Source organism: Polypterus senegalus, chromosome 8, assembly GCF_016835505.1.
Source record: "Polypterus senegalus isolate Bchr_013 chromosome 8, ASM1683550v1, whole genome shotgun sequence".
Classification (NCBI taxonomy): Eukaryota; Metazoa; Chordata; class Cladistia; order Polypteriformes; family Polypteridae; genus Polypterus; species Polypterus senegalus.
The window spans coordinates 148,474,140-149,588,427 of record NC_053161.1 but is presented as its reverse complement, the minus strand read 5'-3'; the positions used below and the strand labels follow the sequence as shown (position 1 = coordinate 149,588,427).

General features: G+C 38.8%; 1 protein-coding gene and 2 long non-coding RNA genes across 3 annotated transcripts; 1 reads left to right on the top strand and 2 right to left on the bottom strand.

Moving 5' to 3' along the window:
• Positions 1–126,435: 126,435 nt before the first annotated feature.
• Positions 126,436–143,780, bottom strand: LOC120533657. The gene is made up of 3 exons (XR_005634594.1): positions 143,764–143,780; positions 142,823–142,956; positions 126,436–126,480 (listed from the first exon to the last, which is right to left on the bottom strand). It is a non-coding gene; the product is annotated as an uncharacterized LOC120533657 (long non-coding RNA).
• Positions 143,781–188,391: 44,611 nt separating this feature from the next.
• On the top strand, positions 188,392–1,110,619 carry LOC120534371 (thyrotropin-releasing hormone-degrading ectoenzyme-like). The gene is made up of 19 exons (XM_039761915.1): positions 188,392–189,872; positions 217,219–217,492; positions 263,641–263,767; positions 554,351–554,505; positions 692,264–692,377; positions 757,143–757,280; positions 763,542–763,607; positions 860,149–860,214; positions 889,272–889,459; positions 971,107–971,195; positions 975,567–975,700; positions 975,776–975,831; positions 979,951–980,098; positions 983,282–983,379; positions 983,485–983,592; positions 1,047,198–1,047,365; positions 1,092,315–1,092,455; positions 1,098,765–1,098,846; positions 1,108,755–1,110,619. Exons 1-19 carry the CDS (start codon positions 189,145–189,147, stop codon positions 1,108,896–1,108,898), a joined length of 3,024 nt encoding a protein of 1,007 aa, XP_039617849.1. The 5' UTR covers positions 188,392–189,144; the 3' UTR covers positions 1,108,899–1,110,619.
• Positions 599,995–611,315, bottom strand: LOC120534372. Its single transcript, XR_005634731.1, has 5 exons — positions 611,155–611,315; positions 609,601–609,707; positions 608,801–608,895; positions 608,580–608,636; positions 599,995–600,294 (listed from the first exon to the last, which is right to left on the bottom strand). It is a non-coding gene; the product is annotated as an uncharacterized LOC120534372 (long non-coding RNA).
• Positions 1,110,620–1,114,288: the final 3,669 nt, after the last annotated feature.

Sequence of the window (1,114,288 nt, the reverse complement as noted above, 5' to 3'; positions counted from 1 at the left end):
ACGTGCTCTGTCTCTGGGTATGTCAGAGGACTGGGACTGCGTGAAGTGGGTTTTAGCCTCACTTGGGGAGGCAAAAGGGAGGGTGGGGGTTAAGGGGAGAGAAAGAGAGCAGGCTTGATCTATACCTAATCTATCATCTCAATCTTTATAATTATAACTATCAACGTAATAATAAGCTGCATGGCAACAACTCTTGGGGAAATAGGAAATTAAGACCTAAACTATCTCACTTCCAGTTAAGACTATAAAATGACATCAAAAACTCAGAATCAGTGTCTCCATGATGGGACAGTTAACTTCGTAAGCTGGAATGTTAAAGGCCTGAATCACGAATTAAAGAGAAAGAAAGTACTTTCTCACCTAACAGGTCTAAATGCTAAAATAGTATTTTTACAGGAAACCCACTTACTAAGCAAGGATCAGTTCCGGCTGCAAAAAGACTGGACTGGCCAAATGTTCCATTCTAGTTTTACAAAGAAAACTAGAGGGTGGGAATTCTCATACATAGAACAGTACCATTTGTAGCATCAGATGTAGTATTGGATCCTGAAGGGAGATATGTGATGGTCATGGGAGACTTATCTAACTGTAAAATGATTTTGATAAATGTTTATGCACCTAATGTTGATGATAAGGAATTTATACAAAATTTATTTGCATCCATTCCCAATCTGAACACTCATAAAGTTATAATGGCTGGGGACTTTAATTGTGTTTTAAATCCACTTTTAGATAAGACTTCCTCCACAGGGGGACGGCAACTAACACCGCAAAGATAATTACAAAGTTTATAACTGATCACAACTTATCAGATCCCTGGAGGTTTTTAAACCCAAATTCAAGAACATATTCTTTCTACTCACCAGTACATCATTGCTACTCAAGGATTGATTACTTCTTTATAGATAATAACTTCTTGCCTAAGATTAAATCTTGTAAATACGATGCTATTGTTATTTCAGACCATGCACCTATGATCTTGGAGCTGAAATTACTAAGCCCCATACACTCACCCGCAGATGGCCTCAACCGCTTCTATTAGCTGACGAGAATTGTACTGAATTTATATCCAAACAAATCAAATTCTTTCTAGAGACAAATACATCCCCGAGATCTCTGCAGGAATACTCTGGGAAACTCTTAAGGCCTTCTTAAGAGGACAGATTATCTCATATCTTTCCCACAGAAATAAATCCGAAGCGAAGAAAGTAGCAGAGATAAAAGCGAAATTACTAAAATAGATGAAGAACATGCCAGACTACCAAGCGAGACTCTACATAGAGGAGGCAGGCTCTACATTCAGAATTAAACCTCTTGACAACTAAAGAAACTGAACAACTAATTTACAAATCCAGACATCATTACTATGAACATGGAGAAAGCTAATAAGCTTTTAGCTCAACAAATTCACAAGCAAGAAGTGCACAGCGCAATCTCGGTAATCACTAACACGAACGGAGATAAAATCATCGAACACAAAAATATAATGCACACTTTCAGAGACTACTATAAATCCCTATATACTACTGAGTTTAAAGAAGACAATATACAATCTAATGCATTTCTGGATACATTACAGATACCACAAATTGACGCTTTTAGTGTGGAGGAACTTGATAAACCTCTGGCATTATCAGAATTACTAGATGCTATAAAGTCACTCCAAGGTGGAAAAGCAGCAGGCCCTGATGGCTACCCTGCAGAGTTTTACAAGAAATTCTCCGCTCAGCTAGCTCCCTCCTATTAGCAACATTTACAGAAGCCAGAGATAACCAATCTCTTCCACAAACCTTTCGCCAAGCACTAATCACTGTCTTTCCAAAACAAAATAAGGACTTATTACAATGTGCATCATACAGACCAATTTCACTTCTGAATAACGACGTTAAAATACTCTCTAAAATCATAGCTAGAAGGATGGAGAAAGTGCTCCCCTCTGTAATATCACAAGACCAAACTGGATTTATTAGGGGCCGACACTTATCTTCAAATCTTCGACGCCTGTTTAATGTAATATACTCACCAACTAAATCAAACACCCCAGAAATATTATTATCATTGGATGCAGAAAAAGCATTCGACATGATTGAATGGAAATACCTTTTTACTACATTGGAGAAGTTTGGGTTTGGCCCGAACATTTGTGCATGGATTAAATTACTGTATACTAACCCAGAAGCTTCAGTTTGCATCAATAACATTTGCTCAGACTACTTTAAACTAGAGCGTGGCACAAGACAAGGATGCCCTTGTCACCGCTGCTGTTTGCATTGCCATTGAACCACTGGCAATACATTGTCGAAATACTGATCAGATAAAGGGGATTAGCAGAGAAGGACTGGAACAGAAAATCTCATTATATGCAGATGACATGGTACTGTATATATCGGACCCAGAAAATTCTGTGCCTGCAGTCTTAGCAGCACTCACAGAATTTCAAAAGATCTCTGGTCTCAGAATTAATCTGAATAAAAGTGTACTCTTTCCAGTGAATTCTCAAGCATATAATATTAGATTAGACACCCTACCTTTTATCATTGCAGAACAGTTTAAATACCTCGGGGTAAACATCACAAGTAAACATAAAGCTCTTTATCAACAAAATTTCGTGTCTGCATGGAAAAAATTAAACAAGACTTGCATAGATGGTCAACCCTTCATCTCACACTAGCTGGAAGAATTAACACTGTTAAGATGAATATTCTTCCTAAGCTCCTTTTTATTTCAAAACATCCCAATATACATTAATAAATCATTCTTTAAGCAATTAGATTCAACAATAACCTCATTTATTTGGAATTCAAAACATCCACGCATCAAAAGAGCGACCCTACAAAGACAAAAGGCAGAAGGCGGCATGGCTCTACCTAACTTCCAGTTTTATTACTGGGCAGCAAATATACAGGCGATAAGAACCTGGACACAAATAGAAGAACATACACAGGCTTGGACCGCAATAGAAGTAAAATCCTGCAGTACTTCTTTGTATTCCTTGCTCTGTGCTCCAATAAACACACGTTATCGGCAATACACTAATAACCCAATTGTGCTCCACTCACTTAGAATCTGGAACCAATGTAGAAAGCATTTTAAGACGGAGAAGCTTCTATCTGTGGCACCCTGCAAGAGAACCACCTCTTTCAACCTTCACAAACATATGCAGTTTTAATATCTGGAAAAATTTGGAATTAACTTGCTTAGAGATCTTTATATAGACAACGTCTTTGCATCCTATGAACAATTACATTCCAAATTTAACATTCCAGCTACACATTTCTTTCACTATCTTCAAATCAGGAACTTTGTTAAACAGAACCTTCCAGATTTTCCTCATCTTGCACCCTCATCCACGCTGGAAAAATATTGCTCAATTTCAAGGAACTCCATCTCTACAATATATAAAATCATTTTACAATCCCTTCCTTTCAAAGATCCAAGAGGACACTGGGAAAAGATCTCTCAATTAATATATCAGAAAAGGAGTGGAAAGTAGCAATGCAGAGAATTCACTCAAGCTCCATATGCAAAGCATACAATTATACAACTCAAAATTATATATCGAGCACATCTGTCTCGACTAAAACTCTCCAAAATGTTTCCAGGGCATGAACCAACCTGCGAACGTTGCAACCAAGCCCCAGCCTCACTGGGTCACATGTTCTGGGCCAGCACCAAATTAACATTATTCTGGACAAAAATTTTAATTACCTCTCAGACAGCCTTGGACTCACAATCCCTCCTAACCCATTAACAGCTGTGTTTGGGGTTCTTCCAGAGGGGATTAAAGTGGAGAAAGACAAACAAATTGTGATTGCATTCACTACACTCTTGGCACGCAGACTCATTCTGATAAACTGGAAGAACCCAAACTCTCCTCTTTTAAGTCAGTGGGAAACCGGTGTGTTATATTATTTGAAATTGGAAAAAATCAAATACTCAGTTAGAGGATCCGTGCAGACTTTTTTCAAAACATGGCAGGATCTAATCTGTAATATTTTAAAATAAGTTTATAAAGCACAGAGAATTTATTAATTTAGGTGTTTACAAGCCTTAAATTTTACACCATTTGGCTTGCTCTCTCTCTCAGGGTGGGGATCGATCTGTTCTTAACTCAATTTTTTTTTTGTAAAACTTGATTGCTTTGTATGGATTGTAATAAACTTAATAAAAAAAAAAAAAAAAGCAGAGTGCTCGGTCTTAAACCCGCAGGGTAAGGCAACTGCTATATTGGTATGAAATGGAGACTGATGTCACAAATGGCAACAACTGTTGCAAAAATAGAACCAAAAGAAAATGATGTACAGATAAATAACAAACAGGTCCACAACATAACATATCAAAATGAATTAAAAACAAAACAAATAGTAAAATTACTTTTACATATTAAAAAAAACAAAGGAAAAAAGTAATGTTAGTAAAGTGCCTTCTAAATACAGAAAAACACAAAATCACAATAATAATTAGGCCCATGCTTGCCTATAATGATGTCCAGGGGCCTCATGTATAACGCCGTGCGTAAAACTCGCACTATAACATGGCGTAAGCACAAAAGCCAAAATGTGCTTACGCACAGAAAAATCCAGATGCAGGAATCTGTGCGTACTCCAACTTCCACGTTCTTCCGTTACATAAATCAAGATTAACGTGAAAACTAACGCTCGTGCACGCGCATTATGTAACGCCCCAAATCCTCCCAGAATTACGCCTATTTGAATATGCAAATCAATATAAATCGCCCTTAAGCGCAGCCTTCTGTGAAAAGACAATGGGAAAAGCACGGGGAAAATATAAGAATTTCAGCGAATACAAAGTGGAGGCAAAGGAAAAACATACTATTTGTTCAAATAAACCGTGGTATAATCAACAAAAGGAAGTTGATCGAGTGACATAGCGTGTTGGAGAAACTTGAAAGCTCACATTCACAAAATCGCACAGTGCCGGAAATAAAAAAGAAGTCACATATCAAAGTTGCCGTGAAAAGAAGAGTTGTAAGCCCACTGTCTGAGTGTCATATGAAAGTTAATTAGGGTACAGAGAAAAAAGGCACATGGTGGGGAAAAAGCACGAAATGTCAACTTCAAACTCGACATTTCCACTTTAATCACGTAGTTTATTTTGTCATTTAGTAGAACATTATAAACTTCATCTTAAAATCGTTTAATTAACCAGTTTCTCAAATCACATCGTAATTAAAGTAGCACGTTAAATGCTTTGTTTTGTATTTGATTTTCTACTCGTATGTGCTCTATGTGTGTGAATCACTACTTGCTTCTTAAACTGGCTCTCTTCCTCCAACTGGACACAGAATCAATTACATTCGTGATATTACATCTCTCTGAATAACTAAAATACTGAGATGTATACGTGATGTCATTTTCATGATGATAGGAGTTAAAGCACGTTATTAAACATGTGTTTCACTTCGATGAAATAATTTATTGTCGAAATTTGTCGCTGCGTTTTTAGCTGTGTTGTTATTTTCTCTTTCTGTGTTATATTCAATATATATTGGCGTAGCCGTCACTGCAGTCAGTGCTTTTCTTTCCCCAAGCAACCGATCGCCATACAATCAGCTCTGTAATAGACGTTAAGCCATCTGTAAGCTTAGCGCCGATTCTTCAAAATGTTTAAAGAACATTGAAATATCTTCGTAGTACATGTTTAATTATTCTATCCTTCACGACACTCCCAGTGAAGAATATAGATTATTTAAATGAAGTTAAAGTTTTATGTGTATAATTTAACAAACATATTTTGCTGCATTTCACCTTAAAAATGATATCGTCATCATATGTAAATACGCGCTTTATAAAGTGGCCCAGGTTGTGAGATATTATAACTGTAGTGCAAGTTTATAGTGGGATGATTGTACTTATAAGTACAAACCGTTCTACAAGGAGCAATTGATTGAGTGCATTTAAAGTTCTTGGAATTAAACTGTTTCTGAACCGCGAGGTTTGTACAGGAAAGGCTTTAAAACGTTTTGCAGTGGCTGAGACAGCGTGTGCTTAATGCTGTATACCGATAATTCTCTTTCCGATCAGCTGCTGCTGTGATTCACACTCAGATACAGTGATATAAATACTCCGAGTCGTGCAGTGAGAATAATATGGAAAAAGATGATCCGCTGTGGCAACTCCTAACGGGAGGATCTGAAAGAAGAAGAAGAAGGAGAAGAAGAAGTGAGAGTAACAACGCTAAAGCAGTTATGGTATTTGGAATACTATGGCTGTTCCCTGAACCATTATATTGTTACGAGTTAATTACAATCAGATGCATTACACTAATAAACAATATGCGGTTAGTTTCTGTGTATTTATAAAGCCGCGTCATGAAAATAATGAGTAATCACACAAGAACAGTAGCATTGCTTTGACGCTGGGTGCCGCCAGTTTGCAAAACCGAGCGGAGAACTTGCGTACGACAAGGCATGAGGTACCGTGGAAAAGTGCGTGGCTTTACGCCAAGTGTAGGTTTTATACATCGCGATTTGAACATGGAAAAGTTCTTACGCAACATTTCTGTGCGTACGCACCGTTTATACATGAGGTCCCAGTTCTTTTACTAGGAATGATGAGGTGTAAAATGTTCCAGTAAGTTGCTTTGATTGTAAGGATTCAAGTATGAGCATGTAATGTTAATGTCTAATAGAGCTTTTGGAAACAAAAACAACAACAACAAAAAACAATAACAGGCCTAATTGCTGAGGCTGCAAGGGATTGCTTTGCTGCATGACCCTACATGGAAATGTGTGACCATCTAAAACCATCAGACTCCTAACGTGCAAACCCTATGATACTGACCTTTCTAGAATCCTCATAAATTATGGATTATTCCAACATTTTTTAAGAAAGAGATTAGGTGCCCCAATTTTGACCACGTTTTTTTGTGATCAAATTTTGATAAAAAAAAACTAGGGGGCTCTGCCCCCTACTCACTTCACTCGCCAACCCCCAAGCGGGCACTACACGCTACCCACTTTGTGGCTCTGCTGCTCGCGTATGGGGAATTTTCAACAGATTGTAATTTTCATGAGAATTGTTAAATATGAATAACAGACCTACATATTGTACATTACAGTGAATAATTAACCATAATAAAAAATAGCAAAATGTAATAAATTGAAAGGAAATTATGTTTCATGTGCATTCATTGCGTTATATGTGTTCGTTCTGTTTGGATTTGAAATTAACACACAAATAGTTTTAAAACTTACATTTTTATTGTTAAACTTCATTAAAATCAATATTTGGAATTAACTTTTGGTCAAAATCACATTGAATTTTGATTCCATGTTTGGTGTTACATCATGACAATGCAATGCATAACTGCCCGTGGGTGAATATCATTTCTTTCTCTCTAATAAATAAACTGGCTTTTTCGAATGTTTGTCCCTGTGATTTGTCATAGCAAAAGCTATTCTAACAGGAAACTTTAAACATTTTAATACGAATGGCATATCAATATCTCCTGTGGTGTCTAATGTTATCTGCGGAATATGTACTACATTACCTTTTTTTGTCGCCTGTTAAAATTTTACATGTCAGAATTGTTCGATCAATATTGAATACAACTAATCTTGTCCTATTGCATAGCCCATCACTCATGCATAAATTACCCAATAACATTACAATACATCCTTCTTTCAACAGTAATTCGACCAGTGGAAGACCAGATAGTGTTAACGGCTGTAGATATTCTATGGGATATTGTAAGCTTATGTTTTCATCTTCCGCAACATCACCACCAACTGCTTCAGCATAATCTAGTAATACGCATTTAACCAATTTGCCATGTAATTGATCGACAATTTTTTGTGTTAATTCATTTGACTTCATCATTTCTCTGTGCTAGGATTGCCTGTGTACTCATTTCTTCTGTTGATAACTCTTCGGGATGAAATTCTTCAGTAAGATTTGGACATAATTAGTCTTTTTTATTAGGAACTTAAAGTGAGGAAAACATAAAAATTTATAAGAACTGAGAGTGCAGGAACTGTGTCTGACAAAAGCATTCACACGAATGAAAGGTGAGAGGACTGTGGGCATGGGCCATTAACCTGAAATGGTTGAGTGGAGGGCTGGACTTGAAAAGTCTCTTGGCAATAGTTTCATCTCGTCTCAAGATTTTCTTCTATAATAGAGAGATAGGCATTGTCACACACATGCGCATGGGAGGTCAGCTAAAGGGCTTGAGTAAGGGCAGTTCCGAATTATACCGGGATGTGGCAGAGTGCACTGACTCTTTTTCTCCCTTTACAGCAGACCATTCATTCCAACTGGACCTCTTGATGTCACTTCCAGGACTGAACCTATGGAAGGAGTCCTTGCTAGCTCCGGCGCTTGTGATGTCACGTCTGGGCTCAAACCTATGGCTGAAGACCTTCATGAGCCCGACCCCTTTGATCTCACTTCCTGTCTTCCCCTTTAAAAGCCTCCACCTTTTCCCTATTCCCTCAGTTCTGTTTTGGACTCAGTTTTGTGCACATCAGTGCTGTATACACTTTTGCGATTTTGTAGCCAGGATACCAATTACACGGGTGGCTGCCCCAAACCTTTCTATGACTCTGAGTCGAGTTTGTGACAGCATATACAGAGTTTATGAACAATCTGATGTAAGTTATGCTCACTTTAGCTTGCATTACACAATTAAATGAGTAAGTTACAAATAATAGGAAAATCAACAGCACCATACATAGCCCTGATAAAACATGAAGGCTGAATGTGACTAAACTTGTCAGTTCAATGTAACCTTTCATTTTTAACCCATTTATCCACACATGTGGTTACTCTACAAAACCAATCAAATGAGCTGATTCACATTTTGAGGGACGGCCAGCACAGTCCGGACAGGACCTCCCTCAACTGGAAAAAACAGCCTTTACAGGGCACTACATCCCTTAGAACGCTAGATGGCAGCTCCCCTGGATAGAAATGGCTCCTCGGATTCCTGCAGGGCAGCATGGGACATGGAGTACGTCTCTTCAGCCCTGTTGGGTGCCGTGGGTGCCACCAGGTTGAGCTCACCAAGAACCTGGGGACTTTTATGATTACACCACACTGCAAGTAATTCGGGGTCACGAGGACGGAAATCCGCAGTACTTCTGGGGCACTTGATGAAGGAAGATGTGGAGTTGACCTGGAGAAGAAATACTTCCGGGTCATAGACTTTAAAAGGACTGTGGGAAACCCCAGCAGGCTGAGCCAGAGTTGGGTGGGAGCTACTGGGAGTTGGAGGATTGTATTTGTGTTTATTATTATTATTTATTGTAATTGATTAAGAATTGTGGAGAGTGAGGTGCTTTGATAGATAGATAGATAGATAGATAGATAGATAGATAGATAGATAGATAGATAGATAGATAGATAGATAGATAGATAGATAGATAGATACTGTAGATAGATAGATAGATAGATAGATACTTTATTAATCCCAAGGGGAAATTCACATAATCCAGCAGCAGTATACTGATACAAAGAAACAATATTAAATTAAATAATAATAAAAATGAAAAGAATTAAAATAAAATTTATGTTCGCATTTACTCCCCCGGGTGGAATTGAAGAGTCGCATAGTGTGGGGGAGGAATGATCTCCTCAGTCTGTCAGTGAAGCTACTCCTCTGTCTGGAGATGATCCTGTTAAGTGGATGCAGTGGATTATTCATGATTGACAGGAGTTTGCTTAGTGCCCGTCTCTCTGCCACAGATGTTAAACTGTCCAACTTTAATCCTACAATGGAGCCTGCCTTCTTAACAAGTTTGTCCAGGCGTGGACAATAATGGGCACATTATTGATGAATTAATTATTAAAAATCTTCTTTGTGCAACAGCACCTCTAGCGGCCACACTATGTTTATACAAAATGGATTTATTCAGCATTTCAGAACATCCACGTTGACCAGACATCCATGTGGATCAGCTCATAACACTTTGAAGCTAAAGGCGGTTAATGGAAGTGCATAATTTCTGAGATGCATAGCTAGTGAAACTTTAAACAGAATGCTTCAATCTGCAAACAATACGTTTTTGTTGTTTTTTGGGATTTTGGAACAAATGTAATGATATTAGTATAGTAACTAAAATATGACAAACATTGAATTAGTACAGGAGAATATAAGATACCATCTCTGGCGTTAACTATTCAATGGCAATATATTCAGTACATTTCAATTGGCAATTCTGTTTTAGTACACAGGCATAAGAGAAAACAAAGTCTGATAACTTATGAGCAACACCTTGAAAACACAACAAAGGCGCTCTTACAGAAATTCTGATGTAATGCAATAGTTTCAATTCTTAAGGTTAATTTTACAGAAGTAGCTTTAAGATTGCAACAAATACAAATAACGAGGGAGAGATTTGGTCTAATAAAACAACAGAAGTTTATGAAATTTGAATTAATTTGGCTTGTACATGAAGTTTTATCCTTCAATATGTGTCATTGTCCAGGTAATGGTTTACAAACACTGTATACTATTTCAAGCATAATTCTCAAAAGAACAAATAGAACAACCCTGATGTTCTGACAAACCTGATTTGAAAAGTGTATTATTAGAAAAACAGCTTTGAAAAGTTTGTGTAAACATAAATCTTAGTATTCACCACTTTATATGGCACTGCTATTATCATATTTGAATTTTTATTTTTTTAAATTGATTTTAAGACGTAAGCCTTTAAGGCAGCTTTGAGGTAAATGGTATATATTGAAAAAAACATGTTTTATCTTAGAGGGCAGAGAGTGAAAGGAAGTTAAAAGAGGATGAGAGGAAATCTTAGAAGATTGAGAAATACCACAGGAGCTGACAACAGCCCAGAGTTTGAGATAAAAGGAAAAAAGGAGAATGGAGTATAAAAGTTGGACTTCAGCAATTGAAATGTTCTGAGCCCAGAGCTGTTTAAGATAGATAGATGGATAGAGTGAACTTTATATGGCTTTACACAGAAGGTCTTTAAATAGATAGATAGATAGATAGATAGATAGATAGATAGATAGATAGATAGATAGATAGATAGACTAAAAAGAAAAACACCCTGCTGACTTGGCTGTCCAAGTCCCAGTGATGCATTATGCAGGAGTATTTATGTTGGTATAAAGAAGAACCCATAGTGTTTTATCGACAAACTTCTGGTGAATAATTTATTGGCTGGAAGTCCTCAGTGTTTGTGTTTCAAAGAGAGAAGATGTGCAGAATTGTTCATAATGGCACTCAGTTTTGTTTTCATTCTGCCATTCACTATGACCTCCAGGGGGTCCAGAGTTGTCCCATAACTGAGCCTTCCTTTTTAATTAGCTGGTTGGTTCAGTGGGCCTCTCTTGAAGTGATGTTGCTAGCCCAATACACCACAGTATAGAAAATCACACTGACCATCACAAAGTTTTAGAAAACGTGAACAATGACATTAATCACATTAAAGGATCTGATCTGTCATTTCTTATATAGTTCCTCTGTGTGACTAGACCAGTCCAGCCTGTCATTGATGTGGACCTCCAAGTACTTGTAGCAGTGCACCACCTCCATATCCACTCCCTGAATGGTGACCGGGCGTAGAGGCTCTTTGGTGCACCATAATCACAAAGAGTAGTAATGTTTTGCTGCACCTATCCCAGGAACAAGATAAGATTACCTTCTCCATAGATACTGGGGTTATTAAAGATGGGGGTGTGAGAAGTAGACGTGGAGAGGAACATCTACAGTGGTGTGAAAAACTATTTGCCCCCTTCCTGATTTCTTATTCTTTTGCATGTTTGTCACACAAAATGTTTCTGATTATCAAACACATTTAACCATTAGTCAAATATAACACAAGTAAACACAAAATGCAGTTTTTAAATAATGGTTTTTATTATTTAGGGAGAAAAAATCCAAACGTACATGGCCCTGTGTGAAAAAGTAATTGCCCCTGAACCTAATAACTGGTTGGGCCACCCTTAGCAGCAATAACTGCAATCAAGCGTTTGCGATAACTTGCAATGAGTCTTTTACAGCGCTCTGGAGGAATTTTGGCCCACTCATCTTTGCAGAATTGTTGTAATTCAGCTTTATTTGAGGGTTTTCTAGCATGAACTGCCTTTTTAAGGTCATGCCATAACATCTCAATTGGATTCAGGTCAGGACTTTGACTAGGCCACTCCAAAGTCTTCATTTTGTTTTTCTTCAGCCATTCAGAGGTGGATTTGCTGGTGTTTTTTGGGTCATTGTCCTGTTGCAGCACCCAAGATCACTTCAGCTTGAGTTGACAAACAGATGGCCGGACATTCTCCTTCAGGAATTTTTGGTAGACAGTAGAATTCATGGTTTCATCTATCACAGCAAGCCTTCCAGGTCCTGAAGCAGCAAAACAACCCCAGACCATCACACTACCACCACCATATTTTACTGTTGGCATGATGTTCTTTTTCTGAAATGCTGTGTGTCCTTTTACGCCAGATGTAACGGGACATTTGCCTTCCAAAAAGTTCAACTTTTGTCTCATCAGTCCACAAGGTATTTTCCCAAAAGTCTTGGCAATCATTGAGATGTTTCTTAGCAAAATTGAGACGAGCCCTAATGTTCTTTTTGCTTAACAGTGGTTTGCGTCTTGGAAATCTGCCATGCAGACCGTTTTTGCCCAGTCTCTTTCTTATGGTGGAGTCGTGAACACTGACCTTAATTGAGGCAAGTGAGGCCTGCAGTTCTTTAGACGTTGTCCTGGGGTCTTTTGTGACCTCTCGGATGAGTCGTCTCTGCGCTCTTGGGGTAATTTTGGTCAACCGGCCACTCCTGGGAAGGTTCACCACTGTTCCATGTTTTTGCCATTTGTGGATAATGGCTCTCACTGTGGTTCGCTGGAGTCCCAAAGCTTTAGAAATGGCTTTATAACCTTTACCAGACTGATAGATCTCAATTACTTCTGTTCTCATTTGTTCCTGAATTTCTTTGGATCTTGGCATGATGTCTAGCTTTTGAGGTGCTTTTGGTCTACTTCTCTGTGTCAGGCAGCTCCTATTTAAGTGATTTCTTGATTGAAACAGGTGTGGCAGTAATCAGGCCTGGGGTGGCTACGGAAATTGAACTCAGGTGTGATACACCACAGTTAGGTTATTTTTAACAAGGGGCAATTACTTTTTCACACAGGGCCATGTAGGTTTGGATTTTTTCTCCTAAATAATAAAAACCATCATTTAAAAACTGCATTTTGTGTTTACTTGTGTCATATTTGACTAATGGTTAAATGTGTTTGATGATCAGAAACATTTTGTGTGACAAACATGCAAAAGAATAAGAAATCAGGAAGGGGGCAAATAGTTTTTCACACCACTGTATATTTCTCTACTTTGTGTCAGACTGCGAGTGCTTATGATATTAGCTGGGTTCATTTGAGAGATTATTCACTGAAGTAAATGGAAAACATTGAAACAATTTGGTGTGGACCAGCTGAGGTTGGTTGGAGAGCTTCCAAGAGGTCCTAGCCAACATGAAAGAGATCTCAAAGTAATTGTCCTGTGATATAATACCAGATCAGGTAGGGTCACTGATCCATCAAACTTGCCACACATCAGAAGAGAGTGTTTGGTGCAGGCTGTTTTGCCATGTCAAGGGAACTGAAACAGGAGAGATCTAACTTGTTGCCAGTCTTTTATATGAGGTTGCCACTAACAAAACTAAACTAAAGATCAATGTTCATTTTACTAACAGCTAGTTTAGAACAAAATGATGGCGGACATTCAATCAGGAGTTGATAAAGTTTTTTACATTCCCAAAAAATACGCAAATAATTAATTTTAGCAATGGCATATAAAATGGAAGAGATGTCGATCCCTATATACTTGATGGAGTTAACATTTGGGACAGCCAGTGCGGAGATAGATTCAACACCGCATAATTAAGAGGAAGAAGAGAAGACTCAGTCAAGCTAATTGATAACTAATTTGGGATTTGAAGAAATTAAATAAATTGAGCACATGAGGAAAGTCAGTGGGGGTGAAATAGTAAGACATCATCGGCATAGAGAGAGAATTTTGTGGTGGGTACCATGTACAGTAAAGGGAGAGGATAGCTTAAGTTACAATTGACAACTGCTAGAGCCTCAAGAGACAAATTAAAAAGAAGGGGAGAAAGTAGATAGGCCTGTCTGAGACCTTTATACTGTAAATCTGGTAGTGACATCAACAAATTAGTGATAATGACTTTCAGATGGAGCATTCTGATAAAATTAATGGATCCTGTGTCTGAGCCAAGTTAATGCAATACTCGACAAAAAAAAAAATCCATTCCTTAAAATCAAATGTCTTTTCGGCATCAAGAAATTAATACCTGGAGCCAGCAGAAGCATCAAAGATGTGCAAAAAAACACCTCATGTTATTTGGCCCTTGACGAAGCCTGTCTGATCTGGGTGACTTTGGAGATTACTAATTGAAGATGACATCCCTGGAACTTAACCAGCAGCTTTGCATCCAAATTCATTAGTGAAATTAGGTAAGTTTGAGCAATCAGTGGACTCGTGTTCTAACAACAGGCAATCATGGCAGTGTGAATGAAAAATTGATTAATCCAATGGAGGAGATAGCAGCATACATATTTGAAAAAGAGGGGACAATAGTTGTCTGCAAATGTGAAAACAACTGGGCTTGAATCTCTTCTAGAATGCATAGAATCTTAAACCTTCTTAAGTTCAATCAAATTTAAAGCTGCATTTGAAGCTTAGGGTCTAGTGAAGGTTAATTTGAGTACAACCAAATTAATTTAATCGGGGATTGGATTGGAGTGCTTTAGAAAATAAGGCAGAATAGAATTTGACAAAATAGTTATTAATTTCATTTGGGTTATTAGTAAGGAGACCAGCTTTATTTCAAATAGATCATACGGTGGCACCATATTTTTGTCTGACTGCTCGCAAAGTAAGGTTGAATCGTATCAGCCTGCTGAGGATTTCTTGTACAGAAAGGTTCCATCGGCGAGAACTCTGTCCTTACTGAGGGTACGGTGAAAAGGAGATGCCACCTTCTTTGGATTGCCCGTTTTTATGGCATTCAAATGAAAGGGATGGGGCCTGCTCTGTGCACCATGGCCGGGGCTAGCCATTCTCCTTAGCTGTCTTCTCAGAACTGTGGGTGAAAGAGAATATACAATTAGTGACAGTGCCCCCTCTCATCCCAGAGTGGTATTGCTTACCTCAGCAGAGCCTGGAAGGTACAGAATGACAAGTGCTGACACTAAAACAGTACAACATAAGACCTCAGATGCAGGTTAAGGAATGAAAACCCTGGTCAATTGTTTGTTTTATTTATACTAAATGAAGGACATTTTCTGCTCTGCTGTCCTCACATGGCCACGGCAGCATAAATGAAATGGTGACATTTTTAAAAGAAGACATCTTGCCATGCTACATTAATCCCACTGCTTTAAATGCTTGTTGGCTTTCTTGTCTAAACTATAGTGAATCTGATGTTCCCTTTAATCTGCACAGTTTTTAATCTACTCTGCCTAGTCAGACGTGTAATTATCATTGAAATAACATATGCTGTTTTTATTGTTTATATATATATATATACAGTATATATATATATATATATATATATATATATATATATATATATATATATATATATATATATATATATATTTGCCTGTCTATAATTTAAAGATCCCATTGTTATTTTGTCAGTTTGTGTGCACTAAGCTATCTAATGAACCAGTGTTGCCCTCATTTTTGTAACTTAAGAGTATAATAATTATATGTTCCTCCGTTAGTGTGCATTAGTGCCATTTTGACTTATTTCTTTACTGATTTGGCTGACGGCTTTATCCAAGGTGACTTACAACATAAGAGATATAGCTGGTTACATGTCTTTTCTTTTTCCAATTGGAGCAGGTGAAGTGACTTGCTCAGAGTCACACAGTGACAGTAGCAGGATTTGAACCCTCAAGTTCTTAACCAGTATGCTATACTTCCTACCTATTTTTGCAATGGGACAGCATTCAGTTCAACAAAAGATGAAGCTGTATAAGGGATCACCATATCAGATTAATATTATAATATTTTTAATTATGTCAATTAATAGTCTTATTAGTCTTTATTATATATAACACCTTTCTGAGCATACAGTATCTGATGCTTTGTGGGGTAAGCAAGTACACTGGTAGGAAAGAGAGAGAAATGAGTCAATCATTCCTTATTTTATGTAGTGACCTTGACTCAACATATGAGCAGAAACTGTTCTACAAAGCAAACAAGAGTGTAAATCAAATGAACAAAATAAAATACACAGTCACTCAATACAAGAAAATGTATCAGCAGATAAACATTTATGTAAGTTTAGATGACCTGTCAGAACAATGGGGTGGGAGGACAGAATGAACTGACAATACAGGAGGCGCTGGCCCAGAAGGTAAGAGACAAACGGAGAATAAGGTTCAGGTACAGTAACAGTTGAGGCTTGTGTCCAACTCTGTCTGGAAAAGGAAGGTGACAAGGAAATGGTAATGGTAAGGGGGCACTGAAAACATTTTATGGATCTGGCATGAGGAGCCCACGGCATAGATGCTGATCACAACTATGGACCTGCTGCTTGAGGAATCTCTTGGGCTCCAAATCAAGTTGGGGAGCATGCACTGGTACAGTGCGTTGCCACAGCCACTACACAACGAAACAACTCAGGATCCCAGTTTGTAACCCCCAGGCAGACACACTGTCCAGTCGCACCCTCTTGAAATGACCCTCTATCTGCTACAGCCAGGTGATACGTGGCCGACCTCTTGGCCTGGTCCAGCCACTCATGTTCCCAACAATGAGGATCTTGCGAGCCGGATCACCCTCGGGGAAATGTGCCACAGGGCCGTAATGCCATAACTGACACTCACTCACAATGCAGGTAATGTGGCTCATTCGACACAAAGTCAAACCAACGGTACCCAAGGATTTTCTGGAGACACAGTACCAAAGGAGTCCAGTCTTCGTCTCAGGTCACTGGATAGAGTCCATGTCTCACAACCATATAGCAAGACAGGAAGCACCAGGACTCTAAAGACTTGGACCTTCGTTCTTTTGCATAGATATCAGGAGCGCCAAACACCCCTTTCCTGCGACCTCATGACCCCCCATGCTCTCCCAATCTGTGCACTGACTTCATGGGAAGAGTCACCAGAGACATGAATGACACTGCCAAGGTAAGTAAACCCCTCAACAAGGTTGACATTCTGTCCGCAGACAGACACACTGCTGATGGCTCTACCTAAGAGGTTATTAAGGGCCTGGATCTTGGTTTTTATCAGGACACTTGCAAGCCCAGACACTCAGACTTCTCGCTCAGTCTCTCGAGTGTCCCGATCAGAGCTCCAAGGGTTGAAATATACAGTGACATGTTAGATTCTGACGAGGTGAGTTTTTAATATAATTATTCATTTGTATGTTTGTTTTTTACTTTGTAGTTTGTTCCAGTTAGTTTAGTAGCATTTCAGTTGCATTCTTTAAATGTGGAAGTGGGAGTTTTTCACTAAAGTAAGTATTAAGCTATATTTCTTTCAAATTCTGCGTATAATGGATTAAACTTGTATCAAGGAATTCATTATGTTTAGGTTATTTGTAGAGTATGAAGGTTTTAAAGTACAAATTTCAGTGATTATTTTCAGTATATTTAGTGTTATTAAGTTAATATTTATTCATACATTTATTTAAAGATTGATTTATATGTGTAAGTGAGTTACATATTATCACACACGTGTGCTTGGGAGATAACATGAGGACTCATCAAATAGTAATTCCACTCCAGGTCACTGGTTGGCAGTGTCTCATAATACCTCACCGCAGAAGAGCAAAAGATTGATTGACAAACATCTATGAGATCACTTTCGGTTCCTGCCTCACATGAAAACCAGCTTCACCAACATGCCAGGTCCACAGTTTTCTTCCCCAATTGGAACTGTCCATGCTTTTGCGGGTTGCCTTTTTTGGGCTACTTTTCTAAAAACGATGCGGTACTTTGGCTTATTCTTCAACCCCCCGTTCCCCATTTACCATGTTTGTCATCCATCTGGCACCACTATCCCTGCTATTTGTAAAGTTGCTTTACTGTTCTAAAATCTCCAAAAATTGTGTGATGGTATATAACCCATTCTATCACTCTGAAATATCTCTGAGTGTGACCCCACCATCTCAGACATTGATGGTACTTACCTAACTTTCTTGCCTTAACACTGCCCCCTGCCTTCTGGTGTGTCACTTTGTCTACCTCAGGCCCTGGCCTATTTTTTGGGCAAATTTGCTATTGTTAATCTGACCTTGGGCTATAAATGTTTTAGGGACCTTGCCTGATCCTCTGGCAGTCTAATAGATTAATAGAGGACTCCTGTCTGGAAAGATGTCTCTGCAATATTGAATGTTTTTTTGTTTTCAAAAGATCCTTCAGGAATGCGGGGAAAGCCTGGTGATGCACCAACCCTTTATGATCTCTATTTGTTTCTTTTTACAATATGTTAAATTTATAGATTTACTTATGTTACATTATTTTCCTGTGTTTTTATGGTAATTCTGTACATAGTACGCCGTTTAGTCTAGTGGGTCTTCAATGAAATTGTTCCATAACAGAAATATTTAACAGACAGTAATAAACAAGGAGTAACTATTTGTAATAGCTAATATTATGTCTATTGTTTGTTGTAGACCACACCGCCATGTCAAGTGAATTTGGAAATAAATTAATATTTTGAACATAAAAAAAACATTCACTCCATGAAAAATGCACAAAACCTCAACAAATAAGGAAACACTTGTACAGTATGTCACATATTAGCTTTTAACGCAAATGCCACAGTTATATATTAGATTTCCATATTAAATGTCAATTGTGTGATTTAAAGTATGTGGCAACATCCAGCTTATGTGACAAAATGTTTTTACATTCACGATACTCTAAGACAATACAAAAAAAAATGTTCACAGATTTTACAAAAAGCAACGCATATGGAAGAATATAATTTTATACTTTCTACACTGTTAAATGAATGACGGCAGCTCTTAAGTCAATGAATTCACAAAAAGCGTAACCACAGGCATCTTCTCTGCTCGAAGACTTAGAAATTCTGCATAACTACTTGACTTATACAGTGCCAAAGGCGGTTGACTGAATTTTAGGGTCTTCTTGCGTCTGTCAGCAAATATCAGAAAGCAAAACTCAAACATATTCAAAACAGTGCTCAAAATAAGCTAATGTCCCCTGCATTTGTACTTCCATATACACCAGCAGGAGAATGAAACAAAACTTATGTGACAGTCGACCATCACTCGAGAGTGGAGTAAACAAGGAAATCAAGGTATGGCATGTTTCGTGTTGGTCTTTACTCAACAATATAGAATAAGCAGAAAAATTAAGAAAAACGGAGCAAAAAGTATCTCCATAAATGAGTCTACAAACTGTGAAAAAAGAAGAAACCAAAAATAAATATGAAGCTTATTAAATAAGCAAAATCACTCTTACTAGTTGTGTCATTGTAAGGAAACTAAAGTCAAATGATGAAGTGATCAACAGATGGATTATTCAAAGAGTAAATAAATTGTTGTTTACCTACAGTAACATATAGATTTGCAATGTTGGAGCAAATGCTACTCCCATCACAACTCCTTTGTGCTGATTGTAAAAGCTGTTAGAACATTAGAAGAATCTACATGAGAACAGGCCATTCAGACCAACAAAACTCGCCAGTTCCATCCACTTAATTCTTCTAAAAGAACATTTAGTGTAGTTTTAAAAGCCCCTAAAGTCTTACAGTCTCCCAAACTACTTGGTAGCTTATTCCAAGTGTCTATGGTTCTCTGAGTAAAGAAAAACTTCCTAATGTTTGTATGAAATTTACCCTTAACAAGTTTGCTTTATCTCCATGTTCTCATTTTAAAATAACAGTCTTGATCACACTGTACTAATTCCCTTCATAATTTTAAACACTTCAATCATGTCACCTCTTAATCTCATGTTGCTTAAACTGTAAAGGCTCAGCTCTTTTAATCTTTCTTCATACTTCATACATTGTAGCCCTGAAATCAGCATAGTCGCTCTTCTCTGGACCTTTTCTAGCACTGCTATGTCCTTTTTGTAGCCTGGAGACCAAAACTGCACACAGTACTCCAGATGAGGCCTCACCACTGTGTTATAAAGGTTGAGCATAACCTCCTGTGACTTGTACTCCACAGATCGTGGAATATAACCTGAAATTCTGTTAGCCTTCTTAATGGCTTCTGAACACTGTCGGGAAGTGGATTGCTTAGAGTCCACTACGACTCCTAAATCCTTCTCATAAGGTCTACTCTCAGTTTTCAGACCTCCCATTGTGTATTCAAACCTCACATTTTTACTTCCTATGTGTAATACTTTACCTTTACTGACATTACATTTCATCTGCCACAAATCTGCCCAAGCCTGTGAGCTTTCCAAGTCCCTTTGTAATGATTCAACAGATTCTGTTATTCAATACAAAATGTAAAGTAATATTCCTAAGTTGTCCAATAAAGTTTTAAAGATTTAATTGAGAAGCGGAGAATTGTAACAAGGTGTTTTGAACTATGAAAAGTGCAGCGTTTTGAGAGATATTTGTATACAGGGTGGTCCAGATCTAATTATGCAGATCCAGATCGTCTGGATGACTTTGATTTATGTGGGGACGATTCCAGTTCGGCACAAAGACGATTCTTCATGTCGTCAGTTCGCATACTTCTCGATGGTCTGGGATTTTTCGGGTGATTTTCTATGTAATAAACTTAATAAGTTATAGTGTAATGAAAATTGCATAATTAGATCTTGACCACCCTATACAATGAAGCTATGTCCATTGTGTCCATAGTTAGATCACCTTCATACTTAGTCTCTTGGTATATGAAATGAGCAGAATTTCTTACAAAGGAACGTGACAACGGCACAAAAGGTGCAATATGGAAATCAATGAACTGGGATTTTGTGTTAAACTAACAGCAGAAACTATTGGACAATCAGGTGGGTTATTAAGATTTCAATGTATTTTAGGTGCGAGATAAAAATAAGCGGTACATGGATGTTGATTGCGTAAGAATCAAACACTTTCTTCATTAAAGGTATTAGTGACCACAACTTGATTAATTGCAGAATGAACTAGAGAAGAAATATAGAAGTGTAGGATCAATGTCAAGTAACTCACAACACAAAGTGTCACTTCTTTGTCTGAGACCTTCATGTAAATATAAGGTGGTATCTATTGCAAAAACTGCACCACCCTTGTCTGCTGGTACTATTGTTATATGGGGGTTATTCTTTAAACCATGTAATTGTGGTAAAGTGGGGTCCGCAACTGAGAAAGGTGACCATTTTAATAAATAAATAGTTCTAATTGTTGCACTCGCACCTTTGTGTGAGGGCGTGATAGTGTGGTGACAGCAGTTCCAATGCACGATGTGGGAGTGGAATGCCCCTTCACTTAGTGTACGGTGCAGGATCACCCACAACCCTAATTGGCACAGGGAACTGCCAATTGCCACAGCTGTGATACCTCTCCTTTTTTTTTTTTAAAGGGAAGAGAGAGTATGAGAATAAGAAAAAAAGCAGATCAGAGGTTGAGAGAAAAACAGACTGGCCAGTGACCAAGAGAAGTAGACAAGAATGAGTTTAAAAGGAGATGAAAGGCAGAGAGGCAGAAACGGAGAGCGAAAGTCCCCAAGTGGAATGGAGTGAGGCAGGTGGTCTGGAGTAAGCTTCAGGACCGTGGCAGTTGGAGAATGTGGAAGGGGCGCTCCTACTGAGCGTTTTCTTGGGACCAGGAGCGGCCCAATTGAAGGCATCTCCCTGCAAGGGCTGAAGGTGATTGGCGGGAGAGGCATGTGGGGCTCAACAGGTTGCCCTGCATATGCTGAAGTAAGGGCAGCAGGGAAAGGAGCCCTGATATGAAGGTTGATTGCTCCTCTTGCAAGGCCCGGACAGGATAAGGCTAGGAGACACCAGGTTTAACAGAGAAGCATTGGGGATCACTGTTTCTATGGCCTCTCTCTTGTTTTTAACCTCATCGTGTTTAATGGATTATTTATTGGACATTTTTAGAAGCACTGCACTATTTGTCTGGACACTTTTGTTTTTGAATTCTCTTTTAATAAAATCACTGTTCACTTTTTCACCATCCCCTTTCTTTGTGTGTGTTTTGTCCTCATCTGCCAAGTTCATCCAGTCACATTATTGACGGTGTCGGGTTCAAGAGTGCTCCCAGACAAGAGTAGGAATGTGGAGCCATCCCGCAGTGTCACAGTAATGCATTACATTCCTCATGGGAGAGGTTCACAAAAGGTTTATATTGAAAACCTCCCATATTTTCTACATCTCTGAACTAACAGGATCAGGAGTCATACTGTAAATATAGATTTACTACAAATCGCGGACCGTTGTGTTGCGCCGTAATCTAAAAAAAAAAAAAAAAAGCAGTGAGATGAATTTTCCTATGTTTAAACAATTAAATGTGTGTAGTAAAAGGTTGACATCTGAAGGTTTGGACAACTGAAAGACACTCAATAGAATGGAAATTTTATGGTTAGTAAAATCATTTAAAGAAATATTCATTTCTGTAATCTGTCCTATTTCATCTAGGGGTGGCTTTTGTGATGGTTAGTGGCAGGCGTTTGATAAGGTCTGTCTGACTGAGGATGTTTCGTCAACAAAACCAAATGTATTGGCTTGTTCTGAGCAAGAGTCTGTAGAAGAGAAAGATGATGCTGAAAAAGAAGTAGAATAATCAGGATGAGAATACACTTGTTTCTGGGAGTTAAGATTATTGAGTTCAGTGATGTGAAGTAGCATTGGCTAATCATTTATACCCAAAGCCCACCGTGTTGCCAAACATTGCCAAAGTGTCATCCTTTTACACAACATGCCTTAGAGGCACAAGCAAGACCTCCTTGTACAGTGCCACCAAGCTAACATGAACACCATTCTGATGACAAGTGGATGGAGGTGAATATGCCACGTGTTGAGGCGGGATGCAGATTCCATCACCAAAACTGCTCTACACTGAACTCCAGAAGGCAGTAGAAGAGTGGGGGTGCTCAAAAACAACATGGATGTGTACAGTCAAAAAACAGCTACAGAGCATGACCATAACCTGGGGAACCATGGAGAAACTAGCCAAGGATAGACATAGGTGGATGAGCTTTGTTGTTGCCCTAAGTCCCAGTGGGCACGATGAGCTCACCCCCACAGTGTAATCACGAGTATCTCTAACATATTTATTTTGTTTATGTACTTTCAGATCCAGTTCAAAAGATGTAAAACATTTCTTATTATCTTCCAAAATTTGGTTGTGAGAAGATCTATGCAGAGAATTATTATACTACCTGTAATCAACTTAGACATCAGCGTTAACATTTGCATCTGTCACTCCAACAGATGGCACATCACAAACATTTGTAGTAATAATATGCATTGTATTTGTTATTGAAATAGATGGTACTTCACAAACATTTACAGTCATATAATGCATTGCATTTGTCATTCCAGCACATGGCACAATACAGTCATTAGTGCTGCTTTTACAAACCTCATACCCAATGGCATATAACAGAGACATAATAGCAAAATGGGCACACAGATACACAGACTAACAACAACACTTTATTTCTTGTATAGCCCAAAATCACACAAGGAATGCCTCAGTGGGCTTTAACAGCAAGCCTTGACTCCCTAAGAAGATAAGAAACAAACTCCCCACCCAAAAAAAAAACCCTTAAAGGGGGAGAAGTGGAAGAAATCCTGGTAAAGGCAAATAACAGAGGGACCCCCTTCCAAGACCCCTTGGTGTACAATATGTGTCAAAAATGGGGTAAATGCAACACACAAACCAGAAGATAAGTAATACATAGACACTTGCCTTTGCTCTTGTATTAAAATGGATTCTTTCTGCAGATCAGACCTGCATAGCTGGTTCCAGTAACAGTATCTCTATCAGAGGAAAAAGCAGAGTGTTTTTGTTAGTGTGCTGACATCATTTAGTTGAAAGGGAGCCCAAAGACAGTGTTTCAGACTTACCACAGATATAATATTCATCATTGTGCTTACTCATAGAAGGTCCACATGCGCATGTGCACAAGGAAATGAGCCAAATTTACAGAGGGCTTGTGCAATACTGGGTGAACGTAACTGTGTCTGCTGCTACTGGTCAAGGGTATAGACATAGTAGGGGATTGGCTGTATAATCTCCAACTTGATATTAAATGGGTTTGCGTCCACATGCAATACCCCAAACTGAACACATACCAGCACACACAAGTCCACTGACAGTTGAACATTATTTTTTATTATCAGATCATCTCAAATTAACCTCTTGGGCTGAGATTTGTTGTGTAAACTTAGGCAACGTATTGTCTGTTTACCAGATGGGGTTCATCCATAGACAGGTTTTATCATAATTGTATTTTATTCCCACCACGGTAGCCAGTGTAGTCGAAAGAAGCGAGGGAGATGTCCGAACTACTGAGTATCTGTAAGAGTAGTAAGGAGCATTGGCTTGTGCTATATATTTTCTGTAAAAATTTATAGCCTTATTACTTTTGTATTTTCTTCCCATCACTGAGGACAATGCAGTCCACAGGTGTGAGTCCACCTGGAAGTAGAAAATGGCTCGCTAGTGTCGTGGAAAAAACTTTCTCCGGTCTTTAAAGAAGGTAATCATGGATCCCAGATGAAAATGCAGAACTTTTCTTTATTTGGACAGAGTATGCACGCATTTCCCAGTCCATGGAGTGAGCAATCAATTGAACAATTTATCATCTTTTATACTTTTCTTTTTACTATTACCTTATCTAATACATCATGTCATCTGAATCTTTCAATACAAAACATTATCACTTTATGCAGTTAAATAATGTCACAAGTAATTTCTGACTCATGTCGATTCTCCCATTACTCTAAACAACGTTTCATTAGGAGGGATAATGGTTGATCATTCTATTGATCTTATCATAGGCTTTCCATTAGTATATCCTCACTTTCTAGAGGGGTGTTTGTTATTCATTTACCTCATTCTAACCTTGGTCTAAAATGAGGCAGTGACCTCACATGCTTAAGCTTTAAACTACATTTAGTTAACCCTTAAGTTACCTTCAGTCCTTATCCTTATTTTTAATAATTCATTCTATTATAACTATCTCTATATATACTTGTAATGAATTGTAAATGTCTATAGATAATCAAAACATTCCATGCTAGGGACTCTAGCCTACTCAAGACTGAGGTCGCAGAGGTCCTCTGGGCAGCTACAGAAAAAACAAAGTGGGAGAAAAGAAGTTAATTGAACCAGCGGTGACTACTGTGAAGTGGAATGTACCTATTTCTTGTGTTGAGACATTTTCCATTTAAGAAGGAGACTACTGAAGGCATTAAACTGGTACTGAACAAGCTCACTGCACAGGGTACCATCATAACCCTCACTAACATTTAGATTTTTCTTGTATGTTCCTCACTGTGAATGTGAAAGCCATGTCAGAACTTTTCCTTCTTTTTAATTTTCTTGCTTTATAGTCTGTTATATGTTCAGACCAAAGTGTGTGTGTGTTTATATATATATATTTACCTTCCTATTTATGTATTTATTTATTTAAAGAGCTTTTTTTTAAATAAAAACTATAAATAAATGTAAATAAATATTTTTTTATCAGTGCTACCATACTACAATTTACCCCTGTGGACAAATGAAGTTCTATCTATCTATCTATCTATCAGTATAACATAATGCCTTTTCTATCTATCTATCTATCTGTCTGTCTAGATATAGTATATAGTGTGACGTGTGAGGCAAGTGTATCATGCAATACATTTCACCCAATGTAAGTTTATGTCACCCCATATTTATCAGCATTGGCCATTATGTACTGAACTGTTTATATGTCAACCTCCCTCAGATGTATTGAACAAAAGAGTTTTATTTAGAATAATTGCAGAGTGATCTAAAAGAATATGCGTGACACCTGTCTAACTCAATAAACCTTGCAACACTTTCTTTGTTTTCTGACCTTCCTCCTTTATCCTTAATCGCTGCCTCTGCAACCGCCTCATTTGCTCGATGTAGGTTAGGTAGCTTCAGTGACAGCCGAGGCTCTCTTTACTGGATATTGAGGGCAACTGCTGAAGTTTATACGGTATTGATCACATTCAGCCTTGCAGCTTGTCCACAGGTATTGTACCTGACATTTCCCTAACTCTCTGAAGACTGCCTGCAGCCATTGAATGCTTTAGTTCCATAGTTCTACTTAAATATTCATTTACCATGTCAGCTAGCACTAGTGGTAATATTTAGGGTTTCAATGGTTATGTCATGCATGGTTTTATCCACTTCACATTTGTAGTCCTGTTGCATAAAACTGTCTGCTAAATAAATCTGAGTTAATATAAGCAAACCATTATGGTATTATTTTTACACCATGTAGTTTCTTTTACCCATTCATGTGTCAATTATAGCATTTTAAATTTCTGTGATCAAAATGCACAACCAAAACTAAACATATATACTGTAAGCAAGTCATCTAGAATGCATGTTTGCATTGTAGGAGGTTTCAAGGCTCAATAAAGTGATTCAATATAAATTGTTTTGAATTATTTTATGTCCTTCATAATTTATTAAATACTGCATTACAAATTTAAGTAGCAGGTGTACAAACATAGGTGACCTCCGTAAAACAGACATCCATTTTCTGGCTGTGAAAGATGGACACAGTGGAGGCAAAGCACTACAGTCCAACACAACTCTGCACCATGAGGCGAATTTACATTCACCAGTCAGGCCCTGCCCAGGAAACCTCCATGAATGTTAAGACAAAATACCTCACATTAAGGATTTCATGAAGCAGATCAATGCTGAGAAGTATGAAACTCACAATGCTCAGTCGCTCCTTTCTCATTTCCTTTCTTTTCTGTTCTCTTTATTGCCGCCCTCACTCCTTCACTTACAAGCTCCGTCCTCTGCCTCCCAACTCTGGCTCCCTGAATGAAGTGAGGCGGCTCCTTTTATGTTGCACCCAGATGTGCTCCAGGTGCACCCTGATTTAACTTCCTGCAGCATTTCCTGGTGTGGCGGAAGTGCTACATGGGCACCTGGAAGCACTCAAAGTGCATTTGATTCCTCTTCTGTTAGGTCCTCCTGGTATGGCGGAAGTGGTGCCATCCAGAGCTCTGGGATTGTCCAGGCACCACCCGGCCACGGATCCCAACTAGGTTGAGCTTCCAAGCTCCCAATCCATGGCCCTGATGTAAACCAGGGGGAGGTGCCCTCTTGCGCCCTGGGGATATTCGCCCCTCTCCCGGTCCTTCCCTTCTTCAGATGTTTCGGTGGGGCAAGGTCGCCGGTTGTCTGCCACAGTGTGTTTATTTGTATGGCTGCCACTGAGGTGAGACAAATGCTACGATGAACTACCTTCAATAGACATTAAGAAAGATATGATACTAAAGAATACTAAGCATGTCAGTTTTCTGAAAACGTCATGCACTTCTGAGTAAAACGGTGAAACTAAACATAAGTGAGATCTTGAACAAAACACAGAATGACTACAGTCCTAGACAGAGAATGTTCTGGAAACTCCTGCATGACATTAACTTAGGCTTGACTCCCTCCAGTCCAACTGACCTCTGCTTACTCAAAGTTTAAAAGACATTCATTTGTATGAGCTGGGCATTCTTGTGTCAACTCACAATATTGTTACAATGTTATTCATGACCAAGCCAACCTGCATAGTCAGTATTCTCCCCATTCAGAACCAGTAGTGGCTCCAGGATTTCATAAAAGGTTTGGCCTAAATTTGTCACAAGTGGGATTAATATTATTATTACTGTTCAATATACATATAAGGTTTCTAAACTCTTTTGAGACTTCCCCCAATGGGACGAGATGCAGAACAGCGTCCAGAAGCACAGTCACTGTGCCTGTGGAAGACAGCCTATCAGTTGCCAGGGCATCCGCAGGCTCCCAGGACTGTAGCAGCTCGTTGCGAAAGTAAATCCAAGCCGACCACGGTTGCACTATAAGCGTCGTCATCAGTGGGTGATGCAAGGAACATTATAAATGCAGAGAATAGTATTATTTCGCTATGACCCTGCCTGATTTCTGTGTCTGTGCATAGGAAGGCGGTAGATCCCGCTACAATAAATAACCATGCTGTTCCTGTTTCAAGCTTAATAAAGCTGGTTTTGCTAAAGTACTGAGACTCAGCCTCGTGTTTTGGGGTGCAAGACAGGGATTCACGTGTCACAATACATTCATAAAAAAAAAAAAAGTTCAGTCATACGTTAATTTTGTCATGTTTTTATTTTTTGTTTTTATATCTAGCTATCAGCACATGCACCTAACCTAGTCTGAATGACTTTTGTTAACATGAATTTAGAAATTCAGAGATGGTGAAAATGGTGATAAAGGGTAAAGGGGAGATGGTGGTCTATAAATCTTTTGATGATCTATACAAGACAACAGCCCAAATAATAACCATTATAATTTTGACCAGTACCATTATATAACAAGATGGATTGACGTTTTTACTGTTCCTTGTAATATGTGTGTGCATAGTTTTGAATCTGTTGATGAATGAGTCCTCAAATGGATTATCACCAAAATGCCAAAATCATATTATTCAATATCGTCTGTTAAAGCCACCTTCAGGGATTGTCTGCCACCCTCTGGGACAAGAGACGATGCTAGCACTCATCATGATATTATTGTTCTTCATTTATATTAAATACTTAATATTTTGTGTTTGAGGTATTTGAACAAATCCGTATCCTCATGTGTGGCAGTTTGCATATTTAGTGAGTAGTATAATCTATTCTGGCATTATAGTTTATACTACTGTGTTGTATTTCTGAGGTGGCAGTGATAGATTGGACATCTAGTTCTGTGAAGAGAATTACTTTTATTTTGTTTTGTATGTTGTATTTACCCCATTTTTTACACCCATTGCCTACCTGGAAGGCGGTCTTTCTCTGAATTGCCCTTCCTAGGATTTCTTCCATTTTATTTCCCTACAAGTTCCTTTTTGAAGAGTTTTTTTCTTGTCTTCTTAGAGAGTCAAATCTAGTAGGCTGTCAAACAATAGGGCTTGTTAAAGTCCATTGAGAGCATTCCTTGTGTGATTTTGGGTTATACAAAAAAGTGAATCAATGTTATTGTTGTTGTTTTCCTCTCCTTTTCCTTCCACAGTATCAAGAAATCGCACAGTGATGGCAACTGACCCCAAAACCTCTGGTCCCTGGAGGATAAAGTCAGCTGGAGTGACCTTCAAGATGGAGCACCCTAACCAAGCATGTAGAAAGAGAGATGTGTTTGTCTTTGCAAGACCCAGAGAGACTAATTTGTTAATACTGTTTTGTTACTTGTTTCAGGACTGATTTAGATCATCTATTAGGTAGAATACCAAGTGGGTCTGGGCGGTCTTTTGGCCATGGAACCCCTGCAGATTTTGTTTTTTCTCCATTCTTTTTTTTTTCTGTCCTCCTGGCCATTCGACCTTACCTTTGTCTTTGTTACATACTCTATAGTATTATTGCTTAATCTTGTTTGTTTATATTTTATATTAACTTCCTTTTATTTCATTTTGTAATGCACTTTGAGCTACACGGTTTGTATGAAAATGTGCTATAAAAATTCATGTTGCTGTTGTTGTTATGAGCACCATCAAGTATCCTTTTCTGTTGCCTAAAAAGACACTTAAGTAAATGGGGGTGGTCGGTTGGCACCCCAACTTTTATTCAGTGAAGCGTTGTCATTCCTCGTACGACCACAATTCCTTATCAGGTGGAACAGAAGATAGAAAGTTGGTGGCTCGTGAATATCAAGAAATCTTTCATTTTAGTCGAGACTTCAACATTTGGTGGCTTGGTGGTTGTTGATTTTCTGACACTTGATAGGAGTGTTGGTAGCAAACATATCTAATGGCGGGGTTTTTGCTCGCCATTAAGGGGCATCAATTAAATTTTCACTGCTGACTTTAGAAACTGGAATGTTTTGCAGTTCTGTTTGTTTACTTCCGCTAACAAAACCTTTTTTTTGTTGAGACATTGTCCAAGCTTATCTTGCCTTTTTCATGTTTCCCTTCAAGGAGACCTACCCCATCTAGTAAATTCAGTAAGTTACAAGTTGATAGTGTTCTCTTAACGCAGCGTTTCTCAACCTTGAAGTATTTGCGACCCGAGTTTTCATAACTGTTTTCATGCCCCCCTAACATGTTTTTTAAATGTAGATTGATATTTTATTATATCTACTTAACTTTTATCAACATTTATCTAACTCTATATTTATTGTTCTAGTATCAGAATGTAGTTTAAGTTAATTTGTTTTGGTTTCAACAGATGTTTTTTTCATATTATTGATTCTTGTTTTCTTTTTGCACATCTTCGCGCCCCACAGGTTGAGAACCACTGTCTTAACATCATGTGTTTTGAGTGGCTGTGATTTGTAAAAGTTAAAGTCAATCTTATTTTGTAAACATTGTTTCAGTGGGCACACTGCCTTGTTACCCCAATGTACTGTACAACATTAAATTGTTATGCATATATACACTTATATATAATATAATATAAATTAACTCTTATAGTGGTAACATTAACCCTGGCAATTTTTCTGTATAAGTTTATAATTAATTAATCATTAACCAAGTATGTAACATCAGCTTATTTTCATTTAAAAAAATAAAAAAGCTAAAAAAAACAGGGCGATCCATGACAAAAGCAGATGAGCAGACCCCTACTTGGGCCCTATAGTGCCGCCATGCCTGTTCAATTCATTAGCACTCTAAATTGAGAGTTTTTTATGAAGGTCAAAATGCTCAACAGTCACTTTAAGGCCAAAGTTATACTTCAGGCGACGTGACGCATGCTGCAGCGGACGCTCCTGCTACGCAAGTGTTGTAGTGTTCATACTTGCGCGCGTACTTTACGTAAATCTGGAGGAATCCACCAGGTGGCAGTGCGAGATATTATCACGGTGAGAATATGTTCGTGTTCTCTGTGTTGTGAATTGCCTAGAACACCTATTAAATTCTGATGACACCTTACCGCAATATCTCTGAAAAGGATGTTTATTGATTAAATCCATCAATCCAGGGATGTATGTGTCCATTCCAGGAAGCATTGGGCACGAGTGAGAAACAGTCCCTTGACGAGGCCTCAGCTCATCGCAAGGTGAAAACAAGCGCACACATACAATAGTATCATTTTAGCGGCACCAAATCCCCAAATCTGCATATCTTTGGAAGGAAACTGGAGCACAATGTGAAATGCAAGCAGGGAATACCAGCGATATGACTCTCTGTGAGACAGCAGTGCTATTACTCCGCCACCGTGTCACCCCCATGTGTGTAATTAACAGTATTCATTATTTAAATGAAATTATATGTAAAATGTAACATACACATTTTAATGCATTTCATCATGAAAGTGATATCAAGTATAAATCTAAAGATTCTAAATGTGCAAAGAGTTGGAATATCATACATTTAATTTGTTCTGTGTGGCGATCTATTGCTGCTTTCCGCTGCTGAAGCAAAATGCCGACATACAGATGCATTCGTGGTGCTTTTATATTCAAGCGTCGCATATTCCCGATCGTAATGACACGATACATTTTAAAAGTCTCACATACCATCTTTTGTGCCGTCTATTTTTTATTGTTTTACTTTACCTGCTGTCAGGTCCAAGAAGCTCGTAGCGATTAAAAACTGGGATGCCGTTTACGACCGTCTGCTTTAATGATAAAGTAAACTACGAGGTTAAAGTGGATAAAGTGGATTAAAGACGAAATTTCCACTTTAATCACAAAATACACGTTTTCACCGTGTCCTTTATTTTTTTCTCAGTGGCTCCAATATAACGCTATACATTATGTTGCTGCTGTTAAGTTGCAAAAATTAAAAAGTAAAAAAGACATATATAAATGACACGATACATTTTAAAAGTCTCACATACCATGTTTTGTGCTGTCTTTTTTTTTTTTTGCAACTTCACATCAGCAACATAATGTATAGCGCTGTATTTAAGCCACTGAGAAAAAAATAAAAGACACGGTGAAAACGTGTATGTGATTAAAGTGGAAATTTCGGCTTTAATCTCGAAATGTCCACTTTAACCTTGTAGTTTACTTTATTATTAAAGCAGACCATCGTAAACGTCATCCCAGTTTTTCATCGCTACGAGCGTCTTGGACCTGACAGCAGGTAAAGTAAAAAAATAAAAAATAAACGGCACAAAAGATAGTATGTGAGACTTTTAAAATGTATCGTGTCATTACAATCGGGAATATGCGACGCTTGAATATAAAAGCACCACGAATGCATCTGTAGGTCGGCATTTTGCTTCACCACTTTGAACCATTCATCAAACAGCAAAGTGTGCATATCGATCCCTGAAGGATCTCCATAGATGTTTGCTGTCACATGTAGATAGTAAACGGAGACTCTGACGTCACGTTCCGACTTTTAGCACACTGCGCCCCCCGACTTTTTGCTGGTAATGCAACTCGCGCTCGCGTCGCGTTAATTTCTGAGGACCTGCTCAGAGAACGCGTGAAATGAACGCTGGGAACACGTGGCAGCCATGATGCGGGCGCAAACGCGTTCTGAGCGTGAAGTATAAATGAGCCCTTACTGTCAACTGCACAGTTGTTCCTTATTTATTTTTCATATTTAATATATGATGCTTCAAACCGAACTGAGGTGAACTTTGTCTTCTTTTGCAACTGCTGATATTCAACATTTAATTTAGAGTAAAGGAAGAATTTCTATCTGGGCAGACATTACTTTTAAATTCTTTTCTACTTCGTACTGGAAACCTCCTGACCTATCCCATTTCTACATTTCACAATCAATTACAGTTGGATTTATTTTCTTCTCTTTTCAGCAGAGCATCCCTTAAGGCTACTGTAAATAATAACAAAAGAAAAGACAAAGAGTTAGGGGCAATATGGTGATCCCCGTACAGCTGATGATATATTACACAGAATAAATTGTGCGTAAAAAAAATTGAGAGTTTTGTCTTTTCAGATGAAAATCTGAAGTCGACTGCCTCAGGCCGCTTTTTAGCTTGGAGGACAGGAAGAGGCGGGTCCAATATGGCGGGAACAGGAAGTGATGTCATCATGGCTGCTATTGTCAAACACTGTTTCTGCAGAGGGAGGAAGAGAAAAAGCATTAGGCAAAAGTGCCAAGCACTGGTTTGGAGTGTAATTACCTTAAGATGTGCCCTGAAGTTGTCGCCTAAGAGTACATGTTACCCACTAACAATGACTGGACTTTATTCACTCAAAGCTTTCAACTGTGCATATTTGCTAGTATATTGACGTTGCTCTTTCTGCCTCTTTTATTCAGCCCAGTCCCTCTGAGCCTTTCTCACTTCCCAGTAGAAGTGTTGTAGTTAGGTTGGCGTGTTCTTTTACTGGTTTCTTGAGTCAGGGTGGGTTGCAAGGGTTTGTGGGCACCATGAGGATGGTGTTTTGCTGTGTGTATCCTGCACTGCTCTATTTATAGTTTAGTTATATCTGATACAATTTTAATAAAAGATTGATCACAAATAAGGAAACTTCATGTAACAGAAATCAAAAAACAAATAATCATATTGCTATTCTGAAATAAAATAAGGATGACAGTGTAGCCGGAAGTGGAAAAAGGCTTCTTTGTGTCCCTTTACATTTATTTATTTGGCTGATGCTTTTATCAAAGGCAACTTACAACATTTATGATACAATTGGTTACATTTCTTTTTGTTTTCCCAGTTGCAGCACAAGGCAGGTCAAGTGACTTGCTCAGTGTCACACATTATCATCAGTGGGATGTGAACCAACCGCTGGGTTTGAAGTTCAAAACCTTAACCACTACAACACACTGCCTACTAAAATGTTCCTTATTAACATCACAATAAGCATCCTTTCATGATGTAACACATTCACCATTCTTGACTGTAAATGTGTAAAATGTCTTATCACGTCACTGGGGTGAATAGACACATACATGAAGGAATGAGCATCTCAGTTCCCTGCTTGCTTTTTAATTAGCTGCGTGAAGCTTGTTGACACATGTCTGTAGCGGATCCTGCATTTCACAGATACAAAATACTCACAAGGAAGTTCATTTTGGTGTGTGAGGGGTGTATTTTCGATCTGGTGTTGATTACATTGAACTCTTGTTTAATTTCTACAATGCGTTATGATGATGGTTACTGGGAATTTTACTATATAAAATGCACATTGGACAGGTTAGTGGTTTGATTGACTAATACCATATATCCAGTGCGAAGTAATTAAGAAAATGAAGAATAGTGAGGATAGTTATAATTGACGGTTTCAACGCTTCATTTGTATTAATATTCTGATTATTTATTTTATTTCCTAGTTTAGTAAGGTTTTCATACTCTGCTCTGATGCTGTGTCTTGAGTATCACTTTATCTTTTGGCATACATTCCCACACAATGTAATTTAACATAAGATGCATGTCTTTAGGATATGAAATGAAAACTAAAATACCCAAAGAAAATCTACGCAGAAATGGAGACAAGGTGCAAAGTCCCCACAGAAAGAGACAAGATCTGGTCAGATTCAGGTGGAGGACCATGCACTGGTACAGCACGTTACCACACCCAGCACATGACGAAATAGCTCAGGATCCCGTTGGGCAACTCCCCAGGCAAACACGAGGTCCAGTCCCACCCCATCTATCTGACGCAGCCTGGTGTTACATGGGCGTCCTCTTGGCCTGGTCTAGCTGCTCCGGTCCTCAACAATGAGGATCCTGCAAGTCGGATCACCGTTCAAAATGTTATCTTTAAGAAATTTGAACTACAGTTAGTCAAAGACCCTGCCTAACCAACCACTAGCAATAGCACATCACTTAATTGGGAATCTGCTGCCTGTAAAAGCTACTGAGCCACCACAAGAGTATTTAGGCTATTTAACCTTTTAAAGTCAGCCTGGTTGTTTGGGATCCACAAGCAGACATGAACAATAATACACATATTTTAATCTACATAAAATCAATTATTTCCTTATTGCTATAATTAAAATACAGTGTTTTGCCATTAAAATACCATATTGAAAATAATATAGGCTCCAGTAGGCTCTGTTCAGGACTAAGGGGGTTAGAAAATGACTGACTGACTGATAGAATGTTGCAATGTTTTTCTTTCTTCCTTCAAAGATGGCTGATTTGCTGCACCAACTGCTTCCAAACTTCCATGGCTTTCTTGAACCTCCAGATTCAATTGTGCACAATTGAGAGGGGTGTTTCAACTTTCAAACGACACCACCTTCCACTTTCTGTGTTTTCCACTTTATATTCAAGAAAGCCCAACAACGCCTCTACTTCCTCAGGAGACTGAGTAAGGCCCAGATGTCCCTCACAACGTTGTGCAGATTCTACAGGTGTACTGTGGAATCCATCATGACATGATGCATCACGTCCTGGTACAGCAACTGCAGGTTCAGGACTGGAGAGCTCTGCAGCATGTGGTGAATACAACACAGCAGATCACGGGCACACAGCTCCCTGCGATCCATGACAGCCACACTTCATGCAGTCTCAGGAAAGTGAACCGTATCAGGCGGGACCCCAGCCACCCTGCACTGTCACTTTTCACCCTCCTCCCATCTGGGAAGTGACTAAAGTCCATTCGGAGGCACACCTCCAGGTTCAGGAACAGTTTCTACCCAACTGCAATCAGACTCATGAACAATCAGTAACCTTGTGTCACCTCCACTGCTACCTGCACATATACTTCTGTCACTGTCTCTGTTTATTCCTAGGATTCTGGTTTTATTTATTCACTTATTTATATTCATTTATTGTGGGTTTTTTTTGGCTATGTTCATTGTAGATGGTACTTGTACTTGTACACATGACAATGAAGAATTGAATTGAATATTTCAGAAATATATATACATATATTTGTAAAGACATGTTTTAATCTTGCCACTATTGGTGTTGTAATTTGGATATACGGTGAAATTTCTTTACCAAATATATATATATATATATATTTTATATTTTGACATAGTAAGATCTGGCCTTGAAAAATGATATATGATTCAGGGGTCATTAGTAATGAATAAGTATGCTATAGATACTTATTTGAAAACAGTAAAAGCTGAGAAAAAGAATCGTGATATTTTACTGCTTCGCAACAATAACATTAGAGATCTGGATGTTCCAGACACATTCACTTATACTTTTGTAGTGTTTGAAAGCTTATTCCAGCCCCTACAGAAATAAGATTAATATTTATTCAAAGTGTTTCTTTTGGTAAAAACTTTACTGCATTTTGCAACTTACTCTGTTGTACCATGTGTAAAATAAACCTAATTCTCCATTTTGAGGGGAAGAACATGAATATTGAGTGAAGAATGATAAAGTAACAGCTAGTTAAATCAAAGTAGCAGAAAATTGGCAAAAATGAAACTGAGCTTTAAGAGTTAACTTGGCAGTTCTCCACCTGTGGGGGACACGAAGTAACAAAAAAGGAGGTGCGAAGATGTGAAAAAAAGAAAACAAGAATCCAAAATATGAAAAATACATCTATTGAAACCAAAACAAATTAACTTAAACTACATTCTGATACTAGAAAAATAAATATAAAGTTAGATAAATGTCAATAAAAGTTAAGTAGGCATAATAAAACTTTTTAGCCGCAGCAAAAAATATAGAAAAAAATGTTATTAGGGTTTCAAAAAATCGTTAGGGGGGCGTGAATAAAACTATTATGAAAACTCGGGTCGCAAATACTTAAAGGTTGAGAAACTCTGAGTTAACTACATGACATTTTAAAGTACTTCTAAATAAAGTACATTTAATGTTTACTAATACAAGGAATTATGTTCTGCTATCACTGATATTGTTAAATATGGCTCACTCATACAAAATTATTTAATCAACAGAAATGTGACAGCTGACTACTTGTTTAATATCCGTATGCTTATTTCTTCTTTATTTATTTAATTATTATTCTGCTGACACCATTTTATGTTTTTTAGATGGCCACTGCCATGTTATGGCTGTCTTAGTTAATGTTTTATGTCTGTTTTGTTCATCTTTGATTCTTTAAGTTGAATATTTTAATATTAATTTTGTTAATTACAGTATGTGTACTTTTCTTTGTTTTTGATAATGTTTATTTATGTTTTAATTTATGTAAGCTGCCTGTTTAATGTTCCATGTGTTTTGTGGGTGGTCCCCCATATGCGGGGTCACGTGCTAATTACTACCAGGAACTGCCCTCCATCCTATAAATCTGGGGAGTCTTCCACAGCTCCTGGTGGTTCTACAGGAAAATGTGAAGGAGTGAGTGAGTGAGTGAGTGAGTGTACGTACTTATTTTATTGTGATTTCTGTGAATTATTTAGCTCTTTGATTTTTCGACTTTCTGCTCTGTGTTTTGCCCTTGCTTTTGGAATCTGTACTGGGTTTTGTTTGATTTGGATTGCCTTTGTGTTTCAGGCAATTCCATTTTGGCTTGGTCCTCCTCGGAGCTCGATTGTGTTTGGAATCTCATTTGTGAAGAATAAATCTTTGATTTTGTAAAGACTTGGTGCTTGCCCTTACTACTAGCAGGGGTTTGACCATGATATGCCCCTCTAGTTTGCATAACTGGAAGTAATTGGAACTACATGCTTTGGAACGCTTTAATGCTTTAGATTCCTTGTTCACAACAGTCATTATCTGGCCCAAACCATGTTTACAGTCATGTGACACAGAGGTCACATGGTTCAGTACGTCATCACATTACACCTATTTAAGATGGTGGTCCCCAACATTGTGTTATTCAATTGTTGGATATGCTTAAACTCAAATAAACTTTAGAAAGGTAAAAAATAAGTCAAATTAGGAATTTTGCAACCTTTTTCTCCAATGGCAACAATTCAGTCTGCTTGTAAATACATTCCTCCATCCTCCATATTCAAATTAAACTCTGGACTTCTGTCTTGCCTCATGGTGGTCAGCACAGAAAACTGATACACACACATCGAATGGTACAAATTTTGAGTTTCCCTGCTTTGCTGCTACCAAGGAAATTTTGATTTGATGTACTGAACTTTGCACACTCATTTTAGTCTCATCACTGATGACGTTGCTACAGAATTATAAAGCAGAAAGCATGCACCATTCCAGATTTGAGTATTTTCTCAATGCATGTTAAGAAATACATTTCGCTGTTTTCTTGATAAATATTTCTGGCTTACTGTTTTCATTATAAACACTGCTATTTACAAGCCAAGTATTATTAATAATTCTGTTGTCTTTATTTTTATGTTTCCTACAGCTGCTATTATAGATTTAGAGGGTAATTATGTTTTTGGTATGGAGTGTAGTGAAATTCCTACTCACATGTGCTAAATAATATGCAATATGTCACCACTCTTTGACACCCCTGATTAGCAAGGATACTGTAGCTATCTTACCTTGAATATTCTGTCTTACTTGACAAATCTCAGACCCCATTTCATCAAAATTATTAAGAGTTTTAAATGTTGAATTAATTTCACACAGGTGTCATCTGCAAAGTTGGTTCTTGCCTTCACTAAAAGGTCAGGCTTTGCCTCCTCACAATTAGAAACTTGGATTAAGTGAATTCAAAAGCATAAGGATCAGTGTACAATTATGTTACCATAAATTATGACACAGTTCTAACTTAACTGTAATTTGTAAAACATTTTTGACCATGAAGAAGCAGTTAGCACACATTAGTGTGAAAGCACCTATACTTCTATAAAAGCCTTATTTTAAAGTAAAACCTGTGGCAGAATTGCTAATTAAGGTGAAATGTTTAATGCAGTGTATCAAAACAGAAATGCTTGGAGGAAACTCTCCTGAACACAGAAATTTAAGGATCCATAGCTGTCAACCTAACTCTGAATGACTTATTTTTAGAGTAGCCATTTCCTCAGTCCTCAAGGTATATATGTGGCCCGTCCCTTTCTGTTTGGAAAAGTAAAGGAGAGAGAGAGACGGAAAAAAAAGAGGAGAACAATCCCAAAGCCATACTGGCTAGTGTACCAGATGCTTCACCAGAAGATGCAGCATGCTTAAAAATTTGTGTATCCTCCCTCATGGCTGCTTCTCATGCCATAAAGGGCTACCATACAGTAACTTTCTCAATAGTTCATTTTATGGTTCCTTTTAAGAGGCCTCCATGCAGGGATTTATGAGCTGCAGAGTCCATTACTGTTTTTCCTTTTGTCCACAAACAGGAAGACCTCAACTGCCAAACAGGCATCCTAACTCTGCCTCTTCCAGTTTTAAATTTGGTCTAACAGAAAAACTCGTTGTCATTCAACATCACTGGATCAAGACACTTATTACTTATTATTCACTTTAAAAACCATCTGAGTCAGGGGTCCTCAATCATGATCCTGGAGGGCCACAGCGCCTGCAGGTTTTTATTCCAACTAGTTTCCTAATTAGAAGACAGTCCATGCTGAAAATGAAACTTGATATTGAACTATTTGATTTGTTAATGCTTTCATTCATCCAAGAGAAATGTTAATTGCAGTGTAGAGTATCCTTCTGCGAGAACATTACCCACGTGTCTTGTGGACCAGAATAGATTTAAACTTCATGGTCCTTCCAATTTCCCTCATTCATTTCTAAACATTTTTTTATCACAGATACTTTATGGTAAGCACGTTAGCTGGACAGCTGCTGGTTTATTGGTTATCTGCACCTCATTATTAACTAATGTCGGGGTAAGAAAACGGGCAACAATTAAAACTTAAATGCAGCTGCTAAAATCTAAAGTAGGCAATTAAGGGTTCTGAATGGTAACCGGCAAGAGAAGTAAAATCCCAAGAAACGTATTGCTTTAGTAGTACATAAATGGATTCTAATTAAGAAATTGGTTGAAGACCCCCAGGACTGTAACTGAAGACCTCTGATCTACAAAGTAACTAAAATTTGTCTTTGATGAATGAAAGGCACTAACAAGGCATAGAGTTAAACACCAACTGTCATTATCAGCAAAGACTGAGGTCTAATTAGGACACTGGCTGGAATCAAAACCCATAGCTACTGCGGCCCTCCAGGACCATATTTAAGGACTCCTCAAGTCCTAAATGGCTAAGTGGACACTGAAGTCAGAAGAACAACGGGAGACAGAAACACCAATTTAAAATAAAAAAAAAAAATGTCTTTATTCTTGGTGAGTTAAAGAGACTGCCGCCCACCAAAGCTCAGGGCCAAACAGACAGCCTGCCTGCCTAAAAGAAAAATAAATTCCTCTCTTTTTATTACCGAGCTTGTTCATTAGCCAAAGAGAAAAAACATGGCAGTTCATTTTGAGGTCATACATTGACTGTGGCGGCACGGTGGCGCAGTGGTAGCGCTGCTGCCTCGCAGTTAGGAGACCCGGGTTCGCTTCCCGTGTCCTCCGGGCGCTCCGGTTTCCTCCCACAATCCAAAGACATGCAGGTTAGGTGGATTGGCGATTCTAAATTGGCCCGTGTTTGTGTGTATCCTGTGGTGGGTTGGCACCCTGCCCAGGATTGGTTCCTGCCTTGTGCCCTGTGTTGGCTGGGATTGGCTCCAGCAGACCCCAGTGTATTCGGATTCAGCGGGTTAGGAAATGGATGGATGGACATTGACTGTTGAAAGTTACGGTTACATCCTGATTTATTACATACAGGAGTTTCTTGCCAAAATAAAGAGTTATCAGGCACTCACATTCCTAAGGAATACGCCCTTATGAACTCACACACACAAGACCAGTTTAAAGCAGTTTCTTATAGTTCAGTACATTAGTTATAAAGAAATTACATTCTTATAGCTTTCATATCTTCTTTAGATTTTGTTTCATTCGATTAATAAATCCTTATTTACTGTATTAATCCATCAGTGACATGTTTCTTATAGTTTTAAGCAAGAATTCAGAAACGGTCACAACTGGTTTATAATATCACAGGGTGTTCTGTTAGTATCAAGAGATCAGCATTTTCTCATAAAAGAGTGCACGTTAATCTAATAATTCTGTGCACAAGCTTAATTCTTTTTCTACCTAAATGAAGAACAAATCATATATAAGTAAAAATCATATAGCTCTCTGCAGCATGATTAATACAAAATACAGTCCTTGGTATTTGTGAGTTAAATAAATGTTTTGTTCTTTTTCAGCTATTAAGTGGGGCTTTCAAATATTGGAAAGCCAACCCTTTTCCACTTCTCCTCTTGTATTACTCTATTGATAGATCCAGAATGAGAAACTTACAGTTAATGTTTAAATTGACAAAAGTCTTTGCATAAAAAGGAATAGAATCTTAGTTTTATATAATCACATAGATGTTGTAAAATTCTGTTTTATCTTCTATAAGATAAAATGTTAATGAAATGTTCTTAACACACTGCTATACTTCCACTGTAACAAAAGATGAAGCTCAGGTAGAAAGGTAGAATGTAAGAATGAGAGATTATTTGCAAATAGAAAGGTGGCCTACAGTTTATCACCTGTATGTCAAGCCGATGTAGTAATCCACACAGTAACTTAAAGACATGTAAATAAGATTTAAGCTTGTAACTTTAACATCATGAGAGAGAAGATTTTTTGTTACATGTATCATTAGTTTTTCTCTTTATTTTGTGAGATTTTTGCTTAAGCCTTTAATCTGGCTATCTGCTGTACCACATGTGAGTAAAAATCAGATTCCATAATATACATTTGCACAGATCACACTGACTGACATATTAAACTTATGCCTACAAGTACCTGCAGAACTTTGGAAACTTTTAATAAACACTGCTACAGTTTTACAATACAGTAATCACTGTAATTCACTGTGTGTGAATATATATGTAGCCTTTGGTGTGATTCCAGGGTTGTTGCTCACAAATAATAATACTTTGTTATTGCTTCTGCATGTGCAATAAAACAAAATTAGCCACTGAAATGGACTGAACATAAATGATTTCTGAAAATATTCAGATCTCGTCGCTTTCTTCACCCTTTCTTTTGTTGTAAATTAAATTTTAAATAGAGAAATTTGCTGTTTTGCCGATCAATCTACACTTGCTAACCAATAATAACAAAGTGAAAACACATTTTCAGAAAAGTTTGCAAATTTCTCAAAAATCAAAACCTGAAATCTCTCATTCCTATAAATATTCAGACCCTTTGCTCTGGCACTCCCGATTGTGCTCAGGCCCATCCTGCTTGCTTTAATTTCTAGAACTTGGTTCGAGTCCACCTGTGGCAAACTGAATTGATTGAACATCATTTAGAAAGGCACACACCTATGTTAAAAAAAAGGTCTCAAAATTCACACTAAATGTTAGGACATATACTAAGCCATGAAGTCCAAGGAACTCTCTACAGACCATTGCCATCAAATTGTGGTGAGGCATTAATCAGGGCAAGGGATAAAACCCACGTTTAAAGCTTTAAATGTTTCCAGGAGTACAGCAGTCTCAGTAATTGTGAAACAGAATAAGTTAGGAAACAACAGGATTCTTCCTTAAATCAAAACGGGCTAGAAGGGCCTTGGTCATGGAGATGATCAAGAACCCAATAGTCACTCTTACCGAATTTCAAAAGTCCTCTACTGAGATGCAAGAACTTGTCGGAAGAACGGCCATCTCAGCAGCACTTCCCTAATCATGTGTTTATTGTAGTGTGGCTAGACGGAAACCACTCTTGACTAAGAGCCGTATGACAGGTTAAAGGACTCTGACACCATGAGGATAAAGATTTATTGGCCTGATGAGGCAAACATTAAGGTCTTGGCAGAACTCTAAGCACTGTGTCTGGCATAAACCAGGCACAGCTCATCACCAGCCTAATACCATCTCAATGGTGCAGCATGGTGGTGGAAGCATTACACTTTGGGAATGCTTCTCAGCATCAGGTACAGAGAAACTGATCAGAGTTAAAGGAAGGATGAATGTAGGCAGATACAGAGGTCCTTCAAGAAAACCTTCACAGAGCACAAGATCTCAGATACAGGTGATGGTTCACTTTTCATTGCAACAGTGACACTAGGCATGCAGACAAGTGGCTTCAGGATAAGTCTCTAAATGTCCTTAAGTAGCCCTGCCAAAACCCAGACTTAAATGCCATAGACCTGTGGAGATACCTGGAGATGACAGTTTAGAGACGCTTCCTATCCAGTCTAATGGTATTTGAAGGGATCTGCCAGGAGGAATAGGATACACTGACAAAATTCAGGTGTGTTAAGTTTGTAGAGCCTTACAGTATGTATAAAGACTTAAAGCTGTAATTATCTTTAACAAATCTGCAAACCTTTCTAAAAACATGTTTTCACGTCGCCATTATGAGTTGATCAGTGTAACTTGATGGACAAAAATATTAAATTTATCTATTTAAAATTTAATTTACAACACAATTATCTGTGCAGAAAGTAAAGGGGTTTGAATACTGTATATATATATACTGATCAGCCACAACAATGAAACCATAGATAGGTTAAGTGAATCACATTGGTTGTCATTACAGTTGAAGGCAATGTGAAGGAAACAAAAAAAATGGGCAAGCGCAAATATCCGAGTGACTTTGACAAGGACCAAATTGTGATGGCTAGATGACTTGATCAGAGTGTCTCCAAAATGGTGACTCTTGTGGGGTGTTCCCAGTATGTATTGCTTAGTACCTACCAAAGGTGATCTGAGATACAGTCATGGGAACCCAAGGCTTACTGATTGAGCGTCAGGAGTGAATGCAAGCCCATCTGGTCCAGTCCCAAAGAAGAGCTAAAGTAGCACAAATAGATGAAAATCTTAATTCTGGTCATGAAACCTGTCAGAACACACAGTGCATTGCATCTAGCTGCAGACTGGTCAGAGTATCCATGCTGATGTCTGTCCACCACCAAATGTGCCTACAATGAGCACATGAGCATTAGAACTGGACTATGGAGCAATGGAAGAAGGTCCTGGTCTAACAAATATTTTTTCTTCTACTTCATGGGGAAAAGGTAGCAGTAGGAAGAAGGCAATGATGCAGGCAGTGTGATGCTCTTGGCAGTATTCTGCTGGGAAACCTTGGGTTCTGGCATTCATGTAGATATTACTTTGACACAAACCACCTACCTAAAGATTGTTGCAGACCACCTACACCCCTTCAAGGCAAAGGTATTCCTTACTGAAGGTGGCCTCTCTCAGCAGGATAATGTGCCCTGCCGCACTGCAAATATTCTTCAGGAATGGTCTGAGGAACAAGAAAAAGAGTTCAAAGTGTTGACTTGGCCTCCAAAGTCACCAGATTTCAATTTGATTGAGCGTCTGTGGGATGTGCTGGAAAAACAAGTCTGATCCATGGAGTCTTCAACCTGTAACTTACAGGATTTAAAGAACTTATTGGTAATGTCTTGGTGCCAGATACCACAGGACACCTTCAGTGGTCTTGTGGAGTCCATGCCTCAATCTGTAAGAGCTGTTTTGGTGGCACCATAAGAGTGACCTACACAATATTAAGCAGGTGGTATTAATGTTGTGGCTGATCGGATTATTTCCAGCACTATCTGCACATTATAATGATTCAGTATTTCACTGACACTATAATGTGTTGACAACCCTCCAGAACAGCTTTACGTGATGGTCCTAAATAGCCAACAATTTTACTTTGGGATTTCAACAGTGATTATAACTTTCCATTGGGGTTTTCTTTCAACAATGTTATTTTTTAAAAATCTGAACTCCAATTCCTTCAAGACCATCCACACCTAACAACTTCAAGTAGCACATGAGTGAATGCCATTTTTACTTCTCTCGATTTAGACTCTGCTGTAAAAGCTCTTGAGCCACCACAAGCCTACTGGGGTTACATTTTTAACATTGTGAAGTGCTGTAAAGAAGCAAGTATTTAAAATATATAATGTATGTAATTGCACTCTATTATTGCTTTTATTTTTTAATTTGACTGATTGTTAAAAATATATATTTAAGAAACAAAAATGTTATAATTGAGTCTTTGATGAAGTAACTAGTAAGTATATTATGTTCCAACTTTCAACTTGGTTAACTAAGTTCCCAAATGCACCTAAATGTAACGCCATGCACACATATTTTAACATGTTTTGTTCTGTTGTTTAATTTACAACAATCACAGCAATGTAAGACTTTTTGATATTAAATGCTCTTTGAAATGTGAGACGTTTTCTGTTTGAGATATAAGCAGGATTTTTAAATTACACCCTCTATGTACGACATACGGCCTTAATATGCAACACTAGCTGCGTGTGGTCTTCAGGACAAAAAAACAACCCAAAGACTCCCTAGCAGTTTTACTATATTGGTGAACTTGCGGAGGCATCAGTTAAGTGGGCTGGGACAGGTCGTATCTTCTCTGAGACGGATGTGTAGTCGAGTGCAGCTGTGTGTGGCACAAACTGAGCGGAACAAGCTGAAACTCTCTCAGGCAAACGTACGGTAGCTCGTTGTATGAATGTACAACATGTATGTACCAAAAAGCTCAGTTTGTCTGCTTGGCTTGAATGAGAAGTGAGGTGCATGCAAGTGCTGAAAAAAATTTTAAAGTGCATGATGCGCCATCTTACTAAGTGCAAATCACATTTGTATAGGCTTTTACATCTTCCATAGAATTCACACCAACTCCTGTCACTGTGGTTGAGCATGAGCAGAGCAGACCACTCCATACAAACACACACACACAAGCGCGCGCCTTTCATAGTGAAAACTGAGGTACATGCAAGCACAAAAAAAATGTAAAAGTGTATGCATGCGCCATCAAGTGGCTGCGGTTGAGCATGAGCAGAGATTATGCTTCATACACACACATGCACACAGGTCTTTTGTTTATATACGTCTAATATAAGCTGGATATTTGACAAAAAGTGAGGCATTTATTTTATAAGTTGAATATTTTACATACAAATGAGGCATGAATCATATAAACTGAATACAGTATTTGAAATTTATCAGATAAACTAAATATTTGACATTTAAGTTAGATATGTAATATACAGTATTGGTGAGACTTGCCTTTACATGCTATTTTACATATAAGGGAGACATTTCCCATTTAAGATGGACATATGAGATATAAGCAGGATTTTTGTGTTACATATTTGCCCTATAAGTAAATCATATAACCTGGATATGCAACACTTAAGCCCAATATTTGACATAAAGTGAAAGATGTTACATAAAGTGTGTCATTTATCATTTAATCTGAATTGTTGATATTAAATCTGGATATTTGACAGAAAGTGAAACATTTGTCGTATAAGCAGAATGTTTTACATACAAGTGAGACATGTATCATATAAACTGAATGCAGTATTTGAAATAATGTGAGACATTTGCCAGATAAACTGTAAATTATACATTTAAGGTAGATATGTATGATATAATATATGCACATACATTTTATATTTAAGGAAGATTTTTGTCATTTAAATGTCATTCATTTATATGACATATTTGCCCTATAAGTAGGACATCTGCTGTATAACCTGGATATGCAACATATAAACTGGATATTTGATGTAAAGTGAGATATTTGTCTTATAAACTGAATATTTTACATACAAGTGAGGTATGTGTCATATAAATAATATCTGATATAAAGTGGGACATTTGCTAGATAAACTATGTATTTGACATTTAGGGTGGCTATGTAACATATAGTATGTGTGAGACTTTTGTCATTAAATGCTGGGCATTTGCCATATTTAATAAGTGACACATTTACCATGTGAGCTGGACATTTCACATTTAGGATGATTTTTATTTCCTATAAATGTGACATGCTTCACATACTTTTGATTTTTGCCACTTTGCACAACAGGAAAACCTACACATTTGATACAATAAAGTGTTTTCACATTTGGCAGCCATAAATATAAAAAAATAATAAAAAATCACCCTTCAAAAATGTGTTCCCCTTTTAACAAATGGCACTCTGTAGTTCCATAGGGCATGGCAGCAGCTATTAGTTGGTGCAGTGCCATAAACAAACCTGGATTCCAAAACTCAGTTGAAAAATAAAGTTTTTCATAAGTTCCTCAGATATTCTATTTGCAGTCTAACTGATAGTGCAAGAATAGTCAATGTAAATTGTTTGCTGTCTGATTAGGCTCTTTTTTTAGAGTTTGCTTATTGCTCTTGTGGGCATAAATGTTAATTTCACATTCTATAATGTACTTTTATATGAATGATATGCATGTGGTGATGCACATTAGGGATCTATAGCAGTGTTCATATTTTAAAAATAAAAATGGTGTGTCTCAGGTTCTGTGGGTGCAGAAACAGAGTGCTGGGGGTGAAGGCCAGACAATTTCCTGTAAATAAGTTAGATCATCTCAGCTGTTCCAATTGTCATTCTGCAAATAGTAAATAGGATGCTGCACCCACAGAAGTATAAAGGGGAGCCCGCTAGAGATAAAGAGGGATAGCAGAAAGAAAAGAACCAGAGGTTAAATGGAAAGTAAAAGAAAGGAGATAAAGGATCATTGAAGAGTTGCAAGAGTGACCTACTACTTCAAGAGATTCTCACAGATCCTCAGGTATGGTGATTGGAGAAGGGAACAGGGCTCATGTGGACACCACAAATGCAAAGAGATAGCATCTGAGACATCTGCTGGATAAAATGGTTAGCTGCACTTGTCAGAGGACATCTTTCACCGAGAAGACGCATTGTACTCGTTTAGCAGAGGAGACCATGGGCACAGAGGTGGCTATGAGTGGTTTCAAGGAAGAGATCATGACATTGTTTTAATTATTTACTTATTTGAATTTTAACTTCCATGAGTTCTGATTTTGTGGGGATTATTTATTAAGAACATTGCATTTATTTTAAACACTTTGATTGAAGATAAAAAAAACAAAGCAATGCTTTGAATCTATCTCTTTCTGTGTTGTGTCATTATAGTATAGTCGATTCTCAGTTGTGACTATCTATGTCCCAGGGTTTAAGGACTAGTATACTAGCCGCAGTCAAATTGGGCATCACAAAGCATGTATGATGGACAGCTGGGTGCCATGCCCGGTTGGGACGTCCCTGCTGTATATGTTCCGGGAGAGCAAACATGGACAGCTCAATACCTCCCCTGGGACGCTTGGTGGCAGCCTCCTGGATCGACAATGATTTCCCAGCCTCCCGCCTTGCTCTATGGGAGATGGAGTCTTCCACAGCCTGGTTGGGAGCTGGGGTGGCTGCTAGGGGGTGCTGCATGGTCTCAACAGCCCGGCTGGATGAGTCTTCAGCCCCACCCGGAAGTGCAATTAGGACCAGGTGGTCAAGCATATAATAGGGATATAAAAGGGGCCAGCCACCACCACTCAGAGGCCAGAGTCGAGAGGGGGAGGACTAAGCTTGAGGAGGAGTGGTGGTAAATGAGAGAGTGTTTTAGTGCTGTTGAATTGTGCTTTTGGGATTGTGTATTACCTGTGGGTCACGGGGAAGACGTGTGCCCATGGAGGAAGAAAAATAAAAAGCCTGTGAATTTTGTACGTGCCTCTGCATCAGTCTGTGCTGGGTCAGGCGCTTATATAGTGCCTTATTACACTTGACAAAACAGAACTCTAAAACAGGTTATTGAAACAGCAGCAAGGATGTTTTAGAAATATAAAGGTTAAGTAATATGACCATTCCGAACATAGAACTGTACGTTAATCAATTAAATTTTGACATCACTAAGTGGCAAAGCAGCAGGCCCTGATGGCTACCCAGTGGAATTTTATATAAAAAAAATTAAATAAGTTAGCTCCACTACTATTAGCAACATTTATAGAAGCTAGAATCAGCAAAATTCTACCTCAGACTTTTCATCAAGCTTTAATTACTCTCTTTCATTAGAAAAATAAGAACGTACTACAATGTGCATCATACAGATCAATCTCTCTCCTGAATAATGACATTAAGATATTCTCCAAAGTTAGATAGATCATATTATCTTTGGATGCAGAAAAAATATTTTATATTGTTGAATGGGATTACCTTTTCGCCACATTGCACAAATTTGGCTTCAACCCAAATACATGTGCATGGATCAAACTACTCTATACTAGTCTAAAAGCTTTGGTTTGTATTAACAACATTATTTCAGTCTACTTCAAACTAGATCGCTGTACTCGACAAGGATGTCCCCTATCACTATTGCTCTTTGCAATCGCCATTAAACCATCACCTGTTCACTTTCAAAATGCATCAGTGATGAAGAGGAATTTCAAAGAAGGACTCGAACATTTATGCAGATAATATGGTACTGGCCCAAAAAATTCCATGCCAGTAGTCCTAAAAGCACTAGCAGATTTTCAAAAGATATCTTAACTCAAAATGAACTAGTACAAAAGTGTTCTTTTTCCAGTGAACTCTCTAGCACACAATATTAGATTGGACACTTTCCCATTTATCTTACCATATTGTTTAAATATCTAGGGGTAAACTTCACAAGTAAGTATAAAGCTCTTTTTCAATAAAATTTTGCTGTCTGCATGGAAAAAAATGAAACAAGATGTGAATAGGTGGTCTACCCTTCATCACACATTGGCAGGGAGATTCAAAACTATTAAGATGAATTTCCTTCCCGAGCTTTTTTTTCTATTTCAAAACAATCCCATATACATTGACAAATAATTTTTTAAAGAAATTAAATTTAGTCAGAACCTTATTTATTTGAAATTCAAAACATCCATGCATTCAAAGTGCAACGCTAAAACAACCTAAAGCTAAAGAGGATATGGCACTACCTAACTTTCAGTTTTATTAATGGGCAGCAAATATTCAGGCCATAAAGATGTGGACATCGACACAAATCAATGAATATACACAAGCCTGGTCTGCAATAGAAATAAAGTCTTGCAGTACTTCTTTATGTTCCCTGATCTGTGTCCCAGTAAAAACAAATTATCATCAATCTATACTAATAAAAGGCAAAGCCCTCACTGACTGACTGACTGACTGACTGACTGACTGACTCACTCACTCACTCACTCACTCACTCACTCACTCACTCACTCATCACTAATTCTCCAAGTTCCCGTGTAGGTAGAAGGCTGAAATTTGGCAGGCTCATTCCTTACAGCTTTTTTACAAAAGTTGGGCAGTTTTCATTTTGAAATTCTACGCGTAATAGTCATAACTGGAAGCTATTTTTCTCCATTTACTGTAATGGAGTTGAGCTCGAAAGCCGTGGGGGCGGAGTTTCGTGTGACATCATCACGCCTCCCACATAATCACGTGAACTGACTGTCAACGCAGTATGTAGAAAACCAGGAAGAGCTCCAAAAAGCGCTGAAGAAAACATGCATTATATAATTGAGAAGGCAGCGAAACAATAAGAAGTGAGCGAGTGACATATACAACCATATTCATGAGTGCTGCTACTTCGGAAACAAAGCACGGTGTAAACCTAAAGTTTAAATTAAGTTCATAGACAGGCTGCCGCTGGCATTTGTCATGCCCACGGGTAATGTGGGATACAAGTTTAACGAGAGGGCGCAGGATATAAACGAGAGTTTTGATCACTTTGTAACTAAGTTAAAATTGCAGGTGAGAGGCTGTGCTTATGCAAATTCCGAGAGACTGTGTTTGTGGGGGATTGACAGTTAAGGCGGGTGGGGGAGTCACGTCATCATCTCCCCTCCCATTCATCTCATTTCGCTCTGAGCTGAGCTCCGCAGCTAATGCAGATTTACGGAAGCGACTTTGTGATGCTGCAACCAAATACTCAGAGAAAAATCCACAAGATAATACACACGCTGTCTCTAGAGTTTCTCCACACTGAATCCTCCAGGCACTACTTACAAAAGGTTACATTGTCAATCGTGTTACGTTATTTTTAAAATGTTTCTTTTTCTTAGCACAAGTACAGCTAAGAAGCTTTGATGCATGTGCTCCATAACGCATTAAAAAATCACGCATTTAATCACACTTTGCATTACAAACAAAGGGGAACTTCTGTCAATGCATGATTTCCTGGTACACCAAATACATTGATCAGCGCTTCCCGATTCATTTTACCCTCGCACCACCTTAGTTTGAGAAGAAGTATGAAAAAATATGAGGTTAACACAGAAAAACAGATCACCAATTGAAGCTTTATGAATAATCGATTCGCCATCAATAATTGTTTTGGTAAAGCCATACTCAGTGTAATCCTCCTTCCATTTTATAATTTTTCCGCCACTAGCCATGATTAAATGAACGGTAAAAAAGTAAGAGCGAAGCGAGGGTGACTTATTTAGGCAGGCAGGCGACGGCTCAATAGCTTGAGTTTGGATATAAGTAGGTTCTATTTAGTTGCCAGAAATATCTTTGTTAGGAATGGAAGTTGAATTTAGTCTTTAAATTTCTATGGTAAAGAAAAAGTTATGCAATGATAAACAAATTTAACTATATAAAGTCAAAACTTTATATATAAAGTCATTCCCGAATATATAAAGTCAAAACTTGATTATATAAAGTCACTGTCGGAATAAATAAAGTCAAAACTTGAATATATAAAGTCATTCCCAAATATATAAAGTTAAAACCTGAGTATATAAAGACGGCGTTGGAATATTTCAGAATATATAAAGTCAGCGCTGGAATATATAAAGTCAGCGCTGGAATATCCATCCATTTCCCAACCCGTTGAATCCGACCACAGGGTCACGGGGGTCTGCTGGAGCCAATCCCAGCCAACACAGGGCGCAAGGCAGGAACCAATCCTGGGCAGGGCACATGCATCATTTTCAAAACATTAACCGAACAGTGTTTTTTAAATTTATATTTCTGAATACGTTTTGTTAACTTAGTTCAATTCAGAGTCATTTCAATCAATAGATTTTGACTTTCACCTTATATATTCAGGAGTGAGTTTATATAATCTGATGTTGACTTTATATAATCATGAATGACTTTATATATTCCAGCGCTGACTTTATATATTCCAGCGATGACTTTATATATTCATCTTTTGACTTTATATATTCAGAAACAAGTTTGACTTTATTTATACCGACGCTAACTTTATATATTCAAGTTTTGACTTTATATATTCTGATGCCGACTTTATATATTCATAAAATCAATGTATTTGCCTGTTTGGCACCCCATAGTACAAAGTATATGTGTGTGTGTGTATATATGTACACATGTATGTGTGTATATATATATATATATATGCCAGCAACACTCATGACAATGACAAAACAATTACATTGTCAATCATGTTACGTTATTATTAAAATGTTTCCTTTTCTTTTTACTTCTCCGCTGCCAAGCGCGGGTATTTTGCTATATATATATATTGTGGTAGATAGGGGGCGCTCTCGCTCCCTTGAACCCCTGTCCACGACTCCAGACACCAGGTAAAAGTCCTCAGATTGACTTTATTAAATTTCCACAGTGCACAAAGCACACTCTCCACCACTATACTCGTAAAATCACAATAATAAATCACAATAAACAATCCTCCAGCTCCCAGACGCGTTGCCACCCTTCCACCCAGCTCTGCTCGCCGTCTGGGAGCTCCCACAGTCCTTTTATATTCCCTGACCCGGAAGTGTTCCCAATCCCCAGTCCATGTGATTCTCAATCACTTCCGGGTCAGGTAAAAGTTATTTTCTTCACCCCGGAAGCCCGTCGCTTTTCCTATGATGAACTCCCTGGTCATAGGGCACGAAGAAGTCCTCGGTCCTCCCTGCAGCTCCCTCTTGTGGTCCCCATGGCATTCTGCTGGTCTTCTGGGAACCTCTATGCCATAAGGAGGGCTCCACCTGGTGGCTTGGGGGTATTGGCCGGGATAAACGGCCGGCCATCCTTCACAATATATATATATATAGATATAGATATAGATATATACTGTATATAGAATATATATATATATATAGATATAGATATATACTGTATATAGATATGAGAACAACACTCATATCAATGACAAAACAATTACATTAACAATCATGTTACGTTATTTTTAAAATGTTTCCTTTTCTTTTTCATAACTTCTTTAACACACTACTTCTCCGCTGCGAAGCGCGGGTATTCTGCTAGTAAACTAATAATCCAATTGCCCTTCATTCACTCCATATAGAACCAATGTAGAAAGCACTTTAAAACATCTTCTCAAACATACACAGTATTTAATGTTTTGGAAAATGTCCAGGATTAAAACACTTAGATACTTGTACATGTCTTTGCATCCTACAAAAAAATTAAGCTTCAAATTGAGCTTCTCATTAGCTTAATTTTTTCACTACTTTCAAACTGAAACTTTGCTAATGGAACCTTCCCAATCTTCTTCACCTCCCATTTATTTCTCTTCCAGAAGAAATATTGATCAGGCTTGAAGACTCAGATAGCATCTCTATATTATATAAAAACATTTTAAAGTCCCTTTCTTTCAAAGATCCCAGGATACAGTGGGCAAAAGACTTTTCATGTAATATTTCAGAAAATATTTGGAGATCAGACAGCCTTGGTGTCACAATCACTCCTGACCCATTAACAGCTGTATTTGGTGTACTTCCAGATGGGCTCAAAGTGGAGGACAAATTAACTGTAATCTTGCTCAACTGAAAAAATCCTAGCCCACCTCTTTTAAGTCAGCGAGTAATTGATGTTATATACTACCAGGAATGCCGTACTGCACGACAGCGTGCAGTGAACACACTTGACTTGAGCATTCCCAGTTTTCATCGTCTTTCTCCGTCTCTGTTTAGCATTCGTTTGCTCAGAGGTTGATGCGCTTGCTGCTTCCTGAGCAGCTCTTCTTTTCTTCACCCTAGCGGCCCGCTCCTTCCTTCCGCATCTTTTCGCATTAAAACTGATTAAGTTAGTTTTTGTGTTGCAACTACCTAGTGCGTTTTCTTTAATTTTTCACTTAAGCTGGCACTTTAAGTCTTCAATCTGCTTCAAGAATGATTAGCGAAGGTGGTAGGGAATGAGAACAGCGCCCATACGCATGTGCCGCGCGGCCGCCCTGCTGCGCGTTGCCGAGAGTTGATTCTACAATAAAATAAAATAAAAATAAAAAGAGTAATAAAAATCATCACCCTAAAAGTCGAAATTAGACGTCACGTTGTTTATGTGTACCAAATTTCAAGTCAATAGGTGAAACGGTTTGCGAGCTACAGGTGATTTAAAATCCTGGACAGACAAAAGAACAGCCACGATAGTGTATTATATAAGAAGATTTGAAATTGGAAAAAATCTAATTCTATCTTAGAGGATCTGTTCAAAACTTTTTAAATATTTGGCAAGATTTAATCAATAATATTTTAGAATAAGCTTCTATATCAGGAAAAACGATACTCTTCCTTCCTTACCTCTTTCAAAGATTTGTTCTGGTTGTTGGCTCTTCTCTCTTTCTCTTTTGGTTTGTTTGACGGGATTATATGGAATGTTAATATTAAAATATTAAAATTGACATCACTTAATTTGGCGACTATGAAAGTTGTTCCACTCACCACAAGCCCACTTCCATTTTTAACTACATAATACAGTACAATGGCATGTTAAGCACATATCTTGTATCATCTACAAATGCATGCATGTTGCCTTCAGAAAACATTAAGATCCCTTCACTTTTTTCATATTTTGTTATTTTGCAGCCTTGTGCTAAAAAAGTGTAAATGAATTATTTTCTTGATCAGATAGTGCTCAATACCCAATTATATCAAACTGGAAAAGAGGATTTTAGGAACTTCTGCAAAATTATTAAAAATAAAAATCTATAAGAATCCTGTTGGTCCTAAACCTTTTCACAATTATTGAGATCACTGTGCACCCAGAAAAATTCAAACCTTTACAAATGCTTTTTTTAACCCTCTCTTTTTAGCCCTCTACACCTCACCAGGGGCCAAATATATAAACAGTGCATGTGCACAAAAATATTGCGTATGCCCGTTTCTTACACTCACATCGCAATGTATTAAAACTACACTTGGAATAAAGCCATACACCTTCTCACAGCAGCATAATCCATTGCTTACACACGTTTCTGCTCAGTTTTGCACACTGGCGGCACCCAGCGTCAAAGCAGTGCTACTGTTCCTGTGTGGTTTCTCTTTATTTTTTAGATCCACATCCCTGATGCGGCTTTATCAAATACACTGATATTAACTGCATATCATTTATAAATTTAAGGCACCTGATTGTAATCAACCTGTAACAATATAATGGTGCATGGAATGGTCAAGCTATTCCAAATACTGCAGCTTTTTTAACTCTCAGTGCAAAACTCCAAGTATTTTAACCCACTGTATCTGAGTGAGGAATCACAGCAGTACAGCAGCTGATTGGAAAGTTCTATGGCTGGTTGTGTCGACAGCGTAGAGGATTATTGGGATACAGTTTCCAGCCCTGGAGGACATAGCACACACTTTCTCAGGAAAGCCACCTGCATCTTCATGGATTCCATGCCACAGTCTATTTGAACTTCTCTCATCCAGCAAATGCTTCAGAGCCTTTCCTGCATGAACCTTGAGAACCTTTCATCCCAAGAGCTATAAATGCACTCAATCAGTTCATCAAGTGCTCCCGGTAGAACTGTTTGTACTTACAAGTACAATTACCTAACTGTAAACTTGCACTACAGCTGTAATACTGCACAACTTGAGCCACTTTATGAACCATTTGCCCAATATGTACATGTATATTATACTTATGCTTTATTTTTTTCATTTTTTCATATTTTTGTTGTTTTTATCATATTATTATTATTAATGTTATTTTATCATTTTATAGAAAAATAAGTTTATGGATGGTTTGCTTATTGAATCTCATTGTACCATACAATGATAATAAAGGAATTTGATTCAATTCAATAGAAGAGAGAGCATATTTACAGGTAATGATGACTGGTTTTTAAGTTAATTTAGATTTCCAAGTGCTATCTTCTTAGAGCTGTGTGCTGTTAGAATACTAGGATTTATACTTGATATCATTTTTATGATGAAATGCATTAAAGTATGCATATCACTTTATACAGATAAATTGTTAACTTCATTTAAAGAAGGTATATTGCTAGTAATTAAGCATGTAGGGTGTGGTGAGACAGTGGTAGCGATGAGCTGATACCCCTTTCAATGATTGTTCCTACCTCACACTGTATAGTTGCTGGGACTGGTGTGACCCTGGATGGATAGATGGATGTTATAATTAAACACGTATTATGAAGATTTTTCATTGCTCCTTAAAAGTTTTGGAAAATACAGCTTGTTTGACATTTATTACAGAGCATATCTTGTGACAATTGGTTATGTGGAGAAACAAAAAGGAAAGACAGGAATTGGGGGGTTAGTATGTTTGACAGACACAGTACTGCTGCAATAAATTATTTCATTGAAGGTCATGCACGCCACAGCAAGCATCTTACGGGATGCAGGAACAATATCTGGACAGGGCACCAGCTCGTCTTTCCACCATGTCCCCATGTTTAATACATGCTTTAATGCATTTCATCATGAAAATGATATCAAGTATACATCTTAGTATTCTAAAATGTTTATAGAACTGTAATGTCATGAATGTAATGTATTCTGTGTGGAATGCCTGTGTACTTCTGTCTACAAAAGAGAAAGGACATAGTGATTCACACACATAGAACACATTGAGTATGAAGCATTTAACATGCTACTACAGTTACTACAGGATTTGAGAAAATCTAGTAAATTAAGCATTGATTTTAGATGAAGTTTACGATGTTGTGCTTTAATGACAAAATTAACTAAGAGATTAAAGTGGAAATTTAGTGATTAAAATCGACATTTCAACCTTTTACTCACTGTGTCCCTATTTTTTTCTTTTCTCTGTACCTTACAATGCTTCCGTGTGACACTCAGACGGTGGGCTACAACTCACCTTTTCATGGCTTCTTTGATATCTGACCACTTCTTTATTATTTCAGACACTGTACAAGTTTATGAACATGAACTTTTGAGTTTCTCTGCCACTTTCTATCACTCGATCAACTTTCTTTTGTTGCTTATAATACCACTGCTTAACATTTATGCCTCGTGTTCCATTATTGGAACGACAGTCACATTGGAGTAACATATGTTATGTATAATGTAAGAAGTGGATTTGCCTAGTGTTCCAATTTTGGAACGCCACATAACTTAACAATGGAATGTAATAAAATTTTTTTCTCTTCAAATTCTTGTTTCTAATATTTTTCTACGCAACATATGTGAATTTCATGCACAAACTCAAAAATTCCAGCCTTCGGCATAAATGGATTAAGCCAAAAAATAGTGTGTTTTTCCTTGCCTCTACTTTGCATTTGCTGAAGTCCTTTTTTCCCTGTGCTTTTGCTTTTGTCTTTTCACAAAACGCTCTACTTAAGGGATATTTATGTTGATTTGCATATTGAAAGGGGCTTAATTCTGGGAGGAGTCAGAGTGGGGCAGCAGGGGCGTGCACATGTGTTACATTTCACGCTGACTGGGATTTATGGAGCAGAAGAGCATGGAAGTTGGCTTATGCTTGGTTTTGTGCATCTGAATTTTTTGTGCATACAAACATTTGAACTTCTGTCTGGAAAAGCTTGTGCGAATGTTAGTGTGAATTTTATGCATTGGTGTTATACATGAGGTTCCAGGTCTACAGAAATTTCCTTTAAGATCATAGCTTGGTTTTTGTCTTAACATGCAGCGTGAATTGTGTGACCCTATATTCCCAGATGTGTGCCCTTCTAAACATTGGCCAATGTTCAGACAACTCAGATTTAAACAGATGGACTCCAATCAAGTTCGAAACACAGCTCAAGGAGAATTAAAATCAAACAGGGTGCATTTGAGCACAATTTGGAGTGTCCCAACAAAAGGCCTGAATACTTAGAGAAATGACAGATTTCAGTTTTTATTTTTTATAAGATTTTAAACCCTTCTTGAAATGTCTTCATTTTGTTGTTATGGGTTTTTGAGTCTAGATTGATTGGGAAGAGTGGCTAATTTAAAATCCATTTTACAAAACAGTAAAGTGTGCAGAAAGTAAAGGGTTCTGAATACTTTCTCAATGCACTGTAACTTTTGCTAAACTTGCAGCCCATTCAGTGTTTGGTTCAGTATTTGTTTCTCTCCAGTTTTTTGACTATTGATTTGGCATTTTGATAGTGCTGTCCCTGATTTTTAATTTCTGGATTTCAATGCAAGGTACTGTTTTTTAATTCTATTACCATTTTCTTTATTTGTGTCTATATTTGCCTTTTTATTCTTTTTGAATTTTATAATAAGCTATTAAATGAATTGTATTTTGTTTTTATAGGACAGTTTTCTTTGGTATTCCCCTCTCCCATCTTCTTATATAATATGCTACCCGTGGTTGTCTGTTTGTCTGTCCATGATTTTAAATCACCTGTAGCTCACAAACCGTTTGACCCATTGACCTGAAATCTGGTACACATATACTACTGTTCACTTCGGGGGTGATAATTTTTATTACTCTTTTTATTTTTTTATTTTATTGTAGAATCAACTCTCAGCAGCAGGGTGGCCGTGCAGCGCATGTGTACGGCCGCCATTCTCATCCCTGCCACCTTCACCGTCACTTACTCTACCTCTTCATATCTTAAATCATTTTTGAGGCAGATTGAAAACTTAAGTACCAGCTTAAGTGAAAAATGAAAGAAAACATACTAAGTAGTTGCAACACAAAGACTGACTTAATCAGTTTTAACGCTGTGGATGTTTGGGGGTGCTGTTGCCCCTTGAAACCCAATAGACTGATGCTCTGGCCCCAAACGTAAAAGCACCAAGCAGATTTTTAATCTTCTTTTCAGCAATAGTGCCTTCAAAGCACCACATCCACCAAATACAATATAAACAATACAATAAATACAACAATTCTCTCCTCCCAGCACCTCCGTCACGCTCCCTCCCAACTTTGGCTCTCCTGCTGAGTCTCCCCTAGTCTGTTATATAGTCCTTGACCCGGAAGTGCTTCTGTCCTTCCATCCATGTGATTCACTGGCACTTCCATGTCAGATGGAAACTTGTATTTTCTTCAGCCCAGAAGTACTTCTGTCCTTCCGTCCCCATGACTTGGGAGTACTTCCGGGTTATATTGGAAACAGAAGTCCCCTTGTCTCCCTGCAGAATCTCCTGGCAGCACCCATGGCACCCAGCAGGGCTGTGATGCCAAACTCCATCTCCTAAAGTGCCCTGCGGGAATCCAGGGCACCACTAAGCTGCCGTGAAGTCGCCATCTAGTGTCCTGGGAGTTTCAGCCATCCATCACAAAGTGAAAAGATGCCAACGAAAGAAGAGAAAAAGTGGGCCGCTAGGGTGGAGAAAAGAAGAGCTGCTCAGGAAGCAGCAAGTGCATCAACCTCTTAGCAAACGAATGCTAAACATACAGAGAAAGAGTAAGAAAACTATGAATGCTCAAGTCAAGTGTATTCACTGCCATTATCATGCAGTGTGCCGTTACTGGTTTAGGATATTATTCATCTTAAAGCTTTCATAAGAAACATAAAAATTTTAAAAATGAGAGGAGGCTATTCATGTCTTGGTTGTTTGTTCCCGAGTCCCACCACTCTTTGTTTAAAGAAGTGCTTCCAGACTTCAGTTTAAAATGCACTTCCCCTTAATTTCCACTGATGTCCCTAAGTACGTGATCCACCATTTAGCTGAACAAATGTTGCTGGATCTACTTTATCAATGCCTCCGAGGATTTTAACTGCCTGGATGAGGTCCCCACAAAGTCTTTTCTAATTGACATTAAAGTTGGCTCTTTGAGTCTGTCACAGGAGGGCATGTCCTTCAGTCCTGAGATGCACTTAGTTGCTCTCCTCTTCACAGCTTCAAGTGCTGCTATGTCTTTCTTGTAGTGTAGTGACCACAACTGCAGACAAAACTCCAGATGCAATTTCACTAGTTCATTATGTAATTTGAGCACAACGTCCCTTGACTTAAATTCAACAGTTTTTACGAAATAACCTAATATTTTATTTGTGTTTTTAATTGCTTCTGTGGTTAGCTGATGAAAATGTTGTGTCAGCATAAACCCTTAAATCCTTCTCAGATGATACTTCCTGTATGACAGTGTCTACCATCTTGTATTTATACTTGTCATTCCTTTTCTCACTTGTAGCACTTTGCACTTTTCTACATTAAACTGTGTTTTCCCAATTCTGAAACTTGTCCAGGTCTTTTTGATTTCTTTTTGCTCCCTCTTCAGTGAGTGTCTTGCATCCCTTCAATTTTAGTGTCATCTTCAAATTTCACAAGTTTACTAGCTACACCAGAATTAATGTTATTAATGTAAGTAGGAGAAAGTAATGGTCTAAGGACAGGTACCGGAGGGACTCCACTGATGTCCTCGCTTCATGTGGATCATTCTCCTCTTATTTGTACTCTTTGTCTCCTGCCAGTTAACCAACTAAAGGTCCAGTTTTGTAAGGTTACCTCTGATCCTCACAGCTTCTAGTATCCAAATTATTTTTTGCTGTATCAAATACTTTTTGAAAGTCAAGGTAAATTATGGTGTATGATTTGTTTTTGTCAACTATTTCAGTTGCTTCTTCAAAAAAATCTTAAACATTGGTTTGACAGGATCTTCCTCTCATAAACTCCTGCTTGCTGTTATTTAGTATATTATTTTCATTTAGATAATTTTCTCCTTTTTTATTATAGTTTCCTTAATTTTATATGTGACAGAAGTAAGACTAATTGGTCTGTCATTACCAGGATCCATTTTGTCTCCCTTCTCAAAGATTGGAGTCACATTTTCAGCTTTTCAGTCCTCAGGTACTTCTCCTTTCTGAAATTGCTGAGATATGCCTAATAAAGTTTTATAGATAACGTCTTTCATTTCTTTCAGTACAATTGCCAAGATTCCATCACTGGTCTTCAACGTATTGAGGGCTTAAAGCACATCTGACTTTTCTATTTTAAAATCTATGAATTCAGAGTTTATTTTTACTTCTTGTTTCTTCCTTTTTTAAATACTTGGGTGAAATATTTGTTCAGTTCATTTGGCTATTTCCTTATCATTTTTCAATAATTTCTATATTGGTGTCCCTAAGGTTTCTTAAACTCTTTTTTATCGTCAATTTACTGGAATGGTACTGAACAAAATGTTTGTTGTTTGTCTTTGCTTTACTAGTAATATTTATTTTGGTTTCTCTTTTCATGTGTCAAATGCTTTTTTTTGTATCTCTTGCTGTAGTGTCCAATATTTCTGTGTCAATTTTTTTTTTGTTAATATTCTTGTACAGTAATCTTTTTAGTTTTACTTTTTACTTAATCCTCCTATTTATCCATTTTGGCTGATTTTTGAGTCGTTTTGTTTTAGTTTTCTTTTTTTTAAATAAACTTATTTTGAGCCTGGATCAGAAGATCGAAGTGACACCAACTATCTGTTATAGTTACTAAGTTTTTTCTTTCTCATTGGATGATATATCCTCACCCCATAAACTCTGCTTTCCTCAACATTTAAGTCTTTATTTTGGTGGTGTGAAAATCTATTTGCCCCCTTCCTGATTTCTTATTCTTTTGCATGTTTGTCACACAAAATGTTTCTGATCATCAAACACATTTAACCATTAGTCAAATAGAACACAAGTAAACACAAAATGCAGTTTTAAATGATGGTTTTATTATTTAGGAGAAAAAAATCCAAACCTACATGGCCCTGTGTGAAAAAGTAATTGCCCCTGTTAAAAATAACCTAACTGTGGTGTATCACACCTGAGTTCAATTTCTGTAGCCACCCCCAGGCCTGATTACTGCCACACCTGTTTCAATCAAGAAATCACTTAAATAGGAGCTGCCTGACACAGAGAAGTAGACCAAAAGCACCTCAAAAGCTAGACATCATGCCAAGATCCAAAGAAATTCAGGAACAAATGAGAACAGAAGTAATTGAGATCTATCAGTCTGGTAAAGGTTATAAAGCCATTTCTAAAGCTTTGGGACTCCAGTGAACCACAGTGAGAGCCATTATCCACAAATGGCAAAAACATGGAACAGTGGTGAACCTTCCCAGGAGTGGCCGGCCGACCAAAATTACCCCAAGAGCGCAGAGACGACTCATCCAAGAGGTCACAAAGACCCCAGGACAACGTCTAAAGAACTGCAGGCCTCACTTGCCTCAATTAAGGTCGGTGTTCACGACTCCACCATAAGAAAGAGACTGGGCAAAAACGGCCTGCATGGCAGATTTCCAAGACGCAAACCACTGTTAAGCAAAAAGAACATTAGGGCTCGTCTCAATTTTGCTAAGAAACATCTCAATGATTGCCAAGACTTTTGGGAAAATACCTTGTGGACTGATGAGACAAAAGTTGAACTTTTGGAAGGCAAATGTCCCGTTACATCTGGCGTAAAAGGAACACAGCATTTCAGAAAAAGAACATCATACCAACAGTAAAATATGGTGGTGGTAGTGTGATGGTCTGGGGTTTTTGCTGCTTCAGGACCTGGAAGGCTTGCTGTGATAGATGGAACCATGAATTCTACTGTCTACCAAAAAATCCTGAAGGAGAATGTCCGGCCATCTGTTCGTCAACTCAAGCTGAAGCGATCTTGGGTGCTGCAACAGGACAATGACCCAAAACACACCAGCAAATCCACCTCTGAATGGCTGAAGAAAAACAAAATGAAGACTTTGGAGTGGCCTAGTCAAAGTCCTGACCTGAATCCAATTGAGATGCTATGGCATGACCTTAAAAAGGTCGGTTCATGCTAGAAAACCCTCAAATAAAGCTGAATTACAACAATTCTGCAAAGATGAGTGGGCCAAAATTCCTCCAGAGCGCTGTAAAAGACTCATTGCAAGTTATCGCAAACGCTTGATTGCAGTTATTGCTGCTAATTGTGGCCCAACCAGTTATTAGGTTCAAGGGGCAATTACTTTTTCACACGGGGCCATGTAGGTTTGGATTTTTTTTTCTCCCTAAATAATAAAAACCATCATTTTAAAAACTGCATTTTGTGTTTACTTGTGTTATATTTGACTAATGGTTAAATGTGTTTGATGATCAGAAACATTTTGTGTGACAAACATGCAAAAGAATAAGAAATCAGGAAGGGGGCAAATAGTTTTTCATCCCACTGTACATTTGTGTGTTTTCAAAGATAATCTCAAATTTTACTGTGGTGATCCCTGTTGGCTAAAGTATCTATAACGTCTGAGGAATATCAGCTACCTAAAAATCCAATTTTTTTAAGGAAAACGTAAAAATACTACCATCTTCATGGGACACATTTAAGGTTAAATGAGAAGGACTAATCCAGATAAAAGTAGGGTCAGAGAAGGAGATAGACCTTAGCCATGATAGTGGGTTTCTACAATTATTATAACAGTATTTGAATATTTTACAGTAATTATTTTTCTTCAGTTTGCTTTTGGAGGATTTTCACTCATTTTCATTAGTGCTGTAATCTTTTAAGTGTTATGTAGCAATCAACACAGCCGTGTGAGTTACTGAGCCAGATTTTAAATAGCTTGTTCTGGTAGTAGCACTAATTCTATGATCAAAAGAATGGAGAGGAACAGTTAACACATTGTGAATGAAAATGCCAAAGAAATGTTGTACAATTTCAATTACCTTGAAATTAACTCTTTTACAAAACACAAGCATCTAACTCACAGTTTTTTCAGTAACATTACATAAAACACAATAAGGTAAGATAAGATAACACTATTAATCTCCAAAGGGAAATTTAGGTGTTAGGTACAACAATTCTGATCATTGAAGAATTTTTCAAAGAATATAGGGTGCACCTAAGGTCACATTCTGTAATGCGTCAACCCAGCTTGCAAATGCAAGTCTTGCACTTTCAACTGGTAACTAATTAAAGAATGGGATCATTTCAAAGTAAGAATGACAAACTGATTTTGATAGTGAAATGAAAACCTGAAGACACAGGGTTTCCTCAGCATTGAATGTGTGAGTTCCCTGGCTCGGTAGGAAACAGATGACAAATTCAAACCAGGAGATGCATACAATAGGCAAAGAAAAGCAAGTAAAATTTAAATGAAGCAACCAAAACCCTGACAAGACACAAGAATCACAGCCAAAATTCAGTCAAGTAGTCAAAAACCAGATAAGACATGAAAATCAATGCCAGAGAGAGAGATAGAGAGTGAATTTCAATAAGAGTTGAAAGGGTTAACCCACAGATTGGTTAAAGCTTGTGCCACAGCTGATGTTTTATCCCGTCTTGCTGATGAAGTCAGAGTCATGACCATGCCCCTAGAAACGCAGGACATGTAATAACTCAAGCCTCGTATGTGCTATTTCTTTGACATTTGAAGGAAATGGAGGGATCAAAAGATGTATTCAGAAACAAAATCTAATAATCAGAAATGGCTTTAGTACGTTGGCCAAGAAGGGTAAATCAAATTTACATTTCAGAAAACAAAATGACATTTCCTGGTTCCTTTCCTTGAAAATGAAAACGGCATATCCCTGAGTTCCTCTCCACCCTAAGTGGTCAGTACAGCGGCTTTTATATTTCAGCCAGGGTTCCTTCCCTGGCTGGGGTCCAAATCCATGTTTTATGTGTTCTTTGTTCATTCATAATTATATTAATTTAATTTTTGTTTCCTTGCATTATAGTTTATATGTGTCTATGTATCTGTGTTTGTGTTCTGTTCTGTCTATTCTTCTGCTAATTATGTATCTGATTACCTATCTTATTTGTTTTTTTCTTTTCTTGTAACTTTCTCTTGACGTTTTGTAAAGCACTTTAAGCTACATTGTTTAAAACTGTGCTAAAAAATAAATGTTATTGTTGTTATGCTCTGTGTGTTTTGTGGGTGACCCCACAGGAGGCAGGGCCACCTGGCCATCGCTGCAAGGGACTGGCCTCAGTCCTGTAAAGGCGGGGAAAACATGGTGTCTTGTGCTTGGGAGTGGTGAGCTTTCTTCTGTGATTTTCTTTGGTTTTGATTATTTTGTGAATAACTGGATTTGTGAAACTATGCTTTGTGTTTTGATTTTGCTTCTTGGATTTCAGATTGGGACTTAGTTTGCATTTAGAATTGCCTTTTGCAGGAATTGCCTGTACAGCACGGGTGCCCAAAATGTTGATCGCCATCGACCGGTAGATAGGAAAGGTAGTGCAGGTAGATCACGTTGCATTCAAAAAAATTTTTTTTAGATGTTAGTCTGTCATATCCTCTCTATGGCATTTGCCACTTGATTGACATACAGCCAGTCGGAGATCTCATCCCGCACACACAATCAAATGCGCAAGTTATTGCAAAACTCTGGATATCTAAGTGATCTAGTTAGCCTTCCAATTTATGTCGACTAAAGAAGGGTTATGAAAAAAAAATGTGTGGTCTGGACATGTGGAATTGGAAGAGGATTTTTTTTGTCACAATGTCACAATCGAAGTGCGTTTAGTCTGATCTGTCAATCTATCATTGCCATTCCAAAGAAGGAAAATGTGGAAAGGAACTTTCGAACTGTTCATAAAAACTACGAAACTGACTTCCTTCCGAAAATCGATCTGAGAAAGACAAAAGGAGAGGGAGGTAAAATCGCAGTTAATTGGACAGCCGTCATTTTTCACTTGGCTGAATTTAGAAGCAAAGGCAGACACCGAAGCATCGTTCTGGGTGAGTAACTCGATCGTTAAGCATAAGAAGTCCTTCCAAGATGGAGAGATGATATAAGAGGCCTTCGTTGAGGCAGATGGCTAGGGGAAAATTCCTGCAGAGATTTCGAGACCCCTGGTCGGTGATAAAGGAGTTTCTACTTGTCATTAAACAAGCAGAATGCAAGCAACTTAATGACGATCAATGCCTGCTAGACTTGGCATTTTTTACTGATCTGACAAATATGTTAAATGAGCTTAATTTACAGCGGCAAGGAAAAGACAAAACCATGGTTAATATGATTAGCTCAGTTAATGCTTTCAAATGAAAAATGCAACATCTGTCCTCAAAGCTATTGCGCCATGATTTGGGGAACATCCAAAACTTCGCATCAGAGCTGGAGACGCAATGGAAGGTGTGCGCACAACTTGACTGCATACGCCACACAGAGCAGATTGAAAATTGTATGTCAGACTTTGACAGATGGTTTCAAGACTCAGCTTTACTTGAGCCAATCGCTACATTTAAGTGCTACCCATTTATGGAAGACGTTGAGGGTGAGTTACTCGCATCAGAAATTGCAACACTGATTCACCTAAAACTCCTCTACAGTGGAGGATGAGATGTTGACACTACATGATGACATTCAGCTGAAGTATGGGGCTCATGGACAGTTTTGGAACTTACTCACAGAGGAAAAGTACCCAAACATGAGGAAATGTGCTACCTCCTTGACTGCAGTATTTATTTACGCAAGTCAGCCTTTGCCCACATGATTATTAAGTTCAAACACTGTAGTGACTATAAATGTATTGAACTGTTATTGTGCCATAAGGGTTATTCACTTATGCAAGGTATGCCAACATATATTTTATATATAAAGTGTGTTTGTGTGTGTATATATATATATATATATATATATATATATATATATATATATATATATATATATATATATATATATATATATATAACATTTTTAATGTAGGTAGATCATTTTGACCTGGTCATTTTAAAAGTAGCTCACGAGCTGAAAAAGTGTGGGATCCCCTGCTCTACAGTATACATTTTGTGCTCTTGGGAGCCTTTTTGTAAGATAATTCGTTTACTCCTGATTCTACGTAGTGTTCTGTGTTGCTAGCCAGGGTTTTTTCAGAGATTCACAACAGCAGATGAGATCCTGATGACCCTGTTCTTCAATCCCCCTCCTCCTCCTCCTCCTCCCATTCCAGTTAAATTGGATAAACTAAGCTCGTCGGCAGCTTTTACATGAAAACTATTACATTTATAAAAGAACTATGAAAAGAACTAGAGAAAGTTAGTGAAGAGTAAACTGTTCTCAAACGAAGGAGAGCACACTTTAAAGAAGTTTAAGGAGTTGCAACTCCTTGTGGATAGAAAATGCCCTGAGGACCTGCCAGACTCAACGCAGCATCATTTTTGGAAACATGAGGTGGATAGGAATTGCTGATTTGTGCTGGGCTGAACAGTCTTTCCTCATTAAAGTTTCCATTTTGGTAGTTTTCGACAGGTAAATGAGTTTCCCCACACCATAGCACAAAGCAATTCACAACACACAAAGACAGATGTAGACTTTTCTGTAATGTAACATTTTTAATCTCTGCTTCAGATATAAAATATTCCTTTGTTGCTACAGTTTTGCTCCAGAAACATAGCATTCCATTCTCAAACCCACTTAATCCAATTCCAGCTCTTTTAAATTTTTAATACAAGGATAACAGCGCTGGGTTCATTTAAAACTCATTTCCAGGTTCAACTTTATAACATCTGTCCACTCTAAAATGCAGGCTCCTCAGTCTCGGAACTGCAATATTTCTCTGCCAGAGCACACTAACTCATTTGTGGCTGACAGCAGGGAAACGGATGACTGCGACCGTTGTTTCCTATCTAACTAAGGCGCTCTACAACTGACTAACAAGATTATGCTGACATTTTGCTGAAGCATGTTAACCACTGAGGCAGCAGTTTATCAATCATAGATTCATCCTAGAGCAAAAAATAACAACAGGATTGAGAGCAAGGGCTCCGAGCTCAACTAGAGGAAGGCCAGACAAATTATAGCGCCAATGACTTATTCACGAGAAAGTCAGGGCACCGTTGTGGCAGATGGATAATTGCATGAATAAAATATGCCAGCTACGTCGAGGGTCTCGGAACTAGCTCTTGACAATGAGAAAGTGTCTGAGCTATTAGGCTTTCCCGAAGTGCAACTTTCTCATACAGGTAGATGTTATTTGCTCAGAAAATTTAGCAGTGTTCTGCCTTAGAGCTATCTGGAGTGAGCCATTCTTAGACCACACACTTGTTATCCATTTTCATTTGGTTTTACTTGCTTTATTTTCTGTAGTCAGATTTGTCATTGCCAATCGATCCAAGGTCTTGATCTCTAAGGACTCTGCCAGCTCTACCTACTGAGTTTTATCAAAGGCTGCAACAAATGAGTCAGGCTTTGTTAAAGATTTCATTGTGAAATCAGCTGCGATGAGTTCTCTTGAGCCATGACCTTTGATACTTCTGGAGTGGTGTTCTCTCTAGTATTAACAATGAGCTGTACTACTCAAAATCGTAAAAAAATGTTACTTTTTATTCTAAGCCTCTGCTGTTTCTAGAATCACTTAATCATATATATACTAAATCATATATTAATGACATTGGACTAAGATAGATGGCACTTTTACAATTGTATTCTGTTTCTCTTCTCGGTATTCCCATGTGGCACTTGGTGGCACTGTTTTTCTGCCAAATTGTTTGCTTGCCTATTGAAAAGTCATCTCAGATAAAGAGGTACTGGAATCATGAGATAGAAGGGTCTCAGCACTAACCCGGCTGTGGAATGGCCAGTAAGAGAAAGGCGAATTGTTGGACATGGTCTCTAGGATTTTGACTGTGTCTGGCTTGTCTGACTCCTTTTCTACAATATGGCGGTGGTTCTGCAATTAGCTGATAGACAGATATTGTCTTACATTTATGTTGATTAGTTTTTACTTGATTTTTGATGTATTTGAACAAATCTGTATCCTTATGTGTAATAGTTGTGTATTACTACTAGTGAGTGGTGTGATCTGTTCTTGCATTATGCCTTGTGGTTTGTCCTATTGTATTGTATTTTTGAGGTGGCAATGATGGATTGGCCATCTGTGTTCTGTTTTGTGTGTTGTATTTATCCCATTTTTGACAAGCCTAACCTGCCTGGAAGGGGATGTCTCTCACAATCGCCTTTTGTAAGATTTCTTCCATTTATTTCCCCAACGAGGGATTTTTTTGGGGAGTTTTCTTTTGTCTTCTTAGGGAGTCAAGATGGAGAGGGCTATCAAAAACAAAGCCTATAAAAGCCCATTGAAGCATTCGTTGTGTGATTTTGGGTTATACAAGAAATACATTGTTGTCATTGATAAACAACGATTTGGACATGGTTTAGTTGTCTTATGTTCATTTGCTTAGCAGATAGTTTAATCCAAAGAGGTCAACATAATCATTTCATTATTATTATTATTCATTATTTATGAACAAGAGTTGCAGGAAGTTCTTAAAAAATTTGATCACCAAAGAGTGTAAAGCTCAGAACAAAATGCAAGCAAGTTACAATTCCTAAGTTACTGAATGTAATAACTAATATCAGTTAGACAGAACATTATCAAACAAGAGAGTCTTCAAAAGCTTCTAAAACGAATTGCAGGAGTCAGGATTTCAAATGGAGGTGGGCAGTTTGTTCTACCATCTAGGAGCTACACATGAAAAGAGTTTGGAGTGACATTTGATACCACACAGAGGTGGCATCACTAGATGCCGTTCATCAGCAGACCTGAGTGGCTAAAAAGGAGCACCGGACCTCACAAGTGTCACCATATGTAAAGGTACTGACCCATTGACTACACTGTAGGCTCGCAACAAAGAATTGAACTTAATATGGCCTGCTACAGGACACCAATGAAGTGATCTGAAATGAGGAATGACGTTTGCTCGTTTTGGCTGGGTGAACACCAAACATTCTACTGCATTTTGGATCATCTGCAGCGGCTTGTTGACCCATGGCAGTGCTCCAGTCATCAGAGACTAGCAATAGTCCAGATGTGACAAGACCTAAGCCTGGGCCAGGAGTTGTGCTAAACACTCTGTCAGATAGGGTTTGATCTTGCAGATTTAGTATAGGATGAATCTGCAAGACCAGGAGACCAAACTACTGAAGCTTCAATATAATTTTTCAGGGATATATCTTTTTTTTGTAGCATAATGGTTTCTGCTACTACTTCACAGCTCTAGATAACTGGGTTCCAAAATTGGCTCTGTGCAGTTTGCATGTTTTGTATGTTGTTTTGTCTCCAGGTATTTCCATTTTACTAAATGAAGATGTGTACATGAGCATCTCCTAGATAGAGTGGCACTCAGTCTAAGCATGGTTCCTAATTTGTGACCTGGGCTGCTGAAGTAGGCTCCAGCCCCCATGACCCTAAATTGAATCAACCATGTTGTTAAAGGGAACATCATAGTTTTGTTTCAAAGTTGAATAATGCAAGCTGTAGCCTACCCAGAATCTTTCAATGCATGCTTTTTACTGTTTCATCTTCCTGGGTTACAGAGAGAAAATCAATTTAGAAAAAGGAGAACTGAAAGTTTTGTGTTGATGGAAAGATCATTATGGAGTCATGGGCTGTAACTAAAAGGACTTACAGCCTAAAAGCATTTGTACATTCACACCATCATTTTAAAACCCATGCCTTACTCTTTATTGTAACATGCACTCTGCCTTTGATTCATGGACATTTGGATAGTGTGACTCAGTTGTGCATAGCTGCTTTTCAGGTAAGTGTGGCCACTACAGGGTGTGCCATTAGAGTAGAAACTCCATGTTAGACAAAATGGGATTATTATTTATTTATTTTTTTTAAATTTTATTAATTTTATTGTAATCATTCCATACAAATAGATCAATTTAAAAAATAAAATAGGATTGAAAAACAAGTAGCCCCCCACCCCTGAGAGAAAGAGCATGGCCAACGGAGTAAAACTACCTAAATTGATGAGTTTAATAAGGCAATAGAGATGAATGGAGAAGAAAAAGAAATGCAGGGATAATTGCTTCCTCGGTGCTTTAAGAGCCTATTCTAAAATATTATTGAATAGATCCTGCCAGGTTTTGAAAAAATTCTGTACAGATCCTCTAACTGAGTATTTGATTTTTTCCAATTTCAAATAGTATAAAACATCAGTTTCCCATTGACTTAAAGGTGGAGAGTTAGGATTCTTCAGGTTTAGCAAAATAAGTCTGCGTGCCAAAAGTGTAGTGAAGGCCATCACAGTTTGTTTGTCCTTCTCTACTTTAAGCCCATCTGGAAGAACACCAAACACAGCTGTTAATGGGTTAGGAGGGATTGGGACACCAAGGCTGTCTGAAAGACACTTACAAATTTTGGTCCACAATGATGTTAATTTGGTGCAGGTCCAAAACATGTGACCCAGTGAGGCTGGGACTTGATTGCAGCGTTCGTAGGTTGGATCTTGCCCTGGAAACATTTTGGACAGTTTTAGGCGAGACATATGTTTTCGATATATAATTTTGAGTTGAATAATTGTATGCTTTGCGCATATGGAGCTCGAGTGAAGTAAATGGGATTATTTTTAATAATTCTTTATTAATGCATCTTAAAGCGCTTCTCTAGGAGTGGCAAGAAATAAACATGCTATTCTTGATAAATTTCAGTCGGGTTTTAGAACAAATCACAGCACAGAAACTGCACTCGTTAAAGTTGTAAATGATATGCGAGTGAACGCAGACAGAGGCCATTTATCTGTTCTCATCCTCTTAGATCTGAGTGCTGCATTTGACACTATTGATCATAATATTCTTAGAAATCGCCTTAGTCAATGGGTGGGCCTCTCTGGCAGTGTCTTAAATTGGTTTGAATCCTACCTGACAGGGAGAAAATTCTTTGTGAGTTGTGGTAATCAAATCTCAAAGACACATGATATTCTATATGGTGTTCCACAAGGCTCTATCCTGGGTCCACTGCTCTTCTCAATCTACATGCTTCCGTTAGGTCAGATTATCTCAGGTTACAACGTGAGTTACCACAGCTATGCTGATGACACACAGCTGTACTTATCAATAGCACCTGATGACCCCGATTCTCTTTATTCACTAACACAATGCCTGACTAGTATCTCAGAATGGATGAATAGTAACTTTCTCAAGTTACATAAAGAGAAAACTGAAATCTTAGTGATTAGCAATAATGGATACAATGAGGCTATTAGAAATAAACTGGATACATTAGGATTAAAAGTCAAGATGGAGGTAAAAAGCTTAGGGGTAATTGTTGACTGTAATCTGAATTTTAAATCGCATATTAATCAGATCACTAGGACAGCATTTTTTCACCTAAGAAACATAGCTAAAGTTAGACCTCTTATATCACTGAAAGATGCTGAGAAATTAGTTCACGCGTTTGTTTTCAGTCGACTAGACTACTGTAACGCACTCCTCTCAGGACTACCCAAGAAAGACGTTTGCAACTAGTGCAGAATGCAGCTGCTAGAATCCTAACTAGGAAAAGAAAATCCGAACACATTACTCCAGTTTTGATGTCACTACACTGGTTACCTGTGTCATTCAGGATTGACTTTAAAATTCTGCTATGGTTTATAAAGCCTTAAATAATCTCACTCCATCTTATATATCGGAATGTCTAACACCTTATATTCCAAATTGTAACCTTAGATCCTCAAATGAGTGTCTCCTTAGAATTCCAATAACAAAACTTAAAAGAAGTGGTGAGGCGGCCTTCTGCTGCTATGCACCTAAAATCTGGAATAGCCTGCCAATAGGAATTCGCCAGGCAAATACAGTAGAGCACTTTAAAACACTGCTGAAAACACATTACTTTAACATGGCCTTTTTATAACTTCACTTTAACTTAATCCTGATACTCTGTATGTTCAATTTCCTCATAATAACTATTCATGGTGGCTCTAAAATCCGTACTGAACCCTACTCTCTCTTCTGTTTCTTTTTCCGGTTTCTTTGTGGTGGTGACCTGTGCCACCTCCATTACTCAAAGCTTCATGATGCTCCAACAATGATGGATGGGTTAAAAGGCAGAAGTCTACGTGACCATCATCATCATCAAGCCCTTCCGCGAGAACCCTAAATCCAAAGAGGACTGTTTCATTTATGTTAGGTAGAATGCCCAGAGGGGACTGGGCGGTCTCATGGTCTGGAATCACTGCAGATTTTATTTTTTTCTCCAGCCGTCTGGAGTTTTTTTTTGTTTTTTCTGTCCGCCCTGGCCATTGGACCTTACTCTTATTCGATGTTAATTAATGTTGATTTATTTTGTTTTCATATTGTGTCTTTTATTTTTGTATTCTTTATTATGTAAAGCACTTTGAGCTACTGTTTGTATGAAAATGTGCTATATAAATAAATGTTGTTGTTGTTGTAATTCTGCACTTCTAGAAGCTTTTAATTATACCAGTTCATCCCATACACCAAAGAGGCACTTCGACATCCTTGGATTTTCAGTTAATTAGACACTGTTGCTTAATTCCATGTTTTTAAAGTCCATTTTTGATTTTAAATTTTCTATACTTGAATGCATTTTTCTGTATATTTTCGTTCTCTAATTCTCAGATTTTGCATTAGTTTGTTTATAAAATGTGCTTAACATTTTTTAAAATAATTTTACATTTTTTTATGCCATATTGAGACTTTTGCTGTAGAATTAATAAGGCAACAAAACAGAGATGCACGGCACATGATGTCAGCTGTGTGATGGTATGAAAGGTGAAAGGTCAGCACTCTAAGATGGAGGATAAATCCTTAAAATAGTTTGTGTGTGTTTTCTTGTTTTCATCCTTAGTAGCATTGGACGTTTTGGCTACACATTGTCTAGTACAAACTCAAAGGGAACATCTTCAGGGCTCTAATACTGTATGTAATACCACCCCAAGCAGAGAGGGGTGCTGTCACTAACAAGTTCTCGATTTTCACCTGCAGATCAAAGGCTCGTCAGCTGGAAGACATACTGGGAGGGAGGTCCAATTCCTTTTTTTGTCCTTTTTATTCATTTTCTTATTCTTTTGCTTATGTTAATATTGTTGTTCATGCTTATTATTTATATAATTAAGTAGTCTTGGTCAGTTTTGTTGATCATTGAGTTTCTATGTGTCTATGCATCTTCTTTTATTTTCTATGTGTTCTGTGAGTGGTTGCCCAAAAGATGCGGCCACCTGCCTATCACTGTGAAGGGATTGTCCTCAGTCCTATAAAGGCTAAGGAAACCCACAGTTCTTTGTGGTACATTGTAAGTGTTGGAGTCAATGAGTTCTAGTGATATTGCTTGTTAATAGTTTGTTCTTTGGATTGCTCTGTTTTTTTTTTTTTTTTACCTTTCTCTGGATTTATGCATTTGGACTAGTTTGCCAATGGACTATCTATATTTTAGAAGGCAATTCCTTCTGCGCGTTTAGTGCTCTTCCGAGCTTCCTTGTGCTACAGAGTATTTTTGTAAAATATTTTTATTTATAAAGATTCTTTGTCCTTTATGTTTTAAAAGTCGAAGTCTGACGGATCCATCCACCTGTACGATTGTTTCTGCTTGTGAGACTTTATGCTAAGGTACTCCCAAAGTATTGACAGAGTAAACCAGCTTCCACTTCCTCCATGAAGCACCGTGCCTTTCTGGGTTAAACTTACCCACCAGAATTTGTTCTTCAGATGAGTACCCAAATTAGAGCTTCAAGGATTGGTCCTTTGCCTTAGTTTTTTTGGTGAACCATTTATTTTCTTTTGCCAAGTGCAGTTAAATGGGGGTTGCCACCTGGTATACAAACCCTTCATACAAATATTCATCTTTTCTTACAGCATCTTTGAATTTGTAAGAGAAACAGAAGACAACAATAAAGAGTTGGGGTATCAGCCTGGTCACCCCGTATAAACAAAATACACATAACTATTGCAGAGCCATATTTGCAGATACAAGTTCAGAACAGAACTGTCAAAGATGGCAGAGTTTCTGGCTTTGGGCACTTCTGGCAGGAAGAGGCGGGTCCAGAAGTGATGTCAGAAGTGTTATAGCCATCAATCATCCTGCCTATAAAGGGAGGAAGAGAGACAGTCATTAGGACACAGCACCATCCCCTGGAACGGAGTTAGAATTTCAGTACTAGAGCCCTCTAGCTGTGTAACAACATCAAGTATAGGTTGTGTTTTGGGTTTGATCAAAAACCAGATGGACCTTCTAACTGATGAAGTTTGCACTCTACTTTCAACTAAGTCTGTTCCATTAAATATATTCTTCTATAAAAGCTGGAAGCCAACTGAACATCCTTCTTCCAAGCTGCCTTCTTATCTTGATTTCCTGTGCGTGTAACGGTGACTTTAAAGGACACTATTGCATGGTACACTCAACTGTCCAGTTTGGAATCAGTGATTAGCCTTAGCTACACATCTTTGAGGATGTGGTTGGAAAACCCACTTTTATGACTTAGGCTTCAAAGCTCAAACAGGCTCAAGAGACCCAGCACTTTAAAAAAGTCTTTAGACCTAAAGAGTCAAAAAGCATACGGCCTAAATACTCAAAAAGCCTTCAAAGGAGAGGGAAGCCATCAAAGCACTGGTCCAAAGATCGAGACTATTCAACAAAACGTAAATGAAACAGGGAGATGGCTAGAAGACCATTTCAGAGAGCATGTTTCAGCCACTAAAATTAAAGACACTGCATAGCCTTTGTTTGTGTTCTTTCAAAGGAGTTCACATAAATAAAAAATGTAGAAACTAAACACATTCTCATCCTAGGATCACATTTCTCCTGGTCTTAATGACCAACTGACTATTTATTCTCTCTTCATCTGCTTTTTCACACCTGCTATCACCTGTTACCCTTTCATCTATCCTGGCTTTGCTTCCTTCTTCTATTCCAATACATGTTACCTGTTCTTTCCTTTTCAGCTGCACACCTGATAAAGGCTACAGTACATGGCTGAAATGTTGTGTCTTTTACCTTTTAGCAAGGAAATAAACTTTACCCCATTTTGGACTTTTTTTTTATCAGGGTTGTGGGTTCCCTCCATTAAATTCGGCCTGACATTGGTGGAAGAGTACTCCTGTATCACAGATCTATTATTCTGGTCTTGAAACTTGCTCTTGAACCCTCTCTATATGGTTTTACACATTCTTGGTTGTTTTTTCTTTGGGTTTTCAAGTTTTGCATTCCACATTACTTGCCAATTCTAATAATGTGGCAAAAGATGAAGAGAAAGAAGAAGATTACTTGTCAAGTCTAAATCGGCTTGAGCAGTCCAACCAGTGCACTGGCTCCACATTTGCAGTTGGTTGCATTTAATGCTACCGGGATTAGAACTGACCCTCCTGTGATTATGAATTGGATTTAGTGGGTCTGATATTTCTGTGTTATACGGCCATTTTCAAAGTCAATTGTGATTCTTATATCAAGCACTATAAATCTGCTCAATTTGTAAAGCAGTGGCTACAGTACAGTTTGTCTTTCTCTCTATTTTTCTGACTTAAGCCTTCACTGTCTCACTTGTAACACTGACTTTTAACTTCATTATCTGGTGGTAATGTAGGTATTGATAAAGAGAGTGGGTGCACTGGCTCTTTATTTGCTTTAATTTTTAATTCTGCTGTTTTCTTTTTGTAATTGGTGCTCCTGAATTAGCTAAAAGTCAATTGTGGCTTGGCCAAAGATGTTTTGACTCAACTGTAACTGCAGGTAAAACTAGCTGGCTGCCATCAGTGAACAGTATTAAAGGAGATGTTTCCTGCCAAAAAGAATAAAAAATAATGAAAAGCCAGAACTACTGTGGAGAGAAAAAGCAGAACCTGTCCCTTTGAGAAACAAAAGTGAAAACGGAAGACACATTAGTGAAAAATAATTCCCAAGACTGCCTTCAGATCCATAGACTTGCAACAAATTAAATATGTGTGATGACATTCAAGGCACCAGCCAGTTAAGTTAAAACATGTGAAGACTGTCTCCATGTGGCACATCTCACCACAAAGCCTCGTGCTCTTGTGAAGCAGCTCCAAAAACCTGAAGATCTTTAAGTGACTGAAAAAACAGAAAGCTTCATGAATTATTAAATTGCCTACCTCAAGCAAATACAACAATAAAACACAGACAGCAGCAGATAGTGCTTGGGCTCAAGTAGTCATAAGAGTGAGGACTACAGACAGCATCCCCTCTTTGAAATAAGACTGAGTGACCACGCACTTGGAAGTCAGGATGTTGTGGCCGTCTTGGATAGCACAGAGAAAATGGGGTTGCTATCAAGCTGTGAATTATTCAAGAAATGAATACAAAACACCATAAATGTCAATGAAAACATACTGAAAACATGACAGACTTTGGAAAATATTATTTCATTGATTGAAGATGCAATGTAACAGTGTCTGCGGTTCACACGAGTCAGTGGTTTTCGTAATCTTTAGCAAGTAGATCTTTATTATATTAAACCTGGAAAAAAGTGGGGTTCAACATTTCCACAATACTGTATACAACTAGAAAAAGTGTGGATGCAAATACAAATTGTTAAGTGTAACTTTGGTAGGGCAAATTTTGAGCAGATGCAGTCAAGACTAAGGAAGATGAAGTAGAACAAGCTTTTACGTGTGGAGACAGTCGAGGAGCAGTGGAACAGGTTTACAAACATTTTGCATATAATTCAGGACAGGTACATACCTATATTTAGAGGAAAAAATCTCCACAGTGGGTTAATAAAGAGTTGAAAAAAAACATCTGTATAAGTGAATCCAATGATCTCCAATGTGAATCATACGGTATATGAGATCATGAGGGCAACCATTAAGAAGAATATTAACAAGGATTAAAGGCACTTAGAGAGGAAAACAGAAGATAAGGTGAAAGATGACCCAAAGAGAATCGTTCAGTATTTTAGTAATAAAAGAACAGTGCAGTAGGAGGTGAAGTGCATTAGGAATAGTAAAGGGGAATTAAAAAATATCTGCGGTGGGATGGTGCCCTGCCCAGGGTTTGTTTCCTGCCTTGCGCCTTGTGTTGGCTGAGATTGGCTCCAGCAGACCCCCGTGACCCTGTAGTTAGGATATAGCGGGTTGGATAATGGATGGATGGATGCATGAATTAAAAAATACAGACAGTGGAATAGCGGGTGCTCTAAACTCACATTTTTCTGAGGTCTTCACATGCGAGGAAGTGGATAACCTCTCAGTGGTAACAGGGACTACTAAGGAGGTACTTAAGGATTTTTGAATTGTAGATGGAGAGGCGCTGCTCAGATTAAATATTCTATCAAACAAATCACCAGGACCAAATAAATGTATCCTTGAGTTCCTAAGGAGGTTGACGAATACAAAAATAAACCCATCACACATATTTAGGAAGTCACTGCACACTAGGGAAATTCCGAAGGACTGGAAAGTGGTGCATATTATCATGTTATATAAAAAGGATGACTGGGCAGATACAAGCAACTATAGGCCAGTAAGCATAAAGTGCATCAAAGGTAAATTAATGGAAGAAATTTAAGGATAAGATTGAGCAACACTTGGCAAGAACAGGAGTTATACTGAACAGTCAGCATGGAATCCAAAGAGGAAGGTCGTGATTTGGCGACATGCTGGAATTCTATGAAGAAACAGCAAAAGTGTATGATCGAAGTTGAGCAGATGATATTATTTATCTGGACTTTCAGGGGGTCAATGCTAGGCCTGCTGTTATTTTTGCTTTGTGCCCTCTGGCACCATAACCTATAGGGGAGGAGCGAAAGCTTTAGATTCATCAAAAGCTGGGATCTCTGGTTTTCGAAGGATCTCAACATTTTAGGATCCCCTGATACTGAAAACATTGGTATCTCGATGATGGGTGTTTGTCATAGTTTCTTGAGGATGGTCTAGAGCTAAAATGGCTGGACTGAAAAATCCCAAACTCGACACTTAAGTCTGTTATGAGATCATGATGTGCTGATTAGTTTTTGAGCCAAATCATGCAAGAGAAAGAGGCACTCCAGGGGAACCCTCAAATACTTTTGCAATTAATTATGAATTCTCATCATAATGACCTTCTTTATGATCAGAAAGATCAGCATTGGAGTAGTAATTACTGAAATGTTATAGAATATTTTGGATAACTTGGTTTCTAGCACGCAAAGCCTACTGACCCTCACGTCCAAATTTTTAATATATATAAATAATTTGGATAGGAATATAAGTAACAAGCTAGTTAAGTTTGCAGATGATAGGTGAAGTGGCAGATGCTCTCAAATGCATTGAATCATTATAGAGGGACTTGGATTGCATTCAGGCTTGGGCAGATTTGTGGCAGATGAAATTAATGTAAGTAAATATAAAGTATTACATGTAGGAAGTAAAAATGTTACAGGAATACAGGATGGGAGGTCTGAATATGAAAAGTACATCTTATGAGAAGGATTTAGGAGTCATAGTGGACTCATCACAATCAACTGCCAAGCAGTGTGCAGAAGCCATTAAGAAAGCTAACATAATGTGATGTTATATAGCACATATGTGGAGTACAACTCCAAGGAGGTTCTCGTCAAGCTTTATAACACACTGGTGAGGCCTCATCTGAAGTACTGTGTTCAATTTTGGTTTCCAGGCTACAAAAACGATGTAACAGCACTAGAAAAAGGCCAGAGAAGAGCGACTAGGCTGACTCCAGGGCTACAGGAGATGAATCATGAAGAAAGATTGAAAAGAGCTGAGCCTTTACAGTTCAAGCAAAAGTAGATTAAGAGGAGACATCAGTGAAGTTTAAAATTATGAAGGAAATCAGTTCAGTGGATTGAGACTGTAATTTTAAAATGAGTTCATCAAGAACACAGGGACACAGTTGGAAACTTGTTAAGTGTAAATTTGCACAAACATTTTCTTTATGCAGAGAACCATAGGCAATTGGAATAAGCTACCAAGTAGTGTGGTAGACAGTAGGACTTTGGGGACTTTCAAAACTCGACTTGATGTTATTTTAGAAGAGTTAAGTGGATTGGACTGGTGAGCCTTTTTGGGTTGAATGGTCTGTTCTCATCTAGATTGTTCCATTGGTAAGCTAAAAAGTTTTAATGCTGTTTAAATTAGTGGGCAAGTGTGCATTAATTAGAAATGAAAGTTTTAGATGACAAGCTGTTTAATAGAAAATCAACAACTCCATAGGACAGGTTACATGGTGAGACTGGAAGGCAGAGAATGATCATTATGGATTTACAAATAGGCATACATTTAAGCTGTCATGACATATATGATTATATAGGGCTTCATGCATGATTCCCAATATAAAGAGTTCTGGAATACAATGTCATTTCCCAGTTTAGATACACTTATCTTTTTAAGGTTGATGCCAATGCTATCGATTTTTTTTAGGATTCTGTGTGGTCACTTTCATTACAGGCAGTAGTATTTCTTTTCCAAACCATGGAGGACCATCTTCAGGATTATACCAGGGCAGGCACTTAGTCACTCAATGATTTGGTAATTATAATAAAGTTATCCATATGCCATTGCTTTCTGAGTCACAAATCAAAACCCAACTGTGCCTTCTTAAGAAAACCTGGAAAGGTGTCTCAGACAGTATTTTCCTCCTGTCTCAACAAGGCATGAGATGATTGATTATAACTTTAAAAAGCAGTGTCACATCTCCCCTCTAGAATTTCACACACTTCTTCATTCTATGCCACAGTGCGTACAAGCTGTTATAGTGGCACACTGAGATCTCTGTGGCATAATGCTATGTCTGTTTTTACACCTATTTGGCCACTACTTGTGTGCACAGTACTTACAGACTGCATGATTCAGTATCAAACCTGTGTAATTTAAACATCATTGACAGTCAGTGTAGGCAGCCATAAAGCAAAGCTAAAATGCAGTATGTCTCTTTGGTCTGTGTATTCTATAAGCTCTGCACTTATATAACCTGCTATTGACATAATATTATTTAATACGTAACATCCATCCATCCATTGTCCATCCCGCTGAATCCGAACGCAGGGTCATGGGGGTCTGCTGGAGCCAATCCCAGCCAACACAGGACACAAGGCAGAAACCAATCCCGGGCAGGGTGCCAACCCACCACAGGACACACACAAACACACCCACACACCAAGCACACACTAGGGCCAATTTACAATCGCCAATCCACCTAAGCTGCATGTCTTTGGACTGTGGGAGGAAACCGGAGTGACCGGAGGAAACCCACGCAGACACGGGGTGAACATGCAAACTCCACGCAGGGAGGACCAATACTCATTATTATGTGAACTTTGCTTTTCTTTTTATTATAAGGTCATGCTTTTTATTTTGATTGTAATGCAAAATTAGTCTTTCTAAGCCTCTGCCAGGAAAAAAAAATGATAAAACTTGTTCATGGAGATGATTTCAAGTATGGGAGTGACTGAAGTTCATCTTTAAAACCTGATTAGTTTATTGAACCAAAACTATATTATTATTTTTTTTTATCACACTCTGGAATTTGAGATACCGTACCATGACTGCTGATCTGCTCAACCCTAATCTTTTGTGATTGCTGCCCTCAGTAACCCTGCACCTTCAAACATCGCATAGAGAAGATATCAACTGAAGTATTGACAGCACCTCGATGAGCTGCTGCATTTATTGTCAACTTTGACAAAGGTAGGCTGAAAGATTCTTTAATATAAGCTACTTGTTTGCAATGATTGATTAGTGTAACTTTTGTGGGTATTTTGTTTCTGTTCTGACTTTGAGACAGCAATGTAAGCTGGAAAGTTTTTCCCACAGTGTATTTACCAGCATTAAAACGCCAATGAACATGTGGAGCAAACATAGCCTGCTGGACATATTCAGTTATAGATTATAAATACATTGTAGGTGCCACGGAGGAAAGGCAGATATCCAAGAAAGCATAAAGGAGGGATTCTTGCCCTGACAAAAGGCCATAATGAATGGATTGGGTGAATGGGCATACTGGGAGCAGATCTTTCCTCCAAATTACAGGTAGCAGTGTTCCTCAGGGTGGAAACATTTAAGACACCAGCAGGGTGGCATGGGAGTTGGAGTCCAGAAACACAGCCATGTCAGGGTTTTTGGATAACCCCAGAGGGCACTACTGGGGGAGGACTGCCTTTGTTTTTGCACAATGCAGAAATGCTCTAGACAACCTAGACCTGATGGGTTAATCAGGTTAATCAAGACAGGGAAGACTCGCTTGGAGGTGGAAGGAGATGATTTATGTTGGTGTATTGTGGCTGGTAATTGTATGAAGAAGGTGTTGGAATTAAATAAAAATCTTTTATTTAAACCTATAAATGTGCCAGGGCATTATTGTGTCTGTGGTTTGGGGCTCGATTGCACCCCCTTGTGGTTACAACACATAACCTTCACTATATCTGTGGTAGCGTATTTTCTCCGCATTATTTCACAAGAGTATTATGTTATTTCACAAAGATATTGCTTGTTACTGCCAGTAACATTATGCATGTGTGTGCTTCAGTGGTCTGACAAGAACATGTTATAGGGATTTATTTAGTTTTAATTGGGTTTAATAGGTTTAGTGCAGATGTTTTAACACTGGCAGAAGGGTAGAGTATTTTAACTTGCCCACGGTCATAACAAGGTGGGAAGGAGGAGAGATTTAACTTTGTTAATCAACTATCAGTCCTGCCTTCAGCAATACTGGTAATTAATGAAGTACTTCAGCAAGGCACCTACTTTATTTAACTTACCTTTCTCTGTTGTAGGAGGTGATCTCTGGCTGTTAGACTTCTATCAAGGTAACTGGGGCAAACTGTTTTTAAGCAAAAGAAAGATACAATTTATTGATAAACAGAAGGATTATAGAAATATGATAACCACATATGTGTGTGTATATATATATATGTGCTGATATTTAAGACTGGATACAGACAGACTAGACACATAAACATATAATAGAGGAGAAGGTTAGCTGTTTACTCGCTATTTCAAGTTCTCGTTTATCTTAGCACAGATACAGTGGTGTGAAAAACTATTTGCCCCCTTCCTGATTTCTTATTCTTTTGCATGTTTGTCACACAAAATGTTTCTGATCATCAAACACATTTAACCATTAGTCAAATATAAACACAAGTAAACACAAAATGCAGTTTTTAAATGATGGTTTTTATTATTTAGGGACAAAAAATCCAAACCTACATGGCCCTGTGTGAAAAAGTAATTGCCCCCTGAACCTAATAACTGGCTGGGCCACCCTTAGCAGTAATAACTGCAATCAAGCGTTTGCGATAACTTGCAATGAGTCTTTTACAGCGCTCTGGAGGAATTTTGGCCTACTCATCTTTGCAGAATTGTTGTAATTCAGCTTTATTTGAGGGTTTTCTAGCATGAACCGCCTTTTTAAGGTCATGCCATAGCATCTCAATTGGATTCAGGTCAGGACTTTGACTAGGCCACTCCAAAGTCTTCATTTTGTTTTTTTCAGCCATTCAGAGCTGGATTTGCTGGTGTGTTTTGGGTCATTGTCCTGTTGCAGCACCCAAGATCGCTTCAGCTTGAGTTGACGAACAGATGGCCGGACATTCTCCTTCAGGATTTTTTGGTAGACAGTAGAATTCATGGTTCCATCTATCACAGCAAGCCTTCCAGTTCCTGAAGCAGCAAAACAACCCCAGACCATCACACTACCACCACCATATTTTACTGTTGGTATGATGTTCTTTTTCTGAAATGCTGTGTTCCTTTTACGCCAGATGTAACGGGACATTTGCCTTCCAAAAAGTTCAACTTTTGTCTCATCAATCCACAAGGTATTTTCCCAAAAGTCTTGGCAATCATTGAGATGTTTATTAGCAAAATTGAGACAAGCCCTAATGTTCTTTTGCTTAACAGTGGTTTGCGTCTTGGAAATCTGCCATGCAGGCCGTTTTGCCCAGTCTCTTTCTTATGGTGGAGTCGTGAACACTGACCTTAATTGAGGCAAGTGAGGCCTGCAGTTCTTTAGACGTTGTCCTGGGGTCTTTTGTGACCTCTCGGATGAGTCGTCTCTGCGCTCTTGAGGTAATTTTGATCGGCCGGCCACTCCTGGGAAGGTTCTCCACTGTTCCATGTTTTTGCCATTTGTGGATAATGGCTCTCACTATGGTTCGCTGGAGTCCCAAAGCTTTTAAAAATGGCTTTATAACCTTTACCAGACTGATAGATCTCAATTACTTCTGTTCTCATTTGTTCCTGAATTTCTTTGGATCTTGGCATGATGTCTAGCTTTTGAGGTGCTTTTGGTCTACTTCTCTGTGTCAGGCAGCTCCTATTTAACTGATTTCTTGATTGAAACAGGTGTGGCAGTAATCGGGCCCGGGGGTGGCTACGGAAATTGAACTCAGGTGTGATACACTACAGTTAGGTTATTTCTTAACAAGGGGGCAATTACTTTTTCACACAGGGCCATGTAGGTTTGGATTTTTTTTCTCCCTAAATAATAAAACCATCATTTAAAAACTGCATTTTGTGTTTACTTGTGTTATATTTGACTAATGGTTAAATGTGTTTGATGATCAGAAACATTTTGTGTGACAAACATGCAAAAGAATAAGAAATCAGGAAGGGGGCAAATAGTTTTTCACACCACTGTACATAGTTTTAAGATACTAAGTCTTTAAGGTGATATCCAATGTTGTGTGGAGTTGTTGCTGTTGTTGTTCCGGGTTCAAGTGAAGGATTCTTCTTGCATTGGAGTGCACACTTTCTCTCTGCTGGTCTTTTGTTTGTGGTCTGCAGTGCTTCCATGAGGTAGTCCCTTTGCTGTGTCATCTGCAACCTCATAGGGAAAGGCATTACTCTTTCTGGCATAAGAATTTAGATGCCGGTTCCCTTTATGAAGTAATGGGTACTTCTCAGCTGTTTCAGACTACTGACACACAGCTTTGGCTTGGCAGACAGAATCTCGGCTTTCTGGTCCACAAAGAGAAAAACCTTATCTATTTCAGTTTCCCAAAGAGAGAAATAACTGCTCATCACCATTTAATTTCAGAGAGAGAGGAAGTTTCAGAGATTTCAGTCATTTTTAGAGAGTGTGCTCAGGAGTGACCTTCGGCAGAGTGCCCTAGTATCCCTTTAGTGTTTCATGAGAGTTCCCTTTAGATGGCCCTCCTTGAAAGAATCCCAGAGAGGGTAAGTTCAGTGTGAGTGTCCAGCGAATCTTCTGGAAAGTGTAGAGAGTTTTAAGGGAGTTTTTAAGGGAATGTATAACTTCTCCCGATTAGATTAAAGTCACTTCTGGTTGCAAAATCAGTGTCTCCTCATAGGCAAGTTCTTCTGTCTATTAGAGTTGTCCTGAGCCAGAAGGCACAAAATGGATTCAGGTCTGTAAATCATTGAATGACATCTGCAGAAGAGAGACTTCAGTTCAACCCTGATTTACACCTTTGTTATCAGATGAAGTCCAGGCAGATCCTGGTACAAGCTGGAGTTCAGTCATTTAGTTTGGAGTGCAAGTGAGTGAAGGGTAAGCTGGATGTCTTCTGCTAAAGCTGCTGCCTTAACAGACCTGGTGTGCCACAAAATTGTAGCAGAATGGGCAATGCCCAATTTGTCCTACAAGACTACAATAAAATCACAAAGTCTAACAAATAACAAATTCAGATATTCATAGAGTATCTTTATCAATGTCAACTTTATTTATATAACACATTTAAAACAACATAGGAATGTTGTTGCCAAAGTGCTTTACAATAATAGAATTAAAGAAAAACATACAATTAACATAAATAGAAATAAAATAAATGAACATAAATAAAATAAATAATAAATAGATTACATAATCTCAATGAGGAAACCATCAGTATTACTGAAGGACACGGAATGCAAGTGAATAGAAATGAGTCTTTAATCTCGTTTTGAACAGTTCAATTGTAGACGACTCCTTTATGTGATGAGGTAAAGAGTTCCACAGGCGAGGCGCAGCAGCTGTAAAAGCCCTGTCTGTCCCCCTTAGTTTTACACTTTGTACGAGGGACAACAAGAGACAACTGACCAGAAGATCTAAGCACTCTGGATGGCTGGTGTAAAGCACACAATTTGGATAAATAGGAGGAAGCCCATGTAAAGATTTAAAAACTACCAACAAGATTTCAAAATCAATTTGAAAACTGACAGGAAGCCAGAGTAAAGAAGCTAAAATAGGAGAAACAGAATCAGACTTTCTTGCCCCAACCAGAAAGTGAGCGGCAGCATTCTGGACCAACTGTAACCTGCATATCAGGAATTTGTTAATCCCAGAATACAGTGAGCTGCAGTAGTCAAGGCGAGAAAAAATAAAAGCATGAGTATCTTTCTCAAGATCCCTAGAAGATAAAAAAGGCTTGATCTTATGAAGCTGGAAAAAAGCAACTCTTGACTACAGAATTAATCTGTTTCTCAAAACAGAGGTTACTATCAAAGATAACACCAAGATTGTGGACTTGAGAAAAAGCCAAGAAGTCCAAGACCAATTTGGGCTTTAGCTGATGGACCCACTATAAGCACCTCCGTTTTACTTTGATTCAGATCAAGACAATTATTAGCCATCCAGGATCTTAGTTCAGAAAGACAGTTGCGCAGTTGATTTATTGCAGAGTTGCAGATGGGAATATAAACCTGTGTAGCATCAGCATAGCAGTGAAAAGAAATGTTAAATTTCCTAAAAATAGCTCCAATAGGGTGAAGGTATATAGAGAATAAAATAGGACCTAAAATGGATCCCTGAGGAACACCACATTTAAGTGGAGCAGTAGATGAAAATGAAGAATTTAAAGTAACTGGGAACTTTTTAACATTAAGATGTCTTTGAGTAATGAAGAATGAGTCTAGATAATTCTTGTTCCATGAAACTAGAATCAGAAAGATGTAGCAGAGTTTAACAGACTGCATTGAGGCATTAATCCGATAACATAAAGATGACATTTTTTTTCTATAGGATTTCCACCTTATGTAGCACCCTGTATTAGCAAAATGTGTATGGACTCAAAATAAATATGTATGGGCTCTAAATAAATAATGACAATTTGTAGTGTGTCATCTAAGCTTAGAGTTTCACAGTTTTACTACTTGCTGAGGATTAAATGATTATCAGATTTTTTGTGATATGTAAAACCTTAGAGTTGGAGGGTTACATTCATCTTCACAACAAAATGACAACTGAGGATCTCTTTTTGAGGACTGTATTTAAGGGAAAGTAGGATGTGCAACTAATATGTTCTTCAACATTGGCATGAAAAACTGTTATATATTCACTAGAGATCCAAAAAAACTGACCTATGAGTGGGCTGCACTATATAATACCAACTGATGATCTATGAGGAACTTGTAATCAGTCTTCATCTCTGAGGACCATTGAGAGTGAAAAGGACAGGGAGATTGAAACGTGATTCTGAATCACAGTGAAAATGACAGCAATTGTAACCAGAGGGACTATTAAATCAGTCAACCAAGGCAAAAAGGCATAAGCAAGAATCAGAAGTCATGGGTAAAAGAGCATTTCAAAAACTAACAAACAGAACTTAACACTAGTCCTACTTGTATGAAGAAAGTAACTAATGCTAAAGATGTGCTTTGTTTGTCCAAAGCCCACAATATTTAGAGAGTAGCGTCTATAAGTCACAGAAGCGACCGCCATGGTTATGTGACACGAATCCCTTGTTAGATAAACACATAATGAAAAAAAAAAACCTCTGTAAAATCAAATCAAAGTGGAGCAAACACTTTAAACTAGATTTTCCAATATAAAAAAAATTAAGTTATACGTATAGTCACGTAAAAGTATGACAGAGCTGAGGACTAGACTACAATAGACACAGGGAATGTGAAATAATGCCTTTGAAAAATTACTAATGAATGCCGCTTTGTCTGCCTCTCCTCTAGTAAATGAAGACGTTGAATGACTACCCAACTTATTATCCTAACAATTTGTGCTTTATTTACAATATACATAATGTAAATTTTTACTATTATATAAAACTTTGAGAATTTCAACATCTTTCAGTCTGCCTTGAACTTCTGATATCTTTGGTGTGTCAGCTTTGACTTCGGCCTCACCTCACTTCAAAATTCTTTTTTGATCTTTCTGCTCTCTCCTGTCATTAATTCAAATGTACCATATCTCAGTTGTTTTCTCTGTCTCTCTATATTTTGTTTTCTTCGTAGATTTTATCATCTCCACATTTTGCACCTTTAGCAGTTATGATCTTTATCGCCACTTGAGAAATGCAGACATGAGAATGGCACCTTACCAGCTTTTGACTATGTCCAACATTTTGCTTGTATCTTGTACCATACCTCATGGTGAACAAAACAAGAACCGGAAGAAAGGAGAAAGAAATCAGAGCAAAAAGTCAAATCATTCACGGGCTGGTACTAAAAGGCCAACTGATCCCAGGCCATTCAAAAATTGCTTTGCTGGAGCAGAATAGGTGCTCTTTTCTGCTATTATTGTTCTTAATATTGACTTTCATCGCTTTACACAGGGAATGGGCTCTAATAGCACAGATAATTATTATAACACAGAAGCAATACCACGGGAGATTCTCAGATCACCGGGACTTACGTTGACTCGTACACTTGGAAGACGGCGACGCAGATGGCGCAGGGAGAGGAAGCAAAAAAGAGGCAAACAAGCAGGATTACTAGCTAGGCTACTGTCGTTAATTGTTATGGCAGTATACATACCTCCTGAGGCTAATGTTAAGTCAGCACTTGGAAAATTGTTTGACATTATCAGTAAACAACAGAACTCGCGCCCTGATGCAGCTTTTATCATTGATGGGGATTTTAACCAAGCAAATCTTAAGGAATGTATTCCTCAGATTTTAACAGCACGTACATTGTAAAAGCAGAGGGGAAAACACCTTAGACCATGTCTATAGAAACATAAAAAATGCCTATAAGGTCATTCCACGCCCCCACCTCGGCCAGTCTGATCATCTCTCTTTGTTTCTTGTTCCAGCGCACAAAGCCCTTATCAGCAGTACTAATCCAATTAGCAAGACTGTTAAAGTTTTGCCTGAAGCTGCCATTTGCCAACTCCAGGACTGCCTTGAACAAACAGACTGGAATATATTTTTTCATCAGACAGACTTCGAGACATATAGTTCATCTGTGCTGTCATATATTAATTACAGTGTGGACAATGTCTCTGTCCACAAAAGGATTAAGGTCTACCCAAATGAGAAACCATGGATGAATAGTGAAGTCAAACAGCTGCTCAGGGAAAGGGACAGAGCCTTTAACTTAGGAGACACCCCAGCCTATAGAGCTGCCAGAGCTGACCTCAAGAAGGGCATTTGACTTTTCTTTAAATGCACCTTTGGGCTGTCACAAAAAGTAATTTCATTGTGTTACACAATGACAATAAAGTGCTTGAACTTGAATTTGAACAGATGCCACCATACAATATGCACATATGAAAGCCTTCTTTTTTTCAAGTTTTTTTTTTTTTGTATTGAGGAATTTGTAACATAATAAAAGATCAGTAACATTAAAAAAGCACTGTGAGCCAATCTGCTGTGAAGGGCGCTAATTAAAAATAAATTGAACTGAATGAAATTTAATTGAATATTAATATTTTAATAATCTAGGCACATGAATGGCACCTCACACATACACGCTTAACTGCCTTTTGGTGGAAACAATGATAACGAGTCCAAGTGTAGCCGGGCGTATTTTAACTTAATCAATTAGTTCAATTAATTACGGAGGAGTGTGTGTAACCCGCGGGATTAGTGATACAAGTTTGAAAAATTGTACTTCTGCTGATTTAATTATAAATAGAGCACAATAAACAATAGAAAACACAACACTGGAACAATCTGCGATAACTATGTAAGTTATGGTATGCCTACCCCTTTACTGTTATTTTCAATACAATGACATATAACGAAGATGAGGTACAATGCTCTGAGCTCCTCATTCATTCATTACTTCAGTCAGTCATTCAGCCAGTTATTCATTCTTATACCAAGACTGAATTTTTAGACATTTATTTTTGTTATGTGTTATTTGGCTGAGGCCTTCACACAAGTCAATTTGCAGCAACAGTTTTTTTTTTTTTTGCAACGGGTTAATAAATGTTTTCTTAGAGAAACATACACATGTCGGGTAAGCTTTTTAAAGTTAGTATTAGTCCTTCATGGTTTGTAAAACTTTGTTTTACTTCAGCTTTTCTCATCCTTTAAGTATTTGCAACCCGAGTTTTCATAACAGCTTTAATCGCACCCCCTAACATTTTTTGAAAGGAGCCCACTAATAATTTGTTCTTTTTTAATTAATGATATATCATAGATACATATTTTATTATACCTACTTAACTTTTATCGACATTTATCTAACTCTTTATTTATTTTTCTAGTATCAGAATGTAGTTTAAGTTAATTTGTTATGGTTTCAATAGATGTATTTTTCATATTTTCGATTCTTGTTTTCTTTTTTTCACATCTTCACGTCCCCCTTTTTGTTTCTTCGCGCCCCAGCCCCACAGTTTGAGAACCACTGATTTACTTTATATAGTTCAGTTTTGTGAAAATGCATTTGAAACTTCCCTATTTTCTCTAATATTGTAAATCTTTGACACAATATGTTTCCAAGCATTCCTCCAATAATTAATATGACTTTATTGAACAAATAATATTTTTACATGTAGTTTTTTAAAGCACTCAAAAGAGGAAACACTGGTTAAAAGACATTACACACACAAATACAGAGGAAATGCTATGAAGGTACACATATGGCAACAAATATTTTTTAATTACTGTATATACTCACGTATAAGTTGCATCTTGAAGCCCGAAAAATCAATCATAAAATCAGACCCCGACTTATATGCCCATTCAAAAATGCGACACTTAATTTTTTTTCTTTTTTACATCTTCTTGTCTCCTCCAATTTTGCATCTGTTTCTCAGATTCATCAGATTTTATTGCAGCAACGCAATTACCAATTTCTTTCACTAATTTAAAACCAGCTTCATATTTTCTTCTGATCGAATGCTCCATTGTAGATAAGGGATGCTCTTACGATAAAGGTGTATGAGGGTGTGAAATACAAAAAACACAAATCAGTGCAAACCTTGCTCTGGAATAGTTCAGGTATTACCACATAGTGACGTAGGCACAATAGAGAGAGGGAGATGTTAGGAACACACACTGATACAGTGCATTGCCACACCGACATAGAAAAAAAAGGCTGTGTGCTCTATGGTTACTCTCTCAGGTGGGTGTTAGCATATCATAAATTCTTGGACCAATAGCGTGAGTTTTCCACATTCGACTTAACTGTTACGACCTACTCAATGGCCGACATTATAAAATACCAGAAATGATATGATAAAATCAAATCCCGGCTAATCCATGGGAGAACTTATCTGCGAGTATATATGATATTCTATTATCTGTCTTTGACATGTACCAAGTGTATGTTTATGCATGTATGTATTATACATCCATTGATAGATACAAATGCTGGTATCTAAACCATTATATAAACTTCAAGCATCTTTGTTTTTGGACCAAGACTGTGTGGCATACAAATGGGCATCCTGGAGAAGAAAGAGCATGAATTATTACTTGGATAGGGGGCCCCGAGAGAAATGTCATTGGCCAGCTGGACAGAAAGATTATATCGTGCCCAGCCAGTATAAAGTAATGGAGGGACCAGGGGAAGCCAGAAATTGGGAGTGGGTCCATTCCCCATAAATTAGGTGGCTGTGGTCCTTGTGTCCGTGCCCAGTTGGGACACCTGCAAGGTTGCTAGGGAAATGGAGCCCAGAAGTGCAGCTCTGTAGGGATCCATTGGGATCAGTAGAGGGCATTGTTGGGGGTGGTCCACTCTACTTTGTCTATGACCTGGAAATGCTTATTAGAATGGACAGAATGATAATGGAAGCATTCCCTGATCCGACATACTATAAAAGGAAGCCCACTGCTACAGATGGGCGAGTTGGAGTCGGGAGACAGCGGGCAATACTCAGTGGAGGTGAAGAGGAAGGAGGAAGGATAAGAAGACCCAAAAGATCATTTATTGGATAGTTGGCTTGTTATTATTATTATTTTATTATTATTATTATTATTATTATTATTACTGTAATTAGACAAGAGGATTGTGAGAAGGTGCCTGAAAAAAGGAATAAAAATCTTTTATTTTATTCTATTATATGTATGGTATATTGGTGAGATTGTGGTTTAGGGCTCTCTGGCACCCTCCATTATTTTATACCTTCTGGGGATGATATAATCTTTCCGCCCAGCTGGCCAATGACATTTATCATGGGCATCCATCCAGGTAATAATTCATGCTCTCTCTTGGCCAGGGTGCCAGTTCGTATGCTACAACTGAGACTTAAAAATCACTTAGGTGATGGGTCAATATCAGACATTCTATTATATTTTAAAATACTCAAGAAACAGAGCATAGAATATGAAACTGATCAGTGGCAGCATTTACCAATATACTACCCTGATGCCTACCTTGTGAAAAATGTCATATACTGTAAAATAAAAGATGATTGACACAATGGCATACTGGTCAGTGCCTCACAGTTTAAGGGCTCACATCCAAGTTTACGGTACTGTCTGCCTGCAAGTCCTCATCATGTCAGTATGGCTTTCTCAAACATTCCATAGACATGAACTTGAAGGTAATCAATAAACTGACCCTTTGTGAGTGTGTCTCTGAGTGTACCCTGCAATGAACTGATGTATTTTTCAAAATAGTCAGAAAACTAATAAAAAATGATTTATTGACATCTGGAACATGAGTCTTTGTTTTATATACAGTATTGGTGACCCTTTATAGCCTTCATTTTACTGTATATAGCATCTTTCACAGAACACAATGTGACTTGTACAAGCAGAAAGAAAATGTCAGCTAGAAAAGCTTGTCTTTGTATTATAATGCCTGTAGAGGTTTTCTGATGGGTCAATCATTTAAAAAAATCTCATAAACAAAATTGAAAGGAAGCCTTCTGAAGTTTAACCCAATTATGGGGCTATTTAATGATTTTTAATGATATTTACACAGTGAATATTAGACTTTGCAATCTGTTTCATGGCTTCAAAGAACGTCCTGCATGCCTACGCATATCACAGAGTCACTCAGTCTGGGGGCTAATCTTGCCCTTATGTCTTTGTGGGATAATGGTGGGCCATTTCCACAAGGTTACATTGGTAATTATTTCAGATCATAATAATTTTCATTTCACATATCCGTTGCCATGTAGCATAACATCAGGTGTGCTGCCTCAGGCCCCATAATTCAGCTATCAGGGCAGTGCTAATGTCACAGGAACAGACAGTTATGCTTTAATAAACTATTTGCGGTTCCTTATTAAAAGCTTGTTTATTTTATCAAGGGTGAATAAGCCTGGGAGAATAAAAAGAAAGAATTGGGGTCCCATCTGTGTAACCCCATTACATTAAAGGCAGACTTTAAAATGAATTTATAATTACAGAAATAAAGTGCATTTGATGGTTAAGGAAATCATTCCTGCCTCTTGAGTCATCTGGTATGATATTTGTAATTTGAAAGAAACTTTAACAGACAGGGAGAAGATGCTCTTGTGCAACTAGAGAAGAAATGTCAGGTGAGATCCAGAGATAATGTCTCCTTCAGCATCCCACACAAATACTTCCATAAAGAGGTGTGTCAGTGGTTTAATGTATGTCATATACATATTGTCACAAGAACGAGTCAAAGATATCATGAAGGTTTGGGGCAGCCACCCATATATTGTTGCATGGCTGCAAAATAGGTTAGAATTTGAACAGAGATGTTCACAGATCCGAGACAAAAACAGAACTGCCACTATGGAAGTAAGGCTTTAAAGGACAGTAAAGGAAATGACGTCATCAGGGCCTGAACCGGAAGTTACATCATCAGTGGCACCAGAAGTTGGCATCATCATTGGTGCTGGAGACCTGGAAGTGATGTCATTAGATCCAGAAGTGCTGTCATCATTGGCACTGGAACCGGAAAGTGGCATCATTTTCCTGTGAACGGTCTACAAGAGATTGAAAGAGACAGTCGGTGCACCCCACCGCCCCTGGTCTTTCGTAGAATTGCTGTCCTTTAGGCCCTTCAGCTGCCTCCCAATCACACGTGTGTGACAATATGTATTAATTTGGTTTTGCTGTATTTTTCAGTTTAATCAATTAATACGTATGTAATTTCTATTATGATGGTTGTCTACTTTGCAAGGTGATGCTGCTGTCTATAATTGTTAAATTGTACTAAATCAAGGAAATGTGGTAAAATGTAAGAACAAGTGAACATGAGGCCAACCAAAGGTCAAAGCTAGAAAAACAACTCATCGGGTCACCGGAGCCAAAATATTACACCAAACTGTAGTCAGGGTACAAAAACAGAAAGATAAAAAATCTGAATATTAAATCACAAAAAAATACCGCAGAAGGTCTGAATATCCTCAGTGTTAGATGTGGTGTGTAGTGCACTTCAGGTTTAGTCATGTATAGAGCCATGACTTACAAGCACACACAAGACCAGCTATCAACACCCATGTCCTAGCAACCAGAAGATAAAAATGGCACCACTAAAGAGTGTCACTGACAAGAAATGCAGTAAACAAAATGTGTGCAACCTGGCAAAAACAAAATAAGAGGGTTGCACAATATGGCAGAACAATGACTAATCTACCCTAACAATGAGAATAAGTCAAACAGGAACATCAATGAGAATTGAAAAAAATTCAAGTAAGGCAAGATAATAACAGATTGTGGTCTCATACAAATCTCAAAAAAGGACTTCACCTCCAGTGAGGTCTAAAAAAATTAAGTAGGCATGGCTGTGAAAGTCAAGAAACAGACATGCCTGTATAAATAAAACTGGACCAAAGCCTATAAATCCCAAAAATAGAAGGGGGAAATGTAAAAACCCCTGACCCAAATAAGGAAAGAGTCCTTGTTACTTTACCTTGGTACTTTATACTAACAATAAGACAAATTCCACTTCGGGATTAATACAGTGTTCCAAATACCAAAAAAAAAAAAAAAGATGACCAAAAATAAAGTTTATTAGAGAAAGGCCTGGGATGTTCCACCTTATATAAGTTGAGGAAGGTCTAACAACTGTAGTGGCAAGGGGTCTTGATAATAAAAGGAATCATCACAGTTAGAAAAGGGAAAAAGAAAAAACACTAGTTAAACTGCAATAAAATACAAAAGATAAAAGAAATATATTAATACTAGAACTCCTGAAGCCTACAAAAATACTTGTAATCCTGGCCCACCTTAAATCCCTTCGAACCTCTCCATCAGCGTCTTTTGTGTTGTAAATGCATCGATCAACACAAGCAGCAAGCAGCCTGCTGTCCCATCCCCCACCTTGACAGAGCTCAACTTCCCACCTCAAGCCAATTCTCCGTATCTGCATGTGAGGAGTCTGAAGGTGTATACGGTACATAATACAGTATTTCGTTATTTGGAAAACATGCATTTTATGTGTGTTCCATGTCTACAAAGATCTGGGTAAGTGCAGGATGAAAGGAAATACGAGAAATGAAAGAAATGCTGAAAACATACCTAAAGCAGAAACTTTTTCCATGTTATACCAGTAATGATGAGAAGTGTATAATCTGTGAAGGCTTTAGTCCAAATATCAAATAAACTCATGTGCTTTTATTCAAGAATATAACCAAAGTAAAAACCAGCGTTCAGTTTACATGTTTCTGTTAATGACATAACAACTCAAGCTGAGGTAAGAACTATTGCCTTATGACCCAAAGGTCCCAGGTTTGAGACCGGCGCTCTGTGTTTTGAGTAGTGAGCTGTTATTATTATTATTAGATCTGAAAAGCACCGTGCTAACAGTGTATGCACCCAAAAAAAAGAAGCCTTTGATTTAAATCTGTAATAGCCGGTGTAAAGTTTGGGTGCACACACCGTCAGCATGGCACTGTCAGATCTAAACACTATCGTGGCTAATTGCTCGCATACTGAAGTGACTTTAGCTGCAAACAGAGTTGCGTTGTGGTGCAGAGTAGTCTATTAGCCGGCTAAAGTGCTGTGAAGAAGCTGTCTGTTGTTACGGTCCTACCTTTGTCCAGTCTGATAGTTCTGAGGAGGCATCAGCCACAGCGCTGCTCTTGTGAAAAGAATGGAGATAAATGCTATCAACTCAAAGTGGGAGTGGCAAGTTCTTTTCACCATTTGAATGTCACTGAGAGAATAAAACTGAATAAAAAAAAAAACAAGTGCTAACTTTTACAAGTAGCTAAAATTTGCACCGGGTGTTACAGACTCAAATCAAATGTATGTTTTTTATTATATTGGAGAAATAATAATAATAATAGCAGCTCACTACTCAAAATGTGGAGCGCCCGGTCTCAAACCCTGGACCTTCAGGTTATAAGGCAGCAGTTCTTACATCTACACCATTCAAGAATATGCATAAACTCCCTGTCAATTAACATTTGAGCTTGAGTTTTTAACTCTTTAACAGACAAATGTGAATTGAATGCTTTTTTTCTTTGGTTATACTCTTGAATAAAAGCGCACATGTTTATTTGATATTTGGACTAAAGTCTTCACACATTATACACTTCACATCATTATTAGTATAACATGGAAATGGTTTCTGCTTTAGGTATGTGTTCAGCATTTTTGCATTTTTCACCTTTCCTATCATCCTACACTTATCCAGATCTTTGTAGACATGGAACGCATGAAATGACATGCATATATTCCAAATAATGATATACTTTATTATTTACACTATACAACTCCAGGAAACCCACATGCAGATAAGGAGAATTGGCTTGAGATGGGAGAGCTTTGTGCCTGAGCTGAGGTCCATGAAGGCAGGGGATGGGACAGGAGGCTGCTTGCTGTTTGTGCTGATCGACACCTTTACAAAACAAAAGACGCTGATGACGAGAGGTGCAAAGGGATTTAAGGTGGGCCGGAATTACAAGGTTTTTCATAGGCTTCAGGAATTCTAGTCTTAAATAACATAAAATAGAATAGAATTGATGAAAAACAACAACATAAACAAATAAAAATGACAGGGGCAAAGCCCTGTTCAAACCATTACATTAAACACCTACTTCATCTTCAAAGGGATGGTTTACAGACACTCAAAATAAAATCCAAAAGAAAGAGTAGAAAAGCTGCAGCACATTCTGTTCACAAGAATTCTTGTAACAACTCCTGTAAGACCTGGGCTGGTGGGATTCTGGTGCCCCCTCTGATTAAACACCCGGAGGTGATGATGCTGGCACCCACTCTGGAGTGCCTTTTACAAGTGAAAGCTCTGGCACCCACTTTGAAGTGCTTCCTGAGAGTAAAGGATGGAACAGGTGGTAGCCACAAGGGGCCAGGGTCTGGTGAATAGGGTGAGTTTAAAATCACTTTAAGCCCAGAGTTTTCCAGCAGAAGCATTCAAAGCCATGAGGTGTGAATTGGGGCATTGTCATGATGGCAGATGGAGTGTTATCAACAGTGTTCCTTGATGATTTCCCCTGATTGACAATAATTATGTGGACTTTTGTGGAATACGATAGATTTGGAAAACATTCTCATCATCGTCAATAATTTTGCATGTGATTTTGCTGGTACTGGCTTGGACCTTGAATTTATTTGATGTTGAAGATTTATTAAAGTAACATACTCCTTGTAACAATAGTTATGGTAATGCCTCATTTTAGGAGTTGCCATGCTAAACATCTAATGTGCACAGACTTTGCTCATGTATAATTGTTATGATGAGTGGATTGAGTTCGACCATAACCTATCACATTAGTGTCAGCAATTTCATGTACCATCACTGTTCGATAACCCATTACAATTCACTTTACTGTGTCATCAGTGTTGAAGATTGGCCAGTTCTTGGATCATCTTTAAGAAATATTCATATGAAGGCAACGTGGTACTGGTAAATGATGGCTAGGCAAGAATGAATTTCTGTAAGAGTATTTTCTCAAGCCATTACAAATTCAGTAGCATGATGTTGTCTCTATACCAAAAATATGAAGCATGCACTATTAACTACAAATGCTAATAACATGTAGTTCATAAATGTACAGAAGCTTATCTTTGACTGCTTACATAATCAGTACCATCACATATTCCTTTCCGGTTAAGTTTTGATTATGAAAGACATTATATAATAGATAGATGGATACACTAGATGGATTGAACAACTGAGATATACAATATCATAAAGGTTTAGGGCAGACAGATCATACATTGACATGTCTCAGAAGGTTTCAGCTTGTTTGCATCAAAGCTTAAATTAACCCTGAAATAAATTCCTGCCATTGCTAAACTAGTTTTGATCATCAAAGTCATTATATGATAGATAGATAGATAGACATATTTTCTAGTTAAAATATAAACCATATATTTACATGTGCACTGCACTAGCCATTATATTTAGAGGCAAAAAACAGATGCTCATCCCAAGGACGTTTGTGAAAATAAAAATGGAGTATTAAGGGAATTCAGTGGAAATATGAAAGAGAGAGAGATGAAATTTCAAGGTACATTAATTTCAAAGCTTAAATTAATTCCTATTTAAATTAAGAACTTGTCCCATCTTCATTTTTAAAGGGTCATAAGCTGCAGAAAATTATCATGTAAAACTATTATGGTTCTTATTACTCATGATTTTAAGCAACTTCTCAAAATATACCATACTGTACATAAGCTAGATCTCTGGAATACTATATGCAATAAGATGAGGCTGCCACTCCAAGTATCTTAGATATAAGCATTAGTCAATATATAAATATCTAAAGTACCAGTTTTTCTAAAGAATAACTTAAATGTTTAGTGGTTTCAAAGGAAATGACTAGCAAATGTGTGCTATATTGATGTGCTTCAAAGTTAATAAAGACTGCAAGAATTCTTAAATAAAAAAATCCCTTTGATGCAACGAGGGGCTCATAAAAAAATGAAAACAACATTTTTCATACTAAGAATGTAGCTCAAAGTGCTTTACATTATGTCAAAGAGAAAGTTACAAAAAACAAAAAAGCAAATAAGATTAGGTAAGAATGTTAATAAATAAGTAACAAAGAAAAAGTACAATAATTCCATACGATTGTATAACAACATAGATATATAATTAGTAGAGGGTAGAGTCATTATATACAGTATTATAATGTAAGTCTCTAAAGATGAGTCCGGAGATATGGCCAAAATAATTTATAAAAGTAAAAACAAAAGCTATCAAGATTATAATAACAAAATAATTATAACAATTGTTTAAATTTGATATTCTGGGGTGTCCTTCACTCAGATGCCATTAAGTCTATATTTTTTGAGAGAGTAGCAGGAAAAAGCTTTGCTTCATATGTTAAGTCAAGTCACTTTATTGTCATGTCACTTAAGGAGACAAGGTGCACAGCAATAGGTCAGGTCAGGCAGACACATAATCCAGTCCCACCTCTGGAAATGACCACCTATCTGCTGCCAAGCCACTTGGGTTCTTAACAATGAGGATCCTGTGAGCCTGATCACCCTTGGGAATCGCACCACATGGCCATAGCGCCATAAGAGACGCTCCCTCAAAATGCAGGTAATGTGCCTCATTCAGGATTCCGTAATCAACCTCTCATTCAACACAAAGTCAGACCAGTGGTACCCAGGGATTTTCTGGAGAGACACAGTACCAAAGGAATCGAGTCTTCATCTCAGGTCACTTGATAACGTCCATGTCTCGCAACCATAAAGCAAAACAGGAAACGAAAGGACTCTACACCCCTTTTCAACGATTTCATGACCCTCCATGCTCTACCAGTCTGTCTACTGACTTCATAGAAAGAGTCACTAGAGACATGAATGTCGCTGCCAAGGTAAGTAAACCTCTCGATGAGGTCGACATTCTCTCTGCAGATAGACACGCTACTGATGGCTGTGCCCAAGAGGTCATTAAAGGCCTGGATCTTGTTTTTTATCCAGGACACTCACAAACCCAGACACTCAGACTCCTCACTCAGCCCCGATCAGAGTCTCCATTGTCTCTGAAAAGATCACAGCATTGTTAAAGGCAGATCCTCCATCTAGGACGTTGGACATCTTTGCAGGGATCCATGTTATGCAGGGTGAACTTCTCCAGGCTGGTGGTAAGGCTGTCCTCCTGGCATTGCAAGCATCTTTGCTTCCACCTGGGAGATGGGTTTCATCCCAGTTGACTGGAAAACGGGACTTGTAATCGCCTGGATTGTGGCTTCTACAGGGGGATAACACTGCTGTTGGTGACAGGTAAAGTCCTTGCTGGGGTCACCCTTAATAGGATTTATGATTCACTTGCTCACCTACCAGCAACTGGAGCAGTCTGGTTTTATGCCTAAGAAATCTACCATCAACCAAATCCTGACACTGAGGGTTCTCATCATGCACAAACACCTAATATTGGCAGTTTCTTTGCAGCCTTTGTCAATTTTCGTAAAGTGTATGACTTAGTTTATCGAGCTGCCTTGTGGGACATCCTGAGACCTTTCAAGATCCCCCGGAAATATCATTGCCGGCATGTACACTGGCACTGTGAGTGGGGTTCATCAGGGGGTGTTTTTGCTCATTCTCTATTCAATGCTTGCATGGACTGGGTGTTAGTCAGTGTCATGGGTTCCGCAGCTGTGAGGCATCTGTTGGTGAAAAAAGATTCCCAGCCCCTTACTGATTATATTTTATTTTGTGCTTTTTATTTTTATGTTGTGTGAGTCTGTAGGAGAGGCTCATGGATTCTCACATGCTGTAGTCAGGAGGGTGACAGCTGCCTGTATAAGACCCTTGACTGCCACTGCACTGCATTGTAACATTAGTAAGCTGATGACTCTGTGCTCTTGTCCCACTTTGCTTCTTGATTTTATTAGGAATTGTTCATTTTCTTTGAGACAGTTGGTCTTGAATTTGAAGGTCTAGTGCATGTTGCTTTCAAGGCTATTGGTTTATATCAAATAGCACTGGAATTTTTATGGAAGTCTCTCTTGGATCTCAGCCTAGCTTGTTAGTTCACCAAGACTCTTGGATTTAGCAGCCCTGGGTGGTTATAAAAATATAATATACTTTATTGGTAGTGAGTGCTATTTAGTGACAATTATTTTTCTGTTTTTATTTTTGTAGTCTGTGGTAGTTATATCTATCTTTTTTGATTGTGTTTTATTGTTTTAAATAATTGTCTTATTTCCTTTAATTTATTTAATGCTAAAATTTATGAAAGTTGTTTAGGGTTGCATTTATTTAGAGAAGAATTCTTGTGGTTTTCATTTTTCCATTGGGGAAAACATAACAAAAGATATAATTTTGGTACAATGATTTTCCATAACAGAGAAAATAATTTCTTTGTCCAAGCATTAAGACTGAGTGCCATCTTCTGCCAATGAAAAAAAAATATTGTATGTACACACTGCTCAAAAAAAAAATTAAGGGAACACTTAAATCACATATCGGATGTTGATGAATGAAATATTCAAGTGGAAAATCTTTCTTGAGTAATACTGTGTAATATGCTGGGAACAAAATAATGAAGCAATGGTCAATGGAATCAAAAATCAGAAACCCACTAGGGGCTGGATTCAACATAACACTGGAAATCAAAGTCAAAACTTGAAATCACAGACTATTCCAAACTTTTGTGAATTTCATCATAGCAGCAAATAATGTGGCATAATGTTTGTATGGCCCCCACTTGCCTATATGCACTCCCACCAATTTCTTGGCATGTGTCAGTGAGCTCCTGGACAGTCTGTGGCTCTACTTGGCAGTGTTGAATGCACCAATACACAATGTGGGTGGTTGGGCCAATCAATGGCATCAATGCCTTCGTCATCCAGGATCTGCCTACACACTCTGGGCACCTGGAGAAACCTAGAGCCCACTGCACCAGTGTACGGTCTGACAATGGCTCTGAGGATTTCATCCTGGTACCTAACAGTAGTCAGGATACTGCTGCCTAGCACATGTAGATCTGTGCGACTCTCCAAGGATATCCCTTAGTAGACCTTCACTGACCCACTGGCAAAATGGTCATTCTGGATGATGCTTCAGGCTACATAATGTTTTTGTGCCTGTCACGTGCTCAGTGTAAACCTGCTGTCATCAGTGAAGAGAACAGGAGATGCCAAATGTGGTATTCTCTAGTGAATGTCAATCAAGCTGCATGGTAAAGTACTGTGAATACAGTTCACCCTCATAGAGTCTGTTTGTGACTAATATATATATATGTTTATTTATATGTATAGGAGAAGTGGGAGATCAGGATGATGTTTTTAGTGAATGCAGAATTGGCTCAGACACGGGAAGCAGAGGATGTTGGTGCAAGGAACCTCATCAGAATTGGCTGATGTTAAGAGTGGTGACCAGCAGGGGTCAGTGCTAGGGCCGCTGCTATTTTTAATATATATATATATAAATATTTTAGATAGAAATATAAGTAACAAGATGATCAATTTTGCAGATGATACAAAGATAGGTGGATTGGCAGATAATCTGGAATGCATTGAATCATTAAAAAGGGACATGAACAGCAAGCTTGGGCCTGAAAATCGAGAGTACACCTTATAAGGAGGATTTAGGAGTCGTGGTGGACTCTAAGCTATCGACATCCCGACAGTGTTTGGAAGCCATTTAGAAGGCTAACAATAGCGCCCTGATGTGTGTAGTATAAGTCACAGGAGGTTCTGCTTAAGCTTTATAACACACTGGTGAGGCCTCATCTGGAGTACTGTGTGCAGTTTGGGTCTTCAGGCTACAAAAAGAACATAGCAGGACTAGAAAAGGTCCAGAGAAGAGTGACTAGGCTTATTCCAGTGCTACAGGGGATGAATTATGAGGAAAGATTAAAAGAGCTGAGCCTATAAAGTTTAAACAAAAGAAGATAAAGAGGTGACATGATTGAAGTGTTTAAAATTATGAAGGGAATTAGTACAGTGAATCGAGATGGTTATTTTAAAATCAGTTCATCAAGAACACGGGGACACAGTGTAAATTTCACACAAACATTAGGACGTTTTTCTTTACACAAAGAACGATAGACACTTGGAATAAGCTACCAAGTAGTGTGGTAGACAGTAAGACTTTAGGGACTTTCAAAACTGTTAATTTTTGTTATTTTAGAAGAATTAAGAATTAAATTGATATATATATATTATAGATTAAAAAATGAATCACATAAATTTATGTAATTAATCACAAGTAATTTAATCTAAAATTAAAACGGAATTATAAAATGATTTCCTAAATCATGAAGTAAATACACAATGAATCACTAATTTAATGTAGAATCCGTACAAAGGAATTAAAATAAATGAATGGCATATTTTAAAGTTAAAACAATGACCTTAAACCTGAACTTTTAACAAAATACTACTTGAGCAAATACAACCTGAATTTGAATGCCATTGTAAAAAGCGAGTGGAAAAGAAGGTTATAAGAAAACAAGGCCAATGTACTGATTCTCAAATTGGCACAGCATATGAGAAAGTAAAAATGAAATGATCAAAACGATGTTGTCTTTGAATGCACTGCTGATGACTGATTTAATTGAAAGAATAAGCATCTCTTAAATGAGCATACATTAAAACTTGTGTTAAAATTCCACAAACACTCAATTGTTCATAAAGGACTTGATAATTATATTCTACATAAGAGTTTTTCAACCGGTGCATCATGGAAATAACAGTGTAGTGCCCCTGCGTCCTGACCTGAGAGAGACACACTCCTCAAGTGGACAAGACCTGCATGTCTGACGAGGACAGGACTACCTGGAGAAGCCGACATAAAAGCAGCTCTGTGTTCACCGCACTTATTGCTCTTTTTATTGCTCTTCAGTGCCCATTTTACTCATTGCCACAGAACCGCCTGGTAATTTACTATGTGTGATGTAACTGACGCAGTGTGATAAAGGGTCATCGTTTCTGTTGGTTTCCTGTCTGAAATTGTGGAGATCAAACTGAAAACTAACTTTAAAACACCTTTTGATGGTTTTCCTGGCTTTTGATCTTTCAGCATGTCTTTGATTCTTGTTTTGATTGTGATTCGTTTGTGCTTCTTGAATTATCGGTTTTGATCTTCACTTTGTTTTTGAATGTATCTCCTGATCCATTGTCACTTTGTTGCTTTACTTTTTACACTGCAAGCTTTTTTTTCTCATCTACTGTAATATCTGCCTTCACTTCCTGGTGAGGATGAATGATGACCACTATCAGGTGCAGAGGTTAGGACTGCTGGGGTTTGATTCAAATGGTCAGTCCTTGTGTATGTAGAGCAGTGGTAGGCAGAGTCAGTCCTGGAGGGCTGTAGTGGCTACAGGTTTTTGTTTCAACTCAGTTGCTTAATTAGAAACCAATCGTTGTCAATAACTGATCTTATTTTAATTTATGGCTTGATAATGTTTTCATTCTGCCATGTCAGGTCCTAACATTGTACAATAGATTTATCCTTTTCTGAGGATTTCATTGAAATGATTTGTAGCCTGAAGCAGATGAGTAATTCCCAGTCCTTCACTTTTCTCTCCTCAGTTTCCTTCCAAATACGTATTTTATTACACCAGCTAGTTCACGAGAAGTACACACAAGTGGCTCCTTTGTCATTTGCATCTTATTTCTAATAAGGAACAATTAAAAGCAGTGAATGAAGCTGTTTAAGACAATTATGCAATTTAGGGTTGGGAATCTTAACAAGTGAGACAACTAAAATGAAGCATAAAAATATTCCTTGAGCAATGAGTGGTTTATCAGTAATAAACGATTTCCCATTAAGCAATCAGTCTGGAACAAAAATCTGCTGCCAGTATGGCCCTCCAGGACAGATGTTACAGACCCCAATTTAGAGTTTGTATATTCTGCCAGTATTTGGGTAGGCTTTGTTCTGACATCCCTAAAGATACGCAGGTAAGCTTCATTGTTGATTCCACACTTTCTAAGTGTGTGTGTGTGTGTGTGTTAAAGGGCAAGGATTGTCTCCTGCCCTGTACTCAGTGCTGCTGGGACTGGCTCTGACCCCCTTGAACAAGACTTGGATTAAACAGATTTGAGAATGTTCTGTTATTTTTGTCTCACTCACTATTCTTAAAATACAACAGAATATGGTCACACATTCCATGGAGGAAGCACTAAGAGAGAAGTGTGAATCACCTTTAATTATGCATGTGCCATTGCAACCTTCTTCACATGCAGAGTTGCCAAGTATAAGCGGGATACTTTCTGGATGGAGTCTGACAGTCAAAATATCTTTTAACCACAAAGCTCAAATGTCACTTGAGCTGAGAGGGCAGGGAAATAATTCATGTAGGCAGTGCAGAGCTGAGATGCCTTAAGTGTCTTTTGAAGCGCAAAATTCTTGTGTCATCTTGTGTTTTGTTGTTTATCTTTGATGCTCATCAAAGATAAAAAACAGCATTTGAAGCATACAAGGTTCAGAAAGAGGATTCAATATGTACAATGAATTTTGATAGTAAGTCACTTTTATGCCTATTCATTTACGTGTCATCTCAGCACATATTTTTGATTAAATTATTGAAAAAGACCATAATGGCCCACTGTTCCATATGAGGCTGTTTCCTGTGTTGGGTACAATGCTGTCAGAATAATTTCTGGCTCCTTGTGAAATGGACAAATGGGTCAGAAAATTAATGGTGGATCAATGGGTTATAAAGAAGAATGTCATTACTATAAAAGTATGACCCAAAAATCACAGTAGGCCATTGCTTTGTCCTCAAACAGTCACAGAGAAAAAATAAACTGTAGCCAACACACACTACTTGAAATTAGAAAAAAAAAATTTTATGTTATCCTTAAGAAAATTGTAGAGACTTCCAGTATAGTCTTATAGCTTTTGTAGGCGAGCAGGTTGACTTGTTTTTGATGTGCCACTTTTTAAACTTGAGGGTTCAGTGTAATCTGGCAGTCTGAAGCACATAATGTTGGTCTGAGCATTAGCCTTTTTCAGTGCATCCGGAAAGTATTCACAGCGCATCACTTTTTCCACATTTTGTTATGTTACAGCCTTATTCCAAAATGGATTAAATTCATTTTTGTCCTCAGAATTCTACGCACAACACCCCATAATGACAACGTGAAAAAAGTTTACTTGAGATTTTTGCATATTTATTAAAAATAAAAAAAAATGAGAAAGCACATGTACATAAGTATTCACAGCCTTTGCCATGAAGCTCAAAATTGAGCTCAGGTGCATCCTGTTTCCCCTGATCATCCTTGAGATGTTTCTGCAGCTTAATTGGAGTCCACCTGTGGTAAATTCAGTTGATTGGACATGATTTGGAAAGGCACACACCTGTCTATATAAGGTCCCACAGTTGACAGTTCATGTCAGAGCACAAACCAAGTATGAAGTCAAAGGAATTGTCTGTAGACCTCCGAGACAGGATTGTCTCGAGGCACAAATCTGGGGAAGGTTACAGAAAAATTTCTGCTGCTTTGAAGGAGCAGCTTATTGTTCCCATTACATCTTTGTATTTGCATAGCAGGTTCAATGTTTACACATTATTGTTAAACTGATGATGTATAAATTAAATTAAAATTGATATAAGTTATTGAAAGAATATGCATTATATTGAATACAGTTTTTAAAATTGTGTACACATTTATATTTCCATGATACAAAACATTTAGATGGTTGTTTAAATAAAATACTACTTCCGGTTGAGTAATTTTTCTCAAATTTCATATCTGTTTGCTTTTTATCATTATAAATGTCTATACAAAATTTGATTCATGTATCTGTAATTGTAACCATAGTGTACTTAAAAAATTTCAAAAGTATTCAGTTAAAGTGCCACTTCCGGTTGCCAGAAGTGCCCCAAAATTTGATAGGATTTTTCTTTTTTGATATAAAGTAGCTGTATAAAATCTCATTGACGAAGTTCAAAGCTTTTTCGAGTTATTGTGTTTACACACAGACACACATAATTTCAAAAATGGTATTTTTGGACGCAGGAAGGCCTAAAACGTCAAGATTCATCAAAATCGCGTGGTCGGATTTGTTCACGATTCCTATACTATGTCTATACTATGGATTTGACAAAGTAATTAAGTATGTTCTCCCTTTGTCCTGTATTGTTTTGTCATCTGTGCCACCATGTTGTGGCATTTTTGTTAATCTTTGCAAGGCCCTTACCAAGCATAACAACTGGGAGTGTGTGAGGTGTGACATTGATGCAACTGTTTAAAAGTCATTGTCAGACACTTTGCGATCATTTGAGAGTAAGGTTTCCTCTGAAGAACAACTTTACTGATCATTCCTGTTCATGTATTCCTGTTCATTGACTATAAATATGTCTGCTCAATTTGGTACTGATTACACGTTCCAATTTGGCTATGAAATCCCACATTGTATTTTAACTCCTTGCTTCATGTCTTGAACTTCACAGGTATGACACGTGTAATTTTAACTTTGTAACTTTCCCACAATCCCATTTCATCCCAATCTGCTGCTACCCAGTACAGTCAGTACATTAGTATCATAGGTACAGCTAAACAAGAGATAAATTAGATTAGCCAGGAAATTAGGACAGATTGAATGGAAAAACAGTCGAAAAACAGGCACAACAGCAACTACTGGAAATATCAAAGTAGAGGTTTCACATGACATCCATGTGGTGGCAAAACTCCATCCTACCTCTGTCAAAATGGTACCCACACTCCAACCAATCTTCTATACTCCCTTCAGCAAAGCTTCATTATCCCTCCTGGCTTTTTCAAACTGGCATCCATCCTTCGACCTCTGAGATAACACCATCCCAGTTTCCTCCCAGGACAAATAAAGTTCTGTCATAAAGTTCTATCATTCATCCCCCTTCAAAACTCCTCTAAATACAGTCTGCGTTTGTTAAGCTATATTTGAAAACTTTGTACAGCAAACACTTTCTTTATTAAAATATGGAGAGTTTTTTTTGTTATAATTGATTAAAATAGTAAAGAAATGTGTCACTGTCCTAAAATGTGCCATGTACTACTCCAATTTTATTTATAGAAATAGGAAAATGAACAATTTTACACTTTAAAACATGTATGATTTTCAAAAATCAAATTATAAAAATGCAGATTACAAATAGCATTACATAAGGAAAATAAAGCATAATGAGAGCAAGAGTTTAAAAGTTTATAAAAGTGATTGGCTGTCAAATATGTATTACTGTCCGTATGAAAAAATTGATTTATGTGTATCTGCTTTCTAATGTTTAGCTGTTATTAAAAATTGGGCGGCTTAATTTCTGTTGTTGTAGAAATGATTGATAGTTACCACATCCCATTCCACAGAGTTCAGCTTGAGTTTGTCTCACTTTTTGTGACTAAGGTAGGAGGTAGAAGAGAAATTTTTGTTTGACGTTAGAGATGGGAAGGAGGATGTCATTTTTTTGAGGTCAGAGGATGGATGCTGTTTTGAAAGAGGTAGGAGAGACGATGTAGGTTTGCCAAACAAATCAGGGAAGTTTTGTTGGAGGACTGATGTTGTTTTGGCAGAGTAAGGATGGAGTTTTGACAGAAGAAGATTGCCATTTTGTCAGAGGGAGGAGAGTGTCCTAAAATTGATAGTGTATGCCTAATCAGGTACATGCATTTGCAAACATGGCAGATGAGCTATGGTATCCCAAAGAAGTTGCTTATACTTACATACTAAAGGCTTTATAGCCTTGCGATCAAAGCTGAAATAGTTCACGGAGCAGAAGAAAAAAAGCAAAACTGTAACCAGAGTACTTTTTCAGGAAGAAATGTTACAAGATAGGAACATGAAGAGGAAACTGCACTAATATGTGTTAAATGTGCCTGTTTTAGAAGTTGATTTCTGCCTTGAGATTGATGCTACTGGAATGATCTCTGGTCCCCTATGACCTGAAAATATAACGGATGGAAAAACTGACTTTACAAAATGGAGGGATAGATGAATAAGCAATCAATGTTCTAGCCCCAGATGAGCACAATGCTTTTTTGCTCTGTATTGTATTTTTGTATTTAATTGTTGTCCTGTTAGTAAAATTATTTATGATAGCGATAACTGTAGAAGGTGCTATATAAAATTTGAACCTGTTGTCTGATTAATTAACGTTCTTTTCATGCCAGTGTTCCACTTTAATGCTATAAAAGTAAACAGCAAATGGATTTTGTAGTGCTTATGCTGCATTTGCGGGTGAAGCTGGCATCTGACTTTCTTTTCACACATTGATGAGTGATGTTTTGAATAATAACCTTGAGATTGGCACTGACTGATTTTATGTAACTAGAATGAAGGTAGCACACCTGCCTTTAATGCCTGTACGATTAAGGATTTGGCAGCGTGCTGCCCTGATATTGTAATTATTCAAGCATTTGGAGAAAAAATGCCTCTAGAGTCTTTTATCATGATTTTTTTTTATATTTTGCTTACCTGACCATGACTGAAATACAAAAAAAATGTAAGCATGAAAGAGCCATATTGAAGCTAAATTGTCACATTCATCATCACTGCTATCATCTCTTCAAGACAATTCCCACTACTGAGAGTCTCAGGGCCTAAGCCAGGTTGAAGCCACCGACTGAGGAGTCTCACAGTGTTGACACAAAAAGGTCCCAGGAGAGGATTGGAGGGCAAACAATCAAAGGTGGCACACAAGGATATGTACAGAAGAGGGAAAAGCATAGAGGTGACAGTAGAGGAAGAGTCCAGAGAGGACAGTTGTAAAAAACTAGAGAGCATGGGGATCCAAAAATACACTTTAACCAACTTATATGTGACTCTCATAGAAGTGCATACACATGTACGATTTCACTTCAAAAGTCTTTGGTACTGATTTGGGAATTCTTCATTATGTAGGGAGAAGATGTGCAGGTTGTGCACTGCTACAAGGGGTGACAGACAGGACTGGTCTTTTAACATGGAGGAAGTGTATAAGAAAGAGCAGAGAAGACTCTTTTTTTTCTTAAGGGATATGTCACATTAGATTACTTTTCCAGCAATTTTCCGTCACAGCCATCATTAATATAATCTTAGTGAGTCAGGGGCAGTTGGCGGCACGCTGTCGTGAAGTCAATCACATAATGTGACATGCTCAATCATTCACTCCATCTAGTCCATGCTTTGGTCTTTAGTTGTCTGTGCTTCTGTCTTTAGTTGTATGGGCAGGTGCTGATAAATGCTCAATTGGAAGTACATTTCATATAATGTAGTGATGAGGAATAAGGAACATTGTTGTTTGAACAACAAAACATATAATGTCTCCTGTTTTATGTACCATGACAGAATGGAAAAAAAGAATAACGGGCTGAAAATGCATCTGAACTTGCTATATCTGTTAATTCTTCACACCTACTCCAGAATGCAGCAAGCTATTGGTTCTCAAGAAATGGGTAAATATGGCTGTACTGGAAAGTTGGCACACACTGGCATAATTTGATCTGCCCTGTGATCTTCAATCTTTTAAACTGACAATTCGGTCAGCAACTGCAGTCGGCAAATCTGATATTATGGAAATATATACAGGAATATTTAATGGGTATTTTTATATACAATCACATACTGGCTATAGATTACAGCATACACATAAATTTTAATCTATACTAATAAAAGGCAAAGCCCTCACTGACTCACTCACTCACTCACTGACTGACTCATCACTAATTCTCCAACTTCCCATGTAGGTAGAAGGCTGAAATTTGGCAGGCTCCTTCCTTACAGCTTACTTACAAAAGTTAGGCAGGTTTCATTTAGAAATTCTACGCGTAATGGTCACAACTGGAACCTATTTTTTCATCCAAATATTATAATAGACTTCTGCTCGATGGCCGTGGGAAGCGGAGTTACACCTCCCACGTAATTTAGTGCCTGCCCATATAAGGCCGTCCGTCAGCTGCAATCCAATAGAAACACTGCCGCTAAATATTCATGGGTGAAGGACTGTGCTTATGCAGACGAAGATGAGATGGTCAGGGTGGTGTTTGGCACAAACTCAGCGAAACTGCGAGAGAAACTTTTAAGTGCAGGGTCTTAGCTAACATTAAATACAGCCGTGGCCATCGCACGAGATGGCACCAGCACAGCTGGGAACCTTCGATGCATGTACACCGAGCGGCTCACGTGAACTGACGCAGTGCACAGACAAAAAGCAACAGTTCCAAAGAGTGCTGAACAAAAAACGCATTGCACAATTGAGAAGGCAGCAAAAGAATATGAAGCGAGTGACGCATACAAGCATATTCATAAGTTCAAGCAAACGGAACAGCGGAAACAAAGCACACGGTGGAAAAAGTCAATGTCCAGCTAAAGGAAGACAGTGTAAAAAAAATCCTGTGCATGCAGTGTGTGATGTCTCAAATAAAGAGGAAGACGAGCTGTTTATTGATGCAGTAAGAAAGGAATCGATGAATGAAACCTGTTATCTTTAGAACGGTTGACAAACACGGAATGTAACTTGAACACAACACATCCTACAAATACGAACCTGATTGAAAGAAATAATGATAATCAAATCCTTGATGACAGCAACACTCATAATATGTATATATGTCTGTGTATATATATATATATATATATATATATATATATATATATATATATATATATATGTAGATATGTATGTGTATGTATATATGTATATATGTTGTCAGAGGTGGCTGGGGTGGTAACCTGGCCGGGATGCCCAAGAGGACCGGAGGAGGGCTTGCACCTTCCCCAGACCATCTGGGGGCGACCACCCTGGTTCCTTTGGGGGCCTTTGGGGGCCACGGGTACAGAACTTTGAATCTCCACCATGTAGGGGCCCATGGTCGCCGCCAGGGGGCGCCCCCATGCCTTTGGAGCCCTGGACCTCAGCACTTCCGCCACACCAGGAAGTGCTGGGGGGAAGAAGAGCAGGGACACCCGGAGTGCTTCTGGGGATACAGCCGGCACTTCCGCCACACAGGGGCGTGTCGGTGGGAGATTGCCGGGGTAAAGGATGAGCATGGGAAAATTGGAAGTAGCAGAAATAGTAAGGAGGGGTTTTCCCAATCTATATATACAGTTTGGGGGTACACCCGTTTCCCCCCCTTGGATGTTGTAATAGGACATGAAACATACCTTACTTTTATAAGTACACTGCAAGTAAGGAGCGTGCAAAATTTCAGCTTCCCACATATATGGAAAGTGGGAGAATTAGTGATAAGTCATTGAGGGTTTTGCCTTTTATATGTGTAGATAGCAAAATACAAGTGCTTCGCAGCGGAGAAGTAGTGTGTTAAAGAAGTTATGAAAAAGAAAAGGAAACATTTAAAAAATAACATAACCAGCGGTAAAGCAAGAAAGACTCCGTAATAAGGATGGTTGGGTGCACGTAGAAGGGGTGCCTGCTAAGCTAAAAGGGATATTTGGAGCCGACGGCTTTACTTGTCTGTTGTGGAGCGGGCGTCGGCCATGGATGGAGGCTAATGCCGAGTCACCCGGGTGAGACGGACTTCATTCTTCAATAAAGGAACTGTCGCCGAGCTGGTGAGACCGCTTCTTTGCATGTAAATTAAGTAAACGCGTCTGCGGCGCACATCAGGATTGGTCGCTGGATTCACTGCAGACTTCCCAGGCTGTGTGGTTATAAACTTTTAAAAGAAAGTTCAGATAAAGGACTGGGGAACATGTGGGGATTGTGTGTGTCTGGGTGTCTAATTTATATGTGTATATAGTTGTAATATAGGTTAAGTACTTGTGAATATATTTGCGCCGTTTATAAATAAGAGATTCTTTCCATTTGTTTACCTTGCTTTCTTTCTTTCCTGCTTTCTTGTATTCTTTCGTTTTCAGCAGCATCTCTATGAAGTTGCGGATTTGCCTGTGAGTATGTAGTGACAGCGTGTCTATTAACTTGTGGATTTTTCTGTGAGTATTTAGCGACAGCATGACAAAGTTGTTTCCGTCTTGCTGCATCAGGAAATGTACCACAACGTCTGACACGCCTCCTTTTTACTGTTTCTTCACAGCTTGGAGTGCTGCTGACGAATGGCCTTATATGGGCAGGCAGTCAATTACGTGAGAGGCGTGGAGATGGAGGACGCAACTCCGCCTTACACTGCGACCGAGCTGCAGGGTATGGACGTATATATGTACGTAAGTAGTATTTAGTTATGACCGTTACGCATAGAATTTCAAAATGAAAGCTGATGAACTTTTGTAAGTAATCTGTAAGGAATGAGCCTGCCAAATTTCAGCCTTCTAACTACACGGGAAGTTGGAGAATTAGTGATGAGTGAGTGAGTGAGTGAGTGAGTGAGTGAGTGAGTCAGTCAGTCAGTCAGTCAGTCAGTCAGTCAGTCAGTCAGTCAGTCAGTCAGTCAGTCAGTCAGTCAGTGAGGGCTTTGCCTTTTATTAGTATAGATTATTATTATTTAATATTGTTTTGTATGTATATTGTAATCTCACCAGTATGGTTATAGAACTGTTAAGCACTAAACTGCACTGAGCCTTAGACAGTTCACCAATGTAAAATGAGATCCCGAAAGCTGATGCCAAAGACTGGGTGGAGGATTAGCAATAAAGAAGTGTGGCTCAAAACGAGACCAGACAACGATGGAAAATTGCTAAGGTGCTAATCATTAGCATAATGAATAAGGGGCATGAATGGATAGAAAATGATGAGAAGTGGGCATGACTGAAAGTCGATTGCACAAATGTCACAAAATGCCATTAGATATTGTCCATTAGCATAGCAGGCATGTCATGGTATCTTATGTATGTTAACCATATGTATGAAAATGTTCTCATGCTGAGGAACAGTGGCTTTTTCTGCAGACAAAGCACAGCTTTTTATTATCTTCATTAAAGTCTAAACTGAAAGCGCAAGACTTTGGACTCTGCATGATTTCCTGACTTTGGATATTATTGGTTTGGGATCTTATTTTAAGACAATATATCCAAATGACTAAAAGTTGGATAGTGACATTGACTTAAGGGCACTGCACTCCATTAATGTGGGTAGTGACAATCTTTACATGTTCTACAACTCTATGATGGCCAGTGGGAATTTCTTTGCTGTTGTGTGCTGGGCTGGTAACACCACTTCAAAAGAGGCCTACTGAATTATCAAGCTGATTAAAAAGCAGGTTCAGTTATGGGACACACACTTGACCCCCTGAAAGTAGAGGTAAAAGAGAGAATGAAGACAAAACTGAAGGTTATTATGATCAATGCTACTCATCCTCTTTCTAATACTCTGGCATTGAGAGCTGTCAGCTAACAAATTATGTGTGTCAAGAGGCACCACTGGGGCTTTTTGCATAAATAAGGATGGCTTATTGTATCCTTGTATTGCCTAAAGAAGTGGAAAAAATAATGCTGCAAAATAATCACCCACATGTTAATAAAGTCTTATTAACAAATCAGGTAACAGGCTCTGCAATAATCAATAAATTATATTTTACAAGTTCATATAACTGGACTCATTTACAGATACTTAGTAATGGCATATGGTCTGATGCTCCACCATGTTTCAATCACTTTCTACAGATTACAGTTTTATCCGGTTTGGCAAACATTTTCGATTAAAATGTAAAGATGTTAGTTTTGGTAAATTTAAGTCCTTTGAGTACGTTGTTATTCATGGAGATTCTCACGCGTATTATCCGTGTATAGACGCGTCTTTCCTTGAGGAATTCTCTGACTTAATGTCAGATGCACTCTTAATAGTCGGCGACTTTAACTTTCATGTCGACAATCAGTGTGACCAAAAGGTAAAGGAATTCATGAACCTCCTGGACTCTTTTGATTTGAGGCAGCTCGTAAATCAGCCTACACATAAAGCAAATAGACTTAGTGATTACTAAAGGACTTAAAGTTGATATAAAGCAGGTCATGATATCGGTCTATCAGACCATTTCCTTCTACTATTTAATATAGAAATAAAGATAGAAAACGCTCATGAGAAGCATTTTGTTAAAAACGCTTCTTTGACTCATCAAGCTTACAACTATTCTAAGCAATCAGTCCGTTTATAATGCCAGCTATAATAGCGAGGATAATGTAAATAGTAAAGTGGAAAACTTTAATTCTAAAGTAAGAACTGCTGTTGACATAGTTGCACCTGAAAAGACAGGCTGTTATTCCATGGAAGACCCAAAGAGTGTCTGATTTAAAACGTAAATGGAGGAAAACTAAACTAACTATCCACTATGAAATATTAAAAGTTAAAATAACAGAATACAATAACACTGTCCGTCTTGAGAGGCTGCTATTTCTCTAATATTATAAATAACAATGCTGTAATCCCAGAGTCTTATTTTCAACAATTGGTCTGTTAAACCCAGGTAACACAAAGGAATGCCCCAGAATACTTCCAGTGAAACCTGTGAGAACATTGCTGTATTTTTCACTTTTGCATAAATAAGGATGGCTTATTGTATCCTTGTATTGCCTAAAGAAGTGGAAAACATTTCTCCAGTTTTGATGTCACTACAAAAATAATGCTGCAAAATAATCACCCACATGTTAATAAAGTCTTATTAACAAATCAGGTAACAGGCTCTGCAATAATCAATAAATTATATTTTACAAGTTCATATAACTGGACTCATTTACAGATACTTAGTAATGGCATATGGTCTGGCCAATGCTCCTACCATGTTTCAATCACTTTCAAATAATACATTCAGAAATATATCTGTTGTCAGTGTACTTGTATACAGATAATATTCTAATTTGACTCTTAATTTTCATGTCAAGTAGAGGCTGAATTTATTAAAAAACACATTTTTGGAGGACCTTAATGAGTAAGGATGCAAAAGTATATGTTGCTGCCTCAGATATTGTATATGCAATTGTGAAAAGTCCCTTGTAGTGTGCCCTTTATTGCTATCTACTTGAGCCTGGGAACATGTTTCCCATTTAGTTTTCTCCAGATTACCTACTTCACAAATGAACAGTGCTATTTTAGTTTTAGAAGACTAGTCCTCCAAGAGTACTCATTTTGTTCCACCCAAGAAAGTACTGTGAATGAACTTTGTTCAATTATTGCACATAGTTTTCCGAAGTCAGTCATCTTCAACTGAGTTCTACAATTTGTTTCCAGATTCTGAAGGTGTCCTTGCTCTATAATGGGAATTCATTTTAACCTTACTGTATTTCTGGAGAGAACTGAACAGGGAGAGCAGGTTAATGAGGACCTTGACAAATATTTACAATGCACACTTAACTTGTCCCAGTATGACTGGCGTATTGTTAGAACTACAGTATGTTGTAATGTTTAAAAGACCTATGGTACAGGACTGCAGCCTTTTGAATGTATACAAACACATAACTATTTCAACTGACTCCATAGCCTACTCTGTTTCTTGATTATCAGAGTATTTACAAAATTGAAGGAATACATGGACTCCGGTTGGAAAGAGCCTGTGGATGAATCACTAATTAAACTTTTCTATAACTAAGCTCACTACCAAAACACACAAAGTACAGTGCCTCCATCTTATATAGGTGGAGTGCAACAACATAATATGGCATGTGATCCACTGTGATGTTGTCCAAAGTAGGGTAAATCAAAAAGAAAAATGACTACAAATAATTAAATGTTAGCAATTCCAGACATCCAGAGCATTCTATCACTACTATTTTATTCTTTGAAAGAAAAACTCAGATTCACTTCTATCCCAAAAAGTTTTCTTTACATCGACCAAACACCTTGTTTAAGTGGTCTCTCCTCTCTAACCTTTGACCCTTAACATTTAAAATTTCATAAAACTAAACTAAATTAAATAGATGAAAATAGACCCTGTAAAAGGAACAGACTCAACACACGTAAAAAAAGGTTTGGGGCAGCCACCCGTATAATATTCCTAGCTGAAAAGGATTCTTTAAGTTTCAACAGAGTTGTTGATAGTACGGAGTCCGAGACAGTACTGATAAAGGATGGAAAAGATGGTGGTTTTAAGTGGTCAGACAGGAAGTGTAAACTACATTTCTATCTATCTTCTATATTAACCGAGAACTCCCTGGGAATCTGTCTGTCCCACTGCTAAGCTGCAAGGTTGTGGATGTGAGGAACTGATGTAGGACAAAGTGGGCATTGCCCATTATGCTAGGCTTTATCTGCCTAGCAGCAGATTTAGCAGACATCCAGCTGTACCTTCCTCGCCACTTACATTCCAAATTGACTGAAATCCAGTTTGTAGAAGGATCTGCCTGGACTTCATCTGATAACAAAGTTGCACATCAGGGTTGAAGTGACACGTTTCCAATAGCCTATGTGCAGACCTTTTGAGTCAGAAGGTCCAAAAAGAACTCAAGCAAGAACAAAGACTGATAATTCAAGGAATGACAGCTGAGATGGACAGAATGACTAACCTGTGAGGAGACACAGATTTTGCAACTGGAAGTGAGTTTAATCTAATCAGGAGTAGTTAGAATTCCTTCTTAACAACTAGCTGCACCCACACATTCTCTCAGAAAGGGACACATTCACTGATGTCTCAGGAGAATTGTGAGGACACGTTGAGGAAGCTCTCAGGGGAGCGCTCTGCTTTAACACTTTCTGAAATCATGTCAGGTCAGGTCTGAAATGACCTTATAAAATCTCTCTCTGAAACTAAAAGCTGATTAGGCACTCTCTCACTGTCTTTTTTTTTCTTTCGCTCTCTCTTTTTTTGTGGACCAGAAAGTTGAGATTCGGTCTACCAAACCAAAGTTGTGTGCCAGTAGTTTGAAAAGGCTGAGATGTAGCCATTACTTCAAGAAGGGAATTTCTGCATCCTAATTCTTGTGCCAAAACAAGTAATGGTTTTCCCTATGAGTAGGGAATGAGGAAAGCACTACAAACTGTAGACTGAGGATTATGCAGCAAGGAGAAAGAGTGCACTCCAACACAAGATGAACTCTCCACTTGAACCTGAAGCAGCAACAAAAATAACAACTCCACAAAACATCATCTTGAAAGATTTGGTATCATAAAACTATTTATCTGTGCCAAGATAAGCCAGTTTCTCTGTATGTTTGCCTCTCTTGTCTGTCTGCATCCAGCCTTGTTTGTCAACATATACTGTATATGCATCTATCATATTTCTAGAATCCTTGTGTTTTTCCATAAATTGTATTATTGTGCTTCTCTAAACAAGTTGGTTTCAGTTGTCTCAATATACTGTAAGTCTAATGCTTGGAGACCCACTTTCTACAACAGAGAAAGGTAAGGTAAGTAAAGTAGGAGCCTTACTGATTATTTTAATAAATTACCAGCATTGCCAATGGCAAAACTGATAATTGATTAATCAAGTTAAAACTCTCCCCCTCCCCTACATAATTGTGACTGTTCCCAGGTGAGCAAGTTAAAATTCATCTTCATGACACTGGAAAAGAGAAAAAAGCTTCTAAAAAAGATAAGGACAAATATTTTGGCATATAACATTAGTGTAGCATATGTTTAGTTTAAATTATAAAAGAGATTTCAGCATATGGGAAAATAAAATACCCAAATGCCATACCTTTACACCCCCTTTCCTTCCTGTATTAAATTATATGTTTGGCATAACTGTGCCTAAATTACATACCTAAAATAATTTGCTATTATACTTCTTGTTAAATAAAGGAGCTGCAAATGTTGGAAGAGTAGCAAGTATACCACTTGAAAATGTATAAAAAATTTATACCAATATCAGCTAAATAAAGGATAAAAAAAATTAGCGCTTTAGGGATTTCTCTCCAAAAAATTGGATTTTACAATACATAACCAAGACATTTCATGATGCACAACCCTGGAATCATTCTTCTTTTATGCCCCAATCTGTCAACTATCATTGTACCAAGTTTAGATGGCATATGTCATAACACTGCAAAGGTATAATGTTTGGCACTAGGTGTCCCCCAACTTGTGCCAAATGAAAACATTGTGTCCCTTTTTAAAAAATATTGTCATGTTCCTAAATAATTCCTCAAAACAAGTATTGTAGTTTCAGTTATATATTTTTTATAAACACACACACAATGTACATCACTCTCAGGCAACAAGTAAACTTTGTAACTTTTGTGGCAAACGGCTGGAAGGACCGGGAGAGGGAAAATACGTTCCCTGGACCACGAGAGGGTGACCGCCCTGGTCTACATGGAGTGCCACATGGAGAGCTTGGAAGCTCATCCATGCTGGTGCCCTTGGCCACTGCCAGAGGCTGCTCGGACAATTATGGAGCCCTGGACAGCAGCACTTCCGCCACACCAGGAAGTGCTGCAAGAAGAGATCCCAGGTATGCCCAGAATGCTTCCAGGTCCAAGGGCAGCACTTCCGGCACACCAAGAACATCATCAGGAAGCACCAGGAGCACATCCGGGTGAAGTATAAAAGAGGCCGCCTCATTCCATTCAGGGAGCCGGAGTCGGCAGGCAGAGGATGGAGCTTGCGACGGGAGGAGTGGAGGCGTCAGAAGAGAAAGACATTGAAAGCCAAAGAAACATAGAGTATTGGTGTTTGTGCACTATATTGTGGGTGCAGAGGGAAAAAATAATAAACGTGTGTGTTTCTGGGACGTTGTTAGTCAGTCTCTGTTTGTGTCTGGGTTCAAAGTCAACACTTTGTATAAATAATATACGTACTCATCCAAACCTTTACGTTCAGAATTATTTATTATGCCAGTCCATAAAATAATTTCTGTTTCACACTTGACACGATGATACATTACATTTTGAACAGTTTATTGGAATTTTTATTTATTTATATATGTATGTATGTATGTTGTTGCTTTTTTCTGGCATTTCACAACTGAATTGAATCAAGTGCTTACATACATTTTCATATGAGCTTCTTCCAGTGCTGGGTTACGGAGGTGGAGACAATGCCTTTCATGGCACACCTGGGCGCAGGGACTTGGAGCTAGTCATGCCCACCAAACATTTACTGACATTAAATTTCTTCCTCAACAAATCTGCCCAAGCTTGTTTGCTGTCCAAATCCCTCTGTAATGATTTAACAGATTACAGATTATCTGTCAATTTTCTTAGCTTGGTATCATCTGCAAACTTATTACTTAAATTCCGATCTAAATCATTTATATATACTGTATTAAAAATATCAGTGGCCCTAGCACTAACCCTTGTGGAACACCACTCTTAACATCAGCCAATTCTGATGAGGTTCCTCGCACCATCACCCTCTGCTTTCTGTGTCTGAGCCACTTCTGCACCCTTCTACAAATAACACCCTAAATTCACACCTCTTTTAGTTTGACACCCAAACTCTCATGTGGCACATATTAAAGGTAGTATATAAACATGCAGTATGGATGACCAGTCATAGACAACTATTGGAATGCTCTGAACCTCAGCTATCCAATAGTAAAGAGCCTTTCACTGTATGCAGCTCAACGCAGGTAGAATCTTTGATAAATTCACTCAGCCCTGATGCACTGCTCGCCTCAGTATATACATGTGAGAATTGTATATTTTATTAACGAAAGAGAGCAGACAACATGGAAACTTAAGATTTATTTGAAAGAAGATAGCCATGGGTATATAAAAATATAATTTTTGCTTTTCTTTGACTTGTGTGTTTATTGCAACATACATGAACAACTTTGAAATCTGGCGGTGCCCATCTGACAGGACATGTTGTGCATGCTGTTAAGCCAGCTCAACTTCTCTCACTTTTTTGAGTAATGACTTACAGTACCACAGACAATATTCTCTAATTCTGGGCAGCAGGGGGTGAGGCCCTATCCTGGCAAGACTGACCTGAAAGCCTGAACCAACTTTGGATGACATGCCAGTCTGCCCTAGACTCCTCTAAAATTTATGTAAGCTCTTTTAGAGTTCTGTGCTAAACTATATATAAACCCAACTGTGACAGACTCAGAGAATGAAACCTCTTTAGTCTCAAACAGAGCAGACTGCATGGGGACCTCATCGAGGTATTTAAAATCCTCAAAGGCATTGATAAAGTAGATCCAGAAACATTCTTTTAGTTTAACAGTGAATCACATACTCGAGGACATCAGTGGAAATTAAGGGAAGTGCATTTAAGATTGAAGCCAGGAAGCACTTCTTTATGCAAAGAGTTGTGGGACTCTGGAACAAACTACCAAGACATGGAGTTGAAGAAGAAACCTTGGCAACCTTCAAGAAGCATCTGAATAAGACATTGGTACAGCTTAGCTATTAGCTAAACAAATGGGATGGACTGAATGGTCTCCACTCTTTTGTTAAATTTCTTATGATCTTATATTATTATATTCACACCAAGTGCTTTCTTAAAATCTTTAAACATGGCCTTAACTGTTTCACATACTATCTAAAAGGTGCTTTAAAGACTAGCAAAATCATTTTGTTGCCTAAATTCACAATACTAATCACATAGTATACATAGTCTAATTCATAATACAGTCCACAAATCTTGCACACGCTTTGAGAAATCATTTCTCATTACAGCCTCTCAGATTCCTTTTTGCCTAATCTGTACCATAGGAGTCCCTTGCATTTTTATGCATATTTTTAGAGCCTTCTGTGAGCACAAATACCATGGGCGCAGGTGGCAAACATGCTGCCTAATCTCTTAAATAAGGCAGTTTCTTACACTCCACATGCTCTTTTGCTGAAAAATTTTCTTTTCAATCTTCTATAGCTCTAGTGTTAACAAAAAAGGTTGTTAGGAGAAGTCATACTTGAGGTGACAGGACAAGCTGATGAGCTGGCATCAAGAATTATGAAAATGGTATAAAAAGCTTTGATCATAATCCATTTTAAGTTTAAATTTGGGAACTGTGTTCAGAGGACACGCAACAGGCAGGAACTACTGCTCTCCCCCCAAGGGATGATCCTCTTATAAAAGTTATCTGTCACTGTTGTAATTTTTGTTAAGTCTGTTTTCTTTGTACATCATTCAAAGATTTTAGTTGTAAATTTATTCACTGGCTTTAGCAAGATGATTTCTCCCCTGTGCTCTGTAAGGCAAGGAATCACACAGTAAATCCAACAAATTGATTTCATCATGGGATTGTATTCTTGTTTGCTTTATAATGTGTAATGTATTGGTGCTCATTGCCAAAGGGGCTAGATGAACTAAAGATGGTGGCCTGGTGGGTAAGGCACAGACTGCAAACCACAATATTACTTTCCCACAAGTGTCTGACTTGAAGCAGATCTTGAGTACATTTTGTATGAAACTTTGAATAATGAGTTAACAGTTAAACAGATGGGCTGATTAAAGGGTGAACCAGTGGACCAACTCTTTGGGCTTGTGTAGATATTTAAAAGAGTCCAATAGGTCTTAAAGTATTTGTATGTTATGTAAGGTAGGGCTACAGCTCCATTGCTGAGTGCCATACAGTCCTACAATTGAACAAAAACTGTGTTGGCCTAATAACATTAAGCCGACTCAATTCTGGGCAATGGATGCCATCAAGAGTGTTGCTTCTCCTGTGCATGATTTTCAAAGAAAGTAGATAACTTACAGCTGATACTCTGAAACTTATGTTGTCCTCTTGGTCTCAACCATCTCTTGGATGGTTCACAGTCAAATGTGATGTGTTTGAATGAGAACTAGCACCACCAACTCTGGGTTTACAGCTCTTTCCAGTAAAACAGTGGCTTTTCTCTATACATATTTGGTGAGTAGCCACCTCAAGTGGAGGAGTACCAAGCCATATTAATAAACTGGAAGCTACAGTAGGACCTTGGATAACCTTGGATCATCTCCATTCTCATCTGTGGTCATGAGCTCTGGGTAGTGATCAGGGTACAGGGGATCGTGAGATTGATCAACTACTAAGTACAGTGGTAGCAGTTTAGTGGATGTTTTAATGGACTGTAAAGGTGAAGCATAAGGCTTTCAGTTTGTTGGTCAGGCTACAGTCCCATCTTGACCTATAGTTACAAGTGGGTAATGACCAAAAGAATCATACCTGAAGCACAAATGGCCAGAATTAAATTAGGCTCCTGGGCTCCCTTGCTGTAACAGGGTGAAGAGCTGAGTAAAATGAACATTACAACCTGGAAAAGGAAAACAAAATACACTCTGAAATTTTCTTAACCAGATAAAGAAAGAAGAAATTCAGGAACAGATGTGTTACTATCTGGGGAAAAAACACCTGGATAAATATTATTCATCAAATTACAAAAAGGAAAAAATGGAATTGCAAAACATCTAAGAAAAAAAAATAACTGGAGAAGTGTTTCCCAATGGACAAAATACAAGGACTGATTTATTTTTATCTGGGAAGAACACCTGGAGAAATATTAGCCATCAGAAGAAGAAAAAATGAAAAAAAATGGAAGGGTTAAAACACCTAAAATACCTGGAGGAATGTTTCCCTGGGATGACATTCATGGACAGAGTTATTAGAATCTAAGGGAAGAGTCCTGTAAAATGTATATGTGTGTTTTAACCTGAGAACTGTCTCAGCTCTCTACACCTGCTCTCCGTAAGGGGCACTATACAAAAATAAACTGAAACTAAATGGAATTCCTCCAATTGCATGAAAGACAGGGATAGAGTTTAACAATTTGTTGTTCAAAGCAAAGAATTGTTTCCTTCCAGACAAAACCTGGGAATGAAGTTGTGAGAAAGAGGAACAAAAAAATAAAGTGAAACACTAAAAAAAATTAATTATTATTCCAATTTTGAAAATGAGGATTGAGTTGCCGTGGTTTGGAAAAAAAACACTGGGACAGAAATAAGAAGGGTCTGTTGTTGTAGTTGTATTGTTTGAAAAAAATTAATGATTTGTAAAATATTGAGAAATACCCAGAGAAATGTTTTTCTCCTGATGGTAAGCAAGAATGGAATCTTTGCAATCTGGGGAGAAAAAACACTGAGACAGGCTACATTTTGGATAAAATCCAGAAATGAAGATATCTTAATTGTTCACAAAAATGTTTAGTGAAACATTTTCTTAAAGATAAAGAAACAACAACAGAGGTTTCATATTCCGGAATAAAAATAGAGAAAAAGGCAGAAGAAGATGGTGACCAAAAGAATTGGATTGCAAGCACAAATGGCCAAAATTAAATTAGTTTCCTGCACTTGGGTCCTGGGCTCCCTCTCTTTAATAGGGTGAGGAGCTGCATAAAATGAGAAGACCACTATCTGGCTATTCAAAATACAGAAGGTCCAGCTTGAGATGGTTTAGATATGTAGTTTGGGTGTCCCCTGAACATCTCACACATTGTACACGGTGCAGCCCTCCAGGTGAAAACCAGATTAAAACCAAGGCCACAACAGAGGGTCATATGTCTTGACTATCCTGAGGACATCTAGAAACTCTACAGAAGGAGTTAGAAAAGGACAACCTGGTTTGAAAGTAGATTGTTTGAAACAAGTGGGGGACTATTGTCAAGAATACGTCCTTTAAATTGCACAGTACTGATTTAGAGTAGTCCTATTAACACTTGGTGCTCGCTAGAAGAAGCCAAAACTGGGTCCTCCTCTCTCACTGTCCTCAGTGCTTAAACATCTCTTCTTGTTTTTGTCTGCTTTTCTAGACTTTTGCTGACTTCCATCTTCTGCAATTCACATATATAATTCCTGTGTTTTGTATTTTTTGTGATCTAATATTTATTGAAATCAAACAAGAAAACAGCATCCGCAAAATTTTGACTCTGTAAAATTAGCAAATAAGATCAGTAGAAAACGGCATTTTAAAGCAGAAATAATCTACTTCCACACTAATGTTCTCACATTATTTATGAAAATAACTCCACCAACTCTAAAATGACCGAAAACACACATGACGTAGGTGTAGGTCTACGCTGGGCATGCATGCATTACTAGAAAAAGGAAACAGAGGTGTCCTCCATGCTAAACATTTATTTTCAGCTTGTATTTACAAACGAAGAACAGCAGTAGTAAATTTGAAAAACAAGAACAAAAAACGTAATCATATTGTTTTGTTTGGACTGATGGTGATGTAGACTTATTGTTGAGTAACTCATCAGTATAAGGTAAGCAAAACTGTAATGAGTAGGATCCAATCAGGGAAGGGCCATGTAACAAGCATGAACCAATCAGAGTGGGATTAGAATCCGCCTTTTCGAATCTCTATGTTTTTACACCGCAATGCTGAGCTAACATTTTCAGAAATATATATATAGAAGTCTCCATTGTTAGGAGTTAAAAACTTTAGGGTAATGCAGAGGATTGGCAAAAAGGTAAACTTATTTCTGTGATTTATAATGAAAATGTAGTAGTGTGGACATGGCCTAAAGGTGGGAACGCAACACAAACCACCAGCCAACCAGCTTCCAACTCAACACAATTGCAGATGGAGTTACACGGGTTGAACAACCACTCGCATGGCAATCATCTTCAATAAACACTTCACAAGCTTAGGCTGATGCAGGAGACTGAAAGGCATGTTGAGTCCTTCAGCAAAGTCAATGAAATAAAGGAATCAGGAATGTCAGCTTAAAAAACAAAGAGCTATGAAGGCAATTATGTAAAGAAAAGACACTTCCATCAACTGAAGTAAAAATCACCTTTTATTAAGAAACACAAAGAAAATGAAATAAAAGACTGTGGGATTACAATAAGCTAAAAACTTGACTTAAATAGCAGGCCATGACCCTGATTTGTGTTTCTTATGTTATGGTATGTTAAGCTATTTAAATGGTATGAAGAGGAAATTTCTCTTTTACTAACTCATTCATTACAGCTTTATTTTTAAAGATTTTTGCTTCTTCTGTGAGCACAAATACCATGGGCGCAGGTGGCAAACATGCTGCCTAATCTCTTAAATAAGGCAGTTTCTTACACTCCACATGCTCTTTTGCTGAAAAATTTTCTTTTCAATCTTCTATAGCTCTAGTGTTAACAAAAAAGGTTGTTAGGAGAAGTCATACTTGAGGTGACAGGACAAGCTGATGAGCTGGCATCAAGAATTATGAAAATGGTATAAAAAGCTTTGATCATAATCCATTTTAAGTTTAAATTTGGGAACTGTGTTCAGAGGACACGCAACAGGCAGGAACTACTGCTCTCCCCCCAAGGGATGATCCTCTTATAAAAGTTATCTGTCACTGTTGTAATTTTTGTTAAGTCTGTTTTCTTTGTACATCATTCAAAGATTTTAGTTGTAAATTTATTCACTGGCTTTAGCAAGATGATTTCTCCCCTGTGCTCTGTAAGGCAAGGAATCACACAGTAAATCCAACAAATTGATTTCATCATGGGATTGTATTCTTGTTTGCTTTATAATGTGTAATGTATTGGTGCTCATTGCCAAAGGGGCTAGATGAACTAAAGATGGTGGCCTGGTGGGTAAGGCACAGACTGCAAACCACAATATTACTTTCCCACAAGTGTCTGACTTGAAGCAGATCTTGAGTACATTTTGTATGAAACTTTGAATAATGAGTTAACAGTTAAACAGATGGGCTGATTAAAGGGTGAACCAGTGGACCAACTCTTTGGGCTTGTGTAGATATTTAAAAGAGTCCAATAGGTCTTAAAGTATTTGTATGTTATGTAAGGTAGGGCTACAGCTCCATTGCTGAGTGCCATACAGTCCTACAATTGAACAAAAACTGTGTTGGCCTAATAACATTAAGCCGACTCAATTCTGGGCAATGGATGCCATCAAGAGTGTTGCTTCTCCTGTGCATGATTTTCAAAGAAAGTAGATAACTTACAGCTGATACTCTGAAACTTATGTTGTCCTCTTGGTCTCAACCATCTCTTGGATGGTTCACAGTCAAATGTGATGTGTTTGAATGAGAACTAGCACCACCAACTCTGGGTTTACAGCTCTTTCCAGTAAAACAGTGGCTTTTTCTCTATACATATTTGGTGAGTAGCCACCTCAAGTGGAGGAGTACCAAGCCATATTAATAAACTGGAAGCTACAGTAGGACCTTGGATAACCTTGGATCATCTCCATTCTCATCTGTGGTCATGAGCTCTGGGTAGTGATCAGGGTACAGGGGATCGTGAGATTGATCAACTACTAAGTACAGTGGTAGCAGTTTAGTGGATGTTTTAATGGACTGTAAAGGTGAAGCATAAGGCTTTCAGTTTGTTGGTCAGGCTACAGTCCCATCTTGACCTATAGTTACAAGTGGGTAATGACCAAAAGAATCATACCTGAAGCACAAATGGCCAGAATTAAATTAGGCTCCAGGGCTCCCTTGCTGTAACAGGGTGAAGAGCTGAGTAAAATGAACATTACAACCTGGAAAAGGAAAACAAAATACACTCTGAAATTTTCTTAACCAGATAAAGAAAGAAGAAATTCAGGAACAGATGTGTTACTATCTGGGGAAAAAACACCTGGATAAATATTATTCATCAAATTACAAAAAGGAAAAAATGGAATTGCAAAACATCTAAGAAAAAAAAATAACTGGAGAAGTGTTTCCCAATGGACAAAATACAAGGACTGATTTATTTTTATCTGGGAAGAACACCTGGAGAAATATTAGCCATCAGAAGAAGAAAAAATGAAAAAAAATGGAAGGGTTAAAACACCTAAAATACCTGGAGGAATGTTTCCCTGGGATGACATTCATGGACAGAGTTATTAGAATCTAAGGGAAGAGTCCTGTAAAATGTATATGTGTGTTTTAACCTGAGAACTCGTCTCAGCTCTCTACACCTGCTCTCCGTAAGGGGCACTATACAAAAATAAACTGAAACTAAATGGAATTCCTCCAATTGCATGAAAGACAGGGATAGAGTTTAACAATTTGTTGTTCAAAGCAAAGAATTGTTTCCTTCCAGACAAAACCTGGGAATGAAGTTGTGAGAAAGAGGAACAAAAAAATAAAGTGAAACACTAAAAAAAATTAATTATTATTCCAATTTTGAAAATGAGGATTGAGTTGCCGTGGTTTGGAAAAAAAACACTGGGACAGAAATAAGAAGGGTCTGTTGTTGTAGTTGTATTGTTTGAAAAAAATTAATGATTTGTAAAATATTGAGAAATACCCAGAGAAATGTTTTTCTCCTGATGGTAAGCAAGAATGGAATCTTTGCAATCTGGGGAGAAAAAACACTGAGACAGGCTACATTTTGGATAAAATCCAGAAATGAAGATATCTTAATTGTTCACAAAAATGTTTAGTGAAACATTTTCTTAAAGATAAAGAAATAACAACAGAGGTTTCATATTCCGGAATAAAAAATAGAGAAAAAGGCAGAAGAAGATGGTGACCAAAAGAATCGGATTGCAAGCACAAATGGCCAAAATTAAATTAGTTTCCTGCACTTGGGTCCTGGGCTCCCTCTCTTTAATAGGGTGAGGAGCTGCATAAAATGAGAAGACCACTATCTGGCTATTCAAAATACAGAAGGTCCAGCTTGAGATGGTTTAGATATGTAGTTTGGGTGTCCCCTGAACATCTCACACATTGTACACGGTGCAGCCCTCCAGGTGAAAACCAGATTAAAACCAAGGCCACAACAGAGGGTCATATGTCTTGACTATCCTGAGGACATCTAGAAACTCTACAGAAGGAGTTAGAAAAGGACAACCTGGTTTGAAAGTAGATTGTTTGAAACAAGTGGGGGACTATTGTCAAGAATACGTCCTTTAAATTGCACAGTACTGATTTAGAGTAGTCCTATTAACACTTGGTGCTCGCTAGAAGAAGCCAAAACTGGGTCCTCCTCTCTCACTGTCCTCAGTGCTTAAACATCTCTTCTTGTTTTTGTCTGCTTTTCTAGACTTTTGCTGACTTCCATCTTCTGCAATTCACATATATAATTCCTGTGTTTTGTATTTTTTGTGATCTAATATTTATTGAAATCAAACAAGAAAACAGCATCCGCAAAATTTTGACTCTGTAAAATTAGCAAATAAGATCAGTAGAAAACGGCATTTTAAAGCAGAAATAATCTACTTCCACACTAATGTTCTCACATTATTTATGAAAATAACTCCACCAACTCTAAAATGACCGAAAACACACATGACGTAGGTGTAGGTCTACGCTGGGCATGCATGCATTACTAGAAAAAGGAAACAGAGGTGTCCTCCATGCTAAACATTTATTTTCAGCTTGTATTTACAAACGAAGAACAGCAGTAGTAAATTTGAAAAACAAGAACAAAAAACGTAATCATATTGTTTTGTTTGGACTGATGGTGATGTAGACTTATTGTTGAGTAACTCATCAGTATAAGGTAAGCAAAACTGTAATGAGTAGGATCCAATCAGGGAAGGGCCATGTAACAAGCATGAACCAATCAGAGTGGGATTAGAATCCGCCTTTTCGAATCTCTATGTTTTTACACCGCAATGCTGAGCTAACATTTTCAGAAATATATGGCTCTGTAGAGCATTTTTAGAAGTCTCCATTGTTGGGAGTTAAAAACTTTAGGGTAATGCAGAGGATTGGCAAAAAGGTAAACTTATTTCTGTGATTTATAATGAAAATGTAGTAGTGTGGACATGGCCTAAAGGTGGGAACGCAACACAAACCACCAGCCAACCAGCTTCCAACTCAACACAATTGCAGATGGAGTTACACGGGTTGAACAACCACTCGCATGGCAATCATCTTCAATAAACACTTCACAAGCTTAGGCTGATGCAGGAGACTGAAAGGCATGTTGAGTCCTTCAGCAAAGTCAATGAAATAAAGGAATCAGGAATGTCAGCTTAAAAAACAAAGAGCTATGAAGGCAATTATGTAAAGAAAAGACACTTCCATCAACTGAAGTAAAAATCACCTTTTATTAAGAAACACAAAGAAAATGAAATAAAAGACTGTGGGATTACAATAAGCTAAAAACTTGACTTAAATAGCAGGCCATGACCCTGATTTGTGTTTCTTATGTTATGGTATGTTAAGCTATTTAAATGGTATGAAGAGGAAATTTCTCTATGGCAAGAGTGAAGTGGATATCATTATTACTAACTCATTGTGGCTATCAGCGCTCTGACAATTATCCGTTCTGCTGCACAGTCCTAGATTCAAGTCTGTCTTTGATATTTTTATTTTTTCCTGGGACTGTTTCGACTTCCTCTAGGTATTCTGCTAACACATATTGCCTCAACACCTCCCTGACTCTGTACAACTGTACCATAACATTCTCAAACCTGTAATCATGGTTAGAGGGATGAGCTGGAGTCATGGCAAAAATTAACCGTAGCTTGGGTGCCAGTCCATCAGAAGGCCTACTCATGAACATTTGCATGGTGCCAATCTACAATCATCAGTCAAGTGACATGAACATTCTTGGTGTTGTGGAAGAAAAACTGGAGTACCTTTAGAACAGGAGTTCTTCACCTGGGGTGCCCATATGCCCACAGGGCATGAGATGACTTGGTTTATGACAAAGAGGAAGGATGTATTGTGATTTCTGGTGTGTTCTCCAGCTTTATTATGGTGCATTCGGTGTTTTACAGTGTGCTGTCATTTGTAGGTCATTTATTAGTTAGTGCCCTTGTTCAATGGTATGAACTGTGATCTATGAATGAACCACACGCCATTCTTTGGGTTCATAAAGATGATTAACTTTAAGAGAATGGAATTTGGACCTTGCCGTGATCCACAGAGAAGGGTGAGGTCTAGTATTGATTTCTGTGCAAGCCCTGATCATGAAACCACACTGATTTTAAGGAATGATTTGACATTTTTGCCAAGGGAAACAAAAGGGACTGAATTAGATACAACACCTACTGCTTACACTCACCCCATTTCTCCTGCTGGCCGTCCTGGCAGTAGTGCAGAAATTTTAACTGTGTGGCACATCTGTTTTTGAATTGCAGAGCAGGTGTTATCAGGGGAGAAAGCTCAGCGATTTTGTTTCATTGCTTAGTGGCGCACCGGCACCCATTGTTTCACAAGGATCTCCAATCCTCCCAAGCCCCTCAATTGTTGATCATGTGTCATTTCTTCATGGTGCTTGATGATTCATCGGAAACCCAACTCCCCAATCATCAATTGAACATCTAAGCTTCATGGGAGACACATTTATTAGATTATTTCTAAAGGTAAATTGCTCAGTTTATATAGTTAAAACCTTAGTTTTTTTTAGTTTAGGTTGCTCACCCGCAGTACTGTATGTGGTTCAAAAATAAGAAATGTGACTTCTTCATCTTCAAGTGCGATATTACTTTTGAAGGGGGTGTGTAAAACGTTTCTTAGCAGTGCGGGGCATAGAAAATTTTGGAAACTACTGCTTGTGGGTAATTCGTCTACCAGGCATTACCACTTGAAAGGAAAAAAGTCCTATGAATTGGGTAAAGTCGACTTTTCAAAATAAACATTAAAGCACTTGTCTGTTTGAGACATTAAGTGCATGGTGCGGCTTTGCGCAGGTTCACGCAACGGAACGCCGGCGAGGGGTCGGGCACCCCTCCTGGTCAGGCCTGCTGGATGACACTGTGCGTTACACCGTCATAAATTCGAGCGTCTCTTTAGTCCTGCCGTTGGCAAAGAAAGGTGCGAAGCGTTTAATTTATGCATATATAAGTGTGAGGAGGGAAATCCCAAGAAGTACTTACTTTTGTAGTGTGTATTGGCTCTTCTGAGGGAGCGCGTCGGGATGCGTTCCAGTTGGAGCTTTCGCTCGCGCACACACGCGAAGCCGCTAGACCTATTTATTACATGCCTTGCAAAGGTTGAGAGGTGCACCTTTGCAGAAAGCACCTGCGTCAGTCGCGATTGGTGAGAGTGTTGCAGGATTGGGTAAAGATTTGTGTCCCGACTATAAGAGGCGCTTCCTGCCGCGTAAGCGTTGGTTTTAGACTCTGTGGTGTTGTGTTGTGTTTTCATTTTATATACTAATCAGCGGCTTGTGCCTTATTTTGTAAATTTTGTATATATTACAGATATCTCCTAGTGTTGCTTTATTTGGGTGGAGGTATTTAAATTTATATAGATTTTAGGTTTTGCTGAACTTTGTCTTTGTTCTTGTATATACACAGTTTTTTTCCCTTGTAAATATTTTTGGCATTCTTTGGAATTTGTGTGTAGTTTCTTCCTGAACTCCTTTTCTTCCTTTAGGAAGACTACTAATTTTCGTGTATATACATTTTTGTCTTTATTTTTCATTTTGGGGACTGGAAACTTACTGTATATATTGCTCACTATTTTTGACTAGGACATTATTTTTATTGTTTTGTTGCACCTATAAATAAACCCACTCTTGTTTTAGAAATATTACCTTTTTTGTCTCCGTGTTTGACTTCTCACAAATCTGATCCCAGTCGGTCCTGCACTACAAGACGTCCACTGTGTGGTCTGGTGCCAACCTTGCCACACGGGGTGTCACACTGCTCTAAAAAAACCTCACAGACACATGCAAAGTCTACAGAGTGTGACCTGTAGGGGGTGTTGCAGTGGCCCAAACCTCTACACAACTCCACACCACAGTGCTGAATTCAAATTTAAGACATTTATTTCACACAATAACTCCACAGGGTTTCAGTTTCCTTCCTTCTAGACCACACAACAAGCAATACGTTTCTCCTTCTATACCTCTCATGCAGTCTCACGTGCTTCTTTCAGTGCTTCCTGAAACTGACTACCCAGTGGTCAGAGGTGTCCCCTTTTATGTCTGACCCAGGAATACTTCTGCTGTCAAGTGGGAAGCACTCCTAGGTCAGGTGGAAGCCCCTGAAAGTTGAGACAGTCCTCCACAGCATCCACCCCTATCAGTGCCCAGGGAACTCAACAAAGCTGCTCCACAGGACTGCAAGTCCCATCATGCCCTGCAGCTACATGAATGGGCATCCTAGTTTGTTGGAGAAGCATGTACTCTTGGATTGTAGTCCCCCCACCACTGTCCATCCACTAGACTGGCCTCCATGCCAGGTAAGGGTATGGGGTTTATCCTGGCCAGGCTGTCAGCCGAGCCCTTCCAACCATTACAGCAGAGAATAACAATTAAAGGGATGTAAACTCAGACCATTGGACCCAGTGATAACTACTTAGACACAACAAGAGAAAAGCATGTGAAAATGAATTACAGAGTAAACAAAATAATGAATATTGAATCATTTTGGCTTGCCGTTCCATAATTCATAGAAGGATGAATGAATATTTACTGTTTAAATTAAGGTCGATACAACAATGCTTCAACTATCCTAAAGGTCATTAACTATTTCTAATTTTTTTGTTTCTTACTTCTTTCCAGTTTGTTAAATTAATACAATATACTGTTTGATAGAAATCCAGTCAAGTTTACTGCCTTCTACAATGCTTTACATTGTTGAGCTGAGCAGGACATATCAGGATGTCATACAGCCAATGAGGATGGACACCACTGCCCAACCTCTAGAAGTTAGTGAGAAAAAATATAGAAATACAAGCTGACCTAGGACATCTGAAGAATTAGAGGTGCTGGTGAGCATTCTCGACAAGAGTCAAAGTGTGTTGTGTCACTTAATTTCATCTGTGAAGGTCTCTTCACAAAGTTTAAATATGCTCACCCTCTCAAAAACATCCCCTCTGATGTAGAGGAAAGTGTGGGCAGCAGTCTATGAGCAGCTCCTTGTTTTTTGCTGAATTAAGGTTCAGATTCTTGTCCTGGCACCTCTGAATCTGCAAACCACCCTGTCGTTGTTAGTGATCAGGCCTGTGACGACGGTGTAGTAAGCCAAATGTAATGATGGAGCTGGAGCCACACAGTCCAAAGTGAAGAAGGAGTACAGAAGAATACCCTGTGGAGGTGCCTGTGTTCAGGTTAGCATGGAAGATCTGACATTGCAAATTTGCACAAGCTGAGGTCTGTTGATTAGGATGTTCAAAATCAGAAGGTGGCAGTGAATGGAGGAGTTTAGTGGTACACTTTGCTGGTACAACAGTGGTAAATGCTGAAGTATGGTCTGAATACAGGGTTCTGGCATAGCAGTTTGTAGTATCCAGATGTTCCAAGTGTATGAAGTGCAAGGAGTATGACATCCTTTGTGGATCGGTTGTGAAGATATATAAACTGGACTGTCTGGAATATTCCATTTAATGTGTCTCTAAAAGCACTTCATCATGACAGGATGGAGAGCCACCAGGCTGTAGTCACTAGGACAGTCCACTTTTTGTTTTCTTTGGCACAAGGTCAATTGTTGCCCTGTTGAAGCAGGTGAGGACAACAGATTCTCTCAGTGAAATATTAAACTGAAGACATCAGTTAACCAGCTGCTACAGGTTATTACAACATGCCCTGAAATTCCATCCAGATTAACGTGTTGTGGACAATAACTTGTTCAAAAGTCCTCCTTATGTCACAAATAAAAACCAAGAAAGATGAAGCATATGGGGCTGCAGGCAATCAAATGGCGGGTTGTCATGATCAAAACAGAAAAAGAAAGCATTCATTTAGTCTGGGAGGGAAAATGAAGATGATATTGGAATAGGTTTTATTTTGTAGTGCATAAGAATCTCCAGCTATTATTACAGCTGCTAAATTCCATCTCCAGTTTACTCCTGCTCTGACATTTAGCCAGTTTGATTGCTTTACTGAGTTTGTCTCTGCATTTCTTGTATGTATTCAACCACTGTCTCCATTCATTCAGTTTCCATTACAGAGTCAGGAGGAGCCGAGTCCTGTCTGGCAGCATTAGCAGTGGTTTGAATAGCTAATATGGTTGCTTTCACTAAAAACAAAACAAAATTCTTATAATGAGTGAAATGAACATGAAAGTTGAAGAATTGTTGGTACAAAATAGTAGAGACTCATTTAAAGAATTTCTAAAGATACATTATGGCCACAGAATGACTATTACCATCCTGTTTAAGACGTCATCAATCTACCAAAACTGGATTTTTGAATGATGCCGTGCATCTCTAGATGGTGTGACCACAGGCATAATACATCACTGCCATTCTTATTTAAGGGTTGCATTGCATCCTCTAGTATTGTCCCAACTGTATTGTTAAATGAAAGATCTTTGACAGAGAACGTTTTTTTTACTTTTGTGTTGACTTCTATTTTTTCCTCATTTTAGGCTTGATTTGCTTTATTGTGTTGGTTGCCATTATTTGCAATTCCTGTGAATGAACTCTGCTCCATCATAATTAATCTTCCTCTTCTAAGTCCTCATCTGCCTGCTGCCTCACTCAAATGTAAATATTAAAGTAGATATTCTTTGTGTTGATGACTTGGACCACAGTGATTATTCAGAGAAGTCTGTTTTCCATTTAATGGAGCAATGTTATCCTCTCACTAAACATTATGATGTTTATGACTAATAAATAATGGACAAAACTGTCACTTTATTTGTTTTGGTTTGCTTATCCTTTCTTTTATTGTAGAAGACATATTTCCTTACAGATAATAAAAAACTACTTTGCTGAATTGATAGTGCCTTTTATCTCCAGTAAAATAATATGGCTTTATGTAGATAATGGAAGTTCTATATCTTATAACAAGACTTTTTAACACACACATTTTTAAATGACGTTAGTATGTGTGTGTTTCTTTGTTAGCATTTACATTCTAAAAGATTATTTGAGCCAAAAGTAGTACACATCACAAAATCCATTTCTTTACATGCATTAGCAGAACAGTAGGTGTGAAAAGCTATGCACAGCAAACATATTATAATTATAAAAACGGCAAATGAAATAAAACAAAAAACTCTGAAAAGCTTTGATTATTGCCATCCTTTGCACATCAACAAAGCCTCACACTGTTTCACTGGTATTAGCATGTGCCCACCCACTTTACATTTGGCCACACCCCCTTTTGATGACTGCTCTGGCCACACACTCCATACAGTTGCCTTACACACTGCTCACAGACCTCAGTCACACCGTCCAATGGAAATTTCCCTCTTGCTTAGGCTTCCTGATTCTGCAAAAGTTTTTGTGTTTTGTCCATCTGACTGCGCTTCTCTGATTATGTGCTTCAGATTTCACACTTCATTGTGGATTTTAACCTTGTGACCATCTGCTCCTTTAATCTTGCTGTTTAGTGCAGATCTGCAGGCTGACATTGTTCATCCATTCCTAACATGACTTCTGATCTTCTGCCAATAAAAATTCAGCCATGCACTTGGTTATCAGCCATTCTCACAGTGTTATACATCATCAAGTAGCATAGCTTTCAAAAACAGGGCTGACAATAAGTGCCGCAGAGCAGGGGAGCTGTGGTTGCAGGTAAAAGCTGAGAAAGACGTGACATGTAAATTAGGAAAGTTAAAGATTTCTAATGCGTGTAGGTGTAGGATCGTTCTGTTGTAAATCTTTCAGATACCGTATATGGCAGATAGATAGATAGATAGATAGATAGATAGATAGATAGATAGATAGATAGATAGATAGATAGACTATCTATCTATCTATCTATCTAGCAGATAAACCTCCTGGATATACCTGTTGAAGGAAGATTTTCATTTGTTTGCTTGTGTAGACTTTTTATTGGTCCCCTTTTGCTTTATCTAATAGTAGCAGTCCCCCACAGCTCCACCCACGTAGTAATGAAACAGGACAAAATTTAAAAATCAATAAAAAAATTTTAAAGCATGTAATTTTGGCCAAGCGGAAGGAAGGTATGCTCCAATGTCAAACGTTAGTACTGTATCTGTGGGGAGAAAAGCATGTGGTCATGATGTCTCTGCCAATCAGCAGCTACCCTCTAAAACACACTTAGCTGTGATCTCTCTCTCAAAAATGTCAAACGTTATTCTTTAACAATCTGTAGATGATAATGTCTGCTGAACAAACAGGTATCACTAGCTAAGCGGAGGTAAGCCACACTCCAACACATGATGAGAGGTAGAGCAACTCAAACAGAGACTGGAACGTGAGTGTGGAATGCCCCGCCCAGCTCCACACTCTTGCGGTCCCACTTTCCCCTCCCCTCGGCCCACTGCGTGTCTCTCGGATGAGCATGAATATATCGCTCCTGCAAGCAAACTATGATACTTAGAGCGATGAGAGGAGTCACAAAATCAACCAGAATGTTCAAGCAAATTATAGAAAAAGAAAAAACCCGACCTAAATCTATTAAGTAGTTATTTAATGAAAAATGGACAGACATACTATAGACAGACAGACAGATGTTGGTTTTTATCTACTCAAGCCTAAAGTGCAACGATTTTATGTGATTTTTTATGTCACTTTTTTCACACTTTAAATTAGATATTTGTCGAACTTTAATGTAATTTTGTTAGATTTTCAGATTCTTATTTTATTTTTAAATTATAAACTAAAATATATCAAGAACTCATGTCCTGCGAGACGAAACTTTGTGCCAAGAGATTTAACCATGCCGGGGCCTGAAATAAAAGACAAAGAGTAGGACAGCTGCTGTACAGGCTTTTAAATGTTCAAATCGTTGTGCGAGATGCAGATCACGCGGCACAGCAGCATCAGCAGCAGCAAGCCAGCAGCTGATCGAGCAAAGAGGAGTTAAAAAAAAAACTATTTGTCTCCCATTGTATACCGTTTAAGAGGGGGATGCGAAGGAGCAACTGCATCTCCTTGGGGTGCGTTCAGCCCCCTCTTCACAATACAAACTGCAGAGATGTGAAGTGGATGACGCATAGCTTAGGCCGGGGTGGGGGTTGGCGAGAGAAGCGAGCAGGGGGCGAACCCCCTAGTGTGTATATACACTTACCTAAAGGATTATTAGGAACACCTGTTCAATTTCTCATTAATGCAATTATCTAATCAACCAATCACATGGCAGTTGCTTCAATGCATTTAGGGGTGTGGTCCTGGTCAAGACAATCTCCTGAACTCCAAACTGAATGTCAGAATGGGAAAGAAAGGTGATTTAAGCAATTTTGAGAGTGGCATGGTTGTTGGTGCCAGATGGGCCGGTCTGAGTATTTCACAATCTGCTCAGTTACTGGGATTTTCACGCACAACCATTTCTAGGGTTTACAAAGAATGGTGTGAAAAGGGAAAAACATCCAGTATGCGGCAGTCCTGTGGGCGAAAATGCCTTGTTGATGCTAGAGGTCAGAGGAGAACGGGCCGACTGATTCAAGCTGATAGAAGAGCAACTTTGACTGAAATAACCACTCGTTACAACCGAGGTATGCAGCAAAGCATTTGTGAAGCCACAACACGCACAACCTTGAGGCAGATGGGCTACAACAGCAGAAGACCCCACCGGGTACCACTCATCTCCACTACAAATAGGAAAAAGAGGCTACAATTTGCACGAGCTCACCAAAATTGGACAGTTGAAGACTGGAAAAATGTTGCCTGGTCTGATGAGTCTCAATTTCTGTTGAGACATTCAAATGGTAGAGTCAGAATTTGGCGTAAACAGAATGAGAACATGGATCCATCATGCCTTGTTACCACTGCGCAGGCTGGTGGTGGTGATGTAATGGTGTGGGGGATGTTTTCTTGGCACACTTTAGGCCCCTTAGTGCCAATTGGGCATCGTTTAAATGCCACGGGCTACCTGAGCATTGTTCTGACCATGTCCATCCCTTAATGACCACCATGTACCCATCCTCTGATGGTTCTTCCAGCAGGATAATGCACCATGTCACAAAGCTTGAATCATTTCAAATTGGTTTCTTGAACATGACAATGAGTTCACTGTACTAAAATGGCCCCCACAGTCACCAGATCTCAACCCAATAGAGCATCTTTGGGATGTGGTGGAACGGGAGCTTTGTGCCCTGGATGTGCATCCCACAAATCTCCATCAACTGCAAGATGCTATCCTATCAATATGGGCCAACATTTCTAAAGAATGCTTTCAGCACCTTGTTGAATCAATGCCACATAGAATTAAGGCAGTTCTGAAGGCGAAAGGGGGTCAAACACCGTATTAGTATGGTTTTACTAATAATCCTTTAGGTGAGTGTATATATATATTGTAATGAACAGCCGGGTCCCATGCCTGGTCGGGATGACCATGTATATGGTACGAGGGAGCAGCCATGGACTTCTCAGTACCTCCCCCAGGACGCTTGGTGGCAGCCTCCCTGGTTGATGATGCCTCAGTTTCCCGCAGGGTTTCATGGGAAGTGGAGTTCTCCCCAACCCTGTGGGGACCCAGGATGGCTGCCAGGGGGCAAGGCAGAGATAGTTAAGCCCAGCTGCTTTAATCATCGGCCCCACACGGGAGTGCAATTGGGAACAGGTGAGCAAGCAACAGGAGCACTCCCGGGCGGGCCATAAAAGGAGCCAGCAATCACCACTCTGGGCCAGAATCGGGAGGAAGAGGACGAGGTTGCCTGAGAGGAGTGGTGGGGCCAGCGGAAGGATTGCTGTGTTTAAAGTAAGGTGCTTTGGGACTGTGTTATACCTGTGGGGTTCACGGGGAAGACGTGCCCCACAGGGGAAGAGTGTTTGAACTGTGTTCAAGTGTTTGGGACTGTGTTGGGCCTGTGGGACACGGGGAAGATGTGCGCCCATGAGTGAAGAGAAAATAAAAAGATTTCTCTTCAATTTACACGTGCCTCAGTGTGAATCTGTGCCGGGTTGGACGCTTTATATAGCGCCTTATTCACAATCTATATATATATATATATATACAGTGGTGTGAAAAACTATTTGCCCCCTTCCTGATTTCTTATTCTTTTGCATGTTTGTCACACAAAATGTTTCTGGTCATCAAACACATTTAACCATTAGTCAAATATAGCACAAGTAAACACAAAATGCAGTTTTTAAATGATGGTTTTTATTATTTAGGGAGAAAAAAAGTCCAAACCTACATGGCCCTGTGTGAAAAAGTAATTGCCCCTTGTTAAAAATAACCTAACGGTGGTGTATCACACCTGAGTTCAATTTCCATAGCCACCCCCAGGCCTGATTACTGCCACACCTGTTTCAATCAAGAAATCACTTAAATAGGAGCTGCCTGACACAGAGAAGTAGACCAAAAGCACCTCAAAAGCTAGACATCATGCCAAGATCCAAAGAAATTCAGGAACAAATGAGAGCAGAAGTAATTGAGATCTATCAGTCTGGTAAAGGTTATAAAGCCATTTCTAAAGCTTAGGGACTCCAGCGAACCACAGTGAGAGCCATTATCCACAAATGGCAAAAACATGGAACAGTGGTGAACCTTCCCAGGAGTGGCCGGCCGACCAAAATTATCCCAAGAGCGCAGAGACGACTCATCCAAGAGGTCACAAAAGACCCCAGGACAACATCTAAAGAACTGCAGGCCTCACTTGCCTCAATTAAGGTCAGTGTTCACGACTCCACCATAAGAAAGATACTGGGCAAAAACGGCCTGCATGGCAGATTTCCAAGACGCAAACCACTGTTAAGCAAAAAGAAAATTAGGGCTCGTCTCAATTTTGCTAAGAAACATCTCAATGATTGCCAAGACTTTTGGGAAAATACCTTGTGGACTGATGAGACAAAAGTTGAACTTTTTGGAAGGCAAATGTCCCGTTACATCTGGCGTAAAAGGAACACAGCGTTTCAGAAAAAGAACATCATACCAACAGTAAAATATGGTGGTAGTAGTGTGATGATCTGGGGTTGTTTTGCTGCTTCAGGACCTGGAAGGCTTGCTGTGATAGATGGAACCATGAATTCTACTGTCTACCAAAAAATCCTGAAGGAGAATGCCCGGCCATCTGTTCGTCAACTCAAGCTGAAGCGATCTTGGGTGCTGCAACAGGACAATAACCCAAAACACACCAGCAAATCCACCTCTGAATGGCTGAAGAAAAACAAAATGAAGACTTTGGAGTGGCCTAGTCAAAGTCCTGACCTGAATCCAATTGAGATGTTATGGCATGACCTTAAAAACGCGGTTCATGCTAGAAAACCCTCAAATAAAGCTGAATTACAACAATTCTGCAAAGATGAGTGGGCCAAAATTCCTCCAGAGCGCTGTAAAAGACTCATTGCAAGTTATCGCAAACGCTTGATTGCAGTTATTGCTGCTAAGGGTGGCCCAACCAGTTATTAGGTTCAGGGGGCAATTACTTTTTCACACAGGGCCATGTAGGTTTGGATTTTTTCTCCCTAAATAATAAAAACCATCATTTTAAAAACTGCATTTTGTGTTTACTTGTGTTATATTTGACTAATGGTTAAATGTGTTTGATGATCAGAAACATTTTGTGTGACAAACATGCAAAAGAATAAGAAATCAGGAAGGGGGCAAATAGTTTTTCACACCACTGTATATATATGTATATATATATATATATATACTGTAGATATAGATATAGATAAAGTATGACATTACACTTAAAACCCATTGTAATTGGCCCCACTTTTCCTTTTGTCACGTTGAGTAAATCATTTACTGTAAATTGCCTGTGGTACTTGTAACATATCCCCATAGCTTGAAATCATGTTGTGTCATTTTGAAACCCGCTTAATTAATTGAAGGGTTTTTATTGGGGAGGTGCTAGAACCTACTCCCTCTAGCATAGAGTGCAAGGCAGGAGCATACCTCAGACATGGTGCCAGGCTAATTAAGGGCAAACACACACAAACACCTACTAGGGCCAATTCACCTAACCTGCATACCTTTGGACTATGGGAAGAAATTCACGCAGATATGGGGAGAACATGCAAACTCCACACAGGGAGGACCCAGGACACAAATTTACTGTTGTGACATTTCTCATTTGGTTGTTCCCTTTTTTTTTCTTTAAAATTGCTAAAAAAAAAGAAATAAATGTAAAGCATCTTGAGAAGAAAACAAAGGCGTTTCATAAAATGTTGCTTGTTTTTCACGAAGATTGCGTATCTATGAACAGTTGTACCACTTTATTGAGGTGCTTATAAAATAAAGTTTCTTCCTCTTTGTGAACATACAGTGCTGAGTTTTGCTCCACCCAAGACATCAAATGTATCCTGTCAGCTCTCCTCTGCCTGAAGGTCCTTTATAATGGCATCATGAATAAGGTACAAGGATGATATGACTGGAACGCCGCATGTTTACTTCCTTTTGAACTAGTTTGGACATTCTGCGCCCTTGTATCTGGTGACCGGTAACTACACATGTAGAAGGAACACTAGCGTTCACTTCAAAGGAACAAATAGCGGCACAACGAAGGTGCTGGGTGTGCTTGTATGTTGTTTTGTGCAGTAAAAGGGATTACAAACTCCGTGCCAAAGACAGCAGCTTAACAGACGAGGCAAATGTCACCTGTGGAGAAGGAATCTGCTGACAGGTCTGGAGCAGCTGCTTTCTGCCTGTTTGCTCTTTGATTTGGGGACCATGTACTGTAAATACTTATTTACTTGTCACATTTATTTGCCTCATTGGGCTGTTGTCTGATGAGAATCGGCAGCTTTTTCGTGTTACTTCTCCCTGACTAACAACCCACACTGTTATTATGCATAAATGTAAATATCTGGAAAGTTGCGGCAGGCCAAGCGGCAATACCACAAGAATTTATCTTGTTCTTTAAATGCTGGGGTGCGAAGGGGTGCGTGACAGAGCTCGCATTAATCAGAGCCAGTGGAGCATCCAGCTGCCTGACAGAGGAGAAAAGAAACAGACCGACTATTATCTTGCATTAACATCTGGTATTTGGGATAAATATTTATACAAGTGTGACTGTTGCCTGTGAGTCTGAATCCATGAAATATGAAAATAAAAAGACATCTGTCGGTTAGATAAAGCTGGGAAACAAGCAGGCATGGTGGCAGCAGGCTTTCACTGCATTGACAAATTGTGTCTATGGATAAACACTCTGTTACAAAAAAACGCTGCGCCTAGGAACGCTGGTCGAGTTTGCATGAAAGCCGGTATGACAGATCTGGAAGGTCACATTTGACAATGATTGGGGATACATGCCTGTTACACCAATGCCTGATGCCAAATACAATGCAATTCATCGCACTTGCCATTAAAAAGCAATTATGGTTATTGTTATATATTTGGCAGACACCTTATCCCAAGACAATTTATGAGATTGGAATATGTTAATCAGAGCACAGGCAGTTTAAGTGACTAGCTGTGGTTAGACAGTGTCTGAGGTGGGATGTGAGCCAGCAACCTTATGGCTTCATGTCCAATGTCCATTCAGCTAGACATATTATTATTATTATCATTATCATCATCATCATCATCATGCATTTAACGAATACCTTTATCCAAAACAATTTACAAGATCTGATATATAGTACAATTGTTTTGAACTGTATTTAGTTTTTACATTTGGATCCCAAACAGGTTAAATACTTAATTCAGGGGCACATACTACATGAGAGAGGATATTGTGAAATGATGAGACACACATAATGAAAAGGGTGAAAAGCTTCTAAAAACATCCACAAACCAGAGCAGGACCTTCAATTGGCCTGATTCGAGATAGGCCTCATCTGAGGCAGCCTTACCCCAAACTCAAAAGGCAGGCTTCAGCCTGCACACACCCGAAATGGCGTTCATACTTTTAAAGTTAAAAAATATGCTTTAAATGTTCAAAATACACTGCAAGGGAGATGATAAACTATCAAACCTATGGCTTAAGTGATTGAAGAATCTTATAAAAAAAGAGACTGTATTTAAATATTAATTAGAAATAAAACAAACAAGGCAAAAAAGGGCTAAACATTATGTAAAAGAGTTTTGCCTAAAAAGGTGGGCCAAGCCTAACAAGTCCCAATAGAAATACAATAATCAAACACAAAGATGGCACAAAAGAAAAAAAAAATCCAAAATGTACTTACACAAAGATAAACTCTCCTCAGCTTCTCAATGAACCTCTGCTGGGATCAACTCCTCCACCTGAATATAAGGACAGAGAGCAGTCCCAGCAAAAGTGACGTTGTGTGCTTTCACCCAGAAAATAGAAGGAATGTAGCTGAAAGGCACAAATACACCAAACATAATTACTAAACAATATTTAATTAAAACAGTATTGACAAAATTAACATAACTATCAAAAACACATGAACAACAATATTTAAGAATTAACAGAGATGACAAAAACATAGCATAAGCCAGGGAACAAATGATGGCTGACAATTAGAAAGCTTGCTGTTCGATATCATGCCAACTACGCTAAATTTCAACAACTGGACAGGACTGGATTGTGATCTTGTTTTCCTATTACAGGAAGTATCCCTTAACAACTACTTTTCCAATTATACAAACATTTAAGTGAGTCTGATTAATAAATTCAATCTAAGATCTAATTGAACAAATGAGGTGGTATGCAACAGATATGTTTTCAAGTCTTTCTTGTAAAGGCTAATATTTATCCTTTTTTTTTTTCGCTTTGGGGGTTTATACGTATTTTTTTCTCTGAGTCAGAGGTTGTGAATAGTGCAGTATACATTTCTAAAGTACACTCTGTGCTTGGAACCATTTTTGTTAATGTTCAATTTTTCTTTTTCCAATATGGGCTTTGTAGGTGCTGCCATTTTGTGTATTTTTATGTTAGAGTTGCTAGGCAAATCCCCTGTGAGACATGTGACTTCACCATCACAATAACTTCAAATATCAGCTTTACGCATTTACGTCCAAGGTTGTAGACAAAACGTTGGTGCGCTACTTCAGTTAAAGGTGGTAGTTACCAATTCTTCCTGACATACAAATTTAGTTTAGTGTTTTGGATACGCTGACGGACAGAACTGAGTGAACAAAGTAAAGGTTGGAATTGTCAGACCTTAGCCTTGTTGGGATCAGGGTCAAGAACGAATGATGACTTCCAGCTGCACATCATTTAAATAGGTACTGGGGTGTAAGGGGCGGAGCTTTGAGCCTTGTAACCTTCCAGGTTCGCCTGCAAAGCTTTCCTCCAAGAATGGTCAAGGACTGTCTTTCACCCTTAACCTTCCCTGTCCATCTAACCTTCACAAAGGGAGGTCCCGGAACACAAACTTACTCTTGTGACATTTCTCATCTTTTCTTCAAAATCACTAAAAATTTAAAAGAAATGTAAAGCATCTTGAGAAGCCAGTAAAACTCTCCCTCAGCTAGTGTGCATGACAAAATGCTACCAGATCAATACCAGGATCAAAACCACAAAATGAAGGGTGATTCAAAAGCATTCATTCTTTTGTAATTGAGGTTAAGCATCTAACAAAAAATCTTAATTTCATAAAGATATATTTCTCACACTTCACTATAAATTTCCACTTGGGAATTAATGCAATGTACCAAATACCAATAATATCTGCATCAGTATTTTATATCACAACATTGTGATGTTTAGCTCCAAACATCGCCTAAGGAATAATAAAAAACACAAAAATGTTTTCATGCATTTTTGTTTTGTTTTCAGTTATTTTCACATATTTCATTTTATTTTTAGTACTATTTAAATTATTTGAAGTCTTGTTTGTCTGCTGCTAATGCTCATTTTCAGGATGACATTTTGTCTTGATCTCAGAACATTTTATTATCATATGAGCTGCAGTTTGTCGTATCATCAGGACGTCTGCTACTATCTTCTAATGAATAGAAGAATCGTTAAACCGAATCCTTAGTGTTAGTTGGTAAAAAGAAAACTAAAGCTACTGTCTGGCTCCTTTGTTTAGAACTCTAACTTGCTCTTTTACATTGATTTTGCTTTTGCCACTTTGACTAAAAAACAAAAATCATTTTTATGGCCTGTTTTCGTCTTTCCTGGTTTTCAATCGTGCCTGTCCTGACTAAGTCTGGCCCAGCCCCTGGCACCTACTTCTCCCAGTATTTTATCTTCTTTCTCAATGCGTCCATAACAAAAATAACAGATATAAATGAATAGTACATTAAACCTAAATGGAATCACCAGAAAATAAACATTAAAAACATCAAAAAAAGTAATTATGGGATATACTAAAGAGTCCTTGACACCGTTAGCAGTATCGTTAAATAATGTTGTGTGAAGCAGGGCACATTTTTGCCATCCCCATCCATATGATGATATATTTAATTAGCATACAATATGCATGATGCAGTGCATTCTCCGAATGTTGGCGAACAAATATATATATATTATTTTTAGAAAAAATGTGAAACAATGAAAAAGCCATTAAAACATTAATAAGAAACTGAACGCAAAACGAATCATGGCTGTTTTGCTCCGTCTGCACACTTCTCTAAACACCTTGGCTCTTTCAGACTGTGAATTGCTAGCAAGAAGGCACCTGTTCTTGTAGACTAAACATGCATGATGCAGACTTAGAAAATCGCTTAACAGACATTGTGACTGACACCTTGAACAAATTCCAAAAGTTTTACAAGATGATATGCATGTGCATCGACCTATAATAAGCATTGGATACAACATATAACAGGTAATAGTCCAGCAATAATAATAATAATAAAATTGATAACAATAATCTCTCTATATATAAAGTGATAAAATGTCCAGCGTCCTTCCCCAGACGTAATGTCATCAGACATCCACAAGAGGTCTGGAATATTTGATTAAAAAAGGCAAGTGGCAGGCACAAGAGAGTAAACAATGTGGTGTACATTTATGCATCATGTCATCTGGTGCCCACAACAGGGCTGGAATGTCAAGCAAAGAAAGTGAAGAAGAAGCACAAAGAAAGAGGGATGTAAGGCATATCTGGTGAATAAAGGTTTGTAAATACCAGATGTGGACAAAACAGACTGATGTACCATTGTACCCTTAAGCCCATTTTAATAAATGGGCGATTCACTGTGCTAATAATCTATACTAATAAAAGGCAAAGCCCTCACTCATCACTCACTCACTGACTCACTGACTCACTCACTCATCACTAATTCTCCAACTTCCCGTGTAGGTAGAAGGCTGAAATTTGGCAGGATCATTCCTTACAGCTTACTTACAAAAGTTGGGCAGGTTTCATTTCGAAATTCTACGCATAATGGTCATAGCTGGAACCTATTTTTTCGTCCATATACTATAATAGACTTCTGCTCGATGCCTGTGGCCACGTAATTTAGTGCCTGCCCATATAAGGCCGTCTGTCAGTGGCAATCCAATAGAAACACTGCTGCTAAATATTCACGGGTGAAGGACTGTGCTTATGCAGACGAAGATGAGATGGTCAGGGTGGTGTTTGGCACAAACTCAGCAAAACTGGAGAGAAACTTTTAAGTGCCGGGTCTTAGATAACATTAAATACAGCCGAGGACATCACACGAGATGGCACCAGCACAGCTGGGAACCTTCGATGCATGTACACCGAGCGGCTCACGTGAACTGACGCAGTGCACAGACAAAAAGCAACAGTTCCAAAGAGCGCTGAACAAAAACCGAATTACACAATTGAGAAGGCAGCAAAAAATATGAAGCGTGTGATACATACAAGCATATTCATAAGTGCAGCTACTGCGGAAACAAAGCACACAGTGGAAAAAGTCAATGTCTTGCTAAAGGAAAACAGTGAAAAAAAAAACCTGTGCATGCAGTGTGTCACGTCTCAGATAAAGAGGAAGACGAGCTGTTTATTGATGCAGTAAGAAACGAATCGATGAATGAAACCTGTTATCTTTACAACGATTGACAAACACGGAATGTAACTTGAACACAACACATCCTACAAATAAGAACCTGATTGAAAGAAATAATGATAATCAAATCCTTGATGACAGCAACACTCAGTAACACTCACAAAACAATTACTGTATATTGACAATCATGTTACGTTATTTTTAAAATGTTCCCTATTCTTTTTCATAACTTCTTTAACACACTACTTTTCCACTGCGAAGCGCGGGTATATATATATATGTATATATATACCCTGATCTACATACTCTCAAATAGACAAACCACATGCTGTGGCGCAATGGTAGAGGCTTTGCCTCTAGTGCCGACGTCCGAGGTTCGATTACCGAGAGGGGGTGCACTGAGTATGTACGCGCGCTTCCCGATTCATTTTACCCTCCCATCCCCTTGGTTTGAGACGTATGAAAAAGTATGCGGTTAACGCAGAAAGACAGATCACCAATTGAAGCTTTATGAATAATGGATACTTTATTCACCATCAATAATTGTTTTGGTAAAGCCATACTCAGTGTATTCATTAGATGAACGGTAAAAAAGTAAGATTGAGGGGAGGGTGACTTATTGAGGCACGCAGGCGAAACCACAATAGCACGCAGGCTCGATGCGTCGGTGCACGTCAACTCAATCTAAATTGCGCGATCACATTCGAAAAAATATATCTTTTCAAGTTCTAGTTAGTCGACACAAATATCTTTGGTTGGAATGTAAGGTGAATTTACTCTTTACATTTGTATGGTGAAGAAAAATTTATGCAATGATGCCTACATTTAACTTACATTTCTACCAAAGATATTTCTATCGACTAAATAAAAATTCCTTCTATTTAAAATTTAAATAGAACTTGAACAGATACGATAGTTCATAATACCCACGCAGACTTGCACGTAAGAGCGGGAATCATCCGTTTTAACAAACAGCGTATTCCACTGATACGAAATAGCCTACCCATTTAATTATTTAGGAATGGATAAATAAATTAAGATTTTGTACAAATAATGTTTTTCATTTTTCTTCCTTGATGGATTCTGGCACCCCCAGCAACAGTTGCTCGCACCCCAAAGAGTGTATATATATATATATATATATATATATATATATATATATATATATATATATATATATATATATATGTGTGTGTATATATATATGTGTATATACATATATATGAATGAATGGATATGTATACTTTATATATATGTTTATATGTGTATATATATATATATATATATATATATATATATATATATATATATATATACAGTACAGGCCAAAAGTTTGGACACACCTCCTCATTCAATGTGTTTTCTTTATTTTCATGACCATTTACATTGGTAGATTCTCACTGAAGGCATCAAAACTATGAATGAATACATGTGGAGTTATGTACTTAACAAAAAAGGTGAAATAACTGAAAACATGTTTTATATTCTAGTTTCTTCAAAATAGCTGAGTAAAGGCAAAGGGGCCAACAAGTGCTAAACACCTCTGGGAACTCCTTCAAGACTGTTGGAAAACCATTTCAGGTGACTACCTGTTGAAGCTCATCGAGAGAATGTCAAGAGTGTGCAAAGCAGTAATCAGAGCAAAGGGTGGCTATTTTGTTGGATATACAGAGTATCAGGATTTTAATTACAGTGAAGGTGTGAGAAGGCCATATACACTGCATATGTAAACACCTTCCACAATGAATGGAGAAGTGAAGCCCACCCTGTCAACATTTTGTATACCTATTATGAGGGCTTCTACTGGAAATTGCTGAAAATTTTGAGAATGTAGTTGCTTTTTACCATTATAGATCACAGAGTTATCTTTGTTCATCAATCCTGCTTTTCTTGGTGATAATGAATGCTGAATACATCTATGGGGACAGTGTAGACAATGGTACAATTCAGAAATATTCTCTTTACAAATAGCCATCTGGTGAACATCATGGTATGCAGTAACATTTTCTAAAAATGTTCGTCACCTCTGCTTGTTAAGGGATGTTTGACCATACGATGACACTTTGTGGAGACCCTGCTTTGCATTGTTTGACTTTTTGCAGAAGGCCCCGGTGTCATTTTATTAAAGGGACTTCATACTGCTGTTATCTTATGGACATGCATGTGTGAAGTCAGATTATTTTCATTTTTTGTCTGGTTGCAATCCCAGCCTTGTCTCTGACAGCGTATGAGAGGTACATTCTGATTTACTAATGTCAGTCAAATTTTCACCATCTTCGAAGGACTTTCTTGAAGGGCTGCCTGCACAATGTTTGATCAGATATGCCACGGGGCATCAAAAGGTATCTGAATGATTAGTTTGCTCTTTTTTGGATTCTTTTCTTCTTCTTCATGATTTACCACTTTTGTAAATAAATTTTTCTGGAAGGGTCACAGTACATGGAATATCCATCTGTCCAGGAATTACTGAGCCTTGTCATTCCAGGTCAGTGTTATGTGGTGTGTAGCCAATATATGGCATGCAAATAACCTGAATATAACCACATGTTATAAAGGAAGTTTTATTGAATAATATAATATACCTTTTCACAAGCAAATCTAAAATTACAGTCCCAGTCACAATTCCCAATTAAGGCGACTTGTTTTATCCTGGACCTGGAAGTACTTCTGAAGCCATAGCATTACATGGCAGAAGCACTGCTGGGTCAGGTGGAAGCACCTCACTTTTGCCAGCCACCTCTGGTGGCACCCATGGCAACAAGGAAAGCTGCCAAATGGGACTATAATCACCAGGCTGTACCAACATTGTGCATATGGGTGCTCCAATAAAAGGGTACTGCCCCAAGGTGAAAAGATAGGAGCCCAAGACAAAACTGTTTCAAGGCGGTCATTAAGTCGGTTACGAGGTAGCGGAGGCAGAAGGGGCAGGCTCAGGTAATCGGAACCCGCAAAGGGTCATCAGATGCTGAAGTTCATTTACTCATCAGATCTGAAGGCATAAAAAAGAAAAGGCATTAGGCAACTGTTGTGATGTGACATTTTGCATGCAAGTTGATAAATATTTTGTATAGTCTTTATTTGTAACTTAGGCAAAGCAACGTAATAATAGTATTTAATTAGTTAGAAGCATTCATGTTTACAAACCCCCTTAGACTAAGTCAGGGTAGTGAATTTTACAACAGAGTCTGAGGAAGTGCCTAAAACAAGTTTGTCAAGTGTTTCTCTGCAGTACTTTCTCAGTCAGAGAGAGGAGTCAGATGAGGTGGCTCGGGCATCTGATCAGGATGCCTCCTGGACGCCTCCCTGGTGAGGTGTTCCGGGCACGTCCAACCGGGAGGAGGCCCGGGGAAGACCCAGGACACGCTGGAGGGACTATGTCTCCCGGCTGGCCTGGGAACGCCTTGGGATTCTCCCGGAAGAGCTGGAAGAAGTGGCCGGGGAGAGGGAAGTCTGGGCCTCTCTGCTTAAGCTGCTACCCCCGCGACCCGACCTCAGATAAGCGGAAGAGGATGGATGGATGGATGGACTTTCTCAGTCAAACACCACAGGAAAGCCAGACTGCCGAACTGGCAAGCTTCACCTTAACACATGGTTTTGGGGACAGGTGTGAAGGTATTCTCTGCCCCATTGCTCTGAAGTGTGGCTGTTTGGAATTTGCTTGTATTAGAAGCCTTTAAGCACCATGATGCCCTATTGGCTATAGGGTTTGTACAGAGAATCCATACATTTCTTGCTTTACCCTTCTCTCTATCTTTTACAGACATCTGATGAAAGAGCATCTCACACACCATGAACTGAAAAGGACAACACAATGAAGAGCACAGCTCGGCAGCCATATTGAGACAGGCGTACGGGCCTGTTCTGAAGAAAGCTGACTAAAAATGAAGACTTAACTGGAGACAATTTAAGTAACTAACAAGTCTGTGATTTTCCTCCTGAAACTACACATCAGCATTTATCAGGTTGTATGGTTGCCGATATTCAAATTAACTTTTCTTATTGTTATTATTTATTAATATTATCAATAATACATTATTTAAATTGTAACTTAACTCCTGCTTGTCTTTAACTACACCTAATTGCCTGAGGTTATATATATAGAAGGGAAGGTGGGGAGAAGTTATATAGCACAACACCTTATAAACAGTAGTAAGTCTGTGAGATTTGAGGCATTCTGATGAGCGGAAAGTAAAGTATTATATTACTCTACTAAGACAAAACAGCAACAGTGCCAACTCTGTACTCGAGGTGGAGCTACCATTTGACGATTCCTGTAGTCTTGCAAGCGCCTGTATGTGTGAATCTACTATATAATAAAACAATAAGATCTGCGTGCCCAGTCCCTCTGAGCAATCTGATTGGTCAGTTTGACTTTGGAACCCACTTTGATGATGCAGTGCAAGTCATTCAGTCTTAAAGTCTTTCGAGGCACGCTGAAAGCATCACCTTTAAACAGGAGGTGAGAAAGACACCTCGAAAATAATGACAGAGTCTGAAAATCAGGCTTTATGGGAATACGCTCAAGAGACAAAGCACCAGTGAAGAGACGTTAATAAAGATGTAAGAAGCACATCTCGTTTTATTCTGCCCTGATCTCCTTCTTCTTCTAGTAATCCTTCACCCTTATTCTTTCATCCACTTTTGACTCAATGAATCCTCTGACCTAAGGTACCCATTGCTGTGTTTCACTCAGGCCCCCATGGCTGGGGTTCATATTAATTTTTTAGGGCTATTTTGTTAATTTTTAATTCTTTTATTTATGTCAATGTTATTTTTGTTGAATATTTCAGTTATGTTTTGTTTTTGGTTGTGTCTATGCATGCAATCTGCCTGGATTATAGTCGAGGGGTTTTGTGGGTGGTTCACTCTATAAATCCGGAAGGTTTCCCATAGTTCCTGGCAGTTCATAGTCAATGTGCTCTGGGAGTTTGGTGAGTTCTGGTGTCTTTTTTATACTTTGTTAGCTTTGAGATTTTGCTTTTAACTGTATTGGAACTGTGTGCACCTTGGATTGCCTTGTGTTTCAGCTCCATTTTTCCATTGAATTTTACAGAGCTTCTCTATGTGACAGAGCATTTTTATAAAGAATATATCCTTTTTATGTTAATGAAGTTTTTGGGCACATCTGTTTATCTAGCTGGGGTTTGGTGGTATATCTCCATCTAGTGGACATTATTAGAAGTGCTCTGCAACTTTTTAGGAAATTTGTGTATCTGGACTCCTGGTCATAGCAGAATAAACCACCTCAAAATAATAAAATCCCCTTTCAAGTAGAGTGTGTCTGGCAGAACTACAGTTCTTGAGAGAATTTTTAACAAGGGTGGATCGGTTATGTTTGCTAAGCTCATAGTTTCAGAAATACTGACATTCTTGCCAACAACAATTTATTATCACTTTCCAATCAGAACCAATGTTCCCTCTAAGGAGTAGCATATTGTGAGCAAAAAACATTGTTTATGAGCGACATTTTGTTTAAGTCAAAAATTTATGAGCACTAATTTTCGTGATAAGTACGAGCGACGCCGTCGGAATGAGCGATCGTGCGGGAAGTATGAGCGACGCTCTGAATTCGTGTGAACAATCGCTCACGCACTCAGCTTAGAGGGAATATTGATCATAACACGTATAAACACCCTCCAAAGTTCATTCCTGGTAGCTTTTGTAATCAGTGCTATATACTCAGTGGGGCTGTACCTCTAAAAATTAATTAGCCCTTGATGGTCACATACTGCCCAATTTCTTAAATGGACATCAGTTACTAACAGAAAACTGGATATTAGTGATCATATTAACATACCCTTACTGCTTTCCTGCTTTCTTCTCTTTCCATAAGCAAAAAACCAAGCCACAATGCCATCTGCTTAGCTACTCAGCCTCTAGTAACCTGGAAAGTTACATGTTTCCTCTCAATGCTACCATACTCTTACTTTATATGTTCCATGGCACCCTTCCCAGTGCCAGGACATAACTGGCCTAACTAGCATGGAAATGTCCCTTCTTTGTGTTTTTTTTGATGGTGTTCTCACCATTGTCTAGCATGTGTCTATGACATTCTGGTGGTACCTTTGCCTATATGGACATAAAGGTCCCTCTTGTTCTCCGTTTAAGCAAGTAGATTATGAGGGGATGTGATTGAAGAGTTTAAACTCTTATGAAATGCAATGAACCCACAAGTTAATCAAAAACAATAATGTTATTTTTAAATACTCAGTGTTGTCTTCTTTCAAATAAATCAGAAGTTTCCATGTTGACAGCTTTCTTTCATTATTAAAATATGAGATTTGCTCATATATATATATACACTGAGGCAAGCATATATATATATACACTGAGGCAAGCAGCTTGTCACAGTTGACTTAGTCTGATTTTATCAATTATCCCTCCCACATCGAGTCTCATACATTGAAAGCCTCATTACCATTGGATAGCTGAGGTTCAGAGCATTCTAATGATGTATAGTTGTCTATGATTGGTCATTTGTACTACATGTCATAGCTGTGCATAAATGGCAACAAAAATAATGCCTATGTAACCTCTTATCACTACACATCATTAAGCATCATTACGCATAAAGCTTGAGTCAGATTCTGAAGAAAGTTTTGACTTTATTGAAAACGACATGTTTTATGAAGGACTCAAGGCTATGCTTGATTTGTACGTACTTCTTGGTATCACTTTGAAGCACCGTGGCGTACAGTTTTACAGTTCATTTATCATACCTGGAGGCTGTCTAATGCAGATTCTCCTTATATTCGTTTTCTGAGCAGTACTCTTTTAATTTTGGCTTACAGTAAAATGTTCCTTACTGATGAGTAATTGCTATACTATACTTGTGCCTTTCAAACTTTCACCCTCCCTCTCTCCCGATCAAATGTCACTCTGCCATGTCCCTCTCATCACTGTGTCACAAGTATAAGAGGGGAATAAAAAAAATTTAACTCCTGACTTACTTGCTTGCAGGATTTCTCAACATAAAATGTCTTGTCTTGAAGAATCCAGTTTGTTGGTAATAAAACCTTCAAGCGATACTTTTTTTTGTGTGTGTTTTATTTAGTTGAAAATTGTGCAAATAAAGGTTTTTAATCATAAAAATACTGTTGTACTTGCTATTTTCATGGAAACTCAGGGGTTAACTAAACGTATGTGAGGTCTGCCTCATCTTAGAGAAACCAGCAAGGTTAGAATGAGGTAAATGAGTAACAAACACCCCTCTAGAAAGCGAGGTTTAATGATGATGATAGGAAAGCGGTCCGTGTACTTTTTGGTATTTGAAATTTCATTTTAGAAATAAAAACAAAAAAATGAAAATGAAAGAAATTTTCAGATTTAGATTTTTGATTAAAGAATAAAATATTTTTTTATTCTATGGTAACAAATTGCAATTATAAATTTAAAGTTACACATACTTTTCTGGATTTATTTGTGATTCAAATAATGAAAGTATAATAGCTCAAAAACAACAAAACAGATGCATTTTCAATGTCTGAAACCGAAAGTACTTCTTCTTCTGTGCGATTTTTGACAACACGTGGAAACAATCCTCCTCATTACAAATCGATAGACGCCCTTGAAGTTACACTGGCATCAGCAAAGGATGGACCATTATGTTGTTTTTCGGAACAGTAAAAGAGTGATACTCTGGGACGAAGACATGCCTGCAGAAAAACCGAGTCGCATCTTTCAGGTAAAAATACAAGCTTTGTAAACATTGCTTCATTGATGTAGAAGTTCTTCTATGAACGTTATTGTTATTAGTTATTTCGAAACACATACAGTCTCAAAATAATCCCCTTATCCCCCAGTTAAGACAAGCTTACACAATCTTAAGGTGTAGGAAGAGTGCATTACCTCATTTTAGCTTTTGTCACCTCAATCTCCAAACGTGTGTCAGAGAGTTGTTTTGCCATCTCTAAAATCATGTCTGAGTACTGTTCCAGCGTCATGATGATGGTCCAGTCTACACACCAGTGACCAGTGTTTGCTGCAAGTAGCGCATTACCTGACCAGGTTGTTGACCTTCAAAAACTTCCGGTTCAGACAAAATAAAGGGTGTTTTCTCATTCTCATTTCTTGCATTTTTCTTTTCTAATGTGTGAAAGAACAAAAGGGAAAAAGTAATTGTTTTGCGTTTTTCATTTTTCCCTTTTAAGTTAAAAATCAAATAAGTGTCTGTTTTTCTTTTTTAAATGATATTTGCTAAAATGAAATTTCAAATACCAAAAAGTACACGGACCGAAAGCCCAAAAACCCTTCCTATGAAGTGGTGATAAGATCAATAGGAGAATCAGCAGAACACCCCTATCAATGGCGACATTCTGATTAATGGGAATGTCAACAGGATTCAGAAAATACTGGCGGCACTAGCTTATTGGATGGAATAACAAAGTTCTGCATATTAAGAGTCAGATGATGCGATATATTAGATGAGGTAATGGTAATAGAAAAGTGTAAAAGAGGATGAATTATTTAATTGATTGCTCACTCTATGGACTGAGACTTTTGTTCATATCTTTGTGCAAATAAAAAAAAGTTCGGCATTTTCATCTGTGCTCCATGACTGCCTTCTTTGAAGATAGAGGAAAGTTTATTCCCTGCCACTCTTCAGCTATTTGCAGCTCCTTTATTACAATAAACGAGTAATAACAGTTTATTTTTGGGAATGTACTTTTGGTCTGGTAGTGGCAAAAACCCATTAGGGGTTAAAATTATGAAAGGAATTAGCGCAGTATATGCCGGATGTTAAAAATAAAGAACAGGGGTACTCAATTGGAAACTTGTTAAGAGCAGATTTTACACAAATGTTAGAAAGTTTTTCTTCATGCAAAGAATCATAGTCACATGGAATAAATTACCAAGTAACATGTTAGAGAGTAGGACTTTAGGAGCCTTCAAATCTTGGTTTGATAGTATTTTGGTGAAGCCAGGAACAGTCAATAGTATGGAAAAGTTTGTTAGGGCGAATGGTCTGTTCTCATCAAATTGCTCAAATGTTCTAACGTTCATTTATCCATTCATTTCAATGCCTGAATGTCTCCTCTTCTGTCCTGAGGGGAGTACATACTTGATACTGATATCTACTGTATACTTGCAGCAGCATGTTCTAATCAACAAATTGTTACCCAACCAGGATTTTCCTTTCCCAATTCATTAGTCACCGAGGCCTAATTTGAAAAGTAGAAACCAATTATGGAAATGATCAATGCTAAAATCATTTCATGTCTGTCCTCTAGGTGTTGCAACCAAGGTGTGCTCTAGGCTTACACCCTTTGCCACAAAAATTAGCACAATGCACTCCTGACTGACTTTCTTAAAATGCCTCTTTGTATCTGGACAAATGAGAGGGTGCTTTTATTGTTCCATCAAAAAAATGACAGGCTTGATTGGGGAGCTCACATCTGATGTTAAATGTGCTGTTATGTTATAGAGCTTCGCTAAGCAATTAAGCATTTCTAGATTTGAGCATGTAATGCCGATTCATATTTTTCATGTAAGCAGTTAGGACCAAATGACATTGACATGATTTTGATGTCAATCTGGAACACTACACTCCTCCGCTGAGCAGTCCTCACACCTTTAAAGTTTTGTGTCTCCATGAATGGCAGATGTGCTGGAGAAAACAGACATGGGAAGGCTTTGAGGAGGCCAAGAGAAGCACATCTGAAAAATGTGCAACAAATTCTTTATTAGGAAGGGACGACTGATGTCATGATGTGAGCAAGTAGAAAAAAGTGTAATCCATAAAGCAGCAAGCAAGTAAATAATGATGGCAAGCAATTGATATGCGTAATAAAATTTCTAAAGTTCTCTTACTATTTTATAATAATAATAATACTAATAATAACTTTATTTATATAGCACCTTATCATACATTTAGAAAGTGCTTTCCACAGAATAATCAACAAAAACAAAGATGTACTGCATTTACTTGGATTATTATCATTTATTAATACTATGATAATTTCTAATAAATGTAAGTACAGTGATCCCTCGCTATATCGCGCTTCGACTTTCGCGGCTTCACTCCATCGCGGATTTTAAATGTAAGCATATCTAAATATATATCATGGATTTTTCGCTGGTTCGCAGATTTCTGCAGACAATGGGTCTTTTAATTTATGGTACATGCTTCCTCAGTTTGTTTGCCCAGTTGATTTCATACAAGGGACACTATTGGGAGATGGCTGAGAAGCTACCCAATCAGAGCACGTATTACGTATTGACTAAAACTCCTCAATGATATACGATATGCTTCCAGCGTAGTCCTTCTCACACTTCAAAGCTCTTACAGCCCGTATTGATTTTTGATTGTTTGCTTTTCTCTGTCTCTCCTGACGGAGGGGGTGTGAGCAGAGGGGCTGTTTGCTTAGAAGATATGGACGCTCCTGTAAAAAATGCTGAAAGACTACACTTTCACATTGATCCCTTCATTGCCGCCGCTTTATCGCGGGTGCTTCATATACTTAAAGCCCAACAGACCTATTGATTTTTGATTGTCTACATTTCTGTCTCTCTCTGACATTCTCTGCTCCTGACGGCTCTCCTTTGAAGATAAGATATGTTTACATTCTTTTAATTGTGAGAAAGAACTGTCATCTCTGCCTTGTCATGGAGCACAGTTTAAACATTTGACTAAAGGGTGTTATTTCATGTCTAGAGGGCTCTAATAATGTTAAAAAATGTATTTAGAGGGTCGTAAGCAGGTTTTTTATGCTCTAACTGTGAAAATATTAGATTTATAAATAAAGAATACTACTTTGTGGAAATTCATTTATCTGACTGGAGCGGATTAACCGCAATAAACGAGGGTTTACTGCATAACTGTGCGGGGAATATTTATAAACAGTGTGGGAGAGTTTCTAAGAGTTTAAAATATATATAAATAACCATACAAACATATGGTTTCTACTTTGCGGATTTTCACCTATCGCGATCGAGGAGGCATTACTGTATACTAAATACAAAATCAACCAGGCATTGTTACGCAAAATTTAACCACTAAAGTGCAAAGCAAATCTTCACTCTTATCAGAAAAAAGTTTTCTAATTAAAATAGTCATAAATTTATACATTAAGCTTGACAACAGAACAACCAGATCTAATTAATATATATAAAAATAAATATATGTAGTATGTATCTACATTTTACCTAGACAACCCATTTAGTAGATACAGAATGTCTGTGTAAGTTCTCTGCACCTATACACTATATAATGATAAACTGAATTGAACTGCATTTGTGTATAAAAAAATGTAACATGTCTGTCTCACTTGCACCCTACAAGGCTCAGACCTTTCTTCTTCATCCATGTTACTACTAGTCGACATGCTGGACAGACATTTAAGATGTGCAGACTGTAGCACGGTTGCCTCTGCACCTATGATCCTCATTTTACTTCTTAGCTGGTGTTCCCTGTATTTAGTGTTTGTTTCTTTTGTCATGACAGCCCAGGGAAAAATAAAGCATTGAAAAAACTTAATTAGCTTATAGTTAGGTTCATAAGTAGTTGGACAGTTACACTATTTTCATAAATATGGCTTTGTGCACCTCCACAGTGGATTTGAAATTAAGCAATCAACATGTGATTGAAGTGTAGACTTGCAGTTTTAATTTAAGGCTTATGACAAAAACAATGTATGAGCCATTTAGAAAAGACTGACATTTCTATACATGATCCTCCATTTTCAGAGGCTCAAAAGTACTGTCTGAAGTCTGGAACCCATTGCTTTAAACTGCTGGGTTTCCATCGTAGTGATGCTTTGCCAGGCCTTTACTGCAGCTGTCTTCAGGTGCCGCTTGTTCATTGGACTTTCTGTTTTGTCTTCAGCAAGTGAAGTGCATGTCCAATTGGGTTGAGGTCAGTTGACTGATGTGGCCATTGAAGAATATCCTACTGCTTTATGTTGAAAAGTATTTGGTTTGCTGTCACAGCATGTATTGGCTCATTGTCCATCTGTATGTACTATAAAGCATCGTCCTATCTGTTTTGCAGCAATTGTCTGAATTGGAGCAGATAGTATAGCCCTGTACACTTCAGAAATAATCTTGCAACTTTTGTCAACACTCATATCATTAATAAACATTAGTGGCTGACTTCCATTGGCAGTCACGCATGCCCATGCCATAACACCGCCTCCACCATGATGTGGTATGCTATAGATCATGATTTGTTCCTTCTGCATACTCTTCTCTCTCCATCATTCTGTTACATATTGACCTTAAATTCATTTGTCCAAAAAAAAACTGTACCAGATCTGGACTACTTTTTAAAAAATATTTTCTGGCCAAGTCTAATCGGTCCTTCTCCTATGCTTGAGGTTTACCAAAGGTTTGCATCCTGTGGTAAACCCTCTCTCTTTACTTTCATGAAGTCTTCTCTTGATTGTAGACTTTTGCAGTGAAAAGCTAAAGTTCTTGGTTTGGCTAAATGTTGTGAGGGGGTTCTTCTTCACCAAGGACAGAATTCTGCAATCATCTAGTACAGGTGTCTTCCACGGTTGTCCAGACCTTCTGGTGTTACTGAGCTTACTGGTGTGTTCCTTCTCTTTAAGAATATGCCAGATAGTTGATCTGATTGCTCATGGGGCCTCATGTATGAATGGTGAGTATGCAAAAAATGTTGCGTATGCCCATTTCCACACTCTCATCGCGATGTATAAAAACTAAACAGCGTAAACCCACGCTCATTCTCACAGCAGCATACCCACTTGTGTGCGCACATTTGTGCTTTTTTTGCAAACTGGCAGCACCCAGTGTCAAAACAGTGCTACTTTTCCTGTGTGGTTTCCCATATCTTTTTACTTTCTCACATACATAGTATAGAGAAAGTATAAAAATCGTGAAAAAAATTCAACCTTGAGATTTTGATGAATCTTGACGTTTTAGACCTTCCTGGGTCTAAAAATACCATTTTTGAAATTATGTGTGGATGTGTGTAAACACAATAATTCAAAAATGCTTTGACCTAGGACAATACAATTTTGTACACCTGCTTTATATCAAAAATAAGGAATCATATCAACCTTTGGGCTATAACAATGGTTATAACTACATATTGATGATTAAACTTTAGTATAGATATTTATAATGATAAAAAGCAAACAGATATGAAATTTGAGAAAAATTACTCAAACCGGAAATAGTATTTTATTTGAACAACCATCCACATTTTTTGTATCCTGGAAATATAAATGTGTACACAATATTGAAAGCTATTATCAATATAACGCATATTCTTTCAAAAAATATTATTAATTTTATTTTACTTTATACATCACCAGTTTAACAATAACATATAAACATTGAACATGCCATGTAAATATAAAGATGTAATTAGAACAATTAGCTGCTATGTCCCCGTCGAGTTTCTGGTAATACATTTAATATTATGATTTTTTTTTTTTATTTCTATCATCATTATCATAGTTAAATGTAGCCTAATGCAATTTTACCTATAGCAATTTTTTTACAACACATATTATATAATACTAACACTTTTTCTATGTTTTAGGTCAGTGGTTCTCAACCTGTGGGGCGGGTAGTAACGAAGTAACAAAAAAGGGGGCGCAAAGATGTGAAAAAAAAGAAAACAAGAATCAAAAATATGAAAAAAACATCTGTTGAAACCAAAACAAATTAACTTAAACTACATTCTGATACTAGAACAATAAATATAGAGTTAGATAAATGTCAATAAAAGTTAAGTAGGTATAATAAAATATGCATCAACATTTCAAAAAAATGTTAGGGGGGGCGCAATTAAAACTGTTATGAGAACTCGGGTCGCAAATACTTAAAGGTTGAGAAACGCTGTTTTAGGTGACTATAACTCTTTTTACTTAAAAATCTAGGTAATGTATACTGTATGTAATCATAAAATATCCACCATCGTTTTTGACTTCCCTAAGTATGAAAATATCATTTTAATATAATGTTTGATTATAACTAGAGATAAATGATAGTGTATCAATATTATAAATTAGTTTTGATAAGAAACAAAGAGATATAATATTTGAGAAATATTACGCAACTGGAAGTGTTTTTGATGACCTTTTCCTCTATCTCAGTATACATGAAAGTTGAGGGAAGCACACTCCTGATTATTTAGATTCACATCCATGACACAGGCTTTATCAAATACATTGAAATTAACCGCATGTTACCTATAAATTTAAAGAACCTGATTGTAATCAACTTGTAACAATATAATGGTGCACAAAATAGCCAAGCAAATGCCACAGCTGCTTTAATGTTGTTATTCTTAGTGTACCACTCATAATATTTTAACCCACTGTATCTGAGTGTGGAATCATAGCTGTACAGAAGCTGATCGGAAAGCTTTATGGCAGATTGTGTCGAGCGGGGAAAATTATCCAGATACAGCTTCCAGTCCTGGAGGACATTTATAGCACATACTACCTCGGAAAAGCCACCAGCACCTGCATGGATTCCACTCAGTCTATTTGAACCTCTCCAGTCCAGCAAATACTTCAGAGCTTTTCCTGCATGGACCTCAAGGCTCACAGTTTCATCCCAAGAGCTATAAATACACTCAGTCAGTCCATCAAGTGCTCCCATTAGAACTACATGTACTTATTATTACAATTACCTCACTGTAAACTTGCAATAAAGCTGTAATATTGCACAACCTGAGCCACTTTATGAACCAATTGCACTATCTACGCAATAGGTATACATATTTTGTACTTATGCTTTCATACTGTACATTTTTAACTGTTTTTATGGTATTATTATTATTATTCGATTTAGATTTCCAAGAGCTATCTTCTTTGGAGCTCTGTGCTATTAGAATTCTAATATGTATACTTGATACCATTTTTATGATGAAATGCATTAAAGTATGTACTTTGTATTTTACATTATTCAGATAAATTGTTAACTTCGTTTAAATAATGTGTATTGTTAATAATCAAAAATGTGGGGGCACGGTGGCTCAGCGGTAGTGATGAACTAGTGCCACATCCAGGAATTGGTCCTGCTTTGTACTGTATGCTTGCTGGGCCTGGTGCAACCCTGAATGGATACATGGATGGAATAATTAAACACGTATTTTGAAGATTTTTCAATTTTCCTTTAAAATTTTGGAGAATCGGCACATTTGGTTTGACATTTATTACAGAGCTTACATTGTGGCAATTGGTTACGTGGAGAAAGAATATGGAAGGACAGGAATTGGGGGTTGGTACATTTGACAGGAAGCAGTACTGCTAGAATAAATTATTTCATCAAGGGTTGTGCACATCCCAGCAAGCAACTTGCTGGAGGCAGGAACAATCCCTGGATGGGGCACAAGTTCATTGCTACCACTACACAACTATGTCCCCATGTTTAATACATGCTGTAATGTATTTCATCATGAAAATGATATCAAGTATACATCTTAGTATTCTAAAATATTCAGAGACCTGTAATGTCATTAATGTAATGTATTCTGTGTGGAGATCAGTGCCTATGCACTCCTGTCTACGAAAGAGAAAGCCCGTTTAAGAAGCACATAGTGATTCACACACATAGAGCACATAGAACAGAAAGGATTTTAAGTGAAACTTTAGGTATGCTGGCATCTGAGAAACTCTTGTAAATTAAATATCAATTTTAAGATGAAGATTACGATGTACTACTTTAATGACAAAATAATCTATGAGATTAAAATGGAAATTTCAAGACAAAAGTCGACATTTTGACCTTTTTTTCTTCACTGTGTCCCTATTTTTTTCTTCACTGTGTCCCTATTTTTTTCTTCTTTTCTCTGTACCTTAATATGCTTCTGTATGACACTCAGATGGTGGGCTACAATTCGCCTTTCCATGGGCACTTTGTTTTATTTCGGGCACTGTGCAACTTTCTGAATTTGAACTTTCGAGTATCTCCACCATTCTGTATCACTCGATCAACTTCCTTTTGTCGGTTATACCACTGCTTAACTCAACACATAGTACATTTTTCCTTGCTTCCATTTCGCATTTGCTGAAATTCCTCTTTTTTCCCCATGCTTTTGCCATTGTCTTTTCATAAAACACTGAGCTTAAGGGGCTATTTATATTAATTTTCGTATTCAAAGAGATGTAATTCTGGGAGGAGTTGGGGTGAGACGGCAGGCACGTGTGTAACATTTCACGCTGACTGGGATTTATGGAGCTGAAGTGCGTGAGAGTTGGCTGATGCGAGGTTTTGTGCATCTGAATTTTTATGTGCATACACACATTTCCACCTTTGTCCGTACACCTTGTTTTAGTGTGAATTCTATACACAATGTTATACATGAGGCCCTTGGTGTTTCTGCTATTTCTCTATAGGGTTTGCTTTGTTTTCTCTGTCTAATGATGACCTGTTTTTACTTGCGTGGACAGCTTTTTGGACCTCATATTAAGAGTTCAGAGCAACAGCTTCTAAATGCAAATTCTGCACTTTGAATCAACTTCACACCTTCTAACTACTTAATAGTTAATGAAATAATGAGGGACCTGCTCCCACCTGGCCTTGGAACAACTTGTCTGTCAAATGTCCAAATGTTTTTGAGTCCCTTGAAATGGGAGACCATGTATATGTTCCTAAATGGCTCATACTATATTTCTGTTAAACCCTTTGAATTACTGTGGAAAGCCTTCATTTCAATCATGTAAATATTTCTTTATTTCAAATCCATTGTGGCAGTGTATAGATCCAAAATTATGAAAATTGTGCTACTGTCCAAATGTCTTATGGAATTAACTGTATGTCAACAGGTTACAACAAGTCGAATACAGTTCACTGCCAGTTAGTAGCCAGTTACATTTTGTTTTTGCATACTCCGATTTTCCTCTCATATCCCAAAAGTCTTGGGTTAATTGGCTATTCTAAATATTCCTGCTGCAAAAATGTATGTGTGTATGCGATGGGTCTCTGTCTATGACTGCTTCCTGCCTTGTAACCGGTGCTGCTCTGGAGGATTCCACACGCCAATAACCTGGAATTTAATTTAGTGCGTCTGAGGATGTTATGGATCTCATATGAGTAAACTTAGTGACATGTACATGCGCTTCAGGGGTGTGTTCGAGGCTCTGCTAAGGGACTGAAACTGAAGATGGATTTGGAGGCAATGCAATTACTAACCTTTCATCCTTTTTTACAGTCCTAGAATGGAAGAGGAGCTCACAGAAGAGTGTTGACCTCATCCAGTCCCATCCCTATATAAGAAATGAGACAACTGGAAGTGTGTGTTCAATATTGGACCCCATCTTCTTGAGTCTGCAGAAGCCCTGATTCTGCAGACCGGAGAGAATAAAATTTTTGGTTGCAGTCTATTACTTTGTGTTTAACTTCACAAATCATCGCTGCTGTTAAACAGGGATGTCCAGGAGACCCACCATTTCGTCTTATCTCATTTCAGTTCTTTCCTCATTTTTTTTCCTCTTACAGAAAGATGTCAGAATGAGTGTGATAAATTAATGCCTACAATCTTAAAAATGCTAGTTCTTTAATGCCACTTTACTGGAATGTGTGGTTCCTCTTTGAACCCATGCTTGAAAAAGAACCATTCCGTTGTGTGAAGTTTTAATTTTGTACAGTAGGCTAGATAGCAGGATACTAACACATCAGAAAAACCAGAATTTTGCCTGTGTGATTGTATGAAGCGGGGGTCCTTTTAAAACCAGGAACTCGTTGCTATTTCACAAATCTGTTACCATCTGTTCATGGCTATTTATGAAACTTGTTTCAGATCTAAATGAATAAACGTTCTTTCTGGAACCTTGTTGTGGATGGTTCCTTTGGGAAATAAAAATGGTACCCAAATGGTATAGCTCTAAAGGGCCACTCTGGCACCTTTATTTTTAAGAGTGTAGAACTGTGATGGAGTGGCACTGGTCTGAGATGTATAATCCATCAATTTATATTTTGAGTCCACTTAGTTCATTTTAGGGGATTGTAGCCCACCCTGGCAGCATCAAGTCATAGGGAGGAATAAACTCTAGAAGAGGTATAAATCCACCTTATGGCAAATTTAGGGTTACTCAGCTGTCTTCCAACCAACTTATCCAGTTTGTGTTCATGTTAAGCCAACAAAGGATGGGGTGCCAACTCAATGCAGGGTACACAAATTGCCAATATACTGTACTATAAAGTTGCCAATGGAATTAACTTAAACTCCTTTGGGTTGTATACTAGAGAAAAAATTCACAGTGGTAACAACTATGCCATCAAGTGTAAAACTACTACAATTATTACCTAGTTGTACTAGTAAACATAACTTAAAAAAACATTTTAAAGGAATTAAAGAAGAAAAATAAACATACGGAAATTCATTTCTCTTAATTTCTGTTTAGAACTCTACTCCACTTGTGACTAAATGATGCATTTCAGACATCAGAAATCCTCTATCATGTGCCTGCCATGAACGTAACTGAGTTTTTAGAATGATTCATTTTGATTCCTCTCCCAGAAGAATGACTGTTGGCTGATTATGAATTCAAATTTATTTCTACCTTAGATTCGATTTGCTTGTCGTTTAAGCTTCAACCTTGCGACCCTACCTTGGAAAAGCATCCTGAGAAAATGCATGGAATTAAGAACACAGTATGATTCTTACTAATAATTCAGCATTTTGCTTCTACACATTCAAGGTGGCGCTGTGGTTAGCACTGCTGCTTCACAGTTTCAAAGCTTCTGAATGGAGTGTGTGCATGCAATCTGCTCTGCCTGTTTAAAGGACCCTAACACTGTGCTGGATAAGTGAATTTGAAAATGTTTGGGGGGGATACAAACTTTCAAATGAAATGATGTGGAGTATAATCAAGGTAAAGAACAATTAAAGCCAGTGATAAAGAGCTACGCCTTTCTTAGTAGTCTGCAGTTTATGAATATGTGCCCCTCATTTCAGGCCCTTCCCATGGATAAACTGAAGGAAATTAGCACAAGGTATCCAACTCTAAGAATTTCCAGAAATTTTATATAAACTTCTGAATGTGTTTATGTGGATTTACTTATTGCTGCACAATAAATGTAAGCTACTTAAAGCAGAGTTTCTTCAAGTTAATATCAATAAGCTGTAAAAATGACCTGAAGTGGTCACTGGCAGCACAGTGCTTGGCTTAGCAGGACAAATCCAGCATCCTGGTTTGAATATAGCGACCTGTTGTTTTATGAGTGCTATCTGCATGTTATATCTAGCTTTCCTACCAAGAGATACTGTTTTGAATAATTGGTAATTTTAAACTGGATGAGTGTATATTTTTTGACAGTCAGATAACCTGTCTAAGTCTGTTTCCGCTCTGTTTGCCCCTTTGCTGCCAGGTTAATCTGTTGCCTCCCCAAGACTTTAAATTGGATTCACTGTGTTGGAGAATTTCTGTTACGTTAATACTGTAAATATATATATATATATATATATATATATATATATATATATATATATATATATATATATATATATATATATATATATTTTGATAGACAACTAGACAACATGTATGGACTGGCATCTCTACTGGGACGGATGGTATTCCCTTACACGATGGGAAGTCTATCTTGATTGTATGCTGTGGATGGATGGCATCCTGACCAGAATGTTTGCCTTTTGTTCTCTTGGTTAGACAGAAAAGACTACCTCCTTGTGCGATGAGTTCCCACAGTACTCTGGGTTGCAACACCCCTTTAACATACTCCCATTTGAACACTCAATAGCCTTTATAGAAGTTGCAGTTCTGGAAAAAAATAGCCCTTTTCGAGTCTTTGGATGTTGTTCAAGGGGGCTGAATGAATGAGGCTTCCCTGTCAGGTAGAGATTCTGCCATATCCGGAACTGCTTCCCGGCCACTGTAATGATATGCAAGAAATATTCCTGCATCTGGCCTAAAAGGGAACCCTCTGCCTCACCTGGTTGAGTTTGAGTTGGGAATGGAAGAGGATGAAGGTCACTTCAGGAGGAGGAGGAGGAGGAGAAGTGAAAAAGAAAAGGAAGGAGCTATTACAGCGCATCCGGAAAGTATTCACAGCGCATCACTTTTTCCACATTTTGTTATGTTACCGCCTTATTCCAAAATTGATTAAATTCATTTTTTTCCTCAGAATTCTACACACAACACCCCATAATGACAACGTGAAAAAGTTTACTTGAGGTTTTTGCAAATTTATTAAAAATAAAAACTGAGAAATCACATGTACATAAGTATTCACAGCCTTTGCTCAATACTTTGTCGATGCACCTTTGGCAGCAATTACAGCCTCAAGTCTTTTTGAATATGATGCCACAAGCTTGGCACACCTGTCCTTGGCCAGTTTCGTCCATTCCTCTTTGCAGCACCTCTCAAGCTCCATCAGGTTGGATAGGAAGCGTCAGTGCAGAGCCATTTTAAGATCTCTCCAGAGATGTTCAATCGGATTCAAGTCTGGGCTCTGGCTGGGCCACTCAAGGACATTCACAGAGATGTCCTGTAGCCACTCCTTTGATATCTTGGCTGTGTGCTTAGGGTCGTTGTCCTGCTGAAAGACGAACTGTCGCCCCAGTCTGAGGTCAAGAGTGCTCTGGAGCAGGTTTTCATCCAGGATGTCTCTCTACATTGCTGCAGTCATCTTTCCCTTTATCCTGACTAGTCTCCCAGTTCCTGCTGCTGAAAAACATGCCAACAGCATGATGCTGCCACCACCATGCTTCACTGTAGGGATGGTATTGGCCTGGTGATGAGTGGTGCCTGGTTTCCTCCAAACGTGACGCCTGGCATTCACACCAATGAGTTCAATCTTTGTCTAATCAGACCAGAGAATTTTGTTTCTCATGGTCTGAGAGTCCTTCAGGTGCCTTTCGGCAAACTCCAGGCGGGCTGCCATATGCCGTTTACTAAGGAGTGGCTTCCGTCTGGCCACTCTACCATACAGGACTGATTGGTGGATTGCTGCAGAGATGGTTGTCCTTCTGGAAGGTTCTCCTCTCTCCACAGAGGACCTCTGGAGCTCTGACAGAGTGACCATCGGGTTCTTGGTCACCTCCCTGACTAAGGCCCTTCTCCCCCCATCGCTCAGTTTAGATGGCCAGCCAGCTCTAGGAAGTGTCCTGGTGGTTTCGAACTTCTTCCACTTACGGATGGTGGAGGCAACTTGTGCTCATTGGGACCTTCAAAGCAGCAGAAATTTTTATGTAACCTTCCCCAGATTTGTTCCTCGAGACAATGCTGTCTTGGAGGTCTACAGACAATTCCTTTGACTTCATGCTTGGTTTGTGCTCTGACATGAACTGTCAACTGTGGGACCTTATATAGACAGGTGTGTGCCTTTCCAAATCATGTCCAATCAACTGAATTTACCACAGGTGGACTCCAATTAAGCTGAAGAAACATCTCAAGGATGATCAGGGAAACAGAATGTACCTGAGCTCAATTTTGAGCTTCATGGCAAAGGCTGTGAATACTTATGTACATGTGATTTCTCAGTTTTTTTATTTTTAATAAATTTGCAAAAACCTCAAGTAAACTTTTTCATGTTGTCATTATGGGGTGTTGTGTGTAGAATTCTGAGGAAAAAAATGAATTTAATCAATTTTGGAATAAGGCTGTAACAAAACAAAATGTGGAAAAAGTGATGCGCTGAGAATACTTTCCGGATGCACTGCATATTGCATGTTCTTGCATTAGAGAGTCTTCTTAGACCCTTAGCTTGTGTGGGTGAAGCAATTGTATTTTAGATTTGGGGTGTGATTATAGTATTAAAAATATATATAAATTCTAACTTTCTTTTTCTTCCTCGAGCCAATTAGCTTTTCCCTAGGTAATCTCATTATTCCAGACTCAGAGGTCCACAGGTCGGAGTCAGCTTTAAGTTATCTGCTGAAGTTATTTGTAGGCAGGCCCAGGTTACTACATTAAGACTATGGTGGTTAGGAAACTGGGCTAAGGAATACATCAGGTAAACTAATATTTCTTATCTATTAAATAAAATTGAGTTACTGTATATATAACAGGTTTGAAATAAAAATTGATGTGAATGTTGGTCATCATCTGATGTCTCTCTTTACAGGCTACTACATATACTGTAGTTCTTTCAGGGAGCTCACTGCTTCCTTATCTAAGGTTGCAAGTGAACCCCATCTACTCGTTCCATGGTCCTTTAAGTGGCTCTCAGAGTGGAAGAGGAACAAGATGGAAATTACATCAGTGGGCTTCATTCTCGTCACTGTGGAAGAAAGAGGAAAGCCTGTTAGCAACTATGCTTTTCCAGACACATGATAAAGATATTATATGCAAATGTGGTTGTGTAAAGAAAAGCAGTCAGCCAAGATGAAATGCTAAGTAGCGAACCAGACTTGTCCTGTTTACTTTAAAGTCAAACTAATAACTAAAACAATGCACTTGATGTCATGATTAATAAACTAAAAACAAAGGTAGCCTAACTGGAGCTCTCAAGTTCAGCTTTCCTTTTCAGCTCTTTGTGTGGCTAAAGAGCTTCAGGTCACGAGCTGCTCAGTCAACAAAAGACACTCCTTTAGACTTCATATCCCACTACTGACACTGTGTGATGCTGAACAAGTCACTTGACTTGCCTGTGCTCCAATTGGAAAAACAAAAGAAATTGAACCAATTATTTCTTAAATATTATAAGTCACCTTCGATAAAGGAATCAGCCAAATAAGAAAACGAAATTACAAAAGAGAGAAGGGTGAGCAGTCAAATGGTGGATGAAAAGAAAGAGGGTGAAAAAGGGAATGTTTTGGTGAAGCACTGGTCAACAGATATTTTTTTTCCTTCTAAATTCTATTGTGTCCTGCTTCCTATATTATCCCTCCCAGGAGTTATTTTACATCAAAAATATTTACAGAATATATATAAAAAATAACATTCCCTTAAACTAAGGGCAACTGACTCTGCTCCTTCTTGTCACTGGCCCATAAATTCCACGTCAACTGGAAAGCCTTAACCACTACACCACACTGCCTACTGCTGCACTTAATACTCCTCTTTCCTTTAAATGGCTTGAAACTCCACTCCTGGGTCACTTCTTGGCCAAGATTGGAAATCACTTATGGGATCAAAGGATGTCCATACATTTGGTGCAGGATTACCATCCTAGAAATCCCTTGTGCAGCCCTACACCCTTGAGCCCTCTGTTGCCCATAAATTGATGGGTCTACATGGCAGCTTTCCTCCACTATTATAATAACAGTCAAATCTCACAGACTATTATTTCTTCTGGATTGTTATGCCCTCTAGTGGACAGGAGGTGTTGTCACCTCTGGCATTTTTCAACCAGCCCCAATCTCGTTCTATTCAAGTTCAAGTTCAACTTTATTGTCATGTGCACAGTAAGCAAACATGTTTCCCTGTATAATGAAATTCTTTTTTTGCTGTCCACACCAAATGACAAAACCAACGTATTAAGATAAACATAAATAATAAGAAGCAGACAGATATTAAGTAACAGAGGCAGAATAAAGTATAAAAACAGAATTTAAGTATAAAGTGTAATTGTGCAGGTAGGTGTGTGATGGACAAGTCCAATACAGTTGTGTGAGGTAGATAGAATGAGATGAACCACGGTTATAAACTCCAGTCAGTTGTTTAGGAGTCTAATGGCCTTGGGAAAGAAAGAGTTCTTTAGCCTGGAAGTCCTGCATTTCATACTCTATACCTTCTGCCTGAGGGTAGAAGTGTGAACAGTTTGTGATGGGGCTGGGTGGGATCCCTGAGGATCGAGGCACTTATGCTGTGGACTTTGCAGTTGTAGATGCTCTGCAGAGAGGGCAATGGGGTCCTGGTGATCTCATCAGCAGTCTTTACCACACTCTGCAGGCATTTGCGGTCCATAGCAGTAGTGTTGCCGTACTACACGGTGATGCAGCTGGTCAAGATGCTCTCAACAATGCTGCTGTAAAAGTTGCCGAGGATGTTAGTTGACATACCAAACTTCCTCAGCCTCCGTGTTAAAGGTGGAGCTATAGTCAACAAAGAGCATCCTGATGTAGGAGTCTTTCTTCTCTAGATAGGAGAGGTAATAATGTAGTGCGGCTATGATGGCATCTGAGGTGGACCTGTTGGGTCGGTAGGCATACTGCAGGGGATCCAGAGTGTCTGGTATGCTGCTCTGAATGTGGGCCAGTACCAGTCTCTCAAAACACTCCATGATGACTGGAGTGAGTGTTACCAGCCTGTAATCATTCAGGCAGGTGGGTGGACTTGTTTTAGCAAGGGGGACGATGATCATAGTCTTAAAGTGGAATGGAACAATGCGCTGACTGAAGGAAAGGTTGAAGATGGAGCAGAGAACATCAGCCAGCACGTTGGCACATGCTTTGGGAGCCTGCACAAGGATGTTGTCTGGTCCTGCTGCTTTATGGGGGTTGATCTTCCTTAGTGCTTTGTGTACCTGACTTGAAGAGACCGTTGGGGGTTTGGAAGGGAGTTGTGTGGTCCAGGTGTGTGTGCCTCCACTCTGTGCTGTTGCTGGATGTCTCAAAGCGGGTGTAGAAAGTGTTGAGATCATCCAGCAGACTGTCTGTGGAGCTGATTGTGCTGGTGGTGGTCCTGTAGTCTGTGATGTGCTGTAGGCCCTGCTACATACATCCAGAGTCAGCAGTAGAATAGAAGTCCTCCAGCTTCTATTCTGGCTTTTCTTAGTCTGTACTTCGCAGCTTTGTACTCCATCTCAGTTCCTGATATACAGTAAATGCAAGAGAGCGGGCACGCAGCATATGGTGTACCTGACTGTTTATCCAGGGCTTCTGGTTGGGGAACCTTCTGACTGGTATTGTGGGCACGATGTTGTCAATACAGGTGCTAATGTACCCAGACACGTACTTAGCATAGTCCTGTATGCTGATAGAAAAGTCCTCTGGAGTGGCTTCAACCCTAAACACATCCCAGTCTGTCTGAGCCAAACAGTCCTGCTGGGTGCTCTCAGTGTCCGGGGTCCAAAGTTTAACTTGCTTAATGATAGGGTTTGTTTGTTTCAGCCTTTGTCTGTAGGCTGGGTACAAGAAGAGTGTGACATGGTCTGATTGTCCAAAGTGGGGGCGGGGTGCAGCCCTATATGCACCACATATGTTGCTGTAAACATGATCCAGTGTGTTCTTCTCACGGGTGAGAATGTTCACGTGTTGGTGGTATTTAGGAAGTGCAGTCCGTAAATTGCACTGATTAAAGTCGCCAGCTGCAATAAAAACAGCATCGGGATGAGCTGTCTCTAAGGTGCTGATCTTCTATTTACTGCTGAGCCATCGGTCTTCTAGCATTCAGGTAAAGAATTACATGGTTTCTCACAGACCTACCCATTTCCAAACTTCATTTTGGAGCATGGAGCAAGTATGCAGCATGTACCACCTAGCAGGCCCTTTGCTTCCTGATGGTCAAGATTGTTATTGACGTCCATTTATCTCTCTGTCTTTTCTGGGCTCTTAATGCGGGACCTAACCCTGTAATGTCTCACCCTAGTGGTGGCCTTACCTCTGGTATACTCCTATTAACTGGACACCAAACAGCCAATATAACATTCTCAGACCACTAAATTAAATTTTGAGTTGCAGAGGACAAGAGCCCAGCTCAGAATGACTTGGCCAAAGGCAGGTACCAACCATGAGTGGAGTGGCCATTCATTGTCTGGCTTCGGAAGTGACGTCTTCTGAGGTGCTGTAACCTTCGTGGATTTCCCAGGAAAGGTCTGTAGGGAACTGAGAAAGACAGTCAGCGCACTCTGCCACCCCCTGGTCGGGTGTTTTATTACAATTACTCAGGCCCTTTAGCTGCCTCCTACTCGCACGTGTGTGACACTATATATATATGGCTTTTTTTGTGGCAATACTGTGTTGTAGGGAGAACAGGAAGCAACCTCTGAGGGAAGCGCGGTTTGGGATGGTGAAAGTAGCCAATCCGAGAGCACTATTCATTTCTCCTTGCTGCTGATTAATTGCTGCCCTGTGACGCGACTCCAGCTGTGTGTCCTCGTGTTTTCCTTTTTGTTATTGTATTAATTTGTTATTCGAATCGCTCTGCACCTTCTGGCACTGAGCCTAAGCACCAGAAGACGTTTTAAACACTCCAGGAGAAGGTTGAACTACTGGATTTGCTCTGGGAACTAAAAAGTTATGCTGCAGTAGCACGCCACTATGGTATTAATGAAAGCACCGCATGCTACATAAAGAAGAACGAAGCAGCGATCTGGAGTACCGTATCTGTAAGTTTCTGTGATAGTGCTAAAAAGGTAAGAACCGTAAGGAATAAAAATATCGTCAGGATGGAATCTGCCTTGACATTGTGGATCACCAACTGCAGTAAGAAGAACATCCCCTTGGACAGTAACATCATCCGTGAGAAAGCACGGAAATTGTACCAGCAGTTCGCTACAGGAGACAATGTAGCAATTTCCCATCACAATGTTCCTAAAACCTATAAAGAAAAGCCAGCACGAAACTCCACCAGAAGACCCGTCCAAAGAATATGACTCCATCTGAAGCACCTGAAGAAGAGGCGCTACTCGAGGAGTTTTAAATCCTCTCTATCATACTGCACAGCTACTTCATCATCATCATCAATATCATTCATCATTGGTTAGTGCCCATACATTTTACTGAATTTTAATTGAATGAAATTATTATGTATTTACTCTACTCATAACAAAAAAAATGACAGGACATACCAAAGAAAACACGCTTGAATGAATTACAGTACGTATAAGCGGTAACATCGGTATTGTACATTCTAGCACCGCGGGAGACATAGCAGTACAGTACTGTACAGTATATGGGTTTACCTTTACATTCTGTTTTTAGGTACTGTATTAAGGTATTAAGATGAATTTGCAATAAAATTAAAGTGCTTTGGATGCATACTGTATTTAGGGTTTCAACAAAGGCATTGAAAAGGTATTTTTAACCACATCCAAAAGTTGCATTTTTTCACAATTCGCAGGTGCTCTAGGAACGTAACCCCCGCGAATAATGCAAAGTTCACCCACTCAATCATTAACAAAAACAATATTTCCCGTTTAGTTATAAAGCTGAAATTTGGCAGAATAGTTCATTAGAGGGTGGTAAATTTCCACCAAAGGACAAATAAAGTTCTATTTTTATGTTGTCACACACATGCAATTGGAAGACAGATAAAGGGCTTGAATGATAGTAATCCCATGCCACACCAAGATGTACAAGGTGTACTGACGGTCTCTCTTAACCCCTTGTAGACTATCCACGGGAAATCCCGTTGGATTCTGGCACCACTGATGACGTCACTTCCGTTCCCGGCATATAAAGCCACCACCTAAATCATTTCTGTTTTGGACTCTGACCTGTGAACAACTCTCAACTGTTTCCTTTTGCAGCCAGGGCTTTTATACGGGTGGCTGCTCCAAACCTTTCTGATGTATCTTAGTTGTTTTTGTGACAATGTATTTTAAGTATTTTTAAGTATTTGTAAAATTATCTATCTATCTATCTATCTATCTATCTATCTATCTATCTATCTATCTATCTATCTATCTATCTATCTATCTATCTGTTTTTATATCTATATTAAGGTGTAAAACTCACCCTTACAACAGGAGAAACACCCCTAATTTCAAGAGTGCTTTAACTGATTTGCTGATGTTACAAGAAAAAAAAAGAAATTAGCTGACAATTTTTTTTTTTTTTTGTCAATACATACTTTTTATCAATAGTTATTAATACGATGCTAACTACTTTTGAGTTATGTCAATGAAGGAGACCCAGAATCAATTGAAAGGCCAAACTGCAGCACTAACTAATAGGGTAGATGAACAACTAAAGAAGAGGTGGTGTCCAGGGGCCTCATGTATAACGCCGTGCGTAGAACTCGCACTATAACATGGCGTGAGCACAAAAGCCGAAATGTGCTTACGCACAGAAAAATCCAGATGCAGGAATCTGTGCGTACTCCAACTTCCACGTTCTTCCGCTACATAAATCCCGGTCAGCATGAAAAGTAACGCTCGTGCACGCGCTTTATGTAACGCCCAAACCCCTCCCAGAATTAGGACTCTTTGCAAATGCAAATCAATATAAATCACCCTTAAGCTCAGCCTTCTGTGAAAAAACAATGGGAAAAGCACGGGGAGAAATATAAGAATTTCAGCGAATACCAAGTGGAGGCAAAGGAAAAACATACTATTTGTTTAATTAAACCGTGGTATAATCAACAAAAGGAAGTTGATAGAGTGACATAGCATGTTGGAGAATCTTGAAAGCTCACGTTCAAAAAATCACACAGTGCCGGAAATAAAAAAGAAGTCACATATCAAAGTCGCCATGAAAAGGCAAATTGTAGCCCACTATCTGAGTGTCATAAAAGCTTATTAGGGTACAGAGAAATAAAGAGGCACACAGTGGGGAAATTTCCACTTTAATCACGTAGTTTATTTTGTCATTAAAATAGAACATCATCAACTTCATCTTAAAATCGTTTAATTAACCAGTTTCTCAAATCGCATCGTAACTAAAGTATAGCACGTTAAATGCTTTGTTTTGTATGTGATCTTCTATGTGCTCTACGTGTATGAATCACTATGTGCTTCTTAAACCGGCTTTCTTCCTCCGACAGGACACATTAAATTCATTACATTCATGATAGTACAGCTCTCTGAATAACTAAAATACTGAGATGTATACGTGATATCATTTTCACAATGATAGTTAAAGCACGTTCACGGCGCAGTGATTGTGTGCGACCTTCGATGAAATTATTTATTGCAGCAGTACTCATGGGCGGCTCTATGTTCAATAGAGATAGTCCAATGTCAATATGTTATCTTATGCATGGTGGATGGCCACGTCTGTTGCGGACACTGCATAGCCGCCTCGTGCTCATGACACAAGCGTTTAACTTTTGTTGAAATTTGCTGCTGCGTTTTTAGCTGTGTCATTATTTTCTCTTTCTGTTTTATATTTAATATATACTCAGCAAAAAAAAGAAACGTCCCTTTTTCAGGACTGTGTATTTCAACAATAATGTTTTAAAAATCCAAATAACTTTACAGATCTTCATTGTAAAGGGTTTAAACAATGTTTTCCATGCATGTTCAATTAACCATAATCAATTAATTAACATGCACCTGTGGAATGGTCGTTAAGACCTTAACAGCTTACAGAAAGTAGGCATTTAAGGTCACAGTTCTAAAAACGCAGGACACTAAAGAGACTTGTCTACCGACTGTGAAAAACACCCAAAGAAAGATGCCCAGGGTCCCTGCTCATCTGCGTGAACGTGCATTAGGCATGCTGCAGGGAGGCATGAGGACTGCTGATGTGGCTAGGGCAATAAATTGCCATGTCCGCACTGTGAGACGCCTAAGACAGCGCTACATGGAGACAGGAAGGACAGCAGATCATCCTCGCAGTGGAAGACCACGTGTAACAACACCTGCACAGGATCAGTACATCCGAATATCACACCTGCGTGACAGGTACAGGATGGCCACAACAACTGCCCGAGTCACACCAGGAACACACAATCCCTCCATCAGTGCTCAGACTGTCCGCAATAGGCTGAGAGAGGCTGGACTGAGGGCTTGTAGGCCTGTTGTAAGGCAGGTCCTTACCAGACATCACCAGCAACAACGCCGCCTATGGGCACAAACCCACCTTCGCTGGACCAGACAGGAGTGGCAAAAGTGCTCTTCACTGATGAGTCACGGTTTTGTCTCACCAGGGGTGATGGACGGATTCGTGTTTATCGTCGAAGGAATTGAGCACGTCTGGGACCTGTTGGACTGCAGGGTGAGGGCTAGGGCCATTCCCCCCAGAAATGTCCAGGAACTTGCAGGTGCCTTGGTGGAAGAGTGGGGTAACATCTCACAGAAAGAAGTGACAAATCTGGTCCAGACCATGAGGAGGAGATGCACTGCAGTACTTCAAGCAGCTGGTGGCCACACCAGATACTGACTGGTACTTTTGATTTTGAGCCTCCCTTCATTCAGGGACACATTGTGAAACATTTTTAGTTTATGTCTTATGGTGTTGACTCTTAGTGTTCATACAAATATTTACACATTAAGTTTACTGAAAGTAAAAACAGTTGAAAGTCAGAGGACGTTTCATTTTTTGCTGAGTATATATTGGCGTGGCCGCCCCTGCAGTCTTTGCTTTTCTTTCTCCAAGTAACCGATTGCCACACAATCAGCTCTGCAATAGACGTTAAGTCATCTGTAAGCTTAGAGTGCCGATTCTTCAAAACATTTAAGGAACATTGAAATATCTTCGTAGTACATGTTTAATTATTCTATCTTTCATGCCAGTCCCAGTGAAGAATATAGATTATTTAAATGAAGTTAAAGTTTTATCTGTATAATATAATAAACATATTTTGCTGCATTTCATCTTAAAAATGATATTGTCATCATATGTAAATACGCGCTTTATAAAGTGGTGCAGGTTGTGTAATATTATAACTGTAGTGCAAGTTTACAGTGACGTAATTGTACTTATAAGTACAAACAGTCCTACAAGAAGCACTTGATTTAGTGCATTTATAGTTCTTGGGATGAAACTGTTTCTGAACCACGAGGTCCGTACAGGAAAGCATTTGAAACATTTTGCCATGGCTGAAACAGCTTGTCCTTGAAGCTGTATACCGATAATTCCCTTTCAGATCAACTGCTGCTGTGATTCACACTCAGATACAATTATATAAATACTCCGAGTGGTGCAGTGAGAGTAATATGGAAAAAGATGATCCGCTGTGGCAACTCCTAACGGGAGCAGCTGAAAGAAGAAGAAGGTGCAGTTAGAGTAACAACACTAAAGCAGTTATGGTATTTGGAATACTATGGCTATTCCCTGGACCATTATATCATTACAAGTTAATTACAATCAGATGCATTACACTAATAAAAAATATGCGGTTAGTTTCAGTGTATTTATAAAGCTGCGTCGGGAAAATTAGGAGTAACCACACAGGAACAGTAGCATTGCTTTGACGCTGGGTGCCGCCAGTCTGCAAAGCCGAGCGGAGAACTTGAGTACGACAAGGTATGAGGTACCGTGGAAAAGTGCGTGGCTTTATGCCAAGTGTAGGTTATATACATCGCGATTTAAATGTGGAAATGTTCTAACACAGCATTTCTGTGTGTACGCACCGTTTTTACATGAGGCTTCAGGACAGGAAAATAGAGACATGATCATGTCTTCAGTCAGATATGAAAACAGAAGGAGAAAGTTATGCGAAGCTCCAATAAAATGCAAAGCTCAATAGTTACCAAGTGCACCATGAAGGCCGAGTGCTGCTGCCAGGTACTGTATTGTGAGTAGGTGTAGTAGAAGCAAAAAGTAGTGAGAGAAAAGTAGAGGTGGAAGTGGTGTTCTGTGATCCAAGACCAGCCAAAAGTGATGCAGTGGCACCCAGCCCCTGATCTTTCTCTTGAGTATATATATCTATACTAATAAAAGGCAAAGCCCTCACTGACTCACTTACTGACTCACTCATCACTAATTCTCCAACTTCCTGTGCAGGTAGAAGGCTGAAATTTGGCAGGCTCATTCCTTACAGCTTACTTACAAAAGTTAAGCCATGTTAAACTTCCTTATTTATGGCCCCATCTTCACGAAATTTGGTAGGCGGCTTCCCTGCGCTAACCGAGACCAATGTATGTACTTATTTCAGTGGTATGACAGCACTGTTGGCCACCATACTGAACTTTCCAACGTCACTAATTCTCCAACTTCCCATGTAGGTAGAAGGCTGACCCCATCTTCACGAAATTTAGTATGCGGCTCTCCTGTGCTAACCGAAACTGATGTACGTACTTATTTTGGTGGTATGACGCCACTCTTGGCTGCCATATTGAACTTTCCAACATCACTAATTCTCCAACTTCCCGTGTAGGTAGAAGGCTGAAATTTGGCAGGCTCATTCCTTACAGCTTACTTACAAAAGTTAAGCAGATTTCCTTTCGAAATTCTATGCGTAATGGTCATAACGGTCGACAACGTCCGCCATGTTAAACTTTCTTATTTATGGCCCCATCTTCACATAATTTGGTAGGCGGCTTCCCTGTGCTAACCGAAACCAATGTACATACTTATTTTGGTGGTATGACGCCACTGTCGGCCGCCATATTGAACTTTCCAACGGTCTTTGTTACCTATGGGCCCATCTTCAAGAAATTTGGTACGCGGGTTCCCAACGCTAACTGAATCCTACTTATGTACATATATACGTCCATAGCCTGCAGCTCGGTCACCGTGTGAGGTGGCATTGGGTCCCCCATCCCCACGCCTCCCACGTTGTTGGCTGCCTGCCTATATAAGGCAATCCGACGCTCCGGTCTCTTTATTCCCTTCCTTGCTTTGCCACGGTATTCACGTCTCCCTGCTGATAACTGCAGCCTTTTTATTTAATCCACGGCTTCTCCGCTGTTTTATTGTTTGTTTATTATGATTATAGTTATTGTATAGGTATTTTAGACTTAGTTTACATTGTTCAGGTACCCATTTCCTTTATCGTTCCAACCGTACCCCCATTAACATGTCTATCGAGGTGATCACTATCGATCAAAGAACTGTCACTTACCGAGTGGTTTCCATGCCCAGAGATGGCACCTGCCTTTTCCATTCTCTGTGTTACATATTGCACGGCCATATTAGGCTCACTGTTGATATCCAGAGGAACATTGTGTCTTATGTATTGAATAACTGGGACAGGTTCAAGGTGTGGACTGATGATGGTACAGGATATAATTATACTACACAGGAGCACTAGAAGAGTGAAATGCTTAAGCCCTTCACCTATGGTTCTGCATGTGAGTTGATGGCTGCCGCTGAACTGTTCGGTTGTCGCTTTCAAGTGTACTGAAATGGCCAAATATTTTACACCTTTGGACAACCGCCAATGCATCTTAAACATAAACTTAAATTCACAAGTGACAATTTGAGTAGTGGACACTTTGATGTTTATGAATGTTTCAACTCTCAAAAGCTGGATGCAAAGTTATCGATGAAACCGGTTGTATGCTTACAACGCTTGACAGATGCTGAATGTCACTTCAACACAACAAGTCCAGTAAATACTAACGTAATTGAAACAAACCATGAAACTCAAACCGATTATGACAGCAGCAATCCAAGCTGTGAGATTTGAGGCAAGATTGCTTTTCACATGGCCAACTGTACTGTGCATGCTCAAGAGTAAGCTCAATGCACAGCTTGGTCATATTTCAACCGGAGGGCCGAACTGACAACGTGGCATACAAAGAGATCCATAACAAATAATTATTGGTATATTTTCCCTCAGTTTAAAAAGGTTTTCTTCTTAATAAAAATTTTAAGGCAGTACTTCGCCACTGTGAAGCGCGGGTATTTTGCTAGTATATACTGTACAGTCAACCCTCATTTATCACGGTTAATCCATTCCAGACTCTGCCGCAATAAATGAATTTCCGCGAAGTAGGATTCTTTATTTATAAATCGATTTTTTTCGCAGTTAGAGCATAGAAAACCTGTTTACGACCTTCTAAATACATTTTCTAACATTATTAGAGCCCTCTAGACATGAAATAACACCCTTTAGTCAAATGTTTAAACTGTGCTCCATAACAAGACAGAGATGTAAATTCCGTCTTCTCACAATTAAAAGAATGCAAACATATCTTCCTCTTCAAAGGAGTGCACGTCAGGAGCAGAGAATGTCAGAGAGAGAGAGAGCGAGAAAAGAAAACAATCAAAAATTAATAGGGCTGTTTGGGCTTTTAAGTATGCGAGGCACCGGCGGACAAAGCAGCTACAAGGAAGGCAGCAATGTGAAGGTAGTCTTTCAGCATTTTTTAGAGGAGCGTCTGTATCCTCTAGGCCAGTGTGTGAACACCCCCTCTGCGAACACCTCCTCCGTCAGGAGCAGAGAATGTTAGAGAGAGTGAGAGACAGAGACAAGCAAACAATCAAAAAATCAAAAAAAAAGTATGCGAAGCACCGCATGGGAAGCATATTGTATATCATTAAGGAGTTTTATTTAATATGTAATACATGCTCTGATTGGGTAGCTTCTCAGCCATCTTGCAATAGCGACCCTTGTATGAAACCAACTGGGCAAAGCAACTGAGGAAGCATGTACCATAAATTAAAAGACCCATTGTCCGCAGAAATCAGCGAACCAGCAAAAAATCCATGATATATATTTAGATATGCTTACATTTAAAATCCGTGATAGAGTGAAGCTGCGAAAGTCGAAGCGCGATATAGCGAGGGATCACTGTATATGAAAATAGCAGTAAGCCCCTGATCCTTTTGTGTATTATATATAATATACAGAAACCCCTAATAAATTTTACACCATTATATGAATGTGTTCAAAAGTTTAAAGGGACCCTCACCCCAACTCCCTCACTCCTCGATTTTATATATGTGTAAGACTGTGTGTGACAATCACAGAGGAAGCCAAGACTGTAATAGCTGCAAATTCTAGAAATGCCCCTGGACTGATGGTGTCAGTTAAAACTTAACAGGTTCAGCACAGGCCACTCCATTGTAATACACATTCATATCTACAGACTTTGAAAGGGGACCCAACCTCTAAAATTGTTTAGATTTACTTGCATGGTTATTTACTTTGAAAGGGGATGCCCCATTCCCCTGCTCTCAGAAACTCTCTGCATCAGTGCTTCTTCTTCCTTGCTTTTGATTATTGGCACTCTTAGATGTGTACCAGCAGTGTTTTGTAGCTAACCAGCTCTCATCATGGCTATCCATTCTACTCCATCTACTTCCAACCTCCAATAATGCTCTGGTAACTTGAAAGTAAACACCTCGATCCCTAAATGCTTTGGTTGTGATGCTTAAATCACTCAATAAACCAAAGCTGATCTTAGATCATGGTGCTTGTATTTCTAATGGGGAAGTTACAGAAATTGTGTCAAAACATTCAAAGCTACTGCTCCTCACTCTTCACATTAATACATCAGTAACACATAAGAGTATCGGCACTTATGTATATCAACTTTAAGCATTGCTCTTCAATTAAATTTGTATCTGCTGACTTTCAAGGGGGGCTACATGCAACTAATGAAAAACATGAAAAGAAACACTGTACTTGAGTGAATGACATAAACAAATGAAAATTATAAACATCTAATAATGATAATTTTATATTGTTCCTGTTGAGTACCCATTTTAATTCAAAACAATATACTTTCCTCTAAAATTGTGTCTTGCAATGACCATCAACAAAAGTCAAGTCAGTAGGGAAAGCAGGAACCGATCTAATGCAGGAATAATTTATTCCTGGACAATTGTGTATAGCGTGTTTGAGAGTAAGCAACTCCAGCGACCAATAATATTAATATAACTTATTATTTGACTGATGCTATACAACATACAACATCTGAGAAATGCAATTGGTTAACACTTCAGGTGAAGTGACTTACTCATGATTACACACTGTCAGTAGCGGGATTCGAACACACAACCTCAGGGTTATAAGTACAAAGCCTTAAATACTACAACACACTGCCTGCCGATAATGTTAGCAATTGATAAAAAAAAAATCGAATACAGGAAAATACTTAGTTACATAGTACTTCAGAAACACCCAGTTAATCCAAAAGTACTAAAATTGAAGCCCATTGTCTTATGAAACTTCCAGGGTGAAGCTAGATAATACAGGTAGCATATAATACATATATATTTAAACATTTGTGTAACTATGTTTGTAGTGAGTAGATGGATATTTATATCCATTTATTTGGACATTCATTTCTGTGTACTGGTCAGAAGGAGGGGATCTCCTGTTGTGACAGCCTTCAAGCAGTCAGTGGTTTTAGAAATCAATCCTGGCAAATGTTTATGGCTCTTTAGATGCCTAGAATATTAGTTCAACCAATTAAACTCCTATCAGAAAACTCAATGCTTCAACCCAATGCACTCATTACGTTTATTTATCAATTGATTGATTGAATGATTGATTGACTGCCTGTATTATCTGTCTTGTGAGTCTGTAACCTTGTTTTTTGTTTCTGCTGCTGTATGCAACTGAATTTCCTGAATCTGAACTTAGAAAGGGTAAATAATAACAATTATCATCATCATCGGATGCAGGCAGTAAAGTTGGCGAAGGCGGATGAGTTTAAATACTTGGGATCAACAGGTCAGAGTAACAGGGATTGTGGAAGAGAAGTGAAAAGGAGAGTGCAGGCAGGGTGGAATGGGTGGAGAAGAGTGTCAGGAGTAATTTGTGACAGATGGGTACCAGCAAGAGTGAAAGGGAAGTTTTACAGGACGGTAGTGACACCAGAAGCTAGACAGAGCAGCCAAGCTAGGAAAAATGTTCAGCAGGTTAGGGTGAAAAAGGATAAAGATGGAAATGTACTCACAAGTGAGGAGAGTGTGTTGAGCAGATGGAAAGAGTACTTTGAGAGGCTGATGAATAAAGAGAGTGAGAGAGAAGACTGGATGATGGAGAACAAGACAGAATACATGTGTGTGAATGAGAGGTAGATCAAAGGAATGGTGAGTATGCAGGGAGAAGAGTTGGTGAAGGTGGGTGAGTTTAAATACTTGGGATTGACAATACACAGTAAGGGGGGTTGTGGAAGAGATGCGAAGAAGAGAGTGTAGGCAGGGTGGGGTTTGTGGAGAAGAGTGTCAGGAGTAATTTGTGACAGGCGAGGAACCAACATGACTGAAAGAAAAGGTCTACAGGACATTAGTGAGACCAGCTATGTTATATGGATTGAAGATGGCACTGACCAAAAATCACGAGACAGTTGGAGATGGCAGAGTTAAAGATGCTAAGATCTGCATTGAGTGTGACGAGGATGGACAGGATTAAAAATGAGTACATTAGAGGGTCAGCTCAAGTTGGACGGTTTGGAGACAAAGTCAGAGAGACGAGATTGTGTTGGTTTGGACATGTGCAGAGGAGAGATGCTGGGTATATTGGGAAAAGGATGCTAAGTATAGAGCTGACAGGTAAGAGGAAAAGAGGAAGGCCTAAAAGAAGGTTTATGGATGTGGTGTCAGAGGACATTCAGGTGGTGGGTGTAATGGAGCAAGATGCAGAGGACAGGAAGATATGGAAAATGATGATCTGCTGCGGTGACCCCTAATGGAAGGAGCCAAATGAAGAAGAAGGAGAACATCGTTCATTCATTTCATTCACTCACACACTTTCAAATAAACAAACTGGTTTGAATTAAATAATGATTTTCAGGCTGAATAGTAAAAATAAATTAAAGCTACAAGAAAAAGTGAATTCAATGCTACAGATAAAAATATATTAAATGTACATTTTAGGTGTTGAGTCTTCATCAAGTGCATGTATGTGTGAGAATATATCGCAATCAACACCTAGTGTCATAACAATAAGAAAACAAAGATAAAGAGTTTGGAGTTCCTGGAGGTATGCCTCAGCTAATCATGAAAAAAAAGGTTGACTAATAAAACAGTAGTCACAATAGACCATATAGGTCTATAACAACAACATAAAAAGTTCACTTCTGGTGCACCAGTTCATATTCAGACGTGGGTTCCACTACTGAACACCAACTTCTGGTGTGGGCATGCTTCATACTGAATCCTGGGAGGAAGAGGGCGGACTGCCTTTAACAGCCAAAGGAAGTGACACCAGTGTTCCAGGGAACTTCAGTCCTGGAAATAAAAGAGGAAAAGAAATTACCAACAGTGCCCTCATCTGTTGGGAGGTGGTATTGTTCATTTCAAAGCTCTGCAGTTGCTCCCTAATCACAAGTGTCTAACGCTGGTTATTTCATGTATTGTCTTATGGTTAGCACTGCACAAAATACTACTATTAATAATAATTATTATAATAATAAATATCCATCCATCCATTTCCTAACCCGCTGAATCCAAATAGGGTCACGGGGGTCTGCTGGAGCCAATCCCAGCCAACACAGGGCACAAGGCAGGAACCAATCCTGGGCAGGGTGCCAAACCACCGCAGGACACACACAAACACACCAGGGCCAATTTAGAATCGCCAATCCACCTAACCTGCATGTCTTTGGATTGTGGGAGGAAACCGGAGCGCCCGGAGGAAACCCACGCAGACACGGGAGAACATGCAAACTCCACGAGGGAGGACCCGGGAAGTGAACCCGGGTCTCCTAACTGCGAGGCAGCAGCGCTACCACTGCGCCACCATGCCGCCCATAATAAATATTATTATTATTATTATTATTATTATTATTATTATTATTATTATTATTATTATTATTATTATTATTATTATTATTTTCTTCCTACCTTGTTCCAGATGGTTGATACGATAAGTTCCAACTTCCTCATGATCTGCTCTAGATACTTTGGTTTAGAAAATAAATGGATGAAATTATTATTATTATTATTATCTATTTTTCTTTTTTCTTTCCCATTATTTCTTAACAGGAACCCCACTGGGTTACTTACTATACATTCTCACGTTTAAATTCTCCCATGGATATGTCGGGCTTGATTTTACCGTATAATTTCCGGTATTTTATAATGTTGGTCATATAACTCGAATGTGGAAAACTCACACTATTGGTCCAAGAGATTATAATATACTAACGCCCACCTAAGAGAATAACCACAGAACACACTGCCTTGTTCTTCTATGTATTGTGCCTATGAGACCACACGGTAATACCCAAACTATTCTGAAGCAATGTTTGCACTGCTTTGTGGTTTTTGTATCTCATACACCTTTATTATAAGAGAATCCCTTATCTACAATGCAGTTTATGATCAGAAGAAAATATGAAGCTGGTTTTAAATAAAAAGTCGTTGAAGCGGTGAAAGAAATTGGTAACTGCACTGCTGCAACAAAATTCGATGTTTCTGAGAAACTGATGAGAGATTGGAGGAAGCAAGAAGATGTAAAAAAAAAAAAGGTATTTTTGAATGTGTGTGTAAGTCGTGATCTTATTTTATGATCGATTTTTAGGGTTTCAAGTCCTGACTTATACACGAGTATATACAATAAGTATTATTATTATTATAGTCAATAGATTCCACCATGTGATTGCAGTGAACTCAGGATTTCTCAAGAGAACTAATCACTATCTCATTAAGATGCACACAGAGAAAATTAACAAATACATGATAATTGCCAGTCAGTCAGTCAGTCAGTCATTTTCTAAACCACTTTGTTCTGAACAAGGCCTGGGAGATCAAGGCCTATCTCAGTTAGTATAGGGAGCAAGGCAGGAACAAACCCTTGACAGGGCACCAGTTTGTCACACAGACACACACCAGTCACACGCTATAGGGACAATTTAGCATTGCCAATCCAAAGCTAAACTTACATGTCTTTAGGCAGTGGGACGAAACGAGAGCACACAGATGAAACCCACACCAAAATAGGGAGAACATACAAATTCCATACTGGGAGGACCTGAACTCTATTGTATTTACTGTGAGGCAGCAGTGCTACCACTGTGCCACCGTGCCACACCTATGGCAATTATGTACGATGTCAAAGACACATGGTACATCAACAGAGTTAGGGTTAACCCTCTGTTAAACTCTGCAACAGGACAGACACTAAAAACATTAACAAAGCAGCCTGAGCAACTGCCTCACATCAAAATGAGATTATCACAGGATACATACTACATTGTGAGCTGGCTCTTTAGAACTTTAGAACAGTTTTGATGAGACAGCCCAAAAAGCCCATTCATCATATTCATCTAGATTGTTCAAGATTTGATGTATTCTAAAGTCCTACTGTCCACCACACTACTTTGCTACTTTATTGCATGTAACTGTGGTTCTCTGTGTGAGGAAAAACTTTCTAACATTTGTGGGAAATCTAGCCTTCACATGTTTCCAGTTGTATCCCTGTGATTCATTATAAAATGACAGCTGGGCTCAACTGTGCTTTGAGCACAGGAAAGGTGGTATACAAATAAAATGTATTATTATTATTATTATAGTAGTAGTAATAATAATATTAGTAGTAGTAGTAATATTACTATTATTATTAATTCTATTCATAATTTTAAACAGCTTGATCAAGTCACCTCTTAAACTCCATTTCCTCCATTCTTGTTCCAGGAAAGGCCTAAAATCCCATTAACATTTGGGACAAGTGACTGTTCCCCAACATATTTGCTGAGAAATTAAAAAAATCAACAAAACTGATTATCATCCTCCTCATTTCTGTTTTTGTGTGAGTTTTTCTTCGAGTCTTCCAGTTTTATTTTCACATTCTAAAGATATGTGTGTCAGGTTGATTGATGATTGAAATAATAATACGAAGAAAAAGAAACTGCTTGAAAGGATTTTAGGTTTACATCTAAATGGGGTAAGTAGGCCTATGTTTTTTTTAACTTTAGAGTCAAAGTATTTGCAAAAAAAAAAAAAAATCATGACAGAGATAAAATTAATAATTTATTGCTAGAAGGAAAACTGAACTTTTGTAAAATGTCTATGAAAGGCCCCCTCCCGCGAGTGTTGAAATATTTCATTAAAAGATAATTACATTTCTTTGATAAATCGCTCAAGCATTATTCTCGCTTTCTTTGCAATATTCATTACACAGCTGATTAAGTTCGGTAATTGTCCACAAGGTGGAGTAATTGAGGAGGTAAAAAACACTCGACGAGTGAAGCTGCAGGACGAACTCTGAAACAGAATGAAGGTCGGTTAAAGAGCTCAAAATGACAGGGCGAGCAGTTTTAATGCAAGGATAGGCTCTGTCATCGTTGTATGTTTTAGGTAGGTCGACAGGAAAATAGAGGGATTGGTCAAAATGCTTCAAGTTTTCAGAAGAAAGCTGTTTAGTTATAGCAATGGGCTATGGAATTAGAGAATAGTAAAAAAAATAAGGCACGCGCTTAATACAGAAATTGCACTATCATTATTATTAGTTTTTGTTCTTCATCTTCATAGTATTATTATTAATTGTAATGGTATCAGAACATATTTGATTTATCACGTTTAACGCGCATTTTATGTAATAAGCATCGCAAGCATATACTGGCAGGAAGGCGTTTGCTTTAAGGGGTGCAGTTATGATTTACTAGAAGCAGCATGCCGGCTGTAGTGTAGTGGGTGATCGTAGCAGATTTTGTTTGCAGCAATAGTTATGAGCGTACGGAAGGTTTTGATTCCCTTGTTTTACCTATGTATTTATTTATTTAAGCAATATAATTGTTATAACTCTACTGTAAGAGCAAAACAGCAGAAAGCATAATGCAATGTTTTTATATGATGTAAAATATTGCTACTTAAAAGACACGTGAGCCAAACATGTATTTTTAAACTAAAGTTATCATTTCAATGCCTAATTAATTATTTAGTGCCGATTATACTTTGCAGCTGCAAACGGAGAGATCGACGGAACGGCGCTATATAACAGAGACACGTCCTTTATCTGTTCATAAGTGTAAAGTTATTCCTGTACTCACGAGTACTTTTTGTCCGTCGCTTTACTTTTTTAATTTCCTATCGAAAGCAAGAGCGGCGGCCGCTCATTAACCTCGATGACTTCACATTAATTCATCATAAACAAATTCCAATATTTAAAAATGGCAAATAAAAAAATGCAACTGTTTAAATGCAGTTATCCCAGTACTGCCAGGGGTTTTTCCTGGTAGATAAGCATTCGTTATAAGAACAAGCACGTCTCTTTCTTTTACTTTAATAAATTAGAATATGATGAAGATCTAAAGGCTGATCTCAACAGGTTTTCTTTTCTTTCTGTTTTATGATTAATTGATGCAATTATAAATGAAACCCGTCAGCGGCATCCTTCAGGAACAGGGCACCTGGACCCGCAGATTCCGTGTTCTCGCCGTTTATTTAATCCGCCGGCCATGCGTATCTCTCATCTGGACCAGGGCTTGTCTGTGTATAAAACTAAATAAATAAATAAATTCTTGCCGTGGCAGCAAGCCGCGCCCCCTCCGGAGCGCACACGTTTAGCAAGTAGCGGCCGAAAGTAGTTTTTTTTTTTTTGCTTGCGCTTTGATGCTCTGATTCATCATGAAGGAAGACGCCAGCTTTGTCCGGGCTCCTGCATTATGTCGAGCTGATCGTAAGACGATGGGCTTTGGTCAAAAGAGCATGTTTTAGCCGGGATCCTATCAGCACGCCCCCAGCAGAAATCCTCGTATCTAAGAAGCCGTACAGAGGAGGATAGCTCGGAAGTGGGGGCCGGTTGCTTTGGTGATGCTTGCTCCAGAGCCGGGGATGGGGATGCGAAGGGAGCCAGTGAACTGAAATATGCGAGCGGGGCGCACTGAGATCATTGGAAGGCAGACGGCACCAGTCCAAGGGATGAATGGTTCGCTTCTTCCGCGACGCTGCTGTTGTTGCACTGGGATCCTAATCAAAACTGCAGGGATACTCTAAACGGATACCGCAATCAAAAAAAGAAAAGAAAAAAAAAAAAAACTGGAGCACACAATCTTGGGATAAAGCGAAGATACGGACTGTGGACTGCACTTGAAAGTGTGAGAGTTGTGGATCTCTCTTCTCTCTCCCCCGCCCCTCCCCTTTTTTTTAATTGGAATCCAAACTAATGCTTCTCAGTTCTGTTCCGTTTCTCATTGTTGTTTGAATGTCCTGTAGTCTGGACCAGTACCAGGGGAGGCTTATGGCTACTGCCAAACGCGTGCTTTCCGGAGTTGTATTACTTCGGTAACCCGCACACTTTCTTTGCCTGTTGCCTTCCAACTCCTCCTCATCCTTTCTGGGGTTTATATGGCTTTGGATAATAAACGTGATAAACACTTATCTTTTACAGCTATGGTTATAGACGATAACACAGTACGGAACGGCAGGGGCCTTTCCGATCAGTGGGCAGACAGCGTGGTGGTCAGACCCAGGACCACAGAGCGTCACATCACCGTGCACAAAACGCTGGTGCTTGGATTCGCCATCTCCATCCTTACTCTCATCATCGTGACTATCATCGCCGTGCTTCTCAGCGTCAAATTTGAAGAGTGCACCGGCGAGCCCAGTGGCCGGCCGGCCAGTGGAAACCACACTAAGTTCAACCAGACCAGGGATTCCCAGGTCCATCATCGGGGCGAGGAGCATGGCATCCAACCCTGGAAACTGCTCAGGTTGCCTACCTCGCTGCGACCCATCCATTACAATCTCCACCTGACTGTGTTTATGGACAATTTTACTTTTCACGGACAAGTCAGTATTGAATTCGAATGCCTCAACTCCACCAGGTTTATCGTCCTACACGCGGATCGCCTGGAGCTGCAGAGAGCGATGGTGTACACGGGCGAGAGGAGGAGAGGAGCACTGAAAGTGCACCGGCAGTTTAAGTACCCCGCCAACCAAGTACTGGTCATCGCGCTCAATGGCGAGATGGAACCCCGGAGGAGCTATAAAGTTAACTTAACTTTCCACGCTCGAATCGAATATGAGCTACTGGGCTTCTTCCGCAGCACTTACCCGCAACTCGGGGACAAAAGGTAAGATGCACAGACACGGATACCGAGCCACGTGAGTTCTGCCTCGGCAATGATCATCTTGGCACCTATCAATCCACCCGGGTGTATCAGATGGCTTGGTAGTGTGTAGGTATACGCAGAAATAGACTGGACGAATGCAAGGCATCACATGATTAGGAGTCATTGTTAATTAATATGTCACATCATTGCCGTTAAAGTTACTTTTAAATGTACAGAGCGCTGGGGACTGGCTTCTCGCTAACTGCTACATTTTAATTATTAAGCCTGTCTCGTTTTAATATTCGAGTGCACGCCACCCATTCAGAGCAACGCCACTCTGAAGAACATCCGTGCACCGGGAAGTTTATTTCTATTCTAGTCTAGTCTATTCCAGAATAACATTCTCAAAACAGTTTAACCAGTTCCCTGTCTCGGGAACCAGAACGCGGCATTGGAAGCAAGGCAGTAACAACCACAGGCAGGACGCCCGCTCACTAACACACCAACACTCACCCACTGACACTTACACAAGGAGGATTTGAAATACCGTTAATCAAATTCTTCTGAACATAAAAAAATGTCGATGGTAAACCGGAACCGCAGGAACACAGGGAGGTCGTACACGAACAACGACCGGGCGTAAAGCATTGCATTAGCGAGCCATTATATTATATTATATTATATTATATTATATTATATTATATTATATTATATTATATTATATTATATTATATTATACACTAACTCATTTAAATAACTTTCACCCTGGAGACAAATATAATATCTATCTATCTATCTATCTATCTATCTATCTATCTATCTATCTATCTATCTATCTATCTATCGGCAATATTTTCTTACTTTCATCTATCTACTTAACGTTGACATCATCACATTAATACTCCTACTCCCTTACGCCCCCCTTTCAGCTAGGTTTATTGTCAAAAGTTTATTCCGTCAACATCTGTGCTTCTGTAGCATGTGGCTGGATGTGTGCCGTAACGTCACATTTTAAACAATTAGACTCGAGCTCGTGCTCAATTTGAAAGAAGAGATAGAAATCCTGCATATATTATACTCAACCTGCCGTTTCCGCCTTTCGTTTTTGTTAAGTTTTAGTTGTCTTACATTCATTCATTTTAACGTAGTTGTGCAAATAATTAAAAATCTTCAAAGCAGTTAAACAAAAATATATCACAAGAGACTTTTTATGAACTTCTATCTTATAGCCGGCAGTGTTCGCATATACTCTGAAGCTGTTAAAGATTAATTCCGAATATATTTGCATATGTTCAAGTGAAGTGATTTCATTTTCTAATACAGTTAACCCCGTCAAGTTGTTTTCCACGGGGCAATTATGAATCCTGTATACATTCACCTCGCTTTACTAAATATAACTTGGTTTCAAAGTAAAGCATTATCCGCGGCTTAACTCCTTAACTCCCGATTTTGGCAGCAAATCACACTCGGAGAATTTTGAGCAGACGATGTCTGTCTTAATTAACTGGCAATGACTGCACAGCCATGTGACACGCTTCTCTTATTGCTTAGCTAAATAACGCAACTCCAGTGAGAACTTCAGCCCTTCGTTAGTGCAGCACAACACCGCATTCGAGTGAATGTTCACAAATCACATTTCGGTAGGTTCAGGCACGTTATCTGACCTCGTTAGGGTCAGGCACAAGCTGAGCCGCTCTTAGCGTGCAGCCGACCGACTTCTAACGCCTCTCCGTGGACTGGATTGCCTGCCAGACTATTAAATTATGTGTCTGCATGAAGTGGGAACTCCGCCATATGGATGTCAAAACCCCGACTCCTTAACTGATGAATATTGCGAGCATTCAGAATCGCCCATTATTGCATCTTGAATATCTTCACTTGTTTTAGTTATGATTACAAACATGCCTATAACCGGCACTAGCACACTTAAACAGATAGAGTGAGAATTTAAAAATAGATAGGAAGTATTTTTAAAATTATCTATCTATGCAAATTTCATTTAAATTTGAACTGAAAGTAAAAAAGTACAGAACATTCAGTTTAAAAGAAGCATTCACTCATTAGTAATACATTCTAAAATAACACGCATTTGAACACAAACTTTTTAATAGTCTGTTTTAAAATGTCTTTATGGTGGACTTGCACCGTGTCCAAAGTGTTTCTAGGATGGGCTCCAATCCCCCTAATACAACTGCACCCAGGACGCCCTACAAAGTGGATTTAAAAATTTTGTGTGTGTGGGCATGAACGTAGATTTATAAACCATATCATAGACACCTCTTACTTTGTTAAGTGTATTGGCTTCAGTCTATAGATATATTGATAAATATCAAAGGCAGTATGCAACAGATAGAATTATAAATAGATACTATACATATATGAATAGATGGATCGAGTAGGAATTATATTAAATAGATGTGAAAGGCACTTTATGATAGACAGATAGAGAAAGTGATATGTAATAGAAATATATAGACTTGAAAGACACTACATTAGATTGCTAGATAGATCATTTATATTTAAAATAAATATTTCCTACATCCAGTACTTCTGGGAGGGGCCTCATTCCCCCTCACATATGTCCATGTCATGGAATTGCATGAAGTTAATGAAAAAATAAATGTGTCTACGTATGAATGTTAAATTACAAAGTGCATCATAGACACAACATGCTTTAAGTTCATTGTCTACTATCGATCTTATATGTATGTGTGTGTATATATATATATATATATATTATATAGTGTGTGTATGTATGTATGGGGTGGCACAGTGGCGCAGTGGGTTTGTATGTTTTCCCCGTGTCTGCATGGGTTTCCTTCCTGGTGTTCCGGTTTCTTCCCACATTCCAAAGACATGCAGGTCAGGTGCACTGGCAATTCTAAATTGTCCCTAGTGTGTGCTTGGTGTGTGTGTGTGCGCGGCCTGCCCAGGGTTTGTTTCCTGCCTTGCGCCCTGTGTTGGCTGGGATTGGCTCCAGCAGACCCCCCTGACCCCAGGTTGGATAATGGATGGATGGATGGATATGCATGTATGTATATAGATAAATATCAAAGGCAGAATGCAATGGATACAATCATACATAGATACGTACATGCATGGATGGATGGATCATTAGTCATGGAAGGAACTATATTAGATAGGTAGATGAACTGAAAGGTACTGTATGATTGAGAGAGAGAGAGAAAAGATAAAGAAGAGATAAAGAAATGTGCTATTTCATTGGTACATAGATTTGAAAGGCACTATATTGGGTACATAGATGTGCTTTATAATAGGTCCATAAATTTGAAAGGCACTATATTGGCTAGATAGATAGAGAAATGTGCTATATCATTGGTACATTGATTTGAAAGGCACTATTTTGGGTAGACAGATTATTAATTAAAGTAAATATATCCGATGTCCAATGCTTCTGGGAAGGGCTCCAATCCCCCTCATACATGGCCATGTCATGGAATTGTATGAAGTTAATTTTAAAATGTATATGTCTCTTCATGAATGTTAATTTACACCATACTTACTTACATACATACGTGCATCATTTGCTGTTATAAATGTGTGTCTATAGATAGAGAGCTTGATATAAATTGTGGTATGTGGCAGATAAAATAGTAGATAGATTAATATGGTGTGTTATGCAACAGATGCACAATAGTAAAAAAGAATATCTAAATGATACACGTTCAACAGGAATTTACTATTTAGGCCATTTGATTAACTAATTGCTTCATTGGTACAATTGCAGGGATGAACAAATATTTGCTTTTGCAGTTAAAACAAATGCAGTTTACAGTTTCATTGCTGAGGATAATACCACAGTAGGTCTTTTAAAGGATTTAAATTAGCGCTTATACTTTCCAGCTTAACTCTTAAGCTACTGCATAGAAAATGAAGATCTGTAGGTAGGTATTATTTACATTCAAAAGATTCTTAAGCCACCTTGGAAACAAAGTAATGATAAAAGCAAAAAGGGACAATGGATTCATATTGTGCTTAGTCAAACATTCATACTAGTTTGCAGTTGCGATGATATTGTGTATATCTAGGGATAGTACGGTTGGGCATTAGTAGCACTGCTGCCTCACAACAAGGAGACAGGGGTTCAGGTACTGAGTGTTGTTAACATAGAGTTTGCATGTTCTCCCAGTGTCTGTGTGGGTTTCTTGCGCATATTCTGTTTTCCTCAGGCTACAGGCTAAGCAGCCCCTGCTGGCCTTATCAACACCTCTTTCAGCAGCAACCCAGGGTTTTCCTAGGTGGTCTCCCATCCAAGTACTGGCTTAGCTTCAGGTGGATGAGCCCGTCTGAAGTGCAGGTGGTATGGCTGCTGACTTAAGAGTGTGGGGATGTCCAGTAACGGTGCTAACCACAGCATTCAATATTAGAACGTTAGATGAGAACAAACCATTCAGCCCAACAAAGCTTGCCAGTCCTATCCACTTAATTCTTCTAAAACAACATCCAGTCGAGTTTTAAATCCTTAAAGTTTTACTGTCTACCACACTACTTGGTAGCTTGTTCCAAGCAGTGAAAAACTGAAAAACATTTTTCTACAGTTCTGTTTCTTCCAGAACTCTGGCTTTATGTCCACAAAGTGGCAAGAGCACACAAAAGGCTTCCTTGGTGTTCTTTTCAAATTGAACGCCATCAGGCCGTCCTCCTCTGCATGGCCCCATTCTGACCAGAGGTAACATCTTGTGTTCAGGGGTATTCCTAATATGGCTCTTGTTTCTTTTTTTATTCCTCTTTCAGTGGGGCTACCTTTAATAGAGAAAGGGGCACTTCAGCTTTTTGAACCTCTTTGATGGCTTGTATCACATAGCCTTGACTCAAGAAAATTTCAACTGGAAGCACAAAGTGAGCAATTAAAAAATATTAATGTCAAGAATAAGGGATTGTTGGCTTCACTCTGGGTGACACAGTTGCTCAGTGGCAGTTAGGAGTCCTGGGTTCGCTTCCTGGGTCCTCCCTGCATGGACTTTGCATGTTCTCCCCGTGTCTGCGTGGGTTTCTTTCCACAGTCCAAAGACATGCAGGTTAGTTCCATTGGAGATCCTGAATTGTCCCTAGTGTGTGCTTGATGTGTGTGTGTGCCCTACGGTGGGCTGGCATCCTGCCCTGGGTTTGTTCCTGCCTTGCACCCTGTGTTGGCTCCAGCAGATCCCCGTGACCCTGTAGTTAGGATATGGCAGGTTGGAGAATTACTGACTGACTGACTGACTGCCTTCACACCCAAAGGTTAAACTGGAAGGTTGAGGTTGCACAGGTAAACACACACACAGCCCCAATGCTGTAGAGACCACTGCTGGGCCGACAGAGCAAGGCCCCTTGAACTGGAAAACGGGGAACCAAAGACCCTTTCACATAAAATGAAAAGCTATGAAAAAATAACATTAAGCATGTGATGGAAATTTGGAAAAAAATGCTTAGGAAGACAAGGTTGTTATAAACGTTTATCATGATAAATTACATTACTAAGAGAAGCGTATCACTTATTTTGTGCAGCATTTGGGGGTAGGGGAACCTTTGCCACTCCTTTGGCCTTCAAAAAAGAAACAACATAATGTTAAAATTGATGTGAAATCTTTCCAAATGTTTCAAAGCATTTGCATCTATACTGTATTTACAGCGGAAGAGCCCACATTTTTTTGTGTAGTCAGCACTTTTCTCTGTCTGACTTTGAGCTGTGAACAGACTAAAAAGAAAATAAAGATTCTATAAAAAAACAAAACAAAAAAAATCTTGTAAGAAGCTCAACTATTCTGTTTTACATTTGTCATTATTTGACAATTGTGGTTTTTAGGAGCACTGTCTCAGAGCACTTTTAACACACAGGCTCATTCTACCATAGTGTGCTAAGAAGTACCTTTTGGGGTCTTTTGCCACCCACTGCTACCAGACAATTGAATGCTTCCTCCCAATATACTTGTTAAGTTCATTTTGAAATACATGCACAATATACATTTATTTATTTATGGATTGATTGATTTGCTGTATTATTTGTCCTGTGAGTCTGTATCCTTGTTTTTTTATGTTTCTGCAGCTGTATGCATCTGAATTTCCCCATGGGATTAATTAAGGTTATCTAATCCAATCAATGGCATGTAGACCCTGGCCTACTGGTGAATGAATGAATGTATGTATGAGATCTATGAACTGAAACTATGCCTAATAGTTAGTGAGCTGTATTATTAGAAACCAGATATTATATATTTTAAATAAATATGCCATATTATCAGAAGCTCTGTATATCAGTCAGTCAGTCAGTGAATTGGTGATGGAGCCAAGCTATCAAGAACCTGGCATACTCACTATATTAATGAAGTTTACATTTCAGTTTGAGTTTTTAATTTATGTTTTGTATAGTTGTCTTCACTCACTGAGTACAGTGTACTGAGTTGAATAAGAAAAATTGCCTGGTTTATTAATGAACGAAAGAGTTGGATGAACTTTTGCTCTTTACTTGTTTAAGTTATTAATGCTTACCATAAAATCCTGCCTATAAACATTTACAACTTTTACCACAGCGGATCATCTTGTTCCATATCTTCCTGTCCTCCACATCTTGTTCTGTTACACCCATCACCTGCGTGTCCTCTCTCACCACATCCATAAACCTCGTTTTAGGCCTTCCTCTTGCCTGGCAGTTCTATTCTTAAAATCCTTCTCCCAATATACCCAGCATCTCTCCTCTGCACATGACCAAACCAATACAATCTCACCTCTCTGACTTTGTCTCCCAACCGTCCAACTTGAGCTGACCCTCTAATGTACTCATTTCTAATCCTATCCATCCTTGTCACACCCAATGCAAATCTTAGCATCTTTAACTCTGCCACCTCCAGCTCTGTCTCCTGCTTTCTGGTCAGTGCCACTGTCTTCAACTCATATAACATAGCTGGTCTCACTAACGTCCTGTAGACCTTCACCGTCTCCAACCCATATAACATAGCTGGTCTCACTATCGTCCTGTAGACCTTCACCGTCTCCAACCCATATAACATAGCTGGTCTCACTATCGTCCTGTAGACCTTCCCTTTGACTCTTGCTGATATCCGTCTGTCACAAATTACTCCTGACACTCTTCTCCACCCACTCCACCCTGCCTGCACTCTCTTTTTCACCTCTCTTCCACAATCCCCATTACTCTGCACTGTTGATCCCAAGTATTTAAACTCATCTACCTTCACCAACTCGGCTCCTTGCTTTTAGAACTGTTGTGCATAAATCAGAATACTTAGTCATAATTCCTGTCGGCAGAGGATGATTTTTAGCGAAGGCCTAAACTTTTTTTTCTGCATTCAAAAACTTGTAATTTCATTAGTCATCTTTCTAGTGTCATAAAATGTAAAGTACCATGGTTTCATCTGGTAAAAAGTTCAATACATTTTCAGCTGTAATTTGCTCCTTTTTAATCTAGGCAGGAAAAAAAAAAACAGAAAACCGAATTCCAGCATAAATATCAGACAAAAGCAGATCCAGCTAATTTGCTAATTTTTTTCTTGTGTTACCTTTGTCTCTTATAGGGTGTACTCTGTGACTGGCATCACATAAATTTAATATTAACTGAATGCAGGTTAGGTGCATTGCCGATCCTAAATTGTCCCTAGTGTATGCTTCGGGTGTGTGTGTGTGTGTCTGCCCGGGAATTGTTCCTGCCTTGTGCCCTGTGTTGGCTGGTATTGGCTCCAGCAGACCCCCGTGACCCTCTGTTAGGATATAGCAAGTTGGATGATGGATGGATGGATGTATGGACGAATTCTTGTATTTAGTAATCTGGTGCAGTAAATGGTACAAACATAACCTCAGAATAGCTGGTCTCCTGTCTAGGATCTGCGTCTAATATTTGTGGGCTCAGCCGTGATCCCAATGTGCCTGCCTGTGTATACAGTAGGAATACAAATGTTTGGAAAACTGATGGTTGAATGGAGGGGAGGAAGATTTGTAAGTGTAAAGTAAATTGTTCCAAATGCAAGAAGAACTGCAAGTAAAACGGGAGCAAAGCAAACAGAAAACTGCTTAGAAAATGTAGAGGTAAATTATTACCAAGTATCTTAATGCTGTAATAAGAGTCCATACTTCTTCTCCGAGAGCCTTCAAGTAGGGGGTGGTTTTAGGAATGAATTTGATCAAGCATTTAGAACATTTATTATAACATTCAGATACTCAAGAGTACCATATATCCTTTAAAAGCTTCAATGTATTGATTGTTCTTCTTGCTTGAAGACTGATACAGTTGGACCACTGGGCCCTTTGCCTCCCTGTGACCCTGCGATAAAAAGGATGTTTTCACTCAATGTAATGAAACATGGTAACCTGATCAACTACCTCCAGCCCAGCTCGAACAATAATACTTTTGGAAGGGCAAAACTGCCTTTAAAAATGTTACTATAGTTTAATCTTACATTGTTTAAATATAGTTTGTGTGATGTCTTCAGATTGGCCTCGAGTGAGTGTGAGTGAGGCTTTGTATGAAGGGAAACCTAAAGATTCCAGAAAAAAATATATAAAATTTACAGCAGTACCCTTTGAGTCACTTTCAAAATACTGTCCTTGAGATACACCACACTTGTCCCAGCACTTCTCTCATTCCTTGAAGCATTTCCTGTGCTCATCTTTTGTTACCATGTCTAGAATCTCCTGTTTGTTTTCCCTCTATATTTTGTCCACAATAGCAAACCTTCTTCCCTTTAGTCTCTATTTTAATTTCGTGACTAAAAATAAATTGCAGGGTATGAGGTCTGGTGAATACCGGGGTGCAAAGAAACAACCACATTGTTTTTGGTCAAAAACTCTTTGACTGACAACATGCATCACTTCTCTGGGCCGTTTTTTCTTGATGTTTTGCCATATATGTCTCGACATTTCAATGTAATGTTACTAATTATTATAAATTCTTTATGAGCAAGACTGCCAGTGTTGTATAGCGGGTCTGCGGCTCAGAAAGAATGGCAGTTTTAATAAATAATCGATTGGCTGGCTCATTCTCCGTCGGCGTACTCATGCGGCTGCGGGGAGTTGGTGGAGTAATTGGGGCGAGACGCACCTGCACGTCTTTCTCGACTGCTTAATCGGCTTCCTGAGATGCATGATTGAGACACCGCGCCCACAGAGCCTTATACGAATCATCCGGCATGAGAAAAAAAGAAACAAAATGAAAGAAAAGGAAAAGAGCATGGAGGTTGAAAGGAAGAAGAGAGGCTCCTAAAAACAAAGAGGGAGCATGGAGCCAACCCGCACCGTCACAGTGTCAAAAAAACGTGAATATCATATTCAATTTGACCTGACAAAAAAAATTTAAAAATTTGCATCAAGTAGTTTGCATGTTTGTAGGATTAATGCTGGAAATATGCCTTCAATCAACTCGGCACCATGCCACTGCAGCCACGTAATGTAGGTAATCAATGACACACCAATCAAGTCAATTCTATTTATGCCTGTCACTCGCATCGTCATGGAGGTGCAGTGCATTATTTAAGAAATGTGACAATATAACACACCGCAGCACCCCATTATGAATGTCTCCACAAGAAAATCTCCCCACATGAGAAGCCGAACCCCAACCTCACCACACCATTAGCCAGCGGCTGCCCCTTTCTGTTTCTGGATTCCTGCAGAAAAGGTTGAGGACATGCACTCTCCAAGCGGCATGACTCTTCACCTTTTGTTGTTCTCTTGGTGTCTGCATCTTTGGGATTGCAATCACCAAGATTGTCATTGGAAATGACAAAGGTGGGATTGTACCACCAGGACACATCTATCGACTTGCTAACATTTGTGTACATGACAGGAAATGACTCTGGTGAATTTTCTGTTTTGTTTTTCACTAGAGATCTTTATTTGAATATTAAATGGCAGGCAGACACATGCAGAATTAAAGCATGCAAACACTCCCAGACAGGAACTAACCCTTTTTTTTTTCTTGTGTCATTAAAATGGATTTTGATGGATGGAAAATGCTTTTTAATATGTGGGATTTTTTATGTGAAGAGAAACATCATACTACACTATGAATTCACTTTTATGCAAATGTTTTATTTATCTTGCCATAGAAGACCAGGGTTGGCTGGCATACCTTGGTAATGGAAGGGTGGAAGGAGACCGCCTTTTGGGGCCATGTGCTCTTCTAGTATGGCAGGTGCCAGTAGCATGCTGGTGGGTCTCCCGTTTACACACCTGCAGTGCTGCATGGGAATTGTAATTCTAATGGGCAGTCCTGTTGGGTCTCGTGGGATCCACCGGGGGAGTTGTGGCGAGGAGGTTTCCTCATTTTAGGGAGCATCCACCTGACCCAGAAGTGCTACTCGAATGCAATGCGAATACTCCTGGGCCCGATATAGATGAAGCCAATCTTTATCACTGTAGGAGTCAGAGTCGGGTGGAAGAGGACAAAGCTCACTGAGGGGGTGTGAAGGGGAGGAAAGAGACAGAGGGAAAGAAGGAGACATTTCCTTGTAATCGTGCTTGTGCAACTTTTGCAGAAGTCTGTGAGAGACTTTTGTGCACAATACATCATTTATTTGAACCTAGGACTTATGTTTGGGGTGCTGCAACACCCTCTGCTGGGCACAATCTTTAATCATAACACTTTTGTCTTTTTTTATCTTGTCTTGTCCAGTCCTAGCTGACCTTATCTTATCTTATACAATCTAGTCTTGTCTGTGTAAAAAGAGACAACAGCGTGAAAGAGTTAGGGCATCACATTGGTGACCCCAATAATAAACAAAGAAAGCGTGCAATAAATGTAGAGTAGTCTTTTTAGACTGGAGTTCAGAACAGAACTAACTCCAAGATGGCTGACCTGCTGGTCATATGGCTTCCAGGAAGGAAGGGTTGGGTCCAGTAGAACAAATGACAGAAATGACATCTTAAGGGATGGAATGGCTGTCAGTCTTCTGTTTTGCTGATGGATGAATAGCGAAGGCATTAGCAAACAGTGCCAACCCCTGGTTCGTTGAGTAACTACCATCACCAGAGCACTTAAGTTGCCTCCCGGGTGCAAATGCATGACAGCTACCTTACCTTGGCCTTCCCTATCTTTCCTTCCTTTTTCTCTTTTTGACTCTTCTGCACCTGTCTTGCCTTGTCATGTCTTGTCCTTCTCCTCTTATCTAATCTTCTTGACAACCGGCTTATTTTCTGTATGTGTTTGTTTGATTATAATTCTCGAACCACTGTCTGGTTGATAGTTTGTCGTTTTAAGAGATGTGGGTGGGGGTTGTGTTATTAAAGGAGAAAAGTCATCCAAACAACTTCTGTATTAATTATCCACAATAGTTTCTCATTGTTCTCAAGTTTAGTTAAATCTTGAAAAGTAATATTAGAGAGTTCAGCGGATTTAGTAGGCGGCAGCTTTCTAAATTTTAGCAGCAACCATCTGTTGGCCTTCCTTGAATTAATGCACATCAAGCCGTGTTTAGCAGCTGACAGACTTGTTTTTATTGCATTGAATTTTCGCTGCTCTAAGTTAGCAAACGCACAAAGCTAAAAGTGTTTTCTGTTGCTTTTTCCCTCCATGTTTACTGAGAAGTGTGGCTTCAGATTATCAAGCGTTAGTGCAGCTCCATCTAACAATATGCCTTTACAGCTGCCAGCTTTATATCTGGCAAACCATCAAACACACAATTTCAGTTTCTCTTAGAAAAGTCTAGATAGTTACTTATATTTTATTTTTTAATTGAATGCAATTTATAAACCGGGAATCTTGTAACACACTTTCTTTGCAATGCACACAACAAGTCTGTTGTATCTACCATATATACACTCCTGAGCGAGCACTGTGTCTCTAGTCAAAAGTAAAATTGATATTGATTTCCTGTATTTGGCTGACACTTCTATCTAAAGCGACTTGTAAACCACAAATGAATACAACTGTTCTCATCTTTCCCTATCTTTCTAGAATGTGATCACTAGCGGAAGAAGTGACTCACTCAGTGACACACAAACAGCATTTCCACTACTCTATAATGTGAGAACTGCTAGGTTTTGTGACTCATTCAAGGTCAAATACAAAATAAGAAATATTCATTTATAGTGCCTTTGAATGGCAATCACCACTGCTACATATTCTCTGAGACCATTTTCATTAATACTAGGAGAAAGTGAGTGCTCGGGGGCAACTCGATAGACTGTGAAAATAACTCCTTTGAGTTCAGACATCCGCATCATTTTATTTACACACCCAGTCAAGAGGATATCTTCTCAATGAACTCAATCAACCTTCGCAAGTGTTGATAAGGACCCCCTGCTCCCTGCCTGGGTGTATATCCTAGGAAAAGAGGACAGAAGGTATCCAGAGGTTTAGCCTACCTCTGAGTGGTCTATCCTGTGCTCCTGGTGCATACAGTCTGGTGGTAGAGAGCAAAATATTTCACAGCTGCTACCTCCCATATGATCATTTGCTCAGCCTGTGGCTTATGATAAGCAAAACAGAAGAGCTTTGTTTTACATATAGTTTCGTGAAAAAGACATTTAACATGTGACTATCAACAAGAGGTTTTTCAATTTTTTTAGGGTGGAAAGTAAGAAATATTGTTCTGCACCCATAACCCACACTTACTTCCCTTGGTCTCGTTCTGGCACCACGCTGGAGTTCCATGACTCCTTCTGGGTGGCTCCAAACTGCCTGCCTACACATTCAATCTGCCAGTTCCACCTCATATACATAATTTATTTTGGGGCTTGTAACACTATTGGGTAACACCATCTGTGATCAGGTCACCCAGCTCCGTTAACCTATCACTGATGGTCACACAAATAGATAGACAGAACATTATTTGACCCTAGGGGGAAGTTTCATGTTTTACAGAAGCTTTTTAAATAGATAGTATGACTACCACTGAGGACATATAAGCATCCAGGCTGGATGACAGCATGGCCACTGGACAAAACAGAATGTGCCAGGGGATGGACAAGCAAAACTTGGAGGCCAGGAGCAGTTCTGGCCCCCATACATTAGGTAGTAGTGGTAGTAGTGGGCATTGTCAATTTCCAAAATACAATACAATATGTATCGGCCAAAATCACACAAGAAGTGCTGCAATGGCCCTGCCTTTTGACAGCCCCCCAGCCTTGACTCTCTAAGAAGACAAGGAAAAACTCGCCAAAATAACCCTAGTATAGGAAAAAAAGAAAGAAACCTTGGGAAAGGCAGTTCAAAGAGGGACCCCTTTCCAGGTAGGTTGGACGAGAAGGGGGTCAATACAATATAATACACAGAGCAGAACACAAGTAATCCTCAGTACAGTCTTCTTCTTTCAGATGCCCCCGTTAGGGGTTGCCACAGCGGATCATCTTCTTCCATATCTTTCTGGCCTCTCCATCTTGTTCTGTTACACCCATCACCTGCATGTCCTCTCTCACCACATCCATAAACCTTCGCTTAGGCCTTCCTCTTTTCCTCTTCCTTGGCAGCTCTATCCTTAGCATCCTTCTCCCAATATACCCAGCATCTCTCCTCTGCACATGTCCAAACCAACGCAATCTTGCCTTTCTGACTTTGTCTCCCAACCGTCCAACTTGAGCTGACCCTCTAAGGTACTCATTTCTAATCCTATCCATCCTCGTCACACCCAATGCAAATCTTAGCATCTTTAACTCTGCCACCTCCAGCTCTGTTTCCTGCTTTCTGGTCAGTGTCACCGTCTACAACCCATATAGCATAGCTGGTCCCACTACCGTCCTGTAGACCTTCCCTTTCACTCTTGCTGAAAACCCGTATGTCACAAATCACTCCTGACACTCTTCTCCACTCTCTTTTTCACCTCTCTTCCACAATCCCCATTACTCTGTACTGTTGATCCCAAGTATTTAAACTCATTCACCTTCGCCAACTCTACTCCCTGCATCCTCACCATTCCACTGACCTCCCTCTCATTTACACACATGTACTCTGTCTTGTACCTACTGACCTTCATTCCTCTCCTCTCTAGAGCATATCTCCAACTCTCCAGGGTTTCCTCAACCTGCTCCTTACTATCACTACAGATCACAATGTCATCAGCAAACATCATAGTCCATGGGGACTCCTGTCTAATCTTGTCTGTCAACCTGTCCATCACCATTGCAAATGAGAAAGGGCTCAGAGCCGATCCCTGATGTAATCCCACCTCCATGTTGAATGAATCCGTCGCTCCTACCGCAGACCTCACCACTGTCACACTTCCCTCGTACATATCCTGTACAACTCTTATGTACTTCTCTGCCACTCCCGACTTCCTCATACAATACCACAACCCCTCTTGTGGCACCCTGTCATATACTTTCTCCAGGTCCACAAAGACGCAATGCAACTCCTTCTAGCCTTCTCTAAACTTCTCCATCAACATCCTCAGAGCAAACATTGCATCTGTGGTGCTCTTTCTTGGCATGAAACCATACTGCTGCTCACTAATCATCACCTCACTTCTTAACCTAGCTTCCACTACTCTTTCCCATAACTTCATGCTGTGGCTCATCAGTTTTATTCCCCTGTAGTTACTGCAGTCCTGCACATCCTCTTTATACTTAACTTTCGGCACCAGTACACTTCTTCTATATTTTCACTGCTATTGGCCGTGTCTCAATGTATTTTATGGTATTTACTGCTTGCTGGATTAAAAAATCCATTATTTGTACCTGTGACTGTGTTGGATATTATTGGGTCTGGGGTTTGGGGCTCAGTGATGCTCCCCACTGGTTACAATAGATAGACAGATAGAAACAGCACTATATAATAGATAGACAAATAAATCAATACAGACACACACACTGTATAGTCTGAACACACACCAGAAACACTAAAAAAGAAAGAGAAAATTAAAAAGAAAGAAAACCTCTGACTTGACAGTCTCAGTCACAGGCGTATTGCTGCTGGTATAAAGGAGCACCCACTGCATTTCTTGACACACTTCTACTGAATAATATGTTGAGTGTGTCCTATAACTGAGCTTACATGTTGATTTGGTGGGCCTCTCTTGAAGTGATGTTAGCAGCCCAGCACACTACAGCACAGAAAATCAGACTGGCCATTACAGAGTTATAGAAGACAGGAAGGATGTCACTTCCCATATTGAAGGAATGCAGTCTCATAAGAAAAAAAAGCTTGTTGCACCCTTCGCCATGCAGTTCCTCTGTTTTATTAGACCAGTCCAACCAGTCATTAATGTGGACCCCCACATACATGTAGGACTGGACCAACTCTACATCTACTCCTTGAATAGTGACCGGATATAGAGGCTGTCTGGTGTGGTGAAAATCATCAACTAGTCTCACAAACTGCAGTCTCCCTCACATGTAGTCCATTATCCAGGAGACCATAGGCTCATCGTCCTGCATATCTTTGAGTTTGCCCCTTAACAGGGATGGCTGAATGGTATCAAGTCCCAGAAAAAGAGTTGTCCTTACCCTGGAAGCATTGTTTTAAGAAAATGAGCAAGTGAACAAATCATCACATGAATAGCCCAAGATGACCTGTTTGAGGAAATAAGGTGTAAGGATTTATTACTTTGTCTCCATTATTATCCTTCATGTAATTTATTTATTTAAAAACCTCTTCTGTTCAATGCTTTGGACTACTCTCCCATTTCCTGTTTCAATTCCCTCTCTTTTTATATGTATGTATATATATATACACACATGCGTGCGCATTTACAGTATATCATACACAGTACATTTATACTTTATACTGTACTTGCATGTCATTTTTAGAATTAGCACCCTAACAGACAAAGGGTCACATACAGCTTCCCTGTACTCAACACTCTAAGCCCTTAACCACCAGGGTATTCCAACGCCTATAAAAGAATAAAGATTTCAGTTTGAAATTGTCATGTGAATTTAAATAGATATCTAGGAAGGTTATAAACCTTTTAATGCCTGACACCGAGATGGAAGCCTACTGTGACATTACTTTGTTTTAACTCGGTAAACCTTTTTTTTGACATTGATCCCTTCTAAGTGGAACTGCTGTGTAGAAGTGATATGATGTTGTAGTTTTAATAATTTAAAGTAAATCCTTGCTTTTTGAATATCACTTTTGTGTAAAGGATGGACATGGCTGTGGTGAATATGTATTTTAAGAAGAGGGAGGAAAACACGGTGACGTACAAGAGAGGAGGAAAATGGACACAGGTAGATTATATCCTATGCAAGAGAGTCAATCCGAAGGAGATTGAAGACTGCAAAGTGGTGGCAGGGGAAAGTGTAGTTAGGCAGCATAGGATGGGGGTCTGTTGAATGATGCATGAGATCAAGAAGAGGGGGAGAGTGATGACAGAGCGAAGGATCAAATAGTGGTAGATGAAAAAGGAAGAATGAAAAGATGAGTTTAGGGAGGAGGTAAGACAGGCACTGGGTGGTAGTGAAGAGTTACCAGACAGCTGGGCAACTACAGTAGAAATGGTAAGAATGACAGCAAGAAAGATGCTTGGTATGACATCTGGATAGAACAAGGAGGAAAAGGGGAAAAGGAAACCAGGTGGTGGAATGGGGAAGTACAGGAGAGTATACAGAGGAAGAGGATGGCAAAGAAGAAGTGGGATAGTAAGAGAGATGCAGAAAGCAGACAAGAGTACAAGGAGATAAGGCGCAAGGTGAAGAGAGAGGCGGCAAAGGCTAAAGAAAAGGCGTATGATGAGTTGTATGAGAGGTTGGACAATAAGGAGGGAGAAAAGGACCTGTACCGATTGGCTAGACAGAGGGACCGAGCTGGGAAAGATGTGCAGCAGGTTCAGGTGAAAAAGAATAAAGATGGAAACATAAAACAAGCGATGAGAGTGTGTTGAGCAGATGGAAAGAGTACTTTGAGAGGCTGATGAATGAAGAGAATGGGAGAGAGAGGAGGCTGGAGGATGGGGAACAAGACAGAATACATTTGTGTAAATGAGAGGAGGATCAGAGGAATGGTAAGGATACAGGCAGTAGAGTTAGTAAAGATGGGAGAGTTTAAATACTTGGGATTAACAGTACACAGTAAGGGGGGAGTGCAGAAGAGAGGTGAAAAAGAGAGTGTAGGCAGGGAGGAGAAGAGTGTCAGGAGTGATTTGTGACAGATGGGTATCAGCAAAAGTGAAAGAGAAGGTCTACAGGACGGTAGTGAGACCAGCTATGTTATAAGGGTTGAAGACGGTGGCATTGACCAGAAAGCAGGAGACAGAGCTGGAGGTGGCAGAGATGAAGATGTTAAGATGTGCATTGGGTGTGACAAGGATGGATAGGATTAGAAATGAGGACATTAGAGGGTCAGCTCAAGTTGGAAGGTTGGGAGACAAAGTCAGAGAGGCAAGATTGCGTTGGTTTGGACATGTGCAGAGGAGAGATGCTGGTTATGTTGGGAGAATGATGTTAAAGATAGAGCTGCCAGGCAAGAGGAAGGCCTAAGGGAATGTTTATGGATATGGTGATAGAGGGCATGCAGGTGATTGGTGTAACAGAACAAGATGTAGAGATCCAATAGGTAAACAGAGACACAACATTTGGCAGCCAATTGTATTGCATAAACACACACTTAAGATTAGTATAAAGAAGAAGAATTACTTTTAACAGTGCACAAAATAATAATGCAGAATTTAACATTTAGGAACATTCCTACAAGTCACCGAATAAATGCTTGTAGCTCTGCTGTGAACCAATAATTTAATTGCAAATTTTTATAATGTTGTTAAAATGATTTATGTTCTTATTGCTGAGGTTGCCAAACCAACAGATAAAAGCAAATGTCACACTGGATTTAATAAAGGACTTCTAAAAAGTGTCATTATGGTTTTGTCCACCTTAAACAGCTGAGTTTCCTAAGAAAGAAAAATCACGACTGCCCTTTTTTACACATTTGCACTGTACTAAGATGAAAGTTAAGTTTGTCATCAACAATTGTTCCCAGGTATTTGTATTGCTCTACTATCTCCAATGTCTCCCCTTAAAATGATGTTGAGTCAGTGGATGGTGGAGAGCACCTAAAATCTACAACCATATGTTTTGTCTTAGAAATATTAAGTCATAAATCAGAGCAATTGCACCATTGTACAAATTCATTAACAATGGGTCCATGGCTGTCTTCTTTATCTTATAGAACACTTACAATGACAGAGTCGTTTTCAGATTTCACAGTATGTCTATCTTTGTGTGAACTTCTGCAGTCATTTCTATACAGGATAAACAAAAGAGGAGATGAACAGCAACCTTGCGAAGTACCTACAGATGTATTTAGGCTATCAGAGAAACAGCCATTGACACTCACTCTTTGTGTTTGTTAAAAAGTCCAGAGTCCACCCCATTAAGTCAGGGTCCAAACAGAATTAATCAATCAGTTTCTCAACTAAAATGTGGAGCTGGATTGTGTTAAAAGCTGATGAAAAGTCCATACAAAGCAATCTTGCATGGTGTTTTAATCCTTCCAAGTGCTCATACAACAAGTTCAAAAGTGTTTCTGTGGCGTCCTCCGCACCCCTCTTTACTCTGTTTCCAAATCAGTGAGGGTCCAGAAGAGCCTCAATTTTGTTAAGTAATTCTTTCTTAATTAACTTCTCGAAAGATTTATTGATTAATGAGAAGTTAATGCCACTGGTCTAAAGTCACTTAATGCGTTTTATTTGTATTTGCATGAGTGCATTGTTGGTCATTGTTGGTCATTCTGGTGGCAGAATGTGAAGGGGTTTTACAAATATAGTTTCAGGGTATAGAGGTGCCAGATGCTCTGTAGCACGTCTAGTGTGAGCAGATATTGCAATGACTCCCCTGAGGGTAAGAACAGTATCACAAGTCAGGCTTTTTTTTAAAAATAGGTCTAGTGCTTCCTGTTTTAACAGGAAAAAAAAAATGAAGTTCATTAGTCCTGAGTAGTGATGAGCAAACTCTGCAGTGTTCACTTCACCTCAAGTTCACAGAAATCACGGATGTGTCTGTGAATATTGCCAAACTTAGTGAAATACACTAAAGTCACTGGGGTAGAACTAACTGAACTGAATTTGACTGGATAATAATGGTGCAATCATCTTTAAAGTGTTCCTGAGGGCTAGGGAAATGTCTGCAAACTATATTGGACCAATAATACTGGATGGATTGCCAACAGCTGCACCAGTATGCCTCTATGAGATCAAAGAAGAAAGAATATAGTCAAAGATGCGCAATATTTAATCAAATCAAAGTGGAAATGCTGGAATCGTAGTCAAAAGTCAGAAAAAATATGTAGGTCTTGTATAGCCAGAAAACTCAAAGAGACGTTTCGTGATTGAAGCCACTGGCTCGCTCTGTTTTTTGAAGTCATGTTGAAGGCTCTCCAAACTGTCTGCGCTGATACTTTGCATTTTTCCTTGTATCAAAAAGATACAAATGTCTCATAAATAGTAATGAACCTTTCATTATTATTATTATTATTACTAGACATTAATCTCGTTAAAATAGAACAGTAGTGCATAAACATTTGCATGAACAGTCTATATTAAATGGCATCGGACCTTGTATGAGGCTATAATATGTGTCACTGTATTGTGTGCCTTTAATTTTCTCTCTCAGTAATACTGGTTTGTATTTCTGTAAAATGCCTGTAATTTTGTCTGACAGTAATACAGTGGAACGTCGGTTCATGACCATAATTCGTTCCAAAACTCTGGTTGTAACCCGATTTGGTCGTGAACCGAAGTAATTTCCCCCATAGGATTGTATGTAAATACAATTAATCCACTCCAGAACTGTATGTAAATATATATTTTTTTAAGTTTTTAAGCACAAATATAGTTAACTATACCATAGAAAGCGTAATAGTAAACTAAATGTAAAAACATTGAATAACACTAAGAAAACCTTGAACAACAGAGAAAACTAACACTGCAAGAATTTGCACTATAGCCTTATGACCCCCTCGCTAAAAACAGTTTTTTTAATGAGTTTTAAGCACAGGGGAAAAACTGAACATTTGAAAAATCTGTAATTTAATAAACAACCAAGAAAAGTAACATTGCAACAATGCACGCGCGCATGTGTGTGTGTGTGTCTCTCTTTCGCGGGCCTGCGCGTGTATGTCTCTCACGTGTGTGTCTCTTAAGCGCGCGCCTCTGTGTCTGTGTGTGTGTCTGTCTGTCTCTCGCCTGTGTGTGTGTCAGTCTGTCTGTCGTGCGTGTCTGTGTGTCTCGCGTGTGTGTGTGACTCGTGTGTGTGTGTGTGTCTCGTTTTGTGTGTGTGTGTATGTGTGTGACTAGCGTGTGTGTGTGTGTGTATGTGTGTGACTCGTGTGTGTGTGTGTGTAACGCGCACGCGCCTGCCTGCGTGTGTGTGTGTGAGTCGTGCGCACCTGTGTGTGTGTGTGTGTATGCATGACTCGTGCGCGCCTTGTGTGTGTCTCTCTCGCGGGTCTGTGTGTGTATGTCTCTCGCGTGTGTGTCTCTTAAGTGCGCGCCTCTGTGTCTGTGTGTGTGTCTTTCTGTCTCTCGCCTGTGCGTGTGTGTGTCTGTCTTTCTTTCGCCTGTGTGTGTGTCTGTCTATTTCTCGCCTGTGTGTGTGTCTGTCTCGTGTGTGTGTGTGTGTGACTCGTATGTGTGTGTGTGTCTCGTGTTTGTGTGTGTGACACGCGCGTGCCTCTGTGTGTGCGTGAGTCGTGCGCGCCTGTGTGTGTATCTGTCTCTCTCTCTGCACAGGGAATGCACAGGAAGAGACTGAACACGTGCTGTGTGGCCCCGTGCATGCGCACGTCACCAGAAGACACACACACACGGACACTGGACGCACACAAGGGTTTTATTAAAGAGGATGATTTTATAGTCTCCTGTGTTTTTTGTCAGGCTCCTTTAAGGATTGTTTTTAATCTCCATGTGGCTAATTATGCATGCATTGGACACGCACCTCCTTCACTTATATTGATGTGGAACTCGAAGACCAACCTGTACATTTGGTGAACAAGCAGAAATAACACATTATTTATGCTGCACATGTTTCATAAAAATACCATTTTGAGAATATGCATTATTTACTTATCTTTTCTACTACTAACTAAGTCCCACAAAGTCTGTAATGCAAATGATCAGCATTATATACCGAGGGTGCAGTCCCATCCAGTGTTGGCTGTTACAACACTGGGGGATGTCACGCTGGCCTTGCTAAGCATTATGGAACACTGGAGGGAAAAGTTCACTTAAACTAGTGGAATTATCAGTAAATAATTTGATGCACAAGGGTGAACGTAGCAAATTCACTGTGAATAACACTTTGGTGAAATTTGCTGATCAACACTAGTCCTGAGCAAACACCACTAAATCGTGGGGAATCCAGATTTACAAAACTTTTAAAGTAATCAATAAAACGTTAATCCAACAGAATACTACTATAGTTAATGAGCTAATTTTCTAATCAGAAATAATGATGGAAACCACATAGTTCTAGTAAGCTAAAATTGCATTAGGATCATAAAAAGTTACCAAGCGGTAAAGTGGTGATTATGGAAGAGATGTTGTAACAACCAACCTCAAGGAGATCCCAAAAACTTAATGGATTCAGTGACTACCTTTCATTTCTCAACTTTGTATTCTTAACAAAACATCACCTTGATGGTTCTATATTCTACAGGAAGCACAAATAGGATACAGTAAGTGGAGAAGAAAGAAAGGAACAAAAAATTTATCTGATCCCAGAATAAGAGAGGATTTAAGTACTCCTGCTTCTCTAGAGATCCCATGGAAACTCTGCCAGATAGATAAACAGAACTTTATTAATAAGGAAAGAAACTTAAAAAGAAGCAGAATTCCTGACTTTGCTGTCCCAGTCCCAGTGAGACATTATACAGACATATTGCTGATGATATAAAGGAGCCACTGTTGTGCTTCTTGACACATTTTTGCTGAATGATTCATTATCCAGAAGTCCTCAGTGTTATTGTGGCAGAGAGAGGATATGCGGCATTGTTCATAATGGCATTCAGTTTGTTTTAATTCGCTCCTTTGCTACGACCTCCAGGAAGTTCGGAGTGCATCCCAAACCTGAGCTTTCCCTTTTAATTAGCTTGTGGATTTGGTGGGACACTCTTGAAGTGAGGTTACCAGCCCAGCACACTACATACAGCCCAGAAAATGTCAGTGGCCATCGCAGAGTTATAGAAGACGATGTCACTTCCCACATTAAAGGAACTCAGTCTCCTAAGAAAAAAAGAGCCTGATCTGCCCCATCTTATATAGGTCCTCTGTGTTATGAGACTAGTCCAACCTGTCATTGATGTGGACCCTCAAACACTTGTAGCAGTGGACCACCTCTACATCTACTCCTTGAATAGGGATCCGATTTTTTGTGTGGCAAAAGGCAGTAATCAGTTCCTTGGTTTTGCCGATGTTGAGTTGCAGATAATTCTCTTTGTACCAAGAAACTTTTCCACCAGACTCATATACTCCATCTTATCCTCCTTTTCAAAACACCCTACAAGCGTAGATTCACATGAGTAGTTCTTCAAGTGCCATGACCTGGTGTTATATTGATAGTCTGAGAAGTACCGAGTTTTCAGTGCCACATATCTTCTATCTCAGCCATTCATGACACAGGCATTACTGAAATGGATTAGGCAGGAAAAAAAGCTACAAGTTCTCTCCACAACGATCTTGTGGCAAGAGACTGGTTTGGAGGCACCTGGAGATCAGTGCCCTCGATATGCTATTACAAAGATCATCATTTCTTACTTGTGATATTCTAATGTCCTTCACTCGATAACTGCAAGTGAGGCCTTTGTACTTTTTCATTGTGTCCTGGTTACAAACCGCTGATAGTCTTTTAATGGTCTCAATTACAGTTTAATTATTCCTTTAATTATGGATAATTAACCTTTACAGGGCTGAATTTTACAAACTACTCCCCCGTTTTATGGACCCGAAGAGCACTATGTTATGATCCTTGAACGTAATTGATTTTCAACAATTGGATACCAACAGCTTAATGAAATCTCTGTTGCTAAAAGCACCCATGATTACCTCATTGACGGAAAGGGTGTGTTAAATATTTACTTAGTCAGATAATTTCAAGGCAGTTCAGTTTCCTAACATCACTGTTAAAGTTTCCAATATAGCAACTTCCCATAGGCTCTTATAGCTTTGTCCATTTAGATTTCTTTCTGCAATATACAAATATGTGGTTGTACCCACGATTAGTGACATTCAGCTCCTAATCACAGTAGTAAAGTGCATATAGTCATACATTGTTAGGTTCATGCGGTCAATATTTAAAAACTTTCTTGCATGTGTTAATCAACATCCAGCTTGTCACCACTCTTGGGCACCATGAATAGTGAGTATTACTACTGTAACAACAAGAAGGTCACATGTAAAGAATTTGGGATAACTTGGGCGATAAAGGGATAACTTAGAAATGAAAACTGCAAATCCCAAGGATTCAGTGGCCTAACAGATTTGGGTTTTCAGCCAGTGAAAGGAAAGCTCAGTTCCACAAAGGTTGTTCCTTCATTAAAGCCAGTCCATGAATGTACAGTGACTTCTGGTGGTGAGGATCCTTAAATGGCCATAAGGGGACCTGGCAAAAGTGATATGAGGGTACATCGTATGGTTTCTACTCTAGAGGAAAGGAGGAAAGAAATTAACCACTGTGTTACTCCTTTTCCTTTCGCCCAGAGTCTCCTTTCCTATTCCGGGCTTGTAAAATGCCCACTAAGCTTGTATTTTTGATCCCACCATAGCTTAAAATTTCTCTCTTCCTTACCTCAAAATGTTTGTCTTCCCTATTAAAAATAAGTACCTTATCACAAAGTTAGAATTATAATTGGGAAGACTCACAAAATATTCATGTTTGTTTTGTTAAATGTCTCATTAAGGATAAAAAGAATTTATGCTCAGATAGCAAAAAAAAAAAAATTAAAAATCTGACACCATGCTATTAAAGTGGTCAGTCCTGGGTTATGTAATTTTAAGCTACCTGTACCTACTGTAAACCACTAGAGAAAGTACTGCCCCTCTAACCCTCGACACAGACAGGCTGGACACAGGTTCAAGTTGACACGTGTTTATTTGCAGCTTTGTGCACAAAATACAAAACTACACCAATATACAGTTCCTTCTTGCCGCTAGTCCATCCTTCTCCACTCCTCCTCAGGCTTTGTCTTATTCCTCCCAACTCTGGTCCCTCAATGGAGTGAGATGGCTCCTCTTATTCAGGTCCCAGGAGTGTTCCAGGTGGCTCATCAGTATTACCTGGAATCACTCCCTAGTGCGCTGGAGGTCCTCTATAGGGCTCTGTAGCTCCCCCTGGTGGCCGCCATGGAAACCCAACAGGGCTTGACCAAACTTCATTTCCCGACATGCTCTGCGGGAATCTGTGGTGCCACAGCTGCCCTGGAGGGCTGCCCTCTAGTATCCCGGAGTGGTTTTGCCTCATCAATGCCCTCTCCCCTGGTCCTTCCACTCTGCTGGCGTCTCGGCCAGGTATTGACTGTGGCCATTCATCACACTACATATTAGTTATGACTAGAAATTCCTTACAGTTAGAAATGAAGTGTTAACATTATTTTTATATCAGTATATCACAAGGTACTGCCATTGTCATGTATGTCTGCCTGTTTAAAACAACTCATCTTCCGGTAAACTCATTTTGTTGGAATTTGGTATCCTTATTGTTCAAGTGAATTTCTGAGGAAAAGCTTAATTTTTTTTTGAGAATTATTGAATAGAGAGCATGCTATACAAATAATGGAAATCTGAAAAAAAAAATCATTTGAAAGCATTGTTGAAATATCAAAACAGCCAGTCTTACAATGAGGAAACATTCTGTGCAACCTCTTTTACTGATTAAATTTCTATTACAAATGTATTTTGCGAGAAGTTATCTCATCCTCTATATTTTAGATATTTTCCTTTGAAGCATCTAATAGCTGCTCATGATGGCAAAATAAATTCCCTAATACAAGTACCTTAAACCTCAGCAGAGTCGCGTGCAAGGCCAGAAACACCGCAGTGCCTTGCGTGAACCTCTTCAATATCAAATCGGCTTTTTATCCATAAAAGTGTAAAATGAAAGCATGGAAAACAAAAGGTTACTTCATTAATCTGGAAATGAATGAAAGTGGAAAGCAGCTTTCTAAGTGAGGCATATAAGCATACAGTGAATAAACATATTCTTAGTTTTATGTTACAATAAAAACAACCTCATGGCTGAATTATCTGTAGATTTTAATGATTCTCATTTTAAAATTACAAATCAAACAATTCAGATGTGATTAAAGTGCACATTGCAGACTTTCATTGAAGGGGATTTGCATACATTTTATTCACCACATGTAGAAATGAAAACACTTTTTCTACGTGGTCCCCACCATCTCAGGGCACCGTAACATTTGGGAGAATTGGCGTCACAGGTGTTGGTGATTCCTCAGGTGGGTTTCATTGCTTCATATAATACCTTGGCTTGCTTCTACCTTTTGGAGTCTGTAGTTGCCATTGTTCAATACGAGGATAAGAGTTGTGCCAATGGAAGTCAAAGAAGCAAGTATTAGGCTGGAAGACAAAAATCAAACCATTAGAGACATTGCTAAAACCTCAGGATTACCTAAATCAACTGTCTGGAATATCTTTAAGAAGAAAGAATGCACTGGTGAGGTCAGTAATCACTGAAGGACTGGTAGGCCAAGGAAAACCTCCACTGCTGAGGACAGAATAATCCTCACTGTGGTAAAGTAAACCCACAAATACCTGTCTGTCAGATCAGAAACAGTCTTCAGGAGGCCTGCAGAAGACTTCATGAACCGAAATACAGAGGCCACACTGCAAGATGCAAGCCACTGGTTAGCCACACAAACAGGATGGCCAGATTACTGTTTGCAAGAAAAGTTCTTAAAAGAGCCTGCAGAATTCTAGAAAAATGGTCTGTGGACAGATGGGACAAAGATGAACCTGCATGAGAGTGATGGCAAGAGCAAAGTGTAGAGAAAAAGGAACTGCCCGAGATCCAAAGCAGACTATCTCTTCTGTTAAACATGGTGGTGGGGCTTGGGCATGTATGGCTGCCACAGGTCCTGGTACACTTATCTTCATTGATAATCGAACTGCTGACGGCAGTCAGACAATAAGTTCTGAGGTGTAGAGGAACATCTGATCTGCTCAAGATCCAGTAAATGTCTCCAAACTCATTGTACGGCGCTTCATCCTACAACAAGGTAATGATTCCAAACATACTGCTAAGGCAACATAGGAGTTTTTCAAAGCTAAAAAATGGAAAATTCTTAAATGGCCAAGCCAGTTACTCAATTTAAATCTAATTGAGTAGGCCTTCCATTTGCTGAAGAGAAAACTTAAGGGGTCAAACCCCGAAACCAAGCAGGAGCTGAAGATGGCTGCATTAGAGGCTTGGCAGAGCATCAGCAGAGAAGATCCTCAGCACCTGGTGATGTCTATGAATCGCAGTCTTCAAGCAAGTCGTTTCATGCAAGAGATCTGTGACAAAGTCCTAAATAAAACTGTTTTAATTTTACTCACCATTGCTGTGTCCCAAATGTTATGGTACCCTGAAATGGGAGGCCATGCAGAAAAAGTGTTATCCTTTCTACATGGTGTGACCAAAATGTATGGAAATGTATGAAAGTCTGCAATGTCCACTTTAATCATGTCTGAACTGTTTGATTTGTAATTTTAAACTGTGCAGCAGAGGAGTAAATCAAGGAAAAATGTGTCTGTCCCAAATATTATGGAGGGCTTAGTAATTTACTCCATGCTATCCATCTTGGACAAAAAATTAAGTTGGAGACGTCAACATAGAATTTGTCTATCAGGTACTTCTTTCCTATATGCTTAAAGAATCTGAAGTGCAATTAGCCATAAATCAATCCACAACCAACAACTAACAATCGTACATCAATCAATCTGATTTTTACATCCTTTGTTTTAATTATGCTGTCTGTGAAAGCTATTTCAACCACCACAAGGCTATTTTGGCTCAGCCTTTAACTTCATGATATTGTAAAAAAACATGAAATTCAGGTATTTTGCTAACACATGTAATTACGTTCTTCAACTATTGCTAAATTTAGATATGACTCATTGTTACATAAACATATAATAACCCAAAATTGAATAACTGTATCTTTGATGAAGTAAATAAACAAAAATGCAAAACGTTCAATCTTTCAAAATCATTAACTAAGTCCCTGACTGCAGTGAAATGTTATGTCGTGCGTACATTTTCTAACTTGTTCAAAAATACAATGTTCTGAAGTGTGGGAATGGTCTATGCAGCAGAGCCCTCACGTTTTCAAGGACCCTTAATTACGCCTGCCTACAGATTTTCTAATTATGCAGATGAGGCTCTATTGAACATGGGACTGTATCTTTGTGTTTGACATGGAAGTTAATAGCTTCTCTGTGTCGTCAATGATTGCTTCTTGTATTCTGTGCTAATGGCTTCCTCCTTTTTCTTCCAGGTACTTGGCTGTGACACAGTTTTCTCCAATACACGCAAGGAAAGCGTTCCCCTGCTTTGATGAGCCCATCTATAAAGCCACGTTCAAAATCAGCATCAAGCATGAAAGCAGCTACCTGTCTCTATCCAATATGCCGGTGGAGGGCTCAGAGCCGGATGAGGAGGGTTGGGTCACTGACCATTTTGTCAGGACTCCTAGGATGTCCACATACTACTTGGCTTGGGCAGTGTGCAACTTCACGTACAAGGAAACCCTGACCAATCGGGGTGTCACAGTAAGTACTGTGCACTATTCATTTTCCTTAGATGCTTTCTGATTATTCAGAATTTTCACATACAGTATAAACAACAGATGTCTTCAGCACAGATGTTTTCCACTGTTGACATTCACTGTAATTTACTTTTATCAGGATGCTTTGTTGCATTATTATTATAAATGTTCTTGTGTTTCAAGCAAAAGACAGTCATCCTGCTCATCAAGTCCATTCATTCATGCTCATTTGTTTAACAGACGCCTTTATCCAAAGTAACTTTCAAATTAATAACAGAGATGAAAGCATAAACATGGTAGATTAGTGAAAGACAATTAGATCTCCCATCCGTCCATTCATTTGTGAACTCAAATATTGCATTACAGGATCTTGAGGAGATGGAACCTATCCTGTGAACATAAGGCAGAAATCATGAAGCAACTACCTCTCAATTTCCTAAATTTGAAAATCCAACAAACATGTTATGAGGAGATGAACAGAAAGCAGGAAACATCCATACATAAAGCCTTTTTCACAATTTAACTTAATGTGTTAATGGATCTTAAGAAGACAGAGCCTGCCCGGTAACATCAAAAGATAAAAGAGAACCATTCATCAGTTTTCAGAACTTGCTTGTTCAATTTCAAACTTCTAGAGAAGAAGGGCCTAACCTTGCAACACCGACATATCTCTACATCCATTCATATTTTCCATTCCTAGGTCACCGGGAGGTTGAGACAACCCTACGAAAATGAGGCACTGACAGAATTTAAAAATTATTTGGTGTGTTCCAGTTTCCTCCCACAGACTAAAGACATGCAGTTTAGGCCGATTAGCAATGCTAAACTGGCCCCTGCATGAATGTGTGTGTGTGTGCGCGCACTCTACGGTGGGCTGGCTTACTGTTCCGGAATTTTTCCTGTGTTGCACCAAGTCACGGTTCGGCTATAAAGGAGGACATCGACAGTCAAAAAGGAGGATAAAAATTACCAAATATATTTTCCAACTCCACTTTTACAATTTAGTGAGCAACCTAAAAAACTGAAACTCGAATATTATCATTAGATAATAAATATAAACTAAACAATGTCTTTAGAAAAAAGACTTATGTTTACGCCTATGTCATGTCATACTTCTCAGATGATCCAACTTTCCGCAAGAGGTGATTGTTTCCAGCAATGTAGGTGTAGAATTCTTGACACGCTGCGTTCTTGAAGTTGTAATTTGTCAGAATTATTCCCCGGACGGACAGAGCCTGTTTCTCTCCTTTGTCCACTGAGATGATGAGCGAGAACGCTCATTCGATGTTGGCGTTGTGCCCTGGTATAGCGAAGAAAAACGCGTACACTTTAAGCAGTTTGTACGGATAAGCAACAGTATCTTTGAAGTATGAGCTCCATTGTTGGGACAGGGGGCGCTTGAAAAACTCGGCATCTTTCTACTGTTCCACGAAAGACTTAATGGTTCGGTACTGATCAAACAATGAAGCATTGTCTAGATCAATTCCTTTCTCTTTCAGGTACTGTACACATGGAGTAAAGAGTCAAACGAAATATCTTTCATCCTGTCAAGAAATATCCATTGAAAGCACTGGAATTCAGCAAAAGGTGCCTTCCATTTTTCCAAATAAGAAATGCATGCCTGGTATACTGACTGGACTGCTTGTGTGAACTTGTTGCAATCCGCGTCTCGACCGTCTTTACACAATTTTGTCAGAAGCTGTCTAACGGTTAGTAGAATAAAAGTCTCCTCCAGCCTGCCTCGAAGAGTTTTCACTGTTGACTGCAAGCTTTGCAGACCTCCAACACAGACGTTTCTTCTTTTTCGATCAGCACTATCTGGCACTGGAAAACTGCCTTCAGAGAATGTATGAACCACAAGTACAATTCCGAAAAATCATTTTCGAAAAAAATCTTCAGCAACACTGGTAGCTGATCCATGCTTTGGAAGTAAGCCTTCAAAGCTGGAAAAATCTGCAAAAGTCACTCTATTGCTGGAAACAAACTCAGCCATTTGGTCTTGCTGTGGTACAACAGCTGCTGGTACATAACATCGACGAAATCGCAGAAATCTTTGAAAGCCTGCGTGCGAACGGTATAAATGGAAAAATAAATGAACACTTTCAGTACAATTGTCTCAACGTCAACTGGCAGCAGATCTGCCCCATGCTGAATGCAGTTGTACGGTACATGGGCTGGACATCCTACTCCAACATGTGGGCACTGCAGGGCTTTTTTCAGCTGCGAAAACACATTATTTCCATCCCTCCGACTGATACCTCCAAAGTTCACATTAGCATTGTCTCCAGAAAATGCAATACATTTTGAAGACAGATGGTACTTCTTAAGAGTATCTACAAGATACTTGGAAATAGTTTCTAACATTTAATTTGGCATGCTGTCCAGCTCGAGTAATCCTGTTTTACTTCCACCGGCTTTCCAGTCAAAATACTGCACAATAACTGGGAGCAACTTCTCTGCTCCATGATTGCTTGCGTCAGTTGCCACTCCAAAATAGCTAATGTCATTCAGTGTCTGAATTAGTTTGGTAACACTGTGAGGGCCAATGACGCCATTGATAATGGCTTCTGATTTCGTCCTACCACACAAAATATTTTTTGCAGTGTCAGAGTCCGCAAACCATTTGTGCATTAAGCCAGCAGTACAGTCCATCGACCTATAAGACTGATGATGAGCAACAGTATGAAATGCTAATGTAGCTTCAGCTGCACGCGCCTTTTTGTCAGCAGTTGAATGTTTTGGCTCAAAAAATGTTGTCATCTTGGTGTTCATACGTCTTTCGGTGTCTCTCGCTTTCAATATGTCGTTATAAATCAAGCGTTCCTTTATTAGCGACGGACACGTAGGAATCGCACACCACGCATTTTGCTTCAGTTTCATTTCGTCCTGCCTCAAAACATGGATATTTTGTCTTGCGATGATCAGAAAACTTGCATTTTCTCTTTTCAGTTTTAGACTTTTCTGTTTCTATTGACATTTTACAAAAACTTCTTAGTTATTACTTTTTTTAGACAATCATCCTCTAACCGTTGTCCGTTGCGCCGTCGGGCAGAAATAGAATATAAAATAGTGTTGCTGCTACTTGATGTTACAATTATTGATAACGTGATAATGTAACGTAATGTCACGTGTTGACGCGGATGAATGGAGAATGGCTGAAGGTTGCTCATTCTCGGTATATATCATATGTAATTAGTCAAAAATGGTCAACTCTGTTTGTGATTCTGTGAAAGGAGGACATTTTAGCAAATTTTTGGAATGCCTGGAGGACAGTGGAAACCATGTTAAAAAAGAGGACATGTCCTCCTTTTGAAGGACGTCTGGTCACTCTATCAAGTGCTTGTTGGGATAGGCTCCGGCTACCTCACTGCTTTAGCAGTGCCAAACTCAAAAAAATAAAGAGAGTCTTGAGGTCAGATGATGAAACAATGTCAAAGATCAAAGCGAGAGTCGTTACTGAGGAGACAGAGAGATTGAAAATAACAAAGCCAAGAACCATTAAGCAATGTCATAGTAGAAAAGGACACAAAAGAAAATCAAAATCACAAGTTCAGAATATAAACACACAACACTCTGAGAAGGTCTTTTTATCCAAACACATAATAAAATAATCATTGTGTTGGTATATATGGGGTCTGACATCTGAGTTTGTGGACTCATCCTAGAAAAAGTGTTACAGTACATACCTCATTGTTGACTATCACTATGGTCACCTTCAAAGTACCCCCTTGGGAAGCACCTAGTCCACCCTTCAAAGCAATTTTAGAACTCTTTTTCTGGAATGGTCATCAGAGTTGTCATCATATTATTTCTGAATATCATCAAAATGTCTTCCTTTCAATATGTTGTTTATCTTCAGATAAAGAAAAAAGTCATGGGGGCCAGATCAGGAGAGTAGTGAGGGTGTTCCAATACAGTTATTTGTTTACTAACTAAAAACTCCCTCACAGACAGTGCCATGTCATCTGGTGTTTGTTCGTTGCTCCAATTATAAGCTCCAACGTTCTCACGATGGCACACAAGAACACCCAACAACAATAAAGAATGCCACTCAGCAAGACAACACCAGATGTCAACACAAAAACAGCTGTGAGACACTGAGATACCAAGGGTATGAAACCTTAACGAGCTGTTTGTACAGTGCTGCCAACGTAAGCTTGCAAAGACCTTATAACATGTCACACTAATAATGATATGCGTTGTGGCACACCGCAAAGCCACACTACCGGGAACAACTAGCATCTTTGCAACAGAACTGAAAAGCAAAAAGGTGATGTGGTAAATAAAGTATATAGCAAAAAACAAAATAAATGTTTCTCTTTACATACAGAATAATTACAGAACCTCAGCCCTAAATTACTTCCTAAGGAAGAATACCATTTCCAACGGAAAAAATGTGTACAAAACATTAGAAGTCCAGAACATCATTTTATCAATAGTGACATTCATAACCCCCATGATCCTGCTCTACATAAGTGGGTTTAGAAAATGGATGGATGAATGAATATTGATGACATCACTGGCAGCACTTATAATGATCATCATTTCCACATTGTTCCTAGTCTTTGCTTTGCATGGGGCATCAGTCGTCCACAAGACAGACAACCAGACGGGCACATGTCTGCACACTCACTCACATCAGACCACTTTAGAGATCATTTAACTTCATTGTCATGTCTATGTGATTTAGGAGGAAAATTGGAGTACCCCAAGGAAATCAGACATGGGCAGAAAGTTCAAACATTGTGATAGACTGCTGTCTCTCTCTGCCATGGTTGGTTCCTATCTTGTGCCTAAAGACACTAGAATACATTTTGTTTAACTGTATCCATTTTTACTGGAAAGCATAGGTTTATGAAATGGAATGTTGGATGGACATACCTTAATCACTAATGTACCATCTTAAAGGATGAGTGATGGAATTCACTCATTTGGAACTCTAGTATTATAATATGCCACCATCACTTGTGGAGTGGAAAACATTGCTGATTTATATGGCTTGAACTCATGTTTTGGCTTACTGTGTGGGATTCCCCTGGAGAACTGAAACCACCATAAGCAGGTCAGAGTCAAGCAGCCAGACTGATGAGATGAACTTGAAATGGACCGAATATTAGTGAGTGAGTGTCAGTGTGCATGGTAGTGACCAGCTTTGCAATGGTATTATTTATTGGTCAATGCAGTGGAGGCAGTCTCCTTCTCTCCAAGACCTTCCACTATATAAGCAAGTTCTAAAATATAACAACAATAAAGGCTAAGAAGTAAGAAAAGAAATACAACCTTTAAAGAAATATAAAAAATATGTGGGTGTAAGGCTGAAGACTTGGCATTGGTGAGTTTAAGCCCTCAGCTTAAATATTACAGTTCACAGTTGAGGCCACGTCACGCTTGTTGAGCTCATATTCTTAAAAAAAACTTTTTATTGAATTTAAGCACCTGGATTTGGGGAACCTATCCCTGCAAAGGAATCAGGCCTGGATGAGATCCCAGTTTTTTGAAACACTGTGTTATAATTTTTGTTTTTCTGACTCTGATATTGATTTAAAATTAACATGATTTTTATGTTTCTGGTACTTAGCAACATTTACCATTATGTTTCTGAGATCAGAATAATACCATTTTGTTTATCTGTTTTTCTTTCATTCTGATGATCACTGCCATATTGTTAATTGTTAGTCGTGGGGTCACTGCATGTTACATCCTAATGCTGCGGGTATTAAAGACAGAGACATGGTAAGATCCACGGCCAAGTTCGTGGGTAAAAAGTCTTTTAAAATAATCATTTTGGTTTGTAGGAATAAGATTGTTTGCTGTTTTTTTTTGATATTTTTGATTTTTTTCATTTATTTTTTAACTTCAGCTTTTGCATTAGTAGCTTTAATAATCAGTTGTGCTGTTGAGTTTCTGGTATTTTGACCCTGACTCATTCCTTGACTTTGTTTCTGCAATGCCTCATTAAGTTAATTTCATTTTCTGGTCTATTGTTCTTGATGAATACCTTCATATCTCCTTAACAAAGACAACAATTTGGAACAAGAAAAGATATCTGACCCCAAGTTGAAATGTGCCTCTTCTCAAATCAATTCACTTCAGAAAAAACCTTAAAGCAGTACAGGAGCAAATTAATGACTTGGCTGCTTCCCATTAAATGGCTCCAGTTCCATTTAACAAGTAGTTATAAAAAGTCAAGGCATTTAACAAACTCTAGGAATTTTGAGAGCTCCCTTAGCTAAAGACAGGACTGTCCATGACTCTTCTGTCCCACATCCAGAGATGTTTTTGGGTGACTGTAATATATTTTCTAGCTTTCTAAATCAGTACTAACTCATTTAGATAGATAGATAGATAGATAGATAGATAGATAGATAGATAGATAGATAGATAGATAGATAGATAGATAGATAGATAGATAGATACTTTATTGATCCCAAGGGGAAATTCACATAACCCAGCAGCAGTATACTTATACAAAAAGCAATATTAAATTAAAGAGTAATAAAAATGCATGTAAAAACAGACAAAAACGTTTGAATAATGTTAGCATTTACTCCCCCGGGTGGAATTGAAGAGTCGCATAGTGTGGGGGAGGAACGATCTCCTCAGTCTATCAGTGGAGCAGGACAGTGACAAAAGTCTGTCACTGAAGCTACTCCTCTGCCTGGAGATGACACTGTTCAGTGGATGCAGTGAATTCTTCATGATTGACAGGAGCCTGAACGGCACCCATCGCTCTGCTACAGATGTTAAACTGTCCAACTTTATTCCTACAATAGAGTCTGCCTTCCTAACAAGTTTGTCCAGGTGTGAGGCGTCCTTCTTCTTTATGCTGCCTCCCCAGCACACCACCGCGTAGCAGAGGGTGCTCGCCACAACCGTCTGGTAGAACATCTGCAGCATCTTATTTTTAACCATCAGTCTCACACCTTCCATAGGCAGATCAATATATGTATCTATTTTATTTCTTTGCTATTTTTGCTTCTAATAACCCCTGCTCTTATAATCTTCATGAGTTTTTGAAAGAGTTTATAGCTATTTTAACATCACTGGAAAGAAATGGATTGGTAGCCACAAATCACTTATTTAAATGCTATCAATGGACTAAGACTTTTAATGAATATATACTTTTAAGACAATACCAATGTGGGTTTTAAGGATTCAGTTTCTATTACCCTTTTAAGCTATGGGTCATCACAGGATATTAATAACTCAAGATGAACGTGATTTGATAGATGATTAGATGGCTTTAAAATTAAGCACTCATTTACAGGAAAGTAAGGTGAATGTACACTGAGTTATTAAAACCATCACTACCTATGTAGACAAAACAGACTCCAGTGCAACTTAAATTCAGAAATAAAAGCAGGCGTCAGCTTCAAAGATAAAAACTTACAAAGCTGACTCTTAAACCACAAAACTTGGTAACACTTGGCTAGCAGCTTTTCCAATGGCAGGGTGCACAATCCTCCAGTTTGGCTCCCACTTTAATTGTCAGCACTCATTCTGTCACATGACCTGCAGCTTGATTAATGTTGCCTAGCAACAGAAACTTGTTATAACCTGGTTACAAATTCATTTGTGTGTTTCTTTCCTATTGTTTTTAGGTAAACCTTTTGATCTTCGTATTAGGTGTGTAAGAATTTCAAATCTTCCATTGTTTATTTTAAATAAAATGGATTTAACGTAGTTCATCAGCATTTTTAATGAAGGCACAGTTATTTTGTAGAGTGGTTATTAAAGTGTTCCCAAGTAACTGACCCAGAAATGTGCAAACCAGTGTCATCAGTGCCCTGACAGTATAAAGTTAATGATGTAAAATTCCTATTCAAGCAAGGTTGTGGTGAAAATAACTAAAAGTTTAGTGTATGCTTATTTAAAGTTTTTGTCCAAATGTCATCTGCTCCACATATTTTCAACAATGATTTAGAGTTTGGACTTTGAAATTTTGCGTATGCAGCTTTTGATTTTTTTGTTTTTTTGGATAATCCCTGAAGAGAAATTGGGAGCCAGAGCACACGGTCAGCCATTGTACAGCACCCCTCAAGCAATTTTCAGGTTAAGGCTCTTACTCAAGTGCCTAACGGAGTAGGACTCCCTTCTGCCAGTAACGGGATTTGAACCAGCAACTTTCTGGATACCTGCGCAGATTCTTAGCCCAAGAGCCACCACTCTTTAACCATCAATCTTACACCTTCCATAGGCAGATCAATATATATATATATATTGTGAAGGATTGCCGGCTTTCCATGCCGGTCCGCACCCCCAGGCCGCCAGGAGGAGCTCTCCCGACAGCAGGATCATGCCCCGAGGTCCAGCAGGGCATTATGGACCTTGTAGTATTTTTACACAACCCTGCTGGATACCTTGGGGGCCATCAGGAGTCGCTGTGGGGGGGGGCTTATGGGCTCTTTCATGCCCTATGACCCGGGAGTACGTCATGGTCACGTGACAGGAACTAACAACGTGCTCCCGGGTTAAAGTAAAAGACTGATTGCCCTGACCCGGAAGGAGTAAGGAACTATGGACTGTCGGGACAGGAATACCTCCGGGTCAGGGGCTATAAAAGGACGGTGCCTCTGTCCAGACACTGAGCTGAGCTGGGAGGTAGAGGAGCAAGTGTCTGGGCGAGGAGGAGAGTTTATTGTGTGTTACTTAGAGTATTGGTTTATGAGTAGTGTGGAGGGTGCTTGGTGCACATTGTTATTAAACAATAAAGGGTCGTGGACTTTTACCTGGTGTCTGGAGTCATCCCTGAGGGTTCAAGGGTGCACTACTGCCCCCTACTGCCACAATATATATATATATATATATTTATTTCTCTGTTATTTTTACTTCTAATAATCCCTGCTCTTATAATCTTCATAAGTTTATCAAAGAATTTACACCTATTTTAACGTCACTGGAAAGAAATGGACTGGTAGCCACAAATCACTTACTTAAATGCTAGCAATAGACTAAGACTTTTAATGAATATATACTTTTAAGACAATACCAAAAGATGTGGGTTTCAATGATTCAGTTTCTATTACCATTTTAAGGAATGGGTCATCACAGGATATTTGAAATTCTGCTTATAAATCTTTAGATTTTTTTTTTTTTGATCATCCCCAAAGAGAAATTGGGAGTCAGAGTACAGGGTTGCCCATTGTACAGCACCCCTGAAGCAAATTTCAAGTTAAGGCTCTTACTCCACGGCCCAACGGAGTAGGACTCCCTACAGGCAGTAACAGGATTTGAACCACCAACCTTTGGTATACCTTTGCGATTCATAGCCAAAGAGCCACCACTCCTTTTATCTTTTAGATCCCATCTCCTGGTCCCTTGTTGAAAAAAATTCTGACAACTCTTGATGAGGCAGAATAACACGGAGAGGAAGGTACAGGAACACAATGTATGCAAAAAGGACTGGCATTTCCACATAACTTCTAGCACACTGACTAATTGACTTAACATGTCTTTTTAAGGTTGTGGTAAGAACCTTTAAATACCTGAGAAAAAATCCACGCAAACACTAGGCAACCTGCAAACTCCGAATACGCAACAAAGAGAACGCAGTGAGGAGGCAGTGGTAACACTGCATTGTTTTTGTCTTTTAACTTTGTCTTCTGTCTTTTATCCATTTAAGTTAATTTTGATTAATACTGTTTTGGAACTATCGACATATGTGGACCACGACAGGGCATATAGCCCCCCAAACTCTGACACAGACACCCAGAGACACAAGGCTTGCCAGACAATACACCTTTATTTAAGTGGGAAAGCACTTTTCTGTTGTTCCCCGCTACACAGCACAGTACAAAGTATCCAATATACAAACGAGCACAGTCCTTCGTTCTTCCTGTTTCTCTCTCAGGTCGCTTCCTCCTCCACTCTTTCTCACAAGCTTTGTCTACCTGCTCCTGACTCTGGCTCCTTGACTGGAGTGAGGCGGCTTCTTTTATAGTGCACTCAGAAGTGCTCCAGGTGTTTCTTGACCTTCTACCTGCTACACTTCTGGGTGTGGTGGAAGTGGTCCCACAAAGCTAGTTCTTCATCTGGTAGTGATCTCTGATAACAGTATAGGAAGGGCTTCTCCATCTGATCTTGACCTGACTGATCAGTCTTTGCTCTCAGTTACTTCCAGCTATCTTATTGACTGTGTCCTGTACTGTCTTGGTCTGTAAATGCCAAAGCAGTCATCAAAAAGGTACAGCAGCGGCTTCATTTCCTGAGACTGCTTAGGAAGAATAACCTGGATCACAAGCTGCTGGTGAGCTTTTACCGCTCCTCAATAGATTGTGTCATAGTATGGAACAGAAGTTGCACTGCATTTGTCAGGAGGGGACTTCAGCATGTCATCAATGCAGCTCAGAAGACTGTTGTCTGCTCTCTGCCCTCCCTAATACAAGACTTGTATACTTCCCATTGCCTCGTCAGGGGGACCCCTCACATCCTGGCTTTCACTTGTTTGAAATGTTGCCCTCTGGTAGGCGATGGAGGTCAATCAAATCAAGGACAAATAGACTCAGGGACAGTTTCTTTTGCGGAGCTAAAACTACATTGAATCTCAGCATGCACTGACCATCTCTCTCCGTGTCTCTGTCCCTCTGTCTTTTCTCTCCCCTTCTCTCTGTCCCCACTCATCTGTTTACCTTTTCTTGGATGTGCAATAATCCTCTGTGAAATAGTCACAGTCCAGCACAATATTTGCCCTATCTGTCCTATATGGAAAATCTACATTATTATTACTTTTTGTGTTATATTTAATATAATTGGTAATTTATTGTGCAATAATTACAGCCTAGTGCAATATTGTTCTATTTGTCGTTTGTGCAATATCTTTTGTTATTAGTATTCTTTGTGCAATATTCATATTATTGGTAATTAAACTGTTGTAGCTGCATGATCAGTAATATTCTTGTTTCGTAATTCCACATTTGTTGCCTAGCAATTAGCACTTATTAATTAGTATTCTTAGTATTCTTTTTATTTAGCAGTTTTTATATGTAATACTTTACTGTTACAAATGTTATTTTTTTTTATCTGAAAGGAGTAGTAATTTCGTTATACATAGTATAATGACAAGGCTTCTAAAAATTCAAAATTTTATAAAGAGAACAGAACAAGATCTAAGATATCTGGAATCCTTTCCTTGCTTCCCCAGGGTTTTCACTGTACTTCCAGGCTGAATTTCACAAAGAACAGAAGGAGCAGACTACAACATTACACCCCTCACCTCATGCTGCACTAACATGCTATAGGAGAGACAAGTTTCATGTGTGTGAAGTGTGAGTGAAAACAATGCCACACAACAGCTGGCTCAATTCAAATGTACTCTTAAAGCATTGTGTCTTTGAATAACATCTCTCTATTATATAAAAAAAATCCTGGGACAACAACAACAACATCTATAGCACATTTTCATACAAATAATGTAGCTCAAAGTGCTTTACATGATGAAGAAAAGTGAAATAAAAGACAAAGTAAGAATTAGAATAAGACAACACTAGTTAGCATAGAATAAGAGTAAGGTCCGATGGCCAAGGAGGACAGAAAAAACAAACAAAAAAAAACTCCAGACGGCTGGAGAGAAAAAAAAAATAAAATCTGCAGGGGTTCCAGGCCACGGGACCACCCAGTCCCCTCTGAGCATTCTACCTAACATAAATGAAACAATCCTCTTTGTATTTAGGGTTCTCTTGGAAGGACTTGATGATGATGGTCATGTAGACTTCTGGCTTTTAATCTATCAATGTAGGGACATCACAGTGCTTTGATTAGGTGGTGATGGTGCAGAACGCCACCACAGAAAACCGGGAAAAGAAACAGAAGAGAGAGTAGGGGTCAGTACGGATTTTAGAGCCACCATGAATAGTTATTATAATGAATTGAATATACAGAGTATCAGGATTAAATGAAGGTGAAGTTATGAGAAGGCCATATTAAAGTAATGTGTTTTTAACAATTTTTTAAAGTGTTCTACCATATCAGCCTGGCGAATTCCTATTGGAGAGACGAGACTTTTTAGCCTGGGACGAGATGTGACTTTTTCAAAGAAATACTTTCATGTCCTGCGAGACGAGACTTTGTGCCAAGAGATTCAACCTCGCCCGGAGCTGGAAATAAAAGACAAAGAGTAGATGACAAAGTAGAACATCGTAAAGAGGTTCCAAAATGTTGGCATGATACACATGCAGAGCAGGTTAGAGATAATGGAAGTATAAAAATTCTAAAGTCTACAAAAAAATGATAGTAAAGATCGCATTAGCGCAAACAAACAGAAATTATTACTCAGTGAAATAATGGAACAGTGAAAAGAGATCGAAAATATAGTGTTCAGATTTAAATTTTCAAGTCAGAGACTCGTATTGTAGATTGTCTAATTTGTGTTGCCATCAGGGAAAAGTAGTGTTTCTTCCCAATTAAGAGGTATAGCCGCGAGAATTAAATAATTGGTTGTTTGTTGAAAGTGAAACCCACATATGTGAGCGGCAGAGATACAAAGTGGCTGGCACATAGCGCAGGCCTGGGGATTGGCGAGCGAAGCGAGCAGGGGCAAAGCCCCCTAGTAAAATTAAAAGAAGGTTATCAGGAAATGACATTATGTGGCTGCATCATATTTGGAGTGATTTAATACACAATTAATTACTTTAATGTAGCCTTTTATTTTATTAATAAAATGAAGCTAGTCCTAAATAACTTTTTTGTGAACATTTAGTAGAAATCAATAGCGAGCCTGTATTTCTCCCAAAACATCAATTGCAAATTTATGTGAACACACCAAACATGAGAATGGGAGACATCATCAGTGACAAGTCTTATAGCACATGAAAGAGGCATGAAGATTTGTAAATTATAATTCCATATCAGAAGTCTAAAAATGTATTTTAGTAGCCGTAGGCTAAGAAGCCTTATTCCACAAATTGTGTTTGAAAAACTGACATTTTAGAAGCATGCTAGAAGATTACTTACATGAAAGTCATTGTCATGATGGAATAAAGGCTGGCATCGCGCACTTCCAAATCGTCTGAGTATTTTCATGTGGCTTATTATATTACTTTGATCTCTTGGTTTTGACTTCTTTCTTGTATTGTCTAATAAGTATTAATAAACTTTCCTGACCTACAGTATTTCTACATCCTTTTTGGACTGCTTCACATTTTGGGCTCTGTTTAAAATATTCTTTTTAATTCTCACTGGAATTGACCCCAGCTTGCTTTTCTTACTACATCTGCTGACCCTTAATTTTAATCACCCTATGACTGTTTCTTCCTGTGCAGTTATTACATCGAAAGACTATCCTGGTGTTTTCATGCCAAATTTCAAGCAAGAATTAATCTCAAGGCTCAAGCAGAAGCAACTTCAGGATAGTGTTCAATGCTCCTCCGAGTTCATAGACAAGTAAAGCGTAGAAGCTGAAGCGAATCATGGGTAATCATTTGATTGACAGGAAGGAAAATGGCCAGAGTTTAATAGAGAGTGTGGAGAGGCAGAAAGAAACAGGCCAGTTTTGATGCTTAGAGAGTGATAATGGACAATGAACCCTGGTTTAGGAAGGTCCAGAGAGGCATTAGACTTTTTTGTGTTCTTTTTATTTTACCCAGTGTTAATCCTACTCGTCATTATGTGCTGTATTTAAAAAAAAAATTATCCTAGACACTTTGGCCTCCTTAGCAGTATTTTGGGTTCAGGTGGGGAGGGGGCTCCCGTTTTTAACAGTGGGTTCAGTAAATCAATGACAGAACACTAGGAAACTGACCTAAATTTTGAAATTAGGAATGCAGAAAGACCTGCCATCAGTGCTAGTGTTCGTACTCCTTGTCTCACTGGGATGGATGGAAAATGACTAAAGTCAAAGCCAAACACTGCAGCCAAGACACATAAAAAGGCATCTGGCAGTATTAATTCTGTGCACTCTGCTGGCTATCAAACACACTAGGGAGATGGTTACATTTTAAGATTTGCATTGTGAATGTTACAAATAAGCACACTAAGACCTGGTAAGATGTGTGATTTAGCTAAAAATGGACAATGAAAGTAGCCTTGTACATTATAGATATTGAACATTGACAATCCTAATCACCACAGTTCTTCTATTCTATACAGGCCAGTGATTACAAATATCTTAAATGTCTATGAAATTTTCAGGTTTTGCAATTATTTGTTCATTTGGTTAGTTTCTCTGGGAACTTTCTTGCCACCATATGGCAGATTGAAGGGATGAAGCTGGTAACCTGCCAGTGTTCTTCCTCTGGAGCACTCAGCACACCAGCCCTTGGCAGAACCAGTCTAGTCATATGAGTATTTGGAGAAATCCTCCACTCACCAGTGTTGTTATTGTTCTTTTGCCTTGTGCCCACCTCCACCATAACCTATCGTCTATAGGGGAGAAGCGAAAGCATTAGATTCATCAAAAATTTAAATCTCAGGTTTTTCGTGGATCTTGACATTTTAGGGTCCCCATACCAAAACATCGATATCTCAATGATGGGCGTGTGTCCATCTGTGTGTATCAGTGCCGGATTTAGACTTGATAAGGCCCTAAGCTATTTGAGACATGGGGCCCTTTATAAGTATATATGAGAATTGCCCACTCGGACAATTTGTTTTGGGGAAATGTGGGAGTAGAAAAACACGGGGAGAACATCTACACTGTACATCAAGAGTTCCCAAAGTGGTCGATATTGACCCCCTGGGGTCGATTTAAACTTTCTAGGGGTCGATAGTTTCAATAAAATAAATTTGGGGGTTGGCAACAGCAAAAATAGAGACCCCCTTACTACTGCTATTTGTTTGTTACCTCAAAATATCTATGATTCCATTAGGTACTTAATTAAGAAGTCAAATAATTCAAAAAAACACTTTTTTGATAAAAACACACTACATACCAAACTTGCGAACGAAAAGGTAAAATGTGTCATTAAAAGAGTCACACGTAAAAATGCATGAAAATACATGTAGCACAAACATGTCTGTGTATTGTCTTATCGAACGTATCAAAGCAAGTGTGGACATGAAAAACCGTTGCATGTCTGCATTTGTTCACGGTGGGACGAGACGACGGATATTGGATATTAGCAGAAGCTATCAGCCTTGTATAGTCATGTTTTTATAAAACGCTATAAATTGGTCCGTTTGATGTGACATGTACTTATTTGTGATTTGAACTTTGAATATAATTATTTATTGAGGAGCAGTACTACGAAAAAGGAAATCAGAGGACACAGTTTATTTATTCGAGTTTGAACAAAAATCTGTTTCAAGTAAGTACATAGTTTATTGTTTTTTTTTTATCACAGGGGCTGTCAAAATTGTTTGTTAATAAAAGTTTTTATTTCTTCAGATAATAATGACTGAACCAAAAAAGAAATGCAGACAGTACAGCTTGGACTATTTGTACTTATTTTGAATTTACATATTTATTTCATAAATGTCAAAAATGTAAAACAAACTCTGCTCATATTTTTTTGCTCTAATTTTCGTTAGTGCAGGTTTCGATATTAAATGTTGCACAAGAAAATGCCATATTCCGTAGTCCTTTTATCTTTTTCAATCATTAATTACAAGTGATGAAAATGAAAAGTTTGATATCTAGTGAAATATTTAATATCGAATACTATACAAATGTATTAATTTGAGTAAGTAAAGTAAATGACTAAGGGGTTGACGGTTTTAAAAGTTTTTGGTAAAGGGGTCTGCGTCCGAAAAATGTTTGGGAACTCTTGCTCTACATGGACAAGCACTAAGTATAAGATTCGAGTCCAGCATGCTGGTTCTGTACATCAAGAGGTGTGCACCACTATTTACTGCTGGTCTGAAAAGGTGGTGTCACGGATAAATGAGGCAGGAAACAGGGCATCTTAAGAACGCTAGCTAAGAATAGCCTGTATTCCAAGGAAGGTGCTTGAAAAAATGTTGATGTGAATATTCAGCCTCTGGATCTGCACAGATTATTTAGGTTTAAACAGAAGAAGCCCCTGTTATAGTAGCACAGGCAGCTGCTACATTGATATATGTATTTTGGAAAGGTAATAAGAGGACGCCTGCAACAGTGAGTGAGAGCTGTACACCTCAAGAGTTGAGAAACTACCCTGAAAATCATCACTCTGTGGGTACAGCACTTATTAAAGGGACCTTAGAAAAGCGTTTCCTAACTGCCAGATGGAGAAACTGGCAGTTGTTATTTATAACAAGCAGGCTTAAGTTCACTGCAAGTAATACTTTCATTGATGCTCACTTTCACTAAACATGCCATTATTGCTACCGCTAGAGGTATCTGATTTTTTAATTGAGTATTGGGACACTAGAATGTAGGAAAGCTGGGGCCACCATAGGGACCTCTACAGGAAAGGCCATTGGACTTACTGGCAGGAATCCTCACCAGAGTAGGTGATTCCAGGAATGTCCCAGGCTGGCATATAAGGAAGCCTCATCAATATTATTCAAGGAGATTAGATCTGTAATGTTAGTTAAGACAAAGACTCAACCTGATAGGGAGTTACTGTGGCCAAAGTGTGGTGTGTTAAGCAGAGAGTGCATTAAGGAATGGTATCTGAGAGTTATGACATGGTGCTTTATATAGTGGGACAGTGTAGGACTCATCCCACCTCACAGTCAGGGTTCAAAATTCTTATTGCTGTGCCCAAGATGCCAGCAAGGCCTGACTCTCCTTGTTTTATTACTTTTCTTCAGTGAAAGCAAGGACTAGACAAAAGGGCGCCTTCCGTCATTATATACACTCATGTATGATTATACTTACATATAATTATTTAAGGTGGAAAGAATATGATGGAAAATGATGGAGTGAAGACTCCAGTGGGCTGGACATGTATGGGGAAAGGAGGAAAACAGTGTAATTAGGAGAGTTTTAGAGATGAATTTTCAAGAAGAAAGAAAGAGAAGGAGACAAAAAAAAAATAACACTGAAAGATATGGTAGTGAAAGATATGCAGGAGACAGTGTCTAAGAAAGGAGAAGAGCAGAAATAGAAGATGATAGAAAAGATATACACTGGGGGACCCAGGATAAAATGAAAAACAGATGGAAAGAAGAATTACTATTCTTCTACAACATCAAGAGTGTGTTCCGTCCAGTGGGCCTTACACCCTCTCCCTATGTCACTGTGGGTTTTTACTCCATGTACTCCACTTTTCCTCCTAAAGGTGTGAGTGATTAAAGCAAAGTTGAGCTTTTCCAATTTTGCTTACAAAGCACACAATCAAATTGCCTAAAAGCTCTTGAAGATCAAATGAATAATCTAGGTTATCAGATCATTCGTTTTTTAAACAGCAGTCATCCCAAGTAGGCGTTCAAACATTTTTTCTCTGCTAAAGTACATGGTGGAGGCCATAAGCAACACTATGAAGTTCAAGTGCTTCACTCAATTAATTTGTCATTCAATCAGTGTTTACTTTGGATATGCCATGAGTAGCATGAACCTTCACGAAGTACTTTCGGGGGCCGACAAAACGATAATACAACATGACTACATAATTAAACAGTATAATAAAAAAGGTAAGAAAAGCTGAGACATAGCATGGATGTGATCACCCAGAAGTTTAAATGGGTGATGAGCTTTGATCATGTCATTCATCAGAATGTTCAAATCATGCCTACAATGTTTTAATTGGTCCCATTATCACTTTCAAAATTAGCATAACTCTCTCTGTCTCCCATTCTTTTGCTGTTGCCATGTATATTTATTTAGTAAAACAGAACCTCTGTCTGTCTGTTTTTCTGTCTGTCCTTATGTTCCCTATACCCTTTGACCGATCTGCACCAAATTTTGTATACTGGATCTTCAGGACCATACAGTCAAGAGAAACTACATTGAAACCAAAGATTTTGACCCAATGTTTAGATTTTTTCCCTGCATATTACACCTTGCCCCCTGGTGCCACCTGCTGACTCAGAGCAAGTAAAATATTCAAACAGATTGAAGCCAGACAAGCAGACATAATAACCAGAACTTAACATTGCTTACCAGAGCAATGCCACATGCTGCTTGTATCTACTGTAATACTAAAAGGAGCTTTGTATAATTTTGCAGGGGGATGTTGTGTCAGCTGCAGTGGGCTGGTGCCCTGCCCGGGGTTTGTTTCCTGCCTTGCACCCTGTGTTGGCTGGAATTGGCTAAAGCAGACCCCCGTGACCCTGTAGTTGGGATATAATGGGTTGGATAATGGATGGATGAATGGATGGATGTTGTGTGAGTGGAAGAGTGGAAGTGCAGCACAATACAACAGAAAATCAAAGGGTTGTTGTTTAACTCCTGCTTTGTCAGCTTTTCATAGTTTACCATACCATACCATTTTCCCAACCATCCATCCATCCATCCATTTTCTAACCCGCTGAATCCAAACACAGGGTCACGGGGGTCTGCTGGAGCCAATCCCAGCCAACACAGGGTGCAAGGCAGGAGTTTCAGCCCACCACAGGACACACACACACACACACACCAAGCACACACTAGGGCCAATTTAGAATCGCCAATACACCTAACCTGCATGTCTTTGGACTGTGGGATGAAACCGGAGCACCCGGAGGAAACCCACGCAGACACGGGGAGAACACGCAAACTCCACGCAGGGAGAACCCGGGAAGAGCGAACCCAGGTCTCCTTACTGCAAGGCAGCAGCACTACCACTGTGCCACCATGCCGCTCAATTTTCATAGTTTGAATGCAACAAACTGTCCACCTTGAACTAAGAGGATGAGTGAGACATGACAATGTTAATGGTTACAACCCAGCCAGGTAATTATTGTAATCCTGGAATCCAATTGGACCCGCAAAAAGCACATTCCTGACTCACAAGAGCAGAGACTTTGATTGGCAGAGACAGAATGAATGATGCATGGGACAGCTAGCGATAACAAATGGGTCACCATTCTACAAATATGCCCAGGCTACAACAAGTACTTAGACTTGTATGCACTGTGACCTGTAGGGAGCTCCACTGAGCCCCAAACCCCAGATACAACCACACAGACACAAGCCCCAAGTGCAAATGCAAGGTTTATTAAACAAATACTTTACAAAAGCTTCCTTCTGATAGTGGCACAAGCAGAATACAATATTTGGCTTTTTTCTCCTCCATGCCTCCCAGGCGAGCTTTGACTGTCCTCCACACTTGGCTCCAATAAACCTGGATGAGGTCCAGCTGCTTTGCACTAGGACATAGCCTGTTGGAAGCACGACGGATATATATATATATATATATATATATATATATATATATATATATATATATATATATATATATATTGTGACAGAGTGGGGGCACTATCGCTCCCTTGAACCCTCAGACTTGACTCCAGACACCAGGTAAAAGTCCAAATATTGACTTTATTTAAACTGCACAGTGCACAAAGCACCCTAATCTCCACAATACTCATAAATAAATTCACAATACTACAATAAACCAATCCTCCACTCCCAGACGCGTTGCCACCCTTCCACCCATCTCAGCTCAACGCTCTGGTGTTTTGAAGTCTCTTTTATAGTCCTCGACCCGGAAGTGTTTCGCTCTCTCTGTCTATGTGACTAGGAACACTTCCAGGTCAGATACAAAGTCCTTTTTCTTCACCCCGGAAGCACGTCATTCCTCTTGTCCATGTGATTCGGACGTACTTCTGGGGCGTAGGGCAAATAATCTCTGTTCCTCCCTGCAGCGTCTCCTAGCGGCCCCCATGGTATCCAGCAGGGCTGTGAATAAGGACTCCAATGTCCATGATGCCCTGTTGGCCTTCGGGGCACCTCCATGCTGCAGGGAGGGCTCCACCTGGCGGTGTAGGGGTATTGGCCGGGATGAACGACCAGTGTGATTAGGATGGGGGGGGGTATTGTGATTGTAGATCAGTGATTGTGAGTCCTTTCTTCTGATAGTATTGCGATGTTCCTATATACGTGTTGCGATTCTTTTTGATGTTTATCCTATGTATACCACTGGGCAAGAACTGCATGGAATGCTATAAACTGCATTTTGTGTTTCTGCTGTCGATTTCTTGTTTTTAGCATTAAAGAGGACAGTGCGCAGATTGTTCGTGGGTTTGTGTGCTATTCTGACGCCTGACTTGGCCAGGATACATGCTGCACCTTCAGACACATTGTGGTGATCAGGAAGAAGAAAGGACTGATGATCACTGATCTATACGCATACTAAATCTACAGGACATACATTTAACTGGGACAATGTACAAGTAAGATTTAAGGCCAGTACTAAAAGTGCCAGAGAGCTGGCCGAATCTTGGCTATCAAATGAGAATGCCATCAACAGACACTTGGACATACATCCAGCATATGCAAACTTAAGAAGAACATGTTCATAATAAATAAAACTTTACAACCAAGGTACAAAATCTTTATTGTTCTACTGGCAGGTACAGAACAAACACCAGACTTTTTTCAGGAGGAGATTATTATCAGCAGATAAGCACACAGGTTGCAACTGACAAACGTGGTGGTCCACTTCCCTCTCCAGGTGAAAAGAACACAAAGTCTTCTTCATCAAGCGGGATCAGTAGCTCATAAGCAGCGACTGGGGCAGATGCAGTCTGGGGTAGGGAGGACAGAATTGTGAGCCATTAGGTTTAAATGTTCTAAACCTCATGCAAGAAGCACATTGTGTGGTAAGCCTGCAAGCCAGCTACTGATTCCGCAATGGGGACACATACTGTAGGAGTTTGTTTGTTTCTCATTAAAATACTGTTTAAGAGGGAGTTTCTGAAGGGCAGCTGTGTTTCTTTGCCATAGGTTTATTGTATAAAAGTAAGACAGTTTGCAGTTAACAGCATAAGAGTGTACAGCTAGCAGTAGGAGGAAAAATGGAGCTGGGGAAATATCACCACAATTATGGGCTGCTAACTGCCGGTGACTCCAGTCAAAACATATCTTATATGACAGACACTGAGACAGCCAAATGTCCAAAATACATATGCTTTTTATTTTCTTTCGTCTGTACATGCGCAGTGCACCCACCAATGCATAAATCACCAGTAAACTCAGTCCTTATTTTTTTCTGCTGCCGCCTCCACTCCTCTCTCGCAAGCTCTGTCCTTTTCCACCCGACTCCAGCTCCCAGAGTGGAGTGAGGCGGACTCCTTTATACTGCACCCGGAAGTGCTCCACATGCTTCCTTATGAACATCCAGGTGTGGCGGAAGTGCTGAATACCAAGGCTCCGGAGCTGTCCAGGCGACCGCTGGTGGTGGCCATGGACACCAACAGGGTTGAGTTTCCAACCTCCCTATCCGTGGCCCTGATGTGGATGAAGATGAAGATATTTCCCCTCTCCTAGTCCTTCTCCTCTGCACGAGTCCCAGTGGGCAAGGTTCTTGGTCGTTAGCCACAAAACATATATATATATATATATATATATATATATATATATATATATATATACATTGTATATATGCTTAATTTACACTGAAAAAGTGAAACTGGAAAGAAAGACACATCAAGGCCATGTATGACAGAGTCTTGTTATTAACTTAAAACTACTTATTGCTTTTTTTTGTAAAGCCACCATTCTGAAGCGAGTCACTTGCTTATTATCTGAGACACAATAACATTTGCTTTACCTGAATGCTATCTGTCAATCGTTTGCACAATTACGTGAAGCATGGTTGAGTTTTATGATTAGCCCCCAACTCAGACCCTTACATTAATGTACTCTTTAGTATACTCTTTTTATTGCACAGAGCTGGCTATTCATTTTTTCTTATTTCCTTGTCTATTATTTTATATAATGCAGCACCACAATTTTCATTATTTCTCTTTTTCAAAGGCAAAAAGGGCTTTACAGTTTAAAGTCAATGCTTTTCCCCTACTTATTCTCAAGCCATCTAAATTCATTGTGAATATTTTTTTGCTGCCAGTTCTGATACCTCAGTTTTGTGGAATTAACATTTTCCTTAGACGTTAAAAGGTGTTCTTGACTTTGCATATTGTCTTACTTTCCCAGCGGGTTTGCTCCAGTGGTCTCCAAAGACTTGTTGTAACACATGAAGTTTCTGTGTCCATTGTGTCTTGACAGGCCTCCAACAGAGGGCGCTGTTTGACCAGGCCCTTTTGCTGAACTGGTAACAAAGATGAACTCGATGTGCCAATTGTCATCTCTTATTTGGAACTGAATGGGTGTGTGTAAATGAATGACATCCCATTCTAGGTGCTGCCCAATGTTTAAAGTAATTTAAAAGATCAAAAAATGAACTGTAAGCCAATTTATATTGATTTAATACAATGCCTTTTCCGAGTATAACTGCTTCAAATCACAGTAGGAAGAAATCAGCCTTATTTCATTCTTTTATACTGTATTTTAAATAGTGGCTTCAAAGGGTACTGGAGGCACCTATAATTCCATCAACCAGAATTTATTTTACTAGTAGCCTATTAGAATTGACACTCCAGCCACCATAAAAAAAAACCTCACAGTGTTCCACTTCATCTGAACTAGTGTGGTGCTGAGTTATCACACGTTGCATGGCTGCACTCGGATCCTAATCTGGATCTTGAGTTGGTTTGTCATGTGGTGAGTGCGGTAATGCACCGTATCAGTGCCTGCTCCTAACCTCCCCTCCTATTAGAACATTGGAACAATTTTGCTGAGATTTGGCCATTCAGCGCAATAAAGCTCAAAAGTCTAATCCAACTAATTTCTCTAGAATAGCATTGAGTCAAGATCTGAAAGGTGCTAAAGTCCTACTATATAATATAATACATGATAACTATCAGCTGAGCTTATTAATTTTAATTTAATACAGAGCCTTTTATATAGTGCACTGGCATTAAAGGCATTATCAACACACTGGTGTTTAGAATGTACAGCAAGCACTCAAGCATTCAATCATTTTATATTTTAGATAGCACTTTTATAGCAATTGTTATTCTATGACACTTTAAGATGAAGTCAATCAACATTCCTTAACTTTTCAAGACTGCAATATCAAAAAGTGAGTTAGAAATCAACCCTTTTTATTAAGAAAAATCACTCTTAATATTATAGTATGTCTTTACAGTGAGCTCTATATTAAATCTTCCCGTTGTGTATTCTTTTACTATTTTCTCCAGGAAAATTAACCTGAATTCAAGCATAGTGAGGCAGCTCTGTTGTTGTGCCAGCCTATGTCAGACTAAAATTCCTGATTGTATTGTATTTTGTTATGTTATACCCCACAATCCAAAGTAAGTGGGCTCAACCAAATTATATTATCCATCCAACTATATCCTAACTGCAGGGTCACGGGGGTCTGCAGGAGCCAATCCCAGCCAACACAGGGCACAAGGCAGGAAACAAACCCACACACCAAGCACACAATAGGGACAATTTAGGATCACCAATGTACCTAACCTGCATGTCTTTGGACTGTGGGAGGAAACTGGAGTACCCGGAGGAAACCCATGCAAGGAGGACCCGGGAAGCGAACCCTGGTCTCCTAACTGCGAGGCAGCAGCACTACCCATTGTGCCACTCCAAATTAAATTATATTATATTATATTATAAAACATGTTTTGCCACACATATAATCCAATTACCCATTTATTGAGCCATCCTATCTGTTATAGGCTTGTGGGCAGCCAAAGCCTCTCCCTCTTCCCGCATAGCATCTAACCATTAGTGATCAAAACTACATTATCCATTTCAGTGTCGGGGGGCACAATCAGGTGTAAGGCAACAAACAACCTTAGATGGAGGGTCAGCCTTTCAAAGTGAACACAAAACCATACATAATTATGCTGAGTGTCACATGCGTATCGTTGGGACTGGAAGAAAAACCGAAGAAAAATATAAAACGAAAAAACCCAGACATAGTGCAAATATGCAAACTTCACAGAGACGGTGACTGGGATAGAATATGAACCCCATCTCTGCAGTTGTGAAGCAGCAGTACTAGCTGTCGTATTTTTAAAATCTACATCTTTTATAATGCACAGGCACAAAGCTTCATATCGACTTCTAATTACCAATTAGGAGCACATGGCTGCTAATGTGTCAAAGTTGAAGCAATGAATGAAGTAAGATCAATAATTAGAGTTTTCTAAGACTGAAACACAAATTCGCCTCAGACAGGAAATGCTGGGTAAGTAGTCCCTGTTTACACAAAGATCTATAATCAGTCGATCACTCTTTATTTCTTACATTGCTATATGCAGCATACACTGCAATAGTTTTACAGAGAAAACAGTATGAAATATGTCTGTCTGAGCAGGACAATAAAAAGACAGCCAATAATGAGGACCATATCTGATAAATTTTAAAAAACAAGCATTAAACGGCGCTCTACAAAATCAAAAAGAAGTATGCAACACAACAGTGAAAGACAAAGCAACAAAACAGGATACAATAAACAACAATAAATAAAACGGCAAGATTCTTAAAAGTAGAAACATTTATTAAAAAGTTACTCCTGCATTATTTGTAGAATATGGATTGAAGTAGCTGGCCCACAAAGATCTGGACTACCTGATGTCAGTCTATTCCTTTACCCCAGCTGCTTACCCCAAGGCTTCTTGCTATGACTGCGCAGGCGATCTCGTGGTGTCTGGGCTTGGGACTGAACCTGTGACATTATGACTGAAGCAACTGTCTGGACTGTACATCAAAGTGCTGAGACGAAGGAGAAAATAAAATGTCATGGGAGAAGTACCATGAGCCATCTAAAACTATAAGGCGATAGTTAGACATTAACAGTACATATTAATTAAAATATAAGGGGCATCCCTTGGTGTTATATAACAAGATTCAACTATTTTATTTTCATCTAAAAAAGTATTTTTTTCTTCTTTATGACTCAAACTTCTACTACTACTACTACTTCTAATAATAATAATAATAATAAAATTAATAATAATAATAATAATTACCTTCCTAGCAGAATAGCCTCTGACCTCCCATGACCCTGAACCGGTGTAAGCAGACTAGAAGTGTTGTTACATCATTATAACCATTATTATTACTACATAACATAACATTCTCAACCTGCATAATCCAATTTTGGGCCTATGTAGGAGGGGAGCCTATACTGGAGGCCTTGCTTTGGAAGGAGAGCCTGTCCATAACAGAGGTCCTATTACTACTACTACTACCACTGCTAATAATAATAATATATACATACTTTAATTATTATTATTATATAATGCATAGACAATAGCATTGTGGGGAAGTGGTTTACACATAGTTTCAAACTTTGACTAGATCAGTGTCAGTGTGATTTTTTTTCTCCAGTTTCCTCACAAAATTTAATGCTGTGTAAGTCTAGTATAGCTTATAGGTTAATTGGTAACTCTTATCTGACCCAATGTTGGTGAATGAGAAATAGTGTCCTACGATGGACAAGCATCTGTTTTGTTGAGGATTAGTACGATGGTGGCCCTGTCCTCACATTTAGACTTTCTGTGTGGAGCTGATTATTCCAAACTTTTGACTCCTGCCCTGTCAAGTCACACTTGCCTGCCCGTCACGGGTATGCAGCTTCTTTCTGCAGCTGAACTTGTATTCACCATCAGAGTGAATCAGGTTAAACTACACAGATACCTTCACTTTTTCATTCAACCTTCTATTTCCCAGGCAGTACAACTGAGTACAAATCAAGCAGAGGAGTAGGGTTAAACGTATTAGAAAATTAAAACAATCTAGGTGAGAACAGGCCATTCAGCCGAACAAAGCTCGCCAGTCCTATCCACTCAGTTCTTCCAAAATAACATCAAGTCGTGTTTTGAAAACCCCTAAAGTTCTACTGTCTACCACACTACTTGGTAGCTTATTCCAAGTGTCAGTGGTTCTCTGTGTAAAGAAAAACATCCTAATGTTTGCGTGAAATTTACTCTTAACAAGATTCCAAATGTGTCCCCTTGTTCTTGATTAACTCATTTTTAACTAGCAGTCTCAATCCACTGTATTAATTCCCTTTATAATTTAAACAATTCGGTCCTCTTGACCTTCTTTTGCTTAAACTGAAAAGGCTCAGCTCTTATAATCTTTCCCCATAATAATAATTTACCTCAATAGATTGCAGCTGTCCTCGCCAGAAGTCTGGACACCCAGTGTGACTAGATATGAGGTAACTGTGGCATATCTTGCATTTCACTTCAGAGGAATACAGTTTTTGATCCGGTGTAGCATCTTAGATTGTCATCATGTATGAGGAGGCAGAGGCCCCAAGATGCTCATAGATACTATATTAATGTTGGACTCATGCTTCCTTACTATACTTGAACTGTGGTCATAAAAGATCCCTGGGCATCTTTTGAAAAGTGTAAGGTGTTTCCTGATGTCCTGGCTAAACTGCCCACCATGGTCTAACCATTCTGATCCCCAGTCATTCCCTGTTCCTTCTTGGATATCTCTCTCACCCTTCACCACCTAGTATCTAATGTGTGGTGAGCATACTGGCACAAGAATGGCTGCTGCACATTGGTGGTAGATGAAGTGGTTCCCCACTATCTATATAAAGCACTATGTGTAGTTTAGAAATATATAAATGTAATGAATTCACGAATGTAATGGATTCTGTGTCCTGTCGGAGGAAGAGAAAGGCCATTTAAGAAGCACGTAGTGATTCAAAACCATAGAGCACATGGAAGATCAAATACAAAACAAAGCATTTAACGTGCTACTTTAGTTACAATGGTATTTGGGAAATTAGTAAATTAAATGATTTTAAGATTAAGTTTATGACGTTCTACTTTAATGACAAAATAAACTACGTGATTAAAGTGGAAATTTCGAAATTAAAGTTGACATTTCGAGCTTTTTTTTCTTCTTTTCTCTGTACCCTAATAAGTTTCCATATGACACTCAGACGGTTGGCTATGACTCGCCTTTTCATGGCACTTTGATATCTGACAACTTATTTTGGGCACTGTGCGACTTTGTAAACTTGAGCTTTCGAGTTTCTCCGACACTCTATGTCACTCGATCAGCTTCCTTTTGTTGTTTATATCACTGCTTAAACCAACAAATAGTATATTTTTCCTTTGCCTTTACTTGGTATTCGCTGAAATTCTTCTATTTTCCCTCATTCTTTTGCCATTGTCTTTTCATAGAATGCTGAGCTTAAGGGCTATTTATATTGATTTGCATATTCAAAGAGGCGTAATACTGGGAGGAGTTGGGGGAGTTACAGCAGGCGTGTGCATGTGCGTTACTTTTTACGCTGACCGGGATTTATGTAGCGGAAGAACGTGGAAGATGGTGCACGCACAGATTTATGCATTTGCATTAATTTGTACGTACGCACATTTCCGCTTTTGTCCGTATGCCATGTTGTAGTCTGAATTCTACGCATCCTGATCAGTCACAGCCTATGTTCTTGCATCTTCTGCCAATCGATGTTAAAGAGCAAAATGTCAAGGGCAAAATTTGACTGTTGGCATCTGCAAGCCCTAACCCGTAGGTGTGAAGTAGATAAGGTGGCATTTTAGCCAACCTCAACTTCCTCTTATGAAAAATTTCTGACAAGCTTTGGTGAGCAAAGAAAGCAATTTTAGATTATCTATTAACAGCAACATTTGCTTCTATTGCACATTTTCATACACAGTATGTAGCTCAAGGTGCTTTACAAGATGTCAAAAAAGTAGTTATATTCAACGATAAAACAAATTAAAATTAGATAAGAATAATAATGCATAAACAGTATACAACAATAAATAATGCACACTTGCTTAAGATGCATATAAAATTAAGAGACATAGAGTTAATTAAATTAACTGAAGACTTATAGAAGGAATCTCCTCTGGAATGCAGGAAAGCTTTTGAAATATTTGCCTAATTACTATAAAGTCTGTTTACATAAGCAGCATCCCATCCAGGCCTGGGAAAGTTAATGCATTTTTTGTGCAAGTTTCGTGATTAATGTTGCCTGTTAAACGTGTTAAAAAATATTGTCACATCCCTGGCTGGCAATGAGGCAAACACATCAGGTAGTGCTTTGGTTGGAGCAGGATTTTCATGTACTTTTTTTTTTTTTTCAACATTACAAAACAATAATACTGTACTAATCAGGCTGGAGATGCAGAGGGCCATGTGGTTGGACAGCTACTGAGCACTGAACGTTCAGAAGGCGCAGCGCTTTATACAAATCAAACATCTGAGCGAGAGGAGGAAGCCCCTGTAAAATAGAGGAAGGAGTGCGAGAGTTCAGTTTGAGTGTGGAAAGTGCTTGGCATTGGTAACGGAGAGCAGGAGTCACACAGGGTGGCTGCGGCATGGGTGATAAAGATATATATATATGTGTGTGTGTGTAAAATATATATGGTTAAAGGTTATATTCTCAATGAAGTAGAGAAAAGGTTAAAGACACAACGTTTCAGGTTGTATAGCCTTCATCAGGTGCACAACCTTATTAATTATATACATACAATGTGACCTATAGAGAGTGCCTCAGACCACCACACCCCAGACACAGTTACATCTACAGTTACATTTATTTGCTTGGCAGATGCTTTTATCCAAACTGACTTCCAAAATAAGTAAACATAACCAAGTAACATTAGGCTAGAGCCTGTTTGTTCAGCAAGTGTAGTAGGACAAGTAACAAATGTTGATTGCTACAAGTGAATAGATGTAATGACTAATACATTTACAATCGTAGACTAACAATCAATAAAGCAATTAAACTTAATGTAACAACAATTCAACCAAAAATATAAAAGCTCAAAGAGCAAAGTTTCTTTGTTTTGTTTTTTTTTTTCTTTCTACATAAGTCCTTGGTTCAAATAGATTTTTCTCAAACAAAACATCTATTTCCAGGAATCTTCCAGATTTCTTCCACAGTATACTAAACTCTCTTACTGCGCCTAAACTCCTGGTGAGGGTCACCCAACTAAACTCCTAACTGACTTATTCTACTTGGAAAATTAGCAAAGTATTTGAAAAGTGAGTGAGAGAAAAAACATTGTCAGAAATCAGAAAAGAAGTCAAATGCGAGACAAAAATCAAAGTCAATAAATATAAGCATGAGCTGAAAACCTAAGAAGAGTTAAGAGTATTTGAATTGTAATGCACAAATGGATTGTTTATTGAATCCTCAAATTCAGATGGGACGTGAACTTTTTGATGACCTTTGAAACCCGCTGTCTTGTCACCAAAGGTCATGACCTCTGAGGATACACATAAATGTATTCCTAGTGAAAAGAGCACAAAACAGCTGAAAGCGTAATGAACAAAGCTAGTGGTGAAAATGGCCCAAATGGATATATATATATATTGTGAACGCTGGTCCCAGCACAGACAGATGGACGACATGTTTTCACCCAACACACTTTATTTACACTATTTACAAAGGTTGTGCTCACGTGCACCCCCAGTGCCTCTTGCACTGATTCCCCCAAAGTCCAGGGCCCACAGTCTCTTTGCCTTTGTCCTGGCCGCCTCCCGTCCTCTCTCTCCAGCTCAGTCCTTCTGCCTCCCGACTTCCACCGCTGACTGGAGGGAGGCGGCCCCTTTTATGGGGAGCCGGATGGGCTCCAGCTGCTTCCCGGCACTTAACAGCGGCCACACCCCTGTGTGGCGGAAGTGCCGGCCGTGCACCCGGAAGCCATCTGTGTCTCGCCGGTCGTCTTCCCCCCGGCACTTCCTGGTGTGGCGGAAGTGCCGGGCTCCCGGAATAAACAGGCACTGGGCGCCGCCTGGCGGTGGCCACGGGTCCCTACAGGGCTGGGCTTCCAAGCCCTGTACCCGAGGCCCCCTGTCTAACCAGGACGGACGCCCCCACTCGTTCTGGAGGAGGCACATGCCCTCCTCCGGTCCTCTAAGGCGTCCCGGCCGGGCTCCATCCCCGGCCGAGGGCCACACGGGATGAACCGGCATCGGGGCACCGCCTGGCGGTAACCACGGGCCCCTACAGGGTAGGGCTTCCATGCCCTCGACCCGTGGCTCCCAATAGAACCATGACGGACGCCCCCTTGCGGTCTGGAGGAGGCACAAGCCCTCCTCACGTCCTCCTATATAGTAAAAGAAGCACAACAACACAAACGTTAAGGGTTGGGGAATCCAGAATCCGTCCCCGTATACTGTAGAGCCAATGATTTGAAATTACAATCAGTTCACAAAGGTGTAACACAGACATTGAATTGGAGAAAACACAGAGCATTTATGAGGTGGGAACGGAAATGGGATAGCCGGGAAAGGAGGCGCTGGGGATCTTGGGATGCGTGACATCATCAAAGGAGGACTGGAGGAAAGAAAGGGAACCCGGACTTCAGGTTAAGGTGGTGTTTTCTCGTCTTTTCTGTTAAAATGAAAGAGATCGGTTAGTACACCGTCTTCGTCCCCTGCCTTGTGGTTTTGTGCTGCTCTTCGAGTTTTTCAGCTACTCCCTAATCGCTCATGTGTGACTATATATATATATATATATATATATATATTTATATATATAAAATCAAAATCAAGCCACCAGTATAACAGTCATACTGATTCATACGATATGACAAACACAAAACAAGTCTCAAGTCTTGCAAAATGGTTAAGGATTACTCACAAAAACAATTACATAAAAGCACAATTCATAACATGAGTCACCTGGCTGAGGTGGAGGAGCTTCTTTTGTGGCAGTTCTGAAAGTACTTCTGTTGCTGCAACATTGCTCCCAAAAAAGCATTTCTAGGTGAGATGGAAATTGCTCCTGAGAACAGGGAAGATTCCCCCCAACAGCACCCAAATTCCCCAGTAGTGGCACCCACTGCAAACTACAGTTCCCATACAGCCCCATGGGAACACAATAAGAGGGATGCTGCCACCCAACAGACTAGAGGAACATATGTCTACCCCTGTCTCTCTGCTATAACGGCCATCTGTCTGGCTGAGTAAGGATGCAGCATCCAACCAAAATATATATAATATACAGCATTTTGAATACATATGCATTTCTAAGGTGCAATACTCAGAAAATTCTGTTTTCTCTTTACATTTCCTTTATGCCTTTCCCATCACAGTATTTTTGTGGCTCTAATTTGTTATTCATCCCTGATGATCAATTGAGTGCCAGGCATAATTTTTACGCCTGTCCTTATCACCTGCCACATCGCTGTGACTAATTCATTTAATAGGCGGATATTTAATTTAATAAAGCATGTGCTGCACAGTAAATCTCATTCTGTTACCTCAATAAAAAAAAAAGACTGTATGAGCGTGTAACTCATGGAGTGACATCACTTACTGTACATTTCTTTGCCTTCAACTCTTTAAAAAGGCTATTTACTAGCCACAAAGTGCATTACGTAGTAATCCATGTATCAAAATGCAATGTTGCTTCACTAAGTAATTATTCAGCCAAAAGACATGGCTAAACTTGACCCAGCAGAATTCTTTCATTTAAATAGCAAATCGCTTGCTCATGAACATCTAGTAAAAGCTAAGGGGGAATATATTCAGGAAGGAAAGCATGAAACATTTCTTCATACAAAGGATCATAGAAATATGATTAAAGCAAACAAACAGACAAACAAATCACATGATTAAAGTGGAGAGGCTGACAACTTAAAAAAGTGTCTAGAAAAGATAAAGAGGTTAACTAAGATATTAGATAACCAAACACACTAGAGAGGATAAATGGCCTCCTCCTATTTGTCATACTTCTTATATTCGTATGCTCTTATTACAAGATCTTGGAACAGTGGAGCATCCCAAGACAACATGAGATGAAAGGCATAAGCAAACCAGTAAAGGGTGCCACGAAATTTTGAATTCAAGCCCCACCCAAATAAAAGAGATATACATCAGGACAGCCTCCTGTAAAATGTTACTTTATCTACTATATAATAAAACGCTAAGGTTTGTGTATATGGTTTCTCAGAGCAATCTGATTGGTCATTTTGACTTTGGTGTGATTGATTAGTTTGGCTTTGGTGACACATTTGAAACAAGAAATGCAAGCGTGAGATACACATGGGGGAGTGAAAGAGTATGAGCCATGCTGAGAGGGTCGCCTTCAAAGACAGAAAAGGCACCTCGCAAATAATTATAGTCTGAGATGCATGCATTACTCGAGAGGAATCACCGGTGAAGAGACATTCACACACACACATCCATGAATATGGAGGAAAGGTGCTGAAAGTACACGTAGGGCAAGGGATAGAGAATATCTTTTTATGTTTTCTGTTAACTGTTTGTGACAGCTACTTTGGATAGTGTAGCATAAAACAGTAAATAACAAACAAATGTTCAGCACAGAACCCAGCATGCTTACTTTTGAATTAAACTAATGAATTCTAGACAAGCTATGAAAACAATTCTGAACAGATCCTTATAAACAGAATTTGTTTTTTCCCATTAGAGACAATAATGAAGATTTCCCACTGCCTGATAGAAGGTGGATTTTGATTTGATTATTTGCAAAAAAATCTGTCGGTGTGTACGTAATTCAATATAGAATACTAGCTGTGTAAGCCTGTGCTGTAAAAAGTCCAGGGTCCTAGAAACTATTGAAATCATCAGACAAAAAAATGAAACGTAGTGAGGTCAGGTAATTGAAAGCAACTACTCTGGGCATCTCTCTCCTAGGAGGTTTAATTTTGCTGACATTCTCGCCTTGCTTGTGTATTAGCAGCTAAGCAAGTTTCTCTCTTTTCTCAGCTGTTTCACTTTGGCAACAGAGTCACTTTCTTTGAGCTTCATGCTGTAGCCTCACACTTCTGGGCCCTTCTTTGAGCTTCATGCTGTAGCCTCGCAATTCCAGGCTGGACAGACAGACAGACGCACACACTTCCACGAGTAGACGTTTATAGATAAGATTATAACTCATTTCTTATAGCATACTTTAACCCTATCTGGAATTACTCCTGTAATCGGAGATGAGTGGATGCAGATCTAATCTCATGTCACCATACCATCCATTATTGTAATTTTATGCTACTATTTGGTTATGTATTATAACAACAATAAAATGAATACATAACATTCTCCACCTCTCTTAATATATTTTACAGTACAACAGGCTGGAGCCTAACCAAGCAGTATCAGGAAGGAGGCAGGAACCAGCCTCACAAGCACATACAGTGGTGTGAAAAACTATTTGCCCCCTTCCTGATTTCTTATTCTTTTGCATGTTTGTCACACAAAATGTTTCTGATCATCAAACACATTTAACCATTAGTCAAATATAACACAAGTAAACACAAAATGCAGTTTTTAAATGATGGTTTTTATTATTTAGGGAGAAAAAAAATCCAAACCTACATGGCCCTGTGTGAAAAAGTAATTGCCCCTTGTTAAAAAATAACCTAACTGTGGTATATCACACCTGAGTTCAATTTCCGTAGCCACCCCCAGGCCTGATTACTGCCACACCTGTTTCAATCAAGAAATCACTTAAATAGGAGCTGCCCGACACAGAGAAGTAGACCAAAAGCACCTCAAAAGCTAGACATCATGCCAAGATCCAAAGAAATTCAGGAACAAATGAGAACAGAAGTAATTGAGATCTATCAGTCTGGTAAAGGTTATAAAGCCATTTCTAAAGCTTTGGGACTCCAGCGAACCACAGTGAGAGCCATTATCCACAAATGGCAAAAACATGGAACAGTGGTGAACCTTCCCAGGAGTGGCCGGCCGACCAAAATTACCCCAAGAGTGCAGAGACGACTCATCCGAGAGGTCACAAAAGACCCCAGGACAACGTCTAAAAAACTGCAGGTCTCAGTTGCCTCAATTAAGGTCAGTGTTCACGACTCCACCATAAGAAAGAGACTGGGCAAAAATGGCCTGCATGGCAGATTTCCAAGACACAAACCACTGTTAAGTAAAAAGAACATTAGGGCTCGTCTCAATTTTGCTAAGAAACATCTCAATGATTGCCAAGACTTTTGGGAAAATACCTTGTGGACTGATGAGACAAAAGTTGAACTTTTGGAAGGCAAATGTCCGTTACATCTGGCGTAAAAGGAACACAGCATTTCAGAAAAAGAACATCCTACCAACAGTCAAATATGGTGGTGGTAGTGTGATGGTCTGGGGTTGTTTTGCTGCTTCAGGACCTGGAAGGCTTGCTGTGATAGATGGAACCATGAATTCTACTGTCTACCAAAAAATCCTGAAGGAGAATGTCCGGCCTTCTGTTCGTCAACTCAAGCTGAAGCGATCTTGGGTGCTGCAACAGGACAATGACCCAAAACACACCAGCAAATCCACCTCTGAATGGCTGAAGAAAAACAAAATGAAGACTTTGGAGTGGCCTAGTCAAAGTCCTGACCTGAATCCAATTGAGATGCTATGGCATGACCTTAAAAAGGCGGTTCATGCTAGAAAACCCTCAAATAAAGCTGAATTACAACAATTCTGCAAAGATGAGTGGGCCAAAATTCCTCCAGAGTGCTGTAAAAGACTCATTGCAAGTTATCGCAAACGCTTGATTGCAGTTATTGCTGCTAAATTTGGCCCAACCTGTTATTAGGTTCAGGGGGCAATTACTTTTTCACACAGGGCCATGTAGGTTTGGATTTTTTCTCCCTAAATAATAAAACCATCATTTAAAAACTGCATTTTGTGTTTACTTGTGTTATATTTGACTAATGGTTAAATGTGTTTGATGATCAGAAACATTTTGTGTGACAAACATGCAAAAGAATAAGAAATCAGGAAGGGGGCAAATAGTTTTTCACACCACTGTATTCACGCTCACACAACTATATTCACGTGTGCCCAATTTTTGAATTGTCAATCAAATTACTACACACTACATTTTGGGGGAAATCTGGTGTAGCTGGAGGAAACATTTCACAATATGGGTACAACTGTGAAACTCTACCCACAAGTAGGTTTTAAAACCAGGAAGCTGAATCTGTGAGGCAGTAGTGCTAACCATTGACCCCACCATGCCAGTAATGATGATGATGATGATGATGACGATGATGATGAACAAGAAATAATTTTCTTGTGTTGAACTGCCATCCAATCTGGAGTTAGCTCCTGCTTTGCACCCAATGCTTCTGACATTGGCTTCACCACCCTCTCACTTTAAAAATGGAGCTGAACAAATGAACAGGTCAATACAATTATGTCCTTGATGTCTTTTTCTGTTATGTAGCTCAATTAATGTGTTTCACTTTTGGATCACATTGTATGAGAAATGACTCACCCTTGTACTTTTAGGTATACTGTATTTAGAGAGAGAGGTTGGACACATGCACTGATAGCACGTTACCGCATCCACTACACGATGAACCATCTGGATTGGGCAATTAGAGATGTACTAGCAAATCCTCCAGATGTTGTAGTGAAGAAACCTGCAGAATAAACTCACTGAAATGATATTCTGGGCAACATCAAGAACACAATCTAGATTAGTGATGTTGAAGATCTATGTGTGTGTTGATTTCACTTTCCATGACAGAGCAAAGGCATGCGTAAGATGAAGAGAGGTTCTGCCTTGCAGAAGCTGAACTGGATGTAATCTTCAACCATCCTGTAAAGTATGCCAGGAAGGCTGACATATAAGAAGAGACAAGCTTTCTTGATGAATTGGAGTAATCTAATAGCACAACATAGTCCAGGCAGTGGAGGATAACCACCTGTAAGGAGATACATCAAGTGATGTTTTGAGAAAGTTTGGATTCTCTGATAGTTTAGGAAACTACAAGAAGGTCACTATTGTCATGTTCTGGAAAAAACATCGAGATTATCAAAGAATAACACCCATGTCCATGCAGCTCTTCAATGTGAGGATAAGTTCACCAAGCAACAAAAGTTTTTTTTGAGTTGAAGAGAAAATGTCTTTTCAAAAGATGTAATCAGGAGACATATTGCAATCTTCCAGAAAAATATGTGCAGACTAAATGAGATGAAGGAACATAGCAAGAGCATTTAGGAGTTCTATAATGAATGGGTTACAATAATCCATCACCAGCACATAGATAGATAGATAGATAGATAGATAGATAGATAGATAGATAGATAGATAGATAGATAGATAGATAGATAGATAGATAGATAGATAGATAGATAGATAGATAGATAGATAGATAGATAGATAGATAGATAGATAGATAGATAGATAGATAGAACAATCATTATTAATAAAGGAAGAAACTTAAAAATAAAACAAAATTCCTGACTTGGCCATCCCAGTCCCAGTGAGACATTATACAGACATATTGCTGTTTGTATAAAGAAGCCCCATTGTGTTTCTTGATTCATTAGCTGGAAGTCCTCAGTGTTGTTGTGTCAGAGAGAGGATGTGCAGCATAGTTCATAATGGCACTTATTTCTGTTTTCATTTAGCTTGTTGAATTGGTGGGCCACTTTTGAAATGATGTTACCAGCCCAGCACACTACAGCATAGGAAATCTCAGTGGTCATCACAGAGTTACAGAAAATGATGTCACTTCCCACATTAAAGGAACACAGTCTCCTAAGAAAAAGAGTCTGCTCTGCCCTTTCTCATTAGTTCCTCTGTGTTCTGAGACCAGTACTACCTGTCACAGGCAGACAGACAGAGAGACAGACGGACAGACAGACAGACAGATATTTAGAGATTTATTTATAGTGTTCCTCCCAAATGTTATAGAGGAGGAATCTATATTAATGTATTCTGGACAAACCCTGGAAATTTCATGCAGCTGATGCTTATAGCACTCTTCACTTTTGTTATTCTCAGTAAGATGGTAGAATCACTTTACAGTGTTGGCCTTGGTGTGACATAAGGAACTTTTCTCTTTGTTAAGGCTAAACTGCAGCTAATATTTACCCATTAATGGAGAAATATCCATCAAGTAGTCTGACATTCAAGTGAAAAGTTTTCTCATGCATGCATGCCAGTTTGTTTAGACTTTGTGTGCTGTTTGCCAGTGGTAATTTGCACAGTTGTCGAGCTTTGTTTGACAACTCACACTGATTCCTGATTTTCTTGTATCAGATATTAGATTAGCTTGTTTGACTATTCCTTAGAAAACTATTGTATTATTTAATCATCACCTGCTTGACCACAATTCTGATTTCTCTGAGGAAGCAAATTGTGATTATTATTTATTTATTTTTATAATAACATCTGGTGCAAAGTAAAATAATTCACATTGACTTAGTTAAGGGGACGATTAATGATCCTGAGATCCCACATAAGATGCTAATTATTTTCTTTGAGAGAAAAACATGCATTCAAGATGCTGGATAAAAAAACAGGTTTCTACAACATGACTAGTGTCTTCAGAATAGCATGAAATAGGAGACACCATGCTGAGGTAATGATAGGGCTCAGGGAGCTGGCCTATAATGACAAAAGGAAGGAAACCAACTGTCAGGCTCAGTGGGCAGCTAAGTCAATTTATCCTTTTTTTTCCTCTTCTCAGCTCTTCTGTCTTCCTTCTGGTTGCCCTAGCTAATTGCATTTGTGGAACCTATTACTTGTTCTGTTGCTGGTAGAATGCATGTTCTGGCAAGTCAAGTGTTTCATTTTAGAAATCAACTCTCGTCTCATCTCTGCTGCTTTTTTGGAAAAATGGACTGTTTCTCATATTTACTTCTCATATTTCTCTCTTTTTTTTTTTTTGCTAATTGCTTTGTTTAGGACAGTCTTTATGGTTTGTGTTATTTTTGTTTTGCTCAGATTAGCTATTTGTCAAAAGAGGTACTAATTTCTAGTCTCTCTGGTCTGGTTAAGTCTAGTAAGTGCTTGCACTGTCAACTGCCAATGCACTTGTCAATGGGAAGCATTTTGAGTTCCTGTGTCTTTTTATTGTTTTAAGAATGTAGGTGTATTAGGTTATAACATCCACATTGTCCAAGATTTGTTACGTGTCGCCCATGCTCACAAACTCTAATACAATGAGCACCCTATTATAATATCAATTCAGTGTTTCCATACCAGTATTGAGCTAAAGAACTCCTATGAACAAGAAGCGTATAGCTGAAATAGAAATTCTCAATCATAATGATTTAGACGTTCATGCCTAATACACCAATGTAAAGTATTCATAGTGTAGTAAGCAGGATCTGGTGCTTCACTCTCTCAACCAATAGAAACTCAACAAGAATAAAGACAAATATCTGGAAGAAGCTCAGTGTTATATAGGAAAGCAGACTCAAGTATATTTCTGGTTTTGAGGCTTAACTGGTTGAATTCTAGAAAAGCAAAGAATTCATAAGGAGGGGTACAGCTCTGTTGTGAAGCAAAGAAATGTAAAAAGGGTGAGAAGAGTGACATTGGTGTGCTGCAGGGAAGTAAGGAAGAGACCAAAGGGCGGGGAAGACTACAGGTCAGACAACGGAAAAGGAAGATGGATGAGGGAGCTGACTTGAAAGGTTGAGGGGTGTGGTGAATTCTAAAACGTCTGGTAATCAAAAGGGAGCTGAATGAAAGTCTGGAGGGAAGGTTTCACACTGAGGTCAAGTCATCTCTATAACTTTCAATGGCTAACGATGAGGCCATGAAGGGCATAGTACTCTAGACTTTATTTACTTTTTACCTTATGTAAAATGACTAAATTAAGCAACATAATTATAAACAGGGTTGACACCACAAACAGTATTTATGGGGCTTCAGCCATTCCTAGGAATGCCAATGCCACTACCTGCCCCATCTCAAAAAAAGCCACTAGGTAAGATATTATTAGGCTGCCACAGTTTTTTTCCACACATTTCTAGTGAGAGTTTTTTTTTTTTTTTCATTTAGCTCAAACATAAATATGTTTAACTTCACTGCAACTGTATTTGTCCAAAATGTCTAAGGTTCTGAAGCTTTAGAACTTCATGGAACAATTCAGGCACCAGTTTACAAATAATTCCAATCTAAATATCTTCATTTTACAAGTTTTACTAAACTTCTGAGCAAATGGTTCACACAAAAATAGAGAAAAAAATTATATTTCTAAGAAAAGAATAGTTCTTGTTTAAAGAAAGTTCTGTTTAAAGGTTACTTATCTTGTTTCATTTCTCTCTATATATGGTCAGACAGTCATACTTTTAAATGTTCTTTAAAAGTTTTAAGCTTTAAAATGTTTTAAGATTTTAAAGGTTTAAAGGTTGCAGAAATATCAGAAGACAATCAGAAAACTGTATGCCAAAGTTCTATTTTTAAGCTAAACTAACAATCCATGCTTCCAAGCTGGCTTAATTAACACTTTGTTTTTACAGGACTAGTTAAAGTCTATTTCTTGTTAACTCAATGAGGGTAAAAGATTATACCATACGATAAGTAACTATGAGAAACTGATAATCTATTGGAATTAGCTGGCACTATTTGTCTTTTACATGAACTTTCTACGATTGGCTCTTACATTCACAATAAAAGCTTTTGTCAAGAGTGAGACGGTTGGTTCTCAGCTCCTGTTGGAACTTTTTCTCCTCATGAGAGCAACCCATTTGAATGCTTTCTAAGTTCACCCTGCTTGCAAGTATGTTTGGGAATAATTAAAACATAAAACAAAAAATGAAATAGCCTCACATTGGTACCCACCCCAAAACCCTGTACGTCTCCCCAGTCTAACCCAACCCAGCACTATGGGAGTAGTTCCAGTTGATCCTGATGAGCCACCTGGAACAAAGGTGTAACATAAAAGGAGCTGCCTCGCTCCATTCGAGGAGCCAGAGTCGGGAGGAAGATGGACGAAATTGCTTTAGGCTCTTCATGCTCTGTGTCTCTACTGACCCTTGAGTTCCTGTTTCATGCCCTTCCCTTTGCTGCCGAAGATCACGTGAACAACCAATATAATTTGCACACAGAACCGATGTTTTGCATATGCAAAGTTGTGATAGGGTGCGCACGCATAACCAGTAAGTTTTGTATGAGAAACCAACACAGTACACACATACAACCAATAGAGTTCAAGCGCAAAACCGGCATGTTACCCACATGAAACCAGTATAATACGTGCATGAAACCAATATAATATATACACAAATCTGTTGTTAGACTGCCACTTAACGCAAACCAATATAGTCCATATGCAAACTAATAACATGCGAGTGTACAGAGATGCAGTTCACTCACAAACCAATAACAAATACACTGGAACCAGTGATATACACACGCAAATCAATATAGTGCTTATGCAAAGTAGTGCTATGCATATACAAACAGATATAGCTCACGCACAAACCGATAAATATATGGACAAGAACCAATATAGTTAATATGAATGAAACCAGTATTGTACACATGCAAACCAATTAAGTATGCACGTAAGCTAATAGTAAATATTCATAAACCAATAGTGTTCACATGTAAACCAATAGATTACGCACAAAAATATATGATTTATGGCCTGTTTGGCCCCTCATAAATAACCAAACTTATTTGGTTATTTATTTGGAAAATAAAATAATTTATTTGGAAATTTTCCAGGAATTTTTAAAGTTTTCAATACTAGAGGACCTTAAACTAATCAGGTTCTTGCCACTATCCACAATCTAAGATGAAGATTGTTTCTTTGATGCCTGATTTCATGCCATTGCATTAATGACACAGTCATTGCATAGCTGTCGAAAGCACACGTCTAAGAACAGATTGGTGCAACATGACAACAGCCCCACAAAATGGTGATGTTCACCAAAAAATAAAATTATGGTGTGGTGAACATTTAATGAAATGAAAATAAAAATAAATTTTGATGAATATACATCAAAATAGAAAAATGATAAGAAAGACTTAATTCTTTAGAGTAAAAAAATTGTATAATGTATAATTGTATAATGTATTTATAAGAATCATGTATCATAACTGAAAGAGGGAACAATACAACTGGATCACAGTGACAGGCAAGTAGAGAGCTTGGCGTTCTCATAAACACCTCTGAATACTTCTACACATCCAAGGCAGAAAAGAGCTAAATTTGGAATATTTATGTGTGAGACTGCCAATATATAAAATGAGCATGACTCTTGTTGAAATAAAACACATATAGTTAATCAGTCTTTCTTCTGTATTATGTTGTAAACTATAACATTTCCTTGTATAACATTTTTACAACTTCTAAGTGTATTGCAAATGAAACCCTAATCTATACTAATAAAAGGCAAAGCCTTTACTGACTGACTGACTCACTCACTCACTAATCAATCTCTAATCACTCAATCACTAAATCTCCAACTTCCCATGTAGGCAGAATGCTGAAATTTAGCAGGCTCATTCCCTACCGGTTACTTACAAAAGTTAAGCAGGTTTCATTTCAAAATTCTACGCATAACGGTCATAATTTAATCCTACTTACGTACATATATACGTCCATAGCCTGCAGCTCGGTTGCCGTGTGAGGCAGCGTTGTGTCCCCCATTACCACACCTCCCACAAAGTTGGCTGCCTGCCTATCTTGCGTCCCCCATCCTCACTCCTCCCTCGTAATTGACTGCCTGCTCATATAAGGCCGTCCGTTGCTCCGGTCTCTTCATTCCCTTCTTTGCTTCGCCACGGTATTCACATCTCGATGAAGCCGGTTGTATGCTTACAACGCTTGACAGATAGCGAATGTCACTTCAACACAACTCCTGCAAATACTAACATAACAAACCATGAAACTTAAACCGATTATGACAGCAACAATCCAAGCTGTGAGAAAACAGTAAAAAGGAGGCGTGTCAGACGTCGTGGTACATTTTCTGATGCAGCTAGACGGAAACAACTTCATGACGCTGCCGCCAAATAATCGCTGAAAAATCCACAAGTTAATAGACATGCTGTCACTAAATACTCGCAGGCAAATCCACAAGTTCATAGAAACGCTGTCACTAAATACTTGCAGAAAAATCCAGAAGTTCATAGAAACGCTGTTGCTAAATACTCGCAGGCAAATCCACAAGTTCATAGAAACGCTGTCGCTAAATACTCGCAGGCAAATCCACAAGTTCATACCGGGAATGCCTGTTAAACATCTTAGATTCACAAGTACCAATTTGGGTAGTGAACACTTCAATGAATGAAATCTGTTATCTTTACAACGGTTGACAAACACCGAATGTAACTTGAACACAACACATCCTCCAAATACGAACCTGATTGAAAGAAATAATGATAATCAAATCCTTGATGACAGCAACACTCATAAAAGTCACAAAACAATTACATTGACAATCATGTTACGTTATTTTTAAAATGTTTCCTTTTCTTTTTCATTACTTCTTTAACACACTACTTCTCCGCTGCGAAGCGCGGGTATTTTGCTAGTTGTACATAAACTTGATCTTTATCTAACAGCTGCCTCAAAACTCAGTGGACAAAGAGGTAAATTCTAAAAATGGAGACTAGAGACACATCAATATTTTTAAGGTCATCTAGTATGCTATTTTTAGAGGTGTGGTCCACTATGAGTGAATGTGGATAAGTACAAGGAAGTACATGGTGTTAACTGCTTTGTCCTTGACACTGACATAATTGTATAAGGCACCTCACCACCCTGTATTAATCAAAAAAACAAACAGCAATGAATGGAATGATCTCTTAACAAACATAGCAAATGGCACATTCTCTCATCTTTTAACGACTTACTGTATTCCTGTAGTTAATTTCTTTACCAAAATTGAAATTGTCTGTAATTCAACACTGACAATTTGTGAAGGATAAATTATTTTCTTAAAGGAAGGTTCAAGAAGAGGGCAGCTCTCCTTCAATTATTCATTTGTTCATTCAATCATTCAAGCTCATTTCATTCAATTAAGCTCAGCTATTTATAGCCAGGCAGAACTCACTCTCTTGAGTACATATTTTCTAAACACCTTCTCCTTCTCCTCCTTCTCCTTCATTGCTTTTGCAACAACTCTTCACTTGAGTGAGTGTTTCTTTCAGATGGTCTGATCATCAGCTGGTTATCTTCCAGCTTCCCCTTCCAATGTAAGGAGCTATTCACTAAACCTTTGACATATTAAAATTCTGTACTTTTTTATATTTTGAAGAGGACAATTAAAAGAATTAGTGACAAATATAGGTGTTGTAAGAGAATGTGTTGGTAGGTTTATGTAAATTTCTGTAAATTAAAAAATAAAAGTAGCAAAATAAAAATGAATTCTCCTCAACTGTTAAACAGGAATTTTTAATTGGGATTATTATTTATTTATTTTCCCAAAACTTAAAAAAATTCAATTCAATTTATTTTTGTAAAGTGATCTTCACTGAGTGCAGGCCAAGTGTGCAGTGCCAAATTCACGGGTGGATGTCAATATAATAATAATACTAATACTAAAACTACTACTACTACTACTAATAATAATAATTATAATACATTTTATTTATATAGCACCCTTACAAATTACTAATCCCATAATGAGAACACATAAAGCCACAGATTTGTACCTATAGACAGGAAACACAGTGGTTCAAATCATAAATGGAGCCCTGCAAAATCTGTCCATTCATTAATTATTGACCTTTTGAAATCAAAAAGAAAAGTCATATAGTTACTTCTACTGGGTGGTACATAAGGAATTGTTTTTTATATTTAATTTTGGTAGTTATCTGTCTGTGTGCTTGCTTTGTGGAAGACAAATTGTATTCATTGGACCATTGTGTTTTGATTGTGGAGATGTATGCTCATACAGACTCTTTCAAAGTGAAGTGAGTAATTTAATGAATAATGTCCCATTGTGAGTGTTCAGGAGCTGCTGAAAAAGTGGCGTATTGCTGGTTTCCATAATCAATGCTAAAACTAAAACTAAGAAATCAGCTTTGCAGACGGCAGGGAGAGATGTGTTTAAAATTCGACATGAAGATTATCACAATAGATCAGTCGCTCATAATGGCTATGTTTTCATGTACTCCATAATTAGTGGCCTACTTTTTCCTGAGCCAAGTCACTCTTACATTAAACTGCAATCAAACTAATGATGTAAATACAAAAACATAATGTATGTGGAGCAAAAGTCTGTCTGCACCTTTATGTGCAAGAAAACCAACAGAGTGCATGTTTTGTCATGTAAAAGTGTTGGGAAGCACCTCTCCTGAAAATCTCTTACCGGCACAGATGCTTTTTAATGTGGATCTACAGTGGACTGTTTACTTCTCTTTTACTCTGAGCTTTATAGCGATTAGGGTATACAGCCAGCGCTAAATTCTATATCATACTACTGCGTCAATTCTATACAGCCCTCACTTAATTCTATATCATACTGCTGTATCAATTATATACAGCCAAACTTTATTCCAAATGGTTCTACCATAATAGTTTTATTCAACCCACACTTTATTCTGTATAATGCTACTGTATCAATTCTATTGGAGCGTCTATCTCACCAGCTGACATAATGCACTTAGTCCCAGTTGAAGTAAAGATGGAAGTGCAAACCAGAAAAGCAGAAAAGTAAGTAATTTTAAAATTATAATGTTGAAAATACTATTATTTCATAATCTTATATGTTAAGCAAAAGCAGATAAGTTGTGGCAATCCCCACCATGCAACCTGTTAGTGCTAGCTGTTTAGTCTTCCGGGTGGCTCTGTTCTTGACCTTGGTGTCTTAACCACTTCTGCACTACACATGTACTTCAGCCAAGACGGTGGTGGAAAAATCTTATAAAGCTGTTTGTTCTGCATGGTTGCTCTGTCCCTGAGGGGCCTAAATCTTGCCCAACCACTTGTCTTTCATTTTGGACTCATAAAACTGCATTCATATGTCTTTGGTGACAGCCAGCTTCAAATGACAGAGTTCATAAAACTAACTTACACTTCTGACGTCAGAAGTGACTTCATGTATTGTCAGCAGATTTCTTCTAACATTTAAGCAACCAACTTAACTCATTTCCAAAGGTATTGCAGTTGTTTTTTTTTTTCTTCTGAGTAACCAGCTTTACCCCATTTTTCAAAGACAAATACAAATATCAGAAGCTACAAATTGATAAATAACCATTCATAACAGAAGAGAATATTATCAAAATCCATCACTTCAGTGATGAGTTTCAGGAGATAAAATGCATTTTGTGCCGGCCTGAACTCGAGTCATTTCTGTTAGCTTCATTCCTGAGCAATAGCAATCTAATGGAATACCTTATCACTTATGTTTCAAAATTAAAGATGTCTCATACAACACATTAATCAAGCCCCTGGCATGCATAAAGTGTGCTGATTCTAGAGTCATTTTATTACCCAAGCAAATAATTCCTCTCTGGATCGCTTTTCCATAAGGTTTGTTTCTCGGACTCTGTCATATCAAGTTGTTTACCTTCTTTTCACTTCTTGACTTCCGCCATTGGTAGATGAGCCCCCATAAAACTCTGAGAAACCATAATTCTTGTGAATACTTCCTGTCTTTGATGACTCTCAGAATTCCACCTACACCAAATGGCTGCCATTTATTGTCTAGGAAATGTTTTACTGAGCAACCGAAGAGTAGCTAACCAATCAGACCAAAGCCAATCTGCTCAATAAGTTTGCTCCTACAAGCAACATGTTTCTTTTCCAAAGAGAGAAATGGAATGACCCAGTGTACAATAAATGTCCTCCTCTGACATAAGTGTTTCACCCCTGTGATCAGTGACTTCATACTTAAAACATTATTTCTGTGCTATGTTTAAAGTTATGTTTAATTTATTAAAATATGATTTTGTATTTTAAAGGCCCATACTACATAATGTTGAGGTGTCCATTTTTAATGACCATTATGAATGTGAAATAAAATGCACAAGTAACAAATAACTTCTCTTTAAAGCTATGTATTCAAAAATTCAGAGATGCAAAGAAACATGGCATTCTCAAACCCACTTTATACAGTTCTAGGACATGGGGAGTTTATTTTGGCAGCTTTGGATTTAGAGCAAGAACAAGAACTGGATGGAACACCAGTGCATCACAGTATCCATGTATGTTTACATCCACATGGGGCCAATATAGGAGTTGTCGATTAACCTGTCACACATGTCTTTGGGATATGAGAAGAGCACCAGACCACCCTGAGAACAATCCCAAAAAAACCAAAAGGGAATTGTGGAGACACAAAGAGCATATGGGTGTGGAGTTCAAACCCCAGGCATTGGATCAGTGAGACAACATCACTAACTTTTTTGTCGTACAGCATAAACATTAATATTATTAAAGTGTTATTTTCCAGCAAGAAAGGCCAAAAACGCTGGAGTCATTCCAATTTTGATATATAAATGATGTGCTGCTAGTAGCCATTGAAAAACAGCCATTACATTGTTGAACACCCTCCTCAGTTTCACCTCATAATAAGTTAGCTGCACTTAAGGCGAATGTTAGGGAATACTGTAATCTCCAATTGGCCATATTCTTCTGTTATCAATCACATTTTTCTTTCCTTGTGTCATTTCTTTAAAGATTCGTCTCTATGCCAGACCTGACGCAATCCAAAGAGGATCTGGAGATTATGCTCTGCATATAACAAAGAGACTTCTGGAATTTTATGAGGACTATTTTAAAGTGAAGTACTCCTTGCCCAAGCTTGGTAAGTTTACAAAAATGTGTTGCTTAATGGAAGGCATTTCTTGTTTTACTGCATATGTACACTGAAAGATACCAGACAAATAAATGCTGAGTTTTTAAACTTAAAAAAAGGGTTAAACCATGAAAACAAAGAAAGCATAAAATCAATTTAAAGCCTTCAAAGAAAATCTCCGTTTATTCAGATTATATAAGGTGCCATCTGGGTGATGGGTGCAATGGCAGTTGCATGCCCTCAGGAATGCGTGCGTGCCTGCTGTCCCAAGAAAAGATGTCAGGCGTGATGCATCTGAAGTGAGCTTGTAGCTGTGGCCTGGAAACAATTGCAGGAATAGAGCAGAACCCAGCTCTTTTGTTGTTCACGGTCCACTTTGTGTGAGCCAGAGGCAAGGCAACATGGCAACAGATGATGGGGCGGCTGCAGAGCTGTCATTTGGAAAGGCTGAGCAGCTGGTCAGTTTGAAGTTGAAGGTAAAAAGGGGAAAGATTTTCTTTGTTTTAATATCACCATTAATGAGTTCTGGATTGAGGAATGAAGGGGCTAGCGGTCATTGTGTTGGCTTCCTGATCTACAAAAGTGATGTACCATCATCAGTCATGTAGTTAGACAAGAATCCCCAGTCATACATAGAGTACTCCTTGCATGTTTCTCTTAGGAAATTAATTACAACAAAAAAAATGTACAAACAAACCTGAGAGATTGTTTTTAACGGATGAATAAATTGGTTCATTATTGAACTGGCCAGTTATTCAATAGCTGACTAACTGATTAATTGTTCATCTATTAACAGTTAATTACCTAAGTGATTAATGAATTGGATGAGTGACTGGTTACAAGTATGCAAATTAATCAACCAATTAATGAATAAATGCTATAAAGGCTACCTAATTACATATTTAATTAATTAGTTGTTTGATAAATAAATAAGTGAATGCTTTTTGCTTATATTTACATAAGTTCAAACTATCCATCCATCCATTCATTCATTCTGAGATCTGATGAATTTGTGTCAGTGTTGGATGTGGAGCCAATAAAAGCTGACCCTGGGCAGGGTGTCAGTCCATGGCAGGCCTCCTTCATGAACTCATCCACACTCACATAGGACAACTAACTAGGATGTCTTTGGAGATGAGGGAAGATCACCTGAGTACCCCAAGATAAACTCACACAGACACTGCGAGAACGTGCAAAACCCACCCTGACAGAAACCACGAGCAGGATACAAATCCAGGAAGCTGGATCCATGAGGTGGCAGCAGTACCCACCATATCATATACTGTATGTAGACATTATTAAATATATTATGCTTACATAATAAGGTATTTAGTAAAATATAAGATATGATTCTGAAGAAATCTTTCACAACCAGACATCTTGGCATGTTATGCCATTTGCAGAAGTCTTTTAACCCTTAATTTCATACCATTCTCCAACAAAGCGCAAAGCACAGTTTAGGGTACCTGGAGAAAAAAAAAAACTCTTAAGGAGAGTCCTTTCTCTGAAAAAAATAAGCAAAGGTTAACTCCTTTTGGATTATTTTCTTCAGTTTTTATATTTTTTTTATTTTTTTTTTCTCCAGCCGTCTGGAGTTTTTTTTTAGTTAGTTTTCTGTCCACCCTGGCCATCGGGCCTTACTTATTCTATGTTAATTAATGTTGACTTATTTTTATTTTTTATTGTGTCTTCTATTTTTCTATTCTTCATTTTGTAAAGCACTTTGAGCTACATTTTTCTTGTATGAAAATGTGCTATATAAATAAAAGTTGTTGTTTTTATGCCTTGACATGGGCCTAACTTAAAAGGGCTGTCCATATGTCATCTTGGCTGGTAATTTAGTCCCTCCACTTCTTGACCTGTTGTCTACAACTTCCAGCGCCTACTTGCAATGAATAGAGGAAAGTACAACAGGCATCCGTAACTCCCAGCCCTCTTTTAGTGGTCTCCCCTGTATCTCCAGAACATTTGGTTCAATGTGAGGGATCAAACTTTGAGCAGGCACACTTGCTTACTTTTTTGCCTCTGAGTGGCACACAGTTGTCCATTGGATCCTATCCTTCAGTACTGCTACCGCTCACTTTGAGTCTTTCCCTCTTTCTCAGAATAGCAGCTCCATAGACACCACCCTGGTCAGCCCTCCTTTTGGCCATCTTCCTTCTGGCCTTATCTCCCGAGCTTGCTTTGGAAACCGATCAGATGGATTATAATGACATGACCTTGGCTCTTACCTCAGCCTCTCTATTGACACCTTGTCCATTAATAGCAATTGAGTTTATTATTAATTGTGTCTCTTGAGATTCATCCATAACATCTTCATTGAGAGCTTTCATAATTAGAAGTGTATAAAGATACTGTATTCTCTTGCCTTACCATTATACTCATTTCATTGGAGATAATCAGTTTAAGGAGCATTTTTTCCTTTTTCATGCTCTTTGATGGTTTTGTAAATATGTTACTGGTTAGAAGAGAGGCAATCTTCAATGTAGTTTCCACATTTCTATGACTATGGCAATATACAGTATAAAAAGTAATATTCTCAGAATTGCTTAATCTATATTTACAATTATGGGGGACCTGAACCTTTCTAGATGCAATAGGCTCAAGATAAGAACTAAATCTAGATATAGTTCCAGTCCATAGTGGAGCACGCGCACACTCTCCCAAATTTGTATCTAACAAATAAATTAACTTGGACATCTTTGGGAACGTGAGAGTAAACCTGAGAGCCAGGAGAAAAACCAACTCAGACATAGGAAGAATATACATCTACTGTATACTGCATGGAGAAAAATAGTAGTAGCAGGAACACATTCACAGTCTACTGAAGAGCTGGAGAAACGCCTGCCTCCCCACTTATTTTGTAAGTATGAATAATGTGTTGAAAGGTCTATCATTGACAATACCACTCTCTCAGGGACTTCCTAATCATATATTGCTATTCCAGTGAATCATGTGGGTCCATGAACTACTTTTCATCATCCACCCATCTTTTACCTCCCTTCCTCTCTCCCTCTCTTTCACTCTCCTTCTACTCATTCCTTCTATCATTTCCATCTTTGAAATAGGCTCTTGGGTCATTTATGACAGCCATGGAACATGGGGGGGGGTCACTTTAAATACTATACATGGTAGAAGACTAGCCCTGCCATGTTTCTTCTTCAATGGGGAAGCAACAAACCCACCTATAAGACTGAATGTTGGTGGCACATTCCTCATTTTCATCTTAGTTGAATTTTGCACAAAGAGAAACAAATATGAAAAAGGTTGATAATAACTTGGTAATTCATCAATGGCTGTTTTTATATTGCGGCTTCTCTTCTTGGTTTATGATTCTACTAATTTCTGCCAGCACAGAGTTTCTGACCTATGGGTTCATAAAATAAATCACCAAGAAGTACTTAGGTGATCTTCAAAACCTGACTTAATGTTGTATTGGAGAAATTAGTTGAATAGGACTGACAAGATTTATTTGGATGAATGGTCTGGTTTTGTCAAAGGTACTCTAATATTCTAAATCAATCAGTAACTTAGATGTAACTATGAATGGGGAGATTAAACAGCCAAACCATTCTAGGTGCAAGAGGTCAGTTTATGTTGTGAACAGAGTTTGGAAAAGAGACAGACTGTTTAATTATTATTGACTTGTATTATGGTGAGGAAGTGGATAAAGGATAGAATCTTAAGTGAAATCTGTACAGGACACTGTGATACTAGACTGGTTTAAAAGGGCTACCATGTTCACTAATTTAATATGCTGCTACTAGTGTGCCATAGACCTCTATTATGTATAGCATGTTATCTGTCATTCAAATGACCATACTGTATGTCTATCTATCTATCTATCTATCTATCTATCTATCTATCTATCTATCTATCTATCTGTTTTCTGCTTGGCTCTAGAATATTAGAATTCCTACATGTGTTTACTTTCAATAAAAAAGCAAGAAAACAGTTTGTAGTACAGTACATATAACAATGTAAAATATTAAAAATCAAATATGTTTTAATGTATAGATGCAAAAGATTTTATGTCAAACAGCTACAGTGTTTGGAAATTTTATTCATTTTAAGATTGTATAATGTTACTAAAAATGCAATCCAGCACTTTGAGTTTGGATATTGACTTTCTGTCAAGCAGCATTAGTGTGAATTACAGTTGGTGTGATGTGGTAGGCTTTGACTACTAAGTTTTTAAACACAGTGCTTGATATCTTTTTGACTTGCAGAGCAAATTGTAAAAGGTGTGCTGGTTTTCAGTGCCATAAATTTTGAAATATGCTTGACACTAAAGTACACTACAATATACTTAATAGCAGTTTATAACAATATTTTTTACAAAGAACAAATTAGAGAATTTCTGTTTGTTTCTTTCTCTTTATGGATTGATACATAGATAGATAAATTTGAAACAATATTTATTTATTTATCACATTTGATGTAGCTCAAAGTGCTTTATAAAGCACATATGAAGAAAGAAAAGTTTATAATAAATAAAAATATAAAAATAAGATTAGGCAATACTAAATAACAAAGAATAAAGTAATGTCCAAGGGCTGGGTGGACAGGAAAAACAAAACAAAACAAAACAAAAAAAAATCCAGAGGGCTAGAAAAAAAAACAAAATCTGCAGGGGTTCTGAGGCCACAAGACCACCCAGTCCCCACTGAATGGCACTGTATGATAGATAGATAGATAGATAGATAGATAGATAGATAGATTAAAACATATTTGATTTTTAATATTTTACATTGTTATATGTACTGTACTACAAACTGTTTTCTTGCTTTTTTATTGAAAGTAAACACATGTAGGAATTCTAATATTCTACAGCCAAGCAGCAAATAGATAGATAGATAGATAGATAGATAGAGAAAGGCACTATATAATAAATAGAAAGACACTATTAGATAGATAGATAGATAGATAGATAGATAGATAGATAGATAGATAGATAGATAGATAGATAGATAGATAGATAGATAGATAGATAGATAGATAGATAGATAGATAGATAGATAGAACACCCTGTATTTAATCACATAACAAAAGGATACTCTGACTCACTTAGTGGAGATGGGACAGCTTCTTTTATGTTGAGAAACCTAACCTAGTCCAACACCTTTGGTTAAAAAGGGACAACAATGTCTTTAGCAACTCGGATGCCTCAGGTATTTCAGGCAGCCCTCCCAACTACTAAAGGACTCCTTTACATCCATAGTTGAAAGTATTCTGACAGGAAGTATCTCTGCCTGGTTTAGGAGCAGCACCTAGCAGATAGTGGTGTGGCCAGCTGAATGCATCACTGGGTGTGCACACCCTGACTTCGAGGACATCTGCACCAAGTGATGTCAGGCCAAAAAAAGAAAAATATCAATGATAGCAGCCATCCCAACAATGGCCTCTTTTGTGTGCAGTGGTCAGTCCAGTTCAGTGAGACCGAGGAGGATTTTTTTTTACCACAGGCCATCCGCAAGTGTCTAGAAATACGTGATACACTATTGTTAACTCTCTCACATTAAGCTATTTATGTTTTTTTTATTTAGTTATTATTTATTATGTATCACATATGTTACATTCTAATAGTCATTTCTGATATTTATAAAGTCCTGTATCATTGTTATTGTCCTTTTCTTATTCTTCTTAAAGGCGTAGTTATTGGAGTTGAGCAACTAAGCATTTCACTACATGTTGTCAAATTACCAGACAAATGCCACAGAGAAGGTTTGGGGCAGCCACCCGTATACTTGAAATTGGGCTGCAAAGTAGGCAATTAAATGCGAGTTGTTTATAGATTCGAGTCCAAAACAGAACTGACTGGATGAAACAAAATGGCAGTTTTATGGTCATCATCATATCTTATCATGCCACTGCTGTATCCAGGTAAGAGCGGCGTCATTAGCTTCCTTAACATCTTCATTGGTACTTGTAGGGCCTCGGGAACATTCATGGAGAATGTGGTCCATTGTTTGGGTGGGTTCACCACAGGGTCATTCAGCACTTGTTGTGAAGCCCCATCTAAATAGGTTGTCCCTTGTTTTGTCCACCTTTGACCTAGCTCGGTTAAGCGCGACCCAGTCTTTCCTAGAGAGGGATGTTCCATTGGGTAGATGCTCTTGAGGTGTAGTAAGAGCTTTAGTGTAGAATGAACTGCTTTGGATTAAGGTGTTCCACTGTGGCGAAACTGTGACGAGAAGGTAGTTGGCAATTTACCTCCTGGTGATGGTGAAGTGAGTATCTGGTGTCCATTAGTTGCTTGAACCTTTCTACTCTTGAACTACTTTCTCGTCATATATGGGGAGGTGCAATCCCGGCCAGCCTGTATAAAGCAGGAAGGCACGTTGTTCGCAATGTGTCAGTGATGATTCGCCATGCACTATTTAGCTCAGGGTCAACCTTGTTGGCATGGGTTGACCTAGCCCACACTGGTGCACAATACTTTGCTGTTGAATAACAGAGTGCCATGGCTGTTGATCGCAGGGTCTTAGAGTCTGCTCCCCAGGATGTGTTTGCTAGTTTGCTAAGCAGATTATTCCTGCTGAACATCTTCTTTTCGAGTTTAAAAATATATTCTTTAAAACACAGTGTCCTGTCCAGAGTGATGCCTAAGTAAACAGGATGTTTGGTGTTCTTCAGTACTTCGTTATTCCACCTGATCTCTAGAGTTGTGTTTGTTTGTCTGTTGTTAAGATGAAAGGTACAGACCTGTGTCTTCCCTGGGTTGGCATTAAGGAACCATGTAGTGTAATACTCTGAGAGGTTGTTGAGGGCATTGGTAAGTCTCTTTTGGATATCTTGGAAGGAAACAGACTGGGAGGCTAAGCAGAGATCATCTGCATAAATGGACCTCCTAATTTTGTGAACACAGGCTGGTCATTGGTATAGATATTGAACAGAACAGGAGCCAGCACTGAACCTTGAGGAAGTCCATTTTTCTGATTCCTCCAGCGACTCTTTTTACAGTCCATTTCTACGTAGAACCTTCTGTTGACCAGTAGTGACTTGATTATATGAACCAATGGACCGTTTTGTACAGTTCTAGCAAATTTTAAAAGAAGGGCTCTATGATTCACCATATCGTAGGCAGCAGAAAGGTCTACAAACACTGCCCCTGTAATTAGTTTCTGCTCAAACTCATCTTCAATGTATCGAGTTAGGTTCAAGACTTGGCCACAATAGGATCGACTGGGGCGAAAGCCTGCTTGGTCTGGTGACATTTGATCCTCGATGGTTGGGAATATGTGTGCCAGTATCATCCTTTCATATACCTTATATAAGATGCATAACAGTGACACTGGATGGTAACATTTTGAATCTTCTGGGTTTTTTCAGGTTTCAGTAGTGCCACAACTTTTGCTCTTCTCCAGATCTTCGGGATGCGATATGTTGTGGCACAGATGTTAAACAATGAGAGAAGCCACTTTTTAATTTTATCACCAAAGTGCTGTATGATCTCTGTTGTAACCCCATCTAATCCAGCAGCTTTACCAGCCTCCAGTTGTTTTAAAGCGTTATTCAGTTCTTCTATGACAAATGGATCAAAGTGGTTGTCACTGGTGTTCATGACTCAACCCATATCTTTTTTCATTTTCTTGAGATAACCTTTTTCCTTACTTGGTAGTTTCTCGTTGAGTAACAACTGGTGTGCCACCTCATTAGGTGTTACAGCTGCTGTACGTTTGGGAGGTTTCTAATCAGAATTTAGTTTCTTAATTGTAACCCAGGCCATTTTGCTATTACTAGTCATATCAATGTTCATTTTGACTTCCTTCCACCGATCTTTCCTTTCCCCACTTAAAAAGGTCATTAGGGTTTCCCCAAACTGTATTGTATTCTCAGCAAAGGGGTCCTCATTATATGCTACACCGAGATGACGTTTAGGTGTTCCATTTCCACAGACAGGATCTCAGGCTCCGCATTTGTAAAATCTCTACTTGTCAGGATGGTGGATTTGTCCCGGACATATATCGCACTTCTGTGAACCGAGCTTGGATGGAAGATGACAAGGTCCATTCCTGGTATTGTGGGAGGTGCAGAGGTCTTATGGGTCTCCTGCAGGCATATAACGTCAGCATTGAGTGATTTAAGGAGTTGCACTTTGTTTGGCAGACATGCCTTCAGCATTGAAGGTAACAACTCTAAACTTGAACATATTTGTGGCCGAGAGTTTATCCTTTTACCACCCCTGGGTGAGTGCAGTGGACTGTGTAGTGTAGCAATTGGTCTCTATCTGGTAGGGCAGATTAAGAGGGGCACCATGAGAAGGTTTGCTACATGCCCCCGCAGTTTTATGGTAAGCATAGGAAGTGAGGTCAGCAGAGTCAGACCCAGAAATTACATCATTGGGGCCGGGACTGGAAGTGATGTCCATGGGGCCATGCGGAATTTTCCCATAACTGGTCTGCAGAGGAGAGAGAGAAAGGCTTAGTGCACTCTGGCACCCCCTGGTCAGGCATTTAATTACCCTCATTTGAGCCCTTTGGCTGCCTCCCATGCGTATGTGTGTGACAATGTGTACCATATGTATAATTTGTGTATGACAAATGCAATCGGATTTGATTTCATAATGCATTTCATAATAACTTACTGTATAATATGCAGCTTTACTTATTTTTGTCTAATATTGCAATTTCTGCATTTCTGAACTTGTGTTTTTGTACCAATTATGTTAAATTACTTTTCAGCATTTGACATTATGTTCATGGCTTCATATCGCTAGTATATTTAGATAGTATTCATGTGCACAACTACAACAAAATGTTTGTGGGTTGTAATGATAATGAATTAATGGAAAAAATCTTAATTTAAAGCAGCAATGAATATTTTATGTCCCGCCCATTTGGATTTTACAGTATATAGCCTACTTTTAAGCACTGCCTGGCATTTTCAGCCCAGCAATTGAGTGCCATTTTCTTTTTTATTTTATGAGATTTTCCTTCTTTTCTACCGCCTGACATTTCCTTCAGTTATGCTTGATGGAGTAGTCCATGATTCAGCTGCTGGGCTTTGGGTAGAAAGCATTGGCTTGCCAAGAGTTTTGATTCTGCAAGTTAAGGCCTACCTAGCAGACAGACATACTGTACATCTGAGAGTTTCTCACTAATGAGAGAATTTCACTTGCCCCGGATTTTTTTATAGGTTTTCTGCTTTCTCTAGATAATTGTCTTAGAGATTATGTGCCTCAGTTTTGCTCATAATTTTTTGTAAGAGTATTTCATGCAAGTATTATAATTCATCCTCTGTCTTCATAAGAAAAGTTACATAACTGTTCCAGAGCACATGCACATCCCCATAAAATTAAAAGAGAGGTGTGGGTTCTTGTGTTTTGGCCTCCTGGTTAAAATTAAAATAAAATAATAGAAAACATTTGGGGTGTAGAGAAAATACATTTAATGTTATATAAGCTATCAGTATTACATTTAATGTTATATAAACTAGCAGTGTTATAGTTTTTTTACTTAAATATTATCAGCCCATACTGTATAGTAGAAGTGGTAAATGAACAGCTTTGTGATGCCCTCCACCATTTCTCCTTCCTTCATTTACTTATTTTTCTGAACCCACTTATCCCAATTCAGGCCTGTGAGGGCATCAGCCTGTCTGTTTGATGCAAAGCCAATCTAATGAAAGGCACACTCTGTTGTACACACACACACTCATTCACATGGCGCCAGGTCAGAGCAGGCCAGTTAATCACATCTGCAGGATCTTTGGATATGGGAGAAAATCCAAAAACAAGTCACATGGACTGAGGAAATGTGCAAACTCCACCCAGGTTAATCAAAGGTAAATATCTTCCTGATGATAAATCACATAAAATATGCTATTTACTAAATGTATCAATTATCTGAGTCTCCTTATGGTTAAACTTTCATAAGTTAATTTGGTTTTGCTTTGTCTGACTTCCTACAGTCGACTGTGGGTTTGGAATTTACCAGCTTCAGAATTTAGCAGCAGGTTTTTGAGGCCAAATTAGTTTGAAAGTTGATACTATTAAAATAAATAAATAGCAAAGTGATTGATGAAATTTCCAGCTCACCTGATTATTCATTTCACCACTGAGCCCCTAACCCCAGAAACAACTAACACACTAACAGTCACGGGTTCAAAATAGAGGTGTTTATTACAAAATACCTCACAAAAGGTTTCTTTCAGGTCCCACATGCACCAATAAACAGAACTGTCTCTGTTGCCCCAGAGAAGGCTGGATGGTTTCCATTTATGTCAGACCTGGGTGTACTTCCAGTGCCAGTGTATAGCCTGAAGCAAACATGTCTGGGTCTGGCAGAAGTCCTGAAAAGTATATATTGTGAAAACCTGCAGCACCCCCTAGCAACTCACATGGGACTCAGCAGGGTTGACTCTCAGCACTACAATTCCCATCATACCCTGCTGGGTTGCACATGGCTGCTGTCATTCTGGGATGCTTCCATGAGAGATTACTTAGTAGTACAACAAGAAATTAGGAAAACCTGGACTTTGCCTGTGTTACTGTATACAGTAAGAATCCTTTTAAAATCACAATCCCATTTATATTTCACAAATCTGTTACCATTGGTTTATGGTTATTTGCTGTATGGAGCCTGTTGCAGATCTACATAAATAAATAGTTCTTTCTGGAACCTTCATGTTGATGAGTCTTTTTGTAGCCAAAAGTGGTTCCCCTATGGCAGGGGTAGTCAATTATGATTTAAGGAGGTCCGGATAGAGAAAATTTCCTCATGTACTGGTCCAAAGCATCATCATGTTTAAGTTACATTATAATTTTTACATTACAATTAATTTATATATTTTGAAGTAGCATTGCCAATGTATCAACATCTGCACTGTGTGAAGTCAATGACTCAAATCAAACGAAGAAAGTTCAATGCCATTTCAACAATATTTGTTGAGGGCTACTGTGGAATATGACCCGGACACAGACAGGCAGACACGTAATCACCCCACTGACGTTTATTACAGTACTCCATGTTTACAAAAGTCCAGTGCAGTCCCCAAAAGTCCCCAATACCCCACAGTTCTGGCCAACACACAATGCCTTCAGACCGCCTCCTTCACTCCTCCAGAGATCTCATCCACTCTTCTCTCCCAACTCAAGTCATCCTCTGAAGGGAGGCTGCCCCTTTAAATAAGCACCAGGTGTGTTCCCGGCAATCTCCCACCGACACGCCCCAGTGTGGCGGAAGTGCCGGCTGCATCCCCGGAAGCACTCTCCTCTCTTCTTCACCCCAGCACTTCCGGGTGTGGCGGAAGTGCTGAGGTCCAGGGTCCTCCAGGTGTTGGGGTGACCCTGGCGGTAACCACGGGTCCCTACAGGGTCGAACTTCGCAGCTTTGTACCCGTGGCCCGCAGGGCAGTCACCCCCTCGAGGTCTGGAGGAGGCTCAAGTCTTGAGCGTCCTGGCTTGGTACCACCCCCATCCAGGTACCACACTACACACAATAAAATAAGAAAAAATAAATAATATTAAAAGTAAGTAAAAGCAAGGTAACTTTGACATTCAACTGAGAATTATAAATAATAAGTTATTTCATAATAATAATAATAATAAGTTTTAATGTTTCAACAAAAAATAAAGACTTGGCCTCATATAAAAATAAAATATACGAGTTTTTAATAGGTGCACAACTGAAGAGGCATAACCAGTTTCACAGTAAATCTGAACATCTTTAAATAACTGAACCTATCTTCCCCTCCTTCTTTCCCTCCACTGCCTACTTTCTCTTGTTCAGTGAGAGAAATGAGCTCTTGCTTGGTCTGCCAGGATTTTAAATCTGGGCTGGAATGGTGTCAGTGCCATCCTCATGCATGTGTGAAGATTGTCATCACTGAATGTTTTTTTGTGACATCCCAAAATCTACGCATCTCTGAGGGAAGACTCGTTAGCGAGTTGTTGGCCTGTAAATGAATGTGTTAAAATCCTCATTGACCAATCGTTAGTTGGCTTTAAGATTGCTTGTTTTCTGTAGCCTAACTGGCGAATTTAGTTGGTAACTTTTCTCAAATGTAATTATATGCTTAGTTTCATAGTTGTGTTTCACATTCCCGCTTTCAACCACTGCCACTGTCTCGGAGCAGATGAGACAGAACATTTCCTACGGGAAGTATGAACATAAATGCCTCGGTCCATTCCAGATTAAAAGCCTGGTTCTAAGTGTAAGGCTTCCACCGTTTAGCAAAAGCCATGGCACGTTGACTATTTTGTCGCTTTTCTCTCTCTTGTCTTCTCAGTCTTGTATATTTTTCTCTCCATGTCACTGCCACTGCCACAATCCTCTATTTAGTGAAGGCGCGCCCTACTCTCCCTGTGATTGGCTGACATTCTTGCCTTCACTTTGACCAATATCATTCTTCATGCTTAAACCCAGCCTACTCAAACCCACAAAGGCAACAAGTATTGGCCAATTAGAGACACGTAGGAGGTCCCTTTCACTGAGTAGCGATGTCAGAAAAGAGTCACCGGTAAAAATGTAATCTCCGCCAAAACTAAATAAAACTAAATATGTCTGGGTCCGGACAGAACATAGTCTGGGTCCAGACTCGGACCGCGGTCCGCCTATTAGTGACCTGTGCCCTATGGCATCGCTCTGAAGAACTACCCTAGTACATTTATTTTTTATTTCAGTCAATTATGTATATATCTATAATGTATCTATATCTATATATAAATTGTGTTCATCTGAGGAAATAAAAGAAAAATGTTTGGGGCATCTGTTTAAACAAAACAAATGCTCAGTGGTATAAAAGGAAACAAAACTAAAAGTGGCTGGAATTAATCAAGCTGTCTTATCTGCCTTCTGAAAGTCACAGGGCTCCTTAGTTCTGGACTCTCTAGGTAGAAGTGAGGTCTCTTTCTGGGTGGTCGAGTACTTATAGCCCAGGGACTAAAAGGGGAGGAGTCACTTGCACTCACTGGATGGTTTCTCTGTGCTTTGGAGGAAGTTAAGGACTAAACAGTTAGCAGTAGTGGCCCCTCTCAGCCTGGGGTGGTATCACATACCTAGGTGGAACTTGGTGGGTGATCTTCTGACACGCGTGCGTGATAAATATATATATATATATATATATATATATATATATATATATATATATATATATATGAATATACGAGGGTACCCAAAAATAACCAGAATCTATACCTGGTGGGCAATCTAGACTTGGTTACAAATTTTGCACCTTACAGTATTCTGTGGCAGTCTGTCAAGTGGCATTGCTCTGTATTGTTCATATGGCATTCTGCATTGTTTTGTTTTTGGCGCTTATTAAATGTGTTCTGAGGTTTTTGTTGAGGGCAATCAAAAGAACAGCGAGTCTGTGTTAAATTTTGTTTTCTCTTAGGGAAAACAGCTGCTGAAACTGTAGTGATGCTTGAAACTGTTTTTAAAGAGGAAACTTTAAGTAAAACACAGGTCTACGAGTGCCTTTCACATTTCAAACGAGGGGAAATGTCACTTGAAGACCAATCAAGATCTGGCCGACCTCCCACAATTAAGAATGATGAAAATCTTGAAAAAGTTTGTTGTCAGACTACTGAAGAGATTTCTGAATTGACTTGTGTGTCTTGGAGTTCTTTTCACCTTCCCTACTCGCCTGATCTTTCTCTGTGCGACTCTTTCTTGTTTCCGCATATGAAAAAAGAACTCAAAGGAAAGTGTTTTTGTACCATTAAGAAGTCAAAGAAAAATCGCTACCGCCATTGGACAATGTTCATCTTCAGCAATTCCAAAAATGTTTCCACCAGTGGGTTAACTATTGGGACAAGTGTATTCATTCACATGGAGAGTACTTTGAAGGAGACTAAAGTTTTAGTAAGTTAAAAATAATGCAAACATTTTTTTTTTTCAATTCTGTTTATTTTTGGATACCCCTTTATATATAAAAATAATAATCTGGTCAGACAGAACTTGCTGAAATCGTATATTGGGTGACATGGGACCATTTTAATGCTTTTAGATGTGAATGCAATGATGTGAGAAGATGGGACATCAGAAATGGGAATTTCTGTAGCACATAAACACAGCAATGGGCATGAAACTGGCAGGATGTACTAATGCCTTCCACAAGCTGGTTCTAGGATGGCATCCTCAAGGGCTGGCATGTTTACCCACCTCATGCACCTTTCATGGCACAGTCCGATTACATCCATTAAGTTGCTACTTGGTGCTATACTGGTATGACGGGACTCATGTGCTGTAATTGTTCTCACTGCAGGCTGGTCAAGCACTGCATCCATAACTGCTGTGAAAGGCTTCATTCCATTTCCCTTCTCCCAGGGAAATGGGAACATAAAATTGATTGGTCGTATGTAAATAGCAGTTTTAATGTAAACTGGCTTGTGCAAATCTACAATTAGATTGAAAGAGACAGAAGTGGAAGGTGACTTGTAAAAGGCCAGGGAACGTTAGTGCTTATAAAGCTGTAATTGACACAGAAAAACACCTTAACAGGTTCCGCTCATGAGACACAATGAGATTAGCCATGTCGGTTTCACTTGATTGGATGTCAGGGCAGTGCAGCAAGCAAGAAAAATGGATTGGCAAGCCCACTCTGCAAAGAAAAAGAAATGGAAACAGTAGACCTTAGCAGCAGTTTAAAAAGACATACTTGGGAAAAAGTGTACAGATGTTGTGTTGCAAAAGCCTGGCAGCGTCTTGAAGCTTTCAACAGGACCAAGGGTCAAGTCAGCTGGAAGCCAAGCACCTTTCTGCTTAAGGAAGCCTCTTTACTTTTTATATTATGCATTTTATTTGTGTAGTACTGTACATTTAAATTCTGGAAAACAAATCTTCAAATAATTCAATAAATCAATGAAGAAATAAACACTGCTAAGCAAAAATCAGATTTTGGATAAGTTCTCCATACAATAAAAATTAATAAAAGCAAAGAAAACTTTGCAAAATGAGAGTCTTTCTGTATCCTAGCAGACTCTGCTTGGTTCTTAGACTTTAGATAATTAGAAGAATCTAGACGAGAACAGGCCATTCAGCCCAACAAAGCTTGCCACTCCTATCCACTGAGATTTGAAAGTCCCTAAAGTCCAACTGTCTACAACATTACTTGGTAGCTTATTCCAAGTGTCTCTGGTTCTCTGTGTAAAAGAAAACTTCCCAGTGTTAGTGTGAAATTTACCCTTAACAAGTTTCCAACGGTGTCCCCGTGTTCTTGATGAACTCATTTTAAAATACAAGTCTCGATCCACTGGACTAATTCCCTTCATAATTTTAAACACTTCAATCATGTCTCCTCTTAATCTTCTTTTGCTTAAACTGTAAAGGCTCAGCTCTTTTTAATCTTTCCTCATAATTCATCCCTTGTAGCCCTGGAATCAGCCTAGTTGCTCTTCTCTGGACCTTTTCTAGCACTGCTATGTCCTTTTTGTAGCCTGGAGACCCAAACTGTACCCAGTACTCCAGATGAGGCCTCACCAGTGTGTTAAAACATCATACAATCTGGTTTTGCTCCTTTTGTAGATTTATGTAATCTACCAGATTGTTACTTGACAATTACAGATAATAGAATAACTTTAAAAATATGTGATGTTTCATATCTCTTGTCCTGCGTGTACCCTCAACATTCTTCCTATACTCTTCCTCAGTATCATTTGTCTTGACTTCTCTTGCCTTCTGTCAAGCATGTTCCCATATAGGCTGCTTTTCTCCTGCTCTGTCATTTTGAGTCATCTTGCTCAGCTACTGTCCACTTTTTGACTTCCACCTGTTGTTGGGCTGAATACCCCGTTTTTGTCTAGATTTCTAGATTGTTCTAATGTTGTCAGAGAAAGAGTGGAGGAGATTGAATCTATTACAGTATATCAACTTTTATAGTGAAATACAAACTCTCAGAATGGATCATATACAGTAGATTCAAAACTGGTGTAGAAGCAGGGTATTTCTAAGAGACAGTGCAGAATATTGAATCAGGACTGCGATTTTATGATATATATATATATATATATATATATATATATATATGATATATAGCAAAAGTTCGCTGATGACACTGCTATTGTGGGCTGCATCAGGAGTGGGCAGGAGGAGGAGTACAGGAAGCTAATCAAAGACTTTGTTAAATGGTGCAACTCAAATCACTTACATCTTAACACCAGCAAAACCAAGGAGCTGGTGGTGGATTTTAGGAGGCCCAGGCCCCTCATGGACCCTGTGATCATCAGAGGTGACTGTGTGCAGAGGGTGCAGACCTTTAAATATCTGGGAGTGCAGCTGGATGACAAATTGGACTGGACTGCCAATACTGATGCTCTGTGTAAGAAAGGTCAGAGCCGACTATACTTTCTGAGAAGGTTGGCATCCTTCCACATCTGCAGTAAGATGCTGCAGATGTTCTACCAGACGGTTGTGGCGAGTGTCCTCTTCTACGTGGTGGTGTGCTGGGGTGGCAGCATAAAGATGAAAGACGCCTCACGCCTGGACAAACTTGTTAAGAAGGCAGGCTCTATTGTAGGAGTAAAGTTGGACAGTTTAACATCTGTGGCAGAGCGATGGTCATTAAGCAAACTCCTGTCAATCATGAATAATCCACTGCATCCACTAAACAATGTCATCTCCAGGCAGAGGAGTAGCTTCAGTGACAGACTGAGGAGATCGTTCCTCCCCTACACTATGCGACTCTTCAATTCCACCCGGGAGAGTAAATGCTAACATTACTCAAAGTTATTGTCTGCTTTTTCATTTTCTCATTTTTATTACTATTTAATTTAATATTGTTTCTTTGTATCAGTATACTGCTGCTAGATTATGTGAATTTCCCCTTGGGATTAATAAAGTATCTATCTATCTATCTATCTATCTATCTATCTATCTATCTATCTATCTATCTATCTATCTATCTATCTATCTATCTATCTATCTATCTATCTATCTATCTATCTATCTATCTATCATAGTTCAGTGTCACCTTAAATGCTACATATTCAGCACAGATTGTGATATGGATTTAGAACTGGAATCCAAGCAGATAAGCTGAAAACTGAATCTGTCCCATATTGTGTCATGTAACTACAGTACTTTCATAGTGACATAACATTATATTCCTTATAAATTATATTTAGATATGGAGTATAAACAGATTGACCTACTTGCTCAGTGAGACAATAGAGGGGATGGAATCTTAGGCTTGTGGCTTTATAGCAGCTTTCATAATAATGAGCAAGTCTTCAGCACTATACTACTACTACTACTACTAATAATAATAATAATAATACATTTTATTTATATAGCAATTTCCCATGCTGTGTATTCAGTGCAGATGATGTATGTCCAGAGTACAAGCAGATTAGCCAACTGGCCCAGTGAGACAGTAGAAATTGAGCATGTGATCTGTGAGTTTTATATAGCACATTTTATAGTGAAGTGTGCCTCAAGTGCTTTACATGTTCACATCTACTTCAGTATTCTAAGTGTTTTCAGCCTAAGTGATACACTCAAAAGAAGCAAGTGTTCATTTGCAGTCCAGCACTTTAGCCACTAGGGGGCCACACTGTCCACTCACTACAATACATATTTAAAAGGGTAGAAAATTTGTGCATGGAAAAATACTGACAGAATTGTCCAAGAGATTAATTTCTTAAGACTTGTTTTCTTGATACACATGAGACTAAACCACATCATGATGTTCCAAGCGTGAAGTTAATTGACATAGCAGTGTAAACAATTTTTATTTATTTATTTTTTTGCATCCAGCTGTTTTAAAAATTAACAGGTACCAAAATGTGGTGGATTCCTGAGGATAGAAGGTATATACCAAAAATTAGGCAAGATGAAGTAATAAAGTGGTGCCCAGCAGGCTGTGCTAAACAACTTAAGCAATTCCAGAGAAAGAAACAACCATGGTGATTTTTTTTAAAAATCGGGACAGCCTGTGAATAATTCAGCCGTTGTCTCCCTCGCATTTCTCACAGAGATGTCCCCTTGAGTGACAAATTGTTGCTTGCCCTGCTGAGGTTCTAGCAGGCGAGCATATGCCATCCTTACAAAAATATAAATAAAGCATATGCTGAATCATCTCATCAATATTAAACGGGGAGAAACTGGCAATTGGTGTCGACTGTATCTGAGAAAAAATTTTGCATTTCTTGTTTAGTAATTGAAGACAATACTCATCTGTACCAAGGCTATTCGGTGAGACCTGTAAAGGAAATTTAATTATTAAAAAGAGCTAGTTGCCTCCAGTATAAAATAGTCAGTTTAACCATAATAAAAAATCAGTTACACTATGATGAAAGTTCATCCCCCGGGACCCTGAGCAGGATTAAGTGGGTTATGAATGGATGGAAATGTGTTTTCAGAATTGTGGTGTGTGAGAGTGTGAATGCCATTACTGGACTGGTGAGATCCTAATCAGGGTGTCCTGAGGCTTTTTTTGGTTCTGTTCAGTAGTTGGTAAAAGTGTTTGGTGCCCATTAAGTTCTCTCTTGAGGATTTCTGTCTCCGTCCATTCATTATCAAAACAGTCTTTTCCAGGTGGTGTGGGTGGAATATGTCATCATGTAGAAGGTTGGAACCAAGCTGCATTAGGGTACCAGTTCCTCACAGGGCACAGCATATTTAGGCATACACCCATACACTCTCATATAAAGCTCTGTGATTCTTAAAATTTAAAAAAAAAAAAAAAATCAAAGGAAATGTTCAAATATAGGCAGTTTGGCCATTTGGACTGAAACCTGTATATTGGACGGTTCAGCTTCTGCCACTGCCTCCCTTTGTAGCCAATGCCGATCACATCATGTGGCAGAGTCATGATAATATAAAATAGACAAATAATTACTCTTGAGCACTTTGAGATGGGCCTCACTATGTAACTTGCTATATACAACCATCCAATTTCAAAGTGAAGCCCACCCACAGAGTGTAACCTTAGCTAACATGTTTAATTTGCCGTTGAGAGAACTATGGAAGTAATAGAACTCTGCCTGTAAATCACCTTAAAATGGTGTGCACTGTGTCATGTTAGAAGGTTAGAGATTCCCCTTGAAATGCTGAAGAGCCAATTAACATGCCATTATTTGTTTGCAATTTACGACCGGCCAAGTTGAGGCAATTCCTACTTACCACTGAGGGCCATAGGACAACAATAGAGTAATAATGTTCTTGCAAACACCAAGAAATACATTTTTCATTATTATTGTTATTATTTCACAAGGTCTCATATGTTTTCTGACTCTTGGAGGTGCCCTTTATGTTTGTTTTGACCCGCACTGCTCCACGAGGCTAATTCTTATGTATTCGGCCTTCTCTTATGGTCCCACATCCCCGTTTTGTCATTTTATATTCTTTGAGTGCCCATTAGCAGTTCTTGCTAAAACAATCGGGGGCCTACTTAGTGAAATAAACTTACTTAGAAATAGGGAAACATTTTGTGTTGTGCTGCTAATTGCTTTGGCGACCCACCAAAATCCATTTGTGAACCAACTGCTGTAATCCACAACCCATTGGCGGCAACAAAGGTCACAATACAATGATTGAGAAACACTGGCATAGGCAGCCCACTGCAACCCACTTGCAAACCAATGGGGGTAACCCTCGTGCCCATGGCCATGTGATCAGTGGTTAAGAAACACAACTGTACAAGGACCCAGAGTTAGGCCACTAAGACGTGATGATCAGTTCATATACTGGCAGTTAAAGTCTGGTGACCTACACCAGACCCACAGAGCATGAGTTGCAATGACCTGTACACTTTGAGACCGACATATGGCTAACTTGACAAACGGCTGAATGGCCAGTCCCATATGGAGCCATGACTCTTCCCTTCCAAAGTCTTTGCAAACATATTTATTGTACCATTGGATAAAACATGGAAGTGATAAGGCTGTGTCTGTAAATCGTATTCAAGTGGTGCTCATTATGTAAGGAACTACATCCAGATTACAGACTCCATCCAACTGCAGACATTACACCTTTACAGCCCTGAATGAGTACCTTTACATTTTGATTTTCAAGTTGCAAAAATGATAAAAATATTTGTACTCTGCCATTATAGTGCATTGGAATGGGGTAAGGCAAACTTCAAGGTTGCAGATTTCACCATAGATGCTCTCTTTGTGGAACCGAGTGAATTCTTTAACATGCCACTGTTTAGATTAGAGATATGAAAATATTGTCACCGGCAATACGCTAGTGCTCCAACTGCATAAGTATAGAAACATTATATCAGGCCCATAAAGTATCTTGGTATGATAGTGACAATGTAAGATGGTGGTAGATTCGATGCCAGCGATCCCCTAAATATTTAACATGCCAGGGTCACAATGGTGCAGAAATGGAAGCCCTGTGCCCTGTGAGTAAAGCACCTTGGGGTGATGTTCGCTATGTGTCAAGTCAGGTTTATGGCCATCAGTACTGAGTATAATGAAATTCTTTCTTGCACGTCTTCTCAGAACAGTTGGTAATAAACAAATTACAACACAAGATACAAAAAATACATAGCATGCAACACATACAGAACATGTAATGTTACATGTAATATATAAAATATGTTTTTGTATGTATTATATATGTATTTTGTAAGCAGTGGAGAGGCATTTTTGAACAGACCCCCAGATTCAGAATGACTAACAGGCACATTAAAGATCCAGTAGCAATGGATTTATTACAGTAAAAAGGGTCTCAGGTAGGTTCCGGGGCGCAGATTTACGTAACAGGAAAACAATAAATGCTAAGCGACTCTAGAGCCTGACTCCACATTATGCTGTATTTTCTCTCCTGCCTACTTTCTTCTCCTCTTTCCTGTCTCACCAATAATATTGATGTTCCTTTCTCTTCTTACTTCTTCACCTCTTTGCCAGGTGAGCCATTGCCTCCACTTCACTCCTGATTTCAAGCTCACCTGGCTAAAGGAAGGAGATTTCATTTATAGTGTAGGTCAAAACTATGTTTAAGTTCATGGCCAATTTGCCAAGCAGATGTTCCAGGTCATCACTTACCCTTTGTCAGTCATGTAGCCATCTACTTAAAGTTCAAAAGCCATCTACAGTTGACTGCAACCTGGGAGTAACCTCCTGCTGCTTCTGTGAGGCTGGCTGGACTCTCTTGTCCTCTTCTGGCCACCTTCACTTCTCCATCTATAATGTAATCTCCAATTTCCAGATGATTTCTTTGCATCGTGCCTGTGCAGTGGTCCCAACCAGTCTCCAGACAGCATATTGGTCTATCATCAGTAATTCCAAAGGCATATTGGCCTTCTATCCAGACTGTGATCCCAATGAGCTCCTGTTCGTCAGGTAAAAAATCCCTATAGTGCACTTATGTGCCCTGATGACCTTCACAATATACACGTATTGTTGCAATACTTGTTCTTGTGACTAAAACATCCAATTCAGAAGAGTTAATGGATGGGTTCAGGAAACCCATAGATATACAGAAGATAATTATGTCATTTTCACCTGCCCTGGCAAACACATTTCTTCCTTTACTCTTTTACTTTCTGCTTTTCAGACTGTTTTTCAGGACAGGATTGGCCTTGCCATTGCTGCCCTCCTGGCTGTAGGCTCCACCGACTAAGGAGCAGAGGCTTCTTTTAAAGTCTGATTTGGGAGTAACTGCAGCATCCTAGGAGCACATCCCAGAAATACTCCTGTGTCAGCCTGATCCTTATAGAAAGAATAAGGCCGACTCCTAGGGTCTCACTTACTGGCTCTTGAGTCCTCTGACCCAAATGACATCTCTCAAAGATGGGAGTAGCTATAGGGGGCAATATATTACCCCAGTGTGCAATCTTTGGCCTTCCTTTCATTAGCTTGACTTTCCATTCAGGAAAGGAACCAATCAACCTTGAGAGGTCATCAGGCTTCCATAAGCCTTATTACACAATGTAAATTGAGATATACAACTGTAAGGTGGCACATTCACTACCAGTCAGCCCCTGATTGAACCATCTTAGATGCCAATGTTCCAATTTTTTAAGATGGAATCAACAGTTCTGTGTCATAAGTTGATATAAGCAGTCTCAAGGTGGCAAATTTAATGCCAAGAACCTAATTATGTCACTTAACATATCAGCGTTCCAACTGTGCAGTCACTGCACTGTGCATAAAAGAGACCTTGGAATGGAGCTTGCCATTTTTGGCACTGTATTCTGTCACAGATTAGTAAGATATAATGACAGGTAGACCCTGATGCATAACTATGGAAGCACTATGATGCGTATATAAAGCATTTGGGGTGGCATTCATCATGTATGGTGCTATATAAAAATTAATGACCAGATCAAAATATGGAAGCGGTTTACTGCTTATGTAAAACACCTCGGGATGGCATTCACCATTACAATTGCAAGTTTACAAATTCAGTTAATTGTTGGCCCCAAGCAAGTGACTATAACAAATATGAGCACACATTTGGCTTGAATAAAAGCATAAAGAATGAAAACCCCCATAACTAGTACACACTTTGAATAAATAGATACAGTAATTGCGCCATTTAGAAGATTTAATCTAACTGTGTGATAATTTCCTTTGCAAACTTAACAAGCCAGCAACTTGTATTTTAATATAGCATCTTTCATTAAGCCCCCAAGCCCAATACTATACAATATTTTTTTCATGTTAAGCACCAAACAAGCCTTCTCAGTAACAACATATATTTTGAGAAAATATTCCGTCTTGCAAACAGTGTGATAATTATTGTGCTCTCCCTGTGCCTAAACCTTTCCCAGGCACCTACTATAAATAATCTTGCAAAGTGATTGCTCCAGGCAGGCTGTGAAAAGAGACCTGACAAAGTTGGAAAAAAGCAGAACCAGATAGCAAATCTTATGTGAGACTTTACCTAATATTAAGAGGAGGTCCTGATCTGGGCAGAGATAGGGTCAGATGACAGCATATGAAGCAGCACACTGCTGCTTGCTTAGTAAGGCACAAAGACCTTCAAATCAATGATGTATCTGTTCTCCCATTTCAGACTTATAATGCTAGGGTGTTTCAATATCCATCTGAGTAACCTCCTTGTGGTATAGTTCACATTTGGGCTCTCTTAGCCCCTTCTGAAAGTGATAAGCTATGCTGACTGGACACCTTATATGGCTTTAAACATTAGTGTGGCATAGTGGGTATGAACTTTAAATCCCAAGAATTCTGATTCAAAAACCAACTCGGTTTCTCTCTGTGTGTGACCCCAAGCGAGCCCCCTAATCTGTCAGGATTCGAATTGTAAAAAAAAATCAACGTAGACTGTGCTGGGCTGGTATCCTCACTTCAAGAGAAGCCCACCAACCAATTCATTAAGAAGACAGGCTCAATAACAGGGCACTCTTTCAAGCTGCTGATAGTAGTAGTGAAGGAGAGAATGAAGACAAAACCAAAGGCCATTATGGACAATGCTGCACATCCTCTCTCTGACATACCAACACTGGGAACTTTCAGACAAAGAATTATTCAGGAGATATGTGTCAAGAAATCTGACGGGGCCTCCTTTATACCAACAGCAATATGCCTGTATAGTGCCACTCTGTGACTGGAAATGCTCTTTTATCTTTAATCAAGTCAAAAGATTTGTCTTCTTTTGTGTAATGCTTGTGTTAACTGAGGGAGGTTGTTGTTCTGGAAGGTGTGAGACTGATGGTTAAAAATAAGATGCTGCAGATGTTCTACCAGACGGTTGTGGCGAGCGCCCTCTGCTACGCGGTGGTGTGCTGGGGAGGACGCCTCACACCTGGACAAACTTGTTAGGAAGGCAGACTCTATTGTAGGAATAAAGTTGGACAGTTTAACAGCTGTAGCAGAGCGATGGGTGCTGAGCAGGCTCCTGTCAATCATGAAGAATTCACTGCATCCACTAAACAATGTCATCTCCAGGCAGAGGAGTAGCTTCAGTGACAGACTGAGGAGATCGTTCCTCCCCCACACTATGCGACTCTTCAATTCCACCTGGGGGAGTAAATGCTAACATTACTCAAAGTTATTGTCTGCTTTTACATGCATTTTTGTTACTCTTTAGTTTAATATTGTTTTTTGTATAAGTATACTGCTGCTGGATTATGTGAATTTCCCCTTGGGATTAATAAAGTATCTATCTATCTATCTATCTATCTATCTATCTATCTATCTGTCTGTCTGTCTGTCTGTCTGTCTGTCTGTCTTTCTTTCTTTGTAAAATATGTTATCTTTTTCTTATAATTATCTTCTGTGTTTACGACAGACAAGGCCGTAATAAGTCCCCACAGGCCCCTGGGTGATTTAGCACCCTAACAGAGACTTGATCATACTTTTAACACTGCAGCACGTAGACACTAGTCTGTCCAATGCAGTGTGGTATCTCTCACTTTTGATTTTGGTGTGAGACTTGATCACTTCATATCCTTGATTATTTTGCCTTGTGGGTACTCCATCATTTCAACAAGCAGGTAGGAGGGTCTTCGTGAAAAGCCCCTTTTCGTTACTGGCCACTGGGAGTGCACCCAGAAGGCTCTGATGGTGGATCCACCCTGACTATAGAAAACCATTCTATACAGTGAAGGTTCTTTACCTGTCAGATCTTTTTGCTAAGCTTCTGAAACAGACAACCCATTTCTCAAGTGCCTCCTAAAACAGATAACGTGTACAAAGTGTATCATGTTGTGTTATTACGAACCTCCTTCATCTGGTAGGCTAATCACAAATTTCCAATGCTAGCTTTAAATATGGCAGAAAGTTTTCTAGAATGGCTATGGCATCTCTAATGCTGTGTTATTGCAAAAGGTTCACAATATGGAACAAAAAAGATCTTAAACGCAATCACATCAAAATCACCACTTAGGGTTTTACTGTCATGTGTGGACACATCAGGAATGGTCAGCCAGATATGGCTCAGAAAAGAGAGACTACAGCCACAGAGGTATGGCTCCACTCGAAATAACACACTAGAATGGCACATTTCCAAGCCACCCCAGCTTTCACCCTAAAACAACGGCCTAGGCAAGCAGTAAAGTGTTGTGACTGGAGAGCAGTCCCCAGGCCTATGGTGCTGGTCCACGCCATCTGACCCAAATGAATCAAGTTCAGATGTATTAGGATGTGTGCATCATTCAGTGAAATCGTGTCAGTAACCTTCCTTGGCTCAAAATTCAGGTCATCACTGTTAAATGGTTAGCTTACATGTCAGGAAACAGACTGTAATGCATATGGTTAAATAAAGATTAAAAAAGAAAATAAGATTGAACATAGGAACACCTCTCAAACATTACGGCTGAGCTAGCCCATATTTGAGGATGCAGGCAGGCTGTTTATGTATATGATGGGAAAGCTGGCATATTGATAACATCTTGTTAGAAAAAGACACATCTTGCCTCCTAAACGTGATCTGAGAACTTTCCAGGAATCAAATCACAATTATACTATCACTGCACAGTGGACTTGTTTTGACTAATGGCAAAAGTGAGGAACTCTGTGCTAAAAGCTTTTGAGAAGGAAGATCGTAAGATCTATAAAAAAATAAAAATTAAACTGACAGTCTGGAAGGCTGCTCTTATTTGTCTGCCTGTTAATAAGCTGATCCTTTAATGGCAAATAAACAAATGATATCACATTATGTTAGAATTTTTTATAGGTATGATGGTAGATGGAATTAAAGTGTATGTTACTGGTATTAATAAACTCAACTAATTATCCAGTCATTTTAATTTTTAGCTATGAGAGTTAACCAGAGGATTATACTTCAGCATTTGAAGCCTGGCCCGGTCACCAACTGTGTAGAGCTTTCATATTCTCCCTAATGCCTGGGTCTGTGTGGGTCTTTCTTCAGGTCCACAAATTTCCCTACCACATCCCAAATTGTGACAACTCACAATTTCCTTCATGTTGGTGTATGTGAGTGTGCCCAGTGTTGGACTGGCCTCCATCCCAGGGTTGGTTCCAGCCTTGCTGCTGGGAAGGTCACCAGCTCCTAAACTGGATAAATAAGTTAGAAGTTAATCGATGAAATGAAATAAAAAGTCATTAAGCTATAATTTTACAATTTAATTATTTGTTCAATTGCATATGAATGCACTAATTAAAGGATGAACTGATTTTTTTAGTTAAATAATGATTCATTTATGATAATTAATTATAATATTAAATGTAACTAATTTAGCAATACATGTACTGTATACCTCTTTAAAAATGCATGTATCCAGTTATGTTATTTATTAGTTTAATTTTAAAATTGATATTACAAAAACATATGGATTTATTCCAACAGTTTACAATTTTTTTTTTTTAATTGGAGCCTGAAAGATCTGCTCAGGGTCACACAGTGAGCCACAGGCAGGAAATGGACTGGCAACTTTGGAGTTTAATTCCAATACCTTGGGCCCTGAAGCATGCAGACCTGGATTATAATTAATCATAAATTATAGAGAATTGCTAAGAAAGGGATTTCAGAACAGGATCACTGCTTCTTTAGATCAGAAGAAGCCAGTTGAGAGCACCCAGTGGGGGTATGTAGTTAATAATAATAATTCTTTGCATTTATATAGCGCTTTTCCTCACTCCTCAAAGCGCTCAGCAATTGCAGGTTAAGGGCCTTGCCCAAGGGCCCAACAGAGCAGAGTCCCTATTGGCATTTACGGGATTCGAACCGACAACCTTCCGATTGCCAGTACAGATCCCTAGCCTCAGAGCCACCACTCTGCCTAGTTAGGATGCACCCTGAGCCAAGCACTCCTCAATTTAATAATTCCAGGAGCAGACCCAGGACACACCAGAGAAAATATATGTACAGGATCAGTCATCTGGTCTTAAAGGAAGCGCTGGAAAAAGTAGTTAAGAAGAATGGCCTGGTCTGTTTAGCTCAGTATGTTGCTACTATGAGTGAAAATGAATGAGCATACTAATTAATTAGTTGATTAAAAAAATTCTAGAATAATTTAAGAAATTAGCTTCTTCTCTCTAGTAATTATAACTAAAAAATTAATTCATTGCAGTTTGGTGGTGCAGTTTTCAAAGCTGCTGTCACATGCATCTGGAATTCTAGATTTGAACTGCACACGCATGAGGATCTTATGATGGTGTTAACTCGCTACTTAACAATAAATTGCTAAATTATGTTACCTTTCAAGCTTACTTATATGCAGTATTACATTAGCTGGAAAATTCTTTTAATAATAGCAATTAATCAATTGAATACTCATCCAATGATTCCACCTTATATAACTGGAAGGTTTCAGACAGCCGGACCCTTGTCCGGAGAGGCCTGGGAACAAAAAAGGGGTCAACTCCTTAACTTCACAGGGAACACACAAACATATCCACAGGTCCTGAGAAGAACTAAAGGTCCCAGAGAAAAACTACACAAATATGATTTAAATATTTAGGATTTAAATTGAGTCCCCAGCATAGCAGCAGTGTTAACCACTGGGCCACCATGTAATCAATGAAAAACATAAATTAAATAAACATTTTTCTCAAGTATTTGTAACAGAAGAAATAAATGGAATGCTTCAGGCAGAAGTAAAATTGAGCTCTGAGTTTAAAGATTTTATAGTACAAGAGACAGTTGTGCTTCAGGCTTCTGATATGTTAAACTCTAACAAACCCCCCAAAGTTGATGGCATTTTACCAGTTGTACTTAAGAAATTGAAGACACTATTTATAAACCTTTGTTAGGCATATATGTACGGTAAATATATATTTATATACAGTATATATAGTGATCAACAGCAAGGGTGGGCTGATATTCCAGCTGGAACAAACCCTGTACCCTTACCTGGCAGAGAGGCCAGTGTAGTTGATGGATAGGGGGACTGCCTCTCAAGAGCAAATGCTTCACCAACAAGCTTTCTGGCTAGTATGATTATTCATGTGCCTGCAGGGCATGCTGGGAGTTGCAGTCCCATGGGACAGCCCTGTTATGTTGAGTGGGGACAGAAATGGGAAGCTATTAAGTAGGGCATGTTCATACTTATCGGGGCTTCTACCTGACCTAAGAGTGCTTCCTTGTCGACACCAGAAGTATTCCCAGGTCTGTCATCAAAAGGGCAGCTTCCAACCACTCAGGGGTCAGAGTTAGGAGAGGAGTTGGACAAGGCTTGCCTGGAGGAGCAAAGGAAAGGAAAGGAAAAGGAATGAAGAAGAAATGAAGAGGAAAGAGAGAAGTGAGATCTGTGAAAAGGTATTTTGTTTTATAAAGAAAGTCTTTTTGAATTTGGTGTAATTGTTTCTGATGTTTGGGGGCCTGTGAAATTCCCTAGTGACCACTATATATGTGTATATGTAGTGTATATATATATATATATATATATATATATATATATATATATATATATATATATATATATATATATATATATATTATAAAAAATCCTGGAAAGCAAAAGCAAGGTGACGATACGTGATCTTTTCGGAAGTTCTCGGAAGGCATTTAAAAGACCCGCAAGACAAAAGAGACTTGCCACAGAGCGTCTCGCGGGGACCATAAACATGAGACTTGGTGCCAAGAGTTTGTCCCAGGGCCGTCTCGTGGGAACATGGAACATGAGAATCTTGCAAGACACGCCCTACTTACAAAAGAGATCATATAAGAGCACATACATAAAAAACACTTAGTCGTGTAAAAGCACGTAGTGCACACAGATCATGTACTCTCAGCACATATAAAGCGTATAAGGACAATACGGAGAATAGAGACCCAAAGGCGTTGGGGAGAATAAAAGGCAGATAAGAGATTACGAAAGCAGTGGAATTCAAAAGGCTCAAACAAACGATGGTGCAATACACATGCAGAGACAGGTACAGAATATGAAAGCAGTAAAATTAGAAAGTATTGTAGCGTCCCAGCCAGGTTGAGGCCTTTTTAGTTTTAAGTGGCTGTTTGGTCCGATTGAGGGAGGGCAGAGTACAGCATGGAAGATTGATAGCGGGGTATTGATTGGTGTGGTAACGGGGGGTGAGACCTGGGGGAGGAGGGGTTGGAGAGGGTGCCAGAAAGTTGTGTTTGGGGTTAGGAAGTCAGCGATTGTTCAAGTAAAACTTGTGACACTTTATCACGTCAGTCACTACAGTATCAAAGAAAAGATAGAAAAGATTGCATTACCGCAAAACAAAAGGTGATTAATCATCAGAACCAGGTGCAAAATAAAAGGCAAAGAGTAGACAACAAAGTCTTTTCGCATTCGCATCATTCAATGCGCAAAACGTGGATTTACACAATAATAGACCATACGCTATGAGAATCTGTGGTCCTGGAACAGTTAAAGCATCGACAAGTTGAATTTCAAAGAATACACAATTCGGTCAGTTGTATATTGATGATCTCGGAGAAGCGATGCAAATTTTAATTGGCAAAAAAAAAGTAATGTATATATTCTTGGAAAAACATTACACACCAAAGGAGATTGTGATATGCCATTCGAATTAAAATGTTCACAGTTTAGTGTGAGAATAGCTTTGGCTATGGCAATCAATAAATCACAGGGACAAACATTAGAAAAAGTCGGATTATTTATTAGAGAAACAGAAACAATATTCACTCATAGGCAGTTATACGTTACGTTGTCACAATGTGTCTCCAAAAACTATTGTTTTTATTGAAGCTTTAAAGTAAAAATGCAAATAATGAAATTGAAACAATTCCAAAGAAAAAAAAAATTTAATTGTATATCCGATTAACCAAACACAGGGGTTGGCTAGTGAAGTGAGCAGGCGGCGAAGCCCCTAGTATATATACGTATATATATATATATATATATATATATACATATATATATATATATATACAGTAATCCCTTCTCTATCGCGTTGCGTTCCAAAACCCTCCGCGATAGGTGAAAATCTGCGAAGTAGAAACCATATGTTTGTATGGTTATTTTTATATATTTTAAGCTCTTAGAAACTCTCCCACACTGTTTATAAATATTCTCCGCACAGTTATACGGTAAACCCTCGTTTATAGCGGTTAATCCGCTCCAGACAGGTAAATGAATTTCCAAGAAGTAGGATTCTTTATTTATAAATCTAATATTTTCGCAGTTAGAGCATTGAAAACCTGTTTACGACCTTCTAAATACGTTTTTTAACATTATTAGAGCCCTCTAAATAACACCTTTTAGTCAAACGTTTAAACTGTGCTCCATGACAAGACAGAGATGACCGTTCTTTCTCACAGTTAAAAGAATGCAAACATATCTTCCTCTTCAAAGGAGTGTGAGTCAGGAGCAGAGAATTTCAGAGAGAGAGAGAGAGAAAAGTAAACAATCAAAAATCAATAGAGCTGTTGGGCTTTTAAGTATGGGAAGCACCGCGATAAAGTGGCGCAATGTGAAGGTAGTCTTTCAGCATTTTTTACAGGCGCGTATGTATGTTCTAAGCAAACAGCCACTGTGCAAACAGCCTCTCTGCTCATACCCCCTCCGTCAGGAGCAGATAATGGGGCCAATCATATGCCTCCCTGTTGGTATTGCATGTTGGATAAGTATCTGCCTGTATTTCTTAGAGAGAGTGAGAGAGACGAAGAAAAGCAAACAATGAAAAATCAATACGGGCTGTTAGAGCTTTTAAGTGTGCGAAGCACCGGCGGGAAGCATATCGTATATCATTGAGGAGTTTTATTTAATATGTAATACGTGCTCTGATTGGGTAGCTTCTCAGCCATTCACCAATAGCGTCCCTTGTATGAAATCAACTGGGCAAACAAACTGAGGAAGCATGTAACATAAATTGAAATACCCATTGTCTGCAGAAATCCGCGAACCAGCGAAATATCCATGATATATATTTAGATATGCTTACATTTAAAATCCGCGATGGAGTGAAGCTGCGAAAGTCGAAGCGCGATATAGCGAGGGATCACTGTATATATATATATATATATATATATACAGTGGTGTGAAAAACTATTTGCCCCCTTCCTGATTTCTTATTCTTTTGCATGTTTGTCACACAAAATGTTTCTGATCATCAAACACATTTAACCATTAGTCAAATATAACACAAGTAAACAAAAATGCAGTTTTTAAATGATGGTTTTATTATTTAGGGAGAAAAAATCCAAACCTACATGGCCCTGTGTGAAAAAGTAATTGCCCCTTGTTAAAAATCACCTAACTGTGGTGTATCACACCTGAGTTCAATTTCCGTAGCCACCCCCAGGCCTGATTACTGCCACAACTGTTTCAATCAAGAAATCACTTAAATAGGAGCTGCCTGACACAGAGAAGTAGACCAAAAGCACCTGAAACGCTAGACATCATGCCAAGATCCAAAGAAATTCAGGAACAAATGAGAACAGAAGTCATTGAGATCTATCAATCTGGTAAAGGTTATAAAGCCATTTCTAAAGCTTTGGGACTCCAGCGAACCACAGTGAGAGCCATTATCCACAAATGGCAAAAACATGGAACAGTGGTGAACCTTCCCAGGAGTGGCCGGCCGACCAAAATTACCCCAAGAGCGCAGAGACGACTCATCCGAGAGGTCACAAAAGACCCCAGGACAACGTCTAAAGAACTGCAGGCCTCACTTGCCTCAATTAAGGTCAGTGTTCACGACTCCACCATAAGAAAGAGACTGGGCAAAAACGGCCTGCATGGCAGATTTCTAAGACGCAACCCACTGTTAAGCAAAAAGAACATTAGGGCTCGTCTCAATTTTGCTAAGAAACATCTCAATGATTGCCAAGACTTTTGGGAAAATACCTTGTGGACTGATGAGACAAAAGTTGAACTTTTTGGAAGGCAAATGTCCCGTTACATCAGGCGTAAAAGGAACACAGCATTTCAGAAAAAGAACATCATACCAACAGTAAAATATGGTGGTGGTAGTGTGATGGTCTGGGGTTGTTTTGCTGCTTCAGGACCTGGAAGGCTTGCTGTGATAGATGGAACCATGAATTCTACTGTCTACCAAAAATCCTGAAGGAGAATGTCCGGCCATCTGTTCGTCAACTCAAGCTGAAGCGATCTTGTGTGCTGCAACAGGACAATGACCCAAAACACACCAGCAAATCCACCTCTGAATGGCTGAAGAAAAACAAAATGAAGACTTTGGAGTGGCCTAGTCAAAGTCCTGACCTGAATCCACTTGAGATGCTATGGCATAACCCTAAAAAGGCGGTTCATGCTAGAAAACCCTCAAATAAAGCTGAATTACAACAATTCTGCAAAGATGAGTGGGCCAAAATTCCTCCAGAGCGCTGTAAAAGACTCATTGCAAGTTATCGCAAACGCTTGATTGCAGTTATTGCTGCCAAGGGTGGCCCAACCAGTTATTAGGTTCAGGGGGCAATTACTTTTCACACAGGGCCATGTAGGTTTGGATTTTTTCTCCCTAAATAATAAAACCATCATTTAAAAACTGCATTTTGTGTTTACTTGTGTAATATTTGACTAATGGTTAAATGTGTTTGATGATCAGAAACATTTTGTGTGACTAACATGCAAAAGAATAAGAAATCAGGAAGGGGGCAAATAGTTTTTCACACCACTGTATATATATATATATATATATATATATATATATATATATATATATATATATTGTGGCCACCAATATGGCCACCAGGGGGTGTACCAGCTCCCCAAATGTGACATGAGAAGACACAGGCACAAGTCACTGCAACACACACATTTTATTTTGATGTGGGAAATGCTTCCTTTATCTCTCTCTCTTCTTCCTAAGTTTACTTCCACTCCTCCTCCATCAAGCTTTGTCCTCCATCTCACAACTCTGGCTCTGGGAATGAAGGCAGCAGGCTTCTTTAATCCCGCACCCGAGAGCACTTCTGGTGGCTCCATCATCACAATTTGGAAGTACACCCAGGTGTAGTAGACTTACATACATACACCACCAGACACAGTCATAGTGGGTGTCAGGAATATGCTAATACCCCAAACCCACCCAGTCCTTCACTTTGTCTCAGCCTCCTTCCAGCTTGGCAGGAAATGAAATGGCTTGGGAATCGGGATGGTGGCTTTGCTTAAGCATTTGCTTTCTTGCTCTTGTGACAGACTCTTCTTCAGTAGTGTATATGTTCATTTTCAAAAATTGTGGTTTTTTTTACCTTTTGGTGTAGGCGTTTTTTGGATTCTTTTAGTTTTGTTTAGTGTTTTTAATCTTCTGCTTGCTTTTGCATTCTGTTTTTGAAATAAATCATTTGGATTTGTTGATATTTCTGTCTGTTTTTATGTTTTTGATTATCTGCATTTTTTGATCTTCTTATTTGATTTTGGATTTGTTTAAATAAATCCTTTTTGTTTTGGTAATACTTAAGTTTAAGTACTGCAAAAATGCCGCTATTAGTTATATACTGTTATATAACAAGACCTTAACTACGGCTTTGTTTGATTGTACTGTTATTTACAAAGCATCAGTTAAGGGGTTATTCACTTTGTGCAGTGCGGCAAATTGACATGCTGGTAAAATTAATTGTGAATATAAAGGTTTAACAGGTCTTATACTCAAGTATGCAATTTCAAGAGAAACATCTATCAGTTAAGCCACCTTTGACCATTCCAAAGTGAAGTTATTTTAGTAGGCTACATTACAAAGATGAGCAAACACTTAACTGATGCTTTGTAAGTGTTATTAACACCAAAAGAAATGTTTGTTAGTAGAAAATGAGTAATGGATGCACTTGGCCAATGTCTAAGCTAAAGTGTTACCTTGTTTTTTCACACAATGTCTTCTTACACGGTTCGCACCTAAACCTGCAATGTACCCCTGGTATGCATGAGCAAACAGGTGGATTTTCCAAGTGGCTTGCTTTTGCCTGTTGAAATGACAATGTGGGAAGATCACATTGTGGGTGCTTCCAGCTCTGTGGGTGTAGTGAACCTCCACACACTTGACACTGGGCAGAATTTGAGTTACCAGTTAGCTTGAGAGACAAAATGTTTGGATGTGGCCCCTGGGCAAAGTAGTGCACTGGGCCTCCTATTTTGACAGCAAAACAGAAACATGCATAGGCATCAGAAATGTTGTGGGCCCCTATGTTCCTGGGGTCCCCAGCCAGTGCCCATACATTAACACGGTCCTGATCTACAGGTAAACTGGAGTTCCCTCAAAAAAAAACCTCAAAAAAAAAAAAAAACCAGAAGTGTCTGAGCTGTTTTTTGCTTTTAGGTCCCTGGAGAGTGCAGTGCTAATCAGTGAGCCACCCTAGTGATGGGTGAAAAGTCATGTCATGTCATTTTGTAACTTGCTTAATTCAAACAAGGGTCACCGTTGGGGCTGTAGCCTACCCTAGTTAGCACAAGGCATAAGGACACCAGTCTATCACAGGGTGAACACACACACACACCAAACACACTAGTATCATCAATTCACCTAATTTTGGATAGTGGGAGGAAACCTAAGCAGACATTTGGAGAATATGCAAAGTTCCACACACAGATGACCCAGGATGAAAACCCTGGTCTCCTTACTGTCGGGCAGCAGCAATATCACTGCCACCATTGGGTGAAAAGTCACAACCTTTATATTACTGTATGAATGTACATAGGCAGTGTCTTTAAACTATCAGGGCCACATGCACTTACTTCACTCACCATCGCTCAGTTAGTAAATACATAACACTCAATCCTGCTTAATCCAGAGTTAAGGCTGCAGGGGTCTAGAGCTGGAAAACTGCAGTGCTAACTAGTGAGCCACGGGGTCATCTTAACTCATGGGCACACATAGGGGTCCCATGCTAATCTATGTATGTTGCGACTTGCTGAGTGATTGTGTAGATAGGGGCCCCAGTGCACTGCTTTGCCCGGGGGTCTGTAATGCTGTTAAGACAGCCTGGTGAGCCACCCTTTTGATGGTGAAATCTAATGATTTTTCAGTCTACAGTATAAAGTGTCTTTCATCATTCAGTGACTTCAAAATGTTCAGGTCACATGTAATTATTTCACTCAGTCAACTAAACACATAGCACTGTCGATCCTGTTTAATCCAATTAATGCTTGCAGGGATACAGAGGTGGGAAACTGCACTGCTAACCAGTGGACCGCTCTATTGATTGTGAAATCAAATGACCTTGAGTCTACGTTATGTAGTTAGTTTTCATAGGCAGCAATTTTAAAGTATTAGAACAACAGGCAATTATTTCACAGAGTCAGCTAAATATATAACATTCTCAAGGCTCCTTAATCCAATTCTGAGATGCAGGGGGCTGGAGGCTACCATAGACAGGGCTTCGGTCCATTGCAGCCACCACGTGTGCACACAATCCATATGAGGCCAAAGTAGAACTGCCAGTTAACTCAACATGCATGGCATGTTGGAAAAAAGTCAGAGTACTCAGAGAAAAAACCCATGCAGGGGGCAGAGCACTGGCACCGCAGTCAAATCTAGAAAGGTAGGTATGCGAGGCAGCGGCTTTAAACACTGGGGCTGTGCTAAATACATGCATATTTTAAAATTTGGAATTAATTAGTTAAATTCATTTTAATCATTTTGATAGCAGGTAATAAAAAGCTAATTTATTGATTATAACTAACATGTATATTTATTTATTTAACAGTTAGCTGCTACACCTGGAATAAAAGAAAATTAAATGTAAGATCATTGAGCCCATGCATCCAGTGTTATTTTTCTATCGTATGCAGTAACTCTATAATCTGCTTATGATTATAAAAACAATAGTAAAACAAAAATGGGCAAGGACAGCAAACCTCCAAAGTAATCCTGCCCCCAGGCATGATTTCTGTAGTCCTAAACACACTGAGTTGCAAATGAGCGCTGCAACTTTTCAGTGATGTGTCTGCTATTAATCCTCTTAGCCATCCATTAGAAGAGTAAGCAAACAAAGCCTTCAGTTTTATTTCAGTTTTCTTAGAAGCGTGTCGGCATGACACATTTTGAACTTAGAAGTAACGAGCTGTTATATACTGAAATGAAAGTTTATGCCACACTTTTAAAATGCGTCAGTTTTTCATTGAAATACAAAGCTTCAATGATAAGAAATGCCAATTGTTTTTAAAGTTCACATGCAACGTCATCATTCATGTATCAGATGATCCTTACGATATTTGTCATTATTGTAGAGGGCACTGAGCTCAAAAATAGAAGTGTGGATTAAATTAAATTGTATGGTAATGCAATTGTTTTTCTGCCTGTTTCGTTGTTAATTAACTAACTAAACAATTATATGGCTGATCAATGCATTTACTGATTATACATGTGCAGTAGTGTGGGACTCTTCTAAAGAAAGTCCTTTTCAGTGGAGACATGCCAATATTTCCATTGTTATTAATTGTGCATGGTATTATAGTAGCCTGGGCTGCATGGTGGAACAATGGCTAGTACTGGTGCCAACCATCATGGTTCAAATACAGTTTCTGTCTACATGAAACTAATGGATTTTTCTCAGGATACGCTCAGGTTTCCTCCTACATCAGACAGACAGACAGACAGACAGACAGACAGATAGATAGATAGATAGATAGATAGATAGATAGATAGATAGATAGATAGATAGATAGATAGATAGATAGATAGATAGATAGATAGATAGATAGATAGATAGATAGATTCCTGGTGTGGCGGAAGTGCTGCAGTTCATGGCTCTGGAACCATCCAGGTGCCCCCTGGCAATGGTCATGGTCCCTCACAGGGTTGAATTTGCAAGCTCCATGGCCCCAAAGCAAACCAGGGCAGCTGCCCTCTCATGTTCTGGAGGAGGTACTGTCCCTCTCCCGGTCCTTCCATCCAGGAGCCCCAGCAATCTGCCACAAAAGAAAGAAAGAAAGAAAGAAAGAAAGAAAGAAAGAAAGAAAGAAAGAAAGAAAGAAAGAAAGAAAGATGCACAATATGGTCTGATCACACATCACAATGACTAACAAGAAAGGACATTTAAAAAGAAAGTAAACCAGACTTGGCTGTCCCAGTCACAGTGAGGCATTATGCAGACATATTGCTGTCTTTTGCTCAGTAATTTATAGGCTGAAAGTGTTAGTGTGTCAGAGAGAGTGTGCAGCATTGTTCATAATGACACTCAGTTGTGTTTTAATTATCTCCTTTGCTACGACCTCCACGGGGTCCAGAGTGTTTCCCATAACTTTGCCTGCTCATTTTATTAGTTGATTGATTCAGTGGGCATAGAAAATTGCACTGGCCATCAGAGAGTTATACAGTAGAAGATGTGAAGGATGTCACTACTCACATTAAAGGAATGCAGTCTCCTGAAGAACAAGAGCCTGCTCTGCCCTTTCATATATATTTCCTTTGTGTTCCAAGATGGGTCCAACCTGTCACTGAGGTGGACCCCTGGGTACTTGTAGGAGTGCTCCACCTTGAAATCCACTTCCTGAATTGTGACTGGACAAAGAAGCTCTTTGGTGTGGCAAATGTCAATAAGCAGTTCCTTATTTTTGCTGGTGTTAAGATGCAGATAATATTCTTAAAGTTAAGAAACACAGTTCTTCACCTAACTCATCCCGCTTATTGACACACAAAGTGCAGAATCGTCTGAGAATTTCTGCAAGTGACATGATCTGAGGTGTACAAAATGAATGGTGAAGGAGACAGGACTGTTCCTTGTGCTCCATTGTCACAGTCCTTGAGTCTCACAGACTATTGTCTGCCTGACAGATAGTCTATTATCCAGGACACTGTAGGCTCATCTACCAGAATACACGAATAGTTGGATGATATTGGAGGCACTGGAAAAATCAAGAAACTTAATCCTCACAGTGCCGTCCAGATGAGAATAAGCTTTGTGAAGTATATGGATAGCTGCATCTTACAATCCAGTCTTTGCCCAATAGGCAAACTGCAATGAGTCCTGGTGTTCTACCACAAGAGGACTTGTATAGTTCAGAAATAGCCTCTCAAAAGTCTTCATGATGTGAGATGTAAGTGCCACTGGTCTGTAGCCATTAGGAGAGATGGCTCCTGTCTTCTTTGGAACAGGAAGAATGCTGGATGTTTTCCACAGCAGTGGCACTTTCTGAAGCCTTAGGGACAAATTGAACAGGTGACAGAGGACACCACTGAGGACTGACTCCATCTGGTCCCCCAGCTTTTCCTGTGTGTGGTTTCATCAGTTGTCTCCTTACTTGGTCTTCAGTTATGAAGAGTCTACATCAGTGTTTCCCAAACTTGGTCCTGGGGGCCCCTTGTGGCTGCAGGTTTTTGTTCCAACCAGTTTGTTTTTGAACTCCTGGGATAATTAAGCGAACTGTTATTTCCCAAGTTCTGTGTTTACGGAACAATGTAGAAATTAGAAAACTAAGTTTTCTAAAAAAAAATATATTAAAATGTACCAAGCAGTTATACAGGAATAATGTATTTTTTTTTCTTTTTAACAGTATTTTCATCTTGATTTTCATTCTACTTTTCAAGGTGTTCTAATTGTTTAATGAATCCATTATTTGCTAATTAGTGGGTCTGACTCTAAAGTAGTTGCAACCTTTGATTATTCAGTATTGTTTGCCTTGGTGTCTGATCTGCTCGTTTTAATTTGTCATTACTAAGATACAACGAAGGGGGAAAAACTGCACAGAGAAATATAATGAAATCAACAAAAGAGAGTTAAGCATTTAAATCTATAGCAAAAGCAGAAATATTTCTAAATGTCTTATAAATGTAAAAATCATGCTGCTGTGCTTTTCTGAATGTAGAATAAAAGAAAAATAATACCAGCTAATTAAATGAGCTCAGTGCTATCAGGTGTTGTCACTGATTAGGAATCTGGTTGGAACAAAAACCTGCAGCCACAGGGGGTCCCCAGGACTGATGTTGGGAAACACTGGCCTACACTGATGGACTCATCACTGGCCATTCCTGTTGAAGTGGTAGGAATAGTCAGAGGAGGGTAGAGTAGCCAAAACTTGTGCTCAAGTAAGAGTAGTGTTACTTCAAAATAATATTACTCAAGTAGAAGTAAAACTAGTCATCCAAAAAATTACTCAAGTAAGAGTAAAAAAGTATTTAGTGAAAAGACTACTCAAGTACTGACTGTTTGAACATAAGAAATTATTAATTTTTTAGAAATATTGTAATAAGACAGACAAAAATGTAAAATAATGTGCAAATTCTGCTATTTCCAAATAATAAAATACAAAAATGAGTAAAAATAAATAACATCTTTACAAAATAAAGATGCAAAAATAACACAAAGTTCCAAATCTCAGTTTTTTACAACAAAGCTTCAGAAGCCAATACCTACAGTAGGTAACATGTATGTTTGAACAGTGCAAACTACTTACAGTGACAAGATAACCTGTACACTGACAGTATAATACTGTATATTCACTTTGTGGTGTAGCGGGTCCAAATGGTTCAAAGCCATAAAACCTTGTCCCTCTCCGTGGACGCAATTGCATGACCGCGGGAAGTTAATGAGGTACCGTAGATCCTGTTATATAAGCCGAGAATTTCGTCCTAGATTTTTGGCTTGGAGTTTGGGGGTCAGTTTATACAATGAGTATAGTTTCAGATTCAAGATTTCCAGCGCAATGCCGGTTTTGCCGATGAATACGCAAGTAAATAATGACGAAACCACAGAGCCATCTTTCAGATGAAGAAGTAACTTTGCATGCCGGTACTTTAAATTAAATAAAGAATTTATTCAAAAAGTGTTTTAGTTGTTGATTTTATTAATAAAATTTATAATAAATTATCGGGAAGTTTAAAATGAATTTTTTTGTTTTGATTTACGATCAACATCTTGCGTTTAAACGGATGCGGTCACGTGTATCCGCTTGCGCGATTGTAAACAAACAACCGAGAGCGTTAGTAGCGTCAGTCGGAGCCCAGACACGTGTTTGTGGATGTAATTTCCGTCATTGCAGTGATTTACCTATATATATATAATTCATTAAGACCATGCAACCAAGACACATAATTGCTAAGGAAGGAAGAGAAGGTAAAAGTAAGCGATCGCAATCGAAACGGATGGACATTGTGTGGAAATATCTCCTCCCTTACTGCAACCCAAAGATGTCAAAGTAAATGGTGAGTACAGTATGAAATTGTTTCTAGAATAGAATGCCTTTTATTGTCACTATACGCATCTACAATGAGATTAAAAGCAGCTCCTTCAGTGCAGAAAAAAGTTCTGTATAGGGCTTGTATGGTTGTTTTTTTAGCTTTAGCATAACGCCGGATCTGCGGCCCCGCTTCTGCTTTCTTTCCCTCCTCCGTCTGTGTTGTCTCCTAGACCCGACAACAATCCACGGAGAGCCCGCTGGTCTCGCTATGTTGTCTGGGATGTTGTGCGTGTGATGAAAAACACTCAAAACAGATGTCTGGCTCTGGACACCGATGTCTATAAGGTTCTGAATGGTGTAGCGGATGTTCGCCAAACTGATCTTGCACAAACAAGGACAAAAAAAAAAAGTACAAAAAAGTGCACTGAAAAGGAGAACTCTGAGCCGCTGCGACCATGCGTGCCGCCATGCTCCTAGCTTAATCGAAGTAGGCTTGGCACTTTTTATAACTTTTTAGTTAGTACATTAGAAAAATTATTGGTGTTTTGGTAAATTATGCACATTATATTATATATCAAAAATGCCGGCAGTCTCAAATTCTCGCTGATAAACATTATAAATATACCCGAAGAGACACTTTTAAGGAAATTTAGAAAATTTTGCTTGGAGAAGGGGGTCGGCTTAAATACCAGTCATCGGCAAATACATGTAATTTAGTAGGTAGAGAAGGGGTTCGGCTGATATTCCGGGTCGGCCTGTATTCCGGGATCTACGGTAGTTGGAACGAGTAGGTGCGATTGTTCTCAATTGCTTCATTGGCTTCCTGCAGCATGTGATTAAGACCCATGGAGACTGGAGTGTATATATACAGGTCAGCACAAAAAAAAGAAGGGGAATCAAAGAAAATGAGAAAAGAAAAGAGGTTAAAAGACATGAAAGACAGGATTGAGAATGACGATCTGGCCAACTAAAGGAGGAAGCAGTGCTAGCTAGGGTCCCATGAAAGAGCTTTAGCTGTGGCACTCTAGGGGCTAATTCGACCCACTGAGCATTCGGGTGGAGTGTGGCAAGCAAGACAGGTGCCCTCCCTAGGCTTCCGAGGTGCGACAATGTGAGTGCGAAGGAAGAAGGGAAGAGAGCCGACCTCGGACGGTCTGGCCGTGATGCCTGGAGGCAGCCAAGATGGAAGTCGGCCGAAAGGAGCTTGTGGCTGCTGTGTCTCCGCCAGCTATGCGAGCAATGGGTGAACCAGGAGAATGAGAAGGAGGTGGGCTGAGATCAGGAGGAGTTAGTCTGCATTTTAACCTCGGATTTTTAACAGATTTATTTATTGATTTTTTTTATCCTTACTTTTCACAATGATTTTTATGGATTTATATATGTACTGTTTTTTAAGAACTCTGCACCATTGACACTTTTGTTGATTTTACTTTTGTTTTGACTGGTTTTCAATAAAAGCACTTGAGCACTTTTTCCACAATCCTTTGGCCTCATCAGTGAATTATCCTCATATGTCAGATCATCTCGGTCACAACTATCGACGGTGTGGGTTCAGCACACATGTGGGAAGAGGGAGTCGGTAGGGGACTGATATTTGTTGTTGGCTCTCAAGGTTCTTACAGTGAAGCTGTGACCGTTTAGCAGTGAACAAGAGCACCGCATGACTAAAAAGTCTCTCACAGGATACAGACACAGGAAGTTTGTGTGTGATCATGTGACTGCATGGCTACGTCTGATTGGTGAAACGGAGTCATGTGATTATTGTTGCTAAGTATGATTGGTGAAACAGTCATGCAGTAGATCCACTGGTGTTTTCTGTCTGGTAAAAATATAGCGTAATGCGTAAATGGAAAAAAGTAATGATTCGAGTGTTGCCCAATGTAGTGGAGTAAGAGTAGCGTTTGTTCTTCACAAATGTACTCAAGTAAAAGTAAAAAGTATGGTGCAGTAAAACTACCCGTAGAAGTACAATTTTTTAAAAAAATTACTCAAGTAAAAGTAACAGAGTAAATATAACTCGTTACTTACCCACCTCTGGGAATAGTTGATGTAGTATGGATAGTGTGTGGTGAATGGTCATTGAAAGAAGATAGCATTGGAAGGTAAAATCGAAATTATAAATTTGGTTCAGGGTGTTAGCAAACCCCTTCTACCAGTTGAACTGTGGATTGCTTGAGTCCAATAATTATGTCCAGTCCATTCTATACATTTTTTATGGTATTCGAAGTCAGTTTGTTTTCTATTTTATCTTTTTAAGCTTCCTTTCCTTCACTAAGCCTTTTATTCATCACACACTGCATGTCCTTCAGGGTCTCTTTGCTGATTTGAATGCTCTCTTTTTCTCATTCAGGAGACCTTTTAGCTCCTTAGTAATTCAGGGTTTGTTGTTTGTAAAGAAACACTTTAGAGGGTAGCACAGTGTAGACACCAAAGTTAATATAGTCTGCATAGTCTGTGATGCAGAAACTGAGTCCCTCACTGTCATCCCCATGTGACTTGCACATCATTTCCCAGGCATGTGTGCATTAAGTTAACTGCCATTTCTAATTTGGCCCTGTGTCAGTGTGATTGGGTGCTGCGGTGCTCTGGCAGATGACGTGACCCAGAATTGTTTTGGGAATGTTAATAAATAAAGGGATTGTACCTAAGTTAATGAGCAGAATTTTATTTAATGTAGAGTTTTAATGCATGAAAAATCAAATATCATAATTTAATGAAAACAGCTGACTTTTTTTTACTTAAATCTGTATTCTTTGGATATATTTTCCATTTGTTTTGGTAGCTTGAAAGCACCCTTACAGAAAAACTCCATTCCAGCCACACAAAATCACTGATATACAGCTTGCTATAATACCTTTGTGCTCTTGTAGTGTTAGCCTTTCATCCGGTCCTTCATAATGCCAAAAAGATGGTAGCCGAAGGGTTCTGAATTGGGACTGTAAGAAGAGTGGGATGTACTTCCCATTCCATTCTCTTAATTTTGTCCATGGTCAAAAAAGTAAGGTGGAGCTGAGCATCGTTTTGCTGCAGGGTGATCTTCTTTCCAGGGCTTTTATTATGCAGTACACAATGGAGCTTCTTTACTGTTTGGATATAGCAAGCAGAACTTTTGGTTTCTCCAGGCAGCAGAAATTCAGTCGGAACACACACACCCTCCTACACCCCAAGACATAATCTTTGCAGCTGACCCTTCTGAAAGTGTCAGGTTCTATCAGCAAAACATCAAAGAAAGAAGATGCCCACTTGAAAATCCAGAAGATACCAACACTCACCTGACCATCCCGCAGTGTCTATATGTTGAAGGAGTAATTCTACTGAGGAGCAACAACATCTTCAAAGGCTACAACAGTGCAGAAGACAGTCTAGGCAGCATGTCTCACATACACGATTAAGAGACAGTGACATTCAGTCCTACACAATAAATCTGACCAGACTGTCCTACTATCCACCCCTTCATGCTTGACCAGGCCTCTTTTAGCAGTTCAAGTAATGCTTGGCTTTTGTAAGGAACTTAGTTGTGGCACAGCAGTCGCGAAGTTGGATTGTTGCAATTACTCAATGCTCTTTTCTTAGTCCTCTTGCATCTCAGACACTCTGTTTCCTTTCCCATAAACATATGCTGTGAACTCATAACTAAAGTTGAAGTCAGAAGCTTACATGCACTTCTGAATCTATTAAAACTCACCGTATAACCCCTCCAAGATTTTATACTAACAAACTATAAAACTGGCATAATTTTTAAGACATTGTCTTTGTTCAAGGCAAAAGAATTTTTTTTCCAACGTTCACATGCAGATTATTTCACTTTTATTGACCATATAAAAATTCTAGCGATTCACAAGTTTACATACACTTTGTTAACTGTGCCTCTAAACAGGTTGGAGAATTCCATAAAATGGTGTCAAGCCTTTAGGCAATTAGACAATTTGTTTCTGATAGCCAGTAGCCTTGTAGCGGACTAAAACCCAGCTAAGATTCACACAGTCGATATATGACGGTGATTTATTTCTTTTTTCGGTGGGGATCCCAGGAATGCTCCCAGCCTTGGCCCGACTTGCACACACTCTCTCACAGAGACAAAAAAGCAACTGGTGATAAGGTAGAAATAGAAGATTGTATAAAACAATAATGAATGAAATATAACTACACAAACTAAAACAATCCCACCCCAGTTACCTCTATGGTGATATACAGTAAACACGAAATCAGCAATAACAAACAACTAACAAAAACCACATACTATGAAGTCCATGAAAATCTCAACAGATGAAATGAAATGATGGAGGTAAATAGTCCAGAAATCAGCATGCTGTATGTGAATGTAAAGGTCAGTCCTACTGGTATTTACTGATGAGATGATGGCATGTGAATTGGATCAGGAGCGCTCCTTTTAGTATTCATAATATCAGTTCAGCCTTGACCCCACCTCTGTTTATTATCCAACACTTTGTAAGTGATGCTTGTGTCCAAGCATCTGGACACTGTGTGTGGGCATGCATTCATCCCAATTCCATTTCTACCTGCCCACCCCACCCCCCAATTACAATCCTCCTTAACTAATCCTGCTGGACCCTGGTGTCCATACAACCTGACCACATCTGTTTCTGAAGCATTTTTGTTGGCCATTAACTGATGCTGCAGCTGGTTTTTCCTGTTTCTAATGTTCACTGATACTGACTCCATCACTGGTTATATTGTTTTTCTGATCCTTTGTAAGTGACACTATGCATGGCTTTTACTGTCCCTGGAGCCCCCCAGTCTGTACTTGTCTCCTGTTTATAATCTGCTTTAACTATTGCCACATGTGGCTTCCACTGTCTCTGGTGTCCAGCAATCTCAGCACCATTCCTGCATGTCTTAACTTTACAGTCCTCTTTAACTAATGCTGCAGAAGGCTTTTACCATCCCTGGCGTTCATAAATCTTGATTCTGGCTCTGTTCGTTTCAAGTTTCTGTTCTTTTTAAAGTGACAAATTAGTTGCCTTTTACTGTCATTGGGTTTCACACATTCTTACCCCACTTCCTACTTGTGTCTTATTTAGAACATAAGAAATTTGACAAACGAGAGGAGGATATTCAGTCCATCAAATCCATTTTTTTAGCTAATCATTAAGTTGTCTCAATATCTCATCCAGATTCTTCTAAAACTTTGTCATATGTTTCTGCTTCAATCCTCAGTAGTTTGTTCCAGAGTCCCACAACTCTTTGTGTAAAGAAGTGCTTCCTGGCTTCAGTTTTAAATGCACTTCCACTTAATTTCCACTGATGTTCTCGAGTATGTGATTCACTCTTAAGCTGAATGAATCTTTTTTATCAGTGCCTTTGAATATTTTAAATACCTGGATGAGGTCCCCACGCAATATCCTCTGTTTGAGATTAAACAGATTTAATTCTCTGAGTTTGTCTCAGTAGGTAATGTCCTTAAGTCCTGGGATACACTTAGTTGCTCTCCTCTGCACACCTTCAAGTGCTGCTATACATTGTGGTGACCAAAACTGCACATAATACTCCAGATGTGGTTTTATTAGTGCATTATATAGTTTGAGCATAATGCTGCTTGACTTAAACTCTAAAGTTTTTATGATATAAGCTAACATTTTATTTGCCTCTTTAATTACTTCTGTGCATTGCTTATCTGATGAAAATGTTGCCTCAACATAAACCCCTAAATCCTTTTCAGAGGTTCCTTCCTGTAGGAGAGTTTCTCCTGTCTTGTGTTTATAATTAATATTCCTTTTGCCCACATGTAGCATGCTCTGATTGGGTAGCTTCTCAGCCATCCGCCAAAAGTGTCCCTTGTATGAAATCACCTGGGCAAACCAACTGAGGAAGCATGTACCAGAAGTAAAAAGACCCATTGTCCACATAAACCCGTGAAGCAGCGAAAAATCTGCATTATATATTTAGATATGCGTACATATAAAATTCCGAGATAGTGAAGCCGCAAAGTCGAAGCACGATATAGTGAGGGATTACTGTACATTAAGTGTTCACCCAAATCTGAAGCTTGTCCAGGTCTTTTTGAATTCTTGCTGCCTCCTCAGTGTCTGCCATCCCACCAATTTTAGTGTCATCTGAGAATTTAACTAAATATACCAGAATTAATGTCACTAATGTAATGAATTTTCTGATAAAGGTAATGGTCCAAGGACAGCCCCTGAGGGACAGTACTGATGACCTCACTCCATATGATCTTTCTACTCTTGTCTGCATTCTTTGCCTCCTCCCGGCTAACCAACTAGAGATCCACGTTTGTAGGTTACCTCTGATGCCTACAGTGTCGAGTTTTAGAATCAATCTTTGGTGTGAGAATACTGTATCAAATGCTTGTTGAATGTCTAGGTACCCTGCTTTAATACACCAGGTGGACACTTTATTCCCATATCCTCACTACTTGTCTCGTTATTACCATTCTCTTAACTAATGCTGAATTCATTTTTTTCTGTGCCTGGTTTCCATCTATCCTGGCCATACCTCTCCATGTTTCCTATTAATGATCCTTTTTATGTAATCCAGCAAGCAGTTTTATTATCTCTGATGTCCAGTATTAAGTCATAATGAAGACAGAGAGTGTTGGAAACTCATGTGCCGCTTAAATGATGGGTGTTAAACATACTGACATGATAGCCGAAACTCTTTGCTTTCACATAGATCTGAGTCAAGTTTTATGTTTTAGGATGTGGGATTTATGTCAAGGAGAATAGAAAATGCAATACGGCTTCACTTGCAATGCACCTATGTTCTTCTATGTCTGGTGTTTGATTTTTCATCCTTCACTCCATTTCTACAAGATCTGCCTGCTGCTTCATCTGTGATTTATTCTCTGTTTGACATACTCTCCAGCAGGAATTCCTGTGATGTGCACCAGCATTATCTATCATATAAATCTTTGGGCTATGAAAGAAAACCAAACAATGTGGGATAAATGGAAGTTGGCACCACTTAACATAACATATTGTAACATAATATCCATCAGCTTGCCATCTGAGAATGGTGGCGGGAAAGAGCCTATCCCAGCTGCACCTGATTCAAGGCACAAGTCCATTGCTGGCAATACTCATGTACTGTATACCAATGCTTATATAAGGCCAGTTTAAAATGTAAAATTACCCCATCACACACACACAAACATCTTAGGCACATCGAAGCAATCTGGACTGCATGGAAGAAATAATGTAATGTCAATGAAAGGGTGACCAGGATGTGAATTGATTTCAATTACAAGGAACACATCAACTCTCCTCTAGAGAAGAACATCAAAAAGCGCAACAAGGTGTAAATTCAACTAGTACATTCTTTCGGCAACTATCTGAAACTTCAACAACAACATAAACACCCTGCTATGGTGGGTTTTTAATGACTGGGAGTTGCGGAGTCAATGGAGGCTCTGATCAGGGCTTTCGAGAGACTGAGCAAGGAGTCTGATTGTCTGGGCTTGTGAGTGTCCTGATATAAACCAAGATCTAGGCCTTTAAAGGTCTCTTAGACACAGCCATCAGCAGTGTATCTGTTTGCGGAGAGAGTGTCAACCTTGTCGAGAGGTTTACTTACCTCAGCAGTGACATTCATGTTGCTGGTGACTCTTCCTATGAAGTCAGTAGATGGATTGGGAGAGCATGGGGGTCATGAGGTCACTGGGAAGGGGTGTGTGGAGCTCCTGATATCCATGCAAAAGGATGAAGGTCCAAGTCTTCAGAGTCCTGGTGCTTCTGGTTTTGCTATATGGTTTCGAGACACAGACACAAACCAGTGACCTGAGACATAGACTGGACACCTTCAGTACTGTGTCTCTTCAGAGAATCCTTGGGTACCACTCTTTTGACTTTGTGTTAAATGAGCTGTTACTCATGGAGTCCCGAATGAGGCACATTACCTGCATTGTGAGGGAGCATCAATTACAGCACTACGGCTATGTGGCACGATTCCCTGAGGGTGATCCGACTCACAGGATCCTGATTGTTGAGGACATGAGTGGCTGGACCAGTTCAAGGGGACGCCCACGTAACACCTGGTTGCTGAAGATAGAGGGACATTTGTGGCCTGGGGATGTGGCAACACGCTGCACCAGTGCATGCTCCCCAACCTAACCTGACCTGAAGTCACATTCAAGATAGCTACTAAAAGATAGAAAGGTGAAACATTGATACCTATCAAAAACTTTTTAACTGCAATTAGGAAGTTGTACCATGTTAGCCATCATGAGCATTAGCAATGAGAAGTTAAGCAAGATGATACCTTTTATCGTCTAACTGAACCGATTACATAATGGAAGCTTTCAAGGCAGCTCAAGCCCCTTCTTCAGGCAGGTTGTAAGAAGCAGGGGCCTCAGTTGCCTCAAAATCTTTCATATTGTAATCAGTTCAGTTAGCCAATAAAAGGTGTCATCTTGCTTGACTTCTCAAATAATCCTATACATTTTTTTTGCTTCAAGCTACTTTCATTTGTTAAAAATCTCGAAACTGCAGTGCTAACAAATGAATGGATTTGTGTATTTTAGGCATCTCTGAACATGATTTGACAATTCCAGCATGTCATCTGTCAGAGTGGTTGCTCTGTGTTTTATTCTGTCCCTTTTTACCTTTTATTATTATAAATATCATTTTTGTAGCGCTACTGTGGAGATGTTTTGTTTAGCATATGTGTAGCCCTTTTGTGTTGTTTTGTCCTGGGCAACGTTACACTGCAATGCCTATTGCTGGTCAAGTATCAAGTGACTCTTGACATATCAAGAGACATTTTATGTCATCACACTCCTGCTATGTAAGTTGGAGGCACACAGCTTCTAGCATCCTAGCTTCGGATCAAACTGGTATCACAACTCTCTGTCTCTCCTCAGAGGAAGATAATAGTAGCTTCTGATAAAAAAAAGTTAGTGTTAAGACTTTTTTGCTCTGTTTTCTCGACTCTGTTTTGCACTGGGATTTGTGACTTCCTAACACCATTTCTATACACATAAAAAATGGATGTGTTATTGGTATGTATTACTTTTATTCACTAAGTAATATGATTATAATTAATTTTCTTTTTGATTTTCCCCTATTAACTATTTCGACTAAGAATAGTGTCTTCTATCCAATACACAAATGTAATTTTTCTGTCAACTCAATATTTTCTATATAGTTTAAATTCAGAGTTCTTTAAACCCCTTCTTGATAATGCTTTTGTTGCACATCGCCTGCTCAAGCAAATGCATCCCACTTGACAAGCGCTTTTGATCACATTTTTTCAACAAGTGATCTTTTTCAGGGGTCGACATGTTTCTTGTCTTCACAGTTTGTCTTTTTCTTTCTCTCGAGACAGAAGTTTCTTAGACTATGAATGATGCAGAAACTCACACTTTGACGGGAGGGCTTGAAGTGTTCATCAGGTCTTGATAAGCAGTGTGCTCAGTTGCACAATGGGGAGCTGCCATTAAAAGAAACAGAAGCACGTAAGTGGAGGCAAAGTGAATTGCTTTGTCATCATACTACACTCTGTTGCACCTGACTAGAGTCATGTGGATCCGTCCTAATGTCAGCTTACCCTATAGGAAAACTCCCATCACACCACAGATCCTGTTCTTTTCAATGGGCTGCACTGCTGCAGTGTTTGTTCCGACATGAACTCTCTGTGCACAACCTGCTCCTGGGGGGCATATTCTGCATCAACACTTTCACAGGTCCATCTGAAATTTACTGCTGAATCAGTACCATCATCCTATGCACAGGCATTAAATGGATCACAAATTTGTGCATGTGTGTGTTATTTAAGAAACTTAAAAATTTAAGGAGGTTTGAACTCAGCATGGTGGGCTATAGTCAGTCAACTAACAGTTGAGTATAAGAGTGAGACAGAAAGGGGCATATCAGAATACACAACTCATCACAAATGAAGTGTGGCAGAAAGTTAAACTCCAGCCCACATTTTCCTGTGGATTAAGGAACATAAACACTGAGCACTGAAAGATTGCAAAAATATTATCTGCTCAGTAGAGTCCAGGAGGACTAGAATTTGTTTGTGGGTCCATCATATGATGCAAGTAAAGCAGCATTTGGATGATGCAGGGTATCTGAACAAATTGATGTCGAAAAAAACATTTCAGAATGTGCAACTTCTACATTGTCATGCATGAGTTATGGCAGCAGGAGACCTGATTGAATTCCATTTCTGTTAGCAAAAAACAAGAAGGTTCTATTAATGGGAATTCAAAAAAAAAATCACCAATACAGAACAGTGAAGTATTGGAAAGAGATAACAAGAAGTGGTTAATTGATATGAGATATTTCACTTAATAATGTGATAGAAGTAGAGCAGTATTGAGTACTCCATGTAAAGAGACATAGCAGTGTGTAAATCTAGAGAAGAGCGAATGGGCAAATTCCAGGACTGAGCGGTTTGAGCTAAGAGAAGAGATCAAAAGATCTAAACCTTTTCATTTTAAGCAAATGAAGATTAAGAGGGGACATGAGTGAAGTGTTTAACATTATGAAGGGAATTAGTAAAGCAGATCCCGGCCGATATTTTAAAATAGCTTCAACAAGAACATAGGGACACAGTTGGAGACATGTTTAGGGGAAATTTCACACAAATGTTAGAAAGTTTTTCTTTACACTGAGAACCACAGACACATGCAATAAATTACAAACGAGTACGGTAGGATTTTAGGGATCTTCAAAACTCAATTTGATGTTATTTTGGAGAAATTAGCTGGAATAGGATTGACAAGCTTTCTTTAGCTCAAAGGTCTGTTCTTGTCAATATTTTTGTAATGTTCTAATGTTGTAGTTTGAAAATAGGAGTATACCTGAAAATAGTGACATCAACACATGCATTTCAAAATGTGCTGAATTACACTCTTTTGGGTGAAACACTAGAGGATCATATTATAGCGGGCTAAGTAACACCGACACGGGACAGCAAGTGGTGCGAAAAACATCTTGTTTTCTTTAATGGAAGAACAAAGATATGGTGAAAACATCTTTACACATCAACCAGAAGAAGTCAACATGTGATATTTCGTGGCTCATATTTTTCAAGTTTAACTACTTTTCAAAATATTTGAAGACAGTGATGCCAAGATAATTCCTCTGACTCCCCTTCCCGACAGGTGAAGAGTCTGGGTGGCATCCTTGACAGTACTTTATCCTTTCAGTCCCACATCAATAACATCTCCCGGTCTGCATATTTCCACCTGCATAACATAAATCATATTCGCCCCTCAATCACTCCCCACACCACTGCTATCCTTGTTCATAGCCTTGTCACTTCTCATCTGGATTATTGCAATTCCCTTTTCTTTGGTCTTTCTCACAAATCTCTTTATAAGCTTCAACTGGTCCAGAATTCAGCTGCCCGCATCATTACTAGAACCCACTCTATTCACCATATCACTCTCGTCTTGCAGCAGCTTCACTGGCTTCCAGTTCAGTTCCGCATTCAATTCAAAATTCTCTTATTAACTTCTAAGGCTATCTATAACCTTGCCCCTCCATATCTGTCTGATCTCCTCCATGTTGCCATTCCCTCCCATACCCTTAGATCCTCTTCCTCCATCCACTTGACTGTTCCCTTCGTCTGTCTTACCACCATGGGGAGCAGAGCATTTAGCTGCTCTGCTCCCCAGCTCTGGAACTCACTACCATCTGAGCTTAGAAATATTGAATCATTTTCACTTTTCAAACCATGAGTTTCACTTTTTAAACTCATTTGTTTAAGACTGCCTTTTCTCTTTGATTACAATTGCTCTGTCTGATTTTAATTTTTGTATTTTAGATTTGTTTATAATGTGTGTTTTATTTATTGTTCGGTGTCCTTGAGTGTTTAGAAAGGTGCCTACAAATAAATAAAATGTGTTATTATTATTAAGATGTGCCACTTCAAATGTGCAACTCCTCTCAGATTGTGATTCTTATGCTATCAGTAGAAAAAATGGAGATTTTTTTAAAAGGGTTTGGGAATTATAACAAAAGTCTAAGCCAAGAAAAAGTTTATAACCAAAAAATCAATTTTTTGCTAAAGCCTGAAAAAGAAACAAAAAGAGTAGTCAAGAAAACTGAAGCAAAAAGTCAATATTTTGTAAAGTCAAAAAAGAAGCAGAAAGCAAAGTACATACCAGATGTAATAATATTTATCTAATCTGAGGTTACCAAAGAGTGGCTGGCGATGACCTTTTATACCATCACACAATTGACAACACTCACCATGCACTCCAAGTTGGTAACCATCAAAATTAAAAAGTGCAAAACAAGACAGTATGTAAAAAGACATGAAAACAAGCCTACTTCTTTATATATATATTTCACATAAATGTACAAGATCAGATTCAGATTCAGCAGATGTCAAAACCCTTCCAGCAAAGCAGAAATACCAAGAATGGTGAACAGTAAGCCAGGAGAATTTGAAAAAGTGAAACTAAATCATACCAGTGAATGACGTGATATGGCAGCTAAAGACTGACAGACACTCCTGTGAGCAAAAAATAAACAAGCAGGTGTTGTTACAGTGGGCTAAGGAGCGCAAACACATGACAGTCAAGGATTTTAAAATCATCTTCTGCTCTGAAGTCACCTGTGCCTTACTAAAATAAGGAAGAGGATTGAGGTAAACAATCCATTTGTAGTGAAACTCCAGAGAGAGCTGGAGCTCCGGGTAATTTTCTTTTATTAGTGGAGAAATAGGACCAGAAGATGAATACATCAAAGGGAACTGACAGAATCAAAACAGGGGCTTGAGTTCCAAAAAGAACCTACCACACCAAATATCAAGTCAGAATGTGGAAGTAAAGTTGTAATTGAAAAGAGAAGCAGAGTTCCTAAGTCTAAATTGTTCTTCTTCCCCGTGGCCAAGACTAACCAGATCAGACATCCTCTGTAAAGTTGATCCAATGCTTGCACGATGACTAGACGCATCTAAAACAGAGAGGATTCAATAACATAACATGTCATGTGACTTCTGTGTCACTCCTCCGCTAGGTAAAGTAGGTGGACAGGATTGTATACAGGAACCAGAAGTAGAAATGTTTGTCAGAAGGCGAGTCAAGTTCTTAAACCACAAATGAAACCAATTTATTATCAAGCTCAAAACTAAACTCTGAACACATTAACAAAACTTGACAGCCAAAGCAGACATTGTATGCCATCACAAACGGTGACATCAGGTGCCATACATGTCCAGTTAGTTTTCTTTAGTAATGCATTAGCAACCACACCATTAATGGAAATGTCCACCAAGAAAATGATGAGGATAGAAAAAGACGAAAATCATTTTTAAATGTTGTAAAACTAAACAGAAACAAAAAACTAAAGTTATAATTGGATTTGTAGACCCCTAACAGCTATCATAATAAATAGTTTCTGTAATAAAATCCCATTCATAAATAATGAAACTAATCACACAAAAACGTTCACAACAGTCACAAGACCGGATCTTGAAAAAACGTGGCTGCAGTCAAAGCAAAACCACCATTCACCGCATTGCTGTGACATCACAGTAATAACAAAAAAATAACTAAAGCAACACAAATAAAAGTATAACTCTCTCAAAAATGAAATGCATTAAACTAGGGAGATCATAAATGAGGATTCATCATATGTGCATAGACCAGACCAACCATTGTCAACAGTCTGAACTTATCATAGTTGTGTAATGATGGAAGATATTTTATGACTCCCAAAATGCAAGTAAAGAAAACTTTTGATAACTAAAGAATATCTAGTCGAGTCGCCCCTTTGTAATGAGAGTATACGCTTTAGCGAGTGGCCCCTTCCAGCAGAATAATGTAATCGGTGGATTTGACTCTGGTTAATGTTTTTACTTCTGCATTGTGATTCATGTTGGACTGTGTTGTACAGTTGACAACATGAAGTAAGGGTCTGACACGCAACTCTGTTATATGTTAATGTTTATTGACACATAGGCTGAAATGTTAATAAACTTAGTATCGGTTTTCATTGAACATTAACAGCATGAATCCCCACCAACCATTTGGCATAGCAAAACACAAGACAAAACATAACTGTGCTGACCAACTGGCTAATGTCCTCACAGGTATCTTTAACATCTCTCTGAGCCAGGCTTATGGTTCTCACAAGCTTCAAAAAGACAGTTATTATTCCAGTGCCGAAGAAGACAACGGTGATGTATCTTAATGACGATCATCCTGGAGCACTGATTCCTATCGTGATGAAGTGCTTCGAGTAGTTGGTCAAAAGACACATCAACTCCATCCTCCCCATCTCACTGGACCCACTCCAGCCTGCTTACTATCCAAACCACTCCACTGATGAAGCCATCTACTATTCCTTGCATGCTGTACTGTCTAACCTGAATACCAGAGATACGTATGTCAGAATTCTGTTTGTTGATTGCAGGCAGTTTTCAGACAGTTGGTGAGGAAACTCTCTCGAACAGGCGCTGACACTCCTCTGTGGAATTGGATTTTAGACGTTTTGATAAAGTGGCCACAGTAAGTGCACATTGGCTGAAGAACATCAAACAGCATCAGGCTGAGCACAGGTGCCCCCCAAGGAAGCGTGTTGAGCCCACTGTTGTTCACGCTACTCACCCATGACTGCAGAGCCAACTCTGAGTCCAATGTCATCGTCAAGTTTGCAGATGATACAACCATAGTGGGCCTCATCAGCAACAATGATGACACATCTTATAGAGAGCAGGTTGAACATCTGGTGAGGTGATGTTGTGAAACTAATCTGTCTCTAAATGTTAATAAGACAAAAGGGATGCTTGTCGATTTCAGGAGAACAGGCTATGCTGTGGAGAGAGTCAATAGCAACAAGTCTCTTGTTGTGTATATTACTACTTTACAAGCTCTAATGTTATTTATCTTATATGTTATACTTTATACTTTTTATATTTTATTGTACTACGAAGTTGAGAGAGAAACAGTATTTTGATTCTCCTGTATGTTCTGCACATATAGTGATCTGACAATAAAAGGCTACTTGATTTGATTTGATTGTTTACTGATGACCTCCCATGGACAATCAACACCATCTCTGTTGTCCAGAAGGCACAACAATGCTTTTTTTTCCTGTGGAGACTGAAGCAAAGCAGCTAGCTGCAATCCATTTTTACCACTGTTTATAGTCTATGTATGTGGATGAATGACAATAAAATTTGAGTTGAGTTGATAGCATACGTATACAAGAAACCAGATGCCAGACAGCAAACTTACCTGAAATGTTAGCAAATAGAAGCACATGTCCTATTCATTCAATTCTTATTAAAAAGTCACATGGAAAAAGGCATTGAACATTCACATTGATATATAACAGAATTAATTTAAAAAACAGCAACTCCACATTCTCCAAAAAAAAAATATAATTATAGCTGCATAAAAAAGTAACTAAAGCAAATCCAAATATTCAAATTATTAGAAATACACACTAATTATACAGTTTGTCTACCTGCTCTCAGTTACACTCACTGAATACTCAGAGAGTCACACACTGATGACATCACATAAAAAGGGGAAAAAACTGGGAAAAGCATAATATGCTCAAAGCAGAACAACATACATCACAGCATATAGAGTGCTTCGGGAATTGGTGAAGCTCCCTATGTCTATATTTTTTATATAAGTGTTACATCGCAAAACTGAGAAATTGCCGGCAGAGTAATAACAACATGACAACAAATTTACCTTAATTAGTGACCTCTTCCATCACCAAACTTCTACCATGTGAGGAATAAGAATGAATGTAATATTCAAACCACAGAGAGCCAATATAAAATTGTGGAGCACAGTGGTGTTAAACAGAGCCCTGTGCTATGCTTTTGCCCACTTGTTTAGTGTATATTGCCAAAAGTTCAGCCTACTTTAGGGGAAATGGGTGACCACTATCCTCCATCTTCTTCTTCTTTTGGCTGCTCTCATTAGGGGTTGCCACAGCGGATCATCTTCTTCCATATCTTGCTGTCCTCTGCATCTTGTTCTGTTACACCCATCACCTGCATGTCCTCTCTCACCACATCCATAAACCTTCGCTTAGACCTTCCTCTTTTCCTCTTCCCTGGCAGCTCTATCCTTAACATCCTTCTCCTAATATACCCAGCATCTCTCCTCTGCACATGTCCAAACCAATGCAGTCTCACCTCTCTGGCTTTGTCTCCCAACCGTCAAACCTGAGCTGACCTTCTAATGTAGTCATTACTAATCCTGTCCATCCTTGTCACACCCAATGCAAATCTTAAGCTTCAGCTCAATCTCCTGCTTTCTGGTCAGTGCCACCCTCTCTAACCCATATAACATAGCTGGCCTCACTACCGTCCTGTAGACCTTCCCTTTCACTCTTGCTGATAACCGTCTGTCACAAATTACTCCTGACACTCTTTTCCACCCATTCCACCCTGCCTGCACTCTCTTATTAGGTAGCAAATAGAGATGAGAAGGCATCAAGGCTGCCATTTTACATTGTCCTCTGCTGGAATCAGATCAGATATAATGGTACATTTGCTAGTGCTGTTGCCTTATGCCTCCTGATTCTCTGCTCAGTTCTTGACACAGATCATGTTCATTTCCGATATTTACAGTTGTGCCCTCTCTTCATACTTAAGATTTGTATAGTATTTATGGCTATTAGCAAAACCTTACTTGGCCCATTACTTTATGGCCGATTCTTGCCTTATATCTAGTGCTCTCACTACTTTCATCCATCCATCCATTATCCAACGCGCTATATCCTAACTACAGGGTCACGGGGGTCTGCTGGAGCCAATCTCAGCCAACACAGTGTGCGCACACACACACACCCACACACCAAGCACACACTAGGGACAATTTAGAATCGCCAATGTACCTAACCTGCATGTCTTTGGACTGTGGGAGGAAACCGGAGCACCCGGAGGAAACCCACGTAGACACGGGGAGAACATGCAAACTCCATGCAGGGAGGCCCTGGGAAGCAAACCCCGGTCTCCTAACTGCGAGGCAGCAGCGCTACCCACTGCTCCACCATGCCACCCTCTCACTACTTCAAAAATGGAAATATTACATTAATGAGACACAGTCACTGTCAACTCACATGAAAGGTTCAGCCTGTTCAAATAAAGTTCTATCTACCTATCTATCTATCTACTTTGTGGATGCTTACACTGAACTGTAATCTACCACATATCCTGGGATCATTTTATGGCAGAGACAGTATAACACATCAAGTAACAAACACTGCACTTTTAGAGATATTTTGGGTTAGTGGGACTGTAAAATTTACCATGATAGTTTTCCACTGTCTACGCTTCAACCAACATATTCAATCCAAGTTATCCAGATGCCAAGACACAGTTCTTGATTTACTTGTCAGTATCCTCCCTGAGTAAGCAGTGATTTACTTGCACGCATTTCAAAATACATTGCAGAACGATTTCCACAGGTTCCCTGTGTCATTCGTGTGGATGACAGCCTCCAGCTGTTCTGCATTTCTTTTATTTTTATGAGCTTCTTGTGACATTCCAGTATTGTGAAATGCATGCCATATTGGCTCTGTTGTGCACCCTATTGAGTCTGAAATATATTCTCAACAAAATGTATTACTTGAGAAACCGGAAAATAAAAATCTATTCCACTTGCTCTAAAGGTGGCGCACGCTACGTTTCAGAATAAATTTATTTTAACAGAAACAGTAGGCAAATTTTAAGAATGAGGGTTTATATGTAATGGAACCATGCCAACACTATAACACAGGTCCTGTTTTGAAATCGTTCAATATGTGCTGGCTGATAAACTCCATAGATTGCGAAATTAACCCTTTATATCCCCAAGTATAATCTTGCAGCTTTGATTCCTTTTATGATTTCCAGAATTTTGCATGGAAAATAAAAAAAAATGAGATAGCTATGAATTAATTTAATTGTAATGGATTACTTTACTTTGTAATGACCTTCTTGGAAATGCCAGGAAGTGTTTCTTTACACAAAGAGTTGTTGGACTCTGGAACAAACTACCAAGACATGGAGCTGAAGTAGAAACCTTGATAACTATTAAGAAGAATCTGGATGAGATATAAAGACAGCTTAGTTATTAGCTAAACAAAAGTGCTTCAGGACTGAATGGCCTCCACTCCTCAGTCAAATGTCTTATGTTTTTTTTTTCCTGGCTGACAATTAAGAGGTCTGCAAGGGTCAGTGTGATACCCACTCAAACACAGAGGAGAAAAAATGGCAAAAAAGCTGAAAACTTAATAAGAGTGTTTATAATTTTTACCATCTTTTGTGCTTTGTAGAACTAGGGTAGCTCCTGTTTGAGTTTTTGACTTAAGCAGAACACAATAGTGACATTTGTTTTCATTTTCAAAGTGTACTGTGATGTTGATGTTCATTCCCATCTTCCTTCGATGCCCTTATTATTTACAATGACAACTGGTATTGTGTTTCTTTTGCATACATGTTTTTGCGGAAATTGCACCTAGGGTTGACTGGGAGTGAGGGGAGTGCATGACTTTATTAGTTTTTGTTTTGAGTTTTCCCGAAAAAGAAGGTATTCTTATGAATTATCAACCATGACTTTATGGTTTTGTTTTGTATATTTTGTATGGATGACTAATTGGTTAACCTTTGCCTATTTATTCTGGCTGAGGGCTACGGTTCTTCAAAGAGGTACCGAGTGATGTAAAGTGTGGGAGTATCTTGTTTGTTTTTGGATTTTGCTCTCTGAGTTCAGAATGGATTTGTTTTGCTTTGCGCTGCCTTATCTAAACCCTTTTAGATTAGTTTGTGTTTCCTTTTTCCCTTTTCCTTATTGTGTTATTCTTCATTTTTGTTTATTTAACCAATTCATGAATTATAATTAAAAACAATGTTTAATTTTTGTCCTAAGGACCAGAACTTTACCGTTACCCTCTCCTCTAAAGGGCATTTTTGTGAAATTTGATTTTATTTTTTTTACTTTAAAAGCTTGATCTCTATTTTTGGCTTGTGCAGGTTAGAAAGCTTGCCTTATGAGTTTGGGATTAGGTTTGTTTTAGGGACTTTACCCCTGTGTAGTACTATGGAGATTGTCTTTTCATATAACCTTTTGGAGTGCCTGGTTTTCCATTGTACAGCACCCTGGAGCAATATTCAGGTTAAGGGACTTGCTCAAGGGCCTAACGGAGTAGGACCGCTTCTGGCAGTAACAGGATTTGTATCGGCAACCCTCCAGATACCAGCTTCTTAGGTTCTGAGCCTCAGAGCCATCACTCCGCCTCTGCTGAATCACAAAATTGGGAATCTAAATGTTTCGAGATGAGTCCTGAAGCATGTTGATCAGCACTGAGCATTTGAGATTTGTGAGCTTGAGTGCAGGAGAGGACTGAACATTCCTGGCAATTTAAATATTAAAGACTGAGTCCAGGAGAGGACTGACCAGCACTGGGAATGAAAATGTGACATTCAAGAGGGATTGCCCAATACTGGTAACTGAGATATTTTGAAAACCAAGCTAGGAGGGGACTGACCAATACTGGAAATCAAGATGATTTCAAATTGAGGCAGAACAGGACTGTCATGACACTCCACAAGAAACAAATGTACAAAATGGTCAATGCCATTAAAATAAAAATAAAATGTTTTTATTTCTGTAATTATTTCTTCAATCCTGTAATTCTGTAATCCTCACACAGACCAGCTAACCCTGGTAAACAAAGTGCTTTGAAATGAATTCCACAAGTGGATAGGCTAGGGGAGCATTGGAAATGAAATTGTTTTCAGACTGTAGGCAGGACGAAACCAGCTATCACTGGGCATCGATATGTTGCGAGATTAAATCCAGGAGAGAAATGACTAGCAATGGGATTTGAAATGCTTAAAGTCCGAGTTGAAGACAGGATCAACCAGCACTGAAGATGTTCTGAGATCAAGTCCAAGAGACGAAGGACCATCACTGCCAGTAAAAATGTTTTGAATTCAAGCTTTGTAATGGAATGCTCAATGTCAATAATGGGAGTATTGTGAGTTTAAGTCCAGTAGAAGACTAATATTCCAACAAATTAAACAAGCTAAGCGTCTGAGCTTACTAGGTGACTGACCAATGCTTCTGGAGGGCACCAACTAGTGTTGTACTCATCTACTGTAATTACAGTCCAATAATTATTGGCACTGCCTAGTGAGCAGAATTTACAAGTTCTCTCCATGTTTAGGTGCATTTCCTACATGGTCTGTAGCTGCCTGTTTTAGGTTATTGGGACAGCTTATCTTAAAAGTTTCAGTCAGTAAAGGGTGAGTGGATGTGTGTTTGAACAGGATAGACTGGGTCACTCAGAACGCTTTTCCGCCGTCTCCAGAGTATAAGTGTGGACCGTTTCTCTTCTTTTGTGCTTGGTAGAATATTCAACACATATCATTCAGAGGCTGTGCTATTACACATATGTACTTCTGCAACCAAACAGGTAGTTCTGCGCAATACTAAAGACCCCCATGTTTAACTGTTTTTCTCCTCTGAGTCATCATCACTGCTTTAGTGGCTACTTTTCACGTCCACTTAGCTTAGCCGCTGGACCAAAGTCTTTCTCCTCCACTCCCCAAGGTCCTGGACATTTTTTGGTCAGACCAAATGTTTTTATATCATCCAGCACCTCTTCCTACTACATCTTCTTTGACATGCCTCTGTGCTTACTCACTTCCACCTACATCTTGGCGCAGTTCTTCAATCAATGTTCCTTTGCCTTTCTCCACAGCAAAACACCTATTACCTCCACACTCATAAATCATCTTCCTCTCACTCAGTGACACTTCATAAATCTATCTGATCATTCTCATCCTTGTTCCTTCCAACCTTGCTTCAGGTTGCATTTTCATCAGCCATGTCTCACTCCAATAGATCAAACTATGCCTTATACAGCTTTCATAAACATTTCCCTTAAATACTTAGAGATGTCTTGACATAATGTTAATCAGACGGTTATTTCATCTCAATGTTTTCACACAGTTATATCAGCCGTTTAAAGTTTGGAATATTCTGTTTAAAATGCCATCAACCAAAGCTGGGCCTTGCAACTCAGTCGTCATTCTTGGAATGGCAGCAGCATGTGTGGAAATCAATCCAAGCTTAATTTGTTAACAAGCAATTAGCTAAAAAAGCTAAGCTGGTGACCCAATTTGTCCAAAAAATAGCATATATGTGATGATGACTATGTCAAGTGAGCTGCTGTATGCAAATGAGTCAATTAAGAAAAGGGAATGAATAAATAAATTAGCAATTACTGAACAGAGCATGTATAGATAAGAACAAGAATTACCAAGTGATAATGATATAAAAAGGCAACAACTGCTGTTAGCACAGTTAAATAAATAAAGGTGTTTGAAGCTGATAACGTTAAAAGGCGAGAGTCCTCTAAGAGGAGGCGTTCAGCCCAGCCATAGTCCATCATGGTGCTTACCCTTAAAGCTGACTTCTACAAATTAAAAATTAGTCTTTAGACTTGCCGTTCCACAGGACAGGTGAGGTCAGCCTCTTCTAGCAGGTGATGATAAGATGGGCCAGGAGTGTGGTTGGGGATTTTTAACAGGCCATTTAATTTTATTTCCAGAATATTCAGGGTGTGACTGACAATCAATCATTTTATGTATTTCTTTTTTTATCGGTTTGGAAATGAACAGAAATAGCCATGAAATTAGCTGGGTTCTCAATCCCCATTTAATGGTGGAAACATTAAGCTGCTCAAAAACAAAAGGAAAATAAAGGAAAGTTGTTTTGTCCTGGAAAGGTACAGCATTGAGATAAACACTGATGTGCTTCTTATGGAGTCCATAGGTCAAATGAAGAGACATCTTTTATCTTTTTGAGAGCAGAAGGAGTTGGGGGTTTGGAATGACTGGACATCCTCATGGCTGAGAACAAGAGAGGAAACTTGAGTTATAGACCCCGTCTCTCCCAGTGTCCTATTAAATCACTCTCTGCAAGGTGCCAACTATGTCTGTATGTTTGATAGTATTTTATTCACATTCACATCAGTTGTGGCTAAAACACTGGATTTTGAACCACAAGGACTGAGGTTCAATCTGCGTATGGCACTTAGTGGGCAACCCTAACCTACAAAAGGCTCCATTTGCAGAAAATGCAAGGAATTTACTTCCATAACTGTAAAGCACTTTGAAATAGTCATTACTATAGAAATAAAACCGTTTTGAATCTCTGACCCTGCTTGTGCACCAAGTATAAAAAATACATGAAGTTAATTGTACTTTGACTCCATACAGAGAAGCACCTTGCAGTTTTCATCACTTTAGAAAGATGCATATATAAAATAAAATCATTTTGCTTATGTGACCCTTAGTAGGTCACTAACCTGCCTGCCCCTCAATTGTAGAAATTCCAATTAGCTCCATATGCATAACCACCTTGTATTTGTTGTCGCTATAAAGACAAATTCTTAGTACACATTAGTGTACCTGGCCAATAAAGAGAATTCTGATTCTGATATAAAGACACTCTATCACTAAATCTGCATATGCTACAGTTGTAGAAAGCAGATTTATACAATTAAACTTAATTTCATATTGATAAAGGTCTTGGAGAGGGTGACAAGGCTAAGGCATTTAATCATCCTGAGCTCCGGCTGTAAAACTGCATGTTGACTTGTAACACACCTTAAAATGGTAGAGAACTGACTATAGACAAGTGCTTTATGTAACAGAAGCCATTAAGAAGGCAAATGGAATGTTAGGATATACAGTACAAGGTGAGGAGTACAAGACCAAGGAGGTGTTTGATGCCCAGGGTCTAAAACACACTGGTGAGGCCTCATCTGGAGTACTGTGTGCAGTTTGGGTCTTCGGGCTATTAAAAAGGACATAGCAGCGCTAGAAAAGGTCCAGAGAAGAGCGACTAGGCCGATTCCAGGGTTACAGGGGATGAGTTATGAGGAAAGAATTAAAGATCTGGGGCCTCATGTATAACGCCATGCGTAGAACTCGCACTATAACATGGCGTAAGCACAAAAGCCGAAATGTGTTTACGCACAGAAAAATCCAGATGCAGGAATCTGTGCGTACTCCAACTTCCACATTCTTCCGCGACATAAATCCCGATCAGCGTGAAAATTAACGCTCGTGCACGCGCATTATGTAACGCCCCAAATCCTCCCAGAATTACGCCTATTTGAATATGCAAATCAATATAAATCGCCCTTAAGCGAAGCCTTCTGTGAAAAGACAATGGGAAAAGCACGGGGGGAAGCATAATAATTTCAGCGAATACCAAGTGGAGGCAAAGGAAAAACATACTATTTGTTCAAATAAGCCGTGGTATAATCAATAAAAGGAAGTTGATCGAGTGGCATAGCGTGTTGGAGAAACATGAAAGCTCACATCCACAAAATCGCAGTGCCGGAAATAAAAAAGAAGTCACATATCAAAGTCGCCGTGGAAAGCCGAGTTGTAAGCCCACTGTCTGAGTGTCATATGAAAGCTTATTAGGGTACAGAGAAAAAGCACACGGTGGGCAAAAAGCACGAAATGTCAACTTCAATCTCGACATTTCCACTTTAATCACGTAGTTTATTTTGTCATTAAAGTAGAACATCATAAAATTCATCTTAAAATTGTTTAATTAACCAGTTTCTAAAATCACATCGTAATTAAAATAGCACGTTAAATGCTTTGTTTTGTATTTGATTTTCTATGTGCTGTGTGTGTGAATCACTACTTGCTTCTTAAACCGGCTCTCTTCCTCCAACTGGACACAGAATCCATTACATTCGTGATATTACAGCTCTCTGAATAACTAAAATACTGAGATGTATACGTGATGTCATTTTCATGATGATAGGAGTTAAAGCACGTTATTAAACATGTTTCACTTCGATGAAATAATTTATTGCAGCAGTACTCAGGGGCGGCTCTAAGCTTGTGGTGGCACCGGGCAGAGGAAGAATCGGTGGCTCCTTTGCCCGCCAATGTCATGCACGGTGGATGGCCACGTATGTTGCAGACACTGCATAGCCGCCTCATGCTCATGACACAAGTATTTAACTTTTGCCGAAATTTGTCGCTGTGTTTTTAGCTGTGTTGTTATTTTCTCTTTCTGTTTTATATTCAATATATATTGGCGTAGCCGTCACTGCAGTCAGTGCTTTTCTTTCCCCAAGTAACCGATCGCCATACAATCAGCTCTGTAATAGGCGTTAAGCCATCTGTAAGCTTAGCGCCGATTCTTCAAAACGTTTAAAGAACATTGAAATATCTTCGTAGTACATGTTTAATTATTCTATCCTTAAAGACACTCCCAGTGAAGAATATAGATTATTTAAATGAAGTTAAAGTTTTATCTGTATAATTTAACAAACATATTTTGCTGCATTTCACCTTAAAAATGATATCGTCATCATACAGTATGTAAATACGAGCTTTATAAAGTGGCTCAGGTTGTGCGATATTATAACTGTAGTGCAAGTTTACAGTGGGGTGATTGTACTTATAAGTACAAACAGTTCTACAAGGAGCAATTGATTGGCTGCATTTAAAGTTCTTGGGATTAAACTGTTTCTGAACCGCGAGGTCTGTACAGGAAAGGCTTTGAAACGTTTTGCCGTGGCAGAGACAGCGTGTGCTTAATGCCGTATACCGATAATTCTCTTTCCGATCAGCTGCTGCTGTGATTCACACTCAGATACAGTGATATAAATACTCCGAGTGGTGCAGTGAGAGAAATATGGAAAAAGATGATCCGCTGTGGCAACTCCTAACGGGAGGAGCTGAAAGAAGAAGAAGAAGAAGAAGGAGAAGTGAGAGTAACAACGCTAAAGCAGTTATGGTATTTGGAATACTATGGCTGTTCCCTGGACCATTATATTGTTACGAGTTAATTACAATCAGATGCATTACACTAATAAACAATATGCGGTTAGTTTCTGTGTATTTATAAAGCCACGTCATGAAAATAATGAGTAATCACACAAGAACAGTACCATTGCTTTGACGCTGGGTGCCGCCAGTTTGCAAAACCGAGCGGAGAACTTGCGTACGACAAGGCATGAGGTACCGTGGAAAAGTGCGTGGCTTTACGCGAAGTGTAGGTTTTATACATTGCGATTTGAACGTGGAAAAGTTCTTAGGCAACATTTCTGTGCGTACGCACCGTTTATACATGAGGCCCCTGAGCCTTTTCAGTTTAAGCAAAAGAAGATTAGGAGGTGACATGACTGAAGTGTTTCAAATTATGAAGGGAATTAGTACAGTGGATTGAGAACGTTACTTTAAAATGAGTTCATCAGGAACACGGGGGCAACCTACAGTTGGAAACTTGCTAAGGGTAAATTTCACCCAAATATTAGGATATTTTTCTTCCTACAGAGAACCACACATGGAATAAGCTGCCAGTTTAGTATGGTAGACAGTAAGACTTTAGGGATTTTCAAAACTCGACTTGATGTTATTTTAGAATAATTAAGTCGATAGGACTGGTGAGCTCTGCTGGGCTCAATGGTCTGTTCTTGTCTAAAGTCAGCGTTTCTCAACCTTTAAGTATTTGCAACCTTCGTTTTCATAACAGTTTTAATTGCGCCCCCTATAACGTTTTTTGAAAGGAGCCCCCTTATACGAATTTGTTTTTTTTTTAATTAATGATATATCATAGATGCATATTTTATTATTTCTACTTAACTTTTTGTCAACATTAATCTAACTCTATATTTTTTATTTAATTTGTTGTGGTTTCAATAGATGTCTTTTCCATATTTTTGATTCTTGTTTTCTTTTTTTCACATCTTCCCACCCCGCATTTTGAGAACCACTGTCTAAAGTGTTCTAATGTAGGATGCTTATCTTAATGCTAATAGGAATCTAGTGGGGTGGTGCAGGGTCTCAAACTGCTGTCTCACAGCTCCAAAAAACAGGGTTAGTTCTTGTTTGTGTGGTGATTATGCATTCTCCTTGTATCTGGGTGTTTTTTTTTCCATTGGGTACTTTGTTTTCTTCTCTCACATTCCAAAGACAAGCATGTTAAGTCAACTGTTAACTTTAAATGAGTCTATCTTTGTTTAACAGTGCCCCGTGACTCCTTTTACCCAAAGTGTTTTTTTGAGGACTTTTACAATTGCAGGAGTGTCCACCTTTTTTTTATTTTTAATAAGCTATGCCAATCTGTTTCCAAGTATTGTTGTCTATTTTAACCTTAGTAAATGTTTTTCTGCCTGGAAATCTGTTCCCAAAATGCATGGATTATCTGTCCACCCATAAATTGTGTTAATCTGCTAGTCCAGGGCAGGGACATAGGGCAGCCAGAGCCTATCCCAGCAATCACAGGGCACAAGGCAGAAGCCAAACCTGGACAGGGTTTCAGTCTGGCACAGGGTGAGGACACACTCACATCAGAGGCTAATTCAGCATTGCCAATTCGCCAAATCTGTACATCTTTGGACTGTGGAAGGGAAACAGAGCACCCGGAGGATGCCCATAAATATAAACAGATTAACTTGTTGTGTGGATACAGCAATATTACTGTACTGCTCTGTATAGTGTTATACAAAACAAGGCTCTCTTTACTCTTTATTCTGCATTACATTTAAAGGAAACAACATTTCACTGTATGCAACACCTTTCATTAAATTCTGTGCATATGGCATATCATATTTTTCAATAGAGGTTTATAGGGTTAATATTATCATGTGTACAGAGAATGGTGAAACATATAACTGTGTATGTGTGTGCATACACCAGAATAATTAGCACACTTGATGAAACTAAACATAAAAAGCATGTAAAATAAATATTCCAAATTATCATCTACAAATAATCATCCATCCATCCATCCATTTTCTAACCCGCTGAATCCGAATACAGGGTCACGGGGGTCTGCTGGAGCCAATCCCAGCCAACACAGGGCACAAGGCAGGAACCAAACCTGGGCAGGGTGCCAACCCACCGCAGGACACACACAAACACACACACACACACCAAGCGCACACTAGGGACAATTTAGAATCGCCAATCCACCTAACCTGCATGTCTTTGGATTGTGGGAGGAAACCGGAGTGCCTGGAGGAAACCCACGCAGACACGGGAGAACATGCAAACTCCACGAAGGGAGGACCCGGGAAGCGAACCCGGGTCTCCTAACTGCGAGGCAGCAGCACTACCACTGCGCCACCGTGCCGCCCTACAAATAATCATCCATCCATTATCCAACTCACTATATCCTAACTACAGGGTCACGGGGGTCTGCTGGAGCCAATACCAGCCAACACAGGGCGCAAGGCAGGAAACAAACCCTAGGCAGGGTGCCAGCCCATCGCAGGGCACACACACAAGCACACACCAACACACACTAGGGACAATTTAGAATTGCCAATGCACCTAACTTGTATGTCTATGGACTGTGGGAGGAAACCGGAGCACTAGGAGGAAACCCACATAGACACGGGGAGAACATGCAAACTCCACGCAGGGAGGACCCCGGAAGCCAACCCGGGTCTCCTAACCGTGAGGCCACTGCGTCACCATGCCGGCCCACAAATAATCATTTTCCAAATAATCACCTACAATTTAGGCTCTTGGAAACTAGAAAAAACTGAAAGTTTTATTTATGTACAGTTATTCCAAAAGTAAATGTTTTTAAAAAGTTATACATTTTTTTAAATATTGCAATTTATGAAGTATATGAAACTTTTATATTCACATGCTCATACAAACATATGCAAATATAGAAAGAAAATGTGCATATGTAATGTACAGGTATATGTAAACTACATATGTTTAAGCAGGTATATGCGTATTTTTATGTGTATGTAAAAGTTTATGTACACACACACACACACATATATATATATATAAAAAACTATAGATACATAAGTATACCTCTATACATGCATAAGCATGTATTTAATTGTGCGTAAAGAATATTATTGTTGTTGCCTCAATAATGCTTGGACCACAGTTTTCCTAAAGGCTGGGTTGCCCTCTTTATGGAAGCTGTACACACTCCCCATGCTTATCTGGGTTCCAACCATGTACTCTGACAACCTCATGCATTTCAAAGTTGTGCAAGTTTATTGTTGACTCAAATTTGTCCTATGGAAGTGAGTATGGGGGTATGGGTGAGTGTACCCTGTAATAGACGGACATACCACCCAAGGCTGGTTTCTGCCTTGAGCTTCATGCTGCTGAGACAGGCTTTAATTCTTACTTCTGTAATACCATATCTAGTCCTAATGATGACTTGACATTGGCCATGACAGGCAACACCTCCACACTGAAATTTAGACACAAAGCCCTGGTAGTTAGACTGACAGGATCTTGCATCTGAGGGTATCATCAAGCGACAGATGTGCCACTGAGCACTTTTTACTTTGTCGCCTAACAGATAATATTTGGCACAGAGCTCGACGTGTGGCAGCGAGGGGCTAATTAAACTGTTTTGTCTGTGTGTAATAATGACACAATTATTTATTCAGTGATACACTGGTATTTATCGAACAAAGGCTTTCAGAGCTGCACTAGTTAATGAAAGCTTCCCATTTAGTCCGTCTCAGTTTGCTGAAAATAGATCAAATGTTTGGTTTTGTTTGCAGCTGTACAAGAGGCGTAATAAATCCACAATATGAGTGATAAAAAGGCTTAGTGAAATGGGCTGTATTTATTGATTAAGTGTTTAGCAAACAACAAAGCTGATAGGGGACCTCACATTAAAAAAGATTGCTATACACTCTAACATTCTCAAAGAGAAATGACGGCTCAGGTTTGATTATGATTATCACCAAAAAGTAGAGAGGTGAGCTTGACTTAGTTATCTAGCTGAAATGGAAGACTATTCTTTCTCCATAGTTATATACGAAATTGCACAAAAGAAGAGAATCCTATAGTACATCATTCACATCATTATACAAATCTCATTGATTCTTATGTTGGCAACAGTAATAATATCCATCCATCCATTTTCCAACCCGCTGAATCCGAACACAGGGTCACTGGGGTCTGCTTGAGCCAATACAGTAATAATAATACAGTTCTAATAATAATAACAATAATAATAATAATACAGTTCTAGGGAGCATTTTCAAAAGTCTTCATTTTCTGGGATTAAAAACTCAGGGTTGTGTGGATGAAAGACGAATTTGAAGACTAATGTCATAGTTTTTAAACAAAAATATGTTAGCATGGAAAGGCAGGTTTGGCACTCCAGCCACCGAAAAAAAAACCCTCCCACTGTCCCAGTGTTTTGCTGAGGTGTCACCCACTGCACCCAGGTCCCAATTGAGGTGGTTTAGTGTGTGGTGGTATCAGTGCATGCTCCATATATATATACAGTATATATATATATATATAGCACATCACTTTTTCCACATTTTGTTATGCTACAGCCTTATTCCAAAATGGAATAAATTCATTTTTTTCCTCAGAATTCTACACACAACACCCCATAATGACAACTTGAAAAAAGTTTACTTAAGTATTGTTTGGGGCAACCACCCGTGTATTATGTCCTGTCTGCCAAAGGGTTAATTTTTGGAGGAGTTGCGTCTGGTTCAATGTCCAAAACAGAACTGATGACATGTGGTAAAGATGGCGACTTTAAAGGTTTGGAGTGGAAATTATGTCATCATGGGCAACCTAACCGGAAGTGGCGTCATCAGGGTGCCGGAACCCTGTGGAATTTCCCATGAATGGTCTGCAGAGGATTGAGGGAAAAAGTCAGTGCACTTTGCCACCCCCTGGTCAGACATGGAATTGTCACTATCCGGGCCCTTTAGCTGCCTCCCATGTGCACATGTGTAACAATATATATACTGTACATATATATTGTGTATATATATATATATATATATATATATATAAATTATTATTATTAGTAATAGTAGTAGTAGTGGTATGGATGTAGCCTAAGCACAGAACATGACCATTTTACCAAAAAGTCCCTCTTTGTAAGTCTGCTCTATGCAGCAAAATACAAAGCTCACTTTATATTAATTTTCCTCTATTGTGTGGTTTAGACTTTCTTCTACCACAAACATTCAAAAGTTTGAAAAAATAAATAAATAAAAAGAAAAACAACTTACTGTCTTATAATTCTTATCATGAATATATCTTATATATAAACGTCTACGAGTGGAGGTGTGTGTGTTCTTCTTTCTGTCCCGGAAGTGCGAGGCTAATGCATAGCGCTCAAAGAAAGCAAATCTGTCAGCAAAGTGAAACCGCCAACAAAAGCGAAACTCACTTAGTCGCTAATACACAAACGAGGCGAGCACATCTGTAAAACAAAACCTCAGAAGAAAGAGAAACTTGCTTAGCCACTGATAGACAACAGAGGCGAGCATGTCGGCAAAACATAACCGCCAAGGAAAGAGAACCTCGCTTAGCCGCTAATGCACAGCCGATGTGATTGATTGATTGATGTGCCAGAACCCATGGTTTCTAGGAGCCCAGGTTTTTTACAGCACGGCATACACAGCTAGTTGTATATAATACTTGTAACACTGTAACATATGCAGATGTATTACTGATGCTAAAATCCTTATATCCCAGATCAGCGGGACACAAGTGATCCATGTCATATATGTAGACGTCCGTTGGGTCTTTTGCCAATATCAAAAGAAACCCCAGTCATAAGGTTTATAGCAAAGTAAACACCTTTTTTTTTCCTTAAATTCATTTCACCAAAACCTCAAACGTTGTTATAAGTCATTGTCACAGATCTTTTCCAGTCTTGCTTAAACTAAATATCAATGATTTATGTTGAATGCATTTCGACCTTGTTCTACATGTGTTTTATCAGATCTGTGTTTTTATGTGTACCAGTTCTGTATTCAGTAATTAACTTAATCTATAATTTCGCTGTGAATTGTTCACAGTGCTCTGTGCCTGCACTCAGTTAAGAACGCTATGCAAACAATGAGTTATATAAATGTATTCATTTTATATTTTCTTTTAGCACAGCTCATTTTCTTTCTTTAGCCAAAAATCAGACACCTGTGTGTGCACAACCCCATCTTTTATGAACAGTGACAGTGTGCTGACGTCACACCAAAACATTCCTCAATGAGACCCCGGCAGATATGAGTAATAATGAGAGACCTGATGCAGCATTAAATGAAGCACAAGATGATAATAGATGGGGAAGGTTTGGATTTTTATTTATTTTTATGTAACTGGTAACCCTACATGACAAGTCCATTATTACACCCATTGCTCTTGGGATAACCTTCAGGTCTTTTCAACACTGTACTGGAAAATGAAGGAGAATAGAAAAGAGATGGATTTTTTGGTGTGTTAATTATAGGATTAGTCAAATGGTCCCCTGGTAGCGACAATTACACAATCTTTACAGAAGGGATTAGCTGTAGATAATAGTAGCTCTTGAGTTTTTGTAAATCCACTGCCTTATAATGGAATGCTTGTGATTGAACAAGATGCTTATTTATATGCTTCCTGGAGCTGTGCCGAAGTGTATGTTTCTATTTAGCTGGAAAGAGTCCATATACTGTAGGCCAGATCATAAAAACTGTGCAGCCCCAATGTGAGCCCCAAAGAACTGAACTTCTAAATCCAACGTGAGACGTTTTGAATCGGAACGGCTTAGATAATCCAGAAATGTGCCTGACTGAATGGTCCGCATACCCCATTACTTCATTAGTCAGATTTTTATTTATGCAGCACCTTTCTTATTGAACTCTTTTCCAAAGTGCTTCGCGTCCACTGCCCCCACTTAACTCATCTCTTTTGATTAGGTCACAAGATGAAGGGTGCAAACTTTTACTGGCTTAGTAGAAGACACAAAAACACTTAATTAGAAAGACACAATTCAGAAAGGCCTGGTGAAAGTTCAGGATTGGGTAAAAAAAGCAACAGGCAGAAGAAAAGAACTTTATTTAGCAATATAAATTGGAGCAAACTGACCTGTACAAAGAATATTCTGTAAAGAACTTTGGGCTTTATGTTGATACAATACTTTTTACTTACTAGGCAATGCGCAGAAGCAATTAAAAAGTAGAAGAAAAAGTTAAAATGTCAAAATGTCAGATTAGATAGTGAAAACTGTTGAAATGAAAATCATAGAAGATTAGGCTGAGATTGTATGTGTTAGCTGGAATATTTGAATAGGATCTGAAATGCATGTCCTGCTGGACTGCTTTTGATGTTGAGTGGCTAGAAAAATAGACGGATGGATGAATGGAAGGATGGGTTGATTTTCCTTTATTTTTAAGAGCAAAGCAAAAGAATAATCAAGGTTAATAGGAAGGGTCATTACACTTATGGAAGATAAAATCTTGTAGGGAAAAACAGCAATTGAAGTCATAGTTCAAACATAGTCGATCCATAATTTTTTTTCATTTGTGAAGAAAGTTTCTTGTGAGGTTTTTAATGTAATTAATTAAAGTTCAGACGCTTTCATAATGTGTGCTGCCAACTTGTAAATTAAGGCTAATGTGATGTCAGGAGTAACATCAGATTTTCACTCAAGTCCTAAAAGTAGATAAGAGAAACCAGTTAAACAAATGAGACAAACATATTATACTTGGCCATTTAATTATTGAGGAAAATGATCGAATATTACATATTTGTGAGTGGTAAAAGTATGTGAACCTCTAGGATTAGCAGTTAGTTTGAAGGTGAAATTAGAGTCAGGTGTCAATGGGATGACAATCAGGTGTGACTGGGCACCCTGTGTTATTTAAAGAACAGGAATCTATCAAAGTCTGCTCTTCACAACACGTTTGTGGAAGTGTATCATGGCACGAACAAAGGAGATTTCGGAGGACCTCAGAAAAAGAGTTCTTGATGCTCATCAGGCTGGAAAAGGTTACAAAACCATCTCTAAAGAGTTTGGACTCCACCAATCCACAGTCAGACAGATTGTGTACAAATGGAGGAAATTCAAGACCATTGTTACCCTCCCCAGGAGTGGTCGACCAACAAAGATCACTCCAAGAACAAGGCGTGTAATAGTTGGTGAGGTCACAAAGGACCCTAGGGTAACTTCTAAGCAACTGAAGGCCTCTCTCACATTGGCTAATGTTCATGTTCATGAGTCCACCATCAAGAACACTGAACAACAATGGTGTGCATGGTAGGGTTGCAAGGAGAAAGCCACTGCTTTCCAAAAAAAACATTGCTGCTCGTCTGCAGTTTGCTAAAGATTATGTGGACAAACCAGAAGGCTATTGGAAGAATGTTTTGTGGGCGGATGAGACCAAAATAGAACTTTTTGGTTTAAATGAAAAGCGTTATGTTTGGAGAAAGGAAAACACTGCATTCCAGCATAAGAACCTTATCCCATCTATGAAACATGGTGGAGGTAGTATCATGGTTTGGGCCTGTTTAACTGCATCTGGGCCAGGACGGCTTGCCTTCATTGATGTAACAATGAATTCTGAATTATATCAGAGAATTCTAAAGGAAAATGTCAGGCCATCTGTCCATGAACTGAATCTCAAGAGAAGGTGGGTCATGCAGCAAGACAACGACCCTAAGCACACAAGTTGTTCTACCAAAGAATGGTTAAAGAAGAATAAAGTTAATGTTTTGGAATGGCCAAGTCAAAGTCCTGACCTTAATCCAATCGAAATATTGTGGAAGGACCTGAAGCGAGCAGTTAATGTGAGGAAACCCACCAACATCCCAAAGTTGAAGCTGTTCTCTACGGAGGAATGGGCTAAAATTCCTCCAAGCCGGTGTGCAGGAATGATCAAAAGTTACCGGAAACGTTTAGTTGCAGTTATTGCTGCAAAGGGGGGTCACACCAGATACCGAAAGCAAAGGTTCACATACTTTTTCTACTCACAAATATGTAATATTTGATAATTTTCCTTAATAAACAAATGACCAAGTATAATATTTTTGTCTCATTTGTTTAACTGGTTTCTCTTTATCTACTTTTAGGACTTGAGTGAAAATCTGATGATGTTTTAGGTCATATTTATGCAGAAATATAGAAAATTCTAAAGAGTTCACTACGTCTGGAGAAACAGTGTGCGATTCAGATCACTTTTCCACAAAAAAGAGAAGGCGATATGCAATGTGACTTCTGGGTGAAATGGCAATGCACCCAAAGGCACAAAGTTGTATTCTGCTTATTCGACACTTAGCAAGTTCATTCATCTATCTCAGCTCAGTTTGTAAAGATGTATGCACCATAATTTAACTTGCCTGCTGCAAGAAATATGTGTTCCTTTTGTTGTTCCCTTCCACATTTGTTTTTGACACTATCCAGTCCAACGTTACCTTTTTTGTCTGAGGGTTCAGTGCTAATCAGTTTCGCTCTTTGAATGCACTCTAGAGTCCTTTTAAAGATGTTCTACACACCTCGACTACCCTCAACCCAGTATTCTGTGTAATTTGATATTTAAAGCATAACAATCCTGGCTAGAGGGACATGTCTTTGCTCAAATACCACAGTTTCCTTCCATATCCCAAAGACATTTAGATTAGGTTATCTCTCAATTGTAAACTAAATCAGTGTCAGTGCGGGTTGATGGGTGTATATGAGTACACCCTGAAATGGACTGGTGTCCAATCCAGGCTCGATTCCTGCAATGTTGTTACAGTCATAAACTTTGAACCCAAGACTCTCATTAAGATTATGTGAGTCTGTGAATTTTACTTTAGGTCATTACTACCTTTGTTTAAGTATAGCATGTTTCAGATGTGAACAACATTAAATAAATATGCAAATATTAGTAAAAAACACAAGATGGGAATGATGGTTCAGTATGCTTAAAATAAGAAACCTGTAGTTCTAACAGGTTTTTTTTGTAAAGAAGTCTTTTGTTTATTTTTGAGTTCAGAAAAAAGGAGTCTCCATGACCCCTTACCTCTAAATAACCTGGATTCCATTAAGGGTCTGATTAGCACATACTGTATGCTCTCCATAGCTTCACTACATAAGTGCATCCATAGCAACCAGCGTGGTAAAACATTTCATTACATCATCAAACATGGGCAAAAATAATTTGAGAAAAATGAAAAAACAAAAATCCAAAGAAAGCAGATGAGTAAAAATTTCCAAACATTCCAATCTGTGCCAAAGACACCAACTTAAAACCCTTCTGTCAAACAGCCACCAACACCAGTGGTAACTTACACCTTCCTTCTTTCTTTCCTTCTTTTGTCTGCTCTCCAGGTGAATGTTACCCTCCTTCACCCCCTATTCCTTTTTAAGCTAGAGAGGAGGACACACTTCTTGGTAGCCACCCACCCAGCAGCTTCCTCCAGTGACACTCAAACACCCCCTAACAGGGCTGCCCATTTTAACTAATTTCCACACAGTCAAGTGGGTGTCCATAATTGAGATCCACCTGAGGATTTGCTGCCATCCAACATATCTGGGGAGCACATGGCTTAAGGAGGCAATCAACCATTGTCAATCCAATATATTGGCCTTCTGGCCAGTAAAAGAAGCACCAACCATTCTGACAGGCATACCAGTGCACCCATACTGACTTTCATAATTTATACAGTATGTTCCTCCAGTAGCTAGCATATAAACTTAAGATTTCCATCTCAGTAAAATAAGCATTTCTTTAATACTTAACAAAAATGGCAAAAAAGAACGTCACAACAGGAATCTTGTAATCCTTCTCCTTTTGATTGCAAGGGTGCTCCAGAGAGCCCCAAATCCCAACATGAACACACCCGGACCATCCTAGGTTCAAGTAAATGGATTTTTATTATATAAATACCTCCAAGAAAGCACCAAGCACAATTTGCTTCTCCTCCAAGTACCTTTCTTCTATCCACTGCACTGCCCAACCATTTGAGTGTTGCTCATCTTCCCAGCTCTGACTCCCCTGGACAAGGGAGTGTGGTCCCTTCTATTGAGGACCCAGGAGTACTTCCAGTGAGAGGGCTGTTGCCCATTGGAATTATTTCCAGGTCACATGGACATCCCAGGTAACAGGGAGTACTTATCCCTGTGGTGCTCTCTTGTGGCACCCATAGACCCCAGCAGGGCTGTGCTGCCAGACTACAACTCCCAACATTCCCTGCTGGTTCCCGAATGGGTGCTGGTATCGAGGGCCACTGCCATCTAGCATAGCATAAAACCCCCCAGAGGCAGTCCTTCCCTGTCCCCTTTTATCCTGACCAGGGAAGGTGCTATGCACATGTCTGGTTGGGACACCTGTCCATTTGTTTGGAGCTTCTCACCTAGGCAAGGAACCATCTTCTTCTCTTGCTGGGATATCCGTCCATCCATTAGGGAAGCCTTGTTGGGGGAAGGGAGGCCAGGATCACTTTCTGTCCACTGTGAGCCTCCCATCCAGGTAAGGTATCTTCCCGACTTGCCAGGATGACCTTCCACTCTGTGTGCCACCCACACCCTATTAACAGAGTACCTCTGTTTTAAACTCAACATAAACTCAAGATCAAGCTTAAGAAAATCAGTCTTTCATTTGCCCAAAAACTAGTCTGCAGTGTTAGGATCCCTTTTATAAATTGTACACTGTTGGGCAGACACTGCTGGAGCCCGAATGCCTTGCTGGGCCAGAAGTGAACCGCTCTTTCTGATTCCAAACCACCTTTTGACCTATACCTTGAAGACCTGACTGCAAAGAGTAGGCCAGTACCTAGAATTAACTCATTTGAACAGGTGAACTTCAGGGAAGTTCTGCTTCATTTCTAGAGTGTGTAATCCTGCAGAGGCTTTTTGTCCCCCTGAAGACAGCTTGACACCTTGAATCCCTTGTGTACACACACACACACACACACACACACACATATATATACATATATATCACAAATTAAAGATTCATATTACACGGTAACCACAACAGATAGAAGCTGTAATACAACACGTTCCTGATAACGTATGGGTAGTTCAAACACATACAGCACAGTGCTCTGCATTCTTCACTAATGGTACAATCCTGCAGTGAAGCATTCATGTTCATTTCACTTTGGCTTCATATCGACTAACGGCAGACTCTTGCGCTGAGCATGTTTACACTACCCATAAGCCTTTGGGAACATGTTTTTTTTGTGTCACATTCTATCAATTATTGTTACCATGTCATTTTCAAATGTCATTTACTTTTTGATTTACCCTCATTTATATTAGAAAAAAAAATGGTAAAGAGGGACAGACATGGTTTCAAGTGTTGCGTTACCTCCTTGGTATTTATAACTTTTATGAATGAAAACAAAATCACTAATAAACATAAAAAAGCTGCCGATTGCTTTCATAATCCTGAAAGCTAGTGTTCCTTCAGCAAGGTTTTCTTATCAATAGTTGGCCAGTCTAGTGATGTCCACTGTATAGGTGCAGCTGGAATACATGTCCATGTCCATGTGCGTGGAAGAGGCAGGGCTATTGGAGGGGGTTGGAAGCTGTTCCAAGTCTCTGATCTGGGTCCATCTGGACTGTGAGGAAGAAGAAGTTAGCAAAAGCTCCCTCTGTGTCCCTGGGGTGGCATCACTCTCCTTGACAAATTCCTGAAATTGTCACCGAAGCCTATTAGTAGGGAGTAACAGGATTTAGGTTGTATTTATTTATATACCACATTTAAAATAAGTAAAAGTTGATCAAAGTTCTTTACATAGAATACAGGCTAATAGTAAGAAATAAAAGCCAGATAAGGAATTATTAAAAAGAGAAAGCATTATACATACATGAACACACACACATATACCAACATACAAACATAAATAGCTTATGTAAAACTATGTCAAATGAAATACATATGTGAAACATTATAAATAGAAAGATTTAAACACACATGTTCATAAAGTGAATAAAAGTGCTTTGTTAGCAGAAACTTAAAACTATGAAGTGTGGGAGCCAACCTTATTACATAGGGCAAACCATTCCTCAAGGTAGGACCAGCCACCGCAAAGGCACAAGTGCCCCTCAGCTTCAACTGTACACGTAGAATAGTAAGCAATAACTGATTTGAAAACCTCAGCTGCCTGGCTGACAAATATGGAACAACAAGACCAGCTAAGTAAGGTGACGCTGGCCTACTCTGTAACTAATAGAGAGAGGCCAACACCAGAGTGATGTGACCTCTTTTTTAGGTGCTGGTCAAAACTCTAGCAGCTGCATTCTGCACCAGCTACAGCTTCTATTAAAATAAAAAAAAAAAGAGCTGAAATGTATATGACATGTTGGTGCAATTACATGGATCACAGGCTTGTGTAGAGAGTTATACTGTAACACAACTTCTGTGCCGGCCGGGTTAATCAAAGGTTCCTCTGTGTGTGTGTGTGTGTGTGGCGATTGGAAATTTGGTGGATGTACACACTGATTGTACAGTTTGTCATACCCTTCAATAGTGAATACTTCCCCAAGGCACATATGTTTGAAATAGTTCTATATTTTCACTAATCCCATTCTTATCTGAGAATTCCTGAACTTAAACTCTGACATGCATTTCCCATACACTCCACACAATAAAAGCTTTTGTTTTGACGCTTACTGTCCTCTGAGTAAGGCTATTCAGCATTCTTTACTTCTTGCTTTCTTTCTTGTTAAATAAGATGTCGCTCATTTGCACTGAGATTTCTTCTTCTTAATTACTGTAGCCCTTGCTGGATGTGAAGCCTATACTGAAGTTTCATTAGTTTGCACAGAGACAAGCACATCAGTCTCTTCAGCTCATTCTATTTGCTCTCATTTATTTTTATTCACAATTTTAGCTTTAGGGGCTTCAAACTATTATTTTGCTCCAATTAGCAGTGCTTGAGGTATGTTGCCCTGAATGATGCCCTCTGGATGCTTTATATTGCTTACTATTGTTGCTGTTGGTGGGTTTTACATATGAAGAACCTAATGCTGTAGGTTTCTGAATGTTAGAGTGAAGCCCTCTGGTATGGGTTTTGCAATTGTTGGCAGCACTGCTTCTGTTTTCCAAATGTTAGCCCACCTCATTGTCACTCTCTCTCGCTCTGTGTCATTCTGTAGACATAACCAAAACACAAACTTGTTCAACAGGGCCTTCAGGCCATCCATGTGAGTTGTGATCGATGGCCAGCTGTTCAACCCGGCTTGAACGCTCCGAGAATGAAAGGATGGGGGAAGGCAGCTACTTTTGGACACTGCCTCCCCCAAGACGCTAGATGGCAGCTCCCCTTGAGTAGAGCGGTGGGCAGGGCATCCTGGGACTTGGAGTTCGCTATCGCAGCCCTGTTGGGTGCCACTAGGGGGTGCTATGGAAGTACCGCGGGAGTCGTGCTTCCCTTACAGCCTAGAAGTACAGTCGAGTCATGAGGACGAAAATCTAGAACTACTTTCGGGCTGACAAAAAGCTTGAATTATCCATCTAAACTATATAAAGGACTGCTGAAGACCCAGCAAGCGAGCAGGAGTCAGGCGGTGGAGAAAAAAGAAAATTATATTGTGCTATTTAGTGATTACTTGCTTGTTTATTAGTGGATGTGGTGCTTGTGGGCACTTTAAAGAAAAAGGGAAGAAATTAAATAATTTCTTGTTCTTTTTAGCCTGTGTCCCGCATCTGTCTTTTGGGGTAAAAAGGGGCAACAGTGACCAAGCATCCACGTATTTATAGAGTCTTTTACAGTTGCTAAACAGAAGAAATATCAAGACTTACATGTAGGTGACCAAGCACCCTGACTTGTCCGCTTAAAGCAATCAAATAAAGTTCTAACCTTCTGTTTTGATTTTATTTAGAGTTACATCCTAAAGTAGGGCTTTCTTTTTGGTCCTTGGCTAATATGGTGTATGTGCTATGGTGTAGTTGGAGTTCCTTTCCTAGTTACAGTCAGGATTGAACTGGCCTTCTTTATAGAAGACCGTCATTGTGCGACTACATGTGGCGGGCTTCAACCTCCCTTGAGGCGACCTCAATGAGAAGAAAACTTCTTATGTCTTTCTGGGTCATGGCTTTCCTAAGATGCTTCTGGTTCGTTCCTGAAAAAAAGAGATAAATTTGCTTTGAGGTCTCTTGCCCTGCAGTCAGTCTTTCCAAGATTGGCTATGGTACCCAAGAACAATTAAAACAGTTTGAGAATGTTTTTCTCTGTTTTATATACAGGGTATCCTGTCCAGGGTTTGTTCCTTCCTTGTGCCCTTTGCTAGCTGGTATAGGTCCAGGCGTCCCCCTACAATCCTGCTCAGGTCTAAACGTGTTAGTAATTGACTTTATTTGTCCCCAGGGGGAATTTTTTTTTTTTTTTACAGAAGTTCTTTAAATAAATACAAAAATAGATAAAGAAATAAATAGATATGAACACACACACCAGAATGACTGTAAAGCAAGAAAGAAAGAAAGAAAGAAAGAAAGAAAGAAAGGAAGATTTCTGACTTTGCAGTCCCAGTGAGGCATTATGCAGGCATATTGCTGTTGGTATAAAGGAGCCCCTGTAGTGCTTCTTGACACACTTCTGCTGAATAATTTGTTGGCTGAAAGTCCACAGTGGTAGTGGGTCAGTATGAGGTTATGCAGCATTGTTCGTAATTGTTCATTCTGTCCTTCACTAGGACCTCCAGGGAGTCCAGAGTGCATCTCAAAACTGAGCCTGCATTTTAATTAGCTTGCTACCCACATATATTTATAATACATTTATACTGTATAAATGCCCCTCCTTGAACCGTCACCTTATCATGGTGGAGAAGTTTGCGTGTCCCAATGATCCTAGGAGCTATGTTGTCCGGGGCTTTATGCCTCTGGTAGGGCCACCCAAGGCAAACTGGTTCTAGATGAGGGATAAGACAAAGAGCGGTTCAGCAAACCTCCAATGATGAGCGAAACCTTTGGACGACGTTTTCCCTTGCCCAGACGTGGGTCACCGGGGCCCCCCTCTGGAACCAGGCCTGGAGGTGGGGCTCGATGATGAGTGCCTGGTGGCCTGGCCTGCACCCAAGGGGCTTGGCCGGGCACAGCCCGAAGAGGAAACGTGGGTCCTCCTTCCCATGGGCTCACCACCTATGGGAGGGGCCAAGGAGGTTGGGTGCAGTGTGAGTTGGGTGGTGGCCGAAGGCGGGGACCTTGGCGGTCTGATCCTTGGCTACAGAAACTGGCTCTTGGGACGTGGAATGTCACCTCTCTGAAGGGGAAGGAGCCTGAGCTAGTGCGCGAGGTCGAGAGGTTCCGGCTAGATATAGTCGGACTCACCTCGACGCACAGCTTGGACTCTGGAACCAATCTCCTTGAGAGGGGCTGGACACTCTACCACTCTGAAGTTGCCCCCGGTGAGAGGTAGGTGTGGGCATACTTACTGTCCCCCGACTTGGAGCCTGTGCATTGGGGTTTACCCCGGTGGATGAGAGGGTGGCCTCCCTCCGCCTTCGGGTGGGGGGAAGGGTCCTGACTGTTGTTTGTGCGTATGCGCCGAACAGCAGTTTGGAGTATCCACCATTTTTGGAGTCTCTGAAGGGGGTGCTAGATGGCATACCTTCTGGGGACTCCCTCGTTCTCCTGGGAGACTTCAGTGCTCACGTGGGCAATGACAATGAGACCAGGAAGGGCGTGATTGGGAGGAATGCCCGATCTGAACCCGAGCTTTGATGGTGGGGGAATATGCCGGTCAGGCCTGGTAAGCCCAAACGTGTTGTGAGGGTCTGTTGGGAACGGTTGGCAGAGTCCCCTGTCAGAAGTAGCTTCAACTCCTACCTTTGGCAGGACTTCAACCACATCCCGAGGGAGGTGGGAGACATTGAGTCCAAATGGGCCATGTTCCGTGCCTCTATTGTTGAGGCGGCTGACCAGAGTTGTGGCCACAAGGTGGTCGGTGCCTGTCGTGGCGGCAATTCCTGAACCCGTTGGTGGACACCGGCAGTGAGGGATGCCATCAAGCTGAAGGAGGAGTCCTAAAGGACCTTTTTGTCCTGTGGGTCTCTGAAGGCAGCTGATAGGTACTGGCAGGCCAAGTGGAATGTGGCTTCGGTGGTTGCTGAGGCAAAAACTTGGGCATGGGAGGAGTTTGGAAAGGCCACGAAAAACGACTTTCGGACGGCTTCGAGGAGATTCTGGTCCACCGTCCGGCATCTCAGGAGGGGGAAGCAGTGCAGTGTCAACACCGTATATGGTGGGGATGGTGCGCTGCTGATCTCGACTCAGGACGTTGTGGGTCAGTGGGGGGAGTACTTTGAAGATCTCCTCAATCCCACTAACATGCCTTCCAATGAGGAAGCAGAGCCTGGGGTCACCGAGGTGGTCAAAAAACTCTTTGGTAGCAGGACCCAGGGAGAGCCTCAAGGCTCTGGATGATGTAGGACTGTCTTGGTTGACACATCTCTGCAACATTGCATGGACATCGGGGACAGTGCCTCTGGATTGGCAGACCGGGATGGTGGTCCCCCTCTTTAAAAAGGGGGACCGGAGGGTGTGTTCCAACTACAGAGGGATCACACTCCTCAGCCTCCCTGGAAAAGTCTATTCGGGGGTTCTGGAGAGGAGGGTCCGTCGGATAGTCAAACCTCAGATTCAGGAGGAACAGTGTGGTTTTCGTCCTGGTTGGGGAACAGTGGACCACCTATACACCCTTAGCAGAGTCCTAGAGGGTCCATGGGAATTTGCCCAACCAGTCTAAATGTGTTTTGTGGACTTGGAAAAGGCGTTTGACCGTGTCCTGGGGGGAATCCTGTGGCGGGTGCTCCGGGAGTATGAGGTACTGGATCCCCTGATAAGAGGTGTTCGGTCCCTGTACAACCGGTGTCACAGCTTGGTTCACATTGCCGGCAGTAAGTCGAGCCTGTTTCCAGTGAGAGTTGGACTCCACCAAGGCTGCCCTTTGTCACCGATTCTGTTCATAACTTTTATGGACAGAATTTCTAGGTGCAGCCAGGGTGTTGAAGGGGTCCGGTTTGGTGGACTCAGGATTGGGTCACTGCTTTTTGCAGATGATGTTGTCCTGTTTGCTTCATCAGGCCGTGATCTTCAGCTCTCTCTGGATCAGTTCGCAGCTGAGTGTGAAGCGGCTGGGATGAGAATCATCACCTCCAAATCCGAGACCATGATCCTCAGCCGGAAAATGGTGGAGTGCCCACTCAGGGTTGGGGGAGAGACTCTGCCCCAAGTGGAGGAGTTCAAGTATCTCAAAGTCTTGTTCACGAGTGAGGGAAGAATGGACCGTGAGGTGGACAGGTGGATCGGTGCGGCATTCGCAGTGATGCGGGCTCTGCATCGGTCTGTCGTGGTGAAAAAAGAGCTGAGCCGTAAGGCAAAGCTCTCAATTTACCAGTTGATCTACGTTCCTACCCTCACCTATGGTCATTAACTATGGGTAGTGACCGAAAGAACGAGATCGCGAATACAAGCGGCTGAAATGAGTTTCCTCCGCAGGGTGTCTGGGCTTTCCCTTAAAGATAGGGTGAGAAGCTTAGTCATCCGGGAGGGGCTCTGCATCGAGAGGAGTCAGGTGAGGTGGCTCGGGCATCTGATCAGGATGCCTCCTGGACACCTCCCTGGTGAGGTGTTCCAGGCACGTCTAACTGGGAGGAAGCCCCGGGGAAGACCCAGGACACGCTGGAGGGACTATGTCTCCCGGCTGGCCTGTGAACGCCTTGGGATTCTCCCAAAAGAGCTGGAAGAAGTGGCTGGGGAGAGGGAAGTCTGGGCCTCTCTGCTCAAGCTGCTGCCCCTGCGACCTGACCCCAGATAAGCGGAAGAGGATTATACTGTATATGTGTGGAGTAGTGGCTCTGAGGCTAGGGATCTGCACCAGCATCAGAAGGTTGCCTATTCAAATCCTGTAAAGACCCTTAACCTGCAATTGCTCATCCTGTGTATAACGTTCACCTGCATCCAGCCCTGCAAGCAGGTCCTCCAACTTGGAACAATTGGCACTCCGGCCACTGTAAAAAAACCTCCCACTGTTCCATTCCACTCAAACTAGTGTGGTGCTGAGTTGTCACTCATTGCAAGGCTGTGATCGGGTCCTATTTTGGGATCCTGAAGTGGTTCGTCGTGTGGTGGGTGGAGCAACGCACTGTATCAGTGTATGCTTCCAACCTCCTATACTGTATATCAACATACATAATTTGCTTCATTTTTTCGTTGTAATTATGTCTGCACATTCATTATCTCTAAGCAGTGAGGAGCCAGTGATATGCATGGTGTGATTTAAAATTTTGCATACAAGTTGATAAACATTTTGTATATTTTTATTTGTAACTTAGACAAAGCAATGTAATATCAGTGTTACATTACTGATAATAACAGCAATGGTTTGATGGTTTAAGAACCCTTCCCCCCATTTTAGGGTAATTTTATGACAGGGTTGGGGTAAGTGCCGCTAACAAGTTTGTTAAGTGTTTCCCTGATCAAGTCTCTCTGTCAACCCCCACAGGAAAGCCAGCATTACCTTAACATATGGTTTGGAGGGCAGGTGTGAAAGTATTATGTCCCCCCATTGGTCTGAAGTAGGGCTGTTTGGAACTGGCTTGTATCAAAAGCCTTAAATTACCACAGCACCCTATTGGCTCTAGGGGTTGGACAGAAAACCTATAAATTTGCTGGCTTTACCTCACCCACTCTCTCTCTTACCAAACTGAAGAAAGATCATCTCACACCATAAACTGAAAAGGACAACACAATGAAGAGCACAGCTCGGCAGCCATATTGAGACAGGCATGCGGCCTGTTCTGAAGAAAGCTGGCCACAAATGAGGGCTTAACTAGAGACATTTTAAGTAACTAACAAGTCTGTGTGCCGCCGGAAACTACATATCACCATTTATCAGGTTGTATGGTTGCCAATATTTAAATGTACTTTGCATATTGTTATTGTTTATGAATATTATCAATACATTATTTAAATTGTAACTTAACTCCTGCTTGTCTTTTACTACACCTAATTGCCTGAGGTTATACACTCACCTAAAGGATTATTAGGAACACCATACTAATACGGTGTTTGACCCCCTTTCGCCTTCAGAACTGCCTTAATTCTACGTGGCATTGATTCAACAAGGTGCTGAAAGCATTCTTTAGAAATGTTGGCCCATATTGATAGGATAGCATCTTGCAGTTGATGGAGATTTGTGGGATGTACATCCAGGGCACGAAGCTCCCGTTCCACCACATCCCAAAGATGCTCTATTGGGTTGAGATCTGGTGACTGTGGGGGCCATTTTAGTACAGTGAACACATTTTCATGTTCAAGAAACCAATTTGAAATGATTCGAGCTTTGTGACATGGTACATTATCCTGCTGGAAGTAGCCATCAGAGGATGGGTACATGGTGGTCATGAAGTGATGGACATGGTCAGAAACAATGCTCAGGTAGCCCGTGGCATTTAAACGATGCCCAATTGGCACTAAGGGGCCTAAAGTGTGCCAAGAAAGCATCCCCCACACCATTACACCACCACCACCAGCCTGTACAGTGGTAACAAGGCATGATGGATCCATGTTCTCATTCTGTTTACGCCAAATTCTGACTCTACCATTTGAATGTCTCAACAGAAATCGAGACACATCAGACCAGGCAACATTTTTCCAGTCTTCAACTGTCCAATTTTGGTGAGCTCGTGCAAATTGTAGCCTCTTTTTCCTATTTGTAGTGGAGATGAGTGGTACCCGGTGGGGTCTTCTTCTGTTGTAGCCCATCCGCCTCAAGGTTGTGCGTGTTGTGGCTTCACAAATGCTTTGCTGCATACCTCGGTTGTAACAGTGGTTATTTCAGTCAAAGTTGCTCTTCTATCATCTTGAATCAGTCGGCCCATTCTCCTCTGACCTCTAGCATCAACAAGGCATTTTCGCCCACAGGACTGCCGCATACTGGATTTTTTTACCCTTTTTGCACCATTCTTTGTAAACTCTAGAAATGGTTGTGTGTGAAAATCCCAGTAACTGAGCAGATTGTGAAATACTCAGACCGGCCCGTCTGGCACCAACAACCATGCCACGTTCAAAATTGCTTAAATCACCTTTCTTTCCCATTCTGACATTCAGTTTGGAGTCCAGGAGATTGTCTTGACCAGGACCACACCCCTAAATGCATTGAAGCAACTGCCATGTGATTGGTTGATTAGATAATTGCATTAATGAGAAATTGAACAGGTGTTCCTAATAATCCTTTAGGTGAGTGTAAATGTAGAAGGGAAGGTGAGGAGAAGTTATATGGTACAATACCTTAGAAACAGTGGTAAATCTGGGAGATTTGAGGCATTATGCAAAGGCTACATATTAATAATACAAAAGGGGAAAGTAGAGTAATATATCATTCTACCAAGACAAAAAGCAGAATTTCCAGCAAAACATGAGTTTTGCTCGACAAAGAGTTTTGCAATACCAGCAAAACTAGCGTCACCAGCACAAGAAAAAAGTTGTTTAACTCCTGTCACATACACACTATATATCCATATCCCTGTCCTTAACTTTCAATTATTGATAAAGTGTTAGCTAGGGTTATTCCTCGTCAATCCTTATTCTACCCACTGCATTGCCTGTGTCCCTGTATCACCTCCCAATTGTGTAAACCACTTGTCCTTTGTTAGGGTTGCACAACACTATGAAAGGCAAGGCAAGCGGAAAAAGTATGGTGGTGCATGTGGAGCTATCATCCATTGCCCTGCCATAGGACCCTCTGTCCAAAGCAGACGCAGAAGTGTTGAGAGGATGGTGACCATTGGCATAAGTGAGCAAGCAGGCTTACATACAACAGTAGCTACAATACTTCTTACATTCAATCCAAAAAAATCTTTAAGCACCCAGAAAACCTTATTTTGGTGAATTTTACATGCTCAAAAAATAAGGCATCAATTTCACAAAACTATTCAAACCAAAACTCACTTCTTTCGTTTATCACTATATTTTTTATATAGAAAGGTTTTGCTGAAGGGTGAACATGAAAGGATTTTCATAAAGATTATAACAGAAAGGCTTCAAAGGAACACCTTATTGTTCCTGAGAAAATCAAAAAATAATAAAAAAAGGTTATTCATTCTCTCCTTTTCATAAAAGCCATTTTTGTAAAACTTTTACAAACTGAGTTTAATGGAAACGTAGATATTACCTGGGAGGGTCTGAAAGACTTTCCAGTACCAGAATTTTCAAAGCTAGGTCAGCCAGACCAGATGTGCTATTCAAGTAGACAGAGACGTTGGGGCAGTGCAGGCACAGCTGACATCTTGGTGAAGAATTCTGTTAAAAGCTAAACAGATTTGTGCTAGTATCTCTCTCTATTTAAAATCCAATGTCTATCTGTCTGTATGTCTGTTCGCTTTTCAAGAGAGGACTACTTAACAGATTTAGATCAGGTTTTTTCTATAATTTGCTTGAACATTCTGGTTGATTTTGCAACTTCTCCCATTGTGCTATCATAGTTCGGTTGCAGCACTTATTTATCCGCGCGAATCTGAGAGACAGGCTGTGGGCCGAGGGGAGGAGGAGGCGGAACCTCAGGAGTAGGGAGCCAGGTGGGGCCCGCCTCATTCACGTGCCAGCATCAAGTTGCTCTACCTCTCGCCATATGTTGGAGCGTACCTTGCCTTTACTTAACTAGCGATACCTGTTTGTTCAGCTGACATTATCATCTAGAGATTGTTAAAGAGTAACGTTTGACGTTTTTAAGAAAGAGATCACAGCTAAGTGTGTTTTAAAGGGTACCTGCTCATTATGCGGGGGGAGCCGCAGGGAACAGCTAGTAGTATATCCATCCATCCATTTTCTAACCCGCTGAATCCGAATACAGGGTCACGGGGGTCTGCTGGAGCCAATCCCAGCCAACACAGGGCACAAGGCAGGAACCAATCCTGGGCAGGGTGCCAACCCACCGCAGGACACACACAAACACACCCACACACCAAGCACACACTAGGGCCAATTTAGAATCGCCAATCTACCTAATCTGCATGTCTTTGGATTGTGGGAGGAAACCGGAGCGCCCGGAGGAAACCCACGCAGATACGGGGAGAACATGCAAACTCCACGCAGGGAGGACCCGGGAAGCGAACCCGGATCTCCAAACTGCGAGGCAGCAGCGCTACCACTGTGCCGCCCGCTAGTAGTATATAATAATAATAATAATAATATATATATAGCAGTTGGAAATATAGCATCTTTATACATGTAAAGGGGATTCTGGGAGCAGTATCCCTTGTTTTTTACACTAAAAAAGCAACTTTAAAAACTCTGCAAAAACTCTTTATAGTGAGTTTTGCATTTCCAAATTGCAAAATTTTTATTTCAGTTTTCTCTTTAAAAATGGCATATTATAAATCTGTGATTGTGCTTTAATATAAAAAAATGAAGAAAGCAGACTTTTTTCTTTAATCTACGTGGCACCATATACAGTTAAATGATGTTTGATTGGTTTAGTGTTTTTATAGCAAATGCTACATATAGGGTGGTTATAATGAAGATAATGACGGTATGCGGTATTGAATATGTTAAATGAAATAATAAAATAGCATTAATTCAAGTATTTCATAGGTCTCAATGAATGTGCTATACAACATGAACATGCAGTGGATGCTTTCTAGCAGTGCTTTCTTTGTAAGTTGCTAAAATATCACATTTTGAGACGTCAAATTCAGATGGGACTATATGTTGAGAAGTTGGGGAATGTTATGTTACATTTAAAATGATTTGGCCTGTTTTTGTGAAAGCTTTCCTCATTTTGTTACTATAAAGACCGATACTGATCTCCCTGTGGTAATGCAGTTAGCGTTGTATACAGCAGAAATTGAAGAATTGCTCTTTAAAGGATTTTTTTGCAACACGCTCACTAGGACAGTTGCTCTGTAAAGTACAAGTTTATTGAATTCCCTGCCAAATGCACTTTAATAGCTTCAATGGGCTTGCTGAAGTATAAATTGTCCTTTAAGAAGCCAGTAAAATAAAGTACCAGTTTTTAATTTCTGAATTGATACAAGGGTGTTGTACCATGTTAGCCATTATGGATGTAGTGAGAAGTTAAGCAAAACGACACCTTTTATTGGCTAACTAGAAAGATTACAATATGCAAGCTTTCGAGGCAATGCAGACCCCTTCTTCAGATAGAACAGCCTGCTTTGCTTTTTCTTATATAGTTCCTCCATGTTAGATTAGACTAGATTTGTTTAGATGGGATTAGATTACACTTTATTAATCCCATGGAGGAATTCAAATTCATACAGCAGCAGAAACCTAAAAAAACAAGATACTGATTTAGAGAACAGATAATACAGCCAATCAATCAATTGATAAATAAACAAATGTAGCACCACACCACTTCCACATCCTCCCCCTAAATGGTGACTGGTCTCAGAGGCTTCTTGGCTCGTCAGAAGTCCACCACCAGCTCTTTTGTCTTTGCTGATGTTGAGTTGCAGGTTGTTGTCCCTGCACCACAAGACAAAGTTCATCATGACTTTCCTGTACTTGGGCTCATCTCCATTAATAACCTATGATGAACAAGTCTGAAAATTCTATACAGTGATCCCTTGCTATATCGCGCTTCGACTTTCGCGGCTTCACTCCATAGCGGATTTTAAATGTAAGCATATCTAAATATATATCACGGATTTTTCGCTGGTTCGCGGATTTCTGCGGGCAATGGGTCTTTTAATTTATGGTATATGCTTCCTCAGTTTGTTTGCCCAGTTGATTTCATACAAGGGACGCTATTGGCGGATGGCTTAGAAGCTACCCAATCAGAGCATGTATTACGTATTAATTAAAACTCCTCAATGATATACAATATGCTTCCTGTGCGGTGCTTGATTGTTTGCTTTTCTCTGTCTCTCTCACTCTCTCTGACATTCTCTGCAGCTGACGGAGGGGGTGTGAGCAGAGGGGCTGTTTGCACAGAGGCTGTTTGCTTAGAAGATACGGACGCTCCTCTAAAAAAATGCTGCTTTATCGCGGTGCTTCGGCATACTTAAAAGCCCAAAAGCACGTATTGATTTTTTGATTGTTTGCTTTTCTCTCACTCTCTTTCTCTGACATTCTCTGCTCCTGGCATGCATTCCTTTGAAGAGAAGATATATTTGCATTCTTTTAATTGTGAGAAAGAACTGTCATCTCTGTCTTGTCATGGAGCACAGTTTAAACTTTTGACTAAAGGGTGTTATTTCATGTCTAGAGGGCTCTAATAATGTTAACAGTGTGGGAGAGTTTATAAGGGCTTAAAATATATAAAAATAACCGTACAAACATATGGTTTCTACTTCGCGGATTTTCATCTATCGCGGGGGGTTCTGAAATGCAACCCCCGTGATCGAGGAGGGATTACTGTAAATGGCAAGCACTGGTATTACACTGGAAGTCCTTTGTTTAGAGGGTAAATGGGAAAGTAGACTGAACAGTTCCCTGAGGTGGGCCAGTATTATACACCACCATTTCTGACACACAGTCCCTCTGCCTCACAAACTGTTGTCTGTTAGTCATGATCCAGGAGATAGTGGAGGCATCAAGATTTAAAGCTTTGAGCTTTTTCCCAAGTCAGTGATGCAGAATGGTGTTTAAAGTGCTAGAAAAGTGAAAGCTCATTATCCTGACTGTAGTACCAGCATTTTCCAAGTGGGAATAGGCTCTGTGCAGTATGTAGATGAGAGCATTAAAGTATCCTCCACACCAATATGTGCCTGATAGGCAAGTAGCAGGGGATCCAGATGTTCTGAAACCAGGAGTTTTAGCTGTTTTAGGAGCAGCCTCTCAAACGTCTTAATGATGTATGAAGTAAGAGCAGTTGGTTTGAAGTCTTTAGGATCACTGGCATACCCTTTCTTTGCCACTGGGACGACACTGGATATTTTCCACAGCTGAGAAACCTTCTGCAAATTCAAGGAAAGGGAGAACAGGTACTGAAGGACCCCAAGTATGAGACCAGTCCAACCTATCATTAATGTGGACTCCCAAGTACTTGTAGGAGTGGCCCACCTCTACCGCTGCTTGAGTAGTGACCAGATATAGAGGCTTTCGGGTGCAGTGAAAGTCAATAACCAGTTTTTTGGTTTTGCTAATTTGTTATGATGCAGACAATTCTCTTTGCACCAAGAAACAAACTTCTCCACCTGACTCCTTTCCTTCATCTCATCCCCTTTATCAATGCATCTCATAAGTGTAGAATCACTGTTCCTTGTGGTGTTTCAGTGTTGCTCACATCCATATCAGAGTCACAGTCCTTGTGTCTCACAAACTGCAGTCTGCCTCACAGATAGTCCATTATCCAGGACACCATAGGACATCCACCTGCATATCTCTGAGTTTCTCCTTAAAAGGGATGTTTTCGAAGGCAATCCCTGAGTCTGTATTTTACAAAGCACTTATGGTAGACAATATGATCACAGACAGCTATATAAGGAAATGCTCTTTTTTAAAAGCACTTTTACAAAATGAATACTGTACATTCAGCTCATCAACTTAAATTTGGTGAATTCTGAAATACAGAGACAGATTACTTCAACCAAGAGAAGGAATATTGCAATTATTTGAGAATTTATCTCAGGAAATTTATCTATATGGAAGTTTCCACCATTTTCTTCCACCATTTGTACAAAGCAAAGACATATGCAGGCTAACAGAATTTTATTCATGAAAAAACTGTGTAAAATTCATTTGATCTCTCATTTGGCATTTATCAGATTTTTGTTTTTAAATCATTTTGTAATTGTTTATTAGGTTAATTTAGTTTGAGTTTTTATTAGTGTATACATTGAGCCCAAGGAGGCAGGTCCTCCTGATGCTGCAGGTTGTTTAAGGTCTATTTAAGAGCCCAGTATGACTTAGGTGGATTGCTAAGGCATTAGTTTTCCTTGGCTTTTGTTGTTCACCTCTCTTTGTGTTTCATATTTTTCTGGTTTGTGTTATTCTACGTTTTTGGATTTCAATATGTTATCGTTATGTTTCTAATACCCTTTTTGATGGTGCTCACTAGGAAGATTGCTACTGTATATAAAATGACAATTGATTGCAGGAAAAGTAAATTCATTACTTAATCATTGCATTTCAAACCCTAATGTTATTATGTTAATTAGGAAATGTGTCATGTTAAAAATTCATAGATTGATTGATAGCAAGCATGCTAAAATCTAGCAAAATCTTTCATGCAAAAAGAATTTCTGTAAAATGAATAAATACTGAAATCATTGCATTGTCAAACTCTATTTAATGCTACTAATTCAGAAACATGCTATAGAGACTGACAATTGATTGATTCATAGTTGGCATTCTACCTTTTACTTATTCTCAAAAGAGGTGTTAACAAAAGTAAATATTGAATAATTTCTTTCTAAATCCCCATTTGACAGTGCACCTTAGAGAGGTTGCTATACAGATAAAAGATACCTGTGCCTGGAGAGATTGAAACTGCAGTTCATCATCTTTAAATCTTGGGTGCATTCCCAAGTACAGAAATCTCTGTTTTTGAACGCACTTCTGATTCTCTTATTTTCTCACATGTTGCTGGATGGCCATTTGGAGTCTTGCAATCTGTCACAGTGTGTCTCACACCATGTGCAAAGCATGATGGGAACAGCCACATCAGACAAAGGATGGAGTGAACTCCTCTCCAGTATGCTGTGTGTTCATTCTTCTTGTTATACCAGCCACTGAAGCGGATGTTTTAGTTTGTGTGTTTTTCCTTTTGATTCAGGAAATATCATACTAACATTCTGGCAGTAGGAAATAGATTAAGGAAACCGAATCTCCCAGAAGACCAGTTTCAACCTTGAGCTGAAAACCAGCAAAATAAAAGGAACAAGCAAACCCGCTGTGTCCACAGCTATTACTTTCCATGGTGGTTTTAAGGAGGAAGATTAAAGGAGCTGATTAAAATGCAACCTTGAAAAAAGAAGGAGGAGGGCAAAGCTAGAATGAAGATGTAAATGAAACTAGGGTTGGAGTGGAAAGGTTTAAGGTTGGCTACGGTAAACTGCAAGAATAAGAAATTCAAAACAGCTCACTACGAGCAGGCCACATGTGTCTGCTGTTTCTTTGAATGAAGAGATTTTTCTGACATAAAGAGATGCTCGGTTTTCCAGGTGAGCACACAGTTTCGATTGTGCTGCCAGTGTGCGGTCTTCTGACAATCCGATGCATGTTGGCACCTCCACTTCTTTCATATTTCTCTGCCAATAGCTGTCTACCGGCTATGTTGCTCACTCTGCCACCATGTAGCTCACATTGGAAGTCAGAAGTTTCACTAAATGCTGCCGTTATCTGACAGGTTTCCGGTATGTGTCCCCGTCTCCATCTAACTCCACTTAACATAATCAGTCCATTCCATCCTGAATCTCTCTGTCTGTAAATGTCAGGCTATCCCAAACACCAAGCTTTCTAATATAAAGATTACAAAATCGGACTAAGTGCAAGCCAAAGACAAAAAGGAGAAACACATCACTCTTTATTTTTGATATGCAGGCACCAGAATAAAAACTGACAAGAGCTGGCACTTCCATTACAGACTATACCAAGAGCTCCCTGCTGTGAAGCCAACTGGCAAAGCCATCTTAAATCAACCAGTGCTTTACATGCCAGCCTCACAGCAAAAAAAGAGGCAACTTCAAGTTCATGTACGCAGACAAATATTCTAAGGGATGCCCCAGGCTTACAAACGAGATAATGATACTGTCAGGTGGTTGAGGGTCTTTTCTTCAGTTGGGATGTGGCTTAAGGCAAAAGACATTATTGATGGCTCAAGGATTCGGGCTTGAAAGGAAAACACCCAAGCTTGGAATGAGCTGGAGTCAAACAAATATTGAAAAGGCATAACTAGTGTTTTTAGTTAACTGTTCCTTTATACAATACAATATAATACAATTTATGTTTGTATAGCCCAAAATCACACAAGAAGTTCCACAATGGGCTTTAACACAGCCCTCCAGCCTTGACTCTCTGAGAAGACAAGGAAAAACTCCCAAAAAATTCCTTTTAGGGAAAATATGGAAGAAACCTTGGGAAAGGCAGTTCAAAAAGAGACCCCTTTCCAGGTAGGTTGGGCGTACAGTGGGCGTCAAAGAGAAGGGGGTCAATGCAATACAATACACAGAACAGAACAAATCCTCAATACAGTATAAAAATAAAATTTTTTACAAGTACGGAGCAGTATTTAATAGTAGATGATATCACATAATATGATTTGGATTTGTTTAGTTTAGTTAACTAATTAGTTAAACTTTAGTTAACTAATCCTCAGCAAAACTTGTTTGCTCAGTCTTATGGACACTTGAATTTAATATTAAAACTGCTGAAAGATACTTGGCTTCTCTTTATAGGTTGGTCTGATCCTGCCATGATGACAATACTTATCAGTGTTCCATTTTACATGGTGCCTATGCTTTACAATATCAACATTTATAATGTATCACCTTTATAATGCACTGGTGAGGCTTCATCTTGAGTACTGTGTGCAGTTTTGGTCTCCAGGCTACAAAAAGCACATAGCAGCACTTGAAAAGGTCCAGAGAAGAGCGACTAGGCTGATTTCAGGTCTACAGGGGTTGAATTATGAGAAAAGATTAAAAGAGCTGAGCCTTTACAGTTTAAGCAAAAGAAGAAGATTAAGAGGTGACATGATTGAAGTGTTTAAAATTATGAAGGGAATTAGTACAGTGGATCGAGACTTGTATTTTAAAATGAGCTCATCAAGAACACGGGGACACAGTTGGAAACTTGTTAAGGGTAAATTTCACACAAACATTAGGAAGTTTTTCTTTACACAAAGAACGATAGACACTTGGAATAAGCTACCAAGTAGTGTGGTAGACAGTAAGACGTTAGGGACTTTCAAAACTCGACTTGATGTTTTCTTGGAGGAAGCAAGTGGATAGGACTGGCGAGCTTTGTTGGGCTGAATGGCCTGTTCTCGTCTAGATTGTTCTAATTCTAATTCTAATTCTAATTCTAACATCGAGCTATGGAGAGGTGAAATCTATCTGCGTATCTCGGTTCAAGGTAGATATTACACAGTGACTGTGGAAAGGATGGCTGTCCATAAAGTGCCATACTCAAACAGCAACTATCCTAATATAGTAATATGGTTGCAAATAAATTCTATTTCAATTAGTGCCTTTCAATATTATGCTCCAAGGTGCTTTACTAGTACAAAATCTATACATAAATTTATTTCATGTACAGTATAGTGTGGAACAGAGTGACTTGCAGAGTTCCAAAAATAGTTGGGCTGCTCACCCCTCCACCACATTTAAATGTGAGGCAACAGAAAAAGTAATACATTTTCAAAGAAATAAACAGAAACACAGGGGTGCAAGAACACAAATCAAGTAGGACTTTCAAAACTTGACTTGATGTTATTTTAGAAGAATTAAGTGGATAGGAATGGCAAGCATTGCTGGGCTGAATGGCCTGTTCTCGTCTAGATTGTTCTAATGTTCTAAAAGCGAATAAACAAGGTCTGAGTGGGACCTCTATCCTGTCAAAGTCTCTGGTCACAAGGGAGACGTCTACATTGGGGAGGGCAATTTTTTTAGATGCTTTGCACCAGAAGGGGTGAGAAATTTTGGGAGTGATGGAGGCACGGTAACTTGGCCTCCTGAGGCATCTTCTCTGAGCTGCAGATGGAATAGACAGGACTGTTAGTGCATACCTGATCGAAGCTGGCAAAGTGACCCTCAGATATGTATTCATGACAATAGTCATATAAATAAATACATTTATATAAGCTTTAAAAAGACAAATTTCCCCCTGGGGACAAATATAGTTTTCCATCTATCTATCACTATTTTATATAGTGTCCTTCTGTAATGGATAGCAGCCTAAGACACTTCACATCTACAGAGCTATGACATAACAGTTTGTAGATATTCCTCACAAATTAAACCTGTAATAGTTTGCACTCATATTTACATTTTATTTGAGCTTGGGACATTATGATTTGTTCTGGGTTATAGGTTTTTAAGGTTGTATAATCTGACTTTGATATTAGTAATTATTTCAAAATGGTTACTTATTTATTGCGTTTTTATTAGACTTCAAGCACAGATGACCTTGGCCATCTTGTAGTTCCAAGGATAAACCAGGGTGGTAGCAAGAAACACAGAAAAAGGAGAGAGAGGTTTGGGGTATGCACTGATAGCGTGTTGTCACACCCACCACACGACAAACCACCTGAATTGAGACCCAAGTACAGCGGGTGACACTTCAGCACCACATTACAACAGTGGGAGTGTTTTTTATGGTAGCTGGAGTGCCAATTCTGCTACCAACCCCTAAGTTTTCCCTGTAAATTGGAGGGCCTACATGCACAGCTGGATGCAGACTAACATCATACACAGGACAGGACAAAGCAATTACAGGTTAAGAGCCTTGCTCAAGGGCCCAACAGAATAGAGTCACTACTGGCATTTTATGGGGTTCAAACTGGCAACCTTCTGATTCCAGACGATGCAGAAGTCGAATTAATTGAACTTTATACATTTTGACCTTTGACAACATGCACAAAATGCTTGCCCCCAATTGTCAATCTACAGCAACTCCTTATTATTGAAATCAATGTACAATAATTCCCTGATGGCAATGCAAGAAAGTAGAAAATATTTTAATTAACTTAAAATGAAACAATTCAAGTAAAAACAGAAATTAATTGATTGGCTCAAAAAAACTGAAAACAGGATTAAAGAAATTAATGCAAATCATATCAGTTGCAGGTTACTCCGTTTTATTTTGGTAATATTAAAAATTGCAGGATTAGGAAAATATTTTGGTGTTTTGATCCCATGCTGGTCTTTTAAAGATGTTGTCTTGCAGAAGAGGTGGCACTTACATCACAGTTGGACCTGATGAGAATCAAGCAAATGGTTCAGCCTGAATTTTTTCCCTGCCTCTATTGTTTTTTTCTGTTCATTTAACTTTTTTATTGTTTAATTATTTGTTGGTTTTGTTCTGTGTTTTATTTGTTTAATGTGGCGACTATGAATTATTGTTGTAGTATATAAAGATTTGGTTTTCTGCGTTATCTGCTCTGTCTCCTGTATGTGGAGCCCAAGGAGGTGAGGCCACCTGTTGATGATGACTACCTGAGCTGTATGTAAAGACAAACATTAGGGCTTGTTGCAGTTTTTGGCATTATGCACTTGATGTAGATTTGTGTTCATGGTGATTTTTTTTTTCCGGTTTTGCCCATTTTCGATATATCTCGGAGTTTTTGGGTAAAAGACAAAACTTATTTTTGTTTCTCTTTGCTTCTGCCCTGCTTTTCTTACATAATCCTTTGAATTTTTTTCAAAAAATAACTACATTTAAAGGAACTGCAGTTTATTTGTATTATGGGCAGGTGTTTTATGGTAGTTCTCTACTCCTTTTGGGGAAAAATTGCATGTTTTGATTTTAAAAAGTCTTAGCTTCATTTTTTTCGGCCTACACAGGCCAGAGCAACAAAAACATTTATTTATATAGCACATTTTCATACAAACAAATCAGCTCAAAGTATTTTACAAGATGTCAAAGAGAAATTTACAAGAAAAGAAAAACAAATAAGATTAGGCAGTAATATTAAAGAATAAGTAACAAAGAAAAATCTATAAATCAGATCTTAAAAAACAGATAAATATCAAGTACAAGAGTAGCATCATAAAGTAAGTCTCTAAAGATGAGTCTGATGATGACGTCAGATGGCAGGGAGAATAGAAAAAGAGAAAATTAAACTCCAGTTAACCTGTAGAAAAAAAACAAAATCTGGTTCCAAGGCCAAAAGACCGCCTAGTCCCCACTGGGCATTCTGCCTAACCTAAACGTTCTTAACTCGTTGCTATTTGTTTCCAGGCTTCAAATGACAGGATTTGATGAAGTTGGTCTCGAGGACAACGAGGTGCCTGCCTTCATTCCAGCATCACAGGTGGCTGTATGGTGCCTTGATCAGGTGGTGGTGGCACAAATTACCACCACAGAAGAAGCGGAAAAGACAGCAGAGAAATTTAGAGATTTTTTAAAGATTTAAAATCAATAAAGAATATGATAGTTTTACTCCTATATAGTCTATTAGGAGTACAAGTAAAATGTAGCTACAAAAAGCCAATTTAAAATAATGGGTTTTTCAAAATGTTCTATAGTGTTAGCCTAATGAATTTCAATTGGTAAATTATTCCAGATGTTAGTGCATAACAGTAGAAGGTCTCCTCACCACTTCTTTAAGCTTGGCCCTTGGATTAATAAGCAGACTACCATTACAAAATCTAAGGTTACGACTTGGACTGTAAGGGGATAGATATTCCAAAATATAGGAATGGGCAAGATTAATTAAAGCTTTATACACCATTAGTAGTATTTTAAACTCAGTTCTGAATGACATGGGCAACTAATGTAACAACATCCCAGAAGCCTGCCATTTGAGCTTGGAGCTAGGCTGCCTGTGGTGTGGCCTATCATATAGACCAAGAGCTGTAAATAAAGGTCAGGTCTGGCTTTTGGCATTTGATTTGTAGGTCTATACCCACTTTTGAGTTTTGTTGTGACAGGAATCACAACATGACTAAAGGTAAGGCTTGATTGTTGAAACAAAACTCTTGTTTGGACAGTGTCATCTTTGCAGTAAATAACAGTTAAGCTTTGAAAACATTAATATTTTCTCCTGTGTTCATATAGTGCTTGTAAGAGTTATGCATGGGACACTGACTACCTTCAGAACCAGACAGACTAGCCCATCTAATATTCTACCTTTTAATTTTTTTCTTTCGATTTTTCAGTTACATTTACTCTTAGAATAATACAGTAGAGAAAAGGGGACAGCTAGTGAATTGCAAACCAGGAGAAACCCTTTGATTCGACACACTGCTTTCTCCTGACCCGAAGCTCAGTCAGAGGCGAGTAGCGAGATTACTAGGAGTCTGTCAGGATCATTGATCACCCGCCCTTTAAAAGCCGCTAGCACGTTCCTCTTGTCTACCATGGATGGATAAGCTCTTACAGGGCTCATTTCTGCTGATTTTCGCTTATTTCATTTTCCCTGCTTGGACTGTAATTTTTTTTTTTTTTTAGAAGCTTAGCCTGTGAGATAGAAAATAGCTGATCAATGTTCATAGCTTGGTTTAAAGCATTTTTGAGGAAAAAAAGACACCAGAGCTTAATTATTCCTTTAAATATTAAATCACACAAAAGACTAGTCACGGTTTGAATGTTAGTCTTTCTTTATGGCTCTTTAACTGCAAGATCATTAGTTCAAATGTTATGTACATGAGAAATAACTCTAGATAGAGAAGGCCATTTTGTTCTCTTGAGGATTGATATGTTCCTTTTAACTGTTCCCTATGGACTCAGAGGCCCGAGGCCGGCTTCTTCTTTTGAATAGTTCAAAGAGATTCTTAATAACTGATTCTCCACTGCAGGCAGGTATAGATGACTGTGGGCTTTAGGCTTAACTGACAGACTTTACCTTCATAAGTTTCTATTGTCTCACTTGAAATATACAACTGAAGTCAAATATCAAGAAAAGAACAAAAAGGGCAATTAAAAGGAATGAAGTTATGAGTATTAGGGAATTTTGTGGGCTGGACTATTCTGTGATTAGTGCCAAGGACCAAAGGCTCGCGGTTAGAGTTTTATACAGCTTCATACAGAATGGAATCTGATAAAACAGTTAACTTTTTTATTTACTAGTAAACAAGATCAAATAAAACACCTTTGAAATGTTTTTATACCACAATAATATATAACAACTTTCTGTAGTGAACACAATCCAATTATCAATTACAGTAAGATAGCTAAAGTATAAGTATCTGCCTATTCATTCAGTTTAGGATCATAGGTGTCATGATTTGACATTTATGTTTAATTGTTTATAGTCATTCTTGGCATTTAAAAATCAAATCAAGTAATAATTGTGAGGGTAAGGGAGGCCAGAAAATGTATCAATTTCATTTTTTTTTTTATTTATTGATACTCTTCCACCATATGATGAGTACTGACTATTTGTCAGGTTTTTATTTGGTCTGGTTGTCAAGCTGTTGCTTAGTAGGGTCAACAGGAAATGCGCAGCATGTGACAGCACTATGTATAAAGGTCATAAACTTCCTGATTGTTCATATCTGTGGACTCTCAAAGAAAACCTCTAGCATTCATTGATGTGCCTTTCCTCATATTCTGGCTATGAATTCTTTTCTGTTTTCAATATTAGTTTCATCTGTAGCTCTGGCATAGGCTACTTGTAGATTTTACTGGCTTGAGACCACACTTTATTTATTTTACTTGATTTTCATTTTAAATTTCTTTTCATATTTTTGGATGGTTTTAAAAATTTATTTGATTCCCTGGTATGTGACTTCCTCTGATACCATCTTCGGATTGGCAGTGTTTTGTTAATATTTTTCAATTTCTGTAGCCATTTGGGTCAATATTCACGATCATTCTGGATTTTTCCAACCTCAGAGAATTCATTTTTGGCATTGTTTTATTTTTTTATCTTGCTCCATTTAAATGTTATATTCTTTTTCCTATTATTCCACAGTGCAAGTAACAAAACCATCTGCATTGTTCATTTCCATGATTATGTTTCCCAGAACAACCTGGGGCTGCATGACACATGATATCATCTAACAGTCAGTGCAAGAGGTTTCTCACCATCCAAGATTGGATAAAACACTGCATTGTTTTAACACTCTCTTCCTTGTTGTGTTTCTGATTAGGAACTTTACTTTCTCAATTTTTTTAACCACTGTTTTTGATTTGTTTCTGGGCCAGGTGAAACATAGGCTTGTTTTCGCAGTTATCAATCTTCTGTACATCTCTTCTCAGGGGGCTCATGTATAATGTCGTGGGTAGAATTCACACTAAAACATGGTGTACAGACAAAAACAGAAATGTGGGTACACATAAAAAATACAGATGCTTAAAACTGTGTGTAAGCAAAGTTCCATGCACTTTCCCTTTATAAATTCCAGTCAACATGAATTTTAACATACATGCCCTCGCCTACAGCCCCACCTCGCGTCCCAGAATTTTTCATATTTGAATACACAAATCAATATAAAAAGCCCCTTCCATTCAGTGTTTTGTTAAAAGACAATGGCAAAAACGTTTAAAAAAAAAAACAAAACAAGAATTTCACCGAATGCAAAAGTGGAAGTCCTACTCATTGAAGTAAAAACAAAGAAAATTTTACAATTTGGTATCTTAGAAAACTGTATGAACAACAAAATTAAATTGATAGAGTGCCACTCAAAATTTCAAGTTCAGAAAGTTGCACAGTGCCCGAAATAAAAAAGAAGTGGTCAGATGTCAAAGTCGACGTGAAAAGGCGAATGTCTGAATGTCATAGAAATGCGTATTACGGCCGCAGAGAAGAAGAAAAAAAAAACAGAGATACAGTGAAGGGAAAAAAAAGGTCTTTGTCGTGATTAAAGTCAAAATATTGACTTTATTCTCAAAATTTTCATTTTTATTTCATAGTTTATTTTGTCATTAAAGTAAAATGTTGGAAACTTCATCTTAAAATCGATGTTTAATTTACTGGAGTTTCTCAAATCACAATATAACTAAAGCAACACGTTAAATGCTTTGTATTCCATGTGTCATTAATCAGTCATTAATCGCTCCATTCTTCATAAATGGGCTTTCTCTTATGCTGATTGCCACACAGAATAGATCGCATTCATGATATTGCAGCTTTCTGAACATTTTAGAATACTAAGATGTATACTTGATATCATTTTCATGATGACATGCATTAAAGCATGTATTAAGGTAGCGCTGTGGTAGCAATGAGTGATGAAGGATAATGGAATAATTTATTGCAGCAATAATCTCTCCATCCATCCCCAATTCCTGTCCTTCTGTTTTCTTTCTCCACACAATAAGCACCTGTAATAAATGAATAACCACATGTAAACTTAGGACGCTGATTCTTCAAAACTTTTAATGAACATTGAAAAATCTTTGTTATACATGTTTAATTATTCCATCCATCCAGGGTTGCACCAGTCCTAGCAAGCATAGAGATCAAGACAAGAACATTCCCTGGATGGGGAGCCAGCTCATTGCTACTGCTTCTATACCATGCACATGTTTAATTATTAATGATATACATTATTTAAGTGAAATTAAGTTGGGATCTGTAAAACTTATACATGTTTTAATAAATTAAATCATAAAAATGATACGAAGTATACATCCTAGTATTCTAACAGCACACAGCCAGTCATCATCATCTGTAAATACACTCTCTCTTGTATTGAATTGAATGAAAATTTTTTATTGTCATTGTATCATACAATGAGATTCAACATGTATCTCCTCCATGAACTTATTTTCCTATAAAGTAATAACAATAATAATATGATTAAAAACACAATGTAAACTGTGCACTATGAAAGTACAATATACATGTACATATAGTGCAGATAATGCAAATAGTTCATAAAGTGGCTCAGGTTGTGCAATATTACAGTTGTAGTGCAAGCTTACAGTGAGATAATTGTAATTATAAGTACAAACAGTTCTACCTGGAGCACTTGATGGACTAATTGAGTGCATTTATAGAATAGCTCTTGGAATGAAACTGTTTGTGAGCCTTGAGGTCCGTACAGGAAAGTTTCTGAAGTGTTTACTGGATAGGCGAAGTTCAAGTAGACTGTGGTATGGGTGAGTAGAATCCATGCAGATGCTAGTGGTTTTCCAGAGGATGCAGCGTGTGCTATAAATATTCTCCAGGAGTGGAAGCTGTATTCTGATAATCCTCTGTGTTCTCAACACAATCAGCCATAGAGCTTTCTGATCAGCTCTGTGATTCCACACTGCAGTGGGTTGAAATACTCTGAGTGGTGCACTGAGAGTAACAACGTTAAAGAAGCTATAATATTTGGAATAGTTTGGCCTCTCTGTGTACCATTATATTGTTACAGAATGGTTATAATCAAGTGCCTTTAATTTGTAAACGATATGCAATTAATTTCCATGCATTTGATAAAGCCTGTGTCATAGATGTGAATCTAAAGTAGAAAGGAAAATGACACAAAAACAGTAGCACTGCTTTGGCTCTGGATGCCATCAGTTTTCAAAATCATGCAGAAAAGTGCTTACGCATGGTGTTAGGCTGTCATGAAAATGTCTCTTTATATATGAGGCTTCTGATCTTTAACTGTCCCTTCAACACAGAAGACCGATTTGAATAGTAATAGTATTATTATTAATAATAATATTTTTATATCACCTTACTCAGTGAGGATAATGGGTAGATGAAGCCAGTTCCAGCAGCAGTAGGGGCCAGACAGGAAACAGAACTGGACAGGGTACCAGTCCATAGCAGGAACAACCCACACTCACTTTCAGCCATTTTGTAACCACCAATTAATTCAAGCAGCATGTTTTGACATTTTGATGAAGGGACTAGAGTACATGGGTGAGAACATGCATTGATATGAGGGGATGTGGAAACACCATATAAATAATGACTCAGTGCAGAATTCAACCCAAAAATAGCTGATCTGTTAGGTGTCTCTGCTATGCACTGCAGAATTACCGTAAGAAGCTAAAGCAGCAGGTCAATTGAAACCAAAAGTACTTTTTATTATCTCAATTTCTTTTGAATGTTCATGTGAATTAACATTAACATGTTAATTATAGGGACCACTGATGTTAACTAAAAGAAGTGTAATGTGTAACCAGTTGTGTCTACCCATTTTCAAAATCCACATGTTGATTGCCAACAGATCAGCAATGCTGTATGTTAATTTACAATCTTTTCATTGTAGAAAAGTTAAAAATCAAGTTATAGTTATTTAGTTATTAGTTTTATTCACTTTTTCCTAACAGGCATGGGCAGTGTATTTGATGCTAAACAAACCATATAACACAGAGAAAGTGTTATAGATGTATGGACGTAAAAAAAATAAATAAATAACAGCTCCTGTAATACGGGCATAGTACGACTGTCATGATTGTTTTCCTGAGTTGGAAGAAATTATATCCAGGAACTGTGATTTGAAAGTTGTCTATGATAAAGTTATAAGATAACTTAATTTTAACCAAAAGGTTATTACATAAAGTCTACAATCACAACAAGCATGACTTACACTTCAGTTTGCCTCAGGGACAGAAGCCTTCAAGTTCGTATAGGAGAGTAAATGTTATAGTAGGCTCTTCTCCTTTTTGAAACACAGCAGTATTCATTGTTAATTTTGTCCCTGCCAGAGTCAATATCTTTTTCTCTCAAATGGCGTGTTAATTCTCTCAAAAGATCTCCCCAATGCTTTGTAGATCTGCTACCTAATCGATCCTTCACATTACACTTAAGTTGACCCTAATTAGCACAACGTTCAAGAGTGAAATTTCTGTGAATAAAATTGCATGTAAAAACAAATCTGGTCTGACAAGATTAGGATGATTTTTTTTCTCTGAGTCAGACAGAAAATTCATGAAAAAAATCAGGAAAGACAGAGCTGATCATTGGTTAACAGCGATAAATGTTCAGAGATTACAAACTTTTTCCTTGAATTAGAAATTTTATTTTTATTTTGTGCTAAATGTTAGTAAGAACTTTTTCAAACTGAAAATTGTAATTCTATGGCAGAATTTGTCTTGCAGTGCTGAAATCACCACCCTTGGGTAGAGACCTCCAACAATTTGAATTTGAAAACGTAACGTAAACAAGGATCAATAAGTTGTGTCAGGATAAATGGCTTCACCTGATCTAATACTAACTTCTGGTGCCGAAGATTTGGACTATCTTGTTTCCATGGCAAGACCCAACCTGCAAACATTGCAATCAAGTTCCAGCCTTATTGGGCCTCATATTTTGGGCCTGCACCAAATTAATATTCTGGACAAAAATCTTTAAATGCTTATCAGACAGCCTTGGTGTCACAATCCATCCTAATCCATTAACAAACTGTGATTACCTTTACTTCACTATTGGCATGTAGATTTATCTGCTCAACTGGAAGAATCCTAACTCACCTCTTGTAAGTCAGTGGGTAACTGATGTTATACTGTATACTATTTGAAATTCAAAAAAATCAAAGTCTCACTTAGGGAATCTGTATAAAACTTTTTCAAAACCTGGCAGGATCTAATCAACAACATTTTATAAAAAGTATTTAAATTGAGGAAGCAGATTCTCTCCCCTTTTTTTTATTCTGTTTATGTTTATCTTATTCATTTACTAGCAAAATACCCGCACTTCGCAGCAGAGAAGTAGTGTGTTAAAGAAGTTATGAAAAAGAAAAGGAAACGTTTTAAAAATAACGTAACATGATTGTCAATGTAATTGTTTTGTCACTGTTATGAGTGTTGCTGTCATATATATATATATATATATACACACACACACACACATATAAACATGTAAACATATCTACATATACACATATGTACACATACACATATCTGTGTATGTATATACATATACACATCTACATATATATACATATATATACACATACATATACATACATATACATACACACATACATACATACATACACATATATATATATCTACATATATATACTGTATATAGCAAAATCCAGCTTCGCAGCGACGAAGAACTGCTTTTAAATTTTTATTAAGAAGAAAAGAAAACCTTTTTAATCTGAGGGAAAATATACCAATAACTATCTGTTAAGGATCTCTTTGTATACCACGTTGTCAGTTCAGCACTCCAGTTATAATATGACCAAGCTGTGCACTGAGATTACTTTTGAGAATGCAACGTATAGTTTTGTCCAGGAGGAAAGCAATGTTGCCTCAAATCAATGGCAACCTTTTGTAGGGTGTGTCCCTGAGACTTATTAATTGTCATCGCAAAGCAGAGCCTTACTGGAAATTTGAGGCATTTCTATTGAAATGGGAGATCAGAGGGTATAACGGTGATGCCAGGAATACATTCAGAGTGTGGCGCTCTGCTGTTTTTTTGTGTAGCTGCCTTCACACAGCTTCTCCGCTGCTTTATAAACGAACGCCATATAAGGCCATCGTTTCTCCTTGCTTCGCGGTTCTGTACTGTTTTATTGTTCGTTTATTACGATTGTTATAGTTATTGTGTAGCTATTCGAGACTTACTTTACTGTTCAGGTACCCATTTCCTTTATTTAATCCGTGGCTTGTATGCTATTTTTTGTTCGTTTATTACGATTATAGATATTTATTGATTCCCTTCTTTAGCTGACTGCCTGCTCATATAAGGTGCTCCACTGGTTTTTTGTGAAGCAGCCTTTACACAGCTTCTCCGCTGTTTTATAAACGAACGACATATAAGGCCATCCTTTTTCCTTGCTTTGCCAAGGAAGCTGCCTTTTTATTTAATCCATGGGTTCTCTGCTGTTTTATTGTTCGTTTATTACGATTATTATAGTTCTCTTTATATATCACGTTGTCAGTTCAGCACTCTGGTTGTAATATGATGAAGCTGCGCAAGCTCACTCTTGAGAATGCAACGTATAGTTGTCCAGGAGAAAAGCAATCTTGCCTGAAATCAATGGCAACCTTTTGTAGGGTCTGTCCCTGAGACTTACTACTTGTCATCGCGCAGCAGAGCCTTACTGGAAATTGGAGGCATCTGAATTGAAATGGGAGATCAGATGGTATAACGGGGATGCGAGGAATACATTGAGTGTGGAGAAACTCTAGAGACAGTGTGTGTATTAACTTGTATATTTTTCTGTGAGTATTTGGTTGCAGCGTGACGAAGTAGCTTCTGCAAGACCGCGTTAGCTGTGGAGCTCAGCTCGGAGCATATTCTTTTCCTACCTTGTCAATTGTGTAATGCATTTTTTGAACAGGTTTGATGCATGGAAGTGATCACTCGTACTGCATTCAGTCAGCTCACGTGAGCTGCTCTCTTGTGTGATGTTGCGATGTCCACGGCTTTATTTAATGTTAGCTAAGACCCGGCACTTAAAAGTTTCTCACTACAGCAATTTTAACTCAATTACAAAGTGATCCAAAGTCTCGTTTATACCTCGTGTCTTCTCATTAAACTTGTATCTCGCGAATAAAGTATTCAGCGTTTTTCTTCAGCCCTCTTTCGGAGCTCTTCCTTCTTTTCAACGTACTGCGTTCACAGTCAGTTCACGTGATTATGTGGGAGGCGTGATGATGTCACACGCAGCTCCGCCCCCCCACGGCCATCGAGCTAAATTCCATTACAGTATATGGAGAAAAATAGGTTCCAGCTATGACCATTACGCGTAGAATTTCGAAATGAAACCTGCCCAACTTTTGTAAGTAAGCTGTAAGGAATGAGCCTGCCAAATTTCAGCCTTCTACCTACACGGGAAGTTAGAGAATTAGTGATGAGTCAGTGAGTGAATGAGTGAGTGAGTGAGGGCTTTGCCTTTTATTAGTATAGATTATTTTTATTATTATTGTTTATCTATCTTATTTTTAATGTGTAAAGTTTTTCTCTGTTGACCTAGCTCTATTTCTTATGGGTAGGGGCTGATTTTTTTTAACCTAAAAACTTCCCACCATTCACTCACTTTTAAAGATCACTTTACATGCCAGAATCTGGGCTGGAGCAGTGCTTGGCTTTGAGCACCTAAAACCTTGTTTTGTAGCTGTTAATTTCCTTCTTTTGTTTTGTTTTTATTAAGCATTAAATTATTGAGTATTAGTGTTTAAAATGTCTTGTTCCTTGTAATTAGTTCCTTTTTGTTGAATTTGGATTTTGTAACATATTTGCTTAATTTCTGTTAATTCGATTACCATTAGTGAATTACTGTTGAATTAATATACAACTTTATTGATTATTAAGAGTTGTTGTCAGTGTTTTTTAACACTTTTAGCCTTCCAGTTAGAAATAAATGCAAAACACTATCTATCTGTATCTTTTTATGCTCATTAGGAGCTAGATTGATTAGGCAATCACTAACTTTTGGTCACAAAGTACCAGTGTTGGGGAATATTACTTTTTAAAGTAACTTAATTATATAATTACTTACAGAAAAAGTAGCCAAATATGTTACTATATGTAGCTACTTATTATACAATGTCTTACTTTTCCTCTCTTGTGTGAAACACTGCATACTTTATTGGCCAGAATTTGTTTTTAAATTCTAAACCCCTGAACCTTAATGAAATTGACCAGAAACACAGATAGATTTGATCCTTTTTTTGTGTTTTATAAATACTGCAGTATTCCTGTGTCCGGATCTGAGAGGGACACACTCCTCAAGTGGCTGAGACCTGTCTGAGGGGGCAGGAATATCTGGAGAAGCTGGCTGTAAAAATCAGCAAAAGGCAGTGGTGGGGGGAGTGTACACAACACTTATTTTATTATTTTAAGGAGTGGCAGGAATAAATTTCATTAGTAACACAGTAGCACAATTTTTTTTTTCTTTTTTAAGTAACACATGTTGGTTAAACTTGCCTATAAAAATTCCACTTTACTCTTTTAGGTAGTATAATAGTAATACAATTACTGTTATCACTATTATTACTCTGGAAATAAAGTGTTAACTGTTTAGACTGGGGCTTGAAGGGTGTGCTGGAGTTCATGCATTGGCCACTTATGGGTGCATGACACAATCAGAACCTTTGTTAAGGTCTTATTACATACAGTAGCAAAGAGTGTTTCATACATGCACTATTGGTGGCCCCTATATAAACTGACATTGGTGCATCTTAAGTCTTATTAAGATCAAACCAAGCTTTTGTCAAAGTCTTCTTATATAGCAGTACCTGACTATTAGATGCACTGTATCTAGCCATTATTCTACTTTGTCAATGGTCATTCGTAAATGCTAATCATGTTTTAAAATCTCATTTTGTAGCTGTAACTGACTAGTAGAGACAGGGACACATTTGTTGGTACTCTTAATGCTCATTGAAAAAGTTCTGTATGCCTCCTAAAAAGTGCTAAAATGAAAAACAATTCTACCCTATATACGTACATGCCTTTGATATGACATTTAGCAAAACAATTGTGAAAAAAGATCAAGTATTGCTTATTCTACAAAGATATTCTGAAATGGCCTTTACACATTTGTTGGTACCCCTAGAAAAGATCATAAATACTTGGATTACAGGAATTCAATTAGTATCACATATGTCTCCAATCGTGCAATCAGTCATTCAGCCTATTTAAATGAAGAAAAGTAGTCACTCTGCTGTTTGGTATCATCGTGTGTCTCACACTGGACATGGACCACAGAAAGCAAACATGACACTTGCCTGAGAATGTAGACAAGCATGTTAAAGGCTATAGGGCCATCTCCAAGAAGCTTGATGTTCCTGTGGCAATAGTTACAAATATAATTAACTTTTAGGTCCATGGCACTGTAGCCAGTCTCCCTGCAAGAGGAAAATCTATCCCAGAATGGGCAGGATAGTGAGAACGGCAGATAAAAAGCTACAGAAAACGTCCAAAGACATACAAGCTGAATTCCAAGGTCAAGGTCCTTCAGTGTGTGACCACACTATTTGTCACTTTTCCAGAGACAGAGGGCTTAATGTAATAAGACCATGGAGGACTCCACTATTGAAAGAAAAACATAGAAAATGTCAGACTGGAAATTGCTAAAATGCATATTGACCAGCCTCGATGCTTTTGGGAGAACATCCTTTGAATAGATGAGACAAAACTGGAACTTTTTGGCAAGTCATATCAGCTCTGTGTCTACAGATGTAAAAAATGAAGCTTTCAAAGAGAAGAACACCATACCTACTGTGAAACATGGATGAGGCTCGGTTATGTTTTGGGGCTGCTTTCTGAATCTGGTACGAGGTGCCTTGAGTCTTTGCAGGGAACAATGAATTCTCAAGGCTATCGAGACATTCTGGAACGAAGCATACTGCCGTGTGTCAGAAAGCTCTGTCTCAATCACAGGTCATGGATCCTCCAACAGAATAAGGAGCCAATGAAAGCACCCATGAATGGCTAAGAACAAAACATTGGCCTATTCTGAAATGGAATGAGCCCCAATTTGAATCCCGTCAAATATCTATGGAAAACTGAACATGTAGTCTGGAGAAGGCCCCCTTTAAACCTGACAACCCTGGAGCAGTTTGTTCATTAAGAGTGGGCAAAACTACCTGTGGGCAGTTGCAGAAGTCTCATCGAAGGTCATATGAATTACTTGTGTGCAGTAATTGCAAACGCTAAAGGCTGTGCAACCGAAGGTTAAGAATCTCGTCATTTTTGTCCATGCTGTTTTCATTTGAGTTATTAATTGAAATATTCTGTTGAATCAAAACTGTAAAGCAAAGTCTGATTTTTGTTGGACATGGAAAAAAACAATGATGGGTGCCAATGACTTTTGTCAGTTTTAAGTTATTTCAGAGACAATTGTGGGTTCTTCTTATTTGTCTAGGGGAACCAACAAATTTGTCCACTATTTAAACTAACATTAACGCCTTCAAAGCCTTATCAAGATTTAAAGGAATTTTTGTTAAAACTTTATTTCATAGCTGACTAATAGAGGCACTTTAAGTATCACTGAAATTGTTAACAGTTTTGATAGATGATATAGTATTTATTAATTTATTTATTTCATATATTGTGAATTTATTTATTTAAAGATCTTCCGTAAAAAGCCAAATTTACTCCTGGATACAGATAAAGTTTTGTCTATCTAACTGTCTATGACTTATTGTCACTGCCACTTTACGCAAAGTAAGTTTTATTGCTTACGTTGCTAAATAAAATAGACTTTTTCCAATAAAAACATGATGACACACCTTTGCAAGGATTATTTGTTCCTTCACCATTACATTCTTTTGTATTTACTGACGTATCACTCCAGCCTTTTTGTCCAGTCATTTTCTCCATTACTCTTGCATACTGATAAACACTTAACTAAGAAACAAACAAACACAAAAAAATGCTTTGCTATCTAATGGATAACACTTCTGTCAGACACTTAACCTTCATGCCTCTAAATATGGGGACAGCCGATCAAAAGGCGTACGAGAATCAATTATATAGCAAAGCGCCAGCTAGATTGATTTACCCTTTTAAGCCATCATACTTTACAAGAATTTATTTCTCATTACGTTCCATGTGAGCCTGAAATTAATCCCCAAGGAAAATATACTTTGCTCTCACATTTTTGAAAGCTTGGAATAAATAATCCTGCTTGCAGTTTTAGAGGAATTATTTATTTGTGTTCATTAGAGGCTAACGCTGAATCGCAGGCTGGCCTTTTCAGCATTTAATGTGCTTTTCGGTGAGCAAGGCAAAGCCAGATTATCTTGCACTTTATTTTATTTTATTATTTTTTATTGAATGTGAATGTAACTGCAAAAATGTTACTTTTACCGTTCATTTGTGACAGGCCCCATTTTAGAGGCACTCTGCTGGTTTTAAGCGCATGGGTTAATTCTAACCATTGGCTGCTCTTGTGTTTTGTGACAGGGTCTTTTTTTTTTTGCTCTCTGTTACTCACTAATATGAATGTCATCATTCAGCTTCAGCCATCAAGCTAGTCTGGGGCTCCCAATGGCTCACGTGGAGGTTCAGGTGAGCCACACACATCAGCCTTGCCATCTGGCTGTTGAGATTGTCTGGCTGGCTGCCAGTTGTAAGTGTTGTATACTTCCAGTTATGCCATCTCTCAAGGTGTTAAAAACTGTGGTGCCAGCAACAGCAGGCAGTGTGAACAGAAGATGTCTGCACGCTACTGATTGTCCTTCTAATGTGCTCCTTTCATGATATTCATGAAGATATTCAGTGGACTACATGTAGTTATGTAACACAACATTTTGAAAACTGCTTAATCCAATTCAGGGAGGAAATGGACACAAAACATGAAACACTTCTGGATAGGCACTCTCTGTTTAGAGTGTCTGGTCATATTTTGGTCCACCTAATGATACTACTGAACAAATGACAGAATGGTTTAGATTCTTCTTAATAATCTAACCTAACAAAACAAAACATTCTCCAAAATGTTCAATCCAGTTTAAGGTCATGGGTCAAGAGCTCATCCTTGGGGCATCTCAGGGCCTGTTTGTATTTAGGTCAACCTAATCATACAGATGAACAAGTGAGAGAAGAGTTTGGATTCTTAAAGACTCTGCCCAAATCACATCATGATAGTTTTGCACAAGTCCATGTTTCCACAATGTGGCTATTGGTGCTGTGGGGTGAAATTCCATAACATCTTTCATGACCAACATCATCACAACACACTTTAAAAATCGGATGCACCTGGCGATTTGACATATTGCTGTGCTGATCTCTGAAAGTATATCAGCCTATGGTTAAATGCTTAGGAGCAGAAAGCAAGAATGTGCTGAACAGTTAGTGCCGATCTGGTTAAGATGATCAGTAAAATCTTTTTAACAACTACATGACTTTCCCAGCGATTTTTAGTCACAGACTTCAACTTCATAATCTTAGCAAGTATGGGGTCAGTTACGGCACACTCCTGTGAGCACCAGTCATGTAGACTGACATACCCAGTGTGTCCGGCCAACCAGTCTGCAATTTAACCCAAACAAAATCAAATTATAGAAGCAGCCTTTGTGTGTATGAGAGCTAAGAAGCAATGAGCGCTCACTCAGGAGTACAATGCAGGCAGGACGAACATTGCTTGTCTGTTTGATGTGTCATGTTTGTCATGTTAAACCAGAATAGAAATACATAAAGAAATGTCATGATTGAAGCTGAACTCTTTATACCTGCAAAGCCCTTCGTAAAGTACTGCCTCTGCCAGACAGCCTGTTATTGGCTGACAGAATGCAGTGGGCGCTGGCAATTGGAAAATTTGGAAATATCCTGGAAAGCTGTGACTGAGTCATATCATCTGTCATCTCCTGCCATTTCAAGTCGTGTAATCTGACATCTTCAGACAACAAGATCAGCATCTGCACTCATCAAGTTTGACATCCTCTCTGACATGAAGTCTTGTAATGGGTTGCTGGCATAAGTGGACACCGATGAAAGCTCCAGGGCCCAGGGAGGATTCATGAAATAGCCAATGGTGTAGAATTTGAAAAAGAATTTTAAACTTGCCCACCAAGGTTCCGTCAGTTTAGGAACGGAGTGAATTTTAAGTTGGTTAATTAATTATCAGTTTTGCCTTTGGCAATATTGGTAATTGCTCCAATAATTTGACAAGGCTCCTACTTTATCTTATTTTTCTCTGTTGTAGGAGGCAATCTCTGGCCTATATCAAGGTAACTGAGGCACACTTGTTTTAAGAAACAGAATAATACAATTTATTAATAAATTCAAGGATTAAAGAAGTATGATAACTGCATATACAGGTATATATTGACATATAAGTCTTGCAAACAGACAAACATATAAAATATAGGCTGGCTCTCGCTATATAAAGGTAATGAATTATTATTATTATTTACAAACTGTTTAGAGTTCTAATTTGTCTTGGCACAGATAGTTATACGATACAAAGTTTTTAAACATGATGTTCGACGATGTGTGGAGTTGTTGCTTTGTTGCTGCTCTGGGTTCAAGTGGAAGATTCTTCCTGCTTTGGTGTGCACTCTTTCTCTTTTTGCATGATCCTTTATTTGTGCTGTGCAGAGCTTGTCTCAGCTTAGACCTTTGCTGTGTCATCTGCAACTCTTTCTGCCACAAGAGTTTAGATGCTGAAGTTCCCTTCTTGAAGTGATGGCTGCTTCTCATCCTTTTGAGCCCAACTTTGGCTCGGCAAACTGGATCTTAGCTTTCAGGTTCCCAAAGAGAAGGGTTTGCCAAGGAAGAGTGGTTCATTATGTTTTAGTTTTTAGAGACCAGGTTTCAGAAGGTCATTTTGCAAATTTGCTCTACCCTGAGAGATTACCTAAGGAGTTCAGTGAGTGTCCAGAGAATATCCCAGCGTCCTACTTCAGGATGGTGCTTGTGGTTTTAAAAGAAGGTTGAACCTTCTACTGGTTGGATTAATGTCACTTCCAGATATAACACTAGTGTCTTCTAATAGACAGGTTAGTTGTCATCCCTTGAATTATAGCTCCTTGTACCTGCTTGTGTCCATTTTGTGCATTCTGTCTCAAGAGGTCTGCAGAGGGCCTTTTGGAGATATGTCAGTGCAACTCTGATTTTCACCTTTGTTGAAGTCCAGACAAATCCTGGTAGCAGCTTGAGATCAGTGACTTAGCTTATAAAAAATCAGCTTTCTGAAAAAGCCTGGTATACCACTAAAACCTAGCAGGATGGGCCAATGCCCACTTTGGTCTATACTGATCTTGTGGAGTTTGCATCTTCTCCTTGTATCCAGAAGGGTTTCCTCAATGCAACCACTTTTCCAAAGAGATGTATTTTAAGTTAGAATAAGCTACATTAAAATGGCCTGTCTAGAGTTGGTGTTTGTATCCAGTTGTTATTGATAATTAAACTGGAAAGCCTTTGTCTCCATTAGTTAGAAAATGAGATTATGAAAAGGATGACTGGATAAATCCGATACAGCAGGGGCTGGTAATGTGATCTTGGTAAACTCAGGGTACCTGTTTATGTTAATCTACAATAGCAGGTTGAACACAAAAAGTTAGTAAGGTGGCAAAATTCATGCTTCATTATGCAGTTAATTTTATATGACATCTTATACCCTTAATTATTGCTTTCTTATTTATAAAGTATGAATCAAATTAATCATACTGACAATGTACTTTAACATTTTAATGTAGTGCAGTGAAAGCCGACTTTTAGAATGCCATGAGGTCATTCACGGATATCCTTTGTAATATTATCCTTGACTTTTTTCATTGAGTGTATTTTTATACCTTGACTGATGTACAAAGCAAATATAAAATCTGTTCTATCAAACCTTCCTATGAAATTAGAAATCATAATATATTATACCATTTTGTCTGGCAGGAAGCGTTAACTCCACAAATTGATGAGGCTCAACATTGGCAAATGCACTGTGGAAAGGTTGTTCCATTTACAAGAACCACCACAAAGCCAAAATGGCAACAAAATAACAACAAAAACCAATCATAAAATAAACAATGATTTGAAATTCAGTTTGCATTAAAGAATAATTACTTGTACAGTACTCTTCAGGCTCTGCTGGAAGACCCTCATTGAATAACTGCAGGATAAATGTTATAGTAGTTAGGGCACTGGCTATCTCACTCTCTACCTTTTTAAGGTTACAAATTCAAAAGCCACAAGGTTGAGCAGGACAGCCATTTTGGTTTTCTAGTATGTCTGGTGTTTAACAGGTATGAAGTACTCAAGAGCCACTTTTTGTAACTTTAAGATAACTTTAGTCCTTTTAAGATAACTTAATGTCTGGTAACAAAGAACCTTTTCAGTGTTTATCCATGTAGCATCCAAGAAATATTTTCTCAAAGGCTGATATACCATAATAATGAAAGCAAAAAGCAACAGTGCATAAATGAACAAACAAATCAATATATGAGGGATGTTCAAAAAGTTTATGCACTTTTATATTTTCATTGGAAATGGTGAAGGCGGAAAGAGTAGTAATTGGGCATTAAAAAGCTGTTATGATGCTAGGAAAATTATATCGCAGACATAGGTGACTATGCGGAAAAGTGATGTAATTTGTTTTTGAAATTCTTAATACATAGAGTTAAAAAAAGTGCGGAAAGTTTTTGAAAGCCCCTCGTATAAATGGAGGAGCTATACAAAATAGACATATAAATGTGAATAGCAATATGTAAGATAGCTATATCAGGGGTAGGCAAAGTCGGTCCTGGAGGGCCGCAGTGGCTGCAGGTTTTTGTTGCAACCCAGCTGCTTAATTAGAAAACAATTCTTGCCAATAATTTAATGTCATGGCTTGTTAGTGCTTTAACTCTGCCATGTCAGGTTATTTTCATATTCTAGATTTTTTTCTTCCTTTCTAATATCATCAAATGCTTTGAAGTCTAAAACAGATGAGTAATTCTCAGTCCTTCACTTTTTTCTCTTCACTTTCCTTTGAAGTATTTAATTAAACCAAACAGTGCACAATAAATACACACAGGTGTAAATGGAAACAAACCAAATGAAGTAATGCTGGTTTCTTTTGTCATTTGCATCTTATTGCTAATAAGAAGCAAATAAAAACTGAGAATACAGCTTATTAAGCAAATGGGTTGAAACAAAAACCCACGACCACTGCAGACCTTCAGGACTTTGCCCACTCTTGAGATATATAGATGTAAAAAACAGTATGTAAAATAAGATAAAAAATAAGGTTTTGGATATTTAAGACTATCACACATGTGTCTTCTCAGCTCATCACAAGTACACAATACCCAGCTGGGCCAAGAGGGGCACTGTCAACAACAGCTTCATCTTTTTTCTCCTCTGCAGCAGTGAGAATACACACCTTGAGGGAACGTAACCCTGCCTTTTCCAGCCATAGGGCAATAAAAGTCTCATTTGGACAAGAAATTGGTGAAAGGATGGAACTTCCAGTGACTGACGCACTCTCAAGGGCCAAATACTTATATAAGGCCAATAAGGCTGCTTTGCTTGATGTTTGGTTTATGCCCTTGAGCACTGATTTTGACTAATAGTTGTTTAAGAATTAAAATAGGGTGACCCCGTTGACAACCCAACACTTTTAGTACTCATCCTGCAGTTATTCAGCCATTCACATCACACTGTTAAATTAGTAAGAAAAGTGTTACATTAGAGAACAGGTGCTTAAAATTTTGAGAATAAATTGATACATAAAGGTATTATATTAGATAGACAGATAGTTGGGAATTCACAAAATATTAGGCTGATACTTTTCAGTGCCAAGTACACACAAGCAATAATGTCATAGAAAATATTATAGCCATTTATAGCCATCAAGGCTCCTAGTCAGGATCAATTTAAGCCAGCCTGATGATACTGTATGTTCATTTGCTTGTGGCTTTTTTTTCAGTCCTTAGGATAAGACATAGTACGTCCAATTCAGTGTAAAAATGCATGTGAATGAGGCTTTCACATTTACATCCCAGTCTAATGAGCAAACAAGTTGAATATTCAAGGAATAGTCATAAGTCACATTTCAAATACTACTATTACTATGTCTGCTGCTAATACTACTACTACTGCTTCTGTTTGAGGATAAGAATGTAAGAAATTTGACAATTGAGATGAGACCATTCAGTCCATCAAGTCAATTTGTTTAGCTAATAGCTAAGCTGTCTCAATATCTCATTCAGATTCTTCTTAAAGGTTGTTAAGGCTTCTGCTTCAACTCCATGCCTTGGTAGTTTAGTCCAGAGTCCCACAACTCTTTATGTAAAGAAGTGTTTTCTGGCTGCAGTTTTAAATGCACTTGTCCTTAATTTGGCAAGTTCCAATGCAGCAGCTCACAGTATCAGACCACTCTGGAATACCACTGGGCCACCTCCTCCTTCTTCCTCACTTCCAGGACTGTATCCATATTTAAGGAAAGGGTGTGATTGGGGACTGAACTGTTACCCTCCCATATCTCAAAGTAAATGCCTACCCCTTTCATGTCCTACTTTGTTCTCCTCTACCCTCACCTAATAAAAAGAGTGGTGTTTCTCTGGAAGAAAGAGAGATCTGAGTGGGATGCCCATGAATCAAAATGATAGGCAGAGTAACCTTGAGTTTAAATCTCAACCGTAAATCTGTCTGCTACCGTGGACAGTTTTTCACCTCTAAAACAGAAAATCAGTAATGGCATTCAGTATAAATGAGTGTAGGGGGTGCAATAAGGAATCTGAAAATGCAAAAAATTTTACAGGCAACAGAAGTCTAACCACTGAGTTAAAGAGAATTGATCTGGGGTGGAGGGATGCCTCTCATCTCCTCCATTTTATGACACTGAGGTTGGCATTGTATATTGAGCTGATGCAATATTATTCACATTAATTCTTATTTACAAAGGAGAACTGCCTAATGCATTACTGACAGGTCATGATGGGCTCAGGGTTTTGGTGGTAGGTGATGGTTAATTATATTCATCACTTAACTACCATAAATAAGCAATATTCATATACTGTATGCAGTTACAAGATTTTTGCCAATATAAGCAATTTTCTGTTTTCCCGGAAAACATTTAAGTGCTAAGTTTATGTACTTGAATGTTGTTCATCCAATGAAAAAGAAAAGCACTATGTAAAGGTTCTCTAAGATCTTTCTGTTTTTTATGTGGTTATTAAAGTTATCTGACTGGCCACAAAGATGTACATACAGTAACTGAGGGAGTGTCAGTATATAAAATGACAGTATGGTATTGCCAAGAACATCTGAAATAAAGTATATCATATATACAGAATACAACAGAACATCTGTTTAACCTTTTTATTTTTAATTTCAGATTTGAAGGGTGGCACTATGTAGGGAAAAATGTATACAGTGTATATATAATATATGCTTAAATCATATACCCTGTTGACCCATATAATTACAAATGTTGTAAGCACAAAATACACACAACAAGTCACAGATGCGTCTTTTCAGACAAGAGCTCAAAATAGAACTAATTCAAAATGGTCGAATGTCCGGTCATATGGGTTCCAGGCAGGAAGGGGCGGGTTTAGGAGAGCAGACAATGGAAGTGACATCAGTAGTGGAACAGCAGCCAGTCTTTTGTTCTGCAGAAAGTAGAAGAGAGAAGGTATTAGAACAGAGTGCCAACCCCTGGTTGAGCTGGTAAACTGCCTCTTATGCACAAGCACGAGCATGTGCATGACAAGATATATTATACTGTAATACTGTATACATATATATAAATGAAAGACCTGTGTGTGTGTGCGTGTGTGTGTATAGAGCTGTCCACTCTGCTCATCCTCAACCACACCCACTAGATGGCGCATGCATTCACTTGTACATTTTTTCAGTAATTGTGTGCATCTCACTTCTCTCTACGAAAGACGTGTGTGCATCAAACATTACCGCACAACAACAATGTCTTGCTAATGACACAGACGAAGAGACACAACATCGAAACAAAGCAATCGCTGCAGCTCAACAATGTGCAAGTGAATCACCTCAACAATGGAGGGTAAGGCTTGAAGTTTTCACTAAAAACTTTGTCTATCTGGAGGTATTTTTTTGAGACAAAGATTAATAGGACTCATATGCCAGCAATACAGTTAAAATACGGTATTGCAGTGTCTTCTTACAAAAGCCATTGGGGCATCAAGCACAAGGTGGGTCCATGTCCTCTGCACTTGGTGATTCTTACATCGCTTCTACAAGTTCACGAATGTAGTAAAACTGTTAGGGAATCTTCAGGCTATTTTTGTCCCGATGTATATATTGTTAAAACACAAGGGAACAACAAAAATGAGTTGGGGCTGTGTTAGGACTCTGTTTAATGTCTGGTTAAAAGGGAAAAAAGGAAAAAGATTAATTGATTAATTGTAGCAATCCACACGATGTGACACTGCAAGGTCACAATGAATTTGTACTTTTGCTGGGAGCTCCGTCCACCTGTGGAGCAGGCCCATGAGTGAAACCATGCTGGCATTCCGGTTGTGGAGCTGGTTATTTATTGTATCCTGGATACCAGAAGAGATAGGGTTTTTGACAGTTATAGCAGAAGTGACATCAGTTGTCCTGCAATGGCTTCTCTTCCTTGCTAAAGTGAATGGAAACTTTAATTTTTAGTTCTTTTCTTTCCCCTTTAAAGAACCAGAACCTCTATTCATGAGACTTTCTCCATGACTGACATGAGATATACAGTATATGTATTGTAATCGCCCAAAGGAATGTGACAATTCCACATGGAACAGTTGTGGTGCCACCCTGGCAATCCCGTTTAATAGTCACAAAACAAAATGTTTAAACAGAAAACAAGCCAGTTCAGGTTCTTAACAAAGAGAGAGAGAGAGAAAGAGAGATTCTGCCTCCACTGTACACAGCACTCACAGTTCCAGTTTACAGGTTAGCCATGATATCCAGCAACTCTGGCGAGATTCCACAAACTCCCAGGATGTCCCACAGGGCAGCTTGATCAAATGAGTTGAACGCTTTACAAAAATCGACAAAAACTTCAAAATAACTCTGCTGATGTTGTCATTAGCGCTCCATGAAAACCCTTAGTGCTAGGATAAGGTCAATAGTAGACTTCTTAGGCGTAAAACCAGACTGCTCCAGCCGCTGGTAGGTGAGCAAGTGATCACAGATCCTATTGAGGATGACCCTAGCAAGGACCTTACCCAGCACCAATACATCATTATCCTCCTGCAGTTGCCGTTATCTAGGCGTTTACCCTTCTCTTTCCAGATAGGGATGCCACGCCCCATTTTCCAGTTAGTTGGGATGACGCCTGTCTCCCAAATGAAAGCAAAGATTGCTTGCAATGCTGGTAGGACAGCTTTACCACCAGCCTGGAGAAATTCACTCTGGATACCACAGATCCCTACAGCCTTCCTTGCCCTCAGCTGGTTCACTGCCTGTGTAACCTCAGCGAGATTGGCTGATCCACAGCTAATTGGAGCATCAGCCTTAAGAACTATGGACCAGTAGATATCCAACATTATTTGAAAATGTTGTTAAAATGCTTCAGTTTCCTTCTTTGGTGGGTTGACAGTGTAATTTATGAGAAGCTTTTGTGATATATTTTTATATTCAAAATATCGTCATTTTGTATATTTTAATCATGTACACTTGAAGAGAGGTACATTTTATAGTGATTGCTTGATCACAAATTGGATTAGAGGAGCTCACTTTAGGTCCGTCTTTTGCAGTCCACATGGTTTTGGTAGACTACAGCAGAATTACTCTCATGGCTATTTTGGTTTATTTATTGGTGGGAATGGGAGAGGGTGTAGTTTTGGGTTTCTTGTGGGGTGTTAGGCCTTATTGTGATAAGTGGGTTGCTCTCAAAGTTACATCAACTTTTAGAAGCTATTTCTCCTGGTGCTGCTGGTGCTCAGCCTTCTGCTTCTGTTATCATTTGTACAGTTTTACTCCTGTCAACATCTGATCACCAATACTTCTTGGAATTTGCATAGTTTAATTACTCCATGTCATCTGTTGTACATGCTGCCTCGATATACTACATCGTATGAATACCAATCTCGCTTCTTTACAGGAAGCACATGTTAGGGAACAGGACTTGATGAGACATTATTACATTGTGGTGAGGCCTTCTGCTACTACTGAAACGAGTAGCTTGCTGATTTTATTACATTATAATATTCCAATTATTTTATTGCTTTGGGTGGTGTTGATGATAGAGGCTTTTTTACTTTTCTTCTCCTTGAGCTGTGTGGATGGAAGATTTCATTTATTTCAGTCTGTGCTACCTAACGTTTGACTCTTTGTTCATACCATACATTTTCAATTATGCAATTTACTTATGTGTGGACACCAATTTTATAAAGTTTGCCTCCCAATTTAGAATGCATTTCACATTCCACTGAAACTGTTTCTTAGTGAATAATCATCTATTATTGTGTCATTAATCCAAATGTAAAAAAAATATTCATTACATAAATCAGCCCAAAACAAACTACCTGTGTATTTCTTGGTTCTCTTTGTGAATTATATTTTTATATATAAGATCATTTAAATAAGGTGACTAATTCATTTTCCCTCATTTTCCTTTATGCTTGTAATTGATGATTCATCACAAGTTTATTGACAAATCATCAGTTTTGTGTTCAGTTCAAAACAAATTTAGAATTGAAATGATTGAATAAGAAACAAATCTCAGATCCCTCCATTATTTCACAATTGCACTTCTTGTTCATGAAGACAGATGTTCCATTTCAGACAAACATTTTAGGTTTTTCACTTGAAAGATTATTCATGAATCAGTCCTCCAGGACCAAATTGGGTTTCCTTGAATTCATATGTCTTCACACATAATCTGGACGGCTGGTTCATGGGATTGAGACTGTTCCCATCTTGGAACTGTCTGCTGTGCTTTTGTTTGTGAATGATGAGAAAGCATTTAATGGGCTAAATTGACATCTTCTTCCATGGTCATGAGTAAAATGGGCACGCTTCTATTTGCACAGTTTCGTGAAACTAAAACATCTTTGCTAGGTAGTTTTGTGATTGTGAAATGTGACACACACTAAACAGTTTTTAGACACTGCTTAGTTTTTCAAGGTGGAAAACAAGGAATACTGCCCCCTAAGCCTCATTGACACTTCCGTAATGTTCCTGTGTTCCATTCTGCAGCTGCATAAAATGTATAATCCTTACCACAGTGGTACAATCAATTCTATTGATGTCTGCCTCTGACATCTCCACGGAGGAATGCAGTGTGTTTTTTAAAAATTTCAGCTGCTGCATGTTTTCTACATAAAGACACCGAAACGTGCTGTCATGCAAACTACTGTGTTTTCTCCATGGGAAAACTAATTACATAGAATTTGTTGCTGCCAAAACTCCCTCCATTTCCTAGTAACCACCTTATCACACAGTGAGTTTTTTTATTTCACTAAAAGTCTTTGTTTAAATGCTTTACAACATGTTAAAGAAGAAGTTACATGCAAAGATAAACAAATAAAATCTACTCTCTATATAATAAATCCTAAGCCTTAATAGTGCAACAATTGTATGTCACTTTTTTGTCACACTTTAAACCAGGCTTATTTTAAAACCTACATATATATGTTTGGTATCATTCTTTTCAGAATTTGTCAAACTTCAATGTGATGTTGGTAGATTTTCAGAATCTTATTCTGTTTTTAAATTATAAACTAAAAAATATCAAGAACTCACGTCCCTCAAGACAAGACTTTATGCCAAGAGATTTAACCACGCCTGGGGGGCCGGAAATTAAAGACAAACAAGAATAACATTTATTTATATATCACATTTTCATACAAATAATGTAGCTCAAAGTGCTTTACATGACGAAGAAAGAGAAAAAAGACAAAATAAATAAGAATTAAAATAAGACAAAACTCATTAACATAGAATAAAAGTAAGGTCCGATGGCCAGGGAGGACAAAAAAAAAAAACTCCAGACAGCTGGAGAAAAAATAAAATCTGCAGGAGTTCAAGGCCATGAGACCGCCCAGCCCCCTTTGGACATTCTACCTAACATAAATGATCAGTCCTCATTGTATTCAGGGTTCTCATGGAAGGACTTGATGATGACCATCATGTGGACTTCTGGCCTTTAATCCATCAATGTAGGGACATCACGGTGCTTTGATTAGGTGGTGGTGGCACAGGACAGCTGCTGTACAGGCTTTTAATGTTTCAAGCACCGTACAAGATGCACATCACGTGGTACGGCAGCAGCAGCAAGCCAGCAGCTGATCGAGCAAAGAGGAGGTAAAAAAAAGCTGCATTTGTTTCCCATTGTATCACCGTTTAAGAGGGGATTTCACAGGAGTGACCGCATCTCCTTGGGGTGCATTCAGCCCCCCTCTTCACAACGTGAGCAGAAGAAATGCGAAGTGGCTAGTGTGCAGCGCAGACCGGGGGGAGTTGGCAAGTGAAGCGAGCCGGGGGCAAACCCCCTAGTTTTGAAAATAATAACAATAATGAATGAGTAGATATCCAAAAGATAAGTAAATAATGCACACATACATAAGAAAGATATATAATTAACAGACTGTAGTGAAGTAAATATAGAATTGTTTTTAAATTTGTAGTCTTATGATGAGGCTGGATGACCACGGTGGACAATAAAAATGAAAACATAGTCCATTTAAGCTGAAAAAAAAAATCTGCAGGGGTTCAAGGCCAAATGACCTCCCAACTCCCACTGAATATTCTGCCTAACGTAAATGTGCTACATCTTAGAAGGTTCAACACAGTAGGTTTTGTCAGAAGTTGGGGTATCTGTTTCATTCAGAGATCACAGTCCGCTGCACAGGACTTTGATCAGGTGATGGTCGTGTGGAATGAAACCATCAGAAAATAAAACAAAGAAAAATAAAGATTAATAATTATTGTAAAATAACTCAAAGAGAATGATAATTCTCTGCATGTTCAGGGTATTAAGATTAGTACTAAATACAGTAGAAGCTATGAAAAAGTAAAGTTAAAAAAGTGAGATTTTAGGAGTTTCTTAAAATGTTGGTCTTCTGTTGGTCCAGATTTTTGGTGCATTACAGCAAAAGACTGCCTCACCACTTCTTTTAAGCTTGACTCTTGGAATTTTAAGCAGGCCCCTATTAGAAGATTTAAGGTTACAACTTGGAAAGTAGGGGAGGCACTCCAAGATCCAACAAGACCAAAATTAGGCCTTTTTATGCCATTAGTAGTATTTTAAAGTCAGTTCAAAAGGTTGGGTGTAACCAATGTAACAACACTGAAACTGGTGGGATGGACGGCAACTAAATGCCTTTCTTGTTGTGTGAATGGTATGAATCTCACTGAATGCAAAACACTTTAATTTATTTTGCAAAGTTTTGTTGCAAATTCACTTTTGTGTGAATCGCTATTCAGTTCTGCATCCTTTGGGCTTTGGAGATTTTTTTGTTAACATGAAAAAAACCACTTCTTATCCCCCTCAATGGTCATAAGTACTAATTTGCTCGTATTGTATCTTTTCATTAGCACAAGATGATTTGTTAAGGATGTCCATATTTCAAGCCTTGGGCTATACCTGTATGTGAATGTAATGTGATTTCTCCTATTTTTATCGTAAGTTCCTCGCATGCCCAGATGATAGTCTGTTATACTTGACTAATGCTGAAGCACACATTGCATATGTTCTAAAGTTGTTCCAAAATTTTGAAAATAATTGCAGATTATAAAATTACTTGGAATAAATCAATTCTCTTGTAACATATTCTTCATTGATTCCTGCTAACGTTTCTATTCATTATATCGACAACTTAAATACTTATGAATAAATATCTTTTCATCGTCAAGCATATCTTCCTTATCTTACTAGCTTCATATTCTCATGATAATTGAACATATTGCAGCAATCAAAATTAATTTTATACCTTGCCTTAATTTTGTAAGTTGCATGGTCCCTATTCCAACTCCTGTGTCATGCTGGCATAGTGTCAACACCCTGATCTCCAGATTTTTTAGGAATGGATGGAAATTTTGGTTATTGCATACTTCTCTTATGCTAATGATACTGCCGAGCTCACTTTCCAAGATTTAGGACTTTTGTTTTTCATCCACTGTTCATTTTGTCATCTTCCTGAATACCAAGTGAGTCCTTCATAGATAGCCTTCTCAGACATGATTAAATTCTATTCTGAAATCTACAAACAAAATTTTATAAACTCTCTATATAGCATGCAGTAGAGAGGCTGCTTTAGTTTCATATGGAGGTGGCACAAGAAAATCTTTATATTTATTAACTTATCTCTCTTAATTGGAGGTCTCCCTTTTGTATACCCTCCTTGGTCTCTCCAGTTCACTCAGGCGGTAGAAATATTTTTAATGACTCCAAACTGTGCATATTTCAGAAGCTAGTTACACGCTTCAACATGCCATCCAATTCATTTTTCATTTATCTTCAGCTCTGGTCTGCTCTTAAAGTAACGATGTTTGTTTATCCTTTATTATTCCTTTGCATCCTATATATCTCTATCTGACATATATCCCTTCAGGTAAGAGCACTGTTTCAATAATCTGTTCATTATTATGTAAATCTTCTTACAAGCCTTTTCCTTTCATTTTGGTTGGAACTAAAGACCTGTCTCATTATAATAGAGTTATTTGTTCATATTTGTTGTATTTGTGAATGCCTGTTTCTCATTCACAATTTCCATAAATCTACGAGTGTCCAAATTTATTTTTGGTCTCCTATTTGCTTGTCTCTTTATAAAATGCTCTTACACTTCTCTGATTTTCTCCTGCTGTTGAATTTTCTATTCCTTTTAATTATTATCTAACAAAAGTCTTTTCACTGGCTGCTGTAGCTGCTTAAGTAATTGTAGGTTCAGGATGGAAATCCCCCAAATTGACGACTATTCAGCACTGGGGTTTAGCTTTTTCAGTTGATTTACTTGGAGCTAGCTAATACTAGAATTGATTATGCTCCTCTAAATCCTTCATTCTCTGGAGGATGTCAACTGAGGCTTTTTAATCCTATATATATATATCCTAATTTGTGATACTGCCTGGCCTGGTCAGAGGTGAGTTGAGGTTGGGTGGTGTTGTCATTTTTTTCTGTATTAAGTGTTTATTTCTTTATATATGTTTGCACACATCTACATGTGTAAACATACTATAGATGGAAAAAGTTATCTTCTTTATCCTTTCTTCTTATTTGCCTGCATTGTTACCATCGCTAGTAATAGTGAACTCCACAGATGAGTTTGGTGAAATTAGGAAATGGTCGGGAAGTTCACCAAACTCTGTGAAATGCTTTGAAGTCAATGAGGAAGGAGGAAATTACCTAGTTTTGAGTGACTTTAATACTGCAATGCTATTAAGGACTTATAAAAGTACCAGACGGCTAGGAAAATATCTACTAATTATGCCTAACCAGATATTGCTTCAAAAACTGTGACCTCAACTTGGAGATAACAGTGCTAACCACTGCACCACTATGCTTCAAATAACAAAAGACCAGATGGAACAAACCTTACAAACAAAGTACAACAAATGACTACTAACTAGCACTAAGTAAGTAAAATATAGATCACTGAACTCACAGAGTTGCAATCTTGGTGGCTCTGTGGCCAAGATTTTGCGCTGACATCTGGAAGGCTGAGGGTTCAAATCCTGTTATTGCCGGAATACTACTCTGTTGGACCCTTGAGCAAGGCCTTTAAACTGAAAATTGCTCCCGGGTGCACTGTACAATGGCTGACCCAAGGCTCTGACCCCCAAAGGTCATGTAAGAAGACAAATTGAAAAAATCAAACATTGGCTGGGCCACTAAACTGTGTTGTGGAACTTGCTCTCCCCATTGTTTGTAGGCTCGTCTCTGGGCACAGCTAGACCATCTTTTTTGTTTCCCATGTATCTGTGCAGATGCTTTTCACTGTTTTTCCTTCAATCAAGAAGAAAAAAAATCTTCTAAATAGTAATAGGTCTTTCATTATTATTATTATTATTACTTCAAAGACATTCTTGTGTTTTCTGACGAGGGAGAGGGCTCCTTTAGGGCTTTTTTTTAGTGGTAACTGTGACACATGGCTAATTATGCATGCATATTTCTAGGAAAGTATTTGGCATACAAGGTCCCATGTGAAAACACTCTGGAAAATGTCAATGATCAACACTAATCATCACTTTAATTTCTTCTTCTTGTTCATCACTATCCAAAGAGTGGATGGTGGTCCACTACTACAGCGTTTTTCAACTTTTAAGTATTTGCGACCCGAGTTTTCATAACAGTTTTAATCGCTCCCCCGTTACGTTTTTTTTTTTTGAAAGGAGCCCACTAATACCAATTTGTTCTTTTTTAATTAATGATATATCATAGATGAATATTTTAGTATACCTACTTAACTTTTATCAACATTTATCTTAACTCTATATTTTTCTATTATCAGAATGTAGTTTAAGTTAATTTGTTTTGGTTTCAGTAGATGTATTTTTCATATTTTCGATTCTTGTTTTCTTTTTTCACATCTTCGCACACCCCTTTTTGTTGTTACTTCATGCCCCCCTAGGGGGGCCCGGCCCACAGATTGAGAACCACTGAACTACTACAAGTACTTGGGAGTCCACATTAATGACAAGTTGGACTGAAACTACATAAGAGGCTCTTTACCCTTAGGAAGTGTGGGAAGTGACATCCTTCACGTCTTCTATAACTATGTGATGTTCTGAGCGGGTGACATTACTTCAAGAGTGGCCCAGCAAATCAATAAGCTATTTAATAGGGCAGGCTCAGATATGGAACATACCCAGGACTCTATGGTGGTCATAGCAAAGGAGAGAATTAAAACAAAATTGAGTGGCACTTTGAACAATGCTGAACATCCTCTCTGTGACATGCTAACACTGAGAACTTTCAGAAAATGAATTATTCAGTAAAGGGGTGTGAAGAAATATGATGAGGGCTCTTGCATACCAACAGCAATACACCTGCATAATGCCTCACTGCGACAGGGACAACCAGAACAGAATTTTTATTTATTTTTAATTTCTTGTTTTATAGTCATTCCAATGTGTATTCAGACCAAAGTGTCTGTGTATATTTATTTATCTACTTATATATATATATAATGAATAAATTCTATACATTTTTTTATGTTTATATATTTATTTATTGATGTACTTATTTAGTTGTTTATTTATTTGTAGAGCTTCTGTAAAAAGCCACATTACCCCCTGGGGAACAAATAAAGTTCTATCTACGATATCTCAAACCATGGAGTATGGGCTTTGGGATGGATCCTGGGATTTTGGAAAAAAAAATTTTGTGGTTTTGTGATATGAATTTGATGGCATAAGTTAAATATAAGCACGGTATGGCCTGGGTTTCAAATAGTTTTGCATTGTTTTTTGTTGTTCTCATCATTTTATAAAAATGCAAAAATTGATTAAAATATGCCAAGTAGTCAAAAATCCTTTTACTCAGCCAAAATAAATAGCATGGTGGGATAATCACAAATTACTGAAATAAACATGAGTGAAATGAAACCCAGTTTTCTTTCCAAACCAACACAATTTGTGGTTAACCCCTCACTGCCACATGTATTACCTAAGGCAGCAGCCCACTGAAAATGCCAAAGCATATGGCCCATCTATCTCCCGAGCCTTTTACTGACACTCTCTTTCTCCTGCCAGTGCTTGTCTAACTCCCCGCTAAACTAACAAATAACACTTTTGTTCCTCCTACAACCAATCCAATAATTAATTATTGGGTCAGGAAGGTCTCCCAGAACTCCTGAGCACATCTTTCTGGAGCTTTCTCTGCTGTCCCCAAGGCCCTGAATCTTAGTTTCTGCCACCAACCAACTAGCCTGGACTAACAGAAAATATGGCATGGGGCCCAAAAATGATGCTAAGTGTCGCTGCTACAGCACTGAATCAAGCTATGCAAGTATTTACTTTGAACCATACACTGCAGTGGTGTGTGGAGCACCTTGAGTGGGCTCTGTGAAACATAAAATATTGATTGTTTAAGTGAACTCTTCTTCCGATTTGCTCTGATACCCATTGCTCAATGACCACATTAATATTACATTTCTAGGGATGGTATAAAATATAATCGGGTATCTAGTGCTATGGTTTTTATTTAGTTTTCGATCATTTTTTGTACTCTTCCTGATGTGTTCCCTAATATATTTACTTTTAGCTAGGAGTTTTTTAACCCAAGGATTCTGGATCAGATCATAGCCTCCTACCAGAAAGACCTATTGAAAGTTGAACATTTTTTTTGCCTTCTTTCCTGCAACACCATTTTGTTTATTGAGGTCACCACCATTGTTTGGAGCGGTCATTGCTGCATTGCTAAGAAATGACATGGTAGATAGCGGCTTTAACATCACAGAGTTATCGGTATAAGGGTCACAAAGGGCACTTCCAGGTTTGCAGAAAAATAGCAAAAGAATAGCATGTGTTTACATTGACAATAATGTTTGACTTCCTGGTTTGAATCATTACTTGTTTTTTCCGGCTTGCATCTCTTCTTCTGGTCATCTATTTGAAAATGTTCCATTACCTTCCCTGTGTCAGAACATCTAGTTTATGTTAATGGCAAGATAAATAAATTGTCACGTTCTGAAAGACAGAAATTGCCAATGAAGAGATTATAGGATTTAAAGATGCAAGATAAAAGAATAGAGGAGACAAGACATTACTATCAAAAGCAAAAAAGTAAATAGTAAAAAAAAAAAACACAGTCAAAACAGAGTCAAAATGGAAATCTAAAAAAGTTCTTTCATCTAACTAGAAAGAGGTAATTTAAAGAAATGGAAACTGAGAACTGTTTATTACTAGAAATCAGACACAGTGCTCCGTGATCACATTACGGCAACCTGCCTAGTAACAGTACATAAGATAGCAGTACCCTGGAAAATAGACAATCTGCAAGAAATTAATTTAAAAAGTAATAAACACATCCTCACAATAAAAAGACCTCTGAAAGTCAATGGTAGCAGTTGACGTGTGATTCCCAATTTATTTACAATGTGTTAGGCAGCCATCTTTGTCCTCAACTATAGCCAAAAGGATTCTTAAGCATCTTTTGTTGGGTGATCTATTGCTATTTATTATCCTTGCTGGATTCCCAATGCCATCCTACCAGTCCCCTTTGACTATCCCTTACACCTTGGGCCAAAGAATCTCCTTTACACCCCATTTTCTCACATAATGTTTTGGGTATGTTCTCAAGTAGGGCGGCTTTAGGTTCAGCTTCCATTGGGATCTTTTTTGTTCTTTTTTCTCAATGTATCTCCATGGGTTTTTACATCTATGTTTTTAATAAATAGACCATTTTAGTTTTCATCTTAAGACCTAAGCATCTTCTGCAGTGATATAATTCAGGAACATCTACTCATCTTTTAATATTTTTTCATTTTTTTACCCAGTGTTACCAAAGTCTATTCCCTTCCGTCCTATCAAGTTATCCCATTAAAACTGGAAAGTTGTAGACTATTTAAACTTCAAATAGAAAGTTTGCCCGTGAAAAAGTTTGTTTTCTGGGCTGATCTCAATTTCAAATTTTACCATTTGACTCTCAAACTCTCAGTGTGTATTTCTTTTGGTTCGCCTGCTTTTATCTTAACTGCTAATTCTTTTCAAATTCAGTGTACATGCAAGTATTATTCCCTTAGCTCATCTGCAGCTACTCTAATGTCTACTTCTGCTGTAATACTGCACAAGACTCAAGTTCTAGCAGTTATCATAATTGCTCATTTATCTGCAATACTCTGTAGGGCAGTTGTTTTTCTAAAACTCTCAGTGAGTTTTTTCTGTAGGCTCATCGACAGTTACCTAAACTGCTAATTCTGTTGGGCAGTGGTGGCTCTAAGGCTTAGGGATCTGTGCCGACAATTGGAAGGTTCGAAATGCCAGTACTGACTCTACTCCGGTGGGCCCTTGAGCAAGGCCCTTAACCTGCAACTGCTCTGTCCTGGGTATGACGTTAATCTGCAACCAGCCCTGCAAGCAAGATTGGCATTCCAGCCATTGTCAAAAACCTCACACTGTTCCAGTGTTGTGCTGAGGTGTCTCCTGCTGCACTTGGGTCCCAATCTAGGCGGTTCAGTTCGTCATGTGGTAGATACCATAACATGCTCTTAGTGGATGTTCCCAACCTCTCGATAAAAGGAACAAGCACTGGCTTTATTAACTATTGATGTGTATTTTTTTTGCCTCATCTGGAATTATCATAATTAATAATTCAGTTGGAAAACCATGGAAGCCTTGTGTTTTGGCTTTAACTTTCTATATTGTGTTTTTCTTTGAGTTCATCACCACTCATTTCAGTTAATAATTCAGTTCAAATATTCTACACTAGTCCTTGGTCAGGAGCTCTTGGTACATATTTCAATTTTCCTGTCATATTGCGGCTGTGGATTTCGAGCTCATTAGTACATATATGTATTGCAAATTCATAACTGAATACTTCATATAGTCTTGGTGTGTTTCTGTAGGCACATGTTGTGAATGGGTATCAAAAAAATGGTAAAAAGGATGTGAGGCCTCCAAAATAAGTAGGCTAAGAATTTCAGTAGCCTGCCCTGAAGACGCTAACTCCACATCAGCCAATCCCCAACTGACACCAGTAGACGGTGGCCTACAGAGGCCCAAAAAGCCATCAGCAGTGGTAGGACTGAAACTTGCAACCTTCTCTACCATTGTGCCAATAGGGCTAAAGCAATTTGTCATGTTCCTGATCCTGAGCATTTGTTGAGGCTTTCCAAGTTGTTCAAAATAATTCAAAGGCAGTTACACAGTTCAAGTGTTCTCATTATAAAGATTATAGTGAAATTCCAAGCAATTAGTTTGCACAATAAATAAGGAAAAAGGATGATATTACATGCAAAAAAAAGAGATAAAGGGAAAATTCTTTTGTGAGTATCTAGGTTACATTTTTAAGGTTTCATTCACTGCACATACGTATACGCGTACATAACGGTCAGAAAACTACAGTCATTGCCAAAATTGTTGGGGATGACACAAATATTAATTTTTAGAATGTTTGCTGAGTTTTTATTATGGCAATTTGCATGTACTCCAGAATGTTGTGAAGATTGATTAGATGAATTGAAATTAATTGCAAAGTCCCTCTTTGCCATGAAAATGAACTTAATACCAAAAAACCCATTTCACTGCTGTTGTGAAGAAGGCTTCAGGGCGCCAAAGAAATTCCAGCAAGTGCCTTGGCCATCTCCTAAAGTTGATTCAGCTGCGGGATCGGGACACCATCAGAGCAGTGCTTGCTCTGGAATTGTAGCAGGCAGGTTTGAGTGCATGTGCACGTACAGTGAGGGAGGTGAAGGCTTTTGGAGGATGGCCTGGTGTCAAGAAGGGCAGCGAAGAAGCCAAGATAAACATCAGGGACAGAGTGATATTCTACTGAAGGTACAGGTAGTGCACTGCTGAGGACTGGGGGAAAGTCATTTTCTCTGATGAATCCCCTTTCTGATTGTATGAGGCATCCAGAAAAAAGAAAAGGTGAGCACTGCTATCAGTCCTGTGTCATGCCAAAGCATCCTGAGACCATTCATGTGTGGGGTTGCTTCTCAGCCAAGGCAGTGGGCTTATTCACAATTTCCCCTAAGAACACAGCCATGAATAAAGAATGAGACCAAAACATCCTCTGAGAGTAACTTCCCCCAACCATCCAAGAACAGTTAGTGACAAACAATGCCTTTTCCAGCATGATGGATCACCAAGCCATAAAGACAAAAGTGATAATTAAGTGGCTCGGGGAAGAAAACATTGAAATTTTGGGTCCATGGCCAGGAAACTCTCCATTTAGAACTTGTGGTCAATCCTTAAGAGGCAGGTGGACTAACAAATACCCACCAATTCTGACAAACTCCAAGCATTGATTATGTAAGAATGGGCTGCTGCCATCAGTCAGGTTTTGGCCCAGAAGTTGATTGACACCATGCCAGGGCGAATTGCAGAGGTCTTGAAAAAGAAAGAAAGGCCAACACTGCAAATATTGACTCTGTGTATAAATTTAATGTAATTGTCAATAAAAGCCTTTGAAACTTATGAAGTACTTGTAATTATACTTCAGTATACCATAGAAACATCTGACAAAAAAATTTAAAAACACTGAAGCAGCAAACGTTGTAAAAACCAAGACTTGTGTTATTCTCAAAACCTTTGGCCATGAGTATATATGCCCTTTATGCCTATCTGACAAACAATTCATATTTCTCTCTAGATGTCTAACTTAAATGTAAGAGCTATACTATTGTTAAACGGAGCTAACAGTAAGAACATTCCATTACCTTTAACATAAAGGGACTTAAACAGAATCTTCCATTATCTATGTTAAAACTACATTATATTCAAATTCAAACTAAGCAACAACTAAGATAAATTTACCATTGGCTGTTACAGATGTCATAATATAAAAAGAAATAAATGATACTGTTACATCCACCAGCATTTCTTTTAAATTGGCCCCAGTAAGAGCTGCACTATACTTATGTATATGTATGAATATGACAAATCTAAATTTGTACTTTAGTTTGTGTTATGGATTAAACCCTATGGGGTACACGAGCTAGCAATGACTTTTTAACTCTTGATGTGTATTTCTGGAGTCATCTTCATTTCTAATTTTGTTCAAATACTGCACCAGGATCGAGCTCTGCCTTTTGAACTATCAGTGTACATTTCTGTTGACTCATCATCAGTTGAATCCCAAATCGTTTGGAGTGCAGTTTATGAAGTAAGCACTTTAGCCATCTTTAGATTTGTATTGCTCTTGGCTTATTTAAAATAATTTTGAAATCACTTGTAATACTGTACCAGACACAACCTTGGGTGTTCAAGGTCTTTGTGTGCTTTTCTATTGACTTATCTTCAGATATCTGTTGGAAGTTTCTACTTAAAGTAAGCTCTAGCCATCTTCATAAATGATATTTCTGCTGGCTGTCAGTATATATCTAAACTGTTAAATAAGCTGTAGTACGGTACTTATAAAAAGTCTTCACCCCCCTTAGAAGTTTTCACATTTTATTATAAAACAACATTGAATGGCATTGGATTTAATTTGGCTTTTTTGACACTGATCAATAGAAAAAGACTCTTGGAATGAGGCGGTTGCTTTGTGTGACAGATACTGGGTGCTGCATAGAAGATATTGTTTTTCTTTTTTCAATTAACCTTTTTATGTGTGACTTAAATAACTTTGAATCAGTAAAAAAATTGATAAGAAAAGAAAAAGACTGTCAAAGTGAAAAAGATCTCTGCAAAGTTCTCTAAAGTAATCACAAGTATAAAACAGTAAATAATTGATGGCGCAAGTATTCACAACTTTTAAGTCAGTCTTTAGTAGATGCACCCTTGCCAGCCATGACAGACTTGAGTGTATGAGCACTGGTCTCTCTCTATCAGCTTTGCACAACTGGATTCTGCCATTTTTCCAAATTCTTCTTTATAATACAGCTGAAGCTCTGTCAGGTTTAATGCAGATTGTGAGAGAACAATCCTTTTCAAGTCCAGACACAAGTTCTCAATTGGATTGAGACTTAGACTTTGACTCGGCCATTCCAGGATATTAACATGGTTGTTTGTTTTGGGGTTGTTGTCTGGAAGGAGAACAAATCTTCTCCCAAGGTGCAGGTTTCTTGCAGACTGCATCAGATTTTCCTCCAGCATCTCCATTTATTTTACTGCATCCATTTTTCCCCGTCTACTCCCATAAGCCCACTACAGAGAAGCATCCCCATAGCATGATGCTACCGCCACTATGCTTCATGGTGGAGATGGTGTATTTTTGATAATTGGCAGTATTTGGCATACAACGAAACATGATGTTTAGTCTGATGGGCAAACAGCTCAATTTGGGTCTCATCAGACCATACAACCTTTGTCCAGCTGACTTTAGAATCTCCCATGTGCCTTCTGCTGATGAATCATGATTTTGTTTTTCTCTTAGCCACTCTCCCATAATGCTGCAACTGGTGAAGCACCTGGACAATAGCTGTTGTCTTCACAGTCTTACCAATTTCAAACACTGTGGCTTGTACCTACTGTATGTCATAAGTCTCACTAGTCGTCTTTTTGCACGATTAATCAGTTTTTGTGGATGGTCTGCTCTAGGCAGATTTACTGATGTGCCATATTCTTTCCATTTCTTAATTAATGATTTAACTGGATATTCAGTGACTTGCATATTTTCTTGTGACGTTTTATGGATATACTTGGACTATTCTTTTGTCTTCATTGTGGAGGTTAGAACACCACACTGCCTCACCACAAGACGACCCATCAAGATGCAATCAGGTTAATTTAGATTACAATCAATTACGACCCCAGACAGGTGGTCTCCAATGAACCAATGATGGGACTTATAAAATCAAATGGAGAGCACTAATGACAATTCAGGTGTGTGATATTAAAAGTGGACAATGCTTAGGAGATCAATTACTTTGTGTTTTCTGTGTGTAATTAATTTATACCAGTTTGCATAGATCTCTTCTCAATTTGACATTTAATTGTCTTTTTCTGTTGGTCAGTGTCAAAAAAGGCAAATTAAATCCACAGTGATTTGACATTGTACAACAGTAAAATGTAAAAAAATTCCAAGGGGTGAATACTTTTTATAAACACTGTGGCACTTTCTTTTGAGCCCTCAGTGTGCATCTCTACTTACAGGATTTAGATTGGGTGTTTTTCTATAATTTGCTTGAACATTCAGGTTGATTTGGAATCATAGTTCGCGTGCAGGAGCGATATATTCAAGCTAATCCGAGGCAGAGGCTGCGGGCCGAGGGCAGGGGGAAGTGTGACGTCAGGAGTGGGGAGCTGGGCGGGGCTCTCCTCACTGTCCTGTTTCACTAATACGTGGGCAAAGCCACGGGGCACAGCTAGTCTATCATATGTTGCATTTTCATATCTATCTATCTATCTATCTATCTATCTATCTATCTATCTATCTATCTATCTATCTATCTATCTATCTATCTACAGTACAGGCCAAAAGTTTGGACACACCTCCTCATTCAATGTGTTTTCTTTATTTTCATGACCATTTACAGCACTCCATCACTCTCCTTCTTGATCAAATAGCCCTTACACAGTCTGGAGGTGTGTTTGGGGTCATTGTCCTGTTGAAAAATAAATGATCGTCCAACTAACCTGACTTCTGCACTACACAACTGCTGGTCCCAACCCCATTGATAAAGCAAGAAATTCCACTAAATAACCCTGATAAGGCACACATGTGACGTGAAAACCATTTCAGGTGACTACCTGTTGAAGCTCATCGAGAGAATGCCAAGAGTGTGCAAAGCAGTAATCAGAGCAAAGGGTGGCTATTTTGAAGAAACTAGAATATAAAACATGTTTTCAGTTATTTCACCTTTTTTTGTTAAGTACATAAGTCCACATGTGTTCATTCATAGTTTTGATGCCTTCAGTGAGAATCTACCAATGTAAATGGTCATGAAAATAAGGAAAACACATTGAATGAGGAGGTGTGTCCAAACGTTTGGCCTGTACTCTATCTATCTATCTATCTATCTATCTATCTATCTATCTATCTATCTATCTATCTATCTATCTATCTATCTATCTATCTATCTCTCTGTCTAATCTCATGTTTTATTCTAACTTTCCATCATCTTTTTAACTACAGCAGTTCTAAGTGCAGCCACTCCAGCAAATGGTTTATTGTCTGTCCTCCAAGGAAATGGACATAATAGACAGCAGTTGTCACACCTATACAGAGAGAATATACACACTGGTTATAAAGCTTTCTAGAGCTGTACGGCAGCACCAGTTTACCCCATATCAATGTTAATGTTTTAATTGTCAAAAAAAAAATCAAAAATAAACAAGCTGTGCAGCTATTTAGGATAGGTGGCTGGCACATTGCCACTCCATTATCACTGACTTGAAGTCTGCCTTTTCCATTTTTCTCCCACAATCCTAAAACACACTGGTTACATTTTCTAGATTCTAAAATTGACTCTTTTGAGTGTAATAACCTGTTTGCTACTACTACATGCTGAGATACGTTTTTGCCCATCCTTGAATGCTATACTAGAAAAGGTATTTTTAGAAAAGAGTGGTAAAAAAATATATAAAAGATGTGTCTGATTTTTAAGCTAATGGTTGATGTAGTTGTTCTCACCCTTATCATGTATATTCTGCCTTTTTCACTTTTAAGGCAAGCATATTTCTGATACACACACCTGCAAGAGCACCAGATCTTTCACTGGCTCTGTAGGCCAACGTGAACATTTCAGCAGTTGTAACATGAAAAAAACAAGCAGACTTGTGTAATAAAAGCAATATTGTATTTTTTAACTTTAGAAACTGACAGGTATTTAATTAAAAAGACAAGTGATGAACGATGGCAACTGCTCTCCAATTATGAAATGTATCTGGTGCGAGTGAATGCCTCCAGGAGCAGGGGTGAGAGCCTCTACTGTAGGCTATGGATAAGAGATCATTGACAGAAAAATGGAATTCATGAGCGGGATTTTGCAGCAGCAGAACAGCCTGAATAGTTTCACAGCACGAAATTTAATTAACTCTGTGGCATTTACAAGCATTTGGCTTCTGCTGTGTGCAAACCGCTCCACACTTCAAAGAGTGGCACTGATTGAGTCTCTATGCTCTCCAAATAATTGTTACTATGAGCCTAGCAACACAATTGTCTAGTAATCTTTTTCACATCAAGCTCACAGATCTTCTTAAACGGCTGTAAATTACTACTTCAAAAATTGTCTTTTTTTTTTTACATGCAATATGCTTTAATTTTAATAGAGGTGTAGCTTTGAGTTCAAAGCTTTGTCTCTAACCACAAAATCACAACTTCAAATGCATTTGCCGGATAGAAAAAAAAAAAAACAATAAAGCCTGGAAAGCATGCTGCCTTACTTAGCTGTACTCTTCAGTAAACATCTATAGCGATGACAGCAATTCTCAGGGGTAGAAAAGTGTTGCAGCTCAGGGTCTGCTGGCACCCATGCTTTTACCATGACAATTTTATCTTGAAATGGAGTGAGCTTTCTTTTTTGAACTGTTTAAACCTAATTATGCCCACTTATAAATATTGGATGGCTTTTTAATTTGATCACAAAAAATGAACAATTTTCCCTTAAAATTAAGCACACAAGTTCTCTTAGCAATCAAAGGAATACATGCACAAAGAAATTACTCAGAGTCTCAAAGCAGTCTGCCTAGCCTATATGGTTCGCATAATTGATTATGGGTGATCCACTTCTTCAATCATTGGGTCAGCTAACTGTTTAATGACATCTTCTTCATGTGCTGTTTTGCCCTGTAATTAGTTAAAAATTGCCTAATGGAGCTTGTGCAAATGCTGCTTATTGAAGAACTGCTGAATGTCACCTCCCTTTAACTCCAGAGTCCTGGGCACCATCTATGTGGTATTCTCCCTGTGTTTATTTGGGTCTTTTCTTCATACTCCTGTTTCTTCTTATGTCTGTAAATGTGCAGATTAGACACAGTATGAGTGAAGGTGCTCTGCAAAGGACTGGAGTCACATACCACAGGGATTCCTGCTTGGCAACTCATGATGATTAGATAGCCTCTGACTCTCCAAGATCATTGGTCAGAAGTACTGTGTTCAGAAAAAGAATGAAACAGAGTGTGGTGCGGATGGATTTGGATGAGTATCATGTGATCAAAGTGTTAAGGCTAACATTTAAGGTAAGGTTTTTAAGACAATGCTAAGATCAGCATTGGTGTATAGAGCTGTGACATGGTCGGTAAAGGGAGTACAGCAGGAGAAGAAGTTGGATGTGGCAGAAATAAGAATGTTGAGATTGATACATGGAGTTACATTGAAAGGTTTTTAAGATGGTGGTAAGACCAGCTATGATGTATGGAGCTGAGACATGAACAGTAAAGGAAGCACAACAGGAGAAGAAGTTGGATGTGGCAGAAATTAGAATATTGAGATGGATATATGGAGTTACAATTAAATGTTTTTCAGATGGTGGTAAGATCAGCAATGATGTACATTATATTGTGGAGCTCTGAGTACAGAAGAAGAAGTAGGATGTGGCAGAAATTACAGTAGAATATTTAGATGGATATATGGAGTTATGATGAAAAGTTTTTTAGATGGTGGTAAGACAAGTAATGATGTATGGAGCTAAGATATGGGCAGTAAAGAGAGCACAGCAGGAGAAGAAGTTGGATGTGGCAGAAATAAGAAAGGTGAGATGGGTACATGGAGTTACAATGAAATGTTTTTAAGATGGTGCTAAGACCAGCAATGATGTATGGAACTGAGACATGTGCAGTAAAGGGTGTGCCAGAGAAAAGGTTAGATGTGGCAGAAATGAGAACATTGAAGTGGATGCATGGAGTTACAAAGAAGAACAAGATAAGAAACTAGACTATCAGAGTAAGAACAAAAATAGAAGAGATATCTAAGAAAATACAGGAAATTAGGCTGAAGTGATATGGACATGTGATGAGGAAAAAAATTAATATGTGTGCAAAAGAGTAATGGGAATGGAAGTATAGGGTGGTCCAGATCTAATTATGCAATTTTCATAACGCTATAACTTATTAAGTTTATGACATAGAAAATCAACCGAAAAATCCCGGACCATCGAGAAGTGTGCGAACTGACAACATGAAGAATTGTCTTTGCGCCGGACTGGAATCGTCCCCACATAATCAAAGTCATCCAGATGATTTGGATCTGCATAAATAGATCTGGACCACTCTGTACAGGAGAAGTAAAAGCAAGGGAGGCAGAAGCAAAAGTGGATGGATGGAGTAAATGAATATCTAAAGGAAAAAAGGTTCTGACTGCAGAGAAGGTGTGGGATCAGTCTTTATGGAGAAGGTTGGTCAAACACGTAAACCCCACAAAGAAGTGGCAAGAGATGAAGATAAAGAACGTTGAATATGAAGAAAAAATATAAATAAATGAATACCTACACTGACATCCAGAGGATATTCCTTCTAAGATGCAGCTTTATAGACAGGCCAAAGTACCTATAAATCGGTTGAAAATAATGCTGTACATTTTTGGAATAGTAGAAAGGAAGGGTTCAAAGGTTTATATGGGGGCAATTGCCTGTGAAAAATGAATTGAAAAAATGACTGATGAATTGACACGGCAATAGGCTCACGATGGACCTGGTTTCATTTTTTCTCAATGAAATCACCCACAGTATTGTTGAGTCTTGCACAGTTGGAATCCACAGTAACACCCAGACATTCATCATAAGGCGGCTGCTTTTGTAAGCTTCATGGCAGTATATTACCTGGCTATCCCAGAGAAGTGCATAAATGGCCAATCAGCCTGCTGAGCTCTTCAATAGTTCTTGGTACAAGGTGGCTTCTTATTGGAGCAGTTAGTGTGTGTGTGTGTGTGTTTCTGTGTGGAGTGGAGTAAGTCATCATTCGCAGTTCTTGAGCAGGCCTACATCGTTCCATTTGTAGAAATGAATCAAGATATCTTTCATTCAGTATACCCAAAGGGATATTTTGATGATTTCAGCACGTTTATTAATAGGAAGGTGAGGTATCCAGTAGACGGCTGATGTGATACTAAGTGAACTCCGCGTTGTGTGTGGAGATAATGTATTTCATCTTGTTGGAAATGTTTCAATTTGTAACTAGACCAGAGAAATCTAGTCATATCACACTCTTGTATGCTGAGATAATGATTACATTTACTTTGTTTTTTTTCCCAGTTGACATGTGAACACTTCATTGCTGCTGCCAAATCTGATATTACAAAATCTGCCCTGAGGGAAATCTGATTTCTTAATGGTGGGATGCAGCATTTCAGCCAAAACAAGGATGTCATAAATTTTATCAGGCTGCTTCTTAGGCATTTTTATATGAAGTGTTTTATCCGGTAGACTTTAAGAAAGTTTATAACAGAGCGGAGGCCAGTGTCTGCATCATGAAGATTTTCCAAACATCTAATCCATTTTCTTCTAAGATAATACTGAGATCACAAGTTTATCTTTTTGATTGACCAGTTTGTGTGAGATTCCTAGGAAGCACTATCAAGAAGTGCTTCCAGATTTTTGTATTAAATATTCATTCCTTTACTCTGCATCTGTATGCATTTCATCCCTGATATAGCTGCTTTAATTGTGAACAACATTGCAGGATACACATACAGCAACTTAGGATAATAAAGCAGATCACTGGATAGTTTAAGAAGGAGAACGATGACGAGACCCTTGGTGGAGCCAGTGAATGTTATATCAAAAGACAAAACACATGGAATTGCGAAATCACAAGTCATAACACTGTAGAGGAAAAGCATGCCAATGCTGGCTACCAAAAAATTAGTTTTTACAAAAATTCAATACCAATAGAACAGATCTAAAATTAAAACAAAAAGGGGACAGGGCTTTTTTTTTTGATAGATCCCATTATTCAAACACACTTAGAAGATAAGGGCCTGTTGCATACTGTCCTAGGACAGCATCTTAACTCAGGTAAAACTAATAAATGAGGGGGCTAAATTAAGACATAGAAAAGAAGCTTACACAAGTTTTGTTTTTCCAGATGGGTGGATGTCCCACTTGCCCACAATCCACAATATTGTGCCAAAAGACACCAAATCTCCTCCAAAACTCTCTCATTTTATTTCTCTACTAGTGAAGCATGTAAGTCCTAAAATGAAGTAATAACCTAGTTAAAGATAAGGAGCAGCTAATACTTTTAAAGTTTTCTAAATAGTCATTTCTTTTACTTCCACTAGACATTATAATGTGTTTTATTACTTCTGCTGGCTCACTGAACTTAATATGGGCTTGCAGGGACCATACAGAACAAGCTGAACATTTCCATTTTGGACACACATTCTTTTCTGCCCACCATTAAAAAATATAGCTTCACAGTGACCACATTGGCAATCAAACATCTAACTCATCTAAGGATATGAAAACCATTGATTGCACATGATTGAAAGTTTTGAGTATTTCATTATCTTGTTTGATGGCATGAGTTTCCCTGTTGTTCTTGTATTCCCAATCCTGGACTTTGTCTTGCATACTATGAGCCCTAGTGTTAGCCAGCTGATCAATTACTGTATATTAAGGATTACTTTTCGCTTGTCTTTGTGCTTCGGTGTCTTGTTCTTTTATTGTTTCTCATTCTTTGTCACTTAAGCTTCTTCTGTGTTTGGCTTAATGCTCAACAGATGCTCACTGCTCATCTTCTTCCTGCCATTATGGTTTGTAGCACTTTGTTTTGTGATCACTTTGCTGTAAGCACATGACCACAGATCATTTTGTCATTGTTTATGTATATTTCAATGTTCAGTAAGTTAGTGGGTTGTGCAACAAAACAACAGGCTGGGTATAAAGAACAATAAACTGTCCTCCGGTTTTTTAGACAGGTAAGAACTCACGCCTGAGCATATATTTGATGATCTTTACAATTGTTGGCCTGTATTTTTCCATCTTTGTCATTCTTTAATCCTGTTATCCAGCTGTTGATGGTCAGCAGATATCACTATTCTTCTTTTTCCTGTTATGGTGTTCTATATCAGAGAATCAACCTCTGTGTTTTGCTTGCTGCTCAGCAGATGTCACTGCTTTTCTTTTTCTTTCCACCATGTCTCTTGTTGTAGCGATCACTTTTCCATAATAAATCCACTAGCATAGGTAACTGTGCCGAGGTTTCTGCTTTTTAATTTTTTTTAATTGCCATAGTGTATTAAGATTAAGACCAAGAACAAGGTTCTATGCCTAGAAGTTTGTTAATCGCATGACAGATGGACATACCTTAGAATTATATATATATATATATATATATATATATAGAGAGAGAGAGAGAGAGAGAGAGAGTCAAGCCACAAAGTCTCTTTCTCTGCTTGAGCTTTTGCCCCACCTCACCTCCTGGCTCCAAGATTAAAGGACCATTGCTTAAAGGTTCCCATGCTGAGGCTATTTTCACAATAATCCTTAGAACAACAGAAACTAGTTATTTTTTATAAAGAGCGCTATGAACAATTGTCATCTAAAATACAAGTATAAATTATACTAAATATGAAAAAGAGAACTGGTCCACATAAAACTACAGACTTCTTAAAACAAACAGAGAACAAGGTAAAAACTGTTTAAACATAAATAGAAAACAACAATATCTATCCATGAATTAATTGATGAACTGTGACAGTTGCCAATGAAGGAGATTCAAATTGCAAAATAGAAAGTCAAAGTCAGACGCAGTCACTGTATTGTAGACCTTGCCCAAATAGCCATCTACCCCCTGCTGGGTTTTCTAATAGTGGAGTCTGTGCTGGCTGTCCAACTTGATGAGAGAATTTTTCCATCTGATGATTCCAATGCTCCTGTATCCAAGATGACTTTTTTATATACAGGAGTGCAGCCTGGTAGTACATCAGTGGCACAAAGTACCATTTCCAGATATCAAGAAAAGAAACAGAATAGAGGACCGTTAGAATTGGTTTGTAAATATCGTACTTCTTAAATATCTGTACAGACGACTAAAAAACAAAAATGCAGTATGCACAATTAATCGGCATCTCTAGTCAGTGTATGCTAGACTAAAGTAGTGAGTCTTCAGCTTGGATTTAAAATATGAAACCCATGGAGCATCTCTTAAATTTAGCAGGCATGTCATTCCACAGCTTTAGAGCCCTTTAACTAAAACTTCTCACTGTTATTTTATTAATTCGTGGAATCTTAAGTAGGCTAGCATCATGAGATCTCAGTATGCGCTTTGGTTTGTAACTAATGATAGGCAAAGTGGTTTGCGCTGCTATCTGGAAAGTTGCTAATTCAAACCCCATTACTGTCAGAGAAGATCCTACTCTGTTGGGCCCTTGACATGAAGATTGCTCCAGTATAATGGATGCACTCTGCACCACCAAAGGTCCTGAACAAAAAAAAAATTCCCTTTGGGGATTAATACTGCGTACCAAATACCAAATAAATAAATAAGTTAACTATTATTTGACCATTTAAGACTTTATAGGTTAAAAGGAGGATTTCAAAATTAGCCTTATGCTTAACTGGGAGCCAGTCTAAGGCCTTAAGACCTGGAGTTATATGTTAATATTTTCTGGTTTGTGTAATAATTCTTGCAGCTGCATTTTTAATTATCTGAAAGCTACAGGAAGAACGATTAGAATAATTAATGAATAACACATTGTAGTAGTCATGCCTACTTGAAATAGATGCATGAATTAATTTCTCAGTTTCCTGCATATCTAGAAAATTCCTTAAACCACGTGGAAGTTCATTAAAGCCCCCTCAGAATATCCTTATGGTCTTTGGAGCTCCCTCTAGTGTCAGGCACGTCTCCCTGTGACCCTGAACCCCCACATGCACCACTTATAGCACCAGGCACTATTAGTGGGTTTGATACCATATGCCTCCCTTAACATAGGGGCTTAATAACAATTTTGACAAGAGCAGACACTGAAACTCTTACTTGTGCTTCTTCCGTACACTAATAACTGTAGTACAATACCAAACCACAGAGAAAGAACACAACATAGTTAATAAAGCATCACATGTTAAACATAGTTTTAGATTATAGAGTCAAAAAACACTCATGCGGTTGACAGTATGAGCGGCTGTTGAGTGCCCTTATGACCTATGGGTAAAAACTGCATCTGAATCTAGTGATGGAAGAGCTAATGACTCTGATGGAGAAAAGTGACTCTGTGGGATAGCTGAGGTCCTTAATAATACTGTGACCTTTCTAAGTTAGTGTGTGATATATACTGTATGCCCTGAAAATAAGGCATCATATGAGTCAACCTCACCAACCCCTGTAGTGCTTTGAGATCCTGAGTATACTGATTTGAATAAAAGAAAGAATAAGCCTTCAGCATTAAAATGAAAGAACAGGCCAATGTCAAAGTAGTGGTAAATAGCAGAACAAGATCCAGTCAAGAAACAGTAATCAAAACATTTGGTCAAAAAATAGAAAATGTGTCAAGAAACCTCGCAAAAACCTAATCCTGATAAAATTGCTTAGCAAAAATAGAAGATTATTTTGGGTGTTACACAAAAATCAGGATAACAAGGGTGCCACTGTGTGGTCATGATGTCGCACATCACAAAGCTAGGTTAACATGTCCAAAAACAGCCCATCAAGTCCCAACCAAGATGGCTGCTAAATTAAAAAAGATCTTAACCAAAATGGCATCCAAGGGTGCAAATCACAATGGTAAAAATAAAGTAAAAATTAAAAATTAGGATTATAAAACTCAGAAGCACGGCACTGAACTAAGGTAATATCATGCCAGATGTTGTGCAGCAATTTAGGATAGGCTGTGCAGTTGTCATGTAGAATTTGGTGATGATAGATGGACAAATGTCAGCTTTTTCTGACATGTGAAGAAATAAAAGTATAGGTGAGCCTTCTTCATGATAGCCAAGATGAGTTCAGGTCACCAGTAAACATGAATCCAAGAAATTTAAAACTGCTGAATCTCTCTACAACATCTGATGTCAGTGGGAGTGTCGTCTGCCGCCGTCTAGCAGCATCTTGGGTTTGATGACATTAAAGGACATATTGTTGCTCACTGTGTCAGAAGGTGAATCTCTTCACTGGAAGAAATCTCCTCATCACTGGTTGTCAGACATACAGTAGTGGTGTTATTAGCAAATGTAATGATGCTATTGAAGCTGTGTCCAGCCACACAATCACAGGTAAATACAGAGGAGACGGTTAAAGCAGCGATCTTGCTGTATGAAGTCCAAGGTCCCAGCCACTACTTGAATTACAATTCAAAACTAATGCAAGTTAAAGAAATGTCTTCTAAAGAGATTTTCTTGAATGGGACTCTAATAGATAATTTCAGAGAGCTTTGTAGAAATTAAGGTTAGGGTTTAGGGTTAGGGGTAGGATTAAGGTTAGACAGATTTGTAGATTTGTCCACTTTAAAGTCACAGTGCTTATGGGCAACTTCAAAACACAGCAAGAGAGAAAAGAATGGGAAGTTAAACATATGTTAAAATTTAATACATTACAACATGGCTTGAATAGAGACAAGAGTTTTATAGCCAGGTATGAGGACTGTTTGCATCTCTCAGACTGACACAGATAACCTGTCTACAGACCCACATTGTTTTGAAAAACTCATCACAGACCTCAAAGGACTTTGTTGGACAGTTATCTTATCCAAAGATCTTGACCATACATTGTTCTTCTCTCTTGTTAAATGAACCCTAGCCTGAAGGAGTCTATTAATTTATTACATTTACGATTTTTCATTTAAATATTTACCAATGTTGTTTCTTGTCCTAGTGTGTGTATATAAACAAAGGGAACTCCAGTTTCTGTATTACATCTTGCCTGAAGAAGGGGCCTGAGTTGCCTTGAAAGCTTACATATTGTAATCTTTTTAGTTAGCCAATAAAAGGTGTCATTTTGCTTGGCTTTTCTCTAGATTTGTTTTGTAATTCTGAAACCTGAATTAGGGGAGCATTCTGACTAGAATACCTATTTCCCATGGTTATACACTGTTTGTATTCATTAGTATATAAGTGTCTAGGCAGTGGTCAGCATTTTGTCTCAAGAATGGGTTAGGCCCTAAGTCTGATCACTTTCTTCCTTAATCTGCATGAGTATTGTCAGGGACCTCCAAATAAACAAGTTAGACTGACTTACAAATGGTCTTCAGACCAGGATTGACTCTTTCTCTGTGCTCATTTTTGTGAGGATTGGCTCCAATGTTAATTATTATAAATCAATAAAAAATAAATCCTCCCAATACACTGCATGATATGCTCAGAATGACAGTTGCTAGAAAATATACTGTAGCTGTTTTCTTTTGAAAACAGTCCACACAGTCATTCTACACAATATTTGTTGAGGTCCTAGGAAATTCTCCCCAATAACAGAATGCAATAATGACATAACTGAGCATCTGTTGTGTAAACCAACTTTATGACTTTTTTTTTTTCATGCCGCTGGTGCTAGCTTGCGTCACAAAGTATATAGCTGCTGATAGAATTCTGTGAGTAACTGGTTTTATTCTCGGTATCAATATAATTCACAAGTCCCAAAGGGTGACATCACATTGTAAGTTATTGCTGTCTTTCTCCCTGGAGAGGAATACCAGTAGTTATTCATAGCTTTCCATCAGGAAACCATTTATAAAGTGTGTGTGTATTTTCATTTTATAGTTTTCAATTTTTCATGGTTTATAAAAAAAAAATAAGAGTTCCTAATGCTATTAATATAATAAAATTGCACTGAATTCATTGAAAGAAAATGCTACTTTTTATGACTCTTTTAATGATGAAATATAAAAAAATAGCACATGCTGGGTTTTCTCTTGGTTATTGGCCATGGTAGTGATTACCTTTGTGTAGCTCATTTCTTGGAATTAGTTGTGGACTTTACTGCAGTATTAACACAAGCAGGGTGTTTCCTGTGTTGCAGAGGATTTAGACAACAAGCTCAAGGACAAATCCTTGAATCCATCTAAAATACAAGACTTAGTCCTCTGTATTGCCACCAGATGGGGCTGACACTAGGAGCATGGTTTTATACTGAGAAGTCAACCAAACCCACTTCTAAGATGTGACATCAGTGAACTCTGGCTGGTTTTGCCCATTTACATTTGTTGTAAAGGGCACTTGTACGTCATTGACTACTGGATAAGTGTCTGCCGTAAAAAAAAAAAAGTCTAGAAGACATTCCTTGGGCATCTTTGTGGACTTTTCTATAATATTTGCAAAACAAAGTTGGCCTTTGTGCCTCTGAGAAATCAAGGTAAATCCAAGTTGTTTCTTAAATACAGTCTTTACTTTCCTGGACTGCTGCCTAATAGTGCTGACAGGACACTGATATTCTGATCTCTCACTGCAACTCACCTCATGAATGTTAACTCAATGAGCTCTGGCCAGAAGTGCCCATTTATACCCTTCACAGAGGGCAATGAATAATCAATCTGCGTCTGCCTATAAAAAGTCCAGAGGCCATTATACCCTGTGAAATGCTGCAGAATTTGCAAAAAAAGTTGGCTTCTATGCTGCCAAGAAGTCAGGCAGCAAACTGAAGGTCAAATCCTTCACTACATCTGAAATACAATGCTAGTTCTCCTGGATCCCCACCTAATGGTACAGGCAGGATATTGAAAATGTAGTTGTATCCTAAGTTTTCACCCCAGGTCTCCTCTCCACTGTGAAGTCAATGAACATTGGCAGGGAGTGCTAATTTATTCCCAGCACAGAGGTCACTTTTAGTTCTTCTTCTTCCTTTTCCTTCATCCCACCACTATTCTTCGGGTCAGAGATTAGAATGTCTTGAGGAATCTCTCCCATCTTTGCCTAAATTTCACATTCTCCTTCATCAGCATACATAAAATCTTTCTATCTAGGTCACTTCCATTCCCTGTATCATATTTCTTATGAGTGGGAGCTACTGAACAATGTTGAACCCACCATGTCTGGAACCATGGCAAGTCACTTAGATCATGCATCTTGTGGAGTCTAACATTTGGCTGAATTACATCTAAACCTCTTGGCTAGTGAGAAGTGGAACAGGGTAGTTTCACTTCACATACAGTTTTGCAAATCTAATACTAAAGCTTGTTTTATGTTGCAAAACACAACATTTTGTAAAATATAGTTGTAAAGTTTATTAAAGTTTTTTTTTGAGGGGTAGAAAAGAGGGAATATTGAGCCTTTAAGACTCATCACTCTCCCTTTATTTTTGTTTTATCTGCATAATGCAGACAATCTCCCTCACAACAAGATAATCAATTCTATTGATCACAATGGAGGCGCAGTGCGTTTGTGGAAAATGTGACATGATACATATTTTCCAAGCAAGGACACACCAAAATGCATAAGCAAGACTGCTAACCTCAATCCCGTCATTACCTAGCTATCACCCATTCCTGTGTCTTGATTCCGGCATGTTAGGACGCCATGGAGGTCTGAGTTCCTTTCAGTTTCAGATGCATCTTTAGGCATACACTTGTAACAATTGACATCATAATTGGCAAAGTGATTGTCTCCTTTGCAGTACAAACATAATACACGTCTCATAGCTCAACAATATGTCAACATGTGATAGGAAACAAGCCTCATGATTTTTTCATTTTTTTTAAAAATGACAGGCCGAATTAATGAAAGAACATTTTTTACTGACAAGAAAAACATTTTTTTTCTTGTGTCAATGGCAGAAATTTCACTTTTTTATTTGCAAAGCAAAACATTGAGTTTTGCAGTAAATTCAACTCTACACAAATTGTTTTGCTTATCACTACTCTTGGTCCATTCTGTTTCCTGTATAGATTGAATTTGTGCTATTTGATTGGATGCTTAGAGGAGCAGACTATTTGCTTTAATAATCAGATGAACCTAAGGAAGTAGCCACTAAGTTTATTACTACTAAATATTTAACATTGTCACGTATATGAAGAGTTTTTTTTTTCCTATAGGAGAACACACAAGACTTATTCATTCTTGATGAACCCCTCATTTGTTTCCTGTAAATGTGGCTGAGCACCTGCACCCAAATCCATTTGTTTCTAACACATCTTTATCATTGCAATCATCATGGTTTCTTTTAGAATTGGCAAAGTGGGCATCGTACTACTGGAACACCACAACATACCTCACATGCTTCAGCAAAATGTCTACAATAGACAGGAAGTTACTCCAGTTGTTCTTTTTTTTTTACTAGAGTACTTTATTTAAACACAGAAAGAACATGAAGATATATATGAAATTACAAACCCAGGTGTGTTAATGCATGTTAAAAGGATACATCAATGCACAAGCACACATCCTTGCTTATGCATAACTACGAATCTGGACTTAACGCAACCTTTGTGTCTATGGACTTACCACAATTTTCTCTTAGTAACAGTAGTCTAATGTCATTCACAGCTATCACATTAACAAAAGAAATTAGATTTATTTAAAAAGTCTTACACATTTCATAAATGATCTCATAAAATGTTATTAATTAAAAGCACCTTATAAGACCTGTCACCCACCAATTTTAAGGAATGCAAAATGAGTGTCCCCTTTGAGAAACTCAACATCAGAATGCTGCTATCTTAGGGCAACTGTCTAGAACTGTACAGCAAGGAGGCATCCATTGGGGGTGTAAATTTAATTTGGTAATTATTAAAAATTAATACCTATTCAGTATACTGAAGTAGAAATTGGCCTCAAGTAACTCATACATGAGTGGGTGTAATATAGCGCTGCATAAGACATAATGATACATGTTATGGAATTCCAATTTTAATCAGATCCCTTTTGTATTTTTAAAAGAATTATTATTTCTTGTATTTTCTCAATGAATACAATTTATTTTATATACATCGTCAAAACATTCTTGTCATTTCTGTATAGCTGAACTGAAGACTTTGTCACAGGATGTGAAATTGCCTCCAAGAAAGAGGGTCCACGACTGGGGAAAAAAAAAAAAGGTCCTTTACATGGCAGTGTCACCTAGGGGTGCTGTTGGAAAGGTTGTCCTAAAGGTACATTTTCTGAAGGCATGCAGTAATGTAGGAGAACAAATGTCACATGTGGACAATCCTTTAACTGATGGCTCCTTAAGGTGGGTGGCATAAAGTGAGGGCGGGGGAGAGTTGAAGAAGGTCAAGCACTAGGCCAAAAACCTTGCAAACCAGTCTCAAATAAGACAAGGAGAGGCTAACTAGCATAAGATGGATGGCATAGAGTGAGGACAAGAATCAAAGAAGATCAAGCAGTATGCCAAAATCTTACAGGCATGTCCTGAATAAGAAAAGAAGAGGTTTTCCCTACAAGAAGGCAGACAGGGGTTCATATTTTTTCAGCATTCAGTACAATTATTTGTTGCACCATTGGATGGAGAATAAACACTCTGATGTGAGTCTTTAAAACACAACTGGCCCACCACCTCATTCAGCTAAACTGGAAGAGTCCACTTAATGTTTGACATACAGGTGCAAAATATCCAGTCCCTTAAGGATATCTGGTGATGTTCTGTTTACATAAGTTAGAGACAATGAAATTCTCTTTATAAGGAACAATACAATCATTTTTCAGAATATGACGACCACTCATTGATGCAGTTCTCATCTAGTAGTCTTCTTTAAGTAATCAAAGCTGCTGACCAAGGTTAGTGTCAGCAGGTCCCGTTGCTATTTTTATTACACATTTATATATATACACTCACCTAAAGGATTATTAGTAACACCATACTAATATGGTGTTTGACCTCCTTTCGCCTTCAGAACTGCTTTAATTCTACGTGGCATTGATTCAACAAGGTGCTGAAAGCATTCTTTAGAAATGTTGGCCCATATTGATAGGATAACATTTTGCAGTTGATGGAGATTTGTGGGATGCACATCCAGGGCACGAAGCTCCCGTTCCACCACATCCCAAAGATGCTCTATTGGGTTGAGATCTGGTGACTGTGGGGGCCATTTTAGTACAGTGAACTCATTGTCATGTTCAAGAAACCAATTTGAAATGATTTGAGCTTTGTGACATGGTGCATTATCCTGCTGGAAGTAGCCATCAGAGGATGGGTACATGATGGACATGGTCAGAAACAATGCTCAGGTAGCCCGTGGCATTTAAACGATGACCAATTGGCACTAGGGGGCCTAAAGTGTTCCAAGAAAACATCCCCCACACCATTACACCACCACCACCAGCCTGCACAGTGGTATCAAGGAATGATGGATCCATGTTCTCATTCTGTTTACACCAAATTCTGACTCTACCATTTGAATGTCTCAACAGAAATCGAGACTCATCAGATCAGTCAACATTTTTCCAGTCTTTAACTGTCCAATTTTGGTGAGCTCGTGCAAATTGTAGCCTCTTTTTCCTATTTGTAGTGGAGATGAGTGGTACCCGGTGGGGTCTTCTGCTGTTGTAGCCCATCCGCCTCAAGGTTGTGCGTGTTGTGGCTTCACAAATGCTTTGCTGCATACCTCGGTTGTAACGAGTGGTTATTTCAGTCAAAGTTGCTCTTCTATCAGCTTGAATCAGTCGGCCCATTCTCCTCTGACCTCTAGCATCAACAAGGCATTTTTGCCCACAGGATTGCCGCATACTGGATGTTTTTCCCTTTTCACACCATTCTTTGTAAACCCTAGAAATGGTTGTGCGTGAAAATCCCAGTAACTGAGCAGATTGTGAAATACTCAGACCGGCCCGTCTGGCACCAACAACCATGCCACGCTCAAAATTGCTTAAATCACCTTTCTTTCCCATTCTGACATTTGGAGTTCAGGAGATTGTCTGGACCAGGACCACACCCCTAAATGCATTGAAGCAACTGCTATGTGATTGGTTGATTAGATAATTGCATTAATAAGAAATTGAACAGGTGTTCCTAATAATCCTTTAGGTGAGTGTATATATATATATATATACTAGGAGGCTGTGCTACCTACTCTGCTCGCCCACCCCACCCCCCCGGGGCATGCTTCATGCTAGCCAATTTTCGTCTCTGACACTCGCGTTGTAAGGGGGGAGGGCTGAACACACGCTAAAGTCGGATCAGTTGCTGGCTTGCTGCTAGCTGCTGCCGTGCTGCGTGATCTGCATGTCAAACAGCACGTCGATCATTTAAAAGCCTGTACAGCAGCTGTTCTTTTGTCTCACTTCCTTGTCTTGTGGGATGTTAAAGTGTCTCAGAGAAATTCTTTGTAAGTAGGGCGCGTGACATGCAAGAAGTCTCGTAGGACTTCAAAGTGTCTCTCCGAGATGATCACGTCTCGACCCAAAATTTTTTTATGCAATAGATAGATAGATAGATAGATATGGTTTTATAGCTGAGGGAAAGGAAGAAGCGGGTTATTGGGTGGGAAAGCAGAAGTGAGGTCATCATAGGGTGTGGTCTGAAGCCGGAAAAGGAAGAGGACTAGATCTTATTTCTCTTGTCAGGATGGGAGAAGAGGCATTAGCACACCTGATTAGCCCCTATAGCTGAGTTTCAGCATTAGCTAGACCCAACTGCTGCCTCCCATGCGTGCATGTGTGACGTATGTGTATATATATATGTAGCTGGAGATCCACAAAGGGAGAAAATTAATCACGTATCATAAAGTAGTTTTTATTCCCGAGCCTTCAGCCCCTACCAGGACCCTTCATCAGAGGATAAGGCTTAGACATACAAGAATCAAAGGCAATATATAGTACAATTAGGTGGTCTGCAGGTTAGTGTGTGCGGGTTGGTAATGAGGTACGGGATGAGAAGAGTCTTGGCTGAATCTTGGATATCAAATGAAAACGCCATTAACGGACATTTGGACATAAACCCAGCATAAGCAAACTTAAGAAGAACATATTAATAATCATTACCAACCCGCATACATTGACCTACCCCCACCCCACAGTCATATGAAAAAGTTTGGGAACCCCTCTTAATTCTTTGGATTTTTGTTTATCATTAGCCAAGCTTTCAAAGTAGTAACTTCCTTTTAAAATATGACATGCCTTATGGAAACAGTAGTATTTAAGCAGTGACGTTAAGTTTATTGGATTAACAGAAAATATGCAATATGCATCATAACAAAATTAGGTGCATAAATTTGGGCACCCCAACAGAGATATTACATCAATACTTAATTGAGCGTCCTTTTGCAAATCTAACCACCTCTAGACACCTCCTATAGCCTTGGATGAGTGTCTAGATTCTGGATGGAGGTATTTTTGACTATTCTTCCACAGAAAATCTCTCCAGTTCAGTTAAATTTGATGGCTGCCGAGCATGGACAGCCTACTTCAAATCATCCCATAGATTTTCAATGATATTCAAGTCAGGGGACTGTGACGGCCATTCCAGAACATTGTACTTATCCCTCTGTATGAATGCCTTTGTACATTTCGAACTGTGTTTTGGGTCATTGTCTTACTGGAATATCCAACCCCTGCGTAACTTCAACTTTGTGACTGATGCTTGAACATTATCCTGAAGAATTTGTTGATATTGGGTTGAATTCATCCGACCCTCGACTTTAACAAGGACCCCAGTCGCTGAACTAGCCACACAGCCCCACAGCATGATTTGACAATAGGTACCAGGTGTTTTTCTTGGAATGCGGTGTTCTTCTTCTGCAATGCAAAGAGTTTTTTGTTATGGCCAAATAACTCAATTTTTGTCTCTTCAGTCCACAGCACTTTGTTCCAAAATGAATCTGGCTTGTCTAAATGAGCATTTGCATACAGCAAGCGACTCTGTTTGAGGTGCGAGTGCAGAAAGGTCTTCTTTCACATCACACTGCCATACAGATGTTCTTTGTACAAATTGTGCTGAATTGTAGAACGATGTAAAGATACACCATCTGCAGCAAGATGTTCCTGCAGGTCTTTGGAGGTGATCTGTGGGCTGTTTCTAACCATTCTCACAATCCTGCACATATGCCGCTCCTGTATTTCTCTTGGCTCCTGCCGCTCCTGTATTTTTCTTGGCCTGCCAGACCCGGGGTTAACAGCAACTGTGGCCTTAACAGCTGTGCCTGTGGCCTTCATTACATTCAAAACTGAGAGTTTAAACTTTACTCTGAGGTAGCTTTTTGTAGCCTTCCCCTAAACCTTGATACTGAACAATCTTTGTTTTCAGATCTTTTGAGAGTTACTTTGAGGATGCCATGCTGTTAGTCTTCAGAGGAGAGTCAAAGGGAAACACAACTTGCAAATGACCACCTTAAATACCTTTTACCACTCATGATTGGACACACCTGTCTATGAAGTTCAAAGCTTAATGAGCTAATCCAACCAATTTGGTGTTGCAAGTAATCAGTACTGTGCAGTTACATGCATTCAAATGAGCAAAATTACAAGGGGACCCAAATTTTTGCACAGCCAGTTTTTCACATTTGATTTAATTTCATACAACTAAATACTGCTTCACTAAAAATCTTTGTTTGGAAAACATCACAGTACTCAGATGTTCCTAGGAAATGAAAGACATACGACATATCTTTTTTGTTGAAAGTAGAATAAATTATTATGCAGGCTGAGAGGGGTTCCCAAACTTTTTCTCATATATATATATATATATATATATATATATATATATATATATATATATATATATATATATATATACAGAGTACTAGGGTGTTGTACCGTGTTAGCCATTATGAATGTACTGAGAAGTCAAGCAAAATGACACCTTCCTCGAAAGCTTGCATATTGTAATCTTTTTAGTTAGCCAGTAAAAAGGTATAATTTTGCTTGACTCCTCACTATATATATATATATAAATATATATGTTATGGGGTGCCAAACAGGCAAATACATTGATTTTCTGAATATATAAAGTCGGCGCCAGAATATATGAAGTCAAAACTTGAATATGTAAAGTCATTCCCGAATATATAAAGTCAAAACTTGAATAAATAAAGTCAGCGCTGGAATATATAAAGTCATTCCCGAATATATAAAGTCAAAACCTGAGTATATAAAGTCAGCGTCGAAATTTATAAAGTCAGCGCTGGAATATATAAAGTCATTCCCGAATATATAAAGTCAAAACTTGAATATATAAAGTCAGCGTCGAAATATATAAAGTCAAAACTTGAATATATAAAGTCAGGGTCGGTATATATAAAGGCAAAACTTGTTTCTGAATATATAAAATCAAAACTTGAATATATAAAGTCAGCGTCGGAATATATAAAGTCAGCGCTGGAATATCCATCCATTTCCCAACCCGTTGAATCCGACCACAGGGTCACGGGGGTCTGCTGGAGCCAATCCCAGCCAACACTGGGCGCAAGGCAGGAACCAATCCTCGGCAGGGCACATGCATCATTTTCAAAATATAAACCGAACAGTGTTTTTTTAATTTATTTTTCTGAATACATTTTTGTTAACTTATTTCAGTTTTTTTTAGTTTACTAAAAATGTGCCTGAGTCATTTTAATCAATATATTTTGACTTTGACTTTATATATTCAGGAATGAGTTTATATAGGCCTACTCCGATCTTGACTTTATATAATCAGGAATGACTTTATAAATTTCAACGTTGACTTTATATATTCAGGTTTTGACTTTATATATTCCAGCGCTGACTTTATACATTCAAGTTTTGACTTTTTGAAGTTTTGGCACCCCATAATATGTATATATTTAACCTTTAAGAAGAAAGATCCTGGTCAAAACAATCTTCTGTAATTGAAAGTAGAGTCCCAATTTGTAATGTTAGTAGAGTTTTAATGCTTTGAAAATAATAAAATTATTTTTTAAAAAAAGAAAAAGACAGATGTTTTAGTGCCTGAGAGATTCTTTCTTTTAAGAAATATTCAGAACTTAGATGGTACAGGGACACCAGCAGCTGTTAGTGGTACTGTAGCTTTGTTTCCCTATAGCCAAAGAGGACTTTCAGAGATCTACTGTTACAAGTGATTCCGTGACATGACTCAGTGGTGAATGGGTTTAAAAGTGAATGAAAGTGCTTGCATGAGTGTGCTTTGTGTTGAAGTGACGATCTACGTAACCAGGGCTGCTTAATACATTCCTGACAATGCTGCCAGCTTGCTCCTGCATTCTATAATAGAAAAACAGGGGTTAGAGAAAATTAAAGTATGTTGTTCTGTGTATAACTGTATTTCTGCTGATATACTCACATATATACCATACCATACCATATTTATTTGTTGAGCGCTTAAAAACACAGCATTACAACTGACCAAAGCGCTGTACAGTTACAACAAGCAGGACTAAAAGCAAAATATTAAAAATAAACATTAAGAGAGAATTAAAACAGAGATACTAAAAACAGGTCAAGGGACCAAATAAAATAGAGAAAATAGCAAAAGACAAGTGGAAAATGAAACAGGTTAAGAATTAAAAGCCAATGTGAAGAAGTGCGTTTTAGGCGAGATTTAAATGTGGCGACTGAAGCGGCTTGCCTAACCACTAAGGGCAGGGAGTTCCAGAGCCTGGGTGCACAGACGGAGAAAGCCCTTTCACCACGAGCTTTAAAACGTGCCTTGGGAACGGTTAGGAGCAGCTGATCTGTGGATCTAAGAACACGAGGGGGATTGTGACAATGGAGCAAGACACTCAAATAGGCGGGGGCTAGACCGTTTAATGCCTTATAGGTGAGGAGGAGAATCTTAAAATCGATTCTGAATCTAACCGGCAGCCAGTGTAGGGTTTTCAAAATTGGTGAAATGTGTTGGATTCTGCTACTTCCAGTTAGAAGCCTTGCAGCCGCATTTTGAGCCAGTTGGAGTCTAGAAAGTGTGGCTTTACTGATACCAAAAAGGCAGGAATTAGAGTAGTCAAGCCGGGACGTAATGAATGCATGAATTACTGATTCCAGGAGGTGGTTAGAAAGAATAGGCTTGAGTTTGGCGATTCGCCTTAGATGGAAAAAGCAGGATTTTACTGTGCTGTTGACTTGAGCATCCATTTTCAGGAACGTATCCATTTTGATTCCAAGATTGGAGACAGACGAAGTTACTGGAATGGGAAGAGAAACGAGGCCAAGGGGTGGAGCCTGTTTGCAGTCGGGACTAAAACAATGACCTCGGTTTTGAATCGTTCAGGTGAAGGAAGTTTACAGCCAGCCAGTCCTTAATGTCAGATAGGCAGTCGAGGAGAGGTTTGGTGGAGTCAGTTGGCTTGAGGGAGAAATAAATTTGGCAGTCGTCAGCATATAGGTGATATGAAATTGCATGCTTTCTAAAAATTGCACCTAAAGGCAGGATGTAGATTGAAAAAGTAGTGGCCCTAAAATGGAACCCTGGGGAACCCACATGGGAGTGGGACTGATTCAGATGAAAAATCGTCTAGCATGACTCTGAGAGTCCTGTTGCAGAAATATGACCTGAACCAGTCGAGGGCTAAGCCAGATACACCAGCCCAGGATTGAGTCGGAGATCATGATGTCGTGGTCGATTGTGTCGAAAGCAGCAGATAAGTCGAGAAGAACCATAACCACGTGGAATCCTGAGTCCAATGCCAAAAGGACGTCATTTAGGACACGTAAATGCGCGGTTTCTGTGCTGTGTTGGGGCCTAAAGCCTGACTGAAAAGATCCATTACCTGATGGTCCTGTAGGTGATGAGTTAATTGCTCATAAACTACTTTTCTAGTATTTTGACAAGAAAGGTAGCTTGGAGATTGGACGAAGATTGGAAAGAATGGCAGGGTCAAGATCAGGTTTTTTCACAATTGGATGTACAACTGCGTGTTTGAAAGCATGAGGAACTATAGCCGAGGATAGACTACTAGTTATGATCTTTAGGACATCATATCGAATCACAGGAAACACATCTTTCAGCAGTCTGGACGGCACCACATGTCCGGAGAGCCCGAAGGCTTCATTGAGGCAACGATTTTTTCCAGATGGGGGAGCGAAATAGGTTCAAAGCTGGTGAGGGAACCGTGCGCAGGAGCGGCTAAATCAACAGAGCCAGAAGAAGAAATGGAGATCTGGGATCTAATGTTCGTGACCTTATCCAGAAAAAACGTGAGGATCTGATTACAAAGAGCAGTGGAGGCAGCAGAGAAAACAGTTACGGCTGGAGAGAGGACAGCATTTAGTGTTTTGTATAAGACACGTTGATCGCCAGAGTTTTTTGAGATGATGTCAGCGAAAAAACGGTTCCTTGCACCTCTGACCACTCTCTGGTATTGGGACCACGCGTCTCTCATGCAGTCGAAGGTAACAGTGAGACCATCTTTCCTCCATTTACGTTCTAGCCGCCTACAGTTTTGCCTGATGGAGCGAGTTTGTTCATTTAGCCATGGGTCATGCTTGACTTTGGATTGTCTCCGTTTGAGTGGGGCTACGACATCCATCACAGAACAGCAGGAAGTGTGGAAAGTTTGCAATAAAACATCAGCATCCGTGGATTCACATGATGTGAGATTGGTGAAAAAGCAGCTGTAAAATCTTCAGCAGCAGAGGGGGGAATGACACGGGAGGGACGAGTGGTGGTGGATTTACCATGCTCAACAGAGACCAAATCCAGATTAAACAGAACAGGCGAGTGATCAGAAAAGCTGGGAGGTAGAATGTCCAAGTCACTGATTCTGAGACCGAGAAAGAACCAGGTCCAGTGTGTGAACCTGTCCATGTGTTGGTCTGTTCACTAGTTGAGAGAGACCAAAGGAGTCAATAATGTCCAGAAAGTCTTTTGCTAGAGGATTAAGGGGACAGCAGACATGGACATTAAAATCACCCAAACAAAGGAAGCGATCATATCTGCAGGTAATATCAGCCAGGAAAGCTGCAAATTCATCTAAAAAGTTCTTATTGTATTTTGGAGGCGATAAATGAGTGTGCACAGCAGCGGTGGTGAGCAGACTAGTTCAAACATACTGAGCTCAAAAGTTGAAGGGGAAAATGAAAGGGGAAAGGAAGGGCGGTTGCAAATAAAATCAGATTTAAATAAGGTCAATAAGCCCACGCGCTGCGCTCTCGGCGTGTTGATAAAGGAACATCCCGGAGGCAAAACTTCAGTGAGTGGGAGCCTCGCCCGGTAAAAACCAGGTTTCAGCGGTACATAAAAAATCCAGGCCATTAGAAAGAAAAAAGTCTTTCAGGATGAAAGTTTTGTTCACGACCGATCTGGCATTTATCAGCGCGAAACGAACCGGCTGGGAGGACGTCAACAGAGACGTACCAGCCGTGGCGGTTGATATTGTCATGATACGGCGTAGGTTGTTAAAGTTCACCCCCCGGCGGCGGTGACGGAGCGAGGCAGGGAGGTACATCGGAGCGTCCGAGGGCAAATGGCATTCCGGCAACATTACCTCATGTTGGGAGCCTGGAGAGTTGTTCCTAGAGAGGATCCGGGAAGCTCGGAGCCGAGCCCTGATGCCACCGCGCTTACCCCGGCGGCGGCGTTTCCATCGGCGACCGGCCAAGCCGTAGGCAGTGATGAGGAAAGCTGGGACTTCCTCAAACAGTCGGCCAAAGGCTTGACTGAACTCAGGGGTCAGATGTTGAGAAATCCCACACTCGTTCGAAGAGCCAGAAGGGTGAGGCGATCATAAGAAATGATCGAGTCAAGAAGAGCATCACAGGAACAGGTAAGCCGAGGAAAAAGCAGGACTAATAAGAAACAAAAAAGCCAGAGCGGCTGACGGCGTGCCTCAACAGTCGGCGCCATCTTATACTCTTATACTATAATATGTGTAATTATGTCTTACTGATATAAATAACTTTTATAGTCTACTTTTAAGTGTAAGCATATAATATATATGAATTAGATTAAGTGGATTTTAGAATATTATGTTTTATATGTGTATATAGTATACATAATTTGTATCCTGTATATATTTATACATTTTAGGGCATTTGCAAGCTGGTCCTAGTCTAGAACAAACCAAGAAAGCCAAAATGGAATTCAAGAAAAGGATTTATTACAACAAAATTTTAATAAATAAATGACAAATGTGGATACAAGTATAGGTAATCTTAAACACACAATACAAAGACAAGAGAAAAAAAACCTACAGGGTGCCTGATCTACTTATGTACAGTATACCTGGCTATTGCTCCAATAAGACTCTGCCTTACCTGTCCTCTCTGTTTTACAGCCTATATTCCATCTAACTGCCAATCTCTTTCCAACTGTATGTTCAGCTTCCTTACGGCAGAACATGGTTTTAAAGCCTCAGCCAAGAAGTACTTTCTGGGTAAAAATTTAGTGTACATCACCTCAGAGGTCAGGAATGGCATAGTGAACTCCCGAAGCTATGCTCCTAGAACTACCCTGGTGACCTTGTGGTTTTCATGTAGTCCTGAACTCTGGGGCTGCATTAAAGGAGCAGTTCACCCTAAATCGATAGCAGGTTGATTCAATGACTCCTACTGCTGCAACCTATCATCTTTAGGGACCCTTTAGTTGATTTGAATCATTCTCTACTATCTTTCATCCACATTTATGCCCAATACATTGGAGTATAATGTCCTATATTGGTGGTGCTTTAGTTAATTGTCAACACTGTTATTGCCAGTGCATAACCAACAAAGGGCAATTTACCACCAGACCCCATCCTAAACTGATATGTAGACCCCCTGTTTGACTATATACTAATATACTCTCTCTCTCTCTCATATTTAATCTCAACTTTGAACTTAGTGTCATTTGCAGAGTGTATAATGAAGTTTTTACTTGCAAATCTGAGCAGCATGTTACAGGTAACGAGTTAATATGACACATCTAAATCATCACTGAAGAATGCAATTGATTTTAAAGTCCCATAATTAGTTCAATGGAGATCACCTGTCTGTAATCAAAGGGTTTCAGTTGATTGTACTCTAAAACTGAGTGATCATGCAAGAACAACATTAGTGAGGAATACCAATAAGAAACCGATGAGAACTCTGAAGGAGTTACAAGCTACAGAGGATGAGATTGGAGAAACTGTGCAGGGGAAAACTGTGAACCAGGTTTTTTTCTAGATCCTCTAGATCCTAGAACTTTTTGGGAGTGGTTAACAAATAGCCAGGACGTCTCAGATGATGATGGCTGCTGGTTGTTTTCAGCTGGAAGAATATTTTATGATCTGATGAGACTAAACTTGATATTTTTGCCCATCAGACTAAACACCAGGCTTGAACACTGTATTTTATCAAAAACACAAACGTAACCACCCTGAAACATGGTGGAGGCAGCATCCTACTGTCCAGATGCTTCTGTGCAGCAGACCCAGGAAGGCTTGAGAAAGTAGAAGGTAAAATGAATGCAATGAAATATAGGAGAATCCTGGAGGAAAACCAGCAATACAACAATTTATATCTTGTTTAGCCCAAAATCACACAAGGAACACCTCAATCGACTTTAACAGACCCTATTTTTGACAGGCTTCTCAGCCTTGACTCCCTTAGAAAACAAAAAACTAAACCACCCACAGAAAGTAATTTTGTATGGGAAAAAAATGGAAGAAATCTTCAAAAAGGCAATTCAGAGAGAGACTCCCTTCCAGGTAGATTGTGTGTTCCATGAGTGTCAAAAATGGGGTAAATACAACACAATGCACAAAGCCAATCTATCATAGCCACTTCAGAAATACTACTACTTTGTTCTTACACTGTGATCCAGCAAAATGCAGGAAGAGATTATACCACTAACTAAACACAGAACTGTCACATATAAGGATACAAATTTGTTCAAATACATCCAATGCAAAGTAGAAACTAACTAACATAAATGAAAGCAACAATATCTGACCATCAGTTAATTGTAGAAACATGGCCAGATTGCAAAAAAGGAGTTAGACAAGCCAGACACAGTCAGAGTCCTGGGGACCTCGGCCAATTTACTGACTCCCCCCCTATTGTTCATTCTACAGTTGAATGGACTGGCTAATCTGATCAAAGGACCATTCTGTCCCATGATTCCAGCACTTCTTTATCGGAGAGGACTTTTCCCCAGGCAGGCAAACGACATGAGGATACCGAGAAGAGAAACATAATAGGTTAACGTTAGAAACAATTTATAAATATCATATTACTTACATTTTAGTACTAATGACTAAAAAACAGAAATACAGTATGCACCGTACCTCTAGTCAGGGTATGCTAAACTGAGATAGTGAGTCTTCAGCTGGGATTTAAAAGCTGTGACTATATGGGCACCTCTTATAGTAGCAGGCAGATCATTCCATAGCTTCAGGGCCCTGTACCTAAAAGCTCAGCCTCTCACTATTATTTTATTAACCCTTGGAATCATAAGAAGACCAGCATCTTCATATCTTAATGTGCGTTCATGTTTGTTACTAATGATGAGTTCACATATGTAAGAAGGGTCTTGGCCATTTAAGACTTTATAGGTTAAAAAAAAGGATTTTGAAATCTGCCCTAAACTTAACTATGAGCCAGTGTGACAACAACCACAAGCATAAAGCCAAAACTATATGAATGGCTTCAAAACAACAATAGTTATGTCCTGCAGTGTCCAAATGAGAATCAAGATCTTAAATCCAAATGAGAATTTGTGGCTGGTTTAAAAGAAGCTGTTCACTCACAATCAACATGTGACATGACAGAGCCCGAGCAGTTTTACAAAGAAGAGTGATGAAAAATGGCAGTGCACAGATGTACAAAGCAGATAGAGAAAGACCTTTGGACACTGACTCAAGGCTTTCATGGCTACCATCTACAAACTTTTGACGTGAAGAAGGGTGAATATAATACAATACAATACAACTAATTTTTTCATAGCAGGACAGGTGCAGAGTGCTGTGAACAAATTCTTAGGTAAAATGCAAGTATAGATTATACAAAGTTAATTTCAGCAGGTTTAACTCTCTCTGCCCAAAGAAATCTCACTACAGCATATTGTTCAACAATGGTGTAATCCCATAGTGGAGTGTCCATGTTCATTTGACCTTGGCTTCAACGAGTACTATGTTGTGAGTGTTTGAACTGCCCATTAGCTATCAGGAACATATTACATTGCGTCAACTTCTATCCATTGTGGTTGCCACATAATTTTCAAATTGTTTCTACTTTCTAATTTTCCCTCGTGCTAATTACTAAATACAAAATTAATACATTGTGAGCTGACCAAACACAGATCTAAACAGAACCGGAGCAAACGAAGAATATTTGGACACCAGCCAGGTAATTCCCTGCTTTTCTTCTATAAACTTAAACAAGTGCCTTCTGGCAATAGCTAACATAACCCCGCAGGGCACAAAACAGAAAAGAAAATTAAGCTTTTAACTTTAGCTTGTTGCAACAAATAGAGGTCTCCCGTAGAGTTCTCACTCATCTTTAACTGGTCTCAAAAGATGACTCAGGTTCAGTGGAGGCAGCCGGGCTTTTTATAATAGGAGGACCGGAAGAGGCGGAGCTAGTTTCCCACATTGGGAGGTTTCTGGGAGCCTACACAGTTAGTGACAGTGCCCCCTCTCGCCTGATGGGTTACCATCCACCTCGACTGAGCCAGCAAGGAGATCCTCGGACACACATGTGTGAGAGCGTAAAAAACAAAGTACAAACTGAGTAACATACATGGAAACCAACAATATCTGTTCAAAAATTAATTAAGAAACTATGGCCAAAAGACAATGGAGGAGATTAAAACTTCAAAAGAGAAAGAAAAAGACAAACTCAGACACATAATGATACTTAAAACGATCATTTTAATTATTTTGTGCTTTATATCCGTAATTAACTTAACCACTATGCAGTGATCTGTTTTCATTTTGATATAATTTTTTTTTTGTTTATCAGTGTTAAAAAGGCCAAATCAAGCCCACTGTGATTCATTGTTGCATAATAATAAAAAGTGAAAAGTTTTGAATACTTTTTATACCCATTATATGTATATCAGATATGTATATTTAATATGTGTATGTATATACACATTTTATTTAATACATCCAGCAAAACAAGACTACATGTGTAATATTTAGTTTCTGGAACTTTCCTCAGGTATACGTACAGAACCTTTATTTTGCCTCCAGTCTGTATAACTCCACACGTTTTGAAACTTACTTTTTTATCTTTTATAATGAGCAATTGTGTGTAAACGTTCTTAATATCTGGGCAATCTTCTCTTCTGACATCTGTCTTGCCTTAGGCAGAAATTGCTCACAAATTAAACTTATGTGTGCATGTCTAATTAGGGGAAAAGTTAAACTTAAAGAAACTAAGCATGCCTTAGTTCCTGTCTAAGAAGAAGACGAGAAGGATATCCAGTAGAGCACAATACAGTCAGTAAAGATTTGTGCTTAATGAAACGTGGGTAAAAAAATCACTCAATGGTGGACTCAACTTGAGATGCTGTGTGCTAAAAATAAGTATCACATTTTTAAAGAAAAGAATTGAAAATGTAACATTTCTATATGTTAGCAGTTGCACTATACTGCATGTACCATTGTTATCAATATTTTTTACATAGTACCTTTAAAAAATGGGGTATTTGGAAAGTGGATGGACCTTCCACAGCAAGAGTCAGCTCAAGGCTCTTTATAAAGCAATCAGGCTATAGTGTACTTCCAATTTTTTAAGTTGGATTTATCATTCAATCATTCATTTTCCAAATACATTTAATCAAGAGTGATGAACAAATGAAGGAATAAACAAATAAGCAACAGAATAAACAAACAACAAATAAGTGAGCTTATAATTCAGTAGTCTCTGAAATTCCTTCCTCTTGACCAGAGCCTATTGATCTGGATAACTGAGTTTGAAATTATTACAGTTAGCTGATGACTTGTGTTTTTTTCATTTTATTTCTATTTGAATTAATTTATTAATTGCCTCACTAAGACATCTATGGAGACAGTTTGCCAACAGAACCAGAGTGTCATAATTAAATATGCTCTGAAATGGGCTGGAAAAGAGACAAATGAGACCAGTTCAGAATAGGTGCTGGGCCTTTAGGGGGACCAGGAGGGTCATGTTCATGAGAAGTGATTAGTGATTAACAAAATGATTTGCATGAAATTGTGAGTTTTATGTAGTGTAATTTTTCCTGTAGAGAAAACATGGTAATGTTTGTAATGTGCTGCATGTCACATTTTTCAGAAATGCACTACACTTCTCTACGGTGATGTGAATGGAAGGCACTAATTTTACCACAGTGGTGCTGATTACATGGTTTATGCAGCTGCAGAGCAGAACACAGGAAAACGTGGAAGTGTGAATGAGGCTTTAGGGAGCAACATTGTTAGCTTTCCACCCAAAAACAAAACCTTAATATACTACAAAATGTCCACACTCACTCAACTCACACAAAGACAATTTGCAGTTGCCATTAGGCATAACTAATGCACTCATCTTTGGGATGTGAGAAAAAAAACACAATTTAGCAAGGGAATTCCCCAGAGAAGGCACTAAAAGATTTTAGAGAGTCAGCACAGATAGACATTCTCTTGTAAGTTTCCTTCAAGAAAAGAATCAACCAAAAGAAAACACAGATTGTGAACTGAACGGGAGCTCTTGAGCATGGCCCTTGACTAAAACAACGCATAGAGAGTATAAAACAATAGAGGATTTTGTTGAGTTTGGGTGGAGTAAAAAAATACAACAATGAGTTAATGGAATGAATGAAAGGTGCAATACAACAGATAACTAGCCTCACTTGAGCTTCTTAATGATCTCACCTTATCATTTAGCTCCTTCTCTGTCTTGGACCTGATTCTGTTTCACCTCAGGTGAGTCCCTTGTTTCTCCAGACTCACCTGGTAGTTGGGTATGAAGGTTTTAAAAGGGAAAACCAAAAACATCTCTGGAATCACATGACAGTCTCCTTAAGAGGCATGCAGCTGTCTCCTTCAAGTACCAAGGAGCCCTAGTTGTTGCCAGAGCATTGCTACAGCTTCTTACTATGCCTTTGCAGCCTGAAGGACTAACCTTTGACCTCCTTGGCTTCTCCAGATGCCTTTCATCTGTTTAAATTTTCATCTACAGTATTTTCTCTTTCACCTTTTGTACATCTCACTGGTTTCCAATCCAAACATAAGAATAGACCTTGGATTATGTGAATTTCCCCTTGGGATTAATAAAGTATCTATCTATCTATCTATCTATCTATCTATCTATCTATCTATCTATCTATCTATCTATCTATCTATCTATCTATCTATCTATCTATCTATCTAAAACCAGGGTGCATACAGCTCCCCAACCCCTGGGCACAACAGTTCAGTTCTTCTTCCTCTCTCTCCCCACAACAGTATAGTAGAAGCACCCAGTAGCACAATAAATAAACAAACGGTTTACTGCAGAATCTTTCTCCTCTTCACCACCACTCCTCTACCAGCAAGCTTCATCCCTCTTCCTCCCGACTCTGGCTCCTTGAATGGAGTGAGGCAGCTCCTTTTATGTTACTCCTGGGACTGTTCCAAGTGGATTAACTGGAACTAACTCCTAGGAGTGATGGAAACCCAAAGTAGGGTTCTTCCCTGGCAGCCCCCATGGAACCCAACAGGGCTGTGCCAACTCCCAGTGTGTCCTGTGGGAATCAAAGGTGCCACAGCCGCCGAGGAAGGCTGCCCTCTAGCGTCCCCGTACTTAATGGACATGGCCGCCCATCACTATATATAAAATATAAACTGAGCTCTTGTAGTGATTCTTTTCCCTTTTCCAAAACGTTTATATCCTAATGCTGTTTAAAGTGATCTGATTTTATTGTAAGATGCATTTGGCTGTTTTACTGCTGCTAGAGACAAACAAGTTATCTAAAAGAAGTTAAGACATAAAATTGCTCTAGTCTCTGCAGACTTGCAGGCAAGGCTCAGATAATAGTGGAAGAAAAATAGACTTAAAATTTAAAAGGCACATTAAGACAAATCTGAACTAATGTACCTTCAGCCTTATTGTGTTGGACAGCTGGAGTTTAGTGACTCAGAATGAAGAGGTTAGGGAAAGGAAAGAAGAAGCAAACAGCAACAGGAGGAACAGCTGAACACCAATGTGGTTGATGAGGCAAAGCTCCATCTGACAAGGAAATAGAAAGAGACATTGTTTAACCCTCAGTGATCAAATTCATTAAAAAATAAACAAACATTTACAAATTAAACTAGCTACATTATCATAAATTAACCAATATGAAAATACTGGTCAAAAAAATTAAGGAAACACTTTTTAATCCAAGTAATTAATCAAGTCAGTGAAACTTCTGGGCCATTGATCTGGTCAGTTAAGTAGCAGAGGGGCTTGTTAATCAGTTTCAGCTGCTTTGCTGTGATATTAACAACAGGTACACTAGAGGGGCAGCAATGAAACAACCCCCAAAACAGGAATGAATGGTTTAACAGGTGGAGGCCACTGACATTTTTCCCTCCTCATCTGTTTTTTCTCAGTCGTTTTTCATTTGACTACGATCAGTGTCACTACTGGTAGCATGAGGCGATACCTGGACCCTACAGAGGTTGCACAGGTAGTCCAAATTCTCCAGGATGGCAGGCACATCAATACATGCCATTGCCAGGTTTGTTGTGTCTCCCAACACAGTCTCATGGGCATGGAGGAGATTCCAGGAGACAGGCAGTTACTCTAGGAGAGCTGGACAGGGCCCCTCATAGAAGGTCCTTAACCCATCAGCAGGACTGGTATCTGCTCCTTTGGGCAAGTAGGAACAGAATGAGCACTGCCAGAGCCCTAGAAAATGACCCCCAGCAGGCCGGCCACTGGTGTGAATGTCTCTGACCAAACAAACAGAATCAGATTTCATGAGGGTGGCCTGAGGGTCTGATGTCCTCTAGTGGGGCCTGTGCTCACTGCTGCCTGGCACCATGGACCTCGATTGGCATTTTCCATAGAATACCAGAATTGTCAGGTCCACCACTGGCACCTTGTGCTTTTCACAGATGAGAGCAGTTTCACCCTGAACACATGCGACAGACGTGAAAGGGACCGGAGAAGCCGTGGAGAAGATTATGCTGCCTGACCTTGATAATGATGGTCTGGGGAGGCATATCCATGGAGGGACGCACAGACCTCTACAGGCTAGACAAAGGCACCTTGACTGCCATGAGGTATCGGGATAAAATTCTTGGACCCATTGTCAGACCCTATGCTGGTACAGTGGGTCCTGGGCTCCTCCTGGTGCATGACAATGCCCAGCCTCATGTGGCAAGAGTATGCAGGCAGTTCCTGGAGGATGAAGGAATTGATACCATTGAATGGCCCCCACGCTCACTCGCCTGGCCTCAATCCAATAGAACACATTATATTTCGGTCCATCTGACGCCACCAGGGTGCACCTCAGATTGTCCAGGAGCTCAGTGAGGCCCTGGTCCTGATCTGGGAGGAGATCCACTAGGACACCATCTGTCGTCTCATTAGGAGCATGCATAAAAGAAAGTTGGGGTCATACAAACTACTGAGTACGATTTGGAGGTGCTGCAATTAAATTTCGGCAAAATGGACTAGCCTGCCTGCCGCATCATTTTTTCACTTTGATTTTCGGGGTGTCTTTGAATTCAGCCCTCTGTAGGTTGATAAATCTCATTTCCGTGAAACAATGTGGCATCGTTTCGTTCCTAACACATTACCCAGTCCATGTCAGTATAGAGATCTGGCAGTAGTTTCACATTTTTTCCACTTCTCTCTAGCAGACTCTACTAAGCTGCTAGGAATATTCAATGCCTTTGTAATTTCTTTCAAATGGTTTTATATTTTGCATTCCCAAAACTTGCTTATGAGGCAGTTTCTGCCTGAAGAAGGGGCCTTAATTGCCTCTAAAGCTTACAAATTGTAAGATTTTTAGATTGACTAACATGGTGCAATACCCTACCATCAATACTTGCTTAAAATTAGTGATAAGCAAAACAGCTGTGTCATTTTGTAAACAGCTTTCCAAAAATGCCCCTAAAATTCAATTCATATGTGAAAATTGAAACTCACTATATTAAGATGTTGTGGCCTTTTTTTAGGTGTTTGGGGTGTAAGGAATATTGCTCCCTAAGGGTTATTCCATAGCAAAAACAGTTCTCTCTTCCTTAACCACCCTTCAGCACTGCCACAACATGGCTGCTTCTTTGTGGCTCAATTAAATATCATCACATTGCTTGCGCCTGTCCACCCACTCATGCCACTAGTACAACCTTGCAGTACTCATTTAGAGGCAGAGGTAATACCATCTGTGCCCAGTTTCCCCAGCTCTGGAAGCTGATCGCCGGCAGCCACATACTCAAGCCAATGAATTTTAGCAAGCAAAGTGCTTTCACATATTCAACTTCAATGTTTCTCAGCCTTTATGGTCTTGTGACTGTGGTATAGTGGGTCCGCGGCTTTATATTTTAGTGTCCCGTTTTTGAATAAATGAATAATTGCTCGATCTCCATGGGGGTGCCTGCTCATGCAGCTGAGGGAAGTTGGTGAGGTAATTGAGGTGAGACACAATCACACATGAGGGCACAGTCTCAACTGCTTCATCGGCTTTCTGCAGTACGCAATTGAGGGGGAGTTGGCACAAGAAAAAGGGAAGAAAAAAGGAAATAATGAAAAAAGAATGGAGGTTAAAAGAAGGAAAGAGAAAGTCAGGAGCTGGTGCAAGACAGGGGGAAGCAGGAGGATGGGCTCCTGTTGAGCGACCATTATGCTCAAGGTGTTCACTGGCCAGGAGGAGCCAGTGGTGGAAGTACAGTGCGCTCTGTCTGGAAGTAGTCAGGTATCGGCAGGAGCAGGGCTTAGTGGCTCCCCATGGAAAGCTGAAGGATTGGCGGTGGGGACAAAGACCGGAATAAAAGGCTGTCTGCGCCTGTTGAATGGATGTCTCTCTGTGCTTCAGGGCTCATTCAGGGTAAGATGGAGAGATGTCAGTTTTAAAAGGAAGGCACCAGGGCCAGGAATTGTGAAGGACAGTTTCCTGCCTGTGTTTTTAACATCATTTTAATGGACTATTTATCGGATTTTAAGCTCCAGAGATACACTTGTTTTTGTAGGATTATTTATTTATTGAACATTTTGAGTGCTGCACTATTTATATGTATACTGTTTTTGATTATTTTAATAAAAGCACCGGCACTGTTTCACCTACCACTTACTATGTTTGAGTGTTGTGTCCTCATCCACTGGCTCATCCCTCGGGTACATTACAGAGGATGACGGGTTCAAAAGGCTCCCAAATGCCACAGGGAGAATGAAGGCAACCTGCATCATCACAGCAATCCACTTTTTCACATGACACCGAACTGTCTTGGTGAATCAAAGACAATAGTCACTGCAGAGGTGCTGTTCTTGGTGAACTGAGCACAACAGAGCTGGGAGCAGAAATATATCGCTTAATAGTCCAGATTGCTCAGCCAAATCTACTGCATCCCACCACAGCACACTACCATTATTCCATTATAAAGAATAGGAACCCGGCAGTTAAGAAACCTTATTCTACTTTACTTCTGCTATTCACGTTCTGCATCCATAACAAACTGCTCAATGCATTTGCATGTGAAGAAAAAGGCTGCAGATAACATAAACATACATATGCTAATGGATTGGATTTTGCTTGCAGTGAAACAGAAGTTGTTTTGTGAAGCAAAACTCTTAAGTTCACTTCTAGTTCAGTTCTGTGTGAATCATTTCGCCCATCACTACCTAAAATGCACTTTTACTGTATTTTCATTTGACGTTTTCTTTTAGGAGACTCATCCCTGCTGTATTAATGGTTAAAAAACACAAAGGATTTGCCCTGAAAGATTACGTTAAACTGGGTGAATGTAATCCTCTGTACAAAAGGATTCTATCAACAAATTGCTCTACTTGTTGAAGTTATTGTATCTGAGTAAAAATCTAGTAGCTGCAAAGAAAGTGAATACTTTTAAACCTAATAAACATACTGTTTGTGGCTAGGAATATGAGCAGGCAATCAGAAGTTTGCTAGTTCAAGTCCCATAAACGCCAGAAGTGACTCCACTCTGTTGGGCCCCTGAGCAAGGCCCTTAACCTGCAATTACTTCATCCTGGGTATGAGGTTAATGTCATACCCAGGATGAAGCAAACTTGGGAGTTGGTGGCAGGATTGGCACTCGAGCCAACATAAAAACCTCACACTGTTCCAGTGTGATGCTGAAGTGTCACCCACTGCACTCGGGTCCCAATCCAGATGGCCTGGTGTGTGGTGGGTGCTATCAGTGTATGCTCCCAACCTCATACCCTCATAAATACATAAATTAAACATACTTATATATAAATGTAAATGATATGATGTCTCTGGGCTCTCTAGCATGTCTGGCCCGAGGCACAATAAGCTTCAGGTCCAAAAATGTACCTTTAATTTCTAACACTGCATTACAGGTAATCAGACTAAACACTGAGGCCTATCTCTTTTTCCTTTATCTCAGGTCAGCATTTGTCTCCACATCTCTTCCAAATGCAACCTGACTTGACTGATGAGGAAAGGCATTTTTTCAAGCTGGTACTTCCAGAGCTCCCTCCATTGGTTATAAAAGTCCTCGACATTCCAGCTACCAGCATATTGGGGGAACATATTGCTCCAATAAGGAGTACTCCATTACCTCTTCAATACACTGGCTTCATGTCAAAGAAAGATACCACCAACCACCTCAATCAGGTTGCCAGACCATAACTAACCTCCTTCACAATACATACAATTACACAGTACATACAAATGCATGTGCAAATGTAGACACACACACACACACACACACACACACACACACACTGAACTAACACCAGATTCAGCATATAATAAGTTAATCCAGCTTCTTTTCCCAAAAATTATAAATAATAATGTCTTTTTCTTCCACTTATAAGGGATGTTATTTTCCTTATTATTATTACAAAGTATTATTATTATTATTATTATTATTATTATTATTATACAGAAATAGTGATTTAGCAAATATATTAAAAAGTAAAGTCAGCAACATTTGTTATTATCCTAAAATAAAAAGAAAGAAAAATCCACTCAGAAGAACAGGAAAGTCTTGAGAAAACGTATGAAAATGCAGCATGACTAAAGTTAGGGTAGTTAGATGAAGAAAATAATCCATTACAAATGACTTTTTATACCTTTCAAATTCTAACAGGATTGCTATTACTTTACTTCCTGGAAAAAGTAACATTACTAATTATGTGAATTTTACATTACTGTCTAAAGCCATTCAAATACTATAGGTGCCAACTAGAAAGTGCAAAGATGGAACCTGAATGACCTTTCAGTATTTTAATAAGGATCAAATAACCCATAACAGTGACTGTAAATTCAGCAGTTAAATGAGTAAACTACATAGATTCTTAAAATACAAATCAGCAAGTAGAAGGCTTTAGTTCACAAAAAGAATCCTTAATAAAAAAAATATTAATAATTAAAAGCAAAAATTATTTAACCACCCAAACTCTTGCAGACTTGGAGTCAGTCATCAGTATAATAATTGTATGTAGTGGCCAGCAGACAAGCTCCTGCAGTGTTCATGGTGTAACCAGATCAATGAACCCAAGTCTTTGTGTCTCTCCTGTCTCCGTGCTTTTTACTCTATAAAAAAGTCGTGTCACATTCTGGGGCAGATTAGGAGAAGAAGGAGTAGATGTGTTGTGGGATCAACTGCAGAAGATCTATGAACAGGAGAGAATACCAGAGGAGTGGAGGAACAGTGTGATTGAACTGATTTATAAGGAGAAGGGTGATATTCAAAATTGTGCCAATTACAGAGGGATAAAGCTGAACATTTAGGAAAGGGTTATAGAGAGAAGGCTTAGGGAAGAGACCACCATAGGCAGAAGAACAACTGTTGCAGTCTTTGCATTTGAGACAGCTAATAAAGAAGCATTGAGACAAACAGAACAGTTTGCAAATGGTGTTTATTTATTTGGAGAAGGCTTATAATAGAATGCCACGTCAAGAGGTCTTGAGGAGCATGAGAGAGAAAGAAGGACCAGAGAAGTGTATGAAGATGGCTCAGGATATGTATGAAGGAGTGAGGACTCAGGTTAAAAGCAGTGTTGGGGTTACAGGTTACTCCAACTAAGATGGACATTTACTTGAAACCCAATTTCCTGCCCCTAACCCATCTCCAGACTTTAATCCAGTTTCAATTATTTCTCTTTCCTGAAAAAAAGAAGCTCCCAAATTACTAAAAAAAAAAGCCATAGAATGATTGGATTGAGAGGTTTCATCTTCTGTTTTTAATAAGGACAGTAAAGTCACTGTGCATGCTGTCCGAGTTAAAAGATAAATATTAATAAAAATGAAATTTACTGTATATGACAAAGATTCACTTGGAATAAGTTTGCAAAAAGCAGTTAATTGTCTTCCAAAGATAATAAGTGGGCAACAGAGCTCATCGCCACTGCTATTAGGCAGTCTTTAACATTCAAAAGGCACAGATCTCTAAGGAACTGCTGCGGTAGATCCCCCGAATTACATGTCAAAATCTCCTGGACTTGTTCCGAATTTCCAAGTAATTACCATTTTCAGCTGGCTCCAATTACTGTAATTTCCATCACCTTTCTGAAGAATGTGACAGAATAAGACACGCTGGGAAAGGAGGCCGACAATGGGTGCTTAGCAGCTTGTAGTGATGTGACTAATTGCAAGTGATCTTGTAATCTGCCTTGTTGTCGTCCATTGCTGGGTATTGCATCTGTATTTGCTTGGCAATGGCAGCAGAGTTAAAAGAACTATGTGAAAGATTTGTGATTTGACTGACTGACTGATAGTTTTTGACCAAGTTCTTGGCTTGAAATGATGGTGCTTGGTCTACATAACTGGCAATGAGTTGCACAACATGACTATTATAATTCCATACCCCTTTCTTTATATTATTAATAATTTATCTTGTAAAGTGTTGTTAACTGCTTTAATTATCACTAGCTATTAAAATTATAATATAGGTATAAGTCGAACAGTATTAATTAGTATAGAATAGAATGTGTCTACCTATAATACACCTATTAGTCAATTGACGGTAATAGATGAACATCTTGCAAAGGCTTGGTTTATGTTACATAGCATTAAGTAACAGATGTATTGTGTGACACCCTTAAAGCCCATGCTCTAAACTATTATCCATTATTTTACTCTCCTTATTTGTTATCAGACCACTGATGTTTATTCTATTCTTCCATTCAGTTTAATTAATGTTTTTCAGAATGGTAGAAAAAATATGAGAACAGGTGATTGTTAGTCTTATCTCTACAAAATTATATGAAATCAAGCTTTGGAGGTCCCTGAAGTCCTTCTCTTTACCACACTACTGTGGTTCTCAGAGTGAAGAAAAACCTTCTAAAACTTGTCTGAAATTTATCGTTAACAAGTTTTCAACCTGTATCCCCCTGGTTTTTTTTTAAGTTAACAAGTGGAATACACTTTACTAATTCCCTTCATAATTTTAAACAATTCAGTGATGTCTCATCGTAATCACTGTTTGCTTAAACTATGAAGGTTCAACTATTACAATGTTTTCTCATAGCTTATACCATGTACTTCTATAATCAGTCAGGGATTTATAGCTGTTAGCTTTATGTGATGCACAGAACCCAAGTTTGCAACACATTCTCTCTGGCCATGTGGCAGCACTAATCCAAATCAAAATGGTTGGTACAATGACCAGCTTCTTTGGAAGCTCCCAGAGGTCTTGAAGCAATGCAGACTGGAAGTGAGCAGCACCAGTCCCATAACATCACACCAGTTCATCAGGCAGAGTGAAGGAGAACAGAACATCACCCTGATGCAACGGCCTGGACTGACACCTGGAAGTGAGTGGAACCTGTGAGATGACCTGGAATGGCTGTTGAAGTTTCCCCACGAAATCACTCAAGCTCTCCCATGACCAGATATCATCTTGCGGTCTATCCTTGCCAGGATCATGCCTGAGCTCATTGTTCTGTGGGATGATGGAATGAAGGCATCCTTTGAGAGGGAGAGGAAGAAGTACAAGGAGGTGTCAGAGGCACGAGCAAAAGCAGGAAAGAAGATAATAACCAACTCTGCGGAAGAGGCTTTATTGGAACATCAGCTCAACGATTTATCAAGGCTGTCACAATCGCCAGATCCTGGCAAAAGAAAGCCATCAAAGAACTGTCACAGTGAAAGGGAGATTCTGACATTGGGTTAAAAGAAACAACATAAAATGGGAAGAGCCAGGATCCTATGTCTACCACTGCATCACCATCTTATGATGTTATGGAATTAAAGGGATGGAACATCAGGGAAGGATGGTTCTGGCTGATGCCCTTGAAGCCAGCCCATTTGTAGTAATGGAGGACTTCAGGCAGCAATGCTTAGCACATAATGAATACCAGTGTTTCCATTTATGCATACATTGTTATATACCTGTTTGGTGTTCTATTATTACTATTAATTATTACTACTGTCTCTGGTGACTCTTCCTATGAAGTCAGCAGACGGATTAGGAGGGCATGGGGGGGTCATGAGGTCGCTGGAAAGGGGTGTGTGACACTCCCAATAGCTATGCAAAAGGACGAAGGTCCAAGTCTTTAGAGTCCTGTCTTGATATATGATTGCGAGACAGGGATGCTATCCAGTGACCTGAGATAAAGACTGGACCCCTTTGGTACTCTGTCTCTCTGGAAAATCCTTGGGTACCGTTGGTTTAACTTTGTGTCGAATGAGCAGTTGTTTATGGAATCCCAAATGGGGCACATTATCTATTGTGGTGGATTGCCGCCATTTTACTCTGGCCCTCACCCCCTGGCCACTAGGAGGAGCTCTCCCGAGAGCAAATACGGGCCCTGAATTTCAGCAGGGCCTCATGGACTATGTAGTTTTTATACACATCCCTGCTGGATACCTTGGGGGCCACTGGGAGTCACTGTCGGGAGGCCAATGGACTCATTTGGGCACCATGACCCGGAAGTTCGTCACAGGAAGAGCGACAGGCTTCCGGGGTGAAGAAAAGTACTGTTTACCCTGACCCGGAAAGAATAAGGACTTGTGGAACTGTTGGGCAGAAAGACTTCCGGGTCAGGAGGAATAAAAGGACTCTGGGAACTCCCAGACAACGAGCTGAGCTGGGTGGTAGGAGGGCAACGCGTCTGGGAGTGGAGGATTGTTGATTATTGATTTATTATTGTGCTTATTGTGATTTATGAATAGTGTGGAGTGGAGGGTGCTTAGTGCCCATTGTTATAATAAAAAGAATAATTGTAGCACTTTTACCAGGTGTTTGGCGTGGTACCTGAGGGTTCAAGGGAGCACTACTGCCCCCTACTGCGACACTATATTGTGAGGAAGTGTCAGTTATGGCACCATGGCCATGTGGCGTGTTTCCCTGAAGGTGATTCAGCTCATAGGATCCTCATTGTTGGGGACCCGAGTGGCTGGACTGGGCCAAGGGGTCGCCCATGTAACACCTGGCTGCGGCAGATAGAGGGTCATTTCCAGAGAGTGGGACTGGACCGCATGTCTGCCGGTGCGGTTGCCAACCGGGATCCCGAGCTGTTTTGTCATGCGGTGGGTGCAGCAACTCACTTTACCAGTGCATGCTCCCCAACTTGACTTGACTGTAGAAAGTGTATATATAGTATATAACTAGGAAATAACAAATTTGGCCTGGGGTGATTCAGCTTGAAAAAATGTGAATAACTGAAAATACTTACAGTATAGCATAATATAAGTATAATATAGTATAATAAAGGTGCAAGATGTCTAATAAGGGAAATGAAGCAACTTAGATGGTTTCAAGACAACAGTGTCATTATTAATATTACATGGTAAATAAAATCTGTAGGAGTTCCGAGGCCATGAGTCCTTTTGGTGTGCTTACAAGTTCTTTTTATGTACTCACAAGATCTTTACATGTGCACACAAGAAAGTCTTAGCAGAACAGGTCTACTGGAAATATATGGGATCTCTAAAGGGATACGTGTATCTGAGAAATACTTTTGAGCGTGCATGCAAAAAAACAATGTGAGCATGTAAAACTTTCTCGTGTGCATCCTGAAAAAATCTATTAATTTATTCTGTGTGCTTGAGAAATAACTTTTTCTTTTTGCGTTTTACTCATGTCCTTTTAGGGGCTTCATACAACAACAACAATATCTTTTATTTCTATAGCACATTTTCATGCAAAGGATGTAGCTCAAAACACTTTACGAGATGTAAAAAAGTAGTTGCATAGAAAACAAAAACAAATTAAATTTAGTTAAGAATAATAATGAGTAAATAGTATACAAAAGGGAAAAATAATACATATATACATACGAAAGATATATAATTGAGAGAAATAGAATCCTTAAAATATGAATATCAAAAATTGTTGACCTGACTAAAAAAGTGTAGCATCAACCCCACTGTGTTAAGAATATGAACCTCAGAATTGCAAACTTCAAAATGGACAGTTTTACTTGAATGAATGTTGAGATAGGGAGAATGTTGCCTAACCTTTGTTGAATTCCCTAATGGCAGAAGTGGGGCAACCTGCATTGAAAAGAATTCACAAGGTATCTGCTGTGATGGCTTTAGCCCTAAGGAGGAGATCATGAGAGAATTATAATGAAATGGACCTGCAGGATTAATCTATAACACTGAATGGTGGGTCATTGTTTTTCCCCACCTAAAGGAGGCTTGTTTTCTTAAAAAGGTTCAGGCCTTGTTGAACTCAAGAAAAGTCAGAGTGTAATATGTGAGTCTCAAAATGAAGTCCAAATGACCAGCAGTTATACAGGAATTCACGACGTATGTAAGGAAACTATAAACGTGTGGAGTAACTCTCAATGTTCAGAATAAATATTGCAGTATAACACCCCGTCACCACCAAACCATCAACCTGCCTGTCAAAAAAAAAAATAAACCCAATTTAATAACTGGACTAACAATATCTTAGCTGCAGACTGCAGCGAGGCAGTTATCGATATTTTCTTTTGGGTAAAGCGGATGGCTTCTCCTCTATTTATAAGCTAGCACTCCATCAAAGTTTTCAAGAAAGAAATGTAATGTCAGTCACCTTAGACTGGCAGGAGCTACATTTCACGATTAACCGTGGAGCGCAGCACACTGGACGCAGGTGGAGACGCCAAGGGATTTTTCTTCCTGCAGTTCCTGATATCTCTGTAGCTTAGCAACAATAATTGGAAGTTCATGCAAATTTTGAACTCGCTCCTGGAATCTCTCACTCCCAGACGTTAAAGCTGATGATCACATTTTTGGGAACATTATTAAATTCCACTGCATTAAATTATTTCTCCATGAACTGATTTATTTTTCCATGACATAGTGTGGACTGTAAGGTAATGTAGTTGCCAAACTCAGAGAGAAGAATTTGATTGTAATAGAAAATTATATATAACCACTATTAATATTTTAAAAGGATTTAACAACACAATTAAAAGTCAGCAGTAGAAATATCTAACAAAGGACTGAAAATACTTCATCTTGATTTCCATATGAAGTTCCTACATATTCCCCTTGTTTCTCAACCCCATTTATGAAAAAGGCCTTTCAATCTATTCTGCTTTTCTCCTCCAGGCTCAAAACTCCTGACTCCATTAGGTAAGGGTGAGAGAAGTCTTTCAGGAAATGATCCCGAGATACTTCTGTGGCCAATCTAATGTAAATAGGAAGTATATCTGAGTCAGTGTCCAAGATGGATAAAGCCCTGAGACTATGCCCTATCCTGCTAGAGCTCCCCCAAGTAGCCCCAGGCTTCTCTGCTGACAGGAAGATCTCTGTAGATTGTGATTTACAGACAATTCTGTAACACAACAGCATTCAAAGGCTGTTGCCATCCACTACTTGATAAAGTTAGCTCCTTTACTAAAGCCAGTGCCCCAACCTTCATTCTTCATAATGTTGTCCAATCCAGGAGGTGTACCAGGGGCTGTCCTGAATGGGGCTTTGGCATCCCAACCAGGCAATAACCACATTGGCATCCTGGTTGATTCCTGCCTGGCAAGAAATCAACAGTGCTACCCCTAGAGATCACACTATATATTAACAATTCACACAATTTGTATCTTGATAGTATATGTTTTTAATATGGCTTTTCAGATTATGACTGTAATTAGAAACTAAACGTTATGGCTCCTAAACAGATCTGTGCAGCTATGATTAAGCTTATGCTTCACCTCTCCGCTTATAACTTCTGAACACTTTACTAGCCAGAACTACCTATGCCTTTTTAAACAAAAATAAAAAAAACACTGAAAATATCCACAAAATATCAGCAAAGCAGTGTGTGCAAATGCAAATTAAAAGAAAAGTGTCACCTGGTAGAGAGAGTGGTCAATGGCATCAATGCAAAAGCTCTGTTTTAATATTATTCAGTATATGATACTATAGTCTGAAATTTCAGTGGCACACACAATTAGAATCACTCATTTTTATCACAGCATACCATCATCACATCCCCTGCAGATTTCATTCCTGCCTTAAAACTTCACCCTGTAGTCAAGCAAACAGAGCCCTGTAAAAATCATGTTCTCATTCACAGTAACAGGCTATGTCTTCCAGTAATCATGTAACATGGCAGTCTTTTCCAATACTTTCAAAATTCCACATCCACTATATGGGTTTGAGCATTATCACATACACAAAAAAAAAATTTCACAATGCAAATGAATTTCTTTTACACGTTTTAGTGAAACTCAAAGCAAAAAATTGAGAAAAAAAATGATAAAACACACAGAAGTTAAAATATTTTTTTTGTTTAGGGCTCTTATCTTAGCTACATTTTTCATATAGGTTTCTGCATTAGGGTGGCTTGCTTCAAGGTACATTAATATTGTGACAATGACTAGCACTTAACCTGATACAGAGGCACACTTATAAAAACAGAAATGTTTTTATTTTTCTTTACTCGTGTGGAACGTCTTCCCCATCCCTACGAGCCCACAACACATTCCCACAAGCACAGCACCACATAATTCTTCTTTTCGTTCTCTTTTCTCTATCACTTCTCTCCAACAAGCTTCATCTCCCTCTTCCCGACTCTGGCTCCCCGAGTGGTGGCTGCTGGCTCCTTTTATAAGGCACCCCGAAGTGCTCCAGGTGCTTGATTACTCATTTCCAACAGTACTTCCGGGTGTGCCAAAAGAACTGCCCATAAGGGCTCAGCAGCCCCTGCTGCAGCACCCCCTGGCAGTACCTGTGGATCCCAACAAGGCTGCACCACACTCCAACTCCCTTGAAGCCCTGCGGGAGTCCGAGGCACCACTGCAACCCAGGGGGTTTGCCATCTATCATCCCGGGGGAGGTAATACTCTGGCCACGCTTGCTCCCTCGGTCCTCCCAGCATAGAGGCATCCTGGCCGGGCAAGGGCCCCGGCCGCACGCTACAGTATATATCTTTATGTGGTAAAAGAAATGCAGGACACAGAGAAAGATTTGGGCCACTAGCCAGTGATCCCCATAAATCGTTGCCAATGATTTGAAAGACTTAAAGACTCAGATATGAGTCCATATGTTGTCTGACTCCATTTTAGAATGCTGGGCTTTATAAGACTTCTGGATCAGATGACACAGGACTAAGAGGTGAAAACAGAAATTATGTCATGGTTCTTAAAGGCCCGAAGTCCACATGAACATCATCATCAAATTCTTCCATGAGAACCCAGAATACAATGAGGACTGATTGAGGTATTGAGGAATGCCTAGATGGGGCTGGGTGGTCTTGTGGCCTGGAAACCCTGCAGATTTTATTTTTTTCTCCAGCCATCTGGAGTTTTTTTTTTTGTTTGTTTTGTTTTTTCTATCCTCCCAAGCTATCTGACCTTACTTTTATGTTAATTAGTGTTCCCTAATTATTTATTTTACCGTTTTTCTCTTTCTTCATCATTGTTTGTATGAAAATGTGCTATATAAATAAATGTTGTTGTTGTTGTTCAACTTTCGGAACTTCTTTTCTGCATAGAAGGAGAATAAGATGAGTGAAAAACAGCACCCCCTATCAACTCCGAGTGGAATTAATCAATACACAGGCCCTTAGAATGCCTTCTAGTCACATGTGCATGGCAACATGTAAGATTTGACATGCAGAGAACTGCATGCCTCTTTACTTTTCCACTGTCTTTCTAATTTATCTATCTAAAATGTTGCACGGGAATTTGAACTGAGTGTCAGGTAGGTTCCCTTAACATGCTAGCTTATAAGGAATAAAACAGAATCATTGATTCTCTATATAGCTACTGTATATAAAAGTTGTATTCCATTAAAAACAAGACAACACTTATGTGAATTTCACATTAGCATTAATTTACTAGGGCAGCACTGTGGTGCAGTGGTAGTGCTGCTGCCTAGCAGTAAGGAGACCAGGGTTTGTATCCTGAGTCCTGCTCGTGTGTTTGCCTGCTCTCTCCGTGTCTGCATGGGTTTTCACCAGGTGCCCCAGTTTCCTTCCACAGTCTAAAGACATGCAGGTTAGATGGATTGGTGGTACTTAATTGGCCATAATGTGAGTTTGGGGTGTGTGTGTTCACCCTGAGATGGACTGGCGCTCTGATCAGGGTTTGTTCCTGCCTTGAACCCTATGCTAGCTGTGATAGGCTCCAGCACCTCGTGAGATCCTGGTCAGGATAAAAATAAATTAATTGAAATTAACAAGGGTGTATTTTCACTATCCATTTATCAGTTTTCTGGCAATGGTAAAGAAGCAAAGAAGGCAGAAACCAAGTAATTTTGGAAGGTCATCACAACCACCCAAAAATTATGCCGGGCCAATTTATAGTCACTAGATGTGAAAGGAAAACAGAGAAGGCCCTGAAGAAAAACTACCTGCCATACTGACCGTGCTCTATACCAGCAGTTTTAAATGGAAAGGGAATCAGGAGAAGTCAGAATAACAAGCTAAAAGTCATAATCACGAAGTCATGAAATAAATAAACATAAATGTGAACCAAGAATCAATGTCAGGATTTCATAGCCAAAAGAGAAAACTAAAAAGTGTCAAACTGAGCAAACATTAAATGTAGTCAAGTTATCAAGAAAGATCACTAAAGTTGTTTTTCTTCTGAAGAATCTAAAATCTCAGACAATAATTAAATGGATGACACTAACCTTTAAACAGTTGCAGAGATGACATCATACATTGCCCATTTCCAGAGAATTAATTGTGTTTAGTCTCGAGTAGAGGAGACTGCATGAGGACCTACTGTAATTCATGTCTTCAAAATATTCAAAGGCACTGATAAAGTAGGTCCAGCAGAATTGTTACAACTTAACGGTGAATCACATACATGAGAACACCAGTGGAAATTCAGTGGCAGTGCATTTAAGGCTGACACTAGGAAGCACTTCTTTATGCAAAGACTTGTGGTAATCTGGAGCATACTAACAAGATCTGTAGTTGAAGCAGAAATGCTGACAACCTTTAAGAAGTATCTGGATGAGATTTTGGAAAAGCTTAGCTATTAGCTAAACAAACAGGCTTGATGGACTGAATGGTCTCCTCTAATTTGTCATGTTCTTATGTGGCCTGGTAACGGCTAAGCAACCATCAAGAGAAATGTCGGCATCCTTAAAAAAACAATAAGGCACCATGGGAGACTATAATTAATTTTCAACATCTTTAAAACACGTTGCAAGAAAAGAAACAAATGTCAGAAACAGATTCCTTGGTCTTCAAAATGTTTGAAAAAATAAAAGACCAAGAAAAAGTCTTCCACGTGGACAGGGAAGTATCACCAAATTAAGCTGGTCTCACACTACAATACTCAAAATGGCTGCTAGTCAGAGTGTGTGTCAGATTTCTGAATCTTTATTTAAGTAAGGAAGTATTTTTCTGTTGCTCCCCACAACACAACACAGCACAAACACCAAATGTACCAAATATACACAGTCCTTTCTTTCTTACTTGTCTCTCCTTCTCTCTTTCTCTGTCTCCAAACCTCCACTTGCAAGCTTCGTCCTCCACCTGCCGACGCAGGCTCTTTCCTGTGAGGGTGGCAAGTCATTTTATATTGGCCAACCCGGAAGTGCTACTGCTCTTCCGCCCTTGTGGTCTGCAAGCATTTCCGGGTTAAGCTGAAACCATATGCCGTATGGCTCCACAATATTTAAAGCACACCCTGGTGGTACCCATGGTACCCAACAGGGCTGAGATAAAGAACTCCAAGTCCCATGGTGCCCTGTGGGAATCTGGAGCACCTCTGCTGCCATCTAGTGTTTTGGAGGAAGCAGTGCCCTGCAGAGGCTACTTTTCCCCATCCTAACATTTCTTGGGCATCTCAATCGGGTTGGGCTGCCAGTCATCCCTTACTCTATCTAAACCAAAGAGCGGTCCTTTTTATTCCGTTAACTGGCCAGGCATTTCTCAGGTACTGCTCCTCTTGGAACAAGCTCACATTGCATAACTCCAATTTAAAACTTGTATTTTGTCAGTTCCACCTGGTGGCTGATATTCTTTCTTAGGCAGAATTACCAAGGGTTCACAGAAGTGTGTATCCTACATGATCCAAACTTCTTACCGTAATATTGTGCAAAGAAATTAATGTTCTGCCAAATATCTGTGAGTATTCACACATGATAGTCAAACATTTACCAATCATTTTCTAGCATTATAGCTTTTTAACCAAATGTTTCAAAGATAACAACTTCCTCATCCTCTGTCACTTCAGTTAACTAGCAGCTCCAAATTGGCACGTATGAAGAAATGTCTGCTAGTATGACCATAGATGGACTGATGACCCTTCCAGATTTGATTCTTTTTTTTTTTTTGTTCATTTTGCTGCTTTGATAGACTCCAGTCTCCCTGCGTCTCCCTCTGACCCTGCATTAGAAATGAATGCATGAATAAATGAAGGAAGGAATGAATGAGTTGACTTATGTCTAACCTGAAACTGGCCACATTCTTTCAAAGTATGCCATTTGCACTTGTACTTTAAATTAATCATCAATGAACAGATGAACATCTACTGAAAGATTTTTTTTTGTATGAGTGTAAAAAAGTGTGCCTCTATCTATGTCATTTTTTTCCAACTATTTTTCTCATGTCACCTCAATTTCTGCTCTGAGTTCCTAGGTTGTCATTACTTGTCTTCCATGAAAAAATTAATTTTACTACCTGTCAAAAATACTGTTATGCAGCATGATTGTCCTGCTTTATCAACAGACACAAGCGTGCATCTGTCAATGATTTTAAACACATGGATATTGTGGAGCTCGTAAAAAAAAAAAAATTAGCTAGTAAAATGAACTACTGAAAAAACAGGCCTTGTCTCTGATATTAGAGTACAAATTGTATTCCAATAATAAGAAACATGTTACTAAGGGAACAGCGGGAGGATAAAGGTACTTTTTAAAGTAGCTTCTGTAATAAAAATAATTTTAAAAAGTCAAATAAGTACAAATATTGTTTTTTTTTTGTAATAATGGAACCTTCTATCTGTTTTCTGCAACCACAGAATACTTAGAACTGTGCTCACAATTTTCCATAGAAGGTTGTCTGTTTGTTAGACTGCTTTAACAAAATATTAACATATAAATATGTTTCTTTATGAATCATGTTACTCATACATTTACATATTTTGGGGGGAAATGTTTACATCAGGTTCATGGGACCTGAAATTGCACACTTTAGGGACCCTAAATCTCATAAATGGTAGCCTATGGTGAAACCTAACCTTACTCTTACATTAAGCTTTTAATTAAGCTTACTTCAGCTTTTTATTTTCTATTTACTGGTTAGGATCAGAGTTGGTCAGATCCCACCTACCTAAGATTAAGTGAGACATAGTCCCCCCAGTTTGACCTACCATTGCATGCTGATATGCCCCGTATTGGAGGCACAAAGAGGTCTCCTTACCCATACTCCCTACACTAAACCTTCTCAGTTCAGAGTATTATCACTCTAATCCAAGGTCCTTTAAAAGGGCTGAGCTTCTATATCTTCCTCAAAGAGTGAGCCCAACCACCTTGCTCAAAAACACAATTTCAGTTGCTTCTTCCAGCTTCCTCATGTAGGTTGACTGAAAGGTTTCTTTGAATATGTGTTTCCCTCTTCACAGCCACCATCCAATATATGTATCACCAGCCCAACAGACTCTAGCAGCAGACCTCCAGAGCTCCACTCCATTGAGAAGGTTGTTGCTTTATATTATGCAACAGAAATAACACTTGGTTACACTATGGTTACGGTCAGGGTTGGGGGAGGGTTTTCTGACTTTGGTCAAGAAAACTGATAAAAACCTGTAATATAATTGGCTGTCCAACAGAGCTTCTGAATTGAGGAGCTGCGGAGGTCTGTAGCTGGACCCATCGCCACCCGCCACTGTCACGCCACTTCTTTGATCAATCACCTCATCTTCACTTGCAAGTAAGACCCTGAGGCACTCCTCCACTTGGAACAGCTGCACATCTCACACCATCAATGACAGAAAAAAGCAATGAAGAAATGAAGTGGGGTTGGAACCAGAGTTTCATTCATCTGTGGGAAAAAGAGAAAAGACAATGCATATATTTGCAGATTCTTTCTACTTTACATTTTTCTCTGGTGTATTTAGTGCTTCTTTGTAATCCTTATATATAATTTGATACTATCTGTATGTATGGTGGTCGCAGCAATACCTCAAGCAGCCACAAGAGCAGCGGCCGCAGAAAGGATGCGTAGGAAACGAAGTCACATGACTGACGCGGAACGTAGACTTGCTAATGCGACCACACGTAACACAACAAGTACAACAAATGGATGAGCACCGTACGGCTACAAATGCTACTAACGCTGAAAGAAATCGTGCAAATCGGACACAAAGGACAGATGAAGAACATGTGCTACAGAATGCTACTAACGCTGACAGACATCATGTCAGCTGTGCACAAGCGACTGAAGGAGATCGAGCAGCCACAAATGGAGCACGGGTTGAAATAAATTGAGCAGCCCGTGCCTTGCGGTGGCCGAAAAGGTCTATTTTCACCACAAATCAGTGCCATGATAACAAAATCATTTCAAGGACTTAACAAAACAAATAATTCTTTGCAGAGAAAGTGTGGATTTCACAAATGTTGAATTTGTAGTCCAATTCGATCGGGCTCCAAGTCACTAGTTCAAATAAAAAAAAACAAATTCCACCCTTGATCATTGTTGCTCTGAAGGTATTGTCTTTCCGGAATAAGAAAAAACATTGACTGACCTTATTTATTTTTACATAAAGATATAGCAGTGCTAGAGAAAGTCCAGAGAGAAGCGGCTAGGCAGATTTGAGTACTAAGAAGTATGAGCTCTGACACAGGGCTGGCAACACCATTATGGCAAATTAGACATTTGCCTAAGACGCCGATCATAAGTGGTTTAGGGGACCAGCTGCAGGGGTTAGAAACCGAACAGTTGGTTGGTGCACTAATAAGCTCGGCCTAGGGTGCAAAATAATCTAGCACTGTCACTGCTCTGAGGATAGACTGAATAAAATGAACTCACTGTTTCCTCTAAGGGGCAATACAGCTCCCTAGTTGGAATAAGTTCTTTTGTAATTGTGGCGTTTTAAGTAACCGAAAACTATATAGATATGATATTAAAAGGCGATACCTCTCCCATAGTGATACAGCGGTCAAAATCACATAAGAGAAAATAACATGGCTTTCTTTAATGACGATTTACGTGGCATTACAGACAGGAAGCCATAATAGCAAGACAATACCAAGGTGGGATCTTGATGTATATAGTCTGCCATTTTTCGTCGCTGTGCTGGAAGGCTTTTCAGGACGGATGACGATATCATCCATCCGTTCGTCGGCTTTGAAGTGTTTGGCTGCTGTCCAAGCCTTTTATACTGGTTCCTCCATGTGTAGGCCCCCAGGTCGGCAAATAGTCCTTTTCCAAACAAGGAAAGAAGATCCCATGCTCACTTCCAACAGAGAACAAACTAGCATACACCTGTCTTTAGGATGGCTACACATTCCTCAAGCTGTCTCCATCCATCTTATCCTATTCTTGGCTAACCACTTCTAAATGCTGAGAGCCCCTTTTGGCCTGGCCTGTACATGTGAATGGATTTATAAAATAATTTCTTGTAAAGAGCATAGTGACATTAAACTTACATTCTTATTACACTCACTTTCTGGTGTCAGTCCGGGCCAGTGCCATGGGGTCATGTTCTGTGTTCTTTCACTCTACCTGGTGAAGTGGTGTGATGTTGTCAGAATGGTGTTGTTCTCTTCCAGGTTGCATTCCTCAAAGACCTCAGTGAGCTTCTAAAGAAACCACTCATTGTGTCAACCATATCAACCTGGCTTAGTGCTGCCTTGCAGCCAGAGAGAATGTGTTGTAACCTCAAGTTCTATGCATCATATAAAATTATTGTTTTAAATGCTAGACTGATTGCAGGACTACAAGGCATGAGCTATAAGAAAACGTCAGACTAGTTCAACCTTCTTAGTTTAACCAAATGGAGATTTACAAGGTATGAGCTATAAGGTATTAGCAAATGGAGATCGAAAGGTTTCATGATCAAAGTGTTTGAAATTATGAAAGGAATCAGTACAGTGGATTCCTGCTATTACTTAACAAAAATTCTTCAGGATGGAAACAGTTGTTTTTCAGCACTTTTTGATTCATTTATCCATGAGTTTTATGAACCTGCTTCATCTCGCACTCAATGTCATGGAGTCACAGTCAGAAGAAATGATTAATGATATAAAAACTTTAACTCTCTAATTTCAAGTTCTATTGCAAACTTTGTATACAGTTTAGAACAGTTTAGAGAATGTGATGGGCTGATTTTGTACAATTGTTAGAAAGTTTCTTTACATAAACAATCATAGATGAATGGGACCAATTATGAAGTAGTGTGGCAGAGAACAGGATTTTAGGGACCTTCAAGTCTTGAATTGATGTCATTTTTGGTGAGTAACATGGACAAGCTTGCTGAGCCGAATGTCCTGTTGTTCTAATGTTTTAACGTACTGGCCATGGACATTTTGTGCATGTGTCCCCTTCTCTGTCTCCTTTAACATGTATCCTTGCTGCAGTAATGCCAGGAAGAACAGGAGTAGGTGGCTAAGTTAAACAGAAAGACATTGGGCAGAGCAAAGATTGATATTTTGTTTCTACAAAAGTTTAAGAAACAAAGCTGAGATGAAAATCTAACAGTACCAGTTGTGACAGACAGTTTGATGGCTATGCATTCAAAACAGATAAGTTGCAACTTTAGCAAGAAAGAAGTAATTGTGTCTTTTAATCGACCAAAATTGTTTTGAGTTTCTTCATGCCCAGGATATCACAGGAGAAGGATTTTCTTTTAGAAAGTGACAGATTTATTTTATAGACAAGATGGATGGCTAGAGACAAATTGCATAAATTGACTTGAAGTAGACCTCACTTTTCCGGTACCCTGCCTGTGTTTCAATTTTTTATTTTTAACAGCATTATTTTTCAACACTTGTTGATTCATTTATCCATGAATTTTATGAACCTGCTACATCTCGCGCTCAATGTCAGGGAGTCACAGTCAGAAGAAATGATTAATGATATAAAAACTTTAACTCTCCAATTTCAGGTTCTATTGCAAGCTTTGTATAAAATTTAGAACAGTTTAGAGAATAAAGGTGAACTTTAACTTTCCAAAAAGAATCTTCATGGAAGGTTTAATCAGTTTTTTTGAAACTGATTTTACTGTGTAAAAGAAAATGTTGTGAAACCAGATGACATCAGTCCTGTTCTTATGAATTTAATGTTTTTGATTAAGTTGTAAAAATAAGTAACTGCATTGTAAAACAATAGCAGTAAGAATTTCAGTTACTGTAAGACACAATTTCTAGAACAGTGTGCAAAACAGGCTGCTATACAAAGGCATATGGTCACTGTGTTTGAATTTTGTTCAGAATGCTTGAAAAGTAAATTACATGGTCATTTTCAGACAAGACCAACTCCTTTTTATTGGTATGTCAAAGAACCTGATGTGTTTGTCGTTACACAGGAGACCAATTTACTTAAACTGTTTAGTTCTTTATAAGTTATCTAACCGTTGTAGAGTATATATTTAAAACTTGTAACAATCTACTTTTCCCTTGCGGAAGCGTAAGTGGAAAGACAGAAAATACTTATTTATACAAAACTTAAGACATTTTGGACAAACTGTTGAGTAGTGCTGTTGAACCTCAAACATTAATAACCTTTAAAAAGTGTCTGTAGTATATTTTAGAACAACTTATGTATTAGCTAGCAAAACCACCTTGATGGCCTGGATGGTATTATCCTGTGTGTCAAGCTGTTCCTTTGTTCAGTCCCACAGCTTTTGCAAAGTTGCTCTGGATTGCAGTTACATACATAGACAAATGGGGGTGAGGCCTCCAAAAGAAACAATAAAGGCAGACAAGAATTTTAAATAGCCAGCTGTGACGATGTGGGTTCTGGCTCCACACTCCCTTTGCTGTTGGAAGCACATGAACCCAACACCGTCGATAATGAAACCGAGTGAGCTAGTCAGTGAAGGCAAATAGACAATTGAGCAAGGGGTGGTGCAAAAAGTGCAAACAGTGCTTTTATTAAAAACCAACAAAAACAGTGTTCCATAAATAGTGCAGTTCATTCAATAAATAATCCATAAAATGAAAACGAGGAGGTTAAAATCAATAGAATAAGAAAAGACAATCCTTTAAAACGAGAGGTTAAATCTTCTTATGGAAGCAGTCTTAAAACACTAACAAACCCGGTGCTTTTCTGTTAGCGTCTCACCTGCTAATCCCGTTTGGGCCAAGCAGCAGGCAAGACGCTCTCTGCAGCTGCCCTCCTAACACACGCACGAGACTGGAGACCTCCCGATCCCTGGCTTCGGTATGGCACTCATCCCAGTCCCAGAGAACTTGGTTTCCCACAACGGCCAGGTCGCTCACGTTGGGGATTCCCACCACCAAGTCTCCCGACTTCCGCTGCCTTTCAATGGCCTCTCTGCGGCCAGTCGCCTTCCCTGGTCACTCCCGCTACCTGATCGCTCAGCGGGAGCGACATCAACACAAACGCCTGGGTGTCGGCCTAACACCCAGCTTCCACGCAGCTGTCCACGAGCACTCATTCGCTCGCCCGTCCGCTCGCTCTTCGCGGCTCTTTCTCACCGACCTGCTTCCTCTACTGCTCCCGATAACCTCCGTCCTCTCCTTTCCTTTTTTTTCTCTCCGAACGTTTCTTTCCTTTTCATCTCCGATCGTTTTTCCCCTTTAAAACCGATTCGCGCTTCTTTTTAAAATGACGAGGGCCACAGCAGCTGCAGTATTAGCCACGGGACAATCATGAATGTGGGCAGTTCCTCACCTGTGCACTAGGTGAGAAACGCCCACACCCTACGGATCGTCCCGTGGCCCACTATGGCCCAACGTCCCCTCACTAAGCCGCGAGCACATCGATTATTTATTTAAAATGAATGGCCTTTTCTCAACGAGCTGTGGACCCATATCACCACACCAGCCCAGAAGAAGCTTACCTAAATCAGCTACCCTCACAACTACTACCCACTGGTTTCTGACTGAGCAGGCCCCAAAATGGAGTGCTGACACTGAACGTTAAAAAGGACTGCAAATGTCCCAAAATATAGAAAACTACCTTACTAAAGAGAGAAAAACAGTTAAACTCTGTTCCATGAAGAATCTTCCATCCATCCATCCATTATCCAACCCGCTATATCCTAACTACAGGGTCACGGGGGTCTGCTGGAGCCAATTCCAGCCAACACAGGGCACAAGGCAGGAAGCAAACCCCAGGCAGGGCGCCAGCCCACTGCAGTGAAGAATCTTTATAAAAGAAAAAAATATATATATATATAAAAGAAAATATCTATCTCTCTATTATAAAGAAAATCCTGGAGAGAAACACTAGGGAGACAAGACGTGATCTTCACATGAAGATCACGGAAGACACTTAAAAAACCCGTGCGACTAAAGAGATTGGCCACGGAGCATCTCGCAGGGACCTTAAACGTGAGACTTTGTGCCAAGAGATTGACCCAGGACCGTCTCGCGGGGACGTAGAACATGAGATTCTTGCAAGACATGCCCTGCTTACAACCAATATCAAATAAGACCACGGGCAGCAGAACACTCAGTCGTGCAAAGGCTTTGAGCACACGCAGATCCAGGGCTCTCAGCGCATATAAAGCATATAAGGACAATACGTTATAAATGAAACGTAGACAACTAAGCAAAGAAGAAAGCAGCACGGAGAAAAAAAACTCAAAAGTGTTGGAGAGAAAAAAAAGAAAAAGGAATAATCTAGGTGCAAATTCAGAAAATAACGAAAAAAATTATCATACCGTAACTAGTGGAATTGGAAAAAAAGCACATCCAATCGGGCTCAGAATTAAAAGACAGAGTAAAAGACAAAGTAGAACTTCATAAAGACGTTCACAAAAATTGGCGCTATACACATGCAGAGCAGGTTAGAGATTATGAAAGCAATTGAATTTGAATGGCTTAAAAAAAAAAAAAACGGCACGATACACATGTGAAGAAAGGTAAAGAATATGAAAGTAGGAAAATTAGAAAGTATAAAACAAAGAAAGTAAAGATCGCAGTAGCGCAAACAAACAGAAACTATTACTCGAAAAAGGGAAAATAATCACCATGGACCAGGTGTCATTGAAAAAAAAAACAGGACAAAGCGAGGTCAGAAATAAAAGAAAGAGAAGAAAACAAAGTAAAACATCATAAAGAGGTTGAAAAAACAAGGGGGGCGCAAACAAGCAAAGCAGGTTAGAGATAATGAAAACTAGAATAAAAAAGATTAAAAAAAATGTAGATGCGAAACACATGCAGAGCAAGATACAGAATATGAAGCAGAAAAAAACGAAAGTGTCAGAATAAAGAAAGTAAACATCGCATTAACGCAAACAAAGAGAAATTATTACTCGGAGAAATAACAAAAAGGTCGAATAGAGATCGAATATATGGACATAGGTGATATGTCAGAAGTATGTAAATATTGTAAGGCTTTGACGTTTAAGTCAGAGAATTTCAAAAACGGGGTTTACCTCACATGCATTTATTGATTACTTTGCAAAAAAAATTAACTGCTGATGATGTAGATCGTTTTGTCTGTGCTGAAATTCCAAACAGAGAAACCTATCCTGAATTATGGTACAAAGTCATTAAACACATGTCTCACTGACCTCATTTAAAAGATTCAGCATATTGGGACTCGAAAGATTCCAAATATTGTTTTTACACAAGTTCTGATATAAAAGTGAAACTAATGAAATGGCAACAATTCAAACACAAAAAAACATCTTAAAAGTGTGTATCTGGAAAACCAAAAACGGGGGTTGGAAAGAAAAGCGAGCAGGGGTGAAGACCCTAGTTGTCAAAAATATAACAAGATGTTCAAAAGAGCAAAAGGAGACAAGAAGTCTTTGCCTAAATGGCATTCCGAGGTGAAGTCCAAATCGGTTTGCGAGGGATATCCCATGGGATCCTTAAAACAATCCTTTACAACTGAGGTTTAAACACAATGAAGTAAGCAGTCTTTAAAAACCGAGTTTTCAGTTACGATGCATGACCGCGTGCACCGTAGCAAACTGTTTTACATGCTACATACAGCAATTCGCATCTGCGACAAACATGTATCTTCTTAGATGCTCCTGGAGGAACACGGAAAGTCTATGTGAGTCACAGGTGCATCTGGACTGTGCAAAGACGACAACGGATCAAGTGACGAATTGGAGGAAGGCACATGGGCGATGGCGGTCCGCCAGTTTTCAGTCATGGACAATTGTATGTTGGTTAATTCCGTGCATTGTTACAATGTTGCTTTTCTTGCTGATTTATTACATTACCGATTTTTCAAATGTTAATTTTCTCCCTGTGCTTAAAAATCATTAAAAAAACGGCCAGATTATGCGGCATATGGTACGCCGTGGGTTGGCTAGTATTACATAATCACACAAAACATATAAAAAATAATACTTTAAAATAAAAAAAGAAGACATAGAAAATTGGAAAAAAAAGAATCAAAGGCAAAAACCCTGACTTTCCACTCCTGACTTGTTACATGTGCATTCCCTGTTTGTGCGATGAAAGCCACAAGTGCCTGTATTACCTTTTGTGGATCATTCAGAAATTCAATAGTAATGCAGTCTTGTTGTTCTAGATCTTAAAGGAATATCCATCCATCCATCCTCTTCTGCTTATCCGAGATCGGGTCGCAGGGGCAGCAGCTTAAGCAGAGAGGCCCAGACTTCCCTCTCCCCGGCCACTTCTAGCATTTCTGGGAGAATCCCAAAGCATTGCCAGGCCAGCTGGGAGACATAGTCCCTCCAGCATGTTCTGGGTCTTCCCCGGGGCCTCCTCCCGGTTGGACGTGCCCGGAACACCTCACCAGGGAGGCGTCCAGGAGGCATCCTGATCAGATGCCCGAGCCACCTCATCTGAGTCCTCTCGATGCGGAGGAGCAGCGGCTCTACTCTGAGTCCCTCCCGGATGACTGAGCCTCTCACCCTATCTTTAAGGGAAAGCCCAGACACCCTGCAGAGGAAACTCATTTCAGCTGCTTGTATTCGTGACCTTGTTCTTTCGATCACTACCCATAGCTCATGACCATAGGTGAGGGTAGGAACGTAGGTTGACTGGTAGATTGAGAGCTTTGCCTTACACCACGACAGACCGTTGCAAAGCCCGCATCACTGCGGATGCTGCACCGATCCACCAAAAAAGATATTTTTTAAATAAGTCACTTACTCCATTTACTGTAGTTTCTAGTGTTGGCTGAGAAAAAATGTTTAAACTCATGCTCTTATGCGGAACAGTGATAACAAAGTTTTTGATAGAATAGAAATCAAAAAGAATAGAATATCAAAAGCCTCTACTTAAAAAAAATCTTACGTTATTCATGTTGCATAATGCACATGTCAAGACATCCAGTCATATGCACACAACATCCCAGAAACATGTATTTTACTAAAATATTGTTAAATAAACCACTTTCATAATCATATCACAAACAGAAATAGAACTTCAAATGAGACCAAGCATTTGAATTGAAGACCCCACCCTCATGCCTCCTTCATTGGTCATGAGTCCATCCCAGTAACAGTTTATTTATTGGCCAACGTTAAAATGTGCACTGAGAGACAAGTTCAACTAAAACTTTAAAAGTTAAAGAAAAGGAATGAAAACATTATCAGGGCAATATGTGTCAAACAGAACTTAACAGTGCATATCTGAGATGCTTCAACAGACAGAGGGTCAATTCATCTGTGCAGTTTCACAGACTGTTAAGTAATCCCAAGGTACTCCAGTTATGAATATAAATGTAATAACAGGAGGTTGGTCTAAAATTCAAATGATTTTTCGTATTTGAAATGAAAGCATTTTCTATAAGAGTGTTTTTTAAATTGTTTTAATAAAAGTGAATTTTTTGGATAGTTGTGAATGGATGACTGGATGACTTGATTTGTGGATTATGTGACATCAGTATCATGAGATTGACATTTATTACCAGGCCGCTGCAGTATAGGTCTATGTATACAGTATATGATGAATAACGAACTCTATCAAATCTCAGAAGAAATGTATTAGAAAGCAACAGTTTTATTATTAACAACTACCCTGTCAAAAATGTGAAGAAACTGTTTTCACTAGTAACACGACTAAAAGTGTACATTTGAATGAGAGTCTTTGCAACATGGCACCTCACAGAGTGCAGGCTTAGTGGAACACATGGCATAAATATAACGCGTTTCTTTGTGCTGTCCATGCTGGTTGTACACAAAACAGTTGGTAGTTGGTGACTGTTTGAAGTCAGTGTGCAGCAGAATGTCCACTTACTGCTGTCCTAACATCTGTGACAAATCGGATGCCTTATGATGGAGAAACACCTTCAGAGCAGCCATTTGAATCAGTGCCAGAGCCGACAGGCTCCACATCATCCAACTGAGTGTCACTATCTCGGTCACTGTCATTATCCTCGATATATTCATCTTGCAACGAATGTAGTTGTTTCAAAACATAATCAGCTTTACTCCTTTTTTGTAACAACATAACTATGGATTATCTATTTGTAGCACTGTCTTTTGCAAGCTACAGCCACTAAAAATTCGGTGGCTTTCCACTAGATGGCAGCACTGTTGTAGGTGACTGAAACACAGCAGCAACGCTTGCCATCAAGCCGGCTGTGTCTATACTGGTTGTATTCTAAGATACGAGTTCTTTCGTGTGTCGTGTTTCTAGAGGCTCAATGAGACACGACTTAACTCATACCTCGCATTCAAAGTGTTAAGGAATGTTTTTAATATTGTTTGCTGTTGCTAATGTTGAGATCCATAGATGCCTGTTGTATCTGAAAATTTGTTACATCCATTCTGCATGAAAACATGAGATTGAAAATTTTCTCGGCTATTTCTACTAGCTAGATATCGGTGTGTAACATACATGAAGATGTCGCTTATTTGGTTGGAGAATTCTTTTACTATTTTAGAAAATGTGTGGACTTTTTTATTTCTATATTGACTATTTTAATTGGTAAAGCTAAAAATTAACAAAAGATTCTAGTTTAAAAGTAGCATATACACATTTTCTTTTTTTTCATTCTTTCTATGGAACACATTATTTTACATTTGTCACCAAAAAATCCCATCTAGCCTTCTTTCCTAAGAGGAGCTTTGCTACTTTCATTGGTTCAAATTAGGAAAAAATAAAGGTTATTATGTGTCAAAACTTGACAGTCCAAGCCAGACCTAAATCTCGTGTGTCTCTTTTAAAGGAATTGATAATTCATAAAAAGTTACATCCATAAAAACTGCCCATTCAGATATGAAGGCATTAGCAATTGCTGCCAGCTTTTTATTTATTTTTATCAGAATGTTTCAGACTAAACTCTTTCTATCTGTAAAAGAAAAATGAAATGTCTTTAATAATTATGCATGTTTTGTTATCTTGGTGTTGCACACCTCCTGGTGCCGTGTATGTTTTATTGGAGCTCCAAAATGCTTCTTTGTATGCAGTTAGGTTTTAACTTTGCTTTTATGCGAAGGCCAAACTGATATTTGAAGAACATGAATGAAGCATGCATATTCTTCAGGGGAGAAAAAAAAAATCAGTGGCAAAAGTTCTACCTAAATGCTAAAAACAATTAAAGGTTGATAAAAGCAAGCAATATGCCACAAGAAAGAAAGGAAATGGGAAAGTTTATGAATCAAATAGAAAATAAAATTCAATGATTGCTTTCTATGTATGCCACTGGATATGCACAATGCTCAGCAAAATAGAAACATGAGCTAATAAATAAATACACATTTCTTTAGACCTATTTATGGTGATTCAAAATAATAAATCTTGAAGTTAACACTATAGGCCCAATGTATACTACTGTGTGTACACACTGAATGGTCATTTTATGCGGTACACCTACTGTATAAAATAATCAAATGACCTTCCATTTACCCTCAGAACAACTTGAATTTGTGGGCAGTGGATTACTAATCCAAATCATTCCTTAGATTCTCAGTTGAAAGAAGATCTAATTACTGTGTAAAACGACTATCATATCCTTGGAATCGTTCTAGGATTTTCATGGGGTACTTTTGTGCCGAAAACGTCATCCTCTACTGGAAGGGGGTTACCTGTAAATGTCAATTATGTTTATATATCCCAGGATATATGAAATGCTATTTCTATGATTATTAAGAGATCCAATGAGGGTCAGAAAAGCAACCCATACCATCATAACGCCATCACCAGCCTGACTTACTATACTCAACCTTTAGGATGTATCTGGAGGCTAACAGGGATTTTACTATAGACTGGTCCTACCATCAGTATGGACAAGAAGAAAGTGGGAAGAAACTTTTCAAATTAGAATACACTTTCTTAACTCTCCAAGGTGCAGGTTTTGTTTCTTAACTCAAAGTGAAATTCCTGTCTTACTTTTTGTTGATTGGAGTGAAAGTTATTTGGTTGTTGGCTATCATATCACATCTGTAAGAAGATATGCAGCAAAGACTGCGAGACTCAGTAGGAATTTCATCCCACAGACTACTCAACTCCCACTAACAACAAACAACATGCTGACCTATTGGGACTCTTAAATACCTGAACTCACACACAGACTGTTTGAACACAAAAATCTCCTAAAATGTTTTTTATCCCTTGAATACTTTACAACTATTCACCAATTTGTCTGTTCGATTATATATATATAAGTACATATATATATATATATATATATATATATATAAATATATTCTGTTTGTTTATGCTGTCTCTTATGTCTGTCTTTTGTTGTATAATATGTACTTGTCTCTGTGTTTGTGTTTGTACATTGAGCCTGGCGAAATACAATTTTGTTCAGCTGTGCACGCTTTGTTTTATGTTTGAATGAAAATTAAAGTAATTCCAATCCAATCCAATCCAGCATCTTGTGCATTTTGAAATGCCTCTTTCAGCATCACAGTTTTAGTGAGGTAGCCCTGGACTGAGTGAAGGTGGCACAGAATGTGACTGCCAACCAGCTGCCTTCTGTACAGGACATATACAACACTCACTGCCTTAGAAAAGCCAACAAGATAATTAAAGACCTCCATCATCCGAAGCAGTCCATTTTCTTACTCCTCCAGTATGGTATTTAGGATTAGTGATGTGCGAACCCTGTGGAGTTCACTTTGCCGAGTGTTTGGGGAAATTGCAGAAATGTTCAGGAACTTTTCTGAACTTGGAGAAATGTATTGAAATCAGTGGGGAAGGTGGAACTAAACTTGTTTTAAATGGATTAAATATAGTCTTTCGAGTATCCCTGAGGGCTATGGAAGCATACAAGGTGGCCTAAAATATGAGAGCTGAGCTATGAGGCAGCAGTCTTAACCATAGCCCACTGTGCCTCAAACAACAAAAGACGCAGACGGAACGATAAATACAAAACAGAATACAACAAATATCCACAAACTGTCAATAAGTAAAACAAACATGTATCACTTAATTTACAGAGACTGGCTCATTCCTTTGTTTGAAGTTACAGCTTTGGGAGCAGATAGAACTTCTTTTTTGTTTCCAATCTATATTTCCACTTTTATCTTCCTTCAAGAAGATAGAAAGGTCTTGTAAATCATAACACATATTTTTATTATTATTATTTCACAGAGTCTCATGTCTCCTGACCCGTGCTTCTTTATATTTTGTTGATGGGTTCTATGCAGCTACCAGGCAAGTCTCCATCCAATATAATAATTCCTCCACTCTCCTCCAGTCACATCTTGTTCTCTACCTCCTGACTTAAACTTCTCAAGTGAGGTGAGATTGCCTCCTTTTATCTTGGACCTACAGTAGGAGTACTTCTGGTGCCACAGCACTATATGACAGAAGCACTTCTGGGTCACATGGATGTTACCCATAACAGGAACGTTATCTCCCCACAGGGCCCCAAGGACCATGACACGGTTGCCCTTCCACACTACAAATCCAAGGCAACCCTGCAGGTTTCCAGACTTGGAAACAGTCAGTGGAATACTGCCACCACTCGTTTTGGGGGATGAACTATCCATTCATAAATTGTTTTTTCTGAACAGGATGAAAATGTAACATTTCTTTGAACCCAAGTTAAATGCCAGTCCACCCCTTCTGCACTATATATAATACAGTATCTGCCAAATAATACAAAGATATTGTGCAGTTCGTGCTCAGCGGAATACACTGGACAAACTTCAAAAAGAATCGCAACGCGTATACAGGAACACTGCAACGCCGTCAGAAGAAAGGACTCACTATCATTGATCTATATGCATACTAAATCAACAGGACATACATTTAACTGGGACAATGTACAAGTAAAATTCAAGGCCAGTACGAAAAGTGCCAGAGAGTTGGCCGAATCCTGGTTATCAAACGAGAACGCTATCAACAGACACTTGGACATAAATCCAGCATATGCAAACTTAAGAAGAACATATTAATAATAATCAAGACTTTACACCCAATAATCCCCACCCCCGACCACACTAACTTAGCCACCTCCACGTAATTTTTTTGCTATATATTGCCTTTGACTCTTGTAAGTCTAAGCATTATCCTCTGATGAAGACCCCTAGCAGGGGTTGAAAGCACAGGAATAAAAAACTACTTTTGATGCATGATTCATTTTCTCCTTTTGTGGATCTCCAGCTGCAAATATGCAAACCGTATCACAGATCTTCTCTTACATATATATATATATATATATATATATATGTGTGTGTTTATTTATATTCTTACAGTATTTATTTAGATTGTAGGGTACCAATCCGAACCCCACCTCATTAACTACACACACACACTCCACATCCACCTACTGCTACATTCCCCACCTTATTTGCTATATATTCCCTTAGACCAGTGGTTCTCAACCTGTGGGGCAATCCCCCTTAGGGGGGCGCAAAGTAACAAAAAGGGGGGCGCGAAGATGTGAAAAAAAGAAAACAAGAATCAGAAACATGAAAAAAACATCGGTTGAAACCAAAACAAATTAACTTAAACTACATTCTGATACTAGAACAATAAATATAGAGTTAGATAAATGTCAATAAAAGTTAAGTAGGTATAATAAAATATGCATCTACATTTCAAAAAAAATGTTAAGGGGGGAAGATTAAAACTGTTATGAAAACTTGGGTCGTATATACTTAAAGGTTGAGAAACGCTGCCTTAGACTGCTGTATGTCTAACCATTTTCCTCTGATGATGACTCCTGATAGGAGTTGAAAGCTGAGAAATAAAAAAAAATGATACAAAATATGTGAATTATTTTTTCCCTTTGTGGATCTCCAGACACAAATATATATATATATATATATATATATATATATATATATATATATATATATATATATATATATGTATGTATATATATATATATATATATATATATATATATATATATATATATAATCCAATTTCTGCCTGTATGTCTGTCTGCTTTTGACGCTTTTTTAGATCGGGGGTTTTTTTGTATAATTTGCTTGAACATTCTGGTTAATTTTGCGACTTCTCTCATCACGCTAAGAATCATAGTTCGTTTGCAGTAACTATTTATTTGCGTGCATCCGAGAGAAACGCAGTGGACCAAGGGTGTGATGGGGCCCTCCTTACTCACATGCCTACCTCTGTGCGTGTACCTTACCTCCGTTTAGTGTGGGAAAGAGGAGAACTACTTCACGGATTTAGATCAGGTTTTTTTCTATAATTTGCTTGATCATTCTGGTTGATTTTGCGACTTCACTCATCACGCTAAAAATCATAGTTTGCTTGCAGGAGCGATATATTTGCACTACTCTGAGACAGAGGCTGCTGGCCGAGAACAGTGGGAAGCACAACATCAGGAGTAGGGAGCTGGACTGGGCCTCCTCACTCACGCCCCAGCCTCCGTTCAACTCGATCTACCTGTTGCCACATTTTGGAGTGTACCTTGCCTCTGCTTAAATAGCGATACCTGTTTGTTTATTGATTTTTAAAGTTTGTCCTGTTTCACTACTAAGTGGGTGGAGCCACAGGGGATGGATAGTATTCATATATATATATATATACTAGCAAAATACCTGCGCTTCGCAGCGGTGAAGTACTGCCTTAAAAGTTTTATTAAGAAGAAAATTAAACCTTTTTAAACTGAGGGAAAATATACCAATAATTATTTGTTAAGGATCTCTTTGTATACCACATTGTGAGTTTGGCCCTCCGGTTGTAATATGACCAAGCTGTGCGCTGAGCTTACTCTTGAGCATGCAACATACAGTTGGCCATGTGAACAGTAATCTTGTTTCAAATCTCACAGCTTGGATTGCTGCTGTCATAATCGGTTTGAGTTTCATGGTTTGTTTCAATTACGACAGTATTTGTAGGACTTGTGTTGAAGAGACATTCGGCATCTGTCAAGCGTTGCAAGTATACAACTGGTTTCATCGATAACTTCACATCCAGCTTTTGAGAGTTTAAATATTCATAAACATCAAAGTGTCCACTACTGAAATCATCACCTGTCAATATAAGATGTTTAAGAGGCATTGACGGTTGTCGAAAGGTGTAATATATTTGCCCATTTCGGTACACTTGAAAGCGACAAACGAACAATTCAGCGGCAGCCATCAACTCACATGCAGATGCATAGGTGAAGGGCTTAAGCATTTCACTCTTCTAGTGCTCCTGTGTAGTATAATTATCTCCTGTACTGTCATCAGTCCACACCTTGAACCTGTCCCAGTCATTCAAAACATGAGACACAATGTTCCTCCGGATATCAAGAGTGAGCCTGATATGGCCATGCAATATGTAACAAAGAGAATGGAAAAGGCAGGTGCCATCTCTGGGCATGGAAACCACTCGGTAAGTGACAGTTCTTTGATTGATGGTGATCACCTCGATAGACATGGGGGTACGGTTGGAATGATAAAGGAAATGGGTACCTGAACAATGTAAAGTAATTCTGAAATACCTAAACAATAACTATAATCATAATAAATGAACAATAAAACAGCGGAGAAGCCATGGATTAAATAAAAAGGCCGTAGTTATCAGCAGGGAGACGTGAATCCCGTGGTGAAGCAAGGAAGGGAATGTAGAGACAGGAGCGACGGACAGCCTTATATAGGCAGGCAGCCGACAATGTGGGAGGCGTTGGGATGGGGGACCCAAGGCCGCCTCACACAGTGACCGAGCTGCAAGCTTTGGACGTATATATGTACGTAAGTAGGATTCAGTTAGCGTTGGGAACCCGCGTACCAAATTTCTTGAAGATGGGCCCATAAGTAACAAAGACCATTGAAAAGTTCAATATGACGACCGACAGTGGCATCATACCATTGAAATAAGTACCAAATTTCAGCCATCTACCTACATGGGAAGTTGGAGAATTAGTGACGTTGGAAAGTTTAATATGGCGGCCGACAGAGGCGTCATACCACCGAAATAAGAATGTACATTGGTTTTGGTAAGCGCAGGGAAGCCGCCTACCAAATTTCGTGAAGATGGGGCCATAAATAAGAAAGTTCAACATGGCGAGCGTTGTCGACCGTTATTGACCGTTATGACCGTTACGTGTAGAATTTCGAAATGAAACCTGCTTAACTTTTGTAAGTAAGCTGTAAGGAATAAGCCTGCCAAATTTCAGCCTTCCACCTACACGGGAAGTTGGAGAATTAGTGATGAGTGAGTGAGTGAGTGAGTGAGTGAGAGAGTCAGTGAGGGCTTTGCCTTTTATTAGTATGTATATATATATATATATATATATATATATATATATATATATATATATATATATATATATATATATATATATTGCATACTATGTATGCAATTTTTTTAATACTTACATAGTTATGTATGTATTTACATATTGAATTTAATAGAACTTATATTGTGGTCAACTGTTCTGAGGAGACAGTAATTAGATGAAAGTAGGAATTTCATAGTAGTATGTAAATATGACAATAAACCTGGCTTGACTTGACCTGTTTAAGTGAAATAAACAAACAAAGTTCAGGGTGTGACTCAAAGATTGAAGTCAGAATACAGTGCAGAAGTTTACAGCTAACCAATAGTGGACGTGAAATCAGAGCCAAACTGAGCAGAAGTTATGTCGACAAAGCCCAAAAACAGAAGACCTTATAACTGGAATATACTAATAAAACTGACCATTAAAGTGTTTTTTTGTCCTTTTTTTAAAAGAAATCTGAAACAACAGGTTAACGCACAAACTGAACTTCATGTGGTCACATTGATGATATGATGCATTGCATGCTCCCAATCATCTTGCCTGGTAGAAGCACAGCAGCCATTAACAGAAATGGCATCGCCCATAAGAAAACAACATGTCACTGCAAGAGAACACATAATTCATTTTCAACATCATTAAAACCTCTTTGAAACAAGCATTGAATTCATTGCTCCTCTCCAGAAAAAAATAAAAGTCATGATGACAAACCGTGACAATAATTATTACAACTATTTCTTTCCAATAAGGTAAAATTAGATTTGAGAGTAATGAATCAACATTTTTTCTTTTTTGAGGAAATCTTAAATCCCCAGCCTCTTAATTTTTTTAGTACTAAATAGTTCCTCTTCCTTATCGGGTGCTTAAACAGTTCAAGATAATTTTGAGCCATTAATTTCAAGCACATAACTGAAGGGAAGGAGATATTGAAAGGTGCTTCAAATGGACTTTTGTTCAATAATGTCTCATAATTCAGTTTAGGAAGGATAGTTTATGTAGTAACATTAAATTATAAAAGTCCCGTATCAACAAACAACAACAACAACATTTATTTATATAGCACATTTTCATACAAAAAGTAGTTCAAAGTGCTTTACATAATAAAGAAAACAAAAATAAAAGACACAGTAAGAAAATAAAATAAAATATGTGGAGTATTACACAGTTTGGTGATCCTTACTCAATTGATTCTGCTGCCTCTAGCTTCACCAGACAAAAAAAAAATATGAAAGGACCATGTGCAAAACAGCCTGGACTACATAGTTGCCATTTGTCTTTCCATTTTTACTTTTTTTATATGATACCCAGAAAATCCATCCATCCATCCATTTTCCAACCCGCTGAATCCAAGCACAGGGTTACAAAAATCATCATTGTTGATACATGATTGTTGCAGTTAGAACTTAGCCAAAGGTAACACTTTCATTTTATGCAATGACTGCTAGGAGCAATACTCGAGCACTCACAATCCTACACTTTCTAACGAGACACCATTACCAAGCTTTGAAATGGCAAAGACTTTCTCATGACTTCTTACCTCATTAGAAACAACAAAATATATATCACAGGCTGACCACCAATAGGAAACTAGTCAGCATGTCCACAAGGGTCCTTGAATTTTTTGGTCCAATACAGTGTAGTTGATTTCGATCAAGGTGGGCCTGTAATCTATTGGCTGATTATGTCATACTACACCATCTCGCTTGAGGTGACTGAAGCTAAGTGCTTAAATTCACTGTCACCTTCAAAATGTTCCCTGCAGCTTCTGCCGGGTCATTTGATTCCCCTAACTACAGCAGTCTTACATTTATTTTAATAATGTTACATACTGCGGCTCTCACCCATTCAGGAAATGGACTGTTTGTACCACTGCATTTGGGAAAGTGGTACAGAAACATAAAAACACACACCAGCAGACTGAAAGACAGCTTTTTCCCCAGAGCTGTGAAGTCCATCTGCTCCTGCCGATACACACACATACATCAACTCCTAACCTGCCCCCCTGTAGATATGTACATGCATTTTCCATCGTAATCCTCCCCTGCAGACCCATGCACACAGATCACTGGTCTCTGCAGGCGTACTACCTCAGGAAAAGTCTGGACTTGATGATATTTTATTGCTACTGTCTTTTATACTTATTATGTTTATTTTATTATTTATAGTGTATTGTGTATTTTAAGTATTCTGCCTTGAAGCTGAGTCCTACCAACAAAAAATGTTGTTATGTGTATGCATAATGACAATAAAGAATTCTACATCTACTGTACAAATTTTAAATCAAGATTTTTTTATTTCTTATATACTGATACAGAAATTCGATAATAAATTATGAGGGTTTGTTCTGGCTGCTCTACAGTTTCAGGATATGTTTTTGTTCTGATATCCCAGCATCTCATGCTCTGTTAACTGTTCTTTCAGGAAAATAGCTTATGGCTATTTTCCACAGTGTCAGTAGTGAGGCCGGGCACAAACTAAGAGAGAAAAAAAACGCTCCGGCTCACAGGAGATTGATGTTGTTTAATGGCAACCACTGCGGGACGCACACAAAGTATTGTTTCATTATCTGCTTTAGATAATTAGCTTAAAAGAGGCCAGAACAAAGCAATTTCATTAATTGTTGTTGTGATAGTATTTACTCATAATAGAGCGAGCAAACTCCGGGACATCAGTTATGTAACACACATTTGAACTGATCAAGGCGTCAAAGAAGGAGAAAAGGCAAAAAAGAAATATTTAAATGGTTAAATAAATCTCAATTTTAGAGCTGCATGAAACTTTTCAAAATCCTTTTTTCATCCACTCATTTATGCACCCATCCATTTCCAAATCTTTTGTTTCATTACAGAATCATAAGGAAATGGAGCTCACCCATAAGCATCAATGCAAGGCAGGAGACTGCTTACCTCATGCTAACAATCACGCTTGCTCCTTTTACACAATAATCAGTGTCACCAACTAGGTTAGTGGGGGGAAACTAATGAAGACCCACACAAATACCCCAAAGACTATGACCAGAGAAGGTTTTATAACATTTTATAGGTTACTCAGTGGTAGAGTGGTAGACACTGCCCCTATAAGACTACAAGCTAAAAAAAGAGATTCTTTTCCATTCAGTTTGGTTTTGTTTTGTATTATGTACAGTGTACATAATTTTTGGGACAAAGACACATTTTTCCTTGATTAAACACTCTGTTTCACAGTTTAAACATTACAAATGATACAATTTTAGACATGATTAAAGTGCACATTGCAGACTTTCATTTAAGGGAATTTGGATATGTTTTGGCCATACCATGTAAAAATTACAACACTTATTCCACATGGGCCCCTCCATTTTAGGGCACTATAATGTTTGGAATACAGCAATGGCAGGTCTATTAAAGCCGTCATATTTAGGACTTTGTCACATATCCCTTGCATGCAGTGACTGCTTGAAGTCTGTGATTCACAGACATCACCAGATGATGAGGATCTTCTCTGCTGATGCTCTGCCAAGCCTCTAATGCAGCCATCTTCAGCTCTTGTTTGTTTCGGGGGCTTGTTCCCTTATATTTTCTCTTCAGCACATGGAAGGCCTGCACAATTGGATTTAAATTGGGTGATTGGCTCAGCCATTCAAAAATTTTGTATTTTTATAGCTTTGAAAAACTCTTGTTTTGCTTTAGCAATATATTTGGATTATTATGTTGTAGCATGAAGTGCCGTCCAATGAGTTTGGAGGCCTTTACTGAAACTTGAGAAGATCCAATGTTTCTTTACACCTCAGAATTCATTGTATGACTGCCGTCAGCGGTTCCAACATCAGTGCAGATAAGTGTGCCCCCCCACCAACACCACGTTTAAAAGATGAGGTGGTCTGCTTTGGATCTTGGGCAGTTCCTTTTTGTCTCTTGCCATCACTCTGTTACAGGTTAATCTTTGTCTTGTCTGGCCATCCTGTTTTTGTAGCTAACTAGTGGTTTGCCACAAAGCAACCTGCGAGATTGGAGAAAGGTTGAGAAGACATCGTGAGAGGAAACGATAGCGTTGTGAAAACGAGACGGACTGTGAACAGACAGAAGCAGAAATGCTCCTACACCACCACATAATTACGATTGGGACAGTGATTCTGAGTAGGCCGTTCCTATCGAATCAATATCCAAGAGTTTATAGAAAGAAGACTTTATAAAAAATCATAATGCTGTGCGACAAAAGGCCCAGTTCACAACTGGCCTTTCACAGACAACTTTAACATGCGCAACGTAGTTGGGCGCACATGTTCCACACTGACCTGATTGTAGCTAGCTTGTTTCTCTGTTGTCAACCTTGGCTGATGTCTTGGTCATCAAAGCAGATAAATCTAAAGTTTTGCAAAGAAATTGCTGCACAGAAAAATTCTTGTCCAGTTTTTGCATCCCCCAGGGATTTAGTGAATTATTCCTAGCATATGAAAAGACGAGCAAGTATAAGAAATCTAAAGTATGCATGTAAATTGGTTTGTTCAATTTCCTTCCACCTTCCTCCAAAAACAAGGTTATCCTCCAAAAAGAAGTCCTGATGTCTTGCACATCTGTAACTGCCATTTTCATTAGCCTTGGTTGGATCTTTATCAAGGGTGGCTCCTTTCTTAGGCAGGACTTCATCATTTTTTTTGACCTCCATACTTCTCATCCTATCAATCCTATCCTCTTCTTCAAACCCACTATCAGGCCCTGAATTGACAGAAACATGATCCTCATTTTCTAAAAATTCTTCATCTTCCAAAGTGGGTGCTCCTTCCATGTCGGTTTCTTTGTCTTCTTAAAGGACTTCTAAGGCCACCTGAGCAGATATTTTCTTGCCATACTGGTTGGTTTTTGGAAAAAAAAGAGCCACATACACAGAGCTATTTTTTGTTGTGTCCATTTCCATTCCCAAATCATTTTTGAAAACAAATTAGATTATTATAAGAAACACACAAAACATAAAAAAATCTGAAAAATGAGATAAGACCAGTCAGTCCATCAAGTCCATTTGTTAAGCTAATAGCTAAGCTCTCCCTATATCTCATCCAGATTCTTTTTAACAGTTGCCAAAGTTTCTGCTTCAACTGCATGTCTCAGTAGTTTGTTCCAGAGTCCCATAACTATTTGCATAAAGAAACATGTACAGTATTGGCTTTAGTGTTAACTGCACTTCCCCTTAATTTCCACTGGTGTCCTTGAGTAAGTGATTCACCCTTAAGCTGAAAGTATGTTGCTGGATCTACTTCATCAATTTTCTTTGAGGATTTTTAATACCTGGATGAGGTCCCCACGCAGTCTCCTCTGGTCGAGACTAAACAGGTTTGATTCTCTGGAGTCTGTCACAGGAGAACATATCCTTAAGTTCTGGAAGGTATTTTGTTGTCCAGCTTCAAATGCTGCTATGTCTATGACATTGAATCTAATGTTGGCAAAAGAGGGGGTATATTATTAAATTAAATTCAGTGAAAGATAAAATCACCAGATTGTATTTTGCTTTCCTGCTGTTTATTTTTATATACCATTAAGGTTCATGGATCTCATAACTCCAAAGTTTGAATACCAGTTCCCTATGTCTTTGCTTTATGTGGTTTCATTATTTTATTTTATTTTTTTTATCTTACACCTCTCAAACATGTGCCTAGACCAGTGTGGCTGTGTTTGTAAATGTGTGCTGCAATGCACTGGTGGGCTGACACTCTATCCCCGGTTGATTTCCACCTTACATCCAGTGTTGCCAGGAGAGGCTTCAACTCCTCTTTGGCCACCACTACTGCATGGGTAGCTACTTTATAACTTTCAGCAAAGCTTCATAGGATGTTCCTCAGTGAAATGTCATTTTGAGTTTTTCACCTTTCATTACATTCATTTACATTATTTTTTCTTTTTGCTTTGTGTCAGTGATATTTAATTATTGTGCTCATCATTTGTTTGCTGAGGGACTGTGACTTGAGGTTTACACTCTTACTCTCAATCACATTTGTTTTCTTCTGGGAATGTTCCTTAAGGAAAACATTTCAGGTACATTTGGCATTAATACAATTTAATGACTGAACCAGATAAAAGATAAATTTCCCAATTAGTGACAAAATTAGAATGATTTGTAACAGAAGTGCTTGTTGCCTGCCCAAGAACTGCAGATGAGATTTAAACAAGAAAAAAAAGTGTTTTTATGTGAATAACAGACATTTATTCCATTTAAAAAGAGAAGGCCTATTAATTTTATATTCTTCCATGACTGTCATACTGCATTAGGTGATATGCTGCATATATTTGTCAGGTCAGGTTTGTCATGTTAAGTTTGTTTGCTACTGGTAAGGTGACCCAGTATATCTTGCCACATGGTCAGGTAGTTGGTGACTAACCTGTCAGCCCATCAGATTGTCTGAAGAGGAGGGTGGCTAAATACACTGTGGCATTAAAAACAAGAGCCATCTTATGTTGACTATTGAATTATATAGCACATTGATGAAAACATCCTGATGAAGGTTACAGGAGCCCACCTCAGTATCCTTGCTAGCCAGAACTTGGAAATGGTTACCCAAATGTCCAGGAACATACAACCCCAATTCCAATGAAGTTGGGACATTGTGTAAAACGTAAATAAAAACAGAATACAATGATTTGCGAATCCTTTTCAACCTATATTCAATTGAATACACTACAAAGACAAGATATCTAATGTTCAAACTGATAAACTTTATTGTTGTTTTGCAAATCTTCACTCATTTTGAACTTGATGCTTGTAACACCTTCCAAAAAAGCTGGGACGGGGCAGCAAAAGACTGGGAAAGTTGAGGAATGTTCAACAAACACCTGTTTTGAACATTCCACAAGTGAACAGGTTAATTGAAAACAGGTGTTTGTCACGATTGGGTATAAAAGGAGCATCCCCAAAAGGCTCAGTCATTCACAAGCAAGGATGGGGCGAGGTTCACCACTTTGTGAACAACTGTGTGGGCAAATAGTCCAACAGTTTAAGAACAACGTTTCTCAGCGTACAATTGCAAGGAATCTAGGGATTTCATCATCTACTGTCCATAATATCATCAAAAGATTCAGAGAATCTGGAGAAATCTCTGCACGTAAGCGGCAAGGACGAATACCAACACTGAATCCCCGTGACCTTCGATCCCTCAGGTGGCACTGCATTAAAATCCGACATCATTCTATAAAGGATATTACCATGTGGGCTCAGGAATACTTCAGAAAACCATTGTCAGTTAACACAGTTCGTCGCTACATTTACAAGTGCAAGTTAAAACTCTACCATGCAAAGTGAAAGCCATATATCAACAACACCCAGAAATGCCGCCGGCTTCTCTGGGCCCAAGCTCATCTGAGATGCAAAGTGGAAAAGTGTGCTGTGGTCTGACAAGTCCACATTTCAAATTGTTTTTGGAAATCATGGATGTCGTGTCCTCCGGGCAAAAGAGGAAAAGGACCATCCAGATTGTTATCAGCGCAAAGTTCAAAAGCCAGCATCTGTGATGGTATGGGGGTGTATTAGTGCCAATGGCATGGGTAACTTGCACATCTGTGAAGGCACCATTAATGCTGAAAGGTACATACAGGTTTTGGAGCAACATATGCTGCCATCCAAGTGACGTCTTTTTCAGGGACGTCCCTGCTTATTTCAGCAGGACAATGCGAATCCACATTCTGCATGTGTTACAACAGCGTGTCTTCATAGTAAAAGAGTGCGGGTACTGGACTGGCCTGCCTGCAGTCCAGACCTGTCTCCCGTTGAAAATGTGTGGCGCATTATGAAGCGCAAAATACGACAACGGAGACCCCGAACTGTTGAGCAACTGAAGTTGTACATCAAGCAAGAATGGGAAAGAATTCCATCTACACAGCTTCAACAATTAGTGTCCTCAGTTCCCAAACGCTTATTGAGTGTTGTTAAAAGGAGAGGTGATATAACAAAGTTGTAAACATGCCCCTGTCCCAGCTTTTTTGGAACGTGTTGCAGGTATCAAATTCAAAATGAGTGAAGATTTGCAAAACATCAATAAAGTTTATCAGTTTGAACATTCGATATCTTGTCTTTGTAGTGTATTCAATTGAATATAGGTTGAAAAGGATTTGCAAATCATTGTATTCTGTTTTTATTTACGTTTTACACAACGTCCCAACTTCACTGGAATTGGGGTTGTAGAAAAAAGGGACCAGTATGTTGTATGGTGCTGCATCATATAGGTGAGGTAATAACTCCTTCCAGGTTGCTAACATGCCATACTCCCATGATGAAATATGTGGTATTGGCACAGAGAAAATTAGAAGCATATTATAACCTGTAACACTGGAAACATCAAAAAGAAAATGGAGAGAAACAGGTATTAGGCTTTGATACCTAACTGACATCAGTACAGTGCGTCACAAAGGTGGAATATGTCTGTGACCAAGTGTTGATTGTTTGGCTACAGGCAAGCACTATCGGACATGGGAGTAACACCAGTTTATATGCTAACAACAGACCACAAAGATAAAGAAGTAGAGGCTATTCATGAACTAGCTGAGGAAGAAATGAAAGGGTAAGAAATTAATATATAAATTCAGGAAGAAGAGACATTTAGCCTAGGGAAAAGAAATGACAGAGGATAAAAGATTCTGGTAGATGTTTTATAAGAGACGTCAATATCAAGAGGAGAGGTTTTATACATTTAAAGCCTCTGGTTGATGTCAAAAGATTTTAAATCAATCACATTATGATGCAACAAAGCTATTGACGCCGCATGAAGAATTCTTACTTCTGTCCTGGCGGAGATATAAAGACACAATACAACCTGAAGGCTGAAGCTGATAAAGATACAGAAAAGAAACCAATAAGTAAAAAGCTGAAAGGTACCAAATAATTTTAACTTATAAATGATGACGTTGTTAGAAACATTGTAATTTAACTTCTCTTTAAAGGTCTTATTTAATTAACTTTATTTTTTTCTAATGGTAATGAAAAGTTTTTGCAAGCAATGTGGTGTAAGTGTGTTTGCTCAAATTGGTCATTACTAATGAGACTGTATGAAGCTGTTAAGGTCTTTGCGGGACTAACCGGTTCATCTCTAATCTTCAGAATGAAGTTTTAAATAAAAAAAAGTTTTTTTTTCCCTTATGCCACTTCCCTAATAAGATAATTATTTAAAGGTAAAGTAAAAAAAAATACAAAATAATTGCAATAACCTAGACTATATACTGTAATTATAACTGTAACTATAAAATCAAATACTAAAATATCTTTTTTCTAAGAAAAGCAGAATACTTCATGTTATAAAGTACCAAGTTTTGGTACATGTCCGAGGATTATTATGGCATAACAACAAAAAAAAAAGTAGACATCATCCAAAACAAATTGTGTCAAAAAAACATCACAATAAAAACAAAACAACAATAAAATATGCAAAACTGTAAATATAACAACCTGTTAAGAGGACACCTATGGCCACAAATGTCATCATCAACTCTCCCATAAAATTATTATTTAAGGAGAAAAACTAAGGGGAGGAATCTCTTCCTCTTCAGTGGCAAAGAAATGACCCAAAGGACATTGACTCTGTGTGTACATCGCCTAACACAGCTACAGTTCCAATTATAAGTGACTTCTACCACTGAATATTGAGTCTGATGAAGCAGGGATTAGTTGAGACAGCTTTGATCTTATAGACTGCGGAGAGAGAGAAGACATGGTACGTAGTAGTATACCACAGTTGCTTTGAAGAATCATTGTGTTGGTTAATCTGAAAGTGCTACACCTGTGGATAAAATGTTTCCCCGACTCCTTTCCTGTGTGCATTCTAAAGTTCATCTACATTTATCGCACACTTAACTTTATCACACATTTTATCACACAGCTCGTTTTCAGTATGAAGTCGTCTGGCTCCCCCCTTGATGTTGTCCCTCCTCGACTTCTTAAGGTGGTCTTTTCTACCTTGGGTTCTTCTATTATTACAATTATTAATAGTAGTTTAACCTCTAGTGTGGTGCCTAAAAAATTTAAACATGCTGTTGTGCAACCACTGCTGAAAAAAAATGAGTCTGGACCACTCTGTTATGTCTAAATTTAGGACTATTTCCAAACTACCTTTTTATTCCAAACTTTTGGAAAAAGTCATCTATACCCAACTGAAGTCCTTTCTGGACGAACATGCAATTCTGGAAGTGTTCCAGTCTGGGTTTAAAACTCACCACAGCACTGAGTCCTCTCTGTTAAGGGTTTTTAATGATATTCTTTTAACAGTAGACTCTGGTGACTATGTACTACTTATGCTTTTGGATTTAACAGCTGCCTTTGACACGATAGACCATGAGATCCAGGCTGGAGCAATGGGTGGGCATCACAGGTTTAGCTCTCCAATAGTTTAGGTCCTACCTCTCAGATAGAAGTTTTTGTGTCATTATTGATGATTTTACTTCCACCTCTGTTGTCCTCCCCTGGGGGGTACCACAGGGCTCCATCCTGGGACCTCTTCTGTTCTCCTTATACTTTCTGCCACTCAGCTCAATTTTTCGGAAACACTGTATTTCCTTTCATCTTTATGCAGATGATTGTCAGATTTATTTCCCTTTGAAGCACCAAGGTCTATGTTATATCCAGGCCCTGCTTGACTGCCTTATTGACATAAGGAGTTGGATGGCATTACATTTTCTAAATTTTAATGAGAACAAAACAGAAGTCATGCTATTTAGACCCAATAGCACAAGCGGGACCCCCTGCATCGACCTTTCCACTGTGGCTCAATTTGAGAAAACCATGATCACAAATTTAGGTGTGAAAATAGATCCGACTTTAAAACTTGATAGCTATGTGAACGCAGTGGTAAAATCTTGCTTTTTCCAGTTGAGGCGGCTGTCAAAAATCAAGCCTGTCTTATCTAAGCGCAATCTTGAAACAGTGATACATGCTTTTATAACATCTGGTCTAGATTACTGCAATGCGTTTCTTTTTGGAATTAGCCAGGCCTCCATTGCTCACCTACAGATGGTACAAAACGCTGCCGCTCGATTTTTAACTGGCACAAGAAAGCATGAGCATGTTACCCTGATTTTGGCTTCCCTTCACTGGCTTCCAGTTCGTTTTCGAATTAATTTTAAGATCCTTGTATTTGTTTGTAAATCCTTCAATGGTTGTGCCCCTCTTTATTTGTCGGAACTGCTGCACCCTTATGTACCGTCTCGCTCTCTCAGGTCAGCAGACCAGATGTTTTTATGTGTTCCTAAGGCACGATGCAAACTCCGAGGCAATCAAGCTTTTTCAGTTGCAGCCCCAAAACTCTGGAACGATTTGCCGTTGCACGTTAGGCAGGCTCCTTCGCTAGCTGCATTTAAATAATTTTTACCGAGTATGAGATGTTGGCTAACTGTATACTTTATAATTAAGAATTTCTTCAGTTCTTATGTGTTTATGTGTTTCTGTTTCATTTACCCTTTGGTTTTGTGTGTCTGATATGCTGGGTTTTTATTGTACAGCACTTTGGTCAGCCTTGATGTTGTTTTTAAAGTGCTTTATAAATAAATAAATAAACTTAGAAAACATTCACATGAATATTCACAGTGTCCTTGAAAGGAGTAGACATTTATGCTATGAAAGTATCAAAATGCATTAAGTGGAGTTTTACTGTTGAATTTAGTCATGTCATGTTGTCAAACACATCTTTTGGAATACAATACAATACAATACAATACAGTTTATTTTTATATAGCCCAAAATCACACAGGAAGTGCCGCAATGGGCTTTAACAGGCCCTGCATCTTGACAGCCCTCCAGCCTTGACTCTCTAAGAAGACAAGGAAAAGCTTCCAACAAAACCCTTGTAGGGAAAACAAATAGAAGAAACCTTGAGAAAGGCAGTTCAAAGAAGAGACCCTTTCCAGGTAGGTTGGGTGTGCAGTGGGTGTCACAAAATGGGGTCAATACAATACAATACATAGAACAGAACACAAGTAATCCTCAATACAATATAATAATGCAATAGAAATATTATAAGTACAGAACAGAATTCAACAGTAGATGATATTGCATAATGAAATTTGCATACAATCCACCTTATTGCCCTAGTCAGTGACTTCCAGATGATGGTTGCATTTACCTATGCTTCATTTTTTTCTCACAACTTCAGCTCACCGGTTGCTGTTAAATAAGACCTTCTCACAACTGCAAATCAATTCCACATTATTTGCGTGGAGACATAAACCCCTTCTATTTTAAAGTCTGTCTGTGGTTGTAGTTATTCATGCGCCCATAAATGATACTAGTGGTTTCTATTCATGCTTTCACATTAGTCATTGTTTATAATCTAAATCGAGACACAGGTTTTAAGCCCCTTGAAGCTGTTTCAATTTCTTTCGCAAATGTTTCAAGGGGAGATGCCTATGATGCAGTCACTATATTCATTAGTAAACACACAAGCAACATTTTAAGTTACTAATGACAAACTCAAAGGCTTCAACTGACACATATATTGACAACTGTAGAAAATAAGAAAGATATATAATGTGTAGTCTATTAATCTCCACTAGTAGATATTTTTTGCATTATAAAAAAAAGAGCATAGTTGGCATGATTCTTAGTGCTCAGTATTTTCTACACCCTCATGTTGTTAATCTACATTAAAGCAAAATGTTCTGGGTATTTGGTTTATATATCATTCATTTGAAGCCAAATGTCTTTCTTTAAAGTTACACTGGAGCTCATCCTTCATTTCATAAATGAACCAGACAGACAATTTATGTTTCTAATCCATCCCTTGAAGTATAGGAAAATAATTGCAGGTTTGAACAATAAATACTCTGAAGAAATAAGTCACTGTAATGAGCAATTTGAGCATTTTGTTCTGTGAGTAATGATGATGTCTATTCATGCTGTGGAAGCATTGCCCAAAAGTGAGTCAAAGATGGAGGTTTTTAAATCTTACTAAAACTTTAACGGTAAAATATTTATTCATGTTTAGATTTAGGTAATTATTATTTCTAGTAATAAATCGTGTATGCATTTGTTAAAATTTGCTTGAGAGGTCACTGAAGTCTGACTGATTTCACAACTGCTCACAATAAATTTCAGTGCTGGTTAGTTTCACATGCTGGCATTTTAAAATCCTATAATAAATTTCCATTTTTTGAACTTGGCTCTTCCATTTTAGAAGCATGGAAAACCATAATCTATCCAAGAATTATCAAGCATAAAGAAAAAATCAAAACTGGATAGAAATGCATATTACTTAAAGATGTGTGAACAAACCAGAGTACTCCAAGAAATATCCACATGAACAATGTTATTTCCATATATGAAGTGATTATTGGGAATCAACAACACCTAAATGGCAATGATGGGCCTCATAAAAGGATAAAAATCAGACCAGGACATTTGCTGCCTAGAAAGGCTTCACTTCAGGCAGCCTGGCCCCAAATTCAACCAGAAAGCCTCAAGGCTTACTCAGATCCAAAATTGGACATAGCTTTACAATACTTTGAAATGACCCAATTACACAAAAATGTCCTTCAAGGGAGATAATAACTGTAAACCTCTGGCTTGAAATAACAATGAACAACAAAGCATCTTTATAAATAAGGAATGTACTTTTATAACCAAAAGAAGAACACAAATGGAAAATAACGTAAAAAGGGTTTAACTGAAAGGGCAGCCCAAGACTCCAACTCAAAATCCACAAAACAGACACAAGAAAATAAAACTGAAAAGTCTAAACTCTGCAAACACAAATGACTCTCTGCAGAACCTTAGTTCAGTCCCAGAGAGGCGATGTCAAGGTGGACCCATCTCTTGGGATTCCACCCACAAAAACAATGAATATATGTATATGTGTGTGTGTTTGTTTGTGTATATATACATATGACAAAAAATGATAATGCAATAGCAAATCCTAAATAAGTAATGCAGGGGAAAACCAAAATACAACAAAGGACAAAAAATAATAAATCGCTCTGCCTGCAGGGCCTAATTAAACAACAGTAACCCCTGGCTACTCTGTTGCACATTATCTTCCCTCTCACCATCCACAGATTTAACTTTCATTCCTCCCCCTGTCCGTCTAAACAGTTGCCTGCTACTTCTATAAGCTCCCTAATAAAAGGCTCTTTCACATTAGAATTGCCAGAGCCTATGAAAAAACTTGTAGATCCGGCCTACCTTAAATCCGTTCGCACCTCTCCATCAGCGTTTTTTGTCCTGTAAATGTAAATAACAATCTATTATTTCCACTTTAAAACTCCAGCACTTCACTCCCAGATAATCAATGAAGGCATGAGCTGGGAGAACTTTGTACATGTTCTGCGGCGGTGGGGGGATGAGATATCAGGCTGCTTGCTGCTTGTCATTATCAGCACATTTAAAGGACAAAAGACGCTGACGGAGAGGTGCGAACAGATTTAAAGTGGGCCAAATCTACGAGTTTTTTTGTAGGCTCTGGTAATTCTAGTGTTAAAACTGTACCTCAACTCCCTTCCAGGTACTCTGTCCTATGTACTCATAGGGTCCTGGGTGACATTATCAGTCTCTGATGTTGTATGGGTAGAACTCTATCTAGCAGTACCAGAGATTGGTGCACATTAGCCTTACTACCAAGGTTTACCAGAAGGCACTATATTGGAAATCCTCCCCAGTGTGCCTGTGAGGCAACAACAAATCACCCTCTGGTCAGTCTGGAGAACCTCAAACCCTGCAAAAGGGTTTATAGTATAACTTATGGTGTGTTAAATGACCTCCTATTGAGATGGTAGGGTCCTCTGATGGTCAATAAGGGTACTGCTATCCAGGTTAACTTTACAATGTACTGTAAGTATATACAGTATAATATAAAACACTAAATTATTTTTAAAACCTTAACAAAAATTGCAAAAAATACATTAAAAATAAAACAGAAACAGAAATAACAAAAGAAAAAATATATATTTAAGTCATTGACCAAACACTGATTGCGACATAGCAGTGATGGGTACAGCAAATGAAACCCTGGTGCAAAGAGCTGTAAGGTGCCAATCCCAATAACTGTGCTACCCCACAGACCAATTCTTATATTAGAGGTTTTAGTTATATTTTTATTAAGTGGATTTTTTGGACCTAATATTTTGTTTTCTTTAATATTCAGTAGCCCTAACTGATATTGGATAAAATTTTAAGTAATGTATTAGCTCTGAGGTTAGGGATCTGCGCCAGCAATCGGAAGTTTGCCAGTTCGAATCCCGTAAACGCCAGAAGTGATTCCCCTCCATTGGGCCCTTGAGCAAGGCCCTTAACCTGCAATTACTCCATCCTGGGAATGACATTAACATGCATAAAGTCCTGTAAGCAAGTCTTACAACTTCCAGGGTGGTGGCAGGATTGGCACTCCAGCTACTGTAAAAAAACTCACACTGTTCCATTCCATTCAAATGAGTGTGGTGCTGAGGTGCTGCCTGTTCATGACTGCACTTGTATTTTGGGATCCTGAGGTGGTTCCACAAACTCTCTCCTCTAACTCAACAACATAAACTGATCTGTAAGCAGCAGTGTTCCTCAATTTCTAATGTACATTATTGATTTTAGATTTGAATTTAATACTTTCCTCAGATTCACTTCCCAAGCTCACTTTCTTTGAATTTAGGCAGGAGTTTTCATATTGAAAATATGAAATCTGGGAAGCTCCTCGATGAACTGGTTTGACACTGTAAAACTGTATCCAGATTTCAGCCTTTTCAAACCATTTACCAGCTTATATATTTTGTTCACCGCACTGTTTCCTAAGTGGTTGCCAGGACTTTTTATAGTTTCTTCTTGGAGACCCTGCAGCGATCAATAATATAGTACAATGCTGTTGTTTGTGAACATAACTGAGAGCCGATGCCATGTCCGGTATGTTGCTATGGTCTGTGAATGTTAATTTTTTTGTGATGGTTGATGCATTGGTTGCTAAGGTCAGAGTTACACTAATGTATGGTAGTTGATGCAGTACTAATATACAGTGGTGTAAAAAACTATTTGCCCCCTTCCTGATTTCTTATTCTTTTGCATTTTTGTCACACAAAATGTTTCTGATCATCAAACACATTTAACCATTAGTCAAATATAACACAAGTAAACACAAAATGCAGTTTTTAAATAATTTTAAAATTATTTAGGGAGAAAAAAAAATCCAAACCTAAATGGCCCTGTGTGAAAAAGTAATTGCCCCCTGAACCTAATAACTGGTTGGGCCACCCTTAGCAGCAATAACTGCAATCAAGCGTTTGCGATAACTTGCAATGAGTCTTTTACAGCGCTCTGGAGGAATTTTGGCCCACTCATCTTTGCAGAATTGGTGTAATTCAGCTTTATTTGAGGGTTTTCTAGCATGAACCGCCTTTTTAAGGTCATGCCATAGCATCTCAATTGGATTCAGGTCAGGACTTTGACTAGGCCACTCCAAAGTCTTCATTTTGTTTTTCTTCAGCCATTCAGAGGTGGATTTGCTGGTGTGTTTTGGGTCATTGTCCTGTTGCAGCACCCAAGATCACTTCAGCTTGAGTTGACGAACAGATGGCCGGACATTCTCCTTCAGGATTTTTTGGTAGACAGTAGAATTCATGGTTCCATCTATCACAGCAAGCCTTCCAGGTCCTGAAGCAGCAAAACAACCCCAGACCATCACACTACCACCACCATATTTTACTGTTGGTATGATGTTCTTTTTCTGAAATGCTGTGTTCCTTTTACGCCAGATGTAATGGAACATTTGCCTTTCAAAAAGTTCAACTTTTGTCTCATCAGTCCACAAGGTATTTTCTCAAAAGTCTTGGCAATCATTGAGATGTTTCTTAGCAAATTGAGACAAGCCCTAATGTTTTTTTTTGCTTAACAGTGGTTTGCGTCTTGGAAATCTGCCATGCAGGCTGTTTTTGCCCAGTCTCTTTCTTATGGTGGAGTCGTGAACACTGACCTTAATTGAGGCAAGTGAGGCCTGCAGTTCTTTAGACGTCGTCCTGGGGTCTTTTGTGACCTCTCGGATGAGTCGTCTCTGCGCTCTTGGGGTAAATTTGGTCGGCCGGCCACTCCTGGGAAGGTTCACCACTGTTCCATGTTTTTGCCATTTGTGGATAATGGCTCTCACTGTGGTTCGCTGGAGTCCCAAAGCTTTAGAAATGGCTTTATAACCTTTACCAGACTGATAGATCTCAATTACTTCTGTTCTCATTTGTTCCTGAATTTCTTTGGATCTTGGCATGATGTCTAGCTTTTGAGGTGCTTTTGGTCTACTTCTCTGTGTCAGGCAGCTCCTATTTAAGTGATTTCTTGATTGAAACAGGTGTGGCAGTAATCAGGACTGGGGGTGGCTACGGAAATTGAACTCAGGTGTGATACACCACAGTTAGGTTATTTTTTAACAAGGGGCAATTACTTTTCACACAGGGCCATGTAGGTTTGGATTTTTTTTTCTCCCTAAATAATAAAACCATCATTTAAAAACTGCATTTTGTGTTTACTTGTGTTATATTTGACTAATGGTTAAATGTGTTTGATGATCAGAAACATTTTGTGTGACAAACATGCAAAAGAATAAGAAATCAGGAAGGGGGCAAATAGTTTTTCACACCACTGTAATCGGGGTAACAACAGCATATGTTTTGAAACATCACTGTGGTTTAAAAATGTTAACATAATAATTACATATGTGCTGGGGCAATATTTGACATGTTACTGTGGTGACTTTCACTTTGTATTGGCTGTACACAGTTGAATTTTCAATGCATTGTTATGGTTTGTGATCACAATTATATTTGTACAGTAGAAATATGGTTTGTTGTCTAAATGTCATTTGAATGACTATAGAAACATTCATGAAAATAAGTCATGCAAAGTATTAAACTGGTTAAGTTTGTGTTAAACAAAAAAAGTGTATAATAATACAGTGTACATCTGACAAAAGATAATAGATGAACTGGGACCCTACCGACTTGAAGAGCCAAAAATGACCAAATCAGTTTATATTGGGACCCCCTTCACTTGACTACATCCCAGTCTCTGCTTACACATTTCTGCTCCATGGCATCTGTCACGTTATAATCCAATTGAAGAGAAAACTGAATTTCAGAATTCATAGTCAGAATCATCTTTTCTTTCTCTATGAGCCCCAGCGGATCTTCCTGCTCAGCCTATGGGTCTTCTCAGTAGGGATGAGATGCTGACAAACAAGGTCAACCTACCACAGCATCCACCATGACGCCTTGAACCCGGCTCCCACATCATACCACCATCCTCTGGTGTCTGCAGGATCACCCTAGGAGCACACAGCTGTTCCTGCTCCTCCAAATGCTGAACAGGAGTGATCTGCAACTGGAGTGCCATTCCCCTTGTGCCCCATGGGTCCTCCCAACCACCATTCTTTCGTTCCACTACACTAGCTCCATCACCCAATTCTGCTGTTCTCTCTCTCTCTCTCTGTTACGCACTTCTCTCCTATGATTTTTCTCTTTTGATTTTTAATCTCTCCCGCTCTTCCTAATCTCAGATCCCTTTCATCCTTGTGAGTATAGGTGCTTTCCATAATGATCCATGGAGTGTTGACAAGGAATGACTGAGCTGATTGAGCTCACGCATGAATGAGCAATCAGCCGATTTCCCCATTAAACACTTCAGGTCTGCACAGCTTTATGCTGGCAACACCTTCACTCACAAAGCATGAGCAACCCTATTTTTAAAAACCTTGCAAAACTTTGATATGCTGTATAATACCTCAAAAATAATTTCAAAAACTCAGCTAAGTCAACTGGTAACCTTAAAATTATAAATAAAGAAATTTTCATTTCTCTGTTTATTAAGTTTATTTCAGAAAGAAGCAACACGCAACAATCCAATCCGATAAATAATCCAAAGAAAATCCCTAAATACAATGCACCAGATAAACCATACATTAAGCAAATAAAGCTTACCTGAAGAAAATAAATCAATAAATAAAAAGCTGAAGTAACTGGAAAAAATATCCAAAAACAAAACCTAAATCTTAAGTAAACAAAATAGTGTAAACTTAATCAAGGGAAAAGCAAAATCCATGTCAAACCAAATTAATTCACAGCCAGAAGTTCTAACCCAACGGTTTTTAAGGAAACACCAAAAGCAAAGTGTAATGATAATTAAAATTATGCCTAGGAATGAAGAAAAATTAACTTTAAGGACTGTGCAAAACACATTTGTTTTCTAAAGCTTGCTTTGATAATGTTTTTTTATTGTTTTTCTTCACTTTTTTGCTGTGTAATTATAATATCTAGCATTTTGTGATAACTGTCTGTACAATATCTTTAAAGGATGAGTTTAAGCTGGTTACCTTAATATAAAGAAGCAGCCTTTTGACTGTATGCCTATATCTACTCTCTCTATATATAAAATCCTAAGCCTAAAAGTGTTACGGTGACATTTTTATGCCACATTGTCATGCTTTAAATTGGACTTAATTTAAGACCTATATATATGTTTGGTATCATTCTTTTCCGAATTTATCTAACTTTAATGTAGTGTTGTTAGATTTTCAAATTCTTATTCCGTTTTTAAATTATAAACAAAAAAATATCAAGAACTCAGGTCTTGCGAGATGGGACTTTGTGCCAACAGATTTAACCATGCCAGGGGGTGGAAATAAAACACAAAGAGTAGGACATCTGCTGTGCAGGCTTTTAAATGTTCAAAGCACCGCATGAGATGCATATCACACAGCACGGCAGCAGCAGCAGCTGATCGAGCAAAGAGGAGGTAAAAAAAAGAAAAATTTGTTTCTAATTGTATCACAATTTAAGAGGGGTTTCGGGGGAGCAACCGCGTCTCCTTGGGATGCGTTTAGCCCCCCTCTTCACAATGTGAGCGGCAGAAACGCAAAGTGGCCAGCGAGCGAAGCAATGTAAAAAGAGTCTGAGGCATTTAAGTTCTTTAAGTTTTTTCAGAACTGTTGTGTGCATTTTTAAGGTGTTGCATCTGAATGCACTAATTCTGAATACTAGGCAACACAAACACGTCCTGCTAGCTGCTTGTGAATGGTTTTAGAATCGCTGTTCCTGAGTGTTGTACTTATAGTGGAGCATGAGTAGAAAGGACTTTAGATGAGCATCTGAAAATGGGAACAGGTTTTAGATATATGAACACCCTTTACCCCTCTTGAAAAAAGCCTGGGGCATTAAAGACAGGTAGAATTTATGAGCATCCGTTATAATAGGACAATAAAAAATTACTTGACGAGCTGTCTCAAGAGAGCAGTGAAGAAGCTTCTCTTTCATATGATGCATTTTTTTGACAGCTCGATTACCACTAGGATTTTTTCTGCTGTTGAAGTTTTTTCTTCCTTTTGCACTGCAGCGTCCATTACCATTATAATAAAGTATAAAACAAGCACGTACAAATGTACACATAACAGCCAGAATCTTTAACCTAAGTTTAAATATATTTGAATATGTACTTATTTTTAATATCGATATTCAAAGCTTTTTTTTTTGCTAATTTGACAGCTGTAGTATGAACCGATAAATGAGAATAGTGACAGAGGTGTGACACATAACTCTGGTCTACCTGTACAGGAAAAGAATCTGTGCATTTGATTAAAAGCGATGTATGTTTTAATGACAGGTGTCCCCAAAAACCTTTCCCTCAATAAAACATTTGGTGCAGTGAGAGAGTGAGCAGAGTCATTTGATTTTATAGTGTGATAAGATACAAAGCTACAAAAGATCTTAAGACCTTAAGAGTTTAAACAGAAGAAAGAGTGCCAAGAAACACAGCGGCCAATGCTGTGGCAGCTGAAGTCTTTTATAATCCTCTCAATTAACTGCTGCACCTGAGAGACCAATTTCTGATGGTGTCCCCAGCCCTTCTCTAAATCATAAGGGGTCAGGGAATAATAACAAAAGTAAAAAAAAAATGTAAACAGAAAAATAGTAAGTTATTGGGGGAAATGAGATATACTTAGGAAAACTTTAAAAAAGACAAGCTATTACTGCAGTTCTGACTGATTTTTTATGTAGTAACCGAACACTTCAAAGAGTCCTAATTACTAGTGATCTAGGACCCCCTGCTGGATAAAGATCTCACTTTTTCTGATGTGTTTTGTAGTATGACTGAGTAAATTTTCATATGGCCATGTTCCTTTAGCTTTACAGTTTCTTCTTTACTGGGTCATTGAGTTTGAAATGGGGACTTAGACACCAAAACCATAAAGTAAATAAATGAAAAGACTGAAAACGTGCAAAATGAGGAATAATTAGAAAAACAGAATGTAATTGTTATTGCTGCTGCCAAATTGCACTGTGTTATATATATATTATATAACATAACATTCTCAAAGCCAATAAATCTCATAAGTGAAAGCCTTTCCCGTCAACATCAGGTGTGAGGTAGAAAAAAACTGACAAGACACCAGTTAATTGCAGGGCTAGTTCACATACACATCGACATTTAACTTTATACAAGTCCAATTATGATCTTCCATTTAACTTAACCACAAGTGTTTCGGAATGTTACAGGAAAACAAGAGTAACTGGAGGAAACCCTCATATAAACTCCTGATAGAAAGTGAACAAAGCAATGGAATTCAAGCCCAGAATGCTCATTCAGGAACACTGACCATTGCATCAAAATACTGCCTTATATCATATTAGTCATATTATATTATATATTTACCTGATTATTTCAATACATGGCCATAAGCTATTAGAGCTTATTCCAGCAGCACCAGGCACAAAGCAATAAAATACAATAAAAATCAATACATAAGGTGACTGACCTTAGGAGGAGCTACTTAATGCAAATACGCTCATACTAACCTAGGCAAGTGTCTCCTATCAACTTAACCAGCACATCTTTGAGATATGGTACGTTACGGAACAACTGAGGACCTATGGAAAAACAAAGCACAGAGAAAATATTTCCACATGTACCATGCCAGAAAGAAAATGTAGAGGAAATCCCTTTATGAACCAGTGTGTATTATATTAGAAGGTGATCAGGCTATTCAGTCCACAAGCTCTTTACCTGCTATTTACCCCTAATATTTTGGAAAACATTAGGCAAATAAAATTGTTGGACTTTGCTAGAATGAATGGTCGTTGCTTGTCAAAATTGTTCTAATCTCCACAATCAAGTCAAATTCTGAAAGTCTCTAAATTTCAACTCACTACAACATTTATTATTTACTTATTCCATGATTTTGTGGTTCTCTGCCCACAGGTTCTCTCTAAGTGAAGAAAAATTGTCTAATGTGAGTGCTAAAATATCTCTAAACAAGTTTCCAACTTTCAGCTTTTTCAATCTCTCCTCATAGTGCATACCTCTCAGTCATGAAATCAGCTCTTTTTTTGTAATATGGAGATTAAAATTGATAGATAGATAGATAGATAGATACTTTATTAATCCCAAGGGGAAATTCACATAATCCAGCAGCAGTATACTGATACAAAGAAACAATATTAAATTAAATAGTAATAAAAATGAAAAAAATTTAAATAAAATTAATGTTCGCATTTACTCCCCCGGGTGGAATTGAAGAGTCGCATAGTGTGGGGGAGGAACAATCTCCTCAGTCTGTCAGTGGAGCAAGACAGTGACAAAAGTCTGTCACTGAAGCTACTCCTCTCTCTGGAGATGACACTGTTAAGTGGATGCAGTGGATTCTTCATGATTGACAGGAGTTTGCTTAGTGCCCGTCGCTCTGCCACAGATGTTAAAATGTCCAACTTTAATCCTACAATGGAGCCTGCCTTCTTAACAAGTTTGTCCAGGCGTGAGGCGTCTTTCATCTTTATGCTGCCACCCCAGCACACCACCGCGTAGAGGTTGGCTGCCACAACCGTCTGGTAGAACATCTGCAGCATCTTACTGCAGATGTTGAAGGATGCCAACCTTCTCAGAAAGTATAGTCTGCTCTGACCTTTCTTACATAGAGCATCAGTATTGGCAGTCCAGTCCAATTTGTCATCCAGCTGCACTCCCAGATATTTAAAGGTCTGCACTGTCTGCACACAGTCACCTCTGATGATCACAGGGTTCATGAGGGGCCTAGGCCTCCTAAAATCCACCACCAGCTCCTTGGTCTTGCTGGTGTTAAGGTGTAAGTGGTTTGAGTCGCACCATTTAACAAAGTCTTTGATTAACTTTCTTTACTCGTCCTCCTGCCCACTCCTGATGCAGCCCACAATAGCAGTGTCATCAGCGAACTTTTGCACGTGGCAGGACTCCGAGTCATATTGGAAGTCTGATGTATATAGATTGAACAGGACCGGAGAAAGTACAGTCCCCTGCGGCGCCCCTGTATTGCTGCACACGATGTCAGACCTGCAGTTCCCAAGACGCACATATTGAGGTCTGTCTGTAAACATTATTTCAGTTAAAGCCTTAGCAATAAATTCTTCTTTCCAATGATGCAGAAGAGTGGCTACATATTGCGTGATGGTTTGATATGCAAGTAAGGATTTCACAGTATTCTGTACTTGTGACAGTACTTCTACTTCCACTACTACTACTACTACTACTACTACTACTACTACTACATGTGTGTGTAACACTTTAGTTTAAGTACTGAAAAATGCCTTTATTACTTAGCAAAGGCTTGGTCTTCACAACACATATCAAACATCAGTAGACAGAGTATTCATCTCTGTTCAGTGTAACAGATGGACATGATAGTAAAATTAGTTATGGAAAAGAGTAGTGGAAAAGGAGGTGATGATTAGTGAGCGGCAGTATGGTTTCATGCCAAGAAAGAGCACCACAGATGCGATGTTTGCTCTGAGGATGTTGATGGAGAAGTTTAGAGAAGGCCAGAAGGAGCCCTTTCTTATTTGCAATGGTGATGGACAGGTTGACATACGAGATTAGACAGGAGTCCTCGTGGACTATGATATTTGCTGATGACATTGTGATCTGTAGCGATAGTAGGGAGCAGGTTGAGGTGGAAGAGGGAGAGGTGGAAATATGCTCTAGAGAGGAGAGGAGTGAAGGTCAGTAGGAACAAGACAGAATACATGTGTGTAAATGAGAGGGAGGTCAGTGGAATGGTGAGGATGCAAAGAGTAGATCTGCCAAAGGTGGATGAGTTTAAATGCTTGGGATCAGCTGCACAGAGTAACAGGGATTCTGGAAGAGAGGTGAAAAAGGCAGGGTGGAATGGGTGGAGAAGAGTGTCAGGAGTAATTTGAGACAGATGGGTATCAGCAAGAGTGAAAGAGAAGGTTTGCAGGACAGTATTGAGACCAGCTATGTTATATAGGTTGGAGACGGTGGCACTGACCAGAAAGCAAGAGACAGAGCTGGAGGTAGCAGAGTTGGATGCTAAGATTTGCATTAGGTGTGACGAGGATGGACAGGATTAGAAATGAGTACATTAGAGGGTCAGCTCAAGTTGGGAGGTTGGGAGACAAAGTCAGAGAGGCGAGATTGCGATGGTTTGGACATGTGCAGAGGAAAGATGCTGAGTATATTGGGAGAAGGATGTTAAGGATCAAGCTGCCAGGAAAAGGAAAAAGAGGAAGGCCTAAGAGAAGGTTTATAGATGTGGTGAGAGAGGATTTGCAGGTGGGGGGTATAACTGAGCAAGATGCAGAGGACAGAAGGAAATGGAAAAGATGATCTGTTGCGGCAAACCCTAATGGGAGCAGCTAGAAGAAGAAGAAGAAGAAAATGGAGGATTCACAGGTTGTATAAAAAATATGTAATATAAAGAGAAATATGTTTCAGTTAAGCGACTTTAGACCACTTCAAAGTGAAGTTTTGCTAGTTTATCAAATTGCAGAGATGAATCCCTAACAGGTGAACCCCTAACCCTAGGCCTAACACTTTACTGGTGCTTTGTACTGTAAGTATTATAAAGACCCAAAGAAGTGTATGTTTTGATATTGTTACATAAGAGTCAATGAGTAATTGAAGTATTTTTGCAGTACTTAACTAGTGTTAACCAAGTGTGTTATATAGCTTAGGTTTAACCTGCTTTATATTATATTATATTATATTATATTATATTATATTATATTATATTATATTATATTATATTGTGAAGCTGTATTTTCCAGAACAAAGTCATGTTGTTAAAGCTGAAACCTAAAATGGATTTACTCTTTCTTGTTTTCATGTGTACAGATTGTGATTAAGAAGTTATTTTAATACATTCCAAATGCTGCAGCAAACTTTCTAAACAAGCTAGTCTTTAACAATAAATAGTTAAATCACTCCATTTATTCAAATACCAGTCACATTCGGTCAAAAAGTTAAAGATTATGCCCAACCTTTTGGTCATTATATTCAATTTTTAAGACAACCGCTGTTTCCTACTATCAGAAATGCTCACTCAAGCAATATGTAGTAAATTGGCCAGTGCTAAAAATATGACAGTCATTTACGCTTAGAACTAAATGAAAAGATAAGTATGATGGAGAGGGTGTGTTTTTTGCACAGTCTTGGTATTCTGAGTGGGACGTGGCACATTTAATCAATAGACGCAGTGCCTGACGGAAACCTTGCCAATGCTGTAAAGCTCATTTTTCTCTTGCTGTGGGCCCTATAAACTAGACAAGAACTTGACGTAAATGCCAACGGACAGTAATAGTACCAGGCCTGTGATGACTTTTGTCAAAGTGCTTTCTCGATGTGCCATTTTCCATTGCTATAAAACAAATCTTGCTCGGTGTAGTCCATTAAATAAATGCCAGCCTTTCCAGTCTATTTTTATCAATCATTAGTTTATAAAATTATTGAACTGTATGTGTGTTGTAAGCTTAATTTATCTTTTTAGTCTGTTGTGGCTTGCAGAAAGTGCTCCTAAGCCATCTGTTTGCCAAAGCAGCAGTCAAGGCAGGAATAAACAAGAGGTTAAACATGGAAGGAAAGTAAAAATATAACAAAAAAACAAAAACACCTGAATGCCAGTTTAAATGGCAGAACCAGTAGCTCACAACACTTCCTGTTCACCTTTTCCTCTACACCAGGGGTGTGAAATTCAGTTTAATTGATGGGTAAACATAGCAATTTATATACCCAATGTGGTCTGGAATATATCAAGAAACAACGAGCGCCACATTATCTTTACAAACAAGACACACCGGTAGTAGGGTTTCATCAAAATTCTTCCTCTTGTCTCTTTTGAAACTGTTTTGCCTCTTTTTCAGCTTTTATTTTTATGAACATCACAGCTGGTTAGGGAATATACCAACAGCCAAGCAAACAAAACCAGCATGGACTTGTAAAAATGATGTCAGCACATAAAGTTGAGTGAAAGCCCCGAGTTGCCAACAACTCATCTTCTTACTAGAAGTTTAAATGGTTTATGGCTAAGAGGGCATTTGAGGTCTGTCCAGTAACTGTTTTTGGACACACACTGGGAATCATGTCTGGTCTACGCGATACCATAGCCATAAGTTTCCATCTAGTAATCTAAGGTGCTCTTGTATTTCTAAATCTTCACCATTATAGACATGTACAGGTGAATCCCAAGCAGACTGTGCTCCCTAAGAGTTCTAAGGGACATATCAATATCCATTAGTACCTCCTGAATGTTACAACATGGCTTATTTTTATACTAATTTGATAGTATATTGTATATGTGTAAGAATTACCCTTTTACAACAGGATTGTCATGGCCATATCATGCTTCTAATTGGCTCTAGCTTAACAGACGACCTCAGAAGTAACAAAAGAAACTTATGAGGTAACAGAAAGGTATTTCTAGCCATATCTGGTGATAGCCTCTGAAGTTCCAGTCTTTTATATCCTGGAAAAATGATAAGGGATTTTCTTGATAATTTGGAGGTAAATGAATCTTAAAAATATTAATTTTCTTTGCAAGCCTCAACAGAAGGTGAACATTTTTTAGTGTCTTACAAATGCTAATGAATATTTGAATGCTTAATGGGAATCTTATTATGCAGTGTGGCTGGTAGCAGAAACTGACAGCTCCATGAACTGAGAAAATTTGGGGCTCAAACCGGTTTGTCCCATTTATCGTCCAACGACACCAAAAGGAAAAATAAAAGAAATGCTGTTTGGCGTGCACTTTCATGTTATGCTCGGATTTGTCACAAAAATAAAAAAAAAACACAGAAAGGTTTGGGGCAGCCACCCTTATATTATTCCCTGGCTGCAAAATGGTTTAAAGGTTTGTACTGATGTGTACAGATTGGAGTCCAGAACAGAACTGAGGGAATGGAGGAAAGATGGTGGTTTTAAAGGCCAGCACAGGAAGTGACATCAAAGGGGCTGGAACCGGAAAGGTCTTCATCCATAACTCCATCCAGTGGGTAGTCATGCCAGAAATGACGCCTCCTTTCGGGAGTCTCTGGTTTTTAAGGAGGCTGAACCGGAAAGGTCAATATCAGTTGCCCTCAGTGGGTGGTTTCTCGGCACTGTGGGTAAAGAAGGAGATGACAGTGTTAGTAACAGTGCCCCCTCGCGTCCTGGCGGATATCACACTCAACAGAGCCTGTGAGGAGGTCCTCCAACATGCATTTGTGACGGTGCACATATGTTTCTAAAGCCATTTAATTAAGCATCACACAGAAATAAGTGAGTGCAGATAAAGATTGACATAAAAGGCATAAAGAACACAGGCTGATTAAAGTGAATTGAATCTTAAACATGTACTGTAGAAAGATAATTCTTACCCCAAACCATACAGTAACGTAACACTGAATAACCTGCTGGCCCCAGTTCAGTGTAGAAAGAAGTTGAAGGTTACGTCGGTAGCACACGATGCAAAGTAGAAGGACACACTGGATAGGGTGCCCGTCCATAGTGGAACTCACTCCTGTATACACCTGCTGGCACATTGGACCAATTTAAAAATAATTACAAGTCAACCTAAAATAAATTCATAATTTAAATCAAACAGGTGTTTATTCATATCTGAGAAAGCATAGTCTTTTGCATAAAAAGAAATGAATAACATTAAAGGTGCAATGTTCAGTTCAACATTGTTTGAATTTGAGCAATTGCAAACACAACCCATCTAACAAATCCTCTTTTTTACCTCTGTTATTATTGATATGCTAATGTTGCACTGCTGAATTAAGCTTAAAGTCATTTTCTTTCCTTGCTTGACATGCTGACATTCAAGGCTGAAAAATCGGCATGTCAAATGAGCATCTCAATAGCTTGTACAAATCAAGGCACCTGGAACCTCTTATATATAATTTTACTCTATGCGAGTAAAAAAAAAAAAAATATATAGAAGAATAAAAAATAATTAAAACTCCAAGCTTTTGAAACGACTCTATGATTTTACGTTAACCTGTGCACTGATTCAATTCAGAGCTGTCCAGCTGATGGCTCTCAATTTCGACGTGGTTTGTTAATATAAACATTAGCTCCTTTATGAGATTTCATGTTACGTGTGATTTTAAGAGAAAAAAAAGCATATTATTTCCTATAAGTTTATGTAGCGAGTGTTTTCTTTACCCGCCCACTCCTAAACTTGCGCTAACCATTCAAATGCAAATATGCCTGCCTTTATTGCAGCGGTGGCTTTCCGTTTTATCAATGGCATTCATGATTAGCAGCAGGGGAGATGACTGAGGCGAAAGGTCTGTTACAGCTGGCTCAATGCTTCGCTTTTCTTGATAAGGCAGAAACCTTTTTAAAAAGTTGTGTTTTTTTCACATTAGGAAAGTACAAATCCACGTTGGTTCATTAATTGAGATTTTTATTATTGCCTTCTTAACATTACTGAGTTTGACAGACAGTAACATCTGTGAGTATTGATAATCTGATTTTTTAATATACTTTATTTATGGGCACCTTTTCTTGAATTTTAATTGAAACAACCTCCAGTCATGTGTTTGCTTTTTCATATTCTGATGGTGTTTAAGAGCTCATCATGTAGTGTAGTTTTTCACAGCTGTCTGAAATAAAATACATCTAAGGTGGACAACCTATCTATCTATCTATCTATCTATCTATCTATCTATCTATCTATCTATCTATCTATCTATCTATCTATCTATCTATCTGTAAAGAAGGAGATGACAGTGTTAGTAACAGTGCCCCCTCGCGTCCTGGCGGATATCACACTCAACAGAGCCTGTGAGGAGGTCCTCCAGCATGCATTTGTGACGGTGCACATATGTTTCTAAAGCCATTTAATTAAGCATCACACAGAAATAAGTGAGTGCAGATAAAGATTGACATAAAAGGCATAAAGAACAAGGGCTGATTAAAGTGAATTGAATCTTAAGCATGTACTGTACTTTTTAATATACTTTATTTATGGGCACCTTTTCTTGAATTTTAATTGAAACAACCTCCAGTCATGTGTTTGATTTTTCATATTCTGATGGTGTTTAAGAGCTCATCATGTAGTGTAGTTTATCACAGCTGTCTAAAATAAAATACATCTAAGGTGGACAATCTATCTATCTATCTATCTATCTATCTATCTATCTATCTATCTATCTATCTATCTATCTATCTATCTATCTATCTATCTATCTATCTGTCTGTCTGTCTGTCTTAGTGGTCTCCAATTCCAGTTCTGGAGAGCTACTGTGGCTTCAGGTTTTCATTCTAACCCTTTTCTTAATTAATGACCAGATTTTGCTTCTAATTAACTCTTTGCCTTAATTTTAATTGAAGCACAACTTAACACTCAGGCCCCTTAATTATTTATTATTTTTCTTAATTAGAAACCAAACAATATTAAGACACAAAATGAACCAACACATAAACAACAACCTGCGTCCATCACACAGTAACTGAAAATAAAGAGAGGTGAAAGCCTCAGTAATGTTGATCTGCTCAGGTCCATAAAACATTTTGACAGGACTCTTACAAAAAGAAAATCAACAGTTTTGGAAATGTCTGCCATGGCAGAATGAGCGCCATGGAATTAAATAACGGGTTTAATGAAGTAGGTTGGAATTTGAGGCCCCCTCAAACTCACTTCACATTAAATTTATGTTTAGGTGCTGGTCAAGAAAAAAAAGAATCAATTCTGAGGTCAGAGTCTCAAGAAAAGTCAATTAAAATAAAGGGAAATAGCTAATTAGCAGCAAAAACCGGTCATTAATTAAGCAGCCACAGGACTGGAGTTGGAGACCCCTGATCTATCTTATATAGTACTTTACAAATATATCTAGCTACCTTTGTAATTTTATTCAAACATGGTATATAGAGCTTTACACAGAACATTTTTCCATATTGACTCCATGTCTATAAAGCACTGTCTTTCTCTGTTTTATTTGTGTTCTTTAGGCACACTGCTGTATTCCACACAGGTACTTCTCACTATAAGTCAGTGGTTCTCAATCTGTGGGGTGGCCCCTCTAGGGAGCACAAAGTAACAAAAAGGGGGTGAAAAAGATGTGAAAAAAAGAAAACAAGAATCAAAAATATGAAAAATACATCTATTGAAACCAAAACAAATTAACTTAAACTACATTCTGATACTACAAAAATAAATAGTTAGATAAATGTTAATAAAAGTTAAGTAGGTATAATAAAATATGCATCTATGATATATCAATAATTAAAAAAGAACAAATTGGCATTAGTGGGCTCCTTTCAAAAAAACATTAGGGGGACGCGATTAAAACTGTTATGGAAACTCGGGTCGGTAATGCTTAAATGTTGAGAAACGCTGCTATAAGTTACACTGAGCCCACATGGTGGCAACCAAGTGATGCCCACAAGTGAATAGCTTTTCTCCCCATCCTGCTCCTTCACTTGTTGATTTTTCCATATTCTTCACTGAACTAGTGCTCACTTACCTGTGCTTGTATTCCTGGAATGTTCTGAGAAGAGAACACCATCTCAGTCTTCCACTATGGAACTTACTTCAGTTCCTGGAGCTTCAATGGCAATCATTGTTTCTGAATTTGCTGAAATTTAAACCCGAGGTTTTGAGAGCTTGCCGGATTTTCACATGAAAGAGTGAAGGAGATCACTCCTGTACCATTATTTGAAACATATACGATAGCAATTGCCAGGTCATTTTATAGGAGGCAGTAGAATCTTAAAATGTGCTCATTGAGGGGTAGCAAAATTTGTTTCTATCCTGATTACAGTGTTCTAAAAGATGTCTCCAATTCTTAAAAGAACCCCTTGAGGCTGGTATTTCCACTTTTCTGCTTCATCCTGAAAAGGAGCACCTGTCCTACACTATGAATCGACCACCATTTATGGATCCTGTAAGAGCCCTTAAAACAGTTCCACAAAATTGCACTCTTCAGCTGAGGTTCATAACTTGAACTGGTGTCATTCTTTTATTCTTCTGGCTCAGATGATTGCAGTTTTGTACTTTATTACCATATTGTTGTTGTTTTATATATAAGAAGACCTTCATGGAAATTATTTTTTTCTCTTCTATTTATACTGTGGTGTGTGGTTGTTGGGTCTATGGGACAGAAGACCCTTTTTTACATGCCTAATCCCAAGCACACCACATGCTAGAGTTTTATCGTGCTTACTACTGCCTGCTAAGCTTTTGTCTAATCCTTTTACATTTCTAATTTTTTTTAAACAGTTACTATGTTGCTTTAGAGTCTGGCAGGTATGACTCATTTTCTCCACAAAAGGTTTTCTTTTTCTTAGCAACACTGTCTATGCCACTTTTGTCTTGTGAGCTTTTTATACATATTTTACAATATACTGTAATGTTTTCTAATACACTCATTTTACTTTTTGGGGTTTCTTGTGGCACAATTTGGAGGAGGATTCTGGCTAATTGCCGAGTTTTTGCTGTGGTCCATCTGGTCTATTTCACTTTATTTTCTTTTTTTTTTCTTTTGGTTCCTAATCTCAATTTACATGGAACATGAGGACACGCTCAACTCCTCAGAAGCGATCCAGAGTTGTAGATCTTTTGTTTTGCATTAAAACAGACATTGATCTTTGTAGGACAGCAATAACACATCAGGCTGTGTCTCATTCGTCCTCATGATTGTTGCTTTCTCTGCATTCATGTAGCATCTGCGTCTTGATTCTGATTCAGCAAATCATTGAAAATCAAGGTCTTAGGCTTGGGGTGCAATGGTGATGTTATGTTATGTGCTGATGAAGCCAGCAGGCAGGAGGTTAGCCTACATTCCCACCCCTAAAAAATATGCCTTTTTTCATAATGACAAATAAAATTTTGAATTTTTCCTAAATTTGACCCGTAACCGGTATGAATGAAAATGCCTTTATGATCTTCAGATCATCTTTTATGGAAATACTATTCATTCATCTTCTCATAATTTTTCACGATATTTGTAGCTGACCAAGTTTACTTGTCTGTAAAATCCCTCCACAGAGGAATCTTCTTTCTTGTCCTCTCTTCATCTAGAATTGATTAATTAGATTTTTTGTGTCAATTCTTTTTTGCCACCTACTTCAATATCAGATCATAGACAAGCATATCTTCAACCTGATTTACATTGCAATTTCATCTTCTTATTTGTTTTTCGTGGTGAGTGTTGCTGTACACTTTAAAGCCTTACTCTTTAAAAAGTGCGCATTTAGCTCTCTGCTAAATTGGACGATTGGGCGAATGTTAAACCATTTCAAGACCTCAGTTTTGTTTCTTTGGCTATTAAGATGCTTATCCACAATTTTTCTATTTGTTTTGCTTCTAAGTTGGTCCACATTACACAGAAGAAAATTACATGCTTCTAACTTGACCCGCATTACACCCAAGAAAATTATCAAGCTTAAATTACATCTGAATATTCTGGAATTCACAAGGCCCAATGTGTTGGATCCAATTCATGAAGCTCATATTTCGCAGGGCAACAAGTGTCTTTCATGTAAAACTGAATTATAAAAAATATTATACTAGCCCCCCATATTACAGTTACATAGCAATGCCAACTCAGTTATTAGCTCAAACAGAGAGATGCAACTATTACCAAAACTCCTCTTAAAATTTTTCTCGGCTGTTCAACCTTCAGACAGACTCATTTTATTCTCCTTTGTCTGTACCTAAAATGTTGCTGGCTGATGCATTGATGCCAGAAGCCCCTCTTACTATTGTTTTCTAAATTAAAATCCCCAGAACTGGACCAGATCCAAGAAGAGGTACTGTTGGCCTTTTTCCGTCAACCGGGTCAATGTTTTCTTGAGATGTTATCCTCCACTCTCACTTCTTTACGTCTTCACCTGTTCATAAACTCTGCCCTCTACCAGCACCTGCCATTGATGAATACAGAAGTGACGTTAATAACAACAGTGCTAGCTTTTTGTCTGCAAGCTGTCATTGCCAAACTTGGTTTAATTCCATTTAGCTACACAACTGACAATCTGCACCATCACTTACATATTATCAGCAACGACTATTCTCAAGCCGTCACGATTTTCATTGAATGCGGAGAAGGCTTTGACAGGCACAATTGGCACTACCTCTGGAGAGTCTTGGAAACAATGGGACTTGGCCTTTCTTTTATTGGTGTGATCCATACTCTGTACTCATCTCCCATGTGCTCCTTGCTCACTAAATATAATATGTCTCCTCTACTTCATATTCAAAGGAGTGTGCAGCAGGGATGCCTGTTAATGCTATTGCTTTTTTGCTATCTGTCTCAAGCCACTAACATTAACCTTGTGTATGTCTAGATTTTTAACACGTGGGTTTGTATAATGCCTATCACAGAGTCTTTGTTATATGCTGATGAGATGATGTTATACCTGTGGGATGCATCCTCTGACGTGCCCTTTTTTGAGCTATTCCACAGGTATGATGCTCTGTCAGGTTACAAAACAAATAGGAGCAAATTGACTCTTCTCCCTTTGAATAATGCCCCCAATTCTCTTTTTCAGACTGTTCCTGTCTTTAAGTATTTAGGCATCACAATAACTTCAACTATTAGAAATGATATTTCTGCTAATTCTGGCCACATAATTAATGATATTAAACCATCTATTAGTACCTGGAATCACATGTCATAATCTTTCAGGTCTCAAAAGGCTATCATTGAGAAAAACATCATTCCTCATTTAAACTTTCTGAGCTCAGCACTCCTTAACTACTGGAAAGACATGAAGTCTATCATTTCTGCCTCACTTTATCCAGAGCAGATGCCATTTGTTCGTTGCTCATTTTAGTACTGGCTCAGATCTTGTCCTTGTGCAGGCTCCCAATTGAAGCAAGTCTGGCACTCCATATTTTTATGTTTTTAAATAATATAAAGTAATATACAGTACCTCATATGCCATTCAGATAATTTATAATAATGAAAACTGATTCTGTCAGTTCTATTTTGGCAATCCAGCACAACAATATTGTTAGACAGAGCACATTAATATTGGCAGTCAGCCTATTTTGTTCCTGCACTAGATCTTTTTGTGAATTCACAGATTATAATGCATCAGGGCTCCTTATGTTCCAGTCTCTCCTTACAGTATGTCCATTCTACTTTGCTTATCTTTCTTCTTTTACCTGCAGCTCGGCACGTGGAATTTCTCATTATCCATGCATCTTCAGTTAGTTCCATTAAACCTTTTTCTGTTATGTATGTCATCCTGCATGATGCTGCCAGGGTGTCTTCTCCTATAATTGAGAAACGGCTTCTGATTCTCTCATCTGTTCCTTTGTGCTGGAGTACTTTTTAACAAATGTTGAACTCACCTGAACAAATTCTAATCGCCAGTACATACAATGCTAGTTTGCTCACCTGACTTATTTATCTTCTAGTTTGCATTTTTTTTCTCTCACTATGTTTTGAGTCTGGCCCACTTAACACCTTGAGAACTTTGTTGCACATATTATGGAACAGTCCTCCAGTGGCAGGTCTCCGGCCATTTATCGCCTCTTATGCTGTTACTGTTGAGGGAATAACAGTTCTTGCTCTCCTCAGTTTTTCACTTTCAAATTTATCTGCCTTTTGCTTTTCTGTTTTCCATCAGAGGTTTATCTACTCATGTTCATTTTATACTAAAATCTTACTGGTCTCTGGGGGGGAAAGATTTGGCTAGTGCTATTTTTAAAGTTTGGAGATATTTTCAACTTACCAGTAATTATTGTTTCATTGTTGACAGAATGATTAAATAATTCTTCTAACATTGGAATTTTAAATTGGGCCACTCTATCTCATTGATTAATAACAACACAATATTTTCTGTTTAATATACCTAATTCTCCTTACACGTTTTGTCTTTCCAACTCATTTTTTCTCTCTCTTCTGGACAAACGGTGCTTCAGAGGAGGGATACAGCAATACCTTACCTTTTTTTTTGGTTATGGTTATGTGAGGTTACTGTGGTGAGGTTCGATGGGAAGGCAGGGAGCTAGCAGATTGTAATTATTTTGTATAGTTTATCTCTTTCTTCATGTCATGTTACCTTTTCTTATCCCCTTATTGATTAGATAACTGTATATTAATTTTAAATTCAAATAAGAAATTTATTACAAAAAAAAAATACAACTTTTGGCCAACCAACCCATCCTCCACCTCGTAGATTGTGGTTGAAGCAAATTGCATGAGATTTTAAAATGTAATCAATCAACCGAGAAACAGCTCCACACAGTTTGTAATGATGGTATAATGATAAGCACACTTACCTTTCAATCAGTGAATCTGGGTTTGATTCTGTATCCTTTTATATATATATATATATATATATATATATATATATATATATATATATATATATATATATTGTGACAGCTTAAGGGTTTTCTCGCACCCTTGTACCCTCAGACCACACGTCAGACCAGATAAAAAGTCCAATTATTATTTATTATAATAATAATGTGCACAAAGCACCCTCCACTCCCAAATACTCCAATAACAATAAACAATCAGAAATAACAAATCCTCCAACCTCCCAGACACTTAGCCACCCTGCCTCCCAACTCAGCTCTTCTGTCTGGGATCTCCCACAGTCCTTTATATTCCTTGACCCAGAAGTGTTTGTCCCTCAGTCCATGTGACTTTCTTATCACTTCCGGGTCAGGTAAAAACTTCTCTTTTTCTTCATCCCGGAAGATTTTATTTTTTCTCCAGCCGTCTGGAGTTTTTTTGTTTTTTCTGCCCCCCCTGGCCATTGAACCTTACTCTTATTCGATGTTAATGTTGATTTATTTTTTATAATTATGTCTTTCATTTTTCTATTCTTTAATATGTAAAGCACTTTGAGCTACTGTTTGTATGAAAATGTGCTATATAAATAAATGTTGTTGTTGTTGTTGTTGGAAGCACGTCATTTCTTCTGTCCATGTAAGTGGGACGTACTTCCGGAGTGTAGGGAAAATAGTCCCTGGGCCTCCCTGCAGCGACTCCTGGTGGCCCCCATGGTATCCAGTAGGGCTGTGCATTTAAAGACCACTGTCCATAATTCCCTGCTGGCATTTGGGGCACCTCTACGCTGCAAGGAGGGCTCCATCTGGCGGCCTGGAGGTATTGGCCGGGGTACATGGCCGGCCATATCTTACTATATATATATATGACACGTTCATAAATTTCAATCTCTCATATATATTCTCAAGCAAGCTTCATCTTCATTATTTTCCATTTCTGTGTGGGTTGGTGTGCTTGAGCAATCTTCTCCAAACAGCTCAGCCCTGCACCTTCTTGCCAGTCAAAGCTTTTTCCTTCAGATCTTATTTTCTTTTATCCATCCACCTCTGCTTTGGCCTTCCTCGCATTCTCTTCCCCTATACTTCCATTCTGATCACTCTTTTGCCCACATATTCATTGTTTCTTCATACCACTTCAACCTGCATTGCTTTACTTTCTTAGATTCTTTCCCAGTTTGTTGTTTCATTTCTTATTCTGTCCTTTCTTTGTAGCTCCACTTATCCACCTCAACATTCTCATTTCTAACACATCTTACCTCTTCTCCTGCTAACTTTATAGCACATGTCCTAGCTCCATACATCATTGCTGATCTTACTACTGTTTTAAAAACCTTACTTTATGATTAAATAGTTCATCTGATTAAACAATTTTAAATTGGGGCATATCGCCCCATTGGTCAAGGACTACGATGATAGTGAGATGTTCTGTTTAATATACCTACAGTAAGTCTGCTAATCATAGCCTTAATTCCTCAGTCACACATATTACTTCTTACACCTTCTTCCAGTTCTTCCATCCACGCTGCACTCTATGGGTTATCTCTGCATCCTATTTTCCATCTCAGTCTAACAATGATCGTAGATATTTAAACTTATCCACTCTTTTCAGTAGCTCTCCCTGCAGGCTACAGTCTGAATCCTGATCATCATTAAACTTCATATATTCCCAAGAAATGTATGGCATACAGCTACAAAACATTTGAAGAGCACAACATAAGAAAATGAATGCAGTGAATATATAAATAGTTAAAAACATAAATCGGAAACTTCAGTTTGGACATCCCACGTACAGACTAAAGATTTTAAGGCAGATACAGATGTGTTTACAACTGTATTATTGCTTTTATTTCTGTACTACATTTCGGTGTGCCAGCATATATGCCATGTTCTCCATTTCTTTTGCTCAAGAAACTTTAGATGTTTTTGGTATTGATTTATTTATTTGCCTGACAATCTTTACATATGGCCAAGCATATGTTACTTGATCTAAAGCAACCTTAAAGTTCTTGACATGAAAAATAAAGGAAAACTAATTGCCTCTAAAGACAGAGTGTTTATTTAATTCAATTAAGAGTTGAACCTTTTCAGTATAACCAAAAGGAGACTAAGACATTTACTCTTAACAAGTGCTTAAAAAAGCTTATTAAGAGTAAATATTGCACAAATGTTTTATTAAGTGTTTTTTCACAGAGTAACACAGACACATGGAATAAGTTAAACCATGCAGTGTGTATACAGTAGAATTTTAGGGACCTTCAAAACTTGGCCTGATGTTGGTTTGGAGAAATTTGGTGGACAGGATTAGCAAGCATGTTGGGCTGAATTACCTGTTCTTGTCAGAATTTTACTATTTATTTTTCTAATGTTCTGAAGACACAAAATATATGTTTTATTCAAGGTTTATTCAAAATAATGCTGTATAAGGGAAATATTTTCTGCTTAAATATGTTGTTTCTCAATAAAATGTTAAGTAAGCATACAAGTATATATACAACAACCATTTCAGCAAGCAAATTATTTATATACATAGTATACATATGCAAGCATATAAGCATACAAGTTATTTATTTTCTTATCCTTCTTTTGCAAACACAAGAAAGCAAACACAGAAAAAGGTTTGAGGCACGTCTGTGACCCTGTATAGTGAAAATAAATGAAAACAAAATGACCTTTTACAAAGATGTTAGTTATGTCTTTTCAGATGTGAGTTCAATACAGAACTGAAAAAAATGTGGCTGAAGTTCCAGTCATATGGGTTCCAGGCAGGAAGGGGCAGATCCAGGAGGGTGGACAACAGAAGTGATGTCATTGGTGGAATGGCTGTCAATCTTTTGTTCTGTAGGGGGAGGAAGGTAGAAGGTTTTCGAGCACCACGCCAACTCCTGGTTTGGCAGGTAACTACCACCACCAGAGCCCTTAAGCTGCCTCCCAAGAGCATGCGTGTGACAAGCCATAAGCTTTTTGAAGGCATCCAATTTTATTGCCTTGTTTGCACGGGGAGGAAAAATATTGTAAACAAAGAAACTTTTAATCATTGAAAAAAGTCAAAGTAATAAATGCAACAAGTCTAAGAGTAAGAAACTTTGGTAATATATACTTTGTAATTACATTGAGTTTTTACTGTTCTACTTTCTCACCTAATTATTGTAAATCAGGGAGATATTCCATATTTTCAAATGTAAGGGTTCCATTAACACTACATCTAGATAATTTATTCCTGGGGACTGTTGAGGTGTTGAAGATAGGCAGACAATTAGATAGATAGTATCTATGTAAAAATTTAGATAGATAGATAGATAGATAGATAGATAGATAGATAGATAGATATAAAAGGCATTTTATAAATGATAGATAGATAGATAGATAGACATGACAGGGAATATATAATTGATAGATAGATTGATAGATAGATAGATACAAAATCACTGTATGACAGCTACAGTATATACTGTAGATAGTAAAAACAGTATGCTATGGTAGGATTTGTTATTTAAATGGTTAATGGATTGCTCAAAGTCTAGATCAAACAACTCATGATCATTAACTTTTACAAAAATGGAGGGATTTTATAACAAAATTTTCTTCATCAACGTGAATCACCTTTGCACAATCAAGCACAAAAAACGATTGTCAAAGAAAGGCAGCACAAAAGGTCAGTTGTAATAACTGAATGTTCAGTATTATAAGTGATGTGCAGCACTCGTCAATTTCTGCAATTACTGCCACTGCTAATTGCATCCTCTTCTTCTTATTTATCTACTTATTTTCTAAATAGCTTGTTTGAAAGTTGGCCCAAGGCAGTTTAAAAATTGAAGAATGAAGAAGAGCATAAAATTTAATTCTACAAAAGTGTCAATGCTAGGTAAAAAGCATCCAGATGACAGAGTCATTTTGACATCTCTACCACTTTATGGCTGGCCCCAGGAGCCTCTGTGTGGGAAAGGTGGAAATTAGCACTCTGTGGTATCTTTAGCTGGTCAGTGATGAGATCTCATAACGCTTATTTTCTACTTTATTATGCTGAACAGTGACATTTATCATTCTTAGTTTTTCCAGAACTTCTTGTATTGCTTAACACGACTTTCCAGAGTTCACAGCCTTCCCATCATCTTGGATGAAGTGGTTGTGTCTTTAGCCCTCTATTACTAATGTGTACCTTGGCATATTTTAATTAAAATGTAGTTGTAGGACCACAGCGCAGTCCATCTACTGTAAATTTCCTGTGGGAAAACAACAGTTTTTACCCCTTCGTATGACACTCAAACTTGTGTGTAAAGATCACATCTTCTTGCTCTCGTTCTCTGGCTCTACCTCTCCCATCGGCCATTTTTCACCTTAGTCCAACTCAGCCAATCATTGTCTTAGACTCATCTTTACAACTGGAACCTTGTTCAAATCTCTATTCTGTTGCTTTAATCACAGCTACAACCACAGGTTGGAATGTACTTTAAATTTTTCCTCTGCCCAAAACTGAAAATAACATGAGGCAAAAGTTTGATAAGAAAAAAGTTACACAGAAACACTTTAGATCAGTTCTCTCATGGACACTTTGTGCATTGCCTCTGGTCTAGTGATTTCCAAGATGCTACATCTAGAATATCAATTACAAACAATCAGGTAGCCATCTTGTTCACAAAATCCTGCCTTGTGTTCTTAAGCACCACTGGACAGGGAGCAAACACTCTCATAATAATGTGAAAATAATGTGCAAATTAGCTATAAAAAGGCAAAGGTGAATGAAAGATGTTACTAAATTTAGAGAAATAGTTCTCACATATTTCCAAAGCTGTGATTCAGAAATTACATCTGAAATATTATATGTTGAAGAGTGTGACAAAGAACTAGAATAGCAGTCTTTATGGGGAATGTTTTAACCTTTTCAACTGAAAGATTTCAGGCAAATGGCAGATGCCTGAAAGACATATCAGGCTGGACAGGAGTGAAATGTATTCTGGGAAAGCTGAAAGGCTAAGCAGGGCCTTAAATTTTTTTATATGACCAATGACTGTCTGCAGCTTAGTTCTGCTTTTGATTTCCATGGGAAGCAACCTTGAGCTAATGCAATAACTCTTGAGAATCTGTCTGCTCTTCTAGCAGGAGAAAAACAGTTGTTCACTTTTAGCTGTCTTATATTAGAATTTTATTCAAAAAAGAGAATCAGTTCAGTTTTCCGTTTAGCCATGAACATTTAAATGAAGCTTGGTATCGGCTTACCTACTGGACACTTCCCAAGTATCTCATTTTTGAACCCACTTAATCCTAACCAGGGTCAAGGGGGTTGCTGGAGCCTATCCTAACCAACATAGGCCATAAAGGGGTAACAGAGCCTGGACAGGACATCCATCACAGAGCTATGCTTACAGTGTGTATGCAAGTGTATATATATATATATATATATATATATATATATATATATATATATATATATATATATATATATATATGCATATATATATATTTACATATTTATATATAGATAGATAGATATACTGCTCAAAAAAATTAAAGTAACACTTTTTAATCAGAGTATAGCATAAAGTCAATAAAACTTATGGGATATTAATCTGGTCAGTTAAGTAGCAGAGGGGGTTGTTAATCAGTTTCATCTGCTGTGGTGTTAATGAAATTAACAACAGATGCACTAGAGGGGCAACAATGAGATGACCCCCAAAACAGGAATGGTTTAACAGGTGGAGGCCACTGACATTTTTCCCTCCTCATCTTTTCTGACTGTTTTCCTGTATTCCTTTAATTTTTTTATGCTAGGGGGTTCGCCCCTATTCACTTTGCTCGCCAGCCACCCCGGCCTGCACAACGCACCAGCCACTTCACGTCTCTGCCACTCGCGTTGTGAAGAGGGGTGCTGAATGCACCCCAAGGAGACTCAGTCGCTCCTCCGAAACCCTCTCTTAAACAGTGATGCAATGGGAAACAAATACAGTTTTTTTTTTTACCTCCCCTTCGCTTGATCAGCTGCTGGCTTGCTGCTGCTGTCGTATCGTGTGATCTCCTTCTCATGTGGCACTTCATACATTTAAAAGATGTCCTACTCTTTGTCTTTTATTTCCGGCCCCAGGCCTGGTTACATCTCTTGGCACAAAATCTCATCTTGCAGGACGAGAGATCTTGATATTTTTTAGTTCATAATTTAAAAACGGAATAAGAATCTGAAAATCTAACAACATCACATTAAAGTTCGATAAATTCTGAAAAGAATAATACCAAACATATATATGTAGGTTTTAAAATAAGCCCGATTTAATGTGTGACAGAAAAGTGACATATAAATTTCACATAAAATCGTTGCACAAAATCGTTGCACTTAGGATTTTATATATATAGAGTAGACAGAAAAATATATATATAATATATATAATCATTAACTACGGTGGCACGGTGGCGTAGTGGTAGCACTGCTGCCTCGCAGTTTGGAGATCCGGGTTCGCTTCCCGGGTCCCCTCTGCATGGAGTTTGCATGTTCTCCCTGTGTCTGTGTAGGCTTCCTCCCACAGTCCAAAGACATGCAGGTTAGGAGCATTGGCGATCCTAAATTGTCCCTAGTGTGTGGTTGGTGTGCATGTGTGTGGGCCCTGCGATGGGCTGGGATTGGCTCCAGCAGACCCCCGTGACCCCGTAGTTAGGATATAGTGGGTTGGATAATGGATGGATAATCATTAACTAGGGTATGATACAATCTGGTAAATGTTATAAGGGACCAAATGAAGACTGCATGAGCCCCCAATGTTGTATGTAATTCTTTGTATTGCTTATATTTGCTGCTTTTGGTTATTATGCAAATAAATATAATTTTAAAGTAAAAGCTTAAACTCTATATTTCTCTCCAGTTACTGATTACTAGCGTAGCCAAGTGCTAGATTGATCACTGCTTGTTGAGCTGCAGTCCCTTAATGGCACGAAAGATGCTTTGTGAATTTGTCTATTGGTGCTAAACTGGGTAGAAGTAAAGGAGTCAAAAATTAAAGTCAGCGGGAAGCCTGCCATTAGTGGTCCCTAGAGTGGAACAGGTGGGGTACAAACTGTCAGTCTGTTACAGGTAAGAGTTACATGGCTGTGTTTTACATTTTTTCCTAACCTTCATTAAGGAAAGGAGGTTTATTGGTACCTTTTGTGTTAGGTGCATATCACAGGAGATCTATTATCGTGATGAAACACTGTCCTTGGGGAGGACTGCTTGTGTTTGCAGATACTCTTTTCAGGGTTTGCGTCTTCCTTTTGTCCTTTGTAGCTGGGATAGGCTCCTTGTTATATTGGAGATGTGACCCTGATTGTTCAAGGTGAGGTGTGAGAAGTGTCTCATTCTAGATTATGTATGAGAGAGAGCAGCAGGACTCAAGTAAACTCCTAAAGTCTCATTAGGATGGTGTTCTTCTGAAACAAACGTCCTCTATTCTGAAACCATTTTGATATTGATAACTACAAACAAAAACACAAAACTTTATTTTTCAATAAAGACATGAACAGTAAATTATAACTTGTCATTCAACTGTATAGTATGTATCTTAGAGTTATATACTTTGTACAATCATCTTCCCAAATGATGCATTTTTTAAATTAAAGATGTGTTTGAGGCACTCTTGCCATCATAGCCTAATAGGTGTCTTAATGTTAAAAATGTGATGAGCTCATCAATATTTTTTTTGTTGTTGTTGCTCTCGATGGAGGCACTTAGCAGGTGATCACCACTGTGTCGATCAGCATCTTTAAAGTAATGTTTGTGTGACACTGCTAGTCCCCATTCAGGAATCTCTATGTGCACATAAAGGTTATGCATGAATTTAACATTCAGGGATTTCTTCCTCTACAAGAAATTCAATCACTGCAAATATTTCAAACAATGTGCCCTTTTCAGCCAGCTTCTTGTACTAAGCTAAAAGCCTGTTGGTGGGTGAAGGTTTTTTTAATTCAGGTGTGAGATCATAGATAGATAGATAGATAGATAGATAGATAGATAGATAGATAGATAGATAGATAGATAGATAGATAGATAGATAGATAGATAGATAGATAGATAGATAGATAGATAGATAGATAGATAGATAGATAGATAGATAGATAGATAGATAGATAGATAGATAGATAGATAGATAGATAGATAGATAGATCACTGTATGACAGCTATATATAGTTATATGCTGTAGATATTTGTTATTTAAATGGTTAATGGATTCCTGAAAGTTTAGATTAAACAACTCATTATCATTAACTTTTACAAAATGTAGGGATTTTATAACAAAATAGATAAATAGATAGATAGATATACTCACGTATAAGTCAGGTCTTGACACCCGAAAAATCGATCATAAAATCAGACCCCAATTTATATGCCCGTTCAAAAATACGACTTAAGTGAGTCATTTGGCACCTTCAACTCAGAATGTGGCATGGGACAAGTCGGTTAACATGCCTTTACTACCATCTGTGAGACATGCCCGGCCACCATCAGACAGACACCGCATCTTTATGAAAAGGTCTTTTATTTTTTCCTCCATCATAAATACACACAACTCAGCCCTGCACAATCCACTGGGCCTTCTTGCCCCAATCACCTTAATACTGGGCCTTTTTCACTCTGTCCCTTGGACTGCCTTTCCTCTCTCCACGGGAGCCTTGTCCTGCTCCCACTCCCACTCCCGACTCTAGCTCCCCGACTGTAGGAAGGCAAGCCCTTTTATTTTCACCCGGATGTGCTCCAGGTGCTCCCAATGACGTCACTTCCTGGTGTGGCGGAAGAGCACTCGGAAGCACTCCAGTCGTCCCTGGAGGGATTCTCCTCCATCTTCCCAGGTATGGCGGGAAGTAAATCAATCCCGGGCCCTCTGAGACTCAGGGCACCCCCTGGCGGTGGCCACAGGTTCCAATAGGCGTAAGCCTCCTTGTTCCTCTCCTGTGGTGGTCCTCTATTCCAGGGCGGTTGTCCCCTCGTGGCCCGGAGGACGTACATGCCATCTTCCGGTCCTTCCAGGCGTCCCGGGCGGGTCGTAACCCCAGCCACTCGCCACATGTCCTAAAATCTATATGTAAACAAGTGTACATATAGAGTGTTGGAAATTTCTTAAATATGCATTACTATTTTTGACGTTCCTTGTAATCTGTGAATTTACAAACTGCTGCCCTGTGAGCTTCCCTTGACTCGGGTTTTGACATACCTGATCTGTGTGTTTACACTCTCTGAATCTATGAATGAATCTGTCCTCAATTAGGTTATCACCAAAAGGCCAACATTGCACTGTTTGATATCCCGCATCTCGTGAATATCAGAGAAGTCCATGACCTCAGTCGACCCTTCAAAATTTATCAGCAGAGTGATTGTCAATTTTCTAGCTTACACTGTAGTAGCATTGGTGGAAACCCATCACTAAAGTTAGCACAGCTTCTCTTCACTGGGGCATTATTGAGATTTTCAGTGCAGATGTAAGCTGTGTGTAGTGTTTTGTTCATTTCCTTTTGCTAATCAAATCTCAAGGTTTGTTTGTCAAGACATCGTTCACACTTATCTTATCTTGTCTGTGGTTCTCTCGAGCAGAACTTACCTGCACAACTAATAAATTCAGTAAGTTAAGAGTTGATGTATACTGTAAAATCATCATCTATATACTGTATATGCTATATATGCTTCCAAATACTATTTATGAATTAAATTAACTCTTAAAGTGATAAAGTGACAATGAGCGATTTTGGTCTTCATGCTTATAATTAATTAATATTTTTGTCAAGGAAGACATATATTACAAAGCATATATGTAGTATAGGCTAATTTCCATTTATTGAAGTAAAAAAAAAATAATAAAAAATGTAAGCTGCAAAACAAAGTGGTCCTATGACTAAATCTGGTGAGCATATACAGACACCACGCCTATAAAACTTTTTCACCAAGAAATTTGGAAGAGACCTCTTACACAACTCCTCATGGCCATTTTTCAAACGTTCTGTGCTTGCACATGCACACTTGTACAGTCTATACAATATTGCAATTGCGAAGCCTCAATCATTTACTGTATGTACAATGCTACTGAAAGGTTTATACTGAAAGAATGATTTTGAGAAACCATGCACTTTCTTGCTTTAATAGATTATTATTACCAAATCTAGTACACCTTTTTTTCCCAAACAGCCAGTTATATTTCTGCAATTCAAAATAAGCAAAATACGTAGACAGGGTGAAGAAATTTAACCCAAAGGTCAAGTGGGCATTTTGTGTGACGTATGTGATTTTGATCATTTTATGATTTTTTTTGTGGTAGATGAGTGATTCCAATGTTTTAGAAATGGCTGCCCTTTTCTTTATAGTGAGTAATGCAATACACAAAAGGCATCCAGTGAGCGAAAGACTGGTTCCCAAAACCACTCTGTTAACAGAAGGCATTGGAGAAAACTGATTAGACTAACTAAGAAGATAATGGCAATTCCATAGGTCTTTATGTTCTTCTTACCTCTAAACAGTCACATTGGATCTTAAAGTGGAGGAACTACAGGGACTGAGCATCCACTTGTATGAGCTAAGAACAGGGCAATGAGGCTACAGATGACATGGGATCATCAACACATGGTTGGAAAACTGTTACCTGGTCTGATGAATCTTGATTTTTGCAGCAGCCTGCAAATGGTTGTGTCAGAATTTCACTTAAATAGTATGAATCCACAGATCCTCCCTAACTTGGGTCAATGGTATTAATTGGTCATTGTACTGCAATGGCATGGGGAAATTATTCTTACTATATGTTAAAACCTTTAATACTCTTGTGAGCGGTAGTTTTGCATTATTATGTTAACATTTTTGGGCATGTTATTTCTTGCTGAACATTAAACCCAGATATTTGGTCTTCGGCGCAAAAATGATTCTTCATGTTGTCAGTTCGCACACTTCTCGATGGTCGGGGATTTTTCCGGTGAATTTCTATGTAATAAACGTTATAGCATAATGAAAATTGCATAATTACATCTGGACCACCCTCTATATACACAGTAAATAGTAAATAAAAAGATCAATGTTACCAAAAATACATAAGTACTGTAAATACCTGAAAAATAATGCTTCACAACAAAAAATAACTACCCATAGCTGAAACAGACTCTCCACCTCACCATAAACTTTATGGTTACAGCCATGCAAAATGGTCACAAAATAGCAGTGAATATCCCAAAACAGAATACAAAATGTTGTTAAGGGAATGAGACTACCATAATTAAAAAAATATTTAAATAATAACAAAAAACTAAAACATTTAAAAATGAAACAAAAAGACTCCAAGGAAGCTATAGCTCAAATTAGTGAATACTGTAAGTGAATCTTATTTCTGCTTGATATTAGGAATGGCGAGCTGTGGTAAGTTAAACAGTATTTATTCTGTTCTAATGTAAGACAGTATTTTCTCTTGGCTATGTCTTGTACAGCCAGCACTCACCAAAATCAGATGGTACCCACTTTACTTCTGCCTTCTTGAAGATGGTTGCCCTGTTCCGCCATGGTTAGATTCTGCTACACACATGTCTACTTTGTGCCCTTTTTCTCTCTAGTAAAGCTTGGAAATTTGTATTAGTGACATTTACTGGCTGAAAGTATAAAGAACTCTTTGATCTGCATATTAAAAAAAGTTGGAAGGGTGTGCCTTTGGTTTTAATTTGGGAAAAGTAGTGTGATTTTTATTTTCAGCTCATATGCTTTCTGCCAAATTATATTCCAGTGTGCCCCTTATGCCATCTTATTTTAAGATGATGATTTAAGGGTTAATCGCAGCAATTGATTAAATTTAGGGATACATGCTTGCATTTCTTTCTATTCTCTTCCATATATCCAAGAAAAGCTTTGCTTACAATACATCGTAGAGAGTCCTACTTGGTCAAAAAGAGTAAAGCGCTTACTCCACAAACAGCTCATTTAAAAGAGACAATGGAGATTAATTAACCTCACGTAGTAGCAATGTGCAAGCTTCTCCTTAGAATTTCTGGAAGAAGGTGAATCCACTGAAAGTGCCTCAGAATTCTTCAAGGACCCAATAAAGCATCTCACTGAAAGGTCAGCCTTTAGCAGCGGCCTTAATTCAAAGCAATGTCAAATTGTGAAGGTGACACACCATTAGAAACAGGGTTTGCAGGCTTAATTCGTCCTGCTTTGACTAATGGAATTCTGTTTTAACAGAATTCATTTCCTCATTGGTGTTTAATGAGGGTGTGATAAAAATCAGAATTCAATACTGATATACCTTAGGTAAAAAGAGGCCAGCTAGTGTAAAGATCAGAGCTTACTTAATATATTCTCCATTTATCAAGGATGACCCTTTAAAAGGTCCTCACTGGGGTGCCTTTTGCTTTGAAAGAAGCTATCCAGTGCTTTTTGTCTGCCTGCCCTACCCAGGTTAAGTTCAAGTTTATGGACATGTGTATATAAAACAATTAAATTCTTACTTGCGTTTCTCCCACAGACTAGTGACAGCATAAAATAAGTATAACATCTTTCAATAAATATAACATACAAAAGTAAGCCCAGTAGGAGTAGAAGCCCATCTGATATTAAACATTGGGCTGTCTACAATAAACCATGAAACTGTCTATATTAACCTCTTTAATTAATTAGTAAAATCCATGTTATGGCACTTGATATGCAATATCTTGTATTTTTTTATTTTTCATAGTAGAACCTTGTAAATGCCCTAAGGATATGGACTAGCCCCCTGACTGGGATGAAGGGTGATTAATGGGAGGCCAGTGTAGTGGAAGATCAGAGGAGACAACCTGGACTACATGCTCCCCTGACATATGAGGTTGCAGCCTCCCTGAGCGACACAACCTGTGCAGACACCCGCAAGGCACAATCCCTTATGGCAACCTTGTCAGGTTCCATGGGTGCTGGCAGGGGGTGCTGTAGGAATCCATCATCCCTACTTTATGGGACTTCCATTTGAGCCATTATTTATTAGTAAGCCTCCATGTGAGTAAAACTGCACTAGCTGTCCTTTAGTTTTCAGAGTTGTTTACTCTGTTGTCTGTTTCACCACGCTCACCATTTAATTGTCAGTATTTGGATACATTTAATGCCCCTGTCATGCTACACAACTTTCCCAGTGTTTTTCATTTACACACTTATCAAGCTGCTGCATGCACTCATAACAGCCAGTTGTGTATTATGATGTGTAGAAAACAATGAAAGGATCAAGAGATGTACCAACGTTCTCCCCACAACAAAAGTTTGAAAGGGAAAAGAACCAAGCAACCAAATTTCAAGGGAGAAAAACGACTCATAGCCTGTAGACACACAAGACACATCAGTGTTGCCTTTAGTGTTGTTGTCTTCCCTTATTTTCTAAAAAGTTGATAATCCCATTATTTTCTTCAGAAAAGGGCCAAATAATGCCACTCAGTATGACTGATTCTGGGCATTTTAAAATGTAGTTTGCAACAAACTGGTGTTTTTTTTATCTTTAGTTGTGATTGCCTCATTTGGCTTAGGTTTGTTTTGCACTTTAGTGGTTAAATTTTGCTTAACAATACCTGCTGCAATGCATCCATCCATCCATCCATCCATTACCATACACACTATCCATTATTTATTTTTAAGTCAGCATCATTAGAGGCTGGGGTCCATCCCAGAAGACAAAGATATCAGGCAGGAAGCAACCAAGGGCACCCCGTCACTATTCAGGGAGTGGATGTGGAAGTGATGCTTTGCTACAAGTACTTAGGGCTGAACATCCATGATAGGCTGGACTGGTCTCATAACACAGATGAACTACATACTCTTTTTTGTTTGGAAAAGAGATATGGGTGCAAGGGTTCATGTTAACAGGCCAAAAACTTTAATAATAAAAATTAAGCTACTTTGGATCAAATGGCAAATACAATCAAAACGAATACTGTCTCACATCTCTGACAATTCACAAATCATTACCAAGAACTCCTTCAGTAGCAGGTCCTAGAATGAAGACCTCCCTCTGTAGGTTGCCTTGCTTATGTAATGTAGGTTTGAGCCCAGAGGCAGTGGAACTTGGAAGGTGCATTGGGGACTGGACTAGGCATCATCTCCCTGGGTTTGTTCAGAGCTACGGAGGAAACAGAACATTTGGTTAACAACAGCATCCCGTCTTGCTTTGGAGTGGTACTGATGGGTTTACAGGAGCCTCGGTGATCCCAATGTTCACATGCATAACACTTAGGATATGAAAGTTGCTACATACTGCATCATAAAAACTGTATATTATGTAAAAAAGACTGATTGATAAAATGGATTGCTCTAATGTATAACAAAGATTGATTGACCCACTTGTTGACATTTATATTTTGTAAGCAATGATAGCAGTTATTAAAATGAACATTGTCCATTGACTTATTTTCTGCCTGTACCCCCTTCCATTACATGCCGTTTGAATTTTAAATCCTTGCTATCTGGTATCTTATGAAACGCAAAAGACTTACTATTACTCATTAAACTTTCATCAGGAATAGACTGGAGAGTGGAATCTCTTGACCTGACGTAGTATTATACCACTATACAACTGCATCCTGTCTGAGTCTGCTTTGTCCCTGCTAATAATCTCCCATCTTGGTTTGCTGGTTGAAACAAGTATAGCATAAACCCCAGATCATTTTTTGTACTTTATTTTATTTAGCTGAAATTAAAGACTTTGTCTTTCATCCTGGCTTTCATAATAAAAATACTCAGTGGAAATTTAGGACAAAATTAGGAGACAACCTTGAGCCCTGTGTTGGCTGGGATTGGCTCCAGCAGACCCCCGTGACTCTGTGTTAGGATATAGTGGGTTAGATAATGAACGGATGGATGGATGTTTTATCCATTTCTAAAAATGGTGGCTGCTATGGTGGATTAACAAATTTGGGAGCTGAGGTCAATATGGGGCCTCTATGACGTCTTATTACAAACTCCATTCTTAACCCTACTCTCTGAATGTTCTCTTCAGGTAGTGACCTACAGAAAGCTTGAACCCCAAATCACTTTGCTGCACTCAACATTGTTTTTTAGTCAACAAATCTATGTGTCTATCTATTTTGTTTGGGTTGGCTTTGCAGCCTTTCCTGTACACATGAGGAAACACTATGTTGCTGTGGTCACTGTGGTAAAGTTTTGACCCTGATTATTAAAAACTAGCCAACCCGTGGCGTACCATACGCCGCATAACCAGGCCGATTTTTTAATGATTTTTAAACACAGGGAGAAAATTAACATTTGAAAAATCGGTAATGTAATAAATCAGCAAGAAAAGCAACATTGTAACAATGCACGGAACGAACCAACACACAATCGTCTGTGATTGAAAACTGGCGGACCGCCACTGTGCCTTGTCCTGCCAGACGGAGGGATGCGAGTGCACTGCGCTCAGGCGCGTGTGGAATGTCAGGAGAGGAGTAGGGCATCCACTCGGCTCCCTCTGTCATGCTAGTCTGCTGGTATGTCGTTCAGTATGCACTGCCCGTTCATATGCCCACCTCCAACTCGTCACTTGAGTCGTTGTCGTCTGTGCACAGTCCAGATGCACATGTGATTCACGTAGATGTTTCATTGCTCTGTGCGGTTTTGGCTGCTTTTCTATATATAATCCACCAAGACACCCGACCACGGTAGTAGCAAGGTGGGAGGGGTGTGTGTACAAAGGGTAGGGACGTAACCAGTGGGAGTGTATGAGTTGAACTTAGTGGGAATTCCACGGTTTGCAGCCCGAATGGGGTTCAACGGCTTACCCACGCCTCTCTGCGCCGGGTAGACACACACTCAATCTCATGCATAATTATTTATTGAATGCTAAACACTTCTGGAAAGACACGGTTGTCTAAAACGGGTTGGTGTGGGAATACAACAGTAAGTGAATGAAAAGATGGAACTCTGGAGAGAGCAAAATACAACACAATAGTGAAGCTGCGGCATGTCAAACGCTGCATAATTATTTATTGATGGTTGAACACTTGTTGAATGAAAAGATGGAACTCTGGAGAGAGCAACATATAATTGTCCGTGAGTGAAGAAGACGCATGTTTGTCGCGGATGCGAATTGCTGTATGTAGTGTGTAAAACAGTTTGCTATGGTGCATGCGGTCGTGCGTCATAACCGAAAACTCGTTTTTTTAAAGACTGCTTACTTCGTTGTGTTTTAACGTCAGTTGGAAAGGATTGTTTTCCTGCGTGCGCCATAGGTGTCTTGCTTGTCGGCGGCTCAGTGAATTCATGCCCCTTCCGGCGTGCTTTCCATAGTTGTTTTGCCTTAGTGAATTATATATATAGATAATAACTTTATTTATATAGCACCTTACTATACATTTACATGCAACTCAACATGCTTTCCACAGATTAATCAACAAAATAAAGATACACCACATTTACTTAGATTATTATTGTTAAATACTATGATAATCTATATATATATATATATATATATATAAATAAATTTAAAAAAATCCAATGTCTGTCTGTCTGTCCACTTTTCACAGGAGAACTACTTAATGAATTTAGATCTGGTTTTTATCTATAATTTGCCTGAACATTCCGGTTGATTTTGCGACTTTTCTCATCGCGCTAAGTATCATAGTTTGCTTATCCAAGAGAGATGCTTTAGGCCGAGGGGAGATGGGACCTCAGGAGTGGGGTCTACCTTTCATCACGTCTTGGAGCGTACCTTACTTCTGCTTAGCTAGCGATACCTGTTTGTTCAACAGACATTATCATCTAGAGATTGTTTAGGAGAAACATTTGAAGTTTTTGAGAGAGACATCAGAGCTATGTGTGTTTTACAAGGTAGCAGCTGATTGCCAGATATATGACGGCCAAGTGCTTTTCTCCCAATGTGGGGGACAGCTAATTTCTAATAAATCTAAGTGCACTAAATACAAAATCAGCCAGGAATTGTTAAGCAAAATGTAACCACTTAAGTGCAAAAAAAAACCCTTCACTCTAATCAGAAAAAGGCTTTCTAATTAAAATATTTATACATTAACGTTGACAATAGAACAACCAGATCTAATTAAAATATATAAAAATAAATATATACAGTATAAATCTACATTTTACCTGGGCATATGTACATGGTAACCCATTTAGTAGGAACAGTTTAATGTTATTAATGTTAATGAAAAGATACAAAAGCAAATAAAACAGTCCATAGCGGTTTCAGGTGATTTAGGATGTAGTTGAAGATCTTGATTCCTAAATGAGTTTCTTTGAGCAGCTGAAACTTCTCGTTTTCTAGGAGTAAACGTGTCTGATCTGCTCACCATTTGCACCAAAGAACAGCAGAATATAGTGATCCGTTATTTATGGGCTGAAAGTGTACCAGTGGCAGAAATCCTCATTGGCTCGTCAGAATCATTAGAACATAAGAACGATTTAGAAGAGAACACACCCTGCAGCCCAACAAAACTCGACTGTCCTATCCACTTAATTCCTCCAAAATAACATCAAGTTGAGTTTTGAAGTTTTTACTGTCTATTCCATAATACTGTATTTGGTAAATTATTCCAAGTGTCTATGGTTCTCTGTGTAAAGAAAAATTTCCTAATGCTTGTGTGAAATGTACCCTTAACCTGTTTTCATCTTTGTCCCAGTGTTCTTGCTGAACCCATTTTAAAATGACAGTCTTGATCCACTGGACTAATTCCCTTCAAATTTTTAAACATTTCAATCATGTCTCATCTTAGTCTTCTTTTGCTTAAACTTTAAAGGCTCAGCTCTTTTAATCTTTCCTCATTATTCATCCCCTGTAGCCCCGGAATCAGCCTAGTCTCTCTTCTGTGGACTTTGGACCAGCGCTGCATGTCCTTTTTGTAGCCTGGAGACCAAAACTGCACACTGTACTCCAGGTAAAGGGTCTTATTAGTGTGTTATAAAGCTCAAGCATAACCTCCATGGATTTGTACTCCACACATTCTGCTAAATAGCCACTGCATGGACTTACTCAGTGTTGTCATCGTTAGTGGACGCGTTCAGGCTTAAAGCTTGTCTGACCATTGTTGAACTTTTCCAACCATTTGCAAACACTCTACCGTAGTAAAACAATGCCTCTATATTGTGCAGAAAGCCTTCTAGGGATGTCGGCCAGTGATGCACCTTCAGCTCATAAAAAAATGATCACTGCTCTTCTTTTGTTCACTGCAACAAATGAATATGCAAAAACTGGGCAAAAAAAACTTTAAATGGGACTTGCTTTGCTTGTATTTAGCCAAAACAATCTGCCAAAGAGGTAAGCAAAATTTATTTGACAAGATTACTTGCATTTAGATAAATAATCACAAATAGAAATTTTTGGATAAGTCAATTAATTCTAATAACGAAAACTAGATTTAATTTCATGATTTATATACTTTTCACTTGGCTTAGATTTCAATTTATGCAGTTGGGAGAAGCTTTGCCGACTCCTGGAAAACAGCTAGTGAAACTGACTGATAAAGGTTGAAACTTTACTGCTGACCACAGACATATCATGTTTCCACATGTGTGTGGGGGCAGCTGTATAGCCAACCCAAGCAAAATTATCACAAAGCGTGGATAATCATTCATTTACTCATAGTTTCACAAAATGTCATAAGCCATAAAACCTTCACTATGGACACCAGTTGAGCATTTAGACCAACAATACGAAATTAACAACGACTGAAGAATCATTCAACTGTAAACTCCATAGCATGAGCAGAAAAGCCACTTTCACTAATCTAGACAGCGGCCTACTGCTGACTGGCCAGTCAACCAAGAATATTCACAGAACCTTCTGCTAATAACAAACTATGTGACCCTACTTTTAGAATCTTATTCTTCTGACTTTCTTTGCAAGGAAGTACTTTATGTTTCCTGTGAATTACAGTTGTCGAAGGATATCACTTTTAAGGGACCTCAGTGTGATTCTTCCCTGTTGAATTGTAGACCTCGGTCTATTTTTAACCAAAGCCCTCTTTGAAAAAGAGCACTCATCACTGGCATTAGTGACAGTCCATCTATATTCACGATGGAAAATAAATGATTGTAGTTTCTATTTTTTGAGAAGTTATTGACCTGCTGCTAAACAATTTAACAAAATGCTTTTTTTTTCTTTTCTTTTTTTGAAGCATGGCTCTGATGTTAGTATAGCCTATGCATTAATTTACCCTCCAGTGGCTCATAATATGCAACTGTGTGCCACACATACTATTGTTCTTTACCTTCACTTTTCAGTATGTCAACACAGTCTCTCCCTTTCCAATCCACTTCTTTGAAAATAGTTTTTTTAAGATATGCCTGCATCTTTGAAAAACCCAGAGTTTCAACGTATTAAGTTTTTTGGTGTGCTTATATGTTAGCAACCAGAAAGTGCTTTCTCAAGGGTTTCTCTGAGGATCCCAGTTGTCAACGTTGGTCACTGAAATTCCTAAGCACATTTCTTCATGGGTGCCTCACTGGTCTCATCTTACTGGTCATCTGTAGCTACATTTCTTTCTTCTGTTTTCTTTCTGTTGAAATTCCTTTTCTCCTCATGATCCTCTCCATTCTTTTCCTATCTTCCTTTCAGCAGAGGCTATTTGCTCTGGACATAATTGCGGCTAAGGCAGTTTGAGCTCCCAGCTGGGAATCTACTGAATCTTTTCCTAACCCCTCTTGAGCCCTTGGCCGGAAAAATTATTGGTCATCTGGTTCCAATATTTAGAAATGGTAATAACTGGCAGATTTCATACAGGGCTAGCTGGTGATTCCTGCCATGTTCCAGCCTCTTAATTTACTATCTATGTGCAAGTGACTGGTGCTGCATCTGTCTATGCACCTCTGATGTACCTAGCTACTTTTTATTGCACAGGGCATGATTGGGATTATTGTTCAGTTCTTTAGGTTTATTGTTACATCACAACTTTCATAATTTATTATTTATGTCACTTTGAAATTTTGCTTAATTAAACATTTGATAGGGTGACACTACTGCCTTGCAGTAAGGAGACCAGCGTTCAGATCCCAGGTGCACCCTGTGTGGAGCTTTTTCTTTCTGTGTTCACAAAGGTTTCCTCCCGCAATCCAAAGAGACACATTTTAAATTGGCCCCTGATCTGTGTGTTCACCCTGTGAGAGGCTGGTGCCATGTTCGGGTATTGTTTTTTCCTTGGGCCTGATGCTTGCTGGGATAGGCTCTAGCTGCACTGTGCCCCTGCTCTGGATTAGCGAGTTTGGAAAAATGGATAGATGAAAACAATTTAAGCACAGAATGAGATATAAGGACAACTTACAGTAGCTATAAGTTAACCAGACAAGATCATCTTTATCAGTAATCTCATGTTACTTAGTTTGTCTCGTGTTCGTGGCAACCATCAGATCCAAAGAGCCTCCTCACCAAAGCTCTAAAAAGTCTGCCAAAATAAATATATTTAATAACAAAAAAACATTTTGCGAGTTTTTAAGTTTTACACACAAACTTGCCCTGTGTAATGAAAAGTAAGCTAGATACATAAGAGGTGCTTAGACTGATGCAGCACCAGTCACCTGCCCATAGATAGTAAATTAAGAGGCTGGAATGAAAACTGGTGTGTTGAGTCGTGCGATGTTAAAGGCAACAGACAGATGAACGTGGGTGGAATTCGGGCAGGAATTCAAGCAAACAGCTCTGATCTTTCCGATGAACACAAGAAAATCTGAACAAATTAGCAACTAGACAATGAAGAGATCCATCATGATAAGAAAAAGAAAATAACTAAATGCTTCTCAAAGCAAACCAATTCCAACTTGCCTGGTTGAGGAAGTGCGGCTTCTTTTATCTTGGATCCAGAAGTACTTCCTGTGCTAGGGTATAGCTCACTGGAACTACTTTCCAGACTCTCAGACTGAAGCCCTTCAAAGTAGGGATCATGGATCCCTGCCGCACCCACTAGCAGCACCCACAGAACCCAAAAAGGCTGCCCCATAGGACTACAATTCCACACAGCTAGTGTTGCCCTGGGATGCTACCACCTTGTGTATCAGCGTGTGACAGGTGTCTGGTCACACATACAGGTAATCTAACCTAGACACCATTAAAATATTCGACTATGCCAACCAGACTGGGAACTCTTGATATTTACAGAAAATAGCACACAGGGTTCTTTAAATTGGGTGGTGAGTAAACACACAATGAAAGACACAACAGTAATTTCAGGAAAAGCAACAGTAACCTATTACACAAGACAATAATAAGTACATTAAAAAGATAAATGAACATAAACAAAATCTAACAATATCAGGAACAAAATTCCTTTTTTAGAAAGGAAAGCACACAGTCCACACTCTAAAAGTCCATTAAAAACAAGGATTGGAGGATGCAACCTTTAGTGGTGCAGAGTCCAGTTTGCACACTGTTACCCCAACAACTAATCTTCCAAATGTCCATGGATGCACTCTGTTCACTGGACACTCGTTTCCCAGCAGAAGTTTTATCAAAATCGTGGAATCCCTGTCAGCGTCTCTTCGTCGTTCCCTTTTTTTCCACTCTGGGCTCCTTGTGTTGCTGTGACCTCATCACGCCTCAATTCTCATCTGCCAGCTTTGCTCTGTCCTTTCATGCGGCTTCCCTCTCTCACTGGACCCACAACTGGTGTCTCCTTGTGGAGCTGTCTCTTCCTCCCTTGAAGTAAGTGTTGCCGTCCTTGTGCCTCACATCGTGCCAGCCACGTACCCTGTGAGCCCCTGTGCTCTGTCCGAGTGTCTTGGCAACATTCTCAGTGGACTGTCCCTTTCTTGCCTTCTCCGGCCCAGAAGTTTAAATCTCCTTCAGTCTCTGCCATTATCAGTTCTGGACAATCGGATTAAACAATGGCACATCTAAATTTCCTGGGTTTAACACAAGTTAACAAAATGTATTGTTACCACCCATTAATGAGTACAGATCTGCTGATTAGAAGCCAATATTGTCAAACATGTTAATTTCCAAGACAGGTAAATACAGACATCCTCCAAGGAAGGAGCAATTCTGTTATCACAACGTGGTATTGTTTGTAATCTCAACCAGTCAAAAACGTCAAAGTAGTGACTCTTTTGCAATACAGCAAATACCAACATCCTGCAGACAGCCTTTTAACTTCTCACTCCCAGTCCCAGCAATGGGTGCTTAATGGAACCACCCAGTGTACAAAAAAATGTCCCCCTCTGACAAGCGGATTACGTTCTCCTGAGACATTGTCTCCCTGTCCTTACATCAAGATGGCCTTCCAATCGCTTATTGTTCATTGGTCCAACCCTGCCAGGATGCCTGTGTACCCACCTCTGTAATTTCATCTCATGCTGAGGCAGAATTATCCTCACCTTTGTTGTCTTACCTCTGAAGGACTGGCCTCCCATTTAGGTAAGGATTCTTGGCCCATCCTGGCCAGAATGCCCACCATGTGTGGCGTTACAGCAGTCAAGAAAAAACAGATACCAGGCAAAAATCCAGATAGAGAAAACCGGGATGAAGTCACTTTAGCTATCATGTGAACATAGCCTTAAAAAACTCACACTTCTTCAGACAAGAGCTTTATGTCAACAACAGAAGCATCCAAAAAAGACATTAAACGCTAAATTGGGGTTCTATTGTAAATGCTTTTTCATGGAGGCACTTCCATTATTGCAGGGCGGGCCACAAGTTCTGTATTACACCACTGGTTTGGAGGGACGCAAGTCCATGACTTAGCTCACGTACACCTACACAGAGCAAATTTAGGATCACCCTTCAACACCCTTCAACACAACATGCACATTTTTGGAGACACACTAGAACACTTGGAGGTAAAGTCATAACGTTACAGTGAAAACCGCACACAGAAAGTGACCTGGCCCAAATTTAAATGTACCCTCAAGCCGTGAAGCAGCTGCTCTAATTACTGTGTCACCATGATTCCAGATCTTAAAAGTTTCTATATAAAATTGATGAATTTATATATGTAAAGATTTGAATTTTGGACTTTTTAGCAGGGAAATAAAAGCACAATAGTGATAATTAAAACAAAATAGGTACCTTAGGATTTGTCTCTCTTTAGCTATATCTATAGTGCATCTGGAAAGTATTCACAGCGCATCCCTTTTTCCACATTTTGTTTTGTTACAGCCTTATTCCAAAATGGATTAAATTCATTTTTACCTCAGAATTCTACACACAACACCCCATAATGACAACGTGAAAAATGTTTTCTTGAGATTTTTGCAAATTTATTAAAAATCTAAACTGAGCGATCAGGGGAGAATAGCCTTAGTCAGGAAGGTGACCAAGAACCCGATGATCATTCTGTCAGAGGTCCTCTGTGGAGAGAGGAGAACATTCCAGAAGGACAACCATCCCTGCAGCAATTCACCAATCAGGCCTGTATGGTAGAGTGGTCAGACGGAAGCCACTCCTTAGTAAAAGGCACATGGCAGCCCGCCTGGAGTTTGACAAAAGGCACCTGAAGGACTCTGAGACCATGAGTAACAAAATTCTCTGGTCTGATGAGACAAAGATTGAACTCTTTGGTATGAATGCCAGGCGTCACGTTTGGAGGAAACCAGGCACTGCTCATCACCAGGCCAATACCATCCCTGCAGTGAAGCATGGTGGTGGCAGCATCATGCTTTGGGGATGTTTTTCAGCGGCAGGAACTGGGAGACTAGTCAGGATAAAGGGAAAGATGACTACAGCAATGTACAGGGACATCCTGGATAAAAACCTGCTTCAGAGTGCTCTTGACCTCAGACTGGGGCAACGGTTCATCTTTCAGCAGGACAACGACCCTAAGCACACAGCCAAGATATCAAAGGAGTGGCTTCAGGACAACTCTGTGAATGTCGTTGAGTGGCCCAGCCAGAGCCCAGACTTGAATCCGATTGAACATCTCAGGAGAGATCTTAAAATGGCTCTGCACTGACGCTTCCCATCCAACCTGATGGAGCTTGAGAGGTGCTGCAAACAGGAATGGGCGAAACTGGCCAAGGATAGGTGTGCCAAGCTTGTGGCATTATATTCAAAAAGACTTGAGGCTGTAATTGCTACCAAAGGTGCATCGACAAAGTATTGAGCAAAGGCTGTGAATACTTACTGTATGTACTGTACATGTGATTTCTCAGTTTTTTTATTATTAATAAATTTGCAAAAACCTCAAGTAAACTTTTTTCACGTTGTCATTGTGGGGTGTTGTGTGTAGAATTCTGAGGAAAAAAATGAATTTATTCCATTTTGGAGTAAGGCTGTAACATAACAAAATGTGGAAAAAGTGATGCACTGTGAGTACTTTCCAGATGCACTGTATCAAAAGCACAATAATGATAATTTTTAAAAAAAAGTCAAGAGACCTTAGGATATGTCTCTTTTTAGCTACAGGTATCATTTCAATGCAATATTTTTTTAAAGCATCCCTGATTTATGCATGCACTTTAGTAGAAGCTGTAATAACTGATAACCTGCTTTTTTAAACCAAGTTAATTATTCAAAAGTGAGTCTCCAATGTGATGATTTATGGTATAAGTTTAACAGATAATGAGATCAGTATGGAAAGTGCAGAGCATTCCCCACTCGTACATATATAGCAGCAGGGAACATCCATGATCACCACAGCACACCTTCACAAATCAAGGCAGACAGCACCAACAAGTGCGCTTTGGTTTTTAATTTAACGATGCAGTTCATTCACAGATGGATGAAGGAAAGAAAAACTCAACGATAATCCTGGGCAGCAGTTTTTAGTAGTTGTTGTCAGTAGTGGTCATGTCTGTCCTCTGACTCTCAGTTTCAGTATCCTGTTTGACATCTCTCATTCCTTCCTCAGGCCCGTTATTTTGTTTTTTATTACTTTGGATGGTGTTTACCAGTAAAGGTGAGCTTTTGTTTATAACTAGAAGATAACAATTAGATTACATTGGATTAGATAAACTTTAATTATCCCATGGAGAAATTCAGATGTATACAGCTGCAGAAACATGAAAAGCAAGGATACAGACTCATAGGACAGATTATACAGCCAATAAACCAATCAATCAATCAATCAATCGATCAATCAATAATTACAAATAAGTACATCAAGTGGAAGCATTGAATTGCTTGATAGCAATGGACAGAAAAGACCCTGAGATGTGCTTCTGATCACACTTCTTTTGGAATGAGCCTATAGCTAAAAGTGTTCCAAGACAGAGCCTCCTGGAAGGGAGGGAGGGATTTTTCACGATGGCATCCAATTTTTCCACCATCCTCTTTTCCACAACAGCCTCATGTGTGTCCAGGGCTCAGTCTGTAATGGAGCAGACTTTCCTGATACACTGTGTGCACAATTATTAGGCAAGTGAGTATTTTGACCATATCATCATTTTTAATGCGTATATTCCAACTCCAAGCTGTATTAACTTGAATGCTTATTGGATTTAAGCACGTCAGGTGATGTGTATTTGTGTAATGAGGGAGGGTGTGGCCTAAGGAGATCAACACCCTATATCAAGGTGTGCAGAATTATTAGGCAGCTAGTTTTCCTCGGGCAAAATGGGCCAAAAAAGAGATTTAACTGACTCTGAAAAGTCAAAAATTGTAAAAAGTCTTTCAGAGGGATGCAGCACTTTTGGAATTGCTAAGATATTGGTGTGTGATCACAGAACCATCAAACATTTTGTTGCAAATAGTCAACAGGGTCGCAAGAAACGTGTTGAGAACAAAAGATGCAAATTAGCTGCCAAAGATTTGAGAAGAATCAAACGTGAAGCTACCAGGAACCCATTATCCTCCAGTACTTTCATATTCCAGAGCTGCAACCTACCTGGAGTGCCCAGAAGTACAAGGTGTTCAGTGCTCAAAGACATGGCCAAGGTAAGGAGGGCTGAAACCCAACCACCACTGAACAAGAAACATAAGTTGAAACGTCAAAACTGGGCCAAGAAATATCTGAAGACAGATTTTTTCAAAGGTTTTATGGACCGATGAGATGAGAGTGACTCTTGATGGACCAGATGGATGGACCTGTGGATCAGTAATGGGCACAGAGCTCCACTCCAACGTGGAGGTGGGGTACTGGTATGAGCTGGTATTTTTAAAGATGAGCTAGTTGGACCTTTTGCATTGAAGATGAACTCAAAATCAACTCCCAAACCTACTGCCAGTTTTTCAAGACACTTTCTTCAAACAGTGATACAGGAAAAGACCATGATTTTTATGCAGGCCAATGCTCCATCACTTGCATCGAAGTTCTCCACTGCGTGGCCAGCCAGTAAAGGCCTTAAAGATGAAGGAATAATGACATGGCCCCCCTTCCTCATCTGACCTAAACCCTATCGAGAACTTGTGGGCACTTCTTAAACGCTAGATTTACGGGGGAGAAAAACAATACACCTCTCTGAAGAGTGTCTGGGAGGCTGTAGTCACTGCTCCACAAAAAGCTGATCGTCAACAGATCAAGAAACTGACAGACTCCATGAATGGAAAGGCTTATGACTGTTATTGGAAAGAAGGGTGGCTATATTGGTCATTGATTGATTGATTTATTTTTTTTGAAATGTCAGAGATGTTTATTTGTAAATTTTGAGGTGTTTGTTTATTATTCTCACTATAACAGATGAAAATAAACAAGTGAGATGGGAAAATTTTCATTTTTCCTTTAGTTGCATAATAAATCTGTACACTAATAGTTGCCTAATAATTGTGCGCACGTATGTATTCCCCTGATGATGTTCACACTCACATTTCCGTTGTGAAACATTCAGGTTTCAGGTTTATTAACATTTTGGATTGACTGATAGCACTGTGTTTGTTCCATATTAAAATTAATCCTCAAAAATACAACTTGCCTAATAATTGTGCACACAGTGTAAGTCTGTTCAGGCATTGTGCTTCTTTTGAGGTCAAGTCGCTTGCCCAGGAGACCTCGGAGTAGAACACCACACTGGCTACTATGGATGGTAGAACATTTCCAGCAGCTTGCTGCACACATCAAAAGTTCTGAGCCTTCTTAGCAAGTCCAGTCTGCTCTGGCCTTTCTTTTACAGCACTACTGTGTTGTCAGATCAGTCCAGTTTGTTTTTTATGTGAACCCACTGCATCCCTTCCACGTCCTCCCCTGGAATGGTAACTGGTCTCAGAGGCTCCTTGGCAAGACAGAAGTCCACCACCAGCTGTTTTGTTTTGCTGATATTGAGTTGCAGGTTGTTGTCCCTGCAACATAAGACAAAGTACTTTGCATTCTTCCTGTACTGAAACTCATCTCCGTTATTATTGCAACCAATGATGGAAGAGTAATTCTTCTGTAGAGGGCAAGCTCTAGTTTGTGCTGGAAGTCTGTTGAGTAGAGGGTAAACAAGAAGAGGGGTAAGACAATAATGGAGATATACAAAAGAGAACAGATTAAATTTTAAATTAATAAAGCATTCAGATCACTGAAATCCCAGAGACCCACATGTCTGGCTAAACAAGAGAAAATGAATATTTACAAATCAAGTTGAATCATGGGCTCATTGTCATCCATAACTTAATCATGGTGTCTTTTCACTTGCTGATAGTTTTGGCTGGTACACAATTGATCCGTGCAGCTGACAGTTCTAACAGAATAAGGTTGTAAAAAGAGAACCTCCTGGCAGAGAAAGTAACAAAGTCTGGGTTCTTCCATTAGGAAGCTATAAGAACTTTGACTGTTACTGTAGCTAGTGAAATAATTTACTGATGATGAACAGAGAGAGAAGAGTAGTGAAAATTAAAAGAAGTAGAGTAGTAGGACTGCATGGAATAGAGATAGATAAAGTGGAGAACACTGGAAATGCAACTGAAGCCCAAAGAACTCCAACAATGGGACATTCTCAGAATGTGAGAAGAAAAGTGTCCTATGCATTAAGGGAAAACTGGTGACAGAATGGACCAGGAGCTAAACTCATTAGGAAATGCTTTCTAGAGTATCTGTGGATAACTTTATATTGGATGTGTTGATAATTAATTTTAAAAATTGTGTTCCAACACAATGGAGTTGTCAGGAATAGATAAATTATCAATTTTTGAGTGACTGGGACAGGTGTAATTATGGAATCACAAATGTAGGCATTAAACGAGGAAATGCATTTAGTGGAAAATGAAGATGAGAAAAAATAGTCAAATAATGGATGGGTTGGGAACAGAGGCAGGCAAACTTCTTCCACATGTCTTGAAATTTAATCCAGAAATTTAAAAAGAAAGAGGAGGAAGGAATTGTATAGTTATCATTAAGAAACTGGAAATGGGCAAGGCTGGTTCTATCAAACAAATCTTGGAGTGTGCTGATACCATTACAAGATGCTTAAATGCCTCTATAGTTACAATTACAATTTTAGCACAGTTTACTAAAGAGAGTCACACCATTAGCAGTCACTTATGGCTTAATGCTTCATTAGATAAGCCACACTCGCAGCCTCCAGTCACAGGGTCAAAGAGTCACTGTCACTGCTTCCAGAAACATAAGAAGAGCATTTGGGTGAGACTGGAGTTTGATTGTCTGAAGAAATCAAAAGACAGGGGCTCCATTAATAATCGTAAGTAAACAAAGCATCCAGCAGCATTTTCCTGATTTGGTAACCTCTATCTACCCATAAATGAGAAATCTTTTATATATAATCTGACTGCAGCTAACATCTTGTGCTGGCCATGTTGCCTAGTTGCTAAGATGTTGGGTCACGTGAAACAAGATTGCTATTTCAGTCTTCACCTCTGATTCAGTATGTCAGAACTGTTTAGGTATTTCCATAAAGGTAACTTTGGATCAAAACCAAGGAAAGTAGTTTAGACAGAGTTGAGCGAAAAACACTAGAGGACAACAAGATCAGCAACCAAATCCAAATGAACAGAATTATTAAACATGCAATTAAATTAAGCTATTTGACCAAAACCACAATTTGACAAATATATAACATAGGGAGAAATACATGATATAAAGGGTAAGAGAGAGGATAGCTTTTTCAGAGTTAGATCAATGATTGGACCATTGCTCTCTTTCATATACATAAGCAATTTGGACAAGAATGTATTTAATAAGCTTGCACATGATACCAAACCAGATAAAACAGCAGAATCATTGAATCCTGGGAGCCTCTGGAACCCGACACCACTGAATGTACCCAAGGGATGAGCCAACAGATGAGAACACTCACACCGAGCAAGGGGTAGGTGCATAAAAGTGCAAAAGTGCTTTTATTAAAATAATCCCAAAACAAACAGTGTTCCAAAAACTGTGCAGTGCTCAGAATTGTTCAATACATAAATTATTAATCCTTTTTAAAAAGTGAATGTCTGTGAAGTTAAAATCCAAAGTAAAAACGATAGTAAAACCGAACAGTCACCGGGGCAATATTCCTTTCACTCTAAGACGAGCCCACCGCAACCCCCTGTTCATCTCCCCAGCTCACCTATCACTTGCTCAGCTAGTGGAGATCACAGCAACCTCACCAACCCTTGGCTGTCTTGAGTGGCATTGGCCAGAGTGCTCGGGGTCGGTTTTCCTCTTCTCATCCTTCTCACTTGCTCTGGCGTACCTCAGATCCTTGGAGAAGACTCCACCTTGATCACACCCACTACTCTGGGCAATCAGTGGGGATGATCCGCCCCAGAATGCAGTTTCTTTGTTCTGTCGCGGGGCCTACGACCGCACTGCCTTTCCCCTTATTGGCTTGCTGGCTTGCCCTGCCTCTCCTCTCTCACTGCTCTCATTCTTTTCTGACCTTTTTTCCTGCTGAGCTTGTTTCCGTTTCCTCCATTTTCTCATGCCGGCTCTTCCTGTTATGCCTCTGTGGGCACAGCGTCTCAATCGAGCACTGCAGGAAGCCGATGAAGCAATTGAGACAGAAAACACCCTCACGTGTAGGTGTGCTGCCTCAATTAACTTACCAATCTGCTCCAGTTGTGTGAGCACACAAACCCACGGAGATCGAGCTGGCCATTTATTTATTAAAATGGGCTCCTGATTATTAAGCTGCAAACGTGCTACACCACATTTGGACAGCACACAGGCTTGGGCAAATTTTGTGGTGGATGGATGTAATGCTAGTAAATGTAAAGTAAAAATGCTAGACTTGATATACACGAGGTCTGAAAATTGAAAATACAACTTATGAGAAGGACCTTAGAGTCCTAACATTAAGACAGTGTACAGAAGCAATCAAGAAGGCTCATAGGATGTTAGGATATATAACGCAATGTGTGGAATACAAGTAAAGGGAGATTATGGATAAGTTATTTAACACAATCACTTGAACTACTGCATGCAGTTTTAGTCTCCATATTATAGAATGGATATAGCAGCACTAGAGAAACTCCAAAAAAGATTGACTAAGCTGATTCAGATCTGAGAGATCTGAGCTAGGAAGAGATACAGAAGGAGTTGAACATTTTCCATTTAAGAAAATAGAAATTAAGGGGTGACTTGATTGAAGTGTTTAAAATTATGATGGGAATTAGTAAACGAGGGCACAGCTGGAAATTTGTGAAGGGCAGAATTTACACAAATGTTAAAATGTTTAATAAATTACCTACTAGTGTGTTGGAGAGTAGGAATTTAGAGTCCTTCAGATCTTGAATTGATGTTATTTTGAAGAATCAAAGTAAATAGGATGGCTTTTTCTCATCACAATTTTTCCAACACGTGTGTAGAACAAACCCCAAAAGTGATACATGTCAACATCCGATATAGTGGAGCAATAACATTATCATCAGTCAACACTACAGCAGTAATCAATATAAATATATTAGATGATCAAAACGTCATGATGGGTGACACAGATTGTGACCTGCTCTGGTTCAAAATAAGAGTTGAAAAAAGAAAAAAGGGAAAATTTCATTACAATCTTAGCTTTCTCATTTTAGGTGCTGGTTAGATTCTACAGTGATGATATGCTATTCTACACTATGGCATAGTTTGAAACTGTTTGCTCTCCATGTCTTGCCAAAGGGCTGTGTTCCATTTACCTCGGAAGTTGGATGTCCAGAGCATGGAGTGACATCTTACCTGAGGTTGTTCATGTTCCAGTAAAACATTCAGAACACCAAATTGGATACATATGGGAAAACCTTTCTTGCTCCATTGGAATAAACAGCAGGTCATAACAATGTATTATGCAGTATTTCACATATCCAAACACTGTAGCAATATGTCCACAGGTAGAAGTTGGACAGTACGGTGTTATTTGACTGATTTAATGAAACAAAAATAGACAGAAGTGCTAATAAACAGTATAATACTTTAGCTTTCACTAAAGTTTGCAATGTACATTACCATTTTGGATTCATATCATGATCTATAGTTGGATAAAGTCAGACTTGACAGACCAGCCCAGAGTGTCGGAATTGGAAATCTGACTTAAGGGGGCATTCCAGCTGAACATTACAAGTACGTACTCAGGCATTCTGACTCCCCACTTGAAATGGAACACAGCAAAAAACTGATTGTAACTGAGCCTCTACTACTTGGAATAACAAGAAATAAGTTAAAACATGCAGCATGGTGGCGCAGTGGTAGCACTGCTGCCTCGCAGTTAGGAGACCTGGGTTCGCTTCCCGGGTCATCCCTGCGTGGAGTTTGCATGTTCTCCCCGTGTCTGCGTGGGTTTCCTCCCACAGTCCAAAGACATGCAGGTTAGGTGGATTGGTGATTCTAAATTGTGCTTGGTGTGTGGATGTGTGTGTACTGCAGTGGGTTGGCGCCCTGCCTGGGATTGGTTCCTGCCTTGCACCCTATGTTGGCTGGGATTGGCTCCAGCAGACCCCCGTGACCCTGTGTTAGGATTCAACGGGTTGGAAAATGGATGGATGGAAGTTAAAACATTCCATTTACATGTTAATGGTAGGGGATAAAACAAACTCTTCCATTATCTATGTTGCTATGTGCTCTGTGCATTAACGTAGCCAAACATTTTAACATAAGTAAGTAAATCACTTAGACATTTCATTAACTAACTAAAAACTGCTTTCATATGTTTCTGGCTTTTTTTGTGTGCAGAGGTCAGACACAATTACAATTATTACTTGAATAAAGTTATCAATTATTTATAAACAGTAACTGTTGTTCACAATCACAATTTAAGCACAAAATTAACACTATTCCTTTCAATTATTTGATGTTTATTGTAGCAGACAAAGTTTTTTTCCAGGAATGCCCAGTGTGCAGGTTTTGGTCTGCACATATGATATTCTAACTGTACCCTTGGCCAGGGCCGTCTTAACAGCATTGCAGGCCTTAGCATTATAAGCAGTGCACTGGGGCCCCTACCTATACAACCACTCAGCAAGTCCCAACATACACAGATTAGCATGGGGCACACGGGCAACTGCCCAGCGTGCCCATGAATTAAAATGGTCCTGCCCTTGGCACAGGGCATTATCTAAGAATTGTGAGAGGCATCTTCATCTACTATTAAAACAATATATCCTCATTCCAAATTTCTTCTTGGTGTAAGTCATTTTTGCCTTTTCTGAAGAATTGGTGAGTATTCTCAAGTCCGTCTTGTCCAATGTAAGTCTGCCATGATGGGAAGTTAATTGTGGGTTGAAAAGCAATTTAATTTCTAAAGTTGCTTATTTTGACACTTTCACATAGCACTCTTTCTGACCATTTTCTAAAAGCATGACTTTAACTTGTCCTCTTCTGCAAGTTAAAATGACGTATGTCATTGATGCAAAAATCGGGGTCTAATGGGTGTGCAACCTCAAAGCATACAGCTCTTTTTGTAAAACAAATAAAAAATTACTCTATATCTCTTGACTAAACTTCAACTCCCTTTTAGTTTGAAATTTTTCAAAATAATCAACTGATCAGGTAATAGACAGTCTTCTGGTAAACATCTGATTTTGGCACAGTTGTGTTGTAGAAGTGGTCAAGCTAAAGTCAGATAATAATTAATATGTATACAAATAGTTAAGCTCAGGGTGGTACAGGGGTTGGCACTAATGCCTTACAGCTCCAGTGTCCAGGGTTTCAAAACATTCACTATTTGTGAGGGTGTTTTTTTTTTTTTTGCTCCACATTCCCTGGTTATGCTTTGATATTCAAAAGAAGTTTTTCTATAAGATAAACTTGGGTATGCCCTGCAATGGACTCGTTCCCATCTTTACTGCCTGTAGCCCTGAAATGGATGAACAGGTTAGAAAATGGATGGATGGATAATTACACTCTAGCGTTCTCTTTGTAAAGCATGTGTTGACAGGTGCTATATAAAATAATGTCTGCTTGTCAAATGCAATGCAAATTTCTTGCTTTTGAACACCCATTAGGTGCTCATTTTGCACTCCATTTGAATGAGCTTCACGCTTAATGTCAATCAAGCTCTAACTGAATGTGAATGCTGGATTCTTAGCAATCAAAGCATGCATAAAAAGAATGAAAAGAAGAGAAGGATGGCTGGACATGCGGCCATTAATTCAAGGAAGATGATTATGAAACAAATATGGATATAAAGGAATTATAAATAGCATCTCAGACAGGGAAATCCAATTCAGATTTAGTTTTAAATTTGTTCCAATGGCCTACTACACCATTCTACAATGTGATTTTAAATTGGTAAAGGAAGCTGTCTGGGGACTGTAACTGTGGCTAATAGTACTTTAAATCTTTTAGGGTGGATGTCGATTTTTGTGGACAGAAGGGGTTGAGGGCAAAGGGGTAGAGGGCGATCATCGGCTGTAAATATTGACAAAACTCCAACGCCATTACGTTATACATAGACCCTCATTGCTAGGAGGACTGTTAGACTCATTGAATTTTTGCATGAGTAGCATAGAGTAAACAACGTCTAGAATGGCATTGACATCAGGCAAGAGAGCAAATTGATTGCGCAAAAACAAATACTCTCTGTACACTTTTATTTATTTTTTTGTGTTTTGTGTGTTATCGCTGAATCGGGCTTTGATTTATCAAACTTTGATTTGAGTACAAGTGATCTGGAAATCAAAAAAGAAAGACTTAGAGAAGAAAGAAAGACTCAGCTTATGAGTTTAGGACAAACAGGTACAGTTTGGTCCATAAATATTTGGACAGAGACAATTTTTTTCTAATTTTGGTTCTGTACAGTACCACAATGAATTTTAAATGAAACAACTCAGATGCAGTTGAAGTGCAGACTTTCAGCTTTAATTCACTGGGGTGAACAAAACGATTGCATACAAATGTGAGGCAACTAAAGCATTTTTTTAATACAACCCCTTCATTTCAGGGGCTCAAAAGTAATTGGACAAATTAAATAACTGGAAATAAAATATTAATTTCTAATACTTGGTTGAAAACCCTTTGCTGGCAATGACAGCCTGAAGTCTTGAACTCATGGACATCACCAGGGGCCTCATGTATAAACGGTGCGTACGGACAGAAATGTTGCGTAAGAACTTTTCCATGTTCAAATCACGATGTATAAAACCTGCACTTGGCGTAAAGCCACGCACTTTTCCACAGTACCTCATGCCTTGTCGTACGCAAGTTCTCCGCTCGGCTTTGCAAACTGGCGGCACCCAGCGTCAAAGCAATGGTACTGTTCTTATGTGATTACTCATTATTTTCATGACGTGGCTTTATAAATACACAGAAACTAACCGCATATTGTTTATTAGTGTAATGCATCTGATTGTAATTAACTCGTAACAATATAATGGTTCAGGGAACAGCCATAGTATTCCAAATACCATAGCTGCTGTAGCATTGTTACTCTCACTTCTCCTTCTTCTCCTTCTTCTTCTTCTTCTTTCAGCTCCTCCCGTTAGGAGTTGCCACAGCGGATCATCTTTTTCCATATTACTCTCACTGCACCACTCGGAGTATTTATATCACTGTATCTGAGTGTGAATCACAGCAGCAGCTGATCGGAAAGAGAATTATCGGTATACAGCTTTAAGGACCCGCTGTCTCAGCCACTGCAAAACGTTTTAAAGCCTTTCCTGTACAAACCTCGCGGTTCAGAAACAGTTTCATCCCAAGAACTTTAAATGCACTCAATCAATTGCTCCTTGTAGAACGGTTTGTACTTATAAGTACAATCACCCCACTGTAAACTTGCACTACAGTTATAATATCTCACAACCTGAGCCACTTTATAAAGCGCGTATTTACATATGATGACGATATCATTTTTAAGGTGAAATGCAGCAAAATATGTTTGTTAAATTATACACATAAAACTTTAACTTCATTTAAATAATCTATATTCTTCACTGGGAGTGTCGTGAAGGATAGAATAATTAAACATGTACTACGAAGATATTTCAATGTTCTTTAAACGTTTTGAAGAATCGGCGCTAAGCTTACAGATGGCTTAACATCTATTACAGAGCTGATTGTATGGCGATCGGTTACTTGGGGAAAGAAAAGCACTGACTGCAGTGACGGCTACGCCAATATATATTGAATATAAAACAGAAAGAGAAAATAACAACACAGCTAAAAACGCAGCGACAAATTTCGACAATAAATTATTTCATCGAAGTGAAACACATGTTTAATAACGTGCTTTAACTCCTATCATCATGAAAATGACATCACATATACATCTCAGTATTTTAGTTATTCAGAGAGCTGTAATATCACGAATGTAATGGACTCTGTGTCCAGTTGGAGGAAGAGAGCCAGTTTAAGAAGCAAGTAGTGATTCACACACATAGATCACATACGAGTAGAAGATCAAATACAAAACAAAGCATTTAACGTGCTACTTTAATTACGATGTGATTTGAGAAACTGGTTAATTAAACGATTTTAAGATGAAGTTTATAATGTTCTACTAAATGACAAAATAAACTACGTGATTAAAGTGGAAATGTCGAGATTGAAGTTGACATTTCGTGCTTTTTCCCCACCGTGTGCCTTTTTTCTCTGTACCCTAATAAACTTTCATATGACACTCAGACAGTGGGCTTACAACTCTTCTTTTCACGCAACTTTGATATGTGACTTCTTTTTTATTTCCGGCACTGTGCGATTTTGTGAATGTGAGCTTTCAAGTTTCTCCAACACGCTATGTCACTCGATCAACTTCATTTTGTTGATTATACCACGGTTTATTTGAACAAATAGTATGTTTTTCCTTTGCCTCCACTTGGTATTCGCTGAAATTCTTATATTTTCCCCGTGCTTTTCCCATTGTCTTTTCACAGAAGGCTGCGCTTAAGGGCGATTTATATTGATTTGCATATTCAAATAGGCGTAATTCTGGGAGGATTTGGGGCGTTACATAATGCGCGTGCACGAGCGTTAGTTTTCACACTGATCGGGATTTATGTAGCGGAAGAACGTGGAAGTTGGAGTACGCACAGATTCCTGCATCTGGATTTTTCTGTGCGTAAGCACATTTCGGTTTTTGTGCTTACGCCATGTTATAGTGCGAGTTCTACGCACGGCGTTATACATGAGGCCCCAGATGCTGGGTTTCCTCCTTTTTAATGCTCTGCCAGGCCTTTACTGCAGTGGCTTTCAGTTGCTGTTTGTTTGTGGGCCTTTCTGTCTGAAGTTTAGTCTTCAACAAGTGAAATGCATGCTCAATTGGGTTAAGATCAGGTTACTGACTTGGCCATTCAAGAATTTTCCACTTCTTTGCTTTAATAAACTCCTGGGTTGCTTTGGCTGTATGTTTTGGGTCATTGTCCATCTGTATCCTGAAATGCCGCCCAATCAATTTGATTGCATTTAGATGGATTTGAGCAGACAGTAGGTTTCTGAACACCTCAGAATTCATTCGACTGCTTCTGTCCTGTGTCACATTATCAATAAACACGAGTGTCCCAGTGCCACTGACAGCCATGCACGCCCAAGCCATCAAACTGCCTCCACCATGTTTTATAGATGATGTGGTATGCTTTGGATAATGAGCTGTTCCACGCCTTCTCCATACTTTTTCTTGCCCTCATTCTGGTAGAGGTTGATCTTGTTTTCATCTGTCCAAAGAATGTTTTTCCAGAACTGTGCTGGCTTTTTTAGATGTTCTTTAGCAAAGTCCAATCTAGCCTTTTAATTCTTGAGGCTTATGAGTGGCTTGCACCTTGCAGTGCACCCTCTATATTTACTTTCATGCAGTCTTCTCTTTATGGTAGACTTGGATTTCGATACGCCTACCCCCTAGAGAGTGTTGTTCACTTGGTTGGCTGTTGTGAAGGAGTTTCTCTTCACCATGGAAATGATTCTGCGATCATCCACCACTGTTGTCTTCCGTGGACGTCCAGGTCTTTTTGCGTTGCTGAGTTCACCAGTGCTTGCTTTCTTTCTCAGGATGTACCAAACTGTAGATTTTGCCACTCGTAATATTGTAGCAATTTCTCAGTTGGGTTTTTTCTGTTTTCGCAGCTTAAGGATGGCTTCTTTCACCTGCATGGAGAGCTCCTTTGACCGCATGTTGTCTGTTCACAGCAAAATCTTCCACATGCAAGCACCACACCTCAAATCAACTCCAGGCCTTTTATCTGCTTAACTAATAATAACATAACGACGGACTTGAACACACCTGCCCATGAAATAGCCTTTGAGTCAATTGTCCAATTACTTTTGAGCCCCTGAAATGAAGGGATTGTGTTAAAAAAAATGCTTTAGTTGCCTCACATTTTTATGCAATCGTTTTGTTCACATCACTGAATTAAAGGTGAAAGTCTGCACTTCAACTGCATCTGAGTTGTTTCATTTAAAAATCATTGTAGTAATGTACAGAACCAAAATTAGAAAAGAGTTGTCTCTGTCCAAATATTTATGTGAATATGTGAATTGACATACAGTAGGAAGCTCTTGGAACATTTATCATAAATAAGTATTTTATGTTGATTTATGTGGGAAACCATTGGTTTTTAGAACAACATTTTTGGAAAAATTTGCAGCCCTGGGAGAAAAGGAAAAAAAAAATATCCCTAAAAGAGTTAAAGTGCATCACTTTAGCCACTGGGGTGAAACTATATGCAGTATCTAATTCAGGGACCAACTTTAGCTTGCAAGGAGACTTGTCCCTGGCAGACAGCAGTCGTTCTTCAGCCTGTCTACCTGTATGTGTGGAGTTTGCATGTTCTCTCCATGTCTGTTTGGGTTTTCCCCAAATACCTGAATGCATGCTAAGGTGACTTCCAGTTTGTGTGGGTGTGTAGAGTACATGAGTGGTTTCAACAGTGAACCAGAGTCCTGTCAAGGGATGGTTACTGTTGTGCACCTGATGTTGCCAAGAATGTTCCTTTGAAAGTTTTTCCTGCTATTGCTGTTCTTGTCTCTCTGATAAGCCTCTTCCTCCCTTTAGCTCTTAGCTATACTCCCCAACTGCGCTGAATACCATGCCTTGCACCTTTGCTTTTTTATCACAGGTGATCCTAACAGTCTGTGAGTAGTGTAAAGCTCATTTGAGGCTTCTAATTATGCAGTCAGAGGCCTGAGCTTCATGCATATTTGAAACTAAAAATAAATTCCAATAGATCAAACACAATCATGGAGAGAGGGTGATTTCCCCCTAAAGCACAGTACTCTGGTCATGATGTTTTAATGGACACATCTCGACAGATTAATGTCACGTCCGCTTCTGAGAGCTGGTCAATACTAATAATCTTGCTCAACCAGGAATACACTTAATTGGGCAGTTTAATTATAAGGCATTCTCTGTGGAGCATTTGCCAAACATGCTTACATCCTGAGCCCCTCTAATTCCTGCTTAGCTGCCGGTTTGCTTGGTACTGTACATTTAAAAAGTATTTAAAGCACCACACTGAGTATTCCTGTCTGTTGGTGATCATTAGTCCTGGATGTCTATCTGCCTCTAAAAAGATTCAAAAAGTGATCTTTAACCAGAACGATCATAATAAATAATATGTACTGTATGTATGTGTGGAGTTATGGACATATATTTGTAAATTATGGTATAGATTTAGTATTGTGTTGCCCACTGTGAGTGAAATCACAAGATCAAAAGAACTCCATCAAAATACTAGGAAATAAACTGAAAAGTTTATTTTTATTTGACATGAGAAATCAAGTCTTGTAGATGAACAATCAATTCTTTCTGTTGTATTGACACTGTAAAACCAGCCCCATGTTGGATCATCTACTGTTCCACTTTGAACTCACAGAACCGTCCCAGCTTACTTCTTCTGGGAGAATCAGGGGAAGCCACATAAGACCTTTGGTCACCAAGCCACAGTGCCCTCTGCTGGTCCCTGCTTCTCCTGCAAGTTAGATTAACAATCAAATTATATGGACTTAAACTGCCTGACACCTATAATGAACTCAAATCCATTTGGTTTATTTTTATAGAAAGCTCTTCAATGCATGCTGGTTCAGAAAGCTGTAAAAAGTTTACAGCTAAATACAATTACAAACTTTACAAATTACTAAGCGCATATTGCATATGCAGATCTCTATAGCGATCTGTTTTAACTGTGACATTAAAGTCTTTGTTCTGTTGAGACAAAGTAAAACCAACTGTGCTTCACTATTATTTAAAAATCAATGTGATAACGTCAAAGGAGGTGAATACATTATATGGGCATTTCACACTATGCCATTTAGAGAATACATCATCACAAGTAAAGGATACTTTTGAATATAAACAATAAATATTAAAAACTTTCGATTAAATCTTACAATTCAAGGCCAAAGTGCACATGAGTGAAGAAAAAACTGAACAATACAATGGTGTACACCTGTGATTCTCATATTATTTTGGTGAAAAGACTACTTTTCCAAAAACAAGGAAAACATAGGTAGCTACAGCCGGTAATAAATTCTTAGCAGAAATTCCACATTGCAGTCTCCACGTTTATTTTATAACATGTATCTACATTAACAATATTAACATTCAACTCCAACATTCCTGGATTTGCATTTCAAAGCTCCGGATTTGAGCCAGTGATCCATAGTAACCCCTTGGTCTTGAAGATAGTGTAATGGCAGGCAGACTCACAGCCTTGATGAAACATGGAAAAGTGCCAGAGATTGGCTCACCAGGGTGGATTTATAAGAGAATTCTGCACAGTTAATAAGGATGGATGGAAAAAAGAGAAAGTGGGAGTCTGAAGAAGTGTTGGGAGAGGGAGAGAACAAAAACTATAAAAGTTAACAGGTGTGGAGTGGGAAGGAGAAAGTTGGACACACAGCGGTAGGTGGGGGGTACTTTAGATTCATTTCAAGCATACCTAATCATGGGAAAGGTCATTTAGGAACATGGCGGTCCTGCAGCAACCTGGTTGTTCGAAATAAATGAATACACAATTAAGTACATAAAGTACCTATGCATTATATCTCAGATATCATGACTGTCACATTGGATTCAGGATTTAGGACTGTCAACTTGATTCAGGAATTTAAGAAATAGCTGGCATAGCCCATCGCCCTTGGAGAGACTACAGTAGAAGCAGGGTAATTCATGTTTTTTGGGTTTTTTTTAACAGAATACTGGAATAATAATACAGTTACAGTTCATTGAAGTGTAAGAAAGAAGAGGTAAATCTTTAAACAATATCTGAACGAATGTACACACACCCAGAGGGCAGCAGCCACAAAGCTCAAAAAGTTTTAAAAGGGAAGGTTTTTAGAATTGTGAAAATCTCTTTGAGAGCATTTGAATCATCTAGGAGGTTGTTAAAATAAACATAACAATGGCCGGGTAGTATAGGGTTTTGGAATTAATACCTTTCAAAATGAGAAGGAGAGTTTTGGACATAATCTGATGCCGCACAGGTTAGGTAAAGTATGCCCAAATGAAGTGTGATGATCCTTGCAGGCATTTCTTTGTCAATTCCTTAGTCGAATGAGAGTCATGAATTCTGAATCCAATGTGATGGACATCATATTTGAACAACATGGTGTTTTCAGTTCCTCAGGTATGTTATGTACCCATTATGTTTAGTTAGTGTCAAAAGATTTTTGGATGGAGAGTCTAATACAAAGCTAACCAAATGACCAGAAAATGGTCTATATTTGTAATGATTCTAGGAGTGTTTTTAATTATTTCATTTCTTTTTAGCTGTCCCGCATTGCTCCACCCGGATAGTAGTGAAACAGGACAAACTTTAAAAATCAATGAACAAAAAGGTATCGCCAGCTAAGCAGAGGCAAGGTACATTCCAAAACGCAGAGGCAGACCCACTCCTGACGTCATGCTTTCCCCTCCCCTCAGTCCGCAGTCTCTGTCTCAGATTAGCGCAAATATATCACTCCTGCAAGCGAATTATGATTCTTAGTGCGACGAGAGAAGTTGCAAAATCAACCAGAATGTTCAAGCAAATTCTAGAAAAAAACCCAGTACAAATCTGGTAAGTATTTCTCTCATTCGCTTGCTAAGCAGATGTAAGATATGCCCCAAGGCTGGCGCGCGAATGAGAAGGGCACTCGGCCTGCTGCATCTCTCTCTCTCTCTCTTAGATTCGAGCAAATAAGTTAGTACTGCAAACGAACTATGATATATAGCACAATGACAGAAGTCGCAAAATCAACCGGATTGTTCAAGCAAATTCTAGAAAAAAACCCAGTCTAAATCTGGTAAGTATTTCTCTCATTCGCTTGCTAAGCAGATGTAAGATATGCCCCAAGGCTGGCGCGCGAGTGAGAAGGGCACTCGGCCTGCTGCGTCTCTCTCTCTCTCAGATTCGAGCAAATAAGTTAGTATCGCAAACGAACTATGATATATAGCACAATGACAGAAGTCGCAAAATCAACCAGAATGTTCAAGCAAATTATAGAAAAAAAACTATCTAAATCGTTAAGTAGTTCTCTCATGAAGAGCGGACACACATGCAGACAGACATTGGATTTTATATACAGAGAGATTTGGAAATGTGTTGCGTTTTGATTAGCACATTCAAGAAAACATTTCAGTGGGTTTTGTTACAGTAACATTTTAAATCCTATAAAAATTCTATGTTTAATTACCACATCACCATTATGATGTTTTATGGATTCTACCATATTGTTTACAGTAGTCATGGCTATTGTTACACATGGGACTTGCAGATCAGCTGACCAATAATACCATGGAACTTATGGTATTAAAGATGGCAACACACAGGTTTTTTGGATTTTCCATATGACTCCTATTTGAATTCTAGTTTAGAGCTCTGGTTTTGACCTTGAATAGGTATGGTTCCTTAAGGGCACCAGAGACGCTGCTTTAAAGCCATGTATTGGTGATAATAATAATAATAAACCTGGTTTGAAGTGAATGTTTCGAAATAAACACTTTCAGACAGCACCTATCAAGCCAAATTGGTGGCTAGGTTTGAATATTCAGGGAATTATGCAGAGGGTGAGTCAAGTAGGAGTTTACCCAATTACTGTGCCATAGAAGTTTGATGGGTTGTGTTCCTTTTTAACTAAGATTTTTGTTTCTTGTTTTTGCCGTCGAGATTTTCTGAACTCCTGCTACAGCCTTTTGCCTACTCCCAGATGATTCTTTTGCCTTTTCTCTTTTTAGCACTTTTGTCTTGTATGATAGATACTTTAAACTTTTCAGCTGACTGATTTCAGGTGATAGGCCTTAAACATGAAAGATTTGATAAGCTGAACTGGAACGCAGTGTATTCTTGAAGAGATGAAAGGCAAAGCAGGATTTAAAGCATTTTGTTTAGCTAGTCAAGCATTTGAACACCTTAGAAATATAACCTTGTTCTTGTAATAATGACTAGGCAACATTTTGTGTACTTCAATAAAACTGTAAATACTGCTAATGAAGAGAGCGAGAAGGGAAGGGAGAGTGGCTTCCCTTTTATTAGAAATTTTTCAAAAAGGGGTTCTACCTAAGCTGTTGCTTGAAAACGGACAGTTTTAGATACAGCTTATTGCAGAAATGAAATTTCCTTTCCGCTTGTGACATTTGATGCAGTTAATGTAACAGATTTCAAGGTGGTCACTAGCAGCCATATTTCATCACTGTGGCTTTTGAATGAAAGAATTTCTGCATATATTTCTACTCTTTGGTATTTAAACGCCTCCTATATCCTAAGACTTCATAATTTGAACTGACTTTAACACTTGGTTTATTTTCAACTATCAATTTGACCTGTGATTTTTTCTTCTCTCTCAGTCCTGCTTCTGCTTGACATAACAGTCTATTCCTAGGTGCCCTCTGTTGCTGGTTAAACGGGGTTGAAGTAAAGGTTTGGAAATCAAGACCTCCAGCCAGTAACTATCTTGTCAAAGAGGTCCATAGGGTTAAATATTCAGAGTACAGTATGGACAGTGAGACAGGAAGATGTTAAAGTTGTATTGCAGTATGATGGGTCATGCCAATGGTTATTTAACATTAACAATTTTTAAGCTTATTTTCCCAATGTAGAAATAGTTATAGAGAGAAGGCACTTACTTTGTTGCAGAAAAATAAGTGTGATAAGAGGCTCAGGTAAGCTGGTGGCTTTGCGGCTGCATGGGAGTATGTGCCTCGGGTTAAGAGAGGTTGGCACCCAATGTTACTTGGATGCTATAAATGAAAATGAACATTTTTTGTTCCAAAAACCTCACAGAGAGTTTGTTATAAGACACATGGGGGATCTTTGAAGTCAACTGAAAGAAAGTTCTAAGGTCTGAAAAGACCAAAATTAACCTTTTTCATCATCAGACTAAACACAAAGTTAACCAAACACTGCACATTATCAAAAACACACCATGAAGCATAGTGGTGGCAGCATCATGTCGTGGAGACAAGAGGGTCTGGTAAGCCTGTGGCTATACAGTTGCATGGGCGCACATGTCTTGGGTTAGGTCAAGCCAGCAGGCCATGCTATTCAGATGCTGTGAAAGAAAATTAAAGTTTTCTGTTCCAAAAAACAGAGTTTACCATAAAGGCACATGGGACGTCAACTGGAAGAAGTTTTTATGGTCTGATGGCCATCACACTAAACAGAAAGTTAGGCATAAGCCACACATTATCAGAATACATCTTCCTCATCATGAAGCATAGAGGTGGTGGCAGCATCATGCTCTGGGGACAACAGGCTCCAGTAAACCTGCAGATTTGCGGATGCACAGGAGCATAGGCCACAGGCTAGGTGAGGTTGGCAGCACATGCTACTTGGATGTTGTGAATGAAAATGTAAGTTTATTTAGAAATTGAAGTTGTAAAAGTATTTGAGGTCCTGGGAATGCTTATGAGAATAATTTCTGGAGGAGGAAGAAAGGGGAGAGAGACAGAAAGAGAGAGATAGCTATACGTACTTGTGAGTGGGGACTTTTAGAAAATAGATAGTTCCAGAAGAGGGAACATAGTGTGTGGCTGGCATCATGGCGTGAGCCCTTATTGAAGCGAAGGAAAGTGGCCAAGTGAATTATTCACAAAGTCCCACGGCTGTATAAGTGCTAGGGTGAGGTGTTTTTGCCTCCATCATCCTGTTGGAGAGAACACCTCAGGAGGGCAAAAGAACGTGAGTGGAGAAACCCCAGAATAAGAATTAGGTTGCTTATTTTCTTTTTTTGTATAAACTATTTTTGTATAAATAGTTTTTATCATTTTTCTTTTCTTTTGATTTTTATATGAGGTGCAAATAAGAAGATGAAAAGGAATTGTTTTTTAAATGTTTGTCTCTCTGATGTTTGATTGTTTGAAGGGTGTCATCAGGACTTTGTGTTTTCTTTTCTTATTTGGTGACACAACTGTGACAACTGGTTTAGTTCACCTGCAACTAAAGGAGCACTGTTTTTTCACTTTTATTTGGTTGTTCTGTGTCATGTTTCTCTCTAGCACTCACAAACTAGTAAGAGAATTGTTCTGGGCTGAGGGGATCACAAGCTGGTTTTGACATTTCTTCCTATCCCCTATTAAGTAAAGAACTGAAGACTTTAGTTGGTACATTTTATAGTAGGTGATCTGATAACACGATTAAACACTTCTTCCAGTCCATCTGCTTTTTACTTTTCAGGCAAGTCTTTTTTTCTTTAAGGCACAACTGAGCTGTTACTGATTGCTGTTTAAAATAACATTGAGAAAGGTTTTGAGAGGTTTAGTCATCGGTGTAGTCATAAAGGAGCTGCTTTAGGAAATGGGAATACTAATCTTGGCAGGTGAACAGAAATGATAAAAAATAACGTTTTATTTTGAAACTAAACAAAAGTATTGTGGCAGTGGCAGATTCTAAGAAAACTATAACATTTTGGAATGTTCTTAATCCAGTTCAGTGTTTTAGTGGATCACAGTCAATTCCAGAAACACTAGGCACAAGCCAGGAACCAGCCCGGGACAGGTCAAGAGTCCATCTACATATATTCACACAGCATCAGTTTAGATTGACCAACCAACCTTACATGTATATCCTCATGATGTAGGAGTACCTGGTAGAGCAACATATGGACATGTTGTGGGATTTAAAGACAAGACTTGGGAACCATGACTCAATAGCATTAACATGTGTTTCACCATGACAGCTGGAGAAAAATCTACTGGTAAAATAACATTTTTAAAGCTGCTTATTCCAGTAAAGGGTTGTGAGGACCAGAGTCTATCCCAATGTAATCAGGCACCAATTCTGGATGGGGTGCCAGTCCAACAACTACAATAAGAACAGTTTATTTCTTGTATAGCCCAAAATCGCACAAGGAATTCCTCAGCTGTACAGTGCAGGCTCCAGCCCTTTTCCAGCCCAATGAATCTAACTTGCTTTCCTTTGGGATGCGGGAAGGAAAACCAATACAAACACAGAGAAACATAGAAAACTCCAAACAGACCAGGCAGGGATACAAATGGGAGATACTCATACAGTCTGAAAACACCATGCATTATTAAAGTAAAGATTGGACAACAAAGCAAAAGATTGCCTTCTAAACTGCACACAGGGAATAATTGCTCCAGGACTCTAAATATTGTGCAATCGTGGCATTCAGACAAAAAATATATTTTTTTAATTTAATCAACAGAATAGCTATGATAGAAACATGCAAGATGATACTATTTAGCAGCCATTTAACGCAAGCAGCTCCCAGGCTGTGCTATTTGTTCTGAGCGATTTGCCAATCTTTTCCGCTTGGGACCAGATCAATGCCTTGCTTACAGAATACAGAACAGCATCAGTCATTGTCATTTTCCGATAAAACTTTTTACTAAAATGAAAAAAAGAAAGAAATCCAGCAAAAATCCCAGGCAACCATGCTCATTTATTAGACACCTGGCGGTTAACTTTGGTCCTTAAACCTTGCAACTGTAATGCCTTCTTCATACACTACTTGTGTGAACAATACCTCTGCTGGAATACAAAAAAATTCACTTCTGTGTGCAGAATTCAATCCATTATTCCAGTTTACCACTTTGACAGAAAATGATGACCTCTTTTTGTGTCCCAGATGTGCTGATACTCAGCTGTGCGGGGATTCAATGACACGACTGCAAGGCAGTTGGGAACATTGATTGGTGGTGAAATTGCACATTAGCCGCCAAGATGCAACTCGTACTAAAATTGTGAGCGGGTCACACTTTCTTTTCTTTTCTTTTTTTTTTTTGGACACAGCCAGACTTAAAAACCCAGTGGAATTATTTTGCATAGACAAATCATCATTCACGAAACTTCTCATTGTTTATGTCAATTCATTAAATAAATCCATTCAAAAAACAGTAGAAGCTGGCATAGAAAACAAAACTCTTCTTTGAATAGTGTGGTCCACCTGAAGGCCTATATAATGTTTGGTTTGCTTAGTTACTTTTTAAATCTTTATCAGTTTACATGTAAACATTTCATTGGCATTATTTTAAATGTTCACATTTAATTTTAGATTCCATATATCTGCTTCTGATTATTCCCAGATGAATAATTCCCAAATGAAAAGCCAAATAGATGCACTCTTTCTTATTGAATCTTTGATCCTGCCTACTACTCTAATTCCCAAGACCATCAGCTTGCTGATAACTAGATCTTTGTGAATTTCTTTCCAGGTTGCTCTTCTTAACTGAAACTGAAAGATTTCCACATCAATCAATAACAATCCTACAATTTTATTTCACTATCATGAAATATCAGATTGATCATGATAGGGTGTATTTATATTCAGGATTCAGAGTGGTGTCGGTAATTGTTGTGATTTAATTGTCGCATGTCTGAATGTGCGCCTTACTTTACTGTCACAAAGCTATTAGCCTGAATCTTGGCATCCACGTCTATTTGTCTATATTTATCCCATTTAAAAATTATAAGAAACAATTATGAAAATGCAGTGGAAATTTATAGGACATGTATAAGGGTATCCTGGGATGCAATGGTTTTACTGTTTAAAAGAGAATTCATTCAATATCCTTTATCAAGTTATTGAGTGAATGTAATGAGAGGTCCATGGCAAAGTGCCATTTTCAAATAAATAATCATGCTCCAGGAAGTTCAGGCTCTGATTGGGTGCGGGGGGTGTGTGAAGCACTTTTCACTCCTAAATTGTTTGCGGTGCTTGGATGATCATGCATACATGTGCAAATGTGAGCAGATCAGTCAGGTGCCTCATTCACACCTCGGAGTAGGAAAAGCCAATGCCCATTCAGGTGGATAAAAAGGACCCTGCCTGGTAGAGGGAGGAGGAACAAAAAGAAAATGAACAGAATGACTCGGGGGTTAACGGAAGGAAGGGAGAGAAGGGCAGGAATGGGATGGAGCACAGAGGGAAAGCAGGCAGATAAGAAAGTGAGCTCTGGGGAAGAAGCGTGTACCGATGCTGAAGAGCGGGCTGAGGCCTGGTGCTGCTGAGCTGCATGGGAACAAGAGCGAGTAATTACTCCAGAATCCGGAATCGGAGAGGGTAAAAGCTTGGTGTGGTGCTCTGTACATGCTGATGCACAGGCAACAGGGTCCCGAGCTAGATCCAAGGGTAGTCTGCACCTGCTGGTGGATGTCTCTTAAAGCTGTGGAATCCAAAGTCGGCAAGCCAAGGAAACAGATTTTAGAAAGCAGCAAAATATGTTCACCCTTGATTTTAACCTCATTTTAATGGATTAATTATTATGGATTTTTATCCTCCATATTCAAATGATTTTATGGATTATTTATTAGAAGAATTTGATGGAATGCACTAATTGAACACTTGCTTGTTTTTGTATGGTTTTAATAAAAGCACATACACTTGTTATGCCAAACCCTTTCTGATATGCATGTGTCCTCAATTGCCCAGCTCATCTCGGTACATGATTATCAATGATTATGGGTTCAAGAGGCTCTTGGAAGCAATCTAGGAGCATGGAGCTAACCCTGGCAGTCACAGTGCTACAGACAGCTGTAGGAATGAAAAGTATGAGAAGCTGAGCAGACCATCATCATCATATTGTTCTTTTGTGAAGTTAATCCACCTGCTCTGACTCTCCTGCTGTTTCCACATCTGGGCCCTTGCATTTAACTTCTGGTCTGTCTCACCATCTTTTTGCAAAAGAAGAGGAAGCGGGATAGGCAGAAGACATGGACAATCCAGTTTAAATACCTTATTGCTTCTTCCTCTTTACTTTTTCCTTCCCCATCACCCTCCCATTTCCCACCATTGATACAGTACCAACCAGTATGAGCCCACAGGGATGCCTCCACCATCTTCGCCTCTCCTCCTCATTCACAATTTGTTCTGCAAATGTGATATTGATGTTTTTTTTTCTTCTTGTCTTTATTGTACAGCTACTGTTTTGTTGTTAGCTTTTTTTAAATTAAAATAAAATACTATGCACATAATGAGTATCATATGTTTGCTTTGTTTGCAAATTTAAGTGCAAGCTGCATAACAGTAGCCATGAATGAGTTTAATGGGAGCTGTTTGAGTCATTAATGAAGAAAGGGAAAATGCCTCTGTAGAGTGTGTTTTGATAACAGCTATTAACCGCAGAAGTGATTGTGTTCATTTTAATGGAATTCAGTGTCATTTTAGGAAAAATGGGTGTAATTGTTGGGATTCCAGAATGCATACATTTTTTCCCATTGAAAATAATGGTAATTATGTTTTTGAATTACAAGAGCTTGCCTGATGAGCAGTTTTTCGACTCCTCAAGGGGAAAGACTCTCTCTCTGTCTACATATACATACACACATACATATATATAGTATATTGAGAAGGCACACAGGGCATTTGTCCCTTTGCATAAAAATGGTGTGGACCATTGCCCAGATGGGATTCCAGGGAGCCACCAGTGAGTTGGAGACTCAAGGTTAAAGAAGTAAAAGCTGTCAGAGGAGGTCTGAAGGCCATCACTTATTCCTTCCAGCTAATCAGGAAGAACAGGAGACTGAAGCTGTGCTTTGTCCAGAAGTCGGGGTATTTGGTCTGGAGGTGGCTGAGTGAGTGAACAGCCACAAATTCTTAATTGAAATGAGATCTTTACTCTGAGAAATACTCAGATGGGGTTACTGCTCAGTCTGTTATTGCAGGTGAAAGCCACATTTCAGTCAAACAAAGAACATTGAAGTCCCTGATGTCCCTTTGGAATTTAATCCTGGCTCGGAAATCATCTATCTTTTTGGACATTTGCGAGCAGGATACTGGGCAGAGCAGAATAATTCCTCAGTCTATTCTGCATGGCGGCTCCTTTGTTTCTTTCTTCATCGCCAAGGTTTAGATCCTGTAGCTCCTTTGTTATTGTTCCCCTCATCACATTGGATCATACTGAGAATTTCACTTGGAAATGACGGGTCAATAGGTAGATCACCTCGAAATAAGTAAACTGGTTCCCAATGTTTAAAAGTGTTCCCCTGTCATAACTAATCAAAGCAGTAGTAGTCTGTGCAACCAATATGACAAAAAATAACCCAATATTTAAGAAAATGCGCAATCTTACCTGTGTGAACAGGATATCAGCCTAATCACTCTGACTTGGCCACTCCAGGACATTGACATTGTTGTTTTTAGGCCATTCCTGTGTAGCTTTGACATTAGGCATGGGGCCCTTGTCTTGATGGAAATCAAATCTCCCAAGGTGCAGAGTTTTTACACACTGCATTATGATTTCCTCCAGGACTTCTTTGTATTTTACTGCATTCATTTCCCCTCTATCCCTTGACAGGTCTGCTGCAGAGAAGCAACCCCACAGCATAATCGCTTCACCAGTATCCTACACAGTGAGGAGGCTGTGTTTTTCATAATGTGCAGTGCACAGACATAGCATTTACTCTCCTGGCCAAAATGCTCAAATTTGGTCTTGTCATATTATCATCAGAACCTTCTTCCAGCTGACCCCAGAGTCTCCCATGTGTCTTCTAGCCAACTCTAGTTGAGATGTCATGTGTATTTTTTCTCTTTGCGACCCTCCCATAAAGCTGAAACTGGTGCAGCCCCTGGGCAATCGTTGCTGTCTGTGCAGTCTCTCCAGTCTTAGGCATTGTAGCTTGAAACTCCTTCAGAGTCCTCATGGGTGTCTTGGTTGCCTACCTCACTAGTCTGCTTCGTCCATGATCACTCGGCCTGCTTTAGGCATATTAATAGCTGTGCCATACTCTTTAAATTTCCTAATGACAGATTTAATTGAGTACTCTGTGACATGGATATCCATTTTCTCCATCCAGACGTGCTTTTTTCAATCCCCTCTTCACATAGTTGCCTGGAGTATTCTTTCGTCTACATTGTGGTTGGGTTGCCATATTGACTTACCACAAATTGGACCTTCCACATTCAGGGTCATTTAGACTATAAAAACCCCAGAGAGTGAGCTTCACTGAACTGATGGGACTTCTAAAATCAATTGACTGTACCCCGTGATGATTTAGGGGTGTCATACTGAAGTGGACGAATACTTATAAGAACAATTACTATGTGTTTTATACTTGCAATAAGTTAGACAACAGTGCAGAGGTATGTTTTCAATTTGACCTTAAAGAGTCTTTTTCTGTTGATCATTGTAAAAAACATATTAAATTCATTGACAGTCAATGGTTTATAACAATAAAATGTGAAAACTTCCAAGGGGTTGAATATTTATATAGGCACGGCATACTAGTTGATGGTGAAACCCTCCATAAAAATCAAATGTTTTAAAAAGAGAGGAGATGACTCAGTTTACCAAACCTATTTGAATAGCTGATTTGTATTGTAGCACATTTTTATCATTTTTTTCCCCAGAGGTTAAAATTATTAGTTGGAGCACCTTACTCTTGAACATGTTATGTACAATTACCCATAAGCAAAACATATCTACCTATCTAATTTTACCCTGTAAAAATGGTAGCTTCAATTTGATTTGAATGTAATAGTTAGATCTGTAATCTTGTACTGTTTGGTGGCTTTAGGTCAAAAGCAATATATACTAAATCATGTTTAATTTATTACATACAGCATTGATGTTTACAGGCTAAAAATGTTATGTGTCCCAAATAATGCCCTGAATGTTTTAAGCATTGTACTGAACAGAACATGTGAAGAAAGTGTAGATTGTTCACTTCCTCTGTGCTTTGCCTTCGGGAGGGCCCTTTAGTGAACTGTGTAAGCGTTTAAACTGACTAAGGCATGACGTCACTCCTGGCTTGTGTTGCACCCAGGGTACTGTGGGCTGTACCATAGAGTGAGAACCAGAGTGTGCCAGCACATGGCAGTTTGGACACTACAGTGACACCCCTGTTCTCTGCAATATTGCATGCATTTTATCACCAAGGGCCCCTCTCCTTGTCCCTATTCTTTGCATAAGAATGTGTATATAAGTGGACTCAATGATGCAAACTGGCTGTATTAATTTTAATACCATAGCTGGAGGAGTAAGAAGAGGCCAACAAAATAGGGAGTACTGCATGTACCCAATGAGGCTACTTGCTAATAACACTTTTTTGAGCTTTGCATAAATTCACAGGTCATTTCCAACACAGTTCAACACCCGGTCTGTTTTTCCTGTGCAGGACAGCTGTCTTTCTCCACTCACTGTCAGACCCATTTCTTTGCACAGTTACAGCTGTATCTTAGACATTGGTGTGCTTCTCCTTGAACAGCATGCACCCTTTCCCCACACGATTACATCTAATCTGAAAAAAGGGCACAGTGTCTAAGAATACCACATTACCTGTAGTGTTATTATGACAAATATCAACAAAGACGGCTAATCAGACAGCTAATTTAGTTTTTTCTATAGCATTACTAGATTTTAATTAAATCAAAGTTTTTTTTTAATATTTTGAAGTATTTAGTTTTTCTGTTGTGGGGCGTGGGATTTTCCCCAAAATATTTATATAATAAATTTTCCTTTCTTAGGCGATGACCACTGCCCTAGATGTACCATCCTGCTAAATGTAATCTTTTTAACTAAACAGGAAATAATATTTTTGCTTTGTGTATATATATATATATATATATATATATATATATATATATATATATATATATATATATATATATATATACTGTCCCAGACGGCTGGGGACACTGATGATTATAGTATAATAAATAATTCATTAATATTAACATTTATTATAATCCATAATAAAAATAATACTAGCAATAATATTATTATAACATGACATTCTCAAATTAATTTAATCCAATTTAGGGCCACCAATGATGGTAGCACTAGCCGCAAGGTAATACTGCCATCAGAAAACAGCCCAGGGCCCACACTGGCCAGACTGGAATTGTCAGTTATCTTAACTTGTGCACCTTTGTTGGTGTGGAAAGAAAAATGGAATACCTGGAGAAAACACACAAAAACATGGGGAAAATGTGCAACCTCTACACAGAGAATGCCTGGGCACAAGAATTGAACCCAGGATGCTAGAAAGTATAAGTTCAAAGCACTACCTTCTGTGTCACCATGCCAATCGTTATTATTATTATTATTATTATTATTATTATTATTATTATTATTATTATTATTATTATTACTATTATAACCACCATCCCTTAATCAATTAGTTAGTTAATTAATTTTGTAGCCAGTTATTCTATTCACCTCTTGTCCAGACAAGTTTATTCCGGCACAGGCTAATCCCTCTACTTAATTCCTTTCACACAGACTCTTTTGTGCCTGCTATATTGCTTCTCCATTCTTATTGTTGATTGACCTCTTTTGTAAAATCGGTCGTCTTCTGATTTATATTCTGATTTAATGCCAGGATGTGTCAGGCTGCTCCCAGGCTCTCAGTATTTCCCTGTCATTCATCTTGGGTTTAAGGCATGTAGTGATCTGCTTTTCTAGTAGTTGTGTGTGTTTTTTACTGGTACATACTGTATAAAACAATTAAGTCCTTTCTGATGTCTTCCATAGAAAAAATCTTAAATAAATAAAAAAAAAACGCATTTATGGAGATGCTCCAGCTCGACACACATGATCAGCAACATCCGCTTGCTAGGGTTTTGTTCCTACCTGACACTTAATTCAAACCTCAGCTTTCAATGGCCATGAATTGGATTAAGAGGACTCAAGAAATTGATAGATATTTAATTGTGTACAACAAGAGAAACAAATGCAGCCTATAACTGTAAGAATCATAAGAATACTGCTGTTCTTAAAGTGCACAATTTTCATGCTCCATTTCCACCTCAAAGTCCCTGCTTTAAAGAAATGCAGCAGAATCGTTGTTATTTTTATATAGCACCTGTCTTTACACTGAACTCCATCACAAAGCACACTTAATTTTCAGTGTCTTTCATTTTCTTGCAGATCTCTTAGCTGTGCCTAAACACCCTTACTCAGCTATGGAAAACTGGGGACTGAGTGTATTTGTGGAGCAGAAAATCCTATTGGACCCTGGAGTTTCTTCAGTCTCCTACCTGATGGACCTCACTATGGTTGTGGTGCATGAAATTTGCCACCAGGTATGTTTTGCTTTTTGTTTTTCTTTTTCTTTTATTAAAATATTAATTTGCTAGTTCCAAATTCAACTTGAAGAGACTGGATTTTTTCTTCCACAGTTCTTGAGCACCGATTGCTTACAGTACATTGACCTTTGTTTTGTAGCCACAGACACAGTTAAGAGCTCATGGCAAAGGTACACAGCAAAGTTCAGTGCCCCTTTGACACTTGTGTTATTCCTTGCTCGCCACCACACACACATCCACAGTACCTTAGTGACTAAGAAGTGAAGATGAAAGACTCAGTTTCACAATCCGTTGCACTGAGTAACTCCCTTAACGTGACTGTTCTGCAATGATGCACGTACTGTACGTACAAAATCTTTAAAGTGCCTTGGAATGGTGGTCCTGTGGATGTGTGCTGTAAAAATCAATAATGTGTCGATTCAAACCCCCACACTGACATTCTGTGAGAACCTAGAACAGTCCCTTGCATCAACAACCTAAGAATTGGACAAATATTTAACACTATTATTATATCTACACTCATGCGTGAAGGTCTGTGAAGCTTTCAGGGTGGTAATTTTTTTAGATATTATTGAGATATTAAATGAACTTAACCTCTTAATGAATAAGAGTATCATAAATAAAAGGATCCTGCACATAAAAAGGAATTTTGAACTCCTAGACTGTTAGGCTGATAACCTAACAAATCATAATAAATATTCCTTTTCAATAAATATACTGTACTGTGGCACTTCGCAGTTGCCTCATCTAAATAATTCTCAGTCACTCTTGGTTTTTCCCTATTTTGCTTTTATCAAACTCAAGCAACCCTGCCAGCATTGAAGGACCTTCCACATGAACAGTCCTCCTTAGCCCCTGCCATTTCATTTCAGCAGGATTTTAGTCATTTGTCTTGGCCATTCCGGGACATGGAAAGTCTCCTTCTTAAAGCTAGTGGACATGCTTATATGTTGAGAAGTGTTATTTTGTAGAAACATTGACTTGGTGCATAGCTTGTGCTTTTTAACTGATGGCTCAGAGGTATAATTATTGGGACTGGGGCACCCATGGTGACTGCATGGTTGTCATTTTTTATATATTAGTGACGTGTTTACTTACATGAAATCAGAATGGAATATTTAATGGTGTTATCATTCTCTCAACTTCCGTTAAGCTTAATTATGATTGTTGAGTGTTCGTATAGCTTATGTACACGGTGTGCCTTACTGATTTTAGTTATTTTTAATTGTACTTAATGTCACATGAGGGAAAGCCTTATTTATTTTTTGCACTAGGCCCATCAAATTCTAGTGACGCCACTGTGATGGCCTAACATCTCAAGAATCCCTTGACATTTCTAAAACTCCATAATTACTTCAATGATATCAGGATGCCCAACAGAAATATAACCCATACAAGGATGCTCTTCACCAACTGAGGCCCTCTTGTTGTGCCCATATAGTTCAACCTGTGGACTCATCTGCCCAGAGAACAGACTTCCAAACCTCTTGAGGCTTATCCAATGGGTTTCTGGTAGTCTTTGGTCAGGAAGCTTTTTTTTTTATTTGTTTTAGTTTTTCTTCAGGCAACCCTTTCAAAAATATCCTTTCTTGGTTCTTCTCCTTGTTTATTCTTTCTCCACCTTGTAAAGTAGACCTCTGGATATTATTTTAGGAGTCCCTTTAAACTCTTTTATTATTCTCCATGATGAAATGTGTAAGAGAATATTCTCTTCTTGGCAGAGTTATATTGTTTTAAATGCCTACCACAGTGGACTTGTGGCGTCTTAATCTTTCTGAAATGGCTTGACAACCTTGTCCAGACTGATGAGTCTTCACTACTATTTTCCACCATTATGCAGATGTTTCTTTAATTCTATGCAAGATGCTCTGTAGTTTCTTGAAAAACCATTGCTTAACCAAGCACCATTTCATTATTGAAAGGATTGGATCTTTGTGCTTTGAAAACCTTCCTAGTATGTAGAAAAAAATATTTTAGCTTTAAAAGTGCAGAAAAGGATGGCATAAGCTTGCTACAAATCAGATAGTATTACTTCTGTACATTCTCACACATTTTATGAAAAAAATGGAATCTGTTTTGAAAAGTATATATAATTATCTACTGTATTTAAACTGGTGATCTTCGAACTTTAAAGTGTTTTGGAAACATATCAAGATATACTGAATATCACATTTCAGGACAAAATTATCTCAGTATCAACCTTTCACTGCTCACATGTCTAAACCATTTTTCTGTACCAGCAAAATGATTTGTTCGGGTGCCTTTTATGGAAAAGTGTTATATATATAACCAGAAAGGTTTTGATGCAATCATTAGCAGTGAGAACAAGTAGTAGCAATAGTTGTCATGTTGATTATTTGATTTCCAGAGAACATGTATTACATAACCACTCTCCAGCACCATAAAAAATTATGTGTGACACTGACTGAGAAAACCTGCAAGTATTCAGATTGAGAAAATTTCCATATTATTGAACTGTACCTTTTATGTGCTTTGGGATAGAACCTAGTGGAAAGGCACTATAAAAAAACCCAAACCAAAGTCAGTGTGACTCAAACCCCAAGCCTAACTCAGTGTCACTCTGCAAAAGTAGCATTACTTGACTATTCTCAAATTGTGGAGATGTCTAACCAATACTCTATTGTGTTTAAGATCTTTAGGAAGGTGTTCCTTTCAGAAATGAGCTGATTATTTCTCTTTTTTTGTGATCAAATTTTTATTGAAATACAAAACAAACACTTTAAAGGGGAGCATAAGCCATTCTGACGGGAATTACAATAAAATAAAACCCCATGCTTTGCACCTATCACCCTACCACAGCACAACACAGCACAACCCCACTACATTAAAAGTAAGAGCATCAACAAAAGAGTAAAGGAGCCAATGAGGACCAGTAAGAGAGAGAACGAGAGCGAGAGAGGAGGTAAAGATTAGTTTTGTGTCCAGGGCCTGGAATCATCTTTGCTCAGACCAGCTGTACTGTATCTATTCATTTACAGTTGTGCTTGAAAGTTGGTGAACCCTATAGAATTTTCTATATTTCTGCATAAATATGACCTAAAACATCATCAGATTTCCACTCAAGTCCTACAAGTAGATAAAGAGAAACCAGGTAAACAAATGAGACAAAAATATTATACTTGGTCATTTATTTATTAAGGAAAATGATAGAATATTACATATTTGTGAGTGGCAAAAGTATGTGAACCTCTAGGATTAGCAGTTAGTTTGAAGGTGAAATTCGAGTCAGGTGTCAATGGGATGACAATCAGGTGTGAGTGGGCACCCTGTGTTATTTAAAGAAGAGGGATCTATCAAAGTCTGTACCAATATAAGAGCCAGTTGTTCCATTTATCCTCACCACGTACAGCTCCAAAAGGATCAGATTTAGAAAGGAAGACGCCCAGACAGAAAAAGAAAAAGGATCAGGAGATTTCCAGTGGGAGGCAAGTGCCATTTTGCCAGTGACTGTCCCCAAAGCAAATAGCCTCTGCTGGATAATATATAAATGAAGTGAGGAAAAGTCTAAAAATAAAAAAACGTGGGGAAGCAAATGGGTGTTAATAGAAAGCATGGATGTAAGAAAATCGGACACCTCAGACCAAAAACTAAACACAGAAGGACTGTCCCCAAATCTAAGCATAAATGTACGTGGGGTGTTCAGCAAGCAAAAGTAACAATATGGGTGAGATGACAATCCTCAAGCATATCATTTATGTGAGTGATTATTTCTCTTTGTCAAGCTGTTTTTCATCATTATGTATGACATTATATAAACAAAAATTATATTATTATATTGTAAAATCATTATAATCAATAACAATCTCAGTTGAGAAGGAATTGTATGATTTTCTTTCACTATCACATGAAACATAGATTTTGGTCATTTTTTAGCTGTAAATTGTCTTTATATAGGCAAAATAGAAAAAAAAATTAATTTGAAGGGCAAAAAATAATATCATTGCTGACTGAGCTCATCATGATATGTACGCTCAAATCTGATTTTGTATAAAGAATATGCAGCCTAAGACATGCAGTGACTTCAGCTTCTTATAAGCGGACTTTGTATTATTCTAATGTTCAGTTTAACTTAGTTTATTTTTGTATAGCGCTCTTCACTGAGTGCAGGCTCATAGTGATGTAATAAGTTCACAGGTACAGTAGAGTCTCACATAAACGGGCGGGCAGAACGTCGAATAAGCAAAAATGTCGGATTAATGGGAGGTGTTAAGAAAAAGCCTATTAAACGTCAAACTATGTTATAATTTTACACATTACGAACCTAATAATCATGTTTTACAACAAAACAACAGAAAAAAAAACTGAAAAAATGAACTTACAGTTGCAGAATTGTCTGAGGTTAAATACAGTATGTACTGTACCTAAAAAGTTCTGTCCTGTGATGATTTAAAGAAATTTTTGATTGTAGTCTGCTTTCCTGACAAGTGCCGTTTCATCACTGCCAAGTCTCTCCATCTTTGCAGCATCATTATGTCGATTCCTGTAGCTTCTTCTTGTTGCTCAATGCATTTATTTGCAGTTTCTAGAGCCTTAACTCCATCACTCATATAGTCAACATCCGCACGATTGTATACTGTTTACTACAGCATTGTAACTGCGTGTGCGTGTGTGTATTTGTGCTGCGACATGCATGCTGTGGTGTGCGAGTCCCCGTCTTGCACCCGAAAACACAAAGCTGAGTCTCAGTACTTTAGCAACACCAGCTTTATTCAGCTTGAAACAGCAACAGAGCAGTTATTTATTGTAGCGGGATAAGCCATTCTTCTATACACAGACACAGCAGTCAGGGAGGGTCGTGGCCAAGCAGTACTGTGCCCTGCACATTTATAATGTTCTTTGTTCCTTGTATCACTCATTGATGGCAGGCGCTTATAGAATGTCTGCGATCTTTTTGGATTCGCTTTTACGGCGAACTGCTACAGCGATGGGAGACTGCGATTGCTTTGGGACGCTCTTCCAAGTGTTGTCCCATTGGGTGGAATCCCACAAGAGTTTAGAAACTCACTCAGACCAGCCATGATTCTTTTCAAAGGTAAAGTGCAGGTTAATTTGTTTTATGTATTTTTACTTTATATTTTGTATTAATCATTTTTATATGAATAGTTTTGGGTTGTGGAATGAATCACCTGAGTTTCCGTTATTTCTTATGGGGAAATTTGCTTTGATATACTGTACGAGTGCTTTGGACTGCGAGCACGTTTCTAGAATGAATTATGCTCACAAACCAAGGTTCCACTGTAATTAGCTGTGGTAGAGTCAAGAGCAACCAAAAATAGACTACGCTCACATTCACAACTTGCAGTTCTTTTTGCGGATTGATGCATTTTTTTTTTGCTGTGGGATGTCAGATAAGCGAAGGTAGGATAAGCGAGATTCTACTGTAAATGCAATTACAAACTTAATAAGTTTCTAATCCCATAATGAATGCACATTAAGACACAGATTTGTTTGAACACTGGGGAAAACAAAGTAGTTTGAAACTGATCAATATAAATGGAACCCCATAGCTTTTGTCCATTAATTAACAGATAAAACTCTGACACAGTCACAGTCCTGAAGAAACTGACCAACTGGCCACCCACCTCCTCCTGGGAATTCTGAAAAAATAGTCTGTTCTTAACTGTAATTTTTTTCATTTTGAGGAAATATATCTCATAATTTACAGCATGAGATGAAATATCTTGTTTACCTTTATGCATGCTTAATTCAATACAACTGGTCCTGAATTATCTAAATTGGACATTAAGACAATTTCCAAGAAGATTTGACTTGAAAAAACTACAGCTGTCGAGGTGGAGGTGCTGTGCACTACAGTAGGGAGTGAGTGGCATCAGCATGAAGCGCTCCTCTTGCAGTGGTTCAGAAGCACTGTGTGTTCAACAAAGGCCAAGGGGTACCCATTAGTTCAGGGTGATAAAAAAACTGCTTTTGGCGGCCTTTTTAATATAAATGTTACAGGTTTGCAGCTGGCCACTGGCATGTTATCACAGTGCAAATCTGCAGACAGAATTGGATCATGTTGTGTGTGAGTCCATGACCAGGCACGTGGTGTAGTTGGCAGCCTTTCCACTGTGGAGGATTGGAATGTGGAGAAGGAGGCGCTGTGCACTATGGTGGGGCCTGAATGAGAGATGGAGCTCACGTGACATCAGCAGGAAGCACTCAACTTGCAGTGTTCAGAAGCACTATCTGTTCAACAAGGGCAGAGGAGTCTCCTTTAGCTCTGGGTGGTAAGAAACTAATTTTGCGAGCTGTTGCAATCCAGACATTGCAGGTTCATGGCTGGCCACAGTGCAAATCTGCAAACTGAGATAGGTCATGTTGTGTGTGAGAATGCACTCAGCAGCCTTTGAAGTGTGGAGAGGTTAGATGTGGAGGTGGAGGTGCTGTGCAGTATGGTGGGGACTGGGTGAGAGACAGAGCTCAGGTTACCAGCTCAAAGTACCACAAAGTGCACTGATCACAAGGTTCTGAAGCACTGTCTTCATGGCTAAGGCAGTGGAGTCTCCTTTAGTTCAGGCTGATAAGAGGGAGAACCATTGTAATCCAGACATTTTGGGTTTGGCAAGTTATCCCAGTGTAAATCTTTGAACTGGGAAGGGTCATGTTGTGTGTGAGTCCACGATAAAATTCCACTAAGACAGAAAAACCTGTTATCAACTGTAATAAGGTGCAGGCCAGGGTGTAATTTCCTGTAAGAACCAAACCTTTGTAGGCTGCTTAAAGTATGCTGAAATGTACTAATTTCAAGATTGTTTATTTATTGCATGTAATTATTTTTACTTTCTCGTATACATATTGACCTTGAGATTTTGATGAATCTTGACATTTTATACCTTCCATGAAAATACCATGTATTAAGAAAGTGTGTTTTTTTTTAATTATGTGTGTCTGTGTGTAAAAATGATAACTCGAAAACACTTTGACCTAGGTCAATGAGATTTTGTACACCTGCTTTATATCAAAAATATGGAATTCTATCAACTTTTGGGCCGCTTCTGGCAACCGGAAATGGTACTTTAACTGAATACTTTTGCAAATTTTCAATTAAACTATGGTTATAATTACAGATCAATGATTCAATTTTTGTATAGATATTTATAATGGTAAAAAGCAGACAGATATGAAATTTAAGAAAAATTACTCAACTGGAAATAATATTTTATTTAAACAACCATCCAAATTTTTTGTATCATGGAAATTTAAATGTGTACATGATATCCATCCATCCATTGTCTAACCCGCTAAATCCGAATACAGGGTCACGGGGGTCTGCTGGAGCCAATCCCAGCCAACACAGGGCACAAGGCAGGAACCAATCCTGGGCAGGGTGCCAACCCACCGCAGGACACATACAAACACACCCACACACCAAGCACACACTAGGGCCAATTTAGAATTGCCAATCCACCTAACCTGCATGTCTTTGGATTGTGGGAGGAAACCGGAGTGCCCGGAGGAAACCCACGCAGACACGGGGAGAACATGCAAACTCCACGCAGGGAGGACCCGGAAGCGAACCCGGTCTCCTAACTGCGAGGCAGCAGCGCTACCACTGCGCCACCGTGCCGCCCCCGTGTACATGATATTAAAAACTGAATTCAATATAACACATATTCTTTCAATAACTATTATTAATTTTATTTTAATTTATACATCATCAGTTTAACAATAACGTGTAAACACTGAACATGCCATGTAAATATAAAGATGTAATGGGAACAATAAGCTGCTACATCCCTGTCATGTTCTTGGTAATACATTTAATTTTATGATTTATCTTTATTTCTATCATCATTATCATAACTAAATGTAGCTAAATACAGTTTCACCTATTGTAATTTGTTTCAACAAATATTATATAATAACAGTAATGGCGTACTGCACGATAACGTGCAGTGAATACACTTGACTTGAGCATTCATAGTTTTCATCCTCTTTCTCTGTCTCTGTTTATCATTCGTTTGCTCAGAGGTTGATGCGCTTGCTGGTTCCTGAGCAACTCTTCTTTTCTCCATCCTAGCGGCCCGCTGCTTTTCTTCTTTCATCGCCATCTTTTCACGCTAAAACTGATTAAGTTAGTTTTTGTGTTGTAATTAGTTAGTATGTTTTCTTTAACTTTTCACTTAAGTTGTCACATAAGTCTTCAATCTGCATCAAGAATGATTAGCGAAGGTGGTAGGGAATGAGAACGGCGCCCATACGCATGCTCCACACAGCGGCGAGAGTTGATTCTTCTGTACAATAAACAAATAAAAATAAAAAGTTATACAAATCATCACCCTGAAAATGGATAGTAGACGTCACGTAGTATATGTATACCAAATTTCAAGTGAATAGGTGAAACGGTTTGCGAGCTACAGGTGATTTAAAATCCTGGACACACAAACGAACAGCCACGGTAGCGTATTATATAAGAAGACTAACACTTTTTCACACATGTGACTATTACTCCTTGTACTTTGCATGTAATCTAGGTAATGCATAAGTAATCATGAAAACTTTCCACCACTTTTTTTTGACCTCCCTAAGTGTGACAATATTATTTAAATATAAAGTTTAATTATAAATAGAAATAATGATTGTGTATCGATATTCTCAATTAGTTATGATGAGATAAAGACATGATATTTGGGAAATATAGCGCAACTGGAAGTGATTCTGATGACCTTTTCCTCTATCTCAGTATACGAGAAAGTCGAGGGGAGCACACTCCTGATTTTTACTTAAAGCAGTCTTACCAAATAAAATTTTCTTCACACATTGACACATAATTTTGCTTATTTCAAGCATTTATTTTTTTAAATTATATTTTCTTAAAATCCAAGCTTTTTTCTTTTTTTTTTTGTAGTTTTGCTTGTGTGGAGTTTGCACGTTCCCTGAGTGTCCACAGACATTCCAGTTTCCTCCATTAGGCCATATATTTTAGAAAAACCGATGTGTCTATCCTGGCCTGTGCCAATCCATTGAGGTAGGCCCCAGCTCCTGACCATTCTGCAGTTGATGAAGCAGGTTCAGAAAAAGATTGGAAGTGTGTTTGTTGGCACACCCAGTGATGACCTGCCTTAAAAGTGTACTAAGTGAAAAGAATATCCAGAGGGTTTCACCTGCTGCTGAAGAGTTCTTCTCTTTCTTATCTTTGAGAGAAATGAGAGATGTGAAGTGGACCAAGTTCAAAGGCAGAAATGAGGTGAAAGCTTGTGGTGTGCTAAAAAATGCAAATAATAACAAAATAAACAGGCAAAATTGTATGCATCACAGTTTCTTTTTGCCTTTTATACTGCAGATATGTGCAGCTGCTGCTGATGACCTACAATAATTTCCATAAATGCTACAAGTTTAGAGCATTAGCAGCTAAAGGAAGTAATTCCTGCTGAATTAAGTTTTGGAGGATGAGGGTCAAGGTGGGAAATTATATTAAAATAGGAATTTACATCCAACTGGTAAGGAAATTAATAATGTATACAGGAGAAATGTAAAATTTCAAAAGCCTTTGAATCCCACTACAATACAATACACAAGCTCGAGTGTTTCAACTTACTGTAGTTCAATGTGTTCTTTATGTTATCATTATGATTTTCAGCTTTTATGTGTGAAGGTCTGAACTTCTATGAAAATAATAAAATCTAAATGCGCAATTAGCATTACGCTCCTGTGTGCCTTGGGCCTCTCACTTCCACACAGGAAATTAAAATTGCTTAATGCTTTCTTTAGACTTGATAATTTTGAGTTGAATAAACGAATCTTCTTGCTATATTTAAGTATGCTGTTCTGTGTTTATCAATAATTTAACTAATATATGCACCACACAGGCACACATTGCCTCAGAACATCCTGGCATCTTCATAAGAGAGCACTCTCTGGCACCCTAAAGCGTCTCTGCATCCCTAACTTCCAGCTACTGGTTAGGTCATTTTAAGTCTACTCCACAGCCCTGAGGGGCTTTCTTTCAATACTAGATTGGAGACACAAGGTTTATAATTAGTTATATACACATCTTTCATGTACATTCTGCCCATGCCTGTGTAGGTTTTCCTCTGCGCCCACATGACATGCACGTTAGGTTAATTGACCATTGTAAAGCTGCTTCACTTTGACATGTGCATTAGTGTGCCTGTCCAGTGATGATTCTAGCCTTGAACCAGATTCTTTTAGGAGAGGCTCTGGCTCTGTGAGACCTGAATTGGATTAAGTGGGATTGAAAATGTATGTACAAGTGTCCAGGTACGACAGAAAAGTCAGACACAGGTAGGCTGCTACAGTAGATGATAGACATTCCAGCAAGTAAATGGCACAGCTCCTCAAGTTTTCTTAAATAAGAAAAATACAGTATGGAGCATCATATAAATGCTATATGGCGTAAGGGATGCTTGGGGGTTGTAAGTGCAGCAGAAAGCTTGAGGAGGATTCTAGCGATATTAGGACCTTGGGCAGTATGTGGTTGGACGTCTTGTTTGATTTTCCTGTTATAACTGTGAACCTGACCTCACCATTGAAATGATTCTGAAGTGACGTAGCAGTATCACCTGGAGGCAGTGGCAGTCAAAGCCCAAGGCAAAAATAGGGGTGGGGGGTTCCCCTTTGTTGTAGTGCAAAAAGTACACTGCAAACAATTAAATCTAAGCAAGCGAACAAATGTTATATCAAGCTATTAAATCTAGTTTTCCCCTATTCTAAGATTCTTTAATTTATCAAGAAATCTGTGTTTACCATTATTTAGTTTATTTAAAGAAATCTTGTAAACCATGTAAAGTTTGCTTACCATATTGACAGTTTCTTTCAATAAATAAAAGAAAAGCAACACCCATTTCAAGTTTTCTCTTCTGCTTTTTGCATTTAAATTTTTTGCAGTGTATACAGTATATGCAAAAACAATAAAAATACCTTGAAATGGGGAATATTTTGCTTTTATTTAACAAAAACAAAAAAACAGCAATAGAAATATTAATAAGCAAAATTTACTTGACAAGATTTCTTAAAATAAGCTAAATAATCTTAAGCACAAATTTCTTGATAAGTCAATAAATCTTGTAATAAGGAAAACAAGATTTAATGGTGTGCTATAAAAACTTTTTTTACTTGCTTAGATTTTTAGCAGTGTGTCAGGAGCATGTGCCCCTCAGCGCATATTGGTGTCCGTAACATACCCTTTAACTTAACTAAATGGCGCCTCTTGTTGTCCGGACCATGCGCCCTGATGGTAGCACCTATGTCACCTAATTGGTTGACTGGCTCAGCCGGGAGGGGTGCTAACTCTGAACAGAATTGGGAGCTAAGTAAGAATGAAGAGAGTGAAGAGAATTCATACAACAAAAAAGAGAGAGAGAGAGACAGTATGGATGTGAGAAGGGAATGTCTTCGGAAAAAAGTACTATGGCATAAATGGATAACAATAGTCCAGAGAGGGGTATATGCTGTATATTGTCTTGTATTGGGTCCAGAGTTGCACAAATAACACTTCTTTTAAACTTTATTTTTTACATTGTAGGAACAATATTGGTATCCCTTTTAAGACACATGCTCATTAAACTCCAGTCATGAGATCCTTGGGAATAATGAGAATTTGATAGCACTTCTTCAGTGTTATCAAGCTGTACATGGACAGAGCTGTGAACTCCGTGAATGGTTGACAAGACAGAAATGCCAACCAAGGAGTGACATGCATGCATTAGGCAAATTATCAGTTATAAAGATCTTTGTTACTGTGAGATACGATATAGCGCATTGCCGCACTCACCATATGACAAACCTCTTCAGGATCCCAAATTAGGACCTGAGCACAGCTGTGCAATGGGTGACCCTTAGGCACCCTACTAATTTGAATGGAATGGTGTGAGGTTTTCACAGTGGCTCGAGTGCCGATCCTGCAACCAACCCTCAAGTTTTCCCAACAAGTTGGAGGACCTGCTTGCATGACTGGATGCAGGTTAATGTCATACCCAGGACAGAGCAATGGCAGGTTAAGGGCCTTGAGTCACTTCTGGTAGTATAAGACTTGTGCAAAACTGCACCGGATATAGCAAATTCTTAAACTAGCATCTGCTTAAAAGTGTCTTCTCTGTAACTGAATCATGCTTCTCCTATGCTTCTTCTGCTGCTTGCTATAGCTGCTCATCTGCGCCACCCCGCTTAGCCCGTTTCACCTTCTCCACCATACTGTGCTGCTTCTCTGCTACTATCAGATAAGTATTGCTCTGTACTATGCTAAAATACTCTTGTGACAAACTCCTTCATATTATACAGTTTGTCCAGAGCAAAATGGTCAGACTGAAATGTCCTAAAGGACACTGGTATTGTGCAGTGCCCAAAATATTTACATCATGGGTCAGGTCGATGTCCATGCCAGGTTGCAAATAAAAGGTTCAATGGCAGCATTTGTTGAAGAATTAACCACCCTATTCATGGCTTTGGAAATAAGAATGTCAGTGTGCCAAATCTGCAATTTGTTAAAATAAACTCTGATCATGGATCAGTCCACAATCAGCTTGCATTGTTTAACTGAAGATCTCTTGATGGCAAAGCACTGGTGCTATCAGATTTCATTACAGACTCCAACCTTGACATGCTTTGCTTAACAGAAATCTGGCAAAAACAAAACAAATTTAGGTCTGTCACGGTGGTGACACCATCTGGATACATTTACTTTGCAGAGCCTCACAGCTCAAAACAAGGAGGAGGAGTCAGAGTAATTGTTAAAACTGAATTAAACATCAAAAGAATCCAGTTGACTGCCTATTGTCTTTCGAGTGTCTGGCTCTTAAGCTGATAACAAAATCAGTTCCTGTCTTACTCATTGTTCTCTGTCAGTCCCACAAAATACAATGTATCTTTTTTATCTGATCTGACTGAATTATTAACCCACTTAAGTTACCTTTCGCAGAGAGTCATTCTTCTTGACAGTTTCAACATCCATATTGACATTACTACATGTAAGTTGTTTTAACTTGCTGCAACATGTTGGTTTTCATATCCACTCTGGTGATCATTTATCGGACTTGACCTGCACATCGGGCTTCTCTGTCGGTAACATTTAGAGCAGTGATTTTAGACTCTCTGATCATAAAGCGGTACTTTTCACTGTCTCATTACCTCTTCCTCCTCTCACCTGTAAACATCAAACATTTAAAATATCTGTCCTTCTATCCTTGCTGGATCCATTTCTGATGTTTTCTACCTTCACCTATTCCATCAACACTGGATTGTCTTGTTGATCATTATAACACAGCCCTGCTTTCAGCACTACATAAATCAGCTCCTTTAAAGCATAAGGAGGTTTCCTTTAAGCGCTGAGCTCCATGGTACAATTCAGAGTTTCAGTCTATCAAAGCAGCTGGCCGATGCTTTGAGAGAAGTCACGTAAGACTGGCCTCATTGTGCACATCCAGGCTTTCTCTGACCATCAAAGGGCTTACTGGGATGTACTAACTGCAGCCAAGAACACATATTATGACAGAATAATAGAAAGTGGCCATGATAATCCAAGGGTTTTGTTCTCTGTAGTTGATAAACTACTTCATCTTGCATTGGCCCAGTTACCTCCTCTACCAAAGTCTTTGAAAAATTGCTCCACTTTTTCTGCAATAAAATTAAAGAAATATTTCAACTAACATAAGTCTATCATCCATTTATATCTTTCCATGTCCTCCCACTCCATCCATCTCTTTTTGTAAATTTTCATCAGTCACATTTGCATTTGTTAATGACATGCTTTGTAAAATGAGGCCCACTTCCTGTTTACTAAACCCCATTACCACCTCACTTCTTAAATCCTGCCTTTATGTGATAATCCCAATGGTTATGATAATAATAATAAATACATCCTTTGACACTGACTTTGTGCCAGCCACTTTTAAAATCACATCTGTAACCCCAGTGTTAAAAAAGTCTGGTCTTGATGCTGACAATCGTAACAATTTTTAGCCCATTTCTCACTTACTTTTTCTGTCAAAACTTTAGCATGTTGGAGCCTCCCAACTCATAAATTACTTAACTTCAATATAATTTGATGTCTGTCAGTCTGTTTTGAGAGTGCAGCACAGCTGTGAAACTGCTCAGCTTCAGGTAACTAATGATTTGCTTATGGCATCAGACTCTGGACAAAACCAGCATACTAATTCTACTAGACCTCAGTGCAGCATTTGACACTGTCAGACATGACATTCTACTATCCAGAATGGAGAACATGCTTGGAATCTCTGGCACTGCCCTCCAGTGGTTCAAGTCCTATCTGACTGATAGACAATAACTTGTTAATCTTAGCAATAGAAGGTCCAACTACGCACCAATCACACTAGGAGCTCCTCAGGGCTCTGTGCTCGGCCCTCTGCCCTTCTCTATCTCTACAGTATGCTTGCCCTTGGCCATATCATTTATAGCTATGGACTAGTTTATCATTTTTATACAGATGATACTCAATTCTTTTTCAATGTTAAAAGTGGAACTTCATCAGAGCTTTCTCAGCTGACAACTTGTCTCAGTGAAATTAAGACCTGGATGGAGCAGAACTCTTTCAAATTAAATTGCAATAAAACTCCTGCAAATTGGCACTAAAGCGCAACTTAAGAAAATGAGCTCCATCTCAGACACTCTTGACAGTGATCTCAACAAACCTCCTTCTGATGCAAGGAGTCATTGTGTCATTTTTGATTCCTCACTTTCTTATTCTGCCCATATAAACCACATTAAGACATTAAGAAACTTTTCTACTTTCACCTCCGTAGCATATCCCCTTTTTGCTTATTCCTCTCCTTTTCTAAGGTTCAGAAAATTCTCCATGTTGTTATCACAACACACATTGATTATTGTAACTCCGTACTGGCAGGTGCCCCTTCAAATCTTATATCACAGCTCCAATTGATTCAAAATTCTTCTGCAAGTGTCCTAATGCAGACTGACACCACTGAGCACATAATACCCATCCTGCTTTGCCTCCACTGGCTCCCTGTGTTTTACAGAATCTTATATATAAACGGCTACGTGTGGAAGTGTGTGTGTCTGTCTGTCTGGGCCAGAATGGTGAGGTTACAGCATGAAGCTCAAAGAGCCAGCAAGGCAGCCCCAAGTTAAACAGGAGAAAGAAGTACGAAGCTACAGTATGAAGCTGAAAGGAAGTGACTCCGTCACCAAAGCGAAACCACCAACGAAAGGCAAACTCGCTTAGCCACTAATACACGAGTGAGGTGAGTACATCAGCAAAACGAAACTTCCGAGGAGAGAGAAGCTCACTTTAACCGCTGAAAGACAAGGTGGGCAAGCACATCTGCAAAACGAAACTGCCAACTCTGCATTTTAATTTTTTTCTGATGATTTCAGTAGTTTCTAGTAGCCCAGGCTTTTTACAGCAAAAGCTTACACAACTAGGTGAATATAAAATTCTATTAATAACCTACAAAGCTTTAAATGGCCACACACTGGACTAGAGCGGTGACCTTCTCTATCACTCTGCTCCTTTTTACCCACTACGGTCCTCTGATTCTGGCAGTCTTGTTGTGCCCCATACTAACCTGCACTCTGTGGGTGACAGGGCATTCAGCTCCATAGCACCCAGACTTTGGAATGAACTCCCTAAATTAATGAGATCAGCCAACTCCATACATTCTTTTAAAAGACAACTTAAAATGCAACTCAGGAATGCTTTTAACCTAACCTGACATTCTGCTTTCTCTTTCATTCTCAGTATAATTTTTGTGCGTGTTATATCACAAATGATGTCATCTTTTATGCCTGAATTTAGTATTTTACTCTAGTTTATTATCTTTTATGTTATTTAATGTCTTTGTATATCCAGTATATATCTCTTTTAATATTCTATTCAGGAAACATCTGGGTCAACTGTTACATATGCTTGCTGTTTCTTAAGACTCTGTGAAGCGCCTTGAGCATGGGAAAGGTGCTATATAAATACACTGTATATTATTATTATTATTATTATTATTATTATTACAGTATTATTATAGTTCTAAAAATCGAGTGCAGCCTGATTCTTCACACATATATTATAGATGCATTAACACATTGACTGCTGGACCATTTACTGCCAGAACACTGTAGTATTGGTCTATGCAAATATGATAAATAATGAACTCTGTCGGCACTTCTAAACAATATAAAGAAATGTAATTGAAAGTTATGGTTTATTATCAAAAGCAACACTGTCAAAAATGTTAAGAAACTGTTACTTTATTTTCACCAGTAACATAACTAAAAGTCTTCATTTGAATGAGAGTCCTAGAGGCATGGCTCCTCACAGAGTGCAGGCTTTGAAGATAGATAGATAGATAGATAGATAGATAGATAGATAGATAGATAGATAGATAGATAGATAGATAGATAGATAGATAGATACTTCAAGGGGAAATTCACATACTCCAGCAGCAGTATACTGATAAAAAAAAACAATATTCAATTAAAGAGTAATAAAAAATGCATGTAAAAACAGACAATAACTTTAAATAATGATAGTATTTACTCCCCCGGATGGAAGTGAAGAGTCGCATAGTGTGGGAGAGGAACGATCTCCTCAGTCTTTCAGTGGAGCAGGACAGTGACAAAAGTCTGTCACTGAAGCTACTCCTCTGCCTGGAGATGACACTGTTCAGTGGATGCAGTGGATTCTTCATGATTGACAGGAGTTTTCTTAATGCCCGTTCCTCTGCTACAGATGTTAAACTGTCCAGCTTTATTCCCACAATAGAGCCTGCCTTCCTCACCAGTTTGTCCAGGAGTGAGACGTCCTTCTTGTTTATGCTGCCTCCCCAGCACACCACCGCGTAGAAGAGGGCACTCGCCACAATCGTCTGGTAGAACATCTGCAGCATCTTATTGCAGATGTTGAAGGATGCCAACTTTCTAAGGAAGTATAGTCGGCTCTGACCTTTCTTACATAGAGCATCAGTATTGACAGTCCAATCCAATTTGTCATCCAGCTGTCCTCCCAGATATTTTTAGGTCTGTGCCCTCTGCACACAGTCTCGTCTGATGATCACGGGGTCCATCAGAAGCACATATGCCACAAATATAATATAGGTGTCTTTGCACTGTCCGCACTTGTTACACACAAGACATTTGGTAGTTGGTGACTAGTTGTGCTCAGTGGGTGGCAGAATGTCCATGTAGTGCAGTCCTAACTATCTTGACGCATCAGACACCTTATGATGAAGAAATGCCTGTGGCAGCTATCCATATCAGTACCTTAGCCTACAAGTTCCACGTCATCCAATTGATTGTCACTATCTCGGTCACTGTCATTATCTTCAAGATTTTCATCTTGCAACAAATCTGCTTCAAAACGTAAGTAGCTTTATACCCTTTTGTAATGACATAACTACGGACACTCGGTTTATAGCTCTGTTTTCTGCAAGCAAAAAAAAATTCTATGGCTATCCACTAGATGGCAGCACTATAGGAAGTAAGTGAGACACGGCAGCAAAGCTCACCAGCAAGCTGGCTGCATCTATAATGGCTGTAGATACAAGTATGTCGCATTTTGACAGGCTCAATGATATACGACAGTGATGGCGAACCATTTAGAAACCAAGTGCCCAAACTGCAATCCAAAACCCACTTATTTATCGCAAAGTGCCAACAAGGCAATTTAACCTGAATACCACCTAAAACTGAACACCAGCATAACCAAGGAGCTGGTGGTGGATTTTAGGAGGCCCAGGCCCCTCATGGACCCCGTGATCATCAGTGGTGAGTGTGTGCAGAGGGTACAGACCTATAAATACCTGGGAGTGCAGCTGGATGATAAATTGGACTGGACTGCCAATACTGATGCTCTGTCTGTCTATCTACTGAGCTTTTAATTTAGAAAAGCCACTCATACATTAACATATTTTGTCTTAAAAGAAAAACATAATAACAGAGCTTTCAATGATACAAACAACTTTTTGTTGAAAGGTAAAAGTTTGCATTCGGTATGCTTTTGAACAATTAATGTGCTTTTTGCTGTTGTATGCATGCTGATAATTTGTCTAACCTTGGCTCATACTTTGTAAGCTTGAGAGCAACACATGCAGCACTCAGGTCATCTATTAGTCTGTTTCTGGTGTCAGATTTGATTTAATTCAAAGCTGAAAACAGCTGCGCACAAGCATAAGATGTTCCAAACAAAGTAAGGAAAGCAATCTCAAGTGCCTTGATTGACTTAAGATTATTTGGCAGAGAATTCCACACTTTAAGGATTTCATTTTCATAACTAACTGTGCTGTCCTTTGTCATCCCTTCGATCCTCTCAAGTGTTTCACGCAGGTCTTCCCTATTAAGCTCTGCCCCCAAGCTTCCATTATATATTACGGGGTCGTGGATCAGGTGTGGCGATTAGCAACTCCGGCAATAATTACAGATGGACGACTCCTCACCTGTGCACTTAAGCAGGACTGCCCGCATCACAAAGCTCCCGGAAACCGCTCCGGCCACTCTACCATAACCCCCTTTAAGCCGCGAGTGCAGCAATTATCTATTAAAACTGTCCTTTTCAATTTTGAGCTGTGGACCCGCTATACCACATCCCCTCCAACCCCACCACGAGAATCACAGGCTGAAAAGGCTGCAGTCCATGCCGCACCCTCAAGCAGCATGTGTGTCGCCCGCCTTACCCCAGACAGGAGAGGGAGGAAGCGCTCCCATTGGGCTGCTGGGCAGAGGGGCGGGTGATGTGAGAAAAGTCCTCTGGCGGCGCGTGAAGAGGGGGAGCGGTGAGGGGAGCAGCCCGGCCCCGCATCCCTCTGGCTTTATAGTAACGAACTCTGTGCTTGGGCGACGGTGCGCGTGCCCACTGAGAGGGCTCTGAGTGCCCCCTTTGACACACGTGCCATAGGTTCGCCACCACTGATATACGACATAACGCGTATCTCGCATTCAAAGTGTTAAGTCAATTTATTTTTATAGATTATTTTTTGCTCAAAGCACTGCAATAAGTTTACCATTGAATTAGATTAATGCTGCCTCGCAGTTAGGAGACATTGGTTCGCTTCTCGTGTCCTCCTTGCGTGGAGTTTGCATGTTCTCCCCGTGTCTGCGTGGGTTTCCTCTGGGTGCTCCGGTTTCCTCCCTCAATCCAAAGACTTGCAGATTAGGTGCATTGGCAATTCTAAATTGTCCCTAGTGTGTTCTTGGTGTGTGTGTGTATGCCCTGCGGTGGGTTGGTGCCCTGCCCGAGGTTTATTTCCTGCCTTGCACCCCATGTTGGCTGGGATTGGCTCCAGCAGACCCCCGTGACCCTGTAGTTAAAATATAGTGGGTTGAATAATGGATGGATGGATGGATTTTTCAAATTGCTTGATGTACATACAGTATGCAAAAATACAGATTAGGATAAACATGTAGTAAAACATAACAATTTCAAGTAGATCAGCCTAAAAAGACCCTGACAGTTTAAGTCTATTAATACTATTGTTTAATTATGGTCAGTTGACAAAAGAGGACAGGAATACAAAAACACCAATCAGCAGGTGTGAAGAAAAAAAACCTGGGAGGTGCACGGTTTGTTGTAATGGAAAATCACGGACACAGTCACACCTCAGGAGACTTGTGCTAACAGGCCTCCTGCATTCTCCTACAGTATTATATGATGTAAATGTATGCTGGACAGTCAAAAAATAGATTTCCTTAAATCCCATGGCTTCTATTATCTGTGGTATCTTTGCCATGGGTCAGAGTAAAAGCTTGGCAGTGTAGGAGTTGTACCGACCATTAGTATAGCAGTGGCACTGGCATCTTGAGATTGTAACGTAAGCTCTGGTTTGTATGTTATGATACAGTAAGTTCAGAAAGGTAAGTAAGATCTAGGCCATTGAAAGCTTTAAATGTGAGAAGAAGCATTTTGAAATTAGCCCTAAGTGTAGCTGGAAGCCAGACTTACCAGTTATGAATAGGACTTATGTGTTCTGCTAAAGAATAGCAGAAAAGATTTAAAATGAGAACAAGAGAACCAAACATAAGTCAGTAAACACACTAAGATCAAAACCAGAAAATAACACCGATCTTTCGTCAAGCCATATCTAAATCCAATTTTGAAGTCAAAGAATCATAGACAAAAGTTTTAATACCTGAAAGAGAATAACTAAAGCAACTGCATTTTTTTTCAGGGACAATCTACTAATACTTTGATAATAAGGAAGTGCCAAGTGCAAACTTTATAATGTCGGCCTGGTGATATTATATATAGACTTGCAGGCTCTTTCTGTAGTAATGTTCATGCAACACATCTACAATGGAAATAAACAAAATAATGTTAGAAAAAGATACAAAAAATGATTAACTATAACAAAATAGTTAATGTCAGTTATGGCTTTAGTATCCCAAAGAAAAAACATTATGACAAAATAATTACAGTTAGGTCCATAAATATTTGGACAGAGACAACTTTTTTCTAATTTTGGTTCTGTACATTACCACAATGAATTTTAAATGAAACAACTCAGATGCAGTTGAAGTGCAGATTTTCAGCTTTAATTCAGTGGGGTGAACAAAACAATTTCATAAAAATGTGAGGCAGCTAAAGTATTTTTTAACACAATCCCTTCATTTCAGGGGCACAAAAGTAATTGGACAAATTAAATAACTGGAAATAAAATGTTCATTTCTAATACTTGGTTGAAAACCCTTTGCTAGCAATGACAGCCTGAAGTCTTGAACTCATGGACATCACCAGATGCTGGGTTTCCTCGTTTTTAATGCTCTGCCAGGCCTTTACTGCAGCGGCTTTCAGTTGCTGTTTGTTTGTGGGCCTTTCTGTCCGAAGTTTAGTCTTCAACAAGTGAAATGCAAGCTCAATTGGGTTAAGATCAGATTACTGACTTGGCCATTCAAGAATTTTCCACTTCTTTGCTTTAATAAACTCCTGGGTTGCTTTGGTTGTATGTTTTGGGTCATTGTCCATTTGTATCATGAAACACCGCCCAATCAATTTGACTGCATTTAGCTGGATTTGAGCAGACAGTATGTCTCTGAACACCTCAGAATTCATTCGGCTGCTTCTGTCCTGTGTCACATCATCAATAAACACTAGTGTCCCAGTGCCACTGACAGCCATGTATGCCCAAGCCATCACACTGCCTCCACTGTGTTTAACAGATGATGTGGTATACTTTGGATAATGAGCTGTTCCACACCTTCTCCATACTTTTTTCTTGCCATCATTCTGGTAGAGGTTGATCTTGGTTTCATCTGTCCAAATAGTGTTTTTCCAGAACTGTGCTGGCTTTTTTAGATGTTCTTTAGCGAAGTCCAATCTAGCCTTTCAATTCTTGAGGCTTATAAGTGGCTTGCACCTTGCAGTGCACCCTCTGTATTTACTTTCATGTAGTCTTATCGTTATGTAAGACTTGGATATCGATACGCCTACCCTCTGGAAAGTGTTGTTCACTTGGTTGGCTGTTGTGAAGGGGTTTCTCTTCACCATGGAAATGATTCTGTGATCATCCACCACTGTTGTCTTCTGTGGACGTCCAGGTCTTTTTGCATCACTGAGTTCAATGATGTACCAAACTGTAGATTTTGCCACTCGTAATATTGTAGCAATTTCTCGGATGGGTTTTTTCTGTTTTCGCAGCTTAAGGATGGCTTCTTTCACCTGCATGGAGAGCTCCTTTGACCGCATGTTGTCTGTTCACAGCAAAATCTTCCATCCACATGCAAGCACCACACCTCAAATCAACTCCAGGCCTTTTATGTGCTTAATTGATAATGACATAATGACGGACATGCCCACACCTGCCCATGAAATAGCCTTTGAGTCAATTGTCCAATTACTTTTGAACCCCTGAAATGAAGGGATTGTGTTAAAAAATACTTTAGTTGCCTCACATTTTTATGCAATCGTTTTGTTCACCCCACTGAATTAAAGCTGAAAGTCTGCACTTCAACTGCATCTGAGTTCTTTCATTTAAAATTCATAGTGGTAATGTACAGAACGAAAATTAGAAAAAAGTTGTCTCTGTCCAAATATTTATGGACCTAACTGTAAATCAGAAAATATTTCCAGAAATGAATAATGATGTATACATTCACAACACTACATGGTTGTATATCCCAAATCTAATTCTACGTCTTGCAGCAGCACTGAAGCATTGAGTTAACTGAAAGCTGCATATACAATGCCTTGAACAGCATTTGAATAATGCAGCAGTTAGTTCAACTAGAAATATGAGTAAATGCTTGAAATAATTTTTCACTATCATCCATATTTAGAAACTGTCTTAATTTTCCCAACTTACGAAGCTGTAAAAAAATTTTCATATTGTGTTGTGATGTGTGATTTAAATAACTGTCGTCAAAGATGATTGCACAACAATTCAGTAAAATGGATGTTTAGACCAACTGTATTATAAAAGTGAGGGGACCTTGCTGCAGTTTTTATCATTCATCTCAATTAATAAGATGTTTGTTTTTCTGTGTTCAAAGATAAGTAGTTCTCATCCATCGACTTCCATACAATATAACTTATTTATAGTATAGAGCTCTTCAATGACTATAGGCACAGAGTACTATGAACTATTGTCAGCTAAAATACAAGTATTGATGATATTAATTACTAAATAGAGAACTAGTACATATAAAATACAGATTTGTTAAAACACATAGAGAACAAGACAGAAACGGATTAAACATAAATGGAAACCAACAATATCTGTCCATTAATTAATTGATGGACTATGGCTATTTCACAACAATGAGGATTAAAATCATACAGGAGAAAGTTAAAAATAAAGTCACAGTCCTGACCCACTCCTGGGTTTTCTGTAGTGGAGTCTGCACTGGCAGTCCAACCTGATGACAAAATCCTTCTATCTGATGATTCCAATGTCCCTTTATCCGATATGACATTCCCATAAGCAGGAGATCAGCCTGGCAGCACAACAGTGACACATCCAGATACTGAGAAGAGGAACAGAAGAGAGGAGGGTTAACAACAGTTTGGTACTTCTATTTCTATACAAACTCTAATAATTCCCTGACATAATTGCTTAAAGACAGCGATGGAGAAACACCTTATTCAAAAGTAACTTAAAGAAACTGAGATGTGGCAAACGTTTTGAATTCCAGTAACCCTTTACCTTGAGTTTTGTTCTTCTTTTTTCGAGTCTCCTCACAACTTGTGCACTTGAGAGAAATATGTTGAAGGTTTTGCTGCCTCACATTTTGAACTGCACCACAGTGCATTTCTGTGCCATGTCACTGATGTATTTTTCTCTTCAGCAAGATGTGAATTTTTGTTGTGCTGATGTGGCTAAAAAGACTGTGTTTCCTGACAATGCTATTATGAGAGGGGTGATGTGGAACTTTGTACGATTTGTAATTCTAGGACTCTCAAGCTTCACCATTTTTCTATCCTCACACTGGAGCTCATGATTTACTGTCATATGAAAGGACTGCCAACACCTTTAGTTATCATGATCTAATAAGAGCACTTACAACAGCAATTTCCCCTACAAATTTAAATCATTTGCTTTCTTTTCTAATTTTCTCATGCTTGTTATTAGTGATTCCTGGTTTGAAACTTAAGAAATGTTATAACTAAGAGGAGTCCATACAGCCAGTTGATCTCATTTGATTAGCTGATGTGTCATCCATATAATGTTTAAATCATAACCACAGTTTTTTCCAAATTCTCATGACCATTTGTGTAAAAAAATGTGTTCTGACTTCCATCTTGATTGCACTTCCCCTTAATTACCAAAAGATTTTCTTTCATATGTGTTTTCTTTTCAATGCTTGTGATTTGTATGTCACTTTGCACTTATGTTTCTCCTGAACTGTAAATGCTTTCTGAGAGCACACAGGTATTATATCATATAAAGATTATTTAGTGGATCACTGAAAATTCTGCCAGCTCTCTCTCTTCTTAGAACTTACTGATGGCACCCTGATATTATGTTGTGTTCCTTGCACAGTTCAGTTGCTGCGTTTGATTCATGGACATGTTATCTGTGTCAAGCAGGTTTATTTATTTTGACTGGTAATGAACATTTTGTGAAGAGCATGTTTTGTTAATTACAGTTTTAATTACCTTTCTGCTGTGCTTTACATTTGCATTAGATATTGTGTATAAAGTTCCTTTAACTGGTTCAGTGGTTGGCATATACAAAACTGTGGATGTTTTCATAATAGACAGCTGTCACTATTACAGAGGCATTTTTTGGCACTTTTAATTATATGCCTACAGCAATACTATGGTTTCATAGACACAGACTTTTAATAATGCGGTCATTTAGATGATGCTTTTACCCAAAGTGACTTCAGAATCACATTTATGTCAATGTTTCATCTAATAATAATCATTAGTGGTGATTGCTCCCACGGCCTTATGCTATACACTCCATCTCATTTGCCACTGAAGGAGCCAAAGACCCTGTCCTCCTACAGTATTTAGTAAAAATGTGACATATTGAAAGCAGATCTGCACCAGATGATATTCTTCATTTTTTCAGTCATAGAATTGAGAATTTGGAATTGTATTCTGTTTTTCTGTATTACAGTCTGGAAGGATTATCTTAGAATATGAATATAACTGTTCCATGGTGGCTCAGTTCAGTTCCCTTGGTCATAGTCCTTTAAAATACTCCTAAACAAGCTCACTGAACACTGTAACCAAAACTACTGTAGAGCCAGAAAGGGTTTGCTTAACCCAATTATTCCTAAAAAGGTTAAAAGTGTTTACTTACCTTTAATTACCAGTTCATGTGAAAACTAATTAAAGGACACCATAGAAATGAAATGGACGGACGGGCAGATAGATAGATAGATAGATAGATAGATAGATAGATAGATAGATAGATAGATAGATAGATAGATAGATAGATAGATAGATAGATAGGGGGCGCTATTGCTCCCTTGAACCCCTGTCCACGACTCCAGACACCAGGTAAAAGTCCAATAAGAGACTTTATTAATCTTCCATAGTGCACAAAGCATCCTCTCCTCCACAATACTCATAAACAATTACAATAATACACAATAATCCAATCCTCCACTCCCAGATGCGTTGCCCTCCTACCACCCAGCTCAGCTCGCCGTCTGGGAGCTCCCGTAGTCCTTTTATAGTACCCGACCCGGAAATGTTTCCCAATCCCCAGTCCACGTGACTCTTTCACTTCTGGGTCAGGTACAAGTCCTTTTCTTTTCACCCCGGAAGCACGTCACTCTTCCTCTGAAGCCCTTCTGGGTTATAGGGCATAATTAAATCTTCAGTCCTCCCTGCAGCTCCCTCTTGCAGCACCTGTGATATCCAGCAGGGTCTTGTATAAAAACTACATAGTCCATGACTCCATGCTGGTCTTCGGGGCACCTCCATACTGCAGGGAGGGCTCCATCTGGTGGCCTGGGGGTATTGGCCGGAATGACCAGCCGGCCAAAGATCACAGTAGATAGATAGATAGATCGATCTACCCTACTGTATATGGAATTTTTGTATTTACTCTTTAATTTATAGAAGTTCAGTATCATTATTGTTTTGTGGAATTATTGTGTTGCTTGAAAATATAGTTTTATTACTTAATGTGTTTAGATAGATAGATAGATAGATAGATAGATAGATAGATAGATAGATAGATAGATAGATAGATAGATAGATAGATAGTACATTTTTGGATCTTTTATTGAATTTATTAAAAGAATATAATACAATCAAGTAAAGCTTAACAAAACTAAAATCAAATCAACCCCCACCCTTAGTTCCTGCCAGGTTTTAGATTAGATAGTACTTTATTTCCCCCAACAAGTGTAATTTGGCTTTTTACAGAAGCTAAATAAATACTCTCTATATATAAAATCTTAAGCCTAAAAGTGCAACGATTTTATGTGACGTTTTAATGTCACGTTTTTTTGTCACGCTTTAAATCAGGATTATTTTGAAACTTACATATATATGTTTGGTATCATTCTTTTCAGAATTATTGACCTTTACTGTGATGTTGTTAGATTTTTACATTCTTTTCTGTTTTTAAATTACAAACTAAAATATCAAGAACTCACATCCCGTGAGACAAGACTTTGTGCCAAGATATTTAACCATGCTCAGGGCCAGAAATAAAAGACAAAGAGTAGATGACAAAGACAGCTGCTGTACAGGCTTTCAAATGTTCAAACCACAGTGCAAGATGCAGTTCATGCGTCATGGCAGCAGCAGCAGCAAGCCAGCAGCTGATCGAGCAAAGACAAGGTAAAAAAAAAGCTATTTGTTTCCCATTGTATAACCGTTTAAGAGCAGGTTTTGGAGGAGCGACCGCGTTTCCTTGTGGTGCATTCAGCCCCCCTCTTCACAACACGAGCAGCAAAGATGTGAAGTTGCTGGTGCGTACCGCAGACCACAGGGGTTGGCGAGAGAAGCAAACAGGGGATAACCCCCTAGTTTGTAAATAAATACATAAATGTTATAACAAACAAATATATGCAAGAATTACTAAAAGAAAAGAAAACTAATAGAAAATGTCTGACTCATCTCAAAATACAAAAAACAGTCCCAGTTCCAGTGAGGTATTACACAGGCATATTGCTGTTGGTATGAAGGAGCTCCCCGTAGCATTTTTTGACACACTACTGCTGAATAATTTGTTGGCTAAAAGTCCTCAGTGTTAGTGTGTCAGAGGGAGGATGTGCAGCAGTTTTGTTTTAATACTCTCCTCCGCGAACGTCAAGATCGTGTCCCATAACTGAGCCTGCCTTTTTAATTAGCTTGTTGATTCTATGGGCCTCTCTTGAAGTGATGTAAGTGTCCAAAATGAAACAAACAAGTGTAATAGTTAATTTAGTAATTCCATGAGCTAAAATATGAGTAATGTAATGCTATTTTTTTATGAGTGGCAGATTTATTTAAAGCAAACAGCTGTCAAAATGTAACAGGAGGTCCATTGCCCAAAAACTACAAGGACTGACAATGTATCCAGTTGGACCAAACAAATCTTGTGTTCACCATTAGTAAATAAAATATTTGAAAAACATTTTTTTCTTGCCTTTTATTTGTACATAAAACTCAGATGCTTTCCATAACTGCTACTCTTTGCTAAATTGAATGGCAAAAGTAACATCACAGCAGTTTGCATATGTGCTTAGAAACAATGCAGCTTCAGCTACTCTGAACTGTGAAGCCAGTGACATCATTAAGTATCAATGAAAATGACAAATAAAAAAAGCGTCATATTCTCAATCCCTGTTAAACCAATTCTTGGTCATTGTGGGGTCAGGGTTTATCAATTGGAAATGATCACAAGGTAAGAAACAGCTAGCACTGAATTGGGCGCCAGTCCATCACTGGGCCCACTCTCACACACACTGACACAGGGATCAATTTTGAATTTCCTCTTCACCTATCCTGCATACCATTGAACATATGGAAAAGAAACTGGAGAACATTCAAGAAAGCAATGCAGGGAGAACATGCAAACTCCACGCAGGTGCTGAATTGAACTTAGGATGTGGGATACATGCAGAGGCAGCAATGCCTTACTCTCATGATCTGGAGTTTCCTCCAAGACAAAAAAAGCAGGCCAGAATCTTCACTGTTCTGTCCAGTAGGGCCTCACCTTAACTCAGTTAGGCCTCTAAGACTGCCTGCTGGCTTCAGCTGGGATAGGCCCAAAATGGAGAACTGGCATAAAGCTATACATAGCACAGAAATATAATAAAAGCTTCACAAGCAGCGGGATGACTGTAAACACTCAAATTGCAGAAAAAGGGCAAAGGGCACACAAATACATTGTATAAACAAAATATTTATTAACAAAAATAGCAAAATTTAAATAAAGGACCAAAATTAGCAAAAGTGGCACTCAAGAGTCCCAATACAATTTCAAAAAATCATAATCCTTAAGGCAAAGTGGGATACAATCAAAAATCCAGAGACTCCAAGAAACAACAATACTTATAGAAAACCCCTACAAAAGAATGAGGGTGGCCCCACCTCCTGAGGCTCCACACACAAAAGACAAGGAACAGAATTACATTTACACCAGTGCAAAGTCACATATGATTTCAACAAAATTAGCATACACACAATAAAAAACAAAATAGACATAACTTTGAGCAGACACTTAACACCCACTGTACCACCCATAAATCAATAATTAAATCCAGACAGAAATCATGACTTAGCATGCTAATAAAACTGACATATGATTATTATAAAAAAAGAGCTGGGATAATATAAAGGTCAAAGATGAACCTTTTTGTTCTTCCTGCGTGGTATTAAATACCTGTTCAAATACCTGGAAGGAGCTGCTCACTGACATTCGAAATTCTGACATCCTCAATATTTAGACAGTTTCTGTCTAACTGCTTTTAGGTTTTGTAACTCGCTTGTATTTGTTCTGTGTTCTTTACTTGTGGTGATCAGTCTTGTAATCTTGTCCTGTAACACTTGTTCCTAAACAGTCCGCCAGACTGTTTATTCAATTATGTTGACCTTTTTTGTAAGTTGCTTTGGATAAAAGTGTCTGCTAAGGAAATACATCCATCCATCCATTATCCAACCTGCTATATCCTAACTACAGTGTCACGGGGGTCTGCTGGAGCCAATCCCAGCCAGCACAGGGCGCAACATAGGAACCAACCCCGGGCAGGGCGCCAGCCCACCACAGGGCGCGCACACACACACACCAAGCACAATTTATAATCGCCAATCCACCTAACCTGCATGTCTTTGGACTGTGGGAGGAAACCAGAGTACCCGGAGGAAACCCATGCAGACACGAGAAGAACATGCAAACTCCACACAGGAACGACCCGGGATGCAAATCCAGGTCTCCTAACTGCAAGGCAGCGCGTTACCCACTGGGCCACAGTGCCGCCCTAAGGTAATACATGTAAATGTAAAATTATAGTCACCATAAACTAACGCATATTTTTATGTGTACATATTATATTATTATTATTTTTTTTTTTTTACTTGTCTCAAGGATTTGAGCATGCAATCATTACTATTGAGTACTATATAAAAACAAATTGAATTTTATTTAAAAAATGACAATTACACTTCTGGAAATAAACATGTCCAAGCCAGTTTCATACAGTAATTTATTATTGTAAATGTGGTTCTACTGTACTTCCTCTTCATTTTCTTCTTCCTCTTCCTCCTCTTCATTTCTGTCCCACTTCTATAATGGGTTGATGTGCTTGACCAGCCGTCCCCATAGCAGCTCAGTACTGCACCCCCCAGTCAGACCCTTTTCCTTAAGATCTTCTTTTACTTTCCATCCACCTACACTTTGGCCTCCCTTGTTTTCTCTTCCCCTGTACTTCCATTCCCATCATTATTTTGCCCACATATTCATTGTCTCTCCTCATCACATGTCCATACCACTTCAACCTACTGTATATTCATATACTTTTTAGATATCTTTCCCAAATTTGTTGTACCTCTTATTGTCTCGTTTCTTACTCTCACGCATCCAGCCCAACATTTTCATTTCTGCCACATCTAACTTCTTCTCCTGCCTATGTCTTAGCTCCATACATCATTGCTGGTCTTTACACCATCTTAAAAACCTTATCATCAGCTATCACCTTGATTCATCTGTCACACAATACTCCTTATACCTTCTTCATCATCACTGATATCACTCTCCAGTGCATACATGGCCTTTAAAAGCAGAGGCACAAGTAGCAAAGGTGATGTCCACACAATTAAAAACATCAAAAGGGGTGCAAATACCACAAGAGTAACATCAACACAACAAGCAATCAAAAGAATGTACAGCAAAAAAATAAAAATGAAAAACATTTAGTCAGTTACAGTGCCAGACACCAGTTCTTCTTTAACGACATGACTAAGGATTCCTTATGTCGCACGAGGAGTGTTGATGTGCTGTTTTCAGACTCTGCCAACTATATGTCATCTGAAGCACGCTGAAGCTTTGATTGAGTACACTTTCCTATACTTTTGGAAATCGATGTATAAAAATAAGAACTTCCACCCATCCCAGAAAACAACAGTCTGACATCCATACTAATCTGCAATGCTCAATAAGAAGTCTCAGCAAGCACTGCAGTGTCCCCAAGCCATTTCCTCTTGTGCAAGAAGCCATCTTCAATGCTTCCTGAAGACACCCCAACAGTGCATGTCATAGCCTGTATAATGAAACTGTGCTTTGGGCAATAGTGAAATTGAATCCATAATCAAAAGAAAGTCTGACATTTCAAGTCTTTCATGTAATCATTGAATAATTAATACGTTGAAAAGAACAAAATAAGATGGCCCAACTTAAAGGGCATGTGGATGGTATTGCCAGCAGTGGGCAGCACTTGAAAGGAGGTGTGAAGAGAGAAAGCCACAGCAGATCTTCAGCCTTGCTTTAATTATTCACATTATTGTAATCATATACTGAAAGTTGTTGCTGCCTGCAGTGGTTTTATTTATTCTAGGATTTACAAAATAGCCAGCAGCTTGTGATCACAGAATATGTGCTGGTATGAGGATTAACAACGGCAGTGGCAAGGGTCTTAAAAAATCCAAGCAAAAAGAAATCTGAAGAGTATCTGTTTTTTCGACTCTTGCTAGGATCACGATTGTAAGCTTGCTTACTGTATTAGAAAACCATTTTTTTGTCACTAACGGAAAATTATAGTCACAGGGGAAACTGCAGAATACGTTAAATAATCAATTTATTGTGTCCCAATCTTAGTGGGAAGAAAAGCTAGCCATTTTCAGCTTTATGAGTTAAGATTTCTGCTTTGTTCAGAGTGTTGGAGGTGTTCCTTTGTTTTTTTTTCATGTTTCCCGTGTTTTTGATTTGTCTTCTTATTGTTTTGTGTGTGTTTATTGTTTTTTTTTTACATTAATTAAATTAGCAGTTACCTGAGGGTCTTATATAAGACTTCTTCATGCTACAGCAAACCACTTGGGAATTCATTTGTGTACGCAGGTGTGATCTTTGGCTTCTGTTTTCTTTCTTTTCAGTCAGTTTTGGCTGTTTTAATTTCTGAATTATCAGGCACTTGTCTAAACATCTGGAATTTAGGAAATATGGGCATTTTGGCTTAGAGACATTTGTTTATTGTTTTGTTACTTAATTTTAGTTGTTAAGGTTTGCTTTTCCTCTTTAAAGGTATTTTTCTTCGTCTTACTGATTAGCAATTCTATTCATTTTTCCTGTATTCATTATTTTAGTAATTTAGCTTTCCTTAAAAATAATGAAATATGGTACAGGGCAAGGCTTCTGGCAGTTTTGATCCTACAATTCTCATCAGATCATAGCAGAGAGTTTTTAAATCAGTTGTAAGCTTAAAGTCAAGGATGAGACTTCAAAATTTGTGCTGTCACTGGCACAGCATAATCCAACAGCATAAATCTTTCTTTTAACGTTAACTAATCCTTATATCTTAGCAAGTGTATTATTTTCAGAAGTAATGTAGGCTGTTAAAACAGAACATCTTTCTGATTTCTTGATTTAATGATATAGATTACACAACTTCTCTTCTCTATTTATATGCTTCCCCTTGGCCTTATTATTCGTAGCTATGGACTGGGTTATCATTTTTATGCAGATGATACTCAACTCTACTTCAATGTTAAAAGTGGCACTTCATCAGAGCTTTCTCAGCTCACAACCTGCCTTAGTGAAATTAAAACCTGGATGGAGTAGAACTCTTTAAAATTAAACTGCAACAAAACTGAACTCCTGCAAATTGGGACTAAAATGCAACTTAATACAATGAGCTCCTTCCCAGTCCATCTTGATCGTGATATCATCAGAACTGCCTCTACTGCAAAGAATCTTGGTGTCATTTTTGATTCCTCCCTTTCTTACTCCACCCACATAAATCACATTAAGAAACTTTCCTACTTTCACCTCTCTAACATATCCGTGTTCGCTCCTTCCTTTCCTTTTCTAATGCTGAGAACCTTGTCCATGCTTTTATCACATCCCGCATAGATTATTGTAACTCGCTGCTGGCAGGTGCCCCTTCTAATCTTATATCACAGCTCCAGCTTATTCAAAACTCGGCTGCAAGAGTCCTTACTCGAACCAGCAGCCGCGAGCACATCACACCCATCCTGCTCCATCTTCACTGGCTCCCTGTGTCTTACAGAATCGAATATAAAATCCTACTAATAACCTACAAAGCCTTAAATAACCCCGCGCCAAACTACATCAGTGACTTTCTCCATCACTATGTGCCTGACCACCCACTAAGGTCCTCTGATTCTGGCAATCTTGTTGTGCCCCACACTAATCTACACTCCATGGGTGACAGGGCCTTCAGCTGTATAGTCGCATAGTTGGAGAGTAGTACAGCCCTGTTGGGATCCGTGGGTGCTGCCAGGAGGTGCTACAATTATTGCTGATCCCTGGAGAGCAGCTCTTCCTTTACACCCGCATGTGCTGCTGGAAACACATCATCAGACACCTGGAGTACTTCCAGGTGCCCTATATAAGGGGCCAGCAGACACTACTCCGGGAGCCAGAGTCGGGAGGAGGAGATTAAGCTTGCTGAGTTGGAGTGGAGAAGAAAGAAGGGCAAAAACAAAAGAAAGAGTGAGAGACAAAGAGAGAAGGAAAAGAAGTTAGGAAAGTGTGTTTATGTTTTTTGGGACACTATAAATAAATCACATATGCTTTGAGACCTCTGTGTGTTCTGGTGTCTGTCTGTGATCCGGGCTGGAATGTTCACAGTCCCCAAACTTCCCTGGGATACAGGAAAAGCTCTTTCAGATATGGTAGTTGAAATTATTCTGTACAAGTAACTCCCTCAGACTTTTCCATTTCCATTTCTAGGCTTGGGATTTCCAGGCCCCTGCTCCATGATCAGACTGAACTCACCATTCTGGTGGTGATTATTTGACAATTCTGCCCCTCTTTATACCAGAATGTCCAGAAGATACGGTCTCAAATTTGATGACACAATTACTAAATTGATCATAGATCTTTGGCCTAAGGTTCTCTGGAACTAAGTACACTTATGAACCACCATGTTGGAACATGCTGTTAGTTATGGACAAACCAGGTCTTGTTTAACAGTCCAATAACAAAACACAGCTCAGGTGTATATCAGGTACTCCATTCCTCACAATCACCCCTCTCTGGATGATACCACATGAGTATTGAAGTCAGCAGAATTATGGAGCACCCAGTTGGGACACTATCCAGGATCCCCTTCAGACATTCCAAGAAGGTCTGGTACTCTGAGCTGCCATTTGGTGCATGACCACATACAACAGTCATAATGCTCCCCTTCAGCTGCACAGAGACAACCCTGTCATTCTCTGAGACTCCAACATGGCACCGACTGGGCAAAAGGAGCCCACTGTGAGGTTTGGTTCTAGAACCAAGCGAGTAATTGGTAGCACTCTGCCTTACCCACCAACTTTGTCTCCTTCCCTCCAAGGAAACTTTTTTTCTCTACATTATGCATTAAAAATGAGATTAAAAATTTAAAAAAAAAATGATTGTACGTCCGTGAGTCCTGAGATAGAGAGGTCAAGGCATTGACTTAATGCTGCCTTGTGTTGGAAGAACAAAATAGATAGATTCATAAATAATTATATTAGTATCACAGAATGATCACCCTGTCCAGCTCCAAGAACTCTTTCGTTTATTTTGGTTTCTTACTATTAAAGCCAAAACGATGTCATTAAAATGATCAGCAGGAGGCAGAACTGCAAGTTTACATGAGCTCAGAGGAGGACAAAAACAGAACGGCAGACAGGGTTATATTAACGCTAGCAAAAAGTCAATTAAAGGTATTTAGCTTGACAACATGTTTAGTGGGCATGGCAACAATTCAAAATAAATTAAACACTCTTCCATCCTCTCATTCTTATATGTTCAGTAATACTCACTGATTAAAAAGATTAAAAGGCTTAATTTTATAATCAACAAGACAGCCAGGTCTATCTTGGCTCTTAGCTAATAGTTAATTCTACACTGCGCCTGTGGAGTTATAAACTGAACTTAGGAGGCCATTTGAATTTATTTTCTAAGATGAAGGACAAACAAAGATATTTCTTCCTATTAAATTAGATGGTTTCCTTGTTTAATATTGGGTCTTGTTTCCCATTTAATTATTAGACTGTTTTACTTTCACTTGAGGTGAGTTAACAAGGGACATAAGGATCAGTCAGCCAAATTGGATTTTAGAGCAAAATGAGGCATTCAACTTCTTCTGCTGAAATAAATGTAATGAGCGCACGAAATGGGTGGAAAAAAAGCAAGGCACATTAGAAGTGACTTGACCGGTAGTTCAATAACATACAATTTAAAAAGCAGGACAGCCCGTAATAATGTATTATATCACAGCTTGGGATTTGGTTTCACAAAGCATTATGTTTACCTCCTGGAGGCTTCCGCTTAGTTGGTAAATTCTGTGTCATTTTCCCATGACTTGAATTGATTTGTGCAATGCAGAATTTGAGGCCACAGCACAAGAACTACTCCCAGTTTTACATTCTTATTCTACTAGAATTTTAATTGCTTATGGGCTGTGGTTAATGGATTATTTTTAGATATCTTTAGCATAAAAGCAACACCCAGTTTTACTTTGTTTTCCACTTGCATTGTAATTGCTTATTGACTGTGGTTTTATAGTTTTTATTTTATTACATTTTTGTTTTTGAATGTGTGCACATTGTCTGCTATCAAGAGTCCTATATTAACAATGGTTAGAATATCCTTAATCAGTACTGTATTACTTCAAAGACTAGCAAATATCACAGGTCAATTTCTTATGTAGCGCAGGTTCATATACTGGTGAAAGTTGTGCTGTTTCCTATATTATAAATTGTTCAATGAAGCTATTATGGACAGCCTGTTAATGATGAAATCAAAGATGTCCAAAAGAGTTTACTTATTGTCATGCAACAAACACTATGCAGAAGTTTAGTGCTTTAATATAAAGTTGTGGTCTACAAGAAGCAATAATCATAATTAGCTATAACAGTGCTTCCCAAACTCGATCCTGGGGACCCACTGTGGCTGCAGCTTTTTGTTCTGCCCAACTTCCATTTTCATTGGACTCTTAGTCTTATTAAGTGAGTCTATCTCCCAGTTTCTGTGTTTTGGAATCAATGTAGAAATTACAAAGTAAGTTTGGTAGATTTGTATCAAAATTTAATAAGCAGTTATATGGGGAATATGTTGTTTTTTTTTAAAGCCGTTCACAGCATTTTCAACCTAATTTTCATTCTGCTTTTCCAGCTGTTCTGGTTATTTAATTGATTATTTACTAACTAGTGAATTGCTGCAGCTTTCATCACCCCCGGGTGTCTGTTATACTTGTTGTTAATTGTCACTATTAGGGTTAAATGAAGGGAGAAAACTGCACAGGAAAAGGGGAAAATAATCGGAAAACAAGAAAAGAGAGTAAAGCATTTTGTGATGGCGCAGGTCCTGTGTCATGCTCCCTCTTTAAGATTTGGGAGCCCTTGAACCCAACACTGTCGGTAATGGAACCGGATGAGCTGTGCAAATCGGAACAAAACATTCTTGGATCAAGGGGAAGGTGCAAAGTGTAAAAGTTATTTTATTAAAATAAAACCAAAACAGTGTCCATAGTTCAGTGCTTCAAAAATCCAGAAATAAATAATCCATAAAAAATAGGTGATAAAAGTAGAGGTTAAAATCCCAAAAAAAGAAATCCTTTAAAATGAGGTTAAAACAATGGGCTGGAAGCTGTCCCTTTTTTAGTTGGTGGCTCCCCTGCTTATCCCAACGAGTTTTGTAACATCAGAGTCACCCTACCTGCGGTTGCCTTTCATCCCCTGGCTACATACAGCTATCTCACCAGACTGACACTCAGGTTCACAAGAGACCAGGGTGCTCACGCTGGGGCTCATCCTCCCTGACTCCCACTGCCTTACGCGGTGAGTCATCCTTACTCCAGGTCACTCCTACTCCTCTGAAGCGCTCATCTGGAGTGACCGCTTCTTTCAGCCCCCGAGTGTTAGCCAAACACTCTTTCCAGGGGCTCTCCTCCCAGCTGCCTGCCTAAACCAGCAAGCCTGCTCTCATTTGCTCCTGCACCGGCTCTCAGCGCCTCCTGCCTTCTTCTTCCTCTAACCTCTGCACTCTCTTTCCTTTCATTCTTTCCTCCTCTTTATTTCTCACCTCCGCACACATTTTACTCCTATTTATATTGCAGATGTGGCACAGGTGTGGTAATTAGCAGCTCCCGGCATCAATTATGGGGAATCCCACACCTGTGCACTTCAGTGTGGAAGCACCCACACCCAGGAACCACTCCTGCCACACTATCACGTCTCCTCTTTAAGCTGTGAGTCTGGCAATTATTTATTTAAAAACTGGCCATCCGTTTAGAGCCATGGACCCACTATACCACACATTTATTGCTTTAGAAAAAGATATAAATATTTATAAATGTAAAAACCATACTGTTTTTTATTTTTCTGAATGCAGAATAAGAGAAGAGCAAAAAAGACCAGCTAAATAAATGAGATCAGTTGTTATTGATTATTATCACCGATTGTGAATCTGGTTGGAAAAAAAAAACCTGCGGCCACAGTGGGCCCCCAGTACCGAGTCTAGGAACCATTGAGTTATAATAAAAGCAAAAAAAATTGGGAGGTCTACATTTCTCACTGGTATTTAACAACATCATTGTATGGAATGTCTACTAGATGGTGTACTATGTTTATCAAGTGGTTCTCTCCCTCTAGAGCATTGTCGGGCAACCGGGCCATGGAATTTTGTAGGGGCGCCGCGAAAACTTTTGTAAAATACTTAAAATTGCTAGTGTTTTTGAAATTTTGGTTGATTAAAAAGATAATGTTTAAAAAATATATTTTATGTTGGAAAAACAGATAACGGAACACTTACAGAAATGAAGTCTAAGAAACGTGAGAGACTTCAAATGATCGACAAGGAAATGTGCGTCTGTCTTTCGAAAATTGATCGTCGCATCAATCTCATATGTGCTGAAAAACAATCTCAACGTTCACATTAATTAAAATTAACATTTATCCTTTGATTCCTTTATTAATAAAATGTCTTTCAAACTTGTAAAATTAACTGTTTTCATTGCTGATTGTCCATAGATTGTGTCGTCATGACTTTATTTATGGGCAGTCCCTCAGGTGCGGCGCGAAAGAAAATTTTTGCACTTAGTGCGCCGCAACTCGAAAAAGGTTGCCTTTCACTGCTGTAGAGCATAGTTTCCTAAAAATTTAGGTTTTCTTAGGTTGCTGCCTTTTGGGTCACACAGGGTGACTCACCATTGTATTCAATGGGAAATGGTTGTGTACAGTTTGTGCAGTTTGTTCACTACTCTAAAGTCTAGACCAATGGTTCTTAAACTGGTATGTGAGGAGTTATGGTGTGGTATGTGTTGAAGCCCAAAAAATAGTTGGAAAGTGCAACAAGCTGAGACATAGATAGTGCCACACACATATGCCTTGGGGGCAGCTCTGGTGGTGGTAAATTCTCACTGATCTGCAAGTTAGAGCTGTTTATTAATGGCTCTTCCTCCTTCTACAGACCGGATGACTGACTGCTCTACCACCTCTGATGTCGGGTGTCTCTTCCTGTCTGGCCTGCACTTAACTAGAAGTGTCATCATTCCAGAGCAGTCAATATTGACACTCATGTCTCCAAAGACATTTTTACCATTCCTAACACATTTATACTTTGTGTTTTCTTTCTTTTACCTGTGGGTGCCCCGACTCTTTATGCTTGTTTGAATTCCACTCTGCAAAAGACACTTCATGAAACAATTCATGCCACCTTTGAGAGCATGATGATGCCACCAGTCAGCTGTCACTTGCAATCATTTTACCTTGTAGTGTTACGTATTTGGGTGAGGGTGCTAAAATGATGGCTGGATTTGTTACCTCTTAATATTAAAACACCAAAGATAAATAAATGGAGACTTTGCATTCATCCTCTGATTGCAATGTTATGGCTACAGTTGTATGTCCAAGCACCTATCCATCGTATAACCAAATAACTCAGTTCAGAATCATTGGGAGTGGGTGTCTATCCCAGATGCACTAAGCACAACACAAGCACCGTTATGCAGGGTGCCACCCTTGCATCTATCCATTTACAAGATACGTTGCTTGTCATGTTCATTGAAAAATAAAATGTTTTTTGTGTTTCAAAATAGCCACCTTGCCCATGCATTTATGAGGTTCAGCTGGTAAAGCTTTGAAGACAAGTCTCTAATATAATAACATGTAATATGTCCGTCACTCAAGCTTAGGTCATGTCTCACGAATGTTGGATAGACTAATAATTCATGTAAGGATTATGATGTAGATATGTCATTTACACATTTTCCATTTGCATTCAACGGGAGGAGTGTGGTATAGCGGGTCCACAGCGCTCTCGGTAAGGGCCAGTTTTTAAATAAATAATCACCGCACTCGTGGCGGCTTCATGAGGGGGCATAGTGGTTGCAGCAAGCCGCGGTGTAGGCGTTTCTCACCGAGTGCACAGGTACAGGTGAGGAACTACCCACATCCGTGATTGTTCCCGTGGCTAATATGTTGCAGCTGCTATGGCCCCTCGCTAGATAAAAGAAGCGCGAGTCGGTTAAGAGTAGAAGAAAAAGACGAAAAAAAGAATGAGAGAGAAAAGAAAGATCAGAGAAAGAGAAGGAAACGGAGGTGGTGGCAGGAAACAGTGAGGAGAGAGAGAGAGAAAGCGAGCAAGTCGGTGTAGCAGGAAGCGAGCGAGAGCAAGCTCGCGGCAGCTGAGTAGACGGCCTGGGTGTTTGGCCAACACCTGGGAGAAGTAGTTGTGGTCGCTCCCGCAGAGTTTGCTTTGGAGGGTGGGAGTGACTGGAAGGCGCAGGACTTTCTGCGGAAGGTAGCGGGAGTTGGGACTTGGGACGTGGTGGTCCCTGTGTGAGAGCCTTGGTCGCAGTGGAATTCCCAAGTCACTGTCAGGGGAAGCCAACCGGAGCCAAGGATTGGGAAGGCGACTGACAGTAGCAGTAGTAGCAGAAGCAGGTATAAAGAAGGTCAACTGTAGAGTGAGCGTCTCACTTGTTGCGGGGCTCATATGGGTAAAGCAGGAGAGACGCTGGAGTAAAAGACACCGGGCTTGTTATCGATTTTAAATACTGTTTCCTGATGAATGTTTTAACCTCGTTGTTTTAAGAAGATTTTCTATTATTGTTTGATTTTAACCTCCAGGTTTTTTTTTTATGGATTATTTATTTAATGAAGAATTTTGAATGAACTGCACTATTTATTGAACACTGTTTTTGTTGACTGTTTTAATAAAAGCACTATGCACTTTTTTTGAACCATCCCCTTGCTCAAAAGTTGTCTCACTGTTTAGCTCACTTGGTAACATTATCGACGGTGTTGGATTCAAGGGCTTTCGAATAGCAGATGGGAGCATGGAGCCAGAACCCACATCGTCACAATTAGACAAATGATGTTGCTTCCACCCAGGATAACAATCGGTCCATCCTTTCTTCTTGAAAGTAGATCCTTAGTTTCTGTTGGTCTTCTACTGCTTTGACCTTTGACTAATAAACCAAAGTTACATATTTTAGTCATTTTATTACATCAATGTCACTGGTTTTGCATGTTGCTTGAATTTGCCACTAAAAATTTCATTGTACTCTCAAGGGATGACAATACTACTTTGGACTGGGCCTTTAACAATAATGAGAGTCTCTGATATGCCAGCACATCATTTGATGATATACCTTTCCTTTCTTTTTTATGCTGCACTAACCAATACTGGAAATTACATCAAATGCTGGAGCCCCAACCCTTCTTTTATTTCTCACTGTTCATTTCACAAACACTTTAATCTAAATGTCAAATCTTGCAGATGTTAAGTTAGTTTAAACTTAATTGCTGAAACCAAACCGACAAATGCTATATTTGTGTTCTTCATTACACTTTTGAAAGCAAACTGATTTTCATTGCTATCCATTCTTCTTCTTCTTCTTTCAGCTGCTCCCGTTAGTGGTTGCCACAGCAGATCATCTTCTTCCATATCTTCCTGTCCTCTACATCTTGCTCTGTCACACCCATCACCTGCATGTCTTGTCTTATCACATCCATAAACCTTCACGTAACCCTTCCTCTTTTCCTCTTCCCTGGCAGCTCTATCCTTAGCATCCTTTTCCCAATATACCCAGCATTTCTCCTCTGCACATATCCAACCCAACACAATCTCGACACTCTGACTTTCTCTCCGAACCGTCCAACTTGAGCTGACCCTCTAATGTACTCATTTCTAATCCTACCCATCCTCGTCACACCCAATGCAAATCTTAGCATCTTTAACTCTACCACCTCCAGCTCTGTCTTCTGCTTTGTGGTCAGTGCCACCGTCACTAACCCATATAACACAGCGGGTCTCACTACCGTCCTGTAGACCTTCCCTTTCACTCTTGCTGATCCCCGGCTGTCACGCATCACTCCTGACACTCTTCTCCACCCATTCCACCCTGCCTGCACTCTCTTTTTCACCTCTCTTCCACAATCTCCATTACTCTGAACTGTTGATCCCAAGCATTTAAACTCATTCACCTTCACCAACTCTACTGTCTACATCTCGCCATTCCACTGACCTCCCTCTCATTCACACACATGTATTCTGTCTTGTTCCTACTGACCTTCATTCCTCTCCTCTCTAGAGCATATCTCTACTACTAAAAGTCAAATGTGCCAAATGTGGTACATTTAAAAAAACACTAAAACGTACATAGGCTAAGTAACATAAAAAACACAAAAAAAAAACAAAAGAAAAAGTTTCACGTACCCATGACTTTTTCTTTGTCTGCATATGTGAAGGTTTTGCATATTGACAAGATCTTTTTGCATGCATAAGAGAAAGTCTTAGCAAAACAGGTCTACCAGAAATATACAGACCTCCTAAAGGGATACATGTATCTCGGAAACACTATTACGTGCATGTGCAAAAAGATCTTGTGAGCACATAAAACTTTCTTGTGCATACGCAAAAATATATTTATGAACACAAGATAGTTTTACGTTCACTTTTTTTTGGTTTGTTTACATCACATATGTGGAGCAGTTGCTGGATAATAACACTTATGAAGAATAATAATTAACAGACAAGTTAAATTAACTCAAATTTCAGATATCAGAAATTCATTACCTTCTAATCTTCTAAACCTTTCCCCCCTTTTCCAGATTTGTCATAAGTTTAAAGCTAAGTTTATGACTGAAATATATTATTATTATTAAATCAAACTTGTCAATTTATGTTTATTGTTTCAGAATTCCTCTATAATAGTCTTTGTTGTGTAGTTTTCAAGCAGCTTCACTTGGTGTATCTGATCAGCCTATTTTATTACTTACAGTATATGCCTGTGATTTCAATTGTACACCACTAATTACTCATAAACAGAGGCTGCATAACATTTGCTCCCATACAATCCAAATATGTGTCATTATGTGAAAAAGAAAATACACCCCATAGAAACTATCGACTTTGTTAACATATTGAACAGGCAAAGAGTAGATCTGAATGGAAACAGTGCCTACATATAAAGGTTATATACCTGAATAAAACACAAGGGACATTTGTCTTTTCAATTATTTATTTAACAAAAATACCTGTAGCTGCTGGTGCGTAAGGCAGGATCAAGGACGGGTCAAACGCGTGCCGAAAGAAATCTCTCATTCCAGAAGTTTGTTTTAAAAAATTTAGTGAAAATTCAAAGCAAACAGTCCACACAAGCATAAAGAAAAAAAGTAGTTATACACGTAAAATAAAAGGCAAAAAAACCTGGAAAAAATGTCTCTTCTCTAACCTTAGCTTTTCTTGTCAAACTTTAGTTGTTTCTATACTTAAAGATGCTTTACTTCATCTTCAGTACACTCTAAACGTGTGGCATTGCACATTCAATAGAGAATGTTAACTTTCATACTATTGGACATATAAGGCACAGTTTAAAACCGTGTGCCCTCCATCCCTTACAAACAGCAAGGCAGGTCACTAACTGAGACTAATTTATAATCAGAGAGACATGAAATAGTTAGAATATGCCAATTCAATTGAGCTTGTGGGAGTTAGTCCCATAGACTTTGCTCCAATATGTAGTCAAACATTTAATATTAGTTAAATGACTCACAAATGGCCTTTACAATACTAACAGGTGGTTTACTGGGGATAAAATCCACCCTTGGCCTCAGAAGTTGTTATTGCCCCCTTTGGCAAAAATGAGGTCTTTTAGATGTTTTACATAACTGCCCACTAGTCTCTGGCATCAATTCAATTAAATTTTTTATCACTCCTCCATGTCAAATTCCTTCAGTTGCAAGAAGCTTGTGGGTTTCCTTTCATGTACTGCCCATTTCAAATCCACCCCGTAACATTTCAGTGGGATTTAAATCAAATCAAATAATTTGTAAGAACCTTTAAAACCCCATTTCCAGACTCCTAGGTGTCCACAACATTTTTTGGTCTTGGCATGATGACACAGCACATGTCAATAGCACAGAGAACACCAGACCGTTGATGTCTGTGATTTAAATAAGGCTGTTCCACCTGCACACTCCGTGAAGAGGTTTTAATCATTGGCACAAAGTCTGGAACAAATGATTGATGATAAATGCAGGGGTGTATTTACTTTTTCCACACTACACAGCTTCATTTTTGTTAATTTAGATTATGAGCATGTATACACCGTGTCAATTTTATGTGCCATTTGTTCAAGTATATCACCTTTATCTGTAGGCTATGTTTGCATGAACATCTAATTGTAACCATTCAGATATGTTGAAAAAAATCAACAATTTCCATAAGGTGTATTTACTTTTTCAAATAATTTTTTTTTTTTTTATATATTTTTTATTTTTATTAATTTTATTACAATCCATACATAGCAATCAAGTTTTTACAAAAAAAAGAATTATGTTAAGAACAGATCAATCCCCACCCCTGAGAGAGAGAGAGCAAGCCACACTGCGTAAAATTTAAGGCTTGTAAACATACCTAAATTAATAAATTCTCTGTGCTTTATAAACTTATTTTAAAATATTACTGATTAGATCCTGCCATGTTTTGAAAAAAGTCTGTACGGATCCTCTAACTGAGAATTTGATTTTTTCCAATTTCAAATAGTATAACACATCGGTTTCCCACTGACTTAAAAGAGGAGAGTTTGGGTTCTTCCAGTTTATCAGAATGAGTCTGCGTGCCAAAAGTGTAGTGAATGCAATCACAATTTGTTTGTCCTTCTCCACTTTAAGCCCCTCTGGAAGAACCCCAAACACAGCTGTTAATGGGTTAGGAGGGATTGTGAGTCCAAGGCTGTCTGACAGGTAATTAAAATTTTTGTCCAGAATAATGTTAATTTGGTGCAGGCCCAGAACATGTGACCCAGTGAGGCTGGGGCTTGGTTGCAACGTTCGCAGGTTGGATCATGCCCTGGAAACATTTTGGAAAGTTTTAGTCGAGACAGATGTGCTCGATATATAATTTTGAGTTGTATAATTGTATGCTTTGCACATATGGAGCTCGAGTGAATTCTCTGCATTGCTACTTTCCACTCCTTTTCTGATATATTAATTGAGAGATCTTTTTCCCAGTGTCCTCTTGGATCTTTGAAAGGAAGGGATTGTAAAATGATTTTATATATTGTAGAGATGGAGTCTAATTCCTTAAGATTGAGCAATATTTTTTCCAGCGTGGATAAGGGTGCAAGATGATGAAAATCTGGAAGGTTCTGTTTAACAAAGCTCCTGATTTGAAGATAGTGAAAGAAATGTGTAGCTGGAATGTTAAATTTGGAATGTAATTGTTCATAGGATGCAAAGACGTTGTCTATATAAAGATCTCTAAGCAAGTTAATTCCAATTTTTTCCAGATATTAAAAACTGCATATGTTTGTGAAGGTTGAAAGAGGTGGTTCTCTTGCAGGGGTGCTGCAGATAGAAGCTTCTCTGTCTTAAAATGCTTTCTACATTGGTTCCAGATTCTAAGTGAGTGGAGCACAATTGGGTTATTAGTGTATTGCCGATAACGTGTGTTTATTGGAGCGCAGAGCAAGGAATACAAAGCAGTACTGCAGGATTTTACTTCTATTGCGGTCCAAGCCTGTGTATGTTCTTCTATTTGTGTCCAGGTTCTTATCGCCTGTATATTTGCTGCCCAGTAATAAAACTGGAAGTTAGGTAGAGCCATGCAGCCTTCTGCCTTTTGTCTTTGTAAGGTCGCTCTTTTGATGCGTGGATGTTTTGAATTCCAAATAAATGAGGTTATTGTTGAATCTAATTGCTTAAAGAATGATTTATTAATGTATATTGGAATGTTTTGAAATAAAAAAGGAGCTTAGGAAGAATATTCATCTTAACAGTGTTAATTCTTCCAGCTAGTGTGAGATGAAGGGTTGACCATCTATGCAAGTCTTGTTTAATTTTTCCATGCAGACGACAAAATTGTGTTGATAAAGAGCTTTATGTTTACTTGTGATGTTTACCCCGAGGTATTTAAACTGTTCTGCAATGATAAAATGTAGGGTGTCTAATCTAATATTATATGCTTAAGAATTCAATGGAAAGAGTACACTTTTATTTAGATTAATTCTGAGACCAGAGATCTTTTGAAATTCTGTGAGTGCTGCTAAGACTGCAGGCACAGAATTTTCTGGAGTCCGAAATATACAGTACCATATCATCTGCATATAATGAGATTTTCTGTTCCAGTCCTTCTCTGATAATCCCCTTTATCTGATCAGTATTTCGACAATGTATTGCCAGTGGTTCAATGGCAATCGCAAACAGCAGCGGTGACAAGGGGCATCCTTGTCTAGTGCCACGTTCTAGTTTAAAGTAGTCTGAGCAAATGTTATTGATGCAAACTGAAGCTTCTGGGTTAGTATACAGTAATTTAATCCATGCACAAATGTTTGGGCCAAACCCAAACTTCTCCAACGTAGTTAAAAGGTATGTTGAATGCTTTTTCTGCATCCAATAATAATAATATTTCTTGAGTGTTTGATTTAGTTGGTGAGTATATTACATTAAACAGGCGTCGAAGATTTGAAGATAAGTGTCGGCCTCTAATAAATCCAGTTTGGTCTTGTGATATTACCGAGGGGAGCACTTTCTCCATCCTTCTAGCTATGATTTTAGAGAGTATTTTAACGTCGTTATTCAGAAGTGAAATTGGTCTGTATGATGCACATTGTAATAAGTCCTTATTTTGTTTTGGAAAGACAGTGATTAATGCTTGGCGAAAGGTTTGTAAAAGAAATTGTATTTAATGTACTTACAATACATAGTCCCTAGCAATTTAACATGGACATCTCAAAGCTGTAGGAGAAGACCAGATTATCTGGTGTATTCCACTTCACCATACACATGCATTCACACAGACAGAAATGACTGCACAAACAAGTACTGTAACTCCCAGTCACTAGTACTGACACAGACTAAAAAGCCATGAGGAATGTTGGAGAATTGGCCACTTCATAGAGCACAGCTGACCATAAGCATCACAATTAAAAGGTAGATTTGAATCACGACTGTCGCATAAATGAAACAGAGTACATTGAAATTTTTATTTGTGTGTGCTAATCAACATTCAACATGTTATTCTCTGAGGTTCTTAATTAATGAGTATAAGTACTGTAACAAGAGAACACAAGGAAGCTCATAACGGGTCTGTGGCATCCACAGGCAAACCGTATAAATTGAAAGGAGTGCGAAAAAAAGTGTGATAGGCGCTCAAATGGAGACTAGTCCTGTTGTGGAGATCGAGTCTGCTCCAAGATGGCGGTCGCTTCACTTAAGATGTTTTCTGGGATGAAGAGGCGGATACAGTTGGGATGCACCCAGAAGTGATGTAATGGATGGTGGCATGTCAGTCTTCCTTTCTAAAGAGGGGAAAAAAGAAGAGATGCCGTTATTGCACAATGCCCTCAGGTGGCCCAGGGTAGTATTGTCATTAACTAAGCATGTAAGTTTTTCCCCAAGAGCACATGTGTAACAGTACTTTTATCAAGTCTGTAATCCAAAGTCCAAATGTGAAGCAGAACTTTTTATAAAGAAGTGGCAGAGACAAAAGCAAATTTTTTTTTGTTCCATAATTACTAAACAAAAAAAAAAAGAAAACAATTCAAGCAAACTCTACAGAGGTGGTGGTCAGGTCAAGAATACAAATAAACGATTTACAATCTTACAGTGCCTTTCTTATCTATCTATCTATCTATCTATCTATCTATCTATCTATCTATCTATCTATCTATCTATCTATCTATCTATCTACAGTGGTGTGAAAAACTATTTGCCCCCTTCCTGATTTCTAATTCTTTTGCATGTTTGTCACACAAAATGTTTCTGATCATCAAACACATTTAACCATTAGTCAAATATAACACAAGTAAACACAAAATGCAGTTTTTAAATTATGGTTTTTATTATTTAGGGAGAAAAAAATCCAAACCTACATGGCCCTGTGTGAAAAAGTAATTGCCCCCTTGTTCAAAAATAACCTAACTGTGGTGTATCACACCTGAGTTCAATTTCCACTGCCACACCTGTTTCAATCAAGAAATCACTTAAATAGGAGCTGCCTGACACAGAGAAGTAGACCAAAAGCACCTCAAAAGCTAGACATCATGCCAAGATCCAAAGAAATTCAGGAACAAATGAGAACAGAAGTAATTGAGATCTATCAGTCTGGTAAAGGTTATAAAGCCATTTCTAAAGCTTTGGGACTCCAGCGAACCACAGTGAGAGCCATTATCCACAAATGGCAAAAACATGGAACAGTGGTGAACCTTCCCAGGAGTGGCGGCCGACCAAAATTACCCCAAGGCGCAGAGCGACTCATCCGAGAGGTCACAAAGACCCCAGGACAATGTCTAAAGAACTGCAGGCCTCACTTGCCTCAATTAAGGTCAGTGTTCACGACTCCACCATAAGAAAGAGACTGGGCAAAAACGGCCTGCATGGCAGATTTCCAAGACGCAAACTACTGTTAATCAAAAGAACATTAGGGCTCGTCTCAATTTTGCTAAGAAACATCTCAATGATTGCCAAGACTTTTGAGAAAATACCTTGTGGACTGATGAGACAAAAGTTGAACTTTTTGGAAGGCAAATGTCCCGTTACATCTGGCGTAAAAGGAACACAGCATTTCAGAAAAAGAACATCATAGCAACAGTAAAATATGGTGGTGGTAGTGTGATGGTCTGGGGTTGTTTTGCTGCTTCAGGACCTGGAAGGCTTGCTGTGATAGATGGAACCATGAATTCTACTGTCTACCAAAAATCCTGAAGGAGAATGTCCGCCATCTGTTCGTCAACTCAAGCTGAAGCGATCTTGGGTGCTGCAACAGGACAATGACCCAAAACACACCAGCAAATCCACCTCTGAATGGCTGAAGAAAAACAAAATGAAGACTTTGGAGTGGCCTAGTCAAAGTCCTGACCTGAATCCAATTGAGATGCTATGGCATGACCTTAAAAAGGCGGTTCATGCTAGAAAACCCTCAAATAAAGCTGAATTACAACAATTCTGCAAAGATGAGTGGGCCAAAATTCCTCCAGAGCGCTGTAAAAGACTCATTGCAAGTTATCGCAAACGCTTGATTGCAGTTATTGCTGCTAAGGGTGGCCCAACCAGTTATTAGGTTCAGGGGCAATTACTTTTCACACAGGGCCATGTAGGTTTGGATTTTTTTTTCTCCCTAAATAATAAAAACCATCATTTAAAAACTGCATTTTGTGTTTACTTGTGTTATATTTGACTAATGGTTAAATGTGTTTGATGATCAGAGACATTTTGTGTGACAAACATGCAAAAGAATAAGAAATCAGGAAGGGGGCAAATAGTTTTTCACACCACTGTATCTATCTATCATATAGTGTCTTTCTATTTATTATACAGTGCCTTTCTTATCTATCTATCTATCTATCTATCTATCTATCTATCTATCTATCTATCTATCTATCTATCTATCTATCTATCTATCTATCTATCTATCTATCTATCTATCTATCTATCTATCTGTCATTTAGTAAGAGTAACAACTGCCCAACAGCAAACCTGTAGAACTCAGTAGTTTTTAATTAATCTCTCCATCCTCCTGATCCTGACGCTTGAGTGAAAGGTTTCTCATCAAGACAGCAAATCTCCTTCTTCTGAACAGGTCTTTTGTCAATAAATGAATAAACTCTTTTCTCTTTTGTGATTTGATATTATAATATGTTCTTTGGCATTAAACTGGTAATAGTGAATATTTATGACAAGCATGCGCCACCCTTACATTTTTCTGTAATTAAGTAAATAAATTAACTGGGTCACATTTCTGAAACCACTGCACCAGTGAAGGCCAGTACTTTTTCACAATTCTGGCAGTAGTGTGGATGAAAGCTGGATATTTGCCATGTTATTAGTAATGAACATATGGAATTCAGATTATCTGGAAAATAAAAACAGCATGTGTCTCTCGGCTGACTGGAACTGGTATTTGGTTGATTTATGAATTTGTACTTGTTTGCATCCTCATAAAACACATTTTACAATTTCCTGCTTTGAACCAAAAGTTGTTAAAGTTGATCCTGTTATTATTCTGTTTGACATTAAATGAAAAAAAATTTTTTAGTTTTTTTTTTTTTTTTGTTATTTTATTACTTTTACATTATCACCAGTATTTTTAATGGTTAAAATATTTTGAATCTTTTTCAATATCATTCTAACACCATTTTTTGAAAACCTGAAACGTGCTTTGCTTGACGTTAAGGCAGATTGGCTTTGATAAATGTGATATGTGCTGTACAGTACATGATGGCTGGCTTCTTGGTTAGGTAACTGGCTGAGCCTTCAGTGTTTCATATGTTCTTTGCTATTCATTGTTACAGGAATCATGACATTACATGTGCTAGGTAATAGCAGCTACCCACTTAGGCAATGGTCCCATACACTTTTGCCAGACCCTTAATGTGCAGAGAATAGGCACTATAATTCACTGCATGATCTTGCGTTCTCAATTGCGTAGCACAACTTATTTATGAACAATAAAGACAGATGAAGCAGGAGATGGAAGATGCGTGAATATGACTTCTGCTTGGATAAATGGCTAAATACAGAAGAAAAATAAGGCTAGCATTGAAGAATCTCCTCAACTATGTCATACACATTTTGCCAGCTGAATAGAGGAATTGGATCCTGCTTGATCAATAAAAAATAAAACATTATAATGAAAATGAAAAAAAAAAACTATGGCTAAATCATTCCATACATTTATATATTTTTTTATGCAACTATGAAAAAGAGTACAGGTAAACACATAAGAGTTAACAATGTATGAGGGAACACATTTCCTTGTTTTACACTTCTAAAAAACTACAGTTTCCAAAACAGCCTTTTTTTAGTGAATTTCATGATTGTGAAAACATATTAAATGAATATTAGTATCAATTACATATGAAAAACAAAGCTGAGGTGTTCTGCTCATCACAAATGAACAACTTAGCAGGTCAGAATACAACTGCAGCTCAGTAGAAGATTGTTGGATTATCATGACGGGACAGCCAGAGAGTCTGTTCATCTGTAAATCAGAGAGGGAGATGTGGAAGTCTTTCATAAAGAAAAAAAAAGCCTGATATAGACATTCTAATAACTTTTCGAAAGAATTTCTTCTGCAGACGAATGCAAGTGCTTTCAGTTTGGAGACAGTGCTTTCTCAATGTATCGAGGGGGAAGGACACCCCATCACATTCTCAACAGGCAACTAGTTCCCAGGGAGTGCAATTAATCCACCATAGAGGAGGAATGTTTAGTGATTAAGTGGACAGTGGAGGCCTTGTGGGGATGGCACTTTACCTTGGTGACTGACCACACCTTGCTTTAGTGGCTCTACAGACAGTACAATGCGATTGCCTGGCTCACTCTGTGTTTATAAATTTACAGCCATTTGCTTTTGATGTTTGCTACCGTCCCAGGGCCTACGCTCATGATCGTTGGCATTCTCTCATGCCTGGCTGAGATTTCTGAACATTTTTGAGACCCTTCCCAATGGGGCAACATGCGAAACACGATTGACGCGTCTGCCAGGGGCTGCTTGTCTGTCACCGAGGCAACCACAGGTTCACAGCGCCCCACAGGGTTGTAGCCTCACAGAGACACCTGCAAGCTCACTGCCTCCTCATGCAACTTGTCTTTCGCCCAGTGGGTGATTCAGGGAACAATATAAATTGGTCATTGACCTGGCCCGACCCTGCCTGTTTGCTGTGTCTATGTGTAGTAGAGTGGTAGATCCCGTTGCAATAAGTAACCTTGCTGTTTCTTTTTCAAGTTGAATTTCCTGAAGCCCTTAGACTCAGCCTTGTCTTTTGGATGTATGTCAGTGACTGATGTGTCACAATATATATAGTGACAATAGATGGTGCGGGCGGCACAGTGGTGCAGTGGGTAGCGCTGCTGCCATACAGTTAGGAGACCCAGGTTTGCTTCCCAGGTCCACCCTGCAAGGAGTTTTCATGTTCTCCCCGTGTCTGTATGGGTTTCCTCCAGGTGCTCCTGTTTCCTCCCACAGTCCAAAGACATGCAGGTTAGGTGCATTGGCAATCCTAAATTATCCCTAGTGTGTGTGTGTGTGTGTGCACCCTGCAGTGGGTTGGCGCCCCGCCCGGGGTTTGTTGACTGTCTTGCACCCTGTGTTGGCTGGGATTGGCTATTTCCGGCAACACTTCCAGGTGTGGTGGAAGAGCTGCTATCCAGGGCTCAGCAGCAGCTGCAGCAACCCCTGGTGGTGCCCATGGATTCCTACAGGGCAGCATCAAACTCCAACTCCCATGAAGCCCTGAGGGAGTCCTAGGCAACACTGCAAGCCAGGGGGGGCTGCCATCTAGTGTTCCAGAGAAGATACTATCCTGACCAGGTTACCTCCCCCTGTCTTCCCAGAGAAGAGGTGTCCTGCCCAGACAAGGACTACGGCTGCCTTTGACAATATATATACAGTGCATCTGGAAAGTACTCACAGCGCATCACTTTTTCCATATTTTGTTATGTTACAGCCTTATTCCAAAATGGATTAAATTTTCGTCAGAATTCTACACACAACATCCCATAATGACAATGAGAAAAAAGTTTACTTGAGGTTTTTGCAAATTTATTAAAAATAAAAAAACTGAGAAATCACATGTACATAAGTATTCACAGCCTTTGCTCAATACTTTGTCGATGCACCTTTGGCAGCAATTACAGCCTCAAGTCTTTTGAATATGATGCCACAAGCTTGGCACACCTATCCTTGGCCAGTTTTGCCCATTCCTCTTTGCAGCACCTCTCAAGCTCCATCAGGTTGGATGGGAAGCGTCAGTGCACAGCCATTTTAAGATCTCTCCAGAGATGTTCAATCGGATTCAAGTCTGGGCTCTGGCTGGGCCACTCAAGGACATTCACAGAATTGTCCTGAAGTTACTCCTTTGATATCTTGGCTGTGTGCTTAGGGTCGTTGTCCTGCTGAAAGATGAACCGTCGCCCCAGTCTGAGGTCAAGTGCGCTCTGGAGCAGGTTTTCATCCAGGATGTCTCTGTATATTGCTGCAGTCATCTTTCCCTTTATCCTGACTAGTCTCCCAGTTCCTGCCACTGAAAAACATCCCCACAGCATGATGCTGCCACCACCATGCTTCACTGTAGGGATGGTATTGGCCTGGTGATGAGTGGTGCCTGGTTTCCTCCAAACTTGACGCCTGGCATTCACACCAAAGAGTTCAAGAAATTTGTTTCTCATGGTCTAAGAGTCCTTCAGGTGCCTTTTGGCAAACTCCAGGCAGGCTGCCATGTGCCTTTTACTAAGGAGTGGCTTCCGTCTGGCCACTCTATCATACAGGCCTGATTGGTGGATTGCTGCAGAGATGGTTGTCCTTCTGGAAGGTTCTCCTCTCTCCACAGAGGACCTCTGGAGCTCTGACAGAGTGACCATCGGGTTCTTGGTCACCTCCCTGACCAAGGCCCTTCTCCTCCCGATCGCTCAGTTTAGATAGCCGGCCAGCTCTAGGAAGAGTCCTGGTGGTTTCGAACTTCTTCCACTTACGGATGATGGAGGCCACTGTGCTCATTGGGACTTTCAAAGCAGCAGAAGTTTTTCTGTAACCTTCCCCAGATTTGTTCCTCAAGACAATCCTGTCTCGGAGGTCTACAGACAATTCCTTTGACTTCATGCTTGGTTTGTGCTCTGACATGAACTGTCGACAGTGAGACCTTATATAGACAGGTGTGTGCCTTTCCAAATCATGTCCAATCAACTGAATTTACTACCGGTGGACTCCAATTAAGCTGCAGAAACATCTGAAGGATGATCAGGGGACCCAAGATGCACCTGAGCTCAATTTTGAGCTTCATGGAAAAGACTGTGAATACTTATGTACATGTGATTTCTCAGTTTTTTTATTTTTAATAAATTTGCAAAAACCTTAAGTAAACTTTTTTTACAATGTCATTATAGGGTGTTGTGTGTAGAATTCTGAGGAAAAAAGTTAATTTAATCTATTTTGGAATAAGGCTGTAACATAACAAAATGTGGAAAAAGTGATGAGCTGTGAATACTTTCTGGATGCACTGTATATATATATATATATATATATATACATATACAGGTATATATATTAATTAACAAATGTTGGCATCTGGTCAGAGTTGATGAAGACGTTGTTTTGGGACCTTAAATAATGTCAGACAGAAGACACTGTGAAGTCTAGGCAGTTTTAATGTTCTCTATCTGAATATACAACTTTAGGTATTGTGGAAGGTAGAGGCGCTGTTGCCCCACTAAACCCACCAGACAGACGTCCAAAACACACTTGTAAAAAGCACCAAGAAGACTTTTAATGTTTTCCTTCAAATAAAGTGCACAAAGCACCACACTCGCCACAATTCTCCAATATTAAATAATAACAAAAATAATCAATCCAATAATCAATCCTCCACTTCCAGTAGCTTAGTCACCCAACCTCCCAACTCCTACTCTCTTTGCTGGGTCTTCATCAGTCCTTTAAAGAGTCCATAACCTGGAAGTGTTTCTCCCGGGTTCATTGCCACATCATCCTTTCTTAAGTAGCCCAGAAGTACTGCGGGCTTCCGTCCTTATGACTCCAAATTACTTCCGGGTTGTCATAGTAGTAGGAGTTCCCAGGTTCTTTGTGAGTTCCCCCTGGCAGCACCCACGGCACCCAACAGGGCTGAGGAAATGGACTCCATGTCCCAGGATGCTTTGAGGGAATATGGGGAACCGTTGCAGTCCAGGGGAGCTGCCACCTAATGTCCCAGGGGATGCAGCTCCCTGAAAAGGCTCCCTTCCTACATTCTTTTCTCTCAGGGAAGCAGCAGCCGGACTGAACCGCCAGCCATCCTTCACAGTATCTGTAACCACACCTCCCTTTGATTCTGTTACATAGTCTCATAAGCTCAATAGAATTATCTTATGTCCAACTATTCATATTGTCACACACATGCGCATGGAAGGCAGTTAAAGGGTCTAAATGAGAGTAATTCCATTCCAGACCAGGGGGTGGCGGAGTGCGCTGACCTTTTTTCTCGCTTTCCTGCAGACCGTTCATGGAAAATTCTGCCTGGCCCTAATGACGTCACTTCCGGGTCCAGACTCGTGGATGATGTCACGTCTGTTGAAGAACTAAGGACCGAAGAGACTTCCTGTTCCATTCCTTTTGATGATGTCACATCCGGGTCCAAACAAATGGAAGAGGACTCTTCCGCTTCCGCCATCAATGACTTCATTTCCTTTTCTGACTTTTAAAGCATTTTTGACTAACCTAATCAGTTCTGTTTTGGACTTCATTCTGAGGAGATCAGTGCTAGCAATTTACCCATTTGCAGCCAGGAAATATTATATGGGTGGCTGCCCCAAACTTTTTTATGACTCTTGCGTCTGCTTTTTGTGACTATACATGTATATATAAAATAGTAGGTTGAATGATGAGACAGGGCAAGTTCAGCATGATTGGAATGCCAACCTGGCAAAAGCTGGTGTAATGCCAACTAAAAAAGATAGTGCTTAAACAAAACTGCACTCGATGGCGCTATATTGTTGGGACAGTTTCCATGTAACAGTTGTTATTTCAACAACACACACTTTTTCTCCTTCTCTCTAACACTGTCAGATCCAAATGAGACAACACCTGACCATTTACCTTTTATATTGAACAGACATGGGCTGGGCTTCCAGGACTTCATTGCCTCTGAGGTGGCTGTGAGGGAAAAAGGAGACAAGATCATTAGCAACAGTGTCCCTCTCATTCTAAGGTGGCACCACATTTCACTGGTGTGAATACATTACAATATACAATTAATATATATAGATATATATTCATAGGTTTGAATCATAATCTGGTTATTTTTGATGGTTACCTACCAGGTAATGCTTGTGGTTGGTCGGCCAGTTGGCAAACATCCGCCATGCCTTCTCAGTTCATAGAAGAAGCAGCTCATAGATATGTGATACAGTACCTGCAAAATAATACACAGAGTACACAACACTCGTTTCATCCTTATTGAGGCTCATTAGGTGTATATAAGAATTCTTGTTATCCTTTACAAAATGCCCAAGATGAATTTTGAGTGGTCATGGTACAAGAGCCAGGAAAAGACCAGCTGTACATTCTGCAAATGTGCACAATGCCAAGCAACTCTTATTTTCCCACTGTCAGAGCACTGTACAAATAGCCTTGTATTACAAATATGTGATTACTTCTGGTATCTGAATCACACAAACATCTGTTGAAACTGTAAAGATAAGTAAAATTAAGTAACTGAAAAAAGAAAACTTAATGATAAACCAAATTAGTTTATTTCTGAAAATGCAGCTTTAAGCAAAAAATAAAAAGCTTAAACATTGAGAAGACATGGCAACACTCATCTCCCCCACTATTCTAAGATTAAATTTTTTCTAAAGTTTATTTACCTCATTTTCTGTCTGAAAGTTGGCAAGCCTATATTTCTCTGCATGTTACAGAGTGAAATATAAGTAATAAAAATATACAAATAATATTCAAGAAATCAGTTTCACATTTCCTGCTGGGCTTGCTAAACATTCTCGCTCAACCCCTGCTAAGTTTAATTTCTTTTTGTTCTTTAATGTTTACAAATGAAATGTTCCTAGAGAGTTAAATGATTGTCTTCCTTTATTCCATCTTTGCTAGCCGTTGTACATACCATAAAAATCTGTGTTGTCAGCCCAAGGTGGGTTTACTACATGAAGGAATGGAAGGGTACTTTATTTTAAGCCTTTGGCCATGATTATCTCTGGGTTATCCATTGTTCTGTGGAAGGAACAGGAGAGGACATGATTAGCAACAGAATCATACACTTTAAAGGAGCGCTGTGGGTGATCCACAGATGTGCATGCGTGACGCAGTGTTCATTCAGAATCCATTAATGGCAGTTTGATGAGCTCCCTCTGGAAGCCCCAGATGTTCCTGAATACTTTCTGTGCTATCAAAGTATAAAGATCTGTGCCAGATTGTGTGTTCTCCCTAGAAGGCTTATAGGGTGTGGCAGATACTGTCCTACAGTGGTCATGAGAATGAGCTAGTATTACTAACGTTTTTGTTGATCCATGTTTGTACTGGCTGTGGCCCTGCTGAATGTAAACTGTGTTACTGCTTCCAATACCTTCACAAAAATTTTGAAAAGTTTAAAATTGAATTAAAGAGAGATGATGGATATAATGGACTTATCAAAAATAAGCAGGGCCAATGCCAATGTTGGAGTTTGTTGTTACTTAGATTACTTGTTTTGTAATATTTTATGAGCACTAGTATGGAGGAGAGATACACCATGCAGAATGAGTGACTCAAGCCCTTGAATAAATGAATTTAATTAGTGTTTCACAGAATACTTTAGCACACCTTAGCAAATTTCCCCAAAGTTTATGGCCATGAGGAATACCTTGAAAACAACAAATGCTGTATGCATCTAGACACAAGGGCAAGACACAGCTTACCTTGCCTTGCTCTCACATTTTATGGGCACTCATGATGTTCACTCTTCACTCCATCGTACATCTGTGAAGTCCTGGGGCCTCGACCATAACGGCGTGCGTAGAATTCACACTATAACATGGCGTGCGGACTAAAGCGGAAATGTGCTTACGTACAAAAAAATTCCTGATGCATGAATATGTGTGAACGCCAACTTTCACATTCTTCCGCTCCATAAATCCTGGTCAGCATGAAAAGTAACGCACGTGCACACGCCTGCTGTCCCACCCCAACTCCTCCCAGAATTATGCCTCTTTGAATATGCAAATCAACATAAATAGCCCTTAAGATCAGCGTTCTGTGAAAAGGCAATGGCAAAAGCACAGGGGTAAATAGAAGAATTTCAGTAAATACCAAGTGGAGGCATACGCACATTTCTGTTTTTGTCCATACACCATGTTTTAGTGTGAATTCTACACATGCTGTTATACATGAGGTCCCAGGACCTAATAAAATGCTACAAAGGTATTGTCGAAAGGGGTAATCATGGCTTAATATGCCAAGAGTTAAAAAGTAGAAATGAACTACCAAAAATCAGAGAAAAATCAGACAATAATTCTACAGCCTATGTAAATTCAAAGCTAAAGTAGTACTAAAGAGTTTTCAACACACTGCGGGATAAGTTGAAATTGTGATCACCCTCCTATTTATAAGTTATACATGTAATAAGCTTCAACTACACTGTTACTTGTAAAACCCATTTATCAGCAAAATCCCTCTTCCATACCTTATAAGCATTACCAGCTTGTGGCAAATGTTCTTCTTGTCAGGATGGTCAGCTGTGCCTCTGGAGCCTCCTTTCAAATCTTGTTTTTCCTATAATGTATTGCCATGGACTCACACCATGAAAAATCTCAGTTTGCCAATTTGCACTATAAAAAACTGTCGCTGGTGAGCCGCAAACCTGCAACAGCTGACTCAGAAGCAGTCCCCTTACAGCAAGAGCTGATAAGAGAACTCCTTGTCTCAGCCATGCAAAGAAAGCTTCTGAACACTGTAAGCAAAGCTCTTCCAAGTGACAGCAGCTGATTTCACTCCCTCTTTGATCCCACACCCGACACTACACTTCACCCATCCACAGTGTAAATCCCATCCTTGTCACTAAGTGAGTACTCCCACCACGAAACATCACAGTTCACAGATTTGCAGGAAGTGTTCGGCTTCATGTTGCACATAGCCTGGATATATAAATTCTTCTTTAGTTCAAAGTGATAGGGGGCTTGTTCTGAGTGCCATTCTAATCCAGATGTCGCTTCACTGCTGGTCATCGGCTGTTACCACAGTACATATATACAAACTAAGATGACATGTGATTTGTGTCCACATCAATACACTTGGAAACAAGGGTGGAATTTTCAACCTCTCCATCTTCCTCTTTTAGGGAATAGGGAATACAAGAAGAAACAGAGCTTTTAGTTTTAATTACCTCACTCTAGAATGATACAATAAAAAATAATCTTAACAGTTATTTTGTCTCAGATTTTCCCACAGTCACATTCAAAGGAAGTTTTCAAACGTAGGGTTGCTATGGTTCAATAATGTCAAATACATTTTAAGGAAAGCTTGTATGATAAGTTAAAGTGGGGCACTTTAAAGTCATGCACTGAAAAGCTCATTAAGACATTCTTAAGAACATCTAATGAGCTGTCTTGCCTCATTTAAACAAATTACTGGTAGAAACTGTTTTTGATTCTTGATTGTAACCTAACTTAATGTACTGTACAAAAGCCTGTTTAATGTGATTCATAGTCATTGGGGCTGGAGCTTATTATGGCAACATTTGCGCAAAGCAGGAGACTACTCTGGATGGGAAACCAGATCATAAAGGGGACACCAGAATGTGCCTGCTGGAAGTAAAGTATTATTATTGTTGATTTGTGTTGTAAATTTCCCCATGGGATTAAGAGAATAGCCAAGCAAAATGACACCTTTTATTGGCTAACTAAAAAGATTACAATATGCAAGCTTTCGAGGCAACTCAGGCCCCTTCTTCAGACATATCTAATCTAATCTAAATAGATCAGGTCAGGTTGGAGAGCATGAACTGGTACAGCCCATTGCTGCACCCACCACATGATGAAACAGCTTGGGATCCTGGTTGGCAACCCCCCAGGCAGACTCTCTATCTGCTGCAGTCAGGTGTTGCTTGGGTCTCTGCTTGGCCTGGTCCAGCCACTCGTGTCCTCAACAATCAGCATCCTGCGAGCCGGATCACCACTGGGGAATCTCGCCACATGGCCATAGTGCTGTAAGTGACGCTCCCTCCCAATGCAGGTAATGTGCCTCATTTGGGACAGTGTAAGCAACTGCTCATTCGACACAACGTCAAACCTGTGGTACCCAAGGATTCTCTGAAGAGGCACAATACCAAAGGAGTCCAGTTTTCATCTCAGGTCACTGGATAGCGTCCATGTCTCGATAGACTTGCACTGAAAGGGAAAACCATTGAAAAAACTGATCACACAAACAAAGCTGTTGATAATTTTATTTACTCATTAAATTAAATAAAAATTTTTACAAAGGAATTGAAAGACATTACATTTTGAAGTAAAAAAGCAAGAATCAGAAGAAAAAGGGCAAAAAGTTCCAAAACTTACAGGTAGGAGAAGACAAAATCTAATGAAAAGAATAAAACATAACCCAATTAAAAAATAAATATAATAATAATATTCTTTACATTTATTTAGTGCTTTTCTCACTACTCGAAGAGCTTTTCATAGTGAGCCAGTTTAGCCACCACTAATGTGCAGCACCCACCTGGATGATGCAATGGCAGTCACCACACATCACCTGCTATGTGGTGAAGGGATGAGATAGACACATAGAGAAAGGGGATGGTTAGAGGGTCAGAATGGCTGAGGTGGGCAATTTTTCCTGGACTTCAAGGGTACACTATACTCTTTACAAAGGATGCCCAGGGATCTTTAAAGACCACAGAGAGTGAGGAGCTCAGTTTTACATCTCATCCATACATTTACAGTACAGTGTACCCATCACTGCACTGGGATCCACATTCAGACCACAGGGTAAGTGCCCCCTGTTGGCTTCACCAACACCTCTTCTGTCAACAACAACACAAGCTTTTTCCTAAATGGTCTCCCATCCAAGCAGTGGCCAGGCCCAAACACGGTTAGCTTCAGGTGGATGACCTGTTCTGGTATGGCTGCTAGTAGAATAAGTATGAATGGTTTAACATTCAGGTGTGTTCAAGGGTTTGAGCATTTTCAATTTTTATTTATTACTTCAAAGAAAATATCACATTGAATTTAAAAATACAAGTAGTAATGAAATGTATTTACTTATATGTGTTGATAGAGTGTGTAAAATCCATGTGTTTAGCATTTTGCAATATAATGTACCTAAAAGACAAGCTGAAACACCTTTCATGGACACCAGAGTCCAACTTGAAGTGATGTTATTTATTCTTTATTTTATATTACTCTAACAGCAGAATGATAACTAGTATGTAGAGCATGGTATCTAAATAAATGCCACATTCCACAAATGACATGATTAAGGCATTAGTTGGTACAAAAACTGCAGCCATCCACAAATTTCCAACACCTACAACTTAATGCTTATTTATATGAAATGTGACATGGCTATGAAAAAGTCACAATATCATCAGTGATGCCACTGTAATCTCAGCCACTGTGTACTCCTTTATACAGATTTTGATAAGCACCTTTGCTCCACTTTCCGCTTCATGTATGAAATTATTGAAATGTGAAGTTCAGGGCACAAACCACAAGATGCTCTATGATGCTCTATACACTGAAAATGAAGGGGTATTTTCAAGGTTTGGTGCCATCTTAAAAAACTGAGTAAAACATTTGCTTCCAGGTGATCATATATTATCCTGGCACACTATATCCTTTGTTTTTAATCATAATGAGCATGAGAGCAGCATGAAGGAATGTAAGTGATGGAGGTTTATGGTGAGAGAGAAATTAATTAAGCAGGAGGCGTCCCTATGAAATTGAAGAAGAATACATCTGGTGAGAGGGCTGTGATTAACCTACAGTATATGGGGATATGAAGTTTTTCAAAGGTATCGTTCATACAAGTCCAGTTTCAATGAATATTATTGGCCTGAATTTATCATGCTTGGATTGTGCTTGTTGTTATTGTAGTCATGAGGAAAGCACAGTGTTCAGTAATGTTCCCTCACAACTTCTGTTGATTTCTGACCCAGATACTGCCTGTGTAGATTCTTCTCATGTGTCCATGGAATTTTTCCATATTCTAAAGTCAATGGTATTGATTGCTAATAAAAAGAGTGATTTTAGGTGGATGTTTATGGTGCCCTACACAGAACAAGTCTGCTCATTTTAAACACAGATTTTATGCACCTTATGTATGGTAACGTTTCAGAGGTTGTGATTGAACATCTACTGCTGTGAAATCTCAAAATATGGTCAAAAATAGAGGTGCTATTTTCACACATCATCGAATTTGCAGCAGACCCTTCATCAGATCCAAGTTATGCTTCTTCACTGACAAGTCACCTTGTTGTACAGTAATGGCAGACTGTATTCTGTTTGCCATTTTTTTTTAATAACTTCAGTTTCTTCTCACATCTACGTTAGGATTAATGCTCTTGCGGGTGTAGGTATGCATGTGAGATTTACCATTCCATTATCCTTGCGCCCAGGGCTGCGAAGATAAGCATTTGTCTCACTGAAGATGAATGATAGAAAAAGCAGGTTGAAACACCAGATGAATGGAAGAACTTCATAATGCTTTGCATAAGAGGTGCCAGATGAGCAACCTTATGGCCGAGACCTTACACAAGGTGACTTCCATCCTTTTGGTTCTTTAAAAAAGCACTTTGTTAGTGTATTGCCGATAACGTGTGTTTATTGGAGCAGAAAGCAAGGAATACAAAGAAGTACTGCAGGATTTTACTTCTATTGCGGTCCATGCCTGTGTATGTTCTTCTATTTCTGTCCAGGTTCTTATCGACTGTATATTTGCCGCCCAGTAATAAAACTGGAAGTTAGGTAGAGCCATGCCGCCTTCTGCCTTTTGTCTTTGTAGGGTCGCTCTTTTGATGCGTGGATGTTTAGAATTCCAAATAAATGAGGTTATTGTTGAATCTAATTGCTTAAAGAATGATTTATTAATGTATATTGGTATGTTTTGAAATAAAAAAGGAGCTTAGGAAGAATATTCATCTTAACAGTGTTAATTCTTCCAGCTAGTGTGAGATGAAGGGTTGACCATCTATGCAAGTCTTGTTTAATTTTTTCCATGCAGATGACGAAATTTTGTTGATAAAGAGCTTTATGTTTACTTGTGATGTTTACCCCGAGGTATTTAAACTGTTCTGCAATGATAAAAGGAAGGGTGTCTAATCTAATATTATATGCTTGCGAATTCACCGGAAAGAGTACACTTTTATTCAGATTAATTCTGAGACCAGAGAGCTTTTGAAATTCTGTGAGTGCTGCTAAGACTGCAGGCACAGAATTTTCTGGGTCCGATATATACAGTACCATGTCATCTGCATATAATGAGATTTTCTGTTCCAGTCCTTCTCTGCTAATCCCCTTTATCTGATCAGTATTTCGACAATGTATTGCCAGTGGTTCAATGGCAATTGCAAACAGCAGTGGTGACAAAGGGCATCCTTGTCTTGTGCCACGTTCTAGTTTAAAGTAGTCTGAGCAAATGTTATTGATGCAAACTGAAGCTTCTGGGTTAGTATACAGTAATTTAATCCATGCACAAATGTTGGGCCAAACCCAAACTTCTCCAAAATAGTAAAAGGTATTTCCATTCAATCATGTCGAATGCTTTTTCTGCATCCAATGATAATAATATTTCTGGGGTGTTTGATTTAGTTGGTGAGTATATTACATTAAACAGGCGTCGAAGATTTGAAGATAAGTGTCGGCCCCTAATAAATCCAGTTTGGTCTTGTGATATTACTGAGGGAGCACTTTCTCCATCCTTCTAGCTATGATTTTAGAGAGTATTTTAACGTCGTTATTCAGAAGTGAAATTGGTCTGTATGATGCACATTGTAATAAGTCCTTATTTTGTTTTGGAAAGACAGTGATTAGTGCTTGGCGAAAGGTTTGTGGAAGAGATTGGTTATCTCTGGCTTCTGTAAATGTTGCTAATAGGAGGGAGCGAGCTGAGCGGAGAATTTCTTGTAAAACTCTGCAGGGTAGCCGTCAGGGCCTGCTGCTTTTCCACCTTGGAGTGACTTTATAGCATCCAGTAATTCTGATAATGACAGAGGTTTATCGAGTTCCTCCACACTAAAAGCGTCAATTTGTGGTATCTGTAATTTATCCAGAAATGCATTAGATTGTATATTGTCTTCTTTAAACTCAGTAGTATATAGGGATTTATAGTAGTCTCTAAAAGTGTACATTATATTTTTGTGTTCGATGATTTTATCTCCGTTCGTGTTAGTAATTACGAGATTGCGTTGCACATCTTGCTTGTGAATTTGTTGCGCTAAAAGCTTATTAGCTTTCTCTCCATGTTCATAATAATGATGTCTGGATTTGTAAATTAGTTGTTCGGTTTCTTTAGTTGTCAAGAGGTTTAATTCTGAATGTAGAGCCTGCCTCCTCTTATGTAGAGTCTCGCTTGGTAGTCTGGCATGTTCTTCATCTATTTTAGTAATTTCGCTTTTTATCTCTGCTACTTTCTTCGCTCGGATTTATTTCTGTGGGAAAGATATGAGATAATCTGTCCTCTTAAGAAGGCCTTAAGAGTTTCCCAGAGTATTCCTGCAGAGATCTCAGGGGATGTATTTGTCTCTAGAAAGAATTCAATTTGTTTGGATATAAATTCAGTACAATTCTCGTCAGCTAATAGAAGCGGATTGAGCGCCATCTGGGGTGAGTGTATGGGGCTTAGTAATTTCAGCTCCAAGATCATCGGAGCATGGTCTGAAATAACAATAGCATCGTATTTACAAGATTTAATCTTAGGCAAGAAGTTATTATCTATAAAGAAGTAATCAATCCTTGAGTAGCAATGATGTACTGGTGAGTAGAAAGAATATGTTCTTGAATTTGGGTTTAAAACCTCCAGGGATCTGATAAGTTGTGATCAGTTATAAACTTTGTAATTATCTTTGCGGTGTTAGTTGCGTTCCCCTGTGGAGGAAGTCTTATCTAAAAGTGGATTTAGAACACAATTAAAGTCCCCAGCCATTATAAGTTTATGAGTGTTCAGATTGGGAATGGATGCAAATAAATTTTGTATAAATTCCTTATCATCAACATTAGGTGCATAAACATTTATCAAAATCATTTTACAGTTAGATAAGTCTCCCATGACCATCACATATCTCCCTTCAGGATCCAATACTACATCTGATGCTACAAATGGTACTGTTCTATGTATGAGAATTCCCACCCCTCTAGTTTTCTTTGTAAAACTAGAATGGAACATTTGGCCAGTCCAGTCTTTTGCAGCGGAACTGATCCTTACTTAGTAAGTGGGTTTCCTGTAAAAATACTATTTTAGCATTTAGACCTGTTAGGTGAGAAAGTACTTTCTTTCTCTTTAATTCGTGATTCAGGCCTTTAACATTCCAGCTTACGAAGTTAACTGTCCCATCATGGAGACACTGATTCTGAGTTTTTGGTGTCATATTATAGTCTTAACTGGAAGTGAAATAGTTTAGGTCTTAATTTCCTATTCCCCCAAGAGTTGTTGCCATGCAGCTTATTATTACGTTGATAGTTATAATTATAAAGATTGAGATGATAGATTAGATATAGATCAAGCCTGCTCTCTTTCTCTTCCCCTTAACCCCCACCCTCCTTTTTGCCTCCCCAGGTGAGGCTAAAACCCACTTCATGCAGTCCCAGTCCTCTGACATACCCAGAGACAGAGCACGTCCAAAGCACATCAAGCCCCCATGCAGTGGCGCTTTAAGGTTAAAAGATAGAGATATCTGTTACCAATATAGTCTTTAAAAGAGGAAAAGAAAAAAAAAGAAAAGAATTTTGCACTTATATATATATATATATATATATATATAATCTTCATCAATTTTAGTGCATTAAGATGATATCCCCAGATAATAAACCCAGGTGATGGTGTTAAAGATGTGTCCAAAACAAGCATAACAAGTCTTAATGCAGTAATAGCAATAACAGCAAACCAAGGGTATGATATTGAACAGTCTCATTTAGGGTACACATGAAATAATTAGAAAAGAAAAAGAGGAGGAAAACGTAATTAAGCACAATAAAACATAAACATTTAGCGCCTAGTAATACTAAGTAATGATAAGTAATAAGTAAGTAATAATAATATAAGAATATGAGAATATATGCTGATAAAAACCCGTATTTGAAAACAAATAGATCAGACAGTAGATTATTAATCCTAGCTTTATCATTTACCGCCATGACTCACAATTATGTATCAGAATAGTCCCGGGATCAGCTTTCTTAATTCATTTTCTGCCTCCTCCTTGCTAGCGAAAACATAGAAATGACCCTGCCATCCCACTTTCAGTTTTGCGGATACAGGAGGCCGTATTTGACATTGGCTTGCCGTAGCAGCTGTTTAATATTATAGAAGGCGCTGTTTGATAGCTGTTGCTGGAGAGAAGTCAGGGAAGACGAATGTGGCAATCTTCATATATAATATCTTCCTTTTTTCCTGAGGAGTTCCATCACCTCTAACTTAAATGATAATCGTTCAAAACGAACTATAAAAGATCTTGGTCGGGGTCTGACGGTGTTTGATCAGCGACGCGTAAGCCGCTGCTATCTCAGATTCTGCTTTAAAGTCGCCCCCGATTATTTTAGAAAAAAGTTCAGTTGCGAATTTCACAGGGTTTAAACTTTCTCGATTCTCCGGCAGGCCTTCAATTCTGACATTATACCTTCTATTCCCATCTTCTAAAGCAGCCAGTCTGTCTCCAAGTTTTTCTCCGAGTTTTTTACATTCCGAACTGACATTTACTGCTCTTTCCTCGGCACTGGCAGCTAGATGTTCGGCTATTTCGATCCGATTCGTGAATGTCTCACTAAGATGCTCCAATCGATCAGCAAGCGTGCTCAGTTTAACCGAGTTTTTCTCAATGCGCTCTTCAATTTTACCCAGCACCTGTCGAAGTTCAAGTTGTACTTCTTGACGCAGCCTTTCATTTGCCTGTTGGATTTCCTGTCGCAGACATTCATTGGCCTGTTTCATCTCCTGTTTAATTCCTGCTTCAGTCTCTCAAGTGCCTTTGCCGTTGCTTTCTCATTAGCCTTCTCGCTTTTCTTTATATCTTGCGTGAGCTCAGCGAGCAACACTTTCAGTTCAGATAGCTCAAATGTGCCTTCTTGTACCGTAGATGAAGCAGCAGACTCTGCTGAAGCCGGTGTCCCGCTGCTCCAGTCCGCGTAATTGCGTAACTGAAGCCGCGGACCTCCCGGCCTTTTCCAGTTTCAGGTAATCCTCTCCAATCGGCGAGCTATCCACATCTGCACTCACGATCGCACCTTCGCTCCCCTTTTCGCTCTCAGCCGGCGACGATGTAGCGGACCGTGGTCCCGAGGAGTCTGTACTTTCGCCCAACTGATCCAGGTCTGTCTCTGAGAGGCCGTATCTCGAACTAGGGCTTGCTGATTGCAGCTTGGATGTAGCTTTAGTCTTGATTCTTTCGGACCCCTTCTTGTTGGCCATGTTTATATGTGTTTACATATACTGTAGCGGTCCCTCTCGGGTTGAATAAGTACAGGATATCTCAGAATAATAAGCAAATAATATGCTAGCGGAGCTCCACTTCAGACGTCCATCTCTCGCATCGGACGAGACCAAAAAAAAAAACATACACAGGCATGGACCGCAATAGAAGTAAAATCCTGCAGTACTTCTTTGTATTCCTTGCTTTGTGCTCCAATAAACACACGTTATCGGCAATACACTAATAACCCAATTGTGCTCCACTCACTTAGAATCTGGAACCAATGTAGAAAGCATTTTAAGACGGAGAAGCTTCTTTCTGTGGCACCCCTGCAAAGAACCACCTCTTTCAACCCTCACAAACATATGCAGTTTTAATATCTGGAAAAAATTTGGAATTAACTTGCTTAGAGATCTTTATATAGACAACGTCTTTGCATCCTATGAACAATTACATTCCAAATGTAACATTCCAGCTACAAATTTCTTTCACTATCTTCAAATCAGGAACTTTGTTAAACAGAACCTTCCAGATTTTCCTCATCTTGCACCCTCATCCACGCTGGAAAGATTATTGCTCAATTTCAAGGAGTTAGACTCCATCTCTGCAATATATAAAATCCTTTTACAATCCCTCCCTTTCAAAGATCCAAGAGTACACTGGGAAAAAGATCTCTCAATTAATATATCAGAAAAGGAGTGGAAAGTAGCAATGCAGAGAATTCACTCAAGTTCCATATGCGCAAAGCATACAATTATACAACTCAAAATTATATATCGAGCACATCTGTCTCGACTAAAACTCTCCAAAATGTTTCCAGGGCATGATCCAACCTGCGAACGTTGCAACCAAGCCCCAGCCTCACTAGGTCACATGTTCTGGGCCTGCTCCAAATTAACATTATTCTGGACAAAAATTTTTAATTACCTCTCAGACAGTCTTGGACTCACAATCCCTCCTAACCCATTATCAGCTGTGTTTGGGGTTCTTCCAGAGGGTCTTAAAGTGGAGAAAGACAAACAAACTGTGATTGCATTCACTACACTGTTGGCACGCAGACTTATTCTGATAAACTGGAAGAACCCAAACTCTCCTCTTTTAAGTCAGTGGGAAACTGATGTGTTATATTATTTAAAATTGGAAAAATCAAATACTCAGTTAGAGGATCTGTGCAGACTTTTTTCAAAACATGGCAGGATCTAATCAGTAATATTTTGAAATGATTTTATAAAGCACAGAGAATTTGTTGATTTAGGTATTTTTAAAAGCCTTAAATTTTACACCGTTTGGCTTGCTCTCTCTCTCAAGGGTAGGGATCGATCTGTTCTTAGCATAATTCTTTTTTTTTGTAAAAACTTGATTGCTATGTATTGATTGTAATAAAATTAATAAATAAATAAAAAAATAAATAAAAAAGCACTTTGTTGCTCAGCAATAATGACATTCAGAAAACTGAGAGTTTCTGTCTGTAGTTCTCAACTTCGATTTTGTTTCTCGTCAGGCATTGTTTCCTTAGTGACATGGAATAAGAAAACACCCTGTCATACAAAATAAATTTAACCAGTTGCATCTCATTTGAATGTTGGATGTCTCATTGAATAAAGGTATCAGAAAAATAATAATAAGTAAGTAATAATCTTATATATAAACGTCTACGTGTGGAAGTGTGTGTGTTTGTCTGTCACGGAAGTGAGAGGTGTTGTGGGTAAGGGCTTTTTACAGCACAGGCTTACACAGCTAGCTTATATATAAACGCACAAGCCTTTGAATAAGCAGTGTTATTTTTACCTTGCTTTGAGACATGCTTAGAATAGGTACAAATTAGTCTTGCGGGGCTAGACTTGATATTTTGAATGAGAATACACGTCCAGGAACAACCCGTTAAAAAGTGTGTAGTGAATGGTGGCGAAATTCTGCACTTTAAAGGCTACACCTACAGGACAGCCCCAAGTTCCTCCAGTCCATGCATTTTAAACCACTGCTGGGGATTCAGGAAGAGAAAAAAATATACTGAACAAAAGACTTAAAAGCAAAAATTGGAGCACAGAATCACAAGGCAACTGAAACTTAATGATATATTTCTACATTTTAAAGAACACTTGGCTCGACGTGTTTTACATGTGCTTCTGTCCACTGTGATATCTTTCTGTCATTTTAATCATTGCAATACTAAATGTCATAACAGCAGAGTCTAGATACGCATTGTGGTGTATGGAAACACTCCGTCATTAAACACTGTGGCTCTTTTGTTATGGCATGTCTGCATTTTCTATTAGACAGTAATGTTAACTCCTTTTAATTACTCATTTAGACGTGCAGTCAGAAGGTGGATGCTGTTTCCATGCTTTACTGGTGTCATTCGGCAGACTTGTTGATTCGGGTGGGTTGAATCCTGAAATCTGCATCCTCTGCAGCTCTTCTTTATCAGCTCTCTTAATGACAGTCCTTTTGATGGGGTGTGATACGTCTTTTACTTCAAATTCATGTTTTGCAATTCATATTTTCACAAGCATAGCTGACAATTCTTTCAAGCTTACACCAAATCCTGCACTATCATCTTAACACTGGACAAATCAGATCACCTGCGGCATTGCCAATGTCTTTGAATGTTGAAGTATAATCTGAGTGTACCAAAAGGTTTATCGTTATCAGAAGCCTGCTGTCTGTCGGAACAGGATAACAAGTGCACCACTACTCTTCGCAATTCAAAATCATTGACCATACCTTGAGCAATGTCTTCATGAGGCATTGGACTGGTTTAGAAATTTGACAATTAGTGAGCAATCTAATCATTCCCACATAGTTTTAAACACAATTCACACATAGTTGTCTCCAGATGTACTATATAGATTACACATCTGGCACAGCGAGACTAGGTGCCAGTGAGAACAAACTTATGTTCAGAATTGCACATTATTTTCTACTCAGGAAACATTTCCAATATATTATTGATTTGGTCTTCATAGTTAGCTTAACTAAACTATTTGGATGATGCACTATTTTTAAAAATTCATTTAATTTTACTCTAAAACAGCTCCATTTTCTTCTCCACTGTCTCCTCATCAAAGGGATGATTTGAACTGAACAGCTGAAATGTCCTGCCAACTCAGCTTTTATAATAATATAACAATAATATTAAAAACCTCTATCATGTTACCTCTTTATTTTGAATTGCTTATGTTGAAACGTTTCAACAATGTCCATTTTTTGTTATTTTTTTTTAAGAGGGTTTTTATGAATTCCATGATTTCAATTCTGGTGCCATTGTGGTCCTCCTTTTATAAACTGATTTGATTTGCATTGCCATTCTTAAATAAGCTATTGTTGTAGGTAAAGTTCGTACTCCTTGACACTTTTTAGAGGCTGAAAGAGTTGCCAGATTTATGAGTTCAACAGCTAGAAATGTCAGAGATATTGTTTTTCTATACCTGTTCATTTCCTGAACATAACGTCAGGCGGAGCTTCACTTGATCTCATCAGCAACATATTCAAGATAGGAATCTGCCTTATACTGGATGACAATTGTGTGTAAATTAATTGCTTCTAAGTCCCTTTTGTGAAGTGGCAAGGTGACTGACTAAGCAATGGATTTGTAAAAGCCGTGATATTTTAACAGTCTTAACTCTTCTAAATCATTTCACTCCCCATTTAAAAATCACATTTGTTTCTATTGTGTGTTTTGTGTAAAAGTTAGGCAATTTAACATTTAACTTAATTTACAAAAGCAGGTCAGTTTCTGGGATAGGTATTGCACCTGTCTCTGCTCTTTACTACTCTCACACATCTCCAGTGAGATTTCTGTCACATCCCAATGATGTCTTGTGCGGCTGTCATACACTACTCTGATTATTCTGCTTGGAGCATTATGTTGATTCTGTTGTGCCAGTCATGTTATCCAAGTTAGCCTGGTGGACTGCAACATAGGCAATATAACACACAAGTGACGCCACATTTTGAGTATTCTGTGCAATTCTGGTCACCATGTAAGAAGAAAAGACATAGCAGCACTTAAACCTGTGCAGATAAGGATAACCAAGTGCATCCAGGGACCTAAGGACATACCATATTCGGGTAAACTTAAAGAATTAAACCTGTTTAATCTCAAGCAGAGGAGACTACATGGGCTTCTAGTCCTGGTTCTCAAAATCCTCAAAGACATTGATAAAGAAGATGCAGAAAATTTTTTCAGCTTATCGGTGAATCATGTACTAAAGGACAACAGTGGAAATTAAGGAGAAGAGAATATCGGACTGGAGCCAGAATTGTGGGAATCTGAAACAAACTACTGACTCACATAGTTGAAGGAAAAACCTTGACAACATTTAAGAAGAATCTGGATGAGATATTGAGGCAGCTTAGATATTAGCTAAACAATCAGGCTTAATAAACTGAATTGTCTACTCTTGTTTGTCAAGTTTCTTATGTTCTTAACACCAACCTGCTTTTTTTAACCACAAGACAAGGAAATGCATCTTTAGACAAAGTTGTAATTAGAAAGAGCAAAGGGTCACAACCAGGAGATTGAAATCAACCAGGCAGCTATACATCCAAAGCACACAATGGAGACCAGGAGTTGAAATCAAAAAGAAGTCATAAACCAGAAAACAAACCTAGCTGTAGGACACAAATTAACATAACACTTTTCAATCAGAGTATAGCATCAAGTCAATGAAACTTCTGAGATATTGATCTGGTCAGTTAAGTAGCCGAGGGGGTTTTATTCAGTTTCAGCTGCTTTGGTGTTAATGAAATTAACAACAGACACACTAGAGGGGCAACAATAAGACCACCCCCAAAATAGGAATAGTTTAACAGGTGGAGGCCACTGACATTTTTCCCTCCTCATCTGTTTTTTTTTATTAGTTTTTCATTTGGCTATGGTCAGTACCACTACTGGTAGTATGTGGCGATACCTGGACCCTACAGAGGTGGCACAGGTAGTCCAACTTCCCCAGGATGGTACATCAATACGTGCCATTGCCAGAAGGTTTGCTGTATCTCCCAGCACCGTCTCAAATGCATGGACGAGATTCCAGGACACAGGCATTTACTCTAAGAGAGTTGGACTGGGCCCCTCGTAGAAGGTCCTTAACTCATCAGCAGAACTAGTATCTGGTCCTTTGGGCAAGAAGGAACAGGATGAGCACTGCCAGAGCCCTACAAAATGACATCTAGCAGGCCACTGGTGAGAATGTCTCTGACCAAACAATCAGAAACAGACTTCATGAGGGGGGCCAGAGGGCCCGACGTCCTCTAGTTGCTCCTGTGCTTACTGCCCGGAACCATAGAGCTCGATTGGCATTTGCCGTAGAATACCAGAATTGGCAGGTCCACCACTGGCACCCTGTTCTTTTCACAAATGAGAACAGGTTCACCCTGAGCACATGTGACAGATGTGAAAGGGTCTGGAGAAGCCATGGAGAACATTATGCTGCCTGTAACATCGTTCAGCATGACCGGTTTGGTCGTGGGTCAGTGATGGTCTGGGGAACCATATCCATGGAGGGACAAACATGATCTCAATCCAATAGAACACCTCTGGGTGTCACATTATGTTTCGCTCCATCCTACACCGCCAGGCTGCACGTCAGACTGTCCAGGAGCTCAGTGATGCCCTGGTCCAGATCTGGGAGGAGTTCCCCCAGGACACCATCTGTCATCTCATTAGGAGCATGCCCCAACATTGTCAAGCATGCATACTACAAGCACTTGGGGGCCATACAAACTACTGAGTATGATTTTCATTCCTGCAATGAAATTTCGGCTAAATGGACTAGCCTGCTGCGTCATTTTTTCACTTTGATTTTTAGGGTGTCTTTGAATTCAACCCTCTATAGGTCGATAATTTTCATTTCCATCAAACGATGTGGCATCCTTTCATTCCTAACACATTACCCAGTCCATATCAGTAGAGCTTTCCAGAAGGATTTTTTTCCCATTGAGATCTGATGTGTTTTCATAGTGTTCCTTTCAATTTTTTGATCACTTTATAATTTACGTACTAGGTCTCAAAAACATAAAGCAGTATCTTTAGAAACAAAAATACAGATATAAGGAGGTAAAAGGTTGGAGGGAGAAAACACCATGTAGCAGAATCCTTGAAAAGGTTCTAGCTGCAGACATTATAAGCTCTGTGATTCAGGAGCTATGCTGAACAGCAAATTGAATTGTATGCTTGTTTCATGTGACTTACACAATGATAACTCAGAAAAAGGTCTGGCTGTGGCCCATCCCATTACACAACACTCCTAGTACACAACACTCCTTCTTATACGAATGCCTACTACATGACATGACTATCATTATCCCTGAGTAGGATAACCCTACTACAACCCTCAGCTGAATCATCATGTAAGGATGTTTTATGAGAACGATGCACAAGGTATGCCTTGAAATGTTGAGAAAGATGCAAATAACTGGGTGCATCACATAACATTACTGACGCGTTATGTGAAACCAGCTAAACCCTATCTTACATGAATAATTTGATTGGCTCATCAATGGAGTAAAGCTGTGGATGCCTGTTTTGGGTTGAAAACCCATTCAGTGCAGAGTTTGGAAAAGAGAGCATGGATACAGAGCACTTAAATACAACAACTTGGGAGATGCTTTTCCACTGTTAAGCTTCATTAGTCTGGGTGTGTGGCCACTGGTGGGTCTTCTTAAAGATCCTGGCTTGGATCATCTCAAAGAGTTGAGGTGTTCCCTCTGAGATCAAGGAGCAGCCACCATCATGAACAAGTCAGATAAGAGTGTGTGTGGATTGTCATAGAAGGAGCAGTGTAAAATGAGGCTTTCAGCAGTGGCAAGTATGATGACCTGCAGAAGGACACAAGAGACAGCAGAAGGCATGAACCATGTTACATTCATCCAAACAAAACCACCCTACCCCCAACTCCCATGGGTGTTATAATATGTTTCTATAACAAGCTAAAATCACAGAATGCATCTACTTTATTAACCAAGGTATTAATGTATTGTGTGTGATGTAAAAGCCGACTTGACATTAATTAAGCCTCCCTAACAGTAGTGGGGGCAGTCATTCTGGAATTAGTGGGCCCTATAGATAAAGGCTTTGGCTGCTGGTTTAGTTCTGATTTTCAGGGTAACTAAGACTCTTGTGACTCCAATGTATCCCCTGAAGTACCAGCATTATTACCATACATTCTGTATGTTAAGATATTGTTATTGCTTAGCTAATTGTAAAACCTCCATGGGAGCTGATCACCTAGTTATAATAAATTATGAAATGTAGGCAATCATTTGAAAGCAATAACCAGGTATTTTATGTTTTCTGTAGTTTAATTAATCAACGGTGATTATTTTTTTAAAGTACACATTACAGTATATTTGCAGCTTTCAAGCAAACAATCATTTAAAGCTTTTGAAATGAAGCAGTAATTAGGGAGAGAGTGGAGATGAATTGAAATGAAATTGAATAAAATTTACACCTTGCAAAATGAGAAATGCAGATTTAAGGATGTGAAATTTACTCCTATAATCTGTTTATTAAGCAAGTTGTAGCTGATGTCATTGTAAACAATTTAGTATTTTTGTCAGATTTTAAATTAAAGTCTTGTGAATTTGGATCCAATTCCCAAGGCACTAAAGTCTTTCATAATCCCATATTGTAGACAGGGCTCTAAAACAAAGCCAGGAGTTGATCTCATAACAACCACTCTCTAAGGTACCCCAAAAATGAAACCTGCATCCCACTGGCCATTCGATTTTACCCTATCACTCTACTTATCACTCTACCTTTCCCTCAGGTCAACAAGCAAAATTTCACTATTTTGCAGACTGATCCCTCTACGGGAGTCCTTTTTTCTAATTCTCCCTTGATCTCATGCCATCACCACCTAACTTACACAAACGTCTTGTCTTCAGCTCAGTTCTGTCACGTGTGTGCGTCTGAGGATCGCCTCCAGGGCTTGTCTAAGGTATGTACTTCCCATCTAGGACAAGAGGGGGTGCCGGAGCTAATCAAGACCTATCTTTAGTCCTCCACAAAGAAGATGCCCATTTAGGACAATTGAACCCACCCCTTTCTTTATCTGGCCCATAAATTCTGAGCTGGTCAGAAGGAGGTGTCATTTAGCTGGCTGAGCAAACTGCAAGACAGAGCTCCCTAACAAAGCAAGGAGAATGAGAAAAGCCTTGTCTTTGCAAGCTCCAGAGAGGCTATTTAGTTGAACTACTGTTTCTCGTGCATTATGGAGCACTTTTTGTTTAATTAAAAAATACTTTGAAGTAAACAGAGACAGCCAGATTGGCTCCACAACATTTATCCTGTTTAGTTGTCATTCCTCGCATGACCACACTTCACATAAGAGACCCACATCTCTCACCAGGCACTTTTAGCTGTAACTTGAGCCTCTGTGTCACTTGCAGATATGTCATCAACAATACACTTGTATCTGGGCCCTATGGTAAATTCAATATTAAAGAACAGGCCTCTTGCCAGTCTAAAAATCTTATTTACTGCATTACAATCAGGAAGTGTTAGGCCATCTAGATAAGTGAAACCGTGAGACAGCTAGCTTACTGTCTCAGAGAGCAAATTTGAACCTTTAAAATCAAAGACCTTAAAAAGCCTACCGCAGATCAGTTCACATCCCAGGATCATAGCCACACTGATCTCTCTGTTTGTGCTCTTTCACCGGACTTCATTGTCACTTTTCAAAGAAAAACATCACACATTTCTTCAGGAGTTAATGACTGAATAATTTTGTAATCTCTCCCTGCATCTTCTCTAATCTTTTTCACACCTTCTCTCCTTTCATCTGCCCTAATTTTGTTCTCTCCTTCCCTATCTTTATATGTAACCTGCGCTTTCCATTCCAATTGCACACCTAATGAAGCCTATACAGCCATAACAGTATGTCTTTACCCTTCTTTTCTGATCAGCATGGAAATAATCTTTTATCTTGTTTATCAATAATCCCTATTACTACTTCTAGCTCAATCCCATTGGCCAATCCATTCCTCATTTCTTATTCCTATTCCCACCATCCATTCCTATTCCTATCTTGATGCCCCAGGTGCTTTTCTCAGGACATCGATAGTGACAAACAAGGACAGACTTGGGTGAATGAGGACATCAAAACAGTTTTAATGTATAAAAGTAGAGAGTGAGCTTGTTCACACCAAATAGTGTCTAAAAAGAGCAGAACATTCAATAAATAATCATTCATAAAAACAGGGTAGTGCCGAAAAAAAAAAACAATAAATAAATTCCATGAATAAAAAGCTAAACCCAGTAATAAAACCAAAATCAGGATTAATTTTCTTCCATCTCATACCTAGTGCCCTACTCTCTTGTCTCCCCTACTCACCCATACAGGTCTGCACATTGGGGCTGAGAGAAAGGCAGTCCACCATTCAACTCCCATCATAGCCACTGGGACTTTTTGAACTCAGCTCCCTCATCCTGCCACCTCCATAGGTCCAATTGGACCCCTGTAGCCTATAATCACCTGCTTCAATCTGCTCAGCAAGATTGAACTGCTCCTAGAGTACCATTTGTCTTGTCCCACCACAGGGCAAATGATTTGCATCTTCCCTATGGTATTGTCCTGACCACCTGATTCTGCTCTCCATTTCCCAACAGTTTTCTTTTACTCTGATTTTCTTATTTCTCCCTAATTTTTAACCAACTCAGACCATTTTATAACTCTGTGAGTGTAGGTGCTCTAAATGATCTGTGGAACACTATCGAGGAATGGCTGATCCACCTGCACTTGTACACATAAACGAGCAATCGGCCAATTCACCCATTATGTTGTTTACAGCCACACAGCTTTCCTTTGACACAGTTGCACTCATGAGGTCTGAGCTACACTTCTTTCAAAACATCTGCACCTGCTCAGATATGCCACAAGCCCTGGACATGCTTCGCCACACACTCCTCCAAATCACAGAAGCCACCTCCTTCTCATTCCTATTCAATTTTCCTATTTCCATCACCCATTCCTATCCATATTCTGATTCTCACTCCCACTCAATCTCAATCACCAGTAGAGTCATGAAATGAAGCATTCAATGGCTGGGAGGGTGTGTCACTTCTGAAAATAAACTAAAAAGCAGGCCAGAGAAGATGCTCACCTTAATACTACCTGCTGGCCAATACACATTGCAGAAAAGTAATCCTAGAACAAGAACAAGTATAATAAATAAAAACAGAAAATCCAAGCAGAATATAATACTTACTTAAACACCAAACAAATGACAATGCACCACAACTGAGCTCTCACAGCTCTGACCTAAATAGCCAGTGGGAAGCTAAAGAGTGCCAATGTCAGTGTCATTATTTGATGTGATTTTGCTCCTGTCGCACCCTATGCAACTGTGTTTGATAATATTCAGGAAAGACTTTCCGAGACTAAGGTCATAAAGCTTATGAAACCGTTTTTGGACAAACAGAACCATAAAGACAGTTGTGTGGAGCTTCCACCTGCAGCTAAAGTCACTTCAGTACATATGTACTTTGTCAGCATGCCCGTGTAGATCAGACACAGAAAGCTTTGCAGTTTACTTGTGACTTTACGCTGTAGGAAGATAAGTAAATAAATCAAGGTAAATTACAATTGATCTGGCTTTTATATAAGTAGCATACAGTATAAATGTTTTTATGTAAAGACCATCACAAAACATTATCACAAACATGAGCTTTGCATGTTACCTTGGCGAGCTCTGTAAGCCGTGCTGCTTCGTTGAAGGACAGGTGTGGGGCAGACTGACTGGCAGGATGATGCCAGACTTCTTGCTGCATCCAAACTGTGCCACCTTTACACCTGGTGCAGCTGCGTTGTTCTTATATGTGATTGGACTTTTCTTGTGGGGAGGGCTTCTGTTCTCTTTCTCCGAACTCATCCTTAGCTGAGTTCACTTCTGTTAAAAGACATCTTTATTTGAAAACAGCAGTTTCAGATCAGGGGGAGTGTGAACGCGACTGAGAGAATAAAACTGAATTAAAAAAAATGCTAACCTTGACAAGTACCATACATTTACACAGACTGTTACAGACTCAAATCAAATGTTTTTATTACATAATAGTAACGATAAGAGCAGCTCACTACTCAAAACGTTTATTTTGGGACGCAGGAAGGATGTTACCACTCTACTACCAAAGAAGGCGTGACAATGAAATACACCAACCCGATTTATTTTTCTTCGGTTATAGTCTTATATTTGTATCTTTTGTGAAAGTGCTTATTTGATACCTGGACTTCGTCTTCACACAATATGCATTTCATGTCAAAATTTTGTCGTTAGTACTAAAACATGAAAAAGGTTTGTCTTTTAGGTATGTGTTCAACATTTTTTGCATTTCCTGTTATCCTACACTTAGATAGATCTTTGTGGACACGGAACACATATGAAATGCATGTGTTCCAAATAACAATATATTATTTACCCTATACTGCTCCAGGTACCTCACTTTGAGATAATCAAGGCTTGAGCTGGGAGAGGTTTTTGCAGTTCCAGCAGTGGTGGGGAGATGGTATAGCAGGCTGCTCCCTGCTTGTGCTTATCGACACATTTACAAAACAAAAGACGCTGACGGAGAGGTGCGTAGGGATTTAAGGTGGGCTGTGATCACGAGTTTTTTCATAGACTTTGGTAATTCTAGTGTTAATGTTGTCCCGCACTCTGCCATCATCTTTAGTCCCATCATCTTTAGTTCCAGCCCTCTTCTTCATTTCCTATCCTTTGTCCCCATCATTCTACCTGTTCAAAAGCAGAAGGAGGAGGTGGTACATGTCTTGTAATGTCTGAAATCCCTCTTGTACTGAACTGTATGTTGCTGTTAGTCTAGTGCCTTGCAGGCTAACAGCTAAGCAACACTGAACAGACATAGTCTCTAAAGTGAATGTGGCTTTTGATTTATGATCTCGCCTCTCGGGAAGAAAGTTGGCCAGCAGTGTAAAGTGTGCAGGCTGTTAGCTGGGAGATATAGTGTGCATGACAAAATGGAGAAGGAACATAAAAGACAGAAACAAACTTGACAAAAGAATAATGTTTTGCGGCCGGCTCTTCCATTCAATGTCAATAAAATTTGTTTTGTGGATTATTTGCCTATTCTTATCTCTTTTCTCAATTATTGTTTCTTCCCAACATGTGTCCTTGGGTAATTTGCCACTCCGTTCTGAGGACTAATTTTCTGGCTCAGCCTTTTTCCTCTTGTCTAAATTACTACTTAATTAAACCTGAAGTATGGCCTCAGCTTTACAGTGCCTTCAATAAATAAGCAGTTGCCTTTATGTAGGTGTCACTTTGCAGAGTAGCCCTTGTCCTTTTTTTATGTTGCATTTTTAATGAACAATTGTTTATTAATTTAATACTACCACAAATAGCATAATGAGTAAAAAAAAAATAATAATAAGAGAAGCAAGATGAAACCGTTAAGTCTTCTACTCACCCACACTACACAGATGATATGGGGGCAATCCATTCGCACCCTCCCAGTTGAAATCTTGTCGCAATGCCTCAACGGTCCCATAGCCACTCACAACACCCCCGTGTACAAGGAGCTACACTGAAGCAAATAAGGACGAAAAAGAAATGGAAAGTGTGGGTGGAGAAATAAATAGATTTGTTAGATCTTTAAAGAATTGAGCTCCTTTACTAAATTCCAGCCTATACACTCCCCCAAGGGATTAAGAGGTGCAGTGGAGGAAGCAACCCAGCTGGAGGTGCCAGGCAACTTCTTGAGTGTACTTATTTATATATAAACTTGTTATTTATTCAGGTAAGGCCTATTGAGAGCAGCTGTCACTTCAATGGGACTCATTTGCTTGACATGACACATGGAAAATGTAGAAAAAGAACATTAACAATAACATTAAAACAGAGGAAAACCTCTGCATAAGGTAATAAAACTCTACAAACACAATATAAGTAAAACACATACAGTGTATATGCCACATTGAAAGAGTTAATGATCTAAGATATCCACCAAAGCAGCATGAATGGTGAAATGGTCATCTAACACTAGTTTAAACAGATTGCTTCACTTACACATGCTTTATGAGGAATGCTCATATATTAATTATATATCAATATCTATACTATAATATCTATAATAAAAGGCAAAGCCCTCACTCACTCACTCACTCACTCACTCACTCACTCACTCACTCACTCACTCACTCATCACTAATTCTCTAACTTCCCGTGTAGGTAGAAGGCTGAAATTTGGCAGGTTCATTCTTTACAGCTTACTTACAAAAGTTGGGCAGGTTTCATATCGAACTTCTACGCGTAATGGTCATAACTGGAACCTATTTTTTCGTCAATATACTATAATAGACGTCTGCTCGATGCCTGCCCATATAAGGCCGTCCATCAGCGGCAATTCAATAGAAACACTGCCGCTAAATATTCATGGGTGAAGGACTGTGCTTATGCAGACGAAAATGAGATGGTCAGGGTGGTGTTTGGCACAAACTCAGCGAAACTGCAAGAGAAACTTTTAAGTGCCGGGTCTTAGCTAACATTAAATACAGCCGTGGACATTGCACAAGATGGCACCAGCACAGCTGGGAACCTTCGATGCATGTACACCAAGCGGCTCACGTGAACTGATGCAGTGCACAGACAAAAAGCAACAGTTCCAAAGAGTGATGAACAAAAACTGAATTACACAATTGAGAAGGCAGCAAAAAAAATATGAAGCATGTGATACATACAAGCATATTCATAAGTGCAGCTACTGCGGAAACAAAGCACACAGTGGAAAAAGTCAATGTCCTGCTAAAGGAAGACAGTCTAAAAAAAAACCGTGCATGCAGTTTATAGCATTCCGTGCAGTTCTTGCTCAGTGGTATACATAGGACAAACATCAAAAAGAATCGCAACATGTATACAGGAACATCGCATTGCCGTTAAAAGGAAGGACTCACGATTACTGATCTATACACATACAAAATCTACCGGACATACATTCAACTGGGACAATGTACAAATAAGATTTAAGGCCAGTACTAAAAGTACCAGAGAACTGGCTGAATCTTGGCTATTAAATGAGAACGCCATCAACAGACATTTAGACATAAACCCAGCATATGCAAACTTATGAGGAACATGTTCATAATAAATAAAAACTTTACAACCATTACCCACCCCCCCGAACACATTGACTTAGCCCCCCCTCTCCCCACCCTCACGTAATTTTTGCTATATATTGCCTTGTAAGTCTAAACATTATACTCTGATGAAGGCCCTTGGCAGGGGCTGAAAGCTCAGGAATAAAAACTACTTTATGAGGCGTGATTCATTTTCTCCCTTTGTGGATCTCCAGCTGAAAAAAAAAATATATATATATATATATATATATATATATATATATATATATATATATATAAATATATACAGTAAAATCTGCGGTCCTGCCTTGCGCCCTGTGTTGGCTGGTATTGGCTCCAGCAGGCCCCCGTGACCCTGTAGTCGTTCAGCAGACCCCCGTGACCCTGTAGTCGGGTTGAATGATGGATGGATGGATATAGAGTAAAATCAACAGACAGCAGTCATACAGAGTTGGGTGTTTCCACCCCATGTACTTAGCAAAATTAAGCAAAAAAAGGAAGCAATATGTTTTTACAGAATTGAGTCCAAAACTAAGAGACCAGAAGCGGAAGTGATGGGCTCTTCTAATGGTCTGCTGAGGAAAAAAGGAGAAAGTGTTAGAGATCAGCACCAACCCGTAGTCCGGTGGAGAAACACATTTATTCGATATCTTCCATGCTCATGTGTGTGACAATATATAAAAATATATTCATAGAGTATATCTGGTCTGATCCCAGAAAATGCCAGAAAAATGTGTAAAAACCAATTTCACAGAGAAATGTACAATTTAACCATTAAAATTAGTTTTACTGACACAGGAAGAAAGGCGAAGAGTTACAGTGCAGAAGCATTTCCCAATGTTAATTCCACGTGTCTATTATTTATTACAGAGATCCCTCGCTATATCGCTCTTTGACTTTCGCGACTTCACTCCATCGCGGATTTTAAATGTAAGCATATCTAAATATATATCACAGATTTTTCGCTGGTTCGCGGATTTCTGCGGACAATGGGTCTTTTAATTTATGCTACATGCTTCCTCAGTTTGTTTGCCCAGTTGTTTTCATACAAGGGACGCTATTGGCGGATGGCCTAGAAGCTACCCAATCAGAGCATGTATTACGTATTAAATAAAACTCCTCAATGATATACGATATGCAAGTGGGGCTTGATTGTTTGCTTTTCTCTGTCTCTCTCACTTTCTCTGACATTCTCTGCACCAGACGGAGGGGGTGTGAGCAGAGGGGCTGTTTGCACAGAGGCTGTTTGCCTAGAGGGTACGGACGCTCGTCTAAAAAATGCCGCTTTATGGCGGTTCTTTGGCATACTTCAAAGCCCAACAGCACGTATTGATTTTTTGATTGTTTGCTTTTCTGTCATGCTCTCTCTCTCTCTGACATTCTCTGCTCCTGACATGCATTTTTTGAAGAGGAAGATATGTTTGCATTCTTTTAATTGTGAGAAAAAACTGTCATCTCTGTCTTGTCATGGAGCACAGTTTAAACTTTTGACTAAAGGGTGTTATTTCATGTCTAGAGGGCTCTAATAATGTTAACAGTGTGGGAGAGTTTATAAGGCTTAAAATATCTAAAAATAACCGTACAAACATATGGTTTCTACTTCGCGGATTTTCATCTATCGCGGGGGGGTTCTGGAACGCAACCCCCGCGATTGAGGAGGGATTACTGTATTTAAATTTAATTCTTAAGTCAAAAAAAATCACCAGACTCATTTTGTGTCTTATGTAGACATTTTATTAAACTGTGTATTGTTGTTGTTCTAGTAGTATGAAGATGTGTTGGGACAGAAAAGATGCTCTGTATATTCACCTACTGCACTTGGATCATGCATTTCTTTAGCCTCATCTGCAGGATTCAAGAAACAGAAAAGGGTAGCCTGATAATACAAGCGACGTGTTCCAGTGTAGCGAGTTTTCCTGCATTTTGGTGCATCTTTGTGCAGAACATATATAGCAAGTTACATTTAACTAACAAAAAAAAAAAGCTCTGTAGATTTCTGCAGTGATGTGAATGAGAGCTATGATTGATTTTATTAGTGTGCTGTTGATTACCTGTGTTATTCAATGGCAGAAAATTGCAGTTATAAGGCAAGAACAAGGCATTAGAAAGCAACATTCCTTGTTTTCCACCCCCAACAAAACATTTTAGTTTTGCAATTGTGAGCTTGCAAAATGAATTTCAGCATCAATTTCGTAAACTGTATGTTAAACCCAGCTATTTCAATCACCACTCATCACTGGTGAAGCTAATGCCTCTTGTTTACTCTGGGGTCCTATTTCAACATCATTCATTTGAACCTTTATTAATGTGTAGAGTATGAGGTATATTAAGAAAAATGTATAACCCTTTAGGTCACTTTTTTGGAATAAATTAATGACTTTTGCTCAAAAATAAACCACTAAAGTAAAATTCTAATATCTGAACAAAGTCACTTGTTTATTCCACTTATTTTCATATAGTACTCTCTAAAGGAAACACTACCTTAAAGCACTTTATGAATCATTTCACCTATGAACATGAATCAAACAGTACAATAAACTGTACAATAACCGACCACAGCGAATCTGTTAATTCTGTGCAAGCAGCCCTTACATTAAGGCACATACTACCTAACAAGTAGTGGAATAAAGCAGTTCCGCAGGCAAGACATTAATGACAAAGCCACCCCCAAGATTCTTGTGTATTGTTCTGACCTTATCTTAGCTTGAGGAAAAAAATAAGGCTCCCATGAAACCTGATTAGAACTAGGTATGATTGATTCTCTCCTAAATTATTTCACACTTAGCACAGATATAGAGACATGAAGTTTGAATCCTTTAGTTGCTCCATTAAATGCATCTGATGTTTCAAATGTGTATCTCCAGATATTTTCTGAAGCAATTTTTTTCCAATATAGAGGGAAATGTTAGGGAGAATGTATTTATGAGCATACACTCTTTATTTGGGGTCTACAAGAGCAAACAATTTAATATTGTACAGGACAAATGATTTAACTCTTTGAGGGTTGAATATTTTTTTCCAAAAAACACACAAAGCAATGGTTTGTAATCTGTTCAGTTAGCCAATAAAAGTTGTCATTTTCCTTGACTTCTCATTATATCCATAATGGCTAACATGGTACAGCATCCCATTATAACACATTGTAATAATTTACTATATTTTTTTAGTAGATAGTCTGTGCATAGTGTGGTCTTTGGCTAAGATGCCCAGCTGTTAAGTAAACCAACAAATGGCAACACTGCTGGTGACACCAGATTGGTAATGAAGGAGTTGTGCTTCAGTTTAAACAATTTAGCATTGGTGATTAAAACTCTTAAGGCATCATTACAAATAACAGACTGTGGAGAACAAAATGAGATAGTGAAAGAGAATAAAGTAGGCAGCAGCAGGGACACCTGCTAAATAAGAAATGGCCTCCTCTTCCATTATATGATGTGGATCTTGTCTGGCTCTTTAGAAGAAGGCCTAGGAATTCTAGTAAGGCAGGCCAAGGAGTTCCCAAGTCCATTAGTGGGCTTCACCCAAAGTACTCCCCTGGCTGATGCCTAAAAGCCCATTCTGGCCTCCAGACCAGTGAGCTTCTAGTGACAGGCAACTTCTTTGCTGGCAGCATAGAGATGACAGCGTGAAGGAACAAAGCAGAAGGAGAGAGCAGGAGGCAACAGTACAGTTTGATGTAGAAGTTGGTAGGCAGGTGGGCCAGATGGAAATTTTGTTTTAAAAAGGAATAGGGCAGCTGATGATCTGTTGTGTGTCCTTTATTGTTTGTGCCTTTTCCTCTAAAACATTATACTTTTCTCTTATTATTGATTTTGTTATAATGAAACCTCTCTTTTGATATACTTTGGGTTCAGTGGCAAATCAAGAAAAATCAATTTTCAAAAGAAGAATATAAAATACCAAAAATATATATTGACACAAGAATAATATCCAAAAAATGTCTGAAAAAAAAAATATATATATATATATATATATATATATATATATATACAGTGGTGTGAAAAACTATTTGCCCCCTTCCTGATTTCTTATTCTTTTGCATGTTTGTCACAAAAAATGTTTCTGATCATCAAACACATTTAACCATTAGTCAAATATAACACAAGTAAACACAAAATGCAGTTTTTAAATGATGGTTTTTATTATTTAGGGAGAAAAAAAATCCAAACCTACATGGCTCTGTGTGAAAACATAATTGCCCCCTTGTTAAAAAATAACAAAAAAAAATTTGTCGTCTGCATGGAAAAAATTAAACAAGACTTGCATAGATGGTCAACCCTTCATCTCACACTAGCTGGAAGAATTAACGCTGTTAAGATGAATATTCTTCCTAAGCTCCTTTTTTTATTTCAAAACATACCAATATACATTAATAAATCGTTCTTTAAGCAATTAGATTCAACAATAACCTCATTTATTTGGAATTCTAAACATCCACGCATCAAAAGAGCGACCCTACAAAGACAAAAGGCAGAAGGCGACATGGCTCTACCTAACTTCCAGTTTTATTACTGGGCGGCAAATATACAGTCGATAAGAACCTGGACACAAATAGAAGAACATCCACAGGCATGGACCGCAATAGAAGTAAAATCCTGCAGTACTTCTTTGTATTCCTTGCTTTGTGCTCCAATAAACACACGTTATCGGCAATACACTAATAACCCAATTGTGCTCCACTCACTTAGAATCTGGAACCAATGTAGAAAGCATTTTAAGACGGAGAAGCTTCTTTCTGTGGCACTCCTGCAAAAGAACCACCTCTTTCAACCTTCACAAACATATGCAGTTTTTAATATCTGAAAAAAATTTGGAATTAACTTGCTTAGAGATCTTTATATAGACAACGTCTTTGCATCCTATGAACAATTACATTCCAAATGTAACATTCCAGCTACAAATTTCTTTCACTATCTTCAAATCAGGAACTTTGTTAAACAGAACCTTCCAGATTTTCCTCATCTTGCACCCTCATCCACGCTGGAAAAATTATTGCTCAATTTCAAGGAGTTAGACTCCATCTCTACAATATATAAAATCCTTTTACAATCCCTTCATTTCAAAGATCCAAGAGGACACTGGGAAAATGACCTCTCAATTAATATATCAGAAAAGGAGTGGAAAGTAGCAATGCAGAGAATTCACTCAAGCTCCATATGCGCAAAGCATACAATTATACAACTCAAAATTATATATCGAGCACATCTGTCTCGACTAAAACTCTCAAAATGTTTCCAGGGCATGATCCAACCTGCGGACGTTGCAACCAAGCCCCAGCCTCACTGGGTCACATGTTCTGGGCCTGCACCAAATTAACATTATTCTGGACAAAAATTTTTAATTACCTCTCAGACAGTCTTGGACTCACAATCCCTCCTAACCCATTAACAGCTGTGTTTGGGGTCCTTCCAGAGGGGCTTAAAGTGGAGAAAGACAAACAAATTGTGATTGCATTCACTACACTGTTGGCACGCAGACTTATTCTGATAAACTGGAAGAACCCAAACTCTCCTCTTTTAAGTCAGTGGGAAACTGATGTGTTATATTATTTAAAATTGGAAAAATCAAATACTCAGTTAGAGGATCTGTGCAGACTTTTTTCAAAACATGGCAGGATCTAATCAGTAATATTTTGAAATGATTTTATAAAGCACAGAGAATTTGTTGATTTTGGTATTTTTACAAGCCTTAAATTTTACACCGTTTGGCTTGCTCTCTCTCTCAAGGGTGGGGATCGATCTGTTCTTAGCATAATTCTTTTTTTTTTGTAAAAACTTGATTGCTATGTATTGATTGTAATAAAATTAATAAATAATAAAAATAAATAAATAAATAAATAAATAACCTAACTGTGGTGTATCACACCTGAGTTCAATTTCCGTAGCCACCCCCAGGCCTGATTACTGCCACACCTGTTTCCATCAAGAAATCACTTAAATAGGAGCTGCCTGACACAGAGAAGTAGACCAAAAGCACCTCAAAAGCTAGACATCATGCCAAGATCCAAAGAAATTCAGGAACAAATGAGAACAGAAGTAATTGAGATCTATCAGTCTGGTAAAGGTTATAAAGCCATTTCTAAAGCTTTGGGACTCCAGCGAACCACAGTGAGAGCCATTATCCACAAATGGCAAAAACATGGAACAGTGGTGAACCTTCCCAGGAGTGGCGGCCGGCCGACCAAAATTACCCCAAGAGCGCAGAGAGCGACTCATCCGAGAGGTCACAAAAGACCCCAGGACAACGTCTAAAGAACTGCAGGCCTCACTTGCCTCAATTAAGGTCAGTGTTCACGTCTCCACCATAAGAAAGAGACTGGACAAAAACGGCCTGCATGGCAGATTTCCAAGACGCAAACCACTGTTAAGCAAAAAGAACATTAGGGCTTGTCTCAATATTGCTAAGAAACATCTCAATGATTGCCAAGACTTTTGGGAAAATACCTTGTGGACTGATGAGACAAAAGTTGAACTTTTGGAAGGCAAATGTCCCGTTACATCTGGCGTAAAAGGAACACAGCATTTCAGAAAAAGAACATCATACCAACAGTAAAATATGGTGGTGGTAGTGTGATGGTCTGGGGTTGTTTTGCTGCTTCAGGACCTGGAAGGCTTGCTGTGATAGATGGAACCATGAATTCTACTGTCTACCAAAAAATCCTGAAGGAGAATGTCCGCCATCTGTTCGTCAACTCAAGCTGAAGCGATCTTGGGTGCTGCAACAGGACAATGACCCAAAACACACCAGCAAATCCACCTCTGAATGGCTGAAGAAAAACAAAATGAAGACTTTGGAGTGGCCTAGTCAAAGTCTTGACCTGAATCCAATTGAGATGCTATGGCATGACCTTAAAAAGGCGGTTCATGCTAGAAAACCCTCAAATAAAGCTGAATTACAACAATTCTGCAAAGATGAGTGGGAAAAAATTCCTCCAGAGCGCTGTAAAAGACTCATTGCAAGTTATCGCAAACGCTTGATTGCAGTTATTGCAGCTAAGGATGGCCCAACCAGTTAATAGGTTCAGGGGGCAATTACTTTATCACACAGGGCCATGTAGGTTTGGATTTTTTTCTCCCTAAATAATAAAAACATCATTTAAAACTGCATTTTGTGTTTACTTGTGTTATATTTGACTAACGGTTAAATGTGTTTGATGATCAGAAACATTTTGTGTGACAAACATGCAAAAGAATAAGAAATCAGGAAGGGGGCAAATAGTTTTTCACAATTGGATCTCAATATATACAGTATATATGGCCATCCCTGTATATTTATATATATATATATAGTAAAATTGTTGCAAAGACCACTGAAAAAGGGTTGGGTTTCCCAAAGGCACTCTATACCCATAGAGTTACCCATAACATTGAAAAGTTTAGCAGGTGTATACACAATTATAAACTGATATGGATCATCATGATCATTTATAAAAGTAAAGCAAAGTCATTCCTTTCGCTAATTCACTGAAATACGAGTCCCACTATTGAATGTCAACTTCACATAATCGTGTTCTTCAAACCTATTCTGAGAAAGAAGAGGATGTGGGAGGAATTGATGTAATACCATTTAGTGGGTTCAGTCCTGGATATAAGAGATGAGAAAATGGTACCAACAAAGCTCCCTTCTGTTCTGAGGTGGCAGTGCCCATTTCATAGCCCTGTTGGAGCTTCCAAATTGCTTGTGTCTGCATTGACTCCCTCTCCCCCAACTCAGACACAGTAAGCCAAGCAGACCTGACTGAAAGTGTTAGCATACTGCAAGCTCTTCCAGTGTGCAGTGGTGAACTTTTAGGGCTGTAAACCAAGGAACCATATAGTGACCTTGCGCAAGATCATTGTGACAGTACCACCAGCAGGTCATGTCAAATTGAAAGAAAAGAACATTAATATTTGTATTAATGCACAAGGACTATATTGGAGGAGAATATATTACTTGATTGAACTTAATGGAGAAAATATATCAAAATGCCTCTTGACAGAAAGGAAAATGAATAAACAAACTTTGGCTTGAGAAACAAGTCCACTAAGAGGATTTACCAAAAAGGATTTATTTAGATAAACAAATCAAGAACAATGTAAGGTGAAGGTTGTCTAAACTGGCAATTCAAGGAAAAACATATCCCAATAGCATAAGCTGAAACCACAAAACAGACTCAAAAACACAGCATGTACAAAACAATACTCATTATAGAACACAACTATCCAAATGTCAGTGAACTACTGAGGATATAAATCCTTCAGCAGTGACATCAGGGTGCTACCTCTTTTGGTTTCACCCACAAAGCTGAAGAAAAGGAACAAAAGGGAAAATGACACAATACATAGCTACTGAATAATAAGGAAAACAGAACAATGTTAACAAAAACTATTACGAAAAGTATTAAAAAAAACATTACAATAAATGCTGCATGTTTAAAATAATATGTAAAAATAAGCAGAGAAGGCACAAAAAGGAAATAAAAATAATTAAGGAAACATAACCCTGGCTCTAACAAAACAGTTGTAGAGATACAGAGGAGCTGTACAACAGTGTGTTCTGCCAAAATGTATTTAGGTGGCAGACGTTTAATAGGAAAAGGACAATGAGATGAAACATCATCTGAAACACGCAGGGTAAACGTTGTTAAAACAATCCTTAAAGAAAAAAAGCAAATGCTAATCCTAATTCTAAAATCCTATCTGTTAATAAATAGTGAAGGATATGTAGCCTTAATAAACTCTTCCATGCCAAAGTCTAAAGAGATTATCCACAATCTTGGACAAAGTTTTCTAGCAAAAAGTCAGTTAGTCAAATAGTGTTGGTCTAGGAAGGTTATGTGAACCTGGTAAAGAGTACCTGCATCTAAGCAACCATTAAAAAGTTGTGGTGCTTCTAAAAATTTAATAACAAATACACAGCAATAAAATATATTTACTTAGCATTGAATGTTTAGGTACAAAATATCAGCTTAAAATGGAAGTGAAACTAAATCCAACATGACTCAGTGAAATTGCAAAAATTACTTGAGGGTCAGAACAAACTTAATACAGTACATTAAAACTAACACAGGGTAAGTGTTTGAACCCATTACTCAAGAGGTGGCATCACTGGGTGAATTAACCTGACTGCTGAATGAACAGTACACGATTTTGTGCAAGAGGGCTGTGGAAGAGTTGTTGTACCACCTGGAGGAGAAGAAAATCAAAGGACCCACAGGCTTACCAGAAAAATGCCTGGCATCGCATCCTTCTTTCTGGTGATGGTGTACTAATAGTCTGCCCAGATTGCCTGACTCGTGTAAGCCGCTAAAGGTCACTGTTGCCTTTTTCAACCCAACAGACAGACACACTGAATACAGGGTAAAATCACCAAGAAAGTATTTAATTATTTTCTTCTTGTTTTCCGTGCCCAAAAGCACCTCCGCCACCATAAAAAGGCAAGTAATAATAATAACAACAACACCAACAATACAATAAAGCACACAAATCTTTCCTCCACTCCTACCAGCAAACTCTGTCCTACTACCTCTCAACTCCTGCTCGCTTGCTGGGTCTCTAACAGTCCTTTATATTGTTCTTGACCCGGAAGTGCTTTGGTCCTTCTGTTCACATGACATTCCTGCTCTTACTGGCCAGCTGGAGAAGTTGAGTTTCTTCTTCAGCCTGGAAGTACTTGAGGGCTTCTGTCCCTGTGATTTGGGAGTACTTCCGGGCTATACAGAAGGTAAAAATCCCCTGTTCTCCCTGCAGCATCTCCTGGCGGCACAGTACCAGGCTGGGCTGTGAAGCTGAACTCCAGACCCCATAGTGCCCTTAGGAAATCCGGGGCACCGCTAAGCTGCATGGAAGCTGCCACCTCGTGTCCTGGGTGAGGCAGTGTCCCAAATTAGCTGCCTTCCTCCATCTTTCCAATCTTTTGGGCCATCCCGTCCTGGCCATTCATCACACTAGAAAGAGACTGAAAGGACCAAAAAGGCAATAAAAGGACTAAAGAAAATTGAAGTGACAACCATGGGCTATTTAATGGAAAATAAACCCACAGATGTGACTGAAAAGCTTCGCTAAGTATTTAGCAGTTGGGTGATAGCAAAATTGAAGCATAAAAGGAGACTCCAAACCAGAGTGTGCTGAGCATAGATTTTGCTGTGCTGTGAAAGGTTTGGGTTCATTTTATTATTATTATTTCATTTCTTTTGGACTTTTACCTTTTCCTAATAGATGACAACTGTTAACGGATAAAGAATTTGCCCAAGGATTATTGAAAGTAGCGAAAAAACAAAATATAGTTGACGATGAGAAACAAAGTCATAACCAGTAAGTCAAAATCAACTTTGAATTCACAAGTAAAGGGGTAAGACGAAAATTAAAAGTCCAGGAAAATGCAGAAAGTGGAAGCCAAAAATGAACCTACACTAAGCTGAATGTTATTTTACATTACATGTACTTATTTGGCTGATGCCTTTATCCAAGGTGATGTACAACATTTATAATCCAAATGGTTTCATTTCTTTTTGTTTTTCCAATTGGAGCACAGGCAGGCCAACTGACTTGCTCAGGGTCACATAGAGTCAAGGAGCAAGATTTGAACCCTCAACCGCCGGGTTTGAAATCCAAAGCCTCAACCATTTTTCGTCCACTGAGAGATAGTGAATACTGAAACCATCACATATGTATATTATGATCACTGCAATGTCATTAACACGATAAATGACAAAAATTCACTTTTCATAACAAGATCAGAATAAGAAATAAACAATGCAAATGTGACTTGCAGGTCAAAAAATCCAAAAATACACAAACATTATAGACTTTGTCCTGATTGCTGTAACATGTCCACCAAAAATGTACAACTTATGCACTTGGTTAAATTTTGATCTGTGCAGATATGCTCTCCAAGCAAAACATAGATTGCTGTAGGCAGGAGTCAGTTTAAGTGTGGTATTCTTTGTAAGTGCTGCTGGCCAATAAGAACACGACAGTGGATTTAAAATGTGTTTAAATGAGCAAAGCCGCTAGGACACCAGGGACCACCAGAGGGCACTGTATTGCGATATCTAGGAGTAGAGTGCCACTCTGTTGTTAAACCTAACTCACTTATCATTTAATTTTCTGCTGTTAGTCTTTTTCATTTCAGCTGCTACTATGGAAGCTGACTTTATCTAAACAAACTGTTTAGAATCTGTTCTGTATTGAAAATAAGGGAAATTATCTATCTATCTATCTATCTATCTATCTATCTATCTATCTATCTATCTATCTATCTATCTATCTATCTATCTATCTACAAGGGGAAATGAACGATTACTGTATTTGAAAGGTATAGTACTGAACAAATCATAATCATACTGTTAGCTATATTAAAGAAAACCCCATTCTTTGTTAGCATGCATTGGGATTCACTTAACAGTTTTTTTTGTTTTTTTTTGTTTCTTCAAGAAAGAGCTGTCTAGAGGAGATAACTTCAAAATTAATTATAAAAACGGAAGAATAACAAAACATGTTGCATTTGGTTCATTTAATTGATTGCTGGATTGTGTCACCTACAGGACCACGTGTCAAACACTTACAATTTTTATATCGAATGTTTCGTCCCCAAAGGCATCACATCGCTTTGTAGATACGGGAGTGTGAATAATGCATCAAACAACTGCTGCCGAACTGCTTCCAGTATGGTCTTGCTTTTCAAGTCTCATGTTGAGGGAAAAAAAACGCTACGTGAGGTTAAATGACTTTCTCAAAGTCACCCTGGAGATTTAAATGAGAAAGCTTTGGAGTCATGCTCTTGACCACAGAACCCTGATGCCTTTAAAGTTCTCTGTTGGTTTTGTAGTGAGACAAGACCCACTGCAAATGCTCATTAAAAATGTATAGAGCCAGTGAAAACAAAAACTTGTATGCAATTATTTTAATGAAGTTTTATTTCAATATAACTTAATATTTTACATTATCAACTCTGTTCTTGTTGAACATTTTTCTCACATCTGATTCTTTATGACCACAGAAAAAAATTCTAAACCATTTTATTTTAGATTTTAATGATGTAACAAAGCTGCATACGAAGAGTGTGTAGGTGTTTACTCTGGTAAATCTGTCTCACAGTTACGCATGACCATGGTGAGGTCTTACTAAAGGATTATGGATCTTTTCTGGAAAGTTTGGTTACTTTAGTGCATTCTGCTCTGAGGGTATTATTATTAGTAGTGCTGTTATTAATGGTAATAGCGTTGACTTGCTTGTTATTCAATTTTAATCTCTTCTGTTGAAGGCTAGCCATAGTTGAGCAATTAATTAATGGACTGTTGTTGTTGGTTTCCATTTATGTTAATTAGCTTCTTTTGTTGTTCTGTGTATTTTCACAGATCTGTAGCTTTATATGTACTAATTTCATTCAGCAATTTAATTTAGTAATTAGTATAACCTATATTTGCATTTTACCCGAGAATTTGTGGAGTGAAGAATGAAGAGTGCTACACAAAAATAATTGCATTGTATTATATAGTAGTACTAGTATTGCCAATTTAATTATCATTTTTATCAATATACATAGATATATTGTCACACTGTAAAACAAGACAAGGAAAGCACCTCTGCATCAAGCAAGGAAGAAACTCAAAGGATCAACAGCCACTGCCAGAAAGTATTTTGCTTAAGCATGCAGCTTTCACACAGTAAAATTTCTGTCTTTGTCATCTCTGGTTGAATGGTTTCTTCCAGTGGCAGACAGGTTTATATATCATAGAGCACAGAAAAGGTGGGAGAGATTATGGGAATGGGAGCAAATGACATCCCTCAGTTTCTGAATGATCTTTGTAACTGTGGAGAAGGCATTTCCCAGCCAGCCCCTCTCTTGGCGTGAAGTGGTACTACTTACCTTCATAAAGCCCTGAAAGTATTCTTAAGCACTTGTGTCTAAAATATATATACTGTATATATGAGAAGATATGACAGGGTCCTGGGCTAGCAAGGCAATGCCAGTCGTGACAAGACTTTATTAGAAGGGTCCATAGTTAGTAGTTTTATATTCCGTCACCTACTAGAGGGCATTCCAACTCACTGAAATGTGGTCAGCAGAACCCACAATATGTTTAGGCGGCTGCTGGGATACATAATGCCTAGGGATTTATGGGGCTTCCATAATATAACTATTTTGCAATCACTAGATTAACAGAATATTTATGGTGGAAAGACAACATCCCACATGTGGCTATGTGTCGGCGCCAGACCCATATGTGGTACATGAGGAGTCCCTTCCCCTGCTTTGGACAGCAGGCAGTGTAAGAGACACAGGGGTCGTGGGCTCTTTTGCTGTGCTTTTGGAGTGCTAGGAACACAGTCTCAGGACTTTCAAATGGTGGACATGACCCCTAAAATAGGTCAAGGGACTGCCCTGGAGTAAGTAAAGGGGAGTTTTTAAATGCCAGTTCCTGTTAATGCCTCACTCAGCTAGGACTTGAGAAGAGAGACAGGGCTAAGGCTCAGATGGTAGGGAGGTACTGATGCCAGAATTTGGAGAATGTGGTCTTTGAGGTGCAATATTTTGTATATTGGACAAGTGAGTCCAAATTAGTCACCCACCTCATGAAAAGAAGAAAAAAAAACAACCTGGGGAGAGCTAAGGATTGCTCTTCTGTTTATTTAATAATTTTGTGTTCTCCCATTTTCCATCATTTCCTTGTGTGTTCTATATTACTAGATAATTATTATTTTGGAACTTTGACAATCTGGGTTATAAGGATATGGAAATCAAAACTGAAAGTTGTTAGAACTTTTCTACTTTAAATAGTATCTTGTAACAGGTTGTGGTGGGCTGGCGGCCTACCTGGGGTTTGTTTCCTGCCTTGCACCCTGTGTTGGCTGGGATTGGCTCCAGCAGACCCCCGTGACCCTGTATTTAGGATATAGCGGGTTGGCTAATGGATGTAACAGTTAATAATATCCAATTATCTAACACAATTTAACTTAGTTAACAGGTTTTGATGTTATTCACTAGATAAATCCAAAGGTGTGGATACCATGGATAGCATGCAGCCATCTTAAATATTGTTGGGTTGGCTATGCCACACGTCACAACTTCCAGCTGTTATGTGTTAGCAGCACGAGACAACTACTAACAGCATTATGGTCGCGGCCACTCAAAAACACACTAATTGTCATTGACTTTGATAAAAAACAAAATACAAAAACAATAAAAAATGATCACATAAACAAAAATAAATATGCAAAATGTGAGAATGACAGCAAGTTGTTCTGTCGTCTGGGAAAAAATGAGCAGATGAGTTAAAGGGACAAACCAGTAAAAGAAGTCAATAGGCATGAAAGACTTGAAACCAGGAAGAGAAGAGATCAGGAGACACAACAAAAGGGAAAGGAAAACTCGTAATAGGGAAAAAAAAGAAAGTAGTGTCAAAAATCACAATACAAACACAAGAGCTTTTTGTGCAAAGGTGTCTAAATGTATCCATAAAGCTGGATAGCATAAGTTTCATCTGGTTGCTCTTTATACAATAGCAGAATTGGTGCAAGGGCATAGCCTCCAAGGGGGTGTGACCTTGGCATCCGCCTAGCAACCAGGCACCAAAATGATGATGTTCAAATGAAAGCAAAATGGTGTTCATGGTATCTTTAAATAACAACACAAAAATAATGAACAATTTTCTCAAGGAACCACATGCAACTGAAATACTTAACCAAAAAACCTTCCTAACTATAATCAACATTCTTACATTTAAGGAACAGGAGTTGTGTTCACATATTGAGACTATTCAATGTGAACTTTGGACCCCACCAAGTATGCATCTTCTCACATCTACTGTTCAAACTTTTCATGAAGAGGTTATCACGGCACAGCTTTAAGCATATCAGATTTGAGAATGTAAATTCCAAAATTGTATGTTGAAAAGTGTGTTACAGGCAACTAGCAATTTTTATGTTCCATAGCATCTCCAGGGAATACGGCATCCTAATACTCAGGTTTCGTGTCGCTGCCTCTTTCTATTATTTGTGACTATTATTCTTATGGGACCACTACCAAATTTACCAAGGTCTCTCACTTGACCCTCTTCTTCTGCCATTGTGGTTATCTCTGTCATCTCATGACCACTCTGTGCCAATCTAGTGATGGCCCTGGCAGCCCCATATAAGCCAGTTAACCCTGGAGTCAACCAATTTTTAAAATGGTGAAGAGCATAAAACCTAAAACAAAGAGTATAAAAAACCGCAAGAAGCGGCTTCCTTCTACCTCTTCAATGTTGGTCAACCTTCAAGAACCTCTTATTTATCCATCAAGTAATTACTAAACTAGCAACACTTTCTTCTATGTTTATTGCATGCAATAGGAATCCACACTTATGGTTTCTGAATCTTACTTCTGTTAGTTGGAAATCGGCTTTAGGCAAATCTTTTAGATCATGCAAAATCTTTGGCCCATGAATAGCCAGTGAATGGAGCCCCAGAAAGGGGAAGAGTTGCAGAAACAGAACAAAAAGATTTACCAGCAATTGAGGGTGAAACATTTATTGAAGATATTAAACTAAAGTAGGGTGTGTTTATAGATACAGTAGAGAAGGTGGTATTTGCTTCCACTATACAGGATAATCATAATACAGTAATCCCTCGCTATATCGCGCTTCGACTTTCGCGGCTTCACTCCATCGCAGATTTTAAATGTAAGCATATCTAAATATATATCACAGATTTTTTGCTGGTTCGCGGATTTATGCGGACAATGGGTTTTTTAATTTATGCTACATGCTTCCTCAGTTTGTTTGCCCAGCTGATTTCATACAAGGGACGCTATTGGTGGATGGCTTAGAAGCTACCCAATCAGAGCACATATTACGTATTAAATAAAACTCCTCAATGATATACGATATGCTTCCCACGTGGTGCTTGATTGTTTGCTTTTCTCGGTCTCCCTCACTCTCTCTGACATTCTCTGCGCCTGACGGAGGGGGTGTGAGCAGAGGGTCTGTTTGTACAGAGGCTGTTTGCCTAGAAGATACGGACGCTCCTCTAAAAAATGCCGCTTTATTGTGGTGCTTCGGCATACTTAAAAGCCCAAAAGCACGCATTGATTTTTTTGATTGTTTGCTTTTCTCTTGCTGTCTTTTTCTCTGACATTCTCTGCTTCTGACACGCATTCTTTGAAGAGGTAGATATGTTTGCATTCTTTTAATTGTGAGAAAGAACTGTCATCTCTGTCTTGTCATGGAGCACAGTTTAAACTTTTGACTAAAGGGTGTTATTTCATGTCTAGAGGGCTCTAACAATGTTAACAGTGTGGGAGAGTTTATAAAGGCTTAAAATATATAAAAATAACCATACAAACATATGGTTTCTACTTCGCAGATTTTCATCTATCGTGGGGGGTTCTGGAACGCAACCCCCATGATTGAGGAGGGATTACTGTAATCACCTCTGTGTGGTATTTATTCCAAGGAAGTCTCTAGATACAAATGTGTTATATACGGAGTGATTGTTATTTATTTACTTATTTTTTTATTTGTATACTTATTTAGCTCACAGCTTCATTCAAGAAGACTTACAACATTTGAGATATACAAATGGTTACATTTTTTTGTTTTTCTAAATGGAGCACAGGCAGATAAAGTGACTTGCTCATGGTGTCAGTAGTGGGATATGAACCCACAACCGTGAGGTATGAAGTTTAAAGTCTAAAGCCTTAACCATCTAGATGCATCTTTTGAACTGTTAAGCTCGGAATTTTTTCTCCATAAGCAAATCAGAAAGTTTGTCATCAACAACCTACCCAGCTTCCCTCATTTTTCGCTTTTAATTATCCTTGAAATAACAATGGCTAAACTGGATGAGGATCTCTTAATACTCTTAGTGATTGATGGTAAAGGGACCTTTCAATTAAAACCTCAGAAATGGAATAGAATAGAATCCTGTTCAATTCCATTTTACTTAGTTTATGTATGCATAGCAGTCTTTACTGAGTGCAGGCTCAGAGTATTGTCACAAGTTCACAGGTAAATGTAATTACAAACTTTACAAATTGAGCACATATAAAGACACATATATGTTTAAACAGACATGAAAACAAAGTAATTGGAAACTGATGAACATAAATGGAATCCAACAATATCTGTCTATTAGTTAATTGTTGAACTATTGCCAGTTAACAACCAATTAAACCATTCCTAAAATACATTCTACTTCAATATATGGCACTATTGTCTAAAAAATGTCAAATGGCGAGATTCAACCCTGTGAGTGAAGTTGTCAAGTACATGCATCACTGTATTTTGGGAATGTTTTACACTTGGACTGTTTTGGGCACACTTTTTGTATGTATCTGAGATCGCTTTTGAGCTTTATGCTGTACATTCCAAACATCAGATGGGCTAACATTGTCCTATGAAATTCTGCTACAACAACAACAACAACATTTATTTATATAGCACATTTTCATATAAAAAAATGTAGCTCAAAGTGCTTTACAAAATGAAGAATAGAAAAATAAAAGACACAGTAAGAAAATAAAATAAGTCAACATTAATTAACATAGAATAAGTAAGGTCCGATGGCCAGGGTGGACAGAAAAAAAAAAACAAAAACTCCAGACGGCTGGAGAAAAAAAATAAAATCTGCAGGGATTCCAGACCATGAGACCACCCAGTCCCCTCTGCTTTCATATTGCACGCTACACGCTACTTAATTCTGCCCAACTGAAACAGTTCTAATCCACCTTTTTTAATTTAGAGTGGAAATTGATGCAGGAGGAGGAGGCAGAAAATGAGTTAAGAAAGCTGATCCCGGGACTATTCTGATACATAATTGTGAGTCATGGCGGTAAATGATAAAGCTAGGATTAATAATCTACTGTCTGATCTATTTGTTTTTAAAATACGGGTTTTTTATCAGCATATATTCTCATATTCTTATATTATTATTACTTACTTATTACTTATCATTACTTAGTATTACTAGGGCGCTAAATGTTTGTGTTTTATTGTGCTTAATTACGTTTTCCTCCTCTTTTTTTTTTTTTTTTTCTTTTCTAATTATTTCATGTGTACCCTAAATGAGACTGTTCAATATCATACCCTTGGTTTGCTGTTATTGCTATTACTGCATTAAGACTTGTTATGCTTGTTTTGGACACATCTTTAACACCATCACCTGGGTTTATTATCTGGGGATATCATCTTAATGCACTAAAATTGATGAAGATTATTGGTAACAGATATCTCTATCTTTTAACCTTAAAGCGCCACTGCATGGGGGCTTGATGTGCTTTGGGCGTGCTCTGTCTCTGGGTATGTCAGAGGACTGGGACTGCATGAAGTGGGTTTTAGCCTCACCTGGGGAGGCAAAAGGGAGGGTGGGGGTTAAGGGGAAGAGAAGAGAGCAGGCTTGATCTATATCTAATCTATCATCTCAATCTTTATAATTATAACTATCAGCGTAATAATAAGCTGCATGGCAACAACTCTTGGGGAATAGGAAATTAAGACCTAAACTATTTCACTTCCAGTTAAGACTATAATATGACACCAAAAACTCAGAATCAGTGTCTCCATGATGGGACAGTTAACCGTAAGCTGGAATGTTAAAGGCCTGAATCACGAATTAAAGAGAAAGAAAGTACTTTCTCACCTAACAGGTCTAAATGCTAAAATAGTATTTTTACAGGAAACCCACTTACTAAGTAAGGATCAGTTCCGGCTGCAAAAGACTGGACTGGCCAAATGTTCCATTCTAGTTTTACAAAGAAAACTAGAGGGGTGGGAATTCTCATACATAGAACAGTACCATTTGTAGCATCAGATGTAGTATTGGATCCTGAAGGGAGATATGTGATGGTCATGGGAGACTTATCTAACTGTAAAATGATTTTGATAAATGTTTATGCACCTAATGTTGATGATAAGGAATTTATACAAAATTTATTTGCATCCATTCCCAATCTGAACACTCATAAACTTATAATGGCTGGGGACTTTAATTGTTGTTCTAAATCCACTTTTAGATAAGACTTCCTCCACAGGGGAGCGGCAACTAACACCGCAAAGATAATTACAAAGTTTATAACTGATCACAACTTATCAGATCCCTGGAGGTTTTAAACCCAAATTCAAGAACATATTCTTTCTACTCACCAGTACATCATTGCTACTCAAGGATTGATTACTTCTTTATAGATAATAACTTCTTGCCTAAGATTAAATCTTGTAAATACGATGCTATTGTTATTTCAGACCATGCTCCGATGATCTTGGAGCTGAAATTACTAAGCCCCATACACTCACCCGCAGATGGCGTCTCAATCCGCTTCTATTAGCTGGCGAGAATTGTACTGAATTTATATCCAAACAAATTGAATTCTTTCTAGAGACAAATACATCCCTGAGATCTCTGCAGGAATACTCTGGGAAACTCTTAAGGCCTTCTTAAGAGGACAGATTATCTCATATCTTTCCCACAGAAATAAATCCGAGCGAAGAAAGTAGCAGAGATAAAAGCGAAATTACTAAAATAGATGAAGAACATGCCAGACTACCAAGCGAGACTCTACATAAGAGGAGGCAGGCTCTACATTCAGAATTAAACCTCTTGACAACTAAAGAAACCGAACAACTAATTTACAAATCCAGACATCATTATTATGAACATGGAGAAAGCTAATAAGCTTTTAGCGCAACAAATTCACAAGCAAGAAGTGCATAGCGCAATCTCGGTAATTACTAACACGAATGGAGATAAAATCATGAACACAAAAATATAATGTACACTTTTAGAGACTACTATAAATCCCTATATACTACTGAGTTTAAAGAAGACAATATACAATCTAATGCATTTCTGGATAAATTACAGATACCACAAATTGGCGCTATTAGTGTGGAGGAGCTCGATAAACCTCTGTCATTATCAGAATTACTGGATGCTATAAAGTCACTCCAAGGTGGAAAAGCAGCAGGCCCTGATGGCTACCCTGCAGAGTTTTACAAGAAATTCTCCGCTCAGCTAGCTCCCTCCTATTAGCAACATTTACAGAAGCCAGAGATAACCAATCTCTTCCACAAACCTTTAGCCAAGCACTAATCACTGTCTTTCCAAAACAAAATAAGGACTTATTACAATGTGCATCATACAGACCAATTTCACTTCTGAATAACGACGTTAAAATACTCTCTAAAATCATAGCTAGAAGGATGGAGAAAGTGCTCCCCTCAGTAATATCACAAGACCAAACTGGATTTATTAGGGGCCGACACTTATCTTCAAATCTTTGACGCCTGTTTAATGTAATATACTCACCAACTAAATCAAACACCCCAGAAATATTATTATCATTGGATGCAGAAAAAGCATTCGACATGATTGAATGGAAATACCTTTTACTATTTTGGAGAAGTTTGGGTTTGGCCCGAACATTTGTGCATGGATTAAATTACTGTATACTAACCCAGAAGCTTCAGTTTGCATCAATAACATTTGCTCAGACTACTTTAAACTAGAGCGTGGCACAAGACAAGGATGCCCTTTGTCACCACTGCTGTTTGCAATTGCCATTGAACCACTGGCAATACATTGTCGAAATACTGATCAGATAAAGGGGATTAGCAAGAAGGACTGGAACAGAAAATCTCATTATATGCAGATGACATGGTACTGTATATATCGGACCCAGAAAATTCTGTGCCTGCAGTCTTAGCAGCACTCACAGAATTTCAAAAGCTCTCTGGTCTCAGAATTAATCTGAATAAAAGTGTACTCTTTCCGGTGAATTCGCAAGCATATAATATTAGATTAGACACCCTTCCTTTTATCATTGCAGAACAGTTTAAATACCTCGGGGTAAACATCACAAGTAAACATAAAGCTCTTTATCAACAAAATTTAGTCGTCTGCATGGAAAAAATTAAACAAGACTTGCATAGATGGTCAACCCTTCATCTCACACTAGCTGGAAGAATTAACACTGTTAAGATGAATATTCTTCCTAAGCTCCTTTTTATTTCAAAACATACCAATATACATTAATAAATCGTTCTTTAAGCAATTAGATTCAACAATAACCTCATTTATTTGGAATTCTAAACATCCACGCATCAAAGAGCGACCCTACAAAGACAAAAGGCAGAAGGCGGCATGGCTCTACCTAACTTCCAGTTTTATTACTGGGGCAAATATACAGTCGATAAGAACCTGGACACAAATAGAAGAACATACACAGGCATGGACCGCAATAGAAGTAAAATCCTGCAGTACTTCTTTGTATTCCTTGCTTTGTGCTCCAATAAACACGTTATCGGCAATACACTAATAACAATTGTGCTCCACTCACTTAGAATCTGGAACCAATGTAGAAAGCATTTTAAGGCGGAGAAGCTTCTTTCTGTGGCACCTGCAAAGAACCACCTCTTTCAACCCTCACAAACATATGCAGTTTTAATATCTGGAAAAATTTGGAATTAACTTGCTTAGAGATCTTTATATAGACAACGTCTTTGCATCCTATGAACAATTACATTCCAAATTTAACATTCCAGCTACAAATTTCTTTCACTATCTTCAAATCAGGAACTTTGTTAAACAGAACCTTCCAGATTTTCCTCATCTTGCACCCTCATCCACGCTGGAAAAATTATTGCTCAATTTCAAGGAGTTAGACTCCATCTCTACAATATATAAAATCCTTTTACAATCCCTTCCTTTCAAAGATCCAAGAGGACACTGGGAAAATGACCTCTCAATTAATATATCAGAAAAGGAGTGGAAAGTAGCAATGCAGAGAATTCACTCAAGCTCCATATGCAAAGCATACAATTATACAACTCAAAATTATATATCGAGCACATCTGTCTCGACTAAAACTCTCAAAATGTTTCCAGGGCATGATCCAACCTGCGAGCGTTGCAGCCAAGCCCCAGCCTCACTAGGTCACATGTTCTGGGCCTGCTCCAAATTAACATTATTCTGGACAAAAATTTTTAATTACCTCTCAGACAGTCTTGGACTCACAATCCCTCCTAACCCATTAACAGCTGTGTTTGGGGTTCTTCCAGAGGGTCTTAAAGTGGAGAAAGACAAACAAATTGTGATTGCATTCACTACACTGTTGGTACGCAGACTTATTCTGATAAACTGGAAGAACCCAAACTCTCCTCTTTTAAGTCAGTGGGAAACTGATGTGTTATATTATTTAAAATTGGAAAAAATCAAATACTCAGTTAGAGGATCTGTGCAGACTTTTTCAAAACATGGCAGGATCTAATCAGTAATATTTTGAAATGATTTTATAAAGCACAGAGAATTTGTTGATTTAGGTATTTTTAAAAGCCTTAAATTTTACACCGTTTGGCTTGCTCTCTCTCTCAAGGGTGGGGATCGATCTGTTCTTAGCATAATTCTTTTTTTTTTGTAAAACTTGATTGCTATGTATTGATTGTAATAAAATTAATAAATAAATAAAAAAAAATCACCTGTACAGATCCGATGCTGCAAACACAGCTGCATTATGGGCACTTCCAGGAGTGCCAACGCAAATGTCTCGTTTCATGCACCTGCCACCCTTTGCGATTAATGTAATCGCGGTAGCCTTCCATCGGGGGAAGAATAGGCACATGCGTGCCATCCAGCGCACCGTAAATCTGTGGCACAAGATGCACCAAGGAATTGCGGTATGCAATTTCATTGGCCTCCGCTACAGTCGGAAGTCTGATATAACCCCGCATTAATTTTTTAATTGCGGTGCACACAGCATATACACATCGATGGACGGTAGTTTTACCAACCCCGAAAGTTTCTCCAACTGCTCTATACTCGGCGCAGGTTGCCAGCTTGTAAAGGGCGATGGCAATCCGTTTTTGGGTTGGAACCGGTGGTCGATGGCAACCTGTGATTGGCGCAATATCAGGACTGATGAATCCACACAACATCTCAAACATTGGCCGTGTCATTCTAAAATGTTGCAGCCAGAGATTTTCTGTAAAGTGTCTCTCCACCACCTCCTCCCAGAAGGTTTTATTTCGTCGTCTCTCCCATACCCGTGGGTTTCGTCGCACTGGGGTATTTTCTTCGAGCTCTAGGGCTATCGGACAAGCAACTGCTTCATTCTGCTGTCGTCTTCGGATATTATGTACAATTCCAATTATTCGTGAAACTGAAATAACAGTAAGCTGGCAAATTTCAAAAAACTGTCTAAATAATCTCTCCATTTTTTTGTTTCTTTATTTAGTGGAGGGGGTGTAACGTGGAAAACAAAAGGTAGATAATTTGCGACATACACAAAATTATGTATGGAAACGGCTCACGGGCAGATTTTTTTTCGCGATACAAAACTTATGCGACAGTTCGTTTTGGGGATGACGTCATCACGCACACCATTTTATCGATAAAAAGCCAGTTGGATGGAAACAGGCTGGAGACAGCAAATTTTGCACATTTTCTTTTACGTATATTCTGTTTGTCGATAACAAAACGTCGCAAAAAACTGGATGGAAACTTGGCTAGTGAGGACTTTGCCTTTTACATGTATAGATACAAGCTGAAGCTGAAGGTAAATGGTGATGGTAAAGGAAGTAGAATTCTTTCCCTGTTTGGGGAACTTTTTCCTCCCAATATTACAACAAGATACAAGTATCACTTCCAAGGAACCGCACTCCTTCCAACAATGAAACAGGGAACAATTACAGGTAAATGTTTTATTCTGGGCAAGAAATTGAATAAAAGAGTAGGGCCTATAGCTACAGCAAGTTACCAACACTTACAGTAACTTCAAAGGAAAGGATTTCTGAGGTTGGCGATTCTGTGAAGGAATTCCACACCTGAAGACAGGATTCACCCTATGTGGAGTCACTCTTTCATTCAGTCGCGCTCAGATGTCACTCAAAACGAGAAGTGTGTCTTCAGGTTTATCTGTGTGTCCTTAGATGACTAAGTCCAGTCTTTGAACTGCTTTATTGTATGGAGCTGCTCTCAACCTTCTCTTCTGTACTTGTATGGAGCTTCTGTTAAAGTCTGATGCTTGACAGTTGTTGCCAAGTCAGAAGATTTCTTTCTTTTTAAATTCTCTTTTTAGTCATTCTGTTGTGCATTCAGACCATTGTGCTTGTGTATATATATTTACTTATCTATTTATGCATTTATTTATTTAAAGAGCTTCTGTAAAAAGCCAATCTATCTATGATTTCTGAAAACATAAGAAGTGATGGTGGTGATGAGATCATGAATGGATTTCAGTGCTGCTCCTGTTATAATTGAGATGCTTTTTACATTTTTTGGGCGAATTCCTTCTCCTTTTGCACAGCTTTTGATAAATTTTTTAAACCCCTGGAATCTGAATTTAGTGTAATTTTTACGATTGGCGATTTGACTTTGATTCTACAAATTTCCTTGGGGTGTTTTGTTTGTTTACACTCGCCGGCAGCTTGTGTTAGGAGTTCATCCCACATAGCATGTTCAGATCCCACCATTGATGACGCTGTGTTACCAGAAGAAGCCAAATCAGCTGCCTGGGCCCCAACTGGAAAAAACAAAACAAATGTGACTGACACCTTGGATAACCTTCGTCAACTAACAGTGCACAGAAGCAATTAACAAGGCAAATAAAATGTTAAGTTATATCATAAAAACTGTTGAATTTAAGTCAAGGGATGTAACGCTCAAACTATATAATGCACTAGTGAGACCACATCTCAAATATTGCGTGCAGTTCTGGTCACCACGGTACAAGAAAGGCACAACAGCACTTAAGAGCAACCAAGTGTATCCCAGGATTTAATAACATGTCCTACTGTGACACACTCAGGGAATTAAACCTGTTTAGTCTCAAGCAGAGGAGACTGTGAGGGGTCCTCATCCAGGTATTTGAAATCATCATTTGCATTTATAAAGCAGATCCAGTATCATTATTTTGGGCGAAGGGTGAATCGCATACTCGAGAACATCAGTGGAAATTAAGGGAAGTGCTTTTAAAACTGAAGCCAAAATGCACTTTTTGACTCAAATTGTGGTGGGGACTCTGTAACAAACTGCCCAGACATGGAGTTGAAGCAGAAACTTTGACAATCTGGATGAGATATTGGGACAGCTTAGCTATTCACTAAACAAAGAGGCTTGATGGACTGAATGGTTTCCTCTTGTTATTCAAATTTCTTCTGCATTCGATACTACCACTCAAAATATACTGATGGCAAAAGAAACTCAACACTCACTGTCATTAATGAAATAAAAATGAATAACAGGGAAAAAAAACAGGGCAACAACAAAGATAACAGGGAAAATCCCTTGACAGCTCTGGCACAGAGTCTACAGTTATGGGCTGTTATCCTATTCTTGCAGATGATGTTGCTGGCCATTGGCAGAGAGAGGATCTCATTTCCAGATGTTGTGCTCCAGGGCATCTCAAATGTGCCCTAAGGGGTACTGGTCAAGACAGAAGGCTGGGCAGACCATTCGTTGCTCCGAACAGTTGTGAGACCACGGCAGCTATGTGTGGCATTGTTTTGCTGTATAGTTAGGTCATGTGGAGGTGTGAGCAGAGAGCCGCTGACAGGCCATTTTGCTTCAGGCCATCAACACAGAGCCTATCCGTCAATGTTCTGTTGCTGCTTTCAGGTCTCTTAGCAGTTTCAGCAATTATACAGGTGGAAAATCTGAAACAGTCTCACAGATGAACCTTCCTGATATGTCAGCCCTGTGCTAATGTGGTGTGGTCACTTTAGGGCAACTCACTCTCATATAGCCATGTTCCCTGCTAAAACCTTGTCTGCATCTCTGTTATAGCAGAGTAGCTTAAACCAGGGTGCTCGCCAATACTGCCACATGCCAGATACTTCTGGTAACATTCAACGTGTCCTGGAACGCACAGAAAATGGACCCCATGTGATCTGTTTTGAATCGTGACCCAAGCTTTAAATGAAGGGGTTACTGCCTCCCGTATCTCACTCGGTGAAAGTGCACCTAACTGCACAAGCTGGATGGCTTCCGAAGAGGTCTTACAAAAAATAACAGATTTTTTTGTGAAATAATAAAAGCTAGATTTAGTTGTTTGCTCATTCCTGAAAATAGTACACATCTTTTTTTCCATCAGAATAAAAAAAAAATAAAAAGAACAATGGAAAAAAATCACTATTTTTTGATTGATAGGCATAGCCATTCATGACAGGTGAAGTTAAAGAGCTTTGTGATACCAGCAGCTTTAACACAAAGAAGTGAAACCAGGTCGGGAAATAAATCAGTAGTTCAGGTCGCCTTCATGAATACCCAAGCAGAATATCAGGAGTACAAAGGCGGCAGCCAACAGGCGGAAACACTAAGACGACTGAGGATCAAAGAGTCAAGGAAGAGAGAGCGCAAGCTAAATTCTCAATTGGCTAAAATGACTCAGTGAAAGAAGTTAGATTTTAAATACAAATAACCATTTGCCTTGCATCACATGACACCAGGACATATGGGAGGTGTGGCCAAAGGTAAGGCAAAGGACCGTTTCTGACGGTGTGGCATGACAGGATTCTTGTTTGCTCTGGAAATTTGGTTCACTGTTTAGGTTAGGGCATTCTATAAGGTAAAGTAAAGAACGGTTAATTGATCAAATTGTTGATTGACTGACTATTTTATCGATTGATCGTTTATTAAAATCATGTGGAGTTGCTGTATATCACCTGAGGAGGGCTGCTGTCCCGAACATGACTGGTATGTAACTTTACAAAAGTGAATTACAAAATTACAATTACAAATATAAAAACTAAAAGAAAACAAACAAAGAGAAATAAGAAAGTGAAGAGTGCCTAATAGAATTTAGATAAACTTAAATTACTCTTATCTATATGTTTTTTTTTTTGAGTCTAATAGTTAAAATATTTAAAGTCAGAGTCCAACCAATGCTCAGATGGCCAGGGAGAAGAGGAAAATAAAAACTCCAGTTTTTGGGATGCTAGACAAAATAAACCCTTAGTGGTTTCAAGGCCAAAAGTCCACCCTAAGGACATTCTGTAGTACATACCTATGAAAAATATACTCATTATTGTTATGATGCACCATGTGAGAAGATTTAATATACTTATTAATAATTGTAACTACCCACTGTTCTGCCATAGAATGAAAGATAGGCAGGGTACAACGGCAAAGGGAAATAGGATCAGGAGATGAACCTTTGCTGGTAAACATGCAAGGGTGAAAACGAGAAAGATTCAATAATCAGTTTATTTCTTTAAATCAAAACATGAGTCAGAATTCAAAGACAAGGTAAATCTAACCAGGAGTCGGGACTTCAAAAAATCTTTTTAAAAGTATCCGAAATCTCAGATGCTGTCTGACACAAAATGTCCAGCTTATAAGGCATCGATTAAGTGAGATCACACAATGCAACTTCCTGAAATCCACTCCTCGGCCCCTGAGCCGCCCCCACCGCCCAGCAATGGACTAATGTGTCATGATAACTGAATTATAATATGTCAGCTCCCATGAAAAGCAAAATGGCACCATGGTAAATACAAAATATATTGTTAGTAAAATTTATTTTTGTTCCAGAAGCAATATAAAAAGATAATAACAATTCAAAATCTCTGGTAATAAAAACTCTTAAAACAAAGCGATATTTGGAGGAAAGAAACAAATTAATAAACACATAAATGTTTTAAGCATGCAAAATAATAGCATCCAAATCCTACCCAGCATTAAAGACAACTTTGGCCAGGTGGCAGAGATACAGGGTTACCACCACAAAAAAAAGAATAAGAAAACAGAGAAAAGTAGTGATTACACTATGCGGTCATAGTACTTATTATACAACTGGCGTGGAAAGGAATTATGAATGTGGAAGTTTTTTGGTTTTTTTATGTTCCACAGTACTAGCTTGGTGGGTCTCTGTTGGTAAAGCATTTTAGATTTTTGGCCCATAACAGCAAGAGGCAGCCTCACTACTTCTTTTATGCTTATAATATGCAAACCAGTGTTAGGGGATCTGAGACTGTGATTAGGAATGTAGTGGAACAGGCACAACAAAATATATGGAGTACAATTATCCATCCATTCATTATCCAACCCACTATATCCTAACTACAGGGTCATGGGATTCTGCTGGAGCCAATCCCAGCCAACACAGGGCGCAAGGCAGGAAACAAACCCCAGGCAGCGTACCAGCCCACCGCAGGAGTACAATTATTCAAAGGCTTATACTTTATAAAGTTTAGAATATTTTAAAATTATTCCTAAGGGACACTGGCAACTATTGTATTGATACTAAGACCTGTAGAAATGTGTTCAGATTTTCCTTTGTTTGGTTGTACTAGGGTATTGTACCATGTTAGCCATTATAGATGTAGTGAAAATTTAAGCAAAATGACACCTTTAATTGGCTAACTAGATATTGTATTATTTAGATATTGTAATTTGCATTGTATATTGTTTGTATATTGTAATATATTAGAATTTGTATTGTAACTTAGATATTTTAATCTTTCTAGTTAGCGAATAAAAGTGTGTCATTTTGCTTAACTTCTCACTACATCCTTTGTTCGATTAAAATTCTTGCTTTCTTAGGTTGTCTTGTCAGGAGTGCATTACTGTAATCTACTAAGGTGAAAGCAAAAACGTGAATTAATTTTTTCAGAATCTTGAGATGTTACAAGAGATCGGACTCTTTTAAAAATTTCTAAATGAAAGAACACAGTTTTAGTAAACTGCCTAATATGTGATTTGAAACTTAGGTCTCCTGTCATGATAACACTCTTTACTTATAGCATGATTTATAAGGAGGCAAGATGATCAAGGGGTGGCACGGTGGGGCAGTGGGTAGCGCTGCTGTCTCGCAGTTAGGAGACCCGGGTTCGCTTCCCAGGTCCTCCGTGTGGAGTTTGCATGTTCTCCCTGTGTCTGCATGGGTTTCCTCCGGGTGCTCCGGTTTTCTCCCACAGTCCAAAGACATGCAGGTTAGGTGCATTGGCGATTCTAAAGTGCCCCTAGTGCATGCTTGGTGTGTGCGTGCCCTGCGGTGGGCTGGCACCCTGCCTGGGTTTTGTTTTCTGCCTTGGCTGGGATTGGCTCCAGCAGACCCCCATGACCCTGCAGTTAGGATATAGCAGTTTGAATAATGGATGGATGGAAGATGATCAAGTTCATATACATATATATAATAAAGTAAAACTACATCCAATCACTATATATCTATCTATTATACAGAAAAATCTTGGGTCGAGACATGATCATCTCGGAGAAACACTTTGACGTCACACAAGACATGATCATCTCTCTGTACCTTGTCTCACGGTGAGACAAAAGCACAGCTGCTGTACAGGCTTTCAAATGATCGATGCGCAACGCGACAAGCAGAACACACAGCTTGGCAGCAGGAGCAGCAAGGCAGCAGCTAATCCATCCGCATCTCCTTAGTGTGCGTTCAGTCCCCCCTTCACTATGAGAGCGGCAGAGATGCAAAGTGACTGGCGCGTAGCATGCCCCAAGGGGGGAGGCAAAGCCTACTAGTATATATATATATATTGTTGCAAACGGCTGGGGGCCAGACCCTGCCGGGATGCCTGGAAGGACCAGGAGGTGGTATGTATGTCCTCCAGGCCACAAGGGGGCAACTGCCCTGGATCGGGACTGGACCACGGGAGTGGAGCAAGGAGGCTCAAGCCCATGGAGGCCCGTGGTCACCGCCAGGGGCCGCCCCGAGTCTAAGAAAGCTCGGGAAACATCTACTTCCACCACACCCAGGAACATGGAGGATGATCGTTCCAGGGACACCCGGAGTGCTTCCGAGTGCTCTCCTAATGACACTTCCGCCACACCAGGATGTGTCGTTAGACTGAGCACCTAGAGCACATCCAGGAAGGAATAAAAGGACCTGCCTTCCTACAGTCTGGGAGCTAGAGTCAGGAGTGGAAGCAGGACGAGGCTCCCGTGGAGAAAGGAATAGCGGCCCAAGGACAGAGAGGGAGAAGCCTGGAGGAGTGGTGATTAGTGCTGGGAGCACTGTGTGCTGTGCGGGACTGTGTTATATAGCAAGAAATAAACGTGTGTGTCTGATGGTGTCCAGGGGATGTCTCACTATATATATATATATATATATATACTGTATAATATATATATATATATATACTGTATAATATAGATATATATATTTATATATATATATATATTGTAAGACATAACCAGGTAGGCAGACAAGTCAGAAAACCAAAGAAAGGAAGGCTGGGGTTCCACCCTGGTAGACCCATTTAATATAAACACAAAAGACAGCCAATAATGGCTCAAAATAATAATACTTCTTCTCAGTGTCAAATGCATTAGTAGCTAGTAGGAGCTCTGTCCTCTGATCTAGTCAGTATAGCATCTGATGCAACATTCTGGGACAGCTTTATATGGTGAAGACGAGACAGGGCGAGATGGTGAGGTGATGTCAGTCATCCTTCTTGACTGATTCTTGTGAGTTTTTTTCTTGGCTGCTGAGGATGAAGAAAATAGAAGATAGTGTCAGTCTCCCCTCTTGTCCTAGGGTGGTATTGCTTACATCTTTTAAACCTAGAAGATGGTCACCAGATGCACATGATCAGTACAATATATGTTTTGTAAGACAGTGCCTGACCTTCCTCTCTGGCACTTACATTCTTCATCCCTGCACGGAGAACAGGATAATGAATGGACTGGGAGAACATGAGTGCCGGGAGCAGTTCATTCCTCAACATGGCAGGCGGTAGTGCTCCACCAAGCTGAATCCCTTGGAATCCAGACATTCAACCCTGTCAGGGTCTTTGGGTACCTCCAGAGGGGGCTGCCAAGGGAGCACTACCCTGGATTTTGCTTGACCCAGAAGTGCTTTGGATGACAAATCCCAGTATACCGAAAACAGTCCCAGTTTCAGTTTAAAATGATGCTACAGCCTTACCTCAAGGAGTATGACTCAGGAGGCAACAACAACAAAATGTATTTAAATAGGACATTTTCATACAAATAATGCAGCTTAAAGTGCTTTACATAATGAAGAAAGAGATAAAAGTCAAAATAAATAAGAATTAAAATAAGGGAACACTAATTAACATAAAATAAAAGTAAGGTCCGATGGCCAGAGAGGACAGATAAAACAAACAAACAAAAAAAAAAACTCCAGACGGCTGGAGAAAAAAATTAAATATGTAGGGGTTCCAGGCCACGAGACCACCCAGCCCCCTAAAGGCATTCTCCCTAAAATAAATGACCTCAATCAGTCCTCATTGTATTCAGGGATCACATGGAAGAACTTGATGATGAGGCAGCGGGCGACACTCTTCAGGATGAAGGAAGGAGGAAGAGAATCTGTGTATACTTGTTTATTCAGCTAACATTTAATTAGAAAAGTGTTGGTGGCAAATGAAACCCTTTCATTTGAACCTGGAATTGTGTGGGGTGACATTGTGTCTGTGGATTGGGGCTTGGTGGCACCTATTTGTGGTTACAATTTATATAAATAGACCAGCTTTGCTATCCATCTAAAACAAGTTGAAATCTAAATAATCAACAATGCCAAGAAATCTAACACTGCAAATGTTAACCTCAGTAATGCATATGTCTCTGTTATATGCCATTTGGTATGGGTTCGTAAAAGCAGTGTTAATGGTTGTGATGTGCCATCTATTGAAATGATAAGTGCAAAGCATTTTACTACTCGTATAGTTGCTTATGATGTGCCATCTTTTGCAATGACTGAGAAATAACAACTAGACACACACTGACACCATTTTACATTTATAGAGCTCTTTATTCACTATTCTATGCGCTCTCCACGCAGGAGAACCCAGGACATGAATCCATGATCTCCTTACTGCGAGGCACTGTGCCACTGTGTGCATATAAGTTAAAGGTGATCATAACCAGTCCCAGCACCACTCTGTGCAAGACACGAAGCACCCCAGGACAGAACAGCTGTCCGTTACAGGAAACAACTTACACTCACCAACACTCACCTACATTTGGTCCAGTGTATAGTCACCATATAACCTATCCTGGGCATTTTTGGGATGTGGGAGGAAAACAACAGCAATAAGAACATTTATTTATATAGTACCTTTATCAAACAAATGTACAGCTCCAAGTGCTTTACAAATCTTCTTCTTCTTTTGGCTGCTCCTGTTAGGGGTTGCCACAGCAGATCATCTTTTTCCATATCTTCCTATACTCTACATCTTGCTCCGTTACTCCCAACACCTTAATGCTCTCTCAGGACTACATTCGTAAACCTTCTCCTAGGCCTTTCTTTTCTTCCTCTTAGCTGGTTGCTCCATCCTTAACATTCTTTTCCCAATCATCTCCAAAGCATCTCTCCTCTGCACACGTCCAAACCAACATAATCTCGCTTCTCTGACTTTGTCTCCCAACTGTCCAACTTGAGCTGACCCCCTAATGTATTAATTTCTAATCCTATTCATCCTTGTCACACCCAGTGCAAATTTTAGCATCTTTAACTCTGCCACCTCCAGCTCTGTCTCCTGTTTTTTGGTCAATGCCACCATCTCCAACCTATATAACATAGCTGGTCTCACTACCGTCCTGTAGACCTTCCCCTTCACTCTTGCTGATAACCGTCTGTCACAAATTAGTCATGACACTGTTCTTCTACCTATTCCACCCTGCCTGCACTTTCTTTTTCACCTCTGTTTCGCAATCCCCATTACTCTGTACTGTTGATCCCCAAATACTTAAACTCATTCACCTTCGCCAACTCTACTCCCTGCATCCTCACCATTCCTCTGACCTCCCTCTCATTCACACAGATGTTGTTGCTGACCTTCATTCCTCTCCTCTCTAGAGCATATCTCCGCCTCTCCAGGGTCATAATGTCATCAGCAAACATCATAGTCCACGAGGACTCCTGTCTAATCTCGTCTGTCAACCTGTCCATCACTATTGCAAATAAGGAAGGACTCGTTTCTCTTGCGTTTCTCTTTTATGTCATATCATCTACTGTTAAACCGTACTTCTAAAATTTTTATTATTATGCTGTCTTAAGGAATTGTTCTGTTGTGTGTATTGTATTGTATTGACCCCCTACTTTTGACACCCACTGCACGCCCAACCTACCTGGAAAGGGGCTCTCTTTGAACTGCCTTTCCTGAGGTTTCTTCCATTTTTCCCTGCAAGGTTTTTATTGGGAGTTTTTCCTTGTCTTCTCAGAGAGTCAAGGCTGGGGGGCTGTCAAAAGGCAGGGCCTGTTAAAGCCCATTGCGGCACTTCCTGTGTGATTTTGGGCTATACAAAAATAAACTGTATTGTATTGTATTGTACTCAGAGCCAATCCCTGATGTTAATGATGCATCCATCACTCCTACCACAGACCTCAACACTGTCACGCTTCCCTCATACATATACTACACAACTCTTAAAATACTTCTCTACCACTCCCGACTTCCTCATACAATACCGCAGCTCCTCTCAAGGCACCCTGTCATATGCTTTCTCCAGATCCACAAATACTCAATGCAACTTCTTCTGGCCTTCTCTATACTTCTCCATCAACACCCTCGGTGCAAACATCTGTGTTGCTCTTTCTCAGCATGAAACCATACTGCTGCTCACTAATCATCACCTCACTTCTTGACCTAGCTTCCTCTACTCTTTCCCATAACTTCATGCTGTGGCTCATCAATTTTATCCCTCTGTAGTTACTACACCTCTGCAGATCTCCCTTAATTTTTAAAAAGTGCATTACAAATAATACAAGAAAAAATTCAGTTGCAAAAATAAATAAATGGCAGAAATAGAGAAATCTCTAATAGAGTTACAATTGAATTCTGGTAGTTTGCAAGTCTCAATTGGTTATAATGACAAGGATCAATTTCCACTTTGACAACATATGCTAAATTGCCAGAAATAAGAGGAATATAAAAACACCAAGTGGCGTGGAAGCTGCAGAAAATAAACCTCCTCAGTACTGAAACATGATAAAGTTATTAATTTCTGATTGCATAAAGTAAAAAGTCTGACAAATTTTCATTATGCAAGAAAAGTAGAGTACTTAAAGGCTAATTGAATATATAATTTCACAGCTCAATATTCGATATAAAACTAAACTCTCACAAGCTAACCATGTATTTGGAAATCTCCTGTCTTGGCAATGTTTCATTAACATATTAACTTCATCCCGTGCCCTAATTAATGAAAGTCTTCCAAAACTATTTCACTTTTTAAATTCTTTTGCGCTTTTTTTAACCTTAGTGCAGTTTTCCATCAACATATCAAGTCAAAGATATAGCCTGCTAAGTCAAAATGCTGCACTTGATGTTTACTAAACCTATAAATATTAAACAGGATATAAAACTGGAAGAAATTCAGCAGGAATGGTAATATGTAACTGATCAAAGGCAAGCCGCTTCTGGTGAGCATGAAGCACTAGAGACCCAGAAATGCGGGCTTCAAGAGAAAAATGTCATGGATTTACGGATTGAGTTTTGTGATACTTATGTACAGTGAATTTGTAGTCATCAGTTACAGATTTGTACTTTGTCTCTTCATGCCTAAATCAAAATAGATTGGAAGTTATTCCCGACTCGCTAAGTACACAAGTCATTACCAGATGATGAGGAATCATTGAAGAAATCGCTGTGGATGGCAGATGTTTCTTGTTTAAGGAGCATGAATGGCAGTAATAGCCAGAGGAATAAGCACAGACCCAAGAATGATATCTGCTTTTTGAAATATGTGTTTGCAGAGAACTGCAAAAAAGAAAACATGCTGAAATAGATGTGACACTGATAAAAATGCCAATATATCTGCAGGTTAGATTAAGAATATACATGAGATGTATGATGCTGGCTGAAAAGAAATTAAACTCAAAAACATATTTATGTTGGCAGCATGTTCCCATCTGCTAGGTAATCAGTAAAAGTGATTTAAAAAATGTTAATGAAATGGCAGACTACACAGTTAAAATCTTTTTTTGTTTTAATTGTTTAAGCTAATTAGAGGGTTATGGGGTGATGGAGCCAGCACTGTTAACAAGATGACACTCATGAATGAGATACCAGTCACTTGCAATTCACATTAATAAAATTTAGAGCTTCCAATCAACTTTTATCTACCTATTTTTTGAAAACTGAATTACACTGAGAAAATTCAGACAGAGGTATGGAGAAAGTTGTAAAATCCACACAAATGGCATCTTGGATGGCCTTGCCAATCACTGTGCTATCACAAACAAAACGTTTAACTAATTAACAAACATTTTGCTCTAACGCTTCTCTAGTGGTTTAAAGATACATTTGAGGATGTGGTGGGACACATCATCAGTGGTGTTTCCTGAGGTCATGGGTTTTTCGGGTCTCACAACATCAGACACCCTTGCTCAGGTGACCCAGCTAGGGTTGATCAAGTCCCAGCAGCAATAGCCCATGATTCAGACCTCCTGATCCAAAGTTCCTCTCTGCAGCCTTTATGGTGGATTTTATGGCTCTCCTTTTTGCAGTTCCTGTGATTCTAAGCAGGATGTAGACCTTGCATAAAGAGCGTCCAGCAAAGCCTTTACACTCCACCTCAATGGGCTCACAATGAGCATTCCAGTCACTCCTCCACTGCTCCGCCAGCTCATGATACTTGGACCACTTTCATTCATTAGCCTCTACAATGCAGTAACCTCCCAAGAGAATGTCAACTCCACTATAAGCACCTGCTTTGAAGAGGCAGATGTTAACACCATGTCTGTCCTCAAAAAAGTTGGTGTATTATGTTCCGGGAACGTGAGCTGTCTGCCTAAGTCTACTTGCAATTCCCAGTCCAACGCCGAGGTAAGCAGGCTGGCTTCTACTGAAGGCAGTGGCATTGTATTTATAGTAAGCAGAATGGGACTCCGCCGACCAATCCTGGAGGTCTAACATTACCCTCTAACCAATCACGGGTGAAGCAGGCACATTCACGCTTCACGTCACATCCCGCCCCTGCAAGACCCTTTATAAAATATAAGCAGACTCGCAGGCGCACATGAACATTCACAAGCATCAAGACACAAGCAGTTTTTGACTCCATGCTGAAGGTAATAATGCTCTTTTTTTTTCTAAACCGCCAATTAGGTTAAGCGTCAGGATCAAGGCAATTACATTTTTAAACGATATGCAATTAATTTCTGTATATTTGATAAAGCACGCGTCATGGATGCAAATCTAAAAATGTAAAGGAAACCACACTTAAAAAGTAGCACTACTTTGAAACTGGCTGTTGCCCATTTACAAAACTGAGCACAAACGTGTGTATGCATGGTCTGATGCTGCCGTGAAAATATACGTAGCTTTATGCCAAGCACGGAAACAGGCATATGCAACATTTTTGTTTTGTTGGACATATAAATGTTTATGTAAGCCAGGTGCAAGGTAAATTTTACCACTACACTAGTCACTGGCAGACACAACATATTCACTGCGAAAAACTCTCTTAGGTGAATTTTGCTGATCAACACAAGTGTGGAGTAGTGAAAGAGTGGCTTGTGTTTATCTGATAAGAATATCCATCCATCCATTATCCAGCCCATTATATCCTAATTACAGGGTCACGGGGGTCTGCTGGAGCCAACCCCAGCCAACACAGGATGCAAGGCAGGAAACAAACCCCGGGCTGGGCACCAGCCCACCGCAGGGTCACACACACACACCAAGCACAATTTAGGATCACCAATGCACCTAACCAGCATGTCTTTGGACTGTGGGAGAAAACCAGAGTACCCGGAGGAAACCCACACAAACACGGGGAGAACATGCAAACTCCACGCAGGGATAACCCGGGAAGTGAACCCAGGTCTCTTTACTGCGAGGCAGGAGTGCCACTGTGCCGCCCCTGACAAGAATATCTCTGGGTTAATTTAAAAAAGAGGAAGAAAAGATTGGAAAGTTATCGAGCTAACTTGTTTAGATACTTTGTGCCATTTATAGTCTCAGCTCCTTCATGGTGCTACATCAGTCCTAATTCATCTTTCTTGAATATTTCTATTTCCACAGATTATTCATCTACTGTAGCAGAACCCACAAGACATTAAACTTTCTAGATATTGTGATAAAGCTTTGTGGTGTAGTGGTGATTGATAACAATTTAGGCAGCAAGACTTCTGAGTGGGAATTTTGAACTCTGAGTTTAGTTACTGATTTGGTTTTGAAATTTTTGGACCAAATCAATATTCTGGCTTCAGACCTTTGCCCCACACACTTTGCTCTCTTCCCTCCTGGCATTTGTTTTTATATGTGTTTATCTTGCACCAGTGTAGTGCACAACTCTACCAATTCATTTCATTTGTATTCAAAGGTTTAAAAAGGCTGTTTTGATCTCCATAGAATTCTCTTTTATTTAGATCTTAAACTTATTCATTATGCTGCCCATTGTTTCCACCTCTATTCTGGCCCACGTCACCCATTTTGAGCCTCTCAACCTGATCTGTCAATGGAACAGAACCCTCAGAATGAGGGTAGGAGATGATATTAGATGCGTATTACTTATAGACACATTGTTTTCTCAGAGCAATGATCATTTCTTTATTGCTATATTATGCATAATGACTGTTTTACCGTAACATAGGCACTTTCCGCCTGTGTGGAACTCACTTACAGTACATACTGCCATTAATCAATTACCAAGTAAGGTGCAAGATCAGCTATAAATTATTTAGTTGTTATTAAAGGCTCTGTTATGTGTCAGGTTTACATGGCAAGCGAGCACTTGAAATAATGGAGCACAGCAAAGCTAACAAGGTTATTTGAATTTCTGAAAATATCTGTAAATGTGTACAATCAAGTAATGTGTGCTATCTAAATCTGTTCTCTTTGTATTCTTTCTGTGCCAAGGCATAATGCTTAGGTGTAAAGTGTAAAAGTAAAAATTCTTTTTCCACAAGTAATTTGTCAGTATATACAGTATTATTAATTTAACACAGGCACTGTGATTATCAGGTGGGTACCACCCAGTAAGTTGGTGCCTGCCAGTTCCATAGTCCTGGGTTAAGTCTGTCCTCCTGTAGGCTTCCCTGGCAACTCTTAAAACGTTGTGCTTGATCTGATTGCTACTCTCAAACCTCTCCAGTATATGCCACGTATAAATATATGAGGATGACAAGCGGGTTCCAGTCTTGCACTAAATGCTGCTGAGATGAGTAGCAGCATCTTACCTCCATACATTAGAATAAGCAGGTTAGGAAAAGCAAACCTATACACCAATTCCTAAAAAAAATAACAATTGTAGTGTTCAGGAAAAAGATGACATTAGAAATCAGTGTTTCAGTTTAAGATGTACATAATGCATACACATTAATTAATTATTATTATTAATTATTAACACAGACTCATTTAAATTTTAAATATACAGTATATGCATTTCATCTTTTATTTTTCATAATTTGTGTGTTTGTATGATGGGGGTTGTTGTTTTTTTATAGTATTTCTATCTATCTATCTATCTATCTATCTATCTGTTTGCTGAATTCATTTAATCCAATAAAGGGTTGTGTTTTTTAATTTACATATTTATCTTTGCTTAGCACAGTTCATACTGATAAGTTTGCTTACAATTATAAAATCATCAAAACAAATCAGTGGTAATAAAAAACACTAAACCCCATGAAACAGATCACAAAAAACACCATGCAGTATGTACCTACAATATATTGTATAGATACGTATATTGTTTTTTTAGTAATTATGTTCTTAAAGTCCTTATTATCAACAGTGTACAACATAAGTAAATAGCCAAGTTTCAATTCAAATCTGTCTTTGATTAGTGAATAAATATCTCTGCTTTTAAGAGTACGGTCATGCAATTGGTGGGCCTGCTGCTTTATGGGTATAGAGTTCTTGGTTCAAATCCTGTGTCTGTGTGGAATAGGCACATTAGCTCAGTGCCAGCCTTTGTTTTTTCCTCTGCCCACTGGGTACTTTACTTTTCCTCCCACATCTCCAAAGCCATGCATGATATCATAGTTGGCCATTTCAAACTAGGCCCCTATTAGAGTGAGAGTGTATATTACTTAATTGTTCAGGACTATTCCCTTCCTTTCATCCAGTGCTACTAGAACAGATAATATACCCCTGTAATCCAGAACTGGCTTAGGAGGGTTTTCACACATTAATGTTGAAATTTTGTAAAATGTTATTTTCAAATCCAGTTAGTCACAGGGGGTTATCCCTATCTCATCTTCATTAAATACAAGGCAGAAACCAATACTTTTGCACATATCCAAGGTCAACTTAGGGTTACCAATCACCCTAACCTGCAGATCTTCAGTAATGTGGAGAAAAACACAATAATGTTTAACTGCAGAATCACAGAGCTATAAGTCACTGCAATTATTGACTGCAGTTTCTTGGCGCAAGTCGTATTTGAGTAAGTTAAGGGTTAGGGATTAGTGTGGTTAGCGTGTAGTACAGACGGTTAAGATTGGGGTAGCTTAGGGTTAGCACTGAATTCAAAACCAGGATACTACTATTTGTATATATATATATATATATATATATATATATATATATATATATATATATTCTCTATACTGCATATATTTACTGTATATGTACTATATATACAATGAAAAGAATCAAATTAAAATAGATTAGGCTGCCAACAGCAAACCTCGTTTAATCACCAATATGCACAGGCTATTTTAAGATGGTACAAAGTATGCTTCCGAAGTTTGTGAATTATCTTATCTGGATTTTGGTTCCAGACTGAATAGTCTCAGTGGTTTCTCATTGCATATGGCCTGGAAGGGATGCAGCTGGAGGTGTGGATATTTCTGCCATTCTGGGTTTTCAGCTTCGGAAATAGATTCATGACTGGCTGCATCACACTAAAATCTTTCCTTGATGACGCACCTTTAAATTCATCCCTGTGAAAGCCACAGATGTTTATTTTTAGTCATCTGTATTACTATGTCCAAAAAAATAAATAATTTGTTTATATTTTTTTATATAAAATTACATATTAAATAACTAAGCAAAGCTTGATAATTATGCATGTCTCTAACCCAGGGTATGATTAAACAAGAAAGGCACTAATGATCAGTGACATCAGAAATTCATTGAAGACAACTGACAAGCTGAGACAAAAATGGGCTGAAAACAACTGGGGAAAAGACAACTGGAGTAGAAGGTGATGGAGTGATAGGTGGAACACTTAAGAATTCAAATATTCACCATATGGTTTTGTTTCTGACCCATTCATTTTATGACATTTAAATATGCATCTGTTCTCTTTTTAGTTGGACCTAAAGGGTCAATGAGCTTCACAATTGCATCGATCTTCACTTTTCTGACAACAATTTTGTTCTTGCTTTGCTGAAATCTCCAATTTCATAGACTCCTCAATGCTTTAAAGGCCAGTTGGTTGTCAGTGTCTGAAATAACTTCAGAGGATGTTCTAAGTGCATATCTAGTGATAGAAAATATTATTATTGGTGGGCAAGCACACATATAAGATGCTGGATTCACTGGTGATGGAAGCACAACAGTTTCGAGCTTCCTCTAGTACTGTACATGTATGATATATGGGACATGTTTTTGTTTTAGGTATTTTATTAATACTATTGTTATGGACTTTTTATACATTTGTAAAGACAAAATATACCTAAAATACGGCATTTCTTTATTTACAGGCCTGAGCAGTTGAGAGGCAGGGTACCTGGTTTAGAGGTAGATTTTTCAGACAGTGGAGACTATGTCCCAGTTTCTGTCCATGTGGAGTTTACTTGTTCTTCCCATGTTGCTGTGTTTTCTTCCCTGAGTCCTTTAGGTTGCCTCCCACCTCTCAAGGATGTTCTTGCCAGAGTTCTGGCGACTCAGAATTGAGCAGGTGTAAGTGTGGGTGTGTATAAAAGTGAACCCTGAAAAAAGTAACCTAAATAAATTAGGATGTGATGACTGCATTTTTACATTTTATTTTTAACACAAACAGTAAACTTTTTTCCCTAACATGACCAAAGAGAATTTTTTTACCTGGAAGATTCCTGTTTTAGCTTTGTTGGTAAATAAATAACAGACTGTAGCTAAATAGATTAATGGCTGTAGCTATGTAGATGAATGATTGAATTAACAGCACATCTTTACAAATTGTTTATCAAAGTATTTCATTCACTTCAGTTCAACTGAGTTTAGACTAGAAAGATGTGGACCTCTGGCCCAGTAATGATCAGGGTTTTAGCTCCAGTAGCTCACGAGTAGCAGCAGGTTGCCAGAGCTGTCATTCTTTTCCTTCCTATCACATAATCAGCTTAAGCAATTTGTTTCATGACCACCAGATATCACTGCTCTTTTTTTCTTTATGCCATTTCACCATCTCAATCCGTTTCCCCGTGCAGTATCCTGTAGGAAAGACGTGACCCCAATAACTTCTCATAAGTTCATGCTTGTCACATGTTTTGCTTCAACAGAGCATACCACATCATAAGCTTTTGTATGGCATAGTGGTTAAGGATTTGGAATTCAAACCCTGAGGTGTGGGTTCAAATTCTGCTACTAACACTGTGTGACCCTGAGCAAGTCACTTCACCTGACTGTGTTCCTATTGGAAAAACAAATGTAACCAATTGTATTATAAATGTTGCAGGTCACCTTGGATAAAGGTGTCGGCCAAATGATAATGAGGGATTGCTGGCAGCCCAACCTGGCCGTAACGGCCAAGAAACGGAAGTCTGCGTCCCTATTACTTGCCCAGAGAGTTTGGACATGTGATTGTTATTATTGTTTATATCCCCCTCAAGCGAACGCGGAGATAGCGAGTGACATCATCCATTCCACATTTGCTAAGTTACAAATGCAGCACCCAGAGGCACTTGTGCTAATCGCTGGAGACTTTAACCATGTGACGCTGGACAAAACATTACCTGCCTTCTCCCAGTATGTGGATTGTATCACCCAAGGAAATAGGACTATCGACCTACTGTATGCAAACGTTAAAGACGCATACAGCGCCACCCCGCTGCCTGCCCTTGGGAAAGCAGATCATAACCTGGTTCTGCTTCAGCCTCAATACAAACCAAGAGTGAGGGCGCTACTTACAACCACACGCTCATTCAGGAATTGGTCCCCTGAGGCAGAGCAGGCTCTGAGAGACTGCTTTGGAACAACGGACTGGGATATCCTGCTGGGGTCACATAGTGAGAACATTGAAGAGGCTGTTGAATGTACAACTGATTACATCAACTTCTGTATGGACATTGTAGTTCCAGTAAGAACAGTACGCTGTTATGCTAACAACAAGCCATGGATTACAAGTGACATCAAAGGCCTTTTGAACCAGAAGAAAAGGGCTTTTAAAGACGATTATCAGCATCAGCTCAAGTGCGTGCAGAAGGAACTCCGAGTCCAGCTCAGGGTGGCAAAAGAGCAGTACAGGAGAAAGCTGGAGCAGAAGTTGCAGAACAACAGCATGAAGGAAGTGTGGGATGGGATGAAGATTATCACTGGCTGCAGCTCGAAGCGGGGAGACCATGGAGCAGGTGCTGCTTCACCACCTGAGGTCACAGGTCCGCTACGCCTTCGACCCTCTGCAGTTCGCATACCAGGAGAAGGTGGGAGCGGAGGATGCCATCATCTATATGCTACACCGATCCCTCTCCCACTTGGACAGAGGCAGTGGTGCTGTAAGAATTATGTTTTTGGACTTCTCTAGCGCCTTCAAAACCATCCAACCTCTGCTCCTTAGAGACAAGCTGACTGAGATGGGAGTAGACTCACACCTGGTGGCATGGATTGTGGACTATCTTACAGACAGACCTCAATATGTGCGTCTTGGGAACTGCAGGTCTGACATTGTGGTCAGCAACACAGGGGCGCCGCAAGGGACTGTACTTTCTACGGTCCTGTTCAATCTATGTACATGAGACTTCCAATATGACTCGGAGTCCTGCCACTTGCAAAAGTTCGCTGATGACACTGCTATTGTGGGCTGCATCAGGAGTGGGCAGGAGGAGGAGTACAGGAAGCTAATCAAGGACTTTGTTAAATGGTGCTACTCAAACCACCTACACCTTAACACCAGCAAGACCAAGGAGCTGGTGGTGGATTTTAGGAGGCCCAGGCCCCTCATGGACCCTGTGATCATCAGAGGTGACTGTGTACAGAGGGTGCAGATCTATAAATACTGTATCTGGGAGTGCAGCTAGATGAAAAATTGGACTGGACTGCCAATACTGATGCTCTATGTAAGAAAGGTCAGAGCCGACTATACTTTCTTAGAAGGTTGGCGTCCTTCAACATCTGTAATAAGATGCTGCAGATGTTCTACCAGACGGTTGTTGCAAGTGCCCTCTTCTATGCGGTGGTGTGCTGGGGAGGCAGCATAAAGATGAAAGACGCCTCACGCCTGGACAAACTTGTTAAGAAGGCAGGCTCTATTGTAGGAGTAAAGTTTAACATCTGTGGCAGAGCGACGGGCATTAAGCAAACTCCTGTCAATCATGAAGAATCCACTGCATTAACTGAACAGTGTCATTTCCAGGCAGAGGAGTAGCTTCAGTGACAGACTTTTGTCACTGTCTTGCTCCACTGACAGACTGAGGAGATCGTTCCTCCCCCACACTATGTGACTCTTCAATTCCATTTGGGGGAGTAAATGCTAAAATTATTTAAAGCTATTGTCTGCTTTTACATGCATTTTTATTACTATTTAATTTAATATTGTTTTTTGTATCAGTATACTGCTGCTGGATTATGTGAATTTCCCCTTGGGATTAATAAAGTATCTATCTATCTATCTATCTATCTATCTATCTAGGTAGCTTCTTTAGGGCACTGCCTCCCCCAGAATTCTAGATGGCAGCAGTGTCCCAGATTCCCACAGGGCATCATGGGACTTGGAGTTCTTTACCTCAACCCTGTTGTGTACCGTGGGTGCAAAGACTGAGGCGCTGTATGGCATTGGCCATTATAAGAGAACTAGCTGGCCTCACAGAGGCGAGCCAGAGTCAGGTGGAATGTAGATGAAGCTTGCTGGGAGGAGCAGAGGAGGCAAAGATCAGGAGACAAAAAGAAAGAGGAGTCATTGTGTGCTGTACTATTCTTGTACTTGTGGCTGTGGTGGTGGGAAGAGTTTCCCACGCAATAAAAATGCTCTTTCACACTTTTAACTTTTGCCCTGTGTCTGTTGTGTTGGGTTTGGGGAGCTGGAACACCCTCTGGTGTCTATTCAAGTAATAATATTATGAGTTCGCTGGAGCTGCTTACTCTTGAATATATAGAACTGCATATGAATAAAACATTCCAGCTATAGATCAGTTTCTGTTTTTCCTAGTGACTTGGCTTGTGTTGATGGTCACTGTAAAACACAATTTTACACAAAAGTGTATACTTTTAATTTGAAATGGGTAATCACTAGGAATAAAGTGAAATTAGTGTACAAATGTATCTATTTACCTATCTATTTAGATATTATTATCATTATTAGATGTTTATGATTTTCACTTATTTGCATCATTCACTCAACTATTTTATAAACATATATGTGTATAGCTATAGATATAGATAGATATGGATATAAATATTTATACTGTAGTTAGTATTTATGGCCACTTGTATTGCAGTTAAGTAGACTTTTCTCTTCAAATAAAGTCATTGAAAACTACATTATGTCAAAAATAGAGAGTCAAGTCAATGTATTTTTGTATAGCATTATGGGCTGGCTCAGAATATAAGGAAATGGGACTTGGGGACAAAATAATAAAATGCTGTGCCTCTCTCTGGGCCTTCCTAAACAACAACAATGCAAACTCTTCCTACCTCCAGAGCTTTTTAACCGAATAAGTTGGATATGATATAATTGGGTTTCTGCTGTTCCTGGAATGGCATTCGACTTGTTCAAGGACAGCCATTCATCTTCAAACAAACATGTTTAATCTCAGCCTCTGACTTTATTAAGGATGAGCTTTATGAATGTTTTTACGAATCAGAAAGGAAGGTTCTTTTTTAAAAAACTGAAACTGGGGGTTTTGTGGTGCTTTTATATGGATTTCCTGGTTTGCAATGCAGAGGTTGAGTTTAAGGTGAAAAACATTCCTGGAACAACGACTATGAGAATGTCATTTTTGTCTACTTCCCCTTGCTAAATGAGCCCTTGTTTTCACACCATTCCCATCTCCAGTCCTTTTTGAGTAAGAGCCCTTTTTAAAGACCTAATCAAGATTACTTAGTGTGTCATACTCACCTAACTATTAAGTATCTTCTGGACAGTCTGAAGACTAGCAAAATACTGAGGCCTTCTTATTAGAGCCCCATCCAGAGGCCCATGGTTTTCAACTAACATGGATTACTATCCAAACTTCAACCATGTCAGGGTTGGCACATGCAATAGCTGCTGCTATCTTTTCTCCAGGTGGACTGGTTTTTATTAAAGAAATTCCTATGCCTTTTTTCAATTATGATGTTATCCTGTCACAGGAATGCATCAGTCACTATTCTAGGTGGGGGTTTTGTATTCTTAAAACTAGAATTACCAGAGCCAACGAAAAAACTTCGGCCCACCTTAAATCCCTTCACACCTCTCCATCAGCGTCTTTTGTCTTCTAAATATGTCGATAAGCCCAAGCAGCAAGCAGCCTGCTTTACCATCCCCCCCACCGCCTCAGAATGAGTTCCTGCCTTGATTGATTATCTGAGAGTGAGCTACTCAGAATTGTAAGGGGAAATAATTTGATGTATCTGCGGTGTTCTGGCGCCCTGCCTGGCGTTTGTTTCCTGCCTTGCGCCCTTTGTTGGCTGGGTTTCGCTCCAGCAGACCCCCGTGACCCTGTAGTTAGGATGTAGCGGGTTGGATAATGGATGGATGGATAATTTGACGTGTGTTTTGTGTCTACAACAATCTATGTAAACACATCGTTAAAACAGAAATGTTTTTTAATGTTTTAGTAATAAATAACAAAATGTAAACATGAATTGTATAACGTGTGAAAGCTGATGGCCAAATATCAAATAAACACTTTCACAAAAGGTGCAAGTGCAATGCAATAGCTTCCATGGTGCTGTGGTTAGAGCTGCTGACTTATGATCCAGAGGTTTTGAGTTTGAATCTAGCTTCCCAGCAAATTTACCATTTTGAGTAGCAAGCTACTCTTATTGTTAATATTATACAATAAAAACATACATCTGATTTGTGTCTGTAACAGCCGGTGTAAATTTATAGCACTTTTTTGCACATTTATTCTCTCAGTCACCATGATGATACAACAACCTCAAGGGTTCTGATGCTGTTAGTTTTTGTTGGAAACTGAGAATAACTAGATGTGAGTGGTGTTTTGAGAAAATGAAACTGGAAATTCTCTGATCTGGAGGGATAAAAGCTGAAACACAAAGGCTGGTGAATCTGCCTTCTTCGTATCTCATTGTCACTTGAATTTTTATTTTTTTTTTAGTTTTATTGAGTGTTCCTGCTCACGTTGAATTCGTTTGCACCTTATGGTCCATGATGTCAAAGCCGCACTGACAATATACTGATAATAAATTTCATCTGTCCAGGCCAGTATGCTATCCAGGTCTCTTTGTAACAATTTAACTGATTCAAATTCAAAATTATCTGCTTTTCCACCCAGTGTGGTATGATCTGCAAACTTAACCAGCTTATTGATTATATTCTTATCCAGATCGTTTATGTATATTAAAAAGAGCAGTGGCTCCAGTACTGACTTGTAAGGAACACCACTTTTAATATTACTTAATTTTGATAATTTGATAATTTTGTTGGAACCTACTGACCACACTCTGAATTCCCATTTCTTTTAGTCTGATCACTAACCTTTCATGTGGTACTTTATCAAATGCCTCAAGAAAATCCAGATAAATAATATTAAATGCACTTCCCCAATCATATTCTTTTGTTGCTTCCTTATTGAACTCCAGCATATTAGTACAACACAACCTTTCCCTTGAACCCATGTTAAGTATTTGCTAACAGCCCTGTTCTAGACACATGCTGTACAATCTTTTCCTTATTAATTGCTTCCATGAATTTACCTGTAATGCATGTTAAGCTTACTGGCCTAGTTACTTTGATCAGTCCAATCACCCTTTTCATTCAATGTCTTTAAGTACAAAAGAATGAATAACTGGTCCTGGTGATTTGCTAGATTTCAGCCTTTTTAATCTAAGCAACACGTCTCTCTCTACAATTTCCAAGTCACTCAGTACCTCTTTAGTAGTACTTGTTTCTGCTGTAGGTGATCAACTTTTTTACACATACAAAAGGACATGCTGTGGTCCCTTACAACCTTAAAGTGATTTACAGGTGTTTGATATTGAATACATTGATGGAGATAATATTTAAAATGTTTCTATTGTATATAATGAAACACTTAGTTGGTTTTATGAGGTACAAGTATGATTTTTGGTAATCCAAGGGAGCCATGCATGTTCACTTCATTTAAACGTAGACATAGAAATGATACCTTGCTGCTGCTAAGTCAGACAGATGTAATGGTTTTATGAAACGTGGGCCCTCATTACATATGTGATCTATGTTACAATATTAAAAGTATTATAAAATAGCAAAAACAGCATCATACTGCTCCCCTCTCCCCAGTGCGAAAATGGCCTAAGTATGGTTTGCTATCAAGGATATCTTCCTACTGCTTGAAAAAAATCACAGCACTAAGGAGATTTCTCGTTGTTCCAAACAGACAAAAGATAATGCACTTATTGGTATCCAGTCTGACAATCCATAACTGAGAATTGTAACACATTAGCTTCGGCCACTGGGACTTGTTCTCCTTTGTTAATCCTAAATACAGAAGGAGGTAGCATAAGAAGGATCAGGATAACAATCATCTAACACCAATTCTTAAATCTCTTCATTGGCTGTCAGCTAAGCGTAGAACAGATTTTAGAAGTCCTCCTTTTCCCATTTAAAGCTTTAAATGGTTTCAGTTCTCTAGCTGAACTTATTAAGGTTTATACAAAAGTGTATGCTGAGATCTTATAATACCAAAGGGCACCAAAACTGCATTACAATGGAGAGCCTTTATTCACAGACCTTAAATATGAAAAATCTAACTGCAAAAGTAAATGGTACCCCATCGGCTTCAGGATTTGTAAACCATGGGAATGTCGGTCATTTTTTGTTAAAGCAACTGACCTATGCAACATGTTGTCCATTTTCAAAACTACTGAAACAAATTCAGGATTAAGGAGAGTTACAGCTTGTACAGTGGTTCTACAATTAGCAGATGGACAGATATTGTTGTTTTCCATTTATGTTTATTGGTTTCAACTTTTTTTTTATGTATTTGAACAAAACTGTTTCCTCATGTGTGATAGTTCTGTATTAAGTGAGTGGTGTAAGCTATGCCTTATAGTTTGTCCTATTACACTCACCTAAAGGATTATTAGGAACACCATACTAATACGGTGTTTGACCCCCTTTCGCCTTCAGAACTGCCTTATTTCTACGTGGCATTGATTCAACAAGGTGCTGAAAGCATTCTTTAGAAATGTTGGCCCATATTGATAGGATAGCATCTTGCAGTTGATGGAGATTTGTGGGATGCACATCCAGGGCATGAAGCTCCCGTTCCACCACATCCCAAAGATGCTCTACTGGGTTGAGATCTGGTGACTGTGGGGACCATTTTAGTACAGTGAACTCATTGTCATGTTCAAGAAACCAATTTGAAATGATTCGAGCTTTGTGACATGGTGCATTATCCTGCTGGAAGTAGCCATCAGAGGATGGGTACATGGTGGTCATGAAGGGATGGACATGGTCAGAAACAATTGCCAGGTAGCCCGTGGCATTTAAACGATGCCCAATAGGCACTAAGGGGCCTAAAGTGTGCCAAGAAAACATCCCCGACACCATTACACCACCACCACCAGCCTGCACAGTGGTAACAAGGCATGATGGATCCATGTTCTCATTCTGTTTACGTCAAATTCTGACTCTACCATTTGAATGTCTCAACAGAAATCGAGACTCATCAGACCAGGAAACATTTTTCCAGTCTTCAACTGTCCAATTTTGGTGAGCTTGTGCAAATTGTAGCCTCTTTTTCCTATTTGTAGTGGAGATGAGTGGTACCCGGTGGGGTCTTCTGCTGTTGTAGCCCATCCGCCTCAAGGTTGTGCGTGTTGTGGCTTCACAAATGCTTTGCTGCATACCTCGGTTGTAGGTTATTTCAGTCAAAGTTGCTCTTCTATCAGCTTGAATCAGTCGGCCCATTCTCCTCTGACCTCTAGCATCAACAAGGCATTTTTTTCCCACAGGACTGCCGCATACTGGATGTTTTTTCTCTTTTCACACCATTCTTTGTAAACCCTAGAAATGGTTGTTCGTGAAAATCCCAGTACCTGAGCAGATTGTGAAATACTCAGACCGGCCCGTCTGGCACCAACAACCATGCCACGCTCAAAATTGCTTAAATCACCTTTCTTTCCCATTTTGACATTCAGTTTGGAGTTCAGGAGATTGTCTTGACCAGGACCACACCCCTAAATGCATTGAAGCAACTGCCATGTGATTGGTTGATTAGATAATTGCATTAATGAGAAATTGAACAGGTGTTCCTAATAATCCTTTAGGTGAGTGTATATTGTATTTCTGAGATGGCAATGACAGATTGGCCATCTCGCTCCGTGAAGATGATTACTTGTGTTCGGTTTTGTGTTGTATGTTCCTCATTTTTTGACACCCACTGCAGACCCAATCTACCTGGAAAGGGGTCTCTCTCTGAGTTGCCATTCCGAAGATTTCTTCTGTTTTTTCCCCTACAAGGGTTTTTTGGGAGTTTTTTCTTGTCACTATAAAGAGTCAAGGCTGGGAGGGAGCTGTCAAGAAACAGGGCCTCGTAAAGCCTATTGAGGCATTCCTTACGTGATTTTGGGCTATACCAAAAAGAAAAAATTGTTATTGTTATGCCAACAACATTAGCCAAAATTATATCTGATGACAGTCTGTGGTATAGGACACCTGCTTCCACTCATTCCAGGGAGAGAAAAACCTACACAAATATGAGAGGAATGTGCAAACGGCAAAAGAAAGTGACTGTTGTGAAATAAGATGTCTCCAAGCATTATCATGAGAAAAAATAAACCAGAAGATGAAAATTTTAGACAAGGAAAAATAGTTTTAAAAAAACTGAGTCAATACCAAAAGAGAAATGAAAGATCAAGAAAACAAAGCATGAGCACAAAATAGGAGTTTTTAGTTTACCCAGACTATGGATAATATCTAATGGAACTGGCACTATATTTATACGGAAATTTCTGGTGACCTCACCGATGAAGTGATTTGTGGTCATGTGACACATCGGCCTTTTCATGTAAACAAAGAATGAGAAGAGAAAAAACAACTTTTTCCAAAATATATCAAAATCATCAGAAAACCCTGAAAATATTTTTTCCACAATAAGAAAAAAACTGTAAAATAACACACATGAAATAATGTGCTGTTGCATTGATCAGGCCAGGTGCACCGGGAAGTAGTAAGACAGAGTAAGATGGGTTAGGATTGTTTGAATTTGTTTTCAGTTGTTACCAGTGGAGTTTTAATTTGCTTTTTCACAACTACTGCTGCATAGTTAATGTCATTTAAACTTAGCTTGATGAGATCTGCATGAGGACAATCCTTTATATGCAACCCCAACATCATATCTGGAGTTGAAATTCCATCAAGCACCATGCTACTTTGCCCTGCGGCAGCCAGATCTGAGAATACAGGATTTATACTTATTTCTATTTCCTGATTTGTAATGAAAGACTGTCTGCATAAATATTCTAGCCCCCTGTAGACAGAAGCGTGTGGCCACCAAAAACATCTATCCATAAAGATTAAGTTTGAGATAGAAATCCTAGTCGCTTACAAAGATAAGGGCTCAAAAGACAGAACTTTCAAAAGCAGTTATGGCAAACCAAAACATTAGAACAACTAAAATGTATGAACATGTATTATGCTCAACTAAAACAATTTTCCATTGGTGACCGTGGCTATAGAATTTCTACTTATGTCACAAATACGTTGGCGCCAGCATACATGTACTGTGTGCTTTCCTTAATGAGTTGACTTCCATCTAGAGATGTGGTGAGTGCACGTGCATGCTGGGGTTGTCAGTGTACAATATAAAAGATAGGCTGAGTAGGACATGGACTTTGAAATAAGTGAAACTGTGAGCACAACGCCAGAAGAGACGGTAGCAGAGCAGTGGTGACCTGTTTATGGTTTCCTGCAGTAGAGACACAGGTAGTGTGATCCAGCAGGGAAGAAGAGGATCAGATCTGCTCAGTGATTTCAGGGAGCAGTGAGATCAGTATAAGGCTGGCAAGCAGAAGAAACAGTACAGAACAAAGTGGTCAAGGTGGAAGTGTTTGTGAAGCTGAGAGGACCTGTAGATATGTCCGGGGCTGGGGCAATGGTCCTTCCTGGGAAGGGGCCGAACTGTGTGCTTGTGTATTTATTCATTCCAAGGATATTATTTCTTGGTGCACTGTGTATACTTTAATTCTTTGTGGTTTTAATAAAGACTTTGCAATTTTTGGAACCAAAAATCAATCATCGTTTCATGAACTACTAAGTGCCCTGTTGAGGGAATATATCAAGGACTGCTAGTACAGGGCATTACAGCAACTAAACCAAATAATAAATATAATTAAATAAATTGTGGAAGATTCAAATGCTATTAAATGCATGTGTACACAAACTAAGATATTCATAGAAACACACTGCAAAGCAGAAACGCTAACCACTGTGGTATTGGCAAGTCCATAATGGTGGATTGGTTTGGATATACTCAGCTGCTTAAAAGGCAGATAAAGGTTATGGCTTCAGGAGTTAAAATTCTTTTTTGGCTTTCTATGGAGAAACACCATGCATCATAAGAAAATCACCATTCAATCATTTGACAAGCATTGCCTTCTCAGCCAATTGATTCAAACAAATACTGTGCACAACATAGAATGAGGTATAAGATTATTCTTTCCTCTGTCAACAAGATAAAAGTTGATTGACTTTCTTGTTAATTAAGATTACAGATGGCGGTAGGTTGTGGTGGCATATAAAGCTTTTCTTTACAGAAGAAACGTAGATACCTGGAATAAATGATCAAGTACTACATAAGTATTAGTACTTTGGTTGCCATTATCTCCATATAATTTTGGAAAAACAAGGTGGATAGCATTAATGAACTATTCTGGGATGAATGGCTTGTTCTTGTCCCACCTCAGCATAGAGTTTTTGGATTCTTCTTGTATGGACACGGTTTGCAATTTGGAAAGAACTGTCCTTATACCGCCACTGTAATTTTTTCATCCAGAATAGCATATTTATGGTCTCGCCCATTCCTCCAGGTTGATGGCCCCTCATCACCTCAGGTCCATTTTTATTAGAGAACACCATCTTCCAGTATTGTATTTGAGCCTTAAAGATCAGATGTGGTGCAAGCAGAATATGTTTTCTTGATAGAAATACATACGAAACCTAATCTCACACATTTTCTTTATGAATGAGGCCACTCAAAGGAAAAGATAAATGTCATTCAGGCTTTGTTACATTATTATGCATTGTCATAACAAAGCAGACAGTTCTTGCTGTTTATGACTTAGGTGCATTGAATCCCCCAGGCTTTCATATGCAAATGATCTTGCTTTTCTCCAGCTAGGAATCACTCTTCCGTGAAAGCTACAACTTTCATTGCATTGATTTTACATCAAGCGATCCTATCCATGGACATGTTGAAAATGTTATGGAAAATGAAGCGGTCTATAATTTAGTTCAAGTCATGCAGACAGATGAGGTAGCCTAAAACTTGCTTAATTTACAATGTTGCTGTTCTGAGATACATTTTACTTTCTCACAAGGAGTAAACAAAAATCTTATGCATTTCTAACAATAGGTTTTAATTATCAAGGACCAAGAGTAATGCTGATCCATAATTGGGTTCTTTTGACAGGTATTTTTTAAACCTCTCTATTAATCAATCTATCAATGTATGTCTCATGATTGCCAGTTACACAGATACAGTAGATACTATAAATAAATAGATAGATAAATAGATAGTGTGGAGCCGAACCGGACACAGACAGGCGGACATGTTGTTCATCACCACCACACGTATTTATTTACAAATATTTACAATTTAAAGTCACTCAGACTCAGTATAAAGTGCACAACAAACCCCAATCCATACAGTCCTGGCCACAAAATGCCTTTCTTCGGGCTGCCTCCAAAACTCTCTTCTGCCTCGTCATGCTTCCACCCGACTCCAGCGCTGAATGAATGGAGACGGCCCCTTTTAAACAGTCCCCGGATGAGCACCAGGTGTTCCCGGCATTCCTCCACTGGCCACGCCTCAGCGTGGTGGAAGTGCCGGCTGTCCTCCCGGCAGCTCTCCAGGTGCCGTCCTAAATCTTCCCCCCAGCACTTCCTGGTGTGGCGGAAGTACTGGGGTAACAGGTCCCCAAGGCATTGGGGCGCCTCCTGGCGGTGACCACGGGCCCCTACAGGGTGGAGCTTCCATGCCCTGTACCCGTGGCCCCCAGAGCAACGAGGGAGGCGGCCCCCACGTGATCCAGGGTGGGCTCTGACCCTCTTCCGGTCCCTCACGGCGTCCCGGCCTGGTCGTTGCCCCTGGCATCCCTGACAATAGATAGATAGATAGATAGATAGATAGATAGATAGATAGATAGATAGATGTCTTTGTCATCTACTCTGTCTTTTATTTCTGGCCCCGGGCATGGTTAAATCTGTTGGAACAAAGTTTCGTCTCGCCGGATGTGAGTTCTTGATATTTAAATTTATAATTTAAACATATATAAGTAAGTTTTTTAAAATAAGCCCAATATAAAGTGTGACAAAAAGTGACATAAAAGCGTCACATAAAATTGTTGCACTTTTAGGCTTAGGATTTTATATAGAGAGTAGATGTGAAAAAGTATGTACGCCCCATGATTTTGTTTTTGTAAACATGTGTGGACATTTCAAGATTTGATCTTTATTTAAACAGAATCTTTAGGCAAACATGATACAATCAACAAAAAAGTTTTCTACACTTCTGTGTAAAAAGTAAGTCTGCCCTTGGGTCTGCATTACCCCTCAAGCAGGTGTTTTCTATACTGTCTAGCAGTCTCTGTGCGATGTTTGAGAGTTGTCTTCTATGTTTATCCCATTTCAAATTCCCCAACGTCAGCTTAATGGGATTCATATCTGGGCTTTGACTGGGCCATTGCAGACCCTTTTACTTCCTTCTTTTCAACCATTTATTGGTGCATTTACTGGTATGTTTAGGGTCACTTGTCTGGTTCACTTTTATTTGAACTTCAATTTTCTGACATATGTTCTTACATTAACCTCAAGCCTCCTCTGGTACAATGAAGAATCCCTAGTGGATTCTATGATGGTAAACTACTTAGATTATGATGCAGCAATGCAGCCCCAAACCATAACATTTATCGATGTTATGACAGATTTTCTTACGTTATCCTCAAGCACCCTCTGCTACAATGAAGAATCAATCGTGGATTCTAAGATTGTAAGCTGCTCAGACTCTGATGCAGTAGGACAGTCCCCTAACCATAACATTTATACCACTAAGCTTTACAGTTGGTTCTTTTGGTTAAATGGTATCTTTGGTGTACCTTGGCCAATTAACTCTATGTTTGCCATATCTGTCCTAAGCATGTTGTTCAAGGTGTTTTCCTGGGCAAAGCTTATGGACACATTTTAGTCTTCTTGGTGTCTGCTCTACACAGAAAATGCTTCCTCCTCGCACACCTCCCATGTAGATCTAATTTGTGCTGCCTCTTTCTATTGGTAGAATCATACGCCTAGATGTCAAGAGTGGCAAGGAACTACCTGTAGGTCTTGTGATGAAATTTTAGGGTTCTTGGAAACTTCTTTCAGTATCTTTTGTTCTGCTCTTGGGCTAAACTTGCTAGCGAAGCCTGGCCTGGACATGGTAGCAGTTGTTTGAAATCTCCTCCACTTGTAGATGAACTTCTGAACAGTGGAATAGTTAATTTCCAATTGTTTGAAGATCCTTTTACATCCTTTTCTCGACGCCCAAGTATCTATAACCTTATTTCTGAAGACCTCTCTTTTAGTCTTAGGCATCGTGATAACACACACTTTGACAGCAAACAGCAAAACAATCTAAATGTCTGAGTTTAAATAAGACAGGTTTAGACAAGATCTCCTCTAATGATGTTCTAATCATTTGCATCTGTTTCTAATTTGAGGTATCTGAGTTAGTGATAAATGTGGTGAAATAGACTTACATTTTCCTAATGTGAAATTTTCCTTTATATTAATTTACATTATACCATGGACTACACAATATAAATGGGGCATGGTGTTTCTTATATTGTATCACCTTTACCTATTTATAATGTGTACATGAAGTTCAAATATTGGTATGTACATGTATGTTATAAAAGAAACAACATGGTACACTGGCAAATTATGCATAACTACAGTGGTGTGAAAAACTATTTGCCCCCTTCCTGATTTCTTATTCTTTTGCATGTTTGTCTCACAAAATGTTTCTGATCATCAAACACATTTAACCATTAGTCAAATATAACACAAGTAAACACAAAATGCAGTTTTTAAATGATGGTTTTTATTATTTAGGGAGAAAAAAAAATCCAAACCTACATGGCCCTGTGTGAAAAAGTAATTGCCCCCTTGTTAAAAATAACCTAACTGTGGTGTATCACACCTGAGTTCAATTTCCGTAGCCACCCCCAGGCCTGATTACTGCCACACCTGTTTCAATCAAGAAATCACTTAAATAGGAGCTGCCTGACACAGAGAAGTAAACCAAAAGCACCTCAAAAGCTAGACATCATGCCAAGATCCAAAGAAATTCAGGAACAAATGAGAACAGAAGTAATTGAGATCTATCAGACTGGTAAAGGTTATAAAGCCATTTCTAAAGCTTTGGGACTCCAGCGAACCACAGTGAGAGCCATTATCCACAAATGGCAAAAACATGGAACAGTGATGAACCTTCCCAGGAGTGGCCAGCCGACCAAAATTACCCCAAGAGCGCAGAGATGAGTCATCCGAGAGATCACAAAAGACCCCAGGACAAGGTCTAAAGAACTGCAGGCCTCACTTGCCTCAATTAAGGTCAGTGTTCACGACTCCACCATAAGAAAGAGACTGGGCAAAAATGGCCTGCATGGCAGATTTCCAAGACGCAAACCACTGTTAAGCAAAAAGAACAATAGGGCTCGTCTCAATTTTGCTAAGAAACATCTCAATGATTGCCAAGACTTTTGGGAAAATACCTTGTGGACTGATGAGACAAAAGTTGAACTTTTTGGAAGGAAAATGTCCCATTACATCTGGCGTAAAAGGAACACAGCATTTCAGAAAAAGAACATCATACCAACAGTAAAATATGGTGGAGGTAGTGTGATGGTCTGGGGTTGTTTTGCTGCTTCAGGACCTGGAAGGCTTGCTGTGATAGATGGAACCATGAATTCTACTGTCTACCAAAAATCCTGAAGGAGAATGTCCGGCCATCTGTTCGTCAACTCAAGCTGAAGCGATCTTGGGTGCTGCAACAGGACAATGACCCAAAACACACCAGCAAATCCACCTCTGAATGGCTGAAGAAAAACAAAATGAAGACTTTGGAGTGGCCTAGTCAAAGTCCTGACCTGAATCCAATTGAGATGCTATGGCATGACCTTAAAAAGGCGGTTCATGCTAGAAAACAATCAAATAAAGCTGAATTACAACAATTCTGCAAAGATGAGTGAGCCAAAATTCCTCCAGAGCGCTGTAAAAGACTCATTGCAAGTTATCGCAAACGCTTGATTACAGTTATTGCTGCTAATGATGGCCCAACCAGTTATTAGGTTCAGGGGGGCATTACTTTTTCACACAGGGCCATGTAGGTTTGGATTTTTTTTTCCTCCCTAAATAATAAAAACCATCATTTAAAAACTGCATTTTGTGTTTACTTGTGTTATATTTGACTAATGGTTAAATGTGTTTGATGATCAGAAACATTTTGTGTGACAAACATGCAAAAGAATAAGAAATCAGGCGGTGGGCAAGGGGGCAAATAGTTTTTCACACCACTGTACTTTTACAAACATTCCATTATTATAGAGCAGGGCAGGGCTGGATGTCTGGGGTGCTACTGAATGTTTGAGGCTGAGGTCCATGTAGGTGACAAACAATCACAGTCATAGTCGTTCTTGTGGCTGATGCTGCATTCATTTGTTGTGGGCTAATCAAGAACACACACTAGATATGATCAAGCAGTTGTTCGTATGAGTAGCTATAGAATATTCTTATTTCCCATGGATGAAAAGTGTGATATTGTGAATTTTGCACCGGTATTACCGTTGTTCCCTTTAAGTACCATGTTGGCATGAGCAAAACGTTTTCAATTACGTTACCGTGTAAACACTACTTACTGCAATAATTCTGTATTCAATTGTAAAAACTTTTCCATGTTAAAAAAAATATTTTGTTAAGTGTGATCTGTAAATTGGCATGTTTGATGCTGTTTGATCACATAACATTTATTTATTCATTAATTTGTTTATGAATCTGAAGAGATGTGCTATATTAAGCTAAAGATTGCCAACAAAGTTAAAAAATGTGAGTGGGCAACTTTGTCAGGTACCTCTTTAAATATTACAACTAGATTATTAAAAAGGCATTAAAAGTTATTTTAAAATTCATTCAAATTACAACACTGTATTGGCAACTGAGTCTATAAGGAGTGTTGCTTGTCTCTTTACATTCAAGTCTTGTAAAAATGACGACCAGTCAGACATGCATTTCATTTTTTAACAGGTTTTTTCATCTTTTTATTCAAAATTGAATACAACTGATCCATTTGAGTATAGTAACCCAACAACTTGCATTGTGGCTAATGAGGATCCTGTTATATATGTGATTGTGTTTTATGTATGTTCAGTGAAATACTAAATGCCGCCCAGGGGTGATCTTCTCTCTTTACCCATTTGTTGCTGGGATAGACTCTTCCTTTACTTTTCCTTGAGTTGAATAAATATATCAAGAAAATTTAAGTATAAATGGATTGCATTCCTGATTAAATCCAGAACTGAATTACACCATTCACAAGCATTGTGTCAAAAGTATACTAATCAGTTGTTAAAAGCTCCAGAAATCAAATACAAGAATATCAAGAAAGTGATTTTCATTGCTGTTCACATGAACTAAATGTGTTACTTGTTTTTGTTTTTGCAGTGGTTTGGTGACCTTGTGACCCCAGTGTGGTGGGAAGATGTCTGGTTAAAAGAAGGATTCGCTCATTTCTTTGAATTTGTGGGCACAGATTTTCTCTTCCCCAACTGGAACATGGTAAGGTTATGGCCTCTCTATACATTTGTGAGGATTTTATTTTCCTGTAACATTTCTTGCCTCATTTAAATTTGATTGCTTATCTTTTAATTCAAATATCTTAGAACAGGAAAAGAACTGAATTGATACATTTTGGAATTTCTTAGAAAGTTACGGGGAATGAGTGATGTGAGGCTTGAAGGAAATGGTGAGGTCAATAGTTTACATGCAGAAGATGTAAATACTATATAAGTTGGCATTGATACTGGTGAAAATTCATATGGTGTAAATTACACACATTAAAAATAATTTTTGACAAGAAAAGGTACGTCAGCCCAACAAAGTTCACCAATCCCGTCCAACTTATTTTGCCCTATTAACTCTTTTAGGGCTGATGTCAACTTTTGTCAAAATTCAAGGTTGAGGACGGTAATCAGCTGTAAACTGCGACAAAACTCGCCCTTACATTTTAGTTTGACTCTCTTTGCTAGAAGGAAAGTTACATAGCTTTGATAATTTAACCTCGATTCCCTACGTGTGCATGAGTAGTCAAAGAGGAAACAACCTCTAAAATGGCATTAACATCTGGGGAGAGACCAAAGTGAATGTACAAAGCAAAATACTCCATGGACGTTTTACGTAATTTCGTTGAATTGGACTCTTACTTGTCAGACTCTGAGTTTGATGCAAGTGATCTGGAAATGGATATTGAAAACGAAAGTGAGGTACCGGCATCATCTGATTGGTCGCCAGCTGATCGTGGTGCTGAACACTTTCATGTAGCTGATGCGCCCACAGCAGCGTTCACCTGGGAGGACCACCACTTATGATGACAAGAGGTACAAAGCATATTGCGTCACACTGAGACCACCACTGCCACCCTCCTGCTGTGCAAAGACAGGCAGGCAGCTGGCTCACAGTGCATTCGTGCTAGACTATCGAGACGCCCCCATGCAGACACTGCTGCCAGGGTTGTTGAACATGCGTCAACAGCAGCCACAGCACATAACAACAGACGGTTTATGTTGATATACTGTATGTGTGACACCATTGCTCTGTGTGCTTTTCAGAAAACTGAGTTTTTTATGGAAAACATTTTCTGCCCTCAAAGAGTTAACGTTACGTCAAGTTTTGAAGGTCTCTGAAATCCTATTCTTAACCACACTACTCAGTAATTTACTCCACATATTGTGTCTATGGTTGTTATTGTGAATAAACATTCCTAACATTTGTGTGATATTTACCTTTAAAAAGTGTCTGTCTGTGTCCCCATATTTATTTTCAAGCACTAATTTTAAAGTACTGCGGTGGGCTGGTGCCCTGCCTGGGGTTTGTTTCCTGCTTTGCACCCTGTGTTGGCTGGGATTGGCTCCAGCAGACTGCCATGACCCTGTAGTTAGGATATAGCAGGTTGGATAATGGATGGATGGATAATTTTAAAGTAACAGCTTGTATCCACTGTAAATATCAATATAATACACTTTCATACCTATAAACATGTCATGTCAGCTCTGAATCTCTGTTTGCTTAAACGGAAAAGGTTCAACCCCTTCAATCTCTCCTTCACCTTAAATTCTGCAGTCCTGGAATCAGTCTAGTTGCTCCTCTTTGGACTTTCTCTAGTGCTGCTATGCTTTTTTGTAATATGTAGACCAAAATCGAACAAAGTATTCCAAGTGAGGCGTAATTAATGTGTTATAAACTTAAGCATAACCTTCTTTTACTTGTACTCTACATATTGTGGGTGCTATGTAACCTAACATTCTATTTGTCTTCTTGCTTGCTTCTGTAATCTATCTTTATGTAGATAGTGACTATAGTCCTATATGACCTCCAAGTCCTTCTCCTCTTTTACCCCTTATGCATTAAAATGTAACATTTTATTTAATTTTACTTCATATTTGTACTACTTTATATTTACTTCTGTTATACGTCCTGTATACTGTCCAGGACCATCTATAACAATTTATCTGATTCTCAATTATCTGGTCTTCCACGTAGTTTGGTATTATCTACAAATTTGACCATTTTCTTGTTCAGAACATTTATACATATTACAAATTGCAGCAACCACACTACTAAACCTTGAGGAACACCATATTCAGTGTCATCTAATTCTGAAAAGCTTTTCACAGTATAAATTATATGCTTCCTGTGTTTAAGGCAACTTTGACCATCACAGTACCTCAAGCTCCCACTACTTTCAGATAGATCACCAGCCTTTCATGTGGGACCCGAGCAAAAGTATCTGATTGTATGCTTTTGTTGAAGCCTTAAAGAAATTCTGCATATTAGTAAAACACAATTTCTATGTAAACTTATGCTGTCTGTTTAGCAATACAGATGTGATTGGCATGTGATGCTTGATATTTTCCTTAATAATTGCTTCCATTATTTTACTCATAATCCATGTTAATGTTACAGGCAAATTATTACTTGAATATGCCTAAATACACTTTGTATATAACAGGACAAAATTTTTCTAGCCTTCGCCATGTGAAGTAATTTTTTAAATATATACATCATTGTTTTATATTTTTTATGTGCTCACTAGGGGCTCGTTTATACTTCACGCTCAGAATGCGTACGCGCCCACGTGATTGCTGCAACGTGTTCCCAGCTTTCAATTGATGCATCCTCTGAGCAGGTCATCAGAAATTAACGCAACACGTGCGCGAGTTGCAGTACCAGCAAAATGTCGGGGTGGGGATGGGGCCGCGGTGTGCTAAAAGTTGAAATGTGATGTCAGAGTCTCTGTATACTATCTACATGTGACAGAAAGCCACTTTGCAGATCCTACGAGATCGGTGTGTGCGCTTCAATGTTTGATGAATGATTCGATGTGGTGAAGCAAAATGCCAACATATAAATGCATTCGTGGTGCTTTTATATTCAAGCGTCGCATATTCCAGATCGTAAGGACACGATACATTTTAAAAGTTTCACATACCGTCTTCTGTGCCGCCTTTTTTTCTAGGCTTCCTCCGGTCCTGACAGCAATAGATCGCCACACTGAGCAGATTAAATGTATGATATTAAAACTCTATGCACATTTAGGATCCTAAGATTTATACTTGATATCACTGTCATGATAAAATGCATTAAGTATGTATGTTGCATTTTACAGATAAATCGATAATTTCATTTAAATAATGAATACTGTTAATAAATACACACATGAGGGTGACACAGTGGCGGAGCGTTAGCGCTGCTGTCTTGCAGGGAGTTACATCGCTGATTTTCTCTGCCTGGAGTTTACTTGTTTTCCTGCTGGGTTTCCACAGTGTACTCTGGTGTCCTTCCAAAGATATGCAGATTTGGTTACACTAAAATGACGCCAGTGTATGTGAGTGCTTGTATTCACCTTGCGATGAGCTGATGCCTCGTCCAGGGATTGTATCTGCCTCGTGCCCAATACTAGCTGAAATGGACAAATCCCTGGACTGATGGATTTAATCATGAAACATCCTTTTCAGAGATATTGCAGTAAGGTGTCATTGGAATTTAATGGGTGTTCCAGGCAATTCACAACACAACAAAGCCAAACCTGTTCTCGCCGTGATAATCTCTCGCACTGCCACCTGGTGGATTCCTCCAGATTTACATAAAGTACACGCGCAAGTATAAACAGTACAACGCTTGCGTAGCAGGAGCGTCCACTGCAGCATACATCATGTCGCGTAAAGTATAAACCCGGCCTAACCCCTTAACCACTCAGTGATAAAGCTGATCTGGTCCCAGCAAACTGTTTGATTTCTGCCTTTTTTAATTGAAGCAACATTTCTATCTTTTTTCTTAATAGTTCCAGTAACTGGAATAGTTCCACTAAAATTTCTAGTAGTTCCTGTAGCTTTTGTGTATGAAAACTTTAGGAGAATGGGAATCTAGAGCATCTGTATTTATATGTTAGCTTGCCTTTTCAGTTCCAAAATCACTTCACTGCCTTCTTGACCGTTTGAACGGTATGATCAAGGCAACAGTAAAGATTTGTAAGAGGGTCAGAGATTGGGACATGAATGCTTTGTCAGAAAACCTGGGCCGCAACTGGGAAGATCAGTCTTAATCTGCTCTATCATAACACCACTGTTTTACTAGTAAAATACTAAAAGCATCTTTTTTGGGTCAACGTTTGCATTTTTGCCACTATTTCTCCTCATTTGTCTTTTACTTTTCCTAACATTCTTTTTAACCATTACTCCCATTTTCTCGCTTTCCTTGAGGTTAGTGATGGAGTTATTTGCCTTGTAGGCCTTATAGAACATGCTATCCCCTTTGCAACTTGTTCTTTAGCTCTTTATTTATTCACTGTGGAGTTCTCTTAAACTTCCTACTGCTTTTAAATTTTTGGATGAACTTGTCTGACATTGCATGTAAAACTCTTAGAAACCTGATTCCCTGGTACTCCACAAACATCACACTTAAAAAGGTTTACTTTTTTAGGGTTTCCAATATTTGGTCAACATTTGTCCAACCAAAATTAACTTGCAACTGTCTGCAAAAAAAAAAAAAAAAACAACAGAACTGTGAAATATGCTTAATATGATTATTGGACATTAACAATTCAACCACCTCTACTTTCTGAATCTTTATTATTACAGAATAATAAATCAAGACATCCTCTTATATCTTCCCCAGTTAATATTTAGATAGAGTCACCTATTACTTTAATATCCCCTCTAAACTTATTTTAGTATTAAAAGGTGTACAATGAAACTTTGCTTTGTATTGGGGGCTCTTTAAAATACTCCCAAATATCAAGCTGCTATCTGTGAAGCTTTCCAATCAAATCCAAAAATCATCACTAGGGTGTAGTTCATTATTCAATTTTTCCTTTACATAAATATTTCTCCTTCTTTTCAATTTTGCCTATCCTTATTAAAAAATGTGACAAGTTTCTGTTACTGCTTTAATGTTATAATTAATTACAACTACATATAACTCCAAACTTAATTGTTTAATTCTTGATACTTTAACAATTAAAGAATGTATTAGTCTCTTTATTTTGGCTATACTGACTGTAGGCTAGTAATGTCAATGATATACTTTATATTTGTAATATTAATATTGTCCTTTCCTTCATGTGAAGTTGTTCTGAACTCCCATCCCCACATTTAAAACAATCCACTAGTAACCTACTCATACACCTCCCCAATGCATTGGCTCCCTTCAGTTTCAAATATAGCTTGTCATGGAATTATAGATACCATCTGTTTCAGAAAGAGATCCACTGTGCCCTTCTGGCCTACACCAAGGTTTGAATCAAGCATTTGTAATATGGACGCCGTATAGCGCCTAACCCGGCACAGGCTTTTATTTTCTCTTCAGCCGTGGGACACGTCTTCCCAGTGTCACACAGCCCCAAAACACAAGTAACACCACCAAAACACTTATTGTCCTTTACCACCACTCCTCCTCAAGCTTAGTCCTCCTCCTCCCAACTCGAGTGGAGGTGGCTGGCCCTTTTATAGCCCAACCAGAAGCCATTCCAGGTGCTTGACCACCTGGTCCCAATTGCACTTCCAGGTGGGGCTGAAGATTCATCCAGCCAGGCTGTTGATTCCACGCAGCACCCCCTAGCGGCCATCCCATCTCCTAACCTGGATGTGGAGGACTCCATCTCCCATGGAACCAAGCGGGAGGCTGGAGAATCATAGTCGGCCGGGGAGGCTGCCACCAAGCGTCCTGGGGGAGGTATTGAGCTGTCCATGGTTGCTCCCCAGGAACATATGCAGCTGGGGAGTCCTGGTCGGGAATGGGACCCAGCCACCCATCACACATTAAACCTCTACTCTCCTCCATCTTACCTGGTCTAGAGTTTGGCACAAGCAGAACATAAGAAAACCACCTTGATAGTTTTGTTTCCTTGGCTCAAAACGGTAATTCTGGAAAGCACCCAGAATCTGGGACTTCTTGATTATGAGTCTGCAGTTCTTACCTCTGCACCACCCAAGCGGTCGTGTCAGCATTGTGCCCTAACCCAATTTCTTTTTCTATGGTTATATTCTTGAATAACAGCACACTTGTTTTGTTATACATGTACCTTTTGTGAAAGTATTTATTTGATATTTGGACTTCAGTCTTTATACACTTCATGTCAAAATTTTGTCGTTAGTACTACAATGTTTCTGTTTTAGATTACATTTAGATAGATTGTTGTAGACACGGAACACACATGAAATGCACATGTAACAAATAACAATACAGTTGTACCTCGGTATACGTCTTCTTTGGAATAAGTCCAACTTGGTATACGTCCTGTTTGGACATGAAAAATTTTGCTTGGTATACGACCTTTGTTTGGAATACGACTCGCGTGCTAACCTTGTTTACCTCTCTCGAGACAAAGCCACGACTGCCCACGAGCGTTAGTGCGCCAGTTGCTAGCATTCAGTGAACAACCCGCGCTATAACTCTCTGTGAACTTTCATGTGTGTGGTATAGCAGGTCCACAGCTCCTGTCAAAGTCCAGCTTTAAAATAATCACAGTGCTCGCAACTTGGTAAGGGGGCGTGGTGGTTATGTGGCTGAAGGTTGTTAGGGCGATTAGCGATGTGGGCGTTTCTCACCAAAGTGCACTTGTGAGGGACCGTCCGCATTCATGATTGTTCCTGGGGCTGCTTATCTTGATAAACAGAAGTGCGAGCCGGCTAGAAGGGGAGGAAAAGGAAAGAATGGACGAGAGGTTGAGTGAGTGAGAGAGAGAGAGCGAGCGAAGTAGCTGAAGTAGGCAGAGTTAGTGTCAGCTGCAAGTAGGGCGACTCCCCTGTTGGGAAGCAGAGGGGCTGCCAGGTAAAAAGGCACCGGGCTTCTTCTTGGGTTTTGCTTTTTTTTTAAAGAATGCTTCCTGCTCTATTTTAACTTTGTTGTTTTTAAGAAGACTTTTTTCTATTGTGTTTAACCTCCACGTTTCACTTCTGATTTTATGGTTTATTTATTGGAACTTTGGAGACTGCACTTTAATTTGAGCATCTTGTTTTGTTAATTGTTTTAATAAAAGCACTTTGCACTTTTTCACCATCCCCTTGCTTCATTGTTACCGATGAGTTTAGCAGTGAGGCACATTACCGACGGTGTAGGGTTCAAGGGCTCCCCGGCAGCAGATGGGAGCATACAGCAAACCTGCATCGTCACAACGTGATTTTGTGTTTTTTTTCATGTAAATTTGAATTGATTGTTGAAAAGTATGAAGGTGGCATGCGTATCCGGGACATGGCTGTTGCATACCGTTTGCCGAGAACGACGGTATCTACGATTGTGAAAAACAATGATGTTATTAAAAAGTAAAGTAAGGTAAAATTTTCATTTATTTCATCTAATTACTTTTGTATTTATGTATTTTAGTATTAAGCAGTGTTTAAATTATTTTATACAACCCTTCAATGTATAATATGCCAATAGCAATAGGATTTTTTTTTTCATGGGAACGGATTAATTACTTTCCCATTATTTCTTATGGGAAAAATTTGTTTGGTATACGTCCTGTTTGGTATAAGTCAAAGGGTCTGGAACGAATTAAGGACGTATACCGAGGTTCCATTGTATATTACTTACCTTATACAACTCCAGGCACCTCACACCCAGACAAACAGATTTGAGGTGAGAGAACTTTTTGTCCGAGTTGAGCTGCAGCAGGGGGCTAGCAGGCTACTTGCTGCTTGTGCTGATCGACACATTTACAAAACAAAAGACACTGATGGAGAGGTGCAAAGGAATTTAAGATGGCCCGGGATTACAAATTCTTTCATAGGCTTCAGGGATTCTAGTGTTAATAGAATGAACAGATTTATTGAAACTTAAAAAAAAAAAGAAAAAGATCATTATCCAAAATTCATGTGAATTTTACACAGAACTAATTGTGAGAAATTGTGCTGGTCACTGTGACTTGAAATACTTACTGATGAAGGTGACCGGTTCCATGTTGGTCAGATATACAGGTAAAAATTTAACACTAATCTGTACAAAAAATTGAACTTAAACAAAAACCAAAATTGAAGGAACTTTGCTAACCACTTTATATTCTTAGATATTCTTATTATATATAGAATTAATTTCATACCACTAAACCACTTTAGAAGAAAAAAAACATAAAAAAATTGTAAATATAAGCTTATGAAGTAAGTAGTAATATGTTGCCGTTTTTAACTTTTTGTGAAATAAAAGACAAGCATAATTTAAGCTAAACCCTCTGTTCTCTGGAAAAGTGAATTCAATCAATGTTTTTACTTTAGAAGGTCACCTGTGCTCATTTAAACAGCCCCCTACCAAATAAAGAGCAAATGAATCATGGCCTTTTTATCTTTACTACTTTGCTATACACACAGAGACACAGCTAACATCCCCAAATGTGAATAACTCTATGGATTATTCCATTAGCAATCTGTGCAAATGTTACATTATTTAGCGGCTGTTGCCTGCTGACAGATACTGGGTCAAGCTGCAAAACAGATGAACACATTTTTGGGGGTGGAGAAGGCAGTTGCACCTAAATACCAACACTAAAATAAACAAATGTTTTACATTTTTTAGATTTGTCATATAATTTTCTGGGGCTTACTGTATATTCTTAGATTCATTATAATCTCTAATTTATCAAACACAAAGTTATTGGTACGTTTTTATTTTCTTTTTTGTGATCAAATTTTCATTAATAGAAAAGAAGTAGGTCAAAGTTGGATGAATGATTTCAACCATATACTTATATAAAGAAGGAACAACACCTCCCTCCCCCAGGACCCACCCCCATCCTTCATATCAGGGACATTACTAAGATAAAGCAGAATATCATCAGCACACAGGGAAGCTTTTTGAGGTCTTCATTTCACAAATAACAAATTCATTATGCCGTAAGAGGCTGTAAAGTGAGAATAAAGAGAAGTGAAGAAAGGAGACATCCCTGTCTGACTCAGTGAAAAACATGGAAAGTGAGGGGAAGGAGTTAATATTAGTAAAAAGAATAGAAGAGGGGTCTGAATCATATTAGTAAAGATTCATTCTGCCAAAGGCCTTCTCTAGTAGCAGTGAGGGAAAAAACAGAAACAATGCATAGGACTTGCAAAAAGCAGCATACATTGTCGGCAATCTGATGAGACTTAAAATGTGTTTAAATCTGAATAAATCAATTGTAGACATCACAACCTGCAGTTGATGGGAAAGTATGTTTTTCAGCAGCTTGACATCAGAATATGTCAGTTATAATGGGTGTTAACATGAGAAGTATGTAAAATCCTTTCCTTGTTTGAGAAATGGCCTAACGAAAGTTAAATCAAAAAAGGTGTTAAGGTGTGAGGAACAATCTGTGGAAATAAGCATATGGATAAGAGGACAGAGAATTATTGTCAGAAGCTGAGAAGAATCCATAGGGAAACCATTGGGACCTGGAGATTTCCCAAAGCTCAAGGGGCCCAGAGGCTCCATGAGCTCAGTAAGCAAGAAAATAATTTCCTGGAAAGAAAGGAAAATATTTGTAAAAGGAGCTAACATCAGTATGGAGAATAGATTAGTGTTGAATTAAAAAAAAAAAAAAACTTTGCCTAGGTTAGCAGTAACAGTAAAGCAGGCTGAAGCTGTAGTGAAAGATTCTCATCTGATGGGCTTAAGGGCAAGTAATATAATGGATATGCAACACCATATTGCACTGAACCTTAAACTAAGCATGGCATGTGCTTGGCCCATCACACAGATGGGTGGAGCACAAGCCTATCTTGTGTAAGAGTCAGTATTCAAGATCAGAAATCTTTTAATGAGATTTATGATCCAAGCTACTAGCCAAAGCAATAATAGAGTCATGAAGAAAACCTTTAACAGCCATCCTGTAGAAGGCACAATCTTGAGTGGATCAAGCATTAATGATAAATGCAGTCATTTTCAGTTTAAAATTATTTGCTCACAAACATGACATATATATATTTGCCACATGGAATTGTGTTGTAAGGTTAGGCATATTCTATGGGACCGGAGTGTGGGAGGGCGTCTACTGAAAAACAAAAGCCTGAAATTGTACTGAATATATCAATTTTTAAAGCCGCAAAAGCTGCCAAGATTTGATCCATGCCTTGAGATTACATGCGCATTGTGAAATAACTTATACTTATTTCCAAACAAATAAAATACCAACATTATGAGATTCAGTCATTTTAAAACAAGACTAACTGTGCACAGCTTTTTCTTTTTCCTGAAACAGCCTTTCTCTCCCAAAAGGCATGGTTTCCTCTCAAAAAAAAGACAAAACTACACTAAACTATTCCTGGCACCTTCCTCGTATCATGTTCAATTATTTGTCAAATGTGTCACTCTGTTGGAGAACCTGGGTACAAACCAGTAGAAGTACCCGACCAAATCGAGAAAGGCTTGGACTTGTCTCTTGGTTTTCGGAATGGGCCACTTCAATACGGCGTCTAGTTTAGAACACATTGGCTTAACTATAACTAAACATTCCACTCCCACACAGCATCTTGGTGTTATGAAGCTTCAGCACAAAATGTAAAAAGGCATTAATAGGCCTCCAAATACCACTAGCCACACCAGGACTAAATCTGAATGCAAAGAAACGGCCTCACCCCAGGCACTCTTACTCCAAACTCCAAAGGCAGGTTTTAAGGCTCCCTGAAGCCCAAATTTTAGGTTGGCCTATCAAAAGTTCAAATTATATTTAAATACTCCAACTACACAAAATGCCTTTTAAAGTAAGAGCGTAACTGAAAACTCCTGGCTTGAGAAAGGTGAACGAAAAATCTTTAGGTGTGAAGAAGCTATTTAGATAATCAAAAGGAGAACAAGGCAAAAATAAAGCAACCCAAAGCTAAAACCAATCTTTAATCCAGTAATCAGACAATATAGACAAAGCAAAAGTCCATAATTTTGATTTTAATTTACTTTGTTGATAAACTAGAAAATCTAAGAACAGGGCTGACTGTTGTGAATTGGCATTGTAAATATAACAGAAAGGATAAAAGACTTTTAAAAAGAACCAGGCCATGATTTTTACTCGCCTACTTGGAGACAGGCAGGCGTCACCGCAGGTAGCCTGACCCCAAACATCACAGGTAGGCTTTGACCTGCAAAGGCCTAAAATGTGGGACTGACGTTTAAAGTTAAAAAAAGAAACTTTAAATGGTCAAACTGCACAAAACACCCTTCAAGAGAAGCTCTCTGGCTAAAAAGACAATTCAAGCAATTAAAGAATCTATATTTATAAAATGGTAAGGGTTGTGTCCATCTGTCATGCAATTACTCACAAACCACTAGGGCTAGAACTTTGATCTTGGTCATAATTTTAAGTATATGACATGATACATGCTGGTGAAGCAAAACATTTCATTAGAGTCAACTTCCATAGAATAATTAGCATTTGAGTCTTTATTATGGCTAAATGCTCAACAGGTTGACAAGGCAGAAAGGAAAAGTGCAGTGGTGACATCTGCTGAGCATGAAGAGCACTGCAGAAGCTGATCATAGAAAAAAAAATAGCAGCAGCTCCATTTGCTAAGTATCATGCACGGGATATGATTGCTAAAGAAAATAATATACACATTTAATAAGAAGAAGGTGAAGAAGAACAAGAGCTGTGACCTCTCAGCAATTTTATCACTATGAGAGCTGTATTTTTGCATAGTAAAGACAAAAAAAACTGTTTTGCCAAAATGGAAATGGTCGGCTTGCTTTATATGAAGCACCTTAAGGTGAGGATGGGAGGCCCACATATATCCTAATTTATTTATATAAGAAAAAAAATTACAAAGCTAAGGAAAACAGAAAAATATGAAAAATGAGGCAAAAAGCTTTGTCATAAAAAGAAAACCAAGGCTAACAAGTGCAAAATAAAGTTCCATGAACAATAAGCACAAATAGAATACCAGAAATACTTATTGGAACCATCCTGCACAATAATCAATCCATCTATGAGGGACTGCTCCCCGGCCTGAAATATAAAGGTGGTCCTTCAGTAGTTACATAATGGTGGTCCCACCTCTTGGAATTCCAGCCATAAAACATCAGGAATATTACCTTGAAGCACATATATACAATGCATAACAATTAAACAATATTTACATAAAAAACATACTAACAGAAATAACTAATGCAAAAAAAAATGCATAGCAATAGTTCAAAAACATAAATTAAAAAGAGTAATAAAAATAATAATGATAGTAATAATAATAATACATTTTATTTATGTAACGCCTTTCCCATGCATATAAATGTAAGCCGTAGAACAATTCTAGCAGCAGTTTGACTCTACTGCTATCTGTTATTATCTTTGTAATTATGTATTCTCTACTCTACTGCTATTTTAGTCAACAGTTTGGTCACCTCCCGCCTGGACTATTGCAATTCACTTCTCTTTGGTCTGCCCCAAAAGTTACTACATAAACTTCAACTGGTTCAGAACTCGGCTGCTCGTATAATTACTAAAACACCCTACTCTGATCACATTACACCTGTTATTCAGCAGCTTCATTGGCTGCCAATAAAGTTTAGGGTCAACTATAAAATTTTAGTCCTTACATATAAGGCTATTCATAATCTTGCCCCTACATATCTCTCACAGCTCCTACAAGTCACTAAACCCTCTCGCATGCTCAGATCCTCTTCTTCCATCAACTTAAATAATCCACCAGCACGTCTTGTCACGATGGGATATCGAGCGTTTAGCAGATCGGCATCCTCCTTATGGAACTCATTACCTGCCTACCTTAGGAACATGACTACCCTTCACCAATTTCAGGTTAATCTTAAAACTCATCTGTTCAAAATTGCTTATTCAATGTAATTGTTACTGGTGTTGTTTTATTTAGATTTTAATTTTTAAGTTATTGAATGTTTAATTTTTTATCTGATTGTACAGTGACCTTGAGTTTTTTGAAAGGCGCTTTAAATAAAATGTATTATTATTATTATTAAAACTTGGCCTAACAGAGTACAATTGACATTTGCTTTTCCATGTGAGAGAGGTGCAGAAATAAATTACCAGCTGCTCCTGTAGTGCCTCATAAGCCTAGTAGTAAAATCATACTAACTGCATGCAACAGGTAAAAATGAAATCTACAGAAAACTGAATGGGAATTTTCATTGGCAGGTGCAAAATTTTGTGGAGTTGGTAGACATTCCTTCGTAAAAGCCAAGGTGGTCTTTCTGCAGTGGCAGCATAAGATCAAAACCCAAGGAATAACACCCAACCACTATAGCTAAAATTTAAAAAGGAGGCATTTATTTTTTATTTTGTTTCATCACATCAGTGCACTTTTATTTACAACATGAGGGGCGCCTCTTAGCCGAAAGCGCACACTCATCCAAGAGGAAAATTGCATAATTATACATATTGAGTTCAAAACATGAAAACAAGGAGCACTGGCGGTACAGCAAAACGATTTAAAAAGTCTTTTTTGTGTGTGTATGTGTGTGTGTGTGTTTTACCCTCCTCCTAAAATGATCCAAATTAAATCTCAAGAGATGCCCTGCCAGCCACAGGGATTAACATAATGAAGATAGCACCGAAATAACAAGCAGACATTTCAATGAAATGTCACAAAGGGTTGATCAAAAAATCCTTCAGACTTTATTTTTTCTTCTTCTTCTTTCCCATATTTCATATAATGACCTACTGTACCTGTTTAGTCTGTTCTTTTATGTGGATTTAATTACACATTCTTCTTGTATAAGAGGTCTCATATGTGCTGCTGATGCTATCAAGGCAAAGTGATAAATAAACAGCACTTAAAAGAGGGCAGGCGTCCACAGAATTCTGATCGAGATAAGCACAAGTGTTTGGTGGCATTAGAATTCATGTCATAAAAAAAGAATAGAGTTAAGGAAACCATGGCATATTGCAAATGTAAAAGATTCAGCAGCAACCACTGAGGTACTGGCAGGAAAAGCAGCACAACAGCAAATATATGCAAGGACTGTGTTCCATCTGTCTCAGCCTGGATATGCTTTTAGACTCCATTCCAGAAATCCTCTGCAGTACCTTGATGGCATCCCTGATGCTGAAATTATTAATATGCATTCTAAAAATATCTATTTAACTTTAATTAGGTTAATATACAGATCAAAGAAACATAATAGATTGTGTAATGTGTCCAATGAACAAGAAAGAATCCAAATGGGTGATTTCTTGGACTTAAGGGAAAGGCTTCCAGCAAGAGAAAGATGTAGATCAGACCAAGAAAACAGCAATGGCATCTGCTCTGCGTGGAGTGGCACTGGTGGCAGTAGTCACCAGTCATTTAGTGACTGATGAAATTCAACCTGCAAGACCCTCAAATCTTACAGTCCATATTTTGCTACACTCGAACTCCTGTGCCCTGTGGTTACATCCCACCCATACTGATGATCTAGTTCTGCATACCCACTTGCACCTAATCTTGGACTACTTTACTATTGTCTTTGCAGAAAACTTTGCCAAAGCGTATAGATATTCAACTGCCTAGACGTGCCCATTTTGGCCACACAAGTGCCTGTAAGACCCTGGCGCTCACGAGAATTACTGCACAGCAGCAACATTTCAGCGTGGATAACTCTGAACTGAAACTTGTTCCTCTATCCGTATAAAGCAATGCTGCTTATATGTTAAGGTAAATTACTGTATATGTAGTCAAGGTCCTTGCAGTTGACTGTGGCAGTGGAACATATGCAGTATGCTGCTATGCTATGCTGCTATGCTCCCTTTATGTACCAGTAATTTCAACCAAACGTTTTCTGTAACTGTTAATCAGCCGTGCACATCCACTTAGAGGAATTTTAACCCATTCCTCCTTCTTTCAACTCAGGATTTTGTTGGCCTTCCTTGCATGAACTGTTTGCTTCTGATTCTTCCTCAACATTTCTATAAGATTAAGACCAGTAATTTAACTAGGCTACTCCAAAACATGCTTTAATCATTCTTTGGTAGAATGACATGTGTGTTTGACACAATTTCCCTTGAGCTTCTGTTCATGGTTGGATAAGCTGACATTCTTCTATAGATTTTACTGGTAAAATTTAGAATATATAGTCTCATAAATAATGGCAAGCCAATGGTGTCCATAGGCAGCAAAGCATGCCTGAACCATGATAATCACACTACCATGACCATGATTATTCCACCACTGTGTTTCACAGATGTGGTAAGGTTCATACACTGTGATTAATTATTTTTTTTGTTATTCGACAAATATAATACTTCTTATTTAAACCGAAAAGTTTTATTTTGGACTCATTCCTCCACAGAACATTCTTCCAATAGCCTTTTGGGTATATACATGCTCTTTAGCAAATTTTAGATGTGCAGCAATACTCATCTTATAAAACAGTGGCTTTCTCCCAGCAGCACTGACATGCACACCTTTGTTGTTCGGTGTTCTCCTGATGGTAGACTTATGGTGATCAGGGCTGGATATCAACACTGAGTTCCTGATTCGATTCTGTTTCACAATGCCAGATTTGATGTCAAATTTATCTTGACTGAATTAGTGTGCACTGATATATTTGAAATGGTGGCCTACAGAGATTACTTAACCATGCATAGAAACCATTAATATAATGTGACAAATTTCAGTAAACAAGGGTGTTTATGTAGTAACTTTGTAACATATGCATAAGCATGGGGTGACATCTAAAAAGAAATGGGATGACATTTAAGAAGAAATACTTGATTAGTACAGAACAGTTAACATCATTTTCTATACTAATAAAAGGCAAAGCCCTCACTGACTGACTGACTGACTTGACTGACTGACTGACTGACTCACTCACTCACTCACTCACTCACTGACTCATCACTAATTCTCCAACTTCCCGTGTAGGTAGAAGGCTGAAATTTGGCAGGCTCATTCCTTACAGCTTACTTTCAAAAGTTGGGCAGGTTTCATTTCGAAATTCTCCGCGTAATGGTCATAACTGGAACCTATTTTCATCCATATACTGTAATAGATTGCAGCTCGATGGCCGTGGAAGGCAGAGTTGCGTCTCGCGTCATCACGCCTCCCACGTAATTTAGTGTCTGCCCATATAAGGTAAATATTTGCGGGTGAAGGACTGTGCTTAGCATATTCATAAGTAAAAATGAATACATTAAATAATTCCAAATAGTCTGTCTGCTTCCTTTCATAGCTTTTACGACGGTTGTGCTGCTTCCAGGCATGTATTTTCGTATTAAAGCATTTAACCAATCACATTTCAGCCATTATTTGTTGCCAGGCAGAGAGGACTTCATAATCCATTGTGCAGGCTCTCTAACACAGAATAAATGTTGATTAACCTGTTGCTTCAACCAATCAGATTTTGAGTTGGTGTCAGTACGGCCCTCTAGCAGGCGTACAGCGACGTCACCATATTCAGACCGATTGATTGGATAGAAGGCGCAGGTTCGACTTTCAGCATAAGCTTTGATGGCGATAGAAAGGGACTTTTTGATAGAACTGAGGTGCACGGATAATCCATACGACAGAGTGATTGAACTGTTTTTGAGGAAAGAGAGGAGGATGGACTTTGTTTATAAATAATCTGAATTTTTGGTGAGTAAAATGTTGCGATTTTTCTAAATAATATTGCAGGTTTATGAGTTATTATTGATGTTTTTTATGTGTGTCGCGGCTGTGGCTGCAGTAGAAAGGAACTTGTTCACCCCGGGTTTGTCTATTCAATAAAGGCATTTATTGTGGCTACAGGAGTTATCTATCTGCGATACAGTGGCTCTTTATACTGTATTTCTGCATATTAAGATGGTTTTTATAACCATAAATTAGTTCTTGAGGGGCGGGTTGATTCAGACTGAGCAGTACTGAAGGCCTAGGTATGAGATGCACGGTCCACTAATGGAGCAGATGATACGTAAATTTCATAAACATTACAACCCGAAAATAAACAAGACTGTAGAGAGGCTCATGATTAAATGAACAGTAAAAAAGTAAGAGCGAAGCGACGGTGACTTATTGAGGCAGGCAGACCAGAGCACAACAGGACGGGGCTCGATGTAGTCCGCGTTAAGTCAATCTAAAATGCAGGCTCAGATTTGAAAAAATATATCTTTTCAAGTTCTATTTGGATATAAGTAGGTTCTATTTAGTCGACAAATAATATCTTTGGTCTCCGCTGCGAAGCGCGGGTATTTTGCTAGTTTGGAATAAAACTTCATTGCTTTAAAAAAAAATAAAAAATTCACAGCATTGTACTCATTCACAATTCGTCATAATTTAACCACATCAGAGTCCATACACATTATGTAAATGAAAAATAACGATTAATCGGAAAATCGATATTTTTACCCAGGCCTAATGGTGATGAACAAGCGCATTGGCCATTGTAAGTGAGGCCTTTAGATTCTTAGATGTTACCTGGGGTTTCTTTGTAATCCCCTGGAATATTGCACACCTTGTTTTTGGATGACCACAAAAGGGGATGGTAAAATATTTTTAGTTTCCTCCAATTGTACGTGACCTGCATTGTTGAGACCAAACTCTTTAGAAATGGTTTTATTACCTTTTCTGGCTTGGTGAGCATCAACAGCATTTTCCATGCAATCCTCAGAAATCTCCTTTAATTGAGGCATGTCATTCTTCCACAAACCTGTGTGGCAAAGATCAGACTTTGATAGTGGAGACTCAAATCTGTAATTTTTAACTAGGGTAATGCCTCCGACGCTTGAACCTGATTGTAACGAACTGATAATCCTAGAGGTTTACATACCTTTTCACATACATACAAATATGTAACACTGAATTATTTTCCTCTAAAAATAAATGACAAAATATAATGTTTTCGTGGCCTTGTTGAGGACTGATCATTTATGTTAGGTAGAATGCCTAGAGGGGGCTGGGAGGTCTCAAGGCCTGGAACCCCTGCAGATTTTATTTTTTCTCCAACCGTCTGTTTTTTTTTTTTTTGTTTTTTTCTGTCCTCCCTGGCCATCGGACCTTACTTTTATTCTATTTTATTATTTTATTTATTACTTATTTACTTTATTTTATTATTTTATTCTATGTTATTATGTGTTCTCTGATTTTACTTCCTACTTTGTCTTTTTTCTCTTTCTTCATCATGCAAAGCACTTTGAGCTACATTATTTGTATGAAAATGTGCTATATAAATAAATGCAGTTGCTATACAGTATGAAAAATTACTGTAAATACAATATGTATGTTATAAGTCAGAATTTTGAAAATTATAACGGACAACAGAGAGTTTGCTATCTGAACACTTCTGGGCGTATCTTATGGAATTTGGACTGCCGATCACAAAAATCACCCTTACGTTTTCTCATTACATATCATTTAATTGAAATTGCCTGCTTTTATGATTCCCTCTCATATTTTAAGTCTGCTGATATGATGTCCACAAAGTAAGTTATTTTGTTTAGTCATGTATTTGATGCCCTTTGCACAACATGTAAAGGATATGCCAATGTTAAGGGATGTCTCAACATGCTTAGTCAAGATCGCTTGCCATCATGTTGATATCATTTTGTACATACAAAGATGTATTTAGCATTTATTGTCTAGAGTACATTTTGTTAGGGCAGAAATGTCTTGCCAATATCACAACAGCCGTGTTACACGCTGTTACATTTATGGCGAGTATACACTGAAGCATTAAAGATGCAGCATGACTGCACTTGTTAAGAAAGACTAGGAGTTCTACTTCAGTCATAAAACTGTGGGCTCCTCACATCTGTTGTGGAACATGTCAATGCTGTCAATCTCAAAAAATGGTTCAAAAGTACTTGGAAGTCAGTACTGCCTTGTCTCCATGATATGGTGAGAACAGAAGGATCACATGACAGACTGTTACTTCTATCTGTTATATGTTGTCAAAATAAACAGCCTTGACACACAGAAAAAGGTTTGGGGCAGCCACCCATTTCCTTAATCCCTGGCTGCAAAAGGGTAAATATATGTAAGGTTGTGAACAGATTTGAGTCCAAAACAGAACTGATTACAGAGGGAGGTTGGCAGAAGTGACCTCTTCTGGGCCGGCATTGGACTCAGGCAGAATTTCCCATATTTGATCTGCAGGAAAGATTAGTGCACCCCGCCACCCTGTGGCCTGGCGTGGAATTACCTTTGATTGGTCCCTCATGCACACGTCTGTGACAATGTCTATGGCTTCTCTACTGCAATAAAGAAATATACTGAATACCCCAATCTGCCTTCAGCCATGAGGCCAGTTCCACATGGTGACAGTTTGCCAGTACCGAAGCCACCAAAGATATACAATCTAGATGAGTCAGACAAAGATGCCATGATGCAAGTTGAAAATTACAGTATTCCAGCTGTTGAACCATTTATGTCTGTTGAGCCTCATGCGATAACACAATCAGAAATAAACTAGTCAGGGACATTGTTTTGTCAAAGGCAGAAACAGAACTGTTTGGTTCAAGACTACAAGGATGGTGTTTGCTCTGGCCAGGTACAAAGATTTCTGTTTTTTAGGGCCAACAGAAGGATCTGGCAAATTTCGTCATGCAGATTTATAACCACTTTTTCTGCAATGACATTGATGGGCTGGTAATGGCTTTGGATTGTGATCATAACTCTAAACAATGACGTCTGTATATTGATTTGTCACTGTTAACCCTAAAAGCTGTCTTGTTACGCAATGGCAATACTCTTCGTTAAATATCCACTGGCTATGCAGTACACATAAAAATTGAAATAGAAACTGTTGCTGAAACATATGCACTACAGAACAACAACTACAAGTGGAACATCTGTGCTTATCTCAAAGTACTGGAACTGCTACTAGGAATGCAGCTCAGGTATGCCAAGTACACTAAAAAGAACTGGCTGCTCTGTAAGCATCAGCTTTCAGAGCACATAAACCACTTGTTGACCTAACAATGAAAGTTTGTCTCCTCGTCATATAAAACTTGGACTGTTGATAGAGTTCATGAAAATGATGTATAAGAAAGGTGAATATATTAGACAGATGTTTCCATGAACACCATATGCCAAGGTTAAGGAAGGTATGTTATGTTGGTCCACAATTCGGACACATTATCAGCAACAAGCAGTTCAAAGATCTGCTAGTGACGCTGGAGGAAATCACATGGAAGGCATTCCAAGTTGCTGTTGAGAACTTTTTTGGCAACTACAGAAGCACCAAACTACATCCAGCTGATTTCTTCAATAATATACAACTAGAAAGGGCAACATATCTCTGAAGATTTGTTTTCTGCATTCACACTTAAACTTTTTCTGTGCTAATCTTGGTAAAGTCAAAGATGGACAGTGAGAAATGGTTCACCAGAACATTGCAGCTATACAAAAGCATTGCTAGGGAAGTGAGATTCATCGATGTTGATTAAGTATTATTAGACACTGAAATTAGAAGCATCAGATGCTGAGTAGAAACTTTTTGATGAATTTAAGTTATTAAACACGCTAAATTAAAATATAAAAATTTATCTCATGTTCCACCAAAATCCTTTGTGATACAATCATTTCACCAAAAGGAGAACAGCTAGATGAAGTAAGTTACAAAAGACGCACCATCACAAAACCTGAACACAACGCCAACAGTGAAGTTGGAAGGGGAACCACTGAAAAATCAAAAGACTTGGTTTCACCAAAAGTAGATGAAAAACTGTTAATGGGGTCAAGAGTGGAAATGCTGAGAATCGAAAAACCAAATGACATTCAATACTTTGAGCACACACTCTGATGTTGCTTTGAAGCTGAAGCCATAGTTAAAACCAAAGTGTAAAATTGTGATTAAAGATAGAATGAAAACTGCTAGAAATTGACAACCAGAACATGTACTGCTACAAAAATTCCTAACTTGACGCCATACAATAATAAGAAAGTGAGCTGACACAAAAATCATGAAACCGGACAATAACCCTAAAGCACACTGCCACAACAATCTAGACACAAGACTATTAGAGAAGCCAAAACAAGAACTGCTGGGAATCAAAAATCAAAAGGTTTTTGCTCCTGAGACCTTATGCTGAAGCTATTTGACTACTGGATTCTCAAACCCTCAGGCACAGAGTTATAAAATGAAGAATCCATGATGTGACACTAGTGGGTTCTGGGAGGCAAACTAGAGGATCCTAAGAACACAGTCACAAAATGGTACAACTACAAAATGGTGATGCGATAATCTTATAATTAAAAAATAAAAGACAAGGGGCCTCATGTATAAATGGTGTGTACCCACAAAAATGTTGCGTACTCTCGTTTTCACACTCACATCACGATGTTTAAAAACCAAACTTGGTGTAAAGCCACACACATTTTCACGCCAGCTAAATCCTTGGCGTATACAGGTTCTCCGCTCGGTTTTACAAACTAGTGGCACCCAGCATCAAAGCAGTACTTTTGTTCCGTGTGGTTTCCCTTTCATTTTTAGATCCACATCCCTGACATGGCTTTATCAAATACATTGAAATTAGCTGCATGTTGTTTATTAGTTTAAGACATCTAATTGTAATTAACCTGTAACAATATAATGGGCCACAGAATGACCAAACTATTCCAAATACCATAGCTGCTTTAGCGTTGTCAGTGTCAGTGCACTACTCAGAGTATTTATCCCACTGTATCACAGCTGTACAGCAGCTGATCAGAAATAGAATTATCGGTATACAGCATCAAGAATACGCTGCCTCAGCTATGCGCACTGTTTATTGAACTGCTCTCATACGACAAATGATTCAGAGCCTTTCCTGTAGGGACATCACGGTTCAGAAACAGTTTCATCCCAAAAACTATAAACACACTCAATCAGTCCATCAAGTGCTCCTTATCGAACTGTTTGTACTTATAAGTACAATCACCTCACTGTAAATTTGTGATACAGTTATAATATTACACAACCAGAGCCACTTTATAAAGTGAATATTTACATAGGATGATAATATCATTTTTAAGATGAAATGCAGCAAAATATGTTTATTATATTATACAGATAAAATATTAACATAATTTAAATAATCTGTATTGTTAATAATTAAACATTTGAGGACATGATGTCGCAGCGCTAGCTAATTCACAGATTGTTCCTGCCTCGTGCTGTATTCTTGCTGGGACTGGCGTGACACTGGATGGATAAATGGATAGAATAATGAAACATGTACTACGAAGATATTTCAATGTTCCTTAAAGTTTTTGAAGAATTGGCGTTCTAAGCTTACAGATGGCTTGACATCTATTACAGAGCTGATTATGTGGCAATTGGCTACTTGGAGAAAGAAAAGTAAGGACAGGAATTGGGGGTTAGTATATTTGAAAGAGACAGCACTGCTGCAATAAATTATTACATCGAAGGTCGCGCATGGTGCAACAAGCATCTTGCATGAGACAGGAACAATCACTGGACGGGGTGCCAGTTTCTCACTATCACTGTGCCACCGTGTGCCCATGTTTAATAACATGCTTTAATTCCTATCATGAAAATGATATCAAGTATACATCTCAGTATTTTAATTATTCAGAGAGTTGTAATATTACGAATGTAATGGATTCTGCGTCCTGTCGGAGGAAGAGAAAGCCCGTATAAGAAGCACATAGCGATTCACACACATAGAGCACATAGAAGAACACATATAAATCAAAGCATTTAACGTGCTACTTTAGTTACGATGGGATTTGAGAAACTAGTAAATTAAACTATTTTAAGATGAAGTTTATGATGTTCTACTTCAATGACAAAATAAACTACACGATTAAAGTGGAAATTTCGAGATTACATTTCTGGGTTTTTTTTCCCACTGTGTGCCTATTTTTTTTTTCTTTTCTCTGTACCCTAATAAGCTTCCATATCACACTCAGATGGTGGACTACAACTCTCCTTTTCACGGTGACTTTGATATCTGACAAATTCTCCATCACTCAATCAGCTTCCTTTTGTTGTTTATATCACTGTTTAAACCAACAAATAGTACGTTTTTCCTTGCCTCCACTTGGGATTCGCTGAAATTCTTCTATTTTCCTTTGTGTTTTGCCCATAGTCATGGCTTAGAACATAAGAAATTTGACGAACGAGAGGAGACCATTCAGTCCATCAAGCCTGTTTGTTTTCAGGTTTTTATTGGATTTTGCCCTGACTTTAATTTACATTTAAAGGATTTCAATATTTAGCCTATTAATCCACTTACGTCAGGGCCTAATTGGGGTTAGGCTGAGGGACTCACTATTGTAGGTATTTGGCACTCGTTATAGAGCAATTACATAGTGTTTCCCTGTGTCAAGGTTGTAAACCATTAGGTTGTTGCTCTAGTCCACTTGTGTCCCTTAGCAAATCTCTATAAAAAATATACAGCATGCATAAAATTGCAACATACAGTAGGTACCCACTTTAAAAGTGCTTTAAAATTGTGAGCACTGTTGTGTAAAGGTTGTTTATTGTTTACGCTGAGGCTAATAGAGATTAAGAAAATTGCTGAATATACAACAGAGGAATGAGACATGATCCCAAGAGGATACAAATCCAGCTCCTCCACCATTAAGCGGCCTACCGAGAAAAACAGAAAACTACTGTGGAGTAACAGTTTAATAAAACATCAAATGCCAACATATTCACAGTTGGTTTGTAGAGTCCTCATGTGGCAGAATACATTTGCATATGCAGCTTGGTTGTTTGTCTTTTTGCTTGGATTTGAAATTAAGATGTTCTGTCATACATTTATCCTAAGGTGAACAGCTTTTTCTATACATGGTGATATTTGATTTGTATGCATTATATTTCTGAATGTAAGTAAGTTCAACATTTTAGACATGGACTTCAGCCTGATACCTGATACAGTGCGGAAAGAGCGATCTGTTAAGTTTCTTTTGCTGCAATTGCTGTTGTATCTTCATGTTTAACTCTGTTGCTCTTTTGTACACTTCTTTTATATTATTCAGTTTAGTTTCCTTTATATGAAAATTCAAATTATGATTTGGTCACGCTTCAGTCTATGCCTGGTGCCTTATGCTATTTCTCTAAATATCACCAACTTTAGTAAATAAAACTTCTACTCTTAAGGATATTCTTAAATACTTCACCTTGAAAATTTTTTATCTTTCATTTTCTATAAAACAGTAGATGTTTGTTTCACCAGTGTCTTTAAATGTCAAGCAGCATTTCCAGAAATCTTCAAGATGCAAATACGTCCTTTGCAAACCCTCACTATCTTTCTTTTAAGATACTTAACGGCCCCCATGTGACCTGTCCTTGTCCAATTCCACACATTCATCTGATTCCAATAAGAGTGATGCCACTTCATAACAGTAATTTGTGCCAGCACTTTGCAGATCTAACATTGATTGCTGAAATCATTGTCAGTATGGAGTTTGCATGATCTCTTTGTGTCTTTTTGGAGTTTTTATATCACTAAGGATGTGCGTCTGGTTAATTGGTGATTCCAAATTGTTAATGGTGGTTGCATAAGCAGACTCATAAACACATTGTCCAGGGTGACCTCAAATTGGAATGAGCAGGTCAGGAAATGTATTGAAAATTGGGAAACCTGGCTTGTCTGCTTAGAAGATTCTTTGTGTCTTTTATTATTTTTATTTTTAGTTTGTGAGAATTATGTATTTTTTCAGTTTAATTTTTTGAGCTTTATTTTCTTATAGTAATGTGAAACAGTATCTGCCCCCTTCCTCACTTCCTCTATTTTTGTAAAATTCATAACATATAATTGTTACTGATTTTGCAAACAACTTTAGTGTAATACACAATATTGTAAACACAATACACAGTTTTTGAATGATTATTTGATTAATTGAAGGAAAAAAGTTCACCAACATCTGTGTCACCCATGTGAAAAAGTAATTGCCCCCACAGATACTCAGTCATACAATAGACCAAATATAGATGATAACTTGTTAAATGAGACTAGACACACTCAAGCTTGCTTTTTTTCCAGCCCTATTGAATCTAAACATCACTTAAATAGAACATTTCCTGTAATGTGATGTTGGCTAAAACGTTTCAACAGGCAGAATGCAATACTTTGATCAAAAGAAATTCCAGAAGACCTGAGAAAGAAAATTGCTAAAATATATCAGTTGGGAAAGCAATCTCTAAAACCCTGGGACTCCAGCGAACCACTGTGAGAGCCATCATCTCCAACTGGAGAAAAGCTGGAACAGTCATAATTCAGGCCAGGAGAAATAACTCTAAGAGTACATAGAAAACGTATTCATTAAGTCACAGAAGAACCCAGACAAACATTTATGAAACTGCAGGCATGTCTGAGTTAAAGTCAGTGGTCATGATTCTTCCATTAGAAAGACACTGAGCAAAATACTATGGTATCTATGGGAGAGCAGCAAAGAGAAGCCCACTACTAAACAAGAGGAACATAAAGGCTCTGATATTTGTCAGAAAACCATGATTCCCTTAAAATGTTTTGTGATAATGTTCTGTGGAATGATAAGTCAAGAGTGGATCTTTTTGGAAGAAACAGGTCCTGTTACATTTGGCACAAAGCTAAGACAGTTTTGCACAGTGAGAACATCATACCCAAACTCAAATGTGGTAGGTGATAGTGTAGTGGAGTGGGGGTGCTTTGCTGTTTTCAGGGTCTGGGCAACTTTCCATAGTATTAATTCAGCTCTATAACAGAAAGTACTGAAGGACAATTTTCAGTCAACAGCCCATGATCTGAAGCTCAAGTGCTTACAGATTATACCTTACTATAACATACCATGCAAGCACAGGGCACAGATGCACGTACACACCACACACCCGCTAGGGTTAATCTAGCATCATCAATTTGCCTAACCTGTACATCTTTGGACTATGGGAGGAAACCAGAACATGCAGACTCCATGCAACAACAACAACAACATTTATTTATATAGCACATTTTCATACAAAAAAAATGTAGCTCAAAGTGCTTTACATAATAAAGAATAGAAAAATAAAAGACACAGTAAGAAAACAAAATAAATCAACATTAATTAACATAGAATAAGAGTAAGGTCCAATGGCCAGGGTGGACAGAAAAAACAAAAAATAAACTCCAGACGGCAACAACATTTATTTATATAGCACATTTTCATACAAAAAAAATGTAGCTCAAAGTACTTTACATAATAAAGAATAGAAAAATAAAAGACACAGTAAGAAAACAAAATAAATCAACATTAATTAACATAGAATAAGAGTAAGGTCCAATGGCCAGGGTGGACAGAAAAAACAAAAAATAAACTCCAGACGGCTAGAGAAAAAAAAATAAAATCGGTAGGGATTCCAGACCATTTGACTGCCCAGTCCCCTCTGGGCATTCTACCTAACATAAATGAAACAGTCCTCTTTGGATTTAGGGTTCTCACGGAAGGACCTGATGATGATGGTCACGTAGACTTCTGCCTTTTAATCCATCCATCATTGTTGGAGCATCATGATGCTTTAAGTAGGTGGTGGTGGCGCAGGCCGGAAAAAGAAACAGAAGAGAGAGTAGGGGTTAGTATGGATTTTAGAGCCACCATGAATAGTTATTATGATGAATTGAACATACAGAGTATCAGGATTAAGTTAAAGTGAAGTTATAAAAAGGCCATGTTAAAGTAATATGTTTTCAGCAGTGTTTTTAAGTGCTCCACTGTAAACCTTGGTCTCCTTACTTCAATGCAGCAGTATTATGGTGCTGCTGCAAACGGGTTCTGCAAGTCCACCTCTGAAGTGCAGAGAAAAAATAAAGCTAAATGAAGTTTTGGAATGACCAAGTCAAAGTCCTGATTTGAACCTCTCTGAGATGTTGTGTCAGGATCTTAAATGGGCAGTTCATATCCTAAATCTGTCCAGTGTGGCTGGACTAAAACAATTCTGTAAAGAAGACTGGGACAAAATTTCTTCACAGCAATACCAAAGATTGATCTCCTGTTACCAGAAAAATGGATTGTTGTTTTTGCTGCTAAAGGTGGCACAACCAAGTACAGTGGAACCTCGGTTCACGACCATAATTCGTTCCACAACTCTGGTCGTAAACCGATTTGGTTGTGAACCAAAGTAATTTCCCCCATAGGATTGTATGTAAATACAATTAATCCGTTCCAGGCCGTACAAACTGTATGTAAATATATTTTTTTAAAGATTTTTAAGCACACATATAGTTAATTATACCATAGAATGCACAGTGTAATAGTAAACTAAATGTAAAAACACTGAATAACATTGAGAAAACCTTCACTACAAACCGCTTGTTAAAAGCACTTTTTTTAATGAGTTTTAAGCACAGGGAAAAAAATGAACATTTCAAAAATCTGTAATTTAATAAACAACCAAGAAAAGTAACATTGCAAAAAATGCATGCTACGAAACGATTGTTGTAAACATAAATGAAGTGGAGGTTAAAATCCAATAGAAAAAAGTCTTCATTAAATACAACAAGTTTAAAACAATCCTCGGATCTGTCTCTTTAAAAGCAAGCCTTATGCGTCCAGCAGTCTCTCTCTCTCTCTGGCGTGTGTGTATGTTTGTCTGTCTCTCTCGCGTGCGTGTGTGTCTCTCTCACGCACGCGCGTCTGTGTGTGTGTCTCTCTTTCTCTCGCTGCACAGGGAATTCATTGGGAGAGACTGAACACTTGCGGAAATCATCGACGCGCACAAACCGAAAGGGAAACTGGCTTGTTCATATACCGAGTCTGTGGTCGTGAACAGATGCAAAAGTTTGGAGAACTTTTTTGGTCGTAAACTGATTTGTACGTGTTCCGAGACGTTCGTGAACCGAGGTTCCACTGTATTAAGTTTAGGGGGGCAATTAATTTTCCACATAGATTGTATTGGTGTTTGTGATTTTTTACTTCAATAAATCAAATGTATTGTGTTTATTCAGGTTGTCTTTTGAATTATATTAAATTTGTTTAGAGACAGAAATAATTAAGTGTTATGAATAAGCAAAATCAGGAAGAGTGCAAGTACTTTTTTATGGCACTGTACTTGTCATGTCAAGAAAGTTTTGCAATTTCTTTATTTAAACTATGTCACACTACCTTTTTGAAAGTTGCTACAGGTACATAATGGTTGCTAGGGCATCATACCTGGCTGCTAATGTCCACAATCACAGTATGAGCTGAGAGTTTGTATTGTAGTGACATGAGCTGCTTTGTCAGATTTCATACAGAATCTACCAGTAAAAAAGTCCTTAGAAAGTTTAGTTTTAGACATCCTTTTATAGACTCTAGCTGATCTATTTTCATTCAGTGTTTGCCTTGACGTCTTGGCTTGGGTAATATTGTAGAATCTTGGTGAATGAATTCTTTAACACTAGAATTCCTGAAGCCTACAAAAAAACTCATAAACAGAGTTAACTAGGAGATGTGCATATCTTTCATAAATCAAACAAAGGATTTGAGTCTGGGACAGCAGGCTGCTTGCTGCTTGTGCTGATCGATGCATTTACAAAACAAAAGACACTGATGGGGAGCTGGGATTTTTCAGAGGTTTCAGGAATTCTAGTGTTAAAAATCACCCCTAACAACAATTATGGGTAAGTCCTCCTGTTTAGTAAAACAAAACTCAGTTCCTAGTTTTCAAGAAAGAAAACCTTTGTTTGATTTCTGAAAGATTTGCACATCTCCTGCTGTACTCCTTTTAGCATCCAAGCAGTGATCTCTGAAACAAAGAGCAAGTAGTCAAACCTGGGCGATCAGTCTGTGAAAAGAATAGGTGGGCATTCATGATGCAAATCTTTTGTCAATTTCACATTTTTTGCTGTTGACATATGTTTGGAAACAAATGTATTGTTTTAGGTTGAAATTAAATCGAGCAAAGGTACCAACATTTTTAACAAGGAGCTGCATGTAAAAAGCCTGAGATCAAATTATTACAGTTAAATTCACCTTGTTTTTATTGCTCAGAGCAAATGTGCCGATTTACAAATAACAAAATGTCTCCTGTTTACAGTGGGCTTCACAGACTCAAGAGGATTAACATTTATTCAACCAAATCCGTAAAATCATTCTCTTTCTGTATGGGTTTTATATCTAGTGTCTGGTGTTTTCTTTGTAAACCCTCATCCTCCTCCCAACCCATTGATTTAACTAATGCTATATGTTCTTATGAAGCAGGTATCTTGTGCTGCACTGAACTTCACAATGCTCTAATATACTGTGTGGAAACTGGCCTGGACAAAGACAGGCAGACATCGTTAGTTCACCCAACACACATTTATTTACAATATTTACAAATAAAGTGCCACACACAACCCCAGGCCTCACAATGCCTCTCTTTCTCCGCCTTGCTTCCTACTGACTCAAGCCATCAAATGGAGGGAGGTGGCCCCTTTTATATACACCCGGACGTGCTCCTTGTGTCCCCCGATTAGCTTCCGCCGGCACTCCTTAGTGTGGTAGAAAGACCAGCCGCACACCTGGAAGCACTCCGGGTGTCCCCGGTCTTCTTCCCCCCAGCACTTCCGGGTGTGGCGGAAGTGCTGAGGGCCAGAGCTTCTCAGGCATTGGGGCGCCCTCTGATGGTGACCACGGGCCCCTATAGGGTTGAGTTTCTAAGCTCTGTTCCTGTGATCCCCAAAGCCACCAGGGCGGTCGCCCCCTCGTGGTCTGGAGGAGGCGTAAGCCCTTCTCCGGTCATTCCGGGCATCACGGCTGGGTGCCACCCCCCGCCACTTGCCACAACTGTAAGATCCTGCATCACCACATTCAGTTTTAGTTCATTTTAGTTACACCTTAATCCCTGCAACAGTTAAAAGATGGACATTGGCCCTTATTACTTTTTTCATTTCTGCTTCTTTGGAACTAGTTTTATTCTTGCAAAAGCAAAATTCTGCAGCAATAAGTGTCCACAGAAAAACTGTCTTCAGCAAACAAATGCACCACTTAGTTGCTTGCAGTTTCCAACAGTTAATTTAGTGGATGCTTAAAACATGGTGAAAGGTTTCCCTTCAGATTAAAATATTATTAGCTTTAAATTATGTGCCTTCTGATACAGTAGCATTCCTGCTGCTTCTGAAGAGCTTGTGGATACTTTCCTTCCAGAGCTAAACGTGTGTCACATCAAAATATGTTCTTCTTAGTCTTCAATAGTTAACTCTATAGACAGGTGCTGCATTTAGACTTTTTGAAAGGGATTGCACATACATCGTCTCTGTAAAAGGCATAAATAATATGGTTACTCTTTGACTTCCATGGTTTTATGAGTGATTTTCATTTACATTTAGTGTTTCTCTTCACATTTTATGTTATGTTTTGCAAATTTAATTTTTGTTTTCTTTATGTTACTTTTAAAAATTCCATGAAAGTATGTGGTAAATTCCAAAACTATGTGATAAAACCATAGTTCAAAAGAAGCTTATTATACTTGAAATTATATTTATATGTACACTGAATTTGTAATGGAGAAAATATAACCAAAGGAGGTTTCTAGCTTCCCACATTTGTAATTGAGTGGATTTTTCCACTGTGCTTTTATCACAAAGCAGATTTGTCATGCCACCCTTCCATCTGTATTTTTGGTAGTGTCAAAACATCTCCTATTTTAATTTGCTGACTGTCACAAGCCTCTTTTCCATACATAACCTGTGCTATCCCTCTAGCGAGATTTCCTCATTTACATACTGTATGTAATAATGTCCCAGTTGATACCAGTCTCATATAATGCTCCCAGGAAAGGGGACAATAATAATGAATATTATAATTAATTATATTTTTACCCAAATGTAAAGAGAATGGAAATGAGACTTTGTTCTGTTTAGTCCATGACTACAACTTGCTAAACAAATGCTTTTCATTAAATGAGAGAATATTATAATGAGATTGAAATTTCAATTTCTAGTTAGGCTCCTCTATTTTAACATTGCTACATCAGGATTTCTGTATGAGTCTTTTTAGAACAAATGAGACTCACTCTTTGTTTTGCAAAAGAGGCCAAGATCTTCTATATGGCAAAGAAGAAAAGCACAAAGAAAGAAACTTGCTAGATTAATATTAATCTCTGATATGGGAAGTCCTGCTTTTATTTTGTTAAAGTCATATACAATCTGTATGGAAATCAAACACTTAGATGTATAATTAATTACAAACGTTTCTGCTCAGCTTACAATATTTTATTTCAGGTGATAAACATTACTAGGATTCTGAGATACTTAACATAAGAAAATAAACTTCCATATCTTCAGTAAATCTGTCTGTGTGTGTTTGTAATCACCCTTGGCTCTACTATTGCTGATAAGGCTTCAGTCGTATTAATTCTACACAAATTCTTTTCATCCTAAAGTTTCCTTTGTTTAAAAAAATATTTCAGATAGATGTTGCAGAAAATCAAAAGGTGTATAATTTTCATTTGAAGTATTTTTTAATTTGCCATAATTTTTCTTTTATTGCTGTGGGTGCTTCACTATGTACAAGATTGAAAGTTTGTTTTTAAGAAAAATGATTCAAATTAAACTGGTTGGAAATACAGACTTTGTTTGAGTTTTTTGAAATTTTTATTTACAGGCCATTGAATAAATCGTCAAGACAATGTTAACAAGACTAGCATGTCCTCTCAATATTAACCCATATTATCTTCAGACCCCTGCATGTAAGGAATGTTTAATATGCGATTAGTTCCACCAAATAAGGTGTTGGTAAATGCCATGCCACTAACCAAACGTAACAATGTTCTGCTACTGGCCTCATATTTCAGAGTTTATCCTAACCCTAAGCACCTTTAAAAAAAAACAAATAGCAATGATCAAATAATCATTTCTAAGCTCTACTGAGGTAGTCAAAGATCTAGGTATAGAAGGCCACACACCAGGCTACCTACTACCTACCTACTGGAGGACACTGGTTGCATATAAAGAGAAGTTCATTCAAGACTAAAGCCGGGAAGCACCAGAATTATAAACTATAGAGTTATATAGCTGAAGTAGAAAACTTGACAATTATTATTTGGTATCTGTATGAGACAAATAAACTTGGTAGATTGACATGGGTTTCCTCATTTTTCTGTTCATATAAATGGTTTTCTTACATTCACATATTAGTATTTTATCTGTTACTGTTATGAATTTTTCATTCTTTAACTGAGAATTCTGTGCCTTGGTTTACAAATAAGCAGACCCAGTGAATTCTAAAAAATTACACAAACTCCTGACCTGGAAATAACCAAAGTTGAATTTGGCAACATAGTTAGCTCAGCTTTGCTTACTTCATTGTGTCCATGTTTTTTCTATGTAAAGAAAAACTTCCTAATGTTTGTGCAAAGTTTACCCTTAATAAATTTTCAACTGTGTCCCCGTGTTCTTGATGAACTCATTTTAAAATAATAGTCTCAATCCACTGGAGTAATTCCCTTTTTGCAGCCTGGAGACAAAAACTGCACACGGTACTCCAGATGAGGCCTCACCAGTGTGTTATAAAGCTTGAGCAGAACCTCCTTGAACTTGTACTCCACACATCAGGGCGCTATATAACCTGACATTCTGTTAGCCTTCTTAGTGGCTTCTGAACACTGTCTGGCAGTTGATAGCTTAAAGTCGACTCCTAAATCTTTCTCATAAGGCATACTTTCACATTTTAGACCTCATATTGTGTATTCAAACTTAACATTTTTACTTTCTACACTGTGTGCACAATTATTAGGCAAGTGAGTATTTTGACCATATCATCATTTTTAATGCGTATATTCCAACTCCAAGCTGTATTAACTTGAATGCTTATTGGATTTAAGCACGTCAGGTGATGTGTATTTGTGTAATGAGGGAGGGTGTGGCCTAAGGAAATCAACACCCTATATCAAGGTGTGCAGAATTATTAGGCAGCTAGTTTTCCTCAGGCAAAATGGGCCAAAAAAGAGATTTAACTGACTCTGAAAAGTCAAAAATTGTAAAAAGTCTTTCAGAGGGATGCAGCACTTTTGGAATTGCTAAGATATTGGTGTGTGATCACAGAACCATCAAACATTTTGTTGCAAATAGTCAACAGGGTCGCAAGAAACGTGTTGAGAACAAAAGATGCAAATTAGCTGCCAAAGATTTGAGAAGAATCAAACGTGAAGCTACCAGGAACCCATTATCCTCCAGTACTTTCATATTCCAGAGCTGCAACCTACCTGGAGTGCCCAGAAGTACAAGGTGTTCAGTGCTCAAAGACATGGCCAAGGTAAGGAGGGCTGAAACCCAACCACCACTGAACAAGAAACATAAGTTGAAACGTCAAAACTGGGCCAAGAAATATCTGAAGACAGATTTTTTTCAAAGGTTTTATGGACCGATGAGATGAGAGTGACTCTTGATGGACCAGATGGATGGACCTGTGGATCAGTAATGGGCACAGAGCTCCACTCCAACGTGGAGGTGGGGTACTGGTATGAGCTGGTATTTTTAAAGATGAGCTAGTTGGACCTTTTGCATTGAAGATGAACTCAAAATCAACTCCCAAACCTACTGCCAGTTTTTGAAGACACTTTCTTCAAACAGTGATACAGGAAAAGACCATGATTTTTATGCAGGCCAATGCTCCATCACTTGCATCGAAGTTCTCCACTGCGTGGCCAGCCAGTAAAGGCCTTAAAGATGAAGGAATAATGACATGGCCCCTTCTTCATCTGACCTAAACCCTATCGAGAACTTGTGGGCACTTCTTAAACGCTAGATTTACGGGGGAGAAAAACAATACACCTCTCTGAAGAGTGTCTGGGAGGCTGTAGTCACTGCTCCACAAAAAGCTGATCGTCAACAGATCAAGAAACTGACAGACTCCATGAATGGAAAGGCTTATGACTGTTATTGGAAAGAAGGGTGGCTATATTGGTCATTGATTGATTGATTGAATTTTTTTGAAATGTCAGAGATGTTTATTTGTAAATTTTGAGGTGTTTGTTTATTATTCTCACTATAACAGATGAAAATAAACAAGTGAGATGGGAAAATTTTCATTTTTCCTTTAGTTGCATAATAAATCTGCACACTAATAGTTGCCTAATAATTGTGCGCACATATGTATTCCCCTGATGATGTTCACACTCACATTTCCGTTGTGAAACATTCAGGTTTCAGGTTTATTAACATTTTGGATTGACTGATAGCACTGTGTTTGTTCCATATTAAAATTAATCCTCAAAAATACAACTTGCCTAATAATTGTGCACACAGTGTATGTGTAATACTTGCACTTACTTACATTAAATTTCATCTGCCACAAATCTGCCCAAGTCTGTATGTTGTCCAAGTCCAAGTCCATAAGTCCAAGTTTATTCCAATGCAAATCTTTTACAGTATATATATTACAAATAGCAGCAGCCCTAGCACTGACCCCTGTGGAACACCACTTTTAACATCAGCCAATTCTGAAAGGGTTCTTCGCACTACAACCTTCTGCTTCTTGTGCCTGAGCCAATTTTGTAGCTGCCTACACACAACACAATGGACCCTGACTTCTTTAAGGTTGATACCCAACCTCTCATATGGCACCTTATCAAGTGCTTTCTGAAAATCAAGAAAATAATATCATACAGTCCTCTTTGATCATATCCTTTTGTTGCTTCCTCATAGAATTACAGCATGTTGGTAAAACATGACTTCCTGTCATCTAAATACATTCTGACTGTTCAGTAAAACTCCTTTTCTTGGGATTTGTTGCTCCATCTTTTCCTTAATTCCTTCCATTAATTTACCTTGCATGCACGTTAAAGTTACAAGCCTGTAGTTGCTTGGATCTACCCAATCACCCTTTTCATAAACCAGGATAATATTTGCCATTTTTTAGTCCTTTGGAATTTTCCTAGTGCACAGTCACCTCCTAAAACTATGTATCAAGGGTTTATATATGTACTCACTAACCTCCTTATGAACTAGAGGGTAAATATTATGTGATCCTAGTGATTTGTTTGATTTCAGCTTATTTAATCGGAGCAGCACTTCTCCCTCTACAGTTTCCAAATCCTTCAGTACCTCCTTAGTAGTCCAGTTTACTGCTGGGAGAGTATCCACTTCCTCACATGTGAACACCTCAAGAAAACACGAGTTTAGAGCTTCACCGTCTGTATTTTTTAATTTCCCTTTACTATTCCTGATGCACTTCAACCCCTCCTTGACTGTTCTTTTACTACTAAAATACTGAAAGAAACCGTACAAAGATCTTAAGTGGCTAATCAACCTCTGCTTTAAATCAACATTTAATTTTTCTTGTATGTCTTTCTCATAGCTGTTGACATCCTTAGTTGTCTAAATCATATTTGCGTCAAGGTGATGATCATGAACCGCTCCACACATTTTCTTAAAATGTTTTTTTTATACAGTGTGGGGAGACAGAGCTTATCCTGGATATAATGGGTACACTGAAAATACACTTACAATCTCTCACAACACTTCAGTTTGAAACTGGCATCTGCCAAGATGTGTTTGAGATGTGTCAGGAAATCTGCTAAAAAGAGAAACATGCAAAATCTTTTCAGTAAATGACTAATCATTTAGCCAATGTGCCACAATTTTTTTTTTAAATTTATGAACTAGCTGTATGTAGTAACCCTCATTGCCTTTGTATATTTGTATGATGAGTTAAGGTAAGAAATCAAATTTTCATATTTTTAGTTGTTGACTTTTTCATCTTTTCTGGCTGAAGTGCATCCATCATCTACATTACCTCTCTAATAACTGTCAATTTCTCTGCTATCATGTAATCATTCTGGAAATTATTAGCATACTCATCATTATCATTATTATCATTACAAGATGCTTCTTGTGTTCTTGCTTTTTCTACAAAATAGATTATTTTGCTTTATTATCATAACTGTCTATTACTTTGTCACAAACTCAACTCAGAGTCATAGAAAGGTTTGGGGCAGCCACCTGTATAACTGATTTCCTGATTTTCAAATAGATACAGCACTGATGTGCACAAAACCGAGTCCAAAACAGAACTGAGAGAATAGGGAAAAGGTGGAGGCTTTTAAAGGGGAAGACAGGAAGTGAGATCAAAGGGGTCAGGCTCGTAAAGGTCTTCAGCCATTGGTTCGAACCCGGATGTGACATCACAGGGGCCGGAGCCGGCAAGGTCTCCTTCCATAGGCTCAGTCCCAGAAGTGACGTCAAAATGACCAGGTGGAATCTCCTGTGAATGTTCTGCAGGAAAGGGAGAAAAAGAGTCAGTGCACTCTGCCACATCCCGGTATGATTCGGAACTGCCCTTACTCAAGCCCTTTAGCTGCCTCCCATGCGCACGCGTGTGACAACTTGTATCATGCTTCCTCATTACAAGACTCTTTAAATATTAGGAAAGAGCCATAATGGTAGTATACATAGTAATTTCCACCTAATGTCAATATATTTTGAATCACCGTAAGGCTTAGTACTCATATAAACAGATTCATACTGCTGCTGACCCAAGAACACACCACTTACCACAGTCCAAGTGAACTGGATGTCAATCAATCATTGCCATCAGCGTTTGGTGAGATAATGTATTTTTATAATTACAACCCTATTTCTCCGTGGAACCTTTGAAGTCCAAATTTTAAGTCATATTAATAGTGATATGCATGCAGAATTTCAAGAACTTTGACTCATACATTTTGGAGCAACGCGTTTTTTACCCGCCATTACCATCACATTCCTGATGAAATGCATTAAGTGCCATGTAGTCTGGATTTTAAGTTGGTTCAACTTTATTATTAACACAAATTTCACTAAGATCAACTCAGCTCTTTTGGAATAATGGGTTTGGATTGCACTCCTATTGGAACCCATATCACCAATTAAATACTTGAAATACCATTTAACCTGTATTTTAAGTTGATTCAACAGCAACTTACGACTAATTTTTTTTTTGAAAATTGGCCATTTTTTGTGATAGGCAAACAAGGAAGCACACAAGATGGGAACTGAATGTTAAAATGAAGTCCTTAAGGTACAAAACAGATAAATAACAACAAATGGAGACAAAAAAATTCAAAAGACAGACAGGATATTATAATTTCATATTTATCCACTAGCATTGCTACCCATCTTAAGATGGGCTAAAATCTGAGTAATCAATGTAGACCTCAGTGTTAACGTTTGTAGTGTGCCATGCAATACATATATCTCAGTTAAATGCAGGATTCGTAAAAGCAGTGTTAATGTTTGTGGTGCACCATCTATTGGAATGAAAAATGCAGTGCATTATGGTAATAAAAAATGGTTGTGATGCACCATGCTTTGGAATGAAAGCAGCCGGACAGACGCACAGATGGACATATAGGTGCTTATTCTTTTATTAGGGTGGATTACTTCCCTGTTTTAAGTGAGAGCGGGGGAGACGTTTTCCTTCTTGCTTATTTTCTATTCAAGTGAAGTGGCTTTATTGTCATACCATTTATATACAGTTCTGCAACATAAAGTGGTATGAAATAAAGTTCCCTAGGGCTGCAGTGCAACATAGACATGAAAACAGGACATGTGCGAGAGACGTAAAGAACTATACTATACTATGAATTAATAAATATATAATAGGTAAAGAATAAATAGTAATGAATTAAAATATTAATAAATATATTAATGATAATAAATTATTCAGCTTTGCTGGAAGCAGCTGAAAGGAAAAGAAGAAGCTTTTCTCAGCCTCAGCCATGTACTAAATGCTCCCAGGGCATCAATGGAAAAGGACTTTTTGTGAGGAAGGAGTAAGGAGTTTTTCACTGTAATGATTATCTTTTTTATAGTCTGTGTGTGTAAATGTATGGATGTGTATGTTTGTGTGTATGATTATTTTTTTCATTCATCCATTTTTCATGTTTGATTAAAAATTGATAATAAAAATGCAAACAAGACTTTGGGGTTCTTGGTTTTTGAATATTTTTAATAATTGTTCTTTCATATAGTTCATGATGCATAGATCAGTAAAAAATACTGCCACTTTAATGAATATTGAATTATTTTATTTTATTTTTTAAGCAGTACAAAATGAAAAATGCACAAGGCAAAAGAGAGCACTTCTGAATTTCTGCATCTTTTTTGTACCCTGATGAAAATCTTTCTGAAGCCTTCATTGTCCTTTAAACTGCACTTTTTCAACTGACATCAAGTAACCCCAATTAATCGTTTTAGGCAATTTGAGAAATAAGGAAACATCATATGTACAATATGGAAATAATTAAAGGCATTCATGCAGAACTGATTAGTGTCTAGAGAAAAATAAAGAGTATTACTTATCCTGTTTCCTAATCTGTGTTTTGGGGGGAGTTGAAGGACAAAATGAAGAAGATTCTGCCCAATCGCATGATTAAAGCATGTAACATTTCACCTCAGAGACTTGACTGAGAATCATTCTCAGTTAAGTCTGCCTTTTGTTCATCTAGGGATTTTTTTTTTGTTATTTGCAATTTTAAATCACAGCCAGCAACTTTTAATCTGAAATTACAGAAATGATAAATAATTATCTATTGTGTATTTATTTGCATACTTTAAGTATTCCACCATGAAACCCACTTGAGATTATTTTATTTGTGCAAGCCTGCAGAAATTGACTTTAAAAAGCTATACCAGCAGAATCTGTTACAAAACAAAGAAAAAAACCTACAAAATATCTTTGCATAAAAGAAATAACCAATTTAATTAGAACTACATAGGGTGGCCTCACAGCTACAGGGATACGGATTCAGTTCATGACGCAGTTGCTGTTTGGATAGAATTGCTATGTGCCCTTTATGATCGCATGTTTTCTCTAGCTGCCAATATGATAGCTTACAGGTCACAGATTGCAATAATAGTGTGAGGCTTTATTAGGAAGAAAGATGCCCAGTGACCATCAAGTAGTGGATTATACAGACACTGGTGAGTGAAGTTGCAATGAGTGAGGTGTAACCAGAACTCCATCTCAGAAGCCATTAACACCTGGAGCAGAGTTAGGGTATTGGTATTCCAGATTTGTGGATACAACACCAAGACCCTAGTGTTGATTTCTAAGCATCTTGTTTGATCTCTGGTTATAAACTTCTTTTATGTCCTTTTCAACCTCATCTTTTGGTTTGTGGTTTTGGCTCAGTTTACATGCATTTGCTAGTTTTTGACTTTCTTGCTGTGCCCCTGGGCTACAATTTAATACATTATCTATCTCCTGATTCCATCCTTCATTCAGACTGCTGATGTTTAGCGCAGTCAGTACAGTGAGCAGTTTCTTTTGTTTTGCTGGGGATTATTACAGAATTCTTTTTCTACCCTGTACCATACTGTTTACTTTGGTGTCATGTAGCAAGACGCTAGTTAGGTAGGCACTCAAGTATGTTCATGAAGGCACAGATTTGTTAAGCAAGTCCTTGCAGACTTAGCTCTAATGTCTTTGTATTAACTTTAGGTCAACAGTAGATCTTATTGGGGACTTTTAATCGCACAACTTTTAAGCTTTTCTCTGCTCACAGAATGCCATGCACCTCCAAATTATGTTAAGTCACCCAAATATTAAGACCTTTGTTCACAAGTGTAGAGACGAGGGGTGAGTGACCACAGCCACATGCACATGGATTAGTGTTGATGTGGTCTATCAGGTTCTTTCCAAGTTGTTTCGTGAAGGGAGTTCAGGATTTAGTGATTCTGCTGGCCCAAGCTGTTGTGCCCACAATGCCACATCTCTCTCTATATATAAAATCCAACATAAGAGAACTACTTAACGGATTTAGATCTTTTTATTTCCTATAATTTGCTTGAACAATCCGGTTGATTTTGTGGCTTCTTTCATCACACTAAGAATCATAGTTCATTTGTAGGAGTGATATATTCGCGCTAATCCGAGACAGAGGCTGCAGACTGAGGGGGAAGCGTGACGTCAGGAGTGGGGAGCTGGGCGGGGCTCTCCTCACTCACACGCCAGCATTTGTTCAAGTCGATCTACCTGCTGTATTTTGGAGTGTACCTTGCCTCCATTTACTTAGCGATAAGTTTATTGATTTTTAAAGTTTGTCCTGTTTCACTACTACACAGGTGGAGCTGTAGGGGACAGCTAGTCTAAAGATAATTTGAGATTATTTGCAGAAATATGAAAAGTTTGGCTAAGATAAGGTTACTGGTTGCCAGAAAAAGAGGAGTAGGTGGAAATACCAAAAAAGTAACTAGAAAAAAGAAGCAAAAATTTGTGGTCAAGAAGAAGGTAATTTTTTTAAGATGTTTTAAGATCATAAAATATTTTTGTATTAATTCAAAAACCAGTGCACTAGAGCTACTAGGTTGTGATGATGTCAAGCCAGTGGGTGCCATTCCTATTAACAATATTGCTTCTTCCATAAAACTAATAAATAGCTTACATGTTAAAAAATAATGACTGTCTGTCCTGTTAGCTCTCATTCATTCTGGTTGACTTTCTCTCAGGTAAAGAGTTTAATCAGGGAGTGAAAGTACATCATGTTCTGGGCATGATTGATATTCTCCACTAATTGCCACTTTCCAGCACCATGATGAATGAGCAGAAGTACGTGACCCCAAAATGTCTGTCTTCCTTATCGGAAAAATCTCAAAATAATTTTTTTTTTAAACAATTATATAATTTTCCCTTTTGATTTTCAGTTGGGTTCATTAAGTTACTTATTTCCCTTTCCTTATTTCTGAGCCTGGAGAACACTGCAAGAGAGCACCTTAGGCCTTGTTTTAGGTGTTTAGCAGGCCTCAGGGTGATTGCTGGGGCACTGAGTGAATTCTCTTTATGTTTGGCTCTGTTTTTTTCCTGTATTGTTTACCAAAGTTGGCTTAGCCTGTTTTGCTTTCTTTGAATTTTGTCTTTTTTAATTTTGAATTTCAATGATTTTCACTGGTGCAGGTGCAAATTTTACAGGTAAAATACTTGTTTAAATGTTGGAAATTACTAACTACAGAATAATTATATATAAAAACACAGAGGAAAACAAAGTACTTGAAACTGATGACCCTATACATTATCAACAAAATCTGTCCATTATTTAATTGTTGAACTATGGCCAGTTGACAACAGAGAAGATGAAAAGAAAAACAGCAGGCACAAAACTTTAAATACTTATTGTAATTAAAGATCTCAATTACATATTATTGTAATACATAGGAAAAAAAAAAACAAATGAGGAGTGGCATAATGGTATTGTGGTTAAAACTACTCCCGATCAGCTCCAGTAGCCTGGCCTACAATCACAGCCTCTGATTTGATTGCATCTTCTCTCCATGTCTACACAGTGTTCTCTCAGGTACTTAATTTGTTTTAAGCAAATGTCAAATTGGTTAATAGGTTAATTGTAACTGAGTGTAGGCTTGTTTTTCAGTGTGCATTGTAATGGACTAGCACCCTTTCCCGAATTGACTCAATCTTTTCTCCCATTGCTGCCCGATTAGACTTCTTTCAAACCTGAAAAAAATAAGAGGGTTAGAAAATGAATGGCAGCAAATAGAAAAAAAAAAACACTACAATTCTCCTCCGTTTTATTAAAGGGGCAGCTCTTCCCCTTTTCCATCACCCAATTCAACAACCCTTATGCCTGAACTTCCCCTAGTTTGCCTTTAATGTGCCATTGTGTAGTCAATTTCCAGGTTTATCACTAAAATGCTACAGAATCCAAATAGCAATCTTCCCCTCACAAACTTCACTTTCTACAAAGCGGAGTCATTAGGGGTTTTAATGCCAGCACTCTTCTAGAAATGGGTTAGGGCACCAATGTAACATAATTCATTTTAGGATGCTGCTAATAATGTGACTTACATGTCTGTTGGAACTTAAACTTGCAGCCTTGTGTTAATTGCTCGCCCTCATAGAGCATAAAAATAAGGAAAGAAGGTGTCCATTTAGTTGAGCTAAAGGGGAAACTCTTGACAGGCCATTTGTGTTTTTAAGCAATTATTTAATAGGTTACTTTTGAACCCTGTGATTGAGACAGACAGACAGACAGACAGACAGACAGATAGATAGATAGATAGATAGATAGATAGAATTGTGTTGAACTTCTGGCTTGAATAATAAGAGAGATGCTGCTGTCTGATAACAGGCGTATAGGTAAGATGAAGCCACCAAGCCCAGATAAACATAAATAGTGTCAAGAAGTCTGCAAAACATTAGCCAAACCCTTAATAGAACTAATCAAATTAGCTTTGGAAAAAGCTAGGGTATACCCCATCGGCAACTCACAGGACTCTCACCTGACCCTTGTGGGAAGTGAGCAAGGGCTACCATGCCAAGGAAAGGGGTATCTAGAAGGTGAAGATGAAGGTAATGGTAGGAACACTGGGACAATGACTGGGAAAGGAAGAGAGTTGACAGAATTTCTGGAAAGGAGGAATGCGGGAATGTTGTGATGGACAGGAAGCTACATATAACGCAAGAGAACTGGGAGTTGGCTGTAAGTTGTTGTACATTACAGTGGACTGAATAAGGTTGAATGGTATATGTGTAGCAGTTTCCGAAGAACTTAAGGATAGTTTTATCAATGTTAATAGGAGGAGTGATAGTGTTAAGCTGGGCCTTGGTGAGACTGTAGTTATTTTTAATTTGTGCATATGCTCCGCAAGTGGTGTTTTCTGGGCAGAACAAGAGTGAGAAAAGGTGATCGAAATTGACATGCGGGAAAGAGTAGAGAGATGAGAGAGATGGTACATGGAGGGTGGGAAGTAGAGGAGAGAAATTGTGAAGGGGAGAGGATAGTAGATTTTGCCATGAATTTCTATTTGGTAATATTTAACACATTTTTGAAAAGAAAGTAAATCAGCTTGTGACTTACAGTAGTGGAGGAAGGTAAAGCCAAATTGCCTTTAGATAGATAGATAGATAGATAGATAGATAGATAGATACTTTATAATGTGTGGAAGATCTCATTTGAAAGAAGTAAAGAATTGTCATAAATGGAGAAAAGATGTGGCAGTGGAGCATAAAGAGGTGGTGATGGACTGGGAGATCAGAAACAGAATAATAAAACCAGAGCAAGCAGTATTAAGGATAAAGAGGAAGATAAAGAAATGTCTAGAGGCAGACATCAGAGGAGGTGTATGAAAAATTGGAGACAAAAATGGGAGAAAGAATTGTTTCTAAGAATAGCGAAGGCTGGGAACAAAACATAGTCAGATTAAGCAAATGAAAGATGACCAAGGTGTGGTCTTAAGTGAGACTGATAGGACTAAGAGTAGTTGGAAGGATTACTTTCAAAAGCTGTTGAATGAAGAAAATTAAAGGGTAGTATTTTGGGATAGAGTCCAAATGTAGGGCAAGTACCAAACCGGACAGTACTGGGAGAAAGAGAAGAAGGAAGTAAAGGAGGTACTGAAAAGAATGAAGAATAAAAAGGCAACAGGACCAGATGAAATACCAATAGAAATGTGAAAGAATTTAGGAGAAAAGGGAGTAGATGTGTTGGGGGATCTAATGCAGAAGATCTATGAACAGGAGAGAATACCATATGAGTGGAGGAAGATTGGGATTTTACCCATTTATAAGGAGAAAGGAGATATTCAGGAATGTAGAAATTTTAGAGGGATAAACCTGATGTCACACACAATGAAAATTAGTTAAAGGATTATAGAGAGATGGCCTAGGAAAGAGATCACCATAAGTGAGGACTAGTTTGGTTGTTTGCCACGGAAAAGAATAATTGATGCAGTCTATGCATTTGAGACACCTCATAGAGAAACAGTGAGAAAAACAGAGATATTTGTATAGAGTTTTTATTGAATTGGAGAAGGGTTAGGATAACGTACCATGTCGAAAGATCTGGAGATGCATCAGAGAGAAAGGAGTACAAAAGAAGTATGCAAAGATTGTTCAGGATATGTATACAGGACTGACGACTTGGATTAAAGTAGCGTTGATGTGACAGACAGGATCCTAGTTAGAGTTCGTCTGTAGAAGGGATCTTCTTTAAGTCCTTACCTCTTTGATCTGGTTATGGATGTGTTGAGTTTTGGGATAAAAAAACAAACACTGTGGTACATGCTTTTTCTGATAACATTGTGTTCTGTAGCACCAAAAAGGAAGAAGTGGACAGGATGTTAGCTAACAGGAATAGACACATTGCTTTATACATTGCTTTATCTATCTATCTATCTATCTATCTATCTATCTATCTATCTATCTATCTATCTATCTATCTATCTATCTATCTATCTATCTATCTATCTATCTATCTATCTATCTATCACCACATCACCATCTTATTGTATTTAGTCTACTTACGTTAAACCATAAATCATCTCCAGAAAAAACACTGTGATCTGTGCATTTATGTAACCCCATAAGTTATCATATTACAGAAATCTCAATGTGCAAAGATGAGATGTAATCAGTCTTATAGGGTGAGGGGTTACATCACTAGTGAAACATCTGACAATCAGATATTTATGTGTAGTCATTAAAACAGGTTCTTGCATAACTTTTAAAGACAACCAAACCTAGGGTGCTTACAAGTATAGGTATACTTATTGGATATCCTTTGACATTGCTGATTGTGAAACATTCTTGCATGATGAATTATATCTTTAGGAATTTGACTATAAAAATACTGTTATCACCTAACACGTCTGACAATACCTCTTCTCCACGTTTTTCCAAAAGATTGTCTAATATAATGTTTCTAATGTTAAACTGCCATTTAAGTTGATTTAATAGAGGTCAGTAATCAACATGGTTGCTTTTCCTTGTACTCTTTCATCCTCCTAATAGTGCTGCAATAAGTTGTGCTCAATTACCCACAGTAAGAACTCAGAAGCACATTAAAAGAGCCTAGGCTTCTATTCCTCTGGCTGTCATCCCACCGTTTCTGGCAGAGTTTTGAAAGTGCAATGTGTTTCATTCAAAATTGTTTTGAGTGAAAGAGCTCCAGAAAACAATTAATCACTTAATTAATCCTCAACTAATATGACAGTTTTTCATGATGACCATCCTTCCAAACAGACAATATGATCTATAGCAGGGGATACTTAGTGTCTACAAATTAACCTTCATCCATTGTAATGACTCTTGTTGGACCACACACTAAGCCAGTGTAAATCAGGTCTTCTTTAACATATTCCATCCGGGTACTGGGGCCAAGCTTCTTAATTCTATATAATTAGGAAGCCAGACAACAGTCAAGAAAGGGACATTTTGCTCTACAGACATCATGAACAGACTGGGGATGTAACAGGGATGGATTGATTGATCAGAAATGTGTCATTCCCACTGGCATTGGGACCAAACAAAAAGTTTTGAGCCCGATCACCAAAGCTTCCTAATTCTTCAACACTAAGACACTTTTTTTTAATGTTCGCAAAGAATTTTTTATGGCATTCTTATACAATCATTTATTTTATATTTACTTTTCTAATTAGTTTAGACCACTTTGCAGAGATCTGTTACTTTGAAATTAAAGAGTTATTTTCTGTTAAACAGTGCCAAAAAGTTAAATCTGCTATGTTTCTATGTCTTATAACAGTTAAGTGTCAATACCGTTCCGATGCACTATAAAGCATTTTCTCTTGCTTTGCTTAACAACTCTTCTAATGTCTTCTTATTAGTTTAGTACATCCCACTGAAGTAGCCTTTCAGACTGGGAAACAGTTGATGATTACACAATTGCAGATCTAGAAAATGGAGTGGGTGTTGAAATCTGTTGAGTTCACAGTTTCACTATTACAACCCATTCATTATGAGTGAAGGACATGATATGAAGCAGAAGGGAACTGGTCAACAACTTTTCTTGCCACTATTCCCTGATTGATTTCTAAAATATCAAAGCAGATCAGCATAATTGTGCATAGTTATTTTCACCTTTTTAGACATGTTATAAATATGAACCTCACCTTCAATATCATACAAGATTATGAAGATTTTGTTTTCAGTCCTGACTTGGACCTAGAATATTTTTGACGTTATAGAATTAGTCAGTTATTCTCCAACCCGCTATATCCTAACACAGGGTCACGAGAGCCAATCCCAGCCAGCACAGGGCACAAGGCAGGAACAAATCCTGGGCAGGGCACCAACCCACCACAGGACACACACACACACCAGGGACAATTTAGGATCGCCAATGCACCTAACCTGCATGGCTTTGGACTGTGGGAGGAAACCAGAGCACCTGGAGGAAACCCACACAGACACAGGGAGAACATGCAAACTCCACGCAGGGAGGACCCGGGAAGCAAACCCAGGTCTCCTTACTGCGAGGCATCAGCGTTACCATTGCGCCACCCTGCCGCCTCATTAAAATATTTTGATTACTGTTTATACTTGAGTCAAAGCAAAGTATCCATGTTTCCTCAAGTCCTGAAATGCTTCTGAAATTTATCTGAATTACTTAGTTTGAGATACTCCTTCAAACACTAAATTGGGTGGTACTTCCTTCCGGAGTCAACATTCTTGCCACCCAACATGTGTTGACTCAAAATTAATTAGTTAAAAAGTCTGCTATCTCAAACACAACTGTTCAGTTATCCATTATGTTTTGCTCCACAAAGGCAAAATTGTCATCCATGATTGATGGCAAAGGCTGACCAGACTTTGGGTCAGCTTCAAAAGTCCACCCACAACAGCAGAAGTCTGCAGCCTGTGTCTTATAATGGGGACAGTAATTTGCTCATTACAGGTCAACCTTCCTGTAGATACACAGTCCATCTGTTTCAAACTCTGCGGTCTTCCCAACAGATAGTCCATTAACCAGGGCACCATAGGCTCCTCCGCCTGCATATCTCCGAGTTTACCCCTTGACAGGAATGGCTGGATTGTATTGAAAACACTGAAGAAATAAAAATGATAATCCTCTTAGTGCTGCCAGCTTTGTCCAAGTGAGAATAAGCCTTTTGAAATAGATAGATAATTGCACCCACCACTCCAATCTTTGCCCGATGGGCAAACTGCAGTGGGTCCAGGTGGTCTACCACAAGAAGACTCATACAGTCCAGAACCAGTTTTGTAGAGGTCTTCATGACGTGAGACATAAGTGGCACTGCTCTGTAGTCATTAGGTGAAGAGGCACCTGCCTTCTTTCATATAGAACAATGGCACTTTCTGAAGCCTTAGGGACAGACTGAACAGGTGACAGATCTATCTATCTATCTATCATATAGTGCCTTTCATATCTATCTATCTAAGATGTTTTACCTACACTATAAGAAACTGGAGAACTTTCTGTTATGTGCAAAGAAGACAATGGGAACCTAATCTAGGCTTTCACATCTGTAAAAGTTTCTAGGAAAATAACAAGGAAGTATTTCCTTATATAGTTAGTGCTTAGAGTCTGAAATGACTGCGATCTTGATCCATTTTAAAATGTCACTGGATGCAATACTAGTACAATTTGGTAATTAATTATCCAAAAGAAGGCTCATATATCAGTATTAATATCTTAGTTGTTAACTGGCTCAGGAGAGTTATGGACAACAAAGAAGAAGAAGTATATTGACTAGTGACAGATTATTGTGATGGTCAACATGTATGTGCAGGTGTCCCAGTCGGTACCTGGCCGGGATGCCAGTAGGATGGAAAGACCTGGGGAAACAATCTGGCAAGGCACGATGGACACGATAGAAGGCAGCCTCCGTGGGTGACACTACCAGTGCAGACACCGACAAGGCACACCGGGAACTGGGGTAAAATAGAGGAGCCTTGTTGTGCCCTGTGGGTTCCATCAGGGGGTGCTGTAGGGATACGTGATCTCTATTCTTTGGCCTTCCAATTGACCTTGAAACACTGCCATTGTGCTATGCCCTGGCACCGGAATAACTCCTAGATCCAAGATAAAAGGAACTGCCGTGCCACATCTGGGCAACTTGGAGTTGGGAGGAAGACAAAGCTCACAAAAAATGTGTAGAGGAGAGGAAGGAAAGAAGGAAGAGGTATTGTGCCTTTTGGAAACTCATTGTGAACGATTTATTGTTAAAAAATCATTTATTTTATCTATGTTGTAGTGTCTGAGGTTTGGGAGACTGCAAACCCCCTACTGGTCACACTATGCATTTATAAATTTGAACTTCATTTTTTTATATATATATATATATATATATATATATATATATATATATATATATATATATATATATATATATATATATTTATATTTATAATGTGAATTTCCACTTGGGATTAATAAAGTATCTATCTATCTATCTATCTATCTATCTATCTATCTATCTATCTATCTATCTATCTATCTATCTATCTATCTATTGTGGATCCTTTACTTTTTATGAGAGTGTGCTGGTCAAAGTCTCAGTAGCAACTAATGAATGTTTTGAATGGTGTACTTGTGTTTTGTTCACTTCCTGGGTGACTCCTTTTGACTAAATTTCAATTAATAATATTCTGAAGAATATTTTACCTTTTGAGGATTCCTGCTGTGTTAATATAAATGACTGAATAAAACAGTTTATTTTTATCTGAAAAAGAAAAAAAAAATCCATGCTCTCATTTATTTTCTAAACAAGCCTTTTGGCTGCTGCAACACACCATAACGAATGGTAGATAAACTGCTATGCAGGCTATGCATAATGTTAGCATATTCACTTTGTGTGGTTACCAGTTAACCCTTAACATGGTGATATAAAAATGCAAAACAGACTTCCTGACAAATCCATGGGATAATAAAAAAAAAACTCCCAGGATGCATACTTGTTCATTTTAGTCTTCTTCTGGTTGTCTTCTCATAAACATTTCTTTACTTAAATCTATTTCTTTTATTCCCTTAAACCATCCATCCCTCATAAAAAGTGCACACTGACCACCGACATTCCCTCCAAGTCCAATCTCTTGAGAAGTATCCCACCTCCTTCTGGTCTTTTAATGATTGCCTCTTGTCAACTGGCCATACTTCAGCAGTTAATTAATGGACAGATATTGTTGAATTCCATTTATATTAATCATTTTTTAAACTACTTTGTTTTCCTGTCTGTTTAAACAAACCTGTGTCTTTATGTGTATTCATTATGTATGAAGTCAATAATTATCTACACTCAGTTTCTAAAATTTATTAGAACAACAGCAGAGAACATACAATCACTTTTCATCTCATTTTTCAGATGACTCCCCTTGCTTTTCAATTCACTCGTTCCCAACATTCCACAGGTCTTTGCTTGGTCTCTCAGTCATACATGCACAGCTTCTTCTGAGATGATTGCACTTATGCGAGCTTTATGAAATTAAAGCCTGTTGTGTGTGATGTCATATGCAGAATCATATCAAATTTGCATATGATTTGCCAGTTTATTGTTAGCCACTTGTCAATTTGTCAGAATTGTGGCACAGATCAGTAGTGAATGTGGCTGGGCGCCTTACTCCTTTTCCTTGTCCGGCCATTTTTGAACTTCTCAATTCATTTGTGAGCATTCCAGTGTGTTTGAGATGAGGGAGGTTCATGGCGCTCTGCATTTCAAATAAATAAATGAGAGTCCCAGAGCGTATGGGCTCTAAGCTAGTGCAGGTGCATCCATACTCCTCTCCAAAGCTGATTGGGGTACTTGGCTGATCGCGCATTCACATGCAAATGCAAGTGGGTCACTCAAGTGTCTCATTCACACCTCGGAGTAGTTGGTGGATAGCACCTGCACCCAATCACGGCTATAAAGGAAAGGAATGGGAAGATCAAAAGGTGATCGAAAAGAAAGATGAAGAAAATAAAGCAAGAAAAAGGAAAGAATTAACAGATTTTAAGGGTGTGAGAAAGAGGCAGGATGGTGAGGAGCCGGTGCTGTAAGGAGTGGAGGTTGATGGTTGGGAGTATCCCCCAAGGAAGCCGCTGGTGAGCCTGTGCTCGAGAATGGGGCTGGTGAAAGGACGCTCTTTTTGACCTACACAGGGCAGTAGGAGCAGCCCTATCATGCAGCATCTCCCAGATAGAGCCGACGGATTGGCTGAGAGAGACATGAGTGAAATTCAGAGAGAAATCTTACGGACATTGAAGGACTGGCAGTAGGTACCTGAACCTGAGATTAATGGATGACTGCACCTGTTGGTGGCCGTCTCCTCATGCTACAAGATCCTGATGGGACAAGATTCCAGATTTTAGGAAAAGGCACTGGGGCTCATGGTTTTTATAAAAGAAGAATCTGCCTGGGATCTTTCAGTTTGTTTTTAGAGGAATATTTATTGATTTTATGAGCTGTTAGTGGGGTTCTGTAAACTATGAACTACCATCTCAGTGTGAGCGAAAGTGACACTTTCATGCCCCCACCAACATTTAACAATGAGAATTAAACCAGAATAAGTGGGAGTTGTGCTCCATCTTCACATTTTGCAATTTTCAAAGCAATTTTCTGTTTTAGATCAATTTTTTTAAAAAAGAATTTTTGCCACAAATGAGCAGACTAATAACCTCAAGGAATGATTTGATTTAACCTTCCCTGTGTTTGTAATTCATTGTGCTTTTGCTACTGTAGCCTCCAGGGACTGAAAATATCAATAAGAAGTTCCCACAACCATACTACCTAGCTTATTATTTAAAACTGTATTATTTTGTCTGTGACTAGATTTTCAGCTAAATATACGCTGAATGTACCTGTGGACAAAAAAATCAGGATAATCAGGTCATCAGTTTATGAATTAATTCCAAATTTATAACTGATGTTCATCAAACCAGATGGGTGCTTAACATATTTTACAGATATTTGCATTTGACATCATTTCACTCCTTCGCTGGGGAGGGAGAGATCCCTTTATATAAAAATGATTCATCTTTTCCTTTTACTTTTACTGAGCACAATAAAGGTAAATGTTCAGTGACCTGAAGAAGAAACAGCAGTTCTCAATTTTTAAATGAGGCGTATTTAAATGTAAACACTTTTCAACTCATAAGGGTTCCATCAAATTTAAGATTTAGCATTCCATAGCACTTTTTTATATATAATCTGGATCTGTCTTTCTATCTTTTAATCAATTATATACTGTATCTATAGTACATAGCCTGATAAAATGCTAGTTGTCCCCCGTGGCTCTGCCCGCTCAGTAGTGAAACCGGACAAACTTTAAAAATGAATAAAAACATTTTTAAAATCTGTAATAATTTGCATTGAAAAAAATTTATATTGATACCTTTCATATGCGAGGGCCTCTTGATAGAAAATATTTTTGTTTTTGCTATCAGGGCAAAAATGTAGCTGTGATCTCTTATCCAAAACTGTAAAAATTTGGCAAGGTATCTCTGGCCAAGTGAAAGGTAGGTATGCTCCGACATGAAACGTTGCCTCTGTATCTGATAATTTTCAGCTCTGATGGGAGATGTGAAAAAGTTTACTTTTTGCAAATTTATTAAAAATAAAAAAACTGAGAAATCACATGTACATAAGTATTCACAGCCTTTGCTCAATACTTTGTCGATGCACCTTTGGCAGCAATTACAGCCTCAAGTCTTTTTGAATATGATGCCACAAGCTTGGCACACCTATCCTTGGCCAGTTTTGCCCATTCCTCTTTGCAGCACCTCTCAAGCTCCATCAGGTTGGATGGGAAGCGTCGGTGCACAGCCATTTTAAGATCTCTCCAGAGATGTTCAATCAGATTCAAGTCTGGGCTCTGGCTGGGCCACTCAAGGACATTCACAGAGTTGTCCTGAAGCCACTCCTTTGATATCTTGGCTGTGTGCTTAGGGTCGTTGTCCTGCTGAAAGACGAAAAATCGCCCCAGTCTGAGGTCAAGAGCGCTCTGGAGCAGGTTTTCATCCAGGATGTCTCTGTACATTGCTGCAGTCATCTTTCCCTTTATCCTGACTAGTCTCCCAGTTCCTTCCGCTGAAAAACATCCCCACAGCATGATGCTGCCTCCACCATGCTTCACTGTAGGGATGGTATTGGCCTGGTGATGAGCGGTGCCTGGTTTCCTCCAAATGTGACACCTGGCATTCACACCATAGAGTTCAATCTTTGTCTCATCAGACCAGAGAATTTTGTTTCTCATAGTCTGAGAGTCCTTCAGGTGCCTTTTGGAAAACTCCAAGCGGGCTGCCATTTGCCTTTTACTAAGGAGTGGCTTCCGTCTGGCCACTCTACCATACAGGCCTGATTGGTGGATTGCTGCAGAGATGGTTGTCCTTCTGGAAGGTTCTCCTCTCTCCACAGAGGACCTCTGGAGCTCTGACAGAGTGACCATCGGGTTCTTGGTCACCTCCCTGACTAAGGCCCTTCTCCCTGATCGCTCAGTTTAGATGGCCGGCCAGCTCTAGGAAGAGTCCTGGTGGTTTTGAACTTCTTCCACTTACGGATGATGGAGGCCACTGTGCTCATTGGGACCTTCAAAGCAGCAGAAATTTTTCTGTAACCTTCCCCAGATTTGTGCCTCGAGACAATCCTGTCTCGGAGGTCTACAGACAATTCCTTTGACTTCATGCTTGGTTTGTGCTCTGACATGAACTGTCAACTGTGGGACCTTATATAGACAGGTGTGTGCCTTTCCAAATCATGTCCAATCAACTGAATTTACCACAGGTGGACTCCAATTAAGCTGCAGAAACATCTCAAGGATGATCAGGGGAAACAGGATGCACCTGAGCTCACTTTTGTGCTTCATGGCAAAGGCTGTGAATACTTATGTACATGTGCTTTCTCAACTTTTTTATTTTTAATAAATTTGCAAAAATCTCAAGTAAACTTTTTTCACGTTGTCATTATGGGGTGTTGTGTGTAGAATTCTGAGGAAAAAAATGAATTTAATCCATTTTGGAATAAGGCTGTAACATAACAAAATGTGGAAAAAGTGATGCGCTGAGAATACTTTCCGGATGCACTGTATATTATAATGAACTAAATTATACATTCTGAAATTCAAATTCCAAGTCTGGGATGAAATCACACATATAACCTCTGTCTCTCTCTCTCTCGGGGTCTGAAATAAAATGATACTGGGGAAAGAGTGGAAAAACATCCAAAAGCTCAACTGCCCTTTGTTTCAGTCTACAACCAGGAAAATCTCAATGCACTAAAGGTCGCATGGCATTGTTGTAGATTTGCTGTCCCACCTGCTCCTTCCAGTCCAACCCTTTGTAATGTGTTTTACTGTAGGGACAATGCTTACTATACAGTATACTGCACATATTATTGTACTGAGGGCTTTGACCCCTACAATGAAATTGTATTCTCTATGATATTTCTTTTCAAAGCATTCAAACACAAAATCAGTTTTTAAATGTGATATTGTTTTATGTTACAAAAAACACATCTGTCTTCCATTTGGCTGCCTACCAGGGAATCATTCACGTAACTGACACTTTCTGACAAAATACAGCCAATATAGATTTAAACACTAACTAAAGTGAGAGCCTCTCAACCACCTGCTGCTCCATTCATATTGGCTATGAACTGCTTAAATTGAAAGGGGAGCACTTCAACTTTGTATTAGAACAGCTTTGAGGTACAAGCAGACAAGACACAATAACATGGACAGAATGTACAAACAGCAAAAAAATTGAAAAAAATGACTTTCTACATCCAGACCTGTTGGTTCCACTGTAGAAAAAAGCTTCACTTTTGCATGAATGTGAGTGTGAAAATATGCACAGGCCAAAAAATGCATATAGCAAATGTGTACCATTTATTAATCACAATCACCTTGTAAATATGCATATGTGAGCACCTTGAATGTCACCTGAAACATCCATATATGGCAGCATGCTAATCAACCTCATACATATGCAATCACGATGTTACAGAACTTCATTGGCCAGCACAGCAGCTCCCTCCTGACGCGTCAAGACCCCGCCTCCTGCTGTCAAGAGTAGCTGATTGTTCTCTGCAACTGAGAACACAAGCTCATGCGCAGCTCAATAGCAACTTTCCTGTATGCTCTGGGGGTCTGGGAAAGGTGTAAAGCACCATTATCTGAGGAGGTAGCAACTATCAGCTGACATATGTAATGCCGTGATTGCTGTTACAATGAATAGTACAGGTCATATGAAACACTGAGAGTTCAGCTAGTTACCTTACCAGACAAACCAGCCACTATGTACAGCACTGTCATGTCTGTCAAAGCTACTGCGCCATAAAATAGATGAATCACTGGTTGACCTGAGACACAATGTTTGCCAGTCACATCTTAGATGCAGCAATGGAATGTAATTGCTTATGGTTAACAAAAGATTAATTCTCATTAGGTACTCATATTGTAATATGCGTGTAATAGAGTGCTTCAATTATGTTAGGAAAATTGACACTAGTGCAAATTACATCTTTATGTTGGTAACAACATGTTACAGCATATATATATGCACCCACTCCATACAAAAACTATATGTAGCACTTTGTCGGTTGGTTAAGGGCTTCCAGCACAGCAGGCATGACGGAGCGAAGCTTGGCTGGGATATTCCTAATCTGTCGGCCAGTTCACTGAGAAATGGCAACAGGTAGCCGATGTAAACTGATGAAAAACTAAAAACCTTCTTCAGTGCAAATATGCAACATCGGTCCTTTCAAAAGGGAACTTAAATAGAGTCCCAACATCATACTCGTCACTTTGGTATAATAACATTGAGTAATATAAAGATATAATATATTTGTCACATGAACACATATTATAAAAATGACTCAGTGATATGAATTATTAAATATTTGCAAGTCGATATTTAGCTGATTTGCCTGCATTTCCCTACTTGATCAAGAGTGTCATCATTTCCCAGTTTCTCCGAAATGATGTGAAAGCATAGGTCAGAGTTGCCATAAATATACATTCGTTCCCCTGTCAACTTTTCTTTTAAAAATCATGATATTTCCTGCGGAGTTCTCTAAACCTGCGGTGGGTTGGTGTCCTGCCCGGGGTTTGTTTCTTGCCTTGCACCCAGTGTTGGGTGAGATTGGCTCCAGCAGACCCCAATGACCCTGTAGTTAGGATATAGCAGGTTGGATAATGGATTGGATGGATGGAGTTCTATAAACGCATTTCAAGCCTTTTCTTCTGCAAATGCAAGATTTAGAAATGAGGCCCCAGGTTTCAGTGCTTCTTTGAAACAAGAGTATAATAGTGCTGGCTACTTTCAATGTCGAAGGAGCACATGTAGCTTTCCTTATTGGCTTATTCAAATTTAGCACATTATGATTCATAGCATTTTCAAAATTTCTTTCTTTCTTTCTTTCTTTCTTTCTTTCTTTCTTTCTTTCTTTCTTTCTTTTCAAATTATTATGGTTACCTTTACAGAAACAAATGGAATTTTTTACCTCTTCACTGGCTCTCAAATGAGAAAATCTTGAACCAGATGTTCAAATGCATGGTTTGAAAAACAATAGCATCATGCAACAGTTATTTTATTATAGGCAATGGCCCTCAAGCTCCATAACTAAACTGGAAATTGAAGGTTTCAAATGTGCACATACATCCAAGCATATAAAGAACACTGCAGGGCCAACTGGTCCAGCCCTTCATCTAGAAACAGGCTTGCGGCATTCAGCACAAAGTTAATTTGTACATATCACAAGAAGCAATCAGTAATCGTATTACTCGCATGATAAAAAAGTGGAAAAATGTCTAGAAAGATTTCATGGTTGCTATAAACATTTTAATAATACGTTAAATTACTGAAGGAAGCTTATTGCTTTTTTATACAATATCTGTTAGGCTTCTACCCCATTAGCCCTTAATGCAGAAACATCACTGGTGTTTGGTTAAATATTGAGTCTAAATTAAATGCAATGTCAGTGAGTGGGGTCTGGAATGGACTGCTCAGACCATTTTCCAACCCGAATAGGTTTCAGTAGCCCAATTACTTTGAATTCAATATTATGTATAATAATATGTGCACTTGTACTATTAAATGTTCTCCACATAAACACAAAGTACAAGGAAATTCTCATTTTCACAAAACTTCTGATTTTTTCTAATACCTTTAGAAAAAATGTGTTAAACTGGTAGCACTGGGAGACAGGTAGCCATCAAATGAATTTTCACGTAAATCAGATCAGGTACAAGGGACTGCATTGAATATATAGTATACCCTTTCCTGCTGCTGTTGTTTCTCTTATAAGTATGTGCATGTATACCAAATTGTGAAGATGGCTGTGTGTCTATCAGATGCTATCAAAGAACAACAGAGGGATGCTATGCATTTTACGGACAGAAGGTATCGAAGGAGATGAAATTTCACATCCATTTATGCAGTCAGTATAAGTACAAGCTTTTCTTCACTGAAGTGTATACAAGTGGAAAGCAATATTCAAAAATGGCTGGACAAGTGTGATGGATGCATAGCGCTCCGGATGGCCACTAACATCAATCACTGACGAGAAGTGGGAAGAAGCTGGAGCTATTGTTCTTCCTGACACAAGAGTAATGGAATAACGACAGACTAAATTGCATTATAGCTAGGAGAGGTCAGCATTAAAAGAAGAGGTGCATACCTGGATTCTCACTCAGCCAAAACAATTTCTGAAGACATTCAGAAGCTTGTAGTAGTAGTATTGTCATGTGTAAAGGTCCAGTGAAATTCTTATTTGCACCAAACATTCAGACTGCTGGTATAAGTCTTTTAGAAGCAGGGAGATTATATTGAAATAATTGCCTTGAAAAAACTCTTAAGTATTCCCTGAACTCAAGTAACAACAAAAAAAGTATAAATAAAAAGAAGGTAAGGGTTAATAACGTGTAATATACAAATTGACTTGCCAACACATGTGACACAACATATGACGTAACACACTTTGACTTACCAACAATACAGGTGGTCCTATGGTGGTTAGTTAGTTAATTAGTTAAGCATTACCACCACCGCAGTTTTTGAAGTCTAACCGTGCCTGTGTCTGTCTCATTATAGACTGGACACAAATGACCTGAAGAGTTTTTGTAACCAAACCCAACAGTTAAATGCTGGTGTGGTGCCATTACTGCATAATCAAAGGCTCAAATGTTCAATACTATTAAACTGTGAAGCCCTTTAAATTTGCTGCACTGCTGATACTAATGTAACTGTCTGAGTTCACTATTAACACCAACTTTCACCTGGCAGCAAACCCTGTCGCATTGTACTCTTGACTTCTCCATGTATCAGACACAGATGACCTACCTTGATGACATAAAAGAATACCTGTTGTTTGGAAAGTAAGCTTCAGATCAGTGCTATCAAGACGGTGCACCATAAGAGAGTTATGTGTTCAACAGTGTGAGTCTCCCTGCATCTTTAATTTACTGAGTTTGATAAAAGGGGCATATTTGATTGTGATACCATTGTATCTAAGATCTGGTTCCCCTCCTCTGCCTGGGATTATACATCAGCCAAAACACTCCCAGCCTCATTATGGGTTGATCTCAAGGGATCTGTTTGCTTTATGAACATTGTAATAAGTAGAGACGATAGGCGTGGAAAGGTTTGGGGCAGCCACCTGTTTAATGCGGTTTCCTGGCTGCAAAAGTATTTGAGGCATTGTAAATCAAGTTATACAACAGAGTCCAAAACAGAACTGCCTGCCAGATCAAAGGCAGTGGGCTTTATAGTACAGAGGGCGGAAGTGATGTCGTCCTCTGGGCCGGAACTGGAAGTGACATCATCCTTGGGGCCGGAACCGGAAGTGACCTTATCCTTGGGGCCGGAACCGGAAATGATGTGTCCTTCCTGGAAATGGCGGCTCCTGGTGGGATTTCCCGGGTAAGACCTGCAGAGAACTCAGAAAGAGCGTCAGCGTACCCTGCTCCCCCCTGGGCAGATGTATAATCAGTATTTTCTAAGCCCTTCAGCTGCCCCCCATGCACACGTGTGTGACAACATATACATACTTTAATTATGAAATGTTTTAGCTATTTTTTTATTATAGATTTTAGAAGTTCTTTAGTTTTTGATGTCATTGTGACCCATCTTATGTTTATTTGTTTTTAAGGAAAGACATTTAGTTAACTTTCTTATCTTCTGCTTTGTTAGTTTTGCTTTGACTTTGGGTTTTGATGATGGTTTCTTCTTTACATTCCCTGGCATTCTCACCTCTACCTGTTATGAACTTGGGAAAACCTTGGCATAAAGTCGTAAAATCTGTCAACTTTCGGCTTGTAGACATTAAGTGCAGACAAAGATTCTTTACAAATGGAAATATTTATTACCAAAATACTCTTTGCATGCAAAATTGCATCTATTAAACATTTACTCTTATGTAACAAGACCTTAACAAAGGCTTCTTTTGGTGATAATACACTTATGAAGCATCAGTAAAGTGGTTATTCATCTCTGCAATATGGCCTACTAAAACAACCTCACTTTGGAATGGTCCAAAGTGGCTTAAGTAAGACATATACTGTGTCTCTTGATACACATATTTCATTTTAAGACCTGTGGATTCTTAATAATCATAAGTAATTTTACCAGCATATCAAATTCCACAGTACACAGAGATCAATAACTACTATACACATGCTTTAAAACCATATTTAAGTGTTAAAGAGCCCTTTGTTGATGTCATGTTGCATAAGAGTCAATGAGTAATAGATGCATTTTTGCAGTACCTGAGCTAAAATGTTACCTACTCTCCTTAACAAAACCTCCAGGGAGCACAATAGGCACAGCAGGATTTGCCTGAAATAGGCAATCTCAAAGAAAATGAAGTCTCAAAACATAATCCAGTAGAAAGGTCAAAAACCAGAGCAAAGCGGTCAAAAAATTCAAGGAATCAATAATAAACAATAACCAAAGGAAAACTCACCGAAACTGCCAAGTGCATTCAATGAACCATCCCTATAAAGGCTGAGAAAGACAATGATAGACAGGTGACCCTGCCACACACAAATCATGTGGAACATAGCAGAGATACATATAAACTAAATAAGATACATAAAAGCAATAATAAAATACATAACAACCTGTAAAACCATGACACTAGCCTGTTTCCAGACAATGATTTATTCCACTCCTATTAGTTTTTCATCTCCAGGGAATTTTTTTTCATGACCTGTTTTTCAGCTGAATTCTCTCTTTTGCAATACCATTAAAAGTCCTAACTGAGTGAGCTGGTGATGATCTTCTACAGGCGTGTATGTGCCATCACAGTAGTCTGTGGATGTGATTCTATCATAGAATTGTAATAAGCTTGAATGTAGTGAAGTGTTAAGGAAATGTTTCAGGCCACCCAAGAACATACCTGAACAGTAAGTGATATTTTGCTTGTTACATTATATAACTTGCACTGTTCTTCCATTCCCATATCAATACCACTTCATGCCAACGCCACCTCTGTCTCCACCTCAGCAGGATGGTAATCCAGGGTGCTGCTGGTATTTGTGCTATCTCCCTTGGGATACTACTGAAGTTAAAAGAATACTTTGTCCAGTATTAAGCAACTTTGGGTGATCGTATGGGCGATTCTCGCTAGTGGTCCACAGCAGAATTAAAAAGACAGTTAAATAAAAGAAACACAGAAGAGAGTGCAAGGCCGCTGCATCCAGACATGCCGCCATGATAAGGATCCTGATCATCATTAAACCTCATATATTCTGTCTTCTTCCTATTTATCTTCAACTCTCAGTCTTTCAATGACCTTCTCCCAGCTTCCTCTCCACTTCCTCTTTTCTGGTGCTACACAACACAATGTACAAAGTATGCACCGGAGGATTGGCCTTTTATTCAATGACTCAACACATCTATAACCACAGGTAAGGACTTTAAGAAGACCCCTGGTGCAGAACTACTCTAACTGGCGTCTTGTCTGTTACCCCAACACTGTTTTTAACTCCCTCATACACATCTTGAACAATCCTCACAAACGTCTGTGGCAGTTCTTTCCCTCTCATGCACTTCCAACCCCTCGATGTGGCCCTCTATCATAAGCCTTCTCCAAATCAATGAATAAAACATTCAAAATGTTCTGTTTTTCCTCTTGCTTCTTTATAAGCTGTCTCAATGCTCAAAGACTGTATCAGTTGTTCTTCTCCCTGGCATAAAACCAAACATGTGTGCATGCGCCCCTACTCTTTCTTCTGTTTCTTTTTCCGGTTTCTTTGTGGTGGCAGCCTGCGCCACCACCACCTACTCAAAGCATCATAATGCTCCAACATTGATGGACTGAAAGCCAGAAGTCTACGTGACCATCATCATCAGGTCCTTCCATGAAAACCCTAAATACAAAGAGGACTGTTTGACTTATGTTAGGTAGATTGCCCAGAGGGGACTGGGTGGTCTCATGGTCTGGAACCCCTACAGATTTTATTTTTTTCTCCAGCCTTTGGAGTTTTTTTTTTGTTTTTTCTGTCCACCCTGGCCATCGGACCTTACTCTTATTCTATGTTAATTAATGTTGACTTATGTTTATTTTTTATTGTGTCTTCTATTTTTCTATTCATTTTGTAAAGCACTTTGAGCTACATTTTTTGTATGAATATGTGCTATATAAATAAATGTTGATTGATTGATTGATTGATTGCATGTATTTATACTTGGATTCTTTTTGATGTGTGTGCTTATCTTTGTTAGAACTTTATCATTATCACAGTTCTGAGGAAATATGCAAAACAAAATCCAATGTATTATGCATTATACATAACGTAAACTTGAACTTTAATATTAGTAGGCTACTTATTAATGATATTAGGTATGTTAGGATTTCAGTTTGATTGTTGTAATTGCCTGGTCACTACAAATACTGGAATATCATGAGTAGAGTTTTAGAAATGAATAAGCTAACACAATTTGACAGAAATACAAATATAAGTGTTGCATCAACAGGGCTACAGTCAGCGAGAAGCAGCACTTCAAGTCAAATTTTCAAGCTTCATTTTTCATACTGAAATATAAAAAGATTTCAATCCATCAAGGAGTTTCTTTGAGAAAAAGACTTTTGGCAAAAACTTCACCACTGGCACATTAATGACCCCAAGCACACTGTACACATGACCTACCTGGAGTGGAAGTGTGTAGTTGAAAAATTGACAGGATTAGTTTGGCCACCTCAGTATATATAAAGCTCTTTGAGGTCATTTGGGCAGTGCAAATACAGGAAAAGTTAAAAGAGCTATACCCTGGTACTCCCTCTGCTTTCTGATTGCTTTAGACTCTACTGCATTCTTCAGCCCTGAACTGTATTGTGGAGGCCTTGAACTGCTCTTAATTACACCTGAATGACTGAGCCTTTCTGGTGCTACCTAAAGATTACAGGAAAAAAAAAGGAAGAGCTACTTTAGTCCCCTATTGAATATTGTAATTGATGGTTGGCAGCCTTACCCGGCTTGGATGCCATCAAAATGGAAGGACTGGGAGTGAGAGTGCTCACAGTGCATTATCTCTCCTGGAGTGCTAGATGGCAGCCCCCACTGCGTTGCAGTAGTGCCTCGGATTCCCACAGGGCAGGATGGGACATGAAGTTCTTCAACTCAGCCCTGTTGGGTTCCGTGAGTGCTGGCAGGGGGTGATGCAGGGACTGGGGAGCCCAACTTAATGGGGCCCCAACCTAACCGAGAATTTCTTTTGGACCACGTTTGCAGAAGACTGGAAGTACTCCCAGGTTGGAGATAAAAGGAGCTGCCTGCCTCAGAAGAACAAGCCAGAGTTGAAGAAAAAGGTGGGGAGTAAAGGAGGCAGTAAAAGACAGAGAAAAGGAAGAAAAGAGTTGCTGTGCGCCCATTGTGATTATTGTGCTAGTGGCCGTGGCGGGAAACACTTGCTTTAAAGAGTTTCTCATATTAAAAGACTCTTTAGCCTTTTAACTTGTGTCTGAGCCTCCTTATGTTGGGGGTGTCCACAACATACAGTATGTAGATCTGTAATTCACTGACCATTTTAACTAAAATGGCTTTAGTCAGATTAACTGGTGGCTGAGTGTAACTCATGGCTGGATAAATAACAAATAATAAACAAATTAAAAATAATAAAAAAGAGAATGAATTATTTAAAAAAAAAACTTGTCAAGTCTTTTACATTAAATGTCTTATAGTAAGTGAAATGCAATGAAAAGTCAAGAAAAATGACCCCTTTTATTAACTAACTAAAAAGATTACAATATGCAAGCTTTTGAGGCAGCTCTGGCCCCTTCTTCAGGCAAGATGTAATACAGAAACTGGGATTCCCTGTGTTTATATAGACACTAGGACAGTTACAGCATTATAAAACTGTTAAGAGGGTCAACTTAAATGTAAAAAATGAATAAACCTCTCCAGGCTAGGATTCATTTAGGGAAATGAGAACAATGTATATCAAGATCATTTGAAAACTGTCCAACAAAGTCTTTTGAAGATTCTGATGAATCTTCTATACAATGTGGATCTGTAGTCAGGTTGTTGCGTCAGTCCGAGATATGTAAATATTCCTCAAATCATCAGTTTATCTTCTTATTCCTTTCTCTCTTGCTGTGTTTTAAAGTTGCCTATAAGCACTGTGACTTTAAAATCCTTCTCACAGTGACCATGGCTGCTAAAGTGACTGCCTACTAGAACGTCCCTATTGCCATGCCTAATGTTGAACCTGTGTAAATTAATTCTTTGGCAGAGTACAGAATCAGGAAATTTCATAACATGAAATAGGTAGATCACATTAGATGATCTGCAGGAAAATGATCCCCTTATGCGATGTTCTAGTTGGCAGTGTGGTATAACTACACAAACTGTATCATAAATGTGAGCATGCGTTTTACATCTTTACTGTAGGCATTTAGATGTACCATTATCCGTTGGTTCACCCAGGAAGCTTCGGACAATTATTTGCTGCAGGTTTGGTGCTTGTCTGTATGCCAGGAGGGGAGGTTCTGGGAATGCTTCCTCTCAGTGTGTCATCATTATTAAGTATTGGCTGGAGTTCTTTTATCATTTTTCGAAGTGCTTCAAAATGTGGGTTACAGGTAACAACAAGGGAGATGCTGTTCTTGTTGTCTTTGTTTTTATATTCTGAAGGTTGTCTCTAGGTATGGCAGTAGCTCTTCTTGTTTGATTGTCTGTTGTTTTGGGGGTATATCCTTGTTTAATGCAATCTTGTCTAAGCTCCTGCAGTTGTTTACCCCGGTTTTTTGGGTCTGAGCAAATACGATTGTAATGTATTACTTGGCTGAAAATGATGGAGCGCCTTCTATGCTTGGAGTGAAAGCTATTCCTTCTTAGGTGTGTCTGTCTGTTTGTTGGTTTTTGAAAAACAGAAGTTATAAGGGTGTTATCTTTCAGATGAATGGTGTTGTCAAGGAAGCTGACTTGTTTTTGAGTAGTTAAGCTTTAGCTTTATGTTGGGGTGAAAAGAATTATATTCATTATGAAAATGGAGGAGATCCTTCTCACTGGCAGTTCAGATTATGAAAATGTCACATATGTGATGAAGATACAACACTAGTTTTAAGACTCATGTTGACATAAAATCCTCCTTCAATTTTGCCATAAATTGGTTCACATAATGAGGTGTGAACTGACAGCTAAAAAATATGTTGAACATGCCAATATTTGTAATTCTTACAGATGGAATACAGAATTGAAAGATATTTAAAACACTGTCACACACGTGCGCATGGGAAGCAGCTAAAGGGCTCGGGTAAGGACAGTTCTGAGACATACCAGGATGTGGCAGAGTGCACTGACTCTTTTTCTTCCTTGCCTGCAGGCCATTCCCGGGGGATTCCGCCTGGCTCTCCTGACGTCACTTCCGGGACTGAGCCTATTAAAGGAGACCTTGCCGGTTCCGGCCCCTGTGATGTCACGTCCGGGCTCGAACCAATGGCTGAAGACCTCAATGAGCCCGACCCCTATGATCTCACTTCCTGTCTTCCCCTTTAAAAACCTCCTCCTTTTCCCTATGCCCTCAGTTCTGTATTGGACTCGGTTTTGTGCACAGCAGTGTTATCATTTGAAAAGAACGCTTTGCAGCCAGGAAAACAAATTATACGGGTGGCTGCCCCAGACCTTGCTTTGTCTCATTGTGGCTTTTGTGACAACAGCTAAGACTTAATATCCATCCATTTTCCAACCCACTGAATCCGAACACAGGGTCACGAGGGTCTGCTGGAGCCAATCCCAGCCAACACAGGGCACAAGGCAGGAACCAATCCCAGGCAGGGTGCCAACCCACCGCAGAAGACTTAATATCTCCATTTTAATTCATAAATACATGATCTTGACTCATGCTGTCAACCATCTTATGTAAACGTCTATGCGTGGAAGTGTGTGTGTCCGTCTGAGGAAACTTGCTTAACTGATGATACAAGCGAGGCCAGCACGTCAGCAAAATGAAACCTCAGAAGAAAGAGAATGGTATCCCTTTTACTTTTCCTCCCGCTGCTAATGCACAAGCGAAGTGAGCACGTCGGCAAAACAAATCTTCCTAGGAGAGAGATGCCCAGAGTAGTTCCTTTCAATTTCCTGACATCTCTACATTTCAATTTTTTTTCTGACTATTTTAATAGTTTCTAGGACCCTGGGCTTTTTACAGCATATGCTTACACAACTAGCAATTAATAATTATGCCTTATCTATTAGTTTGAAATCACCATATGCGATGATCTGTTGGATAGGTCTGCTCTCAAACACTAACTCTGATATTCCATAGTTTTCTTTTAACTGCAACTTTACTCCACATTAAGAACACACTGGGTCTTACCACTTCATCTCTAACCACATAATAGTATTAGTATAGTTTTATATTATTATGATTATTATTATTGGAGCTGCTCCAAGCAAATCCCACTGGGTGAAGATCTACAGTGGACCCAAGACACGCTGGAGGGATTATATATCCCAAATGGTTTGGGAATGCTGGATCTATCTATGTATCTATCTATCTATCTATCTATCTATCTATCTATCTATCTATCTATCTATCTATCTATCTATCTATCTATCTATCTATCTATCTATCTATCTATCTATCTATCTGTCTATCTATCTATCTGTCTGTTATTATTATTATGATCTCATTAATGCATTCACTGGACAATTAACTAATTAATCAGGTACACATTTTATTAACTACAGTCAACAGAATTATTAGTAAGTTAGTACAATGCAAGAGCTTGGTGTCTTGAATAATGGTGGCTCCCTACTTCTCCTCTAGTGCAGCTCGTATATAATCTTCAAAATACTTTAATCAATCATTTTGCAGCTCTTTCCTTGCTGATTATGTCCCTCTCATCCTCTTATTTTAGGAGAAACAAAGGTTTCTGACTGATGTTCTCCATGAAGTGATGCTGTTGGATGGCCTTGCCAGCTCCCACCCTATATCCCAGGAGGTGCATCAAGCGACAGACATCGACAGAGTGTTTGACTGGATTGCTTACAAAAAGGTCAGGAAGAATTTTTTTGTGTGAATGAAGTTGTTCTTGGCATTGAATGTTATGATTTTGATTGCATACAGTAAAATGAGGCTCAATGTCTGCTGAAAAATAGAGCTGATGGATGGATGGATAGATGATGTGTTCAGTACTGCAGTGTGGTCATGTAGATTAATGTCATGACCACTTTAGGATTTCCAAAAACAAAGTCAACAGAAAGAAGGGAATCAAATAGTGAAGATAATGGGCAAACTAAAGAGAATACTCAGGCTAATCAACAAAGAGCAGAAATCAACTAAAATGGGTCAAGACAAAATTGGAAGTTACTAAACAATCAGTGGGTGAAAGCCTAAATCTTTTCCTCTGAATTTAATTACTCAGAAAACTATATTTCTTTAACTGTGTCTTCAACACAGCCATTTCAATACAGACTTTTCTTATGTTGTTTAACTTTTTACCTTATTTTAAATCATCAAACCTTTCAAAAGTGACCACCTCCATACTACACTTGAACGTCAATTAAAAAATGTATATCTATACTTGAAAACAGATTATAAATGGCAATGATAGAAAAGGAAATGCAGCCAGCATGGGCAAAAGGAAACACAGGGGGCATTAAACTTTGCACTGTAATATAAAAGACATTTAGAAACATACTATGTCATGTCTTATTTATGTTTCCACTGTCCCTTATACTTTTACAAAATTTACACCTAATGAGCTCCGATGTGTACATCTGCATTCTTACTGAATCTTATTCATTTTAAGCTAATACCTAAACTTCCACTATTGTCTGCATGGACTTTGCATGATCTGTCTGTGAGTGCATGAATTTTTCTCTATGATCTCTGGTTTCTCTCCCACATCTCCAAACACATGCAGGTACAGTAGAGTCAACTGACAACTCTAAATGTGCCATCTTTTCAGTATGTGTGTGTCCTGCAAATGACCCTGTCTTGAGATGATTTCTTTCTTCCTCCAAAGCTGCTGAGATAGGCTCCAGCCCCCCATGACCATGAATTGGCTGAAGTGGGATTGAGATTGTACGTTGTCATGCTTGGGTCACAAAGTTGCACTGGTTCATTCATGGTTTTCAAGAGACAGAAAATTTATTTGAATACAGCATAACAAAGCATAAAGAATAAAGCAGAAGATGTCTGGGAGAAGAGAGACAAGGCAGTGAGACACTAGGACAGCCGCGGTACTGTCTTTTAAACGTTCGCCACCACACACAAGATGCAGGCTAGCAGCTGATCCGTAAAGAGGAGATGAAAAGCTGTGTTTGTTTCCCATTGTATCATTATTTAAGAGGAGGTTTCAGAGGAACGATCACGTCCTCTTGGGATCGCATTCACCATGTAAATGTAAATGTGAATTTTTCCATTTTCCATTAGAATGTAGTGGCCTCCATGAATTTTTCTATTGTTTACAAGTAAATGAGAATTAATATTCAAGTGAGCTGAAAGTTCTTCATTTCCATTGTTGAAGTGTATTTCTGTAGATGGCTTGGACAGTGGAATGCTAACTTCTTGTACAGGACAGTGTTTTCGTTAAGTGCCTTTCTTCAGAAGTGAAGAGGATAATCGGCCACCATATTAGCTATTTCTAAAAACCTCACTAATCTGTATCATCTGCCTCTTCTACCACCAGTCAGCTGAACTCTCTCTTGTTGTAAGTGATTGCCAAAACAGGAATTCCAAGATCAGAAAAAACAAACTGATGGAAATGATTAATTCTTTTAAACAATGAATTCAAAATTATAAAATAAAAATACAGAAATGTAATGTTTATTATTCAAGAGCAATACATTAAAGAATAGGCATATAAAGTACTTAATTCAATACTAAATATTTAATTTAAAGACAAACAAGAAAACAGAAAAACTACTCAAAAAAGGCAAAAGAAGCAATGACAAAATCTCAGAAATAGATCAACAACAAATGAAAAATATACCAAAGCGAACAAACCAAAATTCTAAATCCTTCGAGGCAAGCCACAATTGAAAACTGTAAAATTCTTTAACGAAAAAGTCTCAGATGACCACTAAATTTTTTTTTACAAAAGGAAAAGGCACAAAAAGAAAGCAGAAGAAAACAGTTACTAAAGCAAACTAATACCACAGTGAAAGAACTGAGGAAACTGAGGGCTTTATCTAGTCCTCTATGAGCCTGAATGTCTGCAGCACCAGTGACTTTAAATTTCAGGTTAGTTTTCACCCCTGTAGAAACAATTTAAGGTAAAGTTCACAATAAAACTACATACGTAAAACAAAAACAGAACCATGGGTGGAACTGCAAAACTGCTCTGGGAGGTAGCATCCTATAAGAATCAATTTTGAGCAGCCTTCAGAATCACTTTCAGTTACTGACACCTTGAAAATGTTATTTTTGTTGGGCCACACCATCCTTTGATGATCCCTAATGACACCTTCAAGTTCACATGTAAATTTAAATAGACAGGAGAATGTTTGGGCTGTTTGTATTTGGAATGGGACCATTCCAAGTGGATATCCGTTGATATTTTACTGGCAATCCTTCATAGTTTCTGTCTTTCTGTGGTGTCCATTGGCGGAGTGGTGGCTCTGAGGCTAAGGATCTGCGCTGGTATACCGAAGGTTGCCGGTTCGAATTGCCGTCACTGCCAAAAGAGATCCTACTCTGCTAGGCCCTTGAGCAAGGCCCTTAACCTTCAATTGCTCCGGGGCGCTGTACAATGGCTGACCCTGTGGTTAGACCCCAAGGGGTATGCGAAAACTAACAAATTCCTAATACAAGAAATTGTATAAGGCGAAATAAAGAACAAACAAAAAAAAACATAATACCATCTTGTTGTCCCTTGTCTTTCTCTGGTGTCCGTTGTATTGTACCTTTAATGGTCACATAACATAATACCATCTTATTGTACCTTGTCTTCCTACAATGAGAAAAACTAAGTAGCATTCAGTGGGCTCCTCTGTTTGCAACTGGACCATTTTACACTGTTTAACAATACTGATACATAGAGAGGGACTCACTAATATGATTTCCTCTTCTTATGAATTTGTCCTGTCCTGTCCTTCCCAAATAAGCAACTTATTACTATATATCTGCATGCAAGCAGGGCCCAAAATTTCCTGGAATTGGTCAATAGCAAGTGGAGTAATGGTTTCCACATACTTTAAAAATTCCAGTGCGCAAAAAACCAACATGAAATGCCTTAATGACTATCATCCAGTAGTGTTGACTCCAGTTATCACAAACTGCTTTGATAAACTTTTGCTGGGACACATTAAGAGTGTTATTCCAGATATTTTGGATCCCCTTTAGCTCTGTTATAGACACAACAGGACTACGGAGAATGCAGTAGAACTTGCACTGCATAGCACCTTCAAACTTATGGATCCAAAGAGCTTCTATGTCAGATTGTTTTTTGTAGATTAAAGCTCTGCCTCTAACACTGTGATTCCATTAGACTGACTACCTTTGTAATTGGATATTCTGACTGGCAGACCTCAGCATGGATTAGTAGGCTCACCTTCTCCACACTGATCCTAAACAGTGGCATCCCCTCAGGGCAGAGTCCCCTGCTATACTCTCTGTTCACCCATGAATGTATGACCAGATATAGCTCCAATATCATCATAAAGTTAGCTGATTATCCCATTGTCATAGGCTTGATCACCAACAATGATGAGACAGCTTATCGAGGGGAGATTAGGCTCCTATCAGAGTGGTGTGAGGACAATAACCTCTGTCTGAATATCAGCAAGGCTAAGGAGATGGTTGTTGATTTCAAGAAGCATCAAGTAAATTACACCCGCCATTTACATTAGGAAAGAGTCTGTATAAACACTTGACAGTTTTAAATTCCTAAGGTTTACCAACCTTTCTATAAGACTTCATCAACGTTTACAAATGTACTACTGTATATAGTCCATCATAACAGGCTACATGGTGCGCTGGTATGGCAGCAGTCTGGCTAAGGACCACAAGGCATTGCAGAGGGTGGTGAAAAACACCAGATCGTCATTGGCACAAGGATACCAGATCTGACGGACATTTGCCAAACGCTGCCTGTGAAAAGCAAAGCAAATCATTAAGGACCCCAGTCACCCTGAATGAATATTTTTCTCCTTCCTCGCATCATGCAGACACTATACAGCTATTAATACCTGAACTTGTTAGATTTAAGAACAGTTTCTACCTAGCATGTAATAATGCTGATCAACTGTCATATGTAATAAACTATCTGTAATCAACTGAGCAAATTAAGTACCATATCTTTTGTGGTTCTAGGGTACGTAATATTGTGTTAAGTGTTATTTACTGTAATTATTAGATTTACGTTTGAGCTGTTTTTTTGAATTTGATGTTTTATGTTGATTACTGTTTCTGTAAGTAACATTATGCAACTTATAATTTGCATTTGCATTGCACATATGATAATAAAAATACCTGGATCTTGAATTACACAGTAATAGGCTGTAGTTATTGAATATGCCGCTAAGTCTTGTATGCCTACAGTCTGGTTAATCAGTCTGCCGAGTGACATTGTGCTGCGTTGATTGAGTATTTCTGCCATTTCTTCTACAATTGTGAATGGGACTTGGGTGATTTTTTTGATACAATAATGACAATATCTTTCAATATTCATCATTAATGGATGTCTTTGTAAATTAGTTTTGTTCCCTGTGGACGAGGAGTTAATAAGAGACATTATGTTGAACCATTGAGGCATCTGTGGGAGAGCATCATAAAAAAGCATACAGAGAAGTGACACACCCTGAACTACATTTTACACCATGACAACACACCTTCACAAACCACATTGCCAATCAAAGAGCTTTTGACAAAAACTTGGTGATTGCTTTGCACCCCCAATATTCACCAGATATTAATTTTGTTCCCAAAATTAAAATTTAGATTGAAGAGAAGGAGATTTGCTACCATTGGGAGAAATTAAGGAAACAAAATGTAGGAGTCTCTAGACATGGTAACAAAAGATGAGCACTGGAAATATTTCCAGGGATGGGATAAGTGCTGGAACGAGTGTTTTGAGTCTCAAGGGGAATATTTTGAAGTTGATTAAAAGGGAGTTACTGAAAGCTTTATGAAATTTATATAAGAATTGTCAAGGAGGTGCAGTGGTTAACATTGATAAACCAGTACCCTGGCTTTAAATCCCATACTTGGTCACTTCGTGGAGTTTGCACATTCTGTACATTTATTTATATGTGGGTTCCTTATCCAGCCAAAATACATGTGTGTTTGGTTATTTAGTAATTTGAAAGTGGTAAAGGTGCATGTGTGAGTGTGTGTGAGTTTACCCCATGACAAACTTTTGCTAAAGCCTGAGGTTGGATGACATTGGATTGGAATAAGCGTTTTTGAGAATTTTACTTCTTCTTTCAGCTGCTCCCGTTAGAGGTTGCCACAGCAGATCAACTTCTTCCATATCTTCCTGTCGTTTACATCTTGCTCTGTCACACCCATCAACTGTATGTCCTCTCTCACTACATCCATAAACCTTCTCTGAGGCCTTCCTCTTTTCCTCTTGCCTGCCAGCTCCATCCTTAACATCCTTCTCCCAATATACACAGCATCTTTCCTCTGCACCTCCAAACCAACACAATCTTGCTTCTCTGACATTGTCTCCCAACCGTACAACCTGAGCCAACCCTCTAATGGTCTAATTTCTAAACCTGTCCATCCTCTTGCTCTCCAATGCAGATCTTAGCATCTTTAACTCTGCCACCTCCAGCTCTGTCTCCTGCTTTCTGGTCAGTGCCATCGTCTCCAACCCATATAACATAGCTGGTCTCACTGCCGTCCTGTAGACCTTCCCTTTCTCTCTTGCTAATATCCATCTGTCACAAATTTCTCCTGACACTCTTCTTCATCCATTCCACCCTGCCTGCACTCTCTTCTTCACCTCTCTTCCACAATCCCCATTACTGTTGATCCCAAGTATTTAAACTCCTCCACCTTCGCCAACTCTACTCCCTTCATCCTCACCATTCCACTGACCTCCCTCTCATTTACACACATGTATTCTGTCTTGTTCCTACTGACCTTCATTCCTCTCCTCTCTAGAGCATATCTCCATTTTTCCAGGGTCTCCTCAACCTGCTCCCTACTATCACTAAAGCTCACAATGTCATCAGCAAACATCATAGTCCATGGGGACTCCTGTCTAATCTGAAAATGCCATGTTATATTTTGTTATATACAGTATGGGTATTTTAATGCCATTGATAAGCTTTTGAATTTATAACTTTTTCTCCTTTCTTTACAGGGTGCTGCATTAATCCGAATGCTTGCAAATGTTATGGGACAACCAGTTTTTCAGATGGGCTTAAAAGTAGGTCAAACATTTTACTCATTTTTTTTCTGTTGTCTCCAGTTATAAATAACACTTCATCCTTATTTCTTCTTTGTTGTTTGTTCAATTTCCATACATGCTTTTTTGGCAAACATGATATTCTAGTATCTTTTGGACTGTTGCACCCCTCACAGTCATGAATAGATACCTCGTTTTTATAGTTTGGACCCTTGTTGTCTCAAGCAACAGATTACAACCAAAAGGTGAGAATAGGGGTGTCTTTCACTGCCACTGCAACAATCCATTGGTTTAATTAATATGATTGCCTCACCCTGCGGTGGGCTGGTGCCCTGGCCAGGGTTTGTTCTTGCCTTGCACCGTGTGTTGGCTGGGATTTGCTCCAGCAGACCCCCGTGATCCTGTAGTTAGGATATAGTGGGTTTGATAATGGATGGAAGGATGATTTCCTCACCACCTCAAGGTCGAGAGACTACATTAATCAAAATATCTTTTATGCGAGTCTGACTGTATCTAGCCATCTTCAGGCTTTCTCCCTTGATAGTACTTTCTCCATTAGTTCTTTTCTGTCCACAGGTACATGGCAGAGGAGCTTCTGGTTTGCATTTGTAATATTATTATCATGTCTCTGGCACTTGATAGGCTTTTCTCCTGGTATGTCCGATTCTAGCGCCACTGTCCTTGGCAAGACCTTAAAAGACATTTAATCCCAGCCGTAGCAAATATCACCACATAAAAATGAAATAAGATCAAACAAGCAATATACAATTAAAAATTCACATTACAAAATGTGGTTTACCACTGGATGATAAAGGAAAAACTGGACAAAGCCTTCAAATATCCTTACGTCAAGTTAGAATGTAAAACATTGAGCTGTACAGAAGAATGTACTGACATTTTATAGACAACACCATTAAAGTCAGGGGCAATCAAGACATTTTGAAAATAATTTGACACCAGCATAGTCAGGTCAGGTCAGGTCAAGTTGGGGATCATGCACTGGTACAGTATGTTGCCACACCCACCACATGACGAAACAGCTTGGAATCCTGTTTCTCAGTCCCTCCCCAGGCAGACACATGGTCCAGTCCCATCCTCCGGAAATTACCATTTATCTGCTGCAGCCAGGTGTTATATGGGCACCCCCATGGCCTGGTCCAGCCACTCATGTCCTCAACAATGGGGATCTTGTTATCCAAGTCACCCTCAGGAAATCGCACCACATGGCGATTTTAGCATTCAATGTGTCTTCTGAAAAATGTATGAATTACTGAATTTTTTTTTTAAGAAGACAATTCCCTTTAAATTAGTTCTAAACAATGACAAATCTTCAAAGATAGAAGGCAGAAATATTACCTTCCTTAACATTAGATAGCACAGAGATCTTTCTCTCTTGTTCCTGCAGTCAGTCCATCAGGCCTAAATGAGTCCCTGACGCAGGAGAGTCAAGTGACCATATTGAATCTTTAAGTTGTTTAACTTCAAGACTTCTGCACAGTGCCCTGGAGTCCCTAGAGAATGTTCACTTGGGTATCTGTTACATGATAATGAGCTATCTGCAGCCTAATGGCCAGTGGTGTGTTTTTCTGTCTCTGATTGCTGTAGTCCGCCCATCAGGCTGAAATCAGTTGCTGCCAGGAGACAAGTCTGAGAACTTTAATGAATCCTTAACTCAAAAGATCGAAATTCTTCACACAGGCCCGGTGACCATCTGGAAATCAGTTAAACCACAAACTACTAGTTCTTGTTTGCTCTCATTGGCTTTTCAATGGTCTTCCAATCAACCAGTCTGGATTCTTCTTACATATGACACAGGTTAGGCTTTCTCCTCATAGTCTGCTCATTTCATTATCACCATGAAGCCCTCTGCCAGCCAAGTGAGTAAGTGAGATTGTGTTTTAGCACTCTGAGAATGCAGAAATCATCAAGATAGTAAGTGACCTTAGGCAGGTGATTTTACTACTTTTTACTGTAAGTTCAACTAATAAGAAACTATAATGCATTTTTAGTTTTAAAAAATAAATGTATTTTATTTAATGCTCTTAGTGGTCCCACTACAAAACAAACTAAATCCATTAATCTGTCTTTTTCTATTCTGCTTATTCAGTTTCTGACCTCTTTGTGTATACGTGTGTGTGTATGTGCGAAGGACTAAGTGTCTAGAGCCAGAATGTAACAACAGTACATCGCAGTGTACACTCACTCTCTGAGAGCCCAATTTTTTAGTCACCCAGTCTTCTGTAAAGCATTCATTTCTTCCAGACTTGGTCGATAAAAATTTTAATTTTAACAGCTGAGAAATTCCAATTGCAAAGCCATTATATCACCCCTTTGAATTCCCTTTGATTGGCTTTGTCATGCAGCAACCTATCCTGCCTCAAAAGCAGTCACTCATCTGGTTTTCCTTGTTAGTGAAATCTTGAGCTACACTTCAAAGCACAAGCATTAATTAATACTAGTCAAATAATTAATTAGATACCAATTTTCAGTGAAAACCAGCTTTACATGTGGGGGATTCTATTATCAGCAGCTGGAGCTTTTTTTATGCCGTTTGTTGTAAAGACACATAACTAATTACAGAATGAAATGGGGAAGCTTCACACTGCATGACGTCACTTAGCTAAGGGTGTCTTTGAATGTTGCAAATCGACTTGGGGAAGAAGCCTTGGACAAACTTAACCTGGCTTTAATTGGCCCCACGTTGATTTCATTTTTTTAGCTGTAGATCCCAGCTCTGTCATTCATTTGGTACAGGGCAGCCCACTTGTTATACAGTTCAGATTCTCCGCTATGCTGGTTAGCCTGCTGTGCTCAGAAATGTTATCCTTGCCAGCAGCTGCCCATTGTTCAGTTTGCAGGACCCAAATCACTTTGTTTAATTAGTATGCTACAGTGGAGCAGCTGGTAGCACTGGTGCCTCACTGGTAGCACTTGGATCCCTGCTCAGCTTCTGCATGCAATAAACCAGATCCCCACAGCAAGTATCTGTACTACCAGAAAGTGACATTTAAACAGAACAAACGAGCAGCCTCTTTATCAGCAAAATAATCAGTTAGATAATCTGTTTATTTCTATATGGGTCAACATGATGGTGTAACAAGTAAAATAGCTGGCACAACAACGTAGCACAACGAAAGGGATTTCCTGGCTGGGTTGACTTCTACATGGATTTCCTCAAGGACCTTACTTTCCTTCTATATTTACATGGACTGGAAACTCTGCAAATATGTGCCCTGGTGTGGGCTGAAGAGGTCTTATGTTCTTACGTTTGGACAATGGGTTTGGACTTTAAAAGCAAGGTGTCATGTCCTATCTATCTATCTATCTATCTATCTATCTATCTATCTATCTATCTATCTATCTATCTATCTATCTATCTATCTATCTATCTATCTATCTATCTATCTATCTATCTATCTATCTATCTATTTAATGGCCAGCCTGCATGTGCTGGCACTCTTATCAGGATTGGTTCTGGTACTTTACCTGGCTGGAAGGCCTTAGCAGTGAGGGGGCACAAAGAAGGGCAAGATATCTCCTGCTCATTCCAGAAGACTGATAAAGAATGTCAAAACACAGCTGAGCTAATTGGCTTCTCGGAAGGGATGGACCAAAGGAATTGAAGGATGGTTTCGGAGGCCAACGTGTGCTTAATTACAGAGGGAGAAAACCGGGCAAGTTTATATGCATCCCTAACATGCAAGGTGGAAGCATACCTAGGTGATGATAACTACACCCGCAAGGCATGCTGGGAACTGTAGTCCCATGGAGCAGCCTTGTTCAATTTCACGAATGTTGCCAGGGGTGTTGCAAGGATCCATGATCCCTACTTTGTGGGGCTTCTATCTGAATCGGAAGTACTTCCATAGGCCTACGCCCTAGTACTTCTGGGTCCAAGATAAAAGAAGCCACTCATCCAGGGAGTTGGTGTTGGATGCAGAGGACAAAGCTGACCTGGGAGGAGTGAAGAAAGAAAGAAAGAAAGAAAGAAAGAAAGAAAGAAAGAAAGAAAGAAAGAAAGAAAGAATTGTGCTGTGCCACTATTAAAAAGAAGATTTTGTAAGATATTTTGTACAATGAAACGTATTTGCGCCCACGACTTGTGTCTGTGAAGTTGTGTCTGGGGTTTGGGGTACTGCAATGCCCCCTGCTGGTCACTCTGTCTACAGCCATGTGAAAAAGTAAGTGCACCCCAGGGAAATTGTTGCCTTTTTCAATATATTGGTGAAATGACATCTTAATGCAAACTGTGTCTAACATATAAAGGTGACATAAAGGTGACATGGTGTATTCATTCTCATATTCTAAATTAACACAATATGCAGATTTTTCACATGGAAATAGTAAGTACACCCCTACATTTATCACCATTTTAAATACATCAAATTAAAATCAGGTGTTACAGATTAGGTGTCAACAATTAGACCTTCCTTAGGGAGCATGCGAGTGGAACCTGTCTTGTTGAAACCACAGATATTTAAGGTCTGGTGTTCTCTTTGCTATTAACATGTGTTGTGTCATCATGCCACATCAAAAGAGCTCTCCATGAACCTCAGATAGAAAGTTGTGGATGCCTAGGTGTCTTGCAAGGGGTTTAAAAAGATTCCCAAATTATCTGAAATCAATCACTTCCACTGTAAGGAAAATCCTCTACAAGTGGTGTACATTTTAAATGACTGCTAATTTGTCCAGCACTGGACAGTCCAGAAAATTCAGCCCAACAGCTGACTATTTCATCCTAAAGGAAGTTTCCAAGGACCCCAGAATTTAATTACAGGATCTGCAGTCAACTCTTTCAAAAGTTGGTGTCAAAGTGCATGCATCTACAAATAGAAAGACGAGGTGTGCCAGGAAAAAGCATTTGATGTTCAAAAAGAACATTCAGCAAGGCTCCATTTTGCCATTAAATATCTAGGCAAAGACCAGACCTTATGGAACAATGAGCTCTGGAACAATGGAGGAAAGATAGGGTTGTTTGGCCACAGGAACATTACAGATGTTTGGTGCAAACAGAAGAGAGCATTTCAGGTAAAGAACCTCAAACCAACTCTGAAACGTGATGTTGGAAACATTATGTTTTGGAATTGCTTTCAGGGCCTGGTCAGCTTGAAGTCAACTATGAATTCTGCATTATGTTAGAGCTATCTGAAGACAATGTGAGGCCATTTGTCTGAAAGTCGAAGTTGAACTGGAAATGGACCTTTCAACACAATAATTATCTGAAGCACACTATGCAAATCCACCAAGGAATGGCTCAAAAAGAAATAATGGAAGGTTATGGACTGGCCTAATCAAAGTCCTGATTTCAATTCTAGTGAAATGTTGTTGGGGGATTAGAAAAAGAAGTGGTAAAAAATTTCACCGAGTTGATTTCAGAGACTGGTGGTTTGACTAATAATTAATATTTTGGCTAAAGTTTGACAGCTGGTTGCCTTTCCTGACACTAACCCCCTGTATATATCAAGGCTTGCGACTGGGACTAAACTGGGCTTGTTTGGCTCTCTGGTGGATCAAGCTATTGACAAGAGTCCATCCATCCATTATCCAACCCGCTATATCCTAACTACAGGGTCACGGGGGTCTGCTGGAGCCAATCCCAGCCAACACAGGGCGAAAGGCAGGAAACAAACCCACCACAGGGCGTGCACACACACACACACCAGGGACAATTTACCCTAACCTTGCATCTAACCTGCATGTCTTTGGACTGTGGGAGGAAACTGGAGCACCCGGAGGAAACCCACGCAGACACGGGGAGAACATGCAAACTCCACACAGGGAGGACCTGGGAAGCGAACCTGCGTCTCCTAACTGCGAGGCAGCAGTGCTACCCACTGCGCCACCATGCTGCATTGACAAGAGTAGATAAATTTAAATATGTAGGATCAGTGGAAGTCCAAGATGGAAAAATAGATGCAGAAATAAGCCTTAGAGTGCTAATGGATGGACCAATTAGAAGACGGCATCAGGAGTATTGTGTGATTGGACAATTAAGGCAAAGGTTAAAGGTAAGGTGTATAAGACAGTGTGAAGACCAGCCACGATGTATGGAGCTGAGAAATGGACAGTAAAGGGAGCACAGCAGGAGAAGTTAGATGTGACAGAAATGAGAATGTTGAGATGGATGGAGCTACAAAAAAGGACGGAATAAGAAATGAGATAATCAGAAGAACAACAAAATTGGGAGAGATATCAAAGAAAGTACAGGAAAGGAAGGTGAAGTGGTGTAGAGATGTGATGAGGAGAAACAATGAATGTGTAGGCAAAAGAGTGGTGGGAATGGAAGTACAGGGGAAGAGAATTCAAGGGAGGCCAATGTATAGGTGGATGGATAAAGTAAAAGAAGATCTGAAGAAAAAGAGTCTGACTGGTGGCAAGGTGTAGGAATGACCTGTTTGGAGAAGGTACACAGACCCACATGGAATTGAGAAAAGATAAAGAGGAAAGAGAAGAAGATGTCAGAGACTGGTGGTCAGTTATGAAAAATGCCTACAAGATTTAATTTCTTCTAAAGGGGGCATCTATCTATCTATCTATCTAATTTATAAAAAAATATTTTGTTTAATTATCCAGGGTAGCCAGGTGGTGTTTTGTCTGTCTCTCTAGATCAGGTTTGCAGTATCATCCATGATTTTTTTAATCCATTTTATTCCCATCAGGAACACATTGATTACTGCACCAGTTCTTTCAGAGGTCACACTCATATGTGCATTTGTATTTGCTCACAACAAAAGAGTTGGCCTAACGGCATGTTTTATTTTCATACAGAGTTCTGTAGCATCCAGATTTTTTTGATAGCTCAGCTTTAAAAGTACAACAAAATGCATTGAGGGCTTAGCTCTGCGTGCTTGTTCCTTCCTTCATAATACTTTCCACAGAAGCATCGATTCTTGTAACAGACATGCATTAAGCCTTCAAAGTATTGTAGATTTTTGCTTAGCCTATAATAATCATACAGTTAAAGTGTAATTACTTTTATATATTACTCTTATAATTACTTGTATGTTGAAGTAATTACATTTTCATGATTAAGTTCTCAATGACTGCCTTTCATCTGCAGTGATTTTCTAATAACACTGTCCACTGTAATAACATAAAATAAGCTTGTCAGTTTAATTAAAAAGAAATAGAACTGAACAAAAACAATAACAGTCAAAATAACTTTGTAATTGAATAACAACTCAGCACATCATTGTACAATTATGTAGGTTTTTAATCAAGACAAGAGAAGGCCAGTTGCTTAAATAAGCAAATACTACTACTCACATGAGTGACCTTTCAAAGGTTGAAAATATAACCTGGTGGGATAGCCTTACCTTTACACATCTACTGTAACACCTTGGTCATTCCGAGGGTCAGATTATTTAATTAGAGCACACACTTTATTTACCCACAATGACCTCTCAAATCTCAACTTCAAGACAATGCATAAAAACATAAATTAATGATAAAGGCACCTTCTTAGATCTGGCAGCTCTATCCATATAACTGACGGCTCAAACGGTGCTGTAGATACCCAATTAAAGCTCTCTAAACCAGACAGACATATTGGTGTGTGTGTGTGCAGTTTGAAGGGCCGAATAAAGAAACTGTGAAAACAAAGAAACATCTTTATTTTTACATCACATAGTGAACACCATCTAGAGACACTTTACATTTATAAAGAACATGCTACAATTAATTCTCTGTAATTTTGATGCACAGACAGATTAAGCGACTCAGGACCACCGAGTATGTCAGTATATGAACTGGCAACTCTGGGGTTTAAAAGCCAATATGTAAGCTGCTACGATTGTGTCAACAGTGCAGTTGTACAAATCAGTATGAATGTATTAGGAACAAGGACCCGACTTGACTCATTAAATATGTCGAGGTGCAATGGTAATGGTCCACCAAACATTAATGAAACACCTTGGGCAGGGTAGAAGAACACATAAATTCAGTCAGAAAAGAGGTGTATGTAGCGTTTCCTAGTTCCTCTAGTAGCTGGGGCACATTTTGGACACATGGCCACAGGCATTATATTTTGGTCTTTAAAATTACTTTCTTTGTTGGTTAATTCATCATATGTTTAAATCAGCACTTTGCTTCGCTGCAATTGGCGAAACTAAATACATTTATCGGAAAAGAAGCATAAAACACAGAGAACACATGGAATATTTCAGAACATTGTGAAGACTTCGTAACACAACAGATGCCACAAGTACAGTGTCAATTTTGGGATATCTTCCTCCCTCTAACAAAACTCCATCCTTCCTACAAAGTGGGTTCCTTCTTTCAACAAAATATTCTTCCTCCCTGAGAAGATAACTCCATCAGCTCTCAGTCCTCTAGATAGATAGATAGATAGATAGATAGATAAATAGATAGATAGATAGATAGATAGATAGATAACTTTATTAATCCCAAGGGGAAATTCACATACTCCAGCAGCAGCATACTGACAAAAAGCAATATTAAATTAAAGAATAATAAAAATGCTGGCATAACAGACAATAACTTTGTATAATGTTAACGTTTAACCCCCCGGGTGGAATTGAAGAGTCGCATAGTGGGGGGTTCAATCTCCTCAGTCTGTCAGTGGAGCAGGACGGTGACAGCAGCCTGTCGCTGAAGCTGTTCCTCTGTCTGGAGATAATACTGTTCAGTGGATGCAGTGGATTCTCCATGATTGACCATAGCCTGCTCAGCACCGCCGCCCTGCCATGGATGTCAAACTATCCAGCTCTGTGCCTACAGTAGAGCCTGCCTTCCTCACCAGTTTGTCCAGGCGTGAGGCGTCCCTCTACTTTATGCTGCCTCCCCAGCACACCAGAGCATAGAAGAGGGCATTCGCCACAACGTCTGATAGAACATCTGCAGCATCTTATTGCAGATGTTGAAAGACACCAGCCTTCTAAGGAAGTATAGTCAGCTCTGTCCTCTCTTGCACAGAGCATCAGTATTGGCAATCCAGTCCAATTTATCATTCATCTGCACTCCCAGGTATTTATAGGTCTGCACTCTCTGCACAGTCACCTCTGATGATCACGGGGTTCATGAGGGGCCTGGTACTCCTAAAATCCACCACCAGCTCCTTGGTTTTCTTGGTGTTCAGTTGTAGGTGGTTTGAGTCGCACCATTTAACAAAGTCCTTGATTAGGATCCTATACTTCTCCTCCTGCCCACTCCTGATGCAGCCCATGATAGCAGTGTCGTCAGCGAACTTTCACACGTGGCAGGACTATGAGTTGTATTGGAAGTCCGATGTATATAGGCTGAACAGGACTGGAGAAAGTACAGTCCCCTGCGGCGCTCCTGTGTTGCTGACCACAATGTCAGATCTGCAGTTCCCGAGATGCACATACTGAGGTCTATCTGTATGATAGTCCACCCATCTATGTCAGCTTGTCCCTAAAGAGCAGAGGTTGGATGGTGCTGAACGCACTAGAGAAGTCCAGAAACATAATTCTTACAGCACCACTGCCTCTGTCCAAGTGGGATAGGGATCAGTGTAGCATATAGATGATTTGCAACCTCCACTCCCACCTTCTCTTGGTATGCGAACTGCAGAGGTTTGAGGGTGCGGCGGACCTGTAGCCTCAGTTGGTGAAGCAGCAGCTGCTCCATGGTCTTCATCACATGTGACGTCAGAGTGACAAGCCAGAAGTCATTTAGCTCACTAGGACGTGATACCATTGGGACTGGGGTGATGCAAGATGTTTTCTAAAGCATCGGAACTCTCCCCTGTTCCTGGCTCAGATTGAAGATGAGCTGTAGAGGACTCCCCAGCTACAACACACAGGCCTTCAGCAGTCGTGGCGATACTCCATCTGGACCCGCTGCTTTGACACACGAAGTCTCCTCAGCTCTCTGCTTACCTGGGCTGCTGTAATAGTGGGAGGGGGAAAACTCTCTCCTATGCTGGTATGAGCAGAAGGATGGGTGGAGGGTGCAGTACTCCGTAGTGAGAGTGGATTAGGGTGTTCAAACCTGTTAAAGAAGTTGTTCGTCTGGTTTGCTCTCTCTACGTCTCTCTCGATGGTGGCACCCCGCTTTGAGCTGCAATCAGTGATAATCTTCATCCCATCACACACTTCCTTCAAACTGTTATTCTGCAACTTCTGCTCCAGCTTTCTCCTGTACTGCTCCTTCGGCGCCCTGAGCTGGACTTGGACATCCTTCTGCACGCGCTGGAGCTCATGCTGAATACCACCTTTAAAAGCCCTTTTCTTCTGGTTCAAAAGGCCCTTGATGTCTCTTGTAATCCATGGCTTGTTATTAGCATAGCAGCATACTGTTCTTACTGGATCTACAATGTCCATACAGAAGTTGATGTAGTCAGTAGTGCAGTCAACAACCTCCTCAATGTTCTCACTATATGATCCCTGCAGGATATCCCAGTCTGTAGTTCCAAAGTAGTCTCTCAGAGCCTGCTCTGCCTCAGGGGACCACTTCCTGAACATGCATGTGGTTGTAGGTAGCTCCCACACTCTTGGTTTGTTGTCAGGCTGAAGCAGAACCAGGTTGTAATTTTCTTTCCCAAGCGCAGGCAGCGGGGTGGCACTGTATACATCTTTAATGTTTGCATACAGTAGGTCAATAGTCCTATTTCCTTAGGTGTTACAATCCACATACTGGGAGAAGGCAGGTAATGTTTTGTCCAGCGTCACATGGTTGAAGTCTCCAGCGATTAGATTAGACTTACCTTGCTCAATTTCAAGAATCCTAACTCACCTATTATAAGACAATGGGAAACTGATGTTATATACTGTTTGAAACTGGAAAAAATCTAATTCACTGTTAGAGGACCTGTACAAAACGTTTTCAAAACCTGGCAGGATCTAATCAATAACATTTTAGAATAATCATTTAGATAGTGGAAACAGGTTCTCTCCCCTCTTTTACTCCATTTATCTTTATTCATCTATTAATTTATCTATTCACTTATCTTTACTAGCACAAAGTTTTACACTGCTGGCCTAGCTCTCTTTCTCAGGGTGGGGGTTGATTTGTTTCTAAACTTTTTCTTTTTTTTTCTTTGTGTAAAACTTGAGCTATGTGTATGGAATGTTATTTGATTTTAAAAAATAATAATAATTAGCAAATAATTTGGCAAATCAATTTGAAACGAAGTTGTAGCTGGAATCTTACATCACTTCCTTAGCAAAACTGCTGCGGTTTCAGGGGTTTCAGGTTGGGGCAGATGGAGTTTTTCATGACAATGGAGAGCAGAGGGCAAACAACAAAAAAAAACGGAGAGAAGACAATTAAAAGCGAGCAATGGCGGTGGGTCAGGCAGGAGGAATATATTGTCGAAGTACAGATCCCACTTTGGCAGAGATGGTAAGAAGGATGAAGATTTTTCAGAGGGAGGAGGATGTCCTAAAATGGACACCTTACTCAAAAACAAAACTGCAGCATCCCTTTGATGAGCTTGTGTCTCTGCTGCAAGATGGGCCTGTCAGAATATTATTTTCTACTGCATATGACCATAAATAGGCATTAGTAAATTGTGGGCAATGCGGAATAGGTTACACTTTTATAGAAGCAGATAAACAAATCTGTGGGAACAGATATTAATTTACACTGCATTATTTTTGAAAAGCGTGAAGCAAGGCAAAGGAAATAGTTAAGACTTTTCATTATTTGCAGCAGTGACAGAAAACTTTGCACTGGCAGCCCAACGATAAATTATTCTATTTGGGAAAACACTAGATGTAAGTGAGTCATGTTAAAAAAACATGTACCATTTCTTAAATGAAGAATGACAACAAAAGACTCAATCAGTTATCAGTCACTCCTACCAGCCTACCAGCATAAAAACAAGACAACTCTGCCATGGGATTCAAATATGTCTATGTGGGGTTTCCTCTGGATACTCCAGTTTTCTTCCCACATCCCAAAAGACTTCATTTTTAATTCCAAACTATTTGAGTGAAAGGATGGGTTTTTGTGTGAGAAGGATCTGTGATGGACTGGTGCCCCATTCAGGCTTTCTTCCTATCTTGTACCTGATGCTGCAGAACAAGCTCTATCTCCTAGTGACCCTGATCTTGATGTAATGTGGTTATATATGTAATTGTTGTATAGCTTGTTAATTAACTGTTATTTTAAAAATCTAAGTACTCAGGACCTTTGAAGGTGCTGTACAAGAAAAAACTAAACTGATCAGAATTGAATCCCATCATATATATGTGTCATGAGGCAGGAAAACACCATTCAGAGAACAGGTCAACCACAATTAATAGACATGCTTGCTGACCTCATGGCCACCAGATTCAGGCAATTCTCAGAGCAAACTGAAAAGCCAAGGTGTAAAATACAGTGGAGCTCCTGAATGAGCTAGGATCATTTATGAAATTCTGGGTGAAGCTCTACAATACTGTTAATAATAATTTAAAATAAATTTCAGTTTCAATTAAGTGGATTAATCTTGTCATATATGTATGGGGGAACGTACAGGGCAGCTGGGCGACAGACAACTCGGTGAAAAGACATCTCAGTGAAAGACAATTCAGTGAAAAGACAATTTGGTGAAAAGTTAACTCGGCGAAAGACAGTTTATATAAAGGATTAGCAATTTTGGTTGCAGAAGATAATGTAAGATAGAGTTTGTTCCATCTGCAGAATAAAGTTTGTTCGTCAATAATATAAATTTACTTTTAACATTTTAAATCACATTGTCATTTAAATATAATTAAAAAATCTCTTTGTACCTAACTGTTACCTAACTGGTAAAGGATGTCACTGAGTTGTATTTCGCCAAGTTGTCTTTTCATCAGGTTGTCTTTCGCCGAGTTGCCTTTCGTCGGGTTGTCTTTCTCCGGGTTGTCTTTTCGCCGAGTTGACTGTTGCCCAGTTGCCACCGAACCATGGGGGAAGCTGAATTTTTAATTCTGGTTAGTTTATGGACTATTAAGGCAATACCTGTGGTAGCCCTTCCTACATGAATTCTCAGTAATTGAAAGTCTTTCAGTCTATGGATACTCATTAATAATATTCTCATTTACTTCAAATCACCTGAATGATAATGAGGGGTCTTTGCTGTGAATATCACCGACAGAATGTCCTACAACATACTATACCTGTTTTTCTTGACTTTAATGGACAACTTTTAGCGAGATTAGGCCAATTTTTATACTTATGGATGAAAATCAGCTATTTTTGTCTACTTCTGGTTGTCTGAAAACTACACCAAATGGCACAGATCCCTGTTGTTCCTTTTGTTTAGAAGTAGAGGAAACTGATATCAAAAATTAACATCTATCTTTAAAATCCATCCCTCAGTTATTAACTCCCTAAATATGGACAGGGAAACATTCAACCAAATGCTATTGGCATAATTTGTAACCTGCAAGAAGCAAATTTCTAGGTAGGACCTTTTGTAACCTTTTGGGACCCTAATTCATATGCCTATGTAGGGCCCCCACAAGTGATCACCTAACTTGCATACTGTATGTCAAATAGTAGTATCCCTCTGTAAGGTGGTATTCAGTGTCTAAGGTCATGGTGACAAATTACACCTGTTTGTTTGTCTATGAGGTGGACATTTCATTATAATACTATACATGCATGGCAAACTTAAGCCCTAGTCAGGCTAGCTTTACACCAGGAGGTGGAGGAAAGTCAGTGCTAGAAGTGGGCCATTGTGCATCACTACTTCATAGCAGCATTTCCAAGTTCTTACCTTATTAGTACCAATAATTTGGACCACATTAGCAACACTTATTTATAACAATACTGTATATCCGTTCACACCTCCCAAAGGAGAGGTATAAATTGTGTATGTAAGTGTAATTTCAGACCTAATAGGGGATACTCCACCCCATTTTTTAGCACAAATTGTAGTACTGGCAGTTTTTTTTTTTTTCATTTCAAGCGCTGGGCAAAGTAATTATTGGCAGAAGACTTCTGTAATTTTAGTTCCATCCGAATTGCTCAAGTGACAGAATTTTACTAACATGCCAATCCACACAGGGCTAGTTAAACCTGGGTTTATTTTTTACGGACATATTATAGAAGGTAAAAAGCGCTGAAATCTTTACTGAGACATAAATGTGCAGTCTGTAAAAAATAACTGACATGACACCTCCTGGTACTAATCCCATCCAAATAAACCTTTAGTTTAATGTGAAATGTAATAGCTAATTAATAATAAAAATAATTAAAAAAAACGTAAGCTGTTGAATGAGGGTTACAGGTTCATATTCACTATTAAATTCAGTATCAGTTGTGCATGCCAGAGCTGAACATATCATAAACATTGTCAGGAAACCACACAGAATTCATTACGAAGGGATGGAGCACAAAAGTCCATGAGTGCATCGGACAGCAGCCACCTTCATGTTGTCCTGTTTGAGACCATCTTCATTTAAGTTGACAAGCTGGTGAGCTGAAGAACTGAAGTCATAGAAGGGTGGGAGGCATGTTAATGAATTGAGGTCCAGAGCTGAGGTTGGAATATACAAGCTGGCAACATCAGACTCTTCCCACTGTGCCCCCTTTATATCAGTTTCCATAAGGGGTACAATGTACTTAAGCATTTGGCAAGAACCTTAACTTTCTTCACAACTTTGAGTTTGGTTTTGACATAGACTTATCTCTGTCTTTAAGTTTCGTTTTTTACTTTTTATGTTCTATCCCCCAATTGCAGAGCACAAAGAGTGATTTCTTATCTGACTCCGTGATCACTTATGTGCTCTGTATTTCATATTTCAAGGAATGGCTAGTAATGTCGCAGTTTCTTTGATATGCCTTCAGATTTTCCGAACATACTGTTAAACAGAGGCTTCATATCACAAGAGAGGCCCCACAGAGAGGAGCACTGTCCCCTGGTAGCTTACCTCATGCAAATTGCAATGTATAGTAATTTTCAGAATAATGATACAATATTTCAGAAGTGGAAACACAAATCACATGTACACAAAAGGTAGACAAATGAGTACAAAGCATTCCAAAGGTTCAGACTACAAGACCTGAAAAGGTAAATATTAGAAGAGTAGAAAAAATGTGACAAGAACAGGCCATTCAGTCTAACAACCTTGTCCATGATATTCACACACATTGTCCAAATATAAAATCATCGTGATTTGAAGGTCTCTAAAGTTCTGCTCTCCACCACACTACTCGATAATAGATTCCATGTGCCTATTGCTCCCTATGTGAAGAATAACTTCAAAATGTTTGCACAAAATCTGCCTTTAACAAGATTCCAGTTGTGTTCCCATGTTCTTGTCGAGAGGTTTATTTTAAAGTAACAGGAGTAAGTAATGAGGAGTGCTGGCCAGTACAGTTTTTGGACAGGACCCCAGGATATGTGCCCTCAGTGGACAGCCACTAGAAGGAAGACGGTCCCAAACAGTGATTGCACAGCAGCTGGCTTTTCAGAGTTTTTAGTGAACAATTTGAAATGCAAACACACTAAATAAATGGTTAATAGGACGTGTCGTGTAATCTTCCAAAAGTGTCTGGAGACTTTTATCTTGATCACAGATACGATTTTAGCATTAGGTAATAAAGTAGCCTAAGGAACTGCTTAACATTACCCATCTTCCTCTTTCTGTCTCACCCGCTATGTTTATCATAGGAACTCACCTTTCAACTGGAGACTCACTGAGGTTATGGCAAGAAACAATCAAAATTCCAACACACTTTAAGACTAAATTGGAGGGATTCAGAAATGAGTCTTAAAACTTTTCAGGATCACCAGTCTCCTCAAGCTGCCATTTAGATCATTCAAGTATTCAAAACTGATCTCTCCTTAGATACTCAAGCATGGGATTCAACGTGGGGAATAAGAACGCTTATTGAGGACAGTCTGTACAGAAATTAACTGTTTTTGTAACCACACCATCAGTAAGAATATTGGCAAGAAATGTTGGCATCAACTATGCGGGGCTACTTATGGTGTAAATGTATAATGTATAAGCCACTAATGGATCTGTGCAAATCAGCTCCCTGCTTATACTGTCCCACTCTGCTCTCCACTCGATTAAAGCAACCTCCCACCTCAGTTAGATTTTGGTTATTCCACAGGGTTAATTGATCAGTTCTTTTAGAGATAGCGGTCCAAAATCCATGAGACCTTACTTATTTATGTGCAACGATGTACCAAAAAACACTGAAGAGTCTTGCAATTGTGTCCTTTGAATGGAAACTTTGCATGTCAAATGAATTTTTAATGACCTGTCCAGGGTATGACGTTAATCTGCATCCAGCTCTGCAAGAAGGCCCTCCAACCTGCAGGGAAAAACTTTGGGGGTTGGTGACAGAATTGGCACTCAAGCCACCATAAAAAAACCTTGCACTGTTCCGTTCCATCTGAACTAATGTGATGCTGAGGTATCACCCATTGCATGGCTGCACTCAGGTCCAAATCTGGATCCTGAGCTGGTTTGTCGTGTGGTTGGTGCGGCAATGCACAGTATCAGTGTTTGCTCCTAAACTCTCTCTCTCTCTCTCATTAATGACTTTGCAGCTGTGCGACAGACAACTCGGTGAAAAGACGTCTCAGTGAAAGACAATTCAGTGAAAAGACAACTTGGTGAAAAGTTAACTCGGCGAAAGACAGTTTATATAAAGGATTAGCAATTTTGGTTGCAGAAGATAATGTAAGATAGAGTTTGTTCCATCTGAAGAATAAAGTTTGTTCATCAATAATATAAATTTACTTTCAACATTTTAAATCACATTGTCATTTAAATATAATTAAAAAATCTCTTTGAACCTAACTGTTACCTAACAGGTAAAGGATGTCACTGAGTTGTATTTCGCCAAGTTGTCTTTTCGTCGGGTTGTCTTTCGCCGAGTTGCCTTTCGTCGGGTTGTCTTTCGCCGGGTTGTCTTTTCGCCGAGTTGACTGTTGCCCAGTTGCCACTGAACCATCTGAACTAGTGTGGTGCTGAGGTATCACCCATTGCATGGCTGCACTCGGGTCCAAATCTGGATCCTGAGCTGGTTTGTCGTGTGGTTGGTGCGACAATGCACAGTATCAGTGTTTGCTCCTAAACTCTCTCTCTCTCTCTCATTAATGACTTTGCAACCGTGAAAGTTCAAAGGTGGATTCTGTAGAGATTTGTGATGCATGATAGGATTTAGTATATTTGTTTTACATGATGTTAAATGGATATTTTTTTGTATTTGGTTTACATTATAATTGTTTGCATTTGGCTTGACATGCAAAAATAATACAAGCTGATAATATTTTTCATTTGGGTTGAAATGTTAGATAAGATGTGTTAATAATGTTTTGCATTTGGTTTGTAATGTTATAAAATACATGTTGATAATGCCTTATTAGTAATGGTTAAACAGCTAATGCGTTATGAGGCTGAGGTGAGACCCATTAGCCAAGTTTTATACTGAACTCTTGGCACCCCCTGCATTCAAGCTTTCACAGATGGGATAGCTCGGCTTCCACTTGCTGGCCCAAGAAAGTTGTGCTAGCCTAGTGCCAGTTATTCAAGACTTTGCTCTTTGATTAGAAGGCCCTTAACATGTGTAATGTATTATTACAAAGCCATTTCTATTCTTTTATGCCAAACCAAAACTACCATGTGTTTGGGGCAGCTCCAGAAATTGTGATTCCCAACGGCTAATTAGGTTTTTCTGGAATGCACCAAGAAGATTCAGTTCCAGAATCCTCACCTCATCTGCCCCTGATATCCTTCATTCATTCATAATGACAAAACAGGCTCTCTTCTCTGTCATTGAAGCAACTGTTTTTCTGTCTCTTAGAGTGTACCTTAAGGGGCCCTATAGCTGTCCAGTGCTACTTATTTCTGGGTATAAACTTTGTTACCTAGAAAACAACCTTCAAGTGATAGAATCTTTAAGGTTTCTATTAATTTTGTTAAGATTATAATGCAACTTTTTGTGACATCCCTTGTAGTATGAAATGGGGGCCACCAGTCTACACTCTAGGTCGCAGGTGTCAAACTCCAGGCCTAGAGGGCCGCAGTGGGTGCAGGTTTTCTTTCTACCCCTTTTCCTAATCAGTGTCCAGTTTTTACTGCTAATTAGCTTCTTTTCCCTCTATTTTAATAGCCCTGTTTTTAAGGATTAAGTCTTCTGAATTGATTCTTTTCTTCATTAACTGACAGCCAAACAGAAACGAGACATCAAACGAGCCAACAGATGACCAGCTAATTTGGGGCTTCAAACTCCAACTAGTTCCTTAATGAGAAGCTGATTCTTGCCTTTAATTAAACCCGTTATTCAATTCCATGGCTTGTTGCTGCTCTCTTTCTGCCACAGCAGACATTTCCAAAACTGTTGATATTCTGTTTTTTTCTAAGAACTCCTAAAATGTTTTGGTAACCTGAGGGATCAACCTTACTGAGACCTTCATCTTTATTTTCAGATTTTGTTTGATGGGTGCAGGTGAGCTGGTCATGTCTTGCTTGTTTTATGTCTCATTACTGTCCGGCTGCTAATTAAGGAAAAAAACAACTAAGGGGCCTGAGTCAAGCTAATTAAAGCTAAGACTAAAGAAGTTAATTAGCATCAAAAACTGGTCACTAATTAAGAAGATGGTTAGAATGAAAACCTGCAGCCACTGCGGCCCTCCAGGACTGGAGTTTCTTCACCCCTGCTCTAGGTCTTTAGTATACAGGGCCGAGTGTGACCAGGATGGTGGTGTAAGACAGAGAGACACAGACACAAAAGGGTTGGGTTTTGCAAAATTAAAATGAGGTTTTTATTTAAAGGTTCACACAAAGAAAAATAAAAAAATAACACTCTGTGGAATATAAATCTAAATACACAGTCCAATACTGCAAAGGACATGTAGAAACAGTTATGGAACTTAGCCCAAAAATGATGAATATATACACTATTTGCAGTGCTGACTTAAAGTCCCAAATGAAAAAGAAAAATGCACACCATCTAATGAAACCCATATGTACACAAAAACAAAAATAAAGCTATCTTTCTCCACAGTAATCCAAGTCAGAAATCTGCTCAACAGTTTACAGTATGGGGTTTTCCAATAAAAATATTCAAAATACAGAATAAGGAAAATGTGTATATACAAAAAAATAGTGCACCATTAACCACAGCCCTATAAATACTTCCACTAAAGCTAATCAAGAGATGTATTTTTTTCGGTGCTTTAGACTGGCCATCTCCTTTCCGTGCTCTCTTACTGTAGTCATTCATTGTTATGGCAAACTCATCCTCTTTCCTTTTTTGTTAGGTAAGTTTGTGTGGGATTTTTTGAATGATGACACATCACCTTGTGTAACACATCCTTATCCTAGCTAATTACTATGCTAATTAAAGTACTTGTCCTACAGCAAAGGGCTGTTGTGGGCAAGAGTGTCTGTTTAGCAGCTCATCTGTTGGTACACCCTTTACTCCTACTTTTAATATCTTTCCCAGAATAAAGTGTATTATTGTGAAGTTTTTTGAGACTTACCAGGAATGTTTATTGGTTTCATCTACTCTTTCCCTTAAAGAGTAACACAGATAATCACAAATACACAGAGATACTACCCAGACAAAGTTTTGGGTGGTGCCAGATGCCAATCATCCCTCAATATTTCATATAGAATTCTCTCCACGCAGATACATATGGAAATCCTAGCCAGACAAAGTCACGAGTGGTGCCAGTTGCCAGTCATTCTGCATTATTCCGCATAGGATTCTCTACATAGCGACTCACTATCACCAGCACTAACACACATGAGGGTGTCATCGCAGCACAAATGAAAGTGCAACTCTTTTGGTTATCTACCCCTAATTAACCAGGCCATGCCTTGCTTTTACCACAGTTGTTCTAATTATTGAGGAGCAACCTCAAAAGCCTTGATAAACCCTGTGGGGAAATAAGTGGAGATTTTGCCTTTGCTTGGCACCCTCTTACTATTACAATCATTCTAAATAAAAGACAACATGGTATTTATTGATGCATATAAATAGCATATAGCAATTAAAAATAAAATAGATAAAGTCTGGATAAGAATGGTTTTGAAAATCTTAATGAAAATCAGAAATGTCAAGGGGTGTTGGCCTGGGCAACTTTTGATATAGCAGTCTGTGTTATCCATAAGTTACGTTTTCTGACATCTAGGTGAAATGGTCACATATGTCTCGATTTCTGACATCACTTCCTTTGTTGCCTTTCTGACATTTTGGTCACTCAGTCGAGCCATATTTACAATATGCTAAAATGCAGATGTGGGGTTTCAAAACATGTGATATTGCACAAATTTGATTGCCTAACTTGCTCTAATGATGAATTACTCTGATGAAAGTGTTTGGTGTTTTAATTACCTCCTGTAAACTAATTTTGTAATTCCTAATCCTACAACGTTCCTCTATTCTGTGCAACTCCTGTAATTAAAGTCCTGCAAATTCACTTCATCCTGGTTAATATCAATAATTAAAACTTAATATAAACAGTTTGCAGTTCAGAACTGAAGGATTTCCACAATGGGGAGCTAGGTAAAGGTCCTGGCATCTTTCTATATACATTATTCTGAAATTTCCTACTATAAGAAATTGACAATAACTAATGATAGTTCCCACGATCTTAAGGTAGAGTCTCCTAGCCAGTCCTTAAATGCTAAATTCAAGATAGAACTAGTAAATTCCAAAAATCTAAATAATTAATTCACATAACTTGTGTGATTTCACAATATCTAATGCTACAGAAAGACGTCACCATGAAGCTATCTGTGATTCACTATGTTATTTTTTCGTCCAACCGGGCATTTTCATCAGATTGCTTCTAGCCTGGAATTTCTGTTGCCTGTTTGATTTTAAACTTACTTTTATTTGTCATGTTTTTATTTTTGGACACCTCTAATGTATTCTCAAATTCTCTTAAAATGTTTCTGATGGATAAGATTACTGCTAACGGCACATTCAGTTTGATTATCTTGTTCACTGAAAATAATCTTCTGAGAGGATTAATAAGGCTTCTGCTAATACTCTGAACATTTGGAAACTGGCAATAGAAGACTTGAAAGGTGAAATCAACAATATAGTTGATCTACTGCAAAAAGCATTTGCAAATTACATATTTCATATACCTGATAAAGTCTTTTTTTAATGATTTTTCCCCATTTTTTTCTTGTATTCTTTTACTGTTGTGACAGATAGGGGGCGCTATCGCTCCCTTGAACCCCTGTCCATGACTCCAGACACCAGGTAAAAGTCCAATAGTTGACTTTATTAAATCGCCACAGTGCACAAAGCACCCTCTCCACCACTATACTCATAAATACAATAACAATAATCACAATAAACAATTGCTCCAACTCCCAGACGCGTTGCCCTCCTACCACCCAGCTCAGCTCGCCATCTGGGAGCTCCCACAATCCTTTTATTGTCCCTGACCCAGAAGTGTTCCAATCCCCAGTCCATGCGATCCTTTATCACTTCCGGGTCAGATAAAAAGTCCTTTTCTTCACCCTGGAAGCACTTGCATTACTAAAATTCTCTTTAACCTCTGTTTCATTAAGCACAGCAAAATATTCCATGATGCTGGGTACTAAGTTTGAAATAAACTCTGTAAATTCAAGTGATTACATTTGAAATTTTATTATTGAGAATTGGGAAACCTTTTTTTGTCAGTTTGAGAAACCATTTTTAATAAATTTACATTTCTATTTAAGAGTTTAATTTTTGAGCTTTATTTTCATAATCTGAGTTTGAATTTTATTTTTTCACTTGAAAAATGTTACATTTTTTTTCTTTATTCATCTGCATCACATCATAAATCATAAGTCGCCTCGAACTAAAATAGATGTTGTAGGATCTAGATTCCAAAGTTTACCCTCTTAAAACAAGCTGATAAATTGAAGTTCATCTGAATGGCCTGCTTTGTTTAACTAATCAAGTAGTACTCAGCGAAAGTATACTTTTCAATGTTCAGGTTTTGACTCTTGATGTTTGTATTAGCTAGATTTATGTTTAAGAGTTTTGGCTCTGAGTGAACAACATTTTGCAATTCCATTCTGACTATGATTATGAATATGAAATGATTCAAAAACTCACACCGAATTGGAAAAAAACAGTTCACTAAGAAAATCCAATTTAATACACAGAGCCAAAAAACTAAGATGTAAGCAGAGTCAATACCAAGAACGAGAGTCTAAACCAGTATATGCTAAACATTCTATGAACCCTGGTTCACTAGTTTAATCCCCATCCTGGATAAGGCATCTCATACTGCTTTGTTGCAATTAATCAGCTTGCACCAGAAAGGCAGAATCTAGCAACCAGACATGACCCATGTCAACCAAGTTAGCCTCTTTCGTGTCCTCTAGCATTTTTCTTCATGTTGATGCGATGCAGGTAACATTTAAACAAAAAGATATATATATATATATATACACATGCAGTCATGCACCGTTTCTCCCAGAAAATTGTTGCAATTACAAATGTTTTGGTATACACGTTTATTTCCTTTATGTGTATTGGAACAACACAAAAAAACAGAGAAAAAAGCCAAATCTGACATCATTTCACACAAAACTCAAAAACCGGGCTGGACAAAATTATTGGCACCCTCAACTTAATATTTGATTGGACGCCCTTTGGAAAAAAATAACTGAAATCAAGCGCTCCCTACAACCATCAACAAGCTTGTTACACCTCTCAACTGGAATTTCTGACCACTCTTCTTTTGCAAACTGCTCAAGGTCTCTCAGATTTGAAGGGCGCCTTCTTCCCACAGCAATTTGAGATCTCTCCATTCAATCGGATTTAGATCCGGACTCATTGTTGGCCACTTCAGAACTCTCCAGCGCTTTGTCTTTAACCATTTCTGAGTGCTTTTAGAGGTATGTCCTGCTGGAATACCCATGGCCTCTGATGCAGGCCCAGCTTTCTGACACTGGGCCCTACATTGCGCCCCAATATCTTTTGGTAGTCTTCAGATTTCATGATGCCTTGCACACAGTCAAGGCATCCAGTGCCAGAGGCAGCAAAACATCCCCAAAACATCTTAGAACCTCCACCATGTTTGACTGTAGGTACTGTGTTCTTTTCTTCGTAGGCCTCATTCCGTTTTGTGTAAACAGTAGAATGATGAGCTTTACCAAAAAGCTCTACCTTGGTCTCATCTGTCCACAAGACGTTCGCCCAGAAGGATTTTGGCTTCCTCAAGTACATTTTGGCAAACTCAAGTCTGGCTTTTTTATGTTTCTGTGTCAGCAGTGGGGTCCTCCTGGCTCTCCTGCCATAGCGGTTCATTTTGTTCAGATGTCGATGGATAGTTCGAGCTGACACTGTTGCACCCTGAGTCTGCAGAACAGCTTGAATATGTTTTGAATTTGATTGGGGCTGTTTATCCACCATTCGGACTATCCTTCGTTGCAGTCTTTTATCAATTTTTTTCTTCCATCCACGTCCAGAGAGATTAGCTACAGTGCCATGTATTGTAAACTTCTTGATTATGTTGCGCACAGTGGACAAAGGATGAAGATTTCTGGAGATGGACTTGTAGCCTTGAGATTGTTTGATATTTTTCCACAATCTTTTTCTCAAGTCCTCAGACAGTTCTCTGCTTTGCTTTCTGTTCTCCATGCTTAGTGTGGCACACTCAGACACACAACAGAAAGGTTGAGTTAACTTTTCTCCCATTTTAACTGGTTTCAGGTGCAATTGCTATATTGCCAGCACCTGTTTCTTGCCACAGGTGAGTTCAAATGAGTATCATATTCTTGAAATAAAACGATTTACCCACAATTTTGAAAAGGTGCCAATAATTTTGTCCGGCCCATTTTTGGAGTTGTGTGTGACATGATGTCAGATTTGGCTTTTTTTCTGGTTTTTTGTGTTGTTCCAATGCACATAAAGGAAATAAACATGTGTATACCAAAACATTTGTAATTGCAACAATTTTCTGGTAGAAATGGTGCATTTTCTGGGAAAATTCCGGGGGTGCCGATAATTTCGGTCATGACTGTATATCTATATTTATAAAATCCAACGTCTGTCTGTCTGCCTGCCTGCTTTTCACAAGAGAACTACTTAACGGATTTAGATTAGATTTTTTTCTATAATTAACTTGAACATTCCGGTTGTGTGGTGGGTTGGCACCCTGCCCAGGATTGGTTCCTGCCTTGTGCCCTGTGTTGGCTGGGATTGGCTCCAGCAGACCCCCGTGACCCTGTATTTGGATTCAGCGGGTTAGAAAATGGATGGATGGATAGACATTCCGGTTGATTTTGCCACTTCTTTCATCGTGCTAAGTATAGTTTGGTTGAGGCACCGATTTATTTGCGCAAATTCGAAAGAAAGAAGCTGAGTGGGGCCATCCTCACTCACGTGTTAGTCTTCATTTGAGTCACCCTACTTCTTGCCACATGTTACAGTGTACCTTGCCTCCATTTAGCTAGCAATACCTGTTTATTCAGCAGACATTATCATCTAGAGATTTTTAAAGATTAACGTTTGACGTTTTTGAGAGAGAGATCAGAGCTACGTGTGTTTTAGAGGGTACCTGCTCATTGATAGAGATATCACGGCCACAAGCTCTTCACCCCACGGGAGGACACTCACTCATCAGACCTGAACATGATCAGATACAGTGATTTGACATGTGTGTACCTACCTTCCAGTTGATCAGAGATAACTTGCCAACCTTTTACATTTTTGGCAAAGAGATCACAGCTACATTCTTGCCCCTGAAAGCAAAACCAAAAATATTGTATGTGAAGAGGCCCTCAGATACGAAAGCTATCAATATAAATTCTTCTCAAAACAAATTATTACATTTTTGTTTTTAATTTTTTTATTGATTTTTTAAGTTTCTTCTGTTTCACTACTACACGGGCAGGGCCACAGGGAACAGCCGATATATATATATATATATATATATATATATATATATATATATATATATATATATATATATATATATATATATACAAAGCACCAGAATTTTTTTAGCTGATAAAGCGGGTTTCCTAATTGTCAACAATCTATAAGAAATATGTACTGAGGAGAATTTTGGGTGGGTGGATGGTAAGGGTGAATGTATGAGACACCAGATTTTTTTTTGCCATTGAGAATATTTGATTTTGTTATTTATTGTTTCCTATATTATAATGTGTTTTTTTTTTTTATTTGAATAATGTCAAGAAAAGCATATGAAATTTAGATCTTGTAAAAGCTTATTCACAATTAATTTAAACTGGCAGAGTCCCCAGAACTGAAAGTAATGGAGGCTTTACCAGGGGCTATTTGCTGACATAAGTAAGCCAAGGGATGCAGCAAGTTTAGGATATTTGAATAATTTGATATTGTTGGTTGAGTGGAGAGGTGGGGGCTCCCAAAACAGGCCTACCGCTAAGTATCTCCAAATATCTACACACCATACTACTACCAATTCTGGAACCAATGCAGGCTGAGACTAGATATGGTAACCCTATTTAAAGAGATTTTTTGTGTATGGCATAAATCATTATTAATTAGAAAGGTTTCTGCTCAGAGGCTGTTAATTTAGTTTTTAACCTTACTGATTTACTTGGTTACTGTTGATAATCACAGCCTTCCCCAAGAATTTTTTAACTGTGATGAATGAACAATCAGTTACCAATACAGTGGAAATGATTACTTATAAATACTTTGGCAGCAACGAATCTGAGAGACTTAGAATTATGTTACTGAAAAGACCACTAAGACTATGCAAGAAAACCCTTAGGAGTCTGTGTTCCTTTATGAAGGTATTGGCATCCTTCACAATCCCTACAACTCTGTGAAGGCCAGTGTTGTATGCTGGGCTGGTAACATCACTTCAAGAGGGGCCCCTTGAATCAACAATCGCATTTGCTCAGGTATATGACACACTCCCAAGCCCCCTTTATCTATCTATCTATCTATCTATCTATCTATCTATCTATCTATCTATCTATTTTCTGTAGCTCCCAGTTTTCCTCCCACATTATGTAAAATGGTGTGGATTTTGACGTGGATATGAGTCCCATATGCTTTATACCCAATACTATCAAGTTATGCTCTTACCTTCTGTAACCTTGAACAGGTTCAACCTCACTAATTAACAAAAATTGTCGCTAATTGACAAAAATACACATGCATGCATCTATCATAGGGATGTGCTTGAACTACCTGCTCGTTATAATCATCTAATGGATTTCACAAATCCTCAAATTTTATAAAATGTTTTCTTTGCCTATTACAGATGTTGTTTAGTTCACCACAAATTGTTCTACTGCTTGAAGGAATCAAGAGAAAAGTATTAGTGGAATAGGAGAGGAATGGGAAATGAGAAAAGGTCAAAATCCTGGAAATCAGAAATCAAAAACCCAATGCCCAAAATGCTTAAAAGAAATAAAAATAAAAACAAAAAAACAAGCAAAAATGCACAACACTAAAAGTCGTTACACTGAAGTAGAAATAATGCTTCTGTTCTGGTTTGGTTTTTTATTTGTTTTTTTTTTTTTTATTTAGTTCAGAAACTTTGATGGAGAGAACTTATATAATGGAATTACAAATAACGTTGACCTCCTCAAGTCCCACAACATGACATGTCCCTAACCCCTATAATACTCTGATAGCATGTGAATGAAACATAAGATATGGGTTTGGTTGCCTAGGAAATCATATTCTGTTACAACATAAATAGCATTGTGCTAGGCTTGGTGTTCATGATTGTGAACTCTCAAACAAATCTAACCCCGTGTGGTAGATTCTTGTTATTTGATCTTGAGCTCTGATTCATGTTTTGGTTAAGTGCCTGCTATACTTTAATCTCCCAGTTTTTAACTTTGGCTCAGGCTTTTGACTAAAGTTTATCTTCTGGTTCCTACACTTATTGTCATTACAGACTCCATTTATTCCATCACTTGGCAGAACAGAAGTGGTCAAAAGGCAATGCCAGAGCTGAGGAACTGAGGCCTCTCTTGATTTCTCTTAGATGACTGCAATTGTAAACTCTGCAGCACCTAAAGGCCAAAAAAACAATTAGATGCTTTGCCCCACCAGGCTCCAGACCCTATAGGGGACAATCAACAATGAGGAAAGGAGACCGAGACACGTCAAAAGGTGGCTAGGACGTGAATTGTAACCCTTTTATTTTAAACACTTTTTATTGTGGGGAATCATATATTTGATTTAGCTTTAACTGTACAGACCAGGAAGCTTAACACACAGATCCTAGAATAAAGTTATAAAGAGTGATCATGCTTTAATTCTATGAACTCTTGCCAATCATATCTGCAGTGCTATACTGTAGTCGTATAGTCTGAAACTAACTAAACAGATTTGAGTTGTTTTAATCTGTTTGTGTATCGTTCATGTTCTCTTATCCCACTTGTTTTCTTTCATCCTAGCTACTTGATCATCATGTTACAGTGTCTTGGTGCTGGTAATTCATTTGGTCCTAAAACACTAATTTGCCTTGGGAGAAGAGGCTCATCAGCCCTTTTTGAGAATGTCTGCTTCTTGGCTCCATTCCTCTTGATTCCTGGATATGTGCTGTTTCTTGAGAGTTCCCAGTTACGGCAGTGTCTTAAAGTGCGCGGGCATTCATTGGGAGCCACTTACCAGAGCAGCTCAAGAGCCTTGCTAATCAGAAGAAGCTGTCTGCTTGGCTTCTTGATGCATTTAACTAAGCATTCAAGTCTTCTTGGCTGACTGTGCTTAATGCTATCATTTAATTCCCCTTTCGACTCTGCACCACTGAGTGAACTGGCAATTTGGACAATTGGTCTGCTTGAACTTGTGCACATGCCTTTTATTAATCTGCGTTAAATGATTCTCATAGAAACTGACAGCAGGAAAGAAAGCACTTTATGTATGGAAGCTGGGGGTGAGCAAGAGGGAATGTTTTGAGGTAGCTATTTAATCTTTATTATACGCAAAAAGAAAATGCTTATATTTGTGTACGAGTTGGTGTCTATCTTTTATTCAGTATTTCCTCCCTCTTTCTGAAGAATAAATGAAAGAAAAGTGTCAGGCTCCTTAATAATTGAGGGAGACTTGTTCAGAGTAAATTGTGCAATCCATCAAGTCTGGCACTTCTAGCTCAGCGCCTTATTCTTTCCACACACATGTACTGTATACACCAGTGCACCCCTGGACAGGAGATGAAAATCACCTGGCTGAAACAAAAATGATATTGAAATTTACCTGCTGCAGAACAGCATTAAAGCATTTTCATGCATGCTTCCATTTATTGACCTTTTTATTCAATTCGGGAGCAGTATAAGAGCTTGGCAAAGACAGAAATCCAGTTGATTAGTGTTTCTTATGCACTTAAATTGATGAATTGTTTCTTATTCTCTCCATATTGTATTATATTATATTGTTCTGACACTTGGTTAATCCCATTCAGGGTCCTTGAGGCAGAAATTGATTTCAGTAGCAGTAGGCGCAAGGCAAAAAGTAATCCTAAACTGGATACTAGTCCATCACAGACCTCACCTATGAACACAATCAAATTCACTCAGACCAATTTAGAATCACTAATCAGCCTAAAATATATTATATATTATAGTCATCCAAGGTATAGATGGGTCAAATACCAGAAGAATTTTGGGGTGCCAACTTGGCCCTCCCCGTTTACTGTCTTTAAAAACAAAATAAACACACAATGGTGTGATAATAAAAACAAAACAGTCATAATGTTTGCTGCATTATTGGGTTGATAAATGCCCAGCTCCTTCTCTCAGGTCATGTGTCTGTCAAGTGATGAATCCTTCTGGATGTCCACAAACAGGATGGGGCAGAGTCAGTTGCTCTAACTGGGCAGTTTCTTGGCACTTTGTTTGAAGAAAATGACAAGACAGTTAGCAACAGCACCCTCTCTCAGCCCGGGGTGGTATCACATACCTGGGAAGAACTTGGATGGTGATCCTCAGGCACACGTGCATGCCAATATATAGATTCTGCCCCTAACCATTCCTTTTATCTAGAAATTTCTATTGTCCCCTCCTGACGGTGTAACATTAAACAGTCACATCATGGTAAGGGCAAAAGAAATATGCAGTTGAGCCCTAGTATCAGGAAGTCTGCCTCCACAAAACCGTCACATGACTGCTACTAAGTTAATGTTGTGTGGAACCAGATGGTGCTTTGAGGGGCCGAGGTCAATCTGCAGACAAAACCATTGGTGTAGGGTGGATCCCAGTTCAAGTCATGACATTATATATTTTATTATAGAATGCTGGATCTTGTTCTCAGACATACTCAGTCCAATTCAGGGTCACTCAGCAGAAACAGTGACCTGAGCCAGGATTCAAACCACTGCGAGACCACTGTACTGATCCAAGTTATACCAGTTATTAGATCACCTATGGCATGCACCTAAAATGGAAGGTACCAACCAACCTTTTAGGTTGGTTTGTCAATGGGAGCTAGGACGAAATGTCAAAACCAGATTTATAGCTGTTACCCGTACATTCTTTGTTGTCTCACTTTCCATATTACACCCCATGTATTTAATCCTACAAACATCTTATGCCAGTCTGCTCACTGACTGGGGCTTTCTTTTACCTTTACTTCAATCCAGTTGTCACCAATACGGGACATCATATGCAAGTCCCCTCTTACCCCTAAGAGACTGCATTTAGATAAGGAATCGACCATCGAAATCTGACAGCAATGCAAGTGACAGTCAGACAGAGACCCTTGATTTAAGCTTTCACTTAAAAATGATGTTTATTAACATCAAAACTAATAGCAGCGAATACTAATTGAAAGAATTTTTTAACCTGTGTAGGCGTGATAATTTATAATTTATCACATATAAACTATGAAAAACAAAGGAGGTGACCTGAAGGAAAATGCCAGGAGGCTTTCAGGTTAAAACTGAAAGTCTGCTCTCTATTTCAAAATGCTAATCAGAAATCAAAAGTTTAAGAATCAGAAAAGGGGTTAGAAACAAAAATAACATCTCTTATATATATATTTCTCATCTGGTTCGTCTTGCTTCTTCTTCAAAACCAGTCTCCCCCCACACGCAGCCCACACGGCATTTCTCGATTCCTATTCCTCCTCTTCCAAACTCTTCCCCACGCTGCCTGTGGCCTCCCATACTCCCTCATGCTGCTTTTCTTGATTCCTATTCTTCCTTCGGACCATAGACATAGAATTACTAGACGCCGCGTGACCAGCAGCATCTTACATCAATGTCGCCGCCATATTGTGAGTGGCACTGCTGTGGAGTGAAGTAATGGATAAAGATGCCACACGTATGTGCTGCCTGGGATTGTGCAAACCGCTGTACGCTCCAAACCAGACCCCAGGTGATTACATTTCATAGGTAAGGCTGAACAATTGTTTTGGTTATATTTGGCCATTAGAAAATCCCATTTTATAATCTTAGCACTCAAGGTCACCTTACAATAAAATTAAACAACATTAGTAAAATTAAAACAAGAGAATGATAAATCAAAAAGCAATAATTAGCAAACAAACAAAGATAACTTTCAGTAACAGTGTAAAATTCACAACTGGTATGCCAGTTTGAAAATGTGTTATTGAATTGAGCTGATGTATATGAGAGGGAAGAGAATTCCCGAGTTAAGGAGCAATGCAAGAGACGCTCGTGCTCCCATAGCACAGAGTTTGATGTGTGGCACAGAAAATGGAGCTGCAGATGAGGATCTGAGTGAGTGAGAGGAGTGCAAGTCTGGAGGAGATCAGTGAGGTTATGGAGAGCTTTAAATGTTAAGAGCAGTATTTTGTATTGTATTCTGTAGTTAACAGGGAGCCAGTGAAGTTGAGATAGAATCGGTGTAATATGTTCAGTGGATTTAGAACAGCAGGTTATTATGCTGGCAGCAGAATTTTTAATTAAGTTGTAAGTGATGGATAAGTTTTTGTGGGATGCCAGATAGAATAGCATTACAGTAATATGTGTGGTGACTCGGGCATTTACCAATACTTCAGTATTGTGTTGCATAAGAACAGGACGAAGTCTAGAAATGTTTCAGAGATGGAAGAAGCCAGTCTGAGAAATGTTACTTATGTGGGAGCAATTATTTAATAATAATAATAATTATTATTATTATTATTTAATAATTGCAATTATTAGTGTATAAATGGATATAATTAATTGCATTTAAATGATTCACCAAAATCTGTTGTATGTAAATGATACTGTTTTAAATGTTATTGTTTTTTCATCAGAAAACCCGGTTTCCACGTCTACCTGTATTAGTTTAAATGGCACTTTTGCCACTCGCGATAGGACGGACGCGCTGATGTATCATGTCTACTGGGCAACACAATAAATGCGGCGTCTATCTATATACTGTATGTCTATGCTTCGGACTACTGTGTTCCCCACTCCTCTCTCATGACCCCATTGGTGTCACGTCACCGCCCTATATCTAGCCTGACCACATGACCTTTCACTTCAGCCATGTGTGCGCCTGGGAGTCTTTTCTGTAACCTGCTACAGGAAGGTAGTCTCTCGACCATTGGCATTGATTTCGCTTCTTGCTATTTGTTTCGCTCCTTGCTATTTTCATTATACTGTGATGGTTGTTTCATAAGCCTTTGTTATAAAATGAACGACAGTATCTTCTCTGTCGAGGGGTTTTTTTACAACGTCATCTCTATTCCGGGATCTGGCAACTGCCTGCTCCTATCAGTGGGTTATTTCTTGACAAAAATCGTCTCCAGCAAAACACCTATTCACCACTGCGTCTTTCAAGAAGTATTTATTTCTTCTTGATTTCTGAATTCCTTTCTTATCATTTTCCGTTCCTATTCTTACACTGCCGTATGCTACGGCATGTGTCGGCTAGTTCTTTTTAATTTATCTGCAAACTCGGATAGAGAGCAAATGAATTGAGGAGAACATTATGCATTTGACCTCAGAAGTGTAAACGTGAGACTTCAGGGTCAATTGCCTAGCAATTGATACACAAAATAGTTATTGTCAATGATCCAAAAGTAGTGTTGAAATGCCACAAAAAACAATAACAAATATCTGAGATTATAACAGAGGGTACTCATGAAGTCCCATCTACAACAGAAAATGTTGGTGGCACTTTCCCAGATGGTCCATTTCCTTAGTTACAAATTATACATCCACTATCAGAAAGTGAAATAGATTTCCTGCCATATAGAGAAAGCTCTTTGGAAGTGTCCATTTTTTTGCCAGACAGAAACTGAGCTGACCATGTGGTAAAAGTGTCAGAAAGACAACAACTGAGAGAAAGATCTTTTCTATTAAGTGTCTTCTACAATAAAATAACAGCCTCAACTTCCTCCCTTCTTGCCTAAAATGAACACAGAGGAATCAGAGTTTCAGAACTTGTCTTGTCTGTAATAAGACAGGAATAAACTGTTGTTCTCTGTCTCTCTTTTCGGGGTTTGTTAAAATATTTGTAGGAAAGTATTGTGACTGGTTCAAATGACAACTAAAATTTAGTTTTTTAATTTACACATTTTACGCATTCATTTCCAGAGTAATGTTTATCTGTTTGTTTCAGGATAGAGCAGTAGTAACAACAGTAGAAGTACGACTAGTAGTCATAGTAGTAGTAGCATTTTGCAAAGTACAATGAAATTTATATTTGCATGTTCTACTAACATGCAACTTGTCACCATTGTCTTTACAAACTGTTATTTTTTTTCAATTAATAACAAAATTCAGCTTACCTGCTATTCAGTTACGCTTCCAGTTCATGAAATCTTTTGGGGAAAAAAAAAACGTGAAAAAAACTCTGCTATGGTAAGTAGAGGCAGAAGTGACATGAAGCTGGGATGAATGTACAATGGATTTGGAGTATGTGGGCATGATAACTCAAAAACGAATCACTTAATCCAACAGATGGCACAATTACAGTGCCCATCATAACACTTGGAACAAAGACACTTTTTTCCATGATTTACTCTGCTGCTCCACAGTTTAAAATTACAAATCAAACAATTCAGACATGACTAAAGTGCACATTGTAGACTTTCCTTTAAGGGGATTTACATACATTTCGGTTACACCCTGTAGAAATGATATTTTTTTATATTTATGGTCCGCTCATTTCAGGGAACAATAACATTGGGGACAATTGTTATCGCATGTGTAATAATGGGGAGAAAAGAGGTAAATCAAGTAAAGATGTCTCTTTGTCCTAAACATTATGGATGGCACTGTATAAGCATTGTAAAAGGCCTACTAGTTTTGAGCAAACTTGCTCCAACAGATTTTGCGCTACAGAAAAAAAAATAGTCTTTTTTAAACTCATTGGCTTCAACATTCACTAAAATGACAGCTTCATGTAGAGAAAATAATGCAGTAATAGTTTTAATAAATGTGTAAAGCACAGTGAAATTCTTCCTTACATGTCTGACCAACATGCCACAGTGCTGAACACATCAGGGCGCTATCAGTTAGTGACAAAACCTCATTAAAGAATACTATCTCTATAAGTGACATACAAGTCGGATGACTGAACAATACGTGTAAACAGCTTGTTATTACTGTATCTCTGCCAACTAAGATCAATACAGATAATTTAGATCGAAAGGGACCATATGTATTCCACCAGTTTTATTTTTTCTTTTCTGTGCAATAGTTAGCATCTTCAGACCCAATTTGTTTTGAAAGCTTGTTTTTTTATATATAAAATATACAACATTACAATCAATATACTTCTGTCACAGAAGACAAACTGAGAGAAACAGTGAGCTGTGAAATTAAAGTAGAAATGACATAAGCGAGCAGACATTGGAAGCCTTAATAAGCTGCCAGCTAGTTGTTTCATGTTTTTTTCATTCCCTTAATTTGCAATAATAAATTAAAAATATGCACTTTTTATGGAATTCCATGATTATATTACACTAAGTTAAACAGGAGACGATGTCAATTGTGTTTCAGTCCATACTTGTATCATTAAATGTAAACTGTCTTATCATTATTATAATACACTAGACTCCATTACAGTGTTGAACAGTTAAATATTTGTAAATTATACATCCATCCATGCAGGACGTGTACTCCTTCCCTCAGCGGATAAACCATGACACAGTAAATTATAAGGCGGATGCTTTCCATCCAGCTACAAACTTCCTGTGTGACCCTGAGTGATTCAAGACATGCTGTTAATAGTGTGATTGTGAACACGTTTTAAAGTCTTGTTACTATTCCACCAATCCAGGGTCCTAACCTGTCAGTACACCTCTCACTCACACCTATGGACTTGCCAGTTATGACCATAGATTTGCCAGTCATTTGAACGGTGTGCTTGGGATTATGGGAGATCAAAATCTCATAACATTATATTCTCCAAATAGCTACACACATTTACAATACAGAAAGAAACCTGAGCATTCAAAGTAAAACCCACATGGGCACAGGAAGAACATACAGACTACATAGGGTCCGTCTTGGACAACAGTTTTATAAACATAACATTCTAAACTTTGTTTCCATCTTTTTATCCATCTTTCCATCCATTCAATTACCTGGCTGTTTATAGATCTTCCATAAAGTGAATTTTTTTATATCGGTACTTTGTGGAGTACATGGGGAGAAAGGCAATGTACAGTAGTATCACCATCTTCCTAATAGCTTTGCTTTATGACATATGTTCAGCAACACTGAACAACCTCATCTTTCCTTTTGCTTGTCCTGCTCTGACAGACCCAAGGGATTTAAACCTGTTTAGTTGTGAAGAGAGGCTTGGGAGACCCAACAATATTAGAAATGTTCCTGTGCCAGAAATTTGCTTGGGAATTTTGTGATACAGCAACACACAATGGTAAAAAGGACTGAACTGGCCTCAGAATAAATTAAATCTGTCCCAGGGCTTTACTAGTCAGCCTCAGAAACAGGCCTCAGGCCAGGCAATCCAGACCTTAAGCTCAAGAGGCAGGCTTTCAGACTTTATAAAGGCCAAAAATTAGGCATTACCTTTAACTATTCAAAAACACTTCTAAATGTCCCAAAAACACAAAGATGCCCTTCAAAGGAGTGAATTGTCATAAACTATTTGGCTTGAAGGTCAAGAACAACATTTTTTTCTTTAATTTCAAAGAATTCATTATATAAGGAAAAGATTAACAAAATAAGGCAACCTTGAGGCAGAATGGTTTTGTTTAAAAAGGCAACCCAAAGCTAACAAGTTCCATCTGTAATGCAGAAGTCAGAAACCAAACACAAAGCAAAAAATCCACAATAAACTTATAAAGTCCAACAACACTTGCATACGAAATGCATGCCACACAGTCAGTGATGTTTGGCTGGACCCGTCTCCGCAATCTCATTATAAAGACTGAGGGTGAAATCACAGAGTGATGTTCTGTTGGGCCCGCCTTTTAGGGTTTCACCCACAGACAAGAAGAAATGTTTCCTTGAAACATATATACAACATACAAAACAAATAAATAACATTTACATAAAGCAATACATAAAAACAAAAAAATGAAAAATTATAATTAAAAAATAACAATAATAGCAGAAGTAAACATAAGATGGGGAGCAACTTAACAATAGTTTTGACGTATAAGGTGGCCTGGTTTGATCAGCTAAGCTGTGTTATGATTCACACACTCAAGAATGGTAGAAGAGAGCTGCAAAGAAGGCCAGACCCTGTACTAGCGTTCCCAGAGGCTCACTTCCAGGCAGCTTGACTGTCTACTCTGATGGCTGGATTTGGTATATACAGGGCCAAATGGCCTTGGGCTTCAAAAGATCAAATATATATATATCCAAATATAAAAATCCAAACCTACATGGCCCTGTGTGAAAAAGTAATTGCCCCCTTGTTAAAAAATAACCTAACTGTGGTGTATCACACCTGAGTTCAATTTCCGTAGCCACCCCCAGGCCTGATTACTGCCACACCTGTTTCATTCAAGAAATCACTTAAATAGGAGCTGCCTGACACAGAGAAGTAGACCAAAAGCACCTCAAAAGCTAGACATCATGCCAAGATCCAAAGAAATTCAGGAACAAATGAGAACAGAAGTAACTGAGATCTATCAGTCTGGTAAAGGTTATAAAGCCATTTCTAAAGCTTTGGGACTCCAGCGAACCACAGTGAGAGCCATTATCCACAAATGGCAAAAACATGGAACAGTGGTGAACCTTCCCAGGAGTGGCCGGCCGGCCAAAATTACCCCAAGAGCGCAGAGACAACTCATCCGAGAGATCACAAAGACCCCAGGACAACGTCTAAAGAACTGCAGGCCTCACTTGCCTCAATTAAGGTCAGTGTTCACAACTCCACCATAAGAAAGAGACTGGGCAAAAACGGCCTGCATGGCAGATTTCCAAGATGCAAATCACTGTTAAGCAAAAAGAACATTAGGGCTTGTCTCAATTTTGCTAAGTAACATCTCAATGATTGCCAAGACTTTTGGGAAAATACCTTGTGGACTGATGAGACAAAAGTTGAACGTTTTGGAAGGCAAATGTCCCGTTACATCTGGCGTAAAAGGAACACAGCATTTCAGAAAAAGAACATCATACCAACAGTAAAATATGGTGGTGGTAGTGTGATGGTCTGGGGTTGTTTTGCTGCTTCAGGACCTGGAAGGCTTGCTGTGATAGATGGAACCATGAATTCTACTGTCTACCAAAAATCCCGAAGGAGAATGTCCGCCATCTGTTTGTCAACTCAAGCTGAAGCGATCTTGGGTGCTGCAACAGGACAATGACCCAAAACACACCAGCAAATCCACCTCTGAATGGCTGAAGAAAAACAAAATGAATACTTTGGAGTGGCCTAGTCAAAGTCCTGACCTGAATCCAATTGAGATGCTATGGCATGACCTTAAAAAGGCGGTTCATGCTAGAAAACCCTCAAATAAAGCTGAATTACAACAATTATGCAAAGATGAGTGGGCCAAAATTCCTCCAGAGCGCTGTAAAAGACTCATTGCAAGTTATCGCAAACGCTTGATTGTAGTTATTGCTGTTAAGGGTGGCCTAACCAGTTATTAGGTTCAGGGGGCAATTACTTTTTCACACAGGGCCATGTAGGTTTGGATTTTTTCTCCCTAAATAATAAAAACCATCATTTAAAAACTGCATTTTGTGTTTATTTGTGTTATATTTGACTAATGGTTAAATGTGTTTGATGATCAGAAACATTTTGTGTGACAAACATGCAAAAGAATAAGAAAGAAGGGGGCAAATAGTTTTTCACACCACTGTATGTATATATATATATATATATATATATATATATATATATATATATATATATATATATATATATATATATATATCTCAAAATATAATCAAATGCCCTTAAAAGTGAGAGGATCACCATAAAACCCTGGCTTGGAGAGAAATGGGCATCAAAAACCCTTTACAAAAGGAGACATACTAACAAAAATAAGAAAATATTACATAATGACCAAAACAGCAAAAATGAGGCAAAGAGTCATTAACCAGGCAATTCAGAAGCAAACAAGTCACAAAACAAAATGTTTAAACGTGAACTTTCAACAGTTGCAGAAAGAACCACACGTTAACGTAACGATTAAATCCAATGAAACAATACAATACACACAGAAAAGATTAAACACTCTGACAAAGTGCATTCAATGAACTGCAGGGACTCCACTTCCCAAGCTTCCTTTTATAGGGCTGGGGACAGTTCTTAGTAGTGATGCAAGAGGTGGTCCTACCTCTTAGGGTTCCACCTCCAAAACACAATGAACATAATGACATTTTAAAAAAATAATAATAAATATTCATAAATATAGAAAAAAACATGACAATAAGCACTGACTCAGAAATAAGTATACAGAGAAATATTAATAGAAATAATTCATTCATTCATTTTTCACTGCCTATCTGAAATGGGTCACTGGGGTAACAGTCTTAGCAATGTGGTTCATATATCCCATTCCTCAGCCACACTTATACTGTTGGATCCCAAGGCATTCCCAGTCCATTTCGGAGATATAATCCTCCCGGTGAGCCTTGGATGTTCTCAGGGGTCTTCTCCAGGTGGTAATGACCACAGAACCTCCAAAGGAAGGCATCCAGGAGGCATCCATATCAGATGCCCAAACCACCTCAATTGGCTCCTCTCAATGTGGAGGGTCAGCGGCTCAACTCCATGCCTCTCCTGGATGTCTGTGTTTCTCATCCTATCTCTAAGGGAGAGACCAGCCACCCTGCAGAGAAAGGTCATTTCAGCCACTTGCATTTACAATCTCATTTTTTCGATCATTACCCAAAGCTCAAGACCATAGGTGAGGGTAAGGACATAGATCGACTGGTAAATTGTGAGCTTTGCCTTCTGACTCAGCTCCTTCTCCACCACTATGGATCATTATAGTGACCGCAGAACTGTGCTCTCTGCCCCTATCTGTCTGTCAATAGAAATAATCATTATAAATAATCCAAAGTGAGAAATGAATGAAAATGACAAGGAGACAAAATATAAATAAAAGCCAGGGAGGAACCCTTACTAAAACAGAACAAGCATAAGGCTCACCACGCCAAGAAGAGTGAATGTCAAGTAAAGTAAAGTATTGTTATTCTGAATATCCCCAATATTTTCTGTGTTATATTTTTAAATTATGTTATGCATTGTACTATAGCTTGCTTTGTCTTGTTTTTCATTGAATATTACTTAGTAGTGTCTATTGAGATAACTGTCATCAGAAACTCAATTCTATGTTTTAATCATCGGAATGTTGTATTATTTTTACTGTACTCCCTATTGTCCCCCAAATTAAAGCCAAATAGTACAGGTGTCACCTCAGAATTATCCTGTATTTCTCGTTTGTCAAATGAGCCACTCATTAACAGGACAGATTCTGTAGGGTCATGTATTTCTCATTGTGATTCACATTATCTTTTAAGTACTGCCCACATTTCATCACTTCAGGATTATGAGCATTTTCCATACTTTATTACAAGGCATCATCATTTCTGAAAACATATTGCTGATATAACTGTAGGGTCATCTTGAAGATACTCAGTTCTTCAAAGCGGTGTGTTGTTTCAGTAACCTGCTCACACAACATTCATAGAAAAGCAGTTAAAGTGACATTATAGTTATTGTTCTGCCTGGTATGCTGAAATAAGTCAGCACAGAACAAGACTGCAGCTTGATTAGGAGACAGGAAAAGGCCAAAAACCAAAAAAAAAATTGGCTTTTTTTTACCAAAACCCAATACGCAAATCAAAAATCAAGCTGATGAAAGGCACATAAAGCCCAAACCCTTCAGGCAGATTTTCAATAGCTCACTGATGTCAGTAATAGTACACTTATGATGGGATGTGTTACAGCTTATGCAAGTATTTTAATTGTCAAAAAATTAAAACCTTTAAGATTTTGATGAATCTCAACATTTTAGACCTTTCTGAGTCTGATTTACTTTCTTGTAGGGAAAAAAATTCAATTTAATGATTTTGATGAATTTCAACGTTTTAGACTTAACCGAGTCCGAAAATACCATTTTTGGAATTATGTCCGTTTGTGAGTGTATGTTAACATGATAACCTGAGTACGCTTTCACTTAGGTCAACCAAATTTTGCATACAAATATTAGGTGTAAAACATAGATTTCTATTCACTCTTAAGATATTTCCACAAGCTGGAAGTTGAACTTTTTTATTCTTGCAGCTGAAGGTCCAATTTAGTCAAATTTACTTTTATAATAATTGTTCAGTATATTATTAATTTAATTTGATTTGTTGTTGATGGTTATTTAATTTACATAAAAATATAATCATTGAGTTCCGGTTTATTCCTGAAATATCCATTCCCATATCTGAGTATATGAGAAAGTCTAGTGGAGACCACTCCCGATTTTTACTTTTGCATCTGTGTCTTGGTTTTTCCATCTTTACATGAACTACAAAATACCCAGGGTTTAAGGTCCTGCAGAATTGTGTGAGGCACAGGGCATGACCATCTTAAATATTATGTAATAAGTCACATTTCCAGTAACAATATAGAAGTAGCATGGAGCTATCATTAACAACAGTGTGCCTGTGGCCACTGAAAAATGCTTACTTAACATGGGGGTTTCTGTGGTCAAAATCATCAAACAAAATGGCAGCACAAAAATAATGATTAAGAAATAACATTTTCAAATATTATGAATAAACAATGTGTACAGAATTGAATTTTTTATTGTCCAAAACCCCCAGATCATTACAATTATTGCCTAACTCTTTCCATTTTCTTTTTTGAACCTTAACTATTAAAATTCACTTCACTGACTAATAGACCACCTATTCTAAAACATGAAATAACAACGACCTAGCACAACAAAAACAAAATTTTCTGTTTATATCTGTTGGGTAGTGGACTAAGTTATGATGAACAGCAGTAAATAATGAATTATTTATGTCCAGGCCTGACATTCAGAGCGCTCCCTTGAAGTAAATTGATGTTCACCTACAGCACAATTACACCATGAGAGGAGCAAGCAATCAATCTTACGAGCTCTTAGTGAACAATCTGAATAAGCTGCGTCTTGGGATCAGGGTAAATTTTACTTTAATAAGTCTGACTAATCAAAATGTATTGAAAAAATCCCAAAACCTGACACCAAAATAAATAAATAAGTAAATACATTAACTCCAATCCTAGATCAGAAATAATGAAAGTAGACATGGGAATCACTTTAAGTATTTGAAGATTTCCTTTTAAATGACAAGCATCTTTTAGCAGACACACCTCCACTAGCTTCCCAGGTGAGGTTAAATCCAGCAAATTGATCTCAGTGTTTATAATACATTAAACATGCAGTGTGATCTATGTTAGAGCCAAAGGTTTTTTATTATATCATATTCATTTTCCAGATGCTGCTGGGGGTAATTCCTAAGGATCTGTTCACCATTTACAAAAGCCGGATAAGGTTACTGGGGACAGAACCTATCCCAGCAGTAATGAATGGATGGAAAGCAATTGTCAAAAGAAGGATCACACTCATGCACAGAACAACATACAATTAATTATATGGAGCCATTTTAATAGCCTCCACCTATGCATACCAGCTCTTTTTACAATGGCGCATAGACTCTGCGAGGATTCATGCTAACCAGAACTCCACACCACCTCAAATGCATTGTTACCACACAATTACAACCAAGCCCCTCCATCATCAAAACATAATACAAACAGTCCAACTTGGTTAGCAGGTTGCATTCAGTTTTGTGGGGTTATGTCAGAATTGGTTTTAAATAAACCATTGGGGTGCATTGGGCAGGTCACCCTGCCTTCAGTTTAAATTGCAGGCAGGACCCGATATAGACATGATGAGGCCTAAAGCTATTGCAGGCTGTGGAGGCCCAATCTGAGAGCTGTTAGTAAGAATAATCCTGTAAATCTGGCAACAATCAGATCTGCTCCTAGTTGTTATTGATATGCAGTACATTTGTTACACTTGTTATTACTGTTGTTTTTTTATTATTAGTTATTATTTTTTTGATTAATTACAATCTGTTTCAAATTATTACTATTGTAAATGAAACACAACAACGTGAAAGGGTTGGGGCACCACTTTGGTGATTACGTATAATTGCAGGTTTGTAGAAAATAAATGAAGCAAGCAACAAGTTGCAGAGATATCCCTTCAGATGCAAGTTCAAAACAGAACTAACTCAAAGATGGCCGAACTGCTGATCATATGGCTTCCAGGCAGGAAGGGAAAGGTCTAGGAGGGCGGACAATGGAAGTGACATCAGAGGCGGAATGGCTGTCAATCTTCCATTCTACAGAGGGAGGAAGAGAAAGGCATTAGCAGACAGTGCCAACCCCTGGTCCGGCGAATAATTACCATTAAGATGTCTGCCAAGCACACATACCTGACACTGTCTATTCACTTACCTATTATTTATTTAGCTATTTTCAGTATAGTATAGTTCTCTACTTGCCTTGCACTTGTCCTGTGTTTATGTTTATGTTGCACTGTGGTCTTGGGGAACATTATTTCATGTGAATGTGTGCTGTGATACTGTGTATGGATGGTATGATAATAAAGACACTTGACTTGACTTGAATGGCGGCAAGATGTACAACAAAGCTGGGTGAATTTTTAACCTCTAAAAATATGTAAATAAAGGTGTAACTGTCATGAGTGAACATATATTTAGTCATTTATTTCTCAGTTTAGGAATATTTCTCATAGCTAGACTACTTTTTCCTTGAATATAGCATACTTGGTATGGGTCATTTTACTTGCATTTCAAATCCACATTAAATTTTATTTATTTCTTTGTTGTTATTTTTACCGTGATGCCCTCATGGTATCTGACGACCACTGTCGCTTTGTGATTAGGTTAAAAGGAGGTGAATGTGAGCTGCTGGGTGCAGGTTCTGGAAGTCACACCAACATGACGTCATCATTTGCAACAGTACTGAAATCCACTCTTCAGGTAGTGTGATTGTCCGATTTTAATAGAGAAGAGTACACCAAATTTCCCTAGCTTTTTAAGTCTGTTCGGTTTCTTGCATCTCCTTGGATTTTTCCTTCCAGTTTGCATATTGGGGTTAGACGTTTTTCTCTGATTGATCTCCCAGTCACCACTCCTTGTTTTGTTTTTCTATGTTTCGCTGTTTTGCTCTATTCCCAATTCTTTCCCCGTTTCTCTCTCTCAATGTGCTACAAGCAGTTCATCAACAAAATAAAGAAGACAAATGCTTAGCTTATCCCTAAGTCTGACCCTGAGGGCAGATTCTCTTAAAAACTCTGAAATAATCCCAATGTGTTGAAACATCGCGCATTTCAAACTAGTTAGTTAGGCAATTGATACAGGGTGCAGCATTCAATTATCTGGCACTGTTGAGTTCTGCCACAGCTCAATGAAATGTGTGAAGATTGTCCAAACCATCCCATATCATAGATATTCTTGTGGTGTAGTTGATACAACACTGAAATTTTATGTCAATATTATCATCATTGGCCACTTGAAATAAGAATATTACTTGTCAAGGTTATATGCCAGTACTTAGATGACAGAAAAAGATGACACTTTAAGCCACAAATCTTGGGATAACAGAATAAACACACCACTTCAGTATAATATGCTGTCACATGTTATTTTATAAACTATCTTTACACCAAAATGCTTAGAGGTGTAATTTCAACACTACATTTGCCTACTTACACTCTATCAGATTTCAATATAGTGGTAACACTTTTGTTTAGGTACTGCAAAAATGCATCTATTACTCATTTACTCCTAGGGAACAGGACCTTAGCAAACACTTCTTTTGTTCTTCATAACTCTTACAAAGCATCAGTTTTTATTCATCTCTGCAATGAGGTCGACTAATAAAAGTTCACTTTAGAGTGGTTTGAGGTGGCTTAACTGAGACACATTTCTCTTAATACTACACTGCTAATCTGAGCTTTATGGCAGAGTGGCCAGATGACATATCTTTATATACAATATAATACGCTACCATGGCTGCTTGTTTGTCTATCCAGGATTTTAAATCAACTGTAGCTCGCAAACCGTTTGACCTATTGACCTGAAATTTGGTACACATATACTATGTGATGCCTATTATCCGCGTTCGGAGTGATGATTGACCTCCAAGGTTATTCCTCTTTTTATTTTTTAGTTTATTGTAGAATCAACTCTTGACAGCGGCCAGCAGGGCGGCGGTGCAGTGCATGTGTATGGGCGCTGTTCTCTTCCCTACCACCTTTGCCATCATTTCCCCTAGCACTTCATATCTTGAATCATTCTTGAGGCAGTTTGGAGACTTATGTGCCAGCTTAAGTGAAAAATTAAGAAAAATGTACTAAGTAATTGCAACACAAACACTGACTTAATCAGTTTTCACGCGAAAAGATACCGACAAAAGAAGAGAAGTAGTAGGTCGATAGGGTGGAGAAAAGAAGAGCTGCTCAGGAAGCATCAAGCACATCAACCTCTGAGCAAATGAATGCTAAACGTACAGAGGAATAGTCTGAAAACTAGGAATGCTCAAGTCAAGTGTATTCACTGCACGTTATCATGGAGTGTGCCATTACTAGTTTAGTATAAATTCTGTGAATCCTTTATATTAACAAGTTATTTTACCATCATGTTTATATGCCACGCTGCACTAAAATGAACAACCAATCTTCTGAGGTTTTATAAGTGTTATGAATTCCAAAAGAAGCCTTTGTTAAGGTCTTGTTTCGTAATAGTGAATAAGTATTAGATGCTATTTCGCAGAACCTAAACTAAACTATTACCAATATATTATTTTATCCGTTATTTAGTATTAGTTTAAGCTTATATATAAACTGCAAATAGAAAGGCTTTGCAGTTATGACAAGAAGAAAAGCAATAATAGAACCAATGCATAATTGTATAGTTTTCATTCTTAAGTTTCTGAGTTCACCTATTTGTCCATTTGTAAGATCAGTATTTTCTTCTTCCTCCAGACCTATACAACAACAACATTTATTTTTATAGCACATTTTCATACAAACAGTAGCTCAAAGTGCTTTACATAATAAAGAATAGAAAAATAAAAGACACAATAAGAAAAAAATAAATCAACATTAACATCGAATAAGAGTAAGGTTCAATGGCCAGGGGGGACAGAAAAAACAAAAAAACTCCAGACGGCTGGAGAAAAAATAAAATCTGTAGGGATTCCAGACCATGATACCACCCAGTCCCCTCTGGGCATTCTACCTAACATAAATGAAACAGTCCTCTTTGGATTTAGGGTTCTCACAGAAGGACTTGATGATGATGATGGTCATGTAGACTTCTGCCTTTTAATCCATCCATCATTGTTGAAGCATCATGAAGCTTTGAGTAGGTGGAGGTGGCGCAGGCCACCACCACAAAGAAACCGGAAAAAGAAACAGAAAAAGAGAGTAGGAGTCAGTACGGATTTTAGAGCCACCATGAATAGTTATTTTGAGGAAATTGAACATATAGATAATCAGGATTAAGTTAAATTAAGATTAAAATGAAGTTATAAAAGGCCATGTTAAAGTAATGTGTTTTCAGCAGTGTTTTAAAGTGCTCTACTGTATCAGCCTGGCGAATTCCTATTGGCAGGCTATTCCAGATTTTAGGTGCATAGCAGCAGAAGGCCGCCTCACCACTTCTTTTAAGTTTTGTTCTTGGAATTCTAAGGAGACCTTCATTTGAGGATCTGAGGTTATGATTTGGAATATAAGGTGTCAGGCATTTCGATATATAAGATGGAGCGAGATTATTTAAGGCTTTATAAACCATAAGCAGAATTTTAAAGTCAATCCTGAATGACACAGGTAACCAGTGTAGTGACGCTAAGACTGGTGTGATGTGTTCTGATTTTCTTTTCCTAGTTAGGATTCTAGCAGCTGCATTCTGCACTAGTTGCAAACGATTTATGTCTTTTTTGGGTAGTCCTGAGAGGAGTGCGTTACAGTAATCTAGTCGACTGAAAACAAATGCGTGAACTAATTTCTCAGCATCTTTCAGTGATATAAGAGGTCTAACTTTACTTATGTTTCTTAAGTGAAAAATGCTGTCCTAGTGATCTGATTAATATGCGATTTAAAATTCAGATTACAGTCAACAATTACCCCTAAGCTTTTTACCTCCATCTTGACTTTTAATCCTAATGTATCCAGTTTATTTCTAATAGCCTCATTGTATCCATTATTGCTAATCACTAAGATTTCAGTTTTCTCTTTATTTAACTTGAGAAAGTTACTATTCATCCATTCTGAGATACAAGTCAGACATTGTGTTAGTGAATCAAGAGAATCAGGGTCATCAGGTGCTATTGATAAGTACAGCTGTGTGTCATCAGCATAGCTGTGGTAGATCACGTTGTGCCCTGAGATAATCTGACCTAACGGAAGCATGTAGATTGAGAAGAGCAGCGGACCCAGGATAGAGCCTTGTGGAACACCATATAGAATATCATGTGACTTTGAGTTGTAATTACCACAACTAACAAAATATTTTCTCCCTGTCAGGTAGGATTCAAACCAATTTAAGACACTGCCAGAGAGGCCCACCCATTGACTAAGGCGATTTCTAAGAATATTATGATAAATGGTGTCAAATGCAGCACTCAGATCTAAGAGGATGAGAACAGATAAATGGCCTCTGTCTGCGTTCACTCGCAAATCATTTACTACTTTAACGAGTGCAGTTTCTGTGCTGTGATTTGTTCTAAAACCGACTGAAATTTATCAAGAATAGCATGTTTATTGAGGTGGTCATTTAACTGCATAATGGCTGCCTTCTCCAGAACTTTACTTAAGAAAGGCAGGTTAGAGATGGGTTTAAAATTTTCAAGAGCCGAGGGGTCAAGATTATATTTCTTAAGAAGGGGTTTAACTACAGCAGTCTTAAGACAGTCTGGGAAGACCCCCGTATCTAATGACTAATTAACTATGTCCAGACCATTATCAATTAGCACGACTGATACTTCTTTGAAAAACCTTGTTGGTATTGGGTCAAGGACGCAGGTGGAGGGTTTTAATTGAGATATTATTTTTTGTAAATCAGGTAAATCTATCCTAGTGAAAGATACAGTGGTGTGCAAAACTATTTGCCCCCTTCCTGATTTCTTAGTCTTTTGCATTTTTGTCACACAAAATGTTTCTGATCATCAAACACATTTAACCATTAGTCAAATATAACACAAGTAAACACAAAATGCAGTTTTTAAATGATGGTTTTATTATTTAGGAGAAAAAATCCAAACCTACATGGCCCTGTGTGAAAAAGTAATTGCCCCCTTGTTAAAAAATAACCTAACTGTGGTGTATCACACCTGAGTTAAATTTCCATAGCCACCCCCAGGCCTGATTACTGCCACACCTGTTTCAATCAAGAAATCACTTCAATAGGAGCTGCCTGACACAGAGAAGTAGACCAAAAGCACCTCAAAAGCTAGACATCATGCCAAGATCCAAAGAAATTCAGGAACATGAATGAGAACAGAAGTAATTGAGATCTATCAGTCTGGTAAAGGTTATAAAGCCATTTCTAAAGCTTTGGGACTCCAGCGAACCACAGTGAGAGCCATTATTCACAAATCGCAAAAACATGGAACAGTGGTGAGCCTTCCCAGGAGTGGCTTGCCGACCAAAATTACCCCAAGAGCGCAGAGACAACTCATCCGAGAGGTCACAAAAGACCCCAGGACAACGTCTAAAGAACTGCAGGCCTCACTTGCCTCAATTAAGGTCAGTGTTCACGACTCCACCATAAGAAAGAGACTGGGCAAAAACGGCCTGCATGGCAGATTTCCAAGACGCAAACCACTGTTAAGCAAAAAGAACATTAGGGCTCGTCTCAATTTTGCTAAGAAATATCTCAATGATTGCCAAGACTTTTGGGAAAATACCTTGTGGACTGATGAGACAAAAGTTGAACTTTTTAGAAAGCAAATGTCCCTTTACATCTGGCGTAAAAGGAACACAGCATTTCAGAAAAAGAACATCATACCAACAGTAAAATATGGTGGTGGTAGTGTGATTGTCTGGGGTTGTTTTGGTGCTACCGGACCTGGAAGGCTTGCTGTGATAGATGGAACCATGAATTCTACTGTCTACCAAAAAATCCTGAAGGAGAATGTCTGGCCATCTGTTCGTCAACTCAAGCTGAAGCGATCTTGGGTGCTGCAACAGGACAATGACCCAAAACACACCAGCAAATCCACCTCTGAATGGCTGAAGAAAAACAAAATGAAGACTTTGGAGTGGCCTAGTCAAAGTCCTGACCTGAATCCAATTGAGATGCTATGGCATGACCTTAAAAAGGCGGTTCATGCTAGAAAACCCTCAAATAAAGCTGAATTACAACAATTCTGCAAAGATGAGTGGGCCAAAATTCCTCCAGAGCGCTGTAAAAGACTCATTGCAAGTTATCGCAAACGCTTGATTGCAGTTATTGCTGCTAAGGGTGGCCCAACCAGTTATTAGGTTCAGGGGGCAATTACTTTTTCACACAGGGCCATGTAGGTTTGGATTTTTTCTCCCTAAATAATAAAAACCATCATTTAAAAACTGCATTTTGTGTTTACTTGTGTTATATTTGACTAATGGTTAAATGTGTTTGATGATCAGAAACATTTTGTGTGACAAACATGCAAAAGAATAAGAAATCAGGAAGGGGGCAAATAGTTTTGCACACCACTGTATATACCAGACAGGACTGTTCTTGCACATCATGTATTTACTTATATTGAAAGTTAAAGCCTTGTGATTGCATTTTGGTTTTGCCTCTTTCTGTTATGAAAAGCCTCGTGTCATTGCTTTCAATAGGGCATACATTCGCTGAGATGACTTGTGCTCTCCATATACATAAATGGTGTCTGGATGAACTGCTGGTTCTCGTGATTATTCCTCAACAAATCCTTATTATCTGCATAAAAGTTTTAATTGCATTAAGCCAACAAATTATTCAACAGAAGAAGTATGTCAAGAAACTACTCTGCTTCTTTATACCACAAGCAATATGTCTGCATAATATCTCACTGTGACTGTCAAGTCAGAAGTTTTTTTGTTTTTTTTTGTCATTCTGGTGTGTATGTAGACCATTGTGTGTATTTATAGTAAATATACATACACAGATATAGTATAGTAGTTATATTAATATTCTGTTTACCTACTATACAGTATAATAAAACACTAAAGTCTGTGTGTCCAGTATCTAAGTGCAACAGTTCTTCTTTGGTGTGATTAGTCAGTTTTGCTTTGGTGATGTGAAGAAAGAGGAAGTGTGAGTGTGAGATGCACAAGGTGAAGTAGAAGTGAATGCTGACAGAGTTGATGGAAAGTTAAAAAAAAGGACAATAGGTAAGAAAGGTGCCTCAAAAATAATGACAGAGTCTGAGAAGCAGGGTTTTTGGGAACATGGTCAAGCAAAGGAGCGCCAGTGAAGACAGATACAAATACAGTATTTATATAGTTAGCAATAAGACCCAGAGAAGGCACTAGGCCTGTGAATATAGTGTTTCTGAGTGTTATGTCTCAATTGTATTGAAGCTCAAAACTGACTGCCTTCTTCCAGTGCCAGTTGGTATTAGATGGCTTGTTCCCAGAGGAGGCGGATCTTGGTGTTGTCAGAGGTGCTGTCACTCATCTTTCATTCAATTTCCCTCTTAAGCGTAGATGTAAAGAAATGCTGCATTAGCCAGCTGCTGTCCCGGGGCAGTATTGCATACATGTCCAGCTCCCTGATGATGTCTCCTACTCATGCATGCTTGACATTATATTTAATTTGATTCTGTAAAAAGTGAAATTTCCAACTGGGAACAAATAAAGTTCTATCTATCTATCTATCTATCTATCTATCTATCTATCTATCTATCTATCTATCTATCTATCTATCTATCTATCTATCTATCTATCTATCTATCTATCTATCTATCTATCTATCTAAAAATTGTGTAATTTTGCAGCCACAAAAATGACCAATCACTGGTTAATTTTATCATCAGGGATTCGTATTCTATGTCTGTGCTACCTAATATTTATTCTCTTATTTATCTCATATTTAAGACATTTTAATTGTGGACCTTTATCTTTTTTGACATTATTTTAGATGTTGTGACAGCTCATGTGCACCCCTTATCATTCACAACCTTTAAATATTTACTTTTTAATATTGAGCAATATTTTTTTATAAAGCTGCCTTGCAGAATTTCCAATACTGTGGTTGCACATTTGTGTATTTTTTTTTCTCAATATAATATTACATTTTCAAATCCCCTTTTTACTAAATTAACATTTGGGTGGAGGGTAAAGCTAGTTCATCATTTTATCAATTCAAATTTGAAATACTATTATTAATATTATTATTATTTAGCAGACTCCTTTATCTTAACCTGTGTAGGTTTTTCTATCAAAGCTGTGCTTTTGTGATTTATTGGATAATACATTGCACTTCAAATCTAAGTGTTGCCAGTTCAGTTCTCAAAGGTCAATGGTATTAGCAGATGTACCAAATGCCAACGATTATTAGAGGGTGTTACAGCCTGGTATACTGAATCAAATTAAAGTTCCAGGTCTTGCCCCTAGAAGAAATGCTGGGACTTGGCCTGAAGTGACCCCAAAATGCATTCTAAAGTGTAAAGGCCTTTGGAAGGAACAAAAGAGGCCTGGTTTGTGTTTCTGTGTGTGAGATTGTGGTGTGATATGGAGGTACGGCACCTGCCAGTCAGGAGTTCAATACCAGTTTAGGATGGCTCAGTGAGGCAGTAAAGTTTTGTTTTCTTTAAGCTTATTTCAGTGCATTGTGTTCTCCTTCTCCATCGTTCTTGGGCTTTATTTGTGAGTTTGGAAGATACTACAGGACCATTTCATTTTGTTTACAGGGAGTTAAACAGATTCACCTGAGGAAATATGTAAAAAGACTGGGAAAACTGCATCATAGAAGATACTTTGGCTAGAAATTGATCTAGGGTCCAAACTGATCCAATACCTTGCCATACAGTTTCTTATTTTTTACTTCTTAGATGTGAAGTCATACTTTTTTCAGTATAGATTTAAATGTAAGGCAAATGCCTTTGCTGATCGATTTTTGTTGGATTTTCAAAGTCAGGAAACTAATCATATCCTTCGTGTGAGATATTTTAGGCAGAGACGGCTCAGACAGCCAGACTAATGAATGCTGTCCTATTGCATTTTACATTTTCCTAGACAGCAATCAGCAGGCTTCTTTCTGAATTTTATTTTCATTAATTAAAACTTGCATGCATCACCAGGCATAAGGGCTCCGTTCACTGACTTATACACATTGCTTCCAAAATGTATTATTCTTGCCAAAAATCCAATGCTAGTTTATCCATGGTCGTCTCCTGCACTTTACAAGGGAATTCATTATATTCAATTCTTATAGATTTGTACAAGAAATTCAAATGAAGTATTGAAACAGACTGAAAGGTATACATAGTAAAATAAGCTGAAGTAAGTGGAGAGTGAAAAAAACTTAAGGGGCATGAACTTTAGGACCACATGGCCACCAAGGCCTGGGTCCAAGCTACTTTGTGCCTTTTGTATTCAGCGTTGTTATAATTTACATAACCTGTTGTAATGTTGTGTCATGCAGGCAAGAGAAAGGACCAGGAAATAAACAAGGAGTCACAACCAAAGTGAAAGTCTAAACCTGAAGATCAAAATGCCTAGCATCTAAGCCCAGAATGAAAATCTAACTTCACAGATCTGAGAAACTTGAAGCACATGAATGTGTGGGAAATCTGCAAACTCTGATAAGGAAATAAACCCAGGGACTGAACTTTATACCTCATGTCCCCTGATGTCACTCTTTTCATGCTCCTCAATGTCATTAGCAATTGCATGGCAACCACCAAACTAAACTGGTGGTCCAAAGAGGTTCTGCTCAGGCTTTATAAGATACTGGTTAGACCTCACCTGCAGTACTGTGTATATTTTGGGTCTTCAGGCAATAAAAAGGACATAGCAGTGCTAGAAAAAGTCCTGATAAGAACGACTAGGCTGATTCCAGGACTGCAGTGGATGAACTATGAGAAACAATTACTGTAAAAGAGCTGAGCTTTTTCAGTTTAAGCAAAACAAGATTAAGAGGAGGCATAACTGAAGTGTTCAAAATTATGAAGGGAATTAGTCCAGTGGATCGAGACTGTTATTTTAAAATGACTTCATCAAGAACACAGGGAAATAGTTGTGAACTTGTTCAGGGTAAATTTTGCACAAACATTAGGAAGTTTTTCTTTACACAGAGAACCAGAGACACTTGGAATAAGCTACCAAGTAGTGTGGTAGACAGTAAGACTTTAGGGACTTTCAAAATTTGACTTGATGTTATTTTTGAAGAATTAAGTGGACAGGACTGGCGATCTTTGTTGGACTGAATGGCTTGTTCTCGTCTAGATTGTTCTAAAAAAACTACATAAAATGGGAACTCCCATACCTAACTGAAATGGAAGCATAGGAAAATACAAATAAAAATGTAATACTTTTTTGAAAAATGCCACATAAAAAAACAAACTTCAGAAATAGGCGAAACAGCCTCAAAAATGTATAGAGAAAAATAAAATTCCAAAAAAATCATGATGAGATGACAACATAAAAGAATTAATCATGAGACCTATGAAGTGAGATTCATGGTATTGTAAAGTAGAGCTTGTTGCATGTTCGTCAATCATGCCAAAAAACTATTTCATTCTACTGTAAACATGTGACAATAAATGTGGACTGAACTAAACCCACTGCATTACATATGTTGTTAAATCAAACCCTACATTTTTGAAAAGGCTGATGGCATTGGCCTCCTGCACGTTGTCACGAAGTTCACAATAGGTATCAAAAATTTACATTTCACACTTTCAATTCATGCAGGATAAGAAAAATGCTGAGGAACTGAAAAAAAGGCTAATTTTCCAATATAGCCAAGTCATGAACACATTGCCATTTTCTTTAGTATATGCTGAGTCACACTTGATGAGAACATGGTAGAGAGAAAGAGTACAATTTTAGGATGGTGAGTTTGAATGAATAAATGTAATTAGTAGAAATATATTCAAGTTCATTATATGATGAGGCAACTTTTAGGCTTAGATGGTGTGAAGGATGGCCGGCCATTTATCCCGGCCAATACCCCCAAGCCGCCAGGTGGAGCCCTCCTTGCAGCATGGAGGTCCCCAGAAGACCAGCAGGGCATCATGGACAATGGAGTTTTTATGCAAAGCCCTGCTGGATGCCGTGGGGCCACAGGAGGGAGCTGCAGGGAGGACCGAGGGCTTCTTCGTGCCCTGTGACCCGGAGGTTCGTCATAGGAAGAGCGACGGACTTCCGGGTTGAAGAAAAGAACTTTTACCTGACCCGGAAGTGATTGAGGATCACATGGACTGGGGATTGAGAACACTTCCGGGTCAGGGATTATAAAAGGACTGTGGGAGCTCCCAGACGGCGAGCTGAGCTGGGTGGAAGGGTGGCAACGCGTCTGGGAGCTGGAGGATTGTGTATTATTGATTTATGGTGATTTATATGAGTATTGTGGTGGAGAGTGTGCTTTGTGCACTGTGGCATAAAAATAAAGTCAACTTGAGGACTTTTACCTGGTGTCTGGAGTCGTGGACAGGGGTTCAAGGGAGCGAGAGCACCCCCTATCGTTCACAATGGCAATACAGACTTATGATTTGTAGCAATTTTAAATCAGCTTTGAATGATTTTAACTATCTTAGTAACATTACCAAATACTATTTCTGGTGTTGTCTCAAGCACTTGAAGAATTCTGTAGCAATCTCAATGTAACGAATTGTTATTATTACCAGTAACGGCGCACTGCATGATAACGTGCAGTGAATACACTTGACTTGAGCATTCCTAGTTTTCATCCTCTTTCTCTGTATGTTTATCATTCGTTTGCTCAGAGGTTAATGCGCTTGCTGCTTCCTCATCAGCTCCTTCTTTCTCCACCCTAGTGGCCCGCTTCTTCTCTTCTATCATTGGCATTTTTTCATGTTAAAACGGATTAAATCAGTGTTTGTGTTGCAATTACTTAGTATGTTTTCCTTAATTTTTCACTTAAGATGGCACTTAAGTCTTCAATCTCCCTCAAGAATGATTTAAGATATGAAGAGGTAGGGGAAGTGACGACAAAGGAGGTAGGGATGAGAACGGCACCTGTACACAAGCGCCATGACCACCCTCCTGGCTGCTGCTGAGAGTAGATTCTACAATAAAATAAAATTTAAATAAAAAGAGGAATAACCTTGGAGGCCAATCATCACCCTGAAAGTGTATAGTAAATGCCACGTAGTATATGTGTGCCAAATTGCAGGTCAATAGTTCAAGCAATTTACGAGCTACAAGTGATTTAAAATCCTGGACAGACAAACTGACAGCCACGGTAGCGTATTATATAAGAAGATTACTATTAGAAGGGGTTAGGTAGAATTTTAATATCCCAGAGGGAAATTTGTTTGCAACAAGAAAGTGCAAACATTTGGCATTGTACAGAGATGCGAGATAATTAGCCACAACACAAAAACTCTAGGTCTCAAAGCCCCAGGCAGGTACCTATAATCATAGTAAGCCATGGTTCCAAATGGGGGGATCCAGGCTTCATAAATTTATTAAGGGAGAGGAGGACCATGTAAAATCCCAGGCTCCCATAAGCAAATTATTTAAAATTGAAAAATATTCATTTAAAATATTTATTAAAAACAAAAAGATATATCTAAGAGGCAAACCTCAAGGACAAAAACAAGTCTGTAATCCACAAAACTCAAATCAATAAATCACAGCTAAAATTCACTAATCAGAAAATCAAAAAAACACAAAAAAAATGTGAATTTCAAAAAATTAAATAGGATGGAACAACAGTAGTTTTCACTAATCCTGCAGTGGCTAACTTATGGTCTACTCAAACTTTTATAAGCCTGGAGGTGGTCCCACAGCAAGAGCGTCAGGTGGCTCCACTCCCTTAGGCTCAACCTGTGAGGACAAAGTTAATGAATACATAAATAATGTAATGTGATAAAGCAATACTTCTTGGATAATGATAAAAATACAAACAAAAATAAACCATCAAAACATTCCATAACAAAATGTACAAAATAACATGTAAAGGAAAAATTAAAAATAAATTCATTTAAAGAAAACACGTATAAGCCAAAGATAAAACCCTGACATTTCCTAATAGTCAGTGTATTCCGCCTGGGGCACCAAACAGCCCTTCTGCTGCAGATGATTTCTTTGGCACATTTTATGGCAGTTATGGCTGGAGAATGGAACCTCCATATCCGACACATAGACAGATCTTACTTCAGTGTCCAAGGCCCTGCTTTATAGAAAGAGGACAGGCAGCCATCAAATCAAGTGTGGGTGTCTAGCCCTGTAAACAGAAGACCGGGCATTGGGGTGGGTGTGGCATTGCTTTCTCCACTGAAATGTCTATTTTAATGTATCTTATAGTATTATGTTCAATATATACTCACTAATTCGTTTACTGAATCAGCCTGAGGCTAACCCAGCCACATCAGGAGCCAAGCAGTTTGTTACACGGCGGGCACACAAACACACCTACAATCATTCACATCAAGTCAATTTGGAGTAGTCAGTTAACCTTATCCATGTATTTTTTGGATGTGTGAGGAAATTTTAGTAACTTGGTAAAACTGCCATATGTAAATTAGCTGGGATAGAATTCAAACCCAGGTCGATGGAACTGTGTGGCATCAGTGTTAACTACTGGGTGCCCACAGTCTGGGCATCACCCTTTACCTGGGACATCGATTATCATGAACTGAGGATGGACTAGGACAATGAGAACACAAAGAACAGGATTGGTGTAAAAGTGCTCAGTATATTATTTTTTCAATCAAAACGCGCAGTACAGCTCATTAATCAAATAATCCATAAAAACCAGTGCCTTTATGAAAAAAATAAATAAACAAATATTTTTCAGAATAAATATATTCAAATCAAGACTAAAATCACAGAGTTTAAAACAACCTCTTTTTGTCTCTCTCTCTCTCCCATTTACCATCCCTCAGGGTCTTTTCAGTGGAGCTGAGAGGCCAACAACTACAGTCATCCTTCATCAGGTTTCATCTCATTTTTGCAGCCAGTACCTGTTAGGACTCCATCAGCTCCATCATCCCCTCACCATTTATTGGCATATATGGGATGACCCTCAAAGCCATCTTCCATTTGTGCTCCTACAGATGCTCAACAGGATCAACCTGCCCCTGAAACCCACTTCCTTTCCATCACACTGATCCTAACATTTTTTTTTTATTCATAATCATCTTTTTGGTTTCTTTTTCTTCATCCTTGTCACTACTACTCAGATATTTTTTATACTTTGTGGCTGTAGATGGTTTTACACCTAAGAAGTCTACCATCAACTGCATCTTGGCACTGAGGGCTTTCATGGAGTACAAATGTGAGTTTCTTTGGTTTGGTTTCTTTAATAACCTTTTAGGCATAGCCATCAGCAGTGTGTCTGTCTGCGGGGAGAGTGTCGACCTTGTCAAGAGGTTTACTTACCTTGGCAGTGACATTCATGTCTCTGGTGACTCTTCCTATGAAGTCAGTAGATGGATTGGGAGAGCATGGGGGTCATGAGGTCGCTGGAAAGGATTGTGTGGCGGCCCTGATATCTATTCAAAAGGACGAAGGTCCAAGTCTTTAGAGTCCTGGTGCTTCCCGTCTTGCTATATGGTTTACGAGACATGCATACAACCCATTAATGAAGACTGGACTCCTTCGGTACAGTGTCTCTTCGGATAATCCTTGGGTAGTGCTGATTTGACTTTCAGTTGCTCACTGAATCCCGAATTACTTGCATTGTGAGCATCAGTTATGGCACTACAGCCATGTGGCGTGATTCCCTGAGGGTGATCCGACTTGTAGGATCCTCATTGTTGAGGACCCAAGCAGCTGAACCAGGCCAAGGGGATGCCTATGTAACACTTGGCTGTAGCTGATAGATGGTCATTTCCGGGAGGGTGGGACTGGACTGCGTGTCTGCCTGGGGGGATGTCAGCCAGGATCCTGAGCTGTTTTGTCGTGTGGTGGGTGCAGCAACATGCTCCACCAATGCATGCTCCTGATATAAATGCTTTCCTTAATAACACATGGCACATGGCTTATTTGCCATAATACATTAATTTCATTTTTAACAAAAAACTAGGCAGTTAATCTAAAAATTTAAACAATACCCATAAAAAGCCCAGATAAATAAAGATTTCATCATCAAATTAAGATTAAGCTATAATTAATTAAATAGTATATTAATATAGAGATAAGATACTAGTAAAGACTAATCCCATTGAGCCTAAATTATAAACCACATCACCCACAGTGACTAAAGCATTCAAGTGAAATAGCAGTGCTGTCAGTTCAATCCCCACCGTTCACTGTTAATGAACTCCAGCAGGATTTTTAACTAAATATCGTATTTTCGATTAGTTTTGGTTCTCAACATCTGTATGCTTTTTTACATTTTCATTTTTTTTTGTGCATGTGGTTCAATGTGTAATTCTTATTCTTAGTGGGGTTTTGATTATTGATGTTTGTTAAACTACTTAGATATTCATTTGTGAGTCTAATCTCTATAAACACATTAATCTCATACATATACTTGTATTTTGTTTAATTACAGTAAATATACAATGTATTTTTTCAAAAGTTTTTAAAATGTATTTTAAATGGATGCTGATTAACATACAGTAGGTATTGTTCTATTTACTAGATCAATATAGCAAACTGGGTGGTGCAGTGGTAGCACTGCTGCCTTACAGTTATGAGACCCAGGTTCGCTTCCCAGGTCCTCCCTGCGTAGAGTTTCCATGTTCTCCCCGTGTCTGCGTGGGTTTCCTCCAGGTGCTCTGGTTTCCTTCCACAGTCCAAAGACATGCAGGTTAGGTGCATTGGTGATTCTAAATTGTCCCTAATATGTGCTTGGTGTGTGTGTCCTGCGGTGGACTGGCCCAGGGTTTGTTTCCTGCCTTGCACCCTGTGTTGGCTGGGATTGGCTCCAGCAGACCCCTGTGGTTGGGATATAACAGGTTGGATAATGGATGGATAATAGTAAGGTCCGATGGCCAGGGAGGACAGAAAAAACAAAAAAAAAAACTCCAGACGGCTGGAGAGAAAAAATAAAATCTGCAGGGATTCCAGACCATGAGACCGCCCAACCTCCTCTGGGCATTCTACCTAACATGAATGAAACTAGTCCTCTTTGGATTTAGGGTTCTCATGGAAGGACTTGATGATGATGGTCATGTAGACTTCTGGCTTTTAATCCATTAATGTAAGAACATCATGGTGGCGCATGTATGGTATCATTCTTTAATGTCATGTTGTTAGATTGTCAGATTCTTATTACATTTTTAAAGTATAAACTAAAAAATATCAAGAACTCAGGTCCCATGAGACGAGAGTTTATGCGAAGAGATTAAACCACACCCAGGGCCAGAAATAAAAGACATAGAGTAGGACAGCTGCTGTACAGGATTTTAAATGTTTGACATGCCACGCGAGATGCAGATCACACGGCATGGCAGCAGCAGCATATACAGTGGGTACGGAAAGTTTTCAGACCCCCTTCAATTTTTCACTCTTTATTATATTGCAGCCATTTGCTAAAATCATTTAAATTATTTTTTTTCCTCATTAATGTACACACAGCACCCCATATTGACAGACAAAAAAAAAATTTTAAATTGTTGCAGATTTATTAAAAAAGACAAACTGAAATATCACATGGTCCTAAGTATTCAGACCCTTTGCTCAGTATTTAGTAGAAGCACCCTTTTGAGCTAATACAGCCATGAGTCTTCTTGGGAAAGATGCAACAAGTTTTTCACACCTGGATTTGGGGAACCTCTGCCATTCCTCCTTGCAGATCCTCTCCAGTTCTGTCAGGTTGGATGGTAAACGTTGGTGGACAGCCATTTTTAGGTCTCTCCAGAGATGCTCAATTGGGTTTAAGTCAGGGCTCTGGCTGGGCCATTCAAGAACAGTCACAGAGTTGTTGTGAAGCCACTCCTTCGTTATCTTAGCTGTGTGCTTAGGGTCATTGTCTTGTTGGAAGGTAAACCTTCGGCCCAGTCTGAGGTCCTTAGCACTCTGGAGAAGGTTTTTGTCCAGGATATCCCTGTACTTGGCCGCATTCATCTTTCCCTCGATTGCAACCAGTCGTCCTGTCCCTGCAGCCAATCAACATCCCTACAGCATGATGCTGCCACCGCCATGCTTCACTGTGGGGACTGTATTGGACAAGTGATGAGCATGGCCTGGTTGTCTCCACACATACTGCTTAGAATTAAGGCCAAAAAGTTCTACCTTAGTCTCATCAGACCAGAGAATCTTATTTCTCACCATCTCAGAGTCCTTCAGGTGTCTTTTAGCAAACTCCATGTGGGCTGTCATGTGTCTTGCACTGAGGAGAGGCTTCCGACAGGCCACTCTGCCATAAAGCCCTGACTGGTGGAGGGCTGCAGTGATGGTTGACTTTCTACAACTTTCTCCCATCTCCTGACTGCATCTCTGGAGCTCAGCCAAAGTGATCTTTGGGTTCTTCTTTACCTCTCTCACCAAGGCTCTTCTCCCCCGGTAGCTCAGCTTGGCCGGACGGCCAGCTCTAGAAAGGGATCTGGTCGTCCCAAACGTCTTCCATTTAAGGTTTATGGAGGCCACTGTGCTTTGGGAACCTTAAGTGCAGCAGAAATTTTTTGTAACCTTGGCCAGATCTGTGCTTTGCCACAATTCTGTCTCTGAGCTCTTCAGGCAGTTCCTTTGACCTCATGATTCTCATTTGCTCTGACATGCATTGTGAGCTGTAAGGTCTTATATAGACAGGTGTGTGGCTTTCCTAATCAAGTCCAATCAGTATAATTAAATACAGCTGGACTCAAATGAAGGTGATCTCACGGATGGTCAGAAGAAATGGAAAGCACCTGAGATAAATATATGAGTGTCACAGCAAAGGGTCTGAATACTTAGGACCAGGTGATATTTCAGTTTTTCTTTTTTAATAAATCTGCAACAATTTCAAAAATTATTTTTTTTGTCAGTCAATATGGGGTGCTGTGTGTACATTAATGAGGAAAAAAAATAATTTAAATGATTTTAGCAAATGGCTGCAATATAACAAAGAGTGAAAAATTGAAGGGGGTCTGAATATTTTCCGTACCACTGTATATTGTAGAAGACCAGCCCAAGCACAGACAGGCAGACACCAACAGTTCCAAACACACATGTTTATTTACACTATATACAAGGAATAAAGTCCCGCACACAACCCAGTGTCCTTTCACCAATCACCCTAAGTCCAGGCCTCTCAACACTACAGCTTTTCTTCACAGTCTCCACTCCTCTCCTCCAAGCTTCGTCCTCTTCCTCCCAACTCCAGCTGACAACTGGAGGGACGCGGCCCATTTTATTTCCACCCAGATGTGCTCCAGGTGCCCCCTGATGAGCACTCCAGGTGTCCCTGGTATTTCTTCCACTAGCACCTCCGGGTGTGGCGGAAGTGCTAATGTCCAGGGCTCCTCACTCGTCTGGGCGCCCTCTGGCAGTGGCCATGGGGCCCATAGGGTTGAGCTTCCATGCTCTATTCCCGTGCCTCCATAACAACCAGGGTGGCTGCCCTCTCGTGGTCCGGGGGTGGCACAGTCCCTCTCCTGGGGCCTCATATATAACGGCGTGCATAGAACTCGCACTATAACATGGCGTAAGCACAAAAGCTGAAATGTGCTTATGCACAGAATAATCCAGATGCAGGAATCTGTGGTACTCCAACTTCCACGTTCATCCGCTACATAAATCCCGATCAGCGTGAAAAGTAACGCTCGTGCACACGCTTTATGTAACGCCCCAACTCCTCCCAGAATTACGCCTCTTTGAATATGTAAATGAATATAAATCGCCTTTAAGCTCAGCCTTCTGTGAAAAGACAATGGGAAAAGCACGGGGGGAAATATAAGAATTTCAGCAAATACCAAGTGGAGGCAAAGGAAAAATATACTATTTGTTCAAATAAACCGTGGTATAATCAACAAAAGGAAGTCGATCGAGTGACATAGCGTGTTGGAGAAACTTGAAAGCTCACGTTCACAAAATCGCACAGTGCCGGAAATAAAAAAGAAGTCACAAATCAAAGTCGCCGTGAAAAGGCGAGTTGTAGCCCACTGTCTGAGTGTCATATGAAAGCTTATTAGGGTACAGAGAAAAAAGGCACACAGTGGGGAAAAAGCACGAAATGTCAACTTCAATCTCGACATTTCCTCTTTAATCACGTAGTTTATTTTGTCATTAAAGTAGAACATCATAAACTTCATCTTAAAATCATTTCATTAACCATTTTCTCAAATCACATTGTAATTAAAGTAGCACGTTAAATGCTTTGTTTTGTATTTGATCTTCTATGTGCTCTACGTGTGTGAATCACTACTTGCTTCTTAAACCGGCTCTTTTCCTCCAACTGGACACAGAATCCATTACATTCGTGATATTACAGCTCTGAATAACTAAAATACTGAGATGTATACGTGATATCATTTTCATGATGATAGGAGTTAAAGCACGTTATTAAACATGAGTTTCACGGCACAGTAATTGTGTGCGAGCTTCGATGAAATAATTTATTGCAGCAGTACTCAGGGGCAGCTCTAGGCTTGTGGTGGCCCTGGGCAAAGGAAGAATTGGTGGCTCCTTCGCCCACCAATGTCAGTAAGGTAGCTTATGCACGGTGGATGGCCACGTCCATTGCAGACACTGCATAGCCGCCTCGTGCTCATGACACAAGCATTTAACTTTTGCCGAAATTTGTCGCCGAGTTTTTAGCTGTGTTGTTATTTTCTCTTTCTGTCTTATATTCAATATAGCAACATACCCGCGCTTCGCAGCGGAGAAGTAGTGTGTTAAAGAAGCAATGAAAAAGAAAAGGAAACATTTTGAAAATAACGTAACATGATTGTCAATGTAATTGTTTTGTCACTGTTGTGAGTGATGAGTGCTGTTGTCATATATATATATATATATTTACACACACACACATAAACATATATATATATATACATATCTATACATATACACATATATACATACATATATATATCTACATATATACACATACATATACACACACACATAAATACATACACACATACATATATACATACACACACATATATACACACAAATACATATATATATATACATACATACATACACACACACATATATAAACATATATATATACATATACATACATATCTACATATATACACACACAGCTATTTCGTATCAGTGCAATACGCTGCTTGTTAAAACGGATAACTCCTGCTCTTACGTGCAAGTCTGCGTGGATATTATGAACTATCGTATTTGTTCAAGTTCTATTTAAATTTTAAATAGAAGGAATTTTTATTTAGTCGACAGAAATATCTTTGATAGGAATGGTAAAAACAGACATGAATATTATTCGTGAATAAATCAACTCAAACCTTAAACAACTTATAATATTTTGCTCTCCATAAAAATATATCCTGTCTAAATTATACAAGTTAGAAATAAAGTAAACGTTAAAAGAACAAACATTCAAATTTCTTTACTCTTATGTAATTTTATATAAAAATAAACTTAAATTTTAAATATCCCAAAAGATTTTGCTCTCCATAAAAATATATCCTGTCAAAATTATACAAATTCAAATATGAACATACTGCATAACAAAACCTGGAAATATAAATAAAATGTGTTCCTTTCAGCAATAACAAATCAAATCATTCAGTTGTCTTTGCTCATATGTCATTTTAGAGCTGGACGCTTGGCATCTTTTTTTGGCCACAGGTTCGTTTCTGTTTGGTGTGAGGTTCTGTGTTGTGGAGATTCTCAGGATGGATTGAAGGTGCTCATCAGTGAGGCGACTCCTGTGTGCTGTTTTGTTAGTCTTTATCACTGAGAAGAGCTTCTCACACAGATATGTGCTACCAAACATGCACAAGGTTCGAGCCGCATGTAGACGGACTTTTTGTTCTTCAAAGTCACCAAAGCGCGTGCAAACTCAGTGCGCAGTGCGCTCAGTTTATCAGCAAAGTGCGTATTTGGGAACACCGTAGTGACGACTTGGTTTAACATTACTTAGCAACAGGGAAAGTGGGGCAAGGTGAACTGGTGCATTTGTGTCTCCCATAAAAGCAGCTTCACTTAAAATCACTGTGTGATTGTGCACGGGTTAAAACGTCCGCTGAAGTGTCAGATTCTTATTTAATTATGCTGTTTTCTGTATCTTCTGAATTGCATTCAGGTTACCCTGATGTTTTGTCTCGTAGTGCCGTCTTAGATTAAATTCTGTAATTACAGCCACATTAGCTCCACAAATGAGACACACGGGTTCAGTAAACATATACTCAGCCTCCCATCGGTTTTAAAGGCTCTATTTTCAGAATCAACTTTTCTCTTCAGCATCGTGTGAGCTAGCTTCGCAATAACTTGCAGCAACATAAGGTAGACTTGATTAACGCGGAAAGTGTTCGGCAAGGCAGCTGAAGTGCTGCATTATGGGATCTGTAGTTTATTGTGTTACCAGCGCTTCATATACCCGGGCTTTAATAACAATAATACAGTATATAAAATGATCTCGCGGGCCGGATATAATTACACGCCGGCCAGATGTGGCCCGCTGCCCTTGAGTTTGACACATATGGACTAAATAGAACTTGAAAAGATATATTTTTTCAAATGTGATCGTGCAATTCAGATAGAGTTGACGCGCACTACAGCCTGCATGCCTCAATGAGTCATCCTCCCCTCGCTCTTACTTTTTACCGTTCATCTAATGAATACACTGAGTATGGCTTTACCAAAACAATCATTGATGGCGAATAAAGTATCCATTATTCGAGTATGTAGATCGGGATTTATATATATACATATTGTAGCAACCCGGCAGTCCGCGCTGGCGGAGTGACGCCTTGTGGGTAAATTATGTAAAATAGTTGTGGGGAATTTATGGGAAATTTATGTGAAAGTTATTGTGTGTAAAGATTAACTAAGTTCGTAATTGTCTTTCCTGTTGTAAATGTTATATGTGTTTGTGCGAGTCCGTGGGGTGGGTTGGGATATCGCCGTCCGGGTTGTAAAATGTAAATAGAGTACCGCCGTTAAGAAATGTCGCTTTGTTGTTGACCTTGACAGTGGTTAAGCGGATGAATTTGAGCTTTGCTTTCTGGCTATCTGTGAATAAAGAGATACAACAGGACAGAGCTGTTATTCATTGCTAAGATTTCATCTAAGCAATTAATGCCGAGACACTCGGAGTCGTGCGGTGTATGGGACACGAGTGCTCGTTACTTGAGAAGCTGGGTACAGCTGCGTGCTGCCGAGACGCCGTAGTCGTGCGGTGTATGGGACACGGCCGACTTAAAGAGCTGGGTACAGCTGCGTGCCTAATGCTGGCAATCCGCTAGCCGACAGCTTGGAAGAGGTGCACGCGAAATCGGCTTGAAAATCTTCAAGACTCGACCACGGGTCGCTACATTGGTGTCAGAAGTGGGAGACCAGGCTGTTTAGAAGACGCCGTCATGGAACAGAGTCTTGAAGAAGTAGAGCGTGCCATCTTAGAGAACAGCGTTACGTTAAAACGCCTGATCAGCGGAGCTGTGCGGAGAAAAGAGGCAGACCGACCTGATGGTGCCAGTGTTCGTCCAAGCACGGCCAGAGTGGGTCGTCGGCAGCCACCGCGATACCCCAGGTTCCCAGTCGGCCGGTCCTCTTCTCTCGGTCACCTGCTAAGCTGCCGCGATACAACGGATTGACGCCCTTAGAGCCCTACCTTGCACAAGTGGACCTGGCCGATACACAATGAGTGGAACCGCGAAGAAGCTGCGACACACTTGGCCCTTGCCTTGGAGGGTCCCGCACTACAGGTACTCATTGATCTGACATCAGAAGAGTGTCGTGATCTTCAGGCTCTCACAGCTGCTCTCACCAGTCGCTTTGGACAAAGAACTTCAGCAGAATGCAACAGAGACAAGCTGACTAGCCGACGTCGGCATGAGGGTGAGAGTATAGGAGCCTTTGCCGCTGACGTCAGGGTATTGACACGAAAAGGTTATCCTACCTTCTCGACAACAGTGAGGGAAGAACTCGGACTTCATGCTTTCCTGCGGGGCCTCACACCAGAACGTCTTTGCCAGCATGTCTGTCTATCATCACCCGAGATTTGAGCGAGGCAATGAGAGAGGCTGAGCGGGTCGAAGACATACTACAGGCGGAGTCACCGGCAAAACGAACACCACGACCGAGTCGATTAACCAGAGCCGTTGAACGAAGGGTGGAAGGGGACCTGTCTGAGGTAGTGGAGGTCAGCCGCGCCCAATCAACATCCACCCCCCGACAGAGACAACGAGTGGACTGCTGTTTTCGATGTGGAGAGCCAGGACACTTTGCCAGGGATTGCCCCGCCCAGTCCGTTACCTCATACAGCATCACCGCAGGGAAACGACATCGGGGTGAGGCCGTGAGGGGCCCTCGCTCCTTTTCAGCACCCTCAACAAAGACTGCTTCAAAGTTGGGCGCTGTGGATTTTCCACTGGACTATACCTGGACTGCACTATTGATGGATGGCCATGCAGTGCCTTAGTGGACACGGGGTCCACTATTTGTTTGCTGAGAAAAGGAGTGTTGCCCGAAACAGCTAGTCTTCTTCCCGAGGGCTGGACCCCCACACATAGCGAACTACGCACGGTTACGGGTGAACGGACAGTAATGCCCGGAAAGAAACTGTTATCTGTGATGGTAGGGACGAGCCAGACCAACCACGAATTCTGGCTTGCAGATATAAAAGATCCGTGCATTATCGGGTTGGACTTGTTGGCCCGCTGGGGAGCATGTGTTGATGTCTCTAGGGCCGTCCTTTGCTTAAGTAATGAGACTGTGCCGCTCCAAACGGGCCGGAACCGTCCTGGAAGGGCTGCTGGCTTGGATTTGCCTGAATCCCGCGGCTCACCGGCTCCCGATCGTTGCTCAGGAGATGCAGAGGCTCAAGGGGATCCTCAGGAGAATGTTGCAGCTCAGACCAGTGCTTCCCAACGGTCTTCCTCACGCGACCACCCATCAGCTGAGACCGCGCCGCTGTAGAGGAATTGGGCCGTCGAAGTGGGGAACATCTGAACGCGACACAGCAGGAGCAACTTCAGCAACTTTTGAGAGACTATGTGGACGTTTTGCGGCTCGAGAGGAGGACTGTACTAGACGAATTTAGTGAAACATCACATAGACACTGGCCATGCCACTCCCATTCGCTTGCGCCCCACCGATTGCCTCTTGCGCGCCAAGCTGCCGAGGAAATGATTTGTGAAATGGCAGCCAACGACGTCATTGAGCCTTCGGACAGCCCCTGGGCCGCACCAATGGTCATGGTACGGAAGAAAACGGGGTTGGCGCCTGTGTGGACTTCGAAGGTTAAACGAAGTCACTCGAAAAGACTCGTACCCACTGCCACGCATCGATGATGCACTGGATTATGTGACTGGATCCTGCTGGTTCAGCACCTTGGACTTGCGCAGTGGGTATTGGCAAGTGGAACTAGCACCAGAGGACCGACACAAAACCGCATTCACCATAGGGCAAGGGTTGTGGCAATTCAAAGTGATGCCGTTTGGGCTGTGTAACGCACCGGCCACTTTTGAAAGACTGATGGAGAGGGTGCTGAAAGACATTCCCGAACCCGTGTGTGGTCTATCTGGACGATTTGTTAATCCATGCCAGAGACTTTGATCAGGCTATCCACAACTTACGGGAAGTCTTGACGGCCATTCGTAGCGCCGGGTTGCGGTTGAACCCCGCAAAATGTAACCTCCTCTCCCAACAGACTCAGTTTCTGGGACATGTGGTTAGCGAGTGGAGTGGCTACCGACCCAACAAAGGTGACTGCCGTGAGCAACTGGCCCCCACCAGCCAACGCCACCGAGCTGCGAGCTTTCTGGGCTTAGCCTCATACTACCGAAGATTCGTGAAAAACTTTGCAACTATTGCTAACCCCTTGCACCAGCTAACGAGTAAGGGCCAACAGTTCGAGTGGACGGAGGACTGCGCCGATGCCTTCCAACAACTCAAAGCTGCTCTTACCAGTGCACCTGTCCTGGCATACCCTGACCCCAACCAACCCTTTATTTTGGACACGGACGCCAGTAATGTGGGGGTCGGCGCAGTACTCTCCCAAAAGGGGGAGACCGGAGAAAGAGTGGTGGCCTACTATAGTTGCAGCCTCAGTCGGCCGGAGAAAAACTACTGTGTTACCCGCGGGAACTATTGGCAGTGATCTTGGCAGTGCGACACTTCAAGCCTTACCTTTTGGGCACTAAGTTCACGATTCGAACTGACCATGCTAGCCTTACATGGCTGTTAAACTTCCGGCAACCTGAGGGCCAGGTGGCAAGGTGGATAGAAATACTTCAGGAGTATGATTTCGAGGTGCAACATCGACCAGGACGGCAGCATGCAAATGCTGATGCCCTCTCCAGGCGGCCATGCGTCCTCGATGACTGCCGATATTGCAGCCGGCAAGAGGAAAGGGGTATGGGACCATCATCATCAGCAGCCGGACTAGAAGAACGGATGGAGCAGAGGAACCATTCACCATCGACCAGTTAAGGCAACTACAAGCAGACGACCAAGTGCTGAAGGAGGTAAGGGGCTGGCTGGAGACCCAGGAATGCCCCGATTGGCAAACCGTATCTTCCCAAGGGCCGGAACTCAAGTTGTTACATTCGCAGTGGGGCAGCCTGGAGTTGCACGATGGTGTGATCTACGAAGATGGCAGGCACCAAGAGGGGTACTGACCATTTGCAACTTCTGGTTCCCATGGCTTTACGCACAACGGTCCTCCGTTGGGTTCATGGAGCAGCTGGATCTGGGCACTTTGGAAATGCAAAGACAGTGCGCGGCTGCGGCAGCGATTCTATTGGCCCGGATGTCGACAAGATGCGGAGATGCACGCCCACTGCTGTGACGTTTGCACGGCGCAGAAAGGACCTGGTCAACGCTCTCACGCGCCACTACAACAGTATCTCGTCGGGCTCCCATGGAGAGGATTGGGGTAGATGTGCTGGGTCCTTTCCCTACCACAGAGGCCGGAAATCGTTTTGTTTTAGTGGCGATGGACTATTTTACCAAATGGCCGGAGGCATACGCCATTCCAGATCAAAGTGCCTCCACAGCCGCTCAAAAACTGCTGGACAAATGTTCACTCGATTGGGTGCCGAATGAACTGCACAGCGACCAGGGCGGAACTTTGAGAGCCGGTTGTTTAAAGAGGTGTGTCAGCGGATGGGGTGAAGAAGACCCGGACCACCCCCCTTCACCCGCAGAGCGATGGACTGGTAGAACGGTTTAACCGCACCTTGGCGCCCAACTTGCGATCCTCACTAGTCAACACCAGAGAGACTGGGATCAACACTTGCCTCTGGTCTTGTGGGCGTATAGGACGGCTGTCCAGGAATCGAGTCAGTGCACACCGGCGGGCTGATGTTCGGAAGGGAGATGCGCACGCCGGTGGACTTGGTGTTTGGCTCACCCCCTGAGCCTGAGCTTGCTGGCGGTCACGAAACAGACTATCTCCGACGATTGAAAGAGCGACTGGACACTGTACACCAACTGGCCAGAGAGGCCCTAGAGGGAGCTGGAGCCCGCCAGAAGCGGGCATATGACACTCGGGCGCATGGTCCAACCCTGAAGCAAGGGGACAAAGTGTGGGTGTTTTGCCCTCAGAGGAAACGGTGGTTGTCCCTAAAACTGACGCACCATTGGCAGGGACCTGGAGAAATTTTGGATGCAATTTCGGACGTGGTTTTCCGAGTCCGAATGCCTGGACGGCGCAGACGGGTGGTGCTGCATAAAGACCGTTTGGCACCATACCACCCATTGGCCCCAGCACCAGAAAGACTTGAGAACCAAAGCAACTCTCCAACATCCACCCTCGGTGCCGAGACAGAACTTGACAGTCTCAGGACTGAGCCTGGCACGGGTGATGAAGAGTCAGGCAGGCCCAAACGTGTCCGCCGCCTATATATATACCCGCGTATCGCAGCGGAGAAGTAGTGTGTTAAAAAAGATAGAAAAAGAAATGGGAACATTTTAAAAATAACGTAACATGACTGTCAATATACAGTATTTGTTTTGTGAGTGTTACTGAGTGTTGCTGTCATCAAGGATTTGATTATCATTATTTCTTTCAATCAGGTTCGTATTTGTAGGATGTGTTGTGTTCAAGTTACATTCCCTATTTGTCAATCGTTGTAAAGATGACAGGTTTCATTCATCGATTCGTTTCTTACTGCATCAATAAACAGCTCGTTTTCTTCTTTATCTGAGACCTGACACACTGCATGAACGGTTTTTTTTACACTGTCTTCCTTTAGCGGGACATTGACTTTTTCCAACGTGTGCTTTGTTTCCGCAGTAGTTGGATGTATGAATATGCTTATATGTATCAGACGCTTCATATTTTTGCTGCCTTTTCAATTGTGTAATTCGGTTTTGTTCAGCTCTTTGGAACTGTTGCTTTTTATCTGTGCACCGCGTCAGTTCACGTGAGCCGCTCGGTGTACATGCATCGAAGGTTCCCAGCTGTGCTGGTGCCATCTCGTGCTATGTCCATGGCTGTATTTAATGTTACCTTAGTCCTGGCACTTAAAACTTTCTCTCGCAGTTTCGCTGAGTTTGTGCCAAACACCACCCTGACCATCTCATCTTCCTCTCCATAAGCACAGTCCTTCACCCGTGAATATTTAGTGGCAGTTTGCTATTGGATTGCCGCTGACGGACGGCCTTATATGGGTGGGCACTAAATTACAAACGCCAGCGGCAGCCTGTCTATGAACTTAATTTAAAGTGTAGGTTTACATCGTGCTTTGTTTCCGAAGTAGCATCATGAATATGGTTGTATATGTCACTCGCTCGCTTCTTATTGTTTCGCTGTCTTCTCAATTATATAATGCATGTTTTCTTCAGCGCTTTTTTGAGGTCTTCCTGGTGTTCTATGTACTGCGTGATTACGTGGGAGGCGTGATGATGTCACACGAAACGCCCCCACGGCGTTGAAGCTCATCTCCATTACAGTAAATGGAGAAAAACTGCTTCCAGTTATGACCATTACGCGTAGAATTTTGATATAAAACCTGCCCAACTTTTGTAAGGAAGCTGTAAGGAATGAACCTGCCAAATTTCAGCCTTCCACCCACACGGGAAGTTGGAGAATTAGTGATGAGTGAGTGAGTGAGTGAGTGAGTGAGTGAGTGAGTGAGGGCTTTGCCTTTTATTAGTATAGATATATTGGCGTAGCCGCCACTGCAGTCCTTGCTTTTCTTTCCCCAAATACCCAATCAGAATTGGGGAGCGCCGATTCTTCAAAACGTTTAAGGAACTTTGAAATATCTTCGTAGTGCATGTTTAATTATTCTATCCTTCACGACACACCCAGTGAAGAATATAGATTATTTAAATGAAGTTAAAGTTTTATCTGTATAATATAATAAACATATTTTGCTGCACTTCAACTTAAAAATGATATCGTCATCATATGTAAATACGCGCTTTATAAAGTGGCACAGGTTGTGCGATATTATAACTGTAGTGCAAGTTTACAGTGGGGTGATTGTACTTATAAGTACAAACAGTTCTACAAGGAGCAATTGATTGAGTGCGTTTATAGTTCTTGGGATGAAACTGTTTCTGAACCACGAGGTCTGTACAAGAAAGGCTTTGAAACGTTTTGTTGTGGCTGAGACAGCGTGTCCTTGAAGCTGTATACCGATAATTCTCTTTCCGATCAGCTGCTGCTGTGATTTATACTCAGATACAGTGATATAAATACTCTGAGTGGTGCAGTGAGAGTAATATGGAAAAAGATGATCCGCTGTGGCAACTCTTAACGGGAGCCGCTGAAAGAAGAAGGTGCAGTTAGAGTAACAACGCTAAAGCAGTTATGGTATTTGGAATACTATGGCTATTCCCTTTAACATTATATTGTTACAAGTTAATTACAATCAGATGCGTTACACTAATAAACAATATGCGGTTAGTTTCAGTGTATTTATAAAGCAGTGTCAGGAAAATAAGGTGTAACCACACAGGAGCAGTAGCACTGCTTTGACGCTGGGTGCCACCAGTCTGCAAAACCGAGCGCAGAACTTGCATACAACAAGGTATGAGGTACCGTGGAAAAGTGCATGGCTTTACACCAAGTGTACGTTTTATACATCGCGATTTGAACGTGGAAAAGTTCTTACGCAACATTTCTGTGCGTACGCACCGTTTATACATGAGATAGATAGATAGATAGATAGATAGATAGATAGATAGATAGATACTTTATTAATCCCAAGGGGAAATTCACATAATCCAGCAGCAGTATACTGATACAAAGAAACAATATTAAATTAAATAGTAATAAAAATAAAAAGAATTAAAATAAAATTAATGTTCGCATTTACTCCCCCAGGTGGAATTGAAGAGTCGCATAGTGTGGGGGAGGAATGATCTCCTCAGTCTGTCAGTGGAGCAGGACGGTGACAAAAGTCTGTCACTGAAGCTACTCCTCTGCCTGGAGATGACACTGTTAAGTGGATGCAGTGGATTATTCATGATTGACAGGAGTTTGCTTAGTGCCCGTCGCTCTGCCACAGATGTTAAACTGTCCAACTTTAATCCTACAATGGAGCCTGCCTTCTTAACAAGTTTGTCCAGGCGTGAGGCGTCTTTCATCTTTATGCTGCCACCCCAGCACACCACCGCGTAGAAGAGGGCACTCGCCACAACCGTCTGGTAGAACATCTGCAGCATCTTACTGCAGATGTTGAAGGATGCCATCCTTCTCAGAAAGTATAGTCTGCTCTGACCTTTCTTACATAGAGCATCAGTATTGGCAGTCCAGTCCAATTTGTCATCTAGCTGCACTTGAGGCCTCTGGTCCGTCCAGGTGTCGCGGCTGGGCACAGCCCCCAGCTGACCACCACAATAATAATAACAATAATAAACTCTCCACCTGATATTTGTAAACGTAATAACTTACACTTGATTAATTCTGGGGGATTATCAATACATGAGCTTGCAGGAAGTGTGCTTTAATTACAATCAATGTTTCTACCCACCAGTAAAGTGCCCAATAGGTTGCTACTACCTACATTTTCTTTAAATTACAGATTAATTTCCAGGTACTAGCCCTATTAATTTGTGAGTAAATGTATTGCAGATGGACAGACATTAGCATTTTATATACTACTTTCTTCACAACAAATGTTTCTTGCCCGCTGCTCCTTAAAGATTGCATAGGTTAAACATTCTTTTCCTTAATACATTGTGACTTTCCGTTCCTTCTAAGTAAATCAACTGCCCTCTGGCTCTTCTGACATATATTTCTTATTTATGTCTTTATAAGCTCAGGAATTTTTGTGTCTATTTAGTAGACTTTAAGCAGAACTTTACTCTTCACTTTCTGTCTTCTGCAGATAGGCTGTAATAATAGAAGCTTAATTGGAGTCATTGCAGTGTGACTTCAGGGATTATTTAAAAAGAAATCCATGATGCCACCCACAGCGATAACCCAGCTTTAAATATAATTAGTTGGTGTTCTTGGGAGACAGCATATTCCCAGTCACTAAACATTTTATTTTCCCTTTTATTTGTAATTGTGACTGACTATTGTGATGCATGTTGATTACTGATACAATGGGATCATCACTCATCACCCTTGCATAAGAAAATTAGAAACATTTTCATAAGAACAGGCCATTCAGACCTACAAAACTTAACAATCCTATTCACTATGTTTTCCAAAAAGTTCTGAACGTTCCTAAAGTCCTATTTCTCTAACAGCACTTATTGGCGATTTATTCCCAGTGTCTGAAATTTTCAATATCAAAAATACATTTGTGTGAAATTTGTCCTTAACAAGTATCCATCTCTGTCTTCATATTCTTGTTTAAGAGCTTATTATAAAGTAACAGTTGCCATACACTGTGCTACTTTGCTTTGTAATCGTAGACACTTCAATCATATCACTTCTTAATTTCCGTTTGCTTAAACTGTAAAGATTCATTTCCTTAAATCTTTCGTTTTAGTTCAAATCTCTGTCCCGAATTACCCAAGTATCTCTAATGTCTTTTGTTAATGGGGTCGAAGATGGCTGTCAAATTCTTGTATAACTCCTCTGTGTTACAAGACCAGTTCAACCTGTCATTAATGTAGACCCCCAAGTACTTGTAAGATGGCAACAAACTCAACATCCTCTCCCTGAGTTGTGATTGGACATAGATGTTCTTTGGTGCAGTGAAAGTCAATAACCAGTTCCTTCATTTTGGTTATACTAAGATGTAGACTATTATAGTAGTTTCAAAAGTCTTTTGGTACATATTTGAACATATAGCAAAAAATACTTTACAGTCAGCTTAAACATTCTAGGAATTACCTTCTTAGGTACATTTTCATATAATATGAATTGCATGCTGATTGTCATGTTTGTTGCAGCCCCCAGTGGTCCAGTTTTGTTGAAATACTGTGTTGCACACTTATTCTACAAGGAAAACTTTTCAGGAAAGTTCAATTTTCATTCAGATATTTTGAATACAGTGTACTGTACAATTTTTTGAAATTTGAAACTCTCCCATAGAAAAGCATCTCCAAATTTTCAGATTTGTCTGTTTTAAATCAGAGAGGGGCGAATTCAGTTACGGATTCATTTTTTGCTTGAAATGTAACTTGCAAGGAGTCACTTGCAGGAAGAGGAGAGAATTTTAACTGAGTATATAAATTATCAGCTTCATCTTTGGCAAAGTCAGTTAATTAATTAAATAACTTGGTAGGGCGCCTGCTTTATTTATGCTGCCTCTCTGTGTTGTAGGAGGCAAGTGTCCTGCAGTTATTTAAAGGTAACTGAAGAACACTGAAGGAACAGGACAATGCAATTTATTGATAAACACAAGGATTAAAGAAATATTATAACTCCATATACTGTATATTGATAAAGAAGACAGAATGTCAGACAGTCAAGGCAAACAAATATATAACACAGAAGTCTTGTCTATTTATTTGCACTTTAGAGTTCTAATTTATCTTGGCACAGATAAACAGTTTTACAATACCAAATCTTTAAGGATCAAATGTTGTGTGAAGTTGTTGTTGTTGCTGTTGCTGCTCTGGGTTCAAGTGTAGGATTCTTCTTGCACTGGAGTACACTCTTCCTTTTTGTGACTTGGTGGGCTTTGCTTTTCTCAGCTTACTGTTAGACTCTTTGTTGTGTTTGCTGCAACTTCATACAGAAACAAATTGCTATTTATGGGACACAAATTTGGGCTCTGAAGTTCCTTTATTGATGTAATGGCTGCTTTTCAGTCTTCTCAGACTGGGCTCAGTCACTAGCACTGAGTCTGGTTTGGCAGAGCACACCTCAGCTTTTAGGTTGTGACAGATTAGGGCTTTCTCGCACCCTTGTACCCTCAGACACCACGTCAGACACCAGATAAAAAGTCCAAATAATTATTTATTATAATAATAAAGTGCACAAAGCACGCTCTTCTCCAGAATTCTCAATAAACAAATACACAATAACCAATCCTCCAAACTCCCAGACGCTTAGCCACCCTGCCTCCCAACTCAGCTCGTCCGTCTGGCATTTCCCACAGTCCTTTATAGTCCTTGACCTGGAAGTGTTTGTCCCTCTCTGTCCATGTGACCTGGAACACTTCCGGGTCAGATAAAAATCCTTCTTTTCTTCACCCAGGAAGCACATCGTTCCCATTGTCCACGTGACTATAGCGTACTTCCTGGGCATAAGGCAAATAGTCTCTGGGCCTCCCTGCAGCGACTCCTGTCGGCCTCCATGGTATCCAGCAGGGCTGTGCATTAAAAGTCCATTGTCCATAATTCCCTGCTGGCATTCGGGGCACCTCTATGCTGCAAGGAGGGCTCCATCTGGCGGCCTGGGGGTACTGGCCGGGATGAACAGCCGGCCATGTACCACAAGGTCCACAAACACAAGATACTTTCAGCATTCATCTGGTGGCTTATCGGCTTTCATGTTGCAGACAACAGGTCTACAGCCTTCAGAGAGGAAGTTTTCTGAGAAATGAAGATGAGTGCATCTAGATCTGAAGGAAAGTGTAATATCTAGTGATTGGATTAAAGTCACTTCCAGCTACAGAACCATGGCCTGCCTTGAGCCACGTTATTCTGTTCATCACAAACAGAAACAGTTCAGTTCTCAGTTACAAGTCTAAGATGAATGTCCATTCGGTGCCTCAGCAAAGATGTTAGCTTCCGTCTGATTTATTCCTTTGTTTTCAGATAAAGTAATAAACCGATACTGGCATGAAGTGCAATTCAGTCAGTGATTCTGAAATGCAAGTTGTGAGGGTGTAGCTGGATTTCTAGATTTTGTCAAATCTGCAGTCTTAACAGACTTTGCATGCCACTCAAAGCCTAACAGAATGGACAATGTCCACTTTGTCCTACACACTTCACCTTGTATATTTTATATATTTTCCTCTGTACTATCGTGGGTTTCTGTAGGACCTCCTAAGTCCATTACTAGGTAGGTCTACTCTTGCCCATTAGGATTATCACTCACACACATAAGGAACCTGTAGACAAAGTCTCAAGTGAAAGCCTAATTGTCAGTCACCCATCCATATTCTGCTTAGAGTCCCCTCAGATTCGTACATCAATATTCTTAAATAGATAATGGAGTCTTAATACATCTCACAATATTCTATAGGAGTCTTTACTTAAGAACTTACTATCACCGGCACTGACAAACATACAGGTGTCATTGTGACACAATTAAAAGCGCAACTCTTTTGGTTATGCCACCTACCAACCAAACAATATACCCTGCTTTAACTGCTGTCTTTCGAGGAGCAACTTCTTAGCTTTGATAAACCCTATGGATATAAAGACAAAGTATAGAAATTTGAAAACAATGTGGTATTTATTAAACAATAATAATACCAGTAGAAAAAATCATAAAAGAAAATATAGATAGCATAGTGTGGATATTTATAGTCTTTAGAAAAGGCTTACAATGAATGTCAAGGATTGGAAGTTGTCCTGGAGCAGATTTTGACTTAGCAATCAATATTGTTCATAAGAAACTTTTGCTGACAATCAAATGAAACAGCTGTATGTCTTGTCTCCTTTTCTGACATCACCTTCGCCCTCTTCTGATGTCCTTTTTTATTCGTTGCTATTTCTTATCTCTTCTCTGGTCCCTCAGGCATGTCATATTTATTTTAAAATTCCATGTGGGGCTTCAGGGACATGTGATATTATACACATTTGATTGACTGGCTGTCAATATGATGGACGTCCTCACTAAAATTCCTTGATCTTTTTATGCATGTCCTTTTCCCAAGGAATAAAGTAATCAACATGGCCCGAAGCATGACAGCTGTTTCCTGGGCTTCTGCTTCATTTACACAGATGTTTTAAGATGACTGATTATTGGAACAATTCAGGAAAAGAAGATACTTTGATGTTAATTATCAATGCAAGTGTCCTGATTTTTAGTTTATCTTGTCTGTTTCCACCAAATAATAATGAAAATATAGGTATCTATTATTTAAAAAATAAATTGAAGATCTGGTACCGAAGGACATCCTCTTTAACTTTTCCGACAGATGACTACTGATGGCAGAATGCTTTGCCTGTTAAAGTTAGTCAAATGCTGGAAGAGACTCATATGCACTGATCCACCAGCTCCATTCTCCTGCTGCTTGATATATGCTAACTGTAAAAGTAAAACAAAAAAGAGATTAATGTATGAAGAAAATAATTATTGCATGTAAGCATTACTCCATACATGCAGATGTGGTAAGTTTTAAGGCTAGTCTAAAAGGCACTTTCCTTTTTATACAGTTGAAGTATGATTTTGCATTACCGCAAATATTTTAATTTTGTTTTGGCAAGACTGTACTGTGTGATGCTCGAAGCAAAGTACACTCGGGTTCCGAAAAGACCAACTGGACTTCACTTATGCAAATGTCTTCATAACCACCTGATGCTGCAGAATAAGTAGCGTTGAGTGTTAGTTTATTACAAATGTGTTTGCTTGTTGTATTGAGCAAGCTACATTTATAAGGTCACATATATGCCACCATTTATCTCTTATCAAGTGTCATTTCCCTGAAAGAACAAAATTATCATAAAAACTAACAAAAAGGCTAATTTTGAAACAAGCTTTCATAGGCAACTTGTGTTAGTACAAACTACAGAAAGAGACTTAAGATTCTTAAACTTGCTGTTGCAATATTTGTCTTAAATCAATGTATAAGCTAAGACAACAGCTAAAAATAATTAAACATGGACTAAAGAAGTTATAAGCTAATACAAATATGGACTTTAAAAAATAAGTGAGGTCTGCTGCATGGTTAGAAAATAATTTAGCCCTTAGCGCTCACCTTTCAAGATTTTAACACCCCAGAACTTCATCAATCCCTATATAGATAGATAGAACTTAATTTATTTCCAAGGGGAAACTTACAGAAACTCAATAAATAAGTAAATAACTATGTACTGTACATACAAACATGCATAAATCTTGTAATAAACAAATACACAAAAATGTTTCTAAACAGAAAGAAATTAAAAACATATCTTGCTTAAGCTTATAGAATATAAATCCTGTCAAAAAATAAACTAAGGGCAAACTTAACGTAATGTCTTACAAGTCTAAGAAGAGCATTATTGTCTTGTGACATTCTTACCTGCATGTCTCACACAGACTAGTGAAAGTATAACGCAAAGAACAAAGAATGAACACTATGGGATAGATTAAATAAAACATTAGACAATAGATCTAAGAAACTCTAATTTAGATGTCAAAATGAACAGCTGTTAAATAGTCATGACCCATGGGTAAAAATTGTCACTAAAAATGCGGGTGTGATTGTTGACGGTCATATACTGTCTGCCAGAACAAGCAAAAGAAAAAGTGACCGTTGTGAAAATGATCAGACTCGACACACTTGAAAAGGTTTGGAGCGGCCACCTTTATATCATCCCTCGCTGCAATGGGTTGTTTTTTACAAGAGATGTTTCTCTGTTGTAGTCCAGACTTGAACTGCTGAAGGTTTGCAAAGATGGTAGATTTAAAGGATTAAACTGGAAGTGATGCGCAGGAACCAGATGTGACGTAGGGGAACCGGAAGTGACGTTCTTCTGGGCGCCGGAACCGGAGGTGACGTCATGCTGGGTGCTGGAAGTGACATCGTCAATGCTGAGTCGGACAGGTTTTCCCGCAGCTGGTCTGCATAACAGGGGAATGTTTAGTGCACTCCACAACCCCCAGGCCTGGTGTGGAATTACCTTTGCTTGGTCCATACAACGTCCTCCTACTCACATGTGTATGACACTGTGCAAGATAGGCATAAGACATTTGACAAATGAGAGCAGATCATTGAGTCCATTAAGGTAATTTACTTCGCTAGCAGCTCCCCATATTTAGACCAGAACCTTTAAAAGTTGTCTGCATGACTGTGTACTTTGTTCCAAATTCAAAAACCCTTTGTGTAAGGAAGCACTTCCTAAATTCTGTCTTAAATGCATTTATCCTTAATTGCCACAGTGTCCCCGCATATGTAATTCCCTGTCTAATCAAAGGAATTCAGCCAAGTTCTTAAATTTAAATATTCTCTGTCATTCTACGCCAGTATATGTGAGATACTGAAGGCAGCTTTCTAGCAGTAGCATTCTTTGTTCACAATTGCACTGTAGTGCTGTACACCCTGAGCTGAGCAGGTGCCATACCAGGATGTCGTGCAGGCAGTAAGCTTAGGCTCCAAAGTGGCCTTGTTGAAGTGGGCCATCATTGATTGAGACAAATGGGATTTCCTCAGACAACTCAAGCAGTTAAAGCATCATTAAGTCTAGATGAATTGTGCTGCGGTGGTGCAGTGGTAGCGCTGCTGCCTCGCAGTTAGGACTCCCTGCGTGGAGTTTGCATGTTCTCCCCATGTCTGCGTGGATTTCCTCCGGGCGCTCCGGTTTCCTCTCGCAATCCAAAGACATGCAGGTTAGGTGGATTGGTGATTCTAAATTGGCCCTAGTGTGTGCTTGGTGTGTGGGTGTGTTTGTGTGTGTCCTGCGGTGGGTTGGCACCCTGCCCAGGATTGGTTCCTGCCTTGTGCCCTGTGCTGGCTGGGATTGGCTCCAGCAGACCCCCGTGACCCTGTGTTCGGATTCAGCGGGTTAGAAAATGGATGGATGAATTGTGCTGTGTCCACTTCAGGTCTTCATTGATAGTTTGCCCAAGAAATTTAAACCAGATAACCCTCACTACAGCATTCCCACAAATATACTGTGAATGTAATTATGGTCTGCCTCCTACTGCCAGAGATCTATGAACAGATACAGAATTTACTTTTGCTGACATTATACTAGAATGTGTTGCTTTGGCACCACTCTGTCAGGTCAGCATAGCAATCTTTTCTTTCTAAGCCATCTCATTATTGTAGATAATCAGACCTTTGTCAGTGATGTCATCAGCAAATATAATGATTACATTGGAGTTTTTCATAGAAGAATTAGGAGTACAGTGGGGGCACAGCACACTAGCACATGTGGTGTTAGTATGGAGAATGAATGTGAAGGAAGTGATGTTACATATCCACACATGCTGAGGTTTTTCCAGTTAATATGTTCAGTATCCAATTGTATTAGGTGGCGCTGAATCCTAAGTCTTGCAGTTTAATAGTTTATGTTCTTTGCACTAGCAGTGTGCCAGGATAGTGTGAAGTTCAAAAAAACTGGGCATCTTCTGGATTGGTTGTGATGAAATGCTGATGGAAGTTGGTCCAAGCTATCTGGAATATTCCAGGGTAATTTGCACTAGCAATAGTCTCTCAAGACAAAGGTAGTGAGTGCCACCAGTCGGTAATCATTTACTTTTGCTTTCTATGCCACAAGAAAAAATGTTCTTTTTTTAAACAGGTAGAAATCATAGATTCCATGGTGAAGTATCAAAAATGTTGTTTTTTTTTGTGTAATGCATTCTACAATTCCTTCTGGAGTGGATATTTAACAGAGCTTGACTCATTTAAAAATTGTCATCCCCAGAAACAGAGAACGATGAATCATACTGTGTTGTGGGCACATGTAAGGGAGAAACTTTATTCTCTTAATTCAGGCCAAGAGCAAGCCACTTCACCGGCTTGTGCTCCAATTGGGAAAAAATACTCGAAACAAAACGAAATGTAACCAATTGTATCTCAAATGTAGTATGTTTCCTTGAACAAAGACATCAGTAATCTGCTTCTGTCAGTTGAGGGCATGGCAGTAGACAGTAAACATCTTTTACAGTGATCCAGGCTGTAGTATCCCTGATGGGCCATATGAGATACTAATGCTATTTAGGTAAAATTTTCCACTTTTTTGTTGAAATCTCTGACAATAATAAATACTCCATTCATCCATTTATTTTCCAAACCCGCTATTTCCTGAGTAGGGTTGCATTGAAGCTGGAGCCGATCTCAGCAAGCATTGGGCACTAGGCAGGAACTGGCCCTGGATAGGATGCCAGTCTATTGCAAGGTTAACACACACACACACACTCATACACTGGTGCCAATTTAGTACTGCCAATCTTCAGATATAACCATTCACATTTTATAATAATATTGTATAGCTTACTCTACACAGTCAATTAGTCCCCTTTGATATAAGGATGGATTTTGAACTATTGTTGGATGCATTTGTTTTCTTATTTAAGCTAAATACTGGAGTTCTTATAGTGATAAAGTCTGTACTAAAGAACATTTTAAGGTTTAAAACAAAACCTTAATATATAATAACAACTAGCCTGCTTGCTGAGCTCACTGCATAACAGGTTAGAACCACTTAATAGAGAAACCTGAGGTCATTTAAACAGATACATTAACCACAGATTGGGAGCTGCAAAGACAAAAGAAATGTTTTACCGTAATCCACAGAAACAGGTGGAATGTTGACTAGTAGAAGGTTCAAAAATATCGTTTGTGCTTAGTCAAGCCTGGTCCAAAGGCATGTAGCCAAAACTATAATGCTATGGCTATCATAAACTATGATCTATAGAGTAAGGTAGCAAAGAGCAAGGCTGGCCTCTCACTCTTTCAATCAAGATGCATTCAAAGTCCACGTTAGATGAAAGATCTATCAGCTCAGAAGTACAATACAAGACTGAAAGAGGCAACTGATGTCTAGGGGCATTGGGTGCCTAGACTTTTAGCAAGAGTTGCTGCTCTCCATCCAGGTGGTATGGAATGATTAACACACCTGTTTCACTTTACACTCTTTTAAGAATTCCAAAATTTATGCCATTGCTAAATTTATAATGAAAGAATAAAAAGGTGAACCATCTCACTCCTTTGCTTTGTACTCTGTCTTACTGTCTGGGAATTAGAGAGTTAACATGAAAAAGAAAAATTAAAGTCATCAGTGCAGTTAACCCCTATTGGTCTGATAATTAGAGTGCCACAGAAAGCTGTGACTTGACATTTAAGCAGGCAATTGCAAATATGAAAAGTTAATAGTTGGTTTTAGGATTACATAATAACAAGGGGAATAGATTAGAACATTAGAAATATTTTAATAAGAGCAGGCCATTCAGCCCAACAAAAATTGTTAATCCTTTTCTCCAAAATAACATTAAGTCAAGTTTTAAACATTCCTAAAATCCTACCACACTACATGGTAACTTATTCCATCTGTCCATGTTTCTTTGTGTTAAGAAAAACTTTCTAATATTTTTGCAAAATATACCCTTAACGATTTTCAAACTTTGTCCTCATGCTCTTGTGGAACTCATTTCAAAGTTACATCTGGTATCCACTGTACCAATTTCTTTGATAATTTTAAATAAATCAATTACGTTACCTCTTCATCTCTATTTTCTTACACTGAAAAGGGTCAATTTGCTTTAAACTTTCCTCATAACCCATGCTGAAAAATCCAGGAATCAGCCTAGCTGCTCTTCTCTGGAAGGAAAGATTCAGAATAAAGTGTGAATTTAGAGATGATGATGACTGGTTTCTAAATCGATTTCGATTTTTAAGAGCTCTTCTCTTGGCAATGTGTGCTGAATTGGCACCAGCTTTACAAAGGCAGACTTTGAGGAATTGTGCTGTACCTGCTTCTGTCCACTCTTGGGTTTCTAGTCATTGGAGCTTTTAAATGTAAAGCTCCTGACGGTTCGAGTATTTCACAAACATCACTAAGTCGAGTCCAGCTGTATAGGATGGTGTTATCTGCTTGTTATCCGGATAAGTAAGATTTCCTTGCACTGTTGTTGAACTAGGAAATGTGAAAATGCAATTTTCAGCAACATCTGGTTTTCCAGATGCAATTAGAACAGTCAAATGCACGTGCATTGGTATGGACAAGTTACATCAGTCATGGATGAACCATCAAAATAATGACCTTGCATTATATCATCTATAGCCGAAGAACCGATAAAAACAGAAGTCACAGGTGCTTTTTCTAACTGGTGCAGCAAAAGTCAAACAGTCTTTTTAAGGATAAAGAGCAAAGAATCAATCCGTTGTGTCATTCGATTAGACGCTACACTATTAAGGCACCTTTAGAGAATGAATTTGCTCATGTCAATAGAAAGCATTCCCACTCTATTAATGTGTACAGAATGTGTGTTGCATTTTGCAAGCATGTAGCGTGCTGCATATATAATGTGGCACACAATTGTGGCACTTGAAGTGATGCACTATGATGAACCTTACCCTGACCCACCAAATGATCAGCCAAATTGGACAGCATTACAACTTAATTTGAATGTAATTAACAGAATGCAAAAACAAGTAATCAGATGCAGCATTTATTTTTTAACCAATCCATTTAATTTATGGTTAATATCACATAGTAAGCCCTTATATTCCTTAGCTCATTGGTCACATCTCTTAAAGCATCCACTATTGCATTTTGTGACACCAGAACAGCGTCGGTTGGCACACAACCAGATGGCCTCCCAGCAGTTTTCGAGGCAGAGGTGTGTGTGTAGCCAGGACCTTAGCTCAGCACAGCAGCACCATCATATCATCGGCTTGGGAGTCAGCTTTTGGACTACTGTCTGAAATGGAATAAACAGACATCGGGCTGCGACTCGTATTTTCATGTTGACTGTGATATCTGGCCATTTCATTTTTATTTCGGGTCCTGTGCAACTTTCTGAACTTGAGCCTTCCAGGGTTTCCGCCACACTTTTGTTACTTATACCACTGCGTAAGCCAACAAATTGTAAGTTTTTCCTTGCCTTCTCTTTGCATTCGCTGAAATTCTTTTTTTTTTTAACGTGCCCTTTCCATTGTCTTTTAACCAAACACTGAACAGAAGGTGATATTTATATTGATTTTCATACCAAAATATGTGAAATTCTGGGAGCAGCTGAGGTGGGGCTGTAGGCGTGCCCGTATATGTTAAATTTCACATTCATTGGGGTTTTTAAAGGGGAAGTGCATGTAACTTGACGTGCGCACAGATTTAAACACTTGGATTTTTTTGCACATACGCACATTTTTACTTTTGTCCATACACCATGTTTTAGTGTGAATTCTATGAATGACATTATACATGAGGCCCAAGGTCACAAAATGCTGTGGAAATCTGAAATAAAATACCAGTTCATGTTGATGAAGTGGAAACCATGAAAAGTTTAAAAATCATCTGGACGAGATGGTAAAAAGTTTGATGGACTGAATGGTCTCTTCTCACTTCTTCAAACTTCATACAGTGTCATGTTGACATGGCACATTTTATCACAGCTCTCTTGTCCTTCCCTTGTTGGTGATTTAACTGCTAGATGATATTATCTGCTAATGTCATGTCTCCATCTGATGTTTAGTATTTTAAAAATGCATTTGCTGGGAATGTTGTTTTGACTTTAGGCTTGCAATACAAAATATCATTTTGTAGTGATCCCTCTCATCTCTGAGATAAAAATGTACTGATCCCCAGACTTGGAACTTGGGGAAATTCTGGAAGAAAACACTTGGCAGTTACAGTTACACACTGCTTGAAAAGATTATGAATGTGTTTAGCTATTTGATGTCTGTGAAATATGATCCCATACACTTAGTCATGAACATATTATGTCAAGTAAAATTACTACTGTGAGCAATAATGAACACTGTTAGCCCAACTCAAAGTGTGGATTGCTTCAGCTGGTAAATAAACAGGGGTGTTACATAAGCAGTTCTACCACAGTGTGATAATTGTAGACCACACTGTAAATATTTGTGATAAACACAACTGTAAACTGTGGTAAATTTAAATATTCATTGCTTGTGCCTTAATATAATTTCTGGATTTACATCTCATCTGAATCTTATGTGCTACGTCATTCTAACAATTGAATAATCATATGGAAATTAATAACATATGTCATAATGGAAGGCACAAAACAGTTCTAATAAAGAAATGTTCACCCCTTGAACATTTTCACATTTATTGCTTTGTAGCGTTAAATTAGAGTGGATTAACTTTCCCTTTTTTGACACTGGTCAGCAGAAAAAGACAATATAATGAAAATGAAAAGAGATCTATGCAAAGTGCTCTATACAAATTACAAATATAATTAACTAGCTAACATAACTGAAACACCCAGTGTTGCCCAGAAAAATAAAGTGTTTTTTTAATTGTTTGAGAAAAAGATAATAAAAATAAATTGATAAACAATAAAGACTCACTAATGTGTGGTGTGGTCTTGTATGTATGTTTTCATCCAGTTGACGCTCGGAATTGGCCAACTCTATTTCATTTCAAAAGCAACAGGGTCGTGGTGGTGCTCAAACATAGAGAATACTGGCAGTCACCTCCAGCTCGCCCTCTGGTGGTCATTCTGAGTGTCAACTGGATGTTAACATGCATATAAGATTGCAAAGTTTGATTTCATCCTAAAGTATTTTTAGGCAACAAATGAGAAATGTGTACCACACAGTTTCATGCAAATCGCTCCAGCCTTTTGGAAGTGATGCTGGAACATACATACATACACATGCACATACATACATTGACTTTTATATACGGTATATACAGTAGATTGCATTAAGTATTCACTCCTTCAGGTCAATAGTTAGTAGATACGCTTCTTCATGCTTGATGGTCTTGAGTTGGTGTGCAAAGGTCTCTATCAACTTTGCACATCTGCACACTGCATTATTCTTGTAGTCCTAAAATTATAGAGGGGTTGCTCATCCATCCAATTTTAAATACTGCTAAAAAATGTGGGTGACCAGTCATTTTAAAAAGTGGGGATGGACACAGCTAATCATTTTATGTTGGATAAACTACCACCACCACCACCACAGTGTAAGGGCCAAAAAGCTGAGAGCAGATGTGCTGCTCTTTAGCAGTGGCATTTCCAGATATCCAGTAGAAATTGAGCATAGATATCCGAGTGATTTATAAGATGTGACAATGTCTTGGAGGTGCACGGGTTCAGCTGTCCTAGTAGCACAGAAAGTGAAAATTACAGTTTTGAGTGTCATGTCATATCATGAAGCCTGGAGGCAGGTTAGATAAATATATGTCTACTGTGAAAGCTTGCAGACGGTTACATTTTGGATTTGTTTAAATAGTCCAATTGTAATACAAATGCGATCGACATGATGTGAACCTTTGGACTATGAGCTAAGGAAAGAAAGTGAACAAGTACAGGTAGATTCTTTAGGTAATGTAGAGGAAAATTAAGTTTATCTGAGTAGAGGTGTCTGTAAGGTAATGTATTAGTTAAAGTGGAAGATCTGTGTATTAAAGAGCATGAAAGAGGAGAAATAAAAAACAAGTGAGACAATGATGTAGGCAATAAAACACTTTGCATAAGGAAAGGAGGAATGAGTCAAGTCAGTGTCCTGGGAGACTCCACTGAATGGGCTGTGTACATTTAAAGGAATACCTTTCCATAATGCTTAGTACAACATGACTAAGGTGTGTAAGATGAGTAACATCTGGCCCTATCCAATCCACTGCAAGATTCTATGGTGTAGTCAGTAGGATCTTGACATTTACTATATTGAAGACTAAACACAATGGACCAGGAGGATGAGGATGAAAAACGACCTCTGGTTGACTAAAGTGCCTCATGGATAATCAGTGGAGCAGTTTTGTGCTGCTATTTATTATTTTCTCTAAAGGAGATTATTATGGGAAAATTAATATTGTTTTTGTGTGAAAGATTAAAGGAGAAGTTGCAATTGAAAAGGGTTGAGAGAGGGTTTCTTAAGGAAACGTGTGACATTCTTGTATACCAGAAAGGGGCAAGAAAGCAGAATAAACACTAGTGATTAGAGGTTATGACAGACAGAAGGAATAGGACTACATCAGAGGAAAATGGGAGAGGGAACAATCTAAAGGAGCACATGGTTTCATAGTTATTAACTGGCAATTTGTGGTTCAGGTGATCTCTTGTGTGTAGACTTAATATGGATGTGAAAGGTTACTCCATTAACTAGGTGTTCTGATTTGTTAAAGTAGACACTAGACTGTTAGTTTAGAAAGTGGACAGATTGGTTAAAATACAGTATACTTATATAAATGATGTAAACTCTGATTTTTGTACTTCCCAACTAATTCTAACAAGTAATACTATGTGATACTTTTCCATTCAATTATTTAGATTTATAAAACCACAAGTATTAACACTGATACAAATACACATCTTAAGAAAAAAGGTGAGTAGGAATGAGGTAACTGCTGATTCCCGCACAGAGAACCATACTACTATTGAAAAATGCTGCTAGTGGACAAAAGTTCCTTCTTCTATATATGATCAGATTAAAGCCACAAGTGACACAGATTCATGGAAAGTACAAATACACAATCAGTTCTAATATCCTCAAGGCTCAGCCACTGCAGGGCATAGATAAAACTCAGTCTTGCTGCTAAACATTTATTTTTTATAGTAACTGTCATCGCATGGTGTAAACCTAAGCATGCCATTGCACTGAAACCTGAACAGATGAAGACTAATGGGTTCCCTACATCCTTGCCTTTTTTGCATGACCAGAGAAACCCCCTAGCACTAACGCCTTGAACAAGACCTTGAAATACCATGTAACTAAAAATTAAACAGACAAAACATCCAGAAGAATAAAAGAAAACAATATGCAGTAAATGGTTCTGAAAAGGACGTGCACAAAACAAAACAATTGTGCAAAATATTTAGAAACTCAGAAAAAGAAAATGACAAAGATGACAAGTAAAGTTGCTTGATAAGCATCAAGAAAAGCTGACATTTAATAAAACTGAACACTGTAATAATATGACAACACAAGTACACAGCACTTCATTTTGATTTATGCATGCTAAACTACATAGAATACACGTCCATATCCCACAGCATGTACAAGCCTGCCGGTTTCTGCATTGATGTTTTATTTGTGCAGCCAAGATATGACTGCGTTTTATTCAACATTTTGTATTAAGCACACTTCCATTTGTCAGTCCAGTATCTATATATATAATTCACTAAGGCAAGACAACCATGGAAAGCACGCCGGAAGAGGCGTGGATTCACTAAGCTGCCGACAAGTGAGACACCTATGGCGCACGCAGGAAAGAGCCACGCCTACCAACTCCAAGACCATTGGATACAACGACAACTCGCAGGGCCACGCCCACCAACTCGGACTCGACGACACAGAAAAAATGGCGTCATTTATATTCGTCTGTCGTAGAGGCCACATGCAGTGCAGGTCAGGTTAATGTCATGTGCATGTCATGCACCTCCGAGCTACGTTGTCTGTTCATAGAGGCATGTTTCTCGTGGAGGTGAATCTCCATATGCAGTGTGTGAAACGGTTTGCGAGGGGTATCCCATGGGATCCTTAAAACAATCCTTTACAACTGAGGTTGAAGCACAATGAAGTAAGCAGTCTTTAAAAAACAACTTTTTGGTTATGATGCATGACCGCGTGCACCATAGCAAACTGTTTTACACGCTACATACAGCTATTCGCTTCCGCGACAAACATGCGTCTTCTTAGATGCTCCTGCAGGAACACGGAAGACGTTTTCCTGCCCACCAACGCTCCTTTTTCACCGGCCGGCGTCTACCCTCGCTCTCTAGGCATTCACACTGCCTGCCCATTTGCCCGGACGCAAAAACTCACCGACCACCCAGTTAGTCCCTTTCGTCTGCGGTAAGAGTCCACATGCACGTCTGAGCCACGCGCCGTTTGTTATGCCACGGGTTCACTATTGTGTTGTATTTTGGTCTCTCCAGAGTTCCATCTTTTCATTCACTTACTGTTGTATTCTCACACCAACCCGTTTTAGACATCCGTGTCTTTCCAGAAGTGTCTAGCATTTAATAAATAATTATGCATGACATTGACCGTGTGTCTACCCAGCACAGACAGGCATGGGTAATTCGTTGGACCCCATTCAGGCTGCAAGCCGTGGAATTCCCACTAAATGTGACTCATACGCTCCCACTCATTACGTCCCTACACTTTGTGCACACCCCCTCCTACCGTGGTCGGGTATCTTGGTGGATTATATACAGAAAAGCAGCCAAAACCGAGGGGTATCCCATGGGGTCCTTAAAATATTCCTTTACAACTGAGGTTAAAACACAATGAAGTAGGCAGTCTTTAAAAAAAAGAGGTTTCGGTTACGACACATGCCTGCGTGCACCATAGCAAACTGTTTTACACGCTACATGCAACAATTCGCTTCAGCGACAAACACGCGTCTTCTTAGATGCTCCTGCACTTTGTTCACACCCCCCTCCCACCTCACTACTACCGTGATCAGGTGTCTTGGTGGATTATATATAGAAAGGCAGCCAAAACCGCACAGAGCAATGAAAAGTTCCATCTTTTCATTCTCATTCTGTTGTATCATCAAACCCTACCTTTTTAGACAACTGTATCTTTCCAGGAGTGTTCAACCATCATTAAATAGTTATGAGGCGTTTGTTATACCACGGGTTCACTATTGTGTTGTATTTTGCTCTCTCCAGAGTTCCATCTTTTCATTCGCTTACTGTTGTATTCTCACACCAACCCGTTTTAGACAACCGTGTCTTTCCAGAAGTGTTTAGCATTCAATAAATAGTTATGCATGACATTGAGCATGTGTCGACCCGGCGTGGGTAAGCCGTTGAACCCCATTCGGGCTGCAAACTAAGTCCCACTAAGTGCAACTCCTACGCTCCTACTAGTTGCGTCCCAACCCTTTGTACACACCCCCCTCCCACCTTGCTAATACCGTGGTCAGGTGTCTTGGTGGATTATATATAGAAAAGCAGCCAGATCCGCACAGAGCAATGAAAAGTCTACGTCACTCAGAGGTACATCTGGACTATGTAAAGACGGCGACTTGACGAGTTGGAGGTGGGCACATGAGCGAGCAGTGCATACTGAACGAGAAATCAGCAGACTAGCATGACGGACGGAGCTGAATGGACGTCATTCTCCTTTCCTCCTGTTCCACACTCCGCGCCGTGCACCCCCATCCCTCCGTCTGGCAGGAGAAGGCGCGAGGACGGTGCACCAGTTTTCAGTCACTTCAGACGATTGTGTGTTGGTTTGTTCCGTGCATTGTTACAATGTTGCTTTTCTTGCTGATTTATTACATTACAGATTTTTCAAATGTTCATTTTCTCCCTGTGCTTAAAAATCATTAAAAAACTGGCCTGATTATGCGGCGTATGGTACGTCTGGTACGGTTGGCTAGTGCTATATAATAATTATTAATATATTTTGAAAAAGGATGAGAAGGACAAACAAACTGTAATTGCCTTTACTACACTATTGGCACATAGACTTATCTTGCTCAACTGGAAGAATCCTAACTCACCCCTATTCTAAGTCTATGGGTAACTGATGTTATATACTGTTTGAAACTGGAAAAAATCAAATTCGCAGTTAGAGGATTTTTCAAAACCTGGCAGGAACATTTTAGAATAAACGTTTTAATTGAGGAAGCAGATTCTCATCCCTCTTTTTTTCTTTTTTTAACTCTATTTATTTTTAATTATTTATTAATTTATCTATTTACTCATTTTTACTAGCTTAAAGTTTTACATCTGAGGCCTAGCTGTCTTTCTCATCGATGGAGGTTGATTTGTTTTTGAACCAAGTCTTGTAAAACTTGACTTATTTGGAATGTTATGGAATGTTATTTGTTATTAAATCAATAAAATAATTAAATATATATATATATATATATATATATATATATATATATATATATATATATATATATTATGAAAAAAGAAAAGGAAAACAGAAAATAATGTTGCAAAATAATTTGAGAAAGTTTTATTTATTTAAAGTATTTATTTTAAAATAAAGCATTCTATATATCTATTGATATATAGAAAATAAATCGCAAAATGATCACAAAATGGTCATGGTGCCAGTGTTTAATTGGTGCGATGACAAAAAAAAAAGAAATTGAATAACAAACGTTTTAAGTTTTAAGACCTTTTTAAAGATTAACAAAGTAAATCACTGAGACCTCACATGTCTCATTTCGTTTCTGTTGTTTAAATGGTATCAATGCTAATAAAGGGGCATGGCTTAGCATCTTTTCATCTCTTCTATTTGATTGAAGTTGTCTGTGTTGTAGGTTGAATTCGAGGGCTGTGCCACCATAAACTAATTCTCCCATATATCTCCATGGTTGTGCCCCAGAATAGACAGGTTTTTATCTTGTAGAGGGCAACATATAGTTCTTTGATTATAAAGGGCATGGCTGTCATGGTTAATTTGAAAAGGATGTGGAAAAAACAAGTCAGTTTGCATCTCCATGAGTCTGCGTTTGAAGAAAGCCTTGGTCTTGGTGATTGCAGCTTATGGATGCAAGGACTGAGCGCTGAAGAAAGAAGAAGAGAAATGAGTCTTTTGAAATGTATCATAAAGTTGCTGAGAATCTCATGGTTAAAGATGATGACTACTAAGCAAGTTTACAAACTGGCTAGAACAAAAGGTGAACTGCTGAGACACAATAACACTTATAAGCTAGGATAACTAAGGCATGTGATGAGGCAACCACCCAATGCCATTGACGTTAGTGTGATGAGAGAACGTTTTGAAGAAGTCAGATGGCACGTAAGACAGAGAAAATTTTAGTATGATGACATCATTGCATTGAGTGGCAAGTCTACTAAGCTCTAGTCGAAGCAGAAGGTGATGGAAGGTACTGCCCTGTCTGTGCAATTAACCATCATAAAGTGACAATGGCACAGTGAAATTACATGATTGTAAAGGATGTTTTTAACTCCAGATTCCAAATGTTCCAATTTGTTTAGCATAGAAAAATGTGGGATCTTTATATGTGACAATGCATTCATGGGAGACAAAGTGCCACCATGAACACTGAGGCAAGAAAGAAAACAATGGAGTCTTAATAATAGCAAATTAAAATCAATTAAATAACGAATTAAAAGCAGCTTTTACAAATTAACTAAAATCAATATATCAGAAAAATATGAAATAACCTTAGCGACAGGTCAAAGTAGAAGTCATATGCTATTTGAATGAGTCTTTAGCCTTGAGACTACTGGGACTTCTCTATGTAAATTACCTTTCTAAAGTTAGGGTGTCCTAACCTAATCTGTCCTAATCAGCCTCCTATCCCCCCTTTTTATCAGAAGTTCTAAGGAGACTCGTATTTTGAGATCCCAAATGACGCACAGATAAGAATTTTTAGATAAATTAAACCAGAAGCTAGTGAAGTAATCTAAGAACTTAAGTAACATGGTTACACTTCTTAATGCTTAGTTATGATCCTTGTCACTGTCTTTTGAATTAACTGTAGAGTAGTAAATTAATTATTCAAACATCCTTACCATTAAACACAACAATTGTCAATTCCGTTTGCGTCAAATGAATGAAACATTTTTTCAAGTTCTTGTAGCTGTAGTTTGCAACATCTCTATACCAAAAAAAAAAAATCAGGCTGGAGAAAGTGCAGCAATGTCACAAATAATACATACATTTAAGATATATTCAGCCATATAATTCAGTCATTATTACCCATTAAAGGAGCACCAAAACTCAAGGGAACCAGTGTGGACAGGAATAAAGCAGTGAGGTTTTCAGACTCTGTATTCACAGTGAATTGATGAGTATGAAGTATTGATATGATATGATACAGAGGTCTCCAACTCCAGTCCTGAAGATCTACTGTGGCTGCTTTCATTTTAATTTTTTCATTTTAACTCTTTTCTTAATTAGTGACCAGGCAGATATTTTTTGTATGTCGCTTAAATCATCTGAGATCAGATGCCTCATCTTGGATGAGTTAATACTGGTGAAACTAATCGGGGATAAGTCGGTTTTTCAAATGCAGCGGTGTAGTAGATTAGTTTAGCTAGATCTAATCATCCGAGAGCTGAGTGAAAAGCCCATATATATTGAGTCTAGAAAACATGATCAGCAAGTCTTTGATAGGCTGCAACAAAATGACAAAAGAACGGGCGCATTTTTTCCACACAAGCTGTGTGTGTGCATTGGCATTGTACTTACTGAAAGCAGCGTTTCATTTCCTATGTGTCAGTTTAATTATTATTATTTAATATGTCATAATTCCTGATCAAACGTGAGCACAAGGTGAACATGGGAACAGGTTAAAGTGAAGTACAATAATATACTTCAAACTGGTAAATATTGGTATACTAGCAAAATACTCGCGCTTCGCAGTGGCGAAGTACTGCCTTACAATTTTTATTAAGAAGAAAATTAAACCTTTTTAAACTGAGGGAAAATATACCAATAATTATTTGATCTCTTTGTATACCACATTGTGAGTTTGGCCCTCTGGTTGTAATATGACCAAGCTGTGTGCTGAGCTTACTCTTGAGCATTAAACATACAATCGGCCATGTGAACAGTAATCTTGTTTCAAATCTCACAGCTTGGATTGCTGCTGTCATAATCGGTTTGTTTCAATTACAACAGTATTTGTAGGACTTGTGTTGAAGAGACATTCTGCATCTGTCAAGCGTTGTAAGTATACAACTGGTTTCATCGATAACTTTACATCCAGCTTTTGAGAGTTTAAACATTCATAAACATCAAAGTGTCCACTACTGAAATCGTCACCTGTCAATCTAAGATGTTTAAGAGGCATTGGCGGTTGTCGAAAGGTGTAAAACATTTGGCCATTTCGGTACACTTGAAAGCGACAACCGAACAATTCAGCAGCAGCCATCAACTCACATGCAGATGCATAGGTGAAAGAGATTAAGCATTTCACTCTTATAGTACTCCTGTGTAGTATAATTATCTCCTGTACCGTCATCAGTCCACACCTTGAACCTGTCCCAGTCATTCAATACATAAGACACAATGTTCCTCCGGATATCAAGAGTGAGCCTGATATGGCCGTGCAATATGATCATCTCGATAGACAATGTAATGGGGGTTGGAATGATAAAGGAAATGGGTACCTGAGCAATGTAAAGTAAGTGTAAAATACCTACACAATAACTATAATTGTAATAAACAAACAATAAAACAGAGGAGAACCCGTGGATTAAACAAAAAGGTTGTAGTTATCAGTAGGGAGACGTGAATCCGTGGCGAAGCAAGGAAGGGAATGTAGAGACGGGCGATGGGCGGTCTTATATAGGCAGGCAGCCAACAGCGTGGGAGGCGTTGGGCTGGGGGACCCAACACCGCCTCACACGGCGACCGAGCTGCAGGCTATGGACGTATATATGTACATAAGTAGGATTCAGTTAGCGTTGGGAACTCGTGTACCAAATTTCTTGAAGATGGGCCCATAAGTAGCAAAGACTGTTGAAAAGTTCAATATGGCGGACGACAGTGGCATCATACCACCGAAATAAGTATCGTACATTGGTTTGGTTAGCTCAGGAAGCCACCTACCAAATTTTGTGAAGATGGGGCCGTAAATAAGAAAGATCAACATGGCGAACGTTGTTGACTGTTATGACCGTTACGCATAGAATTTTGAAATTAAACCCGTTTAACTGTTGTAAGTAAGCTGTAAGGAATGAGCCTGCCAAATTTCAGCCTTCTACCTACGGGAAGTTGGAGAATTAGTGAAGTTGGAAAGTTCAATATGGCGGCTGACAGTGGCGTCATACCACCGAAGTAAGTATGTATATTGGTTTGGTTAGCGCAGGGAAGCCGCCTACCAAATTTCGTGAAGATGGGGCCATGAATAAGAAAGTTCAATATGGCGGGCGTTGTTGACCGTTATGACCATTATGCATAGAATTTCAAAATGAAACCTGCTTAACTTTTGTAAGTAAGCTGTAAGGAATGGGCCTGCCAAATTTCAGCCTTCTACCTACACAGGAAGTTGGAGAATTAGTGACGTTTGGAAAATTCAATATGGCGGCCAACAGTGGCGTCATACCACCGAAATAAGTACATACATCGGTTTTGGTTAGCGCAGGGAAGCCACCTACCAAATTTCGTGAAGATGGGGTTAGCCTTCTACCTACGGGAAGTTTGAAAATTGGTGAGGTTGGAAAGTTCAATATGGCGGCCGACAGTGGCGTCATACCATCGAAATAAGTAATTACAGCGGTTTTGGTTAGCGCGGGAAGCCGCCTACCAAATTTCGTGAAGATGGGGCCATAATTAAGAAAGTTTAACATGGCGGATGTTGTTGACCGTTATCGACCGTTATGACCGTTATGTGTAGAATTTCGAAATGAAACCTGCTTAACTTTTGTAAGTATGCTGGAAGGAATAAGCCTGCCAAATTTCAGCTTTCTACCTACATGAGAAGTTGGAGAATTAGTGATGAGTCAGTGAGTGAGTGAGTGAGGGCTTTGCCTTTTATTAGTATAGATTTAAAGAATTGTTGACATAAAGAATCTTATATAATATTAAGAAACATTAATTTTAAAGCTAATAAGAAGGCAGACAAGCAAGAAACAGTTGGAGGTCCACGCAGTCCAGAACTAACCCCTGCAGAAGAGTTGGCTCTCCAGCAAAATGCCCATTGCCCTGTTTCTGAGGGCATTCCAGGAAGCTCCTCCTCAGAACCAGTGGCAGGATGCAGTGGTCACTTCATTTCATTTCATGTTCCATATAGCCCTCTTTTTTGTTGGGTCAGTTGCAGGGAATGTCATATCCCTAGAATTGTGTCTGACCAACGAGATATTGACGAAGGTCAAATATTTGATGAAGACACTGTGTCTGATTATTCATCAGGAGGAGAGGTAAATTTTCCAAATAATGTTTGATCAAACTCCGCTCTGATCAGTCCCATGTGCCCCAATAACATTTGGAAATCCTGGGTAATGAGAATGTTAGGCTGATCGTGAGATTCTTTATGGAACTGTGGGTGTTTTTGCCTGTGTATTACCTACCTGCAATGGCATGAAACGCCTTTTATTGTCTGTACACGCAGGTGTCCAGGAAACACTATGAAAACCCAAAGGAAATATTTTAGAGCCAAACAGACTTTACAAATTGCCTGGCCAGCTGCACTTTTAGATAGATTTTCCGCATCATCTACAGTATATAAAAAAAGTGCCGCTTGCAAAAAAACTCAAAGCAATGCATACTGTTTGTGTGGATGTGAGAGCCCGACTTCGCCTAGTTTGACTTCGAATATAAGGTGCTAATAAATTTTTGAGGTACAATATCCCGGTATCTTTCGAAAAGAACTTCCTCCAGGAGCAATAAAGGATCTTGCCGATCATGCAAAACCCTCTCTATATGAAATTCTCTTCTTATAATTTGCACACCGATAGCAATTGGTCGCTCATTCATGAACGGCGAGGCTATGACTGAATGAATTCCACGCACGGACACTGATTAAGTGTGTGAGCTAATCCTTGTTTACATAAAACAAACCTGCTCCGAGCAGGTTTGAGGATTTGGATGTGCTGCTATGACAACACATCCAGCAAGAGTTTTGAAAAACTGACAGATCCAGGATCAGGCCAAATCGTCAACTATTACATCCGGCTAAACGAGTAATGCACGTACGAAAAATACCCCCCAGTTCTTGCTACTAAATAACTATTTCCCTTTATTTTAATTGACTCTGACTGCTGAATTGATTTTTTTTTCCTTAAACGTCACCTAAACATAAATTTGATGTGAAGTGAGCCAACAGATTACCAACTAAGTTGGGACCTCAAACTCCAACCAACTTCACTTCATTCAGTTTCTTAATCTGAAGTCAATTCTCGTTGCTAATTAAACCCGTTATTTAATTCCATGGCGCTCATTCTGCTATGGCAGACATTTCCAAAACTGTTGATTTTCTTTTTGTAACACTGCTATCAAAATGTTTTGTGTACCTGAGCAGATCAGCATTACTCAGGCCTTCACCTTTCTTTATTTTCATTTATTGTGTGATGGACGCAGGTTGTTGTTTATGCGTTGGTTCATTTTGTGTCTTAATATAGCTTGGTTGCTAATTAAGGAAAAAATAAATAATTAAGGGGCCTGAGTCTTAAGTTGTGGATCAATTAAAAGAGTTAATTAGGAGCAAAAATCTATTCACTAATTAAGAAAAGAGTTAGAATGAAAACCTGCAGTCACTTCAGCCCACCAGGACTGGAGTTTATGACCGCTGATATAATATAATGTGGACAATAGGATTAAAGCAGCACTTAAGTCTAAAAGTACAATAATGGTAGTATTTCCTGCTCTGCAGGATTTACAATATAATTTTCAAGATGACTTAAAGCAGCTTCTGAGGTGTAACCTGGATGGGTTTTCTCATAAAGACTAAATTTTCTTAATGAAGGACTCATTGTTATAACTGAACTTTTTTTTTAAGTACATGCTTCAGCAACAAACAAGTGAGCCAGAGCTGAGGAATTGATATTTACAGTAATGCCTCATATCTCATTAAAGTTTATTAAGGATTGTAAGATCAGATATCACCATTTGTACTGCTGTAAAATGTTTTATTCCAACTCTGCCAGACATTTCAAAGTCATTTGAGATATTAAACACACTCTGCTGGTTTTTTCCAGGATTGACACAATGAATACAAAAACAAGGGCATGAGAGCCAGTTAATTAAGGGTTTAATTAAGAGCCCAATTAAAGGCAGCAATTGACTTCACATTGAAATTTGGATGGAATGAAGACCAGCAGCCACAGGGGTCCTCCGGGCCAGATTGGTTTAGCAATCACCATGCTTCTGAATTAATAACCAGCTAAAACCTCATTCTCATTTATAATATTTCACTACATCATTATATTAATGATTATAAACAGTGTTATAACAAGCCTGCTAATTGAACCTAACACAAACTAACCTTCTGTTTTATATTTTAGGATTACCTCATAACTCACATGTATGGCAATGCAGCAAGGGATGATTTGTGGAATAAATTCTCTGAGGTAAGATATATATTTTTTTCATTTTCTGAATATAAAAATCATTTTAATGAAAATAACAGCAGAATGCCATTAAGCTTTGCACCACAGTACTCACTAAAGCCAAGCAGCTCTTGTTTTATTGGTCCAATTTTTTTCAGATGTCTTCATTTTTTCATCTTACTGTACCATTATGAGTGAAATCTGATTTATTTTGAATTTAGTCCTCTTTAGAGCCTGCCTTATCATATCCTGGGGTAGCCATAGGGCTGTCCTATTCCAATTATATGCAGATAAGTTCAGTGTGTGAAATAGTAAATGTAAAAATGGAATTATTCATTAAATTACATGGTTTTTAATTGCATGATTCAGCAGAGGAAGATTCACATTGATATGTCTGCCAGTTGAATAAAGAAAATTATAAAAAAAAGTTTCTCTTTAATAAATGTTCACAATGAAATATATATGCTATATAATTATATTTTTGTGCAGCACTGCAGCAGCAGAGTGTCAGCATATCACAGCAATTGAATCCCTAGTTTGAAATCTTATGTAGAAAATTAACAAGTTCTTTTTATGGTATTTTTCCAGACGCATGATTTTTCCTCCCATACTTCAGAGAGCAGGTTTTTAATAGATAAAGTGGGCCACTCTTAATGTGGCATTAAACCCAAATGACATATAAGTTCTGAAAGTTCAATTCAACTCAAATAAGTTTATTATTATAGCTCTTTCTAACCAAACAGAAAGAACGGTTATTTTTTTTATTGAGCAATACATTTTTCATAGTGTATTTTACATATTGCTAATTACACAAATATTACCATATCCATCCATCAACTACTAAGCGTCTTTAATGCAGGGTAGAGTACAAATCATTCAGCTTGGGACCAGGCAGGGGACCACATGGGGTAGGATATCAGTGCATCAGAGGGCACCATCCCTCCCACACCCATGCATACTCGAATTATAACTAACACTGTGAATCACATAATAAACAGAAGATTATCTGATGTGGTATTAAACCTGATGCCGTTCTATTCCACATATGTCTGTATTGATACCCTAAATGTTTTACTCGTTGCTTATGGTAACAAGGTACTCCGTAATAAGCTTTAACTATCCCATCTTCTTCATAAAGAAACCCGTTAAAAATAACACCTCATGCACACAAGATTTTTCCCCAGATATTTTTCACAATTCTTTTCTCCTGAATTACTTTAGTAATTAGGTTTATAGGCAGTATTTTATCATGTTATCAGACCACCTGTGACATACATCTAACAAGAAAGGCAATAACTAAATGCTTAGGCTGTTTTCTAGATTGTAACTGTTATTTTTAACCTCAGTGTTTGTGCCACATCTCTTGTGTTTAATCCTCAGGCCCTCTATTAACTTGGGCTGTCTTTACTTTGAAACCCTTTATTTTAATCCAGTTTACCAGCAACAGAGGGCTTCACAAAGGAATCCTCTTGAGTCCATAAGGGAACTCAATTAGACAAGGTATGAACAATCTGACTTCCCCAAAGTGCTGGTAGCAGTTGGACAGAGACACTGACTTTAATCTTTCTCTCCAAAATTATATTTATTTGCATCAAAACTAATAACAGTACAAAGTGACACGCAGAATTATATAATACCAGTAACAGAGCACTGCACAATAATGTGCAGTGATTCCACTTGACTTGAGCATTCATAGTTTTCATATTCTTTCTCTGTATGTTTAGCATTCGTTTTCTCAGAGGATGCGCTTGCTGCTTCCTGAGCAGCTCTTCTTTTTCTCCACCCTAGAGGCCTGCTTCTTCTCTTCTTTAGTTGGCATCTTTTTGTGTTAAAACTAATTAAGTCAGTGTTTGTGTTGCCATTACTGAGTACATTTCCCTTAATTTTTCACTTAAGCTGGCACTTAAGTCTTTGATCTGCCTCAAGAAAGATTTAAGATATGAAGAGGTAGGTGAAGGTGGTAGGGATGAGAACGGTGCCCTCTGCCAAGAATTGATTTTACAATAAAATAAAAATAAAAAGAGGAATAAACTTGGAGTCAATCATCATCCCAAAAGCGGATAGCAGATGTAATGTAGTATAAGCGCACCAAATTTCATTTTAATAGGTCAAACGGTTTACGAGCTACAGGTGATATAAATTCCTGGACAGACAAACAGACAGCCACGGTACCATATTATATATAAAGATAGAATCCAAACGTGGCAGGATCTAATCAATAACATTTTAAAATAAACATTTAAACTGAGGAAGTGGATTATTTCCCCTCTTTTTTATTCTGTTTATTTTTATACATTTATTAATTTATCTGTTTACTTATTTTTACTAGTTTAAAGTTTTACTCTGTTGGCCTAGCTCTCTTTCTTATGGGTGAGGGGTTTATTTTTTTTAAACTTCATGACTTGCCTGTATGGAATGTAATTTGATTTTAATAAAATCAATAAAATGCTTAAAAAAGAATCATACAATATAGTGTAAGTGGGTTAAATCGTCATGCAGTCTCATTTGGAACAGCAAGATCCTCAGTTCCTTAGTTACACAGTATGTGTTCTCAAAGCAAATGAATATAAAGAAAGATAGAAAACTTTGTCGAAGTGTCAGTTTTTGTTAAAGGCAGTCCTTCTTGCCCAAACGACACCTACCAAGTTACTGTCTCATCCTTACTATCATGGCTCATTAACCTTTTATAGTTGACCAAAACATATTGGTAGTATGTACAAAAAAAAAACAGAAAATGTTACAGGGCATCATTATCACTAATTGTTATGATGTCCAACTTTAATAATTTATTTTTATATAAATTCCTGTTAAGTTTCTATTAATCTGTATACGGATTATATGGTTTTGAGATCCAAGGAATTCAGCCTTGGGATTGATTTTGTTTAGAACCTGTTTTGATTTTTTGATTTTGAATCCCATTTTGTTTTGCATTTATGTGCCACTATGTTAAGTTTCTGTTTCGGCTGTCTCCATGGAGATTTTGACCAGAATTCCCCGAAGTTAGCTCATTTGTAACAACAGTTTGGCGACAAAAAAAAGATCACCCAGGCATTTCTAGGTTATCTGATCTGTGATGGATAAACCTTGTTTAACTGCATTAAAAGACCTTTATTTAGTCATATTGTTTTTCGAAACCCTGCTATTGTTTTTGACACCAATTGCGTTTTGGCTTTGATAAAAGATCTTCTTGACTGCTGGCTTTGACCTTTAGCCTTTACTTTGATTTATGATTGCTATGGTCATTTTTTATTTCCATTCTACTCTTACTACAGTGCCTATAAACAATCAGGTACACGGGCTATTCCAAGTAAATTAGATGCTTTCTATTGTTAAAACAGAGGCGAGGCTCCACAAACATTGATGCATTTGTAGATGTTTGTGCAGTGTTTTGTCTTTGCTGTACTATAACAGAGTAGAGAAAGAAATAAGACTGCAGCTTATTGTGATGTGCTCATATTGATTGGCTGCCAAAATTAGGTGACATCACGGTACTTTCATGGTAAGAAAGGTCATGAAGGAATTGTATTCAGTCAAACCTCCTGGATCCTAGGCTTATAATTAGACACTCTGAATGGCTTCAAAAGATTAAGCAACTACCATCGTTAAATTTGACATGCTGTCTGACAAAAAATCATGGCAATTCCTATAATGTGACACGAGCCTTAAATGTCACTCAATCGTGGAAATTTTGTTTACACCAAAACACCTGTCATGCCACTGCTACACATATTGCAGCTTTAAGCAAGTTTTTTTTCTCTCTAATAAACACTACAAATCTGTAATGATGGAGTATACTGATTATAAATGATAAAGGGCCAAAATACCTTTGAACCAGGTTATACTAGGAAGAAGAAGAAAACAAACTGCTTGGTTTCTATCACTGGTTTTGTATTATAAATTAAATAATCTTAATTTTATGGATTGTGCTGTGCCTTTCTGCTGGCAAGTCATTTTATTAACCAATACGGATTACAGTCTAGTAATAGAGTACAAGGTATAAGGAAGCAGTAGAAGCAAAAGGAAATATAAAAAGAATGGGGCTTCCCTCTTTCCATTTTCTTAGCCACATATCCATGTGAAGGTCATAAAGACAACACACCAAAAAAGATCACCCAGACTTCTTTTTTCTCAACAATAACCTCCTATTCCACCTAGTGAGTGTGAGGGTCTTGGCGACTTACATTCCTTCGAGTGTGCCTTAGATTTGCTTCTGTATACCTCCAGTAGGTCAACTCGAGTGTCCAAATGTCTTCAGCAAGTTTCTTTTCCCAGATTTCTGAGATGTGTACTCCTTTTAAATTAAGCTTTGTTTAAGTTGCTCATACTTGTAATCCTAGCCACTGAATGACTAGTTGCAGTTTTTGACCAAAGAATTTCAGAAGAGCACATGCAGTCAGATAAAGAACCTTCATTATTATAGCAACCATCCCAGCTGATAGGACCCATCTTTCATTTCTCTTTTGGGCCATCTTCCACAGCCTTGAGAAATTAAAAATCTATTGCTAGAGCTATCCTACTCTAGTGTAAAGATAACCATTCACACTGTGCACATTAGAAGATGATGCATCTCATTTAGATTACATAAAACTCAGTGGTGTTCTTAACATGGATCTTGGTTTGTTCTTTATGCCACTTGATTTTAAGGCTGATTTAGGGTACTGCCCTGGTAAACCCATATAACTGAATGATTGAAAAATAAAAGAAAGCATGCAACAATTATAGAGACTTCTTCACAAATGCAAGTTTATAACAAAACGGATTCCATATGGCTGATTTCTGGTTTTAAGTCCTTCTGGCAGGAAATGGCAGTTCCAGGTGGACGGACTCTGGAAGTGATGTCAGCTGTGTTATAGTTTTCAATCTTTCAGTTTGCAGAGGGAGGAAGCAAAAAAGCATTAAGACACAGTGCCAACCCCTGGTGTGGTGGGCAGTTACAGTCACTAGAGCCCTTAACCTGTCCCCTATGGGCCTGAGTGTAACAGAGCATTTTATTGTGGTTCATTTTAACAGTAACTTTACCTTGCCATAAGAAACATATTATGCTTAAATGTTTTTTTAAACCTTTCCCGTTCTTCTGTTTGGCTTTATAACAACAAATAGTTATTTGTTCAGCATTTAACACCAATACATAACATTTTTCCTGCATTTTTATGATATGAATTCTCCAACCTGAATGCAATTATGCATAGTAAAATCATCAGGAATTCAAATGAACTCCACGCAGGGGATTGTGGTCAAAGGCGTTGCCGTAAAGTACTGTGCTTTGCTGTCAGATGTGTACCTTAAAGTGCATTGCAGTGAATCCCTTTTGGCCTTGCTGTCACACTCTTGGACTCATCAGTGGTTGTGAATTTCCCCTTGGAAATAAAGTATCTAATCTAATCTAATCTTTTTTATTATTATTAATTTTATTGTAATTATTCCATACAAATCAATCAATTTTTACAAAAAGTAGGATTGAGAACAAGTCAACCCTCACCCCTGAGAGAGAAAGCATGGCCAAGAGGGTAAAACTTAAAGCTTGTAAACTGTATTATCGTGGTATTTCCCTCTACTTGCTCTTTACCTGTTTCCTCAAGGGTAAGTGTTCTCGTCAAGTTCATTATCGGGTTGGTCTACTGTTGCACTTTAAGATGAACACACACACACACACATAGATAGATAAACACACACACAGACCATAACCACAACAGTGCCCCATGAATGACACACACACGCTGATTAACCCTTAGCACTTTAAACCACACAAGTGCTATATGAATAACAGCCTGTCATTCAGCACTTCAAGAGACTTACTTATTTTCGGCACGAACAACATACGATGTTTTAGTGATATCTCAGACCTAAATATTATTTTTGGTCTACAAGAATACATTTAAACATACAAAGACTCAGCACTCTTGACTATAGGCCATTTATCAGCCAAGAAAACCTTCTTTATCGTATTTGTCCCTTCTGTTGAGTAGCGCTCTCACTCTCAGCCTTATAAACCTCGCAGCTCAGAAATAATGGCAAAAATCCGGCTGTCAAAGAAATCTAACTTATTACTTCAATCACTCTAGACATTAAGACAACGCATTGAAAGTTAAAAGCAGCATGGTATTTATTACAAGAATAATAATAATACCACAAGAACAAAGAATACTAGAAAATAGGTAGTGATAGGAAAGCCTGAATATATAGTCTTTAGAAAAAGCTTATGAAAAAGTTACAGATGACAAGGATGAATGTCCCAGGGAGGTGTTTGATTTAGCAATCAATGTTCATGATGCCTTTCTGACGACCCGGGCTGTCTTCGTCCGTTCCTCTTCTTTTTCTCTTTCTTCTTCTTTGCTTCTCTCTTCTTCTCCCTTTGCTTCTCCCTATCTTGCTTTTCAAACCAAGGCATATTTATTATGAAATGTCATGTCTTGGTTTCACAACACATGCACCTGATTGGGTGGCTGTCAAAATGATTGATGAATTAATTCACTGTCCGTTTTCCCACACAACAAAACCTTTGATGTACTCTGAGGTTTCAGTAGTTCTTCCTGTCCCAGGCTGTAAACCAAACTGTTGTTCCAGATGTCCATCCATAAAGTAATCAATAGCCCGAGGTATCAGCTCAGCATTCTTTCCCAGGCTGTAAACCAAATTACCACTAAGCTATGAACAAAAAGTAAGGTGTAAGGGAAGAAAACCTGCTTTAATTCGTCTAAGTTCATCTGTTGTCTTGTCTTGAACAAAATATAATTGAAACCAAAATGTACAGATTTTATACACCATAACATAAACATACCTAAATTGATGAGTTTGATAAGCCAATAGAGATGAATAGGGAAGAAAAAAGAAATGCAGAAATAATTGCTTCCTCTGTGCTTTAAGAGCTTATTCTAAAATATTACTGGTTAGATCCTGCCATGTTTTGAAAAACAACTGTACTGATGAGGAGAGTGAGGATTCTTCCAGTTTAGCAAAATAAGTCTGTGTGCCAAAAGTGTAGTGAATGCAATCACAGTTTGTTTGTCCTTCTCCACTTTAAACCCATCTGGAAGAACCCCAAACACAGCTTTTAATGGGTTAGGAGGGATTGTGACACCAAGGCTATCTGAAAGGTAATTAAAAATTTTGGTCCAAAATTATGTTAATTTGGTGAAGGCCCAAAACATGTGACCCAGTGAGGCTGGGACTTGATTGCAGCGTTCGCAGGTTGGATCTTGCCCAGGAAACATTTTGAAGAGTTTTAGGCGAGACAAATGTGCTCAATATATAATTTTGAGTTGAATAATTGTATGCTTTGCGCATATGGAGCTCGAGTGAATTCCCTGCATTGCTACTTTCCACTCCTTTTCTGATATATTGATTAAGAGATTTTTTTCCCAGTGTCCTCTTCGATCTTTGAAAGGGAGGGACTGTAAAATAATTTTATATATTGCAGAGATCATGTCTGAGTCCTTGAAATTGAGCAATATTTTTTCCAGCATGGATGAGGGTGCAAGATGAGGAAAATCGGGCAGGTTCTGTTTTACAAAGTTCCTAATTTGAAGATAGTGAAAGAAATGTGTAGCTGGAATGTTAAATTTGGAATGTAATTGTTCATAGGATGCAAAGATGTTGTCTATATAAATATAATCTATATATAATCTAATCTAATCTAATCTTAATGAGCCAGTGACTTTGTGCTTTATTTTTGAATATGCTAGACACTAGGGGGTGACACTAGACCTTAATACTGCAGCACTGCAATATGAATGCTGGCAGTTTACAGTTTACAACACTATAGAGGCCAGTCTGCTTTGTTTTCTGTTGTTTCCAGAGAACTATTATTTTTATTTTATATTTTAAAAAAGTTTAATGTTATGTAATGGTGATATCATTGCATTTCATGAGCGCTGAAGTTTTTTTTAATGAAATGCCGTTCACTGCCAGGCAGGTATAGCTTGATGAACACCATTTATTGTAAAACTAGGCTGACCCGCCTTTTAAGGCTACCGACTTTTAAATTGACCACTTCTTAAGGCAATTCAATATGTAGATTCATTTGATATTTTATACAAACTCATTAATTTGGTTATATTGCATTTGAGCGGTATTACTTTAACACTTGTAGTTTCTGTTATTTTTGTGATGAAATTTAAACTTTTTTTCTATATTGAGGTTGCCCTTTTGAACCCCCCTGATATTTACTACGCGGTGAGGCATTTGTACTCCATCAACATGAATTATTTCCAGAGACATAATTTTGTCTATTTTTCCTACGCTTTCCACTCACGGGACGGAAGGACAATCTCGACTGCTTTTATATAGTAAGAAAGAAGAAGAAGATATCGCACAGTCTGGAGTAGAAAATCATCTTTTACCTGGAAAAACGAAACTACAAATCCCATCGTGCATTGCAAAATGGACGGGTGTGTGAAACTCCGCGCCTGCGTAGCACTCACGGGACGGAAGGACAATCCTGACCGCTTTTATATAGAAGGACTGATGGTCATATGATATAAAGGCCGTTCAAACTTTAAGTCCTCTTTAGTATTGACTAGCACTTGGTAAAATGCAAAAATAAAAAATTAAGACAAAAAACTCAGGGAAGCAATTCTGATTTGACTTTATTTTTCATGAGTTTGATTTAGGCGAAAAGACATTAGAGTTCTCCATGTAACCTAGCTTAATGACACTGACAATCTTCTGTGACTCTTGCATTAAAATACCTGCCTATACTACTTAGCTTTACATTTGTGTGAGTTGCTCAGAAATTGATGAGAATTCATGCTTTGCCTTTATACTATACAGTTCAATATCTGACCTCTTCTTGTTATAAATCTATAATAAGAGCACTAGTAGCTTAAATGACTCACTAAGGTCACAATGGCGTCAGAGTGGTGGCTGAACCTGCAATTTTCACTTTTACAATGCAGCAACTGGAGAAGCTGCACCAAGCTCAAATAAACATTGCCTTAGGAAAGCCTGGATGATAAATTCTATGCCTCACTCAAATGAAGAGTGCTCTAAATCCCATAGCGGTGTAGCCAACAGCAAATCCTTACATCTCTCGAGGATAACTAAGAAGTGGCTAAGAAGTCTTTTGCAGTGTTGATCTATTCATGTCCCAAGCACCCATATTGAGGCAGAATTGTGTCTGTCCCTCTTTGTGACCTTTTCTCCCCTGAACCAATATTCTGGAAACATCTCTAAATCCATTTGGCTTGCATTGCTTATTCCTTCTGTCCCACTGACCCTGTAGCATTTCTGGTCACAGCAAAGTTTTCTTTCTTTCTTTCTCTTTTTTTTTTTAATTGATTTTACAGCCCACTGACTGTTTCTTCTCTTTTTTCAATTAAAGTGCTTCCTATAACCCTTCTAGCTATAGCTATCTCTCAGTTATCTGTGCTTTCTCATTTAATTATGTTCCCTTCTCCGCTTTGGTATTAGTAACCAATTTATTTCATGTCTAATATTAGTTGTAGCAGAATCCTATCCCGAATCACACAGCATTTTAAGAAACAGTGATTGATAGATTTCAGGGTCAGGGTCACCCTTCAAAAACCCCCCTGTTGCCACCCCCCTGTTGTGCATCACTGCCATTACAGACTGGTGCTGCTTCATCATTAATGCTATCGTAGCCTTACAGCTGGAGAGCCGAGATGACCTTCCACCACCTCCTCTTCCTCTACTTGTTCAAATTCACCTCACTCTGCATTGTCTGTATTGTATGGTAGCAGATGAATTTGGTTGCCTTCACACAACAAAAACGACAAATTCAAAAAAATGAAAATAGCATTTACCTGCAAATTGTGAGCTCATTTTACATTCATGTTGGGTCACAGGGAAGCTGGGCTCTATGTCTGCAATGGCATACTGATGTGACTTGATTTGGAGCCAACTAAAAAAATTTAAAATGACATTATCGTCATCTATCACTATATCATATCACTATTGAGTCATCTGTCCCAGAAATGAGTGACAAGTAGCACTAGACAGAAAACTACCGGGAGCAAGCTGGCAGTCCATTGCCAAGTTCAATGTCACACTCACTATAATTAAGCCACATTTGTCGAATGTGTATAATGACAGAGAAATGGAGCGATGCAGAAGGTGAATGGTGGCGATTGAATTAACACACTTGAGGTCAAGAGTCTACCGCCTTAGTGCTAGATGACGTTTCCTGCTTGTAGTTAACACAACATGACGTTCTCAAAGTTGCTGAACCAAATGGGTACAAGGAAAAAGACTGCCAGGCATAAGGGGTCAGTCCAGTTCAGGGCTCATTCGTGCACACATGCATGCTCACACAGGGACCAGAAATTAGTTTAACCTTCACGTCTTTGCAGATATGGAGGAAAATCCATGCAGACATAACAGGATTCAAACCAGAACACTGAATACTTCAGATGGCAACTTGACAATCATTATTGCTTTCCAAATGCATCATCCACATGAAGGTCCCTGAAAGAACTTCAGTTTAGATCCATAACATGCTCCATAAGTAATCATGAAGAGATCATAACATGTTTGTGAAATCCCAATAGGTTCCTGATTTTAAAAAGACTCTTGCTGTGTACAATAAAACAGACTCAATTCAGATTTTCTTGATGAGTTGGTATCCCGCTAATGCTACTATACAATCAAGATTTCTCTTTTCTGCACATATTAGGAACCTTTTCAAAGCCCAAAGAAACAATTTTATATGCAAAGAACCCTTCCCAGAATTCAGTGGTTCTTTGTCAAGCAATGGTTCTACAAGGAACCAGATAAACCAGAAAATGACAGTTACAGAGCGGTTATTTTTAAGAGTGTACTCACTCCCGTGCTAGTTCTTGTTTTTCTTACATAGTGTCACACACGTGTGCTTGGGAAGTAGATGAAGTGCTCACAAAGGGATATTCCCTGCCAGACCAGGGGGTGGCAAGGTGCACTATTCCTCCCTCATTTTCATCGGCAGACCAACCACAGGAAATTTTACCTGGACTCAAGGACTTCACTTCCAGTTCCGGGTCCAATGATATCACTTCTGCTTCTGGGCTTGATGATGTCACTTCTAGTTCCAGGGCTTATGACGACACTTCTGGTTCCGGTCCCGAAGACATCATTTCCAGTTCCTACCCAGATGACATCACTTCCCTTGCCCAGCTTTAAAACCACCATCTTTGCCTGTTATGATTGTTCTATTGTTTGACTGAAGTCGGTTGAGACCTGTTCTATGGAACCAACCTTTCAATTTTGGCAGACCCCAAACCTCTCCCTGTGCCTGTCCAATCTTTTCACAATAGACACATACTCCTTGAATCACTCAAAAATATATTGCTCATCAGATCATATTCTTTAAGACCTTGAGTTCTGTGTTATACAATTATGCTGTGATGCCTGATTTGTAATATTCCAGTTTCTTTACAAATCCTCCTTACTTGTTGAAGTGCCTTCTTTGTGCGGTTGCCATGCTCTCTCTGCTTTTATAATACAAAATTGAATGACGACTCTAGATTAGCCCCAGCATGAGCATGTGTGGGTGTCTAAATGATCCCATTAATGACTGAGTCTTGCTTTGTACCTCTGGCTGCTAGAATAGGCTCTGAAACCCCAGCTGCAGCCTTGACTAGGAAGAGCAGATCTGAAAGTGAATTGAGAGGTTGAGAGAAAATTTGTGTTTCTATTTAAACCCAAAATAGAACTGAAGAAAGTTAGTGCACCATGATGCTTTCCATCTAAAAGACTATTGTCCTGGACATAGCAAGTGTTCTCACTGCACGTGGCTGCCTTCCAGCAGCTCAGTTAGGTTGTTTGGTGACTCAAATGTAACCCTAGAATGCTTGAGTGGTGTTTATATGTTTTCCAAATGTTCTGTTGTGACAATGCGCGTCGGCTCCTTGCTTCCTCTTCTATAATGGGAGCCTCTTGATCTGACACCTTCAGTAATGTAAACGAATGAGCTTGGCAGATGAGGACAAAACCACATGAAGCAAGGGGACGGTGAAAAGTGAAAGTGCTTTTATTAAAAACATTTACAAAACAGTCCCAAAGTGCACTGCTCAAAAAAAAGTTCAATAAATAATCCAGAAAAAGTGCTCGTGTGAAGGTTAATATGATCACATAAATAAATCCATTAAAAACAAGGTTAAAATCAAATGGTAGGAAACTATCTTTATTAAAAAGCCCTGTGCCTTTTTTCTCACGGGCGGCTCCCCTGCTTATCTCATACAGGCCTTGCAGCAGAAGAGTTGCCCTACTGACAAACACAGCTGATCTTCCACAGGTCCAGGTCCCTGCCATTCCATGGTTTGGGACCCCGATGGGTATGGCATCCACAATGGAGCTCTCTTCCTAAGCCTCCGCGACCTCTGCTGCCTTCCCGCTGTCTTCTACAGCAAGTCGCTCCTTTTAACGCACATTGCTCTGGCTCCCCAAGTTGCTCAGCCAGAGTGATCACTCCTTCAGCCCGCGGGCATTAGTCTCTCGCTCTGCTCAAGGGGCACTCCTTCCCATCCTACTGTCTAATCTGTATGAACAATTCCAGTCTGGTTTTCTTCCCCTCCACAGTACAGAAACGGCACTTATAAAAATTACTAATGACCTCCTTATGGCAGCTGATTTTGGTTTAATTACTATTCTCATCCTCCTTGATCTGAGTGCAGCCTTTGTCACTATTTGTAACACTACTTTTCTCAATAGATTATCTTTGTTTGGCATTACCCACACTCCACTAGATTGGTTCAGATCCTACCTCTCAGGCCGCACTCAGTTTCTTCAGATTAAAACTTTCACATCCCATCCCACCGCTGTTACTTCACATGTGCCCCAGGGCTCTGTTCTGGGGCCCTTCCTTTTCATTATTTACCTCCTTCCCCTTGGCAATATCTTTCATAAATATAACATTAGTTTCCACTGTTATGCTGATGACACCCAGCTCTATCTCACTAACAAATCTGCTACTTCCTTTCCACCCTCCTCACTTACTGATTGCATAGCAGAAATCAAATCCTGGTTTACTTCAAATTTTCTTAAATTAAATAGTGACAAAACTGAGGTTCTCCTCATTGGTACAAAATCAACATTATCCAAAACTGATCATTTTTTATTTGTTATTGATAATTCCTCTGTCTCTCCTTCCCGACAGGTTAAGAGTCGGGGTGTCATTCTTGACAGTACTTTATCCTTTCAGTCCCACATCAATAACATCTCCCGGTCTGCATATTTCCACTTGCGTAACATTAATCGTATTCGCCCCTCCCTCACGCCCCACACCGTTGCTATTCTTGTTCATAGCCTTGTCACTTCTCATCTGGATTATTGCAATTCCCTTTTCTTTGGTCTTTCTTGCAAATCTCTTTATACGCTTAAACTGGTCCAGAATTCAGCTGCCCGCATCATTACTAGAACCCCCTCTATTCACCATACCCATTTTGCAGCAGCTTCATTGTCTTCCAGTTCAGTTCCGAATTCTATTCAAAATTCTCCTACTAACCTTTAAGGCTATCCACAACCTTGCCCCACCATATCTGCCTGACCTCCTCCATGTTGCCATTCCCTTCCACACCCTTAGATCCTCTTCCTCCATCCATTTGACTGTTCCCTTCGTCCGTCTTACCACTATGAACTGAAACTGCAACTGAAAGCTCTGCTCCCCAGCTTTGGAACTCACTAGCACCTGAGCTTAGAAATATTGAATCATTTTCACTTTTCAAATCTAAACTTAAAACTCATTTGTTTAAGACTCTGTCTGATTTTAACTTTTGTATTTTACTTTTTGTTTATAATCTGTATTTTGTCTATTGTTTGGCGTCCTTGAGTGTTTAGAAAGGCGCCTACAAATAAATAAAATTTATTATTATTATTATTCTCTTCCTCAAGCCTGCTTCCACCTGCTTGCTCACACCAGCTCCTTCCATGTTCTCCTGCCTTCACTCTTTCTTCATTAAACCTCTGTTCTCATCTTGTTTTCCTTATTCATCTCTCACACTACCCCTTTTAAAATGGGGATGTGACACAGCGGATGCAATTAGCAGCTCCAGGAATCAGTTAGGGTCGTGGGCGATCCTACATCTGTGCACTAAGTGCAATACTATCCACTCCTATATCGCACACAGGAACTGCTCTCCCCATGTTACCACGCCCCCTCACATGAAGATGCAAATGGGGCGATTATTTAATCAAAATACCAAACAGCCGCGGACCTCGCTTTGCCACATCCATGAGTTTTTAATCCTTCAGTACTCCATTTCTTCATTCACATTCCACAAAACACATATACAGGTAAAATTCTGTTATAATGAACTCCCAGGGACCTAAAAAATATTTTGTTGCAATGAATATTTCGTTGTAATGAGATTCTGTATTTGATAGCATAGTGCTTTCTTTAACTTGTATCCAGGCGTTTACAATCATTTCAATAGCTTCTTTCACGTTAATTTTAATTTTAATTTTAAGTTATGCTGATGAGAATTTTTCTCAGCATTTCCTTGTGATAATACACTTTCAGGGTGCGAATGATGCCCAAATCCAATGGCTGAAGCACTGCCGTGCAATTGGGTGGGAGGTATTCAAAGCGAACATTATCTGAATGTGGAAACAGGTTGTGTGCAGCACAGTTATCAATCAGGAGCAAAATCATTATTTCTTCTTCATATTGTGAGGTTTCTTAATTCTTTTGAGACCCCCAATTCCCCACCCAATGGGAACGACACACTGAAGTGTGTCCTGAAGCGTGGTTGCAGTGTCTGAGGAAGATTGCTGGGACAGGGCAATAGGAAGCTCACATTGCTGCAGTGAAGCGCCACAGAAGCAAATCATAAAAGATATGGGTTGCGCTATAAGTCCCTGTCTTGCACCCCAAAACATGAGGCTTAATCTCAGTACTTTAGCAAAACCAGCTTCATTCAGCTTGAAACAGGAATGGCACAGTTATTTATTGTAGCGTGATCTGCCAGTCTGCTATTCACAGACATAGCAGTCAGGCAGGATCGTGGCCAGGTCAGTGATCAAGTAATCCTGTTACAGTATCTGCATTTACAATGTACATACTCCTAACCTTGCATCAACCATCAAGATCTTTTCTGTTTACTTTGACGGAGAGACACAGCATATCTGTGAGCCTGCTATTTCCCCGTACAGATGCAGAGATTGCACTTTGGGACGCTCTTTGGCTTGCTGTCTAGTTGGGGGAGATCCCAAGAGAGTTTACAAACCTCACATTTTCTTGAATGAGTGCCGCATTAATAGGAATGTTTCTTGAACGAGCATCACTGAACCACATAAAAACAGCTTTTTCGACGTCTTCAAATGCAGCAGTTCACATACGTTTGCAACCCAAGATCTTTGTACTTTTTTTGCTCTGTCTTTCAAGAAAGTTGACAGTGTCGATGGCGAAATTCCGAATTCACTGGCAACGTCTTTTTTCTTTTCTATTATGAACTGTTATCGTTTTTCCATGTCTGACATTTCTATAGGAGGGTGACAATGAGTTAAATTCCAATGGATGTTTTTCAGATGTTGACAAGCAATAAGTAAAACGTATCACTGAAAACTTCAGGAAACAAAAAAGGCAAAAAAAAAAAAAAAGTACGAGGAAAGTTCAAAGAAAGAAAAGAAATTACAGTGTTTCTGTTTGGGGATCATTGTGCACAACTGAGTTGCGGCCACAGAACTGCTCTGTGGATAATTCATTCAGGCATTTCAAGGTGTTTTATGCATTTCGTTGTAATGAAAGTATCTGCTAAATGTACTTCATAGTAACAAGATTTCTATAGACTCGTGTCATATGGGGAAGCTGTCAGGACCATAAAAATACTTCGTTGTAATGAAAATTTTGTTGTAAAGATATTCATTATAATGGAATTTTACCTGTATTAGGTTAATGGACTCTGTAGGGAAATATGATTTTATTATTGTAGTAGATATTTAGTTATTTTTCTTATAAATGGGGTAAGAAAGATTATAGACAATTTATTTATAATAGAAAATACTTAAACTGCCAGTGCACTTTTTATTTTACTTCAACCTTTGATCTCTGTTAAAGCAGCTTACTTAACCACAGAAAAGATAAAGTCTTAGTAGAGACAGGATGCTGACCTAACAAAAATGAAACTTACCACTGTAAAAAGGGCCATCTGGCAAGATGAAAGTTCAGAACATTAAAAGGTAAACTAGTCAATTTCTAGATGTTCCACATCTGTAAAAGCAAAACCCTTAAACCTTTAGATATGTTTGTGCATTCACACCTTGTGAACATGTACTGATATTGTTTTGTTTGTGAGAATGACATTGGACAGAATGAAGCTAGGGGTATTCACCTTGGCCCTGACAAGCCTTAAAAAGTCAGCAGTTAAATTCAAAATATGAATTTAAGAGAGAGAGAACCACGAAGGTGATAGTCACCAAGAAGACACAGCCATGTAGCCTGAGGAGACTCAAAGCCAAATACAGGGTGTTTCAGAAATCTTTGCCTATTACAACTCCTGAAACAGCCAGATTGCATTATTGGTGATTTGTCACACCTATTTACTTTTATTTAATTTTGCTTTTTAGCACCTTAACAATATTAAAGAATGTTAAAATGTATAATGACTACAGGTAGTTGTTGACTTACAACCACGTTCACTTCTGATGGACCAGTCATAAGTCGATCAGGTCGTAAGAGAGTCCAGTATATGTATTCAAACCTGACTATATGTATTGTACTATTATTGTTTGTTTTATATCCTTTTATGGTAATCATTATTAGCACATTGCATAGATTTTCTGTCATTTTTTTTGTAAATTATTTTTTTATTTTATTATTTTGTTTCGTTATTACTGCTGCTGTTATGGGTACCAAACCTTTAACAGCTTCACAAATCAAAAATGTCTGTGTAATGCTACGTGAGCCTCTCCCAGTGTTCATTGTGTTAATGGTGGAGGAATTGTACCGGCAGAGATTCAGCACTCATATGTTTTTTGTTTCAACATTTCAGCCTGTTAATAATAAATACTAACAGATAAAAGAGTTCAGTATGGTTTCATTATCTCTTTGTGACAGTTCGCACTTAGCGGCACATCGTGAGTGACAACAACAACAACAAAAACATTTATTTATATAGCACATTTTCATACAAAAAGTAGCTCAAAGTGCTTTACATAATGAAGAACAGAAAAATAAAAGACACAGTAAGAAAATAAAATAAGTCAACATTAATTAACATAGAATAAGAGTAAGGTCCAATGGCCAGGGTGGACAGAAAAAACAAAAAAACTCCAGACGGCTGGAGAAAAAAATAAAATCTGTAGGGATTCCAAACCATTAGACCGCCCAGTCCCCTCTGACAACACAGAGGCTTTGGACGTTAACTGGATTCAAAGACAGAGCACAGCAGTGCAGCACATTTGGAGCAGTTAACACCAATTACAATGGGATAACCAAGTCACATGTGCTCGCATTCACTTTCTTGTCTCCCTTATACTGCTTGATCACCTTCATTTTTGTGATGAAATTAATTGCCTTTTTTTCCTGATTTGTAAGACAAATGTAACTGAACGTAGTCAAAACCGCTGCAGGTAATAAACTGCAATTGAGATGAATAAGTTATTGCAGATGGAGATGTTGTTGTGAATACTGTCATTTGCCCATGAGACGCAGTAACAGTTTTAAATCAAATGGTCGTGAGATGCACAGGTCATAAGTCAGTGACTACCTGTATATAAATAAATACAGTTTTCTCCGCACAGTGGCAGGGCTCTCTCTAAGAGATAGGGTGAGAAGTGCAGACATCCGGAAGAGGCTCAGAGTAGAGCTACTGACTCTCCACATGGAGAAGAGCCAACTGAAGTGGTTCGGGCATTTGATTCAGATGCCACCAGGATGCCTACCTGGGGAGGTTTAAGGGCACAAACAGCTGGGAGGAAACCCTGATGGAGATCCAGGGCTTGCTGGAAGGATTATATCTTCAAATGGCCTTGGAACGCCTTAGGATCCCACAGTTTAATTTGGCAAGTGTGGCTGGGGAAAAGGATGTATGGTCCACACTGTTAATATTGTTGCCCCCACGACCTGGTCACAGATAAGAGGTGGAAAATAAACGAATGAATGAATTCATTAATTTTATTGCCTGCTCCCCTTGCTTGCCTTCTTGTTCTATCTTGCCGTCTAGAGTATAGAGAAAACAGGAGACATACACTAATAGAAGAATTGTAGAACAGTACTAATCAATAATTGGTTTATTCAACTACCATAGTCCAATCTGCAAGTGTATTTCGACTATGGGCTCAGTGTTTTTCCAAGGCAGGTGAGTGCAAGACATATCTATAGGGCTACATAACAAAGTTTGAATAGGGTTACCCTAAAACCCCTCAATGATAAAACAGACTTCATGTGATTGAGAGTATGTGTATGAATAAGACCTGAAATGTACTAGGGATGTTTTCTGGTTGCACCCAGGGCTAGTTTAATAGGCTCCAGCCCATTCAACCTTGGAATGGATTAAACAGTTTTCATAGTAAATGTGTGTCTGGTGCATTTGTGTTCAATAAATTCCTAGCTATTGGCACTCCAGCCACCGTAAACAGAAACTCTCACACTGTTCCAATGTGGTGCTGAGGTGTCACCCCCTGCACTCGGGTCCCAATCCATGTGGTTCGTTGTGTTTTGGGTGCAGCAATATGATATCAGAGCATGCTCCCAAACTTATTCCCTTATGCCCATGGCAGTGGGGTAGCGTCTGCCTCTGAATGACTTTAAAGTGTATATAAGCACAGGTTGCTTTCATACCTGAATGATATCAGTTCAAAGTGCATATTTTACCCCATATTCTTACACTAGTCCATTCTTTCTTTTTTCCCATTTAAAAAAACAGTGGCATCTTTTTTAGGTTCAGTATTACTTTGCGAGTAGGATATGACATACAGGCAGGATGATATCACTTTGTAGCCTTATGGGAACTTGCTCTTTGGCTCTATTCCCATGATGGCCTGATGTGAAGGGAATGGAACAGGGCGTAACTGTGTGCCCTAAGACAGAGTTGTTCTCACTTTGCCATCGTTGATACTAAGATAGGCACCATGTTTTATGTTACCCTGTGTGACGATCTAGGTCGGCTCCGCACTCTCTGGTTGCTCCTGGGAGACTCTTGAACCCAAATAGTCATGAACTGAGATTAGCTGGGCAAATACAGTGGGATGCAAAAGTTTGGGCAACCTTGTTAATAGTCATTATTGTCCTGTATAAATCGTTGGTTGTTACGATAAAAAATTTCAGTTAAATATATCATATAGAAGACGCACACAGTGATATCTGAGAAGTGAAATGAAGTTTATTGGATTTACAGAAAGTGTGCAATAATTGTTCAAACAAAATCAAACAAAACAACTCTCAAATGACCTGAAGACAAAGATTGTTCACCATCATGGTTTAGGGGAAGGATACAGAAAGCTGTCCCAGAGATTTAAGCCGTCTGTTTCCACAGTTAGGAACATATTGAGGAAATGGAAGACCACAGGCTCAGTTCAAGTTAAGGCTCGAAGTGGCAGACCAAGAAAGATTTCGGATAGACAGAAGCCACGAATGGTGAGAACAGTCAGAGTCAACCCACAGACCAGCACCAAAGACCTACAACATCATCTTGCAGCAGATGGAGTCACTGTGCATCGTTCAACCATTCGGCGCACTTTACACAAGGAGATGCTGTATGCGAGAGTGATGCAGAGGAAGCCTTTTCTCCGCCCACAGCACAAACAGAGCCGCTTGAGGTATGCTCAAGCACATTTGGACAAGCCAGCTTCATTTTGGAATAAGGTGCTGTGGGCTGATGAAACTAAAATTGAGTTATTTGGGCATAACAAGGGGCGTTATGCATGGAGGAAAATAAAACACAGCATTCCAAGAAAAACACCTGCTACCTACAGTAAAATATGGTGGTGATTCCATCATGCTGTGGGGCTGTGTGGCCAGTGCAGGGACTGGGAATCTTGTCAAAGTTGAGGGACGCATGGATTCCACTCAGTATTAGCAGATTCTGGAGTCCAATGTCCAGGAATCAGTGACAAAGCTGAAGCTGCGCCGGGGCTGGATCTTTCAACAAGACAACGACCTGAAACACTGCTCAAAATCCACTAAGGCATTCATGCAGAGGTACAAGTACAACATTGTGGAATGGCCATCTCAGTCCCCAGACCTGAATATAATTGAAAATCTGTGGTGTGAGTTAAAGAGAGCTGTCCATGCTCAGAAGCCATCAAACCTGAATGAACTAGAGATGTTTTGTAAAGAGGAATGGTCCAAAATACCTTCAACCACAATCCAGACTCTCATTGGAACCTACAGGAAGCGTTTAGAGGCTGTAATTTCTGCAAAAGGCAGATCTACTAAATATTGATTTCATTTCTTTTTTATGGTGCCCAAATTTATGCACCTGCCTGATTTTGTTTGAACAATTATTGCACACTTTCTGTAAATCCAATAAACTTCATTTCACTTCTCAGATATCACTGTGTGTGTCTCCTATATGATATATTTAACTGACATTTTTTATCGTAACAACCAACGATTTATACAGGAAAATAATGACTATTAACAAGGTTGCCCAAACTTTTGCATTCCACTGTACAAACCCACGCAGTCAGCAAGGGGATTTGGTGCAAAATATGCAAAGTGCTTTTCTTAAAAACCAATCAAAAACAAACAGTGTCTAAACTGCAGTGCATATATTTACAAAAACAGTCAATAAATAAATAATCCATAAAATTCAAGTGTCCAGTTGAGGTCAAAATCCAAATAAATACTCCAGTAAAAACGTGATTAAAGTCCTAGGCAGGTTTCTCTATTAAAACAGTCATGAGCCCAAATGCCTTTCTCTAAAATTTGGCGTCTCCTCATCTTATCCCTTCAGGAGTTTTCTGCATGAGGAGATGCCTGCCGATGGGTGTATTCAATAGGTTCCTATTGCGAATCTAGCGCCTCCTGTGGGAGTCCCTGCCGAACTCCCCCTCACATCCCCCTCAGCCAGTCCATCATCGTCAATAGGGATACGCTCCTACTCATCTTTGTTGCTCTAAGGAATGCCCTTTCTCCAGCCGCACACTCAAGCGCAGGCCTGCTGCTCACTTCTTCGGGACATACACCCAAGCACCTGCCTACATTCCTCATAAAACAGGCTCCTCACCGCCCTGCCTCTTTTTCCTCCCATAACCTCCATTCTCTCTTTTCTTCTTTCCTTGATCTGATCTTTTTCTTTGTTTTTTGAACTCCCTCTCTGCCTTGCAGGCACTCTCTTATATGCATGACCAGCCAAAACACCTCAATTAACCCTGGAGGGAGTGCTGGCACGCACACAACCACACCCATTCGGAGCCTACATACTGATAATTTATTTAAAACCGCGCTTCATCACCGACTTCTTATAACACCCTGGTCAGAGCAAAAGTGTGTGGAACTGCACTACAAAGACCGCAAATATAAAAAGTCATAATTTTATATACAGTATCACCTTTCCTCAGTGAATATGCATATTCCATGATTGAAATTATAGTGGAATTAATTAATTTCTCCATTTCTTTACTACTGACCTATTCATGTCTTATTCATTTTACAGGACAGTTAAGTCACAAACTGAAGGCCAGACTAGCAGATTACTTAAATTTATATAGCACACCTATACTTAGTAAACATGTGCTTTACATGTTTACAAACAGTATTAGCATTCATCCATTCATTTACTCGTTCATTCAATCATTCTTTGTCCAAAACAACTCAGGCCTATTTGTATTTTAATTGGATAGCTAAGTTAAATGCTAAGAGCCTCACTGGTATTAGATTCTAAATTTATTTACCAAGTGAACACGTGCTTTACATTTTTAAAGCATGAGAATTAAGTCATTCCCTTTCCAAACCCATTTATATTGATTTATGTTTTGTACAGACTAATTGAATGACACTCTGAGGAACATACAATGTGTTCTCAACATTAGTTTGTACAATTGCAACAAGAACAGGCCATTCAGCTCAACAAACTCATCCGTCCCATTCCCATAAATTGTAAAAAAAAAAAATCATCCTTCTCTCTCCCTCATTAGTTGCTAGATTTTTGGACGTGTCTATGGTTCTTTGCCTGAAGAACTTTCTAACATTTGTTAATCTGCCCTTAACAAACTTCCAAATGAGTTTCTGTCTTCTTTTTAGAGTAACAGACAGGCTGTACGGCACTAATTTACTTCATAATTTTAAACACTTTGATCACGTCACCTCTCCTGTGTGTAGTTTTTTCAATGTATCTTCATTCTCAGTCTGACCCTACAAAGCTGTATAGATAACAAGATAGTGCAGCCAAAAGTCCTAAATGACTATCAACAGATGGCTCTGATCTCACACATTACAAAGACCAGTCAGTGAGACACTTTCAAACCTGCTTAGTCCTGAACACGGTCACAGGGATCTCCTGAAGTCGATCCCAGCTACCATAGGGTGCAAGGCAGGAGCAAACCCCAGACAAGGTTCCAGTCCATTGGAGGGCAAACACACATCCACACAAACATCCCAATCTCCCACTAGGACCAGTTTAGGAAATGCCAGTCCACTTAACCTACATGTCTTTGGAGTGTGGGAGGAAAACTGGAGCGCCCAGAAAAAACCCACGCAGACATGAGGAGAACATGCAAACACCATGCAAGGAGGACGTGGGATGGGAATCCCTGTCTCCTTACTGTGTGGCAGCAGCACTTGCCTTGGATAGGCTAATATTGGCTCACTTGCAATCCTTTGTCAGAGCATCACTTGACTCTCTGCAGTCTTCCTAACAGCCCACACGGTTGTGGACAATGTTGTCATCTTTATGCTGAACAGAGGCTACTCCCATCTGGAGAAACAGGGTAGCATAGGATGTTGTTTTTAACTTCTCCAGTGCATTTAACACCATATAGCCCAAACTGCTGGGGGAAAATCTCCGGTCAATGTGGGTTGATTCCAAGACTGTGTCCTGGATAATTTACTACTTAACTGGTAGACCACAGTTTGTGTGCCTTAAGAACTGTGTATCTGACATGGTCATGAGTTCCACGGTGAACAGCACTGGCTTTCATTCTGTTTACTCAGTACACCTCAGATACAATTCTGAATCATATCACCGAAAGAATTTTTTTAATGACACAGCAGTAGTTGGGTGTATCAGTGGTGGGCAATAGAATCAGTAAACGGCACCAGTGAAGGACTTTTTCAATGTTGCAAACTGAGCCACTTGCAGTATAACATCAATAAGACGGAGGAAGTAATCAGACTTCAGGAGGTTGAATCCCACTCTGACCCTGGTTGTCATTGGTGGTGAAGATGTGGAGATGGAGCAGACTCACAAATACCTTGAGGTGAACAACAGGCTTGAGTGGAGTAGCAACAAAGAATCAGTGTCACCGCTGTTAGTTAAAAATGCTGAGGTCTTTTGGTGTATGCAAACATCTCTTACACATTTTCTATCTGTCTGGCCAGTGTATTTTCCTATGATGTTGTGTGTTGGGGAAATGGCGTTAGTGCAAGACTAAACAAACTAATTTAAATGGCTAATTCAATCTTGGGAGTCAGGCTAGACTCACTGGACGATATGGTAAAACAGGTCACTCTTAAAGCTGTTGACTCTCCTGGACAATGACTTTTGTCACATGTAAGAGGCTTTGGCTAAACAGAGGTGTACATTTGGTAACAGACTGAGACCAACTGCACTGCTCTAAGGAGAGTTACGTGAGGTCATTTCTACTCAGCCATCAGGCTCTATAATGAATTGCCCCTCAACCAAAGTGGCGTTTTTCCTTGTGTGACGAATGGTACTGAGCTGGTCTGCAGTTTCCTTTGGGAGTATTAAAGTTTCTATCTATCTGTCTGCCTGTCTGCCTGCCTGCCTGTCGGTCTATCTGTCTATTTTGTCCTCTTATTTGCCATTTTGGGTATATGGCATCACATTCGTATTGCCCCATAGTCAGGAAAAAAATTGTTGTGCAGTGTTCAGCAAAAACCCAGCACACCTTTAGTGACCAGTGTGGTCACTTTAAATGTAAACCAGGCTTAACACATTGACTGCTGAACCATTTATTACCAGGACAGGGCAGCATAGGTCTATGGATAGATGATAAATAATAAACTCTGTCAAAATAGTAAGTCAATGTATCAGAAAGCAACAGTTTCATTATCAACAGTAACTCTGTTAACAATGTAAACAAACTGTTAGTTACTTTATTTTGATCTACAACGTGACTAAAAGTCAGACTGAGAGTCCTTGAGGCATGGCACCTCGCAAAGTGCAGGCTTAGAAGAACAAATGCTGTAAATATAATGTGATTCTTTGTCCTGTGCATGCTGGTTGAACAACACATATGGTAGTTGGTGACTGTTTTGTGCTTAGTTCACAGCAAAATGTCCATATAGTGATCTCTGGACAATCGTGATGAGTCGGATGTCTTGTGATGAAGTAACATGTTCAGGGCAGTTATCCGTATCACTACAGGTTCCACATCATCCAATTGATTGTTGCTCTCTTGGTCACTGTCATTATCATCAAAATATTTATTTTGCAACAAATCTATTGGTTTGAAAACATCCGCAGCTTTATACCTTTTTCTTGACCTATATAAGATGCTACTGTATGTAAAGTCTGGAGGTTCATGAGCAGAAAGATAAAAACAAATTTGCTGCACCTATACAATACCTCACTATGGTTGCTGGATCAATGGCAGAAATATAAAAACACTCTACCTGTAAAAGACCTTGGGATGGTATTCAGTATTAAAATCACTTTATAAAATCTTAGCCCATAGGAATGAAAAATAAAAAAAAAACAGATCTCCTTAATATCTTTCTGGTTTACAGCAATGAGATCAGAGAGAAATAAAATGGAGACATTTCAGATTTTACTCCTGAAAAAAAATACCCCGGTAGTATCACAAGTGTCTTCTTTTGAGATTCAGCTGAGATCTCAGTAGAGTCACTGTATTATCGTAGTATTTCTCTACTTACCCTTTACCTGTTTCCTCAAGGATAAGTCTTCTCGTCAAGTTCGTTATTGTGTTGGTCTACTGTTGCACTTTAAGATGAACACACACATACATAGCTATGCCCATACTCACAGACCCTAACCTCAACAGTGTCCCATGAATGACACACACACACTGATTAACCTTTAGCACTTTAAACCTCACAAGTGCTTTAGGAATAACACAGCCTGTCACTCAGCACTTCAAGAGACTTACTTATTATCGGCACGAACAACATACGATGGTTTAATGATATCTCGACCTAAATATTACTCTTGGTCTACAAAAATACATTTAAACATACAAAGACTCAGCACTCTTGACTATAGGTCATTTATCAGCCAAGAATACCTTCTTCACTTACTGTTCCTACTATTGAGTAGAGCTCCTCACTCACAGCCTTATAAACCTCGCAAGCACAGAGGTAATGGCAAATCTCCAGCTGCACCAGGTGCTCAAAGAAATCTAACTTATTACTTCAATCACTCTATAGACATTAAGACAAAGCACAGAAAGTTAAAAGCAGCTTGGTATTTATTACAAGAATAATAATAATACCACTGGAACAAAGAATAATAGAAAATAGGTACTGATAGGAAAGTCTGGGTATGTATAGTCTTTGAATAAAGCTTATGAAAAAGTTACAGATGCAAAGGATGAATGTTCCAGTGTGCGTTTGATTTAGCAATCGATGTTCATGATGCTTTTCTGATGACCAGTGACGTCTTCGTCTGTCATCGCTGTTTCTCTTCTTCTTCTTCTCTCCTTCCTTAGGTCCTTACTTTCTTCTGACGTTGCTTTCAAAATGAGGCATATTTATTATGAAATGTTATGCCATGGTTAAACAGCACATGCACCTGATTGGCTGGCTGTCAATATGATTGAGGAATTTAGTTCAAACTCTTTAATCTATCTTTTCCCAGATAATAAAGTTCTTTTGATGTTGCCTAAAACATTGCCATGTCCGCCTTACCCAGGCTGTAAACCAAATTGTTGTCCCAGATGTCCATCCATAAAGTAATAAAATAGCCTAAGGTATTGGCTCAACATCCTTTCCCAGGCTGTAAAACCATTTTGGCACTATGCTATGCACAAATATTATAAAAGTGAGGTGTAAGGGAAGAGGATATGCCTTGATTTGTCCTGAATGTAGTTCATCTGTTGTCTTGTCCTGAACAAAATATGATGGAAAATTAAACCAAAATGTACAGGGTGCGCACAAAGTCCATTTACCCCAATCTTTAGGAGCATTTACAGGAATAACCATGACAATTTGGTTCCTGTGGACATCAGCCCAAGTCTTCCCAGTATTTCGAGGTGTGTTTCCGACATCCTGCCTGGTGCTGCCACCTGCTGCTGCTCAAGAAATTGCAACAACGTGGCGGTCGTTCCAAGATGAAGCGATGGGTGACACAAGTGTTTTCACAATCGCGGAGCGTTTGGATGCTGACTTGGACAGACATCAGGAAGCTTGTGATCTGATACTGCACCAATTTCCAACAGAAGGAAAAGGTTATGTTCTCTGACGAGTGTGCAATTTATCGCAGCTCCCGCAATCGAAACGTGTTTTTCTGGGAAAAAGAAAATCCACATTTCTTTGAAGAAATTGAGCATAACCCACCACATGTGATGATCTGGGCCAGAATGACAGCACAGCATTTGTTTGGCCCTTATTTTTTTGATGGTGCTGTTAACCAAATCAGTTATCTGGAAATGCTGAATGGCTGGCTCATCCCGCAATTGAGAAACCAGGGTGTCCTTGACAGTGTTTGGTTTGAACAAGACGGGGCACCTGCCTATTTCGCAATCACCGTGCGTGATCACCTCAACAAAGTTTTTGGGAATCATTGGATCGGACGAGGATCAAACAACAATCCTGCTCCTCTTCCGTGGCCTCCAAGAAACCCTGATCTCACAACTCCAGATAATGCACTCCGGGGGTTTATCAAAGTAGACGTGTGGAAGCGCAGTTATTCATCGAACGATGAACTGAAACATGTGGTTCGCACAGTGTTCCAGAAAGTTACCCCGCAAATGTTGCAGAACATGAGCAGGAGAACCTGGTGGCAGATTTGGCTATGCAGAGCTCATGGAGGGAACAATACAAATGTTTTGGATTCCTAAGTGGTAACCTTTAGCTTTCAAAATCCTCCAGAATATAGGGGAATATGGACTTTGTGCACACCCTGTACAGATTTTATACACCATTACAGTCACGCAATGGGTTCAGATTTTCCAAGTAGTGTCTTGACATATTTTTTGCAATCTCAGAATAGTTATATTGTGTGCTTCTTAATATCTGGCAAAATTCATGGATAGTTGTTTGTGAACCGCAGCGATTGCTTCTGAATCCAACTATTATTTGCTCTAATTTTTATGTTTGTGATCTAATTCAATCATAGTCATTCTGGCTGGAAAGGCAGGCAGTGTGGTTAAGACTTTGGACTTTAAAGCCCAGTACTGATACGATGTGACCACTAGCAAGTCACTTCATCTGTCTGTGCTTCATTTGGAAAAACAAACATGGTCATGGCTCAGATGTTGTAAAATAATAAGTAAAATAATCTTGAAAGAAATTTGAACAAGACTAGAAAGAGATCTCACAAAATATACCATGTTTTTCAAATTCAGCTATTATATTTGGACTCCTTTAACCTCAGTTGTATGCCGTGTCTCCTTTTTGTCTGAAGCTAAGAAATTTTAGGAGAAACATGTGTGACAAAGTTGATGCCGAAATGAAGCATAAATGAGAATTTCTTTTAAGTCTCATCAAAGTTCAACCTTTGAGCAGTAAAATTTTCCTGTGGGATGGTTGCTGCTCTAATCATTGACAACTAAAACAGTTATACTCTACATGTAAAGTACATTTTGGATGGTGTTCACAAAGTAAGGTACTAATTAAATTCATGAGGTTGTACGAACAAAGCTACTGTTCCTGAAAAGTGCCTTGGGGATACTGCTCACTATGAATAATTATATAAATAAGTAAATTATTATATTATATTAATAATAAAAATAAATATAAAATGTTAAGGCTGTTGATTCACTTAAAGAGATACTGTATAAAAAAATTGATAGTGTCCCTAACTATGAAAGGCACTATATAAGGTTACTTGTTTAGATTTATTTCACTTACCTATTAGGATGCAGAGACGTGGAAACTGTTGTGCTACTGTATTTATCTCTAAACACCTTTCATGGTATTCACTAGTAAAAGGCGCTATATATATTTAAGTTTGATCGGTTAATAATATGTGATGTGTATCTTTAAAGAATCCTTAGGTACATTAATCAAATCGGGTAAATACTGGGCTAAGCAACGTGAAGTGCACAGCATGTGTAGCAATTTTATGTGCCGAAGGAAAAAATAAAAAAAGCTCCCATCTTCATTTGAATAATAACAAAATATGGAGTTTTATCCTCCACATTAGTACTTTCATCTTCCAGCCGAGGAGCTTCCAGTAGTTTGTTTAAGAAGTGCAGATTGTGAGAACGCGGCCGCCTTTCGCCGACAGGAGCGCCCCTATAATTCGGCAGCTAATTAGCCTGTCATTTTGGCCCTTCGAGAAGGTGAGCGCTCTCTTCAACAAATGTGCGCTTTTATGCTGCTCCGCAGGCAGATGTGCACTAAGGGGAAGGCAAACGTACATGAACTTGGTAAAAAGAATATATACGACGTTGACCTGTCAGGTCTCCTTAAAAAATAATGTGATGTTCAGTCTTTTTGAAAGACTGATCAAAAAAAAAAAAGTCAGTGCCGGGGCGGTTCATTTAAAAGCTAGTCGTTCCGAGCCGTCGCGGCGTGTACTTTTTCTCAATGAATTTTCTGAACGATTCACATGGATGCACTAACAAGCGCAAGGAATGAGTGCTGCCATATTCTATTCCGTTTCATGTGTAATTCATGATATCATTTTTAGATCGTGTTTAAATACGTTTGAAAGTGTTAAACATGGCGAAGCTTTAACTGCAGCTCACACGCGGATGGATGCTTGAGAGGATCGCCGGTCTCATACTGCAATATTCTCACTAATCATATACAATAAGTAGTTCATTTTATCCGAGTGCGATGTAACGAGAGATTTCATCAGCGGCTCTGCTTGATTGACTCTCTCTCTCTCTCTCTCCCTCAGGCCATGAGGAAGGAAGGAAAAGACATCAATGTGAAAGAGGTGATGGATCGCTGGACATTACAGATGGGCTTTCCTGTGGTTACAATAATCAAGAACGACAGCCTGGATGACAGCGTAACAATAAGCCAGGAGCACTTCATCTTTGACGTTGACGCCAAGCCCAGAGATTCCGAGCGCTCAAACAGCAGGTATTCTATTTTTCTTGCCCTTTTGCCTTTGATTCCCTCTTTCAGTTCATCACTATCAGAGTGCCATGATGTGCTGGATTGTTAATTGATGCTTCATGCCCTCAGCAGCAGACCCGTGAAATACTGTTGTTGACCATTAATTATAAATAAATGCCCTTTTCTCTTCAAAGCCCCCGAGCAACGACAGTGCAGGCTTATCAAACTATTTTTCAGTAATGATGTCTATTATATCAAAGAATTATCAGATAATCCATTTTCTCTTGTCAGCCTTCCAAGCAGCGGGAAGATCTATGGAAAAACAAGAAGTGTTGTAAAAAGTTAATATAATAAAGTACATAATAAACAGAAAGAACATCACAGCCCTAATTAAGTTGGTCTGGAGAATAATCCAAAATAAAAGTAAATCACAAAAATGATGAAACCAAATAGATGACCAAATGAGACCCACAAAGCATCTATTAAATTTCCACATCTATTCAAGATGTTTATCAAAATGTAAAATGAAGGAGGATAGACTGGAGAAATAAAAGTTGCAATTAATATATATGGAATAATAATTTCAAGTTCAAGTAACCACGGTTATGGAGAAATGTTTCAACAACTCAATCTATTTAGTAGCATTCAGTTAATTTCTACATATTCCGGCAGGGAGGTAAAGTGGAATTCCCACATTCTCACTTTATCTGAATGGGTTTTCCGCATGGTATTCCTGGTCTTTTCCCCCATTATTGTAAAGACAAGCAGTTTGGTTTACTGTGTGAGTGTACCCTGTGCTGGACTGGCACCACACCCACTGTCGAATCCTGATGCCTTAAATTGGACTCATTGGTTATGAGAAATGAAGAAATCAATTATTCTCACAAAGACCTTTTGAGGAATAACTATTCCTGTACACTTACATTAATTTAAGATTTTAAAACAGTAACTTGAAAGACTAAAGTATTTGTGCACAGTCCACAAATATTGGCTCAAATGTAATAGTAATCTCAATAACAAAATGATCCAGTGTTAGGTTTCGGATGTGATCAGGATTTGATCATTTTCTGCCATCTAGACGGGTTGCAAATCCTGACATTCCTACTGTCACGGTAGAGTTTGCATGTCCTGTATGTGTGTTTTTGGGATTTCCCTACAACATCCCAGAAACCTTCATGTCAGAGCAGTACTATCTAACCTTTTCTATGCCCCGCACCCCTAGAAAGAGAGAGAGGGGTTTCAGCGGGTGACACCTCAGCACCACACTGCAACAGTGTGAAGTTTTTTTATGGAGGCTGGAGTGCCAATCCTGCCACTAACCCCCAAGTTTTCCCTATAAATGGAAGGACCTGCTTACAGGGCTGGATGCAGATTAACGTCATACCCAGGATGGAGCAATTGCAGGTTAAGGGTCAGGGATCCAATGGAGTAGTAAATGTTCGATTTATGCTCGCACTCCCTACAAACGTAATACCACATTTGAAGATGAAGAAGTCAACTTTCAAACTGAAGCACATTCAATACTGTGGGAGAGCAAATCAAAAAATAAGCTTTTAACTCAGTCCATAAAATCTAAACTGAGTAATTTACCATTATAAATCTTAATAATCTTGCAAATGTGTCCTCTATGAAGCTTAGCCACTCAATTGATGATCTGGGGGTTGTGGAATCCTGCAAAGCATCAAGTGTCATGAGGAACTGACACACGATCAGGAATTTAGGGGATCAGAATCCGTCATGAAGCAATGGGTGCTGGTGCGATATTAGGCCCAGAAACACAGTCGGAGAGCTTTGTCATCCAATAACTCCTGCTATGCAGTTCAAAAACAGATGCACCCCACAGTTAAAATTACTATGCTACTGCCAGGCCCATTAACTTGGGAGATATAGACTATGTGTAAGTAGCAGGTGTTGCATCCAATTCAATCCCCCTTTTCTGCTTCCTGGCAAATAGGTTAATCAGACCTTGAAATCAGTGATGTTTCACAAACAGGGCTCACAGAAATCAATACTAGATCTCACCCTTCTCTATGGATCATTGCAAGGTTCAAATTCCATTCTCTTAAAGAAACACTTCACCCATAGCTATAAACCTGTGAGAATATGCATTTCTGTGTCTCATTCACAGATTGTGTGTGGAAGGCTTGATTGTTTTCATATCATAGATCAGGAGCACTAACTAATAAATGACCTACAAGTGTCAGCACACTGCAAGACATCAATTGCACTACGGTAAACTCGGACAATCACATCCCACACTTTCTTCTTTGTTGCACCCCCGAAATGCCATCTTGATCCAGGATCCAGTGTGTTAGAGGATGTGTTGGTGAATGTGTCCTGACCATCCATCCAGAGTTAGTTACTCCTTCACACTCGGTGACCCTGAGTTATATTTTGCAAGACCTCTCTGTCTCTTTGTATCTCTCCTTTCTTTTATCTGCTGAAGACTTAATGTGTAATCCAGGCAATGTGCTTGTCCTGGCCACCTCTTGTCAGCCAGACCCCCTCACAATGTATACACTGCATCTGCAATATAATTAAACACTATGGTCTGCTGGTCTAGTCCCTCAGAACAATTTGATTTGTCAGTCTGGCTTAATTGTGATGAGTTAGTTTGGCTTCCAGATGAAAGAGGAAGACGCACAACGAGGAGTAAAGGTGTATGAGGCGCACTTTGCATTCATTGGTTTGTGATTAATGGAGAGTGAAATGGGATTTGGATGCATTTTTTTTGGGGGGTGAAAAACAAGGAATGCAGCTCTCGCAAGTTTCATTCACACTTCAATGTTCTTTTCCGCAGCAGCATAAAGCATGTAATTTGTTGCATCGCAGTCAAAGTAGTTCTCTTTATTCCACTTTTTTACATCACCACGGAGAAGTGCAGTGAGTTTTTTAAATACTAATACACAAATATCAACTATACTAATGAATTCACAGTAAATAAAAAAGGTGCCACTTCACATCACACACACCCACTGGGCCCTCTTCAAAATTCGCCATCAAAAGAAAATGCAATCTCAATCTGTTTATTTTTGCTTTACTTCTGTAAAAATAAACCAGGTTCGTCTGATGGCTTCCTGTAGGTGGTGTCGTTTTTTCCCATCATGCAAATGACTTTGCCCATGTGTTTTTTTCTTCTTTTTCCTTCACTTCTGCTCTTTAACCCTTTGAGATATGGTCAGAACCTCCGCTATTTACTCTTAATAGGTTTCCAAGACCGATGCTCGTTCCAAGGTAGCATACATTTCCGATAACTATTCCCACCATCTTTTTTCTGTTCACAGAAGTGATGAAAGGTATAAACTGACACTGACATCAAACACACATAACAACTGTTACAAAGTCATGAGAGCAAAAAACTGTTAGATTGATTATATCAATACTACCAGACTCTTTATTGGACTTAAAGGGTGGAAAAAGAGGATGACTGCAAGAAATTGAAAATAATGACTTTCACTTACAGCAATGGCGACAGGGAGGTGCCTATATTTTTTAGCAATTGAATTCAAAATAACAGTAGTAAGATGATCTTGGAGGGATTTCCTGGTTTGGTTTATTTTTCTTGAAACCAAGTTTAATTATTGGGCAAGTTAATAAAATAGAAGCAACCTCCTGGGAAGAGGGTACCCATTTGTGATATAAAGACACACCGGTACACTGCAAATGAAGATAAGTAAGGACACCTGTGGAAGTGTCTTTCCTTGGATTGGTAAGCGATGGAGTCTTACCAAGTAGAGACAAGGTGCCAATTCCTCACAGGGCACATTCATTCACCCAGCTTTGATAGGTCAGTTTAGGGTTGCTGATTAAATCTACCTGCATGACTTTGATTTGTGAGGTTAAAACCAGTGTAGTGGGAGAAGAACCTCACACTGAAATGGAAAGGACATGCTTTACAAATACATATCCTATGAGTAAGCAGAAATAAACACATTATTATTAGTTGAAATTAATAACACATCTCTCTATTATTAAAAAAAATCCTGGAAAGGAAAAGCAGGGCGACGATCCATGATCTTCTCGGAAGTTCTCGGAAGACACTTAAAAGACCCACGAGGCGCAAGCAATATCAAATAACACTCAGTCGTTTAAAGGGATGTAGCACACACAGATCCTGTGTTCGCAGCACATATAAAGCGTATAAGGACAATATGTTCTAGATGAAACGTCAACGAAAGAAGAAGAAAGAGCAGCGTGGAGAAAACAGACCCAAAAGCATTGGAGAGAAAAAAAGGCAGTTAAGAGATTATGAAAGCAGTGGAATTCGAAAGGCTCAAAGAAACGATGGCACGATACACATGCAGAGAAAGGTAAAGAATATGAAAGCAGTAAAATTCTAAAGTATTGTAGCGTCCCAGCCAGGTTGAAGCCTTTTTTGTTTTAAGTGACTGTTACGTCCCATTGAGGGAGGGCGGAGTACAGTACAGAAGACTGATAGCAGCGCAACGGCACCTCCTTAGCTAGCGTTTAAAAGCCCCCCCCAACTTCACAACGCGAGCAGCACTATACGTCCTGAGAAAGAGAAAAAGAATAATCTAGGTGCAAATTTAGAAAATAAGGAAAGTAATTATCAGCCTGGAACAAGTGGAATTGAAATTGGCGCTATACACATGCAGAGCAGGTTAGAAATTATGAAAGCAGTGGAATTCGAAAGGCTCAAAATATTCAAAAAATGGCATGATACACGTGGAGAAAGTTAAAGAACATGAAAGTAAGAAATTTAGAAAGTATAAAAAAAAAAGTACAGATCGCAGTAGCGCAAACAAATGGAAATTATTACTCAAAAAAGTGAAAGTAATCACCTCGGACCAGGTTTCATTGAAACAAAAGCGGGATAAAGCTAGGACAGAAATAAAAGACAGAGTATAAAACAAAGTAAAATGTCATAAAGAGCTTAAAAAACAAGGGGGCCCAAACACATACAGAGCAGGTTAGAGATAATGAAAAATGGAATTCAAAAGACTCGTAGAAACACATGCAGAGCAAGATACAGAATATGAAAGCAGATGAAAATGACAGTGTCAAAACAAAGACAGCAAACATCACATTAGCGCAAAGAAAGAGAAATTATTACTTGGAGAAATAACGAAATGGAGAATAGAGATCGAATATATGGACATAGCTGTTATGTCAGAAGTATGTAAATATTGTAAGGCTTTGAAGTTTAAGTCAAGAGAATTTCAAAAACGGAGTTTACCTCACATGCATTTATTGATTACTTTGCAAAAAAAATTATTAACTGCTGACAATGAAGATCGTTTTGTCTGTGCTGAAATTCCAAACAGAGAAACCTATCCTGAATTATGGTACAAAGTCATTAAACACATGTCTCACTGACCTCATTAAAAAGATTCAGCACATTGGGACTTGAAAGATTCCAAATATTGATTTTACAGAAGCTCTGAAATAAAAGTGAAACTAATGAAATAGCAACAATTCAAAGAAAAAAAGCCTTAAAAGTATGTATCCGGAAAAACAAAAATGGGGGTTGGCGAGCTAAGCCCCCTAGTATAAGAAGAAGAATGACAACAAATGCATTGTCCAGGTGTCTTTGTGTCACCACATGACCCTGAACTAGATTGAGGAGGTTTGATAAAAAAAAATAAAGCATGTGAAGGTCTCACTTTATCCTGATTATGTGTAATTTTTATTAAAAAAATCCATTAAAACTGTTACACGTAGGGTCTGTTTCACTAGAGTAGAGATGGAAGGATGTGGGACCACAAAAGCGTTTTAGATGTGTCAGGATAGACTCCAGACCTTGGTGACCCCCAAGTGACTTAATTAGATTTGGATATGAATGGTTGAAATGATAATAAAGAAAAAGAATGAAGAAAAAAGAAGGTGGGAAAAAAAGCAAAATGCAAGATCTTTTGCACCACACTGACCATGAAGCAATTGATCTCTATGGGGAGCAGAAATCTTAAGTGTGCAGTTTGACAAAGCTCTACACCTTTATCATAAGGGTCAACGTTTACAACATTAAGTGCTCTAAATAAAGCCATGAAGCTTAAAGTAAAAATAAATAAATAAATAAAATAAAGTGAGATCGAAGGACATGGATTGTTGGGATTTGTCCAAATGGATATCTGTATTGCTTCTGATGACCTGTGATGCTTTTGCATATACTGTAGCTCCTGTGTCTCCCACCACTCTGCTCATTTCTTGTGTTTGTAAGTGAGCACATTTAAATGGTAACAAGATAAAGAGGTTAGGTTTTATAGCTGACGTGAGAGAGCCTTATCCTTATAGCTTCTCTGCTTCAATTAAGTAGAAGACGTAAACAGCAATGTAATGAGCCAAAAACAATTAAAACATTGACAGGGCAATTAACTAAATACTCTAAAATAAATTAACTAGTCAATCACCCCACCTTGTCGCATGTACAGTTTTAAGCAGTACTTCATGCACAGTCCATAACAATCAATGAAAGTTTGGTCATAATGTATAATCCATCTGGACTATTGAGTAGATAAATATGAAAGAAATGAAATATAACAGATAGTTGAAGAGCACTGTATAATACATGTTAGAAGGTACAATAATGATAGATAGATAGATAGATAGATAGATAGATAGATAGATAGATAGATAGATAGATAGATAAAGTCATATGAAAAAGTTTGGGAACCCCTCTCAGCCTGCATAATAATTTAATCTACTTTCAACAAAAAAAATAACAGTGGTATGTCTTTCATTGCCTAGGAACAGCTGAGTAATGGGGTGTTTTCTGAACAAAGATTTTTAGTGAAGTAGTATTTAGTTGTATGAAATTAAATCAAATGTGAAAAACTGGCTGTGCAAAAATTTGGGTCCCCTTGTAATTTTGCTGATTTGAATGCATGTAACTGCTCAGTACTGATTACTTGCAACACCAAATTGGAAATTGGTTGGATTAGCTCGTTAAGCTTTGAACTTTGAACATAGACAGGTGTGTCCAATCATGAGTGGTAAAAAGTATTTAAGTTGGTCAATTGCGAGTTGTGCTTCCCTTTGACTCTCCTCTGAAGAGTGACAGACAGCATGGGATCCTCAAAACAACTCTCAAAAGATCTGAAAACAAAGATTGTTCAGTATCATGGTTTAGAAGAAGGCTACAAAAAGCTATCTCAGAGGTTTAAACTGTCAGTTTCAACTGTAAGGAATGTAATCAGGAAATGGAAGGCCACAGGCACAGTTGCTGTTAAACCCAGGTCTGGTAGGCCAAGAAAATTACAGGGGCGGCATATGTGCAGGATTGTGAGAATGGTTACAGACAACCCACAGATCACCTCTAAAGACCTGCAAGAAGATCTTGCTGCAGATGGTGTATCTGTACATCGTTCTACAATTCAGCGCAATTTGCACAAAGAACATCTGTATGGCACAGTTCGAAATCTACAAAGGCATTCATGCAGAGGGGGATGTACAATGTTCTGGAATGGCCGTCACAGTCCCCTGACTTGAATATCATTAAAAATCTATGGGATGATTTGAAGCAGGCTGTCCATGCTTGGCAGCCATCAAATTTAACCGAAGTGGAGAGATTTTGTATGGAAGAATGGTCAAAAATACCTCATTCCAAAATCCAGACACTCATCAAAGGCTATAGGAGGCGTCTAGAGGCTGTTATATTTGCAAAAGGAGGCTCAACTAATTTATGCACCTATCTAATTTTGTTATGATCCATATTGCATATTTTCTGTTAATCCAATAAACTTAATGTCACTGCTGAAATACTACTGTTTTCACAAGGCATGTCATATATTAAAAGGAAGTTGCTACTTTGAAAGCTCAGCCAATGATAAACAAAAATCCAAAGAATTAAGAGGGGTTCCCAAACTTTTTTCATATGACTGTAGATAGATAGATAGATAGATAGATAGATAGATAGATAGATAGATAGATTGTACTTTATCAAAAATGTTGTGGTCTTGGACAAAACTGTCAGCCAAATAAGTAAATGTCACTTAGTGTCCCACTTGGAGTATGTGAAAGGAATTGAACCAACAAAGGTTTATGGTCTAATACGTTAGCTAATATTGTGTCTCAATATCTAAATACTTCAGTAGATATAATATGAAGAGCAATTTATTGTCATTAAAGCAACAAAGCACCATTCCAAGTGCAGCATTGCCTGAAGGTACTTATTGCACAGTAGTTTTCATTTTTTACAATAAGAGTGCTGGTAGACAGAATAGGGACTAAACGGGAAGGCTTTGGATTTATACTCAAGGTCATGGAGTTACCTAGGGGGCTGAGTGGGTAACCTTATACATTAGCCACTAAGGGGCATACTGCCATTCTTGTACAATAGCCACTCAAGATCTATACTTCATTTGTGCATCTTATGGTCTTCAGTCCTGAATCAAATATTGTGATTGCATAATACTGTAACTTAACCAGTTGGACTTGTGTTGTTTAGTGACATTTTATAGTGTACAGTAATAAAACGTAATAAAATTGTTTTCATAATGAGAGTTGAAGCAATTGGTCTACATCACACAGTGTCTAACTGGTGGGAACTGTCAGAGCCCCATCCCGTCTTTATTCTCTAGTTCCTTAATCAACAGAGACCTATACTGTTTATGAAGTTATGCTTTGCATTTGCAAACTACATTAAGATACCAATGACATAAAAGCATTTTTGTGCTCCTGAGACTCTAATTATTTTGAGTTTTGAACTGCAATATAAATATTATTAGACATATATAAACAAATGACCTGTATGTATGGAGCAGTCAGCTGGGCTCACGCTCAGTCATAGCTACTAGATGGTGCATGCATGCACTTTTCCATTTTTTCAGTGCTTACATGTACCTCACTTCTCACTACAAAAGACCCTTGTGTAGCAAATGCTGCCATGAAACAACAATGTTGTGCTAATGACATAAATGAAGAGACTCAACGTCGAGAAGAAGCAAATGTCGCGGCTCAACAACCTGCAAGTGAAACAGCTCAGCAACAGAGGGCACGGCTTTAAGTTTTCACTGAAAACATTGTCTGTCTGGAGGTATTTTCTCGAGACAAAGATTAATAGGACTCATATGCCAGTGGTACGGCTAAGATATGATATTGCCAGTGTCTTCTTATTAAAGCCAGTAGGGCAGCAAGCACAGGTGGTTCCATGTCCTATGCACTGGGTAATTCTTAAGAGTTAGCTGACACCTCGCCAAGTTCATGAATATAGTAAATATATATACATCAAACAAGGAATCAAGGTTCTTTTAGACCTGTTCCATTCGCGGACTCTGCTCTATTCAAATATTAATGCCTTTAAATATAAAACTCATCTCACTGCCACCTACAAGTCTGTTATTGACAGTAGCACTCTTTGTTATCAATGTCAGAAGTTTATCTATCTATCTATCTATCTATCTATCTATCTATCTATCTATCTATCTATCTATCTATCTATCTATCTATCTATCTATCTATCTATCTATCTATCTATCTATCTATCTATCTATCTACTTGGATTAGCCACAACATTAAAACAACCTACCTAACATTCTGTTGGTCTTTCTCGCGCCACAAAACAGCTCTGACCTTTCAGTATATGGACTTCACAAGACCTCTGAAGGTGTCCTGTTATATCTGGCTCAAGACATTAGCAGCAGATCCTTTACTTCTGCTAAGTTATGAGATAAGTTCTCCATGGATCAGACTTCTTTTTCCAGCACATCCAACAAATTGCTCAATTGGATTGAGATGTGGTTAATCTGGAGGCCACTTGTCACGTTCCTCAAACCACTCATCCTGAATGAGGCCACTGCCATCTCGGAATATCATTGCTATGAAGGTGTGTACATGGTCTGCAACAATCTTTAGGTAGGTGGTACATTTTAAAATAACATCCAAATGAATGTCAGGACCCAAGGTTTCCCAGAAGAACACTGCCTAGAGCATCACACTGCCTCAGACAAGGGCACCTTCTTCCAGTGCTCCATGGTCCAGCTCTGACACTCACATGCACATTGTAGTCCATACCCCATCCCGGACTGTTTACTGCCTTGTGCACTTGGCTGCCTGGATATGCTGCAGTTCCCACTACCCTGAATAGGATTAAGCACATTGAAAAATGTTTTATTATATTAGAATGTTATTTTAAATTATTTTTAATGTTAGTGCATTATATATTAACTTAATTAGGCGATGATAGTCTATAAATGAGCTACAGGATAGTAAAAACAGGGAAGGAAGTGGAGATTGAGGGTCCTCAGCAGGACACAAAAAAGCTGCAGGGGCACAGCATTAAGACCTCAAAAGAGGACAAGAAGAGACAAAATCACATGTCATTGTTTGGCCAATGCAGTGATTTACGCTGGCAAGCACACATGCTTAGGGTCTTTCTAGGAAAAGTTGCCATCTGCTGGTACTGTACAAAAAAGGCTTGGAAAGCATGCAATGAATGAGAAAATTATGTTAAGGTAAATCAGTTTAAAAGTTGTAAATCTTTACATCTCATTCCCTAGTAGATTGGGGCGAGGGTGATGCTGTGGCTCCTTTAAGTATTTTTTAAACGCTGGGGTGAACACCAGGTTCCTGTCACACTGAACTGAATGAATGTGTTAGAAAACAGAGCAATGGAGGAATCATTTGTTCCTCTTTCAGGATATAGAGTTTGGCTTTCTGCATCCCCGAAAAAGGAAAATAGATGGCTGGATGATTTGATACAAATTTTATATGCCTCACTCCATTTTAGTTTAAGCGTTGCCTCCACGGACCTACCTGATTGAATTTCCATGTGTGGCACATTTGATATTTAGCGCTTCATTAGAAACCATGTCACCTCCTAGATTTGTTTTTTCAAAATGATCCCAGCCTCTTTTAATACTTGATCTGTATTGATAATTATATATTTCAATTTAAAGCTCTACTGATTTAGTAATTTGTCGCATTGGGTGTTTTTTTTTTTTTTTAGATTTTTTAATTTATAAGGCAGCATGCTTCCCATTTCAGTTCTGCTCCTTGAAGTCCTAAGAAAACACATTCTATTACAGAGATCTTCATTGGCAGCTATCTCAGCTATTTTATATTTTTTATAAACTTTAAATAGATAAGTGTCTAATATTTTCGTAGTTTAATTTTAATACATAAAAAATGAGACTTTAATCAAAATCTACATTCAAATCGAAGTGTAAAGTTTTTTCATTTTTCACTCTGCTTGCACTTGGTAAGTGAAGTGTCTCACTGCAGTCACCCAGCGGGAAATCAAATGGCAGTACATAATGTTAGTCACTAACTGGCCTCAATATCAACTAAAAAAGAAAAGAGCAAAATTCAGTTGTATCACACCTTTTACAGGTGAATTGCAAGTGCTTCAGAGCAATTTATATACCTTAACAATGTGAATCATACCATTAAAGAGAAGCACTTAGGGTTACATAGGCAGGTGTATCCAGCAGAGGGCGCTCTTTCTTCCGTAGGATGTGTCCTTTCTTGATGAAGAACAGATTAGAGTCAATACCATCCCTTTTGTACTCATGGTGGAAATAATTACACAAGAGAAATATTGCACAAAAAGCGACATATGTATTTAACTTGCTTTAAAAGATAACATCCATTCCCAGTAATACAATATATATTCATATACAGCATACATACTCTGGCTGGAGAGAAGCCAAGGGACATCACAGCCAAGTGGGAGAATGTTGACAACCAGTTGTCTCATCCGGCGGGAATTTTGACAGCATGGAGGATTTTCTGACTTCTTGCTGGATCTTCATCATTATAAACAATCACATATGTACATATTTTTTGTCAGATATGGGTGACAATCAGACAAACTGTGTGCCAAAATAACATCTTCCCCTGTTCTCATCATTGATGGCTTCTGCAGACTATGACTCTGTTTTGGTCTAGCAGACATCAGCACTTTTAAAATAACCTGCTTGTGTGTCCTTCTGTCCATCTCTCTTGCCTGCCCTCCAGTTGTCATTTATCTGTCACACTGGCATTCTGTCTTTCTCGGTTGAATTGCATGGCTTTAAAGTAAATTTCACAGATTATATTGGCACAAAATAACCTTCTTGTTACAGCTGGTCAGTGGTGAGCATTGAATTGGCAGCCTTCTTCCTTACTGCTCAACATCTTCACCATGAAATGGCCACATCACAAACTATAAGAATAGAAATTAACACTTTTTGATAGGTCGTTAGAGTGAATTTCTTTCTATTTTTTGATGATTTTGAGGGTTAAGTCAAAAATCATTTGCATTCTCTTTCTTAGATTGATTTGAACTATAGTAGAGAACATACAGACTCATCATTTTAGAACATACAGTAGTCCTGTTGTGGAAACTTTAGGAAACAAGTGTATTGAACATTTTTTGTTACTCTCTCAACCACGCATGCACCACTTTTTTTCACATGATGGTGTGTTGGAAACCGACGACCTCTTAAAGCATCTTTAAGTGGACCAAACAAATGGTAATCGGAATGATGCTGATCCAGAGTGTTTCCATTCCATATACTGTTGTTTGCTCTCCAGTTTGAAGTGATGATTCTCTTCATTACTGTGGCAGTCTAATAAGCATTGGTGGATAGACAATTGTGCTTATGCATCTCCAGGAGTTGTGTCAGTTACATTTATTTGCTTATCCAGAGTGACTTATAAAGGAGTTCAACTAGATTGAGTAACATCCGTCTAGGGATTGTTTTGATCAAGTGTAGCTGGAGAGGTTACAAAAGCTGATCACCAGACGTGAAGGGCTATAAAGATAGCTTAACAATTTAGCAGTTATGACAGACAGCCACAGAGGAAAAAGAATTCATTAACAATTTGACTGATGTTTACAGCACAGTAGAGGCTTCAATCACTTCTTAAGTACATTGATTGAGTCAACAGTTTTAATGTATGTGGGTACCTCACTAAATATGTTTCAGGACCCATCCCTGTGCCAAGCCTGTCATTATTTGCAGAACCATGACTAATGTGCATTTTATTTTCCACTTTGTTGATAGTCACTCATCGGTTTGTTAACCTCTTTTCTGTTTTTATTACATTTATGAAACTGACCAATCTTAAGTGAATTGTTGGGTTAAAAAATTCACATTTTTTTCAGAAGAATGTAAACCATTTGTCTTAGAGCCCATAATCACAGGCCTTCAGCAGGCTTCCTTGTGTGTAGAGATTTCTTGTTGTTGTTGGTAGTGGACATTCACAGGCATCCAGCTCCTCCTTTGTGCTCAACATTTGTCTGACCTTTCTTGAAATTTTCAATCCATCCGTAACACTCTGCTGTGGTAAAACACCATCTCCATATTGTGCAGAAATCCCACTTTGGATTTCCACCTTGATCCACCCTCAGCCCATAAAAACCAAATTACTGCTCGCTGCCCTACTTTGGTACGAACGGAGAGTGGACCTGTTCACTCCTAGACAATAACAAGAGAATGTGATCGATCAAGGGTTGAAACTTTATCACTCTGAACACAGACACTCCTTGTTTCCACATGTGTTTGGGAAAAGATGAATAGTCATCCTCAAAAAGAAAGTGTTGATAATGATTAACTTAACTTCATAATTATTATTTCTTTGCATGCCTACCTCCAGACAGTGGTTGGGATGACTGAAGGGAGCTTTATTCCATTTACATTTAAAGTTTTGCAGAATGTACCAGAGCCAGAGCATGTCACAGTCTTGGAGGGCTGCAGTGGCTCATGATTTTGTCCCAACCCAGTTGCTTAACTGGAAAATCATCCTTGCCTACACAAGGTCTTATTTAACATCATGACTTGTTAGTGTTTTAACTCTGCAATGGCAGATCATTCTTAAATTGTAGATTTCTTTTTCCTTTTCAATTAGATCATCCAAATTATTTGAAGCCTAATACAGATGAGTAATTTTTAGTTCCTAACCTTATCTTCAGTTGTCTTTATTACCTGCTCTTCAGTTTAAACTTTATTAAGCCAAATAGTGCAGGATGAATCCACACAGGTGTAAATGGAAACAAATTAGCTGGAGAACTCCTGGCTCCTTTGTTATCTGCATCTTATTGCTATTAAGGAACAATTAAAAACAGCAGATTCAGCTGTTTAAGACTAAAATAAGCAATTTAGGGTTCAAAATCTTAACAAGCAAGTCAACTAAAAGGAAGCAGAAAAATGTCCCTTGATGAACAAGTGCTTCATCAGCAATAAATGGCTTCTCATGAAGCAATGGAGTCGAAACATAAACCTGCAGCCAGATCCGTGATTGAGGATTCCTGCTACAGGGTATTACCCACTTCTTCTTTCCCTTATACCAGTGCACTATAAAGGAGTAACATGTCAAAATGGGCTATTCAAAGCCCAGTTGTCTTTATTATAATATTATTATTATTATTATATTAGTACTAGGGGGTTCGCCCCCTGCTTGCTTTGCTTGCCATCCCCCCTGGCCTGCACTTCATGCCAGCCACTTTGCGTTTCTGCTTGTGTTGTGAAGAGGGGGCCTGAACGCACCCCAAGGAGATGCGGTTGCTCCCCCAAAACCCCCTCTTAAACAGTGATACAATGCGAAACAAATAACAGTTGTTTTTTTTTTTACCTCCTCTTTGCTTGAACAGCTGCTGGCTTGCTGCTGCTGCCATGCTGTGTGATCTGCCTCTTGCACAGCGTTTTGAACATTTAAAAGCCTGTACAGCAGCTGTCCTACTCTTTGTCTTTTATTTCCAGCCCCGGGCCTGGTTAAATCTCTTGGCACAAAGTCTCGTCTCGCGGGACGTGAGTTCTTAATGTTTTTTAGTTTATAATTTAAAAACAGAATAAGAATCTGAAAATCTAGCAACATCACAAACATATATATGTAGGTTTTAAAATAAGCCCAATTTAAAGTGTGACAAAAAAAGTGACATAAAAACGTCAAATAAAATCATTGCACAAAATCACTGCACTTTTAGGCTTAGGATTTTATATATAGAGAGTAGATAGTGGGACACATTAACCTTTCCAGTCGTCAGGTTGTCAGTTGGAGACAGAACAACGAAACTTATAGAATGAGTGAGGGGCTGCGCTGAGTTGGATTTCAGAGTTTCAGGACTAGAAGGCATGCTAGACATCTGGTGTATATGTTCACACCTTGCTGTATTTCTTTATTTGTAGCAATCCATTGACCAAGCTGATGATGACATGTGCCAGTCAAATATAAAAAAACAATCTTGCGATCCTTCCAGAAAAATAATCATTAAAAATAAAGTTTGTATAGATTGTGACAATATCTTATGAGTAGATTTATTAGCAGTCAAGCTAAATTGTATAAGCAATGGCTATAGGCAAAGAAATAACCTTCATTTGACTCCTTTCTTTCGAGAATGCCATCGTTTACAACTGTTTTTTTCGGTCTAGTTTTTATATTTAGAGCACAGGCACATCAAATAACTTGCTTAGGGTGACACCGAGGGTTTAATTTAAAACTTCATCTTTCTGGTTTAGAATGGACTTTCTTAGGCACCACACTGCCTACTAGTGGAAGAGATAAGGACATCCAATCATGCAGATAAAATGATGCCTGCATCCAGCAAACAAAATGAATGTCAGCCCTTAAGAAATGTAAGGTCTATCCCTCCATCTCAGTAATGTCTTCCTGCTTTTAAAGTGAAACAGAGAGAAAAAAAGACAAATGTACTCTAGGGGCAAGCAAGCAACTTCAGGAATGAGTGAAAAAGCTAAAGGACAGCCAGCGGCATTATTATAACACAGCCAGTGGCAAGCCGTTGCCAGCCTAAGAGCATGAAGTTTATGATCCTCCTGTCTGCGCTTCCTGGCAACATAAAACTATTTTAAATTCTCTATTTTTTTTTTCCTAATCCTTATTTCCTACCACATACAATGGACTATTTGATCACTCATATTGTCACATACTTTTGCAAAAGGTCATTGGTTTTTGGCAGCAACCTCTTCTGCCCGGGAGCAAACAGACGTTTGTTGCAAAGCTTAGGAATGCTGAAAATCCACCGGCAACTGCATTGAAAGCAAAGTTTACTGATCCTAAATCTGAATGTACTGTATGCAGTTTTTGTGGCTCATCTGAATTTACACAGAGCTGAATTTCTTTTACCAACTTCAGTCTAACATGTTTTTATCATATTTCAAGCAGGTTTCTTTTTTTTTTTTCGTTGCCATTTTAAAACGCCATGGATCATTTGCTATCTAATCATCTTTGTTCTTTGGTGCCCTTTTCATTTTGCCATTTATGTACTAGAAAAAAAGAAAAAGTCATCTATATTATTTTTTTCCATCGTTTAAATCAACATATGGATGGGGTGGAATCTTTATTTCTCTGATTTCCCAAATTTAGCTACATGCCATCGCAAAAGTACCTTAGTAATGATTCTGGCTTGTGACTGTGATTCAATTCTGATATTTTTCTGTGTAGAGGTTAGACGAACGAAGCCAATCACACCTTTAATAACATCAGTATGAAATTTGGACCAAACTGTTTAACAATTTAGACTTCATAAGTAGACAGCTCAACAACCAAATTAAAAAGAAGTATATTTAATTACTTTATTATTCACCCCTGGTGTTAGGATAGCATCTCTGTAAAGGCAGAACCAATCCATTTGTTGGCAGCAGAAGCAGCTCTGATGGGTGTGTGAGTGATCAGGAGGTGAGTGGTGTGGTGCAGTGAATTAAAAGCAGCATCACATGCAATATAAATAACAAAAGTTAGTGTTCAATGTTTACAGTTTGTACCTGTATTGAAGGATTAAGGGTAAAATGTGAGTTTCAGCCACAAGTGTTGTGGTTTCCAATTAGAACTAAATGAACCTGATGCCAAGTTCTTCATATTTAAAATATAAATATTTGAATGCTGCAATCTTTCAATAAAGAATATTTAAGATTAAGCCCCTGGTCTTCATTCTTTTTTAACTATGAAAAGGATACCTTCCTGAAACTTATTTGCCTTCTTAATGACCCCCTATTGCAAACAGAGCAGCCTGAACTGGCCTTCTTAAGGTTGAGTGATTTTATGATTTTATTTCCCCATAGTAACCACCCCCTTGTGTGTTTTAAAAGATCAGTAAACTCTATTTTCATTTAGTAGACAGACAAAGCACAATAACTTTTGACAGCCCGTTCGATTGGCATGTTAATATTCTCCTAGTCAGTAGGTGGCAATGTTCAGTCAATTTCACAGCAGAGCAATTGAATCGTTAAGATGATTGCTCAGCAAAAGATAGCTATGGCCGATGAGACTCTCCTGATGAATAGAGTTGGGACAGTTGTTACTACTACTATACCAGAGCTTAACCCAACACATACTGTAGACATTGACAACACATGTTAAAAGCACCAAGAAGTTGTTTTAATTTCTTCTTTTTAAATAAGTAGTGCCCAAAGCACCTCCACCACAGTAAACAAATAAGCACAATAATATTAAATTCTCAAAATCTCTCCTCCACACCCCCCAGCAAGCTCTGTCCTCTACCTCCCAAATCCGGCTCGCTGGCTGTGTCTCCAGCAGTCCTTTATATAGTCCTTGACCTGGAAGTGCTTTTGTCCTTCCAACCACATGACTGGCTGACACTTCCGGGTCTAATGAAGAACTGACATTTTCTTCAGCCCGGAAGAACTTCGGGGCTTCCGTCCTCGTGACTACCTCATACATCCGAACTATAAGGAAAGGATGAGTCCCCAGGTCCTTCAACAGCTCCCCCTGATGGCACCCACGACACCAAACAGGGCTGAGAAACCAAACTCCAAGTCCCAGGATGCCCTGCGGGAATCTGGAGCAGCGCTACACACCAGGGGAGCTGCCATCTAGCGTTTTGGGGGAGGCAGTTTCGGCAAGTAGCTGCCTTCCTGCTTCCTTCCATTCCAGGAGTGTACCGGCCGGGTCCATCACACTAGCTTTAATTAAAAAAAGTGGATAACCAGCACAACTCATTTAGAGTAAGTGGGATGGTCTTCTTACCTCCTCAGGCTCTCCTTTGTCCCATTATTTTATATTTGGCTTTGACAAAATTTGACCCTTATATTTTTACACATTTTCCTACTGCTTCATTTTGTCCAGTACTATTTGCATTTACCTTCCATTAATTTGTCGTCATCTGTTCATGTTTGTGATCTCAGAGAAAGAAATCATACAGGTGCCTTAATTGCCTCACTCCTCCCACTACCTTGTCCTCTTATTCACCATTTTGGATATATGGCATCATATTCACATTGCCCCATAGTCAGGAAAACAATTTGTTTCACAGTGTGCAGCAAAAACCCAGCATACTTTTGTGACTAATGTGGTCACTTCAAATATAAACCAAACTTAACACATTGACTGTTGGACCATTTATTACCAGGGCACTGCAGTATAAGTCTTTTGAAGGGCAGCCATGGCTACTACCTGGCCAGGACACCAGCAGAGTGGAAGGACCAGGGGATAGGAAATTGATCTGGTAATACCTCCCCTGGGACACTAGAGGGCATCCCTCCAAGGCGGCTGTGGCACCACGGATTCCCGCAGGGCATGTTGGGAGCTGGAGTTTGGTGAGGCCATGTTGGGTTCAATGGGGGCTGCCAGGGGGAGCTGCAAAGCCCTATAGAGGACCTCCAGTTCACCTGAGAGTAATTCCCGATAATAATAATACTGATGAGCCACCTGGAACCCTCCCAGGACCTGAATAAGAGGAGCTGCCTCACTCCATTGTGGAGCCAGAGTCAGGAGGAATGAGACAATGCCTGAGGAGGAGTGGAGGTGGATGGACTGGTGGCAAGAAGGGAATGGGCTGTATATTGGTGTGGTGTTGGCATTGGTATATTGGTGTGGTGTTGGTATTTTGTGCACAAAGCTGTAAATAAACACAAGTGTTAAGTTAAAACTGTGTCCTGCCTGTCTGTGTCTGGGGTTAGGGCAGCAGTACGCCCCTTAGTGGCTTACAGTCTTTGCTTAGATAATAAATAATCTCTACCAAAACTCGTAAAAAAAAAAAAAAAATCAGAAAGCAGCAGTTTCATTATCAACAGTAAATCTGTTAAAAGTGTAAATAAACTGTTAATTACTTTATTTTTATCAGCAACACAACTAAAAGTCTCCATTTGAGTGAGTCTTTACAGCATTGGCACCTCGCAAAGTGCAGGCTTAGAAGAACATGTGCCATAAATATGACAAGATTCTTTGTGTCGTGTAAACTAGTTGAACAACACATCCAGTAGATGGTGACTGTTTGTGCTTGGTGGGCGCAAATGTTCATATAGTGCTCTCTTGGCAGTCCTGATGAGTCGGATGCCTTATGATGAAGAAATGCATTCAGGGTAGCTATCCGCATCAGTAGTAGAGTCTACAGGTTCCATATCATCTAATTGATTGTCACTCTCTTGGTCACTGTAATTATCATCAAAATATTAATTTTACAATAAATCTAGCTGTTTCAAAACATCCATCCATTATCCAACCCGCTGAATCTGAACACAGGGTCACGGGGGTCTGCTGGAGCCAATCCCAGCCAACACAGGGCACAAGGCAGGAACTAATCCTGGGCAGGGTGCCAACCCACCGTAGGATACACACAAACACACCCACACACCAAGCACACACTAGGGCCAATTTAGAATTGCCAATCCACCTAACCTGCATGTCTTTGGACTGTGGGAGTACACCCACGCAGACAAGGGGAGAACATGCAAACTCCACACAGGGAGGACCCAGGAAGCGAACCTGGGTCTCCGAACTGCGAGGCAGCAGCGCTACCACTGCGCCACCGTGCTGCCCTGTTTCAAAACATCAGCAGCTTTATACCTTTGTCGCAACAACGTAACTACGGAAGTCTATTTATAATACTATTTACCGCAAGTTGTTGCCACCAAAAAACAATTTCTATGGCTGCCCAATAGATGGCAGCACTATAGGAGGTAACTGACACATGACAGCAAAGCTCACCAGCAAGCTGGCTACATCTATGGCAGCTGCATGCTGAAATATGAGTTCTCTCATATATGGACGTTTTCAGGTATGGCTTAACTTATACCTCACAAAGTGTTCAAAGGAAGTTTGCAATGTTGGTCCTGGATGGCCACAGTGGCTGCAGGTTTTTGTTCCAACCTTGTTGCTTGATTACAAATACAATCCTTGCCAACAGTAGGTCTTATTATACAACTCACTAGTGTCCTGTAGCTCATTTGGCAGCACATGGGTGTAAACCCCTTTAAATGGCTCCGTTGGTGATTACATCATCTTCTTCAGTTTGCCAAATACTGAAGTCTTACTTCAGCAGGTTGTCTCTGCCTTGAGAAAGATGTCTGCTTCCTTAGGTTGAGCTCATTTTCCATTTGCATTCAATCAAGCAGACAGTCCTGCTTTTGGATGTGGACTTAAATGATCGAAGACACGCTTCTTTCATTTCAAAGACACTGCTAATTCTTTCGAGAGGCTTCCAGGTCTTTGCAGGCTTCAGATCACCTTAGAATAACAACTGCCCTGGAGGCTAAAACCTCAGACTCTGAATGGTAGCTGTGTTTGTCTGTAGATATTTCTTTTTTTTTATTTGCACATGCAGCAGGCTAATTCAAAGCATTGTTTGAAATACATTGCTATGTATTTTGAGGTCACAAAATCCAAACAAGGCTGGATAAAGTATTGAAATAGAAATTAATCTAATACCTCACAAGGATTTGGATGCTTTCCTGGACAAAGAATGTAAACTTTGAATGTCAGCTTTTAGAGAAGGACTCTGAAAGCCAGTACCTCTCCTGGAGAGAGTGAGGTGTGGTGTAGCTTATTCTTTGCCTAATCCACGGTATTAAATTAAGCTCAGCACTGCATCTGAGCAGCGGTTTTAGCGGCACAAATGCTCTGGTGCCCCCTTTTATGGATAAAACTTCACACTCAAATGTTGAAGTGGTTAGTTTGATGGATAACTTTAGGTTGGCCCAGTGTGAGTAAGTGCACCCAATGAGAGATAGCAAGGAACCCTGGGTTGAACCCAGGTCTGGTAGAAAATGCTTTAACTTCTCTTAGCTGTAATTATCTATTAAATGGGTGAACTTTTGATAAGTTCTCACAATGCAGTCTGGAATGGAACAACAATGGGGATTGCACTGAAATGAAGAAGGTGGTTTGAAAGAAAGGCTGTGTCATAATAATAATAATAATAATCCTTCTATATAAAAGCGGTCGGGATTGTCCTTCCATCCCGTGAGTGCTACGCAGGCACGGAGTTTTACACACGCCCCATCCATTTTGCAATGCACAATGGGATTTGTAGTTTCATTTTTCCAGGTAAAAGATGATTTTCTACTCCAGACTGTGCGATATCTTCTTCTTCTTTCTTACTATATAAAAGTGGTCAGGATTGTCCTTCCGTCCCGTGAGTGGAAAGCGTAGTGGTATTCCGCTTATCACAGACTTACTACTTGCAGCTTGCGGTACGAAGCGACATGATGTGAGCAGAGTTCTGGTGCTCCCATCGTTCCATTGCTTTTGTGCGAGATGCGCTGGAAAAATAGACAAAATTATGTCTCTGGAAATAATTAATGTTGATGGAGTACAAATGCCTCACCGCATAGTAAATATCAGGGGGGTTCAAAAGGGCGACCTCAATATAGAAAAAAAGTTAAAATTTCATCACAAAAATAACAGAAACTACGAGTATTAAAGTAATACCGCTCAAATGCAATATAACCAAATTAATGAGTTTGTATAAAATATCAAATTGATCTACATATTGAATTGCCTTAAGAAGTGGTCAACTTAAAAGTCGGTCGCCTTAAAAGGCGGGTCAGCCTAGTAATAATAATAATGCATGTAACTTATATAATGTCTTTACCATCACAGCTCTTCTCAGCACAACTTCGTCTTTAGGCAAGAGTGTATTCTGTCCCTAAGTTTTAAGGCATTTTATGAAAACCTACTAATTCTTTTAATTATTTAGCTCTTTCAGTTTTTGTTATAAAGTTGGACCTTTCGGATCTTTAATTCGTTATTGTTTCTGCTATTTTCCTTATATAATATTTTTTAGGATTTTTACGGCAGTGCTATTTTGTGCCATTTTTTTATAGTTACTGTCATGTTGTTTTTGATGACAGCTGGATACTTGGCACATAACCAGCATTATATTGTGTGTCATGTCATGGTACCAGTCGTATAAAGTATGGTGGCATGTACACTGCTGTATCCATGCTTTTAAGTTAACTTCAAACGGAGCCATACAATTATAATACACAGGGAATTCTAATAATTGTCTGGGCTTTTTCTTTGTTTTTTTTTAGCTCACATTTTCATTTTATTTACCACTTAACTCTGACACTTATGGTTCTGACCCTCATCTGTTACTTGACTACTATCTGCCCCCTTTATCCAGCTTTAATTACTGGGGTCTCGTTTATAAAACACACAAAAAGATGCTCGAAATGTGCCTACACAGTGTCCCGCACAAACGTTGGGATTTATAAAAGAAATCTTGATGGGTAAACATTCTTAGATTTACGGCAAATCAGACCCATACGTATGCCACATTTCGGAGAAATAGGGAAATTATGACACATGATAATTCATATTACTGAGCAGTTATTTCAATGTCTGTTGACATAAAAACCTATTACACAGCAAAATTGAAGAATATGAGGGATAGACTGTATTTTAGTTCTCTTTTATGAGGGCCAATGCCATATATTTGCACTAAGGAACTTTTTTGCTTTTTTGTTTGATTATATCAGCTACATGTTGTCACTTCTCGGGGAACTGACAGACAGGTCAGGAATATCTCAGATAAACTTCACTCAGTCATGCCCACTGTGCTAGAAGCCTGGCTGACAAAGCAAAACATCCAGGTTTCGTATGGTGTGGGTGCAGATACATATAACATGTTGTTACCAACATCAAAAAGCAATTTGCAGCAGTGTCTGGTTTTCCTAACATAATTTGATCACTTTAATGTACTCGTATTGCAATAGGGACACAAAGTGAGAATGAAGCTGCTTTTGTTAACTATAAGCAGTGACATTCTATTAACATTGATATCATCTATGATGCCAAGCTGAGACTGAGAATCGTTAGGACTGTTCTGGAAGAATGGCACTTTTAAAGGCATCTCCAATTACAGATGAGTGTTAATATGTTTTTTTCTCCCTATCCATCATAAAATCATTTTGTCAGTGGGATAAGCTTTTGAGTGACCAACCCAGGTATTCTTCTCCCATTACATGTATACTCTGCCAGGGAATTACAATTCACTTTGTTACCAGAGATCGGACTTTTTTTTCTTTTATTTCAGTCATACATTCTTTCTTTCATACTTCATTGCCTCAACTGGTATTGGATTAAGTGGCTTTAGAATTGAATTGTATGGTAAATTTATTTTTGCCAAAAGATGATAATCATGGTGTCTTTGCACAATTATTATATATTCATTCATTTTCTAAACATGCTTGCTTTAGTACAGCATTATGGAAGGGCCAAAGTTTATCCTAGCAGGATGGGTTATAAGGCAAGAACTGTCCCTTGAGTAAGACAGTTCACCTTAGGGAATATTTGTAACACCAACCAAGTACAGTGCTAATTATTCATTCATTTTCAGCCTGCATAGCTACCATCTCACGAGGCTGATTTAGGTAGGCCATTAGCTTTATTTCAACAGTGGCGTTTCTGCATTAAGGGAGCTGTGCAAAATAAGTAATAAGTTTCCCTCAGTAATTTATCTTATTATTAAAATATTAAAACAACCATCAGCTTTGTCTTCATAAAGAAATTTTTTTTCATACGTTCAATATAATTACATAGCTAGAGAAATATTCCTTATTATTTAATATGAAAATGTCTTTGTAACAAATGTTGCCAGCCTGTTTCAGGCTGAAGGTCTGGACCAATTGGCCCTGCAGTGTTGTCTTCAATCAATTTCACTGTACAGTATACCCTTGGGTGTGTGTGTGCAACCTACCTTTCCAGTTTAGCAATGGGATTGAAAGACATAGCCCATAGGGCCACTCATTGTTGTTGTTTTTTTTTTTTCATTGCACATTTGCATTTATGGTTTGAGCTTTTACCAGCTGTCGTCATGTAGGTTGTGTTATGAGGTTGGAAAGGGGTAGTACCATTTCCTCCATAAACGGTAGCTACAGTAATCTGGAGAAAAAAACAAAAAAAAAAACCAAAGAATTTTAATATCAGAAATGCATTATTCATAAGACATTGAGTCTCAAATGCTAAGTCTTCACTCTAACATAATTTTTAAGTGTGGTAGGCCTGATTTCTAACAACAATGAGCAGGCTTACCTGGATATAATGGAGAGTTTGTCACACTGGTGGCAGAACAATAGTCTACTCCTGAATGTCAGCAAGATAAAATGCTGATTGTGGACTTTGGGAGAAAACAGCACTACCACCCCTTCAGTATTAACTCATGTGTATGAGTTTCAGATACCTCAGTCTCCAACAAGCCACCAAGTGATATTTCCACTATGTGGAAAAGAACCCAAGCAGCCATATGATGCTGCTGTTTATGGTTTTTTTAAATTCTCAGCTGGCCTGACACTGACCAGCAAACACGTTGTGAAAAGAACTTCCATCAGTCTTTTAAGAAGGCAGCCATGGAGTCCAGATGAGAATGTACAACATCTCTTTATTTACATAGTTTTATGCACAAATGTCCCAGTCCTTGGAGTGAGCAATCAATTAAACACTTCATCTCCTTTTAGACTTTTTCTAATTTCCATCACCTCATCTAATACATTGCCTCATCTGATTCTTAATATGCAGAATCTTTATCATCTCCTCCAATCAACTAATGCCTCAAGTAATTTCTGACTTTCTGTCCATTTTCGTATTATTCTGCACGCTTCTTCATTAAGAGGAGTGTTTTTCCATTAATTTTAGCAACACTTCATAAAGAGGGGTGTATGGACTTTCCCATCAGTATGTCTCCACTTTCTGGAGGGATGTTCGTTATTCATTAACCTCATTATAATTTTCGGAAATTACGTTGGCAGCTGCCATAAGAGGAGACAGAGCCCTCATGCACTTAAGCTTTAAGTTACATACAGTTAACCCTTTACCTTGTTCTAATATAATATAATACTGTACAGTATATATATTTGAAATAAGTTGTAAAAGTTAATTATATATCAACTAAAATACCATACACACAGTAGTGCTGAAACTGAATGTGAAGTGTGCAGTTCAATTTATGCAAAGTCTGTAGTCTGTTCTCAGCTCATCCATAACAGTGTGCTTCAGATCAGTGACTAAACATGACAAAAACAGGTAACAAAGAATAAGTCAGGTCTTCTGAAAGTCGCATTGATGCCAATCTGCTCATGTTACAAGACGTGTTATTCCAGAGTTATGAAACAGGTAGGGAAAATCATCACCAAACCCACACATCCAGGCCATAACCTTTTTGAAATTCTTTTATCGGCTAGGCGTTATAGATTAATATACGCCAAAACAAGCAGATTTAAGAAAAGTTTTTTTCCAAAGGCCATCAAGCTCACAAATGGTTAATACAGCTTAATCAGACTGGGCACCACACCCCTTAGGCCTCCCAAGGTCATGACTCAGGCGCCACTGCGAGTGGCAGCCTTTCCAGCAGCTCCATGTATGACTTTATCTTTCTACTTTTTTTCTCAATTTCACTGATCACTCCTACCACTTTCTTTTATGTGGACTTGTTCCCTGGACACTTTTTACTACTTTTTTATGAATTTCCTCTTGGGAATAATAAAGTATCTATCTATCTATCTATCTATCTATCTATCTATCTATCTATCTATCTATCTATCTATCTATCTATCTATCTATCTATCTACATGTTGTTAATACTTGTTTTCTAGTGTTTATTTTAGCATTTCTTACACTGAGTTGCAATCTGCACATTGTATGCATATGTAAATTAACATTTTCTGTCATTTTTTTTTTCTAATTTCAGGTGATTAACATTTGTATGCACGTCGATTATGTAACTTGTAATTAGAGGGTTACATTCCTTTTATGCATGCATACTTGGCCAATAAAAGTGATTCTGATTCTGTCCATGCTATTGTGGCTTGTCCTTGTCACCTCAAAGTAGTTTGATTCTAATCTTGAGGTGTTGCCATTTCAATTTATGCAGTTTATAGACAATTTTCCTGGTAGGGGTTCTCACTTCACTTAGCGTTTAAATGCACTTTATATTTTGTCAGATGATGATGATATCAGGGTGTTTTGGAATGATCTGATGCCAGCTGAGGCAGACCAGTGCCCATTGTTCGACTGATTTTTCATTAGACAATGGGATTGTGTATACTGTATGAATTTGCATGTCACACTATCATAAGAAAAAGAGGGACAGACATTATTAGACAGATAACTTAATATGAAGTCTGTACACATATAGAAAAATACTGGTATGACCCCACCATACTGTAATTTTCATGCCAAAAATGCCTTCTAACCTACTTCAGTGCTGCCCTTTGGCAAAATTAGAAAAGCATTTTATGTATTATGAGTGAATTATACAAACATCCATAATGTGTTCTTTCTCCATGAGCATAAAGCAATCTATACCGTCTTTTTCCCTGTAATGATGGTTTTCTTTGTAAGGCTATCTATATGCTGAGACCTAGTGCCATAAATATTTGCTTTGACGTAACCTTTTTGAGATAAAAGTTAGTGAGTCTGCAGTTGGAGGAGTTTTCGCCCTCTGCAATTTATTCATTAATCTTTAATGGGCAAGCAAACAATGTTGATGTGTGTGGCAGGACTCTTCCTTTCTGCACAAAACCTTGAAGGCACTAAAAGGATGAATGCAGTGCAGTAAAGTACCTCTGCAATCTGTAATCCTGAAAATATTTAACCTTTCCTTTATTGGCTAGGAATGCTCCTCTAATAAGCCAAAATGTCACGTTTGTTAAAGGGCAGTTTTATTTATAAGAATTCCTCGGCTGGCCGTAACACCTTGTCCTGAAAAAAATGAATAAGTAAGCAATAAGATTCACGCAATTTTAATACTCATTACTGTTTGAAACAATGTTATCCTTGTTACAGTGAGCATAGTCAAATATTAACTTCTAATGTTCAGAAAAAAGGAAAGACTAAAGAAAATTAATTCAATAAGTCCACCTTCAAAATGTACAATACAGCGTGTATTAACCTCTAACTGCCCAAGTACACCACCTTGTTTAAAATATTACCTTTACGATTTCAAAGGTGAACCATAGCTAGAGAGTAATCTTAGTGGTCACATCACCCTCTAAGGATTCAAGAAAATGGACTTAGATGAGAGCTCATTTATAAAGCATCTGCCTATCCTACCTCATCAAATTTTAGCTCAGAATTCACCCCTTTTCCTTTACAAGGCACTCAACCTCTCTCTTTCTCTCAAATGGTGCAAAAACGACTTGAGGAATTTCTCTGAGTAAATTTCTGTAAATAGAACTATTTGCCTTACTGTTGCTGTGTTTTCAATCGCACATCTTTTTCTGGTCTCACTCACTCACAATGGTCCTCCTTACATTTGCCAGTTATACTGATAAAAGGTTGATATCCTTTTTTTAGACACTATATCAAGTTTCACTGCTTGGCACCTTTGATCTTAGGTCATACAAATATTAGGTCGATAATTATGACTCAATAAAACTGTGCCAAAATGAAATGCACCAGATGTATATGCATTACATTACAATGTAGTTAGCACTACTTAGACTGCATTTCATTTTGGCACAAATAATTTTCCATAGCTGTTGAGGGTGCTATAAAAAATGTACAAGTGTGGTGGTCGGCAAAAAATGTGTACTCAAGCAAATGAGGGAAACAGCTTGGCACAGTTGTACATTCTTTATTATCTGTAAAATTTATATTCCAACATGCTACAAGCTAAAATAATTACAGAGATTAAATGATAGATAGATAGATAGATAGATAGATAGATAGATAGATAGATAGATAGATAGATAGATAGATAGATAGATAGATAGATAGATAGAAAGTGAAAGACACCATAGTAGTAATGACACTCACTATATTAGATACATACATACGTATGAAAGGTACTGTGTGATAAAGAAGATAGATTAACTCCATATCTGCAGCTGACAGACTGTAGAAACAAAGGAAATAAAAATGAAATAACTGAGAGCCATCTGGTGTGTTTAATTCCAGACAGCAAGGTGCCGTGTCTTACCTTGGTGCTTGGAGGTAGAGTAGATATGTTCTTGTCCATGCATAGTCATCAGCCTCTGTTTCATACTGTGTTTAACTGCTCAATACAAGGATAAGTATTTTTTGGTAATAGCCTTACAATAATTATATCTATCCTGCATGGTGTTGAGCATCTCCAAAATATCCTAGAGGCAGAAACATTGATAGGGTGATTCTAAAAATCCACTGTATCCCTGGGCAGATTTAAAAGGCAGATTTTAAAATAGAAAAGTCAGATGCGCTTTAAGCATTTAATGTGTGCTTGAAAACTAATAAAACTGTTGTACCTGATGGGATTTTAAAAGTTGTTGTAAAAGAAATGAAGGATGTCATCTATAAACCCTTACTAGGCATATCTGAGCAGTCATTTGAGAACGGAGAAGTATCTGAGGACTGGAATGTTGCAGTTGTGACTCCAGTCTTGAAGAAGGGAGATAAAATGGATCCTGGTAATTACACACTAATAAGTCTCATATCTGTACCATACACAATTATAGAAACTATAATAAGAAATACTGAATATTAGAAAAGTATCTATCTGAAAATAACACTAAATAACAGCCAGCAAGAAAGATCTTGCCAGACCAAAAAGTTTTTTGAAAAAGCAACTGCATTAGTTTTCAAAAGCAGAGAATACAACACAACCTGTTTAGACTTTCAAAAAGCCTTTGATGCAGTCCCACTCTTTAAATTCTAGATTCTTTGCAAAACTAGGAGCTGTTGGCATTAGAGGTATTAAACAAAACTGGATCTCAAACTGGACGTAGGCAAAGAGTACTTTACAAAGAGGAGAATACTCCACATAGAGTGAGATCACCAATGGAGTCCTTCAAGGGTCTCTCTCCTTCTGATTTACAATAATAGATAGATAGATAGATAGATAGATAGATAGATAGATAGATAGATAGATAGATAGATAGATAGATAGATAGATAGATAGATAGATAGATAGATAGATAGATAGATAGATAGATAGAACTTTAATTGTTCTAAGACCAAACATAGAAAAGTGCAACAGTGTCCTACAGGAAGCAACATCTGGAAAATTCTTTCAAGTTACGGTCAATCACATACTTGAGGACATTAATTAAGGGGACGTGCATTTAAGACTGAAGCCAGAAAGCACTTCTTTACTTAAAGAGTGTGTGTATATCTGGAACAGACTACCAAGATGTAGTTGAATCAGAAACAACAACATTTAAGAAGCATCTGGATGAGATGATGTGACAGCTTAGCTATTAGCTGAACAAACAAGCTTGATGGACTGAACAATCTCCTCTCTTTTGACACACTTCTTATGTTTCTTGTGTTCTAAAAAAGGCACATGAAATGCTACTGTTGATATCTGACCCTGTGGAATAAAAGCTTTTTGCGGTGTATTTGGTTAGTATGTTGTTTCATGTAGGCTGCAGTGGCAGCAAAATTATTTGGCCTTAGTAAAGCAAGCAAAGATATAATACATATAATGCTTTTTATGCACATTTTATAGAAATAATACTGATTAATCAAATGTGCTTTATTCAGCACACCCTAAATATTGTCTTCAATATAACTATCAGGTGAGATCCAGGAGTGGAGCTCAGACCCACAAGAGGCTCTTCTTGTAATGCAGTTGTGTAGCCACATATAGACCCTTTGCCTCCGTTATAGCACACTGGCTGACTATAGTCATCAGTAGAAGTCCACATTCACTTCACATTTGACACCTCTTATTTATAAAGGATAAGCAAACTGAGAAAGAAACAACATGGTTGAGATCAGGGGTTACACAAATGATGAAGTACATTAAAGATCTTTGGTGACTTCATGGAGGCATCAGTGGGGAAAGGTTGTAGTTGATACAATTATGAAAATAATTGCAGCACTTTAGGCATTATTTCTAAAACAGCCAATAAACAAACCCCATAATTTCTTATGAACAAAGTGAACAGTTGTCATTAGTAGTTTTGTTTAGTGCCTGTCCAATATGCTGCAGTTTATTTAATTGCACAATGGTGCAAGGGGGCAGCTCTGTTAACTCAAAGGTTCAGAGACCCGTTTCTGATCCTTAAGCCCTGTTCCTGATCGTCACAGAGTATAATCTGCACCTTAGAACTCCTTTTTAATTTCCTCAATGCAATGGGAAGAAGCAATTAAAATGTAAATAAGATAATGTTTTTAAAAATGTGAGGCTTTATTTGCAAGCCTGTGTGCAGTTCACGTCTCCTCACTTCAAGCAAAAGACAGCGACATTTGAAGCTTTGCAGTGAAGAGCATCTCAGTGAATCTCCGTAGACTTAAGGACATTTCATCCTGTGACAGACTCAGAGGATGAAACCTTCTTTGTCTCGAGTAGAGGAGACTGTGTGGGGACCTAATTGTGGTCTTCAAAATTCTCAAAGGCCGATATCGATAAGGTAGATCCAACTGAATTATTTCTTTTAAACAATTAATCACATATTCAAGGTTGCTGCTGGAATTTAGACACTGAAGCCAGGAAGCACCTCCTTGCACCAAGAGTTGTGGGATTCTTTCTAAGGTAAACTATAAATTACTATAAACTTTTGTCTTCTTTGTAAAATTTGATCAAATCTTCACAGGCGTTTTTCAGTAATGCCTCACGGTGATAAAAGCATTTCCAGGCACAAGTACTTTGAAGGCTTTTAAAGGCTTCCATTGACTCTTTTTTAAGGCACTTATGGCCTACTTGTATCAATAAAACATTTTATTATCTTTAAACATGATTTTATTGAAACACAAAAATGAAGGTCACTCACCAAATCAGTGATCATGCAGCTGTGTGTGAGATGCTCTTGGCCTCCGCATGATAAGTGAGGTGTTTTGCTTTTTTTAAATGGTCTTGTGCCTTACATTAATGACAAATGTACAAATAATAATAAGAAATATAAAATGTCAAAGATTTGGGGTTCCAGGATGGTTACCCAATGTGATGACAAGTATAATTTAATTATTTAGGGTAAGGTAACGTAAAGTAAATACATTCAAGAACTATCTGGTCCAAACTCTCTCTAAGGATGTTGTATCCACATTCCAAGCTTGTTCCACAATAAATACTGATTCTGGTGAGCGAGTTTCTTAAAATAGCAAACATGAGAGAGATGGAACATCTAGGAGTGAGGCAGGAGTGACGTCAAGGTTCCAATGGGGTGTCCTCCATCTCTAGAGGCAAAGGAAGTCAATGACTATGTCATACCTTCGCTTTCCCCATGACCCTTACCTGGTTATAGCCTGTAAGATGCCCCCTAGACTCACGCGTCTGGCAGGTTTAAATTTATTGTCAAGCATCCAACCTTGGAAGCAGATCCTCCAACTTACAGGGAAAACTTGGGGGTCGGTGTCAGGATTGGCACTCCAGCCACCGTAAAAAACCTCACACTGTTCCAGTGTGGTGCTGAGGTGTCACCTGCTGCACTGGGATCCCAATCCAGGTGGTTTGGGGTGTGGTGGGTGCAGCAACACACTGTAATCAGCGCGTGCTCCCAACCAAGAAATAATGAAATGTTGACCTGCAACATTTGCTGCAAAATTAATGTACTTGCAGCTCTGGCTCCATGATCATTAAGTACACCTATACAAACATGGACCCTACTTTGAAACCTTTGGATCTTTCCTTAAATAAAAGTCATTTATTCAAAAAGTATCCTGAGGGATTATCAAACAAAAACAGTACTACATACATAATATTTAGAATGCACATGTGAAGAGCATAAAACAAAAGAAACTGAAATAATAGTTTGATTACCAAATACTTAATATCTAGGGTAATGACAAATTTCATTTGCATAGCATACACTTTTTTTAATTCCTAAACCAGCTGTCATTTTTTTTACTTCTTTAATACAAGATGGGTTTTCCTAATTCCATACTAATATTGTCCTCTAAAATTACTACTCTTGGATGATTATAACTCCTTTTTAAATAGGTCCATGTATCTGCTCAGGAATCTGCTCTGTGATGTTGCTGGCCGTATATATCATCTGCAAGCCGCTAATTAGAGGCCTTTAGATTACAAAACAACTATTTCATCTCAATGAACTAAAAGAAGATGTTCACTTCACTCTGGGGATGGGACAGTTTCTAAGCTGCAATGGCAGTTTCTTGTGTGTGGCATCAGGCTAACTCTGCCCCAGATCCATTCACCTGCACTATCCGAGTTCTGATTTATTCTTTCTAACACAAGAGCATAATTTACCAACTGGGGTACCTTTCAACCCTGTTTAATGCTGGTCAGAATGAAAGTAAAAATAGCATTAAGCAAGGGAATTTATAATACTGCCTAAAGTCTGTGTGCAAGCACCACGCATTATGTAAGCATGAGTTACATTTTGAATAATTCTTTTTGAGTAATTATTAGTATTATACACCTCCTTCCCCACTTCCAAATGATAATACACAGTGTACTCCATAACGCGGGAAAGTATGGATAATTAAAAGTATAGTGTGCCTCACGATTGGCTGGTTAGCATTGAGTACTCCCATTGGTTAGAAGAACAAAGTCCTACCCTTTCCTTGCTCTTGCCAATTGCATCACTCACGCTCAAAATGTAACTTGCACTTTCAAAATGTGCTAAGTTGTTACTTGCGCTTACAGAATGCACGGTACTCGGTCACTGACTCCATATGAATCAGCCACTGACATGAGTTAGAGTGGCATTGTGCTTGAGTGGAGAGCAGGAGGTATTGGAGTCTCTATTGCATGAAGGTCCTAAAATGAGTAGTCACTTCCAGTGGGTGGACTGAATATATTGTGTGTGGCAATAGAAGGGGTGGGGCCTCTGGAATTACTTAGTGGGCAGGTTCAAGAGGTTCAGGTATCTTCTTGGTTCTGCCTTTCAGAGCTGCAGATAGAGAAGAAGAGGGAATTAATGGCAGTGTTTACCTTGCCTTGAAGGTGTCTCTTTAATGTGCGTGTGTAACACATGATATGAAATACAATTGAGCTCATAAAACTACCTTTTAGTGTGTCAGTCCCCAATAGCCTTTCTGAACAAGGTCAGATACCAACTCTTATTTTAAAGGTCCGCTGAGGAATCACCCAATAAATTCTTCCTCTCCACCCCAGTTCATACATATTAATTAATAATTCATAACTCCACAATATATTATAGATTTTTTTTATAAATCTAAAAATGCCAGTCACCATTGTCTTTTTGCTTAATGCTTTCATGTTCTAAACTAGAGTGGCATGGGTGGCACCATGGTAGGACTGCTGCTTCACAGTAAGGAGACCCCACTTTGGATGTCCTCCCCATGTTTGCATGGGTTTCCTCCAGGTGCACCGGTTTCCTCTCACTGTCCAAAGACATGCAGTTTAGGCAGATTGGCGATTGTAAATTGGCCCTAGTTTGTCTGTATGTGTGTGTATTCGCTCTACAATGAACTGCCTCCCTGTCCAGGATTTGTTTCTACCTTGTGTCCTCTGCTAGCTGGGATTACGCTCCAGTACCCCCGGCGACCCTAGTCTGGATTTAAGACTGGATTTTCTAAAATAAAAATGAGATAATTAGTGCTTCTAATAATTCCAAATCATCAGAGACAACAACTCTAGGCATCTACATATACATGCTGTGGCCACTCACACTGTCACAGGAATGGCATTTTCTTTGTAGGTGTCACACTTTTGGTGTGTTTTTGATTGCTATGTGTGCTTGAATATATATAGTGGACACCACACATTCTGTCAATCAAGAAGGCTCACCAGCACCTCTACTTCCTCAGATGTCTGAAGGCAGCTTGCATGTCTTCAATTCTCTGTAAGAGCTTATACAAGTGAGAGTGGAGGGCATCTTCACTGGCTGGATCACATCCTGGTACAGTATTTGATCGGCTCAGGAATGTAAAGCACTGTAGAAGGTGGCAAAAAATATCACCACCAGCCAGCAGCCCCCTATGTATGATGTATACAACATCTACTGCCTTACAAAGACCAGCAGGATTATTATAGACCTTGGCAATTCTGTATCACTGCTTTTCTCACTCCTTCCAAATAGTATGGGGCCATTGGCACTTAACACCAGGAAATTCAGGGACCATTTCTACTCAAAGGTAGTCAATCATGAGAACAAATATTTTATTTTTTATATATGTTGCAGGCTATGTATATTTTTTATTTTTTTATTTATTTACATACGGTGAGAAAGAGCTGGAAAGAGACGTCAAAAAACGGTTAGGGCCTGGTAGCCCTGTTTGAGCGAAAAACTGAAAACGCAGCCCATAATGGCTCAAGCAAAAAATATCACTGGTCAAGAATAGCAGTGTGATAGAATCATAGGAGCTTTGTCCCCTGTGTTTGTAAGTTTAGCATCTGACGCTACCTTCCAGGAATGAGACTTTCTTATACGGTACATTGAGGACAGAAGAAGGGGAGGCAGTTTCTCAGGTGGGTGGTGGGGACAGTCGTCTCTTTTGGTGTTTTTTCTTGGTTGCAGGGAAAGAAAGGAGAAAATTGTGTTAGCATTGACGTCACTTTTCCTCCCAGGGTGGTATTGCATATCTCATCAAAGCCAAGAAAGGTGGTCCCCAGGCACACATGCTTGACAGTATGTTTGTCATTTCTTTTGAGGAGACCTATAAAAACTTCATTGTACTATGTAATCATGTCAATAAACTTCACTTGACTTTTATAGTCCCTTATTCATATTTTTATTCAGTTTCTTAAGTCCTGTAAGAGTAATAAATATTTTTGGAAAAATGAAAAAACGGGAAATCAAAAACTCCACTTGAACACAAATTTCTTGGTGACCAAGGCTATCTGGTCTTCCACACCAATTGCTCATTGGTCATTCTAGTGTTCACGTCCATGGTGTAACACAATGGATGTCTGCCAGTGGTTCGGTTGAAGGCACTGCCATTGTTGCACATTAGCTCTGTGTCAACCAGACAGTGAAACCCACATTCCGCTGCAGCACATGTAGAAGAGGCGGTGAGTATGAAAGAAAATGAAACTCCCTCAAACTGAAATTGGACTGACTTTATTAGAAAAATGGATGGATGGATGAGGCAAAGTGAAGAAATAAAGCAGTGAAATGTTTCATATTGGATTGCATTTTTCTTTACATATTTTCTGCATTCAAAAGATTAAGTATGAGGCTAAAAATACCATATGGAAAGGATACACAAATTGTTCTGCTCATCATCTGGCTTGCTTTCATTTTGGGTTCATTGAATTATACATTCGGAAACTCATTTGAAAATACGTGAGCAGAATAAAAAAAAAATAGTAAAAAAAAAATCCTTAAAGACAGGGGCTTTTAAGAGACCAAGCAGATGCTACTAACACACAGTAAATTATCCATTGAATATTTAGCAGTAAGCATATGGTTCCAGTCTCTACTGTGTTAGATGAACTTACCCAAAGCGTTGTCCCATTCTTCATTTCACCGGATACCGCGCATTAAGTTACCTCTGTACCACAACTAAACTGTAAAAATGGCAATCGTATGCACACTGCTGTAGAGAAACAGGAGGCACAGATGGAAATGAAAATAGGAAATCAACACACCATGCTCTGATGGGAAGATATTCACATGAAAATTGACAATAAGCTATATTGTTTTATATTGCTTGAAAAAAATTAATTCATTTCTTGAATTAAAAAGTAAAGTGGAAAGTAAAACACTTTCTAAAATTAAGTTAAACAGAGGCTTGAAACCATTGATTTATGTCAAAGATTTAGGATGTACAAAGACTATCGCACCTACCACACATTTTCTATAGTTTACATAGTGTGGACTAAGCCCCGGACACAGACAGGAAGACATGTTGTAAATCACCACCACACATTTATTTACACTAATATTTACAAAGTCAGTAGTGCACACAACCCACTTCCCCCAAAGTCCAGGCTTTTCTCACACTGCCTTTCTCCTTCAGACCGCCTCCACTCTCTTCTCCACGCTCTAGTCCTCCTCTGGTCCTCTTGGGCGTCCCGGCTGGGTACCAACTCAGGCACTCGCCACAATAGATGCTGTAAATATACAATTACTGTATTCATAACGACTTTAGAGAAATGGCAAGATAGACCCATCAGATGGTGCTGGTTAGTTAATTGGACCCGGTGTAAGTGTGCCTGTGTGCGTGAGTAGGCCCTGCAATGGACTGGCACCCTGTCTCAGGTCTTGTGCTTGATAGTGCTGGGATATGCTCCACCAGGCGAGCAACCTGAATTAGGTTAACTGGGTTTGAGAGAAAAGAAATACAAAAAGACAAAGAAATAGATACGACTTCAGGGTTTAAGCTTGGAGGAGAGATAAAGAATCTGACTTTTTTTGGTTAAATCAGGCACTGACTAAGGGGTGATATGACTGAAATGTTTAATATTGTTAAGATAATTATTACTGCAAATTATGGAAGCAAGTTTTAAAATGAGTTCTTCTACAAGAACATGGGAGCACCCATAGATACTTTTAAGACATTTTTGCCAATCAGAATAATGAAAAGGGTTACTAGGTAGTTGTTTTGGGACATTAAAATCTTGGCATAATGACATTTTTGCTTTGCAAAAGTTAGGTGACCAGAGCTTCATGACCTATGTTGTGTTGAAAACAGAGTGAAAAGCGGGGACAATTAATGAAAACGTATATTTGCCAAGATAGTGCAGGAAGATGTACTCCCTTAATGGGGATGTGGGCCTTTTAAGTTTAATGGTATTTTTATAAGGTTAATAGATAAAGGCAGCATCAAAGAGGAATGCATGGAATCAATCTCTGAAGCAGTGATTAGTGACTCAACATGAGACCTTCTCATTTTATGTTACGTTATACAGGTTTACACTTCTGCATGTGCACATGAAGTTGTAGAATGCCCACAACGTGGAGGTTCAGCAGGATTGTGATCTTGTTCACCTGCCATGAACTCCCCCAAAGCTTTATGGCAGGCATGTCAAACTCACTACCATTGGTGGTCCGCTTTGACTGCCATACGTGCGTCAGCGGGCCCCACTGTAACAAATACTATTATACAAAATTACTGTAGCTTTCTTTCCAATACTGAAAACTTTTAAAAAATGTATCACTTAAAGCAATTTATTTCCATACACTCTCCGTACAACAGTGTACAATTAGAGTCTTAGCCTCTTAGCTAGGTCCTTATATTATTATATTATAGTCATTATATTACTGTATATTCATTGCTTATTATACAGGAGTCTTACAGTGTGAGATTTATTTCTTTTGTCCCGACACTTGGCATCTCTTGTTAGTAACCAGTTCGTCAATATCAGGCTTGAAGTCTTGTGCAGCTGCAACTTTTATGTGGTATGAAAGGTGCTCGACAGTAAGTCTTGAGCGATGTGGGGTTTTGGTAGCTTTCATTAATGAAAACAGTTTCTTACAAAGGTAAGTGCTTCCGAACATAGACAGTACTCTTGATGCCAACTTAGGATCTGCACATACAGTACAAGGGTGGCAGGTAAGTATACAAGCCTGGCACACCAACTTCGTTGTATTTTGCCTTCAGAATAGAATCTGACTGCAGTTCAATCAATTACATTTGGATATTCTCAGGCACATTCTCAACGTTGTAACGCTCACTGAATTCATTGCTTACTAATTCAAGTTGGAAAATAAATCCTCCAAAAATCTAATTTTACTTTACTAAGTTTACTTCAAAGTTTATATTGTAAAATAAGCCGATATGCAAAAAGCCACCTGACCTACACTAATTATACAAACTCAAAATCACAAAAATATGTTAATAAACAACTCACTTCTCGTGTCCACTTCAGATCTTCAGCTATAGTCTGCACTAACTGTTCGTTACAATACTAGCACAAAATGACATAAAACTAGAGCAACAAAATGTGAAAATATGCTGGCTATTACTACTCGTGATGGTCAGTTCTGCCCAGTGGCCTGTCTCAGCAGCCCAGCCAGTAGTGTAGCCTAGCAGGGGCAACTCTAGGCTCGTGGAGGCCCTGAGAAGAGAAAGAATCGGCGACCCCTTCGCCCGCCAATGGTGTCTTATGCACGGCGGATGGTCACGTCCATTGCGTACACTGCATAGCCGCCTCGTGCTCATGACACGCTTCTATATGCGCGTGTCCGTAACTTGAAAAACAAGTGCCGGCCCTTGATATTCTCAATATGGCAGAACATTATAATACTACATATAGCTTACTGCTCCGACTCTAGCGACATTAGTAAATACAGCGTACTAATTCACAAGAAACACAATGTTTTTGGCCACATTGCCGTCAGCTATGTTGTTATTTTCTCTTTCTGTTTTATATTCAAGATACAGTATATTGGCATGGCGGCCCTGTGCAGGTGCACACTTGGCACATGCCTAAGGCCGCCCCTGCTGCAGCCTAGCAGCTCAGTTGTGACGTTGCGGCTCATTAACTTTGGTCAAGGCTCGTGGCTATACTAGCAGATGACGTTTCCAGTACCGTATTGCCATGGGAAAATGAGCTTTTGTCAGAAGGTAGAAGTAAGAAAAGTCAATAAGTAACGCCAAAGATGCAGAATGATTCAATAACAACAGTAATCATTTTGTACAAGTTCAGTGCTAACTAGGATCTGTCATGCGGGCTGCACAGATTTCTGTTGCGGGCCGCGTGTTTGACATGCCTGCTTTATGGCCTCCAGAACTGCTGTTAAACTGAACTTTATGTTGTCTTCTCCTCTGTTGTAAACCATATTTCATTTTTTATATTATTGGGAGATTAATTTAGCATGATGGTTAATATATATATTCAATTATATTGTTTTTTGTTTTATTGTTTGTGTACCCAGGGTCTGCCCTAATTCCTAACCGTGAAAAGCATTTAGTACGTTTGAAAATGATATATGATATGATATTTTATTACCAGGAAATGTGCATTTTTACAGGTATATTCTGCAAGGTTTTGTACTTAGCTAGCATTCTATTATATCTGTAAATCTGTGTAAGAGCCCTGGGCTAGGACTCGGTGAAGAGCAATAAACAATCATAGGCTCGGCTCTTGTTTCAGTTTTGCATTTCTTTATTCTTGAATCTTATTGTTATTTTTTATTTGTTAATTATATTTCTTTGTTTGTCTGAACTAGTTTATTGAATTCTTCCCTGTTTGGTATTAATCATGTAATTTAGTTTATTGAAGGTGGAAGAACAAGACAGTTCTCAGTTGTTATTTAGTAGGAACACAACACCTGACAACGATCTCAACTTCAGACAGCTACTGCTTCAGTGCAGTGGCATTAGTTTTTACTAATTGTGCTTTGATTTTCCTTTTGTGTTTTTATTACTTTCGTAACTTTAGTGGTCTTTTGATTATTCAGTTTTGCCGTTCCATGTTTTAGGATTTTACCTCAGTAGTTTTGCATTTAATATCTAGAAATGAGTCACATGATTTAAATTAGTTTTTACAAAATTAGAGCAGTTCTGACAAGAGTAGGCCATTCAGAACAACAAGTTTGTCCATTCTGTTGTGTCACATCAAAATGTTTTTACATGTGTCTTTTAAATTATTTTGTACTTTTTGTTTAAGCAGAATTCATTGAGTACTTTTTTTTCCTCAATGTTGAATTGCTTTAAGAAGGTTCATTTTTATTTTTCTTTCATTCCATTCTCTGTTTATGCAACACTATTATCACGTCATAGAATGAGTAGCAAGAACTGTGGTATAAATAAGAGCTGCATTTATGATGCAAACTATTCCTTGCTTGGATAAAGAAATCAAATAATCAAATTCTTAGTTTCTTATCGAAAGCAGGCATTTCTTCAGGTATCATTTTTCAGCTTTAACTTTTTTTTTTTCATGTTTTTCTTTGCTTTTCAATTTACCCCTTGGATTTAGTTGCCTTCCTGACCGTCTTTCTGGTTGTGACCTAGCTTTCACATATTGGCCACCAGGGAACACTCCAGTTCCCCAAAACCCAACATAACAGACACAGGCACAAGTCACAGCACATCACAGGCTTTTGTTGAGCTGTGGGAAACTTTTCCAAAACTGTTTCCCACCTGCCAGCACAGTACACAAGCACAACAAAAAATACCACACACAGCCCTTTTCTTTGCCTTTTTACTCTTCCTCTATCTCTGTCCTTCCACCTTCACTACTCCGGGCAAGCTTCGTCCTCTACCTCCCGACTCTGGCTTCCTAAATGAAGGTAGGCTGCTCTGTTTATGCTGCACCTGGGGGTACTCCGGGGGGCTTGTTAGCAGGAGTGGTGGAAAAATTAGGACTCTGCAGCTCTACCTGGTGGCTCCCACACAGTCAAACTCCAACTCCCATGGAGAACTGCTGCATCTAGTGTCTCAGTGGAGGCAGTGCCCTGTGAATATTTGCTCCTCCTGTCCTTCCTTTAAGGCATCCCAGCCAGGTAAGGTCCCTGGCCGTCCGTCACACATGTTTAACCTTACACTGCAAATACCTTGATCAGTTCAGGGGCTCACAATAACCCTTCAATACATCTGTATGATAATATGTTTGTTTCCCAAAACAACATCGTGTCAAGATTTGAAGAACTCTATAGTCTCCATCGCATTCCTCGTTAATTTATTTCATGTGTCAATGTTTCATTATGTAAAAAAAAACTTTCTAACATCTGTGCAGAAAGATTTAAACTGTGCCCCTGTGTTCTTGTTGAAGAGTTTATTTTAGAATAACAGCTAGAATCCACTGAACTAATTCTCATAATTTGAAACACTTCAGTTATGTCAACTCTTGATCTCTGTTTGCTTTAAATGAAATGGTTCTTTCCTCGTGAAATTCCTCTCAGTCTCTTAATAAACATAGTCTCTTTCTCTGGACTTTTTCCAGCACTACTTTGTTTTTTTTTGTAAGATGGAGACCAAACCTGCACACAGTACTGCAGATGAGGCTTCACCATTGTGTTATATAACTTAAGTGTAACCTCCTTGGACTTGTACTCCACACATTGTGCTATGAAACCTAACATTTTGCTAGTCTTCTTGATCACCTCTGTCCAGTTCACTGTCTGGATGTAGTTAGTGATGAGTCCACTATGACTTTAAGATCATTTTAATCAAGTTTCAGGCCCCTCATTGTGTATTCAAATGTAATACTTCTGCTTTCTATGTGTAATACCTTACATTTAGTCACTTTACATTTCTTCTGCTATAAATCAGCTGCCCCTCTGTGACAAATTATCTAATTCTAAATTATCTTAACCAGCTTTTTAATTATATTTTTGTTTAGATCTTTTACGTATATTAAAGAAGGTTATATCCCTGAAGGACTCCACAATTAATATTACCTAATTCCAAAAGGTTCCTCTCGCCATAATCCTTTATTCCAGCTGTTTTAGTTAATTTTGCATCCCTGTACATACATTGAGCTCCTACTCTTTTAGTTGAATCACTAACTTTTGATGTGGTACCTTATCAAAAAACGTATGAAAATTAAGGTAAATAATATAATTCCACATCTGTTATCAAATGCTTTAGCTGTGTCCTAACATAACTCCAGAGTATTAGTGAAATAACACCTCCTTGTCAGAATCCATGCTATTTTCTAACACACTTGCCCATGTCATGTGCTGCTTAATCTTTTCCTTAATAATTCTTTCCATTGATTTACCCATGATGCACCTTAAGCATATTAGTTCTGGAGATTCAGCCTGGCTACAGACAGACACAGGACACCCAAGCCCAAAACACATAGGTTTATTTTCTTGTTCTTCTTTACAGCACACACACAGTCAACAAAGCACCACAAATAGCTTACAGTCCTTTTCTTTCTTTCTTTCGCCACCTTCACTCCTCTCCCACAACTTCTGTCCTCTTCCTTCTGACTCCGGCTCACTTGCTGGGTTCATAGCAGTCCTTTATATATGGTCCGACCTGGAAGTGCGTCCGTCCTTCTGTCCACGTGGCTTGCCAGCACTTCCGGGTCAGATGGAAAACTTGAGTTTTTCATTAGGCCGGAACTACTTCTGGACTTCTGTATCCATGATCCGATAGTACTTTTGGGTTATAGAAAAAGTATAAGTCCCCAGGTCCTCCTGCAGTATCTCCTGGTGGCACCCATGGTACCCAGCAGGGCTGTGAAACTGAACTCCATATCACATGGTGACATGCGGGAATCCGGGGCAAAGCTATGGTGTAGGGAAGTGTCTTGAGGGAGGCAGTGTCTCACAGTAGTTGTCTTCCCTCATCCTTCCAGTCCCTGCCGGCCGTCTATTACATAATCTATAGTTACCTGGATCAGCTTGATCACCCTTTAAATGAAATGGAAAATTATTTGCCTAGCTTTATGTCCTTGATTAATTTTTAGTGTTCATTGTGGTATTGTGTTTCTTTGTCTTTTTGTTAGATATTTTCAGTGTAAATTTTGTATTTTTAACTTTAGAATTTATAACAACAAAATTTATTTCTATTGCACATTTCCGTACAAAAGATATAGCTGAAAGTGCTGTACAAAATGTCGAAGAAATACTTATAAGAGAAGAAAAAAACTAATTAAAGTTAGATAAGAATAATAATGAATAAATGGTATACAACAAATGAATAATGCATACTTACGTAAGATAGATATGTACTTAAGAGAAATACAGACCTTAAATATAGAACTGTTTATAAAGCCTCTAAAATTAACATTTTGCAATGGTTTTGTCATTCATTGTTTGGGTTAACTTACTTTAATTATTAAGATTCATTTTTGGCAATGGATTTTGACAATCTTGCCATTCTCTATTCAAGCAAAATTGCAACAAGCATAAACTGAATTGAAATGTGTTCTGAGAGGAATTTGGCAATGATTCTCCAGGATGCTACAGGAATGGGGATCAAGCTGTTTCCCAGGATATCTGAATCTATACTCAAAGGGATAAAAAGATCTCAGAGAGTTGCCGTAAAACTGGAAAAAGTTGTTTCAGAGCAGAAGGTAAACAGAAATGGTAGCGTTTTTGTGTTTTTAATGTATACACTGACAGATGCGCTGTTGTTTCCACTTCAGCCTTTTAGGAAAAACCAAATAGACCATGCTACCCATATGGGTGAAGTAGTCCAAACACTCTATCAAAAGGTTTTCTAAAAGGTTATGGACTACAGAGGTCTCATGGACCAGCACTAAGCACTATGGCTTGATGGCTCAAAGACTTTAAAGACTCATCCTTGAGCCCAAAAATGAGTTGGCTCTGACAAGAGGTTACCTCACAAGATGGTTGAAAACTACCTTAAGCCACAAAAATGTGGAGTTCAGTTGGATACAACGGCTAAGCGGTGGAAGTAAGACAGGCAAAGATTTTGAGAATGGGCTGGAGTGTGTAGGATTTGGAGTAGGTCAGAAAAGGGAGTGTGTTTGCGTAGTACCTTGAGGTGGGTAAGTGGAGGAGCTGTCCCATCTGATAAGACTTGAACCCATGTACAGATAGACTCTTAGAGACTGTAGGGTTTTATGTAATGTTGTGTATTTTGTGCTGTTGTGTTCCTTTGCTCCTCCCTTCCTGTTGAGTTTATTTTCAGCAAAAACAGCAGTTATAAAGTATTGCCTTTCTGGAATCATCTTGGGGTGGGTATATCACTGTGAGAGCATTTCTTGTTTCTTACAATAAAAAGATTGATATACTATATATGTCAGGCAATATATAAAAATAAAGTTAGATAAAATAATATGCCAGGTACTTTATAAAATTTGAATTTAGATAGATACATATGCCAGGCAGTATTATAGATAGATAAATCTTTATTGTCTGTTGTAAACACAAATCGCATCGTTGCAATTTATATCCTGAACAAACACATAGCATATAAACAACTGTATGCTTCATGAAATATTTTTGAGCCATCTGGAATCCGGATCCGCCTTTGAGAATTGCAAGACACTGAGAAATTACTGTTGTATGTTATGTGTAATTAATGGCTATATATATATACTGTATATGTATATGTACAGTATATATATATATATATATGTATATATATATATATATATATACAGAGAGAGAGAGAAAGAGAGAGACGGAAAGCCAGCACTCTTTCCCGGCAAGAACGCCTCCATAATGGAATGACCAGTGGAGTGGATATGCACGCGGCACAACCTTCCCTGTTGTGGTAGATGGCAACCACAACCCCTCTCTTCCCACCCCCCAGGTGGCAGTGGTACCTTTTGGATTCCCACAGATTTACATGGGAGTTGTAATTTGACACAACCCTGTTGGGTTCCGTGGGTGCCATTAGCAGGTGCTGCAGGAGTGACAGAGCCCTACTACTACCACAGGTATAGCATAAAAGAGACTGCCTCACTTCATTCAGGGAGCCAGAGTGGAAAGGGAGAAGTGGAGACACAGATAGAGCAGAGAGAAAGTAGTGTTGTATTCTGTTAATACTGTGCTTGTTATACTGTGCACTGGTGGGAAATGTTTGGAAAGCATTTGGAAAACTTTTCTCATCAACCTACACTTAATAACCCATAATGAAAACATGTTTTAAGAAAGATTTACAAAATTATTTAAAATCAAAAATGCAATTCTTTCATTCATACAAGTGTTTAGACACTTAATTCAGTACTTTGTAGAAGTCCTCTTAATAGTCATTACAGTTTTGAGTCTTCTTTGGTAAGTTTCTAAAGGGCAATTTGCACCTGAATTTGCACCAGTTTATTCCATTGTTCCCGTCAGATCCTCGTAATCTCTCTTTGATTAGATAGAAAGCATCTGAAAATTTCCATCTTCAGGTCTCTCCACAAATGTTCTACTGTGTTGGGTTTAAGTCTGGGTTTTGGTTTTCCACTCAGGGACAGTCAGAGACTTGTACTGAAGTCACCCTAGTGTTATTTTGACTGTTTGTTTTAGGTTAATGTCCTGCTGAAAGGTGAATCGTCACCCCAGTACTGGGGTTTTCTACTACGTCCTCACTGTATTTGCTTGTATTGATCCTTCCCTCAATTCTGATCAGTCTCCTTGTCTCTAGAGCTGAGAAGCAACCACGTTGCATGATGCTGCCACCACCAAAGGGATGGTACTAGTCAGGAGATAAACAGTGAATGGTCTTTGCCTGGCATAGTGCCTGGTGTTCTATCCAAAGAGTTGATATTTTGTTTAGTCAAACAAGAGAATCTTTTTCCTTGTTCACTCATAGCCCTTTGAATGTCAGTTTGCAAACTCCAACTGGACTGTCATATGTACCTGTTTGAAAGATGAGATGCTGAGATGGTCATCCTCCTGACATATCCCCCCAGATGACTTCTGTTAGAGTGATCATTTGGTTCTTGATCACCTCCTTGACCAATGCCCTTTTTGCCCTTTTACTCAGTTTGACTGGATAGCCAAGTCTAGGAAGAGCCCTGGTGATCCCAAGTATTTTTCAATTCACAATTATTAAGGCCACTAGGAACACCCCTTGGAACACTCAAAGCTGTAGAAATGGTTTTATACTCCTTCCCTGATCACCTAATTTGGTAGCAGAGGACTACACGGAGTTCCTTGGATTTCATGGCTTAGTTTTTGTCCTGACATTCACTGTACATTATGTAACCTTATATACAGAGGGACATGTGAACCTTTCTAAAAGATGTCCTATCAATTCAAATTGCCACAGGTGGACTCCAGCCAAGTTCTAGGCACGTCTTAAGGACAAATAAAGCAAACAGGTTTCACCTGAACACAATATGGAGTGCTACAGCAAAAGGTCTTAATATGTATATACCATCTCAAACATACTGGAACTTTAATGGCATTTTATAGTTCTTTACCGGATGGTTTAGTTCCTCGTAGAACTATTGCTTAACGAAGCACTGTTTCATTCTGGGAAGGGGTCTTTGCATATGAAGTTGGTTTGTGCTTTGAAAATCTTCCTAATATGTAGAAAAAAAACCTGAAATTTTTAATACAGTATATGGTAGGCTACCTAGCAGGATGCTAACAGATTAAGAAAACCCAAACTTAGCCTGTGTGATTAGATGCAATGAGAGACCTTTTAATATCATGATTGGTATTTCAGAGATCTGTTACCGTCTATTTATGCATTGTAAAAATGGCCAGTAAATTTAACGGTAAAAAAACTGTAAATGGTGAAAGTAAAATACCTTTTCTGAAAAAAAGGAATGTTACCTTATGTTCTACTGAAAATGACCTGTATATCTTAAACAAAACATTGCATTATTTTTCACTGCCAAGTTTTGTAAAATCAACATTTTTACTACTTTCAAAATATGCTACATACTATTTACTGATGCATTACAGTAACACTGAAAAAAATCACTGTTAATGTTACAGTGTAAAACTGTTAAATAGTGAAGGTAAACAACTGTGAAATGTAAAATGGTAAAGCGCTGTTTCAGTAACACCAAAGTTACGATATTTGCATAAGGACACACACCCCCCCTTTTACCATATTGTTCTGTTGACCCGCATATGTTTGAACAGCAGGGAAAAGAGCTTAAACAAACTTAGCAGACTTATTTATTCACTGCGTGCAGAAAGTTTTTTGAGGTTATGAAGCTGATTTATAGTGTGTTGTATTCAATAAACTGACATACATGTAGGACACCATACAGCACAAAAGCAAACTTTACTTCTCCGCCAGACAATGTGCCATAACGTTCTTAAATATTGAATTCTTTTCAATGTATATAATTAAATTATACATATTTGCTATTGGTTTTTACTTTACTGTTGCAAACTGTGTACTGGTGTTTGATCCTGGCAGTATTTTTTTAATTGTTTATTAACTGGCATATTTATTACAGTGCATGGATATCAGGTTATGGTTAAACGTTCACTTCTATGGGGATGTGTTGCAAAGAAAAAGCAAATTTTTACTGCAAAGTTATACAGTAGACCTAAAAATACTGTCACCTAATTTTTTATTGTAAAACTCTGCCAACCAGCTGCCAGTACATTTTCGTAAATGTAAGATTTTTTTTTTACAGTGTGGTTATTTACAGTATGAAGCCTGTTACAGGTGTAAATATATAAAGATTCTTTCTGGAACCTTTGTGTGGATAGTTCATTTGGGAACCAAAAATGGTACCCCTATGCCATTGCTCGAAAATCCCATTGTGGTACCAGTGTAGACAGAAGATTTCAGTTTCAATTTTTAAAACTTTCTTTAAGTCCATTTTCACTTTCTCCTTATGGGTTATTGAGTGTAGATCGATGGACAAAAATGGCAAATTTTTCCATTTAAAATTAAATGTACAACACAATATAGTGTGCAGAAAGCAAAGAGGTCTGAGTACTGAAATCCACTGTATGTTCATGGAAATTGAATTAGCTAGTGTGTGTTTTATAGTGCATTGCTTTAGCCATTTTAGGTTACCCCTGCCCATTTGTCTCTACACACTTTCATATAAACAAAATAAAGCCAGTTCTAATCTGAAGATTAGAAGAGACCTTCCTGTCAATACCTCTAAAGTTATGAAAATGATTTCTCAAAGCAGCAGCCGGGTTTGCAGGGTTAAGCATGCTAGCTGAATTCATAGGCCTGTACGTTTGTCGTTTTGTCAATGGTTCACTCGTCACTGCTCTTGTGCTGAGTCTGAGGTTTTCCCAGCCACCACATCCGTGTAGCAGATTCACTCATTCATCATTGCTTGTATTGCCTGTCATCATTGTAAGTGGTTAAACGTTCCCAGTCTTCTAATGCAGTCAATTGACAATGCACTTGTTCTAATTACATACAAAATGGAATTCAAGAGCAAGGAAAATATCATTTTAAAGGTATTTATGAATCACAAACTGCTGTTTTACAATTAGTTAGGAATTGTGAGTGAAAAGATAGGCCAAATTCATTATTTATCAGCTGCCTTTACTGATTACTCACAGTCTTGTACACTGAGGTCTTCCTGGCTGAAAGAGAGCAGTGCCGCCCCTCGCTACAATTTATACCTCCTGCACCAGAGCAAGAAATGAGATGCAGAAATGCGTTTGTTTAAAATGATCCAAGCCTTTAAAAATCTAATTTCTGAAATATTTTCTTTTCATGCCTCACTTGCTCCATTCCTACACTGCAGTCTTGATGATTATTTTATTTTATTCTGGATCGGAGCAGCTTTTCACACACAGATAAAACAAGCCTGTAAATGATCTGTATCCCGATGAGCTCAAACCACAGGATTTAAATGTATAGATTAGACATAGCGCGGCAAGTAGCAATGACATTTCTCAGCTGCAACGGAATCAGACAAGTTACATCCTTTAGGTGACGTGAGCGGGGAGTGCGGAAGACCATCCATGTGTGTCTAGAGATTAGGAATTTATTTCACTTGGAGAAAAAAAAAGAGGCAGTAGTGACATTTTACAAGTGTTTTTCTTTTAACGATAACACAGACAGGTACTAGATGCCGCATTCAGTGCCATGCTTGGTTTATAATAACATAAGCTTTGCATTCCTGGCAACATTTCCATTAGGTTTTAATGTATTATAGGGTTTGGAAAATATGTTTCTGGAGTAGTTTTCTTGTGGGCTGTGCAGGAATTTTCATAAAGTAAGGAAGTGATTGAAAATGAGTACATTCATGACTGAATTGTCTGCTCATTTGCAAAGTGAAGAAATCTTAAACAATCAAGTTTTATTTTATAGTGCCTTTCATAGCTATTGACATCTGTTGTGTAATTGTATAGTAATTACACTTATGAATAATTCATCCATCCTTTTATCTTAAATCCTACCTTAAGGAGTTTTTGCAGTCATGGCCAGCCAGCCTATCAAGCCAACCATGTATGCGGCAGCAATCCACATATACACGCAGAGACACACTGGGCCATTTAAGAGTGTCCAATTGTAATAACACACACTTCTTCAGATTTGGAAGGAAAAACAGAATAATGTGAATTGATATACATAAAAAGTTATTGTTTGATTGACAAGGCTAAATTATAAGAAATGGTATTCACCTTATTCTTGGCAGGAAAATGAGCACCGCTTTGTTTCTAATCTCCTGTTCACACTTGGAATCTTATACTGTAGGTTTTAACAGTCAAGGCTAGGCTTTTGAAAGCAAAGTTCAGATTTACTCTGTGAAATGTAACAAAATCTTTTGCCAGGTTGCTTCATGCACAACATGTTGTGTCAATCAGAATGTGATTAGACAGCAACTTTGGATCTTCACTTACTGTTGATGTATGAGGAGGTTCAGCATCTCCGCTTGTAAGCACTGATTTCGAAAAAGCTTTGAAAGAAGTCATATTTATGTTCTATAGGTGTCAACAAAGGGCCAGCTTGACCCAAAACATTAGCTAAGCTATGATACCCCTGCTTTAAAGAATTGCGGTGTCCAACAGTGGAAAAGAAAACATATCTAGGGAAAAGCTGTTTCAATTGTTTGACCGCCTCATCCTATCTACTACAGCACAGCTCCAGAGTTCAAGATGTTGCTGCATCAATTTAGGCAGATCATACACTTTCCTGGCCAGTGGGTAGTTGTGATGTCTCCACTTTAATGTACTTCAATCTCTGTGGCTATACTTTGTCGGATGAAGATGCCAGAGGAGCACATAGAGATCTGATGAAAACTGAACATAGATCAGGCACCAACACAAAGACGCATAAAGAAGCTGGGTCACACAAAAACACACACACGGTACAGAAACAATTTTCTTATCAAAGTTAAGATTACACCTGCAAATACTAGAGCTACTCTTTGCCAGAAGGGGTCCTACTCCTTTGGGTGCTTAAACTTAAAAGTTCTCCAGGGGTTCTCTACAATGGCTGACCCTGCCCTCTGAGCCCCAAAAGTCACACAAAATGACAATTTCCCCTCGAGGATTATTAAAATGTTCCAAATACCAAAATACTCACTGCTGTACGCATATTACATAGGTAAATGTTGTGAAATCAAAATTATAATCTTGGCACTCTCACACTGTCATAGACACTGCTATGCTTCAGTGCTTTTGTATAATTTCTTGTTGTTGAATTGTGACACGAGATAAAACAAAGTAATTATAAATATCCATACTTCTTGCTATTTGCGTAAGTCATTCTTCCAGTTTGTCGGCCGGCATGGATTAGGGACCATTACTCATTCTATCTTAATAAGGTGACTGACTGCATCTTTATTGTGAAGTTGTCTCAAACATACTATCACAGAATCTAGGAGGCATTTCCATAAAAAATGTCACAGGTCACACAGATAAAATAAGCCCCTTATCTTAATTCAGCACATTTAAGTGAGGCAGCCTGAGAGGCTTGGCAGTTTAAGGGATTCATTCAGTAATCTCAGGGGTCACTAGTGGAAACATTGGCTTGGTGGATGGAAGACTTTAAAATGCATTCCTGACTCTAAATGTGAATTTGGGTAGGGCTGGAATTAACCTTGAGAGGTGGTTTAAATTCACCATTTTCCCATAAGTGTATACATGAGAAGTTCAGGTTTGTGAGAGCCTTCTTAGAAGTATCGCCACTGACAACTCTAAAATTTGTTTAAATAAGGTGGGCTAATAAGCTACACCTCTTAAGTTACCGCAGTAGGATATATAAAAATGATATATTCCTGGACACTTTTGTGAATCTGAAGCTGCAAATATTAAACCTTATCAGCTGCTTATCTACCCATTCATATTCAGTCTTTCATTTTAGAACACTTGTGATGAGACAAGGCTGTTGGTGGCAAAGTTAAAGATGCTAAGATTTGCATTGGGTGTAACAAGGATGTACAGGATTAGAAATGAGGACATTAGAGGGTCAGCTCAAGATGGGAGACAACGTCAGAGAGGTGAGATTGCGATGGTTTGGACATGTGCGGAGGAGGAATGCTGGGTATATTGGGAAAAGGATGTTAAGGATAAAGCTGCCAGGCAAGAGGAAAAGAGGAAGGCCTAAGAGAAGGTTTATGGATGTGGTGAGAGAGGACATACAGGTGATGGGTGTGACAGAGCAAGATGTAGAGGGCAGGAGGATATGGAAGATCCTAATGGGATCAGCCGAAAGAAGAAGAAGAAGATGGAACAATTGTGAGAACAAGCCATTCAGCCCAGCAGTCCTTTCCACCCTATTCACCGACATTGTCCAAAGTAACATCAAGTCGAGGTATGAAGGATCTTAAAGTCTTATTCGCTACCAATATGTTTAAAGTCCTCTTTTTTGAAGAAAATCTAATGTTTGCACAAAATCTGCCACCATGTTCTTGCTGAGGAGTTTATTTTAAACTTAGAGCTGAGATCCACTATACCAGGGATGGGCAATGTCGGTCCTGGAGAGCCGCAGTGGCTTCAGGTTTTCAGTCCAACTCAACTGCTTAATTAAAAACCAATCCTTTCCAATCTCAGACCTTATTTAATGTTTTACTCAACAAAGATATCATCAAAATGAGTTGAAGCCTAACACAGATCATTTTCAGCCTGTCACATTTTCTATTAAGTGTTTTATTCAATCAAACAGTACAGGTTGAACACACAGAGATATAAATGAAAACAAACTGGATGGAGAACTGCTGGCTCCTTTGTCATTTACATCTTATTGCTAATAAGAAGCCATTAAAACTGTGACTGCAGCTGTTTAAGATTGAAATAAGCAATTACGAGTGGGGAACCTTAACAAGCGAGACCACTAAATGAAGCATCAAAATGTCACTTGAGCAAGAAGGGCTTCATCAGCAATAATTGACTTCTCATTAAGAAACTGGGTTGGAACAAAAACCTGCATCCACTGTGGCACTCCAGGACCGACATTGTCCACCCCTGCACTATACTAATTCCTAGCTTAATTGTAAACACTTCAGACATGTCACTTACTAATATTCATTTGCTTAAACTAAAAAGGATCAGCTCCTTCAATCTCTCCTCATAATTCATAGTCTTGGAATCAGCCTGGTCACCGTTCTTTGAGCTTTCTCTAGCACTGCTATGTCTTTTTTGTATTAAGAAAATGAAAACTGTAGCCAGTACTTCGCACGAGGTCTCACCAGTGAGTTTTATAACTTAAGTATAGCCTCCATGTCATCATTGTTGCCTCTACGTCATAATAGTGTGCTACACCACCAAACTCCACTGTTGTGGATCTTTTAGATCTGATATTCTAGAATAACACTTCCAGGTAAATGTACTCAGATCTTATCCTGCTGTGTCGAGCTTGTATTTTCTTCCAATGTCTGTGTGCTAAAATCTGTTTCCTACCCAAATACCAAAGTATGAGTAGGTGACTGTGACCTGTGATGAACAAGTTGTCTAGGTCTGCTTACTGCATTTTGCCTGATCACGTCAAGTTTGTCTTCCTGTGACCTTAGAATTGGTTTAAAATAGTTTGAAAAAGAATTGACAAGTGGTACATAATATAATGAAATTCTTACTTGTATGGCTCTCACAATCTAATGACAACAGAATAGTAATTTATATTCACAACTAATACAGCTAGTGAGGGATTGTTGCCTATCAAAGCAGTAGCCAAGCCATGAACATCCATCTCAGGGCACATTCACACCCGCACACAACCGATAATTAGTTGTCAAAAAACCTAATCAACACCTCTTTGGACTGTGGAAGTAAACTGTACTACCTGGAGAAAACCTAATTGTGCAAGTGTTTTTCTTATATTTTTCTAAAAGATGGTTGAGACCTCATTTGAAGGACCATGTTCAGTTTTGAATATCAAGCTGTGCAAAAACCATTCCAATGGTCTTTTGGAAAATTTTCATTGTTCCATCTTACTTTACATTGTTTGTAGTTTTCAGTGGGGTCATGAATTTCAATAGTCAAGTAACTTCACTTCAGTTATTGAACGCTAAGTTGAAAAAAAAGACAATAGCAGTTTGCAGAGGCTCAAAACAAAATGTGCAGTAAAGCCTCTCCTGAAGAGACAGTCACCTCTTATCTGTCTGCAGACAGTTTACTTCCTTTGGTATCCCTTTACAATACAAATGTTATAATGGGAAGCTACAGTGTATCTGTGCATTTCCTTATAGAAGTGTAATAAACCAGGAGCTTAGTGTGCTGTGTAACTGAAGACTATCCAAGGGAATGATCCGAAGGGTGAAGAAACGTATATTTTTGCAGATTGAGTCTGACAACGATGTCATACTGGCTGATCTGTTCATTTATCACGGTCATTTTCTGCCCTTGCAGATGTGGTTAAAGAGATGAAATCGCTCTTCTTTATACTCTTGTACTTGTTTGCTCAGCATAGTTTTGTGTTTGAGAAAAGGAAAATAAAAATCAATGCTTCTGAGCACAAGACAGAAAGCAAACTGACCAGGCTTGAAAGAGTTACCATTGCACTATTTGATAACTGAAATAAGAATAGTTACTGCATTTTCAGTATTTTGCCATAAAGATATTAGTCCTGTTGTTGATTTAAAATAGGGCCGATAACTGAAAGTCAAAAAATATCCTCCAAGTAAAGTTACAAATCAGAAAGGTGGGAAACTTGAGTAAACACAGAGAATGTGGAAACCTGGGTGTGTCAGAGGAGCTTTTTGAGTTCCAACTATTAAAATGCTGATCAGGTCTAGCTTAAAACACTGGTGACCATGAACACAAAGCAATTATCTCAATGAAAGACATTTGAATTTTAAGGTGTAGTCGGTTGGAACTTCAGTGACAGACCAGACAGCTTAGCTTCCTGAGGTGTCTACAAGAATCGCATCTAAGCTGAAAATAAGATTTTAACTACAATCACCTTCAAAATAGTTTCCTTCAGTATTGACATACAGCTGCATACGATTCTGACAAGGATCAAAGTAATTCCATGCAGATCATTTTCTGAAAGGCTGTCGTTTTTGCTTTCACATCTTCTATAGACAAAAAATGGGTGCCTTTGAGCACCGACTTGATCTTTGGGAAGAAGTAAAAGGGTGCTCAAGCATAGTGATGTTGTTCCCAGCTAAAAGACTGCTTCACAGACCAAGCATTGTGGAAGAATGGAACATGAGTTATTGGAGCATGTTTATTCTGTAAGCAGAGGGAGACATGCCTCTGCCCTATGTACTTGGACTGTATAAGGAAAAAGAGGTAGAACTGGTTATTTAGATGCTGTAAACATTGTTCTGAAGATGGTTTATGAAGGGCTTAATTGAGGTTTTCGATTCTTTATGATTCTGGTTGTACTTCATGAATTTGTTTATTATATTATTGTCTTCCAAAAATGTAACTTTGCCAGTTAATAAGATCACAGCCCACCACCTGATGTCATTCTGAAGCACTGCAGATGCACGGCACAGTCAGTATATGCTGGGGTCAAATTTCAAAAAAATTATTAGATGAAGTAAGAACCAAATCCACAAAATGTTATCTATAAAAATGGGTAATTCATAAAATATTCAGACCCTTGTTTAATATCCTTTCCCTAAATTTTAAAATCAAAATATATTAGAATGAAATGGTTGGATGTTGTACTGCCCAAATGAGACAGAAAGGTTTTTGAAAAGAAAAAATGTAGTCAGAGACTGCAAAGTAAAAAAGACTAAACCAAAATTGTCAAAACTCAGAAAGAAAGAATTTTTTTTAAGCCAGAAAACTTAAAGAAATAATTGGCAAAGAGTTCTCAGGTTGTTATCAAAATTTTGATAATTTAGAAGTAAAATGAGTGATCTTTCAATAGTTATGTCGATAATGTCATTGTCAGACCTACCCGGTGAATTGTGGGATACATTTCCTTGGCAATGAACAATTAGACATCCACAAAGTTTATCCACCCATTGTCCTTACATAATTAGATTAAATGCTGAGATAAAATAATGGATTTTTAATAAAGCCTTCAGGTAATAAATAAACTGCAGAAATTGATTCCTTGACTCTGAAAAACTCTGACCCAGAAGTTCATGCTCATTTTACAATAGAGTATAAAAAAAAGAAGAACCTGTTCATAATAGATGTCAGGTATAACATGATGCCATCTTAAACAGGCAGTACAGGATGATGCAATGTGACACATGACCCTCATGTCACATGACTGAAAACAGGAAACAGTAAAGAATAGGATTACAGCTATACAAAACTTATCACAAAAGTAAAGTGACCATGTGAAAATATAAAATGCAAAATGACATTACCAGAGTATCTATTAAAATAAAAAACAACATACACAAAAATGAATTGACCAATGTGTACAGTAAATGAAGCAGACTCCCTCCCAGGATTCCAAAACTCAGATTTATTAATGATAGCAAAATACCCTCGCTTCGCAGCGGTGAAGTACTGCATTCAAATTTTTATTAAGAAGAAAATTAAACCTTTTTAAACTGTGGGACAATATGCCAATAATTATTTGTTAAGGATCTCTTTGTATACCATGTTGTCAGTTCGGCCGTCCGGTTGTAACATGATCAAGCTGGGCGCTGAGCTTACTCTTGAGCATGTAACTTACAGTTGGCCATGTGAACAGTAATCTTGTCTCAAATCTCACAGCTTGGATTGCTGCTGTCATAATCGGTTTGAGTCTCATGGTTTGTTTCAATTACGACAGTATTTGCAGGATTTGTTGTGTTGAAGTGACATTTGGCATCTGTCAAGCGTTGTAAGCACACAACCGGTTTCATCGATAAAATCACATCCAGCTTTTGAGAGTTTAAACATTCATAAACATCAAAGTGTCCACTACTGAAATCGTCACCTGTGAATCTAAGATGTTTAAGAGGCATTGGCGGTTGTCCAAAGGTGTAAAATATTTGGCCATTTCGGTACACTTGAAAGCGACAACCGAACAATTCAGTGGCAGCCATCAACTCAGATGCAGAACCATAGGTGAAGGGCTTAAGCATTTCACTCTTCTAGTGCTCCTGTGTAGTATAATTATTTCCTGTACCGTCATCAGTACACAACTTGAACCTGTCCCAGTCATTCAATACATAAGACAGAATGTTCCTCCGGATATCAAGAGTGAGCCTGATATGGCCGTGCAATATGTAACAAAGAGAATGGAAAAGGCAGGTGCCATCTCCGGGCATGGAAACCACTCGGTAAGTGACAGTTCTTTGATCGATAGAGTTTCTTGAAGATGGGCCCAAAAGTAACAAAGAATATTGAAAAGTTCAATATGGCGGCCAACAGTGGCATCACACTACCGAAATAAGTACGTACATTGGTTTCAGTTAGTGGAGGGAAGCCGCCTACCAAATTTCGAGAAGATGGGGCCATAAATAAGAAAGTTCAACATGGCGGACGTTGTTGACCGTTATGACCATTACGCGTAGAATTTCGAAATGAAACCTGCTTAACTTTTGTAAGTAAGCTGTAAGGAATGAGCCTTGCAAATTTCAGCCTTCTACCTACACGGGAAGTTTGAGAGTTAGTGATGTTGGAAAATTCAATATGGCGGCTGACAGTGGCGTCATACCACTGAAATAAGCACGTACATTGGTTTCGGTTAGCTAAGGGAAGCCACCTACCAAATTTCGTGAAGATAGGGCCGTAAATAAGAAAGTTCAACATGGCGGACGTTGTTGACCGTTATGACCGTTAAGCGGACAATTTCGAAATGAAACCTGCTTAATTGTTGTAAGTAAGCTGTAAGGAATGAGCCTGCCAAATTTCAGCCTTCTACCTACACGGGAAGTTGGAGAATTAGTGACGTTGGAAAGTTCAATATGGCGGCTGACAGTGGCGTCATACCACCGAAATAAGTATGTACATTGGTTTCGGTTAGCGCAGGGAAGCCGCCTACCAAATTTCGTGAAGATAGGGCAATGAATAAGAAAGTTCAATATGACGGACGTTGTCGACCGTTATGACCGTTACGCGTAGAATTTCGAAAAGAAACCTGCTTAACTTTTTTAAGTAAGCTGTAAGGAATGGGCCTGCCAAATTTCAGCCTTCTACCTGCACGGGCAGTTGGAGAATTAGTGACGTTTGGAAAATTCAATATGGCGGCCGACAATGGCGTCATACCACCGAAATAAGTACGTACATCGGTTTTGGTTAGCGCAGGGAAGCCGCCTACCAAATTTCGTGAAGATGGGGCCATGAATAAGAAAGTTCAATATGGCGGACGTTGTTGACCGTTACGCGTAGAATTTCGAAATGAAACCTGCTTAACTTTTGTAAGTAAGCTGTAAGGAATGGGCCTGCCAAATTTCAGCCTTCTACCTACACGGGAAGTTGGAGAATTAGTGACGTGTGGAAAATTCAATATGGCAGCCGACAATGGTGTCATACCACCGAAATAAGTACGTACATCGGTTTTGGCTAGCGCCGGGAAGCCACCTACCAAATTTCGTGAAGATGGGGCCATAAATAAGAAAGTTCAACATGGCGGACGTTGTCGACCGTTATCGACCGTTATTACCGTTACGTGTAGAATTTCAAAATGAAACCTGCTTAACTTTTGTAAGTAAGCTGTAAGGAATGAGCCTGCCAAATTTCAGCCTTCTACCTATACGGGAAGTTGGAGAATTAGTGATGAGTCAGTCAGTCAGTCAGTGAGTGAGTCAGTGAGGGCTTTGCCGTTTATTAGTATAGATAGCGTGTTAATGGCTTGTCCTAGCTGAAACATCATGATCACAGAGAAAACTAAAAATACACTCACTATAGTTTGACTGTTTTAGGATTTTAGTGGAAACGTCTCATTTTCCTCTTTTTTGTTTTTCTCTGTTGTTCTTCTGGCTTTTCATGGACGCCAACAATATTGTTCATCACTTGGCATATGATGTGGTGGGAGTCAGTAATTTAAATCTTGTCTACCAAATGATATTTGAATTTTGTGCATGTAAAACAAAAGACGATTTCACACATTACAAGATCATATCAATAAGTAATATTGATCTTTGATAGAAAATTGAATGCTATTAAGACAAAGTTCAGGCTTGTTGTAAACATTTTTATAAGTTAAATTACAATGGCAAGTTTATTACTGATTTTACACAACTTCAGGTGGGCTGTCCCCCATTGGCCCTTAATGCTGAAATGCCACCCTTCTTCAGTAATCTAGAGAGAAAAAAAAATTTCCCTAGACGTGAAAAAAATAAAAGTAAACATTGTTCCTTCCAGCTTCTGGATGTACCTTTGGAGGCGTCGAGATCTGCCTATTGGTGGCTCTTGCACTGGGCCATGGCAATACAATAGTAAACAACTACACTTTTAAAACCCTTCTGTCTCCCTCACTTTCTCTCTTTCTCTTTCCAAATGTCGGCTTCTCTTGCTCTTCCCTATTAGTGCACTCTTCTTCCTACTTTGCACTCATATAACTGGATTTAAACCTCATTCTGTAGTCAAGCCCTAGAATCACTTCTGGGATAGGGACAATCTTCCATTTGCCCCAGTGATACAAGACTAATTACTCCTGTGCCAGTCTCTAGTGTTGCTGCAACACTAAGCTTTCTGTTGCTCTGAAATGTCTAGGTCTGAGTCACATGGTTCCCTTAAGGAATCACGCACTCATGAGGACTGCTAGTGAATGTGGGCACCAGCAAAGGATATCATATTGGGCTCCTACCCAGACCAAACTAACCCTGTACCCTGTGTAAACCCTCCACCTTTGGCATTTCCTCAAGGACCTCAATTTTCTTTCCACCTGCAAGCCAGGTATTCCTACTCTGTAATGTCCTGATGGAGCACTAGTTACATCTGCCCAGGCTGTACCTCATTCTTTTAAACTAGAGTCACCACCTAAGCCCCATATATGTTGCGCTTATTTCCGTCATTCCCTCCTTGCTTATGCTGGCACTTTTAGGACATTTCCTGTGCCAGTTTGGTTGTCTCCTTGCTCCAGAAGGATACTGTGGGACTTTACCCTGTCTAGTGCCATTCCTGGTAGTGACTGTGCAACCTCTTGCTTAACAGTCACACAATAAATACTGAGCAGCTGAGACAAAACACATTCATCTACCCTGGCACAAAATGGTTTGAAATGATATATATGTGCATTTATTATCCTTATTGAAAGTATAAATGCATGTATTCATATCCTACCTCAGTTTGCCCTCCAGGGCTTGAAGATTAGTGCCTCCACTCAGAGTTCAGTTTTTAAAAATATAATTAATTCTGCTTGCTTCTCTTTGCTAATCTGTATGTGTTGCTCATATGAATTCAATCAGACTTCATTTTAAATAGAGTCTTCCATATGACTGTAACATCAAATAAATTGAAATATGTATTTCTTGGAGATTTAGGAACAGTCTTTTTCTTTAAACTACGTAATGAGAAAAACAGAGTCTGTTCATTTATAATGCCAGCATGGTGTCCAATTTTTTAATAATGTATTTATATATTTTTCAGAGCACTGGTAACAGACAGGAGCTTTTGGCCTTTTGTATACCGTATGTTCTAAAGCAACAGACTTCACATGGTATCACACAACCCAAACAGGAATATAACACAAAGCATTGCAGAAGGTATACAATTTACTATGGAAAAAAGTAGAGCATGGAAATGGCTAAAAGTTCAGATGCAGTTTAGATCATATTATACATCATACTATACTGTCATCACTCTACATGACCTTTCTCATGATTTTCAATTTAGTCTTCATTTACATAATCTTAGGAAAATTCAGTTCAATCTATTTCTGTATAGCGCACTTTACAAAATGTGAAGCCTGTAACAAGTTCACAGGTAAATGCAGCTACAAACTTTACAACTTGCTACTCACATAATGAGTGCACATAAAGACATAGAATTCTTTATATAGACAGGATACAAACTGATTAACATAAATGGAGCCCAGCAATATCGGTCCGGTAATTAATTTTTGAACTTTTGGCCAGGTGACAGCAAAGAAGATGAAAATCAAAACTCCATTCATCAGCATCCTTGGAGAAAATAAATCTCTGGGAGGTCTACAGTCAATTATAACAGACAAAGTCAGACACAGGTGCAGCCCTGAACATTTTGCAGAATATGTTGTAGATATTGTGCCTGGATAGAAAGACAAGCACATCTGGAATGAAGAGGTATGAAAGAGCAACCAATAGATTGGATATGATGCAGGTAAACATTGATTATGTTAGGCAGAGAGCTTCAAGAAAACAACTTACAAACAGGTGGCAAAATTCATAGTCAAATTTTAAAAAAATCAAAGTCCTAATACTAAATTCTTCTTGAAATCACCTCTTAGTTTCCTCCAATACTAAAAAAAGCATGGAATCCAAATAATTACTTTTAAAATAGTATGGTTCAAAACCTCAGTCGCAGTTCTCTGTGTATCGCCATGTTTATATGACTGGTTTGTGATATAAAGGAAGCTGTGACTTGTGCACCTGTTACCATTAGTTGTGATATGGGACAACCTTAGCAATTCGGATATACGAATAGTGCTTTCAACAGACCCCCATAATCCTCTGTGACTTGGTATGACAAGATTGAATGGGTTTGATTTTCTTGTAGCAACTCAGAAATAATGATGAGCGGACCCACTGAAATTCACTTTGCCATGAATTTGTAGAAATCACGGAAATGTTCAGGAACTTCACCAAATTCCACAAAATGCATTCATGTTAATGGGGTAGGACTAACTGTCTCAAGCAACAAAAGAGGCACACAAAATGATAATCACAAATAAAATGCAACAAACGGCCTCATGCTAGCAAGAGGTAATATATATCTTTCTCAAGAAAGAAACTGGACATTACGACTGGAAAATATTAGGGAGCCAACCCATGTTTAATTCCAAATGAAAATATGTTGGAAAACTTAACGGAAATTAGGTCCTTTATGCACACCAACAGAAATATATATGTGTGTATATATATATATATATATATGTGTGTTTGTATATGTAGTGATGGACGGTCGGTAGCTCATCCCGTCCGACATATCCAAGACGCTAGATGGCGTCTTCCCTGCAGCCTAGATGTGCCCCAGATTCCCACAGGGCATCATGGGAGATGTAGTTCGGCTTCACAGCCCTGCTGGGTGCCGTGGGTACCGCCGTGTGAATCTGTAGGGAGACGCAGGGATTTTTATTTGCCCTATAGCCCGGAAGTACTCCCAAGTAACAAGGAAGGAATAACAGAAGTACTTACAGGCTGACCCAGAAGTGCTATTAAATCACATGGACAGAAGGACGGGGCACTTCCGGGTGAAGGACTATGTAAAGGACTATGCGAGACCCAGCAAGCTGAGCCGGAGTTGGGTGATAGAGTGACGGAGCTGCTGGGACAGGAGGATCAAGTTATTGTATTTTGATTATTGATTTATTTGTTTATAGTGGTGTTAGTGGTGTCTACTGTGGCACAATATCAAAAAGAAGAAATGAAAATATTTCTAAGTGCTTTTACTTGGTGTCTTGGACGTCTGTCTGCAGGGTTTGTATATATATATATATATATATATATATATATATATATATATATATATATATTTATGTATTATTGCTGTAACAGAGTTTAGTCTTGGGGCACACATTAGCAGTGTAACAATAGCTTGTTCCATTGTTTGAAGTCACAGTTCTGGGCACAGGCAGAAGGTCTTTTGTGTTTCCCATCAATCTATGCAAATGCTTCACACTGTTTTCTTCCATGAAGAAGAAAGAAATGCCTTGTAAATAGAAATACATGTTTTGTTAATATTACTTCAATGGATCTCCTGTGTTTCTGATGAGGTAGAGGGCTCCTTTAAGGCTTGTTTTGGATCGTAGTTGTAGCACATGGCCAATTATACCTGTAAAATAACCATGCGGTGCTGCACTGCTAATGCACAGGGATTGCAGTTATATACAGTATCTAATTCTCTATTCTTATTATGGTCACTTAATGTACCCCTCAAATGAAAATACTTTTTTTTTTAATGCATGTGAGGACGAAGGCTGGAATACCAGTAGTTTGTCACATTACAGATGCATGAGGCAGAAAGCTCTGAGCATAGCTGCTAACAGCTCTGTGACATCATGTTGGCCTTCTTTTAAGCTGACCACACAGCTAATTAGATATTTGGTAGAAACATATTTTGTGAAATTTGCAAATCCACATTGCTCACAAGTCAAAGAGTGTGTGCTGTTGTGTCTGTAAAGGTTAACAGGCAACAAGCGCTCAACTGGAAGTACAATGTGTACAGTGCCCAGAAACAGGGAACACAGTGGTGACTGCAGGGAAATTAGAAAAGGCAAGCATTTTTTTTACTATGTAAAGGAGGGAGGTGCTCTTTAAACACTGGAACTAGAACAGATATTTCCTTGAAGTGTTATGTTGCAGAAAAATTGGCCCTTATTGTGATGTGCTTCACACTGAATGGCTGCCAAGAGGAGACAACCTCAGGGTACTTTCACAATGCAATATGAGATTTAGAACTGTGAAGAAGAAATGTGAGAGAATCATGTAATCAGTCACCCCCTGCAATTCCTAGTGCTATAATTTGACACCCTCAGAGGCAAAGAGATTTATCAACTGCAGTTAGTCATGTAGTATGATTCCAGGCTTAGTCAATGGGAACCATAGTGCTAAATAAGTGCCAGTAGGACAGATTTAAATGTATGTAGGGTCTGAATTGACAGAATCAGGAAAGACCCATTTTTTAAAATCTTTTCTTCTAATATAAAGATGTAGTATACTAGTATTTCTCCTGGTAGCATTAGTACAATACTTGAAGAGTTGCCACTCCATCACACTGCATGCTCATTAAAACTGAAGCACTTGCCCCTAAAACTCCTGCAAGAAAACTGCAATACCTTTAGGAAAAGTAGGCCGATTTGGGGTGGAACATGCAGATGCAAGCTGACATTGCCCATTTTTGGAACTGCAAAAGAAACTTTCCTTTCTGTTAAATTCCTGCAAGATTTACACCTAACACCCACTGCCAAAGTCTAGAATAATGCCTAAAAAAACTAAAAGAGGACAACTCGCCCCATGGGCCCCTTTTTATGTATAAACTATTTATAGAACAGAACCTAGTAACTAAGCCATTCTCCTCATTTGATAAAAAAGTGTTAATCAAAACAATCTGTCATTTCTCCAGACATTCCCATATAAAAAGTCCTCTGAAAGAAAACCAGTTTAAATAAAATATAAAGCTGGGTAAGAACTGACCCCTTACCTACAATAGTAAGCACCAATGAACATGAAGGAAGATGGATTTGAGAGATTCCTGGATGTGGACTGTCACCTGGTCAAGACAATGTATTTCTTGTTTTGGTTGTGCGTATGCGTGTGTGTACAGTATGTGTGTGTGTGTTGTCACAAAAATGAGACATAAACAGATAAAGGTTTGGGGCAGCCACCCGTATAATATGGTATCCCGGCTGCAAAAGTCGTTTATATCAAATAACCAGCACTGAAGTGCATACAATTGAGTCCAGAACAAGACTGAGGGAAAAGGGAAAAGGGGCAGGCTTTTAAAGGGGAAGACAGCAAGTGAGGTCATAAGGATCGGGCACGTGTTCATCAATCATTGGATCAAGCCCGGACGTGACGTCAGAGGGGCTGGAGCTGGTAAGGTCTAGTTCCAATGGCTCAGTCCCGGAAGTGACATCAAAAGAGCCAGGTGGAATCTCCCGGGAATGGTCTACAGGAAAGGGAGAAAAAGAGTCAATGCACTCTGCCACATCTCGGCATGCCTCAGAACTGCCTTCACTCAAGCCCTTTAGCTGCCTCCCATGCGCACGTGTGTGACAATGTTTATTATCAGACCTCAATACATGCCTCTGTGCTAGTGATGCAACCCTTTACAAGTGTAAGGTAAAGCCTTACTTCTAAGCGGATTTTAGCAGAAGACCTTTAAAACACGGTAGACAACTATATCACACATTAGCAGGGCGCCACAGGATAGGTCACACTTCCTCCTAATAATCAACCTGGGTGCAAGTTAAACTGGTGGAGCTACCCCTTGTGTTGCCACACCTTCCCACTTTTTTATTTTCATGTCCATATCATGTCCACATTGGCTGTCATTTTTTAAAAGAAAGTAAAAAACACATTGCACCTGTGTTTTATACAGTAAATGAGGTGAAAGGTGAACATTATGTCACAACTGTCCTGTCTCCTGCAGGAAAACAAGAGCTGAATCTGAGAGTAAACTGTGAGAAGTGGCAAAAGGCCAACAACAAAGCAAATAAAAATAAACTATAGTGACCATAACTCAGACAAGAGGCAAAATCAAAGTCAAAAAACAGGCAGTAAGTTGTAATCAGGCAATAAAAGAAGAGAAAGCACACAATATCCCAATGAACGTAAGGAATTTTATCCACAGATGGATAAGGTGCCTAGCGAAAGGCTGACCTTTTATGCTGGTTGTTGATCAAGTCAAGGTCACAACCCCGAAAAGAATAAGTTCTCTTAAAGAAACAGGCTACAAAGTATGTCCCATTTTTGTACTTTCTGTTCATTTATGGAATTTTATATTCCTGAAAAAAAAAAGTATTATTGAAATTGTGATCATCTTTTGCAGTATTTTTCTTTCAAGTTCAATTATCTTGTGTTATGTTTTGCATTGTTGGTTATGCTAATGACATCAGTTCCTAGTCACATGATCAGACTTCACCATGTAGAGGTTCATCAATGTGTGTTTACTGCTTAAGATGGTAGCCCGGCAAGGACTCTCTACTTACTGTATGTTTGTGAAGCATTCTTCACTGAGTGTGACAAGGTCACAGGCAGATGCTAATGCAAACTTTGCAAATTACTAATAACAGTACATGGTGAGTACACATAAAGGCACAGATTTATTTAAATAATTGGAAGAATAAAGTAGTTTGAAATGCTCTACTATAATTGGAGCCCAGCAGTATTTATCCATTAATTAATTGTTGAACTACAGTATGGCTAATTGTCCTAAGAGTTGCAGAAAACTAAAAGGTGCTTTCAAGAAGACCTTAGCAGTAGGACCTTTTGCATATTTGTTTCTATGACTTTGTTTATTTTTTTTTTGTTTATTTTTTACATGCTGTGACCAAAATGTATGCAAATCCCCTTAAATCAAAGTCTAAAATGTGCTCTTTAATCACATTTGAATTGTTTGATTTGTAATTTAAACTGTGGAACAGAGGGGTAAATTAATGAAAAATGTCCCAAACATCCTAAACATCATAGAGAGTACTGTATGAAATGAACTATCTTAGATAGATAGATAGATAGATAGATAGATAGATAGATAGATAGATAGATAGATAGATAGATAGATAGATAGATAGATAGATAGATATGAAAGGCACTGTATGATAGATAGATAGATAGATAGATAGATAGATAGATAGATAGATAGATAGATAGATTGCATATTGCATATAAAGGTGATTGCATATAAAGTTGTTTTTTGTGCTTTGAAAAATTTCCTAATATGTAGAAAAAAAAAACTGGGATCTTTCATGTATAGAAGGCTACCAAGCAGATTAAGAAAACTTGGACATAGCCTGTGTTATTGTATGCAGCTGCTCTAGTACTTTTATTTTTCAGAGTATAGGACAAGACGAGGATAACCAATAGTTTCATATGATGCAAAGTAAGAGCTTGGCTTTAAAATATTCTAACCAAAAGATATTTAGTTGGATGTTTCAGTATCACTGGAGCCAAAGTCTCCTGTAAGCTACAGGGTAGCATGTTATTGTACAGTATACATGGATCTCTGCAGCCCATAAAAGTGGGCAGATAAATGGGGATTGCTTGACTCTGTCAAGGAAGGCTAGGGTACAAGATTGCAGAGACACCTGAGGACAGCTAGAGAGTGCTCTAAGACAATGGCGTGGAGAGTTTTCAAGATTGTTCTTGACCCCCAGAATTCTGATTTTGGCCTAGGCATATTGCTGAACAGAGTGGTTAGAAGGAAGAGTATTATAGTCTGTTTGTGGAGGGTACGAGTGTGAGAAGCCCCAACTGATAGACATGGACAATACCAGTTCATAAGTGTCTAGACAGAAATTAGGTTTGTTCCCCCTGATACTATAGACTGTGTCTGTCCAACTTTGTTTGATAGCAGTGCTGCTTTTGACACAATTGGCCATACTATTCTGTTAAATCATTTGAAGCATTTGGTTGGCCTTAAGGGCACAGCTCTAGTCTCATTCAAATCATGGGAAAGACGCTATATAAATAAAATGTATTATTATTATTATTATTTTTATTAATTATTAATATTATTGTTATTATTATTATTTCAGTAACAGATCTTTATTGTCTCCATCAGCACTTTTTCCTCTTTTTCTGCGACTGTATCTTGTGGAGTTCCCCAAGGGTCTGTTTTGGCCCCTGGACTCTTTTCCCTATAACATGCTTCCTCTAGGATCAGTTGTTCAATATTATAATATTACATTTCACTGCTATGCTGATGACACACAGCTGTAACTACCCCTGTGACAAACCGATAAGGGTTCAATAACCAATTTGCTCGACATTTTTAATGAAGTTAAATGTTGGATGGCTAATAACTTCCTTTAGTTAAATGAGAACAAGACAGAGGTGCTGTTTTTGGCCTTCCTTTTAGCTTTGCCAATAACCTTGAACCTCTGTCCCTCATTTTAAAATGCAAGTAAAAAACCTGGGTATGATTTTTGCTTCTTCCCTCTGTTACGACAGAAACTGAGCCAAACTTAAGCAGTTCTTATCTGTCAAAGACCTGGAGATTGTTATACATGCCTTTGTTTCCAACAGGTTGGATTATTGCAATTTTCTATATCTGGGATTTAGTCAGGCTTCTCTATGTAATCTTCAGATGGTTCAAAATGCAGCTGCCAGGCTGTTAACAGGTTCCTGCATGAAGGAACATATTACTCTTATCTTGGTCTCTCTTCATTGGCTGCCTATTCAGGTTCAGAATACTGTTTAAAGTTCTTCCTTTTGTTTTAAAGCATTAAATAAACTGACTCCTCCATATATTTCAGATCTCCTCATTCAGTATTCTTCCTCCAGGGCACTGAGATCATCTTCCTAATTTTTCTTATCAGTGCCACGTTCTCACTTTATAAGGATAAGGGATCATGGCTTTTCAGTGGCTGCTCCAAAACTCCAGAGTGAGTTATCATTATTGCCTCCATGATCCTGATTTTTTTTTTTTATTATTATTATTATTATTATAACAATAATAATAATGATCAATTTTATTTATATAGCACCCTTCCCATTTATGAGGGAAGACCCAAAAATAAGATTTTTTTTTTTTCAGAACATTTCCAAAATTTAATCACCATCAAAATACTCTGCCTGAGACGCAAAACACTTGTCCCACTGCTTTTTCCATTGTTCAAAACTGTTCCATGAATCTCGAGCCTTCAGTGCCTCCTTCATTTGCTTCTTGACCTCCTCTACATCCTTAAAACTCTTTCCTTTAAAGATCCATCTTCATTCTTGGAAATAAGAAAAAATTGCAGGGTACAAGGAGTAGGGGGAAACGGGAAACCATTGTCATCTTATTCTCTGTGAGAAACTGGTGCACCAATAATACTGTGTGGTCAGGAGCGTTGTCGTGATGCAGAAGCCACAACTCGGATAATTTTCTCTGCACTGCATCATGCAATCACTTGAGCACTTCAAGGACGCCGCTTGGCCAAATGATGCAGAGGGTGTTCTAGTTCATCCTCCTAGTGGCAAATGTCAGAACCCTCCAGCCTTTAGAAAAAAATTCTCGTTATTTTTGGGCCCCTCCCTCTCACAAAGACTGTGACTGGGTGCTGTAATGACAGCACCAGACTGCAGCAAAAAATTTTGGACAACAACCAGGTCATCCATTTTATTTGTCCGAAAATGCAAAGTAAAGAAAAAAACCTAAAAATAGCCTTTGTTGGTGCACGTCCATCTTGTGGGAATTCAAAAAAACGACTGAGGGCGGATTCCATCTAGTTACAGCAGAGCTCTGTCTCGCATTTGCTCAGGCCAAAAGCGACACCTCCTTCCAGGACACCCAGGACATTATGGTAGCGGGACCTGAAGGGGCAAGACTAAATGGCTTTACTGGGTGGCTCCACTGCACTGTGGGGAAATAGGAGAAGATAGTGTCTCCTCCCATCTCAGCAGGTTATTCATTAATGCAGTGCTCCTGTTGACGTATAGCTTGTAAAATAACATTCAAAGCTGCCTACCTAGTGAAATCTATTAATCACTCCGTCAATCCATTTTAAAATCCACTCAAGACAGGGCCTAACCCAATACCTGGGGTGATCAATCAATTCTTCCTCCATCTGTTTGTTTCCAGAGCTATGTAATTTAATTCAGGTTTATAGGTAGATGGGGCCAAAACTGGCAGCATTGGGACTGAGCCAGAAACCAGTCTTGAATAGAGGCCAGTGCTCAGAGATTGACATTCCTTGTAGAAAAATAATAGGTGGGTGACTTTCTGTTGCAATTGGCAAGGTTTGGATGTTTTTTTTTCTGTACAATAGCTTTAGTTGAATGGTGTAATGGGACTAAAAATTTTAATCACATTTTCAGGCATTTAAATCTTCATTTAGAGTTTTGTCAGTGCTAAAAATCTGCACACTACATGCAAGAGAAGAACTAAACAGAACTGCTCTAAATTATTGAGGGAATAAATAAAGTTGATGCCAGATGTTCTTTGAAAACTTGCTTCTTCACCAAGGACAAGGGGGAAGGCAGATGATGTTGGCTAAGAGTACCGTGAATTTCTCACAAATGCTCACAAGTTTTTTTCTCTTTTGGAGAATATGAAATCCACTGAAGCAGTTGCTTAGACATGTGGTTGAAATAAGCACCTTGGGAACGTTCAAATCTTGATTTGCTTACAGTTTGGAAACACATGCTGAATAAGAACTGACAAGATGTTAGAAAACTCATGTTCAATAACTTTGTACTTTTAAACTAAAGACTCTGATGCATTGTCTGTATGTTGATATTTTGTATGTCCTCTTTGGAATCGATGTCTTCTACACAAATATCAATAATAACAATAATATTAATAACAATAATAATAATAATAATAATAATAATAATAATAATATACTTTATTAGATTATTTAATAACTCAAAAATAGATTCAGTCTGAGTGAATGAATTTCTAGACATGTGTGTGCCCTTTTGCCAGGTGATCTGAAATCAGTTCCTTCCTAGGACTTAATTCTGCGGCTCCTGCATTGCTTACCTGTATTAAAGGGTTTGAGTACTGATACATTAATAATTCTGAATACTGCTAGAGGGTTCTTTCTCCTACTCTGTTCAATGCTTGCATGAACTGGCCGTTGGGCAAAGTCGTGTGGTCCAGCAGCTGTAGGGTATCTGTTGGTGAAGAAAGATTCACTGATCTTGACTTTGCTGACGATGCTGTGATCTTCACGGAGTCAATGGAGGTTCTGATCGGGGCACTCAAGAGACTGAGTGAGGAGTCTGAGTGTCTGGGCTAGCGAGTGTACTGATAAAAACCAAGATCCAGGCCAACACTTATGTCTCTGGTGACTCTTCCTCTAAAGTCAGTAGACTTATTGGGAGAGCAAAGGGGGTCATGAGGTCACTGGAAAGAAGTGTGTGGCACTCCCAATATATCTGCAAAAGGACGAAAGTCCAAGTCTTTAGAGTCCTGGTGTTTCCTATCTTGGTTGGGAGACATGGATGCTATCAAGTGACCTGAGACAAAGACTGGACTCCTTTGGTACTGTGTCTCTTTGGAGAATCCATGGGTACCACTGGTTTGGTTTTGTGTCAAATGAGTGGTTGCTCATGGAGTCCCGAATGAGGCACATTACTATCATTGTGAGGAAGTGTCAGTTACGGCACTATGGCCATGTGACGCGATTCCCCGAGAGTGATCCGGCTCGTAGGATTCTCATTGTTGAAGACCCAAGTGGCTGGACCAGGCCAAGGAGACATCCATGTAACACCTGGCTGTGGTAGATAGATGGTCATTTCTGGAGGGTGGGACTGAACTGTATGTCTGCCTGGGGCGTGTCCAACCAGGATTCCAAGTTTTTTTGTTGTGTGGTGGGTACGGCAATGCGCTGTACCAGTGCATGCTCCCCAACCTGACCTGGCCTGACCTTCCAGAGTAACTACCAGCACTACTAATAATTACCACAATAATTGTAAAATTTATTTTGATTAAAATAAACACAGGCAATAAAGTAGCCAAAATGGTAATACTGAACAATCGGAAAACTATCCGTAGTCAGAATCAAGCAGATCTTTCAAATTGTGCACCTAAACAAAACCACTTTTCATAAGCTCAAATCAAGCAAGAAGACTGCATATAATTGAAAAAAAGCAAAAGAAAACACATGTAAATGCACAAAAATGAGTGTTTCTCAGACTAGTGCCTCAGGTTGACTGCCCAACATGGTGGCTCTTGTAGATTTTAGACATTCTGGGAGGAAGAGGTGGATCCAGGTGGACAGACCCTGGAAGTGACACCAGAGGTGGTAAGGTGTCAGTCTTCCTTTTTGCAGAGGGAGGAGAAGAGATAATGTTATTTTATAGCGTCATCTCTTGTCGTGGTAGAGAACTACCATCACCCAAGCCTTTAAGCTGTTTTCACTCACATGCACATGACAACAACAACAACAACATTTATTTATATAGCACATTTTCATACAAACAGTAGCTCAAAGTGCTTTACATAATAAAGAATAGAAAAATAAAAGACACAATAAGAAAACAAAATAAATCAACATTAATTAACATCGAATAAGAGTAAGGTCCAATGGCCAGGGGGGACAGAAAAAACAAACAAAAAAAAAAACTCCAGACGGCTGGAGACACACATAACTAGTTTGAAAAATGATTGTTGTTTGTCTTTGATGATAAGACTTGATCCATGTGTATATAACTAAAGCTTTTGTGCCAGCATCTTGAATACTCAATGAGCGATTACACAAGTCATGCATCCAGCAATGGGCTTAACAATTGTAAACTCAGCCAATCAAAGGCAACGAATAAATAAAAACAAGAAAAAGGCATTGCAAGACTAAAAAATAAGTGAAAGATACATGTATAAATGAGACTTGTAAGTGTCTTATAAGTAACTGGATTATGAATTAAATTTTTTGCTACTGTTACTTGACCTCTAGAAATGATTTGAGTATCGAATCTCTGAGGCTAAGGAATCTGGTTATTTAAATATTTTGCTTCGTTAAAAGCAAACTACATTCTCCCGTAGTGCCATCTTGCTTTCACTATCGACACTGCAATGTTGGAGGAGTTGGTAGGACATGATTCCGCATTGTAGGGAGGTGCTTCCCTGAGGGCACAACATTTTATAAAGCTGGTGCCACACGGACATTTACTGGTTATGACATGTTTCTTTCTGCCCTCTGCTTATGATTTATGTCCTGTACTTCTGGCTCTGGGTAAACATACCCGTTTTGGCTTACAACCTACGGCTGTGTTCTCTGCTCCCATAAATTCTGACTATGAATCCTGAACTTTTTATTTAATTATTGTCTTCCCAGTTACGGCCTCTGTGTGAATTCTGTTTCATTCATACCATCTCCTGATTCCATTTTCTCCCAAAACCGCTTTCACTTTGCGCAAGCAGTACAGATTCATTGCAATAAGTACATGAAATATTTCATGGCTGAATAAAGATAGACCATATGCCAGTTTACATACTCCAGGAAATAGCATAAAGTGAGTCCCACATAACTCAGCCCACAAGTGGGGGGTGTGGCCAGAAACACATGTGACTAAAGGTATGGTGGTAAGAGAATTGAGAGGCATAGCTTTAAAATGCTATCACAGCCATGCTTAATGAAGAAATGCATCTGGAGAGTTGTATGTGCCTAACATTTAGACCATATTTTTTATTAATTAGATGAGAAAATCTTTTAACACAATGTTTCATACTCCTTCAGTTTATAAACATTAGGAGCAGACGTTTTCTCTGGAGTGTCTTTTGTTTTTAAATGTTGAAATGTTACTGGTACCATTTCAACCATTGAACTTTAGAGGTCTGTCGAGATGCTTATTGATTCTTAGTCACTTCCCTGATCGTCTTCACTCTGTTAGGATGAATTGGCTAAGGAAAGATTTGTTCAATTTCTTAACATGAGTTCGTCAATTCTGGACCTACTGTACATTTTTCCATTCACCTCCTGTGATTTATTCTTCTCATAAAAGAAGGAAAATGTTATGACAGAAGTTGTAAAAGTGAAACAGACACCTTAGACTATATACTTCATTACATCACAAACAAAGTTTCTTACTTTTTTACTTTTCTTCGAAAAAAAACGATACAAGCTGAACGTCAGTCTAAAATCACAAGGGTGGTAGTATTTCTCAAATGCGTATCAGTGATGTGGAGAAAAAGGAACATTGGCAAAAGCAGAATTACAAAGCAATGTGATGGTGGTGAGCATTTCACGGCATGTCTCCAACAATGAGAAAAGAATATCGCTCTTTTACCTGATAGCTTTCAAGAGTGGCGCGTGTAGGTAATCAAGGACGAGCAGCGTGAAGAAAGACGTCAAATAAGACAGCCCTGGCAGCTCTCAGAAAGGGGATGTGATCAGATGATGAAGGCAAGATAAACCAGTGTGTTCACATTATGAATAAAAGAGACCGCAAGAAGGAGAAATTGTGAGAGTACTTACAGACAGGAATAGGAGGCGACTGCATGGAGTGCTCTGGATCTGGATGTTGGAGGAAATCAAAAGATGAGGAAAGCTAAATAACAAAGATAAACAATGTAAGCTGTAGGAGACTAGAGGCTGCTGTCAAACAGAAAGCCAGATGAAGACAGATCTTTGAATTAAAAGAGAGCAGCTTAACTGTAGCAGCAGAGTACTGATTTAGCAAACATGTGGAAAGTAAATATAAACATTCCTTACAGCTCTTGTATTAGGAAAGTTTTTGACATATTAATTGATTTACAGGAATGCTTTTAAAATATTTTTTTAAACTTTACTCTCCCAATATTCTTTCAACTCTCTTCCAACTGGTTTTGTATTTATCTCAAAACATAAAGCCAGTACAATGCTTATATGCAGCTTTATTAAAAACATTTGTTAGACCTCTACCTTCATTTGCAGTCTGGCAGAGTCACCTCTCCCATTCCCACCATATTACTGAAAGCTATACTTAATAGCAGCTCTATTTCCTCTAACATCCAAAACAATCAGTACTTTCAGTTTAAATTTATACATCTCCTATAGCTTACACCTCACAAACTTCATGCTAAGCATTTGGCCTCTGATCCTATTTTCTTCCCTTCAATTTGGTCATAGATTTCCAAATTGTTCCCCAGTTTCTGCTTTTTGGTCTGCCATATCTCATTGCCTATCTTCTTTTCTGTCTGTTAACATTTAAGTTTTGCCTCACTGGCTACATTTACATTACCAGCCTCATTGCTCAATTCTGATTTTTTGCTCAGATTGGATTTACCTATCTTGACATTTCACATTCATAAGTACAAGAGATCTGTATCAAACTGCAATGTGAAGGCATCTGTCCTCCAAAATGGTACCCATATGCACACTAATGCATCTGTGAGACCAACAACAAAAAACTTCACATTTGTAAGACAACACATGGTTTTAAAACTGACAAAATGATTGCACTAGTAGCTAGTCTATGCATTGCATTTTGCTCTGGAGGATAGCAACTAGTTTGTCAGTTGTACGCAGTTAGTTTGAGAAGACGAAAAAAAGCCAGATGGTTAGCTTTTGCTGTTTTCGCAGGTAGTGCTGGCACTGTTGCACCCAGAGATGTGTGAGTACAAGAAAGGGGTCAGCAATGGTGGGACCATGACTGTTGCCACAGCTGCAGCTCTATTCTGTTGTTGTGCCACCAGTGCTGGCTGATGATGACAGCACTCAGCTAATACATATAGGCAAAACCCATATGAATTCCGACCTGACCACTATCGTTCATGGCCACAAATTGGAAATGTATCCAATTGAGGAACACATGTGAAAGTGACTCAAATCTGATTCGAAATCATCAGATTTCTGTATCCACACATCCCTGAAAACATCAGGTTTGGATAACATTAAGGCAAAACATTAGATATGAGTCACTTCATCATGGTGATGTGAACGTAGCCATACATACTGCTAGATCGATCGATCGATCGATCGATCGATCTATCTATCTATCTATCTATCTATCTATCTATCTATCTATCTATCTATCTATCTATCTATCTATCTATCTATCTATCTATCTATCTATCTATCTATCTAGGAAGGAACTGCAGGTTAAATTATAATAATTTTCTATACTAAACATGTGCCGGGGTCCTAGCCCAAGGAAACTTCCTTGGCTGGTAAAGCTTGTGAGGGTCATGGTGGGAAAGAGCTCTGTCCTGTAGTGCGTTCTTGTAATAACTGACCCCTGCTTCTGGGAATCACAAGATATGTAGCGAGAAGGGGCAGAGTCAGTTGCCCTCACTGAGTTTCTTCTCGGCACTGTGGATGGATAAAAAGGGGATAAGGTTGGTTGCTAGCACTCCCTCTCAACCTGGGGTGAATATACTGTACATAGTTCAGAAGAAGCTCTTCTATCTATCTACATCCCCAAATCAAAAAAAGTTGGGTCAGTATGGAAAAAGCAAATAAAAAAATGCAGTGGTTCTTAAATTTACTTTGAATTTTGTGTCATTGCAGTTAGTATGAACCCAAGTTATTTCATGTTTTGTCTGGTCATCTTCACTTGATTTGTTAATTTACATCCATTCCTGCATTTAAGACCTGCAACAGATTCCAAAAAAATTGGGACGGGGACAAATTAGGTCCAGTAATGAGGTAAAATAATGAAATACTGATATTATTTTAAACAGGTGATGTCAACTGGTGATTGTAATCATGATTTGGTACTAAAGCAGTACATTTACTTTGACTTTTATTTCACTGCAGATAGTATGAACCCAATATATTTCATGTTTTGTCTGGTCAACTTCATTTAATTTCTTAATATGCACCCATTCCTCCATTTCAGGTCTGTACCAGATAATCATGATTTGGTACAAAAGCAGTATCCATGAAAGGCTGGGTCTTTGAGGAGCAAGGATGGTCAAAGGATCTCCAATTTGTCAACAAATGATTGAAAAAATTATTGAAATGTTTAAAAATAATGTTCATTAAAGAAAGATTGCAAAGGATTCTCTTCCTCTACAGTGCATTAAATCATTAAATGATTCAAGGAAACTGGAGGAATTTTAGTGCGTAGAGAGCAAGGGCACAAGCCTAATCCCTTAGACAGCACTGCATCAAGAACCATCACTTATCAATAGCTGATATAACCACATGGGATTACAAGGTATTACTTTGGCAAACCTTTGTTAATCACTACAACACGGAGTTACATGCACAAATGGCACTTAAAATTTTTACTGTGCAAAAAAGAAGCCTTATGTTAACAATGACCAGAAGCAGCATCAACTTCTCTGTGCTCAGAAGCACCTAGGATGGACCATCATACAATGGAAATGTCTATTGTGGTCAGACAAGTCAGTGTTCCGCATCTTTTTTGGAAGCAATGGACACCGTGTGCTTCGGACCAAACACAAAAAGGACCATCCATACTGCTATCAGCAACAAGTCCAAAAGCCTGGGTCTATCATGGTATGGGGTTGTGTCAGTGCCATTGGCAAAGATAATTTATACTTCTGTGAATGGAGCATTAATGCAGAAAAGCACCTTGAGAATTTAGAACAACATATGCTGCCTTCAAGAGAATATCTTTTCAATAAAAAATTCAAAACCACATTCTGCACACATTACAAATGCATGGCTGTGGAAAAAGAGGGTATGGGTACTAGACTGGGCTGCCTGCAGTTATGACCTGTCCCCAATAGAGAATGTGCGGAGAATTTTAAAATGAATAATGTGACACAGATATTCCCGTACCGTTGCACAGCTTAAGACATGTTTGCAGGAAGAATGGGACAATATAACACCTGAAACTCTTCATCGCTTCATATCCTCATCGCCAAAAACATCTTTTAGATGTTGTGAGAAGGAATGGTGACATTACAAAGTGTTGAATGCTTTACTTTTTTGGAACGTGTTGAAGCTCTGAAATGCAGGAATGGATGTATTTTAACAAATGGCATGAAGCTGACCAGACAAAACATCGTTTTTTATTTATTTTTTTTTTGCATTTTCCATACCACCCCAACTTTTTCTAATTTGGGGTAGTATTAAATAAAGAAACAAACATAGTGCCAGAGCATACTTGAATTAAGAAACTATGATATGTTACATGATTCCTCCAAACAGGATTATGTGAATAAAAAAATATTCTTACTCAAATTAAGTTAAAATAAAAAAATAGAACATGGAATCAGAACCTTCATGTCATCACACAAATATGCAGTATGTATCACAATGTGTTAATATACCACTAATAACAATGGTTACTCTTTGGCCTTGCCCTTAAAGAAGGGCCCCTTTAATCCATGCCATGTGCAATTCAATCAATCCATTTCAACTTAGGCTTGTCAAGCACAAACAATGTTATTAAGAAACATGGATGAGTTTATCAAAATAAATGTGCCAAAAACCATTGTGTTTATGTTGTAGAAATATCAGGCTGGACTATAAGGTTTACTCTCCCCTAACTAACTATCAGCTGTTTTTCTGAACTCTAGCATGGCTTCTCCATTCATATGCTACCTGCCACATATGGAAATACAGTAATTTAAAAATAATTTAAAGCTATTAATTATGATTATTTAAGCCCATTAATCTTAAAATTTTACCAAGCTGTGATTCTAATTTTTAATATTAGCATATAATAAGTTGTAGTAATAATCCTAAATAAATATATCCTTTTTTGGAATAGTCAGCAGTTAGAAAAAACTAACCACAGTTGGAGAAAATGACAATTTTCATGGCTGAACGCCCAGACCTTGTAGCTATTAGACGATTCCGAGGAGCTTAGAAAAAAACAATTGTTGCTGTAAATGAAATAAAGATGCTTCTGATGCTTAAAATCTGTATGCCACAGAAATTTGCACCCTAGGCATCTGAATCAATTAAAGAACAAAATTGCTGATCACAGGACTGAACTAAACTGTTCCAAAACAAATTTTTGTTGCAGGAATGACAGGTCTCCAGAACGCAAAAGAAATTTTGTGGTGCCACCTGGGTCATCCCTTTTATGGTCTGTGGACAAATGAAAATACACATGCAGAAAATAACGGTCTTTGGTGTATGTCCTGAGTGCGTGAATTCAACAATAGTAGAGTCATGCAGTTGAAGTTGTTGTTAGTAGAGCTCCATCCGGTGGGTTGTTTGAACCAGTAATGATACCTCTTTCATGGACATCCAGAAAGGGGAGAGGTCAAATGCTTTCACCGGATGGCTTCTTTGCACTGTGGGGAAAGAAGGAGTTGACAATGTTAGCGGCAGTACCCCCTCTCATCTTGCAATACTGCATACCTCGACTGAGCCTATGAGGAGGACCTCCAATGTGCATGCATGACACTATCATCGATCACCTTACATGCAGATTTGTTTAATAAATGAACTTAGTAAAGCTATCTTGCCTCCCTAATCTCAGACTGGAATAATTTTTTCCCATACTCCATCTCACGCATTACTATATTGTTTAGCAAAAACTATTATGTGGCAAACATATGATAGGATGAATATGGAAATGATGTGCTGAATTGCCTTTTCTCCTCCAAATATTTCTAGTGTTGTAATACTTGTAGAAGGACATATCTCTCTAGTGAAAAGTGAATGTGCAGGGTCAGCTTCATGCTCCCACTTGCCATTTGGAAGCCCCTTGCAAACCATCAATGACGTTACCGAGATGAGCAAAGCAAATGAGAACGCCAACATTCAGCCAAGGGTTGGGTGCATAAGTGACATAGTGTTATTAAAAACAAATACAAAGCAATGTCCAACAGTGCAGTGCAATCTTCTTCTTTAAATAAATAATCCATAAAACATGGAAATTAAAAACAGTCACTAAATATTGCATAAAATGAGGTTAAAATACTTGCTTACTACTTACTTAATACTTACGTAAAGCTATCCATTAAAATCCCAGAGCCCTGGTGCATCCCTTTAAAACCAACATCACTCCAGCTTATCCTATTTGATCTTGCAGCATGGAGAGACATCAAACAAAAGGCGCAGACAACCTTCACACCTACTCATCTCCCTACCGGACATCCCACGACATTCCACAGGGCGCCACTGAGCATCCACTCCCTTGACTCCCGCTGCCATCTCTGGCCTTGTGGGGGAGTCTCCCAGAGTAAATGCTCAGCAGGAGCAAACCTCAGCCCCCTCAAGCACTGGACACACACTCCTTTCCTGGGGCTCACATTCCCGTCCACCTGCTTCCTTCATTTTTGCACTGGCTCTTTCTCATTCCTGCCCTTTACTTCATCCATTAACCACCATGTCTCTTTCATTTTCATTTCCATCTTTCATTCTCTTTTGTCCTGTGTCCCATGTAGGCTCCCATAATACTGCCTCTCCTAATTGGGCATGGGTTTGAGATGACAACACTCCCTTAGAAACGCTAATGAGGCACCTGACTGATGCTCCCAGATACCTTGCGATCAGCTAGGCACCCCCGTCTGTCTCTCACTCATCCACACCCGAATTGGAGCCTGTACCTCACGGGTCGGAATTATTTATGTTTAATTAGCACAACGCCAAGGACCACTTATCACATGAAAATAATGAAAGGATTTTGTGCATGTTGGCAAAGTCTGTGAAAAAGATTAAGAGATGAAAAAAGTTTTTTTAGGATCAGGGACAAGAAAACTAAGGGGAGAGATGTGGATCAGAGAAATAGTTGAAGATGCGGACACATGATTGTCAGAATTATAATGCGTGAAGCAAAATGAAAATCAGAAAAGCACAGTAAGGAGTTCAGAACCTGTCTATCAGCCTTTCCCTATCTTGATCACTAAGCAAAAGTTTGTTTTTTCAACAGTTTTAATGCTTGGGCATTAAGGTTAGCATGGCATCATCTTAAAAAATGATGACATGGTGACATCATGTGTTGGGAAATCTATACCTTATGCGACTGGCACTGACACAATATGAAACCAGGTCATAGTCCTATCAGAAGACAAAACAAGACAATAACAAAAGGCTGCCATGTTGATATTACAAACCAATTTATACAGATATTAAAAACAACAAGAAATCCATGATAATGTTGAACATAATTCTTTAGACTAATTCTGAAAAATAGTGTGCCACTTCATCCCAGGGCATCTTTGTACACATATAATGCATAGTTCCTTATTATCCTAACAAGATCTCCTTTTTGGATGTGTTGGAAAACTGGAGCACTTACAGAAAAAAAAAAACAAATCCAACACAAGGAATCTAGGCAAAATGAAGAACATCATTTACAGTATGTGTATTTGCTGCCTTATCAAGCTCAAAATAGAATAGAATGCCCAGGAATGGGTGGGCAGACTGATGGCCAAAGTCACCAGGACTGTTATTTTTGCCTGTTATAAGTTGATTTTCTCCAGGAATGTTGTTAATTTATGTTCTTATTTTATTAGGGAGAAAGTTTTACATGATGTGTAGTCATTTGAGAGTGTGGAGAAATGGTGGAAGAAGAATAGCAGTTGTATTAAGAGTGGGTGTTGGGTAGGATGACAGGAAGGAGCCAACCTGGGGACAAAGAGACATGGTTGTAGAATATAGAGTTGCAGGATTTGATGAAAGCTAAGAAGGAGGAAAAGAAGAAATGGTACCAATCAGGGAAGGAGGAAGATAGAGAAATGTATAAGCAGTGAAACAAAGAGGGCAATGGCAAAAGCCAAGGCACAGGCTTTGGAGGAGGTGTATGAAACATTGGAGACAAAAGAGGAACAGAGAAGGATTTTTAGTATAGTAAAGACTTGGAACAGAGCTGAAAAGGATTTTAGTCAGATTAGCAAATGAAAGATGAGCAAGGTGTGGTTTTAAGGATAGGATCAAGAATAGATGGAAGAGGTACATTGGAAAACTGTGTGAATGAAGAAAACTCAAGGGTAGTATTTAGGGGTAGAGTCCCAAATGAAGGGCTAGTATCAATAATAAGGTGGGAGGAAGTAAAGGAAGCACTGGAAATAATAAAGAATAGAAATGCAAAGGGACCACATGAAATACCAGTGAAAGTGTGAGAGAGTTTAGGAGAAGAGGGAGTAGATGTGTTGCGGGATCTAATGCAGATCTATGAACATAAAGGAATACCACTGTGATTGAACCCATTTATAAGGAGAATGGTGATATCCAGAATTGTGGAAACTATAGACGGATAAAGCTATAAAGAAGAAGAAGTTTTATTCTCCTCTATTTTCTATTGATCGTTACTCAGTTTGAAATTGATGATTTAGTCTGTTTTTAATGTTATTTAATTGTTCTTTTATTTAAGGTTTATTAATTACCTAGTATTGCCTTATTGTTGTAAATTTGTACAAATGCTCTGGGTCTGTATTCAGGGAGGGGCTCTACACAAGAATTATATACAGTGCTTAGAAATGTTTGTAAAAATTTGTTATATTTTATTTTGCCAAATATACAAATTTAAAAGAGCTAAGAGAAAAAAATCATTAATGATAAGAAAATGAATCCACACAACAGAAGTATTATTAATAAGATGAAATGGCAAAGTGCACTAAGTGCACACAGTTACATTTTTATCAATCCAATAACTGTCTTTTACACACACAAAATGGCATTAATCAATGATTTTCTATGGCACGGGCCTATATACTATAATTTAAGCAAACAAGAGTACAGTTAAAGAAATGAATGTTTATTATTCACTGAGCAGAACAGGTTTGGAAGAGCACTCAGCAGCCTGGAAGATGTCAAGAGAAGCTACATGTTTCTTTGCAAATTTATGTGACTCATCCCCCTGATTGCTTGGTTTTGTTTCCCATTTATATCACAGTTCATTTATTTTTTATTGAATTTGCTAAACAGGTGCATTTGTTGGTCTGCCCTCACTAACATTTCCCTGAGAAATTAATCATTTTATAATAAATTATTCAACATCACATAGCCCTGTAAATAAATCCATACGTCATTTGTACGCTGCATGTTTAGCTCAACTTCGGATACGTTTAAGGAGCAGAGCCGCCTGAAGGTTGTCTTGAAGCAGCAAACAGCACGTCTGGAGCTACTTTGACAGATGCTCCCTACCATGTAGATAGTCCCCATAGACTGTGTAGGAAATGGATGTGGAGGCCCTAGGTCTCTCAAGCCTTCTTTGGCTGCTTCATTAAAAGGCATCCAGTATAATTCCCAAGCATGCCAACATTACACTTTTGAACCATGGATTCGCTGAGGCACTATTTCCAGATGTATGGATGCTTTGAAATGATACCCCTGTTGCCTGTCTTGCTGAGGTGAATTCTGTTGATTCATATAGGATACCAGCAAACAGTTTTAACTTTAAATTTTAAAAAGTCAAAAAGCTAAAAATGATTTGTTGTGATGTGATTTAAACATCAATGTATTTTTGTTAATCTGGATTTAGTGCATTTCACAACAAGTGTTATCACACGAACCCTTTCAAACACTTGAGTGCTGACAATGAACATGAACTTTGGCACAGGACTCCCAAATACAAAAATCAAAGGGATGGAAGAATAATTATAGCAAGTGAAAGGGTTCATACACAAGAGGGTGTAAATGACAAACCCCTAAACCTCAGGGCTTACCTAAACAATAAGGGCCCTTGTGGGATGGCCGTTCCATTGCTTCCCCAAGTTCACTGATCGCCTTCGCTCATCAGTGGCCTGCCATTCATATGCTAGTTGAGCTGGTTGCCAATAAGCTCAAAGGCCAAGAAGCTGGAAGGGACTTTGAACATGGGTCTATAACCATTTCCAGGTAATTTATGGCAAGCACTTTTGAGTTTTAAAAAAACAAAAGTTTACATTTTCGTTTTTCACTTTAAGCACAATGTATATATATATAATCATTCTTCAAAAGAATCAAGAATACAGATTGGAGGACCCTTTCATAGTTTCATCCATTAGTTGGTTCTGATGCCTTCTTCTGTCTTCTTTCTTTTCCAGCTACCAGTGGCATATCCCATTAACAATTGCAGTTGGAAATTCAAGTCATATTTCAACAGAGTTGACGATTTGGGTTTCTAATAGATCAGGTATTTTTTTCCTCATTTGTTTAAACTGTGTTTATTTACTTATTGTAATAGCTGGATCACAAGGAAAATGGAAAAATACACAAACTGTTTTTATGTCTTAAAATATTGGTATTTCTTGGTACAAAATTACTCATGTGTCCCTCCAATTTCTCCCACCTCATGGAATTCTCAGGTCATGACCACAGAAAAGTCTTGAGGTTAGTTTTTTGAAAACATTCTGGGTAATGTTGTGTGGGAGGGAAAAGCTTAGATGTGACATCCCAAGTTCTACCAAGTGCTATATTTGGTTCATTTTTAAGATAATCCTGGTCAATTATGCTAAATGAGGGATGACAGACTGTTACAATTTATGTATAAATGGCAGGGTGTGGCCTTGTTCTTCCTCAAATCAGGTATAAACTGAACTGAGAGCTCTTTTCATTTAGTTGGTCTGAATGTGTTTGTTTCCATGACTTGAAAGAAAGACTGACATTAGTACAATACAAAACAAAGAAATATTTAATGGCTTTACAACAGAGCCAAAAGGTTGATAGTTTGCCTGGTCTTCCATTTTTTGTACTGCTTCAAACACCACTCATCCCTTCTTTCTCTCCATAGCCTTCTAAGCCAGGTAATTAAGAATTTTATGATGACAAGAGTAGCAAACCCTTACACCCCATCCTTGAGTCACCTCTGGCCAGGGCTACTAAAAGCTACTGTCTCAGTTAAGTTGTAATAACAGCAGTTTATAAAAATGTCACAAATGTTCTAGGGCTTGTCTAGAGCAGGGTGGCTATAACCCAGTTTTTCATATTCATATTATAGTGCAGGGACCATTCATTCTCCTTTGAGGAAGATCAGCACACTCAATTGGTAAATAAGAGGGTCTTCTTCTTCTTTACCTCTGTCTGAAGACTGGACTGAACCTAATACATAAAACCTGTTGGCTATGAGCTATCATCCCCAAGTTCTGCTTTACTAATGTTGCCTTAGGCCTTAAACAAGTCATTGTGGGATATTACCTCTAAGAATACTCATTTGCCTGAGGATGATCCTCTAGGTCTTCAAAGACAGACAGACAGACAGACAGACAGAGAGACAGATAGATAGATAGATAGATAGATAGATAGATAGATAGATAGATAGATAGATAGATAGATAGATAGATAGATAGATAGATAGATAGATAGATAGATAGATAGATAGATAGATAGATAGAACTTTGTGTCCTAAGGGGAAATTTTGGCTTATTACCGAAGCTCATAAAATAAATAAAGAATTTTTCTGCAGAATAGCTAAAAGAAAGACATCTAAAAAGAAAGAAAATGTCTGACTTGGCACAGTGTCACAGTGAGGCATTATGCAGAAATCTTGGTATAAACGAGCCCCAGTAGTGTTTCTTGACACATCTCTGCTGAATGATTCAATCATTGTCAGTCCTGGAGGGCTCTAGTGACTGCAGGTTTTCGTTCCAACTCAATTTCTTCATTGAGAAGTCAATCTTTGCTAACCCTCTAACAACAAAAGACAGGCTGACGTATTGGGACTGTTAAATTCCTGAACACACACAGAATCCTTGAGGACATACTGTATATTTGGAATCTTGCATCTCCTAAAATGCTGTTATGTCTGTGCATTCGCTGCGTTTAACTGCTCCTTATTAGCAATAAGATTCAAATGACAAAGGAACCAGTAGATCTCCATCTGACTTGTTTCCAGTTACACCTGTGTATATTAATTGTGAACTAGCTTGTATAATAAAATATTTGGGGGAAAAAGAGTGAAGGAATGAGAATTTCGCATCTGCTTCAGGCTACAAATTATTTGGATAATATCCATGAAAAGGAAAAACATCTACAAGAATGACCCGACATGGCAAAATGAAAACAATAATAATCATTAAAATGAAGTAAGATCTCAGATTGGCAAGGATTAGCTTCTAATTCAGCAATCAGTTTGGAACAAAACTCGCAGCCACTATGTCCCTCCAGGACCGACTCTGCAGACATTTAAATCACAGTAACTTTTCTACCAGAGATGGAGAAAGGCAGTGACTAAATGTAAACATGAACAAGAAGATGGACAACACAAAAGCCTAATCAAAAAAAAAACAAGCAGGAGGTAGATAGCGCAGTAAAAAATACAGGAGAAACAAAGCCCAATATGCAATACCAAAAATGAAGTCTAAGATTCATGGAAAAATTTCCTAAGCCCTTGAATCAATTCACCCACTAGCACTGCAAATGGATTTCTTTGTTGCCATCTAGAATCTTGGATAATGTGGAGGTCTGCAACTCCAACCATTAAAAAAGTTAAATAAAATGTATTAGTATTATTATTATTATTAAAGTTGGCATCACATGTCACAATTTCCAGTTGTCACGTAGTAGCAATAAGCTACTGACTAAAATTTTGGGATCCCGTTAACAGTAAAATGGTGGCGTGCCAAGACACAAAATAATTCTGAGAACCTCTGAACAATTTTAATTCAACAAATTGATCAAATTAATGGATGCCTTATTGTCAAAAACCCAACTTGAGAAGAAAAAAAATGAACATTCTGTATGTGAAGCAGAACCAAAGAAAAATTAAAACATATCACAACTCAGGATATGGTCAGAACTGGATGTCTTAAAGCTATTTTCTAATAAACTCTGACAAAGCTTTTTTGCCCTTAATTTAACAAATGGGCATTATATATAACACCCTCCTGTAAAAAAAAAAAACACCATTTCAAGGCACTTTACAAATTCAGATACATAATGCGATTAATTACACATATGCATGTTTTTTACAGTTGAAGTGCTGGAATGCTACATGACTTTTGAGATGGGAGCTAAACCAGCAGACTTAGACTTTATAGTCCTTCATTTTAGATAGATAGATAGATAGATAGATAGATAGATAGATAGATAGATAGATAGATAGATAGATAGATAGATAGATAGATAGATAGATAGATAGATAGATAGATAGATAGATACTTTAGCCACCAAATCAAACTCTTCAGACTGTTTAGGTCTTATTAAATAAAAGCCTGCTGCCCTATGACTCTAAATCTGTAGAATCAAATTAATAATGCAAAGAAAAAAATAAAAATAGAAACATTTAATCCTGTTAAACTTAATCAAGTGAAGGAAGCTTGTAAAAGGTATAAAAAAGCAGGACAAAAGCCAGAAGAGAAGAAATTAGTTTATTCTGCAGCAGTACAATTGACACCTTATAGCAAAGGTGAGACATTAGCTTTGAAAAGTGAGACTGCAGATGGACCAAAATTGTTAAATGTGTTATTAGGTGAGAGCAATAACAAGGTATAAAGTTTAAAACTTAAATCTTGGTAGCAGCTTAAAGGAAATGCCACTTGGGTGCATCTCTTGGCCACTTACTGTACTGCGTGTATTAGTCATTTACGTTTATATAACATTGTATTATCATACATCAGCATAAGTGCCTAACAGATGCATTTAATTCCCCAACCTCGAATGTTCCCAAAGTCTTTAAGTTTAAAGTCTGAAAATGGGAGTTGGAATACAAAGTTAAACACAGGGTGGTACCAAGAAACTGTTCTGATTGCACTCATTTCCTGATTTTTTCTTTCAAATGCCTTGTTCTTTTGAATGAGCAGGTCAACCTGTCTTGAGTCACAGTCTTCATCCCATCTTTGGAAACTCTCAAGCATGTTGAGAAGTATAATTTCTCTGCTGTATCCAGGGTCTTAACCCAGTTGAGTAGGCCTAGTACACTCCCCTATGGAAGACAACTAGGGTGACATGTTAACCTCATGCCAAGATCATCCTCTTGATCTGGAAAAAGCAGTTGTTTCTGTTCCAAGGCTCCAGTGTATGGCTGAGCCCCTCACCATGTAGCAGAGAGTGAGCCCAGTATCCCTAATCAGGATCCTCATTTTGAACATTTCTATTCATGATCGCATTTCTTTGGTCATTATCAGGAGCTTGTGGATGATGAGGATGGAGAGTTAGAGTGACCATTAAATGGAAATCATCATCTGTGGAATTAATTCCTTGTTCACAAACACACTCTATTGCAATATTTATACATCTGCCGGTACTGCAGAAGTAAATGGTCACCCACTTCATCGCCTTTACCCTTCATGTGAAACTAATGTTAAGATATTACCTCTGCTTTGGGCAAATGCTCCTTTCTTGCCAGCATAGAACAAACCACTCTTTTTTAGGAAAAAAATCATTAGTTCAGATTTAAAGGTCACTGTTACAAAAAAAAAAAAAGAGGATAAAAGGAAGTTAAATAAATTCACATTATCCAATTATAGGGAAACAGCAGGTCAGAGCTTACAATGACTGCCCTAATCAGAAGGCAGAGACGACTTTGGGGAAGGCATCACACTTAAAGGGTTTTTTTTTTTCTTCTAAGAGTTACACCGGATTAATCAGATGGATGAAGATAGTTGGTTACTTGGAAATATAAACCAAACTGGCTACTTCAGAGTAAATTATGATCTCAGGAACTGGAGACTACTCATTGAGCAACTGATGTCCAATCACGAGGTAAAATTTACATTCATTTTTCCTGCTCATTCCATGGATGAGTGAAACTGACTTGTGTTTAATTGATCCTTTCAGGTGATCTCTGTTGGAAACCGTGCAGGTCTAATCGATGACGTTTTTAACCTTGCCAGGTACTGTATTGTACTTCTTTTCACACAGGCCCATCATGCCTCTTCTTTCCTTCATTATTTGAGGGCAGCTTATACAGTAACTGCATAACAGAAACGGGTCCATCAATCCTTTAAAATCAGATAAGTGTGCTACTCGGTATCAAGACTAGACAAGAGACAGTCTGGGGTCGATATAGCCTTTTGGGATTTCCATGTTTTAAAAGGGTCAGATCAATTCTTACAGCAAGTTCAATATAACTTACTGCAATTTTTTATTCTATCAGAATTCTGTGTTTTTGATGATAATGTTAAAAAATAACCATTTTTCCTTGTTGCAAATGTTTAACGTCTGTCATTGTCCAACCCGCTACATCCTTACAAAGGGTCACGAGGGTCTGCTGAAGCAAATCCCAGCCAACACAGGGTGCAAGGCAGCAATAAACCCCGGGCAGGGCACACACACATACACACACACACACACTAGGGACAATTTAGAATTGCCAATGCACCTAACCTGCATGTCTTTGGGCTGTGGGAGGACCTGGGAAGCGAACCCAGGTCTCCTTACTGTGAGGCAGCAGTGCTACCACCACTTGAACGTTTAATGTAATAATAATATTAACAATTAGCTTCTCAGACCACCGTTTTTATTGCTTTGCTAGAATTTTTCTGTCTACAATACCCCCTCTGTTTACAGATGGTACAAAAATAAATACTTTTTTTTCCAAGACAGCAGAACTGTTTGGTTAGGATTTATTTCCCATGTGTGCAGCCTAAGAAGTATAAACATGTAATAATTTATCTCATAAGTATATTCATAGCAATATGTGAAGTAAAAAATCTCTTTGACAGACTTTCATAACATTTAAAGCTACACTAACTTTGGCATATTGACATTCTGACTTTTTTTGTGGTACACACTCAAAATTCTCTTTCAGCCCAGTTCAAACTAAAGAATTAATGCACTTTTGTACTTCATCAGTTCATCTGGGAGTTTATCCCACCAAAGTCAAGTGCAAGTCAGGGACCAACCTTGACAGAGTGATTAATCAGTCCATCAGTATTTAGTTCATGCACCTAACTAATTGCATTTAACTAAACCTAAACAAGAACAGAGAACAATTATTTCTCTTTTGCTTTCAAAACAAATGAACATATTTAAACTTACATGTTTTTTTGTTAATTTTTATGACAATAATTGCTAATAGTTAACAGTCATAATAATAATAAGGATGTTTTTAATATAATTGGGTCCTATCATGAGTCAGTGGTGCTAGGATAGGATCCAGAATTGCACTAAGCAGGTTTAATAATATAATGTAATTTTTCATTTAATATTGATTATAATGTTAAGTGTGGTGTAGTAGAGAAGGCTTTGCACTTCAAACCCTGAGGTTGTGGGTTCAAATCCTGCTACAGACACTGTGTGACCCTGAAAAGGTCATTTGACCTGCCTCTGCTCCAATTGGAAAAACCAAAAGAAATGGAACCAATTGTATCATAAATGTTGTAAGTCACCTTGGATAAAGGTGTCAGCCAAATAAGATAAATGTAAAGGATTGTTACTAATAATTTGTTTATTCATTTTCATCCTGCTGGTGGTTTTGCTGGTCATGATAGCAGCATGGCAAGTTACATTTAAATTTACTCACTTAGCAGACACTTTTATTCAAAGCGACTTACAAAAGAGGTCAACATAATCGAATGAACATCAGTCTCGGGGACTGTTTAGGAACAAGTGTTGAAGAGCACAGAACAGCCCCCCAGACTGATGTTAATTTGATTATGTTGACCTCTTTTGTACCCCTTGTGTTTAGGAAAAGCGTACAAAACTAAAGAGCTCAAAACAAAATACAAATGAATTACAATCCCTAGGTTACAAAAACGTAGCAGCCAATATGGACTTACCAGGCCACACATTTCCATTGGTAACTTTGTCTAGCTTCCTCTGGACAAATTTCCTGGCACTCCCAGACAATTCAAGATTTACTATCCCTTAAGTGTGTCTTAGTTCTGACCCTGGTTGTGCCTCTTATGAGAAGTAACCAAGAGATATCTTCACTACAAGCCCAATCCACCTCAAAAGGTTCTTCTCAATCAGAGAAGCAGTGACTCCACTCCAATGTTCTCCTGTGTGGCTGAGTTTCTCATACTCTGTAGGAAACTAATTATGTCTGCTTGTACTCACAATCCCATTGTTTCAGCCACTATGTAGACCACAGGATGATATTATTAATAGTATTATTATTATTATTAACATTAATAACACTGGACAGTTTTGCATCCTAAAGAAAGTTTGACGATTATAATAGAGATCTACAAGCTGAATACCAATGTAATTTCAGATAGACAGCATCATGTAGCTTTTGGAGAAACATGGAATTAATTTTTATTGAAATTAGTGTATTTAATCACTTAATGATGGTTACATGTTGTGTTAGCTCAATTGAGCTGTAAAGGTTTAGCTGCTGATTTTCGTTTGTGCTCAGAACATGATGCATCTCATTATAGTCAGCCAGCATTAATGGATTCCACTTGCCTTGATACTGCTTTTCTATCACTGGTTATCACTGTCTGTACCATGATTATCAGGATAGAAGTCCAAGAGTAAATGCAGAAAATAAACCTTTAGCGACATTTTTCACTTCATTGTGTGCTATGCTTGAAGCATGCTGTCAACCATCCGAAAGCAGTTTTGTGCTCTGTAGTTACCAAAAACAAATTCTCAACAACATCCTTGAATGCCTCCCATGAGATTTCATCTGGCCCCACTATCAGATCTTCATACCGCTTGTCATTGATGACATGCCTGATTTGTGGACCCACAAAATGCTTTCTTTAATCTTGGCATCAATTAGTCATGGAAACATCTGTCTCTTTCACTTTCTATATTCAATGCTTTCCCAATTTTTTTCATCAGTACAAGTTTTATATGAAGAGGAGACAAACATAACTTTGCTGGGTCAACAAGTGAATGACGTGCCCTTAAACTAAACGCTTTTAGTTCTTCTAATGTAAAAAGATTCTATATCATGGCTGGCCCAGCACAAAAGAAACAACAGTACTTGGGATATCCAAGTTGCATCTCTAGTAGCAGTGCCACTATTTTAGATCAGCACTGATAATTCAGTTGTAGTTGTTGTACTGTATATGTACAGTATACCTAATAATATGAGAGAAAGTTTCTAAAATATGTGATTGCAGTAAAACATTACATGACAGGTACATTTTTGTGACGAGAAGACCAAAATCTAAATGATATGGCCAAAAGTGTTTTTTTTTTTTGTCCAGTAGACTAATTATTATCATTATAATAATAATGATGTGGGAGTTACGCAGTGCAGTGGTAGCTTCAAAGCTCATACCTGGTCATTGTCTGTGAAGAGTGCACATGTTGTCCTCAGATTTAGCAATAGGCACTCCAGTTTTTCTCATTCATCCCCAAGGATGTGTGTTGCCTGTGATTCTAAATTACCTTTATGTCAATGTGGCACATTGTTCACAGTTGGTTTTTTTTTTTTGCAACTTATGCCACCATGGTGGGCTCCAGTTCTTTGTGACCCTGAGTCTTCCCACTATGTCGTGGTATAAGGAGGTTGCCAAAGTGGCTTTATGGGCTTTGGCATTGACAAGTGACTTTTATAATGGATTGGCATCACATTCTTTGTTGGCTCATACCTTTCATCTGATACACTATAAAGAAAACTGGATTGGTAGATGAATAAGGTTAAGAGGAGATGTCATTATGTTGTTTCCTTTAAACTAAGAGACATCAGTAAGCTTTATTTCTCTGCAGCGTGCCATACCAAGTGCTCGACTCCAATGTGTTCTTTTATTGTGCTCCTTTTTATTTTGATAATGTAAGGCTAGTCATGATTTGAATGGCTTTCTAATACACTTAAAATGGAATTAATTGAATTTTTAAATTTCACTTTAAGTGGCTGCTCTGTGATAAGTGGACAATTTAATTTAAGTCGATGTGAAAATAAGTATAATAACTCTGTTGCCATTGTTTCCGCAGATCTGCTAAAAGGGCCTTTTTATAATTGAATTCACAATGTGCTTGTTTTATTTCCAGTCTGTGTAATGTGAGTGTTTTTTTTTCTTCTTCTTCTTTCTTTCTGTCTCCTGTTCTAACAGAGCTGGATACTTGCCCCAGAACATTCCCCTAGAGCTTATACGCTACCTTTCTCAGGAGAAGGAGTTTCTGCCTTGGCACGCTGCCAGCCGTGTGCTCTATCATCTTGATAAATTGCTGGACCGCACAGAGGAGTACAACCTCTTTAGTGTAGGTGAATTATACATTTTGATCATTCTGAAAAGGTGTAGTACACTGCAGTAGCAATCACAAGAGCGACAAGTGTGTTAATTGGGGACATTTGCCTCTGTTGATTAGTCCAAGGTCATCTAAACGCTGTACATAATTAATAAATAGACATAATAATTACAACAACAGTAACCTCTATACTTAATGACAATACAGCCATATGAAGTATTTACGAAGCTGATAGTTTACTGTATTTGAGCCAGCATGGTGCTACTGGTTGCACTCTCCTCTATCTCAGGCTTTGTCAATATCTGGAGTTTGGACTTTCAGTTTATTTCTCTATAGTGCTCTGCACTAAATGCTAGTAAAGAGTGCTCTAAGAGGTTTAGTGTTAAAAAACACACTACAGCACATTAAACGCATTAAAACAGTTTAAACACACAGTTAAACAAAGCCATTTTCAACTGATTAATTAAAAAGGATTCTAAAATTATAGCTCCACCAGATGAAGTACACAGGGATAGATGCATAATGAGTTAAGGTAACAAAGCAAATATTTATGGTTTTAAATGTTGTCCCTTTTGTCATTGCTGGCTGAAATGCTACTGTCCCAAGTGCTATTTATACCACCAATCTGATAACTGTTGATATCTTTTTTTCTCATTTGCTGAAAATATTCTCATTTTCTATACGATTGGTTTCCATAATAGCTGGGTTGGCTGCTTCTTTGTACTCCATGGTTTGCTGTGATTTCAAGAATAAATGTTTAATCAAATATGCTAAACTAGCCAACCCGCGACGTACCATACGCCGCATAATCAGGCCGGTTTTTTAATGATTTTTAAGCACAGGGAGAAAATTTGAAAAATCAGTAATGTAATAAATCAGCAAGAAAAACAACATTGTAACAATGCACGGAACAAACCAACACACAATTGTCCGTGACTGAAAACTGGCGGACTGCCATCGCTCATGTGCCCACCTCCAACTCGTCACTTGAGTCGTTGTCGTCTTTCCACAGTCCAGATGCACCTGTGACTCACGTAGACTTTCCGTGTTCCTGCAAGAGCATCTAAGAAGATGCATGATTGTCGCAGATGCGAATTGCTGTATGTAGCGTGTAAAACAGTTTGCTCTGGTGCATGCGGTCGTGCGTCGTAACCGAAAACTCGTTTTTTAAAGACTGCTTACTTCATTGTGTTTTAACCTCAGTTGTAAAGGATTGTTTTAAGGATCCCATTGGATATCCCTTGCAAACCGTTTTACATGCCGCATATGGCGATTCACCTCTGTCGTAGCTTCCTTCCTGCGTGCGCAATAGGTGTCTTACTTGTCGGCGGCTTAGTCAATCCACGCCCCTTCCGACGTGCTTTCCATGGGTGTCTTGCCTTAGTGAATTATATATATAGATAATGGAATTATTGATACAGCATGGACACCGGGCAAAACTACTGGTGTTTGCGTTGTTCCCTCCACTGAACCCCAGTTCATGATGAAACTTTTGAAACTTTGTAAAGCCATCCATGTTAAATTGGATTAACTCTAATGAACATGCAAGGTCTCATAAACAGCCATGCAGCGGTTTTAGAGTAATGTGTGGTTTTTGTTTAGTTGGCCCGCCACAAATCCTATATTTTAGTTTGCATGAAGAATAATATAATATAAATAACAATGATGATGAATAATGAATAATATAAATTAAACAGGCGGCACGGTGGCGCAGTGGGTAGCGCTGCTGCCTCGCAGTTAGGAGACCCTGGTTCGCATCCGGGGTCCTTCCTGTGTGGAGTTTGCATGTTCTCCCCTTGTCTGCATGGGTTTCCTCACACGGTCCAAAGACATGCAGGTTAGGTGTATTGGTGATCCTAAATTGTCCCTAGTATGTGCTTGGTGTGTGGGTGTCCTGTGGTGGGCTGGTGCCCTGCCCGGGGTTTGTTTCCTGCCTTGTGCCCTGTGTTGGCTGGGATTGGCTCCAGCAGACCCCCGTAGCCCTGTAGTTAGGATAAAGCGGGTTGGATAATTGATGGATGGATACATTAAACATTTTGTTTAGTTTTTGAGTGATGCATGAATTTCATTCCATCATACCACACCCACTCCAAGAGTAAGTATAGCTAAACTTAAATAATATGGAAAAATCATTACCTTCAGCCAGACTCATTTGCCATGATAATGCAGTTTTGGTTTTGTGAATTACAACTCCTTTTCTCAATGAAAATTTAGAAAGACCTTAAAGTCTATATTTTAAGTTATATCAATAGTAATATGCATTCAAAAATTCATGGAGTTTGACTCTGCTGTTTTGAAGCAATGTATTTATTGCTCCACTACCCATCATTTCTGATGAATTTTTTGAAATGTCGTGTAGTCTGGATATTACTATGGTTCTGTTTTATCAATTCTGCTGATTTAGAATAATGTACAGTTTTTGGGTTGCTCCCCTTTTTTAATCCTCTCTCCAATTTAATTTTTGAAATGCCATGTAGCCTATACAGGGCTATTCAAAATGAAAGAGCAGAATTCCAAACTTTATTTCAAAGAAACTGTATAAGACAGAAACACATTCCACAGAAACACATTCCGCACATCACTGGATAGAGGAGAGTTCAAAGTTTAAAAGCCCATCTAAAAGTACCAGTGAATGGCGACAACACCTCAAGAGAAATCATTTTGCATGCAGCAATTTGAGAAGTATAAATCTATTGTTCAATTACAACGTGAATTCTGCCGATGGTTCAACAAACAGTCGCCTCATCATAAGCAAATTTACGAGTGGCATAGAAACTTCGTAGAAGAAGGTTGGGCAGCACAAGACAGGATGCCAAAATGTTATAAATAATATTTCACTTTTTTAAATCTGCAAACAGTAACTTTTTAAAAGTTATATTTTTCTTTTTAAATAAATCCTATATGCAGTATTCTACATTTTAGATTATGTACTCTATTACCTTGAACTGGATTAATTAAGTATGCTTGCTAATGGTTAAATGAATGTTGTATACTAATAGTCCTCCAACTATGTATGGTGACCATGTGAAATGCAAGGATTGGACTCTACAGCCATCCAGTGTCACACATGTAAACTTGACTGGTATTATTTTAATTCTGAGTGAGAGGTTAACCTGTGTTTTTCAAAAAAAATTAATTTTAGTAACACTTTTTTTTTTTGTATCTTACCTAGTTTTCTTAATTTATTTTACACAGGACTACATCCTGAAACAAGTGGCTTCTATATACCATATGCTTGGATGGCCCACTGCATTTTCAAATGGCTCTGTTGTTCAAGTGGCTTATCAGACTGAGTACTGTCATTTCAGTTTTTTTCTTCCAATTTCCCTTTATAAAGTTATCAATATGTTTGTCTTTCATCATTCAGGATATTTATTTATTTATGCTTTTGTCCTCAGAGAACTCCGTCGAGAGGTGATCATGTTAGCTTGCAGTTTTGGACATAAACACTGTCACCAGCAGGCAATTAGTTTAATTTCAGACTGGATATCAAGCAATAAAAACCGGTAAGTCGTTTACTTAAGTTAAACAATCCCAAAATTATCGATTAGGAAACTCTACAACGTCACCTAAATTAGAATACAAATTCATTAATGCATATTCTCATTTCAGGTAACAGTTTTCACTATTGTTTTGTCATGGACGGGTCCAGTGATGACCCTGTCCTCACCACAGCACTTTCTATGTAAGACTGAGTATCCCAAAACTTTGTCCCTTGTTCCACTCTGTCATATTTACCAGCCTGTCATGGTGCAGCTCCACTTGTGCTTACCATCAGGACAAACAAAGATTGACTGCATCTATTGTCAAAATACATACTCCATTCTCTTATATCTAGACCCTACATGGTTTAGTAGAATAAGTTCAAGGCAAGCCAAGAATGGAGTTCAAACTTTTATTTAAACAATAAAGAATAAAGTTCTCTAAGCCAAGGTTCTTAATGTGCATGAATGGTTTCTGCAACTCGCAACATTATAACCTGGATAAATAGCAGCTTTTCTTGCTAGAAAACACACAACATGCCTAAAGGCTTATGTAGCCCTTTTAATCTTACGTTGTGCTTCTGAACTTGTCGGAATTTGATCTTGTTTGCTGTCTCTTCTCTGGATGGAATTGATTGAATGAGAGTGAGAGAAAGAGACCTAGAGCAGCTGGAGGGCCTTATGTATGCCTGTGTTGTATTTCCTTAATGTACTCCTTGGACCAATGAGCCATCATAGCTTAGCGACCATCTCCACCGTTATTTTCAGGCCTTGTGCCTTTGAACCATTCCTGGCTAGGAAAAACCTTCTCTTCTCTAACCTTCTACTAATGAATGTTCTACCTGTTGCTTAGAGTTAGGGAAACATATATCATTCATTTTTGCAAACCCCAGCCTGTGGGTAATGTGTCTGTACAAGCAACCCCAAGTTCCTCTTTTAGCTGTTTCTGACCTGTTATGTGGCAAAGAAAACCAACAATTTTATATTATGTAAAAGTTTTCTCTGGTACATACTAAATCAGTAGAAGAATGCCTGTAAAATACAATATGAAAACAGATATTTCAAAAAATAGTTCAAAAGTCCATCCTCCTCACAATTATTATGTTATTTGGTTTAGAATAGACATTAGTATATTTAGGGCGGCAGAGAGAAAGTTACTTGTTTTTAGAATAAAGCACAAGGATAGTTGTTAAATTAGACGTCTGATACATAAGAAACATAAGGAATCTGACAAACGAGAGGAAGACCATTCAGTCCATCAAGCCTGTTTGTTTGGCTAATAACTAAGCTGTCCCAATGTCTCATTCAGATTCTTCTTAGAGGTTATCAAGGTTTATGCTTCAACTCTATGTCTTGGTAGTTTGATCTGCAGTCCCACAAGTCTTTGTATAAAGAAGTGCTTCCAGATTTCAGTTTTAAATGCACTTCCACCTAATTTCCACTGATGTCCTGAATATGTGATTCACCTTTAAGCCAAAAGAATGCAGCTGGATCTGCTTTATCAATGCCTTTGAGTGTTTTAAATACCTGGATGAGGTCCCCATGCAGTCTCCTCTGCTTGAGACTTAACAGGTTTAATTCTGCACACCTTCAAGTACTGCTAAGTCTTTCTTTTACCACGATGACTAGGACTGCACACAATACTCTAGGTGCAGTTTTACTAGTTTATTATAGAGTTTGAGTACAAAATTCCTTGACCTAAAATCAACAGTTTTTATGAAATAATCTAACATTTTATTTGCCTTTTTAATTGCTTCTGTTCATTGCTTCATCAATGAAAATACTGCGTCAACTTACACACATGAGTCTATAATGTTTTACCAAAACCAAAATATTATCCAAAAATATTTTTTTTGAAATCTAAACAAGCTCAATGTTTTGTTTTTTTTCTTCAAGTAGCTTTAGCGTCTAGCTATTGAAAGTTTTTGACTTCTTTCTTCAAAATTAGGCCATGAGCTTATGCAACTTTATAAATGATGACGGTAAACATTGAGTCACTGTTGCTCTACATGGCTAATGACTGCTGACCATCAGCAATCTGATAGTGCCTATGAAAACTGCTCCAAAAAGTGGCACCTCTTGCAAAAAAACTGAAACAACATGGCAATGGCAAAATGGCAAAACAAAGACTGAGAAGTTTTGGGACACCTTTAGGCAAGCCCTACATAACTGAAGTCTCAAAAAAGTAAAATGCGGCTAAAGTGTTAACTTGTGTCTTTTCAGACAGAAGTCTGGGTAGGACTACCAAAGATGGCAGTTTTTCTGGTTAAGACTCTTTCCATCAGAAAGAGGAAGTTCCAGGTGGACGCATATAAAGTAATGTCAGAGGTGGAAAAGCTGTCAATCTTTCATGTTAACCCCTGGAGCGGTGGAGAATTCCTGTCTCCAGAGCCCTTAAACTGTCCCCTATGCACCATCTCCTGACAGAACCTTGTCTGAGATTCAGATTTTCAGCAGAGTGGAACTGTTAGATAGCAAAACCAATCAGAAACAGATGAGAGCTCTATTTTAGCTGCAGATTGTCCAACAATAATTTTGTAAACATTCCTGATTTATTTTCAATGTTATCTAAATTTGTTCCTGACAAGCTTAGTAAATGCAACATGAACAGATGTGTCTATAATTTCAATGCAGGGCCAACAGGCAACACATTTTAGGCTCATTACATCACATCACTACACAGTTTTTATTTTTTAAATGTTTAGGTTGCCAAAAGCTTTTATTAATTTAATGACATTTCTTCATAACCTCCATGATATGTATTATTAAGGTTTCCCATAAAGTAATCTCAGCGTATTAATCTTAGTAATAAATTATTTACTTTCATTGTGTATCTTGAGCCATGCATTAGCAACATGATCAGTTTGACCAGGATGGAGATGACAGTGAAATTTAATCCTTGGTAAAATTGAAATCTCTGCATTAAACAGTTTGACCTGCATCCTTGTTAAACCCATTGCTTATTATAAAAAAAAAAAAGATTCTGGTAGCAGAGATAGTGCTCCATGTGAACCTGTAAAATGTTGAAGCCTCCTGACCCTTTAGTTTAGCTATCCAATGATCAATCTCTACAGGTTTGCATATCAGTAGAAGCTAGTTTATGTGACATTAATAATCTTCAATTTACACTCAGCATGGTACCTTTGTATATGGAGGATAGTTTTATTAGTGAGGAATTCCAGACGACTCAGTTTGACATTGTTATATATGGTACAATGCCATCAGCAGTATTTCAGAAGAGGAACAACTGCATTCCCCTATTATTATTATACATACTTTGTTTTTCAAAGTACACTCCACCTTCACCATCCACTGTCAGTCCTTCCTTGTGTTGAATAAGGCAACAATAGGCAAAAAATAAAGAACAGTGTTAAGATATATTTCTGAGATCTTACCAATAATGTTTGGGTACCCACATTGCTTAAACAGGTGCTATATAAGCAATAACTTCACTTTTCATGCAGTATAATTTCCATGAGGGAAAGTATAGCGAAATGAGATATACAAATAAATCAAGCATATTCTAAACAGTCACAGCAAGCAGATATTAAAAAAGACCCATTGCAGGCAAATCTATAGTCAGCTGAAGGATGAAGTACACAGCAGACAGCAATGAACGATGAGTTCATTTCGAATAGTTAGTCACTCAATCCAAAATACTTAACAAGAATTTTTTTCTACCCCTAGATTACAGGGCTAGGGATCCTTGTTAGCAGTGGACCTCCATCATTAACTTTTACAGCTTGCATCCCACTTTTATACTGTCATATATCAGGCACAATGTAGGGAAATTTTGATTCATTATCTCTATATTTTGTGGCCTGTTGAGGGCATTTCAGCCCCCCAAACCCCAGACACCACCACAATGACACATGTCCCAGTTAAAAATTAAAAATGTATTAAACACAAACACACCGAAAAGTCTTCTTTTATATTTGTTACACACCAACACCAACAACTCCTTCCTTCTCTCAGTCTCTCTGTCTGTGTTTTCTCCTTCACTCCTCCCAGGCAAGCTTTGTCTGATCTCTATTTCCACCTTCAACTTGCCAGGATGGGTGCATTGGCTCCTTTTATCTTGAACCCGGAAGTACTTATAAATCCCTGCAGCACTCCCTGGCTGTGTATCTAAGGCCACTGATGCCGCCATCTAACAAGATGAGAGAGAAAATACTCCAAAGTGGTTGTCTTCCATAAGTCTTTAAATGCACTGGCTTTTTGGACAGGAAAGGGTCCCTGTTCAGGAATAGTGTTTTTGTGAGTGAGTGAGTGAGTGAGTGAGTGAGTGAGTCATGAAATACATTGCAACAGATGGCAGGCTTCAGCTGGTTCCCCCAGCCAGGATGGAACAGGGATCCTTACCCGGCAGTGCATACCATCTGTTACAATATATACAACATGCAAAGTGGACTAACTCACTTACTCAGTCATCAATAAAAAACATTATTTCTCGTTTAGTTAGAAAGCTGCAATTTGGCAGGACTGTACATCTAGGGTAGTAGGTATCTGCTAAGAAAATACATTCTGATATATCAATATTTGGGAGTAAAAACAACCTCTACAATAGACAAACTAAAAATCCCAAAATGTATAAAATGGTTTGACTGCTTTGAATGAAATCTGGAGACATAAAAAAGGAAATTACCCAACCAATGTTTTTATTTATTTTTATTTGTTGATATTTGTCAATGATAATACTGTAGTGAGTAGGCTATGCAATTGCACCAAGTCTTATTTTCAGCTGAGCACTGAGAAGAAATCCTGCAGAGGAGATGGGGCTTACTGTTTTATGCAAATGCAGGCTACCTGGAAGGATGAAAGTTCTGTGAAACTCAAGGAAGACGTGATAAGGTCAAGTGTGTGCCAGATGATGTGGCGATGAGCATAGGTGTTGTGTAGGGAGGAAGAGAGAAGAACAAGATGAAGTGGCATGCTTGGGCACTTGCAGTACTTCTGATTTTTTTTTTATTTCTTGTTACTCCTCAAGTGGTAAGGAGAAGTTTGTCTTCCAAGTTTTATAGAGTAACAAGAAGAGCTTGGAAACTGGATAACACTAACAACAGGCAGCAGTGAGAACCCAGTTTGACTGGGTGCATTCTATGTTAAATTTGCAGGTCCTTCCTATACTCATGTGGTTTTTCTTCATTAACTCCAAGATTTTTACCATAGTCCTCATGCTGAGACATCTATATGTGATTCTTATAGATTATAAGTAATTCTTCTAGATTAGACAGGAGTCCCCATGGACTATGATGTTTGCTGATGACATTGTGATCAGTAGTGAGAGTAGGGAGCAGGTTGAAGAGACCCTACAGCAGAGTTGCCCACACTTTTTCTGCTTACTAAAATGACCAGGTCGAAATGATCTACCTACATTAAAAATGCTATATATAGCAGTATATATATATACTGCTCAAAAGAATTAAAGGAACACTTTTTAATCAGAGTATAGCATAAAGTCAATGAAACTTATGGGATATTAATCTGGTCAGTTAAGTAGCAGAGGGGGTTGTTAATCAGTTTCAGCTGCTGTGGTGTTAATGAAATTAACAACAGATGCACTAGAGGGGCAACAATGAGATGACCCCCAAAACAGGAATGGTTTAACAGGTGGAGGCCACTGACATTTTTCCCTCCTCATCTTTTCTGACTGTTTCTTCACTAGTTTTGCATTTGGCTACAGTCAGTATCACTACTGGCAGCATGAAGCGATACCTGGACCCTACAGAGGTTGCACAGGTAGTCCAACTTCTCCAGGATGGCACATCAATACGTGTCATTGCCAGAAGGTTTGCTGTGTCTCCCTGCACAGTCTCAAGGGCATGGAGGAGATTCTAGGAGACAAGCAGTTACTCTAGGAGAGCTGGAGAGGGCCATAGAAGGTCCATAACCCATCAGCAGGACCTGTATCTGCTCCTTTGGGCAAGGAGGAACAGGATGAGCACTGCCAGAGCCCTACAAAATGACCTCCAGCAGGCCACTGGTGTGAATGTCTCTGACCAAACAACAAGAAAGACTTCATGAGGGTGACCCAAGGGCCCCATGTCCTCTAATGGGCCCTGAGCTCACTGCCCAGCAGCATGCAGCTCGATTGGCATTCGCCATAGAATACCAGAATTGGCAGATGCACCACTGGTGCCCTGTGCTTTTTACAGATGAGAGCAGGTTCACCCTGAGCACGTGACAGAAGTGAAAGGGTCTGGAGAAGCCATGGAGAACAGTATGCTGCCTGTAACATCATTCAGCATGAGCAGTTTAGTGGTGGGTTAATGATTGTCTGGGGAGGCATATCCATGGAGGGTCACACAGACCGCTACAGGCTTGACAAAGGCACCTTGGCTGCCATTAGGTATCAGCATGAAATCCTTGGACCCATTGTCAGACCCTATGCTGGTACAGTGGCTCCTGGTGCACGACAATTCCTGGCCTCATGTGGTGAGAGTATGCAGGCAGTTCCTGGAGGATGAAGGAATTGATACCATTGACTGACCACCACACTTTCCTGACCTAAATCCAATAGAACACCTCTGGGACATTATGTTTTGGTCCATCCAATGCCACCAGGTTGCACCTCAGACTGTCCAGGAGCTCAGTGATGCCCTGGTCCAGATCTGGGAGGAGATCCCCCACAACACCATCTGTCATCTCATTAGAAGCAAGCACCGATGTTGTCAGGCATGTATACAAGAACACAGGGGCCATACAAAGTGCTGCACAATTTTGAGTTGCTGCAATTAAATTTTGGCAAAATGGACTAGCCTGCCACATAATTTTTTCACTCTGATTTTTGGGGCGCCTTTGAATTCAGGGCTCTGTAGGTTGATCATTTTCATTTCCATCAAACGATGTGGCATCCTTTCGTTCCTAACACATTACCCAGTCTATATCAGTATAGATATCCAGGAGGATTTCTTTTTCCCATTGAGATCTGATGTGTTTTAAAAGTGTTCCTTTAATTTTTTTGAGCAGTTTATATATATATATATATATATATATATATATATATATATATATATATATATATATATATATATATATATATATATATATATATATATATTGTGAAGGACCGAGGAGACAGCAATAAGGGTTGGGGTTTCCGGCCCCGTATATTGTACACAGCAAAAACCGGTCAAAATTATAAACAAAACAGTTCATAATGCGCGACGCCGACTCCTGGCGCGCGCCATTTTATTGGGGAGGAGCCGGAAGTGGAGGAATGCTGGGAAGGACCGCAAGGGAGGATGGGAAGGATGACGCCAGGGCAAGATGGCGGAGGAAGGGCGGAAGTACGCGACTGCGGTCAATCCAGCCTATGGTGCAGGAAGGTCTTTCTTTCTACGAGGAAGCAGAGGGAGAAAGTTAATACCCCACCATTCCCTGGCGGCGAATGGTTTCCCAGGTGCTATCGAATCAATCCGCTGCCTCCTACTGCAAGTGCGTGACACGATCCCCCTTAGCCCAGGACCGCCAGGTCGGGCGGACCTAACCGAGAGGTCGTGAATACGAGAGAGGGCATCGGCATTGGCCTGAAGGGTGCCCGCCGATAAGTGACAGTGAACTTATACGGCTGTAAGTCCAGGAACCACCTGGTGACCCGCGGATTCACTCTTTGTGTAGGGACATCCACTGAAGTGCAGCGTGATCAGTCACCAGAGCGAATTGCGACCCAGCAGGTAGTAACGGAGGTGGGTCACTGCCCACTTAATGGCCAAGGCCTCCCTCTCCACTGCCGCTGCACCGGTCCCCGTCCATCAGTTTCCGCTAAGGTACATCACAGGGTGCTCGACACCATCGACGCTTTGGCTCAGCACGGCACCCAGGCCTGTGTCCGGCCGGTCTGGAGAATAAACGGAGCCCAAAATCGGGCGTCCGTAACACAGGTGCCGACGTTAGGGCCTTCTTTAGGTCACTGAACGCTGTTCTGCTTTGTCGGTCCACACCACGTATAGGGAGCCCTTTTGTCAGGTCAGTCAAGGGTGCTGCTCTTCGAGAAACGGGAACAAACCGGCGGTAGTAACCCGCAAGCCCCAAGAAAGCCTGCACCTGTTTCTTGGTATTCGGACGGGGCCATTCTAAGATGTCTTTAACTTTGGAGCTCTGTGGCCGCACCTGTCCTTGTCCCACGAGGTAGCCTAAATATTTGGCCTCCTTTAATCCAAAAAAACACTTCCGGGGGTTTATGCGGAGGCCGGCTTTAGCCAGTGTTCGGAGGACAGCTGCGACCTGCAGTAGATGCTCCTCCCAGGTGCCGGAATAGATGACAACGCCATCCAGGTAGGCGGCACTATAGGACTGGTGGGGCTTCAGCACTCTATCTACCAGACGCTGAAGGTCGCCGGGCCCCGTGCAGCCCAAATGGGAGGACCTTGTACTGCCAGTGCCCGCTAGGGGTGCTAAAGGCCGCTTTCTCCTTTGCGGATGCCGTTAAAGGAATTTGCCAATACCCTTTGTCATGTCAAGGGTAGTCAGATATCGAGCCGCACTCCAGCCGCCAAGGAGGTCGCCAATGCGGGCATGGGGTAGGCATCGAACTTGGAGATCTGATTCAGACGCCTAAAGTCATTACAGAACCTCCAGGAGCCGCCTGGCTTGGAGACGAGGACAATAGGGCTGGACCAGGGACTATGGCTCTCTTCAATTATGTCCATGTCCAACATACGTTTCACCTCCAGTTCGACCTCTGCGCGCTTTGCCTCCGGAGTCGGTAGGGCCTCTCCCGGACGATTACCCCGGCCCGTGACTATATCGCGGGGCAATCAGCGGTCCGCCGGGTGACTCGCCACTACCTCGGGATGGCTCGGAGTGTTTGGGCTAACTCCTGCCGCTGCTTGGGGGTCAGCTCTTCGCCGAGGTTAAGGGCAGTTGTGCTTGCGAAAAGGGAGAGTGACCTATGGGAGCTGGGAAGCTCCTCTCTATCTCCAGGGCTTTAACAGGTTGACATGATAGATCCTTCACCGGTCGACGCATTGGGCTGTTTCACCAAATAGTCGACGAGTCCTTTCTCTCCTTAACCTCGTAAGGCCCTTGCCAGTGAGCGAGCAGCTTCGAAAGTGGGAGGTCGGGACGAGCACCATAACTCGGTCCCCGGGCGAACTCCCTGAGGACGGAGTTGCGGTTGTAACACCGGCCTGCGCTGCTTGCGCACGAGTCACGTGCTCTTTTAGGAGGGGCCTGATCTTTGTGAGTCGGTCGCGCAGTTGCGCTACGTACTCCAAAATGTTAGAGGAGGGAAGAGCCTCGCCTCCCAGCCTTCTTTTAGGATGTCGAGGATTCCCCGGGTTGTCGCCCGTATAGTAATTCAAAGGGGAGAAGCCTGTAGAGGCCTGGGGTACCTCCCGGTAGGCAAAAGCACGAGCGGGAGGAGCTGGTCCCAGTTCCTGCCGCCCGCTGACTACCTTGCGGAGCATCTGCTTAAGCGCCTGATTAAATGCTCACCAACCCGCCAGTTTGCGGGTGATAGACTGACGCTTTCAGGTGCTTTATCTGCAGTAATTTGGCTACCTCCTTGAACGTATCCGAAGTGAAGGGCGCACTCTGGTCCGTGAGGACCTCCTTGGGTAGGCCCACGCGTGAAAACAAATTAACCAGTTCCCGTGCGATGCTTTTAGTATTAGCGAGCGCAGGGGAACCGCCTCTGGGTACCGGGTGGCATAGTCCACCATGACTAGGATATACTTGTGGCCACGGGTTGAGGGCTCCAGGGTCCCACCAAATCGACCCCTATCCTTTCAAAGGGGATGTCCACGAGGGGAATAGGGACTAGAGGAGCACGGTCCCTCCTAGGAATCTGGCGGGCCGGGCACTCGGACAGGATTGACAGAACCGCGGACCTCCTCATTGATCCCAGGCCAGTAAAAGCGGAGCTTAATCCTCTCCAGTGTTTTTTCGGCCCCGAGGTGGGCGCCTAGGAGGTGAGCATGTGCCAACTCGCATATCTCCCGCCGGAAGGTACGCTGAATTAGCAACAACTTCCGCACCTCGCCTCATGGGTAGCCACCGGTACAACAGATCATTCTCAAGGACAAAGAAGGGTTCCCGGTGTGGATCCGTCCGCTGTTGAGCTGTTAGGCAGAACGACGCATTCCGGCAAAGCGCAGGGAGTCATCATTCCACTGCTCCCTCTTAAAGGAGGCCGGCGTGGACCGAAATTGATGGTCCAGGCCGCCGAGAGGGTCTTGGGGCCTGGGCCCGGGAAGAGTTCCCTGGCTAGTCCCTTCTCCGCGGAATCTTCCCGTCAAGGTCCGTAGCCACGAAAGGTCCCCGAGACACCAGCCCATAGGGCCTGCCCTTGTGCACGGCGTGGAGGCCGCGGAGGGGTGCCTTTTCCCCTCATAACAAGATCCAACGAGGCCCGGGAGCGCGAATGGCTTACCGCTGATTCTTTTAGACCAGTCTTGTCCCAAATCACTGGGAAGGGGGTCAGGTAACACAGCGACCGCCATTTGATTGGTTCCCCTTCCAGGTGACATAGCAGTGAGCGGAACGATATGACCTAGTCCCCCCATGCACACAGGTGACCAACAAATGCTGTTTTAACCACTGTTGCGGTAAGACAAAACGGCGAGCAACAATGGTAATGTTGCTGCCGGAATCAAACAAAGCCACCACGGCGCGCTCCATTTAGCAACACCACTCCCGATTCGACTCGCCAAGGGATGCGGCGGGTACAATACCTCTCCGACGATGTCCAGCTGCAGTCCATAGGCTCCGGGCGATGTGATGGGGCAGTTTGGTAGCAGGTGACCGGTCTCGCCACACTTGAAACAGCGCGGCGGACCCGCCTCTCTGGCTCTGGCTGGCGCTTCTGCAGCGCGAGGGGCTCGGGGTGGCCGCCTCCCTGCCGGTTCCCGCGAGCAGGCTTTTCTGACCCCCAAGTCGGAGGACCGCCAACTGACGCTCCAGGACGCCGAGGAGGCCCGACATGTTCTGATAGGCGTGTCCCCGACCTGCTGGGCGAGGGAACTGGGCATCGATTGACCAGGCCTTCACAGGCCACCCGCCGACCACTTTCCGCCTGCCGGGCCTCTGGCCGTAGCCAGCGCCCATCTTGCCCCAGAACTCAACGCCTGGGCGGAAGCGGGCTTTTCGGGTCAAAGACCCAGTTCCGCCATTCGCCGCCTGCTGGCCCGGCTAATGCCGTGAGCGGGCCAGTATTTCGGGCTTGAGGAGGTCGTAATTAGCGCCTCCTCCTCAGGGAGGTCATAATAGGCCGCAGCGCTGGTCCTTCAGGTATGGCGCCAGATGGACGCCACTGACCGCTGCCACTGCTCCGGGTGGCCGCCCTCTCAAACATGCCCAGGTAGGCCCACGCCCTCCGAAGGGCCCATCGGACTAAAGGATGAGGCGGCTGCCTGGGCGGGTCTGGTCTCGCCCTGGGCTTCCACTAACCTGGCCTTCGTGGCCTCCAGCTCCCGGTGGTGGCGGCTTGCGCCAGCTGCAGCGCCTGGAGCTGGTCATTCATCGCCTGCAGCACCGTGTTGAGGTCATGTCCCTCCGCATTCCGGGATCTCTATCCTGCCGACTACGCCAGATGTAAAGGACCGAGGAGACAGCAAGGGTTGGGGTTTCCGCCCGTATATTGTACACACAAAAAAAGGTCAAAATTATAAACAAACAGTTCATATCGCGCGCCGACTCCTGGCGTCGCGCCATTTTATTGGGGAGGAGCCGGAAGTGGAGGAATGCTGGGAAGGACCGCAAGGGAGGATGGGAAGGATGACGCCAGGGCAAGATGGCGGAGGAAGGGCGGAAGTACGACTGCGTCAATCCAGCCTATGGTGCAGGAAGGTCTTTCTTTCTACGAGGAAGCAGAGGGAGAAAGTTAATACCCCACCATTCCCTGGCGGCGAATGGTTTCCCAGGTGTTATCGAATCAATCCGCGGCCTCCTACTCGCGCGTGCGTGACAATATATATATACTGAGTATACTTTATACATAAAATAAATGTCGTACCTTGCACAACTGAATAACCCTTATGGCACTATAACAATTCAATACATTTATGGTCACTACAGTATTGGGATTTAATAATCTTCATGTGGGAAAAGGCTGACTCGCATAAATAAGTAGAGACGAATAATGCAGTCAAGGAGGTAGCACATTTCCTCATGTTTGGGTACTTTTCCTCTGTGAGTAAGATCCAAAACTGTCCATGAGCCCCATACTTCAGCTGAATGTCATCCTGTAGTGTCAAAATCTCATCCCCCACTGTAGAGGAGTTTTAGGTGAAACAGTGTTGCAATTTTTGATGCGGGTGAATCACCCTCAATATCTTCCCTAAATGGATAGCACTTAAATGTAGCGATTGGCTCAAGTAAAGCTGAGTCTTGAAACCATCTGTCAAAGTCTGACTGGCAATTTTCAATCTGCTCTGTGTAGCGGATGCTGTCAAGTTGCACACACGCCTTCCATTGCGTCTCCAGCTCTGATGCGAGGTTTTGGATGTTCCCCAAATCAAGGCGCTGCAGCTTTGAGGATAGATGTTGCATTTTTCATTTGAAAGCATTAACTGAGTTAATCATATTGACCATGGAGTTCTCTTTTCCTTGCAGCTGTAAATTAAGCTCATTCAAAATGTTGGTCAGAACGAAAAAAAAAAAAGCCAAGTCCATTGATCGTTATTAAGTTGCTTGTATTCTGCATGTTTAATGACAAGGAGAAACTCCTTTTTCTCCGGCCAAGGGTCTTGAAATCTCAGCAGGAATTTCTCCCTAGCCATCTGTCTCAACGAAGGCCTCTTTTATCATTTCTCCATCTTGGAAGGACTTCTTATGCTTAATAATCGAGTGACTCACCCCAAACGATGTTTCGGTGTGTCTGCCTTTGCTTTTGAATTCAGCCGAGTGAAAAATGACGGCTGTCCGATTAACTACGATTTTAGTTCCCTCTCCTTTCTCTTTCTCAGATCGCTTTTCAGAAGGAAGTCAGTTTCATAGTTTTTATGAACAGTACGAAAGTGCCTTTCCACATTTTCCTTCGAATAGACAGTCTTGACAGATCAGACAAACGCACTTTGATTGTGACATTGTGAGAAAAAAAAATCCTCTTCCAGTTCCACATTCAGTCCATACCCTCCCCAAACAACTTTTTTTTTTTAAATCCCTTCTTTAGTCGATATAAGTTGGAAGCCTAACTAGATCACAGCCAGAGCTTTGCAGTAGCTCGTGCGTTCGATCGTGCGTGCGGGATGACCAGTGTGTTAGAAGAAAACACTGGCCACCCTGTATGTCAAGCAAGTGGCAAATGCCATAGGGAGGATATATGATAGACTAACATTTAATTTTTTTTTTTTGAATGCAACGCGATCTACCTGCACTACCTTTCTGATCTACCGGGCGATCGCGATCGACGTCTTGGGCACCCCTGCCCTACAGAGTTGGAGATATGCTCTGGAGACGACAGTAATGAAGGTCAGTAGGAACAAGACAGAATACATGTGTGTGAATGAGAGGGAGGTCAGTGGAATGGTGAGGATGCAGGGAGTAGAGTTGGCGAAGGTAGATGAGTTTAAATACTTGGGATCAACAGTACAGAGTAATGCGAATTGTGGAAGAGAGGTGAAAAAGAGAGTGCAGGGAGGGTGGAATGGGTGGAGAAGAGTGTCAGGAGTAATTTGTGACAGACAGGTATCAGCAAGAGTGAAAGGGAAGGTCTGCAGGATGGTAGTGAGACCAGCTATGTTATATGGGTTGGAAACGGTGGCACTGACTAAAAAACAGGAAACAGAGCCCGAGGTGGCAGAGTTAAAGATTTTAAGATTTGCGTTGGGTGTGTCGAGGATGGACAGGATTAGGAACGAGTACATTAAAGGGTCCGCTAAGGTCAGACGGTTTGGATACAAAACCAGAGAGGCGAGATTGCATTGGTTTGGACATGTGCAGAGGAGAGATGCTGGGTATATTGGAAGAAGGATGATGAGGACAGAGCTGCCAAGTAAGAGGAAAAGAGGAAGGCCTAAGATGAGGTTTATGGATGTGGTGAGAGAGGACATGAGTGTGTCAGAGCAAGATACAGGGAACAGGAAAATATGGAAACAGGTGATCCGTTGTGGTGACCCCTAACCAGAGCAGCGGAAAAATGAAGAAGTCCTCAATGATTCTAAGCTGTTGTCATTTCAGTGTCATACAGTGCCTATTGTTAGAATGGTATCCTCTTCAGGGCTGGATCCTTCATTATACATGGTACTGCAGAGAACAAGGTCCCAGCTCCAAAGCTCTGTCGGTGACCCCCACCTTTATCTGCTTTTTCCTCCTTAGCTGGCCAACATTAATCATGACACAGTCTCATAATGGGAGGTGAAAGTGGAAAAAAAGGGAGAGAGCTTGGCAGGAGGTATTTATTAAGCACATGATACAATGTTAGAATAACAGACTTCATTTTTACTCTCTTTTTTATTTCAATTGCCCCTTCCATCAAAGGTTTGCAGCACAGATAGGCAACAGAGGGGGCAAGGGCAAAGTACATTAACAAGGGAGTCAAAAGTGGGGTCTAGACCCCATTGTGATATTATTAGTACAAACTGATGGATCAATCAAAAGTGTCTCTTACTTTACCTGCAGATACAATTTACATTCTATATACTGGTAAATACCTAACCTGCTTTTCTAAAATGACTTTTAGTCATTTTATTACATTGTTACATGAATGTGAAAGGAAATAGCTTATCTGGTTAGTTTAAGCTTGTTGTTTTATGTGTGAGTAGCTTATTTAAAATGAACATTGGAAATAATGTCACTTGTGTGTGCACTACCTCCAGCTGAGAAGAGTGTTAATTGCCATCATCATTTTCCAAGTAAAGGCCTTTGGACAGTAGGTTTTTAGTTCTAATCAAATTTAGAATTAGTAATCAATTCCAATTTTACATTCCGCCATTTGAAATCTCTTTAAATGCAGCGGGTGACTGAGTTTTCTAGATGTACATACTTACATAATTTGAACTCAGATGCTTGCTCAGGGCCATGCCGATGGCAAGCTTTCAACCCTTCAACCTTATGCTTCTGAGTCACCAGATCCCACTGCCAGGACTAAACACCACTTTCACTCTTTGGCAGGGCAGAATTAAATAATAAGCCTTAGAAAGAATACAGCCAGCAACCACAGACATACAGCCATGAACTAAGAATTCAGTTATGTTGAATCAAATAATAAATCATGTATGGATTTACATATTACAAATGAATGGGTTGTAATCAGTTGTGTTTATGAGTATGTTTAAAACATGCATTGCTTTCATACTACTAATTGCCATAAATCTGCATTTTGGCAATTAATAAATGACATTTCTTTTTTTATTTTGACCCGTTTTCTGTATTTTTAACATTCTTTTCATGACGTCTTTTTAAGCGCTATTTTGATTGTGCCTTTGGCCACTGGTGACACCACTTTGTGCTTGATTTTCATGGGTGCAGCTCTCTTGGTGCCTGAGACACCCGTTGCTAGTTAGGTTCTATAGTAATGCTATACATATTTTGAGTAAATATTTCAGTTTTATTGCATTTACTTATTCTTATGGTTTTGACAGCAATGTGAATCTGCCACCTTTTTGGTGTGATCATTTTCATTTCAGTGGCCATCTTTTTAGTGATTTAATTTAGATGTTTTTGGGTCACATGGTCCTGACCTTGTGATTTGTGACATCATCACCACAAACATTTAACTGATAACAACAACAACAACAACATTTATTTATATAGCACATTTTCATACAAAAAAATGTAGCTCAAAATGCTTTACATAATGAAGAATAGAAAAATAAGAGACACAGTAAGAAAATAAAATAAGTCAACATTAATTAACATAGAATAAGAGTAAGGTCCAATGGCCAGGGGGGACAGAAAAAACAAAAAAAAAACTCCAGACGGCCGGAGAAAAAAATAAAATCTGTAGGGATTCCAGGCCATGAGGCCGCCCAGTCCCCTCTGGGCAATCTACCTAACATAAACGAAACAGTCCTCTTTGTATTTATGGTTTTCACGGAAGGATTTGATGATGACGATGATGATGATGATGATGATGATCATGTGGACTTCTGGCTTTTAGTCCATCAATGCTGGGGCATCATAGTGCTTTGAGTAGGTTGGTGGTGGCGCAGGCCGCTACCACAGAGAAACCAGAAAAAGAAACAGAAGAGAGAGTAGGGGTCAGTATGGATTTTAGAGCCACCATGAATAGTTATTATGATGAATTGAACATATAGAGTATCAGGATTAAGATAAAGTGAAGTTATAAAAAGGCCATGTTAAAGTAATGATAGAGACACAGACCTTTAGTTATCCCAATTTTGGGGTTTTCAAGACAAATCTTTTCTGTGTGAGCTTAGTTTTTCTTTGGTTAGAGATTCATTTTCGGTTAGCTTAATTGATGATTTCGGCTCTGATGGTTTGACTATATTCTTTCTTTGCCCGAAAAACTACTTAGCTTGCTGATCTCATTAGCTTTACTGCCTTTGCCTGTCCACAATTCTGAACTTACCTCTCCCACTTTATAGCCTTTTTAATCTCCTGGTCATATACAGTAACTAACAATGACTTTGGTACAGACTCCACTTGCTTCTAACACTAAATACGAGATAGTGTGCATCATGACATGCAACATCTTTGCCTCATGGTAGCTTGCTTTTATTAGGTTTGGGACAGCTATACAAAGAAACTAGAAAACACACTTCTAGGTTTGTATTTTTAGGATGTAAAATTTTGTACACAAATGATGGTTTTGACAATCAGTATTTTTGACGTCCTCTCATTATTTGTGACATTTACCTGTCCGTTGTCTATATCCTGCCTGATCTCTAATTAACATCTCTTTCATGGTTACTTAATCTTGAGAACTTTAGGTTTTGCTTTTGTTACATTCCTAGGATTAATAGGTTGATAAAGGAGTGGCATCTTTATTTCCTGATGGACCGTTCAATAATCTATCACCCTGAGACCTTTAACACAGGAGTTCTATCCAATATCCACTTTTTTTATACAACTAACCAACACTGGATCAGCCAGCTCTATCAAGCATGGGAAGTACTGACCAGTAGTACTCTGGGAGAATGTACAACTATTCTTCTTAAGACAATTATCTTTAGAGATCTTCAGACTGCTAATATGTTTGTACCTTTTGATCAGCTCAGCATGGAATTCCTTTACTACACTTATTTTTTCTTATTTTTATTTTCTTAATTTAGGCTCAAAGACACATTTGTTCTCCATCTCAAGACCTTATCAAATATTGTCACTATGCTCACATCTAGACCACCTTAGGCAATGTTAGGAAAGAGACCTCTCCATCAATACCTCAGGCAACAAGGGGGATTTGATAATGTGTTAGTCACTCTCCTTAATTTTGTGCAAGACATATTACAACTTAACTCAACATTTTACTCTAAACTAGTCCATGGATTGGATTCTCATTGTGAATGATGCCAGGTAGCTCCAGCCTTGCATGGGCATATGTTTTGGGATTGTCCAAAATTAAATCCCTTTTTGAAAAAGATTTTTTTAATATCTATCATAAAATGTAGAATTTATCATCACCGCAACTACTTTAGCAGCAGTCTTTGAACTTATTTCAGATAATCTTAGACTATCTGGTGATAAACTGAACCTTATTTCCTACACTATACTGTTAGTGTGTCACTATTTTATATTATTTCAAAATAAATAATGATTCTTGTGTGTAACTGTGCATAACTTCTTTAAAGTTTGGGCAAAAATTCATTAATGTTGTTCTAAAATAAGTCTTGAATTCCCAGCTGTCTCTGATAAACTCTCTTTGTTTTAATACATAAGAGGTTGCATAACACTGTGGACCTCTTTTTTAATACTAATTAACTGTGTTCTGGGTGAGCGTAGGGTTTTACTGTGGCTCATGATTACAAATCATACGCATTTCTGTGGGATTTAGTGCATTTCTGATTGAACAGGCTTTTTAAATCCAGTAATATTTTACTGAAGCTTATGTTTTATTGTTATATAATGAAGCTATTTCTGTAATGTATAGAATTGGAACAAATAAAACTTTGATTATGAGGCATACCTCCCCCTGGTGCTGGCAGACTATTTCCACTGCTATGACCGCAAGGACTCTTGTCTTTTAATGTGCTAAGCTTCCCACATCTACAGATCCAATTGGCCCGTCTTCCAGAAGAGAGAGAGAGAGGACACCATGCATGATAGAGAAGCTAAAGTCTTATCCTAATTTATGCTGTAAGCACTTGTAACTCTCAAGCATTGCATTTTTCTGCTTTTTTGCCATTTTACGATACATCTTGCAAATTATCATATCTTGCTTATGGCTTAATATCTTTTTAGTAATCATTATAAATGAAGTACATATGTGCCTTTCGGGCTTTTAAATGGAGTGTTTTATCCCTTCTGGTCTCCAATATATCTAACATACAATTTATTATAAGCTGTCAGTCTTGTCTTTAACTTCTGCAACCAAGAAAATTAAGGGGAAGTCAACTTTAGTAACATCAGTCAGGCACATCAAGAGGAGCGATATTTTTGCAAACGATAATTTTTCTGTTTCAAATAGATTTCTGGTTGCCGGATTGTTAGTGGAGGTGTTAGCAAGATAACAACTAAATGAACACATTCCCAAGGGATAGTGTCTAAAGACAGATTGGGATGCAGAAAATGTTTGCATCTGCGACACAAAAGTAGCAGCCAAGAAGCTAAGGTGTGCCAAGGTCAGACAAGCGCTGCTAATTGGCTTACATGCCCTAGATTTGATCCTGTTATGCTTCTATGCACTAATATTTTGCCATTGAGGTAAACAGGACATTCTTTAAAACAATTCAGTTCAAGAGACAGCAATAATAATAATAATAATAATAATAATTATAATAACTGTTTATATTTATATAGCGCTTTTCTCATTACTCGAAGCACTTTTCATCATGAGTGGGGAGCCACTTCAACCACTACTAATATATAGCATCCACCTGGATCATGCACCAGCAGGCATTTTTGTGCCAGTACGCTCACAACACATTAGCTGTCGGGTTTGAAGTGGTGAGAGAGAGATAGCCAATTAGAGACAGTGGGTGATTAGAGGGCCAGAATGACTAGGTTGTGGTGGGCAATTTAGCCTGGTCATTGGTATAAACCCTACTTTTTACAAAGGATGTCAAGGGATCCTTTATGACCACAGAGAGTCAGCAGTTTGGTTTTACATCTCATCTGAAGTATGGCACCATTTTCATAACTTAGTATCTCCTTCACTGCACTGGGGCATTTTGATCCACATCCTGGCCACAGGGCAAATGTCAATGGCTGGCCTCACCAACACTTCTTCCAGCAGAAACCCAAGCTTAATATTTTCAATGTATGAAGAGAATCCAAAGCTGAAGAAATTTCATTGTTTTCAGACCCGGTCTTAATTTTGGAAATTTTCTTGTGTGGTGGCTCTTGTTACTAAGCGTCAGAATAGTTAAAATAATAAAGTAGAGAAAATGAAACTTTGCATTAGGTAAGAATGCTTTTACCTGAAGGTTGAGACGACAGGGCCAAAGCAAGTTTGAACAGAGTGAAAGGTCAGAAAGGTTTTAGTTAACAATACAAAGTAATTCCAGAATCCTGAATGAATCAAGAATGGATTTATTTAAAATAATACCTGATATACTGTGTAAATTTATTTAATTAAACAACAAGGGCCAAGCACCTGGGGCCTCATGTATAAACGGTGCGTACGCACAGAAATGTTGCGTAAGAACTTTTCCACATTCAAATCGTGATGTATAAAACCTACACTTGGCGTAAAGCCACGCACTTTTCCACGGTACCTCATACCTTGTCGTACGCAAGTTCTCCGCTCGGTTTTGCAGACTGGCGGCACCCAGCATCAAAGCAATGCTACTGTTCCTGTGTGGTTACACCTTATTTTCCTTTATAAATACACTGAAACTAACCGCATATTGTTTATTAGTGTAATGCATCTGATTGTAATTAACTTGTAACAATATAATGGTCCAGGGAATAGCCATAGTATTCCAAATACCATAACTGCTTTAGTGTTGTTACTCTCACTGCACCTTCTTTTTCTTTCAGCTGCTCCCATTTGCCACAGCGGATCATCTTTTTCCATATTACTCTCACTGCACCACTCTGAGTATTTATATCACTGTATCTGAGTGTGAATCACAGCAGCAGCTGATTGGAAAGAGAAAACCTCGCGGTTCAGAAACAGTTTCATCCCAAGAACTATAAACGCACTCAATCAATTGCACCTTGTAGAACTGTTTGTACTTATAAGTACAATTACCTCACTGTAAACTTGCACTACAGTTATAATATTGCACAACCTGAGCCACTTTATAAAGCGCGTATTTACATATGATGACGATATCATTTTTAAGATGAAATGCAGCAAAATATATTTATAATATTATACAGATAAAACTTTAACTTCATTTAAATAATCTATATTCTTCACTGGGACTGGCGTGAAGGATAGAATAATTAAACATGTACTGCGAAGATATTTAAATGTTCCTTAAACGTTTTGAAGAATCTGCACTCTAAGCTTACAGATGGCTTAACGTCTATTACAGAGCTATTTGTATGGTGATCGGTTACTTGGAGAAAGAAAAGCAAGGACTGCAGGGGCGGCCATGCCAATATATATTGAATATAAAACAGAAAGAGAAAATAACAACACAGCTAAAAACGCAGCGGCAAATTTCTACAAAAGTTAAACGATTGTGTAATGAGCACGAGGTGGCTATGCAGTGTCCGCAACGGACGTGGCCATCCACCGTGCATAAGATAACATTGACATTGGCGGGCGAAGGAGCCACCGATTCTTTCTCTGCCTAGAACCGCCCATGAGTACTGCTGCAATAAATAATTTCATCGAAGATTGCACACAATCACTGCGCCCTGTTCCCATGTTTAATAACATGCTTTAACTCCTATCATCATGAAAATGATATCACTTATTCATCTCAGTATTTTAGTGATTCAGAGAGCTGTAATATCATGAATGTAATGGATTCTGTGTCCTGTTGGAGGAAGAGAGCCGGTTTAAGAAGAAAGTAGTGATTCACACGCAGAGCACAAAGAAGATCAAATACAAAACAAAGCATTTAATGTGCTATACTTTAATTACGATGTGATTTGAGAAACTGGTTAATTAAACGATATTAAGATGAAGTTTATGATGTTCTACTTTAATGACAAAATAAACTACGTGATTAAAGTGGAAATTTCGAGATTGAAGTTGACATTTCATGCTTTTTCCCCACTGTGTGCCTTTTTTTCTCTGTACCCTAATAAGCTTTCATATGACACTCGGACAGTGGGCTACAACTTGCCTTTTCACGGCGACTTTGATATGTGACTTCTTTTTTATTTCCGGCACTGTGCGACTTTGTGAACGTGAGCTTTCAAGTTTCTTCAACACGCTATGTCACTCAATCAACTTCCTTTTGTTGATTATACCACGGTTTAATTAAACAAATAGTATGTTTTTCCTTTGCCTCCACCTGGTATTCGCTGAAATTCTTATATTTTCCCCCGTGCTTTTCCCATTGTCTTTTCACAGAAGGCTGAGCTTAAGGGCGATTTATATTGATTTGCATATTCAAAGAGAAGTAATTCTGGGAGGAGTTGGGGCGTTACATGAAGCGCGTGCACGAGCGTTACTTTTCACGCTGACCGGGATTTATGTAGCGGAAGAACGTGGAAGTTGGAGTACGCACAGATTCCTGCATCTGGATTTTTCTGTGCGTAAGCACATTTCGACTTTTGTGCATACGCCATCTTATAGTGCAAATTCTATGCACGGTGATATACATGAGGCCCCTGAACTTAAAGCTATGAAATGCATGAAGTATCCAGTAATGCTGTGTTCCATAAAATGTATTATAAAAAGATTGATTGTTGCATTAAACACTAATATTTTCCTAACTCACAGGATTATAATGACATCCTGAAATTAGAAAGGTGAGTGGGAACAGCACTATATCAGGGATAGATAGATAGATAGATAGATAGATAGATAGATAGATAGATAGATAGATAGATAGATAGATAGATAGATAGATAGATAGATAGATAGATAGATAGATAGATAGATAGATAGATAGATAGATAGATGTGCACTGAATTAAAATATTAAAATACAGATGATTAAGAAAGGCACTTTATAAAGTAAGTATACAGAAATACAGTGCTTTTAAAAATTATTCACCTTCTTGAGAACTTACCTTTTATTTATGTACACTATTGAACCACTATTGGCTTTTTTCACAGGTCAATAAACAAATATTATTTTCTCTTTAACGTGAAGACAGATCTCTGCAGAGTGATCTAAATTATTTACAAATATAAAAATCAAAATAATTAACAACATAAGTATTCATCCCTTCAAATCAGTATTTAGTAGATGCACCTTTGTCAGCGATAACAGCCGTGACTATGTGTGCATAGGTCTTTCTCCATCAGACTTGCACATCTGCACATAGCCATACTTCCCAATCCTTCAAAACTGTTCAAACTCAGGTTACATGTTAATTATGAGTGAACAGCCTTTAACATGTTCTGCCTCAAATTTTCAATTAGATTAAGATCAGAATTCTAATTCGGCCATTCCAGGACAGTAACTTTATTGTTTGTCAACCATTCCTATGTATCTTTGGGGCATTTTCTGACTGCATCAGATTGTCCTCCCAAATTTCCTGGAATTTTGCTGAATTCATATTACCCTTACATATCTTCCAGGACCTGCTGCACAGAAGCATATCCACAGCATGATGCTGCCACCATTGTACTTAACGGTGGGACTGGTGTGTTTTTGAAACAATGCAGTATTCAATCATGCTGTTTACTCCAATGGCCAAAACACTTAATTTTGATCTTAGCAGACCATAGAGCCTTCTTCCAGCTGACTAAAGATCCTTTCATGCTCCTTCTGGCAAACTAGCTGAGATTTCATGTGCTTTTTTTAAGTGACATTTCCTTTGCCACTTTTCCAAAAAAGCTGGACTGGTGAAGCACCCCAGGCAACAGTTATTGTCTGCAAAGTATCTCCATTCTGTAGCTTGTAACTCCTTCAGAGTTCTTAGAGGTCTCTTGATGGCCTCCCTCACTAGCCTTCTTCTTGGTAGACGGACTAATCTAAGTAGATTTGCAGCTGTACCATACTCTTTTCTTTTCTTAATGAATAATTTAATTGGATATTCAGTGACATTGATATTTTTCTTGTCTCCATCCCTTGGCTTTTCAGTCACCTGATCATGGAGATGCTTGTGGTGTTCTTTTGTCTTCATTGTGTAGGTTAGGCCACCATACTGACCCACCCTTCCAGATAAGGTGCATTTATTCCACAGTCAGCTGAAAATCCCAGACAGGTGATCTAACTGAACTAAACTGGCTGCACCTGTGATAATTTAGGTGTGTCATATTAATACTTATGCAATATATTATTTATATTTGTAATTAATTTAGGCCACTTTGCAGAGGTCTGTTTTCACTTTAGCATTAAATAGCCTGTCTGTCGTGCGGTGGGTGCAACAAAGCTTGTTTCAGTGCATGCTCCCAACCTCCTCCTCCTGTCTGTTGATTAGTGTCAAAGAAAATGAAATTAAATCCATTGTAATTCATTGTTGTATAAGAATACAATGAGAAAACCAAGGGGTGAATACTTTTTAGGATCACTGTATAGCAAACAGTATAAGTTAAAACTGTAATACGTTTTATTAAATAAAGAATTTTGGATTAAAACTGTACCGTAATTAAATGGAATATGGTAGATGAGTTTTAATTATTCCAGTATGAATTGGTTTGGGTGCTGGTATTTTGGTGCTTTGTAATGGACTAGTTTCCTCATATTTAGTTTAGTCGAGAATAAAGAAATTAGAAATTATGCATTGTTTCATAGAGACAATGAGACCAAAGTCATCATTTAAAAAATATTTCTCATTACCAGTTTCATTGGTTTTAGCTCAGCCCTCTGAATTTTATGCTTGTAATCCTAATTCCCTATAGAGTGATTCCATAGACATTCAGTGAAGTATGAACACTGCGTTTCTAAATGGCCATCGTGCATATGGTACTCATTTGTACGCCTGATCTAATTAGATTTCGGATGGCATGAAGTGAGATGCAAAGCATTATACAAACTTTTTTGATTAGATCTCAAATACTATTACATTTCATGTCATTTCCCAGCATTGCCTTGGACTTTCAGGGTCAGCACTCTTACCCATATTTATTCTTCACAGTTTTCCTAATGCACCTCTCCTGCCAGCCAGACCTGCTCAGCTATACATTAATAGCAACTTGAAGGATAAGCACTCAATAAAAACATAATGGATTCATCTAGCGGTTTGATATTGAAGGCTGTAATCTTTGGCAGCTGGTTTGAGATTTTAATGTGTCTTAATCCTCCACTATAAGTAATTCCATGTTTTTCTGAGCACTTTCCTTCAACAGTCTGATAACAAACTTTATTCTTTTTAATACTGTGGGCTTAATCTGAGCTGCCACTCCTGTTCCACGTACAGAAGGTTTAGTCTTTCAGTATCTGAGTTTTGAAAATCTGGGCAGTCAGTTGTGAGATACTCTGAGCTAGGAAATTAAATTTCATGGGGTGTGGTTGGAAAAGGGGCTTTAATTATATTGATAAAATGTATCATTTTGATATGTGTTTTTCAGATTTTAACAATGTTAGTAATTTTTAATATTGTTTTGCTGCAGTTGTGTTTTCATTTTCCAACTGCAGGTGCTAACATTGTGATTGTTTGTTTTCTGCAGTGGTGCTCCAGTTACCACCATGTAACTCCCCAAATTGCGGTACACGACGTCACCACACCGAGAATGTATAACAGCAATGCCTATTCCTCCATGTTCATGTTTCTGGATAGTTCACAAAAAATATTCAAAATGCTTTGATTTTCTAAAAATTGGACTTAAGAAGTTTAGGTTTCATGCTTCTGATTTTAGGATTTGACACTGGTCTGTTTGGACTTCATTTTGCTTTCATAACCTCGTCTTGTCATCTTGTGGTGTCCTATTTTATGCCGGCAGAAAATAAAGAGGTAATGTGTATGAGTCAGACCCATTATTCAAATGTGGAACCATAATGGAGCAGGGATTGAGTGTCTTTGATAGTCGTATACACCTCATCTGTTGTCATTACATTATGTTAGAACATTGTCGGGCAACCGGTGCGCAATTTTCTAGGGGTGCCGCGAAAACTTTCGTAAAATATTTAAAATTGCTAGTGTTTTTGAACTTTTGGTTGATTAAAAAGATAATGTTTAAAAAAATATATTTTATGTTGGAGAAACAGATAACGGAACACTTACGGAAATGAAGTCTAAGAAAAGAGAGAGACTTCAAATGATCGACAAGGAAATGCACGTCTATCTTTAGAAAATTGATCCTCGCATCTATCTCATATGTGCTGAAAAACAATCTCAACGTTCACATTAATTAAATTTAAGATTTATCCTTTGATTCCTTTATTAATAAAATGTATTTCAAACTTGTAAAATTAACTGTTTTTATTGGCGATTGTCCATAGATTGTGTCATCACGTCTTTATTTATAGGCAGTTCCTCAGGTGCGCCGCGAAAGAAAATGTTTGGACTTAGTGCGCCGCAACTCGAAAAAGGTTGCCTTTCACTGTGTTAAAACATTAGAACAACTTAGAGGAGAACAGCCCAACAAAGCTCGCCAGTCCTACCAACGTAATTCTTCTAAAATAACATGAAGTATTGCTTTGAAAGTCCCTAAAGTCCAACTGTCTACCACACTACTTAGTAGCTTATTCCATGTGTTATATTATATTATATTATATTATATTATATTATATTATATTATATTATATTATATTATATTATATATATTATAATCAGTCATTGTCTAACCCGCTAGTCTTGAACAGGGTGCTGCTGGAGCCTATCCTAGTTAGCATAGGGCACAAGGCACGAACAAACCTAAATTGTGCCACTCCATCTCAAAGCGAACACACAAACACACACACACCCCAACCACACATTTAGAATAGTCAATTTACCTAACCTGTGGGATATTATATTATGGTTGGCACAGTTGCACAGTGGTAGTGGTTATGCCTCACAACAAAGAGAACAAGATTCACATCCCATGTGCTTTCTGTGTGGAGTTTACATGTTCTCCCTGTGTCCACATGAGTTTCCTCCCACAGTCTAAAGACATGCAGTTTAGGGGGTGATGACAAGTTAATCCCGATGTGTGTGTGTTGACCCTGCATTGTTCCCCTTGAAAGAGCACGTAGGGTAAGAGATAGCAAACATATTTACATTATTCTACTACCTGTCTTCAACAGGTAGCATGGCTAGTACTGTGATAAAATGACAAACGTGTGATATTCAGGTGGCAGACTTAAGATTTTGCTGTGCCATACATTATCCATCCATCTATGCTTAGAATTTAGGGTCATAGTGATTTGAGGGCTATGTCTTAGGAATTGGACACAAGGTAGGCCTTGGCAATCTTTGCTGAATATACTCCAGCATATACTTAGACTCTGGGATTTGGGATTAAAACTGGAGTACCTAGAGAAGAAAATCGCACAGACACAAGGAATATATGCATAGATTTGAACGTTGTCTTTTTGAGCTTGTAACCACTGTGCCACCAGTCTTCAATCGTGATGTTATAATAATCCTAGGAAACGTTATTAAAACACTAGAACAATCTAAATGAGAACAGGCCGTCCATCCCAACAAGTCTGTCCATCCTATTCACTTAGAATAATAGATCCTATTCACCAAAATAACAACAAGGCAAGATCTGAAGGTTCCTGAAGTCTTCAACACACTACTATTTATTTTGTGTTTCTATGGTTATTTAGATGATGAAAATATAACGTTTGTGGAAAATCTGCCCCTAACAAGTTGCCAACCATTCCTCTGTGTTTATGTTCAAGAATTTTAAATTTTAACTAATTTAACTAATTTTTTGTACTAATTCCTTTCTTAATTTTAAACACTTCAATCATGTCTCTTCTTAATCCCAGCTTGCTTAAACATGAAAAGTTATAACTCCTTCGATCTCCCGTCATGACTCTCACTTCTCAGTCCCTGAATCAACCAAGTTGCTCTCCTCTGTATTTTTCTCTAGCATGACAATATTAAATACTTTATACTGTATATCAGAAGTTAAATTGAGAAGTTATTTTGCATATGTCATCCTCATTGCTACTGCCTAATGGCTTTTAAAATATTCAAGCAAATAGAATTCCAACAATGCCGTGAAACTACTACATTTTTTAATATTGATATAAATCAAAATATGGTTCTTACAGGTTGGACGGCTTAAAGTTTATGGTCAGAAATGAATTATTTTCACTTTTGCCTGGAATAAAATTGTTATTGTGAATATTGTTATTTTTCACAATGCCAGCCGTTTGCTTTTTATGACAAATTTGCTGCTAACTTTCAGACTGGCATTTCTTCATAAAAAAAAAAAAAAACTGGCTTGCATTTCTGCAAAACAAAAGCTGAATTTTAATGTAGTTAAACACTGAAAGTGACTCGATTGTTTTCTTTCATTGCCACCAAGAGAATATCCATATATTCATTTAGATATCGTCCTCCTTGCACTTTCTCAGCACATATTAATGTGTCACTGCACTTGGAGTTTAAAAAGAAATGAATAATTAATGAAAAACAGAAGACAAACCTGAGATTATCATCTCAGCAATATTAGGATATCATTATAATTTTTAATTTGCTGTTCTTGTGGTGATACTGATGATCAGAATTTCATTAAGTATATGAACGTGCAGAGACACTCATTTCTGAGTGAGGATTCTTAGACCAGGATTATAAAATTAACAATTTTATAATACTCACTTTTATTAAATTTTATAAGAGCAGCTGTTGAAATGTTAAATTAGAAGTATTACGAGACCTTAGACATTAATGACTTACTTAATTGTTCAGTAACTCATTACGCACTGTGTACTTTATTTTGCATATACGCTATACATTTTCTTTAATCGGTTAAGTAATTCTTATTTTACTCAGTATTTCTCTACATGGAGTTTTAAAAGTGTAAAAATTTAAAATTTAATAGATGATAATATGCATTGTGAAATACAGGGGATGGTCACATGCTTTCCCAAAACCTAGAATAGCTGCTAAAGAGGCTGCAATTATACAAAAGGATATTTTATTAACTAAAACAATGAACACAAGATTGGAAGGACATGAGAAGTAAAAGAAACAAACAGCAACCGATATCTTGATCACTCCACATGTCCAGTCTACACAGGACTTACAAACCCACTTTGTCTTGTACATTTGCACACCTGCAAATACCACTAAGACATTCCCCCTCCTTACCTTCTATGCTTTATCTCTGAGGCCCTAATGTTCCTTCCTGTAGTTCTAGTAGTTGAACCCTTCTTCTGACTCACCTCATAACTCTAAGTTCAATGGTCATATGGTTGGAAGGCATCTTTAAATCCTAGTCATGACCTGTTTCCAGGGATATCCTGGGTTATTCAGTAGATGTCATGTATAAGTCCTGAGGCCATATGCCTAGAGCTCTCTCACACTGCCGCAGCTGCTCCTGTATTTCCAAACTCCAAAACCAATCCTTATGGTCATTTGAATGAGAGAAGGTTGCGACAACTTGAGAACTGTTGGGGTGCCAACATGGCCCTACCCATTTACTTGCAGTCTTAAACAAAAATAACACTTGGTGGCATAAAAAAAGCAACAAAAGTAATAGCCACATAAAAGTGGTGGGCCTCTTATTAAATCAGCTCTGCTGTTGGGTCTTCAGATTCAGAGCTCCTTCCTTCAAGTCATTTCCCTGATAAGTGACACCTCCTTCAATTTGAGGCCCTGGGACCAGAAGGGGTGGAGTCAGTTGTCTTCATTGGGTGGTTTCTCAGGACTGGAAGAAGAAAATGACAACACAGCGGCAACGCCCTCTCTTGGCCTGGGGTGGTATCACATACATAGGAAGAGGTAGGATGGTGATCCTCAGGTGGGCATGCATGACTCTCCATATAGCTTGTCTACCACAAACGATTACAGGGGACTGAGAATAGTACATAAGAGGACTCTGTTACCCACATTTGGGATCACATCCTGACCTCTATGCAGCATCTATGGAAGTCTGCTGAGTTATTTATGTCAGCATGGTAATTTCCCATAAAACCTTGCACTCATTATCAAAGATTTACCTGCTTTTCTGGAGATTCCATGGACTAGATTAAAATGAACATAAATTGAAATAGGCTCATAATTCCACACATAAGGCAAAAAAAACCAACTTCACACTGTGTTGTGACATACTGAATCAAACAAATAAACAACGCTGCTGAAGCTATTACTGTGACAAACTCAAAAAATAAACACTGGAGGCATTGGAAGCATATACTATTATCACATCCTTATATATAATTTGGTAGTATCCGTGTGTATGGTGTTTGCGTCAATACCTCGTATGTATGACAATGTATGGTGTTCGCATCAATACCTTAACTCAGTACAAGTTAGAACCATGCAATCGGACTCTGCCTCTGTAGTTAGAACATAACGTGGCAAATGCAGCCACAGTATTGCATGATTGGCTAAGAATGTTTGAATGCTACAGTGACGCCACTGGACAGCTAAGTATAGTAAGTTGGTGTTGGTTCGAGCAGATAACAGTAAGTTCGGTGTTTTAAAGTGTGTTATTGAATCAAGCTGACGTATATAAGCCAGAAGAAAATTCCCGAGTTCAGGAGCACTATGAGAAACGCTCGAGCTCCCATAGAACAGAGTCTGACGTGTGGTACAGAAAGTAGAGCTGCAGATGAGGATCTGAGTGAGCGGGAGGAGTGTCAGTCTGTAGAAGATCAGTGAGGTTGTGGAGAGCTTTAAATGTTAAGAACGGTATTTTGTATTGTATTCTGTAGTTAACAGGGAGTCATGGAAGCTGAGAGAGAATTGGTGTAATAAGTTTTTGTGGGACAGAATAGCGTTACAGAGATCTATATGTGAGGTGACTTGGGCATTAATCAATACTTCAGTACTGTGTTGCGTAAGAACAGGACGAAGTCTAGAAATATTTTGGAGATGGAAAAAGGCAGTCTGCAAAATGTTACTTATATGGGAGGAATTATTTAATAAAAATAATAATAATAGTTATTATTATTATTAGTATTATTTAATAATTGCCTTTATTAGTGTATAAATGGTTATAAATAATTACATTTAAACGATTCACCAAAATCTGTTGTGTGTAAATGATACTGTTTTAAATGTTATTGTTTTTTAATTAGAAAACCTGGTTTCCACGTCTACCTGTATTAGTTTAAATGGCACTTTTACCACTCGCAATAGGGTGGACGCGGTGACGTATCGTGTCGACTGGGCAACACAGTGAATGCAGTGTCTATCTATATATGTCTGTAATTTGTTCGCTTTCCGATGTAGTGTAAAATTAAATTCATCTCGCTGTGGTGCGTATTCCATACGTAATACCATGTAACACATTATAATTCTTCTGCTTTACGCAAATATACCCATGCCACCGAAAAAAAGGCGTACAATTCCATGGTTCACTTCAGATGCCAAAGAAAAGTCTATTTCAAGGGCGTCTCAAACGCCTTAGCAGACACAATCCAAAGAAGAGGAACTTACAATAAAATGTGAATCAGAAAACTGTTTGTTCTATTTCTATGTTCTGTTTCTTTCATTTGGGAAATTCACCAGTCATAGATTTCTGGGCAATGCCGGGTACTCCTGCTAGTTAAATGATAATTTGGTAATATTTTATATTTTACTACCCCGTATGCCAATCACTTTGCATCTCTGCCACTCGTGTTGTGAAGAGGGGGGCTGAACGCATTTCAAGAAGACGCAATCACTCCTCCAACACCCCCTCTTAAAAGGTGATACAATGGGAAACATATACAGTTTTTTTTTTACTTCCTCTATGCTTGACCAGACCCGGGTTTGCTTCCCGGGTCCTCCCTGCATGGAGTTTGCATGCTCTTCCCGTGTCAGCGTGGGTTTCCTCCGGGTGCTCCGGTTTCCTCCCACAGTACAAAGACATCCAGGTTAGGTGGATTGGCGAATTTAAATTGGGTTGGCACCCTGCCCGGGATTGGTATCTGCCTTGTGCCCTGTCTTGGCTGGGATTGGCTCCAGCAGACCCCCGTGACCCTGTGTTCAGATTCAGCGGGTTGGAAAATGGATGGATGGATAGATGGATGTTTGATCAGCTGCTCACTTGCTGCTGCTGCCATGCCACGTGATCTGCATTTCGTGCGGCGCAATTCTGTCATATCACCTATGTCCATATATTCAATCTCTTTTCGCTTTTACCTTTTCGTCAATACCGCAATGAATTTTGATTCTGTGTTTGGAATTACATTGTGACAATGCAACGTATAATTGCCCGTGAGTGAATATAATTTCTTTCTCTCTACAAGAAATGTGTCTGACATAACCACGCAGGATGTTTACAAATCTCTTTAATTAAGCTCTTGTCTCGCAGGGCTTTCGGCCCTGGGCGTGGTTATATCACTTGGCACGAAGAGAGGGATGCCTTCCACAAGGAAAGACTGATTGAGAAATGGGGATGGACCAGAAGAGATAATGTTTGTAGCGGTCGCAAGGATGCTAAGATTCACACCAATCAAACATGGTGATTTATTTGTTTTATTCTGAGGACTCCAGGAACACACCCAGCCTTGATGCAGCCTGCACATACTCACACACAGAGATACGTATAAAGAGGCTCAATGAATCAATCAATAATAAAGATATAATACGGATAATATGTATATATTAAGCAAATAATGAAAAGATAAAAAACAATATTAAACCAATAACATGTGCGTAAAAACCATCCCTGGTGGATAATAATTTACAAACAATATATGAAAGAAACCTAATGAAACACTAAGCACTAGCTGATAACACTTACAACACAATCCAAAACACAGTTCAGTACAACAGGTGCTGATGATGGAGAGAATGACTTGAGATGCCAAGTGAGAAGTTTTCTAAATGGTATGAAAGTTTTGTCCTACCATGTTCCAGATGTTGTGTGATGATATGTAGAAGTTAGGAGTGATCCACAGATGAAGATGTTTACCATCTGAGACAAAATCTCACGAATAAGCAGGCACAAGACAAGCACATAAATCCAGAATGAAACTGTTATCCAAGGGTGATTGTAGATGTACTCTAATAGTGAGTGATACCTAAAAACAAATATACATATACTACTAGTCATATGTTTTAGAACACCTGAGTCTTTCCACTTTTTCTTCAGCTTTAATCAACTGAAATGCAGTAAATGACTTAAAATGGTTAAAAGGTAAACAGTAAACTGTCAGAGGTTTAAATTTAAAATTTAGGTTAACAAAAACTGAAAAAAGGAAATATCAGAATATTACAAATGGGCCTTCTTCAGGAAAAAAAAGTTACAATCAGGTTACAACCTACATATGTTCTGCAGCAATTAAGGTAAAGTAAGCCTTGCTAGTTGAAGCAAACAATTTGAACAGGTGTCCCAGCTTCTGTTGATTACTTAAAAACCCCTCTGTCTGCCTTAAATCAGAGTTGGAACAGACTGTGTTACTACACCCTCTGCAGTACTATTTGGATAATATTCCAGAGTTAATGGCCAGAAAATGGCAATTAACAAATAAAATGAGACAAAGTGTTATTGCCCTTTAGAAGTGTAGGCCTTTCATTTAGAGAAATTGCAAAAGAATCAAAGTGTCGTGCAGTGATGTCCTACACAACCCAAAGGCAAATGGAAACTGAAAAAAACTCTGATAACAAGAGATCTGGTAGAGTCAAAGTCACAACCCCAGCAGAAGACAAGTTTCTGAGGGTCACCAGCTTGCGTAACAGCTTCAAGCACAGTTTAACAGTGGTCAAAACAGCAGGTCTCAGTTTCTACTGTGAAGAGGAGACTTTGTGCTGCAGGTTTGACAGGGCGAGTGGCAAGAAGAAAGCCATTCCTTAAAGGACAAAATAGGGCCTTCTCTTCACAGTAAAAATTCAGACCTCCTTTTTTCAACCAATGTCAAGCTGTGCTTATGTATGTTAATGAGGTGAATGAGATAACACATTAAAAACCTTAAGAAATGTAACTTAGATACTTAATCTTCAAGCAGAATACCATGTTTCCCTTTCTCCAGCTTTATTGAACATATTATCAACCTTTTTCCTTTATTTTTTATGTGAAATCTTTGTTTTGAATTTCACTAAAATCTTTAAAAGGAAGACACTTGGACTGTGGAGTGTTTAATGTACGACAAGTAATACTAGTGCTGGAATGCCTGCCTGTTAGCTGCATTTGAACTCTTTGGAAACCCTCAACAAACGCAGCTAGACATGGGGTGAGTCCACCGAGGATCTGGGAGTAGATGGATGCTTAAATGAGTTTGCATGAAAGACACAGACATAGAGGACAAAATCAAAGCATTTGCAGATGGCATATGAAAGAAAGAAATAGCAACTACTTAGCATGACAGTATAAACAATTCTGAAGTAAACCTTCCTGTCTCCTGCCAATAAATTGAAATTTGAAGGAGGTACACAGGTAAAGTAAAATTATACAAATACAGAATTGGTACAGTAGTTCTGACTTACAGGAAGCAAATCGTGAAAATGGGTTTACATTGGCAAAACATTCATACCATTCAGTCATTATATTATGTAAAATGTATCAGTTACACAAACTGTAGAATTCCAAATGATGTCAGCGTTAGACTCAATGTACTAGTGAGACCGTAGCTCTGGTCCCGAGATTTGGAAACAAAGCACACAGTGGCTTTTAAAAAAGTAAAGAAGAGCAACTGAGTGCATAGGTTCAACTAAAGGACATGACCTATTCTGACATCTTAGGGGAGCTGAATCTCTTTATTCTTGAGCAGAGAAAGTTCCATGGTGATTTTACCTTCCCATCCATTGTCAAAGCAGCCTAACCCAGTTCAGCATCACCTGGATGGGAGTCTTCTTGCATTAATAGGTACAAGGCTGGAAAAAGCACTGGCTGGGATGCCAATACATTGCAGAACATTCCAGTACCCACACTTACTTATAAACATGTGAGAAATTTAGATACAATATAAACTTAACTGTATGTTATATCTGTACAATATAACTAATCCTAGATGGGATGTTGCAATCCCAAGGTCATGCACATTCACATTAATCGTGATATATAATTAAGTAGCAGACATGAAGACGGGCCATAGAATTGAGGGCCGCTACCATACTGAAGATGAAGCGGGTTAGAAAATGGATGAGTCGAAACTAACTAGTTGGTTGTGTTTAGTAGACAGCATGCCAACCAGTTTGGCAACAGGATTCCTTTTGTCTTTGTCTACATTAACTCTTTCTGTTGTGTGTGATTAAGTTAAACTGTTTTTGCTACTCATTTTGATATTTCCTGTTTTCTTGTTTGGACCTTTTTGGTAACAATTCATACATCATTTTTCTGTACTCATGTTCTCCTGGTAAGGGTATCAGTAACTGTTAAGTTTCCTAACTGAAAGATTGTAAGATGATGTACACTCCTGCCCACACAAGTACATTTACTGACAGCATCAGTTTCAAATTAATCAACTCAGCAGAACAGAATCACACCAGCACCATTTCTTTGAACCCACGTAAAAAATAGAACAAAAGCAAAGTCATCAAACAAGGCTGAAACACTGAATGAGTTGCCGAAATCATATTTTGTTAATAATACCAGTATCATAGACCTCTATCTATGCCTGTTTGACTTGTTAGAGAGCTGGTATTAATGGTAAATATGGAAAGAACATTTATAAAGATATCCTCATTAAATACTGAAAGGAATAAACATATATATGCACATTTTTTAAAGAAGACTAGACTAGAATCTAGTTTATAGTCAAATACTGGAGAAAGCTATTTTGTCAACACTGCGCACAAGTGAGAAATGGTCCTGGAGAGTGTGTCAGTCAGTACATACACTCTTACAGGTCATACACACAGGGACTTTCATTACTTGACTTGATGTTATTTTAGAAGAATTAAGTGGATAGGAATGGTGAGCTTTGTTGGGCTGAATGACCTGTTCTCGGCTAGATTGTTCTAATGTTCTAATTCACCCTAACACAAGGCCAATTTGGAGTCCTAAATCCATCTAACCTAATTTATTTAGGGAAGTGAAAACAGAGCCAGAGCCTCTGAGAAGCATTGTGCTTTGAAATCTAAGTACTCAGGAACATCAAGTTGGGTCACTAATCAAAAGATCAAGATGTTCAGTTGTGTTGAGCTGCTCTAAACCAGTTGTCATAGCCTTTGGGTTACATGGTGTGATTCACTCAATTAGACATTTAAATACACTGGATGAGATTAGCTTGCCTTACTAAGAAACCCAAAACTGTCCATGTCAATAAAGTCACAGATTGGCTATCAGATTGAATCAAAATATTCTAAGAGAGGGTGATCATACATGTGGACAACGCATCCTAGCTATAAGCAAAGCAGAGAATGTTTTAGTAAGAAGTATAAAGAGAAAATCATAGCAGATAGTATATCTTTATATAAAACATTTTGTGCTGGAAGAAGAACTCTTATGTGCAGGTATTAGCATAACTAAAAGTACATGAAATGCCATATTAGCAAATAAAAAATAATAAAAGTGTTACTGGCCTCAGGCCTAGGGAAACCTGGGCCAGGTACAAGCCATTGTTGCTACAGGGTCTAGCCACAGCGATATGGTGTCAAAAGATGAAGCAAGCAGCAGTCAGGTATCTCTCACCATACTTTCTGTCCTTATTTTTATTCTCATTTTCCCAGAGATACAGTATATAAATGCTTCAGACTCTGCATTGGTCAAAATGACGATTAGTTAAACAATGGTACAGTACATGCCAATTTCCTCTGCAGGACAACAGTGTAATCACATTTACTTTGGTTCAATAATAGTATTGCTGTCAGCTATCAAGAAGTACCTGATAAGAAACCAGTGTCCCTAGAACTTTATTGTATGTGGATGAGATACTAATCAAAGCAGTCTGATTATTCGAAGCAGGTGACTATTTTGCAGGACAGGCAAATATTTATGCCTTGTAGATAGTCATCAACAAAAACCTGTTGCCTTTTCTTTAAAACACTGATTTCTACCCCATTACACTAAAAAACACATAGAAATGTAATTTTCTTTAAATTGATTTCCCTCGTGTAAGACGGCACCCTAATTTTTACAAAGAAAATCACGAAAAAAGTTTTGCCCGTGTACGCGCGTTGTGATTGTATAGGAAGCGTTTAGAGAGAGTGCACTGTCGAGCGAGTGCGCGAGCGAGAGAAAGAGAGCGCGAGTGCACGAGCAAGCGAGCGACAGAAAGAGAGCGCGAGTGTGCGAGCAAGTGGGAGAGAGAGTGTGAACAAGCGAGCGAGAGAGAGCGCGAGTGTGCGAGCAAGTGAACGAGAGAGAGAGAGAGAGCGAGCGAGCGAGCCCAAGCAGAAGAATTACATTTCCTCATGTATGATGCGCGCCTGATTTTCTAATGCTAATTTTCGGGAAAAATGTGCACATGGTACACACGTAAATACGGTATTCTGTATTTATTAATTTATCTGTTTTAGTTCATATTCACAACTCAAAATACCTGATATTGTGAAAGTAATCCATGAGCAGAATTATAATTTAAAATATTTGTCTCCTTTTTTTTGTTAAAATATCATATTCTTTTTGTTCTTAACATCAGCCTTATCATACATATTGCATACCAGGGAGTTTCCCTGCCTTACATCTAAACCTGCTGTGGTAGGCCCCAGGTTTCCTGTGAATCCTGCTCTGGATAAACAAGTTTAGATAATGTATATATTGTTATTAATCTCAGATGCTTTCTTTGCTATTTTATGCCTGTCAATACTCCTATTACCTGCTCTTTACTCTTATGGGTTTACTGTCCTTTATGTATGGGCTATTCAAGTCTCACCACCCCTAACCTTCACACTACATGCTTGTTTTTCTTTGTTTCCCTCAATATAGCTAGGTGGGGTCTACGCACTCATTCAAGTTTAAGAGCTGTCCTTCCTAAGCCCCCATGATTTTCATGAGAAAATATTTAAAAAATTAGAATATTTGTGTAAAATTGTTTATATTCAGTATCTAGTTTTGATTATGCTTGTTTTTATCAGACAAAAGCAAGACCAGATAGTAAACCATGTAGTGTAGTAAGCTTCCACTAACATTAAACTCATATCCAAATCTGTTAAGTGCACAGTTCTGTCTGATTGTGACACAAAACTAAAGCCCGTAGGAGCTCCATGCAATAATTACTAAAACTAGAACTGAAACTAATAGATATAAAAATAAAATAGAAATGTCTTTGTGAAATAAAAAATAAACTAAAAATACACAATGAAGGAAAACTAAAACTAAACTGAATTTCCAAGTAAGGTCAGAAAAAATATAGAAATAAAAACTAATATAAAAAGGCAAAACTATAATAACCTTGGTGCCTAGTGTGTCTCAACCACTGGTCTTAGGTAATTATCAAATCATGGATATGCCGGAAACACTATTGTGTGGCTTGATAATAGAAGCACAGGGGTCTCCCTAATGTTTCAGGTCAGTATGTAAAAAATGTGAATGCTGTGGCTTTGAAAAGAATACATTTTTCTGGCTTGTTCCAACTAAAAATGTTAGTGAACAACAGTCTAGTCTTGAAGCAGTGGGCACAATTCAGGTACAATCTGTAAATGGGACCCAGACACTCGCAGGGTAGTTTTGCCAACTGTATATCCACTCATTCATGTTGGGCAAATTTAAAGTTGCTGGTCAACCTTAACTGCATCCAAGCGCATGGAGAAACCCTATGTGAATGCAGTGAGAACATACAAACTCAACATAGGCATTTGAACATAATCTCCTGGAGGAGTTGTGCAGCAGAGGTGTTAAAGAATAACTTTGGTATTTTTCAAGTCAAACTTTTTTCTTTACAAGAATGGTATATATGCATTTGCCACACAAAACTGTGTTGTAAAGTTAAGGGTTTCTGAAAAAATATAAATAGATCTTGCCCACCCTGGCATTTTATAATGGAGGCCATGGGGCACCACTAGAAAAACTGAGTTGTGGTATATTGTTACCCTATCAACTCCTTCACTGCCTTAGAATATGCTGCCCAGCTTATGCTCTAGTGATATGGCCCAAGCCTGGATTCATTTGGATGCTACTGGCCACAAAGTACACTAACTCTGTGGATTTTTCTTATACCCTTTGGGAGAGATGAGGTCTCCTCCCCGACTCTCAGAAACAGATTTGCATGGAACAGCAAGCCTTCTCCTGCTATAATTGTATTCAGAAACTTGACTAGATGATCTGAAAAATAAATAAATAAAGAGCACTGAGGTCATCTGGATGACTGCTCCTTGTAATGCCAAGATCTCGGCTGAAGTCGAGGGGAGACAAGGCTTTGGAGTGACTTGCCTCTGCACATCAGGTCTTTATCCTCTATCGAGGTTATTAAAAGTCGGCTTAAAACCTACTTGTTTTCTTCTGTCTTTCATTGCGTATGATGGAATTTTGGTGGATGTTATGATTGGTTGTTTTATTAATCTGCTTTTGCATGATTGTTTGTATTGTGTTTATTTTAATGCTTTTTTGTACAGCACTTTGGCACAACCTCTGTTGTTTTAAATGTGCTTTTATAAATAAAATAATCTAATCTAATAGTATAATCTAATCTGTGTTCCTGAAGCTCCACCTCCCATACTTTGGCGCAGTCCAATTTGCATCCCATACAGGCTTTCGACAGAGCAGCACTCCAGCCTCTTCTGGGTCCTATCTCCTGTGCACATATTGCCGATACAGCAGCTGAGGCAGCAACTGTAGATTTGTAGCAATATTTATTTTAATCCATGAGAGAGTAATAACCCCTTCAGGGTTTGCTTATGCCTTGTGTCCAAGACTACTAGTCCCAATGACTCTGAATAGGATTAAATGGAAATGAGGATAGTATGTTATTTTTAGTGTCACATTAGAATTACTATATATTTAATGGTATTCCTAAAGCTTAAGAAACCTAAATCTAATGATATCTAAAGAACATATTACAAACTAGGTGGTTCCCCCCTGCTCGATTCTCTTGCCGAGGCCTGCGCTACGCACCAGCCACTTCATATCTCTGCAACTCGCTGAGCGTACCCTAAGGAGACGCGGTCACTCCTCCGAAACCCCATCTTAAACAGTAATACAATGGGAAACAAATACAGTTTTTTTTTTTACCTCCTCTTTGCTCGATCAGCTGCTGCTGCCGTGCCACGTGATCTGCATCTCGCACAGCACTTCAAACATTTAAAAGCCTGTGCAGCAGGTTTCCTACTCTTTGTGTTTTATTTCTGGCCCCAAGCCTGGTTAAATCTTTTGGCACAAAGTCTCATCTCGCGGGATGTAAGATCTTGATATTTTTTAGTTTATAATTTAAAAACAGAATAAGAATCTGAAAATCTAACAACATCACATTAAAGTTCGATAAAGTGTGAAAAGAATGATGCCAAACATACAGTATATATGTAGGTTTTAAAATAAGCCCAATTTAAAGCATTACAGAAAACATGACATAAAAATGTCACATAAAATCATTACACTTTTAGGCTTAGGATTTTATATATAGAGAGTAGATTAAGGTTTAAGTGACAAAGTGAAAATGGTGCAAAGAAGTACATCAAGAAATGGATCACCAGGATCAAAATGAACAAAAGTTCCTCTCAAAAGGAAACGCTGACTGCTTACATGCTGCAAATAGAGTCCTTAAGTTAGAAAACAGCAAACAACTTGCATAGAGAAACGGAGGCTCAAATAAAGATAAACCAAGACAGCATGAGGACCACATTTGCATGGGTGATATCACGGAAGCATGGCAAACAAAACGAGACACAAAGAGCGAGGGCAAAATGTTCTTTTCACACATGCATACAAATAATACATATTATTTCTTCTTATTATTATAAATATTTTATCAAAGTGTCACACAAAACTCTTGTTTGTACTTACGATGAAATCTACTCCATCTCCATGACCCGGCCCTCATGGATGGAACACATGCCTTGCTCAGGGCCCTGCTAACCCTTTGCCAGGGCCTGAGTTTGACAGATCTGTTCCATAACAATATATTTTATCCAGAGTTAACTGTAGTATTAGAATGATTACAAATTTTTAAAGGGAGGTACATATTGCAATGAGTAAGAACAGCTGGAAGTAATGTTTAGGTAGCACTTATAACTCATCTTTCTTCCTCCTGCATACCAAATGAGCATCACCTTGTTCTGGCAAGACTGTCATAGAGAAATGGACTGTGTAACCACAGGCATAAGGGAGGATGGGTTTCACTAATCTTAACCTCCAGCATACTGCAGGCTCTGAGAAGATTTCCCTTGGGGCTTATTTCATTTCTGTGAGCCCTAAATTCCATCAGAATCTGGTGTTTGCTTTGCAGATCATGTATTTTACAATTTATCCTTTCCAGGCCCTTTTGCCTTGCAATGACAGCCTCTCAACCTGAAGGGGTGAACAAGAGAATTTGAGCAGCTGAGTTCAACTAAACTTTTTAAGTCATCATATTAAAAGTAGTCATATAATTATTGTGAAAAGTATCAAACACCTTTGGAAGTTTTCAAATTTTATTGTTATACAACATTGAATCACAGTGGATTTAATTCGCCTATTTTGACACCGTTTAAAAGAAAAATGACTTTTTATTGTCAAAGTGAAAACAAATATCTATAAAGTGATAAAATGTAAAATAACTGAAGGTAGAAGCGTGTACCCCTTCAAGTCAGTATTTAGCAGATGCACGTTTGTCAGGATTGTGGGGGTCACTGGAGCCTTTCCCAGCTGGTACAGGGCTGGGATAGGCCACAGCAGACCCCATGACCCTGTTCAGGACTAAGTGGGTTAGAAAATGACAGACTGACTGACCTTTGCCAGCCATGACAGCCTTCAGTCTGTGTGCACAGGTCTCTATTAGCTTCAATCAATCAATCAATCAATCAACATTTATTTATATAGCACATATTCATACAAAAAAATGTAGCTCAAAGTGCTTTACAAAATGAATAGAAAAATAGAAGACACAATAAAAAATAAACATAAGTCAACATTAATTAACATAGAATAAGTAAGGTCCGATGGCCAGGGTGGACAGAAAAAACAAAAAAAACCTCCAAAAGCTGAAAAAAAAAATTAAATCTGTAGGGATTCCAGACCAAGAGACCACCCAGTCCCCTCTGGGCAATCTACCTAACATAAGTCAAACAGTCCTCTTTGTATTTAGGGTTTTCATGGAAGGACCTGATGATGATGGTCACGTAGACTTCTGGCTTTCAGTCCATCAATGTTGGTGCATCATGATGCTTTGAGTAGGTGGTGGGCCACCACCACAAAGAAACCGGAAAAAGAAACAGAAGAGAGAGTAGGGGTCAGTATGGATTTTAGAGCCACTATGAATAGTTATTGTGATGAATTGAACATACAGAGTATCAGTATTAAGTTAAAGTGAAGTTATAAAAAGGCCATGTTAAAGTAATGTGTTTTCAGCAGTTTTTAAAGTGCTCTACTGTATTTGCCTGGCGAATTCCTATTGGCAGGCTATTCCAGATTTTAGGTGTATAACAGCAGAAGGCCGCCTCACCACTTCTTTTAAGTTTAGCTTTTGGAATTATAAGGAGACACTCATTTGAAGATCTAGGGTTACGATTTGGAATATAACGTGTCAGGCATTCCGATATATAAGATGGAGCGAGATTATTTAAGGCTTTATAAACCATAAGCAGTATTTTAAAGTCAATCCTGAATGACACAGGTAACCAGTGTAGTGACATCAAAACTGGAGAAATGTGTGCGGATTTTCTTTTCCCAGTTAGGATTCTAGCAGCTGCATTCTGCACTGGTTGTAAACGATTTATGTCTTTTTTGGGTAGTCCTGAGAGGAGTGCGTTACAGTAATCTAGTCGACTAAAAACAAAAGCGTGAATTAATTTCTCAGCATCTTTCAATGATATAAGAGGTCTAACTTTAGCTATGTTTCTTAAGTGAAAAAATGCTGTCCTAGTGTGATGATGAATATGTGATTTAAAATTCAGATTACAGTCAACGGTTACGCCTAAGTTTTTTTACTTCCGTCTTAACTTGTAATCCAAGTTTATTTCTGATAACCTCATTGAATCCATTATTGCCAATTACTAAGATTTCAGTTTTCTCTTTATTTAGTTTGAGAAAATTACTATTCATCCATTCAGAAATACCAGTAAGACATTGTGTTAGTGTATCGAAAGAGTCGGAGCTTGGCACATCAGGGCACTGAAATATTTCCTCAATTTTTCTTTGCCAAATTGCTCAATGCTCTCCCAGGCTGCATGCTGAACACAAGTTCAGCCACAATGTCTCGGTTGGATTGAGATCTGGACTCTGACTTGGCCACTCTGGTACATTAACATTGTTGTTTTGAAGCCATTTCATGTGTACCTTTGGCTCTATATGCTTGCAAAACATATAAAGCCATCCAGGACTGCTGTGTATTTTGCTGCATTAAGTTCTACCCTTAAAAGCCCTTCAGGACCTGCTTCAGAGAAGCATTGCCACAGCATGATCACCATGTTTCATCGTGGGGATGGGGTGTTTTTCAGAATGTGCATTATTCAAACATAGTATTTAGCCTGATGGCTCAATTTTGATCTCATCAGACCATAGAACTTCTTCCGACTTTTGAGTCCCACCATGCTTTCTGGCAAACATTAGCTGCAATGTCATGTGTGTTGTTTTGTTTTTTTTAAGCAGTGGCTTTCTCTTTACCACTCTCACATAAAGATTTGACTGGTGAAGCACGCAGACAACATTTTTTGTCTGCACAGACTCTCCAGTCACAGCAAGTGTAGCTTGTAGCTCCTTTAGAGATCTCATAGGTCTCTTACTGTCCTTCCTCACGTCTCTTCTACTTGCATGATCACCCAGTTTTTGTTTTGTGGATGGCCTGATCTAAACAGATTTATAGTTGTGCCAAAGTCATTCCATTTCCAGCATTTTTAATGACTGATTGAAGTGGATATTCAGTGACTTAGACATTTCCTTTTCTCCATTTTCTGACCTGTGCTTTTCAGTCACATTTTGATGGAATTGCTTGGATTGTTCTTTCGTCTTCATTGTGTAGGTTAGACCACCACACATGCATGCTATCCTACAGTCTGTTTTCACTTTGACATTAAAGAGTTTCTGTTCACAGGTACCAAAAAGCCACTTTAAATCCACTGTAATGTGAAACTTCCAAAGGTTGAAAATAATTTTAGTATTATTGTTATTATTATTATTATTATTATTATTATCAAGTTGTTTTTATTGTTATCATATTTATTTATTTATTACTTGCATATTTAAAATAGCATACACTACCTGTAGTGGAATTATTATTTTCTTAGGTTTCAGTGCAATGCTCATAGTTATAAACACTGGCAGCTTTCACATGTCACTTATTGCACTGTGTTTACACCCTTTCAAACATCAGCAAAGCAGTGGACGCAGGAACAGTGCTGCTGTAGGGCATCATCCGTAGGAAAACTGTAACTCAATTTAGAATGTGGAGTCAGAATGTGGATAGATAGATAGATAGATAGATAGATAGATAGATAGATAGATAGATAGATAGATAGATAGATAGATAGATAGATAGATAGATAGATAGATAGATAGATAGATAGATAGATAGATAGATAGATAGATAGATAGATAGATAGATAGATAGATAGATAGATAGATAGATAGATAGACAGACTTCAGGGTTATCTCCAGCAAATTTTGTTTCCATCTTCTACTTCCTCCAATGCTTTCTTCTCTGCCCATCAGCAAACTGACAGTTTTGACAGATCCCTTTCACATTCTGTAATAATTCATTGTGAGACCAATCTAAATGTCACTGAATTTAACAAACAGCTCATTTGGTTGGCTAATAGCTGCGTTTTTCAATATATCATTCTCACTTTGCCACCATGCAACTGCTCATTTATTTAATGAACATGGAAAATGTGCCTTGAAATAGCTGGAAAACTTTTTCCCTAATTATTTCAGAATGATTCTTATAGCAATCCTAAAATATTTTTTTTGATTATTAAAATAAAAATCCATCTAGAGATACATAATCGATCAAGTATAAAGGTTCTTAATTTTCCACTGTGACTAGCTGAGATTCATTAATTTTCTTTTGGTCATCCTTTAGCACTTTGGTTGCATATTTCCCTTCTCCTAAAGCTGCTTTGAACATCTGCTATTCGCCAGTCTTTATATGGTTAAAGTCTCTGTTTCAAGATATTTCATGTCGTTTTTTTGATATGACAGATCAAATGAAAAGCAATTTGAATATGCTAAAAGATCATATTTCTTTAGAAAAGAGGTGTCTTCAAGTCATTTGGTGAATAAAGCATCTGCCATATCTCCAGACACCTCGAAGTTAACTTCTTGTTTAATTTGATTTAATGAATGTGATATCATGTTGCTGCTCAGTGTGCCACTACGCCACCTTTTCTCAACTCACAGTTAACCCTCGGTTGGGAGTGAGACATTCATGGTTATAAGGGTCACATCTGAGTGTGATATCATTATTAAAGAACAGATTTATATAAGTGAGACTAAAGTCAAAGAGCTAAGGAGGCATCATTAAAAGTTAACAGGTTAATATGTCAATCTAATAAAGTTAAAAAAGAAAGCAGCACATAAAGACATTGAAAGAAAAGTTAACTAATAAAAGTGGCAAACACTTGAATATCACTAAACAAAGACAAAAACACAGAGGCTGAAAAACTACAAGTGCAAGAGATAAACGAGAAAATTAAGAACTAAATTAAAAAAAAAATTTTAAATGGCTGTCGTGGACCTGTGTAATTATTAAGGAATACACTGCAAAAAATATTTGGGTCCAATTTAAGATTAAGATTAATACTTCTCAATTATATGACAAATTTCCATCAAACTGAACCAAGTTTTTTTCTCTGATTTATACAATTGAAATCATTTAGATACTACATTTTAAGAAAAATAGCCATTGTGATGGGTGGCCACGGCCACTACCAGGCCAGGACGCCAACAAAGTGGAAGGACCAGGGGAGAGGGCATTGATGTTGCAATACATCCCCTGGGACCCTAGAGGCAGTCCTCCCCAGGCGGCTGTGGCACCGCGCATTCCTGAAGGGCATGTTGGGAACCGGAGTTTGGTGAAGCCCTGTTGGGTTCCGTGGGGGCCGCCAGGGGGAGCTGCAGAGCCATGTAGAGGACCTCCAGCACACCTGGGAGTGATTCCAGGTAATACTGATGAGCCACCTGGAACACTCCTGGGACCTGAATAAGAGGAGCCGTCTCACTCCATTGAGGAGCTGGAGTCGGGAGGCAGAGGGTAGAGCTTGCGGGAGAGGAGTGGAGGAGGAAAGAGAGAGGACTGAGAGAAAAGGAGCGAGCATTATTGTGGGGTTTGTGCACTGTGTTCGTTGTGCTGTACCAAGGAAAAATAAAATGTGTGTGTTTTCGGACATTGTTGGTCTGTGTGTCTGTCTGTAGCCGGGCTGATCTTCTACACCATATAAAGCATAATGCATTAGAAGGACATTTTGTACTTAATGCGATTTGTTTTCACTAAGTGGCTTGATGAGAGCAAAATTGAGCTTTTTGACCTTCATTAAAGAGGTTAATTAAAATAAAAAATTAATTAAAAATTAATTTTATTACTGTTTTTGTATTTGAAGAAATAGTTTAGTTCAATTTATAAGTGAAAGTATCCATTCCAGTGCACTGTTTAATCTTAATATTTTCTCCTCTGATTTATACGATTAAAATTCTTTGTGCAAGTTTTAGAGAAACTTTTATATAAATCATAATGTACTTAAAAAGTAAATCATTAAATTCAATTCAATTAAACAGCATTTAACATACTGTATACAGATGGTTTCATCAATAGTCAAATGGTTAACTATACTGCATCCACACAGACAGTTAAAAATATGGAAGATTATGCCATTTCCCAGTTATTTTAATGATTGTGTTTTCTGTATAATCTTTACATTCCTAACTGTAGTATAGGAAGCTTTGGTGATGTTGGGTTGGCAACAAACTTGTAAAACTTGGAGAATCACTTACACCAAACTTGCTTTTTTTAAGTTAAATTGACTTCATTCAAATGTGTATAGTAAAAATGGGCACACCATGTTTTGAATATTAAAAAAGTGTTCATTTTAATTAAGTTTAACTTAAGATTGGTGAGTAAAAACAGCAGTCCCCGAGGCTGATTATACTTCTGTTAGATGAAAATAATGGTTATTGGTTAATTTAATGGTCAGGACCGCTGCGGACCTCCACCAGAGTTTCCTCTGACTTTGCCCTGCTCAGACATAGTACATGATTTAATTATGTTAATGTGACATCTAAGATAATTATGTCATCATATACTGTAACTAGAAAAATCTATGTAAGTTATTTTAACTTAAATCAGATAAATAAAGTTAACAATCTAGTTGGTTTATTTTCTTGAGTGAAAATGATGGACTTTAATTGATGTGTTTTGTTATCGTTAACCTAAAACAGTTCAAATATCCATCCATCCATTTTCAACAAGATCTCTAATATGGTCTGTTAAATTTTCCACAAGTTAAATTAATTCCTAACACTTAGATTTTTGTATAGCTTTTAATTGTATGGTTAAACAGAATGAGTTTATAAGAGTAAAAGTATGCACTTTCTATTAGAATTAATTTCATACTCAGTAAAAGTTGAGCATTTTTAAATAAAAAATAATGTAAAATGTTTACTTACATATTAATATTGTCACAGATCTTCTTTTTAGTGCAAGCATCAGATGACAGGAAAATTACTGCATTTGCTGAGCAGTAAAAATTATGATTGATGTTATTGGGCAGAACTAAAAGAGTTATTGTGTCCATTTGGACAAATTTTCACCAATTTGTTTCAGAGAGTACTCTTAAATGTGGATGGTTTAAAAAGGTCTTAACCTAGCAGGAATCATTATACTAAAGGATTAAAAAAAAAAAAAACTCAAAGTCAGTCAACAGGCAAACTGAAAAGCCTGAACTATTTCTTAAATTACAAAACTTAAGGAGCTAATTTTCTCTTCCCTTGACTTTTTTTTTCCCTTAATTTTTCCAAAGTGCAGACACACGGGCATGGGGTTTGTTCTCATTTAAGATGACCACTTTACTAGTGCATGGCATCATTCATAGTATGTCATAAAGAAAAATGTGCTAAAAATAAAATTTTAATTTGTAACAAGTATTATCTAGAGTGAATTAAAACAGATTCTGATTCTTTGTGCACTAATATCCCATGATAAGATTAGCATTCACTGTCGTCTCAGGGCTTACATCATGTAACAGATGAGTACTTGACATCCAGAGATTGTTAGGGAAGGAAATTAATCTGTGCGTAAGGACTGATTAATATCCCATGCAGAACTGGCTGTTGCTTTGTCTCTTTACAGCCATGACCTGACAAAAGAAAAGTACAGAAAATACAAGATGGTTTTTATAACTTTGAGGTGAATGGTTTGGTAGAATGAATGTCAGTAAACATATAGGTGACAGAGCAGTGAGGTGAAGGAGCTGGTATGGCACACCAGGGACATGCATCTGTTCTTCCATTACAGTGTTACAGGGACCCACTGGAGAAGTGGGAGAAAGGCAATGACAAACTCCCAAGCAGTACATAAGTCCATAACAGGGTACATGAGCACTCACGCCAATGTCTTTGGGGTTCATGAAGGAAACTAGGATAACTGAATAAATTCCAGCTGGGCACAGAGAAGACAGAAGGGACATTGAAGTGTACATAGGCTATAGCCAGACTGTGAAACAAACACATTCTTGTGAATCTTTAAGGCATTCAACAACAGTTTTTATTCACTTATTTTTTTAAGCAATTTTAAACATCCATCCATTATCCAACCCACTATATCCTAACTACAGGTTCACAGGGGTCTGCTGGAGCCAATCCCAGCCAACACAGGGCACAAGACAGGAAACAAACCCCAGGCAGGGGTATCAAGTCTGAATATTATTATTATTATCATTCACTTCCTTCAAAGTTTTCATGTTTTATTGTTGTAAAACATTGAATCACGATAGATTTCATGTGGCTTTTTTGACACTGATTACCAGAAAAAGATTCTTGAATGTCAAAGTAAATATACTGTAGATCTCAGCAAAGTTATCTACATTAATTACACATATAAAACAAAAAAAAATTTGACCCTGTAAGTATTTGCCCTTTTTAATATGACACTCCTAAATCATCGGTGAAGTAGCCAATTTGTTTTTGGGTAACGGGGTTTCAGTTGATTGTAGTCTAAATGTGGCTAACTGTATGCGGAAAGTCCAACTAATCGTGAGTCACTATGGTAGCCTAACACTAACAATAAAGACAAAAGAACACTATAAGTAACTCCTTCAAAATGTGATGGAAAACTACAAGTCAGAGGATGGAGATAAGAAAATATCCAAGTCACCGAATATTCAGGTGAATCAATCATTAAAAAAATAGAGTATGGCATAGTCATAAATCTGTTAGAGCCAACCATCCACAAAAGTTGAATGATGGGACAAGAACAACAACATATATTTATGTATAATATATTATATTTATAAGAAGAAGAAAAGGGAGGGAGGTCAGTAAGAGACCTGTGAGAACACTGAAGCAGACTGTATTGATGAATCTGGATGAGACTGTGAATAAAAAAGCAGTTTACTTGGTACTTCACCAGTTACATCTTTATGGGAGAGTGGTAAAGAGAATGCTGCTGCTAAAAAACACCAAAAATTACATGCTAGTGTTTGCCAAAAGGAATGGTGGAACTATGAAATCTGCTTGAACAAGGTTCTATGATCTTATGAGACCAAAATTGAGCCATCAGTCTAAACGCCATGTTTGAACAATGTACATTCTGAAAAACACACTATACCCACCATGAGAAACAGGGATCCCATGCCATGAGGATGCATCTCTAAGAAACCTAGAGGCCTATGAGAACTCTAAAGGAGTTACAAGCTCCAGTGGCTGAGCCTGGAGACACTATGCAGACAGCAACTGTTGCCCAGGGGCTTTACCAGCTGCAATTGTATGGAAGTGTCAAAGAGAAGAAACACACATAACATCTCAACAGGAGGCATATGGGAGAGTCTGAAATCTGCTGGAAAAAAGGTTTATTGGCCTGATGAGAGCAAAATTGAGCTTTTTGACCATCAGACTAGATGACATGTTTGGCTAACTACTCCTTATCAGAAACACACCATCCCCACCTTGAAGTTTGGTGGTGGAACATCATGCTGTGGGGATCATTTTCTGCAGTAGGCCCCAGAAGGCTTGTGCAGGTAGAGGGTAGCATAAATGCAGAAAAACACAGGAAAACCGGATGCAGTTGCAAGAAACCTGCTCCTTAGGAGAACATATGTGATCACAAGCAACAATGTTAATTTTCTGGAGTCCAGATCACAATCCAATTGAGAATTTGTGGCTGGACTTGAAAAGGGCTGTTCATTAATTATCAACATGCAACCTAACAGTGCTTTATAAAAAAAAAGTTTTATAAGAAAGAATGGACAAAGATGGCAGTGTCCTGATGAGCAAAGCTGATTGTGACCTGTGCACACAGACTTAAGGCTGTCATGGCTGCCAAAGGTGCATCTACAAAATACTGACTTTAAAGTGGGTGAATTCTTCTGCGAAAGGTTATTTTGTGTTTTACATTTCTAATTAATTGAGATGACTTTGCAGAGAACTGTTTTATATTGTTATTAAAGAGCCATTTCTGTTTGTTAATGTCAAAAAGACAAATTAAATTCATTGTGGTACAATGTTGTATTACAATAAAACGTGAAAATATCCAAGGCGGTGAATACTTTTTATAGGCACTGAATGATAAGAATAGTGTTGAATCTTAATTCAGTGCCTTCTGCTAATATAATAGGCTCCAGTTCTCCATAACCAAAGACAACAAAATTCTAAATGGGTGTGGGCTTAGAAGACAGGGAGTGGAAGGTGTTGAAAGAGTGTGAATATGGTGATAAGGAGTGAGTTTACCTGTTTTATATTTGTTGTTTGATAGTACTGTTAATATGAAATTCCTTTTTACTAAGGGAACTAGAATAGGATTCAGCTGTATGACTGTGATCTCCTTCATCTAATAACCTTACACTTTCTACTCCAAGGAACTAGATAATTATTGATTTAGGTACAGATGTCTGTTAAATAAAGAATAAAATATAATACTAAAGAGGAAAAAGGAATATTCTTTCATTTTTGATGACAGTTGGTGTCTATCAGTTTTGGCACAAAATGAGATATTACTTTAGAAGAGATGTCAGTTCATCACAGGGTACAAACACACACACACATGCCCAAGTTGGAGTCACTTATCAGCTAAACCAAAGTTTTTTTTCGGATGTGGAGGAAACCTGAATACCTGTATAAAAGCACTAGACACTAAAGGTGGGAGATGCAAACTCTTCACAGAAAAAGACTGGGAAAAACTGGGACCCAGATAGTGGTGGTTGATGCAGTATTTCAGAAGATATTGTTCTTGTGGTATGCATAAAAAATAAAAAGCTTTACCTATTTGCTAAAAATGAGTAGAAAGCTTACTAAGACATTTAAACATAATACAGGTTCTTTCACATAACATGTAAATCTGTGCATCCAAAAAAAATCCACAAAACTTGATTTTTATGCCAGTATATTTATTACTAAAGGTAATCTTAATGGTAACATCTTCATGTATGGACTTGTGTTTGAGCCATCCTTCTAAAGGAATTACCCATAGTGTTGTATGGTTCAATCTTATTGGTGTGTCAATGCAAACAGGAAGAAAGGTCAGGGAAGAGCCGTGTTTTATCAGTTCAAGACAGATGAATACTTCTTACTGAATTCATCTGAGCAGCAGAACATTAACAATAAATAAGAGGCACATCTGAGTGCACAGTTAATCAGAAATACTTTTGTTATGTGTTTAAAAATGTATTTCAGTCTGAAATTATATACAAACTAGCCACAGTACCTTTTGAAAACAGGCAATAGAATAATTAAAACATATTTGCTGTCTCATGCCCTACGTAAATCTTCAGTGCCTTTCCTCTGTATTCGCGGGTGTGTTAGCGTCACTTCACTGGTGCTCTATCTCTTGATTATGTTATCGTAAAGCCTGCCTCTCCGACAGTGTCATTATTTTCAAGGCACACTTCTCACCTCCTGTCTGGTTTTAAACTTGCTGTCTTTGAAACCGACTCTCCCAGTGTGCCTTCTACTCTTTTACTCCTCCTTGTGCATCTCATGCTTGCATTTTCTTCTTCGCACTTTAACAAACAGGCCTAAATAGTCTCCTCTCGTTTGTCAAATTTCTTATGTTCTTCTTTCGTTGAGCCACCAAAGCCAAATTGACGAATCAGATTGCTCTAAGGGACTGGACACACACCTTACACATACCTTAGTGTTTTATTATATAGTAGATGTTGGTATCTATTTCAAACCAATCAAACTTTATTTATATAGTGATATGAATTTTTGCTCATAATGCCCAATCCTAGACCTAGCTCAAGGAAAATATAAGAGTACATTGCAACCCACTGTAGCACAGAGTATGAAGAAATTCACCATGCTTAAAGTACCAACATTTTTTAAGTACAAAACTTAATGGTTTTCAAAGTATCAATAAAAAAAATCAAGGGAATGAAACGTCCACTAATACAGCAGTTACTAATTACTGAGAAGTCAATTCAGTAGTCATATTTTTACTAAGGGTATTGATTTTTTTAAACACACATATACTGTGCTGGAAATAAAAGATTCCCATCAGCACCTTATATTATTTTTTAATTTATTCAAAGATTCAGACATTTAAAAAAACACACCACACACATAGCCAGATAAGAAGTGGGTGAAAGTGATTAATTTAACATTATTGGAATTAAAAATGGATGTCAGATGGGACAAACAGTAGCACTCCTTGACCCTGTAAAGAAAAAAGCAGGTTCCGACAATGAATGGATACATGAGCAGAGGCCTCTACCAAGAGATTCACCTCCTTATCATGACATCTCAGTGTTTGCTGATATTCATTCCACTGAAGTCCTCCACCACATCATTATGTATTGGAATAAGAGGGTTCAGAAAAAAGAATGAATGAATGAAGGTAAAGTCTGCCTAATGTCAATACAAATAGCTGTAATACAAGAAAAGTGAATTGATCTGGTGTTTGTTTTTAAATTATGCTTGGCTTTAAGTACTAGGGTGTTGTACTGTGTTAGCCATTATGAATGTAGAGAAAAGCCAAGCAAAATGACACCTTTTATTGGCTAAGGGGCCTGAGTTGCCCCAAAAGCTTGCATATTGTAATCTTTTTAGTTAGCCAATAAAAGGTGTCATTATGCTTGGCTTTTCCCTTAGTTTAAAAAAAAGAGTTGATGCAATGTTTTGGGGGTTTTGGGGACCAAGGAATTTAATGATTATATGTGTTTTCTGATTTGATTTGTTTTTCATAATGTTAGAAAAGTAAATCACGTTCTTTTACACATTCTTTTGGGCATCACAATTTTTAAACAGTTATCCTGATGATTGCTATTGCTGTCGTTACTCAGGATGGCCAGCACTGTGTGTTGTCATTACTGCAACAATGTAAAAATTCTGCATGTGTACTTTATGATTTCTCCAAGTTTGTGGATACAACCACAGCATTACTTTCTATGCCCTGTACCTGATTACAGGTTACAACCATTTTTGTGTTCATTTTGACTCAGTATTTGGCTCAGTATGCGTGACTTTACTGGCTTGGCTTGCTTGCTATGCCCCCGACTATGACTTGGTTTAATACTATGTTTAACGTTTTTGCCATTTTTTTGTGGTTTTAACCTTGGTTAGTTTGTACATCTCCCTTCTCCCAACTCCATTCTTTACTCGTTTAGTGCAGTCAGTACAAAAAGTACACTGAGATCCAAATGTGTCCATGCCTCATCTCTTTTCTGTAAGGAGTGGATCTGTAAAATCTTGGGGAAGCCTGACTGGCTATGCATATGTGCCTCACAATCACATCACTTAGTCTGTCTACACTTTCACAAGAAGCAGACACCTTTATACCATGAAATCCACAAACACTGATGAAACAGGTTTGAATTTGACTGATTTTCTGTTGGCTGCTTCTTATCATCGTAATAATCCAGAGCTAGCTTACCCAAGTTGGAGCATTTTGTGCTTTGTTTCTTATATCTGAGAGTAAAATCATTTTATGAGAAAGCCTAGTTTCCAGAGAAACATCAAGTAAATTCATCAAACAGGAACAACAGAAAGCAAAGCACCTTAATGAGCATACTTCACGACATTCCTATGTCAACAGTAATTATAAACATGAGAGTAACAACTTTATGAAGCATTTGGTTAAGATGATAAGATGCTTCATTTTTACAATGATACACTCTTGATTGTTCTTTTTGCTTTACTAGAACCTGTACGATTTCTTTTTAACTACATTAAATATTTTTTCCAGCTAATTGGTAGTGTGTGTGTGTGTGTGTGTGGAGTTGTGTTTTCCTATGGGCCTCAATTGGCCAACTTTGAAAAAGCTGGTTGCAGGACTTAATTAAAAAAGATGAATGAGATTCTGTTTTTCACTTTTTTCCTAATGACTGCACATATTATAAATGAGGCTGCAAAGAAGCACATGATTAAAAAATTACTTGTTTTATTTGCACTGATGTAGGGAAAAAGTCTTCCATATGGAAAAATAAATAAACAGCTGGCTCTGAGGCAGTAATGAAGCTTTATGAGTGAAGAGCGCAATGAGCACTGTGGCTTAGTAGAGAAGGTATTGGGCTGTAAAGCACAAGGTCAGCTTTTTCAGCCCCCTAACCTGCCAGAAATATAAATATGACAAGTGGTCTATGATGCCTGTAAAGTGCATTTGGGTGGTGTTTACTAAGTTAAGGTGTTAAGCAGAATTGGAGATTTGCAAGTTTAGTTCTTACTGTTAGTTCACTAGAGACCTGTGAGCCCTTACATATAGAATGACATAATTCACTGTATAATAATAATAATAATAACTTATTGTTGTTGTTATTACTATTCTCAATATGCAGCCATAGGACCTGCACCTCAGAACAGGTATTCTACCTGAAGCCAACCAAGAAAGATTGTGTTCCTACTGGAAGAGGCGTTAGTGCGGTCATCAGTGAAAGATTATTCTGTGGTCTTTGTGTGGACCCCAATGCCCTAGTGCAGGGACACTGTAGCTTAGAAATGGGCACTGTCCTATGGAGGAGACGTGAAACCAAAGTGCTGATTCTCTGTGGTCAGAAAAGATTCCTAGGCATCTTTTGAAAAGAGTAGGGTGTGTCTTGATGTCCTACCTAATTGCCCACCAGGGCCTGATAATTCTTGCCCCTTTATTATCCCCTGTCCCTTACTGTCTATCTATCTCTGTCACCCCTTCACCTCCTAATAGTTAATGTGTGGTGAGCGTAGTGCCTCAAGAGTGCCTACTGTTCCATCATCCAGGTGGATGTTACACATTGGTAGTGGTTGAAGTGGTTCTTCAAAGTCTGTGCAAAACACCTTAAATAGGTTAAAAAAGCACTATGTAAGTGGTTTTAATTAATTGATTGATTGATTATTAGCTAACTTTTCCCCTTTAATCAGCTTAGTGATCCTTTGAAACACAAATCTCCACCACCTCCTATGGCAGTATAAAAATGGACTTTTTTTAAACACAACCATAAATTCAATTCACTTCAGGTTATTTTTGTATAAAGCTCTTTACTGAATGCAGGTGCAGAGTGCTGTGACAAATTTACAGGTAAAATGGAATTGCAAACTTCACAAATTACTAATTACATAATGAGAACACATTAAGGCACAGATTTGTTTAAACAGACAGGAAATAAAGTAACTCGAAACTGATTACCATAAATACAGCCTAGCACTGTCTCTTCATGAAAGGATTCTTGGACTACGGCCAGTTGACAACATAACAGAGGAAAACAAAAACTCCAGTTAGCAGCATCCCTGGAGAAAATAAACCTGTAAGAGTCCATGGGTTATCATAATGAATTATTTTATCATATGGGCTTATTAAGTGGCACAATCCTCCAAGGATTCTGTTCCAGCAAGCAGGGAATGAAATTAGTCATCTCCAATGGCCATCAGTACTACAGTACTAAGCCTTAAACTCTACAATGCCTAAAAAAATAACAAGATCTTTTCAAATTGTCAGGGTGATGAAGGGGTCTTAGTTGCCTCGAAAGCTTGCATTTGTAATCTATTTAGTTAGCTAATAAAAGGTGTAATTTCACCGTAATTTCTGAGTATAATGACGGACTACATTAGAGCAATCTATACGAGAACAGGCCATTCAGCCCAACAAAGTTCGCCAGTCCTATCAACTTCATTCTTCTAAAGTAACATCAAGTTAAGTTTTAAAATTCCCTAAAGACTTACTGTCTACCACACTACTTGGTAGCTTATTCCAAGTGTCTATCGTTCTTTGCGTAAAGAAAAACTTCCTAATGTTTGTGTGAAACTTACCCTTAAGTTTCCAACTGTGTCCCCGTGTTCTTGATGAACTCAATTTAAAATAACAGTCTCGATCCACTGTACTAATTCCCTTCATAATTTTAACCACTTCAATCATGTCACCTCTTAATCTTCTTTTGCTTAAACTGAAAAGGCTCAGCTCTTTTAACCTTTCCTCATAATTCATTTCCTGTAACCCCGGAATCAGCCTAGTCACTCTTCTCTGGACTTTTATGACCCAGTACTCCAGATGAGGCCTCACCAGTATGTAGACTTGTACTTCACATATTGTGCTATATAACCTAAAATTCAGTTAGCCTTCTTAATGGCTTCTGAACACTGTCTGGCAATTGAGAGTGTTGAATCCTAAATCCTTCTCATAAGGTGTACTTTCCTCATAAGGAGTATGCTCAGCACATTTCTGTCCATAATGGAATTGGTTAGATAACTAACTAATCCGGACAAGCACAGTGTCTATGAGCCCAATGTAATTTTCAAGCCTGTGTAGTAAAATAGGACTGTAATACAAGATTAAATGTGAAAGTCATTGTATTAGCCATCCCCCATATATGTGAGTAATCTTAAATTAAGTGCAAAAAAGAGTTCAGATTGTTCAAATTATTGTTGGAGTCCTTGGAAATCTTCCTTAAGTATAGGGGAATGTAGTTTGGCTTTGATAAACTGAAAGTGTTCCATCTCAAAAGAAGAAAACAGCAAATAATATTAGGTGAGGAACACACTCTACTCAACAGCCAAGAGTTTCAGAAGTTTCAATCCCAAGACATCAAAAAATATCAATCACAAAGAAGTCAACATTAATCTCTAAAAGGATTATTCCAAATGATGATCTTGGCAGCTAAACAGCATTTCAAAACTAAGATTAGGAAAATAAATATATACACCTCTTCCCTACTTTGACCTACAGTTTTGAATTAGCTAATTGAGGTTAATGCAAAATCTAAATGGTAGACATACAAACCTACAGAATACTCATTCTCAATCATTCTCAATCAAGCAAAAGTTGACAAAAAAAGATCATATCTGTCAATGGAGAAGGGTAACATGAAACTTATCAATATTGATTTACTTAACCAAAGATCAGTCAAGTCATTTTCTTTAAAAGAAGAGATGATGAGGTTGTCTGTGCTACGAGAACACTAAAACTGACAAAGTCAAGATATTTCATCCGAACAAAATCTAAAATTACTAGGATTCTCCTCCAAATTTAATCTGAATAGCAAATAATTCACTGAATGTGATGTGAAGAAATCATATGACAAATAACTTGATCATGAACAGTACTGGGACAAACTGGAGGAAGCACACAATGAAGGTCACTTGTGACTCATATAGATGAAATGACAGCCTTTTACATGTTCATGTGAAGCAAGTAGTTCTATTTGCAATCAGAAAGTGAAAAGCCGAGCTTTACATAAAACATCTTAAACAACTACTTTGTGTCGCTTGTCTTTAAAATCTGTCATACTGTCAGTGAAATACTGGCCAATATTTTTCATCTGTGGTGTTATGAAACATAGTTCAGGCAGGGAGTGTGATGGAGTTTTTAAGGTTTTGGATATCAAACCCTGAGGCTATGGGTTAAAATCCCACTACTGACACTGTGTGACGCTGAGTAAGTCACTTGACCTACCCGTGCTCCAACTGGAAAACCCAAAAAAAATGCAACATATTGTATCATAAATACAATATGTTGTAAATCGCCTTGGATAAAGGCATCAGCCAAATAAGTAAACGTAATTCTCTAGACAACAGTTTCCAAGGGTCAATAAAATGGGTGAGACGGATTTATGAAAAGCATAAAATTCTGGAAAATTCTTCATCTAAGATTCTCTGGGAGCTTCCTGTGCAAACTGATGGTATGGTTAATACCAATCAACCAGACACCATTTACACAAAACTTTCAATCAGTAATATATTTAATAGGTAACTCTATGCCATTGGGCTGTAATATCATTCCAAGAACACCATGAATTAGAGAACAACTGTCAGCTCTCAAAAGCAAATAAGAGACTCTGGAAAACAGATGCAGAAATAATTCCTATCATCATAGTTGCTACTGGTATTATCACAAAATCTGTTAAGCAACATACTGAAAAGATCTCACTCAACATTAACACTTCTATAAAAAAAGAAATAGTATTAATATGTGGAGCATCCATTTCCAACGAAGTCCTTGGCACTGTTAGCAGTAGTTAATACCAGATATTTCAACCAACCACACATGACATTAATCAGACATGAATCCTGGAACTTAGGCAATGACCTCTCTCAAGGTGTTTCTTGGATGGATACCATTTGAACAGGCTGAAAAATGGTAAAATCCATCCATCCATTATCCAACCCGCTATATCCTAATTACACGGTCACGGGGCTCTGCTGGAGCCAATCCCAGCCAACACAGGGCACAAGGCAGGAAACAAACCCTGAGCAGGGCGCCAGCCCACCACAGGGTGCACACACACACCAAGCACATACTAGGGACAATTTAGGATCGCCAATGCACCTAACCTACATGTCTTTGGACTGTGCGAGGAAACCCATGCAGACGGGGAGAACATGCAAACTCCATGCAAGGAGGACATGGGAAGCGAACCCGGGTCTCCTAACTGCGAGGCAGCAGCGCTACCCACTGCGCCACTGGTAAAATCCAAAAAAACTTAAAAAATGAATAGTAATAATAATAATAATCTTGTTATAGTAGTAGTAGCATAATAATTGCTTTAATTGTATTATAGTGTACCTTGGGTTGTCAGTTATTTTGTTAGAATACTATAACATTTTAAAAGATCAATCTCCATGTCAGAACATCTGTTTGACTCTCACCAAAGCCGTTCAAATGCCATAGCTCACATTGTCAATATACACACACTACTGTATTATACTTGTAAAATATGTTTGGATAGTGTTCATGAAGGAAAGATGCTACATATAGCCTATGATAAGCTGGTATATTCTAACCACTGGTGACCCTAAATTGTGATAGGGTAAATCTCTTGACCCAGATTCAACTTGCATAAAAGGTTCTTCAGACTTCAGCATGATATACAGTAAGTATAAGAGATTTATTTAAAGAAAGATATCATTGGAGCACTCCATTCTTCTCTGCATTGTAGTCACAGGAATGATGACAATCCTTTGTTAGACCAAGGCTTTATGGAATATGAAAACAAGAGAACATTTAGCATATAGCCGATAACATGTTAATCTCCAACAAATAATTCCACGTATGCAACGTTAGCTTATTCTATATTAGGTTACATAGAAAGATACCTGATACTTAATGCTGAAGATCAGGGGCTATCAAGGGACTGCATAATAAAGGTTTACTTAGCCTAAACCAAGGAGCTTAACAGACAAAACGATTTTCTGTTACAATCGCTCATGTCACCTGTAGGGGTTCACAAAAACTGAAACTTTCATCGGTTTATATCTCCATTATTGTGACATGTACAATCAAATTCTTAACTGCATGGGCTAATCAACTTGAAGCACGTTGCCACTCTCTGGAACCAAAATTAATGAGCATCAATGCATCACGTCAAAACTTCTGTCTTCCTGATCTGAAAAAACCTCAGAACACATTTTACATTACCAAGGCAAGTGAAACCCAACAAGACATCAAAACAGTTAACCCTGGACAGAATGCTAGGATACATACTATGAATAACTGAAAATAACTCTGTGAAGAGAAGTGAATTAGACTACGAGTAAAGTTCATCTGCTCTCAGCCAAGGAAATTTCACAAGCTTTTTTGTCTTTCTTCGCCCTTCGTATGGTTTTATTTTTTTAGCTGTTACACTAATTCATTTTCCATTGTGATGCAGTTAATCCAAACACATGTGTATTTTCAGAATTAATAACTGTGTTTTGGGTCTTCGTGTAAGGAAGACAGACGTTGCAAGATGAGCTAGTTCTGCTCATTATTTAAGGTGGTCGGGACTGGTGCTAATGTTACTTTACGTGCTATATAAGAATTTGACTGGACTGTGTAGACATGACAATAAGGACCCAATAAACCTATACATGCTGTATCTCTATAACTACAGCTTAGAACATACAGTAGGTATGAGGGCTGTCTGAAATTAAATGACACCTCATCCTTTTTATAACACTTGTAAAGAGCACTGGAGTGATATTCTATATTGAGAGCTGATGTGCAGAATCAGAAGGCTGCAGGTTTAATCCTCACTAGTTACTCAACTGCACTTTTCATTTCACTGGTTGGCTGTCTCAACGTAGAAACATGTGTGATGCTGTAGCTGTGAGGATATGGTGTTTACTATGGGTAGGCGTTAAACATTACTAGATGTGTACATTTAGATTCCTACTGTTGGCTCGCTGTATGGGTCACTTCATCTGCCTGGGCTGAAAGTCTATCAGATATGTGGGTAAAGTTACTGTACTTATGGATAGATGCATGGTGAATAAAAAGTGCACTTGGGTAATGTTTACTATAAAAGGTGGCATTACAAGTGTTATTCAGAAAGCTTTATTCTAAGTACTGGCTCATTGTCTGACACTAGGCAGGTCATTTCACTTACCTGAGCTCAATTTTTAAAACATATGTAAATGAATGCACTGTACTTATGGATGGATGGATTGAGAGATGAAATGTGCAGTCTATTAATAGAGTTATTTGTGGAAAAGTGACATTATTAATCAGAAAGCTCCATATTCACTCCTCACCTGTCAGCTGTCATATTGCAGAAATATGGAAACTAGTTAAAGGTAATGATTTTGGATGATGTTCTGTTGGGAAGGGCAGTTTAAACTTTCAAGTACGAATCCCCAATTTCCACATAAATGAGTCACTTCAAAGGCCCCGGTTCCAACTTTAGGAATACAAAATGCAGCAAATAGAGGGACGTTCAAAAAGTTTCCGCATTTTTTTTTTAACTCTGTTTATTAAGAATTTTAAAAACAAATCACATCACTTTTGTACATAGTCACCTTTATTTGCGATGTAGTTTTCCCAGCGTCGTACCAACTTTTTAATACCAATTACTACTCCTTTTGCCTTCAGCGTTTCCAACAAAAATATAAAAGTGTGGAAACTTTTTGCACGTTCCTCATATAATAGTAACAAAGCGAATAGGGGTTTACACAATATGGAAGGGTGCTAAATATTGTATATTGTGGAATAAGAAGGCTGCTAAATGGATCCTCAGTACTGTATCGCTGCATGACCACCCCCCCAGTGCAAGTCATTCAAACTTGCAAAGTTCACTGAGGTGATGTACACAACTATATGTAATGTTGTGATTGTATCACACCATATATGATATATTGTGGCGTTCATTATATGTACTTATTAAGACTGCTATGAATAAAGCACCAAGAGAAATTTCCAGCTGGCAGTTGAAGTTTCTTCAAGTTTAGAAAGTCATAAGAGTTGATCCAAGTGATTAATACTAAAGAACAAATTGAAAGCAAAGCCAGAAACAAGTCAAAACCAAAACTCACTTCTACCAGTGGGGCATGATTGAATCAGAAAGTAACTGTCCCTAAAGTTAACAAGGACTTTATATCCACTGAGGGATAAAGTAATACTCAATCACTGCCATATTTATAGTGTCAAGTCCTGTGACCTCAGATGTACAACAATCTGACAGAACTCAAAATGGCATTGAGTAAATAAAATACACTGTCCTCCATAATGTTTGCAATAAAGACACATTTTTCCTTGATTTTCCCCTCTGCTCAACAGTTTAAAATTACAAATCAAACCATTCAGACGTGATTAAAGTGCACATTACGGACTTTCATTTAAGGGTGTTTGCATACATTTTGGTCACACCTTTTTCTACATGCCCCCCGCCCCCATTTCAGGGCACCATGACGTTTGGAACAATTAGTGTCACGATAATCGTGAAGACTCAAGTCTGTTTTATTGCTTCATTAGCGCAGGCATACCTCTGCTTGTTTCTACTCTTTGGAGTTTGTAGTTTCCATTGTTCAACATGAAAACAGGAGATATGTCAATGAAAGTCAAAGAAGCCATTATGATGCTGAAAAACAAGAGTAAAACCATTTCAGACTTTGGTAAAACCTTAGGATTATCTAAATCAACTGTCTGGAATATCATTAAGAAGAAAGAACACACTGGTGAGCTCAGTAATCACTAAGGGACTGGTAGGCCAAGGAAAACCACCACTGCTAACAGCAGAAGAAACCTCACTATGGTAAAGAACAAGGCCCAATGCCAGTCTGACGGATTAGAAACAGTCTTCAGGAGGCAGATGTGTGTTTCAGAGATGACTATCTGCTGAAGACTTCATGAACAGAAACAGAGAGGCCACACTCCACGATGGAAACCACTAGTTAACCACAAAAATAGAACGGCCAGATTACAGTTTGCGAAAAACTACTTAAAAGAGCCTGCAGAATTCTAGAAAAATGTAAAACCCATTCTTAGCCAGAAATAGGCCAAAGCTACTAAAGTAATGGTGGATACCCAAAATGCACAATAAGTCGTTTATGCACAAATTATTCTATTTATATTTCAAAAATGAGACCCCCTTTTGGCTTTTTCACTTGATGGCTAAACATTTACAATTGTCTCCTAGGATTAATAATTTAGCTTGTATTTCAACTTTTTTTAAAATCTACTTTACTATCCTTTTCTTGTGACGGGCCTTTTGATGATGCTCTGTGGGTAAGGTGCTGTTTAAAATAAAGGCTGACTCAAGGCAATTGCTTATCTGCTTAGAAAACAGTACTTGTTAGTACTTTGATAATTTGGACGTCACTAGGTACCTTTGTTAATATAATGTTAATTTTGTAAAGATACTTTTTTTTTGGTCAACAAAATGAAAAAGTTTATGATTAAGACTAATAAATCAACAAATTAAACATTCCTTCATAAATGATGACATATGGGAGGTGTCATGAGTGAAAAAAATAATAAAAACTTTGGGTGGAAGTTTAAAAAGCATTACGTAACAAGAGAGGGGAGAAGTTGGGAGCATGCACTGATACAACATGTTGCTGCACCCACCATGCAACAAACCACCTCAGGATCCCAAATTAGGACCCAATTGTAGCCGTGCAACGGGTGACACCTCAGCACCACACTGAACAGTGTGTGGTTTTTTACAGTGGCTGGAGTGCCAATCCTGCCACCAACCACCATGTTTTCCCTTCAAGTTAGAGGACCTGTTTGCACGATTAACAGAACAAGCAAGGATCTTCTGCACTGAACTGCAGAAGAGCTCAAAGTTCACATTGACGCCATTTGGATAAGCAAGTGCTGATGGGATGCTAACCTTTGTATTTGAGTGAGTTAGCCTGAAAACATATCCTAAAATCAGCATAATACGGAATTCAATATGTGACAAGCCTATATTCCAAAAAATTGAGCGAAAAACATACATGATGTAAATTAAATCATATAAAGCAGGAGTGAAACTGTGGTCTGCAAGTTTAAATCATCAGTGTAATGTTAAAGGATATAGAGGGAGTCAGGGGAGTGAGGACTGAACAGAGTATAAGAACTAAAACGTCACCACTAGTGTTTAGCTATATTCATTAGAATCTAGAAATTAGCTAATTAGACTAACAATAATTAATTAAATGTGTAATGAAATGTGTATCATGTGTATCAATCTGTTTATTATGAAATAGGCCACATGTATTAGTAGACAGACAATGTTCCATTATGTATGTCTGCTGAATGAGTGCACTACGGATGCATTTACAGTACCCAGGATAGGAAACACTTTGTAACACAGAGATATACGTGCATTTTTGGTTGTATGCAAGACTGAGGACATAATTCTAGATATAAATGTGACTTCAATTAATTTTCTATTACTGATAAAAAATTCAATTTTCCTGGTTACAACTGCCCCACTGTGGTAATATCCTATTAGCATATGTACAGCATGTATCTTATTGACTGAGTAATTGAGTGTATTTATATAAATGTGTGTGTGTGTGTAGTTTAAATCAGCAGTATCAAAAGCAAATGAGAATAAGGTTATATATCCCAGACTGAGCACATTGGTGTAATCTTCTTTATTTCCCTTATTGAAGATTTTGCATTGATTTTATTAATATTAATGATATTGATATACTTCCAGAATCCCCCCAAACGTCAGGGACATTGTTTACTGCACTGGCGTTTCACTAATGGATGAGGATGTCTGGGAGTTCATATGGATGAAATTCCACTCGTCGACAGCAATTTCAGAGAAAAAAGTGCTCCTGGAGGCCCTGACCTGCAGTGATAATGCATTCCTATTGAACAGGTAACTAAAGCAGACAGGTAAAGTTTTAGTCACTAATGAACATGATAAGAATGAAGTGATGGTTATTAATAATGCACAGAAACAAGCAAGTTTCTTCTCTTTTTATTTTTGCAATTCATGAATGCTACCTGTGTCACAAATATATTTAATGACTTTTTTCAAAATACATTTTTGAATAACACTTTTTTTTAGAAAGAAAAAAAAAAAACATCCTGGAGCTCAAAAGCACAGCACTGATTTATAGTAGCAGATATGGCTGGACCAGAGCATATCATACAAGCATGAAATATATAGCTGAATACACAGTAGTATCCAGTAGGGGTTGCCACTAAGCCATAGACCCCAGACACAGTAATGCCAAACACAGTCTTTACAGTCAATAATTACACAATCCCAACACAAGTTGGATCTTTTCTCACCTTCTGCCCTAAAGGAGAGTGTTCCCCACTGCCTCCGAACTATGAATCCTTGAGGTGAGGTAGCAGGCCCATTTTAAACAAGACCCAGAACCCAGGAATACTTCAGGTAATATAGTGTATCCTATTGGAAGCAGTTCCAAGTCACCCGGGAACCAGGGAGGTTCTCCCATGACAAACCTGTCTAACGGCACACAATGATTTCAACAGACTCCAGCTCCCATGCACCCCTGCAGTTGACCAAACTGGGATGCCTCGAAAGGACCCCTTCCACCTGTTGAATGAAGGATGGGGGATGGAATTGCTCCTGGTCTCCAGGCAACAAGTCCTTCTCTCCTCCAGATGGCATCCTGTCTGTCCTCCATGGCATTATAATATTTTTGTACACTATGGATTATATATGTACATGCAGTTATGTGACCCCAACTCTTGTCTGTTTGTTGCGAGGCAGCAGCAGCCACACTGTACTATCCTGCTACCTTACACCCTAGATCTAATATATAAAGCATTGTGAAGAGGGGGCTGAATGCTACACTAAGGAGATGTGGACAGATCAGCTGCTGGCTTGCTGCTAGCTGCTACCAAGCTGCATGATCTGCATGTTGCGTTGCACATCGATCATTTAAAAGCCTGTACAGCGGCTGTCCTTTTGTCTCACTTGCTTGTCTCGCGGGACATTAAAGTGTCTCCGAGAAATTGTTTGTAAGTTGGTAAGTTGATGTGCAAGAAGTCTCGCAGGACTTCAAAGTGTCTCTCCGAGATGATCACATCTTGACCCAATATTTTTTTATATAATAGATAGATATACACATATGTGTGTGTGTTTGTTCGGTATGCAAATCCACACCTTTGGATCTGCCCATTTGTAAAGGGAAACCACACTGCACGTTTTTCCATTATGGTACATCTCTGTATACACACACACACACATATATATAATATATATATATTAAAAAAAATATATATATATATATATATATATATATATATATATATATATATATATATATATACAGTATATAATGTATATATAAGCATTTTTAGTCATATACAAGACTCCAGAGTAGGTGTAAATGACTGGTATTAAAATAAATTAAGGGAAAAAAGGAGGTCACCAATTTCAGTTAGCAACTAAACTTAAGATCCTACCATTTTCCTCCATGAAATCTTTATTGCATTAACACTTACAAAATGATTACTTTCAGGACCCTCACTAAGTAAATATTGCATACCACTCCCTTGTTGGGTCTTTTTCTTCACACTGGAATGAAGATGTGTGTCACCCATGTCTTTCTCTGTTTCATGAACTTGCCATACACTGTTCTTGTTCTTTGCCAGCCTTTTCTGCCTAGAAATATTTTGCCTACCAGTAGACCCGTCGTAATATAAACAGCTGCTCTGGTGATCTTTTATTGTCGTATAATGTATGTGAATTTCCAATCCTGATATGAAAGAATTAAGCCTGAGGTTCATGGCAAATGTCATATATCTTTGATTAAACTTTATATCTCTGTTTTAAATATCAAGCACATCCTGGATTAGGCATCTAAATTTACACCTCCAAGATTGAAAGCAAATCCTTTGTCAGCTTTCCATTTTCTTATTAAGCTCTACATCACTAGCTGATAAAATGAAGATACCATTTAGGTCACAATTCCTCATTTTTCTAGTCTTGTTTCCATGTTAAAGAGAAATAAAAAGTGCCATCCTTTAAAAATGTCATCTTTTTACATCTTAATATATACTGGCTGCCATGAAAAGCTGTGTTACTTCCAAAGTTATACTTTGAAATTAAATATTACATCAGAAAAAAAAAGAATAAACCGTTAAGCATTGAAGAAGTTCTTTTTATCATGTTTGTTAGTGTGTCTTACTGTTAAAAGCACTAGAATTTAAACCCCTAAGCCTGCCAGATCTGTCCACATCATTAATTCTCTGTGTGACCTGAGAAATTCACTTAAACTGCATGGAATCCACTGTGACAAGTGTATGGAAACAATTGTACTGCACTTCTGTAAAGTGTCTTGGAATGGTTTTCACTTGAAAAAGACACTATATAAAGGAAATGTGTTTAAACAAACTATCTCTGAATCAAGAAGGAAAAACAAAGGATTGACATGAGCATAAATACAGTATTTTCAATTGATTTTTAGTTGAAGCCAGCCTCGGACACACACAGACGGACACCTTCATCTCTAACAAAGCACACGTTTATTTACGGAGTCTTTACACAGCACACAGTGCCTCCCGCACCAATCACCCTTTCCAGTCCTTCTCCCAGTCCTTCACCACCTCCACTCCTCTCCACCAAGCTCTGTCCACTTCCTCCTGACTGCAGCTGCTTGACTGGAGTGAGGTGGCCCCTTTTACCCTGTCCCGGATGTGCTCCAGATGCCTGATGACGGACTTCTGGCAGCACTCCCCAGTGTGGCTGAAGTGCTGCCCTTGCAGCCGGAAGCTCTCCGGGCATAAGCCATCCCTGGTCTGTCAGCACTTTCTGGTGTCCCGGAAGTGCTGTCCCCCAGGGATCAAGGACTGGCCAGGTACCCAGGGAAAATAAGTGCCGCTCTCCTGGTTCCTCCTTCCTCCAGGCATCTCAGCGGGGCAGGGTTCTTGGCCATCTATCACAATATATATAACTAATAAAAGGCAAAGCCCTCACTGACTCCCTCACTCACTCACTCACTGACTGACTCACTGACTCATCACTAATTCTCCAACTTCCCTTGTAGGTAGAAGGCTGAAATTTGGCAGGCTCATTCCTTACAGCTTACTTACAAAAGTTGGGCAGGTTTCATTTTGAAATTCTACGCGTAATGGTCACAACTGGAACCTATTTTTTCGTCCAAATATTATAATAGACTTCTGCTCGATGCCCGTGGGAGGTGGAGTTACGCCTCCCACGTAATTTAGTGCCTGCCCATATAAGGCCATCCGTCAGCGGCAATCCAATAGAAACACTGCCGCTAAATATTCACGGGTGAAGGACTGTGCTTATGCAGAGGAAGATCAGATGGTCAGGGTGGTGTTTGGCACATAATTTAGCGAAACTAAGAGAGAAACATTTAAGTGCCGGGTCTTAGCTAACATTAAATACAGCCGTGGACATCGCACGAGATGGCACCAGCACAGCTGGGAACCTTCAATACATTGTGAGCTGGAGGGCTGATCGCACCCCAAATAGAGACAGACGCCCCTGGGAAAACCACAAACCCTGAAACACTGACCACCCTCACTTTGCTCCTTATCCTTGCACTATAACGCGTAATACAAGCTCAGCGGTACTCCGCCGACTTATAAGTCTTGCAGCGCCTGTCAGTTTTGGAATTGATTGTTTGCTTTTATCTCTCTGCTCCTAGCGGAACTGTCATCTCTGACTTGTCATGGAGCACATTTAAGCTCACGTGTTTGCGGTGTCTGAATAAAAATCCTTCTTTTTTTCTATGACCTTCTGTGTCTCTGTGCAAATCTGTGACCCAAGCGTGACAAGTGGTACCAGAAGTGGTTGCACAGATGGATGCCGCCGAAGACTTATTTCAGAGATCTAAAACTTATGCACTTAAAGACTGGAAACTAAACATGGATGACCCAATCCATGCGCAAATTCAAGATTTGATACATAAAGTGCACTGCTGGTTTGAAGGAGACGTGATGGAAACAGTTGTCGTGAATATATTACTGGCCGGCATACCTGAAGTTCTTCGAGATGAATTTCTACGCCATGATATTAAATCATTAACGATTATATCCAGACGATTAGAGGGTTCACAGTCCGATTGGAGAAACAGCAGTGGATTTCGTGCTGCTTCGCAACCTGTGAACGAACGTCCAGAACATTCTTGTCGCTTCGATCGACAAGCTGCAGGACCTGAAAATCTAATGGGGTCAGGTAGGACCCCGGGAAATCCAGTCGTAGATGGGACGCCTGTTTCTGGGGAGACAGCGGCAACAGCGGGTCGACGAGACCGTGGACACTACAGAGCACGTCGACGTGGACGTCGCAGAGGATATTTCGGAAACGGAGCAGACCGTAGATGTTTCCGATGTGATCAGCTCGGCCATTTGGCAAGAGAATGTCGCTTGTCTCCAGCTCATTCAATAGAGATTGGACTGGCCGAGATTTGTTGCTCAACTATTACATATCCGGATGGAAAAGATGGCTTGTTGATCCCGGTGAAATTGGGGACAGAGAAATCTCAGCATTGTTAGACTCGGGAAGTGACCTTTGTATTGTGAGACGAGACTGTCTTAATGAACAATGCCTTAGAGACTGTGAGACTGTAAAAATACGCTGTGTACATGGTGATGTTAAAGATTATCAGACTTTACTTCTTCCTTTAACTTATAGGGGTCGCCACTTTAAGGTTTGGTCTGCCGTTTCGGACTCGTGCCCTTGGCCATTACTCATAGGACGGATAAATGCCCTTTTTCTGAAACTGATTAATAAATATAAGGGACCAGTAGTCCAGTCCACTAATGAACTTAGTGGGGGGGGAGAAGAAGAAGAAAACCAAGACGAAGAACTGGTAGCGGCCGGGGAAAATCTAGAGCCCAACTTAGATATTGAACCCGATCTCTCCAGCGAGACGGAGGAGGTCACCCCCGACAATCTTCCTGAATGGGCAGGTCCTTCTACATCTTCCCAGATTGCAAATGCCTCCGAACACAAACCGAGCGTTAACGAACAATCAGATTTTGTGCGTTTGCAGCATACTGATAGCTCATTAGAATATGCATTTAAACAGGCTCGCCCTGCTAATGACTCTTATTACCAAGAGCGTAATTCCGGGGGTGTGAAAACACCACACTTTATAGAAAAGGACGGTTGCCTTTTCAGAGTGATCTCAGATCATTTGGAGGGGGAATTTATTGAGTAACTGGTGGTACCTGAAACACATAGGGAAACTGTTTTGCATCTTCATCATCAACTTCATGTCCAGACTGCCAGATCGTCTCTGCTTATAAGCCTCCTCGGGCTCCCCTTTGTCCTATGCCCATATTGGAAGTTCCCTTTCAGCGTGTGGGATTAAATATTGTGGGACCATTACCTAAGACTAAGGATGGGTACCAATATTTGCTGGTGTTGGTTGATTATGCGACACGATATCCAGAAATGATTGCGCTGAAAAAGGCCAACTCTTCGGCTGTAGCCAAAGCACTATGTGAAACTTTTACTCGTATTGGTATCCCTAGAGAAATCTTAACTGATCAGGGCACACCTTTCACTTCTCGCGTGATGAAACAATTGTGTGACAGCTTTGCTATTAAGAAATTGAGTACTACTGTTTACCATCCTCAAACGAATGGTTTAACCGAGCGATTTAACAAAACATTGAAACAGATGATCAGGCGAGTTGCTCATAATGATCCCACAACATGGAACACTGTCCTACCTTTTGTTTTGTACGCGGTGCGAGAATCACCACAGGCATCCACTGGCTTGAGTCCCTTCGAGTTGTTATTCGGCAGGCGGCCGCGAGGCATCCTGGATGTGGTACGTGAGGAATGGATAGGGAACGAGAGAGCAGCTAAAGGTCCAAGCTTTGCAGATCGACTAATTTCGTTGCAAGACAGAATTTCTATGCTTTCCTCTATTGCTGTGGAACACCAACAACGAGAACAGGAAACTCAGAAGCGTCTTTACGATAGGCGCAGCAAGCTCCGTGAGTTCAAACCTGGCGATCGTGTTTTGGTACTGGTTCCCTCGGATCCACACAAATTCTTAGCTAAATGGCAGGGCCCGCCATTATTGAGGAGCGTATGAGTCCGTAAATTACAAGGTTAGAATACCGGGGCGCAAACCATTCCAGATTTTACACATTAACCTCTTGAAGGAATGGCACGACCGACAAGAGGTTAACACTTCCTTGGCTGCTGTTTCTCAGACTGATGTTACCATTGGTAACGATCTTACTGACACGCAAAAGACAGAACTGTTATCTTTGATAGAACGGAACACTGATGTCTTTTCAGATTTACCAGGCAAGACTAACATTACAAAACATAAAATTACCACAGAACCTGATGTTCGCGTACAGATGCGGCCGTTCGGATACCGGAAGCGCGGCGAAATATTGTGCGTGAAGAGGTAAAAAAGATGCTGACACTGGGTGTAATTCGTGAAAGTAAAAGTGACTGGTGCAGCCCAGTCGTATTAGTCCCAAAGCAAGACGGTTCGGTTCGGTTCTGTATCGATTTCAGACGCTTGAATAAGGTCTCTAAATTGATGCTTATCCCATGCCCCGTGTCGATGAACTGTTGGAAAAACTGGGTCAGGCGAGCTATATCTCCACGCTAGATCTCACGAAAGGCTATTGGCAGGTGCCTTTAGAGGCTAGCAGTTGTGAGAAAACGGCATTTGCGACTCTGACGGACTCTATGAATTTACAAGACTCCCGTTTGGTCTTCACGGGGCACCTCTAACTTTTCAGTGTATGATGGATCAGATCCTACGTCCTCACTCTGAATATGCTGGGGCATACCTTGACGATGTCGTGATTTTTAGCAATGATTGGAAAACACACTTAGAGCGGCTTCAAGCCGTTCTTGAAAGCTTGAGACAGGCTGGCCTTACTGCTAACCCTAAGAAATGTAAACTAGGCATGTCCGAGACTCATTACTTAGGCTATTCTATGGGCAAGGGTTTACTTAGGCCACAATTAAGGAAAATAGAAGAAATGCTTGCTTATCCGAGACCTGGACACAGAAACAAGTACGCGCCTTTCTGGGACTCGCTGGTTACTACAGAAAATTCATTCCAAATTTTGCACATAGAGCTGCTCCTCTTACAGAACTTACTAGAGGCAGAAAAACAACCTATCTTGTGGACAGAAAATTGCGAACGTTCTTTCAACGATTTAAAAAAAGCATTGTCTTCTTACCCGGTTCTAAGGAACCCGGATTTCACAAAAGATTTTATCTTGCAAACAGACGCAAGTGCATTTGGTGTGGCGCAGTCCTGTCACAAATTTTTGATGGAGAAGAACATCCAATCACATATTTGAGTAGGAAATTACTTCCTAGGGAACGTAATTATTCTACAATTGAGAAAGAATGCTTGGCAATTAGGTGGGCTGTGGAAGCGCTTCGCTATTACTTGTGGGGACGAAACTTCACTTTGGTAACTGATCATGCTCCACTCAGTGGTTGTACCGACAGAAAGATACAAACTCTCTCTAATGAGATGGTTTCTGGGTTTACAACCTTACAGTTTCACAGTAAAGCACCGACCAGGTTCTGAACACGTCAACGCAGGCGTGTTATCACGATTAAATGAACCTAGTACAGAGAGTCGCTTGATTCACAGGAATGTGAATAAAGCTGAGGGGGAGGGTGTGAGCTGGAGGGCTGATCGCACCCCAAATAGAGACAGACGCCCCTGGGAAAACCACAAACCCTGAAACACTGACCACCCTCACTTTGCTCCTTATCCTTGCACAATAACGCGTAATACAAGCCTCAGCGGTACTCCGCCGACTTATAAGCCTTGCAGCCTGTCAGTTTTGGAATTGATTGTTTGCTTTTATCTCTCTCTGCTCCTAGCGGAACTGTCATCTCTGACTTGTCATGGAGCACGTTTAAGCTCATGTGTTTGCGGTGTCTGAATAAAAATCCTTCTTTTTTTCTACGACCTTCTGTGTCTCTGTGCAAATCTGTGACCCAAGCGTGACAGCATGTACACCGAGCGGCTCACGTGAACTGAAGCAGTGCACAGACAAAAAACGGCAGTTCCAAAGAGTGCTGAACAAAAACCGAATTACACAATTGAGAAGGCAGCAAAAAATATGAAGCGTGTGATACATACAAACATATTCATAAATCCAGCTACTGCGGAAACAAAGCACACGGTGGAAAAAGTCAATGTCCCGCTAAAGAAAGACAGTGTAAAAAAAACCCATGTGTCACGTCTCAGATAAAGAGGAAGACGAGCTGTTTATTGATGCAGTAAGAAACGAATGAATAAAACCTGTTATCTTAACAACGATTGACAAACACGGAATGTAACTTGAACACAACACATCCTACAAATACGAACCTGATTGAAAGAAATAATGATAATCAAATCCTTGATGACAGCAACACTCATAACACTCACAAAACAATTACTATATATTGACAATCATGTTACGTCATTTTTAAAATCTTCCCTTTTCTTTTTAATAACTTCTTTAACACACTACTTCTCCCAATGCAATGGTAGAGGCATCGCCTCTAGTGCCGACGTCCGAGGTTCGATTCAAGAGGGGATGCACTGAGTATGTGCGCTTCCCGATTCATTTTACCCTTGCATCCCCTTGGTTTGAGACGTATGAAAAAATATGCGGTTAACGCAGAAAGACAGATCACCAATTGAAGCTTTATGAATAATGGATACTTTATTCGCCATCAATGATTGTTTTGGTAAAGCCATACTCAGTGTATTCATTAGATGAACGGTAAAAAAGTAAGAGCGAGGGGAGGGTGACTTATTGAGGCACGCAGGCAAAACCACAATAGCACGCGGGCTCAATGTAGTGTACTGTAGTGCGTGTCAACTCGATCTGAATTGCGCGATCACATTCGAAAAAATATATCTTTTCAAGTTCTATTTAGTCCATATGTGTCAAACTCAAGGCCCGCGGGCCACATCCGCCCCGTGTAATTATATCCGCCCGAGATCATTTTATATATTATTGTAATTAATGGCCCGGGGATATGAAGCGCTGGTAACACAATAAACTACAGATCCCATAATGTAGCGCTTCAGCTTCCTTGCCGAACACTTACCGCGTTAATCAAGTCTAGCTTATGATGCTGCAAGTTATTGCGAACCTAGCCCACACAATGCCGAAGAGAAAAGGTGATTCTGAACAAAGAGCCTTTAAAAACGGATGGGAGGCTGAGTATATGTTTACTGACATTGCCGGTAAACCCGTGTGTCTCATTTGTGGAGCTAATGTGGCTGTCATTACAGAATTTAATCTAAGACATCACTATGAGACAAAACATCAAGATAACCTGAAAGACCTAAATGCAGTGCAGAAGATACAGAAAGCAGAAGAGTTATAGAAGAATCTGACACTTCAGCAGACGTTTTTACGTTTTTGAAAGTGATTTCAAGTGAAGCTGCTTTTATGGGAGACACAAATGCACCAGTGTAACTTGCCCCACTTTCCCTGTTGCCAAGTAATGTTGAACCAAGTCAGCACAACAGTGTTCCCAAATACGCATTTTGCTGATAAACTGAGAGCACTGCGCACTGAGTTCGCACGGCGCTTTGGTGACTTTGAAGAACAAAAAAAGAATTTTGAGTTGTTTCGCAATCCATTTGCCGTCGATGTGGAAACTGCACCTGTGCAGATTCAAATGGAGGTGATTGAGCTGCAGTGTAATGGCACACTGAAGGCAAAGTACGATACTGCAGGGCCCGCACAGTTTATTCACTCCATTACCGCAGAAATGCTCCAGCTCCGTCTACATGCGGCTCGAACCTTGTGCATGTTTGGTAGCACATATCTGTGTGAGAAGCTCTTCTCAGTCATGAAGACTAACAAAACAGCACACAGGAGTCGCCTCACTGATGAGCACCTGCAATCCATCCTGAGAATCTCCACAACACAGAACCTCACACCAGAGAGAAACGAACTTGTGGCCAAAAAATGATGCCAGGCGTCCAAATCTGATAAAATGACATAAGAGCAAAGACAACTGAATGATTTGATTTGTTATTGCTGAAAAGAACACATTTTATATATATTTCCAGGTTTTGTTATGCACCGTGTTCATATTTGAATTTGTATAATTTTGACAAGATATATTTTTATGGAGAGCAAAATCTTTTGGGATATTTAAAATTGAAGTTTATTTTTTATATAAAATTACATAAGAGTAAAGAAATTTGAATGTTTATTTTTTAACGTTTACTTTATTTCTAACTTGTATAATTTAGACAGGATATATTTTTATGGAGAGCAAAATAATATGTTATTTAAGGTTTGAGTTGATTTATTCCAGAATAATATTCCTGTCTGTTTTTATTCATATTTATGTTCAAAAAAGTAAAGTTTTAAAAGTTTTTAAGTTTTAAAAGTTTAGTTTTAGTGTGTTCAATAAAAGTTTATCCTGTTCGGCCTGCGACCTAAAGTGTGTTTTAGATTTTGACCCCCTGTGCAATTGAGTTTGACACCCCTGATTTAGTCGACACAAATATCTTTGGTTGGAATGTAAGTCGAATTTACTCTTTGCATTTGTATGATGAAGAAAAATTTATGCAATGATGCCTACATTTAACTTACATTCCTACCAAAAATATTTCTGTCGACTAAATAAAAATTCCTTCTATTTAAAATTTAAATAGAACTTGAACAGATACGATAGTTCATAATATCCACGCACACTTGCACGTAAGAGCGGGAGTCATCCGTTTTAACAAGCAGCGTATTGCGCTGATACAAAATAGCCTGCCCATTTAATTATTTAGGAATGGATAAATAAATTAAGATTTTGTACAAATAATGTTTTTCATTTTTCTTGCTTGATGGATTCTGCCATCCCCAGCAACAGTTGCTCCCACCCCAAAGAGTGTATTTATATATATATATATATATATTATATATATGTGTGTGTGTGTGTGTATGTATATCTGTAGATATGTATGTATATGTATATATATGTTTATATATGTGTGTGTGTATGTATATATATATATATATATATATATATATATATATGTATTTGTGTGTATATATGTGATATGTATGTATGTGTGTGTGTGTGTGCATATATATGTGTATATGTGTCTATGTATTTATGTATGGATATGTATATATATATGTTTATATGTGTGTTTGTATATATATATATATATATATATATATATATATATATATGTATATATATATGACAGCAACACTCATCACTTACAACAGTGACAAAACAATTACATTGACAATCATGTTATGTTATTTTCAAAATGTTTGCTTTTCTTTTTCATTACCTTTAACACACTACTTGGTATTTTGCTAGTATATATATATATAGTGGACACTAGGGGTCGCTGTTGCCCCGTTAAACCCGTCAGACAGATGTCCCAGACACACATGTAAAAATACCAAGAAGATTTTATTAATAATTCTTCAATAAAGTGCCCAAAGCACTGCCCTCTCCACAATACTTCCACTCAATACAATAAACAATAATCACTTCTAATAATCCACAATCCTCCACTCCACTCCCAGCAGCTCCGTTCTCTACCACCCAACTCTGGCTTGGTCTGCTGGGGTTTTACATAGTCCTTTTATACTCCGTGACCTGGAAGTATTTCTTCTCCGGGTCACCATCACATTTTCCTTTATCAAGCGTCCTGGAAGTACTGCGGGCTGCTGTCTTCGTGACCCCGAAGCACTTCCAGGTTGACGTCCTCATAATATCCCCTTCTTGATGAGCTCCCCCTGGCGGCACCCATGCCACCCAACAGGGTTGAGAATACAGACTCCATGTCCCATGCTGCCCTGCGGGAATCTGAGGAGCCATTTCAATCCAGGGGAGCTGCCATCTAGTGTTCCAGGGGATTTAGTGTCCTGAAAAAACTGTTTTCTTCTTTGGAGGGTTGTCCCGACCGGACTGAAATTCCGCCCGTTCACCACAATATATATATAGTGCATTTCAAACAGTGCATTAAACATATTTACACATTTATTATTAGTAACATAACTTAACATATAGTAGCATAACATAACAAATTTATTAATAGTAACATAACATAACATAACATTCTCAGACATGCTTAATCCACATTTGGGTCATTGGGCTATCATCAAAGAATGCAAGGCAGGAAGCTGTCCTGAAGGGGAGACCACTCCAGGAAAACCCATATTCAGTAGGTACATGTTCATGTTTTATTGCTGTACATTTATACTGAAACCTCTTAACTACAGACAGGTGATCTCCATTGAAATGCGAATATAACTTCTAAAACCAATTGGCTACACTAGTGATAATTTATTGGTGTCATATTAATAATAATTCTTTACATTTTTATAGCTCTTTTCTCATTACTCAAAGCACTTTTCATAGTGAATGGGGAGCCACTTCAACCACCACTATTGTGTACCACCCACATGGATAATGCAACGTCATTTTTTGCACCAAAATGCTCATCACACTTTAACTGTTAGGTGGTGAAGTGGTGAGAGAGATAGCCAATTAGAGATAGGAGATTATTAGGGGGCAAAAAATGACTAGGCCATGATGGGCAATTTAGCCTGGACATCAGGATACACCCTACTCTTTTTACGAAGGATGCCCAGGGATATTTTATGACAACAGAGATTCAGGACCTTGGTTTTACATGTCATCCAAATGACAGCACCATTTTTATAGCACTGTGTCCCCAGCACTACACTGGGGCATTGGGATCCATACACAGACCACAGGGTGAGTGCCCCCTACTTGCCTCACCAACACCTCTTCCCGCAGCAACCCAAGCTTTTCCTAGATGGTCTCCCATCCATGTACTGGCCAAGCCCAAACATGCAGATGACCTTTTTGGAAGTGAATGTGGAAAGTGAAGACTGAAAAAGTGAAAGTATTAGATTAAAATATTAAATTGTACATTATTTTACATTTGTTATTAATTAGGGTCACTATTCAGAGTTGTGTTTTCACTTTGACATTAAAGAGTCTTTTTTGTTTTGATCAGAGTTTTAAAAAAGCCAAATTAAATCTACTGTGATTCAATGCTGTTTTATGAATTCAATGTGAAAACCGTAGGTGATCCAGCTTCTTCATTTAGTGAAAGACACCAGGATGCCTCAGTGGCACAACTCGATTTGGAAGATTGCTTCACACTCCTGGTACTTGCTTTCTATTTTATGTTACCCTTTATTTACTACCATGTCATCTTTTTATTATTTATGTCAAAAGAGCAACTTTGCTTTGTTGTGATTGTACAATCACCTGAGGTCAAGAAGGTAGTAAAGGTAAAGGGGAGCTCTGACTGGTCAAGAACACTAAATTCAACCCAGAAACCAAAATGACAGAGATTAAGCAGGAGTTGTGAAGTCTTTACAAGCAGGGATTCAAATCCAAAACAAGACCTAAAAGGCAAAAGAAACTGCTCAGGAATGAGGTATTTTGTGCTGATTAAACTTTTCATACAACTGAGTACACAGTAACGTATGAATAAAAAAAAAGGAATGCACCCATATTTTTACTTGAATTGCATCTCTGTCAGTCAGTCGTTTTCAAGCCTGCTTTGTCTTGAGCAGGATCGCAGGGGTCTGCTGAAGTCTGTCCTAGTCAACGTTGGGCGCAAGGCAGAAATAAACCCTGGACAGGGTGCCAGTCCGTTGCAGGGCAAACACACACACACACCAAACACATACAACTTTAGTATCACCAGTCCACCTAACCTTCATTTCTTTGGACTTTGGGAAGAAACTGGAGCAAACAGAGGAAACATACACAGACATGGGGAGAACATGCAAACTCTACACAGGGAGGACCTGGGACATGAACCCTGGTCTCCTTATTGTGAGGCAGCAGCACAACCACTGTGCTCCCCTGTAAGTATTTGCTGTAGTAATAATGGCTAGTTGCAGTGTAAGAATGATAACTACAGTTTAATAACACTGTAATAAGAGTGATTTAATATAAACAATTTCCCAAAATTCAAAGTCCATGCAATCACCATATGTCAAAATTCTGTAGCAGTTGCTGTAGTGTGCCTGATTCTGTAAAATAGTACATTTTATCAATTTGTTGAGAAGAAGTAGAGCTTCAATTTCTTTTTTTTTTCCTTTTTTTGCCAGATACATTGAGGAAGTGCTATCATATTGTTACGTGCCGCACAGTAATTTACTCCTGACATTTCGCTCTCAGGGTGTTTTCTGTGCCTGGAGTCACCTTGAGTCTTCAGATCATTTATAAACTGTAATAGGGCTTGTCATTTCCAGCAGAGGGATATCTGAGGATTGGGTGTCTTTCTTATGTTACAAATATTTTTTAAAATTTGACATCCTGCAGTCTGCAAAAAAAGAACTTGAGATCATAGGTGGAGTCCTTAGTAACCTGTGTGAAACTTCACCTGCTAGAGCTCGAGATGGAGAAATCTACAAGGATATTTGTCCAGTTTGTCCATAAAAAGGTGTTTTACAAAGAGAAAGGCTACACAAAAAATTAGCTTCAAATGCTCTGCCATTAAGTAAATGTAATAAATAATGACCGTCCAACCCACTTACGTTAAGAAGCAGGATTGAATATTTATTTCTATATATCCATCCATTATCCAACCTGCTATATCCTAACTACAGGGTCACGGGGGGTCTGCTGGAGCCAGTCCCAGCCAACACAGGGTGCAAGGCAGGAAACAAACCCCGGGCAGGGCGCCAGCCCACCGCAGGGCACACACACCAAGCACACACTAGAGACAATTTAGAATCGCCAATGCACCTTACCTGCATGTCTTTGGACTGTGGGAGGAAACCGGAGTACCCGGAGGAAACCCACACAGACACGGGGAGAACATGCAAACTCCACGCAGGGTCTCCTAACTGCGAGGCAGCAGCGCTACCCACTGCACCACCGTGCCGCACATTTATATATATATAAATATTTGTTAACATATACTGTAGATATAGTGGACTCTGGTGTTCTCAAGAGACAGAGTAACAATCAAAGAGTAACAAAAAGCAACAAAAAAAGAAAGTGCAGGATAAAAGGTGGGTAAAAATAACAAAATGATTATACTATCTGGGCCTTACTGAACAAAGAAGATCCCTGACTGCTCTTTTCTATGTAATGTGTAGGAAGGAATCTCCTCAGATATCAAGGTCTATCAATGCAGGTGAATAATGTCAAATGATCAGCTCCTTCTGTAATCCCCCAGGCAAGAGGAAGCATGTAATCTTTTAAATACAAAACGCTATCCTAAACCAAGTTCCACTCCTTCTTGCTTACCAATATTTCCCTAGTTCGTGTTACCATTGTAGTGAACATCTTAAGTTATTTTGACCCTTATTCTAGATAGATAAAAACACATATACTTACATAACCCATCCATATAATTTCATTATTAGACTAAACCTTAAGCAAGTACCTCCTTGTTCAAGATATGTGCTTGGTACAATACAAAATCTAGATAAATGTAGCACCTTCAAATGTTAGCATGCTTTTCAAAATTGGTTGTAGCATATGTCAGCATCCAGAGCCATTCGATGGTGTTTTTGCATGTGCCCCCTGTTGACGCTCAGTGTAGTTCTGCCAGGAGCTTCTCTTTTTTTTAGGTTAGTGCAAGGACCTGTTAGAATTCTGAGCCATGTGCTCTCCCACCATATTGTTTGTTTTCCTGTCGCTCCCGGTGAATCAGTGGTGCGCTTATTAATATTGTCATTTCTTATTTTTACATGGCAGGTAGTTATGATGTTTGTAAGTCACCTTACAAATAAGGCATCTGCTAAATAATAATAATAACAATAATAATGAAATTGTCTTGAATGTTTTGTTCTCCATGACATTTCCTTTCAACTCAATGAATGTCCAGAACTCTGTGCAGTCAATATAATTTAAAATGCAAGCCATGTGTAAGAAAATCTTTTAAATGTCACTGCAATGAAGACTTCTGATTTAATCTTCAAAAATAATTATTCAACCATTTATTGTATGTTTCTTTTTATGACCAGTTTCTATGCAGATGATAAAAGAGGTGACTTAGACAGCACAGTATAGTATCCATCTTAGGTGCCTGCTTGTCATATTGGTTAAACAGACAGGCAGCTCTAAATCATCTATTCATCCATTTTCTGGGCCGACTTTTTCCATTTCATGGTCTAATGGCTGCAGGTGCAATCCTGAATGAAATGCCAGTCTATCACAAGGTAGGCTTACACATATACCTACACTCACCATGTATACAGAGTCCATTTTACAGTCAGCAATGAACCTAACCTGACAGTTGCTGTGAATACCCAGGTAATTACGGGTGTTCATAATGCTTTCTTCAGGGCAAAATAATAGTTAGGAGATGGAATTAAACAAAAGGATGAGGCAAGTAATCTTACAAAGGTCAGAGCCAATTTAACTATGCACCAAAACCAAAACACAAACTTGAAATCACTGTCAAAGATAATTTTGTAATCCTCACCGACAACTTAACCTAGAAGATTTGTTGTTAGAATATTTGTTTTGAGAGTTGCACCCACCATTGAGATAATCAGGACACGCACACAGGACACTGTCATCTAAGATGACCTAAGATGGCACACACCAGCAATTGTCATGATCTAATTTGAATGTGTTTCATGTGGGACAATGTTATTACATATTATTGTCATCTGTTTGGCTATCATATACATGTCCATGCTGTTTATCATTGCCGCAATGAACACATATTCATGTGTTATGCCTTCACTCCACATTTAAAACATGCCAGGACTGAGGCTACAGCATCTAAGCTTTGGAATGTTTTAAAACTATTTTGTAATACTAGGGTATTGTACTTTGTTAGCCATTATGGATGTAGTGACAGGTCAACCAAAATGACACATTTTATTGTCTAACTAAAAAGATTACAATATGCAAGCTTTCGAGGCAACTCAGGCCCCTTCTTCAGACAAGATGTAATCAACTCTTTTGCAAACGTTTACTTATGTATTTTGAACTTCCATTGAACCTTTTGAATGGAAGTGGCAAGTGCATTTTTAACTGTCCCATGTTAGTTTTGGTAGCAGTTTCTGTTTGATGTTAATGCTTTTTCCCCATGTCTCTTTTTGGTTTACCCAATTATTTGCTGATTCAAACCAATGGAGCATTAGAATGATTGTGACAACAACAAGACATTCAGCCCATTTACCTTGATTGTCCAAAATAACATCATGTTAAGATCTGAAGGGTCTTAAAAGTACTACTCAGAACCACACAACTTGACAGTTCATTCCATGTGTCTATGATTCTTTATGTGAAGAAAAACACCCTAATGTTTATGAGATAGTTACCCTTAGCAAGTTTCAAACTGTGTCCCCCTGTGTATTTGTTGAAAATAGTTCCCAACCATCTCCCCATTTTCTGTTTTAAACTGTGTTTTTAGGACAACCCTGTACTTTTTGCCTTCTTTAGGCACAACACCAGCAAATAAAACGGCAACAACCATTCAAAAATGCAGGGTGGCACAGAGAAACAGGAAATTTTCAATTGATGTTCAATGCACGAATAAATATGTTTCAACATACATTTCATGATGAAATATATTGTACAGAATATGCAATTAATGATGGTAATCAATATTCAATAATCATTTTATGTTTTGAAGAAAACATCATGAAAGTGTTGTCCCTTTCTCTGTACACATTCTGACAGCCTGTTGTGGAAATTCTACATTGCTCAACGTGACATGTCAAGAGGAATACCAGCAATTTCCTCTTCAGTCCTCCTTTTTAGTTCAGCAATGGTTTCAGGACATGAGCGGTACACTTGGCTTTTAAAATGTCCCCAAAGAAAAAAATCACAAACAGCGAGATCTGGGGATCTCGGAGACCATGGAATGTCACCATTGCATGAAATAATGCGCCGTCCAAACAATCGTCAAATAGTTGCCATCGATTGTTGGGCAGTATGTGAAGTGCCTCCACCTGGGGCTGAACCTGTTTCTTCGAAATTACGCACCCATGTTGTAATCGCATCAGCAGACAGACACAATCATGATGTCCTAACTGGTAACGACGTGGAAATTCCCTTTGTGCAGCAGTCACACTATCACCATTCTTATAAAAGACTTTCACAGCGAGCATTCATTGCGCACCACTCCACTACTCCATTTTAACTAAAGGCAAGGGGTTCTAAACGAGGTTGCATTGGTCCTAAACAACTGCTGACACCCCACGGTCACCAACACCTAGTTCCAAAATTTCCTGGTTTCCCTGTGTCACCCTTTATCATAAATGGAAGTAAACCAGCAAGGAATTAATTAAAAATGGCGCAGTGACGACTTCATTATCATCATCATAACTCTAATTTAAGAAACTTCTGTGTAAGTTTCAAAAATGAAATCAAACGTTTTAATTAACAGGAAAATTTCATCACACCCGCTAAAAATGGTAAAGATATGGGGAGAACATACAACATTTGCATTGTGACAACCCAGGAGTATGAAGCTTTTGGCGGCACAGTATTTGCAGGGTGCTGCTCCAACTCCAACTGCTTGAATATTTAAATCTATGACGTGAGCAGGCAGTTTTGTTAATAGAACAGGATATCACGCCAATACACTGCCTTTATTTTATATAGCATTATTTTAAAATTAATGTAATCCCAAAGTATTTTACAGATATAATTGATCCATCCAAAAACGTGCATGTTACGTGAATTGACATTGCTAAATTGATCCCAATGTGTGTGTGTGTGTGTGTGTTCACCCAGAAATGGAGTAGTCCCCTGTTCAGGAATTGTTTCTACCTTGTGCTCAATGATTTCTGGGTAAGCTCCAACTTCTCCACGCCACTGCCCTAAAGAAGTTGGCTAAGATGGATGGGTATTTTTACAGTTGGAGTACAGGCAAGTTTAATGACTTTCTCAGTGTCACATAGCGAACCAGAACAGGAGACTGAAACAGCAGACTTGTACTTGACAGTTTTTTATCCAATGTGCTACACTGCCAGTTTGACATACACAGGACATAAATCATGGCAAGTAAATGTTATTTAAAATAAGCATTAGTAAGCAAAGTGCATAAATCTGATACTTGAGAGACTGCCTTTCTCCTATTTTGCATTATTTACTTACTAACACCCAGAAAAGGTATCTTGTGGATGATGACATTCACTGTATATTCACTGAGCACCTGTACATGGATAAGTATGTAGGTACACCGATCCTTATGTGGATCCATATCTGATCTGGAGCCAAAACCAGAAATATAGGTTGCGTTGGAATGACAAGTAAGGTAGAATTTTCTTCCTCTCTCTTCAAGAAATTAGTCAATTAAATTAAAAAAATTCTTAAACAATAATGTCATTCCTTTCCCTACAGAATTGATAGTTGATCTCAGAATAATTTAGGGCACCAACTGAGTTGTCCCATTTAATGATAAAACAAAAATAAAAGTGGTGCCCGTCATGGTGTTACTTTGCTCTAATGTTGGGCTTAAGAAAATCAACAAAAGAAGCAGTGTTCACCAGCCTGTTTAATTGCCCGCTAGAGCATCGCTGTCCCCACTTGCCTCAAGTCCATTACAGTCATTCCTGTTCCAAAATAGGCAGTGGTGAGATCCCTGAGCGATTTTCACCTGAAATCCCTACCCCCTTTGTTATGAAGTGTTCTGAGCGACTTGTCCTCAGACACATTAAGAGTAACATCTCTTCCTCTCTGGACCAATACCAATTCACTTACAGCCAAAAAGGTTAACTGAGGACATTGTCTGACTTGCCCTTCACACTGCCCTGTCACACCTGGAGCAGAGGGGTAGCTATGTGCGGATGCTGTTCTTTGACTATAGCTCTGCCGTCAACACCATTCCCCAATAAGCTGGCTATTAAACTGAACAACTTGGGTCTCAACTCACACCTCTGCAAGTGGATTTTGGATTTTCTCGCTCTAGATCAGAAACTGTTCGCAATGGTATTCTTGTCTCTTCATCCATAATACTGAACACTTGGGCACCACAGGGCTGTGTGCTGAGCCCTCTCCTTTAGTCTCCCTTCAGAGATGACTGCAAATCTACCTATGATATTAACATCATAATAAAGTTTGCAGATGACACCACCATTATATACTGTACCTGATCTCCAATAATGAAAAGTAGCCTATAGAGAAGAGGTCTAGAATCTGGAGCGTTGGAGCCAGAACAACAACATTGCACTTAATTCCAAGAAAACAAAGGAACTGATTCTGGACTTCAGAAGACTGAACTACAGCAGTCACTATCCCATCAGCATTAACAGCAAGAGGGTGGAGACAGTCAGAGTTTCAGGTTATTTGGAGTCCACATCAGGATGGACCTGTCATGGACAACAAATATGATAGCAATGGTCAAGAAAGGTCTTCAGAGGCTTCACTTTCTGAGGAACCTGATGAAAGCACAACTTCCACAACAGCTGCTGGTTAACTTATGCAGATGCACCATAGAGTCTGTCATCACATACCACATTACAGCATGGTACTCTGGCTGCACCTCTGAAAATAGGAACCTCTTCTAGCGTATCATCAAAACGGCTCAGAGAATTACAGGCACTCAGCTACCTACGAAGATAGGAAGGAAGCTTAGGATAGGAAGCTGGGAAGTTATCTACACTATCCGCTGCAGCAACAAAGCAAAGAACATTTGTAGACATCCAACCTGACATCATAAAATTTTTAGCCTTTTGCCCTCTGGCAGGTGCTTCAGAACCTTGCATTCCTGCACTTCTAGGCTGAAGATCAGTTTTTACTCTAAAACAGGAGTGTCAAACTGCAGGCCTAGAGGACTGCAGTGGCTGCAAGTTTTCATTCTAACCGTTTTCCTAATCAGTGACCAGTTTTTACTGCTAAATAACTCATTTTCCCTTCATTTTAATAGCACTGTTTTTATGGATTCAGTCTTCTGAATTTATCCCTTTCTTCATTAAATGACAGCCAAACAGAAATGAGATGTGAAACGAGCCAACAAATGAACAGCTGAACTGGGATTTCAAACTCCAACCAATTTCACTCCAACCAATTTCTTAATGAGAAGCCGATTCTTGCTGTTAATTAAACTCATTATTTAATTCCATGGTTTGGTGCTGCTCTTATTCTGCCATAGTAGACATTTCCAAAACTGTTGATTTTTCTGTTTTTTCTAAGGACACCATCAAGATGTTTTGGTGACCTGAGAGATCAACCTTAGTGAGACCTTCACATTTTTTATTTTTGTGATGGGCACAGGGGAGCTGTTCATGAGGCAGCTTGTTTTCTGTCACATTATTGTTTGGCTGATAGTTAAGGAAAAAAGAAACAACTAAGGGGCCGGAGACAAGTTAGTTAAAACAAAGGCAAAAGAAGTTACTTAGCAGCAAAAACTGGTCACTAATGAAGAAGATGGTTAGAATGAAAACCTGCAGCCACTGAGGCCCTCCAGGACTGGACTTCGACATCCGTGCTCTTAAACAATCAGCCTATTAAATACAAAGTGATCACTGCCTCTTTCTATAACAGAAACCACCACTGACTGAACTTAACATGTTCATCAGCCACACATAGTCACACACTTATACACAGCCGATGTGGAACTCATGACCATTGACTGTAATTCTCACTGTGACATCATTTATTTATTTGTCTGTTTATGCTTACATATTTACCTTTACTTTTACTCTGTGTATGAATGGAACTGTTATAGTAACTGTGCTTCTATTTATTTATTATTAAATGTGTGTTTCTTGTAGTTTATTGTCTATTCTTATATCTCTTTATCTGAGGCATCAATAGGCATGCTTTAATTGATATTTCATTGCATTGTACAGTGAGAATAAAAGTTTCTTATCTTACAATTTCTTACAAAGCCAAACTAACCAATCAGATTGCTCAGATAAACAGGGCAATTAGACTTTAGTGTTTTATTGCATAGTAGATGTTATGGCCTACACATTGATGGTGATAGTGCTGCAGCCTGCATATCTTTGTGTTACATGCACCATTACTATGTACCTTCATAAACATCTCCATTTTTACATTTGTAGATGAAATGTATAATAGACATGTGTTTGATATAAGGGAAGGCCCTGCTTGTTTGTGACAAAATATTATAGAAAAACAATACAAAGAAAAGAAGTAAAGCTAAAAAAACATAAAAAGGCAAAAGAAGATTTTGTTTATGGGAAAGAATTGAAATGATTTAAGACTGGCTCCCTCTGAAACCAAACTTCAGTAAAACATCAGCTTTTATCTTTTTATCATGACATTGAACATTTTTACAGTGTCTTGTAAACTTTTATTTAATTATTTTATCTCTTTTGAATCTTGACAGTGATTTGTTTAGCTGAAAATCTGCCTAATATTTTTCATCTGTAGTCTTTTCTAAGAACTTGCTTAGTGTCACTATGAATCATTTTGTACTCTTTTCTGACATGCTGGGTGTAACTCTTACCCTAAACCTTAGATTTTTTGATAAGCAAGAGCATATACTTCAAACTGTAGTAGTATATATATATATAAAACACCTTTACCTCGACTCTAAAATTTGTAGTCACATTGTACTCAATAGGCAATTGGTGGTTCAGCCACCCTTAACTATTTTTAATCCTAAACTCCACTCTACACCGACAGTCTATTAAATCTGGATGTCTGTGTTTGTGCTTACCAGACTCATGGAGTTGAGGCTTCAGTCCCTAAGGAACATCATTTCACATATAGTGCTGTTTAACCCAAGACTACACTTTGTTCAGATCATATTGAGAAAGTCTCCTCTTACCTCTACTGACCAAGAATTAATAGTGAGCTCTTAATTTTCAGACGAGAAACCTCAGGCAAAAATAGCAGTGAAGGGAAACTGCTCCTTATGCCAGTATAATCTAAGGCAACATCCACACTATTACATTTTCATTTAAAAATGCACACGTTAGTCTCCATTTTCACCTTAGGTGTACACAACCCCTGCATTTCTAATGTGTAGACTTTTGAAAACACAGTATTTTCTGAAAACGCAGACTCAGTGTTGCAGTGTGCATGGGTAAAAAAAAAGAGTCATGTTTTGATTGGTTTGTGCTTATTATGTGTCCCTTCCCTAATTGGATCCTGATCATCACACTTTCTCATCCACTGTCCTTGCCTTATACTCATGCATTTACACTGAATTCCACCTTTTCATAAATGCAAGCTGCAAATGAATGTGGAGGACACTTCCCCTGCCAGTTTCCACTGAAATGCACATGCCCAGTGTAGGTGAACAGCTATATCATATGCGGTTTTGGTTATTTTTGTGTGGGTGGAGATACTTTCATGAATGATACAAAAACTCTAGTGTGCACAGAGATCATAGTAGCATAGTAGTTTGGATATAGCCTAAACCTCTAATAACCATAGGCAGAATTACTACATACAGTTGCAAGAAAATGTAAGTGAACTCTTTGGTATTATCTAGATTTCTGCATTGACTACTAATAGAATGTGGTCTTGTTTTTGTCTGAGTCACATTTATAGGCAGAAAAGTCGAACTTTTCATGTGTTTATAGAATATATTCAGTAATCATTCACAGTGCAGTCTTCAAATGTAAACAATCCCTTAATCCCTTTAGCAGCAACAATGTACAACATCCATCACTTTAGCAGCAATGACATGCAATGTTGAGGATGCATTTTGCACCATTCCTCCCCACAAATCTGTTTCATTTCACCTGTACTTCTGGGCTGTCTTGATTGCATAGCCACAACAACTCAATTGGGTTAAGGCCAGATGATTCCAAAACACAAACCATTCTTAAACTTGAGGTCATGAACTATGGCCCATAAGTTCAGTTGTAAAATGTCTCAATACACCTTTAAATTCATTGTTCCCTCAATTGCAAGGCATTCCCAGGCCTGGGCAACAAAGCAGGCCAAAACCAAAATGCTCCCTCCACCATGATTTATAGTTTGAATGAGACCTTGTTGTTCGTGTGCAGTGCTGTTTTAATTCCAAACATATTGCAGTGCATTTGTGGCAAAAAGTTCTACATTTGTTTCATCTGTCCACAGAACATCTTCCCATAAGTGTTGTAGAACATACAGATGGTCTTGGATAAACTTGAGAAGTGTAACATACATGCTGGTGGCTCATTTCTCAGTTACAGCAGAGGCAGCAGATAGAAAACAAGACCCTCTCACTTAGTTATTGCTTTGTAAATAATTACGGAGTTAGAAGAATATACCATCTGAATGGATTTCTCATCAAACCTTTAGTTTCTATTTTGGTTTCAGTTCTACTATGGGTACAATAATACTGTGTTTTTATTATATGGGTGCTACTATGCTGTTTGTAGGAAAGAACTCTGTCGCTAGTCGGTTTCTGATCTATGAGCTCATCATGATTCCTCCATAAAATATGCCAGCAAGTGCAGTAGTTCATCTAATCTCTGGATTAAAGACCTTAAAAGAAACACCATACCAATACTAGCGCTAGTGATGGCAAAGAATAACCCTTAGAATTTGGGTAACCAGCTTTAAAACATTTTGTGACTACAGTAGCACCCTTCCTACCTTACTATTATATTCATAGATTGCTCCGTGGAAAACCCATTATTTCCTGTTTGTTAACTTTAGCAGAAGATTGTCATGAATGGTCTGTATAATTTGGGTTTATTAATTATAAGATAACTCTTATTTCTTACAATTTCTTTATTAATAATTTTATTCTGCTCACATCTTCACAACACTAATTGCTCCCTCATTTTTCTTAAGTGTGCCACCATTTTGTTCAGTCTTTTAATGGCCGTGACCATATTGTTCTTGTCAATGACACCTTCTGCTAATCAAGTGACCTGCCGGTGGTGTGATCAAAATCTCTATTGAACATTTGTTCAATGTTGGGATTTCTTAACAGTTTGTACTTTAATTTTGACATCAGAATTATTTGTCTTGCTGGATTCAACCATCTAGCTCTGTTTAACCAGTCTCCTGTTAGCTTTCCCTTTGTTTATCTCACATACTTTTTACTCTTTAGATTTAGGCATAGCTAGACCTAGACTAAAAATAAAGACCCTCTTCTGCCTTTTGGTGTCTTCTTTTTGTCAAAGGAATTCACAAAATATTTTTTTTCATCTAGAACCTCTACTCCCCTGGGCCCTTGAGCAAGGTACCGCAATTGCTTCGTCTAGGGTATGACGTTAATCTGTATCCAGCCTTGCAAACAGGTCCTCCAACTTGCAGGGAAAACTCAGGGGGTTGGTGGCAGGATTGGCACTCCAGCCACATAAAAAACCTCACACTGTTTCATTCCACTCAAACTAGTGTGGTGCTGAGGTGTCAAACGTTGCATGGCTGCACTTTGAAACCAATCAGGGTGGTTTGTTGTGTGGTGGGTGCGCCAACGTGCTATAATCAGCCCATTCTCCAAACCCCTCTCTCCCTCTCATAATGCATAGACTTTCAAATGTTTTCATTTGATTTCTTTTAAATTGTAATTGATTTATAATTTGCTTTTATAATTGCTGTTTGTTCAGTGAGAATGCACCTTGAAGATACTTCCATATTTTCTTCCTTGTATGCATTAGCATACCTAAACCCTTAGTTTGCTCATATGTAGAAGTGCCATCTGCTGGGTTACCAGAACACTAAGAATATTTTAATTAAAACATTTTTAAAGATGATATACAAACCCTGTATTTGTGTGGTGTATAGTTTTATGGTGTTTTATAAAGATTCAGCTGAAAGCTGCATTTTCTCCTGCCGAGTACAAGTGAGGAATAAAGGACCAAGCTAGAGTTCAAAATGCTGAAAAGAATCGATAAATAAGAGTAACACCAAGTGCAAATAAATTTTAATTACTTTCACCATTTTTACAGCCTTATGTCATTGTCAATGGTTCAAATGGTTTGATTCAGAACATAAAATTCAGTCATGTCTTCCTTTAAGCTTTTTACTGACCCACTTGTTTTGCCAAGGCTGTGCTGCACTATATCTGTCACTTAACAAACCACAATAAAATCTACCTCACAGGTTTTACTGCTCCTATTTAATCCTGCCTTCCTAACAGTGATTTAGCAGATAAAACTGAAAAGCATTTCAAAGGGTAGTGTGAAAGGGAAAGATGTTTAGATGGCCATTTTGATTTCAGTCTGGAAAGAACGAAAATGCTTACATATACACAGAAAAATAAGGTGTGACATGCAAAAGAAGTGATAAATGAATCAAAGCCAAATGGTGTCCAAAACTGAACACCACAACCAGCCTAACCGTGCTATGTGTGTCTCCCTAAATTGTCTCCCAGTTATCTACAGTTTTTCATTCACCATATTTATACATCCACTAGTTTTTGAAGGGAAATCTCATACTATGACTTTAGGATTCAGTAAGCAGGCATCTTCTTACATACAACTATCTAATTGTAAATTGGCTCCCCATGTGACATCTCAACAGCCAGAATTCTGTGAAGCATGAATTGAACAAGATTTCAGGCTTGTGGCAAAAATATGCTGGCCCACCTCCATTTCCATATTTACCTCATATGTTCCTACAGATAGTCAGTTTGGACTGAGCCCTGGTGACAGTGGTGGCCACTATATTAAGATAAATTGACTGTAATGTTCCAGAACCTTACCTAACCTAACCTAGAGGCATGGAGGCAGTCTGCTGAAAATACCCATTTGCATATGTGAATGTTGCTGCCCATTGTGACAGAGTAGGACAAGCGATGCATTCTGATGTGCATCATTTATCATCACAGATGTGTTTAACTGTTAGTTGGCTAACTGTATTCTTTCAGCAACCATTACAAATGATCATCTACATAACACAAAGCTGTCATTCACTGAATTACTCCGTAGTAAGGAGACCAGGGTTTGCTTCCTGGGTCTTCCTGCATGAAGTTTGCATGACCTCCCTGTCTCTGTAGGTTTCCTCTGGGAGCTCCGGGTTCCTCACAAATGTTCAAAAATGTGCAGGTTAGGTGAATTGGTGATGCTAAATTGGACCTAGTCTGTGGTGGGTGTGTGTGTGTACTCCCTGCAATGGCCTAAAACCCTGTCCAGGAAATTGTTCCTGCCTTGTGCCCTTATGCTACCTGGGAGAGATTCCAGTACCCCATCTACCCACAGGACTGATCGGGTTAGAAAGTGACTGACTGACGGACATTTGTCCCCAAAGAGAAATTTGGCTTTTTACAGAAGCCCGATAGATAGATAGATAGATAGATAGATAGATAGATAGATAGATAGATAGATAGATAGATAGATAGATAGATAGATAGATAGATAGATAGATCATAGAGTTATATAAATGTGAAAGGTGTCATTAAAGGAATGCAGTCACTTAAGAAGAAGAGTCTGCTCTGCCCTTTCTTATAGTATATAGTTCTTTTGTGTTATGAGATCAGTCCAACCTGTCATTGACATGGTCACCGAAGTATTTGTAGGAGTGGACCACCTCTACATTACACTACATTCACTCCCTGAATAGGGATTTTTGGTGTGGTCAAAATCAATAAGCAGTTCCTTGGTTTTACTGATGTTTAGTTGCAGACAATTCTCTTGGCACCAAGAAGCAACGTTCTCCACCTGACTCCTTTCTCACCACCCTCATCAATACACCCCATAGGTACAGAATCATCTGAAAACTTCACTTCTGCAAGTGATATAATGTTAAACAGCCATTTGCATGAGCTGTGTGTGTTGACAAATTAAAGTAAATCATTAGAGTGTATTGGACAGTGACGGCTTAATCACAGGGTAGACATAATCAATATAGCAGATAATCAAAAAGACCCTTAATTGCAGAGGTTCTTAAAAATGTCTCTATTAAAATTGTTTCTATTAAAAAATGGTCTACAGGAGTGACAGGCAACTCAGCAGAAAATATGCATGTTCTTTTCAGACATATGCCTGTTTTCTCTATAGACTAAAGACTGAATTGCCTAGTATATGTGTGTGGTATTAAGTGTGTAGACAGCCTGTTTTGAATACTTCTGTGAACAGCATTGTGTAACTGAACTCTGTTGTTGGCTCCAAGCAAATTTGATCTTGAGTAATTGGTTTTTGTAAGCAATGGATGTCAGACATATTGCTAAATGACTAATTTATACCAAAGTGTGGATGAAAGTAACACCAAGACACCAAGAGCAAGAGTTCATAATCTGTCCACCTATCCAGCTTCTCAGCAGCAAATTCAACAAGAACATGAAGACACAGTTGGTAAATTGTGCGCAAACATAAGAAATCTTATTTTGACACTGAGAACCACAGAATAAATTTACCAAGTACTATGGTATCAGGAATCATGTACTGTATGTTGCAAATTTTACTATACTATAAGAAGTTTGACAAGTGTACTCATTTGGTTAGTTAGTAAGAAGGTTATGCCATAGTTTCATCTAGATACTTTTTAAAATATGTCAAAGTTTCTGGTTGAACTACATGACTCAGTCATTTGTTTCACATTCCCAAGACTTATTGTGTAAAGAAGAGCTTTCTAAGTTTATTCTTGAATGCTCTTCTCTATAGTCACTATAAGTTGTGTTCAAATACAGGATTCACTATTTAACTAAAATAATTGTGGAGGAACAGCATAATTGATGTCTTTGAGAATTCTGAAGACTTAGATTGTCTGTGTTCAGCATTAAAGAATTTTCCATTCTAGTAGCTTTTCAGTGTAGGCCATTTAATTTGGAGAATTTAGAGATACACTTAATTGCTCTTCTTTACATAATTTCTAGAGCTGCTATATCTTTCCAACCCAGATTGCTTTCAGTACTTCTGATGTGATCTATTCCAGTATTCAGAGGACAATATATTTGTAAATTCAGGAAATGACTTTCTACCAACCTGGTCACTAGAACTGTATAAAAGATGTTATAACCTGATTATGAAACATTACATCTCCTTTGAAATGTAGAGAAGCCTGACAGATACTTTTTGAAAATTTAATATATTAAGTGCTATTTTACGATGTGAATGGGGGTCTAGCAAGCAAATATTGTCTTAGAACATAGGAAATATAATAAACGAGGGAAGACCATCAAGGCTGTTTGTTTAGCTAATAGTTAAGCTGTCAAGCCTCTTATTAAAGGTTTTCGAGGTGTCTGCTTCAAGTAGATGTTTTGGTAGTCCCACAAGTCTTTGAGTAAAGACGTTCTTCCTAACTTCAGTCTTAAATGCATTTCTCCTTAATTTCTACTGATGTTCTCAAGAATGTGATTCACCCTTAAGTTGAAAGAATGTTGCTGGATGTACCCCACACATTCCTTCTGCTTGATACTAAACAGGTTTAATTCTCTGAGTCTGTCAGAGTGTGACGTGTCCATAAGTCCCATGATACTCTTGGTTGTTCTCCTCCGTTCAGCTTCAAGTGCTGCTAATGCATTGTGGTGACCAGAACTGCACAAAATACAAGAGATGCGGTCTTACTAGTGCATTATATAGTTTAAACATAACATCCCCTGACATAAATTCCATTTTTTATGATCTAACCTAATATTTTATTTGCCCTTTAATAGCTTCTGCATATTGCTTAGTCAATGAGATTGTTGTGTCAACATAAACCACTAAATCCTTTTCAGTGGTTGCTTCCTGTATGACAGTGTCTCCCATCTTGGATTTATAGTTAATGTTCCTTTTGCCCAAGCATAGAACTTTGCACTTTTCTATATTGAACTGCATTTTCTTAATGTTCACCCAATTCTGAAGCTTGTCCAGCTCTTTTTGATTTTTTTTGCTACATCCTTAATCGCTGACATCCCTTGGAAGAGGAATTCTCACTTATTCCTGTAACAACACCCACCTCAGACGACAAGAAATAAGACAGCAAACGATGCTCACTATGTAAATTTACCCATAATGGCTTTCAATTCCTTTATAATGACCCAGCTGATAAAAGCCAGTGGTTTCTAGTTTCAGTCCTGGCCATATGGCTTTATAAGTCGCAACAACATTTACCTCCCTGGGTGAGCTTCCAAACTTAAATCAGTTACAGTTGGGATGTTTACAATAAATTATATTGGATTATAGATTGTTTTGAAATGTTTCAAGTGGTTCATAGTTGTTTCCCAACTGACTTTTGGTTTAATTCAGTGGCATCTCAAACATAGTCTTGCTTGATGTAAGTCATCGGTCTTTTCTGCATAGGGCACAAAATGTCGTCACAGCTTATCATATCTAGATGTTGTTTCTTCAAAGAAGGATGTTTGGTACAGTTATCTTCAATGTAAATGTGTATGTCATAAGCCCCTGACCATTTAGGAGGGTATTCCCAACGTATTTAACCTGAAATTTGGTACACATGTACTGTGTGACATCTACTATCTACTTTCGGGGTGATGATTGACCTCCAAAGTTATTCCTATTTTTATTTTTATTTTATTTTATTGTAGAATCAACTCTCGGCAGCGGCCAGCCAGGCAGAGCATGCGTGCGGGTACCATTTCACCATCACTTCCCCTAACTCTTCATATTTTAAATAATTCCTGAGGCAGATTGAAAACTTAAGTGCCAGCTTAAGTGAAAAATGAGGGAAAACGTACTAAGTAATTGCAACACGAACACTGACTTAACCAGTTTTAACGTAAAAAGATGCTGATGAAAGAAGAGGGCCACTAGGGTGGAGAAAAGAAGAGCTGCTCAGGAAGCAGGAAGCGCATCAACCTCTGAGCAAACAAATGCTAAACGTACAGAGAAAGAGTAGGAAAACTAGGAATGCTCAAGTCAAGTGTATTCACTGCACGTTATCATGCAGTGCTCCGTTAATGGTAAAGATATAATGGGATATACAACTCAATACAGCTACTTCCTTAAGCAGCTAAAGGCATACCCCTGAGTAACACTTTAATAATCTGACATATATAGGTTTGTGCGTGGAACTGTCAAGTTCCTGCATTCAAGGCAAATAATGAACTATTTACACAAAATGGCACCAACAGATTTTTAATGACCTGCTGAGACAAATGGGCAATTACATTAATGCAGTCAAACTGAAATGAGAAAAAAAAAGTTTTATCAACCGTCTCTGACTTAGCTGTCTGCATACTAATGGTATCTGTCAAAATAATGCGTCAGTATGTGGTCTGATGCAAAAAAGTATTTTTTTCTTTGTTTAAATCCTCATGTTGAACTAGTTTCCATGAAATCATCATAATAAATGTTTTTACAGTTTATAACATTATACTTTACAAGATGTTCTGAAGCATGACTTTGTATTAAGACAAACAAAAATTTTACAGAGAGCATTGATACTGTGGGTTCTACTTTTCATTTGTTTCAGCCTAAGGGCATTGGCCCCTTGAGTAAGAGAAATATGGCAGAGCTCTTGTTTACTCTAATATATTTCTAGATTACAGTGCCCTTCATAATGTTTGGGACAAAGACACATTTTTCCCTGGTTCCATTTTAAAATTACAAATCACACAATTCAGACGCGATTAAAATGCACATTGTATTTAAGGGGATTTGCATACATTTGGGCCACACCATGTAGAAATGACAACACTTTTTATGCATGGTCCCCCCTATTTTTAAATGAAGGTACTTTGGCAGCACAAGTGGTATCCTTGAGAAGACTGCATTGTGAAAAATGAGAATAACATGCAGAACTTTGAATTCTGCTGTTCAAGCAGGAACAAAATCCCCAGGACGGTCTCAGAGGTTAGGACACTCATTCACTCTTTTTAGTATCACATCTTTACTTCTGAGAAACTGATACATGTGTTTCATATACTGTTGCAGTATAGTACAGGTCAGTAGTTTCAAATTGATTTGTTAGTTTACAGATTTAATATGCCTTATTTTTTACTTTAATCCACAATTGATTTTTTGTGGTTATGAAAAGCAAAATGAAAGTTGGATATTGAGTAGTGTGTTCTGCACTTCCCATAAAAAGTGAAACAAAACATCTGTAAAGTGCTTGTCAGTGGTTCTTCCTGTGGCAACTAAGTGCTCTCATTTCTTAGAGGTGATTCAAACATGTGAAGTGGCCTGTATGACTTTAATTGTATAATCCATAAAAGTAGAAGATGCTATCTTCACCAGCAGCCTAATACAGTAATAAACCCTTATTGCTACTTTAAAATGATGTCTATGTGGTATGAACATTTAGTTTGACTGAAATGTCTACTGGCCAAGTTGACTATACTAGACAATGGTAGAATATAAAAACAACTTTTTTGACAAGAAAGGGCCATTCACTTTGGCAAAGTTTGATGTTTACTTTACTTTTAGATAAATTGCTTGGTAAATGTTTCTCTCTCCTCCTCGCTTTCTCTCAGGCGGAGGTTGAATTATGGTTTGTTAAGTTTGACATGACTGAAAGGAATGTTGTTTTCTTCGAATAATATCAATAAAATTAAAGAAATAAAAATTGTGTGGTAATCTCTTCTATTTGTTGAGTTGTCTGCTTGAAGCAATACCTTAATGTTTACATAATCTACTCCATATAGGCTTCAATATGTGTCCCCCATACTCGTTTTACAGTAATAGCTGATTCATTCATTCATAGTTCTGAATGCTTCAGTCCTGTTCATCTCCATTTGCTTCAACTGAAATGAGTCAAATCATTCAGTTTTCCTTTCTTGCTGATACCCCATAGTCCTAAAATCAGTTTGGTAGCCATTTTCTGGGTTTTGTTTGACTTGGTTATGTCTGTTCTGTAACAATGAGAGCAAAATTGCACAAAACAAACAAGATAAGGCCTTACTAGTATTGCACAGAATAACCTGCCATTACATGACATACCACACAGCAAGGATGCCGTGTGACCCAACATCCTATTAGTCTACTTACTCTGTTCTGCACATTGTTTGGTTAAGGACAATGATGAGTCCACTCTAACTCTTAGGTCCTGCTAATAAGCTGTACTTTCTTGTTTCTCACCCCCACTGTGTAATTATGGCAAATCTAATATTAGTTCCTAGGTGTACCTTAACACTTCTGCTCAGATCTGAGCCTTGTCCAGCTCCATATGTTATGAATCTACATTTTCAAGTTGTATTATTACTTCATTATATTTTTATTTATTTTGACAATTTGCTTATTTGAATGTAAAATACTTCTGTAAATATATAACGTACCAGCATTATGAGGCGGCACGGTGGAGCAGTGGTAGTGCTGCTGCCTTGCAGTTAGGAAACCCGGGTTCGCTTCCCGGGTCCTCCCTGTGTGGAGTTTGCATGTTCTCCCTGTGTCTGCGTGGGTTTCTTCCGGGCGCTCTGGTTTCCTCCCACAGTCCAAAGACATGCAGGTTAGGTGGATTGGCGATTCTAAATTGGCCCTAGTGTGTGCTTGGTGTGTCCTGCAGTGGGTTGGCACCCTGCCCGGGATTGGTTCCTGTTTTGGCTCCAGCAAACCCCTGTGTTCAGATTCAGCGGGTTGGAAAATGGATGGATGGACCAGCATTATGAAATGTCAAGTATAGGATATGGTAAAAAAAAGATTTGTATTGTAGTTCATGTTGTTCTCTATTGACACACTCTCCTCGAATTCTTGTCTGCTGTACTTTAATGATAGCCTCCTAAGGGTAACACAGGAGAAGATTTTTGAAGTCAATGTAAATAATATTGTGCATGCCGCTATCTTCAGATGGTTTTGCTGCTCCCTTGTAAATTTCCAGCCTATTACTAAAACATGGCTTCAACCAGTCTAAACCAGTGCTATCTGCTGACACACCAGAATGGTCAGCTATTTCTCGTTCATCCATTTCTCATTTATAAGTGCTTCCGCTAATTTACCTGTGCTACAAATTTGCTGCATTGCCTTGTTGGTCCCATTACCTTTTTATATGTTAATATGTAAAGCACTTTGAGCTACTGTTTGTATGAAAATGTGCTATATAAATAAATGTTGTTGTTGTTGTATATAACAGGACAATGCTTGCTAGCTTCCATTCTTCTGAAATTCCATCAGTGTAATGTATAGTTACAGTATTTCTGAAAAATACATAGTAAGCATTTGCACACCTTAAGACGTTTTTGCAGGAAGTATGGGACAAAATAACACCTGAAATGCTTCATCGCTTTATATCTTCAGGGCCAAAACATTTTTTAAGTGCCATGAGAAAGAATGGTGACATTACAAATTCATCAGTGCTTTATTGTCCCAACTTCTTCTTCAAAATGTGATGAAAAGGTGAAACTGTGTGCGCCAGTACAAACAACAAAAGAAAAAGGCAAAATTAGGAAAGATGTCTGACTGGGTAAATGAGATTCCTCTCTCTCTCTCAAGTGTGGTGTAGTAGTTAAGGCTTTGGACTTCAAACCCTGAGGTTGTGGGTTCAAAACCTGCTACTGACACTGTGAGACCCTGAGCTAGTCAAAGACCTGTCTGTGGTCCAATTGGAAAAACAAAAGAAATGTAAGTTGTCTTGGACAGAGGGGTCAGCCAAATAAATGAAAGAATGAATGATAGGGAGCTCCGTTCTACGGTGCAGTCTGTTCATAATTGGCCATCTCCTTCTGGCAGTGGCGGGCTTTATAGGCATTAGACCAGAAGGGGTTCGAGTAAATTGCCTTCACTGGGTGTCTTCTCAGTGCTGTGGAGGGAAGAAAAGAACCCCATCTTGACCTGGGTGGGTAGTACCTGCTTTAGATGAGCCCAGAGGGGGATCCACAGATGTGCATTCATGACACTATTTTATACAGAAATTACAATGTTCTCTCCATAGCTTTAGAGACTTGAAAACCAAGACAATCCATCTGACATCTTTTTGTTTGTCTTCCTCAAAGCCTGTGAAGCATGTTCTCATATTTATCTTTGTTGCTTTGATTTCCACCTTTTCATTTAAACACCCTCAGCTGCACATATTCACCACCACACTTTTAGGAGTTCTCCTTCTCAAGAATTCAGTCCTGTCCGGAATTTACTGTATGCAATGTGTAACTGCTCACCCCATACACAGTAGGAATATTTGGACTGCAGAGATAACCTGCCTGAAAAAGCAAAGTAGTGTCTAATAAAGATTTAGAAAAATGCATAGTACTCACAATGGTTATAAAAAACTCAATAATCAAAAAACAAACCAGAAGTTAGCTGTTTTTTTAGCTAAGCTACTTCCGATAGAATACCGTGAAAGAATTTGCACTAATCAGTTAAACAGCTGATGGAAGAAAGTTGTTATCTAGAAACAGTAAACACAAAGCCATTGTCGTATGAGAATCATTATCACCATCAGTATTGTTTTCATGAACAATTTTGCATATATATACATAGATTAAAATATTTCTCATTAGTTTGACATTTTTACTGCATATTTTAGGGACATTAAACTGATTGTCTATGTCAGCGTTGGTATTATTTTATCTTTGGTCTGTTTTGACACTTTCATTCTATTCTTTAAGTGTGTTACTGATGTACTGCATTTGAATTATGTCAGACAGAGGCAAAATAACAGAAGCATAACAGCAAAGGAACATGCCATTAATTTGTTTCTGAAAAAAAATGACAACCGTGGAATTGCATCTGAGATCCCAAGACTTGTTTTATTTCTGACATATTTAAGGAAAGATTGTTTTTTTTGGTTTAATCAAATAGAGATTAAATGTTGATCTAACAGAAGTATTTAAAGGTATTTTGTAACTTCATTTGACCCAAATTACCAAAGTTCTACAGCTTTTAGTTTGCTTCTTAGGACAGCCTGGCAACAGTGTGACGTGTTTTCAAATAATTCCACAGACTAAATATCGTCATTTTAAAGGTTTTAGTAAAACTTAAAAGCAAAACAATTGACAGAAAAATAGAGAAAAAACTGATATTAAACAAAACAAAAAGTTATTGTTTAAAGAAAGTTCGGTTTATTGCTTACTTATCTTGTTTCATGTTTCTCTATATTTGATCATACAGTCATACTTTCAAATGTTCAAATCAAAACAGTCAGAAAACTGTATGCCAATCAGCTTATTTGCACACGAATCTAACAGTCCATGCTAGCAGTGAGACTATTTCTGAAATGTCCTCATTAACACTCTGTATATATATATTTAGATATAGCTAAGAAAGCTCTATTTCATATTAACTTACAGGGGGTAAAAAGACTATGCCATAGTAACTATCAGGTCAGGTCAGGTTGGGGAGCATGCACTGGTACGGTGAAATGCTGCACCCACCACACGATGAAACAGCTCGGGATCCTGGTTAGTAACAGGCAGACACACATTCCAGTCCCACTCTCCGGAAATTACCCTCTATCTGCCACAGCCAGGTGTTACATCGGCGTCCCCCTGGCCTGGTCCAGCCACTTGGGTCCTCAACAATGAGGATCCTATGAGCCAGATCACCCTCTGGGAATTGCGCCACATGGCCATAGTGCTGTAACTGATGCTCCATCACAATGCAGGTAATGTGCCTCATTCGGAACTCCATAAGCAACCGCTCAATCAACAAACTTAAGTAACTATGAGAAACCGATTTTCTATTATTGAAATGAATAAATTCTGATATTAACATTAAACATTCTTACAAATATTGATGCACAAAAGGGTTTACACAACTAATTACTTTTAAAATGATTCCTTCAACAAGAACATAGGAACATAGACAGAAGTTGGTTAAGGATACATTTCAGACTAATATTATATTGTGTTCACATCGTAGATGCATTGAATGTTATCAGATAATGTGGTAGACACTAGTAATTTAGGACTTTCTTAATCTCTGCTGTATATTTTTCAACAGCTAGTTAAAAAGGATTAAATAGCGATGTTGGACTAAATGAATTGTTCTTGTGAAAAATGTGATTATGTTCCTATTGCTTTTTTTATTATAAGGTCTTATATAAGGACCACCCCTGCCGTACATTGTCTCTAATAAACTACAGAACTTAAAAAAGTAATATATGACTAAAAAATGTCCAGTGTGTTGGAAAATTTGCAAGTAATTGACATTCTTGAAAAAGCCAATTTTGCCGGACCTAGATCAAGTGGCCATCAACGGGTTGATCTACATTACAGCACATAGTCAAAAAGTGTGCAGGAAATTGAACTGCTATCTGTGTTGAAAGGGTTGGGTATCCTGTAGTTAGTGCAATGCGGAAATCATAGGTGTTGACGTTTCTTTCATTTAAAGTGGCTGCTGTGTAGTATAGGTAAGTGCTATTTGATCAGTGACAGTACTCATTGGAAACTGTTGAATGGTTTTTTAGAATTTTCTTTGCTTGGTTGTATTTTCTTTGCAACTGCAATTAAGGGTACATCTAACGTAAGCGAAAGAGCATAGCTCAGAAGAAAGACTAATATGGACAATTTTAGGCAGCTGCCAGTGCTTGTAAGGAAGTAAGTTTCATTTTTAAGTACCATTATAAAGTGAACAACAGCTCTTGTAATGAACACTTTACAAGTACTGATAAACAGTACAACTGCTTATATATAAATCACCTCTGACGCTGATGTCCGAGGTTCGATCCCCGCGAGGGGTGCAGTGGAGTGTGTACATCTCATGAGCCCAAATAAGGGTGAAACACGTGTCATGTACTCTTTGCATTATTTGACAGTAAACTATGTAATATATATATATATATATATATATATATATATATATATATATATCTACATTGTGGAAGTTGACCCGGACACAGACAGGCAGACACGTTCATGTCACCCACAAACACGTTTATTCACAATATTTATAACAATTGGTCACTCAGACCCAGTCCAAATAGTGCACACAAACCCCAAAGTCAGTCCTGGCCACACAATGCCTTGTCTTCGGGCCGCCTCCACAGCTCTGCTGAGCTTCGTCCTTCCTCCTCCCGACTCCAGCCTCGAATGAAGGGAGACGGCCCCTTTTATGCATGACCCGGATGAGCTCCAGGTGCTTCCGAAACTCCCCCGTTGGCCACGCCCCAGCGTGGCGGAAGTGTCGGCTGTTCTCCTGGCAGCTCTCCGGGTATCCTCCAAAGTCTTCCCCAGCACTTCCTGGTGTGGTGGAAGTGCTGGGGTAACAGGTCCCCAAGGCATTGGGGCGCCTCCTGGCGGTGACCACAGGCCCCTGCGGGGTGGAGCTTCCATGCCCTGTACCCGTGGCCCCCAGAGCAACCAGGAAGGCGACCCCCACGTGATCCAGGGTGGGCGCAGACCCACATCCGGTCCCTCATGACGTCCCGGCCGGGTCATGTCCCCTGGCATCCCTGACAACATATATATAGTAAGAGAAACACAAGATTCTCGTAAAGGGTCTGGAGCACCTGAAGGCAAACCCTATATATTGAAATTATTGAAATGTGCACAAAAGGAGCAAAAGAATATGCGTGGTATAGTGTTATTTCTTAGACGATCTTTGTGTGCAATTCAACTCTGCCCCAAGATGGCGGTATCTCCGGCTATAATGGTATCTTTGAGGAAGTGGCAGGTATAGTTGGTCAGTACCTGGAAGTTGTCATGGATGTAGGTCTGCCAATCTTTCTTTCGACAGAGGGGAAAGAAGAGATGAAGAAGAGATACTGTTATAGCATACTGCCCCCAGGTGGCCCAGGTTAATATTGTTATCAACTAACCCTGTAAGCTGGTTTTTAAAGTTAGTGTTTAGGCAGGCTAAGTGATATGCTAGATTCACACGAAAGATCTGAGATGTCATTGAACTAAACACCAATTGTTTAGCCGCTGTCGAGGCCAGAGAAGAATGAAGCCAGAAAGTTTATCTGAGTAATGACTGACTGCCGGTAAGGCCAAAGAAAAGCAAAATGAAATTAAAATTTTTAAAGTAGCTTTTGACAAGTTACATTAAAGAAAATATGATACTTAGCGATTGAACATACAATAAGCAATGCCAGGTTTCATGTGAAATTCAATTAGATATTTCTTTAAACAGTAAGCAAGTAAAAAAACACCCATCCAGCTATAATGAACCTGAGCAAAAAAGATTAATTAATACAGGAATCCAAGCCATACATGTCAGTGTACTGCCACAGGAAGAGGTGAGCAAAAAAGACTGGGAGATGAATCTTAACACTTTGAATGCATGGTATGAGTTAAGTCGTACCTCATTGAGCCTGCCTAGGCACAGCGTATGATATAACTCATATCTCAATTTACAGCCACTATAGACCCAGCCAACTTGCCAGTGAGCTTTGCTGACATGTCTTCTATACTGCTGCCATCTAGTGGATAGCTGTAGATTTTTTTATACACAACAGCTTGTCAAAAATAGTACTACAAATAGACAGTCCAAAGTTATGTAGTCGTGAAAAAGGTACAAAGCTGCTGATGTTTTGAAACAACTATATTTGTTTCAAGATGAATATTATGATGATAATGATAGTTACGAAGACAGTGACAATCAATTGGATGGTGTGGCGCCTGTAGGCTCTGGCACTAATATGGGTAGCTGCCCTGAAGGTGTTTCTACAAGTAACAGTTTCTTTATCTTTTTGATTTACTGTTGATAATAAAACCATTCATTTCTAATACATTTCTTTTCATTTTTTATGAATTTTGAGTTCATTATTTGTCTTATATGCATAGACCAATACTGCAGCATGCAGCAGTCAATGTGTTCAGTCAGTAAAAGAAAAGCTGGAGTCGTTAATTCTAGGCAGACAAAATAATTGTGACTCAAAGCCAACATGAAAAACGAAACTAAAACTCAATATGGTGGTGCTAAAATGATTACAATTTTAAAATAACACAAAAATGGAAAAAAAAGTTTAAAAATGAATCGGAAAGAAGACAGGATGTCAAAATCCTAGATTCATCACAGGCATGTGGATAAAGACCATGTGTTTTACTGGTAATGAACTGATGTCACAGACCATCACTACTACTACTGTAAGTCTTGTATAAAGGTTCCTTATCATGGAAATTTGTATATCTTCAGCCAAGAGTTTGTCTCTATCAGTGGGAGCAATCTACATCTAAGGTCTCAAAGATGGTCCCTAGACTTAACTCAGTTGTTTACTATCATTTTTATCTTCATTATTTTTTGTCTTTTTTTTCACTTGTGGTATCACCGAGGTGCATGGCAGCCTTGTCAGATGGTCTTGGTAATCACTGTATATAACAGCAAGCTGTCTAGTTTGTGAATAAAATTAATCTTATAAAGATTTACAGAAAAATTGTCTATAACTTAAAAAACAGTTTCTTAAGCAATCTCTTGTGTAGCCTAGAGTGCATACAGCTGTCCTATCCAACACAGGCAGGCAGGACACATTTCACCACACAGCATATGTTTATTTCAAATGGGGAAGCGGTCTTTCTCCATTCCCCACAGCACAATGCGTAAAGCACCAACAAGCACAGCATAGTTCCTTCGCTTCCAGTCCTCCTTACAGGCTTTGTCCTTCTTCCTCCCAACTCTGGCCATTGAGTCATGGCGGCTGGCCCCTTCTATAGGACACCCGGTAGAACTCCAGGAATCCAGCAGCATTCTTCCGGCAGCACTTCCAGGTGTGGCTAAAGTGCTGCTAAACCGGGCTCAGTAAACGTTCAGTTGCCCCTTGGCGGTAGGCGACGGGCCCCAGCAGGGTTGAGCTTCCATTCTCCAAATCTGTGGCCCTGCTACAAGCTAAGTTGGCACCCTCTATCAGTCTGGGTGAGATAATGTCCTGAAAAAGCTTTCTTCCCTAGTCCTTCCATTGTCGAGGCGTCCCGGCCAGGGTAAGGGCCCCAGCCATCCGCCACACTATCCACTATATAATAAAACACTAAGGTCTGTGTGTCTAGTCCCTCTGATCAATCAGATTAGTCAGTCTGATTTGATGTGATGCAACGAAAAATTAAGTCTGATTGTGATTGTGAGACATGCCAGACATGCTGAGAGAGTCGCCTTCAAAGGCGGCAAGAATAAAACCAGGCAGGTGGTAAGAAAGGTGCCTTGAAAATAATGACAGAGTCTGAGAAGCAGGCTTTTAACTCTTTTAAGATATCTTATAATAACTTTAAATAACCATTTACTTCAGTAACACTCTCCACTTTGCATCTTCCTCAGAAATTTATATTTTCACACATTGTTCCTGTTTATGGCTCTGACCTGGATTAAGCGAGTTTGATAATGGTTGGATGGATGGAGGATGTTCCTCTAACGATGGCATCATGCATGTAACATAGGCTAAGCTGAGGAGGGGTGCAGAATCTTGAATGGTGTTATGAGGTTCTCTGCTACTTCCTCAATGTTTATATGCTTTGGCCTAGCATGGCCTCATGTGGACAGAATCACTCTTATCACTCCTAAAGGCTTGATCACTTACCACAATATAAGTCACTAGTGGCGTCAAGCTTCTAAAATGTAACTATTTCTAAGCTCTAAATTAGTTTTTCTGTTATATCTCAGAAGAAATCGATTTGCCCCCCTGGATCTACGTGGTAAGAATAGGATGTGGAGGAGGAGGGCAATTTTTGTGAGGTGCTTATACAGTAACGCTGGCCTAAAGCAGCCTCATTTCTTACTAACACTTTTAAACATCCAGCTCTGGGAATCTCCTGATTTGATCATGGTGTGGGTTTATTTAGTACATGTTTGATTTTCATTTGATAAATATTTTTGTGAATTTTTTTTTTTGTTTACTCTAGTATCGGAGGGCAATCTGAAAGGGCACTATACTTTCTGAATATTGTGCACCCCTTGTCCAATGATGTCTTCCTAAGTAATGAGTATAACTAGAGGTGCACTTGGAAAATGTTTGTGTTGATCTGACATTGAAAGAAAACACTTTCTTATTTTTAAATAAACCTTACTTGTTGGAAACACACATTCCTTCTCACCCAGCATGTCTGATAATCTATCTGGTACTCTCTGAGGGGATGAATTTCACACTTTGTAGCATAGCAGGTGTTTGTGTGACTGTGCTTCATGCCTAATTGATAGTTCCGGGGTGGAAACTTTACAGTGAGAAGAGACAGAAAATGTGTGAGACAGGCAAAACAGCGATTCAAAGTGTGCCCAGCGAAATCCTGGCAGCCATAAATGTTTCTAGTGAAGAAAATTGAAACCTGCAGATGATAAGTGAAGGTTCTCTGACTTTGTCTTCAAGTAGTAATGCAAACTGTGAATAGGAATATGTGGGAGATTCACAAGTGGTAAAATCTATAAGGTCTCAGTTGACTGACAGTCTCTACTTGTAGGCTGGAAAAACTAAATGTATGATTAGGATGCTTTGTACATATTGGCTATGAACAACTTCAGCACATTTAGAAAAGTGTACTATGGACTTCTCATTGATGCTAATAAGAAACACCCCACAGTGAAGATCACTCAGACTGGAACCTTGCTTTTCCGATGGCCCTTCTCTAAATTCTCTGATTTCATCCAGTGGAGTTTGGCTTTTTTTTGGCCAAGTGCATAAGTTCAGCGGTAATTAAGAATGAAGTAATGAATTTCCAAGAAGGGTACTCAATTTTTTAAAAAAGCAGGCTTCCAGCCTAATGGTGTAATTGAGTTTAAATAAGCACAACATGAATAATTGAAATGTGTGCAAATGGTGCAAAAGAATACACATGGTTTAGCTTCATTTCGTCGACTATCTTCGTGTGCAAATCAACTGTGCCCCAAGATGGCAGTATCTCTGGCTATAATGGTATCTGGGAGGAAGAGGCAGGTATAGTTGGTCAGTACCCAGAACTTACGTCATGGATATAGGCCCGCCAATCTTTCCTTCTAGAGAGGGGAAAGAAGAAGAGATACAGTTAAAGGACACTACCCCCAAGCAGCCCCTGTTAATATCAACTAAGCCTTTAAGCTGTTTTTTAAATTTGGTGTTTAGGCAGGCTAAGTGATATGCTTAGATTCACACAAAAGATCTGAGATGTAGATTTTCCACTTTCAGATTTAAGCAGTCACTAGTTCATTGCCAAGGCTCTTTCATGAGTTGGTACCCCATGTTCCTTTTTTCCATGTCACTGTTCAAACTCTGAAGATGACTTTATTTTGAACTTTTTGGCAAGTGTTTTCCAGCCATGTGTTCAGTCATGCTGTGACCCTTTATCCTATTTTGAATATCACTTTCTCACATTTGCTTTTGTGCAACCTGAACCTTACTTATTCTATGTTAATTAATGTTGACTTATGTTTATTTTTTATTGTATCTTCTATTTTTCTATTCATTTTGTAAAGCACTTTGAGCTACATTTTTTTGTATGAATATGTGCTATATAAATAAATGTTGATTGATTGATTAATAACATTCTGATCATTGAAAATTAAGTGTATAATCTTTTGCTAATAATGCCTTACAGCTCACCATCCAGTTCATATTAATCAGAAAGAACATCAGAACATTTAAACAATCTAGACAAGAACAAGCCATTCAGCCCAACAAAGATCGCCAGTCCTATCCATAATAACATGAAAAGTCCCTAAAATCCTCCTTACTTGATAGCTTATTCCATGTGTCTATTGTTTGCTGTGTAAAGGAAAACTTCCTGATGTCTGTGTGAAATTTACCCTTACCAAGTTTCCAACTGTGTCCCCATGTTCTTGATGAACTCATTTTAAAATAACAGTCTCGATCCACTGGACTAATTCCCTTTATAATTTTAAACACTTTAATCATGTATCTTCTTAATCTTCCGCTTAAAGTGAAAAGGCTCAGCTCTTTTAATCTTTTCTCATAATTCATACCCTTATGCCCTGGAATCAGACTAGTCGCTCTTCTCTTGACCTTTTCTTGTGCTGTTTTTTCCTTTGTGTAGCATGGAAACCAAAACTGCCAACAGTACTCCAGAGATGCAAAGATTTGAACTTTAATCATAAGATTTTGAACAAGATGATGTTATAGATGCATGCCAGGCTGACAGTCGTGACTGCAAGCCTTTTGTAAAGAGATTTCTGGGTACAGCTTAGTTATTTCATCTGCAAAGCATCTATGTTTCTGCATGACAGTTAAGTGTGGGTTCTATATTTTCACAGCAGTGTGTAAAAAGCAGTTGCAGCAGAATGCAAGTGTTAACCATTCTTGCTGTAAATTCTGGCCAAAAGCAGTGTAAACACATTCATTTCAGTGGAAGGAGTCAGATGGAGGCAAGAAAAGTTTGTGAGAAAATATTCAATAAATAAAACATTTAAAGCACTGTGAAGAGTGGGGTCACTTAGGTGAAACTAACCCCACTAATCTGGAGTAAATTCAGCAGGGAGGCTGCAGGGGTACAACTTACAGTAAGGCCAACCCTTTTTTAATTCTTTAGAAATTATTTTTAAAAAATGAAAGTGAATCAGTTCCATGCCAAACATTTCAGTAACGATGCCATGGTATTGTTTGATTTTAAGACATGCTGTAGCTTTTTTGAGCAATTTCATCAGTAAAAGATGTTCAGCAAAAGATGAAGTGCCTAGCCAACAGACATAGGAGTACCAAAAAAGAATATAGTGCACGCCAACAGACATGAAAAAGAGGTTTGTCAGTGTGGGACACATGCAAGGCATGAGCAAGTAGCTCACATCACCACACTCACTCACATCAGCCTAACTTTGAACTTCCATTGTAATAAAATGCAAAGGACAGCTTGAAACAGTTGGAGCACCTCAAAGGCAAACCCTATGTATTTGCTAGCCAAAAAATAAAGAAAAAAGGCAAAAAGGTTGTAAGGTCTTTTTAGACTGGAGTCTAATCACTTACTTACAAAGATGGCGCTGCTGCCCCTTAAGAGTAAGCCAGGAGACAGTAACTTGGAAGTGACATCACCGGGACTGGCATTCATCTGATCTGCAGGAAAAGGAGGAGAAAAATTGGGCAACAGTGCCAACCCTTGGCTCGGAATGGTATTGCAACTAGATGAGCCCTCAAGTTATCTTCCAATCACACGTGTGTGACACCAGTTAACCTAATGTGAATGGGGTTGAGATGTTGGAAGAAAATGGCACTCCAGAGATAGGATACAAATGTGCATCTCTGGGAATCAAACCCTCATTATTACCTCATTCCATGTGGTAATAATCATTCTGTAACTAAAGAATGGTAATAATCATTCTGTAACTAAATAATTTGTAATCTTTTCTTGGTTTGTTTGTTTAACTTTTAGGCTTTTAAACCTGTCTTTGAGTTCAGACCTGCTTCCTAATCAAGACGTCATTGATGTAATTATTCATGTAGCTCGTAACCCACATGGCAGACATTTAGCCTGGAAGTACTTCAGAGACAAATGGGACATTTTGAATTCCAGGTACCGTATAACTTTGATTGATTTTATTATTATTAAAGTTAACCATATTGTGTGTACATAATAATATAATATATATATATGTTTATTTATTTATTTTTCTGTTTATTTTTTATTTATCTAAAGAGCTTCTGTAAAATGCCAAATTTCCTCCCTGGGTACAAATCAGACCTCATCATAGCACCACTCCATTACCAGAGTCATTATTAATTTTACTATTGTTATTAATAATTTTGCAGATGTTTTTATCCTAGGTCTCTTTTAAGTCTAGAATACTTTGTCATTAGTGTATGAATATATTTTATATTTGGTGTGAAAATTTATTTTGTTGAAATTACATTTATTAATTTACTCTCAACTGAATAAGAGTGCTTTGCCGTGCCTGTGAGATTTGTAAGTAGGGCATTAGGTAACTCAGCACCGTAAAGCTTATCAGTCTTATCCACCTAATTTCTACAAAAGAAGATGTTGCACTTTAAAAATCCTTAAAGTACTACTGTCTATTATACTACTTGGAAACGTATTCTAATATTTGCACAAAATGTACCTTTAACAAATTCAAACCTATCCCCAAGTTCATGTTAAAGAACATTGTGACCTGTAGGTGGGCACCCCAGCATCCCAAACACCAAGACACAACTAAACCACACTGTCACAGGTTGAAAGAAAAATATTTTTATTAAACAAAAAAGCTTTGATTGGTTTTTATCTCCTGATAAATGTGTCACAATTCCTTTTCTTTCCTTTTTCACCTCCAGTCTCATCCATGCAAGCTTTGTTCACCTCCTCCCAACTCTGACCCTGAAATAGGGCAGAGCAGCTGCTTTTCAACTCAAACCCTGGAGTACTTCCAGTGCAACAGGATTGCCACCTAGAACCTCTCCGTAAACAAGAGCCCCCTGTTGGCACCCCAACAGGGCTGCCCAGCAAAATTACAACTCCTGTGCAGCCCTGTTGGTGTCCAAACAGGAGCCATACCAGAGGGATACTGCCACCCAGTGTACTGGAGGAACAAATTGCACATGTCCTTCCCCTGTCGTGATAATGGCCTCCTAACCAGAAAAGGTAGCACTAACCAACCCGGTTGGGATGCCCGTCCAAACCATTTTCTTCCTTTAGTCTTTTAAGGAACCGTCAACCCCAGCCAACCTGTGTCTTCTATGACATGTTTTACAGTTATAGCTTGCATTTACTATATTAATTTTCTTTATAATTTGAAACATTTCAATCATGCCACCACATAATCATAATTTCTTTAAAAGTAAAAAGTAAAGTAAAAAGATTTAATTCCTTCAACTCTTCCTTCTAGCTCATACCCATCAGTCCCAGCCACAGCCTAGTTGCTCTTCTCTGGACTTTCTCTAGTGCTGCTATGTCTTTGTGGTATGTAATAATAGGTAATATTTGTAAAATGCTAGTAATATGGAGACCAAAATTGTGCAAAGTGTTTCAGATGAGGCGTTATTATTACAATATATAATCTTCATTTGGATCTTGATCTTTGTTTGTTCACGAATGAATTAGAAGAAGAAGCACTAGATGGCAGTAGAGAGACAGCTAAAACATAGGCATTGCATTAAGAATCTCCTTCAGGCTTATACTACTGAAGACTGTAGTACTCCTGTCACACCTCAAAACACAGACATTCAAACTAAACAAATTGTTGTGCTTTAAATTAACTAAAGAGATCTTCATTTAGATCTTGATCTTTGATTGTCCTTGAATTCCACGCATGCGTAGACCACCTTCCAGTTTAGTACATTGTTGTTACTCACAGATGTCAAGAATGTGCCGGAATAACGAAAGGGGTGGTGGACAGTGTTACACTGGTTAGCTCCTGAGGCCTGGTTAGAGAATGAGATTGCCGAAGATAAAAGGTACGTGCCCACGTAACATATGAATGAAAGAAAGACAGTGGGTAAAATGAATGACAACGTAACAGTACGTTCCGAAATAATTATTGTTACGTTGTAGCCGGCGAGTGCTGCGCGTCTCACAGTTGTACCGTGCCTTGCTCACATGTCAGTGAAGTGATCCCTATTTATGCTTTAAAGAGCCTGGATACCTATGTGTCCCCCTTTTATAAACCATTGCTCCGTGTATATTGCCTTACTCTTTGGATTACCATAAAGCAACCTGCGAGATTGGAGAAAGGTTGAGAAGACATCGTGAGAGAAAACGATAGCGTCATGAAAACAAGACGGACTGTGAACGGACAGAAGCAGAAATACTCCTACACCACCACATAACTACTATTTGGACAGCGATTCCGAGTAGGTTGTTCCTATCGAATCAGTGTCCAAGGGTTTTCTTTTGTAATTTTGTTTCCCTTATGAAAAATCATAATGCTGTGCGACGAAAGGCCCAGTTCATGACTGGCAGCCACATTTAAACAGGGAGCCCTTCACAGACAACTTTAACACGCGCAACATAGTTGGGCGCACATGGCTAGTTACAATATATATTTTAAGCATATCCTCCCTTGACTTATACCTTTACATTTCAGGCTGTATAAGCTAACATTCTACAATTAATTTGCCTTCTTAATGGCTTCTGTACAGTCTGGAAATGGATAGCAAAGTGTCCACTATAACTTTTAGCTCCTTCTCATAAGGTGTTCATTGAAGTTTCAGATCTGCCATTGTGTACTTAAATATAACATGTTTAAAATCTTAAATTTACTTACATTAAAGTTTCTACAAATTTCCCTAGTTTAAATTCAGTGGTGTTCCTTCTTTAATGATTTAGCTGAATTAGCTATTTTTAGATTATCTGCCACTCAACCTAGTGTAGGATCATTGAAAATTTGATTTATAGATAGATAGATAGATAGATAGATAGATAGATAGATAGATTATTAGTCCCAAGGAGAAATTCACATAATCCAGCAGCAGCATACTGATACTATTGATTTTATTTGTATCAATATTTTTATGTACTATATTAAAAAAACAGCAGCCCGAGCACCACTTTTAGCTTCACCTAATTCAGAAGGAGCTGCTCTAACCAAAACCATTTGTTCCTAATGTTTAAGTCTTTTGTGCGGTACTTTATCAAAAGCCTTCTAAAAATCAAGATAAATAATATTATATATAACTTTCTTATAGTATTCTTTTGTTTCTTCCTTTTAGAATTCCAGAGTATTAGTGAATCAAAACCTCCCCATCTATATCCATTTTGACAGTTTACTAACACACCAGTTCTTTGCTTACATTAATTTATCTTGTACTAGTCTGCTCATTTTTTGTTTTTAAATAATACTATGATATTTGCTGGATTACAGTCTAGAAATTTTGCCTAGGTGCAGTGTGGGTTTTGCAAAACATGCATGAAGGGTTTATATATACTATATATACAGTGAGTGTGTATATAGTATACATATATATGCATACTGTATATATACAGTAGATTTCAACTATAGAGTTTGGATCACTTAATACTAACAGTGCTCATCTTGGTGTACCCCATGTGTATGTGGCAGTATGCCAGTGTCTATCAGCCTCTCTGACATGCTCCATATTATCGCCTTTGAATTTTGGGTCCACCAGAGTGAATTAAGCCTGACGTGCCATAGTGGGTATTTTTATCATCCTTTCCAATGGCGGGATTCATAGAAATCAAGTGGCAATGCATAGAAGATGGATTACTGTAAATGCATGAGCGGCCTTCTGCAAACTAGTCATCTCATTTTTGATGGCAGTTCTAAGTAGGGATGATTCCAGAACAGATCTCTTATGTGGTCCTTTTACAGTATCTCTCAAAATTATTTTGTCCAAATAGTTTATAAATATATCATTCCTGATTTTTTTTTTTAATTTAGGTGACTCTTTAATCCAACTTGAATCTGGGTTTGCACTACACACAGACTACAGAAAGTAACTGTCTTAGTCAATCAAGCCACAGGATGGCACGATCAGTGCTTGTGACAGATTTAGCCATCATAATATCTTTTCTTCTTAGAGAACTCATTAATTTTGAGCTCCACAAAATACTAGAAAGTTTTAATAATTGAAATATCTCATTTCTTGATGGAATAATAATGTCTGTTTCAGGATTTCATCTTCTTTCGCAAATGTACTCACTTATATTATGGTAAAGTTGAGGGTTAAACCTTTATTTTCCATCAGCTCTGTTTTAAAAAAGTCAGAACAAAGAAAACATTTGAGGAGGAATGACAAGGCTCATTTTCTATTTATGTTTTCAGTATATCTAAGGAAGGTGTTTTCTTGGAAATATGCATAAACTCATTTGACACACTGAGGCAGGAAGCATTTGCAATACAACTTTTTCAGCAATAAATAAAAAAACACATTTTAATGTGAGAAAGTTTTAATATTGTTTGAAAGCACGTGAATTTAACGGAAACACTATATATTTCTAGGTGGGTATAAAAAAAAAAACCTTTGTATGTCAGGTCAGTTGATGTCATTGAACTGACCTGGCTTGAATAATTGTCATTGTGTGTATTTGTGTGTGTCAGACTGGTGTCTCATCCAGACCTGGTTTCTGCCTTGCCTCAGATGCTTCAGGAATATCCTGCACCTTCCCAAAATTCTGTATTGAACTAAGCAATTTAAGAAAAAGGGCTCAATAATAGGTATTTTAACTACTTGGTAGTGCTCCAGAAATTCAGCCTAGGATCCTTAAAGGAACTGTAGCAGCCTCAAAATGACACATAAAATCAGATAGGTTGTCTTCAAGTAGACCCTTGCATACTCTACTCCAACCTTAAAATTCAAGACCTCTTTAGACAGTGAATAACTCACTTCTTTTACTGCTGGTGTTTTATGTACTGTATTTGTCTAGAGGCATGACTTCACAAGACAGTTTTCTGTCCCCTTGATTTTGGTGGACATCTGGTGAATGTTTCTGTACAAAATCCCTCAATGTTTCCAAACCTGATAGTATAAGGAGAATGAAGCATGAAATGGCCCTAGTGGTAGAATACCCACAGGCTGTCCAAACCAAGTGCAATCTGAAAAACAGTCTGTAACCATCTATCGCACCATTTCTGAACTTGAATGATTTCTTAACCTACATATTCCAGTTCAGGGTTCCCAGATGAAACTGTGTGCCCGCATGCATATATCATCATCATTGTTGTCATTTCTGGTTTAATGGCTATTTTCTTGGTTTACTTACCTTAGCCAGTTGCATCCAGAATGCATTTGCTCTGCTCTCTGCAACAATGTACATTTTTTTGACACAGTCAATCACATTTTATTTGGCCTCTCTCTTGATATACCTCTTCACTACTCATTCCCAAACCATCTCAGACTGAGGTTTGTATGTACAAGGTTTGGCAAAAAAGAAATCAAACTTCTTAAATAGTGAGCCAACAAGCCAACACACCAGACTCACGATAATGGTAGTGTTTAGTGGTGGCCTTGACCTTTTAAAATCACTGCTTGTTCGATCACACCACATTAATTAATCATCGAGTACATGCAGTAGAGTGAGTTTGTCTACTGTGCCTTTTGCAATTTTTGACAAGTTAAAATATTACGGGTCTTGAAGAATAACTTGTTTTTGTGAAATTCTGTGTGAAATTGGTAAAAACTTTTGCCAAGGCTTTTCCAAAATTGTAACAAGCTTATGAAGAGGTTTGTTTAAGCTGCACACAATGTCAAAACTTGTGCCAATGTTTCAAATTTGGCAGGCAATCCCAACGCTCAATAGTGACCACTTTGAGAAAGTGTCCGCTTTAATTCATAAATATCTGTAAAGCTGATGAAGTTGTAGGCATCAGTAAAGGTTTGTGTCACACAATTTTGATTCAGAAACTGTAGATATATCGTGTTGCTGCAAAATTTGTGAAATGTCTTTTCACAATTAAGTGAAAAGTGAACCATGTCACAGTCAGTCAGGATTTGTTAGATTTATCAAATACTGATGAAAACTTTCTGAAGCATATCATAACAGGGTAGGCAGACTTCTTTTTTGTTTTAAAAGTTGAATTCCACCCTTAAATGTTGTGGATTTCAAACAATAAAAATTTGCCATGGGACCTACAGAACATTCCACAAAACAAATTCCAGGACACATTCCGGAAATGTGAAAACTGTTGGGGTCAATGTATAACGCCAAGTTTGATTAAGTTAAGAACAGACCTTGTAGATATTTAAAATATACTACTATACTATACTATATGTGGGTAAACATTATATATTACAACGATGAAAGTTTTTTGCTTTGGGGTACCTGCTTATTTAGCCACTTCTTCCTTGCTGAATGTGATGACTAATAATGCAATGGGAATGTCTTCTTCTACCTTGCCATTTTGCAAAACTTAAATATGGGTTTTCTTTTCAGATATGGAGAAGCATTATTTATCAATTCCAAACTCATCAACGGTGTTACAGAATATTTAACAACGGAAGCAGAGCTTAATGAGGTGAGTCACTTTACCACAATAAATTCTCTCAGTCCTGCACTATATTTAAAACTGACATCTCACCAGACTTGGGTCCACAGGTTTTAGGTCACAATGCAGCAATCATAAAAGTGCCTTAAAGACTGAAAACCATAAACATGTACTGAGAGTTGGACATTTCTATATAATTTATTGATTTTGCCACTAGTGTGTACATTCCACGTGATTGTTTTCCCTTTTACTTATTGATCTGTTGTGCCCTTTCATACCTAATGCTAAACTATTTTTCTCCATTACCAAAAGGTCAAGTGGGAAAAATAATCCTTTTATACTTATTACAACTAGCAATGTAAAACTTGAAATGTATCATTACCAACTAAACTGCACACTCCCTCCTTGCTTCTGACATTTATTCCCTTTATATCACTAATTTTACATCATGTACATAAATAGGTGTAAGTTTCAGTTGTTAGTTACTAAAGTAACAAGAAAACCTTGGTTACTTTTCAGATGCATTGTATATGTTAAAACCACATGTTGTTGTACTCACAAGTTACTGATTTTACTTTGCTTAACCGCATTAGTTTGTTAACATGCAATTCTGATTTCACCGTCATATTCTAGCATAATCATGATTGTGTCCTGGGATGTCTAAAGATGGTGACACACTACATGACATTTCCAGCTATCTTCATTCATAGCCTTGATTTTACATAATCTTAAGAAAATCTCTGTAAGTCACAGAGTAGCGTACACCTGTGATTATGTAGTGTGACACTGGTTAAATTTTCTTATAGCCAGTAGCGGTGGGCTCTTGTGTGTGAAGAATAGACAGAAAATAAACACAGAACCAAAAGTACAATGCTCATAATCATTGAAGAACAATGGCAGCAAGGAAAAAAAATCGGGAGTGGTCTCCCCTAGACTTTCTCGTATACTCAGAAATGGGGATTGATATTTGAGGAGTAAACCGCTAGAGAATGATTATATTTTTATATTATGTACATTAAAGGGCCATTAACAACAAATCAAATCAAACTAATAATATACTGAACAATTATTATAAAAGTAAAGTTGAATAAAAGGTAAAGTACCACTACCAGTGAGCAGAAAATAGCCCAAAGGTTGATAGAAATCTACATTTTGTACCTAATACATGTATGCAAAATTTGCTTGACCTAAGTGAAAGCATACTCAAATTATCATGTTTACATACGCATACACAGACATAATTCCAAAAATGGTATTTTCGGACTCAGGGACGTCTAAAACGTCGAGATTCATCAAAATCTCAAAATGGACTTTTTGGTACAGTGCAGTGTTTCCCAACCACTGATCCAGCCAATTATTTTGCTGGTCCACGAAACTCAGTGAATTTCCCGGTCATGCTTATTAGATAATTTGAACATTTTTCATTTTACATTTTGAACAAAAAATTCTGTCATGTTTGGTCATATATATTTAATATACACATAACATAACCATGAAACTTGGATCGACTACCTGATACAAAAGGTTCTATAAACCGTTCAATAGAATCCAAGCGCCTTCTGTACAATTTTTGAATTCAGTCTCTCAAACTGGAATCATTGGAGGATTCCAATACTTTCCCTATACTTTGTATATGAGAAAGTCAGGGAGATCTAAAATGTCGAGCTTCATCAAAATCTCAACATCAAATCTTTAGACGATTAAAATACTTTCCTTATACTTCATATACAAGAAAGTAAAAAGAGTGAGTGTTCTGGACTGTGCAAACAGTAATGGCTTGTCAGAAGTAGGGGCCAGCAAAGATGTCTGTTCAATGCATAACACTTACTTTCTTAATGCTTCTTATTCTGGCGTGCTATATATTGATTTGTTGCAAAAATCGGTACTTCTGCAGCTAATGCAAGATTTGGAACTGTGATAATAAATTGAGAGGAAAATATAATAAAGTCACCCCATGGTTTTAGGCATATAATTAAAAAAATCAGACTCAGCAATTCCAACAACCTCTCCAACTGTAAATCACGTTGAGTCGTGTACACAGTAAACTGGTCTAAAAACGCTTATTTTTCACTTTTTGTAGGAAGGGTAACGTGAAGTTTAGGACCAGAGTTCATTACTTAGGTTTGCAATGATTCCAGCTGATCTCTTGTTTTTTAAATAAAAAGTTTGGTAATAAATACTAATCTTAATGCTGCTGTAGCCCATTGGGTCCCAAACCCCAAACACAAGTGCAGAAATGCAGTCCCGGATTTGATTCAAGAAATACCTTTTACAGGCTTCTCATCAGTGAACACAATATACAGTATAATCAAATTATTTCTCTTTTCACTCATCACTTCCCCCATGCAGCCTTGTCCACCTTCCTTACTCTTACTCTGACTGACTTCCTATGTGGAGTAGCTTCTTTTATGGAGGACCCGGGAATACCTCCAGTGTCATAGTATTGGACGTCCCACAATACAGGGAGGTCTTTTACCAGTAGCACCCTCTGGTGGCACCCATGGGCCACAACCGGGCTGTGTTTCCAGACTACACGCCCAGCTAGTGTCCGTACTGGGACTATGCCAGAGGAACACTGCCATTCATCATATTGGAGGAGGAACTGTTCTTGCCAAACAGTTTCCCCCTTGACCATCCATTATTCTTTCACCCCTATGGCGAAAGTAACAAAGAACCACCCCAGCCGAGTTAAGCCTCCATTTATAATGTCCATCCATTACAGCTTCCTGACTGGGCAAAGATTCATCTCAGTCATTTTGACAGTCCATCCAACAGGTCATTTACGCTGCATTCATTTACTTTATTTCTTTGAATTGATTTTTTGAAACTGGTTTAAGTTCCAGAAAAAAACACACAGTCAAGACAGCAGGAAACCAAACTACCATTGTACCTACATGGCAGTCAATTAAAAATCTGAAGATGTAGAACACATTTGCAATTAGTTTTGTGCTTAAATTTAGCCAGTATCTGCTTTCAACCCTATAGTAGTTCTTGAATAATTAAAAAATGTAACTTAGTACACAGATCAACTTTAATTGTGTTTTCTAACAATATACAGTTGTGGAGTTGGTGCAGGACAAATCCTTTCATTCTCGGCAATTACCCTTTTTAAAATGCCATAAGGTTTGTTATTGAGCTCCTGTTTCCACGCGCTTGACTGGGCAAACTCTGCAGAAAGACATGTAATTGCTTTTTAATTGCCTGAGTTTAATTTGCCACTGTTCTATACAACAGTCACTACCAGTTGCATGCTTATAAGGTGATTTTGACATAAAAATAATTGCTTTATGTTTAATTTTACCAGAGTCTGCAAAAGTGATACTTCTGAATTCCAGTTCTCATGACTGGACTTTGCATCAGACCTTTGCCCTGGATGTCCAGGCAGGCCTTTATACTATTTTTGTGCATTGTGCTTTGGAATTAAAAATATGAAACATTATGATTTTATTGTTTTTAGTTTTTCTTTCTCCTCTCCAAGTATTGTTATTGTAAGAAACCACATTCTTTCTTTTACAATGTAATTATATTATGCACCTCCTGACAATGACATTTTTAGTCCCTCTTTGGTTAAAATAACTCAAATTAATTGCACACCAATATCCGTCTTCAATTTATCTTATTGGATTTTAGGACAAGCATGTTGAAATCAAAAGCAACTTTAAATAATGACAAAAGACTAGAATTAGAAAAAGAAAGTTGTATTTTCTAATTCTGTGCTGGATTAAATGATCAGTAGAAAAAAGAATTGTCGGGAGATAAGGAATCCTAATGAAACATTAGACACACATATTTAGAGATAATTCATAGAAAACAATATCACATGCATTTATTATCATCAAAGGTCATCTTTTTAGACAGTAAATGGCTGCAGTTTACTGGTGCCTTGTCCGAGGCAGGGTTCTTCTTTGTGCTCAAGGGTAAGCACTAGTTTTCATCACACCTAAAATGGAATTAAACATGTTCAGCTAATACATAGTTAAGTGGTGTTTATTAATTTGTAAATAATGCTTTCTTTGTATACATAGATTATTCAGCACCTTTCTCTTGCTTTAACTTTTAAAGTGAGATAAAAACAGATAAAACAATCCTCTATAAATAGTTATGTCTAGAAGGGTTCATTAGGATTGCTGTCTGCTATTAACATCTGGCTGCTGAATGTTCTCGATTTGCATTGCCATATTGTGGATGTACATGCAAGCTTTTTTTTTTGTGTCCAACATACATCTCTCTTACATGAGAGTTTCAGTTGGATATACTTAGAGATATTGGAGGTAAAACAATTCTTATAAAGCATTCAGTATACAATTTTTTTTTAAATAATGATCTTATGACATTGATATGGATTTCAAATTAAGTATTCAATTCAGTCTTCAATTTAGTTTTTTTTTTTTTGTATAGTGTTCTTCACTGAGTGCTGTGACAAGTTCTCAGGTAAAACACAAGTATGAATTTTACAAATTACTACATACATAATTAGTACACATATTTATTTAATCACACAGGAAAACAAAGTAGTTAGAAACTGATAAACATAAATGAGGAAACCAATGTGGTATAGCGGGTCTACGGCTTCCAAATTAAAGGTTAGGTTTTTAAATCCGTATAGCCGTGTCATTCTCCGTGGGCGCAATTGCACGACCGCGGGGAGTTAATGAGGTGATTGGAGCGAGTCGCATCTGCACGTGTGGGTGCGGTCATTCTTATTTACCTCATTGGCTTCCTGCGGTGTGTAATTAAGACGCTGTGTCCATGGAGGCAGAGGTGTATGTATATATAAATGGAGGTACACCAGAGGGGGAGAATAAATCGTGAAAAAAAGAGAGATCGAGGAAGTAAAAATTAGGTTAAAAGTCGGGAATAGTCAGTCTAGGTGGGAGGATCTGGCCACCTATAAAGGAGACACCACAAGCTGGGGCCCCGCTAAGGAGCGTTTGGCCGATGCGCTCTGGGGCTAGTTCACCCCACTGACAATTAGCGAGTGTTGTGAGCAGGAGAGGTGTCATCCCGTTGGCTCTGAGGAGCGACTATGGGTGCGCGAAAGATCACCTCGTCGGTCTGGCAGTGACGTCCGTTTGGAGGCCAAGACGGAGGTTGACAGCTTGTGGCTGTTGGGTCTCCATGGCTGCGAGAGTGATCTGGGGAGAGAGTGATGGAGGTGGGCCAGAGAATAACAAGAGAGTAAGAGACTGCATTTTTAACTTCTACATTTTTAACTTCAGATTTTAAAGGATTTATTTATTGTTGTTTGTTTTTAACCCCACTGTTTTTATGGATTTATTTATGGAACTTGAAGCACTGCACTTTTTTTTTTTTTTTTGATTGTTTAAATAAAGCACTTTTTCACTTTTGGAATATATCCCCTGGCTTTGAGAGATTTGTCCCCATTTGTCAGCTCATCTCGGTGACATTATCGACAGTGTTGGGTTCAGGGTATGCAAACAGACAAGGAGAGCATGGAAGAGAACCCGCATCGTCACAACCAACAATATCTGTCCTTTAATTGTTATTTATGTAAAATGTAAATAAAGACTTCAGAATATTTTTCAATATTCCTTAGTTAATTTGTTATAAAGAAGATGAATAAGGTAACCAATGTGGAAAATCATTAAAATAAGAAATAGAGAGAAAAGGGAAAGGTCATGTACACAAGAGTACAAAGAAAAAGGAAAAAAAAAGGCAATTTTATTAGACATTATAGCAAGGAGTACCTGAGGTTGGGTATCCAACAGTGAATTGTTACCCTGACCTTTAAATTATAGTATCTTTATTTTTAGGCATTTGTCTCTATAATTAAACAATTATATTTTTAAACTTTTCAACAAAGAGACTGAAGTCAATCAGAAAACAGATCTTTTCGATTTTTTGAAGGAAGTATGAATCTGAAGCTTCTGATGTCTGAACCAATTTTCAAGACGGTCCCAGGCTTCTTTTCATTCAGAACATAGAAACAATATGTAAGCAATTATAGCTTTGTGTTTTGAGCTAAACGTAGTATATTAACAAAAACTATTGAACCAAGTAAAATACATTGTAAATACGTTTATTCTATTTTCCACTTCCCTGACTTGTGAAGATGATCTCTCTTTTGCCGGGCCACAAGTTAAAAAGATTGAAAACCACTGAGCCATCCAATCTGACGACAGAATCTTTCCATCCATTGATTTCAAGGATCCCAATATCTCTGATGACATTCCCAGGAGAACAGCTTGGCAGCAAAGAAGTACATACTGAGAAGAGAATCAGAATAGATGAGGGTTACTACAGTTTATAAATATTGCATTACTTACATTTCTGTAGTACTAGGGTGTTGTACCGTGTTATCCATTATGAATGTAGTGAGAAACGAAGCAAAATTACACCTTTTATTGGCTTACTAAAAAGATTACAATATGCAAGCTTTTGAGGCAACTCAGGCCCCTTCTTCAGGAAAGACGTAATACAGAAACTGGAGTTCACTGTGGGCTGCAACAGGAAGATCTGGTGAAACTCTGAAAAATGTATTTAAAGTACCTCCCCTCCTGACAAACATACAACCACCAAACCTGCAGCAATTAACTGTCTGAAGCTCCCTATGTGAACCAACAGAAAATGGCACATCTCCCTGCCTAGAGAAGAGATGTAAAACACTGACCACATTTATAATACAGACCATATAGTTATACCACACTGCTGACTAGAACATTGCATAAAGGGATCATTTTCCAGCAGATCATCTAATGTGGTCTACCTAATTCTCTGTATAAAATGTCCAGACAATGCACTCTGTGTGGGAGAAACTAGACAAACACTCCGCCAGAGAATGAATTTACACATGTTCCACATAAAGTATGGCAACACAGATGTTCCTGTAGCCTACTTCAACAGCCATGTTCACTGTGAGAGGGATTTTAAAGTCATAGTGCGTATGTGCAACTTCAGAACACAGCAAGAGAGAAAGGAATGGAAAGTCAAATTCATGCTAAAATTTAACACATTACAACATGTTTTAAATAGAGACAAGAGTTTTATGTCCAGATATGAGGACTGTTTGCATCTCTCGGACTGGCACAGACAGCCTGACTACAGACCCACATTGTATTGAAAACCTCATCAGAAACTTCAAAAGACTTTGTTGGACAGTTATCTTATCCAAAGATCTTGATCATATATTGTTCTCCTCTCTTGCTAAATGAATGTTAGCCTGAAGAGTCCTATTATTTTTTTACATTTAAGATGTCTCACTTAAAGGTTTTCCAATGTTGTATCTGTCCTAGTGTATATATAAACACAGGGAATTCCGGTTTCTGTATTACATTTTGCCTGTAGAAGGGTCCTGAGTTGCTTCAAACACTTCTATATTGTAATCTTTTTAGTTAGCCAATAAAAGTTGTCATTTTGCTTGACTTCTCAATACATTACATTTCTGTACACATGGCTAACAAACAGAATTGTAGTATGCATAGCTAATAGTCAGTTGACGAAAGCTTAGAGCCTTCAGCCTAGATTTAAAAGCTAAGACACAAGGGGCATCTCTTCTATCAACATGCAGATCACTCCAAAGCTTTAGGGCCTTGTAACTATAAGCTTGACCTTCTACTGTTATGTTATTAATCCTTGGAATCTTAAGCAGACATCTTGGCATCTTAATGTGCTCACTGGTTTGTAAGGCAGAGCATAGGTTATTTAACACTTTATATGTAAAACGGTGGATTAAGCTTAACTTGGAGCAGGGCAAAGACTTAAGAATTGGAGTTATGTGTTCATACTTTCTAGTTCTTATAATGATTCTTGCAGAGTATAAAGTGTTCATCTCTCTGTTACGATTTTCCAGCATACTAAATTAAAACAAAATAGGCTTCATCAAAAATCTAGGCCACAAAGCAGCCTAGATCCAAAGTCAACTCACCTCCAAATTCAAGAAACATGCTTTGTGGCCTCCACAGGTTAAAGCTAAAGAACAGAGCAGGAATGCATACAATCCCTAATAACAATATCAAAACAAGGTTCACAAAGTATATTTAAAGACTTATAAAAAAAAATCCAAAAACAAGAACAACACAAAGAAGTCATAATGGTTTTCAAAAACAGTTAACCAGAGTGCAAACAAACCAAGTCTGAAAACAACCCAGAAACCTAGACACACAGAGAAAGGTGCTGTCACGTTTTATATTAATGGTGTGGTTACACTATGCATTGTACTCCCACAAATCACATGGTAGCAGCGAAAGTGGTGTTCCCGGTCTTATTTCTATTTTTTACAAATTATTACTGGGCCAATGATAGCCTTTGTGGTAATAGTAGTGGCTCTGAGGTTGAGGATCTGCCATGCTGTTTCAAGCTGAATAAAGCTGGTTTCCGCTAAAGTACTGAGATTCAGCCTTGTGTTTTGCGGTGCAAGACATGGACTATAAGTTGACTATAAGTCAACCGCCTGCCGTAACCTGCTTTCTTTTTTCTTTGGTTAAATTCTTGAATAAAAGTGCACTTGTTTTGTTATAGTTTTTGTGAAAGTGTTTATTTCATATTTCATATTTGTATTTCAGGCTTCACACATTATACATTTCATGTCTACATTTTGTCAATTATTACTAAAACATGAAAAACGTTTCTGTGTTAACAACGTTTTTACAGAGATTGTTGATGACACTGAACAAACATGAAATGTATGTATTCCAAATGACGATGTACTCTTTTACCCTATAAAGCTCTAGCACTTCACTCAAAGATAAACACTGAGCTCTGACAAAATTCTTTGTGAATTGAACTGCGGCGGTGGGCGGTGGGATGTGATAGCAGGCTAGTTGCTGTTATCAACACATTTACAGGATAAAAGACTTTAGCGGAGAGGTGTGAACGGATTTAAGGTGGGCCGGATTTACGAGTTTTCTCGTAGGCTCTGGTAATTCTAGTGTTAATCCAATTCAGGGTTGTGACCTAGCAGCACACATTGCAGAAAACAATCCTCACCCTGGTGCCAGTCCATTCCAGGGGCCACTTAATCACAATCCCATTTTCCCCAAAGTTGTATAGGTCAATTGTATGAGCAAAGCAATAGTTTCTATAAATGATGCAAACCCTAAACCTAACCTAAATGTTATATAATATAATATAATATAATATAATATAATATAATATAATATACAACCCCAAGTTAGAAAAAGTTGGGATGGGATTGAAAAATTACTATTTTTTGACTACTAATATAATCTAATCACATCTCTAATCACATAGGCTCAAATCCCAGCCTTGTTACCATTTGTGTTTGTGCTGGTAATCCTCCAGGTATTCCAGTATTAGTGCCAAGTTCTAAAGATGTGTTAAGTTAAATGGTGACTGTACTTTACACTTTATGAGTGAGTGTAGTTATGAGAGTGGGCCCTGTAACAGATTACATTTAATCAATGGCTAATTCCTGCTTTATACCCAGTAATGCCAAGACAAGCTGTAACTATATACTGTGTAAGGCTATGCAAAAATACAAGAATTTGGAAAAAAAAATGTAATGATGGTGCTGCTGCACAGGCACAGATAGTTGTGTCTAGATACTAATCTGGTCCACTGTCTGTGGGATGTCTGCATGTTCTTATTGTTTTTTTTGTAAGTGTTCTCTGGGCCTTCCAATTCCCTCCCACATCTGTGTAATTGGTTGGTTAATTAGGTAGACTGATTGATATTTTATTTGGATCCAAAGGGAAATAAAACATGTTTTCTTCATACGTTTTTTTAAATCAAATTCGCTTGCAACATATTCTAATTTTACATAACAAAATTTTTTCTTTCCATATAATTTCAAGGGTCCATAATAATTTAGTCTTCCATTTTTAATAATGAATAAAGTGACAAAGTTTTCTGTTCTGGCTTACTTAATAATTACACCTTACCTCAGAGGTTTTCAAAATTTCATAGGATGTAAGAGTTTCCAGCAGTGCTATATTCTAATCTCCTCTTTTGTTTTCCAGCTAAAGCACTTCGTACGGAACAATGGAGGTGGAACAATTTCTTCCTTTCAACGAGCTTTGGAAATCGTGGAAGCTAATGTGAGGTGGCACAGCCTCTTTGAAGAACAGTTTTTTCAGTGGCTTAGGAAATCCCTTACTAGCTAATCCGTGACAATTATAAATATTTATAGCATGGCATCTCTTTGAAACATTTGTACTCTTAAAGAGAGAGAGAGAGAGAGGGGGTGGGGGGGGTTAGAGAAAAGAAGAATTTGATCTGAATTGCAAATTATGCACCACTTGTTTTCCTGCAACATGAAAAGGAATCTGTCTGTGGGGAAAAAAAGAAGGGCGGTGCATTAACACTGTCAACATCAGTTTTACATTTAGAACGTTAAAAGAATGTTGTTTTAAAGTATTGCATGATATTATTTCTCTTTGACTGAGACACTCTGATGCCCAATATTTTTATTTTCCCATTTTTTTAATGCATGGTTGTTTATCACTTTTCTGCTGTTCCAGCATGCTGACTTTCCTATTTACCCAGTTGTTGCCATTCAACTCCACTTAGATACCAAAACTAAAGAAAAAAAAAATGAAGAAAAACATAGGACAATTTTATGCAAATGTTAAAAAGCACAAAGACCGTAAAGACAATCACACGTATGTTTCAGAGAAACATTCATTGTGCTCACATTTTCCATTTTTTCCCCAAGGTTGTTTGGCAGGCTGAACTAAAAATAAGAATATAACTTTCTCTCTCAGAAATCAGTACAGTATTTACAAAATATTGGTCGGTGCCCTAAAAGGCGGACTTGAAAACATTTTGCCAAAAGAAAAATGATTAATATATCTCAAATTAAAAAGTGCTTTTTTGGTCATTTTTAATGGTAAGTACTTATTAGATGGAAATTGTGCCTGACCTCTGGTGAGGACCAAGTGTATCTTTTCTAAGTCAATCCTGATTTTTTGCCTTCTTCCTGTTTATCCCAGAGCAGACACTGCAGAGAGCCAGCTTTTGAAAAGTTGAAATGCTGAATATATCACCTCAGGGGCAGTGTGCCTTAACAAAGCAAATGTTAACTTTTGATTTAATCAGCTGTAACAATAAAATGGACTCCTGTAAAACAAATGGATGATGGATGAGTAATTGATTGACTTTAATGGAGGTGATTGTGCATTTCATCAGTTATTCTTGAAAAATATGCAAATGCATTCCAATCCATAATACTAGTTGGACCACTCCGACCTTCCACTTAATCCAGACAAGGGCTCCAGAGTTTCTAACAACTGAAAATACCAAACCCAACTCACTCATTTTGAACAGTTAGAGAGGATAATCAGATGCTTTCTCAACAGAAATGTTTTTCACGTCTTGTTCTCCTTTATTCTAGTCTCTCTTATTTGTTGCCAGTGAACCATTGTCCAGTGTCCCCAACTTTCAGATTATATTCTTTTGTCAGGAAATGACCATTTATATTGTTCCACGACTAGTTCATATACAACAGTTATGCATATTGCCTTCAACTTTCACTGTCAGTTATGAGTTACCCACCCATAAATTCTTTACAGGACCTATTGTTTTGGGTACTCTCTTTGTCACCAAGAAGTGTGGAAGTCTTTGTTGGCTTTTTGGTAGCTGTCAGACCTCCAAACCTTAGAAGGTGATGCCATATATGTTAAAATAGACACATACCATACATTCCTCTGCATTTTATTGTTTCTTTGGCCAACAGTATAAAAGCTATTGTAGGATTCTGGCTCTGAAATATGGAATTACAAGGGACTTTCAAAAACTTTCCACACTTTCTTAAGGCGGGAGGAGTAGTAATTGGACATTAAAAAGTTAGGACGATGCTGGGAAAATTGCATCGCAAAGGTAGGTGACTATGTAGAAAAGTGAGGTAATTTGTTTTTGAAATTCTTAATAAATAGAGTTAAAAAAAAAGAGCAGAAAATTTAATTCCTCTAAAAGCACACAAAGCAGATGTTTGCGTTTGGATTTTCCTTGGTTTGGGTCTTCCATTCCAAAATCTAATCAATTTTGATTCCAGTTAAGGCTATATAGATTACTTTAAGCCATCTTATTTTTCTGAAGAAGCAATGTATGTAACAATCTTAAGGGTGCATCAAACAGAATCGTAGTCCATCACAGGCTTGTTTTGTCTAGGATTTTTAGGTTATTATGTTTTAAGAGTATGAAATTAATCGGGCAACTATTCATAGCACTTCTGTGAATGGCTACTTTGCGGTATGGGATGGGAAGTTTGATGTTGAAAGTAAATTAAATTGACTACAGTAAATTAAGTTTTAAAATATATTTTAGATACTCAGAAAACTATACTTATAATATTGTGAAACTGCATGCTGGCTGTGGCAGATCAAATGAGTGAAAGGGTTCTTAAAAATGGTGATTTTAAAGTCACTAACAGACAAAAAGGCAGTCATTTTCCTTTGTCATTTTATAGGAATGCCAGTTGCCATTTCTTTGCTGCAGCTGATGTTTAAACGGATTTAGCACAGCCAAAACCCTTTGAAGGGATGTTTTTTCAGGAAACAGACAAGGGTGATGTAAAATATGAACAAGCACCACAATATACTTTGTCCACTTGATCTTACAAGGTTCCATATGCTTCCTGGAAATAATAATCAACATCTGATGAAATGTTTTCCAATAGTAATATTTTTATTTTGCCCACTAACTGTTATCTGCACAGTTTCTACTGACACTAGGCTAGTGTTGCAGTAGACCTCCTTCACACACTTCCTCTGTTTAGTTTCAGTCCTGAAGATCCCTGGGCATTTTTTGAAAAGAGTAGGGTTTATCCCGTGTCATGGCTGAATTGCCTGTCCATTCAGGCCCCCTAATCATCCCCTGCCTCTAATTGGATACCTCTCTTGCCCCTTCACCACTTAATAGCTACAGTGTGGTTAGCATACTGGCACTGTAATGGCTACCGTTGCATCATCCAGATGAGTGCGACACATTGCTGGTGGTTGAAGTGGTTCCCCTCTGTCTAAATGATCTGAGTAGCAGGAAAAGTGCTATATAAATGTAATTAATGATTATGATTATTGCCATTTTTTTTGTAACAGACTTTACCTTGGAGTATTCCATTTTAGATAAGGTTCATTTTTTGAAATAAGGTTCAATTTCTTATTAACCTTACTATTGAACATTCCTCTGCTTTTACGAGTTCCCAGATGTTAAGTAAATGCATTTCACATGTAATCATGGGAATGGTCTAAACTGCACGCTGCTGGATTCAACTGATATTGTGACACTGAAACATTTTGTGCCACAGCCTATTTCTATTTTTCATTAAAAAGTGTCCATCACTTCCCATTTTATCTTAATGAATGCCGACAGTTTTGCTTCCATTTCAACCGGTTACTTATTTAATTGAGTACCATAAAAAACTCAATGAAGAATCATTCAAGGTTGTGAGTACTTGTTAACTGTCAGTTTAAACATTGATAGTGTAACATAACACGAGAAGTGTGCAGATACCGTAGTATACCGTTGATCTTTGATTGTGGTGATAGTTTGATCCATTTGTAATTACATTTTGCCTGAAGAAGTGGCCTGAGTTGCCTCAAAAGCTTGCATATTGTACTCTTTTTAGTTAGCAAATAAAAGGTGTTATTTTGCTTGACTTCTCACTACATCCATAATGGCTAACACCGTACAACACCCAAGTACTCCAAAACTTACAAAGAAATGCAGTTGGTTTAGGTGGATATTAATATTATAAAATAATAATAACATATTTTTGTGGCTTAACTTCTAATTTATTTTGTATCACATACAACATGGACCCTAAATGGGGTTAGAACTAATATTATATGACATTGAATTCTCAAACCTTCAGTCCCATATTGGTCATCCAACGATCTTCACGAAGCTCGTGCAGTAAATCACCATCCAAAGCTGAGGCATAAAGATCTCCAAGTTGATATTATCAACTATATTACATAACCAACTCTATTTATTTCAGTTTTTGGCATAAAAGTATCAAAAAACTTGACCCATACTAAAAAAACAGTCAAAAAGGTTTTTAAACACTTTGAAATACGGTAACAAAAATTCACTCAGTTTAGTGTCTGAACTAAAAGTTAAAAGTGGTGAGTTGACCCTATTGTTACTTTATATTTTATTTTTTTATTTTTTTTTTACAAAAATGATTTTGTTTCAGTAAATTGAATTTTCTTCAATAGATCTACAGGGAGACCAAGTGAAACAAAATTCAGCAAAATCCTTTTCTACATTTCAAGCCTTTTTGTTGGCAAATTTCCCATCTAATAAGTCTGTATACCAAATTATGCTAGAAGATCAGGATCAAAGGTTACACTAAATTCTTGTTTGGTTGTGTCAACTTTTTCATTGAATTTTACTTTGACCATTTTTTACTTTAACATTAACTTTGTTTCACACAACAAATTGCTTGGATTAAGCCTCACTGTCACCTGTGATTTTTATACCAGTAGAAATTAAACTTTCCTTCACTGAAAAATGGGACTCAGTGCATCACTGCCTTCAGTTAAAACAAAATAAGAAAGAAGACAAAGTTGTAAACATTTATAGAAAAGGAAGATGTGGCTTGTTAATATACATTTTAAAACAATCTGGATATGTTTCCTGGAGAGTCTGCAATCATCAGAGAGAAGTCAGCTTTTTTATCAACTCATTTTTCAATTACCATGTCATAAAACATGTCAAGGAGATGTTATGCTTGTTGTAAAATATCTTCTTTTAGAAGAAGAAAAAACATTTGGCTCAATCCAGTAAAAGCAACTCCAGTTAGTTGCAATATTTAACTGTGTATTTCCCAAAAGACCCAGTAAACACCCCCAGATGTCTTCATTTAAATGTGATCAGTCCTTAATTATCTGTCGTATGCTGGATTTTGTCCTCTGTTAGTCCACCCTACCCTCCACCCAATCAACATATTGGTCTTACCCAACAAGGTGAACGATAATAGAGTGGTTTTGTGTAAAGATGCTAAAGAGAAATGGAAAATGTTAAAAAAAAAAATGTCATTTAGTGTTTTTCCTATTGTAAAATATCCAAAAGTGATTTTGTATGATTTGAATTTCATGCATTTAATGAAAAAGAAAAAAAAATAATAAGCTAAAGAGACCCTTGTTTATTTTATTTTATTTTTGTTTAATGTTCATTGAAGTGGTGACATTTTACCACTTTTCTAAATGAGAGATTATATCTTTCTGTATTTTAAGCAGAATATCTATGGAATTTTAACTGATAATAAACTTTTTTGTACACTAATACTTGTGAATTCCTATGTTACTGGTTTTCAGTTTGTTTTTATCACTAATTAAATGTGTGTTGCACGGCTGGCAGGTCTGCCACTAGTATGGAGGCAACAGGAGTTAAAAAATCAGTCTTTGTTATTATTATTATTATGATTACCACGCTTCTTTTAACTTCACCTGTTTGTTGTCTGGTACAAATCTTATAATCGATATTTAACCCACTTCCTATTGTCCAAATGACTTGAAATTTTTCACACTTACTCACTTCTGATGACAATACA

What these genes read in the sequence shown, in the direction of transcription:
- LOC120534371 (XM_039761915.1), top strand. Translation starts at nt 189,145, where the DNA reads ATGGCTTTGGATAATAAACGTGATAAACACTTATCTTTTACAGCTATG. An exon ending in AATGCATTCCTATTGAACAG is followed by an intron (nt 1,047,366 to 1,092,314) that starts GTAACTAAAGCA and finishes TTTAACTTTTAG; the next exon opens with GCTTTTAAACCTGTCTTTGA. An exon ending in CGGAAGCAGAGCTTAATGAG is followed by an intron (nt 1,098,847 to 1,108,754) that starts GTGAGTCACTTT and finishes TTTGTTTTCCAG; the next exon opens with CTAAAGCACTTCGTACGGAA.